This window comes from Hyla sarda, chromosome 6 (assembly GCF_029499605.1).
Source record: "Hyla sarda isolate aHylSar1 chromosome 6, aHylSar1.hap1, whole genome shotgun sequence".
Taxonomy (NCBI): Eukaryota; Metazoa; Chordata; class Amphibia; order Anura; family Hylidae; genus Hyla; species Hyla sarda.
Window position 1 is genome coordinate 93135514 of NC_079194.1, and position 1153433 is coordinate 94288946.

Below are 1153433 nucleotides of genomic sequence, written 5' to 3' on the forward strand. Positions count from 1 at the left end.
TGGACAGCAGAGTGTGTCAGCAGAGAGCAAAGACATTCAAAAAGAAAAGAACTTCCTTTGGATCATACAGCAGCTAATAAGTACTGGAAGGATTAAGCTTTTTAAATAGAAGTCATTTACAAATCTGTTTAACTTTCCGGCACCAGTTAATAAACAAAAATGCTTTCCAGTGGAATACCCCTTTAAGTTGTTCTTTTCTGTCTGACCACAGTGCTCTCTGCTGACACCTCGTCTGTGTCAGCAACTGGCCAGAGCAGGAGAGGTTTGCTATGGGGACTTGCTCCTACTCTGGACAGTTCCTGACACAGACAGAGGTGGCAGCAGAGAGCACTGTGGTCAGACAGAAGATAATAACGCAACTTCTTCTGTAGTAAACAGCAGCTGATAAGTACTGGAAGGATAAAGATTTTTGTATAGAAGCAATTTGCAAATCTGTTTAACTTTCTGGCACCAGTTAATTAAAAAAAAAATCTTTTCCACCGGAGTACCCCTTTAAAGCCAGGCCTCAGCATCTGAAGTTAATATGACCCCATAGACCAGCGGTCTTCAAACTGTGGCCCTTCAGATGTTGCAAAACTACAACTCCCAGCATGCCCGGACAGCCAACGGCTGTCCGGGCATGCTGGGAATTGTAGTTTTGTAACATCTGGAGGGCCACAGTTTGAAGACCAATGCCATAGACAAAAGTCAGGAAGATTATTGTTAAGGAAAGGTTACTTGTGCTATGAGTGCAAAGTGCTGCACTCTTGAATGTCTGCTTTACAGCACATCATCGAGTGCATTCCTGTTTAGCAATAATCATTATACAAGCCCTTGAGTGTGTTATTGCTATGGTGATGACATTGCAGGAAGAGGTTTTCGAAGCTCTTCAGCAGACACACATCATGGCCATACAGCACTGTGAGGGAAAAAAGTTTAAGTGTAGCCTTGCTGCCTTCTTAAGTCACAAGTGTGAGCAGAAAGGCACAAAACGGAGGATCTTACAGTGACTTGAGAGGGATAAGTGCTTATTCCATCCTGCCAGGGTAATGATGACTGCGGCAAGATGGAGTTATGAAGAATTAGAGTCCCCGTCCCCTATGCTAATTGAAATCTGTTTTGTGCATGTGTTGTGTTACAATATGCTTCCTGTTATCAGTTGCAGAAGTCAAGGAGAATATAAATGAGATTACTGCCTGCAGTTTTCCCAAATAGGCATTTCATATCTTGCGCTATATACCATGCAAAAATTAGCAAATGTAGTGTGTCCTGTGTTACAGCATGTCAAGGAGACAGAATTGATGTCTGCAGCCGCTGAACAAGGGCTGGGAATTGTCACTAGCTGATCTGCGGAGAAATGGCATATGCCAGGCAAAAGAGAAGCAGCACAACATGTATGGAGACCTCTAAAGCTGGGTTCACATTAGGTTTTTCAACTACGGTTCCCGCATACGTTTTCTATCAAAAACCGTATAGGGAAAAAAAAACGGATGGAACAGTATGGGAAAAAGTAAACCGCATGGGTTTTTAAACAGTATACTGTTTTTAAAAGTGCATACAGTTCCGTCCGTTTTTGTAGAAAAAAAAACCATACGTTTTTGAAAATGTTGCCCATTTTTAATGGGAGGGGTCTTGGGTGGGGACTTTAGGATTCAAATGTGCATGTGCAAAGTAAAAACGTATACGTTTTTCCCGTATGAAACAGTATAAATATGCGTTTCCCATTGACGTCCATGTTAAAAAAAAGGTATGCGGTTGCAGTAGTGGTCAACCACGGTTTTGACTCCGGTTTAAAAACCGTACTGCAACCGCATACGTTTTTTTTTAACACCGACGTCAATGGGAAACGCACATGTATACGGTTCCATACGGGAAAAACGTATACGTTATTACTTTGCAAATGCGCATTTGAATACTAAAGTCCCCACCCAAGACCCCTCCCATTAAAAATGGACAAAATTTTCAAAAACGTATGGGTTTTTTTTCTACAAAAACGGACGGAACTGTATGCACGTTTAAAAACAGTATACTGTTTAAAAACCCATTCGGTTTACTTTTTCCCATACTGTTCCATCCGTTTTTTTCCCCCATACGGTTTTTGATAGAAAACGTATGCGGGAACCGTAGTTGAAAAACGTAGTGTGAACCCAGCCTAAGAAGGGCTAGTCCCACACTTTGCATTTCATTTAGAAAAAAAAAAAAAACGCTTTATTGCGTTAAATAAACTGAGATAATGTGACACTGCTTATAATTATAGCCTCCAGAGGACGCTGTAACATGACATCTAAATATATAATGTGTTGATACATTGCATTAACCAGTTATATGTATTTTATGTCTCTGTTCCTCCATTATCAATCTCCAGAGGGCTTTAACAAAAATAGTGTGAAGAATTAGGTAATTACAGTTTGCAGCATCAGTAAGAAGCTTGTGCCTCCAAGGTAAGGTGCTATACAGATAGGCGATACCTCCCTAGGGAAAACGAGGGGGTATGTGCAGAGTAGTGTGACGGCACATGCAATAGGCCTTGTGCAGCACCCGTATAAATTTACATCTCTCTGCTTGAAGTAATGATCATTGCTGTCAGAGTTTTAAATATAACTAAAAGTAGGCAGACACTGTAAATGGGACCGTTCTGACAGTTAAACAGATCAATCAAGCGTCTTTGTAATGTCAGTGCTAGAACATTACACAATATAACGAAAATCCCACAGATATATATCCACAGGCACATTGCAAAATGTCATCAAAAGAGAAAAGGGGCGATGTGTGGTTAATAAGGGTAGTAGAGATGAGCGAACTTACAGTAAATTCGATTCGTCACGAACTTCTCGGCTCGGCAGTTGATGACTTATCCTGCATAAATTAGTTCAGCTTTCAGGTGCTCCCGTGGGCTGGAAAAGGTGGATACAGTCCTAGGAGACTCTTTCCTAGGACTGTATCCACCTTTTCCAGCCCACCGGAGCACCTGAAAGCTGAACTAATTTATGCAGGATAAGTCATCAACTGCCGAGCCGAGAAGTTTGTGACGAATCGAATTTACTGTAAGTTTGCTCATCTCTAAAGGGTAGAAAGGACACTTCCGGTTTGCTGATGTGATACATAATAATAATCCCCAATTTAGATAACAGCTGCATCCACGTACAGAAATTGGTCCAGATTTACCAAGACTGTCAAGACCAGTGATCTTCAACCTGTGGACCTCCAGATGTTGCAAAACTACAACTCCCAGCATGCCCGGACAGCCAACGTCCAGATTTACCAAGACTGTCTAGACCAGTGATCTTCAACCTGTGGACCTCCAGATGTTGCAAAACTACAACTCCCAGCATGCCCGGACAGCCGTTGACTGTCCGGGCATGCTGGGAGTTGTAGTTTTGCAACATCTGGAGGTCCACAGGTTGAAGACCACTGGTCTAGACAGTGCAAACTTAGACAGTTTTAAATTGTGGCAGATCAAAATGGCTCAGGCTGATTTACACCTTTGTATCACATGGCATCGCAAATTAAAGGGGAACTGACCTCCTATTCACTCGCACTAAACCCAATAAACTGGGGTATAGTGCAGGTGAACAGCATTAAAAAGAGGGGTTACTTACACAATTCTGTCCAGCAGATAAAAAGTTATGCCTCCCGGTAGTAGTGTTGCTATAGTGCTGCTATGCGCATACGCAGTGGAGGTGAGGAGCCAGCTTCCCAAGCTCCTCTGACTCCTCAATATGCAGCACTATGCCTGTCCATCAAATGAATATTCTACTATCCCATTCAAGTCAATAAGAAAACCTTGATAATAAAACATAAAGTGTACCTGCGGAATCTGTAGGCGCTATATAAATAAAATTATTATTATTATTATTATTACCTGTCATCAACAAAAACTTTTTTATATAACATAGATAATACCATTATATGTATATTTGTAATATACATTGGTTAAAAAATATGTATATTTTTGTCCCTGCAGCTATTGCCTGTGTGTCTCTATGAGGAGTCCAAATACAGGAAGTGAGCTCTGTACACTGAGGACAAGCAGGGCTCTGTACACTGAGGACAAGCAGGGCTCTGTACACTGAGGACAAGCAGGGCTCTGTACACTGAGGACAAGCAGGACTCCGTACACTGAGGACAAGCAGGGCTCTGTGCACTGAGGACAAGCAGGGCTCTGCGCACTGAGGACAAGCAGGGCTCTGCGCACTGAGGACAAGCAGGGCTCTGCGCACTGAGGACAAGCAGGGCTCTGTGCACTGAGGACGGGCAGGGCTCTTCGCAGTGAGGCTCTGTGACATGCTACGGGCTCACACATGAGGATGATTGACAAGCCAGGAGCCTGCACAGAGCCCTTCTTGTCCTGTCCTCACTTCCTGTATTTGGACTCCTCACAGGCAATAACTGCAGGGACAGCACTTTTTCACTCATGAATATACACATTTTTTAACCAATGTGTATTACAAATATACATATAATTGTATTATCTACGTTATATAAAAAGTTTTTGTTGACGACAGGTACACTTTAAAGTAAATAGAGATCAGGCGGTGCATGTATGGTATGTCTGAAATGAATCGGTGTAAAACTGCCAAGGACATCCTTGCTGGTGGATGTTTACAAGATGAATATTGTTGTTAAATAATAAGTCCCAATCTTTTTAAATATATTTTATTCTCAAAAGAATCTATTAACAGCAACATGAAACACATTACCACCTATTTAAGGCAATCATTATAAATTGTAGAAATTATAAATATAAAATATTTATGTGAACCAGTCCTCAAAAGCACAGGGGAGAGAAAAAGGAAAAGACTAGTGGAGATGGGATCCAAGAAATGGTCTTTATTATATAAAAAGGATATATATGACCAATCGCCTAGCAGGGCCCTTGCTAAAGGCGAATGGCATATACTGGGTAAAAAATAGATATAATAAAAAATACAGAATATAGTAGGATTAAAATGAAATAAATATGATGGGTAAGTAGCACCAAAGAAAATTCATTAATTAAATATCTGCTGCATATATCAGGAGAAAACGTTCTCAGTCCATATAATTCATAGGGATATTTCAATGAAAAATCCACAAGAAATGTCCAGAATGAAAAGTCACAATTAGTTTGGGTGTATCCGGAGTAACGGTATATGGTAGTGAGTGTAGCGACAATAGCTACAATAGGAAATTCATGGACAAGTAATGCAGACAATGTGGCAAACACTGTCAGCGATGAAGATGTCAAGTCTCGGTGCACAGCACCACTCACCCTCCTTTGGAGTCCTCAGGTCCCGGCTGGCACGGCTGAGTCCGGCACTCTGGATATCAATGCCCGTCTGGGTGGTATGCTGGGTGAATGGCTGAATCTCCGGGGGTCCGAGTGTCCTGGGCTGGCACGGGAGGCGTCCGGCCTTGGGGAGGATGATGTCCAGGAGTAACTCTGCCAACCGGGGCTGTGAGTGGATGCAGGTAACAGGTGGTGCGGATTGCACGTATGAATAAGGTGTTAACAGCGCGCGTGCAGCAGTGGTCCCGGAATCGCGGGCATCCAGCTGTTGCAATTGGAATATGGCAGATACAGTCTATTTGAAGTGATATACACTTATGGATAAGGTGCAGATAATGGGCTAGACGTGTTTCAAGGCCGCGGGCCTTTTCTTCAGTAGCTATAGGTCACCTCTCACAGCCCCGGTCAGCAGAGTTACTCCTGGACATCATCCTCCCCAAGGCCAGACGCCTCCCGTGCCAGCCCAGGACACTCAGACCCCCGGAGATTCAGCCATTCACCCAGCATACCACCCAGGCGGGCATTGATATCCAGAGTGCCGGACTCAGCCGTGCCAGCCCGGACCTGAGGACTCCAAAGGAGGGTGAGTGGTGCTGTGCACCGAGACTTGACATCTTCATCGCTGACAGTGTTTGCCACATTGTCTGCATTACCTGTCCATGAATTTCCTATTGTAGCTATTGTCGCTACATTCACTACCATATACCGTTACTCCGGATACACCCAAACTAATTGTGACTTTTCATTCTGGACATTTCTTGTGGATTTTTCATTGAAATATCCCTATGAATTATATGGACTGAGAACGTTTTCTCCTGATATATGCAGCAGATATTTAATTAATGAATTTTCTTTGGTGCTACTTACCCATCATATTTATTTCATTTTAATCCTACTATATTCTGTATTTTTTATTATATCTATTTTTTACCCAGTATATTCCATTCGCCTTTAGCAAGGGCCCTGCTAGGCGATTGGTCATATATATCCTTTTTATATAATAAAGACCATTTCTTGGATCCCATCTCCACTAGTCTTTTCCTTTTTCTCTCCCCTGTGCTTTTGAGGACTGGTTCACATAAATATTTTATATTTATAATTTCTACATATGACATTAGGCCTTTTGGGTGAAGGCAACACCTTTAACCTCAAGCACATTATTTCTTTTATCCTAAGTGAGCTACACATACTTTACAAATCATTATAAACTACTTCCTATTGGAAATAAGCTCAGAGTTTAGAGCGAAATCAATTGGAAAGCAGGTGTTCTTGTGAGTATTAGGTCATACCAATGTTCTGGGCAATGGCACGTCTATGTAAGTGATGTGTTGGATGTAACTCGCACTGCGGCCCTCTAGATATCAAAGGAATACTCTACCCCTAGACATGTTATCCCCCTATCCAAAGGATAGGGGATAACATGTCTGATCGTGGGAGGTCCCCTCTCCTTTAGACATAAACACAGGGGGCATGGTGTGATGTCACGATGATGGGAGCCCCAGGCTTCCGTGACCGTAATGCCACAGAGCCAGCCCAAAGATCACAGGGGAGTCCCAGTGGCCAGACCCCCGCGATCAGACATGTTATCCCCTATCCATAGGATGTCTAGGGGTGGAGTACCCCTTTAAGCCACAGGAGGGACAAGATGTCCAGAAACAAGAAGTGTCCGTAAATAACATGCTTTTGAAAGTTTTTTTATTTTACTATTTTAGACTAGACAGACCAGGTGGTCAGTTCAGAAAAAAAACTTTTTTTTATATCACTATGTAGCCTCTGGTTCCACGATTCGTGGTTGTACTTTTTTGCTATACCTCTGGTTCTTAAAATATAGGGGCTTTGCTATTTAGTTGACTATCTGCACCTTATACTAAAAAAAAATTGTGAAATGAGGTATGTGATTAGGAGGTTAAAGTTGTACTCTGCTGGAAAACTATATATATATTTTTTATCAACTGATGCTAGAAAAATCTTGTAAATTACTTCTATTAAATATCTTAATCCTTCCCGTACTTATCAGCTACTGTATGCTCCACAGGAAGCTATTTTCTTTTTGAATTTTCTTTTTCTGTCTGACCACAGTGCTCTCTGCTGACACCTCTGTCCTGAGGTTTGCTGTGGGGATTTGCTCCTACTCTGTACCTAAAACAGACAGAGGTGTCAGCAGAGAGCACTGTGGTCAGGCAGAAAGGAAATTCAAAAAGAAAAGAACTTCCTGTGGAGCATTCCGCAACTGATAAATACTAGAAGGATTAAGATATTAAATAGAAGTAATTTACAAATATGTTTAACTTTCTGGCATTAGTTGATTTAAAAAAAAAAATAATAATAAAATAAAAAAGGTTTCCAGCGGCGTATCCCTTAAAGGGGGCATAAATCATGTTCAGGGGGTGCTGTTATGCATGCTCCTATACACATCGAGTCTGACATTTACACCCCATTTTGCAATAAAGTTCCTGCCCAACTAACAACTTACGTATTGTCAACAAAATAGTACATACCTTGAAAATTGGGGGGGGGGGGGGGCATAACAAGAAAGTAAACACAGTTGGAATTAGGGCACATAAAACTACATACAAGGTTATATAAAATATTTTTTTCTTTAATGTCTTAGCAAGCCCTTCAGCAAAATTGTAAGAAAATAGTGACCGTTACTTCAAATGCATCTTCACCACCTCCTAGGGTCATGGTTTAATGATAGGAACTGGTCCGCAGCCACTGCTATTTGCCATATACACCCTAAGCTAATTCATAGTACTTTCCAGTCTCTGGGTCAAAATAACAGTTCAGACATGGGTCATATAGCAAGGTCAAAATGTCTTCCTCCTCATCTGCTCCAATTCCATCATCACCTGTAGAGTAAAAGATATAAAAACATTGTAAGATTGCAAGTTAGATATTCTCTATGAACCCCCCCCCCCCCCCCTCCATACTTACTGAGATTATAATTCTAGTCAATTTTATCTTGTTCAACTATATCTATATACTTCCTAGAGTCCTGATAGGCCAAGTTGTTTAGAGGGAAGCCATTGCAGCTGTTCATGACACACCCTCCCATGTAGACTGTGGTTTAGAGTGAAATGCAGCACAGCACTGCACCCAGGAGAGACACCCCACAAGCACATATACAGTGGTCCCTCAACATACAATGGTAATCCGTTCCAAATGGACCATCGTTTGTTGAAACCATTGTATGTTGAGGGATCCGTGCAATGTAAGCATGCAGGTTGAAGACCACTGGTATAGGAAGTTATACTCACCTGTCCCCGCCGCTCAATACCGTCGCCGCTCGTCACCGCTGCCCTGGATGTCGCCTTCCCTCGCTCTCCGTCGCTGCCATCACGTTGCTACGCACGTCGCTCTTATTGGATGACAGGACGACGTGCGCAGCGACGTGATGACAACGATGGAGAGCGCCGATGATGCTGGGGATCCTGAAGAGGACGCGCTGGAGCCCCGAGGACAGGTAAGTGACCATCAGCGGACCACACGGGGCACCCTAAAAGGCTATACGGTGGCAGCTTAAGCAGTCTGCGCTGCCGGATAGCCGTTTATGCGATGGCCCCAACATACAAAAGCATCGTATATTGATGCTGCCTTCAAGGCCATTGTATGTTGAAATGATCGTATGTCGGGGCCATCGTAGGTAGGGGGGGGGGTCACTGTACTTATGGGGAGAGATTATACATATACTTATGGGGCAGCTGGTCAACTTTTTTCCTCTATACATATTTTTATAAATCTTCCCCATGGTCTCTTATGCTCAATCTCCAAACATCTAGGCTGGCTTCAAACTGGAAATCTACTAAGCTTATCTCTATACACCAAGTGACAGACCGCTGAAAACAAGCAAAAAGTTCCCTTTAACCCCAATAGTGTAGAAAAAAAAAAACTCTCAGAATCTCTTCGCTCAGTAAATGCATTCCAAAATTGTTATCACTTAAAGAGACATATGACAGTTAAAATAAATGCCAAAACATACCGCGTGGTTAAAGGGGTACTCCGGTGGAAAACTTTTTATTTTATTTTTATTTTTTTTATCAACCGGTGTCAGAAAGTAATACAGATTTGTAAATTACTTCTATTAAAAAATCTTAATCCTGCCAGTACTTATTAGCTGCCAAATACTACAAAGGAAATAATTTTCTTTTTGGAACACAGTGCTCTCTGCTGACCTCACAGACAAAACATAGTGTATCTCTTTTGCCATATTACAAAAAAGTCTATACCTGAAAGAAATTCTGCCATTAATTCAGAGGAGAATATTTATTAATAACCAATAAATGAATCAATGGCATTGTTGAAAAATTGGTTATTGATGTATGTGATGTCACATACATCTCCAAAAATAAGCTGATCACAAAAGTAATAAGGCAATAGACCAGTCACAAATAGAAGGTTGTTTGACAGTAGCCTTGCTCTGTGATTTTTTTTTATTTTTTATTCAGACCTCTAATATGCCATGTAAGGGATTCTGGATCTTCTGATATCACTTTGGAATGAAAGCATTTTTTTTTAGTTTATTGGTATATTCAAAGTATATTATGTTGATAACTGAGATCAGTATGCAGAAAAATAGTATAAGGAGACACAGTCACAGTACCTGTTACAAGACAGCCTCATAGACACTATGCATCCATAGATGTCCTATTTTTGGAAACCATTAAAAATTTTCCCAAAAATTACATTAAAGGGTACCTCTCATCAAAAAAACTTTTGATATATTATAGATTAATGTATGCAGAATAACTTTACAATTGCATGTTATTAAAAAATATGCTTCTTTCTATTTAATTTTCCACTTTGAAGAAATGACCACTAGGGGTCTCCCTACCAGTCCTGGCAGCAAGCATTTCAGACTCATGCTGGAGTCCTAAACACTACGAGCTGCCAGTCTGCTTTGTTCACAGGCTGTTTGGCTGTGAACAAAGCAGGCTGGCACCTCTGAATGTTTAGGACTCCAGCATGAGTCAGAAATGCTTGCTGACAGGACTAATCGGGAAAAATACAATAGAAAGAAGCATATTTTTCATTAACAGGCTATTGGAAAGTTATTCAACATTCATTCATCTAAAATATATCAAAAGTTTATTTGATGAGAGGTACGCTTTAAACAATCATTTACTTTTATCTACAGAAAACCCATTTGTGTGTTCTCTTCACACTGCAAACACAGACAAATTGCAAAAGAATGTTTTTTCTCGTTTCCACTGGACTGGTAAATGTCGGTATACCTTTTTCTTAAAAGGGTACTCTGCCCCTAGACATCTTATCCCCTATCCTTTGGATAGGGGATAAGATGTCTGATCACAGGGGTCCCTTCACTAGGGACCCTCGCGATCTCGGCTGTGGCACCCCAGACATCCGGTGCACTAAGCGAACTTCGCTCTGTGCCGAATGACTGGCAATGCGGGGTGAAGGCTCGTGATGTGACGGCCACGCCCCCTCAATGCAAGTCTCCCATAGACTTGCAATTAGGGGGCGTGGCCGTGACGTCACAAGATCCAGCACTGCCCTCGATGCTCTTAACGGATGCCGGGTGCAGCAGGAGATCTGGGGACCCATGCAATCAGACCTCTTTCCCCCTATCCATTGGATAGGGGAAAAGATGTCTAGGGGGGGGGAGTACCCCTTTTAACTGTATAGAAAAATGTAGTGAACGGCACTGTTCTGTGCAGAGTTGTCTTTTTATTATATAGAGAAAACAGGAAGAAGCATGCTATGCAGAATAAGGAAACCTAATGGGCCTCATTTACTAAGAGTGTAGTGTTGTTTTCTTTGTGGGTTTTTGTTTCTGACAGATATTTTTCCATTGTCACTGAACAAACACAATTGGCTAACAGGCAATTGCGTAAACTGGATCCTATCATAGCCTAACTACACCAACAAAAGAAGATACCAGTATACTGATTTGAATACAAAAATAGTGAATAAACTTTATTCAAGTGCATTATAACATCATACATAAATTACAAGGTACTATACAGATGAAAGCTACAGAAAGAGGTAGTGATACTGAATCCACAATGGTAGACAGTACGGACGGCAGGGATACAGTCCACAGATGTCAAATTGCAACATGCCCATAGATAGTAAAAATAAATAATGAAACATACATATAATGAGTGTATAGAGCTGGTATATGTCCTCAGACGGGCTATGAGTAAAGTGCAAGTAACTAATTGTATAGCACCTAGCCCTGTTCAGAGGTCAATCAGCAGCATTATATAATAAAAAAGAGGAGAGCATGAAAGACAGCATAAAGTAACAAATACCTGCCATACACCAATAGGGGAGATCACTACCTGTACCCCAACGCGCGTTTCGCGTATGGGCTTCGTCAGGGGGCATGTGTTTGATATAAAAATATGCCCTATTTTATTGTGTTTTTCTGGTGTCAGGCTAAATGGTCATGTCCTGACTTTATCTGGATAACACCTAGGTAGCTCATGTCCATATGAACATAGTTCTTATGATCTGCTCCCATATTGTCTATGCACATAAGATTGAGTTTAACCACCCGTTCACATAGGGAAGGAGATAATCATATTACCAGTAGAGAGCCCTGAGGTCATGTGTGTTAGTCTGGGGTTAATCGCAGAAGGGAAATCCAGATAATTGATCAATGGGGCCATCAAAGATCTATGAGAGAGCATTTTCCCACACCAATCTTTATCAGAGTGGTAAAGTCCCTATACACTTTACTGGCCAAACACCGACTACCTAATGTGTACCTGATGATGTTGGGGGGGAAAAAAAGTGTCCGGACATGTTTGATTTCAATTATACAACCCTTTTGTTTTCTGAGGGAGAAGCTGCAACAAGAGTTATTTGGCAGTAGCTTAATCCTACTGTGTGTATGCAGGATCCACTATCAATTTAAAAACCTCCATGTGGATAGGGAAGGTGCATAGCTATGAGGGGTTGCCACTCCCCCTCACTTGCAATGCAAAAAACACATAGAAATAGCCAGCAAAACAACCAAACCCATGAGTGCATGCTGCCATGGTACATACACAAGCTCTAAGTTTCCATGAATGGAAAGGGTCAGTTAACTAGTTTGGTCAGGAATAGTGTTAGTTGTATTTGTAAAAGTGATTATTAAATCCATAATGGCCATAACTAGTCCCAAATGGAAATGTTTTTAGTCCACTGTCCTCGATCTCCCGCTTTTGGAAGGTTTTTGTCTTGTTCCCATTTTTGTGATATATTCATTCACTTTTGCTTGATACGTTTCTGTGTGTAAATTATTAGGGTGATCCTTTTTGGTTATAAAGGGTTTCTTAATTTTAATGAAACATTTATGTTATTTCTGAAGGGTGCTTAATTTCTTCTTTGCTAAGGAATGTCAGTCAATCATGTTCTTGGGTGCAACAATCTGGCAAGAGGCCTACCACATTTGTCTAGGTCATAGCAGTAGCATATCATTCTGTCCCTAAATCTGGTGTAGGAATGATGAATATGGTTGCATGGGAGGCCTGTCTTTTGTGAAGACAAGTTCAACAATTGTTTGGGACAATGTAGTGCAAAGATATGGGGACTGAGGGGCATACATTCAAGCCTTCTGAAATTGGTAGAGCCTACTGACCTTTAGCTCTGATAGGAGGCACAAATGTGATACAAACAAAGGCTTAGAAACATTTTCTATTTCCCTTTAGTTCACAATGCCAAACACAGAATGATTCTTCATCCGTTGTTACAACATGATTTGTAATTGCTTGGACACGTGTCCATAGTGTTTAGAACGATGCTTTGAGCGTCTTGCCAATAAAATGCAATGCCAGGCATTACATCAGCCGAGCAAAATGAAATCTCAGAACTAATAACTTGAACACAGGTGAACACAAGAACTGAGAGCAACAATTACTTTCCAGGCTGTATTTTATTGACAGCAATATTAACTGCCAATAAGATCACAGATACAGAACGACTACATAACTCATGTATGCCACGGGCAAGGTGATTCTTCTTCGCTGGCACTTCTGCCAGCCATTGGTAGCATATCATCTTCAAGGGCCAGATGAAGGTCAGGTAATGATCCTACAACCTGATGGTCCTTGATTTTATTGGCAATAACCCTTCAATCTCTCAAGTCATAACTTTCCCAATTACCTAACTGACGGTCTCAGGACAGGTACAGCTGCGGAAACTCACTATAGAGGGAACATTTAGTCTTAAAAACATGCTGACAGACTTCAGATCACTAAGAAATAAAGTGGCAGAAACCAATACATTACCAACACACAAGAAGTTCTATATTTTGTTTTATTTATTTATTTAATTGTCACTATCCTTGTCACTATCCTGAAATCAGAAAATCGGAATTAGGAAAAGGAACTACTCTTCTACAGAATCGGCATTGCACCTGTCCATGATTTTTATAGCAGCTTAAAGGGTAGCTCCCACCATCCTATTTTTTTTTTCTTTCCCTGCCTATTGCCAATCTATTCCTAACACCCTCCCTGCTTTTATTTTTTATTTTTACTATATTAAAAATAACTTTTTTTCTGCCTGGTAGTGTGCTCACTACCAGGCAGACTTCCCCAGCAGGCACCACGTCACTGATGCCTGCTGGGGGGGGGGACTTCCGCCCTTAGTTCATCTACACAAGGTGCCTCCAGCTGTTTCACCACTACAACTCCCAGTTTGCCCTCACATCTATTGGCTTTCAGGGCATGCTGGGAGTTGTAGTATTGAAACAGCTGGAGGCACCCTGTGTAGATAAACTATTAGCTAGTTACATACGGCGCTGCGGCGCTAGCCCGTTCCCTCTGTTACCCCCCCCCCCTGCGCCATACCCTGTTCCCTCCATCACAAACCCCCCTCCCTCATACCCCGTTCCCTCATTACACTTACTGCAGAGTCCGGCAGCGGGTGTGCACGGACAGCGGCGGCGACGAGGTGGCGGCGATGTGCGGGAGGAGTGGCCTCCCAGCCAGTGGCCGGGGAGCCAATGCGCTCGCTCCCACCTGTCTGATTGACAGGCAGGGAGCGAGTGCGGCCTAACTGAAAAAGGACTGATTGACAGACCAAGATCAGTCCTTTTTCAGGCGTGACGTCACGCCAGGCTGCAGCCGGCCACTAGGAGGGAGACCCTTAGCGGCCGGTTTTCAAATGTAAATTAAACCATTTTAATAATAAAAAAAAAAATTCTAAAAGTATATTAGAGATATGCTGTAGTACATAAGTACTACAACATATCAAAAAATAAAGTTGGTGACTGCCCATTTAACCCCTTAAGGACCAGGCCATTTTACACCTTAAGGACCGGAGCGTTTTTTGCAATTCTGACCACTGTCACTTTAAACATTAATAACTCTGGAATGCTTTTAGTTATCATTCTGATTCCGAGACTGTTTTTTCGTGACATATTCTACTTTAACTTAGTGGTAAAATTTTATGGTAACTTGCATCCTTTCTTGGTGAAAAATACCAAAATTTGATGAAAAAAATGAAAATTTTGCATTTTTCTAACTTTGAAGCTCTCTGCTTGTAAGGAAAATGGATATTCCAAATATATTTTTTTTGGGTTCACATATACAATATGTCTACTTTATATTTTCATCATAAAATTTATGAGTTTTTACTTTTGGAAGACACCAGAGGGCTTCAAAGTTCAGCAGCAATTTTGAAATTTTTCACAACATTTTCAAACTCACTATTTTTCAGTTCAGTTTTGAAGTGGATTTGAAGGGTCTTCATATTAGAAATACCCCATAAAAGACCCCATTATAAAAACTGCACCCCCAAAGTATTCAAAATGACATTCAGTAAGTGTATTAACCCTTTAGGTGTTTCACAGGAATAGCAGCAAAGTGAAGGAGAAAATTCTAAATCTTCATTTTTTACACTCGCATGTTCTTGTAGACCCAAGGGGTAAAAAGGAGAACATTTTTACTTGTATTTGAAACCCAATTTCTCTCGAGTAAGTACATACCTCATATGTCTATGTTAATTGTTCAGCGGGCGCAGTAGAGGGCTCAGAAGGGAAGGAGCGACAAATGGTTTTTGGGGGGCATGCCGCATTTAGGAAGCCCCTATGGTGCCAGGACAGCAAAAAAAAAAAACACATGGCATACCATTTTGGAAACTAGACCCCTCGGGGAACGTAACAAGGGGTAACGTGAACCTTAATACCCCACAGGTGATTCACGACTTTTGCATATGTAAAAAAAAAAAAAAATTTTTACCTAAAATGCTTGTTTTCCCAAAATGTTAACATTTTTAAAAAAGGTAATAGCAGAAAATACCCCACAAAATTTGAAGCCCAATTTCTCCCGATTCAGAAAACACCCTATATGGGGGTGAAAAGTGCTCTGCTGGCGCACAACAGGTCTCAGAAGAGAAGGAGTCACATTTGGCTTTTTGAAAGCAAATTTTGCTCTGGGGGAACGTAAAAAGGGGTAATTTGAACCTTAATACCCTACAGGTGTTTCACGACTTTTGCATATGTAAAAAAAAATATATATTTTTTACCTAAAATGCTTGTTTTCCCAAAAATTTTACATTTTTAAAAAGGTAATAGCAGAAAATACCCCCCAAAATTTGTTAGGCAATTTCTCCTGAGTACGGCGATACCCCATATGTGGCCCTAAACTGTTGCCTTGAAATACGACAGGGCTCCAAAGTGAGAGCGCCATGCGCATTTGAGGCCTAAATTAGGGACTTGCATAGGGGTGGACATAGGGGTATTCTACGCCAGTGATTCCCAAACAGGGTGCCTCCAGCTGTTGTAAAACTCCCAGCATGCCTAGACAGTCAACGGCTATCTGGCAATACTGGGAGTAGTTGTTTTGCAACAGCTGGAGGCTCCGTTTTGGAAACAGTGGCGTACCAGACATTTTTCATTTTCATTGGGGAGGGGAGGGGGGTTGTATAGCGGTATGTGTATACGTAGTGTTTTTTACTTTTTATTTTGTGTTAGTGTAGTGTAGTGTTTTTAGGGTACAGTCACACGGGCGGGGGTTCACAGTAGTTTCTCGCTGGTAGTTTGAGCTGCGGCAGAAAATTTGACGCAGCTCAAACTTGCAGCCGGATACTTACTGTAATCCTCCGCCCATGTGAGTGTACCCTGTACATTCACATTGGGGGGGGGGGGGGACATCCAGCTGTTGCAAAACTACAACTCCCAGAATGTACTGTCTATCAGTGCATGCTGGGAGTTGTAGTTTTGCAACAGCTGGAGGCACACTGGTTGTGAAACACCGAGTTTGGTAACAAACTCAGTGTTTTGCAACCAGTGTGCCTTCAGCTGTTGCAAAAGCTACAACCCCCAGCATGTACAGACAGCGGAAGGGCATGCTGGGTCTTGTAGTTATGCAACAGCTGGAGGCATACTACTTTGGCTGGGGATGCTGGGGATTGTAGTTATGCAACAGCTGGAGACACACTGGTTTGTTACTTAACTCAGTGTGCCTTCAATTGTTGCAAAACTACAACTCTCAGCAGTCACCGACAGCCAACGGGCATGCTGGGAGTTGTAGTTATGCAACCACCAGATGCACCACTACAACTCCCAGCATGCACTTTAGCTGATTGTGCAAGCTGGGAGTTGTAGTTATACAACAGCTGAAGGTACACTTTTCCATAGAAAGAATGTGCCTCCAGCTGTTGCAAAACTACAAGTCCCAGCATGCCCATAAGGGAATGCTGGGAGTTGTGGTGGTCTGCCTCCTGCTGTTGCATAACTACAGCTCCCAGCATGCCCTTTTTGCATGCTGGGAGCTGTTGCTAAGCAACAGCAGGAGGCTGTCACTCACCTCCAACGATCCAGCCGCATCAGGTCAGTCCCTCGTCATCGCCGCCGCTGCTCCTGGGGCCCTGATCCCAACAGGGACGCCGGGGATCTGGGTCCCCAGCACCCGGGGTGCACGTCCCGCACCCGCTCACGTCCTCCGGAAGAGGGGCGGAGCGGGTTGCGGGAGTGACACCCGCAGCAGGCACCCTGATTGGTCAGCCGGTAATCCGGCCGACGAATCAGGGCGATCGTGAGGTGGCACCAGTGCCACCTCACCCCTGCTGGCTATGGCTGTTCGAGGCCGTCTCTGACGGCCCCGATCAGCCAATAATTCCGGGTCACTGGAGACCCGATTGACCCGGAATCCGCCGCAGATCGCTGGACTGAATTGTCCAGCGATCTGCGGCCATCGCCGACATGGGGGGTCATCTTGACCCCCCTGGGCGATATGGCCCGATGCCTACTGAACGATTTCAGCAGGCATCGGGCACCGGCTCCGCTCCAGATGGTTGCGGGGGGGCGGTAAAACACATGACGTTCTCATACGTCATGTGTCCTTAAGGACTCGGAAATGGAGACGTATGAGAACGTCATGTGTCCTTAAGGGGTTAAAGGAGATATCCAGTGCTGAAAAACTTATCCCCTATCCTAAGGATAGGGATAAGTTTCAGTTCCTGGGGGGTCTGTCCGCTGGGGCCCCCCGCAATCTCCCATACAGTGCCCCGGCAGCCCGCGGGAAGGGGGCGTGTTGACCACTGTACGAAGCGGCGGCTGACACACCTGCTCAATACAACTCTATGGCAGAGCTGTAAATTGCAGAAGGCAGCGCTCCGGCTCTGCCATAGAGTTGTATCGTGCGGTGGTCAACACGCCCCCTTCCCGCTGGCTTCTGGGGCCCCATATGGGAGATCCTGGGGGGCCCCAGCGGTTGGGCCCCCCCCCCATGATCTGAAACTTATCCCCTATACTTAGGATAGGGGATACGTTTTTCAGCACTGGACTACTCCTTTAACCCATTTTATTGAAAGGTATTTTTTTGTGCATTTTACATTGCTGGCCATTCTAAAATATAGGCCATCAATTTTTGATTGGTGGAGTCCTAGAACTCTCAGTGCACGGTAGGGCTGATATTAAAAGGTGTACTCAGCCCCAAGGAATCTTATCCCCTATCCAAAGGATCAGGGATAAGATGTCAGGGCTCATGACGTCAAGGCAACGCCCCGCTCGTGAAGTCACTGCCACACCTCCTCAATGCAAGTCTATGGGAGGAGGCGTGACGGCCGTCACGCCCCCTGCGATAGACTTGCATTGAGGGGTTGTGCCCATGAAGTCACAAGCCTCTGCCCCACATAACCAGTCATACAGCACGGAGTGAATTTAGCTCTGTGCATCGGATGTCTGGGATGCTGCAGCCAAAATCACGGGGGCCCCTAGCAATCAGACATCTTATCCCCTATCCTTTGGATAGGGGATAAGATGTCTAGGGGTGGAGTATCCCTTTAAGCTTTGCTATGGGACACTTTTATTTCTGTGTATACCATTGGGTTACATTGATCTGGCAAACAAGAGAACAGCACAGAGACTCAGCTTTCCAGGTTATTTTTAGAGTGAAAAATTGTTTAATAACTTATTAATATGCTCTGAATATGGCTTCATATCACAATGTAAATCGATAAGTGTTTAGCTTGCTGGAGAAGCTACTTATCCAGGAGGGTGAAAATGTGGTGTGGTGCACATTTTAGCTACTTTGAATTAACCTTTTAAAAATGTCACAGCTACATTTGCTTGTATTATATGTAAGGGTCTACGTGGCCTTTTAAATCTTGTGAAGAGTGAAGATCGCTGTAATATTGACTGTTAAATCACTGCTTGCTATTACCTCATATGTAGGCTACAGAAGCAGCTTCAGGATGGGAAATAACCGAATAACATCCGAGTGGATGGCATTTAAAGGTCGATAAATCATAATAACTCAGTGGAATACCTTTTGTTTCTGCAATCGGACATTTCAACACACATTAAACATGAAGGAAAGTTGAACGTATGGCGCTTTTATCAGTCAACCCTATTTATTGTCACAGAACAGGGCCGTAAACTCTACTGATATGCAAATGGAGCCCTTGAACTGCAGTCTAAATAGAAAATATATTCACTCAATATAGGAGAGATGACTCCAGACTTATTACACAGCACAAAAGAGACCAGAGGGTTTTTTGGGTCAGAACCGTTTACTTAATATGTTATAAAAACACTATAAGAACATTATGGACAAACTGTGATAAACTGTGTTATGCATGAAATACCTAGTGCAGGTCCTGTATTGGGCTATGATAAAGTGGCTGTCAGTGCACACACTGTTTTTTTTTATTTATTTTTTAATAATGAGTCATCACGCCCCCTCCCATAGACTTGTATTGAGGGGGCGGGCCGTGAAGTCACGATACTCCAATCCCTATGTCTCCCATCATCAGGCACGGAGCAAAGTTCACTCTGTGCAGCAGATGACACAGGATGCTGCAGGAGAGCTTGCGGGGGTTCCTAGCGGTGGGACCCCCGTGATCACACATCTTATGACTAGTGGCGGAGTACCCCTTTAACTTCAATGTTCCTCTGTGAACTCTACAAATACCCCTCTTTGTCAAATAAAGCTATTCCCGCCTACATAGTCCAGGAAATTCTTTTGAACAACTTGAAACTTTACTGAATTCCTGTTGCAAATACAGAAAATACACCATCTCTTGTATACAACTTTATCATTTCCCTGATTCCTAGGCTATACTGTCAATTTGGTCACTGTCCTTTGATATAACATATTTTGCAGTTACTTTGCAGAAATACTTCTTTAATGCTTTAGCACATGTACGTTGAACTATACTTTCCGCAGATATATAAAGATGATAGCTTGCAGGTTCTCCTGTCTAATTTACTAAAACTTGTGTTATGCAATATAAAGGACTCTACTTTACTCACACTTTTGGTGGTAATCTGTGACACTTGCAGAAGCATATGCAGGGAAGTCCTCCCTGACTTGTCAGACCGGCTAGCGCTGGTCCAACCAGAGGTCAAATAAGGATCAAGTAAAAGGCAAAATGGTTTTTGTACAACTAATCCATTCTTACAGGAATCCCTCTTGGGATGATAAAATAGAACACTGTAGACTATATCTTTGCACTGGACTGAAACTTGAAGTAGGAACAGCAACTATGTTGATAGATGACTTGTGGCCTATATGTAGAAGGTATGCCTGACATTAGTAGTACCTAGGTTCACTAAATTTTACTCTCCTTAGTATTATCAGAACGGAGGACAAGACATGTGGCTGTGGCCAAACCCAAGCCCTGACTCTAACTAGGTTAAAGTAAGGGCCACCTATTTTTCCGAGAAGAGAAGGGTGGACTTGGGACTGGTTCCTGCATCAATTCACTGTACAGAAAATGCTATGTGATGTGAGCAATTTAACCCTCTGCACACTGTAGACCTTAGTGTATGCTTTAGACTTGTGGTGCAAGACTCCAGTGTATGTATGCAGAAAATACACTTTGCATGACCATACAATACTGGAGATATATACTGTGCATCCAGCAAACCTATTATACCTCAGTCACCCAACTACTCTCTGCTGGGTAGTAGCTGAAGATACTGTACTGGGCCAGCACATCAGAGGATATGTAGGGCTATTTTTTTCTCTTCAAGAAACTTTCCAAGTAGCTGATGTCTTAAAGTAAAAAGTATACCTCTGACAGCCAAGAACTTGGACTATGTGGACAAGCAGGAAATGTAGTTCAGTAACCAACCATGGCTGACAAGCTGAAGTTATTGGAAACTAAATGATAATTCTTATACTCTAAGCTGGTATGATCAAGTACCTGACTGTTTTGCTTCCTAGTATACTGTATGTATTTTTGTGTATTTACTCCTCAGGTTTACAATGTTAGCCTTAAAGAAGATTATGAAAGGCTTTTACAGAAACATCTCCTTTCTTATCAATGGCCTATGTCTGGTATTGCAGCTCAGCCTTGTTGCCTCTTTTACACTCATTCCTGGATTGTAACAATTTTATTAAAATAGGAATTAGAGCTCAACAACTATCATTTCTAGGTAGCTGAAACAGCTCCCAGCTACAATCATGATAATATATATATATATATATATATATATATATATATATATATATATATAAATAATATTTTTCCGCTAATTTTACAAAGTCCTTGCTTGGCTTGCCTGGTTTCTCAGACTCTATTTTCCTGTCATAACCAATTACAAATGTACATAGCTGATATGATTCCCAATTTCAAAGGTCTAATGTATTTTGGATAGTACATCACTAAGACATCTCCATCCCTTGGGTTCTGAGCATACGGCTAAGATTTATGAGCCCTCTCAGTGAATTTTCCATTGGCAGAAAAACAGCGACAATCATATGGCTAGCCGACATTACAGCAGGCTGCACTGTACGTAATGTAGCTGCTGACATTTCCCACATTTCTCAAAGGGATCCCTGAGGCTTCTCAATTCATAAAATTGCTTCTCTTTGATTGAGATTTTTTTTTCGGTGGATACCATGGGCTTCTTACCTTCATTACAGTTCAGCCTAGATTCTTTAAGCTTGAGTAAAGGATCCTTATTCTGATTCTGACTTGTTGGGATGATCGGAGGACTGAATGCATTTAACCAATCCCTGGGAGACAGAAAAGAAGATGTTACCTATCAGTGATTTCAGCTTCAGCTCATTTATTATTGTTATACCTTAAGCTCTCTCGGGCAGACTCTCTCATTTTTATATTTAGTCTTTAATATAACCTCATAGTTGTGCAATGTCTCAGAATCCTGTTGTGTTTTTCTGGTCATCATAGTAGCATATATCAGTAACAGCGGAGACCAGTGGAGTTTGCAGCAAATTTCTGATACAGAGCTCAAGATCCACATTATACACATTTAGGCTTCATTCACATCACTTTCTCCCCTACATTTATACTTTACATTACTAAATATCTCCATAGTTAGCCTTAATCTGCCTGGTGTACATCAGAATACTGTAGAAAAAAAGAGGATAGGATAGTGTTGTAGACAACACTATTCCATACTGCAGAGTCCAATAAGGAAAAGGTATACCTCTAAATATACATGATAGCCTATAAGTCACAGAAGCTACTGTATGGCATTCATCTCAGACATCCATTAAATGTATACATCTCAAGCTTTTCAATATGTATCAGTGAAATGGATAACAGTCTATGGCATTGAAAAGAAACATGGTGATAAAAGGTGAACTTATGTTATGCTTTACATAGTCATTTGAACTGTATGGTTAAGTTGTTTGTAGACATTTGACCATGTTTTTTGACTATTTAAATTCTTTGCTTTGTAGATTTTTTTCTAAGGTTGAACACAACATGCATCTGGAACAACATGCAAAAATGGATTAGGCTGCCACAAAGCTAACTACAGTGCTGCACCACTCTGTCTACCACCTTACATCTCCTCCCTCATCTCTGTATACCACCCTACATCTCCTCCCTCATCTCAGTCTACTACCCTACATCTCCTCCCTCATCTCTGTCTACTACCCTACATCTCCTCCCTCATCTCTGTCTACTACCCTACATCTCCTCCCTCATCTCTGTCTACTACCCTACATCTCCTCCCTCATCTCTGTCTACCACCCTACATCTCCTCCCTCAACTCTGTCTACTACCCTACATCTCCTCCCTCATCTCTGTCTACTACCCTACATCTCCTCCCTCATCTCTGTCTACCACCCTACATCTCCTCCCTCAACTCTGTCTACCACCCTACATCTCCTCCCTCATCTCTGTCTACCACCCTTACATCTCCTCCCTCATCTCTGTCTACCACCCTACATCTCCTCCCTCAAGTCTGTCTACTACCCTACATCTCCTCCCTCATCTCTGTCTACCACCCTTACATCTCCTCCCTCATCTCTGTCTACTACCCTACATCTCCTCCCTCATCTCTGTATACCACCCTACATCTCCTCCCTCATCTCTGTATACCACCCTACATCTCCTCCCTCATCTCTGTCTACTACCCTACATTTCCTCCCTCAACTCTGTATACCACCCTTACATCTCCTCCCTCATCTCTGTATACCATCCTACATCTCCTCCCTCAACTCTGTCTACTACCCTACATCTCCTCCCTCATCTCTGTCTACCCCCTACATATCCTCTCTCATCTATCTACCGCCTTACATCTCTTTCCTCATCTCTGTCTACAACTCTAAATCACCTCCCTCATCTCTGTCTACCACCTTACATCTCTTTCCTTATCTCTGTCTACAACTCTAAATAACATCCCTCATCTCTGTCTACCCCCCTAAATCTCCTCTCTTACCGTCTTACATCTCCTCCTGCATCTCTTTCTACCACCCCACATCTTCTTCCTCATCTACAAGACAAACCTCCTACACATTCAGATCCACTCCCATCTGTCTTTTCTCATGCTACACCATTTTCTGGAATGTACTTCCACAGACAGATGAACATCCATACATTTAAAGGGGTACTCCAGTGGAAAACATTCTTTTTTAAATAAACTGGTGCTAGAAGGTAAATAGACTTTGTAAATTACTTATTTTTAAAAATCTTAATCCTTCCAGTACTTACCAGCTGTTGTATGCTCCACAGGAAGTTCTTTTGTTTTTTAATTTCTTTTCTGTCTGACCTCAGTGCTCTCTGCTGACACCTCTGTCCATTTTAGGAACTGTCCAGAGTAGGAGAAAATCTTCATAGCAAACCTATCCTGCTCTGGACAGTTCCTGACATGGATAGAGGTGTCAGCAGAGAGCACTGTGGTCAGACAGAAAGGAAATGAAAAAAGAAAAGAACTTCCTGTGTAGCATACAACATCTGGTAAGTACTGGAAGGATTGAGATTTTTAAACAGAAACCAGTTGATTTAAAAAAAAAAAAAATGTTTTCCTGTGGAGTACCCCTTTAAGTAAGTCCTAAAGCACATTCTTTGGCAGGACTTTCACAACATTCTCAACATTATTCTTAAATAATGAACCTGTGACTGTTATTTAAAGGGAATTTATCTGCTCTATATCATGCTCGGAGCTAAAGTGTCAAAGAAGCAGTGCCGCGCTACAGTATGCATGCCTCCTCCGTCCCCACCCCTCATTGCCCTGATTGATATATAGCGCTTGGCTTCCAGGACTGAGTCTTGTATATCACTAAAGGTAGGGAGGAGTGTGGGAAAGGGGGAGCGGTATATCCTGCACCCATCACAGCCTTCATGACACTTCCGATATAGAGCTGACAGATTCCATTTAAGAGTATCCCTCTGTCACGATCACACCCTATCGGTCAAGCCAAGAAGCTAGAGAGAGTGTGATGGTGCAAGGGTTAAAGCCGCCAGACCTCTGGGTATCCACTACTAGTCCCAGCAAGTCACCAAATTAACCCTTAGATAAACGTGTTTCCACCAGAGCTGCCTTCAGAAAGGAGAGCTCCTATATTTAGAGATCAAAGACCAGAGCTGATTAATTAAACATTTAATCTGATAAAAGGTATCACAGTGCTATATATATATAAAAATAAAGAAATTACATACAGTTACAAAAATGCAAAAGAGTTTAGCAAGGCAAGTTCAGAAAACAAAAGATGAAGTTCTTACAGCATGATGATATAGCAGTCCAGGAGAGTGAGTTCCAGCTGTTCTTGGGATGGTCTTGTCAGCTTGTTGCACAGCATTGAACACCCTGAGTCTAGCATTGTTTCAATATTATCTCTGCTTCTTTGGAGGGAAACTCCATTCCCCCCTCCCCTCTGATCCCACCAGGTGGGGCATCTCTCTTCCTGACCCCTTATCTGTTTGATTATATGATGGGACCAGAGTGCATGACTTCAAAGGAGATGCAAACAAACAGCCAGACCCTCCAATAAAATGCAATACACAAAAAACAAAGGCTACACCGTCTGAATGACCCCTCACCCATGTCTTATAAAACACATGTATGTTACCATAATCAGGCCTTGGGCCTGACACCTCCCCCTTAAGATGGAGACAGAGAGATCTTGCCTTTCCAGGCTAATAGATCTGTTTCCATTAACCATCTATTTCCCCCTGACGCGATAAGCCATCTGCATTTTGATGCAGGCTTCCTTTTCTGTGTTGGACAGTGAAATTATATTGCTGGAGGATAAGACTCAAGCGAAGCAGTTTACCATTGTTACCTGACACTTTGCCCAACCAATGTAGAGGGTTGTGATCATTTATGACAGTAAAATCCCTGCCATACAGATATGGCTGTAATTTTTGCAAAGCCCAGACCACAGCTAGACATTCCTTCTCTATGACCGCATAGGCCACTTCTCTAGGCAATAGCTTCCTACTAAGATAGAGTATGGGGTGTTCTTCTCCATTGGAGTTTACTTGGCTAAGAACAGCCCCCAGACCAAAATTGGAAGCATCTGTTTGTACCACAAACCTTCTACTGAAATCTGGGGCCTGGAGGACCGGAGAGTTGGGCAGTGCAGTCTTGAGGGCAACGAAGGACTTATCACAATCCTCAGTCCAGGTAATTTGCTTGGACACCTTTTTTTTCCAAGTCTGTGAGAGGTTTTGCTATCTTACTATAATCTGGGACAAATCTACGGTAATACCCTGCAGTCCCCAAAAAGGACATGACCTGTTTTTTGGTCTTAGGAATTGGCCAGGCAATAATAGACTCCACCTTACTGGGCTCAGGGCGTAGGGTCCCTCCTCCTACTCTATGTCCTAGATACTGCACTTCTGTCATGCGAACTTGACACTTTTCTGGTTTTATGGTTCAGAAAACAAAAGATGAAGTTCTTACAGCATGATGATATAGCTGTCCAGGAGAGTGAGTTCCAGCTGTTCTTAGGATGGTCTTGTCAGCTTGTTGCACAGCATTGAACACCCTGAGTCTAGCATTGTTTAAATATTATCTCTGCTTCTTTGGAGGGAAACTCCATTCCCCCCTTCCCCTCTGATCCCACCAGGTGGGGCATCTCTCTTCCTGACCCCTTATCTGTTTGATTATATGATGGGACCAGGGTGCATGACTTCAAAGGAGATACAAACAAACAGCCAGACCCCCCAATAAAATGCAATACACAAAAAACAAAGGATACACCGTCTGAATGACCACTCACCCATGTCTTATAAAACACATGTATGTTTCCAAAATCAGGCCTTGGGCCTGACACCCTCATACTCCATGCATTCATGAACTTCTTACTCCATGCATTCATGAACTTCACATAGTCAGCTGACACATCAGCCCTAACACTAACCCTAATGAATGAAGATGGTATGTTGTAGGTCTTCAGTCTCCAACTATACTCTCCTCATTGCCAGTCTACTGTCTACTCTCTTCTGTGTTATAAGCAATACTATGGATCTAAGTAATTCTGCCTCAGAGGAATAATCCACCACCCTCCCCATCCAAAACCATAGTATGAAAGGGAAACCTGAAAAAAGTATTACAAGACTTTATTGCAATTTTTTTTCAACTTTTGGTTTTGTTGCGTTACTTGGCACTCATTCTCAGCATGTCACAGTCTAAAGTGTGACTTAAGACTGAATAACAAAGCTGTCTTAAACTGTGAACGCCTAACATGACACTTGCTAAGACACTTTAGCAATGTGGTAATGATCAACACCAGGATTCCTTCAGATCATCTCTGGCTGCTACAGGGATGCTGACAGGCCGACAAATGCAAGACATAACACAACTACATCTTGTTTTGTAGGAAGCGCTTTCAATGTGTGTCATGGCTAATATACAAAGGTGTCCCCACAACCACTTTTCTGTGGAATCTAAAATGATTTATATGTTTCTTATTATTATGTTCTAATTGCCAGGGCTGTATTTACTGCTCATGTTTCCCTAGGCACTGTGACTGAATTAATTCAACCCTAGACTAAGCCTTCTAAAAACAATTTAGAGGCCATACTAAGACCCCAGAGAGAAAAATGTCCTTAGATTTAAACACTGTGTCATACCCTAAATTTAGATTCCAGATGCCGACCCCAGAATCCGACCCCCAGTATAATGAAGACCCCAGTATCAGACCCCCAGTATAATGCAGACCCCAATATCAGACCTCCTAGTATAATGCAGACCCTAGTATCAGACCTCCAGTATAATGCAGAGCCCAAGTATAATGCAGACCCCAGTATCAGACCCAAGTATAATGCAGACCCCAATATTAGACCTCTAGTATAATGCAGACTCCAGTATCAGACCCCCAGTATTAGCCCTCCAGTATAATGAGAGGCTGAATGATGTTCTTGATCGGCATCTTGACTTCAGTCTTCCACAGTCCTGGGAGTGGCAGGTCCTGGTGTTTGCGCTGTGGCTCTTATCTGCTGCCGGGTGGTGGAATCTCTGTTTTCAGCAGAGCACATGAAGAAGCTGTTCACCTGCTTCACCAATGAAACCTCCTAACTGGGGGGGAGGGGAGAGAGAGAGGAGCAGTCCCTCTCCTTTCAGTGCACTTGTAACAGACATGACCTGTAAGTGACTGCGACTGCCTCATATCCCTTAAAAAATGTATGAAGGTGAAAGCACTACGCATTTTTTTTTTTTATTAGGGTTAGTTGTAATTCACTGGTTAAAATGGCAAGTCCAATAGTGGGGTCCTAAGTTTCCAAGATCTGCAGTGAGGAGGAATTTGGAATGAGCATTGTGAAGTATGCATGCTGTTAGTTCAAATAAATCTAGAGGGGTATGGAAGCTATATTCAGACTCCTTGTCAGGATCCGGACTGGTATGCAGCGAGGACACTGGTGGTGGATCCTCTGTGTCAGTGGGGTGATGGCGTGGGCCATACCAGGGGAACGGAACAGGTGAGTAGATTGGGATGCGACCCGCGGGCGGGCGCGTCCCGCTATGCGGATCGCATTCCCGCCGGCAGTGACAGTGCAGCGCTCCCGGTACCCCCCCTCTTTTTATCTGCATGTCTCTTCATACGAGACGAGGCCAGTGGGAGTGACTCTTGAGTCTCCTTCCAGATAACGGAGAAGTCCCGGGTTACTTCATCTATGGCAGGAAGTTCAGAAGAAATGGGGAGGGGGGGCAGAGGGTGAATCCTGCCACGGGGCGGAGTGGTACCAGGAAGGAGGCTATAAGGAGGTAAGATCTCTGCTTGCTTTTAGCAGAAAACATCAGAAAAGTCCTGGTAAGCCTTGGGAGGGCCCGGTAAAGGTGGAGCCTCAGGGGTATGACAAGAGGGAGCAGATGTGAGGCATCGTTTGTGACAAGAAGGACCCCAATTTTTGATCTCCCCGGTGGTCCAGTCGAGGGTAGGAGCATGACGCTAGAGCCACGACAGACCGAGAAAAACTTCAGAGGTGCAGTTAGGCAGAACGAAAAATTTAATTTTTTCATGGTGAAGTCCAATGCTCATAGGCAGAGGTTCAGTGCGGTAGCGCACAGTGCAGTCCAATTTTTCTCCGTTAACAGAAGAGATAAAGAACGGTTTGACGAGACGGGTTACTGGGATACTGAACCTATTAACGAAAGAGGCCAAAATAAAGTTTCCTGTAGAACCTGAGTCCAAGAAGGCCACTGCTGAGAAGAAGGAGTTGGGGGAAGGAGAAATCCGCACAGGTACAGTCAGACGTGGAGAGGCAGAATTTACACCAAGTGACGCCACTCCCACGTGAACAGGGTGCGTGCGTGCGTCTCCCAGACGAATAGGGCAGTCCACTAGGAAATGTTCGGTACTCGCACAGTACAGGCATAAATTTTCGTTTCTACGATGAGTCCTCTCTTCTTGGGTCAGGCGAGACCGATCCACTTTCATAGCCTCCTCGGCGGGAGGCTCAGGAGTAGATTGCAGAGGATTCTGGAAGAGAGGTACCCAGTGATCAAGGTCCTTTTCTTGACGGAGCTCCTGGCGTCTTTCAGAAAAAAGCATATCAATGTGGGTGGCCAACTGGATAAGTTCAGACAGGGTGGCAGGAATTTCTCGTGCGGCTAGCACATCTTTGATGTGACTGGATAAGCCTTTCTTGAAGGTCGCGCAGAGGGCCTCATTATTCCAGGATAGCTCAGAGGCGAGGGTGCGGAACTGGATAGCGTACTCGCCCACAGAAGAACTCCCTTGGACAAGGTTCAATAGGGCTGTCTCGGCTGAAGAAGCCCAAGCTGGCTCCTCAAAGACACTGCGTACTTCAGAGAAGAAGGACTGGATAGAAGCAGTGGCAGGATCATTGCGATCCCAAAGCGGTGTGGCCCAGGACAAGGCCTCTCCAGATAACAGGCTGACCACGAATGCCACCTTAGACCGTTCTGTAGGGAATTGGTCTGACATCATCTCCAGGTGCAGGGAACATTGGGACAGGAACCCACGGCACAATTTAGAGTTACCATCAAACTTGTCAGGTAGGGACAAGCGGAGTCTGGAAGTGGCAACTTTCTGCGGAGGAGAAGCAGGAGCTGGCGGAGGAGATGGTTGCCATGCTACAGCAGCTTCTGCCTCTACAGCAGCAGTCAACTGCGACAGCTGTTGTCCTTGCTGTGCGATCTGTTGGGATTGCTGGGCGACCACCGTGGTTAGGTCAGCGACACTAGGCAGCGGGACCTCAGCGGGATCCATGGCCGGATCTACTGTCAGGATTCGGCAGGCTGATATGCAGCGAGGACACTGGTGGTGGATCCTCTGTGTCAGTGGGGTGATGGCGTTGGCCGTACCAGGGGAACGGAACAGGTGAGTAGATTGGGATGCGACCCGCGGGTGGGCGTGTCCCGCTACGCGGATCGCATCCCCGCCGGCAGTGACAGTGCAGCGCTCCCGGTCAGCGGGTCTGACTGGGGCGCTGCAGAGAGGAGAATGACGCGAGCGCTCCGGGGAGGAGCAGGGACCCGGAACGCTCCGCGTAACACTCCTGTACTAGTGGTTGTGGGGATCCAACAGCAGGGGGCTCTAAGTGTGTTCATAGGTCAATTTATATTAATGATAATCCCAACTAATAAGTGTATGACAAGGAATAAGGATCCCAATCTGGCTATGGCTAGGAAACTGATGTCTACTGAAGGAGTACGATTGCACAGTTAGGCCCCAATGTTTGGGAATGACCTCGACTGTCATGAATTAGCTTACTTTTATCGCCTCAACCCAGAAGGAAAAGTAATGAGGCATATTTTGATTAATTAAAGACGCTTGGTTATGTGTCATCAAGGCTTTGAGCTCTAATCAATACAATCAACATGCAAAGGCCAAGTCCGGCATCCTGTGCCAAATTGGGAGAATACTAAGCAGTTCATGTCCTGACATTGGAGAAGCAAAAAAGAATGTCAAGCAACTCACATGTAAAATTTCAGAAAATTATGTGTGTATCTTGGGATGACCAGATGTTAATACCTTGTACGTTAAAGGCAATGTGTCAGCGCCTACTTTAAAGGGGTATTCCAGGGTTAACTAACTTTTAACTATCCTTCCCATTATGAATAATTATGATAGTTTTACATTTACTTGCTATACCGCTCTGCCATGGATGGTCCCCCCAGGTCTAGCGTTTCTTTTCAGGTCCTGATGACGTTCGTCTCACAATCCTTTGCGGCTCGTGGCGTCAGCTGGTATACGTCATCAGGACCTGAAAGGAAAAACTAGACCTTTTTTTCCATGTCGCTACCTATATTCAGTCCCGAAATCTTTTAGTCTTCACTTTGGCCACCAAGTGTAATAATAAGCTGACACTTTTCAGCAGTTATCACAGACGGGATTATTATGATAGATAATACCTATATATATATATATATATATATATATAACAGGATCACACCATTCACAATAGGTGATGGTCACAGGTCATGTCCACCTCCTAGTTTCACAGTGACTTTTGCACAGGTCACATGGTCATCTCCAGACTACAGATTCCTATTGCTCCTGTGACTGCTGTAAAGCATATTTATAAATTATTGCTTAATCAATAGAACCTTGATTAGGAAAAATTTAGGTGATACATCCCTTTTTAAATGGTTTTCCCTACTTTAAACATTTGTAGAAAGAAAGCGCAACAGTGCTTTTATATTTGTTCTGAGACTGTGCCAATCTTAACCTAGTACTCTGCTACATTTTGCCATTATGAGTTGGCAGTATCTGGGTCAGACTTGGCTAATTTGCATTAAAAATAAATAAACTGAAGGGGCATTGTAAAACTCGTCTCCGTTCACACAATGAAAGTTCTGTGGTGTCCCACTTACTGGCACCATGACTTCTACAGTAGATTTCACCAGAACTTTAAACATGTTAAATCTTTCAGTGTAATCCATTTCCACATCAGAATTTCATCTATGGAACCTCCGTAGTGTGCACTGAGCAGCCAACCCCCATAGAGATTAATTTTAGCAGGCTGCAAGTGAAATACACACAGAATTATCGCATGTAAATTCTATAGTGTGGATAAGTTCTTAGGCACCCTTCACATATGTCCGGCATCCAGCCGTGTTTCCCTCTGGTGGTGTACAAAAAGTATCAGAGGAAAATTGATTGTAGAACTGATCCCATTCATTTGAATGGGGCAGTTTACATTCCTCTGGCATCTCACATTGGACACCAGAAGGTGGAACACACTACATGGGTGCCGGAAAAAGTAACATATTGCTGCTTCCTCGGTCTGGCATGCTCAATAACAAATACTGGATCCTAAACAACTGATAAACTTGTCATCAGCTGTGGCATTAGATGTGGCTGATTTAAGCAGAGCTGGACGCCTAATATATGTAACCCCAGCCACCCACAAATTGAGGTGCCATCAATGTTTATAGTGGAAACATTCCTTTAGTAAGTTAATTATTTATACTATTTGAAAGCAAGAATTGTTTTTGTAGGGAAATTAAAGAAAAACATCAAATTAGAAAAACATTGGGACAGATTTACCATTACCATACCATGTGTCAAAATTATGGCATCATTTGTGTCAAAAAAGCTGGTTTATTTGACTTTGCACCACATGTATTATTAGTTTTAGGTACTTTTTCCACCACAGCCAAAAGGGATATGGGTGTCACATTGGTAAAAGGGGTCTGGCTTAAGATGTGACATCATGCTCAAAAAAAAATGCGCCATAATTGTGCCTTAACATTCCAGTGCTGTTTAAGCCAACTGGTTTATATTAAGACTAGACAGTCCAAGAATAGGAGAGATTTATCAAATAGTATGAGCCATTATAAATCTGGCACATTCGTACACTGTCTGATCTAAGGCAGTGTTTCCCAACTCAGTCCTCAAGGCACACCAACAGTCCAGGATTTTAATTTTTCCCTGTTCTATTCCAATGGAGTAACTGAAAAAACTCAGAATATTGGTGTGCCTTGAGGACTGGGTTGGGAAACACTGATCTAAGGTTACAACATATAAAAATTAGACCATTATAGTAAATCTAGACCAACCACCTCACTCTTCAATGGAGATGATCTGTAATACTGCACATAACCTAAAGATAAGGGTGGCACTATATTTGATTTACTAAAACTTATACTTGATTAGTCTAAGAGTGCATTGGATTTATCAAATCTGTCTAAAGACGTCTCTATAGATTAGCTGCTCCCCTGGTGCACATATCATCCCTTACAGCAGGGGGTAGTAGTATGGATGTGCTGACAAGCCTCAGGGTCACAAGGAATGGAGGACAACCAATCATGTATGGAGAATGATGAGTAGTGAAGTGATGCAGATCCCAAAGAAGAATCAAATGGATGGTATAACAGATGGTCTTTATTCCAATAAAAGCATATTGCAGAAATGATGAAATTCAGGGTTAACAGACCTCTTTATCAGAGTCATAATTATTTCATCAGGTAATAATAATCTGATGAAGGGGGTCTGTAAACCCTGAAATGCGTCATTTCTGCACTATGCTTTTTTGGAATAAAGTACATGTGTTATTCCATCCATTTAATCATCTATTGGATTTCCCTGGGATCTGCAGCGCTCCCACTACTTATTGCCACTACTCATCAGGGTGTCAGTTTTTAGACCTACTAATTAATTTAAACTGTCTTAAGCCATGGTCCTTTTTACTTAGTCTACGCCCCTCTTTTTATGCAACCTCTTAAATTTAGCAAAAAGTCTAAAATCTCTATGTGTTATATTTTTTCGGGTGTGAAGTAAGTGACTTTTGCACTGTAAGTGATTTATGCATTGTAAATAAATGACACGCAATCACTTTCACTTGTAGAAGCAACAAATGGAGGGGATTTGATGACAGCAGACAATAAACAATTAGCAGGGAATACTTCCAATTGGATATTAGAAAATAGGTGATTTCCTGTCATTTATATAAGAGAAGGGAGTTATGAGAGAATAAATGTAATGCGAAGGGTGACCCTGCTTATAGGTCCTAAAAGTGAGAGTGAAGAAACATCTCATCATGTTTCTATATTGTTATTATGGCTTCAAAATATCATTAAATCAGCACAAACCGACAGTTATCATTTCCTGCACATTTTTCACAGCTCGCTGCCGCCTGACTAAGAGTAATCTGTTAATCTGTTCCGTGCCACACAATCTGTCAAAATGACAGATACATTCAATCCTTAATACATAATATCTTCATTTACTGTAGGCCTTGGTGGGACTTACATAGTTCATAAGGTTGAAAAAAAGACCAGAATCCACCAAGTTCAACCTATGCCTTTGCTAGCAGTAACATTTGGCTAATCACTTTCATTTGTTTCATTGTTGTGAGGATCTTGGATATTACCCTACCCATGGTTTATTATCCTATGAGTTCCATATATGAATCTTATGATACAATTTGCAGACATATGTTTACAAAATGAGAGAGCAATTCTATACACTAATATGATACGGCGTGCGTATGTGAAGCCTTGCTTGGGGAACCACAATAACAATGCATCTTCTAGGATACGGTTAACATTTCCATTATATCTGTCGAGCTCATCCTCCTCTAGGTGCCTCATCTAGTACGGTTATTCTATCAAAAGTCCTTTTAACATATTACTAAAATTTTAGAAGCCCCAGTGCAAAATTTGTAACAGGGCTTCCCTCCTAACTATTGTGCACTTTATAGTACTAATTTCTTCATATAGAACAAAGGGACCCTTCAAACCACCTTGTCCTTGCATGGATGTTCCGCACTGATTCTGCCTTAAAGCAGCCTCACATTGATTTTAATTGGGATTCCGATGCTCAGTTTCACAATGTGACTCCAAACGAGGAATTGAATTCCTCCGGAGGATGTTCAATCTTCTGTCAGAATCCACCAGATGGATGCCGTTAATGTCTGCGGCAAATTGTTGTAGACATAAGCACTGATTCCAGATAATTTTTAGCAGTTCAAATCCAGCATAGAGTGTAGCAAAAGATGCTGGTTGTTCCCAGTCAGCTATTTGTAAAATTGTGTGCAGGTATATAGAAAATATAGTTATTAAAAGAAAAAATACAGAAGAAGGAAATAACAATTGTTACCTCCACAGTCAATGCATTGGTGTAGATAAAAGTTTTGGACACATCGAAAGTGCCATCGTTTTTTTATGAACATTCATCCGATACATACATTTTAATTTCAGTTGACACCAAAAATCCTCTCTATATCTGAGACATCCAATTGGGGAACTACTTTTACTGTAAAACTAATATATTGATATAACCTCTTTTATGGACTTGTATTTGCATATTTTTGTGAGAACAACTATCAAATAAGGAACTTTGGTTCGGGTGACTCATACAGTAAAGAGCCCACATGTAGAATCTTATTCTTTCACAAGTACTTGATGCTGGAGCTGAGATGATTTGTGCTCTAGGCATACAATAGCTTGTATTGTCTGAGAATGTAAGCTTGGCACTTGCTCTTTATTTTCTGTGGATCCCCCAGGTCTGAGTGGGCGCAGAAAGAAGCATCTATAAGAAAGTAAACATTTGCTCTCTTGTTTATTTCAAATGTAGGTGCTTTACTAAAATGTGTTATTGAGGTTCTAAAGCAAATAAAAGCTCAGGAAGCGGTCCCTGGCTGACTCATAATGGGAGATGCTGCTAGAGAAGATTGCACTTCATACAATGGTTGGTAAAACGTATAATTTTCATGAACGAACTTGTTAACAAACAAGCTTAATGTCAGATGTAGTTATTTTTCAGGTAAACCAAATGTATAAATGGTTGAAATCTTGTTATCTCTCTTATATTATCGATCACATCAGTGGTCTACAACCTGTCACTCTCGAGCTATTAAGAAGCTACAATTTCAAGCATGTCCTCCTGCTGGGAGTTGGAGTCATGTCCAACAGCTGATGAGTTATAGGTCTAAACCATTGTTCTGGATTTAGAGCAGAGCAAAAAATTCCTTCCTGACCCCTACTGGCAATCAAACCGATCCCTGGAACAACATTCTACTTTAAGCCATAGGCTTCAGTATATCATATAAATAATAATAACAATAATAATAATGTATTACATATTGTTAAATACATTATTCTGTTTCAATAATTGCTTTATGAAAAAACTTGCTCCTAAAGATCCAGTTTGTACAGAGTATGTCTACAGGCAGAGAAACTCACCACAATTACCCAGACAGAAATCTGCACTTTTCTATTTATTGAAAAAAAAAAAAATGGATAGGTTGTGTTTTCTTAAGGTAAAAAAACCTGTATACAGCAGTGGTGTCTCATCTCGCCAGCAACTGACTAAGCAGGCAGGTCCTGCACCAAGCACTTGTCCTGGAATCAGGAAGAAGACAGAAGATCAGGAGTTTGGACATAGCCAAACGCGAGCTGTGGGGGTCTAGAGCTAGGTAAGTATATATATTTTTTTTTGCTTTTTTCCCACCCCCAGAAACACATTAATTTTAGCAAATGCAACCCCTTTTAAACAAAATGGAGGGAAGAAATAAACACAAAAGTGCCACACTTGACTGGTGTCAGTTGATACCATTATAAAACTACTATAAAGTTTGAACAATCTGCTTTTTAGCAACCTGTAATGCAAAGAACACAAATAAGAAAGGGAAGGAGTTGCCAAGACAGCTTAGTCTTCGCAACTCCTTTCCTTGCAACTCTTACTTCCAATTTATGAGTCTTACCATGCTTGCTAGTGAGGGCCTTAGTAACTAGATAAATTTGCAATATCATGCAGTATGCTAGCTAGTCTGTGACCAAATTTACATCTCCAACTTTAAGGTTTGGCTTATGCCTTGCCCTTTGCTACTTTTTGTGTTTTCTGTAAAATCATAAAATTATATATCATTAAAGAACCCAGGTGGAGTACTATCACTGATAGTATAGATCACTTATGAAACCATCATGTTTGAACCAGTTCGATTTTTTACATTATAATGTCAGAGACCTTGCTTTAAAGGGGTACTCCAGCGCTTAGACATCTTACCCCTATCCAAAGGATAGGGGATAAGATGCCTGGTCGTGGGGGTCCCACCGCTGGGGACCCCCGTGATCTTGCGCGCAGCACCCCAGTTAAAATCAGTCCCCGAAGCATGTCACGCCCCCTCCCATAGTCTTGCATTGAGGGGCGGAGCATGACATCACATGCCGCAAGCCCTGTGCTCGCCGGTAATCAGACCCGGAGCGAACATGCTCCAGGGGCTGATTTTTACTGGGGTGCTGCGTGCAAGATCACGGGGGTCCCCAGCGGCGGGACCCCCACGATCAGGCATCATATGCCCTATTCTTTGGATAGGGGATAAGATGTCTTAGCGCCGGAGTACCCCTTTAAGTGAGAAGTTCCACCATTTCCTAATACACCTAGTCTTTAACCCCTTAAAGAGGCAGGACATATATTTACGCCCTGCACTAGCTCCCAATATGTGAAGCGCACTCAGGTGCTGAGCGCGCTTCATACCCGGCAGCTATCAGCAACCAGGACCCACGGCTAATACCGGACACCGACGATTGGGCTGATGTCCGGTATTAACCCTTTAGAAGCCACAATCAAAGTTGTCAAAGTCTAAAAGGGGAGATTGCCGTTGTTGTTGGTTAGCTCAGTGGGCTGTTCGGGACCGCCACTGTGAAATTGCGGCATCCCAAACATCTGAGAGGACAAGGACAGCAGGAGGTGCCTTACCTTGCTCCTTGCTGTCCGATCGGCATTTGACTGCTCCAAGCCTGAGATCCAGGCTGGAACAATTGAGCACAGATTACACTAATCAATGCTACACTATGGCATAGCATTGTTCAGTGTATGCAATCAAAGTATTGAATGTAATAGTCCTATATGGGGACTAAAAAAAAGTGTAAAAAAAAAAAAGTTTAATAAGTTATTTAACCGCTTCAGTAATAAAAGTTTTTATCACCCCCCTTTTCCCATAAAAAAAAAAAAATTGTACATAAAAATAAACATATGGTATTGCCACGTGCGTAAATGTCCGAACTATAAAAATATGTTAATTAAACGACACGGTCAATGGCGTACATTGGTGTTGGGCGCGAATATTCGCATTTTAAATTTTCATTGCGAATATCGCAAATTTGCGAATATTGCGAATATGTTCGCTATATGTTCAAAATTACGAATATTAACTTTTTTCCGCATATGCGCATATTCCTTTTTTTCACTTGTGGGCCAATTAGAATGATGCAAATACACTTGTCAGAGGTTATCAACAACATTCCTAGCAACCAATAGTAAAGTTGCCCACCCCCTCACTGTTTTCTTTCTCAAATATGCAAATATTCACATATGTGAATATTCACAAATGCAAATATGCGAATATAACGAAAATGCGAAATTCACGTATATAGGATGAATATTTGTCTATATATTCGGGAAATATTGCAAATTCGAATATGGGTAATGCCGCTCATCACTAGCGTACATGTAAAAAAAATTGTAAAGTCCAAAATTGCGTATTTTTGGTCACTTTGTATACCCTAAAAATGTATAAAAAGCGATCAAAAAGTCCCATAAAAAAAATGGTACCAATAAAAACTTAACATCACGGCGCAAAAAATGAGCCCTCATACATCCTCGTATATGGAAGAATAAAAAAGTTATAGGGGTCAGAAGATGACAATTTTACACATACAAATTTTGGGTGCTTGTAATCATTTTTTAGTAGTAAAATAAAATAAAACCTATATAAATTAGGTATCCTTGTAACCGTATGGACCTACAGAATAAGGTGTTAGTCTTACCGAAAAGTGCACTGCATAGAATCGGAAGCCCCAAAAAGTTACAAAATGGTGTTTTTGTTTTTTTTTCTGATTTTGCCCCACAAATATTATTTTTTGGCTTTGCCGTAAATTTTGTGGTGAATTGATTAATATCATTATAAAGTACAATTGGTGGCGCAAAAAATAAGCCATCATATGGGTCTGTATGTGCAAAATTGAATTTTGCTATGATTTTTAGAAGGTGATGATGAGAAAACAAATGTTAGCATTCTCACCAAAAGGTTACACTAATTCTGTAATGTGCCTCAGGTGGGAATAACAGCATGTAGAGTCAGATGTGGAAACCTCATCTCTCACCCATATTGTTTGGCTGATTAATGCTGGAAAAGGCAGTTGGATGTTTCCTTGTAGAGATTATATGATGAAGCTGCTTCCTCTTCTTCCTGAAGTGATAATGTAGCCTGCATATGAGCCCTGCTTGTATACTAAATAATGTGAACAATTGTAGGTTTTCCAGTGAATTATTACCTTCCCACCATGACCTGAGGTAAATGAAATATATGTGGAGCATCTTGGCATCTGCCAAACTAGTCTCATAGATTTTAACTTGTGGGACTTTACACATGTGGGACACAATGTCAAAATTCAATACTTGCTCTGTAATAGTCTTCAAACATCAGACTTTGTATTAACTTACAGCATGTAGCAGCTTCTCAAAAGCGGACTTTGCAAGTTACCAAAAGTTTATTACTGTCACCTATCATGTGACACACAATAGTCTTTCCAGTTGACCTCCACTTTGAGCATGCCAAAATGAGCACCAGTAGAATGATCTGTAGTTCTCTTCAGGTGACGGTGATAACAGCTCACTCTACCGTTCATTGCTTTTCTGTATGTACCTGGATAACCCAACAGGCCTTGGCAGCAACTTCTTCCATCCAGTTCTCAGCAGCTTCACTGATTTCCACTTCTACTTTCAGGTACTTGAAGGGTTCCCCAGACTAAAATGATCACAGGCAATTGAGTTATTTTGGTCTTGGGAAGTTACAGTCCTCCCACCAGTGTGTCCTTCTTTCTCCTAAACTTTCAGTTTTGGACTTCCTTTCCTGAACTTTGTTTTGCCGTTTGTCATAGCTTGTCAATCTTTTTGTACAGTGTTCACTCTGCTCTGCCTCACCCACCCCGCAGCATGTGCTTTTCACAATTTATTTTCCCTGTTCCAGTTCTACCTCTCTATATAAGCTCTGACCCACTGGGGGAGCTCTCCAACTCAGCTGTCTTTGTCCTGGGTCATCAAGTGCAGGCTACAGAGGCACAGCAGAGAGGTGAATTCTTCGAGTGTTTGCTTCAGTCAATGCACTGCATAACATTTTTATGGAGGATATGGCTTCTTATGAACTGGACATTGTTGATTTGTATTCTTATTTCTCTGCACCGTGGAGGTTGAAGCCATCTATGTTAAGATATTGAAGACCATGCAGATGTGAATCTTCATAAAGGGAACCATAAAAATGCTGTTCCATTTACAAGTGTAAAGTTAAAGAGCAGGAAGAGCTGAGTAAATTGATCTATCCATTCTTTAGTATGCATACATAAATAATTTTCAGTCACTGATTAGAACCGCCCACTGGACTCGTATGCTCAGAATATATGTTGGTTAAAATTAAACAACAGTGTAAAAAGATTTTGCAAACTGTTATAGAAGTATGATGTTTAAAGGGATATTCCATATTCACAAGGTATGCCATAATTATTTAATAAATGTTAACCTACCTCTGGGATTCACACCTATTTCAAGTTCAAGAGCCCATGATGGTTCCGGCCTGGTTGCAGCCACTGGAGGTGATCAAGAGCTATATGGTTCCAAAAACTCCTGAGGTACAGGAACTACATAGCTAATGGTGCAACACAGTTCCCATAACTGTTGGAGTTACACAAACTAAAAATATAAAATAGCTCACTTGGCTGTTTCCAGCTTCCTGACTACTTCCAGAAGGCCACAAGCAGGCCAGAGGAGAGATGTGGGTCCCTGAAGTGGATGTGTGCACATGCCATAAATGTCCCAGATGAAAATTCCTGTTAGGTTGTTTGTCGCAGCTTTGAATGTTGCTTTACAGCGACTGCACTTCTCTTGGCAGATAACAAGCTTTTAGACCTGTGTTAAACTCATGACAAGTTATAGTCCTTAAAAAGTCTGACGTCTACTGTTATGTCCACAGGTGATGATTATTGATTATAGTTCTCAATGATGTATTGTGTTTTTACAATATTGCACATTAGAGAGTATATTGAATGAAGTTGCAAGAGGGTTTAGAGGCTTAATGTCACAATGTCCTATGGAAAATGTTGACAATGTAGCAGAGTTCTCCAAAAGCTTATTATTAATCATGGATGGTCCAGTGTCGCCTTGCAAACATACATCGGTTATATGTGGCTGTAGCAGGGCATTCTTCGGTGGACTGAAGGTTGCAGACTTAAGAAATAAGCAACGTTGTAAGCAGATATTGTGTTTGACCTTTTTGGAGATCAGTATGATGTCCTTCTGCAGATGCTGCACCATGTGTTTAGATACAGACTTGATAGTACTAACTGTAGGATCATTTTCAGTGTTCTGGCTGATGTCCATGTCATGGGGTCTGAGACTGATATGATAAGGATGATTTTTATTTTTTTCTTTCTTACAGCTTGTTCTAAGATTGTCAGCTTTGCTATAGCTGATACTTGCTCTCTCTCCTAGATGGGCAGTGAGAACGTGGCTATAAATTGGAGGATATGAACTGGCAAGATATAGTTTCATGTATATGTGCAATCCTGACTTCCTCTTGTGCTCTGGCCTCCAGAACTATAATATGTCTTTGTTGATTTAGGAGGTTGAACCTGCTTAACTTCAACATTGATTCTTCTGTATTAATGTTTATTAAGAAAGAGGGATATTTGGTGGAGAGTCTCTGAGAGCATTCATAAGCTTTATTAAGCCATGTGTACACCACTTAGTTGTTGGATTTAATGGTAACTGGTAAATGTAGCATCAAGAACATGCATACCATAGAGGTAGTGTGATGACCTGTAGGGTTAATGCTTTCTAGTCCAGTTGCTATTTTGTTTCTGGGACTACGTCTCTGTGCTTCTGGGTGTGGTTCAGCTTGCTGAGCCAATTAGAATCCTCCTGCTAGCTGCAGACGCAGCTACGCATAGAATGAGGGCTGCTGCAGGGAGATCACGTTGGTCCAAGCGGCGGGCCCCCTGCGATCAGACATCTTATCCCCTATCATTTCGATAGGGGATAAGATGTTTTTGCCCGGAATACCCCTTTAGGTCTGTCTTTCAACCCTCTAAGATTTGTAAGGGACTGGTGGCCCCTCATAAATGGCACGGTGATGACTGGTTCTGCCAAAACCCGTAGGGTTAATGCTTTCTAGCCCTGTTTTCATTTTGTTGCTGGGACTACGTCCCTGTGCTTCTGGGTGTGGTTCACTTGGCTCGTTGACTTTGCATTCAGTTTGTGTGTGTGTGTGTTTAGGTTTTATTCTGTTTGTTTGGTGTGCCCCTAGCAGTTTCCTGACCTTTTTCAATTTTTGTAGTTTATTGTTTTGACCGGAGACTGTCCTTTACTTATTTAGGAAGGGACCGGCAAAATGGTTGTGGACCCACAGTCTAGGGCGGGTACGCAAGTAGGCAGGGACAGAGGGAGTGGGTTAGTTCAGGGCTGCATTTTATCCCTACCCGACATGACAGGTAGACCATGAGGTTGTTTATAGGGTCCTTGGAGAGAGAGCCCTATTGGCAAAAAACTGTTTATAACTCGTTTCTTAGTTTGCATTGTCAACAAATTATGGGAAATTGAAGGTAAATATAAACTAGACCTTTCTTTCCTGGGGGAAAAAAATCAAACACCATAATAGGAGGCCTATTTCAACTCTTGCTATGGGGCCCCTACTCTCATATATAAACTACTGTGTATCATAAGATTTTATTATACAAATCTAATATATTTACAGACAATTCTTTCTTTATGGAGTCTTAGTTAAATTATATAATGAGTTATTTGTACATTTAGAAGTGGAAAATTGTGAAAAAGAGCAGGTTGGGATCCATGATATGACTGCTGGAACTCGATTTCATGTGCAAAATTTGTAGTTGTGGTTTAAACTTTGTAATATAGCCTTTATGATTAGTGACAGAAGTTTTGAGGTCTGTTCGGAAAGTATCCAGTCATGTGATATGACCACAGGTACAAGAAACACTGTATGTAGGATAATAATGTCTCAGTCCCCATCAGAGAAGGCATCTTGAGACCATACACAGTTCTGTCAGCGTCTTTTCCACGGTTCAAAACACTTTGCAAAATCCTTTGTTGGAATCTCCATCAGCTGCCCCATATTTTCCTGACTCTTATCGATGGTCTAGGTGATTTTAGTTATCACCCATCTTTGAAGCATTTGTGCCACACTTTTATTTTCACTGCACTCAATGCATCACCCCCAAAAGCCTTTTGAAGCATCTAAAATGGAATGTTTAAGTTTTTGATGTAAAATTTGATGCAGTGTCATTGCTTTACTTGCTTGGCAACACAGGACACATGCTTGTTAAACAACATCTAACACCCCCACTGACTAGTACGGTGAAGTCCTTCTTGTTCGCCCATGCGCGTTTCAGTCCACATTCCTTGGCTGCCAAGTTACATTGATGTCGCCCAATCTGTTCCTGTTATATTTACAATGGCTGGATATTTTGACAGACCTCGTATTTCTGCGTAAAATGTTTCGGCAGGACAAAGACTGTCAGTTATATTATAGTTATATAGTTCATAAGGATGAAAAGACATGTCCATCCAGTTCAGCTTGGGTGTTTGACTTTTCTGTTTCAATAATCACATACTTAACAAGACTTAAATCTCTAAAATCAGGACCCTTAAAGGAAATCTGTAATTAATGTCACCCGCACTAACCTGCTGGTACAGGGTAATAGTGTGAGTGATGCTGATTCCAACACTGTTACTCTTTTTTATCCTATCTGGTTGTGTTCTTGAGTTGTGTTTGAAAATTCAAATATGCAATAAAGTGCTTTGGTGCCCACTTCTAACCACCCAGCATGTATCAAATGATCTTTCTCATCCCAGGTCCTTCTGCCACATTCTCTGCTATCCTACACTGCAGGATATGTACTGGTCACATGATTGCGACATCATCACATGTTCTACACCTCTTGCATGTAGCAGATACAGGGCAGGTCCTGGTCGGGCAGTCAGTGCTGTTGTGTTGTGTGTGGAGATATCTGCTCCTCATTAAATGCCCGAGCAGGTACTTCTCTGTATCTGCTAGATGAAGCACATGTAAGGGTGGAGCTTATCAGTGCAGGATAGAAAAGAATGTGACTGAAGGACCAGTGATGATGATGATGATCATGTGACAGGAGTTGGTGGATCTACAGTTACATGTTCCCTGTATAGAATGGAGCTCAGGCCCATGAATATTTGTGAAGAGGGCATTGCACAAGGCCAAGCCAAGCAAGCAGAAGAGTGCCCCAAGGAGCTGAAAATAACCCCAATGAACCAATGCAGGCTTTTTGCAGGTTGGCTTGTGATATTATAGTTCAGTCCCTGGCAAGATTTAGTTTGCTAGGGACTTTGGTAAGTCCTGTTATTTGGGCTGGATTTTAATGGGATTGAAAGCAGGTTTGGAAGTAAGGCCTTTCATCCCCCTTCTGGGCCACTCCAGGTTTTCAGATTAGCACAGATGCCAAAGAGAGTTCTTCACTAGACATTAAAGGGGTATTCCAGGAAAAAACTTTATATATAATCTCAACTGGCTCCAGAAAGTTAAACAGATTTTTGTAAATTACTTCTATTTAAAAATATTAATCCTTTCAGTATTTATGAGCTGCTGAAGTTGAGTTGTTCTTTTCTGTCTAAGTGCTCTCTGATGACACCTGTCTCAGGAACTGTCCAGAGTAGAGACAGACAGAGGTGTCAGCAGAAAGCACTGTTGTCAGACAGAAAAGAACAACTCAACTTTAGTAGCTGATAAGTACTGGAAGGATTTTTTTTATAGAAGTAATTTACAAATCTGTTTAACTTTCTGGAGTCAGTTTATGTATATACATAACATTTTCCTGGAATACCCCTTTAATACTAGGTGAGAGTCAGTCTGCAAGTGAGGCTGTGAGGAATCTGCACCACTGAGGAGAATCCGACTATTTGGGCTGTGGGAGTAACACATTTGTTATCTACGTAGTTGAGTGGCTGGTAGTAAGCCACTTGTATAGTTTATGATTTTTTTTCTGTATAGTTAGCTCTGGAAAAGCAGGATTTATTTATGTGCTTATGCCTGAGGGTGAAGGCTGTATTTGTATTGTACTTAAAAAATAATTTAATAAACAGGAGAAACACTGTTTAAACCTTACTTCCTTGTCTCTGACTGCTATTTTGCTGCTATTTGACTGGTTCTATAGAGTTAATCTCCCACAAGGTATATAGATTCTTTGTAATAGTCCTACCTGTTATGTGAGCGATCTCTTTCCTAGAACCTCAATGTGCCACGGGATCTGACCAGATTGCATAATCACAAAGAGCTATTCTATCATTTTGTGCACTACTTGTACACTATGGCACATTGTTAGTCACCTTGCACATGACTCTAAATGAAAGCATCACATTGAGTTAAATATAACATTGCGTATGGCCACCTTAAATTCAAGACTGTTTCCTTTTCTGTAAGTAAATTCGATAAAGAAGCCAAGGGTGCTTTCCTGCTTAATTTAACAAAACATATTAAACCCAATTTGATTTATGTGTTAACCAGTCATCTGACAAAGCCAATAAATTGTGCAGAGAAATAAGTAGAAAGTAGTTTTTCACACTGTCTGGAAGTTCACCTATAATCACAGTCCTGCAGACTATAACAAAAAGCGTTCATTAGGTTCTCTGAACACTCACCCACAAGTGGGGCGGATGAAAGGTAGAAATGAAACCGCAGCAGAGTATTAACTTTATCAATCACTTGGAAATCAGCAGGAGATTCCATTGTAGAAGTGAGAAGCATAAAAGCATAGTGGAGACCGGCAGATTTCACCCTGTCTCACTCTGTGGTGTTAATATCAAAAAGAACTTACAGGGTCACTTGCTGAGCTCAAGTGTGCCCAAATCTCCACTTACACAGTGCATGCATATTCCTATGGGAACATGATGTCTACACAATTTATCTCCAATTTATTGTTATATTACTGTTCTTTATAGAAAACCGTGATCAAATGAAAAGTTCTCGTCAAAAACATTTACCTGAAATGCTCAAAAGTTCATGGTGAAATGAAAAATCACATACAAGACTCCACAGACAATTACCAAGATGGTAAGGTCCAGTGTTGGGCTTATTGTTGGAATATTTTTTTTCCCCCATTGGCACATTAAGCTTTTAACCAGTGGACCTGAATGTCTCATATTACGTATGTTTTTGCACCAGCACAGTAACATTACCAGTCCTTAGGAGGGGTTTAGGCTACTCTTGTTCTTGCTACTCTGGTTTAGTGTTCTAGAACACTTTTGCACTTTTCCAAGGAGGTGGGTTCTGGTAAAGTTGAGCTTGTAATGGTTATTACATTGCTTAAGTTTATTGTCCCTATCCACTACTGTTGTGTATGTCACCATACGCATACAATCATAGCCAGGTGAATGGTTAGCAGTCCCCCCTACATTACTATTGGCACATTTGGTTCTGCTGACAGATATCACATTCATTGTAGAAACATAGAATGTGTTGGCAGATAAGAACCATTTGGCCCATCTAGTCTGCCCAATAATCTGAATCCTATCAGTAGTCCCTGCCCCTATCTTATATGAAGGATAGCCTTATGCCTATCCCATGCCTGTTTAAACTCCTTCACTGTATTTGCAGCGACCATCTCTGCAGGAAGGCTATTCCATGCATCTCTGCAGGAAGGCTATTCCATGCATCCACTACCCTCTCAGTAAAGTAATACTTCCTGATATTACTTTTAAACCTTTGCCCCTCTAATTTAAAACTATGTCCTCTTGTGGTAGTTTCTCTTCTTTTAAATATGCTCTCCTCCTTTACTGTGTTGATTCCCTTTATGTATTTTAAAGGTTTATTCCCTCTGCCTCTTCTTTCTTCCAAGCTATACATGTTTAGGTCCTGTATCCTTTCCTGGTAAGTTTTATCTTGCAATCCATGTACTAGTTTAGTAGCTCTTCTCTGAACTCTCTCTAGAGTATCTATATCGTTTTGGAGATACGGCCTCCAGTACTGCGCACAATACTCCAAGTGAGGTCTCACCAGTGTTCTGTACAGCGGCATGAGCACTTCTCTCTTTCTACTGCTTATACCTCTCCCTATACATCCAAGCATTCTGCTAGCGTTTCCTGCTGCTCTATTACATTGTCTTCCTACCTTTAAGTCTTCTGAAATAATTACTCCTAAATCCCTCTCCTCAGATACTGAAGTTAGGACTGTGTCAAATATTCAATATTCTGCCCGAGGGTTTTTACGCCCCAGGTGCGTTATCTGGCACATATCCACATTTCATTTCAGTTGCCTTCAGGAACATCAACCCTGTTACATATCTTTGTGTCGTCAGCAAAAAGACATACCTTACCATCGAGACCTTTTGCAATATCATCCCAACTATATATCCCAGTACAGATCCCTGAGGTACCCCGCTGGTAACAAGACCTTGCTCTGAATATTCTCCATTGACTGCAACCCTCTGTTGTCTGTCACTCAGCCACTGCCTAATCCACTCAACATTATGGGAGTTCAATCTCAATGACACCTATCAATTTTTCACCTATCCACAGGATAAGGGATAAGTGTCTGATCGTGGGGTCCGACCGCTGGGAGCCCCCAAGATCTCCTGCATGGGGCCCCTGCATTGCCGCTTTATGTGAGCGGCTAATGCGCATAGCATCGACCTCTCTGAGGTCAACGGTAAGCCCCCTCCACATACAGTTCTATGGGAGAGGTGGGGAGGCACGAATGCTGCTTCCCCGCCTCTCCCATAGAGATACATGGAGGAGGCGTGTCGGCCGCGATGTCACACTGCGTCCGGCACACCTCCTGCATGGCAGAGCCACGGCAGAGCCATGGCCCCATGCAGGAGATCGTGGGGGGTCCCAGCGGTCGGACCCCCCCCCTGCGATCAGGCACTTATCCCCTATCCTGTGCAGAGCAGATAAGTTGTCTTTTGCAGCAGATGTCCTTTATCCCCTTAAGGACCGGGCCATTTTTCGTTTTTGCACTTGTTTTTTTCCTCCTCACCTTCTAAAAACCAATCAATTTTCCACCTACACAGAACCACATTGATCTGTGTTCTCTGCATTCGATTGATAAAGCCTGGTCCAGCCAGACTTTATCAATCAAAGAGCCAGGACCAACACTGGAATTGAGGTAATCCCTACGGCTACCTCAGAAGTGGCATCCACCGACATCCACCACATGTAGTCTATTAATGGCAGCCCCCAGCTGGGCCGGCTCGTCCTTAGATGGCAACCAGTTAATGTTATGTCCCCTGAAAATACCTCAACGCAGAGCCATTAATGTCTAAACCTTGGAAACAAAACTGAGTACACCCCTAAGTGGAAATGTCTAAATTGGGCCCAAAGTGTCAATATTTTGTGTTGTCACCATTATTTTCCAGCACCGCCTTACGCCTCTTGGGCATGAAGTTCACCAGACCTTTACAGGTTGCCAGTGAAGTCCTCTTTCACTCCTGCACCTTTTGTTTGGGGATTCCCCACAAATGCTCAATAGGGTTTATGCCTTGAGACATTCTTGGCCACTGAATCTCCTTTACTTTTAGCTTCTTTAGTAAGGCAGTGGTCAACTTTGAGGAGTGTTTGGGTTCATTATGTTGGAATACTGCCCTGCGGCCCAGTCTGGAAAGGGAGTGGATCATGCTATGCTTCAGTATGTCACAGAACATGTTGGCTTCATAGTTTCCTCAATGATCTGTAGCTTCCCAGTGCCAGCAGCACTCATGCAGCCCCAGACCATGACACTACCACCAGCATGCTGGACTGTAGGCAAGAAAGACTTGTCTTTGTACTCCTCACCTGGTTGCTGCCACAAAAGCCTAACACCATCTTAACAGACAGGCTGATCCCCCCATCCCTTCAATGTCTGTAGCAATGCTGGCAGCACTAATATGTCTATTTCCCAAAGACATTCTCTGCATATGACACTTAGCATGTGCACTCAACTTCTTTGTTAGACGATGGCAAGGTCTGTTCTCAATGGAACCTGCCCTTCGAAACCACTGTTTGGTCTTGCTCACTGGGCTGCATCTCCGTTTCAGGGTCTGGACAATCTTCTTATAGCCCAGGCCATCTTTATGTAGAGCAACAATTCTTTTTTTCAGATCCGTAGAGAGTTCTTTGCCATGAGGTGCCATGTTGAGTTTCCAGTGACCAGTATTACATAATGTGAGAGAGAACACCAAATTAAAGACATCTGCTCCCTATTCACATCTGTGACCTTGTAACACTTGTGACATCGGGCAGGAAACTGGCTAATTTGGCCCAATTTGGACATTTCCACCTTGGGGTGTACTCACATTTGTTGCCAAGATTTAGACATTAATGGGTGCATGTTGAGTTATTATAAGGGGACTATTAAACACTGCTATACAGATGAATCAGCATTCATTAAAAGGATCCTTTAGGTGAGCCACAAATTGGCAATGAATGGGTGACTACATGATTGCTGGATTGTCTTCCATCATTTTTGGCAGCAAAATCCTCCATTTACACAGCATTTTTTGTTGTTGTTCTTTTTTAGGTGTACATAAAAGATGTGATCAGTCGTCAAACAAACATTTGCTCATTCATCAGCTGATCGCTCTGTGTCTCTGTTCCTTTTACAGAAGCTGATAATTCCCCTATGAATGTTCTTTTCTCAATTATTGTAAACATCCCAGCAGTTTGCTGATATAAAACACTTGCTTGTCAGCTGATGATATCTTTTCTGTGGACATAAAATATTAGAATAATACAAAACAGGAATTTAGGTGCACTACTGTGGTAGATGTAAACAATTACATTAGCTAACCCTCAAAACTGATGTTAAAATTGAGACATTAACCAGTATATCCTTAGATGAAGGAAATACCTGAGCCCGCACACCAACGCCAAGGTTTCTCAAGTGGCGCACTAAACCTACCTGTGCATGATAAGCAAAACGAGGGGCCAGTGGGCAATTACGGCAGCATTACTCCTCCATTGTATGCATTTTATGCTGGAGATCGCCCTTAGCAACAGACCACAAGTGTAGGATCTGCTCCCCCAATATAAATGCACAACTGCATTAGGGGTTGAGCACCTCCTGCCATTTGAGGCCACGTCTTTGTTGCTTTTGTTGTTAAAATTTATACTAATGCACCTGTATCATCACTATTGGTGGCATTCATTTTCACCTGTGAGGCAACATATCAGCCAACTTGGGTGGGGCTTATAGCATTTCTCCCACCTCCCATTGTATGTGTGCCTAGCCACACTGGAGGTAACCCGGGAGCAGTCTATGAGTCGGACTTAATGCTGCCGCAATTGCCCACTGGTCCCTGGTTTTGCTTATAATGCACAGGTAGGTTTAGTGTTAGGTCCTGCGCCACTTGAGTAACCTTGGCGTTGGTGAGCGGGCTCAGGTATGTCCTTCATATAAGGATATACTGGCTAATGTCTCAATTTTAACATCAGTTTTGAGGGTTAGCTAATGTCATTGTTTACATCTACCACAGTAGTTCACCTAAATTCCTGTTTTGTATTATTCTAAGTGTTATACATCCACACCTTTTTATCTGGTGTACGATGCCATTGTGGTACTTGTGGTCTGCTGCAGGAATCCTCCATTTTATGCATTTTATGCTGTGGATCGCCCTTAGCAATGGGCCACAAGTGTAGGATCTGCTCCCCCCAATATATATGCACAACTGCATTAGGGGTTGAGCACCTCCTGCCATTTGAGGCCACGTCTTTGTTGTTTTTGTTGACATAAAATATTAGTTGGCAGCACATCTCCTCATGTATGTATGACATGAGGAAAATGTAAGAAATAAACCAAGATCAACTTCCTATATCAATGATTATGGCCAAATTATTGGAAACTGTAACCTAAAGGGAATATATATATATTGGTGCCATAGGGTTATACATAGTGGTACATTATCTCTATTTAAAAAAAAGAACAAAAACTTCTAGTTCTTATCAGCTGCTGTATGCCCTAGATGAAGTTGTAAGATTTACCGATTGCAAGAGCTCCAGAGAGGAGAGAAAAGGGGTCTAATGGGGCACACAAGTTGATAAAGAGAGCAGAAGCACTTGAAATGATCCGCCTTTTTATACCAATAAAAAAACATATTTATTTTACAATACAGTGTCTGCGGTTGCTCCCTGTCACTGGTTTAGTGTGTGCCCATTAGACCCTTTTTCTCTCATCTCCGGACGCTCTAGCAATCGGTAAATCTTGCATACAAGGATCCCTCCATATGACGGGCTTGGGTCAAAGGCAGCCATGGCAATTGATATATCACATGCGCAAAAAGGTGTTGAGCTCTGAGACTGCTATAGACAGTTTCTAACATGGATAGAGGTGGAAGCACGGGGCCTCTTGTAGGATTGGTAAGAACTATAGAACTTCCTCCAGGTCATAAATAGAGGAAATTATCATATCTGTATAACTTTCTGGCTGTTCTGTGCAAGAACTCTGATAACTCTGTTGCATTTAGTCTTCACAACATGCTGTAAAATGACATTTTCTCTCTTTTCAAGCCTGCATTGTTGTTTGTGCTGACAATGTGAATATGACATTCCACATGTTGCTTCTTCTTGATAGTATTTCTTTCATGTTGTCTCTTCTACTTTCTAAAACTTTGGACTATGTTTTTATTTTTCAAACTATCGTAAACATTTTCCATGTTATATGGTACACCTAACCAAGCAATCTCCCTGTTTTGATGGATCCCTCATTAATTACACTATATGGCAATATCAATGGTACAAGCTATAATACGGAGCTGATGCATTCTGGTCAACAGAGCTGAACAACCTCACAAGAGAGCAATGTTATTACTACTTGTTTATTAAGAAGCAACATATGAACACTAAAAACCATAAATCAGGGAAATGAGATATAAAGCGAATGGCATATTTGTAATGAGCACATGCAGAAACAGATGAAAGAAGACAACATTCAGAGAAGCCATTCTGATATCATGTGGATGTTTATAATGCCCAGGACATTAAAGTAATCAAAATGTGTGGACCGTAAATAGCTTTAAATCCTGGAAGACAGTGTCTTTGCTAGGCCATGTGTACACGAAGGCATAGACTGATATATATATACACAACTCACAGTAGTCAAAGAGTTCTGAGAAAATCCATGAAGTTAAGTTCAGACAAGTGATATTTTTAGGCAATGCTGACTTAATAGATGGGTCCCACTTTTAAGACCTTCAAGACCTTTACTAATAAGTCACAGCTGAATGGGGCTACTACCTCCTGTTCTGGGTGAACCGACAAATCTATAGATTACATGGGCAGCGAGTTGATTAAAATGGGACCAGTTTAATGCTTCAGTTTACCTATGAGAAGTAGGATGTGTTACCGGATTGGGTGGGGTACTAAGAATTGGATGCCCACTAACCTAATATTGATCAATTTTTAAAACTCACAACCCCTTTAAAGTAATGAAAATGGTCATGGAACATGGGGAAAAATGGGCACAGTATTTTTACCTCTCAAAGATAAGGACACAAACCAGCAGTCCATTTCCACTTAAGAAATAGCTTGTTGTTCTACATTCTAAATGTTGCCGGTTAATTAAATATATTTAAGATTCCACCACCACCCCCAGGCAGCTCACCTAATGAAGCGGGACAGAGCGGACGTGTTTTGAAGCCTACTTTGAAGAAAATGTGACATTTAACATTGTAGGTAAACTAAATATTAAACACAAAAATAAATTGATTTCCTTTAATCTATTATAAATAAGGGTCACAGCCTGTGTCAGGCTTTCTGCAGTTTGTGGAACAAAGGAATAATTTCCGAGATAGAAAAAGACTGGGGGTCATTGCACAGATACTGTATTCTAATAGATGATTTGGCCATCAGACCTTATCCTTATTGAAACATGGCTAGAAACTAAAATCCAATTCCCTAAAGTTGCATATAGCTAAAATAGAAATGAACCAACACAGATACAAAATTGTTCATAATAATGTTGTAATAGCCTCTATAATTTTGTGAGTTCTCCAAAGTCAAACTGATAAAAAAAATCCCTTGGAAAAAAGGGCCCCCATACTCAGCAGACATTGGCTAAACAACCACACTTACATTTTGTTTTAGACAAAAAGATTTTAGAAAATAAGAGTTCAAATAATCAACATCGGTCGTCCTTTTTCTCATTCTAGAAGCCATAACTTAATTTTTTAAAATATTTTTCCATTCACATAGACATATTAGGAGTCTATGGGGGATATTTATCAAAGCTGTCTATGTCCCGCATCAATATAGACCAAACTACAGAGTGTTTGGCTGGTCTATTGTGCACCTAATTTATCAAAAGGCGCACGGCTCTTGATAAATTCTGCGCACAGACTTCAGGATCTATGTTTTAGACTGTATTTAAACCTGCTCCAACATGGTCTGACATTTCGACGTACTTTCAGCTGATGCGACTTGTCGCAGAAAAGTCTCTTTTGATAAATTCAGCACCAATGCATTTTCCAGTGCATTTCCGTCTAAAATAGACTAGAATGCATCATGTTCTAAAAATCCTCTAGAGCAAAAGTCGCAAAAAAGTCGCACATATTTAGACTGCGACTTTCTGAGCGACAAATTTAGACAGGAAAAAACAGTCTAAATCCTTTGATAAATCTCCCCCTATGAGTCTATATGGAGTGCATATATTGTATTGAAACTTTTATTTATTATTTTATTAACGGCGGCATTGGGGAAAAAAAAGAGTATTTCTACCATTTTGTTTTTTTTGAATTTGTGTCTATGATGACATTCAATATGTGGTATAACTATTACATTAACCATATTCTGTGGGGTATTATGATAATAGTGATACCAAATTCATATACCGTATATACTCGAGTATAGGCCGAGTTTTTCAGCACGATTTTTCGTGCTGAAAACACCCCCCTCGGCTTATACTCGAGTGAACTCCCCCACCCGCAGTGGTCTTCAACCTGCGGACCTCCAGAGGTTTCAAAACTACAACTCCCAGCAAGCCCGGGCAGCCATCGGCTGTCCGGGCTTGCTGGGAGTTGTAGTTTTGAAACCTCCGGAGGTCCGCAGGTTGAAGACCACTGCGGCCTTCAACATCATCCAGCCCCCTCTCACCCCCTTTAGTTCTGAGTACTCACCTCCGCTCGGCGCTGGTCCGGTCCTGCAGGACTGTCCGGTGAGGAGGTGGTCCGGTGAGGAGGTGGTCCGGGCTGCTATCTTCACCGGGGAGGCCTCTTCTAAGCGCTTCGGGCCCGGCCTCAGAATAGTCACGTTGCCTTGACAACGACGCAGATACGTCGTTGTTAAGGCAACGGCTCTATTCCGGGCCGGAAGCGCGGAGAAGAGGCGCCCCCGGTGAAGATAGCAGCCCGGACCACCTCCTCACCGGACCACCTCCTCACCGGACAGTCCTGCAGGACCGGACCAGCGCCGAGCGGAGGTGAGTACTCAGAACTAAAGGGGGTGAGAGGGGGCTGGATGATGTTGAAGGCCGCAGTGGTCTTCAACCTGCGGACCTCCGGAGGTTTCAAAACTACAACTCCCAGCAAGCCCGGACAGCCGATGGCTGCCCGGGCTTGCTGGGAGTTGTAGTTTTGAAACCTCTGGAGGTCCGCATGTTGAAGGCCGCAGTGGTCTTCAACCTGCGGACCTCCGGAGGTTTCAAAACTACAACTCCCAGCAAGCCCGGACAGCCGATGGCTGCCCGGGCTTGCTGGGAGTTGTAGTTTTGAAACCTCTGGAGGTCCGCATGTTGAAGGCCGCAGTGGTCTTCAACCTGCGGACCTCCGGAGGTTTCAAAACTACAACTCCCAGCAAGCCCGGACAGCCGATGGCTGCCCGGGCTTGCTGGGAGTTGTAGTTTTGAAACCTCTGGAGGTCCGCAGGTTGAAGACCACTGAGGGCGAATGATGAGAAGAGGATGATGAAGGGGGGGGGGGTGTGGGGATGATGAAGGGGGGTGTGTGGGATGATTACAAGGGGATGATGAAGGGGGGATGTGTGGGATGATAAGGGGATGTGTGGGATGATGACAAGGGGATGATGAAGGGGGGATGTGTGGGATGATGACAAGGGGATGATGAAGGGGGGATGTGTGGGATGATAAGGGGATGTGTGGGATGATGACAAGGGGATGATGAAGGGGGGATGTGTGGATAAGGGGATGTGTGGGATGATGACAAGGGGATGATGAAGGGGGGATGTGTGGGATGATGATGAAGGGGGGATGTGTGGGATGATAAGGGGATGTGTGGGATGATGACAAGGGGATGATGAAGGGGGGATGTGTGGGATGATGACAAGGGGATGATGAGGATGTTAATGACGGGTCTGGATGATGACAGGGGGGGATGAGGTATTTCCCACCCTAGGCTTATACTCGAGTCAATAACTTTTCCTGGGATTTTGGGTTGAAATTAGGGGTCTCGGCTTATACTCGGGTCGGCTTATACTCGAGTATATACGGTACATTTTAATATCTTTACTACCTTTACATTAAAATAATTAATGTATTACAAAATATTTTTAAATTTTTTTTGTCAACAGAGCTGTGTGAGAGCTTATTTTTTGTGGGATGATGTCTAGTTTTCAATTTTTGTAAGGCGAGATTAATGAAAAACAAATATTCTATCAGTATTTTTTATGGTTAATCCATACAGTAATTTTTTACACTATGGCTTACGATGAATGTGGTCGAGTAATTTTTATTATTTGTATAAGGATAATTCCTTTTGCATTTTCAGCCCTACTATGATACCCTGCTATCAATAATATTTTTCAATGGTTCTAAAGGAATGGTTCTAAAGAATCCATGCCCCTACATTTAGACAGAATCCTGAACATGTGAACATGGCCTTACCATTTTTAGAATTAGTATAAATGTTAACATACAGCTATAGCTAGCACCAATGCCATAATATTGGCATGGCATCTTGGGGCCACAGTGTTACAGCTCACTGTGCCTCTCACACTGCTTTAGGCTAAGTTTCCACTTGGTTTTTTTTCTGGCAGTTTTTGGAAAACTGCCACTGCAGCTTTTGGAAAACTGCCACTGCAGCTTTTGAGCCAAAGTCAAAGTGGATCCATAAGGGATGAGAAGTGTAAGTCCTTCCGTTATATGTCCTATTCCTTTTGAATACACTTCTGGCTTTGGCTCAAAAACTGCAGTGCAGTTTTCCAAAAACTGCCAGAAAAAAAAAACAAGTGGAAACTTATTCTTCAGCATTTAGTTTAGATTTGTGTACGTGATCGGTGATGCATATCACCCATTGTTTACACAGTAGTTTCTGCGATACTGTACACAAACAATGTAAAGCACCTGGGAAACTTCACAGGAGGACCAGGAAAATCTGACAGGAGTTATCTTTCTGTATAGTAAGCCAGTGATGCTTTATGCATTACTTGCTTACTGTAAATAGATTTGTTGAGCCGGGCCCAGTGAATCTGTTTTGTTGCTCAAAACTAAGCCCACATTGTTTTCTGCATTACTGGTCTACACTACTGTATATATACACAGTTATGGCCGTAAATGTTGGCACCCCTGAAATTTTTCTAGAAAATGAAGTATTTCTCACAGAAAAGGATTGCAATAACACATATTTTGCTATACACATGTTTATTTACCTTGTGTGTATTGGAACTAAACCAAAAAAGGGAGGAAAAAAAGCAAATTGGATATAATGTCACACCAAACTCCAGAAATGGGATGGACAAAATTATTGCCACCCTTAACTTAATATTTGGTTGCACACCCTTTGGAAAAAATAACTAAAATCAGTGGCTTCCTATAACCATCAATAAGCTTCTTACACCTCTCAGCCAGAATGTTGGACCACTCTTCCTTTGCAAACTGCTCCAGGTCTCTCTTATTGGAAGGGCGCCTTTTCCCAACAGCAATTTTAAGATCTCTCCACAGGTGTTCAATAGGATTTAGATCTGAACTCATTGCTGGCCACTTCAGAACTCTCCAGCGCTTTGTTGCCATCCATTTCTGGGTGCTTTTTGACGTATGTTTGGGGTCATTGTCCTGCTGGAAGACCCAAGATCTCGGACGCTAAGCCAGCTTTCTGACACTGGGCTGTACAGTGTGATCCAAAATCTGTTGGTAATCCTCAGATTTTTTGATGCATTGCACACATTCACGGCACCCAGTGCCAGAGGAAGCAAAACAACTCCAAAACATCATTACACCTTCACTATATTTCACTCTAGGTACTGTGTTCTTTTCTTTGTAGGTCTCATTCCATTTTCGGTTAACAGTAGAATGATGTGCTTTACCAAAAAGCTCTATCTTGGTCTCATCTGTCCACAAGACGTTTTCCAAGAAGGATTTTTGCTTACTCAAGTTCATATTGGCAAAATGTTTGGCTGACCAGCTTTTGTTTTAAATTGTGTGGTTGTCTGAAGGCCAAGATGGGAGATACAACCATCACCACGCGTACCACTGGTAGCCACATACAATCCGGCCCTTGAAGAAATACGCAGAAAATTACCTACAGAAAGAACAGACACAGACAATGGCACCAAACCCTGCACCAAGCCTCGCTGTAAACTCTGTCAACATATCTGCACCCAGATGGAAGCCACCCACAACAACAAGACATAGAACATTAGGGGACTATGCTCCTGCACATACCCAAATGTGGTCTACATGATACAATGCACCAAGTGTGACATGGGATGCTATATTGGGGAAACCGGACGGAAACTCAACGAAAGGATGAACCTACACAGACATTCCATCAACCGCCATAAAGAAAAGGACTACTGCACCCCAGTTGGACACAATTTTACCCAATCAGGGCACTCCATACATGACCTTACAATCAAAATATTGAGAGGGAATTTCAAAAACACACAAGAGAGAAAGACATTTGAAGCCAAAATGATACTTCTTTTTTGACTCGAAAAACAGGGGACTCAATGTGGATTTGAGCTTCTTATCTCATTATCAAAATTTCTTATAACCTGTACTGTACTGTACTGGATTCTCTTTTGCATCTCACTTTGTCCTGCTTATTACCAGTCTCTCCCCTGCTCCCCCCTCCCTCCCCCTTTCTCTCATCCTTATCTATTTAGTCTGTGTTCCTATAACAGGACAATTTATGGCCCATCTTAGTGTGAATTCTCCACATATATTGTCTTAACCCCTGCATATTTGTGAGATGTAACCTGTGTCTTCTACTTGTGAGCTTAGATTTGCTTTGGACTTGATAAAGGGAGGAATCCCGAAAGTTTGTCTCTACAAAATGCTGTTAGTCCAATAAAAAAGGTATTACAAGATACTGCAACATTTTATGATTTGCATCACTGGACTAATACGGCTACTCAAATTTACTATATATATATATATATATATATATATATATATATATATATATATGATGCATTGGAGCAAAAAATAATAATAATAATAATAATAAAAAAAATCCTCAAAAAGAATATGGTAATGATGAAACATTTCTCTAATGTCTCTAAAATTTCTTACCGTGGGTTGGATTGAGCCAGAGGATTCATTTCAGTCTGGTAGTGAGATCCCTGGTTGACAGGCTGTAAAATCAGAAAATAATCATAATCATTAATTTGCCAAAAATTATTTCAGATGTTAATGTTAAAACTGCCAGAAGCATGAAAAGGACATCATAATAGGTCAAGGGATCTTTAGCATTATGCAGCAACAGTAATGTGCATTGTATTTACATCCTATAAGATATGCATGCACAGTGATCCTGCCCCAGTGTCTTATAGTCTGCAAGCCTATAGGTCACCCTTAGGAAACCCCCCAAAAAACTATATTTTCCCATACACCCTATTTTGATAACAGTGCAAACTTTATTATCGGAAATTCGCACATTCTTAAGAGTTTAAAATTATCATCCGCCTCATTGTCCTGATGTGGAAAGAAATTTAGACCAGCCGGTCACTTTTGTGCATATATATCAAACCGTGCACTGCAGCAACACCTGCACTAATGTGCATTCAGGACAGGGCGTCTGTATTAAAAACTTATATGGCCCCCCTCAATATACGTTTTTAATACAGACGCCCTGTCCTGAATGCACATTAGTGTAGGTGTTGCTTGAGGCACCGTGCACTGTTTGATATATATGCACAAAAGTGACCGGCTGGTCTAAATTTCTTTTGACATTAGGACAATGAGGCGGATGATAATTTTAAACTCTTAAAGGGTAGCTCCCACCATCCTATTTTTTTTTTTTTTGCTAGCCCGTTCCCCCCCCCCCCTCCCCCCGCTACGGCACTAGCCCGTTCCCTCCTCTCCCCCCCCCCCCCCGCCCGCATACCCCGTTCCCTCATTACACTTGCAGTTAGTGCAGAGTCCGGCAGCGGCGTGCAGGGACAGTGGCGGCAACGAGGCGGCGGCGATGTGCGGGAAGAGTGGCCTCCCAGCCAGTGGCCGGGGAGCCAATGCTCTCGCTCCCGCCTGTCTGATTGACAGGCAGGGAGCGAGTGCAGCCTAACTGATAAAGGACTGATTGCAACTCAGTCCTTTTTCAGTAGCCGGTTTTTAAATGTAAATTAAACCTTTTTAATGAAAAAAAATATAATAAAAGTATATTAGAGAAATGTTGTAATACATAAGTACTACAACATATCAAAAAATAAAGTTGGTGACAGTGCCCATTTAAGAATGTGAGAAGTTCCAATAATAAAGACTGCACTGTTATCAAAATAGGGTGCATGGGAAAATATAGTTTTTTTTTTGGGGTCGCCTAAGGGTGACCTATAAGTTTGTGGATTCATTCTCCACCCTCCATACACCAGTCTCCACTTAAAGGGGTTATCCAGGCAAAACATTTTTTTATAAATATCAACTGGCTCCGGAAATTTAAACAGATTTGTAAATTACTTCTATTAAAAAATCTTAATCCTTCCAATAGTTATTAGCTTCTGAAGTTTTCTGTCTAACTGCTCAATGATGAAGTCACGTCGCGGGAGCTGTGCATGATGGCAGAATATCCCCATAGGAACTGCACAGCTCCTGGGACGTGAGTCATCAGAGAGCAGTTAGACAGAAAATAACAACTCAACTTCAGAAGCTAATAACTATTGGAAGGATTAAGATTTTTTTATAGAAGTAATTTACAAATCTGTTTAACTTTCCGGAGCCAGTTGATATATATATATAAAAAAGTTTTGGCCTGGAATACCCCTTTAAGGATATAGTCTGCAAGCCTAAACAGAGAGCAGCATTGTTCATTGTGGGAATGGGGCTAGGTGAGCATTTTAGCTTGTGGATTACTAAGGTGAGGAGGACACCATTGCTAAGTGAGGACATTAAAGAGGTGCCATAATTGAGTGAGGTTCACTAAGGAGAGCACCATCACTTAGTGGTGGAACTGAGAAAGCATTACTACTGAGTGGGGAAAACTCAGAGGGCACTATTACTGAGTGGGGAACTAGGGAGTACAATACTGGATGAGGACACTAAGGAGCATCAATACTGTGTTAGGGCACTTAGAAGCATTATTGCTTACTTGGAGCACGATTAAAGAACTTGGACATTTAGGAGGAACCATTATTAAGTTTGGGTACCATTCCCACGTGCAGACACCATTACTAAATAGAAGAAGGGAGGTAAAATTACTCAGTGGAGACAGTTACTGCACTAGTATGATGTGCACTAAGTTGGCACCAATGCTGGAGATGTACCTTTTACAGCGTGTGGTTGGGGGGGCACCATTACTTTTACATTATGCAAAATGGGGCTCTACTACTAATGAGAACAATAAGAAGCTAGTTTGGTATAAAGCACTAAACAGACACTATTACTTTGTGATGTACTAAAAGGTTAGCAAGCTCTGCAGACACTACTCATGACTGGATGAAATCTTAATGGCCATCTAGGCTAGATAGTGAAGAAAAGTGAGGTCGGGATAGGAGGTGGAGATAGGAGGACGGGATAGGAGGAGGGGATAGGAGGTCGAGATAGGAGGACGTGATAGGAGTACGGGATAGAAGGACGAGATAGGAGATCGAGAGAGGAGGTCGAGATAGGAGGATGGGATAGGAGGACAGGATAGGAGGTCGAGATAGGAGGACAGGATAGGAGGTCGAGCTAGGAGGACAGGATAGGAGTTCAGGATAGGAGGTCGGGATAGGTGGACGGGATAGGAGGTCGGGATAGGAGGTCGAGATAGGAGGACGGGATAGGAGGTCGAGATAGGAGGTCGGGATAGGAGGTCTGCATAGGAGGACGGGATAGGAGGTCGAGATAAAAGGACTGGATAGGAGGACTGGATAGGAGGTCGGGATAGGAGATCGAGATAGGAGGTCGGGATAGGAGGTCGAGATAGGAGGATGGGATAGGAGGACTGGATAAGAGGTCGAGATAGGAGGATGGGATAGGTGGTCGGGATAGGAGGACGGGATAGGTGGTCGGGATAGGAGGACTGGATAGGAGGTCGAGATAGGAGGATGGGATAGGAGGTCGGGATAGGAGGATGGGATAGGAGGACGGAATAGGAGGTCGGGATAGGAGGTCGAGATAGGAGGACAGGTTAGGAGGATGGGATCGGAGGACGGCATAGGAGGATGGTATAGGACGATGGGGTAGGAGGACAGGGTAGGAGGACTGGATAGGAGGTCGGGGTATGAGGACAGGATATGGGGTTGGGATATGACAACAATATATGGGGATGGGATTTGAAGTCAAAAGCTTCCTCCTTGATTTTCCTCCCCAACAAGGATGAGGAAGGAAAAACCGGGCAACGCCGGGTACTCAGCTAGTTTTATATAAATAAAGAGAATCAACAAAGTAAAGGAGGAGAGCATGTTTAAATGAAGAAAAACTACCACAAGAGGACATGGTGTTAGGGCAAATGTTTCTGTAGTATTACTTTACTGAGAGAGTAGTGGATGCAGGGAACACAGCTGCAAATACAGTAAAGGGGTTTAAGCATGCATGGGATAGACATAAGGCTATTCAGAATATTGGGCAGACTAGATGGGCCAAATGGTTCTTATCTGCCAGGACATTCTTCACTGCTCAAAAAAATAAATAAAGGGAACACTTAAACAACACAATGTAACTCCAAGTCAATCACACTTTTGTAAAATCACACTGTCCACCCAGGAAGCAACACTGATTGACAATCAATTTCACATGCTGTTGTGCAAATGGAACAGACAACAGGTGGAAATTATAGGCAATTAGCAAGACACCCCCAATAAAGAAGTGGTTCTGCAGGTGGTGACCACAAACCACTTCTCAGTTCCTATGCTTCCTCCCATAGACTTGCATTGAGGGGGCGGGTCGTGACATCATGAGCTCCCAGCGCTGGCTCCAACGGTTGGAACAGTTTCTTCCAAATGCTGAGCAGCGGAGTACCCCTTTTAAGAATTAACATTTAAATTGAAGATTTCAAATAGATGAACCTAAAAACTTTTATTTACTGTGCCAGCAGCATGAGGAGACAACATGGCAGTGCAGTGACACAGCCTAAAAGTGGCAGAAGGATGAATGACAAAGTGGCTGAATGACACAGCCTGTGGTTGACGGCAGAATGAGGAGGCAATATACTGGCTGAATGACACAGCCTGGAGTTGGCGGCAGCAAAAGCAGACCATATAGTGGCTGAATGACACAGCCTGGAGGTGGCGGAAGCATAAAGGAGACCATAAAGTTGCAGAATGAGACAGCCTGGAGGTGGCAGCAGCAAGAGCAGACCATAAAGTGGCTGAATGACACAGCCGGGTGGTGGCGGAAGCATGAGGAAACCAAATAGTTGCAGAATGAGACAGCCTGGAGGTGTCAGCAGCATGAGGAGAACATATGGTGGCTGAATGACACAGCCTGGAGTTGGCAGCAGCAAGAGCAGACCATATAGTGGCTGATTGACACAGCGTGGAGGTGGCGGAAGCATGAGGAGACCATATAGTTGCAGAATGAGACAGCCTGGAGGTGACAGCAGCATGAGGAGAACATATGGTGGCAGAATAAGACAGCCTGGAGCTGGCATCAACACGAGGAGAACATATGGTGGCATTATGAGACAGCCTGCAGGTGGCATCAGAAGCATCAGGAGTCCTGAAAGTGACCCGGTGACATATTGGGGCGGTGGGTGGCAATACCAGTACCCGGTGACGAAGGTGGAATAAAAAAAGGAGAACTTTGCATCTGATGTGTGGCATACGGCGGGTGGCAGGATCAAAATAGTAGCTGAGGCCGGTAGTCAAAAGAAAACGGTCTCTTTCGTAAAAGTGTTGGTGTACACAAGTAAGTATTGAGGATATGCATTGCGTAAAACTTATAATTTTAATAATATTCTTAGGATAAAATATATGTACTCCAAATTTTTTTGAAATCAAACAAAAGGAAAGGTGTGCAAAAAAACACCATGTGCCACCTACACCACCAAGTATTGATGTGATGCAAAGACCTCTAAAAGGTGGAAGGGAACAACCTATAGTTCATTGTAACCAGAGGGGGTAAAAACTTCCCCTGTAAGGCCCTACTCTCTCATTATTAATTCCCTTCTTGGCAAGCCTCACTCGCCCTAAAAAGGGCGTCCCCACACAGGAACCTCTCCCTATTTCCACCTGCAAACACTGCCATTTCCCAGGGTTTTTAGGTGGAAATAGGGAGAGGTTCCTGTTTGGGGCCTCCCTTTTTAAGACGAGTAACACTTTCCTCGAAAAGGTGGAAGGGAACAACGTATTGTCCATTGTAGCAGGTGGGGGTAAGAAATTCCCCTTTTTTGGCAAGCGTTACCCGCCCCACAGAGGAAACTCTCCCTATTTCCCCCTAAAAACACTGTGAAATGGCAGTGTTTATAGATAGAAATAGGGAGAGGTTCCTGTGTGGAGTGGTGTTGGTGGCCCATGGTGTTTTTTGCACACCTTTCCTTTTGTTTGATTTAAAATAAAAAAATTGGGTCCATATATTTTATCTTAAGAAAAGTTAAGTTTTAGCAAATGCATATCCTCAATACTTACTTGTGCTCTGATGCTGAGGAATGTCTGCAACTGGGGAGCAGCACCTTAAATATATTTTGCACTATCCATATTTGTAAAGTGTTGGTGTGGCACCATGGTCAATCTACTCTGAGGCATCTGGCATTGGTGGGTGGAAATCCTGGCTGATCCATGCCTGATTCATCTTCACAAAAGGCCAATCTCTCCACATTTTTCGTTGGACAGACGAGTTCTCCTTGGGGTTACTATGGCCTCTGCCACACTAAACACCCGCTCTGATGGCACACTACTGGCCGGACAGGACAGTTTTTCCAGAGCAAACTCTGCTAGTTGCGTGTACAAATCAAGTTTGGCTGCCCAGAAGTCCAGCAGATCTTCAAGGTGTGCCGACATGGTCATGTCAAGGTATGCCACCACCTGCTGGTTTAGGTCCTGCTCCAGGTCTACCTGCTGCTGATGAGTTGCTTTACAATGTGGGTAAAGACACCTACTCATCAGCGACTGTAGACTCAGGCTGCTGCTGATGGAGCTGGTACTGCTCCTGCCACCCCACCCCTCCCCAGCATTCATGGCAGTGGAAGGTGAGCGCAGAGGGCCCCCCGAGTCAAAGCTGCGAGAGGATGGACGATGGCGCAGATAGGCATTGGCCAACTGACTACATAGGATGTCTCTGTAGTAGGTCAGTTTGTCCTCCCTCTCAGTGGGTGTACATAAGGCCCTTATTTTGTGCCGGTAGCGAGGGTCCAATAGGGTGGAGAGCCAGCAGCCATCCTGCTGCCGAATGGCGACAATTCGACAGTCACTACGCAAGCAAGCATGCATCATGCCATGTGTGCAAGTGACTCGGAGGGAGTCCCTGCCTCCATCTCCATTGCATACTGACACGATGTGTCTGGGTCCTCTGTCTCGCCTTCCTCATAACCCTCTAGCTGCTCCTGCTCCTCCTCTCCTGTCAGATGACTAAAAAAAGCACCAATCTCTCAAAACCTAAATTGTGCTCCACTGTGCCCCTCCCCCTCCTCCAGTTCAGCCCCCCACAGGGCTTATGTGGCTGTGAGATGTAGGCACCACGTCTCCAGTGCCTTGACCAGCCATCGTTTCCAACAGATGTTGTAGTAAATGAAGCAGTGGAATGGCATAATTCATCCCGTAATCCTGGCGACTGACTAATAATGTGGCTTCCTCAAAGGGCCTGAGCAAACGGCAGGTGTCACGTATGAGCTGACACTGGTTGACATTGAAGTTACACAGGGGAGTCCCCCTATCCGCTTAGATCATCAAGAAATCAATTGATGGCTTTTCTCTGTTTGTATAGGCGGTCCAATTTATGGAGGGTGGAATTCCAACGTGTGGAAACATTGCAAATCAGACAATGTTGGGGGATACTGTTCTGACGCTTCAGCTGAAGGAGGGTGTGCTTTGCAGTGTACAAGTTGTTGAAGTGCATGCAAAGCTTCCTTCCAATTGTTAGGGTGCCTTGCAGATGGGGGGGAAACACTTTAGGAACCGCTTGACAACCAGACTGAACATGTGTGCCATGCAGGGTGCATGTCTCAGGCTTCCTTGTCGCAGTGCAAACAAGATGTTCTTCCTGTTGTCGGTCACCATGGTTCCCATTTCCGGTTTTCATGGAGTAAGCCATGATTCGCTTTCTTGATGAATTACTTTTAGCAGTTTCTCCCCTGTGTGACTCCGTTTGCCAAGGCAAACCATCTAAAGAGCAGCGTGACACCGTCATGCCCTGCACACATGATATGCTGGAGGAGCACTGAGACTTGTCGGTGCAGTGGAGGCTGAGTACACGGTGGAGGATGAGGAGGCGGAGTCTCACACTGTCACAAGACCAACGACCTGAGAGCATGGAGGTGGAAGCGGCGTGACCTGTCCAAGTTGCTGTTGTGGTTGTGCAGGAACCATATTTACCCAGTGGGACAGAAAGGACATGCATTGTCCCTGACAGTAGTTACAACTCCACACGTTGGCACTGCCGTGCACTTTGGTACACACTGACATGCTCAAGGAATGGCCCACCTTCTGTTCCACAAAACTATGCAGGGCCGGCACTGCCTTCTTGGCAAAGAAATGACTGCTTGGGACTCTCCACCTTGGCTCGGCACAAGCTATCAGTTCTCTGAAAGGTGCAGAGTCCACCACTTGAAAAGGGAGGGACTGCAGCACAAGCAACTTGGACAGGAGCACATTCAGCTTCTGCGCTGTTGGATGAGTGGGCGCATACTGTTGTCTCTTGGACATTGCTTCGCCAATGGATTTCTAGCAGAATGATGGAGTCGAAGTAGGAGGAGCAGGAGCATCTGGAGCGACCGAAGATGGGTATGACACACAGCTCCCTTCGGCTGAGGTGGTGGAGCCTTGGCTGACTGAAATAGGGAGCAGTGTGCCACTGCAGAGCCACGGTTCTTCCAGGCCACTTAATGGTGACGCTGCATATGTTGATGCAGGGCCGTGGTGCCAACATTGGGACCCTGGCCACGCTTCACGTTCTGCTGACACATATTGCCAGGTTAACCTCCTCCGGATGCTTGATGAAAAACTGCAACACCGCCGAGTAGCTTATTTTCCCCCCAACAGTCCGCAATGATTGACAACTCCAGGAATCCCTGTTTCACTACCTCCCGGGAAGGTAGGCTGCCATGAAGCAGGTGGTCTACCCCGAGCATGTTTGGCTCCAGACTTTCCACTTCTGCCACCATGCTGACTACCAACCATGCTACCACCTTGCTGGCTCAGCTGCTGCCTAACGGGCAACCTGCAACCCTCTGCTCCTGATGATGATGAAGCACCTTCTGCACCCGGCTCCCAAGTGTGATCGGCTTCATCATGAAGTTTTATCTGCATGTCACTGATGTCCTCCTCAGGTTCCTCAACAATGTCTGCATCAGGAGCCTGAACACTCGCAAAACCACCTCCCATGCCCCTCTCCTCATCACTACTTGCCTGCTTAGTGGAGGAAGCGGCGGATGTCTCCTCAACTTCTTGGTTGGGCATTAGCTGCTGACTGTCCTCTAGATCGTCCTCACTAAATAGTGGAACTGAACCCACAGCATAAGATGCTTCTGTGGGGGAGAGAACAGCATAAGACAGAGGCAAAGGGAGGACAGGGCCATGCCAACTGAGGGTTGTCTGAGTAACCCACTGACTGTTGACTGGGGGTTTCAGATGTCACTTGTGATGAAGTGGATCACTGTATTAACCAATCGATGACAGCAGATGGGTTGCTGGTCGAGACACGAGCGCTAGCTGTTACTGGGAGCTAAGGCCTCTCGCTGCAACTTCGGCTGCCACTCGCCCCTAGTCTGCTGCGACCTCTGCCTGATGAATTTAAGCTTCTGCCACTCCTCTGTGCACGTCCTGTCACTTCACTGCCTGACAAACTTAGTGCTTATATGAGGGGAGTACAATGCGCTCCACTACGCTTAAAACAGTATTTGTCTACAACACCAGCAGGTGTGTACTTTTGGCTGGCCTTTCACAGTATCTAAGCCCTTAAGACTTTAACAGGAACAAAATGGTACACCACTTAGATGTACGCACAGGTTACACTTAATAGAGGACAATACACTTTTAGCTCTCTGCTCACCCTTACTGGCTGTTTACTATTAGCTTTTCAGTTGTTGTACTCACCAGTGTTGCAGCACACAGTCGCTGTGTACTACACTCAAAATTGCACTCTCTCTCTCTCTCTCTCTCTCTCAATCTCACTCATATCACTCCTCTCAGTGCTTCTAGGCTGGATTTGGGCTTGAGGTGAATTGCTGCAGTAAAAATGATTTTCTGTGCAACACATTGCTCTCTGTCCCTCTCTCTCTCTCTCTCTCTGTAATAGAATGCTGATGTGACTGGCCGCAAGATGGCTGCCGATTATATAGAGCTGTGACATCACAGGGGTGGCTGGCTGCTGATAGGCTGCATGCAATTCAGGGTCAGGGACAGCACTAAATGGAGTTTAATGAAGCGATTTGCGCGATTGAATCACGGCGATATGCGCATTCAATACAAATCAAATTTTTCCTGAAATATGAAATATGTCCTGGTTGGACTTGATGGACGTATGTCTTTTTTCAACCATACTAACTATGTAACTATGTAACAAATTCGGATTTGTCAGATTAGATTCGCTCATCCCTATACATTATACCAAAAATACCCTCGAATCTACTAGAAAGTAAGTAATGGATAAATCAAAATATAAATCTCTGCTGCTCTTTGTATTGTTAATGAAAAGCTTTCAATAAAACTGTACTTTGGAAAAATAAACAAAACATAAATATATATAACAAGTATAAGGACATAGGACTAGATTTATCAAAACCGGTCCAGAGGAAAAAATTAAAGAAGCGATCTGATTGGTTGCTATGGGGAATTTCCTCTGGACAGGTTTTGATAAATCTACCCCATACAGTATACTTTTAGATCAATTACTATTAGATTTCTGTGTAAATTTGGGAAAAACAAAGTTAGGGGAAATGCATTTCTATATATCTATATATTTAATAATATTATGCGCTAAACATGCATTAAAGTTTGTCTAATGAAGTTGTTCAAACTGGAGTGTGCTAGATGTAGCAAAAATACAACTCCCAGCATGTCCGGACAGCATGCTTCTATTTAAAAATTCTTAATCCTTCCAGTACTTATCATCTGCTGTATGATCCAATGGAAGTTGTGTAGTTCCTTTTTGCCTGACCACAGTGCTCTCTGCTGACACCTCTGTCCGTGTCAGGAACTGTTCGGAGCTGGAAAGGTTTGCTATTTTTAAAGTGAAGTCCTTCACAAATCTGTATAAATTTCTGTCACCAGTTGATTTAAGAACATTTTCTTCCTCTAGAGTACCTCTTTAATTCACTAAATGCAGCTTAAAGGGGTACTCCCGTGGAAAACAAATGTTTTCAAATCAACTGGTGCCAGAAAGTTATACAGATTTGTAAATTACTTCTATTTAAATATGTTACGTTATACGCTCCAGCCACACACGCTGGCCATGAGTGCATGGACCCCTTACCGTCTGCTGCCGACGGGGCTGGGACTCGCATCGCGAGACGCGCCCACATGCGAGCCCCAGTCCGTCACTCTCCGGGTGTTTCTCCTGCCTCTGCCTCTCTGCTCTGGCGCGCGTGTCCCCGTCCCCTAGGGCGCGCGCACACCAGAGCTTTAAGATTTAAAAGGCCAGTACGCTCATTAGTGTAATCCACCTGTGGCTCATTTATAAATTCTCCACCCACCTCAGTTTCCTGCAGGATCTTTGTTGCCTTGTGCCTTTGAGAAAGTGTTCCTCTGTATTGACTTGCCATGTATCAGATCTCTTGCTCATGTGACTTGACCTTGCTCCTCTGCTGCCTGCCTACTGAACTCCTGTTTCACTTTGACTACGCTACTGTGCCACCTGCCCTGACCTTCTGCAATCCAGACTATGACTTGTCTTATCCCTCCTGTGCCTTGCATCTCCTCAGCCGCCTGTGTGGTCGAGCCGTGCCAGGGGTAACGACCTGGGTCCCACCTGCAGCAGCAAGTCCATCCCACTTTGTGGCAGGCACTGGTGAAAACCAGCGGCACCTTAGACTCCGCTCCCTGGTACGGTGCGAATCATCTGCCACACAGGTCCAGCGGATCCACATTCACCTGGGTTCCTGTCTTCAGAAACGTGAGTGTTACAAAAATATCAGAATCCTTCCAGTACTTAGCTGCTGTATGCTCCAAAGGAAGTTGTGTAGCTCTTTCCAGTCTGATCACAGTGCTCTCTGCTGACAAAAAGGTTTTCTATGGGGATTTGCTTCTACTCTGGACAGTTCCTGACAAAGACAGAGGTGTCAGCAGAGAGCACTGTGGTCAGACTAGAAATAACTACATGACTTCCTCTGCAGCATACGGCAGCTGATAAGTACTATAAGGATTAAGATTTTTAAATAGAAGTAATTTACAATACCCCTTTAAGTCTATATGAGATGGGATTTTGCCTACTATATTCTTTGCATACAAAATTCATTATGGAGTAGTAAGGACCCACAATGAAAATGTATGGTGGGCATATTTCACTTGACTCTTCCTTGTTAAAGAAGAGTGTGCTGTTTTAATAGAAATGTTATAACAGCACATTTGCTATGAGGTATCCATGTGTCTAAAGATAATTTAGAAGCCATAGTATGAGTCTAGCATGCTTGTCGGAATGATCTATAAAGTAATTTATTCTTAGTATCTACTGGCCAATATGCAGTCAAATTACATATTTAATGACTGACTGTGTTGCTCAGTAGGAGCACATCCTTTCCTCTCCCTATGAAAAGTGGGCACTACAACCACGATATTAAAACATTTTGCTCTAATGAATATGAAACTTTTGATCTAATAGTCATTAGGTCGGTCAGCGGGATACAATTTTATTATCACTGACAGAAAGTAAAATTTTGTACCAACGAAACGTGAACAAAGTCTTATTTAATAACCTATGCTTGCTAAGAAATTTAGTTTTCTATGTCGGGTCGTAAGTGTGTGCAAGCAGAACTATGAGAAGCCAAAGGTCATGAAATAAGAAGCATACTTAGAAAAGAGGATATCTAACTGTGCATACTATTCCTGAAAAGAGGAGATCTAACTGTGCATACCACTTGAGAAAGAGGAGATCTAACTGTGCATACTACTCCGGAAAGAGGAGATCTAACTGTGCATACTACTCCTGAAAAGAGGAGATCTAACTGTGCATACTACTCCTGAAAGAGGAAATCTAAATGTGCATACCACTTCAGAAAGACGAGATCTACCTGTGCATACTACTCCGGAAAGAGGAGATCTAACTGTGTATACTACTCCTGAAAAAAGGAAATGTAACTGTGCATACTACTCCGGAAAGAGGAGATCTAACTGTGCAAACTACTCTGGAAAGAGGAGATATAACTGTGCATACTACTCCTGAAAAGAGGAGATCTAACTGTGCATACTACTCCAGAAAGATGAGATCTACCTGTGCATACTACTCCGGAAAGAGGATATCTAACTGTGTATACTACTTCTGAAAAGAGGAAATCTAACTGTGCATACTACTCCGGAAAGAGGAGATCTAACTGTGCAAACTACTCCGGAAAGATGATATCTACCTGTGCATACTACTCCGGAAATAGGATATCTAACTGTGCATACTACTCCTGAAAAGAAGAGATCTAACTCTATACTACTCCTGAAAAAAGGAGATGTAAGTGTGCATACTACTTCTGAAAAGAGATCTAACTGAGAATACCACTCCTGAAAAGAGGAGATCTAACTGTGCATACTACTCCTGAAAAGAGGTGCTCTACCGGTGCATACTACTCCTGAAAAGAAGAGATCTAACTACATATCACTCCTAAAAAGAAGAGATCTAACTGCGCATACAACTCCTGAAAAGAGGAGATCAAAATGTGTATACTACTCCTGAAAAGAGGAAATCTTACTGGGCATTTCACCTACTTTCACTTACTTTGTACTACTGGAGAACATCATGACTCTAGTGCCAGCCAACTACCTTGCATAGTTTCAGGTGACTCCTAGGGGAAGAGTAATGGGGCAAAGCTCCCCTGTATGAGCTCTTTGTCAACATGTGTATCCCAATACCCTTTGACATATGTCTTTGTTGATAGTCCACAGTCCTGAGGGAATCTATGCTATCAGCTGAGATTTGGCGTCTGAAGTGGTCTAAATACCCCTCTGCCACATAGAAGGACACCTTGTTATTAATGCCACATGGTTAGTTGGAACGAGACATGTCAAGTTACACTTTTGTCTTCTATCTTGTACTCTTTGATAAAGAAAGGTACTCAAATTCCCTCTCCAGACAGAAGGAAATGATTTCACACTAACCAAACCAGAGAGTCTCCTCCAAAAGGAATAGCACTGTCTGAAAAATAAGTCCATACCAGAATCCATAACCAGTATTCTGCTCTTTACTGATAAGGGGCAAGGACCCTAAAACTATTGGGGTAGACTCTGGAGAAGACTCTAGTTTGGCTACTATGACATACTTTTCTTCCCTCTGGAAGAGAGTGAATTTGCAAATTTTTTCCCATAGAGAACTGTCTTAAAAATTTGCCTTAATAACACTGGTCTTTTATTAAAGGAGTACTCCGCCCCTAGACATCTTATCCCCTATCCAAAGGATATGGGATAAGATGTCAGATCGCCGCGGTCCCGCTGCTGGGGACCCCTGGGAACCCCGCTGCAGCACCGCGCTATCATTACTGCGCAGAGCGAGTTCGCTCTGCACGTAATGATGGGCAGTACAGGGGCCGGAGCATCGTTACGCCATGGCTCCGCCCCTCATGACGTCGCGGCCCACCCCTTTCAATACAAGTCTATGGGAGGGGGCGTGGCGGTCGTCACGCCCCCTCCCATAGACTTGCATTAAGGGGACGGGCCGTGATGTCACGAGGGGCGGCGCCATGACGTCACGCTGCTCCGTCCCCCGTATCGCCCGTCATTACGCACAGAGCGAACTCGCCCTGTGCTGTAACGATAGCGCGGTGCCGCAGCGGGGATCCCGGGGGTCCCCAGCAGCGGGACTGCGGCGATCTGATATCTTATCCCCTATCCTTTGGTATAGGGGATAAGATGTCTAGGGGCGGAGTACCCCTTTAAGAATCGCTAACACCCATAGGTTGCATCTAAGTTATCTCTATAGCCAATCAGTACTTTTGTACTGACAAGAGACAAGAAACCTAAAACAATTGTCTACAGATGGGTGAAAGCGAAGAGTCTTGTTTGGCTTATATTGTTTTCTTCCTTCTGGAAGAAAGTGAATTGTCTTATCTTGTACTCTTGAATACTCATGATAACAGAAAATGCAATAAAAAGATTTAATTCAGCTTAAAGACACAGCAGCTTACATTATTTACCTCCACTAAAAACAAAAGCTTTGTTATCTAGTATTGTCCACTAGAGATTTTGATTTGAGTAGACAAATACAGGGCATTACCGATGAGACAAATATTTAGTCCACAATTTCTTTTTAACTGCTGTAAAGTACAGGATGAGGATTTCACTGTATTTTCTGTGATGATAAACAAATTCTTCTTAACAAATCTGAGTGCAGCCCGTAAATGACTTTTTAGTTTGACTAAAATTGTAAATGGAAACATTGAAATATGTATAGATCGAAGGCTTTCACAGATTTACAGTAAAAAAGGTTCATTTTTTTTGGAGGCTGTAGCAATGTAGGATAATAAAAATCCTAGACAAAAGAAAAAAATAACATTAAAATCCCATCCCATTATAGAAGTGTAACATTTGTCAGATAAGAGAAGTGCAATTTTTCGCTATTACATTGATTCACTGACTCGGTTGGATCCTTATTTAGTGATTTCGACGGACAATACCAGGGTAGATTTATGTTTGTCTTATTTCAGAGGCCATGAATTTTCATGCATACTTTATCTTAAAGGGGCAATGTTCTCTACATATATATATATATATATATATATATATATATATATATATATTGGATTAATCTGTGAATCTATTTCAATTAAAGAGTACCGGGGGGGAAAAGTTAGTGCGTCTTATACAGTGAATTCACATTAAAACCCTGTCCTATCGCGGCGGTCCCTGCGGCCATCAACGTCCGGGACCCGCGGCTAATACAGGACATCACTGATCGCGGTGATGCCCTGTATTAACCCTTCAGACATGGCGATCAAAGCTGACCGCCGCGTCTGAAGGGAAAGTGACACTAACCCGGCTGCATCGGGAGGGACCTTACCTGCCTCCTCGGTGTCTGCTCTGTGCCGGGATCCCCTGCATGGCCGGAGCTCTCCTTTGTCGTCATCACATTGTCGCGCACGTCGTCCCCTCATCCAATAGGAGCAGCGTGCGTAGCGGAGTGCTTAGTGACGTGATGGCAGCGACGGAGAGCGAGGATACCGGGCAGCAGAGACGTTCCGGAGCAACGGGGACACCCCGGGGATGCGGCAACAGCGATGGAGGGCGACATCCAGGGCAGCGGTGACGAGCGGTGATGGGTCCGGAGCGGCAGGGTCTTCAACCTGCGGACCTCAGGATGTTTCAAAACTATAAGTCCTGGCATGCCCGGACAGCCAACGGCTGTCTGGACATGCTGGAAGTTGTAGTTTTGCAACATCTGGAGGTTCGCTGGTTGAAGATCACTGTCCTATACGTTACATTGTATTCTAGATTTTCCTCCTTTAAAATTGGGTGCGTCTTATATGCCGGAGCGTCCTATATGGCGAAAAATACGGTACCTGTCATCATACCATCTTTTCTAAACTAACTACTCTTAACTCCCCTATTGCCCTTAAAAAATGTTTTCAAGCTTTAAAAAGCTCTGTATCATACCTTTCCCCTTGCTCACACTGTGTGAGTTCCCCGCAGGAGAAAGGGGGCATTCCCCAGCATGTGCGACATCACTAAAGCCTGCGAGAGCTGTGCCTTGCCATGCCCCGTATGCACTTCCTGAGTTTGGTCTCCTGCCAGGCTGGGAGACCAAACTAACTATTTGACTTGTGCAGGGAACAAAACAGAGCCACATAGTAGCCGTTTAACATATAAAGGTTGAGAATTTTAACAGCAAGTAAATAGCAAAGTGTCTTATAATTACATAAGGAACAATATATTAAATGTTTAGTTTGGTGACAGGTACTCTTTAAAGGACATACATCTCAACTTTTTGTGAAATTGTTTTAAATTATGTTTTTGGAGGATTTAAAATCGTTTGTCCTGTGATATCTAAATAGCTCCAGTGTCATGAAAAAAAACCCTTCTCTATAGGTTTAACCCCTTAAGGACTCCGTTTTTGCACTTTCGTTTTTTCCTCCTTACCTTTTAAAAATCATAACCCTTTCAATTTTCGACCTAAAAATCCATATTATGGCTTATTTTTTGCATCGCCAATTCTACTTTGCAGTGACATTAGTAATTTTACCCAAAAATGCACGGCGAATCGGAAAAAAAAATCATTGTGCGACAAAATCGAAGAAAAAATGCCATTTTGTAACTTTTGGGGGCTTCCGTTTCTACGCAGTGCATATTTTGGTAAAATTTACACCTTATCATTATTCTGTAGGTCCATACGGTTAAAATGATACCCTACTTTTATAGGTTTGATTTTGTCGCACTTCTGGAAAAAAATCATACCTACATGCAGGAAAATTTATATGTTTAAAAATGTCATCTTCTGACCCCTATAACTTTTTTATTTTTCCACGTACAGGGCGGTATGATTACTCATTTTTTTGCGCCGTGATCTGAAGTTTTTATCGGTATGATTTTTGTTTTGATCGGACTTTTTGATCACTTTTTATTCATTTTTTAATGGTATAAAAAGTGACCAAAATACGCTTTTTTGGACTTTGGAATTTTTTTGCGCGTACGCAATTGACTGTGCGGTTTAATTAATGATATATTTTTATAGTTCGGACATTTACGCACGCGGCGATACCACATATGTTTATTTTTATTTTTTTTACACTGTTTTATGGATCTCAGGCACGGAGCAGTCATTCGCCGATCAGACACCGAGGAGGCAGGTAAGGGCCCTCCCGGTGTCCGTTCAGCTGTTCGGGACACCGCGATTTCACCACGGCGGTCCCGAACAGCCCGACTGAGCAGCCGGGTCACTTTCACTTTCACTTTAGAAGCAGCGGTCAGCTTTGACCGCCGCTTCTAAAGGGTTAATACCGCACATCGCCGCGATCGGCGATGTGTGGTATTAGCCGCAGGTCCCGGCCGTTGATGAGCGCTGGGACCGACGCGATATGATGTGGGATCGCGGCGCGATCCTGCTTCATATCGCGGGAGCCGGCGCAGGACGTAAATATACGTCCTGCGTCGTTAAGGGGTTAAACATATATATATATATATATATATATATATGTCTACCAGATTGAGCTTATAGAAGTTTGCCTTTAGTTTTAAATGTATCCAACAAATACACTTTAGACTTTGTCTATCACTCTACCCCACTATCTATCACAGTATAACATTTGAGATGTCTTTAGTATACTTAACATTAATTCTTTAGCGTGTTTTTTTAAAAGAATATTTCCAAATATTATAAATATTGTTATTCTCTTATTGTTTACAACATATACGAGTTGCCACAGCCTCTTTGTCAAGCACAACTCTCATAGGAGCGTGCATCATAATGGACATAGGAGCCGAACCATCCCTTGTGACAGCAACCAGTAAGTGTGACTTTTTTAAGTGATTTATCTACCTATTTTTGTGTTTTTTTTCTATAATGTTAGTGTAGGGACTCCCAAGAGACTGAGGACCATTAACATGGGTTGCGGGCTTGCGTATTTTGGCCAAAGTATCAACTAATACCTCATGTTTATCATATGAGTATAATATATATATATATATATATATATATATATATATATATATGTAGGGCAAGTATTCTCCTTAGGGAGGAGCACCGCTTCCGGTGTAGAACGGAGATTCAAAAAGGCCATTAGCACTCCGCAGGATTTCTGGCTAAGGAATATGCAAAGCAGCTCATCACCTGACCTTCTCAGGTAGCATGCCCTAAGATCAGCTCTGGCTCCAGTTATGAAGTCTCAGAAACTGGAGAATTCATAACTGAAGCCAGAGATGATCTTAGGGCATGTGATGAGCTGAGAAGGTCATGTGATGAGCTGCTTTGCTTGCATATATGTATATATATCATTTTTTACATTTTTTTTTTCTGTAATGTGGTCTGGCCTTGAGATGCTGGGGCCCCAGGGTGTCTGTGAGTTGTGGGGTGCACATAGATGATGCCCACCTGATCAAATAGTATGGTAGTATGGTGATCACTAATAGGTTGTAAGCCAGCATGGTGCACTACACCGTATCATGTCACTGGCACCCTGTGTGCAACTATAATACTAAGCAGCTGCCCCCTCATGAATAGAAGGCGAGTGAGTGATTGTTCATCAGTATTTTCCACCTGTGTGACCTCCTCTTATATGGCTAATTTGCATCATAATGGAAATACATGCCTAACCTGCCTTTGTGTCAGTAAGCAGTAAATGTGGCTTTTTTCTGTGATGTATTTTTTTTTTTTTCATTGGTAAAAAAAAATAGGAACAGCTCAATCCTAAGAAGCTTTTTTCTAAGCCAAAATACTATCATTCTTTCCTTGCCATTTCCTGGTGGATTTAATGAACGACCAAAAAAATCAAACATAGACATACACAGTTTTTAAAGCATGTGTTGTATTTGTACGATATATATATTTTTTTGGTTTGTTTGTTTTTTAACATTTTTGCTGTAGTTGTTGCGTACTGCAAGGAGCTTCAGCTGCAGGAATTTGGCAGCACTACTTTGGCTGCAACCATGAGCCATTTTGCAAAGAGTCTGAGACCCACACAGGGTACAATGTGATTGATTAAAATGGGATGGTATTCATGTACAGTGACCCCCCCCCCCGACCTACGATGGCCCCGACATACGATCATTTCAACATCCGATGGCCTCTCAGAGGCCATCGCAGGTTGAAGGCAGCATCAACATACGATGCTTTTGTATGTCGGGGCCATCGCATAAACGGCTATCCGGCAGCGCAGACTGCTTCAGCTGCCACTGGATAGCCGTTTACGGTGCCCCGTGTGGTCCGCTGATGATCACTTACCTGTCCTCAGGGCTCCAGCGCGTCCTCTTCAGGATCCCCTGCATCGTCGGCGCTCTCCATCGTCGTCATCACGTCGCTGCGCACGCCGTCCCGTCATCCAATAGGAGCGGCGTGCATAGTAACGTGATGGCGGCGATGGAGAGCGAGGATGCTGGGGAAGCAGAGGTCTTGCCGGAGCATTGGGGACACCACGGGGACGCCGTGACAGCGATGTAAGGCGACATCCAGGGCAGGGACTTCAACATGCGGACCTCCAGATGTTGCAAAACTACAACTCCTAGCATGCCCGGACAGCCGTTGGCTGTCCGGGCATGCTGGGTGTTGTAGTTTTGCAACATCTGGAGGTCCGCAGGTTGTAGACCACTGTCCTATACTTTACATTGGATACGATCACTGGATGCGATCAAGATACGATGGTTTCAACAAACGATAGTCCATTTGGAACGGATTACCATCGTATGTTGAGGGACCACTGTATTTAAACTTTTTGTATGGAACTACTTGCATAAACTTCAAAGTGAATTTGCATAGCAAGTATACATCTCCATATTACATAACAGTTGGCTTTGTATACGGCAACAGGTGCCATATTAAATTTACATACTGAATACTTGTCAAAATAAAGCTGATTCTAAAGTCAAAGCAATAGTAAAAGCTGTTTATTAAAGGAATACAAGATGCTGAGCGGTAACTCAAGAAAAGCTAAATACAGGTGCATTACCATTCTGTAAAACCTCCAGCTATATAAACCATTTCACGCTACTAATGTGTGAGCGCAGCACATGAAAATACAAATAGCGTAGGAACATGAAAGATGGCTCGGACTAATCTCACACCCACAAGGGATAGTTCATACTCCTGCTCAGGTCTAGTAAATAGTAGGGCATCTGATGTATTAGCCATTCAGAGGACTGTGAGAATTACAGCTCCAGACTAGGGGGGTGCGATATTATAGTGAGGCTAAAATAATGGTTCTTAGTAATGGATCCTATAGTAAATGCAGTGGTAATACTCTTGTGTTACAGCAGATAATGCATTAAAAGAATTATTATAGCTTTTGTAAGACTAACAGGAGGCAATGTTATTTATCACTAACAGGCAGATACGTGCATGTGAGGTAACCAGGTGGGGCCATCTATACAGAAATAGGGCACTGTATGCTCTATATAGGCTGAGAACTAAAATTAAAAATGCTAAACACTGGTAGAAAAGTATAGGAAAGCTGGCTCAAAAATATGGCTATAATTTTTGCACTTGTCTACGAGCAGCATCCGACTAGGGTCCCGCCAAAGGAATTCTGAGGAGCCACCAGTCATCTATACACAACATGCAGAAGTTCACTTTAAATTGCATTGTACTTGTGCCGCCTTACTCCACTTGTTGGGTGGTATAAAGATAGGCACAACTGAAATTGGTATAAGGTAGTGTTTCCCAACCAGGGTGTTTCCAACTGCTGCAAAACTACATCTCCAGCTGAAGGCACCCTGGTTGGAAAAACTCTGGCGTAAGGGCCAAAGGACATGCTATTAAAGTGGAGTGAAAAATGACAAATTCTCTTCAATAAGCTGGGTTCACATCTGCAGCAAAGGGTCAGTTTTGTGCCTTCATCATAGATCCCGTTCAGTGCTGAAAAGCAGAGTCGGAAGGGCTGCTGCACAACAGACCCCAATGACTTCGATGGTGTCCGTCGTGTTTCTGTTTAGTGTCTGTTTATTTAGCAGGTTTTGACCAGACAAAAAAATGTAACTTCTGCTAAATAAAGGGAATTTGCAATGGAGCCCCTTGAATCGAGTTCCAATGCAACTGTAAATCTAGCCATATGTTGTACATAACAAAAAACTGCTTTAATAAGGGGTCATTTTCTGATAGTACATTACTTTTAAAGGGGTAAAAAAAATTCTAGTCAACTGGTGCCAGAAAGTTTTACAGATTTGTAAATTCCTTCTCTTCTATTTCAAAACCCTAAGCCTTTAAGTACTTATCAGTTGCTGTACCCGCCAAAGAAAGTTGTGTAGTTCTTTCCAGTCTGACCACAGTTCTCTCTGCTGACACATCTATCCATGTCAGGGACTATCCAGAGTAGGAGAAAATCCCCATAGCAAACCTCTCTCCTGCACCAGACAGTTCCTAAAACAGACAGAGGTGGTCAGACTGGAAAGAACTATACAACTTCCTCTGTAGCATAAAGCAGTTGATAAGTACTGAAAGTATTAAGATTTTTAAATAGAAGTCATTTTCTGGCACCAGTTGTCTCAACACACAGGACATCCTAGCTGGGTCACAATTGCAACAGTGATTGGCTGAGCAGGCATTTCCTGTCTGTCAGGATGGGAAGAAAGTGGAGATTAGTAGAGACTGAGCAAACGTTGGCTTGACAAAAGCAGGGAATCGGTAAAGTAAGTATCACTATTTGTGTTTTAAAGTTCGTCTGCCCTCCTTAAAAATATTTTTGCCATCATACAACCCTTTTTAGCAATAACTGACTCTCTAAACCCTAATATTTAAACGTTACAGTCAGGAAGGGTCATACAGACAATATCCAGAGTTTGTTGAAAATCCACTGAGGCCATTTCATTGGAACCTACCCATGCCACATCCTGGTATCTACCAGTTACTAATACATGGATAGGGAATCTATGATGTTCTTTATAGTTCTGAATGTTACTTGTTAGCTTGCATTCACATTTCCTGATCTGTTAAGCCTCATTTGCCTAATGTTTATTTACTTCACACCAATCCAGATAACATGGAGGGAAACTAAACGGCAGGCTTTCCATGCAAATCCCTTTTTCCTCACTATTTGCCAACAACAGAATTGGCGCTCTGGACATTATAGTGAAAGATTTTGTGCCAAAAACAAAGAATTAATTTGTGCAACTGAAGTGAGAAGGAAGCTGTGAGGACGTGTGGCGTGATGGCAATCTGACATTGTTTGTGCGTATTCTACCGAGTCCCAAATACCAGAAAACAAGGTGAATCTATTGACAGTGACATGAGCGCCTCACATGTACAACAACGTATTTACTGCACGTATCCAGTCTTATTGTTCATTATTAAGTCTGTCAGCGAGGACGTCTCGAGCATTGACGAGAAACATTAAGCACAGATGTAAGAACATTATTAAAGCAGCTGGTGTGTTATTACAGAATCTCATCACGAAACAGAAATTTACTTCAAAGAGCAATTATAGGGCACAAAAGTGATGGCAAATTCTTATTGCAATATAACTTTACAGATATACGTGGAGTACAACACAGAATAACAAAACAAAGATTTTACAATTGCGCTAGCCAACAGCTGTTTCTACTTTAAATACAATGGAGAAGATTTATTCATTCTGGCACACCACATGAGCATTGGCCATTACCCAATTTTATCAAACTTTTTTTGATATCTGGAGGTCCGGAAAAATAGCTGTCACTGAATGAACGTTTGACCAAAAATCATTGAGAGTGAAATGACATCTTTAAAGCCCCAGCTCAAAATGTATATCAAGTCCCTAACTCTTGGAGTATAACCAATAATCTCCTCCTGCAGTATGCGCCAGATTCAACAACAGGGCACACACCTTGTTCATTAGTTGGCATAGTCTAAAAACAATGCCATCATTTTCTTTATGTTCTTAAAGGTGAACTCCGCCCCTAGACATCTTAAGATGTCTGATTGCAGGGGTCCCGCAGCTGTGCAGCACCCGGCATTCGTTTAGAACACTGGGTGTGACGTCACAGCCATGCCCGTGTGACAAGACGCAATGCCCCCTCAATGCAAGTCTATGGGACATGCATTGAGGGGGCATGGTGTGACATCACGAAGGGCGAGGCCATGACTTCATGACCCCAGATGTCCGCTCCAAGTGTTCGGAACAAAATGTTCCGAACACTGGGGCAGTGGAGTACCCCTTTAAATCTGTTTCAAATGCAGCAACATTAAACACAAATTGGGAGATTTATCAAAACTTGTCCAGAGGAAAAGTTGCCCAGTTTCCCATAGCAACCAATCAGCTTGCTTCTTTCATTTTTAACAAGGCCCCTGCAAAATGAAAGAATTGATCTGATTGGTTGAAATGGGCAACTGGGCAACTTTTCCTTTGCACAGGTTTTGATAAATCTTCCCCAAAATCCCTAACCAGGGATCATTCCTTTACATTTACATTCCTAAACTAAAACTTAACTTTCATTTGTGTTCTAGAAACAGTACCAGTATAACCCCAAAAAAAAAAAACAGCACCATTAGCCCAGACCTCTGATGAAGCTCTGAGGAGTAAAACATGTCAGGGAGGCTATGTGTCTGAGCTTTTAATAAGCCTGTATCGCCGGTCCATTTTAATAATCTGTTGTGTAGACTGCAGCTAAACACAGTGATATATATGAGGTAAAAGTGCTTTTCAATGTCTAAGGGCCATGAGCCCAAGTGATAGCAAATACAGTAAAATTACATAACTATTAGTGACTGGCGACACAGGTTATACCGGTACTGTTTATAAAACACAAATGAAAATTAAGTTTTAGTGTGAGGATATAAAGAAAGGGTATTAATGATCACTGGTTAGGGATCTTGTGTTTACAGTTGGAAATGTACCAGTTTTTCCACTGGGGTATTTTTTGTTCTAAATTAAGCAACATTAAAGGGGTTATCCAGGAAAAAACTTTTTTTTTTATATATCAACTGGCTCCAGAAAGTTAAACAGATTTGTAAATTACTTCTATTAAAAAATCTTAATCCTTTCAGTACTTATGAGCTGCTGAAGTTGAGTTGTTCTTTTCTGTCTAAGTAATCTCTGATGACACATGTCTCGGGAACCGCCCAGTTTAGAAGCAAATCCCCATAGCAAACCTCTGCTACTCTGTGCAGTTCCCGAGACAAGCAGAGATGTCAGCAGAGAGCACTGTTGTCAGGCAGAAAAGAACAACTCAACTTCAGCAGCTGATAATTATTGAAAGGATTAAGATTTTTTTTAATACAAGTAATTTACAAATCTGTTTTACTTTCTCGAGCCAGTTTATATATATAAAAAAAAAAAAAATTTTTTTTCCTGGAATACCCCTTTAAAACCTTAACCACTAGTCTATCAATATACCAATAATAGAAGTATACAGGGGCATTTACCGAAGGATATGCAAAAGGTCCTCTGTCACTTAAGTGGATACCAGTATAGAAAAAATAAATAAATAACACAATACTGTAGTTAAGGACCTGATATACATTTTGAGCTGGGGCTTTAAAGATGTCATTACACTCTTAATGATTGTTGCTCAAACTTTCATTCATTCAGTGACAGCAATTTTTCCCGACCTCCAGATATCAATAACATTTTGATAAGATTAAACGTTCATGTTACCTCTATGGGGAGGGGATGGGTAATCCGCAGCCAGACAGCTTTGTACTGATTTATCTTCCTAGTACAATAGGGTAGGGAGGTAATAATCCAATGTGTCTGACTCATCCACCAACATCATCTGTTGGGAGAGGTTCCATCTACTTTAGTCTAAGGTCTATGGGAACCTCAAGTTACCCTTTTAAAGTGATTATGAAGTGTTTATCATCTATAAGTTCAAGTTAGTGATTTATAGTTTCGCCGCCTAGTCATGTGCCTGCTGTGTCCTGGATTGCTTCTGGTAGATTTAGCTCCACTCTTGTCTAACACCAAGGGTAAGTATACATCTAAACTAAAACGCCTTTCATTTTCTAAAAAAAAAAAAAGCGCCACTCTTATCTGTAGGCTGTGTTTGGTTCATGATGTCAACTGAAAGCATTGATCGGCAGGGACAGGGCATCATCAATGTGTCTGAAGTAGGGGAGACTTAGTATTATTTTTTTTTTTTTTTTTTTTTATCCAGTGGGAGCCCTTAAAGGGATTGTCCTAGGACCAAGAATGCTTTGCTGCTTACTTATGGGCATCATGCCAAGGCAACCAAGGGGGCAGATTGTGTTGTTAAGGCTGGTACTATATTACAAACCCAAACCTGCATGCTGTGGCCAATGCTGAAGAAGTGAGAGAAGTGAGCCGCTGGGGAGCAAGTGTAGAAACAGAGGCCTAACTATAGGGGGTGCAGAGGTTGTGGTTGTATCTGGGCTCAAGAGCCTGCAGGACCCATAAGGTCTATCATCCCTAACATTATAACTGGGGGTCCTGTAACAGTTTTTGCATTGGGGGCTAGCATCTTCAGGTTTAACCACTGCATAGAAATAACATTCTTAGTTCTGGGACAACTTAGTGTTTTTTTTTCATCCCTGTGTCATGCTTCACACCCTCTATCCCTGCACTAGGTATAAAACAGTGTAGCTGTCAAACTTGTTTACTCCTGATGATGGACAGCATTCCTTGTTGGGTACCTAAATGCTGGTTGATTGTTTTGGTTACTTAAAACTTTAATACAAACTTTACTGTTAACACCCCCCCCCCCCCCCCCCCCCCCAAAAAAACAAAAAACAAAAAAAAAACTGTGTGGCAGTTTTGCCTGGAGTGCTCCTTTAATCCTTTAAATGAGGAGATACTTGGAAATACACAACACCGTGCTAGTAAAAAGATCTTCATGTACTCAATAAACAGCAGGCAACCAGCCATGTCAATTATACATCATGAAACCCTTATGGTATAAAAATGCCTCATGTTTTCCTAGGTGATAAATGTGGCAGATGCGTGAGCTGCCCATGTATATATGGCCTGAAATGTTCAATAAATCAATGTTAATGCCGTGCATTTTATTCTAGGACAGACAAAAGAACATTGCTTTTCCTAGGTACACTCCTGTTTTAGTGTACATTACATACTTGACATATAACAGCTCTGTGCAGCACTAATGGTAGGATACAATTCAACGAACACAACAGGAAAATGCAAAGGTCACATCTCCGAGAAGCTCCTACAAATAATCATATTCCTGACATCTGGCTGGAAATAGACGTTACTGATAATCTGCTCACAGAGCTGACGTTGTGCTGGTTGCACTACAGTCACATTTCTGCAGGTTGGGTACATATACAGCAGTCTGGTATCATCAGTATGCGTTAATGAAGCATAGATAAGTAGGACAGAGACTCCAAATATAATAATTATCTCCAATTCACAAGCTAGCGTAGATAACCATATTATCTGATTATCAAGTGTGATACTATTTACAGCACATGTGTCTGTAATACACCACACTGCCTAGTGGTGGAGCTGTTGGCATACTTTACACGTAGCCTGGCCTGCACTGTGAGCCGAAACTCACAGAAATGTCTTATTCAGTATATTTTTTTATTGTCTGTGTTGGTAACTCTGCTAAACAAAGAATCTTCCACAGAACATAATAATGTTTTTAAGCCATGCTTTACACATAGATATCAGATTGTAATAAATAAAAAGCTGGCGATATGTCAACGTTAAGCAAAGCTGCAGATCCCTATCTTGCTATCACACATTTGTAGATTTCGGGAATATAAGTCTTACATTTGCTCTTCTGTGTATCTGTTGTAAAAATTGCTTAAAGGAATAATTTATGATTGCTATCCATCATCCTATTAACTTTTGCTAGAGTGAAGTATTCTCACATATGTAAGGGTCAAAGCGGACCTGTCAGCAGTAGAAATGGGGTATAAATGACCCATTGCTCCATAAGGCCTTGTGTCAGGATTCCAGGCATGCCTTCTTTTCATCCATTGTCCCCTCCATTGGCGAGAACAAAGCATTTTTGTTATTATGCAAATGAGACTCAAGTGCCCATTCGGCGTACCCCAGCATGGCAAGAGCCTAGGCAAGTACAACCCATCTCCTCATTATAATCACTCCCTCCCTCAACCCACTCGCTTCCACTTTCCCTATTTGACTGATAGCCGTGAGTTAAAGAGAACATGGGACTTTCCAGGGCTCTGGTCGTGCTTTGGAACACCCACTGGGCACTTGAGCTTTATTGGCATAAAAAAAAAAAAGCTATATTAAGCCATGGGATTATTTAGACCTTAGTTTTTCTGCTGTCATGTCTACTTTACTAGAAGAAAATGGTGACCACTTGGTTTCACTTTAACCTCTCGTGGATTCTCAAAATGCTTCTTGAAGGAATTGTATCGTAGAGCCAACACTTTTTCAAAATAAAGATATTTTGGCTTTCGAAACCCTGAAAGGTCAGACACTTTTTATGAGAAAAGAAGCTGCAACCAAATAGAAATTTTCCCTGCAACAGCCACTGTAGTCCATGGACATTTAAATCAATACATGGACAGGCAGGATCTAGCAGTGCTGGTACCGCTTTGGCTTATTTAGTCCATAGCAGGGCACTCATCTATGTGATATCCATATGCCCCAACAGGAGATTGTCTTAGTGAGACAGCACCTCTAAAGTTTGCCCACAGCTTCCCAAATACACATAATGGGGGAAATTCATCAAAACTGTCTTATATACAAAAAAAAATAAATAAAAAAAAAATAAAAAAAACAGCTATTGGCAAGAAAGAAACAAACTGTTAGGCCCCATTCCTATCATGTTTTGACCATACATTAGTGTACACATCATAAGAGCTTATGATGTACATACTAAATTTCTCCATGGTGGCCCATTGTCACAACAAAATAATGTCCTTTTGGCCTGCGTTTATATGTCCGTATACTACAAATGATGAATTATGTAATAGTATACTACATTGCGTCATACCAAGGGTTATTTTAAAAATATGTATCTGTTAAATAGATTCCATTTTAGTCTCTGGGTGATGGAGGCCACTTTGAGACTGTGTTTTTACTTGAGAGTTTTTTGGGGGATCCAAAGCCAGAAGTGGATTCAAAATGAATGGACAATATAAAGGAAGGTTTTATACTTCTCCTTCCTCATGGATCCACTTTGGCTTTGGCTCAAAAACTGCGGTAACAGTTATTAAAAAAAAACTGCTGGGACCCCCCCGCAATCTCCGTGCAGCACCCGCATTCTATGCAGGGCTGTTGCTCCAGTCCTGGAAACTTCTGTGTTTCTGGGACTGAAGACGTGATGTTACACCACGCCCTCTCGTGACATCACACTACCTCCATTCATGTCTATTCATGCTGTCATGCCCCCTCCTATAGACATGAATGGAGGGGGCGTGATGTGACGTCACGAGGGGGCAGGGCATCCAGTCCCATAAACACAGAGGTTTCCAAGACTGGAGCAGCAGCCCCGCATAGAATGCAAGTGCTGCATGGAGATTGCAGAGGGCCCAGCGGCGGGCCCCCCGTGATCAGACATTTTATCCCCTATCCTTTGGATAGGGGATAAGATGTCTTTGGCTGGAATACCAGTTTAAGGATACCTCAGGAAGCTCCAGCTATACTGCTGATCATTTATAGGCACTATTACTAGAGTTTCCCTATGAAGAACTGCAGGAATCTCCTTCCTTTACAATTCTCATGCTCTTTTTAGAGTGCCCATACTGCAGACAGCCACCCAACACACATTTGCGCTACAATGTACATCTGGTGGTTGTCAAAGTACAGCTGCTCTGAATGGAGCACAGGAGCTCAGGTAAGGGTAAGTTCACATGGGTGGGTCACCTGCAGGTTTCCCACTACAAAAAATTTTGCAGCAGACCTTATTGAGGTCAATGTAATCCTCTGCAGTAATGCCACTACGGAAAATCTGCAGCAGGAATTTTGCAGGTAACCTGCCTGTGTGAACGTGCCCCAAGACTGATTGCTTCCTCAGGAAAGCTCTGGTGACCTAACAGACAATTTACTGACATTCACTGTATGTAAAATCTCTATATCTGGTATATATTTAAAAAAGGACACATCATATGTTACATCATCAGAGGTTTCCCAGGACTTCCCACTGAGAGTGAGCTACATGTCCCACTGTATGTCCATAGAGCGGGATACATTTCTGCTTCCACTGAAGGCATACGTATGGAGTCCAATTTACAGCTCTGATAGAAGGTTAAAATAAGATGTGAATGGGGACAGTTTTCACAAATCCTCCCAATGACATTTACATTATCATAAGTTCACCTCATACTCAGCTTCTTTTGTTTGTTTAGTTCTGTAGTTCTAGTTATTTTTTGAACAAGCTGCTTTCCAGTCTGATATTACTCATCTTGGTGAACATTAAAGGGTTACTCCGGAGGGAAAAAAATAATATGTTTTCAAATCAACTGGTGCTAGTTAACTGGTGCCTGTAAGTTATACAGATTTGTAAATTACTTCTATTTAAAAATCTTAATCCTTCCAGTAATTATCAGCTGCTGTATACTACAGAGGAGGTTGTGAGGTTCTTTCCAGTCTGACCACAGTGCTCTCTGCTGACACCTCTGTCCATGTCAAAAACTGTCCAGAGCAGTGTTTCCCAACCAGGGTATCCTGAGCAGGAGAGGTTTGCTATGGTAATTTGCACATGCTATTGACCAGTGTTTCTCAACCAGGGTGCCTCGGCCTGTTAAAAACTACAACTCCCAACATGCCGTTGGCTGTCCGGGCATGCTAGAAGTTGTAGTTTTACAACAGCTGGAGGCACCCTGGTTGGGGAACACCGCTCTTGACAGTTCCTGACATGAACAGAGGTGGCAGCAGAGAGCACCATAGTCAGACTGGAAAGAATACACAACTTCCTGTGGAGCATACAGCAGCTAATAAGTACTGGAAGGCTTAAGATTTTTAAATAGATGTAATTTACAAATCTGTTTAACTTTCTGGCACCAGTTGTTTTGAATTTTTTTTCCTCCGGAGCACCCCTTTCAGAGACAATAATGGATCACTAAATGAATCTACAGAAAACTGATGTAATGTCCCAGTACAGGACATGGTTTTGCACTACAATTAGGCCCTGTCAGGTTCAGTCCCTCAGTGACCTGGGGGCTCTCCTGCAGTGTCTCCCCTGCTGTTATTATACTGTTATTTGTTGTACTGTATGTATAGTCAGTATACCTATGTATAGTTGGAGGACTCCAGTAATGTCATCTAAAGGACCTGTGAAATGTTACATGTTATGTTGTCACATGGTGTTACCCAGAGGGCACCAGCTTAACCTACAACCCGCAGCTTGACCAATGGGTTTTAGTCCAGCCCCCCACTATATAAAGGGACGGCCATTACAATTTGCTGTCTTACCTCTTGCTAATGAACACAGCAAACACCAGGGATCTCAGTGCTAGTGACCAGCATCTGTCATTCCAGTAAGTCAAAAGTATACAGGACTGTGTCATTGAAATATGTTTCTGTGCTGGCGCTGAAAAAGTAGAGGGGGAGGTGAAAATTATAGTATTGTCAGTGGTAAAGAAGTCTGCAAAAGTTGCATTTACCATGTGCAAAGTTAGGCCAGAGGCCATGTTGCACGCCAAAATGTCTACAGTACCTCCAAGGGTTAACTTTCTGGTCGAGAAGCGCGCCAAAGGATCCCACCAGAGCCAGCGTCCCGCCCCATGCATGGAGATCATGTCATGGTGTCCAGCCCAAAATGGAACCTAAAAGGACCTTGTTGCCAGGGGGGCGGATGAAGAGGACACACTGCTAACTTGCTTCGGGTCCAAGGCTCCGCTGATGACGTCCTTCTGGCCAGCGGCCGTCTTGTTTGAAACCAATACAAAAAGCGAAGCAGAGCCCGACTTCTTCAGTCTATAGGAAGTGCTGGCAGAGAGCAGGAAGTTGGCGGAGTCCCAGCGATCCACGTGTGCCGGGAGTCCCAAGATGGAACCGGAACCTGTTGCTGAGGGGAGCAAAGCAGGAAGATCCCTGGACCCAGCCGTGCCACGAATTCTGGTGACTGCACCTGGCTCCGGAAGTCTCGGTCAAGTACCCGCTGCTGCGCAGACTCTGCCAACACGTCGCTGGTACCGGGGGGCACCTGTATACACTTGCTAGTGCCCAACAGTGCCCCTAAAGGCTTGCACCCTAAGGGGAGAACACTACCAGGGGGTCCCACCGAGTATAATCCAGGCCGCTGCAGCCCTACACCAGGCCTCTTAAAGGGCCAGTAGCCTACAAGCCATCAAGGGGTACAGCCATAGGAAGAAAACTGAGGGCTAAAATTAGAGCACATGCTGCTGTACTGACGGCGGATGGCTACTTTTTCTGTCTCAGCTGTACCGCATCCCTAATGAAGCACAACAATCAGGGCAAGAAGACATCCCCTGCCCCAAATCAACAAGTCTGTCAGATTTGTACAAAAATGATGGCCATAATAGCCTGAGAGGTGCGGACAAAAGACCTGAAGGAAGCTGTTAACAAACTGATCCCAGGCACCATAGGCCAAGACATTAAAAAGGCCTGTCAACCTATCTATCCTCTCCATGATGTCTGTGTTCATAAAATCAAGATGTTGAACCAATTGCCAGGGGTCCTGACCCGGCCCACTCTAGCAGCCACAGAGCTGAGGTCGGGTCTACAGGCCTCCACAGGCGTACCCAAGGAGCTCACTGTGGCTCCACCATACTTGTCCAAGTCAACAGATCCCTTTGGCCTACTCCCTCCAAGTGTCAAAGGAGCAGTCGTCCAGGAGGAGCATCCTGATCCACCAGGGATGGATCCCAAGTACCTACATCAATGTTTCAGTACAGATGTGCCCAGGCCTACTCCTATGAGTGAGGAGGTTTGGCCTGACCACATGGCAGCACCAACTAATGTACCCAGGCCTACTCCAACTGTAAAGGAGGTTTGGCCTAACCAACGGGTACCGACGAAAGTGCCTGGGCCTACTCCTGCAGTGGCGGAGGTTTGGCCAGAAGAACAGACACCAACTAGTAATCCCTCTGTGGTGCAAGCTGCTGCAGTGCAGGTGGTGGTTACTGTCAGCCCCACTATCACCAATTCCAGATTTTCCCATGTATCCTGGGACACCCAAGTTGACCCCATGCAAGGGGTCCAGTCTCGCAAACCTAGATTTATCTTACAGCCTAGAACCCCACCTAGTAGGCGAGACTGGGAAAGAAAGAAAGCTGTCTAAATGATTTCTGTGTACAGAAAATAACCAGACTTGGTCGCAAGACTGACTGTTGTGCAGTAGCACCTCTTTGTTATTCCTGCAACGTTCAAGATTTTTGCCTGACGGACTAAGTCAAGAAAAGTAATTTTGTTCTTTGTTGCAAACAAAAATAGTAAGTCATGTGCCCGGCTTCAGCAGAGAGACTCCTTGGGGTAGGAGATTCTATATAGCTGCATACCAGTCTCTTCAGTACTGGGACCCTGAGCTGACTGAATCATGACCTCGTTATGTACATGGACTACTGAGCAGTACATGAACTGTTGTGTAAATACTCAGAGTAATATATTTTTGATTCAGTAAAATGGTTACGGAGGTACACTGAAATGTTGTGGTCCTAATGTTATGGTCCTATACTGTGTTTGTCCAGGTCCAATAAAAATGTATAAGTCATTGTGCACAAAAAGTCACCGTGTACTGTATTTCCTGATAACTGGTTGTCTTATTACAGGGGTTGTCCTGATCTACTTGGGAGAAGCACATGTCAACCCACACCCCACCACCAGCATCTTGTACATATATAACAAACAGTATGTGTAGTACACTAATGTACACATAAAAAGTACACGATGTACACATAAAAATACACATTATTGTAGTATAGTATTGTATACCTCAGTCACATACAGTAGTACAGTAGCATTCAAAATTTTACAGTCTACGCAATATCATATGTCAAATGTCTCCAATGTCACATGTTCTTGTGTTCGTGCGGAGGATACTTTCCTGCCCAGAAAGTACTCCTGATACTAAATTCATGCACAGAAATGTCAAAATGTTATCTGTGTCAGTTATCTAGCATAACAATGTCTAGAATAAACTTAATATAGTGTTCTGAGGAGATGTGTTTTAAATGCCAAGGGACCCCAGTAGTCAAGGCATTCGGCAGAGAGCCTCAGGCAACCCAATCCGCAAATGTCTAGTGTAAAGTATTAAGTCTAGTCATTAGAGATAAGCAAAGTTACAGTGGTTCAATTCATCACAAACTTCTCGGCTCGGCAGTTGCTGACTTTAGCCTGCATCAATTAGTTCTGCTTTCAGGTGCTCCGGTGGGCTGGAAAAGGTGGATAGAGTCCTAGGACTGTAGGGGGGTTTGTAATATCCCAGTAAAGGACATGGTCCTACAACCCACTTTTTAGCAATTGAAAAAGGGAAAATATATTCCCGAAACGCGTTTTGCACGCTGTCTCATGTTTTATTTGTTTTAATGTAACAATAAAACCTTTTACATAATACATCCTGTGCTACGGAGTCTGAAGCAGATCGCATGAAAGCAGCGCCAGTGCAAAAAGTTTTTTCCTGCCATATCCAGTTTTCTTAATTACCGACCCCTTTGGAAGGCGATCGATCCTACAGTTTGCAGGCTGCAGCTCAAGATCCATACGTCTGTACCCCATACGGAGGGGTTACGTGCATGAACCCAAGTATCCAGCCAGGTGAGCACAACGCCTACACTGGGGATCTTTGGGACCCTCTCCACACAGAATTACGCTAGGCGCTGTCCTCCTGTCCTTTTTTCTCTTTTCTTTGAAGTGATCTGTATAGATCACGGCATCTGAGGGGTTAATGGCGAACATTAACACTGCTGATAGCAGCCGAAACGTACCGTGTATGACGCGAGCACCGCTCTTATGCTCGCGGTCATACACAGGATGTAAATGTACGTCCTGGTGTGCGAAGTACCGCCAAACCAGGACGTACATTTATGTCTGTGGTCGTTAAGGGGTTAATGCTGTACCACTTTAGTTCTTGCTGACATAACAGCAGTTTGTCAAGTTTCAAAGGGTCACTATAAAGGGAAAGAATATCCTTTAAATAGAATATTTATGCTGTGCTCCGTAAAACAGTAATTTACTATGTGTTGTGGGGCCAAGCGGACGGTCAGGAGGACGTCATGCAAAATCAATGAGAAAGAGCTCTTAGCCACATAATATAACATTAATGTCATAGACCTAGCCTTAATTTATAGTCGGTGCTGTCACTGCCCTTCCTAAAGTAACTTTCTAAGGGTTCTATCAATCTGAATGTAAATGTACTTGCATGAATATGATGCTGTATAGAAATCGGAAGAGATTAGATATAGTTTAGCTACTGCGGCCTAATAATGCATTTTTGCCTATATAGATATGAGCGGATTTTTCTTAAATTTAATTCGGCCGATTTGCCGAATTTTCCGAAAAAATTTGGTTCGGTCCGAATTTATTTGCATCGAATCACTATTAAAAATGTCTATTTCTGGCCTACAGAGAGCCTCAATAGGTGTGCAGAACACTTTGCCTTGTTGTAACACTCATAGGGAGTGTGCTGCGTTGAAATAATACTGTTATTCAGTATGATATGCAGATTACAGGCGTCGCTATTAGAATTGCTGTCGCAGAGTGGCACAATGACAGAGCCTGGAGGTGGCATCAGTATGAGAAGACATAATGAGGTCAGAATGACAGAGCCTGGAGGTGGCGGCAACATGAGGAACCATATAATGGCTGAATGACCCAGCCTGGAGGTGGCGGAAGCATGAGGAGACCATATAGTGGCTGAATGACACAGAGTAGAGGAGGCGGCAGCATGAGGAGACCATATAGTGGCTGAATGAAACAGCGTGGAGGTGGCGGCAGCATTAGGAGACCATATAGTGGCTGAATGACCAAGCCTGGAGGTGGCAACAGCCTGGCAAGACCATAGTGCCTCACAATTGAAAAGATTAAAGATAATTTTTAACATTTAAATTGAATATTTCAAATAGATGAACCTAAAAAGTTTCATTTAATGTGCCAGCAGCATGAGGGAGACCACATGGCGGCACAGTGACACAGCCTGGAGGTGGCAGCAGCATGAAGAGACCACAATCTGGCAGAATGGCACAGCCTAGAGTTGGCAACAGCAAGAGGAGACCATATACTGGCTGATTGACAAAGTCTGGAGGTGGCAGAAGCATGAGGAGACGATGTAGTGGCTGAATGACACAGCCTGGAGTTGGCGGCAGCAAGAGGAGACCATATAATGGCTGAATGTCACAGCGTGGAGGTGGGGGAAGCATGTGAAGACCATATATATTGTGGCTAAATGACACAGCCTGGAGGTGGCAGAAGCATGAGAAGACCATATAGTGGCTAAATGACACAGCCTGGAGGTGGAGGCAGCATGAGGAGACCATATAGAGGCTGAATTACACAGCCTGGAGGTGGCGGAAGCATAAGGAGGCTGAATGACAAAGCCTAGAGGTAGCGGAAGCATGAGAAGACCATATAGTGGCTGAATGACACAGCCTGGAGTTGGCGGCAGCATGAGGAGACCATATAGTGGCTGGATTACACAGCCTGGAGTTGGCTGCAGCAAGAGTAGACCATATGGTGGCAGAACGAGACAGCCTGGAACTGGCATCAGCATGAGGAAAACATATGGTGGCAGAATGAGACAGTCTGGGGCTGGCATCAGCATGAGGAGAACATATGGTGGCAGAATGAGACAGCCTGGAGCTGGCATCAGCATGAAGAGAACATATGGTTGTAGAATGAGACAGCCTGGAGCTGGCATCAGCATGAAGAGAACATATGGTGGCAGAATGAGACAGCCTGGAGCTGGCATCAGCATGAGGAGAACATATGGTGGCAGAATGAGACAGCCTGGAGCTGGCATCAGCATGAGGAGAACATATGGTGGCAGGATGAGACAGCCTGGAGCTGGCATCAGCATGAGGAAAACATATGGTAAGAGAATGAGACAGCCTGGAACTGGCATCAGCATGAGGAGAACATATAGTGGCAGAATGATACAGCCTGGAGCTGGCATCAGCATGAGGAGAACATATGGTGGCAGAATGAGACAGCCTGGAGGTGGTATAAGCAGCACAAGGAGTCCAGAAAGTGACCCGGTGACAGGGTGGGGCAGAGGCATCAGATGTGTGGCATCAGGCAGGTGACAGGATCAGAATAGTAGCTGAGTCAGATAGGCAGAAGAAAACAATCTCTTTTGTAAAAGTGTTGGTGTGCACAAGTAAGTATTGAGGGTATGCATTACGTAAAACATAACTTTTAATAATATTCTTAGGATAAAATATATGTATCCCAATTATATATATTTTTTTATTTAACAAAAGGAAAGGTGTCCAAAAGCACCATGTGCCATCTACACCACCAAGTATTTAGGTGATGCAAAGACCTCTAAAAGGTGGAAAGGAGCAAAGTATGGTCCATTGTAACTGGTGGGGGTAAAAACTTCTCCTGTAAGGCTCTACTCTCGCCTTATTAATTCCCTTATTGGCAAGTGTTACTCACCCTAAAAAGGGCGGCTCCCCACAGGAACCTCTCCCTATTAACAATTAAAAACCCTGGGAAATGGCAGTGTTTTTAGGTGGAAATAGGGAGAGGTTCCTGTGTGGGGCTGCCCTTTTTTAAAGGTGAGTAACACTTGCCAAGAAGGGAACTAATAGTGTGAGAGTAAGGCCTTACAGGGGAACAACATATGGAGGGTGGAATTCCAACGTGTGAAAACGTCGCAAATCAGACTATGTTGGGGGATGCCGTTCTGATGCTGCAGCTCAAGGAATGTGTGCTTTGCTGTGTACGAGTGGTTGAAGTGCGTGCAAAGTTTTCTTCCCATTGTCAGAATGTCTTTTAGATGGGGGGGGGGGGGGGAACACTTCAGCAACCGCTTGATAACCAGATTAAAAACTTATGCCATGCAGTGCGCATGGCTCAGGATTCCTTGTCGCAGCACAGACCAGATGTTCTTCCCATTGTCGGTCACCATGGTTCCCATTTCCAGTTTTCGTGGAGTAAGCCATGATTCGATTTCTTGATGAATTTCTTTTAGCAGTTCCTCCTCCATGTGACTCCGTTCTCCAAGGCAAACCATGTGAAGAACAGCGTGACACCGCCGTGCCCTGCACATATGGTATGCTGGAGGACACTGAGACTTGTCCATGCAGTGGAGGATGAGGACAAGTTGAGGATGGGGAGGCGGAGTTGCACACTGTCACAGGACCAACGGCCTGAGAGCATGGAGGCGGAAGCAGTGTGACCTGTCCAAGTTGCTGTTGTGGCTGTGCAGGAACCACATTTACCCAGTGAGCTGTAAAGGACATGTATTGTCCCTGACCGTAGTTACAGATCCACACGTCGGCGCTGCCGTGCACTGTGGTACACACCGACAGGCTCAAGGACTGGCCCATCTTCTGTTCCACAAAATTGTGCAGGGCTGGTACTGCCTTTTTTGCAAAGAAATGATGGCTTGGCACTCGGCTCGGCACAATCCATCAGTTCTCTGAAAGGCGCAGAGTCCACCACTTGAAAAGGGTAGGACTGCAGTACTAGCAACTTAGACAGGAGCACATTCAGCTTCTGCGCTGTTAGATAAGTAGGTGCATACTGTTGTCTCTTGGACATGGCTTGGCTGAAGGATTGCTGGCAGAATGACTAACTTGAAGTAGGAGTAGCAGGAGCATTTGGAGCGACAGAAGATGGGTATGACAGACAGCTCCCTTCGGCAATGGTGGTGGAGCTTTGGCTGGCTGAAACAGGGAGCAGCGTGCCACTGGGTGATGCAGCAAGCTGGACCACCGCATCGGAGCCACGGTCCTCCCAGGCTGCTTTATATTGAAGCTGCATATGTTGACGCAGGGCCGTGGTGCCAACATTGGGACCCTGGCCACGCCTCACCTTCTGACGACACATCTTGCATGTGGCCAGGTTGACATCTTCCGGATGCTTGATGAAAAACTGCCACACCGCCAAGTAGCAGATTTTCCCCCCAACAGTTCGAACTGATTTATTGCTACTGCAGCCAACTCCAGGAACCCCTGTTCCACTACCTCCCGGGAAGGTAGGCTGCCGCAAAGCAGGTGGTTTACCCCGGGCACATTTGGCTCCAGACTTTCCACTTCTGCCACCATGCTGACTGCCAACCATGCTACCACCTTGCTGGCTCAGCTGCTGCCTCATCGGCAACCTGCAACCCTCTTCTCCTGATGATGAGGAAGCCCCTTCTGCACCCAGCTCCAAAGTGCGATCGGCTTCTTCATCATCATCATCATCATCATCAACAAGGATCTGCATGTCACTGATGTCCTCCTCAGGTTCCTCAACAGTGTCTGCTTCAGGACCCTGAACCCTGGCAACACCGCCTCCCATGTCACTCTCCTCATCACTACTTGCCCGCCGAGTGGAGGAAGCGGCGGATGTCTCCTCCACTTTTGGCTGTGCAGTAGCTGCTGACTGTCCTCTAGTAGATCGTCCTCACTAAATAGTGGAGGTGAACCCACAGTATACGATACCTCTGTGGGGGAGGGAACAACATAGGACAGAGGCTAAATGGCTATGTTGTGAGATAACCATAAAGCTGTGGCTATCTTTATGAGAACCGGGTATTTCCTGTTGGAGTTGTTTTATCAAACTAAAAATCCCATAGTTCCTTGTTTGTAAGTTTGAGGTCACACACTCCCACACATCAGCCACCCCACCCATTGAAACACAAACGAGCTGCATTCCATTCAAAACACCAGTGTTTTCTAACCAGCTGTTGCAAAATGATTTTTCTTCCACCCCACGGTGGCTCTGCCCATTGAAGCAGGACAGGCTCTCCCTGATCACCTGACTAGAGACCTGAGTACTTTTGTATGCTGATAAAAATAAATATTGGGGCGAAAATCACAGAAGAATTGTGAGACCACCGCCACAATGGTGGAAAATCTCTGTAAAGATTTTTTTAGGCAATAGTTTTTTTGCACAATCCACCTGTAAGTACTCCCTTACACGCAATCATCTGCAGCAGTGTTTCCCAACCAGCATTCCTCCAGCTGTTGCTAAACTACAACTCCCAGCATGCCCGGACAGCCAAAGGCTGAATGATAATTCTTCATCTTTAATACTTTTAAACCTGTTTATGTTACATCTACAGATACTCTATGTGCTGTGGTTTCAATGCTGCTTACCTGATGCTGTAAAATCAATATAAATAAATAGTTGAATACAGCCTTTAATCCGCAGTGTATATGATACGCCTGAACGTACCCTTAAACTGCACATTCTTCATAATCCAAGCTGTTTGTTAATCTGGCAGCTATTGGACTACAAATATTGCAGAACTCTGGGACTGGTGTGGGGGCAGTCATAAACGATGCCCCTTCCATGTGCAGATTTTGGAATTGGATCTTAGGCATCTGTGAATGAATAAAGATGGATCCTTATTAGCTGCTATTCTCATCCTCTCGACTTACTGTACAAATCTTTTCTGCTGTTCAGATAAGACCCCAGCAGGAGCTTATAAGGTCTGATCTAAACCACTTATTCCAGTGTACACTGCAGACTTTTTCGTGAGGCTAAGTTTCCACTTTTTTTTCTGTCTGTTTTTGGAAAACTACCACTGCAGTTTTTGAACCAAAGTCAGAAGTGGATCCATAAGGGAGGAGAAGTTTAAGTCCTTCCTTTATATGTCCTATTCCTTTTGAATACACTTCTGGCTTTGGCTCAAGAAAAAAAAAAAACAAGTGGAAACTTAGCCGGATATAGTTTCTGTACTACAGCTTTAAGGGGGTATCCTGACTGGAACCACACCAGCACAGAGTCCGAGAACAATTCTGTTTTAGTTGTGGCTCCTCTACTGTATCTAATAGGGGGGGGGGGGGGGGTTAGGGGCCAATGAGGGGACTCCCTTCCCTCCCTATGTATCACAGTGAGGGCAAAACAGAAGTCAATGATAAATTTATAATTATTCTTGAGTTGTCAAATGTCAGAAACATTTTCAAAAATTTCTAAAGAATTTTCAATCATTGAAAGATGTCCAAACATTAAAACAAAAACCATAAGAACATTACAGCTTCATTAATATTTGAACTCAACTTCATTACTTCTATTTTTTAAAGCACCCCGATGAGGTAAAAAGCTTGCAGCCTGCTCAGCCTACGCAGGTATTTTATTATCCGTTCAGTCATTTTTGAGATGTAGAAAGATAAAACAACATACTCGTAAAAATGATAAATTATTCTGTTAAATGTTCCATAAATTCTGCAATGAATTTGGCCTAAATTTCTCCAGGGAGATGACAGCTTAAAACTCTACAAAACTATAACTAACCCATTCGTTCCCTAAAGGACATAAGTGGATTAAAAAAAGAACAAAAACAAAAGCCCTGTCAGATCTCCACTTACTCTATAGTAGTTATCATTAACAAGCATGGTGAGAAGAATACTGAGCTGACAAACTGTACAGTGCAGATAGATTTACTGGAAAACACCCTTTAGTGTATGGGTACTAGGGATCAACCGATATTGATTTTTTAGGGCCGATACCGATAACCTGTGAACTTTCCGGTGAACTTTCAGGCCAATATTCCGGTATAAGTTATCGGCTATTTCTCCCCCCCCCCCCCCCCCAAATATCTGTGGTAAAATGTGTGTGTGCAGGTATACCCTGATAAACTGTTTCTGGCACCGCAGAAGCTGCTGCAGATCAATGATTTAAAGCGGGTGCTTTAAATCAATGAACTGCACCAGCTTTTGCGGGGCCAGAGACCACCGCCGCCGCCACCCACTTCTCTCCCCCTGCCGGTCCTGAGTCCAACCACTGCCGCTGCCACATTGCCTCCCCCATCCCCGGTTTTATAATTACCTGATACCGGGGTCCGCGCTACTTCTGGCTCCGGTGCCGTCCTGAGCTGTCACTGTGCGCACTGACGGTGACTTCGCGTTGAGGACGTCACTCATCATTGCGCAGCACACAGCAACAGTGCAGGACGCCGCAGGAGCCAGAAGTAGCACGGACACCGGGAACAGGTAATTATAACACCGGGGATGGGGGAGGCAATGGGGCAGCAGCGGTGGTTGGACTCAGGACAGGCAGAACAGGCAAGGGGAGAGAAGCAGATGGCGGCGGGTTAGGGGGGAGCAGCGGCGGCGACAGGTTAGGGGGGGCAGCGGCGGTGGTTGGACTCAGGATCGGCAGGACAGGCAGGGGGAGAGAAGTGGGCGGCAGGGGGTTAGGGGGGGAAGCGAGCGGCGGCGGTAGGTTAGGGGAGGCAGCGGCGGTGGTTGGACTCAGGACCCAAGGACAAGCAGGGGGAGAGAAGCGGGTGGCGGTCTCTGGCCCCACAAAAGCCGCTGCAGTTCACTGATTTAAAGCGCCCGCATTATCGGCAAGGTAATAACTTCCAAAATCGTAAATATCGGCCGATAATATCGGCCAAACTGATAATCGGTCGATCCCTAATGGGCACTACTGAAAAGCAAGGCGGAATTCTGCCTTAAATCACACTCCCATTGATTTCAATGAGATTTTAATGACTATGATTTTATAGAGCAATTTCCTCAAGGACATTTCCAACAAGGATACAAATTTCAATGGAATGTAAAGGTTCAATCTAATGCCAGAATCCGGCAGTAAAAGCCCTTAAGTCACTTGGGCTTTGATTTTTCTGTGTCTATTTTTGCAGCAAATTCCTTGCAAAATAAGTGCAGATTTTTTATACCTTTTTTCCATTTTGCAGGGATCAGAAAGATTTAAAGGGGTACGCTTACTGGTGTCACAAAGTTAAACAGATTTTTAAATTACTTCTACTTAAAAATCTTAATCCTTCCAGTACTTATCAGAGTGTGTATACTCCACAGGAAGTTGTATTTGTTTCTGGAGTTTGTTTCAGTCTGACCACAGTGCTCTCTGCTGACACCTCTGTCCATATCAGGAACTGTACAGAACAGGAGTGGTTTACTATGGGGATTTGCTTGTACTCTGGATATTTCCTGACATGGACAGAGGTGTCAGCAGAGAGCACTGTGGTCAGACTGAAAAGAATCCTAGAAAGAAATACAACTTCCTGTGCAGTATACAGCAGCTGATATGTACTGAAAGGATAAACATTTTTAAATAGAAGTAATTTACAAATCTGTTTAACTTTCCGGCACCAGTTGATTTGGAAAAAGGTGTTTTCCACCGGAGTGCCCTTTTAAAGAAGAATTCAGCAAAGACATTTTCTTTGCTAAATTTAGTAGTGTGAATGAGCTCTTAGGGTATGTTCACATATGTAGATTTGCTTTGGATTTTGACTTTTCTATTGACTTCTATATGAAAATCATAATACGCAACAAATATGTACAAAATCGGCATGTATGAGCATACCCAGAAACAGCTAGCCTGGCATGAAACAACAGCCGCTTTTGTGGTCAGTGGACTGGCATTTTTAGAATACCAAGCAAGATAAAGTGTAGGAGCGTGAGGCTGGGTTTCTACTTGGCAGTTTTTGAGCCAAAGCCAGAAGTGGATCCAGCAGAAAGATGATTTTTTCTTTATATTTCTCCATTTTGAATCCACCCGTAGTAGTGGCTTGAAAACTGCGGAAACACAGCCTAAGCAGGATAGAGAAAAATAATTAGTTCAGCAACCAAATGTGGAAGAAACAATAGTCTGGCTCTTCATTGGTTGTCAGAAATTTTGGGTCTTTACTCTATAGATTTAACTTTTTTGTGTTCAACACAATAAGTGCTTTTTGTATAAAAGGTGTGGCATAATATGAAGCTCCTTGGCTCCAGTATAAATGTGGAGATCTTTATGATGCTCAGGTGAAATTCCAAGGATATATATATATATATATATATATATATATATATATATATATTTATATGTCACGTATGGGCAGTGAAGGAGTGCACACTATTCTTGCCCACTCTCCTATCCCTGCCTACTTATGTACTATCCCTAGGCGACGGGTCTGTAACCATGGTGACAGTCCTTCCCTAGACAAGTGAGGGGGCGTAACTGCCAAAATAATAAAATACAATAATACAGACACAGGTCAAGGTACAGTAGGAAGCAGACAGACTCGCAGAAGCAAAACTAACACACTTACACAATAAGTCAATGTCCATTATCCACGTCAAAACCAGGAGCTGTTAAAGTACAAAATCGCTAATACCAGAGAGAAGTCGAGAAGATAAGCCAAAAGTCAGAGATGCAGGGTAAACAAGAACAAACATTGAATGAGAGCGAACTGCCAGGTTAAATAGGCAACCCTGCATGTGCTCTCATCAAAAGGTCAGCTGACCTGGCCGACAGCTAAGCGTAATCCGACAACAAAAACAAAGAACCTGTCAGAACCTTTTAACCTTATAGGTATTGACAGTTACCCCCCCCCCCCTTTTAAGAGGGGCCACTGGACCCTTAAATTTGGGTTTAGGTTTGTCCAGCTGAGAATCGTGGAACCTAATTACCAAAGTTGAAGCATGAACAGAAGAGGCTGGAACCCACAACCTCTTTTCCTGACCATAACCTTTCCAGTGAACCAAATACTGGACAGATTTTTGGAGACTGAGTAGGAACATACAGTTTTAACAAAGAGCGGTTGAACACATTATGAACCTTAAATGAGGATGGTCATTTTAGTCTGTAACAGACAGGATTAATAACTTCAATTTCCTCATAAGGTCTAATAAACCTAGAAGCCAACTTTTTAGATGGAACCTTGAGATGAAGATTTTTTGTACATAACACTTTATCACCTATTTTAAATGTTATGCCACAAGTATGTCTCTTGTTGGCAGATTTTCTTTGTAATTCTTGGGCATTTTATCAGGTTCTTCTGAACCTGGAACCAAACTGTTCACAGTTTACTCATGGTAGTCTCGGCTTCCGGGTTATCATTATCAATATTGGTACAGGAAGAAAACTGTGGATTAAATCCATAAACACAAAAGAATGGAGACATACCAGTAGTAGAAATTTTCTTGATTATTCAAGGCAAACTCAGCAAGAGACAGAAAAGATACCAATTCATCCTGTCTATCTGTTACATAACATCTAAGGTACTGTTCAACATTTTGATTCATTCTTTCTGTTTGACCATTAGATTGGGGATGAAAAGCGGATGAAAAAACAACTTAACCCCCAACTGTTTACAAGAAGCTTGCCAAAATTTTGAAACAAATTGTACCCCTCGATCAGATACAATATTTTCCAGAACCCCAAGGTACCTAACAACATGTCTTAAAAATAAATTTGGCCGAAGTGAGATTTTTCAAACTATGAGATGACACTGTTTACTGAACCTGTCCACCACCACCCATAGAACAGTTTTTCCCTCAGATGGAGGTAGATTGGTCATAAAATCCATAGAAATATGAGTCCAGGGCCTTTTAGGAATGGACAATGGACGCAACTCTCCTGCAGGATGTGTCCGAGGAGTTTTTGCTAGAGCACAAAGTTCACAAGAAGCAACAAAAGCCTCCACAACTCCAGAACTTCCTTTGAAGCAATTTCCATGTACCCCGAATGCCAGGATGACCTGCAAACGACTCCTCAATAATATGGAGGCGAAATTGACTAGGTACAAAGATCTTGCCTCTAGGAGTCTCTGGAGGGACCAAGCCTTGATTATTCAATATCTCTGAAGATAAAATAGCAGACAATGTAGAAATAACCACACCTTCTGGAAGAATAGCCTCTGGATTAGAATTTATATGCTGAGAAGCACTGAAACTCCGAAATAAGGCATCAGCCTTGACATCCTTTTTACCTGGTTGGTAAGTAATTACAGAATCAAACCGAGTAAAGAACAAGGCCCACAAGGCTTGACGAGGATTGAGACTAAAGATGAGTGAATTATTGAAAAATTCGATTTGGCCGATTCGTGGAATTTTCCGAAAAAATTTGGTTTGGTCCGAATTTATTTGTGGCGAATCACTATTAAAAACGGCTATTTCTGGCCTACAGAGAGCCTCAATAGGGCTGTAGAATACTTTGACTTGCTGTAACACGCATAGGGTGTGGGCTGGGTTAGTGAAATTATATTTTTCAGTATGACATGCAGATCAGAGGTGTCAATATTAGAATCACTGTCGCAGAGTGGCACAATGACAGAGCCTGGAGGTGGCATCAGTATGAGGAGACCATATAGTGGCTGAATGACACAGCGTGGAGGTGACGGCAGCATGAGGAGAACATATAGTGGTTGAATGACACAGTGTGGAGGTGGCAGCAGCATGAGGAGAACATATAGTGGCAGAATGACAGCCTGGAGTTGGCAGCAGCATGAGTAGACCATATAGTGGCTGAATGACACAGCATGGAGATGGCGGCAGCATGAGGAGAACATATAGTGGCTGAATGACACAGCTTGGAGTTGGAGGCAGCATGAGGAGACCACATAGTGACTGATTGACACAGCCTGGAGTTGGCGGCAGCATATAGTGGCTGAATGACACAGCACGGAGGTGGCGGCAGCATAAGGAGACCATATAGTGGCTGAATGACACAGCTTGGAGTTGGAGGCAGCATACAGTGGCTGAATGACACAGCCTGGTGTTTGCGGCAGCATAAGGAGACCATATAGTGGCTGAATGACACAGCTTGGAGTTGGAGGCAGCATGAGGAGACCACATAGTGACTGATTGACACAGCCTGGAGTTGGCGGCAGCATATAATGGCTGAATGACACAACCTGGAGTTTGCGGCAGCATAAGGAGATCATATAGTGGCTGAATGACACAGCGTGGAGATGGCGGCAGCATGAGGAGAACATATAGTGGCTGAATGACACAGCTTGGAGGTGGCAGCAGCATTAGGAGACCATATAGTGGCTGAATGACAAAGCCTGGAGTTTGCAGCAGCATACAGTGGCTGAATGACACAGCCTGGAGTTTGCGGCAGCATAAGTAGACCATATAGTGGCTGAATGACACAGCTTGGAGTTGGAGGCAGCATGAGGCGACCACATAGTGACTGATTGACACAGCCTGGAGTTGGCAGCATATAGTGGCTGAATGACACAGCATGGAGGTGGCGGCAGCATGAGGAGACCATAAAGTGGCTGAATGACACAGCCTGGAGTTGTTGGCAGCATATAGTGGCTGAATGACACAGCCTGGAGTTTGCGGCAGCATGAGGTGACCATATAGTGGCTGAATGACACAGCGTGGAGGGGGCGGCAGCAGGAAGTTAACATATGGTAGCTGAATGACACAGCGTGGAGGTGGCAGCAGCATGAGGAGACCACATAGTGGCTGAATGACACAGCCTGGAGTTGGGGGCAGCATATAGTGGCTGAATGACACAGCGTGGAGGTGACGGCAGCATGAGGATACCTTACAGTGGCTGAATGACACAGCCTGGAGTTTGTGGCAGCATGAAGAGACCATATAGTGGCTGAATGACACAGCATGGAGGTGGGGGAAGCATGAGGAGAACATATAGTAGCTGACTGACACAGCATGGAGGTGGTGGCAGCATGAGGAGACCACATAGTGGCTGAATGACACAGCCTGGAGTTGGCAGTAGCATGAGGAGACCACATAGTGGTTGAATGTGATGACTGGTTCTGCCAGAACCCATAGGGTTAATGATTTCCAGCCCTGTTTGTTTTGGTTGCTGTGCTCTGTGCTCCAGGGTGTGGTTAAGCTTGCTAAGCCAATTAGAGTCCTCCTGGTTGCAGCTCAGGCATATATAAGGAGGCCCTTTTCAGTCATTCCCTGCTTGTGATAGTTCTTAGTACTTACTTAGCTATCTCTGCGCTCATTCTGTTTATTCTGGTTTTGTGACTTTTGGTTTGGCTTTTGACTTCCCTTTGATAATCTGTACTTTGCGCTCTCCAGGTTTAGACTCTGCTCTCTGACTATGCATTTTTGTATGTGCGTGTTTAGGTTTGTTTTCTGTTAGTCCTGTACATCCAGCCTTTCCCGACCTTTTGTCAGTTTTGTAGTTTATTGTTTTGACTTTTTGACTGTCCCTCACTTATTTAGGAAGGGACTGTAACCGTGATTACTGACCTGTCGTCTAGGGCAGGTACGTAAATAGGCAGGGACAGGGGAGTGGGCGAGAATAGCGTGCACTCCTTCCCTGCCCAGACGTGACACTATCACAAAACTTACTACTGCATCTGTTTTGTTGTTAGTCATGGACCCCATGAAAGCTCTTGTTGGTCAGATGCAGAACCGAACTCAGTTGGTCCAGGATTTAGCTGAGAAGGTACAGCAGCAAGAGTCATCTCGATCTCAGTCTAGAATAAACCAGGACTTGATTGAGAGGCTTGAACATCAGGAGCAGCTGAATCAAATGTTGTTGTCCAGAATCTTGGAGCTTGAGTCTTCACACTCAATTGTTCCTACTTATCTTTCAGCTCCTTTGGAACCTCAGGTTAGTCTTCCTGAGTGTTTTTCAGGGAACCCAAAAGCTTTTAAAACCTTTTGTGAAAGTTGCAAGCTATCCTTTTAGTTAAGACCCCATTTGTCTGGTACTGAGGCCCAAAAAGTTGGTATTATTATGTCTCTTTTGCAAAGAGGTCCCCAAGAGTAGGTATTTTCTCTTGATCCTGATGCCCCTGAGTTGTCCTCTGTGGAATCTCTGTTTGCTTGTTTGGGTCTTCTGTATGCAGAACCTGACGGAGCTGCGTATGCTGAGTCTCAGCTGGGTACAATAAAACAGGGACATTGACCTGTCGAGGAATATTGCACAGATTTTAGGAAGTGGTGTGTGGCTTCCAAATGGAACACCCCAGCATTAATTTGCCAGTTCAGGCTGGGGTTATCTGACATCCTAAAGGGCATGCTGGTGACCTACCCCTCTCCTGACACCTTAGACCAAGCTATGACTTTAGCGGTACATTTGGATAGATGTTTGCGTGAACGCAGACCAGAATGTTGTTCCTCTCTGTCTCTCCATTTTTGCCTGTCTCCTCTTCTGTTTCCAATCATCAACCGGTATCTGAGGAGGAACCCATGCAGCTTGGCTCCATATCTACTCCAGAAAAGCGTAAAAGGTTCCGGTATCTCAATGGCTCAATCTCTAAGATTTGTAAAGGTCCGGTGGCCCCCCATAAAAGGGGGGTACTGTGATGACTGGTTCTGCCAGAACCCATAGGGTTAATTATTTCTAGCCCTGTTGTTTGTTTTGGTTGTTGGGATGACGCCTCTGTGCTCCTGGGTGTGGTTAAGCTTGCTGAGCCAATTAGAGTCCTCCTGGTTGCAGCTCAGGCATATATAAGGAGGCCCTTTTCAGTCATTCTCTGCTTGTGATAGTTCTTAGTAACTTACCTTGCCATCACTGTGCTCATTCTGTTTATTCTGGTTTTGTTAATTTTGGCTTTTGACTTCCCTTTGATACTCTGTTACTGTACTTCGTGATCTCTAGGTTTAGACTCGGCCCTCTGACTATGTATTTTTGTGTTTGCGTGTTTAGCTTTGTTTTCTGTTAGTCGTGTACCTCCAGCCTCTCCCGACCTTTTGTCAGTTTTGTGGTTTATTGTTTTGACTTTTTGACTGTCCCTCACTTATTTAGGAAGGGACTGTCACCGTGGCTACGGAGGCAGGGACAGGGGAGTGGGCGAAAATAGTGTGCCCAGACATGACAATGAATGACACAGCCTAAAGTTGGCAGCAGCATATAGTGGCTGAATGACACAGCGTGGAGGTGGTGGCAGCATGAGGAGACTACATAGTGCCTGAATGACACAGCAGGAGTTGGCAGCAGCATGAGGAGACCACATAGTGGCTGAATGACACAGCCTGAAGTTGGCGGCAGCATATAGTGGCTAAATGACACAGCGTGGAGGTGGCAGCCGCATGAGGATACCATATAGTGGCTGAATGACACAGCTTGGAGTTGGCGGCAGCATATAGTGGCTGAATGACATAGCCTGGAGGTGGCGGCAGCACAAGGAGACCATATAGTGGCTGAATGACACATCGTGGAGGTGGCGGCAGCATGAGGAGACCATATAGTGGCTGAATGACACAGCCTGGAGTATGCGGCAGCATGAGAAGAACATATAGTGGCTGAATGACACAGCCTGGAGTTGGCGGCAGCATGAGGAGACCATATAGTGGCTGAATGACACAGCCTGGAGGTGGCAGAAGCATGAGGAGACCATATAGTGGCTGAATGGCAGAATGTGGAGGTGGCAGCAGCATGAGGTGAACATATAGTGGCTGAATGACACAGCCTAGAGCAGCGGCAGCACATAGTGGCTGAATTACACAGCGTGGAGGTGGTGGCTGCATGAGGATACCATATAGTGGCTGAATGACACAGTCTGGAGTTGGTGGAAGCATGAAGAGACCACATAGTGGCTGAATGACATAGCTTGGAGTTTGTGGCAGCATCAGGAGACCATATATTGGCTGAATGACACAGCGTGGAGGTGGCGGCAGCATGAGGAGAACATATAGTGGCTGAATGACACAGCGTGGAGGTGGCGGCAGCATGAGGAGACCATATAATGGCTGAATGACACAGACTGGTGTTGGCGGCAGCATGAGGAGACCATATAGTGGCTAAATGACATAGTGTGGGAGTGGCGGAAGAATGAGGAGACCATATTGGCTGTACGACACAGCCTGGAGGTGGCGGGAGCATGAGCAGACCATATAGTGGCTGAATGACACAACATGGAGGTGGCGGCAGCATGAGGAGAACATTTAGTGGCCAAATGACACAGCCTGGAGTTGGTGGCAGCATGAGGAGACCACATAGTGGCTGAATGACAAAGCCTGGAGTTGGCAGCAGCATATAGTGGCTGAATGACACAGCCTGGAGTTTGTGGCAGCATGAGGAGACCATATAGTGGCTGAATGACACAGTGTGGACTTGGCAGCAGCATGTGAAGAACATATAGTGGCTGATTGACCCAGCCATGAGTTGGCAGCAGCATGAGGAGACCATATAGTGGCTGAATGACACAGCCTGGAAGTGGCAGAAGCATGAAGAGACAATATAGTGGCTGAATGACACAGCGGGGAGGTGGCGGTAACATGAGGAGAACATATAGTGGTTGAATGACACAGCCTGGAGTTGGCAGCAGCATATAGTGGCTGAATGACACAGCCTGGAGTTTGCGGCAGCATGAGGAGACCATATAGTGGCTGAAGGACACAGCGTGGAGGTGGCAGCAGCATGAGGAGAACATATGGTGGCAGTATGTGACAGCTTGGAGCTGGCATCAGCATGAGGAGAACACATGGTGGCAGAATGAGACAGCCTGGAGGTGGCAGCAGCAGCATCAGGAGTCCTGAAAGTGACCCAGTGACAGAGTGGTGAGGTGGGTGGCAATACCAGTACTTGGTGACGAAGGTGGGTGAAGAAAAGGAACTTTGCATCAGATGTGTGGCATCAGGCGGGTGGCAGGATCAGAATAGTAGCTGAGGCAGGTAGGCAGAAGAAAACGGTCTCTTTTGTAAAAGTGTTAGTGTGCACAAGTAAGTATTGAGGATATGCATTACGTAAAACCTAACTTTTAATAATATGCTTAGGATAAAATATATGGACCCAAATTTTTTATTGAAATCAAACAAAAGGAAAGGTGTGCAAAAAAACACCATGTTCCACCAACACCACCAAGTATTTATGCGATGCATAGACCTCTAAAAGGTGGATGGCAACAACATATGGTCCATTGTAACCGGTGGGGGTAAACACTTCCCCTATAAGGCCCTACTCTCGCATTATTAATTCCCTTCTTGGTATGTTACTCGTCCTAAAAAGGGCGGCCACACACAGGAACCTCTCCCTATTCCCACCTACAAACACTGCCATTTCCCAGGGTTTTTAGGTGGCGATAAGGATTGGTTCCTGTGTGGGGCGCCCTTTTTATGACGAGTAACACTTTTCTCGAAAAGGTGGAAGGGAACAACGTATTGTCCATTGTAGCAGGTGGGGGTAAAAACTTTCCCTGTAATGCCCTACTCTCGCCCCATTAAATCCCTTCTTGGCATGTGTTACTCACCCTAAAATGGGCGGCCCTACACAGGAAACTCTCTATATTTCCGCCTAAAAATCCTGGGAAATGGAATTGTTTGTAGGGGGAAATAGGGAGAGGTTCCCGTGTGGGGCCGCCCGTTCTAGGGCGAGTAATACTTGCAAAGAAGGGAATTAATAATGCGAGAGTAGGGCCTTACAGGGGAAGTTTTTACCCCCACCTTTCCTTTTGTTTGATTTAAAAAAAATTAGAGTACATATATTTTATCCTAAGAAAAGTAAAGTTTTAGCTAATGCATATCCTCAATACTTGCTTGTGGTCTGAGGAATGTCTTTACAGTGGTCCCTCAACATATGATATTAATTTGTTCCAGGAGAACCATCATATGTTGAAACCATCATATGTCGAGTACATATGTCTATGTAAAAATGGTAATTGGTTCTGGGGCCTCGGAACCATTGTATGTTGAATACATATCTCTATGGGAAACTGCTAATTGGTTCTGGGATGACAATTGTATGTGGAGTGTTTAACAAACCAGGGTGCCTCCAGCTGTTGCACAACTACAACTCCCAGCATGCATGTACAGCCATTGACTGTCTGGGCATGCTGGGAGTTATAGTTTTGCCACAGCTGGAGACACACTGATAGTGAAACATTGATGTATGGGGTGTATAGTGTGTATATGTATTGTATGTGATGTGTGACATCGCATACAGTACTGTACAGTTCTTTAAATACCTTCAGGGGGGGGGGGGCAGAATGTCCTCCATTACGATCCTGCCGACTACAGCTCTATAGGAAAGGAAGGGGAGGGCAGCCAGCAGCTTATTGGATGCCTGCAGCAAGATGCTGCAGGCTATTGGCTATGGCTGCACTGGGGGGGGGGCTTACACAGAGCTCACAGTGGAAGCCTGTATGAGTTATCAGGACAGCATGTGAGTACCAGGAGGCAGAACGGGGCACACGGGGCACATTAAACAACTATCTGTCAGTTGCTGAAGTTGTCAGCGCTGTCAGATAGCTGTTTGTACGATGGACCCGATACACAGCAGCATCATATGTCGATGCTGCCTTCAACATACGATGGGCTCTGAGAGGCCATCATATGTTGAAATGATCATATGTCGGGGCCATCATAAGTCGGGGGGTCACTGTAACTGGGGAGCAGCACCTTAAATATGTTTCGCACTATCCATATTTGTGAAGGATTGGTGTGGCACCATGGAAATCCTGGCTGATCCATGCCTGATTCATCTTCACAAAGGTCAGTCTCTCCACATTTTTGTTGGACAGACTAGTTTTCCTTGGGTTACTATGAACCCTGCCGCACTAAACACACGCTCTGATGGCACACTACTGGCCGGGCAGGACAGCTTTTCCAGGGCAAACTCTGCTAGTTACGGCCACAAATCAAGTTTGGCTGCCCAGATGTCCAGCGGATCTTCAAGGTGTGTTGTCATGGTCATGTCAAGGTATGCCTCCACCTGCTGGTTTAGGTCCTGCTCCAGGTCTACCTGCTGATGATGAGTTGCTTCACTATGCGGGTGAAGAAAGCTACTCATCAGCGACTGTAGACTCAGGCTGCTGCTGATGGAGCTGGTACTGCTCCTGCCACCCCACCCCTCCCCAGCAGCCATGGCAGTGGAAGGTGAGCGCAGAGGGTGACAGGTTCAGATCATATACACGTACATGCATGCTTCATACACACAACACACATACTGTACACATTACATACTGTACATGCATCATACTCACACATACTGTACACATTACATACTGTTCATGAATCCTACAAACATATACTGTACACATTACATACTGTACATGCATCATACAAACACATACTGTACACATTACGCTTAAAAAAGTATTTGTGTACAACACCAGCTGGTGTGTACTTTTGCCTGGCCTTTCACAGTATATAGGCCCTTAAGACTTAAACAGGAACAAAATAGTAGACCACTTAGATGTATGTATGTGATATGCACTTATGAGGGTAGGACAATGCGCTCCAGTATGCTTAAAAAATATTTGTGTACAACATCAGCAGTATACACCATTGCTGCAGCACACAGTTACTGTGTACTACACCCAAAATTGCACTTTCTTTCTCAGTCTCACTTCCTTCCCTATCAGTGCTTCTAGGCAGGATTTGTGCAACACACTGCTCTCAGTCCCTCTCTGTAATAGAACGCTGTAGTGACTGGGAGGTGAATCGTTGCAGTAAGAATGCTTCATGTGCAACACACACTGCTCTCTGTCCCTCTATGCAACAGAACGCTGATGTGACTAGAAGGTGAATCGCTGCTGGATAAAAGCTTTTCTGGCCAACACACAGCGCTGTCTGTCCCTATCTATCTCTCTGCAATGAAAGGCTGAATTGACTAGCTGCAATATGGCTGCCAATTATATAGGGCTGTGGCATCACTGGGGTGACTGGCTGCACGCTGTATGGGATTCAGGGTCCTCCCTACCCTTGTTCCCGCCTTCTCAGGATTCCTTGCCCCGTGTACTCACATGTGGAGCCGCCATTTTAGTTGCCCTTGTGCCTGGACTGCACTAAATGGAGTTTAATGAAGTGATTCACGCTATCAAATCACACCAATATTCGCATTCGTTGTGAATCTAATTTTTCCTGAAATTTGTAACAAATTCAGATTTGTCAGATTCGATTTGCTCATCCCTAATTGAGATGTTTGGCAGATTCAAGGAAGGTTACATTTTTATGGTCAGTGATTACTGTGACCTGATGAACTGCCCCCTCAAGAAAATGTCTCCATTCCTCAAAAGCCCACTTGATTGCCAAAAGTTCTCAACTTACTACGTCATAGTTTTGTTCAGCTGGGAAAATTTATAAGAGAAAAAGGCTCAAGGACGTAACTTAGTCAAAGAAGCAGTTCCCTGTGACAAAACTGCTCCAGCACAAACTTCAGAAGCATCAACTTCAACAGAAAAAGGTTTGGTTTGATCTGGTTGAACTAAAATCGGAGCGAAGATGAAGCATCCCCTAAGATGTTCAAAAGCTGCCTCCGTCTCCAGAGACCAGGTAGCCAGAACTGCCCCTTAATGAGTCAAATCTGTCAATGGTTTTGCAACAATAGAAATATTTTTAATAAATATTCTGTAGTAGTTCACAAAGCCCAAACACCATTACAGTGCCTTTAAAGAAGTAGGGGGCACCCCGTCATAAACAGCCTTAACCTTCTCAGGATCCATTTTAAAATGTCCTGGAGTTAAGATGTACCCAAAAAATTGCACCTCTGTGACACCAAAGACACACTTCTCCTGTTTAACAAATAATTTGTATTGATGCAGTACCTGAAGAATAGAATGTACATGGTCAACATGAGATGACCAATCTCTAGAGAAAATCTGAATATCATCTAGATAAACTATTGGGAATTTACCCAAAAATTCACGAAAAATGCTGGGGCATTACTGAGACCAAAAGGCATTACCACATACTCAAAATGACCCTTAGGGGTATTAAAAGCAGTTTTCAGTTCATCACCCTCTTTTTATTCTGATTAAGTTATAAGCCCCTCAAAGGTCCAGTTTAGAGAACCAACATCACCCCTGTATTTGAATAAACAAATCTGGAATTAGAGACAATGGATATTGATTTTTGACTATAATATTTTTCAGACCCCAGTAATCAATACAAGGTCTTAACCCTCTGTCCTTCTTTGCCACAAAGAAAAACCCTGCTCCCATAGGAAATACAGAAGGGCGAATATGCAAACTTTATAATATAATATAAACTTTACTATATAATCCTTCATAGCTTCTCTTTCAGGACCAGACAAATTATAAATTCACCCCTTAGGATACTTGGCATCAGGTACAAATTCAATAGCACAGTCATAATCGCGGTGTGGGGGCAAGGCAGAGGAGGCATTCTCAGAAGAAAACATCACAAAAATCAGAAATAAATTTGGGTAGATTACTTTGGGCCACACCGAGAGTTGCAACGCATGTAAGAATGCATTTATTTATACATTCGGACCCCCACTTGATGAGTTCCCCAGAGGACCAATCAAACACAGGATTATGTTTTCTTAACCAAGGTAATCCCAAAGTTACATTTACCGACAAATTTTCCAGAACAAAAAATTCAATGTTTTCAAAATGCAGAGAACCCACCAGTAATCCCACCTCTGGAGTGAAAAAAACAGACACAACACCCTGGCAAGGGTGTATAATCCACTTCAGCAATGGGGATGGAACTTTCCAACAATTTCAAGGGTAAATTCAAAGACTTAATAAAATTCAGATCAACAAAACTAGCAGGAGAACCAGAATAAACAAACGCTTTACCAAATCCTTTTTTTTTTTGCTTCCTTTAAAAAAAGTAATAACAAGTTAAAGGGAACCTGTTAGACCTGTTAGTGATAACAATGTTATGTTGGACAGGGATAGGTGCAGCCCTGAACTGACTCACTCCCTTTGTCCCTGCTTTTTTCCTCATAGGAGGGCCCCAACCATGGTGCCAGTCCATACTCAACTAAGGTGCAGGGTGTTTCAAAGTCAAAATAACTAAGAACACAGTTTGGAAGTCAGGGAATAGGTTAGGGTACAAAAGGGCTAACAAACTACTGAAAATCAATAGGAGCACTAACAGGGAATACACAAACAAACGTATAAGCTGAGTGAAACAAGCAAAGTCTGTAACAGAGAGAGCGGTACAATACAAAATTTTAGAAAACATTAGAGTAGTCAGGAAAACAGAAAACAATAATACACACAGGGTACATAGTAATAGCAAACCAGAGCCAGGGACAAAGAAAAGATTCTTTATTGCAGGCAATATCTTGGAGTATAAATAAAAAGCAGTATAAATAGACCAGATCGGAAGGACATGGACACTAAGGCTGGACTCGATTGGTCAGCTGCCCAAGTGCCCCGCCTGGCCCGGCATCATCACAGCGTCACATGACACTGCATCTGAATGGGAGGGGGAGGGGCAGGAGCTGCTGTCAGAGCTAGCAAGAGAAGCACCCATTACAGAGAGGTTCCCTTTAACCCCTTAAGGACGCAGGACGTAAATGTACGTCCTGGTGCGGTGGTACTTAATGCACCAGGACGTACATTTACGTCCTAAGCATAACCGCGGGCATCGGAGCGATGCCCGTGTAGTGCGGCTGATCCCGACTGCTGATCGCAGCCAGGGACCCGCCGGCAATGGCCGACGCCCGCGATCTCGCGGGCGTCCGCCATTAACCCCTCAGGTGCCGGGATCAATACAGATCCCGACATCTGCGGCAGTGCGCGATTTGAATGAATGATCGGATCGCCCGCAGCGCTGCTGCGGGGATTCGATCATTCATAATGCCGCACGGAGGTCCCCTCTCCTTCCTCCGTGCGGCTCCCGGCGTCTCCTGCTCTGGTCTGTGATCGAGCAGACCAGTGCAGAAGATGACCGAAAACACTGATCTGTTCTATGTCCTATACATAGAACAGATCAGTATTAGCAATCATGGTATTGCTATGAATAGTCCCCTATGGGGACTATTCAAGTGTAAAAAAAAAATGTAAAAAAATGTAAAAGTCAAAGTAAAAAAAAAGTGAAAAATCCCCTCCCCCAATAAAAAAGTAAAACGTCCGTTTTTTCCTATTTTACCCCCAAAAAGCGTAATTTTTTTTTTGTAGACATATTTGGTATCGCCGCGTGCGTAAATGTCCAAACTATTAAAATAAAATGTTAATAATCCCGTACGGTGAACGGCGTGAACAAAAAAAAAAAAAAAAGTCCAAAATTCCTACTTTTTTAATGCATTTTATTAAAAAAAAAATTATAAAAAATGTATTAAAAGTTTTCTATATGCAAATGTGGTATCAAAAAAAGTACAGATCATGGCGCAAAAAATGAGCCCCCATACCGCCGCTTATACGGAAAAATAAAAAAGTTATAGGTCATCAAAATAAAGGGATTATAAACTTACTAATTTGGTTAAAAAGTTTGTGATTTTTTTTAAGCGCAACAATAATAGAAAAGTACGTAATAATGGGTATCATTTTAATCGTATTGACCCTCAGAATAAAGAACACATGTCATTTTTACCATAAATTGTACGACGTGAAAACGAAACCTTCCAAAATTAGCAAAATTGCGTTTTTCGTTTTAATTTCCCCACAAAAATAGTGTTTTTTGGTTGCGCCATACATTTTATGATATAATGAGTTATGTCATTACAAAGGACAACTGGTCGCGCAAAAAACAAGCCCTCATAATAGTCTGTGGATGAAAATATAAAAGAGTTATGATTTTTAGAAGGCGAGGAGGAAAAAATGAAAACGTAAAAATTAAATTGTCTGAGTCCTTAAGGCCAAAATGGGCTGAGTCCTTAAGGGGTTAAAGGGGTATTTTAGGCAAAAACTTTTTTTTATATATCAACTGGCTCCGGAAAGTTAAACAGATTTGTAAATTACTTCTATTAAAAAATCTTAATCCTTCCAATAGTTATTAGCTTCTGAAGTTGAGTTGCTGTTTTCTGTCTAACTGCTTTCTGATGACTCACATCCCGGGAGCTGTCCAGCTCCTATGGGGATATTCTCCCATCATGCAAGGGATATTCTCCCATCATGCACAGCTCCCGTGACGTGACATCATCATTGAGCAGTTAGACAGAAAACTTCAGAAGCTAATAACTATTGGAAGGATTAAGATTTTTTAATAGAAGTAATTTACAAATCTGTTTAACTTTCCGGAGCCAGTTGATATATATATATATTTTTTTTTTGCCTGGAATACCCCTTTAATAAAGTGGTTTGTTAGCAAATTAGGTAAAAACCAAGGGCCCTGGCACAGTGAGTGAATATTTGGTTGCAATTCCTGACAGATTCACAGTCGATAGCCACTTCTATAAAGACTAGAAGTTGGTATTTAGAGTCATAAATGTTATCACTTCACATTGGAAATAATATATTAGGACACAATGTGGACAGATGACGCTTTTTCCAGCTGAACTGAGGTTAAAAACACTGTTGTATTTATTTCTACACCAGCAGTAAACAAAAAGTCACTCACACAATGCAAAAACACAGAGGAAATGTTCCTACGCCCACACGCCGAAGAAAAATATGAAGCACTTATCGCAATTCATATGGTGTAAACTGCTCTCTGCGTAGCCCTGGATGTCACCGTTCGTCAGGTTGTAAAATCTGTTTATTTCCATTTTAACTTAAAACACTTAATTGCCTTTTGCAGGAGATTCAGAAATCCTGTGTTTTGTGCTGAGGTTAAATTCACTAAGAGGAACGGGGAAATAAAAAGTAGCAGGAAAGGGAGATTTTGTGAAATAGGAAATGCAGCATCTATAAAGACCATGCACTGGTTTGCGCTTCTGGTGTGTACAGTGTATGGAAAGGTAAGGGAAGGCACCACCCATTCATTGCTCTCCTTCCCCTTGATGTTGACTTTAGCAGGAGCTCAAATCCCTTCTGATAGTCTGATAAGATGAAGAAGACCTCTCAGCAATTATGTTTTAGTAAACATTCATATTCCCTGGTCTAATTGGTTTGTTTTCCTTTAGTACATATATATCCCTCTTGTCCTCTAATAGAATCTCTCAATGGCAAACACAATGAATGTGGACTGTATGTATAGATGGAAATCGTTTTGACTATAGGAGTGTGGTGCACATACACATGATGGGATTTTTGATGGCACCTCATCACATTATATCTCGGCCCTGACAAAAGTGGTCATTATTGAGACTAGAAAGTCACTTACTGGTGGCAGGCAAGAGTTCCAAGTGGTTGTGTCATCACTGCTAGTACTCATACTGATATTACAGTGGTCAATCTGAGATTGGCTAAGACCATGAGATGTCCCCTCATCTTCCATCTCTTCATTCTGCTGCCTCTTCAGACTAGCCAGCATCTGCATTTCAGAGGCACTGAGTCGATTTACATTGTAACTTCTCCAGTTATATGCCTACGAAGGAAGACAATAGGTTAGGTCTGCTCAAAAATGACATCCCAAGTGGGAAAACAGACATTTATAGTCAGATGCTATCAGAGAAGACGTCACCTGTGAGTCCCTGGATGTTACTGTAATTACTTACATGGTATACAGAATCAGTGCAAAGCTGGTATTTACCACTATATGGGCAATGTATCGGAATAAATATAAGCACACACTTAAAGTAAGGCGTACATCATATACAATAACTGGGTATATAAAAAAAATCCCTTGCTATATTAATTACCAAAGCATCACATACATACAAAAAACTGGAGTCATTACAAAGCCTTGAATGGTACAAAAATTAAGTTACTGTATTTTCCTGTATATAAGATGACTGGGCGTATAAGACGACCCCCAACTTTTACAGTTAAAATATAGAGTTTGGGATATACTTGCCGTATAAGACTACTTCTCTACCGCGATGTAAGGTACCTTACCAGTGATTGGCAGGTTGATGTGTACAAAGCCTGCTTGGATTGGTCAGCTCTCCCTGCCTGCCCAGCCCTCCCTGTCTCCAAGACTATCAGAGCAGTACATGCCCTCTTTCACCCGTCTGGCTCGCCCTTGTATACTATTACCGTACAGCCTTCTCTGCCTTTTTAGATCTCGCATATGCGCCACCATTGTATCTCATTACCATACCTCCTTCTCCGCTTCTCTGATCTTGCAAATGCGCACCAGCGCCACCTGTCAGATTTCGCACATGCGCACCTGCGCCACCTCTCAGATCTCATACATTCACGCCTGCGCCGCCTCAGACCTCGCACATACGTCGTTTCACTGCAGTCCTCAGGAGCGAGATCTGAGAGGCAGAGAACGAGGAACAGTAATAGGATACATACAAGGGCGGGCCGGATGGGTAAAAGATGTGTGTTTTTCTGGGCACAGCGCTGCTCTCTCTATCCATACCCCGGGAGCTCCGCTCTATCTCTATCCATACAGGGGCGGATCCAAAGTCTAGCCTCTGGAGGAGCACTATCAGAGTATCGTGCAGTGGTCAACACGCCCCCTCCCATAGACTGGCATTTAGGGGGCATAGCGTGATATCACAAGGGGTGTGGCTGTGATGTCACAACCGCCGCACCCAGAGTTCGGAACAAAATGTTCCGAATGCTGGGGCAGTGGAGTACCCCTTAAAGTATGCAGCATTGTTCCCCCACACTAGGTAGTCAGCATAGTTTCCCTACACTAGGTAGGCAGCATAGTTCTCCCACACTAGGTAGGCAGCATAGTTTCCCCCACACTGGGTAGGCAGCATAGTTCCCCCACACTGGGTAGGCAGCATAGTTCCCCCCACACTAGGTAGGCAGCATAGTTCCTCCCACACTAGGTAGGCAGCATAGTTCCCCAACACTAGGTAGGTAGCATAGTTCCACCATACTAGGTAGACAGTATAGTTCCCCCACACTAGATTGTTAGCATAGTTCCCCCACATTAGGTTGTCAGCATAGTTCCCCCCACATTAGGTTGTCAGCATAGTTCCCCCCACACTAGGTCTTCAGCATAGTTCCCCCACATTAGGTTGTCAGCATAGTTCCCCCCACATTAGGTTGTCAGCATAGTTCCCCCCAAATTAGGTTGTCAGCATAGTTCCCCCCCACATTAGGTTGTCAGCATAGTTCCCCCCACATTAGGTTGGCAGTAGTGTTTCCCCCACATTAGGTTGTCAGCATAGTTCCCCCACATTAGGTTGTCAGCATAGCTCCCCCACATTAGGTTGTCAGCATAGTTCCCCCACATTAGGTTGGCAGTATTGTTCCCCCCACATTAGGTTGTCAGCATAGTTCCCCCACATTAGGTTGTCAGCATAGTTTCCCCCACCTTAGGTTGTCAGCATAGTTCCCCCCACATTAGGTTGTCAACATAATTCCCCTCACATTAGGTTGGCAGTATAGTTCCCCCACATTAGGTTGGCAGTATAGTTCCCCCACATTAGGTTGGCAGTATAGTTCCCTATAGTTCCCCCATATTAGGTTGGCAGTATAGTTCCCCCACATTAGGTTGTAGTTCCCCCACATTAGGTTGGCAGTATAGTTCCCCCACATTAGGTTGGCAGTATAGTTCCCTATAGTTCCCCCATATTAGGTTGGCAGTATAGTTCCCCCACATTAGGTTGTAGTTCCCCCACATTAGGTTGGCAGTATAGTTCCCCCCACATTAGACTGGCAGTTTAGTTCCCCCACATTAGGTTGGCAGTATAGCTCCCAACATTAGGCTGGCAGTATAGTTCCCCCACATTAGGTTGTAGTCCCCCCACATTAGGCTGGCAGTATAGTTCCCCCACATTAGGTTGTAGTTCCCCCCACATTAGGTTGGCAGTATAGTTCCCCCACATTAGGTTGGCAGTATAGTTCCCTCCACATTAGGTTGTAGTTAACCCACATTAGGTAGGGAGTGGCCCCCACAGACATACAACCTTCAGCCATATACAGTGTATGGCTTGAGGCTGTATGCCTGTGTATAGTCCCACTTCAGTTCTCCGACCACCGCTCCTCCGGTCAGGGGTGGTGACCTACTGCTATGGCCTATAGGCCATAGCAGTAGGTCCCGGGACCAGAGGAGCGGTGGTCAGAGCACCGAAGATGGAAGTGCCGCTGGTAACACCATGCATGCATCCTTCTCCTAGCTGCTCTGCTCTGTTTCTATGGGCACACGCATGGGATGTCAGTGACGTCCCTCCGTGCGCTACCTCCCGGAGGCCTCTGCGTTTTTAAAGTTAACACGGGGCCGCAGAAAGGTAACCGGGACATCCTTGTGTCCTGAAAAGATCTTTCGGGACACATGGATGTCCCGAATGTGACAGGGGAAATGAATCTAGTCTGGGACGCCCGGGGTATGGATAATCCATACCCCGGGCGTCCCAGCCGACTGCAGCACCCGCCCTATAAGACGATACCCGGCGTATAAGACGACCCCCGACTTTTGAGAACATTTTCCTAGGTTAAAAAGTCATCATATATGCCGGGAAATACGGTAATCAATCAAGAATTGATTGATTATAGTTGGAGGTATTCCACTCAGAGGGGGATTAAACAAACAAGGCGTTACTCAATGTCCCACAATAAATGCCTAAATAAGGAGCATGTTATCACATATACACAGCATGAATCATATCTCAAATATAGCAGCTATCACAGAACTTAATAAGCAAGAGAAGTGGAAAACGTAACATGATAACAATAGAGAGACCACATACTTATGACACAAGGCAGCAGGACACCAGATTGGCACCACCGCAAGGGTACGTTCACACGGGCAGATTTATTTGTAGGTTTCCCGCTGTGTATTTGAAAAGGGGTGGGCTCTATGAGGCTGTCCACAGCAGATTTTCTGCTGCAGAATTTCCACTGCGGAAAATCTGTTGCAAGCCCTATTGAAGTCAATAGGGTCTGCAGTGGATTTTCTGCAGCAAAAAATTCTGCAGCTGAAAATCTGCTGCGGACAGCCACGAAGAGCCCTCCCCCTTTCAAATCCTTACTAAAAAACTAACTGTTTAGGTAAAGGGTTGGATAACTTAAAGAGGTATTCCGGGCAAAAACATTTTAACATTTTATAAGATGTCTGATCGCGGGGGTCGTGCCGCTGGTCCCCCGTGATCTCCCTGCAGCACCCGCATTCTATGCGGGAGCTGCGTCTCCAGTTTCAGAAACCTCTGGGTTTTCGGGACTGGGGATGTGACGTCCCGCCACGCCCCTCCATTCATGTCTATGGGAAGGGGCGTGACGGCCCAAAATACCTCTTTAATTAGCACAGATATGGGAAATATGGAGATTAAAGTTGTCCTATCTGGATAACCCTGAATAAAATGCAAGTTATAATGAATCATCTTGTCTCCTCCTGCTCTATACCGTGATACTGACAGATCAGACTGCTTGCTAAATTTAAGGAAAAGGGTTGTGCAGTTTGGATGACCCAATAATTTCCAGAAAAACAAACAAGTGCATTGTGATGAGCCTATGAATATAAACCAATACATTTGATGTGTTTTGTCAATATTTTTTCAACAAAAAAGTTTTAATCCATGTAGCCATCATCCCCCACAGCTCCTGTGGGTGAGGTCAATAAGTGATCCTGATGTGGTGAATTCATATGGAAAATTTTGTCAAATATGTAGACAATTTATTCTCCATTGTTCAAACAAAAACAATAAAAGAGAAAACTATTATGGGCTGTATGTCAAAAAAATAGTGAAAAAAATTAAAATTTTTTGTGCAATAATCATTTTACATAAAGAAAAGAACTTCCTGTGGATCATACAGCAGCTGATAAGTACTGGAAGGATTAAGATTTTTTAATAGAAGCAATTTACAAATCTGTTTAACTTTCTTGCACCAGTTGATTTTAAAAAAAAATTTTTCCAGTGAAGTACCCCTTTAAGTTAGAAAAACATTATGGTGTGATACGGTTTTAACACAGAAAATAACAACGTAGGAAAAGGTTTAAAAAAAAAAATAGGGCAAAGGCAAAGTAAAGTGCAGTGACCTAGTGGGAAGGCACAGATAGTGTAGTCCAACTTACAACCAGGGATCTCACCCTATTGTCTGTGAGTTGTCAACCTTTAGTACTTTTCTGAAGAGGAAAGGAGATTAAGTTTCGCCAAGAAGACAAACACACAGCCTTTTGGAATGTGTAAGATTTTCTATTTGGAGCCTTCAGCATGTCTTTATTTTAAGTAGTAAAGCACAGGGAACATGCCAGTGTTACATTTCACCCAATGGATGGATACTTTCAAGACTTTGCATTCGAGTGGAATTATTATTATTTACGTTACTTAGAAAGAATATATTCTAAATGTATATATGAATGTATATAGAATGTATATATTCTAAATTACTATAACACATGTATGCTGGTAGGCATCATATAGTCAAGGTCAATAAGCCCAATAAGAATAGTTACATAAGCAAGATAGGTCACTATATAAGCACTTAGACCAACAAACGATTCAAATAATCCAATGCATTAAAAGAAAGTAATCCTCAACACTCAGAGATGATGTAAAAACAAATATTGTTAGAGAATACCTAGCCAACCCGACACATTTCATCCACTAGGGACTCATCAGGAGATGATACCGCTATGTAATACCATACATGAGGAGGTTAGCATAATACATAAAATACATAAAGGAACTCAGTGGTATGATGGCTAAAGCAGACAAACAACAAACTTAAATAGACCTGCCTGGAACGCTGAAAGAATCCCACAATCGGAAGAATTTTTCCCAAAAATGTGCGATCCATGTAAAATTCAAACATAATTGTCTCCTTGCACATATGGCCTACGTGCTTAGGGAAAGAAGACATTAGTATATATAAAGTTGGCATTACCAAGAAAGAAGCAGACCGGCCGGACAGTGCACCTCCGGGCATGGGAACACCCTGAGTGCAGTATTAGCCAGTACCTGCAGGTTAGTGTGGGTGGTAAGCTCCGTTACTCACTGCCAACTGTTATAGTGAGCGATCCGGTCCCCGCTCCTGGACCGGAGCACTCGCTGTCTCTGTCCCGGCCTGCAGCGTCCCTGCGCGTCCCGGTCAGAAACGCTGATCGGGAGCGCAGAGTTATCCCCGGCGGGGATGCGGTTAGCGTGGCGGGAGGTCCCCGCACACGTACCGCATCCCGATACTGTCCCCTACCTCCCGCGGCTCCCCGTCCCTCCTCTGTTCCCCGGCACGCGCGTCCCCGCTCTCTAGGGCGCTCGCGCCGGCTTCATGAAATTTAAAGGGTCAGCGCACCATTGATTGGTGCCTGGCCCAAAAGTACCTATAAATGTTCCCTGCCCCTTCCTGTCCTTGCCGGATCTTTGTGCCTTGTGCCAAGAGAAAGCGTTCCATACTGTTCTTGTGTTTCCCTGCCCGTTGCCGACCTGTTGCCCGTGACTACCGCCACTGATCCTGTGCAGCCTGCCTGACCTTTGCTACGTCTGACTATGCTTCTGCCTATCCCTCCTTTAAAGCGTCTATCTCAGCAATCAGAGGAGTTGAGTCGCTACTGGGTGGAACGACCTGGGGGCTACCTGCCGCAGCAAGACCATCCCGCTTTGCGGCGGGCTCTGGTGAAGACCAGTAGCTCCTTAGATTCCGTTCCCTGGGTACGGCCCACGCCATCACTCCTCTGGTCCAGTGGATCCACCTTCTGTTACCTGTCCGGACCCTTACACCAACATGTGGTATAATACATAAAGTACACAATAAACCAAATAAATGTCATAATTCTGAGAGAGTAGTAGTCATCTAGGTTATGCGTTATCAGACCATACAAAAAAACAGTGTTGGGTACTGCAGAAGCAACTGCCTATAGCAACCAATCACAATATTTCTTTAATTTTCTGCCTGTTCATTTTAGTTACTGTGGGGGTCTCAGCACCTTCACTCACACTGATTAAAATGTCTGACATGTCATTATGAATGTGGGGGCTGTTAACTGTCTCCACCCTAGATTCTAATGCCCCACTTTCATAAACCCCACTTTAAGAGTGACATGTCTTTCACCCAATTTATTTCCTCTTGCTGCTCAGCATGTGTGTGACCCATTCTCAAAGTTTATATTTCTATTCATGTACCAGGTTGATCCGCATGAGTAGGACTCACAGGATTTAAGGGGTTACTTCCGTGGAAAACTTTTTTTAAAAATCAACTGGTGCCAGAAAGTTAAACAGATTTGTAAATTACTTCTATTAAAAAAATCTTAATTCTTCCAGTGCTTTTTAGGTGATATATACTACAGAAGAAATGCTTTTCTTTTTGGATTTCTCTGATGTCACGACCACAGTGCTCTCTGCTGACCTCTGCTGTCCATTTTTGGAACTGTCCGGAGCAGGAGAAAATCCCCATAGCAAACATATGCTGCTCTGGACAGTTCTTAAAATGGACAGCAGAGGTCAGCAGAAAGCACTGTGGTCGTGACATCAGAGAAATCCAAAAAGAAAAGCATTTCCTCTGTAGTATACAGCCCATAAAATGTATTGGAAGGATTAAGATTTTATTATAGAAGTAATTTACAAATCTGTTTAACTTTCTGGCACCAGTTGATTTAAAAAAAAAAAAGTTTCCACGAGAGTACCCATTTAAATGGCAATATGAATAATGTTTAAAGGTAGGGTCACACAAAGCGTATACGGAGCGTATTTCACACTGTAAGAAATCCGTACATTTTGCTATGAGCAGACACACAGGGCTTTCCCCTCCACAGCCCTGTGTGTGCAGTAAGGTTTTGAGGCGGGTCCGCTGTGCTGAAGATTTCTTACAGCCTGATATACGCTGCGCATGCACAACCCTACTCTTATGAAAAAAAATATGTGATTATCATACATACCATATTGTTAGTATGTCTACTTTTTTGTTTTTTGCAAATACTTTTGGCTCCCATATAGTTAAACGCTACAAATGCATGAAGATTAGGGAATTGGCTGAACTTTGTGTTCATTATCCAGCATGTAAGATTCTATGTGATTCTCGGCAAAGCACCACATACTAAAAATGAAAATGATCCGGGCTGTACGCGGACATCTTTCTAAGATGTTGAAGACGGTTTCTTGAATCTCTGCAAGTTGTTAAACTCCTTAGATCCTACTTGGAATGAAGAAAGATCATCCGTGTGTCATTATTTTTCATCTGAGCTTTTTATGCAGCTTTAATGTTTCAAGGGCTCAATTTTTCACACATTTCTTACAATGTTACTTTGGATGTTTTGGGAAGATTTATGCAGTTCTATTATGGACTAAAAATAACTCAATAGACCGGCTGTTAGAGTGAAAAAAAAAAGATTACGAATAAGCTGGGTGGATATGTCTAGAGGAAAATGAATCACTTTTTTGTTTTAACTGTAAAAAGAATGCTTGCTATGAATGCCAAAAATCATCACCTGGCTGTTGTAACACATTTTATGGGCCAAATATCTGGTATACAACAAACAAATTACCTAATTCGGTAAATATTTGTGCCTACATCAGCTGTCTGAGCAATTCTAAGGCACAGTAATAAATTAAAGGCATAGAGTTTAGCTTTAATGTCTTGCATCAGTGACATAATGGGTAAAGAGTCCACCATAGAGTTTGTGTTCTCTACTGTTCCAAAGAGTTCACTCCATTGTCTATGAACATATTAACCCCTTAAGGACCAGGCCAATTTTTACTGTAGGAACAGAGCGTTTTTTGCACATCTGACCACTTTCACTTTAAGCATTAATAACTCTGGGATGCTTTTACCTTTCATTATGATTCCGAGACTGTTTTTTCATGACATATTGTACTTTATGATAGTGGTACATTTCTGTCGATACTTGCATCATTTCTTGGTGAAAAATTCCAAAATGTGATGAAAAAATTTAACATTTTGCATTTTTCTAACATTGAAGCTCTCTGCTTGTAAGGCAAATTGACATTCCAAATAAATTATATATTGATTCACATATACAATATGTCTACTTTGTGTTTGCCTCATAAAGTTGACATGTGCTTACTTTTGGAAGACATCAGAGGGCTTCAAAGTTCAGCAGCAATTTTCCAATTTTTCACAAAATTTTCAAAATCTGAATTTTGCAGGGACCAGTTCAGTTTTGAAGTGGATTTGAAGGGCCTTCCTATTAGAAATACCCCACAAATGACCCCATTATAAAAACTGCACTCCCCAAAGTATTCAAAATGACATTCAGAAAGTGTGGTAACCCTTTAGGTGTTTCACAGGAATAGCAGCAAAGTGAAGGAGAAAATTCAAAATCTTCATTTTTTACACTCGCATGTTCTTGTGTTCCCAGTTTTTGAATTTTTACAAGGAGTAAAAGAGAAATCTTCCTAAATTTGTAACCCAATTTCTCACGAGTAAGGAAATACCTCATATGTGTATGTAGAGTGTTCGGCGGGCGCAATAGAGGGCTCAGAAGGAAAAGAGCGACAATGGGATTTTGGAGAGGGAGTTTTTCTGAAATGGTTTTTGGGGGGCATGTCCCATTTAGGAAGCCCCTATGGTGCCAGGACAGCAAAAAAAACAAAAAACAAACAAACACATGGAATACTATTTTGGAAACTACACACCTCAAGGAATGTAACAAGGGGTCCAGTGAGCCTTAACACCCCACAGGTGTTTGACGACTTTTCGTTAAAGTTGGATGTGTAAACGAATTTTTTTTTTCACTAAAATGCTGATTTTCCACCAAATTTTACATTTTTACAAGGGGTTATAGGAAAAAATGCTCCCCAAAATTTGTAACCCCATCTCATCTGACTATGAAAATACCTCATGTGTGGAGGTCAAGTGCACTGCGGGCGCACTATAATGCTCAGAAGAGAAGGAGTCACATTTGGCTTTTCGAAAGCAAATTTTTCTGAAATGGTTTTTGGGGGACATGTCCCATTTAGGAAGCCCCTATGGTGCCAGGACAGCAAACAAACACATGGAATACTATTTTGGAAACTACACCCCTCTTCTGAGTAGGAAAATACCCCTTGTGTGTGGGTCAAGTGCACTGCACACTACAATGCTCCCATTTAGGAAGCCCCTATGGTGCCAGGACAACAAACAAACACATGGAATACTATTTTGGAAACTACACCCCTCTTCTGAGTATGAAAATACCCCTTGTGTGTGGGTCAAGTGCACTGCACACTACAATGCTCAGAAGAGAAGGAGTCACATTTGGCTTTTGGAAAGCAAATTTTTCTGAAATGGTTTTTGGGGGACATGTCCCATTTAGGAAGCCCCTATGGTGCCAGGACAGCAAAAAAAAACAAAAAAAAACCACATGGCCTACTATTTTGGAAACTACACCCCTCAAGGAACATAACAAGGGGTACAGTTAGCCTTAACACCCCACAGGTGTTTGACGACTTTGGATATGTTAATAAATTTTTTTTTTTTTACTAAAATGTTGTTTTTTCCCCAAATTTTACATTTTTACAAGGGGCAACAAGAGAAAATGCCCCCCAAAATTTGTAACCCCATCTCTTCTGAGTATGGAAATACCCCATGTGTGGACGTCAAGTGCACTGTGGTACACTACAATGCTCAGAAGAGAAGGAGTCACATTTACAAATTTTGCTGAAATGGGGGGGGGGGGGGGGGCACGTCACATTTAGGAAGCCCCTATGGTGCCAAGACAGCAAATAAAAAAATAAAAAAAACACATGGCCTACTATTTTGGAACCTACACTCCTCAACTAACATAACAAGGGGTACAATGAGTCTTAAACACCCCACAGGTGTTTGATAAATGTTCATTTAAGTGGGATGTGAAAATGAAAAATTTGATTTTTTACACTAAAATGCTGGGGTTACCCCAAATTTTTCATTTTCACAAGTGGTAAAAGGAGAAAATTTCACTGTAAATTTGTAAAAACATTTCTTTGGAGTAAGGACATACCTCATATCTGGGCGTAAACAGTGTGCACACCGGTCTCGGAGGAGCAGGAGCGCAATCAGGGGCCTTGAACTTCTGCACAGCTGCCTATGGAGCCAGAACATTGGGACCCCCCTCAAGGAGCGTTACATGGGGTAAATAACTAACAAGGGGTACAGGGGGACATAAAATTATAAAACAGGTTATGTTCCCAGAAGGATGACCCAGAACATAGCCAAAACTAAAAAAATATGCCCACCCCAAACCCTATGCTCTGAATCATCATTATGGGAATGTGATGTGTGTGGCCGTCCCTAATCTGTTACCTCAAATGCGCACCCCGCTCAGGTGGAAAGAGAGGGCTGCGCATTTGAGGCAACATAAAAAGTCCCTGATGATAGTGACTCAGTGACCCATGACCCAGAAGTTTTTTTTTATAGGAGTTTTTTGGGCAATTTAGTGGTTTATGGGGTTAAAACTTGGAATGTACTCTGGATTTGGTACATTGGGGTAAATTTATGGAAAATTAAAATGAAAAGGGAAAATTTAGTACTGCATGGAAGTGTGATACTCCCTTAAGCAGTTTTAAATTCAGAGGCCTGGATGATCGGGGCAAGTGTCACATTGAGTGGTGGTGTCCTTCCGTATTCCCCTCTTGTTACACACACTGCATTTTTTCTGGGATCGTCCCTTCTTTCCAGTGTGTGGGACCTCACTTGGAAAGTGTTGGCCTGGGACGATCCTGGCACCTATAACTTCAGTTCCTTGGGAAGTCCGGTCTGCTCTTTTTTCCGGTCGCCAAAGATCAGGACCTTTAGGACTTCTTCTTGGAACTGAAGGTCCCTGTGTTGCCAGCATACTGGGACAGAACAAAAGAGTTGTACATGACAACCTGTACCAAGTAGACCACAACTTTTTTGTACCATACCCGTGTTTTCCGCTTGGCCATGTATGGCTTGAGAACTTGATCAGAAAGATCAACTCCCCCCCATATACTGATTGTAGTCCAGAATACAATCGGGCTTGAGGACCGGTGTTCTGGTACCTCGCACAGGGACAGGTGAACTCCTGTTACATGAATTATGGTCAGCATAAGGACTCTCTTATCCTTATACCTGACCAGCAACAGGTTTTCATGGGTAAGGGCACGGGACTCACCCTTGGGCATGGGTGTCTGGATCAAATTTAGAGGGAGGCCTCTCTGGTTCTTCTGCATCCCACAAGCGGACATGGATCTGGCAACAAGGGATGTGAACAGAGGGATGCTGGTATAAAAGTTGTCCACGTACATGTGGTAACCCTTATCCAGCAATGGGTGCACAAGGTCCCAAACGATTTTCCTGCTAACACCCAGAGTTGGGGAACATTCTGGGGATTCAATACGGGAATCTCGTCCCTCATATACTCTAAATTTGTAAGTGTACCCGAAGGTACTCTCACAAAGTTTGTAGAGCTTCACGCCATATAGCGCCCGCTTTGAGGGAATATACTGGCGGAAGATGAGTCTCCCCTTAAAACTGATAAGAGAGTCATCTACCGAGAGCTCCCTGAGGGGTATGTAGGCCTCCAAAAATTTGGCCCCAAAGTGATCAATGACCGGCCTCACTTTGTAAAGCCGGTCATAGGCGGGATCACTTCGGGGTGGACATATCTGCATAATGGAGGCATTTCCAAATGGCCTTGAACCACCTCCGTGTCATGACCATACTGTAAAGCGGGGTCTGGTATAGGATGTCTCCGCTCCAGTACTGTCTGACACTGGGCTTTTTGACCAGGCCCATGTGCAGCATGAGGCCCCAAAATGTCCTCATTTCTGCTGCATCAATGGCATACCATTCATTGGGCTTGGCTAAAACTGAATCTGGGTGGTGGGCGATGAACTGTTGGGCGTACAGATTTGTCAGCTCCACCATTAGATTGACAAAGCTGTCACTGAAAAAAATAACTAAAATAGTCAAAATGTGTGTGGTAGGGGGGGGGGGGGAGTATGTAGTGTGTGTGCTTGGTGTAACTGTAACTGTATGGGGGGAATAAAAAAGCGCTGTGGCCAAAAAAAAATTGGGGGGCCAAATGTCGCACCCTGAACCCCTAATAGGGCCCGGGTCACGCTGAAAAAATTGCTGCGGACCTATTAGGGGTCGGGGGGGGGTGACTTTTTTTAAAAATACTTTATCTACACTTTTTTTTACTTCTAACTAGGGATTAACCGATTATCGGTTTGGCCGATATTATCGGACGATATTCACGATTTTCTAAGTTATCGGTATCGGCAATTACCTTGCCGATAATGTTGATAATGCGGGCACTTTAAATCAGTGAACTGCAGCGGCTTTTGCAGGGCCAGAGACCGCCGCCGTGCCTGCCTGTCCTGGGGTCTTGAGTCCAACCACTGCCGCTGCCCGATTGCCTCCCCCTGCCTATCCTCTGGCCAGAGACTGCCGCCACCGCTGCCCCATTGCCTCCCCCATCCCCGGTTTTATAATTACCTGTTCCCTGGGTCTGTGCTACTTCTGGCTCCAGCAGCGTCCTGAGCTGTCACTGTGCCACAGGCCACTGACGGTGACGTCGCGTTGAGGACGTCACTCGTCTATGCGCAGTGCACAGCAACAGCGCAGGACGCCACAGGAGCTAGAAGTAGCGTGGACCCCGGGAACAGGTAATTATAAAACCGGGGATGGGGGAGGCAATGGGGCAGCGGCGGTGGCAGTCTCTGGCCAGAGGATAGGCAGGGGGAGGCAATCGGGCAGCGGCGGTGGTTGGACTCAGGACCCCAGGAAAGGCAGGGGGAGAGAAGCGGGCGGTGGCGGTCTCTGGCCCCGCAAAAGTCGCTGCAGTTCATTGTTTTAAAGCGGCACTTTAAATCATTGATCTGCAGTGGCTTCTGCAGGGCCAGAAACAGTTTATCAGGGTATACCCGCACACACACACACACCCTCATTTTACCAAGGATATTTGGGGGGGGGGGGGAATTAAAATGCACGGAATATCAGTATAAATTATCGGCTATTGGCCTGAAAGTTCACAGGTTATCGATATCGTCTCTAAAAAATCAATATCGGTCAATCCCTACTTTTAACCCTACCTGTCCCTTTGCTGTATTCTTTCCCTGCTCTAACAAGGAGTCTTCTTCTCTGAGGGGCTTCGATTTTCATAGAGGGGGAGTCCCTGGCTCCTTCTCGCAGCTCTGCCGCTGACTGAACTCAGTGGGCTAGAAGAGCTGTGAGAAGGGGCCGCTAACCCCTCCTGGCTGCTATTGGCCTTGCCATACAAGGGACCTTGCCCTGTGGATTCTGTTCTAGGTGTTACTGGATTTGCACAAAGTATGGTGTTTTAAAACACTAAAAACATAGCTGCACAGACAATGCTGTCTACTGGAGGCATTCAGCCTTAAGTCTAGAGAATAATATCATGATTCTTGCCCTCGGCTTGGCCAAAATAATGAGTTATTATGAATTCTGAATTATTTGACTACAGTTACACATCTGTAAAAGTTTAATTATTATCTGCATAAAGGCAACCTTACCTTAAGGGACACATTATAGTTCTTAATTAAAAAATATGTAATACTCCCATTTCTGAAGACATGAACCCCGGTGGATGTGGATCCGCTGGACATGTGTGGCAGATGACTCGGACCGTACCAGGGAGCGGAGTCTAAGGTGCCGCTGGTTTTCATCAGAGTCTGCCGCAAATCGGATGGACTTGTTGCTGCAGGGGCACGCACCCAGATCGCTACCCCTGGCACAGGCGGCTGAGGAGATGCGAGGCACAGGAGGGATAAGGCAACTCGTAGTTTGGATAGCAGAAGGTCAGGGCAGGCGGCACAGTAGCGTAGTCAAAGCGAAGCAGGAGTTCTGTAGGCAGGTGGCAGAGGAGCAAGGCCTTGCCTGATAAACGGCAAGGCAATACAAAGGAACGCTTTCTCAAAGGCACAAGGCTACAAAGATCCGGCAGGGAACTGAGGAGGGGGGAGGAATTTATAAATGAGCCACAGGGGGATTACACTAATGAGCGTTCTGGCCCTTTAAATCTTAAAGCTCCGGCGCATGCATGCCCTAGGGGACGGGGACACGAGCGCCGGAGCAGAGAGGCAGAGGCAGAAGAAACACACGGAGAGTGACGGACTGGGGCTCGCATGCGGGCGCGTCCCACGTGCGTGGCCGGAGTGCATAACGTAACATCCTCCTTTACCATGTTGATTCCCTTTATGAATTTAAAAGTCTCAATCATATCCCCTCTGTCTCTTGTTTCTTCCAAGCTATACATGTTAAGGTCCTGTATCCTTTCGTGGCAAGTTTTATCCTGCAATCCATGTACTAGTTTAGTAGCTCTTCTCTGAACTCTCTCTAGAGTATCTATATCCTTTTGGAGATACGGCCACCAGAACTGCGCACAATACTCCAAGTGAGGTCTCACCAGTGTTCTGTACAGTAGCATGAGCACTTTTCGCTTTCTACTGCTTATACCTCTCCCTATACATCCAAGCATTCTGCTAGCATTTCCTGCTGCTCTATTACATTGTCTTCCTACCTTTAAGTCTTCTGAAATATTTACTCCTAAATCCCTCTCCTCAGTTACTGAGGTCAGGACTGTGTCAAATATTCTATATTCTGCCCGATGGTTTTTGCACCCCAGGTGCATTATCTTGCACTTATCAACATTAAATTTCAGTTGCCAGAGTTCTGACCATTCTTCTAGTTTTCCAAAATCCATTTTCATTTGGCGTATCCCACCAGGAACATCAACCCTGTTACATATCTTTGTATCATCAGCAAGGAGAAAGGGGGCATTTCCCAGCAGGCATAACATCACTGAAGCCTGCTGGGGGACAACTTCCACCCTCACATTGTTGGAGCATTGTGATGAATAGAAGACCTCAAGCTTTGTGCATGTTTCAGTCTGTGCAGATTTCTCCTGAGGCTCTCCTGCAGCTTTCAGTCTGTGCGGCTTTCTGTGAGAATCTGTGAAGCTTTCACTTTCTGTGCAGCTGACAATCAAGCTCAGTGCAGAGAAGCACTTCCTGAGTTCAGACTCCTGCCAGGCCATAAGGAGACCAAATTCACTGTATTAATTGTGGCAGGGAACTGAACAGAGCCACCTAATGGCAGTTTTTTATATTATTTATGTTGAGAATTTTAAAATCAAGTGAATGGAAAAGTGTCTGCAATTTACACAAGGAACACTATATTAAACATTTTATTTGGTGATAGGTACTCTTTAAGGAGAAATAAGCATTTTTCTCCAATATAATATATTACAGAGTCTCTTACATTTGTATGTAAGTAAAAGCCACCTACAGTTCTCTGTATGGTTACAGACTACAAACCATGTGATCCTTCTGTCATATTTTCTGTCATCTGTAACTTACTTCTTATTTACATACCATCAGTAGAAAGAAGTACTGCAAGACTGCATGTTCAGACTACGCAGACTTTCTTTGTGGTATATAATCATGGAGACACATGTAGGTATGCATAGGAGCTTAAAATAGTAGATGTTCATTGCTTCATTGTGTATTATAGATGCAGTGGAGAAATAAAAGCCAAAATGATAAGTAAACACACCCTTAAAGGACCATCTAACTACATTTGCGTGGATTCTATGGACAACATCAAGAACTTTACAGACATCATTATATTACTTCATTATATTAGTACATAATATTTGTGCATTATAAGTTCGTAACTATTAAAAAAAACAACTTAACAATTCAGCTTCATTTTCTGTGGCGTTTTACTTGTAAACCATCCATAACCTTTTTCAACTTTCTATTTTCCCCTCTGTAGGGAGGATAAACAAAGCCTTGGTATAAGTGACCAGAGCTCACAATTGGAAGCTATAAACCTCCCTGAATCAATTCCCTATCTCAGTGGGCAAATATAAACCTTACTGAATCAATAAATTGGAAGTAGGGCTCCTTTATTTGGCATTTAAGTCATTGTTTTCTAAAATAGACCGGACTTATATATATATATATATATATATATATATATATATATATATATATATATGGAAATAAAATAAACAAATAGAAGTAAAATCTTTTTTTATGTAAATGTTTACATGATAATATATATCGACAACAAAATCTGCACCAGAGGTCAAATGCCATGCAGAAAACCAGCAGCATTTACAGTAGCAGCAATGACAGAAATTACAAGAAATCTCATCCATTTGCTGTGGAAATAATCCTTAAATGATGTGCATGGAGTGCAACATTAAATCCACATCATGTAAATTTATGTTGCAGATATGCTGGGGATTTGTTGCAGATTTTCCCCTATTGATTTCAATGGGAAGTCAAGAACTGCAACAAATCTGTAGCAATACATTTTATTGATTTTTCTGCAACTCTGGATTCTAAATAGTCTAAAACTTATCAACGTGGTTTAGGCTCTAGGCTTAGGTTCTGGGCTAAGCTAATATTGGACGAAATGTGGGCATTTATATAAAGAACCAGTTGAGGATGTGCCACTTGAGTGCAGTGTCAGCACATTGGGTTGGCTTCATGTTCAGGAGATGTGACTGGCTATTGAAAGCAGTGCAAGGGGCATGTCATTAACTAACTCGTTGGCAGCAAGTGGCAGCTGCCAGCAACTTGTCATGCCTGACCAAGGGTGAAAAAATGTAAACCCAAAACAAAATAAATAAATCTTGTGCAGACAGTAACAGACAGTAACACAAGATGTTCCTCAGCAAGCCTGTGCCAACTCCTTCTCCACCACTGTCTTCACCTCAGGTTTGGCACCTTAGTGTTTCTTGGTGGAATGTGGAGTCACTAGTTTAGTGTAGAAAATGAAGGAACAGAGAGGCACACTGAGTGCAATAAGCCAGATAAATATAATAGCCATACAAGGGGCAGGTAGTATGCTCACCTGAAGGTGTGGTGCTGAGAACACAACACCATATAGCGCCTACAGATTAATAGCCTGAAGTCAGGATGGTGCAGAGAATCCAGATTCAACGTAAGAGAAAAAATGCTATGGATCGTTACTGATCCTAAGCATCTAATTTAGAGCAGACCGATGGATGAATTGCAGTTACAAACATTACAGCATTAAAGTTCATAGGTACTTATTTAACCCCTTGGGGACGGAGCCCATTTTGACCCTAAGGATGGGAGCATTTTTTGCAAATGACCTCTGTCACTTTAAGCATTAATAATTCTGAGATGCTTTTACTTATGAATTTGATTCTGAGAAAGTTTTTTCGTGACTTATTGTACTTTATGTTACTGGTAAGTTTTTGTCGATACTTGCATAATTAGAAAATTTAGCATTTTGAAAATGGACATGCCAAATAAATGATATATTGATTCACATATACAATATGTCTACCTTATGTTGGCATCATAAAGTTGACATGTTTTACATTTTTGAAGACATTAGAGGGCTTCAAAGTAATGCAGCAATTTTCCAAATTTTCATGAAAAATTCTAAATCTGAAATTTTTAGGGCCCAGTTCAGTTTGAAGTGGATTTGAGGGTCCTTTCTGTAAGAAATCCCCCATAATGGGCCCCATTTTGAAAACAGCACCCCTGAAAGTAATCAAAAGGACATTCAGAAAGTTTGTTAACCCTTTAGGTGTTTCACAGGAATAGTAGCAATGTGCAGGAGAAAACTCAAAATCTCCAATATTTACACTAACATGTTCTTGTAGCCCCATTTTTTTATTTTTACATGGGGTAAAAGGAGAAACATTTCCCCAAAATTTGTAACCCAATTTCTTTCCAGTATGGCAATTCCTCACATGTGCATGTCAAGTGTTCTGGGAGCACACAACATGTCTCAGGAGGGAAGGAGCAACTTTGGGATTTTGGAGAACAAATATTGCACTTTATTTTATGGGGGGCACGTTGCATTTAGGAAGTCCCCAGGGTGCCAGAACAGCAAAAAAAAAAATAAAAATAACACATGGCACACTATTTGGGAAAATACACCCCTCAAGGAATGTAACAAGGTGTACAGTGAGCCTTAACACCTCACAGGTGATTGATGACTTTTCATTAAAGTTGGAAGTGAAAGTTAAAAAATTTATTTTTAACACTAAAATACTGGTGTTGCCCCAAATTTTTCATTTTCACATGGGGTAATAGGAGAAAATGCCCCCCCAAAATGTAAACTTCCATTTCTCCTAAGTAAGGAAATACCCCATATGTGGTTGTAAATGCTCTGCTGACGCACTAGAGTGCTCAGAACATAAGGAGTGCCATTGGGCTTTTGGAGAGAGAATTTGGCTGAAATTGAAGTCGGGGGCCATGTGCGTTTACAAAGCTCTCATTGTGCCAGAACAGCAGAGACCCCCCCCCCCACATGTGACATCATTTTGGAAACTACTACCCTCAAGGAACATATCAAGGGTTAGAGTGAGTACTTACACCTCACAGGTTTTTTGAACAGTGGGACGTAAAAATGAAAAATGAGGTATTTAACACTAAAATGCCGGTGTTACCCCAAATTTTTCCTTCTCACATGGGGTAATAGGAGAAAAAGGCCCCCAAAATTTGAAACCCAATTTCGCCTAAGTAGGGAAATACCCCATATGTGGTCATAAAGTGCCCTGCTGGCACACTACAGGTCTCAGAAGAGAAGGAGCACCATCAGGCTTTTGAGGAGACGATTTGGTTGGAATGGAAGTCGGGGGCCATGTGCGTTTACAATGTCCCCATGGTGCCAGAACAGTGGACCCCCCACATGTGACCCCATTTTAGAAACTAGACCCCTCATGGAATGTAACAATGGGTGCAGTGAGCATTTACACCTCACTGGTGTTTGACAGATCTTTGGAGCAGTGAGCTGTGCAAATGAAAAATGTTAAATTTTATTTTTACGGATGACTGTTCAAAAAATCTGTCAGACACAGTTTAAAAGCTCACTGTACCCCTTATTACATTCCTTGAGGGGTGTAGTTTCAAATGGGGTCACATGTGTGTGTGTATGGGGCTTTGTAAATGCACATGGCCTTCAATTCCAGCCAAATTCTGCTCCTTCTTTTCTGAGCCCAGTAGTGCGCCAGCAGAGTACTTTACATCCACATATGGGATATTTTCTTACTCTGAAGAAATTGTGTTAAAAATTTTAGGGGACTTTTTCATCTAGTATCCCTTGTAAAAATGAAAAATTGGGGTAGCACCAACATTTCAGTGAAAATAAAATCTTATTTTTCATTTTCACCTCCACCTGTAGGGTGTTAAGGCTCACTATACCCCTTGTTACATTCCGTGAGGGGTGTAGTTTCCAAAATGGGGTCACACATTGGTGTTTTCTTTTTTTGCGTTTTGTCAGAACCACTGTAACTATCAGCCACCCCTGTGCAAATCCCCAATTTAGGCCTCAAAATTACATGGCGCTCTCTCACTCCTGAGCCTAGTTGTGCGTCCGCAGAGCATTTTACGTCCACATATGGGATATGTCCGTACTCAGGAGAAATTGCGTTACAAATTTTGGGGGTCTTTTTCTCCTTTTACCTCTTGTGAAAATGAAAAGTATGGGGGGGCAACACCAGCATGTTAGTGTAAAAAATGTAAATTTTACACTAACATGCTGGTGTAGCCCCCAACTAATCCTTTTCATAAAATTTCATGGTAAAATGAGAAAAAGCCCCCCCCAAAAATCTGTAACCCAGTTTCTCTGGAGTACAGAAATATCCCATATAAGGCACTAAACTGTTGCCTTGAAATAAGACAGGGCTCAGGAGTGAGGGAGCGCCATATGCATTTGAGGCCTAAATTAGGGATTTTCATGGGGGCTGACCTGGATGCAAGCATGGCGCTAGTCTCCTGCACCACAAATTCCCTATGGCAGTGTTTCCCAAACAAGGTGCCTCCAGCTGTTGCAAAACTCCCAGCATCCCTGGACAGTGAATGGCTGTTCCACAAAACTGAGAGTTGTTGTTTTGCAACAGCTGGAGGCTCCTTTAAGGAAACATTGGCGTACAATGCGTTTTTCATTTTTATAGGGGGGGGGGGGGGTGCTAGAGTGTGAATATGTATTGTTTTACTCTTTATTTCATATAAGTGTAGTGTTTTTAGGGTACATTCAGATGGACGGGGGTTTACAGCGAGTTTCCCGCTGGGAGTTTGAGCAGCAGCAGTAAATTTGCCATAGCTCAAACTTTAACCCGGAAATTCAGTGTAAACCCCCGCCTGTGTGAATGTACCCTGTACAGACATACTGACAGATCGTGCATGCTGGGAGTTGTAGTTTTACCACAGCTGGAGGCACAGTGGTGGGGAAACACCAAATTAGGTAACAGACTTATTCAGTGCCTCCCCACCAGTGTGCCTCCAGCTGTGGCAAAATTACAACTTCCAGCATTCTCGGTCTGTTAGTGCATGCTGGGAGTTGTAGTTTCAAAACAGCTGGAGGCACACTGGTTAGGAAACTTTGAGTTAGGAAATAGACTCTAACTAAGTGTTTCCCAACATGTGTGCCTACAGCTGTTGCAAAACTACAACTCCCAGCATGCACTGACAGCTGAAGGGCATGCTGGGAGTTGTAGTTATGCAACAACTGGAGGAGAACAAATTGGAAACTATTGTACAGTGGTCTCCATACTGTGGACCTCCAGATGTTGCAAAACTACAATTCCAAGCATGCCCAGACTGTTCAGGCATGTTGGGAATTGTAGTTCAGCAACATCAGAAGGGCCAGATGTTGCAGAACTGCAACGCCCAGCATGCATAACAATTTGGGCATGCTGGGAATTGTAGTTTTGCAACATCTGGAGATTTACAGTTTGGAGACCACTGTATAGATGTCTCCAAACTGTGCCTCTCCAGATGTTGCCCAACATGTGTGCCTACAGCTGTTGCAAAACTACAACTCCCAGCATGCACTGACAGCTGAAGGGAATGCTGGGAGTTGTAGTTATGCAACAACTGGAGGAGAACAAATTGGAAACTATTGTACAGTGGTCTCCATACTGTGGACCTCCAGATGTTGCAAAACTACAATTCCAAACATGCCCAGACTGTTCAGGCATGTTGGGAATTGTAGTTCAGCAACAATCGAAGGGCCAGATGTTGCAGAACTGCAACGCCCAGCATGCATAACAATTTGGGCATGCTGGGATTTGTAGTTTTGCAACATTTGGAGATTTACAGTTTGGAGACCACTGTATAGATGTCTCCAAACTGTGCCTCTCCAGATGTTGCAAAACTACTACTCCCAGTATGCCGAGACTGTCCAGGCATGCTGGGAGTTGTAGTTCTGCAACATCTGAAGGGCCAGATGTTACAAAACTACAACTCCCAGCATGCCTGGATTGTCTGGGCATGCTGAGATTTGTAGTTTTGCAACATCAGGAGGACCACAGTTTGGAGACCACTGCACAGTTTTCTACAATCTGTGGGCCTCCAGATGTTGCAAAACTACAACTCCCAGCATGCCCAGACAGCCTTTGGCTGGGAGTTGTAGTTTTGCAATTTCTTGAGGGCCACAGTTGAAGATCACTTACCAGCGATCTTCATACTGTGGGCCGCCCACACCGATTGTTTCCGCCGCCGGCCACGCGATCGTCGTCCCGACATCCTGCTGCTACCGACGGTGGTGAGTGACGCCGCATCCTCTGTTACCCCTACTCTGCCTTAACTTCTATTGGTGGGCAGAGTGGGGGATCTTGACTTTTGAACCCCCCCGCCCCCTCCTGTCATTGGCAATGGCAATGACCGACCAATGAAAGGGGATAGGAGGAGGAGGAACCCCTACCACCTCGCTCCAATTCTTTATGATGATCGAGGCTGTCTCTCACAGCTCCGATCATCCTTATTTTCATGGCGATCTGGTCACCAGAGACCCGATCTGCCCGGAAAAGCTGTCATTGAACGGTCAGAATTGACTGTCCAATCACAGTGATCGCCGTTATTGTGCTTATTATTCAAATATAGTAAATATAGTAATGGGCTATAATGTGCTCAAGTTGTGCCTTCAAGTTGAAGGGACACCTGAGGCACATGAGTTCTCTTTATTAAGCAGAGGCTAGGTTTAACCTTGGTTGTATGGCAGTGCACAGAAGCTGTAAGGCTTTATGCACTGCTGTACAGGGTCTGGCAGCAAAGCATTTACTTGAATAAATCAATTAACATTTTACAATATTTTATACAATACTTGTAATGACTTGTCCATGTTTGACCCGAAGGGTTAAACTTTCCTGAGTTTTGTCTTGGCCTGGTTTCTTGGCTACACCCTAGCCAACCTTGGCTGTGAGCAGTTAACCAGGCTGAGCCTGCACCTGTGGAGATAGCTACTTAAGTCCAGCTCACTGTTTGCAGTTGCCAGGGAAAAAAACTTAGTTTGCATAACCAGCATTGTTTGTTCTCTGTTATCTGGATATTGATCTTTGCTCAGCTTTTGATCTTGCAAGGGTACACGTCTGAGAGGCCCTGGAGTTCATGGATCTGGGGGACTGATATGTAGGGTTCTGTAGGTGTCCATCGATAGGAAGTTAATCCACAGACCCCAGATGAGATGGTGCTAGTCTATTTGACTTCTAGAGTCTGCCAGCAACTCCTTCATCCTGTGAAGGTGGGAGAGTTCTTGGAACCAGGAGGACAATGAGGGTGGGGTGGAGGATTTCCACAATCTGGGTATGACTGTCCTTGCAGCTAGGACCATGAATTGGGCTAGGTGGGCCTGCCATCGGGGTAGGGCGGGCGGGAATATGGAGAGTAAGAGAGGACCCTGCGATTTGGGCAAATGTATGGATGTTAGCCTGTGTATAACCTCGAGGACCCGGTACCAGAAAGTGATCAAACTCGGGCATGTCAGCCATATGTGGGACATAGAGCATCCCGGTTCCCCACATCTCCAGCAAACATCTGGCACTCCCGGGTAGAATTTATGTAAAAGCGAGGGGACTCTATCCCATCTTGTTAATAGTTTGTAATTTGTTTCCTGCGCCTTGCACGAAGTAGAGAGTTTGAGTCGCATTGCTCTCCCCCATTCCTCGTCTGAGAATACCACGTCTAGTTCTTGCTCCCATCCACTCCGGAAGGGTAGAGCATGAGCACGGAGTGAATCCAGAAGAAGGGCGTACATAGAGCTGATCAGACGACACTTCCGAGATGTGGCAACACATAGTTTCTCAAACAAGGTAAGGGAGCGATGCAAGTCCAGTTTGTCTCTGGAAGTGTTGTAGAAATGCCTGAGTTGGGAGTATTGGAACTTCAGCATTAAGGAGGCGGGGGCATTGCCACATAGCTCATTAGAGTTCTCAAGGAGGTTGGTGCGAGGAAACTCGAGAAACTGGGTGAGTCCCCTTTGGAGAGCCCTAAGAAGTGAGATGAGGAGTAGGCCAGAGGGAACAGGGGATTTCCAAATACCGGAGTCAGAGGACCATCAGAGGTGATAAGCTTTAGTGGAGGGAGGTATGAGCAGCGGATGTGGGCGATCGTCGCCAGCACCGGAGACAAGGCAGAGTAAGAACGTGAGGCGAATGCCTTATCTGGGAGCAATAGGAGGGTCTTAGGAGGAAGCGTCCGGCTCCAGTCCCACCCAGTCAAGGACCCTGGCCAGTACCGCAGCTAAGTGATAAAAAAGGCAGTCTGGGAGACGAAGGCCTCCATCAAGTTTACGTAAGGCCAGGATCCTCTGTGCCAGTCTTGGATGTTTGTGGGCCCAGAAAAAGCCAGTTAGGAGCACAGGATCTGTAGTTTTTATCGGTACCATTTTTGTTTTAATGGGACTTTTTGATCGCACTTTATATATTTTTTAGGGTTTAAAAAGTGAACAAAAATACACAATTCTGGACTATTGAATTTTTTTTTACGTGTATGCCATTGTCTGTGCGGGTGATTCAAACTTTTATTATTAAAGAAGGGGTTAAATTACATTTATTAATATCTTTTTTTATACAATTTTTTAGTCTCCATAGAATACTATAATATATAATCATTAGATTGCATATACTGAATAATGCTATACCATAGCATAGCATTGATTAGTGTAATTGGTGCTCCATTGCTCCAGCTGATTGGTGCTTTGGATCACCGAGTGGACAGCGAGGCAGGTGAGGGCCCTCCCGCCGTCCTCTCACCTGATTGGGACATTGCGATTTCAACCCTGATGGTCCCAATCAGCTCTGCTGAGCTGCTGAGTGTTTTCTTTAAATTTTAGACAGGAAAGAATGTCCAGCGCGGTATATGAAGTAAAAACAGGAACTCTTTATTCACGGATCAATGGACACATACAGGAACAATACGCCAAAGCGTTTTGGATCGAGCTGGATCTCTAATCATGGCATGCAACTTTTTTTTATTTTAGATACCACGATCACTGCGACCAGTGATATCCGGATTTAGACACGGGTCACCACCCTGCTATGATGCGCGCTCAACTTCCAGAGTGCCGTCATAGAAGGGGAGTGGGCGCAGGGAGTCCATGTAAACAGCAAACATTAGTTATTTTATGATATATAGTGTTATGAAGACAAAAATATTCCCTGTGCCATCTGAGAACTGGTAAATACACATGATCGCTCAGGGTTTGTATAGTGTTCAGCTAGTCACTGGCTAGCCTCATGGGAAGAAGGGGATGTCCATTTGGGAACTTGGGACAATTCATTTTTAGGTAAGCCTTTAGCATTTATTTGGCCTTCAAATCTAACACAGTGCTTGGAAGAAATTCACTAAGTTGCTTGCTGTGAATATCTCTATCTATTTCTATGAATTAAGGGGAAGGGAATTGAAATACAATTTTTTCATATTTAAACCACATTTTCTTTTAAAAATATGACTACTGGACTGTACAACTGTTAAATGGTAATTTCATTTCTTTCCTGATGACACTTTCACTTAAAAAAAATAAATAAGATGCCCTCCCGTCTTAACAATAATAGGATGAAATCATGCATAAAGTAAGATGTTTTCATTCACTTACTGATGCTCCATCTATTATTTTCCTTTCTTCCTTGGGGATTTCCTTCAGGGATTTTTTACTCATTGAAGTCCTTAGCGTTTTATCTGATACAAATTGTTGAATTTGCGAAATGACTGAATTTCCCTTAGAGATTTCATTTCTGCTTCCGCTTGGGGACAAGCTGCGAGTTGGCATCAGGTTTTTCTGAGTGCTGAAGCATCCTTTCTTTGCTTCTGTATCAGTGTTTGAAATGGAAGCTTTAAGGTTTGACTTTGTGTTTGAGGAACCAATGGAGCTTCTGTTAGTGATGTCCACAGAATGTGATGGTTCTGAGAACTGAGTTGGGTCGTGGTCTGGTTTGGGGCTGGAAGTCCATTGAAAAAATGTATCGTCCTGTTACAAGAAAATATGAAAATTGGGGTTACTATATAGTTCTTACAGCTAAAAGGCGGTTTTCTGGTAGTTTTAAAAAATGACCTATCCCTAACATTATCCAATGTACAATTGGTGGGATCTGACCACCAGGACACCTTACCTGTGAGCAGAACAATTGAGCATTATAGCTTTCTGGAATGATGATGCTCCAGTGTCCAATTATTTTGCTGTAGAAAAATCGATTGGCACTCCACTTCTTGAGATGGGTAAGTATAATGCAATAGAAGAATGCAAAAAGACTGAAGGCTGTAATCGCTGCCAAAGGTGATTCTAAATACATAAGTCCATGAGCATTTTTTCTTTCCTTTTTAATAAATTTGTATAACCTTCTAAAATTCTATTTTTCCATTTTCATTATGAGGTATTGAGTGGAGACTGATAGGGGAAAATTAGAATTTTGTTAATTTAAGATAAGATGTCAGATCGCCGGGGTCCCGCTGCTGGGGACCCCGGGGATCGCTGCTGCAGCCCCCGACTATCATTACTGCACGTAATGACGGGCAATACAGGGGCCGGAGCATCGTTACGTCACGGCTCCGCCCCTCGTGACGTCACGGCCCGCCCCTCGTGACGTCACGGCCCGCCTCCATCAATACAAGTCTATGGGAGGGGGCGTGGCAGTCGTCACGCCCCCTGCCATAGACTTGCATTAAGGGGACGGGCCGTGATGTCATGAGGGGCGGAGCCATAACGTCATGCTGCTCCGGCCCCTGTATCGCCCGTCATTACGCACAGAGCAAACTCGCTCTGTGCAGTAATGATGGCGGGGTGCCGCAGCGGCGATCCCCGGGGTCCCCAGCAGCGGGACCGCAGCGATCTAACATCTTATCCCCTATCCTTTGGATAGGGGATAAGATGCCAGGGGCAGAGTACCCCTTTAAGGACCAAGCATTTTTCTGTTTTTGTACTTTCGTTTTTTCCTCCTTACCTTTTTAAAATCATATCCCTTTCAATTTTGCACCTACATATGAGGGCTTATTTTTTGCGCCACCAATTCTACTTTGTAATGACTTCAGTCATTTTACCCAAAAATCTACGGCGAAATGGGAAAAATGATCATTGTGTGACAAAATTAAAGAAAAAACACAATTTTGTAAATTTTGGGGGCTTCTGTTTCTATACTGTACATTTTTTGGTGAAAATAACACCTTCTCTTTATTCTGTAGGTCCATACAATTAAAATGATACCCTACTTATATAGGTATTATTTTGTAGTACTCTTGGAAAAAATCATAACTACATGTACGAAAATTAATACATTTAAAATTGTCCTCTTCTGACCCCTATAATTTTTTTATTTTTCCCGCGTACGTGATCTGAAGTTTTTAGCGGTACCATTTTTGTTTTGATCAGACTTAAACAAAATGGTTTAACAAACTTAAACAAAAATACGCTATTTTGGAACTTGGAATTTTTTGCGCGTACGCCATTGACCGTGCGACTTAATTAATTATATATTTTTATAGTTCGGACATTTACTCACGTGGTGATACCACATATGTTTATTTTTATTATGTTCATATATTTTTTATATGGAATTTGGGAAAATGGGGGTGATTTAAACTTTTCAAAAAGGAAGGGGTTAATGTGTGTGTTTTTAAACTTTTTTTTTTTTTTTGTTACAATTTTAGTCCCCTTAGGGGACTTTTAGGAGGAATCATTTGATTCCTCATACAGATCAATGTGGTTCCACAGAACCACATTGATCTGTGTGCACTGCACTCATTTGAAAAAGCCTGATAAAGCCCTCAGGCTACCTCAGCAGTGGATCGCTCCCTCCGCGATCACGCTATGGGGGGGGGGGGGGGGGAGGGGGGTTTGGACCGATCCACCCCGATGGACCACCAGGGATGGGATAAAGGCACCTTTGACAGCGGTGATCTAAAGGGTTAATAGCCGGCCACAGCGATTACCGCATATCGGCTATTAATGCCAGCCCCCAGCTACAGGAATCAGCTGGGGGCCGGCCGGTATGACGCGGGCTCGAGTTGGGAGCCCACGTCATACCTCGTTAATGGCACATGGACGAGCATAGACTTCCATGGTCATTAACGGGTTAAGCACAAGACTGCAACATAACAAAATGTAAAAAGAGTGAAAGGGTCTGTAGAATTTATGAATGCACAGTATAAGATAACATTTTTATTATTAATATATATATATATATATATATATATATATATATATATACACACACATATATAAGGTTATGTGTTTGTCTATGATCATGGTGCACCAGTTTTGCCAGTTCTAATGGTAATAAATTAATAATGAAGCAAAAATGTTGTTATGGACATTAATGTTCACCCTGAAGAATAGCAGTATCCAGATCGTCAGGGGACATGATCTGTGACACCCCCCTTGCAGCGAGCCCTTCAATCACATTATTCATCTTGCTTAAGACGGCAGCAGGGGCAGCTCGGTGTGCGCAGACTAATGATGTTTTTATAGGCTCCTGTTCAGCATGAAAATCAAATTCTATCAATTATACTTTGTCACATCTCAACCCACTGCCCACATCACACACTATGTAGGCCAAATGGAGATTTTCAGGCACTATTAAGTACGTAATAAGTCTCTGAAACATTACCAATTATGAATATCAAGTGATTTAAGTTCTGGTTTGTGCACCTGTCTGTGGATTGTTAAAGAAATAGCTCAGGAAAATCTCTGTAACATATAATAAAAAAAAAAACCTTTGGGGCTTATTAGGAAAAATGACAACGTAGTGTAGCTGAGTGCCAGCGCAGCCTGGCCTAAGGCATGAATCTGGTACTGACGGCCATTATGGTAGACTAGTTATTCACCTCACAGTGCAGCGGAGTAGAACACACAGCTGCTGCATAGCTCTTGGGATAGAGACCTGACAGATACTTTTATCATATTTGAGATTTTGCCACTAAATTCAAAAATATGGTTTCCTTAATATAATGAGCTAAGTACAAAAAAGGGTAGATCTGCATGATAAATTCTCTATCTGCTGGATAATGTGCTATCTACATACATATTTGTGTGTATCTTTGAGGATATTTTGCAATGCTAGTGGCTGAGCACAGTTGTATCTTAACCAGACCAGGCTTAAGCGTGCACAACTTTTATACCACTGTTATTAGATTACTTTATGTATGGAACTGTTACTATATGTTTATATAATTTAAAGTGTACCTGTCACTTGAAACAAAAAAATTTAAATACTCCAAACTTACTCCTTAACCCCTTAAGGACCCAGCCATTTTACACCTCAGGACCCGGCCATTTTTTGCACATCTGACCACTGTCATTTTAAACATTAATAACTCTGGAATGCTTTTAGTTATCATTCTGATTCCGAGATTGTTTTTTCGTGACATATTCTACTTTAACATAGTGGTAAAATTTTGTGGTATCTTGCATCCTTTCTTGGTGAAAAATCCCAAAATTTTATGAAAAATTTGAAAATTTTGCATTTTTCTAACTTTGAAGCTCTCTGCTTGTAAGGAAAATGGATATTCCAAATAATTTTTTTTTATTCACATATACAATATGTCCACTTTATGTTTGCATCATAAAATTGATGAGTTTTTACTTTTGGAAGACACCAGAGGGCTTCAAAGTTCAGCAGCAATTTTCCAATTTTTCACAAAATTTCCAAACTCACAATTTTTCAGGGACCAGTTCAGGTTTGAAGTGGATTTGAAGGGTCTTCATATTAGAAATACCCCACAAATGACCCCATTATAAAAACTGCACCACCCAAAGTATTCAAAATGACATTCAGTCCACGTTTTAACCCTTTAGGTGTTTCACAGGAATAACAGCAAAGTGAAGGAGAAAATTCACAATCTCCATTTTTTACACTCGCATGTTCTTGTAGACCCAATTTTTGAATTTTTACAAGGGGAAAAAGGAGAAAATGTATACTTATATTTGTAGCCCAATTTCTCTCGAGTAAGCACATACCTCATATGTCTATGTAAAGTGTTCGGCGGGCGCAGTAGAGGGCTCAGAAGCGAATGAGCGACAAGGGGATTTTGGAGAGTACGTTTTTTTTAAATGGTTTTTGGGGGGCATGTTGCATTTAGGAAGCCCCTATGGTGCCAGAACAGCAAAAATCCCCCACATGGCATACCATTTTGGAAACTAGACCCCTTGAGGTACGTAGCAAGGAATAAAGTGAGCCTTAATACCCCACAGGAGTTTCACGACTTTTGCATATGTAAAAAAATAAAAATAAAATTTCACTAAAATGTGTGTTTCCCCCCAAATTTCACATTTTTGCAAGGGTTAATAGCAGAAAATACCCCCCAAACATTGTAACCCCATCTCTTCTGAGTATGAAGGTACCCCATAAGTTGACCTGATGTGTACTATGGGTGAACTACAATGCTCAGAAGAGAAGGAGTCATATTTGGCTTTTTGAGAGCAAATTTAGCTCGGGGGCATGTCGCATTTAGGAAGCCCCTATGGTGCCAGGACAGCAAAAAAAAAAAAAACAACACATGGCATACCATTTTGGAAACTAGACCCCTTGTGGAACGTAACAAGAAATAAAGTGAGCCTTAATACCCCACAGGGGTTTCACGGCTTTTGCATACGTAAAAAAAAAAAAAAAAATCACTAAAAGGTGTGTTTCCCCCCAAAATTTCACATTTTTGCAAGGGTTAATAGCAGAAAATACCCCCCAAAATTTGTAACCACATCTCTTCTGAGTATGGAGGTACCCCATAAGTTGACCTGAAGTGCACTACGGGCGAACTACAATGCTCAGAAGAGAAGGAGTCATATTTGGCTTTTTGAGAGCAAATTTTGCTCGGGGGGCATATCGCATTTAGGAAGCCCATATGGTGCCAGGACAGCAAAATAACCCCCACATGGCATACCATTTTGGAAACTAGACCCCTTGAGGAACGTAAGAAGGCGTAAAGTGAGCATTTACCCCCCACTGGTGTCTGTCATATCTTTGGAACAGTGGGCTGTACAACATTTTTAATTTGCACAGCCCACTCTTCCAAAGATCTGTCAGACACCAGTGGGGTGTAAATTCTCACTGCACCCCTCATTACATTCAGTGAGGGGTGTAGTTTCCGAAATGGGGTCACATGTGGGTTTTTTTTTTTTTTGCGTTTGTCAAAACCGCTGTAACAATCAGCCACCCCTGTGCAAATCACCTCAAATGTACATGGCGCACTCTCCCTTCTGGGCCTTGTTGTGCGCCCCCAGAGCACTTTACGCCCACATGTGGGGTATCTCCGTACGCGGGAGAAATTGTGTTACAAATTTTGGGGGGCTTTTTTTCCCCTTTACCTCTTGTCAAAATGAAAAGTATAGGGCAACACCAGCATGTTAGTGTAAAAAGTTTATTTTTTTACACTAACATGCTGGTGTAGACCCCAACTTCACCTTTTCATAAGGGGTGAAAGGAGAAAAAGCCCCCCAAAATTTGTTAGTCAATTTCTCCCGAGTACGGCGATACCCCATATGTGACCCTAAACTGTTGCCTTGAAATAGGACAGGGCTCCAAAGTGAGAGCGCCATGTGCATTTGAGGCCTGAATTAGGGATTTGCATAGGGGTGGACATAGGGGTATTCTACGCCAGTGATTCCCAAACAGGGTGCCTCCAGCTGTTGCAAAACTCCCAGCATGCCTGGACAGTCAACGGCTGTCCGGCAATACTGGGAGTTGTTGTTTTGCAACAGCTGGAGGCTCCATTTTGGAAAGAGTGGCGTAACAGGCGTTTTTCATTTTTATTGGGGAGGGAGGGGGGCTGTGTAGGGGTATGTGTATATGTAGTGTTTTTTACTTTTTATTTTATTTTGTGTTAGTGTAGTGTAGTGTAGTGTTTTTAGGGTACAGTCACACGGGCGGGGGATTACAGCGAGTTTGAGCTGCCGCGCAAAATTTGCTGCATTGCAAACTTGCAGCCCGATACTCACTGTAAGCCCCCTGCCCATGTGAATGTACCCTGTACATTCACAGGGGGGGGACCTCCAGCTGTTGCAAAACTACTACTCCCAGCATGCCTGAGAATGTTTGGGAGTTGTGGTTTTGCAACAGCTGGAGGCACACGGGTTGGGAAACACTGAGTTAGGAAACAATGTTTCCCAACCAGTGTGCCTCCAGCTGTTGCAAAACCACAACTCCCAAACATTCTCAGGCATGCTGGGAGTAGTAGTTCGGCAACATCTTTAGAGCCAGATGTTGCCGAACTACAACTCCCAGCATGCTTGAAGTTGTAGTTTTGCAACATCTGGAGGACTACAGTTTGCAGACCACTAATACAGTGATTCCCAATCTGTGCCCTTCCAGATGTTGCAAAACTACAACCCCCAGTATGCCAAAACTGTCCAGGCATGCTGGGAGTTGTAGTTCTGCAACATCTGAAGGGCCAGATGTTACAGAACTACAACTCCCAGCATGCCTGTACAGTAAGGGCATGCTGAGGATGTGTAGTTTTGCAACATCTGGAAGGGCACAGTGGTCCAAAAACTGTGGACCTCCAAGGGCTGTCTGGGCATGCTGGGAGTTGTAGTTTACAGGGTCCTATTACAGCAATGCATGTCGCTTTACGGCGATGTGCATTGCTGTAAAGGGCCCGACCGCGGCTGAAGATCTACTCACCTGTCGCCGGCGCCGCCATCTTCCTCACCGGGATCCGGGTCTTCGGGGACGAGGTAAGTACCGGGGCCGGTCCCCAGCACTCCCCCGTCCCCCGCCGCGTCCTCCGGTCTTCCTCCCGTCCTCTCTGGACTTTCAGGGGCCGGGCAGGACGGGAGGAAGTAACCGCCCCCCCTCCTGCGATTGGTCGGTTAACTAACCGACAGATCGCAGGGAATAGGAGGAGGTGGCAGGCTTGCCACCTCGCTCCTATACTTCAGCATGGTCCTTGCTGTCTGTGACAGCCGGGATCATGCGAAATTACCGGGCGGTCAGGTCCCAGAGACCCGATCAGCCCGGTATCGCCGCAGATCGCAAGGGCGATTTTCCTTGCGATTTGCGGCGATCGCCGACATGGGGGGCCTGCATGGCCCCCCTCGGCGTTTGCCCTGGATACCTGCTGAAGGATTTCAGCAGGCATCGGGTTCTGATCTCTGCCCGGCGAGCGGCAGAGACCGGAAAACGCCAGGACGTACGGGGACGTCCTGGGTCCTTAAGGCCCAGGGTGCGGGGACGTCCCCGAACGTCCTGGGTCCTTAAGAGGTTAAAGGGGTACTCCGATGAAAAACGAATTTTTTTTTTAAATCAACTGGTGCCAGAAAGTTAAACAGATTTGTAAATTACTTCTATTAAAAAATCACAATCCTTCCTGTACTTATTAGCTGCTGAATACTACAGCAGAAATGTTTTCTTTTTGAAACACAGAGCTGTCTGCTGACATCATGAGCACAGTGCTCTCTGCTGACATCTCTGTCCATTTTATGAACTGTCCAGAACAGCATATGTTTGCTATGGGGATTTCCTTTTACTCTGGACAGTTCCTAAAATGGACAGAGATGTCAGCAGAGAGCACTGTGCTCATGATGTTAGCAGACAGCTCTGTGTTTCAAACGGAAAATAATTTCCACTGTAGAATTCAGCAGCTAATAAGTACAGGAAGGATTAAGATTTTTTTAATAGAAGTAATTTACAAATATGTTTAACTTTCTGGCACCAGTTGATAAAAAAAAATAAAGTTTTTCACCGGAGTACCCCTTTAACTTGCGCTGATCCTGTCCATCATGATTTTCATCCTTTTATGGCTTTTAATTCCCTTGTTTATGTTCACACTGCATGCAATTCACTGAGGAGTAGGGGACATTTCATTGCTTGCCCTCACAACTCATGTGGGAAAGTTCTCCCGCACTCATCATTGTCCCGCCCTGACTTTCTGTATTTTATCTCAGCACAGCTGCTGACTGAGACCCACAGACAATAGCTGCAGGGACAGGACAGTGGAGGGACCCCTAGTGGTAGGAAGTATGGATCATTTTTCACCCCCCAAAATATACATTTTTAACCAATGCATATTACAAAAATATATATGATGTTATTATCTACATAATATAAAATATTTTTGCAAATGACAGTGCCCATTTACCGTATATACTCGAGTATTAGCCGTTCCGAATATAAACCAAGGCCCCTAATTTCACCCCCAAAACCTAGGAAAAGTTATTGACTCGACTATAAGCCTAGGGTGGGAAATACATCATCCCCCCATGTCATCATCCAGACCCCCATCATTAACACCCCCGTCATTATCCCCCCATCATCATCACCCTGTCATTATCACCCTCGTCATCATCCCTCTTGTCATCATCCCCCCCTTCATCATTACCGCCAGTCAATCCCTTCGTCATCATCCAGACCCCCCTTTTGTTTTCTACTCACCTTCCAGTTGTTGCTTTCTCGGTGGGAAGGAAGGGTTAGTCGTTCCGGGCTGTCCATCTTCACCGAGAGGCCCTCTTCTCCGCTCCGGGCCGGCAACGGACTAGTGATGTTGCGTTGACGATGACGTGCAGGGACGTCCGTGCGCAGCAAATGTCTGTGACGTCCCTGAGCATGAACATCCCTGCACGGTGGCATTAATGCAGCATCACTAGTTCGGGGCCGGCCCGGAGTGGGGAAGAGGACCTCCCAGTGAAGATGGACAGCCCAGAACGGAATTAAGTGATAGGCAGACCCCTATTTTTAATATTCAGGGACTCTATAGTAACAGGGACTGTTTCCCAGGACTGGCGCATGGCAAATGTGGTACCAATATTTAAAAAGGGATCAAAAGGTGACCCCGGGAATTATTGACCTGTTAGTTTAACCTCCATTATATGTAAATTGTTGGAATATGACCCAATATCAGCATGGCTTTATGAGGGATCAGTCCTGTCAAACTAACCTGATCAGCTTTTATGAGGAGGTGAGCTCCAGACTGGACCAGGGGCAATTACTGGATGTTGTATTTCTAGATTCTCCAAAGCGTTTGATACGATCCCACATAAAAGGTTGGTGTATAAAATGAGAAGGATGGGGCTGGGGGAGAATGTGTGCAAGTGGGTAAGTAACTGGCTCAATGATAGGAAACAGAGGGTGGTTATTATTCTTACTTATTCTGATTGTGTGACTGTTACTAGTGGGGTACCACAGGGGTCCGTCTTGGGTCCTGTTCTATTTAATATATTTATTAATTACCTTGTAAAGGGGTTGAATAGTAAATTAGCAATCTTTGCAGATGATACTAAACGTTAAACACTATAGAGGACAGTGCACTGTTACAAATGGATCTGGATAGGTTGGAGGTTTGAGCTGGGAAGTGGCAGATGAGGTTCAACACTGATAAATGTAAGGTAATGCACATGGGGAGGAAAAATCCGGGCTGGGATTTTGTATTAAATGGGAGCACACTTGGGATGACTGACATGGAAAAGGACTTAGGGGTCTTAGTTAATAGTTAACTTAGCTGTAGTGACCAGTGTCGGGCAGCTGCTGCTAAGGCAAATAAAATCATGGGGTGCATCAATAGGGGCATTGATGCCCACGACAAGGAAATAATTATACCGCTGTACAAATCACTAGTCAGACCACACATGGAATACTGTGTACAGTACTGGGCACCAGTGGAGCTGGAGAGGGTTCAAAGACGGGCAACCAGAGTAATACGGGGAATGGGAGGACTACAGTACCAAGAAAGATTATCAGAATTAGGGTTATTTAGTTTAGAAAAAAGAAGGCTTAGGGGCGACCTAATGACTGTGTATAAATATATCAGGGGACAGTACAGTGATCTCTCCCATGATCTATTTATACCCAGGACTGTATCTATAACAAGGGGGCATCCTCTACGTTTAGAGGAAAGAAGGTTTCTACACCAGCACAGATGGGGGTTCTTTACTGTAAGAGCAATGAGACTGTGAAATTCTCTGCCTGAGGAGATGGTCATGGTGAACTCTGTAAAAGAATTTAAAAGGGGTCTGGATACATTTCTGGAGAGTAATAACATTGCTGGTTATGTATAGTAGATTTATAGGGACAGAATGTTGATCCAGGGATTTATTTGGAGTTGGGAAGGAATTTTTACCTCTAGTATGAGTTTTTTTTCCTTCCTCTTGATCAACTCAGTAGGGACTCACTAGGGTAATAGGTTGAACTTGATGGACTTTGGTCTTTTTTCAACCTTATGAACTATTTTACTATGTTATTTAGGCACCTAAATCCTGTTAGCTAGTTATCTCACAACCTAGCATGTGGACGGGAGAGCAACACCAAATGGATATGCTGGACTCATCTCTGGCACTGCCAGGCATTCATTGCCTGCTTGATACTGTAAGTGATTGCAAACTACTACTACATATTAGTGACAGACTGTTGTAAACAGCATGTCTGTCGCTATATTATGCTGCCCCCAGCTCGGGCATCATAACTAGCCTGAAAGGATACCACTTACAATGTAAAAAGTTTAGTGACATGGGACAGCTTTAAAACAATAAAAACTTTTATCAGTAAAAGTTTTTATTGTTTTAAAGCTGTCCCATGTCACTTAACTTTTTACATAAAAAATGGACACACCTATAGAAGTCAGTGATCTATATGTTATATATTCTATGGTATCCTTGGCCAAAAGATGGGGACAAGAGTGGGAAGAAGTTTTAAACTCTAGAAACGTATGAGCAAGTAGAGAGCCTTGAGCCACTGACTGACAACAGGAGCTCATCTAGCAGCCAACATCCAATGCCCATTCAACTTGCATTAAATAAAATAAAACCCAACAGATATTTTCCAGAGGAACCCCAACCTTAGCCAGGAATCCAGCGTTTGTTTGTGTAAGCTCTGCTAAGATGTGACTTCTCTTCAGCCGAGCAAAGCTGAACCTTTTAGCTTGTGCCAGTATCGTTTTCTGAAATAATAGAGTGGTTTTGACAGAACAAAGCATTGAACAGCAAATAGCCCTTGGCTGAAATGTCATGGACTTCAGCATAAGGTCTGCAGCCAACTTAATCAGTCCATTTGTTGTCAGTAACTCAGCCGCCTCCTGCAAGCAGATGGGACCCCTGTGCCTTAGAGGGAAACTTGGTACACATCATACAAGGAACATGCATAATAATGTCATTATGTATTAATAGATGCGTCAGGGTGAACTTTACATATATGTCAGATTGAAGTTGATGTATGTTTATTATACCTGGGAGGATAAACATTATGGGACGTACATGAATCACCATTTACATTTTAAATCACAGCTGGTATTTTATCTGCTGCTCAGCCAAGCTTTGACCCCTGGCATAATTGATATTTTTTTCTTTTAAATAAAACATTCTGGCACCAAGCAATTTGTTCTTTTTTAGAAAAAAATTATTTTATGTTCCCCTGCTAGCACATGTATCAGTAAGGAGAGGAGTGATGGTGGATGTACAGAGCGTAATGTATGACAGCAAGTCAGGTAGAAAGACAGATTTTTTTTGCCTTCAAAATATGGCTTAACAATGTGCAACAGGGTATAAATACACAGGAAAGAGAGCTAAACTTTCTTTAAAGGGGTATTCCAGGATTTCTTTTATTTGACTTTGCTACAAAGGCTGTAAAGTTGGTGTAGATCATAATATAGTGTCTGTACCTGTGTATGACAGTTTTCTCACAATTCTTCTGTGATTTTCACTCCAATATTTATTTTTATCAGCATACAAAATTACTGTTGTCTAAGATTTTTCCCAGGTTGCAATGTGGCCAAGAACTGACTCAGTAGTCAGCTGATGACAGGGAGCCTGTCTGCTTTAATGGGTGGAGGATCACTTTGGTGGGAGAAAGATCATTCTGCAACTAATGCAACAGCTGTAGGCACCATGATTGAAAACCACAGGTCTTTTGAATGGATGCAGCTCATTTATGTTTCAATGGGTGGGGTGGCTGATGGGAGGGAGGAAAATGGAATTATGGGATTTGTAGCCAAAAGAAGAACACTCAAACAGGAAATACTAGTTCACAAAAAGCTAGCCACAGTATTATGGTAATCTCACAACATAGCCATTTAGCCCCAAGACAAGAGCAGATCCTTCCAAAGCATGTCCATTACTGTCTGGCAGGTACGTACTAAAATCACCTTATGGTGGATAACCCCTTTAAATGGGCACTGTCAGAGACAAAAACTTTTGATATGTTGTAAAGCATGTAAAACCAATAGGTTTTGTAATTGCCTCCAGTGCAGGGCTCACAGCTGGAGGAAAAATCCTCCAACTGTCAGCCTGTGTCCCGCTCCTGTCAGTGAGGACAAGCTGGGAGTTGTAGTTTTGCTAATGCTAAAGGAGATGTGAGCAGACAGCATACTGAGGGATGGGGCGGAGACCTGCACAGTGAGGCCCGCCCCCTCCCTGTGAGAGGAATTCAGATTAGAGAGCTAAATTAAAAGTGTAATAAAAATAAAAAATAAAGGTGCTAGACACATAAAAATTAGATATACATGGTCAGGATTAGGTACTAAGTAATATATTTTTTAAAAAGTTTTTTTTGTTGAATCTGATGGGTACGCTTTAAGGCAAATTTAACACCATGTGTTTTATATCTAAGTAGGTTAAAAACATGTTTTACTTGTTAATGTCTAAATATAACTATATATTGATTAGAAGGCTTTCTGATATAAAGGTTCTGATTACCTGCATATACCTACATGTTAATAGGCGCTATTCTTACTTCCTACAGCCAACACTAGAGGGAGCTTAGAAGACTACTGCATACTGTCATTATTGAGCTTCAATGCACAAAACATCATGCAGTGAGCACTATCCTGTGATGGAAAAGGCAGCTAGACTATCATCTTCTAACCAAAACAATTTGTTTATATAGCACCAATATATCTCCCAGTGATGTACAGAGTCTGTCATTTCTTATATTGGTCCCAGTCACCAATGAGGCTAACAATCTTAAATCCTAATAAACCTATCACTATGTTTTTGGAGCATAAAAGACATCCAAACAAACATGGGGAAAATATACAAACTCCATGTAGATGTTGTTATTCATTGGGTTCAAACCCAGGACTCAATCCTAACAAATGAACGACCATGATGCTCAACTATATCTAGAAATAAACAGGGATTATACCACTATAAAATGATAAGGACAGAATTTTGGACATAAAAACCTGGTGTTAAAAGAGGAACAATAAAAGTTTGTTATTGCAGTGTTCTACTGTGTGTTTCTGACTGCAGTCTGGTTGTCAGATCATTTGCATTGCTAATATCTAATGTGTATGCTAATATCTAATTTGTATGCCATTTAGTGGACATTTTGTACCATGCTCAAAGTAAGCATGTATGTACTAAATAGACATTCACAATGGAATGTGGAATGGAGGGCCCTAGAAAGAGGGAGCTCCCTGATCAGTCTCCGATACACTCAGACTAGCTCAAGAGGATATACTACTTGTACAGGGACGAGATCAGTGTAGAGTTCAGTCTAGGTGTAGTGAGTGTTATGTAAGGAGGCAAGAGCACCCTAACTCTTCTCCCTTTGACCTGGCCTGCTGAATCCACTCTTTGGTCACATTAGGACCACATCCCAGCAAACTGATGATAACAGGAAGCACCAGCCATAATTCATGGGATCTTCTACATTGAAAGTGATTTAGTCCACATCTTCAAGTTTCCTCTTTAGAGAGTGCCAGTAGCTGAAATGAAAAGGAGAAGCTATATTTTGGGCCTTACTACAGGACCTGTGGGCTTCAGGCCAGGCCTGATTATAAGAGTAGCTGGACACAACTAGTTGCCTGCATACTGCCACTGGGCATCGCAGAGAATCTGTCAGAAGAAAACTCTAGGAACCAACTGGTGTGCATTCTATATACCCTTTGGAAATAGAAACACAGGACTATGAATATTAAAACTTCTCTAAAGACTAAGCAAAAGTGGTCAGAGACCCCAATACCACACACCAGCCTTAAAACAGGATGCTTTGTCCATATGTTCCTTTACCTTTCGGAACAAATGTTTTCTGTTAAATGTGAATTACCTACTGTGCAATACCGATTATTATTTTTAGATTAAGTAAAGAGGAGAGATTGCCTTTTTTTTTTTTTTTTTATTAACCTTTGTCCTCCTACCTATGAGGTATCACACTACCGGAACTAATACCCTCAACTCTACAGTAGAACTGCTCCACCCCTTTAATAATGAGGGAAACCTTCAGGAAATCCCTTGATTATGACAAAGCTGTCCCTAGGTACCCTTCCCCGCAAAGTGGCATTCCTCTTGGGCTTTGAGTTCTTCAAAGTTTTAATGTGATAAAACCAGGTTTTTAACATTTGTCTTAAAGTACAGGTACCCTTTAAATGAAATATACACTTTATTTTATTTTATTTTTTTATGTATGGTAATGTAGCTTCTATGTAATGTGAAGACCATTCTGATTCATGGGTGGAGATTTTGCTTCAGTACATTAGATGTCTCAATTACAAGAATATTCTGTGTTTACATCTGCATTCTGAGCCTCTGTCCTCAGCATGCAGAACCATTCTTGCCGCCAAAGTGATAGACAGCTTGATGGACCACATTATAAATCAATGAGGTCTGTCGGGCGCCATTTGGATTCCAACACTGATCTGTTCACCACGTTCTATGATTCACAAATCTTCAATCCACACAGTATGAGCCTGGCTTAATATTCATTTGCATTTTGTGGAGTATATACCTGAGCTGCTGCTGCTGCTGAATATAAATGCAATGTTTTAATGATGATGTGCCTTGTGACCCCACCAATTCTCTCTACATAATTTAATAGTGTCTGAGAAAATGTAATGTGTCATTAATGGAAAGGTAGACATAGTTAATTGAAGAGGAAATATTCCTATCTGTAGGCGTAAGACATAAAGCTGGCAGGCCTTTCTAAAGAAATTCTATTGCTGTGGTTTGCTTAAGGAGTGTAAGGAAAACAGGGTAAACTTACTGTTACATACAGTCTATATCCACCTAGTGTAGAAGATGTATGCAGGAAGCTCCAAAGCTCCCTCTAATGGTGGCTGAATGCACAGAATGTTATCACTTAAAGGGAACGCCATGCACTAAGGGTGTCAATCAAGCCTGAGTCCAGCAGTAAGAGCGTCAACTAAGCCTGGGTGGCTGAGTGGCTGGGAGGGGCATGACTACATTCTGCTGCTTCCTTCAGCCGAAAAATGTTGTCCCTCCTAGATCTTCCTCAATTTTCAGTGAGTGATCAGGAACCAAAAAACTCAACCATGAAGGGAAGACCATGCAAAGTTGCAGAGGGGGATCTCTTGCCAACTTACTGTAGAAATACAAGCCCCATTTGGCATTAAAATCATCCCATAAGCTTCATGGCATTTGGTTCCTTTAACAAGCAGTGACATTCAGGCCCACAACTCAGAGTACAATGCCAAATGTTGGATGGAGTGGTGTAAAGATCCCCACTACTGGACTCTGGAACAGAGGAAATGTGTTCTGTGGAGTCATGCTTCTCTATCTGGTAATTCTATTGGAAGAGTCTGGTTTTGGCTGATTCCCGGAGAATGTTATCTGCTTAACTGCCTTGTACTACCTGTAAAGTTTGGTGGAGGAGGAATAATGCTATGGAGTTGTTTGTCAAAGGTTGGCCTGGGCCCCTTATTTATAGTGAAGCAAACACTTGATGCTTCGACATACAAGATATTTTGGGCAATAGTATACTTCCAACTTTGTGGGAATGATTTGGGAAAGGTAGATAATTCTCCCATATCAAGCTTGTTCCTGGATGGACAAACATTGGAAATTGTTAGGTAAGGCAGAGAATCATCGAGCTAGAGACACCTGCATTCCCACTGGACCATGCTTCTTTCTGTGTAACTCCTAGCCTTTCTAGGAGACCAGCATCTAGGCTGTCCAATGGTCAAGACTCTTGGGAAAAGAGATATTGGTAAGCAATTATTAGAATTATATACTCAGCAGATAGTATTATTAACTTATCAAAGTTGCAGCTTGAAGTCTGTGCTGAAAAAATATTCAGAATATTCAGATGTTATTTATATGTTATGAAAATCTTTGGAGTGCAGCTACATTTTCTTTTCAAGCTTAAACTTGTTCCATAAACATCAATAGTGCCAGATGAACAGTTTCTTGCATATGTATATTGTCGGGAGCTGATTTCCCCAGAGCTCCTCTGGAAATGTCTTGCTAAAAAGGCCATACATATGGTTATGTGGACATTCATGCTGGATACGCTGACCCTATTATCCATGCTGAGAGCTCATTTTAAAGAGATTATTCTAATGGTGTAAGAAAACCCTTTGCTTGGACTGAATGTGAATGGCCACTGTGCATTATGAACAGATGAGGCAAGAGATCAAATATTTCTTCATTTTCTGGACTGTCCTTTTTGTTTTACAGTTCTCTACATTTAGAAGAATTCAGCTGAAGGTTACATTTCTTTTACTACCATGGTCGTGACAAAACAATGATTGCTTTACTGCAATGCCATGTGAAATAATTTTGCACAAAAGATTTATGTTATTAATATATGTTAATTTAATAAATCAAAAACTCAGAATGTGTATGTTTTTGGGGTTGAACCACTGGGAAAAAATGTAAATCAATGGTATGTACATATCCCCAATACATGCCATTTAGAGATGAGCGAGCCAAGCCCAGAAAATGTGGTCTCGTTCCGAAATTTGGTGTGACATCAGCCTGGCAACTGCGCTATTATAGCAGAAGGGATATGAAACACACAGTGTTTTGGCACCTGAAGGTATGATAGAATAAGTATGAGTTACACTGAGATGATATCGGGGTAGCCCTGCATACCTTGCAGCTAGCAGAAAGATCACATGCCAATCATTGCTTGCATTATGTGACATTCATCTGCCAGGCCAATCAGGAGACAACACAGAGAGCACAGAGGAACTCACTGCGAAACTACTAATCCCAGAAAGCCTTCACAAATACAATAGCAAGCTGAGCAAAGAATTGTGCAGCAGGCTGACATCAGACAATGCCCCGTCACCTGCATTGATGTGTCCAGTTGGTGCACTACAAATCCCAACAGTGTCACTGCAAAATGAACCCATAAAAGCTTTACCATTACAATTAGAGATAAGCAAATTTTAGAAAAATTTGATTCGGCCGATTCACCGAATTTTCAGTCCGAATTTATTTGCGGCAAATCTGTATTAAAATTGGCTATTTCTGGCCTACTGAGAGCCTCAAAAGGGGGTGTAGAACACTTTGCCTTGCTGTAAAACGCATAGGGTGTGAGCTGGGCTAGTCAAATAATACTGTTATTCAGTATGATATGCAGAGTAGAGGCGTCGCTATTAGAATCACTGTTGCAGCGCAGCACAATGACAGAGCCTGGAGGTGGCATCAGTATGAGGAGACCATATAGTGGCTGAATGACACAGCGAGGAGGTGGCGGCAGCAAGAGCACACCATATAGTGGCTGAATGACACAGTCTGGAGTTAGCGACAGCATGAGAAGAACATATAGTGGCTGAATGACACAGCCTGGAGTTAGCGACAGCATGAGGAGAACATATAGTGGCTGAATGACACAGCCTGGAGTTGGGGCAGCATGGGGAGACCATATAGTGCCTGAATTGCACAGCCTGGAGTTGGCGGCAGCAAGAGCAGACCAAATAGTGGCTGAATGACACAGCCTGGAGTTGGCGGTAGCATGAGGAGACCATATAGTGGCTGAATGACACAGCGGGGAAGAGGTGGCAGCATGAGAAGAACATATAGTGGCTGAATGACCCAGCCTGGAGGTGGCAACAGCATGGCAAGACCATGGGGCCTAACAATTGAAAAGATTAAATATATATTTAACAAATAAATTGAAGATTTCAAATAGATGAACCTAAAAAGTTTTATTTAATGTGCCAGCAGCATGGGGAGACCACATGGTGGTTCAGTGACACAGCCTGTAGTTGGCGGCAGCATGAAGAGACCATATAGTGGCTGAATGACACAGCCTGGAGTTGGTGGCAGCATGAGGAGACCAAATAGTGGCTGAATGACACAGCGTGGAGGTGACGGCAGCATGAGGAGACCATATAGTGGCTGAATGACCCAGCCTGTAGGTGGCAACAGCCTGGCAAGACCATGGGGCCTCACAATTGAAAAGATTAAAGATGTTTTTTAACATTTAAAGGGGTACTCCGGTGAAAACCTTTTTTTTTTTTAAATCAACTGGTGCCAGAAAGTTAAACAGATTTGTAAATTACTTCTATTAAAAAATCTTAATCCTTCCTGTACTTATTAGCTGTTGAATACTACAGCTGAAATTCTTTTCTTTTTGAAACGCAGAGCTGTCTGCTGACCTCTTGAGCACAGTGCTCTCTGCTGACATCTCTGTCCATTTTAGGAACTGTCCAGAACAGCATATGTTTGCTATAGGGATTTACTTTTACTCTGGACAGTTTCTAAAATGGACAGAGATGTCAGCAGAGAGCACTGTGCTCATGATGTCAGCAGACACCTCTGTGTTTCAAACGGAAAATAATTTCAACTGTAGTATTGTGGCAATACCAGTACCGGTGATGAAGGTGGGTGAAAAAAAGGAGAACTTGGCATCAGATGTGTGGCATCGGGCAGGTGGCAGGATCAGAATAGTAGCTGAGGCAGGTAGGCAGAAGAAAATGGTCTCTTTTGTAAAAGTGTTAGTGTGCACAAGTAAGTATTGAGGATATGCATTATGTAAAACTTAACTTTTAATAATATTCTTAGGATAAAATATATGTACCACAATTATTTTTTTTAAAATCAAACTAAAGGAAAGGTGTGCAAAAAACATCACGTGCCACCTACACCACCAAGTATTGATGTAATGCAAAGACCTCTAAAATGTGGAAGGGAACAACGCATGGTTCATTGTAACCGGCGGGGGTAAAAACATCCCCTGTAGGCCCTATTCTCGCATTATTAATTCTCTTCTTGGCAAGTGTTACTCGCCCTAAAAAGGAAAGCCCCACACAGGAACCTCTCCCAATTTCCACCTACAAACACTGCCATTTCACAGGGTTTTTAGGTGGAAATTGGAAGAGTTTCCTGTGTGGGGCTGCCCTGTTTAGGGCGAGTAACACTTGCCAAGAAGGGAATTAATAATGCGAGAGTATGGCCTTACATGGGGAAGTTTTTACCCCCACTGGTTACAATGGACCATACGTTGTTCCCTTCCACCTTTTAGAGGTTTGCATCACATCAATACATATATTTTATCCTAAGAGAAGTTAAGTTTTAGCTAATGCATATCCTTAATACTTACTTGTGGTCTGATGCATAGGAATGTCTGTAACTGGGGAGCAATACCTTAAATCTGTTTGGCACTATCCATATTTGTGAAGTGTTGGTGTGGCACCATGGTCAATCTACTCTGATGCATCAGGCATTGGTGGGTGGAAATCCTGGCTGATCCATGCCTGATTCATCTTCACAACGGTCAGTCTCTTTGTTATGATAACGGGAGATGGAGGACAGTAATGGGACACGGCAGGTGGTGGATCCTCAGGGCCTGTGTGGATTTTGATGTGAGCCGTGCCAGGGAGCGGAGTCTAAGGTGCCGCAAAGCAGGATGGTCTTGCTGTGGCAGGCGGCACCCAGGTCGCTATCCCTGGCACGACTCGCACACACAGGTAGCTGGGGGGGGGGTGGCATGGCACGGAAGGACACTGGCAGGACGTAGAAGATGGCAGAAGGTCAGGGTAGATACACAGGTACAGGTTAGGTAGGAAAACAGGGAACAGGTACACAGAAGTGAGACACAGGACTTCACTATGGCATAAACAACCAAAGATCCGGTCCAGGGAGCAGGGAGGAGCAGATACTTATGGACCAGGGGACAGGTGCAAACACTTGGACTAATTGGGTACTGGTCCTTTAAGAAACAGAGATCCGGCACGAGCGCCCCCAAGGAGCCAGAGGCACACACGCCGGAGCTGCGGGGACATCAGGAAGCAAGGACACAGGAAGGTGAGCGACGGGCTGAAACTTCGTATGCGGGCGTGTCCCGCACTGCGAATCTCAGCCCCGCCGACAGCGGGGGTAGAAAGCGCTCACAGTCGACGAGTCCGGCCAGAGCGCAATGGTAACATTCCCCCCCCCCCCTTTAGTCTCCCCTCTTCTTTGGAACTAGAAGAGTTCCCCACTACCTTAGACCAGGGGAGTACAGGACTGGGCAAAGGCTGAAAGGAACTAACAGGCTTCTGGCAATGAATCCTCCGTCTTCTAAGATGACCACCTGGAGATGAAAATTAAACAAGACAAAAAACTAGGCAAAATACAAGACAGTCCACATCCATAGCCTCTTCGGCAAGAGGCAAAGTTGGTAGCAAGGAAGGATGTTGGGACACCAGACGAGGTACAGACAGGCATAGCTGGGAACCAGAAGACACTGCAGGAGCCAGACAGGGCAAATGGTCTACATTCAAGACCTCTTCGGCAGGAGGCAAAGTTGGAAGCAAGGAAGGATGTTCAAAATACACTGCAGGAGCTAGACGGGGCAAATGGTCCACATCCAAGACCTCTTCAGCAAGAGGCAAAGTTGGTAGCAAGGAAGGATGTTGGGACTCCAGACGAGGTACAGACAGGTAAGACTGGGAACCAAGAGACACTGCAGGAACTGGAAGGTGCAAACTGTCCACATCCATAGCCTCTTCGGCAAGAGGCAAAGTTGGTCGCAAGGAAGGATGATGGGACTCCAGACGAGGTACAGACAGGCATGGCTGGGAACCAGAAGACACTGCAAGAACTGGTAGTGGGTCAGATTGTGGTACCTGCTGCTGTTGCAAGGCCCAAAGCTGTTGCATCATCACTGAAAGTAACTTCAGTTGTTGCGCTTGACGACCCACGACAGTGGGAAGGACTTCTGGCAGAGGTACTTCAGCAGAATCCAAGGTCGGTTTGAAAAGACCCAAAAAATCAGACAAAAGTGCCCCGGCGGAATCCATGGCTGGATCTTACTGTTAGGAATCACGGCAGGTGACTATTAGGAATCACGGCAGGTGGACAGCAGGTGGTGGATCCTCTGGGCCTGTGTGGATGGAGACTTGAGCCGTGTCAGGGGGCGGGGTCTAAGGTGCCACTGGTTTTCACCAGAGCCCGCCACAAAGCTTGCTGCGGCAGGTGGCACGCAGATCGCTACCCCTAGCACCACTCATCCACACAGGTAGCTGGAGGGTGGCATGGCACAGAAGGAGACTGACAGGATGTGGCTGGCAGGATGTGGCGGGATGGCAGAAGGTCAGGGCAGGAACACAGGTAAAGGATAGGACGGAATCTAGGAACAGATACACAGTAACTGGGATACAGGCCTTCACTAAGGCAAGACAACCAAAGATCTGGCCCCCGGGAGCAGGGAGGAGCAGATACTTATGGACCAGGGGACAGGTGCAAACACTTAGACTAATTGGGTACTGGTCCTTTAAGAAAGGGGCAGAAGGCACACATGCCGGAGCTGCGGGGACATCAGGAAGCAAGGACACAGGGAGGTGCGCGACGGGCTGAGACTCCCATGCGGGCGTCCCGCACTGCGAATCTCAGCCCCGCCGACAGTGGCGACAGAAAGCGCTCACGGCCGGTGAGGCTGGAGCGCAACTGTAACACTCTCCACATTTTTTGTGGACAGACGAGTTCTCCTTGGGGTTACTATGGCCCTCACCGCACACTAAACACCCGCTCTGATGGCACACTACTGGCTGGGCAGGACAGCTTTTCCCGGCCAAACGCTGCTAGTTTCGGCCACAAATCAAGTTTGGCTGCCCAGATGTCCAGCGGATCTTCAAGGTGTGTTTGCATGGTCATGTCAAGGTATGCCACCACCTGCTGGTTTAGGTCCTGCTCCAGGTCTACCTGCCGCTGATGAGTTGCTTCACTATGCGGGTGAAGAAAGCTACTCATCAGCGACTGTAGACTCAGGCTGCTGCTGATGGAGCTGGTACTGCTCCTGCCACCCCACCCCTCCCCAGCTACCATGGCAGTGGAAGTTGAGCGCAGAGGCCCCCCCCCCCCGAGTCAGACCTGTGAGAGGATGGACGATGGCGCAGATAGGCATCTGCCAACTGACTACGTAGGATGTCTCTGTAGTTTGTCCTCCCTCTTAGTGGGTGTGAAAAAGGCCCCCAATTTGTGCCGGTAGCAAGCGTCCAATAAGGTGGAGAACTAGAAGTCAAATGGTGACAATTCGGCGGTCACAACGCAAGCGAGCATGCATCCTGCCATTTATGCAAGTGACTTGAAGGGACTCCCTACCTCCATCTCCACTGCATAATGCCAGGGTGTGTCTGGGTCCTTTGTCTCACCTTCCTCATAACCCTCTAACTCCTCTGGCTGCTCCTGCTCCTCCTCTCCTGTCAGATGACTAGAAAAACCGTACATCTCGCGAAACCTAAACTGGGCTCCACTTTGCCCCTCCCCCTCCAGTTCAGACGTCACACGCCGCCCGCCCTGTAGTCGCCGGTAATCAGTCCCGGAACGAACACGCTCCGGGGACTGATTACAAAAAGGGTGTAGCGTGCAAGATCACGGGGGTCCCCAGTGGAGGGACTCCCTCGATCAGGCATCTTATCCCCTATCCTTTGGATAGGGGATAAGATGTCTAAGCACCAGAGTACCCCTTTAAGACTTTAACAGGAGCAAAAGGGTATACCACTTAGATGTACTTATGTGGTATGCCCTAATGAGGGAAGGACAATGTGCCCAGTATGCTTAAAACAGTATTTGTCTACAACACCAGTAGGTGTGTACTTTTGGCTGACCTTTCACAGTATTTAGGTCCTTAAGACTTTAACAAGAACAAAATGGTACACCATTTAGATGTATGTAAGTGGTATGCACTTATGAGGGGAGGACAATGCGCTCCAGTATGCTTAAATCAGTTCTTGTCTACAACACCAGCAGGTGTGTACTTTTGGCTGGCCTTTCACAGTATCTAAGCCCTTAAGACTTTAACAAGAACAAAATGGTACATCCCTTAGATGTACGCACAGGTTAAACTAAATAGAGGACAATACACGTTTTGTGCTCTGCTCACCCTAACTGGCTGGCTACTATCAGCTGTGTACTACACCCAAAATTGCACTCTCTCTTTCAATCTCACTCCCTTCCCTATCAGTGCTTCTAGGCTGGATTTGGGCTTAAGGTGAATCGCTGCGGTAAAAAAGCTGTTCTGTGCAACACATTGCTCTCTGTCCCTATTTATCTGCAATAGAACACTGATGTGACTGGGAGGTGAATCGCTGCAGTAAAAATGCTATTCTGTGCAACTCACACTGCTCTCTGTCCCTCTCTCTTTGCAATAGAATGCTGATGTGACTGGAAGGTGGATTGCTGCTGTAAAAATGCTTTTCTGTAAAACACACACTGCTGTCTGTCCCTCTCTCTCTCTTTAATAGAACGCTGATGTGACTGGCCGCAAGATGACTGCTGATCATATAGGGCTGTGACATCACAGGGGTGGCTGGCTGCTGATAGGCGGCATGCTGCATGTGATTCAGGGTCATCCCGCTGACATTTGTTCCCGCTTTCTCAGGATTCCTTGCCCCATGTCCTCACATGTGGATCTGGCATTTTAGATGCCCCCCACTGCACTAAATGGAGTTTAATGAAGCGATTCGCACAATCGAATTGCGGCGATATTCGCATTTGTTGCAAATTTAATTCGCTCATCCCTAATTACAATACATAGCAAGTTGCGCAAGCAGTAGGCTAACCTGTATTTTTACCTATATATGTATTAAAAGTGAGTAAATGTGGAAAGGGCATCTTACGCCAAGTTACCAGTATTTCTAAGTTAAATCAAACATATGGGCCCTGATTTACTAAGAGTGGAGTATAGTTTTATTTGTGGGTTTTGTTTCCTGACAGGTATTTTTTCTCAGTTTGCACTTTTCCCTACGCGTTGCTTTATTTTAACAACTACTCTGAGCTTTGGGGTTGACAGGACATGCCCCTTTTGGTGACCACACCCCTTTCCCCTTTGGTCACACCCCCTCTCGTGTTTTATAAGTAAAATAGAGGGTTGGTCGTGTTTTTTTTAATTAATGGTACAAATTCTGACACAAATTCTGGTGCAGACACAATTTGTGGCGCATTGAACCAAATTTTGGCACACAACCTGACAAAACAGGTTTACAATAGTAAATCAGGGCCATAGTATTTGTAGCTGGCTGTAAAATAAATATGCATTGAAAGCATTGAGAGTGAATGTGGAATACTAATTTTAGGAAAAGTTACCTGTATTTTCTAAGTTTAAACAAACATAGTATTTCTACCTGTGTTTAACATAAATATGCATTAAAAGTGGTTGACTTGTTAGGGGGAGATGACAATATGATGTTCAGTCAAGTATTACATTTCTCATCGTCTACAAATGCATGGCTGGGTGGTGCGCAACCCCTCTTCTCCTCCCAAAAGACTGCAACTTTAGAAAATAAGGGAGATTGAGAACAAGCAAAGCGTCACCTTGTCGTGGTATGACCTGGTAGCAAGAGTGCATTGTGTTTTTTGCAAGGCCCATTATTCTTATTAAATGCCCCTTAACCCCTTAAGGACAATGGACTTAAATGTACATTCTGGTGCGCTGGTACTTAATGCACCAGGACATACATTTACATTCTATACATGAAGCGAGCACAGGAGCTGCACTTTCTTCATGCACTAACCTGCCAGTAATGGTGGACATCAGTGATCACCCCAAAAACTGCAAAAAAATTAAAAAAAATAACAAACATATTTGGTATTGCCACATGCGTAAAAATAGCAGACGAAGTTCCCCTCACCTGCTCCGACCGTCATCCTAGGGTCTTATTCTCTTGTGTGATATCGAGCAGACTAGAGAAGAAGATTGCCAATAATACTGAACAGTGCTATGCATGTGCATAGCACTGAACAGTTTAACAATCTAATGATTGCTATATATAATCACCTATGGGGACATTAAAAGTGTAAAAAAAATGAAATGTGAAAAAGCCCCTCCCCCAAAAAATGTAAATAGCCCTTTTTCCTTTTGAACACTAAAAAGCCTAAAAAAAAATTAAAAAAAATAAAAAGAATGAATAAACATATTTGATATTGCCACATACATAAATGTCAAAACTATCAAAATACTTTGTTAATGATCCCATACAGTGAGCGGCATAAACAGTGAGCGGCAAAATAAAAAAAAAGTAGTTTTTTTTTCAGAAGCAGTACAATAATAAAAAAGCATGTAAACATAGGTTTAATTCTAATTGTATTGCCCCACATAATAAAGGAAACATGTCATTTTTACCTTAAATTGGCACTCTCATTAAAACAAATTTTTGATATTGCACTCTTATGGTAAATAAAAAAAAAATCTTTCTCATGTCCTTTGTTTAAAAAACAAAAAAATGGTTTTCTGTTTTATTTGTGCTTAAAAAAAACTGCCACTAGGTGTCTCCCTACTTGTCCAGAGCACATTTCCGATATAGGAAAGTCTTGTAGTGCGCAATTTTGATCACACCCCAGTTGTGGAGCTCCACCAAATGCTCCCTATCTCTTGCACAGACTTTGGACTCCTGCTGGCCTGGCAGAAGTCCAAAATCAGTAAATGCAGTCTGGAGTGCTGGGGCCTTATCCAATCATAGCTCATCTCACACTGAACTGCTCTGGGCTGTGTGTAGCAGAGTGAGGGAGGACGTTCTCCCCTGTATGGTATAAAGGCAGAGGGTGGTTTATCGTGAAGGGGGCAGTAAACTGGAAGGATTATAAAATTTAACAAGATCATGAGAGGTACTCTTTAAAGTGCACAGCGTGAAAACGAAACCCTCCGAAATTTGTCAAACTGTGGTTCTCTTTTTAATTTCCTTACAAAATTAATATTTTGGGGGTTTTACCATAAATTTTATGGTAAAACAAATGATGTTATTATAAAATATCATTGGTCTCGCAAAAAACAAGCCTATGAATGGAAATATAAAAGAGCTATGCATCTTAGAAGGCTAGGAGGAAAAAAGAAAATGTAAATATAAAATTAGCTGTGTCCTTAATCTGTTGGGGATGAAGGGCGTATAGGTACGCCCTTGCGTCCAGTACTTAAAGGTCCAGTAAAAAAAACATTTTTTTTCATATCAACTGGCTCAAGAAAGTTGAACAGTTTTGTAAATTACTTCTATTAAAAAAATCTTAATCCTTCCAGTACTGCCAGTACTTAATCCTTCCAGTACTGAGCTGCTGAAGTTGATGTGTTCTTTTCTGTCTGACCACAGTGCTCTCTGCTGACACCTTTGTCTGTCTCAGAAACTATCCAGAGTAGGAACAAATCCCCATAGCAAACCTCTCCTGGTCTGGATAGTTCCTGAGACAAACAGAGGTGTCAGCAGAGACCACTGTTGTCAGACAGAAAAGAACAACTCAACTTCAGCAGCTGTTAAGTACTCGAAGGATTAAGATTTTTTATTCAGTAAATTTATTAAGTATATTCAGTATATTTATTAAGTAATTTACAAATTTGTTTAACTTTCCGGAGCCAGTTGATATGAAATATATTATTTTTTTTTTTTACTGGAATACCCCTTCAAGGGCGTACATGTACACCCTGGTCCCGTTACCAGGGTTTCAAGCAGTGTCAGGGTTCGGCAGGCTGGAGGTGGATCCTCTGGGTCAGAGAGGGATTGGCGTGGACCGTGCCGGAGGACCGGTTCTAAGTTGCTACTGGTATTCACCAGAGCCCGCCGCAAAGCGGGATGGTCTTGCGGCGGCGGTAGCAACCAGGTCGTATCCACCGGCAATGGCTCAACCTCTCTGACTGCTGAGATAGGCGCGGTACAAGGGATTAGGCAAGAGCAAGGTCGGACGTAGCAGAAGGTCAGGGCAGGCAGCAAGGATCGTAGTCAGGGGCAACGGCAAGAGGTCTGGAACACTGGCTTGGGACACACAAGGAACGCTTTCACTGGCACAATGGCAAGAAGATCCGGCAAGGAAGGGAAGGGGAAGTGAGATATATAGGGAAGTGCACAGGTGAACACACTAATTAGAACCAGGCGCCAATCAGTGGCGCACAGGCCCTTTAAATCGCAGAGAGCCGGCGCGCGCGCCCTAGGGACAGAACAGACGGGGAATGAGTCTGGTAAGCGGGCCGGGATGCGAATCGCGAGTGGGCGCGTCCCGCATCGCGGATCACATCCCAGCTAGGGACATTATCGCAGAGCTCCCGGTCAGCGGATCTGACCGGGGCGCTGCGAACAGGAGAATGCTGCGAGCGCTCCGGGGAGGAGCGGGGACCCGGAGCGCTCGGCGTAACAAACAGGCTCATGAGCTGAGCACGGTTCAAACCTGGCGGGTTCTGACTGCTGTAAAAGTGTCCCGGCAGCTCAACGGAGCGGATCGAGACAATCACTGTAAAACCCTGATGTTCCAATCAGCTGAGAGGATGGCAGGAGGGCCCTTACCTGCCTCTTCGCCATATGATCAGTCTTCAGCTGCTCCCAGCCTGCATAGCAGGCTGGAGCAGCAGAGTACTGATAAAATGGATCAATGTTGTTACGCCTAGCGCTCCGGGTCCCCGCTCCTCCCCGGAGCGCTCACGGCGTCTTTCTCCCTGCAGCTCCCCGGTCAGTCCCGCTGACCGGGAGCGCTGCACTGTCATGGCCGTTGGGGATGCGATTCGCACAGCGGGACGCGCCCGCTCGCGAATCGCATCCCAGGTCACTTACCCGTTCCCGTCCCCTGCTGTCATGTGCTGGCGCGCGCGGCTCCGCTCTCTAGGGCGCGCGCGCGCCAGCTCCCTGAGACTTAAAGGGCCAGTGCACCAATGATTGGTGCCTGGCCCAATTAGCTTAATTGGCTTCCATCTGCTCCCTGCCTTTATCTGACCTCCTCCCATGCACTCCCTTGCCGGATCTTGTTGCCTTGTGCCAGTGAAAGCGTTTTGTGTGTCCAAAAGCCTGTGTACCAGTACTTCTGCTATACACCCTGACTACGAACCTTGCCGCCTGCCCCCGACCTTCTGCTACGTCCGACCTTGCTTCTGTCTACTCCCTTGTACCGCGCCTATCTTCAGCAGCCAGAGAGGTTGAGCCGTTGCTAGTGGATACGACCTGGTCACTACCGCCGCAGCAAGTCCATCCCGCTTTGCGGCGGGCTCTGGTGAAAACCAGTAGTGACTTAGAACCGGTCCACTAGCACGGTCCACGCCAATCCCTCTCTGGCACAGAGGATCCACCTCCTGCCAGCCGGCATCGTGACAGTAGATCCGGCCATGGATCCCGCTGAAGTTCCTCTGCCTGTTGTCGCCGACCTCCCCACACTGGTCGCCCAGCAAGCCCGACAGATTGCCCAACAAGATCACCAGCTGTCGTACTTGACCACCATGACTCAGCAACTCCAGTCGCAGCTACAGCAGATTCAGTCTCAGCTACAGCAGCAGCAACCATCTCCTCCGCCAGCTCCTGCACCTCTTCCGCAGCGAGTGGCCACTCCTAGCCTCCGCCTGTCCTTGCCGGACAAATTTAATGGGGACTCTAAGTTTTGCCGTGGCTTTCTTTCGCAATGTTCCCTGCATTTGGAGATGATGTCGGATCAGTTTCCTACTGAAAGGTCTAAGGTGGCTTTCGTAGTCAGCCTTCTGTCTGGAAAAGCCCTGTCATGGGCCACACCGCTCTGGGACCGCAATGACCCCTTCACTGCCTCTGTACACTCCTTCTTCTCGGAAATTCGAAGTGTCTTTGAGGAACCTGCCCGAGCCTCTTCTGCTGAGACTGCCCTGCTGAACCTGGTCCAGGGTAATTCTTCCGTTGGCGAGTACGCCATACAATTCCGTACTCTTGCTTCTGAACTATCCTGGAATAATGAGGCCCTCTGCGCGACCTTTAAAAAAGGCCTATCCAGCAACATTAAAGATGTTCTGGCCGCACGAGAAACTCCTGCTAACCTGCATGAACTCATTCATCTAGCCACTCGCATTGACATGCGTTTTTCTGAGAGACATCAAGAGCTCCGCCAGGAAAAAGACTTAGATCTCTGGACACCTCTCCCACAGTCTCCACTGCAATCTGCGCCTAGGCCTCCCGCCGAGGAAGCCATGCAAGTGGATCGGTCTCGCCTGACCCTGGAAGAGAGGAATCGCCGTAAGGAAGAGAATCTTTGTCTGTACTGTGCCAGTACCGAACATTTTTTGGTGGATTGCCCTATCCGTCCTCCACGTCTGGGAAACGCACGCTCGCACCCAGCTCTCGTGGGTGTGGCGTCTCTTGATGCTAAGTCGGCTTCTCCACGTCTCACGGTGCCTGTACGGATTTCTACTTCAGCCAGCTCTTCCCTCTCAGCCGTGGCCTGCCTGGATTCTGGTGCCTCTGGGAATTTTATTCGGGAGTCCTTGGTGAATAAATTCCGCATTCCGGTGACCCGTCTTGTCAAGCCACTCCACATTTCCGCGGTCAACGGAGCCAGGTTGGATTGCACCGTGCGTTACCGCACGGAGCCCCTCCTAATGTGCATCGGACCTCATCACGAGAAAATTGAATTTTTGGTCCTTCCCAATTGCACTTCCGAAATTCTCCTTGGACTACCCTGGCTTCTACACCATTCCCCAACCCTGGACTGGTCCACTGGGGAGATCAAGAGTTGGGGTCCCTCTTGTTCCAAGGACTGCCTTAAACCGGTTCCCAGTACTCCCTGCCGTGACCCTGTGGTTCCTCCTGTATCCGGTCCCCCTAAGGTCGTTAGGGACTCTGCCTGCCACAGAAAATGCCTCTCCCCCCCTCCCAGTCCACTCAGGCAAGCCTCGGTGCCTCCTCATGGCCCTCGTCCTGGTGTCACACTGCCCCGTGCCAGGCCTCGCCCTCTGCCCTCCCTCCCCATTCCCACTCCTGCTGTACTGCCTGCCATTGAGGAAACCATCCATTCCTTCCCGGTGTCCTCATCCCAGGGGAGGCAATCACCGGACAAAAAAAAGGGGAGACCTAAGGGGGGGGTACTGTTACGCCTAGCGCTCCGGGTCCCCGCTCCTCCCTGGAGCGCTCACCGCGTCTTTCTCCCTGCAGCTCCCCGGTCAGTCCCGCTGACCGGGAGCGCTGCACTGTCATGGCCGTTGGGGATGCGATTCGCACAGCGGGACGCGCCCGCTCGCGAATCGCATCCCAGGTCACTTACCCGTTCCCGTCCCCTGCTGTCATGTGCTGGCGCGCGCGGCTCCGCTCTCTAGGGCGCGCGCGCGCCAGCTCCCTGAGACTTAAAGGGCCAGTGCACCAATGATTGGTGCCTGGCCCAATTAGCTTAATTGGCTTCCATCTGCTCCCTGCCTTTATCTGACCTCCTCCCATGCACTCCCTTGCCGGATCTTGTTGCCTTGTGCCAGTGAAAGCGTTTTGTGTGTCCAAAAGCCTGTGTACCAGTACTTCTGCTATCCACCCTGACTACGAACCTTGCCGCCTGCCCCCGACCTTCTGCTACGTCCGACCTTGCTTCTGTCTACTCCCTTGTACCGCGCCTATCTTCAGCAGCCAGAGAGGTTGAGCCGTTGCTAGTGGATACGACCTGGTCACTACCGCCGCAGCAAGTCCATCCCGCTTTGCGGCGGGCTCTGGTGAAAACCAGTAGTGACTTAGAACCGGTCCACTAGCACGGTCCACGCCAATCCCTCTCTGGCACAGAGGATCCACCTCCTGCCAGCCGGCATCGTGACAAATGTTATGTTATGGCATAGTATTGATCAGTATATGCAATCAAAAGATTGCATGTTAAAAAAGTTTATCAAAGTGAATTAACCCCTTCCTAATAAAAGTTAAAATTTTGCCCCCTTTTCCCATTTTTTAAACAAAATAATAAAATAAAAAATGTATCATATTAAAATATAAGGTTAGCTAAACCGCACGGTCGATGGCATACATGTAAAAAAAATACCAAAGTCCAAAATTGTGCATTTTTGGTCACGTTATATACCAAATAAAAAATTTATAAAAAGTGATTAAAAAGTCCCATCAAAACAAAACTGGTACCTATAAAAAACTACAAACCACAACACAAAAAAATTTGCCCTCAAATAGCTCTGTATGAAGAAAAATTCAAAATTTATAGGGGTCAGAAGATGACAATTTTAAACATACTAATTTTGGTGCATGTAGCTATAATTTTTTTAACATATTAAAATAAAATAAAACCTACATAAATTGGGTATCCTTGTAACCGTATGGACCTACGGAATAAAGATAAGGTGTAATTTTTACTGCGTAGAAACGGAAGACCCTAAAAGTTACAAAATTGTTTTTCTTCTATTTCACCCCACAAATAAGTTTTTTTAATTTATTTTGCAGCAGAATATGTTATGAAATAAGTGGTCATTACAAATTACAATTGGTGATGCAAAAAAAAAGCCAATATATGTGTCTGTAGGAGCAAAATTTAAAGCGTTATGATTTTTAGAAAGGGCGGAGGAAAAAACTAAAGTGCAAAAATGAAAATTCACCTGGTCCTTCAGGTCAAAATCGGCTTGGTCCCCAAGGGATTAAAGGGGTTATCCAGGAATTGAAAAACAGATAATTTCTTACAAACACCATGCCCTGTCTGTCTCCAAGTTGGGTGTGGTTCTGCCACCCAGTTCAATAGAAGTGAATGGAGCCAAGTTGTAATACCACACCCAAACTGGAAACAGACAGGGTGCAGTCTTTGAAAGAAAAGAGCTCTGTTTTTTTTTATTCCTGGATGACCCCTTTAAAGGGATACTCCACCCCTTCACATCTTATCCCCTATCCGGGGGTCCTGCCGCTGTGAACCCCTGTGATCAAGTCCAGGGGAGGGGGAGTGGCGGCTGTCACGCCCAATCCCATGGGCTTATATTGAGGGGGTGGGGTGTGAAGTCTCAAGGGGGCGGGCTGTGACGTCATGATACCCTGACCCCTGTATCGCCCATCATCAGTCACAGAGTGAAAAATGAGCCCTATCCTTTGGATAGGGGATAAGATATCGAGTACCCCTTTAAGGCCCAAATGGGTCCATAAGGGGTTAAGTTATACATATATACTTTGTAATGCCTGGCCCCGGCTGTCTTTATAAAGACATATACTAATAGTGGAGTTCTACTATCTAATATTTATGAAACTTCACCTACTCCAACTTTCAGTTATCTTCTTTAAAGATGTGTTGTGTTTTCTTTTGCCAAAGAATTAAAATACTATTGATCTTTGTGGTTTTAAAATATAAATGACAAATTAATAATGAAAAGAGGAATGCACTCTGGTTTCCTGGCAGTGCAAGGCAGACTCAAACTTTCTTTGTTTTTTAAAGCAAATAATGATGTAATAATGGCTGGCAGTGTGCTGCTCAGCGTGCTTTATACCAAACGAGAAAATGATAAGTGATTTATAATACTCCCAGCTTGTCACAGTACTGCAGAGGTAAGTGCATTTAGGTAGAATATAGACTTGTTAAGGTCTGCCAACATTATGCATGCCTGCTGGTGTTATTTTTAATTCTGCCCTAAACTACTAAATTTGTAATGGTTGGTATAATCCTGCCGCCACTTATCTATTAATCAATATGACTTTGAAACAGCTTCCCATAGAGGCCCAGACATGCGATGAGAAACCTCCAGTTGCTAGCAGGAACGTGCAAATGATAAAAAAGGAACTTTGTTTTAAACAAAAAAATTGTATACGAGAACAACTTCATGAAGTTGTTTATGATGAAAAGCATTTCAAAGTTTGCAGATTAATCAAATAGAAAATAACAACAACAAAGCAAGCAAGCAGAGATTTCTGAAAATTTGATTTGGCCGATTCGCCGATTTTTCCGAAAAATGTGGTTTGAATCACTATTAACCCCTTAAGGACCAAGCCCATTTTGACCTTAACCTGTTAAGGACCAAGGGTGTAAACTTACGCCCCTAGTCCCGCTCCAGTGATATAACGTGGGGTTACATGGTAACCCTGAATCATATCACGGCGGGACCCACCGCTAATAGCGCGCGGCACTGATCGCGGTGCCGCACCCTATTAACCCTTTAGCCGCGTGCTCAAAGCTGAGCTAAGCGGCTAAAAGTGAAAGTAAAATGTGCCGGTTAGCTCAGGGAGCTGTTCGGGATCGCGGCGGTATAACCGCGGCATCCTGAACAGCTGTACTTCAGGAGGAAGGTCTCTTACCTTCTCCTGTGCTGTCCGATCGCCGAATGAATGCTTCAAGCCTGAGATCCAGGTTTGAGCATTCAATCGCCAAAAACACTCCTATGGAGATTCATCAATCAGTGGTAAAGATCATTACATGCAATGTTATAGCCCCCCTGGGGGCTATAATATGGCATAAGAAAAGTGTAAAAAAATCATTAAGCCTTTCAATTATCCCTTCCCCTAATAAAAGTTTGAATCACCTGGCATTTCCAAGAATAAAAAAAAAACAGTGTAAATAAAAATAAAAATATGTGGTATCGCCGCGTGCGGAAATGTCCGAGTTATAAAAATATACCGATTTTTAAACCGCACGTTCAATGGCGTACGCGCAAAAAAATTCCAAAGTCCAAAATAGTGTATTTTTGGTCACTTTTTATATCATGAAAAGATGAATAAAAAGCGATCTAAAAGTTCGATCAATGCAAAAATGGTACCGACAAAAACTTCAGATCACGGCGCAAAAAATGAGCCCTCATAGCCCCCTGAACATGGAGAAATAAAAAAGTTATAGGGCTCAAAATATGACAATTTTAAACGTATACATTTTCCTGCATGTATTTATGATTTTTTTTCAGTAGTAATACAAAATCAAACCTATACAAGTAGGGTATCATTTTAACCGAATGGACCTAGAGAATAAAGAAAAGGTGTCATTTTTAACGAAAAATGTACTACGTAGAAACGGAAGCCCCCAAAAGTTACAAAATGGCATTTTTTTTTCAATTTTGTCGCACAATGATTTTTTTTTACGTTTCGCCGTAGATTTTTGGGTAAAATGACTGATGTCATTACAAAGTAGAATTGGTGGCGCAAAAAAATATGCCATAAAACAGATTTTTAGGTGCAAAATTGAAAGAGTTATGATTTTTTAAAGGTAAGGAGGAAAAAACGAAAGTGCAAAAAACGAAAAATGCCTGGTCCGTAAGGGGCTGAAGGTGGTACTCCGGTGGAAAACTTTTCTTTTTTTTAAATGAACTGGTGCCTGAAAGTTAAAAAAAAACTTCCAGTACTTTTTAGCAGCTGTTTGCTACAGATGAAAATCTTTATTTTTTTAAATATATTTTTTGTGTTTTCCACAGTGCTCTCTGCTGACACCTGATGCCCATATCAGGAACTGTTCAGAGCAGGAGAAATCCCCATAGCAAACCTGTGCTGCTCTGGACAGTTCCTGACATGGACAGAGGTGTCAGCAGAGAGGATTAAGGATTAATATTTTTTAATGTAAGTAATTTACAAATCTGTTTAACTTTCTGGCACCAGTTGATAAAAAAAAAAAAAAGTTTTCCACCGGAGTACCCCTTTAAGGACCAGGCCAATTTTATTTTAGTGTTTTCGTTTTTTCCTCCTCGCCGTATTTTTTTTCCCGTTTCGCCGTAGATTTTTGGGTAAAATGACTGACGTCATTACAAAGTAGAATTGGTGGCGCAAAAAAATAAGCCATCATATGGATTTTTAGGTGCAAAATTGAAAGAGTTATGATTTTCTAAAGGTAAGGAGGAAAAAAGAAAATGTAAAAACAGAAAAACCCTGGGTCCTTAAGGAGTTAAGGGGTTAAAAACGTCTATTTCTTTCCTACAGAGAAGCTCAATAGGGATGTAGAACACTTGGCCTTGTCCTAACACCATAGGGAGTGTGCTGTGTTAGTGAAATAATACTGTTTTTCAGTATGACATGCAGATTACAGGGATCGCTATTAGGCTAGGTTCACACTACAGAACATTTTTGCCCGGATATCCTGAGTGCGGCCAACGCCGAGTGAATCAGTCGGCGCTAGGAGCGCGTGGACACTGCAGTCTCCAATAGATTGCAATGTGTTCCGCAAGTATTTCCGCCTGAAGAATGAGCAACACCATTCTTCAGGCGGAAATTTCCAAGCAGATTTTCCTTCACAAATTCCAAAGCGTGAATATGTGAACGGAAACCCATTCACTACACTATACATTTTAGCAAGTGGGATTTTTGCCGGCAATTTCAAGGCGGAATTGCAGGCGGAAATTCCGTAGTGTGAACCTAGCCTTAGAATCACTGCCACAGAGCGTCTGGATGTGCCAGATTTTTTGTGTAATTTTTATTTAATTTAATTTCTATTTATTTAAATTTTTTGATAACCCATTCTGGTGAGCATTGAGCTGGCGGTCCTCCACCAGGCGAGATACCACCTGCACCAGCCCCTGCCTCGCAGCGCCCCCTGACTATGAAAGTGCGAATTTATCATTTAATCAGTTACGGTTCATTGTTTCATTGGATTATTTTGATGATTCCACAGATAATATGACCTCGACGACCATAGGGCCTAAATCTTGAAAACAAAGATTTTTTTAAATTTAAGATTTATATTAGATTCTTAAGTTTAATGTCCTGGTGTTTACTTTGAACTAATAATGCATGACCACAAAATCCAATCTAACAAGGAGTCACATGGGGGCACAATGACAGGTCTAGAGGTGGCAGCAGCATGAGGAGCCCATAATCTGGCAGAATGACACAGCCTGGAATTTTGCGGCAACAAGAGGAGACAATAGGGTTTCACAATTCTAAGATTAAAAGATTAATTTTCAGATTTGAATTGAAGATTTATGGTAGCTAGTGCTACCATAACAATTTTTAGGTAATGTCCCAGGCCCAGCAGCATCAGTAAACCATATGACACAGCCTGGAGGTGGCGGAAGCATGAGGAGACCATATAGTGGCTGAACGGCACAGCCTGAAGTTGGCAGCAGCATGGGTAGAACATATACTGGCTGAATGGCACAGTCTGGAATTGGCGGCAGATGAGGAGACCATATAGTGGCTTAATGGAACAGCCTGGAGCTGGCGGCAGCATGAGTATAACAAACAATGGCTGAATGGCACAACCTGGAGTTGGCGGCAGATGAGGAGACCATACATTAGTTGAATGGCACAGCCTGGAGTTGGCGGCAGCATGAGTAGAACATATATTGACTAAATGGCACAGCCTGGAATTGGCGGTAGATGAGGAGACCATATAAAGGCTGAATGGCACAGCATGGATTTGGCAGCAGCTTGTGGAGACCATACAGTGGATAAATGGCACAGCCTGGAGGTGGCGGAAGCATGAGGAGACCATATAGTGGCTGAATGGCAAAGCCTGGACTTGGCGGCAGCACGAGGAGAACATATAGTGGCTGTATGGCATAGCGTGGAGGTGGGGGCAGCATGAGGAGAACATATGGTGGTAGAATTAAACAGCCTGGAGGTGGCAGCAGCAGCATCAGGAGTGCACAAAGTGACCCGGTGACAGAGTGGTGCGGTGGGTGCCAATACCAGTACCTGGTGACGAAGGTGGGTGAAAAAAGGTCTGACACAAAGGTCAGTCTCTCCACATTTTTCGTGGACAGATGAGTTCTCCTTGGGGTGACTATGGGACACGGTGGAGGATGAGGAGGCGGAGTCACAAACTATCGCAGGACCAACGGCCTGAGAGCATGGAGGTGGAAGCGGCGTGACTTGTCCAAGTTGCTGTTGTCGCTGTGCAGGAACCACATTCACCCAGTGGGCCGTAAAGGACATAGTTAAAGCTCCACACGTCGGTGCTGCTGTGAAATTTGGTACACTTTGGTAGAGTGGGGTGGTGGGTGTTAATACCAGTACTGGTGACAAAGGTGGGTGAAAGAAGGAGAACTTGGCATCAAATATGTGGCATTAGGCAAATGGCACAATCAGAATAGCAGCTGAGGCAGGTAGGCAGAAGAAAACATTATTTTTTGTCAAAGTGTTGGAGTGCACAAGTACTGAGGATATGCATTACATAAAACTTAACTTTAACATTATTCTTAGGATAAAATATATGGACCCAAATTTTTTTTTTGAAATTAACAAAAGGAAAGGTATGCTAAAAACACCATGTGCCACCTACACCACCAAGTATTCATGCAATGCAAAGACCTATAAAAGGTGGAAGGGAACACCGTATGGTCCATTGTAACAAGTGGGGGTAAAAACTTTCCCTGTAAGGCAACACTCTCGCACTATTAATTCCCTTATTGGCAAGTGTTACTCGTCCTAAAAAGGTGGAAGGGAACAACATATGTTCCATTGTAACAGGTGGGGGTGAAAACTTCTCCTGTGAGGCACTGCTCTTTCACTACTAATTCCCTTCTTGGCATGTGTTAATTGTCCTAAAAAAGGGCAGCCCCACACAGGAACCTCTCCCTATTTCCACCAAAAAACACTACCATTTCCCAAGGTTTTTAGTTGGAAATATGGAGAGGTTCCTGTGTGGGGCTGCCCTTTTTAAGGACAATTAACACATGCCAAGAAGGGAATTAGTAGTGAAAGAGCAGTGCCTCACAGAAGTTTTCACCCCCACCTGTTACAATGGACCACATGTTGTTCCCTTCCACCTTTTAGAGATCTTTGCATTGCATCAATACTTGGTGGTGTAGGTGGCGCATGGTGTTTTTTGCACACCTTTCCTTTTGTTAGATTTCACAAAAATTTTGGGTCCATATATTTTATCCTAAGAAAAGTTAAGTTTTAGCTAATGCATATCCTCAATAGTTACTTGTGGTCTAATGCAGAGTAATTTCTGAAACTGGGGACCAACACCTTAATTATGTTTTGAGGTATCCATGGCAGCACAATGAGAGAGCTTGTAGGTGGTAGCATCAGCATGAGGAGACCATAGAGCAGCACAATGAGAGAGCCTGGAGGTGGCCGCATCAGCATGAGGAGACCATAGAGCAGCACAATGAGATAACCTGGAGGTGGCAGCATCAGCATGAGGAGATCATATAGCAGCACAATAAGAGAGCCTGTAGGTAGCAGCATCAGCATGAGGAGACAATAAGGTGGAACAATGACAGAGCCTGGAGGTGGCAGCAGCAAGAGGACCATGCCAACTGAGGGTTGATTCTGAGGAACCCACCGACTGTTGACTGGGGGTGTCGGATGTCACTTGGGATTAAGTGGATGACCGAGTGAACCAATCAATCATGGCTGCTGGGTTGCTGGTCAAGACACGACTACTAGCTGACACCGGGAGCTCAGACCTCTTGCTGCGACTCCTGCTGCCACACGCCCCTACTCTGCTGCGACCTCTGCCTGCGCCTGATGAATTTTGGCCTCTGCTGCTACCTCTGCCAGCGCCTGATGAATTTAGGCCTCTGCCACTCCTCTGTGCACGTCCTGGCACTTCTCTGCCTGACATACTTAGTGCGTATATGAGGGGAGTACAATACGCTTCACTACACTTAAAACAGTATTTGTCTAGAACAGCAGAAGGTGTGTACTTTTGGCTGGACTTTCACTGTATCTAGGCCCTTAAGAGTTTAACAGGTACAAAATAGTACACCATTTAGATGTACGTTTGTGGTATGCACTTATGAGGGGATAAAAATGCGCTACAGTACATTTAAAAAAGTATTTGAGTAAAACACCAGCCAGTGATTACTTTTGTCTGGCCTTTCTTAGTATCTAGACCCTTGACAGATTAACAGGTACAAAATAGTACACTACTTAGATGTACGTATGTGGTATGCACTTACGAGGGCAGAAAAATGTACTACAGTACGCTTAAAAAATTACTTGATTAAAACACCAGCCGGTGATTACTTTTGCCTGGCCTTTCACAGTATCTAGACCCTTGACAGATTAACAGGTACAAAATAGTACACTACTGAGATGTAGGTATATGGCATACACTTATGAGGGCAGAAAAATGCGCTACAGTATGCTTTAAAAAGTATTGGAGTAAAACACCACCCGCTGATTACTTTTGCCTGGCCTTTCACAGTATCTAGACCCTTGACAGATTAACAGGTACAAAATAGTACACTACTGAGATGTAGGTATATGGCATGCACTTATGAGGGCAGAAAAATGCACTACAGTACGCTTTAAAAAGTATTGGAGTAAAACAAAACCCGCTGATTACTTTTGCCTGGCCTTTCACAGCATCTAGGCCCTTGACAGATTAACAGGTACAAAATAGTACACTACTTAGATGTACGCATGTGGTATGCACTTATGAGGGGAGGACAATGCGCTACAGTACGCTTAAAAAAGTATTGGTGTAAAACACCAGCTGGTGATTACTTTTGCCTGGACTTTCACAGTATCTAGGCCCTTGACAGATTAACAGGTACAAAATAGTACACTACTTAGATGTAGGTATGTGGTATACACTTATGAGGGGAGGACATTGCACTACAGTATGCTTAAAAAACATATTTGTGCACAACACCAGCAGTACACAACAGTGCTGCAGCACACAGTCGCTATGTACTAAATCCAGAATTACACTCTCTCAAAGACTCTTATGAATGGACTGCTGGGTATGTATTATACCATCTACAGACTAGTATAACCAGCAGATCATTTGTTGTGGAACAAAGACACAGAGTTGCGCTAAAAATGTATTCCTCCCTCCTCTGCTAAGGTTTCTCCAGCTGAGCCAGCTTGTTCAAACGTATGAGGCAACACACAGCTCTCTGCCCCTCTCTGCAATACAATGCTGTAGAAAGTGACTGGGAGGTTAATCGCTACAGTAAAAAAAAATTTTTGTGAAAAATGCACTGCTCTCTGTCCACCAGAACACTGACTTGACTAGGAGGTGAAACGCTGCTGGAAAAAGCTTTTCTGTGCAACACACAAAGCGCTGTCTGTCCTATCTCTCTGCAATGAAAGGATGAAGTGACTAACCAGAATATGGCTGCCAATTATATAGGGCTGTGACATCGCAGGAATGACTGACTGCTGATAGGCTGCATCCTGCATGTGATTCAGGGTTCCCGCCTACCCTTGTTCCTGCCTTCCCAGGATTCCTTGCCCCATGTCCTCACATGTGGATCCGCCATTTTAGATGCCCTGGAGCCTGGACTGCACTAAATGGAGTTTAATGAAGCGATTAGCGTGATAGAATCGCGGTGATATTCATATTTGTTGCAAATTTGAGATTTTCCTACCCTTGGGGACGGAAAATATGGATTTTATTAAAAACAGGAGGCTCATATTATTGCTTTATCTTTCTTTTACTGACATCCAGCAGCAAGAGAGTTAACAAAGAAAAAATGTTCACAGAGTAGGTATGCAAATGAACTTAGGTAGATAGTCCAATCAGGTGTCAGATAGAGGTTATAAAGGTGAGGTACAGGTGATTCTCTTCCTCTTTCTTGATGTCCAAATGTAATAACCGGAACATAACTTGAACTGAACTTAGACTTTAACCAGTCATGAAACTTGAAAACAGGATCGTAGAATTAAACTGGAGGAAAGAAGGGAAAATATATCAGAAATAACGAATTTGAAGGGTAGGGTATTAGGGTGGGATAATATTCGCCTCCTGTTTTTAATAAAATCCATATTTTCCGTCCCCAAGGGTAGGAAAATCTCAAATTTTATGGCAAACAGGAGGCTCAAATTAATGCTTGTTCAAAGCTGCGTAAGAAATACTAATAAAATACATAAATAATTCATAAAACAGACATAGAAATGTGAGATTCAGGTTTAAAGTAGAAGTTTTTAAAAGTGGATTCTGAAGACCAGTTTGCGGTTTGCATTAAATCTGTTAGGGATCCACCGGTTTGGAAAACTTTAGTTGCCATAGCACCTCTGGTGGAATGGGCACCAAAAATGGATATGTCAATACCTGCCATTTCCATGGTTTGCCATACCCACCTTGCTAAGGTAGGAGAGGAGACCGTCTGAAATGGTTTGCAATACAAAATTAGTAATTGAGAAGCATCTGGATCTCTAAATGATAGAGTCTTGTTCTCGTAGGATTTTAGACATTGGACCACACAAAGGTTTGGATTAAAAGGAAAAGCAGGATAAAAAACAGAATGTAGGTTAGTTTTTGTCCGTCTGAAAATAGAAAATTGGACTCCTTGAGGTAAGTACTGTCTACCGGATATATCCAGGACTTTGACATCTGCAACTCTTTTAAGAGAGATTAAGCATAGTAACACTGTCAGTTTGTAGGATAGATGTTTAAAAGACAAATTCTCATTATCCCCCAATTATTGATAAAATTTAAAAGGATGGATACATCCCATGTACATTGATATCTGGGTTTTGGAGGTCTTTTGAATTTTATGCCCTTCATTAACTTACAGACTAAAGGATGTTTTCCAGCAGGTAATGAATCTATAGGGAAATGTTTAGATGAAATCGCTGAACGATATACGTTAATGGTCCTGCATGCCTTCCCGGAAGAAAATGCGTCCGAGAGGAAATTCAGGATGTGGGGGAGAGGTGCATGTAAGGGATCCAAATCCCTTTGCATGCACCAATTAGACCAAAGCTTCCAGGCTGATCTGTAAGCTGTTTTGGTTCCTGGTGCCCAGGCCTCTGACAGTATGTCTCTAGATGTCTGCGAAAGTTCAGAGCTAATTCCTGATTGCCCGAAATCATCCATGCTACTAATGATAGAAGTCCCGAGGTTACGAGAGGATGAGGGTTCTGAGAAGGATCCAATAGAATGGATGGAAATATTGGGAGGATTCATGGGTAGTCTATGCTCATTTCCAAAGCTTGGGGGAACCAAGTTTGGGATGGCCAATAGGGGGTTATCAGAACCATTGTTGATTCTTGATAACGAGTCAGAAGAAGAACTCTTGATATTAGGGTAAATGGAGGGAAGGCATATAGCATTCCTTTCGGCCAGATTTGTAGAAGGGCATCCGTCCCCAGCGCTTCTGGGTCCGGACGCCAACTGAAAAATGTTGGGATTTGTCTGTTTAGGCGGGATGCAAAGAGGTCCACCTGAAAGGGGCCCCAGAGGGTATTCAAAAGGCCAAAGATTGTCTGATTCAACATCCAATCGCTGGAATCTGTTAGATACCGGGAATACCAATCCGCGATTGAGTTGGATAGACCTGGGATGTACTCTGCTTTCAATACAATGTTTTTGTTCAAGCAAAAATGCCAGAAATCCTTTGCGATGTTTGCTAAAGGTTTCGATTTGGTACCTCCTAAACGATTGATGTATTGAACTGCGGAGATATTGTCCATACGCAGTAGAATACAACAATTGGATCTGTCTCTCGCAAAACTCTTGAGAGCAAAAGATCCTGCCAAGAGTTCGAGACAATTGATATGTAATTGAGATTCGTTTGGAGACCATTTCCCTCCTGTTGAAAGGGGACCGCAGCGAGCACCCCACCCTGAGTTGCTTGCGTCTGATTCTATTATTAAATCCGGATGCGGATGGAATATGGTCTTCCCGTTCCACATCTGGATATGAGAGAGCCACCAAAGAAGTTCCTCTTTGGTATCTGGGGTCAGGGATATCTCGTCTGAGTATCCTAACCCGTCTCTCAGATGTTGGGCTTTTAGTCGCTGCAGGGCTCTGTAGTGTAGCGGAGCTGGGAAAATCGCCTGAATGGAGGCTGATAATAAACCAACAATCCTTGCAATCGTTCGCAATGATACCTGACTTTTGTTCAAAACTGAGCGAATCTCTATTCTGATTGTTTTTAGTTTCCTGTTTGGAAGACTCAGAAGGGTCAGTTGGGTATTGACTAGAAAACCCAGAAATTCTACCTCCTTTGAAGGGGTCAAAATAGTCGAAAGGGATATCGTCCATTGGATGTGTAAATGTATGGTCTGTAATGATTGGGCCATGATCAAAATGTCGTCTAGATATATTATTAGACGAACGCCCCTGCTCCTCAGAGTCGCTATTACTGGTTTCAGTAATTTTGTAAAACACCAGGGGGCAGAAGACAGACCGAATGAAAGACTGGTGAATTGCCATTTTTTGTTTTGCCACCGGAATTGAAGGTAAGGTTGGGAATTCTCGTGCATGTGGATTGAAATATAGGCATCCTTTAGATCTATCTTTACTAACCAGTCTCCCTGTAGTAACAGATCCTTCAACAGGTGAATACCTTCCATTTTGAAATGGTGGTAATGCACGAAATTGTTGAGGTATTTGAGGTTTATTACTGGTCTGAAGCCTCCATCCTTCTTCTTGACCAGAAACAGGTTGCTCACGAAACCTGGTGCTTGTAAGGGAACTTGTATTATGGCCCCTTTTGAAAACAGATCTTTGATCTCTAGTGATATTAGGTTTTGGTCCTCTAATGAGAACGTTATCAGTTGAGGATCCTGACTTTGCGTCGGTAAAAAGGTGAAATCTATCTGGTAACCTAGTACGGTGTTCAGAATCCACGCATCTGAGGTTATCATATTCCAGTTTTGGAAAAAATGCATTATCCTTCCTCCTAAGGGAAGTTGGGAAAAATACCTTGGATGGGGACTTACCAGAAGAGGGTCTTGATCTGGGGAAACCACGTTGGCCTCTCGCCCTCCAAGGTCTGCCTCGTTGTGGGAAGAATGGAGATTGATGGTATGTATTGACTGGATGGGTAAAGTGTTCTGAACGGGGAGGGCCTCTAGAGAATTGACTTTCGTGAGAAGGTCTGCTGGGAAATCGGCCCTTGCGTTTCCCAGCTTTTGGAAAAATTTTTGGTTGGAAAACCTTTTTGAGTGAGGATTGGGCTTTGTCTAGTGATGTAAACAGGGATACATATTTATTAATCTCTTTGATGAAAGAGTCACCGAAGAGGAGGCCTTCAGTAGAAAAAGGCGGTTGAGATGAGGCCAAATGCATTAGTTGGGGATCTAGCTTCATCAAAATCGACCTTCTCCTTTCACTAGAAATGGCTGTATTAACATTGCCAAACATTACTATGGCTCGTTGGGCCCATCCTTTGAGTACATTCAAATCTATGGGGGTATTTGAAGAGACCGCCTCTTCCGTTAGATCTAGAATTTTTGCCAAGGGACCCAAAAGGTCTAGAAGTTTGTCTTGACAGAATCTATAAGATCTGTCAACTCCCTTCTTCAGATGTTTCCCTGACTTTAAGAGGAACTTTACTAGGGTAGGATCTAATTCTGGAGTATTAGCAAATTTTTTGGGAAGGGACGGTCTCGGACATTCTGATCTCAATTTACTGGCGTCATTTTTGTCTAGAGGTTTATGGATCCAAAGACTCAAAAATGTTGTAACAAGAGGATGTGTGACCCCATTCCCCTGAGCGAGGGTGTTTTATTTGTCCTGGATCAAAGTATGGATCACCAGATCCATCAATAAGAGTGTCAGTGGATTCCTCCTTTTCAAGGGGTGTATTTCCCTGTGTGTCAACCACCTCCTCATACTCAGAATCTGCATCCTCTCCCGATGGAGCCTCCTCGTCAGAGGAAGAGTCACTGGACGAGGTGCGATAGGAATCTGGTTTCTGCCTTTTTGAGGCCAATTCAACCCGTTGCAATATCAACTCCTCCCGGGCAGAGGGTATTTTTAGTGATCTCTCATCACAAACAATAATCTTTTCCTTATTAGGTGGCATGGAATGTTCACCCTGGTCCTCCACTAAAATAACTTTTTTAGAATGGGACGGACCGGTATGATGAATGTGATGCCTTTTATGTGATGCTTTACCCGATTTCCTTAACCCCTGCATCATCTGGGAAGTAGAATCCTCCGCTGACCAATAAATGTCAGATGGGTTAGTAGGTAAAGTCTGGGAAGGATTTTGTGGTTTGTTCTGGGTTAAGGCTGTAACCACCGATTTTGTTATGGATTCCTGCATAGATGACATGGCAGTCTGCATTGCCGATTGAATGGACCTGTCTACTAGAGACTGAATTTTTTGGTTTTCCTCAGGATTTTCTGAGGGTAGGTCAGTAACATTATCTTTATTAGACATGTTGTCAAAGTGTATAGAGTGTTGAAACTGTGCAGAAGATATACACTGAAAGAAAAAAGCAATAGAACGCAATAAGCATAAATGCTGCAGCAGAAATATATCTGTATCAAAATTCACACATATGTTGAAAAAACAGCATATGTATAATAAAGCATACATATATATATATATATATATATATATATATAAAATGATATATCAGCTACCTATATATATATGTGCACCAATCCTATACCAGGTTCAGAGAATATCATATGGTGTGCACATACATATGACTATATATATATATGCTAGTGTGCAGGAAGTCTGTATTCAACAGATAGGGATTTAGTTTCCTGCCTGTGCGCTCTGACAAGATTCCTGTCAGTTCAGGCGGTAATGCGGAGTTGTGTGTGCAGACACAGCGTGACCGCCTTGAGGAGATTCACGCGTCGTCTGAGGTAACAGCTAATCACCAGCTGTAAGGGGACTCGATGTCTCGGACTGCCGAGACACCACCGAAGCAGCCGCTCGTGAGGGGAAGGCGGCTGCTCTCGGTACTGAGAAAATACAAAATGAACGGGAAACAGACTGGGGCAATACTGAATAAAACACAAGGTAAGAGAGTGAGGGGCTAGACACCAAAAGCTATGGGGAATATGAGGAGACAGATACTGGCTGTATAATGAAAAAAACAGAATAGGATATATATACACCTACAGCCCTATGAAAATTATAGGTCTTGCGGTGTATGCATATATGAATGAATGGTATATAACTATATATATATATATATATATATATATATATATATATATATATATGCTAAATATAAGAATTCTAGATGCACCTGAGAGAAAATTACACTTGTACTTATCTGGCTGGAGCAGCAAGAAAGAGGAAGAGAATCACCTGTACCTCACCTTTATAACCTCTATCTGACACCTGATTGGACTATCTACCTAAGTTCATTTGCATACCTACTCTGTGAACATTTTTTCTTTGTTAACTCTCTTGCTGCTGGATGTCAGTAAAAGAAAGATAAAGCAATAATATGAGCCTCCTGTTTGCCATAAAATTAAATTTTTAATGGAAATCGTAACAAATTCAGATTCGTCATATTCGATTCGCTCATCTCTAGTCAACACAATACCTTCCTAGGTTCCCTTTTTCCAAAGTTACATAGTAGAGTTGATACAGTTGCCATAACACTTTACATTTTTCTCCTATAGACCCAAATGAGGGTTTATTTTGTGTGCAACCAATTGTACTTTGTAATTACATAACTCATGTGGCAATCTACTAGTACAGGCTGCAGATTGTAATAGTTTATCTGTCACAACAGCCAATGAGGCCTAATGAAGGCCTAGGGCTGCCAGGAAAATTGATTTGTCCCTGCTATTGTATTGCAGAGCAACTAAACAGACCTCCGACATACCCCTGATATGCACATTCTGTCTAGATGTCATTGTCAAAGCTAACTCTGTGTCAGTTACTGTGTGAAAGCAGCCATCAAACACCATGGAGAAGGCTTGGACCCTGGGCCCTTTCTATACAGGGTGGGCCATTTATATGAATACACCTTAAAAAATGGGAATGGTTGGTGATATTAACTTCCTGTTTGTGGCACATTAGTATATGTGAGGGGGGAAACTTTTCAAGATGGGTGGTGACCATGGTGGACATTTTGAAGATGGCCATTTTGAATCCAACTTTTGTTTTTTCAATAGGAAGAGGGTCATGTGACACATCAAACTTATTGGGAATTTCACAAGAAAAACAATGATGTGCTTGGTTTCAACTTAACTTTATACTTTCATGAGTTATTTACAAGTTTCTGACAACTTATAAAAAGAATGGCCCCACTATCTTTGTACCCCATATACCACACAATACCTTCAATTTTTGTATTCTAACAGTCTTAGAGGGATCTATCCAATGTGGGTTGGTGTCAGACCAATAGCGGTGGTTTTGTTTGTTAACTTCCCCATTCACATAAAAGTTTGCCTCAACACTGAACAAAATCTTCTGCGTAAACTGAGGGTCCTGTTCCAATTTTTGTTTTGCCCATTCTGCAGCACCTGAAACTACAGGAAGCCTGTGCTAGCATGTCTCCTGCGGTGTTGCTATCAGTGTGTGAAGAGTGGGAGAAGAGGGTTGCATTGACAATCCAACACAATTGGCAACACATTGAATACATGTTTTAAGTGGTCAGAAACTTGTAAACAACTCATGAAATAATAAAATTACGTTAAAACCAAGCACATCATTGTTTTTCTTGTGAAATTCCCAATAAGTTTGATGTGTCACATGACCCTCTTCCTATTGAAAAAACAAAAGTTGGATTCAAAATGGTCGACTTCAAAATGGCCGCCATGGTCACCACCCATCTTGAAAAGTTTCCCCCCCCCCTCACATATACTAATGTGCCACAAACAGGAAATTAATATCACCAACCATTCCCATTTCATTAAGGTGTATCCACATAAATGGCCCACCCTGTACTTCTGATGCAACGAGGGGATCACAATTCACTAGTAGGTCCTATCAATAATTATTTACAACACGTCTGTATTAACAGACAAGGGAGACCAATTTTCTAGTGACAATAGGGAGATAATAAATTTGATGTACGTGTAAAAATAATCATGTAAAGTATCTCTTTAGTGAATTTAAAATTAGCATGCTATCTATATACCTCATGTATTCTTTACACTGTGCAGTCAGCTTCCTGGCTAAGGATACTAAAGCTGAGACACACTGAAACATGACATATACCACCACTGCAGTTATAAATTATCTATAAGGATCTCAACCTAGTGTAGGAAGAAGTAAATGTGTGTACTCGCATCCGTGAAGTTCATAACCAGATAGCATACGAGCAGACAGTATCCAAACTTATGGTCACTAGGGCCTAAACAGTGTCCTAGTGCCAATAACCCTTGATAAAGCCATGGATCCAACGGAAAGTCGGGATGGCAGTGTGTGAATGGTTTTAAATGCATGTTCTATCTTTTCGCACGCACACATTCTAGCGAGTACTGACTCTTACTACATGGTACTACAAAGGGGTACTCCAGCGGAAAACAGTTTTATTTCTTCAAATCAACTGGTGCCAGAAAGTTAAAACAGATTTGTAAATTACTTATATTTAAAAATCTTAATCCCTCCAGTACTTAGCTGCTGTGTGCTCCACATGAAATTCTTTTCTTTTTGAATTTCTTTTCAATCTGACCACAGTGCTCTCTGCTGACACCTCTGTCCATGCCAGGAACTGTCCAGAGTAGAAGCAAATGCCCATAGCAAACCTCTCCTACTTTGGACAGTTCCAGACATGGACAGAGGTGTCAGCAGAGAGCACTGTGGTCAGACAGAAAAGAAATTCAAAAAGAAAAGAACTTCCTTTGGAGTATAATGAAGCTGATAAATACTGTAAGGATTAAGATTTTTAAATATAAGTAATTTACAATTCTGTTTAACTTTCTGGCATCAGTTTGTGGATAGTTTACTGTGGATAGGGGATAAGTTGTATTTCGCTGCATTAAGGGGTTAATGTAGGGTAAAGTAAAGAATAACATGGCTTGACCACTGTCAAGTTCTTGTTCTTCATCTCTTTTATTAATTTAGTGCCAATCCTGAATTCAACTAACCAGACAAAATGGTTTCTAGCCCTTTACATAGTTACATCACAACATAATGTGGCAGAGAGTTTCTTCAGCTGTGATAATAGTGAAACAGTCTTTCCCCTTATCATGTTTACCCGCCCAGGTATAAAACGATGACTAGAAATATCTCTATCAAAAAAACCAAGCCTGACTTGGTATCCACTCATTTGCTTAAGTAACTTGGTCACCCTTCTCTGGGCCCGTTCCAAATTAACCATGTCCTTTTATATACAATTGCTCAAAAGGAGTATAAGTGTGGTCTCACTAGTGATTTATATAGAGGCAAAACTATTGTTTTGTCTTGAGCCTCCTTGGCTCTTTTAATGCATCCCATGAATCTATTTGCTTTGGCAGTAGCTGCTTGGCACTGGTCACTAAAGTTGAGTTCACTGTTTACTTATGCCTTAAAGGGGAACTCCGCCCCAGGACATCTTATCCCCTATCCAAAGTATAGGGGATGAGATGTCTGATCGCGGGGGTCCTGCTGCTGGGGACCCCCGGATCTCGGCTGCAGCACCCCACTTTCATTACTGCACAAAGCAAGCTTGCTCTGGGCGATACTGGGGCCGGAGCATCGTGACATCAGATGGGCGATACTGGGGCCGGAGCATCGTGACATCATGGCTCCACCCCTCATGGTGTCAAAGCCCGCCCCTTAATGCAAGTCTATGGTAGGGGGTGTGACGGCCACCACGCCCCTCCCATAGACTTGTATTGAGGGGGCGGGCCGTGACATCATGATGCTCCGGCCCCTGTATCGCCCGTCAGTACGCACATAGTGAGTTTGCTCTGTGCAGTAATGACAGCGGGGTGTTGCAGCTGAGATCCCGGGGTCCCTAGAGGCGGGAACCCCGCGATCCGACATCTTATCCCCTATCCTTTGGATAGGGGATAAGATGTCCAGGGGCGGAGTACCCTTTAAGTCCTTTTCATTGGTTGTTTTGCTATTTAGCACATAGTCATTCATCTTATTGCTTTTGCCCAAGTGAATAACCTTACATTTATCCACATTAAACTTAATTTGCCATGCCTGTGCCCAAGCCTCCAGCTTCCCCTAATACCTCAGTAATATTATGTTATCCTCCTCTGTGCCGACTACCTTATCCAGTTTAGTGTTATTTGCAAATATAAAAAATTACTGTAATCCTTTTAAAAGGTCATTAATAAATATGTTGAGAAAAAGAAGACCCAATACTGTTCCCCAATTAGAATAAGTTCCATGAAAAATTACCCTTTGTTCCTTATCACTGAGCAAGGTGCAAACCATTTACAAATATACTCTCCAATTCTGAGCTTCCTCATTTTATGTAGTAACCTTTTGTGTGGTACAGTATCAAATGCCTCAAAATCTATAGCTGACCTTCTGATAGAAGCTGATCAGATGCTCAAAATGTTTCCTAACAAAAGATGTTAAACTCACAAGCCTATAGTACCCAGGATCCCTTTTTTAACCTCTGTTCGAATATTGACCTCATATTTGCTATTTGTCAGTCCTGTAGAAGAATCCCTAACATTATAGAATCTTTAAATAAAGGGAATAAGGTTCTAGATATCACCGTACACAATTCCTGTAGAACTGCAAGCTTGATGCCATCTGGACCTGGTCATTTTTGTATTGTAATGTTTTTAAGGCTTGGTTCACACCATGTTTTTGCAATACAGTTCCCGTATACGTTTTCAATTTGAAAACCGTACAGAACATTATGGAAAACCGTATGCATTAACTCTCCATTGAAAACCTTATGCCAAAAAATGCATCAGGTTGTGTCCGTTTTGCATCCTGTATGGTTTGTTAGTATTTTTCCCGTACCCAAAACCGTAGCCTACAAAACCATATTGAAACGTATATGTTTTTTTTTTTAACATGGGAGTCAATGGGAACCATACAGGACCGTATGTGCGTACGGTTTCATCCGGTTCTTTTCTTGGAATTTCAATCAAACAAGTGAAACTTTATTCATAATGGAATGAAAAGATAAAACTTATACATTTTTTTCTTAAAAAACTGATGCAACCGGACATCATTTTTCAAACCGTACATGGTTTTCAACCGTCTACGGATTCAAATTTGTACGCACGTTTTGATAGTTTAGTCAGGTTTTGAGGAATACGTTTTTTTTTTAAATCAAAAACCTGATACGGGAACTGTATTGCAAAAACATGGTGTGAACCCAGCCTAAGGCAGCATTGCACTTCTTGTTTGGTTAAACAGTTGACATTTAATGTAAAAGATTATTCCTATTCATATCATATCATACATCCTCCTCCACCCTTTCTGAGGGGAACAATACTTTCAGTTTTACATTTTTATTGTTTAAAAATGTGAAACATATTCTTCGGTTTTTACATTCTGTGGCAAATAATCTCTGCTTCAATCTTTGCAGCCTTTGTTTGTCTTTTACACAATTTATTTTTCTCATTATACATTTTTAATGCCTCTTCACTACCTGCTTGTTTCTTGTTTTAGATGCTTTCTTTTTATCATTTATCATGCCCCTTACGGTTTTGGTTAGCCACACTGGTTTTCGAACATGTTTATTCCCATAGTATAGATATTGTTCACAGGGCCTTATTTAGGATGCTCCTAATAGTAGCCTATTTAACTTGTGTTCTTTTATTTTTGAGGACATTATCCCAGTTTATGCCTCTAAGGTCTTTTCTTGAAAGGATTTAATATTCTTTTGAAAATTGGCAATAGTAAAGTTTATCGTTGTAGCTCTTCTACTAAACATCTTATCAGAAGATTACTGAAGACTTATTTTGTTGTGGGCACTATTACCTAGGTGACCTCCTACCTTTACCTATGATATTCTGTCTGGCCTATTGATTAAAATTGGGTCTTAGGATTTCACAGATGCCTTACATAATGCACAGGAATGAGCATCTGTAATAATGACTGCTGGGAAATGAAGTTCAAATCAAATTATGTGACAGTCAGAAACTCCACCCTCCACACAGATTTTCATATCAAAAGGGGAGAGAATAAAAAGAAGGTAATAACAAGGAAATAAGGTCATGCTTGCTTTAGTTTTCAGAATCAGACATTTATTTTTATTCAGCTTAACAAAATATTAAGTTTGCAATGAAAAGTGAATCATGGAAATAACCCTTTAAGGGTCCAGGATCTTTTTTTTTCTACTTTTTTTTTGCACTTTTGTTTTTTTCCTCCTTGCCTTCTAATAATCATAACACTTAATATAACACTTTAAATTTTCCCCTACAGACCCAAATGAGGGCTTATTTTGTGTGCCACCAATTATACTTTGTAATTACATCACTCATGTGGCAATCTTCTAGTACAGGCTCCAATGGCAGATTGTAATAGTTGATCTGCCATGGCAGCCAAGGAGGCCAATGAAGGAAAATTGATTGGCCCATTCACAATTCACTAGTAGGTCCTATCAGTAATTATTTACAACACGTCTGTATTAACAGACAAGGGAGACCCATTTTTAGTGACAATAGGAAGATAATAAAGTTGATATTCGTGTAAAAATAATCATGCAAAGTATCTATTTAGTTCATTTAAAATTAGAATGCTCTGTACCTCATGTATTCTTACTTCAGATGGTGCAGTCAGCTTCCTGGCTAAGGATACTAAAGCTGAGACACACTGACAAATGACATATACCACCACTGTGGATATAAATTATCAGTAAGGATATCAGCCCAGAATAAGCAGACATTTGACCCCTAATCCTGCCTCGGCCAGTGAAAGGCTGAGTGGCAGTGTGATGTATTGGACCCTGGCCTGGTCTTCTTCCTGGTGCCCAAGCCCAAAACGCCACATTGCCGCCCAGCCTATCGCTGACAAAGGCAGGACATTTCTGTGGCTGGCGATTAGCTGAGCGTAGTGTGACTTGTTAATCCCCAGAAGCAGGAAGAAGATAAGGGCCAGAGGACGGAAGAAGCCATGTTAGCAGCACAGGGGGAGCAGTGGGTGGTAAGTAAAGGTTTTTTATTTTTTTATTTGCGGGTATATAGGGATGAAAACATTTTTTTTGAAATAGCTGGAGTACCCATTCAGCATTGAGTCCTCGGCTACCGACAGCAGACAGTACTTACCCACTATGTAATGAGTGCAAGAGACAGTAAACCCTCCTCAATGATAATGTACGGCGCTGTGTACCAAGGACCAGTGCATGATCCCTTAAAGTTAAATGAATAAACATTAAGTGATATAGATCAAAGGTCACCTTTGATGTGGTCATACATTAGCTTAGAAGTTTTGTTAGGAGAGGTAAGAAAGACTGATAGAAGCCTGTCAGTCAGAGAATAACTTTTTCAATTGACTTTATTGATAACAGAAGATGTAGACACAAACTAAACATTTTTTTTTATTAATTACCTATAGAGAAAGTGTTTTGTACCATATACTCATACAACCAATTCCATAGACTACATCTTTGACACTACAGTGAATGTCAGAATCTTAGCAAAAAAAAATGAAAAATACAGTAAAAGGCACTCTGAATTGTAGTGCAAAATGATCTTCCAGGATCATATATAGAGGATATATCTGTGACTGTGTAGGACTCACAGCAGTAGGCTGTAACACACACAGTAGTAGTGGATCCACTGGACCTGTGTGGTAGATGATGTGAGCTGTGCCAGGGAGCGGAGTCTAAGGTACCACCGGTTTTCTCCAAAGCCCGCCACAAAGCGGGCTGGTCTTGCTGTGGCAGGTGGCACCCAGGTCGCTACCCCTGGCATGACTCGACCACACAGGCGGCTGGGGAGGTACGAGGCACAGAAGGGATATGGCAAGTCGTGGTCAGGATAGCAGAATGTCAGGGCTGGCAGCACAGGTGAAAGGTCAGGAACATGGCAGTAGGTCAAAAGGCAGGTGGCACAGGAGCAAGGTAAGGTCACGGAACAAAGGGGTCTGGAACACGGCAAGGCAAGGACAGAGGTGTCTACCTTAGGACTTCCCAAGATGGATCCAGTTCACACAAACCTCAGTTAATGAGACAACTCTATGGACATGCCTACACTTTCTATTGTACTTATTGTAACACTTATTCAAGGACTATTTTTACATGAGATTTCTAGTTTTATTCTGTCTGCCATGATGTCTAGTAGCTTGCAATAAATGTATATGTGTTTCACTTAACACTAGTTACTCACTTATTTCTCCAATGGTGACCGTGTCATAAACTATGACCGGTATAAATATTTAACACCGGCAGAGGTTGAGAGTGGAGGGGAGCACTCATGGCCGCATGCCTGGCCAGAGTGCTATATGTAACAGACTGAAAATCAGTTACTGAACAATATGGCTTAGATAAGCAGTGGTCTGCTCAAAAAGGTAGTCTTTTAGAGAATACAGCCTAATGTTTTTGAAGTGTTCCTGAACACTCAATACAGACACATTGTAAATCTGGGAGATGGCTTAAAGTATAGCTACATTCTCATTTAAAAAGTGGATAATGGAATATTTTAGCTATTTGCTGCTAAGAGCTGCAGACATTGTTGGGTAGCTGTAAGAGTATACTGTAAAAGCGAAGTGTACCTTTCCTGATTCTTAAAGGAATTATGTCATCTGTATTTGCTTTTAAGAGCGGCAGGCACCATTGAATAGCTATCAAGAGTATAAAAGAACTTTTCCTGATGGTGGTGGCCAAACTTATATAATGCCCTTTTGTTTCTCAGAAAAATGTCAATGAGACAGGGCAGAGCTGAGGCCTTCTTGCTGCCCACACCTCCCAACCCCTCCTTGACTGATGTTAGGGCTCTATACATCAGTCATAGAGGGGCTAGGATGTGTGGGCAAGCAAGCATTTCAATATAAATAAGATAGAGGGTGTAATCAGCACCTGGGTGTGGTGTCGTGCACCTGAGTCTCCACGGTTTCTCAGCGCAACATAGTCCCATATAAAAAATGCACTTCACACCAAAGATTCAGTGTTCTCCAGCAAATCACTTCACTTTAGCGATCCTGAAAAGTCACCTGGTTCCCTTATCTCCTGGTGAGCAGTCATCCGCTGTTCGGATAAGAAGGCAGGAGGGACGGCCAGCATGGACATTATTGCACGGAGGTCCGGCTGGAGTTTGAAGTAATGCCGTAGACCTCATCAGCGACGAGCACTGGGTGAATATGATGTGTTCTATCACACTATGTCTGTAAAATACGTTTTTGTATGGAAACATGCGGCTAAAGTAAAGTGATTTGCTGGAGAACACTGAATCTATGGTGTGAAGAGCATTTTTTATGTGGGCAAGCAAGCAAGCATGCTATGTATTTTTTTTTTTGTAGTACTGTATATTATAAGTTCGGCACCCACCATCAGATCCAGGAAAGGCACATCTTACTTTTATACTCTAAAAGCTATCAATGGTGTCTGCAGCCCTTAGAAGCAAATACAACAGACAGATTCCCTTTAAGGATCAGGAAACCCAAGTTTTTATTGCTTGGTACCCTTATGAAATTCCAAACAATGTTGTTTTACATATGACATACCCTGAATCAAAAATCCACTACTTTATTAGTGTACCTTCAGCTCATTGCTATAGAGGGCTGTGTAGTGATCTTTGTAAAGGGACCGGAGGCTAATCACAATCCCACTCTTCCTCTAAGGATGGACTTTGGTATAAGAAAGCTAAACCAGTAGAAGGTCTTCAGACCTCCTGGACCCATAACAGTGGGCTGGAATGCATTATACCACTTTCTCAAAAAGCTATGCAGTACACAAGGGGAGAAAAGACAAGGCACTCTCTCTCAGGTAGTAAAGAACGGTCAAAAGAGAGATGCTTATTCACACAATGGCCGATATTAGCTTCCCTGACCAAGTTGTGCATATTAGGAGCAAACCTAATGAAACCATGTGGTGGTACACCAAATCCAGGGTCTCGGGCATAAACTGTCCAATAGGTTCCCAAAACAATACACAAAAATGAATGGCCCACCAAAAAGAGCACAAAAACACAAAATCGCTATGCAATCAGACCGTCAGCTTTATGAGACCACAAGAATACAAGTCTTCAAAGACTGAAGATTTAATTCAGAGTATTTATTTGTAATGTATTTATCAATAAATATACATGTTTTTAACCCCTGGTATTCCATTGCTTTCACTTGTTATGCTGTGAAAAGTATTACATTATGTCATTTTGTTATCACTTTGTGAACTTATAAATGAAAACACTCAGGAATAAAAATCTTCAGAAAGTTCAGATTTTGTCTTTCATTTTTATAAAATACTAGCTGAGTACCCGGCGTTGCCCGGTTTTTCCTTTCAAATCCTTTTTGGGGAGGAAAATAAACAAAGGAGGAAGCTTTTGACTTCATATGCAGTCCTCATATGCAGTCCTCAGACCCCAAATCCCGACCTCCTATCTCGACCTCCTGTCCCGACCTCCTATACCGTCATCCTATCCAGTCCTCCTATCCTGACCTCCTATCCCGACCTCCTATCCCGTCCTCCTATCCCGTCCTTCTATCCCGTCCTCGACCTCCTATCCCATCCTCCTATCTCGACCTCCTATCCCGACCTCCTATCCCGTCCTCCAATCTCGAGCTCCTATCCTGACCTCCTATCCTGACCTCCTATCCCGTCCTCCTATCTCAACCTCCTATCTCAACCTCCTGTCCCGTCCTCCTATCCCGACCTCCTATCCCGACCTCCTTTCCCGTCCTCATATCTCGACCTCCTATCCCATCCTCCTATCTCGACTTCCTATCCTGACCTCTTATCCAGACCTCCTATCCCGTCCTCCTATCCCGACCTCCTTTCCCGTCCTCATATCTCGACCTCCTATCTTGACCTCGTCTACCGTCCTCCTATCTCGACCTCCTATCCTAACTTTATATCCAGACCTCCTATCCCGTCCTCATATCCCATCCTCCTATCTTGTCCTCCAATCCTGACCTTCTATCCTGACATCCTATCCCGACCTCCTATCTCGACCTCCTATCCCGTCCTCCTATCCCGACCTCCTTTCCCGTCCTCCTATCTTGACCTCCTATCTTGACCTCCTATCCCATCCTCCTATTTCGACCTCCTATCCTGACCTCCTATCCAGACCTCCTATCCTGTCCTCCTATCCTGTCCTCCTATCCCGACCTCCTTTCCCGTCCTCATATCTCGACCTCCTATCTTGACCTCCTATCCCGTCCTCCTATCTCGACCTCCTATCCCAACCTCCTATCCAGACCTCCTATCCCGTCCTCATATCCTGTTCTCCTATCTTGTCCTCCTATCCCGACCTCCTACCCGACCTCCTATCCCGACCTCATATCTTGTCCTCATATCCCATCCTCCTATCCCGACCTCCCATCCCGTCCTCATATCCTGACTCGTAACATGTGTACCAGGTAATGAAATAGCTCCAGCCTAACGGAAATTAGATGGGAACATACATTTCCCATTGATTTGCCTGGGACTTAAAAAAAAATAAACCTGACCCTCACAAATGGGGGTAGTTAAGGGTTAAATTAACTATCCTATATTTTAAGCGGACATATAAGTAACATGAGTATTATTGAAATATCTCCAGCCGTTTGGAAGTTATGCAGTTACATATATTTCCCTTTGACTTGCATGGGACTTTAAACATAAGCCCCGCCCCTGGCAAATGGGGGTGAGTAAGGGTTAAATTACCTATCCTATGTTTGTTGTTTACATATAAGTAACATGTGTGCCAAGTTTCAGGTTGATATCTTTAGCCGTTTGAAAGTTTTTGTAGAACATACATACATACATACATACATACATACATACATATATACATACATACACACACACACACACACACACACACGTTGAGTTATATATATATAGATATAACAGCATCATATGTTTGCACAGTCGAGGAAAGAATGAACAGATATTTGAGTATAGGCCAAATATTAGATTCTTGTTTATGGGAGAAAGAACTCAGAATGAGTTGCAGCGTCCAATCTGACTTTTAAATGCTATTTATTTTCTGATGTGATAAGCGGTGCTCATTCAGGCCTATTAGGGCAGTATCTAGCAGAAACAAACGTGTGCAGAAATCAAAAGGTTGTTGACCTGTTCAGGTTAGTTCTCGGGAAGCCACAGTTTCATGTAAATGGACCAAATTTGTTCTACAAGCAGGAAATTAAGAAATGTAACCTAAATCCAGGATAATTTGCAAGCAGTAATTACATCCTCAGATCTTTGCTGCGATTGCTCCACAAATACGCTAACCTTTCAGGCGTGATGTATGGATTATCTGTGAGGACAGGTCTTGGGGGAATTTCCATGCAATCAACTTCATTGTACTGGTTAAATAAGTGAAAATTGCAGGATGGACGTGTGATTCCGGTATTCCGAGGAATTAAATGGCATCAGGTCTTACGTATATCAAATACTATGAAAGCAAATGGATTCTGCTGGACACACTTTTGTGGAATTAACTGTGATTCTTCTCTGGAAAACATTCTGGTAATGAGTGTGAAGAGATATTTAGTATTTCTGTACAGTGCGGGACCTAAAATGTGTAATGCCGCAGTTTACTCTTTTATCCCAGATCTTCCACAAACGGAAATATCTGCTGCGTGCCAATAGGCATGGGAATACATGCTCATTGCAGACATCAATGTTTATATGAGGGGTTAAATTGAGATGAAAGTGTGGTATAAGGTATTGGCGTATTCTTATTTGGTCTCCTTTGATAGCAGAGTAGTGGGTTCTGCTGTAGCACGATACCTTTAAGGGGTACTCCGTCCTAGGCATCTTATCCCCTATTCAAAGGGCAGTACCCGACATTCGTTTTGAACGCTTGGAGTGGGCAGTGGGGGTTGTGAAGTCACTGTCATGCCCCTCGTGACATCACGCCATGCCCCCTTAATGCAAGTTTATAGGAGGGGGTGTGGCAGCTGCCACGCTCCCTTCCATAGACTTGCATTGAGGGGGCATGACGTGATGTCACGAGGGGCGTGGCAGTGACGTCACGACCCCCGCCGCCTGCTCCAAGTGTTCGGAACAAAATGTTCCCAATGTAGTACTGTAGCCTCTTCATTGTTAACATCTGCTTTAACTTGCACCTGTTGTGACCCTGATAGCAATTGCAGCTGTATCCCATTCACTAATAATAATTCTTTATTTACAGTAATGGCCGTAAATGTGGGCACCCCTGCCATTTTTCAAGAAAATTAAGTATTTCTCACAGAAAAGGATTGTAGTAACACATGTTTCGCTATACACATGTTTATTCCCTTTGTGTGTATTGGAACTAAACCAAAAAGGGAGAAAAAAAAGCAAATTGGACATAATGTCACATCAAACTCCAAAAATGGTCTGGACAAAATTATTGGCACCCTTAACTTAATATTTGGTTGCACACCCTTTGGAAAAAAATAACTGAAATCAGTCGCTTCCTACAACCATCAATAAGCTTCTTACACCTCTCAGCCGGAATGTTGGACCACTCTTCCTTTGCAATCTGCTCCAGGTCTCTTATTGGAAGGGCGCCTTTTCCCAACAGCTATTTTAAGATCTCTCCACAGGTGTTCAATGGGATTTAGATCTGGACTCATTGCTGGCCCCTTCAGAACTCTCCAGCGCTTTGTTGCCATCCATTTCTGGGTGCTTTTTGATGTATGTTTGGGTTCATTGTCCTGCTGGAAGACCCAAGATCTCGGACCCAAACCCAGCTTTCGGACACTGGGCTGTACAGTGTGACCCAAAATCCGTTGGTAATCCTCAGATTTCATGATGCCTTGCACACATTCAAGGCACCCAGAGACAGTAAAACAACCCCAAAACATTATTGAACCTCCACCATATTTCACTGTAGGTACTGTGTTTTTTTCTTTTTAGGCCTCATTCCAGTTTCGGTAAACAGTAGAATGATGTGCTTTAACAAAAAGCTCTATCTTGGTCTCATCTGTCCACAAGACGTTTTCCTAGAAGGATTTTGGCTTACTCAAATGTATTTTGGCACAATGTAGTCTTGCTTTTTTATGTCTCTGTGTCAGCAGTGGGGTCCTCCTGGGTCTCCTGCCATAGCGTTTCATTTCATTTTAATGTTGACGGATAATTCGCGCTGACACTGATGCTCCCTGAGCCTGCAGGATAGCTTGAATATCTTTGGAACTTGTTGGCTGCTTATCCACCATCCGGACTATCCTGCGTTGACATCTTTCGTCAATTTTTCTCTTCCGTCCACGCGCAGGGAGATTAGCTACAGTGCCATGGCAAAGGCAAAGCCAAATCTCTGGAGATGGACTTGTAACCTTGAGATTGTTGATATTTTTCCACAATTTTGGTTCCCAAGTCCTCAGACAGTTCTCTTCTCTTTCTGTTGTCAATGCCTAGAGTGGCACACACAGACACACAATCGCCCCCCCCCCCCTCCCACTATAGAGGTAGCCAAAGAGCTTACCTCTGTTCCCTGGTGCCCGTGGCTCTGTCATTGATAGCGCTTGGTTGGACTAGGCTCTATCAATGGATCGCAGAGCACACAGATCAATGGAGTTCAATAGCACTCTATTGATCTGCATGAGGAATCTAATGATTCCTCCTAAAAGTCCCCTAAGGGACTAATAAAGTGATAAAAAAAAAAAAAAATTATAAAAGTTTAAAAGACACGCATTAACCCCTTCAATATTAAAAGTTCAAATCACCCCCTTTTTCTTACTTTTCCTATATAAAAACATGCAAACATAATAAAAATAAACATCTCTGCGTGCATAACTGTACGAACTATTGGAATATAACATTATGTATCCCGTAGGGTAAATAACGTAAATGTAAAAAAACTAAACAAAAAAACCCCACAGAATTGCAATTTTTATAATATCCCAGAAAAAAGCGATTTAAGGGTCTATTCACACGTACAGTATTCTGCACAGATTTGATGTGATGATTTGTTGTGCAGGATTTCAAGTCATTTAGTTTACATTGAAATCTGAATCCTGTGCATCAAATCTGTGCAGAATACTGTATGTGTTAATAGACCAGTGATTCCCAATCGGGGTACCGCGTGATTTTGCCGTGAATTTAATAATTTTTTTTATTTCCCGCCCCAGCCTGCGTGTCTGTGACTCATGGCGCCGGAGGGGGAACGGAAGCCTGTGTGCGCACTGCGCACACAGCGTCTCTCGGCGTTCCCCAGCGTCCCCCTCCCCCTGTGTCCTCCTCCCCCCTGCGGCGCAGCAAGCCGAAAATGGTGCCCTACTAAACCAAAGATGCCGTGGAACTGCAAGCTGCGCCCTGTGCCGGCTTGCTTAAGGTACTGTACCCTTTCCACCCCTCTGTTTCCCCCCCCCCCCCCATGTCCACCCCCCCTTTCACCCATGTCCACCACCCCCATTACCCATTCCCCCCGTCATTCATGTCCACCCTCCTGTCATACATGTCCGTCTTGTCCACCCCCTGTCCATCCCTGTCACGCATGTTCACCTCCCCTGTCCACCCCCCAGTCTACCCTGTCACCCATGTCCACCCCCTATTCACCCCTGTTTTACCCCCCTTGTCATCCTTGTCCACCCTCCTATCAACCCTGTTCACGCCCCCTGTCTCCCATGTCCACCCCCCCTGTCATCCATGTCCACCTCGGCCACCCCTCTGTCACCCATGTTCACCCCCCTATCCACCCCTCTGACCACCCCCCAGCCTACCCCTCCGTCACCCATGTCCACCCCTATTCACCTCTCTGTCCCTTTGTCACCCCTGTCCATCCCTCTTTTACCCCCTTGTCACGTCTGTCCATCCCTCTGACCCCCTGTTCTCTCCTCTAACCCCCTGTCACCCCTGTTCACCCCCTGTCTCTCGTGCCCACCCCCCTGTCACCCATGTTCACCCCCAGTCACCCATGTTCACCCCCCAGTCTACCCCCTGTCACCCATGTCCACCCCCCTATTCACCCGTCACCCCTTTTAACTCCCTTGTCATCCCTGTCCATCCCCCTATCTCCTATGTCCATTCCCCCCGTCTCCCATGTCCATCCCCCCTGTCATCCATGTCCACCTTGGCCACCCCTCTGTCACCCCTGTCACCCACGTCCCCCCATTCCCCGGGCAACGCTCTGACCACCCCCCAGTCTACCCCTCTGTCAACCATGTCCACCCCCTATTCACCCCTCTGACCCCCTGTTACCCCTGTTCACGCCCCCGTCTCCCTTGTCCACCCCCCTATCACCCATGTTCAACCCCCCTGTCCACCCCCCCAGTCTACCCCCTCTAACCCATGTCCACCCCCCCCTATTCACCCCTATGTCCCTTTGTAACCCCAGTCCACCCCTCTCTGTCACTCCTGTCCACCCCTCTTTTACCCCCTTGTAACCCTTCTGTCATCCATGCCCACCTTAGCCACCTTCCCCATCCACCTCTCTGTCACCCCTGTCCATCCCCGTCACCCATGTTCACTCTCCATTGTTCACCCCTGACCACATCCTTGTCACCCATGTCCATCCCCTATTCACCCCTCTGTCACTTTGTCACCCCTGTCTACCCCTGTTACCACCTTGTCACGCGTGTCCACCACTCTGTCAACCCCTATGCCCCCCGCCACCCATGTTCACTCTTCTACACCCATGTACACCTCTCTACACCCCTGTCACCCTGTACACCCCTCTGTCAGCCATGTACACTCCTCTACCACCCATGTACACCCCTCTTTCACTCATGTACACCCCTCTGACACCCCCTACGTCCCCTGTCACCCATGTACACTCTTCTACACCCCTCTACCACCCATGTACACTCCTCTACACCCCTCTATCACCCATGTACACTCCTCTATACCCATCTGTCACTCCCTACGCCCCCTGTCACCAATGTATGCTCATCTACACCCCTCTGCCACCCATGTACACTCCTCTACACCCCTGTCACCCCCTACGCCCCCGTCACCCATGTACACGCTTCTACACCCATGTAATCCCCTCTGTCACCCATGTACACTCCTCTACACCCCTCTGCCACCCATGTACACTCCTCTACACCTCTCTGCCACCCATGTACACTCCTCTTCACCCCTCTGTCACCCATGTACACTCATCTACACCCTCTGTCACCCCCTACACCACCTGCCAGCCATGTACACTCTTCGACACCCCTCTGCCATCCATGTACATTCCTCTACACCCCTCTGTCACCCATGTACACTCCTCTACACCCCTCTGTCACCCATGTACACCCCTCTTCCACCCATGTACACCCCTCTGTCACCCATGTACACTCCTCTACACCCCTGTCACCCCCTAAGCCCCCCTGTCACCCATGTAAACTCTTCTACACCCATGTATACCCCTCTGTCACCCATGTATACTCCTCTACACCTCTCTGCCACCCATGTACACTCCTCTACACCTCTCTGCCACCCATGTACACTCCTCTACACCCCATTGACACCCATGTACACTCCTCTACACCCCTCTGTCACCCCCTACACCCCACTGGCAGCCATGAACACTCTTCTTCACCCCTCTGCCACCCGTGTACACTCCTCTACACCCCTTTGTCACCCATGTACACCTCTCTGTCACCCATGCACACTCCTCTACACCCCTCTGCCACCCATGGACACTCTTCTACACCCCTCTATCACCCATGTACACTACACCCATGTACACCCCTCTGTCACCCCCTACTCCCCTCTTTCACCCATGTACACCTCTCTGTCACCCATGCACACTCCTCTACACCCCTTTGCCATCCATGTACACTCTTCTACACCCATCTGTCACCCATGTACACCCCTTTTTCGCTCCCTACACCCCTCTTTCATCCATGTACACTCCTCTACACCCCTCTGCCACAAATGTTCAGTCCTCTACACCCCTCTGCCACACATGTACACTCTTGTACTTATTTTGCAGGTTTAATTGTGAAGAATTGTGGCTGGAAGAAATTGTCATGATGGCACAGACCAGACAGAGAAGAAAATGGAACAACACTGATTAGAGAAGATGTCATTTGTGAATAGATGAATAGATATTGTGCATTTTGTGTATTGCGGCACTTTTGTGTTTTTTGTTTCTTTCTTTTTTGCTCGTCAACCTTGGTAGGGGTCCCCCGCAAAAAAATGTTTTTCAAAGAAGTGCCCTGAGCCAAAAAAGGTTGGGAAGCACTGGAATAGACCCTAAAAAGTCAGATCAATACCAAATTGGCACCGATGCAAAAAAACAGATTATGATGCAAAAATTAACCATCATACAGCCTTGTATGCAGAATTTTTTTTTTTTTTTTTAAAGTTCAGATTTTTTTTAAATTAGTAAATAACAAACAATAACATGTTAGCTGACCACAAGGTAAATGGTGTAGAAAAGAAAACCATTAAATTTGCTAAATTATCTTACTATTTCAATTCACTTGGTTTGTTTTGGAGCATATTTTATGGAAAAATTTAAAGGTATCATTATAGTAGTTATTTATGACTATTATAGGGCGAGAAGGAAAAATAAGAGAGTGTAAAAGCGAAAATTGGCTAGGAGAAGTGGATCGTCATGAGGGATAAGTACATTTTTAATACATTTCCACACCCCTGGGTCATTGTACAAGGCTATAAGGTCCCAGGGATATGTTGGTAACTGTGCATAATCCAAGAAACAAATAAACCATGTCCAGTATAGTATGGTCCCAGTAAAACTTATTTTTTTATTTTATCATATTAAAACCCAGATACAACTATGGAAACCAACAGAGTCCTTGTCTGATGCGTTTCAGCTGTAAAGCCTTATTCATGGACATACAAAAGTACTAAAATAGTTTAACCAACCCGAAACTGCCTTATTCTTGGGGTCTGGTATCTGACGCAACCTGTTGGAGATGTCACAACGCATTCGGTCCTTGTCCCATATATGGTGGCATTGTCCAGCAATAACCCCCTTCTGGAGACAACTTAAAGGGGTACTTCGGCACTAAGACATCTTATCCCCTATCCAAAGGATAGGGGATAAGACGTCTGATCGCGGGGGGTCTTGCCGCTAGGGACCCCCGCAATCTGATGTCACGATACTCCGTCCCGGTGGTCGAGAGGCATGAGGCTTGGAGCCTCAAGCACTTCCTGCAGTGCTAACAGGTGGGTGCTGCATGCTAGATTGTGGGGGTCCCCAGCGGCGGGACCCCCGCGATCAGACATCTTATCCCCTATCCTTTTGATAGGGGATAAGTTGTCTTAGTGCTGGAGTACCTCTATAACAAGGCTCTGACCACAATAATGGGTTCTACAATTCTGTTGACTCCTGCACAGATATTCTTGGGGCTCTCCAACCCAACCTGCTCTCTCTTACATAAATCACTGATGGTACATCTGCTCACTGCCGCCAAGGCACTGATTCCACTTCACTGGAAACAATCAGACCCCCCTACATTGCAGGAATGGATTGGTAGGGTCTCCCAATTATGCAGGATGCAGGAACTCTCCAGTTGGAGTAACCACACTCATGATCGCTTTACTCTAACCTGCCAACCTTGGAAGACGTTTCTGAACCACCCCCAGGCCGCTCCTTAGTCTACTCTGTAGAGCCTAGACTAAAGTGGGCAGATGCCGTTGACTTGCTCAATCCACCCTTTAATACCCTCCCCCCTTCATCATCATCCTCTTTCATACTATCCCACACGAGCAACTATTGCCTCCCACAACACGTACTAAGCCCCCCAACAGCCAGCCCTTCCCCCCTCACTATCCTATTATCCCTTCCTCTTGTTTCGATTTTGCATCCTTCCTTCCACCTACCTAACCTTTGTCTGTCTATGTGATGTGGCTCCTCCACCCACCCCCCTCATTCACTGTCTTAGTCGCACCTCAACCCTCCAGCCTCTTCCTTCCTCTTATCCCACTTCTCTCTCTTAACTCTTTACCTGTTTTCAATCCTCTACCCCCTTCTCTTTCCGCACTTTTCATTTCTATCTTCGACTTTCTCTTCCTTTTAGACCAGGGGGGTATTACCCCTCTGGCCTTCAATTGCATTATTACGCAGACTGGTGACCATTCACCACCTATCTATAAAGAAGGACCCGCCAGGTCATTGCTTCTGAAGACCTCTATTGCAGTAGACGTCTCCTTTTACTAATCTGGATATGTCGCCATCATTTACCTGTAACTACTTGTAAAACCAGGACATTGCCCTGCGAGCCCACATATCCACCGATCCATTTATTGTTATTTCTGTTATCCAACTCCACGTTTATGTAGCATAATTATTATTGCCTTAATTGATAAAAATTAAAAATAAATTACCAAAGCCCAAGCCTAATAATAAAGTAAAGATTAATGGCAAGTTTCTGCTAACCCCATGATAAAGAGATACATTTCATTAACAATGTGAAGCGAGAGTGGGGGCAAAGTACTAGAAAAGCAAAACGTACTGCTATTTAAAGGATTTGTCCATACCAAGTGATATTATTGCTGCAGCCAAAGATTTGCTCTGCATTCCTTTATGTTACTAAAGTGGAAAGATGATAATGAGGTAACTTCAAACATATAAAGAGGTAAATGAAGCTTAGTAATGGGGAGCCGTAAGGCTTGCTCCTGCCTATATCTGTACACCTTTGAAATATATATAGCTGGCCATGACTTGGAGCAAAATGTAAAGAATCCAAAGTGTTCATTAGTTGTCTGCAAGTCATTATAAAATAGGACTTTATTAGGACTTAAACCTGTGCAACCTCATTCTTTCCTCATGAGGTTACTTGCTACAATCACAGGAATGTCTTTTCTCTACAGGTATTGCTAGAAGGGGAGCAGATATAACAGTCACACACAAACCCTGCTGACTGAGGTAGTCCGGGTGTCCACTCTGCCCAATATGACATTAACAGCACCCATTATATGGAAAGCCTAGCCTTACTAGTAATAGTTTCTATTGGTACAGTAAAAATTAGCAGAATACAGTGATTCCTCAACTTACAATGGCCTCAACATACAATAGTTTCAACATACAATGGTCTTTTCTGGACCATTGTAACTTGAAACCAGACTCAACATACAATACTACAGACAGTCCACATCTGTGAAATGTGTCAATGGCTGGAAGAACCGACCAATCAGAATGTATATTCACTGGTAAAACCCCTGTATTAGTGCATGCACTGTAGTACTGAAGCACATGCACTGAATTCCTGTCTGGTAGCGCCCCCTACAGTACAGGGAGGTATTACATGTTCAGTACTACTCTTAACCTATGTCACAGTTAGCTTCTCCTGGACACCAGGTGAGGGCAGCTCCATTTTACGTTTTTAGGAAATTGCGTGTACTGTACAGGACCCTGAAGAAACTCCTGTCCTCTACATAGATCAGTGTTTTCCAACCAGGGCGCCTCCAGCTGTTGCAAAACTACAACTCTCAGCATGCCCGGACAGCCGAAGGCTGTCCGGGTATGCTGGGAGTTGTAGTTTTGCAACAGCTGGAGGCACCCTTGTTGGGAAACACTGACGCAGACAGTGATTTACAGCTCCCAGAAGATCTTTCTTACTTTTATATGTAAGGATTTGCTTTATCTGTATTAGTTATCTACTTATTTTTCTTTAATCCTCACTTTTTCCTATTTTTGGATGACATTTTGGGGCTTCAGAACCAATTACCAGGTTTTCAAGAGTTATGGACTCAACATACAATGGTTTCAACATACAATGGTTGTCCAGGAACCAATTAATATTGTAACTTGAGGGACCACTGTATGAAGAATTCTTTTTAATGCAGCTTTTCGAGAATTTAAGGATAGCCCATAAAGGTAAAGCAATCTACACAACTGACAAGCATTGTCCCAGCCTAAGTTTTACCACCTACACTTTTTAAAACATTTGTCTTATTTAAACCCATATTTGCAAACACAAAGTCCTTCTCCTTAGATGAGCGTTTGTAATGTTAGATGTGTAACAGCTAGGTCAAAGTGTTACATTCTTTCCTTAGATTTTAAGCAGGTTACTTTGAGGCACTTGCTTTGAATTAAAATAAAATAAATTCCTGTCTGAAATCTCACGTGAAGCAGTATATAAAGAAGAAATAGTCTACGAGGCAAATCGAGAGGGATGAAAAGACAGGCGCTAACTGAAATCCCACACAGGCAATTTTACAAAATGAAAATCCACTGTCTCAGAGGCTTTACCTGGAAAAATATTCTTTTAAATATGAGAATCATTTTATTCAAATTTAACTCACATGATCTACTTCTGCCTAGGGACCCAGAATAGAATTTTACCTGAATAATTTATAAAGAACCAATTAAGTGTGTCTTTAAGAGTAAAGGAATAACACAAAGATTAGTCACAAAGGTAAAATATGATTTGACGATGAAGAAATGTTAAGTAAACTAATATAAAGAACATTTACTATAATTAAGGTTGTCCTATAATTAAAGATTACAGTTATCTTATAAATCCCTAAAAATATTTTTATTTGGAATATTTTTTTTTTAATTCTCCTGTGTCTGGTTATAGCGGTTACATGTTTGTTATGGAGCCCCCTGGTGTTCCTTTTAATTTCCTCTCAGAATGTCCACCTAATTGTTCTGTGCTAGTGAGAAGGAGGAAATTCTCAATGCTTCTGCCTGCACAATAACTTGAATCACTCTGCTTCTGTGTAAATTATTATATTGGTGGTGAGACTGAGCTACTTAGCATATGGGACTTCAGGGGGGGTCCTACCAATGGGGGGGGGGAAATGATATACTGGGATCAAACTACCTACACGGGGGTCCTACTGTTACGCCGAGCGCTCCGGGTCCCTGCTCCTCCCCGGAGCGCTCGCGGCGTTCCTCTCTCTGCAGTGCCCTGGTCAGACCCGCTGACCGGGAGCGCTGCACTGACACTGCCGGCGGGGATGCGATTCACATAGCGGGACGCGCCCGCTCGCGAATCGCATCCCAAGTCACTCACCTGTCCCGGTCCCCGGCTGTCACGTCCTGGCGCGTGCGGCTCCGCTCCTTAGGGCGCGCGCGTGCCAGTTCTCTAGGATTTAAATGGCCAGTGCACCAATGATTGGTGCCTGGCCCAATCAGTCTAATTAGCCTCCACCTGCTCCCTGCTCATAAAACCTCACTTCCCCTTCACTGCTTTGCCGGATCTTGTTGCCTTGTACCAGAGAAAGTGTTTATAATGTTTGCCTTACCAGTGTTCCTGACCTCTTGCTATCGCCATTGACTACGAACCTTGCTGCCTGCCCCGACCTTCTGCTATGTCTGCCCTTGCCTCTGTCTAGTCCTTCTGTCCCACGCCTTCTCTGCAGTTAGCGAGGATGAGCCGTTCCCGGTGGATACGACCTGGTTGCTACCGCCGCAGCAAGACCATCCCGCTTTGCGGCGGGCTCTGGTGAATACCAGTAGCAACCTACAACCGGTCCACCGACACGGTCCACGCCAATCCCTCGCTGACACAGAGGATCCACATCCAGCCTGCTGAATCCTAACACCTACCTTCAAGAGGGCAAACTGCATTTAGGGGGGTCCTACCTAAAGGGGGCAAACTAGCTGCAGGGGGAGCAGATAAGGGGTCCTACCCACAAGCAAAATGCTCATATTTAAATCATAATCATAACAAAAATCACCCAAATGGCTTTTATCAAAAGTTTACCCTTGAATGTTTAGCCTTGTTACATACACACAAGGTGACACACAAAGGAGGCAATTGGCAATAAAATATTAATTTCACACACTTTGTAAATTGAAATTACTGCCTGTGTATAAATAGTCAATGGGGGAATTTATCAAAGGATTTAGACAATTTTATTTCCTGCTGTGGTTTGGTGCAAAAAAGTCGCATATGCAACTGTTTTGCAACCTTTTTGCCCACAGAAGCTTTAGGGTGCGTTCCCACCAGGCGTATATGCATAGTATTTCACGTTGGGTGACGCCCCCTCCCATAGACATAGGCATTGAGGGGGCGGGACCTATTCCCTGCCCTATTCCCTCTGTCATCTTTGCTCCAAACTATGCATGTTAAAGTTCAACTGTCAGCAGCCAAATGTATGCCTAGAATATGCTTGTGAAGCCCTAGTGCACGGTGTGTGCAGCTTCAAAAGCATATTCTTCGCGACAGTTTCGCTTTAAGGTCCTTCAACCTTTCTTGATAAGTTTTATCCTACAACCCATGAACTAGTTTAGTAGCTCTTCTCTGAACTCTCTCCAAAATATCTATATCCTTCTGGAGATACGGTCTCCAGTACTGTGCACAATACTCCAAGTGACGTCTCACCAGTGTTCTGTACAGCGGAATGAATACTTTCCTCTTTCTACTGCTTATACCTCTCCCTATACATCCAAGCATTCTGCTATCATTTCCCGCTGCTCTATGACATTGTCTGCCTACCTTTATGTCTATAATAAAGGCAAAATGCAAGTCCTAAGTGTTACGCCGAGCGCTCCGGGTCCCTGCTCCTCCCCGGAGCGCTCACGGCGTCTCTCTCCCTGCAGCGCCCCGGTCAGACCCGCTGACCGGGAGCGCTGCACTGACATTGCCGGCGGGGATGCGATTCGCATAGCGGGACGCGCCCGCTCGCGAATCGCATCCCAAGTCACTTACCCGTCCCGGTCCCCGGCTGTCATGTGCTGGCGCGCCCGGCTCCGCTCTCATGGGCGCGCGCGCGCCAGCTCTCTGAGACTTAAAGGGCCAGTGCACCAATGATTGGTGCCTGGCCCAATTAGCCTGATTAGCTTCCACCTGCTCCCTGGCTATAATACCTCACTTCCCCTGCACTCCCTTGTCGGATCTTGTTGCCTTGTGCCAGTGAAAGCGTTTAGTGTTGTCCAAGCCTGTGTTACCTGATCTCCTGCTATCCATATTGACTACGAACCTTGCCGCCTGCCCCGACCTTCTGCTACGTCTGACCTTGCCTCTGCCTAGTCCTTCTGTCCCACGCCTTCTCAGCAGTCAGCGAGGTTGAGCCGTTGCTAGTGGATACGACCTGGTTGCTACCGCCGCAGCAAGACCATCCCGCTTTGCGGCGGGCTCTGGTGAACCAGTAGCCACTTAGAACCGGTCCACCGGCACGGTCCACGCCAATCCCTCGCTGACACAGTGGATCCACAACCTGTAAGCCGAATCGTGACAGTAGATCCGGCCATGGATCCCGCTGAGGTGCCGCTGCCAAGTCTCGCTGACCTTACCACGGTGGTCGCTCAGCAATCGCAGCAAATTGCCTAACAAGGACAGCAGCTGTCGCAGTTGACCGCCACGTTACAGCAACTTCTGCCACTGCTACAGCAGCAACCATCTCCTCCGCCAGCTCCTGCACCTCCTCCGCAGCGAGTGGCCGCTCCTAGCCTCCGCTTGTCCCTGCCGGACAAATTTGATGGGGACTCTAGACTCTGCCGTGGATTCTTATCTCAATGTTCCCTACATATGGAGATGTTGTCGGACCTATTTCCTACAGAACGGTCTAAGGTGGCGTTCGTAGTGAGCCTTCTTTCTGGAAAGGCCTTGTCTTGGGCCACACCGCTCTGGGACCGCAATGATCCTGCCACAGCCACAGTCCAGTCCTTCTTCGCTGAAGTCCGTAGTGTCTTCGAGGAACCAGCCCGAGCTTCTTCTGCCGAGACTGCCCTGCTGAACCTGCTCCAGGGTAATTTTTCAGTAGGCGAGTACGCCATCCAATTTCGTACTCTCACTTCCGAATTATCTTGGAATAACGAGGCTCTCTGTGCGACCTTTAAAAAAGGCATATCCAGTAACATCAAGGATGTGCTGGCCACACGAGAGATTCCTGCCACCCTGCAAGAACTTATTCATTTGGCCACCCGAATTGACATGCGTTTTTCTGAGAGACACCAGGAGCTCCGCCAGGAAAAAGACCTAGATCTCTGGGCAACTCTCCCACAGTATCCTTTGCAATCTACGCCTGTGCCTCCCGCCGAGGAGGCCATGCAAGTGGATCGGTCTCGCCTGACCCAGGAAGAGAGGAATCGCCGTAGGGAGGAAAATCTTTGTCTGTACTGTGCCAGTACCGAACATTTCTTGGTGGATTGCCCAATTCATCCTCCACGTCTAGGAAACGCACGCACCCAGCTCACGTGGGTGTGGCGTCTCTTGGTACGAAGTCTGCTTCTCCACGTCTCACGGTGCCCGTGCGGATTTCTCCTTCTGCCAACTCCTCCCTCTCAGCCGTGGCCTGCTTGGACTCTGGTGCCTCTGGGAATTTTATTCTGGATTCTTTGGTGAATAAGTTCTGCATCCCGGTGACCCGTCTCGTCAAGCCGCTCTACATTTCCGCGGTCAACGGAGTTAGATTGGATTGCACCGTGCGTTACCGCACAAAACCCCTCTTAATGTGCATTGGACCCAATCATGAAATGATTGAATTTTTCGTCCTTCCCAACTGCACCTCTGAAGTCCTCCTCGGTCTGCCATGGCTCCAGTTTCATTCTCCCACCCTTGACTGGACCACCGGGGAGATCAAGAACTGGGGCTCTGCTTGCCACAAGAAATGCCTCTCCTCCCCTCTCAGTCCCGTCAGGCAAGCCTCAGTGCCTCCTCCTACACCTGGTTCCCCCAAGGCTTATCAGGACTGTGCCTTGCCTCCTCATGGCCCCCGTCCTGGTGACACCCTACCCCGTGCCAAGCTTCACCCTCTGCCCTCCCTCCCCATTCCCACTCCTGCTGTACTGCCTGCCTTTGAGGAAACCCTACAATCACTCCCGGTGTCCTCGTCCCATGTGAAGCTGTTGCCGGACAAAGAAAGGGGGAGACCTAAGGGGGGGGGGTACTGTTACGCCGAGCGCTCCAGGTCCCTGCTCCTCCCCGGAGCGCTCACGGTGTCTCTCTCCCTGCAGCGCCCCGGTCAGACCCGCTGACCGGGAGCGCTGCACTGACATTGCCGGCGGGGATGCGATTCGCATAGCGGGACGCGCCCGCTCGCGAATCGCATCCCAAGTCACTTACCCGTCCCGGTCCCCGGCTGTCATGTGCTGGCGCTCGCGGCTCCGCTCTCTAGGGCGCGCGCGCCAGCTCTCTGAGACTTAAAGGGCCAGTGCACCAATGATTGGTGCCTGGCCCAATTAGCCTGATTAGCTTCCACCTGCTCCCTGGCTATAATATCTCACTTCCCCTGCACTCCCTTGCCGGATCTTGTTGCCTTGTGCCAGTGAAAGCGTTTAGTGTTGTCCAAGCCTGTGTTACCTGATCTCCTGCTATCCATATTGACTACGAACCTTGCCGCCTGCCCCGACCTTCTGCTACGTCTGACCTTGCCTCTGCCTAGTCCTTCTGTCCCACGCCTTCTCAGCAGTCAGCGAGGTTGAGTCGTTGCTAGTGGATACGACCTGGTTGCTACCGCCGCAGCAAGACCATCCCGCTTTGCGGCGGGCTCTGGTGAACACCAGTAGCCACTTAGAACCGGTCCACCGGCACGGTCCACGCCAATCCCTCGCTGACACAGTGGATCCACAACCTGTAAGCCGAATCGTGACACTAAGCAATCCTAAAGTGACCTTAAAGTGCAACTGTCAAATTACATAACCCTATTAAACTTTGCACAATGTAAATGGTATCTATATTTGTAATGCAGCCAAACCTTTTTTGAGTAATCTATGGCGTTGTCTTGAAATTACTTTTTTGGACAGTCAGGAACAGTCCGAGAGGAGTATGGCGGTCCCGAAGTGCTCTACTGTATGATTGATGTATTTTATCAGAGCAGAAGTACTGTATGGCAGAAGAACACATTGAGTTGAAAAGCCAGGAGATGCAAGAAAGAAGATTACAAGCCCCATGTAGCACCCAAGTCTCTCTTTGGCCACCACTTGGGGTTGAACTATAGAGCAGGAGGTGCAGAGGAAGCAGCTGTACCTGGGGCCTTATGTCCGGGGGGCCCCAAAAGCTCCTGTGCCACAAAAGTTGACGCTATTGTTGTAATGCACATGGACATTTTCAGTGGGATGTGATTTGCTGAATGTCAATTTTGAGTGGTCCTGTCAGCAGGGCATTAAGATATAAAGTAAGAGTATTACTATATAGGGCTTTTGGCCCTGAATCAGAGTTGAAATATATGCAAATTAGGCTTGCACAATTTGACCCTTTCATAAGTATGTCACTTCTATGCTCTGGCAACCTCCTACGCCCCCGTTTGGCAGCCAATAGGCTGAACTGTAATCCTCAACTTACCTGGGCACTAGCAGCTGAAGGGAGTGCCCAAATGGTTTCAAAGCTTAATTTGCATATCTTGTTGAACTCTTCTTGGCCCTGAAGTGGTCAATTAAATAATGAGAGGTGTACAGATTTAGGATCAAAAGCCCTAAACAGTCATGCCCTTGCTATAGACCCTAAAAACCTGCTGACTGGACCGCTTTAAAGTTTGCTGCATCAGTAGATATGAGGGCCCTATTAAACATATTGCACTGGGACTCAAGAACCTCAATCCATATCTACACTACCATCAATAGACTACATACTTAAAATGAACTGGCATTTGTCCATAAACTCCAAAGTACATTCAGTCTTTGTGTACTGATAGATTCACAGGGCAAAAATGCTATGCTGCAGTCCCCTCTGTACAGAAGACTGTAATAGAGTCAGAGTGCTGAATCAGGGCAGTTGCCTCTTTAGGCCTTGCAGTTTCATGCCAATGTCTCCATGCAATCTACCATCACTTTATTAGCTGGGAATACCCCTTTAAATTAGTGTCCATTTCAGGTTCATCAGAGGTGAGTAGAAGATACAGACTGAATGTGTTATAATCATCACACACTGCTGTCGCCTATGATACTGAATTTATTAGAGAGAAATCAACCTTAAAATATTCAGTCATTTATTTAATCAGTCTGCTGACTGGATTAATTGGCAGACAAAATCCTAAGTGTCCGTAGCTGTGACTGGATTTAGAAACAAGGAATCTGGCAATCACTAAGACTTAAAGACAGTGTCATAATGCCATTCAACTAGAAATAATATACAATCAACTTCTTATGAACTTTGCTGGCTACTAACTTGAAAGAAAGGATATCTAACCATGAATATAAAATCTTATTTGTAATTTTTTGAACTTCTACCTTCACAAAATAATAGGTGGTAGGGGTTTTCTGTCACTAGAAAATTGGTTATAGTCTATACCTGCTCTAAATCGGTAACTTGATGGAGTTGTCCAGTTAAACACAATTTATCCCCTATCCACAATATAGGGGATAAGTGTCCCAGCAGTTGGACCCCCGCTATCTCCTGAACAGAAGCCGGAGTCGAAGCGTGCCAAGTATTCTCACCCTGAGAGTCCGGTCTCAGTTCCATTTACTTACTTTCCTCACTCCCTGCCTCCATTGTTGTCATTATGTAGATTTTGATTGGTTGGGGACCAGGTGCTCAGATCCCCTATCGATTGATGGACTGTGGCAGGAGAAGTGCTCCCTGCTCTCCTATAGCAGAATAAGGAGAGATAATTTCTCTGCTGAACACTTCTCTTGTTCTATTCAATCGATTGGTGAACACTCAGACCCCGATCAATCAAAACTTTTGAGATGCCTCTATAATGTGAAAATATTTCTTAAAGGGGTACTCCGGTGGAAAAATATTTTTTAAAATCAACTGGCTCCAGAAATCTAAACAGATTTGTAAATTACTTCTATTAGAAAAGCGTAATCCTTCCGGTACTTATTAGCTGTTGCATGCTCCACAGGAAGTTCTTTTCTTTTTGAATTTCCTTTCTGTCTGACCACAGTGCTCTCTGCTGACACCTCTGCCCATGTCAGGAACTTTCCAAAGTAGGAGCAAATCCCCATTGCAAACCTATCCTGCTCTGGACAGTTCCTAAAATGGACAGATGAGCCAGTAGAGAGCACTGTGGTCAGACAGAAAATAAATTCCAAAAGAAAAGAACTTCCTCTGGAGCATACAGCAGCTGCTAAGTACTGGAAGGATTAAGATTTTTAAACAGAAGTAATTTACAAATCTGTTTAACTGTCAGGATCCGGGTACTGAGAGGATACTGGTGGTGGATCCTCTGTGTCAGTGGGGTTATGACGTGGGCCGTACCAGGGGAACGGAGTCTAAGGGGTTACTGGTATTCACCAGAGCCCGCCGCAAAGCGGGATGGACTTGCTGCGGCAGGTAACCCCCAGGTCGTTCCACCGAATAGCGACTCAACCCCGACTGACTGCTGAGATAGGCGCGGTACAAGGGATTAGGCAAGAGCAAGGTCGGACGTAGCAGAAGGTCAGGGCAGGCAGCAAGGATCGTAGTCAGGGGCAACGGCAGGAGGTCTGGAACACTGGCTTGGGACATACAAGGAACGCTTTCACTGGCACAATGGCAACAAGATCCAGCAATACAGGGAAGGGGAAGTGAGGTAATATAGACCAGTGCATAGGTGAAATCACTAATTTGGACCAGGCGCCAATCAGCGGCGCACTGGCCCTTTAAATCACAGAGAGCCGGCACACGCGCGCCCTAGGGAGCGGGGCCGCGCGCGCCGGCACTGGACAGACGGAGGACAGGTCGGGTAAGCAGGCTGGGATGCGAACCGCGGGTCTGACCGGGGCGCTGCGAGCAGGTAAACGCTGCGAGCGCTCCGGGGAGGAGCGGGGACCCAGAGCGCTCGGCGTGACCTTAACTTTATAACACTAGTTGATTTTAAAAAAAACAAACATATTTTCCTCTGGAGTACCCCTTTAAATGACTGCAACGTTTTAAAGAGGTATTCCTGTCAACTAATGTAGTTAAACTACAAGGGCAGGGCAAGGTAAATATTTGTGCAATTATATAGAAGTGGTGGTCCGGCTGGTACATATTAATTTATGTAGACATACACAGTAGCCAGACCACGAGAGTGGTGGTCTGTAACCTAGACAATGAGCTGTCAATAAGGGGAGGAAAGGAACAGGAATATCAGGAGAAAGGAGAACATTTGCCAAATAAATGTATTTTCCAAAAATATTTAACTTAATATGCTGTACCTACAAGTTTATCTACCTTTGTTAAGAAGGCAATACCCTTTAAGGGTATGTTCACATGTATGCAGATTTGATGTGCAGGATTTGATGCACAGGATTTTCTGCTGCAGAGTTCAATGTAAACTAAATGACTGAGTACAGCTTCTAATCTGCAATTACAAATCCTGCGCATTAAATCTGCACAGGATCCTGTATGTGTGAGCGTACCCTAAGGAAGTTCTACAAGATATACAAAAGGGTGTTTTTTTTTCTCAAATAGGGTGTCCATGACTCTAGTCCATGGTTTGAACCTAATTCAGACCTTTTTATCAAAGTTTGTACGACCCCTTTAAGTTTTAGAGGCAATTAAGTCCCCACAGGAGGTATGTAGGCATCAGGTAGGCATCAGATAATATTTTGTCTTTTAATGAATATAACAACTTTAAATTTAAACAACTCCATTTTATGTAAGACTGGTTTCACCCACTTATGATATGGCCACGGTTTTGCATCTGTATTACTACCACAAGTCCTGGCCTAACTTTGGGTCTGATGGCTGTCATTAGACATGCGGCCACGGTGGGGCAAAAATTTAGATTTGCAAAAATGTGGCCGTTTTATGTCCTTGTGAAAACAGCCTTACTGTCATAAATTACCTTTTGCCACACTATCTGACTCAAGTTCAAGTAAATGGGACTAAGCTGCAAAAATAGACACAGGTAATGGACAAAGGTGTCGCTGTTTGTTACTGTGGACATATTAACTGGTCACACTGGCTTTGCCAAAATACCGAAAGTACCACTTATTACTAAACCAGTACGGTCCAGCTTGAACATGGTAGAAACTGTTAAATGTAAGTATTCTACTGTATTATCTGCTTTATAACTACCTCTACATAAATATAATTTCTAGAAGTGTATATTGATCATGTAAAGGCGCTGTACTCTATTTACAAATAACAAACGTTGAATAGCTTTTCTAACTAAAATATGATGTAAAAAATTGCAACATTTCTAATAGTGTATCTGCAGAGCTGGATCAATGAATACGCTCTTAGCAATACTCATCTGCGCAAATGTTCCTTATCATACTCCTGGAATGCCGAAGGCTGTATATGTAACATCTGACATTAGAAGCTATTATAGGACACACAAAGAATGTGTCATTGTATTAGTCTCCCTCAGTAATTTCTCATTACAGAAGGCAGCTGGTAGATCGGTTTTACCAGATTACTAGACATTCCCTGTAATAAGCTGTTATGTATATGAGTTGCTATTGTGCATTCTTTAATATTGTTGTCATTCTACATCTTGGGTTTTACATAATGTACTTATAAATGGGATAATAAACCCACTGCCATCGATGAGCTCTGTGACAATGTAGAAGCAGAAGACTGCAGGCTGGGTACATTTATACCATAGATGCAGAGAATGAAGCTGATATGAGGCCCTGGAGAGAGGGCACCGTCCTGGTTAGTCCTGTCACCTTTGCTTGTGGTTGGTAAGAACCTATGCAGGACTTCTCCATAGAAATTGCACAGTTTTGAATAAGGGTTGAGAAAGGATCCAGGGGTCACAGAAAGTGTGTAGAATGGAAAGAAGTATCAGGCTTTTTGTCTAGCAAAACCTAGCACCATAATGAGGGCCCATTTTGACGTTTGCAATGGTTCCCTTGTCTTTAACGGGGTACTCCACTTCTAGACATTCTATCCCCTATCCAGAGGCGGGACCCCCGCGATCTCGGCTGCGGCACCACAGACATCCGGTGCATGGAGCGAACTTCATTCCGTGCCGGATGACTGGCGATGCAGGGTGGAGGCTCATGATGTCACGGCCACGCCCGCTTGTGATGTCATGGCCACACCCCTCAATGTAAGTCTATGGGGAGGGGGCGTGACGGCCGTCACGCCCCCATAGACTTACATTGAGGAGCATTGCCGTGATTTCACGAGCCACGTGAGATCACGGAGGTCCCCAGCGGCAGCCCCCCGCGATCAGACAACTTATCTCCTATCCTTTGGATAGGGGATAAGATGTCTAGGGGCAGAGTACCCCTTTAATGTATGCCAGTGTTTATACAGGTCATGAAAATACAAGATGGCTTCTAATATTCTTTATAATTTGTAATAGGAGGTACATTATTCCATATAATAAAAAGTTTCATTGTTGCAGCAACTCTTTTGGAAGAGTAAGGGTATGTTCCCACTAAGGAAATTCAGTGAGGAATTTTCTACCTGAATTTCCACAGTGGATCCGCACCATTCACAATGCCCTAGTACCAGCACTTATGTCCGTGGCAGTTTACCGTGCCATAAAAAAAAAAAGAACTTTTCTGTCGGATTCTGATGGAAGATTCAACACATTCAATCTTCTGCTGGAATCCAATTCCTCTTCAGAAGTTCTTCTATGGGACATTGAGATAAATGGGTGGCTACTGCAAGTGAAATCCGCACAGAATTTCCATAGTGTGAATGAGCTCTAAGGCTAAGTTCACAGTACAAAATTTCTAAACGGAGAAACTCTGGAGCAGCAGCCTTCCATTGTAATTTTCATTCTTTTAGCGGATTCTGTAATTGCATTACCCTCTATGGAGACAGCGCATGCCTAAGCGGTCCTAGTGCTACTTGATTTATTCGGTGCCCACAGTAGACAGAATTTCCACCAGAATATCAAAGCAAAGGTTTTGTAGTGTGAATGGGGAAATCTTTCCACCTTAAAGGGGTACTCCGTCCCTAGACATCTTATCCCCTATCCAAAGCATAGGGGATAAGATGTCTGATCGCTGGGGTCCAACCGCTGGGGACCCTCGCAATCTTGGCTGCGGCACCCCAGACATCCAGTGCACGGAGCAAACTTTGCTTCGTGCCGGATGACTGGCGATGTGGGGCAGAGGATCGTGATGTCACGACCACGAACCGCTTGTGATGTCACGGCCACGCCCTCTCAATGCACGTCTATTGTAGGGAGAGTGGCATCCGCCACGCCCCTCCCATACACTTGCATTGAGGGGGCGTGGCCGCGACATCGCAAGCCTCTTGCGCTGCATCCAACGCTCTAAACGAACGCCAGGTGCAGCAGGGAGATTGCAGGAGTCCCAATCGGCGGGACCCCTGCGATCAGACATCTTATCTCCTATCCTTAGGTACAGTTTGTATTATCATGCTCTGTGGTGTTAGGTTTTGCACACAACTTTATAATATAAACTGCAGCTTCTGAATAACCTTTTCTTTGTAAAAGGGAGCACTTCTTGTCAGATAGTGGTGACATAGAGGGAGAAACTTTCTACAAACGTGATGTGTGACAGGCTGCTTCTACAAGAAGAGATGTGTTGTGCCTACGAAGCCTCGCTCATAGCTCTATAATCACTAGAAGGTGATATTTATACAAATATTATTTCCATACCTGTCAATGCGAAATGTTATCATTATTTTTGCACTGATAAGTATCATACCAAGAACAAACATATATCCTGCTGCAGATCGTTGCACAAAAGCAGAAATGACCTTTTCTGATTGGCACTTTATAAGTGAATATTACCTCAATGCTGTTGTCACTTCCATAGAAATCATCTTCCATCCGTGCCCCGCGTCTGTCATGTTCCAAGCCTTCCAGAGAGACTGTATCCCTGTCAAATGACTGACCCTGAAGTTTCCCATGATGCACTGAGCCAGACATTGAAGAGAAACTGAAAATGTTGTCGGGGTCCCCGGGGGTCCTTTCTTCAGGATAGACCGTGTCAGTTTCGCTGTTACCTGCCAACTGCTCACATAAATTGCCGATGTATGTTTGATGTAGAGTGTCAGACAGTTTGGATACATCTTGGAAACTGTCAGGAAAAATCCAGTCATCTAGAAAATAAAATACATGAGAGTGATAATATGTCATGGGAGACTGTGCCGAAAATTAGACATTATTATTATTATATTTACAACTTAATTTTATAACGGCAGAGCATTATAGATAGACAGTGATGTCCCTGTGTAAATCAGAAAGGTATTATCGAGTTATCATAAACACTGAACATCTATGGTTGCACACAAATTTGGGGACAATTCCTCTATGTAGATAAATAAATATGCTTTCCGGTGGAAAACAATTTTTTTCAGATCAACTGGTGCCAGAAAGTCAAAGAGATTTGTAAATTACTTCTATTAAAAAATCTAAATCCTTCAGTACTTATCAGCTGCTTTATACTACAGAGGAAGTTGAGTTGTTCTTATTTGCCTGACCACAGTGCTCTCTGCTGACACCTCTGTCCATGTCAGGAACTGTACTGAGCAGGAAAGGTTTTCCAAGGTGATTTGCTCCTGCTCTGGACAGTTCCTGACACAGATAGAGGCGTCAGCAGAGAGCAATGTGGTCAGGCAGATAAGAACAACTCAACTTCCTCTGTAGTATACAGCAGCTGATAACTACTTGATGGATTAAAACAATTTGAATAAATGTCATTTACAGATCTGTTTAACTTTCTGGAGCCAGTTGATATCATTTTTTTTTTATTTCCATTGGAGTACCGCTTTAATTCAAGGAACCTATCTACAAGGGGAAGATTCAGCTAAAAATCTATATCAAACTCCCAACACAGAAGAACTTACCACCTGTCCAATTTAATTTTTGCATGTCTTGTAGGAGAGAAGACTGTGACCCTTGTGCTGTTTTAACTTTTTCCTGTTTGCTACCTTTTTCATCTGATGAGGATGGGTAACAGTAATTTAAGTGTTCTTCTTTCTGTGCCCCCCTAGCCTAGCAGTTGCAAGGGCTGCCTTAACCCGTACAGGACCTAGGGCGTATGCATACGCCTTCTGTACCTGGGTCTTAAGGACCCAGGGCATACAGGTACGCCTGTGGGAATTTTGGTCCCTGCCGTGCACCGGGCAGGGATTGGACTGGGGTGACTGCTGATATCAATCAGCAGGCACCCCGCACAAATGCCGAGGGGGGTCATCAGACCCCCCCATGTTGGCGATCGGCGCAAATCGCAAGTGGAATCACAGTTGCGATTTGCGCAATTCCGGGTCTTACGGGTCACGTGTGACCCGATGACCCGGAGATACAAGGTGATCGGGGGTGTAGAATATACCCCCTATCACCTACTGTATCTATGGGTAGGTGGCGATTTCGCCACCCCCACAGGAGAGCTGCTATTGGCTGGACGTTCATCCAGCCAATAGCAGCCGGCAGAGGAGGGGTTAAATGGAATCCTCTGCAGCGCTGACCGTTAGCTGGGTTCAGTCAGCAGTCAGAGCTGCAAGAGGAGCCAGGGACCCCCCCCCCCCCCCCCTGCACCCATCGGATCACCTCAGGAGACCCGAAGATCCCCTAGATCAGGGACAGAATCCACCAGAGGGAAAGGTAGGGAAATCCATGTAGTAAAGTAAACCCCCCCCCCTGACCCCCTAATAGGGCTCAAGAGTACGCCACATTTTTTTAGCATGACCCGGGCCCTATTAGGGGTTCAGGGTGCTGCGATTTGCCCCCCCCCCCCCTTTTTTTTGTTCGCAGCGGGTTTTTCTTTTTTTGCCCATATAACGGTGTGTGATTTCTAATCACACACCGTTATACATAGTTACACCAAGCACTCACTACACACTCCCCCGCCACCACCCCCCCTCCACCGTAGATAAAAGGCGATGGCTCGCCGGGCATTTTCGGCAGCAGAGGCATACGCCTTACTTGCCTCCGAATCCAAATCTGCCAGTGAGGACGAGGAAGATCCAACATTCCTGTGTTCTTCCTTGTCCTCCTCATCATCTAGTAGTGATGCTGAGCCCCCCAGAAGGCGACAGAGACACCGCCAAGTGAGGCCCCATGAAAGTGCCCCAGTGGCTGGCACTAGTGCGAGTGGTGATGCCGCTCGTACTAGGAGTCCGACCCCCCAGGCGATTTTACCAGAGCTCCCTTCCGGTGAACCTATCTGGAGACCCCCAGAGGGTTATCAGCCACCGATTCCGGAGTTTGTTGGTGACTCCGGAATCCGGATTGACACGGCTGGGTTCACTGAATTTGACTATTTCAGTAATTTTTTCAGTGACCGCTTGGTCAATCTAATGGTGGAGCAGACAAATCTGTACGCCAGGCAGTTCATCGCCCACCACTCAGATTCTTTTTTGGCCAGGTCAAATGAATGGTATGCCATCAGTGCAGCAGAAATGAGGACATTTTGGGGCCTCTTGCTGCATATGGGCCTGGTCAAAAAGCCCAGTGTCAGGCAGTACTGGAGCGGGGACATCCTATACCAGACCCCGCTGTACAGTATGGCCATGACACGTAAGCGGTTCAAGGCTATTTGGAAATGCCTTCATTATGCAGATAATGAGGCATGTCCACCCCGAGGTGATCCCACCTATGACCGGCTTTACAAAGAGAGGCTGGTCATCGATCACTTTGGGGCCAAATTTTTGTACCACTTAGGGAGCTCCCGGTTGAGTCTCTTATCAGTTTTAAGGGGAGACTCATCTTCCGCCAGTATATTCCCTCGAAGCGGGCGTGGTATGGCGTGAAGCTCTATAAACTTTGTGAGAGTACCTCCGGGTACACTCTCAAGTTTAGAGTGTATGAGGGACGAGATTCCCGTATTGAACCCCCAGATTGTTCCCCCACTCTGGGTGTTAGCGGGAAAATCATTTGGGATCTTATGCACCATTGCTGGATAAGGGTTACCACGTGTACGTGGACAACTTTTATACCAGCATTCCTCTGTTCACATCCCTTGCCACCAGATCCACGTCCGCTTGTGGGACCGTGCGGAGAAACCAGAGAGGCCTCCCTCTAAATTAGATCCAGACACCTATTCCCAAGGGTGAGTCCCGTGCCCTTACCTATGAAAACCTGTTGCTCGTCAAGTATAAGGATAAGAGGGATGTCCTTATTTATGCTGACCACTATTCATGCTAACGGCAGCTCACCTGTCCCTGTGCGAGGTACCACAACAACGGTCCTCAAGCCTGATTGTATTCTGGACTACAATCAGTATATGGGGGAGTTGATCTTTCTGATCAAGTCCTCAAGCCATACATGGCCATGCGGAAAACTTGTGTATGGTACAAAAAAGTTGCGGTCTACATGGTACAGGTTGCCATGTACAACTCTTTTGTACTGTACCAGAACGCTGGCAACACAGGGACATACCTCCAGTTCCAAGAAGAAGTCCTAAAGGTCCTGATCTTTGCTGACCGGGAAAGAGCAGGCCGGACTTCCCAAGAAACTGGAGTTATAGGTGCCAGGATTGTCCCAGGCCAATACTTTCCAGGTGAAGTCCCCCGCACTGGAAAGAAGGGACGATCCCAGAAAAAATGTAGAGTGTGTCAATGGAGGGGGATTCGGAAGGACACCACCTATCAATGTGACACTTGCCCCGATCATTCGGGCCTCTGCATTAAGGATTGCTTCAGGGAGTATCACACTTCCATGGAGTACTAAATTTTCCCTTTTCATTTTAATTTTCCATAATTTGACCCCAATGTACCAAGTCCAGAGTACATTCCAAATTTTAACCAAATAAACCAGTAAATTGCCCCAAAAAACTATTTCATAAAAAAAAAAAAAAAAAAAAAAAAAAACTCATAAGACCTCTGGGGGTATTAAAAAAAACAGGTCATGGGTCACTGAGTCACTATCATCCGTGACTTTTTATGTTGCCTCAAATACGCAGCGCTCTCTCTCCACCTGAGTGGGGTGCGTATTTGAGGCAACAGGTTAGGGACGGCCACACACATCACATTCCCCGAATGATGATTCAGAGCATAGGGTTTGGGGTGGGCATATTTTTTAGTTTTGGCTATGCTCTGGGTCATTATTCTGGGAACATAACCTGTTTTATCCTTTTATGTCCCACTGTACCCCTTGTTAGTTATTAGTGTACCCCATGTAATGCCCCTTGAGGGGGGGTCCCACTGTTCTGGCTCCATAGGCAGCTGTCTAGAAGCCAAGCCCCTGACTGCCCTCCTGCTCCTCCGTGACCAGTAAGCAGAGCCGATCTACGCCCAGATATGAGGTATGTCCTTTCTCCAAAGAAATGTACTTACAAATAAATTTTTTTTTTGCTGTTCTGCCACTAAATGTGACATGCCCCCACCCATTTCAGCAAAATGTGACTCCTTCTCTTCTGAGCATTGTAATGCGCCAGCAGAGCCCTTGACGTCCACACATGGGGTATTTCCATACTTGGAAGAGATGGGGTTACACATTTTGGGGAAAATTTTAGGAAAAACAGCATTTTAGTAAAAAAAAAATTTTAATCTACACATTCAAAGTCGTCAAACACCTGTGGGGTGTTATGGCTCACTGTACCCCTTGTTACGTTCCTTGAGGGGTGTAGTTTCCAAAATAGTAGGCCATGTGTTTTTTTTTTTTTTTTTTGCTGTTCTGGCACCATAGGGGCTTCCTAAATGGGGCATGCCCCCCCCCCATTTCTGCAAAATTTGCAAATGTGACTCCTTCTCTTCTGAGCATTGTAATGCATCTGCAGTGCACTCTACGTCCACACATAGGGTATTTCCATACTCAGAAGAGATAGGGTTACAAATTTTAGGGGGCATTTTCTCCTATTACCCCTTGTAAAAAAAAAAAGTAAAATTTCGGGTGAAACCAGCATTTTAGTAAAAAAAATTAAAAAAATTCATTTACACATCCAACTTTAACGAAAAGTCGTGAAACACCTGTGGGGTGTTAAGGCTCACTGTACCCCTTGTTACGTTTCTTGAGGGGTGTAGTTTCCAAAATAGTATGCCATGTGGGTTATTTTTTGCTGTCCTGGCACCATAGGGGCTTCCTAAATGGGACATGCCCCCCCAAAACCATTTCAGCAAAATTTGATTTGCAAAAGCCAAATATGACTCCTTCTCTTCTGAGCATTGTAGTGCGCCAGCAGAGCACTTGACATCCACATATGTGGTGTTTCCATACTCAGAAGAGATGGGGTTACATATTTTGGGGGGCATTTTCTCCTATTACCCCTTGTAAAAATGTAAAATTTGGGGGAAAACTAGCAATTTAGTGAAAAAATAAAAAAATTCATTTACACATCCAATTTAACGAAAAGTCGTGAAACACCTGTGGGGTGTTTAGGCTCACTGTACCTCTGGTTACGTTCCTTGAGGGGTGTAGTTTCCAAAATAGTATGCCATGTGTTTTTTTTTTTTTTTGCTGTCCTGGTACCATAGGGGCTTCCTAAATGGGACATGCCCCCCAAAACCATTTCAGCAAAATGTGATTTGCAAAAGCCAAATATGACTCCTTCTCTTCTGAGCATTGTAGTGCGCCAGCAGAGCACTTGAAATCCACATATGTGGTTTTTCCATACTCAGAAGAGATGGGGTTACACATTTTGAGGGGCATTTTCTCCTATTAACCCTTGTAAAAATAAAAAATTTGGGGGAACTAGCATTTTAGTGGAAAAAAAATAATTTACACATCCAACTTTAACGAAAAGTGGGGAAACCCCTTTGGGTGGTTTTAAGGCTCACTGGACCCCTTGTTACATTCCTTGAGGGGTGTTGGTTCCAAAATAGTATGCCATGTGTTTTTTTTTTTGCTGTTCTGGCACCATAGGGGTTTCCTAAATGCAACATGCCCCCCCAAAACCATTTCAGAAAAACTCACTCTCCAAAATCCCTCTGTCGCTCCTTCCCTTCTGAGCCCTCTAGTATACCCGCCGAACACTTGACATACACATGAGGTATTTCCTTACTCGAGAGAAATTGGGTTACACATTTTAGGAAGATTTCTCTCCTTTTACCCCTTGTAAAAATTAAAAAACTGGGTCTACAAGAACATGCCAGTGTAAAAAATTTAAATTTTGAATTTTCACCTTCAATTTGCTGCTTTTCCTGTGAAACACCTAAAGGGTTAACAAACCTTTAGAATGTTGCTTTGAATATTTTGAGGGGTGCAGTTTTTATATTGGGGTCATTTGTGGGGCATTTCTAATATGAAGCCCCTTCAAATCCACTTCAAAACAGAACTGGTCCCTAAAAAATTTCGATTTTGAAAATTTTGTGAAAAATTGCTGCTATACTTTGAAGCCCTCTGATGTCTTCCAAAAGTAAAAACATGTCAACTTTATGATGCAATCATAAAGTAGACATGTTGTATATGTGAATCAATATATAATTTATTTGGAATATTCATTTTCCTTATAAGCAGAGAGCTTCAAATAAAAAAAAATGTTAAATTTTCAAATTTTTCATCAAATTTTGGAATTTTTCACCAAGAAACAATGCAAGTATCGACAAAATTTTACAAAAGCCTCCCAGAGTTATTAATGCTTAAAGTCAAAGTGGTCAGATGTTCAAAAAATGGCCGGGTCCTACAGTGAAAATTGGCTGGGTCCTTAAGGGGTCAAAGGAAAACTGTCAGATATTTTCTCCCGCACTATCCACAGTACTGGTGGATAGTATTTGAGATGCTGATTAAAACTAGCCCTACCTTACCCGGATTCGCCCGGCCATTCACCCACAATTGTAGTTTTATTCTATGTGTATATCTTGCTGTAACTGGCACGGGCGGGGCTTCTGCAGGTTAACTAACACTGACGTCAGCGCCGCTTATGAATATTCATCCCCCCTCCCTCCAGCTCTCCCTCTCTTCGCTGCTCCTAACTGGAGGGAGGAGGGATGAATACTCATAAGCGGCGCTGACGTCAGTGCAAATATGACGTCTGCGGGAAATATGAATAAGTGATGTGAATTCTATTCACATCACTGGCCGGCCGGAGTATAGTGCAGAGATGCGAGTGCAGGAGAAAGCAGCTCCATCTCTGCAATGGAAAGGACAATCACATCGGGTGTCAGGAGTGATATCTGCTGTGATCTGTCTGTTAGTACAGGTACTACAGCTCCCATCATGGAACAGTCTGTTCCATGCTGGGAGTAGTAGTAATACCTAAAAAATTTAAAAAGTAGAGAAAATAAAGTGAAACACACATACACACACACTTTATTAAACACAATATTAAAATACATTACCATATTTTCCAGCATATAAGACGACTGGGAATATGAGATGACTCCCAACTTTTACAGTTAAAATATAGAATATGGGATATACTCGCCGTATAAGACTACCCCTCTACTGCCATATGGTACCTTACCATTGTTTCCCTACACTAGGCTGTCAGCATAGTTCCCCCAGACTAGGTAGGCAGCATAGTTCCCCCCACATTAGGTTGCCAGCATAGTTCCCCCACATTAGGTTGGCAGTATTGTTCCCCCCACATTAGGTTGTCAGCATAGTTACCCCACTTAGGTTGGCAGCATAGTTCCCCCACATTAGGTTGTCAGCATAGTTCCCTCCACATTAGGTTGTCAGAATAGTTCCCGCACATTAGGTTGGCAGTATAGTTACCCCACTTATGTTGGAGCATAGTTCCCCCACATTAGGTTGGCAGTATAGTTCCCCCACATTAGGCTGGCATTATAGTTCCCCCCACATTAGCAGTATAGTTTCCCTCACATCAGGTTGTAGTTCCCCCACATTCGGTTGGCAGTATAGTTCCCCCACATTAAGTTGTAGTTCCCCCACATTTTAGTTAGGCAGTATGGTAAAATCTGATGTCTCTTTGAGAATGCCTTTGCAGCGATACCTGTTGGTCAGGTGTAGGGGCTCCTACTCACAATGTGTCAACTGCGACTACATGAAGAAAGGCTCTTCCTTCGTTCACCCACATTCTAGTAAAAACTATCAAATAAATAATTACTTAACTTGTACATCAGATTATGTGATTTATGTCTTGATGTGCCCATGTGGTCTCCTCTATGTAGGGGAGACCACATTGGACTTCAAGACCTGGATGAACCAACACCGGTATAGTATCCAGAAACGGCATACAGACCTACCGATAGCAAAACATTTTGTAGAGGCCCAACACCTTGAGAGGGATCTGAAATTTAGTCCCTGCCACCTGCTCCAGGCTCTCGCACTGCTGGCCCAGCCGGCCGACAGGGCGAGCTGCATAACCAGGATAGGAGCAGGAGGACGGCTCTGCTCGGGGGCCCGGGCCAGCTCGGGCCCCAGGAAATTGCTTGGTTTGCCTGGCCTGTAGCGACAGGCCTGAATAAACTGGTCATATTATAAAGGGCATTTATCCAGTTACAGGCAATGACAGGTATCAAATATTCAGTTGAAGAGCATAAAATAAACATGTAGCTACATTACCAATGGATACTGCTAGACTGGCAGTATAGCTGTACCTAGCATCGTCAATACCTAACTTTACCTTACCAATCTCCTATCACCATATCAGCACACTTGCATTGACTTGAAAAAATTGGACCAAATGGCAACTCTCCCCAACTACAAAAAAATACAAAAAGCAAAACAGATATAGAACAAAGAGTCACACCCTTCTCCAGGCAGAGCTATATGATCACCAACCGTATATCCCCCGGATCCAGACAGCAGCCATCCTGAAGAGAAGGAAGCGCCATCATAGACCTCTGTAAATTTATGGATTTTTGGTAAATTAGGGAAACTCAGACTTTTTTTTTTTGGGCTACTGTATTATACATATTAATGATGTCCCCATCCTCGGCTCCTCTCTGACACCCGCAATTATTCATGGCAGCAAATCTAAATGCCCAAAAAGATAAAATAAATGGGGCTAAAAAGGGGCTAAAAAAGGAAAGTAAAAATAAAAAAAATTATGATATAGATCGAAAACTAGAAAAAAAAATTATGAAATGCACTCCTTATTCATTTTTAATATTGAGCGCTGAATTTTCTGGTCCCTGCCAGCTCCCGAAAATTGAAAGACAAAAAACCCCCAAAAACTGTTAATGTTAATTTTTAAACAGGGATAAATTTATGTGGGCGGGCAGGGACCTAAAAATGTAGCCGACAATAATAAACATGTAGAAAAAGGCCATTTAAATGCAAAAATAATATAATTTTTTTATAATTAATTTAGATTTTTTTTTATTAGTAACATATTTTTAGATTGTGTTTAATAAAGTGTGTGTGTATTTCACTTTTTTTCTCTATTTTTTTAATTTTTTAGGTAGTACTTCTACTCCCAGCATGTAACAGACTGTTCCATGATGGGAGCTGTAGTACCTGTACTAATAGACAGATCGCTCCGGGTGTCACTCCTGATACCCAATGTGATTGTCCTTTCTATTGCAGAGATGAAGCGCCTTTCTCCTGCGCTCGCATCTCTGCACTATACTCTGTCCGGCCAGTGATGTGAATAGAATTCATATTACTTATTCATATTTCCCACAGAGAGCTGTGATTGGACAGATGGAACCAGCTAATCACAGCTCTCTGCAGAAAATATGATATACTCATACTACAGTGGGACCAGAGAAGAGAGGCCGGCCGCCTGCATCTATACATTATACAGGACGATCGCATCGGGTGTCAGAAGTGACACCCGCTGCGATCTGTCTCTTAATGCAGATACTACAGTTCCCAGCATGAAGCAGAATGTGCTCCATGTTGAGAGCAGTAGTACCTGAAGTTAAGGACAGATCACAGCAGGTGTAACTCCTGACACCCGCTGCGATCGTTCTATCTATTGCAGAGATGCGAGCGCAGGAGAAAGCCGCTCTCATCTATACATTATACAGGACGATCGCAGGGGTGTCGCTAATTAAGAATTTCGTTATTTCGAATTAAGTCAAAGTTCGGATTCAGTCCGAATCAAATTTTTTTTGAAATTCCGAACTGATTCGACTTCATTCGATTTTATTCGTTCATATCTAGTGAGTCAATCAATGGAACTTACTCTGGATGGGTGGGGTACCACAGGGGTCAATACTGGGTCCACTTCTTTTCAATATGCTAATAAATGACCTTCGTCATGGCAGAAAAAGAGAATGGAGACACTTGTAATGTAAAAATTATATAATTTTATTAAATATACATTAAAAATTAATTAATTTAAAATCACAAATAGGGAGAAGCATCCACAAAGTGGAGAGACAAAGGCGTTGCTCACAGACAGATCCACATTAATAAGTTATATAAGGAGAAGTAACATGGTGCATAGTCACACATGTGTGCATTACCAGCACATATATAGGCACAACAATGCTCTAATTATCATACAGTACAATGCATACAGTGAAGACAATAGGCATACCAAACTGTAACATCCAGTTCCTAACAGGGTATGCTGGAGCAATGCCACCCCAACGCACGTTTCGGCGAGTCCTTCGTCCTGATTGTAATAAGTATTATTCTGATATATTGATACAAAAAAATTTGTTTGCTGTTGTACTTTTATAAATGACCTTGTAGAGGGATTACAAAGTAGAATTTCTATATTTGCAGATTACACCAAACTGGGTAGGGTGATTACCACAGAGGATGATATTATAATATTACAGAGGGATCTGGGTAAGCTGGAGGCTTGGGCACAGACATGGCAAATTAAGTTTAATGTGGATAAATGAAAGGTTATGCACTTGGGCTGTAAAAACTAAATGTAAAGTGATGTGCTAAATAATAAGACACTAGGCCAAACTTCTACCAAAAAAGACTTGGGGGTACTGGTGAACAGTAAACTCGACTTTAGCAATCAGTGCCAGGCAGCGGCTGCCAAGGCTAACAAAGTCATGCAATGTATTAAGAGAGGCATAGAGGCATGTGACAAGGACAACGTTTTGCCTCTGTATAAACCACTAGTCAGACCACATATGGAGTATTGTGTCCAACTCTGGGCACCTGAATATAAAAAGGACATGACTAAACTGGAGAGGGTGCAGAGGAGGGCGCAGAGGAGATAATTAATGGTATGGGAGGATTACAGGACCAAGACAGGTTATCAAGCTTGATTTAGTTTAGAGAACATTACAAACTATGTTACTATGTTAGGTGTATGGTAGTCTCACCACAGATGATGTCAGATTCGGCAATTAGAATTTTTTAAATCAAATCCTTTTGTTCCAGGAAGGATAAGCCAGCACCAAAGCTGCCTGGCTGTAGCTTACCCTCCCCACTGAAAGCACATGAACATTCAGCCATGCCAAACATTTATGTGTATGGGAAGGTCGGTACAGATAACTGTCGACCAGACATTCATTATTAAATATAGTCAATAACACTTACCACCTGTCCGATAGAGTTTGAACAGGACATCAGAATACATGTTCAACCACCACACAATTTAAACAGGCGTTCTCAGGATTATTAAGAGTCCGAGTGAGCCCCCCCCCCCCCCAGTGATCAGACTTTAATCATCTATCCTTCAAATTTGGTGATGATACTTATTGCAAGGCGACCCCTCTTCTTACTTTTCTTGCTTACCTACATATGCTTTTTAAAAATATGATGAAATATAAATATAAAAAATCCCGACTCCAGCAGCACACGAGCTTGGTGAGAAAAGAGTGGATATTTTTTGCATCACCATTTAAACAGAAGCAATGTTTCTGCGGCCTCTCGCCGCCATTTTCAAGCTCACACTGTAAATATTGTATCTAATATCTAATTACTAGTGGTTTCTATTCTGGCTTCTAAGAAACAGTCCTAACTTTATCAACAAGCAACATCTATCTAAAGAGATAGACCAGCCATAGGCAATCTTTGGCAATGCAGATGTTTTGGACTACACCTCCCATGATGCTCTTACAGCCAAAATGCTGCAAAAGCAACATTGGAGATGTAGTCCAAAACATCTGCATTGCCGAAGGTTACCTCTGCCTGAAATAGACCATGAAGCTGCTACTGTGTCCTGAAAAAGTGGAGTCCAGCACTGTTTGGTCCCTTTTCCTTTGCTGCCAAGATTAAAGAAATAGTTATATATTGGAGTTGTAAAAACTTTTGAAAGACTCCTCTTATGAAATAGAATTGTAGAAGAATAAGGGTAGAGGGAAATCGCTTAAAAGTCATGCCTGAAGAGGAAAACAAACACTATGCCTGTCTGTCCTTACGGAAAAAACATACCATTATTGGGAGGTGGATTTTATCTTTAGTATCAGCTTTCCCACTCTACGTAAAATGTGGGTTCTATCCAAAATAGAAAGTTATTAACCATTTTGATTACAAAATCCAGTAAACCAGAAGTATTTCTTTACTTCCCTGTAATATGTTTCACATAAGTGATTTGTATACAGAAGAAATAAGATGAGACGCTGTCCAGTTCTTGAATTAAAAAAGCTGCAATTTTTTCAATAATTGATGGAAAATGGCGGCTATAACTACGGGCGGTTCATTTGCATTTCATTGTCAGCTTAAGTTGTAATAACGTGTGAGAAATTCGCGAGTCTGAAATTATAATTAACACCTGCCTCGCAGTACGTCCTTTAAGGCATTTCCTTCTTTGATGTGATTCGAGTTGAATATGCTTCATTTATTGTAATCGTTCAGCGATACTTTTCGTGGACAGTGACTGAGGAATGTAAATGAACTAACTGGAGGCTCATGTGATCAGCTCTTGTGATTCAGGACTCTACTGAAAAGTTGAAGTTTTTAAATCGTTTCCCAAGAGGCCCATTAGCTCTGGTTTTAATTTGACTTTCACATTTCTTGCCCTCATGAAGGATGATATGCAAATAAAATATGCATGAAGATAACTATTTCATAGAGTTCTCCTGACCACTGTTTAACCTAATGTGCTCACCGAAGAAGCTGCCACACGCACAGGAAAATGAAGAGGAAGCCTTCCGTCAGGAAATAGATAATAGAAACATAACACTTGGAAAAAAGACACTACTCGGATGAAATATTAAGTTTGATGGAGCAGAATATTAGATTATTTAATATTTCTATATGATATTTGTAGATATTTCTTCTTCAATATTCCAGAAATATCTTAGAGTATATTCCGATGCAAATAGAGTCAGGTTCGTCTTAAATTTTTGGATCAGCTGGTGAGACTTTGGCCTAACTGTGTTTTACAACTTAGCTTTTTTGGGGGGAACATAACACAAAGTAAGCTTTACAATCTGTTCAAGTTGTTTTAGATTTAGATTTTATTCTCTTTAATTGATCTTAGAAAGGTTTTCCGGGATGAGTAAATACTTTTATTTTTTTTTATTTATTTTTTTACCAGAAACAACAGTGGCCCATGGATTGTGCCTGGTGTTTAAACTTAATAAAGCACTCTTTTTTCCCATACAATGCACACTCACCAACACTAATACTTCAAGCCAATCTGTTTCTTTCCTGCACATCTGCATCCATAAGATTAATTACTGTAACTGGCTCATGTGATCACCAGCTGGATCCACAGGAAATCACAGTTTTTAATGTGGCAGAGGAAGTGGTCTGTCCTTGGTTAGCTGACTTCCTGTGAACTTCATGATGACATCATCACCTATCAGATCTATTCTGGCTGCTCACAGACCCCTCCTCTCCCAATCCAGCTCCATATGTATACTGCTGCTGCTATCTCTATTGGATCAGGATGTATAGTAGCTACATACCTCCCCTGAGGCTGTGTTCACACGTTGCATTTTTTGTGGTTTTTATTGTAATTGTCCCGAATTTTCAGGAAGGGAAAAAAATCACAGCAAAAACATGGCAGAAACAAAATACAAATGATAAAGTATGAAAAAAATCACAACATGTGAACATAGCATGAAGATTTCAAATCTTTAAAAAAAAATCTCAGTTGTGATTATGTGTCAAATCACTTTAGCCTCATAGCATCATTTCTCTATAAAAAAAAATTAAATAAAACACTGCACATATACGTCTCATCAGTTTGAGTCCTGCCAGGTGCAGACTCCACCCCATCTCTATGCAAAGCCAGATGATTCATGAAAATTGTATTCAGAATTCGGAATCCATATAAAATTATTTGAATTGGAATCAGTATGACTTAGAACTCACATCTGCCACAACTAAAACAGATAAGCACAAAGCATACACAAGAACCTTTACATTATTATCTAATATTAGCCTATACTGCACTACATAAGCACCTAGTTTTTTCCTGATTAGGCCTCCTTTATATATGTCTGTCTTCAGTTTTATTTTTCCCTCTGGCGCTGCAGAAAATGCACCGGAGGGAAAATGAAACAGGACTGTTCCCATTTATTTGAATGGGACAGTTCACAATCATCCGGCGCCTCAGTTTAGACGCCGGATGATTGGACTCGCCGGACCGGTACAGACAGGGGAACGCATCTTGCTGCGTTCACCTGTCCGGCGACCACAAACAATTGATGCAGGATGATGAACAACTGATGCCAACCGATGCACTTCTGGCATCAGTTGAGGCAATTTTCACCCAGTTTTGCCAAAGCCGGACGCCAGATATATGTAACTCTAGCTTTAGAGACAAATAATTTAAAAAATATATATGTTTCTATATTTTAAGTGTAATTTTTTTTATACATTTTTATGAGGGCTGTCATCTTGCCTGAGCTGTTTTTAACAGCATTAGGTGATATGCTTTACTGCTGGACTCATGGAGAGCAACAATAGATAGGACTTCTGCCATTTGGCTTAATTGGAAATGTTATCTGTGACCTTTACAGAGGTGATTTCACATGGTTGGGGGTAGTATGAATGGTGGTAGATCCAGTGTTATCTATATACTACTGGTGTTCCCTTTCACTGTGCTCTTGTCTGCTCTGAGAAGAAAGGCATTTCTTGGAATTGGTCTGTACAGAACAGGACATCTCGGCTTAGTTTAAGACCTAGTGGCCAGACTGAAAATTGCAGTATTCCATGCTTATTTTAAAATATAGAACGTAAAATTATAAAAAAAAATTGCCAAAAATTATTTTAAATATGGTTAACATAAAAACTTGAGCTAAACAATAGGTGATTTTCCGATGATACATTTGCATTAAAGCCATTTTGCAGGAGGATTATGGCAGGAATGAGCAAGAATGCTCATTCCTGATGATTAGCCACTGTAAAAGAGCCAGTGATCAGCCAATGAAATAAAAAATGAGTGCATCTTTTATACATTCATGTAAATCATGTTATTGGTACCGTTTACACAAGGTGGTGTGCAGTGTACAATAATGTCATTGGGGGCACATAAAAGGCCCAAAAATGGATTAAGAAGTGTGATGGCTTAGCAAATCAGCTGCGATCATTGAGATCAAAGCTCATTATTGTGCCCCCGTTGGCCCATGCAACGGTGCCTTTTGTCTCATTTAGTTAAAATATGTAAGCTCTTAGACAATATGAGACAATCCCTGTAATATTCAGAAGAAGACCATCACTGGAAGTAAAGTAAAAGAAATACAATAATGGACTGGACTACCTGGAGCCCACCATAGGTAAGGGGCCTAAGGACCCACCATTCAGCTATAAAATAAAATGGAACGTCATCTTTGATGGCACTATGGTGTCACATTTTGTTACATAAACATTCAGGGGTAGATTTATTCAAACCTGTGCAGAGGAAAAGTGGTGCAGTTGCCCAAAGAAACCAATCAGATTGCTTCTTTCATTTTTAACAAGGCCTCTGAAAAATGAAAGAAGCGATCTGATTGGTTGCTATGGGCAACTGCCCCACTCTTTCTCTGCACAGGTTTTGATAAATCTCCCCATCAGTCTTTTAGGTTTTGCCTCAAGAGTCACCTACACCACTGCATTCTTAATATATTTGGATATTTGCAGGAGTCTAGTCCTGGGAAAAAAGTGTTGTAACTCACCCAGGATTTCCACTCAAGGGCGGGGCCTTTTAATAGGAACAGGGTTCCTGCTGTGGAGAAAGTGCAGAAACTCAGTTCCCATGCGTTTCTGCAGAACTTGAGCCCTGGATATATGTAATACAGTATTTGCCATTTTAGCCTAATTAACCAACAAACAAGTGGCCCTAATAAGACCAAAAAGGACAAGAGTTCTCCAGATCTTTCACTTTCCAATACTTGAATGTTTTTAATCCAAGAGGAGAGGAGACAAGATTATTAAATATAATGTTTTACATTATTTCTAGTTTAATGAAAAGACCTGAATGAAAAGCCTAAACATTTGGAGAGAAAGATTTTGCCCTATAACCATGTGGATTCTTAAACTTTTCCAAAGTGAAGTGGGACCTTAATTATCATTGTTAAAACCCCACAAAATGATGAATCCCTTCAGATTTTTTTTACATCAGATTTTCCAATACATAACACATATAAATACTTCCTTCTTACCATGTCCAGGAGATGTTCCTACTGACCGCGATGGTAAAGATATTAACTTTGAAAGGTGTCCCCTGCCAGCACCTAAGTTGTCCCCATTTCTGTAGCCATTCTCTTCTGGTCCTATTTGCTCCGGCTGTAATCAAGTGAAGTCAGGTGACACGGGCTGTCAATCATGCTGAGGGGGTAAGATTACAGCTGGAGCAGATGGGACAAGAAGAGGATGGCTTCCTGCCGACAGGGGACACCATTCCCAGTTAATATCTTCCTGATCGCTGCTAGCAGTAATGTCTCTTGGGCATGATAAGGGTCTATTCACATGGCAGAATTTTCACTTCTGCCAGCGGAAATTCTGAAGTGTGAACGGGAGTGCGGAATCCCATAGAAGTCTATGGGCTCTAATTTGAGGCGGAAATTCAACTGTGTGAATAGACCCTAAGGGTAAAATCTGACGGCGGAATTCCACCTGAAATGAAAACCCCATACACTTCTATGTTTTTCCGCACTACCGTTGACGGAATTCTGCAAGCGGAAGTTCCGAAGTGTCAACGGGAGTGCAAAAACCCATAGAAGTGTATGGGGTTTTCATTTCAGATGGAAATTCTGCCGTGTGAATAGACGTTTAGGAAGAAGATTTTACCACATATAATGCATTGCCACACCTTATATATGGTAAAATATGATGTCAAGTTCCCTTTAAATACCTGCAGTATGGTCCTGTGGATATGTTCTGCATGGATTGCATTCTGTCACTACTTATTAAATGACTCTTATTATTGTTTCGGGGCATACTTTATACATATATTATTATTGGTTTAGGCATATTTTAAGGATGGAAGCAAGAGCCCAGAGTTTAACCATGTAGAACATAAAACAAACCTTCAGCACATTTTATACATAAACAGGAACTTGATGATTTATGTGTTGCTGTACGTTCCAAAACTGCTGCATTAAAAAGATGATGTCCATTTATCTTGTTTAAAGAAAGCTTGCTATCCCTGTAGCACAGCTGCTCTTGAATGCACAGCTCTTAATGCTTGTTGTGGTAGAGGACTAATGACTGGGCTCACAGAAATAGGTTTGTCATGTTCCATTTCTTTTAGGAAAAGGAACGCGGAGAGCTTACTAGGCAGATACATTACATGGAGCCTATCGATAATCAAGCTTTCGGATTGATGAATGGATCACATAGTTCATTAGATGCTACAGTCTTAAAGGCCAAACAATCTTTCTCCAGATTCCATTTTATGAACTAAGCCAATATTCATGAAGCTGTAGTCCAGCAATTCTCTACATACAATTGATTTTATTGAGTATGATGCATTATGTAGGCAAGGCTTTAGCATTGCTCCTAGTCGGCGGTACTATGTGTAAAATCCAGGTTCATGTCAAATTGTTGGGATTAAGAGAAAACATCAGGATGCGTCAATTGTTCAGAACAACTGATGGAGTTTGCTGCTGATTTTAAAGTAAAATCTAATGAAAGTAAAAATTTGTTTCCGATTTCTTTATCCGTTTCTTTACTGCAATAAGTTACAGCATTTTCTTTGGCATTACAATGTCTCAACTGAATGTGTAACAGGCCCAGACCACTATTTAGTCTGGACGCCTTGTTTCGGGTCATCCTCCCCATTACTCTTATATAAATTTTGGGCAATTTAACTTTCTTCCTCTGACAAGTAAAGAATTTACATCTATGTCACTACACAGGATTGATGCACTAGCATAAAGCAACGGGGCATTACCACTGCCACCAATGTGAGTTCTTTCAAGTGTTGATGTTAACATTGTTATCGTATATACTCGAGTATAAGCCGACCCAAATATAAGCCGAGGCCCCTAATTTTACCCCAAAAACCCAGGAAAAGTTATTGACTCGACTATAAGCCTAGGGTGGGAAATACATCCTCCCCCCATGTCATCATCCAGACCCCCGTCATCATCCAGACCCCTGTCATTAACCCCCCCTTCATCATCACCACCTGTCAATCCCTTCTACAGTGATCTTCAACCTGCGGACCTCCAGATGTTGCAAAACTACAACTCCCAGCATGTCCGGTTGAAGACCACTGCGGCCTTCGTCATCATCCAGACCCCCCCCCCCCCTTTAGTTTTCTACTCACCTCCCCTCGGTGGGAAGGAAGGGTGAGCTGGTCCGGGCCATCTATGCTGCAGGGACCGTCCGGTGGGGAGGGTTAGTCGTTTCGGGCTGTCCATCTTCACCGGGAGGCCCTCTTCTCCGCTCCGGACCCGACCCCGGCATAGTGACGTTAATTTGACGATGACGCACAGGGACGGTCATGCACAGGGACGGACGTCCCTGTGCGTCGTCATCAAGGCAACGTCACTAGTCCGGGGCCGGCCCGGAGCGGAGAAAAGGGCCTCCCGGTGAAGATGGACAGCCCGGAACGACTAACCCTCCCCACTGGACGGTCCCTGCAGCATAGATGGCCCAAACCAGCTCACCCTTCCTTCCCACCGAGGGGAGGTGAGTAGAAAACTAAAGGGGGGGGGGGTCTGGATGATGACGAAGGCCGCAGTGGTCTTCAACCTGCGGACCTCAAGAGGTTTCAAAACTACAACTCCCAGCATGCCCGGACAGCCGATGGCTGTCCGGGCATTCTGGGAGTTGTAGTTTTGCAACATCTGGAGGTCCGCAGGTTGAAGACCACTGAGAAGGGATTGACAGGCGGAGAGTTCACTCGAGTATAAGCCGAGGGGGGGGCATTTTCAGCACGAAAAATTGTGCTGTAAAACTCAGCTTATGCTCGAGTATATGGTACTACATTTCAATTGATAAATGATTTATTATATCATGTTCTTTGCATTTATTAATATTTGTTGGGCAACCTTTTTAAAATCAATGTATTCCTCTGGAGTAAAATATGTTTTCTTTGTAGCTACTCTCTGATTTGGATAAAAGTCTTACAATGTGAAGCTCTTTTATCAAAGGTGTTATTCAGGATTAGAATAACATAGCTGCTCTGTCCAAAAAACAGCGCCACACCTGTCCTCAGGTTGTGTTTGGTATTATTAAGCTAGGTTTCCACACAGGTTTTTTTTGTAGCATTTTTTGGAAACTGCAACTGCAGTTTTTGAGCCAAAATCAGAAGTATATTTAAAAGGAGTGGGAAATATATAAAAAAAAGGACTAGTACTTCTCCCTCCTGTTGGATCTACCTTTGGCTTTATCTCAAAAACTGCTGTGACGGTTTTCCTAAAAAAAAAAAAAAAAAAAACGCCAGAAAAAAACCTGTGTGGAAACCTAGCCTAAATCAACTTCATTCACTTTAAAGGGGTATTCCAGGCAAAAACTTTTTTTATATATCAACTGGCTCCGGAAAGTTAAACAGATTTGTAAATTACTTCTATTAAAAAAATCTTAATCCTTCCAATAGTTATTAGCTTCTGAAGTTGAGTTGCTGTTTTCTGTCTAACTGCTTTCTGATGACTCACATCCCGGGAGCTGTCCAGCTCCTATGGGGATATTCTCCCATCATGCAAGGGATATTATCCCATCATGCACAGCTCCCGTGACGTGACATCATCATTGAGAAAACTTCAGAAGCTAATAACTATTGGAAGGATTAAGATTTTTTTTATAGAAGTAATTTACAAATCTGTTTAACTTTCCGGAGCCAGTTGATATATAAAAAAAAGTTTTTGCCTGGAATACCCCTTTAATGCAACTGAGCTGCAATGCCACATACTAACTGAGGACAACAGTGGCATTGTTTATAGAAAAAAAGAAACTATGTTTTAATAATCTTGGAGGACCTCTTTAAAGGGGTATTCCGCTGGAAATATTTTTTTCTAATCAACTGGTAGCAAAAAGTTAAACAGAGCTATAAATGACTTCTATTTAAAAATCTTAATCCTTCCTGGACTTATCAGCTGCTGTATACTCCAGAGGAAGTTGAGTAGTTATTTTCTACCTGACCACAGTGCTCTCTGCTGACAACTCCATGTCAGGAAGTGTCTAGAGAAGATGCAAATCCCCACAGCAAACCTATCCTGCTCTGGACAGTTCCTGACATGGACAAAGGTGTCAGCAGAGAGCACTGTGGTCAGACAAAAAATAAATTAAAAAAGAAAAGAACTTCCTGTGCAGCATACAGCAGCTGATAAGTACTGGAAGGATTACTTTTTTTTAAATAGAAGTAATTTAGCTTTTTGGCACCAGCTGATTAGAAAAAAAATATTTTCACAAATAATTCCCTGGTTGAGTATGTAGAGAAGTGTAGTCAATGGGTATACGGTGCAACAAAAAATGGACCTGCTTCTCCCAGAACAGATGCCAGGTCACAGTTATTATTGTAACCTGTTTTGTTCAGTGTGATACAATGCATTTCGATCTTAGACTGGGCTCTTAATCAGGCAAGATCAAAATGAATTGCATTTCGCTGAATAAAACAAGTTACAATAATAACTGCAACCGGGCATTTGTTCTTGAAAGGTCCATTTTTTTTACTGCACAATATACGCGTTGGCTACACTTGTCTGGATTGCATTACAGTCCGCACGGATGATCGCTGGAGAGACCACGAGGGTGCTGACCCACCATCTATTTCTTTTTTTTTTTTTCAATTAAACCTTTTTATTAACACAGTTTTTCATCAAAATACAGACATTTGGACCTTGGACCTCCAACAGGGAGGCACTTATGTCTACAGGAAAGTGTCGATTCTGGAACATTTTTGCTGGAGCAGGAAGATCAGAGATTTTCCTTGTTGATTCTCCTTAATGGGAACATAGGTCATGTTCACACAGAAAATTTTCCTTGCGGAATTCCGCAGAAGAGTTCCACGTGGACATTCCGCTGCAGCAGAATTTTATTGATTTCAATAGGATTCTGCTGCACTGTGCACACAGCGGAAATCCTGATTCCAGAGACATTTCTATACCTTTTGTGTAGTCTGCAAATTTTCGAGCCGTCCTAGCGCTCCGCTATTAGTGGAATGTTCGCACGGAAATTTTCCGTGTGGACATTCCACTGTCTGAACATAGGCCCAGATTTATCAAAGAATGTCTACAGTAGAACTATCTTCCCACGTTTATTTGGGTGGTGGGTGTGACTAGCGTGCATCTTATTTATCAAGAAGGTGCAGCAGGATGATGAATTTTGCGCAGCTCTGCTGTGGTGGGAAAACCTCTACCACATACACTTTTTCTAGACGCTTGTGAGGGAGGGAAATAGACACTTTCCCGGGTCCTGAATTTGGCAGGTTAGGTGTTTTTACTTACTTTCACAGAGCTGCCGGGGCATTTTTACTTGCATTTTAGACGCTACAATCAAATTTGATTGCGGTGTCTAAGGGGTTAAAGCCGGGCATCACCGTGATCAGTGATGTCTGGCATTAGAGATGGGTCCTGGTGGAAAATAGCTGCCAGGACCACCCAGCTATGACCCGCACTCAGCTCCTGTGAAGGGGAGTTGAACGCTGTCATCCACAAGAGGTTAAAGGTAGAAGTGATTCTCACGCTTACTGGTAGGTGGTTTAGCTTTGCGCCTAAAAATGTACCTTTGCGCACAAAATAGCGACTTTTGGCAAAAGTCGCAAATGATAAATACGTGACCACTGCATGGTCAAAAAGAAAACGTTCTACGGGTAGGTAAAAAGAGTGAAACTGTCTATATCAAAAGGCGCATAAAAGTCTCTAAATATGCTGCTTGTGCCTGAACTGCGCCAAAAGGTAGACAAAAAAAAAATGCTCTAAAAGCAATGATAAATCTCCCCAATAGTCTTTCTCTATCCAAACAATATGCCACCAGATGATGCAAAACTACAACTTCTAGCATGCCCGGACAGCCAAAGGCTGTCCGGGCATGCTGGGAGTTGTAGTTTTGCAACAGCTGGAGACACACTGTTTGTAAAACGCTGCTCTATATTGTCTATTTAGGCCAGGGAATGGATGGTCGTTTGAAATGACATATTCAGCTCTGCTCAATCTGTGAACCGTCTATGCCTCTTCCATTCAGCGAGTGCCTATTTAGCTAACATGTATGTTCCTGGAGTATATTGGAAGTGTTTTGTAAAGCAACGAAAGCAGATGAAGAGCGCTGCAGAGAATAATAGAACAATCATCTTAACATATTCCATTTTCTATAGTTATTAATCTTCATTAGCAACGCTGCATCCCGATTGGTTCATTATAAGGAGACTGGTAAAATATTAATCTTGTTAATGACTATTGCAAATCAGATCATTGTAAAACAATAAAAATATTTTAGACATAACAAGTTCTGCTTTATGTCTCTGATATACGAAAACAATATCCCCCCAGCTGTGCTCCAATGTGTTCTGTTTTATCGTTCGGAAAATATGAAAGTTATAAAACTAAATAATTAAGATGGATTCTGTTCAAATTGTCATGAAAAAGCGCCATTATTCTAAAACCATGAAAGGTAGAATTCTAATTTTAAGGGCGGCCCCTCCTTCCACCTACAAAAAATCCAGGCTCTCTCATCCACCTTTCTTAGTTCTTATATAAAAAAAAATATGTTTTAGGTAATGAAATAATAAATCCTAACATATCTCTCCGAACCCTGAGATAGCCTTGTGACTGTCATGATGGTCATAATCCTTGTTACCTGTTTTCGCTCAGATATCACATCCTATGTTTAAAATTAAAGTCCCTTTAGTTTTAGGTAGGGTTATGAAAAATGATTATAGTGCAGCACTGTGCCCAATAGTCATTTTTCTAAATCACTTTAATTTAAAGGGGTTATCCAATTAACTGAATTTAAAAACAACAACAACTCAGATCAGCATAGGACATTAACCTTGCATCTATTATTCTACTGTGACCTTTCTATCTTCTGTACGTGGCTCTAATACACCTTTTTGCCCTCCTACTTGTTCACTTCCCCGCAGGCTGTCTATAAACTACAGTTCCCAGTATTCTTTTCTGCCGCTCTGTGCTCACTTCCTCATAACTGCCGTTTTCTGCCCCAGTCACCTGACCAGCCCCAATGCTCAGAATGTTACTAAGCAACCATTCCCATCCTGTTTCATCTGCTGATTCACAAAATGGGTGCCTCCATCTGTTGCAAAACTACAACTCCCAGCAATCCCAAAAAGTCAAAGTCCATCTGTGCATGCGTGGAGTTGAAGTTTTAAATCTTTTAAACAGCTGAAGGCACCCTTTTTGGGAAACACTGCTACATAGTATATATATATATATATATATATATATATATATATATATATATGTATATATATATATATCTACACACACATAAATAAATAAAATATATGGATGGACAGAGATATATCTCCCCAATAAAGCTCTACTAAAACATTATATATATATATATATATATATATATATATATATATATATATATCTATCTCGGTTGTATATACAGTATACATTACATATAGACACATATATTTGAATAAAAACACATATACCCATGTATTTCTTTTCTTTCAAGTAATTGTGCGTATTAGATCTTAGATCTTTTATATAGACATATTTTTATATATTATATATAGTCATTGTTTCCCAACCAGGGTAACTCCAACTGTTGCAAAACTAAAACTTCCAGCATGCCTAGGCAACCAGAGACTGTCCGGGCATGCTGGGAGTTGTAGATTTGCAACATCTGGAGGGCCACCGTTTGGAAACCACTGTGCAATGGTCTACAAACTATGCCCCTGCAGATGTTGCACAACTACAACTTCCAGCAAGCCAAGACAATCCATGCATGTTTGGAGTTGTAGTTCTGCAACATTTGGCCCTTCATATGTTACCGAATTACAACTCCCAGCATGCCTGTAGTGTGGACGTGCTGGGAGTTGCAGTATTGCAACATCTGAAGGGCCACTCTAAATCAGTAATTAGCAGTGGTTGCTGGGACTAAGGACATCCAGCAGGACACTACTCATCAGACCTGCCCAGACTCCGAGCCTGTAGCTGGGCCTGCTGGAGTGCACCGTGAGATACGGGCCAGGTAAGAATGCAATGGCAAAGCAGAGAAACAAGGGGGGGGGGGGGGGATAATGATGTGGCACTGGGAAAGGTAAAGGGGGGATGAAATAGCACAGGAGAGGATCAAAGGGGAGAATGATGTGGCACAGGGAGTAATGGGGGGGGGGGGGAAGGCTCAAAAGTTTATAAAGGGTGGAATGAAATGGCACAGAAATGATCACGGGGTAATGAAATAGAATGGGGGGTTCAAGAGGGGGATTAAGTGGCAAGGGGGGGGGGGGCAAAAGGTGGTATGAAATTACATGGGGGGATCAAATGGCACAGGGGGTGATAAAGGGGGTATTAAATTGCACAGGGATTGATAAAAGGGGGAATGGAATGGCACATAATTGATAAACAGGGGGGATGAAGTGGCACAGTGGGTGATAAAGCGAGAGAAGACACATATGTAATACTGAAACTAGATACTGGTATCACGTTGCGTATCGTAGGATGCTGGTGGTACAGTGAAGGGTGTATCACAAAACTACGCATGCCTAAAAATGGTGTCACCAATATGAAAAGTTTGAAAAGCTCTGATATAGTCAGACAATAAAAATGTCTTCAGTTTGTGTATCCTGCATACAGGAAAACTACAGTAGCATCTAAACTTTTAAGGGTTAAACAGAGATGTGTTAAATATTCATAGCTTTTTCATAAAATAATTGTAGGAATTGGCGCATGTAACCTAAGACATTAACATAGACACTGTAGTGCATCGCACAGTTTGCATGCTGTATTCTCATTCAGTTTGCAATTTACCCCCTTGTTAAATCCAGAACAATCCCCTTTCCCTATCAAAGAGGTACAGAAGACTTTGTAAGGGAGGTGCAGTCTAACCTGTGATGTCTGCGCCTGCGTTGCTTGATGTCTTTGGTCTGTTTTCTCTCTCGCAGGACGGCATATGGATCTGAACAGAGAGCTTATCTTCATTTCTGCAGTGTCCCACTGAAGAGCTGTCTGTGAGAAAATATATCATATGAAATACATTTCTCCTTATCTGCATGTTTTAAATTGCAAGTGGATTTTTATTAGTTCTGAGATCTCTCCCTGCTGTTCCCACTGATAAGCCATAAAGCAAAGGCAATATTTTCATTTTATTCATTTAGAATGCCGGCACTCTGTTTCATAACTAAGGTGACCAATTTAGTTTGCAGACAGTGCTTCCATTTTTCAAATATGGATTGTTGTTATTTGGTTATTGTATTTTTATTTTTCAAAATGTTATTTTCTATACCAGTATAACTGAAAGAGAATCTAATCAGGAAATTAATCAGTGTTCTGCATGTCCCCAAGCAAATCTACAGTCATTACTTTTGTTAAAACATAAGGTATCTTTAGGAATGCCTGCAGTCTGGAATAGTCTAAAATGTAAGGTATATAAATGCATTATTAATAAATGGGTTGTTCCACTGTTAAGACGTAGCTCCAACTACACGAACCTTTCACAATCTCAAAAATGGGTCAAAAATCTCCAGCCAGAACACAGCAGCAGACAGCACCACTGCTCCTATACCTGTCTATGGGAGTGGCTAGAGATAGCTGAATACAGTGCTTGGCTGTCTCTCTGGCAGCTCCAATAGAGCATGTGCATGTGTTACCACATTTCTGTTCTGGCTTGGGACCCGATTCCACAGCAGTTGGACCTATTGTGATCATACACTTACCCCTTTCTATGTGATTTCCAACATATTTGTAAATCAGTTCATTAATCAAAACTGATTCCTTATTCCAGAAAAATAGCTCTAACAAGATTGACCACTAGGTGTCTCTGCAGTCTGCTATTCACTGCTTTTTAATAGTAACAGACAAACCAGGATGGAACACAGGCTGTTAGGGCAAGACTTAGCTAGTGCTATCTGCAGCAGAGAGCCTGGTCTGTGTACCTGCAACTGTGAACATTATAAATATATGTGTATTATACGTTGGTAAAAAATGTGTATATTTTTGGATGAAAAAAATACTGCCTTGTCCCTGCAGCTGTTGCCTTTCTGTGTTTGTGAAGAAACAAAATACAAGAAGTGTGGGCAGACAAGCAGGGCTCTGTACACTGAGGACAAGCAGGGCTGTGTACACTGAGGACAAGCAGGACTCTGTACACTGAGGAAAAGCAGGGCTCTGTACACTGAGGACAAGCAGGTCTCTGTACACTGAGGACAAGCAGTGTTCTGTACGCTGAGGACAAGCAGGGCTGTGTACACTGAGGACAAGCAGGGCTCTGTACACTGAGGAAAAGCAGGGCTCTGTACACTGAGGACAAGCAGGTCTCTGTACACTGAGGACAAGCAGTGCTCTGTGCACTGAGGACAAGCAGGGCTCTGTACACTGAGGACAAGCAGGGATCTGTACAGTGAACACAAGCAGGGCTCTGTACACTGAGGACAAGCAGGGCTCTGTACACTGAGGACAAGCAGGGCTCTGTACACTGAGGACAAGCAGAGCTCTGTACACTGAGGACAAGCAGGGCTCTGTGCACTGAGGACAAGCAGTGTTCTGTACGCTGAGGACAAGCAGGGCTGTGTACACTGAGGACAAGCAGGACTCTGTACACTGAGGAAAAGCAGGGCTCTGTACACTGAGGACAAGCAGGTCTCTGTACACTGAGGACAAGCAGTGCTCTGTGCACTGAGGACAAGCAGGGCTCTGTACACTGAGGACAAGCAGGGCTCTGTACACTGAGGACAAGCAGGGATCTGTGCACTGAGGATAAGCTGGGTTCTGTACACTGAGGACAAACAGGGCTCTGTACACTGAGGACAAGCAGGGATCTGTACACTGAGGACAAGCTGGTCTCTGTGCACTGAGGACAAGCAGGGCTGTGTACACTGAGGACAAGCAGGGCTCCGTACACTGAGGAAAAGCAGGGCTCTGTACACTGAGGACAAGCAGGTCTCTGTACACTGAGGACAAGCAGTGCTCTGTGCACTGATGACAAGCAGGGCTCTGTACACTGAGGACAAACAAGGATCTGTACACTGAGGACAACCAGGGCTCTGTACACTGAGGACAAGCAGGGCTCTGTGCACTGAGGATAAGCTGGGCTCTGTACACTGAGGACAAACAGGGCTCTGTACACTGAGGACAAGCAGGGATCTGTACACTGAGAACAAGCTGGTCTCTGTGCACTGAGGACAAGCAGGGCTCTGTACACTGAGGACAAGCAGGGCTCTGTACACTGAGGACAAGCAGGTCTCTGTACACTGAGGACAAGCAGTGCTCTGTGCACTGAGGACAAGCAGGGATCTGTAAACTGAGGACAAGCAGTGTTCTGTACGCTGAGGACAAGCAGGGCTGTGTACACTGAGGACAAGCAGGGCTCTGTGTAGTGAGGACAAGCAGGTGTCTGTACACTGAGGACAAGCAGTGCTCTGTGCACTGAGGACAAGCAGGGATCTGTAAACTGAGGACAAGCAGTGTTCTGTACGCTGAGGACAAGCAGGGCTGTGTACACTGAGGACAAGCAGGACTCTGTACACTGAGGAAAAGCAGGGCTCTGTACACTGAGGACAAGCAGGTCTCTGTACACTGAGGACAAGCAGTGCTCTGTGCACTGAGGACAAGCAGGGCTCTGTACACTGAGGACAAGCAGTGATCTGTACACTGAGGACAAGCAGGGCTCTGTACACTGTGGACAAGCAGGGTTCTGTACACTGAGGACAAGCAGGGCTCTGTGAACTGAGGCTCTGTGATGGGCCACAGGCTCAAACAGTACGCTAATTGACAAGCCAGGAGCCTGCACAGAACCCTACTTGTCCTGCCCCCACACTTCCTGGATTTTGTCACCTGAGACACACAGGAAATAGCTGCAAGGGCAGCATATTTTCACCCAAAAATATAAAAAAAAATTATACACTTTAACTTAATGCATGTACTTGGATACTTCAATGAAGTGAAGGGAGAGCACCACAGTAACTTTTGGAGCTGAATGCTGAATGGAAATGTTGCTTTGCGAAGTATCACAGACCTGTCACTTTGGAAATTTGAGTGAGTATTGTGAAGTCTTCGTTTTGAACTCTTTACATATGTTTGAGAAAGTGCAGCCCAATGTAATCAAAACAAAAGTTTCCTGAACATGCAGTGACACAGTGATCTTGGTGGTTGTAATTCCCAAAAGATGGACTACAGACCACTATCTTGCAGAATCTATAATCAATTCCTGCCTATAGGTCTGTCAGAAGGAGAAAGGTTTGTCCAAACCAGAAACTCAGCTTAAAGAAAGAAAAATATGAAGACTAGATTGTATTCCAGGTAAACAGAGAACCATATTAAGGGGCACACACTTCTTCTTGCAGTTAAATATGAACTAATGACCGTTTTGGCTCAGGCCCCTTTAATCCATCAACAGTATTACTGTATAGTATTATTAGTATTATTATTATGTGCAGACATACACTGTTGTATAAATGAACACATTATTTGGGTCAGAGCTAATGGCAAAGTACTATTCAGTTGGACATTGAACTGAAGTTATCAAAATTCCTCATACTACCTAGCTGGGAAGCCTGGGAAAATAGAGGTGGGTGTTGTGAAAAGTTAGAAACAGAAATGCATACAAATGTGCCATCACTCAATGGGCTCCCATTCTCTGTGTGTTCAGGTGCTCCAAATTCACCACCTCGTTCTTTCAAACTACCCAATCTCCATGGCTTTCACTGAGAGGTCCTGGGTTGCCCTGGGTGTACACCCACTGTCTACACCTTATTGGTCATTGTTTCATTTTCAATAGCCCAGGCAATAACCATAAGAATAGATACTATACTTGATATAAGCTGAAAGACCAAGTGGTATAATGGTATGTACCCTGTTAGGTAAGTATACTGGTTACAAGTTTTCCCTGGGCCCATGATTATATATTTTGTCCTTGCTCTTCAGAATAATTATTTACCTATAGGAGGCTACTTACCAGGCACTGGTTTTGACTGTTCCTTCTTTGCACTCCCAACAGTTCTCAGTCTCCTGCCTTTCTCATTAGTAAGAGGATCCGTAGGTGGATGTGGATGGTAATCTATTCCTACAACATATTAAGTATGTTACTGACCAGACTGTTAAACCTGATTGTTATGTTCACATAGTTCTAACATTTTCTACATTAGAAATATCTTTGATAATTGATTACTATGTCAGTGCATTGAGTTGTACTCTAAAAATTGTATTGAACAGCCTAAGAAATGTAATAAAATGTAAATTGTTTTTGCAGGAAAAACACAGCTAAAGTAAATGTTACCAATATAAACATAACAATAGTAAACAGTTATTCACGTAATTCCTCAATATCCTGGAAAGCACAAGAACAAGTACCATCAGGATTCTCACCTATTTTTCTGCAGAGGAAACATCTTTCATCATGTTATCTTCAGTAGATTAAGGGAATCCATCATCAGTATCACCTGCACTAACCTACTGGTTAGACTTGTAGTGCGGGTGACACTGATGGCAACTGTACTTACCATTCCCAGATCTGTACCTCCATTCCAGTGATATTCTTGGTTTTCTTAATATGTCAATGGGGTATCTGGGTTCTTGGGGATGTTCCCAAGAGGGGCACAGTGACATCTGGCTTGAATCTTCATAGGAAAAGCTTTTTTTCTGTGATAAGCCTCCTATGCTGCAGAATGGAGCTCCATTCTGCAGCTACAACTGTGGTGGCCCAGATATGGGATGGTGTTGCCCTGTACCTTTCCTGCCCTGTCAGGCAGTGTCCCTCAGTGTCCCATAGCCCCCTGTAGTTGTTTCCCCTTTGCATATGTTGTAAATTAAAAAAATGTGTTATGCCTTCAATAAAATGTACCATGTGATTGTTACCCAGGAGGTACCAGTCACCAGCTGACCCCAAAGGTGACCTATGGGCTCCCTACTAGTCTCACCCATAGAAACCCTGGGTTGAGCTAGCTTATCTCTTGCTTTCTGCTGATGTCCAGTAAATCCGTGCCTAGTGTGTGTGCCCAGAGAAGTGGAGGCCTCAAGTCAAGTCCTGCAGCCACATGTCAAGTGCAAGTAAGATAAAGTCACCGTCCTGTCAGTCACAAGTCAGTCAGGTCAAGTCATCTGTCTACCCAGCATGGCCTGCACTAAATTCTCCTGTCCAACCACAAGTCCCAGCAAGCCTGTGAGGCCTCTGAGTCACTGGTCACCTCCTTGGGCCCTGGATGTACTTCATAGACTGTTCCAAATGTCTACACTCAGTAAAGCTACCGTAGTCCGTAACTTGGCGTCGGTGTCTTCTTTGCCACTGTGACTAGCCTCGGTATACCTTTGGGTGGTTAAGGATAAACCATGCCCTGGCATCACAAACACAAGGGTTTAATACCATCTGCCCCTAGGGTAACAACATCTGCCCAGCACTTCACACCCCTCTTCTATGCTGTGAAATCTTGTGAACAGAGAGATTTCACTTCATGTCTTCTGTGGCTGGCTGCACAGAGTAGAGCTTCATTCTGCAACCTAGGAGGCTTAGCACAGGGGAGGAAGTATTTCCTATGAAGAATCAAGCTAGACATCAATGTGAACCAGGGCTTGGGAACGTGCCTCTGTGCACCAAGATACTTTATTAACATATTTAGAAACCAGGACTATTCCCTAAATGGAGGCACAGATCTGTGAATGGTAAGTACCATTGTCATCAGTGTCATCTGCACTACAAGCCTATACCAATAGGTTAGAATGGGTGATGCTAATGACCAATTTCTTCTAAAAAAAAAAAGATCAGTTACCATAATACAGTATATCGCCCTATGTTAGGGCAGCATAGTACAAGGGAAGGTCCACTCACCCACTAGCCAACATTAGAGAAGATCTGTTCTTGTAATATTCTTCTGATCCATGTATAACTTTGTTTTAATAATTGACCCATCCAATATCAAGATATCCCACCTTCAACTGATATGCATACCAGACTTGAAAACCCAGGGGGCATCCCCCTAGGCTTCAAAAGCCCAGCAAAGTTCCTCCCCTCCACATGTTAGCAATGTCTTTTGGAGGAGGTAACCAGCAGCCTGAGAGGCGTTGCCAACATGTGAACGGGGCGAACGTTGTTAGGCTTTTGCTGGGCCTTAGTTTATACACCAAAAACCTGATAACAGGTCCATTTTAGGCAAAGCACAGTAGAGCTACAACAGGGGGTAGCAAGTTCGTCTCCTCCTTCCTCCAGTAGTTTCAAAAGTTGTTGTCCAGCTCCATAACATTTTTGCAAACAACTTACAATCCAATACAATCCAATAACAAAAGGAGTAAAGCTCACCATCCAAATTCCCTGCTCCCATATCGACACATCCTTGTTCTCCCACTAGTCCTTTACTTAGTAAAATACATAGTAACATATGGGGAGATTTATCAAAACCTGTGCAAAGGAACAATTGCTGAGTTGCCCATAGCAACCAATCAGATTGCTTCTTTGCTTTTTCAGAGGCCTTTGCAAAAATGAAAGAAGTGATCTGATTGGTTGCTATGGGCAACTCAGCAACTTTTTCTCTGAACATGTTTTGAAAAATCTCCCCCATAGTTCATAAGGTTGAAAAAGACCAGAGTCCATCAAGTTCAAGCCATAACTAATGAGTCCCTACTGAGTTGATCCAGAGGAAGGCAAAAAACCCTCATACTAGAGGTAAAAATTCCTTCCCGACTCCAAATATGGCATCAGAATAAATCCCTGGATCAACGTTCTGTCCCTATAAATCTAGTATCCTTAACCTGTAATGTTATTACTCTCCAAAAATACATCCAGACCCCTTTTGAACTCTTTTACAGAGTTCACCATGACCACCTCCTCCAGGAGAGAGTTCAACAGTCTCACTGGTCTTACAGTAAAGAATCCCCGTCTGTGCTGGTGTAGAAACCTTCTTGCCTCTAAACGTAGCGGATGCCCTCTTGTAATAGATACAGTCCTGGGAATAAATAGATCACGGGAGAGATCTCTGTACTGCCCCCTGATATATTTATACATAGTTATTAGGTCGCCCCTAAGCCTTCTTTTTTCCAAACTATATAACCCTAATTCTGATAATCTTTCTGGGTACTGTAGTCCTCCCATTTCCCGTTTTACCCTGGTTGCCCGTCTTTGAACCCTCTCCAGCTCCACTATAGCTTTCTTGTACACTGGTGCCCAGTACTGTACACAGTTCCAGCGATGAAGTGTTGATACAATATGTGACTTCTTAAGCTCCAGTGGGGACCTCAATTTCTGGCTGTAGCAGTCACATATGATGTTGACACGGTGTAGAAATCAGTGGGTGCCCAGTAGGTGTTGACACAGGAATGGCAGAAGATTCATAGGGTGTGTATTACTTATTTTGTTATTTTATAGGATTAAAAGCCATTTATAAAAAATAAACAAATAAACATTTTTTGCCTGGACAACCCTTTTAACATAGTTTCTGATGCTTCCAATATTAATAAATACTTTCTAGCATTTATTACCACTTTCAGAATTTTAGAGTTATTGACAATGCCAGACTAGGGTGCTTTGAGTACAACAGAAGTGTTGATTCTGAGATTCCATCCTCCATTTATACATGTATGCGAAGACTCCAAATAGAAATAAAAGAAAAGAATGTGCTCCATAGTGAAACACCACCAGCGGATAATCCCCAGTAAGGAGAGAGTTGTGTTTCCTGCAGGTGGTTGTGTGAACAACAACAATGAGTGAGATAAAAGTTCCGTCCGCGGCCCTCCTACTGATTGGTAGCGGATAATGGGTGACTTCTTACGGGAGCTGCAGGATAAAGAATCAGCGCTGGCTGGAACAACCACAGGTGTAAAGAAATGGTTTATTCAGAGAAATGTGATGCATTTTGGTAAAATGTGTGGCATTTCTCTGAATAAATCATTTCTTTACACCTGTGGTTGTTTCAGCCAGCGCTGACTCTTTATCCTGCAGCTCCTGTAAGAAGTTTCCCATTATGCACAAGACTCCAAATGGGGCAGCCTTCTCCTAGATCTAGCTTTGTTGGATTAGGAGCCCATTATTATGTCGGTTTGGGCATTCTGGCTTTTGGGTTTTGACTACTGAACATTAAGTCCAGGCTGCTTAGCATCTTGGAATTGAATTCTATTGCTTAGGATTTCCTCTGGGATCTTGAGTACTTATCGTTTTGGCCAAGACCTTTGTTGCTAAGAATTTCTCTTGGGCTACTGACTGCTTAGGATCCCCATAGGCACTAATGTTGCTATATTAGTCGCTAAATTACTGTATAGCAGATCAATATAAACTTCATGTATTTATTAATAATTGACCAAAATAATGAAAAACTGCACCCACATTGAAGTAGTTCCACATACAGCTCAGATATTTTAACATTTCCTATTAAAGATATTTTGTAATATCACAATTTTGCAGTGACAGGTTCCACAAGGGACCTTGTGTACTAAGTAGTTTGTTAAGCCTGAGGCATACCTAGGTGCATTTGCTCATTTTACCTGAAAGATGCCTCAGGGCATAGCACCATTAGGTAGGTTTGATCTGTAGTGTATCCTTTAAAGTACAGGGCGGTTGATATTGATAACTTACTTTAACTAAATGCCTCAAGCACCAGGCTTAGATGATCACTTGTTTGGGCAGAGATAATATAAAAAATTTTTACTTTTACAGTACATTCGTCATAATCGTTTTAAACTTCCTGTAAGAATGCCCTATAAATAATGCAGAATTTTGTTTAATAAACAATAATACAGGTATCTTAAAAGACTACAATAACTGAATGACATAAGCCGTAACCCCAATATACCTTAAGTTGAATATGTGACATATGTAGGAAGTGAAATTCCATGTTAAATGCTCACAGTGATTCTTAGGTCTACAATTCGTGCATATTTTTTTCTTATTGCATTGTTATAGTGGTCAAAGCGCAATCTTTTTGACCTGAAACTCCAAATGCGCTGTATAGATACAGTTTGTTACTGCATAACTTCCAAACAGCTGGAGATATTTCGATAATACTCAGTCACGTTACTCATATGTCCACTAAAAATATAGGATAGTTAATTTAACCCAAAACCTACCCTCATTTGCAAGGGTCAGGGTTTTTTAGTCCAATGCAAATCCAATGCAAATCCAGCATAACTTTCGGCTGGAGATATTTCGATAATATTTGGTCACATGTTACTGATATGTCAAATAAAAATATATAATAGTTAAATTAACTCTAACCCCCATATGTGAAGGATGGGGTTTTTGTTTCAAGCAAGTATATACTTCTGGTACCATACTCCACAAGCTCTGCTCTGCATCTCCTGGTGAATGCATCAGTTCGGCTGGCCAACCACACCCTCCACTCATTCTATGCTCCATCTTGCAAATACAGACCCTTTAAGCCACACCCCTTTTATTTTCCGATTACAATATCTTCCTCACAACTCAGCCCCACCTGAGGATGGGATATGAGGATTAGAAATGAGGATTAGTTATGAGGACAGGATATGGGGACGGGATATGAGGTCAGGATATTAGGTCGGCATATGATGTCAGATGTGGGGACAGGATATAAGGCCGTGATATGAGGTCAGGATATGGCAACAAGATATGGGGATGGGATATGGGAAGGAGATATAGGGACAGGATATCAGGTAGGGATATGAGGACGGGATATGAGGTCAGGGTACGAGGTTGGGATATTAGGATGGGATATGAGGTCAGGATATGAGGACAACATATGAGGAAAGGGATATGAGGAGAGGATTTGGGGTCAAGATATGAGGAGGGTAAATGGGGTCAGGATTTGAGGATGGGATGTAAGGACAAAAGCTTCCTCCTTTGTTGCTTTTCCTCCCCCAAAAGGATTAGGTAGGAAAAACTGGGCAGCGCCGGGTACTCAGCTAGTTTGGAGAATAAGAAAAATTGAGTTCTGAGCACTATAAAGAAATAAAACCATATCACAGAGCTGACCTGGCAATCATCAGAGTGTATTATATAAAATTATTGAAACCATATATATACCAAAGAAGTTTCAGAAGGAATATCAAAATAAATCTTACCTTTTTTACCACCTCTAAGAACACTACATGATTCAAAAAAGCTAAGAAATCAATACCATATAGATAGTCTTAAGGATTTGATAGAGTGACATTCACTCTCCTGTCATCTAATAACCCTGCCAGCAGCAGAATAGCTGCCATGGTAAGAATGATTTTACTAAGGAACCTACCTCACTTCACCTAAGATGTCCCTAAAAAGTAGCATTCAACAGCAAATACAATCTATGATAATTCCACCAAAGAAAATAACAATTCCAAGGTAAAACAAACCATTTTTAGGAAAAAACAAAGTGGCAAAATAAATACACATAAACACAAGATAGCAAATAATGAAAAATTACCCATTGTATACTATGTATAAATAAGGCTGAACTCTAAGAGCTGTCCATGTCTCTGTGCATCTCCCTCTGGCAGAATCCATAGTTCATTTTGGGACACAAAGCAGTTCATGCTGTCCAGAAATGAGAATCAAGCCGCATGAAAAACTACATGAGAAATTCCAAAATCACATCATGGCAAAATTAACTCGAAACAATAAACTGTTGGTGCTTGTCTGGAAAAATTATAGTTATAATTGCTTCAAATGAATTCAAAATAGATAGTTTGTTTAGATCCAGGAGGGCACCAGAGAGACTGGCATTGGGTAAATATATATAAACCTCAATGTCTTCCAGTTACACATTAAGGGGCAGGTATACTGCTTCTTGTGCCATAATATACCTATATTTCCTCTATTCAACCATTTTGGATGTTTTTGAGGGTCTTAAAGTAGCTGCGCACAGGCCTTGTGCCTTTCCTATATGCAATTGCAAGATAATCAGGTGATATCGCTCTCAAATCGGGATCAGTAAAGTGAAGAGCTCAATGTTTGGAAATAATCTTACATAGATCTCCGACCTCTCAGTTATATGTATTGAAAAGCTGAACAATACTTTATTGGCTTCTAATGTGTCAGTAGGGCCCTTTGTCCTAACCCAGTAGCATACTGGCATGCTCCAGTAAAGATGATTAAAGAGGTACCACTGGTAAACTTTTTCATATAAATCAACTGGTGCCAGAAAGTTAAACAGATTTGTAAATTACTTCTAATTAAAAATATTAACATTTCCAGTACCTATCAGCTGCTGTATGTTCCAGAGGAAGTTCTTTTCTTTTTGAATTTCTTTTGTTTGACCACAGTGCTCTCTGCTAACACCTCTGTCCATTTTAGGAACTGTCCAGAGTAGGAGCAAATCCCCATAGCAAACCTATCCTGCTCCGGACAGTTCCTAAAATGGACAGAGGTGTCAGCAGAGAGCACTGTGGTCAGACAGAAAGGAAATTAAAAAAGAAAAGAACTTCGGGTGGATCATACAGCAGCTGATAAGTACTGGAAGGGTTAAGATTTTTCAATAGAAGTAATTTACAAACCTGTTTAAAGGGGTAATCCGGCGCTGGGGACCCCCGTGATCTTGCACGCAGCACCCCAGTTAAAATCAGTCCCCGGAGCATGGCCGCTCCGGGTCTGATCACCGGCGACCACGGGGCAGGCGGCGCGTGACGTCACGCCTTCGCCCCCGTGTGATGTCACGCTCCGCCCCTCAATGCAAGCCTATGGGAGGGGGCTTGATAGGGGATAAGATGTCTAAGCGCCGGAGTACCCCTTTAACTTGCTGGCACCAGTTGATTAAAAAAATGTTTTCCAGGGGAGTACCCCTTTAATGGGATAGCATTGCTTAAAAAAGTACTGGAAGAGCCTCATTGACATAGTGGAAGTTATCGCCAATGAAACATTTCTGATGTCAATTCTGACTGACAGCTTTCTGCCTATACTGAGCACAGACAAGAAGCTGTCAATCAAAGGTGGGCTGGAGGGGGAGTAGCAGCTCATAAATATCATAGACTACAGATTATTACATACATGCTCTGTAAAACTCAGTTTACAAACGGTAATTGTAATAAGATGACTACAAATTCAAGTGAGACACCTGAATCAGGCAAGCACAAAAGTTTTGGGGCTACACCACAAACTTACGTTCGAATATGCTCAAATGGGTATTTTGATGTATAATGTGGCATATCCATGATACACCCATAGACTTTAAGAGATTAAATCTACAGTAGAATACTAGTGACTAGAAGTAACTTTGGTCTGTTTGCAGAAAATACTGTATAAGTCCTGTTTGTGGGTCCAAGGTGTGGTCTACTATATATATATCAATGGGGCAGGTTGGGTTAAAAAACATTTTTTTTTTATCTTGTGCTCACCAGCCTGAGGCTTGTACATCAATCATTTGCAAGGAAGGGATGAAGGGTGGTCAAGGAAGGAAGCGAGCCTACTGCAGCTAAGCACTGCCTCTATGACACTTGAGTAATATATAATGATGCCCCCTCTCTCTGTCCTATCTGCCCCTAGAAACATGCCTCCCCTCTGCTTTCCTCCTACATTAGATGTTAAAAGATCAGGGAGCATGTAAGCTGCAGGTCTCTATATATCTAGCTTGCATGCTCCCTGATCTTGAGAAGCAGCAAGTCCTGCCATGGGTGGGCCCCCTCAACCCCCGGGCAGTGCCTGTCTGTCTGACTTGTCAGTCGCCCTGGATGCTACCATGTCCACGCTCCAATTCTTCTGCCTTACTTCTGGCTACACACTGCTTTAAGACTACATTTCCTGGCAGTCCTCCAGAAACCAGACAGAGTATGATATAAAAACATCAGCAAAATAGCATACAAATGCACCAAGTCCATTTAAGTAGTGGTTTGATCACAACTTGTATTCTCAAACACATTGAATATAATCCAGAGTAAGCATAAGGTAAATATGCAATGGCTCTACCTATGCTCACCCTACTAGGATGTGCCATGCTCTTTAATGCACTGGATTTGGGTTTTACCCTGGCTGTTGGCATGTAACTGGGGCACTCACCCTAAAAAGGGTGATCCCCATGCCTCTGGTCAATATTCACTTGCCTAAGATGCCCCTATAATGTAAAGTGGCAAGAGATTAAGGCGTTACAAATAATGGACAAAATTGTTCATAGTAAATACCGTAATGTGCGTGACAAAAATTGACAAAGCATCTCTAACACGACGTTTCACACTTCCATGAGGGAAACTCAGTAGTGATGTGTCAGTGCCAACGTGTTGGGGTTGTTTAAGAATTTACCCTAAGTTATGTTTTATTCAAGTACATCCATACCCCAGTTTTTCTTGGTGCTTTATATCGCAATCTACTAGTATGACTTGCTATGCTGGTCTGACCCAGCCCTAATTGTCTGTATCCAGAATATATTCCAATGATAGATAATCAGGAAGACCAACCAGGGAAAGAGACCAAGACCTGCACATAAAACTACAACTACATAAATGCTACAACTTCCTGGGAAATATGAAATGAATCTATAGCAGATTGTACATGCTTGTATCACAGTGAGTGATCTGAAATACATACATGGAGTAGGGTTTGTAACTTGTTTGTTGCCTTAGGCTCCTTATAAATTTTATCTGTCACTGATCATACTTTTAGCCAGGGGATAGTACACAGATGTCACATGAAGTCACTGACAACCTACATATGGTAGATGTATAGTGCCGAGAAGGAAGATTGTGAAAAATGATGATCAGTGCTTGTATAACAAATAAGATATTGTGCTACAGAAGATGTACAGCAGTTATAGTCCATTGACATATAGTATCTTATTAGCGAGTTACCTCTGGGTCGTGGCTCCTTCTTTTTTGTTTGCTGTATGTTTTCTTTATTCCTCTGGTCTGAAGGATGATAAAGTGTGGGGGACATGATCCTTGTGTCTGTCGTATGCCCCAAACTACTGGCTCCTTTCTCCTGTGTCAGCAGTTGCAAGGACCTTTCATGTCTACTCGTAGACCTTGTTGACTGGATGAAATACAAACAAAAAAATATAGTGAAAATAAAACAACACCAAATCACATAAACACCCATAGTCATAAAATAATTTCACCACACTTAAAGTGCACAGTACCTCTTAAAGGGGTACTCCGCCCCTAGACATCTTATCCCCTATCCAAAGAATAGGGGATAGGATGTCAGATCGCGGGGGTCCCACTGCTGTGACGTCACGACTCCGCCCTTGTGTGACATCACACCCCTTCCCTCAATGCAAGTCTATGGGAGGGGGCGTGGCAGCTGTCACGCCCCCTCCCATAGACTTGCATTGAGGGGCGGAGCATGACGTCACACGGGGGCAGAGTCGTGACATCACGCTCTTCCGCTCGCGTGGTCGGGATCCGAAGCCTCCAGCGTTGCCGGAAGCCATTGAGGTGGGTGCTGCAGCCGAGATCCCGGGGGTCCCCAGCTGCGGGACCCCCGCGATCTGACATCTTATCCCCTATCCTTTGGATAGGGGATAAGATATCTAGGGGCAGAGTACCCCTTTAACTATGTCTGTTTAAGGCATCCTTCAGGAGGCAAATAATTGCATTTTAATGCAGTTATAGAATAAAACAACTACTACTATTACAACTAAAGATAATGATAATAATAATTACTCAGGTGTAAGAATGAACATCTGCAGCACACAATTGTTTCGCTTACAAAAGCATCTTCACAGGCTGTGAAGAAGCTTTTGCAAGCAAAACAATTGTTGCCTGTGCTCTGCATAAGCTGACGATAAAGTTGTGTTGGATCCATGACGTGTGCTGCAGATGTTCATTCTTACACCTGTATAATTTACCTCTGCTTCTGCGTCTGCTTAAGCACTGCCCGGACCTTCAAAGCGACCACTCGCGTATCTGCTGATCCCACATCTGACGGGGACTAGATGGTAGTGCCAGCTATATCTTTTCTACATATACCCATAATAATAATTATTATTTTATCTGTTATTTATTATATAATATATATATATATATATATATATATAATACAATATAATAAAAATAATCTTTTACCAAGACATACCTTTTATATACACTATGGGGGAGATTTATCAAAACCTGTGCAGAGGAAAAGTTGACCAGTTGCCCATAGCAACCACCCAGATTACTTTTTAAAGTACTTTTAAATATAAAAGAAGCAATCTGATTGGTTTCTATGGGTAACTGGTCAACTTGTCATCTGCACAGTTCTGATAAATCCCCCCCTATATACAGTCATGGCCGCAAATGTGGGCACCCCTGACATTTTTCAAGAAAATGAAGTATTTCTCACAGAAAAGGATTGCAGTAACACATGTTTTGCTATATACATGTTTATTCCCTTTGTGCGTATTGGAACTAAACCAAAAAAGGGAAGAAAAAAAGCTATTTGGACATAATGTCACATCAAACTCCAAAAATGGGCTGGACAAAATTATTGGCACCCTTAACTTAATATTTGGCTGCACACCCTTTGGAAAAAATAACTGAAATCAGTTGCTTCCTATAACCATCAATAAGCTTCTTACACCTCTCAGACTGAATGTTGGACCACTCTTCCTTTGCAAACTGCTCCAGGTCTCTCTTATTGGAAGGGCAACAGCAATTTTAAAGGGGTACTCCACTGGAAAACATCTGGTGTCAGAAAGTTTAACAGATTTGTAAATTAAACTGTATGGGGGTATATAAACGTATTTATATAGAACCAGTCCTCAAGGTACAATTTGAAGAAAGAGGAAAGAAAAAAGAAAAGAAAAAAGAATGTAAGAAATGAGAGTTGGTCCAGAAAAAGTTAATATGTGGTATTTATTGATTGCAACAATTATTTAAAATAAAATATGATATAGGACGACCTATTAAACCTCAGCAGGGCCCTTGCATGGGGTATAGGGGTCCAAAAAAAAAAATTAGAATGGTAAAAATGCAATAAGATAAAACAATTATGTGGAGATAAAATATAATAAAATAAATTATAGTAATGTACTGTATATCGAAAACAGTTATTGGCAGTCTCTGGTATAAATCAAATTCATTCGTTTGAAGCGCTTATTAGAGGGTGCCTGAGATGTTCAGCATTGGAGTGGAAATGTACTGTAATGATGAGCTGGTGATCTGTCTCAGTTCATTCAGAAATTAGCATACAGATTTGCCGTGGTGGTACAGTGTGACAATGTTGGCACAGTTCATGTAACAGTGTGTAGATGTTATCAATCTTCGGTAGATGATACAGTGTTGCCAAAGGGCTGTGCTGCACTGCAGTATCGTACGGCTGTTTGTAATAGAGTTCGGTGCACAGCACCACTCACCGGCTCCTAGGAAGAACAAGACGGGACAGACTGGCACGGCTGGGCAGTCGGCACAGGTGGAAAAAGTGACTGTCCGGCAGTTGGATAGCTGGGTCCTGGGCTGGCACGGCTGGCGTCCAGCCTGTTGGAGTAAATGTCCCAGGACTGTGGTTTGCCGTTGGATGTTCCGGAGCTAGTTTCGGGAGTGGTGATCTGTGGTGGCGTCCTCGTGTCTGAACGGAGCGCTATCTGCGCGCGTAAAGCGGTGGTCACCGCACAGAGGGCATCCAGCAGTTGCGAATGATTAGCGATGTAGTTAGCGATATACAGTGTATTCTCAAATGGCTATACGCGTTTCAAGGCCTCGGGCCTTTTCTTCAGTAGCAATCTCCATTGCTACTGAAGAAAAGGCCCGAGGCCTTGAAACGCGTATAGCCATTTGAGAATACACTGTATATCGCTAACTACATCGCTAATCATTCGCAACTGCTGGATGCCCTCTGTGCGGTGACCACCGCTTTACGCGCGCAGATAGCGCTCCGTTCAGACACGAGGACGCCACCACAGATCACCACTCCCGAAACTAGCTCCGGAACATCCAACGGCAAACCACAGTCCTGGGACATTTACTCCAACAGGCTGGACGCCAGCCATGCCAGCCCAGGACCCAGCTATCCAACTGCCGGACAGTCACTTTTTCCACCTGTGCCGACTGCCCAGCCGTGCCAGTCTGTCCCGTCTTGTTCTTCCTAGGAGCCGGTGAGTGGTGCTGTGCACCGAACTCTATTACAAACAGCCGTACGATACTGCAGTGCAGCACAGCCCTTTGGCAACACTGTATCATCTACCGAAGATTGATAACATCTACACACTGTTACATGAACTGTGCCAACATTGTCACACTGTACCACCACGGCAAATCTGTATGCTAATTTCTGAATGAACTGAGACAGATCACCAGCTCATCATTACAGTACATTTCCACTCCAATGCTGAACATCTCAGGCACCCTCTAATAAGCGCTTCAAACGAATGAATTTGATTTATACCAGAGACTGCCAATAACTGTTTTCGATATACAGTACATTACTATAATTTATTTTATTATATTTTATCTCCACATAATTGTTTTATCTTATTGCATTTTTACCATTCTAATTTTTTTTTTTTGGACCCCTATACCCCATGCAAGGGCCCTGCTGAGGTTTAATAGGTCGTCCTATATCATATTTTATTTTAAATAATTGTTGCAATCAATAAATACCACATATTAACTTTTTCTGGACCAACTCTCATTTCTTACATTCTTTTTTCTTTTCTTTTTTCTTTCCTCTTTCTTCAAATTGTACCTTGAGGACTGGTTCTATATAAATACGTTTATATACCCCCATACAGTTTAATTATAGGCCTTCTTGGGTAAAGGCAACACCTTTAACCTCAGGTACAATCTACTACTAAGTGAGCTACACAAATCTATAGATTTGTAAATTACTTCTATTAAAAAAAAACTTAATCCTTCCAGTACTTATTGGCTGCTGTATACTACAGAGGAAGTTCTTTTCTTTTTGAATTTCCTTTCTGTCTGACCACAGTGCTCTCTGCTGACACCTCTGTCTATTTTAGGAACTGTCCAGAGTTGGAAAAAAATCCCCATAGCAAACCTCTCCTGCTCCGGACAGTTCCTGGAATGGACAGTGGTGTCAGCAGAGAGCACTGTGGTCAGACAGAAAGGAAATTCAAAAAGAAAATAACTTCCTCTGGAGCATTCAGCAGCTGATAAGTACTGGAAGGATTAAGATTTATTAATAGAAGTAATTTACAAATCTGTTTAACTTTCTGACACCAGTTGATTATAAAAGCAAATGTTTTCCAGTGGAGTACCCCTTTAAGATCTCTCCACAGGTGTTCAATGGGATTTAGATCTGGATTCATTGCTGGCCACTTCAGATCTCTCCAGCACTTTGTTGCCATCCATTTCTGGGTGCTTTTTGACGTATGTTTGGGGTCATTGTCCTGCTGGAAGACCCAAGATCTCGGATGCAAACCCAGCTTTCTGACACTGGGCTGTACAGTGTGACCCAAAATCCGTTGGTAATCCTCAGATTTCATGATGCCTTGTACACATTCAAGGCACCCAGTGCCAGAGGCAGCATAACAATCCCAAAACATCATTGAACCGCCACCATATTTCACTGTAGGTACTGTGTTCTTTTCTTTGTAGGCCTCATTCCGTTTTCGGCAAACAGTAGAATGACATTTTCCCAGAAGGATTTTGGCTTTCTCAAGTAAATTTTGGCAAAATGTAGTTTGTGTCAGCAGTCCTCCTGGATCTCCTGCTATAGCGTTTCATTTCATTTAAATGTCAACAGTTAGTTTGCGCTGACACTGATGTTCCCTTAGCCTGCAGGGCTTGAATATCTTTGGAACTTGTTTGGGGCTGCTTATCCACCATCCGGACTATCCTGCGTTGACACATTTCATAAATTTTTCTCTTCCGTCCAGGAAGAGAGGGAGATTAGCTACAGTGCTATGGGTTGCAAACTTCTTGATAATGTTGCGCACTGTGGACAAAGGCAAAGATAGATCTCTGGAGATGGACTTGTAACCTTGAGATTGGTGATATTTTTCCCCAATTTTGGTTCTCAGTTCTCTTCTCCTCTTTCTGTTGTCCATGCTTAGTGTTGAACACACAGGCACACAATGCAAAGATGAAGTGAACTTCTCTCCTTTTTAATCTGCTTTCAGGTGTGATTTTTATATTGCCCACACCTGTTACTTGCCCCAAGTGAGTTTAAAGGAGCATCACATGCTTGAAACAATCTTATTTTTCCACAATATTGAAAGGGTGCCAATAATTTTGTCCAGCCCACTTTTTGGAGTTTGGTGTGACATTATGTCCAATTTGCTTTTTTCCTCCCTTTTTTGGTTTAGTTCCAATACACACAAAGGGAATAAACATGTGTATAGCAAAACATGTGTTACTGCAATCCTTTTCTGTGAGAAATATTTCATTTTCTAGAAACATTTCAGGGGTGCCAACATTTACGGCCATGACTGTATATAATCACACTATACATCACACTATTCTAGCTAGTCCAATAGCACCCAAATAACACTCCTAAAGTCTGTATTCATATTAACAGTATTTAACTCTTAGCTGAATGGTTGGTAGTGATCACCTGACATTCAATGATCCCTATTGGCAGAACATGCTGATTTGCATAAAACATAACATTCCATTCAACCCCTGTTATAAGTTGGTCTATTTAAGGAGATCTACCCATCTTTATTATAGATCACATGATTACACTACATAACCATAAGTACAGGGAAATCTAAAAAAAAAAACACTGTAAACATGTAGGTACAAAAAAAAAAAAGGCTGTCCAGGCATGCTGGGTGTTGTCGTTTTGCAACAGCTAGAGGCACCCTGGTTGTAAAACACTTGAATATATAAATAAAAACTTTTTGCAAACACGTGATTTTTACCTCTCCTGGAGATCTGGCACTGGCTTTTCTCCCTGGGGCTGGAGGAGGTCCCAAAACTTTGGATCCAAAAGCAATGTGAGATTTATCTCCCCTCTTAAAGTCTCGAGAGCTACCTTGTCCTCTGTGTGTGAGCAGATCTGTTAGAATAGAATGTTAGTTTGTTATTCAGTTATAATAAATTAGTTGTTTATTAGTGTTTCAATCAATACCACAGTACGCTTGCACCCGTTGAGTTTGTTTTAGATTTTTGTCACATTTTGGGCATATTTAGACATATTATCCTGGATTTATTACGGTAGTTCAGAAATAACACAACAGTAATAGAGCAAAAAAACAAACAAAATAAACAATCTACAAAGACTTTGTACACAGTGTTAGAACTGAAAATTAAATATATAGTAAATATTTACTTTGTCTTCATAGCGTACCTGTCATTGCAGGTGACTTTTCAGGATAAGCTTCCCTGTGTTAGTACAGGAGCAGCAGCACTATTTCTGGTAACTATGTAACTGTATCTTATTTTTCAGAAAATTTTTGCTCTGCAGGTTTCATCTCTGAATTGCAGTTCTCTCAGAGCTGGTGGGTGGAGCTCCCTCCTTTCTCCTCCATAGGCTTGTATTAATTTATCTTGCAGATACAGGACAAAGCTGAGCTGATTTTCGAAGTGGAATGCAATCTCATAGCAGAGGGGGGGAGAGGGAAGAAGCTTGATAACAGGAAAATAGGTGTTTTTGTCTAATAACATATATTAAAACATTTCTTATATTCCCTTGTACTATTGATTTATACAGTTTCAGATGACAGTGCCAATTTAACCTTTAAATGGGCCCTCTCATTAAAACTAATTTTTGCTATTGCGATCCTTATGGTAAATAAAAATTATTTCTAATGTACTTTAAACAAAAATGATTTGGTTTTAAAAAGCTGTCACTAGGTATCTTCCAACTTGTCCAGAGCACATTTTCCCCCATCTTTTGCACAGACTTTGGGGGTGTGCAGCCTTATCCAATCATATCTTATCTCACATTGAACTTCTCTGTACAGGAAGTCCTCCACTGTATGGCTTCAGATGATGTCACGCATGTTGAATAACGCCCTTCCCAGTCTGTGAATCTGACTGAGACAAAGCAGAAAAGGCAGAGCAATATCAAGATAGGAAACTAACAAACAATAAAAATAAAGGCAGGGTGTGGTTTATCATGATGGGGCAGTAAACTGGGAGGATTGTAAAATTTAGCAAGATCATGAGAGGTACTCTTTAATCTGTTGGGGACCAAGGGCGTACAGGTACGCCCTTGCTCCCTGGTACTTAAGGACCCATGGAAATTTTGGTCCCCGCCTCTTGCCGGCCGGGGACCGGAGTGGGATGCCTGCTGAAATCATTTGGTATCAGGTATCCCATGACAATGCCTGGGGGGGTCCTGTGACCAGATTGGTGATTTGCGGCAATTCCGGGTTGATCGGGTCTCTTGTGACCCAATAGCCCAGAAAATAGGAAAGATTGGAGCTGTCAGAAACAGCTCCAACCATCCTGAAGGATAGGAGCGAGGTGGCAGGGGTGCCACCTCCGCCTATGCCCTGCGATTGGCCAATCAGGACTGACCGGCGAATCGCAGGGGCAGGGGGTAACAGTTGAGATCCCCAGCTCTGCCCGCACCTGGAAGCTGGGACACAGCGGGGGAAGATGGCAGCGGGTACCTTCATCACGCGCGGACCGGTGGCAGGTAATTTCGTCACGTGGGGACCGAGGACCCGGGACTGGCAAGTGGAGCAGGGGAGGACCGACAGGCAAGTGGAGACAGCCGCAGCATCAGAGGCAGCAGCGAAGATAGCTGTAAAGTGATCTTCACTGCTGCTTCTAGGAGTTTCAAAACTACAACTCCCAGCATGCCCAGACAGCCTTTGCCTGTCTGGGCATGCTGGGAGTTGTAGTTTTGCAACATCTGGAGGGCCACAGTTTGGAGACCACTGTGCAGTGGTCTCCAAACTTTGTCCTTCCAGTTGTTGCAAAACTACAACTCTCAGCATGCCCAGACAGTCCAGGCATGCTGGGAGTTGTAGTTCTGTAACGTGTGGCCCTTCAGATGTTGCAGAACTACAACTCCCAGCATGCATGGACAGTCTCAGCATGCTGGGAGTTGTAGTTTTGCAACATCTGGAAGTGCACTCTTTGGAGACCACTATGCAGTGGTGTCCAAACTGTAACGCTCCAGATGTCAATTCAACCAGTGTGCCTCCAGATGTTGCAAAACTACAACTCCCAGCATGCCCAGACAGCTGAAGGGTATGTTGGGAGTTGTAGTTATGCAACAACTGGAGGAGAACAGTTTGGAGCCCACTGTGTAGTGGTCTCCAAACTGTAGCCCTCCAGATGTTGCAAAACTTCAACTCCAAGCATGCCCAGACTGTCCAGGCATGCTGGGAGTTGTAGTTCGTCAAAATCTGAAGGGCCAAATGTTACAGAACTACAACTCCCAGCATGCCTTTGGGAGTTATAGTTTTGCAACATCTGGAGGGCCGCAATTTGGAGACCACTGTGCAGTGGTCTTCAATCTGTGCTCTTCCAGATGTTGAAAAACTACAACTCTAAATTGATCTTCTGCCTCTTCAATTATGTTTGGTGGCTTATAGCAAACCCCTATCAGAATTTTTTTTATTTTTATCTCCATATATTTCTCCCCATAATGACTTCACATTATCGTTTCCCTCCCGTATATCCTCCCACAGTTCGACCTTCAGACTGGATTTTACATAAAGACAAACTCCTCCCCCTTTCTGTTTTGTCCAATCCTTCCTGAATAGACTGTAACCCTGTATGTTGACCGCCCAGTCACAGGTATCGTCCAACCAAGTCTCTGTTATACCCACTATGTTATAATTCTCCTCAGACATCAACCACTCCAGTTCGTCAGTTTTATTGGACAGACTTCTAGCATTAGTAAACATGCAATTCAATGGTGTATGTTTTTTTTTCCTATGAAGCCTATCCCTATTAACTATTCTAACCCCTCCCTCCGCTCCACCCCCAGGTACATTATAAGTCCCCCCTCTCTATCTACACTATCTTCCCCCTCTATGTTGTAGGTACCCTCCCCCCAGGCCCTAGTTTAAACACTCCTCCACCCTTCTAGTCATCTTCTCCCCAAGCACAGCTGCACCTTCCCCATTGAGGTGCAGCCCGTCCCTACGGTAGAGCCGGTATCTGACAGCGAAGTCAGCCCAGTTCTCCATGAACCCAAACCCCTCCTTCCTACACCAGCTTCTGAGCCACTTGTTTACCTCCCTAATCTCCCGCTGCCTCTCTGGTGTGGCTCATGGTACAGGTAATATTTCAGAAAATTTTACCTTGGAGGTCCTTGCCTTAAGCTTGCGGCCTAAGTCCCTGAAATAATTTTTAAGGACACTCCACATACCTCTTACTTTGTCATTGGTGCCAATATATACCATGACTGCTGGGTCCTCTCCAGCCCCACCCAGCAGCCTGTCAACCCGATCCGTGATGTGCCGAACTCTAGCGCCAGGAAGACAACACACTGTTCGGCAATCCCGGTCATTGTGACAGATCGTCTTGTCTGGTCCCCTAATAATTGAGTCTCCCACTACCAGTACCTATCTGGCCTGCCCTGCACTCCTCCCTCCCTCCTTAATAGAGCAGACAGCCCCCTGGCGGTCAGAAGCAGAGTCCTGCTGTAGTACTGCTAGCTCTGAAATGGCATACCCCTCATCTGCCAACCGGGCAAACTTGTTGGGGTGTGCCAGTTCAGGACTAGCCTCCCTGACACTTTTCCCTCTACCCCGTTTTCTGACTGTAACCCAGCTAACGGCCTGATTGTCCTGCACCTCCATCCCTCTATGCTTCCCCACCTCTACCCCAGAGAGTACTTGCTTAGTGAGCAGGAGACTCCTCTCCGGGTTGTCAATGTGTCTCAGTGTTGCCAGTTGCTCCTCTAGATTCAGGATCTGGGCTTCCAAATGATCAACTTGCACACCTCGAGCACAACAATATGCACCCTCAAACTGCTGTTCAAGGATTGCATACATTGCTCAAAATGACACCGGACTGCATTTTCCAACATGGAGGCCATCTAGTTATGGGGATTTCACAGATTTATGGGGATTTAACAGCCAAAAACAGACAGTAACTGATAGAATTAAATTCTAAGTAGACCTTGTAAGTTAGTCTCTACAGTGTAAGGAAAGTAACACTCACAGCGATCTCAAACTCCTGCTTCCAAACTCTCTGTTTTAGAACTCTCTTTCAAGCGCCTCTCTTCCAAAGCACACTCAGAACTGAGTCCCAAACTAAGATTTATACACCTGTGACCAATCTACCCCTCCCCCTAGAGGTAGAGTACAGAAAAAAAAAGACTGAAAAGGCTTTTTAAAATGCTATCAGTGATCCCTCTATATGCAAATGTAAGTACTCTCACAAGTCACTCCAACTTCCCAGATTCACTTCGCACAGCAGATATCTACCTGTTTTATAACTCTTAAGTGACTCTCTTCCAAAGCACACTCAGAGAGAGCACGCTCAGAAATATACATAGGGTGGAAAGGCTGTGGGGGGCAGCACTTTGGTGAGCAAAAAAACATAAATGCTTTTTGATGTAGCTGCTGCCACCATGCTGTGGTCTGGAGAAAAACATTTTTGCTCCCTATTTACTTGAATATACATAGATCAGAACTGCTGCAACATTTACCTGAAGATTTGCAACTGCAGCATGATCCTTATGTTGTGGTTTTGTTGGTGGTTAGCTACAAAAGAAATTCCAGGATGATATTGTCTTCACTAGCCCTCATGTATCTGCACAGCTTCATTCCTGTAAGGATGTCTCTTTCTGCAGCCAAGATGGATTTCTTCTACTTTGAGCTGACATACATCGATGCGAAGAAGTGTGTATCATCCTGCTGCAGAATCTACTACACAAATACACAGATCGTGTGATTCTCCCCTACCCCCTACAGACCACCATGTCTGTTGTTTTGTCTTTTTCATGCTATTGCCACTCTGATACATTACAGCCTTTGGAAAACACACTTCCTAAAGACTTGAATACTTTACCCTCTCTTCACACTGTATGCATAACCTACACTCCCACCCAGTTGCCAAGTGTAAAGCTATTCATTTACATAAGATTACTAATGGCTGAACCTGCTAGTTTGACAGAAGGATCAGGCAGTTGGATTTTAACATGCCCGATTTTTTTGTTCTGGGGGCAGATAAGCTGTCCCTAGAGGTATCTGGCAGGGGCCTACCCCCCTATCCCATTTACAACATATGCATGCTTAGCTAAGCTAAGTGGGTATGTATAAGGTAGGGGGATAAATAGTTGTTGTGCACAAATTCTACAACAGTGAAATAATTTACAAACTAACTATATAAAAAGTCAATGCAAAGGTGTCTGTATCGTTCAGGTTTTAGGTTTCAAGTTTCTGCAAAGAAGAAAATGTGTTCATGCTAATTTTACAATGAATTTTGTAAAAAAAAAAAATAGTAAAAAGGAAAACAGCACATTCGACTAAACATACTACTATAATGTTCCAGAAGTGAACATTCACAAGAGAACACTATAACCTGGTTCTTTACCTTAATCCTCACCTTGTACATTCTATATTTAGTAGCTGTATGAACTTACTGCATATGCCTCTACAAAATTTTTTTTTTTTTTTTACAAATAACCTAGTGGAATATTTATTTTATATATTGTAGGATAAGGTATATTTTCAGATGTGAAGAAATGAAAACCAAAAATTGTAAAGAAACACATTATTATTAGATTTAGAAAACATAACTCACAAGACTTTCCTTTCGCTACTAAAAAAAAATATATATATATTTTTTTTCTTTATATGAGCCCAAAATGGAGAAACCAAGATACAGTCAGGGTGTCTGTGGTAAGTTTGGGGTCCCTGAACCATGGTACACTGATTCTTGTAGTGCCCACACTTTAACACAAGGAACATGCATGGACAGGTAGGAAAAATAATGTTGTGTACAGAAGTTTGGCACAACCAGGGCCAAAGCATAAAATTCTTCTTTATTGAGGTAAAGGATAATGGAAATTATGTCCGATGAAGATTCTGAGAATTGTCATGATGATCTTGAAACATGTTGGATTTGGCTGTGGCTGGTTACAAGAGTGAGAATCATATAGGGAATTGCAAGTACTGACATACACCTTGGAAGAGCCTTGTGCTGACAGAATGAAGAAAAGTATTGCCAATGCATTAAATCATCAGGTTTAAAGGTGTACTCCACTTCTAGACATCTTATCCCCTATCCAAAGGATAAGGGATAAGTTGTCTGATCGCGGGGGTCCCGCCGCTGGAGATCCCCCGCAATATAGCATGCGGCACCCACCTGTTTCTTGTCCGGAAGCGCTGGAAGGTCTGGGTCCCGACTACGGGAACAGAAGTTCGTGCTGTCACGCCCCCTCCCATAGACTTGCATTGAGGGGACGGGGCGTGACGTCACACGGGGGTGGAGTCGTGACGTCACAAACTTCCTCTCCCGTGTTTGGGACCCAGACCCTCCACCATTTTTTTTTTTTTAAGTGAACCATATGAGACAGCAGTGTAGGCCACCAGGACCTGTGCTATAGAAACCCTTTGGCTTTCATGTTTCTATGTTCATAATGCATATTTCAATAGGCAGTTCTGCACCAGTAACTAGAGAGGCTTCTTTCCGCCATAAAACACAAATGGAGTACTATAGTGATAATTGGCCTCCTGGGAGTTTCTGCCATCTGCACACAGAATCTTTGGAGCTCAGTCAGAGAGACTATTGGGTTTTTGGTCACCTCTCATACCAAAGCCCTTCTCCCCTGATTATTTAGTGTGGTGGGGAGGCCAGCTCCAGGAAGAGTCCTGGTTGTTCCAAACTTCTTTCATTTAAAACATATGAAGGCCACTGTACTGGAAAACTTTCAGTGCAGCAGAATTTATTTTACAACCTTCTCTAAACCTGTGTTTCCACATAATCCCATCTTTGAGCACTTAGGGCACTTCTTTTTCTCCTTATTGTTTGATGTTTGCTCTGATATGCATTGTCAGCTATGAGATCTAATACAGACAGTGCTGTGTCTTTCCAAATCATATCTAAACAACTGAATTCCCCATAGGTGACTCCAGTAAAGGTGTAGAAACATCTCAGAGATGGTCGGGTCTGAATAATTATGTCCATGTGAAATGGCTTAAGCTTTTGACAACATACCATAATATGAGCTTTGTTTTTAGACTAATGCTTTGAGGAATTGTACTGTACTATTAACACACACATTTAATACATCTTACCTGACATCTCAGTAATTTTTATATGTTTTTAAAATTCTTCCAACTACATAGAAAAGAATATCAAGGGATATTAGGAGTATCAATTATGGCAAAATATTTTACTTTTGTTCTATATAAGTATATGAAATAATTTTTATGGGCAAATATAAGACTTACAAAAGTGTACCTGCTGTTAACAAAACTTTAGATATAATGTAGATAATACTATTATATGTATAATGTAATATACATTGATTAATAAATTGAATTTTTTGGGGTGAAAAAAGGCTGTCCCTGTAGCTATTGCCTGTGTGTATCTATGAGGAGACCAAAAACAAGAATTGAGGGCAGGGCAAGCAGGGCTCTGTACAGGCTTCTGGTTTGTAAATCATCCTGCTGTGTAAGCTAGGAGCATGTAACAGAGCCTCAGTGCACAGAGCCCTGCTTGTCCTCAGTGTACAGTGCCCTGCTTGTCCTTAGTGCACAGAGCCCTGCTTGTCCTCAGTATACAGAGCCCTGCTTGTCCTCAGTATACAGAGCTCTGCTTGTTCTCAGTGCACAGAGCCATACTTGTCCTCAGTGCACAGAGCCCTGCTTGTCCTCAGTGTAGAGACCTGCTAGTCCTCAGTGTACAGAGACCTGCTTGTCCTCAGTGCACAGAAACCTGCTTGTCCTTAGTGCACAGAGCCCTGTTTGACCTCCGCACAGAGCCCTGCTTGTCCTCAGTGCACGGAGCCCTGCTTGTCCTCAGTGTACAGAGGCCTGCCTGTCCTCAGTGCACAGAGCCCTGCTTGTCCTCAGTGTACAGAGACCTGCTTGTCCTAAGTGTACAGAGCCCTGATTGTCCTCAGTGCACAGAAACCTGCTTGTCCTCAGTGCACAGAGCCCTGCTTGACCTCAGTGTACAGAGCCCTGCTTGTCCTCAGTGCACAGAGCCCTGCTTGCCCTCAGTGCACAGAGCCCTGCTTGTCCTCAGTGCACAGAGCCCTGCTTGCCCTCAGTGCACAGAGCCCTGCTTGTCCTCAGTGCACAGAGCCCTGCTTGCCCTCAGTGCACAGAGCCCTGCTTGTCCTCAGTGTACAGAGCCCTGCTTGTCCTCAGTGTAGAGACCTGCTAGTCCTCAGTGTATAGAGACCTGCTTGTCCTCACTGCACAGAAACCTGCTTGTCCTTAGTGCACAGAGCCCTGCTTGACCTCCGCACAGAGCCCTGCTTGTCCTCAGTGCACAGAGCCCTGCTTGTCCTCAGTGTACAGAGACCTGCTTGTCCTAAGTGTACAGAGCCCTGCTTGTCCTCAGTGAACAGAGCCCTGCTTGTCCTCAGTGTACAGAGCCCTACTTGTCCTCAGTGCGCAGAGCCCCGCTTGTCCTCAGTGTACAGAGCCCTGCCTGTCCTCAGTGCACAGAGCCCTGCTTGTCCTCAGTGTACAGAGACCTTCTTGTTCTCAGTGTACAGGGCCCTGCTTGTCCTCAGTATACAGAAACCTGCTTGTCCTCAGTGTACAGAGCCCTGCTTGTCCTCAGTGCACAGAGCACTGCTTGTCCTCAGTGTACAGAGCCCTGCTTGCCCTCAGTGCACAGAGCCCTGCTTGTCCTCAGTGTACAGAGCCCTGCTTGTCCTCAGTGTACAGAGCCCTGCTTGTCTTCAATGCACAGAGCCCTGCTTGTCCTCAGTTTACAGAGCCCTGCTTGCCCTCAGTGCACAGAGTCCTGTTTGTCCTCAGTGTACAGAGCCCTGCCTGTCCTCAGTGCACAGAGACCTGCTTGTCCTAAGTGTACAGAGCCCTGCTTGTCCTCAGTGCACAGAGCCCTGCTTGTCCTCAGTGTACAGAGCCCTGCTTGTCCTCAGTGCACAGAGCCCCGCTTGTCCTCAGTGTACAGAGCCCTGCCTGTCCTCAGTGCACAGAGCCCTGCTTGTCCTCAGTGTACAGAGACCTTCTTGTTCTCAGTGTACAGGGCCCTGCTTGTCCTCAGTGCACAGAGCCCTGCTTGTCCTCAGTATACAGAGCCCTGCTTGTCCTCAGTGCACAGAGCCATACTTGTCCTCAGTGCACAGAGCCCTGCTTGTCCTCAGTGTACAGAGCCCTGCTTGTCCTCAGTGTAGAGACCTGCTAGTCCTCAGTGTACAGAGACCTGCTTGTCCTCAGTGCACAGAAACCTGCTTGTCCTTAGTGCACAGAGCCCTGTTTGACCTCCGCACAGAGCCCTGCTTGTCCTCAGTGCACGGAGCCCTGCTTGTCCTCAGTGTACAGAGCCCTGCCTGTCCTCAGTGCACAGAGCCCTGCTTGTCCTCAGTGTACAGAGACCTGCTTGTCCTAAGTGTACAGAGCCCTGATTGTCCTCAGTGCACAGAAACCTGCTTGTCCTCAGTGCACAGAGCCCTGCTTGACCTCAGTGTACAGAGCCCTGCTTGTCCTCAGTGCACAGAGCCCTGCTTGCCCTCAGTGCACAGAGCCCTGCTTGTCCTCAGTGCACAGAGCCCTGCTTGCCCTCAGTGCACAGAGCCCTGCTTGTCCTCAGTGCACAGAGCCCTGCTTGCCCTCAGTGCACAGAGCCCTGCTTGTCCTCAGTGTACAGAGCCCTGCTTGTCCTCAGTGTAGAGACCTGCTAGTCCTCAGTGTATAGAGACCTGCTTGTCCTCACTGCACAGAAACCTGCTTGTCCTTAGTGCACAGAGCCCTGCTTGACCTCCGCACAGAGCCCTGCTTGTCCTCAGTGCACAGAGCCCTGCTTGTCCTCAGTGTACAGAGCCCTGCCTGTCCTCAGTGCACAGAGCCCTGCTTGTCCTCAGTGTACAGAGACCTGCTTGTCCTAAGTATACAGAGCCCTGCTTGTCCTCAGTGCACAGAGCCCTGCTTGTCCTCAGTGTACAGAGCCCTGCTTGTCCTCAGTGCACAGAGCCCTGCTTGTCCTCAGTGCACAGAGCCCCGCTTGTCCTCAGTGTACAGAGCCCTGTTTGTCCTCAGTGTACAGAGCCCTTCTTGTTCTCAGTGTACAGGGCCCTGCTTGTCCTCAGTATAGAGAAACCTGCTTGTCCTCAGTGTACAGAGCCCCGCTTGTCCTCAGTGTACAGAGCCCTGTTTGTCCTCAGTGTACAGAGACCTTCTTGTTCTCAGTGTACAGGGCCCTGCTTGTCCTCAGTATAGAGAAACCTGCTTGTCCTCAGTGTACAGAGCCCTGCTTGTCCTCAATGCACAGAGCCCTGCTTGTCCTCAGTTTACAGAGCCCTGCTTGCCCTCAGTGCACAGAGTCCTGTTTGTCCTCAGTGTACAGAGCCCTGCCTGTCCTCAGTGCACAGAGCCCTGCTTGTCCTCAGTGTACAGAGACCTGCTTGTCCTAAGTGTACAGAGCCCTGCTTGTCCTCAGTGCACAGAGCCCTGCTTGTCCTCAGTGCACAGAGCCCTGCTTGTCCTCAGTGCACAGAGCCCCGCTTGTCCTCAGTGTACAGAGCCCTGCCTGTCCTGAGTGCACAGAGCCCTGCTTGTCCTCAGTGTACAGAGACCTTCTTGTTCTCAGTGTACAGGGCCCTGCTTGTCCTCAGTATACAGAAACCTGCTTGTCCTCAGTGTACAGAGCCCTGCTTGTCCTCAGTGCACAGAGCACTGCTTGTCCTTAGTGTACAGAGCCCTGCTTGCCCTCAGTGCACAGAGCCCTGCTTGTCCTCAGTGTACAGAGCCCTGCTTGTCCTCAGTGTACAGAGCCCTGCTTGTCTTCAATGCACAGAGCCATGCTTGTCCTTAGTGTACAGAGCCCCGCTTGTCCTCAGTGTACAGAGCCCTTCTTGTCCTCAGTGCACAGAGCCCTGCATGTCCTCAGTGCACAGAGCCCCGCTTGTCCTTAGTGTACAGAGCCCCGCTTATCCTCAGTGTACAGAGACCTGTTTGTCCTCAGTGTACAGAGCCCCGCTTGTCCTCAATGCACAGAAACCTGCTTGTCCTCAGTGCACAGAGCCCTGCTTGTCCTAAGTGTATAGAGCCCCTCTTGTCCTCAGTGTACAGAGACCTGCTTGTCCTCAGTGTACAGAGCCCTGCTTCACCTCAGTGCACAGAAACCTGCTTCTCCTCAGTGCACAGAGCCCCACTTGTCCTCAGTGTACAGAGCCCTGCTTGTCCTTAGTGTACAGAGCCCCGATTGTCCTCAGTGTACAGAGCCCTGCTTGTCTTCAATGCACAGAGCCCTGCTTGTCCTCAGTTTACAGAGCCCTGCTTGCCCTCAGTGCACAGAGTCCTGCTTGTCCTCAGTGTACAGAGCCCTGCCTGTCCTCAGTGCACAGAGCCCTGCTTGTCCTCAGTGTACAGAGACCTGCTTGTCCTAAGTGTACAGAGCCCTGCTTGTCCTCAGTGCATAGAGCCCTGCTTGTCCTCAGTGTACAGAGCCCTGCTTGTCCTCAGTGCACAGAGCCCTGCTTGTCCTCAGTGTACAGAGCCCTGCCTGTCCTCAGTGCACAGAGCCCTGCTTGTCCTCAGTGTACAGAGACCTTCTTGTTCTCAGTGTACAGGGCCCTGCTTGTCCTCAGTATACAGAAACCTGCTTGTCCTCAGTGTACAGAAACCTGCTTGTCCTCAGTGCACAGAGCACTGCTTGTCCTCAGTGTACAGAGCCCTGCTTGCCCTCAGTGCACAGAGCCCTGCTTGTCCTCAGTGTACAGAGCCCTGCTTGTTCTCAGTGTACAGAGCCCTGCTTGTCTTCAATGCACAGAGCCCTGCTTGTCCTCAGTTTACAGAGCCCTGCTTGCCCTCAGTGCACAGAGTCCTGCTTGTCCTCAGTGCACAGAGCCCTGCTTGTCCTCAGTGTACAGAGCCATGCTTGTCCTTAGTGTACAGAGCCCCGCTTGTCCTCAGTGTACAGAGCCCTTCTTGTCCTCAGTGCACAGAGCCCTGCATGTCCTCAGTGCACAGAGCCCCGCTTGTCCTTAGTGTACAGAGCCCCACTTATCCTCAGTGTACAGAGACCTATTTGTCCTTAGTGTACAGAGCCCCGCTTGTCCTCAGTGCACAGAAACCTGCTTGTCCTCAGTGCACAGAGCCCTGCTTGTCCTAAGTGTATAGAGCCCCTCTTGTCCTCAGTGTACAGAGACCTGCTTGTCCTCAGTGTACAGAGCCCTGCTTGTCCTCAGTGCACAGAAACCTGCTTCTCCTCAGTGCACAGAACCCCACTTGTCCTCAGTGTACAGAGCCCTGCTTGTCCTTAGTGTACAGAGCCCCGATTGTCCTCAGTGTACAGAGCCCTGCTTGTCCTCAGTGCACAGAGCCCTGCTTGTCCTCAGTGTACAGAGCTCTGCTTGTCCTCAGTGTACAGAGCCCTGCTTGTCCTCAGTGCACAGAAACCTGCTTGTCCTCAGTGCACAGGGCCCTGCTTGTCCTAAGTGTATAGAGCCCCTCTTGTCCTCAGTGTACAGAGACCTGCTTGTCCTCAGTGTACAGAGCCCTGCTTGTCCTCAGTACACAGAGCTCTGCTTGTCCTCAGTGTATAAAGCCCTGCTTGTCCTGCCCTCACCTTCTGTATTTGGACTCCTCATAGAGACACACACTATAGTTGTAAGGATAAAAATATACACATTTTTTTAACCAATGTGTATTACAAATATACATATAACGGTATAAACAACATTATATAAAAATTTTTTGTTAACGACAGGTACACTTTAAATAAGACCTTCTCTGAACGTACCAAGACAATGGTAATTTGCAGAAGGGAGTCTTAAATTATTAATAAGAAATAGGAGATCTTCTCAAAATGGTTTTAGTATTAAAGGAGTATTCAAGTCCCTAAAAATTTAACCCCCTATCCACAGAACGTGATCTCCAAAATGGGGCTATAACTGTCCCACGATGCATGGTACAGTGGGTCAGCACGTGCTTCATGTATGGTCTATGGGAGTGACGGACATACCAAAGAGGCCCTCATGACAGAAACATAGCCCCTATCATGTGAAAAGGGAATATATTTTAAAAAGCTGGAATACTCCATATATGTGTACTTGGATTGAGGTCTGGGAATTTAGAAGTCATTTCAACATCTTTAACCCTTTGTCATGTTCTTCATACCACTCATGAGCAATCTTTGCCGTGTGGCAGAACACTAAGACTGCTGAAAGAGTCCACTGACATTAGGAAACAGTGTTGCCATGAAAGGGTGTACTTGTTCTGGAGTGCTTAGGTACAGTGTTTAGGTAGGTAGTATGTGTAAAAAAAACATCCACATGAATATTAAGATCCAAGGTTTCCCAGCAAAGCATTGCATCATACACAAATCATAGAACCTATGATTGAGCTGGGTGGCTGCAGCAGGCAGCTGTATTGTGCGTCATTGATGCTATTGCTACTTAATTTATTTCCCCCCCAAAACTGTTAAACTGAGTAGTGAAGTATACAGGGAAGCTAAACTGTTTACAGCCTGGGCTGGGTGCATTGACTCCTAAACAGATTTAAGCCAAAGCCTCCCAAAACGAAAATCAGCAGGAATTTGACAAAGACCCACATATGTTTTTACAGGCCTGAATGCTGCTGCAATTTTCTTTTAGTACTTGCTTTGAAATAAACAAAGAGCACTTAGTGATGCTGGAGTTTTTGTCTTTTTCTAAATACGTCTGCTGGATGGTGGTCCATCCGTGCATCCGTGATACTGCTAAAGTACTGCAGTACTGCTTGTTGATTTTTTGCATTTATGTTCTAGATAATGCAAGTACCGTATTAATTGGGGTATAACATGCACCGGACTATAACACGCACTCTAATTTTTCCAAGGAAATCTGGGTAAAATAGGTTTTCTACCCAAATATGCTTGTTAAAATGAGGGTGCGTGTAAATGTGTGGATACCCTGATAAATCTTTCTATGATTTATAGCGGCCACTTTAAATCATTGAACCACAGCCGCTTCTGCAGGGCCAGAAAGAGTTTATCGGCGTCTAACATGCAGATAGACTTTAAGCCTAAAATTTTTGTTTAAAAAATGTGTGTTATATGCCGGTAAATACATTATATGGGTCAGTCTCACTCACAGACAGAGAGCTGGGAGAGGGGCACATGTATTAGTGATCGATCAGGATCTGAAAAACTCCTGACCAATCACTAGAATACCCTTGACTGAAAAAAAAAAACGGCCCCAGTAATACACACAGACACTTGCTTTCCCTTAGTTGTCTGGCCAATCACAGTAAAACACCTACTACTTACTGCTTAGCCATGACATAGTGCTGGTGAAAGCACACTGGACTAAACAGGTTGGCACTGTGCTGGACTATGATACATACATTAAAGTACTACCGATGGCATTCAGGAGAAGTGGTTAACAGGCAGTGAACAACAGATTGCAGGGAAGTGAGACATCTATTTGCCAAGACTTTAGAAAAATAAGGGTGAGTAAGCATTTTTTGAAAAACAAAGTGATTTTCTAATATGTTTTAAATCACATGAACTAAAGTTGTTTGAAACCACAGTGACCATTTAAATGCTTGTAGCTCTGATAGATAAAGAGAGATATAATAGATGGATACATAGATGTATAGAAAAAGATTTGAGTTTTAAAATATACGTTCCTTAAATTACTTATAGTAAGGGATGTTAATTAGAATATGTACTGGAAACAATTTACTTTAAAGGGGTACTCCGGTGGAAAACATTTTTTTTTTCAATCAACTGGGGCCAGAAAGTGAAACTGATTTGTAAATTACTTCTATTTAAAAATCTTAATCCTTCCAGTACTGATCAGCTGCTATATGCTCCACAGGAAGTTATTTTCCTTTTGAATTTATTTTCTATCTGACCACAGTGCTCTCTGCTGACACCTCTGTCCATGTCAGGAACTGTCCAGAGGAGGATAGGTTTGCTATGGGGATTTTCTCCTGCTCTGGACAGTTCCTGACATGGACAGAGGTGTCAGCAGAGAGCACTGTGGTCAGACAGAATAGAAATGAAAAAATAAGATAATTTTCTCTGGAACATACAGCAGCTGATAAGTACTGGAAGGAGTACGATTTTAAAATAGAAGTAATTTACAAATCTGTTTAACTTTTTTGGCACCGGAGTACCCCTTTAATGAAGAACATTAATTATTTTACTGAAAACATTAAAAACTAATTTCTACTACACACATATAGTTCTACCATTATTAAGATTTATCAGATCACTTGTGCAGAAGAGAATAATAAAATATCATCCAAATATGCCAATTGTTAATAACCCAGCTGTAAGGCAGAAATCTGAAACCTTTTCTATTAAGCAAGTGACATATTAATAAATGCTAGAAAAAAAAGTCAATTTAGGTGTTTCATTAGCATTTAGAGAAGTGTTGATACTTAAGATTAGCGCAAATCTTCTGTTAAAAAATAAAAAAACCTTTGAAGAAAGTAGAAGGAGATAAAATCTGATAGTTTTGCCACATGTGTAACTAGCTTACTGTGCTCTACATCTTCATCACAAAGTATTGCTCCACAGTTTTCTCTGTTGGCAGAATTGACCTGTGTAAGAGTCTGTATAATAACTTGTGGATAAGAATCTGTAATGGAGAAATACCCTTCAGGGTCTTCATACCCAACAGTGTGATTCAACAGACCATTGTTGCTCTGCAGTGAATTGTAGACTAACTAAAAGTGGTTTATGTTAATAAAACTTAAATGGTTACTTTTATTTAAAAAAACAAAAACTTTTTACGTGTAGGACTCGAAGGAAGAGACATATAAAAAGATTTGATTGGTCAGGGTCTTAGTGTTTAGATCATCACCAGTCAGTAGAACGAGCCAGGAGAAGTGTGCATTCCCTCCTGGCTTTGTGTCACACGACTGTCATCTAGATCACATAGACACAGCAACATTGAGCTTCTCTCCCACTCGTTCTACTCATTGGTCAGGGTCTGAACACTAAGACAGGTACGGCATCAAGTTGCCCTTATCTTAGAACAGGAAGATTAGGGGACTGGACAGAGGCTAACAGGAGCTGTGGTGAAACAGCGATAATTGGGGTTAGATAAGTATGGCTTTTTTTTCTATTAACCTGCACCCCAGCAGCAAAAAAAAAAAAAAAAAAAAAAAAAAAATAGGCTAGAATTCCCCTTTAAAGGAGTTATCCCAAGATCAAAATGTATGCCATATCCACAGGATAAGGGATAGCGAGCTCATCCGTGGGGGTTGGATGATTGGGACCCCCACTGATCCAAAGAATAGAGATCTGTTGTCCCCTGAATGAATAGCAGTGCTCCATTTATTTTGTGTGTGGCTTCTGAAAACAGCAGAGCACTGAGCTATGTTTAGAGGATAATTTCTGATCTTGGGATAATCATTTTAGCCCAGAATTATCAAACTGTGCCAGAGAAAAAATTGAGTAATTTTCCCACAGCAACCAATCACAGATCAAATTTCACTTTACCAGAGCTTGTTAGCTGAGCTGTGATTGGTTGCTATGGGAAAATTACTAAATTTTTTCTTTCACACAGTTTGATAAATTTCCCCCTTTAAGTGTTTCATCTTTCTAATATACACTGCTCAAAAAACTAAAGGGAACACTAAGATAACACATCCTAGATCTGAATGAATGAACTAATCGTATGAAATACTTTCGTCTTTACATAGTTGAATGTGCTGAGAACAAAATCAAACAAAAATTATCAATGGAAATCAAATATATCAACCCATGGAGGTCTCGATATGGAGTCACACTCAAAATCAAGGTGGAAAACCACACTACAGGCTGATCCAACTTTGATGTAATGTCCTAAAAACAAGTCAAAATGAGGCTCCGTAGTGTGTGTGGCCTCCACGTGCCCGTATGACCTCCCTACAATGCCTGGGCATGCTCTTGATGAGGTGGCGGATGGTCTCTCTCCTGAGAGCTGTCCTCCCAGACCTAGACTAAAGCATCTGCCAACTCCTGGACAGTCTGTTGGTGGATGGAGCGAGATATGATGTCCCAGATGTGCTCAATCGGATTCAGGTCTGGGGAACGGGCGGGCCAGTCCATAGCATCAATGCCTTCCTCTTAAAAGAACTGCTGACACACTCCAGCCACATGAGGTCTAGCATTCCCTTGCATTAGGAGGAACCCAGGGCCAACCACACCAACATATGGTTTCACAAGGGGTCTGAGGATCTCGGTACCTAATGGCAACCAGGCAACCTCTGGCAAGCACATGGAGGGCTGTGCAGCCCCCCAAAGAAATGCCACCCCACATCATTACTGACCCACCGGCAAACCAGTCATGCAGGAGGATTTTTGCAGGCAGCAGAACGTTCTCCACAGCGTCTCCAGACTCTGTCACGTCTGTCACATGTGCTCAGTGTGAACCTGCTTTAATCTGTGAAGAGCACAGGGCGCGAGTGGTGAATTTGCCAATCTTGGTGCTCTCTGGCAAATGCCAAACGTCCTGCATGGTGTCGGGCTGCAAGCACAACCCCCACCTGTGGATGTCAGGCCCTCATACCACCCTCATGGAGTCAGTTTCTGAACATTGGAGTGGACACATGCACATTTGTGGTCTGCTGGAGGTCATTTTGCAGGGCTCTGGCAATGCTCTTCCTTGCACAAAGGCAGAGGTAGCGGTCCTGCTGTTGGGTTTTTGTCCTCCTCCAGCCTCCTCCACGTCTCCTGATATACTGGACTGTCTCCTGGTAGTGCCTCCATGCTCTGGACACTATGCTGACAGACACAGCCAACCTTCTTGCCCCTTCTTGCCATCCTGGATGAGCTGCACTACCTGAGCCACTTGTGTGGGTTGTAGGCTCTGTCTCATGCTACCACTAAAGTGAAAGCACTGCCAGCATTCAAAAGTGACCAAAACATCAGCCAGGAAGCATAGGAACTGAGAAGTGGTCTGTGGTCACCACCTGCAGAACCACTCCTTTATTGGTGGTGTCTTGCTAATTGCCTATAATTTCCACCTGTTGTCTGTTCCATGTGCACAACAGCATGTGAAATTGATTGTCAATCAGTGTTGCTTCCTGAGTGGACAGTGTGATTTCACAGAAGTGTGATTGACTTGGAGTTACATTGTGTTGTTTAAGTGTTCCCTTTATTTATATATTTTTTTTGAGCAGTGTATGTTGTACAGCATATTAATTCCTTACTACTTTCAATATGTCTGCCTTCTCTCAGTGAATGCTGACTTTCCAGGCTATAGCCAGAGGCTGCAACATTGTCCAGACCATGTCCAACCATCAGAGGTGTTTGGCTCATGCAGTAAAGTATGTTAGGGCTCTGTTTGCAACAGGACACGCATGCTGGCTCACAAATAGTCTGTGTAGGAGCTGACAACACTAACTACTACACAATTATATCATACAATAGTAACATAGTAACATAGTTCATAAGGTTGAAAAAAGACCAGAGTCCATCAAGTTCAATCTATAACCCTAATGAGTTCCTACTGAGTTGATCCAGAGGAAGGCAAAAAAAAAAAAACTCATACTAGAGGTAAAAATTCCTTCCCGACTCCAAATATGGCATCAGAATAAATCCCTGGATCAACCTTCTGTCCCTATAGATCTAGAATCCATAACCTGTAATGTTATTATTCTTCAAACATGCATCCAGACCCCTTTTAAATTATTTTACAGAGTTCACCATGACCACCTCCTCAGGCAGAGAATTCAACAGTCTCACTGCTCTTATAGTAAAAAAAAACCCGTCTGTGCTTGTGTAGAAACCTTCTTTCCTCTAGACGTAGAGGATGCCCCCTTGTTATAGATACAGTCCTGGGTAGAAATAGTTCATGGGAGAGATCTCTGTACGGTCCCCTGATATATTTATACATAGTTATTAGGTCTCCCCTAAGCCTTCTTTTTTCTAAACTAAATAACCCTAATTCTGATAATCTTTCTGAGTACTGTAGTCCTCCCATTCCCCATATTACTCTGGTTGCCCATCTTTGAACCCTCTCCAGCTCCACTATAGCTTTCTTGTACACTGGTGACCAGTACTGTACACAGTATTCTATGTGTGGTTCAACTAGTCTAGAATTATTTCCTTGTCGTGGGCATCTATGCCCCTATTGAAGCACCCCATGATTTTATTTGCCTTGGCAGCAGCTGCCCGGCACTGTTCACTACAGCCAAATTTACAATTAACTAAGACTCCCAAGTCCCTTTCCACGTCAGTTGTGCCAAGTGTTCTCCCATTTAATACATAATCCCAGCCCTGATTTTCTTCCCCATGTGTATTACCTTACATTTATCAGTGTTGAACCTAATCTGCCACTTCCCAGCTTTAACCTCCAACCTATCAAGATCCATTTGTAACAGTGCACTGTCCTCTATAGTGTTTACCGCTTTATGGAGTTTAGTATCATCTGCAAAGATTGCTTTTTTACTATTCAACCCCTCTACAAGGTCATTAATAAATATATTAAACAGAACAGGACCCAAGACTGACCCCTGTGGTACCCCACTAGTAACAGTCACCCAATCAGAATAAGTACCATTAAAGGGGTACTCCGGCGCTTAGACATCTTATCCCCTATCCAAAGGATAGGGGATAAGATGCCTGATCGCGGGGGTCCCGCTGCGTGTTCGCTCCGGGTCTGATTACTGTCGATCACAAGACCGGAGCGTTGTGACGTCAAGGCTCCTCCCTGTGTGACGCCACGCCCGCCCCCTCAATGCAAGCCTATGGGAGGGGGTGTGACATAAGTTATCAGTATAAGTTATCGGCTATCGGCCTCAAAGTTCACAGAATATTGGTATCGGCCCTAAAAAATCAATATCGGTCGATTCCTACTGTCTATTACATTACTTAATTTCTTTAGAACACAAGGGTGAATGCCATCTGGACCTGGTGATTTGTCTATTTAGATTTTTTGTAGGCGGCACTGTACTTTTTCCTGGGTTACACTGGTGACCTGTATAGGGGCGTTTACCTTATCTCGCTGTATTTCACCCGGCATTTCATTTTCCTCGATGAATACAATTGAGAAGAATTTGTTTAATATATTAGCTTTTTCCTGATCCCCATTTAGAATTTCTTGCTTACCTGTACGCCCTGAATCCACTCCCTTTATATAACGCGGGGCCATAGTGGGTCGGGCTGGCCTCTAACAGCATCTGGGACCCGTGGCTAATAGCGCGCGACACTGCTCGCGGTGTCACGTGCTATTAACCCTTTAGACGCGGCGTTCAAAGTTGATCGCCACATCTAATGTGAAACTAAACATATCCCGGCTAGCTCAGTCGGCTGCTCGGGACCGCCATGGCGAAATTGCGGCGTCCCGAACAGCTGGAATACACAAGGAGGGCCCCTACCTGCCTCCTGCGTGTCCGATCACCGACTGACTGCTCAGTGCCTAAGATCCAGGCATGAGCAGTCAAGCGGCAGAATCATTGATCAATGTTATCCTATGGGATAACAATGACCAATGTAAAAGATCAGTGTGTGCAGTGATATAGCCCCCTATGGGGGCTATAACATTGTGAAAAAAATGTGAAAAAAAAAAAGTTAATAAGTTAATAAAGATCATTTAACCCCTTCCCTAATAAAAGTTTGAATCACCCCCCTTTTCCCATTTAAAAAAAACTGTGTAAATAAAAATAAACATGTGTTATCGCCGCGTGCGTAAATGTCTGAATTATAAAAATATATTGTTAATTAAACCGCACGGTCAATAGTGTACGCGCAAAAAATAGCGTAATTTTTGGTCACTTTTTCTATTATGAAAAAATGAATAGAAAGTGATCAAAAAGTCCGATCAATCCAAAAATGGTACCGCTAAAATCTTCAGATCACGGCGCAAAAAATGAGCCCTGACGTCATGCGCCGCGCCGTCAATGGGGCGCTGGCACCGATAGTCAGGGGGAGAGAACGGGCAGCGGCGCCGATAGCCAGGGGGAGAGAAGGGCCGGCAGCAGGGCTCTATACCCCAGGGCAGGCAGGGGCAGAGAAGCCGGCAGCGCTGGCTGTCTCTGCACCTGCAAAGCCGCTGCAGTTCATTGATTTAAAGCGCCCGCTTTAAATCATTGAACTGCAGCGGCTTATCGGTGTATAACACGCACATAGACTTTAGGCTAAAAATTTTAGCCTAATAAGTGCGTATTATACGCCGATAAATACGGTAAGTAGGGTATCATTTTAATCGTATGGACCTACAAAAAAAAGAGAAGGTGTCATTTGTACCAAAATAGTACTGCGTAGAAACAGAAGCCCCCAAAAGTTACAAAAGGGCATTTTTTCTTCAATTTTGTCGCACAATGAATTTTTTTTCCGTTTCACAGTAGATATTTGGGTAAAATGACTGACGTCATTACAAAGTAGAATTGGTGGCACAAAAATAAGCTATTATATGGATTTTTAGGTGCAAAATTGAAAGAATAATGATTTTTTAAAGGTAAGGAGGAAAAAATGAAAGTGCCTTAAAGGGGTACTCCGCCCCTAAACATCTTATCCCCTATCCAAAGGATAGGGGATAAGATGTCAGATCGCCGGGGTCCCGCTGCTGGGGACCCCGGGGATCGCTGCTGCAGCACCCCGCTATCATTACTGTGCAGAGCGAGATCGCTCTGCGCATAATGACGGACAATACAGGGGCCGGAGCATCGTTACCTCACGGCTCCGCCCCTCCTGACGTCACAGCCCGCCGCCATCAATACAAGTCTATGGGAGGGGGCGTAGCGGTCGTCACGCCCCCTGCCATAGACTTGCATTAAGGGGACGGGCCGTGATGTCATGAGGGGCGGAGCCATGACGTCACGCTGCTCCAGCCCCTGTATCGCCCGTCATTATGCACAGAGCGATCTCGCTCTGTGCAGTAATGATGGTGGGGTGCCGCAGCAGCGATCCCCGGGGTCCCCAGCAGTGGGACCCCGGCGATCTGGCATCTTAACCCCTATCCTTTGGATAGGGGATAAGATGTCTAGGGGCGGAGTACCCCTTTAAAGGGCCTACACTTTCATTTTTAACCTTTTTGCTATTATTATATTATTAAGTTAAAGAACATTTTTATTTATTCATATTGGTTTTCTTTTATTTCTGACCCTTTTATTCCCATAAGGTATATACATCTTACAGTGAGAATTTAAGATATTTTTAAAAATCTCCAATTTAGTGTCAGTATTCTTGTTTTTGAGGACATTATCCCAATTTATATTGTTAAGGGCTTCTCTGAGTTGATCAAACTTTGCCTTCCTAAAGTTCAATGTTTTTGTGGCCCCTCGAGAGATTCCCTTATTAAAGAACAAGTTAAAATGTATTATATTAATATCACTATTTCCTCAGTGTCCTTCTACTTGCACATTAGTTACTCTGTCAGGTCTGTTGGTTAATATTAAGTCTAGTAGGGCGCCCCCTCTGGTCAGGTCCTGCACCATTTGGGACAGATAATTGTCTTTAGCTATAGTTAGAAACCTGTTTTCTTTATGAGATTCACAGGTCTCAGTCTCCCAGTTTATACCAGGATAGTTAAAGTCCCCCATTATTATCACATTATTCTGATTTGCTGCCTTGTTTATTTGCCTCAGTAATTGATCTTCTGCCTCTTTCATTATGTTTGGTGGCTTATAGCAAACCCCTATCAGAATTTTTTTTTTATCTCCATATATTTCTACCCATAATGACACCACATTATCGTTTCCCTCCCGTTTATCATCCCGTAGTGCGGCCTTCAGACTCGATTTCACATAAAGACAAACTCCTCCCCTTTCCATTTTGGATGATCCTTCCTGAATAGACTATAACCCTGTATGTTGACCGCTCAGTCACAGCTATCGTCCAACCAAGTCTCTGTTATACCCAATATATATATATATATATATATATATATATATATTATATTTTTTTATGCATCTAAACATGGTCAGGTCTAGAGATGGTGTTGGGGGATAATGACAAACTGAGCAATTCCCAAGGGCCCCTGGGAATCCATCTGGTCACTGGACTTTTGACCCAGAATGGTTCAGGCTATGTTACAACTGGGGAATCTAGGGAACGTGCCCAGGATCCCCATACAAAATGCAGTTAGTCACAGGCCACAGGCTGCTGTCCACAAGAGACCAGGAGTGGTCAGGGCGTCTGCATCCTGGCGAAGGCAAACCTGATGATGTGATGATGTCACTTGTTGCATCAACTACAGAACAATGGAGGAGGAAGAAGAAATTGCTGCTGATCTGCATGGGAACAAGGAGATGGTATATTTGCTACTAGTTTGTGGTGCTGTACGTAGGTATTCTCTGGAAGCCACTGTGTATTTGTTACTGTGTAGCAGATGCTATAAGGAGGCAAATAGAAATTTGAATGTTTCTTGGGAGACATACCCCAATTTATTCGATTAGAAATGGGACAATTTGCCTTATATACTCTACTTAGAATAGCAAAGGCATTTTTCTTCCTAAGGCTAGGTTTCCACACAAGTTTTTTTCTGCCATTTTTTTTTTTTAAACTGAAATGTGGATCCAATAGGAAGAAGAAGTATAAGTCCTTCCTTTATATTATCCATTCCTTTTCAATATACTTATGACTTTGGCTTTCAAAACTGCGGTGGCAGTTTTCCATAAAATGGCAGAAAAAAAATCTGTGTGGATGCCAAGCCTTACCCTGGTATTGGTCCCTGGCTCTAAAATGGTCTCAGGTGAAGATTTACTAATGCATTGAAAAATTGTCTTTTTGATCAAACAACTTGTTCACAAAACTCCTACTCCACTTTTTTCTCATGTATTATAAAAAAAATATGATCATTATTTTCTTGCGGCCATTTTAATGGAAAATGGACCCATGCACAAAATGCCAGCTTTGTTGATGTCTTTGCTTCCTAGTAAATTGACTGCTGCATTGAATCTGAAGTCTCATGGAAAAGAAAACTCTTTCTTCCACAGTATGTAGGCGACAGGCACCATTTAATGCATAACATTTAGAGGAAAAAAATAGAAGCCTTTCTGCTTCTAGATTAATCTTTCTCTAAACTAAGGAAACTTGAAGTGTTTGAAGTGAATTCCAAAACTTCTTTAATTAAAATGATGATCATGAATCTCTAGCGTTACTGGGAAGGAAATAAATACATTTTCAAGCTTGTAATTTTAAAGTAAATGACTGGTTTTGATGCAAACTCAGTGGAGCAATACACGCTGTCATTAGTGACTTGAACTCTTCTATTAAATAACAAGCCCTGACTCTGTTTAATTAGAGGAAGGAATATGAAATGCTGCGAGTCTTACCTGATCAAGAGGCAGCCGCAACAACATGGGGATAGGAAATCTGTGCAATGGGCACATTATTATTGACATTACAGAAATGATTTACTGCAAAAAAAAAAAAGCTTTAGTCTGGGCAAAGATTTAGGAATAAGTTTCCATAGTCTTGTTTTTTGTCTCTTAAAGGGGTTATCCAGGAAAAAACTTTTTTTTTATTATATATATCAACTGGCTCCAGAAAGTTAAACAGATTTGTATATTGGGCTGCATTCACATCTCGTTTTTTACATATGAGTGCCGGATCCGGCTGGGGTAGAGGAAAACCGGGCGCTCCCATACCCCAGCCGGATCAGCCCGTAAATCCATTTACTTTAATGAGCCGAACGGAGTCAAATGGTGACTCTGGTCGGCTCAGTTTTGACCCGTATCCAGTTTTGTGACCGGACCTTAAACTGTAGTACACTACGTTTTTAGGTCCGGTCACAAAACTGGATACGGGTCAAAACTCAGCCGACCGGAGTCACCGTTTGACTCCAGTTGGCTCATTATAGTAAATGGATTTACGGGCTGATCCGGTTGGGGTACGGGAGCGCCCGGTTTTCCCCACCCCAGTTGGATCCGGCACCCATATGTAAAAAACGAGATGTGAATGCAGCCTAATATACAAATCTGTTTAACTTTCTGGAGCCAGTTGATATATATATATATATATATATATATATATATATAAAATAAAAATTTTTTTTTACCTGGATAACCCCTTTAAGAGCCAAAAAGCAAGACTATGGGAACTTATTCCTAAAGCTTTGCCCAGACTAAAGCTTTTTTTTTTTGCAGTAAATCATTTCCGTAATGTCAATAATAATGTGCCCATTGCACAGATTTCCTATCCCCATGTTGTTGCGGCTGCCTCTTGATCAGGTAAGACTCGCAGCATTTCCCGCCACCCGTATGTAAAAAACGAGATGTGAATGCACCTTACTTCTATTAAAAAAATCTTCCAATACAATTCAAGCAGGACCTGCCCACTCATCCAATCACTGGCCATAACATTGTCTCATCTTGACCAATGATTGGCCAGTGAAGTACAGGTCTTGGAAGCAGGCTAAAGAGACAAGGGGCAGGGTATCAGAGGTATAAGAACTGAAGCTGCAGTGGGTCAGCGGGAGACCAAGGGCAGGTTAAGTATAGGTTTCTATCTTAATATGGCCTCAGAATTATAGTATTTATTTATTAATTAAATTGTCTGGTGTATGTAGCTTGTGACTCCCATAACATGTAATATTATTGTATGGAATTATTAGTTATAGTTTTATTTAGACATTTTATAGTACTGTTATTAAATTATAAATGTATTCAGTCAATGTGTGTTGGTATCATTCTGTATGGTGGCATGTGGGACACTGCTTCTTAGACAAAGTACAGTATTACTTTTTGTACTGTGAGTGTATAATATTGTTTATGTTATTTTGGCAATTGAATGGAAATTTTGATTGGCCAAAAAATGTCAGTATTATTTTGGCTTTATGATTACGTCGTATGGCATGGGTATTCATATACAATATGAGCACAGACCATACTGTACAGGGCATCATCTAATGTAAGAAAGAGTCTTAAAGCATCACTATAAAATAAACTTTTGAGATGCCGTTTAGACATGTGAAATGTTTAAATTGCACTGGGTCTCACTTCTGAGAACTCCTGCAATCATGCGTTATAACTTTCTAAAATACGAGGCAGCCCACTTCCTCTTCTTGGCTGCTCATTCCTTTTTATTTCATAGACTTATGTGTGCTAGCCACGGGGGTGTTATGAAATACCTTATCCCTTCATGACAACAGGGCACCGTTAGTCTATACATGGTTTGAGGTTGAAGACGGCTTCCCCTGGGCCAGACACGAGGAGTAAAGGGACACACCGACGTCAGGTTACGGATAACTGTTTTTACTGAGCAGGGTGCAGATGTTGATACACAGACAGTATGGTGCAGAGTGGAGAGGATGAAGTAACCCCTTGGGAGCCCTGTTGCCTTGGTGGGACTTGTGGTGCTTTTACCCAATAGATGGATACTGACTTGAAAGAGTATGGAAAATTGATCCAGGTAGCTAGGGTTCTGTCAAGGTCCAGTAGCTTCCTCCACCAGAGCATGAACTTCCACCGTGTTGGTGATCCTTGCAGAATGACTGGATAAAGTAAATCTCTTCTGGGCCTTTCCTCAGAGCTTCGCCACACACCTCACACCTTTACCACACCGATGCTCAGGAACAACTTGAGATGAACTGGGGCAACTCCTCCCCACACTACACTATATGGCCAAGAATTTAGGGGTTCCCATTGGGAATACAGGGTCACATGGGCTTGCACTGCTCCACTCTTAAACAACACATATTTAAATACACATAAAAGTAACATATAACATAGTAAAGTACTTATGCAAATAGATTAACCATTTGACAAAGTGCTTCAGAATAATAATAACATTCAGTTCTTTAGAGGGCCTAACACCTGTGCCGCAGGTCTGCCTGAGGAATTCCGAAGCCACAGGACAGTCTTTGGTGCTGGGACACCACATATACAGTGAATGAGTAGGGTCTGAGGGACAGCCATGGAGTGAGGCGCATGCTGCTGTACACTTCAGCAGGCTGTAACTTGCGATAGCAGCTAGTCTCAGGAGTGCAATCTAAATCAAAATTTTTGACATTTCTGGACAATGTCTTAAAATTTAGTTTAAATGAAAGTGGACTTTTAACACTACAAAAAAGTGTATGGGGAAACAAATTCCCAACCAGCACCTTACCAGAACACTATCAGGTCAAAAAAGGTCACTCTTGAAAGTAAAGAAGTTCTGAAAGATTAGATTTTATGGGAATGATTAAACAAGAGAATTAAATATTTGTCCATTTAGAGACCAATAGCTGACCCAAGGAAGTTACCAAAAACTGAACAACTGTTACGCCGAGCGCTCCGGGTCCCCGCTCCTCCCCGGAGCGCTCGCAGCATCCTCGCATTCGCAGCGCCCCGGTCAGACCTGCTGACCGGGTGCGCTGCAATATCTCTCTCAGCCGGGATGCGATTCGCGATGCGGGAGGCGCCCGCTCGCGATGCGCATCCCGGCTCCCGTACCTGACTCGTTCCCTGTCTGTCTTGTCCCGGCCCGCGCGGCCCCGCTCCTTAGGGCGCGCGCGCGCCGGGTCTCTGCAATTTAAAGGGCCACTGCGCCATTGATTGGCGCAGCAGGCTTAATCAGTGTGTTCACCTGTGCACTCCCTACTTATACCTCACTTCCCCTGCACTCCCTCGCCGGATCTTGTTGCCATTGTGCCAGTGAAAGCGTTTCCTTGTGTGTTCCTAGCCTGTGTTCCAGACCTCCTGAAGTTGCCCCTGACTACGATCCTTGCTGCCTGCCCTGAACTTCTGCTACGTCCGACCTTGCTCTTGTCTACTCCCTTGTACCGCGCCTATCTTCAGCAGTCAGAGAGGTTGAGCCGTTGCTGGTGGATACGACCTGGTTGCTACCGCCGCTGCAAGACCATCCTGCTTTGCGGCGGGCTCTGGTGAATACCAGTAGCAACTTAGAACCGGTCCACCAACACGGTCCACGCCAATCCCTCTCGAGCACAGAGGATCCACCTCCAGCGAGCCGAATCGTGACAGTAGATCCGGCCATGGATCCCGCTGAAGTCCCACTGCCAGTTGTCGCCGACCTCACCACGGTGGTCGCCCAGCAGTCGCAACAGATAGCGCAACAAGGCCACCAGCTGTCTCAACTGACCGTGATGCTACAGCAGCTATTACCACAGCTCCAGCAACAATCTCCTCCGCCAGCTCCTGCACCTCCTCCGCAGCGAGTGGCCGCTTCCGGCCTACGATTATCCTTGCCGGATAAATTTGATGGGGACTCTAAGTTTTGCCGTGGCTTTCTTTCGCAATGTTCCCTGCACTTTCCTACTGAAAGGTCTAAGGTGGCTTTCGTAGTCAGCCTTCTGTCTGGGAAAGCTCTGTCATGGGCCGCACCGCTCTGGGACTGCAATGACCCTGTCACTGCCTCTGTACACTCCTTCTTCACGGAGATCCGAAGTGTATTTGAGGAACCTGCCCGAGCCTCTTCTGCTGAGACTGCCTTGCTGAACCTGGTCCAGGGTAATTCTTCTGTTGGCGAGTACGCCATCCAATTCCGTACTCTTGCCTCCGAATTATCCTGGAATAATGAGGCCCTCTGCGCGACCTTTAAAAAAGGCCTATCCAGCAACATTAAAGATGTGCTGGCCGCACGAGAAATTCCTGCTAACCTGCATGAACTTATTCATCTTGCCACCCGCATTGACATGCGTTTTTCCGAAAGGCGTCAGGAGCTCCGCCAGGATATGGACTTTGTTCGCACGAGGCGGTTTCTCTCCCCTGCTCCTCTCTCCTCTGGTCCTCTGCAATCCGTTCCTGTGCCTCCCGCCGTGGAGGCTATGCAAGTTGACCAGTCTCGCTTGACAACTCAAGAGAGGACACGACGCCGCATGGAGAATCTATGCCTGTACTGTGCCGGTACCGAACACTTCTTGAAAGATTGTCCTATCCGTCCTCCCCGCCTGGAAAGACGTACACTGACTCCGCACAAAGGTGAGACAGTTCTTGATGTCAACTCTGCTTCTCCACGCCTTACTGTGCCTGTGCGGATATCTTCCTCTACCTTCTCCTTCTCTGCTATGGCCTTCTTGGATTCCGGATCTGCAGGAAATTTTATTTTGGCCTCTCTCATCAACAGGTTCAACATCCCGGTGACCAGTCTCGCCAGACCCCTCTACATCAATTCTGTTAACAATGAAAGATTGGACTGTACCGTGGGTTACCGCACGGAATCTCTCCTAATGTGCATCGGACCTCATCACGAAAAAATAGAATTTTTGGTCCTCTCCAACTGCACTTCTGAAATTCTTCTTGGATTACCGTGGCTTCAACGCCATTCCCCAACCCTTGATTGGTCCACAGGAGAAATCAAGAACTGGGGTACTTCTTGTCACAAGGACTGTCTTAAACCGGTTCCCAGTACTCCTTGCCGTGACCCTGTGGTTCCCCCTGTATCCGGTCTTCCTAAGGCTTATATGGACTATTCTGACTTTACCTCCTCACAGGCCTTATGACTGTCCTATTGACCTCCTCCCGGGTACTACTCCACCCCGGGGCAGAATCTATCCTCTGTCTGCTCCAGAGACTCTTGCCATGTCGGAGTACATCCAGGAGAATTTAAAAAAGGGGTTTATCCGCAAGTCCTCCTCTCCTGCCGGAGCTGGATTTTTTTTTGTGTCCAAAAAAGATGGCTCCCTACGTCCTTGTATTGATTACCGCGGACTTAATAAAATCACGGTAAAAAACCGCTACCCCTTACCTCTTATCTCGGAACTCTTTGATCGCTTACAAGGTGCCCACATCTTTACCAAACTGGACTTAAGAGGTGCTTATAATCTCATCCGCATCAGGGAGGGGGACGAATGGAAGACTGCATTTAACACCAGAGATGGACACTTTGAGTATCTGGTCATGCCCTTTGGCCTATGCAACGCCCCTGCCATCTTCCAAGACTTTGTTAATGAAATTTTTCGTGATCTCCTATATTCCTGTGTTGTGGTTTATCTAGACGATATTCTGATTTTTTCTGCCAACTTAGAAGAACACCGCCAGCATGTCCGCATGGTTCTTCAGAGACTTCGAGACAATCAACTCTATGCCAAAATAGAGAAATGTCTCTTTGAATGTCAATCTCTTCCTTTCCTAGGATACTTGGTCTCTGGCCAGGGACTACAAATGGACCCAGATAAACTCTCTGCCGTCTTAGATTGGTCACGCCCCTCCGTACTCCGTGCTATCCAACGTTTTTTGGGGTTCGCCAATTATTACAGACAGTTTATTCCACACTTTTCCACTATTGTGGCTCCTATCGTGGCTTTAACCAAGAAAAATGCCAATCCCAAGTCCTGGTCTCCCCAAGCGGAAGACGCATTTAAACATCTCAAGTCTGCCTTTTCTTCTGCTCCCGTGCTCTCCAGACCTGACCCATCTAAACCCTTCCTATTGGAGGTAGATGCCTCCTCAGTGGGAGCTGGAGCTGTCCTTCTACAAAAAAATTCTTCCGGGCATGCTGTGACTTGTGGTTTTTTTTCTAGGACCTTCTCCCCGGCGGAGAGAAACTATTCCATCGGGGATCGAGAACTACTGGCCATTAAATTGGCGCTTGAGGAATGGAGGCACCTGCTGGAGGGATCAAAATTTCCAGTTATCATATACACTGATCACAAGAATCTCTCCTATCTCCAGTCTGCCCAACGACTGAACCCTCGCCAGGCCAGTTGGTCGTTGTTCTTTGCCCGTTTTAACTTTGAAATTCATTTTCGCCCTGCTGACAAGAACATTAGGGCCGATGCCCTCTCTCGTTCTTCTGATGCCTCTGAAGTAGAGGTCTCTCCGCAACACATCATTCCTCCTGACTGTCTGATCTCCACTTCTCCAGCCTCCATCAGGCAAACTCCTCCAGGGAAGACCTTCGTTTCTCCACGCCAGCGTCTCGGGATTCTCAAATGGGGACACTCCTCCCACCTCGCAGGCCATGCGGGCATCAAAAAATCCTTGCAACTCATCTCTCGTTTTTATTGGTGGCCGACTCTGGAGACTGATGTTGTTGATTTTGTGCGGGCCTGTACTGTCTGTGCCCGGGATAAGACTCCTCGCCAGAAGCCTGCTGGCCTCCTTCATCCTCTGCCTGTCCCCGAACAGCCTTGGTCACAGATTGGTATGGACTTTATTACGGACTTGCCCTCATCCCGTGGCAACACAGTTGTTTGGGTGGTCGTTGATCGATTTTCCAAGATGGCACATTTTATTCCTCTTCCTGGTCTTCCTTCAGTGCCTCAGTTGGCAAAGCAATTTTTTGTACACATTTTTCGCCTTCACGGTTTGCCCACGCATATCGTCTCGGATAGAGGCGTCCAATTTGTGTCTAAATTCTGGAGGGCCCTCTGTAAACAGCTCAAGATCAAATTAAACTTCTCTTCTTCTTATCATCCCCAATCCAATGGGCAAGTAGAAAGAATTAATCAGGTCCTGGGTGACTATTTACGGCATTTTGTTTCCTCCCGTCAGGATGACTGGGCAGATCTTCTACCATGGGCCGAATTCTCATACAACTTCAGAGTCTCCGAATCTTCTGCTAAGTCCCCATTTTTCGTGGTGTACGGCCGTCACCCTCTTCCCCCCCTCCCTACTCCCCTGCCCTCTGGTTTGCCCGCTGTGGATGAAGTGACTCGTGATCTTTCCACCATATGGAAAGAGACCCAAAATTCTCTTTTACAGGCTTCATCCCGGATGAAAAGATTTGCCGATAAGAAAAGAAGAACTCCCCCATTTTTGCTCCCGGAGACAAGGTATGGCTCTCCGCTAAATATGTCCGCTTTCGTGTCCCCAGTTACAAACTGGGACCACGCTATCTTGGCCCTTTCAAAGTCTTGTGCCAGATTAACCCTGTCTCTTACAAACTCCTTCTTCCTCCTTCTCTTCGTATTCCCAATGCCTTCCACGTCTCTCTCCTTAAACCACTCGTCATTAACCGCTTCTCTCCCAAACTTGTTTCCCCCACTCCTGTTTCCGGTTCTTCTGACGTCTTCTCCGTAAAGGAGATTCTGGCCTCCAAGACTGTCAGAGGAAAAACATTTTTTTGGGTGGATTGGGAAGGCTGTGGCCCAGAAGAGAGATCCTGGGAACCTGAGGACAACATCCTAGACAAAAGTCTTATCCTCAGGTTCTCAGGCTCCAAGAAGAGGGGGAGACCCAAGGGGGGGGTACTGTTACGCCGAGCGCTCCGGGTCCCCGCTCCTCCCCGGAGCGCTCGCAGCATCCTCGCATTCGCAGCGCCCCGGTCAGACCTGCTGACCGGGTGCGCTGCAATATCTCTCTCAGCCGGGATGCGATTCACGATGCGGGAGGCGCCCGCTCGCGATGCGCATCCCGGCTCCCGTACCTGACTCGTTCCCCGTCTGTCTTGTCCCGGCGCGCGCGGCCCCGCTCCTTAGGGCGCGCGCGCGCGCCGGGTCTCTGCAATTTAAAGGGCCACTGCGCCATTGATTGGCGCAGCAGGCTTAATCAGTGTGTTCACCTGTGCACTCCCTACTTATACCTCACTTCCCCTGCACTCCCTCGCCGGATCTTGTTGCCATTGTGCCAGTGAAAGTGTTTCCTTGTGTGTTCCTAGCCTGTGTTCCAGACCTCCTGCCGTTGCCCCTGACTACGATCCTTGCTGCCTGCCCTGACCTTCTGCTACGTCCGACCTTGCTCTTGTCTACTCCCTTGTACCGCGCCTATCTTCAGCAGTCAGAGAGGTTGAGCCGTTGCTGGTGGATACGACCTGGTTTCTACCGCCGCTGCAAGACCATCCCGCTTTGCGGCGGGCTCCGGTGAATACCAGTAGCAACTTAGAACCAACACGGTCCACGCCAATCCCTCTCTGGCACAGAGGATCCACCTCCAGCCAGCCGAATCGTGACAACTTTTTAAAGAGAATCTGACAGCTAGTTCACTCGCACTGGGTTATAGTGTGCATGAACAGCTGTAAAATAAGGGGTTTCTCACTGAAATCTGTAGGTTATGTGCAGAGTTATGCTTGTAAACAGCTTTATTCCTAATGTGCCCCAGGGTGCACTGGAGGCAGGGAACTGGCTGGACAAGCTACCCTGCCTCATCTATATTCACTCCCTGGCCTGCCCCCGGCTTCATTATGCAAATTCCTTATTCTCCTGTTACTAGGAAATGATTGCCAGTGGGGGTAGGTAAGTGCTTCTCTATGTGCCACTGAAGCCTCACTACACCCAACCTCACCCTGTAGCGAACCAACCTTTATGTTACAAAAGATTACGCACAGCCCTGGGCTTTACCATTGGGCAAAGTACAGGCAGCTGAAAAAAGGGGATGATAATTGCTAACAATCGTATTAATGATAAAAACAATAATAAACAAAAACAAAATGTATCCTGCAATTTTGTTGCTTTGCCACCTACATAAGAAATACAATATACACAATTTTAAAACAATTATTAGAAATATTATAGAAAACTGAATATTGTGAGTAGTGGCTCTAATACTGCTTATTGCAATATTTTGGAGACTTTTGTCAGAGTTAAAAACAATAATTCTTTAAACCCTGAGACAGTGTATAAGAGCAGAGTAGGCTGACATAGAAGTCAGGACAAGGAAACAGGAAGAAATCTGCAAGGCAATCATTGTGCCAACTATATATTCTACAGTAATAAATAAACAGAAGAATTGCTTTGTGCCCCTTCATGTGTGCTACAATTGGAGAGTATATGTGACAGGTATGCTTTAAGTGCAGAGCGTTCTCTCTGAGTGACTCTTAGCAGCTTGTATTTATAACATGGCATGTGACAGTTCTGTAGGCCTAGCACATATATTCAATCATGGCGACAACAGCCGCCACAGCGAGTCTGTCCTGACAAGCAATATACTTCATCTCTGGTACCCACACCCTGTCTGTAAAATCTCTCCTTTATCACAACGCAGACTGCCAGCCAAAGCCGTTATTCTGATGTATGGCAGTTGCCAACTCAATATCTTGCTGCTAGAAAATAAGTGACAAACCCTGAGAGTTAAAAGTACATTTCGGTTTATGTTGAGTTTTCTATCACCATGTGTGCAATCCATGGCCGAAGGGAATCAGTCAGATAACACCGCTGGCCACTAAGAGGGTAACTAGATCACAATGTCCTAACATTTACAGAGGAATTCCATTTACAATAAAATCTAAGGGCTTCTACTAGTCCATGGATGAATGGTGTTTAAAAGAATTTCCTTTTTCTAAGGTCTTCATAATTTAATTAAAGAAGCAAAGGGACCAACTGCACTGGATGTTAAATCTGACACTGTACTCAAATATATAACAGAACCTGTCACATTGAAAATATAGTCCAGTCTGCAGGAATCATGCTATAGAGCAGGAAGAGCTGAGGGGATTTATATATAGTTTTGTGGGAAAAAATGTGTACATCTTTATTCATGTAAAAAAGTAGTCAAGTAGGCTGTCCTACTCAGTGAGTGACAGCTCCCTCTATATGCACACTAACACACAGCTGTCAATCACTGAGTAGGACCACCCACATGCCTACTTAGCCCAGAATGAGAAGAGTTACATGAATTAATGATAAGTTATATTGGAGGTTTTCCCACAGAACTACAGTACAGACCAAAAGTTTGGACACACCTTCTCATTCAAAGAAATTTCTTTATTTTCATGACTATGAAAATTGTAGATTCACACTGAAGGCATCAAAACTATGAATTAACACATGTGGAATTATAGACATAACAAAAAAGTGTGAAACAACTGAAAATGTGTCATATTCTAGGTGGAGTTACAAAAACCATCAAGAGCTACAAAGAAACTGGCTCACATGCAGACTGGCCCAGCAAATGAAGACCAAGAGTCACCTCTGCTGCGGAGGATAAGTTCATCCGAGTCACCAGCCTCAGAAATCGCAGGTTAACAGCAGCTCGGATTAGAGACCAGGTCAATGCCACACAGAGTTCTAGCAGCAGACACATCTCTAGAACAACTGTTAAGAGGAGACTGTGTGAATCAGGCCTTCATGGTAAAATATCTGCTAGGAAACCACTGCTAAGGACAGGTAACAAGCAGAAGAGACTTGTTTGGGCTAAAGAACACAAGGAATGAACATTAGACCAGTGGAAATCTGTGCTTTGGTCTGATGAGTCCATATTTGAGATCTTTGGTTCCAACCATCGTGTCTTTGTGCGACACAGAAAAGGTGAACAGATGGACTCTACATGCCTGGTTCCCACCGTGAAGCATGGAGGAGGAGGTGTGATGGTGTGGGGGTGCTTTGCTGGTGAAATTGTTGGGGATTTATTCAAAATTGAAGGCATAATAAACCAGCATGGCTACCACAGCATCTTGCAGCGGCTGCTATTCCATCCGGTTTGCGTTTAGTTGAACCATCATTTATTTTTCAACAGGACAATGACCCCAAACACACCTCCAGGCTGTGTAAGGGCTATTTGACCAAGAAGGAGAGTGATGGGGTGCTGCGCCAGGTGACCTGGCCTCCACAGTCACCAGACCTGAACCCAATGAAGGCAAAAGGGCCAACAAGTGCTAAGCATCTCTGGGAACTCCTTCAAGACTGTTGGAAGACCATTTCTGGTGACTACCTCTTGAAGCTCATCAAGAGAATGCCAAGAGTGTGCAAAGCATTAATCAAAGCAAAAGGTGGCTACTTTGAAAAACCTAGAATATGACATATTTTCACACTTTTTTGTTATGTCTATAATTCCACATGTGTTAATTCATAGTTTTGATGCCTTCGGTGTGAATCTACAATTTTCTTAGTCATGAAAATAAAGAAAACTCTTTGAATGATAAGGTGTGTCCAAACTTTTGGTCTGTATATATATATTGGTCTACTCGGCTCCTCCTGCTCTATAACATGATACCTTCAGATTGGATTGTATTTACATTTTGACAGGTTCCCTTTAAAACTTCAGCGCCCCAATGCAAAACTTGAACAAGGGTCCCCCACATATCATTTTCTATTTATAATAGTTGTGGATTGTTATAAAATACAGTATAAGGATACTTTGAACCCCACAGGCATCAGGGTGTGGGGGTGATGCCCTTGACAATACCTGCATGTTGAATGACTAAATGTATGCTGAATCACTTATAAATTTCCTCTTATAAACTAATCTTTGTTTTTCTGTCTCTATCAGAGAAAGAATAGATGTAGGCACTACTTTGTGGGACAAACACTGGTCATACCATACAGCAAGGGCAATGCTCTGGCACAGCTGTCCATTCCAGTAACCACTGGTGCTTGTGCACATAAATCAGTACAGCTCCATAAACTTGCAAATAAAGTAAATAAAAATTCACAGCACTTTCCCTATTCTGGAGAAATCTTCATAAGCTTTATTTATCTTGTGGGAAGACAGGTAAACACAGACATGAAGGGGCATCTCTGGGATACAACCGTTTCATGCGCACAGATAAAATGGCATTTGATTCAACAGTATGGACTTCTGTTTCTATGGGTTCCATGATATGAATCTGTAAAACATGCATACCTCCCAACAATGTAATCCCCATACAATTCATTGGGCAATAAACCTACTTTTGGATACTTTTTTTATAAACAGCTCGCAGGGTCCATTAAATTGGAACAATACCAACAAAAAAGGTGGTTGGGAAGTATGCAACATGGATCTGTAATACACCCATGTGCATAAGGCCTTACAAAATTATTCAAAGAGTTGGACAGATCTGTCAGCAGAGAGCACTGTGGTCTGCCAGAAAAAGAACAACTCAATGTCCTCTGTAGTATACAGAAGCTGATAAGTACTGGAAGGATTAAGATTTTTAAATTGAAGTAATTTGCAAATCTGTTTTACTTTCTGGCACCAGTTAATTTGAAAAATAAAAAAATAAAATAGTTTTTCACCAGAGTACCCCTTTAAGGAAAGATTGTCACTCCAGTCCTACTCCCAGGATTATGGGGTGAGGTGACAATTACAGTAGCCTCTAGTCTTTGTCCAGGTACACTAACACCTCAGTGTAACATTAAACTGGTCATGAAACCAATGGTACAGCCATTAGGGTGGGTTCACACCACAATTTTCTATACAGTTTTTGGATATGGTTTAAAAAAAAAAAAAAAACGTATGCAACTGTACAGAAAACCGTGCCCATAGACTTTCCATTCAAAACTGTATGCACCGTATTGCATACGGTTGTCTCCGTTTTTCACACCACACTTTTTTAAATTTTTTTTTATGGACAGAAAACTGTGGTCTACCACGGTTTTTGGTCCAGGTGAAAAATCGTATTGACCCGTATACGTTTTTTTTTTTAACATGGGAGTCAATGGGAACCGTACAGAACTGTATGTGTGTATGGTTTCATCCAGTTTTTACCATACGGTTTTTGACTTTGGACAGTTTTTTTTCTTGGAATTTCAATCAAACAAGTGAAACTTTATTCATAATGGAGTGAAAAGTTCAAAACGTATGCAGTTTTTTACTTAAAAAACGGATGCAACCGGACATCACTTTTCAAACCGTATTCGGTTTTTAACCGTATACAGATAAAACTTTGTACACACGTTTTGATACAGTTTAGTCAGGTTTTGAGGAATCCGTTTTTTTTTATCAAAAACCTGAAAAAAAAACTGTATTGCAAAAACATGGTGTGAACCCAGCCTTACTCTGAAGTATTAAAGGAGCAGTTTTTCAACACAAATACATGAGGTCGCATATTGGTCATGCTACTGTAAGCAGTCTGCATGGCCCAAACATGAAGTGCATTCAAGGTGGCAGAACATGCCTTAGGTCAATAAACTCTTACAGCATTTAATTTATTGCTGCATGTCACTAAGGCCCCTTTCACACTACCGTTATGCCCCATCAAATACGGCCGCCAAACTCTCTTTTTTTTTCTTCTGGAGATTGACGGCCGTCATTTTGACGAGTCATAATGGGCAATAACAGGTTCCGATGGACCCAATTATAGTCAATGGGGACCTTTGGGCACCGCTATTTTCAGAGAAAATAGCAGGAGAAAAAGACGGTGCAAGTACTATTTTTTCTCCCGCTATTCACGATCATAAAATAATAAGCGTCACACTGCCAGGTACAAATGGCAGTGTGAATGTAGCCTAAATATGTTTTTGATGTTTTGAATATTGTGTTTCCATTTATTTATTTATTTTATCATTAAAGGGGCACTCCGGTAGAAAACATTTTTTTTTTTTAAAACAACCAGTGCCAGCAAGTTAAACAGATTTGTAAATCACTTCTATTAAAAAAAATCCCTCCGGTACTTATTAGCTGCTGAATACTACTGAGGAAATTATTTTCTTTTTGGAACACGGAGCTCTCTGTTGACATCATGACCACAGTGCTCTCTGCTGACATCTCTGTCCCTTTTAGGAACTGTCCAGAGCAGCATATGTTTTCTATGGAGATTTTCTCCTACTCTGGACAGTTCTTAAAATGGACAGAGATGTCAGCAGAGAGCACTGTGCTCATGATGACAGCAGAGAGCTCTGTGTTCCAAAAAGAAAATAATTTCCTCTGTAGTATTCAGCTACCAAAAAGTACTGGAGGGATTAAGATTTTTTAATAGAAGTAATTTACAAATCTGTTTAACTTTCTGGCACCAGTGGATAAAAAAATAAATAAATAATAATAATAATAATAATATGTGTGTATATATATATATATATATATATATATATATATATATATATATATATATATTTCCACCGGAGTACCCTTTAAAGGTTTTATCCAGGATCCATTCACTTCAATGGAACTGAGCTGCAGAACCACACCCAACTTGGAGACAGACAGGAAGCGGTCTTTGAACAAAATTATCTCTGTTTTTCAATTCCTAGATTCCCTTTAACATGTCTATCGATCCTATTATTTCTATAATTTCACAACTTTTCATTCTTGGTGTTGAAATTGACATGACTTTAAACTTATGTAGACTTCCCCTTTAGAACAAAAAAATCCATATGGATAAATAATAGTTACAGAAATGTTCATTAAAACAGTCTATAGTCTAGATATACATAACATACAGTACCTGCTTCTGTTGATAACACAAATTTCCCATCTTCTCGAACTTCATTGTTACGTACTCTTGAAAGGTCTAGCACCTGAGTGACCTGCTTCACATCAGTGGTTATTTGGCAACTTCGAGGAATTGTATCAGTGGGTTCGCAGTCTGATAATACTGATTCATATATATCTGTAAAAGAAATTACTTTTGAATGCTTTTCATAATTCATCTGTCATATTTCTATCTCTTATTAAATATGTTATTAGATGATAATGCTGTTTTTGTTATTTTGAGGAACATGTTATATACTAAGTTTGTCCTTAAACAAAGAAGTACACTTTTGGATTTACATGCCATAGCTAGTCTTGTGCTATACTTTGTTTCATCCACAATCATTAAAAGGGTTTTCCAGTGTTTAACAACTAAACTTGGCGGGGGTCCAACTATCACCACCTCAGTCAGATGTTTGAAGGGACTACAGCACTTTTTTTTTTAGTACTGCAGTATCTCTAAAGTGAATATGTCATCAGTTGTATGCTCCCCGAACCACAAGTCATTGGGTGGTCCCCACTAGCTTCTCCCTGCCCTGGTAGAAGGATGAAAGATCACTTCACTTTTGGGTATAGAGAGATCTATCGATCAAGGGGCAGGCAGAAACACTAGGAATCATCCTAATGATTCATGCCTTAGGGAGCATAAAAATGATGATAGGTTTCATTTAATGTTAGTGTCTGTACTTGAAATCACTGAACTGTTTCATTAACTTGAATTGGAGAATGCTGCAGTACTGCTACTACTAAGGCTGTGTTCACACGTTGTGGTACTGCAACTTATTACCTCATGCTTTTTGCCACAAAAGGTTGAAATAGTCATAAAAATTTAGCATTTTACCTTGATTTTGCTTATGGCGTACATTTCTGTAAATTGCACCCTTTTTTTACCAGGTTGCCCTGTCGCCACAAAAACACTTGCTATAATTAGTTGCGGTACATGTAAACACAGCCTCATAGTATGCTGATCTAACAGCACCTAAAAACACTGAAGAATTTGCAGTGCTCACATTGGTATGGGTGCTGGTAGTGAGACCACTGCCAATCTAAAATTAATGGCTTAGAAGTAGATTGGAAAAATTATACTAAGGAGATTGTGAGAGTAGTCCAACCATTGCTGACTGCATTATAACTATTTGACTTTTCTTAATATGATTCCAGATTGAAAACCCCATTTATTTAGAAGTCCTGCCTGAGTGGCCCAAAGGGTTCAAAGAGATGATGTGCATACGTAGAAACCTTTTTTTTTTTTATCAGCCTACTGATGTAGACTTTGAAAAGCTGTGTAGTAGGCAACAGGGATGAACAAAAACAAAAAAAGCTAACACACTGCCTTATAACCACCATCATACAGTTCCGTAATGGAATTGCAATAGAGATATTTATTACTACTACTCATTTAATAAAGTAGAAAATAAAGCTGAATATTAAGAAATGGCAGATGCTGTTCTATAGGTTTGGGCACCAATTGTGGGATCTAAGGTGCAAACATGGGTTGCCTATGCCACCAAGGGCAATGAAGCCCTCTTCAATACTAAATTTCTCAGGTAGCAAACCTATAAGCCTTGCTCTACTGGGCACAAATTCTGATTCTTTTTTAAAGGTAAAGGGGTTCATCTATATTGCACGCACAATGTAATTACATATAATTCAGGAAAAAAATATATATAACACCCGCACAATAACCTTCTTTGACAATTATGTAAATCACCTACATTCACATTGTGACAATAAGGAAAATAACATAAGCAGTTTCAATAAAGGCTTGTAAAAATGTCTTTATTGGCTATTAAAAATAAGAATTCAAGCCGTGTTCACTTTGTTTGCCTGGAATATAAATAGACAGAGTACGGCACATGTCCTAAGTCTTCAATTTTTTTAAAATTACCATGTGCAGTTTGTAATCATCAAAAGTACAGTATGTCATAGATTGTCGGAATTAATTGACAGGCATGAGCAAGGAAAGGGTGATAAATAGGATGGCATTTTTCTATTATGTCTCTGGCATATACGTACTGAAATCTTTTTATTTTCAAATCTGTCACTAATCTTTAATCTTCCTCACAAGATTTTTCGCCAGATACAAATGGTATCTCATATTTTCAGCAAACCTTTTTTCTTTTATTTTTTTTGCCCATATTTGTCTTATATCAACTTTTCACTTTTTTTTTTCTTTTTTTTTTTTTTTTCTTTTTATTTCAGTTTCGGCTTTCCTCAAACTGTATAATTTATTTAGTCTTCTGCTAAGCAGGATTGTGCTAAGCACTCGACACATTAGCTCAAAATGGAATGTATAAAGTAATTAAGATATTTGCATAACCTCTTTATAGACGTCATAAATCAAACATTACCATTGTTCTAGGCACAAAGAGTACACACTAAAAACAAACCAGGCTTTCATTTCATTCCTTCTGCACAAAGCTTTTGTGGAAAATAGAGAGGTTTGATAAGCTTATAATTTTAATAAGCAAGAAAATATAGTTCTACTTTCCGGTTTATTAACATATACCTTACAAAGATCTTCTACAATGACTGAAATATTAAAGCATATTTTCAGTGATGCTACTTCTAGCACATTATATTGTTTATGTAGTTTGAAAGAAAACCCTAAAGATATACCTATGATAGCCACCAGCCAAATGCTCATTTGACTGACAGCTATCTTTCCTTACACCTCCCCCCATAAACATAAACACTCAATTTGGCTAAGAGTTCAAAAAGATTGGGCAATTAAAAGTCATATTGCCCGTACTTCTTGGGGAGGAGCTGGGAGGCTCCAATATGTATTAGACAATCAAAAACATTGACTTTGCTCTGTATGTGTAAATAGATCTTAAAGGAGACATTATAAACAAAAACTTATCCCCCATTTGGTTCTCTCATAGAGAACACACCCCGCTCCTGGAGAGAGCCAGGCCCCCATACAGAAAATTTTGGGGGGGTTCCAGTGCTTACATCCCCCGCAATCTAAAATGTATTCCCTATCCTGTATATAACGGAGATATTTTTTATGATACTTCTTTAAGTAAAAGGGATTTTTATTGCTAGCTGCAAGGGTTTAAGTTAGCATGTGGCATTTTTAACTTCATTTTAAGGCTAAGTTCATACTGGGTTTTTCTTATGCAATTAATGGGTAGAGTTGGAAACCTCAAGATGTACACACAAGACATGTATGTCAGGAGTATAGGAAGTGTAACATCTGCGCTCCGGCCAGACACGCTGTCTCTCATGTCTTGTCCCCACTCCCGGCGGGGCTGGGATTCGCATCGCGGGATGCGTCCGCATGCGAATCCCAGCCTGTGACTCACCTCCCTGGTCTTCCTGTCCTTGCAACCCCGGCGCTCCCTTCCCTGCTGTATCTTTGTTGCCTTTGTGCCCTAGAAAAAGCATACTGTGTTCCTGTGTTCCATATATCTGTGTACCTGATCCTTGTTCCGTTACCTGACCCAACATCTGTGCCGCCTGCCCTGACCTACTGCTACCTTGACCACATCTTGCCAGTTTCCTCCTGTGCCACGCCTCATCCCAGCAACCTGTGTGAACGAGTCGTGCCAGGGGTAGCAACCTGAGTGCCGTCTGCCGCAACAAGAACATACCGCTTTGCGGCGGGCTCTGATGAAACCCAGCGGCACCTTAGACTCTGCTCCCTGGCACGGCTCACATCATCATCCACACAGGCCCAGGGGATCCACCACCTGCCGTGACCCTTACAGGAAGTAGTCTATTTCCATCAATCCTGTAAAAAATATATCCATTAAATGGTTATCATATTAGTTTATGCATGGCATCGGTCATGAGAATCTCTTTAAAACACAACTCCAGTGATGGCTAGGGAGGTAGGATAAATTGCTTACATTTTCATATTGCCACCCGATCCTGAGACTTGCGCAAGATTACTGCTTTCAATGTACATATTTTGTGAAAGTCCCACGGATGTCTACAGAACTTTTTCCAAATCCACAGATTAAACACAATAGTCTTGCACATGGCTCCATCACTGGAGCTGTGTTTTAAAGGGATACTCTAGAGTGGGGGAAAAAATCAACTATTGCCAGAAAACAGATTTACAAGTTACTTCTATTTAAAAATCTTAAATCAGGTACTTAGCTGCTGTATGCTCTGTAGAAAGTTATGTAGTTCTTTCCAGTTTGACCACACTGCTCTCTGCTGCCACCCCTGTGTCCACGTCAGGAACTGTTCAGAAAATGAGCAAATCCCCATAGCAAACCTCTATTGCTCTGGACAGTTCCTGACATGGACAGAGGTGGCAGCAGGGAGCACTGTGGTCAAACAAAAAAGAACCATAAAACTACCTTTTTAGTTTACAGCATCTGATACTGTACTGGAAGGATTAAGATTTTTAAATAGAAGTAATTTACAAATCTGTATCACTTGCTGACCCTAGTTGATTTGAAATGATTTTTTTTTCTCTGGAGTACCCCTTTAAATAATATATCATGAAGCTTTTTGGTAGCATTTAATGATGTATTCATTAAACAAATGCCATTACAGTCTATGAGTGATGAATGTGTTAAATGGAGCCTTACTATGGTATGTGTCACCCACAGGCTATAATTACATCTAATTAACTGATGAGCCATGAAAAAACGCACAAGGTGTCCAATAAAAGAATATTAGTCTATTGGTGATGGAATTTATTGTTAAAGTAGAATAAAGAAAAAGGAATGTCCAGCATCCAGGTGAAGTCCAAACAGGGTATTTCTTTATTGGGAGGCTTGCAAATACCCGTTAAAAACACTGACACATTTCACGCTTTCACGCTTAGTCATAGAGTATCAAGACATTTGTAAAACACATATAAATACTAAAAACGTAGTCACATGTTCATGACAAAGAAAATGGAAAATCCGGTTTGGACAAACCGAATACCTGAAACGTATTAACAGCCATTTTAACCCCTTAAGGACATAGGGCGTATCCATACGCCCCCGTTTCCAAGACCTTAAGGACCGAGGGCGCATGGATACGCCCTGAGCATTTCCGGCCCCCACCGCTAGCAGGAGGGGAGCCGGAGCTGGATGCCTGCTGAAATCGTTCAGCAGGCATCCCGGCATATCGCCCAGGGGGGTCATTATATCAGAGACGGCCCCGAACAGCCAGAGCCAGCAGGGGTGAGGTGGCACTGGTGCCACCTCACGATTGCCCTGATTCGTCGGCCGGTTTCCCGGCCGACCAATCAGGGCGCCTGCTGCGGGTGTCACTCCCGCAACCCGCTCCGCCCCTCTTCCAGAGGACGTGAGCGGGTGCGGGCAGAAGACCCTGGGTGCTGGGGACCCCGATCCCCGGCGTCCCTGTTGGGATCGGGGCCCCAGGAGCGACGGCGGCGGCGAGGGACTGACCTGTGCGGCGGCATCGTGGAGCAGCAGCAGGAGGTGAGTGACAGCCTCCTGCTGTTGCATAGCAACAGCTCCCAGCATACAAAAAGGGCATGCTGGGAGCTGTAGTTATGCAACAGCAGGAGGCAGACCACCACAACTCCCAGCATGCCCTTATGTTTTGCAACAGCTGGAGGCACATTTTTCTATGGAAAAGTGTACCTTCAGCTGTTGTATAACAACAATCAGCTAAAGTGCATGCTGGGAGTTGTAGTGGTGCATCTGGTGATTGCATGACTACAACTCCCAGCATGCCCGTTGGCTGTCGGTGACTGCTGAGAGTTGTAGTTTTGCAACAGCTGAAGGCACACTGAGTTAAGTAGCAAACCAGTGTGTCTCCAGCTGTTGCATAACTACAATCCCCAGCATCCCCAGCCAATGTAGTATGCCTCCGGCTGTTGCATAACTACAAGACCCAGCATGCCCTTCCGCTGTCCGTACATGCTGGGGGTTGTAGCTTTTGCAACAGCTGAAGGCACACTGGTTGCAAAACACTGAGTTTGTTACCAAACTCGGTGTTTCACAACCTGTGTGTCTCCAGCTGTGGCAAAACTACAACTCCCAGCATGCACTGATAGACCATACATGCTGGGAGTTGTAGTTTTGCAACAGCTGGATGTTCCCTCCCCCCAATGTGAACGTACAGGGTACACTCACATGGGTGTAGTTGCAAAACAACTACTCCCAGTATTGCCAAATAGTCACTGACTGTCTAGGCATGCTGGGAGTTTTACAACAGCTGGAGGCCCCTGTTTGAGAATCACTGGCGTAGAATACCCCTATGTCCACCCCTATGCAAGTCCCTAATTTAGGCCTCAAATGCGCATGGCGCTCTCACTTTGGAGCCCTGTCGTATTTCAAGGCAACAGTTTAGGGCCACATATGGGGTATCGCCGTACTCGGGAGAAATTGGGCTTCAAATTTTGGGAGGTATTTTCTGCTATTACCCTTTTTAAAAATGTAAATTTTTTGGGAAAACAAGCATTTTAGGTAAAAGAATTTATTTTTTTTACATATACAAAAGTCATGAAACACCTGTGAGGTATAAAGGTTCACTTAACCCCTTGTTACGTTCCCCGAGGGGTCTAGTTTCCAAAATGGTATGCCATGTGTTTTTTTTTGCTGTCCTGGCACCATAGGGGCTTCCTAAATGCGGCATGCCCCCAGAGCAAAATTTGCTTTCAAAAAGCCAAATGTGACTCCTTCTCTTCTGAGACCTGTAGTGCGCCAGCAGAGCACTTTTCACCCCCATATGGGGTGTTTTCTGAATCGGGAGAAATTGGGCTTCAAATTTTGGGGGGTATTTTCTGCTATTACCCTTTTTAAAAATGTAAAATTTTTGGGAAACCAAGCATTTTAGGTTAATTTTTTATTTTTTTTACATATACAAAAGTCATGAAACACCTGTGGGGTATAAAGGTTCACTTTACCCCTTGTTACGTTCCCCGAGGGGTCTAGTTTCCAAAATGGTATGCCATGTGTTTTTTTTTGTTGCTGTCCTGGCACCATAGGGGCTTCCTAAATGCGGCATGCCCCCAGAGCAAAATTTGCTTTCAAAAAGCCAAATGTGACTCCTTCTCTTCTGAGACCTGTAGTGCACCAGCAGAGCACCTTTCACCCCCATATGGGGTGTTTTCTGAATCGGGAGAATTTGGGCTTCAAATTTTGGGGGGTATTTTCTGCTATTACCCTTTTTAAAAATGTAAAAATTTTGGGAAACCAAGCATATTAGGTAAAAAAAAAAAAATTTTTTTTACATATGCAAAAGTTGTGAAACACCTGTAGGGTATTAAGGTTCACATTACCCCTTGTTACATTCCCCGAGGGGTCTAGTTTCCAAAATGGTATGCCATGTGGTTTTTTTTTTTGCTGTTCTGGCACCATAGGGGCTTCCTAAATGCGGCATGCCCCCAGAGCAAAATTTGCTTTCAAAAAGCCAAATGTGACTCCTTCTCTTCTGAGACCTGTAGTGAACCAGCAGAGCAATTTTCACCCCCATATGGGGTGTTTTCTGAATCGGGAGAAATTGGGTTTCAAATTTTGGGGGGTATTTTCTGCTATTACTCTTTTTAAAAATGTAAAATTTTTGGGAAACCAAGCATTTTAGGTAAAAAAATAATATTTTTTTTACTTATGCAAAAGTCGTGAAACACCTGTAGGGTATTAAGGTTCACTTTACCCCTTGTTACGTTCCCTGATGGGTCTAGTTTCCAAAATGGTATGCCATGTGTTTTTTTTTGCTGTCCTGGCACCATAGGGGCTTCCTAAAGGTGACATGCCCCCCAAAAACCAATTGTCGCTCCTTCCCTTCTGAGCCCTCTACTGCGCCCACTGAACAATTAACATAGACATATGAGGTATGTGCTTACTCGACAGAAATTGGGTTTCAAATACAAGTAAAAATTTTCTCCTTTTTCCCCCTTGCAAAAATTAAAAAATTGGGTCTACAAGAACATGCGAGGGTAAAAAATGAAGATTTTGAATTTTCTCCTTCACTTTGCTGCTATTCCTGTGAAACACCTAAAGGGTTAATACACTTACTGAATGTCATTTTGAATACTTTGGGGTTGTAGTTTTTATAATGGGGTCTTTTATGGGGTATTTCTAATATGAAGACCCTTCAAATCCACTTCAAAACTGAACTGGTCCCTGAAAAATAGTGAGTTTGAAAATTTTGTGAAAAATTTCAAAATTGCTGCTGAACTTTGAAGCCCTCTGGTGTCTTCCAAAAGTAAAAACTCATACATTTTATGATTCACACATAAAGTAGACATATTGTATATGTGAACCCAAAATAAAATTATTTTGAATATCCATTTTCCTTACAAGCATAGAGCTTCAAAGTTAGAAAAATGCTAAATTTTCATTTTTTTCATCAAATTTGGGGATTTTTCCCCAAGAAAGGATGCAAGTTACCACAAAATTTTACCACTAAGTTAAAGTAGAATATGTCACGAAAAAACAATCTCGGAATCAGAATGATAACTAAAAGCATTCCAGAGTTATTAATGTTTAAAGTGACAGTGGTCAGATGTTCAAAAAATGCTCTGGTCCTTAAGGTGAAAAAGGGCTCGGTCCTTAAGGGGTTAAGTACCTCTTCACACCTAAAAAATGGGGAAGAGAGAGAACCAGAAAACTTATGAGGGGATATTTTTTATTTTAGGTGTGAACAGGTACTTAAAATATAGTTTGGCTGTTAATCCGTTTCAGGTATTCGGTTTGTCCGAATCCAGACCGGATTTTCTATTTTCTTTGTCATGAACATGTGACTAAGTTTTTAGTATTTATATGTGTCTTACAAATGTCTTGTTACTCTATGACTAGGCGCGAAATCGTGAAACGCGTCAGAGTTTTTAACGTGTATTTGCAAGCCTCCCAATAAATATATACCCTGTTTGGACTTCACCTGGACTTCTGCGGCATGTAAAGCCAGAGGCGGGACCTGCGGCTCCTTGCACAGGTGTTTGCCTGATCTGGGTTAGCTGTCATCACTCAAAGTATTATTGTTAAAGTGTTACTATAATGTGAAACAACTTTTGACTAGAAATGTCAAAAGTTAAGATCACACAGAATCTCATTACTAAGACCATCTCCTTATTATATAAGCTGGGGAAGTGCACGACATTGCACTCCACTTCCAGACTGGCCGTCAAATCCAACCTTTTCTCTTTATAAACTGATGCAGAGAAAAGGTCAGTTTTGATTGATAGCTGGGGAGTGAGGCTTGTGATGATGCGCACTTCACCAGCTTATAACTCGAAATTGCAGCAGGGAATACGTCAAAAGTTGTTTTAATAAATAATAGTAACACTTTAAGCATGCTCAGCTGAATGTGCATGCGTTAGGAGTGTGTTCTTTGTCCATGAGAACAAACGGATTGGGTATATTACTAGGCTAGAAGAAGCTAGGGCAGGCGTTGTTAAAAAAACATATTAGGCAATATACATCACAGGGTCTGGGGAATACAAGGAAGACATGAACCTTGGGGGGCTGCAAACTTAGTAAAGTGCATCCATGTAAACAAAGGAAGTAGGAAAAAGTAGGGTGCACTCACCCGATAGTAGGTAAAAACTGTTAGGCTTTATTAGTTCATTTAAAATCTGCCTAGGAGGTGGTGAAGCGAATTTGTGATCAGCCTAAGCTGACAGACTGACGCAATGGCTGACGTCTGTTTCGCAGTAGCTCGCTTTCTCTAGGCTTAGGGAGTCTTAGAGAAAACGGGCTACCGCTAAACAGATGCCAACCTCTTCGCCAGTCGGTCAGCTTAGGCTGATCCCGGACTCTCTTTACCACCTTCTGGCAGATTTTAAATTCACTACTAAAGCTACTAAAGCCTAGAGTGCACCCTACTTTCTTCCACTTGGATTGGGTGCATTGATGTTCAAGATGCCAAGCCCTTTTTCCACTTTCAAACCCCCAAATCTACCATTCAGGGGGAGTTAGGAGGTTCCCATAAACATTAGATGCCTGGTTGATCCTGATGGAATTTGAAGGTTCAGTCACCATTACTCTTTTGTGTATAACTGGCTTTATATCAAACATTCAGTGATAAAGAATGCACCAGAAGTTAGTTGCTGTAATGAAATGCAACTTTATATGTGTGAATGCGATGATGATATTAATAAGATCACAAATGCTGGACTTGGGCATCTCCAGTGCTCCCATATAACTGAATGTAGTGTGTGCTGTCTACAGCACATGCACATTTTGGGGGTCAAGGGGGATCCCAACATTAGGAATCCCTGCGATCAGATACTTATCCCCTAATGATAAGATCATTATTACCGGACAACCCCCTTTAATAAATGTGGGCTTTTGTGCTCAAGGGTGGACATTCACTTTGTTACTTTAGATTTGCATGGCTTAAAGCCATCTGGTTCTTCTAAATGGCTTTTTTTCACAATTCATTGGCTTCACAGCTCATAATTAAAAGGGAATTTATTTCAATATCCCCTTGAAGACCAAAGATTATCAGTGACCAGCCTCATTACAGACATTTATGACCTCTGAAAACTAGACCATAAGGAGAAAGCTGTGTTATGTATCAGAGGGAAAGTTAAAACAAATTTTATTAATTCCAGTGCTGTAGTTACATTTAATTGTTTTAAGGGTGTTCAGATAAAAGCCTATAGCCCTTATATATTCCAACCTCTCAGCTTCAGACACAGTGATAGCTATCTGGGTTGCTTAGAGGATCGGATTTGCAGATTTAATGAAGCATAGCATGAGCTGTAATTTTATTGTGAGAGTTAGTCTTTTTCCTATAATTAAAGAAAAAATGAATATTAAAAACGTTATATTGCGTAATACAAGAATATATTTTAAAATGTACTTACTGCTCCATTAAGCTCAAAATACAAATTGTCTCCCATAAAACAGTGATACTACCATACGCTTACTTCTTAACAACTCCACAAGATCCCAGAGAAGGGATCACTATTACTCCATTTTGGACCCCTACCATAAAACATAGCCTTTATTTTTGTCTAATAAGACATTATTATAGCACAACACAATTTAAAATACCAATATCACTGGCTAAACATATACAGTCATGGCCGTAAATGTTTGCACCCCTGAAATTTTTCTACAAAATGAAGTATTTCACACAGAAAAGGATTGCAGTAACACATGTTTTGCTATACACGTTTATTCCGATTGTGTGTATTGGAACTAAACCAAGAAAGGGAGGAAAAAAAGCAAATTGGACATAATGTCACACCAAACTCCAAAAATGGGCTGGACAAAATTATTGGCACCCTTAACTTAATATTTGGTTGCACACCCTTTGGAAAAAAATAACTGAAATCAGTCGCTTCCATAACCATCAATAAGCTTCTTACACCTCTCAGCTGCAATGTTGGACCACTCTTCCTTTGCATACTGCTCCAGGTCTCTCTTATTGGAAGGGCGCCTTTTCCCAACAGCAATTTTAAGATATCTCCACAGATGTCCAATGGGATTTAGATCTGGACTCATTGCTGTCCACTTCAGAACTCTCCAGCGCTTTGTTGCCATCCATTTCTGGGTGCTTTTTGACGTACGTTTGGGGTCATTGTCCTGCTGGAAGACCCAAGATCTCGGACGCAAACTCAGCTTTCTGACACTGGGCTGTACAGTGCAACCCAAAATCTGTTGTTAATCCTCAGATTTCATGATGCCTTCACACATTCAAGGCACCCAGTGCCATATTTCACTGTAGGCACTGTGCTTTTTTCTTTGTAGGTCTCATTCCGTTTTTGGTTAACAGTAGAATGATGTGCTTTACCAAAAAGCTCTATCTTGGTTTCATCTGTCCACAAGACATTTTCCCAGAAGGATTTTGGCTTACTCAAGTTCATTTTGGCACAATGTAGTCTTGCTTTTCTATGTCTCTGTGTCAGCAGTGGGGTCCTCCTGGGTCTCCTGCCATAGCGTTTAATTTCATTTAAATGTTGACGGATAGTTTGTGCTGACATTGATGCTCCCTGAGCCTGCAGGACAGCTTGAATATCTTTGGAACTTGTTTGGGGCTGCTTTTCAACCATCCAGACTATCCTGCATTGACACCTTTCATCAATTTTTCTCTTCCGCCCACGCCCAGGGAGATTAGCTACTGTGCCATGGGTTGCAAACGTCTTGATAATGTTGTGCACTGTGGATAAAAGCAAATATAGATCTCTGGAGATGGACTTGTAACCTTGAGATTGCTGATCTTTTTCCACACTTTTGGTTCTCAAGTCCTCAGACAGTTCTCTTCTCCTCTTTCTGTTGTCCATGCTTAGTGTGGATAATAATAATAATACAATACTAAAACACAATACAAAGAAGTAAATTTCTCTCCTTTTTATCTGCTTTCAAGTGTGATTTTTATTGTTACTTACCCCAGGTGAGTTAAAAGGAGCATCACATGCCTGAAACAATCTTATCTTTCCACAATTTTGAAAGAGTGCCAATAATTTTGTCCAGCCCATTTTTGGAGTTTGGTGTAACATTATGTCCAATTGGCTTTTTTTTATTCCCTTTTTTGGTTTAATTCAAATACACACAAAGGGCATAAACATGTGTTACTGCAATCCTTTTCTGGGAGAAATACTTAATTTTCTTGAAAAATTTCAGTGGTTCCAACATTTACAGCCATACTGTACATAAAGTGCCTTCTTCACTGTAATAATTTTCCCATGTGGTTACATTGCATTGTGTGTTGAACAATGATTCTTTTTATTCTCCAGCAATGGATTGCTGGTGGCTGCAGTGCACCAGCAACCAACCTTCCCCCCCAACAACACAGAAATTTAAATCCACATTGCTCCCCTGACATGTTTTGCTCAAGCTTATTCAGAGTTCTGGACTAATGGCTGTCTAACAATGCTTTCTTTGGCCTTTTATTGCACCAATCAATAATTCCAATCTTAACCTCCTCCACGAAGGACCAATCCTGTATAGTATTCTTTAGATTACACCATGCTCCGGTTGTGATACCTCGTACTTACAACATCTTTGTAGTCACTAAAGGTCTAAATCTCAGCCTATCCACTCCATGATGTGGACAGGATGAGAGTCAGACCTATAGTGACTATGAAGATGATGAAAGTAATTTGTAAGAATTCGGCTACGCGCGGCTATGTGGGACATGGGAAATGCATCCTGTAGCACACTGACAGTCAAAGTAGGAGAAGCGAGGAGGAGGATAATATCTCTTCCTAGGATATTTTAGCTCTAGCAGCAGGTGGCGGTCTTCTCGTGATGCATGCACACAGTGGGATGACATCAGATGTCACGTCAGTGTCGCGCACACAAACACCATTTTCGTCTTGCTGCACAGCAGTGAAGAACTAAGGATCATCAAGGGGTGGCGAAAGGCTCCCATACATCATCATTAGCCCATCAGCCAGATTGGAATTTTGTAAAAATCAGAACACAGATATTAGAAATCAGTGTCACAAAAGCCATATTGTAGGCACTCACCACAAGACCTGCAGATTATACCTCTGGACTATTTAGTCGACTTCATCTCTATGGACCAGGCCATAACTAAGCCAATATTTTCCAACCAACATGCCCCCAGCTGTTGCAAAACTACTACAGAGAAAAAAATGAAAGAGGACAATTGCGATCAGAGAAGACGTCAACAGAGAGTCAATGGATGTAAGTGTAATCATCTGCATATGGTATGCAGATCCTGTGTACAGCTGGTATCTACTTTTATATTGTCCTGTATATAATCCCTTTATGATCACCTTTTTATGATCACTGTACATAATCACTTATATGGTAAACAGCATTTCATTCTTGGACCCAGGCAGAACAATGCCTTGGGCTAACCCTGCCTACAAAGTCAGTTTGTGTTATTTGTTGAACTATTTCTCAGCTTGTGTTTTATTGCAGCATACTGAATGTGAGTTTTCTTGATGACTGATTGTCAATAAAGCTATTTTCAATCCAAAAAGCTTCTAAATGCCTCCATCAGGGCCCCAAAAAAGTCTATAGATAATAGAATATTGCTTGATACAACTTTTACAGTCATGAAATATGCCACAGTGAAGTCTTTACATCAGGAAAATGTAGGAAAAACCGTTTCTTTGCATTATAAAATCTGAACTAAACTATCAGGTGTTACGAGTAGCGCTGTGGGCAGACATGCTGGCCGCAAGCACACTCCTCCCCCGTCCTCCCATGCTGGCTCTGCTGCGATTTGCATCATGGGACACGCCCGCAAGCGAACGCTGGGCCGTCACTCATCTCCCCGCATCTCTGTCCCTGGCCACTGGCGCTTGTGTCCCCGCCTCCTAGGGTGCACGCGCGCCAGCTTCCTGTGATTTAAGAGGCCAACGCACCATTGATTGGTGCTTGTCTGGTCCTAAGCTTATTTAACCCCGAACTTCCTCTTGACCCCTGAAGGATCTTAGTGCCATTACAGCCTAAGAGAAAGCATACTGTTTGTGTATTGCTCCTGTGATGCCTGCCCTCTGAACTCTTGCTACGTAACCTAACCTTGCTACAGTGCCGCCAGTCCAGACCTCCTGTCAATCCCTCAATATGACTCCATCTCATTCCTTCTGTGCCATTCATCTCCTCAGCAGCCTTTGTGAAAAAGTCGTGCCAGTGGTAGCGACCTGTGAGCCACCTGCCGCAGCAAGTCCATCCTGCTTTGCAGTGGGCTCTGGTGAAAACCAGCAGCTCCTTAGACTCTGCTCCCTGCTACAGTTCATGCCATTGTCCTCAACAGGTATAGTGGACCCATACCATCTGCCGTTACAGTAAGATCCGACCATGGATCCCTCTGAGGTGCCTTTGCCTAACGTTGCTGATCTCACCGCCATCGTTGCTCACTAGTCGCAGCAGCTAGCTCATCAAGCGCAACAGTTGAATCAAGTATCCGCAATGATGCAGCAGCTTCTCTCCGTTCAACAGCCGCAGCAGTCTCAACCTGTTCCTGTGGCTCCTTTGGTGTCTGCAGCTTCCGTGGCCTCCGTCGGCTCCAAGCTACGTCTGTCCCTGCCGACAAAGTACAAAGGTGATCCAAAATTGTGCAGAGGATTTGTGACTCAGTGTTCCATGCATCTGGAATTAATGGCTGACCAGCTCCCGACAGAGCGAGCTAAGGTGGCTTTTGTGGTCAGTCTACCCTCCGGGAAAGCCCTGGCCAGGGCTACTCCACTCTGGGATCAAAATGATCCTGTATCTTCCAACTTGCAAGCCTTCCTCTCAGCTTCCCAATGTAGCTAGATATGTACACTGGCACCGCCAACCAAAATGAATCTCCTGCCGTGATTGACTATTGAAAGTCCGGAACACCTGTATGCACTGATCACTTCACACGATCACTTCACAGAGTAAGGAAAAGAAATGGAGCACATATCAAGCCTGATAAAGCGTGATTCCGCGTGATACAGACCGTTGCCCGTGGTTCCCCCAAAGCACCTGTCCACCCTCCTTACCCTTGTACCGCTCACCCCGATATGAAGCAATAAAGACACAAGAAAATGAAGGCATCTCAACATGGTATGTGCTCCGTTTCTTTTCCTTCCTCTCAGCTTTCTGCAGTGTTTTTGAAGAGCCTGCACTGGCCACCTCAACTGAAACCGCACTACTGAACCTCCGCCAAGGGGACTCTACTGTTGGTGACTATGTGGTCCAGTTTATTATTATAGGCTATATCTCAGTGTCTGTATGTAATAACTAAAGATAAGTAAACCGAACCCATAAAACTCAAGTTTGGTCAGAACTTGGTCTGTTTGGCTAGAACACAAACATTGGTTTGGCAGATCCTGCTAATATAACATTAGCCAAATGACAGAAAGGTGAAGGTGGAAAGATCATATGATCTCAAACAATCCCTTTAAACAGCTCTCCCAGCCAATCAGGAAGCAGTATAGGTGTTATGTCAAAGCCACTAAAACCCTATACACATAGATTCAGCAGCCATGTTAAAGATGACAATGTTAGGTGAAGATCTCTGTTAGGGACACTTAGCAGTAAACAACACAGATAGGAGTAGAACCACACATATATCATAATTGAAGTCAAGCAGCAGAGAGCATTTTGCTTCTGTTCTGCCAGTGCAAAATCTGTTTTAACTGGAAGATAAAGGGGTACTCCACTGCCCCAGCATCCGGAACATTTAGTTCCGAACACTGGGTGAGGGCTGTGGGGGTCGTTATGTCACCACCATGCCCCTAGTGATGCCACGCCCCTTCAATGCAAGTCAATGCATATTTCATTTGCTATTATTGTTTAGTTCTATTAAATGGCTTCGAACTAATCAGTAATATCATCGATCTACATATACAGCCTGTCTGATGGTAGTCTATATGGGCAAATAACCATAGAGCAGCATGGAGGAGGGTAAGAGGCCTCCGGCCATTTTCTTCTCTCATCGGAACCCTGCAATTGAGCAGCAGGAGGTCGAATGATTTTACCAAATTCCCACAATTGTTTTAGATGCTGTGATCAATATTGATCATGCCATCTAAACGGTTAAATGCAGACATCAGTGCAATCACTGATGTCTGCCATTACCGAGCTTGATAGATTGTGAACACTCCAAGGCGTAAATGTATGATAAGTTACAGTCAGTCAGGGTGTACATTTACTCCCTGCGTCCTCTAGAGGTTAAAGCAGACCTGTCAGTAAAAACAAGGGTATAAATAAGCACATGGCTGGGGAACAAACTGTATCTAAGGACCCACTGGACATATTTAAGTAAGTGACCCCTCATTGGACTCCTGTTCACCCACACTATAAGCCAATGTATTGGGTTTAGTGTGGGTGAACAGACTCACAGTTTTCCTATATGCACTGAACTTGTGCTGGAGTTACATATATACACATCAACAAGTTTTACACATCAACAAGTTTTAACAAGAAAAACTGCTATGTAAAATACGGTAGGCAGAGAAAAGTGGGGGAATCAAAGACATCAACAAAAATGAGAAGAGAATTTGTTGTTCCCATAGACTTCAATAGATAGTAGAAATAGGAAAGATTTATTGAACTAAGTTCTACAAGAGGCTGCAGCCTAATAGAACAGAACTAAAAAGCAGCCAGGACTCGCTGGTGGCCACAACCCAGGGTGTTTACTGTGTGTAATTGACTTTACCTTTTATGACCAGGGCTGAAGTTCCCTTTTAACAATAATAAAACATTTTAAATACCCTATTAACCCCTTTCTGCTATCTCGTAAAGCACTTTGCAGTTATTTGCATACAAATTAAAATTAGAAAAATTCAGAAAATGTGAATATGCTCATTCAATAGAGTTTTCCCCAAGGCTACTATTTCTAATAAAGTAGAAAAAGTGAATATTCAGATAACACCAGAAATATGAGTTATATGAGTAACAATAATGAGAGACTCTTTATTCCCCAGTAGTGATTGCCTCCTACTATATGCAGTACAAGAATCAGATAACTGATGACTTATTCCTGGTACATACATCACATAACACTACATTCACTCACTTAAGTATCGCAGGTAAAGTGTGAACTTATTGTCATGTTTGTCACTGCAGGGAGAACATCTCCTGAGGTCTATTTTTGTACATGTGTCAGAACAAAGGTGATTACATTTTTTATGTTATATAGAAGATATATATACACATTTGCTACAGGGTGTTATATAAACTTCTGTTGTGGAGTATGAATTGTTGCTCACATGATTCAAATCAGTTTTGTGCACGCCCACCATAGTACCCCCTAACACTAACAACATACGAACACTTAAATCTCTAAAATAAGGATATTGAGCACTTTAAGTGGTACCCCAGTGTTTCACAATAGGGCATATGTGTCTGATCTAGGGGATTTGACCTCTGGATCTCCAGGACATGGCCCCAAATCTTACAGCTGCACGAAGCACTGAGTCGGCATGGGCTCTATGCATTCTCTATAAGAGCACTGGAAATACACAAGTACAGTGCTTGAGTATCTCTGGCACTCCCCTAGCAAATGCATGGAGCACGTGTCAACCCCATGTTTTGTGGAGCTGGGAGATTTTGGGCCATGTACTGGAGATCACAGGGGTTCCAGAGAATCACCCCAAAATCTTGAGCTCCTCCAGGAAGGTCGGTCCTGAGTGAGCCGAGGACAGGTACGTAGACAGACCCTGTACAGGAGATTGTGAGGGTCCCAGCCATCAGACCCCAATGATCAGACACTTATCCCCTATCTTGCGGACAGTACCCCAGCTAGCCATGCGGTAAAGTACTTTGTTGCAAGTGAAGAAGCATTGTCCTGCATAACAGTCATGGTCATTTTGAAAGTTGTAGACTTTTTTTCTGTACCACTGCTTGAAGAAAATGTCTTCTCAAAACGGGCAGTAGGTTGAAGTTGAGTTGTAAATTTTGCATATAAATGATGATATGGTCAATATACTCACTTGCCTAATAACTGTGCACACAGAGTAAGTCAGATATGAATGTCACTGGCCATGCAGTAGTTCGACTTCAATGCTGAGCCCAGATTTAAACACCTCTGCTTATCATCCAAACACCAAGTTATGGGCTACAGAATCCTGCATTGCTATAAAGTGTACATCTGAGAATATCACTAGAATATAAACTGTACATCAGGTAACTTAGAGACAGTAAACAAACATCACGTCTACAGACCTTGCTCTACAGTGTCCTGGGGCTTCAGCTTCATGGTATAAATCTTCCTTAGTTTACAGTTGGCTGAAATAGTGATTCCATCCAAAGACTGAAAAACTGCACTTTTAAATATCCCACTTGTGAAGGCAACAAGGTCAATACAGAGATTGCACCACTATGAGAGAAGAGTTTCAAGAAAGCAAGAAAGTAAAAACAGTGTTCAAATCAGGACATCCAAAGCTATAAAATATTTTAGAAAATCATTTTTGTGGACTGACCACAGGTCCACTATCAGGGTTCATGTGGCCATGGCCATGACAGGGACTACATATATATATATATATATATATATATATATATATGTACATAGATTGTGTCATTATAGCAGTTCTCCCACTTTCACAGTTTTTAATATGTCAAGCTTTTTATGTTATTTAGGACACATTTAGAAGGGGACAGAAAATAGAAATGGTAAATTGCTAAAAACTGTCAACTTACATCAATCTATCTAAATTAACCATTACAGTGTACCTTCAGAAAAAACTGATACACTGTGTTAGGATGATTTTACACAGCTTCAATACTCTGTAGTGGTGGTGCCTGTTTAGGGCAATGCAGCACTGCTTAAAGTTTAAAGAAGCTGCACTGCAGTAACTCGGCGCCGTCACTGTAGAATTTATGGAGCCAAAGCTCCTGGCTCTGATACACAGTTTACATTCTGGCACTGCAGCTTACCTGCACAGCTAAACTGCGGGAGTGGAGGTGATGTGGTAAAATAGGGATCCTTGGTAAAACAGTAAACCTGCGTCACTTTCAGTGAGGTTGGATCAGTTTTGGCTACTGCGCAGGTGCACGCACACGCGCTCATCACCGCCGCTGTGTTTGGAACAATTGACATCACTCGTAGGCAGAAGCAATCAATGGCAAAGCCATTCTGCTCATTGTCCTTCTCCTGAAAGTGCTGCTCTTATCCCCTAGTACTTAACACAATTAAGGGTGGTTGTGTATAGGACTAGAGTTTAGGTTTAAATTTTAAAGTTGAAGGCAAGGGTGTGTGGTCAGGGGTAGGATACATTAAGTCCACAAACCCTAATCTATACATTTCCTCCCCCTAAGTGTGTTTAACACTAGAGTGCAAGAGCAGCACTCTTAGGAGAAGGATGATGAACACAATGGCTCTACCATCGATTGCTTTTGCCTGTGAGTGATGTCAGTTTTTGCCAAACACATCGGTGATGGGCTTGTGTGCAGACGCCAGCGCAGTAGCCGACACTTGGTTGACCAGCTCATCCGGTATCACCGGAAGTGACGCAGGTTTACTATTTTAGCAGGTTTCTCAATTTTACCACATCACTGGCACCTCACCGATCAGCTATCGATTGCCTATTCTAATGGAAAACCCTTTTAAAGGAGCAGAACAGTATTTCCATTTTTAATGCTCCGTGAATCTATTTGTCATGCTCAGGCCTGGTGCAAGGATTTTTGCCGCCCTAGGCAAAATCTAATTTTGCCGCCCCTTGGCTCCTCCCGATGTATAGATTTGTGAGATGTCAGGATGTTGGACGTACCTGACCTTAGTGTTCACCCCTGTCTGCCTTGGAGGTGGCGCTGCACTCCTAGAGCAGGCTGAAAAAAGCACATTATTATAGTATGGGTGGGGTGGGGGAAGTGTGGCAGGGTTTGCTTGATGGGCCGGTGCTTCAGATGCTGGCTAACTTTATTGCAGCAGGCAGAGTGGCGCTGCATCAAGAGGGCACTCTAGGCGGCTGCCTATTTTACCTATAGGAAGAGCCGGCCCTGGTCATGCTCCACCCTATTAGCTCCTGCACTAGAAATAACACAGTGTATCAGCTTTTCTGGGAGTGTTCCTTTAATTTTTCCATACTTGTCCAATATCTGCTGAAGTTTTAATCTCAATCCCCGTCTGAGTTGCACAGACAAACACACAGAAATTCAGCAGTTATGAAGTCTAATGAAGATTTAAGCCAATTAATCACTTTTTCCTGAGCAATTGATCAAGCTTTTTTGTTCATATTTTGCATGAATGATTTATTTATTCTCCGAAGGAGACCGTGTAATTGAACTACATATTCAGATACTATTTAATTTATTGTTCATTAAAGTGTACTTTTGTTTTTAAACATTGGTACTCGGTGACACCAGACCCAACTAATTTAAATTACATTCAGGCAAAATAGATTTATTCTTTTTTATTTCAAATTAATAACTACCTCTGTGGTACAACTTTATGAATAATAATTATATCAGCATATTTTTTCCCCTACGCTCTAGCACAGACTGAGAATAAGCAGAAAACTTGAATTTTCGTTAAACTTATTTAGAAGACAAATGTTTGGAACATAAGTGTTCCCATCTTGAAATAGTCTGAAAGCATTTGCATTTAATTAGCTGCTTTTCAACCTAAAAAGTTTTTATGGATATATTTCTGTGAATTTAGTCTTTCTAAATTTCTTTTTTGTAAATGATCAGATTTCTTGTGTGAGATGCATTCCTAGACTCTAGGGCCTAAAGTTGTGCTATGTTTATTTTGCCGAATTCTATTAAGTCAAGGGTTTAAAACCTGGTGAGAGGACCCAATAGTTAAAGGGGTACTTCACCATAAACATCTTATCCACTATCTAAAGGATAGGGGACTAGATGTTAGATCTTGGGGGTCCCGCCACTGGGGACCCCCGCAATCTCTGGTCCGGCAGCGGCGTCAGGAACAGGAAAGCTTGCCGCTCCCGCGCTTGTGATGTCACGCCACACCCCCTCCATTCTTGTCCATGGGAGGGGGTGTTGTGGCTAGTACATAGCCGTCACGCCTCTACCCATACACTTGAATGGTTGAGGCAAGGCGGCTGGCATTGTCAGTCATCAGGCACGAAGCGAAGTTCGCTCCATGCACCGAATGACGGGGGGCCGCGCCGGAGACTCCGGGGGTCCTCAGTGGTGGGACCCCAGCGATCTAACATATTATCCCCTATTCTTTGGATAGGGAATAAGATGTTTACAGCGGAGTACCCCTTTAACCATTAAAAAAACTTTTTTTTTTCAGATCAACTGGCTCCAGAAAGTTAAACAGATTTGTAAATGACTTCTTTTTAAAAACCTTAATCCAGTACTTATTAGCTGCTGTATGCTCCACATGAAGTTCTTTTCTGTCTGACCACAATGCTCTCTGCTGTCACCTCTATCTATGTCAGGAACTGTCTGGAGCAGGAGAGGTTTGCTATGGGGATTTTCTCCTACTCCAGACAGTTCCTGACACAGACAGAGGTGGCAGCAGGAAGCACTGTGGTCAGACAGAAAAGAACAACTCTACTTCCTTTTTAGTATAAGCAGCTGAGAAGTACTGGAAGGGTTAAGATTTTTTAATAGTAGTAATTTACAAATCTGTTCAAATAAATGTGAAGAGAAAAGGTAACTGTCCTCTAGTAAGATCCTTATATACATTGTGTATGTGAGCTTGTTGTGTGCAATTAATCAGATATATTACTTGTATATATACAGTATTGATGTTGTATCCAATCAGCAGAAAAATAGAAATCAAATGACATCATTAAAATATACACATGTATTTAGTATATGATTATAAACTCGAGCTGTCTGCAGGGACCTTGCAGAAGCTTACTGTATTTCAAGGTAAATAAAAAATATTTCATAAAAAAACATAAAACTTATAATAAACGTATAAAACAGAATAAAGTACTGCCACTTGAGTATAAAAATGAGTCCTGGTCAAAGCTTATCTAAGGGGATATTGCAAAGGTATGATAGTTCTAGTTCCTGAAAGATAAGTAGAAAATCTTGCTTTCTGATCCTGGGAAAGCAGGGTGATGTTACAATTAGATGCTGTGCATCCGTTGATGGTATAGTAGAATCCTGTAGTGGACAAAAGGTGATTGGTGCTATGCACCGTACTGTAGATGGCATGTCCTATTTGATATTGTATATCCATTGGTGGTACAGTGGTAACCTATGCAGGAAACCTGTTGGAGGAAAATGGTGCGTGCTGTGCACTGCTTACCGATCCCGATGTTCGGTCCCGCGGCACTCTCAAGGTACCACCGGATATTGGCATCGCCTGTCCTGTTTGCCGATCCACTGTTGCCGGCGAGCCTGGGGAGGGAGAGATAGCTGTGTGATGTCCGTAGTCGGAGAAGTCGTGTAGATGCTGCGTCTTCCACGTGGGTTTAGCGCGCCACGTGCTAAAGTTCTGTCTTTATGTCGGATGGAGATGAAGTTAAAAGATCTTGAAGAGGCAGTGCTGTATTGCTAGTAGGCTAGACAAGTTTCTGAGCGTGTTATGCTCCTTTTTCAATAGCTGTGCATGTTTAAAATGGACATGTGTTGGCTTTTTATAAGGATACTTTGGGTCTGATTGCATAATGGTTCACAGGTTGGAAATGAAGGTTCAAAGGTTGAAAATAAAACCTGGAATGGAATGCTCTGTGATATGTTTTTTCAGGGTTCCTGATGTCCGACCAATGTACTGTTTCTTACAGGGGCATTGAATAATGTAGATAATATTTTTGGTAATGCAGGTTAAAAGTTCTTTGATGGTGTAAACTGTATTGTTTGAGTTTGATGTCACTGTTTCTGTGTTGTTGGGGAAGGTGGGGATCTTACAGTTATTGCATTGCATGCATCTAAAAATAACTTTTGCATCTGATAACGTTGATTGATTCGTTGGGGTTTTTTGAGGCCTAGATTGGGTGCTCTTGTAAATACAATGGGGGCTTGTGATGGTAGTGTTGGTCCTAATATTTTACCTGTTTACAGTAAGTGCCAACATTTATTGATCATTTTTTTAACGTGGCGATGAGAGGTATTGAAAGGTAAAAAGAGTTTGGCTGCTTGTTGTGTTGTGTTTGCTGTTTGTGATGGCTTGCCTATGAAAAAGGTTTCTCTATTTAGTTATTTTGCTTTGTTGAATGAGTCTTCCAGTAATTTTTCAGGGTACTGCTTTTCTTGAAATTGATGGGTGAGTAATTGAGATTCTTGTTCAAATTGTTGTGTATCTGTACAGTTTTGTTTTATTAATCTAAATTGTCTGTATGGGATGTTTATAAGCCATTGGGGTAAATGACAGCTGTCAAATATTATGTAACTGTTTTACGCTGTAGGTTTATGGTAAGTGTTGGAAATTAGTCTAGAGTCTTGTGCTTTGATGTGAATGTGTTTTGATTTAATTGATCAATGAAAATTTGACGGGATTGTGGTGTATCTTTCCAGATGATATGATATTGTCTATGTAACATTTCCAGAGGACCAGATTTGTGTCCAGATGGGGGGAAATGGTAATTTCCTCCCAGTATGCCACAAATAAGTTAGCAAAGCTGGGCGCGAACATGGTCCCCATAGCGGTCCCAAGGATTTGAAGGTAGAACTGGTCATAAAAACAGAAATTGATGTGTGTAAGTATATAGTGGATGCCTTGAAGAATAAATGAAATATGTTCTGGAGGAATGTTGCTTTTTAACAGCCAGTGGTTTATGGCATGAATCCCTTGTGTATGATTTATGGAATAAGTGTACTTACATTTAATGTTGCAAGGCACCAATTTGGTTACCATTGTACTGTGTCTATGATTTTAATTATTTGGGTTGTATCTTTGATGGAGTAAGTATTAATTGAGTTTGAAGTAGGGTGTCAATGTATTCAGATAGGTGAGATGTTAGAGATTCAATTCCTGAATTTATGGGTCACACCACACACCAGACACACCACACGCAGTCCAAACTACACACATCCAAACCACTTTCGTTCACGAACCCCACGCTTCCACAATCCCAACCACTATCAATCAATCCCAACATACCACACAACACAGATGCCACCATTAACACCACCTCTTACACAAACAACATTGATAGCACAGGTACACACGAACCACAAAGAAACACATACACTTCACACCCCAACTCAAAAAAGAGAGTAAGACGACAAACACAAACAAAATGTGAGACCAAAACTAAAAATAGGGAAGGCCCACCCCTAACTGATTCAGCTATTTATAACCTAAGTTCCAAAACACTCAACTCACACCATATATCTTTATTAAATAAATGTTTGAAATTTGCCCCAAATGAACCAGTCGATAAATTCAAAGTAAACACTGGTATAGAAAAATACATACGCAAACTCTGTTTAAATAAGTATCTTCAGAAAAACCCTAAAGAACGCCAACACACATCCAACACACAATATACACACACAATGCTAAAACCTAAATTGAAATTTTACCCAAGACAAGAAATCAGTGAAACCATGGCAGCATTCAAATTAAATGTAGAAAATGATATGAAAAACTGAAAACACACAAAAAATACAACCTAACATGCAAAGAAACAAGGGCAATAAAAGAAGTACAGATAGATAATCAGATAGTAATCCGTCCGGTCGATAAAGGCGGAGGGATTTTGATTTTAGTTGTAAACGCTTACAATGCAGAATGCGATAAACAATATTCAGATGAAAAAACCTACAAAAAAACTTTCTTCTGACCCAACCAATACTTTCAATACTGAACTCCAAAATTTATGAATGTGCACCCTAGACCAACAAATCCTTACGAAACCAGAATATGTATACATCTCAAACACCGAAAAACATATACCAGTCTTTAACTCCATCCAAAAGATGCATAAGAATCCATCCAACCCACCAGGTAGACCCAACATTTCAGGAATTGAATCTCTAACATCTCACCTATCTGAATACTTTGACACCCCACTTCAACCTCATGTAAAACTTTCTCCATCATACATCAAAGATTCAACCCAAATAATTAAAATAATAGAGACAGTACAATGGCAACCAAATTGGTGCCTTGCAACATTAGAGGTAAGTGCGATATTTACTTCCATAAATCATACACAAGAGATTCATACCATAAACCACTGTCTGTCCAAAAGCAACATTCCTGCAGAACATATTGCATTTATTCTGCAAGGCATCCACTATATAATTACACACAACTATTTCTGTTTTAGTGAGCAGTTCTACCTTCAAATCCTTGGGACCACTAAGGGGACAACGTTCGCGCCCAGCTTTGCTAACTCATTTATGGCATACTGGGAAGAAATTACCATTTCCCCCCATCTGGATGCGAACTCTGGAAACAAACGTTACATAGACAATATCATCATCATCTGGAAAGAGACACCACAATCCCTTCAAATTTTCATTTCATCAATTAAATCAAAACACATTCAATTTACTATTCACCCCTAATATTAGCACACATCAGATAGATTTCTTAGACATTACATCAAAGCACAAGACTCTAGACTAATTTTCAATACTTAGCATAAACCTATAGCGAAAAACGGCTACATAAGATTTGACAGCTGTCATTTACCCCAATGGCTTATAAACATCCCATACAGACAATTTAGACTAATAAAACGAAACTGTACAGATACACAACAATTTGAACAAGAATCTCAATTACTCACCCATCAATTTCAAGAAAAGCAGTACCCTGAAAAATTACTAGAAGACTCATTCAACAAAGCAAAATAACTAAATAGAGAAACCTTTTTCATAGACAAACCATCACAAACATCAAACACAACACAACAAGCAGCCAAACTCGTTTTACCTTTCAATACCGCTCATCGCCACGTTAAAAATATGATCAATAAACGTTGGCACTTACTGTAAACAGGTAAAATATTAGGACCAACACTACCATCACAAGCCCCCATCGTATTTACAAGAGCACCCAATCTAGGCCTCAAATTGTTCCCAGCACAAAAAGCACAAAAAACATGCGTCAACATAACCACCAATCAATGTTATCAGATGCAGAAGTTTTTTTTTAGATGCATGCAATGCAATAACTATAAGATCCCAACCTTTCCCAACAACACAGAAACAGTGACATCAAACTCAAACAATACAGTTTACACCAAAGAACTTTTAACCTGCAATACCAAAAATAATTTGTTTCATTTTTCTCATTTCTTTTAACTGAATTTTTTCCCTCAATATATATATCTATTATGTCACCATAATCTTATTTTATTTTATATACTACCTACATATATTATGTCTTTCTAAAATAATGCCACGTCTAAAGGTATATACTACCTTAGATATACACCATTCATTATATACATGTACCCATGATCAACTCCATTCCAATGTGAACCTCATTTCCTAGAATTCTTTTATTTCTTCTATTGCTATATACGGTATGCATAATTTGTGTTTTTAATGTAATTATTATGTATTTTTCACCTTATGTGTCTTCTTTATTGTTGAAATAAAGCTACATATATTATATAAATATATAATAGTACAATTCCCAACCTTATCACCATTCCATGCCATATCTAACCAATACCAACCCCCCTTTGAATCCATTGCAGGTTTTATTTTCAACCTGTGAACCTTCATTTCCAACCTCTGAACCATTATCCAATCATACCCAAAGTAGCCTTATAAAAAGCCGCCACATGTCCATTTTAAACATGCACAGCTATTGAAAAAGGAGCACAGCACGCTCCAAAATGCGTCTAGCCTACTAGAAATGCAGCACTGCCACTTAAGTTTATCCCCATCCGACATAAAGACAGGACTTTAGCACCCGGGGCACTAAACCCACGTGGAAGACACCTGCAGTATCTACACGACTTCTCTGTCTCCTGACATCACACAGCGATCTCTCCCTCCCCACACTCGCTGGCGACAGTGGATCTCCAAACAGGACAGGCGATACCTCTATCTGGCTGGAACCATAGGCGGGTAAGTGTGAGAGCACCGCGGGACCAAACATCGGGATCGGTAAGCAGTGCACAGCACGCACCGTTTTCCTCCAACAGGTTTCCTCCTTAGGTTACCACTGTACCACCAACGGATATACAATATCAAATAGGACATGCCATCTACAGTACGGTGTATAGCACCTATCACCTTTCTTCCACTACAGGATTCTACTATACCATTAACAGATGCACAGCATCTAATTGTAACATCACCCTGCTTTCCCAGGATCAGAAAACAAGATTTTCTACTTATCTTTCAGGAAATAGAACTATCATACCTTTGCAATATCCCCAATATTCTGGATACAGTTTTCCACCGTACCCCTTCAGTGGGGATATCTCCATGCCAATGAATATTCAGGTCCATGAACCCTAAGTAACAGACTTTATAGTTGTCTATACACATTATAGTGATATTTCTAACTTGGATATATTTACAGGGGTTAGATAAAGTAGTGTACTGTGTCATAACAGTAGTGTGAAAGGGGCCTAAGCTGCAGCTCAGCTGTATCTGCACCATGTCAGAAAATGGCAGTTGTAATGGAAGCCTCAATGCATCTCCTGATCTGCTGTACACTAATGGACTAGACTGGGTACTCTCAAGGTTTCCTTTACTTTTAACTGCAATAACAGTGCTACATATTCACAGATGAAGATCCCTACAATGGAAAGCTTCGAAGAAAGTATGATCATATCCTTAGTGAATTAGGAAGGCAGGTGAGGTCCCCAGGATAAATGACTGAAGTTTGAATGGAAAAGCAAAGGTACTGCATTAACTAAAAAGGGTTGTCCCATTAAGAGAAATAGGTCTAACTGATACATTATGTGAAATTAAACATATTCCAAATGTGCTAACATTTCTGAAAATGTCCTGTTGGAGAGATATTTGGTTTTTTATCCCCCGTGTGCCTGCATTGTTTTAATATTTGTTCTCCTTGGTTATGACCCACTTAGGACCCACCGAGGGGGTCACATATGCCTTGTTCACCTGCAGTCTCCTGAAGGTAATGACGGTTGGTCTCCACTGTGTATGTAAGCAAGAGGGATTGTGGGAAAGTGTGTGCTCTGTTGCCTGGCAAACAGCAGGGTTACAGCTCAGAGAGAAAACTGGGAAATGATCAGATCCATGGTAGAGAAGAACTCTACATGGATATATGATATTTTACATGAAAACCGCAAATTTTTCCTACTTTACATATATCTATGGGGTGTACCTTTAAAGGGGTACTCTGGTGGAAAACAATATTTTTTTTAAATCAACTGGTGCCAGAAAGTTAAATAGATCTGTAAATTACTTCTATTTAAAAATCAAAGTTGTATAGTTCTTTCGAGTCTGACCACAGTGCTCTCTGCTGACACCTCTGTCTGTGTCAGGAACTGTCCGGAGCAGGAACAAATCCTCATAGCAAACCTCTCCTGCTCTGGACAGTTCCTGACACGGACAGAAGTGGCAGCAGAGAGCACTGTGGTCAGACAGAAAAGAACAACTCAACTTCCTCTGGAGCATACAGCAGCTTATACATACTAGAAGGATTAAGATTTTATTAAGAAGTAATTTACACTGGCACCAGTTGATTAGGAAAAATGTTTTTCCATCGATGGACCCGTTTAAGGACTTATATATTAAGGGTACGTTCACACGTACAGGATTTGCTGCATATTTTCTGCTGCTGATTTTGCTAAACATTTACTTCAATGCAGCAGATCCTGTATGTGTGAATGTACCCTAAAGGATATCTATCACTAGTTTCATGCTGCCTAAACCACAGGCAGCATTAAAAATACTGGCAGGCTCCCTTATCACAATCATAGATAACTTACACTGAATGGCTATGCCTCCTCAGAGCAGAGAAATCATATTTGTAATTTCAGCTGAGAAGTCAGAGTCATAGGGGTGGACCTCAGGCCATGAATGACAGATCTCTTCTAATTTGCAAATAGAGAGAGATCTATCAATCAGGGTTGGGGGTTGCCCCCATAACTCAAAGCCCAGTTCCCAGACAAAATTACAACTATGATTTATCTGTTCCAAGCCGTTCTCTAAAGTCAAACAGTACAAACAGTACATCACTTGTATGACTTGCATGAAACTAGTGACATGTTCCCTTTAAATATAATAATTGTTGAAGGATTTATTTAATTGCAAAGTTATTTACATTACCTTAATCTCCAAAAGATAATATATTTGCTAATGGGATTTTTATGAAAGTGTAACTGTCATTAGCAAAAAATGTTATATAATGTAGAAAATAACATTATAGGTATATTTGTAATTTATATTGGTTAAACATGTGTATATTTTTGGACCTGCAGCTACTGTCTGTGCGTCTCTGTGAGGAGACCAAATACAGGAAGTGAGGGTAGACAAGCAGGGCTCTGTGCACTGAGAACAGGCAGGGCTCTGTACACTGAGGACAAGCAAGGCTCTGTGCACTGAGGACAAGCAGGGCTCTGTATACTGAGGACAAGCAGGGCTCTGTGCACTGAGGACAGGCAGGGCTCTCTACACTGAGGACAAGCAGGGTTCTGTGCACTGAGGACAGGCAGGGCTCTCTACACTGAGGACAAGCAGGGCTCTGTGCATTGAAGACAAGCAGAGCTCTGTGCACTGAGGACAAGCAGGGCTCTGTGCACTGAGGACAGGCAGGGCTCTGTACACTGAGGACAAGCCGGGCTCTGTGCACTGAAGACAAGCAGGGCTCTGTGCACTGAGGACAAGCAGGGATTTGTGCACTGAGGACAAGCAGGAATCTGTACACTGAGGACAAGAAGGGCTCTGTGCACTGAGGACAAGCGGGGCTCTGTACACTGAGGACAAGCAGGGCTCTGTACACTGAGGACAAGCAGGGCTATGTATACTAAGGACAAGCAGGACTCTGTGCACTGATGACAAGCAGGGCTCTGTGCAGTGAGGACAAGCAGTGCTCTGTGCACTGAGGACAAGCAGGGCTCTGTACACTGAGGACAAGCCGGGCTCTGTGCACTGAAGACAAGCAGGGCTCTGTGCACTGAGGACAAGCAGGGATTTGTGCACTGAGGACAAGCAGGGCTCTGTACACTGAGGACAAGCAGGACTCTGTGCACTGAGGACAAGCAGGGCTCTGTGCAGTGAGGACAAGCAGTGCTCTGTGCACTGAGGACAAGCAGGGATCTGTGCACTGAGGACAAGCAGGGCTCTGTGTATTGAGGACAAGCAGGGCTCTGTACACTGAGGACAAGCAGGGCTCTGTGTACAGAGGACAAGCAGGGTTCTGTGCAGTGAGGACAAGCAGAACTCTGTACAATGAGGACAAGCAGGGCTATATATACTGAGGACATGCAGGGCTCTGTACATTGAGGACAAGCAGGGCTCTGTACACTGATGACAAGCAGGGTTCTGTGTAGTGAGGACAAGCAGGGCTCTGTACACTGAGAACAAGCAGGGCTCTGTGCAGTGAGGCAAGCAGGGCTCTGTGCACTGAGGACAAGCAGGGTTCTGTGCAGTGAGGACAAGCAGGGCTCATTGCACCGAGGACAAGCAGGGCTCTGTGCAGTGAGAACAAGCAGGGTTCTGTGCAGTGAGGACAAGCAGGACTCTGCAGTGAGGACAAGAAGGGCTCTGTGCAGTGAGAACATGCAGGGCTCTGTGCAGTGAGAACATGCAGGGCTCTGTGCAGTGAGAACATGCAGGGCTCTGTGCAGTGGGGAAAGGAAGGCTCTGTACACTGAGGACAAGCAGGGCTCTATACACTGAGGACAAGCAGGGCTCTGTACAGTGAGGACAAACAGGGCTCTGTACACTAAGGACAATCAGGGCTCTGTGCAGTGAGAACAAGCAGGACTCTGTGCAGTGAGAACAAGCAGGGCACCGTGCAGTGAGAACAAGCAGGGCTCTGTACATTGAGGACAAGCAGGACTCTGTACACTGAGGACAAGCAAGGCTCTTTGCACTGAGGAAAGGAAGGCCCTGTACACTGAGGACAAGCAGGGCTCTATACACTGAGGACAAGCAGGGCTCTGTGCAGTGAGGACAAACATGGCTCTGTACACTAAGGACAATCAGGGCATTGTGCAGTGAGGACAATCAGGGCTCTGTGCAGTGAGGACATTCAGGGCTCTGTGCAGTGAGAACAAGCAGGACTCTGTGCAGTGAGAACAAGCAGGGTTCTGTGCAGTGAGAACAAGCAGGGCTCTGTACATTGAGGACTAGCAGGGCTCTATACACTGAGGACAAGCAGGGCTCTGTGCAGTGAGTACAAGCAGGGCACTGTACACTGAGGATGAGCAGGGCTCTGTGGACTTAGGACAAGCAGGGCTCTGCGCAGTAAGGACAAGCAGGGTTCTGTGCAGTGAGGACAAGCAGGACTCTTCGTTGAGGACTAGAAGGGCTCTGTGCACTGAGGACAAGCAGGGCTCTGTGCAATGAGGACAAGCAGGGCTCTGTACACTGAGGACAAGCAGGGCTATGTATACTAAGGACAAGCAGGGCTCTGTGCACTGATGACAAGCAGGGCTCTGTGCAGTGAGGACAAGCAGGGCTCTGTACACTGAGGACAAGCCGGGCTCTGTGCACTGAAGACAAGCAGGGCTCTGTGCACTGAGGACAAGCAGGGATTTGTGCACTGAGGACAAGCAGGGCTCTGTACACTGAGGACAAGCAGGACTCTGTGCACTGAGGACAAGCAGGGCTCTGTGCAATGAGGACAAGCAGGGCTCTGTACACTGAGGACAAGCAGGGCTATGTATACTAAGGACAAGCAGGGCTCTGTGCACTGATGACAAGCAGGGCTCTGTGCAGTGAGGACAAGCAGGGCTCTGTACACTGAGGATAAGCCGGGCTCTGTGCACTGAAGACAAGCAGGGCTCTGTGCACTGAGGACAAGCAGGGATTTGTGCACTGAGGACAAGCAGGGCTCTGTACACTGAGGACAAGCAGGACTCTGTGCACTGAGGACAAGCAGGGCTCTGTGCAGTGAGGACAAGCAGTGCTCTGTGCACTGAGGACAAGCAGGGCTCTGTGCACTGAGGACAAGCAGGGCTCTGTGTAGTGAGGACAAGCAGGGCTCTGTACACTGAGAACAAGCAAGGATTTGTGCACTGAGGACAAGCAGTGCTCTGTGCACTGAGGACAAGCAGGGCTCTGTGCACTGAGGACAAGCAGGGCTCTGTGTATTGAGGACAAGCAGGGCTCTGTACACTGAGGACAAGCAGGGCTCTGTGTACAGAGGACAAGCAGGGTTCTGTGCAGTGAGGACAAGCAGAACTCTGTACAATGAGGACAAGCAGGGCTATGTATGCTGAGGACATGCAGGGCTCTGTACATTGAGGACAAGCAGGGCTCTGTACACTGATGACAAGCAGGGTTCTGTGTAGTGAGGACAAGCAGGGCTCTGTACACTGAGAACAAGCAGGGCTCTGTGCAGTGAGGCAAGCAGGGCTCTGTGCACTGAGGACAAGCAGGGTTCTGTGCAGTGAGGACAAGCAGGGCTCATTGCACCGAGGACAAGCAGGGCTCTGTGCAGTGAGAACAAGCAGGGTTCTGTGCAGTGAGGACAAGCAGGACTCTGCAGTGAGGACAAGAAGGGCTCTGTGCAGTGAGAACATGCAGGGCTCTGTGCAGTGAGAACATGCAGGGCTCTGTGCAGTGAGAATATGCAGGGCTCTGTGCAGTGGGGAAAGGAAGGCTCTGTACACTGAGGACAAGCAGGGCTCTATACACTGAGGACAAGCAGGGCTCTGTACAGTGAGGACAAACAGGGCTCTGTACACTAAGGACAATCAGGGCTCTGTGCAGTGAGAACAAGCAGGACTCTGTGCAGTGAGAACAAGCAGGGCACCGTGCAGTGAGAACAAGCAGGGCTCTGTACATTGAGGACAAGCAGGACTCTGTACACTGAGGACAAGCAGGGCTCTTTGCACTGAGGAAAGAAAGGCCCTGTACACTGAGGACAAGCAGGGCTCTATACACTGAGTACAAGCAGGGCTCTGTGCAGTGAGGACAAACATGGCTCTGTACACTAAGGACAATCAGGGCTTTGTGCAGTGAGGACAATCAGGGCTCTGTGCAGTGAGGACATTCAGGGCTCTGTGCAGTGAGAACAAGCAGGACTCTGTGCAGTGAGAACAAGCAGGGTCCTGTGCAGTGAGAACAAGCAGGGCTCTGTACATTGAGGACTAGCAGGGCTCTATACACTGAGGACAAGCAGGGCTCTGTGCAGTGAGTACAAGCAGGGCACTGTACACTGAGGATGAGCAGGGCTCTGTGGACTTAGGACAAGCAGGGCTCTGCGCAGTAAGGACAAGCAGGGTTCTGTGCAGTGAGGACAAGCAGGACTCTTCGTTGAGGACTAGAAGGGCTCTGTGCACTGAGGACAAGCAGGGCTCTGTGCAATGAGGACAAGCAGGGCTCTGTACACTGAGGACAAGCAGGGCTATGTATACTAAGGACAAGCAGGGCTCTGTGCACTGATGACAAGCAGGGCTCTGTGCAGTGAGGACAAGCAGGGCTCTGTACACTGAGGACAAGCCGGGCTCTGTGCACTGAAGACAAGCAGGGCTCTGTGCACTGAGGACAAGCAGGGATTTGTGCACTGAGGACAAGCAGGGCTCTGTACACTGAGGACAAGCAGGACTCTGTGCACTGAGGACAAGCAGGGCTCTGTGCAGTGAGGACAAGCAGTGCTCTGTGCACTGAGGACAAGCAGGGCTCTGTGCACTGAGGACAAGCAGGGCTCTGTGTAGTGAGGACAAGCAGGGCTCTGTACACTGAGAACAAGCAAGGATTTGTGCACTGAGGACAAGCAGGGCTCTGTACACTGAGGACAAGCAGGGCTCTGTGCACAGAGGACAAGCAGGGTTCTGTGCAGTGAGGACAAGCAGAACTCTGTACAATGAGGACAAGCAGGGCTATGTATACTGAGGACATGCAGGGCTCTGTACATTGAGGACAAGCAGGGCTCTGTACACTGATGACAAGCAGGGTTCTGTACACTGAGGACAAGCAGGGCTCTGTACACTGAGAACAAGCAGGGCTCTGTGCAGTGAGGCAAGCAGGGCTCTGTGCACTGAGGACAAGCAGGGTTCTGTGCACTGAGGACATGCAGGGCTCTGCGCACTAAGGACAAGCAGGGCTCTGTACACTGAGGACAAGCATGGCTCTGTACACTGAGGACAAGCAGGGCTCTGTACACTGAGAACAAGCAGGGCTCTGTGCAGTGAGGCAAGCAGGGCTCTGTGCACTGAGGACAAGCAGGGTTCTGTGCAGTGAGGACAAGCAGGGCTCATTGCACCGAGGACAAGCAGGGCTCTGTGCAGTGAGAACAAGCAGGGTTCTGTGCAGTGAGGACAAGCAGGACTCTGCAGTGAGGACAAGAAGGGCTCTGTGCAGTGAGAACATGCAGGGCTCTGTGCAGTGAGAACATGCAGGGCTCTGTGCAGTGAGAACATGCAGGGCTCTGTGCAGTGGGGAAAGGAAGGCTCTGTACACTGAGGACAAGCAGGGCTCTATACACTGAGGACAAGCAGGGCTCTGTACAGTGAGGACAAACAGGGCTCTGTACACTAAGGACAATCAGGGCTCTGTGCAGTGAGAACAAGCAGGACTCTGTGCAGTGAGAACAAGCAGGGCACCGTGCAGTGAGAACAAGCAGGGCTCTGTACATTGAGGACAAGCAGGACTCTGTACACTGAGGACAAGCAAGGCTCTTTGCACTGAGGAAAGGAAGGCCCTGTACACTGAGGACAAGCAGGGCTCTATACACTGAGGACAAGCAGGGCTCTGTGCAGTGAGGACAAACATGGCTCTGTACACTAAGGACAATCAGGGCTTTGTGCAGTGAGGACAATCAGGGCTCTGTGCAGTGAGGACATTCAGGGCTCTGTGCAGTGAGAACAAGCAGGACTCTGTGCAGTGAGAACAAGCAGGGTTCTGTGCAGTGAGAACAAGCAGGGCTCTGTACATTGAGGACTAGCAGGGCTCTATACACTGAGGACAAGCAGGGCTCTGTGCAGTGAGTACAAGCAGGGCACTGTACACTGAGGATGAGCAGGGCTCTGTGGACTTAGGACAAGCAGGGCTCTGCGCAGTAAGGACAAGCAGGGTTCTGTGCAGTGAGGACAAGCAGGACTCTTTGTTGAGGACTAGAAGGGCTCTGTGCAAGGAGGACAAGCAGGGCTCTGCGCAATGAGGACAAGCAGGTCTCTGTGCACTGAAGACAAACAGGGTTTTGTGCACTGAGGACAAGCAGAGCTCTGTGCACTGAGGACAAGCAGGGCTCTGTGCTGTGAGGACAAGCAGGGTTCTGTGCACTGAGGAAAGGAAGGGCTCTGTACACTGAGGACTAGCAGGGCTCTATACACTGAGGACAAGCAGGGCTCGGTGCAGTGAGTACAAGCAGGGCACTGTACACTGAGGACAAGCAGGGCTCTGTGGACTTAGGACAAGCAGGGCTCTGTGCAGTAAGGGCAAGCAGGGTTCTGTGCAGTGAGGACAAGCAGGACTCTTCGGTGAGGACAAGAAGGTCTCTGTGCAGTGAGGACAAGCAAGGCTCTGTGCAGTGAGGACAAGCAGGTCTCTGTGCACTGAAGACAAACAGGGTTTTGTGCAGTGAGGACAAGCAGGGCTCTGTGCACTGAGGACAAGCAGGGCTCTGTGCAGTGAGGACAAGCATGGCTCTGTGCAGTGAGGACAAGCAGGGCTCTGTACACTGAGGACAAGCAGGGCTCTGTACACTGAGGACAAGCAGGGCTCTGTACACTAAGGACAAGCAGGGCTCTGTGCAGTGAGGACAAGCAGGGCTCTGTACAATGAGGACAGGCAGGGCTCTGTGCAATGAGGACAGGCAGGGCTCTGTGCACTCAGGACAAAAAGGGCTCTGTGCACTCAGGACAAGTGGGGCTCTGTGCAGTGAGGACAAGCAGGGCTCTGTGCACTGAGGACAAGCAGGGCTCTGTGCAGTGAGGACAAGAAGGGCTCTATACACTGAGAACAAGCAGGGCTCTGTGCAGTGAGGACAAGCATGGCTCTGTACACTGAGGACAAGCAGGTATCTGTACACTGAGGACAAGCAGGGCTCTGTGCACTTAGGACAAGTAGGGCTCTGTACACTGAGGACAAGCAGGACTCTGCGGTGAGGACAAGCAGGGCTCTGTGCAGTGAGGACAAGCAGGACTCTGCGGTGAGGACAAGCAGGGCTCTGTGCAGTGAGGACAAGCAGGGCTCTAAGCACTGAGGAAAGGAAGGTCTCTGTACACTGAGGACAAGCGGGGCTCTGTGCACTGAGGATAGCAGGGCTCTGCACATTGAGGAAAACCAGTGTTCTGGGCACTGAGGACAAGCAGACTAAGTGCAGTGAGGCTGTATGACACAACCCCGGCTCACATAGCAAGATGATTGACAAGCCAGGAGCCTGCACAGAGCCCTGCTTGTCCACCCACACTTCCTGTATTTAGTCTCCTCACAGAGACACACAGGCGGTAGCTGAAGAGACAGCATTTTTTTTTTTACCCAAAAATATATTTTTTTACCAATATATATTACAGATATTCATATACTGTTATTATCCAAATATATATATCAAGTATTTTTAAAAGGGGTTGCCAAGGAATCGAAAAACAGACCTATTCTCTTTCAAAGTCCGTTCCCTCTTTGTCTCCAAGTTGGGTGTGGCATTACAACTAGGCTTCATTCATTTCAATGGAACTGAGCTGCAGAACCACACCCAACCTGGAGAAAGACAGGGAGCGGTCTTTGAAAAAAATGATCTCTGTTTTTCAATTCCTAGATAACCCCTTTAACGACTGGTACACTTTAATATTTGGACAGGATCTTTAATACCATTCTCTACAGTAGAATATGAAAAAGAACTTACAACTCTACGCCTAATGATGGAGAGCGGGATTTTTGCATGTAAAGGTGTCGCGGATAACTCCTTGTGAACAGTCGATAAATATAATCTTCTTTTAATATTTGCCAAATCGGTTATTCTGGAAAAAATATTACGCAGATTACAGCAGACATAATAAATTGCATTACGATAACATCATGTAAAACTGTGCATTTCTTATAAAATTCAGTGTCAGGTGCTGTAGCGGCACATTTTAAAGATGACATTTTATAAGATAAGTAATGAGATTTTTTTTTTCTGTCTTAAACTCAAACTTAGGTGAAACAAAGCCTGATATCACAGATCACTTTACATGCTAATTTATTTCTGCACTTTGTACTGTATTTTAAAAAGCCCTTCATTCTGTGAAAGAATTCAATTTGTGTGAAGTGAGAAAGCCTCAGCCTTTAATAATCATGGATATGCCAGGCCTTCAGCTCATATTATCATGGGAGCTATTGCATACCATTAAATACTGTAAAGTCCAGTCTTTCTTTACAACATTCTTATCTCTGAGCTTAGGTTTTATAGAATGTTCCTCCTGGATAGCTGACATTTAATAAAACATGGCTAAAAAATCTTACATCTGCTATCCATACTTTAGGTAGATTATTATACAATATTATCAACTGATATCTGATTGGCTGCTGCAGAGATCAATGGTTTAACATGTACACATCCAAATACGGATTTCTGGAATGGTACATTTTGGCTGCCGAAACTTGACTTGTGTAGTCCAGTATAAGCCATGTCTGATTTATCAAGTTTTTTTTTTTTTTTTTTTTTAGCTATTTAAGCACTCTGAAGAGCATTTATATGAACCCCCCCCAAAATAAAATAAAATAAAACAGGATAGGCTGAATACGAAATAATAAAAGGCACATGGCTGATATAAAGAATTATGAGCCTAATAAATGCTTGTTTTCCTAGTACAGAGTTTTAAATCCCTATAGAGGTAAGTGATAAAGTTCTGTTTGACTGCAGCAACCAGTAGGTGAAGCTCACTGTAGACTGTTTATACACTGAACTCAATAATACTATAATATGCAGTTATCTCCTTGGCTTCCTCTAGTTATGATTACAGACAGCTACAATAAACTGGGGACTGATGTTTTAATAAGCTTTGCATACATAGTGCAAATGTATATAAATATCTGTGTAACATGTCTTATGAGAGAAAGGTGCTTTTTCCCTGCTAAGTTTTCATTTTCCTCCTGCTAAATCAATTCCATCTGCTGTGTTTACAAGATGGATTGGCAGCTCACTGAGGGATCATATTACAAGCTGCCAATACAGGTCCACAGAGAGGTGAGGGGTGAGGAGTGAGATCAGAGGAGAGCAGAGGCAGACAAAGAGACACATTTATTAAAACCTGTGGAGGGAATTTATTAAAACCTGTGGAGAGGAAAAGAGTAGTAGTTGCCCACATTGCTTCTTTAAGAAACAATTACATTGGTTGCTATATGCAACTGCACCATTCTTCCACTACACAGGATTTAATAAATGTCCCCCTTAGCAACTGCAATGAGACTACACAAGCTTACTGTAAGTAAAAGATCTCAATCCAGGGTTTGATTCACAGCTTAAACAATTCACAAAGGCTCTATAAAGCCATCCATGCTGCTGTATAGTAGGGTGTATTATTAATAGACTAGCTGATTACCCAGCATTGCCCTGCTTTTCCTTCCTAATCCTTGTTGGGGAGGAAAATCAACAAAGGAGGAAGCTTTTGACCTCATATCTTGTCCTCATATCCCGTCATCATATTCCGACCTCATATCCCGTCCTCATATCTCGACCTCATATCCCATCCTCATATCTCAACCTCCTATCTCAACTTCATTTCCCATCCTCCTATCTTGACCTCATATCCTGACCTCATATTCTGTCCTCATATCCCATCCTCACATCCCATCTTCAGATCCCAACCTCATATACCATCCTCATATTCCGTCCTCATATCCCGACCTCATATCCCGACCTCATATTCTGACCTCATATTCCGTCCTTATGTCCCATCCTCATATCCTGTCCTCAGGTGGGACTGATTTGTGATGAAGATATTGTAAGCTGAAAATAGAAGGGGACGTGGCTTTGTGGGACTGGGCATGATTTGCAAGCCAGACAGATGCACAAAAAGGGTAGATAGTAAAAGTGGTGGGGTGAAAAATGTGGGCATGTCTTTGTGAGATGGGGTGTGGCTTGCAAGCTGGATTGAAACATTCACCAGGAGATGCAGAGGGGAGCTTGTGGAGTAAGGTACTGGAAGTCTCATATACTTGCATGGGACTTGAAACAAAAAAACATCTTTTATATAAGGGTTAATTTAACTATTATATCTTTTTATTTGACACATAAGTAATATGTGTACCAGGTATTATTGAAATATCTCCAGCCATACGGAAGTTATGTGGGAACATACATTTCCCATTGATTTGCATTGAACTTTAAACAAAAACCCTGAGCCTCACAAATGGGGGTAGTTAAGGGTTAAATTCACTATCCTATATTTTAAGTGGACATATAAATAACATGTGACCAAGTATTATCGAAATATCTCCAGCCATTTGGAAGTTATGCAGTAACATATATTTCCCATAGACTTGTATGGGACTTTAAACAAAAACCCCGATCCTGGCAAATGGGAGTGAGTAAGGGTTAAATCACCCATCCTATGTTTGTTGTTGACATATAAGTAACATGTGTACCAAGTTTCATGTTAATATCTTTAGCCGTTTGGACGTGATGCTGGAACATACACACATACATACATACACACACATATTGAGTTTTATATATATAGACAGAGCCGCAGGTTCCCTTTCATCCACAGACTAGTATGAGGGCTTAATTTTTGGGCGACCAGTTGTCCTAGTAATAACATCACTCACTTTACCATAAAATGTATGGTGAAATTAAAAAAATACTATATGTGTGGGGAAATTGAAAAGAAAAACGCAGTTTTTTGGAAGGTTTCGTTTTTACGCTGTACAATTTACAAAAAATTGTACAAAAAAAATCTTAAACTTTTTAACAAAATTGATGACCTATAACGTTTTCCTTTTTTCGTATAACTTTTTATTAATAAACCATTTGCATATTATTAAGGTCTTAATTAATTTTTTTATATTATGTGATAAAAAAGCAGCAATTTTGGACCTTTGTTTTTTTTTTTTAACCTTTACACCATTCACCGTACGGTATCAATAACAGTATATTTTGATAGTTCGGACATTTACGCACATGGCGATACCAAACATGTTAATTCATTTCTTTTTTACACTTTCTGGGGGTGAAATGGGAAAAACGGACGATTTACGGTACATTTTTATTGGGGGAGGCGATTTTTATTTTTTTTTTTACTTTTTAGAAAATGTATCTTTTTTTTTTTTTACACTTTAGTAGTCCCCATAGGGGACAATTTATAGCAATCATTTGATTGCTAATACTGTTCGGTGCTATGCATAGGGCATAGAACTGATCAGTATTATCGGCTGTCTTCACGGCATCTGAGGGGTTAATGACACACATCGGCACGATCGCTGATGTGCGCCATTATGGGCGGGTCCCTGGCTGCTGATAGCAGGTGGGATCGGCCGCGCATGACACGAGCACCACTCTGGTGCTCACGGTCATGTATAGGATGTAAATGCATGTCCTGGTGCGTTAAGTACATTTACGTCCTATGTCGTTAAGGGGTTAAAGAGTACCTGTCACGAAATAAAACTTAATATAGTGTTCCTTATGTAATTAGCAGACACTTTCCTATTCACTTGCTTTTAAAATTATCACCATAAATAAATTTGAAATGTAATATAAAAAACGGCCACTAGGTGGCTCTGTTCTGTTCCCTGCCACAACTAATACAGTGAATTTGGTTTCCTCCTGGCATGGCAGGAGTTCAAACTCAGGAAGTGTTTCTCTGCACTGAGCTTGATTGACAGCTGCACCGAAAGTGAAAGCTCCACAGATTCTCACAGAAAGCTGTACAGACTGAAATATGCACAGAGAGCCTGAGCTCTTCTATTCATCACAGCACTGCAAAGATGTAAGGGCGGAAGTGGTCCCCCAGCAGGCTTCAGTGATGTCATGCCTGCTGGGAAACGCCCACTTTCTTCTGTTAGGAAATTGCACTATGTGAGCAAGAACAAAGGTATGATACACAGCTTTTTAAAGCTCTGACATTTTTTTTAAGGGCTGGAGGGGTGTTATGAGGAGTTAGGGAACATAGCCTGAGTTAGTTTAAAACAGTTTATTTGGTGACAGGTACTTTTTAAATACAATACTACTTTATCCTCTATCCAAAGAGCGCTGGATTACTTTCTTCTATGCTGGTCATCTTCTCCCCTGCACTGTGAATATCTGTGTGCCTGAATTATTTCCCAGTTAGAGGGTGATCTGACTCTCTATGCATACATTAATAGTGCTGACATAAGTAAATAGCTAATGACACTAACAGTACCAATAGTTTACATGTCCATAGCTGCATTTCCCTAAAAAAAACTCTTTATTCCAACTGTGCAGTGTCAAGGAGGCATGGTTAATTTCCTGAGGTGCCCCGTGCTGTAACATCTCCACCCACTTTTCTATCCCGTCCTTCCCTTCTTTACTTGAGAGGCAAAGCTCTCCAAATCCTTTAGATTTGGAGAGCTGTTCACTTGGCAGTCAGAAGCAAAAGTTGGATGAGACCAAGCTCTAGCGAACTGAGAACACACACAGTGTGAGGCAGTAAAGCCTTCACACAAATTGTTAAGTCTTCAGTGCATGTGCCCCCCTGCTACCTTTACTTGTTGGCCACCCGACCCCTATTACACTTGGAGATGTGTGACAGATTTTTTTGACAGGTTAAAGAGTACCTCTCATGATCTTGTTAAATTTTATAATCCTTTCAGTTCACTGCCCCCATCATGATAAACTCCCCCTGCCTTTACTTTTATTATTTTTTAGTTTTCTACCTTGATATTGCTCTGAATTTTCTGCTCAGTCTCAGTCAGGTTCATAGACTGGAAGGGGCGTTCCCTAGCAGAAGTGACATCATCTGAAGCCATACAGATGAGAACTTCCTACCTCACTCGCTACACACATCCCAGAGCAGTTCAGCATGAGATGAGCTATAATTGGTTAAACAGGTTATCCAGGAAAAACTATTTTTTTATATATATCAACTGGCTCCAGAAAGTTAAACAGATTTGTAAATTACTTCTATTAAAAAACCTTTATCCTTTCAGTACTTATGAGCTGCTGAAGTTCAGTTGTTCTTTTCTGTCTAAGTGCTCTCTGATGACACCTGTCTCGGGAACTGTCCAGAGTAGAAGCAAATCCCCATAGCAAACCTCTTCTATTCTGTGCAGTTCCAGAGACAAGCAGTGATGTCAGCAGAGAGCACTGTTGACAGACAGAAAAGAACAGCTCAACTTCAGAAGCTGATGATTATTGGAAGGATTAAGATTTTTTAAATAGAAGTAATATACAAATCTGTTTACCTTTCTGGAGCCAGTTGATATATAAAAATGTTTTTTTCTTTGAATACCCCTTTAAGGCTGCACACACCCTCCTCAGCACTCCAGACCGCATTTCCTGATTTTGGACTTCTGCCTGGTCAGCAGGAGTCCAAATCTGTGCAAGAGATAGGGGGGAAATGTGCTCTGGACAAGTAGGGAGACACCTAGTGGCAGCTTTTTTTTTATTTTTTTTTTAAACAAATAAAACATAGAAAACTTTTTTTTTTTTTAAAAACAAAGTACATTAGAAAGATTTTTTTATTTACCATAAGGAGTGCAATAGCAAAAGTTAGTTTCAATGATAGTACCCATTTAAAGCTACCAAATCACCCGACGAGCAGACATTTGCTTGTTCGTCAGATTAGAAGGGATTTTTAGAATCCCGTTTTCCAAAAGCATCTATAATAAAAATATGAAATAATTTGGCACATTGAGTCTGGATGAAATATTTATTTTTATTGTATGTGTAGCAGCTATGCAGGCTTCTGTGTCTATGTGTCTCCATAGTGACAAACCACAAGATTACAAAATAATCCTGCAGATGTTTATTTCAGCTTCCTCTGCTCCATCTTTTTTCTGCCTTGCTATCTGATTCCAATAAAAATGTACAATATATTAGGACTTGGTGTCTATGCAATTCTTCAATCAAGAGTATTACTTCATCCAGAGTAACCAGTCTGTTCAGTCCAAACTTTACATTTTGGATCTAATCGGAGCCCACAGATTGTATCAACATTTGGCATTTCTCCATATTTACCCCACTCTATCTGTGATGTTCCTTTGCATTTTATTATCATCTGATCTGCATTCACATTCACTCTCTATTTCCAGGCTTAGTCTCATTTTTGTTTCAATCTACCAGGTAGATCCATCTTCCATATAAAAAGCTTGAGATGAGTCTAATTCGCGGAGCTGACTCAAGAAAGGAACATCTACTGTTTATGCAAATAGCCTATCTCCTAGTGTGAATGTGCCGAAACATCAGAAATTAAGATTAGAGGATATCTGCAGAAATATAGTTTTCTCCCTCCTGTATTAAAAATCAACAATATTGTATCTGGAATGAAGCTATAGAAATCCAATTACATAGTACAAGTTCCGAGGAGTCATTGTCATTCTACAGACAGGTACTGGTTCCAGGGAATCTATTTATTGCTGCTCTTACAAGCTGCCGTCAGTCGTAAGCCCTGAGTGTCACGTTTTATTTCATTTTTTTCCACTCCTAAAGTTTCGTTGGAGCAGTCACAGAACAGTTAATATATTTTTATTATGTCTCCACTGGAGCATTCATATCTAAGGGTCAGGGATGTGATAGGAAAGTAATAGGACCATGTTGAGAAAAAATGAGGTAGTCAAAAGGAAAATCAACCTCATTTATAATAATATTCCAGTGATCAGGAGGTGAGTAACTGCGCTAGCCGCGGTCATTAGCCGCAATCATTCCACGCGTAACATCTACATTTGGAGGAGTGCTTTGAGAGTCGAACAGCACCACAAGTTCATTTCTCAGATCCTTTAATTTGAAACTAGTTACCTGGATGAAGTTGCACGTATAAAAGCCTACTATGTTATCACACAATAAGTACACAGATTCTAACCCCAGTGATGGAACACAGTTGTTTCAAGAGTTCAGAGTCACATGACAATAACTGTTTTTAGTATACCCTATTAGGTCAAATGGACATCTTTGCTCTCTCATCTCTCTAACCTTGAAGAATCAGACCATTCTACTAGTCTCTACAATGCTGCACCCTCATACATATAGGCAATTATCTCCGTCTTCCAACACACCCATACAACCTAGAAGATTAAAATTTAAAGGGGTACTCCGCTGGTCATATCTTTTTTTTTTTTTTTTTTTTTAATCTTGCCTTGTTCTGTGATGTATGCTTCTCCTTCCTGTGGTGCCTGCCTTGGTCAGGCGTATTTGTCTTTTGTTCTTTTCCTTGGGGAGTGCATAATGCGTTTGTGTCCTTTTCCATTTTTGCGAGGCTTTAAACTACATTTCCCAAGGTTCTTTGCGGCTGTTTTTAAAATTTTTTATATTGGTTATGGTCATATGCCACCCATTGCTTCTAGAGTCCGCCCCGCATACGCCTCCTTTTTCTCAGATGTTCTGCCCATTTCCCACCCTGCTAGTTTGCTTAGTCAACACCCCCTGTGGTTTGTAAAAAAAGGAGATACACATACAACATATGTCACTCCCTAAGAGACCTCACACAGACACCACACATGCGCAGTACAAGTAGTCTCCCACACACACTACTGCCGTTGTTGCATGCGCTCTGAGATTTCTTCCAATCGTGGTAAAGTTTACATCACCGGTCGGAGGATAAAGTATACAGGCACATTGAGATTATCCCTATTGGACATGCAGCAAACGCGTCATACAATTGGAAACAAACAAACACGCATGTGTACGGCTACATAGAGGATTGGTGCAGAAGCCAAGTGCTGGCTGCCGGGGAGACGAATCAAAAAAAGGTACAAAATAACAAAATGAATATTCATTACCAGGGCGGGGAAACCAGCGAGCACAGGATGAGCCAGATGCCAGAAACGCCCGTCAAACAGACGTCTTGTCCACAAGGAGAAACACACAGGGCGGGCTAGGTGGACAATACTCACAGGAGGGGTTAAAAATGACAGAATTTCCGGTACATCAAAGAGGTGAGTAAAAAACACACATACTAGAGAAAAATATAATACATGTTAATTACAAACTAACTTATATTGCGAAAACACAGCCAACGATAAAGGAAAAGCAAAGGTTTCCTCCAACGTATCGACGGGATTCAGAGGCGCTGGACACACAAACTGAAGGGATCTCAAGTTTATTCACCCATGATGCAATGCGTTTCACAGTAAGACTGCTTCATCAGGCATGATCATCATGCATGATGCCTGATGAAGCAGTCTTGCCGAGAAACGCGTTGCATCATCGGTGAATAAACTTGAGATCCCTTCAGTTTGTGTTTCCAGCACCTCTGAATCCCGTTGATACGTTGGAGGAAACCTTTGCTTTTACATTGAAGTTGGACGTGGAGTGGTGGAGTGTAACTTGATGTGGTAAGCATCACTTTTACTACATCTATTCCTGTTGAAAACGGTATCACACTATCAAGCGCTGTCTGTGTCTTTTTTTAAAGATAAAGGAAAACCTGGGAGTGGAATACCCATTTAAGACTTTTCTACTATTCTCCACAATGCTGTACCCTCATCTATATAGACACTTATTTCCATATTCCATCCCACTCATACTCCTTACTGAACCAATAATATACAACTCCCGTCCTTCCTATATTACAGAATTTCATATCTATCTGCAAGACTTCTCTTGTGCTGCACATATCATGTGGGATAATCTTGATCCACACATTCCCATGTTTATGCATTTTTAAACAGTTCATCATGTAGGTCCATGTCAAATAACTAAAGCCAATGATCTATACAGAAACTGACCTGCAGATATCTTCCCCTTGTCCTCGCTAGCTACCTTTGTTGGATCATTCTGAACTTTATATTTGTGTCGGCTCAGATACTGGCAGTATGACCAGTCCATGTAGCTTTATTCATGTCCACCTTGCCAACACAAGGGAATAGTTCCCTAGATAAAAGTTGCAACACATACCTCTTATTTTACCCCTCTCATTAAATTTAAGTCAGGCTACTTTGGACATTGCCTACTTCATTTATTTTTCAGTTAGCTTTTTTTTTATTTATATAGTATTACAGAAGGAAGGCCCAACTTAAGGCACCTTTCTATGAGCCAAATCCTACTCTGGTAGACTCAGGCTGTCTATGTTACACTACAGTTTTCCCATTAAGGTCATTATTTATATATTTCCTAATATCTGATTGCCAAATAACAGAATGTTTTAAATTCTTGCCCAGTCCCATCCAGGAATGCCCCAAAATATGCAGAATGACCCTTCTTTTATGCAAATCTGCACAGTCCTGGTCACTAAACTATTAGAAGACATGCCTTTATGGTGCCAATTGGGATTACCACCCACTATTCAAAGAGCCTGTAAGGAATACATATTTTGTTACTTTTGTTCTGTATGTTTGTTACTCAGAGTTACATAATCTTCTATTGTTTCCATCAGATTAGTTAATGGATCCTATTCATGGACCAGAGTTTGAACATAGATAGTGAATTTAAATGAAATACAGTATGTAAAATAACACTTTATTATGTAACCTGTAACTATGTTTTATGGCCACTTCCTGCAATTGCTCTTTAAATAAGATTTCTGGATAAGTAAAATATTTGATAATACATTTTCTGTAACTGTGGAGCTAAATATTCCTAGTACTGAATTCATTCATTGATTTTTACTTCCATTTTTATCGCAGCCTGGAGCAAAACTATAGGCATATTTATACCTGAATAATCCACCTAGGATGAGGCTGGTGATAACCAGGAGGCTGGCTTTCCTGGGACATATTAAAAACATGGCATTTATGGGAATACAACATTTTTATGTCAAAGAAAGATGCCCTGGATTCTAATACGCTGCTCTAATGGACAAACCAGTGCTTGTCATGTAGATCCATATCTCACTGTTGATTGGAAACCAGTTGTATAGTAATAATTACATTGGTTCCTTATTTTTACACATTTTATTAATTATTTTATTTATAATTGGACTACTTAACTAGGCCGAGTTTGTGCTGCTGATCTACGAGTCTGCTCTTTCCCTTCCTCTATGCCAGTTTTTCTATCTCATATACAGTACTACCTGATGCATTTGTGGATTGCTATCTTGGTATTTTGAACCAGCTATTGTTGCTTGGATTAACTCACACTGTCCTGTATTGGATTTGAACTGTTTCTATGGGTAACACATTTGATGTATATTCTAACTACCAGGTACCCTTGGTTTGTATTTTACTGTCCTCCACTTGCTCCACCAGTCAGAGGCTACTATACAGACTCAACCTAAGGATACACAGCAGCAAAGTCCAGATTCCACAGAACTGTGGGGAGCAGTTACTAATATGCGTGTGTAATATTCTTTTATTTATTTATTTTTTTGCATGTTTTTTGGCGTGACTCCACCAAATTTATTAAATGGCATTTGATAAATTTTGTGGAGGATACACATTTTCTGAAATTTTACTCTTCACATAAAAAAAAAGCTACGCTAAGTCTGGGCTGGTGTAGAATTGCGACTTTTTTGTGGTTTTTGCGACTTTTTTGCAAAAGTCACAGTTGATAAATTCATTACCAATGCACAAGTCTAAACCTTAACCGCTGGTCTGGACTCTCTTTTAAAAAAAAAAGGTGTAAACCCAAAAGTCGCAAAAAACTAGCCCGAGGTGCAGCGCTGCTCCCAAATAGAGACAAATCTATACACAAATAACTGCCTGCAAATGTTTCCCTAAACTCTAACTACCAGAATGGCTAAAGCCAAAAAGGACTGTTAAAAATGGCTATCGTTATACACTGCTCAAAAAAATAAAGGGACACTTAAACAACACAATGTAACTCCAAGTCAATCACACTTCTGCAAAATCACACTGTCCACTCAGGAAGCAACACTGATTGACAATCAATTTCACATGCTGTTGAGCAAATGGAACATACAACAGGGTGAAAATTAGAGGTAATTAGCAAGACACCTCCAATAAAGGAGTGGTTCTTCAGGTGGTGACCACAGACCACTTCTCCGTTCCTATGCTTCCTGGCTGATGTTTTGGTCACTTTTGAATGCTGGCGGTGCTTTCACTCTAGTGGTATCATGAGATGGAATCTACAACCCACACAAGTGGCTCAGATAGTGCAGCTCATCCAGGATGGCACATAAATGCGGGCTGTGGCAAGAAGGTTTGCTGTGTCTGTCAGCATAGTGTCCATAGCATGGAGGCCAGTACATCAGGAGATGTGGAGGAGGCCGTAGGAGGGCAACAACTCAGCAGCAGGACCTCCACCTCCGTCGTTGTGCAAGGAGGAGTAGGAGGAGCACTGCCAGAGCCCTGCAAAATGACCTCCAGCAGACCACAAATGTGCATGTGTCCACTCAAACGGTCAAAAACAGACTCCATGAGGATTGTATGAGGGCTGACGTCCACAGGTGGGGTTGTGCTTACAGCCCAACACCGTACAGGATGTTTGGCATTTGCCAAAGAACACCAAGATTGGCAAATTTGCCACTGGCGCCCAATGCTCTTCACAGATGAAAGCAGGTTCACGCTGAGCACATGTGACAGACGTGACAGAGTCTGGAGATGCCATGGAGAATGTTCTGCTGCCTGCAACATCCTCCAGCATGACTGGTTTGGCGGTGGGTCAGTAATGATGTGGGTGGTATTTCTTTGGGGGGCCACACAGCCCTCCATGTGGTTTCCAGAGGTAGCCTGACTGCCATTAGGTTCCAAAATGAGATGCTCAGACCCTTTGTGAGACCATATGCTGGTGCGGTTGGCCCTGGGATCCTCCTAATGCAAGACAATGCTAGACCTCATGTGGCTGGAGTGTATCAGCAGTTCCTGCAAGAGGAAGCCATTGATGCTATGGACTGGCACGCCCGCTCCCCAGACCTGAATCCGATTGAGCACATCTGGAACATCATGTCTCGCTCCATCCACCAACACCAGGTTGCACCACAGACTTTCCAGGAGTTGGCAGATGCTTTAGTCCAGGTCTGGGAGGACATCCCTCAGGAGACCGCCACCTCATCAGGAGCATGCCCAGGTGTTGTAGGGAGGTCATACGGGCACGTGGAGACCACACACACTACTGAGTCTCATTTTGACTCATTTTAAGGACATTCCATCAAAGTTGGATCAGCCTATAGTGTGGTTTTCCACTTTGATTTTGAGTGTGACTCCATATCCAGACCTCCATGGGTTGATACATTTGATTTCCATTGATAATTTTTGTGTGATTTTGTTGTCGGCACATTCAACTATGTAACGACGAAAGTATTTAATACGATTAGTTCATTCATTGAGATCTACGATGTGTTATCTTAATGTTCCCTTTATTTTTTTGAGCAGTATATGGAAACACATATTTATTTATACAGCTTTTTCTTTGCGGTACAAGTTTAACGGTTGGTGTATTTTTTCATAATTAATTTCACATATTCATCTCTTTCTTCCCTATATTCTGAGTTTCACTGTTACAATTTATGTATCTTTCCTTCTAGAATTCACATAAAATCCTACAGAAACAGCTAATGGATTTCTAAACTGTATTTCTGTAAAATGGGACAAAACAGTATATTAGTACTAAGAATTACGAAGCTTTTTAACATAGAAACTAGTACTCATAAAATTCCCTGGTAAACTGAAAGCCTCATGCAGTAACCCCAGAACCACTTACACCACCATTAAATCAATACTTCTATAGAGAGACTTGTAAAATTAATAGATTTGGACTTGTCCTAACTTTATTGAGTGTAAGAGTTTGGTTTCCAGGCATTTTGTTTTATGCGGTGTCTAGACTGTTTATAAAAATGCAAACAACAGGAACGTTCAAAAATTATTATAAAACATAACATCAGATGGAATATGACATTAGCTAAGTGCATTTACCTTGTTAGCACAACTCTGCTGACACGGGTAACCTTTCACAAAATTGTTCTGTTGCACTGGTTCATTTAAGTACTTTCAGACTGTACAGTACAATGCTAGGCTTCTAAAAAAATTTGAACCGTAAAAACTAAAATAACACCTGCAAATGTGCATCATCAGATTTAATAATAGTCATTTGCCCCTACAAGCTGGAAGACATTTTCCCAGCAAATGCCTTCACAGCTATATTAATTCTGTCTATGGTTGGATATGTTCTGGTCACTCATTATTAGACTTTTCAATTCCAATTGTTTCTTGAAATGTTTAAGTGTTAGTTGGCACTAATATCAAGGTTTCCCACAAAGTTTAATTATTTTTATTTTTTTTTATGTTTCTGTAGTTTAGTTTTTGATGCAGTTTCTTCACATAAAGCCACATTAAAAGAAATGGAAAGTGTACATGAAAGACGTGTAGAGTACTTCTCCCTCTTTCTGGATCCCCTTTTGACTTTGGGTTAAAGGGGTACTCCCGTGGAAACCCTTTTTTTTTTTAAATCAACTGGTGCCAGAAAGTTAAACAGATTTGTAAATTACTTATAGTAAAAAATCTTAATCCGTTCAGTACTTATTAGCTGCTGAATACTACAGAGGAAATGGTTTTCTTTTTGGAACACAGAGCTCTCTTCTGACATCATGACCACAGTGCTCTCTGCTGACATCACTTTCCATTTTTAGAACTGTCCAGAGTAAGAGAAAATCCCCATAGCAAACATATGCTTCTCTGGACAGTTCCTAAAATGGACAGAGATGTCAGCAGAGAGCACTGTGTTCCAAAAAGAAAACCATTTCCTCTGTAGTATACAGACCCTAAAAAAGTACTGGCAAGATTAAGATTTTTTAATAGAAGTAATTGACAAATCTGATTAACTTTCTGGCACCAGTTGATTAAAAAAAAAAAAAGTTTTCCACAGGAGTACCCCTTTAAGGGTACATTCACGCATTGATACACTGTTAAACCTGCTGCGAGTTTTGTTACCATTCACTTCAATGGAAAGTGACAGATTCGCAGATTGCCAGGGATCCATTTAAGTGAATGGCAGTGAAACTCGCAGCAGATCTCCTGCAGTGGGAAACCTGTCGGGCATTATCAACATATGAATGTATCCTTATCCTGTATAAAAAGCTGCAGTGAGATTTTTCAAAAACTGTGTGTGACACCATCCTTACAGTAGTTGTTCACAAACATGCCCAAGGTTCCTGCTTAAACAAAAATACCTTATACTTAAAGTGGTACTCCGGTGGAATTTGCAGAGAGCACTGTAATCAGACAGAAAATAAATTAAAAAAAGAAAAGAACTTCCTCTTGAGCCTACAGCAGCTGATAAGTACTGGAAGGATTAAGATTTTTTTTTTAATAGAAAGAATTTTCAAATCTGTTTAACTTTCTGGCACCAGGTGATTTGAAAAAACAAATTGTTTTCCACCAGAGTACCCCTTTCACTCCCTCAGTACTCCTTTAGCCTCTTGTATTGCTGCTCCAGATCTCAGCTGTGTTACACTTTTTGGTGCTGGGGTCGGCAAGACAGCATCCTTAGCCAGTGATTAGCTGAGAAACATTCTGATGTCCCATAACCCAGCACCAAGAAGTGAAACTCGGCAGAGACCAGGAGCAGTAGTACCAGAGGATATGGAGTACTGGGGAAAGTAAGTATAGTTGTTGTTATTTTTGTTTAAACAGGCAGCCTGGGTATGTTTTTTTAGATAGAATTTTTTAGCGGGACAACTCTTTTATAGGAGCTTTCCAAACATATAGAATATTTGCTGTGTAGGAAGAAGCTTAGCTATTTCGGGGGTCCAGAGGTACAAGTTGCAGCCAGGCCATGGGGCCACCAGTCCTAATGGCCCCTCTGCCACTTAAAAGAACTATAATAAATAAATCCTGCTAAAGTTTACTGCACTGGAATCAAGTTAAGCTTAAAACAATGTCGCAGTGTACAAGGAATAGTGATACATCTCTATTTCCTTGAATCGTGCTGTGGATTACTGACGGCTGTCGGAGTTGTAGTGTTTCCACATCTGGAGGGCCACAGTTTAGAGATCACTAGACTAGAGCAGCAGAGTCAACATGAGTCCCAAAGAGCAGACTTATCATAATGCTATGCAACATTGCAGTGATATGCCTTAAATGGGTACTCCAGTGGAAAAAAATAATTCAAATCAACTGGTGCCAGAAAGTTAAACAGATTTGTAAATTACTTCTATTAAAAAATCTTAATCCTTCCAGTACTCATCAGCTGTTGTATACTACAGAGGAAGTTGAGTTTTTTTTTTTTCTGTCTCTGCAGACACCTCTGTCTGTGTCAGGAACTGTCCAAAGCAGGAGAGGTTTGCTATGGGGATTTGCTTCTCCTCTGAACAGTTCCTGACACAGACAGAGGTGTCAGCAGAGACTAAAAAGAACAACTCAACTTCCTCTGTAGAATACAGCAGATGATAAGTACTGAAAGGGTTAAGATTTTTTTAAAAGAGGTAAGTCACAAATCTGTTTTCTGGAGCCATTTGGGCATGTTACCACAGGACCAAAATGTGTTGCTGATTTGCTCCAGATAAGCTTTGTCAATTTGTCAAGTCAATTTACTAACATGATCCTGGCTCTTTTTTGTCGGGTTTTGCGGCCAAATTGTGTCGCACGTCCCTTGCGACACAAATTGTGACCACAAAAAAACAAAACCCTCCATTTTACAAGAAAAACCCCAAATGGGGCGTGACCATGGGATAAAGTGGGCATGGTCTTGACAAAGGGGCGTGTCCCCGACAGTTTTGAAAAATCCCAACATATTTACTATGGTTTCCACAGAAAATATGGTGTATTTGAGCTGAGGAAAACCCGACAGATCAGAACAGTTGTAAAAAGAGCAAAAAATAGGGAAAAGTGCAAAATATAGGGAAACCTTAGTAAATACCATAGGAAAATACCAGTAGGAAATCAAAACCCACAAAGAAACCTACACTCCACTCTTTGTAAATAAACCCCAATGTCTACAACAAACCTGCAGCAGATTTGCAAAAACCTGCAACTATTTGGCAACAAAGTTTTTCAGTCCGTGAATATATTCCCTACAATGCTTATTTATTATGTCCATTTGCCCTTTGTCCAATACCGAGCCAACCTGTCCAGCATTATCAAACAAATAGAGGAAATAGGGATATATCAGCTCAATATCAGAGTATTATCAGAAAGGAGAGGGCACAGAAGAGTACTATCAGACATGAGAGAGCACAGAGGAGTACTATCAGACAGGAGAGAAAACAGAGGAGTCCTATCAGACAGGAGGGGGCACAAAGGAGTACTACCAGACAAGAGATAGCACAGAGGAGCACTATCAGACAGGAGAGAGCACAAAGGAGTACTATCAGACAGGAGAGAGCACAGAGGAGTACTATCAGACAGGAGAGTGCACAGTGGAATACTATCAGACAGGAGAGAGCATAGTGGAGTGCTATCAGACAGGAGAGAGCACAGAGGAGTTCTATCAGAAAGGAGAGAGCACAAAGGAGTACTATCAGACAGGAGAGAGCACAGAGGAGTACTATCACACAGGAGAGGGCACATAGTAGTACTATCAGACAGGAGAGAGTACAGATGAGTACTATGAAACAGGAGAGAGCACAGAGGAGTCCTATCAGACATGAGAGAGCACAGAGGAGTACTATCTGACAGGAGAGAGCACAGAGGAGTACTATCAGATAGGAGAGAGCACAGAGGAGTACTATCGGACAGGAGAGAGCAGAGAGGAGTACTATCAGACAGGAGAGAGCACAGAGGAGTGCTATCAGACAGGAGAGAGCACAGAGGAGTACTATAAGACAGGAGAGAGCACAAAAGAGTACTATCAGACAGGAAAGAGCACAGGGGAGTCCTATCAGACAGGAGAGAGCACATATGATTGCTATCAGACAGGAGAGAGCACAGAGGAGTGCTATCAGACAGGAGAGAGCACAGAGGAGTACTATCAGACAGGAGAGAGCACAGAGGAGTGCTATCAGACAGGAGAGTGAACAATGGAATACTATCAGACAGGAGAGAGCACAGTGGAGTACTATCAGACAGGAGAGAGCACAGAGGAGTACTATCAGACAGGAGAGAGCACAGAGGAGTACTATCAGACAGGAGAGTGCACAGTTGAATACTATCAGACAGGAGAGAGCATAGTGGAGTGCTATCAGACAGGAGAGAGCACAGAGGAGTCCTATCAGAAAGGAGAGAGCACAAAGGAGTACTATCAGACAGGAGAGAGCACAGAGGAGTACTATCACACAGGAGAGGGCACAGAGGAGTACTATCAGACAGGAGAGAGCACAGAGGAGCACTATCAGACAGGAGAGAGCACAGAGGAGTCCTATCAGACAGGTGAGAGCACAGAGGAGTACTATTGGACACGAGAGAGCACAGAGGAGTACTGGATGACAGAAGAGAGTACAGAGGAGTACTATCAGACAGGAGAGAGCACAAAAGAGTACGATCAGACAGGAAAGAGCACAGAGGAGTCCTATCAGACAGGAGAGAGCACAGAGGAGTACTATCAGACAGGAGAGAGCACAGAGGAGTGTCAGCGAGCAGCAATAACCAATTAAGGGCGTACTGGCCCTTTAAATCGCAGAGAGCCTTAGAGGGTGCATCTTAGGGAACGGGTACACACATGCCGGCCACCTGGGACAATGGAGGAAGCAGGAGGTGAGTAACAGCCCGGCGTTCGCATGCGGGAACGTCCCGCGATGCCAACCGCGGCAACACCGGCAGAGGAGTATGGGGCAGGAGAGCGGTTGTAACAGTGTGAAGAAAGCATTGTTACTTTAAGACTGTTTAACATATGAGTTGCTATGTGATTGTTACCCAGAGTATTATCAGAAAGGAGAGGGCACAGAAGAGTACTATCAGACAGGAGAGAGCACAGAGGAGTACTATCAGACAGGAGAGAAAACAGAGGAGTCCTATCAGACAGGAGGGGGCACAAAGGAGTACTACCAGACAAGAGAGAGCACAGAGGAGCACTATCAGACAGGAGAGAGCACAAAGGAGTACTATCAGACAGGAGAGAGCACAGAGGAGTGCTCTCTCCAAGTCATTCACAGTCATCATTAGTCAAGTCAACGTGGCCTGCATTAAATTGACCCCATCTACTACAAGTCCCAGCAAGCCCTTAAAGGGGTTATCCACCATAAGGTGATTTTAGTACATACCTGTCAGACAGTAATGGACATGCCTAGGAAGGATCTGCACTTGTCTTGGGGCTAAATGGCTATGTTGTGAGATTACCATGACACTGTGGCTATCTTTTTTGTGAGGTGATATTTCCTGTTTGAGTTTTCTTTTTTGCACGATTTGAACTTAACCTTACTGGTATAATTTTGATCCAGGAATCTGTCCTGGTTTCCAGCGAGGTCAGGAAGGGATTTTTTCCACTTTATTGTCAGACCTAAACGCAGCTGTAACTGTTATTCATAATCTTAAGATTGAAGGCTGAAATATTTTCTTGGCAATAGAGAACCGCCTCTAGGTGTCAATGCAGTCTACTGTACTATATTGTGGTCGCATAGACAAAGTCTGAAAAACTACAATCTATTTTTTTTTTATTGTTATTATTTTTGTTTTCAAAACCCTGCAAAAATCTGTAAGATAAATTATGGATGTGATTAACACCCAGCCGTTTCTAATTCCTTTACGGGTGAATTCACTTTCTCTTACTAAGCAAAGAGGAAATCTACTTGTCAGGTAAAAAAAAAAAGAAAATAATTAACATGTAAGGTATGGTAATGCTTGTTTCAGTGAATGGGTTTGAGCCTATTAGATGGATTGCTAGACTAGAACAATTTCCATTCTCATTCAGTTAAAAACATTATACATTCTATAAGTAATAGGTAAGAATTGCTCGTAAATTGAACCTTGTTTAGGATGGATGGCACTGTAGAGTATTATATTCCGCTAGGTGATCTAGCAATGTATCCTTGAAGCGGCGCTTTGTCAGTGGTTATTAATTTAATTTCCCTTAAGGTTAAACTCCACTATGGAGCCAGTCTAATGATTATACTAAGAAACTGTATAACTTGCAATTCCCTAATATAATGTTATTATCAGAGCAGCTCCTATAAGAAGTGTGCGCTATCTGATAATTACCCAGCAGGAATAGGGGGAATAGGAAATTACTGGATTTCGCGCTACAGGTAGATTCAGACACCATGGTGCTAGTTTGGCTAGTTTTGTATATATATATATATATATATATATATATATATATATATATATATATATATATAGTTTCCTTTAATATCATCCTTTAGAAAAAAGTTATTAATTTTTAACCTAAACAAATCCAAAACAGTTTTTTTTTCTTAAAGAGGTACTGTCTATACTTTTCTTAAAGGAAAACTGTCACTTGTTTTCTCCCGCACTATCCACAGGTACTGGTGGATAGTGCAGGAGACGCTGATTAAAATGAGCCCTACCTTGTCCGGATCTGCGCCGCCGTTCTCCCGCAATTGTAGTTTTCTTATCTGTTGAAATCTTCCTGTAACTGGCACGGGCGGGGCTTCGGCGCCTAACTGGCACTGACGTCAGCGTCGCTTATGAATAGTCAACCCCCCCTCCCTCCAGTTCTCCCTCTCTTTGCCGCTCCTAACTGGGGGAGGGGGGATGAATATTCATAAGCAGCGCTGACGTCAGTGCCAGTTAAGCGCTGAAGCCCCGCCCATGCCAGTTACAGGAAGATTTCAACAGATAATAAAACTACAATTGCGGGAGAATGGCGGCGCAGATCCGGACAAGGCAGGGCTCATTTTAATCAGCATCTCCCGCACTATCCACCTGTACCTGTGGACAGTGCGGGAGAAAACAAGTGACAGTTTTCCTTTAAAGGGGTACTCCAGAGAACTGAACATATCAATCACTTATCCCCTATCCATAGGATAACCTGTGTTTGAACAAAAGTAGTAGCACTCCTTTGGCCCACTATATACCTAGTATTTGCCATTTTTATTAGTTTTCCCTCTGCAGATCCCATTTCTAATTTTTTATTGTCTTTATGCTAGTGGGTGTAGACTAGCTGCTGTGATGCCTCTCATACACTACGCACACAGAAGAGAAAATCCTGGTCCTCCATAACACTATAGCACACTCTCAGAAGCAGCAGCAGCATGGGGAATATTACAAAGAAGCACTAAGCAGTGTAAACTGTAAACCAATCAGTGGGGTGAGATATAACTATTACTTGAGCTTTTAGCCAAGTTTCTGTATCTCTCTACTCAGATTTACTCTGCAGCTAACTTTCCCGCTTCATAATAGACATCTATGAGCAGCAGGTAGAGTGATCCATCACAAGAGAATTTATTACAGTTGGGAAACACCAACTCTCCCCCTATGTAATGTCAACACAGTGGTGTTCCAAGTCCCCTTATTTTAAAATGTAAGTCCCAAGTTTCAGTCCAGTACACTTTTCATCTCCAGCGTGGGAAGACGCAGGCCTCGCTGGGCAATACAGTTGTAAGGGCAATTGTACAAAGCTCTGTAAAGTCTTCTGCATAAGCTTTTTTAATGAACAGGACTCATGCAAGGAACTTTGCTAAGAGTGGTATGGTTACCATGCCACTGTACTGTCCAACGTGGCCTGTGTCTCCCCACTAGGGCTTGATTGCAATCAGCCTAAGATTTCTGTTTTGGACTCTCTTGAAATTCCTTGATGTATTTTTAACCTGAAAAAGCCATTATATAACCATACCTGTACAGTAGTGTTTATTTTTAACTTTTAGTTTAAAGCTCTGCCACTGATAACTGATCACAGGGTGTGCCACTTAAATGAGATAATAAGAGATAATTTCTTTCAAAAAAGGTTCCCTGTCTGTCTCCAGGTTGGGTGTGGTATTATAGCTTGGCTTCATTTACTTCAATGAACAGAGTTGCAGAACCACACCCTACCTGGAGACAGACGGGGAGTGGATTTTGAAAGAAACAGGCTTTGTTTTACTATTCCTGGATAACCCCTTTAACCCATGAGCTTAGTTATAATATGTAATATTTTCCTGAAATGCTTCAACTGTGAAAATGTGGCATTGCACTATAAATTGGTAATTTACTTATTTTTAAAAAACAAAACTCAAGCTCAGTACTTGTCAACTGCTATATGCCCAGGAGGAAGTTGTGTAGTCTTTCCAGTCAGACCCCGTGCCGCCACCCGGTCCGTGTCAGGAACTATCCAGAGCATGAGCAAACCATGACACGGACAGATGTGGCAGTACGAAGTCAGAATGAAAAGAACTAGCTGGTAAGTACTAAGGCTTAAGTTTTTTTTTTTAAATAGAAGTAAGGTACAACTATCTGGCACCAGTTGATTTGAAAATGTGGACGTGACATCACACCCACTCAGCCAGTCAGTCAGTCAGTGGTGGGACATCGCTGTGGACACTGATTGGATGAGCGGGCATGTGGCCACCAAACCACAAGAAAGTGCTGGGCAGCAGGGAATGGAGCTCTATTTTACCAGCAGCTGTGTGAGAGTGAGGAAGGTTAGAGAGGGTTGTTTTTTTTTGTTTTTTTGTTAAGCCCCTCCCTGACCAGTTTTTCAAAGAATTTTTTTTCTGCCAGATTACCCTTTTAATTCTGAATTTCCCAAAAGCGTATTTAAAAATGAGGCATCTAAATGAGAGTTCATTGATTTGACAAAGGTAATTATTGTATATCAATAGTCAGCTTAAAGGAGTTCTCCTCCGCAAACATCTTATCTCCTATCTGAAAAATAGGGGATAAGGCTTCTTTCACACTACAAAATCCTCAGTTTTTAAACATCCGTAGGAAGATCCGTGTGAAAATCAGCTGAAAACGGCAGTAACAACATCCTATAAGTCCGTTAGAAAATCCCATTATATTCTATGGAACTATGTCTTCCGTAATTATCTTCCGTAACAAACTAACGTCCGTTATCAATAACGGACTATAACGGATTAATACGGATATTAGAAAATCCCATAGACTGTAATGGGATTTTCTAACGGACATATAGGATGTTGTTACTGCCGTTTTCAGCTGATTTTCACATGGATCTTCCTACGGATGTTTAAAAACGGAGGATTTTGTAGTGTGAAAGCAGCCTAAGATGATAGATCGCAGGAACTCCGCTTCGTGCCCAATGACTAGAGCAATGCCCCTTCCATTCACTTCTATGGGAGGAGGCGTGATGGCTACGCCATAGCTTCCACACCTCCTCCCACTGACATGAATGGAGGGGGCGTGGCGTGATGTCACGAAGCTGCAAGCTGTTCCTGACACCACCGCTGCCAGCACGGAGATAGCGATCTAACATAGTTACATAGTTAGTACGGTCGAAAAAAGACATATGTCCATCAACATCTAACGGACCCCCGCGATCTAACATCTTATCCCCTATCCTTTGGATATGGGAAAAGATGTTTGCGGCTGAGCACCCCTTTCAGTCTCAGACAGTGATTGTACGTACAGTATAGGAACCTGTCCATTGGCAGGCTATAAGCAAATTATCTGCATGTTCCTTATATTTCCACAATACAGTTTCATCGGTAAATGCAGCATGAGATATAAATAAAACATTTCTGCTTTTTCCTGATATCCCAGTAGTTACTATGTTGCAAAAACCTGTTCATTATTTTGTATTGTTAGTGAAGGAAACACCAGGTCCATTGTTAACTTGTCAATCGCACTTATAGTTTATTATTAAACACAAATGCTCTGCTGATTGCATTAAGCCGAACATAATGCCGACAATTTATTGTGCTGATTGAGTATCTGACGTTAGTCCTATTCCTTCCTGACATGAGGACATTATCACATTCTAACACAAGGTCTATGAGCCATTGGGCGTATAGAATCGGACAATAGTACTTTCTATACATGCAAAACTAGTACCAAAAAAAAAAAAGAGAGAAAATCAACAGTGGACCATGATCGTAAAGGCTACAGACACCTACTTCTAAATAGTTTTTATAAAAAGTTTTCTACCAGTTAGATGCTGATCAGAGTAAGGGTGGGTTCACACTACGTTTTGTCCCATACGGGAGTGCATACGGCAGGAGGGAGCTAAAACCTCGCGCTCCCGTATGTGACCGTATGCGCTCCCGTATGCCATTCACTTCAATGAGCCGACCGGAGTGAAACGTTCGGTCCGGTCGGCTCATTTTTGCGCCGTATGCGCTTTTACAACCGGACCTAAAACCGTGGTCAACCACGGTTTTAGGTCCGGTTGTAAAAGCGCATACGGCGCAAAAATGAGCCGACCGGACCGAACGTTTCACTCCGGTCGGCTCATTGAAGTGAATGGCATACGGGAGCGCATACGGTCACATACGGGAGCGCGAGGTTTTAGCTCCCTCCTGCCGTATGCGCTCCCGTATGGGACAAAACGTAGTGTGAACCCACCCTTAGAGTAAGCAGGGAGGGAGAGTAAGTTGTGCATCAGCTCAAAGAGTAAACAGGTGGGAGAGAAAGCTTAGAGGACAGCTCATAGAGGATGGAGAAAGAGAGGAGAGCACACAAAAGAGAGTTTGTAATCGAGAATGACATAAGCTGTGTACGGAGAGAATAGAGCTGATACAGCACACTGTGGGGCTGTAGTATCAAAAGTAAGATTTTTTTTACGTAGAAAAAAAAAGGTGAATATGATGGTAATCAGTATCACCTGCACTATAAGCCTGTACGAGCAGGTAAGTGTGTGAGATGCGGCTGCCGTTTTCTCTTTAAAAGAAAGGAAATGAACTGGTATGCTAATAAGCTGCTTGGGGCAAGGACGGAGCTACATTCGCTTCCCTGAGCATGATGATGTCCCCAGTGCCGGGTCAGCACTCCGTCCGGCTTATCAATATTTATATTACCCCCCGCTGGCTCTCTCTCTGGCACAGTAGGAGAGAGAGAGAGAGAGAGAGAGAGAGAGAGAAGGGAAATATATATTGATGAGCTGGGCAAAGCGCCGAGCCGGCAGCAGTGAAGTCACCATGCCCAGGGAAGCTAGTGTAGCTTCGCCCATGCCCCAAGCATTTCCTCAGCATACCAAAAAAAGCGGAATAACGATGGAACACAGCGATAGATCTGAATAAGGTAAGTATCCTTTTCACCAGTGTCACCCGCACTACAAGCCTGTATAACAGGTTAGTGGGGTTGATACTGATGACGTTTTTCTATTCTTGGATAACCCCTTTAAACATAATATATATCGTCTTACATTGTTCAGTGTTGTAAAGAGGTGTGTGGCCTGCACTATGATATAAAAGCAAGAAAGAAAATACATCTTTCCATTCCAAATTATGATTTAATTTTCATCTTGCTTATTATTTTTTCGAATACATTGTCAGCGTAGATATGGAGAGAAAAGAGTTGTCCAGTTGTCCAGCAATTTTATTTTTAAAAGGTGTGGGATCAGGGAGGTGAGTAATGCCTATTTATATTTTTTACCCAGTGTGCCCTTATTTCTGGCTAAATGTTGTTACCACTTTAGGGTAGCTTACTGCATGCTGTTTATAGATCACAGGGCCATTGAGTGGCAGAAAAATAGGGTTAATTGTATATGATGTTTTAAGTGTATTAAACTTACCAATCTACTTTGCTATTTAACCCCTTAAGGACTGAGCCCTTTTTCGTAATTCTGACCACTGTCACTTAAAGCGTTAATAACTCTAAAATGTTTTTACCGAATATTCTGATTCTGAGATTGTTTTTTCGTGACATATTCTACTTTATTTTGGTGGTAAATTTTTGGCGTTACTTGCATCCTTTCTTGTTGAAAAATCCCCAAATTTCATGAAAATTTAGAAAATTTTGCATTTTTCTAACTTTGAAGCTCTCTACTTGTAAGGAAAATGGCTATTTCACATACATTTTATTTTTATTCGCAAATACAATATGTCCCCTTTATGTTGGCATCATAAAATTGACATATTTTTACTTTTTGAAAAAATTAGAGGGCTTCAAAGTAGAGCAGCAATTTTCAAAAATGTCATGAAAATTTCAAAATCTGAAGGGACAGATGTTAAAGAACTACAACTCCCAGCATGCCTGGGTGGTCTAGGCATGCTGAGAGTTGTAGTTTAGCAACATCTGGAGGGCTACCGTTTGGGCACCACTGTAACAGCCATTGGCTGTCTGGGCATGCTGGGAGTTGCAGTCCGGCCTTCCCAGTGATTGCCACAGTAAAGATCACATTACTTTCACTTTAATTTCTCCCCCCACCGTCGATTCCCTACCTAAGCCGTGATCTCCGCTGGATGTCTGCGATGATCACCGGGCCCCATGCATCTGGTCCTCAGGTAAAGGCCTCCCTCTTCTCCCCCCCCCCCCCCCCCGTTCTGCCCAACATCCAGGGGTGGGCAGAACGGGGGGGTTCCATGGCAACCCCCTGTCCTGCGCTGCCATTGGTCAGACTAATGGCAGGGGATAGGAGGAGATCGAAGAACTGCGACCTCACTCCTATCCCTTAGGCTGGTCGGGGCTGTCACTGACAATTCCGATCATCCCTATTTTCCGGGTGATCGGGTCACCAGAGACCTGATCAGCCCGGAATTGGAGAAAACCGCATGTCTGAATTGACATGCGATTTTCTCCGATCGCCGACATGGGGGGGTCTCAGGACCCCCTGGGCGATGTGTCGGGGTGCCTGCTGAATGATTTCAGCAGGCATCCCGATCCGGTCCCATACCGGCTAGCGGCGGGGAACGGAATTCCCACAGGCGTATCCGTACGCCCTGCGTCCTTAAGGACTCGGGATGCAGGGCGTATGGATACGCCCTGCGTCCTTAACAGGTTAAAGGGATACTCCGCCCCTAGACATCTTATCCCCTATCCACAGGATAGGAGATAAGATGTCCGAACGCTAGAACCCCTGCGATCTTAGGCGTGGTACCCAGCAATCAGCTGCCGGATGGCGGGTGACCACAGTCTTCACTCCCCCTCCATTCATGTCTATTGGGGGGGCTTGATGGCTGTGTACTAGCCGTCACGCCCCCTCCCATAGACATAAATTAAGAGAGCATGGCGTGACATCATGAACACGAAAGCCCCAAGGCTCAGTGTTCAGAATTCCACAGTACCAGCCTGGAGATCACAGGGGGTCCTAGCGGCCGGACTATGGCCAAAAAGATGCCATTCTATGAATTAGGCATTTTTATTTATTTATTTTTTTTGTTGCCCTTTTTGCCAAGTGGAAACAAAACCTAAGTGATATAAGATGGACATGAACTTAAAGGTTTGACAGTGACACTAGTGCGTTTTTTTTTTTTTAGCCTACCGTATGTTCCCATTAAGACAGACATTTTATTGCATTGTCTGATTCACACTTTTTTTTCACAAAGTTGATACTGCACTTCATAGTTTTTCAGTGCACAAATATTTAGTTCTTTTGCTTCCAACATACCATAGCCTCACAGACTGTTCTTTCTGGCTGCTCCCTAAACTTTACCCCACAGAGCCATGATTTTCATACCTTGCATTGATTAGGAATAAGATGTCCAAAATGGCTGTATAGAAGATGGAAAAGAGCACTTTGGGAACAATGTGTATCTTCTGCCCTTGATCAGGTATATATGGTGCTGTAAATTTATTTAACACCAGCTTTATTTATGAAATATGAGCTTTATTCCTGTTCTTTTGTTAGTCCATGAGACTCACACTGAGTATCTATGAATCACACAGTAGATTTACTAACAAATGTCTAATTCTTAGACAGTGTAAACATAGACTAGATCGTCTAAGAATGCACCAGATGTATCACAGTGGCTCAGGCTGTTTGATAGATCTGTCGTATTGTATAGTCTTTGTTTAGACCAATTATTAGTTAACTTAAAATGCACCAGAATCTTGTGCCAGAATTCTATCACCTTTTTTTCAGTATGATGTTGCATCTCAAGCCACGCCCCTTTAAACCAAGTCACATCCCTGCTGCCAGGGTCACACACTTTTTTGGACACAAAAGAAATGTGTCTAAATTTCTAAATAAATGTGGCACAAGTCAAGTAAGTTTTTGTAGCTTTTGTGTTCTCTGTGTGGGCCAGAAGTCATTTGCCAAGATGTACTAATGCAAATGTGCAGGAAATCTGATGCAATTTGCGCCTGATTCTGGTTCCAGTTCAGAAATGGTCAAACTTTATCCAGAATGGGGCCTTAATCTTTGTGCTTCATGGAGCGTGGGGTCGGCACTTGCTCCGGGCCAGCAGCATCAGCATCTGGAACACGGAAACTTGGAGCTTCAGCATTCGTGACGTCACGCCACGCACCTTCCATTCATGTCTATGGGACGGGGCGTGACGGCTAATATATAGCCATCACGCCACCTCCTATAGACATGAATGGAGGGGGCATGGCGGCTGTTGTCGCCAATCAACTGGCACTGAGCCGAGTTCAGTGCACGGATGACTGGGGTGCTGTGCCGGATATAGGGGATAAGATGTTTTCTGCGAATTTCCCCTTTAAGCACTCGTGCATCCTGTGGACAGAGATATGTGTCTGGTGTTAGACCTTCAACCCCTTAAGGACCAGGCAAAATTTTGTTTATGCACTTTTGATTTTTTCATCTTGCTTTTTAATAGCTTTAGCTCTTACTTTATTTAATCACTCATATGAGGGCTTGTTTTTTTGTGCTAGAATTGTACTTTGTAATGACTTCCTTAATTATTTTTCCGTAACATATACTCTAAAACTGAAAAAATAAAATAAAAAATAAAAAACAACAAAAAAAATTTTGCTAATTTGTAGGGCCTTTTTTTCTACCCTTTTTACCGTGTGGTCAAACTGACATGTTATTTTGGCTCAGGTAAGCACTCAGGCTGTCAGGACAATGGATTTCCTGGCCGCAATAGCGCTGATGCCAGAAGATTCGACTCACTGCACCACCAATTATGCCTCTAACATGCATTTAAATGCAACTGTTAACTTTGAAAACAACATTTAAAATGTTAATAGCCAGCCACAGCAATTGCTGCATGTCGGATATTAGCGTTGGACCCTTGCTACTAAAATCAGCTGGGGGTTGCCGTTTATGGAGCGGGCTTGAGTCAGAAGTCTGCTCCATACACCCTTAGCAGCACCATAATGGAATAGAACCACCATGGGCCGCCGAGGGGTTAAAGTTTTCAGCCCCTGAAAATAAACAAGAAAGATTAGCTTTTCATTAAGCAGAGATCTAATAGTCCACTAACGTCTAGTCCAAGTGAATGGAGCTGCAACATCATTAGTAGAGATTGTTATTATTTTGTTAAATTAAATATTTATTACTATATACAAACACAGGGTTGTAGGCTAAGTGCTCTCATATAGAAGAACAACCACCGAAAAGTCTACAGATAACCACTCAGTGCTATGGCTCTTATGTGTTCCTAATTATAGAATTATCTATTCAAGACGTCCTGGTTAAATACTCTTGTGCGGTGAATGTCACACTTATTTATTCTGTGAAGTACAGATCATGTAGCCAAGTCAATTCAATGTCCAATATGTGTCAAATCAGTGATACATAATCCAGGCTGAGTCATTGATTATTTCTGATATGAAGTTACTATCTTCTTTTATGTAATTGCCAATAACAATTCCATTCTTAATCACAGAGTCAGTAGACTATAGCTATGCTCTACAACTGTAGTAGCAAACACAATTTTATGGAGAAATACCAGCAGGAATTACACCATGCCTCCTCCAGAATTTTTTTTTTCCAGTAAAAGTGACTTGAAAGAATGGAATGTACCTTAAAGGGGTACTCCGGTGGAAAACTTTTTTTTTTTTTTTTTAATCAACTGGTGCCAGAAAGTTAAACAGATTTGTAAATTATAAATATAATAGGAGCACGTGCTGGGAAATAGCATGCTCCTATTATATTTATATTTTATTACTAATTTTTGTATGTCATACAGGAAAACGTACTGGAGCTAACGCAGCAGGGTATAGTAGCCCACAGTCTCCACCAGCGCGAGTGATATATTTGTTAGATTTGTAAATTACTTCTATAAAAAAATCTTAATCCTTCCAGTACTTATTAGCTGCTGAATACTACAGAGGAAATGGTTTTCTTTTTGGAACACAGAGCTCTCTGCTGACATCATGACCACAGTGCTCTCTGCTGACATATCTGTCCATTTTAAGAACTGTCCAGAGTAGGAGAAAATCCCCATAGCAAACATATGCTGCTCTGGACAGTTCCTAAAATGGACAGAGATGTCTGCAGAGAGCACTGTGGTCATGATGTCAGCAGAAAGCACTGTGTTCCAAAAAGAAAATAATTTCCTCTGTAGTATTTAGCAGCTAATAAGTACTGGAAGGATTAATATTTTTTAATAGAAGTAATTTACAAATCTGTTTAACTTTCTCGAACCAGTTGATTTAAAAAAAAAAAGTTTTCCACCGGAGTACCCCTTTAAGACTGTGTTCATACATTGCAAGATGGGAACAAATAAATTAAAAAAGTATAAAAATGGATGATATTTTTTTTTTTTATCTAATAATGTGCTATATTAAAATCTTTGGAAAAAAAATCTATATGAAGAGAAAATCACCAACTGGTGTGTAACTTATATACAGAAATACCCATCAAACACACCAGGACACTAAACATAATTAAACAATATTCATACTTTATTGAAAATACATTGATAAAAACATTTGAAAAGGGACAGCAACAATCAGAAAAATTCTGACTGCCACATGGACATGGTATACGTACAGCAAAAACAGATGTATATTAAAGTGACATGTGCTATCTATAAGGCTACCAAAGTGCAGCATGCAATAGATATATGCAGTATATACACTTCAATATAACAGTGCTAAACTGGCAAAAGCCAGAAAGTTGTGCAAATGTAAACAAATGACAAGAAGAAAGCAAGAAATCTTCTGGATACTTTGTCAACCAGTGAGCTGGGCAATACTAGAACCTATGGACATGTATGCAGAAAGCTTCAACACATCCTAAAACAGATCCGCCTGTAAGCAGCAATGTAAAGATTTTGCCACAGCACTCTGGTGGAGTGGTACCACAGTCACAGATACATACCAAATGCAGCACGTCAGACCCCAACGCCGTTTCGCCGTGAAGGCTTCCTCAGGGAGTGGTCTAATCAATGGTCAGTTGGTCATTAAATACTGGCTATTGCCAATCAAAAGCTCAGAAACATAATATCACAGGTGCTGGAGACATTTACCTTTATAAAGACGCATGGTGCGATGGCGGCTGCCATCTTGGTGTATATTGCACATGCGCAATTACGTGATACATCCGCCAACGTCATTCCGCCATATTGCGAGATTGCGCATGCATAAAACAGACCACATCCGAATATAATGCGCAGCGCAAATATCATGCAAAATAATGCCTGCTGCATGACTAGATGTCTAAATCGCCGGGCGTGCATGCGCAGATACGTGCTCGGCGGAAAAGAGAAAGAAATAGAAGGCAAACTTAGAATATCATAACAATTGGCCAAACATACATTAAGAAGGATAAATAATGTAAAAAAATTAAAAAGGGGTAAATGGGAAAACCAGTGAAAATAGATGCAAACATGTAATATATGTGAGAGTATACGTAATACTAACAATCATGTATCATACCATAAATAAAAACCAATGCACATGTGGTAAATGTGTCTAATGATGATAATGTAAATTAGAAGTGTATCGAGTATAAGAGGGGGACATGGAAAAAGGGGTTGGTGGGGGGGTTGTGGTTAAGAAAGGGGAAGGAAAAAGGAGGGGGAAGGGAGGGAAAGAAAAATGGGAAAAGGGAAGAGAGGTGAGAATGTGTAGTGCACAAAACCAAATTAATCAGTGTTCAAAACAGAACTTCAATCGTGAATGGCATATAAGGGAAATAAAACATTTTTGGTTCACTTGTATATACATATATAGTGCATAAGTGAATAAAAAAGTGTGATGTATGAATGAAAAAGTGTGGTGATAAAAAAGTGTATAATGGAGGTAAATCCCATATATTGACATATACATGATTGATTTGCTGGATTGTCAATGTATAAAAAGGCTAAATGTTATGTGTGTGGACGTATACATCATTGTCATATATATAGTGAATAAATCGGTAGATGTAAAACAGTGAGTCTTGGTGTTAATTTCCAGAGGTTCACAGCACCTGTAATGAGAAGAAAGAGGAAAAGAAGGAAGAATATTCCTTCCCCTTTCAAACCACAACCCCCCCTCCCCACAACCCCTTTTTCCATGTCCCCCTCTTATACTTGATACACTTCTAATTTACATTATCATCATTAGACACACTTGCCACATGTGCATTTGTTTTTATTCATGGTATGATACATGATTGTTAGTATTATGTATACTCTCACATATATTACATGTTTGCATCTATTTTCACTGGTTTTCCCATATACCCCCTTTATTTTTATTTTTTACATTATTTATCCTTCTTAATGTATATTTGGCCAATTGGTATGATATTCTAAGTTTGCCTTCTATTTATTTCTCTTTTTTGCCTGGCGATTTAGACATCTAGTCATGCAGCAGATATTTTTTCGCATGATATCTGTGCTGCGCATTATATTCGCATGTGGTCTGTTTTTTGCACATGTGCAATCTCGCGATATCGCGGAATCACGTTGGCAGATGCATTTAGTCATTGCGCATGTGCAATATACACCAAGATGGCGGCCGCCATCGCACCATGCGTCTTTATAAAGGTAAATGTCTCCAGCAGCTGTGATATTATGTTTCTGAGCTTTTGATTGGCAATAGCCAGTATATAATGACCAACTGACCATTGATTAGACCACTCCCTGAGGAAGCCTTCACGGCGAAACGGCGTTGGGGTCTGACTTGCTGCATTTGGTATGTGTCTGTGACTGTGGTACTACTCCACCAGAGTGCTGTGGCAAAATCTTTACATTGCTGCTTACAGGCGGATCTGTGTTAGGATGTGTTGAAGCTGGAGGAGGGGCTAACTGAGCATGGCGGCAGCTCCAGGTTTCTGAGGAGCAGGACCGCAATTCACCGGTCCATGCTGTGACTTTACCTACATATTGGGAGAACAATTCGGATGCTGGGAGGAAGAGTGCCCTGGAACTTTATAGTATTGTACGGCACTTTACAGAGATGACTCGTTATAGGGCCAAGAAAAACACCAGCCCTATTAAACTAACTTCCTACTACTCATCGGCTGAAACAGGTGCTCGTGCGACGCTAAGGATGCAGAGGGCGGTGGAGCCAGATCCAGAGATGCCGTCCTCTGGGGGTGGACCCCGCAGAGAGCGGGCAGTGCGGCAAGATGGAGGTATCAGGATGTTGGGAGGGACGGGAATCCCCCCTCCAGCTCAGGGACGGGAGCGACATGCGGGTGAAGCCGGGGGCGCGGCTTTTCCCCGGATGCAGGAAGCATCGGTTCCTGCGATACCTGCTGACGCTACGGACCCTAGCAAGGCTTGTCAGAATGAGGTGATACTCTCCCCTGCACCACAAGAGCAGCTTAGCCCGCAGGAGGGTGAAATTCGGGTGGACGCCGATTCACTGCCTCAGATGACACCAGCGCAGGTTGGGCAGAGGAATGGCCTGGAGGCTATTGTCCGACACCAGAGGTATGAACAGAAAGGGGACTTAAAATATCAGGGTCAGCTTAAAGAAGTTTGTGGGGTTAAAGAGTTTAATATTGCATATACCAATGCTGGGAAGGTAACAAAGCCGGCCAGGCAAGTCTTTACAAACACAATCCCCACACTTGCAAAACTCTCAGCTTCAGTGGCGTTCAGCCCCGCGGCAAGATCTATACTTACTACTACTGCTCATCTTTGTACACCACTACTTATAGGGAAAGACCCTAATAATATGGGAGCAATCCCTAAAATGCCCAGCTTATCCCCAGGAAGCAGCGAAAGGCATAATGATATTGCCGCTGATACTGTAAGGGATACAACACCCGCTCATATCTCTGACCCTGCTGCCCCTGTCACAGAGGTTCTTATGAAACAAATGATGCAGGAACTCCAGCTATCAATAACTTCCACTGTGCAAAATGCAGTTATAAGTATCCAAAATGAAATTTCATCCCTGGCTATTCGCACTACAAATATTGAACATAGAATTGATGAACAAGCAGCCGCTCAATCAGCGACAGACAATTCAATAAAAAATATAAAGGAGGAAGTTGAAACATTAAAAACTAATATTGCTAACTTAGAGGACCGCGAAAGGAGAAACAACTTAAGAATAAGAGGTATACCGGAATCAGTTAAAGATGAGGAGCTGGGACCGTTTTTGAAGGAATATTTTTTACTCTTAGTTCCCCATGCTTCGGATACTGACTTAATTATAGACAGAGTCCACAGACTGGTTAAACCTAAAACGGTTTCTAAACTACTTCCTAGGGATACAATCTTGCGCCTTCATTTCTTTCAAATTAAAGATAAGATATTATTTGCGGCAAGACACCCTTCTCAATTACCAGGGAAATTTAAGAATTTAAATATTTTTGCAGATTTATCCCCTTTTACAATGGCAAGGCGCAGAGAATTTGCTTGGGGAACTACAACATTGCGCCATAATAATATCCTCTATAAATGGGGGTTTCCTGCCAAAGTATTAATTTCCTACAAGTCTGAGCGGTATATAGCTTACACTCCACAGGATCTATTGAAGCTTTGCGAGAACTGGGGTCTAGACCCACCCCCTCAATCTTAGACAATTCCTGGCAAGCCAATACAATGGAACAGAAGAAATTAATGCTAATACTGTTTAGCTGAGCTTCCATAAGTTTTGATTGTTATGATATATCCCTATCTAACTACTTAGACCGGTTTAGCCCTCAAGTTGGTATGTTGGATATTATCCAATTTCCTCTTAATAAGCCAAGTGCATACTATGCCTTTTCTCTGTACTTTATAGTTTACTTAGTAAGAATTTGCTTTTTTCCTTTTCTCTTTTTTTCCAATATATTTGTAAGCATGTTAGCCCTTAAGGCTCCTGAGCTTTGTGTGGCAATGATATGGGCAAATAAAATTACTGTTAAGTTAATTGGTAAGAGGTTCACCGAAAAAAAATTCTTATTAATTTATAATGGCAGTTAGAATTATTTCTCTCAACGTCAAGGGATTAAACTCCCCTTATACGCGCTCATTGTTGTTTAAAGAACTGAAAGAAAACATGGCAGATATATATTTTATTCAAGAGACCCATCTCAATGTGCAGGACCTATTTCGGTTACACCAGAAACCCTTCCCTGTAATAATTTCATCTCCATCAGTTGGTAAGAAGGGAGGGGTGTCTATGCTCTTTAGGGACACACTATCCATAAATATTAATCATCAGGTCATAGATGAAGAGGGACGTTATATTATTGTAGTTTGTACAATCAATAATATAGAGTATACATTAGTAGCTCTCTATAGTCCAAATAATAAGCAGCATCGGTTTCTTTTGAAACTATTGCAAAAAATCCAAGGACTAAAAAAAGGCATGTTAGTTATGGACGGAGATTTTAACATAACAGTGTGGCCTTCAATGGACTCGACATCAGCGAGCTTTAAAGTAGAACCCACCCCTTGTGCCAAAACACTTGCCAAATACCAACTTTTAGACTCTTGGCGCACATTCCATCCTGGTGAGAGGGATTTTACATATTACTCAACAAGCCACCAGATGTATTCACGGATTGACTTTTTCTTGGTTGAAAAAGCAAAAATCCATAGAGTAAAAGACTCCTCTATCAATGCAATTTCTTGGTCAGACCACAGTCCTATTTCTCTTTCACTTACGGATCCCAATTTCCCTTCGTACGACACAGTGTTGCACCTTAATACACATGTCTTCCAATTACCAGAATACCTACCCAAAACAATAGAAGCTGTTAAAACGTTTTTTTAAAATAATGATAATGGTGAGGTGGAAGATTCTCTATTGTGGTGTGCCCATAAGGCGACGATCAGAGGGCACTTTGTGAGTCAGTCTGCCCACTACAAGAGAGAATCTAATAAAAAATTTATAGACATCCAACAAAAACTTGCACAACTACATGCACTAAATAAATCAAATTATGAGGAACAAAGAGCAAAGGAGATTTCATTGTTAACGGACAAACTACATAATCTTCAAGAGTATAAATTCCAGCTGGCAGCGAGTCGGCTAAGACTCGAGAAATACTGGCAAGGAAATAAAACAGGCCGTTTTTTGGCCAGTCAGGTTAAAACCTACCAAATTAAATCCCGGATTCCTTACATTTATAATAAAGACAAAGTAAAAATTATAGACCCTAAAGGGATTGCCAACGTTTTGGCTGATTATTATAGCACTCTTTATAACTTAAAAGATGTCCCAACTATCCACCAACCGACTGAATTAGAAATATCGTCCTTTTTAGATAAATTATCTCTCCCTAAAATATCACTTAACCAATTTAACAATCTATCTAAATTAATTTCGGAGGAAGAAATTTTGCAGGTGATTAAAACTTTAAAACTTCATAAGTCCCCAGGCCCAGATGGGCTTTCCAATGAATATTACAAAGTTTGTGGCCCTTCTTTAGCTCCATATTTAAAGAAAATATATAATGGGGCCATGGTGAAGGGTTATTTTCCCCCGGAAATGTTAAAATCTCTTATAGTGACCATTCCTAAACCAGGTAAAACCCCTGATCTCCCTGGCAATTTTAGGCCCATAGCACTACTAAATACTGATTTAAAGATTTACGCTTCTATTTTAGCAAATAGAATTAACTCAGTTTTGTCGTCCCTGATAAAAAACGACCAGGTGGGGTTCGTGAAAGGGCGTCAGACTAGTGACGCCACTCGCCGAATAATTGATATTCTTTCAGTATTGGAGAGAAATCGGACGCCTTCTCTGGTCCTTACATGGACGCAGAGAAGGCGTTCGATCGAGTCCATTGGGGCTACATTTCACAAGTGTTAAATAAATTCGGTATTCAAGGCATTCTTAATTCGGCTATTATGTCCTTATATAAAGGTCCATCTGCATGTATTCTCTCATCTGGGGTCAGGTCAAGGGAAATTCAGCTTTTGAATGGTACCCATCAAGGCTGTCCATTGTCCCCTATAATTTTTGTGATGGCAATTGAACCCTTAGCTCAGAGTATTAGAGAATCTAAGGATATATGTGGAGTTCACATAGGAAATAATGAATATAAAGATGGTTTATTCTCTGACGATATTATTTTGAGTTTAACTAATACGGAAAGATCCTTATTAGCGCTATCTAATTTGCTGGATATATTTGGGGATATTTGTTACTGTTACGCCGAGCGCTCCGGGTCCCCGCTCCTCCCCGGAGCGCTCGCTACACTCTCTCCGCTGCAGCGCTCCGGTCAGATCCACTGACCCGGGGCGCTGCGATTCTGCTTCCAGCCGGGATGCGATTCGCGGTGCGGGTAGCGCCCGCTCGCGATGCGCACCCCGGCTCCCGTACCTGACTCGCTCTCCCTCGGTCCTGTCCCGGCGCGCGCGGCCCCGCTCCCTAGGGCGCGCGCGCGCCGGGTCTTTGCGATTTAAAGGGCCACTGCGCCGCTGATTGGCGCAGTGATTCCAATTAGTGTCTTCACCTGTGCACTTCCCTATATCACCTCACTTCCCCTGCACTTCCCTGCCGGATCTTGTTGCCATTGTGCCAGTGAAAGCGTTCCTTGTATGTTCCTAGCCTGTGTTCCAGACCTCCTGCCGTTGCCCCTGACTACGATCCTTGCTGCCTGCCCCGACCTTCTGCTACGTCCGACCTTGCTTCTGTCTACTCCCTTGTACCGCGCCTATCTTCAGCAGCCAGAGAGGTTGAGCCGTTGCTAGTGGATACGACCTGGTCACTACCGCCGCAGCAAGACCATCCCGCTTTGCGGCGGGCTCTGGTGAAAACCAGTAGTGACTTAGAACCGATCCACTAGCACGGTCCACGCCAATCCCTCTCTGGCACAGAGGATCCACTACCCGCCAGCCGGCATCGTGACAGTAGATCCGGCCATGGATCCCGCTGAAGTTCCTCTGCCAGTTGTCGCTGACCTCACCACGGTGGTCGCCCAGCAGTCACAACAGATAGCGCAACAAGGCCAACAGCTGTCTCAACTGACCATTATGCTACAACAGTTACTACCACAGCTTCAGCAGTCATCTCCTCCGCCAGCTCCTGCACCTCCTCCGCAGCGAGTGGCCGCTCCTGGGCTACGCCTATCCTTGCCGGATAAATTTGATGGGGACTCTAAGTTTTGCCGTGGCTTTCTTTCCCAATGTTCCCTGCATCTGGAGATGATGTCGGACCTGTTTCCCACTGAAAGGTCTAAGGTGGCTTTCGTAGTCAGCCTTCTGTCCGGAAAAGCCCTGTCATGGGCCACACCGCTCTGGGACCGCAATGACCCCGTCACTGCCTCTGTACACTCCTTCTTCTCGGAAATCCGAAGTGTCTTTGAGGAACCTGCCCGAGCCTCTTCTGCTGAGACTGCCCTGTTGAACCTGGTCCAGGGTAATTCTTCCGTTGGCGAGTATGCCGTACAATTCCGTACTCTTGCTTCAGAATTGTCCTGGAATAATGAGGCCCTCTGCGCGACCTTTAAAAAAGGCCTATCCAGCAACATTAAAGATGTTCTGGCCGCACGAGAAATTCCTGCTAATCTACATGAACTTATTCACCTAGCCACTCGCATTGACATGCGTTTTTCCGAAAGGCGTCAGGAGCTCCGCCAAGATATGGACTCTGTTCGCACGAGGCGTTTCTTCTCCTCGGCTCCTCTCTCCTCTGGTCCCCTGCAATCTGTTCCTGTGCCTCCCGCCGTGGAGGCTATGCAGGTCGACCGGTCTCGCCTGACACCTCAAGAGAGGACACGACGCCGCATGGAGAACCTATGCCTGTACTGTGCTAGTACCGAACACTTCCTGAGGGATTGTCCTATCCGTCCTCCCCGCCTGGAAAGACGTACGCTGACTCCGCACAAAGGTGAGACAGTCCTTGATGTCTACTCTGCTTCTCCACGTCTTACTGTGCCTGTGCGGATGTCTGCCTCTGCCTTCTCCTTCTCTACCGTGGCCTTCTTGGACTCTGGATCTGCAGGAAATTTTATTTTGGCCTCTCTCGTCAACAGGTTCAACATTCCAGTGACCAGTCTCGCCAGACCCCTTTACATCAATTGTGTAAACAATGAAAGATTGGACTGTACCATACGCTTCCGCACGGAGCCCCTTCTAATGAGCATCGGATCTCATCACGAGAGGATTGAACTTTTGGTCCTCCCCAATTGCACCTCGGAAATTCTCCTTGGACTTCCCTGGCTTCAACTTCATTCCCCAACCCTGGATTGGTCCACTGGGGAGATCAAGAGTTGGGGGCCCTCTTGTTCCAAGGACTGTCTAAGACCGGTTCCCAGTAACCCTTGCCGTGACTCTGTGGTTCCCTCAGTAACCGGTCTCCCTAAGGCCTATATGGACTTCGCGGATGTTTTCTGCAAAAAACAAGCTGAGACTCTACCTCCTCACAGGCCTTATGATTGCCCTATCGACCTCCTCCCGGGTACTACTCCACCCCGGGGCAGAATTTATCCTCTCTCTGCCCCAGAGACTCTTGCCATGTCTGAGTATGTCCAGGAAAATTTAAAAAAGGGCTTTATCCGTAAATCCTCCTCTCCTGCCGGAGCTGGATTTTTCTTTGTGTCCAAAAAAGATGGCTCCCTACGTCCTTGCATTGACTACCGCGGTCTTAATAAAATCACGGTTAAGAACCGCTACCCCCTACCCCTCATCTCTGAACTCTTTGATCGCCTCCAAGGTGCCCACATCTTTACTAAATTGGACTTAAGAGGCGCCTATAACCTCATCCGCATCAGAGAGGGGGATGAGTGGAAAACGGCGTTTAACACCAGAGATGGACACTTTGAGTATCTGGTCATGCCCTTTGGCCTGTGCAACGCCCCTGCTGTCTTCCAAGACTTTGTCAATGAAATTTTTCGTGATCTGCTATACTCCTGTGTTGTTGTATATCTGGACGATATCCTAATTTTTTCTGCCAATCTAGAAGAACACCGCCAGCATGTCCGTATGGTTCTTCAGAGACTTCGTGACAATCAACTCTATGCCAAAATTGAGAAATGTCTGTTTGAATGCCAATCTCTTCCTTTTCTAGGATATTTGGTCTCTGGCCAGGGACTACAAATGGATCCAGACAAACTCTCTGCCGTCTTAGATTGGCCACGCCCCTCCGGACTCCGTGCTATCCAACGCTTTTTGGGGTTCGCCAATTATTACAGGCAATTTATTCCACATTTTTCTACCGTTGTGGCTCCTATCGTGGCTTTAACCAAAAAAAATGCCGATCCCAAGTCGTGGCCTCCTCAAGCGGAAGACGCCTTTAAACGACTCAAGTCTGCCTTTTCTTCGGCTCCCGTGCTCTCCAGACCTGACCCTTCCAAACCCTTCCTATTGGAGGTTGATGCCTCCTCAGTGGGAGCTGGAGCTGTTCTTTTACAAAAAAATTCTTCCGGGCATGCTGTCACTTGTGGTTTTTTTTCTAGGACCTTCTCTCCGGCGGAGAGGAACTACTCCATCGGGGATCGAGAGCTTCTAGCCATTAAATTAGCACTTGAGGAATGGAGGCATCTGCTGGAGGGATCAAGATTTCCAGTTATTATTTACACCGACCACAAGAACCTCTCCTACCTCCAGTCTGCCCAACGGCTGAATCCTCGCCAGGCCCGGTGGTCTCTGTTCTTTGCCCGATTTAATTTTGAGATTCACTTTCGTCCTGCCGATAAGAACATTAGGGCCGATGCTCTCTCTCGTTCCTCGGATGCCTCAGAAGTTGAACTCTCTCCGCAACACATCATTCCACCTGACTGCCTGATCTCCACTTCTCCAGCCTCCATCAGGCAAACTCCTCCAGGAAAGACCTTTGTTTCTCCACGCCAACGCCTCGGAATCCTCAAATGGGGTCACTCCTCCCATCTCGCTGGTCATGTGGGCATCAAGAAATCTGTGCAACTCATCTCCCGCTTCTATTGGTGGCCGACTCTGGAGACGGATGTTGTGGACTTTGTGCGAGCCTGCACTATCTGTGCCCGGGATAAGACTCCTCGCCAGAAGCCCGCTGGTTTTCTTCATCCCCTGCCTGTCCCCGAACAGCCTTGGTCTCTGATTGGTATGGATTTTATTACTGATTTACCCCCTTCCCGTGGCAACACTGTTATTTGGGTGGTCGTTGATCGATTCTCCAAAATGGCACATTTCATCCCTCTTCCTGGTCTTCCTTCAGCGCCTCAGTTGGCTAAACAATTTTTTGTACACATTTTTCGTCTTCACGGATTGCCTACGCAGATCGTCTCGGATAGAGGCGTCCAATTCGTGTCTAAATTCTGGAGGGCTCTCTGTAAACAACTCAAGATTAAATTAAATTTTTCTTCTGCATATCATCCCCAGTCCAATGGACAAGTAGAAAGAATTAACCAAGTCTTGGGTGATTATTTGCGACATTTTGTTTCCTCCCGCCAGGATGACTGGGCAGATCTCCTTCCATGGGCCGAATTCTCGTATAACTTCAGAGTCTCTGAATCTTCCTCCAAATCCCCATTTTTCGTGGTGTACGGCCGTCACCCTCTTCCCCCCCTCCCTACCCCCTTGCCCTCTGGTCTGCCCGCTGTGGATGAAATTTCTCGTGACCTTTCCATTATATGGAGAGAGACCCAAAATTCTCTCCTACAGGCTTCATCACGCATGAAGAGGTTCGCGGATAAGAAAAGAAGAGCTCCTCCCGTTTTTTCCCCTGGAGACAAGGTATGGCTCTCCGCTAAATATGTCCGCTTCCGTGTCCCTAGCTACAAGTTGGGACCACGCTATCTTGGTCCTTTCAAAATTTTGTGTCAAATTAATCCTGTCTCTTACAAACTTCTTCTTCCTCCTTCTCTTCGTATCCCTAATGCCTTTCACGTCTCTCTTCTTAAACCACTCATCCTCAACCGTTTTTCTCCCAAATCTGTTCCTCCCACTCCTGTTTCCGGCTCCTCGGACATCTTCTCTGTCAAAGAGATCTTAGCCTCTAAAAAGGTCAGAGGGAAAACTTTTTTTCTAGTGGACTGGGAGGGTTGTGGTCCTGAAGAGAGATCCTGGGAACCTGAGGACAACATCCTAGATAAAAGTCTGCTCCTCAGGTTCTCAGGCCCTAAAAAGAGGGGGAGACCCAAGGGGGGGGGTACTGTTACGCCGAGCGCTCCGGGTCCCCGCTCCTCCCCGGAGCGCTCGCTACACTCTCTCCGCTGCAGCGCTCCGGTCAGATCCACTGACCCGGGGCGCTGCGATTCTGCTTCCAGCCGGGATGCGATTCGCGGTGCGGGTAGCGCCCGCTCGCGATGCGCACCCCGGCTCCCGTACCTGACTCGCTCTCCCTCGGTCCTGTCCCGGCGCGCGCGGCCCCGCTCCCTAGGGCGCGCGCGCGCCGGGTCTTTGCGATTTAAAGGGCCACTGCGCCGCTGATTGGCGCAGTGATTCCAATTAGTGTCTTCACCTGTGCACTTCCCTATATCACCTCACTTCCCCTGCACTTCCCTGCCGGATCTTGTTGCCATTGTGCCAGTGAAAGCGTTCCTTGTATGTTCCTAGCCTGTGTTCCAGACCTCCTGCCGTTGCCCCTGACTACGATCCTTGCTGCCTGCCCCGACCTTCTGCTACGTCCGACCTTGCTTCTGTCTACTCCCTTGTACCGCGCCTATCTTCAGCAGCCAGAGAGGTTGAGCCGTTGCTAGTGGATACGACCTGGTCACTACCGCCGCAGCAAGACCATTCCGCTTTGCGGCGGGCTCTGGTGAAAACCAGTAGTGACTTAGAACCGATCCACTAGCACGGTCCACGCCAATCCCTCTCTGGCACAGAGGATCCACTACCCGCCAGCCGGCATCGTGACAGTTACTATAAGATTAATGCTACCAAGTCTATAATTTTAGATATATCAATCCCCCTCAAATTAAGATGTACGCTTCAATTAAACTTTCCATTTCAGTGGGCGAACGGCTCCATCACTTATTTAGGAATTACTCTTACCCATCCACTGACTAACATAATACAAGCTAACTTTTCTAAACTCATCTCTACCATATCTAAAGATGTAGCTGCTTATGTAAAATTCCCTCTGTCTTGGGCTGGCCGCATTGCAGTTTTAAAGATGAACCTGCTCCCAAAAATTTTATATTACTTTCGTAACTTAGCTGTTCCCATCCCTTTGAATAAAATAAGAAGGTTACAGTCAGTAGCTATGCAATTGATATGGCAATTTAAAAAACCGAGAGTATCGACTAAAATAAGGTTCCTCCCTGTAAACAAAGGGGGAATGGGATGCCCTCAATTACAAAAATACCTTTACGCTATACTCCTGGACCAAACCCGACTTTGGTGGAATCACGATATGTCTAAACAATGGGTAGTAATAGAAAAAGAATTGGTATCCGAGTCATCCTTGAGTGAGACTTTATGGGTTACTAGATTAAATAGGGTTCCTTTAGATCATACCTACCCTACAATATACGCAACTTTAAAGAACTGGAAACTTAAAGAGATAAGCGGGAATCATTTACCGCTATCCCTGAAAGATCTCCCATTAACCACTATTCAATCATGTATACCAGAGTTAAATCTTATCAGTTGGATGAGAGCGGGGATAACTACATATGGAGCTATGCTGGAACGCCTTGGTCCTCTTTCATTTGAACAATTTAAACAAAAATTGAATCTCCCTAATACAGATTTCTATAAGTTTTTACAAATTCGTTACTTTATATCTACTTTAGATCTCCCTATGAGGGTAAATCCTACTCTTCCTATGTGGACTTGTTTCAAAAATGGGGATTTAATAAAAGGTATTTCTAGATTTCACTTGGCTTTAACCTTGACCTTAGATAAATTGCCTCAATGCCTTAAATTGGAGCGTGATTTAAACAAAACTTTTTCTAAAATACAGTGGGAATATTCATTTTCTCTTGTGTTGCGCTGTTCCAAAAGTTGTTCTCTTTTGGAAGTATCAAGTAAAATATTATATAGGTGGCACCTGACCCCGTTAAAACTATCGAAAATGTTCCCCGAGCATTCAGATTTATGCTGGAGATGCCATCTCCAGACTGGTACATATTTACATATGTGGTGGGATTGTGTAGCTGTAAAAAGCCTTTGGTCACAGATTAAAGTGCTCCTAGACAAAATAATAGGCTACTCAGTTCCTTGGGGACCAGAAGTAGGGCTTCTATTTTTGGGCTTAGAAGAGCTACCCATCTTGGTTAACATAGTTATTGTGAATTTGTTAACGATTGTTAAAAACCAAATAGCAGCAAAGTGGAAATCTCTAGATCTTCCAAACTTAGACTATATATTTAATAAAATGCAATGCATATGTAAAATGGAATATAGCTTAGTATTAACCTTGAACAAGCTCCCCATTTTCTTTTCTTTATGGTTGGAATGGATAGCATATATGCCCTTGACAAGTTGAGATTGATTGAACGTTAGCTTTGCTTTTGCCCTTTTACAATAGGATATGGTGAACTTTCTAAGCTTAAACCTAAAATATCAATGATTTAGTTCCTAATATATGTACTAGTGACACAAACGATGATTCTTAACTTTTTTCTTATTCTCTTTCTCTTTCTTCTTCTTTTTCTCTTTCTTTCTTTTCCTTTTCTTTTCTTTCTTTCTTATTTTATAATTTTTTTTCTCTTTTTTTTTCTCTCTCTATTTTCTCTTTATTGTCTATGTCTTGAGTACTTGTTATGAACCTTGTACTGTGCAAAAAAAAAAAAAAAAAAGATGTGTTGAAGCTTTCTGCATACATGTCCATAGGTTCTAGTATTGCCCAGCTCACTGGTTGACAAAGTATCCAGAAGATTTCTTGCTGTCTTCTTGTCATTTGTTTACATTCGCACAATTTTCTGGGTTTTGCCAGTTTAGCACTGTTATATTGAAGTGTATATACTGCATATATCTAGTGCATGCTGCACTTTGGTAGTCTTATAGATAGCACATGTCACTTTAATATTCATCTCTTTTTGCTGTATGTATACCATGTCCATGTGGCAGTCAGAATTTTTCTGATTGTTGCTGTCCCTTTTAAAATGTTTTTATCCATGTATTTTCAATAAAGTATGAATATTGTTAAATTATGTTTAGTGTCCTGGTGTGTTTGATGGGTATTTATTGCACAAGGTTTGATAAATCTCTCTGGCCATTTTTTCATGGACCTTAATTGGACACATTGTTAGATAAAATATGATATATATTTTTTATAATGCTGTTTTTATGTCACTCTTTGGGAACCCTGCCTAGAGGAGTATTCTTGCCTGTTTAAAAACTTAATAAATTGCTGGGCCATTACAAAAAAAGAAAGAAAAGTTATACTTACCTACTACCGGTCCCTCACAGGTCCTGCTGCAGCTCTAGTTTCCTCTCCTTCTGGTGCATGGAGAATAACCTGCCCACTCAATCACTGGCTGCAGACGTATCCTCCTGTCTTGACCAGCAGGCTGGGTTCTTATCTTAGAAGCAGGAAGAAGACAGGAGCATCGGGGGACCAGAAGCAAACAAAACCAGAGCTGCAGCAGAACCTGTTAGGATACAACATTCTGCAAAATAGAGGACAACATTTGACCAATTTTCCACACTGAGGTTACGCCAATATGTTCAGACTAAAAGAAATATGGCAATTTTACATGTAAAAAATGCTACATACTTAATTTTTTTCGTCTATTTTTTTAGATGCTTTCTTCATTTTTGTAATTCACAGCCATTTTTTATGCCATTTGATATATTTTGCAAGTCATTTTTTGAAACTTTTTTCCAGCCTTCTTTGTCTGTGTTATTTTGCTATACCAAATGCTAATATGCAGTTTATAAACCATCCTTTTTTTTTTTTTAAATAAAAATGGTCCAAAAGACATGAAACTTAATTCCATAAAACTAATGCTTTTTGAGCAACAAATAAAAATAAAAAGTCAGTGAAATTTTACTGAATGTTAATTACCAACTGTTTTTTCATTAACTTTGATGGAACTCAATATTTAAAAAATAATTATTAAAATAAAAAAATGGACGTGGTTTAGTCTGTTTTTTTGAACCTTGAACTGACTTGAAAATGGATTAAATACTCGCAATGCTCTTATCTTTGAAAAACTGACATGAAACACATAGGATGACTTCATTCAGTCTGGATTCCTATGTGTTAAGCTTGACTGAAAACGAGTCCTATAATTTACTGTCACAGTGATGGCTTGGTCGGTGAGTTGATAGTCCTATGTTCTCATCAGCTGAGTGACAGTGGTGCCATAAGAGGCAGGCCATGAATTGAAAGCTCATTGCCCTTTTTCCCAAGTTCATTGATAGACTTCAAGACTAATCCATGTGTCCAAGTGAAAAATCACTATAGTTCTGGATGGAAGCCTCTGACACCAAATGGTATGGTTGTGTTCAATCACTGCAAAATCAGTGTATTCCTTCACTGAGACACCAACGCAGACCTGTTTATTTTCACAGATGCCAAATAATTTATTACACTGAAAACTTGCTAACCTCAGCTACCAACATGACAGAACAACCCACAAATTGATACATCTATATTACAGTCATTGATGTACATGGTGCCATAAAGCAATGGTAATGCAAATCTGTGTCTGCACCTTATGTATTTCCCACACTCATCATACCCCTCCTATGAAGACATTGCAAAGTAACACATGGTGTCCAGGGGTGTGGAAATTTTATAAAAAACGACTTGTCCACGGGACTAAAATGGAGCAAAATCTACTTGTCCCTCATGACGATCCACTTGTCCGGGCCAATTTTCGCTTTTACGCTAATTTTTTCCTCCTCGCCTTATAATAGCCACAACTACCTACTATAATGATACCTTTTAATTGTTCCATAACATATTCTCTGGACCAAAAATATATATTAGGTAAAGTGAAATTGAAATAGTAAAAGATAATTTTGCAGATTTGGTGGTTTTCTTTTCTACGCCATTTACCTTTTGGTTGAGATAACATGTTAGTTTCATACTTTAGGCCACCTGATTACAGCAATACCAGATTTTATATAATTTATGTCATGTTTTACTCATTTAAAAAAAATTCAGCACTTTTTTGAATTTTTTCAATTGCTATTTTTTGACCCCTGTAGCTATTTTTTTTCCACATATCAGGCTGTATGAGGGCTCATTATTTTGCGCCATAATCTGTTTTTTGTATCGGTACCATTTTGGTATTGATCTGACTTTTTAATCGCTTTTGACCTTTTTTTCTGGGGATATTATAAAAATTGCAATTCTGTGTTTTTTTTTTTTTTGTTTTTTTTTTACATTTACCGTACGGGTAATGTTATATTTTAATAGGTCGTACAATTACGCACGAAGCAATACCAAATATGCTTATTTTTATTATGTTTGCATGTTTTTATATAGCAAAAGGGGGTCATTTGAACTTTTAACATGAAAGGGGTTAATGTGTGTTTTTGTAAAACTTTTATTAAAACTTTTTTTTATACACTTTATTAGACTTATAGGAGGAATCATTAGATTCCTCATACAGATGAATAGATTCTATTGAACTCATTGAACTGTGTGCTCTGCGATCCATTAATAGAGCCTGGTCCAGCCAGGATCTATCAATGACAGAGCCACGGACAGCAGGGTACAGAGGTAAGCCCTCCGGCTACCTCTATAGTGGTGCGGGAGGGGGGTGATCCCCCCACTAGCCCACCAGGGAGCATACACATGTCCCTTTAGCTGACAGCGGTGATCTAAAGGGTTAATAGCCAGCCGCGGCGATCGCCGCATGCTGGCTATTAGCGGCACCCCCAGCTACTGAGAACAGCCGGGGGCTGCAGAGTATGGAGCAGGCAGGAGTCCGGAGCCCGCTCCATACACCCCTCTGAGCACCGCATGCCGGGCTATTATCGGCGGTGTTAAACTTGTGCCCCGTGCAGACGTGCGACTGCTCCTCCCCTCTCTGAAACTAGAGCTGGGGGGAGCGAAGGCAGAGGACACAGGTCTGCACGGGGAGCAAGAAGCCACACCCCACTCATCTCCCCCCGCAGGTCTGCATTGCAGAAAGAAGGCAGAGCAGGGGAGATAGGACGTACACAGCTTCTCATCTCCCCCTGCTCTGCCTTCAGAGGATGTAGAGTATGGAGCGGGCACGAGTCAGTAGCCCGCTCCATACAGACTGCAGAGCGCCGCAGCGCTTGTTAGGTCCGGCCCTGCTTGCCCGAAGCCGGGCTAAGGACGGGAAAAATTCACCTGCCCGGCGCCCGAAACTGCTTGTCCTGGGCGTTGGGCGATAGGAATTCCACATCCCTGGTGTCTGAACGATTATACATTTGCTGCACACAATACATACAGCATGTAGCCTACCAAAAGCATGGATTGCATGAATTACACTTTGATAACAATTATTTTTGTAGATTAAAATGGGCACTAGGTTAACAGAAAAATAATCTTCAAATCATCTAAGTCATTCTAATATTCTTCAATATTTTTTTCAGCCAAAGAAGCAGGGCCTAGGGCCACTATGCCTCTGTGTTCTGAATCCCTGCCCTCCTGCTTGTTCATATACAGACATAGCTGTGCCCTTGTGCAACGCATGTACTGTTGTTTTGCCTAGAGGTGCAGACGTGGTGAGTTCCTAAAGCCATTAGAGCCGACATACTCACTGTGCATGCACAACCAGAATGACAGAGGGGAGAGATCTTTCACTCTTTGGTGGCACAGGCACGGTGAATGTGACAAGTTAACCGGCAGATTTAGGAGCTCACTACACCTGCGCCACTAGGCAAAATAATGCCACATGCGTAGGATCAGCTTTGCAAGTTAGGCCCTGCCTGTCTATAAAAGAGTGAGAGGGTGGGGATTGAGATCCCAGAGGGATAGTCCCCTATGACACGGCTAAGGATACAAATTTATGAGAATAAAAACCTGCAGACAATATTCATGGAGGGAGGAAATTTCATTAAAATGTTGCACTGGTTGGATTTGAACCAAGGACATGCTGCAAGGCAAGAATGCTTATTACTGAGCCATTGTTCTCATAATTCAAAACTTTATCTAATAACAAGAGCAAACAGCAGCTTTAACCCCCTAGAGGACACGCAGCATACATGTATGTCACTGTACACTGGTACTTAGTGCACAGCAACATACATGTACGTTGCCAGGTTCAGCGATCACTGGGTCGCCAGACACGGAGATTGGAACTGGCTGGCTGCTGTTATCAACAGGTGGGACCTCATGGATAATGGAGAACATCAGTGATCCCGCTGATGTCCCCTTTAACCCTTCAGATGCCATGATCAATAGTGACCACTGCATCTGTGGCATTGTGAGGGCTTGGGGGGGACTCAAAGAACCAACCCAAGCTTAACTGCGGGTGTCCTATAAGTCAAATCAGAGGTCCCCTCACCTGCCTCCAGGCTGGCCCCTGCAGTCTTCTCCTCTGATCTGTCTTCTAGATCAAGAAGAAAAAATTGAGCTTCATACAGCCCCGTATAAGGAACAATTATAAAGTTATAGAGGTCAGAATAGGGCAATGTAATGGATATCATTTTAATTGTACTGACTCACAGAATGAGGAAAACATGACAGTTTTACTATAAAGTGTACAGAGTAAAGAACGAAACCTCAGAAATGGCTAAATTGTATTTTTTTTCCCCACACAAATAATATTTTTTTATTTGGCCATACATTTTATGGTAAAATGAAAAGGAGTCATTACAAAGAACAATTGGTTGCACAAATAACAAGCCCTTGTATGGGTCCGAAGAGCGAAAAATAAAAAAGTTTAGCCTCTTAGAAGGCGAAGAGAAAAGACAAAAATGCAAAAATGAAATTGTGCCTTTTAAAGAGTTAAGGTGTTTCCCGCTGTAGAGCACTTGATATCTCTATGCGATATATGGACAGCCCATTGATTTCAACTATAACGGTGCAATGGCTCATGTTACCTGCAGTGGCACTGTCGGATAATTATTTTTTCCATACAGATAACAGCTGATCACTTGGGATCCCAGTGGCAGGATACCTTGTTATCACATTATATTCAAGGAGACCAATTTACTAAAAAGGCATTGTATTGTCAAATGTGTATAACCTGCCCCTTTAATTATTGTGCTTTATATTACAGCACAAGAGCGAGCACATTGCATTTTCCCAAACATAAGTTTGTAACTGGTCTGTACCTCTCTGCACACAGAGCAACCTTTAAACTGTTCTCCTAAACATATTTATTTTTCTATTAGTCTTGCTAGATTGGAAGAGCAACTCAAGCACAACACTATTTTCAGCCTAGTTGAAGACGCTACAATGATCTCACAGATGCAATTAATCAAAGTGGGATTCAAACTGCGTATAAAGCCCAACTCTGGGTCACTGAAGCCAGGATGCGGGAGACAGAGAGCTCAGAAACATATGGACCTTTATTTGTTAAAATTCAAAAAGATTCACTGTAAAAACCCTTCTTCTAACCAACATTATAAATTGCATTTACCAAACAAAATGCTTAGTAATTTATCAAGTGACCTTGAGGTGTGAACAATGACTAATACTTCAGACCAAAAATATCTAATCATTACATGGTAATTTTACTAATTTCCCTAATAGAAACAGTGTTAAAGTATACATGTCATGTGATGCTATAGGTTTACTCTTTAAAGGAAAACTGTCAGCTTGCTCCCCCCCCTCCCCCCCCCCGCACTAACCAGCGGTACTGGCTAGTAGTGCGGGGGACGCTGATCAGTTTGATGATTACCATGCCTGGATCCGCCCCGCCGTTCGGCCGAAATCTTCCATTTTCTGTATATGCTAATTAGGTGCTAACTGGCACAGGTGCGTAACAGAAACTCTGATGTCAGCGTCACTCGCCCGCAGCGCCGCCGGCTCATCAATATTCCTCCCCTCCCTCCACCTCTCCCTCTTCTCCCCGCTCTAATGAAGAGTTTTCCTGAGTTTTCCTTTAACTGGTGTTGATCCTGTCTGAAAATTTTTATTCTGAAATTATCTAATAATGACATGGTAATATTACAAGACAATAGAAACAGAATTAGAGTATGGAGAAGGAGGAGGTCCACTCACTTGACCCCCAACACGGCTTAACTCCAACGTAGTATGGATAAAGTGTGGAAACGCCAGTAGATGACATTGTCGTGATTTGGTCATCAGATGAAGCTAGGGCCACACAATTTGTGGATTATATTAATAATAATCCATTTAATTTGTGGTTTACGTTTTCATGGATTCATAGTCAGACACGTTTTCTTGATATTTTGTTAGTTGCAGAGGCCCCTTGTGTGCAGACATCCACTTACCAAAAGCTGAGCGCCGGTAATTCTCTTCTAAGGACAGAATCATGTCATCCGAGGTAGACTATTTCTGATGTGCCGGTTTGAGAATTCATACGTGCAAAACGAAATTTCTCTTCTGAGGAGCTTTTTCGCGGAGAATTGGCTGGAGTGGACGTCCTGCACACAGGAAATATTCTCCTCGCCTGATAAATAGAGCAATATCCAAAGTGCATAATAAAGATAGAAAGGATCTTTAGGTTATCTAAGAGATTCCCTAAGAGAATAGGGTTACATTTGTCACTACTTATAGTGCCGAGTATGAAGAAATAGTCAAGATTGTAAAGAAATATTTACATATATTGTCGCAGGATTCCATTTTGGCTAAATTTCCACGTAGCAGCTGTAGGTTTTCATCTCACCATGCTCCTACTTTAGGAAACATCTTGTCGCCTAGTACTTTTGTCTCGGATAATGCATCGAATACTACCTGGCTTCATATTAAGGGTTTCCATAAATGTGGCTCCTCCCAATGTGTGGTGAGCAGGTATGCGTACCAAACTAATTTTGTTCTGGACCAAAGTACCAATCGAAGTTTTCCCATACCTACATTTATAAACTGTCAGTCCACGCATTTTGTCTAAAGAATTTGTTGTGATACTTGCCATTCTTCCTATATAGGTAGCACCATACGCCCTTTAACCCCTTAAGGACAGAGGTCATTTTGGCCTTAAGGACCGAGACATTTTTTGAAAATGTGACCTGTGTCTGCTTTCATGTATCATACTGATTCTGAGATTGTTTTTTGTTACATACTCTACTTTATGTTGGTGGTAAATTTTCATCAATGCTTGCATCATTTCATTGTAAAAAATTCCATAATTTCATGAAAAATTTGAATATTTAGCATTTTTCTAACTTTAAAACTCTCTGCTTGTAAGGAAATGGACATGCCAAATAAATTATATATTTATTCATGAATACAATATGTCTACTTTATGTTGGCATCATAAAGTTGACATGTTTTTATTACTTGAAGACATTAGAGGGTTTCGAAGTCTAGCAGCAATTTTCAAGATATTCAAGAAAATTTTAAAATCTGAGGTTTTCAGGGACCAGTTCAGTTTTGAAGTGAATTTGAGGGCCTTTAAGTTGTAAATCCCCCATAAATTAACCCATTATGAAAATTTTACACCTCAAAATATTTAAAATGACATTTAGTAAGTTTGTTAACCCTTGAGAAAACTCAAAATCTCAATTTTGAACACTAACATATTATTGTAGCCTCATTTGTTTTGTTTTTTCATTTTTACAAGGGGTAACAAAAGAAAAAGCCCACAAAATTTGTAACCACATTTCTTGTTAGTATGGAAATACCTCATATGAGGATGTAAAATGCTCTGCTGGAGAACTACAGGTCTCAAAAGGGAAGAAGCAAAATTTGGCTTTTGGAGAGAGAATTTAGCTGAAATGGTTTTTGGGGGGCATGTCGCATTTAAGAAGCCCCCATGGTGCAAGAACAATGGGAACCCCCAACATGGCACTCCATTTTGGAAATGACACCCCCCAAGGAATGTAACAAGGGGTACAGTGAGCCTTAACTCCCCACAGGTGTTTCACAACATTTCGTTAAAGTTTGAGGTTTAAATAAAAAATTAGTTTTTTTACACTAAATTGCTGGTGTTACCCCAAATTTAGCATTTTTACAAGGGGTTATAAACTGTCAGTCCACGCATTTTGTCTAAAGAATTTGTTGTGATACTTGCCATTCTTCCTATATAGGTAGCACCATACGCCCTTTAACCCCTTAAGGACAGAGGTCATTTTGGCCTTAAGGACCGAGACATTTTTTGAAAATGTGACCTGTGTCTGCTTTCATGTATCATACTGATTCTGAGATTGTTTTTTGTTACATACTCTACTTTATGTTGGTGGTACATTTTCATCAATGCTTGCATCATTTCATTGCAAAAAATTCCATAATTTCATGAAAAATTTGAATATTTAGCATTTTTCTAACTTTAAAACTCTCTGCTTGTAAGGAAATGGACATGCCAAATAAATTATATATTTATTCATGAATACAATATGTCTACTTTATGTTGGCATCATAAAGTTGACATGTTTTTATTACTTGAAGACATTAGAGGGTTTCGAAGTATAGCAGCAATTTTCAAGATATTCAAGAAAATTTTAAAATCTGAGGTTTTCAGGGACCAGTTCAGTTTTGAAGTGAATTTGAGGGCCTTTAAGTTGTAAATCCCCCATAAATTAACCCATTATGAAAATTTTACACCTCAAAATATTTAAAATGACATTTAGTAAGTTTGTTAACCCTTGAGAAAACTCAAAATCTCAATTTTGAACACTAACATATTATTGTAGCCTCATTTGTTTTGTTTTTTCATTTTTACAAGGGGTAACAAAAGAAAAAGCCCACAAAATTTGTAACCACATTTCTTGTTAGTATGGAAATACCTCATATGAGGATGTAAAATGCTCTGCTGGAGAACTACAGGTCTCAAAAGGGAAGAAGCAAAATTTGGCTTTTGGAGAGAGAATTTAGCTGAAATGGTTTTTGGGGGGCATGTCGCATTTAAGAAGCCCCCATGGTGCAAGAACAATGGGAACCCTCAACATGGCACTCCATTTTGGAAATGACACCCCCCAAGGAATGTAACAAGGGGTACAGTGAGCCTTAACTCCCCACAGGTGTTTCACAACATTTCGTTAAAGTTTGAGGTTTAAATAAAAAATTAGTTTTTTTACACTAAATTGCTGGTGTTACCCCAAATTTAGCATTTTTACAAGGGGTAATAGAAGAAAAATCAAAAATTTGTAGCCCCATTTCTCTCAAGTAAGGAAATACCCCATATGAGGATGTAAAATGCTCTGCTGGTGAACTACAGGTCTCAGAAGGGAAGGGGGGCATGTCGCATTTAGGAAGCCCCCATGGTGCCAGAACAGTGGGAAACCCCAACATGGCACTCCATTTTGGAAACTACTCCCCATATAGACTCCATTTAGGGGTGTAGCAAGTTTTTTGACCCTTCAGGTGTTTGAGGAAAGTTTGTAGAACTAAGCAGTGAAAATGGAATTTCAAATTTGGATGCATATTTTGCACTTTTAGCACCAATTTTTTTTTACTTTCACAAAAATATGAAACTACACTTGCCAAGGTATTCATGTAGGGGTATAATGAGAATTATTTTTAGTTTTGTTAAGGCTTTATCAAGGTGGTGAAAACATAAAACTACACTGGCCAAAGTATTCATCTAGGGGTATAATGAGAATCATTTTTAGCTTTGTTAGGGGTTTAGCAACATGGTGAAAATTAAAACGACATCGGCCAAAGTATTTATCTAGGGATATCATATGAATTTTTAGTTTTGTTAGGGATTTGCCAATTAGATTTTTGGAAATAAAATGTAATGGAGAAAAAGGGGAAATTACTGAATTGCTCACTAATAAATAATAATGAAATTCGAAGGGTGCGTTTAGGGTTATCCAAAGGCATTGTAAAAATAATTAGAGGGGACAAATTCAGATATCAAAAGATGTGTCTTGAATGCACAGACCGGGCTTGAGGGGACATGTCTTGCAGTGGTATATGGTGTCTTTTCTAATGCCATGCTTGGAGCACACCCGAAACCTTTTCTGTTGCCTACACCCCGATTCTCACTATTCTGCTCTCTGATCCTATGGCGCTGCTTCCCTCCCCTTCCTGATCCCCAAACAAAAAGGCATTGATAAAATTTTCCTGAAATTGCGGGAATATACCTGTATTTCCTGCACGTTTGTATAGCACGAATGCATTGTCCAGGGCAATTTGGAGGAGGTGCAGTGCCAATTTCTGATACCAGGCCTATGTTTTGCGAAGGGCAGTGTACGGTTGCAAGACCTGATCAGACAGATCCACCCCTCCCATTAACTTATTATAGTCCTGGATAGACACAGGTTTAGGAGCTCTATCTGTGGTACCATGGACTTGGGCAGGGGTGCATCTGTCTGGGTGTATGATGGTTAGTACAAGGACATCACGCTTGTCCCTGTACTTGACAAGCATCATGTTATCCTTGCACACAGCCTTGCTTTCCCCCTTCTTAAATTTTTGCCGTACAAAGATTTTAGGCAGATTCCTTTGGTTTCGCATAATGGTACCACAGGCCATAGTACCCTTGGCAAACAGGCATTGTAGTAATGGGACGCTAGTATAAAAATTATCAAGGTAGATATTATACCCTTGATCTAGCAGGGCGTGAACTAGATCCCATACTATTTTTCCCGCTGCTTTTAGTACAGGGGGACACTCTGGGGGCTCTATTTTTGAGTCTTTCCCCTCGCACAATTTATAAAGTTTTATTCCATACCTGGCCCGTTTGTTAGGCAGGTTTAGCCTAAAGCGCAACCTTCCCTTGTAGTGCACAAGAGACTCATCCACTACAATCTCTTTTTCTGGGGTGTACACTTCAGAAAATTTTGGGTTTAAATAGTTAACAAGGGGCCGAATTTTATATATGCAAACAAAATTGGGATCACTGGGGGGTGGGCAATTTTCATTATTAGCATAGTGTAGAAATTTGAGGACGACTTCAAACCGATACCTTGGCATGACAGAACGGTACAATGGAGTATGGTAAATCATATCATTACTCCGATAAGAGCAAATTGTGGGCTTTTTAATTGTTTAACAAAAGGGCAAAACTATTTTTTTGATTGGTTGCCATCCATTTGTAAGGACGGCCATGATATTTCTGTGGATTGGGCACAATGAATTGCTCACCATACCTGTTGGTTTCCTCCACAAGCATGCTAATCAACTCTTCTGAAAAGAAGAGCTGAAAAAAATGACCTTCTTTTAACCCCATGGTGTTAACACAAATGCCTGCAGTGGCCACAAACTCAGGCAAATGAGGTATAAAGCTAGAAGCTGGACTGACCTCATATTCCATTATTAAATTGTGGAAGTACTTCCTTTTGATCTATCTTCATCTTGTTTTTTCTCATATATCTTTTTTGCATTTTTTATATTTGGAGACCCTATCCCACCTCATCAATGCATAGCACCGTTTTACTTACGTTTATGTGTATTTTCATTCATTGTTTCATATGTATGGTTTTAAGGTATTTTTGTATCGGTGTGTTACCGATACGTTAATTGTGTACGGGTTTATCCGGCAGTGAGATAGCAGGGGTTAATTCCTAGGATTATTCCCTGGAACTCCTCCTTCCCACCTTAGGATCCCCATATATACCTGACTATACCTATGACTTTGTGTGCATAGACGAAGGGTTCTACCCGAAACGCATCCACACTGTCTTTTTAGTTGCTGTTTTACATTGGCTGTTCCGCATATTTTGCAGTTTTTACTAGGATCCAAATAAAGTTTTCAGTATTAAAGTGTACCTGTCATGTAATAAAAAATGCGCCTGGCTTACTCTTTAACTGGTGGTGATTTTGTTTTTTAATGATTTTATGGTTCCTAATTTCCTTGTTTATGTTGCCCACACTGCATGCAGTTCACTGAGGAGGAGGGGGTGTTCCCTTGCTTGCCATCATATCTCATGTGGGAACTTCTTCCCTCGCTCCTTAGAGATGACAACTGGTTGCTCTGTGCACTGAGGCTATGTGACATGCCCCTGTCTCACAGAGTATGCTGATTGACAAGTCTGGAGCTTGCACAGGGCCCTGCTTGTCCCGCTTATTCTTCCTGTATTTCGTCTCAGCACAGCTGCCTCCAAAGACACGCAGGCAATATCTGCAGGAACAGGACAGTATGCTGGACAGTGGGATGACACATAGTGGTAGGAAGTATAGAGCATTTTTTTCCCAAAAAATGTTTAACCAATGTATATTACAAATATACATATAATGATATCATCTACATTATATAAACAAGGTTTTGCTAATTATAGGACCCATTTAAGACTGTTTTGTTCCCATACAGTGTCACCACAGGGGATATGTATTACATTACACAGCTTAAACCAACTGGCCACTGTTGACATCCATGGAGCTGTAGATTCCTCCAGAAATTCTTACTTTAACTGTTATTGATTCTGGCTTAAATCTGAGAGTCTTCAAAGAGGACCCCGATAGCAATCCTTTAAATTCCATTTCTACTCCAGTTTAGCTTAATACCTATGACTACCAATCAAAGCACCAACGTGTAATATCACATCTTGCCTGATTTTTTGTTTCATTTTTCTTTTCTATAGTGTTGATTTCTCAGTATTTTGATTATCAGTATTTTATACATGTATTATCATAGAGAAAGATTAATCAACCCAATTTACAAGTCGCTTTTGACTCCTGTGGATCTATTGAACACATTAAAGTGAACTGAATTTACATTGCTCTCTCATCTACAGGGGGTATGCATACATTGCTTTTCCTTTCATTGTTCCAAAAACATGCAATGATAAAAGATGACACTCTTTATTGTACCGAAACCATAACACCTTTAATCTTGAACTCCCACGAATACTGGAAATGTATGAGTCTTTAAGAATGATGTTATATGGTCTGAAGAATTACAATTTATAATTCTTATAATTCAGTAATTCCCTAATGTTTCCCATAATAGAATACGGGCATCTGAATACATAACCCTGACCCTAGGCTGTAAATAAACATGTCTAAATTATTTCATTATTCTCTATATATTGATATTTCTTCTATTGAGCATAACCAGATCCAGTAGACATGTGATAGAACAGATCATGGTCCATCTGGGTGTCATGATCCAAAGAATGCCTTCTTTTTATCTCTTCTACTTTATTTATCCCAGAGTTGCTTTGTAGGATTAAAATTTTAGGACTGCAAAGTCCAGGGAAGAGGTCAAAACTCCATGATTATATGATCCTAGAGACATGGTTGTCCTGATGAAAGCATCCTTCTACCATAGAGTAAACAGCTGCCATGAAAGGATAAACATAGTTGACATCAATGCTTAGATAAGCCTTACAGATCAAATGTTCATCCACAGCTATTAGAGGACCCAGGGAGTGCTTAGGAATCATCCCCCACATCATTACTTCACCTAAACCAGCCTGAACCGATGACCTCTGACCAGGCGATGTTTTTCCACGGCACAGAGATCCAGTTTTTGAGGTCTTGTGCCCATTAGAGTCTCACCTTTATGCTACCCCATAGCAGCAGTGGAGCTCGAAATGGTTTACTGCAGTTACAGGAATTATGAGTTGTGTGCATAGACATGTTGGACAAAATTAGCTTGACTATGCATAGTCTATCCATGAGAGTGTTTCTTAACATCATCCCCTGACCCCTTTTTTTGATTAATTGTTTACATCAGGAGGATGACCTTTCGCTGGATGTTTTGTGCTGCATGTTCAAAGTCACTCAGATCACTCAATTTTCCTATTCTAATGTGGATTCATGCTGACCAATCCAATAAATACTTGTTCACTTGATTTTACGGTGCACTCCAGGGACATATGTCTATTTTGTAAACTTCTCTACATCTAAAGCTTAGCTTCAATTACTATACATGAAATGTGCAGTTAGTGGTTACTATGTATCATATTTTAACTCCTTCAGGACCAACTTATATTGAACTTTAAGGTTGAAGCGCTTTTTTTCACTTTTTTTTATTACCACATTACAAAAGCCATGCAATTGTTTTCTGTTTTTTTTTTATCTGGAATGACTCTACCAAGCTGTTTGGGATACCATGCCTGTCCTGCTACTGGTGACTTGTGTTTTAGTCCTACTGCTGGTGTCTCATGATTCTGACCTTATGCTGGTTACTTACATTCCAGTCTTGATTCTGGTGACTGGTGCTCCTGGATTTTCTACACTATTGTCCATGTCTTTGTGTTCCTGCTCTATTGTATTTGTGTTCCCAGCTCTGAGCCCTAGCCAGAACCAAACTGGTGGCAGCCAAAAGTATCCACACACTATGAGACTCGTATTGAGTATCTCATAGAGACACATACGTGGCAGTGAATTCCAGTATACAGCAAATAAACTGTACATTACAAAGAGTCAGCAATCAGGTCATGTGGGAAATAATGCTGCAACGTAAAAGAAGGACCTGGTTCAGTTGATGGTCATTTACTCATGTTAGAGTAAAGCCTGGAGTGAAGTTTGCTATTGGCTCTATGACTTGGTATACCCCTGGAGATCCAACACAGTGTAGCTTAAACTAAACAGTCTTGATCCACTACATTCTTGATGGATTTATGGGACAATCCAAGTATGGATAAACATTAACAGAATACCTAAAAGCATATAGAATGGGCCAATGAGTATTACATTCTGTCATCCTTTCTAACATATGTTTCCCTGCATTGTTAAACTATCACTCTGACTTGCCAGGACATACTTGGAGTGGTAGTCTGCAAATATTAGAGGTTAAAGATTAAAAAAACTGAGCATTATTCATAATTTTATTCTTCTTAGACTGAACTATTCATCAAAAATATTCACGAGCAATCCCGCTGTAGAAATTATAGAACTGCAATGAATACTACCTCCAGAAAAGACAGAAATGCCAGTATTTATAAATGTGTTACATTACAAACCAGCAAACACATTTACGCCTGGTCCAGATATGACTGCAAAAAGAACACATTTGCAAATTACAAATACATACTCATGTGCATAGCACCTTGTGTATTCCTTCATACTGTATTTAGACATGGCATCCGGAGATAAAACTGAGCTGGGAAACACATAGGCGTGCCGGCACATTCCCTCCCCTCCTAATTAGGATGAAATCAGATTAAGAGCCCTTGTTTGTAGCCCCATCTTGTCTGGTTTGGTTAATTATTCAGGAGAGGATACAGACAATATGCATGTCTGATAATAATGAGTACAGCAATCCAGATGGCAGAACACACACCAGCCATTCTCACATTAGCACTAAACACACAACATTCCAAGATTCTTATACGCTGTCAAATGCAAAACCTATCCAGATGTATTCCAGCCTCCTGGAGGTTAATCCCAATCTGCAAACAGTTATCTGACTATAAGGGCTGCCCTGCAGTATGGAGAGATAAACAACTATGCATTATAGAGCACAATGATACAATATGAAGATGTGCATTTTATGCGTTTTAAACAAGGTATCTGAGATTGGAGCAGTACAAAGTAATGCCCACTGTGACGCTGGTTAGAATGAGTTTGTTCACACTGGCGTTTTGGCTTACATTTAACCTGTGACAGCTATGCCAGTTCGCTTATCATTTCGATACCAGCTGTTTTAATGGGGCCTTTTGGTGTTCTAGAATTTGTTAAAGCAAAAATAACAATGTAGACTTGCTGCTGAAAGCAAAGGAAAGGACAATGAATAAACAGACCGAACACCTGAATGGTAGTGTACGCAGGTTATGATAAACACATATTTGTCTCAAAGATTCCTCTAATTGGGGGAGAATGATCGAAACTTGTGCAGAGGAAAGGTTGATCAGATGTCCATAGCAACCAATCAGATTGCTTCTTTTATTTTTCAGAGGCCTTTTTAAAAATTATAGAAGCGATCAGATTGGTTGCTATGAGCACCTGCATCACTCTTTCTCTACACAGGATCTAATAAATCTCCCCCATTGCCTAGTAAATATGCTCCAATAAAAATACTCCAGATTTCATGTGCCAATGGCTAATGTTACTTGATATTTGTAGCACCTTTTGACTGTCCAATTTAAGTTTGTTGTCTTAATTAGCATCAGAATCTCGAGCCAAATTTTTTGGTGCAATTTTGGCACACATTGTAGCATTAAAGCCACACCTCTTCCAGTGAAGCAATGCCCTCTTTAAAATGAAGCAGAAGAAATTGCATAAAATGCTAAATTCTGCCAAAATTGTTGGTGCATTTTCAAAAGCAAATCTGTTCCCCTAACGAAAAACAAAAGTTAACATAGGGAAAAATGGGATCTAAAACTTCAGCTATTAAAATGATGGTGCATTTAAATGCATTGGCTCAGATTAATCATTCTCAAAATCGAATGTTGCATCAGGGCCCAGCAGCTGCAAGTTATGCCTCTGATAGGGGTGATGTCAGAGCCACTATTAAAGTCTATGCACTTAGCTTCAGCAGCCATACTTCCGATACCTTTTTATGTGAGTAAACACAAGCAGGCATCTGCCACCAAAAAGGACAATATTTAGACCTATATTTTTATTTGAAAAAACATAAAAAGTCCACTAGTGCAGTGCATTTTCAAACACACTGCACTTAGGGGTTACTCACTTACAGGCATTGCCATCTCCAAGGTATGACATGTTTGGCAGATCATAAATAGCAGTCCAAACACCTGCTCGGCTGAGCGCTAACTAACATAGGGCACTGGCCCTAACTAATATTTTGAGACTATTGCTAAACACTGAACTCATGTCTGACCCAGACTTGGAACTTCTGTCTTCCACAAGCCTAGCACTGCCTGTCTCTCTAGACTGGTAGTCATTCCCTTAGGGATCAAGCCTTCTTTTCAAAGAGGTCTCTCGAGTGGAAGCTGCTCTTCCCAATCCCATCATCCAGCTGCTGTTTTTGGATTGTAGATCTAACCTTAACAGGAGAAATTTATTTTTCCTCCATTTTAGTGGCTTACCAATGGCACTCTAGCAGCCATACTGCCACACTGGATCAATGAAAGAAAGTTCTAAATAAGGAATTCTCTACCATTAAGGATACTAGAAAATGTATTGTATAAATCAGACAATCTCTTTATTGGGCCTTTTTTTTTACTTATATATTGCTCATGAAACAAAGCTAATAAAAGTGAAGTTTTAGCTGTATATATATATATATATATATATATATATATATGCATTAGAAATGCAACCCACACTGGAAAGGAGTCCATTCTCATAGATATCGCCCATTTAGAGTAATCATTCATGTCATGTATTTCTGTGTTCTAGATATTAAATTATAGTTGTTTGTACGGTATTAAAAAGCTTGGCAGTTTAGCTATATAGTGTGGCAATTCAGCACCTGGACAGCTCCTCGCAGCTAACAGATGGCTGCCTGCATATAATACACTCAGGGAAGCAGCCGCTGTGTGGGCTCAACTTCATGCCCAAGATTCAACAAGTACTGCCCTGTGTCCTCTGTGTATGGAGCATATGTGCATGGAGTTAGACATTTGTAATTGCTGGTTTTCGGTGGATGTTTTACTGGGTACACATTTCCTGTGGGAGAGAATATGTCTGCAGTATTTTTAATGTAAAACCTAAACAGTGGAATCTGTTGTAACTGTATAGGAATGCAAATTGTTTTCGCCATATAAATACAGTAAGTAGCTAAGTCAGATAGACTATGCCTGGTCACAGCAGGGGGATATGTGTAAACAGTTGTAGATGCAACATTTTATTTTTCGAATCTAGGCCAAAATGGAGCAGGACATATTACAAAACTTGCCTGAGACTTCAGTCAGAAAGTGGTATATTTTTAATTTTCATAAGAAACCTTTCTTTTTTGGCTTTTTTATTTTTTATTTGGCAGTATTATGCAAATACAAATAATATACAAACCACTGTAGTTTAATAAGCAGTCAGCAGTGAGTCCTAAAGGAAATTTGACATCAATGAAACTTACAGTAACATGTTTGTACATGCTGATAAAGCCGGTGACAATAAATAAACCTGTTTTTATCTCTTTTTTCATGAGATATTCTCTAAAATTAAATTATTTAAATTAGGTGGCTTGGTGCACTCAAGGGGTCCCCCTAGCCCCAAGGTGCACTGGTACGGACAGCCTGTTTCTTCCTGGAAAATGCCCTCTTCATAAATATTAATTTCCCTGCCCTTGGGAGAGCGACAATCCAGGCAGTATACAAGAAGTCCCTGTGCGTGAGAGAAACATGGAACCATACAATGTGTTTGCAGGTATGAACCATTTGGCCCCTCTATTCTGCCTACTATTCTTAATTCTATAAATAGTCTCTGGCCCTATCTTATATGAAGGATAGCCTTATGCCTATCTCTATCTTATGAGAAGGATAGCCTTATGGCTATCTCTATCTTTTATGAAGGATAGCCTTATACCTATTTCTATCTTTTATGAAGGATAGCCTTATGCCTATGTCTATCTTATATACAGGATAGCCTTATATCTCTATCTTATATGAAGGATAGCCTTATGCCTATCTCTATCTTATATGAATGATAGCCTTATGCCTATTTCTATCTTATATGAAGGATAGCCTTATGCCTATATCTATCTTAAATACAGGATAGCCTTATACCTATCTCTAACTTATATGAAGGATAGCCTTCTGCCTATCTTTATCTTATATGAAGGATTGCCTTATGCCTATCTCTATCTTATATGAAGGATAGCCTTATGCCTATTCCATGCATGCTTGAACTCCTTCCCTGTATTTGCAGCGTCCACTCCTGCAGGAAGGCTATTCCATGTATCCACTACTCTCTCAGTAAAGTAATACTTACTGGCCTTTAGTTTACAGATTCCTCTCTACTTATTTGTAAATGGGCTAATTTTAAATCTTCCAGGACGACTCCTGTTAGCAGTGATTGGTAAATAAATCTGGTAACGGTTCTCATGGGGAGATCTTCCAGAAACAGGGAAATTAATATTTATAAATAAAGAAGTTACCAAGAAGAAGAAGAAGGCCAGGAGTAGCAGTGAGTAGCTAGGAACCCTTTAAGTGCACCATGTAACCTAATTTAAATAATTACATTATCTGGTATACCTCATGAAAAGAGGCAGGGAATAAATAAAGGTTCAGATGGCTTTATGCTGATGTCCTTTAAAAGACCAGAATACCAGGGGCAGCTGTTGTCAGTTTACTACTGCTGCAAAAAAAATCTTAATATAATAGCGGGTTAAGGACAGGAAGAACAGAATTACAACTGTATAGTTTCCTTGATAGATCGACATAAACAAAAATGATAGACAGGTAGGAGCAACGAGCAGTGGAAAATATGAAGAAGCAAGATAGAATGGACCTAGTATCAGCTGCAGTCATTGAGTTATAACCCAACTTTCCCAGTCTCAGCAGCAGATTAAGACGGAATCATGACTGAGCTTTAATCCAGCTTTTACACTCTCACAACATATCATTTACTGAGTAGTAACCCAGCTTTCCTGGCCCCAGCAGTAGTCACAAGTTACTATCATTGAGCTGTAACCCAGAAGCAGTCACATAAGGTATCATTATTATGCAGTAATCTAGCTTCCAGTTTCAGCAGCAGCCATAGAAAGTATGGTAACTGAGCTCTGACCCAGCGTTCCCAGTCTCCAGGAGCTCCCTTTGCAGATAAAGTGGGATTTTAATTAGTAATTTTAGAAGTCCTCCTAGGCTATGCTACAAGTCAGATGGCTCTCGCTGGAGGTGGGGTGATCTAATTGAGTAACCACCTCAAACTCCTGGTCTGACAGAAAATGTAATCTCTGATCTGCTAGCGCAGACACACAGGAAGTTAAAGTCACATGACAGGAAGTAGTTTACATAGAGTAACTTTAAAAAATATATATTATGACAACAGGTCACCCATCAGTTTATAATGGTCAGATAATGCTTTTAAAAATTTTGGAAATTTTTTTTTTTGATCGAATTGTCTCTTTAATTTAAAAGATTTTAATCAATAGTCTATGTCTAATGAAGAATAGACTTTTACATAAAAACTATAAGTGAGGTTTAACCTTAAGGATATTTTCACATGGGATCAGAATGTCGTGCATTTAAATCCTTAGAGGCAAATCCGCCCTAAAAAAAGATCGGTACGTTTCAGATTTTAAGCTGCAGATATTGGTGCACATTATGTACATAAGAAAGGCAGTCAAATTATTTACTGTAAAATCTGCAGCGTCCTTTCAGCAAAATTTGCAACACTTACAATTTCAACTTCAATGGGGTATACTGCCAATTAAAGTAGACCATATTGTCATTGGGCTAGGGGGTCCTGGTACTGAGAAGTCTTAATGTCTGGGGTCTTCTAAATGTACTCAACTGTGGATGAGGATGAGGATTAACCAGGGCTTTATACATTGCTTGTGAGGAACTCTGCCAGAAAGGAGGACAGATTGACAAGTGATCGGCAACTCCGTTTCTTTCTTCCTATTGGACAGTGCTGGGCACTGGATTAGTGAAAAAGCACTGAAACAATAATACAGGTAAGTAGTGCATTGAAGGAAAAGGGCACAGTACTATGGGACACCTGGGGTATCAAAGCAGAGACAGTGTTAGGGAGTATTAGAAGGAAATTATGGCAGAACAGTAGGAAAGGGCAAAAGCAGGAACAATGTTGGGTGTAGAACTTCTGTAGGGGAGTTACAGCCAGAAAAAGCCTTGACGGTCTAGGCCAGATGCACAGGATAGAAAGCAGAAAACAGCTCTGATCAGAGAGAATGTCAACTGCGAATATCTGGCTGTACAGGGAAGTGTGGTGGGAGCGTAAGGGCCCATCTGACTTTTCTATATTTGCATAAATTTCTATAAATGCCCCAGGAAGAACAAATGGATGAAAACTTGATTTGCATTTCCTTAAAATGTAAACTGGGGTACCTCCGTTCTCGAATCACATTGTAATCTTGGAACAATTCTGTTATTACTAGGAATATGCCAGACGGCACCTTTGAGAATTCATTCCTAAATTATTATGTTCAGTAAGTAAAATAAAACTGCCAGAAAGATCTATTTCTGTATTGAAGATATGAAAGCAAAAGCAACACAAGCTGTCGCTGGCACAGTGGTAAGAGTCGCTAATTTGACAGGTTAATGAGATATATCACTGCATGGCTCCTAATATTCATCTTCACTATCAGAATCAAGGGGATTCCCTCCTGATTTTCACCTACTGACTTGCCTTCAGTACATTTGCTTTCCTTTGAGTTGTTCTGCGCTATAGGCAAACTATGTAATAACGGGGAATAAAGGGGTTCAAGCTTGTGTCAGGCTAATATTCAATAGACGAGTACAGGGCTGGTATATACCGGAAGATGTAATCAAAGACTATAGAGAGTGATTACATACATTGTACAGCAGAAGAGGATGGGGTTATTATTTTGTTTCTGTTTTTCTTTTCAGTGGAAGAAACAAGGAGTTTTTTGCTCTGAAATGAGTTCAATACTAAGCTCCGGAAGAATGTAGGCAGCATGAGTTGAACTGAGGCTTATGTAGTAATAAGGAAACATTGCACATGGAGAACAAGGCTATTACAGTTATTGACTGACTGTATATATGCACAGATGTGTCCAGCCTTATCTTTTCATTAGTTTAGTTTGGTTAAGGATTCTAATTTCTTATGAAGCCTATTCAACACGATATCACAACATGCTATTCCAATGTTTAAAAAGGCTTTCTTTACATAGCAATCTTACATAGACAAGAACAGTGTAAACACATGACTGGTGTAATAAAAAAATGATAATCTACCACTATATTTCGCAGGATATATTGATTTAACAGGAAGTTAAGAAAAGACATATAATTACATAGTTCATGAGGTTGAAAAAATACCATCAAGTTCAACCTATAACCCTATTTTGTCCCTAATGTGTTGATCCAGAGGAAGGCAAAAACCCTTACGAAGCTGATGCCAATTGCCCTATACTAGGGAAAAAGTTTGTTCTCAAATTAAAATAAATTCCTGGAACAAAGTTTTGTTGCTATAAATCTATTTTCCATAACCTATAATATTATTACTCTTCAGAAACACACCCAAGCCCTTTTGAACGCTTTTATTGTGTTCACCATGGCCACTTCCTCTGACAGAGAGTTCCATAGTCTCACTGTTCTTATGGTAAAGAACCCCCCTCTGTGATGGTGTAGGCGTAGAGGATGCCCCCTTGTTATAGATTAATTCTTGGGTATGAATAGATAGTATTGTCAACCCCTAAGGTTAACCCCTAAGGTAATTTTTTTTCTAAACCAAATAACCCTAATGCTATTTTCCCATCAGCATTCGGAGCTCCTTTATGGAGCCTTGTTTGTTGATTCCGCAAAAATTATGGGACTTTAGTGGAGAAAAAACCCTGCATGTTTTTTTTGTCTGCAAAATAATGTACATCTAATGGAAATCCTGATGAACCCCATTCAAAGTTAATGAGACCTGCCAGGTTCTGTTTAGGTTATATTGAGTTATAATACCCTCTGCCCAAGCCTCGTTATTCATCTGTTGTAATGGAGCTCCCTAACGCTAATGTGAACCCATCCTAATTCTGATAATCTTTCTGGGTACTGTGGTCCTCCCATTTCCCGTATTACTTTGGTTGCCCGTCTTTCAACCCTCTTCAACTCCACTATATCTTTGGTGTACACTGGTGCCCAGTACTGTACACAGTATTCTATGTGTGGTCTGACTAGTGATTTGTACAGCGGTAGAATTATTTCCTTGTCATGTACATCTATGCCCCTTTTGATGAACCCCATGATTTTATTTGTCTTGGCAGCAGTTGCCCAACACTGGTCACTACAATTAAATTTACTGTCGATTATAACTCCTATGTATTTTTCAAATTTAGTGAAAAAAATGGTGACATGTTCAATAATTATGTATATAAATCCATAAACAGTGCTGGTAAGATGCTTAGTATAGTTGCACACTTGCACACCCCAGCTACTCTTTGGTTCTGGCAATGACTACTAGGGATAGGAAACAAACTGATGTAGCCGAGCCACTTAGTATATATAAGCAAGCCTTCCCTATCCTAGAAAACACTACTAATAGCTTATTATTTTTTTATTTTTTTTTATCGGTATGGAACAAGTCACAAACCCAAAGTAAACAGTCAGTCACTGTGCAATAAGATTTACATGTCCATCTATTCATATGTCTTAAGAGATGGCTATTCAGTAATTAGACATGCAATTGATATATAGAAGGCACTGTCACATCCTTATTGGATTTTATTAACACATTCCTCCTATCAGGGAGGATACATTAATTATTTGCTTATATTGTATTTTTTTCCCTCTTAGATAACAGACCTTAGCTTGCCATTTTCCTTAAATGATGAACAGCCTTGTGCGGGCTCTGGCCTGTTTATGCAGCAGATCAAATCAACCTTGAAGCCGACATTTTCATTTGTATGCAAAGATGTTACATGCTGCACAACATGCGTACACGGGATCTACGCTGAAACCCGAAAATCATTTTCTTTGTTCATGTCAGGGATGTGGAAATTCTATCGCCCGATGCCCGGGACAAGTAGTTTTGGGCGCCGGGCAGGTGAATTGCTTATAGATTTAGCCCTGTATCGGGCTAGCAGGGACAGACCGACTTCCCCCTTATTTTTATTTACTGCCGGTGTGAGGCGCAGGAGCGGATGCAAGTCTGCACCTCACACCGGTACTCAGAGTGTATGGAGAGGGGCGGCGGCGGCCCCCAGCTGACCGCAGAGCCCGAGGTCACACGTTCGCATTACATAATTGAGCCACGCCCCCTTATCTAATCCTCCCGGAGGATGGAGGACGCAGCTACATAACACAAGAAGACAGGGGGAGAGAAAGGATGTCCACAGCTAGGCACACAGCTCCTCCACTCCCCCGCACACAGCTCTATCCCTCCCCTTCCCCCTGCTCTTTCTTCACAGGACCTAATCCACCACGGGGAGGCTGCATGTTTGCACGGGGAAAACACAGAGCGGGGGAGGGGAGAGAGGAGAGGACGTCCGGTGTGAGGGGAGATTTTTAAACCCATTTAACCTCACACTGTCCGGGACTACAGCTCTGATGTCCACTCATGGCGGCTCAGGTGAGGAGACAGAGAATGCATGCGACAGGAAGGGTGGTTGTATATGTAGGGTGTGATGTGTGAATGATGTCTGTGTGTGTGATGTCTGTGTGTATGATGTCTGTGTGTGATGTGTGTGTGATGTCTGTGTGTGATGTGTGTGTGATGTCTGTGTGTGATGTGTGTGTGATGTGTGTATGATGTCTGTGTGTGATGTGTGTATGATGTCTGTGTGATGTGTGTGTGATGTCTGTGTGTATGATGTCTGTGTGTGATGTGTGTGTGATGTGTGTGATGTCTGTGTGTATGATGTCTGTGTGTGATGTGTGTGTGATGTCTGTGTGTGATGTGTGTGTGATGTGTGTGTGATGTGTGTGTGATGTGTGTGTGATGTGTGTGTGATGTCTGTGTGTGATGTGTGTGTGATGTGTGTGTGATGTGTGTATGATGTCTGTGTGTGATGTGTGTGTGATGTGTGTGTGATGTGTGTGTGATGTCTGTGTGTGATGTGTGTGTGATGTGTGTGTGATGTGTGTATGATGTCTGTGTGTGATGTGTGTAGGATGTCTGTGTGTGATGTGTGTATGATGTCTGTGTGTGATGTCTGTGTGATGTGTGTATGTAATATATGATGTGGGGGGGGGGGGCAGTGGCGGGTGTATGTATGTGTATGATGTATCTGTCACGTGTGTATGTAATGTATGATGTGGGGGGGGGGGGGGGGGGGCACTGCCGCCAGTTGTACCATCTAATTTAATTTATTTTTTGTGGTTTCTGGCCACCTGCACTAAAGTGCACCCCCAGACCCCCCCCCCCCCCTTCATACTCACCCGCCAACCAAGAGCCCCACGGATGCACGCAAATACACCCAAACCAAAACTACAACTCCCAGCATGTTGCACCATAACCTAAACTGTAGAACTATAAAGTGTAACATGCTGGGAGTTGTAGTTTTGGTTCGGGTCAGCTGCAGAGCCATAGGCTGCATCAGGGCATGCTGGGTGTTGTAGTTACTAATTGTAATTCCCAGTATTCCCTGACACAGACTATGGCTCTGCAGCTGACATGGACCAAAACTACAACTCCCAGCATGTTACACAATAACCTTAACTGTTCTACTATACAGTGCAACATGCTGCAACACCCACACAACCATATGCTGTATCAGGGCATGCTGAGAGTTGTAGTTATCTACTAACTAAATGCAACTTCCAGCATTTTCTCACACATAATTAGAGTAAATAAAATGCACCATATAAACTGGAGAAGCAGAACACCCCCCAGTAACACATAAGTCCCTATGAAGACTGAAAAATAGTGTTTAAAATATTTTAAAAAGTGCGTATATATGTGAATAAGCCCCTTTCCTAATAAAAGTTTCCAATTTTCTTTTAATAAAAATAATGTACAAAAATAAACATGTGGTATCGCTACATGTGGAAATGTCCAGGCTATTAAAATATAATGTTAATTAAACGTACGGTGAACGGTGTAAATGTAAAAGAATAGTCCAGAATTGCTCATTTTTGGTCACTTCATATTAAATTTTTTTTATGGTGATCAAAAAGTTACATCTAGACTTATCTGGGCTTGGCTCAGGCGTAAAAGGAGCTACAGCTCTCCCTCCCGCCGCTAATAGCCTGGCATGCTGCGATCAAAGTTGACAACAGTGTCTAATGGATCTTATATCCATCCCTGGTGGTCTAGTGGGGGGGGGGGGGGGGATGAGACTATTTTGGTCGAAATTATTTTGTCTACCAGGGCAAGTGGATTTTCTTGAGGGACAAGTAGATTGTGTTCCGCTTTAGTCCCTTGGACAAGTAGTTTTTTTTTTAATTTCCACACCCCTGTCATGTCCTTTCGATTAGCTCAGTTGCTTTTAGCTGATGATCAGGATACATTCAAGTATTTGTGTTTTCTTTCCGAGAACAGTACGATTAAAGGGGTACTCCGCTGCCCAGGAATTAGGAACATTTTGTTCCGAATGCTTGGAGCGGGCGGTGGGGTCGTGATGTCACGGGCACGCCCCTTGTGATGTCACACCCCGCCCCCCTCAATGCAAGTCTATGGGAGGGGGCGTGACGTCCACAACGCCCCCTCCTATAGACTTGCATTGAGAGGGTGGGGCGTGACATCACGAGGGATGTGGCCATGACGACACGACCCGGCCACCCACACCCAGCGTTCTAAATGAACACCAGGTGCTGGGGTGCACAGAGATTGCGGGGGTCCAGGCAGCGGGAACCCCACGATCAGACATCTTATCCCCTATCCTTTGGATAGGGGAAAAGATGTCTAGGGGAGGAGTACCCCTTTAAAAGGGCCGGAGCGTACAAACAGTGGCGTACACAGAGTAATGTGTACACTGATTTGCATTTTCTCCTCTGAAATGATGTTTTGCTGCTCCTTACATTTCCTATGAATCCTCTGGTTTGCAAAGAAGGGGGGTAGAGTCTCATCACTGAAATTCCCATAAAAGGATCACCCGGGTTGGTGTCAGCGTACATCACATGCAGTTTTCATGCATTTTCTTATTAAAAGTGCACTCTTTAGACAAATATTGCCTTTGGAGAAATTGATTTGACCTCTGATCACAATGGAGAGGTTTTATGAAGATTGAAAGCCTTAAGGCTGTGTTCACATGTTGCATTTTTACTGAATTTTCATGTTAATTTTCAAGTTTTTAAAGTGTTTTGGCTTTGTTTTTGCAGCTATTTGCTTAAATTGTGGTAAAAATTATATGTTTTTTTTACTGTACTTTGCGCTATTGCAGTTAGATTTTGGAAAAATTATAGCAAAAAAACAGAGAATCAGCCGATCATGATAAAAGAGCAGTGCTGTTCTGAGACAATCCCTTTAATACGTTGTATTCCCTATGATATTGCTTTCTTTACATCTTAGGTTATTTTCCCTGCTCCACATACACTTATTTTACATGCTGTGAGAATCTCCTTTTTTTATATGAGAGGGAAACTAAGAGCATTTATTGTGACTAACAGTTTCCATCTCACCTAGGAATTGACATACTCTTCATGCTTGCTTACATTAAAGAACACTTAAATGGCACATAGAGATAGCAAAAGTATGTGAAAAAAATTGGTTTCCTTTAAATTGTAGGAAGCTGGTGCAGATATAGCAACATGATGTATAGAAATCAAAAAAATTTAAGAAGGCCTTTTTACTGAAAAGCATCATTTGACCATAAGCCCTGGAGGCATCGATTAAAACCCACAAGTCACTAGTTATTGTGAGATCTCTTGAGTGTTAATGAATGAATGATGTGAAATTTGAATATGTATGCTAAAGCTTAAATCATATCACATTATGAACTATAACATAATTATTCCAGTGTAACATTTCTTTTTCATTTACACCTGTGAGATCTCAGAATAACTAGTAAGATCTCATGGATTTTAGTCTATGATGCCTGGAGTTATAGGTGGAATGATGTTGGCGTCATGTGAACAGTCTGACTCTGACTGGAAGTGCTTGTATAATGAGCCTGTTGACAAAATTGGCTTTTTTTTTCACTTGTATTTAATGGATTACTTGTTTTTGTAGCAGCTATTTATAAATTAAAAACAAGAATAATTATATTTATGTTTAAAAATGCTCAAAATGAGGGAAAAATGAAAACACTGGTATTTACCCCTCACCCATCAACCGGTTGGTGCTGTTCTGGCAGTGCTGGTCCTCGCTCTTAAGTATTTACTGTTTTTCATCCTGACACATAGGTAATGCCTGCTCAGCCAGTGATTGCCTAAGTGAGCATTTCCTATGTGCCAGGAAGCACTCACCTGTAGGGGCTGGCACCAGTAGAACGCCACTGGCAAGGGATTGGAAACAGTTGAGTACAAGTGTATTTATCGCCCTGCGCCACCAAACCACCAGCACTGGCTACTTCTCCAACCTAATCCATATAGAATATTAATCATAAACTAGAAGTACATTATACATATTAACTACTAAACCACCCTAGATCTCCAGGGATATTAGATATCAACCCATAACCACCCTAGAACATCATGTCTAATGTTTTTCAATATTAAACAACAATAAAACAATTACCTCTTGGTCTATCAAGGATATTTGGTATTAACTTGTAAGGCAATATACTTGAGAGAATTATAAATCCTATTATACAGTGTATATATATATATATATATATATATATATATAGCTTTATAGCTTTACATCAGGAGTTCAGGACATTACAGCTGCCGCAGTGGGCATTTACACAAAGGAACTCCAGCGGTGCCAAGGTTCTTTTTCTCTCTCATGTTGCATATATATATATATATATATATATATATATATATATATATCATTTTGCCTTGGTTCATCTGAACTCTTGCCCTGAGTGAAGGAAAACCTGTGATACTACTATACTTTATATACAGTTATTGTGTTTTTTTTATGTTGGACTAGACTCTACTTTATATGAAGCTAAGAATTTTCATCCCTATAAAAGTTCCGTACATCACTTTAAATCTTCGGTTAATAGTATAATTCTGTCTGATAGGAGACACTGTACATTTGTAAAATAAGCTGTTTTTGTTCATTTGGACAGATGTACTGTCCGTGTTGTCACACAGGAAATCTCTGAATGTACTGGCACTATGGAAATAATGAAATTAGCTTAATTACTGTTGACTTCATAAGTCACAAATTCTAATGTGAAATGTGCCAGATGCAATTAATGGTTTGTGGTACTAATTCAACTGATCAAGTGTCTTCGGTGCATAAATAATGCAGACGCTTCCGTTACTTACAGAAGTTCAGCAGAGAAATCTTGTCCTAGCGGAATGTACAATTGAAGGACCAGGAACCTCTGGATGAGTCCAACTAAAGTTATCAACAACAAGAAAAAAGATTGGGTTAAGTTTAATGTTTGATATATTGAGGAGTGTATGACAGTTCCAAATAATTTCTATAATGTGATCAATTAATACTCCTGAGGATTTAGTAACCATCCTGAGGTCCATACATGTAGATATCATAGCACTTAAAGGGGTACTCCGATGGAAAACCATTTTTCTTAAATCAACTGGTGCCAGAAAGTTATACAGATTATACAGATTGTAAATTACTTCTATTTAAAAATCTTAAATCTTCTTGTACTTATCAGCTGCTGTATATTCCACAGGAAGTTATTTTATTTTTTAATTTATTTTCTGCCTGACCACAGTGCTGTCTGTTGACACCTCTGTCCATGTCAGGAACTTTCTAGAGTAGGAGAAAATTCCCATAGCAAACCTATACTGCTATGGATAGTTTCTGACATGAACAGAGGTGTCAGCAGAGAGCAGTGTGGTCAGACTGAAAGGAAATTAAAAAAGAAAAGAACTTCCTCTGCAGCATACAGCAGCTGATAAGTACTGGAAGGATTAGGATGTTTAAATAGAAGTAATTTACAAATCTGTTTAACTTTCTGGAACAGATGATTTAAAGAAAAATGTTTCCCACTGGAGTACCCCTTTAACAATTCAAAAAGGTCCATAAGAACAAATAAACCACCAAGACCTGTTGACTGTTTGGCTGACATTATTTGTCAGTGGAGAGTCAGGGGGGCGCCATACACTTCAGACAGTCGTCCGAACATGTAGAAGTCATTGGGGTTGTCCAGCTTTAGCCTAAAGTGTATGGGCAATCTAAGCCTCCAAAACAATCAACCTTCATCAGTAATACCATATCTCATTCCTTTCTGGTCATTACTAACATTTTACATAAATAAATAAATCTGGGATACACCAATAAATGTTCCAAATTTCTTTAAGTTATGACCTATTTCAAAGGGTTGTGTACTTAAAGGGGCTGTGCGCTGCCCTGCAGTTCGGAGCTCCCCTCACAGCGTCCGGAAGTTCATCACTCCGAACGCTGTGTGCGGGTTTCCGTGTTCGCAGCCGCCGGGCGTGACGTCACGCCCGGCCCCTTTGCGACGTCTCGCCCGCCCCCTCGTGACGTCGGTTGCACCCCCTTCCCATAGACTTTCATTGAGGGGGCGGGCGAGACGTCACGAGGGGGCGGGCGAGACGTCACGAAGAGGCCGGGTGTGACGTCACACCCGGCGGCTGCGAACACGGAAGCCCACACACAGCGTTCGGAGAAATGAACAAAAAAACTATTTTTATATACCATATTAGAGAATTCAGAGCTCATAGAGGAGGGACCTCTGTTCGGGATTCTCAACTGTTGGCCACAGTAGAAGGTGTCCACAAAGAGCATCACCTGCTCTGGAGCACCTGTTCTTTCCTGCATTACACTGATATCCTATAGGTTTGAATGGACCCTGTGTGTAACTTAAATGGTCAATTTCATTTTTAACAATGCTGGAAAATACCGTAGAAATTAGAAAATGGCATTTACCACTACCGTAGAATTCACTCTTTGTTCATCGGTTTTCCCCATGCATGCATAGATACTGAGGGGGGAGTGGTAACGGAGTGAACAGGGGAAAGTGGTCAGCACACTGTGTGTGTGCTGACCTCTTTCCCCTGCTCACTCCGTTGCCGCTCTTTGCCTCAGTATCTATGTATGCACGGGGAAAACCAATGAATAAAGAGAATTCTCCAGTAGAGGTGAATGCCATTGTCTCATTTCTACGGTATTTACCAGCATTGCTACTCCTCTATGTCTATGAACACCAAAGTCCTAAAAAAATGCACCCATAGGAGAGTGTGTACTAATCCTGTCAAGGACAGGGGGACTCCATAAATATATGTATACAGAGAAATTGGAGTTAGAACACCACCTTAAGTATGAACATATAAATCTTTATTGAAATGTTTTACATAAAAAACATGTAGATGCAAAAAAGTGAAGTATTGCAATAGAAATCCAACACAAGAATATCTGGCGCAGAGTAAGAAAAGTACCGTATTTTTCACCGTATAAGACGCACTTTTTCTTCCCCAAAACTGGGGGGAAAAATTTGGTGCTTCTTATACGGCGAATACACCCCTATTGCGGCGGTCCCTGCGGTCATCAACGGCCGGGACCCGCGGCTAATACAGGACATCACCGATCGCGGTGATGCCCTGTATTAACCCTTCAGACGCGGCGATCAAAGCTGACCGCCGCGTCTGAAGGGAAAGTGACACTAACCCGGCTGTTCAGTCTGGCTGTTCGGGACCGCCGCGATTTCACCGCGGCGGTCCCGAACAGCCCGACTGAATAGCCGGGTTAGTGCTTACAGGACACCAGGGGGGGGGGGACCTCACCTGCCTCCTCGGTGTCTTCTCCGTTCAGGGATCCACTGTATGGCCGGCGCTCTCCTTCCTCGTCATCACGTCGCGTACGTGCGTCGGCGTGCGTAACGACGTGATGGCGGCGACGGAGAGCGGGGATACCCGGCCGGCAGCAGAGACGTTCCAGAGCAACGGGGACACGGCGACAGCGATGGGGCGACATCCAGGGCAGCGGTGACGGGTCCGGAGCGGCGGGGACACGTGAGTATTACCTCCTATGCAGTGGTCTTCAATCTGCGGACCTCCAGATGTTGCAAAACTACAACTCCCAGCATGTCCGGACAGCCAACGGCTGTCCAGGCATGCTGGGAGTTGTAGTATTGCAACATCTGGAGGTCCGCAGGTTGAAGACCACTATTGGGTTCAAAATCTAAATTTTTTTAGATTTTGCCCCTAAAAATTGGGTGCGTCTTATACGCCGGTGCGTCCTATAGGACGAAATATACGGTACATACAAAGGAGTACATGAAAAATGTCCACACACTATATAGCAATATATGGAATAAAACAATTTAGCCACTGCGGTCGCAGAGTTTGCTATCCCACATGGACAGGTTACACATTGACTTTTATTGAGTACTTAGATATGTTGTCCCCACTATCATTGTATTTCACTATGCATTCCTAGACCTGGCTATACACCAGCTCTAGGTTATATTACTAGTTAATCTTGATGTATCATTATGCAGCATTTGTATGGATAGCCCACAGTGGCTAAATTGTTTTATTCCATATATTGCTATATATAGTGAGTGGACATTTTTCATGTACTCATTTGTATGTACTTCTCTTACTCTGCGCCAGATATTCTTGTGTTGGGTTTCTATTGCAATACTTCACTTTTCCTCTATGTCTATGCAATAGAGCACCACCTGTTATCTGGATACATTGTGCAGGATTTAAGCAATAGTGCAGCCTTCCATAATTATATGTGAATAGCCTCCTAGAACTGCTGTAGTGCCAGACACATACTGTTTGCTCTACTTTGGGGGTTATCCACCATAAGGTGATTTTAGTACTGACCTGCCAAACAGTAATGGACATGCTTAGGAAGGATCCATGCTTGTCTTGGGGCTAAATAGCTATGTTGTGAGTCCACCATAATGCTGTGGCTATCTAACTGGCTATTTCCTGTTGGAAATCCCTCTGTCAAACCACAAGTCCCATAATACCTTGTTTGTAAGTGTGAGGTCATTTTTCTCCCTCCCATATATCAGCCACCCAAACCATTGAAGCATAGGTGTCCATGTATGTATTGTCACGATGCCGGCTGGCAGGAGGTGGATCCTCTGTGCCAGAGAGGGATGGCGAGGACCGTGCTAGTGGACCGGTTCTAAGACACTACTGGTTTTCACCAGAGCCCGCCGCAAAGCGGGATGGTCTTGCTGCGGCGGTAGTGACCAGGTCGTATCCACTAGCAACGGCTCACCTCTCTGGCTGCTGAAGATAGGCGCGGTACAAGGGAGTAGGCAGAAGCAAGGTCGGACGTAGCAGAAGGTCGGGGCAGGCAGCAAGGATCGTAGTCAGGGGCAACGGCAGGAGGTCTGGAACACAGGCTAGGAACACACAAGGAACGCTTTCACTGGCACGATGGCAACAAGATCCGGCAAGGAAGTGCAGGGGAAGTGAGGTGATATAGGGAAGTGCACAGGTGAAGACACTAATTGGAATCACTGCGCCAATCAGCGGCGCAGTGGCCCTTTAAATCGCAAAGACCCGGCGCGCGCGCGCCCTAGGGAGCGGGGCCGCGCGCCGGGACAGGACCGAGGGAGAGCGAGTCAGGTACGGGAGCCGGGGTGCGCATCGCGAGCGGGCGCTACCCGCATCGCGAATCGCATCCCGGCTGGAAGCGGAATCGCAGCGCCCCGGGTCAGTGGATCTGACCGGAGCGCTGCAGCGGGGAGAGTGTAGCGAGCGCTCCGGGGAGGAGCGGGGACCCGGAGCGCTCGGCGTAACAGTACCCCCCCCCTTGGGTCTCCCCCTCTTCTTAGAGCCTGAGAACCTGAGGAGCAGACTTTTGTCTAGGATGTTGTCCTCAGGTTCCCAGGATCTCTCTTCAGGACCACAACCTTCCCAGTCCACTAAAAAAAAAGTTTTTCCTCTGACCTTTTTAGAAGCTAAGATTTCTTTGACAGAGAAGATGTCCGAGGAGCCGGAAACAGGAGTGGGAGGAACAGATTTGGGAGAAAAACGGTTGAGGATGAGTGGTTTAAGAAGAGAGACGTGAAAGGCATTAGGGATACGAAGAGAAGGAGGAAGAAGAAGTTTGTAAGAGACAGGATTAATTTGACACAAAATTTTGAAAGGACCAAGATAGCGTGGTCCCAACTTGTAGCTAGGGACACGGAAGCGGACATATTTAGCGGAGAGCCATACCTTGTCTCCAGGGGAAAAAACGGGAGGAGCTCTTCTTTTCTTATCCGCGAACTTCTTCATGCGTGATGAAGCCTGTAAGAGAGAATTTTGGGTCTCTCTCCATATGATGGAAAGGTCACGAGAAATTTCATCCACAGCGGGCAGACCAGAGGGCAAGGGGGTAGGGAGGGGGGGAAGAGGGTGACGGCCGTACACCACGAAAAATGGGGATTTGGAGGAAGATTCAGAGACTCTGAAGTTATACGAGAATTCGGCCCATGGAAGGAGATCTGCCCAGTCATCCTGGCGGGAGGAAACAAAATGTCGCAAATAATCACCCAAGACCTGGTTAATTCTTTCTACTTGTCCATTGGACTGGGGATGATATGCAGAAGAAAAATTTAATTTAATCTTGAGTTGTTTACAGAGAGCCCTCCAGAATTTAGACACGAATTGGACGCCTCTATCCGAGACGATCTGCGTAGGCAACCCGTGAAGACGAAAAATGTGTACAAAAAATTGTTTAGCCAACTGAGGCGCTGAAGGAAGACCAGGAAGAGGGATGAAATGTGCCATTTTGGAGAATCGATCAACGACCACCCAAATAACAGTGTTGCCACGGGAAGGGGGTAAATCAGTAATAAAATCCATACCAATCAGAGACCAAGGCTGTTCGGGGACAGGCAGGGGATGAAGAAAACCAGCGGGCTTCTGGCGAGGAGTCTTATCCCGGGCACAGATAGTGCAGGCTCGCACAAAGTCCACAACATCCGTCTCCAGAGTCGGCCACCAATAGAAGCGGGAGATGAGTTGCACAGATTTCTTGATGCCCACATGACCTGCGAGATGGGAGGAGTGACCCCATTTGAGGATTCCGAGGCGTTGGCGTGGAGAAACAAAGGTCTTTCCTGGAGGAGTTTGCCTGATGGAGGCAGGGGAAGTGGAGATCAGGCAGTCAGGTGGAATGATGTGTTGCGGAGAAAGTTCAACTTCTGAGGCATCCGAGGAACGAGAGAGAGCATCGGCCCTAATGTTCTTATCGGCAGGACGAAAGTGAATCTCAAAATTAAATCGGGCAAAGAACAGAGACCACCGGGCCTGGCGAGGATTCAGCCGTTGGGCAGACTGGAGGTAGGAGAGGTTCTTGTGGTCGGTGTAAATAATAACTGGAAATCTTGATCCCTCCAGCAGATGCCTCCATTCCTCAAGTGCTAATTTAATGGCTAGAAGCTCTCGATCCCCGATGGAGTAGTTCCTCTCCGCCGGAGAGAAGGTCCTAGAAAAAAAACCACAAGTGACAGCATGCCCGGAAGAATTTTTTTGTAGAAGAACAGCTCCAGCTCCCACTGAGGAGGCATCAACCTCCAATAGGAAGGGTTTGGAAGGGTCAGGTCTGGAGAGCACGGGAGCTGAAGAAAAGGCAGACTTGAGTCGTTTAAAGGCGTCTTCCGCTTGAGGAGGCCAAGACTTGGGATCGGCATTTTTTTTGGTTAAAGCCACGATAGGAGCCACAACGGTAGAAAAATGTGGAATAAATTGCCTGTAATAATTGGCGAACCCCAAAAAGCGTTGGATAGCACGGAGTCCGGAGGGGCGTGGCCAATCTAAGACGGCAGAGAGTTTGTCTGGATCCATTTGTAGTCCCTGGCCAGAGACCAAATATCCTAGAAAAGGAAGAGATTGGCATTCAAACAGACATTTCTCAATTTTGGCATAGAGTTGATTGTCACGAAGTCTCTGAAGAACCATACGGACATGCTGGCGGTGTTCTTCTAGATTGGCGGAAAAAATTAGGATATCGTCCAGATATACAACAACACAGGAGTATAACAGATCACGAAAAATTTCATTAACAAAGTCTTGGAAGACAGCAGGGGCGTTGCACAGGCCAAAGGGCATGACCAGATACTCAAAGTGTCCATCTCTGGTATTAAATGTCGTTTTCCACTCATCCCCCTCTCTGATGTGGATGAGGTTATAGGCGCCTCTTAAGTCCAATTTAGTAAAGATGTGGGCACCTTGGAGGCGATCAAAGAGTTCAGAGATGAGGGGTAGGGGGTAGCGGTTCTTAACCGTGATTTTATTAAGACCGCGGTAGTCAATGCAAGGACGTAGGGAGCCATCTTTTTTGGACACAAAGAAAAATCCGGCTCCGGCAGGAGAGGAGGATTTACGGATAAAGCCCTTTTTTAAATTTTCCTGGACGTATTCAGACATGGCAAGAGTCTCTGGGGCAGAGAGAGGATAAATTCTGCCCCGGGGTGGAGTAGTGCCCGGGAGGAGGTCGATAGGACAATCATAAGGCCTGTGAGGAGGTAGAGTCTCAGCTTGTTTTTTGCAGAAAACATCCGCGAAGTCCATATAGGCCTTAGGGAGACCGGTTACTGGAGGAACCACAGAGTCACGGCAAGGGTTACTGGGAACCGGTTTTAGACAGTCCTTGGAACAAGAGGGCCCCCAACTCTTGATCTCCCCAGTGGACCAATCCAGGGTTGGGGAATGAAGTTGAAGCCAGGGAAGTCCAAGGAGAATTTCCGAGGTGCAATTGGGGAGGACCAAAAGTTCAATCCTCTCATGATGAGATCCGATGCTCATAAGAAGGGGCTCCGTGCGGAAACGTATGGTACAGTCCAATCTTTCATTGTTTACACAATTGATGTAAAGGGGTCTGGCGAGACTGGTCACTGGGATGTTGAACCTGTTGACGAGAGAGGCCAAAATAAAATTTCCTGCAGATCCAGAGTCCAAGAAGGCCACCGTAGAGAAGGAGAAGGCAGAGGCAGACATCCGCACAGGCACAGTAAGACGTGGAGAAGCAGAGTAGACATCAAGGACTGTCTCACCTTTGTGCGGAGTCAGCGTACGTCTTTCCAGGCGGGGAGGACGGATAGGACAATCCCTCAGGAAGTGTTCGGTACTAGCACAGTACAGGCAGAGGTTCTCCATGCGGCGTCGTGTCCTCTCTTGAGGTGTCAGGCGAGACCGGTCGACCTGCATAGCCTCCACGGCGGGAGGCACAGGAACAGATTGCAGGGGACCAGAGGAGAGAGGAGCCGAGGAGAAGAAACGCCTCGTGCGAACAGAGTCCATATCTTGGCGGAGCTCCTGACGCCTTTCGGAAAAACGCATGTCAATGCGAGTGGCTAGGTGAATAAGTTCATGTAGATTAGCAGGAATTTCTCGTGCGGCCAGAACATCTTTAATGTTGCTGGATAGGCCTTTTTTAAAGGTCGCGCAGAGGGCCTCATTATTCCAGGATAATTCTGAAGCAAGAGTACGGAATTGTACGGCATACTCGCCAACGGAAGAATTACCCTGGACCAGGTTCAACAGGGCAGTCTCAGCAGAAGAGGCTCGGGCAGGTTCCTCAAAGACACTTCGGATTTCCGAGAAGAAGGAGTGTACAGAGGCAGTGACGGGGTCATTGCGGTCCCAGAGCGGTGTGGCCCATGACAGGGCTTTTCCAGACAGAAGGCTGACTACGAAAGCCACCTTAGACCTTTCAGTGGGAAACAGGTCCGACATCATCTCCAGATGCAGGGAACATTGGGAAAGAAAGCCACGGCAAAACTTAGAGTCCCCATCAAATTTATCCGGCAAGGATAGGCGTAGACCAGGGGCGGCCACTCGCTGCGGAGGAGGTGCAGGAGCTGGCGGAGGAGATGACTGCTGAAGCTGTGGTAGTAACTGCTGTAGCATAACGGTCAGTTGAGACAGCTGTTGGCCTTGTTGCGCTATCTGTTGTGACTGCTGGGCGACCACCGTGGTAAGGTCAGCGACAACTGGCAGAGGAACTTCAGCGGGATCCATGGCCGGATCTACTGTCACGATGCCGGCTGGCAGGAGGTGGATCCTCTGTGCCAGAGAGGGATGGCGAGGACCGTGCTAGTGGACCGGTTCTAAGACACTACTGGTTTTCACCAGAGCCCGCCGCAAAGCGGGATGGTCTTGCTGCGGCGGTAGTGACCAGGTCGTATCCACTAGCAACGGCTCACCTCTCTGGCTGCTGAAGATAGGCGCGGTACAAGGGAGTAGGCAGAAGCAAGGTCGGACGTAGCAGAAGGTCGGGGCAGGCAGCAAGGATCGTAGTCAGGGGCAACGGCAGGAGGTCTGGAACACAGGCTAGGAACACACAAGGAACGCTTTCACTGGCACGATGGCAACAAGATCCGGCAAGGAAGTGCAGGGGAAGTGAGGTGATATAGGGAAGTGCACAGGTGAAGACACTAATTGGAATCACTGCGCCAATCAGCGGCGCAGTGGCCCTTTAAATCGCAAAGACCCGGCGCGCGCGCGCCCGGACAGGACCGAGGGAGAGCGAGTCAGGTACGGGAGCCGGGGTGCGCATCGCGAGCGGGCGCTACCCGCATCGCGAATCGCATCCCGGCTGGAAGCGGAATCGCAGCGCCCCGGGTCAGTGGATCTGACCGGAGCGCTGCAGCGGGGAGAGTGTAGCGAGCGCTCCGGGGAGGAGCGGGGACCCGGAGCGCTCGGCGTAACATGTATTTTTTACTTTTTCCTGCTGCTGGTCAAGGGTGGGTTGGATAAGGGAGGGAATGTCTAGATATATATTAAAATACATTCTTTATGCTTTTTGTAATTATTGAGTTTAAACCAGTTCTGATAAAACAATGTATATAAAAAAAGGATTAGAAAATTGGGTATTATTAGAATGGGCTCTTATTGTTTTCTGAAACAGTACCACTCTTATTGTCCATTGGCTGTTTGTGGTATTGTAGCCTATGCCCACACAGGGCTAAGCTAAAATACTAGACACAGCCCATTGATAAGAAAAAAAAGCTTAAAAAAATTTCATTAATGTCAGAGTACCTCTTTAAAGGGGTACTCCACTGGAAAAAAAAATTCTAAATCAACTGGTGCCAGAAAGTTAAACAGATTTGTAAATGACTTCTATTTAAAAATCTTAATTCTTCCATTACTTATTAGCTCTTCTATGCTCCACAGGAAGTTATTTTCTTTTTTAATTTCCTTTCTGTCTGACCACAGTGCTCTCTGCTGACACCTCTGTTCATTTTAGGAACTGTCCAGAATAGAAGCAAATCCCCATAGCAAACCTCTCCTGCTCTGGACAGTTCCTGAAATGGACAGAGGTGTCAGCAGGGAGCACTCTGGTCAGACAGAAAGGAAATTCAAAAAGAAAATAGCTTCCTGTGAATCATACAGCAGCTAATAAGTACTGGAAGGATTAAGATTTACAAATCTGTTTAACTTTCTGGCACAAGTTGATAACATTTTTTTTTCCAGTGGAGTACCCCTTAAACCCCTTAAGGATGCATCCCATTTGGGCCTTAAGGACGCAGACAATTTAATTTTTAAGTTTTTGTTTTTTCCTCCTCGCCTTCAAAAAATCATAACTCTTTTAAATTTTCATCCACAGAGGGCTTGTTTTTGGCGTGACAAGTTGTCCGTTGTAATGCCATCACTCACTTTACCATTAAATGTATGGCGCAACCAAAAAAATACTATTTGTGTGGTGGAATTAAAAAGAAAACCGCAATTTAGCAAATTTTGGAAGGTTTTGTTTTCACGCCGTACAATTTACGGTAAAAATTACTTGTGTTCTTTATTCTTTGGGTCAATTCGATTAAAATGACACCCATGATAACATACTTTTCTATTACTGCTGCGCTTGAAAAAATCGCAAACTTTTTAATCAAATTAGTACGTTTAAAATTCCCCTATTTTGAAGACCCATAACTTTTTCATTTTTCCTTATAAGCAGCGGTATGAGGGCTCATTTTTTGCACCGTGATCTGTACTTTTTATTGATACCATATGATTTGCTTATATAGAACTTTTAATCCATTTTTTATAATTTTTTTTGGGAATAAAATGTTATAAAAAAGCATCTATTTTGGACTTTTCTTTATTTTTACATTCACGCCGTTCACCGTACGGTATCATTAACATTTTATTTTAATAGTTCAGATATTTACGCATGCTGCGATACCAAATATGTACATCATTTTTTTTTAACACTTTTTGGGTGTGAAATAGGGAAAATGGGACAATTTATGTTTTTATTGGGGGAGGGGGTTTTTCAAATTTTTTTTACTTTATTTTTTTACTTTTATTTTTACACTTTAATAGTCCCCATAGGGGACTATTTATAGCAATCACTCGATTGCTAATCCTGTTCAGTGCTATGTATAGGACAAATCACTGATCAGGGTTATCGGTCATCTTCTGCTCTGGTCTGCGGGAAGGCGCAGAAGACTCCCGGAAGGCAGCGTAGGCAGGTGAGGGGACCTCCGTCTGCCGTGCTGGATGATCGGATCGCCGCGGCAGCGCTGCGGGCGATCCGATGATCCATTTTAGTGACCGCGATGCTGCAGATGCCGGGATCTGTATTGATCACGGCATCTGAGCGGTTAATGGCGGACATCCGTGAGTACCACCTCACAAGGACGTACATTTACAGTGCTCATCGTTAAGGGGTTAAGTACCCTCAAACAAAAAGACAAAACAAATGTATCTTGTTGCAGTTCTCAACTACATCCCCTCCACCAAGAGTTAACAGGGCTTGAACCTTTCCATACATCTTTAGCATCTTCACAACAATGTGCTCTGAGGAATACTCTTTTTTTTTATTGCAAAGAAAATAACAAGTGGGGTCTTAGTGGCTGAGAGTGAAGAAATTCTGTGTGTCACTCTCAAATTGATTTCTGCTTCATAAGTCATAAGATGTATCAAGAGCCATTTGGGATTATTATGAGTCCACTTAGGAATCTATAGACAATGAAGGAAATATATTGTAGAGGCTCCCAACAGTAAAAGCCGGCTATGAAGACAAAAACTGCATGTGTTCAATGAAACCCTTTTAGAGTTGCATTAATATTACTGTGTGTCGCATTTTGTATGAAAAATAATGCATATATATATATATATATATATATATATATACTCTCCAGGAATTTATAGATAAATGAATATCAACAAGCAATATACTGTAAGAGCTGTAAATTGTCATATACCACAAAGAGAAAACAAAAATAAACATTAGGGATGAGCGAATCGAATCTGACAAATCCGAATTTGTTCTGAATTTCAGGAAAAAAAATATATATATATGAATATATCACCGCGATTCGATTGCACAAATCGCTTCATTAAACTCCATTTAGTGCGGTCCAGGCTAACGGGCATTTAAAATGGCAGATCCCCATGTAAGGACATGGGGCAAGGAACTCTGGGAAGGCGGGTAGGCGGGAAGACCCTGAATCACATGCAGCATGCAGCCTATCAGCAGCCAGCCACCCCTGTGATGTCACAGCCCTATATAATTGGCATGTATATATATATATATATATATATATATATATATATATTCTTATATATAATCTTGCACCCTGGCATTCCAGCGTTTTATTTCAGAGATAGCGTTTCATTGCAGGGACAGATAGAGCATTGTGTGCGTTGCACAGAAAAAGAACTTGACAGCAGCGATTCACCACAAGCCGAAATCACTGCGGAAAAGCACTGACAGAGAGAGAGAGAAAGTACACTTTTGGGTGTAATACACAGCGACTCCACTGCTGCAGTAGGGTGAACAGCAACTTTAAAGCTAAAAGGGGCCAGTTAGGCAGAGCACTAAAATCCATTGTCACCTGCTATTAGTGCCTAATAATACTGTACTGGGCTCTACTACACAGCGATTCTGTACTGCTACAGTGGTGTACAGCAACTCTAAAGCTCATAGAGGCCAGTTAGGCTGAGCACTAAAAGCCATTGTCACCTGCTATTAGTGCATAACAATACTGTACTGGGCTCTACTACACAGCGTTTCCATCCGTCTGCAGTGGTGTACAGCAACTCTAAAGCTTATAGGGGCCAGTTAGGCTGAGCACTAAAAGCCATTGTCACCTGCTATTAGTGTCTAATTATACTGTACTGGGCTGTACTACACAGCGATTCTGTACTGCTGCAGATGGGTGTCCAACAACTGTAAAGCTAACAGGGGCCAGTTAGGGTGAGCACGAAAAGCCATAGTCACCTGATTACAGTGCCTAATACAGGTTGCGTAGCAGAGCTTATTATTCTCTCATAAGTGTAACCTGTGCGTACATAGGTGGTGTACGTTTTTTTTTATTCCCTGTAAAACTAATTTGGGCCTAGTTACTGTGAAAGGCCAGCCAAAACTATACCCTTGTTTTTGTAGCCTAATACAGTTTTAAGCGGAGCGTATTGTCCACCTCTCATAAGTGTAACCTGTGCATACATAGGTGGTTTACATTTTTTTTCTCCTGTAAAACTAATTTGGGCCTAGTTACTGTGAAAGGCCAGCAAAAGCTACCCACTTGTTTCTATAACCTTATACAGTTTGTAGTGGAGCGCATTGTCCTCCTCTCATAAGTTTAAACTGTACGTACACCTACGTGGTGTCCTTTATATATTTTCCTGTTAAACTAATTTGGGCCTATTTACTGTGAAAGGCCAAGGAGGAGAGGCAGAAGAGTAAATTCATCAGGCACAGGCAGAGGTCACAGAAAAGTAGGGGTGTGTGGCAGCAGGAGTCGCAGTGAGAAGTCTGAGCTCCCGGTGTCAGCTAGCAGTTGTGTCTTGACCAGCAACCCAGCAGCCCTGATTGAGTGGTTCACTCGGTTATCCATTTCATCCCAAGTGAGGTCTGACACCCTCAGTCAACAGTCGGTGGATTCCTCAGACTCAACTCTCAGTTGGCATGGCCCTCATGCAGCTGCTGCCACCACCAGGCTCTGTTATTGTGCCGCCATATGGTCTCCTCATGCTGATGCTGCCACCTCCAGGCTCTGTCACTGTGCCGCCATATGGTCTCCTCATGCTGATGCTGCCACCTCCAGGCTCTCTCATTGTGCTGCTATATGGTCTCCTCATGCTGATGTTGCCACCTCCAGGCTCTCTCATTGTGCTGCTATACGGCCTCCTCATGTTGATGCTGCCACCTCCAGGCTCTGTCATTGTGCCGCCATATGGCCTCCTCATGCTGTTGGCACATTAAAAGAAAATTTAAAATGTTAACTCCTGAACGACGCAGGACGTATATATTTACGTCCTGCGCCGGCTCCTGCGATATAACGCAGGGTCGCGGGGTGACCCTGTGTCATATCGGGTCAGTACCAGGGGCCATCAACGGCCGGGACCCACAGCTAATACAGGACATCATTAACCGTTCAGACGTGGCGATCAAAGTTAACCGCCGCGTCTGAAGTGAAACTGAAAGTATCCTGGCAGCTCAGTCGGGCTGTTCAGGACCGCCGTGATGAAATTCTGGCGTCCCGAACAGATTACAGGACACCGGGATGATCCCAACTTGCCTCCTCGGTGTCCGATATGCGAATGACTGCTCCGTGCCTGAGATCCAGGCAGGGAAGTCAGCGTGGATGGTCGATGTTGAGAGATTCCGACCATCGGACACCTCCCATTGATGTTGTGTACCTATCCTCAGTGATGAGGTTAAAACACGATATCCTACAAACCAGGGGGTTGTCCTTGAAATTAGTTTGAGAAATCTACAAGTGGATACGTACACAAAGATATGAGTTATAATATTTATATTTTTGATTTATTTATTAGTTATGTTTTTTCATTTTTAATACATTTTTTGACTTTTTTTATTCTTTACTTTTTATATTTATTTACATTACATTTTTTTTAGTTCTTTCATTTATTCATTTTTTTGGTTTAAAAAAAATTCAGTTTATTATAATGTTTATTTATTTGTAAAAAAAAAAAAAATATATATATATATATATATATATATATGTATATATATATATATATATATATATATATATATATATATATATATATACACACCGTATATACTCGAGTATAAGCCGAGTTTTTCAGCACAATTTTTCGTGCTGAAAACACCCCCCTCGGCTTATACTCGAGTGAACTCCCCACCCGCAGTGGTCTTCAACCTGCGGACCTCCAGAGGTTTCAAAACTACAACTCCCAGCAAGCCCGGGCAGCCATCGGCTGTCCGGGCTTGCTGGGAGTTGTAGTTTTGAAACCTCCGGAGGTCCGCAGGTTGAAGACCACTGCGGCCTTCGACATCATCCAGCCCCCTCTCACCCCCCTTTAGTTCTGTACAGTACTCACCTCCGCTCTGCGCTGGTCCGGTGCTGCAGGACTGTCCGGAGAGGAGGTGGTCCGGTGGGATAGTGGTTCCGGGCTGCTATCTTCCCCGGGGAGGCCTCTTCTAAGAGCTTCGGGCCCGGCCTCAGAATAGTCACGTTGCCTTGACAACGACGCAGAGGTGCGTTCATTGCCAACGTACTTCTGCCTCGTTGTCAAGGCAACGCCTCTATTCCGGGCCGGAAGCGCGGAGAAGAGGCGCCCCCGGTGAAGATAGCAGCCCGGAACCACTATCCCACCGGACCACCTCCTCACCGGACAGTCCTGCAGGACCGGACCAGCGCCGAGCGGAGGTGAGTACTGTACAGAACTAAAGGGGGTGAGAGGGGGCTGGATGATGTTGAAGGCCGCAGTGGTCTTCAACCTGCGGACCTCCGGAGGTTTCAAAACTACAACTCCCAGCAAGCCCGGACAGCCGATGGCTGCCCGGGCTTGCTGGGAGTTGTAGTTTTGAAACCTCTGGAGGTCCGCAGGTTGAAGACCACTGAGGGCGGATGATGAGAAGAGGATGATGAAGGGGGGGTGTGGGATGATGACAAGGGGATGATGAAGGGGGGTGGGGATGATGACAAGGGGATGATGAAGGGGGGATGTGTGGGATGATGACAAGGGGATGATGAAGGGGGGATGTGTGGGATGATGACAAGGGGATGATGAAGGGGGGATGTGTGGGATGATGACAAGGGGATGATGAAGGGGGGATGTGTGGGATGATGACAAGGGGATGATGAAGGGGGATGTGTGGGATGATGACAAGGGGATGATGACAGGTGATGATGATGAGGGTCTGGATGATGACAGGCGGTGATGATGATGAAGATGTTAATGATGGATCTGGATGATGACAGGGGGGGATGATGTATTTCCCACCCTAGGCTTATACTCGAGTCAATAACTTTTCCTGGGATTTTGGGTTGAAATTAGGGGTCTCGGCTTATACTCGGGTCGGCTTATACTCGAGTATATACGATATATATATATATATATATATATATATATATATATATATATATATATATATATATATTATTTTTATTTTTTTTTATTTTTTTTTATTATTATTTATTTATTTATATTTTTTTTAAGTGTTTAAGTGTTATATAGTAGTTCACACATTTGGTCCCCACTACTTCCTTTGATGGTGTTTCTACATGCATGTTACTATGTTTTACACTCTTGACTATTGCTTTCATATATATTATGTATTATTGTAATGTGAACACTGCTATTAGCCTGGTCCGGTATTAGAGTGATCTGTTCACATGCCCGCTCTTCAATTCACTACAGAGGCACTGTTTAGCGTCATGGTAGTGATGACGACCGGTCATGTGACTACAGACAGTCAGGTGACCCGGGTCAGCTGACCAGAGTTCACCTGACTATACAGCAGAGATGGGGAAGCGGCACAGACACAGTAGCCACAGACCCACGCTAATGGCACCATGATGGAGCAAGTAAGTGCACCTTTCTTTTCTTGTATATAAGAATCAGTATATGTATAGCACATGTGGTTATAATTAAATATTGAATGGTAACAGGTGTGTTATGTGAAGGTATTTATCATATTTGGCTATTAACTGGAACTATGAAATAAAGCATTACAATTGTTATAATATGCACTGTACACAGATAATATCACTAGCAATGGCTATAAACACTATGAAATGGATGTGATATCACAGTGTATATTTATGAACTTTTATGTATAGAATTGTTTGATTGTTATAACACTTTGCACTTTGTACTGATTGATCACATGTTTTGGGTATAACTACCCCTTATGTACTATGTTTCTTTAAAGAGTACCCGTCAGATCCAACAAAAAAAACAACCATATTTTTTTAAATACATCCCTCAGTACCTAATCCTGACCATGTACATCTAATTTCTATGTGTCTAGCACCTTTATTTATTTATTTTATTACACTTTTAATTTAGCTCACTAGTCTGAATTCCTCTCAAAGGGAGGCGGCGTTGCCTCACTGTGCAGGTATCCGCCCCCTCCCTCAGTATGCTGTCTGCTCACATCTCCCCTAGCATTAGCAAAATTACAACTTCCAGCTTGTCCTCACTGACAATAGCGGGACACAAGCTGACAGTGGGAGGATTTTTCCTCCAGCTATGAGCCCTGCACTCACAGCTGTCAATCAAGGAAGTGTGTCCATGATGCAAGGACACAGCAGGACTAGTATGTGTCCAAGCAGGTAGGGGGGGCAATTGTTTGACTGGCTTTTTCAGTATGAAATACTGAAAATTTTCTAATAGAAGCAATTGCAAGCCTATTGTTTTTGAATGCTTTACAACATATCAAAAGTTTTTGTATCTCACAGTGCCCATTTAAGCTCGAAAAAGGTTCCAGTGTGGAACTGAAGGCGTTACTGCTATGATGTGAGACAATTAATTCACTTATTCACTTATTTTTCTGCAACTTTTTTGGAGTGCCGCACTATTGTTTTTCTGGACTTTTGTCGGGTCTGGAGTGCTGGCACCATTTATTATATGGCGTTGGAGTAGTGCTGCAAAGGAGCCATTGGAGGCGCCGTAAGAGCCAGGGGAAGGTTCAACAAGAATGCTCCACCGAAACAGCCACTCAAGAAGCCAGCCAAATAGTGGTAAATATCTTCTCCATCCCTTTAACATCTGATCAATTGAAATTGTTATCCATGGGTTTAAGTTTTTGTCCTGCCAAACATGTTGATTGGTTTCAACTAGAAATTGACTTACAGAAGTTTTTCTGGAAGCTCAAACTGAAGGCGTGGTTACCGGACACAGCCAGTGCCCAGAGTGCGGCCTTGCCCCTGCCTTCAGTCTCAGCTTCCCCTGATTTTAAATTTTGTAATTTTGATATACCTAAACAGAGTAAATTTCAACCTAACATTGATTCTTGTGCTATTGACACATTCTGTCAGTTTGTGAGCTGAGACATTGCTGATTTGAGGTTGAATAAACATCCACGACTACTGCACCCCAATCTTACTGGGAAACAACTTCAGGCCTTGAATACTCTCATCCAGTATTATAACCTCATTTTGAAGCCCGTCGATAAAGGCGGTGCAATTGTAGTTATGGACCATAGTACGGTAAGTACATAAGGGAAGCCCTACGCCAATTAGGTGACACTAACGCATATCAAGTCCTAAAAAAAGTGACCCTAGGAAGGACACAGAGGGCAAGCTGGACAGCAATCTCAAATGTGCCCTTGAGGATTCTGTCATTGATCAGCCACTTTGAGACTTCCTTAGGGTCTCTCATTCTATCACACTACTCCTGTACTTACTCCCTAAAATCCATAAGACCTTAGTGGATCCCCTGGCAGATCTATTGTTTTGGGGCGTGAGTTAATTACCAGTCATGCTTCCATCTTTTTGGACCAAGTCCTTCGTCCCTATGTAGTTCAGTCTAAATCTTTTTTAGATCATACCAAATATCTGTGTGGATTTTATTCTAGCATCATTCCACATTGTTTCTCTCTATACCTCAATACCCCATGATTAGGATCTACAGGCCAACAGCAATGTCATCTCTGATTTTACCCACACAAAATCAGCCTTCATTTTGTCATTATTGAACTTTGTCCTCTCCAACAACTATTTCACATTTAATGACAACTTCTATGCTCAGATCGCTGAAACTGCCATGGGGACCAATGTGGCCCTGATGTATGCAAACATCTCCGTAGAGTCCTTAGAGGACATGCACATCTATGTATCCTGCTGGGGTGGTGGAGGTACATAGATGATGTGTTCCTGATTTGGGTTGGTTCCAGTGATGCATTACATGACTTTCATACTTTTCTCAATAACATCTGTTCTAACATTCAGTTCACGCTACACTCATCACGAGTTTCAGAAAAATTCTTGGACACAACAGTTTCAGTGAGAGATGGGAGCTTGAGTACAGGCCTCTACATCAAGGCTACAGATTGTAATTCAATCCTACATTACACCCGCAGCCACCCTGGCCCTATGGTCAAGTGGTTGCCACGGAGCCAAATGCTCCGTGCTAGACGAATTGTGAGTGAGGAGTCACAAATTTTGCCAACTTTGGACAACATGGCTTCTGGGTTTTATCTAAAGTGGGTATCCAGACAAATGGATACATTGGTGTCCCAATGTCAGTAGATCGCAAATATCTCATCTACGACACAACCACCAAGTTCTCAATGAATCGCACGGTCTTTGTTTCTAATTTTAATGATCAGTCTTCACAAATAACCCAGTCCATTAATCAACACTGGCACATTATCAAACAGGCTTTCCCTCAGATTTCAGAATTTCAACTCTCTCAACTCATGTCCTTTAAATGTCCACCAAATTTACGTGATAGACTGATTAAGGCTGACGTGTCATCTAAAACTGGTACCGGACAGCGGTACCTTACAATAAAAAGCAGGAGCTCGTTGAAGATGATTAAAGGCTCTACATTCACTCACCCCAAAAACCGGTAACGGGTACATGATCAAACATTACCTGACTTGTTCTTCCAGTTATGCTGTGTACATATTGATGTGTCCCTGAAATTTGCGTTTCAGCCAGCACAGATATACCATCCAGAAGGGGAGACTTTATCTCCCTGTGCAGAAACATTTTACGGAGGCTGGTCACACAGAACGAGATCTGAGGTTCATTTTAATCGACAATACCCTCATTTGAGGAGAGGGGGTGACCGCACTGCTGCCCTTATGCGTTGTGAACTCCACTGGGTATTTGACTTACAAACTTTACTGCCTAACAGCCTGAACGTTGATTTTGTGATCCCTAGCAACCTTGTATATTGGTTTTGTTCTAGTGTAATTCTGAGATTTTAATCTCCAATGTTTTATCACTTGCAGGGACCATTGGATGGATACTGCACAACTTGTACACACCTTTCCCTATATTTCACGAGGGGACAGTGATCAGGTGGCAAATCACTACTATTCCTCCTCCTGGCTGAATTCCCTCAAGCTTAGATGTTATTGCTACTCTTCCTTCTGGATGAATACCTTAAAGCCTGAATGCTATTGCTATTTGCACTTCTGCAGTTGGGTCCGTTGTCTGGAACGCAGGGTGAGTATGACACCTCTGATGTTGGGTATCAGATACCCAACCCCCTAAATTTGGTATATGGCGGAGTGCTGAATGCCTTCCCTGTCCAGTGGTCGGTTTCTGTGCACCTTGCTGTGCTCCAGCTGGGATGTTTTTAATGCCCCAGTTTGGGGTATTTTACCAAGTGGATGTTCCAGAACATGGTGTCATGCCTGTATGTGTTTATGGAAGTGGGATCCTTCTGCTCTCATCTAATCATCATCAGCCAACTTGCCTTATTAACATCCACCATTCATTCATCCACTAATTTAAACCAGCCTACTTTATTTACCTTTCATCCATACTTTTTTGGATTCATTTATCGTATGAGACAGCCGTTTGCCAAGCTCTATCATGGCTGCTGAATGCCACTACCATGTGTACGCCTGCGCAGTTTCCTGGAGGACTTCCATCTATTAACATGACTGCGCGGAACTCCGATTCTGGGTGTGATTCTGCACAGCGCTGCCAGCTGATCTTCCTCCCTGTCTACTTCCTGCCCTTCCGGTGCTCCCCGCTGTTTTTTGCCGTGTGCAGTGTCTGCCCACAGTCCTGCCCCTGTAAGCCACGATGCTTCATTATACACTGTATTTTAATGTATTCACGTATTATTCATGTTTTACATATGCTATATACTTGTGTGAGCACCAGCACTGATGTATGGTTGTACTAATATTGCTAGATGACTTGTCATTGTATCATGCATGCATTGTTTATGGCTTTGAGTAATTTGCATATGACATCACTTCCTGTATTATATATATATATATATATATATATATATATATATATATATACAGCAATGTAAGAAAGTCGCAGCACTCCAGGTGTAGAAAAATAAAAGTGGCTTTATTCACAAATACAGGTTGCACCTGTATTTGTGAATAAAGCCACTTTTATTTTTCTACGCACCTGTATTGGTGAATAAAGCCACTTTTATTTTTCTACGCACCTGTATTGGTGAATAAAGCCACTTTTATTTTTCTACGCACCTGTATTTATGAATAAAGCCACTTTTATTTTTCTAGCACCTGTATTTGTGAATAAAGCCACTTTTATTTTTCTAGCACTTGTATTTGTGAATAAAGCCACTTTTATTTTTATAGCACCTGTATTTGTGAATAAAGCCACTTTTATTTTTCTAGCACCTGTATTTGTGAATAAAGCCACTATTATTTTTCTACACCTGGAGTGCTGCGACTCTGTTACATTGCTGTACCTGGATTGGAGTCTCATACAGGACCCAATTAGTCGCTTGCACCCCCTAATTTTTTTGCAATTTTGCTTTCAGGTTGTGCTGCTTTCCCAGAATGAATATATATATATATATATATATATACTGCCTCACTTTCGCTATGTACTTGCTTGAGAATGGCTGTTACACTGCAGCCGAAACGTTGCCTTGGGTCTTTGATGCAATAAACTTCACTTTTTGATTCTACACCTTTGGAGTGCTGCAGTGAATCTCTATCTGCACTATCATGCTGGTTGCATCCGATTTTTACATTATACCAGGTGTGCTGCTACTTCTCTCGCTCTCTGTCTCTCTCTCTCTCTCTCTCTCTCTCTCTCTCTCTCTCTCTCTCTATACATCTATACATTTTATTATATATTCAAATAAAGCCAGCGTGCCCGCCTCTAGTGGGGAATTCAGTGCAGAAAGAAGCCAATCTTCAGAGGGTCGGAGTGCCAGACTGCAGGTGTGCATATTAGTCAGTGAGCCTGCATCGGTCTACTGTTCACCAGCACTACAACCCGGTGTATTGGGTTTAGTGTGGGTGAACGGGTGACCATTTTCCTTTAATATATGTCTGAGGATGTCAGTCCTGGATCAGCTGACCTCCTGTGAACTACAGGATGACCTCATCACCTACCAGATCTCTATGCTTCCTGCTATCTTCCAGACCCCTCCTCTCCCATATCTGTATGCTGCTGGTGCCTCAATTTCTATTGGATCAGAATATGAAACATGATATTTAGTGATTTTGAAAAATTGCAGCTAAAATAGCCAAAATACAGTAAAACATTTGTGAAAAAATGCCATGAGAATTCAACATGAGAACACAAATTTACATCTCAATTGTGATTATAGGTAGAATCACTTTTTGACAAAAGAAAAACAGCCAACAGTCCTCAGTGTCCTACCCGGGAGAAAGAGTGCGTAATGGACATGTGGTTCAATATGAAATTTTATATCACCGAATAACAGTTACATATAATCAGGAAAATAGATACAAAATACAATTTGAAAAAAATTTAAAAAAATAATAAAAATCAAATGTAAAGTTATTAAAAATAAAACACAGGGCCCTTGAAGAAGGGGTTCGGATAGACTTCATAATACCCCGAATTGCGTTTGGTGATTTTGTGACTCTATAGTGAGTATCCGGATGAAAGACGCTCATGCACATTCACACTAAGCGAAATTGACCAAGATCAAGCACGGTTTATACCAGCATTTGTGAAAACCGGAGTGTTTAAAGGGAAGAGCTTTCATCCACTATCCACCCCTGCTGTCTATAGTCCACCTTTTCATACAGCTGACAAGTTTGAACATCCATCTTTGTATAAGTTTAAATCTCCGAGGGAGCGCGCGCCCCCACCGGGTCAGCTGATCTGCAGTCAGCTGACCACAGTTCTCAGAAGCTCGCCAGCGTGCAGCCACAGTGAACATCATAGACGCCATCGACACGTGGCCGCAACAAGTTCCAACGCCGCTGGCTGGAGCGCTGAAGCAAGAACACAAGTCTGGACGACGTGGAGCGGTGAGTGGCGCATAGTGTCAAAGATCTTTCTCCCGCAGGCAGCCCACGAGAGACCGGAAATAAACCGGCATTATCCCAACACCGCTATTAGATGGAACTGTATACTTTCTTAAAGTTCGACACCGGCAACATACCGGCATCATACCCTCTTTGTCTATTTGGTGGAACTGTACTTTCTTTATTACAAGTGGACATCAACTTGTACCAGATGAAACTATTATCAATAGAGGAAATTGAGCATTTTTTTCCCCTCTGAAATTAACTATTAACATTCTATTGCCGGCATTAAGTTACTGATTCATTGGATTATCTATTGATCTTTCCATCTATAGCTTGTGTGAACAACTAACAATAGATTTGGACTTCACTATTACATTATTCTGATTAGTGAGACAAGTTATTATAGGCTGATTATTTTATCCGGATATCACATTAACCGCAAGGGCCCTGTGGATTATTTTTAATAACTTTACATTTGATTTTTATTATTTTCTTTAAAAAAAAAAAAAATGTAAATTGTATTTTGTATCTATTTTCCTGATTATATGTAACTGTTATTCAGTGATATTAAATTTTATATTGAACCACATGTCCATCACGCACTCTTTTTCCTGGGTAGGACACTGAGGACTGTAGGTTGTTTTTCTTTTGTCGAAATACTATCTCTCTCTGGGTGAGAGGATTACAGTTAACCTCGTGTCTTTTGTTGTGAGCTCCACATTCTTGTATTTTTTTGTGTATTTTAGAATCACTTTTTGCCTCATGGCAATATTTCTCTGAAAAACATACTTTGAGTAAGAAAACACATTAATTGTAGAGTCACATGTTGCGTATACGCAGCCTATTTCAAGCTGTGCAAAATTAACTGCGTAGAAGGTTAGCAGGTATACACTGTGTATTCTCCTATGATCAGACACACAGGGCTACCCACAGCAGCCCTGTATAAGCAGTGAGGTTTGGAGGTGGGCCCACGCATCACAGTCAAATCTCTGCACTGGCTCCGCCTTCAAACCTCACTGCACACACAGGGCTGTGTGCCTGCTCATAGGAGAATATGCAGTGTATTTCTCACTGTGAAACGGATTTTGTGCAGCTATATATACACTGCGTATACACGCAATGACCCAGATTTATCAAACTGTGTGAGAATGATTTTAACATAGCAACCAATCACAGTTCAGCTTTCATTTTACCAGAGCTCTTTAGCTAAGAAGTGATTGTTTGCTGTGGAAAAATCACTCCACTTTTTCTCACATAGTTTATTAAATCTGAGCCATTGTGTGGCCCTACTCAACCCACTTAAAGTCTAATGAGTTAACCTGGGTGAAAGCTAGCCTTAGCAGCTTAACCTCTTAAGGATCCAGGGCGTACCTGTACACCCTGCGCCTATAACGCATCATAGCGGGTCGGTCCAGTTGGCTAATGAAAGCCGGGACCCAGGGCTAATACCGTGCGGCACCGATCGTTGTGCCACATGCTATTAAAGGGGTACTTCGCTGCTCAGCGTTTGGAACAAGAGCTCGTGACATCATAGCCCTGCCCCTCATGACATCATGCCCCGCACCCTAAATGCAAGTCTATGGGAGGGGGCGTGGACGGCTGTCACGCCACCTCTCATAGACTTGCATTGAGGTGGCGGGTCTATGACGTCACAAGCTCCCGGCACCAGCTCCAGAGTTTGGAACAGTTTGTTCCAAACGCTGAGCAGCGGAGTACCCCTTTAGACGTGGCGTTCAAAGTTGATCGCCGCATCTAAAGTAACAAAAATACACTCCCGGCAGCTCAGTCGGGCTTTTGGAATTTTAAGTTCAAAATTGAAAGGGCTATGATTTTTAAAAGGTAAGGAGGAAAAAAACAAAAGTGCAAAAAATTGAAAAAGTCCTTAAGGGGTTAACGGTATGATTTGCAGCAAGGATCAAATGCCATAACCTCAGCCAGAGGAATCATTGGAAATGTAGGCAGCATTACAGAATCACTTCAATGTGGAATTGAAAACATACATGAATCCTATCCCATGCTTGCTACATCAGCTAAAATGCACACAAATGCATACACGAGAACTTCTACATTGTTCCCTTATAATAGACTATGCTGCTCTATATCATCAAATAAAAAAAAATTAAAAAATCTGCAGTGCTTTTTTGAGAAAGTACTAGAAAAGGGGTAGTCCCTACTCCAGTCACTCAATCACCCTTCTTTCTAGCTAGTGGCCTAACTTGTAGCTTCTGTGGGCAATGGATCTGTAACGGGGCTCCACGTCTACCATGTGCTATATTTAAAGGGGAATTCCAGGAGAAAAAAAAATTATATCAACTGGCTCCAGAAAGTTAAACAGATTTGTAAATTACTTCTATTAAAAAATCTTAATCCTTTCAATAATTATCAGCTGCTTAAGTTGAGTTGATGTTTTCTGTCTGGCAACAGTACTCCCTGCTGACATCTCTGCTTGTCTCGGGAACTGCACATACTAGAAGAGGTTTGCTATGGGGATTTGCTTCTATACTGGGCGGTTTCCGAGACAGGTGTCATCAGAGAGCACTTAGACAGAAAAGAACAACTCAACTTCAGCAGCTCATAAGTACTGAAAGGATTAAGATTTTTTAATAGAAGTAATTTACAAATCTGTTTAACTTTCTGGAGCCAGTTGATATATATATATATATATATATATATAAAAGTTTTTTCCTGGATAACCCCTTTAATACTGGTGTTTTATTATGGGGGAGAGCTGTCTTCAGGGCCCCCTTGGGCACCAGGGCCCCGATGCAATTGCTATAAACCCGACATTTATAGCTGGCAGTTAGAATCTGCAGTATGTTACGATGGTGACTGTATGCACAAAATAAGATATTTTTAAAATGACTTTGTGTTTCATATTAGTAGCACTGGAGCATTAAAAATGGTTCCAAGCCTTTTAAGTACTTTTCTGTGTAATTTGATCAGATTCTGCTTATAACCATACAAACTGCAAATATGTACAATGTCCTGCACTTACATGCTTTACACACTTCAATCTATGCTTCTTGACACAGAGAGAGATGACTTTTAGATGGAATTCGATTCAATGGAAGACATCCCGCTCAGATCATCAGAAACACCTTTATGCTTTTTATCCGCTTTGAAGCATTCGGTAGGACTCCACTCATAAGACATACTGCTGAATGCAGGCAAATGGATAGAAAGGCCACAGCAGCTTTTATGTTTCCTTCACACAATTATAGTTTAATGAGAAGGACTCTATTCATTGAATTGAATGGTCAACCACAAGGTACCTGTGCATAGTGAATTTAAAAAATCAGGGTGTACAAAGGGCATCGAGTTCAGACTAATGCAGTGGGTGGTAATGTCCTGGTGGAACTCACAATAGCAGAAGAAAGTGGGATGGGTGTCTATGATTTATAGTATACCGCAGGGGATTTCTATTGTAATGTCTACTACTTCCATGAACCTTACATGAGGTCTTGATGTACCTAACAGATGAAGCGTTGCTAGGCCATTTTAAGATTCTTTATACAGTTATATAAGATTCTTTATAAGTATAATAATTCATAATTGATATCCATGTGAACCAGTTCTTTAAGAATTACAAATAAGAAAACACTAGATACAGAGGTTTACAGACATTATTGACTTCCAATAGTCAGCTATTTTTTTAGATTGCTATTTTAAAAACATTACAGTCCCTGCTTCTTTCCTTAATGGTTGTAGGTATATTAATATATATACATTTATATTGTTTCTAACTGACCAAAGATTGTATTTACGGGACTAGAGATCACACATGGAGAGATAGCTCCAGTGCCAACTTGCCTCCTGTAAAAGCTTGATTTCCAGGACAATGGAACTGGTTTGGGAACTGAAAGCTAAAGCAGTGATGCTGTAAGGTGCAAAGCCAAAGCTGCACCAGTATGATCCACTGCAGCCAGAGTGGCACCAGTATGAACCACAACGGCCAAAGCAGCACTACTATGATCCACAAAAGCCAGAGCTGCACCAGTATGAGCCACAACAGCCAGACCAGCACCAGTATGAGCCACATGAGCCAGACCAGCACCAGTATGAGCCACAACAGCCAGACCAGCACCAGTATGATCCACAATGTCCAAAGCAGAACCAGTATGATCCACTGCAGCCAGAGAAGAACTAGTAGGATCCACAACAGCCAGAGCTGCACCAGTATGACCCATAACAGCCAGAACAGCACCAGTATGAGCCACAACAGCCAGAGCAGCACCGGTATGAGCCACAACAGCCAGAGCAGCACCGGTATGATCCACAACGGCCAAAGCAGCACTAGTATGATCCACAAAAGCCAGAACTGCACCATTATGAGCCACAACAGCAAGCACAGCACCTGTATGACCCACAATGGCCAAAGCAGCACTAGTATGATCCACAAAAGCCAGAGCTGCACCAGTGTGAGCCACAACAGCCAGCACAGCACAAGTATGAGCCACGACAGCTAGAGCAGCACCAGTATGAGCCACAACGGCCAGGACAGCACCAGCATGAGCCACAACTGCCAGGACAGCACCAGTATGACCCTCAACAAGCAGAGCAGCATCAGCATAAGCCACAACAGCCAAAGCAGCACCAGTATGACCCACAACTAGATCAGCACCAGTATGACCCACAACTAGAGCAGTACCTGTATGACCCACAGAAGCATGAACAGTACCAGTATGAGCCGCAACAGCCAAAGCAGCACCAGTATAAGCCACAACTGCCAGATCAGAGCCAGAGCTGACACTTCTGCCATAGCTTTACAAAGAACTGGCAAAGCATGGCTATGTAAGTCATCACTTTGCAACCAAGTGTGTGAGATTCTACAGAGTGCTTAGTAAGCAAGGACTCCTGGAGTGAGGCCTGTATGAACTCCTTAAGCTACTATATGTAATACATAGAGATTGAGACAGTATATAGCTCCTTGAGTTGGCTCCACTGTTCGGTTGAACGGATTCCTGTTATGGTTACAGCCAACTTAGGCTGCTGCAATTGTGTCCGAACAAAGCGTTCATTAAAGAATAAAATACAAGCCTAAAGGTGCAGATTGCTGACAGGTTACAGATGACATACAGAAAAGTATCCATGTTAAACAGCTCGCACCATACATCTCAGGTTATTTTTGTACTATACATACAAGAAGAAAAATAAGAAAGAGGTGAACATCAGTGAAATCTGATATACTATTAAAACCCCCATAGTGTATTTGCATATTTTAAAGGGACGTCTTAAAGTGTACCTGTACCTGTTTTTCAAAAAAAATAAATTTACATGTAGAGATAGATGTTTTGACCACTCTAAAAAAAACACTGATCTTGCGGGGTGTGGGGTAATGTGTGGTAATACGCGAAGTACAGGGTAATGCACTTCACTCCTTGGCTCTCAGTGATCTCCATCCTGCTTTACAGAAGATTACTGAGAGCTGGGGAGTGAAACATGCTATTGCAAACCGCTTCTCGCTCGCTTTAATGATCAGTGGAGGTCTCAGCATGGAGTTTCTGTCACATGTCAAATGTTTTCATAAATGGCAGGTACAATTTAAGAAGAGATCCAAATCAAGTCAACACTTACCAAATAATGGTGGTCTAACTGCCAGGATCCTCACCAATCTTCACAATTCAGAATGGGGGAGATTTATCAAAACCTGTGCAGAGGAAAAGTTGCTTGCTGAGTTGCCCATAGCAACCAATCAGATCACTTCTTTTATTTTTCAGAGGCTTTTTCAAAAATGAAAGAAGCAATCTGATTGGTTGCTATGGGCAACTCAGCAAACCAGTATTATAAATGGTACATAGTAGGTGGGGGTCCCTTTTACCGATTTTGCATTAGCACCCTGGAGTTTCAGATTATGCCTATGTTTAGAATGAGGCCTACACAGCGCACCTTCACAGTGTGGGTCCTATCTTTTTGATATGCATTCCTATGTGTACACCGAGTTTAGCAAGGGCCTAGCAGCAGATGAATTGGCACAGTTTCCTAGCACCATTGAAACTTCATTGGAGTTATTGGAGTTAGTAACAACTCCACCAATCGGCAACTGGTGGCATATACAGTACTAGAAGCTTGCCACCACTATCTGAGATAAGACAATGCCTTTAATGAACTGAAGGCCTACTTTCAACATTCTATATATAGAATGGCTTACATGCGTAGAAAACCATTACGGTACCATAAACAGTAACTAAACATCAACCGCCTCCATTTCCTGATAGAATTTACTCCATTAAATATTAGTATTCATAAACTGTGTTCCAGTTTTTAGTTGTAATATTGTATGATGAATGGCAACATGAAAATCTGGAATGAGAACACTTTATATTAATGCTTGCAATAAACAAATTAAAGGCTCATTTATTGTAGGGATATATTAATTTACTATACAAAGTTCTGCGGATAGAAATAATTGAAAATATGCTGGTAACTTCAGAATAATTAAACTCCCAACCATTAGCACAAGGCTGCATTTTTAATACATCTTTCTTATATTATTTTGTGCCTATACGGAGAAATTGTGAAATTATCTTCTGTCTTCAGGCCATTTCTATATGGTTATGACGTATTCCTTTGTTTCTTAGTAAATAGACTATACTACTAGTAGATAAGAAGCATTTACAATGTAATATGGCTGATGTTTGCTTACAGTGGTAGAGAACTAGAGGCTCCATCAATGAAGTTACTTCCTGTATATTAGTCCTAAGATGCCAAGTAAAGCCAGATGACAATCATTCCTTGTCAAATCAATTTTTAAAGGATACGTCCAGTCAAAACGCGTTGACCTTAATAGAAGTATCTAAGTAAAATTGGCAAAATTTGGATCTGGAACCTAAATTGATTTCCGCAATGACATAGCTCTATAGAGAGCTTAAAGTCCCATAGTTACTGGGTATTTGATATTAACCCCTTAATGACCGGGCGTTTTTCCGTTTTTGCTCTTTCATTTTTTACCTTTAAAAAATCATAACTCTTTAAATTTTGCACCCAAAAATCAGTATTATGGCTTATTTTTTGCGCCACCAATTCTACTTTGTAATAATATCAGTCATTTTACCCAAACATCTACGGCGAAACGGGAAAAAAAATCATTGTGCGACAAAATTGAAAAAATACAGCCATTTTGTAACTTTTGGGGGCTTCCGTTTCTACGTAGTAAATTTTTCGGTAAAAATTACACCTTATATTTATTTTATTTAAAATGATACCCTACTTGTATAGGTTTAATTTTGTATTACTTCAGAAAAAAATTATAACTACATGCAGGAAAATTTATACGTTTAAAATTGTCATCTTCTGACCCCTTTAACTTTTTTATTTTTCCATGTTCAGGGCGCCATGAGGGTTCATTTTTTGCGCCGTGATCTGAAGTTTTTGTAGGTACCATTTTTGCATTGATCTGACTTTTTGATCACTTTTTATTAATCTTTTTATGATATAAAAAGTGACCAAAAATACGCTATTTAGGACTTTGGAATTTTTTTGCGCGTACGCCATTGACCGTGCGGTTTAATTAGCAGTATATTTTTTTAATTCGGACATTTCTGCACGCGGCGATACCACATATGTTTATTTTTGTTTTTATTTACACTGTTTTTTTTTTTTTATTATTGGAAATGCCGGGTGATTCAAACTTTTATTAGGGGAAGGGATAATTCAAAGGGTTAATGATTTTTTTACACTTTTTTTTTGCAATATTATAGCCCCCATAGGGGGCTATAACATTGCATTAACTGATCTTTAACGCTTTTCAATGCATCTCCATAGAGATGCAATGATCAGTGTTTTCGGTGATTAATTGCTCAAGCCTGGATCTCAGGCTTGAAGCATTCAATCGGCGATCGGACTGCAGGAAGGAAGGTAAGAGACCTTCCTCCTGTAGTACAGCTGTTCGGGATGCTGCGATTATACCGCGGCGATCCCGAACAGCTCCCTGAGCTATCCGAGCTACCCACCGTGATATGATGCAGGGTCACCATGGGACCCCGCGTTATATCACGTGGATCGGGACCAAGGATGTACTCATATGTCCTTGGTCCTTAAGGGGTTAACATTTTAGGTGCTTGTAAGTGGAATTAATTTTACAGTATATGCGGTTCCAACCTGTTTACCATTTCTCCATCAATTAGCATGATGTTCCTGGAAACATTCTAGAAAGCTTATAGGGTGTACTGTATAATACCATCTGAATAAAGGCTTAAAATAAGATTCAAATAGAGAGCTCTGAACCAATAGGCTGGATGAAAATTGTAGCCCCATCATAAATCAGGACCCCAGTATCACGGTAGGGAGGAAGAAGTGCAGAGCCATACTCGTCCCAAACCACTGCTGCTACTCACTTTAATGATCTGCCCTTAACGGAGGCCCCCAACATGGCAACAATCCCTAAACTTGCTAGGTAGATAGTGCATCAAGGGAGGATAGACAGTCCAAGTCAGTAATACTTGGACAAAACAAGAACCAAATCAGAATACAGAGGGATAACCAGGGACATGCCAGAGAGTCAAAACCAGAAGCACAGTGCAGTACAGAATCATTTGCATCTTTTTCTTTGTTGTGGCTACATTCCTGGTTCTTTCTAAAATACTGACTGAAATGCTTTGTGTTAACCCAGACCAAGAGTTAAGTTAGGACAAGCCTTAAAGGGGTACTCCACCCCTAGACATCTTATCCCCTATCCAAAGGATAAGGGATGAGATGTCTGATCGCGGGGGTCCTGCCGCTGGGGACCCCCGCGATCTTGGCTGTGGCACCCCAGACATCCGATACATGGAGCGAACTTTGCAAGGCGGAGGCTCGCGACGTCACAGCCACGCCCCCTCAATGCAAATCTGTGGGAGGGGGCGTGATGACGCTGCACCTGATGCTCTAAAGGAATGCCGGATGCAGCAAGGAGATCGCGGGGGTCCCGCCGCTGGGTGATAGGGGATAAGATTTCTAGGGGTGGAGTACCCCTTTAAATTACCAGTAAGAACAGGACACTTACGCATTTGCTTGTTCTCCTTAGGCAGCTGCATCTTGATAGTCTGACTGCTTCCTTCAAGGACAAAGACGAAACTCTTCACTTCTTTATCAAAGTCCTTGAATCATATTAATAAAAAATATAAATTAGCCATCAAATGCTATTAGAAAAATCACTGAGCAGAACTGATCAAAGAAGATTCTTTTTTTTTTTTTCATTTTGGAACAGCAGACATGAAACCCCCGGGAGCATCTGATCTCAGGTAATGTACTGTAAGTGGCAGAATGATAGGTGAATGCTGTTCATTAAACCACGCGCCAATTGTCCTAATCAATTTTCTAAAGCATGTTATTATTTTTAGCTTAAAAATATATCAGCTGCTACAACACTTACCGCTGTGTGAAATTTACAAATGCCAGCAATACGTTGCATTAGAGATCAGTATCAAAGATTTAAAGGAACCTGTAGATTTTGTAAAGAAATATTTTTTTTCAAAAATATGTCCAGGCTGCCTTTTTAAAGAAAATTAAAAATATACTTACCTCACTCGGTCCCCATAGCCTTCGTTATCACTGCTCCCGGTCTCCATCATGTTCGACTTTCTGGTGCTGGGAGTGCAGCTCAGCCAATCATTGGCCAAAGTGGGACACCACTGTAGCTATTAATTGGCTGGGTGGCAATGTGAGGTCCCAGGCCCCAGCACCATGAAGTGGAGCATGGCGAAGACCAGGAGCAGCGATACTAGAGTCTACTGGGACCAAGGTAGGTGAGTGTATTTTTTTTTAATTTTTTTTTTTTTTATGCATGCTCAGCCAGCCACTGCTTCGTTAAAGGGGTTATCCACCATAAGGTGATTTTAGTACGTACCTGACAGACAGTAATGGACATGCTTACAAAGGTTCTGTTCTTGTCTTGGAGCTAAATGGCTATGTTGTGAGATTACCATAACACTGTGGCTAGCTTTTTGTGAACTGGTATTTCCTTTTTGAGCTTTCTTCCTTGCCTACAAATCCCATAATTCCATTTTCTTCCCTCCCACACATCAGCCACCCCACCCATTGAAACATAAATGAGCTGCATACATTCAAAAGACCTGTGGTTTTCAATCAGGGTGCCTACAGCTGTTGCATTAATTGCAGATTGATCTCTCTCTCCCAGCAAGCGATCCCTCCACCGATTGAAGCAGACAGGCTCCCTGTCATCAGCTGACAAGTGAGTCAGGTCTCGGCCGCATTGCAACCTGGGAAAAATCTGAAACAACAGTCATTTTGTATGCTGTTAAAAATAAATATTGGGGTGAAAATCATATAAGAATTGTGAGAAAACCGTCACACACAGGTACAGACACTATATTATGAACTACACTAACTTTACAGCCCTTGTAGCATCAAATAAAAAAGATCCTGGAATACCCCTTTAATTCTCTATGAAGCTTCTGAACAGTGGCAAGCATTTTAACTCAGCAATTTACAGAGGTCCACAAACAGTGAATAAAGCAACCTCTGTTTTTATGATCGTGAGGGTCCCAGTGGTCATACCCCTACCAATCAGCTATTTATAACATGTCCTGTGGATAGGGCATAACTGGGGATAATAATACCGTATATACTCGAGTATAGGCCGAGTTTTTCAGCACGATTTTTCGTGCTGAAAACACCCCCCTCGGCTTATACTCGAGTGAACTCCCCCACCCGCAGTGGTCTTCAACCTGCGGACCTCCAGAGGTTTCAAAACTACAACTCCCAGCAAGCCCGGGCAGCCATCGGCTGTCCGGGCTTGCTGGGAGTTGTAGTTTTGAAACCTCCGGAGGTCCGCAGGTTGAAGACCACTGCGGCCTTCAACATCACCCAGCCCCCTCTCACCCCCTTTAGTTCTGAGTACTCACCTCCGCTCGGCGCTGGTCCGGTCCTGCAGGACTGTCCGGTGAGGAGGTGGTCCGGTGGGATAGTGTTCCGGGCTGCTATCTTCACCGGGGAGGCCTCTTCTAAGCGCTTCGGGCCCGGCCTCAGAATAGTCACGTTGCCGTGACAACGACGCAGAGGTGCGTTCATTGCCAACGTAATTCTGCGTCATTGTCATGGCAACGCCTCTATTCCGGGCCGGAAGCGCGGAGAAGAGGCGCCCCCGGTGAAGATAGCAGCCCGGACCACCTCCTCACCGGACCACCTCCTCACCGGACAGCCCTGCAGGACCGGACAGCCCTGCAGGACCGGACCAGCGCCGAGCGGAGGTGAGTACTCAGAACTAAAGGGGGGTGAGAGGGGGCTGGATGATGTTGAAGGCCGCAGTGGTCTTCAACCTGCGGACCTCCGGAGGTTTCAAAACTACAACTCCCAGCAAGCCCGGACAGCCGATGGCTGCCCGGGCTTGCTGGGAGTTGTAGTTTTGAAACCTCTGGAGGTCCGCAGGTTGAAGACCACTGAGGGCGAATGATGAGAAGAGGATGATGAAGGGGGGGTGTGGGGATGATGAAGGGGGGTGGGGATGATGAAGGGGGGATGTGTGGGATGATAAGGGGATGATGAAGGGGGGATGTGCGGGATGATAAGGGGATGATGAAGGGGGGATGTGTGGGATGATGACAAGGGGATGATGAAGGGGGGATGTGTGGGATGATAAGGGGATGATGAAGGGGGGATGTGTGGGATGATAAGAGGATGATGAAGGGGGGATGTGTGGGATGATGACAAGGGGATGATGATGAGGATGTTAATGACGGGTCTGGATGATGACAGGGGGGGGATGAGGTATTTCCCACCCTAGGCTTATACTCGAGTCAATAACTTTTCCTGGGATTTTGGGTTGAAATTAGGGGTCTCGGCTTATACTCGGGTCGGCTTATACTCGAGTATATACGGTAGATAGTTATGCAAAGTGCACAGAACAATATCTGTAAAGTCATATTCTGCAAACCAAATCTAACCAAGAGCTTCTGTTAACAGGTTATGATGTATAAAATTCCTTGTAAAAATTTTCTCGAAAGAATCCTCTTACTTTCCAGATTGCTGATTGACCACCGAAGAGTCTCCACTTGGCCACTGGATCCTTTCCTTGTGCGCTAAATACATCAACATGTGGTCCTCCCTGAAAGGCATCATAAACATTTGTAAACATTGATAGAACTAGAAATATGCAATATTACACTTATTTTAGCTTTGCTGCAATTACATTTTCATCCACCTCCAGCCACCACTAGGGGGAGCTCGCTACAAGCATATTTACTGTACATACAGTACAGGTCATTGAAGTCTGACAACAATAAATACATATGGTGCTAATATTTGACATTTTGTGGGTGAACTGACTCCTTGTATTGGGAGATTTATAGAAAATAAAGTAGTAATTTTGGGGGTGCAACGATACATATATGAAGTATTCCAGCCATGAAATACTTAAATAAAAAAGGTGTGCCAAATCTTACATTTACTTGCGCCACTTCCACCATCATACAAAAAGACTTATAGAAAATTTTGGAGGATAGTCAAATATGGTATATACAGGAAAATATGCACCATAGAGATTTTATATATATATATAGACGTCCAAATAAAGGAAAAAGGCGGCACTCCAAGTCCAAAGAAAAAGGTGATGATTTATTCACACATCTGTATAAAGTGCAACGTTTCAACCTACTCCATGAGGTCTTTTTCAAGCATGCTTGAAAAAGACCTCATGGAGTAGGTTGAAAGGTTGCACTTTATACAGATGTGTGAATAAATCATCACTTTTTTTGGGACTTGGAGTGCCATCTTTTTCCTTTATTTGGACGTCTATTTATATTAGAGGGGTCTCTTGATCAGGACCTCCGGAGTCGGCTGAGCAGGCGATGGTCTGGACTTGAAGTCCTTCATAGTGCTGCTTATCTTTGTTATATATATATATATATATATATATATATATATATATATATATATTGTGAGAGGGACAGCATCAAATGTCGCTTGGCAGCCTGGGCTTCACAAGTAGAGACAGGGACACTGTAGGTAAAGTCCAAGTTCAGGCTGTGCCTGGGTTTATTTTAAGTGTCAACACAACAATACAGCCTTAACATCAGGCCAAACATACAAAATAAACACCTGCTCGGCTGAGCTCTGACTAAACAAGGTACGACCCTAACTATACTAGAGACACACTAGGTGCCCCCTAACGTGAAACAAAACAGTAGAACACGGCCACTTACATCATGGTTCTTAGCATTCCAGCAGCCGCACTCAGGCCTGCAGACCCAGGTTTTATGGAGCCTGCAATCAGCCTCACCTGGTATGTGGGAGTGACCTCCCACCCGGCACTTGGTCACTCCAGGAAAACAGACCCGGATTAAGCGGGTTGGATCCGCTATACTACAACTAGAATGTGCCAGTAACATAGTATCACTGACACACATAACTTCGGTTTTCCTTCACCGAAACCCAGGCATTTCGGTGACACATATCTGTCCACAAGCTGCCTAAAGCAGCATAGGAGAGCATCCTAGGAGAAATATACATTCCCTCAATAACTCTGACTGTCACTGTCTCACATACCCTCCCCCTCTGTTCGAGCCTGTGGGATCGGACATTTTTAGCCATCAAACAGTGAACTCTTGAAAGTGCGTTGACATTGCCCTGTAGTTTTCCTGCCCTGTGTTCCACTGAAAAGCTAAAATTTTGTAGTGTCAGGAACCACCTCGTGACCCTGGCATTTCTTTCTTTGGCTTGAGACATCCAAGTTAGCGGAGAGTGGTCTGTGATTAACCTAAAGTGACGACCCAGTAAATAGTACTTGAGGGACAAACACTCCCGCTCAACAACACTATATTTCCTCTCTGCAGGTGTAAGCTTCCTACTTAAGTACGTGACTGGATGCTCTTCTCCACCTACCTCCTGGGTAAGTACTGCACCTAGTCCCACATCAGATGCATCTGTCTGTACAATAAACTCTTTTTTAAAGTTAGGGGTGATCAGGACTGGCTCTTTACAAAGGGTTAATTTTAACACCTGGAATGCTCTTTCTGCCTCTGGGTTCCAGGAGACCATGACAGACTTACTGTTCTTTGTCAAATCTGTAAGAGGTGCTGCTATACTTGCGAAGTTTGGGATGAAGCGACGATAATAACCCACAATACCTAGAAAGGCCCTCACCTGTCTTTTTGTTGTGGGTTGTGGCCAGCCCTGTATAGCCTCAACTTTATTGACCTGAGGCTTTATGATGCCCCTACCTATTATATACCCCAGGTACCGGGCTTCTTCCAGACCTAAAGCACATTTCCTAGGGTTGGCTGTCAGCCCTGCTTCTCTAAGAGAATTAAGTACAGCCTGTACCTTCGCTAGATGGCTATCCCAGTTCTCACTAAAGATAATGATGTCATCTAGGTACGCTGATGCATAGTGACGATGGGGCTTGAGGATAATATCCATCAACCTTTGAAAGGTGGCAGGAGCCCCATGCAAACCAAATGGTAGGCAGACGTATTGGAACAGTCCTTCTGGCGTAGCAAAAGCTGTCTTTTCTTTGGCCCTATCGGTTAGGGGAACCTGCCAGTAGCCTTTAGTCAGGTCGAGGGTAGAGAAATATCTGGCATGACCGAGTCTCTCAATTAGTTCGTCTACCCTCGGCATTGGGTATGCGTCAAACTTTGATACCTCATTCAGCTTCCGGAAATCATTACAGAAGCGTAATGAGCCATCCGGTTTTGGGATGAGCACTATAGGACTTGACCATTCACTCTTTGACTCTTCAATCACTCCGAGGTCCAACATTTTCTTAACTTCCTCTGATATAGCTAGTCTACGAGCTTCTGGGACCCGGTAAGGTTTCAAATTGACCTTTACACCTGGCTCAGTCAAAATGTCATGCTTTATGACGTTGGTACGCCCTGGCAATTCAGAGAACACATCAGTATTTCTCTGTATGAACTCCAGGGTCTCCTGTTTCTGAGACTTTGACAGGGACTCAGACACATACACCTCTGGGGCCTTGCTATGGGGTATGCTCACTGCAGTCAGGGTCTCCCTGTCCTTCCACGGCTTAATTAAGTTAACATGGTACAACTGTTCCGGCTTACGTTTATCTGGTTGGTATACCTTGTAATTCACATTTCCCACCTTTTCAATGATTTCATAAGGCCCTTGCCACTTGGCCAGGAATTTACTTTCTACAGTAGGTACCAAAACTAATACCCGATCACCTGGGTTGAAGCTTCCTATTTTGGCTGACCTATTATACACTCTGTTTTGAGCTTCCTGGGCTTGCTGTAGGTGCTCCCTGACTATGGGCATAACTGCAGAAATCCTATCTTGCATCTGAGAAATGTGTTCAATCACACTCCTATGGGGTGTGGACTCTTGCTCCCAGGTTTCTTTGGCAATGTCAAGGAGACTCCGTGGACGTCTACCATAAACTAGCTCAAAGGGAGAAAAACCTGTGGATGCCTGGGGAACTTCACGGACTGAAAACATTAAATAAGGCAAAAGACAGTCCCAGTCCTTCCCATCCTTCCCAACCACCTTTTTTAACATACTCTTCAGCGTCTTATTAAATCTCTCCACAAGACCGTCAGTTTGGGGGTGATATACTGATGTACGCAAGTGTTTGATGTTAAGCAACTTACATAACTCCCTTGTGACCTTGGACATAAAGGGGGTCCCTTGATCAGTAAGGATCTCTTTTGGTATGCCAGTACGGGAAAACATATGGAACAGCTCTTTGGCAATAAGCTTGGAGGAGGTATTTCGTAAAGGTAAGGCCTCAGGGTAACGCGTGGCATAGTCTACCACCACCAATATATACTGATGGCCCCTGGCAGACTTCACTATTGGGCCAACGAGGTCCATTGCGATCCTCTCAAACGGTACCTCTATGATGGGCAATGGTATCAGGGGACTTCTGTAATGGGGCATAGGAGCTGTTAGCTGACACTTGGGGCAGGACTCACAATACCGCTTTACATCAACATGTACACCTGGCCAGAAAAACCTTTGAAGGATGCGCTCCTTTGTCTTTTCGGTCCCTAAGTGACCTCCTAACACATGGTTGTGGGCAAGGTCTAAGACCATTCTACGAAAAGGCTGTGGCACTACTAGCTATTCCACTATCTCCCCACGGACCTTGTCAATCTGATACAATAACTCCTGGTTTACTGCCATGTGAGGAAACACTGTATCAGCCCCGGGATATTGAGATTCTCCATTCACAACCTTAACATTTTCCCTAGCTTTCACTAAGGTGGGATCTCTGAGCTGGGCAGTCCCAAAATTATCCCGTGAGACCCCCAGTTCAGGCATTGCAGCCACCTCTTCCTGTTCCTCAGTTTCACCTGCAAGAACTGCTAGGGGAAAATTATCACTATTTTCCTGAGTCACCCCTACAGTCTGAACCATAGCATCGGGGTCAAACGGTACTGGATCAACAACAGGGCGTGCATTACCAACATTATTATTTTTCATAATACATGAAGCCTTGGTTTGCCACAAGTCCCAAAACAGGGGAAAGTCTCTTCCCAGGATTACTGTGTGCATTAGGGACCTCACAACACACACCTCATGAGAGGCGAGTCCACATGGAGTCTCTAGCTTTACTAGGGCAGTGGGGTACGCCTTGGTGTCCCCATGAATGCACAGAACCCCTATAACATGTCCTGTGAATGATGTAGGGTCCACCAGGCTGGCGTGCACCAGTGTGACCAAGCTCCCAGAGTCCAGTAGAGCCTCTACAGGATGGTCATTCACTTTGATATGACACATTTGTTGTTCAGTTTCTAATACAGTCCCTGCCGAGCAAACCGGCCGTGCGAACAAAGACCTCCGCCTTGCTGAGTCACACTCCATTGGCTCAACGGTAAGGGGACAGTTTGCTGCAATATGCCCAGGTCCACGACACCGCCAACATATTATGTGGCCCCGATCCCCTTGTGACTCTGGCCTGGTCCGTACTGTCCACTTAGTTCCCATTTTCTCCTCCCTTATGCATGGAACAGTCTTACCGGAGGTTCCGGACGATTTGCTGTTCCCGGAGTTGGACCGTCCAGGAGGTGTGGTCTGGAGTAAATCCTCGGTTGCTTTATATCTCTCAACGAGGTTTACAAGGTGCTCCGCATCTTTGGGGTCGCCTTGTCCAACCCAGCGCTGGATCTCCGGGGACAAAGAGCGGACAAACTTGTCCAAAACCACTTTTTCCACTATCTGTGCTGGCGTAGACTCCTCTGGCTGTAGCCACTTTTTAACCAGGTGGACTAGGTCGTACATCTGGGAGCGTTCTGGTAGGTGATCAAAGAAGGTCCAATTATGCACACGTCGAGCCCGGACATTGGTGTTCACCCCCAAACGAGCTAGGATCTCACCCTTTAATTTTGTGTAGTCCTGGGCATCTTGCTCGCCGAGGTCAAAATAGGCTTTCTGTGGTTCGCCGGTCAGGAAAGGTGCCACTACCTCAGCCCACTGTGCCACGGGTAATTTCTCTCGCTCTGCCACTCTTTCGAAGACCATGAGATAAGCCTCAACATCATCGGTGAGCGTCATTTTCTGCATGGACGACTGTACAGCAGCACGAGTGGTGGGAAGCGAGCTTGGCGGCCTCTGCACACTTTGCGCCACAGCCAGGACTTGCTCTTGGAGTTGCTTGTTAATGTGCTGCTGCTCCCTTAATGCAAGCTGGTTAGCCTCTTATCAGCAGGGCATTGGTTTCCGCCTGGGCCCGCATGGCCTCCTCATGTACCTTCTGCTGGTTTGCTGTCATCAGCTGGAGGTTACTGTTAGCTTGGATAAGCTGTTTCAAAAGTTCATCCATCCTGGCTGTCTCTGATTGCTGCGCAGCTGCAGCTTTTATCCAGGACATAGATTTTCAACACTTTTTCCAAGCGCCTGTTGTCCTTAGCAACGGTTGCTACAAATGTCCATTAACACGTGTATATCTCTTTAAGAGTCTCTATGCCCGCATCCTCCACCATATGTGAGAGGGACAGCATCAAATGTCGCTTGGCAGCCTGGGCTTCACAAGTAGAGACAGGGACACTGTAGGTAAAGTCCAAGTTCAGGCTGTGCCTGGGTTTATTTTAAGTGTCAACACAACAATACAGCCTTAACATCAGGCCAAACATACAAAATAAACACCTGCTCGGCTGAGCTTTGACTAAACAAGGTACGACCCTAACTATACTAGAGACACACTAGGTGCCCCCTATCGTGAAACAAAACAGTAGAACACGGCCACTTACATCATGGTTCTTAGCATTCCAGCAGCCGCACTCAGGCCTGCAGACCCAGGTTTTATGGAGCCTGCAATCAGCCTCACCTGGTATGTGGGAGTGACCTCCCACCCGGCACTTGGTCACTCCAGGAAAACCGACCCGGATTAAGCGGGTTGGATCCGCTATACTACAACTAGAATGTGCCAGTAACATAGTATCACTGACACACATAACTTCGGTTTTCCTTCACCGAAACCCAGGCATTTCGGTGACACATATCTGTCCACAAGCTGCCTAAAGCAGCATAGGAGAGCATCCTAGGAGAAATATACATTCCCTCAATAACTCTGCCTGTCACTGTCTCACAATATATATATATATATATATATATATATCAATGTAGAGGGTAGGCAGCACAACCACGTATTCTGCAAGTCTTGGGGTGCAGGCAAGGATAGCAGTCCCAATCGCAGACAGCTCAGATAATCCAAGATGCAGAAAATATAGCAGCACACCCAGTAGTAAAGTGCAAAAATTGGGATTTATTGACCCATATCAGATGCGACGTTTCGACGGCATCCCGCCATCTTTTTCAAGCATGATACACAGGTTACAACATCCACATTATATCAGGTGTGTAATTAACAAACAATCAAGTATAAAAAGTGCTATAAAAAGTGATCAAACGTACAATCATAAAAATAAAGTGTATACAAAATATAAAAAATATAAGTGACAAACCAAATCAATCATGGCATAAATACATATTAAGTACAAAATATATAGAATAAACATATATCAATATCCCTAGGTCAAAGTCCACAGGTGCGCCAAATCGGCAGTGAATTAAAAACAATTAAAAACATGTATTCTACCTTGAGACAGATCCACATACTCCTGCATGCCCATGGACGCCATAGCGGCGTTGTTCACTTCCGCATCGGTATCCAGCAGTCATGTGATCATCACCTGATCACACACGTCACATGGGCTTCACCGGCTAAGCCAGCCGGTTCGGCGCATGCGCACATACTGTTGCATATCGTGCAGAGTGTTAATATATAGTAATAAAGATTCTGGAGGTGATGATTTCAAGAAATAGTCTAAATACCATATGTAAGACTCTCGCCAATGTCAATGTACACACTGCTGTGAGTTTCTGCGTCCTCCCCAACACTGCGGAAAACGCATGTAAACCGCAACACAGTGTGCACAGAGACATAACTAAGTAGATTGATGAAAATGAAAAAATTATTTAAAAAATTAATGAAAAAGCAGTTTATTATATAGGTTTAGTTAGTGAACAAAAATGGGTGGGTTTCCGACACGTCCCACCGAATAACCGGTAGAACGTGTCGAAAATGCATCCACCCATAGGAAAAGTAAAATAAAAAATAATATGATGTAAAAAAATAAAAATAAATATAAATGTGAAAAAATATAAATAAGGATTATGGGGATATATAATAACCCAGTGTACGTGAGTGTAAAAATTAACACAGTAATAGTAGTGGTAATATGAGGATGTAAAAAATAGAATAGTGATAATTAAAAAAAAAAAAAAATATATAAATAAAGAAATTTATTTGATAATTGATACAGTGTCTCACTGATGTGAAAAACACATAGTGAATCATAAATACATAATGTGTCAAATAGTGTACAAAATAATGATCCTAACAATACTGTGTAAAGGATCAAGGAAAATAGTGACAAAGTGGTGTTGTATTTACCTAGAATTTATAATAGATTTATTGGATGTCCCCTCTGGCTGCTAGTCAGAGGATATATGCCTATATAGTATACAGTAGTAGAATCAATCTATCATCACCATTATGAAACAATCAATGACTGGTGAAACAATTATAGCTGGGCAGGAGAATTGTTGGATTTGTCTCTTCGGTGTCATATTGCTTGAAATCTAAAGAGAAGAAAAGAGTAGTATCAGTGTCATAAACACACAATTATATGGGTATATAATATACAGTTTAAGAATAAAATAATCCTGTGTACCATTCTCTAATGAGGAGCATGATTCTAGGCCCTATAGATGGATGGTGTAATGGTAAAATCGACATTCAGACCCTTAGGGCGTAAAGATTCCAATTCGAAAATCCAGAATAGTTCCCTCTTCTTTAGCAGACTGACCCTGTCTCCCCCGCGTTTGAGCAGTGGGACATGGTCAACCAAGATGTATCTCAGGTCGCCCTCTGTATGCCCTGCCTCAACGAAATGTTTCGACACCGGCAAATCCATCCGAGCTTTTCGGATGGAGTACCGGTGTTGGTTGAGGCGGGTACGGAAGTCGAGGGTTGTTTCTCCCACATACAGAAGGCGACAGGGGCAAGTCAAAATGTACACTACAAAACTAGAGGTGCATGTCAAATAGTGGTTAATTTTGTACTCTCGGTTGGTACGAGGGTGTACAAATGTCGGTCCTTTGAGCATGCGGGGACAGTTAATACAGTTCCGGCATGGAAAGGAACCCCTCTGTTTGACTGTTAAATATTTCTGTTGTTCATTAGGTTTCAGAGACACATCAGTTTTTACCAATTTGTCTTTCAGACTAGGTGACTTACGATAGGACATTAACGGGGGTGCCCTAAAGTCGGGGACCGTCGGGTGATACTCACTCACTATGGACCAGTGTTTGCGAATAATATTCGCTATTCTGCCTGAATAAGTGTTATAGGTAGATACAAAAGCCATTCTAGGTAAGCTAGCCTTTTTCTGTTTATTGTGTATTAGTTCCCGTCTCCCCATAGTTAGGACTTTCTCTTTGCTCTCCTGTAATAAATTACGGGGATAACCCCTTTTGGTAAAGTTGGAAATCATTTTGTCCAATGCAGGTTCCAATTTGTCATCCATCCCTACCACACGGCGGACCCTCATCATCTGGCTTGATGGGAGGGACCGAACCATGGGGCGGGGATGGTGGCTGTCATATCGAACAATTGAGTTGCAATCAGTCGGTTTTGTGTATAAGTCGGTATTAAGGTGATCTCCTTCAATTACGACTAATGTATCTAGAAACTGTACTGCCGTCGAGGATGAAGTTAGCGTGAATTTAATATGTTCGTTAACCTGGTTCAGAAAATTAAAAAAGTCATGTAACTGTGTATTGGTGCCCGTCCAGATGAGGAAGATGTCGTCAATGTAGCGCCACCACCCCAGCACATGGCTGAAGTGGTGGCACACATAGACGACATCTTCCTCTAGGGCCGCCATGAACACGTTGGCATACGTAGGTGCCAGGTTCGTGCCCATGGCGGTCCCTGTCAACTGTAAATAAAAAGAATCATTGAACATAAAATAGTTATTTTTAAGTACCATCTCGAGTAATGTCAGAATAAATTTGCTTTTTCCATCTGAAAAATCTGTTGTAATGGCATTCCCCACTGCCGTCAACCCCGCCTCATGGGGAATTGACGTATACAGGGATGTAACGTCCAAAGAGGCAAGGATGGCGCCAGGGGGGATTTTAATTGTCTCAATATGTCTTAAAAAATCAGCAGTGTCACAAATGAATGATTTTGCACCTGTTGCATACGGTCGCAGTACCCGATCCAAAAAGATGGAAATAGAACTCATGATAGATCCACGCCCGGAGACAATCGGTCTCCCGGGTGGGTCCACCAGGGATTTATGGATCTTGGGTAAGACATATAAAAATGGAGTAGTAGGAAATTTAACATAAAGAAATTCAAACAACGATTTGTCAATCACACCATCATATAATGCACTATTCAAGTACTCGAGAATTTTCCTATCTATATTACACTTGGGGTCTGTACTAAGTTTCTGATAGGTGGACACATCAGAAAGTTGCCTGTGTACTTCACCCAGGTATTTAGATCGGTCCATGACCACAACCGCACCACCCTTGTCCGCGGACTTGATGATGAGGCTGTGGTCATGGACAAGTTGGTTGAGTGCCAGACGTTGTGCATGGGATAGATTCGAGTGACCAGGGTCACTGGTGTCGATCCGTAGTCTGTCTAGATCTTGCTTAACCAAAGTGGTAAAAGTTTCAATTGCACTGGACCCAAATTGGGGATTAAAGCTGCTAGGGACCTTCAAAGCATAGTCCGCGGCTTTAAAACACCCAATCTGGTCCGGTGTAGGTACAGTTTCAACCTGGTTTCCAGATTTCTCCGCAAACCAGGTTTTTAATTTCAATTTCCTAAAAAATTGCAAACAGTCAAGTTCTAACTGAAACCAATTAGGACTATATGTCGGACAAAAGCTAAGTCCTTTTCCCAGAAGCTGTAGCTGAGAGTTCGTAAGATTAACAGATGATATATTTACCACTTCTTTTTTGGGTTGACCCTGTTCTGAAGTGTCTTCGGGGCACGTTGTCTTGTTTTTATGTGCCCACTGGTGGCGCCGGCCTCCTCGTCTGGTGGGACATCGCTTGCGTGTGGGTGCAATCCTAAAAAATCGTGGGGTAAAGGGCTAGAGACTGTAGAAGGCTGTGATGTATTCATCTGTCCATTTTGTATGTTCACTCTTTCATCTTTAGATCTTCTAGGGGATCTCCTGGTAGTGGAGGTCTGTATACCCCAAAGGTATACTTTATTGTTGGCGTAGTCCGCTGTATCTCTGAACCATTTATGTTTCTTGACATTTTCTAGATCCGATTTCACCTTTTGTAGGTATGATACATGTTTAGACTGGATTTTCTCAAAGTCGGTGGGACGTGTCGGAAACCCACCCATTTTTGTTCACTAACTAAACCTATATAATAAACTGCTTTTTCATTAATTTTTTTAATAATTTTTTCATTTTTATCAATCTACCTAGTTATGTCTCTGTGCACACTGTGTTGCGGTTTACATGCGTTTTCCGCAGTGTTGGGGAGGACGCAGAAACTCACAGCAGTGTGTACATTGACATTGGCGAGAGTCTTACATATGGTATTTAGACTATTTCTTGAAATCATCACCTCCAGAATCTTTATTACTATATATTAACACTCTGCACGATATGCAACAGTATGTGCGCATGCGCCGAACCGGCTGGCTTAGCCGGTGAAGCCCATGTGACGTGTGTGATCAGGTGATGATCACATGACTGCTGGATACCGATGCGGAAGTGAACAACGCCGCTATGGCGTCCATGGGCATGCAGGAGTATGTGGATCTGTCTCAAGGTAGAATACATGTTTTTAATTGTTTTTAATTCACTGCCGATTTGGCGCACCTGTGGACTTTGACCTAGGGATATTGATATATGTTTATTCTATATATTTTGTACTTAATATGTATTTATGCCATGATTGATTTGGTTTGTCACTTATATTTTTTATATTTTGTATACACTTTATTTTTATGATTGTACGTTTGATCACTTTTTATAGCACTTTTTATACTTGATTGTTTGTTAATTACACACCTGATATAATGTGGATGTTGTAACCTGTGTATCATGCTTGAAAAAGATGGCGGGATGCCGTCGAAACGTCGCATCTGATATGGGTCAATAAATCCCAATTTTTGCACTTTACTACTGGGTGTGCTGCTATATTTTCTGCATCTTGGATTATCTGAGCTGTCTGCGATTGGGACTGCTATCCTTGCCTGCACCCCAAGACTTGCAGAATACGTGGTTGTGCTGCCTACCCTCTACATTGATATCTACCCGATCTCAAGAGGCTTGCACCCCCATTGGACATACACGATATGGATTCCTCAACTGCTGCTTCTACTACCACCCATATCTCAGCTTTCTCTGATGAGGACATCAGCAGGATCCTAGGTACAGTGGAGGGTGATATGGCATTTCTGCATGTACCAACATCTATGGATATACAAAGACAATTTGAATACGAGTCAAAACGCCTTCTCTCACTCAGTCTGCACCTATCTACATTGGGTGAATACTACAAGACATCGCGAATCCCGAGGGGCATGCGTATACAGCCGCGGGATAACGCGCACATGGGGAACCCTGAATTTCGTCAACGCTACGAGATGATTGCTAACAGGTACTCCCTTGATCTAATACTACTGAACATGGAATTTTTACAGAGAGATGTTGCTGTTTCTAAAGAAAAAACCAAGAACGCAGAGATCACTCTCAAATCACTGCTTATCGACAGCGACTTTGAGAAAATCCAGTCTAAACATGTATCATACCTACAAAAGGTGAAATCGGATCTAGAAAATGTCAAGAAACATAAATGGTTCAGAGATACAGCGGACTACGCCAACAATAAAGTATACCTTTGGGGTATACAGACCTCCACTACCAGGAGATCCCCTAGAAGATCTAAAGATGAAAGAGTGAACATACAAAATGGACAGATGAATACATCACAGCCTTCTACAGTCTCTAGCCCTTTACCCCACGATTTTTTAGGATTGCACCCACACGCAAGCGATGTCCCACCAGACGAGGAGGCCGGCGCCACCAGTGGGCACATAAAAACAAGACAACGTGCCCCGAAGACACTTCAGAACAGGGTCAACCCAAAAAAGAAGTGGTAAATATATCATCTGTTAATCTTACGAACTCTCAGCTACAGCTTCTGGGAAAAGGACTTAGCTTTTGTCCGACATATAGTCCTAATTGGTTTCAGTTAGAACTTGACTGTTTGCAATTTTTTAGGAAATTGAAATTAAAAACCTGGTTTGCGGAGAAATCTGGAAACCAGGTTGAAACTGTACCTACACCGGACCAGATTGGGTGTTTTAAAGCCGCGGACTATGCTTTGAAGGTCCCTAGCAGCTTTAATCCCCAATTTGGGTCCAGTGCAATTGAAACTTTTACCACTTTGGTTAAGCAAGATCTAGACAGACTACGGATCGACACCAGTGACCCTGGTCACTCGAATCTATCCCATGCACAACGTCTGGCACTCAACCAACTTGTCCATGACCACAGCCTCATCATCAAGTCCGCGGACAAGGGTGGTGCGGTTGTGGTCATGGACCGATCTAAATACCTGGGTGAAGTACACAGGCAACTTTCTGATGTGTCCACCTATCAGAAACTTAGTACAGACCCCAAGTGTAATATAGATAGGAAAATTCTCGAGTACTTGAATAGTGCATTATATGATGGTGTGATTGACAAATCGTTGTTTGAATTTCTTTATGTTAAATTTCCTACTACTCCATTTTTATATGTCTTACCCAAGATCCATAAATCCCTGGTGGACCCACCCGGGAGACCGATTGTCTCCGGGCGTGGATCTATCATGAGTTCTATTTCCATCTTTTTGGATCGGGTACTGCGACCGTATGCAACAGGTGCAAAATCATTCATTTGTGACACTGCTGATTTTTTAAGACATATTGAGACAATTAAAATCCCCCCTGGCGCCATCCTTGCCTCTTTGGACGTTACATCCCTGTATACGTCAATTCCCCATGAGGCGGGGTTGACGGCAGTGGGGAATGCCATTACAACAGATTTTTCAGATGGAAAAAGCAAATTTATTCTGACATTACTCGAGATGGTACTTAAAAATAACTATTTTATGTTCAATGATTCTTTTTATTTACAGTTGACAGGGACCGCCATGGGCACAAACGTGGCACCTACGTATGCCAACGTGTTCATGGCGGCCCTAGAGGAAGATGTCGTCTATGTGTGCCACCACTTCAGCCATGTGCTGGGGTGGTGGCGCTACATTGACGACATCTTCCTCATCTGGACGGGCACCAATACACAGTTACATGACTTTTTTAATTTTCTGAACCAGGTTAACGAACATATTAAATTCACGCTAACTTCATCCTCGACGGCAGTACAGTTTCTAGATACATTAGTCGTAATTGAAGGAGATCACCTTAATACCGACTTATACACAAAACCGACTGATTGCAACTCAATTGTTCGATATGACAGCCACCATCCCCGCCCCATGGTTCGGTCCCTCCCATCAAGCCAGATGATGAGGGTCCGCCGTGTGGTAGGGATGGATGACAAATTGGAACCTGCATTGGACAAAATGATTTCCAACTTTACCAAAAGGGGTTATCCCCGTAATTTATTACAGGAGAGCAAAGAGAAAGTCCTAACTATGGGGAGACGGGAACTAATACACAATAAACAGAAAAAGGCTAGCTTACCTAGAATGGCTTTTGTATCTACCTATAACACTTATTCAGGCAGAATAGCGAATATTATTCGCAAACACTGGTCCATAGTGAGTGAGTATCACCCGACGGTCCCCGACTTTAGGGCACCCCCGTTAATGTCCTATCGTAAGTCACCTAGTCTGAAAGACAAATTGGTAAAAACTGATGTGTCTCTGAAACCTAATGAACAACAGAAATATTTAACAGTCAAACAGAGGGGTTCCTTTCCATGCCGGAACTGTATTAACTGTCCCCGCATGCTCAAAGGACCGACATTTGTACACCCTCGTACCAACCGAGAGTACAAAATTAACCACTATTTGACATGCACCTCTAGTTTTGTAGTGTACATTTTGACTTGCCCCTGTCGCCTTCTGTATGTGGGAGAAACAACCCTCGACTTCCGTACCCGCCTCAACCAACACCGGTACTCCATCCGAAAAGCTCGGATGGATTTGCCGGTGTCGAAACATTTCGTTGAGGCAGGGCATACAGAGGGCGACCTGAGATACATCTTGGTTGACCATGTCCCACTGCTCAAACGCGGGGGAGACAGGGTCAGTCTGCTAAAGAAGAGGGAACTATTCTGGATTTTCGAATTGGAATCTTTACGCCCTAAGGGTCTGAATGTCGATTTTACCATTACACCATCCATCTATAGGGCCTAGAATCATGCTCCTCATTAGAGAATGGTACACAGGATTATTTTATTCTTAAACTGTATATTATATACCCATATAATTGTGTGTTTATGACACTGATACTACTCTTTTCTTCTCTTTAGATTTCAAGCAATATGACACCGAAGAGACAAATCCAACAATTCTCCTGCCCAGCTATAATTGTTTCACCAGTCATTGATTGTTTCATAATGGTGATGATAGATTGATTCTACTACTGTATACTATATAGGCATATATCCTCTGACTAGCAGCCAGAGGGGACATCCAATAAATCTATTATAAATTCTAGGTAAATACAACACCACTGTCACGATGCCGGCTGGCAGGAGGTGGATCCTCTGTGCCAGAGAGGGATGGCGAGGGCCGTGCTAGTGGACCGGTTCTAAGCCACTACTGGTTTTCACCAGAGCCCGCCGCAAAGCGGGATGGTCTTGCTGCGGCGGTAGTGACCAGGTCGTATCCACTAGCAACGGCTCAACCTCTCTGGCTGCTGAAGATAGGCGAGGTACAAGGGAGTAGGCAGAAGCAAAGTCGGACGTAGCAGAAGGTCGGGGGCAGGCGGCAAGGTTCGTAGTCAGGGGAGATAGCAGTAGTTCTGGTACACAGGGTTTAAACACACAAACGCTTTCACTAGGCACAAGGGCAACAAGATCCGGCAAGGAAGTGCAAGGGAGGAGGCTAGATATAGTCAGGGACCAGGTGGGAGCTAATTAAGCTAATTGGGCCAGGCACCAATCATTGGTGCACTGGCCCTTTAAGTCTCAGGGAGCTGGCGCGCGCGCGCCCTAGAGAGCGGAGCCGCGCGCGCCAGCACATGACAGCAGGGGACGGGAACGGGTAAGTGACCTGGGATGCGATTCGCGAGCGGGCGCGTCCCGCTGTGCGAATCGCATCCCCAACGGCCATGACAGAGCAGCGCTCCCGGTCAGCGGGACTGACCGGGGAGCTGCAGGGAGAAAGACGCCGTGAGCGCTCCGGGGAGGAGCGGGGACCCGGAGCGCTAGGCGTAACAGTACCCCCCCCCTTAGGTCTCCCCTTCTCTTTATCGGGTAACTGCCTCCCCTGGGATGAGGACACCGGGAAAGGATGGAGGGATTCCTCAACGGCAGGCAGAACCGCAGGAGTAGGAATGGGGAGAGAGGGCAGAGGGCGAGACCTGGCACGGGGCAGTGTGACACCAGGACGAGGGCCATGAGGGGACACAGGAGCTTGCCTGATGGAACTGGGAGGGGGGGAGGGGCATTTCCTGTGGCAGGCAGAGTCCTTAATGACCTTAGGGGGACCAGGTACAGGAGGAACCACAGGGTCACGGCAGGGAGTACTGGGAACCGGTTGAAGGCAGTCCTTGGAACAAGAGGGACCCCAACTCTTGATCTCCCCAGTGGACCAATCCAGGGTTGGGGAATGGTGTTGAAGCCAGGGTAGTCCAAGGAGAACTTCAGAAGAGCAATTAGGAAGGACAAAAAATATAATCTCCTCGTGATGAGGTCCGATGCACATTAGGAGGGGCTCCGTGCGGTAACGCACGGTGCAATCCAACCTGGCTCCGTTGACCGCGGAAATGTGGAGTGGCTTGACAAGACGGGTCACCGGAATGCGGAATTTATTCACAAAGGACTCCCGAATAAAATTCCCAGAAGCTCCAGAGTCCAGGCAGGCCACGGCTGAGAGGGGAGAGCTGGCTGAAGTGGAAATCCGAACAGGTACCGTGAGACGTGGAGAAGCCGACTTGGCATCAAGAGACGCCACACCCACGTGAGCTGGGTGCGAGCGTGCGTTTCCCAGACGTGGAGGACGGATTGGGCAATCCACCAGAAAATGTTCAGTACTGGCACAGTACAGACAGAGATTCTCTTCCTTACGGCGATTCCTCTCCTCCAGGGTCAGGCGAGACCGATCCACTTGCATGGCCTCCTCGGCGAGAGGCCTAGGCGCAGATTGCAGTGGAGACTGTGGGAGAGGTGTCCAGAGATCTAAGTCTTTTTCCTGGCGGAGCTCTTGATGCCTCTCAGAAAAACGCATGTCAATGCGAGTGGCTAGATGAATGAGTTCATGCAGGTTAGCAGGAGTCTCTCGTGCGGCCAGAACATCTTTAATGTTGCTGGATAGGCCTTTTTTAAAGGTCGCGCAGAGAGCCTCATTATTCCAGGATAGTTCAGAAGCAAGAGTACGGAATTGTATGGCGTACTCGCCAACGGAAGAATTACCCTGGACCAGGTTCAGCAGGGCAGTCTCAGCAGAAGAGGCTCGGGCAGGTTCCTCAAAGACACTTCGAATTTCCGAGAAGAAGGAGTGTACAGAGGCAGTGACGGGGTCATCGCGGTCCCAGAGCGGTGTGGCCCATGACAGAGCTTTTCCAGACAGAAGGCTGACTACGAAAGCCACCTTAGACCTTTCAGTAGGAAACTGGTCCGACATCATCTCCATGTGCAGGGAACATTGCGAAAGAAAGCCACGGCAAAACTTAGAGTCCCCATTAAATTTGTCCGGCAAGGACAGGCGGAGGCTAGGAGTGGCCACTCGCTGCGGAAGGGGTGCTGGAGCTGGCGGAGGAGATGGTTGTTGCTGCAGTTGCGACTGAAGTTGGTGCACAATGGTGGACATTTCCGACAGCTGGTGGGTTAGATGGGCGATCTGTCGGGATTGCTGGGCGACCACCGTGGTGAGATCAGAGATGGAATGCTGGGGAACCTCAGCGGGATCCATGGCCGGATCTACTGTCACGATGCCGGCTGGCAGGAGGTGGATCCTCTGTGCCAGAGAGGGATGGCGAGGGCCGTGCTAGTGGACCGGTTCTAAGCCACTACTGGTTTTCACCAGAGCCCGCCGCAAAGCGGGATGGTCTTGCTGCGGCGGTAGTGACCAGGTCGTATCCACTAGCAACGGCTCAACCTCTCTGGCTGCTGAAGATAGGCGAGGTACAAGGGAGTAGGCAGAAGCAAAGTCGGACGTAGCAGAAGGTCGGGGGCAGGCGGCAAGGTTCGTAGTCAGGGGAGATAGCAGTAGTTCTGGTACACAGGGTTTAAACACACAAACGCTTTCACTAGGCACAAGGGCAACAAGATCCGGCAAGGAAGTGCAAGGGAGGAGGCTAGATATAGTCAGGGACCAGGTGGGAGCTAATTAAGCTAATTGGGCCAGGCACCAATCATTGGTGCACTGGCCCTTTAAGTCTCAGGGAGCTGGCGCGCGCGCGCCCTAGAGAGCGGAGCCGCGCGCGCCAGCACATGACAGCAGGGGACGGGAACGGGTAAGTGACCTGGGATGCGATTCGCGAGCGGGCGCGTCCCGCTGTGCGAATCGCATCCCCAACGGCCATGACAGAGCAGCGCTCCCGGTCAGCGGGACTGACCGGGGAGCTGCAGGGAGAAAGACGCCGTGAGCGCTCCGGGGAGGAGCGGGGACCCGGAGCGCTAGGCGTAACAACCACTTTGTCACTATTTTCCTTGATCCTTTACACAGTATTGTTAGGATCATTATTTTGTACACTATTTGACACATTATGTATTTATGATTCACTATGTGTTTTTCACATCAGTGAGACACTGTATCAATTATCAAATAAATTTCTTTATTTATATATTTTTTTTTTTTTTTAATTATCACTATTCTATTTTTTACATCCTCATATTACCACTACTATTACTGTGTTAATTTTTACACTCACGTACACTGGGTTATTATATATCCCCATAATCCTTATTTATATTTTTTCACATTTATATTTATTTTTATTTTTTTACATCATATTATTTTTTATTTTACTTTTCCTATGGGTGGATGCATTTTCGACACGTTCTACCGGTTATTCGGTGGGACGTGTCGGAAACCCACCCATTTTTGTTCACTAACTAAACCTATATAATAAACTGCTTTTTCATTAATTTTTTTAATAATTTTTTCATTTTCATCAATCTACTTAGTTATGTCTCTGTGCACACTGTGTTGCGGTTTACATGCGTTTTCCGCAGTGTTGGGGAGGACGCAGAAACTCACAGCAGTGTGTACATTGACATTGGCGAGAGTCTTACATATGGTATTTAGACTATTTCTTGAAATCATCACCTCCAGAATCTTTATTACTATATATTAACACTCTGCACGATATGCAACAGTATGTGCGCATGCGCCGAACCGGCTGGCTTAGCCGGTGAAGCCCATGTGACGTGTGTGATCAGGTGATGATCACATGACTGCTGGATACCGATGCGGAAGTGAACAACGCCGCTATGGCGTCCATGGGCATGCAGGAGTATGTGGATCTGTCTCAAGGTAGAATACATGTTTTTAATTGTTTTTAATTCACTGCCGATTTGGCGCACCTGTGGACTTTGACCTAGGGATATTGATATATGTTTATTCTATATATTTTGTACTTAATATGTATTTATGCCATGATTGATTTGGTTTGTCACTTATATTTTTTATATTTTGTATACACTTTATTTTTATGATTGTACGTTTGATCACTTTTTATAGCACTTTTTATACTTGATTGTTTGTTAATTACACACCTGATATAATGTGGATGTTGTAACCTGTGTATCATGCTTGAAAAAGATGGCGGGATGCCGTCGAAACGTCGCATCTGATATGGGTCAATAAATCCCAATTTTTGCACTTTACTACTGGGTGTGCTGCTATATTTTCTGCATCTTATATATATATATATATATATATATATATCTGTATTGTGATGACTCGCTCATGCAAATAGGTGCAGTTGCAGTATTTTCCAAATCAAAGTTCAGTTTTGTATTCATACTTCATGCTTATATTATATCTATTTGCTATGCATACTGCTGTATTTACTCTTTGTGGACTTGGTAGGGTTCATTTGCATTGATTTTGTGGACAGTTTTCCACCGATACGCTATTTAGCATCGGTTAGGGGGTTGAGGTAGGGTTACATCCCTTCTCTCTGTACATCTATTTGTGTTTTTAAGACGGTCTTTCCCTTTGTGGTTTTTCTAATAAAGCAATATTTATATTTATTTGTACATATGGTGGTGTGCATCTTTTGTGGTTGCCAGTCTTTTTCTTCTTTTTTCAATTGTATTCATACTTGTCACACAGCAAACAGTCTTTAAATGCAAAAGAAAAACGTAACAAAAGTCCACCTGTATTCCTTAGGTGTTTGTTCACACCTCAGACCAGGCAATGCGGCATCAAGCAAGTCTTTTCCAGGCCTCCAGGCAGGCTGCTCACCAGCTTTCAACCTTGGAGCAAACGTAGGGAAGAAGTCCATTCTCAGCTGTCTCTGGCAGTGTGAGCTGCAACTAGCAAATACCCCTCAGCGGCTGAAACAGGCTGCCTTTAAGGCCAACAAAATGCGGCCTGGATTGTGGGGAATGAACATTGTGGGGAACCCTGCACTTGATCCCAGTAAGAGCCATCCCGGATTGGCCTTCCAGCCATACTACGGCCATAGTGTCAGTCTGCATCTCAGCACAGACACTGAATAAATACCGGCTCTTACTTCACCAAAGCCAGGAGCCTTGGTGACACATATCGCCCATCAACCATGATGCCTTTTACCTTATCACAATATATATATCCAAAAAGAGGAGATGGCACTCCAGCGGTCCAGTGAAAAAGGTAAACTTTATTCACCCAAATAAATCTTTTTCAAGCCCTCATTGAGTAGGTTAAAACGTCGCTTTTTCACTTTGCGTCAATAAAGTTGACCTTTTTCACTGGACCACTGGAGTGCCGTCCTCTCTTTTTGGATTTGTACAGTTTGGGACTTTGTGGTAGAGTCTTTGATTGGACTGAGCACCTGTCAGGATCGGGGGATTGAAATCCCACACAGTACCACTCTTACCTTTGCATTATATATATAGTCTAGTGCCCAAAATGGCAATAAACGAAACCTATACGGAATACACCATAACCATAAATGCTTTATTAAAGTGAACCAGTGTAATTCACAATAGGTAAATGCCCGTAGACACTGTAGATATCACAGTCTGGTATTGGTATGTGTCACTAATGGCTGAATACATGAGAGAAAGGGACACATACCAAAGAGAAAAAAAACAGTATGCGTGATTTGTCATGCACAGGCTGACGTGAACAGGAGTCCAAAACACAGCAAGTCACACTGGCTAAACAAGAACAAGTGACTCAGCTGAGATGACTCCAGCTGGGGCAACAAACAAACACATTTATAGCAACACAAATCACCCGTAGTCTCAAAATGTGGTGTGCATGCACCCCCAGTTATGCTGCTTGGCATACTAGGGGTTACAACAAGGTTACCACACACATTTTCATACAAGTGTTACAGAATACAAAAGAGTTTCAACACAGTGCCAACTAGTGCCCACACATTAGAGCAGTTGTTTCCATAGAAACCAATGTGAAGAAAAGTCAGTGCCTAAGAGCCCATAAAGTTTCTGGATCACTGCACCTTACTAAGATGAGTTGAGGGGATGAGTTGAGAGAGACAGAAGCTGCATTTTCACCTAGCTGGTCCACACTGCCAGGATAGTGCTACAAGGGTCGCATGAGAGGAAGATACTCTGCAGACTCCATCCACCAAGGAACTGGATGCAGTTTGCCTCCAGGTCTCTGTCTAGCAGACTGATAGTTTATTCAGAGGATACTCACCTAGATGCACCAAATCTCATGTGTCATAGCAGGGCCAGGTCAGTTGGTGTGGGATCATGTGCTATTCTACAAAGTAGAGTATTACAATGGTCTTGTGCTAGAGAGCCCCTTACATCCTTATACACAATTCCAGTGCACAATGGTGTCACAGTGGCTATGACCATTGGGAGCTATAAGAAGTCCAGGGATAAAACTGACCTTTGAGTCAGACACTGAGAGAGAAGCAAAGTAGTATCTCCCCAAAATTAAGAGACACTGAAACACTGAAGCAGCACTTGTCCTCTGCAGCACTCAAAAAATTTACCATTTCAGTGCCATTAGTCTAGGAACAGTAGAGAACTGTTGTGTATCACCTTAAGTTACCTCAAGTAAAATTGTGTTGTACTATGCCCTCGCCTCCCTGTGTCTATTATACTGCACCCACAACACCAAGTTCCACCCTGAATTTATCTGCCAGCACACAGACAACTGGGGCATCAGCAGGCCCTCCAGTGAGTGCCAGGGGAAATAAGACTGTTTTCCACTTAACACCACCTGTGACATACCAACACCATCAGGGTAGAACTACAAGTCCCATCATCAACCCTTGGTTGCCATGCAATCACTGGCCGAAACGGGACACCACAGCGGCCAGTGATTGGCTAACCAGGTAGGTCCTGCTCCATGCGCTTGTCTCAGAAGCAGGAATAAGGCAGGACTGGAATAAAGGGGTATTATCAACCAGAAGTATTGCTTTTAGTAATGGTTATTTTGATAAAAGTCATAACATTTTAGCATCATACAGTTACCCACTGAACACCTGTGCATCCCTACTACTCAGTCATGTGGGACCCCACGTGCTGCAATATAGACAAGTAGCAACACACTTTATTTTTAGGAATTTGATAATCCAGAAAGTCTAATAGTCTGTTGCATAAATGTAAAATAATGTGAAATATAAAGTTTAGACCAGAAGCAGAAGACTGTTAGTTGGCCTAAACTCCTAAACTGCACCAGAATTCTGCTCCTTTTTTTTTACTGTAGCCCTGCCCCCTCAGGGATAAGTAGGTAATCGTGGAAGAGCAAAAGAATCTCACAAATGGTGCTGCTGGTTCCGTAGGAAGGTGGAATAAACCAAATCCAGAGTAGAGTATTGTAAGAACTTGTGGATTTTATTGCATAAGCATAAAACCAATAAAAGCAATAAAAAGCGATACAAGTTAGGATTACGCATTTCGGGGGAGCCAACCCCTTCTTCAGATCAGTGTGCAGACTATACAAACAGAAATTCTATAAATAGGGGGAAAAAGGGCGCCAGGTACATTAAGGGGAGGAGTAATGCAAATGACACTCAGGTTAAACACTTCGAAAAAGTATAAAAACAGAATATAATGACAGTATGTACATCATATGCGGGTAACATCATAGACCGAATGCTGTTATGCAAGGAATTCAAAAAGTAGCATGATTAAATGATTGCCGATGTCTGGCAGTGTCCGGCCGCACATCCGGACCACAGATGAAAACATCCGGGGTCCAGATGTGAGCCAGCGTGACTCCGACAGCGGCCGCGATTGCAGAGCTGATGTGCAATGCGAGGGAGCATATCAGAGGAGAGTTGCCACGGACTCGTTGCTAAGGTGCGTGCGTCACGTGGCTGGTAAGGCCAATCAGGGGACAGGAAACACGGAGAGCTGTCAGTAGTACGCTGACAGCTCCGTGCATTGAATCTGATGTATTGACATGTATTGTGCGGCTCTGTATTGACTAACGGAGACTGCAGGGGAATGGAGGGATGCGAAGAGTGAGAGGGCAGAGAAAGGGGGATGATGAGATATATATTAAGATGATGTAATGGTAGCTATACCCAGGTGCTGCAGGTGCGGCGGGGGATGGAGATAGGTATCTGACATATTAGGTATCAGACACTGAAGTAGAGGTGCTAATTAGGGTAGAATGAAAGGATATTATGGGGAGAGAGATATGACTGAGGGGATAAAGAGTTGGTATGAAATAGATGATGTATATGAGTGTATACATGCGCATATGGGCAATAATGCACATGCTCCACAAATGATGTATGCAAACATACGGATTGCAGACATACAACTATACAGCTGTGCATGCCCAGGTGCACTTCAGTATACAGATATACATGCCAGGGTGTATATCAGTGCAGTATTAAATTGGAGGTCTGTGTGAACAGTGGATATACATTCCAGGGTGTATGTCAGTGTAGTATTAAATTGGAGGTCTGTGTGAACATTGGATGCATAGGGGGTGTATGTGACAGTGGATGCATCAAGAGGTGAATGCATCAGAAGGTGTAAAATGGGATGAGATGTAAGGGAAATAAGAATTATTGATGAATTAAAGTTAGATTGATTAAGTAAAATTATTGGTGAGTAAGGTAGAATTATTGATGGATTAAGGTTGGTTGGTCCGGTAGGTGCATTCCAACCTTAATCCATCAATAATTCTACCTTACTCACCAATAATTTTACTTAATCCATCTAACTTTAATTCATCAATAATTCTACTTAAATCCTAATTTCCCTTACATCTCATCCCATTTTACACCTTCTGATGCATTCACCTCTAGATGCATCCACTGTCACATACACCCACAATGCATCCAATGTTCACACAGACCTCCAATTTAATACTACACGGATATACACCCTGGCATGTATATCTGTATACTGATGTGCACCTAGGCATGCACAGCTGTATAGTTGTATGTCTGCAATCCGCATGTTCGCATACATCATTTGTGGCGCATGTGCATAATTGCCCATATGTGCATGTATACACTTGTATACATCATCTATTTCATACCAACTCTTTATCCCCTCAGCCATATCTCTCGCCCCATAATATCCATTCATTCTACCCTAATTAGCACCTCTACTTCAGTGTCTGATACCTAATATGTCAGATACCCACCTCCACCCCCCGCCGCACCTGCAGTACCCGGGTATAGCTACCATTACATCATCTTAATATATATCTCGTCATTCCCCTTTCTCTGCCCTCTCACGCTTCGCATCCCTCCATTCCCCTGCAGTCTCCGTTAGTCAATACAGAGCTGCTGTCGGAGTCACGCTGGCTCACATCTGGACCCCGGATGTTTACATCTGTGGTCCGGATGTGCGGCCGGACACTGCCAGACATCGGCAATCATTTAATCATGCTACTTATTAAATTCCTTGCTTAACAGCATTCGGTCTATGATGTTACCCGCATATGATGTATATACTGTCATTATATTCTTTTTTTATGCTTTTTCTAAGTGTTTTACCTGAATGTCATTTGCATGACTCCTCCCCTTAATGTACCTGGCGCCCTTTTCCCCCCTATTTATAGAATTTCTGTTTGTATAGTCTGCACACTGATCTGAAGAAGGGGGTGGCTCCCCCGAAACACATAATCCTAACTTGTATCGCTTTTTATTGCTTTTATTGGTTTTATGCTTATGCAATAAAATCCACAAGTTCTTACAATACTCTACTCTGGATTTGGTTTATTCCCACTTCCTACAGAACCAGCAGCGCCATTTGTGAGGTTCTTTTGCTCTTCCACGATTACCTACTTTCTCCAGGAGACGGTTTTACCTCACCTCTAACCTCAGGCTCAGCAGCGGTTCCTACCATTTTGTAACCCCCATTGTGGGTTGATATGCAAGTTTAACAGTTGCTCTAAGGTGAGCAGCTACTACCTGCAAGCCCCGCACCTCTTTCCATTTCCCCTTCCCTATACCACCCCAACGGTATCACATGAGGCGCCCCCTCTGGTCTCTTTTTTTTCTCGCCATACAGGCCCTCAGGGATAAGTCATTCTCAAATCCATTTGTACTGTACTTTTATTTAACATACATTAAGTCGATTAGTAAGCAGTCAAATACAGATGGGAGTAAGGCTGCAGAATCAGACTACACAGGGTTTGTTTGTTGTCTGTATCCATGGCGATGATCTGCACAGCAGTTGTAAATTCAAAATGGCAGAAAATGTTTACATTTGTTATATTTTTCATTTTAAATTTTTTATAGCGACTTAAAAAAAGGTTAGGAAGGTGGGCCTATATTTTTCTATAAACTAAGCAAGCATCAGGCTTTTGAGGACAATGGTTTAGATGAATCATATTCCTTTGTACTGAAGAGATTTTAGTAAATGCCAAGAGCTCAGCTAGCGCTTCATGGTAAAAAACACCTATTATTTTAAGTTGTCTCCTAGCACGAACACTCTCAGCTAATGTACTCCTTTGTATCAGTCTTTGTCATTTATACATTTTACTTTTCTGCACAAATGAAGGCGACAACATAATTGTATGTGATGGCAAATAAAACCGAATAAAACCATCCACATTATCACAGCGGGGGCCACTAATCCATACGACAGCTTCTTCCAAAAGATCACACGGTTCAGTAAAACCTGTGCTGTGAAGGGGTGATATTTTCACAATTACAGTTGCCATAAAAAGGAAATTGGGGATATTACACAGGAACCTCCTGGTGCCCATAACATCTGGAATTGCTGACTGCCTGGCAGACCTTAAGTGTATTGTTGGCAGTAGAGGGAATCAGGTGCAGGGCTTTGTGACTAACCAGCAACTAACATGCCCAATATACTTACACTGTAAGCGTTAAATTGTTTGGGAAACTAGAGAATAGCGCCCCACATTAGTCCTATATTAATATATAGTCCTGAAATACTACAAAGCAGTTTATTTAGGTTGTATTTTACGAGCACCAAGATAAAAACTGACAGGCTGCTACACTTTGTCATTCCTGAAAAACAGCCTTTTTAAACTTCATGCAGATGTTTTGTTTGGTGGGATTTGAACCTAGGACCGTCAATCAGCTGATCAAGCCACCTTTCCCCTTGAGTGATGATGTACCCTTAAATACAATGGGTTTCATGTCAGTAGGCACATTTCCAACATTCATGCCCTTAATCTTTAGTCCTTATATACTTATATGCATGCAAAAAACAGGTCCTGGACCCCTGTGCTCTATCATTGGCTGCTAGGGTTTACCATGTTGAAAGGATACTGTTACCCACCAGGCCTCCTCATATCTTTCAAGCTTCCTCATTTGAAAGATAAAATCCATCATTATGTCTTTTGAGTGGCAGAGAAGTAGAGTTAAATTGTCCGGAAGCAAAATGCACAATTCTTGGAATGGAGAAGGCATGGCGGTTCCGGATACCCAGCTTTACTACTTGGCAGCTCAGCTCTCACACATTTTTCATAGGAGACGATTGGAAGGGCAGTTTGGCACACTGGGAAGGGGGTTATGAATATTGTTGAGCCAGGCGGAGCAGCCGCCCGGCGAAGATGACGTCAGCGTGCCCCAAGCTCGGATCAGAGCTCCGCCCATGCCCCAAGGCCCTCATTAGCATAAATAGAAAAACACGATTTGAGGCGGAACGGCTGGGCGAATCTGGACAATGTGAGTATCGTTTTAATCAGCATCACCCGTACTACAAGCCTGTGTGACAGATTTAGTGCGGATGATACTACTGAAAGATTTCCTTTAAGTTTTAGTCTACATCTCTATGATATACTTTGGCTGGTAGACACTTTATCAAAATTTTTGGAGAATTACAGAATTCTACCCTAAACCTTAAGAATGTAATTAAAATGTTAGGGTATAATGTAGGCACTTTTGTGGAGTTGCATACCATGTCTAGGTTCTGAAATGTATGGAGGCATGTCGTCAATAATTAATGCTAAGACAAGCGCCCTTCCAATCCTCTCCTACGACAAATGTGTGAGAGCTGAGCTGCCAAGTAGTAAAGCTGGGTATCCGGAACCGCCATTCCTTCTCCAACCCAAGAATTGTGCATTTAACTCTACTTCTCTGCCACTCAAAAGACATAATGATGGATTCTATCTTTCAAATGAGGAAGCTTGAAAGATATGAGGAGGCCTGGTGGGTGACTTATAAGATTCTGGGTAACAGTATCCTTTTAACATGGTTAATCTAAGCAGCCAATGATAGAGCAAACGGGTCCAGGACCTGGTTTTTGCATGGATATATGTATATAAGGACTAAAGATTAAGGGCATGAATGTTGGAAATGTGCCTACTGACATGAACCCCAACGTATTTAAGGGAACATCACCGGTGCAGGGGAAAGGTGGCTTGATCAGCTGATTGACGGAAAGAGTAACGAAAAGCAAAAACGATCCTTCAGGAGAAAGGGGCTGGTGTCCCCAAGACCCAAATAATATTGTCTGCATATAAATCCACATGTTCTTAATAACCACCCTTATGTAGCCCCTGTATGTACAGGGTCACGACTGAGGCATTCTGCTAGGTGCTCCATGGATAAGGCATGCATACTTAATGGAAGGGGCATGTACTATATCTCCAGAACAGGGTGAATCCATACTTTAAACAGGTATGTAAACATACAGAATTGGTAAGTCTGATAGTACTTGGAACAGGAATCAGTTATAACAAATAGTTTTGGGGTAGAGGGGAGTCTTTAGGTAAAGCGAGGAAGGTCTTTAGACATAGCAACAGTCTCATGCAGAAGTCAGGTGCACTTCCAAAAGGTGTCTCAGGCAGTCTTTGTATTGGGTGTGTTGCAGGGATTCTCTCTATTCACTCAAGGTCACCTAGTAGACAAGCCTCTGTGGGTGGACTTATACACCTGCTGCATGAAAGATGACTTATGTGGCCCCCCACTCTGCCACTCTACACTATAGTCCTGTGCAACACACGTCCCGTCTTGTCCCGTCAGGCGCGGCTGTACTGGTTCTCTCTCTCAGCATTAAACCTCTGGAGCTTCTTTCTTGTTTCCCACCAACTCTGGAAACCTTTTCTCCCTGAAGATTACTGCGGTGTCTGAACAAGTGCAACAAGGTGGTACAGTTCATCTTTGATTTTGCCTTCTGTTAGAATGTGACGCTCTTTTGTAATGATACAGTTGTCATCTTTGTAACGACACCCACATTTTGACAGCATGGTGGCTTAGTGGTTAGCATTGTTGTCTTGCAGCGTTGGGTTCATCTTTGATTTTGCGTTCTGTTAGAATGTGTCTCTCGTTTGTAATGATACAGTTATCATCTTTGTTTGTAACAACACTCACATTCTGACAGCATGGTGGTTTAGTGGTTAGCATTGTTGGCTTGCAGTGTTGGGTTCCTAGGTTCAAATCCCACCAAACAAAACATATGCATGAAGTTTAGAAAAGCTGTACTCCCAGAAGCAGTGTTCCCTTCGGCTTCACTGCCACAGCCATCTTTGATGTGTAAAAGCTGGGGGATGCCTCTTCTGGAAGTACACAGTAAGCGGTGCATGCGTTGTACACTAATACAGGTGAGGGAGGGGGGTTATGAATATGAATGAGCTGGGCAGAGCGGCCGTCTGGCAAAGATGATGTCAGCGTGCCCCAAGCCCAGATCGGATGTGAGTACTGTTTTAATCAGCATCACCCGCACTACAAGGCTGTGTGACAGGTTTAGTGTGGGTGATACTACTGACAGATTTACTTTAACATTTAATCAGTACTATTGAGAGGACAATTTTAATAGTACTGATTAAATGTAAAATTTTAGCCTACATCTCTATGATATATTTAGGGTAGAATTTTGTCACATTACAGCAACCTTCAATTGTATCTATCAACTCCCTTATGGTATAGTGTATCCTTGCCAAAATGTCTGAATCGATCACTTTGACTGTCCCATGGTATTCAGTACCTAGGCCAATTGACATGTAAACACTTATATGGATACTCCGGTGGGAAAATTATTATTTTTTTTTTTAAATAAACTGATGCCAGAAAGTTAAACAGATTTTTAAATTACTTCTATTAAAAATCTTAATACTTCCAGTACTTATTAGCATCTGTATACTAAGCGGAAATTCCTTTCTTTTTGGAATTATTTTCTGTCATGAACACAGTGCTCTCTGCTGACACCTCTGTCCATTTCAGGAACTGTCCAGAACAGGAGAAGATCCCCATAGCAAGCATATGCTGCTCTGGACATTTCCTAAAATGGACAGAGGTGTCATCAGAGAGCACTGTGCTCGTGACAGAAAAGAAATCCAAAAAGAAAAGAATTTCCTCTGTAATATACAGAATGTAATAAGTACTGGAAGCATTAAGATTTTTTAATAGAAGTAATTTACAAATCTGTTTAACCTTCTGGCATTAGTTTATTTAAAAAAAAAAGATTTTCCACCAGAGTACCTCTTTAACCCCTTGGGTACGGAGCGTTTTTCCGTTTTTGCACTTTCGTTTTTTCCTCCTAACCTTTTAAAAATCATAACCCTTGCAAATTTGCACCTAAAAATCCATATGATGGCATATTTTTTGCGCCACCAATTCTACTTTGTAATGACATCAGTCATTTTACCCAAAAATCTACGGCAAAACGGAAAAAAAATCATTGTGCGACAAAATTGAAGACAAAAGCCATTCTGTAAATTTTGGGGGCTTCCGTTTCTACGCAGTACATATTTCAGTAAAAATACACCTTATCATTATTCTGTAGATCCATACGGTTAAAATGATACCCTACTTATATGGGTTTGATTTTGTCGTACTTCTGGAAAAAATCATAACTACATGCAGCAAAGTTTAAAATTGTCATATTCTGACTTCTATATTCTATAACTTTTTTATTTTTCCGCCCCGTAATCTGAAGTTTTTAGCAGTACTATTTTTGTATTGATCGGACTTTTTGATCGCTTCTTATTCATTTTTTTAATGATATAAAAAGTGACCAAAAATACGCTATTTTGGAATTTGGGATTTTTGTGCGCATACGTCATTGACCATACGGTTTATTTAATGATATATTTTTATAATTCGGACATTTCCGCATGCGGCGATATCACATATGTTTATTTTATTTTTTTTTTACACTATGGGAAAAGGGGGGGGGGGGTGATTCAAACTTTTATTAGGGAAGGGGTTAAATTATCTTTATTCACTTTTTTTCAGTTTTTTTTTTATTTTGCAATGTTATAGCTCCCATAGGGGCTATGACACTGCACACACTGATCTTTTACATAGATCAATAGTTTCTCATAGGAAACCATTGAGCAATGATTCTGCCGCTTGACTGCTCATGCCTGGATCTCAAAGGTTAATAGTGCGCGGCACTGCGATCAGTGCTTTCCACCGGAGTACCCCTTTAACTATATTCATCCAATGACAATATATCAGATATCAAAGACACCCAACACAGACACTTACGAGGTCAGGGGGATGGAAGAACCCATTAAATCATACTACTTAAATCAACTGGTGCCAGAAAGTTAAACAGATTTGTAAATTACTTCTATTAAAAAATCTTAATCCTTCCAGAACTTATTAGCTGCTGAATACTACAGAGGAAATTCTTTTCTTTTTGGAACACAGAGCTCTCTGCTGAATCACGAGCACAGTGCTCTCTGTTGACATCTCTGTCCATTTTAAGAACTGTCCAGAGTAGGAGAAAATGCCCATAGAAAACATGCTGCTCTGGACAGTTCCTAAAATGGAAAGAGATGTCAGCAGAAAGCACTGTGCTCGTGATGTCAGCAGAGAGCACTGTGTTCCAAAAAAAAAAAAAAAAATTCCTCTATATTATTCAGCAGATAATAAGTACTGGAAGGATTAAGATTTTTTAATAGAAGTCATTTACAAATCTGTTTAACTTTCTGGCACCAGTTGATTAAAAAAAAAATGTTTTCCACCGGAGTACCCCTTTAAGCTATCATTACCCCAATTGATTTTCTGTGTGAATGGTTCAATGCATAATATACAACTATGTACAAAGTATTTTATTTTCATGTCTCTTGGTATTGTTCTTACTGTCTGTATTTCTGAGTTTCAATAAAATGCTCTTAATAATAAATAAATAAAAATAAAAGATTAATGCAGAACCAAAGTACATTCATGTAAAACATCCCCACCTGCGTGGTTCACTGGAACGTGATGTAATTGTGTTTGTTTGCCGTGCGAGTGACACGATGATAGCAGATGCTGTGACAAAGGCAGCACTAAGAACCAATTTGGAAGAATTCAGGACCATAATGGGACTTAAAGGATAAGTAGTTGTTAAGTGCCTAATCGTGGTTATTGCAACAACTTCACTGTGTACATGAATTCCTTTTACTAGGCATGTTGTTAATAAAGTTTAGTATAAAAGTGTGTTTACATGGGATTTATTTGTCGCAGATTATTTACTTTGGATTTGCTTAGGGAAAATACACAGTGTATAAGGGCTTCTTCAGGCTTAGGAATTTAGCAAGGACATTTTCCTCGCTGAATTCCTCTTGAATCTTTTCCCTTTTTTCTCCATGGTACTGGAGCAGAAAGGCTGTCCAGAATCCGGCAGCAGTGATTGGCAGGTGTGGAGGAGCAGAAGGTTTTTGGGGAAGCTGGTAGGTACTGGTAGCTGATCTCACCATAGACTGGATGAAATTTGAGGGCCTCATTTACTAAGAGTTTCGGGTTTTTACTAGTGGGGAAAGTTGTTTCAGACTTGCAGGATTCCTCTCTATTTACTATTGGGAAAAGTCGGGAACATTTTCTGACCAGCTTTTTCTAGGTCGATATTTCCAGCCATTTACCCACAGGATTTTCTGTGATTTCAATAGTAAATCAGTCGGGTTGTGAAACCATGCCCCTTTTCAGACCGACCACACCCCCTTTGCGACAGATCACACCCCTTTTTGGCTTTTCACAGTGCAATGTCGGGTTTGTTGGATTTTCCAGGCACACACTGTTGCACACTGGTGCAGACTGGCACAGACATGTCTCAGACACTCTGCGCCAAAATAACCAGACAAAAACTGGTCCATTTTAGCTTAGTAAATGAGGCCCTGAGTGCACCTGTGGCTCAGGTGAGAGGCGGCTACAGGGAAAGAGTGCTTAGATGCTTACAGTCTTACTGCCAGTCCCTGAAGGTCAAAAGCAGGATAAGGCTGGTGTCACATCACGTTTTTCAACTACGGTTCCCACATACGTTTTCATTAGTGAAAACGTATGGAACGGTATTGAAAACGGTATACATAGGCAAAGCATTGCAAACCGTATGCACCCTGATGCATACGGTTGCGTACAGTTTGCTTGCAATACGGTTTTTAACAGTACTCCAAACCGTGTTCAACCATGATTTTGACTCTGGTTTAAAAACCGTATTGCAAAAGCATACCTTTTTTTTTAACATGGACGTCAATGGGAAACGCACATGTATATGGTTCCATATGGCGAAACAGTATGCGTTTTTTCTTTGCACATGCGCATTTGCATCCTAAAGTCCCCACCCAAGACCCCTCCCATTAAAAATGGACAGAATTTTCAAAAACGTATGTTTTTTTTTTTTTTTTTTTTATAAAAACCCATGGAACTGTTAAAAACAGTATACTGTTTAAAAACCCATGCGATTTATTTTTTCCCATACTGTTCCATCCGTTTTTTTCCCATACGGTTTTTGATAGAAAACGTATGCGGGAACCGTAGTTGAAAAACGTGATATGAACCCAGCCTAGCTGGGTTCACACTACGTTTTTGCCATGCTGTTTTCAATCCGTTTTTCTAAAGAAAACCGTATGGCAAAAAAACGGATGGAACAGTATGGAAAAAAGTAAACTGTATGTGTTTTTAAACTGTTTTTAAAAGTGCATACAGTTCCGTCAGTTTTTATAGAAAAAAACCTATACGTTTTTGAAAATTTTGTCCATTTTTAATGGGAGGGGTCTTTGGTGGGGACTTTAGGATTCAAATGCGCATGTGCAAAGTAAAAACGTATACGTTTTTCCCGTATGGAACCGTATACATGTGCGTTTCCCATTGACGTCCATGTTAAAAAAACGTATGCAGTTACAGTACGCTTTTTAAACCGGAGACAAAATTGTGGTCAACCACGGTTTTGACTCCGGTTTAAAAACCGTACTGCAACCGCATACGTTTTTTTTTTTTAACATGGACGTCAATGGGAAACGCACATGTATACGGTTCCATACGGGAAAAACGTATACGTTTTTACTTTGCACACGCACATTTGAATCCTAGAGTCCCCACCCAAGACCCCTCCCATTAAAAATGGACAAATTTTTAAAAACTTATGTTTTTTTTTTCTATAAAAACTGACGGAACTGTATGCTCTTTTAAAAACAGTATACTGTTTAAAAACGCATACAGTTTACTTTTTTCCATACTGTTCCATCCGTTTTTTTGCCATACGGTTTTCTTTAGAAAAACTGATTGAAAACAGTATGGCAAAAACGTAGTGTGAACCCAGCCTTAGGGTGGTTAGGGTTGCTCAGATTCCATCCCGGAATGTTCAGTCTTCTGCCTGAATCTAATACTGGAGTGTGAACTTTGCAGCAGAATTGCATTTCAATGGGATTCTGTGGCTGTTCATAAACCAGATATTATTAACTCCGGTGTCCGCAGAAAGAATAGACATTCTATTCTTTCTGCAGTCTCCGCATGGAAATGAATTGTAGTCTATGAGATGGCACATTTCCGAGCAGTACTAGCGCCGACATTCCAGTGCGGACAATCCCCCTGTGCACATAGCCATACAGTGGCAACATTATAGATGAGATTTTTAAAAGGAATCTGTCAGCTGTATTTTCTGCTAAAAGCTGCAGATGCTGTTGGATCGTTGTTGGTTGCTAAACGTAATAAAGTTGCCTGTTTATTTTTTTAGCTAAGTGTCAAGGAGGTGGGGGGCGGGGCTGATCAATTGTCACCTGACACATCTTCTTACTCTCCTTCACTTCACTTGGAGCAATTGGAGACAAGATGGATCCACAGACTCAAGACCCTCCATCCGAAGGGCCTTAATTAATATGTTAGTTTTGTTCCGTTCTTGTAGTTCAAAATTATTTTAGTTTAAAGGTATATATGTTATATGGTATTCCTTGGGAATCCACTTGTTTTTATACTTTTTTAATTAGACATTTTTTAACAGTGGTCCCCCGTCTGAATGTCTTTTTGTTTGTTTGTATTCTGTAGGCTTCCCCCACCTGTCAAGTCATCTGAATCTTCGGCCCATATGTATATAGCTTGCAAGATTATGTACTAACTGTTATGCACCCTGCCTGAGACCTTCTCCTTGTTTTAATAATAAAAATTAAAGAATTGTTTTTTATATATAATTTTTTATATAATTTATATATAGAATACACTTTTACTTTTTATGGATATCTTAACACTGTCCGCGATAGCATCACGTTGACACTTTATATCTTTATATAGATACTTTATTTTTAGATCTTATATTTTATGTATAACCTAATATTGTTCATTACAGTTATTAATATGTGACACCCTATAGTTTGCACATCGTCACCTTAATATGGTTTAACACTTTTCCCTATAGATATTATATCTGTATATAGTCACTAGTATTCACTCTTTATAATTTTCTGCATCTCTTGATATGCCAAGTATTCTATCCCGTCACTTCATTATTCACGACCATCACCTTGTATTCACATTGAAGGGCATTTACTAAGGGGTTTAGTCATTTTTTTCTGACTATTTTTGGCGCAAAATTGTCGCAATTGCGCCTACCCTATAAATTGTGCGACTTTCCCTAGCAAGAGCTAGAAAGTCAAAAAAAAATTTCCCGCTTAATTTACGCAAGTTTTCAGTTTTTACTTGCAGTGGTCAGGAATTTATTAACTGAGACAGTCGCAGTTGCGCAATAAACTGTCGCAACGGCCATAAAAATTGACTAAATTTACTCCAGCTCCAACATGGAGCAGGAAAAGCTACTGCCGCCCGGGCTCCGACATACTTTCTCCCCACTACCCTCACTGCGCTACCAGGACACTACAGTGATTTATATCCCCCCCCTCTCACCTGCCAGCGCCACACAACTCCCATCTGTCTGCTGTTGCAAGACTACAAGTCCCAGCATGGCCTTACAGTGAGGACACGCTGGGAGTTGTAGTCTTGTAGCAGCGGGAGCTGAGCGGCGCGGGCGGGAGACAAGGGGGGGGGGGTAGCGGGGAGGCCATATGAGGAGCCCGGGCGGGAGACAAGGGGGGTAGCGGGGAGACCGTATGAGGAGCCCGGGCGGCTGCACTGTAATGTCAGCCCGGGCTCCTGCCCTGAGAGCCATAGGCTTTGGCTGTCAGGGCATGCTGGGTGTTGTAGTTTTGCAACAGCTGGAGGGCCACAGTTTGCAGACCACTGGTGTGTGGTCTGTAAACTGTAGTCCTCCAGCTGTTGCAAAACTAAACAGCTGAAGGGGACCGGCGAAGAAGTTCACTTACCCTTCCGAGGCTCCAGCGACGATCGCTGTCGGAGATCGTCGCGCGGCACTGTCGCGCGGCACTGTCGCGCGGCAGTGTCGTGCAGCGCTGGATCCTACGGAAGTCGGTAAGTTGCGCAGGCTTCCCAACCAGGGTGCCTCCAGTTGTTGCAAGACTACAACTCCCAGCATGCCTGGACAGCCTTTGACTGTCCAGGCATGCTGGGGCTTGTAGTTTTGCAACATCTGGAGGCACCCTGGTTGGGAAACACTGTTTTAGGCCAGTGTTTCCCAGCCAGGTTGCCTCCAGATGTTGCAAAACTACAACTCCCAGCATGCCTAGACAGCCTTTGACTGTCCAGGCATGCTGGGACTTGTAGTTTTGCAACATCTGGAGGCACCCTGGTTGGGAAACACTGTTTTAGGCCAGTGTTTCCCAGCCAGGTTGCCTCCAGATGTTGCAAAACTACAACTCCCAGCATGCCTAGACAGCCTTTGACTGTCCAGGCATGCTGGGACTTGTAGTTTTGCAACATCTGGAGGCACCTTGGTTGGGAAACACTGTTTTAGGCCAGTGTTTCCCAGCCAGGTTGCCTCCAGATGTTGCAAAACTACAACTCCCAGCATGCCTAGACAGCCTTTGACTGTCCAGGCATGCTGGGGCTTGTAGTTTTGCAACATCTGGAGGCACCCTGGTTGGGAAACACTGGCCTAAAACAGTGTTTCCCAACCAGGGTGCCTCCAGATGTTGGGAAACACTGGCCTAAAACAGTCACCCTGGTTGGGAAACACTGTTTTAGGCCAGTGTTTCCCAACCAGGGTGCCTCCAGATGTTGCAAGACTACAACTCCCAGCATGCCTGGACAGCCTTTGACTGTCCAGGCATGCTGGGGCTTGTAGTTTTGCAACATCTGGAGGCACCCTGGTTGGGAAACACTGTTTTAGGCCAGTGTTTCCCAGCCAGGTTGCCTCCAGATGTTGCAAAACTACAACTCCCAGCATGCCTAGACAGCCTTTGACTGTCCAGGCATGCTGGCACCTTGGTTGGGAAACACTGTTTTAGGCCAGTGTTTCCCAGCCAGGTTGCCTCCAGATGTTGCAAAACTACAACTCCCAGCATGCCTAGACAGCCTTTGACTGTCCAGGCATGCTGGCACCTTGGTTGGGAAACACTGTTTTAGGCCAGTGTTTCCCAACCAGGGTGCCTCCAGATGTTGCAAGACTACAACTCCCAGCATGCCTGGACAGCCTTTGACTGTCCAGGCATGCTGGGGCTTGTAGTTTTGCAACATCTGGAGGCATCCTGGTTGGGAAACACTGTTTTAGGCCAGTGTTTCCCAGCCAGGTTGCCTCCAGATGTTGCAAAACTACAACTCCCAGCATGCCTAGACAGCCTTTGACTGTCCAGGCATGCTGGGGCTTGTAGTTTTGCAACATCTGGAGGCACCCTGGTTGGGAAACACTGGCCTAAAACAGTGTTTCCCAACCAGGGTGCCTCCAGATGTTGCAAAACTACAAGTCCCAGGTTGGGAAACACTGTGCCCGGCCTCCGCCCCACCTTACTGTAAGGGCATGCTGGGAGTTGTAGTCCTGCAGCTGGGGGCAGGGGACAAGCTTGTCACTTGCCCACACATCTCCTGCACCACACAACTACAACTCCCAGCATGTCCTTACTGTAAGGGCATGCTGGTAGTTGTAGTCGTGCGGGGCGGGAGATGTGTGAGCAGGTGATAATAAATGTACTAACCCATTTTTTTTGTTTTCTTCTCATTTCAGATCCGTTTATCCTGTGGACTCCTTCGGATTCGGTGGACTACTTCGATGACCAGCGTTTTTCTTTGTTTGATTTTAATAAAATGGTTAACGAGGGCTTGTGGGGGAGTGTTTTTTGTAATAAAAATTTTTTAAAACCTGTTGTGTTTTTTTCTTACTTTACTAGACAGGCTTAGTAGTGGAAGCTGTCTTATAGACAGAGTCCATTACTAACCTGGGCTTAGCGCTAGCCACAAAAACAGCTAGTGCTAACCCCCTATTATTACCCCGGTACCCAACGCCACAGGGGTGCCGGGAAGAGCCGGTACCAACAGGCCTGGAGCGTCAAAAATGGCGCTCCTGGGCCTAGGCGGTAACAGGCTGGCGTTATTTAGGCTGGGGAGGGCCAGTAACAATGGTCCTCGCCCACCCTGGGAACGTCAGGCTGTTACTGTTTGGTTGGTATTTGGCTGAGAATGAAAATAGGGGGGACCCTATGCGTTTTTTTTTTTTTAAATAAATAATTAAATATATTAAAAAAACGCATAGGGTCCCCCTATTTTTATTCTCAACCAAATACCAACCAAACAGTAACAGCCTGACGTTACCAGGGTGGGCGAGGACCATTGTTACTGGCCCTCCCCAACCTAAATAACGCCAGCCTGTTACCGCCTAGGCCCAGGAGCGCCATTTTTGACGCTCCAGGCCTGTTGGTACCGGCTCTTCCCGGCACCCCTGTGGTGTTGGGTACCAGGGTAATAATTGGGGGTTAGCGCTAGCTGTTTTTGTGGCTAACGCTAAGCCCGGCTTAGTAATGGACTCAGTCTATAAGACAGCTTCCACTACTAAGCCTGTCTAGTAAAGTAAAATAAAAAAAAAACACAACAGGTTCCTTTTTTACTTTGGTAGTGGCTTTTTCTGCTCCATGTTTGAGCTGGAGTAAATTTAGTCAATTTTTAACCTTGTTGCGACTTTTTTTTTACGCAGTTACGACTGTCGTAGTTGATAAATACCCGACTAAAGCAAATCCATTTAGAAAAATGTACTACGTGAGCAAGTTTGAATTTTCTTGCTTTTCTTGTTCTTCATCCAAATTGTCGCACGAAAACACACGTAGTCGCAGTTGCGACAATTTTGCGACAATTATAGTAAAGAAAACCTGACTAAACCCGTTGATAAATGTCCATCTAAGTCCACATGACACGCCCCCTGAGGAAGCAAGTGTAAAAACGCGTTTGGGGCTAAGGTGAGGTGTCCAGGCAGGGGGCATTTTATGTCTTTTGGCAGATATACTTGCTAATTATTGCTGTATTTTTGTACTCGATTTTAGAGACTTTCTATTACTGTTATACTACTACATAGATATATATAATATATTGAGCACCTTGCTACCATGTGTTTAGTTGTACTAACGTTATGTGATTAGGACACACTCGCCTTCTCTTGTTTGTGTATCCGATATACCTCCCAATTTATGTCTTTTATGATATTTTTATACATGTTTTTGTATTAATAAAGATTCAAACGTTTGTTACTTATATACTTTGTGTGTCTGTTGTGTTTGGGTATATGCTTGAAGGGTGACCACTGTATAGCCTTTCTCAGATTGCTGTAGTAACTTGGCATAGTGAATGAACTACTAAACGCCTCTTTTAAATGATAAAATAATAAAAAATATTAAAGTAACAAATGTTGCAGTATTCCCCTCAGTGCGATAAATTGCTATTAACAGTGATGTTTATGTGAATAACTAATGTGTTTCCATTTTACCTTTCTAGCTTTAAAGAACAACATAAAAACACAAGCGCTTAAACAAACCCAGCGGACTGTCACCCACGACAATACGTGCTTATTTTTTACTGTGCTGGGTGACATACTGGTGTAAAACCAAAAATTAAATATTCAACGAAAACATCTCATACATTCCCATCATTTTTTTAGTAGAGTTAATATAATTCGGTGCCAACGGCAGAGAGTTCTTATTTGGTGTGGGATGACAAAGTACACAGCGGCTTAGTCATCACTCCCAGGTTATTCTGCCGGTGTCTAATCATACTCTCGCTATTATAAACTTTAAAAAAAACATAAATATGAGTTCTCTTGTTTGTGAGGCTGCCCAAAGCAATTTCCTGTCCACGTCTAGTGATCCTCTGAATATTTTCTTAGCTTTAATCTACAAACACCTGGGAATGTCATTTTCTGCTTCAAGGGTAAACTACAAAAAAGGCTACCTATACATAATGCCACCTATATGTTCCTAATTCCTAATATTTCTTTTATTTTTATTTTTTTGCTTTCACATTCTAGTGTAAGCTGATTAATGAAATAATACAATTTAAAATGTCTAAGAACAATCCCCATTGAGACAGAGGGGTACAGTAATATATACCATAGGTATACCTATTGATTTAAAGGGTTCTTAATTTTGTGTTGCTTAAAACATAGGGGGAGGGGCACATAAGTAATTCCTCGCCGGCACATGATCACATTGGATTTATGCAGAGGTGCACACCTGAGGCTGTCTGTGCCCCAACTACACTCAATTGATAAATAAAGCGTAAAATGACGGTACAAAGTGTAAAAATTCTAATTCTTGCATTTTACGCTAGGCAGACACTTATTCCCTATCCACAGGACAGGGGATATGTTTAGTACCCCATTAATGCAGTATTCTGGCTGGAAGAATTTTGTTTGCTTTTCAATGGATAGGTAATAAATGCTAGATCGGAGGGGGTACAACTGCTGTGACCTCCACCAATTGCCAGAATGAGGGACCTGATCCTCCATTTATGCCAGCCAGGAGACCAAGGCTAGGGGAGTTTAAATGGAGCCACAGTTAAAGGGGTACTCCGGTGGAAAACTTTTTTTTTTTTTATTAACTGGTGCCAGAAAGTTAAACAGATTTGTAAATGACTTCTATTAAAATAATCTTAATCCTTCCAGTACTTATTAGCTGCTGAATACTTTAGAGGAAATTATTTTCTTTTTGGAACACAGTGCTTTCTGTTGACATCACGAGCACAGTGCTTTCTGTTGACATCACGAGCACAGTGCTTTCTGTTGACATCACGAGCACAGTGCTTTCTGTTGACATCTTTTTCCATTTTATGAACTGTCCAGAGCAGCATATGTTTACTATGGGGATTTTCTCCTACTTTGGACAGTTCTTAAAATGGACAGAGATGTCAGCAGACAGCACTGTGTTCCAAAAAGAAAAGAATTTCCTCTGTAGTATTCAGCAGTTAGTAAGTATTGGAAGGATTAAGATTTTTTAATAGAAGTAATTTAGAAATCAGTTTAACTTTCTGGCACCAGTTGATTAAAAAAAAAAAGTTTTCCACCAGAGTATCCTTTTAGACATTCTTCCTGCCTCGCTATTTAAGGAGGTCTACAGCACTGATGCAAACAGCCATGGCCTGGTAACTAGGGGGGATGAGGGACAAGAGTCCTCACTCTGGAGATCAGTGAGGGTCCCAGCAGATGTCTATGGGCAGATTACTCTTTTACGTTCACACTTGTGTATTTTTGCAGCAGATCTACTGCAAATTTGCTGCTGCCGATTTTGCTGCCCAATGACTTTAATTGGTCGCAAAATCTACTACAGATCTGCAGCAGAAAATATGTGAACATACCTTAAAGGGTTTGTGCGCTGCCCTGCAGTTCGGAGCTCCGCTCACAGCTTCCGGAAGTTCATTACTCCGAATGCTGTGTGCGGGCTTCCGTGTTCGCGGCCGCCGGGCGTGACGTCACGCCCAGCCCCTTCGTGACGTCTCGCCCGCCCCCTCGTGATGTCACGCCCGCCCCCTCTACCAAAGTCCATGGGAAGGGGGCGTGACAGCGGTCGACCTCCTTCCCATAGACTTTCGTTGAGGGGGCGGGCGGGCGAGACGTCACGAGGGGGCGGGCGAGACGTCACAAAGGGGCCGGGTGAGACGTCACGAAGGGGACGGGCGTGACGTCACGCCCGGCAGCTGCGAACACGGAAGCCCGCATACAGCGTTCGGAGTAATGAACTTCCGGACGGTGTGAGCAGAGCTCCGAACTGCAGGGCAGCGCACAACCCCTTTAAGGTTATCTGCGAATTTCCGCAGTGTATTTTCAGTGTAAAATCCGCATCAGATTTTGCTACCATTGACTTCAATGGGTCAGCAGAAAATCCGCTATGGAGGCAGATTTGCAGATTTTCCATTGGACCCATTGAAGTCATTGATAGCAAAACTCGCTGCAGATTTTCCTCAGCAAATACACTGTGGAAAACCTGCAGGTAATCTGCCCATGTGAACGGACCCTAAGGGTGTATTCACACGTACAGTATCCTGCACATATTTGATGCACAGGATTTGAAGCTGCAGATTATATACTGCAGAGTTTACTGGAAACTAAATGACTGAACACAGCTTCAAATCGTCAGCTTCTAATCCTGCGCATTAAATGTAGGCAGGATACCGTATCTGTGAATACACCATTAGGGTACATTCACACGTACAGGATCTTCTGCATATTTTCTGCAGCTTAAATCCGCTGCGGAAAACATGCAGCAAAAATATGCAGAAGATCCTGTACGTGTGAACGAACAGGATCTTATTTTCTGCTGCAGATCTGCTGTACCAGGGTGCCTCCAGCTGTTGCAAAAATACAATTAGTTGCAGAATGATCTCTGAGATGCTGTTAAAAATAAATATTGGGTCGAAATTACAGAAGAATTGTGAGAAAACCGTCACACACAGGTACAGACACTATATCATGAACTACACTAACTTTACAGCCCCTGTAGCATTGAAATGGAATACCCCTTTAACCCCTTAAGGACTCAGCCCATTTTGGCCTTAAGGACTCAGACAATTTAATTTTTACGTTTTCATTTTTTCCTCCTCGCCTTCTAAAAATCATAACTCTTTTATATTTTCATCCACAGACTAGTATGAGGGCTTGTTTTTTGCGCGACCAGTTGTCCTTTGTAATGACATCACTCATTATATCATAAAATGTATGGCGCAACCAAAAAACACTATTTTTGTGGGGAAATTAAAACGAAAAACGCAATTTTGCTAATTTTGGAAGGTTTTGTTTTCACGCCGTACAATTTCTGGTAAAAATGACATGTGTTCTTTATTCTGAGGGTCAATACGATTAAAATGATACCCATTATTACATACTTTTATATTATTGTTGCGCTTAAAAAAAATCACAAACTTTTTAACCAAATTAGTACGTTTATAATCCCTTTATTTTGATGACCTATAACTTTTTTATTTTTCCGTATAAGCGGCGGTATGGGGGCTCATTTTTTGCGCCATGATCTGTACTTTTTTTTGATACCACATTTGTATATAAAAAACTTTTAATACATTTTTTATAATTTTTTTTTAATAAAATGTATTAAAAAAGTAGGAATTTTGGACTTTTTAAAAATTTTTTCGTTCACGCCGTTCACCGTACGGGATCATTAACATTTTATTTTAATAGTTCGGACATTTACGCACGCGGCGATACCAAATATGTCTATAAAAAATGTTTTTTACGCTTTTTGGGGGTAAAATAGGAAAAAACGGACGTTTTACTTTTTTATTGGGGGAGGGGATTTTTCACTTTTTTTTTACTTTTACTTTTACATTTTTTTACATTTTTTTTTACACTTGAATAGTCCCCATAGGGGACTATTCATAGCAATACCATGATTGCTAATACTGATCTGTTCTATGTATAGGACATAGAACAGATCAGTATTATCGGTCATCTCCTGCTCTGGTCTGCTCGATCACAGACCAGAGCAGGAGACGCCGGGAGCCGCACGGAGGAAGGTGAGGGGACCTCCGTGCGGCGTTATGAATGATCGGATCCCCGCAGCAGCGCTGCGGGCGATCCGATCGTTCATTTTAATTGCGAACTGCCGCAGATGCCGGGATCTGTATTGATCCCGGCACCTGAGGGGTTAATGGCGGACGCCCGCGAGATCGCGGGCGTCGGCCATTGCCGGCGGGTCCCTGGCTGCGATCAGCAGCCGGGATCAGCCGCGCATGACACGGGCATCACTCCGATGCCCGCGGTTATGCTTAGGACGTAAATGTACGTCCTGGTGCGTTAAGTACCACCTCACCAGGACGTACATTTACGTCCTGCGTCCTTAAGGGGTTAAAGGGGTACTCCGGTGAAAACCTTTTTTTTTTTTTTTTTTAAATCAACTGGTGCCAGAGAGTTAAACAGATTTGTAAATTACTTCTATAAAAAAATCTTAATCCTTCCTGCACTTATTAGCTGCTGAATACTACAGCAGAAAATATTTTCTTTTTGAAACACAGAGTGGTCTGCTGACATCATGAGCACAGTGCTCTCTGCTGACATCTCTGTCCATTTTAGGAACTGTCCAGAGTAAAAGGAAATCCTCAGCAGTGCTCTCAGCAGTGCTCTCTGCTGAGATGTCAGCAGAGAGCACTGTGCTCATGATGTCAGCAGACAGCTCTGTGTTTCAAAAAGAAAATAATTTCTGCAGTAGTAGTCAGCAGCTAAGTACAGGAAGGATTAAGATTTTTTAATAGAAGTAATTTACAAATCTGTTTAACTTTCTGGCACCAGTTGATTTAAAAAAAAAGTTTTTCACCAGAGTACCCCTTTAATAATAAAATTATGGTCACCCAATTTAGGAGTTTACTGAAGACAAATTATTATTATGGAGTATAGTGAGTGCTGTATAAATCCAGTAAGCAGCCACACTTTTACGATAGAGGCCAGGAATATGAGCTGGAAAGGCTGCGTTCACACATAATGTAATATTTTGAGCAGTATTTGGACCTCATTTTGAAGCTCATAAATTGGACAGTACAATATGTCTACCCATAACCAGAGGTGAAGCTATAGAAAAGCTGAGAAAAACTATAATAGAAAGATTTCCCCCTTTTTTTAGTGTTTTGGACCCAATCAACATGCAGCAGCCCAGAGGGAGGTCAAATGCCCAGGAAAGCTGGGTGATAACCTCTATAGCAGTTGTAATGGTGGCCAAATTGGTGTCACACAGAATCCCCCCCCCCCCCAGAAAAACTGATATAATGAAAATAAATTTTTATTATTAATATATTATTATTATATTAGTATTAAAATATATTTTTATTGAGATATCAATAAAAGTGATACAATAATTAAATTAGTAAATAGAAGAATATATGTATAAAAGACAGATAGTATAATATTTATATAATTGATTTATAACTGATTTTACCTGATATTCATTTTTGAACATGATGCTGTCTTCGTAAGGTTTCTGTATTCTGTGAGCCCAATATGTCTGTAACATACAAGTGATCTGGTTACACATACTGCACATACATTAGACTGCGCATTGGAATTCGAAAGATACAGGACAGCCACAGGTTCACAGCTAAAATGGTTCCAGTATCATAATCGCTTACTAAAGGACTTTTTCCTGATTATAATATTGTTCAGGTATTTTGCATAAAATATTTGGGAATCAAGCAGCAATTCCCTTATTAATCATCATAAATTACATTTCTCCAGCTGGTGCGGGGCATCCAAAAAGCTATCAGGGCACCTGCAGACAAATTCTAATTCATCGTGGACTCTTCGCCAGATTGGCAGGTGAAGGTTTCTTCCAGGGGGTTACATTTTAATGTTAAAATAAAACAGTTTGGTGGCTATGTATACTTTGTCAATCATGTTTATTGCTCTGCTGCATCTAATATAAAATATTAGGCAATTTTCTCACTTCATCATTCTTGAATGGTCTTGATAAAATGTCTCCTACCTTTTTGGGTACAGAAGTAAGAAGTTTGTAGTCTTGTGGTACTGATTCATATGATCCCAAGGGAGCAAACAAAGTGGGCTGCTACATGACTGTTGGATCAGACTACACATAGGGTCTGTTTGTAGTCTGTAGACATGGAATTTTTGGTACCTGAAATAGTATGCTTCCCTTCTGCAGATTTCTAGGTGATAGTCAGCATCTCCTCAGGTCCACTGTTATCCACTCCTGCCCACCAACACACAATAGACATTCAGTTTACGGTCTACCGACACCCTCTAGATCAGTGGTCTTCAACCTGTGGACCTCCAGATGTTGCAAAATTACAACTCCCAGCATGCCCGGACAGCCGTTGGCTGTCCGGGCATGCTGGGAACTGTAGTTTTGCAACATCTGAAGGTCCGCAGGTTGAAGACCACTGCTCTAGATGGACAAGCCTAGGTTTATCAATTGGACAGGCCACAAAACAGGTTCTCTATGTTCTCTTACATTGTAAAACTACACTACCTTCCGCTGACAACAAATGACATACTTATATACACTACTGTTTGCCTCCTTTTATCAGTAATATAGTGCAGCGCTTAAAGGGGTACTCCGGTGAAAACCTTTTTTCTTTTAAATCAACTGATGCCAGAAATTTAAACAGCTGGGGGGCAGAACAGCGCTCGTGGGTCACATAGGATTAGTTCCCCGATGGGGACAGCGCAGCGCTGGGCTGATAATTCATTCATTCCCGATGGGCCAAACCGGTATTGCGGTATGGGAAAAATTCATATCGTGCAGCACAAAAATTTCGGTATTCGGTATGAACCGGTATACCGCCCAGCCCTAGGTAGATGGTATGCATGGTGGATTAACATCTGCCAAGTCATTTTTGCCAATCTTTTGACTTTGGTGTTGTTTACAGTAGGGATCGACCGATATCGTTTTTTTAGGGCCGATACCGATAATCGGTGGAGGTTAGGGCGGATAGCCGATAACTTATACCGATATTCCGGTATAAGTTATTGGCTATTTATCCCCCCGCGACACCGCTGCAGATCATTGATTTAAAGCGGGCGCTTTAAATCAATGCACTGCAGTGGCTTTTGCGGTGCCATAGGCCGCCGCCGCCACCACCCGCTTCTCTCCCCCTACCTGTCTGGGTGGTCCGGGCCATCCTTCCTTCCTGTAGTGTCCTGCGGCATGGAGAGTGAACCGGTCCGGGCTGTCCTTCTTCTCCGGGGGTCATCTTCTCCACTCCGGGCCGGCTCCGGCCTAGTAATGCAGCATAGACGCAGCTGCGCAGTGACGCCCGTGCGCAGCGACGCACCTGATGTCACGGCGTAGCGGCTTCTATGCAGCTTACTAGGCCAGAGCCTGCCCGGAGTGGAGAAGATGACCCCCAGAGAAGGACAGCCCGGACCGGTTCACCCTCCACCCGGAATGCCGCCGGACACTACAGGAAGGATGGATGGCCCAGACCACCCCTATTACGGGTAAGTTTAATTTTTTTTATTGACTCGGAGGGTGGGGGAGGGGCCCGACCAGTATAGTGGTATGGGCAAAAATCCATGCCGGTATACCGCCCAGCAATACGGTGGGGGGTTCGACGCGGTGCGGTGGGTCGGGGGGGGGCGGTCGCGGTGCGGCGGGTGGGGGGCATTCGCGGTGCGGCGGGTCGGGGGGGGGGGGGGGGGGCGGTCGCGGTGGGGGCGGTGCGGGGGGGCGGTGCGGGGGGCGGGACATTATCATCTTATCGGCAAGGTAATTGCCGATACCGATAATGCCCAAAATCGTGATTATCAGCCGATAATATCGGCCATACCGATCAATCCCTAGTTTACAGCAGGTTTAGGGTTTTTGCTGAATCGTACCCATACTGGAGTTTACTGGATATCCAATTATTAGTGTGGCCTGTGCTTTCCAAGTTCATTGCACCTCCTAGTGACATTGCGTTTGTCATTTAGTGTTTCTGAGATTTCTGTTCTCATTTGTTCTGAACTACTACTCTAAATATGCTGCAGTTATTTTGGTAAATATTTACTATACCAATTTTTATGTATTTTTAGGTGATTACTGATGGGTATTTGTTACGCCGAGCGCTCCGGGTCCCTGCTCCTCCCCGGAGCGCTCGCGGCGTTCTCCTCTCTGCAGCGCCCCGGACAGACCCGCTGACTGGGAGCGCTGCACTGACACTGACGACGGGGATGCGATTCGCATAGCGGGACGCCCCCGCTCGGGAATCGCATCCCAAGCCACTTACCTGTCCCGGTCCCCGGCTGTCACGTTCTGGCGCGCGCGGCTCCGCTCTCTAGGGCGCGCGTGCGCCAGCTCTCTAAGATTTAAAGGGCTAGTGCACCAATGATTGGTGCCTGGCCCAATCAGTCTAATTAGCTTCCACCTGCTCCCTGCACATATAACCTCACTTCCCCTTCCCAGCATTGCCGGATCTTGTTGCCTCGTGCCAGAGAAAGCGTTTTGTGTATGTCCCAAGCCTGTGTTCCAGACCTTCTGCTGTTGGCCCTGACTACGACCCTTGCTGCCTGCCCTGACTTTCTGCTACGTCCGACCTTGCTCTTGCCTTGTCCTTTTGTACCGCGTCTGTCTCAGCAGTCAGATAGGTTGAGCCGTTACCGGTGGATACGACCTGGTTGCTACCGCCGCAGCAAGACCATCCTGCTTTGCGGCGGGCTCTGGTGAATACCAGTAGCAACTTAGAACCGGTCCATCGGTACGGTCCACGCCAATCCCTCTCTGACACAGAGGATCCACCTCCAGCCTGCTGAATCCTGACAGTATTCTTATCCCGTTCTTTTATTAAGACCTGGGGGCAACTGAGTGCAGGGAGCCATTATTTGACCCTGAGAAGGCACACAGTATTATTACAATAGTGTATTTTCAGGTGTTTGGTTCAAACTTGGATGAGTTCTTTATCTCTATTACGTTATGTCAGTTCAAGAGGGAAAAATCTGCTTAAATGAGACGAATTTTAGAACTTTCAGTTATATGTTTATGTGCAAGTAGTAACAAAAAATTTCTCTAAGTTATTAGGTTTATGATCTAAACAATTTTCACAAATGATGGAGGTACTTAAATAGTTCACTGCTTGGCAAATGATGGATGAAATTATTATTGGGTGTCTGTAATTAGAAAGCATAACTGCGTGACTGTCTGTCATAACCATGGAGATGATTTATATTCTAATAACTATTTCCATGTAATGTGCAAGATCAATTAAATAATGATCTGTATGGAGGCCACCCCATGTGAAAGCTGCCTTAAGTTTAAATTCACTTCGCTATGTGAAACAGACAAAATATTGAAATAACTACAAAGATCGGCCAAGCTTTACTCATTGATCTCATTCCATGTATGCATCTATTATGCTTGTCTTGCCTATCAATTCCTAATTCATCTATGTGCATGCATCTATTAGTCATGGCTTCCCCATCAATCTACAAAGCATGCATGCTGATGGATCTTGCTCATCCATCCTCATTGATTCTGTAGTCATTCTCATCCGTCATGTATATCATGTCCATCTTTATTGCGTACATTCATTCAAGTACCACGCTATGCAATATCATGTTACTGCACTGATACTGAGTATGACAGAGATCAGTCATAACCATCACAAAGTCACGTTGTATCCAGATATATATAACAAGAGTAATATGGATGAGCATAGCGTTGGCACTACACAATGAGAAGCTATAAGGCTATAGAAGCTATAAATCTATAGAGACTATAAAGAGGATATATATGCTCAAATTGCCTCTGGGTGCTCAGAACTTAAAGGAGTAGTCCAGTGGTGACCCAGTGGTGAACAACTTATCCCCTATCCTAAGGATAGGGGATAAGTTTGAGATCGCGGAGGGTGCGACCGCTGGGGCCCCCTGCGATCTCAAGTATGGAGCCCCGACAGCCCGTGGGAAGGGGGCGTGTCGACCTCCGCACGAAGCCCCCTCAATACAACTCTATGGCAGTGCCGAAGCGCTGCCTTCGGCAATCTCCGGCTCTGCCATGGCGATGTATTGAGGGGCGTGTCGGCCGCCGCTTCGTGTGGAGGTCGACACCCGCTATCTGGCCGGAGAGCCTGGCCCCCGTACAGAGAGATCGCAGGGGGCCCCAGCGGTCGGACCCCCCGCAATCTCAAACTTATCCCCTATCCTTAGGATAGGGGATAAGTTTTTCACCACTGGACTACCCCTTTAAAGGGGTTATCTAGGAATCGAAAAACCGAAGAGATAATTTCTTTCAAAGACCACTCCTTGTCTGTATCCAGGTTGGATGTGGTTCTGCAGCTCAGTTCCATTGAAGTGAATGGAGCCAAGTTGTAATACTAGTTACTAGCAACTAGAAAGGATAATTACAAAATAACTCCATTGCATATGATATATTCTTTGATATAAAATTAATTAATATTTATATTATGCACCCTGTATAAATATATTTTAAACTCTATATATCTCTCAATAGTGCAGGATATTTAATTAATATTTCTGGATTATAAAATTAAAAACTAGATTTCCGATGTTATCCTGCACTATTGAAACATATAGAATTTAAAATATATTTATACAGGGTGCATAATATAAATATTAATTAATTTTATATCAATGAATATATTAAATGCAATGGAAATATTTTGTAATCATCCTTTCTAGTTGCTAGTAACTATAGCCTAACTGTATTATTTGGATAAGTGACACCATTTTGGGGCTTATATTTATTTAAAAATATATATATATTTGTAGGTGTTTATTTTTATACCGCATCTTATATGTGCAATATAGCCTAATATATGTTGTTTCTTACCATTTAAGTGGCTAAACTCAATTTTTACTTTTGTTTTTTTTTTCATTTGTTGTTTTTATGTGTCTTTTATCTTTGTGTGAACTATGTCATACATTATCCGACTTATTTTGGATTGACAACACCACAGGGAAAGGTTTGGAGGAGCATTATGCACCTGTAGCAGTTGGTATGCATTATTCGATCTTCAGCTCCTCCCCCTCTCTTCCTATTTAAAGGGGTTATCCACCATAAGGTGATTTTAGTACGTACCTGGCAGGCAGTAATGGACATGCTTAGGAAGGATCTGCACTTGTCTTGGGGCTAAATGGCTATGTCATGAGATTACCATAACACTGTGGCTAGCTTTTTGTGAACTAGTATTTCCTGTTTGACTTTTCTTTTTTGACTACAAATCCCACAATTCCATTTTACTCCCTCCCACACATCAGCCACCCACCCAGTAAAACATAAATGAGCTGCATACATCAAAAGACCTGTGGTTTTCAATCAGGGTGCCCACAGCTGTTACATTAGTTGCAGATTGATCTCTCTCCCACCAAACAATCACTCCACCCATTGAAGCAGACAGGCTTCCTGTCATCAGCTGACTAGAGAGTCAGGTCTCGGCCGCATTGCAACCTGATATAATCTGAGACAAAAGTCATTTTGTATGCTGATAAAAATAAAAATTGGAGTGAAAATCACAGAAGAATTGTGAGAAAACCGTCACACACAGGTACAGACACTATATTATGAACTACACTTAACTTTACAGCCCCTGTAGCATAGTCAAATAAAAAAAAAATCATTGAATACCCCTTTAACCCCTTAAGGACCAGGCCATTTTATACCTTAAGGACCGGAGCGTTTTTTGCAATTCTGACCACTGTCACTTTAAACATTAATAACTCTGGAATGCTTTTAGTTATCATTCTGATTCCGAGATTGTTTTTTCGTGACATATTCTACTTTAACTTAGTGGTAAAATTTAATGGTAACTTGCATCCTTTCTTGGTGAAAAATCCCAAAATTTGATGAAAAAAATGAAAATTTTGCATTTTTCTAACTTTGAAGCTCTCTGCTTGTAAGGAAAATGGATATTCAAAATATATTTTTTTTGGGTTCACATATACAATATGTCTACTTTATGTTTGCATCATAAAATTTATGAGTTTTTACTTTTGGAAGACACCATAGGGCTTCAAAGTTCAGTAGCAATTTTGAAATTTTTCACAAAATTTTCAAACTCACTATTTTTCAGGGACCAGTTCAGTTTTGAAGTGGATTTGAAGGGTCTTCATATTAGAAATACCCCATAAAAGACCCCATTATAAAAACTACACCCCCTAAAGTATTCAAAAAAACATTCAGTAAGTGTATTAACCCTTTAGGTGTTTCACAGGAATAGCAGCAAAGTGAAGGAGAAAATTCAAAATCTTCATTTTTTACACTCGCATGTTCTAGTAGACCCAATTTTTGAATTTTTGCAAGGGATAAAAAGGAGAAAATTTTTACTTGTATTTGAAACCCAATTTCTCTCGAGTAAGCACATACCTCATATGTCTATGTTAATTGTTCGGCGGGCGCAGTAGAGGGCTCAGAAGGGAAGGAGCGACAAATGGTTTTTGGGGGGCATGCCGCATTTAGGAAGCCCCTATGGTGCCAGGACAGCAAAAAAAAAAACACATGGCATACCATTTTGGAAACTAGACCCCTCAGGGAACGTAACAAGGGGTAAAGTGAACCTTAATACCCCACAGGTGATTCACGACTTTTGCATATGTAAAAAAAATATATATTTTTTTTACCTAAAATGCTTGGTTTCCCAAAAATTTTACATTTTTAAAAAGGGTAATAGCAGAAAATACCCCCCAAAATTTGAAGCCCAATTTCTCTCGATACAGAAAACACCTCGCATGGGGGTGAAAAGTGCTCTGCTGGTGCACTACAGGTCTCAGAAGAGGAGGAGTCACATTTGGCTTTTTGAAAGCAAATTTTGCTCTGGGGGCATGCCGCATTTAGGAAGCCCCTATGGTGCCAGAACAGCAAAAAAAAACCACATGGCATACCATTTTGGAAACTAGACCCCTCGGGGAACGTAACAAGGTGTAACGTGAACCTTAATGCCCTACAGGTGTTTCACGACTTTTGCATATGTAAAAAAAAAATTTTTTTTTTACCTAAAATGCTTGTTTTCCCAAAATGTTTACATTTTTAAAAAGGGTAATAGCGGAAAATACCCCCCAAAATTTGAAGCCCAATTTCTCCCGATTCAGAAAACACCCCATATGGGGGTGAAAAGTGCTCTGCTGGCGCACTACAGGTCTCAGAAGAGAAGGAGTAACATTTGGCTTTTTGAAAGCAAATTTTGCTCTGGGGGCATGCCGCATTTAGGAAGCCCCTATGGTGCCAGAACAGCAAAAAAAAAACACATGGCATACCATTTTGGAAACTAGACCCCTCGGGGAACGTAACAAGGTGTAACGTGAACCTTAATGCCCTACAGGTGTTTCACGACTTTTGCATATGTAAAAAAAAAAATTTTTTTTTACCTAAAATGCTTGTTTTCCCAAAATGTTTACATTTTTAAAAAGGGTAATAGCGGAAAATACCCCCCAAAATTTGAAGCCCAATTTCTCCCGATTCAGAAAACACCCCATATGGGGGTGAAAAGTGCTCTGCTGGCGCACTACAGGTCTCAGAAGAGAAGGAGTAACATTTGGCTTTTTGAAAGCAAATTTTGCTCTGGGGGCATGCCGCATTTAGGAAGCCCCTATGGTGCCAGAACAGCAAAAAAAAAACACATGGCATACCATTTTGGAAACTAGACCCCTCGGGGAACGTAACAAGGGGTAATGTGAACCTTAATACCCTACAGGTGTTTCACGACTTTTGCATATGTAAAAAAATATATATTTTTTTTACCTAAAATGCTTGGTTTCCCAAAATTTTTACAATTTTAAAAAGGGTAATAGCAGAAAATACCCACCAAAATTTGAAGCCCAATTTCTCCCGATTCAGAAAACACCCCATATGGGTGTGAAAAGTGCTCTGCTGGCGCACTACAGGTCTCAGAAGAGAAGGAGTCACATTTGGCTTTTTGAAAGCGAATTTTGCTCTGGGGGCATGCCGCATTTAGGAACCCCCTATGGTGCCAGGACAGCAAAAAAAAAACACATGGCATACCATTTTGGAAACTAGACCCCTTGGGGAACGTAACAAGGGGTAATTTGAACCTTAATACCCTACAGGTGTTTCACGACTTTTGCATATGTAAAAAAATATATATTTTTTTTACCTAAAATGCTTGTTTTCCCAAAAATTTTACATTTTTTAAAAGGGTAATGGCAGAAAATACCCCCCAAAATTTGAAGCCCAATTTCTCCCGAGTACGGCGATACCCCATATGTGGCCCTAAACTGTTGCCTTGAAATACGACAGGGCTCCAAAGTGAGAGCGCCATGCGCATTTGAGGCCTAAATTAGGGACTTGCATAGGGGTGGACATAGGGGTATTCTACGCCAGTGATTCCCAAACAGGGTGCCTCCAGCTGTTGTAAAACTCCCAGCATGCCTGGACAGTCAACGGCTATCTGGCAATACTGGGAGTAGTTGTTTTGCAACAGCTGGAGGCTCCGTTTTGGAAACAGTGGCGTACCAGACGTTTTTCATTTTTATTGGGGAGGGGGGTTGTATAGGGGTATGTGTATATGTAGTGTTTTTTACTTTTTATTTTATTTTGTGTTAGTGTAGTGTAGTGTTTTTAGGGTACAGTCGCACGGGCGGGGGTTCACAGTAGTTTCTCGCTGGCAGTTTGAGCTACGGCAGAAAATTTGACGCAGCTCAAACTTGCAGCCGGATACTTACTGTAATCCTCCGCCCATGTGAGTGTACCCTGTACGTTCACATTGGGGGGGGGGGGGGGGAACATCCAGCTGTTGCAAAACTACAACTCCCAGCATGTACGGTCTATCAGTGGATGCTGGGAGTTGTAGTTTTGCAACCGCTGGAGGCTCCGTTTTGGAAACAGTGGCGTACCAGACATTTTCATTTTTATTGGGGAGGGGAGGGGGGCTGTGTAGGGGTATGTGTATATGTAGTGTTTTTTACTTTTTATTTTATTGTGTGTTAGTGTAGTGTTTTTAGGGTACAGTCACACGGGCGGGGGGTTCACAGTAGTTTCTCGCTGGCAGTTTGAGCTGCTGCAGAAATTTTGCCGCACCTCAAACTTGCAGCCGGATACTAACCGTAATCCTCCGCCCATGTGAGTGTACCCTGTACGTTCACATTGGGGGGGGGAACATCCAGCTGTTGCAAAACTACAACTCCCAGCATGTACGGTCTATCAGTGCATGCTGGGAGTTGTAGTTTTGCAACAGCTGGAGGCACACTGGTTGTGAAACACCGAGTTTGGTAACAAACTCAGTGTTTTGCAACCAGTGTGCCTTCAGCTGTTGCAAAAGCTACAACCCCCAGCATGTACGGACAGCGGAAGGGCATGCTGGGTGTTGTAGTTATGCAACAGCTGGAGGCATACTACTTTGGCTGGGGATGCTGGGGATTGTAGTTATGCAATAGCTGGAGACACACTGGTTTACTACTTAACTCAGTGTGCCTTCAGCTGTTGCAAAACTACAACTCTCAGCAGTCACCGACAGCCAACGGGCATGCTGGGAGTTGTAGTTATGCAACCACCAGATGCACTACTACAACTCCCAGCATGCACTTTAGCTGATTGTGCAAGCTGGGAGTTGTAGTTACACAACAGCTGAAGGTACACTTTTCCATAGAATGTGCCTCCAGCTGTTGCAAAACTACAAGTCCCAGCATGCCCATAAGGGCATGCTGGGAGTTGTGGTGGTCTGCCTCCTGCTGTTGCATAACTACAGCTCCCAGCATGCCCTTTTTGCATGCTGGGAGCTGTTGCTAAGCAACACCAGGAGGCTGTCACTCACCTCCAACGATCCTCGCCGCATCAGGTCAGTCCCTCGTCGTCTCCGCCGCCGCCGCCGCTGCTCCTGGGGCCCCGATCCCAACAGGGGCGCCGGGGATCGGGGTCCCCAGCACCTGGGGTGCACGTCCCGCACCCGCTCACGTCCTCCGGAAGAGGGGCGGAGCGGGTTGCGGGAGTGACACCCGCAGCAGGCGCCCTGATTGGTCGGCCGGTAATCCGGCCGACGAATCAGGGCGATCGTGAGGTGGCACCAGTGCCACCTCACCCCTGCTGGCTATGGCTGTTCGGGGCCGTCTCTGACGGCCCCGATCAGCCAATAATTCCGGGTCACCGGGTCACTGGAGACCCGATTGACCCGGAATCCGCCGCAGATCGCTGGACTGAATTGTCCAGCGATCTGCGGCCATCGTCGACATGGGGGGTCATAATGACCCCCCTGGGCGATATGCCCCGATGCCTGCTGAACGATTTCAGCAGGCATCGGGGACCGGCTCCGCTCCAGATGGTTGCGGGGGGCCGGTAAAACACATGACGTTCTCATACGTCATGTGTCCTTAAGGACTCGGAAATGGAGACGTATGAGAACGTCATGTGTCCTTAAGGGGTTAAGTAACCTCAGTATATCTTATCCTTTGTATGACTGAGGCTGTGAATTAGCAGCCGAAACGTGTCACCTTGTCTGTACCTGCATTTTGCTCTGGTAAATAAATCCTCAAATTCTACCGTCAAAAGCGCTGGACCATCTTGCTTTGTTTGAATTTACCTGGAAGTGGTCTGTTCCGGTCCGAGACTCTTGGGCCTGTAAGGGTGAGCTGGACGTTGCAGCACATTGTTATAATAATACAACACCAAGGGCATAATAAAAATAAATAATAATAATAATACAACACCATACCAACTGCCATCAGCAAAATACCTTTACCACCATCTGTGCTGCCTATAGTCACTGGCGCTAACCCGAGAAATGTGGAAGACATTTACATATCCCTCATACCAGCGACAAGGCTGGGGCATACCACAAGGCCCAGCCATTCGCAGGTTACCTACCCTGCTGGTCAGCCGGTTTACTTTACCTCCAGACTGGCCGCCATCATACTACACCCACCTGCTGTTGTGCTGCCACAATCCCTTTATGGGTACAATACTGTGTTATCATTTTGAAATGGATTATCTTTAATTCACTATACGAATAGACTGTAAACCTGTTGCCTTTATACTCCCCCCAAATAGTCCCAGTGAGACATCTTTTAACCTCTAATTCTGTATTGGTTTAGCGATTTATTGCTATTGATATTTGTTTTTATAGTGAGAGTAGTTTATTACTTTGTTCCATTGGCAACATCTAGGTAATAAATACCTTTAAAAGGCCAGGCCTGGTGTTAATTCCTCTTTATAAGTCTAAAGACAAGAACTATAGTGCTCAATTTTTCTTTATTCGTCAAGCACCTAAATCTTCAGATCCCATTCTGCTTGACAGAGCCTTGTGGCAGGATTATCTCCATAGTAGCAACACAGTAAACAACTCTCTATTGCGTTTATATTAAAGGCTGCAGACCCCAGTTCCGACACCTTTCTCTCTTCTATTAGACATTGATCAAACCTCAATGCATATATGCAATATTAGTGCTGGGCGGTATGACCAAAAATGTATATCACAGTATTTTTCAAAATGATGGCGGTTTCACTGTATTTAACAGTATTTTTTTTTTTTACTCATTCCCCCCATGCAAGTCACCTCCCCATGCAAGCGCTGAAAGCCAGTGAGCGGCATCATTCATTTCCCGATGTGGGGAGGATGTGCAGCGCTGCCGCTCACAGGAGGAGAAGTAGAGCAGCGCGGTCATATATGATTAGTTCCCCAGTGTGGGGACAATGCGCTGCGGCTGATAATTAATTGAAGGGGTGGATGTGGGGGGCCCAACCGGTATTTCGCTATATGAAAAATTGATATTGTAAAGAAAAAACACACTGGTATTCGGTATGAACCGGTATATCGCCCAGCACTATGCAATATAAGCATATTAGTATTCTATGTATGTTTTGGTCTCCAGTTGTTGCAAAACTATAACTTCCAGCATGCCTGGACAGCCAAAGGCTGTCCAGGCATGATGGGAGTTGTAGTTTTGCAGCAGCTGGAGGCACACTGTTTGCAAAACACTGATCTACTTAAATTGTTCTTTTCATTTAAATCAATGTATGTTCTGTTCTCTCCTCTCTTCTGAATGGACTGAGATCTAGTAGTGTTAATGAAAGATTTAGGAGCCCTTTGATACTGCTTGGATCTGTGCCCTTGTAAACCAATGTATCCAATAGGATTTTATCAGGGATGTTTTGAAATGAACTGGTGCCAGAAAGTAAAAAAAAAAATTGTGAATTACTTCTATTTAAAAATCTTTAGCATTCCAGTACTTCTGTATGCTCCAGAGGAAGTTGTGTAGTTCTTTCCAGTCTGACCACAGTGCTCTCTACTGCCACCTCTGTTTGTGTCAGGAGCTGTCCAGAGCAGGAGAGGTTTGCTATGAGGAATTGCTCCTACACTGAACAATCCCTGACATGAACAGAGGTGCCAGCAGAGAGAACTGTGGTCAGAGTGGAAAGAACAAAACAACTTCCTCTGGAGCATACAGCAGCTAAGTACTGGACAGATTCATATTTTTAAATAGAAGTAATATATAAATCTGTATAACTTTTCACTGGAGTTCCCCTTTAAAGCTGACATGTTCTTCTATTGTACCGTAAAGATGTAACTGTCTCTCTTTCACAAAAAGAAGATACAGCAAAAAGCTTTTCTTATAATATGATGTCTAGACTATAACATCCTTCTTTGTGAACTGTTGACAGGCTCCATTTTGTCCAGAGCCATAATAGGACTTCCAGAAAGTGGCATGGGACCTAAACCAACCTTTATCTGATTTATTTCACAGGCAAAAGGACATGTTTACACAGGCATAACAAGCTGCGAAAAAGAAAAACCCTGGAAAAAGTGAAAAAAGAAATTGTAAAAGAAGCCCCAAAAGAAGCACAAGCTGCCTTCTGAGAACTGAGCAGATCACATGGTTAGGGAAACAGTGAATATAGCTGAGGGAGGTATGTGTAGCCTCAGCCAATCAGGGAGAATGACACACACTGACAGCTAAGGAGAAGGAAGTGTGATGTTACAAAGTGATCGGCCAGTTCGCACATATTTTTGGCACTGTTTTTTTGTATGAATGATCTCATGGGACTTGATGATTGACCATGGTGTGGTCCTATGTGTGCGGCCAGCTATACATAGATTTTTTTGATGAACAACATCATCTCTACCACTCTAAACAATTCTGCATTGAAGACTTCTGCTTTCTCTCTCTTCTGGAAGCCCTTTCTCATTCCATCTAGCATTCTCCAACCTACACAAACTCTGATTCTCATTGAAAACTGGCCCTCACCTGACATATTTAGAAATGCTGCCTCTATTCCTTGACCTTTTATCTAGTCAGTGGTTACTATGCATGGACAGGGCTGCATCATTTTGTATCTGGGGCCAATGTTTACAGGTGTCTGTACATTATCTTTTGTTAATGTCACATTGTGCTACAAAAATATTATGCTGTCATTATGCTGTGTACATCACTACAATCATTGATGGCACCATATTGCTACATAATAAGAAGGTCCAGCCTTAGATAGGTATAGGTACTATGCATTGTTAGAGAATAGACTTGCCCTTCTAATAAAGTCATCTTCCAATAGTTAGCGATTGAGCATGCATCCCCTCGCTTGGCACAGTTAGCAATGTTAGGCAGTCAGCTACTGCATTTTATTATCAGGCAGATCCCAATAGAGAACATCATAAATCATAAATATATCATTTATTGAACAAATTGTAGCTGTTCCTCAGAATCACAACCTCCCTGCTATGTATTCCATTAAGCACATAGAAATCATTTATTTAAGCTTCATTAAATGTATTGTCATGCAGTTTATCTTGTAGAGTTAAATTCATTTTTAAACCTTTTCTGCATATATATATATATATATATATATATATATATATATATCTATATAGTAGGGCCGATTGTAGCCTTCTTGCTACCTGAGGTAGGAAAGAAAGAAGGTATGTGGCATCTCCAGATTGATAGAAAAGAGGGATGGGTACATTCTGGATAACCAGTGTATCTTAGGGCAAGTGTTTTTTAGGCATCATGTCATATTTTCTTAACCCTCGTGGTAAAAAAAACTGATAATAGTCATAGCATACTGCTCAAAAAAATAAAGGGAACACTTAAAAAACACAATGTAACTCCAAGTCAATGACACTTCTGTGAAATCACACTGTCCACTCAGGAAGCAACACTGATTGACAATCAATTTCACATGCAGTTCTGCAAATGGAACAGACAACAGGTAGAAATTATAGGCAATTAGCAAGACACCCCCAATAAAGGAGTTGTTCTGCAGGTGGTGACCACAGACCACGTCTCAGTTCCTATGCTTCCTGGCTGATGTTTTGATCACTTTTGAATGCTGGCAGTGCTTTCACTCTAGTGGTAGTATAAGATGGAGTCTACAACCCCCACAAGTGGCTCAGGTAGTGCAAGTCATCCGGGATGGCACATCAATGCAAGCTGTGGCAAGAAGGTTTTGTGTGTCTGTCAGCGTAGTGTCCAGAGAATGGAGGCACTACGAGGAGACAGGTCAGTACATGAGGAGACGTGGAGGAGTCTGTAAGAGGGTAACAACCCAGCAGCAGGACCCTGCAAAATGACTTCCAGCAGGCCACAAATGTGCATGTGTCCATTCAAATGGTCAGAAACAGACTCCATGAGGGTGGTATGAGGGCCCGACATACACAGGTGGGGTTTGAGCTTACAGCCCAACACCATGCAGGCCTTTTGATATTTGCCAGAGAACACCAAGATTGGCAAATTCCCCATTGATGCCCTGTGCTCTTCACAGATGAAAGCAGGTTCACACTGAGCACATGTGACAGATGTGACAGAGTCTGGAGACACCGTGAAGAATGTTCTGCTGCCTGCAACATCCTCCAGCATGACCGGTTTGGCAGTGGTTCTGTAATGGTGTGGGTGGCATTTCTTTGGGGAGGCTGCACAGCCCTCCATATGCTTGCCAGAGGTAACCTGACTGCCATTAGGTACCGAGATGAGATCCTCAGACCCCTTGTGAGACCATAAGCTAGTGCGGTTGGCCCTGGGTTCCTCCTAATGCAAGACAATGCTAGACCTCATGTGGCTGGAGTGTGTCAGCAGTTCCTGCAAGAGGAGCAGCAGAGTGCCGGTTAGACTGATCAGTGCTTTGCAATGGCATTGAAGATGAACCGTGGCTGGGTCTTTCAGCATGACAATGATCCCAAACACACTGCCTGGGCAACGAAGGAGTGGTTTTGTAAGACGCATTTCAAGGTCCTGGCGTGGCCTAGTCAGTCTCCAGATCTCAACCCCATAGAAAACCATTGGAGGGAGTAGAAAGTCTGTGTTGCCCAGCGACAGCCCCAAATAATCACTGCTCTAGAGGAGATCTGCATGGAGGAATTGGCCAAAATACCAGCACCAGTGTGTGTGAAAACTTTGTGAAGACTTCCATAAAACGTTCAGGGTGGGGGTTATTCCCCACAATCCAGGCCGCCTTTTGTTGGCCCTAAAGGCAGCCTGTTTCATCAGCTGAGGGGGATTTGCTAGTTGCAGCTCACACTGCCAGAGAGCTGAGAGTGGAGTTGTTCCCTACGTTTGCTCTAAGGTTGGAAGCTGGTGAGCAGCCTGCCTGGAGGCCTGGAAAAGACTTGCTTGATGTCGCATGGCATGGTCTAAGGTGTGAACAAACACCTAAGGAATACAGGTGGTTTGTTACGTTTTCCTTTGTTCCGCAATTAAAGACTGTTTGCTGTGTGAAAAGTGTGAATAAAACACTGAACTTCTATAACGCAACCGCACCTATTTGCAAGAGCGAGTCATCACAATATTTATATATACTAAAGAGGTGCAGACGGCACTGAGGTCTCAACCCAGAGAGTGGGGGTTTAAGAATTAAAGAGGTATTCTAGGATTTTTTTATTTGCCTATGCTACAGGGGCTGTAAAGTTAGTGTAGTTCCTAATATAGTGTCTGTACCTGTGTGTGATGGTTTTCTCACAATTCTTCTGTGATTTTCACTCCAATATTTATTTTTATCAGCATACAAAATTACTGTTGTCTCAGATTTTTCCCAGGTTGCAATGCAGCTGAGACCTGACTCACTAGTCAGCTGATGACAGGGAGCCTGTCTGCTTCAAAGGGTGGAGGAATCGCTTGGTGGGAGAGAGATCAATCTGCACCAATGCAACAGCTGTAGGCAACCTGATTGAAAACCACAGGTCTTTTGGTTGATTGCAGCTCATTTATGTTTCAATGGGTGGGGGGGGGGGCTGATGTGTGGGAGGAAAATGGAATTGTGGGATTTCTAGTCAAAAAAAGAAAAGTCAAACAGGAAATACTAGTTCACAAAAAGCTAGCTACAGTATAAGGCTAAGTTTCCACTTTGTTTTTTTCTGGCAGTTTTTGGAAAACTGCCGCTGCAGTTTTTGAACCAAAGCCAGAAGTGTATTCAAAAGGAATGGGACATATAAAGGAAGGACTTACACTTCTCCTCCCTTATGGATCCACTTCTGACTTTGGATCAAAAACTGCAGTAGCAGTTTTCCAAAAACTGCGAGAAAAAAATACCAAGTGGAAACTTAGCCTTATGGTAATCACACAGCATAGCCATTTAGCCCAAAGACAAGCGCAGATACTTCCTAAGCATGTCCATTACTGTCTGCCAGGTACGTACGAAAATCACCTTATGGTGGATAAGGGCACAGGATGTCTTAACATACAAACTGGTAAACAGAGAAACGGCAGCACAACTATAAAACTTGTATACAACAAAGGCCTTTTGTGAAGGCTTTTTCCATTTTTGCAATGATCTGCTGCTGAAGCATTACCATGTGAAGGGATCTTCCAGGCTGACATCTATGTTGTGCTCACAGTGACAGCGTCATATAAATTCCAACAGTGCCATTATTAATAAAGTATGCATAGAGCCAACATCATAGAAATTTCCACTGTGCCAGTATTCGTGTAGTACCCATAGTGCTAGCCTATAGCGATATTATATAAATAAATATATATATATATATATATATTGTACCCAAATATGTATTTAAAGGGTAGCTCCCACCATCCTATTTTTTTTCTGTCCCTGCCTATTGCCAATCTATCCCTAACCCCCTCTCTGCTTTTAATTTTTATTTTTACTATATTAAAAATAACTTTTTGTCTGCCTGGTAGTGTGCTCACTACCAGGAAGACTTCCCCAGCAGGCACCATGTCACTGATGCCTGCTGCGGGGGGACTTTCGCCCTTAGTTTATCTACACAGGGTGCTTCCAGCTGTTTCACCACTACAACTCCCAGCTTGCCCTGACATCTATTGGCTGTCAGGGCATGCTGGGAGTTGTAGTAGTGAAACAGCTGGAGGCACCCTGTGTAGATAAACTTTAAGTTAGTGCAATGCGGCGCTACGATGCTAGCCCGTTCCCTCCATCACAACCCCCCTCCCGCATACCCCTAGTGGCCGTTTTTTTAATGTAAATTAAACCGTTTTAATGAAAAAAATAAAAGTATATTAGAGATATGTTGTAGTACAAAAATGGTACCGACAAAAACTTCAGATCACGGCGCAAAAAATGAACCCTCATAGCGCCCTGAACACGGAAAAATAAAAAAGTTATAGGGGTCAGAAGATGACAATTTTAAACATATAAATTTTCCTGCATGTAGTTATGATTTTTTTTTAAGTAATACAAAATCCAACCTATATAAGTAGGGTATCATTTTAACCGTATGGACCTAGAGAATAATGATAAGGTGTCATTTTTACCGAAAAATTTACTACGTAGAAACAGAAGCCCCCAAAATTTACAAAATGGCAGTTTTTTTTCAATTTTGTCGCACATTGATTTTTTTTCCCGTTTCGCCGTTAGATTTAAAATGACTGATATAATTAAAAAGTAGAATTGGTGGCACAAAAAATAAGCCATAATACAGATTTTTAGGTGCAAAATTTAAAGAGTTATGATTTTTTAAAAGTAAGGAGGAAAAAACAAAAGAGCAAAAACCGAAAAATGCCCGGTCCTTAATGGGTTAACGTACCCTCGTCCTCTGTTCTCCCATTGCTAAGGAACCGGCCTCCCTGTCCTCCGCTGTTATCGCTGCGGTCCTGGGGATGGGAACGTCACAGAGCCTTCAGCCGGCTTCTTACATGACAGTCGGCTCAGCCTATCATCGGCCGAGGCGGGACATCGCTGTGGCCGGTGATAGGCTGAAGGCTCTGTGATGTCCCAACACCAAGAAGCAGCAAGAACAGCGGAGGGACCATGAGGCCGGTGCCTTAGCAACGGGGGAACGGAGGATGAAGGTAACTTAAAGTTTGTTTTTTAATATTTGCAGTCCGGACACAGGAATACAAAGCGCAGCGGCTGAAAATTATTTGGCAGGGGGGGAGAGAAGCTGCGCTTGCGGGTGACAAACGATTAGTACCCCGGGGTGCAGCGCTGGGCTGATAAACCGGCTGGGGGGGGACGGGGACATTGGGGGGCAGAGCTGCGCCCATCACATGATGATAATGGGGGGGGGGTGTAAATACCGTGGAACCACCATGTTGTTCAATGTACATAGGGTACTACTCTGAAAATAAGCCCTAGTGTGTTTTTTGTGACTAAAATGAATATAAGACCAGGTCTTATTTTCAGAGAAACACGGTATGCTCCATCAGTGATGCTGCCAGTGAGGCTGTAACCAAGGGGTTTCACCAAGTTGCCCTTTAGAAAGTGCTGCAAGCACGACTACATCAATGCAAGCGGAGTGTTAGTTATACTAGGCATGTAGAGTTTGCTGTGCCGTGCTGTTCACCTAACCATTGGACCATATTGATAGTATATTACCCTGATTCACTGAACTACTGATGTGTTCTTATTGGTCGGAATGAAAGGCATAATTCAGACCAATGTGCTGGCACTGATGCTGCTCTGTGAGGCTTAAAGGCTCATTGCTGTATTATGTCTCTGTGCACAATGCGGGCACCATATATTTGTTTCAAAGCATGCTTATATTAAAGATTTTCCAATTTCACTTGGTAAAAAGAAAGAAAGTAAGACAATAAACCATAGGTACAATTATCCACAGGAATCCATATATCCAAGCGTTCAGCGAAATACCATTATATAGACAGTATAGATAAAGCAATGAATGCCAGGTGTTATGGATAGGGGCTGTATATTTACTTACTATTCCTGTTATAGCAGAAAAGATTACTATGGATAGCATACATAACCATGAAATACATCATTGTTACGCTTCTCCGGCATGCTGGGAGTTGTAGTTTACTAACATGTGGAGAGACATGCCGCAGACTATTGCATTACATAGTCACCCATCTATTTCAATGGGTGCCAAGTAATATAGTGATCCCTCAACTTACAATGGCCTCAACATACAATAGTTTCAACATACAGTGGTCTTTTCTGGACCATTGTAACTTGAAACCAGACTCAACATACAATGCTACGGACATTCCAGATCTGGGAAACATGTCAATGACTGGAAGAACCAACCAATCAGATTGGGCATTCACTGGTAAAACCCCTGTATTAGCGCGTGCACTGTAGTACTGAAGCGCATGCACTGAATTCCTGTCTGGTAGCGCCCCCTACAGTACAGGGAGGTATTACATGTTCAGTACTACTCTTAACCTATGTCACAGTTAGCTGCTCCTTTGGACACCAAGTAAGGAGGCTCCATTTTACTTTTTTTGTACATTGCGTGTACTGTACAGGACCCTGAAGAAACTCCTGTCCTCTACATAGACCAGTGTTTCCCAACCAGGGCGCCTCCAGCTGTTGCAAAACTACAACTCCCAGCATGCCCGGACAGCCGAAAGCCGAAGGCTGTCCGGGTATGCTGGGAGTTGTAGTTTTGCAACAGCTGTAGGCACCTTGGTTGGAAAACACTGACACAGACAGTGATTTACAGCTCCCAGCAGCTCTTTTTTTTCTTTTATATGTACAATCTTGCTTTATCTATATTAGTTATCTACTTTTTTTTCTTTAAAACCTCACTTTTCTTATTTTTGGATGACATTTTGGGCTTCAGAACCAATTACCAGGTTTCCATAGAGTTATGGACTCAACATACAATGGTTTCAACATAAAATGGTCGTCCTGGAGCCAATTAATATTGTAACTTGAGGGACCACTGTACTACATTTACCCTGCAGCTGATCTCTCTATGTCAGTGTTTTACACCTAATTTAATGGGACACCCCTTATGCAGCTCGTCCCCTGTGGGAAGCTTGCCCTGTGTATGTATGTAGGACCTGCCTGTAGGTAGTTTGCCTTTTGTAGGTAGCTTGCCATCCCCAAACACACACCCCGGCACCTTCGTAGGTAGGACCCCCTGCAGGTAGTTTGCTCAGTCTGTAGGTAGGACCTCATTGCACATAGTTTACCCTCTGCAGATGGTTTGCCTGCCCTGTAGACAGGACCTCTCTACAGATAGTCCTGGCCCCCTGTAGGTAGGACTACCTGTAGGTAGTTTGCCCTCCCGCTCCCTTGTAGGTAGGAACCCCAGCAGGTAGTTTGCCCCATGTAGGTAGCTTGCCCCACCCCAGTAGGTAAGACCCCTAGCAGGTAGTTTGTCCCATGTAGGTAATTCCCTCCCCACTGTAGGTAGGACTACCTGTAGGTAGTTTGCCCTCCTGCTCCCCTGTAGGTAGGACCCCCAGCAGGTAGTTTACCCCATGTAGGTAGCTTGCCCACCCCAGTAGGTAAGACCGCTAGCAGGTAGTTTGTCCCATGTAGGTAATTGCCTCCCCACTGTAGATAGGACCTCCTTGTGAGGAACTAACATGATCTATGTCAGCGATCTTCAACCTGAGGACCTCCAGATGTTGCAAAACTACAACTCCCAGCATGCCCGAACAGCCGTTGGCTGTCCGGGCATGCTGGGAGTTGTAGTTTTGCAACATCTGGAGGTCCGCAGGTTGAAGACCACTGATCTATGTTCTAGCAGCCAGACTACCATTGCCAAAAGCAGTGTTCACCACCAGGGTGTCTCCAGTAGTTGCAAAACTACAACTTCCAGCATTCTAGGACAGCCAAAGCCTATTCTGGCATGAGTTGTAATTTTGCAACAGCTGCAGGCCCCCTTGGTTCGGAAACAATGGCTTAAAGAAATAGGATTTGTCCCATAGTGGCCAGCTTAACACTAAGGCGGATGTTATCATAAGTGCAGATTTTTGCACAATGTGAAACCTGCTGCGCAGTGTGCGGTTTTACCTGTTGCTGCGCAAAATGTATCATGTTGTGCATGTCACTTCATAAATTTGCGCAAATTACAGGAAGCCCCTGGATAGTGCACAAAAAAGGTGAAAAATTCAGACATTTCTAAACCACCCGGTAACTGGAGTACAATGAAGCAAAATTTTGCGCAAATGTCTATATCTACTAACCATGGGGGAGATTTATCAAAACCTGTGCAGAGGAAGAGTGGTGCAGTTGCCCATAGCAACCAATCAGATTGCTTCTTTCATTTTCCACAGGCCTCTAAAGAGGCCTGTGGAAAATGAAAGAAGCAATCTGATTGGTTGCTATGGGCAACTGCACCACTCTTCCTCTGCACAGGTTTTGATAAATCTCCCCACATGTTCCCTGAAAGTGCACAAGAAGTATAACAAAGCCAGAGCAGACAAAATAAAAAACCCTGCAAAATGAATGATAATTTTGGCTCAAGTCACTGCGCAAAATAAAACCCCACTGTGCACACCTTTGAGTTTATATAGAACAGACAACAGATTCAATATGGCGTGGTATACCCGGGGGGGCAGTACTGGCATTCTTGGATCCCACATTGCACATAGATATGTAAGAAGATACAGAGAAGTCATGTTAATGCAGCATAATGGATGCTATAAAGATCAGTCATGGTACAGTAAGGGTTAAGGTATATTAATTCACAGTTTTTATAGACATCATTTACTGTGGAAGACATTGCACATGACTTACCCAGGGCTCCCAGGAACAGAAGGCTGGGGGATGTAATCAACTGGGATCTACTGGTTTGTCCCCAGTACAGACAGTGGAGCAGGAAGTGCAGACAACAGCGTGTACGTTGCTTAGTAACCTGCAGCCATGCCTGCCTGTGGGAGTGTGCGGGCCGGGTGACTATTGTCATTCATGTCAGACACAACAACATCTCCTCCTTCGCCTTCATTCACACAATGTAACCTGATGTGTACACAGTCCCCGCCCTCCAACAGTCCCTTATACCTGAGGACATATATCTGTGTGTAAAGGAACCACACATAGCACATGGTTCATCTAGTCTGATCTTATATTCTTTCCTTTATTTTTACCTTCGAATAGATATACAGTAGTCCCTCAAGTTACAATATTAACCCCTTAAGGACCAAGCCCATTTTCACCTTAACCCCTTAAGGACTCAGCCCATTTGGACCTTAAGGACTCAGACAATTTTATTTTTACGCTTTCGTTTCTTCCTCCTCGCCTTCAAAAAATCATAACTCTTTTATATTTTCATCAACAGACTAGTATGAGGGCTTGTTTTTTGCGCGACCAGTTGTCCGTTGTAATGCCATCGCTCATTTTACCATAATATGTATGGCGCAACAAAAAAAATACTATTTGTGTGGGGAAATTAAAAAGAAAACCGCAATTTTGCTAATTTTTTAAGGTTTTGTTTTCACGCCGTACAATTTACGGTAAAAATTACATGTGTTTTTTATTCTCTGGGTCAAATGATACCCATGATTATACACTTTTCTATTACTGTTGCGCTTTAAAAAAAATCGCAAACTTTTTAACAAAATTAGTGCGTTTAAAATCCCCCTATTTTGAAGACCTATAACTTTTTCAATTTTCCGTATAAGCAGCGGTATAAGGGCTCATTTTTTATATTAATACCATATTTGCTTATACAAAGCATTTATTACATTTTTTATTAAAAAAAATGTTGGAATAAAATGTTATAAAAAAGCAGCTATTTTGGACTTTTTTTTTTTTTTTTATGTTCACGCCATTCACCGTACGGGATCATTTAGATTTTATTTTAATAGATTGGATATTTACGCACGCGGCGATACTAAATATGTATATAAAATTAATTTTTTTACACTTTTTGGGGGTAAAATAGGGAAAATGGGGCAATTTTACGTTTTTATTGGGGGAGGGGGTTTTTCACATTTTTTTTACTAAATTTTTTACTTTTTTTACTTTTATTTTTACACTCTTATAGTCCCCATAGGGACTATTTATAGAAACCATTCGATTGCTAATCCTGTTCAGTGCTATGTATAGGACACAGCACTGATCGGGGTTATCGGTCATCTTCTGCTCTGGTCTGCGGGAATGCAGATCAGAGCAGAAGACTCCCGGAAGACAGGTGAGGGGACCTCCGTCTGCCATTCAGGAGGATCGGATCGCCGCGGCAGCGCTGCGGGCGATCCGATCATCCTGTTAAGTGATTGGGATGCTGCAGATGCCGTGATCTGTATTGATCACGGCATCTAAGGGGTTAATGGCGGACATCTGCGGGATCGCGGGTGTCCGCCATTACCGGCGGGTCCCTGGCTGCGATCCACAGCCGGGACCTGCCGCGCATGATGCCGGCATCGCTCCGATTCCCGCCGTTATGCTCAGGACGTAAATGTATGTCCTGGTGCGTTAAGTACCACATCACCAGAACGTACATTTACGTCCTGCGTCGTTAAGGGGTTAAAGAGGCACTGTCATTGTTAAAAACTTTTCATATATTGCAGGACTCATTATAATATTACATTTCACAATATGCACCTGTTAAAAAAAAAAAAATATTTTTACCTGAAATTCAAGCTCAAAATAGCCACTACTAGGGGTCGCCTGTCTTTTAGCCAGACAGACTAGTCTAGATTTTACAGCATACTGGATACCGGCCGTAAAGCATACCGGTATCCAGTATAGGAGATTTCTATTGTTTATGCAAAATTACAAATAAAGGATGTGTGGACTTGCTGGGAGCTGTAGTTTTAAAACAGCTTGAGGCAACACTGCTCTAACACAGTTAATTACAAACATTGCAGCTTCAGTTGTTACTAAACTACAACTCCCAGCATGCTGAAATAGTCAAAGCTTTCTTGGACTCTTGAATGACAAAGAAGTTGATCAGACATTCAGGAGTCTGAGAAAGATGAATGACATACATAGTGACAGCTATGCTGATTAGCATCCAGGTTTACTAGGAGAAGATAAAACAGATAGAACATGTATTCATAAAAATGCTGTACTTTTATCTAAAAAATCCTTGCACTAATTTTATAAAGATCTATTCTTATATTTATACATTTTATCCTGTTATGAATTCACCATAATGTCTTCTGATTACTGCAGGCAAGCTCCAAGTATTTTCCTCTGACACATGACACAGCATAAAACCAGAGAGGAAAGGGTTACAGAGCAGAGAGTACTGATTGGCTGACTGCACAGGCTTGCTCCTGTGAGGAAGACAGACTGACACGCCCCCTCCAGCCTGCACAATGAAAAAGTAAGTCACCAGCAGATAAATGCTTATATCTCTGGATATATAGGCCAGAGACACGTAAAAATTTTATGCACATGATCAGGATTGGGTCCTGAGTAACAGATCACTTTTTTCTTTTTTTTTGCACTATGACAGGTATGCTTTAAGGACCAGGTCAATTTTATTTTTGCATTTTCGTTTTTTCCTCCTCGCATTCTAAAATACGTAACTCCTTTATATTTCCATCTACAGACCCATATAAGGGCTTGTTATATTTCCATCTACAGACCAATTGTACTCTGTAATGAAACCTCTCATTTTACCATAAAATGTACGGCGAACCCAAAAAACATTTTTTTAGGGAGGAAATTTAAATGAAAACCACAATTTTGCGCATTTTGGAGGGTTTTGTTTTCACATTATACACTTTACGGTAAAATTGACATGTGTTCTTTATTCTGTGGATCAATATGATTAAAATGATACCCATGGCTAGATACTTTTATATTTTTGTACCGCTTTAAAAAAATCTAAAACTTTTTGTACAAAATCAGTGATCTAAAATCGCCCTATTTTGACCATCTATAACTTTTTCATTTTTCCATATATAGGGCAGTATGAGGGCTAATTTTTTGCGCCGTCATCTGTACTTTTTATCGATACCACAATTGCATATATAAATCTTTTAGATCATTTTTATTATTTTTTTTTTCATAAAATGTGACAAAAAAGCTGCATTTTTGGACTTTATTTTTATTTTTTACGTTTACACCATTCACCCTATGGGATTATTAACATTGTATTTTGATAGTACGAACATTTACGCACGCGGCGATACCAATATGTTTATATTAAAAAAATTACGCTTTTTGGGGGTAAAATGGGAAAAACTGACAATTTTCATTTTTATTGGGGGAGGGGATTTTTCACTTTTTTTTAACTTTTTATTTTAAAATTTTTCTACTTTTTTTTTACACTTTTTATGTCCCTATAGGAGTCTATCTATAGCAATCCTTTGATTGCTAATACTGTTCAGTGCTATGTATGGGACACAGCACTGATTAGTATTATTGGTCATCTTCTGCTCTGGTCTACTCGATCGCAGACCGGAGCAGAAGACCCCGGGAGACGGCCAGAGCAAGGAGAGGGTACCGCCGGCCGCCATGCTGGATGATTGGATCGCCACGGCAGCGCTGTGGGCGATCCGATCATCCATTTACAGTACCACACTGCCGCAGATGCCGTGATCTATATTGATCATGGCATCTGAAGGGTAAATGGCAGACATCCGTGCGATCGCGGATGTCGGCCATTATGGGCGGGTCCCCGGCCGATGCTCGCGGTCATACACAGGACGTAAATGTACGTCCTGGTGAGGGAAGTCCCGCCAAACCAGGATGTACATTAACGTCCGTGGTCGTTAAGGGGTTAATTGGTTCCAGAATGACCATTGTATGTTGAAACCATTGTATGTTGGGACCATAACTTTATGGAAATCTGGAGGCTCTGAAGCCCCAAAATGTCATCCAAAAATAGGAAAAAGTGAGGATTAAAGAAAAATAAGTAGATAACTAATACAGATAAAGCAAATCCTTACATATAAAAGTAAGAAAGATCTGCTGGAAGCTGTAAATAACTGTCTATTTCAGTGTTTCTCAACCAGGGTGCCTCCAGCTGTTGCAAAACTACAATTCCCAGCATTTGGCTGTCCGGGCATACTGGGAGTTGTAGTTTTGCAACAGCTGGAGGCACCCTGGTTGAGAAACACTGGTCTATGTAGAGGACAGAAGCTTCTTCGGGGTCCTGTACAGAACATGCAATGTCCTAAAAAAGGTAAAATGGAGCCGCCCTCACCTGGTGTCCAAAGGAGCAGCTAACCCTGGCACAGGTAAAGAGTACAGAACATGTAATACCCACTGTACTGTAGGGGGCGCTACCAGACAGCCAGTCAGTGCATGCACTTCAGTAATACAGGGGTTTTACCAATGAAATGTCCATTCTGATTAGTTGGTTCTTCCAGCCATTTAAACGTTTCACAGATCTGGACTGTCCGTAGTATTGTATGTTGAGTCTGGTTTCAAGTTACAATGGTCCAGAAAAGACCATTGTATGTTGAAACTATTGTATGTTGAGGCCATTGTAAGTTGAGGGACTTACTGTATGTTTATTCCAGGCAGGTTTATAGCGTACCTGTTATATCTGGAGACTTTTCAGGACGCTTTGTGTGGGTACATGAGAAGCATTACTATTTCTGGCCATTATATAATGTGCATATATTAATAATTTGTAGTTTTGCCAGGGCTGGTGGGTGAAGCCTAATGTCTATGGCAGTGTACGGCGTCCATTTTAGGACATCGTCAGTCGTCAGCCATAACTCCGTCCCACGCTGTCCTCCATCGGACCAATCGCTGTCAGTCGTCATCCGCAACTCCATTCCCCGTCAGGTGAAACAGCATTCCGCCTCCTGCCTCACACCAATCACCGTCATCCTTCAGCCACAACTCCCTCCTCCCTCATCTGAAACTCCCTCTTCCAAAACGCCATCATGCCTCAGACGATTCTCCCTCAGACACAATTTCCTGCCGCATAGTAGAGTTTTTAACTGTGTGATATATACACTGTTTGTTATGTGACCTAAATAAAGTACAAAGTGTTAGTTATTCATTGGTGTGTGCCCTTGTTTGCTTTTGCCTTTTCTTGTTTCTAGTTATTGTGTTTACTATTAAGCATTTGCAGCACCCATCTCTTGTTTATTTATTGGTTGCACCTACAAATATTTATGTGTGGCATAACAGAGCGACGCTGCACAGCATGTATAGTAGAGTTGAAACTGTGAAACTTGCATGTGTACTACAGCTTGACAAGAGAGCAAAAGTGCAGGGGCCTCCAGCTGCTCCAAGATGAAGAAAGTGGGGAATTTAAAACTTCACATTTATTTCAGCATGTTAAAAATAGGGGGTATCCATGGTGATATCCCCTGTTTTTAACATGCTGAAATAAATGTGAAGTTTTAAATGATCTACTTTCTTCATCTTGGAGCAGCTGGAGGCCCCTGCACTTTTGCTCTCTTGTCAAGTTGATTCCCAGGATCCGGCCCGCTGTTTGCCTGCACTGCTCTCCAAACAAATCCAGAGCTTCAGTCCTCTATTTCTTCACAGTGGTGAGCTGAACAAAGCCATTTCTTTAGAGCATAGGCTTGCGCAGCCTATTGCATTAGGGTGTGCACCCTAAAGCACAAACTAAAGTTCCCCCACATTAGGTGCAATACAGTTCCCCACATTAGGTGCAATACAGTTCCCCCACATTAGGTGCAGTACAGTTCCCCCACATTAGGTGCAGTATAGTTCTCCCTACATTAGGTGCAGTGTAGTTCCACCACATTAGGTGCAGTATAGTTCCACCACATTAGGTGCAGTATAGTTCCCTCCGCATTAAGTGCAGTATTGTTCCCCCAATTTACGTGCAGTATAGTTCCCCCACATTAGGTGCAGTATAGTCCCCCCACAGGCATACAGCCTTCAGACATATACAGTCCACTGCCCCACTTCAGTGTTCCGACCACCGCACCTCCGGTCCGGGGACCCTGCGTTTTTAAAGATAACGCGGGGTCGACACCGCAGAAAGGTAACTGGGACATCCTTGTGTCCTGAAAAGATCTTCCGGGACACAGGGATGTCCCGAATGTGACAGGGGCCCCCTGCAGGCTTGATTTGGCTGTACCCAGGCACACCCAGCACACCCCATGCGCACGCCTATGCTTCAGAGTCTGAATAGCAGAGCCGACACCGCATAGCATTGTGGTGTCCCGGTACCGTATTGCATACCGTACCTTGTGGTGAGGTCCCCAAAGTCAGAGTCCCTGGGAAAGTGGGGGTCCTCTTCTGTAGTTAACCCCTCATCACCCCTCAGTTAGCTAAAATTTGTGTAAATAAAAGTGTAAATATGTATATTTAAGATGCCTACCTTGTTAGCGCCGCAGGTCCTGCGGGTCATGTGACTTGGTTCACAGAACTCTATGGTTTGCTAAAGGACCTTTGGTGGTTCTAGTCAGGTGATCACCCACAATCCTATGTAACGGTGAGTGACAGCTGCCATGGACCAATCTAAAACGGTTCACCTCCTGCCCATATAAGGGAGCTGCGGCCATTAATCTCTCTCTTTCCTCGTGGACTGCTGATGAGGTAGGATCTGCACAGCTATCATCGGCAACCACTAGGCCAAAGCCTTGCGGCCTCGGCCATAATCCAAATTGTGAGTTATTACAATTCCCCGAAATCTTCGCAAGATCACTGGACCTAAACCAACCCCTAAATCCAGCGGATCTATGCAATCTAATTCTCCTACTCCAAAGAGAACTTACCGGTCCCGACCAACTGTCAGTCATTGCCGTGCTATATATAGACTCTGTTATCTGGACTGTTACCGTTACTGCATGTACAGAAAATCTTCAGTAAAGTTTCTACAAGTTTTTCAGTTCAGCACCGGTTGTGGACAATCCGTTATTCCACACTCACCTATCGCTCTTGGGAAGAGTGGCGATAGGCCCAACATTACCTCAGAGTTTTAACCCCCACCCTGGCGTCATGAGCGAGAAGGGTTAAATTAACCCCTCATATACTACAGCAACACCCCAACTACAGTACACCCCCGAGGCATACCACAGCATGTACAGCAGAACCAGTATAGCAAAGAGTCAACACTGACTCGGCTCTGCTACACGGCATGAAGGTTTTTCGTCTGAGGGATGACAGAGTTTCAGATGACGGAGGAGGGAGTTGTGGTTGATGCCTGAGATTGGTGACAGGGAGGAGGCAGGACGCTGTTTGCCTGACGCGGGACAGAGTTATGGCTGACGATGTCCTAAAATGAAAACTGTAGCAGTGTTTCCCAACCAGGGTGCCTTAGGTGTTGCAAAACTACAACTCCTAGAATGCCTGGAGAGTCAAAAGCTGTCCAGGCATGCTGAGAGTTGTAATTTTGCAACATCTGGAGACACCCTGGTTGGGAAACAGTGGTCTATGGTGTCTGAAATACACAGTACACAGAAGAGGAGATCTTGCACCTCTGCACCTCTAAATCTCTACACACTGCCCACACAAAGGAGGAGATCCTGCACTTCTATGTCTCTATAAACTGCACACACACAGAAGAGGAGATCCTGCACTTATATGTATCTATACATTGCACACACACAGAGGAGGATATCCTGCACTTCTCTGTTTATATACAGTGTACACACAGAGGAGGAGATCCTACACTTCTATGTCTCTATACACTGTACACAAAGAGGAGGAGATCCTGCACTTCTATATCTCTATACACTGTACACACAGAGGAGAAGATCCTGCACTTCTATGTCTCTATACACAGTACATACATAGATGTGCAGGATCTCCTTCTCTGTGTGTGCAGTGTTTAGAGACAGAGAAGTGCAGGATCTCCTCCTCTGTGTACAGTGTATAGAGACATAGAAGTGCAGGATCTCCTCCTCTGTGTGTGCAGTGTTTAGAGACAGAGAAGTGCAGGATCTCCTCCTCTGTGTACAGTGTATAGAGACATAGAAGTGCAGGATCTCATCTTCTGTGTGTGCAGTGTATAGAGACATAGAAGTACAGGATCTCCTCCTATGTGTGTACAGTGTATAGAGATATAGAAGTGCAGGATATTTTTTTGGGCGTACCTCAGTGGGTGTCCGTGGGTCCGTAGCACCTTTCGCTGCGTGACCCCGGCCCTGCTGGGTCGCTGCGGTCTGCTGCCAGCCTTTTTTTTTTTTTGCACAGATTTTTTTTTTCCTAAGCTTGTGTACGGACCCTCTTAGTTATAAAAGAGCGGTCCGCCACCGTTTGTTAAAGCCCACCGCCGCTGATCAGTCCCGCATTTTTTGTTGTGGTGCCGGCGCTTTTTTTGCGTTTTATTGCATTTTTTTGCACCCATAGGCAGTCCGTGCCACCAGTAGCAGGCGTGTACTGTGTGGCCGGACCATACCTGTGTGTGCGGCATGCCTCACCGCTGTTAGTGATTTATCACTGATCAGCGTTTTTTTTTTTGTGGTACAGGCACTTTTTCGGTTAACCCGTTTTTTTTTGCACCCATAGGTGGTCCGTGCCACCAGTAGCAGGCGTTCACTGTGTGGACGGAACGTACCTGTGTGTGCAGCCTTTCCCACCACTGTCAGTGATTTATCACTGATCAGCATTTTTTTGGGGTTCAGGTCGGTGCAGTTTTTCGGGGTTAAGCAGTCTTTTATTTTATTTTTCAGGTTTTTTGTCTGGGGGTCTGTGTTCAAGCCACCAGCCACTGTTCTGGGCTGAGTGGCCGGACCCCCCACTGACTTCTGCGCCCCCTGACGCCACAAGCGCTAATCAGTGCGCACACCACTGATTAGATAAATGCTTTTTTTTGGTTAGGGCGGGTTAGTTTAGTTAGGTTAGGGAGGGTTAGGGAGGTAGTCTCGCACCACACCACACACAGCACATACACAAATAAAGTTTTCCCCCACACACATACACACCCATCCCCATTAGAGTAGGGAAATGGCCCGCAGAGTGTTTTCGGCGGAGGAGGCATATGCCATAATTGCCTCCGATTCTGAAAGTGTCTCAGAGGACGAGCAAGACCCCACCTTCCTTATTTCATCGTCCTCCTCATCATCTAGTTCTGATGATGAGCCACCAAGGCGGCGGAGACGCCGCCGTGCGGTGCCGCAAACCTCCTCTGCCCTTGACCCTGTGCCCCATGCTAGTATGAGTCCCCCTAGCGCTCATATTAGTGAAGCCCCCGAGCCAAGTTCACTGGTACCGGAGAACTTGTCTGGACTCAGCCAGCGGACCACGAGCCCGTGATTCCTGAGTTTGTTGGCGACTCAGGAATAAAAATTAACATTGTCGGGTTCACTGAAATGGACTATTTCAGTAATTTTTTCAGTGACGACTTTGTTAAGTTGATGGTTACACAGACGGATCTGTAGGCCCAGCAGTTCGTCGCCGCTAACCTGGGCTCCTTTTTAGCTAGACCCGGCGGCTGGACTCCAGTCGATGCAGCCGATATAAGGACCTTTTGGGGCCTCGTGCTGCATATGGGTCTAGTTAAAAAACCCTGTGTCAGGCAATATTGGAGTGGGGACGTCCTTTAACAGACACCCCTCTACAGTATGGTCATGGCACGTCGCCGGTTCGAGGCCATTTGGAAATGTTTGCATTATGCTGATAATGCGGCATGTCCCCCCCGAACTGATCCCGCGTATGTCCGCCTGTATAAAATCAGGCCGGTCATCAATCACTTTGGGGCCAGATTTTGGGAGGCCTATGTCCTGGGGCGGGAGGTCGCTATTGATGAGTCTCTCATCAGCTTTAAGGGGAGACTCAGCTTCCGGCAATACATCCCTACCAAGCGGGCGCGGTATGGCGTGAAGATGTATAAACTTTGCGAGAGTACCTCCGGGTTCACTTGCAAGTTTATAGTGTATGAGGGACGAGATTCCCGTTTTGAACCCCCAGAATGTCCCCCCACTCTGGGTGTTAGTGGGGAAATCGTTTGGGGCCTTTTGCACCCATTGCTAGTTATCCCTTTACGTAGATAACTTTTATACTAGTATCCCTCTCTTTTCATCCTTCGCCGCAAGATCCACGGTCGCTTGTGGGACAGTCCGGAAGAATCAAAGAGGCCTTCCACCCCATCATTCCATACATGCTCCTATCCCCCGGGGTGAGTCCCGTGCCTTTTCCCATGAAAGCCTGTTGTTGGTCCAGTATAAGGACAAGAGGGATGTCCTTATGCTCACCACTATTCATGGGAATGGCAGCACCCCTGTCCCTGTGCGAGGTACTTTGGGACCGGTCCTCAAGCCCCTTGTATTCTGGACTACAATCGGTATATGGGGGTAGTTGATCTTTCTGATCAAGTCCTCAAGCCATATAATGCCATGCGGAAAACACGTGTATGGTATAAAAAGGTTGCAGTCTACATGGTACAGGTTGCCATGTACAACTCTTTTAGACGAACCCAGAAAATATTCAGAGTGTGTCACAGGAAGGGGAGACTGAGGGACACCACCATTCAGTGTGACAATTGCCCCGATCATTCGGGCCTCTGCATAGGCTGCTTCAGGGAGTATCACACTTCGATGGAGTTCTACATTTTCCATCCTTTGCCCTAAATTTCATTCCCCAGAATTTGGCTCCAATGTACAAGTACAGGGTACATTGTCTTCCAAATTTTAAACCAAAACACCCCCCCCCCCCCAAAAAAAAATCAAAAAAAAAAAATCAAACCCAAAACCTCTTTCTCAATACCCCCAATATCTTTTTTTTCTTCCCCCTAAAAAATGGGTCATGGGACACAGAGTCAACAGCATTGGAGGTTTGCCGTTGCCTCAAATGCGCAACACTCTCTCCCCACCTGAGCGGGTTGTGCATTTGAGGTAACAGAATAGGGACGGCCACACACATCCCCTTCCCAGAATGATGATTCAGAGTATAGGGTTTGGGGCAGGCATCATTTTTACTTTTAGCTGTACTTTGGGTCATCATTCTGGGAAAATAATTGTCATATCAGTACTAAAATTGCAATTTTCTCCCCCCCCCCCCCCCCATAGTACACTTCATCCATTTCTGGAAAATAAATAAAGGGAACACCCGTCTGTTCCAAATCTCCACTTCACCCTATACACCTTCCCTAGGGGGTGTACTGTTTGTAATAGGTTCACTTGTGGGTGTTCCTTTCTTGTATTTTCCTCTGAATGTATGTAACTGTTAGGTCCGTAGCAAACATCCACCTCAATTGCGAAGAGTTCTCGCTGAGCTCTGTCGTATTTACAGGCAACAATTCGGAGTCACATGCTAGTTGTTCCCAGAAAAGTGAAGCAGAGCATAGGTTGAAAATTGTAATTTTCAAAAGCTACCCTTCATCCATTCCTGGAAAATAAATTTAGGAAACACCTATGAGTTCAAAATGTCCTCTTTACCCCTATACCCATTCCTCAGGGTGGGTGCTTTCTGTAATAGTGTCACATGTGGGTGTTTCATTTTTCTATTTTCCTCGGAATGTATGTAACCGTCAGCTACTGATATGCCATAGGCCACAAATACAAACTGACCTCTATGACTTCTTATCCTTGTTGTGCGCCCGCCCAGCATGTTAGCCCATATGTAGATGTATTTTTATAGTCAGGGGAAAAAGACCTCCCAAATTTGTAACCCAATTCCTCATATTACCCCTTGTGAAAATGTAAAAAATTGGGTAACCCCAGCATTTTAGTGTAAAATAATCTAATTTTTTAATTTATGGCCCACTTTTCAAAAAAAACCTGTGAGGTGTTATTTTCCACTGTACCCCTTGTTACGTTCATTGAGGGGTGTAGTTTCAAAAATGGTGTCACGTTTTTTTCTTTTGTTTTTTTTTTGCTGTTTTTGCACAATGGGGGATTTATAAATGCACATGACCCCCGACTTCAATTTCAACAAAATTTTCACTCCTTCTATTCTGAGCATTGCAGTGTGTCCACAGAGCAATTTACATCCACATATGGGGCATTTTTCTCAGACAAAATTGTTCTACAAATTTTGTGGGCCTTTTGCCCTATTACTCAATGTGAAAATGAAACATTTGGGGTAACACTATCAATATAGTGCAAAAAAATCAAATTTTTCACTTTTACGGCCCACTGTTCAAAAACCTGTGAGGTGTAAGTACTCACTGTAACACTGTTACTTTCCCCAATTTTATTTTATTTTTTTACATATGCAAAAGTCGTGAAACCCCTGTGGGGTATTAAGGTTCACTTTACCCCTTGTTACGTTCTAGTTTCCAAAATGTGATGCCATGTGTTTTTTTGTTTTTTTTGCTATCCTGGCACCATAGGGGCTTCCTAAATGCGGCATGCCCCAAGAACAAAATTTGCTTCCAAAAAGCCAAAATGTGACTCCTTCTCTTCTGAGGCCTGTAGTGCCCCAGCAGAGCACTTTTCACCCCCATATGGGGAGTTTTCTGAATCAGGAGAAATTGGGCTTCAACTTTTGTGGGGTGTTTTCTGCTTTAACTCTTTGTAAAAATGTAAAATTTTGGGGAAACCAAACATTTTAGGTAAAATTATTATTATTTTTTTTTACATATGCAAAAGTCGTGAAACCCCTGTGGGGTATTAAGGTTTCACTTTACCCCTTGTTACGTTCCCCAAGGGGTCTAGATTCCAAAATGGTATGCCATGTGTTTTTTTTTTGCTGTCCTGGCACCATATGGGCTTCCTAAATGCGGCATGCCCCCAGAGCAAAATTTGCTTCCAGAAAGCCAAATGTGACTACTCCTCTTCTGAGACCTGTAGTGTGCCAGCAAAGCACTTTTCACCCCCATATGGGGTGTTTTCTGAATCGGGAGAAATTGGGCTTCAAATTTTGAGGGGTATTTTCTGCTATTACCCTTTTTAAAAATGTAATTTTTGAGGGAAAACAAGCATTTTAGGCAAACATTTTTTTTTTTTTACATTTGCAAAAGTCTTGAAACACCTCTGGGGTATTAAGGCTCACTTTATCCCATGTTACATTCCCCTAGGGGTCTAGTTTCCAAAATGGTATGCCATGTGTTTTTTTATTTTTTTTTTGCTGTTTTGACACCCTAGGGGCTTCCTAAAGGTGACACGCCCCCCAAAAAACCATTTCAGAAAAATGTTATCTCCAAAATCCCCTTGTCGCTCCTTCCCTTCTGAGCCCTCTACTGCGCCCGCCGAACATTTACATAGACATATGAGGTATGTGCTTACTCAAAGGGAATTGGGCTACAAAAACGTAAAAAAATTCTCCTTTTACCACTTGCAAAAATTGGGTCTACAAGAACATGCGAGTGTAAAAAATGAAGATTTTGAATTTTCTCCTTCACTTTGCTGCTATTCCTGTGAAACACCTAAAGGGTTAAAACACTGTCTGAATGTCATTTTGAATACTTTGGGGGTGTAGTTTTTATAATGGGGTCATTTAAGGGGTATTTGTAATATGAAGACCCTTCAAATCCACTTCAAAACTGAACTGGTCCCTGAAAAATATCGACTTGCTGCTGAACTTTGAAGCACTCTGGTGTCTTCCAAAAGCAAAAACAAAAAAAAAAGTAAATTTTATGATGCAAACATAAAGTAGACATATTGTATATGTGAACAAAAAAAAATATTTTGAATATCCATTTTCTTTACAAGCAGAGAGCTTCAAAGTTAGAAAAATGCAAAATGTAAATTTTTTTCATCAAATTTTGGGATTTTTCACCAAGAAAGGATGCAAGTTACCACAAAATGTTACCACAATGTTAAAGTAGAATATGTCACGAAAAAACTATCTCGAAATCAGAATGATAAGTAAAATCATTCCAGAGATATTAATGTTTAAACTGACAGTGGTCAGATTTGCAAAAAACGGCTGAGTCCTTAAGATGAAAAAGGGCTAAGTCGTTAAAGGGGTACTCCGGTGGAAAACTTTTTTTTTTTTTAATCAACTGATGCCAGAAAGTTAAACAGATTTGTAAATGACTTCTATTAAAAAATCTTAATCCTTCCAGTACTTCTTAGCGGCTGTATACTACAGAGGAAATTCTTTTCTTTTTGTCACGACCACAGTGCTCTCTACTGACATTATGTCAGGAACTGTCCAGAGGAGGAGAAAATCCCCATAGCAAACATATGCTGTTCTAAAATGGACAGAGATGTCAGCAGAGAGCACTGTGATCGTGACAGAAAAGAAATCCCAAAATAAATGAATTTCCTCTGTAGTATACGCTAATATGTACTGGAAGGATTACGAAGGATCACTCACTCACTCAATCACGCGAAGATCAGTGTGTGCAGCGGGAGCTATAACATTGCAAAAAAAAAGTGGAAAAAAAAGTGAATAAAGATCATTTAACACCTCCCCTAATAAAAGTTTGAATCAATCACCTTTCCCCCCCAAAAAAAAAAGTGTAAATAAAAATGAAAATAAACATATGGGGTATCACCGCGTGCGGAAATGTCAGAATTATAAAAATATATTGCTAATTAAACTGCACGATCAATGGCGTACGTGCAAAAAAATTCCAAAGACCCAAATTGTGCATTTTTGGTTACTTTTTATATCATGAAAAAATGAAAAAGCGATCAATAAGTCCTATCAATGCAAAAATGGTACTGCTAAAAACTTCAGATCACTGTGCAAAAAATGAGCCCTCATACCGCCCCATACGCAGAAAAATTGTTATAGGGGTCAGAAGATTACAATTTTAAACGTATAAATTTTCCTGCATGTAGTTATGATTTTTTCCAGAAGTACGACAAAATCAAACCTATATAAGTAGGGTATCATTTTAATCGCATGGACCTACAGAATTAAGAGATGGTGTCATTGTTACCGAAAAATGTACTGCATAGAAACGGAAGCCCCCAAAAGTTACAAAATTGCGTTTTTTTTTTTTTCAATTTTGTCTCACAATGCCGTTTCGCAGTAGATTTTTGGGTAAAATGACTGACGACATTAAAAAGTAGAATTGGTGGGGCAAAAAATAAGCCATCATATGGATTTTTAGGTGCAAAATTGAAAGAGTTATGAGGTAAGGAGGAAAAAACGAAAATGCAAAAACGGAAAAACCCGGGTCCTTAAGGGGTTAAGGTAACTTTTTTTTTATAGTTCACTCTTCATTTTTCTTTTTTTGTAGAATACTGTCATCTCTTTATTTTGCAAAACAGGAAAAAAAATCATATTTTACTTTAAAACAAAACCTAGCGTGAACAGGGACCATCAGAAGCCCAGCCACAAAATCTCTCTCTGGGAAGCTAAGCATTAAAGAAGGATATTTTTTTTTGCGCATGTGGTGTATTACAGTCTTTTATTAGAAATTAATGTATAGGTTCTTGTGTATGCCTTGTACATACCTTTTCTAACTGATGTGACACGCACGACATTTTTGATTTGTGATTTGTCATTCTTTAACTCCTAAAGTACATGCACACCCACCGCCCCCACCTGGTGTATGAAGCGCACTCAGGACCTGAGCCTGCTTCATACCAGGAGTGGACTGACACCTCATGGGGTGCCAGGGCAATATAAGATAATGGGCTTCTGTGTGCCCACCCATGTCCAAGCCCCATTTTTATAGACGCCCAACCGACATACAATATAATTTATGTGTCCTCCTGTGCAATCTGCTGATGGTGATAGTGCTGCGATTGCTTCCATCATACTCTTGTCACTCTTAGGCAGCGTGTAAATCCTGAGATCTCACAGTGATAAGAATGTGGTGATGGCGACCACCCATCTATTGGAATGAAATCATCGCTCAGATATTTGATGGACAGAAGGGAATTGCAATGCTGGCGCTGCCTGCCTCACTAATGTACACTTACGGGGGAAGGTGGAGTCAACGCAGCCAGGTGTTGGGCACTAGAGAGGTAGGCCTCCTCTAGGGCCTGAAGATTGACTGTGATGACTTCTCCCTCCCCATTAAGTGCAGGCAGCACAGAAGTGAATATAGGCTGTAAGTGTACAGAGCTGTGAATTGTGAGATGTCACCCCTCTATGCACCTGCACCTGGACTGCAGTAGCCATACTCCTATCCAGGCAACCTGTACATGCAAAGATCCTTAAAAAATACCTGCCACCAAGTAAAGAGGTTTTATTATGTACCTGTTGTGTACCCCTCCTCATTATGAGTCCCCCGCACTTTTCCTTTTTAAATTACGCCCAGGCCATTATTTCTTTAGTCATGTCCTTCTAAAGCCTGCTCACTGCCCGTGAGCTTTTTCGGCTGCAGGGGTGGGGCAGAGCGATACCTGGCAGGCGTGATGTCACCTGAAGCCTGCTGAGTAACACTTTCACCCTTCCCTGTTCTATGCTGCGCTTGGGTTCTGGAGCGCGTATAGAACAGGCAGCCAAACATGACAGATAGGCTGTCATTCCCCTCCTCTCTGTTATGCACAAAGCATACAGAGCGGAGGGAGGTCGTAACCGCCTGCCATGCACAGAGCTGCTGGCCGATGTGCACAATGTAGAGGCACAGTGGCACTGTAGGAACAGTGGCAATGTAGCAGGCACAGTAGCCGTCTTGCCTGCCTGCCATGCACAGTGCTCGATCCTGCCTGTCTGATTGACAGATAGGGAGCTGCGCCGTGTTCTTCAGTGTCCCAACTGCACTGAGGGTTCGGACTCATGCCAGGCCGGCATGAGTCCGAACTCTATGAGCCAGGACATGTAGGGAAATAAAGAAAAAGAAGAGGCGCGCTCCTAGTGTAATATTGTATTTGTACACGTGTCTTGTGCTGGATAATGCACCTTACCGTATGGTGTTGTGCTGAGAGCACAACACCTTGATGTGCATGTAAACTCGCTTGGAGCTGATGATCCAGGTGGGTGGCTGCTTCAGCGTCCTTGACCATGACCTCCAGGTACAGTGTGTTCAGACAAAAGCAAAAAAGGATAAAAATGGACGTATTTGATGGCACCTTCCCTACAATAAAACTTGGCAGTTTATTGAAAACAAAATGGCAATTTATTGGTATCCTTTTTTGCTTTTATCAGGACATGTAGGGAGACCCCTAGTAGTCGGTTTTTAAAAGTAAAAAAAAAAACATAAGACACATTTTTGTTAATCACATGTTATTAGGAAAGTTGTTTCTAATACATTAACTAAATATAAAAAGTTTTTGTGGTGACAGGTACTCTTACTCTTTAGATTTTAACATTTGCAGACTGCCTGTGTGTGATAGGAATGTGGTAGCTGCAACTATACTCCTATAACATTCAGACAGCTGATGCAGCTCTGGAGGTGACTGCAGTAAAATACATATTGTAACAGCAGAATAGTCAGTGCAGCTCTGGAGGTGACAGGAGCATAAGACATGATGTAACAGCAGAATAATGAGTGCAGTTCTGGAGGTGACTGGAGTAGAGCAGCATATGTTTGTCATGGGGATTTTCTCCTGCTCTGGACAGTTCCAAAAATGGACAGCAGAGGTCAGCAGAGAGCACTGTGGTCGTGACATCAGAGAAATCCAAAAAGAAAAGCATTTCCTCTGTAGTATACAGACCATAAAATGTATTGGAAGGATTAAGATTTTTTAATAGAAGTCATTTACAAATCTGTTTAACTTTCTGGCACCAGTTGATTTAAAAAAACAAAAAGTTTTCCACGGGAGTACTCCTTTAAGGACCTGGTGTCATGTGACTCAGGTCCTTAAAGAGGTACTCTGCCAAGACATCTTATCCCCTATCCAAAGGATAGGGGATAATATGTCTGATCGTGGGGGTCCAGCTGCTATGTACCCCTGCAATCTCTCCTGCAGCCCCCCCTCAAGTCATCACTGCACAGAGCTAAGTTTGGATAGGGGATAAGATGTTTAGGGCAGAGTGCCCCTTTAAGCACTTGCTTCATAGATCGGGGAAGTAATAAATATATGGTTACTCCCTTCCTCTGTCCTACTTGCCCCCAGGCCACATGCCTTCCCCTATTTTCCTTGTTGGTACAGGCTTGTAATATGGGTGCCACTAATTAAAAACTTACCACAGGCTGATCCATGGCCCTGTTCACTCGTTATGTTCCTTATTCGGATGGCAGGCAGGAAACTGCGGCCAACCACATTAACTTGACTGGTGCCTTGTTGTAGTTTGCACAACAAATGTCTTGCGTCAATGTACAGGGGAACATGAGCACCATGGGCCCCACAGGTTAACGTGATGGTATATCATAACCCAACCTAACAATACCTGTTGTAGGTAATTAAAAGACAAATTAAATGACAAAAGAAAACTCAAAAATTATTCTTTTTGTTATGTGGCTTTAATATGTTGTGTTTCTGTGAATGAAAATAGGTTTACTTCACCTGTGGTTTAAGGCTGATATATTTTATTCATTTCATTGGCACTGATATGCAAATAAGCACAGTGTTTGTAACACATAATTAACATAAATTGATTAATTAAGCTAATTTACTGCAACTTGCACGAAACTAACATAGGCAATGCAATTAAAAAATGAAGCATCGATAATATTAAGCTGTGGCGTACATAAAGCCTCTGGCGAGAAAGCCTGTTCTGCATCTAAAAATAATAAAGTAAAAATAAAAATCTGAGCTGCAAATACATTACATGGCGAGAGACGCTGTTATTTAGCTTTGCCTCATTTATTTGTTCTTCGCACAGTTTATCACATAAAGTAGAGGATAATCTTTAAATGCTAATTCTAAAGTAAAAGCTGCATTTTATTTAATGGGGCCAGTATACTGTAATTCACAAATATGTATGGAAAAGTTTAAGCAATAAAGATAATAGGTGAGTTGTTATTGTAGAGGGGGCATATTTTACTGCAAATATCAAACATGCTGTAAGTCATCTTAGATCTGACACCTTTGAGTATTATTCCGGCTTTAGTTGTGAGTAGACATAAACAAACTTCTCTTGTAGTCTGGGCTTTTGGTTTCATACTCAGGCATTGCTCCCTTTAAAAGAAAACAGACCCAGATGGATGGAATTCAAACAGACATGTTTATGATGCTTTTTACAAAAACTTAGCAGTTATCGTAATTTTTCGCTGTATAAGACGCACTTTTTCTTCCCCAAAACTGGGAGGGGGGGGGAAGTTGGTGCATGTTATACGACGAATACACACCTATCGCGTCGGTCGCTGCGCCCATCAACCGCCGTGACCCGCGGCTGATACAGGACATCATGGATCGCGGTGATGCCCTGTATCAACCCTTCAGACGCGGCGATCAAAGCTGACCACCGCGTCTGAAGCGAAAGTGACACTAACCCAGCTGCATCGGGAGGGACCTTACCTGCCTCCTCGGTGTCTGCTCCGTGCCGGGATCCCCTGCATGGCCGGCGCTCTCCTTCGTCGTCATCACGTCGCCGCGCACGCCGCCCCATCATCCAATAGGAGCGGCGTGCGGAGCGGCGTGCGTAACAACGTGATGGCGGCGACGGAGAGCAAGGATACTGGGCAGCAGAGACGTTCCGGAGCGACGAGGACACCCCAGGGACGCGGCGACAGCGATGGAGGGCGACATCCAGGGCAGAGGTAACGAGCGGTGACGGGTCTGGAGCAGCGGGGACACGTGAGTATTACCTCCTATACCAGTGGTCTTCAACCGGCGGACCTCCAGATGTTGCGTCTTATATTCCGGAGCGTCCTATAGGGTGAAAAATACGGTACATATACATTAGGTGACACTTTTACCTAAACATTACAAGGAAGCAAGGAGTAAAAGGTGTTGTTCAGCGAAAAAACTTGTGAATGGTGTAAAAAAGTATGATAAAGATGTGGTGTCCTGGTACCGTATCCTATCCGGTACCTGCATGGGTGGGTCCCCTTAGCCAGAGTCCCTAGGATGTCGGGGTCCCCATTGTCTAGTTCACCCCTAGTCACCTCTCATCCAGATAGTTATTGCTCCAATAGCTTACTTGGGAAGCATGTAACCATTATGTATGACATATAATGAATGCCCTATAAATATTTACTTACCTGTCTATAGCGTAGCAGGACCTGCAGGTCACGTGGTTAAGTGAACTCTATGGTATTTCTGCTTGAGGACCTAGGGAGGTCCTTGTGACGTAGTCAATCCCATCACTCATTGTGACAGTGAGTGACAGATGTTCGGACCAATCAGATTAGCCCCGCACCCTGCCCATATAAGGGAGCGGCGGCCATGTTCTCGCTCTCTTGTTCCTGTGCAAGCAAGCAAGAAGCATCTGCGCTGCTGAGATCAGTGAGTCTAGGCCTGAACCTTGCAGCGACGGACGATAACTTCTAAATTCTGAGTGTATCAATCCCCACGCACTCTGCAAGATCACCGGAGGATTACCTCAGCTTACTAGCCCTCAGCCTGGCGTCACGAACTATAGGGTTAACATTAACCCCTCATCTACTGAAACAATACCCCCACTACCAACACCCCCCAAGGGCTACCACAAAGATACTAATATAATGACATAAGCCATAGTGCAAAGATCTTCCATATCAGCTGAGCTGTCAGGCTTGTAGTTGTGACATAATATCACACTCTCTGAATGAAGACCTGTTGTCCTTGCTTCTCCTTCCCTTCCTGTCTGCTCGGGAGAAGACCAGTGATGTGAAGGATGGCTCAATTTACTGATTATTTATTTCTTAGTCCTATCTAAGTCACAGTAGTTTCGGTCAGAACAGGTTGACTGCTGTCTTGTTTAAGGAGTCATGAATTTAATAAAGTGTACCTGCTGTTAACAAAAACTTTTTATATAATGTAGATAGAAGAATATTGCCGATAATACTGATCAGTGCTATGCCTATGCATAGTAGTGAACAGTATTAACATTTTGATGTTTGCTATAGACAGTGAATGATGTAAATGTAAAAAAAAAAAAATTCCAAAATTTCTAAATTTTGGTGACATCACATAAAAAAAAAAAGCTATCAAATATTCACATATTCAAAAGTGGTACAAAATAAAAACTACAGATCACAACGCAAAAAAAATTATACAGTACAATAATAGAACAGTATGCAAACATTTCTATCATTTTATTCGTATTAACTCACAGAATAAAGAAAATGTGTAATTTTTACCGTAAAGTGTGCAGCGTGAAAATGAAACCCTCCAAAATTCACAAAATGTTATGTTTTTTTTTCCAATTTCCTCACGCAGGTAATAATTTTGGGTGTATTCCGTAAAATCAGTGATGCCATTACAAAGTACAATGTGTCACGCAAAAAAACAAGCCCTCACATGGGTCTGTGGATGGAAATATAAAAGAGTTATGATTTTTAGGAGAGGAGGAAAAAAAGAAAGCACAAACATAAAATTTGCTGTGTCCTTAAAGGGTTACTCCGCTACCCAGCATCTGGAACATTGAGTTCCGAACGCTGTGTGTGGACTTCCGTGTTCATGCCCGCCCCCTTGTGACATCACACCCCGCCCCCTCAATGCAAGTCTGGGAGGGGGCGTGTTGGCCGTCGTGCCCCCTTCCCATAGACTTTCATTGAGGGGGCAGGCCGTGATGTCACGAGGGGGTGGGCGGGAACACGGAAGCCTGCACACAGCGTTCAGAACTCAATGTTCAGGTCGCTGGGGAGCGGAGTAACCCTTTAAGGCCAAAATTGTCTGTCTTTAAGGGGTATAATGATACTCAACATATCCGAGATTGTTTTTGCTCTCTGTTCTCTTCACAGTAGCCAATCCTTTTGACCTGTGTCAGGGGCGTACCTAGAGCATTTGGCACCCGGGGCGGACCCTTTGTTTGGCACCCCCCCACACACACACACGCACCCCCCCCTTAATTACACCCCCTCCCTCCAGGGGCGGACTGACAACACTCGGGGCCCTCGGACCAAAAAAAAGGCAAGGGCCCCTGCTGGGCTCTGCAGCTCGTCAATCTTCTGCCAAGCTCCTATTCCACCCAAATCCCACACACAATAAATTTTAATTAAAATTTATATATATATTTATATATATATCGTATTTATCGGCATATAACACGCACTGGCGTATAACACGCACCCCCATTTTAACAGGGAAATGTAAGTAAAAAAAATAAAATGTAAAATAAATTACTCGGACTAAATTCCACATCATCCCCCAACTTCGTTTTCTTCTGCACCTGTTTGGTCCTGTCCCCTCCAGTGCCACATCATTCCTTTCCTTTTATCAGTCCCTGTGCCACATTTAACCCCTCTCATCGCCACCCCCCATGTCTCATCATTTCCCCCTGTCATAGACCACCACTAGCCATACAGACATTAAGCATTTAGTGCCTCCCCCACCATCATTTCCCCCTGTCTCATCATGTCCCCATCATTCCCCCCTCATCATCCCCACACCCTGTCTCATCATCCCCCACCCTGTCTCATCATGTCCCTCATCATTCCCCCTCATCATCCCCCCACCCTGTCTCATCATCCCCCCACCCTGTCTCATCATGTCCCTCATCATTGCCCCTCATCATCCCCCACCCTGTCTCATCATCCCTCCACCCTGTCTCATCATGTCCCCCATCATTCCCGCTCATCATCCCCCACCCTGTCTCATCATGTCCCCACCCTGTCTCATCATGTTCCTCATCATTCCCCCCTCATCATCCTGCCCCCTGCCTCATCAGCCAACCCTCATCATTTCCCCCTGTCTCATCCCTCCATCATCCCCCCTCATAATTTCCCTGTCTCATCATCCCCCCATCATTCCCCCCCCTCATATTTTCCCCGTCTCATCATCCCCCCATCTTGTTCCTCCTATGCAATCCAGTGATCTTCAACCTGCGGACCTCCAGATGTTGCAAAACTACAACTCCCAGCATGCCCGGACAGCCAACTGCTGTCTGGGCATGCTGGGAGTTGTAGTTTTGCAACATCTGGAGGTCCGCAGGTTGAAGACCACTCTTCCCCTTTCCTTACTTGTCTGCGCTTCGGCTGTCTTGCGGGGTCAGTGAAGCAGATGAGTTACGTCCTTTCCCGGGTTCTCTGTGCGGCATCAGGGATGTCACTTTTCGACGGCGACTACAGGAAATGAAAAGTGACGTCAGTGATGTCGCACAGCGATGTCCGGCAGAGGACGTAACTCATCTGCTTCACTGACCCCGCAAGACCCTCCACCTGACCTGACCTGCCGAAGCGCAGCCAGGTAAGGAAAATAAACAAAACTATAAAAAGCAGGAAAAGGGGGAATGATGAGGGAGGGGGGAGGTTCTCCCGCACTATACACAGGTACTGGTGGATAGTGCGGGAAACGCTGATTAAAAGGTAGGGCAGATCCGGACAAGGTAGGGCTCATTTTAATCAGCGTCTCTCGCACTATCCACCACACCAGTACCTGTGGATAGTGCGGGAGAAAACAAGTGACAGAGCAGGGAGGAGATGCCGCTGGTCACTGATTTAAAGTGGCCGTGCTTTTAATACTTAGCAAGCAGACGCTGCTGCTGCCGCTTTAAATCAGTGACCAGAAGATTTATTTAAATCAGTGACCAGACTTTTTGCCTTAAATTTAAGTTATAAAAGTGCGTGTTATATGCGGATAAATACGGTTTGTAAGAAACACTTTAAAGTAGGTAAATTTCAATGACCAATAATACTGGTATACTGGTAAATATATACCACCACCAATAATTATATACAGGACCATATGGCGGTATATATCAGCTGTACACAGGATGTGTACACCATATAAGCAATTACAGTTACATTTTGGGACTCACAATTACGTCTTTTCTGATCAGCAGCATCCTCTTTCCTTTTCTTCTCCGTCCGGACAAGACCACCATGTGGATCTCTTAACATCTGCAGGAAAAACATGTCAGACTTTTTAGTGCCCTCCCCTCCTATACACAACCTGCCCATCTATAGGCCCACAAACTGTAATAATGCCCTCCTTGGTGTTCTGCACTGTAAAAGGGCAGGTAGGTAGGTAGCCAGGTAACCCCCTCTTTCTCATAGGTATATGCAGAGTTACACCCACCTCTCTTTCCCAAAGGTATATGCAGAGCAACACTACACCTCCCCCTCTTTCCCATAGGTATATGCAGAGTTACACCCCCCTCTTTCCTATAGGTATATTCAGAGCTACACCCCCCTCTTCCCCATAGGTATATGCAGAGCTACACCCCCCCTCTTCCACATAGGTATATGCAGAGCTACACCCCCCCTTCCCCATTGGTATATGCAGAGCTACCACCCCCTCTTCCCCATAAGTATATGCAGAGCTACACCCCCCTCTCCCTCCCTTTCCCATAGGTATATGCAGAGCACCCCCCTCTCCCTCCCTTTCCCATAGGTATATACAGAGCACCCCCCTCTCTCCCTTTCCCATAGGTATATACAGAGCACCCCCCTCTCTCCCTCCCTTTCCCATAGGTATATGCAGAGCACCCCCCTCTCCCTCCCTTTCCCATAGGTATATACAGAGCCCCCCTCTCTCCCTCCCTTTCCCATAGGTATATACCGAGCACCCCCCCTCTCCCTCCCTTTCCAATAGGTATATGCAGAGCACCCCCCTCTCTCTCTCCCATTCCCATAGGTATATGCAGAGCACCCCCCTCTCCCTCCCTTTCCCATAGGTATATACAGAGCACCCCCCCTCTCCCTCCCTTTCCCATAGGTATATACAGAGCACCCCCTCTCCCTCCCTTTCCCATAGGTATATACAGAGCATCCCCCCTCTCCCTCCCTTTCACCATAGGTATATACAGAGCTCCCCCCTCTCCCATAGGTATATACAGAGCACCCCCCCTCTCCCTCCCTTTCCCATAGGTATATACAGAGCACACCCCTCTCCCTCCCTTTCCCATAGGTATTTACAGAGAACCCCCCCTCTCCTTCCCTTTCCCATAGGTATATACAGAGCACTTCCCCTCTCCCTCCCTTTCCCATAGGTATATACAGAGCACCCCCCCTTACCCATAGGTATATACAGAGCACCCCCCCTTCCCTATAGGTATAGGCAGGGTTAAAAAATGAATAAAAAGGATGCTCACCTGATTTCCCACGCAGCGATCTCCTCAGCAGCAGGGCCTGCGTCTTCTCCCCTCCACAGTACAGGCGCTGGATGAGTGACGTCACCGGCGCCTGTACTGCGTGCTGCGTGGGGGCAGAGGTCACGTCTCCTCTGTGTAGCTTCAGATGTGGCTCACACAGAGGGGAAGCCTTCTCCTGTATGTGCGTGTATCATGCACACAGGAGAATGTAGCGCTGTCTGCTGGGACAAGTGTCCCGGATCCTCAGTAGTGGTGGTGGCGGCGGGTCAGTCTGCCCCTGGCACCCCTCTTGAGAGTGGCACCCGGGGCGGACAATCCCCCCTGCCCCCCCCCCCCCCCACCCCCCTTGGCACGCCACTGATCTGTGTTACGTCACACAGGTCAATGTTTATTTCTCAGTTTTTGTTTTTTTTAAACACATTTTAATGAAAATTTTCAAGAAAAAGAGAAGAAAAACAATATAACAATCCAATGATAGAGCAAAATAATCGCCATTTGGATACATAGCCGTGCAATAGGGTCATTAGGACATGTGGATATATGGACTGATACATGAACAATATGTAGTCAGAACAGTATTTCATCACATCAACAGTGGAGCTACACAATTCAAGAATCCCATTTAAACGTGTATGCATAAACATTGTAAACGTGTACCCCCTTGACGGATATATCAATGGTGTATTCATGATGGAAGTTGCAAGGCCCCCAAGGTATTCCCAAAGACTCCCAAGCAGTACCACTCAGTGGAACTGAAGGGCCTAACTATTTCTGCAATTTAGTCTGTTGAATAATGCTCTAGAATAATTCAGGTTTTTGATGTCTGTCAGGCAATCTATTCTCTCCTCTTTCACTAGACCCCAGCAGAGCCTTCAATTATACTAACTCGGTTAGGGAGTAGTATTTTACCTCTGTTCTACTATCTACCAGACTAAGACCATTTTTTTTTACGACTGTCTCACCTGGGTCTACAACCTGAGGCCACACTATGGGGGCATTTACCATTGTAGGTGTAAGTGAAGCATTTTTCTACACCTTTTTGTTGTGTGCTGGTAATGTGTAGGAGCACCACATTTATTAAATGGTCACAGGGCATTTAATACATTTTGTGCAGGCACAAATTTTCTGAAATTTTACTCTTCACATACACCATATAGCTAAGCTAAGTCTGGGCTGGTGTACTTTAGAGACTTTTCAGTGGCTTTGCACCTTTTTTGCGCCTTTTCACAAAAAGGCACAGTTCATAAAACTATTCCATATCATGTGTATTGCCAAAATCAGTGGATTGCAACTCAAAATCCACAGAAATGTGTAAACCAAAAGAGACAAATAAACCCTGCTTGTGCCTTTTTGCGCCTTTTCTAGACACAAAAAACAGTCGAAAGACAATGATAAATGTTGGCCTATAAGCCTAACTATCCAGGCCTTTCTACAGGCCTAAAGGGCAAGCCCACCAGGACTGAGGATTTCTTAGAGGATTGCTCCGGCCTATCGCCGCCCTTCCCAGTAACGATAGGTGCATGAAAGGACTGAAGGTCCACAAGGAGATTGAACTTGAACTTGAACAACTTTACTAAAGTGCTTGCGATACATCCAAGGCACAGTAATAGTCTCGTACAAACAGTCCTTATATTGCTCAGTGACTGACAGTTGTTGCGGATCTTGAGCTATTTAGAAAGTCTCTGAATTTAGGGTAGATATTTGCAGATCCGTCCGGATTTAGGGGTTATATTAGGTCCGGTGATGCTGCAGAGTGTCTGGGAATTGATACACTCTATATTCTGAATTACTCAGCCGTTGCCGCAAGGCTCAGGCCTAATTCACTGTGATAGCTGCTGCGCAGATCCTTCTCGTTTGACAGCCCAGGAACAAGAGCTTACTGCATGGCTGCGCAGGAACAAGAGAGAGAAAATATGGCTGCCGCTCCCTTATATGGGCAGGGGGCAGGGTGAATTCGATTGGTCCGAACATCTGTCACTCACCATTACACAGAGTAATGGGATTGCATACGCCACAGGGCCTCCAAAGGTCCTTAAGCAAAATACCATAGAGTTTACCTAGTCACGTGACCCGCAGGTCCTGCAAAGCTATGGAACCGGTAATTAACCACTTATCTACATATATATTACTATATTTACATTACCCTTACATAAATTACTAGGCTATTAGTTGGAATAGAGGCGACAAGGGGTAGGCTACACAATAGGGATCCCTACGTCCTAGGGACTCTGGCTATGGGGACCCACACATACATAGGTACTGTATAAGATGCGGTACCGGGGCACCACACAATGATAAATGTTGGCCTATAAGCCTAACTATCCAGGCCTTTCTATAGACCCAAGGGGTAAGCCCACCAGGACTGAGAATGGCTTAGATCACGCCCAGTCTCCTCCAAATTTAAGCAATCCACCATTTGCCCCTTATTGGGCGGACTCCCAAGAATATCACAACCCTATGTGTGGTATTGCTTAGAGCAGATAAGGAGCTGGGAGTAAGGAGGACTAGTGGTAAGTATGGCATGTTGGGAGCTGTGGATTTGCAACAGCTAGATGCATACTGGTATGAAATACTACTCTAATGAAATGTATGGGTCTGGGTTCCAAAATGTAATGAAGAAAAATAAAAAATTCTAGTGTGACACTGTTTCCCATAGCAGATTTCAGTGTGAAAGTAATTTCTTGTATATGGCGGTAAGAATTCCGCATCTAAATACTTTTTTTTATCAGTTTTGTAATTGAGTTGCAAGTTGAATTTAATCATATTTATTTAATAACATAGTTTGTGGTGTGAACCATGCATGATACATTGTTATTAGCTATATTCATATATTTTAGGATCTGTGTAACTTCAGAATGTATTGGCCATTGTTAGTCTGAAGTCATGACGACAAAAACCTCAGAGGGGGCAGTGTTCTAACTTTCTACAGATCCTATCTGAACATTGCTATTTTATTTTTCTGATAAGATACTGAAATCTTTCCAACTTTCCAAACTAACTCATAATAAGGTTCTATAGAATTACTTTTCACCGAGTGAGGAGGGAAAAATTGATTTCAGCCAGAAATTCAGATCCATTATTTGAAAGTTTTCTACATACTGATTTGTATCACATAAACTATCTACCAACGTGAATGGAAACATAAATCCCAAAGTAATGACTATAATGTAGCAGGATTCAATGCTATCACATCACACTTTACAGGGTGATATTATATCGCTTAATTCTGAAATTAATCAGAATATATTCAATAAGCCTCTCCTAGAGAGGATATAAAATGCAAAGGGGGAGATTTATTAAAAATTATGTTTCATGCACTAAAACTGAACTCCGTTGAGTAATTTGTGGCAAATTTGTTAACCCTTTAATGACTGTTTTGACCTTGAGGGCCCAAACAATTTTTATTTTTGCATTTCGTTTTTTTCCTCGTTACCGTTACATACCAGCCTTCCTATCAGCATATCCCCTATACATCCACACCAGCCTACCCATCAGCATGTCCCCTATACATACCAGCTCTCCATCAGCATATCCCCCATACATCCACTCCAGCCGCCCCACCGGCATATCCCGCATATTTACATACCATCCCCCATCAGCATATCCCCTATACATCCCCACCAGCCCCCCATCAGCATGTCCCCCATACATCCAAACCAGCCTCCCCATCAGCATGTCTCCTATACATACCAGTTTTCCATCAGTATGTCCCCCATACATCCACTCCAGCCGCCCCACCGGCATATCCCGCATATTTACATACCAGCCTCCATCAGCATATCTCCTATACATCTACACCAGCCCCCTATCAGCATGTCCCCCATACATCCAAACTAGCCCCTTTTATCAATATGTCCCCCATACATACATACCACTCCTTCATCAGCATATCCCCCATACATACATACCACCTCTTCATCAGCATGTCCCCAATATATAAATACCACCTCTTCATCAGCATGTCCCCCATACATACATACCACCTCTTCATCAGCATGTCCCCCATACATACATACCACATCTTCATCAGCATGTCCCCCATATATACATACCACCTCTTCATCAGAATGTCCCCCATACATACATACCACCTCTTCTTCAGCATGTCCCCGATATATACATACCACCTCTTCATCAGCATGTCCCCCATATATACATACCACCTCTTCATCAGCATGTCCCCCATATATACATACCACCTCTTTATCACCATGTCCCCCATATGTACATACCACCTCTTCATCAGTTTTTCTCCCATATATACATACCACCTCTTCATCAGCATGTCCCCCATATATACATACCACCTCTTCATCAGCATGCCCCCCATATATACATACCACCTCTTCATCAGCATGTCCCCATATATACATACTACCTATTCATCAGCATGTCCCCCATACATCCACACCAGCCCCCCCTATTAGCATGTCCCCCATACATACATACCAGGCCCCCAATTTCACGTCCCCATACAAAAATACTGCGACCCCCTCCTCTGCATGTCCCCCATCCCTACACACAGTGCCCCCCCCACCCCGTTGTTAACAGTTCCCACTTAGCATTTAGCATGGAGTTGCAGCTGACAACTGATGGTGATTGGTCCGAGGATGGTGGTGGGACGCCGTTTCCCCTGACGGAGAACGGAGTTGTGGTTGACGGCGATTGGTTCGAGGGACGAGGCGGGACGCTGTTTCACCTGACGGAGGATGGAGTTACGTATGATGACTGACGATGTCCTAATATGGACACCGTAATCTTTGCTTTGCAAGACTCTTTGTTTGCAGCCTTTTTTTGCTTTGCAGGATTACTTGCTTCATATTGTGTGGTGTCCCGGTACCGGATTGCATCCGTTACCTTGTGGTGAGGTCCAAAAAGTCAGAGTCCCTAGGTACCAGTGGGATCCTCATCTATAGTTAGCCCCTAGTCACCCCTTTAATAATTAAAATTATTCAAATTCTAATTGTCTATATGTGTATGAAGTGTACTTACCTTGTTGTTGGTGTCGCAGGACCTGCGATTCACGTGATGCGTTCCAGAACTCTATGGTTTTTACTCAAGGACCTTTGGAGGTAGTAAGGTGATCACCCACCATGCTTTGTAACGGTGAGTTAAAATGGCCCTGCCCATATAAGGGAGCGGCGGCCATTAATCGTTTTTTCCTCTTGGGCTGCTGATGAGGACTGATCTGCGCAGCTGTCGTCGGCAACCACTAGGCCAAAGCCTTGCGGCAACGGCCATCATTCCAAAACTGTGAGTTACTTCAATTCCCTATTACTCCGCAAGATCACTGGACCTAAACAGACCTCTAAATCCAGCGGATCTCTGCAAGACCTAATTCTACTAATCTCAGGATAACTTATCGGTCCTAAGCAACTGTCAGTCACTGCCTTGCTGATAATAGACTCTGTTACTAAGACTGTTACTGTTACTGAATGTACCGCAATTCCTCGGTAAAGTTCCTGCAAGTTCAAGTTTAGCACTGCTGTGGACAATCAATTATTTCTGCACGCACCTATCGTTTCTAGGAAGGGTGGCGATAGGCCTAGCAAAAACCTCAGTGTATTAACCCTCACCCTGGCGTCACAAGTGACAAGGGTTAAATTATCCCCTCATATTCCAACACAGCAACACCCCAACTACACTATACCCCCCAAGGGCTACCACAATTGTATATAACTTTCTATACTTAATGGTTCATAGCCATCAGTGAACATTAACTGACAGAAACGCATTGAGGGCATGACAGTTTATGTATATTTATTAATTTAACCATATCATGCCTGTAGTGCCAGCTCCAGCACTGCCTCTGCCTTCTTCTCAGGACAGATTCCCTTGTTGACTTGGCCAATGGTCCTACACATCAAAGAGCTGTTCATCCACAAGTAAAGTGCTAGGCCTAGCAGGAGGTGAAACAGGACAGGCCAATCAGTTGTGGCACCACCTCTTGTGCTTTGTCCTGTCACTAGCCTTTCTGTTCCCTGTATTCCCTGTGTACCTGTACTGTTTGTCCCCCTGACCTTTTGCCTGACCATTGACTTTGCCTGCTGACTTTGTACTTTGTCTTTTTCAAGGTTTGACACTTGCCTGTCCTGACTCTGTTTTGTATCTTATTTTGTACTTCACTGCCTTCTTGTTTCTGACCACCTGGCTTGCTCCTGTTATCACCTTGTCTTTTCATTTTGTACCATTTTCCAGTGTTTTATGGATCTGGACTATTTTGCACTTCTTGACACCCCTGCATTTAGTTCAGCATAGGGACTGTCGCCCAGTTGGGGGCTGCATATCGCTCAAATAGGTAGCAACAGTGTTTGGGGCTAGATCCAGGTGTACACTGATCCCTACTGCATGACACGGATAGCAAATTTTGGCTGGAAATGCAGCTAAAAGGTATATGCTGCAATTAGATGCTACAGCAATTTTACTTTTCGACATAACATCTGTAGTGTTCCAGTTCCCATGTCCTAGCTTCATTCTCCAAATGTCTAAATGTGTATTTGGGTAATGCTTTTGACTTGATAAAGGGAGGTCTACCAAAAGTTTGTCTTTACAAAATACTGTTAGTCCAATAAAAAAAGGTACAATATTACAATATTCTGCAACATCCTATGATTTTGTATTAGGGTAACATGAGTTTATCTTGTATACATTGGCCTTTTTTGTCTATTGTGCTGCAATTTCTTCATACACTGAGGGTACACAGTATGTAGATATGAATGAATGGGACTTTTGTCACATGACTCTTCTCGGCTAGTTTTTATGCAGAAATTACTAGAAGTCTGGGGAAGGAGTCTCCCAAGTCCAACACTTTCTCCCTAGGGGGCTAGAACCAATAAGTCTTGCCCAGAGGCTATCCCTAGGCTACCGTAATTCAGGAAACAAAAAGAACTCCAAGATTGGCGCTGTTCCAGTGAAGGTAATGTTCCGTTCTTATTCAAGTAAAACCATATTTATTGATCAAAGACAGTTTTCTGCAATTGAGAAAGGGTACGCAGTTGATGTGCCTGTACAACTGTCTTTGATTAATAAAGATGGTTTTACTTGAATAAGAACGGAACATTACCTTCACTGGAACAGAGCCAATCTTGGAGTTCTTTTTGTTTCCTGAATTTGCCGAGTTCTGGATCCATTTTCCGGCATCCAGCAGTCACTCCTTCGGCCTGAAGTCCCTTGGTCCCTTGAATTGGGGTGATATGCATAAAACCAAGAGGTGCCTCAGGTGAGAGTCCATTTTTTAGAGTGTCACCCTCCCTCTATATCCGCAGGATTACACAAGGCACTGTCCTCTCTTTTTTTCTTCTTTTCTATTATCCCTAGGCTAGGCCTTGTGAGGACAATTGTTTTTACCTGGATTATAACCTGTTTAAGCAGAAGCATGCTACAGGCAAGTAACCAGATCCTGGCTTATACCAGAAACCCCAGTTCTAGTTGCTAGTATCTAACCTGATTCAGATCTGGGTCATATTACAGTGACACATTCATTTCCAAAAAAAAAACCTTTTTCTGCAACAAGGAGGAGAAGGATAATAATCTAGTCAGAAAAGGGAATAGCTGAGCAAGGACTCCACTGCAAACACATAACTCCTTGTGGACTTCCAGTAAGATCAAGCGCCACAATCATGGCCTGCAATAGGGGATAGTGCAACATAATTGTGAGTAAATGGTTTCAAGTATCTACACCACATTTAACTACACATCTTCAATAGCTACACACAAGTGTGTAAAACATATTAGAAACTTTCAGTCAATATAACTACTTACTAAGCAGTAACCAAAAGGGACTGTTACCAATTCTACAGGGTGGGCCATTTATATGGATACACCTTAATAAATTGGGAATGGTTGGTGATATTAACTTCCTGTTTGTGGCACATTAGTATATGTGAGGGGGGAAACTTTTCAAGATGGGTGGTGACCATGGCGGCCATTTTGAAGTTGGACATTTTGAATCCAACTTTTGTTTTTTCAATAGGAAGAGGGTCATATGACACATTAAACTTATTGGGAATTTCACAAGAAAAACAATGATGTGCTTGGTTTTAACGTAACTTTATTCTTTCATGAGTTATTTACAGGTTTCTGACCACTTATAAAATGTGTTCAATGCGCTGCCCATTGTGTTGGATTGTCAATGCAACCCTCTTCTCCCACTCTTCACACACTGATAGCAACACTGCAGGAGAAATGCTAGCACAGGCTTCCAGTATCCGTAAATGGCCCACCCTGTATTCATTTACCCCGAAGAACTGTAGCGTTGTAACCCTCTTCTATAATAGAAATTGCGTCTGGATTTTGTGTCAGTGACTTTTAGTAAAGTTTTCCAGTTTTTAGGTTACCAGTGTGTCTGGACTGTCTCAACTGCATACTCCTCTCTTGGGTACATCCCTAGACATCTCACTCCTGTGTAACCCATGGTAAAAGGCTCTTTCTATTGTGCAAATCCTCCATTTCCAAAATTTGCAGGTAGTAAGACCACCCTAGTGTAAGTCCTATTTTAATAGGTTCTTCTAGACAGACTACTACCTACAGGGGGCCTGGATAGTTGGCTCTTCCTCCCCGTGCCCCCCCCCCCCCATCTCGATCTTTATGAGTGACATATTCCATGGATATTGCTCTTCACCCATAAACCTCTTTGTCTCATATCCTCAAACAGAATTCCGAACAGCCGCAATGGAATTCACCGTATGCTAACAGCTTCATTTCTCAGACAGAAAATATTTTTCTCTTTGTTCAAATGCCAGCCTACAATAGCTTACAAGCCAGATATTTCATTAGAAATAAATAACTTTGAGTAAGCAATATGTTTTTTGTTTTGCTTTTTGGTTTCTGTACTGGAATAAACCAAGGGGGGAATATTTGGCTTTATTCTCCAGAAAACCCTATTAGCAGGTTACGTATGCAATGAATTGCCTGTACTTGAGTTATATCTGTTCTCAGTAGTAAAACTCTGACTATGGTAACCTTGGACAACAAAGGAGACGATAGAAGATTGTTATATTTTCAGTGGGCATTGTCTCCCTTAATGAAATACCTTCTGAGGTTGCTAAGAAGCCCTTCAGTGGAAAAAGCAGTCTGCAGCACAAGACGCTTCAAAGATCCCTTTTGTATTAATTTAATTTGCTTGATATACAGAAAGCAGATGTTCATCATAAATAAATCCGCATGCTTTTTATTACCTCCCCCTTGAATCTGCAATATGTGGCATTTCTCAAGCTACTTGGAACATTTTTACTTTAGTGCTCTTTCAGCTTATGTCTTCTAAGGAACAATTTTTCTTGGGTATTAGCTATTCCCTGCTGTTTTACATTTGCAGAGGGTTAGTTAAAGATCACAAATACATTGAGGGGAAAAAAATTGGATTTTAAGACTTTCGGGATGTGATATCCATCAGCAACGGTCAGCATTTGTAGAAAGACCATGTAACCTATGGCATAGAGAGATGAGAGAGCATATCTACCTATATATAAAGCCGATCTCCCCAATATCTGCGCACCATGCTTTCCACTTAACTCCTTAAAAACATTTTTTTTAATAAACGTGCCAGAAAGTTTAACAGATTTTTGAATTACTCATATTAAAAAAATATGAAACCTTTCAATACTTATCAGTTGCTGTATGTTCCACAGGAAGTTATTTTCTTTTTGAATTTCCTTTCCGTCTGACCACAGTGCTCTCTGCTAACACCTCTGTCCATTTTAGGAACTGTCTGGAGCAGGAGGGGTTTGCTAGGGGGATTTGCTCCTACTCTGGACAGTTCTTGCCATGGACAGTGGTGTCAGCAGAGAGCACTGTGGTCAGATAGAAAGGAAATTAAAAAAGAAAAGTACTTCCTGTGGAGCATACAGCAGCTGATATATACTGGAAGGATTAAGGTTTCTTAATAAAAGTAATTTACAAATCTGTTTAACTTTCTGGCACCAGTTGATTTAAAAAAAAAAGGTTTTCCAAGATAGTACCCCTTTAAAGGGGAACTCCGATGGAAAACTTTATTTACTTATTTATTTATTATCAACTGGTTCCAGAGGGTTAAAAAGATTTGTAAATTACTTCTATTAAAAATTCCTAATCCTTCCAGTACTTAGTAGCAGCTGTATACTACAGAGGAAATTCTTTTCTTTTGGGATTTCTTTTCTGTCAAGGTCACAGTGCTCTCTGCTGACACCTCTGCCCATTTTAGGAACTGTCCAGAGCAGCATATGTTTGCTATGGGGATTTTCTTCTGCTCTGGACAATTCCTGACATGGAATTCAATTATTTATTTATTTTTGTAAAATGGAAAAATATGGGGGATTTTATTTTTTATTATAGGATGGGTTTTAATATAGTTTTAAAATTTTTATTTATTTATTTGTTTTACTTTTTTTAAGTTCCCATAGGGGAATTTTACATGCAAGATTGCATTCTCTGTTCAATGCTATGCAATTGCATTACATTGAACAGTGAGATCAGTGCTCCACTTATACAGCGTGGCTCTCCCAAGCTGCATCATTTTACCCCTCATTGGACCCCTGAGTTCACATTGCAGGAGTCCAATGAGCTCCACTGAGCTATCGGCATCTTTTTCTTTCACTTTAAATTCTGTAATGACTCATCTCAGTCTGGTCCAAGGGGTTAAACTTTTTTAGTTTCTGGAAAAGCTTGTAGTTACTATGGTGAGACACTGGCCTATACTGTCTGTTTTTTTTCTTGCCAATCCTTTGTTCTTTTTCACTGTATAGATATTTCTATCTATACAGTTCTTTTCTGTGTGTAGGGCTTAGCTGCTCGTTGCATCCTTTCTGTTTTTTTTTTCCTTGTCTTGTGTTCGGAAGTTGTGTCGTTTATGACCATGTTGGTGACTGGCGATTTCGTTTGCAGCAACATGGTGGTCATTTTGTAAGCGCCATGTCACTCTCAAACCCTCCTTCTGGACGCTGCTCGGCACTCCCACTATTTCTTTATGTAAATAGTTGTCATGGGAGGGTTTAAAAAAAAAATTCAATCTCTTTGCGCAGTGATTGGCTGCTTGTTATATAATCACTGTGCATGTGCGCATCTGTTTGTTGGCGCCCCTGGCGATGGAACGAACGATCAATGCGGCTGAACAAACAGCATGACTCAGCAACGCAGCGTGATTGGACAAAGCACAACCAATGAAAAACCAAGGAAGGAAGAATACACGTACTGATGATGACACCAACAGCAAAAAAATATAAAAAATAAAAAGCAATGCAAGGAACTACTGGGAAACATAGTTCCTGCTACACACCAAACAGGAAAGGCAAAGCAAAACACAAAATGCAATGCAAGGAAGAAAGAGAGCTCACAAGAAGGCAGAAAAGGAAAATAAATAAATAAAGGTAAAACTTAACAACAACAGTACAACAATGCCTTAAAAACACTTGACCAGTGGAGTACCCCTTTAAGCCTTCAGTGTTCCACTAGTCTTGGCCCGTGAAAGTCCTTTGTTTCTGAAGCTAGCATTCTGCATTGTATTTTGCTTTCTGGTATTTTGATTTGCTATCTGGCATTTTGGCTGTGTTTCCTGGATTAACCCCTTGCTTTGTAATTCAGCATCTCTCTGGTTCTCTCGGTTCTGACTTTGGCTTGTTGACACTGATGTATCTGAGTGTTTTTTCTTCTTCCTTTGTATTGTTAGTGTGCTTTACCGTTGGCATTCCTGACATATTCCCTGACCTGTGACTGAGTATTCTTGAAGTTTGTTATTTTGACTTGAAGTCCCAGCACATAGAAAGGCAGGGACCATCTTCGTGGTTGCTGATCTGTCAGTTAGGGTGGATACAAAATAGTAAGGGACAGGGATTGTGGATATTATGTCACATTGTATATCTTTACAGCGTCATACCTCATGATAAGGCAGTACTTGATCTTGAATTCCATTAAGTGAGATATATCAATTATTCTGATGTCTGTGTAGAGTATATTTTGGACATAACAAATCATTTTTTTTGGTTCATAGGTCTTCCTCCTCCAGGTCAGAGGTTGTCCAATTGGGCTAAATTCTCGCCCTCATTGGTCAACCTCTATATGGCCTGGTGGGAGGAAAGATACATCTACATGCCTGACAACTCATGAAGATTTTTGTTCCAATTTAGTGAAATGGAAATCTTGATAATGTTAATTTTACCTTTTGTTGTCATCACATAAATATGGTTTTCTTGTACATAGAACTTTTGAGTGATCCAGTCTCTGGGGTCATACAGTCTAAATTTTATAGAAAATCCATTTTAGCAATTTAAAGGGGTTATCCAGCGTAATGGTAGCAGCAAACAACATTTAAAAAAAAAAACTTTCACTTATCTCCTATGCTCCAGGGTGCCTCCGTTGACGCATTTTGGTCCCTTCTGCAATCCTGTTCCTTCCCGAAACCATGATACTTGGGCCCAGAATCATGTCGGGGCCCAGAGTATAACAGTGCCCCTCATCCAATCACTGGTCACGGCGATGTCACGCCCCGGCCAGTGATGTCCCGTAGTGATGTGGTGAAGATGTTGATTCTTCACCACAGAGCCATAATCTTTTGGGCCCTCATGCAAAATGGACTTCTCAACATATATATGGGTCAAAGAAATCTTTTTTATTTCCTCCTGCTTAAAGGGGTATTCACATCTTGCAAAGTTAACTGATCTTGGGAAGCCCGACCACTGGGGGCCCCCTGTCATCTTGAGAATGGGGTCTGAGTCTTCAATTAGAATGAAGTGGCGGGTTGTGCATGGGCACTGCTGCTCCATTCATTCTCTATGGGAGACATGGAATCAGCTGAAGGCTCTACTCAGCTGTCTCTAGTGACTGGAGAGGGGGAGGGCATGCAACTCACTACTCCAATCTTAACAGGAGGCTCAGGTCCCTGTTCTAAAGATTGTGGGGGCCCAAGCATTTAGACCCTCAAGATCAGATAGTTATCCCCTATCCACAGGATAGGGTATTGCTGTACAATATAGAAACACTCATTTTCAGGGCTGTGATGAGGCCACAATGCATTTATTTAGGCTTCTGGCCCAGGCCAAGGTTTAATAACAATGCTCAGGCAGGTTCTTGCCAACCAGCACAGGTAGGGGCTGGATCCCCTCTCATAGAAATTGCCTATATATCTGTCTTTATGTTGCATACTTCCTTGCTTATATGTCCTGTAATCCCCATAAGCACATTTCAATAGTCCCTTATTCTAGCAGCCGATATATTTCCCTGTGAATTTGCAGGCTTATTGTCAGAATCGTTCATGCTGGTTAAAAGAATAGTTCCCATAATAACATAATGTTAGGTAACTGCTCATAATTCAAGTCCCTGCTGAGTCTGGTGAATTAGATCCGCAGTTTTCGCTGGGGGGATGCTCAGGGGTAATGAAATGTCACATGGCGCCTATATAAATGACCACATAACACATAGTCATATTGAGGATCTTAGAATGAGAGCATCTCTTTGCAGCCGCTCTACATTCTTGCTCATAAATGGGGCTCAGTTGATAATACAATGCATTCTGAAAGTCTTAAAAGAGTACGCCAGCGAAAAAACTTACTTATCCCCTATCCACAGAATACGGTATAAGTAGCTGATAGCATGGGGTCCAACCGCTGGGGCCCCCCGTGATCACCAGGATGGGATCCGACGCTTAGGGAGGAGTGTGTGCTGCAGCCATCATTTATTCCTATAGAAGCACCAATAAGAACGGAGTACAGCTCTCGGGCATCATCGGCACGTTTATCGGAATGAGTGAAGCATGTGCATTCTACCGGTAGATGACACTCGCTCCTCACTGTGATTGCCGGGGTCTCATCCTGGTAATCGCGGGGAGGGGGTAATGGGGGACGCTTGACTTGTCAGCTGGGAGGCATTCTTCCAGTAACCCCAGATCTGTGCTTCCACGCAATCCTGTTTCTGACCCCCACAGGCAGTTCTTTTCTCCCTTACAACTTGTTTTTTTTCTCTGTTATGCATGGTCTGCTGTTATACCTTATAAAGACAGGGCTTTGTCTTCCCAAATCATTTCCAATTAACTATATTTACTACAGGCGACTCCAATTAAGGTGAGGAAACATCTCAGAAGTGGTCAAGAAAAATGGAGACCCGCCCAGCTACATATTAAAGGTTACAGCAAAGAGTCTGAATAATTATGTCCATGTGAGGCTTTAGTTTTTCTTTTTTTTCTTTTTTTCTTTACAAGATTTTTTTTTTATTTGACTGTGCTACAGGGTCTATAAAGTTACTGTAGTTCATAGTATAGTGTCTGTACCTGTGTTTAATGGCTGGTCTCACAATTCTTATGTGATCTTTGCGCCAATGTTTATTTTTAACAGCATATAAGCATCAGCTTTTCCCAGGTTGCAGCGCAGCATGAGACATTACATCACTAGTCAGGTGTTGTAGGGGAGCCTGTTTGTATTTTGATAAGTGGAGCGACCTCTGAGTGAGGGGGAGATCATTCTCCACAGGGTTGCAACTGTGCTGCAATGGGTGAGGTGGCTGATGTGGGAGAGGGAGAAAAATTACCTCACACTTACAAACAGGGATCTTGGGACTTGTAGTTGGAGTAAAGGAACTCCAACAGGAAATAGCCAGTTCACCAACAGAAAGCAGTAGCGTTAAGGTGGTCTAACAACATTTCCATTACAGACATTTTGCATGTCCATTACTGTCTGTCAGGTAGTCAGCTTATGGTGGATAACCCCTTTAAATGCATATTGATGGAATTAAACTTTAGTTTTTTTTTTATGTAAGCACAAGGCCTCAACTTAAAATGTGGAAAAGTTGAAAGGCTTTGAAGACTTTCTGAATGCACTATATAATTAATTAAATAATGTATCAATAATGTATAATTAATTACATTTGTCATTTGCATCTATTAGAATGTAGAAGACCCCCTCAGGATTTGGGTGTCAACACAAATAATGAGAAATCCTGCATACAGGATAAGGCTAGCACTTTACCAGCGAGAGAACTTGTAGAGGAGATGGTTGAGAGATGTGCATTTGTGAGAATTTATCACCGCCTGCAGGGCATTATCTAGGCATGCCGTGCCACCTCCCAAGTTACAGATAAGATCAATAAATAAACAAGCAACACTGTTGGCAGCTATGTATGTTGCAGCATATTTTATTAATGCATTCCCTCCCATATGAATGTTACTGATGGACACATTTTGTGCTGAGTGCGCACAGCTTCTAGCTAGACAACCTACTCTTCTCCCTAAGCTGTGCAACTGGGAAGTGGTATAGTTAAAAATTCTACATGCTAGGAAATATCTTACATACTCTGAATGTAGCCCCTTAGGTAAGCTAAACAAGGCATGCATGTTTAATATGAAGTTCACTTTTACAATCTTATATATATATCCCTACTATTTCGTAAAATATAAAAATTATTAACCTTGTTTTTTTTTTTTTTTTGCATTCCAGCTCTGGGGAGCTACTGTATATTGCTCATTCTATGCCACACAGGTAAAAATCCTGGGATATCACTATGGAACATTAGTGTCCACAAGACCATAGGCAAAGAAAGAAAGAAAAATAACATGCTCTCCTAATGTAGTATGCTCCAAAAATGGTAGGCAAGAAAAGTAGAAATCCACTTACCAAAGTGTGTTACACTAAGGGCACAACACCATATAGCGTATTAATCAGAGATGGCACCCGGAAGTGCAGCCTTGATCCTCCCGGCAAGAGACTAGCTTGTCCGGCTCCAAGTACCAGAAGAAAAAAAGCAGAAAACAGGATCTTTCTCAAACGCAGTTTCAGGGTCAATCATAAGGCCACTTAAGTCATCGATTCTTGTGTGAGGACTCCCAGGAGCACTCCGATCGCTGCCGCTTCCTTCTCAGCCAAGACTTGCATCATTCTGCCAGCGGTTGGAGCTGCTGAGCTGTGGAGATCCGGAAATAAAGGAGAGGAAGGAAACCAGGTGAAAAGGAAGCGGCAGCGATCGGAGCGCTCCTGGGAGTCCTCACACAACAATCGATGACTAAAGTGGCCTTATGATTGACCCTGAAACTGCGCATGAGAAAGATGCTGTTTTCTGCTTATTTCTACTTCTACAAGACCATGGAAACCTTTTGGTTAAGCATATCTCAATTCTTTATAAGCATAAGCAAGAGACAAGGCAAAATATTTACTTATTATTATATTTGCTTATTTTATTTAAAGAGTATGAAGAACTCTCTTGTGACTAATTGCACTGAGAAGCCAAGGTTTTGAAGCAGTTTTTCCTTTAAAGGGGTTTTCCAACTCTGAATATTGAAGGCCTATCCTTAGGATAAGCCATCAGTATCTGATCGGCAGGGTGACTAGGACCACCACCAATCAGCTGTTCTGCATGGCAGCAGTGACCAGATCTACAGTGTGAATGGAGCAGTTTACTCAGTTCACTGGGTAGTGGTCATGCCTTGTTACTGCAGTTCTGCTCCTGCTGCAGTGAACAAAAGCCGGGCAGCGGTAACCATGCACAGCCCTCACCCTGCAGATCAGGTATTATTGTCCTATGCTAAGGATAGGCCATCAATATGTGAAGTTGGGTAACCCCTTATACTAGTATGTCCTAAATTGACCCAATTGGTGGCTACCAATGGTACTGCTGCTTTGTTTCCCTAATCATTTTCCTCTGCCCCTTATGTGGTAGTATACTTTTGTTTGTGCATATGGGAGGATGAATTTCTGAACCAACCTATGACCTACTGCTTAAACTCCTTAAAAAGTAAAATTATAAATGTCATATCCTCTTTGATAGGGATCAATGCAGATTAGTGCTTGCTCTAACCACTGTCCCTACCCACTTGCAGGATGCGCCTTAAACAGCGGTCCCCAACTGGGCTATGGTCCTTACACTGGGGTAAGTGCACACGCATTAGGGAAGTCAGACAGGCCAGGTCAGCAACTCATGGGCAGATAAAGTACAAAATTGGTAGACAAGGGGTAAACCAGGGACAAGCCAGAAGTCATAAGCCGAAAGGGCAGTATAGTATAAAATCGCAATCTGAAGGCAGAGTCAGGACAAGCAAGAGTTAAACTTAGAGAGCAAAGTCAGATCAAAGGCAGAAGGCAAAAGGTAAATGATCAGGATCCAAGAAACACTAAATATAACACAGACAGCAAGTGGGGTTTGCAAGAAGACCAATCACAAGTGATGTGAGGTGTCAGCGCCGGCACCGCTGCTAATTGGCCCAGTGCTTCCACCTCCCAATTGCCCAGCAGGGCTGTTCATCATATCTTAGACCTCAGGAAACTCCCTGGGTGCCATGCAGGGCCTGGACGTGGTATAAAAGCATGCACTGGTACATTTATGACATTAACATCTTAAAGGGGTAGTCCAGTGGTGAAAAACGTATCCCCTATCCTAAGGATAGGGGATAAGTTTGAGATCGCGGGGGGTCCGACCGCTGGGGCCCCGTGCGATCTCTCTGTATAGGGGCCAGGCTCTCCGGCCAGATAGCGGGTGTCGACCCCCTGACATGCCCCCTCAATACATCTCATAGAGTTGTATTGAGGGGGCGTGTTGGCCGCCGCTTCGTGCGGAGGTTGACACGCCCCCTTCCCGCGGGCTGTCGGGGCTCCGTACAGGAGATCGCAGGGGGCCCCAGCGGTCGGACCCCCGCGATCTCAAACTTATCTCCTATACTTAGGATAGGGGATAAGTTGTTCACCACTGGGTCCCCACTGGACTACTCCTTTAACTGATAAGAGGCTTTCACTTTAGGGTGTGTTCACATCTTTAGGTTTTCATTTTTCAATGATTGATGACAAAGCCAGGTACAAATCATAAATGGAGGACACATATAAGGAAAATAAATACTTGTCCTATTTTCAAAACCTTTCCTAGCTTAGTATTTAATACTTGCAAATAAAAACCTGAACTTGTGAACAAAGCTTTGATGTTCTCAGAAATATTTAGCAATTATTCATGAGGGAAATTCCTTAGTCTGAACAGCAATACATTATGGGAACCAATGCAGTTCCTTTCTCAAGCACATTACATACTGTATGACATCTGTGCAATGTTTCATATTCTTTTCATTTAATGTGCACCTTAAGCTCAAGCAATCTGTTCTCCCCCGGAAAATGTTACTTCACACAATATAATGCTTTGCAGAATGACAACATACTTCATTATTGCACCGCTAACAATAAAAGTTGTTACATGTACCGTATTTTTCGTCATATAAGATGCTCCTAATTTTATAGGATAAAGATTATATATAATAAAGATTCTGAACCAAATACAATGTAAAGTATGGGACAGTGATCTTCAACCTGCGGACCTTCAGATGTAAAACTACAACTCCCAGCATGCCCGGACAGCCGTTGGCTGTCCGGGCATGCTGGGAGTTGTAGTTTTGCAACATCTGGAGGTCCGCAGGTTGAAGACCACTGGTATAGGAGGTAGTACTCACGTGTCCCCGCTGCTTCGAACCCGTCACTGCTCGTCACTGCTGCCCTGGATGTCGCCCTCCATCGCTGTCGCCGCGTCCCCGGGGTGTCCCTGTCGCTCCGGAATGTCTCTGTTGCCCGGTATCCTTGCTCTCCATTGCCGCCATGACGTTGCTATGCACGGTGCGTGCGCGACGACGTGATGACGACGAAGGAGAGCGCCGGACATGCAGGGGATCCCGGCACAGAGCAGACACCGAGGAGGCAGGTAAGGTCCCTTCCGGTGTCCTGTAAGCTGTTCGGGACACCGCGATTTCACCGCGGCGGTCCTGAACAGCCTGACTGAACAGCCGGGTTAGGCTGGGTTCACACAACGTTTTGTAATTACGGTTCCCGTGTACAGCTGGGAGGAGGGGGGCGGGGCTTAATTGCGGCGCCCGCACTCAGCCGTATAGGGGAACCGTATTTAATGCATGTCTATGAGCCGACCGGAGTGAACCGCAGCCTCCGGTCGGCTGCGTTTTCGCCTGTATGCGGTTTCCCGACCATAGGCAAAAACGCGGTCAACCACGTTTTTGCCTGCGATCGGGAAACCGCATACAGTCAAAAACGCAGCCGACTGGAGGCTGCGGTTCACTCCGGTCGGCTCATAGACATGCATTAAATGCGGTTCCCCTATACGGCGCCGAGATTAAGCCCCCCCCCTCCTCCCAGCCGTATACGGGAACCGTAAGTACAAATCGTGGTGTGAACCCAGCCTAAGTGTTATTTTCGCTTCAGACGCGGTGGTCAGCTTTGATCGCCGTGTCTGAAGGGTTAATACAGGGCATCACCGCGATCGGTGATGTCTTGTATTAGCCACGGCTCCTGGCCGTTGATGGCCACAGGGTCCGCCGCGATAAATGTGTATTTGCCTTACAAGACGCAACAACTTTTCCCCCCCAAAATGAAAAAATGCGTCTTATACGGTGAAAAATACGGTATATTTCTATATTGCCTTTTGTTGGGCTTCAGTCAACAGTTGACATAATGGCTGCCCTATGAAGAGTCATCATACTGTACTTATGATAGGTGCTTTGTCTTAGGAACAACACACTCCTACCTTTTCTCATTCATGCTCAACTCGAGCATGTTTCTCATGTTACCCACTTCAAGGTCCTCAAAGAACTGCTTGTGAACGGCATCACAAATATCAGCAGAGAAGTCTACTGTACACAAGCTTTTTGCAGCCTAACATATTGCTTTATTACCCTAAAGATATCCTTTCATTTAATTGCTTTTGTAGATGCAACATTACAATTTGTTTCAAACAGAGAAAACATATTAGAGGTATTAACCCCTTGGGGACCAAGCCCATTTTGACCTTAAAGGGGTACTCCCGTGGAAAACTTTATTTACAAAAATCAACTGGTGCCAGAAAGTTAAGCAGATTTGTAAATTACTTCTATTAAAAAAATCTTAATCCTTCCAGTACTTTTTAGGGGCTGTATACTACAGAAGAAATGCTTTTCTTTTTGGATTTCTCTTCTGTCACGACCACAGTGCTCTCTGCTGACTTCTGCTGTCCATTTTAGGAACTGTCCAGAGCAGCATATGCTTGCTATAGGGATTTTCTCCTGCTCTGGACAGTTCCTAAAATGGACAGAGGTGTTTCAGCAGAGAGCACTGTGGGCGTGACAGAAGAGAAATCCAAAAAGAAAAGCATTTCTTCTCTAGTGTATAGCCCTTAAAAAGTACTGGAAGGATTAAGATTTTTTAATAGAAGTAATTTACAAATCTGTTTAACGTTCTGGCACGAGTTGATAAAAAAAAAAATTATAAAAAAGGTTTTCCACAGGAGTACCCCTTTAACCCCTTAAGGACCCAGGGTTTTTCCGTTTTTGCTTTTTCGTTTTTTTCCTCCTTACCTTTGAAAAATCATAACTCTTTCAATCTTTCACCTTAAAATCCATATGATGGCTTATTTTTTGCACCACCAATTCTTCTTTGCAATGACATCAGTCATTTTACCCAAAAATCTATGACGAAATGGAAAAAAAAATCAATGTGAGACAAAATTGAAAAAAAACCCGCAATTTTGTAACTTTTGGGGGCTTCCGTTTCTGCACAGTACATTTTTCCAGTAAAAATGACATATTCTGTAGGTCCATATGGTTAAAATGATACCCTAGTTATATAGGTTTGATTTTGTCGTACTTCTGGAAAAAAATCAAAACTACATGCAGGAAAATTTACATGTTTAAAATTGTCATCTTCTGACCCCTATAACTTTTTCTTTTTCCGCGTATGGGGCGGTATGAGGGCTCATTTTTTGCGCCGTGATCTGAAGTTTTTAGCGGTACCATTTTTGCATTATTAGGACTTATTGATCGCTTTTTATTCATTTCTTCATTATATAAAAAGTGACCAAAAATGCACTATTTTGGACTTTGGAATTTTTTTGTGCGCACGCCATTGACCGTGCGGTTAAATTAATGATATATTTTTATAATTCGGACATTTCCACACGCGGCAATACCACATATGTTTATTTTTATTAACACAGTTTTTTTTTTTAATGGGAAAAGGGGGGTGATTCAAATTTTTAATAGGGGAGGGGTTAAATGATCTTCATTCACTTTTTTTCACTTTTTTTTTGCAGTGTTATAGCTCCCATAGGGACCTATAACACTGCACACACTGATCTTTTACATTGATCACTGGTTTCTCATAAGAAACCAGTGATCGATGATTCTGCCGCTTGACTGCTCATGCCTGGATCTCTGGCACTGAGCAGTCATTCGGCGATCGGACAGCGAGGAGGCAGGTAGGGACCCTCCAGCTGTCCTGTAAGCTGTTCAGGATGCCGTGATTTCACCGCGGCTATCCCGAACAGCTCCCTGAGCAAACTGGCATGGTTTCACTTTCATTTTAGACACGGCGTTCAACTTTGAACGCCGCGTCTAAAGGGTTAATAGCGCGCGGCAGCGCGATTAATGCCGCGCGCTATTAGCCACGGGTCCCGTCCGTTGTTAGAGGCTGGGCCCGACCCGCTATGACGCGGGACCACGCCGTAGCCCCGCGTTATAGATCGGGAGCGGACTCAGGGCATACAGGTACGCCCTGGATCCTTAGCAGGTTAAGGACCAGAGTATTTTTTACAATTCTGACCACTGTCACTTTATGCATTAATAACTCTGTGATGCTTTTACTTATGAATTTCATTCCGAGACAGTTTTTTTTATCGTGACATATTCTACTTTAAGTTAGTGGTAAATTTCCATTGATAATTGCATAATTTCTTGGTGAAACATTCCAAATTTTTCTAGCTTTTTATAACTTTGAAACTCTCTGCTTGTAAGGGAAATGGACATGCTAAAGAAATTAGATATTGATTGACATATACAATATGTCTACTTTATGTTGTTATCATAAAGTTGACAAGTTTTTACTTTTTGAAGACATTAGAGGGCTTCAAAGTTCATCAGCAATTTTCAAAATTTTCACAAAAAATTCAAAATTGGAATTGTTCAGGGACCAGTTCAGTTTTGAAGAGAATTTGAGGGTCTTTATGTTAGAAATACCCCATAATTGACCCTATTATGAAAATTGCACCCCTCAAAGTATTCACAATGACATTCAGAAAGTTTGTTAACCCCTTAAGTGTTTCACAGGAATAGCACTAAAGTTGAAGAGAAAATTCAATATCTCAATTTTTTACACTAACATGCTCATGTAGCCCCATTTTTTTCATTTTTTACAAGGGGTAAAAGGAGAAAAAGTCTGGCAGAATGTGTAGCCCCATTTCTCTTGAGTAAGGAAATACCCCATATGTGGATGTAAAGTGCTCTGTGGGTGGGCTCAGGAGGGAAGGAGCAACATTGGGCTTTTGGAAAGCGAATTTTGCTGAAATGGTTTTTGGGGGGCATGTCTCATTTAGGAAGCCCCCATGGTGCCAGAACAGTGAAAAAAACACATGGCATACTATTTGGGAAACTAAACCACTCAAGGAACATAACAAGGGGTTTAGTGAGCCTTTACACCCCACAGGTGTTTGACTTGAATATATATATATATATATATATATATATATATATATATATATATATAAAATTTCACTAAAATGCTGGTGTTACCCAGAATTTTTTATTTTCACAAGGGGTAATATGTGGGAAAAAATTGTATCACCATTTCTTCAGGATATGAAAAAATACCCCATATGTGGACATAAAGTGCTCTGCAGGCTCACTACAGGGCTCAGAAAAGAAGGAGCGCCATTGGGCTTTTGGAAAGAGAATTTGGTTGGAATGGAAGTCAGGGGCCATGTGTGTTTACAGTGTGTTGGAACAGTAGGCTGTGCACATAAAAAACGTAATTTTCAACGACCAGTGTTAAAAAAAATTTGTCAGACACCAGTGGGGTGTAAATGCTCACTGCACCCCTTATTACATTCTGTGAGGGGTGTAGTTTCCAAAATGTGGTCACATGTGGGGGGGGGGGTCCACTGTTCTGGCAGCATGGGGGCTTTGTAAACGCACATGGCCCTCAATTCTAACCAAATACTCTCTCCAAAAACACATTTTGCTCCTTCTCTTCGGAGCCCTGTAGTGCACCCACAGAGCACTTAATATCCACATATGGGGTATTTTCATACTCAGAATAAATGGGGTTACAAATTTTTTGGGGCTTTTTTTCCTACTACCCCTTGTGAAAATGAAAAATTTGGGGTAACACCAGTATTTTAGTGAACAAAATCTAATTTTCATTTTCACGTCCAAATTTAACAAAAAATTGTCAAACACCTGTGGGATGTTAAGGCTTACTGCACCCCTTATAACCTTCCTTGAAGGGGTGTAGTTTCCAAAATGGGGTCACATGTGGGTGTTTTTTTTTTTGATTTATGTCAGAACCGCTGTAACTATTAGCCTCCCCTTTGCAAATCACCAATTTAGGCCATAAATGTACATGGTGGGCTCTCACTCCTGAGCCATGTTGTGCGCCCCCAGAGCACTTTGCATCCACATATGAAGTATTTCCGTATACAGGAGAAATTGCGTTACAAATTTTGGGGGCAACACCAACATGTTAGTGTAAAAAAATTAAACAAATTTACACTAACATGCTGGTGTACAAGCCAACTTTTTCTATCAAAATATCCCATATGTGGCCCTAAACTGTTGCCTTGAACTACGACAGGGCTCTAGAGTGAGAGAGCGCCATTCGCATTTGAGGCCTAAATTAGGGATATGCATAGGGACAGACCCGGATGCAAGCATGGCGCTTGCCTACTCCACCACAAATACCCTACAGCATTGTTTTCATAACAGGTTGCCTCCGGCTGTGGCAAAACTCCCAGCATGCCTGGACAGCCTGTCTGGCAATTCTGGGAGTTATTGTTTTGCAACAGTGCCGTATGAGGCATTTTTTACTTTTATGGGGGGGGGGGGGGGGGTGTAAGGGTGTGTATATACAGTATGTAGTGTTTTACTCTTTATCTTATGAAGTGTATTGCAGTGTTTTTAGGGTACATCCACATGGGAGGGCGATTACAGCGGGTTTAAGATGCGGCAGCTCAAACTTGCATTGGGAAACTCTCCATGAACCCCCGCCCGTTTGAATATACCCCTTACATTCACAGGGAAGGGAGGGGTGGGGGGGAACCTCCAGCTGTTGCAAAACTACAACAACCAGCATGCACTGACAGACTGTACATGCTGGGAGTTGTAGTTTTGCCACAGCTGGAGGCACATGGGTAGGGAAACACCAAGTTAGGTAACAGACTAACCCAGTGTTTCCCCACCAGTGTGCCCCCAACTGTTTCAAAACTATGACTCCCAGGATGCACTTACAGCCGAAGGGCATGCTTAGAGTTGTAGTTATGCAACAGCTAGAGGGGCACAGTTTGGAGACCACTGTGTAGTGGTCTCCAAACTATGGCCCTCCAGATGTTGCAAAACTACAACTCCCAGCATCCCTGGATTGTCTGGGCATGCTGAGAGTTGTAGTTTTGTTACATCAGGAGGGCCACAGTTTGGAGACCCCTAGACCACTAATCCCAAGGCATCAAGCTTAATAATCCATCTTGCTTTGCTCCAGAGAAGTAGATTGTGTCCAGAGGCGACTCTAGACTTTGTGAGGCCTTAGGAGAAACTTGAAAACGAGGCCCTCACTGACAAGATGTCACAACGTAGTGTGGGTTGGCAGCACCCGAGCCAAGGGACAGTATTGTGTTAAATACTGGGCAGCTGCCTGGGTACAGGTATCACTGGTGCCAAGTCTCAGAGCGGTTCACTACAGCCACTCCAGATTTATAGTTCTGCATTCCTTTTAAACCATTTTGTCACTCAATGAAAAAAAAACTAAAAAACTCACTAGTGGACTTTTGCGCCTTCACATAAAATACAGCAAAATGTCAGAATCTATCAAATCTACATATATCTTCTATACTGATGACAGACAACTGAGATGTCCCTCTGGGGCCAGGGAGTGTAACAGGAGTACTCACACTGTGTGTTGGGCCAGCAGGGTGCTGTGAGATGCAGAATGGGAGTAGCAGAAAAAGGACCTGAAGGGACCTCATAGTGGAGGACAGGGGAGCTCCCTAAGACTCTGCTGCCCTGTATGTCTTCTTTTCTTGACCCACCACTGAGGAACCTTCCCCTGTCCTGCAGCTCTTCACCTGCAAGCCACCCACTTCCCAGAGACTCCTCGTCCACTCTCTGTATTGACCTGATCCTTCGCTAATAGGAGCCCTTACTGCACCCCCACATAGACACTTTGGTCCCCCAATATAAATGCTTTTCTTCTCCTCTGCCCCCCTTAAAGACATCCCCCTGCTCCCCTTATAGACCGCTCCACTCCTCCTGTTCCCCCCAAAAGACCCTTCTTCTCCTCCTTTCCCTTCCTAAATACCCCTTCTCTCCTCCTTTACCTACGTATATGGAGTTCTCTTCTCCTCCTATACCCCCTTATATAGAGCTCATGTCCTGTTCTGTAGCACCCCCTTATAGCACCCCCATATAGAGCCCTCTTTTTCTGTACCCCTGTATATAGAGCCCTCTTCTGCTTCTGTACTCCTTTGTATAAAGCTCTCTTCCTCTCTTCCACTTTATATAGAGTCCGGCCTTAAATACTTGTCCTCTTGTCCCCCTTACAGACTCCTCCTATCCCTCTTAATAGTGACCCCACTTCCTTTAATATTTAACCTTGTCTCCCACTTTCTTAATTACTGTCCCCCCGCAGTTATTGTCCTCACGCCTACTGTCTATTGTCAATGCTTTCTGTTGCAGCTGCGCTTAGTCTTAGCTCTGGAGCCGCTGCTGCCTGTCCTCCTGGACCTGAGCCTGACTTCTAGTGCAGGCCACGCGCGATGAGATGATCGGCCTGCACTGTAAGGGCTGCGGAGCTGTGATAAAGTACAGGGGCAAGGATTTTTGTTCCCTGTTCCTGTAAAATACAGAGTGGGGATGCGTACATTGTACGCATTGCCACTTATTTTACTTTCTTAGGAGGCACGTTATGTGGCCATGATGCCCTTGCAAACGTGAGGCCTTAGGTGGCCACCTAACTTGCCTAATAGTAGAGCCGCCTCTGATTGTGTCTATCCCCTCCGAAGCGTGGAGAATTAACTCTCTCTAGCTCTGCAAACTTCATTTGAACATGCATTTCTCTCATATGCTTAATCAGTCCGGGAGCTCCACGGACGGATTTTAATGAATAGAAATGCTTTGTTATCCGAATTGGAAGTTGTCTAAGGTTTTTCCAATATAGAAAAACCCACATGGGCATATCAAAGCATATACGACATAAGTCTTCCAAAATTTGATATGTTTCACAAAATGTGAATAACCTCCTAACTGTACAACTTTACTGGAGACATTAATTTTGTAATAATTACAACCACCACACAGATGATTACCCTTAGGGCTAGTTTTAGTGAGTCAATGCATTTGTGATATGTTTGTATTAATGGGGTTACCAGTAGAATGTTTTCATTTATCTCCTTTTGTTATACTTCGCCTATGGATAATCAAAGTTTTTAAACAAGCTACTTCTTTAAGATCAGTGTCGGCCTCCAACATGTACCAGTTGCATCTGATGGCTGCTGCTACAATCTGGTTCACGTTATTATTGCCAAACGCAATAATAAAAAGCAACATATATCTAACGAAAATAAAAAACTGTTTACTTTTGCATTCAGCAACTACTGTACTTCAGAACACAGCACCCCATCGTAGTGGTATATACGTGCATGTCTGCTGCATTGGCGGCACTCCTTCAAATGTGAACTGTACCCTATCATACGATAATGTAAGCCTAACTATTTTCTACGTTTGCCTCCAGAATGAACAATGTCCAAAGCACATAATACTTCCTATCTCCTGTTGTACAGTAAACTACAAATAAGTTTTCTATATTGCATTTGATGAAAGCACAGATTAAGTAGATTGTTCATACAGCCCTCATGCTTTCATCATTCATCGGCTGCACATCCCCTATTACAGAGGAGGTGTGCAGTTGACAAAAGATTTTAAATTTTTTTTTTTTTGCAGATCAGAAAAAAAAAAACATCAGTAAACAAATGTATGTTGGCTGATCACTGGCCATATTACTGAGGGCGCTATCGGCCTACCAAAAAATTATTCTGTATTTGCGCCCTTAATCAATTTTGCTGGTGTCTGATAGTGTCTCTGTAGAGGACAAATGCTGAGGGATCATATCACTATTAGACAGGTATATCCCTAATATTTGGGAATTCCTACAGCATATTCTTATGCTACAAGACGTGTGGAGGTAGCTGTGGCAACACAAGATAGTGCATGTAATACTAATTGCACCAGGGGCGGACACAGACAGCATAGGGCCCCTGTGCAAAGAACGTGCCTGACCCCCCCCCCATACATCAATTGTTCAGGTAGGAGATAAATATGAGATATGAGATATAGATAGATAGATAGATATGAGATAGATATGAGATAGATAGATAGATATGAGATAGATAGATATGAGATAGATAGATAGATATGAGATAGATAGATAGATATGAGATAGATAGATATGAGATAGATATATATAAGATACATAGATAGATATGAGGTAGATAGATAGATATGAGATAGATATGAGATAGATATTAGATAGATATGAGATAGATAGATAAATAGATAGATATGAGATAGATAGACAGATAGATATGAGATGGATATGAGACAGATATATACATGTGAAAGAGATAGATAGATAGATAGATAGATAGATAGAAGATAGATAGATAGATACAGTAGATAGATAGATAGATGATAGATAGGACATGGATATCTTTTTACCAACCAGGGTGCCTCCAGATGTTGCAAAACTAAAAAAAACTACAACTCCTGGGCCTTTGGCTGTTGAGGTATGCTGGGGGTTGTAGTTTTGCAACAGCTGGAGGCACCCTGTGGGATGGATAGATCGACAGGTAGATAGATAGTGTTTTCAAACCAGGGTGTCTCGAGCTGTTGCAAAACTACAACTCCCAGCATGTCTGGAGTATAGTTTTGCAACAGCTGGAGGCACAATTGTAGGAAAACACTGATCTATGCCCAGTCAATCTATCTATCTCAGTGTTTATTAACAAGCGTGCCTCCAGCTGTTGCAAAACTACAACTCCCAGCATGCCCGGACAGTCTTTAGCTGTCCAGAAGTTGTAGTTTTGCAACAGCTGGAGGCTCCCTGGTTGGGAAACACTGCCTTAATGGATTAATGATAAATAAACAAGCAGTGTGTCCACATGTTGTGGCCCCAGTGGGGTCACTTTCCCTTCTCCGGGTCCACAGGTCACATTACAAGAACAATTTTTTGAAAAATCGTAGCAAAAATGGCACAATTTTACCGCGATTTTTCGAAATTGTGGTAAAAACCGCTCCATTTTTGCTGCAATTTTTCCAAAAATTGTTCTTGTAATGTGACCTGTAGGTGACCTGTGGACCCTGGAGCAGGGAAAGTGACCCCACTGGGCTGCTAGTGAGAAGAGAGGCAGGACAGGGGACATAACTTACCCTCACAGCCGCTGTGCTCCTGGGAGGCCTGTCAGCTCTCGGCCTCCGTCCTCTTCCTGTGCTGGGGGCGGAGCCATGAATCAGATACCTTCATGTAAAAAATATATAGCGCTTGTCTGAGTGGGGATCGGGACAACTGTCCTGGATCCTCACCAGCTGCATCTCTCTCTCAAGGGGGCCCTTGGCCAGTGCCTGAGGGCCCATGTGTAGTGGCGGGCCCCTGTGCAGCTGAACATGCTGCACATGGGATTTGTCCGCCCCTGAATTGCACATTGTAGGTGAGGGGTCAGGAGCTTTAGGTTTCAACTGAAATTGAAGTCCACAGTTTGTACTTATTCTTTTCCCTCCCCTTGTGGTTCTTCATCGTCTCTGCACGGAGCCTTTATTTAAAACACATGTGCTTGTCAACTTCATCCAGAGATAACTAGATGTACTTGTCTGTAGTTCACTTTGAAGTTATACCGTTAGTGCCAGCTCCTTCCTCAGCTTGCCAGCTGTTGTTCTCTGCTAGACTCTTTGTACTGTAAACAAATCCTGCTTATCTTATTGTATATGCGTTGCTCCAGCTTTATGTTATACGACAGTCTTACATGGAACCGATAGGAACGAAAGGATTGTTCTCTTTTCAAAGCATTCTCGCACAAAACAACTAAAATGTTTTCTGTTTCCAGCATGCAGAAAAATTCTATGTTACAAAGTTTTCCTTTAGTTACCTGGTGCATGTTTTATTCTAAAAGATGTTGAAAGTTCATTGTACTGATGATGATCATCATTTCACTCTGAATACATCAATATATTATTATTATTTAATAATAATAAAATACATTTTAGCTCTAATTTAAGTTTTTCTGAGGGAATCGATTCCTGTTATGGAGGTCCAGCTAGTAGACAGTATTTAGGGTAATTCCCTATGAAACAAAAATTGTTAACATACAGAGGGAAGAAAACAGTCTGTAGCATCAACCATTAGTTATCGTGTATGTCAATGTCATAACCAAGATTATAAGCCAAAAAGCCATCTACAGTTTAAGGTTTTTTTGCTTTTCACCTACAGAAAATAGGATTCTGGGGTTATGGTTGGCTGAAGGAAATGCTATGTACACTGGCTCTTGGAAAGTTCAGATTCTTCAGCTGTTAATGAATATTTAGGGCACTGCTCCCTGAAAAAAGTTATGCAAAATAACTCTCTTCTCTAGTGCCATTGTTTCCCTTCTATCTACAAGAGAGAGTAAAAATGAAATGTTTTCTCTGATACCTTGATCTGGCCACGAACAGTCCCAACCACAATGTTTATGAGAAAATGCTCTATTCCTTCTAATGTAATTGGTAAATTTATAAAATAACAAATGGATGTTATGTGAGAGAGTCACACAAGAGAGTCGGCATATAAAAGTGATAACTTACAAATAAACAATGTAAAATGGCTCCACCATGGCTGGGAACAGTTGGGCTTAATTGGTAGAAGGTGTCAACCTTATCTGCTGTTTATGATTTGATAATCCCAAAATTGATGGATGGATGACATCAGGTTATTCACTCTTAAAATATTAACCTATTAACTAAAATGTTAATTAATATACTTCCCTAGTCAATAGCACTATTTAGGAAATCAATAAATGGTCATGAAACTGAATGGAAGTTAATATGGTCAATGGTGTCAATAGAACAATAATCTACATATTAGACAGCCACTACATTCTTACTGGAGGGTCTCTTATCAAAGGGTCTGTATTGTGGACAAATAACTTATAAAATAAATTCTTACATAAAGAGTGTAGATCTTTTAGGACACACAGATCTTTTACACTACAGTGGTTTTACACTCTACAGAACTACTCTGCACTCCTAGAATCCACCTAAGGAGTAAGTCCATAAAGAGTCTTCTGCAATGCTGCAAGGCCTCATATGATATGACCACATGGTAACAAGGTAAGATACAAATGACTTCTCATTTGCTTAAGACCAATTATAATATGTGGATGACATTATATCAACTAGTATGGTAAATAGATCTTTTTTGTTTTCTCCGTGTTGAGGTGTAAAGTTTAGCATTTGGATCACTTCTCACTCTTTTGCATAGACTGGAATGTTTTCTATCCATTTGCATGCCTTCACATCATGCATTTAGCATAGTTTGTAAAAAACAAACAAAAAAGAAACCTTTGCCATCTAATTGATATTAATGATATTCCTACAAGGAAACCAAATTTTTCGTCCAAATTTAGAGCGCCATAGATTATATCTCTTGTACTGTGTCTTTGAAAATACTTACCAGGGTTAAATGGTAACTCTTGAGTAAGGTCTCCTTACAGCGTTACTGTCGTTAGAAACAACTTTATTTTTATTTAATATTTCCTTAAAAATTAAGTATTTTTCCCAATATACTTAATTAAAGAATTTGATGAATTAAAAAAATGGCCACTAAGGGCCTCTGTCTCTTTTATTTTGCAAACCATTCCAGGTTTCCTAGTATTTTTTGTCCTAATAACAAGAAATTTGGACCTGTTTGCTAAGAAGGGGTGTGGCCCTCTCTCTGCTATGTTTACTCTCATGCCTCAGTGCAGTGTATAATCCAGCTTTAACCAGTGTAAGCTGAACCCCTGAAGATCCAGACTGAAGCCAGTTGCAACCTTTTCAGAAGAGAAGCATTTCCATGCACACTGACAAGCAATACAAGATGCTAAATTATTTTGTATATACCAAATTATTTATCTTTGGTCATTTTATGAATTCATTTCTTGTGTATTTGAATTATATAGGTTCCACATGGCTGCTTCAGGGTTATATAAATCCTGCTCTTTGGGCACAAATCTTTGCACCAGGTCTCATTGTAAGGCAGAGGGATGGGGAAGGAAATGAGCAAGGAGCCTAGGATTTTGTGAAATATACCGGTACTGCTGTTTATATCTGAAGTTTTACAAGTTAAATTGTGTTGAAGCCAACACCAAGAGAGCAGAAAGTTTATCTGACGTGTTTTTCTAAGCTTTTTCTAGTTTGGAATTTTTTTTATTGAAGACTATATAGAAAGTTGCTTTGTTTTGCATTCTCAAAATAAATAAATCATGATAAACAGAGGAAGCAATCATGGCCTTAAAGGGGTACTCCACTGGAATTTTTTTTAATCATTTCAGTACTTATCAGCTGTTGTTATGAGCCACTGGAAGGTCTTTTCTTTTTGAACTTCCTTTCTGTCTAAGCACAGTGCTCTCTGCTGACACATCTGTCCATGTCAGGAACTGTCCAGAGCAGGATAGGTTTTCTATGGGGATTTGCTCCTACTCTGGACAGTTCCTAATATGGACAGAGGTGTCAGCAGAGAGCACTGTGGTCAGGCAGAAAGGAAATTCAAAAAGAAAAGAACTTCCTGTGGATCATAGCAGCAGCTGATAAGTACTAGAGGGAAATAAAAAAAAGTCCAAAACTGCAGCTTTTTGGTCACATAAATAAAAAAAATTATAAAAAATGATCTAAAAGTTTTATATATGCAAATGTGGTATCAATAAAAAGTACTGACGACGGCGCAAAAAATGAGCCCTCATACCACCCCATATATGGAAAAATGAAAATGTTATAGGTTGTCAAAATAGGGCGATTTTAGATTACTGATTTTGTACAAAATTTTTTTTTAAGCAGTACAAAAATATTAAAGTATCTAGCCATGGGTATCATTTTAATCGCATTGACCCACAGAATAAAGAACACATGTAATTTGTACCGTAAAGTATACAGTGTGAAAACAAAACCCTCCAAAATGTGCAAAATTGTGGTTTTCCAAAAAATTTCCTCCCTAAAATTTTTTTTGGGGGGGCACGCCGTACATTTTATGGTAAAATTAGAGGTTTCATTAGAAAGTACAATTGGTCACGCAAAAGACAAGCCCTTATATGGGTCTGTAGATGGAAATAGAAAGGAGAAGGCGAGGAGGAAAAAATGAAAATGCTAAAATAAAATTGGCCTGATCCTTAAGGTGAAAATGGGCTTGGTGCTTAAGGGGTTAAAAATATATATAATGTTTTCCAGGGGAGTACCCCTTCAAAGCTCCTCTGCTACATAAAAAGGCACCTATATTATCAATGGCATAAAGTAGATGGGTGGAGGCCTGTTTCAGATTTTGCATTAAAGGGGTACTCTGCCCCTAGACATCTTATCCCTTATCCAAAGGATAGGGGATAAGATGTCAGATCGCCGCGGTCCCCCTGTTGGGGAGCCATGGGATCGCCGCTGCGGCACTGTGCTATCATTACTGCACAGAGCAAGTTCACTCTGCACGTAATGACGGGCAATACAGGGGCCACAGCATCGCTATGTCATGGCTCCGCCCCTCATGACGTCACATCCCGCCCCTTTCAATACAAGTTTATGGGAGGGGGCGTGGCAGTTGTCACTCCCCCTGCCATAGACTTGCATTAAGGGGGTAGGCCATGATGTCACGAGGGGCGGAGCCATGGCATCACGCTGCTCCATCCCCTGTATCGCCCGTCATTACGCACAGAGCGAACTCGCTCTGTGCAGCAATGATGGTGCAGTGCCTCAGCGGCGATCCCGGGGGTCCCCAGCAGCGGGACCGCGGCGATCTGACATCTTATCCCCAATCCTTTGGATAGGGGATAAGATGTCTAGGGGCGGAGTACCCCTTTAACTATACATAGTTATAAAATAAATGAGGAAAATAAATGAGGAAAATAATTTAGCACTAATATAACTTCCTGAGATTGTAACATTTTAATTCTGTGTTTCACTGTCATGAAATTATTTTGATAAATAAGAGGACAAGAAATTGGTGATGAGATATGGTAATTAGGAGCAGTCATTCAATCACTGTTCCTATTCATCAATGAAATAATGTGTCTTCCCTGACATTGCTGGAGCACCGTCAGAGACTTCCACAGCAATATAAGTATAATCACCAGCTGTTTCAGAAATAGCTCACAAACATATTGAAATTTCTGGCAATGGCTTCAAGGAATCTAAAAGTTCTCATATTTACACTTAAACCACAGTTTAACCCTTTAAGGCCTTTTTTTTTTTTGCAATTCTGACCACTGTCAATTTATGCATTAATAACTCTGGAATGCTTTTACCATTTATTCTGATTCCAAGATTGTTTTTTCGTGACATATTCTACTTTAACATAGTGGTACATTTTTGTCGTTACTTGCATCCTTTCTTGGGGAAAAATCCCCAAAAAACTGTAACTTTTTTGTACCATACCCGTGTTTTGCGCATGGCATCATATGGCTTGAGGACTTGATCAGAGAGATCAACTCCCCCCATATACTGATTGTAGTCAAGAATACAATCAGACTTGCACAGGGACAGGGGTGCTGCCATTCCCATGAATTGTGGTCAGCATAAGGACATCCCTCTTGTCCTTATACCTGAACAGCAACAGGTTTTCATTGGAAAAGGCACGGGACTCATCCCGGGGCATAGGAGCATGTAGCGGATTGGGCGGAAGGCCTCTTTGATTCTTCCGGACTGTCCACAAGCGACCTTGGATCTGGTGGCGAGGGATGTGAAGAGAAGGATACTAGTGTAAAAGTTATCCACGTAAAGGTGGTAACCTTTATCTAGTAATGGGTGGCAAACGATTTTCCCGCTAACGCCCAGATTGTGGGGGACATTCTGGGGGTTCAATATGGGAATCTCGTCCCTCATACACCATAAACTTGCAAGTGTACCCTGAGGTACTCTCGTAAAGTTTATACATCTTTCACACCATACCGCGCTCGCTTGGTTGGGATGTATTGCCGGAAGCTGAGTCTCCCCTTAAAGCTGATGAGAGATTCATCAATAGCAACCTCCCACTCAGGGACATAGGCCTCCCAAAATTTGGCCCTGAAGTGATTGATGAATGGCCTGATTTTATACAGGCAGTCATATGCATTATCAGCATAATGCAAACATTTCCGAATGGCCTCCAACCGGGGACATGTCATTGCCATACCGTAGAGCGGGGTATGGTAGAGGACGTCCCCGCTCCAGTATTGCCTGACACTGGGTTTTTTAACTAGACCCATGTGTAGTATGTGGCCCCAAAAGGTCCTCATTTCGGCTGCATTGACGGCATACCATCCATTGGGTCTACCTAAAAATGAGCCTGGGTTTGCAGTGATGAACTGTTGGGCGTACAGGTTCGTCACTGGAAAAAAAAAACGGAAATAGTCCATTTCAGTGAACCTTACAATGTCAATCTTGATTCCTGAGTCGCCAATAAACTCAGGTATCACGGGCTCGTTGTCCACTGGCTGAGTCCAGACAAGTTTGCTGGTACGGGCCACCAGTAAACCTGGCTTGACTAGTATGAGCGGGGACTCATTCTATCATGGGGCACAGGGTCAGGAGCAGAGGAGGTTTCGGCGTCGCATGGCAGCGTCTTTGCCGCCTTGGTGGCTCATCATCAGAACTAGATGATGAGGAGGACGAGAAAATAAGGAAGGTGGTGTCTTCCTCGTCCTCTGTGTTGGGGGCAAGTATGGCATATGTCTCCTCCGCTGAAAACGCCCTGCTGGCCATTTGCATACTCTAATGGGGGGGTGAAGTGTATATATGTGGGGGGAAAACTTTATTGGTGTGTGTGCTGCGTGTGGTGTGGTGTGTGACTTCCTACTCTAACCCGCCCTAACCTGCCCCAAACTACTAACTAACCCACCCTAAGAACAAAAATAGAAAAATATAAAATACTAAACTTAAAAAATGAAAAAGAAACTTAAAAAAAGACTTCTAGCGCAAAAAAAAAACCCTGTGCCAAAAAAAAGTGTTAACCTAATCAGTGGTGTGGACACTGATTAGCGCTTGGTGGCGGCAGGGTGCACTGAAGTCAGTAGGGGGTATGGCCACTCAGCCCAGAACAGTGGCTGGGGGCACGTACACAGACCCGCATGAACCCCCCGAAAAAACACTGATCAATGATAAATCACTGACAGTGGTGGGGCAGGCCAAACACACAGTTATGGTCCTTCCACACAGCACAGACCTGCTATTGGTGGCATGGACTGCCTATAGGTGCAAAAAAGAAAATTAAAAAAACGCTTTAGTCCCCAAAAAAGTGCCTTCACCACAAAAAAACGCTGATCAGTACTATGGGACTGATCAGCGGCATGTGGGCTTTAGCTAACGGTGGCGGACCGCTCTTTTACAGCTAAGAGGACCCGGCCACACGTTTAGCATAATTTTTTTTTTTAAAGGTATGCGCCCCCTCCCCAAAACAACGCTTGGTGGAGAGCCACAGCGACCCTGTAGGGCCAGGGTCACGCAGCTAAAGGTGCTGCGGACACCTACAGATGGTACATTGAAATAAAAAAAAAAGGTCAGCGCCCCCCAAAAATTTGTATATTACATCACCGATCATCATCATTATCACGTGACCCCGATGACTCGGAATCGCCGAAGATCGGCAGTTAGTATTTACCGGCGATCTGCGGCGATCGACAATATGGGGGATCCCCCTCCACACTGTGCCGGGATGCCTGCTAAATTATTTCAGCAGGCATACGACTCCGATCCCCACCCGGCGAGAGGCGGGGAATGGAATTGCAGCAAATCGCTGGTCTGCATTGACCAGTGACTTGCGGCGATTGCCGATATGGGGGGACTTCAGGACCCCACTTGGCGATATTCCGGGAGGCCTGCAGAACGATCTCAGCAGGCATCCTGGTCCGGAGGAAGTTCTTTTCTTTGTGAATTTCTTTTCTGTCTGACCACAGTGCTCTCTGCTGACACCTCTGTCCATGGCAGGAACTGTCCAGAGCAGAAGCAAATCCACATAGCAAACCTATCCTGCTCTGGACAGTTCCTGACATGGACAGAGGTGTCAGCAGAATGCACTGTGGTCAGACAGAGAAGATATTCAAAAAGAAAAGAACTTCCTGTATATTATACAACAGCAGCTGATAAATACTGGAAGGATTAAGATTTTTTAATAGAAGTAATTTACAAATCTGCAACTTTCTGGCACCAGTTGATTAAAAAAAAAAAAAATGTTTTTCACCGAAGTACCCCTTTTAATTTAGGTCAGTGTTCCTCAAGGCCAAAGGCCATTAGAGCTGCCAGGGTGTAAAGGGGTGTAGATGAGTAGGAGACAATATTCAGTCTGAATTAGGCATTTGAACTCTTTACAAAGTTGGTAATGCAAGGGTTCAACAAAATTGTTATCTGCTTACCAATAACAATGAGTAAATCAATTTGTTTAGAATTTTATTTAAAAAAATTGATTCATTCCAATCTAAATATTTTGTGATTTTTTTCCAGTTTCTAAGCGGCCAGGCATACGAGTTGAAAATTTAACTGTGTTGAGAATATACTCACTGATTTCTGCCTCTAGTGACTGTTTAGTAAACACTACGGTTTTACTCTGCAGTCTCTAGTGATGACTTAATGGTCACTAGAGGCAGCAGAAAAAGACTGGACCTGACTGAAGCAGTGAGTATATTTACCTAATCCCCAGAGTAACTTGCTCTCTTGTCATGTTGACAGGAGTTCCTGTTCCTCTACAGTAAGCAGTGATGCTATGAATTGCTGCTTATTGTATTCACTGGAGCGGGAAGTATATAGCACATGCCTCCTGCTTAGTACAAACTACATCCCCACTGTTTACCACAAGGTTTTCCAGATCAGGAGCAAAAGTTACATAAGATTCTGGTGCACAATTCCAATGCAACATGGAAATCTTTGATGACTGACATCAACTTCAGCTATAGTCTACAATAGTTTCTGGCATAGATCACAATATATCAGCGCCCCCCCCCCCCCAATATATTATATACCCTCCCCCCTGCCCCCCATTTATTTATTTATTTTGAATAGCTCAAGTAAAAAAAAGTCACACATTTTTTTGAGGCAAGTGCAAAAATGTATGACTTTTGTACTTCAGAAAACTGGCATACATTACTCCCTTGATGAGGATGGTTACTATGAGATTTGAAGACAATCTTGGAGAAGGTTGCTCCTGAGTGCCACGTAGCTGTGAGATAAGAGAGCCAGGGTTAGCATAAGAAATCCTAAGCTAGATTGTAATTGTTCAGTGTGCCTGATGGGAATTGATCACTCTGTTGATGAGTTCTTATGCCCACATAAAACTTGTTTTCTTGCCTGTGTTAAGTACTGACAGTTAGGTGAATTCTACAGACCACATAAATAGGGTTGGCTTTACTCAATGGGGCTTGAAGCATCTCCATTGAGTAAAGCCTTTCTCAGAAGTATAGTACATTGGTACATTGGAGTATCCGTTTTGGTCCATTGATGCAGATGCAAAGTCATAGAATGTTGCAGAATCTTGTAATACCTTTTTTAATTGAACTAACAGTGTTTTGTAGAGTTAAAAGCATTTCTGAGCTCAAAAAACAGAAAACCCAGGTTACATCTCACAAATATGCAGGGGTTAAAGGAAACCTGTCAACAGGTTTTACTATATATATATATATATATATATATATATATATATATATATATATTGAAAAGAAAGCATCACAGTGGCGAGTTCCAGGACAAAGTGCAGGTGCTCAGCCGGTCAAAGGACCAGATCAGGGGTCCCACAATTTCCACAGTCCAAAGAAAGCAACAGGCGGCACTCCTGCGGTCCAAATGTGTTAAACGCCTACTCAGGCTTAAAAAAAAACCTCATTGAGAAGGTTGAAACATTACAACTTTTGTATTGATTGGATGGGTGAATAAATTCACATTTTTCACATATGGACCGTATGGACCGCTGGAGTGCCGCCTGTTGCTTTTTTTTGGGACTGTGTGTATATATATATATATATATATATATATATATATATATAGGGGAATATGCAAAGCAGCTCATTACACCACCTTATTCAGGTAGTGTTCCCTGGTATCAGCTTAGCTCCTGTTAAGGAATATGAAAAGCTAATCGGGATTTATTCCAAGCCAGACTACTTCCCAAAAGGAAAGTTTCTACCCATCTGCAAACAGCTGTTTTGTGGTTTATTGAAAGAGCTTTATTGTCCGTTCAGTCATTACAAGTCATACAATAAATTACCATCACACAAAGCATGACAGTGCAATACACAGCAAAGGTTCCCTAAGCTATACATCGCACACCATGCTACTCTAACACTCCGCTCAATCCTGTAATAGAAAAGCACAAGAGATCGAATAACAAAACAATACAATCTGTGATCGGGGTAGGGGCGTGAGCTGTGGGGCGTGGGCGTGAGGGGTATGGGCGACTATGTGGGGGGGTGGATCACAGGGCCAAACTGCTGTGGTATGGGGAGGCCAGGCCTGTGCGGTATACTGGAGCACAGGCAAAACTTCACTCCGCAGGACAAGTGCTTTGCCTTCAATAGAGAGCTTTCTGGAGCTCCACAGTCCGATCTTAGAGTTCATCTTTCCTAGTCGGTCTTGCCAAGACTTAAGGGCCGCTCCTTCCTTCCCGAACCAGACTCCAAGAATTTGAATGAAGTCTGGCTTAACAGTAAAGGGGAAGAAAAGGCCAGGTGCCATTCCCCGAAGAGCATGGCCTCCGACTTCCCGCAGTTGACTTTTGCCCCCGAAGCTCTGCTGAAGTCCTCGCAGGTCTTGACTAGTGCAGTCACCGAATGCTGGTCTGCGCAGAAGACGGTCACGTCGTCCATGTAGAGCGAGCACTTGACCTCGTAGTGATCTGGTCCTGGTGCGGTGATCCCTCTGATCTCTCCATTCTGCCGGATAGTCTCAGCGAAGAGCTCTATAACACAAACAAAAAGAAGAGGTGAAAGAAGAGGTGAAAGGGCAGCCTTGTCTAACCCCTGAAAGGATGGAAAAGGGGTAAGTCTTCCAGCCGTTCACCAACACCGTGCTGTAAATATCAAAATACATGATGTTAACAAAAGAGCAAAACATCTTCGCCAGACCTAGCCTGCGCTAAGCCCTGCCCATGAATGCGTGGGAGACACGGTCAAACGCCTTCTCCTGATCCAAACTGACCAGGGTGGCGCGGCCAAGACGGTCCTGGATGTAATGGACCGTGTCTCTCACAAGGGCAAGGCTGTCAGCAATCCTGCGACCAGGAATGCCGCAGGTCTGGTCCGGATGGACGATCTTCCCGATGACAGATTTCAGCCTGTTGGCCAGCACCTTGGCGAGGATCTTGTAGTCCACGTTCAGGAGAGAGATGGGACGCTAGTTTTTCAGGTCACATCTCTTCCCCTTCCGCTTATGCAGGATCGTGATCATCCCTTCCCTCAACGATGGAGGCATTCTGCCCCCCACCACCATCTCCTCGTACACCTTCAACAGGTCTGGACAGATCAGGTCACCCACACTGCCCGGGGTCCTGCCGGGCTTAAAGGATTTAGCGGCAGAGAGCAGCTCCCCCACCGTCAAGGGATCGTCCATAGCCGCCGCACCTGCGGGATCAACAACGTTAGTGATACCTGACAGGAACCTCTCGGCGGCTTCGGGGTCGGATGACTTGGAGGCGTACAGGTTGCTGTAGAAGTCGGAGACGACCCCCACCACCTCCTCCTTGCCCCTCCTCATGTGTCCGGTCTCATCTCGTAGCTCAGTCAGGGGCGTGTGGCCAGCATGGAGCTTCCTGAAAAAGAAAGAGTTACACTTCTCACCCTTCTCCAGGTTCTCCACCTTGGAACGAAAGACGATTCACTTGGATTCCTCCTCAAAGTGCCTTTTCAGGCTCTTTTTGGTCTCCTCCAGCTCCTCCCTGACGTCCCAGCCACACTGGAGCAGGTCCTGCAGGGACCGCAGCTCGCGCTGCAGTTTCCTGAAGTCCCACTTCTTCGCACACGCCTGTTGTCTGCCTTTTGCCTGAAAGAAACAACGGAACTCGACTTTAACATATTCCCACCAATCGCTGATGCAGTTGAACAGACATTTGTCTTTACGCCATACAAGGTACGCATCCCTAAGTTCCTCCATGACCTCCCTCTGCTCCAACAGGGCACAATTCAACTTCCAGGAGCCTGGGCCAGGTGGGAATCCATGGCCCAGAGTCCCCCGAAATCGAATGGCCCTGTGGTCAGAGAAGAAGCAGGGGACCATAGAGTACGACACCTTTCTGACTGCTCTCGAAGTGAAGATGAAGTCTATCCGAGAACGGAGCGAGCCATCGGGGCGGCTCCACGTATAGTTTACAGAGCCATTCCCGATGGACCCAACAACGTCCTGCAAGGATGCCTCTGTCACCATCTCAATCAGCAGCTTAGACGTCACGTCCAGTTTGGCGGATGTGCCAGAACTGCGCCCGTCCACCTGAATGGGGCAGTTAAAGTCACCACCCAACACTACTGCCCTAGTGGTGCCGAGCTGAGCCTGCAGGGCCCTGAGAACCTTCAGTCGGACATTCTTCTCAGGGGAGGCATACACGTTGATGAGCCGCACGGGCTCACCCGCCCAGGAACCGTCTGCGACGAGAAGTCTGCCACAGACGAGCTCTCGGACGGAATAAAGTGCAAAGTTACCTCCCCTGATCAGGATGGCCACCGCTGCAGACCTACTGTCACCCCCACGAAACCAGTAGGAAGGGCCGTGAGACCACTGCCTGGCCAGATGGTTGTAAGACCTAGAAGCAGACAAAGCACATTCCTGCAGCATGTAAACATCACACCTCTGAGAATCTAAGAACGTAAGGACAGTCTGAAATCTAAACCTAGCTCTTATACTCCTCACATTAATGCAGAAGATGTTGAGATCAGCCATGGGAATAAAAAAGAGAGGTTAGTTCAGATACTAGTTACCACTCCGGTCGGGCGGGTGTCCAAGAACCCATCGTAGACCGGGTTGGCAGGTGCATCTAGGATTTCTTTGACCTCCGGGTCCTGCAGGAGCTCCTCCATAGACTGAGCTTGGACTTGCTCCGCTTGGACCTGCTCCACTTGGGCCTGCTCCATCTCCTCCTCTCCATCTGAAGCTTGAAGGCTCTCGCAGACCTGCTCCATCTCCTCCTCTTCCTCTGAAGCTTGAGGGGTCTCGCAGGTCTCGATGATCTTTCTCTTGTGGGACTCAGCTGATGCATTTTCCCTTCCTTTCCTCTTCCTCTGTATGGTACCTGGGGGAGGAAGCACAGGAAAATCCTCCGAAGAGCGGGCACCAGCAGCTGGAGGGGGGTTAGGTGTTGCTGGGCCAGGAGAGAAAGGAGGCTGGGTGGGGCGGGGGGCAGGAGAGAGTGCCCGGGCAGGGGAGGGCCGGGCAGGGGAGGACGGGGCAGGGGAGGACGGGGCAGAGGTGGGCCGGGGTGGGGTACGGGGGTTAGGGGTGGGACGGGGTGGGGCGGAAGGGGCAGGGGATGGGGCGGGAGGGGCAGGGGAAGGGGCAGGAGGGGTGGGGGAAGGGGCGGGAGGTTCAGGGGAGGGACGGGATGGGGCAGGGGTGGTGGCTTTCGCCTTCTTACCCTCCTTAGTTGGTTTGGCCGTCGGTGCTGCTGGCTCCGGAGCTGGGGCTGGCTTCGGTGCTCTCGCTGCCACAGATGCCCATGTTCTCTCCCTCTGGGGGCAGTCCTTGTAGCTGTGAGCTGCCAATCCGCAGAGGTTGCAGGTCTTGCTCTTGGGGCAATCCTTGGTCGTGTGACCTGTCACACGGCAAAACCTGCAGGCATCCTCCTTACAGTCCTTGCCCTCGTGGCCCATCTTGCCACATCTCCTGCAGGTCTGCGGCATGTCTGGGTAGAAGATAAGTCCTGTGGAGTTGCCCAGGGAGAATGTCGGTGGCAGGTGCTGTAGTCCATCTGGAGAAGCAAGGTTCTTGTTCCGTCTGACGACCACAGACCACTTGCAGGTCCAGTATCCTAGGGAGTTCAGGATGCAGGTGGGCTCCCTCACCTCAGTGCAGAAGCACTTCAGGAAGGTCGAGATGTCCGTGCCTGGGGTGTGTGAGTTCCGCAAAGTCGGTTCTAATAAGAACGAAAAGTACTGCAATCGTACTACGCAAAATCTCTACCACAATGCTGGGAGTTCTTCAGATCGCCCCTCGTCAGTACAGAGCAGGGTGATCTGGCTTGGCTGGGGTAAGAGGCCTGAGAGCAGCTAAAGTGCATGAGTATTTATCTCAGGGAGAGATTACCACTCCTGGTATGACGGAGCTTCATAAAGCCGTTTTGCACTCCGCAGGCATTCTGGGTAGGGGAATATGCAAAGCAGCTCATTACACCACCTTATTCAGGTAGTGCTCCCTGGTATCAGCTTAACTCCTGTTAAGGAATATGAAAAGCTAATCAGGATTTATGCCAAGCCAGACTACTTCCCAAAAGGAAAGTTTCTACCCATCTGCAGACAGCTGTTTTGTGGTTTTTGCCACTCGTCAGTACATCTATATATCTATAGTGCATAGCAAAGCCTTATATATGGTAACATTTTCTTCTCTGGTTGTTATCGTACCCCCTCATGGTGATTGACAGCCCAGGCACGTCCCGTGTCATTGTTCTGCAGAGCGGTGACAAGGGCTGTCAATCACATGATAACAGCCAGAGCAGCAGGACTAGGTGAGTATAGATCCACGCCCAGTGGACTTCTTTTAACCAGCACTAGATTATCTACCCTCTTGTATTTTACCATGTCCTTCTTAATTACCACTCCCCCCCTGCTCCCCCTTCCTTTTCTTATCTCAGTAGTCTATAGTCTTATACTTGAAAAATCTATAGCCCAACTTATGCTACGTTCACATGGCAGAATTCTTCTACGGATGAATTCTGGCCAAAATTCTGATGGAAATTAATGCCTATTGATTTCATTGGGATTCCGCAGTCCCATTCAAACAGCGGAATTCCGCTGAAGAATTCTCCATGGACATTCTGCTGCAGCATTGATTTCAATGAGATTCTGCTGCCTGTGCACACGGAGGAATTTCTGCAGGCAGATTTTTCTTCCACGGAAATCCAGATTCCGGAGTCCACAGAAAGAATAGACGTGTCTTCTTTCTGTGGAGTCTGCATGGATATGCTTTGCCGTCTATGAGACTGCGCATTTCCAAGCGGTCCTAGTGCCGACATGTTCTGGAATGTGGGATGTCCGGACATTCCACCGTCTGAACAAAGCCTTAATCTCCCTGGTATTTGTGGGTGATAAAGGTGGCATGGTAACCCTGCCTAGGTATCTAGTTTTGTCACCTAGTGGCTCCAACAACTGGTACGTCTAGCTTATTGTTTCCCAACCAGTGGGCCTCTATTGCAAAACTACAACTCATGCTAAAAGTTGTAGTTTTGCAACAGGAGGAGGCAAACCAGTTTGGAAACACTGATCTAGCTGATCACAATTTTATTAGCAAGTATGAAAATATCTCAAAGGAGTAAAAAGAGTGGGGAACTGTTTTTAGTGGTTTGACCCTGGTTACACTGGTGTTGTGACTTAACTTTTTGAAATAATCCATTATGGGCAAGACTGATGATTTTGACACAATTTATAGTGTGAACAGAGCCTTTTCATTTTAAAGGGGTATTCCAGGAAAAAATTATTTTCATAAATCAACTGGCTCCAGAAAGTTAAACAGATTTGTAAGTTGCTCTATTAAAAAATCTTAATCCTTCTAATAATTATCAGCTGCTGAAGATGAGTTGTTCATTTTCTGTCTGACAACAGTGCTCTCTGCTGACATCTGTGTCTGTCTCGGGAACTGCACAGAGCAGAATAGGTTTGCTCTGGGGATTTGCTTCTACTCCCTAGTAGAAGCAGTTCCCTAGACAGGTGTCATCAGAGAGCACTTAGAGAGAAAAAAACAACTCAACTTCAGCAGCTCATAAGTACTGAAAGGATTAAGATTTTTTAATAGAAGTAATTTACAAATCTGTTTATCTTTCTTGAGCCAGTTGATATATAAAAAAAAGTTGTTACGCCGAGCGCTCCGGGTCCCCGCTCCTCCCCGGAGCGCTCGCTACACTCTCCCCGCTGCAGCGCTCCGGTCAGATCCACTGACCCGGGGCGCTGCGATTCCGCTTCCAGCCGGGATGCGATTCGCGATGCGGGTAGCGCCCGCTCGCGATGCGCACCCCGGCTCCCGTACCTGACTCGCTCTCCCTCGGTCCTGTCCCGGCGCGCGCGGCCCCGCTCCCTAGGGCGCGCGCGCGCCGGGTCTTTGCGATTTAAAGGGCCACTGCGCCGCTGATTGGCGCAGTGATTCCAATTAGTGTGTTCACCTGTGCACTTCCCTATATCACCTCACTTCCCCTGCACTCCCTTGCCGGATCTTGTTGCCATCGTGCCAGTGAAAGCGTTTCCTTGTGTGTTCCTAGCCTGTGTTCCAGACCTCCTGCCGTTGCCCCTGACTACGATCCTTGCTGCCTGCCCCGACCTTCTGCTACGTCCGACCTTGCTTCTGTCTACTCCCTTGTACCGCGCCTATCTTCAGCAGCCAGAGAGGTGAGCCGTTGCTAGTGGATACGACCTGGTCACTACCGCCGCAGCAAGACCATCCCGCTTTGCGGCGGGCTCTGGTGAAAACCAGTAGTGACTTAGAACCGATCCACTAGCACGGTCCACGCCAATCCCTCTCTGGCACAGAGGATCCACTACCTGCCAGCCGGCATCGTGACAGTAGATCCGGCCATGGATCCCGCTGAAGTTCCTCTGCCAGTTGTCGCTGACCTTACCACGGTGGTCGCCCAGCAGTCACAACAGATAGCGCAACAAGGCCAACAGCTGTCTCAACTGACCGTTATGCTACAGCAGTTACTACCACAGCTTCAGCAGTCATCTCCTCCGCCAGCTCCTGCACCTCCTCCGCAGCGAGTGGCCGCTCCTGGTCTACGCCTATCCTTGCCGGATAAATTTGATGGGGACTCTAAGTTTTGCCGTGGCTTTCTTTCCCAATGTTCCCTGCATCTGGAGATGATGTCGGACCAGTTTCCCACTGAAAGGTCTAAGGTGGCTTTCGTAGTCAGCCTTCTGTCTGGAAAAGCCCTGTCTTGGGCCACACCGCTCTGGGACCGCAATGACCCCGTCACTGCCTCTGTACACTCCTTCTTCTCGGAAATCCGAAGTGTCTTTGAGGAACCTGCCCGAGCCTCTTCTGCTGAGACTGCCCTGTTGAACCTGGTCCAGGGTAATTCTTCCGTTGGCGAGTATGCCGTACAATTCCGTACTCTTGCTTCAGAATTATCCTGGAATAATGAGGCCCTCTGCGCGACCTTTAAAAAAGGCCTATCCAGCAACATTAAAGATGTTCTGGCCGCACGAGAAATTCCTGCTAATCTACATGAACTCATTCACCTAGCCACTCGCATTGACATGCGTTTTTCCGAAAGGCGTCAGGAGCTCCGCCAAGATATGGACTCTGTTCGCACGAGGCGTTTCTTCTCCTCGGCTCCTCTCTCCTCTGGTCCCCTGCAATCCGTTCCTGTGCCTCCCGCCGTGGAGGCTATGCAGGTCGACCGGTCTCGCCTGACACCTCAAGAGAGGACACGACGCCGCATGGAGAACCTCTGCCTGTACTGTGCTAGTACCGAACACTTCCTGAGGGATTGTCCTATCCGTCCTCCCCGCCTGGAAAGACGTACGCTGACTCCGCACAAAGGTGAGACAGTCCTTGATGTCTACTCTGCTTCTCCACGTCTTACTGTGCCTGTGCGGATGTCTGCCTCTGCCTTCTCCTTCTCTACTGTGGCCTTCTTGGACTCTGGATCTGCAGGAAATTTTATTTTGGCCTCTCTCGTCAACAGGTTCAACATCCCAGTGACCAGTCTCGCCAGACCCCTTTACATCAATTGTGTAAACAATGAAAGATTGGACTGTACCATACGTTTCCGCACGGAGCCCCTTCTAATGAGCATCGGATCTCATCACGAGAGGATTGAACTTTTGGTCCTCCCCAATTGCACCTCGGAAATTCTCCTTGGACTTCCCTGGCTTCAACTTCATTCCCCAACCCTGGATTGGTCCACTGGGGAGATCAAGAGTTGGGGGCCCTCTTGTTCCAAGGACTGTCTAAAACCGGTTCCCAGTAACCCTTGCCGTGACTCTGTGGTTCCTCCAGTAACCGGTCTCCCTAAGGCCTATATGGACTTCGCGGATGTTTTCTGCAAAAAACAAGCTGAGACTCTACCTCCTCACAGGCCTTATGATTGTCCTATCGACCTCCTCCCGGGCACTACTCCACCCCGGGGCAGAATTTATCCTCTCTCTGCCCCAGAGACTCTTGCCATGTCTGAATACGTCCAGGAAAATTTAAAAAAGGGCTTTATCCGTAAATCCTCCTCTCCTGCCGGAGCCGGATTTTTCTTTGTGTCCAAAAAAGATGGCTCCCTACGTCCTTGCATTGACTACCGCGGTCTTAATAAAATCACGGTTAAGAACCGCTACCCCCTACCCCTCATCTCTGAACTCTTTGATCGCCTCCAAGGTGCCCACATCTTTACTAAACTGGACTTAAGAGGTGCCTATAACCTCATCCGCATCAGAGAGGGGGATGAGTGGAAAACGGCATTTAACACCAGAGATGGACACTTTGAGTATCTGGTCATGCCCTTTGGCCTGTGCAACGCCCCTGCTGTCTTCCAAGACTTTGTTAATGAAATTTTTCGTGATCTGTTATACTCCTGTGTTGTTGTATATCTGGACGATATCCTAATTTTTTCTGCCAATCAAGAAGAACACCGCCAGCATGTCCGTATGGTTCTTCAGAGACTTCGTGACAATCAACTCTATGCCAAAATTGAGAAATGTCTGTTTGAATGCCAATCTCTTCCTTTTCTAGGATATTTGGTCTCTGGCCAGGGACTACAAATGGATCCAGACAAACTCTCTGCCGTCTTAGATTGGCCACGCCCCTCTGGACTCCGTGCTATCCAACGCTTTTTGGGGTTCGCCAATTATTACAGGCAATTTATTCCACATTTTTCTACCGTTGTGGCTCCTATCGTGGCTTTAACCAAAAAAAATGCCGATCCCAAGTCTTGGCCTCCTCAAGCGGAAGACGCCTTTAAACGACTCAAGTCTGCCTTTTCTTCGGCTCCCGTGCTCTCCAGACCTGACCCTTCCAAACCCTTCCTATTGGAGGTTGATGCCTCCTCAGTGGGAGCTGGAGCTGTTCTTCTACAAAAAAATTCTTCTGGGCATGCTGTCACTTGTGGTTTTTTTTCTAGGACCTTCTCTCCGGCGGAGAGGAACTACTCCATCGGGGATCGAGAGCTTCTAGCCATCAAATTAGCACTTGAGGAATGGAGGCATCTGCTGGAGGGATCAAGATTTCCAGTTATTATTTACACCGACCACAAGAACCTCTCCTACCTCCAGTCTGCCCAACGGCTGAATCCTCGCCAGGCCCGGTGGTCTCTGTTCTTTGCCCGATTTAATTTTGAGATTCACTTTCGGCCTGCCGATAAGAACATTAGGGCCGATGCTCTCTCTCGTTCCTCGGATGCCTCAGAAGTTGAACTCTCTCCGCAACACATCATTCCACCTGACTGCCTGATCTCCACTTCTCCAGCCTCCATCAGGCAAACTCCTCCAGGAAAGACCTTTGTTTCTCCACGCCAACGCCTCGGAATCCTCAAATGGGGTCACTCCTCCCATCTCGCAGGTCATGTGGGCATCAAGAAATCTGTGCAACTCATCTCCCGCTTCTATTGGTGGCCGACTCTGGAGACGGATGTTGTGGACTTTGTGCGAGCCTGCACTATCTGTGCCCGGGATAAGACTCCTCGCCAGAAGCCCGCTGGTCTTCTTCATCCCCTGCCTGTCCCCGAACAGCCTTGGTCTCTGATTGGTATGGATTTTATTACTGATTTACCCCCTTCCCGTGGCAACACTGTTATTTGGGTGGTCGTTGATCGATTCTCCAAAATGGCACATTTCATCCCTCTTCCTGGTCTTCCTTCAGCGCCTCAGTTGGCTAAACAATTTTTTGTACACATTTTTCGTCTTCACGGGTTGCCTACGCAGATCGTCTCGGATAGAGGCGTCCAATTCGTGTCTAAATTCTGGAGGGCTCTCTGTAAACAACTCAAGATTAAATTAAATTTTTCTTCTGCATATCATCCCCAGTCCAATGGACAAGTAGAAAGAATTAACCAGGTCTTGGGTGATTATTTGCGACATTTTGTTTCCTCCCGCCAGGATGACTGGGCAGATCTCCTTCCATGGGCCGAATTCTCGTATAACTTCAGAGTCTCTGAATCTTCCTCCAAATCCCCATTTTTCGTGGTGTACGGCCGTCACCCTCTTCCCCCCCTCCCTACCCCCTTGCCCTCTGGTCTGCCCGCTGTGGATGAAATTTCTCGTGACCTTTCCATCATATGGAGAGAGACCCAAAATTCTCTCTTACAGGCTTCATCACGCATGAAGAAGTTCGCGGATAAGAAAAGAAGAGCTCCTCCCATTTTTTCCCCTGGAGACAAGGTATGGCTCTCCGCTAAATATGTCCGCTTCCGTGTCCCTAGCTACAAGTTGGGACCACGCTATCTTGGTCCTTTCAAAATTTTGTGTCAGATTAATCCTGTCTCTTACAAACTTCTTCTTCCTCCTTCTCTTCGTATCCCTAATGCCTTTCACGTTTCTCTTCTTAAACCACTCATCCTCAACCGTTTTTCTCCCAAATCTGTTCCTCCCACTCCTGTTTCCGGCTCCTCGGACATCTTCTCTGTCAAAGAGATCTTAGCTTCTAAAAAGGTCAGAGGGAAAACTTTTTTTTTAGTGGATTGGGAGGGTTGTGGTCCTGAAGAGAGATCCTGGGAACCTGAGGACAACATCCTAGACAAAAGTCTGCTCCTCAGGTTCTCAGGCTCTAAGAAGAGGGGGAGACCCAAGGGGGGGGGTACTGTTACGCCGAGCGCTCCGGGTCCCCGCTCCTCCCCGGAGCGCTCGCTACACTCTCCCCGCTGCAGCGCTCCGGTCAGATCCACTGACCCGGGGCGCTGCGATTCCGCTTCCAGCCGGGATGCGATTCGCGATGCGGGTAGCGCCCGCTCGCGATGCGCACCCCGGCTCCCGTACCTGACTCGCTCTCCCTCGGTCCTGTCCCGGCGCGCGCGGCCCCGCTCCCTAGGGCGCGCGCGCGCCGGGTCTTTGCGATTTAAAGGGCCACTGCGCCGCTGATTGGCGCAGTGATTCCAATTAGTGTGTTCACCTGTGCACTTCCCTATATCACCTCACTTCCCCTGCACTCCCTTGCCGGATCTTGTTGCCATCGTGCCAGTGAAAGCGTTTCCTTGTGTGTTCCTAGCCTGTGTTCCAGACCTCCTGCCGTTGCCCCTGACTACGATCCTTGCTGCCTGCCCCGACCTTCTGCTACGTCCGACCTTGCTTCTGTCTACTCCCTTGTACCGCGCCTATCTTCAGCAGCCAGAGAGGTGAGCCGTTGCTAGTGGATACGACCTGGTCACTACCGCCGCAGCAAGACCATCCCGCTTTGCGGCGGGCTCTGGTGAAAACCAGTAGTGACTTAGAACCGATCCACTAGCACGGTCCACGCCAATCCCTCTCTGGCACAGAGGATCCACTACCTGCCAGCCGGCATCGTGACAAAAGTTTTTTTTCCTGGATAACCCCTTTAAGCAGTGTGACCGTTTTCCAAGAATTTAATAACTTTCTGTGAATGCCCCTTGACATGTTCTGTGTATTACAAAAAATGCATTACCTAATGGATTAGTATTACTAACATTTAAGCGTTATTTATCCAAGCAAATCAAATCATTTATGTTGACCTGACTGTTGCCATGTGCATTTCTGAATCAATTTTTATAATAAGTACAACGCGCTGTTCCATTTCATTCAAGTGTAAGGAGGTCTGTAGCAAATTATTCCAGGGTCAACACTGCAGACCATCATTTGTATTCTAGTGGTGATCATCACAGATAACCACAAAACTCAGGTACCAGAAGTAATAAAAATGTTAAGGAATAAACAGTACAGTTTATCCAAAGAAAATGTTTAAATTCCAAACCAACAGTTTTTCAGGTTTTCCTGGAGTTAATTATTGATGGCCTATTCTTAGAATAGACAATCAAGGCTGGATTGGTGGCAGTTCTGGGATTTAGGCATTGTTGGGGCTCAATATCAGTCCCTATTGAAGTAAAAACCAGGGATAACCCCTTAAGGTCAATTTTGGCGCCCAAAAGTTAAACAGATTTGTAAATTGCTTCTAATTAAAAATCTTAATCCTTCCAGTACTTATCAGCTGCTATATGCTCCACAGGAAGTTCTTTTATTTTTGAATTTCCTTTCTGTCTGACCACAGTGCTCTCTGCTGACACCTCTGTCCATTTTAGGAACTGTCCAGAGCAGGATAGGTTTTCTATGGGGATTTGCTCCTACTCTGGACAGTTCCTAAAATGGACAGAGGTGTCCCATTTCACCCATTGATTGGCTGAGCAGGCATGTTTACTAAGCAGGTTTTTGTTGTTGGCTCACACGGTTTGTGACATGTCTGTGTGAGGGCTTTGCCATCATGCACTAGCATGCTATTTATGCTCCAGAAAAATCCACAAATCCAACAATACACAAATAAAATCCAACAAAAGAAGCATATCAACTAATTTGCAGAAGAAAACTACATATTTATTAAGGTTTCCAATTAGAAAAAAGAGAATTCTCTTGGGAAAATTTCTGACCAAAACAAAGATGGTCTGAAAATAATGGTACAAAACCACATTACCCAATCCCATCACTTCTGACCCTTGGGAATTTTAGTTGTTTTTAGTCTAAGGGATTTTCTCGGTACTAGGTTCCCTAGTTTAAATATGTGTACAATTACTCCAGAAAGTTAAACAGATTTGTGAATTAGGAAGGTTTTTTTTTTTGTCCAGACCTCCAGGAGAATAAATGCTATAATTAATGCAGTAATAAAAGATCGTGCTTCAATTATAATTAACTAAAATGTATTTTATTAAAAATTCTGATATATGTGTATAGATAATTGTATTTTCGCCCACAGAGGGCCCTTGTGGAGGAGATAAACAGTATATATCTTACAATAAAATAAGAAAATTATGAGTATTAAGAGTTAAAAAATGAATGAAATTCATCACTGATGCATAAACTGTATTGAATGGGTTAAGTCCTTTTGTGCAATCCTGCTTAAAACAAAAGTTCTGGGCAGTTCATTGTAGTAGATAATATTAGATACAGTTGCAATTGGCTTCCTTTGAAAATGAAAGTATAAAGACACAATGTATCAGCAATTGACAGTCTTAGTGATATACACTGTTACCAGGTTTCGCTGGTTTGTGGGAGCGCTTTCAGGCGCTGACAGCTCTGATTGATGTGGCTGCAGAGAGGTAAGTGCTGGAGGGAGCAGGTCACGATTGTGCTAGTGACCAGGAGGGAGCCTTTGGCAGGGGGAAGCTGTTCACTGTAGCTGATAGCCTCGTGGTGCTGGCGTGTGACGTCAGAAGTTCCCGGGTTCTCTCCTCCAAATCTCTGATTTAATGGACCGGGCTGGATTAGGCTGCAATGCTGGATTAGATGGAGGAAGCTTTCAATCCTTTGGATACAGGGTATGCAGATACCGCTAGGTTAGTTAAGCAGTTCAGATGTAGCGGTTTTTCAGTGATGAAATCACTTCTCTGCAGGACAGAAATGGATAAAAAAGTTAAACCTGGAAAAGAACAGGGACCAGCGAGCCTGTCGAGGATTGAGACGATGGGCTGACTGAAGATAGAGCAAGTTCTTGTAGTAGTTATTGGATGCACTCAGCCCTCTAAGAGATGTTGCCATTCTTCCAAGGCCCACTTAATAGCCAGGAGCTCACGATCTCCTATAGTATAATTTCTCTCTGCTGGAGAGAAGGTCTTAGAGAAAAATCTGCAAGTCACAGACCTTCCCTTGAAAGATCTTTGTGTCAAGACTGCTCCTGCACCAACTGAAGATGCATCCACCTCTAAAGTAAATGGCTTGTCCAGATCAGGTCTTGACAACACCAGAGCAGAAGCGAAGGCAGACTTCAAGTGTTTGAACGCTTCTTCGGCTTCTGGAGTCCAGACTTTGGGATTGGCAGTCTTTTTGGCAAGAGATGCAATATGGGCAACCAAGGTGGAATAGTGAGGAATAAACTGCCGGTAATAATTGGCAAAGCGAAGGAAGGGCTGAATCGCTTTTAGACCATGAAGGTCGAGGCCACTCCAGTACAGCGGATAATTTGTTAGGATCCATTTTTAGTCCTTGACTGGTAACAATATACCCCAAAAACGGAAGACTGCTTTTTTCAAAGGTACACTTTTCAAGTTTTTCATACAGTTGGTTGTCTTCGGGTGTCTGGGCATGCTGGGAGTTGTAGTTTTGCAACAGCTGGAGGCACCCTGGTTGGGAAACACTGCCATAGCAAACCTTTAGGAGCTGTCCAGTGCTCCAGAACTCAGCTCTGGCCACGTTAGGGTTGACAAACCCCCAGCACGTCAGGCCCGATGCTGACATCCCTATGGCACATGCGCAGATGATCCTCCGGAGCGAGGACCAACTGCGCATGCGCCCATCAAGGCGATTCGCCGAAAGCAGCCCAGTCCACATTCAGCTTAGAAGAAGCTGAAAGTAAGGAGGGTGCTCGCTGATAACGACCGAGGATTACTTCGCGCGGGAGGCGGGCACGTACGGAGCGAGGGGCAGGCCGGCCTCCAACACACCACCCTCCACGGTGATGTCCCAATGGCAAGATGGCGGTGGAAGAAAAGAAACAAAGTGGTCGAGGCAAGGCAGGAAGCAAATGAAGAGACCAGCTTCCAGGTCTGGAAAAAAGGTAAGTAAAACACCACATACAGAACCGTTAGCAACATGAAAAAAAGCCATAATAACATATAGCCACAGAACTAACTAACTACCAAAAATAGGTTAAGGCAGTGGAGAACCTCTTTAAAGGGGTACTTCACCGCTAGACATCTTATCCCATATCCAACTGGAAGATTGCAGTAAGCTGGGGTGTGAAGCACACAGCTGTGCACTTCTCCTTGCTCATTACATTGATCTGTGAGGTTCTAAAGACAGACCCCAACATGTCAAAACTTTTGACATAAGTCTGTAAGATGTCAAAAGTTTTGGTAACTGACACGAACACTTTCTTAAAGTGGTCCTGTCAGTATAAAAACAAAAGTGTGAATAAGCAGATGGCTAGATAAGGCTTTTTATCAGGATTCTGGGCTTACCCTTTTAATCTCTTCTATGCTGAGATACATACCTTTTTGTTATTATGCAAGTAAGGCTTAAGTGACCAGAGAGTGTTCCCGAACTAGCCAGAACCTAGCAAGTTTACCCATTTCATTAGGGTATGGATACACCATAAATGTCTAAACATCTGCTTTCCTTCAGCTATCACTGGGATAGCTGAATACTGTTCATACATTGAACTCCATAATACAACATTCAATAACCTTCTCAGTTCCCCTTAGTGGAGGCCAGGATTTTATCATCTTACTCCATGTCTATGTGGGCATTAGGGAGCTTTGTATAATAAAAACAGCTATGGTAGCAATAGACATGTATGAAGAAATTGATCAGAATGAAGAATGAAGTTGCACCATAGAGATGCATGTAAATATTGTAAGAGAAAATATTTTATTTCTATTTGTATGTAGGGCAAAGGTGCTAGCTGGGCTTCCAGTGAAGCTAGGGGCTCATCTCCAGTGGTATACAGTGACCCCTCAATGAACTTACAATGGACTCAAAATACAATAGGTTCAACATACAATGGTTTATTCTGGACCATTGTAACTTGAAACCAGACTCAACATACAATACTACAGACAGTCCAGATCTGCAAAACATGTCAATGGCTGGAAGATCTGACCAATCAGAATGGGCATTCACTGGTAAAATCTCTGTATTACTGAGGTGCATGCACTAACTGTTAGTGCCTACAGTACAGGGTGGTACTACATGTTCTGTACTACTCTTTACCTGTGCCAGGGTTAGCTGCTCCTTTGGACACCAGGTAAGGGCGGCTCCATTTTACTTTTTTGGGACACTATGTACTGTACAGGACCTTGAAGAAGATCCTGTCCTCTACATAGACAGTGATTTACAGCTCCCAGCAGATCTTTCTTACTTTTATATGTAAGGATTTGCTTTATCTATATTAGTTATCTAATTTTTGATACCATTTTTGGTCTTCAGAAGTCAGAACCAATTACCAGGTTTCCATACAGTTATGGTCTTAACATACAATGGTCGTCCTGGAACCAATTAATATTGTACAGTCATGGCTGTAAATATTGGCCCGCCTGAAATTTTTCAAGAAAATGAAGTATTTTTCATAGAAAAGGATTGCAATAACACATGTTTTGCTATATACACATTTATTCCCTTTGTGTGTATTGGGACTAAACCAAAAAAGGGAGGAAAAAAAGGAAATTGGACATAATGTCACACCAAACACCAAAAATGGGCTGGTCAAAATTATTGGCACCCTTTCAAAATTGTGGAAAAATAAGATTGTTTCAAGCATGTGATGCTCCTTTAAACTCACCTGGGGCAAGTAACAGGTGTGGGCAATATAAAAATCACACCTGAACGCATATAAAAAGGAGAGAAGTTCACTTAGTATTTGCATTGCGTGTCTGTGTGTGCCACACTAAGCATGGACAACAGAAGAGAACTGTCTGAGGACTTGAGATCATCTCTAGAGATCTAGATTTGCCTTTGTCCACTGTGTGCAACACTATCAAGAAGTTTGCAACCCATAGCACTGTAGCTACTCTCCCCAGGTGTGGGTGGAAGAGAAAAATTGATGAATTGATGAAAGGTGTCAACTCAGGATAGTCCAGATGGTGGATAAGCAGCCCCAAACAAGTTACAAAGATAGTTTGCGCTGACACTGATGCTCCCTGAGCCTGCAGGACAGCATGAATATCTGTCGACATTTAAATGAAATGAAACACTGTGGCAGGAGACCCAGGAGGACCCCACTGCTGACATAGAGACATAAAAAAGCAAGACTACATTTTGCCAAAATTAACTTCAGTAAGCCAAAATCCTTCTGGGAAAACATCTTGTGGAAAGATGAGGCCAAGATAGAGCTTTTTGGTAAAGCACATAATTCTACTGTTTACTGAAAATGGAATGAGGCCTACAAAGAATAGAACACAATACCTACAGTGAAATATGGTGGAGGTTCAATTATGTTTTGGGGTTGTTTTGCTGCCTCTTGCACTGGGTGCCTTGAATGTGTGCAAGACATCATGAAATCTGAGGATTACCAACGGATTTTGGGTTGCACTGTACAGACCAGTGTCAGAAATCTGGGTTTGTGTCCTGAGATCTTGGGTCTTCCAGCAGGACAATGACCCCAAACATAGGTCAAAAAGCACCCAGAAAGGGATGGCAACAAAGCACTGGAGAGTTCTGAAGTGGCCAGCAATGAGCAATGAGCAAAATCCCATTGAACACCCGTGGAGAGATCTTAAAAGGCGCCCTTCCAATAAGAGAGACCTGGAGCAGTTTGCAAAGGAAGAGTGGTCCAACATTCCGGCTGAGAGGTGTAAGAAGCTTATTGATGGTTAGGATATGTTCACACTGCTGATGTGTTAATTCTGCTTGCTTATTCCTCTCCAATTCAGACAGCAGTGAAAAACACAATAGAGTTTAACTGTATCTTTGCTTCTCAGCTCACACTGAGGAATTTCTGCAAGCGGAATTCCGACGCTGAATTCCATTCCGCATGAAGAATGAACATGTTCTTTCTTCATGCGGAATCCACGTCTTTGTCCCACAGAAATCAATTAAATTTTTTTTTCAGTCCGATGCCGTTCGGCCCGGAATTTTCACAGACATTCCTTGCAAAAATAAAGAGGGAAATTCTAATTGGTGGTTGTCGTTCAGAAGAAAAAAACAGTTTCCTCCTATATTTCCGCAAATTATTCTGCATCAATTCTGCGCAAATTCCACACGAAAAAATTCCGCGGCTGGATTTTTTAACTAGAATTCCTCGACAATTCCTCAGTGTGAACCTACTCTTAATAGGAAGGGACTGATTTCAGTAAATTTTTCCAAAGGGTGTGCAACCAAATATTAAGGGTGCCAATAATTTTTTTCAGACTTTTTTTGGGAGTTTGGTGTGACATTATGTCCATTTGCTTTTTTTCCTCCCTTTTAGGGTTTAGTTCCAATACACACTGTTAGAATTCGGCAGGCTGGATGTGCATCCTCTGTGTCAGCGAGGGATTGGCGTGGACCGTGTCGGTGGACCGGTTCTAGGTTGCTACTGGTATTCACCAGAGCCCGCCGCAAAGCGGGATGGTCTTGCTGCGGCGGTGACAACCAGGTCGTATCCACCGGCAACGGCTCAACCTCGCTGACTGCTGAGAAGTCGAGGGACAGAAGGACTAGACAGAGGCAAGGTCAGACATAGCAGAAGGTCGGGGCAGGCGGCAAGGTTCGTAGTCAATGGAGATAGCAAGAGGTCAGGAACACTAGTAAGGCAAACACTGTAAACGCTTTCACTAGGCACAAAAGCAACAAGATCCGGCAAAGCAGGGAAGGGGAAGTGAGGTTATATAGGGAAGTGCACAGGTGGAAGCTAATTAGACTGATTGGGCCAGGCACCAATCATTGGTGCACTGGCCCTTTAAATCTTAGAGAGCTGGTGCGCGCGCACCCTAAGGAGCGGAGCCGCGCGCGCCAGGACGTGACAACCGGGGTCCGGGACAGGTGAGTGACTTGGGATGCGATTCGCGAGCGGGCGCGTCCCGCTATGCGAATCGCATCCCCGCCGGCAGTGTCAGTGCAGCGCTCCCGGTCAGTGGGTCTGACCGGGGCGCTGCAGAGAGAGGAACGCCGCGAGCGCTCCGGGGAGGAGCAGGGACCCGGAGCGCTAGGCGTAACACACACAAAGGGAATAAACATGCGTATAGGAAAACATGTGTTACTGCAATCCTTTTCTGTGAGAAATACTTCATTTTCTTGAAAGAGTTCAGGGGTGCCAACATTTACGGCCATGACTGTAACTTGAGGGACCACTGTACCTTTCAACAGGACATGAACCCGCTTCAGAGGTTTCCTGGTGTCCTAATACTATCCGTATAATGTATCTCACTCAGTTCCAATATCTACCCCTCCCTTATAATAAATACCCTCATTATTCCTTTTTCCCCCTGATAAATTAGTTGTCATAATTTGGCAGGAAGAATTATCATAGCACACCAGAAATAAAGCACAAAGCCTATCCTACAGTAGGAAAATATGAAACACAACTTCCTAAGAATAGCTTCTCAATAACCTCAGTTATTAGTTTGGGCAGATGATAAATGTCAGAGCGAGAGGATAAAGCTGGTGTCAGCCTACATTCACTTATTTCATCCTTATATTTCACATAACTGTTCTGATTTGATTTGCTGAGAGCAGAAAATAAACATAAAATTACAGCACATACGTCCTGAAACCCTTAGGAAAGTTATACGGAGAATGTTTATTACAGGAATTCTGAGTTAAAGAAGGATCAGAAATAATGGAATAATACCAAGATAAAAAATAGAAAATGTTTCCTGAACCTTATTACAAATCTGTGAAGGAAATAGTCATGCATTCATGATATACCCAGGGGCGTGATCATGCCCGGGCAACGCTCTGCTTAGATTTTAGTTGGCAGTATAAATGGCTAAAAAAAGATTAACAGAAACTCGCAGTTTGGGTATAAAGAAATACAATGTTTGCAATTCCACTTTACAGGTTGAATATACTTAACCCTTTCCTAAAATGCACCTTAGTGTACAAGCTTCTATGCAGGATTTTTTGTATTGTTATGATTGGTACTTTGCATTTGAATCATAAATACAACACCTGACCTTTTTTCCAGTGGCATATATGGAGGAAAAGGGGCCAAATTCTGTCTTTTTTGACTCAAGACAAAAATATTTGGTATTTCTTTCATTGACCCACTGATCATTTAACCATATTGAATGTACAGTACAGACCAAAAGTTTGGACACACCTCCTCATTCAGAGTTTTCTTTATTTTCATGACTATGAAAATTATAGAGTCACGCTGAAGGCATCAAAACTATGAATTAACACATGTGGAATTATAGACATAACAAAAAAGTGTGAAACAACTGAAAATATATCACATTCTAGGTTCTTCAAAGTAGCCACCTTTTGCTTTGATTACTGCTTTGCACACTCTTGGCATTCTCTTGAAGCTTCAAGAGGTAGTTGCCTGAAATGGTCTTCCAACAGTCTTGAAGGAGTTCCCAGAGATGCTTAGTACTTGTTGGCCCTTTTTGCCTTCACTCTGCGGTCCAGCTCACCCCTAACCATCTCGATTGGGTTCAGATCCCTTCACTGTGGAGGCCAGGTCATCTGGCGCAGCACCCCATCACTCTCCTTCTTGGTAAAATAGCCCTTACACAGCCTGGAGGTGTTTGGGGTCATTGTCCTGTTGAAAAATAAATGATGGTCCAACTAAACGCAAACCGGATGTAATAGCATGCCGCTGCAAGATGCTGTGGTAGCCATGCTGGTTCAGTATGCCTTCAATTTTGAATAAATCCCACACGGTGTCACCAGCAAAGCACCCCCACACCATCACACCTCCTCCTCCACACCAGCACACCTGTGAAGTGAAAACCATTTCAGGTGACTACCTCGTGAAGCTCAACAAGAGAATACCAAGAGTGTGCAAAGCAGCAATCAAAGCAAAAGGTGGCTACTTTGAAGAACCTAGAATATGACATATTTTCAGTTGTTTCACACTTTTTTGTTATGTATATAATACCACATGTGTTAATTCATAGTTTTGATGCCTTCAGTGTGAATCTACAATTTTCATAGTCATGAAAATAAAGAAAACTCTGAATGAGAAGGTGTGTCCAAATTTTTGGTCTGTACTGTATATTGATTCCAAGTCATGTCACTACAGATTTTACAACCCTTTTAAAAAATAAACTGGGTTTTCTACCCCTCATTGATCCCCTGTTATCATCAGAGAATTGCAGGAATTGACTAAACAGTACATTTCCACTGCAGTAGAGCGAGAGTTGCTTTCACAGAGAAATTCTCTACTGTGGATCATAGAAGAAGGTTGTAGGCAGAGGACCCTAATGTACAATGTCCTAATAAGACAAAATTTTGAATGAAACACCTACTTACTGCTTCTATAACATTTGATGCTTCTTTCTCTGCTCACAAGGGGAACGCATTCTTGCTAACATCTTTTAGAAACTGTGCACCTCTGTAAAGTAACAGATCTCAGATCCGCCAAAGAAGCACAAGCGTAAGGAAATTAAAATGTGAAAGTCACACGTCATGACACATGTGTGGAAAAGGACCATATTGTGGTAGAGGGTGTGATGCAGGGCAGATAGAACTACCCTAGGGTCAGATGGCACTAACCCCTTGTATTTGTGACACCAGGGGGTGGTTTATCCTCAATACCATCCAAAGGTATACCGCTGGATCCTGGGCTAGGCACAGGGGCAATAATGACTCCGAAGCCAAGTTAAGGACAACAGTAGCTTTACTGAGTGACAGATGGAACAGTCTACACAGTTCAGCCAGGCCCACGGAGGTGACCAGTGACTTCAGAGACCTTACGGGCTTGGTGGGACTTGCAGTAGATTTGGAAAATTTTAGTGCAGGCCACTCTGACTTGACAATAGATGACTGTGACTGACTTGACTTGACTGGAGACTGACTAAGCTGTGACTGTAGCTTACATGTAGACTTTTGGCTCCAGGATGGACTTGAGGCCTCCTATGGACTCCAGTCACACTCTAGGACTTGACTACACTGGACCTCAGCAAAGACTAAGAGCTGAGCTCAATGAAAGAGAGCAGAGGCTTCACCCAGGGCTTGTATGGGGGAGACTCTGGATGGGTCCCATAGGTACCCTTAGGTCACATGGTCCCTGATACCTCATGGGGTTACACTCACATGACAACTGGTGATCAAATGTTAACATTTCTTAAAGCAATAACACTCTTATATACACTTTACGTTATAACACATGGCAGAAAATATATACATGAGGGGACAGGTGTAGAGGGGGCCCAGGGGTCACTGTAGGGAGGCTGCCGGACAGGGCAGCAGGAGTACGGGGGTAAAACTCCCGTACTGGGCCACCACAATATCATTCTGTGCATGACATTGGTGTCTGTCTTCACTGTACAGTAGTTTAAGTATTCTCTCCATGACTAAGCCAGAAGAAAATTCCGATCCCTAACTAGACCCCTATATACTTATTTTTCCATAGTCATCCTGTCTTTTGCTCCCGTCCCAGCTCACAATGGGTCCTGCAATGTCTTTCTTTAGAAGCAGTGACTACTACTGTATCTTTGCTTATCAGGTCTAAACTAAAATTAAATGGGTTGCGTGGTCGGGCCCCTGACAGCAGTATCTGCTGTACTGCTGTGATGTTGGTCCTGTTATAATGAGTTAAGGTGCTTATTAAGAGAAACCATGCAGAGAATTATTTCTCTTATTTACAAAAAGATAGAAGAGTAAAAACTAGGCCACATCTTTACGAACAAACTTTTGCAAATGAACTAATTATTATACAGAAGAATGATATAAAATCACATAAAATGGCTCTAATCAAAAGATAAAATTGCAGTCCTCAGAAACAAACATTTAACTTTTAGCTAGTGTGGTGTAACCCCAATCACTCGGCTGCACTCCCGTACAAAATGATCTAAGTTCTCTGAAATATTCAAAATTATTTTCTGTACTGTTATCCAATAAATCACAGCTTACAAAGCATTCAATTTCCCAGAGCAGCAGAGTGATGGGTTATTGGACCTGCCAACATCAGTAAGGCGGGAACTTGACATTCTAACACTATTGCTTGGTGAATTATTTTATGTAAATTTCTGACTTTCGTTAGTCCTCGTGTATCAAGGTACATAAGTCATCTACAGTGAGCCGCACAGGAACAAACATTTCGAGGCAAGAAATACGGGGCTACTACCTAATTCAGTATCATTGCTGCTTATTGTGGGAATTAATTAATAAACAAGAAGGGTTAAAAAAGTATTAAGAATATTTGTGGGGGAGCCCCTGCTGATCACATGACCTAAGGGTCCAGAACCTCTTACTTGACTTATTCCATTGCACAATAACATAAGAGGAGATTTATCAAAACCTGTGCCCAGTTGCCCATAGCAACCAATTGGATTGCTTCTTTCATTTTTCAGAGGTCTCTTTTTCTGATAACTTGACTTGTGCACAGAACTTCTCCGAGCTGTACTCATGTAAAGTAAAATTAGTCAAAGATTGTCAAGCTGTGGTGCCCTTGATGACTGGATTCCATAGCAACCTCATCCAGTGTTTTAAAAATTATACCCTTGTTAAATCTTAACCCCTTGACGACCACAGACGTAAATGTACGACCTGGTTTGGCGGGACTTCCCACACCGGGAAGGACATTTATGTCCTGTGTATGAACGCAAGCATCGGAATGGTGCTTGCATCATACACGGCAGGTTCCGGCTGCTAGCAGCAGCTGGGGACCCGCCGGTAATGGCCGACATCCGCAATCGCGCGGATGTCCGCCATTAACCCCTCCGATGCCATGATCAATACAGACCACGGCATCTGCGGCATTGCGGCACATTGATTGGATGATCGGATTGCCCGCAGCGCTGCCGCGGGGATCCGATCATCCAGCATGACAGCCGGAGGTCCCCTTACCTAGCTCCGGCTGTCTCCCGGGGTCTTCTGCTCTGCGATTGAGCAGACCAGAGCAGAAGATCACCGATAATACTGAGCAGTGCTGTGTCCTATGCATAGCACTGCACAGTATTAGCAATCAAACGATTGCTATAGATAGTCTCCTATGGGGACATAAAAAGTGTAAAAAAAAGTTGAAAAATGTAAAAAAAAAAGGAAAAATACCCTCCCCCAATAAAAATTAAAATTGTCAGTTTTTCCCATTTTACCCCCAAAAAGCGTAATTTTTTAAAAATAAACATATTTGGTATCGCCAACATATTTGGTATGTCTGAACTATCAAAATATAATGTTAATGATCCCGTATGGTGAATGGCGTAAACGTAAAAAATAAAAAAAAGTCCACAAATGCAGCTTTTTTGTCACATTTTCTTTTAAAAAAGATAATAAAAAATTCTCTAAAAGTTTTATATATGCAAATGTAGTACCTAAAAAAAATTACAGATGACGGCGCAAAAAATGAGCCCTCATACCGCCCTATATACAGAAAAATGAAAAAGTTATAGGTGGTCAAAATAGGGCGGTTTTAGATTACTGATTTTGTACAAAAAGTTTTAGATTTTTTTTAAGCGGTACAAAAATCTAAAAGTATCTAGCCATGTGTATCATTTTAATCATATTGACCCACAGAATAAACAACACCTATCATTTTTACCGTAAAGTGTACAGTGTGAAAACAAAACCCTCCAAAATGTGCAAAATTTTGGTTTTCATTTAAACTTCCTCCCTAAAATATTTTTTTGGGGGCTCGCCGTACATTTTATGGTAAAATGAGAGGTTTCATTACAAAGTAAAATTGGTCATGCAAAAAACAAGCCCTTATATGGGTCTGTACATGGAAATATAAAGGAGTTATGGATTTTAGAAGGCGAGGAGGAAAAAACGAAAACGCGAAAATAAAATTGGCCTGGTCCTTGAGGTGAAAATGGGCTTCATCATCATCATTAAAGGGGTACTCCGCCCCTAGACATCTTATGCCCTATCCAAAGGATAGGGGATAAGATGTCAGATCGCCGGGGTCCCGCTGCTGGGAACCCCGGGGATCGCTGCTATGCACCCCGCTATCATTACTGCGCAGAGCGAGAATGCTCTGCACGTAATGACGGGCAATACAGGGGCGGGAGCATCGTAACGTCACGGCCCCGCCCCGTCAATACAAGTCTATGGGAGGGGGCGTGGCGGTCGTCACGCCCCCTGCCATAGACTTGCATTAAGGGGACGGGCCGTGATGCCATGAGGGGCGGAACTATTACGTCACGCTGCTCCGGCCCCTGTATCGTCCATCATTACGCACAGAGCGAACTCGCTCTGCGCAGTAATGATGGCGAAGTGCCGCAGCGGCGATCCCCGGGGTCCCCAGCAGCGGGACCGCGGCGATTTAACATCTTATCCCCTATCCTTTGGATAGGGGATAAGATGCCAGGGGCGGAATACCCCTTTAAGGTATTCATATAGGTATCAGCTGCTGAAGTTGAGTTGTTCTTTTCTGTCTGACAATGGTGCTCTCTGCTGACACCTCTGTCTGTCTCGTGCTTCAAAGAAGGGTAAAAAAGCAGGAGGCGCTCCCTGATGGGGTATATTAACAAGTGTGTACCCTGGGTGATATACCAACCTTGTGAAGTGGTTGCGCTTAGCTGTGCTGCTCTTCGGGGTGATAGGCTGCTGCTCTCTTACCAGTACCAGATCGCCAAACTGGTGTCCGGTTGTAGTGGCAGATTAAAATAAATAATAAAAAGAAGCTGGTTTAATGAGGCGCTGCCCAGTGGGTAGTCAGAAAAGGAGGACTCGAGTGGCACAGGACAATAAATACTTTATTGGTGAAGTTGGGACAACGCGTTTCAGCATCCACTGATGCCTTCCTCAGGTCCAATTACAGTTCTAAGAACAATATATATATATATATATATATATATATATATATATATATAAACATAATGGAGTGAGTGTGACAATTCACAAGGGTCAGATATAGTAGACATAGTGGAGGATGTGTGGCTGATAAAAATATGTATATATGTGTGATGTGAGGTTAAAAAAACTTAATTTTTTATTTTATTTTAATAAAAATATGAATGTGTTAATACAGATATATTGATGAAACATGCCATGTATCATAAAATAATGTAGTATAAAACAAATTATGGTATTTTATCGTGATGTATATGCTGTGAAGTATATACATTAGGTATATGGAGACATGAGTGGTGTAGATATACACAGTAAAAAGCATATGTAAACATTGAGTGTTTAGTACATGGACATATTTAAAGTTGCATGTGGACTTATGACTATCTATCCCATCTGCCCATCAGGCCATCTGTCCATAATTCTAGTAAAAAAATTGTTTTCTAACAGTGAAAGTAAATGTGATCATGGAATACATGGTAACAAAAATTTCTTTAGCAATCATGGTGTGGATCTCATAGAATGCATGGAAGCAAAACATATATTATATATGGAAACAAACAAAACAAAAAACCAGGGGGGTTGTGGACTTGAGTCAGTCTCTGGAACTGTCCGGGGTATAAGAGGTTTGCTATGTGTATTCACTCCTACTCTGGACAGCGCCCGAGACAGGTGTCATCAGAGAGCAGTTAGACAGAAAAGAACAACTCAACTTCAGTAGATGATAAGTACTGGAAGGATTAAGATTTTTAAATAGAAGTAATTTGAAAATCTGTTTAACTTTCTGGAGCCAGTTCATATATATAAAAAAGTTTTTTCCTGGAATACCCCTTTAACCTCTTAAGTATGCAGGGCGTATCTGTATGGCCTGTGCCTGGTCCTGGTGTTTAAAACGGGGTCACGCCGTGACCCCGCATCACACCGTGTCAGTCCCAGCTGCTAATGATAGCTGGGACCCTGGGCTAACAGCGCGCGGCACAGATCGTTGTGCCGCGTGCTATTAACCCTTCAGATGCTGCGACCAAAGTTGATCACCACGTCCAAAATTAAAGTAAAAGCTTCCCGGCAGCTCAGTCGGGCTGATCGGGACTATCGCGATAAAATTGCGATGTCCCGATCAGCTAGGACGTGAGCGGAGGTCCCCTCACCTGTCTCTGTCGCGTCCGATCGGCATTTGATTGCTCCAAGCCTGAGCTACTGGCTTGAGCAATCGAGCCCCTAGAACGCTGATCCCTGCAAATCTATGGCTTTACACGAATCAGGGTAAAAGATCACTGTGTGCAGTGTTATAGCCCAATATGGGAGCCATAACACTGCAAAAAGAAAAGTGAAAAAAAAAAAAAAAAAGTTAATAAAGGTCATTTAACCCCTTCCCTAATAAAAGTTTGAATCACCCCCCTTTTCCCATAAAAAAATTGTAAATAAAAATAAACATATGGGGTATCGCAGCATGCATAAATGTCTGAACTATAAAAATATATCATTAATGTAACCACATGGTCAATGGCGCACGCGCAAAAAACTTCCAAAGTCCCAAATTGCGTATTTTTGGTCACTTTTTATATCATAAAAAAATGAATAAAAAGTGATCAAAACGTCCGATCAATGCAAGAATGGTAAAAATAAAAACTCCAGAACATGGTGCAAAAAATGGCCGGCCCGAATGCGGAAAAGTAAAAAAGTTATAGGGGTCAGAAGATGAGAATTCTCAATCTGTAAATTTTCCTGCATGTATTTATGATTTTTTTTCAGAAGTATGACAAAATCAAACGTATATAAGTTGGGTATCATTTTAACTGTATGGACGTATAGAATAAAGATAAGGTGTAATTTTTACCCATAAATGCACTGCGTTGAAACGGAAGCCCCTAAGGGTTACAAAATGGCATTTTTTCTTCAATTTTGTCTCACAATGCATTTTTTTTTCCATTTTGACGTGGATTTTTTGGTAACATGACTAATGTCACTGCAAAGTAGAATTGGTGGCACAAAAAAATAAGCCATAATATCGAATTCTATGTGCAAAATTGAAAGCGTTATGATTTTTTGAAGGTAATAACAACCTATAAGGGGTGACCCCCTTATGGGGACAACCCTCACTAGAACCCTCCCTATAAAATAATTGCTTTATTTGGTATTAGTTAAAATATATGACCCCAAAAGAAGAATTAAAATCTGCAGTGGTAGGGGAGTGTTTATGATCAGGTGTGAAGGGATTCACACACTAAAGGGTGGTTGGGGCAGCTGCGCATATACTCAATTCCACTCTGTGGACCACTGGTAATTCCAGTGTCCACTAGTGCTCAGCTGCCCCTCACTCCTTTATTACTAGAGATCCCCTGTACCACGCTAACTAAAACTTGGACCGTAGGCCTCCCCGACGTTTCGGTGATGAATCACCTTTGTCAAGGGTTGCGAGGCTACTTGACAAAGGTGATTCGTCACCGAAACGTCGGGGAGGCCTATAGTCCAAGTTTTAGTTAGCGTGGTACAGGGGATCTCTAGTAATAAAGGAGTGAGGGACAGCTGAGCACTAGTGGACACTGGAATTACCAGTGGTCCACAGAGTGGAATTGAGTATATGCGCAGCTGCCCCGAACACCCTTTAGTGTGTGAATCCCTTCACACCTGATCATAAACACTCCCCTACCACTGCAGATTTTAACTCTTCTTTTGGGGTCATATATTTTAACTAATACCAAATAAAGCAATTATTTTATAGGGAGGGTTCTAGTGAGGGTTGTCCCCATAAGGGGGTCACCCCTTATAGGTTGTTATTGACAATTTTGCCCTGAACACTGTTAGGGACACTTTTTTGAGTATTGATTTTAGAAGGTAAGGAAGAAAAAAATGTAAGCACAAAAACGGAAAAAGTCGTTAAGTGGTTAAATATTAAGATTCCAGGATCTGCATCTGTATTTACCTTTGACATCCAAAGGTTTGATATATACAGTATAAATGTAATTGAAAATGTTTTGACAATAAACAATGTAAAAGTACATTATATAGTGAAACCTATGCAGGATTGGTTGAGGAGGTGAGGTATTTTTCACCCAGACACCTCTCCTATGTGAGGTAACAGCAGAGCCTCTTAACTGCAAGGTAATTGTTTAAGGTAATCCGAAGGCAGATATTTAAAGGGGTACTCCGGGAACTAAACCTATAGCCCATCCTTTCCCTCTCAGAAACATATTTAATTGTATATGATTTATTAGCTATATAGAGCAGTTTACCCTCTTTCAGTTGTCACTAACATGAGGGAATGAGGAAAATAAGTCATGCTGTCATCATCTGTGTCTTTGGCCAAACTCCTCACTGAAAACAGCCCACACCTTCTTGGGAGACACAGACCATGTGGTTTCTGCCCTGCACTGATGACTCATTCTCCCTTTAGTGCTGACAGCTGGGAGGTGTGTGCAGCCTTATCCAATCACACACTAAACATACAGTGTCTCTGCTGCTCAGAGCAGGAGGGTGGGGGCTTTTCTCAGAGAATGAGCTGGATGGCAGAGAAGAGCTCCAATGATTCTGGGAAATTTATTATATATGAGGCAAGGATGGCAAAGAATATCAAGAAACCAGAGAAGACCACAGCGGCCACAGGAGCCATGCATATCAGGCAGGATCATTTACATGGAACATATCCAGATGGTGTGGTGGCTTTGGAGCTTTTGTTTAACATGTATACTTCCCTGGAGTACCCATTTAAAACCTTAAAGGGGTACTCCACCCCTAGACATCTTATCCCCTATCCAAAGGATAGAGGATAAGATGTCAGATCGCCGGGGTCCCGCTGCTGGGGACCCCTGGGATCTCGGCTGCGGCACCCCGCTATCATTACTGCACAGAGAAGACTCGCTCCATGTGTAATGACGGGCAAGACAGGGGCCGGAGCATCGTTACATCACGGCTGTGCCCCCTCATGACTTAATGGCCCTCCCCTCAATACAAGTCTATGGGAGGGGCGTGGTGGCCATCACGCCCCCTCCCATAGACTTGCATTAAGGGGGCAGGCCGTGATGTCACGAGGTGTGGAGCCGTGACGTCACGATGCTCCGGCCCCTGTATCACTGGTCATTACGCACGGAGCGAGTCTGCTCTGTGGAGTAATGATAGCGGGGTGCCACAGCCGAGATCCCGGGGTCCCCAGCAGCGGGACCCTGGTGATCTGACATCTTATCCCCTATCCTTTGGAAAAGGGGATAAGATGTCTAGGGGCGGAGTACCCCTTTAAGGACAAAGAACGTACCTTGCCCCACTTCCCTTCTATGACGCGGGCTCAGGAGTTGAGCCCATGTCATAGCGGAATGGCTAATGCCGGACATCACTTATCGTGATGATGCCTGGCATTAACTTTTAGGGTATGTTCACACTACGGATTATGAATTCCGCAAGCAGAGATTCCATTCTGGAGACTGCGGATGCAATACTTCGGCAGTAGGACCACGCGGCACTGCGCCATCACCATTGACGGCTATTCAGTGTTCGCAGACTATTCAGTGTTTGCGAACATGTTCTTTCTTTGCGCGGAACAATTTCAGCAGCGGAATTGTCCGCCACTGAAGTTCCGCAGTGTGAACGGGTCTCGCGGAAGCTCCTTCACACTGATGTTTATGTTCACAGCACGTAATTTTGCTCACGGAATTCCGCGGGGATTACGTAGTGTGAACATACATTTGAGACCGCGATCACAGTTCATAGCGGCATCTAGAATAAAAGAGAAACAGTCCCCGCAGCTCAGCGGAGCTGATCGGGACCACTGCAGTAAAACAGCGGTGTCTTGGCCAGCTGAGAGGACGGCGGGAGGGTGCTTACCTGCCTCCTCGATTTCCACGGCAGGCTGGAGCTGCAGAGAACCGATAACACCGATAGCATAGTATTGAACAGCGTATGCAGACTCATTTTTTTTTTACATATGTTTAATCCTCTATGGGGACTAAAACATATGTAAAAAAAAACAAAAAAAACCAAATGTGAATTAACCCCTTTCCTAGTTAAAGTTTGAATCACCCCCTTTTCCCATAAAAAATAAAATAAAAATTTTAATAAAAATAAACATGAACATATGTGGTATCGCCAGGTGCATAAATGTGTAAACTCTAAAAATATAATGTTAATTTAACCGCAAGGTCAATGGTGTATACCTATAAAAATACCAAAGTCCAAAATTGCATATTTTTGGTCGCTTTGTATACCCCAAAATACTGTATAAAAAGCAATCAAAAAGTCCCACCAAAACAAATATGGTACCAATAAAAACTACAGTGCAAAAAATTAGCCCTCATACATCCCTGTATACGGAAAAATAAAAAAAAGTTATAGAGGTCAGAAGAGGACATTTTTAACCTATTGGGGACCAAGGGTGTACAGGTACGCCCTTGCGTCTCGGTACTTAAAGAGGTATTCCCCTGGAAAAAAAAATTTTTAAATCAACTAGTGCCAGAAAGTTAAACAGGTTTGTAAATTACTTCAATTTAAAAATCTTAATCCTTCCGTTACTTATCAGCTGCTGTATACTACAGAGGAAGTTATTTTCTTTTTGAATTTCCTTTTTTGTCCAACCACAGTGTTCTCTGTTGACATATCTGTCCATTTTAGGAACTGTCCAGAGTAGAAGCAAATCCCCATAGCAAATCTATCCTGCTCTGGACAGTTCCTAAAGTAGTAAAAAAATAAAACCTACAATCATTGGGTATCCTTGTAACCGTTTGGACCTAAGGAATAAAGATAAAGTGTCAATCTTACCCAAAAGTTACAAAATGGTGTGTTTTTTTTTTTTCAATTTTGCCCCACAAAATTAAACCTATATAAGTTGTGTATAATTTTAATCATATGGACCTACAAAATAAAGATAAGGCTTTTTTTTTTTTTTTTTTTTAATGAAAAGTGCTCTGTGTAGAATCGTAAGCCCCCAAAAGTTACAAAATGGGCATTTTATTTTCTCCAATTTTGCCCACAAATATTTTTTTTCTGGTTTTGCTGTAGATTTTTTGAAGAAATTATTGATGTCATTAGAAAGTAAATTGGTGGTGCACAAAAAACAAGCCCTCATTTGGCTCTGTAGGTGGAAAATTGAAAGCATTATGGTTTTTAGAAGGTGAGGAGGAAAAAAACAAAAGTGGAAAAAAAAAGAAAAAACCTGTGGTCCTTAGGGGGTTAAAAAAGGCCAGGAATGCAGTTAGATCTCTCTGGATGGGGCCACAGAAATATTTTCTCTGTAAGGCTAGGTTTACACTGTGCTAGTGCCCCTGTTAGTCATAATTGTCAGCATCCAGCCGAAAACAGGATGCTGGCGTATATATTGTGAATAAAGGGAATCTCTACAGGCAGTTATTTCCCCCTCTTGGCTTAGTATTTGCACTGATGAGCATTGTCAGCTGTGTCTTTTTAAATTATAACAATAAAGAGTCCAAAGGGAGATTGCACTCACAATCCAAAGGCTTTATTTAACAAGGTACAGGCATAGATGAGCGGAGGCAGGGGCACACCAGGACAAGTTGGCCAAGTTGATGATCAAGATACATTTTTATTTTTATTTTGTAGAGGTAAACTGACAGGTCTCTATGGGCAACCTCTTTTGTTTTACTCTGGACAGGTTTTAATCTCCCTTTTATTTTTTATTCTTTTTTATTATTTTAGCTACGAGGCTGCAACATAGTAAAATGTGAAAAAATGAAAGTTTCTGAAAACTTTCCTAATGCATTGTAGTTGTCAAACTAAGAGGAGGATGTAATAGATGTAATAGCATTATCTTTTGTGAACAGTACATTAACTAAAACGAAAAAATACCTTGCAAACAATACTATACAACAATATGAATTGATACATAGAAGGAAAGATCTCTCTTGGTGATATCACTCAACCACTTAATACATTATGTTAGGAAATGAATCTATTGTCAATTGTTTTAAATAGAATAAGACCTTTCACAAAATTGTTATGTTATGCTTTGAATAGGTATAAAATGGCCTTGCAGTTTTTTCAAAATGTTAAAAGATAAATTTTCCAGGTTTCAGATTAGAGCTGAAAGTTTACTTTATCCAACAATTGCGCAAAAGTTGTCCCTGGCAACGTTAAGTCCTCTTTAGTATTCGTCATGGAGGCCTTTGATTTGTTGCATTAAGCTGCTGTAGACCGACACTGAGAAAAAAAAAAACTGTGTCTCACTTGGAAAATAAGTAAAAACTACATATTATGATTACTTTCACGCCATCTGCGTTGTCCTCCAAGAGTTCTCGCTTATAAGCCAGCTTTGTTCTGGTTGACGAATCTGCTGATGTTGATGGATGATGAATGCGCAATTGTGTGAGGTTAAAGCACAATTCCAAATTACGGAATTCAATGAGCAGTGAGTGAGTTTTGCTTGTGGTGACCAAGGTATTTATTAATGCCGGTCATCAGATGCATCATAGTCAAGTACTGTGTATATGAAGGTACTGGACTTATAAAGACTGTGACCCTTATTTTGTTTTAAAAAGTATACAATTATAAGTATATACTTCAAATTTGTTATCCCTATCATGGGTTTGTCATTTTTATTTCTTCTCTAACATAGACTTGTAGTCTCTCCTGAAATGTCTGTTTTAGTAAATACTTGAATTCCTTAAAATAAAACAATTTTGCAGCATCTTTTCATAGAATTCTGCTTTGTACCATTACATTATTCTTCCTTAAAGGGGTATTCCAGATTCACCTGGCTCCAGAAAGATTTTGATTTGTAAATTACTTCTATTAAAAAATCTTAATCCTTCCAATAATTATGAGCTGCTGAAGTTGAGTTGTTCTTTTCTATCTGGCAACAGTGCTCTCTGTTGACATCTCTGCTTGACTCGGAACTGACAGATTAGAAGAGGTTTGCTATTGGGATTTGTTTCTACTTTGGACATTTTCCGAGACAGGTGTCATCAGAGAGTACTTAGACAGAAAAGAACAACTCAACTTCAGCAGCTCATAAATACTGAAAGGATTAATATTTTTTAATAGAAGTAATTTACAAATCTGTTTAACTTTCTGGAACCAGTTGACACTTTGCCAAAAGCTGCTTAAAGGGGCACTCCGGTAAACAACATCTTATCCCCTATCCACAGGATAGGGAATAACATGTTCTCCCCATGCACAGAGCATAAACACGCTCCTTACATATATCTCTATGGGAGAGCCAGAGATACACGAGCACTGTATCTCTGGCTTTCCCTTAGAGATACATAGAGGAGGCGTGTCAACCACAGCCACTTCAAACAAGAGAAAAGCCAGTGTTCTGGACAATGTTCAGAATACCAGGACGTCGGCAGTAGATTTTGGGAGGTCCCAGCAGGTGGACCACTCGACACCCCATCCCCTCTCCCTGCAATCAGACATTTATCCCCTACCCCTAGGGGATAGGATGTTATATACCAGAGTTCAGTGTAACCTGCATTGAGAGCCTATTTTCTTTTGGTGCCCTCAAAAAATTCAGAGGTGAATAAGATGGTCATCAAGCTTTATTTGTATGGGATATTAAGATACTTTAACTTATTGGGGACCAAGGGCGTACATTTACGCCCTGGTCTTGTTACTAGGGTTTGAGGCGTGCTCACGAGCTGAGCATGCTTTAAAATCGGTGGGTCCCTACTTCTGTCAGCAGCCAGGACCCAGGGTTAACGCTGGGCACCGCCGATCAGGCTAATGCTCTGCATTAACCCTTTAGATGCTGCAATCAAAGTTGATCTCGATGTCTAAATCGCAAGTAAAAGTGTCCCGGCAGCTCAGCTGAGCTGGACCATCGTGGTGAAACCGCGATGTGGTGGTCAGCTGAGAGGATGGTGGGAGGGCCCTTACCTGCCTCCTCACCATCCGATCGGTCTTGTGCTGCTCTCAGACTGCATAGCAGGCTGGAGCAGCAGAGCACTGATAACACTGATCAATTCTATGCTATGGCATGACATTGAACAGTGTATGCAATCAAAAGACTGCATGGCATAGCCCCCTATGGGCTAAAAAAAAAAAAAATTAAGTGTTAAAAATGTTGATTAAAATGAATTAACCCCTTACTAATATAAAGTTTGAATCCCCCTTTTCCCATTTTTTTTAAATAGTATAATAAAATAAAAATAATCATATGTGGTACCGCCACGTGCATAAATGTCCAAACTATTAAAATATAAGGGTAGCTAAACCACATGGTCAATGGCGTACACTATAAAAAAAAACACCAAAGTCCTAAATTTAGCTTTTTTAGTCACTTTATTTACCCTCATATTGCTCCGTATGCAGAAATTTATTTTTTTATAGGGGTCAGATTGTGTCTGGCATCCAAACTGAGGCACTGTATAAATTTGAACTGTCCCATTTGAATGAAAGGGATCAAGTCTAACATTGAAAGGGTTATCCACCATAAGGTGATTTTAGTATGTACCTGCCAGACTGTAATGGACATGCTTAAGAAGATTCTGTGCTTGTCTTGGGGCTAAATAGCTATGTGGTTGTTGCAAAAATTTAATTATTTTCCTCCCACCCAGTGGTCGCTTCACCCATTAAAGCAAAGGCAGGCTCCCTTCTGATCACATGACCAGTGATGAAACGTCCAGTGCCGCACAACAATCTGGGAAAACCTGAGATGACACTCCTTTTGTATACTGTTAAAAATAAACCTTAGGACAAAAATCACAAAGAATTGCGAGTCCACCATCAAACACAGGTACAGACACTATATTATGAACTATACTTACTGTAAAGCTCCTGTAGCATAGTCAAATAAAATAAAAAATCCCAGAATACCCCTTTAATCTCCCACTGGTGCTATAAGATGAAGATGATGAAATAAAAGTGAAGTTTTATACAGGTGAGTGCAGATGTGAAATTATTCCCCACAAATTCTATACTAAATTATCAGCAAGCTTGGGAAATATTTGATAGGTGGAGATGCATAGACACCTTTTAAAAAAAGTTTGGTTTCAAAGTTCTAACCTAACCCACAATGCAATAACCTTAAAACCACTGCGCCAAGTAACTGTAGATGATGAGGAATACACTGAAATGTAGCTCAATGTCATATCATTAGGCACTTCTTCCTCCTGAGCTAACAGAGAATATCCTCTGAAACAACACAAATCCTGGTAGATATGGACAACTTTTGTTTGCTGATGGATGTGGTTGCTACTACTACCACCAGGTACCTGGCTGCTGTTGCTACCTTTACTGGAACTGGGCAAATGGTTTGTGCCCACTGTCCTGGTACTGCTACCAACATGCTTACTGGCAGAGAACATAGCAGGGGGGCTCTTTCCCCATCCTCGCCCAATCATTTATTTACTAAACATTTTTTTAAGTGTTTTTTTTTGCGTGATTTTTCACTCACTAACTAGTTAAGTGGTGGAAAAACTACCAGATAACTCTACAGCTAAAAATACACCTTTTTTTTTTTTGTTAAACCTAGTAAATACAGATAATGGGACTTACACGGCCTAATCAAGTTTTTTACAGATATGTAGGGCAGCCGAAGCACTGGACACAGTTATACAGGTCGGGCCAGGCCTCTACACAATGCTTTGCTTTGTGTGCAGTGTGAATGCTTTCTATTACTGGGCTCTGTAGTTCCACAGTGAGTTGTTCTGTGTGTGCTCATTTTGTCTGTCCAAGATAGTGGCCACAATGCAGGGCATCGGGTTTTCATCACTTCTTTTAAACCCACCTCTCTGCTGTCTCCTGATTTGCCTGGGAGCTGTATACAAGCAATGATTGGCTAACCTGCAGCCATATGGTCTTGCTGATAGCTGAAAAGTATTCTGGGCTACACTTATGTCATCTCAGTGTTCCTACTTCCTTATCCTATGCATTAAGGTGCTAATGTATGTGCCTACTCCTTTATCCTGTAAAAATGTTGTTGCCAGACTTGTGCAAAGCGAACCTAGCAAAGTTCTAATTTATGTCAAATGTAATGGAATTCAGTAGGTATCATACAGAATATGTAAAAATTTGATAACCTTAAAGGACAACTGCAGCGGTATGACACTTATCCCCTATCCACAGGATAGGGGATAAGTGTTTGATTGCGGGGGTCCGACCGCTGGGATCCCCCTCGATCTCCCTAACGGGGCGCCACCATTAGCGCTCATGGTGAGCGCTAAGGCACGTAGCGTCGACCTAGAGGTCTCCTCCCCGTCCCCATACAGTTCTATGGGGGAGACGGGGAGGCACGAACGCTGTCTCCCCGCCTCTCCCATAGAGATGTATGGAGGAGGCGTGGCGGCTGCAACGTCATGCTGCGGCCAGCACGCCCCCTGCACGGGACAGCCGCGGCCCCGTACAGGAGATCACAGGGGGTCCCAGCGGTCGGACCCCCCGCAATCAAACACTTATCCCCTATCCTGTGGATAGGGGATAAGTGTTAATCACGCTGCAGATGTCCTTTAAACAATCTCACAGAAAACTTGAATAATTAGAGTTAACAAAAAATACCTTCACAGATGAACACTAAAACCTTTATTGGGCATTTAAATCACAAATTATACCACCAATACGTGAATCTCATGTCCCCATGAGAATAAAGCAAAGAATAAATCCAAATTCTCAATCACAAACAATCCAAAATGTCATTGGTAAGGGTCAATGAACATAAATATCTGCTCCCATGATCAGGAGACTTGTGACAAATGCTCCCACAATCAGGAGACTTACTGATCCAGGAAAGTACAAATTCTAAAGGATAGATGAGAGGTGTATGGGAATGGGGAGGGAGGGCTTAGGGGAGAGGCCACTACCTGATACACCCTGTTGCTATTTGCCCTACACTACCCCTATTCCTAGGCAGAGTAGAACGTTCCTCGCTCTGGAACCTACCCCTCACACTTCTTACCAATGTCCTATGGTACAGAAAAGGGGGAAGCATTACTATCTCACTCAGCAGTCCCTGTCTGACTTGGTTGGGATAGGAGAAGGGTAGAATATGGCCTATTGCAAGCAAATGTATGCTAAGATAATGAGTCCTATCCTGTGATCAGAAGACATAGAGAGGATCTCTCATTGATAGGTCTAACAAGAGTTGTACTCAGGCTATACCTATGACATGCAGATGGCCAGTATTGTTATCCTTGTTAAAATGGAGGTGTACAGGTAACCTATAAACCAGATTTCAACATATACACAATATATATGTCATGTTTAGTGCTCTGGCCGTACACGCTGGCCATGGACGAATGGCCCCCTCTCCTGCTGCTGCCGGCGGGGCTGGGTGTCACATTGCGGACACATGTGAATCCAAGCCCATCCCTCACCACCTGCTCCTCCTTGTCACGATGCCGGCTGGCAGGAGGTGGATCCTCTGTGCCAGAGAGGGATGGCGAGGACCGTGCTAGTGGACCGGTTCTAAGACACTACTGGTTTTCACCAGAGCCCGCCGCAAAGCGGGATGGTCTTGCTGCGGCGGTAGTGACCAGGTCGTATCCACTAGCAACGGCTCACCTCTCTGGCTGCTGAAGATAGGCGCGGTACAAGGGAGTAGGCAGAAGCAAGGTCGGACGTAGCAGAAGGTCGGGGCAGGCAGCAAGGATCGTAGTCAGGGGCAACGGCAGGAGGTCTGGAACACAGGCTAGGAACACACAAGGAACGCTTTCACTGTCACGATGGCAACAAGATCCGGCAAGGAAGTGCAGGGGAAGTGAGGTGATATAGGGAAGTGCACAGGTGAAGACACTAATTGGAATCACTGCGCCAATCAGCGGCGCAGTGGCCCTTTAAATCGCAAAGACCCGGCGCGCGCGCGCCCTAGGGAGCGGGGCCGCGCGCGCCGGGACAGGACCGAGGGAGAGCGAGTCAGGTACGGGAGCCGGGGTGCGCATCGCGAGCGGGCGCTACCCGCATCGCGAATCGCATCCCGGCTGGAAGCGGAATCGCAGCGCCCCGGGTCAGTGGATCTGACCGGAGCGCTGCAGCGGGGAGAGTGTAGCGAGCGCTCCGGGGAGGAGCGGGGACCCGGAGCGCTCGGCGTAACAGTACCCCCCCCCTTGGGTCTCCCCCTCTTCTTAGAGCCTGAGAACCTGAGGAGCAGACTTTTGTCTAGGATGTTGTCCTCAGGTTCCCAGGATCTCTCTTCAGGACCACAACCTTCCCAGTCCACTAAAAAAAAAGTTTTCCCTCTGACCTTTTTAGAAGCTAAGATTTCTTTGACAGAGAAGATGTCCGAGGAGCCGGAAACAGGAGTGGGAGGAACAGATTTGGGAGAAAAACGGTTGAGGATGAGTGGTTTAAGAAGAGAGACGTGAAAGGCATTAGGAATACGAAGAGAAGGAGGAAGAAGAAGTTTGTAAGAGACAGGATTAATTTGACACAAAATTTTGAAAGGACCAAGATAGCGTGGTCCCAACTTGTAGCTAGGGACACGGAAGCGGACATATTTAGCGGAGAGCCATACCTTGTCTCCAGGGGAAAAAACGGGAGGAGCTCTTCTTTTCTTATCCGCGAACTTCTTCATGCGTGATGAAGCCTGTAAGAGAGAATTTTGGGTCTCTCTCCATATGATGGAAAGGTCACGAGAAATTTCATCCACAGCGGGCAGACCAGAGGGCAAGGGGGTAGGGAGGGGGGGAAGAGGGTGACGGCCGTACACCACGAAAAATGGGGATTTGGAGGAAGATTCAGAGACTCTGAAGTTATACGAGAATTCGGCCCATGGAAGGAGATCTGCCCAGTCATCCTGGCGGGAGGAAACAAAATGTCGCAAATAATCACCCAAGACCTGGTTAATTCTTTCTACTTGTCCATTGGACTGGGGATGATATGCAGAAGAAAAATTTAATTTAATCTTGAGTTGTTTACAGAGAGCCCTCCAGAATTTAGACACGAATTGGACGCCTCTATCCGAGACGATCTGCGTAGGCAACCCGTGAAGACGAAAAATGTGTACAAAAAATTGTTTAGCCAACTGAGGCGCTGAAGGAAGACCAGGAAGAGGGATGAAATGTGCCATTTTGGAGAATCGATCAACGACCACCCAAATAACAGTGTTGCCACGGGAAGGGGGTAAATCAGTAATAAAATCCATACCAATCAGAGACCAAGGCTGTTCGGGGACAGGCAGGGGATGAAGAAAACCAGCGGGCTTCTGGCGAGGAGTCTTATCCCGGGCACAGATAGTGCAGGCTCGCACAAAGTCCACAACATCCGTCTCCAGAGTCGGCCACCAATAGAAGCGGGAGATGAGTTGCACAGATTTCTTGATGCCCACATGACCTGCGAGATGGGAGGAGTGACCCCATTTGAGGATTCCGAGGCGTTGGCGTGGAGAAACAAAGGTCTTTCCTGGAGGAGTTTGCCTGATGGAGGCAGGGGAAGTGGAGATCAGGCAGTCAGGTGGAATGATGTGTTGCGGAGAAAGTTCAACTTCTGAGGCATCCGAGGAACGAGAGAGAGCATCGGCCCTAATGTTTTTATCGGCAGGACGAAAGTGAATCTCAAAATTAAATCGGGCAAAGAACAGAGACCACCGGGCCTGGCGAGGATTCAGCCGTTGGGCAGACTGGAGGTAGGAGAGGTTCTTGTGGTCGGTGTAAATAATAACTGGAAATCTTGATCCCTCCAGCAGATGCCTCCATTCCTCAAGTGCTAATTTAATGGCTAGAAGCTCTCGATCCCCGATGGAGTAGTTCCTCTCCGCCGGAGAGAAGGTCCTAGAAAAAAAACCACAAGTGACAGCATGCCCGGAAGAATTTTTTTGTAGAAGAACAGCTCCAGCTCCCACTGAGGAGGCATCAACCTCCAATAGGAAGGGTTTGGAAGGGTCAGGTCTGGAGAGCACGGGAGCTGAAGAAAAGGCAGACTTGAGTCGTTTAAAGGCGTCTTCCGCTTGAGGAGGCCAAGACTTGGGATCAGCATTTTTTTTGGTTAAAGCCACGATAGGAGCCACAACGGTAGAAAAATGTGGAATAAATTGCCTGTAATAATTGGCGAACCCCAAAAAGCGTTGGATAGCACGGAGTCCGGAGGGGCGTGGCCAATCTAAGACGGCAGAGAGTTTGTCTGGATCCATTTGTAGTCCCTGGCCAGAGACCAAATATCCTAGAAAAGGAAGAGATTGGCATTCAAACAGACATTTCTCAATTTTGGCATAGAGTTGATTGTCACGAAGTCTCTGAAGAACCATACGGACATGCTGGCGGTGTTCTTCTAGATTGGCGGAAAAAATTAGGATATCGTCCAGATATACAACAACACAGGAGTATAACAGATCACGAAAAATTTCATTAACAAAGTCTTGGAAGACAGCAGGGGCGTTGCACAGGCCAAAGGGCATGACCAGATACTCAAAGTGTCCATCTCTGGTATTAAATGCCGTTTTCCACTCATCCCCCTCTCTGATGCGGATGAGGTTATAGGCGCCTCTTAAGTCCAATTTAGTAAAGATGTGGGCACCTTGGAGGCGATCAAAGAGTTCAGAGATGAGGGGTAGGGGGTAGCGGTTCTTAACCGTGATTTTATTAAGACCGCGGTAGTCAATGCAAGGACGTAGGGAGCCATCTTTTTTGGACACAAAGAAAAATCCGGCTCCGGCAGGAGAGGAGGATTTACGGATAAAGCCCTTTTTTAAATTTTCCTGGACGTATTCAGACATGGCAAGAGTCTCTGGGGCAGAGAGAGGATAAATTCTGCCCCGGGGTGGAGTAGTGCCCGGGAGGAGGTCGATAGGACAATCATAAGGCCTGTGAGGAGGTAGAGTCTCAGCTTGTTTTTTGCAGAAAACATCCGCGAAGTCCATATAGGCCTTAGGGAGACCGGTTACTGGAGGAACCACAGAGTCACGGCAAGGGTTACTGGGAACCGGTTTTAGACAGTCCTTGGAACAAGAGGGCCCCCAACTCTTGATCTCCCCAGTGGACCAATCCAGGGTTGGGGAATGAAGTTGAAGCCAGGGAAGTCCAAGGAGAATTTCCGAGGTGCAATTGGGGAGGACCAAAAGTTCAATCCTCTCATGATGAGATCCGATGCTCATAAGAAGGGGCTCCGTGCGGAAACGTATGGTACAGTCCAATCTTTCATTGTTTACACAATTGATGTAAAGGGGTCTGGCGAGACTGGTCACTGGGATGTTGAACCTGTTGACGAGAGAGGCCAAAATAAAATTTCCTGCAGATCCAGAGTCCAAGAAGGCCACAGTAGAGAAGGAGAAGGCAGAGGCAGACATCCGCACAGGCACAGTAAGACGTGGAGAAGCAGAGTAGACATCAAGGACTGTCTCACCTTTGTGCGGAGTCAGCGTACGTCTTTCCAGGCGGGGAGGACGGATAGGACAATCCCTCAGGAAGTGTTCGGTACTAGCACAGTACAGGCAGAGGTTCTCCATGCGGCGTCGTGTCCTCTCTTGAGGTGTCAGGCGAGACCGGTCGACCTGCATAGCCTCCACGGCGGGAGGCACAGGAACAGATTGCAGGGGACCAGAGGAGAGAGGAGCCGAGGAGAAGAAACGTCTCGTGCGAACAGAGTCCATATCTTGGCGGAGCTCCTGACGCCTTTCGGAAAAACGCATGTCAATGCGAGTGGCTAGGTGAATAAGTTCATGTAGATTAGCAGGAATTTCTCGTGCGGCCAGAACATCTTTAATGTTGCTGGATAGGCCTTTTTTAAAGGTCGCGCAGAGGGCCTCATTATTCCAGGATAATTCTGAAGCAAGAGTACGGAATTGTACGGCATACTCGCCAACGGAAGAATTACCCTGGACCAGGTTCAACAGGGCAGTCTCAGCAGAAGAGGCTCGGGCAGGTTCCTCAAAGACACTTCGGATTTCCGACAAGAAGGAGTGTACAGAGGCAGTGACGGGGTCATTGCGGTCCCAGAGCGGTGTGGCCCATGACAGGGCTTTTCCAGACAGAAGGCTGACTACGAAAGCCACCTTAGACCTTTCAGTGGGAAACAGGTCCGACATCATCTCCAGATGCAGGGAACATTGGGAAAGAAAGCCACGGCAAAACTTAGAGTCCCCATCAAATTTATCCGGCAAGGATAGGCGTAGACCAGGAGCGGCCACTCGCTGCGGAGGAGGTGCAGGAGCTGGCGGAGGAGATGACTGCTGAAGCTGTGGTAGTAACTGCTGTAGCATAACGGTCAGTTGAGACAGCTGTTGGCCTTGTTGCGCTATCTGTTGTGACTGCTGGGCGACCACCGTGGTAAGGTCAGCGACAACTGGCAGAGGAACTTCAGCGGGATCCATGGCCGGATCTACTGTCACGATGCCGGCTGGCAGGAGGTGGATCCTCTGTGCCAGAGAGGGATGGCGAGGACCGTGCTAGTGGACCGGTTCTAAGACACTACTGGTTTTCACCAGAGCCCGCCGCAAAGCGGGATGGTCTTGCTGCGGCGGTAGTGACCAGGTCGTATCCACTAGCAACGGCTCACCTCTCTGGCTGCTGAAGATAGGCGCGGTACAAGGGAGTAGGCAGAAGCAAGGTCGGACGTAGCAGAAGGTCGGGGCAGGCAGCATGGATCGTAGTCAGGGGCAACGGCAGGAGGTCTGGAACACAGGCTAGGAACACACAAGGAACGCTTTCACTGGCACGATGGCAACAAGATCCGGCAAGGAAGTGCAGGGGAAGTGAGGTGATATAGGGAAGTGCACAGGTGAAGACACTAATTGGAATCACTGCGCCAATCAGCGGCGCAGTGGCCCTTTAAATCGCAAAGACCCGGCGCGCGCGCGCCCTAGGGAGCGGGGCCGCGCGCGCCGGGACAGGACCGAGGGAGAGCGAGTCAGGTACGGGAGCCGGGGTGCGCATCGCGAGCGGGCGCTACCCGCATCGCGAATCGCATCCCGGCTGGAAGCGGAATCGCAGCGCCCCGGGTCAGTGGATCTGACCGGAGCGCTGCAGCGGGGAGAGTGTAGCGAGCGCTCCGGGGAGGAGCGGGGACCCGGAGCGCTCGGCGTAACACTCCTGCACTCTCCTCAGCTTCTATGTTCCAGCACGTGTGTCCCCATTCCTTTGGGCGCACGTGCGCCGGAGCTCTGAAATTTAAAGGGCCCATTAATTAAATAACACCTGTGCTCACTTAATAAATTCCTCCACCTCCCACATTTCCCTGCCAGATCTTTGTTGCCCTAGTGCCTGAGAGAAAGTGTTCCTGTGTATTGCCTTGCCATGTATCATATCCTTTGCTCTGTGACCTGACCTTGCTCCTTTGCCCCTGCCTACTGACCACTTGCTAAGTTCCTGACTATGCGACTGTGCTGCCAGCCCTGACCTTCTGCTATCCTGACCACAAGTTGCTGTATCCTACCTGTGCCTCGAATTCCTCAGCCGCCTGTCTGGTCGAGCTGTGCCAGGGGTAGCTACCTTGGTGCTGCCTGCCGCAGCAAGTCCGTCCCACTTTGCCGCTCTGGTGAAAACAAGCGGCACCTTAGACTCAGCTCCCTGATATGGTCCGTGTCATCTGCCACACAGGTCCAGTGGATCCACATCCACCTGTGTTCCTGTCTGCTTAAAACGAGAGTGTTACAATATATATGTGACACCCGCAATATGACCAACATTGGCTATTTGCACATTATATATATATATATATATATATATATATATATATATATATATACACACATATATAATGTGCAAATAGTCAATGTTGGTCATAGAGGCACATAAGTAACCGAATAACCAGATTCACCAAATAATAAAGGTAATTATCATAGGCATGTAGCTATACATAGCTCAAACACAAGATATGCCCCAACAATTAAATATGGCATAGCCAGGATGTAGTACAGGTTATCTAGTGGTTATTTGTAAACAGAAAAGGGGTCTCAACCAGTGTTGAGCTAGAGTATTCGAATTATAATATTTATCGCCAATGTCGGCACTTCGCGAATATTTAGGATATAGCGCTATATATTTGTTATGACGAATATTCGTTTTTTGTTTCACATGCAAATTTTTATGCTAATTTAATGCTAATTTTCCATGCAAATGTAAGTTTTTTTCACATGCAAATTTTCCATGCAAATTTTCGCATGGAAAAAAATAAAGTGAATGAACATAGCAAATATGCAAATTTTGCAAACAATAGACGAATAATCATCAATATATTCACAAAATATTGCAAATTCGAATACGGCCCCTGCTGCTTATCACTAGTCTCAATGTGTTTCCTGCCCCATTCATCAGGAGACAATGGGGGGCATTGATGGTCTAATGGCAAGGATCATGAGAAATGATGGCTGGTCTAAAGTGAACAAAGATGCCTGTGATTTGCAGCCATAGTGGAGGAGGCAACATCCTGCTCTATATATGGTACTGACAGGGATTGTGACCAATCTTACCTTACACAGAATATGCCTACAATCCAATAAACTACCATCAGTAGAGAAAGATAGTTCCGGCGTCACTCGTATCTCCCGTCATGTGTTGAATCACGTGACCTGTACAAGCGCAATGTCACTTCCTGGACAACAACATAATGTACTGAAGAACCAGCTGAAAGTGCAGGTAATGTGATTCACATGGCTGCAGCTTCATTACGCCGTTGCTAGTGTGGTAAAGTAAATAGGAGATCAGCTGATGTAGCAGGACATGTGACCCAGTCGGCATCACGTGAGCCGACGGGCGATCCGGCAGGTCACATGATAGACTTGCTGGTTGCTCAGCCACATTAGAGATAATTGCGAACCAACTGGTCACATGATCCGCTTGTTGGTTGCGCAGCAGCATTGATGATAATCTCGATCGTGTAAAAACATAGTGAAGGCACTGGAAAATAGACTCTCCATGCACGGATCTAATGGGACCCCTGTTAAAAATACAGAGGGAACATTTAAAGAGAACAGATTGTTATTGTAAATGGTAAGAAATAAAATGTTTACGTTATGCGCTCCGGCTGCACACGCTGGCCGTGAGTGCATGGTCTGGTTACCTGCTGCTGCCAGCGAGACTGGGACTCGCAATGCGCGATGCGCTAGCATGCGGGCCCTGGTCCGTCACTTACCTGGTGCTTCTCCTGGCCCAGCCTCTGCCTCACTGCTCCGGCATGCGTGTTACCGTCCCCTAGGGCGCCGGAGCTTTAAGATTTAAAGAGCCAGTGCGCTCATTAGTGTGATTCACCTGTGGCTCATTTATATATTCCTCCACCCTCCTCACTTCCCCGCTGGATCTTTGATGCCTTGAGCCTTAGAGAAAGCATTCTGATTATGCCTTGCCGTGTATCTGATCCTTCGCTTTGTGACCCGACCTTGCTTCTCTGCCGCCTGCCTATTGACCTCCTGCAGAGTCCTGACTACGCAACCGTGCCACCTGCTCTAACCTTCTGCTATCCTGACTACAAGCTGCCTTATCCCTCCTGTGCCTCGCATCTCCTCAGCCGCCTGTGTGGTAGAGCCGTGCCAGGGGTAGCGACCTGGGTGCCGCCTGCCGCAGCAAGTCCATCCCGCTTTGTGGCGGGTTCTGATGAAAACCAGCGTCACCTTAGACTCCGCTCCCTGGTACGGTCCGAGTCCTCTGCCACACAGGTCCAGCAGATCCACATCCACCAGAGTTCCTGTCTTATGAAACGTGAGGGTTACAGTAAGATCCGGCCATGGATCCCGCTGAGGTACTCCTGCATGAAGTCGCGGATCTTCCCTCCGTTGTGGTACGTCAGTCACAGCAGTTGTCCCGACAGGTGCAGCAACTTTCTCAACTTTCAACTGTGATGCAACAGCTTTTGGCCTTGCAACAGCAGCAGGTACCACAACCTGGCCCACTCCCACCACCAGCTCCTGCAGTGCCTTCTGTCCACCAGCTATGCCTGCCTTTACCTTCCAAGTATGATGGGGATTCCAAGTCATGCAGAGGCTTCGTTACACAGTGCTCCATGCACTTGGAGCTCATGTCCGAACTGTTTCCGACAGAACATGCGAAGGTGGCCTTTGTCATTAGCCTACTGTCCGGCAAAGCCCTGGCCTGGGCTACACCCCTTTGGGACCGTGGTGATCCGGTAGCTTCCAGCTTAACGGATTTTCTGGCAGAATTTCGCTGTGTCTTTCGCTGAGAATTTTGCTGAGGAACCGCACGTGCCTCTTCTGCTGAGTCGGCTTTGCTGAACCTATGTCAAGGGAATTCTTCCGTTTGTGACTACGCGGTTCAATTCCGCCTTGTGTGCCACATTCTAAAAAGGACTAGATGCAGGATTAAAGATTAAAGCCCTTGCTGCATGTGATCCTCCTTCTTCTCTGACTGAACTTATCCACCTTGCCACACGTATTGATGGCCTCTACAGTTTCCTGCGCCCCATGCCGAAGAGGTTATGCAAGTGGGTCGTTCCCGTCTTACGCAACAGGAGAGGTCACAACGACGCAGTGAGAATTTATGCTTGTATTTTGCTAGCCCCGAACACTTCCTCAAAGACTGTTCTGTTCGTCCACAGTATCCGGGGAAACGCTTGCACCTAGGGCACAGCACAAAAATGTAATCAATGCATCTTGCCCACATCAAGATCTTTGATGTCCAGATGTTATCATCCGGTGGGAAGACCACTGTGTCTTCCCACCAACCCAGGAGGAGATTTGCGTACTTGGGGGGACACGGACTCCCTATCGGGGTCCCCCTGAGCTGGTTGTAGGTCCTCCCATTGAAAGTAAAGACATTGTGGGTGAAGATATATTTCAATCATCTTGGTGTCAAAATGATCACAAGAATGATGAGCAAAAATCCCAGACCACACGGGGGGACCTAGTGAATGACTTACAGAGAGCTGGGATCAAAGTAACAAAGGCTACTCTCAGTAACACACTATGCCACCAGGGACTCAAATCTTGCAGTGCCAGACGTGTCCCCCTGCTTAAGGCAGTACATGTCCGGGCCCATCTGAAGTTTGCTAGAGAGCATTTAGATGATCCAGAAGAGGATTAGGATGTCATTGGGATGTCATATGGTCAGATGAAACCAAAGTAGAACTTTTTGGTAAAAACTCAACTCATCGTGTTTCGAGGAGAAAGAATGCTGAGTTGCATCTAAAGAACACCATACCTACTATGAAGCATGGGGGTGGAAACATCATGTTTTGGGGCTGTTTTTCAGCAAAGGGATCAGGACAACTGATCCGTGTAAAGGAAAGAATGAATGGGGTCATGTATCGTGAGATTTTGAGTGAAAAACTCCTTCAGCAAGAGAATTGAAGATAAAATGTGGCTGGGTCTTTCAGCATGGCAGTGATCCCAAACACACCACCTGGGCGATGAAGCATTTGAAGGTCCTGGAGTAGCCTAGCCAGTCTCCAGATCTCAACCCCATAGAAAACCTTTGGAGGGAGTAGAAAGTCTGTGTTGCCCAGCGACAGCTCCAAAACATCACTGCTCTAGAGAAGATCTGCATGGAGGAATTGGCCAAAATACCAACAACAATGTGTGAAAACCTTGTGAAGACTTACATAAAATGTTTGACCTCTGTCATTGCCAACAAAGGGTATATAACAAAGTATTGAGATGAACTTTTGCTATTGACCAAATACTTATTCTTTTAAAATCAGACAATGTGATTTTATGGATTTTTTTCTCATTATGTCTATCATAGTTGAGGTATACCTATGATGAAAATTACAGGCCTCTCTCATTGTTACAGTTGCGCTCTGGTCGGACTCGCCGGCCTTGAGCGCTTTCTGTTCCCACTGTCGGCAGGGCTGTGACTTGCAGTGCGGGACGTGTCCGCATGCGAGTCTCAGCCCGTCGCTTACCCTCCTGTGTCCCTGCTCCCTGATGTCCCCACAGCTCCGGCGTATGTGCCTCTGGCTCTTTGGGCACGCACACGAGCTATGTTTCTTAAAGAGCCAGTATACTATAAGTGTAAGTGTCTACACCTGTCCACTGGTCCATAAGTATCTGCTCCTTCCTGCTCCTGGTGCCGGATCTTGGTAGTCTGTTTTAGTTTTTGTTTGCCCTAGCCTGAGTCAAGTCCTGTTCCTGAGTCAAGTCCTGTTCCAGAGTCAAGTCCTGTTCCAGTGTCTGTGTACCTGTCCCTAGTTCCGGCCTGTCCTGTACCTGTGTTCCTGCCTTGTCCTTCTGCCCTGCCCACCAAGTCCTGCCCGCCAAGTCCTGTCTGCCACGTTCTGTCAGTCCCTGTCTGTGTCACGTCACCCCCCAGCCACCTGTGTGGATCTGCCGCAGCATGACCATCCCGCTTTGCGGCGGGCTCTGGTGAAAACCAGTGGCACCTCAGACCCCACTCCCTGGCACGGCTCAAGTCTCCTTCCACACAGGCCCAGAGGATCCACCACCTTATGTCCACCTGCCGTGATTCCGAACAGTAAGATCCGGCCTGTCCTAACACTCATCTTTTTAAGCGGCAGAACTAGCACAATTGGTGGCAGACTAAATACTTTTTTGCCCCACCATTGTATATCGAGACATGTTCATGAGCTCCCTCAGGGACATCCCCAATGTCTAAAATTTTCCATTATCGAAATTGTACGCCCATCCACGCCCAGGGGGTGATTTCGACAGGTTACTTTTACAGAAGGAGACACGGTGGATCCACATATTTAAATCATGATTTAAATGTCTTGTGCCTGTTGCATAAGGATGGTTAATTGTTCCAAAAATTCCAGTTTTTGGTTATCAGCAGTGAATTTGCAAATAATAAACAATTTTGTAACCTATTTGGGTTAGGAGATTTACAAAATCTGGGTTGGATTTGATTATTATCAGTTGCCTCCCCCTTTATATTTAAGTGTTTTTTTTTATTTCTGTTTATTCACAGGGGTCTACATGCACTCATTCGCAGAATAGAGGATTTAGAATAATGAGATTTACTTACCTTACTATTTTTTTTTTCTTACCATTTACAATAACTATCTGTTCTCTTTAAGTGTTCCCTCTGTACTTTTAACAGGGGTCCCATTAGATCCGTGCATGGAGAGTAAATTTTCCAGTGCCTTCACTATATTAGGTTTACACGATCAAAATTATCATCAATGCGGCGGCGCAACCAATAAGCGGATCATGTGACCGGTTGGGTCGCGATTATCTCTAATGCGGCTGGGCAACCAAAAAGTCTGTCATGTGACCTGTCGCCCCTGATCTCATATTTACTTTACCACACTAGCAACGGCATAATGAAGCCATGCCCATGTGAGTCACATTACCTGCAGTATCAGCTTGTTCTTCAGTACATTATGTTGTTGTCCAGGAAGTGACATTGCGCTTGTACAGGTCACGTGATTCAACAAGTGACCGGAGTTCGAGTGACGCTGGAACTATCTTTCTCTACTGACGGTAGTTCATTGGATTGAAGGCATATTCAGTGTAAGGTAAGACGATTGGTCAATATCCCTGTCAGTACCATATATAGAGCAGGATGTTACCTCCTCCACTATGGCTGTGGATCATCCGTCATCTTTGTGCATCCTAGACCAGCCATAATTTCTCATGATCATAGCCATGAGGCCATCGATGCCCCCATTGTCTCCTGATGAATGTGGCAAGAAACACGTTGAGACTTCTTTTCTGTTTATCTTACCTGGTCCAGATAAGTATAGATAACCACTAGCTAACTTGTAGTACATCCTGGTTATGCCATATTTGATTATTTGGGCATATCCTGTGTTGAGCTATGTATATCTACATGCCTATGATACTTACCTTTATTATTTGGTGAATCTGGTTATTTGGTTATTTATGTGCCTCTATTACCAACATTGGTTATTTGCACATTATATTTATATTGTGTATATGTTGAAATCTTGTTTATAGGTTACCTGTACACCTTAATTTTAACCAGGATAACGATACTGGCCATCTGCATGTCATAGGTATAGCCTGAGTACAACTCTTGTTAGACCTATAAATGAGAGATCCTCTCTATGTCTTCTGATCAGGACAGGACTCATTATCTTAGCATACCTTTGCTGGCGATAGGCCATATTCTACCCTTCTCCTATCCCAATCCAGTCAGACAGGGACTGCTGAGTGAGATATTGAGTCTCCCCCTTTGTTTGTACATAGGGCATTGGTAAGGAGTGTGAGGGGTAGGTTCCAGAGCGGGGCCGTCCTTATAAGAATGTTTTACTCCGTCTAGGAATAGGAGTAGTATAGGGTGTATAGCAACAAGGTGCATCAGGTAGTGGTCATCCATCAAAGGCCTTACACTCCCCTAGGCCCTACCTCCCTCCTTATTCTAGTACACCCCACACCTATGCTTTAGAGTTTGTACTTACCTGGATCAGTAAGTCTCCTTATTGTGAGAGTATTTGTCGCAAGTCTCCTGATCATGGGAGCAGATATTTATGTTCATTGACCCTTAGCAATAATTCTCTGTTTTATTCTAATGGGGATGTGAGATTCAAGTATTTGTTGTATAATTTGTGATTTTAATGCCCAATAAAGGTTACGTTTTAGTGTCCATCTGTGAAGGGGTATTTGAGAACCTTACATTATACTAAGAATGTCTAAATTTGAATGAAAAGCATTGTCATAATTCCATCACTGGTGGTGGGCTTGTGTGAATGAAACGCATTGGAAGTTGCAAATGGCACCTTGCTTAATTATCGCCTTGTCTGTAATTTATACAAAGGCAGATGTTTTTAATTCTATGAATCTTCAGCACATGGTCTGTACTATGTCTTTTATTACAAGGCTAAACTTGGAACTGTGAAATATTCCAAAGTGTTAAATATAAGGTGGTGTTTCCCAACCAGCGTGCCTCCAGTCTGGAATGCTGAGAGTTGTAGAATTAAAACAGCTGGAGGAACACTGCTTGGGAAACACTAATATAAGATATGAAAAGGTTTAATACATGCTGCACGTAATCTTATAATATTCCATTAGATCCAGTTTATTGATGTTGAAATTTTTAAGACTTAATTTTGGTGTTTTTTTTTATAATTACCATAATAGGCATCTTATAAAAGTAGAGCTCTGTGTATCCAGACATTAGATTATAGAGTTACAGTATATGAAAGTGCTTCTTGGTTTTACATATACAGATTGCCTGGTTTAAAAAAACATGTTAAAATACCTTAATAAAGAATTCATAACTAAAAGAGATGATTGACCTTTCAGGATCTATTAGAAGGGCAAATACATAAAGAATGTATTTTGCTCTGGGGATTAAAGGGGTTATCTGGCTAATATAAACTTATCCCTATCCAAAGGATGTGTAAGTGTTCCGCCTCAGCTGGTGTCCTGTCTCAGCCAGTGATTGGCTGAGCGGCGGACAAGTTGGTCTTGTAAGGTGGGGGCTGGAGAATTCAGAGGTATGAGATAGGCCCTGTTCTGGAGAGTTGAACCCCCCACAATCAGCTGCTTATACCCTTTATTGTGGATACATTTCTGATTGAGATAAGTGTTATTAACTGGATAATCACTGTAATTACATGAACTCACTAATTTTAATGGACATCATGTAATACCTAATTTCTCCTGCTGGGACACTGCATGAAAATTGAACACTGGGCTACATCCCATAGATTGCTGGTGGTACAATTAGAGTCCTTCTAATTGTACCACCAGCAATCTATGGGATGTAGCCCAGGGGGTACTCCACTGGCCAGTGTTCCAGCTGCGTTCGGAACATTTAGTTCCGAATGCTGTCCATGTGCTGCAACAATGCCCCCTCAATGCAAGTCTATGGAAGGGAGCGTGATGGCTGACAAGACCCCTCCCATAGACTTGCATTGAGGGGATGTGGCGTGACATCACAAGGGGGTGTGGCCGACCCCCGCAGCGTGCATAGCATTCCAAACTAAATGTTCCGAAGGCAACTGGAACACTGGCCAGTGGAGTACCCCTTTAATGTGATCAGCTTTTCATTGAACAAACATTCTAACAGCCAAAAGGCATTGCCCAAAGTGTCTATTCACTTTCAAAACATACATTCTATATGGCAGAACTAACCCCTTTGCCTCTAGGACAAGCTTCCATTTGTCTTCCTATCTCTTTTTCATATGACTCTTAATACTGTATGCTATAAAAGAATAACTTTTGTTTTTCCTTCTTTATAAAAGTTGAAAGAATATTTTTAAATCTTTCAGATATAAAGTTACTAAAACTCCAAGAGGGAGGATCAGTTTTGACATATCCATCAATCCACATTCTAATTTGAGATCTGAATTAAACTTATATAAATCTGTGCAGGATTTTTAATGTCGGCAGAAGATCAGAACATTCCTGTGTTTTTCCTGGGAAAGAACTTTTCTTTCAGTTTAACAAAATTGTTGTGGCTTTGTTACAGCACAATTCTATAATCTTAAGTGACAAGCACTGAGTAAATCATTGGGAAGCCAATCCGAAGGACTTGAACTGAACACTGCAGACTTCAATTGACTTTCTATATCTTCTGTAGAGTAATCACCAGGATGATTTGCATCTACAAAGTTAGAGGGGAATGTATCAAGTCTCTGCGCCAGTTTCCTGGCAAAAAATAGTCACACATTAGTTTGCAATCAAAGTTTTGAACAAAAGTGGGACTTTTTAATCTTTGCTCTGCAAACGCCACTTTTTGGTTTAAAAAAAAAAAAAAGGTGCGGCATCCCATGTCCCAACAGATTTGCTATAATTATGCCAGAAAACTGGTGTAATTTATAGCTGAAATCTACTCTTGCACCTAGTTACTGTAGTTTTCAGTCAGTAAAAAAACATAGATATAAGAGACCTATGAAAGGGGTACTCCGCTGCCCTGCTTCCAAAGCTCCGCTCCCCAGCTTCCGGAAGTTTCTTGTTCCAAACGCTGCATGTGGGCTTCCGTGTTCAGGGCTGGCCCTTGTGACATCACGCCCGCCCCCTCAACGAAAGTCTATGGGAAGGGGGCCGTGACGGCCGTCGCGCTCCCTTCCCATAGACTTTGGTTGAGGGGTGGGCGTGACACCACGAGGGGGCGGGCGTGATGTCACCAGGGGCGGCCCTGAACACGCAAGCCCGCACGCAGCGTTCGGAACAAGAAACCTCTGGAAGCTGGGGAGTGGAGCTTCCGAAGCAGGGCAGCAGAGTAAACTTTTAACCCCTTAAGGACTCAGGGTTTTTCCGTTTTTGCACTTTCGTGTTTTTCCTCCTTACCTTTTAAAAATCATAACCCTTTCAATTTTCCACCTAAAAATCCATATTATGGCTTATTTTTTGCGTCGCCAATTATACTTTGCAGTGACATTAGTCATTTTACCCAAAAATGCACGGCGAAAGGGACAAAAAATCATTGTGCAACAAAATCGAAAAAAAAAACGCCATTTTGTAACTTTTGGGGGCTTCCGTTTCTACGCAGTGCATATTTCGGTAAAAATTACACCTTATCATTATTCTGTAGGTCCATACGGTTAAAATGATACCCTACTTATATAGGTTTGATTTTGTCGCACTTCTGTAAAAAATCATAACTACATGCAGGAAAATTTATACGTTTAAAAATGTCATCTTCTGACCCCTATAACTTTTTTATTTTTCAACGTACGGGGCGGTATGAGGACTCATTTTTTGCGCCGTGATCTGAAGTTTCTATTGGTATGATTTTTGTTTTGATCTGACTTTTTGATCACTTTTTATTCATTTTTTAATGTTATAAAAAGTTACCAAAATATGCTTTTTTGGACTTTGGAATTTTTTTGCGCGTACGCCATTGACCGTACGGCTTAATTAATGATATATTTTTATAGTTCGGACATTTACACACGCGGCAATACCACATATGTTTATTTTTATTTTTTTTTACACTGTTTTATTTTTTTTACGGGAAAAGGGGGGTGATTCAAACTTTTATTAGGGAAGGGGTTAAATGACCTTTATTAACACTTTTTTTTAACTTTTTTTTTGCAGTGTTATAGGTCCCATAGGGACCTATAACACTGCACACACTGATCTCTCATCCTGATCACAGGCGTGTATTAACACGCCTGTGATCAGCATTATCGGCGCTTGACTGCTCCTGCCTGGATCTCAGGCATGGAGCAGTCATTCGTCGATCGGACACCGAGGAGGCTGGTAAGAGCCCTCCCGGTGTCCGATCAGCTGTTCGGGACGCCGCAATTTCACCGCGGCAGTCCCAAACAGCCCGACTGAGCAGCCGGGATACTTTCAGTTTCACTTTAGAAGCGGCGGTCAGCTTTGACCGCCGCTTCTAAAGGGTTAATACCGCACATCGCCGCGATCGGCGACGTGTGGTATTAGCCGCGGGTCCCGCCCGTTGATGTAGCAGGGGTGTAAATAAGCCCATAGCTAGATATAGATACACACAAAGAAGATGTGGGGCGGCACTGCAATATGAAAGTCCACCATCTGTTACCTGCTAACTGTAGAGGTGTTGGCTTGTTGGAGCTGTCGCAATCACAAAGCCAGTCTTTCGGTGCTCAGTGGCTTTAGCAATAGATCCACGTATCAAACAGTAGAAGGAAGAAATGCTCACGGCACTCGATGCGCTGGCATAAAAACTACTTCTTTATTTCAAACCAAAGGATTCACAGACATCGGGAGTGGAGACAAAGGGACAGGTCAACGACCGTTTCACCGCTCCTGCGGCTTCTACTGGACCATACGTCACATCCAGTTTCTCAAGCTTAAGTATGCGATCCGCCTTCCCAATCTCACCTCACCTGTGAGTTAACTCTACAAGTGCCAAAAAGATGAGGAGGACGCATACTGAAGCTGGATACATCTCAAGTGAGTGTTCACACACATAGAAAAAAACGCATAGAAATACACAGCATACAAAAATTATTCTATACAAAAACAAAAGCCAAAATAGCAATAACGCAGTGATTCAAGAGCTACAGGTCAAAATTGGAGGTTACCAATAGAAACTAGTAAAAAACAATGTGCGTTAAAAAAACCACATGTATCACTCTGACCCTAACAAAACCATGTATATAATGCAGCAAGAATCAATATCATATTATGGTGCCCTGAAATAATTGCAGCCAGGTAACAAACATACCCAAAGCTAGAATCTATTTATTCCAAATACTAATATCTTTTCACTCATTTAAACCCAGATTTCCTAGAGCTTCTGTTATCAGAATGATTGATGTTTCATGTTTCAATAAAATATCATTTTTATTACCACCCTCAACTAAATTTTGTATGCGGACCAATCCCATGAAGGACATAGATTTAATATCTCCTCCATGGTATTCACATGTCTGTGAATCCTTTGGTTTGAGATAAAGAAGTACTTTTTATGCCAGCGCATCGAGTGCCGTGAGCATTTCTTGCTTCTACTGCTAGATATAGATAGTTTTCAGGATTCCAAGCATACCCTTTTACATCTTTATAACCCTTTCCAGTGCTGAGACATAAGCAATTTTTTTAAAATATGTAAATGAGGCTCAAACACCCAGGAGGCATTCCCAGAACAGCAAGAACCAAGGTTAGTCAAGCCCATGTCCTGTTTATTACCACCCATCTGCCTATCCTATTTGACTGACTAGACAAAGAAAACATGGGTTAGACTTACATGAGCTCTTGCTGTGCTAGAGAACTTTTCCTGGGCTTTTGAGCTACAAAAAACACACACGTAAGATGTGCCCCTCTTTGTACCACCCTAATCCAAAGAAGATTAGATAGATACCGGAATATAAAATGCTAGTCTCTATTAAATGTCCCCCTTAATGTCTTTGAAAAATAGTTTGATCAACAGATCCAACAAGCATCAGTTGGAAAAAAAATGTAACACTGCTGACAGGATCTACCAACTATGTCAAATCTATGATGGTTTCTCAACAGTCCCTTAAAGTGGTATATCCATATTAACTAACATAGGTAAAATTGACGGGTACATCAAGTTAAATATTTTTGAAAATACATTCATTTGTCAAATTTTCTCCAGACATTTCTGCTCCTTTTCTGCTCTTGTTGATGGCTAGAGGCTATAAGTGGTGATAGGCTGGTGTATGTATGTATATAGATATACAGTGACCCCCCGGCTTATGATGGCCCCGACATATGATCATTTCAACATATGATGGCCTCTCAGAGCTCATCGTATGTTGAAGGCAGCATCGACATATGATGCTGCTGTGTGTCGGGGCCATCGTACAAACAGCTATCTGACAGCGCTGACAACTTCAGCAACTGACAGATAGTTGTTTAATGTGCCCCGTGTGTCCCGTTCTGCCTCCTGTTGCTCACATGCTGTCCTGCTAACTCACGCAGGCTTCCACTGTGAGCTCCGTGTAAGCCCCCCCCCCCCCCCAGTGCAGCCATAGCCAATAGCCTGGAGCATCTTGCTGCAGGCATCCAATGAGCTGCTGGCTGCCCTCCCCTTCCTTTCTTATAGAGCTGTAGTCGGCAGGATCATAATGGAGGACATTATGTCTCCCCTGAAGGTATTTAAAGAACTGTACAATACTGTATGCAATGTCACACATCACATACAATACATATACACACTATACACCTCATACATCAATGTTTCCCTATCAGTGTGCCTCCAGCTGTTGCAAAACTATAACTCCCAGCATGCCCAGACAGTCAATGGCTGTACATGCATGCTGGGAGTTGTAGTTGTGCAACAGCTGGAGTCACCCTGGTTTGTTAAACACTCCCCATACACTCCACATACAATGGTCATCCCAGAACCAATTAGCAGTTTCCCATAGAGATATGTATTCAACATTCAATGGTTCCAAGGCCCCAGAACCAATTACCATTTTTACATAGACATATGTACTCGACATATGATGGTTTCAACATATGATGGTTCTCCTGGAACCAATTAATATCATATGTTGAGGGACCACTGTATTGGATATATACATATACCAGCCCAACGCCCGCAACTAGCTGTCAACAAGGGTAGGAAAGGAGCAGGACAAAAAAGGTAAATTTCCTAAATGAATGTATTTACGAAAAATTTATCTTGGCGTGCCAAGTTTAACATGTTATTTGGGATGGGAATACCCCTTAAAATTCTTCTTTTAGACAATAGTCTTACAGATTGGATTGTTCATATTAGTTAGATGGCACCTCGTATGCTTTTGCCAGTCACCATTTATTCCCTTGATCTAAAGGAGCACAAGGAGCTAGATAAATAAGCTCACGGAACAGATGAGACCAAGAACATGTCAACCCAGGCCAAGTTTGGTATCTAGCATATAACAGCTGATAAGTGGAGTACCCCTTTAAGGAAGGTGGTGAATGGGCTGAGAACAGGGATAAACAGGGATAAACTATACACACAAAGACAGAGCATTATGTTCATATACACAGAAGAACCTGATAAACAATAAGAAGCAGCTATATGGAACCAGGAGAGACAGGTGGGGTGAACCTTTGTCTTGCTGGAGAACAGGGAGTGACAAAACAGGCCTTTTTTACTTCAGAAGTTAAATTCAAGGTGCCTCTACATGCAAAAACCACTATGGGCATGGCTCTACTATGAGCTTAGGAAAATCTGCAAATTTTAAAGAATAAAATCAAAGATTAAAGGGTTTGTCCTCAGCACCCGAGAGTCATTGTGCCAGTTCCTGATTAACCCATGTAATATCTACAAATGATTTTTTCTTTACCATTCTTCTTAATCATAATGGCACATACAAATCTGTCACAAAACTATTCACCTAATTGCATATTAGGTCCAGTAATTGGCAAAGTAGCTGACAAAGCAAACAAAAGCCGCTCTCGAGATATCAAGGTAACAGCTCACGACCCTTTTCAAGATGAAATAATCAGTAATTTGCTCTTTTTCAGCAAAATTCATCTCCAGAGTAAAGTATTGAAATGATATCATTACATGGAGGAAATTGCATAGTCTGATCACAGACTATTGTCTGCACTTTCAAAGCTAGATTCTCTTTTTGAACAATAATGGCTTCAGAGGCATTAAGGAACAATGACCAAGACTCTTAGCCCAGATGACACCTGAGATGCACTGTTATTCAAAGATACAACCATTCAATAGTATTCTTTAGCCTCAGTTCAAAGATCTTGATGATGGTTTAAATCAAGCACAACTTGAGAGAATGAATCCTGAAAGGACTGTATATGATTTAAAAAATTCTTATTTGTTGAAACAGTGCCAGTCTTGTATAGAGGTCGAGTTTAGTATTGCAGCTTATTCCCATGTGGCTTTGACAGAATTCTGCTGTACGGTGTCCATTTTAGGACATCGTCAGTTGTCAGCCGTAACTCCATGCCCTGTGGGGCGGAACGGCATCCTGCCTCCTCCCTCGGACCAATCGCCATCAGTCGTCAGCCGCACCTCCGTGCCCGTCAGGCAAAGCAACATCCCGCCTCCTTCCTCACACGAATCATCGTCATCCTTCAGCCACAACTCCCTTCTTCCTCATCCAAAACTGCCTCGTCCAAAATGCCATCATGCCTGAGATGATTCTCCCTCAGACACAAGTTCCGGCTGTAAAGCAGAGCCGATGCTGCACAGCATGTATAGTAGAGTCGAAACTGTGAAACTTGCACATGTACTACAGACACTACATGTGCTAGAGAGTCAGTATAGCCGAACCAACACTGAATAGCGTGTACAGCAGAACCAATATAGCAGAGAGCCACTGACTCCGCTCTGCTACACGGTTTTTAGAGGGATGACGGAGTTTAGGATGATGGAGGAGGAAGTTGTGGCTGACACCTGAGGAATATTGGTCCGGGGGAGGAGGCGGGACGCTGTTTTGCCTGACACGGGACGGAGTTATGGATGACGACTGATGATGTCCTAAAATGGACACCGTACGGTGTCCATTTTAGGACATCTTCAGTCATCAGCTGTACCTCTGTCCTCCCTCAGGCAAAGTAGCATCCCTCCTACTCCCTCGGACCAATCGGCATCAGTCATCAGCTGCAACTCCGTCCTCCTTCAGGCAAAAAAGCGTCCCGCCTCCTCCCTCAGACCAATTGCCGTCAGTCGTCAGCTGCAACTCCTTCCTCCATCATGCGAAATGGCACCCCGTCTCCTCCCTCACACCAATCGCTTTCATCCTTCAGCCACAACTCCCTCATCCAAAAGTCCCTCATCCAAAATGCCATCATGCCTCAGACGATTCTCCCTCAGACGCAACTTCCTGCCGCATAGCAGGGCCGACGCTGCACAGCACTGTATACAGAGCCAACATTGAATAGAATGTACAGCAGAAAACGTATAGCAGAGAGCTGACACTGACTCGGCTCTGCTACATGGCAGGAAGGTTTTTTTGTCTGAGGAATGCCAGAGATTTGGATGAGAGACTTTAGGATGATGGAGTTTTGGATGAGAGACTTTAGGATAACAGAGTTCTGAATGAGAGACTTTAGGATGACAACCTAGGGAGGAGGCTGGACGCTGTTTTGCCTGACGGAGGACGGAGGTATGGCTGACGACTGACAATGTCCTAAAATGGACACCATATATTTGGGAAATTACACCTCTCAAGGAATGTAACAAGTGGTACAGGGAGCCTTAACACCCCACAGGTGTTTGATGAATTTTCAATAAAGTTGGATGTGAAAATGAAAAAATAAATTTTTTTCACTAAAATGCTGATGTTACCCCAATTTTTTCATTTTCACAAGGAGTAATAGGTTAAAATGTCTCTCAAAATTTGAAACCCCATTTCTCTCGAGTAAGGAAATACCTCATATGTGGATGTAAAGTGATATGCAGGTGCACTAGAGGGCTCAGAAGGGAGGGAGCGACATTGGGCTTTTGGAAAATGAATTTTGCTGAAATGGTTTTTGGGGGGCATGTCTCATTTAGAAAGCCCCCATGGTGCTAGAACAGCAAAAAAAATAAAAAAATAAAAAACACCACACATGGCACACTATTTGGGAATCTACACCCCTCAAGGAATGTAACAAGGGGTACAGTGAGCCTCAACATCCCACAGGTGTTTGACGACTTTGCATTGAACTTGGACTTGAAAATTTTTTTTTTTTTTTTTTACTAAAATGCTAATGTTACCCCAAATTTTTCATTTTCAAAAGGGGTAATAGGTGAAAATGTCTCCAAAATTTGAAACCCCATTTCTCTCGAGTAAGGAAATACCTCATATGTGGATGTAAAGTGATCTGCGGGTGCACTAGAATTTGCCGCATCTCAAACTTTCTATTTTGTATATTTTTGATAATTAATATCTTTCAAAACTTTTCTTCTACAACAACTTCTAGTACTGCAGCAATGTTACCAACTTCAACCCCTGAAGTAGAAGAAGTGGCGCAGGTTTAAATATAACAAGTGGGCTTCAATATAAAATGTCTCAACGCCATGGCTCCAAAAAAAAAAAAAAAAATAGGGACTCAAACCATGAAAATCTTATACTTGATGCCTTGCAGAAGATGGAGGATTCATGCACCTCCAAATTCCTCCACATTGATGTTTGCCTTCTCCGTTTTGAGGGAATAGTCCCTGGCCCTGCCCCAAGTCCATGTAGGGACTTTCTAATGACCATTGTGCCCTCTATGGAGCGACTGTCTAAGGAACAACTGACTAATTATACAGCCAGATTAATTAAAATTACACATGAGTTTCTAACCTCACCCCAGGCTCCTATGTATCCTTCACCTTCCCCTTCTGTTCAACAACCCAGATCCTACCCTAGCCCTTACCCTCAAATGCGATATGAGGAGACTTTTGAGTTAAAGGAGGGTCAAGTATATAGGAGAATGTGATTTGTCTGTTTTGTTATTTATGTTTTATACCTTGTTTGATGAGTGTGTACTGATACAAGACTCTGAGACATTTTTTTTTTACTTTTATAACATACATTTTTTGCTCTTGTTAAAAAACTTTAATCTGAGTTTTTTCTTCTCAAAATATTAATACATTAAACCAACAAAAAAGTACAGCATGTTGAAAGATGGGTCTTTAATGTAGAATGCATCTGAAAAGGAATAAAAATAATACATGTTTTAAATTTATTGGATAATTTATAACATCAATTAAATAGAACATACAGAAGCTGAGGCTTACCTATACAGCATCTTGCCATGGGACAGCATCTAGAGGTGAATTTAAATAATTTCCAAATTGGTCTCTAATCTGCATCACTGACACAGCTGAAAGATGAGGGTTAGCATCCATTCCCAGCAGGGGAGATTTCTCCAGTTCATCCATGTTCAATAATGCTGTTGGCTCAGTTGTGATCACAAAATTGTGGAGGACGACACAGGCCTGGATCATGCGGTCCACATTTTCGGGCTTCAATTGCATAGTTGTAGTAAGAATCTTCCACTTACTGGGTAATATACCGCAGGTGCACTCAATTTATCTTTGGGCATGTGTGATTTCGATTTCGGCACATCTGAAACGCCTCATCTGCCACTACGTGTATGACATGGGGAAGTGGTGGTCCATTAGTACCTGAGAGTGGTTTGGGCTCGGGAATTTGGAATGATCCAGTGTATAATGCTTTTCCAAAGCTAGACTCCTTAAAGGGGTACTCCACCCCTAGACATCTTATCCCCTATCCAAAGGATAGGGGATAAGATGTCTGATCGCTGGGGTCACGCCGCTGGGGACTCCCACAAAATAGCGTGCAGCACCCACCTGTATCTGCTTCCAGATACATGGGAACGGAAGATTGTGACATCAGGACTCCGCCTCCATGTGATGTCACGCCCCGACCCATCAATACAAGTCTATGGGAGGGGGTGTGACGGCTGCATGCCCCCTCCCATAAACTTGCATTGAGGGGGCGGGGCGTGATGTCACACAGGACCGGAGTCGTGACATCACGATCTTCCGTTCCCATGGTGGGGAGCCAGAACCTCCAGCGCTGCCAGAAGCAGATACAGGTGGGTGCTGCATGCTATATTGCGGGGGTCCCCAGCGGCGGGACCCCCACAATCAGACATCTTATCCCCTATCCTTTTTATGGATACCCCTTTAAATACTCTAGAGTCAATATTCTAACCATAGGCCCCAAAATCCACCGCCAAAAATGCATATGTGGTGTCACAAATAGCCATCAATATAATGGAATTTTTTTTTTTATAATTGTAGAACAAGGACCCACTGCTGGATGGCTTCCTGATCCAAATATGCTTCCCATCCAGGGCCCTGACACAATCAGGAAAGTTGGCATTAAGCCAAAAACCCTCAGCAGAAGCTAGCCAAATATTCTGGGTAGGCTATGGAAGCTGCAGAGGCTATAACTTCTTCCATAACGCTTCACAGGTTTCACCTATGATCATACATATAGTTGACTTACCCATACGTTACTGGTAATGGAGAGATTAGAAAGACTCTCTACTTGCCAGAAATGTAGAAAAAAATACGCAGAAAAAAACAATTTTAAGGACACAGTGAAAAGGAATTTTAAACCACTGTAAAAAAAAAACACAAACAAATTGGCATTAGCAAGTAATGAAACACAAACATATTTGTAGAAAGGATAGCTTCACAAGATATCAATTTGAAGAGATAGTTGTGTCTCTGGGTGGATTGGAACCACCAACCTTTCAGTTGTTTAAACCGAATGTGCTAACCAATTGTACCACAGAGACTACACTAACTATCCAAATTAATATCTTAGACTATCCAGGCACAATGGGTGACATTTATCACTATCTGTGCAGATGAAAAGTAGCAGAGTTTCCCATAGCAACAAAACAAATTGCATTTTCTATTTGCAAAGGCTATTGAAAAATTACAAATGCACAACAAGAGCAATATGCGTGATTGGTATGGGCAGATGCACCACTTGCAAAATAAACAAATTTGGATAAAACTGCGTAAAATTGTTGGCCTCTAATCAATACAGTATAGTAAAAACCTATGAGTCAAACAGAATAGCAGCTACAATAGAGTTTTCCAAACCCAGAATATGCAGCTAGGGTTAAAGGGGTATTCCAGGGAAAAACTTTTTTTTTATATATCAACTGGCTCCAGAAAGTTAAACAGATTTGTAAAGTACTTCTATTAAGTGAACCTGTCGTCAAAAATACTTTTTATATAATGTAGATAATACCATTATATGTATATTTGTAATATACATTGGTTAAAAAATTTATATTTTTGGGTGAAAAAATGCTGTCCCTGCAGCTATTGCCTGTGTGTCTCTATGATGAGTCCAAAAACAGGAAGTGAGGGTAGGACAAGCAGGGATCTGTGCTGGCTCCTGGCTTGTCAATCATCCTAATGTATGAGCATGTCATGTAGCCTCAGTGCACACTGTCCTCCATTTTCTTACTGCACAGAGCCCTGCTTGTCCAGCCTAACTTCCTGTATTTGGTCTCCTCATAGAGACACACAGGCAATGGCTGCAGGGACAAAAATATACACATTTTCTAACCAATGTATATTACAAATATACATATTAGGGTATTATCTACATTATATAAGAAGTTTTTGTTGACGACAGGTATACTTTAATCCTTCCAATAATTATCAGCTGCTGAAGTTGAGTTGTGCTTTTCTGTCTGGCAACAGTGCTCTCTGCTGACATCTCTGCATGCCTCGGGAACTGCACAGAGTAGAAGAGGTTTGCTATGGGGATTTGCTTCTACTCTGGACAGTTCCAGAGACAGGTGTCATCCGAGAGCACTTAGAAAAGAACAACTCAACTTCAGCAGCTCATAAATACTGTAAACAGAAGTCATTTACAAATCTGTTTACCTTTCTGGAGCAAGTTGATATCTAAAAAAAAAAGTTTTTCCCTGGATAACCCATTTACCATAAATCCCAGCACTGCCACACAGCAATTTTTTTAAACATACTATCAGCTCCAATTGAGTTTTCCAAACCCTGACCATGCAGATATGGGTACCCTTAAATCCCAGCTTTGCCCGACAGCAATTGTCTAGTTTGGAAACAGCTGGAGGTACATAGACATGGAAATAGACTTGGACTATAATGATCACTATCCTGAAACTAGCCTAAGGCTAGAATTCCACTGAAGTTTTTCATGCAAAAATGCAGATAAAAATGCCCATATTGCTGCACGGCATTTTTTTTCTGTGAAAAAAACCCCATGGCCAGATATTAGCTGCAAGTCAACTGCAAAATGCCAGATCCACTTGGCGTTTTTGATTTTGGTGCTTTTTTAATCCTTTGGGCATTTTTCAGCTCTTTTGGGCTCAGAGGTTGGTTTTCAAAAACATCCTCAAATTCAGAATATGGCATTTTTTAGGTCCTCACTCACCCTGGTAACGTCCTGCTGTTGCTACTTGGTTGGTATCTGGCTGTGAATAAAAATATGGGGAACCCTATGCAGTTTTTTTTTTCATAAATAAATTTAAAAAAATGCATAGGGTTCCCCGTATTTTTATTCTCAGCCAGAGACCAACCAAGCAGCAACAGCCTTACGTTACCAGGGTGGGCGATGACCATTGTTACTGGCCCTCCCCAGCCTAAATAACACCAGCCTGTTACCGCCTAGGCCCAGGAGCGCCATTTTTCATTCTCCGGGCCTGTTGGTACCGGCTCTTCCCATCACCCCTGTGGTGGTGGGTACCGGGGTAATAATTGGGGGTTAGCACTAGCTGTTTTTGGGGCTAACGTTAAGCCCCAGCTTAGTAATGGATTATGTCAATAAGACAGCTTCCACTACTAAGCCTGAAAATTCAATTTAAAAAAAACACGACACATTGGAAAAATAATTTTATTAAAAAAAAACACTCCCCCTCGGCCCTCGTTAGCCATTTTATTAAAATTGAAAAAAAAATCCAGTTCATACACAGTAGTCCTCCGAATCTGCCATAATACATGGGTCTGAAATAAGAAGGAAAAAAAACACAAAAAATTTGTTAGGACATTTTTGGCACTCTCCGCTGGGGAGAGCACCCATATTGCAATGTCTTCCCAAACAGGAAACCTCCAAATGCTGCAAAACTACAACTCTCAGCATGATGGGAGTTGTAGTTTAGCAACAGCTGGAGTTTCCTTGTCTGAGAAAACACTGGCAGAAGGGTCTGTTCACATTATACAAAACGTACAATATGAACACAGCCTCACACCCTTACCAGCCTGGCTCCCGCCTGTAGCTCCGCCCCCTAATGACGTCATCACCAGGGGGCAGAGCTGCACGGATCCAGCAGGGACAGGGAGTGAAGGAGGTAAGGGGATCTCCTCTTCTGTATACACTATATACAGCTATCTATAGATAGCTGTTTATTATGTATACCGCCCAAAGGGGCTATAGGAGCAGGGAGTCCTGTCAGTCTGGTGACAGGATTCCCGGCTCCTATATAGTATACATGGATACACTATGCCCTACTTTACACTATACGGCTGGGGGAGGTGAGTAGTGATGGTATACATCACTCCCCATCTCCTTACACTCTGTGGACTGTGCGCTTAGCATCCGACCCACAGAGTGGTACCTGAAGACAGTGAAAAACTGCCTCAGGGTACAGATTTGGCTGTTTCCACACACCAGGAAAAACACAAGAAAAAACACCAGAAAAACTGGCAAACACAGGAAAAAGCTGTGGCAATTTTTCTGGCAGTTTTTCCTGGCGTTTTTGCTAGTGGGAAAAAACCTCAATGGAATCCTAGCCTAATGGTAAAAAAGAAATCTCTACATTGAATTAATGAGATATTTAAAAAACAAATTCTTACCTTAGGGTAACTACCAGACGCTGTCCAGGGGATACAGCAATGCGAAAGCGCATATCCTACCGCAGAATGTCCTCTCAAACCAGATCCAACAATATGGCAAAGCTGGAAGGGGCCATCCGCAGATAATTGTAGAATTTGTCTGGATACATGCATAATTGGACATACAGCGAGTTACATGCACCTAGCCGTGGCCAATGGCATTAACTGGGTGCACCCAAAAACAATGTGAAAGTTGCCTACACTTATGCTCCCACAGCTGTAAAAGCTGTAGGCGCAAAACTGGCAGAAAAATCATGATGAAATCAATGAAAACACACCAAAAATCACCAGCTCAAGAAACAACCTGTTCTCCTTTCTCTCTCCAACCTAGCAAGGCAAGACCACATGGCAAACGCCCGCTTCTTCCCTGGGAATTTCAAATGAACATTTGGAACTTTATTTAAAAATGAAAAAAAAGAAGAAAATATTTGGATTTTAAAGAACAAAACCGTATGCAACCATATGCTACCGGACATACAATTTTAATCAGTGTACAGTTTTAAACCATATACGGTTGAATTTTGAAGCACCCGGTAATATACGGTTTGGTCCATTTTTGGGCAATCCAGTTTTCAAAATGAAACCATATATGGAAACAATAGTGAAAAAGCATGGTGTGAACCCACCCTAATCTAGAGAAATGGGTTCTCAAGTTTAATTAAAAGATTATGATGATCAGTGATATTCAGATTTGTCTGGGTAGAAAGTATGGGGGAAGTATAAGAGGACAAGAGGAATGAATATACTTAGGTCTTGTGAGGGTCAGAGATTATGTGTCAGGAGATCATGTAAGAGTTATATGGATTGTGGAAGTCTTGTATGTCAATGTTAACAGTTTAGACTGAGCAATGTGTAGCCAGTGAAGAGATTTGGAGAGGGGAGAGGCAGAGCAAGGGGGAAAGTGGGGTAGCCAGACAGAGTGTCAAATGGTGCAAGAGTGTTAGTTGGGAAGCCACAGAGAAGGATGTTGCAATGGTCCAAGTGGGAGATGATATAGGAATGTAATACCATTTTTGTTAATTTGTAGTTCAGAAAAGATGGTTAAAAAAAATTGCAATTGGCTATAACACTTCTAAAAACCAGATCTATTCAGAAAGAGATCTTAAGAGATCTAGTAACATTAAAAAAAAGTTATCCAGTTGAACTTGCAGCACTTCTTTACCAATCTGGGCTTTGTACCGTAGTGGCCAGAAAGAATCCTATCCTCAGTAAAAGACACACAAAAATTACATGGAGTTGGTAAGAACACCTAAAGAACTCATAGACTATGATAAAAAAAAAAAGTAAATAAAAGAATAAAAAAATAATGTTCTCTACTCTGATAAAAAACCAAGATTGAACTTTGTTGCCTCAGTTCTAAGTGTCATTTCTGGAGGAAACTGGGCACAGCTCATCATCTGCCCAATACCATCCATATAGTAAAGCATGGTAGTGGCAGCAACCTGCTGTGAGGAATATTCAGCACCTGGCCCAGGGACACTGGTCAGGGTTGAGGGAAAGATTAATGGGGCAAAGTAAAGAGATATTTTTAAAGAAGTTATCAGGAAATAGAAAAAAAACAAGCACCACTCCTGTCCTCAGGTTTAATAGAACTGAGCTGCTGGGTAGGTGGTGCTGTTTTTGGAAGAAATCAGCTCTGGGCTGAAGGTTCACCTTCAAAATAGACAATAGAGGAGATATATTAAAACCCGGTAAGAGGAAGAGTGGTGCAGTTGCCCATAGCAACCGATCTCATTGCTTTTTCCATTTTTCAGAGGCCATTTTAAAAATGAAAGAAACAAATGAATGGTTGCAGTGGGCAACTAAACCACTCTTTCTCTATATTTTTGAGAAATCTTCCCCAGTGATCCTAAATACACAGCCAAGACAACACAAGAGGGGCTTAGGGACAACTCTTGAATGGCCCAGACAGAGCCCTGACTTGAACCCTGACTTGAACCTGAAAATTCACCCATGGCCCCGATTCAACCTGACAGAGCGTGAGGGGATCTGCAGAGAAGAATGGTAGAAAATCCCCAAACCTAGTGGCCTCATCCCCAACATGACTGGAGGCTGTAATTGATGTCATAGGTGCTTCAACTAAATACTGAGTAAAGGGCCTGAATATTTATGTCACTGCAATATTTTAGATTTCCCTTTTTAATAAACTAGCAAAACTTCTCAAGTTTAATTTAAAGATTATGATGATCGGTGATATTCAGATTTGTCTGGGTAGAAAGTATGGGGGAAGTATAAGAGGACAAGAGGAATGAATATACATAGGTCTTGTGAGGGTCAGAGATTATGTGTGGGGTGGTATCAGGAGATCATGTAAGAGTTATATGGATTGTGGAAGTCTTGTTAACAGTTTAGACTGGGCAATGAAGGGATTTGGAGAGGGGAGAGGCAGAGCAAGGGGGAAAGTGGGGTAGCCAGACAGAGTGTCAAATGGTGCAAGAGTGTTAGTCGGGAAGCCACAGAGAAGGATGTTGCAATGGTCCAAGTGGGAGATGATCGAGGAATGTAATACCATTTTTGATAATTTGTAGTTGAGAAAAGATGGTTAAAAAAAATTGACATGGAGACAGTAGGGGGAGGTAAGGGCTTGGGTGTATGAGTTAAAAGATAGAGTAGAATCACAGGATACCTCTGGGGCTAGGGAAAGAAAGGAACATTTGGCCATAACTTAAAGGCTTAGTGGAAAGTTTCAGTGATATGGGGAATTTAAGGAATTCTGTAGTCTCCATGTTAAGTTTTAGATAGTGGGAAGAAAGATATAGCACAATGAGAAGTCACTGGATACCTCTTCTGGTTCCTTTGAGAACCCTGCAGAACTTCTCCCTGGAGTGTCAACTGGCCTGAAGATACCACTAGACAATAGATGAGTCTTGAATATGTATTCTTTATTGAACATTTTTTTTGTCAAACTACACATTTTGAAGTGTATAACCACTATTTCAAGGTTTAGACGATGCATTAGATACAAGAAACCATAAGAGGGATCCAGTGACTTCTTGCAAGTTTCTATCCTACCTTTGGTTGGAACCCAAGGCTAGGCTTTCAGACTGCAAAGTGCCATTATCTATAAACCAACATGTCTCTAAACTAATTCAGCTTCTATAGGAGTGTATGACTAAAAAGCCTGGATTTAAACTTCACTTTCCTAGAAGCGCCTGTTTCTTTTTTTCATCTATATGCCATTTCTCTATATTCATCAGAATGAGGCTAGGACTCCACTGAGATTTTTGCCCTGCGATACTTGTGGCATAAATATATATATTTTTCTTGCGTTTTTACCTTTGTGTGGAATTTGCCTTTTTTGGCCCCTTTTGCGATTTTTTTACAAAATAGTTGGGTACCAAAAAAAAAAAAAAGAGGCAGTAGGGATGTAAAAATGTATTTAACTAAATGTTTATTTTTTATAACAAAATTTAAATAATTTTTTTTGTAGTGTGTGTGTGTTTAACTTTTTTTTCTCTTTTTTTTCACATGTTTTATGTAGCACTACTACTCCCAGCATGGAACACACTGTTCCATGATGGGAGTAGTAGTACCTGTACTATAGACATATCGCCCGGGTGTCTGTCTGACACCCGATGCGATCGTCCATAATATAGCAGAGAAGCAGAGCAGCTCTATACAGCGCTCCCATCTCTGCTTTTTACTCTGAGTGATGTTCTATTCACATCACTCATTCATATTTTCCGCCCAGAGCTGTGATTGGCCGGATGGTTGCAGCCAATCACAGCTCTGAGGAAAAGATGAATGAATAAGTGGCCGTCCCAGAGTATAGTGCAGAGCAGGGATGCGAGCACTGTATACAGACGCTCCATCTCTGCTATAGACAGAACGATCACAGCGGGTGTCAGTAGTGACACCCTCTGTGATGTGTCCTTAAGCAGGCACTACTACTCCCAACATGGAGCACACTCTGCTCCATGCTGGGAGCTGTAGTACCTGCATTAATAGACAGATCACAGCGAGTGTAACTTCTGACACCCGCTGCGATCTGTCTATTAATGCAGGTACTACAGCTCCCAGCATGGAGCAGAGTGTACTCCATGTTGGGAGTAGTAGTATTTGTAGTTAAGGAAAGATCACTGCGGGTATCACTCCTGACTCCCGCTGTGATCCTCCTGTATAATGTATGGATGCAGCCGATGCTCTTCTATGGTCCCCTGCACTGCCGTATATATATCTACACATATTCCTAGAGCTGTGATAGGCTGGAACCATCTGGCCAGTCACAGCTCTCTGCGGGAAATATGAATAAGTGTAAATATACGTCAAGGCAGGGGACCAAAGAAGAGCAGCCGCCGCATCTATACATTATACAGAAAGATCGCAGCGGGCGATCTGTCAATTAGTACAGGTACTACTACTCCCATCATGAAACAGTGTGTTCCATGCTGGGAGTAGTAGTACTACCTAAAAAAAAAGTGAAAAACACTCACATTACATTTTTATTATTGTCAGCTACATTTTTAGTTCTTTACCCGCTCACATAAATTGATCCCTGTTTAAAAATTAATAAACATTTCGTAATAAAAAATATACATTTCGTTAGATACAATTTTTTCCCTCCCTACTGTATCTTTTTTATTATTTTTTTTATGGTACCCTACGAAATTTTAATAAAAAAGGTATCTCCATAATTTTTTGGGATCGCTAAAGTCCAAAAAAGAATAAAAACCGCCTGCAAAAACGCAAAATATAATACCAACAAGGCATTTTTCTTGCCATTTTTGCTCTCCCATAGACTTCTATGGGATGAAAACGCCACGATTTCAGGGCAAAAAAAACGCCAAACTAGGTTTTGTCGGGCGATTTGAAAATCCAGCCTCTGAGCCCGAAATTGCTGAAAAATGCCAAAAGGATAAAAAAAAAAAAAAAACGCCAAACTGAAAAACGCCAAGTGAACCTGGCATTTTGCAGTTTACTATTGTCTTGCAGCTAACATCTGGCAGCGGTATTTTTGCACTGAAAAAACGCCATGCGGGAAAATTGGCGTTTTAATGGCGTTTTTGCAAAAAAAAAAAAAAACTCTGTGGAATTCCAGCCTAAAAGTGGTACATAAAGTCAAAAGAGTCTATGATCTGTGGCAGTAGGGGCACCTCAACAAGCCTTGAGGGACTCCAGAAGGGATAAGACGAGGTGAGGATGTAATGTGTGAGTGGGAGACTTTAAATGGTTGCTGAAGTATGAGAAGATCTAGAAGAAGGCCAATTCTGGGTGGCAAAGAAAAACCAAAAAAAAAAAAAAAAACAGTGCGGTCTACTGTGTCTATGCCAAAGAATAGGTCAAAAAGAATGATCACATAGTACTGTATACATGCTCATCCGCTGTTTCAAACCCTGTTTCACTGTGGTTCATGTAGGGGAGGGCCTAAAATGGCTAAAGGTACCCCCATAATAACAATCACTGGGGGTCTCAATGGTCAGATAAGACATAAGAGAGTGCAATATGGATCTATACATCCATTATCCAATATAATTGAAAGCTAATAATGTTGGAAGGGGGTTAATGCGGAATAAATCTGAGTGCTTTTGCGGTAAATGGAATGGTGGTTCAGCTTCTTGTCTGGATTTTCTGAACTATTTTCGTATCAAAGCAGTGAATGACTAACATTAGAAAAAAACTTGAAAATATCTGAAAGAAATACTTGATTAAATAATAATTACAATCTCCGGGGGTCCTGGCTTTGTGTCTCACGGCCTGACAATGATTTGTAGGTAAAACATTACTGTGACAGACATGTTACCATGTTGGTATTCATCAGTGGAATACAATTATATTATCACATAGGCTGTTTGGATGAAAACGTTCAGAAAATGGCACCTGTCAGAGTTTATTAAGCCAATCTACCTCAGCTAACTGTATACGTGCTGATGCTTGTGTGACTTGTGGATTATCGTCTTGTCCATCAAACTCTAGGATTACTGGGTATTAAAATGTAGACAAATAAAACTGATACAATAGAGTTGGTTTATTAATAATGGACTATAGGTAAAGACCAGACAGACAAAAATAACATCAAATTTATAAAAAGGATGCTTACCATATGATACATTTTGCAGACATATAACACACATTTTCTTACATTACCTCTTGGCTGGCATGGTTTACGGTAGATCAGTATTTTCTGCTAAAAACTGTGCATGTGTACAAAGCAAGTCTACAACATAAGGATGCTGCATATAAGACAATCTGTTGCTCCATTCTGGTTGACATCTACATTTTGCTGAAAGAGGTAGATGTCTGATAAGATGGGATAAGAGGGATAAGATGTTTGATCGCAGGTGTCCCGCCGCTTGGGACCCCCGCGATCTCCCTGCTGCACTCAGCGTTTGTTTAGAGCATGGAGTGCAGTGCCGGAGGCATGTGATGTCATGGCCGCACCCCGCTAATGACAACACAGCCACGCCCCCTCAATGCAAGTCTATTGAAGGGGGCATGATGTCACGAGAGGGCGTGGTGGCTATAACACTTCTAAAAAACAGATCTATGTAGAAAGAGATCTAGTAACATAAAAAAAGTTATCCAGTTGAACTTGCAGCACTTCTTTACCAATCTGGGCTTTGTACCGTAGTGGCCAGAAAGAATCCTATCTTTAGTAAAAGACACACAAAAGTTACATGGAGTTGGTAAAAACGCCTAAAGAACTCATAGACTATGATTTAAAAAAAAAATGTTCTCTTCTCTGATAAAAACCAAGATTTAACTTTTTTGCCTCAGTTCTAAGTGTCATTTCTGGAGGAAACTGGACACAGCCCATCACCTGCCCAATACCATCCATATAGTAAAGCATGGTAGTGGCAGCATCCTGCTGTGGGGAATATTCAGCACCTGGCACAGGGAGACTGGTCAGGGTTGAGAGAAAGATTAATGGGGCAAAATAAAGAGATATTTTTAAAGAAGTTATCCAGAAATAGAAAAAAAATCAGCACCACTCCTGTCCTCAGGTTATGTGTGGTATTGCAACTTAGCTCCATTAATTTTAATAGAACTGAGCTGCTGGGTAGGTGGTGCTGTTTTTGGAAGAAATCAGCTCTGGGCTGAAGGTTCACCTTCAAAATAGACAATAGAGGAGATATATTAAAACCCGGTAAGAGGAAGAGTGGTGCAGGTGCCCATAGCAACTGATCTGATTGCTTCTTCCATTTTTCAGAGTCCATTTTAAAAATGAAAGAAGCAAATTAATGGTTGCGGTGGGCAACTAAACCACTCTTCCTCTATATTTTTGATAAATCTCCCCCAATGGTCCTAAATACACAGCCAAGACAACACAAGAGGGGCTTAGGGACAACTCTTGAGTGGCCCAGACAGAGCCCTGACTTGAACCCTGACTTGAACCTGAAAATGGCTTTCACCCATGGCCCCGATTCAACCTGACAGAGCGTGAGGGGATCTGCAGAGAAGAATGGTAGAAAATCCCCAAACCTTGTGGCCTCATCCCCAACATGACTGGAGGCTGTAATTGATGTCATAGGTGATTCAACTAGATACTGAGTAAAGGGCCTAAATACTTACGTCACTGCAATATTTTAGATTTCTCTTTTTAATAAACTAGCAAAACTTCTAACATTCTGTTTTCACTTTGTCATTGTGGGGTATTGATTGAAGAATGAAGGGAAAAAAATATCACAAAAAGAAAGTGAAAGAGTCTGAAAACTTTCCACATGCATGGTGTATAGTATATACCTGTATGATTCCTAATAGTACAAGATTACAGTCCAATATGTTTAGTTTCTGTGCCAAAGACAAATCAGCTGGCACCCCTGATGCACATATATTTTGAAGACTATGTGATGGATCAGTGGCAGCATAATGTGTAGTAATAATCTTGTAGGATAATCACCTTGGTGTCTAGGCCACAGAATGGAAGCATTGAGGCTATAGTCTTTATATTTTTATTCAACCCCCAAATGATCGGCTTAATCGACAGTATCCGAACAATTGCACTTGTATTGCTACAGAGGAACCACCAACAATTCAATGGCTATAATTGCTGGAGCTTATAAAGTCTTTTATAGTGAACATTCCTCAATGATTTTCTTTTATTCTACCAATAGATAGCTGCAATATCCTCTTATCATTCTTTTGTGACTTAAAGTGCGGCCTGGGGATGATTTAAATTGACTTTATTGTGTGTTGTTGAAGCATTTTATTAACTTGCAATGACTGTTATTTTCTGTTATTATACAGTGAGATTATATACTTTTTACTTAAAAATGTCCATCTTTTGTTTAGCGCCAAATAAACTACAGCTCAGATATATATGATTTCATAATTCTCTTTGTGGATGTGTGCAACTGTGAATGTGTATCATAACTAGGAACTGAAACATTGGCTGAAGATGGAAAATTAACCACTTAGGATCCATGAGACTAAATGTGGCCCTGGGCAAATAAAAAATGGGGCCCACAGGCCGCATGACCAAAGATCACCATGTGATCTCTATGCCACCCCCCATGAATCCATCTTTTTATGACCCCCGATATACTTCTCCCTATGGCCCCCTTTCTCCCATATACAGCTCCCCATTCCCCCCTATACACTGCATCCTATGCCTTCTATATACTGATTACCATGTCCCCCTTCCCCCCCATATTGCATCCTATGGCTCCCTTTCTCCCATATACTGCTCCATGGCACTCCTACATGTATTGCTCCTTATGCCCCCCCCCTCAATATACTACCTTACATAAACTGGCCTTCTTACTTTCCTTACAGCCCCTCCCCCCACAATTTCCCCTATTACCTCCCTCTTGCACGATTTTACTGTGATTTTATGAAAATCGTGGCAAAATGCAGTCATATGCCTGTGGTCCACAAGGGGATCCCTTGTGGATGGGGGCCCTGAGCAATTGACGAGGTTACCCTCTCCCTCCAATTCCAGCCCTGATGTCACTGGTACTTAACACTAGTTAAGAAATGGTGTTCTCTGATAGGACTGGTTGGTCTGTACATCAGAGATAGAAAAAACATATGACTTCTGTCATATACAATGGCTAAAATATGTATCCATGTTGCATTGTGTTTGTTTGTCATTCATTACTGGTGATATATGTCCTGCATAAATGTCCATCGGTATGCACATCTGTGTTATTTTACTGTAACATTCCAAAGAATCCATCCTGTTTGATCAAACTACCGGAGACGACAGTCTAAGTTATTGCATCCAGAGGTCAGTTCCGCGCAATTAACATAACTGTGCCAATAATGGACACTGTTTGCCTGGATGGTAAATTTGACACCTTCAACAGTCGAAGAGACTCTAAGACCTGGTGTCAATAGATGACAGAGAGGTATGGAAAGTAGCCCCCATGTAAAAATGCCATGTCTTCCAATATTAAACATGGGGGTCAGGGAAGGATGTCCGCAGACCCTATCTTATACAGTTAGATTCTCCATCATACTACCTTTAAAATGAGTCCTCACATGACCCTTGTGTATTGATCCCTGCCTTAACTGTATGCACTGGGTAAATCATACACAATAAGGGGTTTAGTCATGTCAGGTACCCCTAGAAAGAGGATTTGATGGAGAACCCAAATATATGAAAATTATGTGGGTGCCTGGCCCATGAAGATAGAGGACATTTCTGATTCTTTGGGCATAAAGGTATCCTAACGAAGTGGCCAACATCTATCTCTCCTCCTTGTCCCGCCCAGGGGCTGAACATAGAGTTGTTACCTGTTCATAGCAGGGTATAAAACTACAGACCTGGGGGGGGGGGGCTAGGGTGCACTTGCATGGGGGACAAGATCTAATTTTGGATGCCAGACGCCATTTCCTACCAGACCCCATGGAGTAGAACTCTGTAACTTTTTGTAAGTAAGGATTCTATTTTTTTTTTCCCATTTATTTTTATTTTCTGTGTGGTGAAACTTTGTCTTGTTATTATTTGTTTTTATATGTACTGTGAATATTTTTCTTTCATAATAAATCATTAATTTATTAAGTCCCGCCTTATGTCTGGTAAAACGGACGTACATTATCCTTGAAGAGAGCTAAGTTATAGTCTTAACTTACATGTCCGGCTACATTATAGATTTGAATTAATCTTTTTCCTGTTTTTATATACTACTGGGAATAGTAGATTATATTTGGGAATTGTAGCATATCCAGATTGGATTGATAGCTTCCTGTCGGATTGAAATTGACAGGTGGTGGCAGCGATACCTTTAAATTGGGTGGTGTAAGAGGGCTTTTTTTAATCATTATTTTCAGTCTAGTGTAGACAAATAGTGATTTTATAAATAACCTTACCACCCGCTCATGTCAGTTTGTGACAACTTCAATTTGTTTTAAAACACTCTCTGCTAATTTACCCTAATATGACTGTGAGCCCAGTTAACAGCATATGAGACAGTGTGGCAGCCAAGCCATTTAGATGGAGTGCCAGCATTCCACGCAGTCTGATGGCGATAGATTTAAAATGGTGGTGCTGACCACATATGATCCTTTTCCCCCTGTGAGGAATCACTAGGTCAAACCTCTTTGAGTAGTCTTGGGCTGATGGAGCCAGTGTAGCAGTAATGTAGTATGTAGACTCAGGTTGGACTTCTGCCTTTTGAATCCTGATTTGTACCTTGATAAGACCTTCTGTTCTGACCTGGCTAGTTTCCAGCACAGATATCAGGATTATTGTAAAATTTACATAGTAAAATGAAAAAAAAAAAAAAAAGGGTTTAACATAGCATTCATAGCACCCCCACCCCAGCAGCGACTTCATTACCGCTATTGTTCAATTCCTGGACAGTACAAGATAAACTAAGTCTAAACTGTATTTTAGCATTCTGCTGTATAAAAAATATATTTGATGGGATTTGATACTTTGATTTACACACAACAATGCAGATAATTATGGGCGCATCTGCTATAACAGTGCTTAGAAATGTTTACCGAGAGGTATTTATGAGTATTTGTTATTGCACAATGCTTTGACATCAGTTTATAATTGCAAACTCTTTACACAACCTGACAATAGTCGGCAACTTAGTGGCACAACAAGCTATAATCAAGCTCTCTGTTTAATGAGCAGGGCCTCCTTGAATTGTTTATCAAGACTACCGACATCACATTGACCTACAAACTGTGTCCTACATAGCAGAAGTCTGCTTTGCCAGGAAATTAATTGGTAATAAGTGCTGTTCATTGGCTAAATGGCTTTAATTTAGCTTCCAGCAGGAATTGCATTAAACACTTGTTAATAAGTTAATAAGCTCAGTGCTGGCAAAGTCACACTATGCTAGTAGCAGAAGCAACACAATTGTGTGGGACTGGATTCGGATTGAAAAAAATCCAAAATGTGAAATGAGAATTGGACAGTTTCTTAGGTTCTCATCTTGTTTGATGGAAGAAATGAAAAACGTGAGGAGTTGCTGTTATTCAGTATCATTTGTGTTTTATCGTTATTTGCGCTATAATAGGCAGGAACTATCATGAGAATGAAGGCAATGAAGCAATGTGCCTTCTTTGGTCATTGAGAAAGTAGGAAAAAATAAAAATGAGTCTGAAAATGTAGGATTTACAAAGTAGATGTCTGACAAAAAAAAGAAGAATCCCCTGGTATTCACCATTTCCCCTAGTCTTTGTTGTATCCCCAAGTCATGCCTCTTGGAATAGTCTTGTAGGATGTGGACACAGGCTGGTGTGTGGACATATGTGTGCCTCTTGGACTAATGTAGTACATGGACACAGGCTATTATGTGGACATATGTGTGCAGTCACGCCCCCTCCCATAGACTTGCATTGAGGGGGTGGGGTGTGACATCATGAGGGGGTGGGGCTATGACATCACATGCTCCCGCCGGCTCCAGCTTTTGGAACAGTTTGTTCCAAAGGCTGAGCAGCGGAGTACCCCTTTATTGTGGATAAATGTAAGGTTATGCACTTGGGCCGTAAAAACAAAATGTACAAGCTTGGGGTTATTTAGTTTAGAGAAAAAATGCCTTAGGGGTGATCTGATTACAATGTACAAATATATGAATGGAAAATACAGAGATCTTTCTAGTGATCTTTTTATACCTAGGCCGGTAACCATGACAAGGAGACATCCTCTACGTCTAGGGGAAAGAAGGTTTCACCATCATCACAGACAGAGATTCTTTAGTGTAAGAGCAGTGAGACTACGGAATCTGCCACATGACATGCAACTTAAAGGGGGCCCTGAAGTTATTCTAGAGAGTAATAATATTACATGTTATGGATAGTAGATTTATGGGGATAGAACATTGATGCAGGGATTTATTCTGATCGCCATATAGGGGTTGGGAAGTAATTTTTCCTCTGTCATGGGGCAATTGGCATCAGCCTCATGTTTTTTTTTCTCTGGATTGACACAGTAAGGTTTAGGTTGAACTCGATGGACTATTTTTTTTTCGACCTTACAAACTATGTTACTGTGGAGTCGGTGTGTTGCAATGGTGAATGAAGGGTCTTGTGGTATTAACCCTTACTTATCGTGACACCAGGGTGCGGTTTGCTTAGTATTGGAGGTCCTGCTGCCAACCGACCCACAAACAGCAGGGATAATAAACAGAATGTCCACAGCAGATTTTATGAGATAACTGGAAACTTTTACTTGAACTCTTATGCAACAGTCTTTACAATTGTACAGTTTCTCTTTAGGTGACTGGGATACTGGTTCCTCACAGGCTTTGCTGGGACTAATAGTCTTTAGCATTAAGCAGGCCGCTGTGCTACTAATTATAAGATTTGAGTGGAATAGTAGTCACACATGATTTGTAGGTTGAGCTTTATAACTCACGGTTTTAGCGGCTGCTGGTTCTTTAGGCTTTGGCCTAGTTGAAATGAATGAAGATATGCTGATTGTGCTTGCTTGATAGTCCAGCAGGAAGAGAAGAGCGGGAACAAGAGCACAGGAATAAGAGAGTGAATTTAGTGACTACAGCCCCTTATATACTAAGGGGGCTGGACTAAACCCATTGGCTGCAAAGCCTGTAAGTCCTGAACCCAGAGAACTCTGGGTACATCACTTGAAATTATCACATGACCCTGAAAGGTCCTATATATCTATGCAACCATTATCATATATCACGTGACCTGGGTAGTTCTATACATTTGTACACTATACAAACATACATTTCTATGAGGCGACCAAGGGGCAAGCCCTGCAGGAGAGCCCTGTGGAATGGAGGAAATCTAGCTGAGGGGACTTTAGACAGGGACAGGACAAGGTCCTGTACAGGGACACCACATTACTATGTTTCTATGGACACAGGCTGGTGTGTGGACATAGGCTGACTCCAGGGCATAGGTTGGTGTGTGAGCACATGCTGTTGCATGAACAAAGGCAGGGAATTAAGCAGGAAAGTAGTAGTGGTGTAGCCAGGAGTCAGAAACAGAAGTCAAGCAAAAAGGTCCAAGTGTGTATACATAGTCCACAACTTAGCAAAGATAAGAGCTATACAGTACTACTAGGACTACTGCCACAGAGAGTTGATAAGAAAAGTTACAGCCCAATTTAAGGAGGAGGTATTTAACACAATACTTGCTGTAAGAAAAGAAAAACTTTAGAGGAGTAAATATGTCTATCCAGGCTTTTCTATAGAGGGCATCTGGAGTAAAAGGTGACATGCTGCTGAGGACAGTTGGATGGAGGCTTTGTTTTGTAAGGGAAGGTGAAGATTCTATCTGGATCCACATAGGGCCAAAGGGGGAGATTTATCAAAACCTGTGCAGAGGAAAAGTTGCCCAGTTGCCCATAGCAACCAATCAGATCACTATTTTCATTTTGCAGAGGCCTTCCTAAAAATGAAAGAAGCGATCTGATTGGTTGCTATGGGCAACTGGGCAGCTTTTCCTCTGGACAGGTTTTGATAAGTCTCCCCCAAAGTGCTTAAAGAGTCCAATGGCTGGCCATTGGCAAATCTATCCTGCTCAGATATCGTGGCCCAACATGGATCCAGACATCATTATGTCCACTTAGTTTACATCTTATAACATGCATAGTCCCCTGAAGGTACTGAGCAGTTAAAAATGCATTGGGGCAATTTTAAGTTTTAATCACTAGTCCTTTGTTATCTGAAGTTTGATTTTGGGACACACATATGATCATTCACAACGCTTACACATCACATAAGTATTCCAGTTTGGTTAGGGATCCTGAAAATGTTAAAGGGGTACTCTGGTGGAAAAAAAAATAATCAACTGGTGCCAGAAAGTAAAACAGATTTGTAAATTACTTTGATTACAAATTCTTAATTCTTCCAGTACTTATCAGCTGCTGTGTACTACAGAGGATGTTCTTTTCTTTTTGAATTTATTTTCTGTCTGACCACAGTGCTCCTTGCTGACACCTACGTCCATGTCAGGAAAATCCCCATATCAAGCCTATCCTGCTCTGGACAGTTCCTGACATGAACAGAGGTGTCAGCAGTGAGCACTGTGGTCGGGAAGAAAATAAATTCAAAAAGAAAAGAACTTCCTGTGGAGCATACAACAGCTGATGAGTACGGGAAAGATCGCTCCACCTTTAGCTGTAGTATGCACCAAGGAATTACAGAGAGATTTCGATAATTAGGACCACAGTGAACTTTGAAATCTAATTAAAGAAATAAAGCAAGATTTCTTTTACTGGTACAGAGTTCGTAGCTCCCGTATCCACGGTTGCCAAGCAACGGGAGACGCAATCTCTCTGTCAGTTACTCTGCTCCGCTTGAACCAACGGGATCACAATCCTGTTGGGGGAGGGTGGAGCTGGGAGTGGGCTGTGGAGAGGCAGCGCCATACCGTCATGATGCGGTAGCAGGGAGGATCGGCTGATGCGCGAAGGTACAGGTAAATGCAACCTATTGGTTGAAGTCAATTTCTGCACAGGTGAAGTGATTAATAGTAGGAAGTTGTATGTATAAAGGGAGCGGTTTGTCAGTTCATCAGTAGAGCCAGACGATGCGCTTGTAGCGTGAAACACGTGTCGCTCCTTCACCTGCTATATGAGATGTAACCCCCGTTCACAGAAATAAAGCACGAATTTATAGGACTGGTGAGTGCGATCTTATTTTTTCTTCTTCTCACTGTGAATGATTTGGACAATTCCTGGATTTCTTACAGATCAGCACCCCTCACCTACTCTGTGCATAGTCCAGCTGTGGGATCTCAGCTCTCCATTTATTCTGATGCTTGTGGAATAAGTGTTGCAATAGTGGGTAGTGCCAGTTATTGTTCTACATTGGGACACTTTACATACACATTTGGGGTATTTCCTTTTTCCTTTTACTCCTTGTAAATAAAAAAAATGGGTCCACAAGAACATGTTAGTGTAAAATTTGAAGATTTTGAATTTACTCTTTCACTTTGTAGCTATTCCTGTGAAACACCTAAAGGGTTAACAAACTTTCTGAATTTCGTTTTGAATACTTTGAGGGTGTAGTTTAAAAAATGGGATCATTTATGGGGAAATTCTCACAGAAAGGTCTCTCAAATCCACTTCAAACTCAACTGGTGATTATTTGCGTGAAAAATTGCTGCTAAATTTTGAAGCCCTTTAAAGGGGTACTCCGGTGAAAACCTTTTTTCTTTTAAATCAACTGGTGGCAGAAAGTTAAACATATTTGTAAATTACTTCTATTAAAAATCTTAATCCTTTCTGTACTTATTAGCTGCTGAATACTACAGAGGAAATTATTTTCTTGTTGGAATGCTCTCTGATGACATCATGAGCACAGTTCTCTCTGCTGACGTTATAATAATAATAATAACATTTAATTTATTGTTGTCCTTAGTGGGATTTGAACCCAAGTCCCCAGCACTGCAAGGCAGCAGTGCTAACCACTTAGCCACCATGCTGCCCTTAGCATACATCTACTATGCATGGTTCTTAAAATGGACAGAGATGTCAGCAGAGAACACTGTGCTTATGATGTCATCAGTGTTCCAAAAAGAAAGGAATTTCCTGTGTAGCATTCAGCAGCTAATAAGTACTGGAAGGATTAAGATTTTTTTTAATAGAAGTAATTTACAAATATGTTTAACTTTCTGCCACCAGTTGATTTAAAAGAAAAAAGGTTTTCACCGGAGTACCCCTTTAATGTCTTCAAAAAGTAGACATATTGTATATGTGAATCAATATATAATTTATTTGCTATGTCTATTTTACTTACAAGCAGCTTTTCAAATTTTTCATGAAATTTTGGAATTTACACCAAGAAATAATGCAAGTATCACCGAAAATTTACCATAAACATAAAGTAGAATATGTTACGAAAAAACAATCTCGGAATCAAATTAATAAGTTAAAGCATCCCAGTTATTGATGCTTAACCCCTTAAGGACCAAGGACGTACCGGTACGTCCTTGGTCCTGCTCTCCTGATATAACGCGGGGTTACACAGTAACCCCACGTCATATCACGGCGAGCCCGGCGTCATAGTGAAGCCGGCACCCGCCTCTAATAGCGCGCAGCGCCGATCGCGGCGCCGTGAGCTATTAACCCTTTAGCCGCGCGCTCAGAGCTGAGCCGCGCGGCTAAAAGTGAAAGTTGCAGGCTAGCTCAGTCGGGCTGTTCGGGATAGCCGCGGCTAATCGCGGCATCCCGAACAGCTGACAGGACAGCAGGAGGGCCCCTACCTGCCTCCTCGCTGTCCGATCGCCGAATGACTGCTCAGTGCTTGAGATCCAGGCCTGAGCAGTCATACGGCAGAATCGTTGATCACTGGTTTCTTATGAGAGACCAGTGATCAATGATGAAGATCAGTGTGTGCAGTGTTATAGGTCCCTATGGGAGCTATAACACTGCAAAAAAAAGTGAAAAAAAAAAGTGAATAAAGATCATTTAACTCCTCCCCTATTAAAAGTTTGAATCACCCCCCTTTTCCAATAAAAAAAAAAAAACTGTGCAAATAAAAATAAACATATATGGTATCACCGCGTGCGAAAATGTCCGAATTATAAAAATATATCATTAATTGAACCGCTCGGTCAATGGCGTGCACGCAAAAAAATTCCAAAGTACAAAATAGTGCATTTTTGGTCACTTTTTATATAATTTAAAAATGAATAAAAAGCGATCAATAAGTCCTGTAAATGCAAAAATGGTACCGTTAAAACTTCAGATCACGGCACAAAAAATGAGCCCTCATAACGCCCCATACATGGAAAAATAAAAAAGTTATAGGGGTCAGAAGATGACAATTTTAAACGTATTAATTTTCCTGCATGTAGTTATGATTTTTTCAGAAGTCTGACAAAATCAAACCTATATAAGTAGGGTATCATTTTAATCGTATGGACCTACAGAATAATGATAAGGTGTCATTTTTACCGAAAAATGTACTGTGTAGAAACGGAAGCCCCCAAAATTTACAAAACAGCGTGTTTTTTTTTCAATTTTGTCGCACAATGATTTTTTTTTCCGTCTCACCGTAGATTTTTGGGCAAAATGACTGATGTCATTACAAAGTAGAATTGGTGTCGCAAAAATTAAGCCATCATATGGATTTTTAGGTGCAAAATTGAAAGAGTTATGATTTTATAAAGGCAAGGAGCAAAAAATGAAAATGCAAAAACGGAAAACCCCAGTCCTTAAGGGGTTAAAGGGGTTATCCAGGAAAAAACATTTTTTTTTATATATCAACTGTCTCCAGAAAGGTAAACAGATTTGTAAATTACTTCTATTAAAAAAATATTAATCTTTTCAGTATTTAAGAGCTGCTGAAGTTGAGTTGTTCTTTTCTCTCTCTAAGTGCTCTCTGATGACACCTGTCTATAGAACTGTCCAGGGTAGAAGCAAATCTCCAAAGCAAACTTCTTCTATTCTGTGCAGTTCCTGAGACAAGCAGAGATGTCAGCAGAGAGCACTGTTGCCAGACAGAAAAGAACAACTCATCTTCAACAGCTGATAATTATTGGAAGGATTAAGATTTTTTAATAGAAGTCATTTACAAATCTGTTTAACTTTCTGGAGCCAGTTGATATATAAAAAAAAGTTTTTCCGGAATACCCCTTTAACCCCTTAAGGACCAGGGGTTTTTCCGTTTTTGCACTTTTGTTTTTTCCTCCTTACCTTTTAAAAATCATAACCCTTTAAATTTTGCACCTAAAATTCCATATTATGGCTTATTTTTTGTGCCACCAATTCTACTTTGCAGTGACATTAGTCATTTTACCAAAAATTCCACGACTATACGGATAAAAAAAATTCATTGTGCATCAACATTGAAGAAAAAATGCCATTTTGTAACTTTTGGGGGCTTCCGTATCTACGCAGTGCATGTTTCGGTAAAAAAAAAAAACCTTTTCTTTATTCTGTAGGTCCATACGATTAAAATTATACTCTACTTATTTAGGTTTGATTTTGTCGTACTTCTGGAAAAAAATCATAACTACATGAATTAAAATGAATATGTTTAAAATTGTAATTTTTGACCCCTATAACTTTTAAATTTTTCCGTGTATGGGGCGGTATGAGGGCTCATTTTTTGCGCCGTGATCTGTAGTTTTTAGCGGTACCGATTTTGTATTGATCAGACTTTTTGATCGCTTTTTATTCATTTTTTCATTAAATAAAAAGTGACCAAAAATACGCTATTTTGAACTTTGGAATTTTTTTGCGTGTACGCCATTGACCGTGCGGTTTAATTAACAATATATTTTTTATAGTTTGGACATTTCTGCACATGACGATTTCACATATGTTTATTTTTATTTACACTTTTATTATGGGAAAGGGGTGGGTGAGTCTTACTTTTATTAGGGAAGGGGTTAAATGATCTTTATTCACTTTTTTTTCACACTTTATTTTGCAGTGTTATAGCCCCCTATAGTGGCTATAGCACTGCACACACTGATCTGTTACACAGACCATTGGCGTGCATTAACACGGCAATGATCAGTGTTATCGGCGGTCTATTGCTCAAGCCAGGATTTCAGGCTTGGAGCAATCAACCCCTTAACCCCTTAAGGACACATGACGTTCTCATACGTCTCCATTTCCGAGTCCTTAAGGACACATGACGTATGAGAACGTCATGTGTTTTACCGGCCCCCCGCAACCATCTGGAGCGGAGCCAGTGCCCGATGCCTGCTGAAATCGTTCAGAGGCACCCTGTTTTGGAATCACTGGCGTAGAATACCCCTATATCCTCCCCTATGCAAGTCCCTAATTTAGGCCTCAAATGCGCATGGCGCTCTCACTTTGGAGCCCTGTCATATTTCAAGGCAACAGTTTAGGGCCACATATGGGGTATCGCCGTACTCGGGAGAAATTGCCTAACAAATTTTTGGGGGTATTTTCTGCTATTACCTTTTAAAAAATTTACATTTTTTGGGAAAACAAGCATTTTAGGTAAAAAAATATATATATTTTTTTACATATGGAAAAGTCGTGAAACACCTGTAGGGTATTAAGGTTCAAATTACCCCTTGTTACATTCCCCGAGGGGTCTAGTTTCCAAAATGGTATGCCATGTGTTTTTTTTTTGCTGTCCTGGCACCATAGGGGCTTCCTAAATGCGGCATGCCCCCAGAGCAAAATTTGCTTTCAAAAAGCCAAATGTGACTCCTTCTCTTCTGAGACCTGTAGTGCGCCAGCAGAGCACTTTTCACCCCCATGCGAGGTGTTTTCTGTATCGGGAGAAATTGGGCTTCAAATTTTGGGGGGTATTTTCTGCTATTACCCTTTTTAAAAATGTAAAATTTTTGGGAAACCAAGCATTTTAGGTAAAAAATATATATATTTTTTTTACATATGCAAAAGTCGTGAATTACCTGTAGGGTATTAAGGTTCACATTACCCCTTGTTACGTTCGCTGAGGGGTCTAGTTTCCAAAATGGTATGCCATGTGTTTTTTTTTTTGCTGTCCTGGCACCATAGGGGCTTCCTAAATGCGGCATGCCCCCCAAAAACCATTTGACGCTCCTTCCCTTCTGAGCCCTCTACTGCGCCCGCCGAACAATTAACATAGACATATGAGGTATATCCTTACTCGAGAGAAATTGGGTTTCAAATACAAGTAAAAATTTTCTCCTTTTTACCCCTTGAAAAAATTCAAAAATTGGGTCTACAAGAACATGCAAGTGTAAAAAATGAAGATTTTGAATTTTCTCCTTCACTTTGCTGCTATTCCTGTGAAACACCTAAAGGGTTAATACACTTACTGAATGTCATTTTGAATACTTTAGGGGGTGTAGTTTTTATAATGGGGTCTTTTATGGGGTATTTCTAATATGAAGACCCTTCAAATCCACTTCAAAACTGAACTGGTCCCTGAAAAAAAGTGAGTTTGAAAATTTTGTGAAAAATCAGAAAATTGCTGCTGAACTTTGAAGCCCTCTGGTGTCTTCCAAAAGTAAAAACTCATAAATTTTATGATGCAAAAATAAAGTAGACATATTGTATATGTGAACCCCCAAAAAATATATTTTGAATATCCATTTTCCTTACAAGCAGAGTGCTTCAAAGTTAGAAAAATGCAAAATTTTCATTTTTTTCATCAAATTTTGGGATTTTTCACCAAGAAAGGATGCAAGTTACCATAAAATTTTACCACTAAGTTAAAGTACAATATGTCACGAAAAAACAATCTCGGAATCAGAATGATAACTAAAAGCATTCCAGAGTTATTAATGTTTAAAGTGACAGTGGTCAGAATTGCAAAAAACGCTCCGGTCCTTAAGGTATAAAATGGCCTGGTCCTTAAGGGGTTAAGGACCAAGCCCATTTTAACCTTAAAGAGGTATGCCTGGCAAAACCTTTTTTTATATATATATATCAACTGGCTCCGGAAAGTTAAACAGATTTGTAAATTACTTCTATTAAAAAATCTTAATCCTTCCAATAGTTATTAGCCTCTGAAGTTTTCTGTCTAACTGCTCAATGATGATGTCACGTCCCGGGAGCTGTGCATGTTGGAAGAATTTCCCCATAGGAACTGCACAGCTCCCGGGACGTGAGTCATCAGAGAGCAGTTAGACAGAAAACAACAACTCAACTTCAGAAGCTAATAACTATTGGAAGGATTAAGATTTTTTAATAGAAGTAATTTACAAATCTGTTTAACTTTCCGGAGCCAGTTGATATATTAAAAAAAGTTTTGGCCTGGAATACCCCTTTAAGGACCAGGCCTATTTTATTTTTGCGTTTTTGTTTTCTCCTCCTCGCCTTCTAAAATCCATAACTCTTTCCATCTACAGACCCTTATAAGGGCTTGATTTTTGCATGAACAATTGCACTTTGTAATGAAGCCTCTCATTTTACCATAAAATGTACGGCAAACCCCCAAAAATATTTTTTTAGGGAGGAAATGTAAATGAAAACCACAATTTTGCACATTTTGGAGGGTTCCGTTTTCACACTATACACTTTTTTTTTTTTATAAAATTATAAAAAAAAATTTGGAATAAAATGTGACAAAAAAGGAGCATTTTTGGACTTATTTTTTACATTTACGCCATTCACCGTACGGGATCATTAAATGGGTACTCCGGCGCTAAGACATCTTATCCCCTATGCAAAGGATAGGGGATAAGATGCCTGATCGCGGGGGGTCCTGCCGCTGGGGTCCCCGTGATCTTGCACGCAGCATCCTGTTAGAATCAGTCACCGGAGCGTGTTCGCTCCAGGTCTGATTACTGGCGATCACGGGGATGGAGCGTTGTGATGTCACGGCTCTCTCCCCGTGTGCCGTCACGCTCCGCCCCTCAATGCAAGCCTATGGCAGGGGGCATGACAGCTCCCACGCTCCCGCCCATAGGCTTGCATTGAGGGGGCGGAGCATGACATAACACGGGGGTGGAGCCGTGACATCACAACGTTCCGTCCCCGTGATCGCCAGTAATCAGACCCGGAGCAAACACGCTCCGTAGACTGATTCTAACGGGGTGCTGCGTGCATGATCACGGGGGTCCCCAGCTGCGGGACCCCGGCGATCAGGCATCTTATCCCCTATCCTTTGGATAGGGGATATGATGTCTTATTGCCGGAGTACCCCTTTAACATTATATTTTCAGTTCGGACATTTATGCATACCATATATATATATATATTTTTTAAATATATAAATTCACGCTATTTACTTTTTACATTTTTCAACTTTTTTTTTTACACTTTTTATGTCCACATAGCACTGATCAGTATTATCGGTGATCTTCTGCTCTGGTCTGCTTGATCTCAGACCAGAGCAGAAGACCTGAGGAGACGGACGGAGCAGAAGACCTGAGGAGACATCTGATGATCGTGATCCAGATGTTGCAAAACTACAACTCTCAGTATGCCTGGGCAGTCTGGACATGCTTGGAGTTGTAGTTTTGCAACATCTGGAGTGCTACCGTTTGGGCACCACTGTATAGTGGTCTATAAAATGTGCTCTTCCAGATGTTGCAAAACTACATAGCTCCCAGCATGCCTGTCGGCAGTCTGGGCATGCTGGGAGCTGTAGTTTTGAACAACTGGAGGCACACTGGTTGTGAAACAGTGGCCCTCATTTACTAAGAGTGTTGTGTAGGTTTCTTTGTGGGTTTTAATTCCCTACAATTTATTTTCCATGGTATTTACTAAGGTTTCCCTACATTTTCCACTTTCCCTACATTTTGCTTTTTTTTTACACATGCTCTGATCTGTCTGGTTTTCCTCAGCTGAAATCCACCACATTTTATGTGGAAACCTTAGTAAATATGTTGCGTTTTTGTGAAAATGTCGGTAACACGCCCCTTTTTGGGAGACCACACCCCTTTTCCCAGTGACCACGCCCCTTTTCGGGTTTTTCTAAGCAAAATGGAGTGTTAGTCGGGGTTTTTCAATTCTGGCGCAAATACTGGCGCATAACCTGGCGCAGACAGAATTTCTGGCGCAATGTGACAGAAACTGGCGCACAACCCGACAAAACATGTTGGGTTTGCAATAGTAAATGAGGGCCATTGTCTGTTTCCTAACTCAGTGTTTCCCAAACGTGTTTCCCAAAACTATAACTCCCAGCATGCACTGACGACCATGCATGCTGGGAGTTGTAGTTTTTCAACAGCTGGAGGTTCCCCCCCCCCCCCCATGTGAATGTACAGGGTACATTCACACGGGCGGGGGTTTACAGTTAGTCTCTCGCTGCAAGTTAGAAATGCAGGAAATATTCCGCTGCAGCTCAAACTCCCAGCGGGAATCTCACTGTAATCTTCTGACAGTCTGAATGTATCCTAAAAACGCTACACCACAATTACACAAAATAAAGGGTAAAACATACATATACACATACCCCTACACAGTTACCCCCCCCCCCCCCAATAAAATTGAGAAACCTCTGGTACGGTACAGTTTCTAAAACGCAGCCTCCAGCTGTTGCAAAACAACAACTTCCAGTATTGCCGGACAGCCATTGACTGTCCAGACATGCTGGGAGTTTTGCAATAGCTGAAGGCGCCCTGTTTGGGAAACACGGCCGTAGAGTCATTTTGGTATCCGAGGCAAGTCTAACTCTTGCATCCGGGTCCGTCCCTATGCAAATATCTAATTTACAGTAGGCCTTAATTGCGCAAGGTGCTCTCTCACTTCAGAGCCCTGACATATTTCAAGGCAACAGTTTAGGGCCACATATGGGGTATTTCTGCACTCGGAAAAAATTGCCCAACAAATTTTTTGGGGGATTTTTCTCCTCTTACCCCTCATGAAATCCGCAGGAAATGGTAAAGTTGGGGTCTAAACCAGCCTGTTAATATATAACAAAAAGAAATGTACACTTACATGCTGGTGTTGCCCATACTTTTCATTTTCACAAGAAGGAAAAGGAAAAAAAGACCCCCAAGATTTGTAACGCAATTTCTCCTGAGTACGGAAATTCCCCATATGTGGGCGTAAAATGCTCTGCGGACGCACAACAAGGCTCAGGAGTGAGAGCGCACTATGTACATTTGAGGCCTAAATTGGTGATTTGCACAGGGGTGGCTGATTTTACAGCGGTTCTGACATAAACGCAAAAAAAGAAATGCCGACATGTGACCCCATTTTGGAAACTACACCCCTCATGGAATGTAACAAGGGATATAGTGAGCCTTAACATCCCACAGGTGTTTGACGAATTTTCGTTAAAGTTAGACGTGATAATGAAAAATGTTATTTTCTTCACTAAAATGCTCGTATTATCACATTTTCACAAGGCGTAATAGGAAAAAAGCCCCCCAAAATTTGTAACCCCATTTTTCTGAGTATATCAATACCCCACGTGTGGATGTAAAGTGCTCTGCGGGCAAACTACAATGCTCTGAAGAGATGGAGCGCCATTGGGCTTTTTGAGAGAGAATGTGTCTGGGCCATGTGTGTTTACAAAGCCCCCATAGTGCCAGAACATTGGAACTCCCCCACATGTGACCCCATTTTGGAAACTACACCCCTCACAGAATTTAATAAGGGGTACAGTGAGCATTTATGCCCCACAGGTGTCTGACAGATTTTTTGAACAGTGGTCCGTGAAAATGAAAAATATCCGGGCATGCTGGGAATTGTAGTTTTGCAACATCTGGAGGTCCGCAGATTGCAAACCACTGCTCTATACTGTATCCCTATGCCCAAGTGGCAAAAGGTAAACAAAATAAACTTTAACTCACCTTCCCCGTCGGTCCGGACTTGCTTCCCAGGGAATGGAACGTCGGAGAGCCGTCAGCCTATAACCGGTCGCGGCGATGTTCCGCCTCGGCCGGTGATAGGATGAGCCCACTGTCATGTAAGAAGCCAGCTTCTTACATGACAGTGGGCTCAGCCTATCTACGGCCTCGGCAGAACATCGCTGCGGCCAGTGATAGGCTGACGGCTGTCTGACGTTCACGTCCCCAGCGTAAGGCCGAAGTCGGAACATGCGTTAGTTTATTTTGTTTACCTTTTGCAGCCCGGGCATAGGGATACCGCACAGTATATAGAGGGTCAGCGCCGGCAGCCGCAACAAACAGGAGGAACATGAGGCAGCGCTTGCGGGTGACGTAAGTAGTACTCACGATGGGGACAGCACTGGGCTGATTAATTAATTTTGGGGGAGGGGGTGAATACCGTTATATACCGTGGAACCGCATATTTGGCCATACCAAAAAAATACCGCGATACACATATTTGGCCATACCGCCCAGTCCTAGTATATGGCACATTAAATTTTTATATTACGGGGGCTGTTATGGTTTCACTTGAGCAGCCAGGCATAGCTATTCCTTTTATACAAAGGTCTATGGCTATATTTTCAGGCTCTGTCTTTCAATTCAAGGTAGAAAAAAAGCCTCTTGCCTGCATTTGTATGTACTGCTAGACGCCTTGTCATAGCATAAATCAATAAAAATAAGGCATTATGATTATTTCATAATTATTATGGGCCTACAGCAATTCTCTTTTCATTTCACCTGACAGCTTACACAGGTATAGAGTGTTTATAACTATTGTTGCCGTGTTACCTGCATTATTGGAACAATTCATCACTTGGACGCAGATAGGTTTGATTGGCAGCTGTTCTATGCAGATGCAAAGCCCTGGAATATCCCCAATAGCCGCTTCAGATTGCAGGATTATCTTTTTTATCTATGTTGATGGATTCAGTGCTTCTGGCTAGAGAGATACAGTGAGCTGAAACTACCGCATATCTGGCAGCTTCTAAACTCCACGGTCATCGACTCCCTAGGGCCAGGCTTTCGACTGGGAAGCATGCCATGATACATAAAGGCTTCACTTTCCAAGGCTATGTTTTCAACTTACGATGTGGCATAGCAAATATATGTTTAAACAAGTATCAGTCTACCTTGACTGTTAATAACATGAATTGTAATAGCCTTCAATAATACGCTGAGAGCCATAGCTTCTGAACACAATGTGTAGACGTGACTCCAGGGTGCTCTTTGGTAAGAAGTGCATTGAAAATAAACACTGTATAAATGTATAAAGAACTAGTAAGCATTCGTTTTAAAACCTGCATCATCAATGGGGCCTCCTGCACATTGCAGTAATACTGGGCTCATATGTTTCTTTTAAAACAGAAAAGGTTTTTCAGCTTGCTGTAATTTCTGTGGCGCCGAGGGTTACGGCCTCAGAACAAGTACATAGTTACATAGTTTGTACGGTTGGTAAAAGACGCATGTCTTAGTAGAAAATAAGTTAAGTGAAAGGTGTTGCTTTCTTTGCTTTTTTTCTGTTCATTATTTAAATAGTTTGTAAAGATAGCATTTTTTGAACCTTTTCCCACCCCAGGAGATATCCTTGAAACTAACAAGTTAGTGCATCTGGCCTTATCCATATGTCTTGTCGATCTTGGGTGCTCAGAAATGGATCCCACGGGACCGGCAGCAGGAGCCCACTGTCAGTCACAGCTGTTTTCCCAATTCCATTGCCTAGACTAAGATTGTGTGGGTTTCTTCAATTTTAACCCTATAGATGTCGTGGTCAGTACTACCCACGGCATCTATTGTATATATAAGAGGAGGGGGCTCCCAATGGTTGCCATAGCAGCCATAAGCCAGATGAAGAGCTCTGAGTATGGCAGGTAGAGAACCTTTGAGGCCCAGCCACAGGCTGGGTCTCACAGGCGTACTGTCAGTGACATACTGCCCGGTATAGTATACAGCGGGACAGATGTACTGCTGTTTACTATACTCACAATCAGACAATAGCTTCAAGTCCAAGGTACAAAAAATTTAAAGTGTCAAAGTAATGTCTTACAATAAGTAAACACATGCCCCTTTCCCAATAAGTTCCTATATTATCCCCCCAAGAATATTATAGGTATCAAAATGACCTGTTTGGGCCCATACTGTATATTCATGTGAGACATGTCAGGATTTTTTTTCCTCATTTTTTTAAAATTAAATTTCAGTGATATATTCAAAACATAGTAAGTAAGAAAAGAAAAGAAATAATATCAAAGATACAAAGAAAAAACATAACTCAAAATGCTACAGTTAAAGAAGAGAGTAGATTGGAAACACAAAGAAGAATAGAGAGCAGTAGTAAAGTCAGGAAAAACTAAGGAAAGTCAGAGAGGTGGAGCTAATAGAAAACTATGCTCAAATAGTGTGTGGGTTTTAGATTCTGGACGTCTTACTATACTATACTAATCCTACTGAGTGTTAAGTGGCAAAGATAGAGCCGACCAATTAAGTTCATAAAGAATGTGTTTAGTTTAGGCGTTATAAAGGTTTAACCCCTTAAGGACACAGGACGTAAATGTACGTCCTGGTGCGGTGGTACATTTACGTCCTGTGCATAACCGCGGGCATCGGAGCGATGCCCGTGTAATGCGCGGCTGATCCCGGCTGCTGATCGCAGCCAGGGACCCGCCGACAATGGCCGACGCCCGCAATCTCAGGTGACGGGATCAATACAGATCCCGGCATCTGCGGCAGTGCGCATTTGAATGAATGATCGGATCGCCCGCAGCGCTGCTGCGGGGATCCGATCATTCAGAACGCCGCACGGAGGTCCCCTCTCCTTCCTCCGTCCGGCTCCCGGCGTCTCCTGCTCTGGTCTGTGATCGAGCAGACCAGAACAGAAGATCGCCGATAACACTGATCTGTTCTATGTCCTATACATAGAACAGATCAGTATTAGCAATCATGGTATTGCTATGAATAGTCCCCTATGGGGACTATTCAAGTGTAAAAAAAAATTTAAAAAAAATGTAAAAGTAAAAGTAAAAAAAAGTGAAAAATCCCCTCCCCCAATAAAAAAGTAAAACGTCCGTTTTTTCCTATTTTACCCCCAAAAGCGTAATTTTTTTTTATAGACATATTTGGTATCGCCGAACTAATGCCCGAACTATTAAAATAAAATGTTAATGATCCCGTACGGTGAACGGCGTGAACGAAAAAAAAAAAAAAAGTCCAAAATTCCTACTTTTTTAATACATTTTATAAAAAAAAAAATTATAAAAAATGTATTAAAAGTTTTTTATATGCAAATATGGTATAAAAAAAAAATTACAGATCATGGCGCAAAAAATGAGCACCCATACCGCCGCTTATACGGAAAAATAAAAAAGTTAGAGGTCATCAAATAAAGGGATTATAAACGTACTAATTTGGTTAAAAAGTTTGTGATTTTTTTTTAAGCGCAACAATAATAGAAAAGTATGTAATAATGGGTATCATTTTAATCGTATTGACCCTCAGAATAAAGAACACACATCATTTTTACCATAAATTGTACGGAGTGAAAACGAAACCTTCCAAAATTAGCAAAATTGCGTTTTTCGTTTTAATTTCCCCACAAAAATAGTGTTTTTTGGTTGCGCCATACATTTTATGATATAATGAGTTATGTCATTACAAAGGACAACTGGTGGCGCAAAAAACAAGCCCTCATATTAGTCTGTGGATGAAAATATAAAAGAGTTATGAGTTTTAGAAGGCGAAGAGGAAAAAATGAAAACGTAAAAATTAAATTGTCTGAGTCCTTAAGGCCAAAATGGGCTGAATCCTTAAGGGGTTAAACTCAAGCCATCTACGCCAAGCGATATTGAAATGGGTTAAGGGATGGTTAGCTGAGGCAATTGATCTTTCCATTAAACAATTAGAATGGGTTTCATTAATAATATGTTTCAAATTTGGTAGTTCTTTAGTTGTCCACTTGTATGCAATTTTAGATTTAGCAACTGTTAGAAAATGAATTAATACAGTTATAGTTTATACATCCTCGTCGTCTATATCTATATGTAGTAATGCTATTTCTGGTCCCCAGCGAAATGGGCCCTTTATAATTGTACATCATAGTGTGTATACCTGATCCCAGAATGGTTGAATAGCATTGCACTCCCACCATATGTATGGGAGAAAAAGCCGCTTAGTGCTGGGTTATATGGCAGTGAATCAGCGGTACAGCTAGTTCACATCTCCAAACCCAGAGATGCTGCTGCCACTGTGCTCAGCAAGCCCCCCCCCCCCCGATTCATAGGAAGTAGTGTTGAGCGGCATAGGCCATATTCGAATTCGCGAATATATGGACGAATATTCGTCATATATTCGCGAATATTTGCATATTCATAATATTCTCGTTTTCTTTTCGCATATGCGAAAAGTCGCGTATGCAAAAATAACATATGCGGAAATTAGCATAAGCTAATTTTCGCATATGCGAAAATTAGCACACCAGTCTCACACAGTAGTATTACAGCCTTTTTTACACCACACAAGCTGGAAGCAGAGAGGGATGATAACTGTGATGTGTACTGTGAAAAAAAAAACGAATATTTGTAATTACGAATATATAGCGCTATATTCGCTAATATGCGATATTCGCGAATAAAATTCGTATTGCGAATATTCGCGAGCAACACTAATAGGAAGAAGGAAAATTAATGCAATATTATAAAATATAACCATTATATTAGGTACCAATATGTCTGTAATGATGTATATCATTAAACTATAATATAATTTGCCTTGCACAGTGAATGCAAAAAAAATATCACAACAGAATTGTTTACTTTGGACACCTTGAATCTTAAAGGGGTATTCTGGCGCTAAGACATCTTATCCCCTATCCAAAGGATAGGGGATAAGATGTTAGATCGCCGCAGTGCCGCTGCTGGGGATCCCCGGGATTCCCACTGCGGCACTGCGCTATCATTACAGCACAGAGCGAGTTTGCTCTGTGCGTAATGACGGGCGATACAGGGGATGGAGTCGTGTGACGTCATGGCTCCGCCCCTCTTGACATCACGGCCGTCCCCTTAATGCAAGTCTATGGCAGGGGGCGTGACGACCGCCGTGCCCCCTCCCATAGACCTGTATTGAAAGGGCGGGCCGTGACATCACGAGGGGCGGAGCCGTGACGTAACGATGCTCCGGCCCCTGTATTGTGTGTCATTACGTGCAGAGCGAACTCGCTCTGTGCTGTAATGATAGCGCAGTGCCACAGCGGGGATCTCCAGCAGCCGCACCGCGGCGATCTGACATCTTATCCCCTATCCTTTGGTACAGTCCCATGTAGCGTAAATGCAGTGTATTTTACTGCATATTTTTTGCAGCTGATTTTGCTACCCATTGATCTCAATGGGTAGGAAAATATGCAGCAGCAGATACCCAGCAAAATATGCTGCATATATGCTACTGGGACTGTACCTGGGGTGCGATGTTGATAAAAAAAAAAATCCATACATATTAGGTATCACCACACCCGTAACAATGTACACCATAAAACTATAATGTTCTTTATCCTGCACAATGAATGCTCAAATAAAGAAATAAAAATCATGTCAGAATTGCTAATTATTTTTTAAGTGATTTTGTTGTGCAAAGGAAGAAAAACATAAACAAGATATACATTGATAACTAATATGAATTTTAATTTCTTTTTTTTATACTTACTGTGTTGCAGAAAAAAAATAGAAAATTGAAAATTTGCAAGTTGAGATTTTTTTATTTCACCTTCACTTTGCCTTAAAGGGGTTATCCACCATAAGGTGATTTTAGTACGTACCTGGCAGACAGTAATGGACATGCTTAGGAAGGATCTGCGCTTGTCTTTGGCTAAATGGCTATGTTGTGAGATTACCATAACCCTGTGGCTAGCTTTCTCTGAACTTGTATTTCCTGTTTTCAGTTTTCTTGTTTGCCTACAAATCCCATGATACCATTTTCCTCCTTCCCACACATCAGCTACCCCACCCATTGAAACATAAATGAGCTGCAGACCTGTGGTTTTCAATCAGAGTGCCTCCAGCTGTTGCATTACTTGCAGATTGGTCCCTCCACCCTTTGAAGCAGACAGGCTCCCTGTTATCAGCTGACTAGTGAGTCAGGTCTCGGCCACATTGCAAGCTGGGAAAAATCCGAGACAACAGTCATTTTGTATGCTGGTAAAAATAAATATTGTAATGAAAATCACATAAGAATTGTGAGAAAACGGTCACACACAGGTACAGACACTATATTATGAACTACACTAACTTTACAGCCCCCGTAGCATAGTCAAATAAAAAAAATTCCTGAAATACCCCTTTCATTTCTAAATCATGATGCGAATACTTTAAGGGGTGCAGGTTTTAAAATGAGGGGGATATTTGCGGGTTACTAGCATCCGGGCCCCCCAAATCTCATTCTGAAAGGAACTAGTCCCCTGAAAAATTTTCAAACTTTCAAAATTTGCTGCAGTGCTTCTAAGCCCTCTCATGTGCCTATAATGTAGTACATTCACCAAATGATGGGAGGGGCAGTGGGAGCCTAACACTGTATAGGGGGAACAGAAGTGGGCATAATAATGTATGAACTACACTAACTTTACAGCCCCCGTAGCATAGTCAAATAAAAAAAATTCCTGAAATACCCCTTTCATTTCTAAATCATGATGCAAATACTTTAAGGGGTGCAGGTTTTAAAATGAGGGGGATATTTGCGGGTTACTAGCATCCGGGCCCCCCAAATCTCATTCTGAAAGGAACTAGTCCCCTGAAAATTTTTCAAACTTTCAAAATTTGCTGCAGTGCTTCTAAGCCCTCTCATGTGCCTATAATGTAGTACATTCACCAAATGATGGGAGGGGCAGTGGGAGCCTAACACTGTATAGGGGGAACAGAAGTGGGCATAATAATGTATTGGGGCACAGAGGGGACTAATCTTATATCCCCCAGGCCTAATACTAAATAGAGCATAGTGGTGGCTTTAACTACTATTTGTGGTCACAGAAGGTCTATCTTGTTTATGGTCACACAGAGGGGCTTAACTACCATATTGGGGCACAGGGGGTGCTAACTACTATATGGGGCCACAAAAAGGGCACTACTACTATGTGAAGCAATACAGGGGACGTTTGTATAGAGGTAGGGATGGTGCTGGAGGGAGGAGCCTAAATAGATTTGTCTGGCAGATTCTGCAGAGACGGGTCGTGGCCCATGGCAAAGAATTCTTTATGGGGGTTCGAGACAGATGGAGAAGAAAAGAAAAAGTGATTAGAGAAGACATCTCCTATAAGTCACTGAATATAACTGTTTTACCATCCTACTTTTTCACCTTCAAATCATACAAATCTGCATGTCAAGTCAAATCCATTGCCTTCCATTCAGTAATCATATCTCATACATGTATCAATTTTGATCTGCATCCGAATTTGCATGATTTTAGATCAGGGGTAAAATCATGGTTGACAATGATTTTTCTCCCAGATTCAAAATCGGATTTTAATCATGTCCGATTTTTTTATTATTATGGCCTATGTAAATTGTATTGAATTGTGTGACTGTGTGATTTCATCAGATTTATTGCACACAATTTCTTTCTTTATATGCGCAGTAGCGTCTTTAAATAAACTTTATTGCCCTTGACATACATATCATTTTCCAAACATGAACAGATTTTTTTGTGAAAAATCGGATGAAATTTTCAGCTATACCAGTTTTTTTTATACGATTTTAAATCGGATGCCCAAAAACTTTTAAATATGATTGTATACGATTTCAGGTAATCCGATTTTGTCCGATTTTACTGTCTGTTAATCGGATGGTAAAATTGTGATATGAACCAGGCCTTACAATATGCGATCTTTAGAAACCTGTGGTGTGCTGGCATCTACCACCATATGGACTCAGCATTGGTAGAAATATTATGTTATGTGGTGGTAATATGTGGTTAAGGGATGGCAGTTTAATTGATCACTTTATAAGCTAGCAGGTGTGGACGATGCTGTTATGGGGGTGGTTATGGAGAGGTGGAATTAAAGAGGTGGGCCAGTGCTGTGTTCTTTCCCCCAGGCTAAAATTTGCCAGCCCCAATTACCATTATACATAATGAATAGATCTCCTTATATGCAACAAAATGTGTGACATAGATACAAGGATGAAACTCAGGCTCTCTTATTAAATTTAGCAATTTTAATAAAAAGCAAACCTCGGAGTAATTGACTAATTAAGCCAATTAACAGGGAAGCATATTTGATACTGCTAATTAGACAATGATGGCCCTGAGAGCAAACATACCACTGTCGGCATGTGGCCCTGCTGCCTGATAATAGCTTGGAGACCCTCCTGGTAAAATATTTAGGGCAATTTGGCACTTGACCAAATATAATAGTCTATCATGAATTTTATATTATCTTGTCTTATTTCCCTATAGAAATGTTTTTATTGCTATGAAAGCTGTGCAGATGAGATTAATATATTCTAAACTAGACTCTTTGCATTCAGAATATATAGCCCCCCTAGTATGCATGTAAAAATATATCTGTTTGCATTTAGGAGAGAGACGTTGTTGATAATAGACTATTGTAATATTGTGTAGTTATCATAAATTATTTGCAAACCAGGCTCAGTAATATAGTATACATTTCTATTCTCACAACAATATTTTCTTTTATTAATGTTAACCTAAAGAAAAGACTTTGATAACATAAAGCGCACCTTCATTACCAAATAACAATCCCTCCATTTTTTTCAAATCAACTGGTGCCAAAAAATGTAACAGATTTGTAAATTACTTCTATTAAAAATCTTATCCCTTCCAGTACTATCAGCTGCTGTATACTACAGAGAAAGTTAAAGGGGTATTCAGGCCAAATACATCTTATCCCCTATCTGTCATGCCTCCTCCCATAGACATGAATAAAGGGGGCGTGGTGGCTGTGTTCGCCAGTCATCAGGCACAGAGGAGAGTTCACCACGTGACCCGAATGAAAGGGGTGCCGCAGCGGAGATTGCAGGGGTCCCCAGTTGTGGGACCCCTGATTTATCCCCTATACTTTGGATAGGGCATAAGATGTTTTCAGCGGAGTACCCCTTTAACCAATGAAAGTCCATCTAAAAGCATCTAAAAGTCCATTTATGCCTCCTCAACCAAACTCCAAAAACCAAAGTCTTCTCCAAGGTTGCCATGTTTTAAGAAAAGAGGATCTGGTACAGTGGGAGAGTTCCTCAAATCAATACCTTTGGTCATCTTTGGATACCCATTGCTGTATGTCAGAAAGATTAGTGGATAGTCATTGTTTAGGGAGAAGTAGTCATGCAGCTAAGGCGAGATGTAGGAATAGGGGTGGGGCTTTTAATTTAGGATAGGAGACACATGCAGACAGCAGAGCTATGCCAAGGATTCATAGAACAGAGAGAGGATTGATATGTAGAATTACATTGTATGAATGTTAGGCAATTATTGTTGAGTAGTGATTAGTGGCATTGTCCATATTCGAATTCGCGATATTTCACGAATATATAGACAAATATCCGTCCTATATTTGCAAATTTCGTGTATTCATTATATTCATTTTCGAATATGCGAATATTCGCATATGTGAATATTCACATATTCGCGTATTCGAGGAAGAAAACAGTGAGGGGTGGGCAACTTTACTATTAGTTGCTAGGGATGTTGTTGACAACCTCTGACAATTGTATTTGCATAATTCTAATTGGCTCACAAGTGAAAAGAAGGAATATGCGAATATTCGTAGTTTTGAATATATAGCGAATATATTCGCAATATTCGTGAATTCGCAAATTTGCGATATTCACGATAAAAATTCGAAATGGGAATATTCAGGTCTTAAGCCCACAGGACTCTAGTTATGCCCCTGACAAACACATTAGAATTTCCTATGAGGTGTATGACATCTTAAAATCCACTACCCACTGATGGTGATAGGTATTAGGAGAGAGAGCAGAGGAATCAGGACGTTTTTTGGATGCATATATTTTAAAGATGAAAGATTATTGCAATAGCAATAATTGTATATTTCACTCGGAGGGCTTATAAGTGTCTTTCCTGTATGAAGTCCCTTGCCAAGGGTTAACTTTTAGATGGAGTGTGTGAAGCTATGGCTGCATCAGGGTTCAGAGTTGAATTGTATGTGGTTTCATTTCTCCACAATATTGTCTGTAGAATGGTTTTCAGCTGATTTTACATCAGTCCATGAGTCTATGATTTTATCTGACAGCCATTACTATGACATCTTCATTTTATTTTAATAGATTCAAGCAAAGAACTGAAAACCATTGCTACTGCATGGATCTACATACAATTTTTTTTTATAGGTATCATAACAGGAACCTGTAAAAAAATAGAGCTTTTCAGCAGCTAATTGTACAAAGCAAGCAAAGCTGGCTTCCCTAAACCCAGTGATCCTCATTTTTACAGTGCCAGGTGAAGCTGTTTATGGCTACATATGACACCTATTTCAATTGATGGTGAGTATGTGATACATGACCTCATCCAGAGCAGTGCCTTTTCTTTAACTTCACGCATCTGGACATACATTTACGTCCTGTACATGACCGCGAGCATTGGAGCAGTGCTCGCGTAATGCACTGCAGGTCCCAGCTGCTATCAGCAGCCATGGACCCTCCAGTAATGTGGACATTAGCGATCAAGCTGATTTCAGCCATTAACCCCTCAGATGCCATGATCAATACAGATCACAGCATCTAAAGCAATGTGCACGTTTATATAGAGGATTGGATCTGATAATCTAAAATTGTGGCCGGAGGTCCCCTCACCTGCTTCTGGCTGTCTCCTGGGGTCTTCTGCTCTGGTCTGAGATCGAGCAGACTAAAGCAGAAGATCGCCAATAATACTGATCAGCACTGATAGCACCTATGCATAGCACTGAACAGTATTAGCAATCAAGGGATTGATATAGATAGTCCCCTATGGTGACATAAAAAGCATTAAAAAAAAAAGCTTAAAAATGTAAAAAGAAAAAGTAAAAAGAAATAATCCGCTCCCCCAATAAAAATGAAAATTGTCCCTTTCTCCCATTATACCCCCCAAAATTTAAAAAAATGTATAAACATATTTGGTATCACCAGTTGTGTAAATGTCAGAAATATCAAAATATAACGTTAAAAACTAAACATAAAAGCGTAAACGTAAAAAAATTAAAAAAGTCCAAAATTGCTTTTATTCACATTTAATTCCAAAACAAATTAATAAAAAGTGATTTAAACATTTCCTATACGCAAATGTGGTATCAATAAAAAGTACAGATCACAGCGCAAAAAATGAGCCCTCATACTGCCCCATATATGGAAAAATGAAAAAGTTATAGGTGGTCAAAAGAGGGCGATTTTAAACATACGGATTTTGTACAAAAAGTCTGAGATTTTTTTAAGCGTTGCAATAATAGAAAAGTAAGTAGCGATGGGTATCATTTTAATCGTATTGACCCACAGAATAAAGAAAACATGAAGTGTACAGTGTGAAAACGAAACCCTTCAAAATTTGCAAAACTTTTTTTGGGTTAGCCGTACATTTTATGGTAAATTTAGAGGTGTACAATTGGTCACACTAAAAACAAGCCCTTATATGGGTCTGTAGATGGAAATATAAAAGAGTTATGGATTTTAGGCCTGGCCCTTAAGGTCAAAATGGGCTTACTCCTTAATGGGTTAAAGGGGTACTCCGATGCTCCAACGTTCTGAACATTTTGTTTAGAATGCTCGGAGCCGGAGGCCATGATCGTGACGACACGACCCCGCCCCCTCGTGATGTCACACCACGCCTTCTCCATTCATGTCTATGGAAGGGGGGGCAACACGCCCCCTCCCATAGACATGAATGGAGGGGGGGTGGAGTGGCATTGTGAGGGGGCGTGGCTGTGATGTCACGACCACTGCTGCAGGAACCCGGTGTTTGTTTAGAACGCCGGGTGCTGTAGGAGATCGCGGGGGCCCAGCAGCGGGAACCCCACGATCAGACATCTAATCCCCTATCCTTTGGATAGGGGATAAGATGTCTAGCAGTGCAGTACCCCTTTAAAGAAGCTCTCCCCTTAAGCTAATAAAGAGTGGTTCAAAGTAAGGCTACAATTTTATGATGTCTAGATCACCATGGATGTATAGAAATGGGTTATCTTCTTGTAACCACTTTTACAGCTATTTACCTCAATTATGTCACTATTTATTAACCGGACTATCAGAGGTTAAGTTGGCACTATCCAAGGAATCTAAATTCTCAGATTATTTTTAAACTTTACATTATTTGGATAATAAACTGCATATCTTATGACACTGAAATAAAATGAACTAATAAAAATGTATAACAACATCAGATTTCTTGGGCAGTGCTGGAAGCCCATGAGGTTCCTGTATCAGCTTCTTGTTAAGCAGCTAAGGAGTATCCTGGGCATGTGATTCAGTGTGAATGTACTGTAGACCTTTTGCTGATGTAAACGGAGAGTGTCTGTGAAGTCGCGGAACATAGTGCACCCTGGGCCCCACCTCTCCGATTGTTCGGCCTGCTCCCGAAGGGATTACAAAGCCGTTTGTTGTGACTATACAGCAGCCTGCTTTATCAGCACAGGTATGGCTTGAATAAATTATGAAAACCCTAGTGCACTGTGTGTGCAGCTTCACAAGCCTATTCTAGGTGACAGTTGCAAAAAAAAAAAAAATTGTAAAAAAAAAAAATATTACACCCTGTAACCATATATTTCGAGAAAGCGGAGATTCAACAAATGCCCCCTAGTACTCCTTTCCAACCCATGACATACCTGTATGTCATACGACGGGCAAGAGACTATGTTGCCATTTTGGAAGATGGGTTTGTGCTACAACCAGCAGATGCTCACTGCTATGAGCTGCTAATAGCTGTCATAGATTGCCCTGATGTCTGTCATTTAAATGGTTAAATGCCGCAATTAATAGTGGTGAATTTAAACTTTAAATCCCAGTAATCCCTGGTGTCTAGTGGTCTAATTGCCCATCCTCCTCCGTGATGTGATTGCAGGGTGCCGATGGGTTGCTGGGGAAGCCCAAGGCCTCACCTGTGCCTCCAGGTCTTTCATGGATTTGCAATTGATAAATGTAAGCCATCGACTGATGAAAAATTGATCTATGTAAGCCATCGACTGATTACTTTTTTTATCTTTATTTTTCATTTATCAAAAAGTTTAATCATTTACATTTAAAGCGTACCTGTCATATTGCAAAAAAAAGAAAATAGTGATCTGTTACTCAGGACCCAATCCTGATCATGTGCATATAATTTTTATGTGTGTCGGACTTATATATCCAGAGATATAAGCATTTATCTGCTGGAGAGTTACTTTTTCATTGTGCAGGCTGGAGGGGGCGTGTCAGTCTGTCTCCCTCACAGGAGCAAGCCTGTGCAGTCAGCCAATCAGTACTCTCTACTCTGTAACCCTTTCCTCTCTGGTTTTATGCTGTTATGTGTCAGAGGAAGATACTTGGAGCTTGCCTGCAGTAATCAGAAGACATTATGGTGAATTCATAACAGGATAAAATGTATAAATATAAGAATAGATCTTTATAAAATTAGTGCAAGGATTTCTTAGATAAAAGTACAGCATTTTTATGAATACATGTTCTATCTGTTTTATCTTCTAATAGTAAAGCTGGATGCTAATCAGCATAGCTGTCACTATATGTGTCATTCATCTTTCACAGACTCCTGAATGTCTGATCAACTTCTTTGTCATTCAGGAGTCCGAGAAAGCTTTGACTATTTCAGCATGCTGGGAGTTGTAGTTTAGTAACAACTGAAGCTGCAGTGTTTGTAAATAACTGTGTTAGAGCAGTGTTGCCTCCAGCTGTTTTAAAACTACAGCTCCCAGCATGTCCACACATCCTTTATCTGTAGTTTTGCATACACATTAGAAATCTGGAGACCAAAGGGATTGGAGGTACAGTTACAGTTGCGCTCCGGCCAGACTCACCGGCCATGAGCGCTTTCTGTCCCCGCTGTCGGTTGGGCTAAGATTCACAGTGCGGGACGCGCCCGCATGCGTGTCTCAGCCCGTCGCTCACCTTCCTGTTTCCTTGCTCCCTGATGTCCCCGCAGCTCCGGCGTGTCTGGCTCTGACCACTTGGGTGCGAGCGCCGGTGCTCTGTTTCTTAACCCCTTAAGGACCCATAACGTACCCGTATCATAGCGGGTCGAGCCGGGCCTCTAACAACGGCTGGGACCCGTGGCTAATAGCGCCGCGGCATTGATCGCGCTGCCACGCACTATTAACCCTTTAGACGCGGCGTTCAAAGTTGAACGCCGTGTCTAAAGTGAAAGTGAAACCATGCCGGTTAGCTCAGGGAGCTGTTTGGGATCGCCGCGGCGTAATCGCGGCATCCAGAATAGCTGCAGGACACGAGGAGGGTCTCCTACCTTGCCTCCTGGTGTCTGATCGCCGAATGACTGCTCAGTGCCTTAGATCCAGGCATGAGTAGTCAAGCGGCAGAATCATCGATCAGTGGTTTCTTATGAGAAACCACTGATCAATGTTAAAGATCAGTGTGTGCAGTGTTATAGGTCCCTATGGGAGCTATAACACTGCAAAAAAAAAGTGAAAAAAAAGTGAATAAAGATCATTTAACCCATTCCCTATTAAAAGTTTGAATCACCCCCCTTTTCCCATAAAAAAAACCTGTGTAAATAAAAATAAACATATGTGGTATCGCCGCGTGCGGAAATATCCAAATTATAAAAATATATCGTTAATTAAACCGCACGGTCAATAGCGTGTGCGCAAAAAAATTCCAAAGTCCAAAATAGTGCATTTTTGGTCACTTTTTATATCATGAAAAAATGAATAAAAAGCGATCAATAAGTCCTATCAATGCAAAAATGGTACCGCTAAAACTCCAGATCACGGCGCAAAAAATGAGTCCTCATACCGCCCCATACGCAGAACAATAAAAAAGTTACAGGGGTCAGAAGAGGACAATTTTAAACGTATACATTTTCCTGCATGTAGTTATGATTTTTTCCAGAAGTATGAAAAAATCAAACCTATATAAGTAGGGTATCATTTTAATAGTATGGACCTACAGAATAATGATAAGGTGTCATTTTTACCGAAAAATGTACTGTGTAGAAACGGAAGCCCCCAAAAGTTACAAAATGGCGGGTTTTTTTCAATTTTGTCTCACATTGATTTTTTTTCGTTTCGCCATAGATTTATGGGTAAAATGACTGATGTAATTACAAAGTAGAATTGGTGGCGCAAAAAATAAACCAGCATATGGATTTTTAGCAAAATTGAAAGAGTTATGATATTTTAAAGGTAAGGAGGAAAAAACGAAAATGCAAAAACGGAAAAACCCCGGGTCCTTAAGGGTTAAAGGACCAGTACCCAATTAGTCTGTGTTTGCACCTGTCCGCTGGTCCATAAGTATCTGCTCCTCCCTGCTCCCTGGGCCAGATCTTGATTGTCTGTCTTAGTCTTTGTTTGCCCTAGCCTGAGTCAAGTCCTGCATCTGAGTCAAGTCCTGTTTCTTAGTCTAGTCCTGTTCCAGAGTCTGTGTATCTGTCCCTAGTTTCAGCCTGTCCTGTTCCCGTGTTCCTGCCTTGTCCTTCTGCCTTACCAGTCTCGTCCCGCATGCCACATGCTGCCTGCTACGTCCTGCCAGTCTCTGTCTGTGCCACATCACCCCCCAGGTACTTGTGTGGACGAGTCATGCCAGTGGTAGCGACATGGGCGCCACCTGCCGCAGCAAGACCATCCCGCTTTGCGGCAGGCTCTGGTGAAAACCAGTGACACCTTAGAGCCTGCTCCCTGGCACGGCTCAAGTCTCCTTCCACACAGGCCCAGAGGATCCACCACCTGCTGTCCTCCTGCTGTGATTCCTAACAGTAAGATCCGGCCTGTCCTAACATTAATCACATTTCTAGTTCCTCGATACCTTATTAAATAAATGTTTTTAAAAATATAAAAAGTTCCCCCCAACTAAAATTTTAATTCCCCTCCGTTTTCCATTTTCCAAATAAAACACTGTAAAAAACATAGATATTTGGTATCGCCATGTGCATAATTGTCAGATCTATTACATTCCAGATACTGCATGGTCAGTGGCCACATCCAAGAAAAAAAATTAATAAAAAGTGATCCAAAAGCCAGAATTACACAAATGTGGTATTGTTAAAACTCAGAGCTTATTGCACAAAATAAAAATCCTAACACAGCTCTGTTGGTGGAAAAATAATAAAGTTATAGGTGTCAAAACACGGCAATCAACAGATGTTACCACTCTGAGGGGTTAATGTAACCAAATCATGCAGCTTTTGAAAAAAACTTTTGCAAAGACAGTGATACTTCAATCATTTATGTTGAATGCATTTACCTTTTTCCTATGCATGACTGAACCTCATGAGAGACAACTCCTACTTTATTTTTGGAGCTTGGTCAAACTGCATTAGATGGGGCTTTGTCACGATCATGAGTATCCAACAATGAAGTGGCTCACTCCTGCACTTCTGCAGTTATCGTAGGTATATATGCTGTGCTGGGACACCACATATACAGTGCTTACCAACCTGGTCCTCTCCTTGCTATTTTGGTGAGCACATCAGCAAAGGTTACCATCCACCCTCTCTTATTCAATCTATTTATAATGTTTGTTCCTGCTTTTTTTTTTTTTTAGTTCAATGTCTGCATTGAAAATCTAAGTCAAATCTTGCACACAATGATAGTAACACAGCTGGGAAAGACTTGAAGGCGGACTTGACTACTGGGAGTGCTTTTTGGCATATCTCTTGAAAGGAGTACTCTGGGATATGAAAACTTACCCTTATCCTAAGGATAGGAGATAAGTTGCAGATCTCCTATATGGGGCCCCTGCAGTCCACAGGAAGGGGGTATGTTTGACCAATGCATGAAGCGGCAGCTAACACTTCCCCTCAATACAACTCTATGGGAGAGCCGGAGCACTGCATTTGTTAATAAAAAGTTATGGGTGACACTCACCTACCAAAATGCAGCTGTTTTGAGGTTTTGCTCTTGATCAAGGATAGGTGTTCAGAGCACCTGGGAAAGCTGGGTTACTTAATTGGCACAGATCGGGATGGAAAAAATCATCAGGATGCGTCCTGATCTAAAAGCAGAATGTCAACTTTACTAATCATCAACAGACTGTACATTTAAAAAGGTTAAACCCCTCTTCATCAGGTCATCCCTGACAATGATAGTTTTGCTCTTGGCAGTCTACTCAGGCTAGTTATTTAGACAGCTAAGAGCATTATTTAGATCCCTTATGGCAGTGTAGTTTTGGCTTTGTATGGCTGTGGTAATAAGGTACGGTATGGTATGGTTATTTGTACGCTGTACAATTGTATCATTTGGGCAGTATATGGTACTCCATAAAAAGTATCAATAGAATAAGTTCAACCTTGCACATCCTATTCTCAACAAGCCTAACTGGTCATTCAAATAAAAGAAAATCATACACAGAAATATTTTCTGAGCAGGTCTATAGAAGGTGTGAGTCTGCTGAAAAGCATTGTACCGTATATACTCGATTATAAGCCGACCCGATTATAAGCCGAGGCCCCTAATTTCACCCCAAAAACCCGGGAAAAGTTATTGACTTGACTATAAGCCTAGGGTGGGAAATACATCATCCTCCCATGTCATCATCACTCCTGTCATCCTCCAGACCCCCGTCATCATCACCCTGTCATCATCCAGACCCCCGTCATCATCACCCTGTCATCCTCCAGACCCCCGTCATCATCACCCTGTCATCATCCCCCCCCCCTTCATCATCACCACCTGTCAATCCCTTCAATCAGTGGTCTTCATCCTGCGGACCTCTAGATGTTTCAAAACTACAACTCCCAGCATACCCGTACAGCCATAAGCTGTCCAGGCATGCTGGGAGTTGTAGTTTTGAATCATCTGGAGGTCCGCAGGTTGAAGACCACTGCCGGGCCTTTGTCATCATCCAGACCCCCGCTTTAGTTTTCTTCTCACCTCCCCTTGGTGGGAAGGAAGGATGAGCTGGTCCGGGCCAACTATGCTGCAAGAACCGTCCGGTGGGGAGGATTAGTCGTATCGAGCTGTCCATCTTCACCGGGAGGCCCTCTTCTCCGCTCCGGGCCCGGCCCCGGACTAGTGACGTTGCCTTGACGAGGACACACAGGGACGGTCATGCGCAGGGACGTCCCTGTGCGTCGTCGTCAAGGCAACGTCACTAGTACGGGGCTGGGCCCGGAGCGGAAAAGAGGGCCTCCCGGTGAAGATGGACAGCCCGGAACCACTAACCCACCCCACCGGACGGTCCCTGCAGCATAGATGGCCCGGACCAGCTCACTCTTCCTTCCCACCGAGGGGAGGTGAGTAGAAAACTAAAGGGGGGGTCTGGATGATGACGAATGCCCGGCAGTGGTCTTCAACCTGAGGACCTCCAGATGTTTCAAAACTACAACTCCCAACATGCCCGGACAGCCGATGGCTGTCTGGGCATGCTGGGAGGTCCGCAGGTTGAAGACCACTGAGGGATTGACAGGTGGAGAGTTCACTCAAGTATAAGCCGAGGGGGGTGAATAACTCGGCTTATACTCGAGTATGTACGGTATGTCATTGGCTGCAGCGCCTTCTGGTGACCGTTCAGACCCTGCTGCTAAGTTCTGACAGACCGTATATTCTTCAACATTACTCTTGCCATCACTGCTGTGAAACAGGTGAGATACAGATGACAAATGCTCCGTAATGTCTATTCTATAAAGCACTCTGCAGACATAGTCTGTAGCTTTGATTGACAGGTCAGGTTATGTACAATACCAAAGTTTTTCCTACACATATTATTTTTATATTGTTAAGCATTATCCACCTTGTGCTTGTGGAGAAGCAGCGTCAGAGAAATATTTTAGTAGAAAAGTCAGCATGATCCTTTGTACAGACTCATTCTACAACCAAAAGTACAAAAATGTGAAGTAGAAATTGTATTTCAATTCCTAATTAAAACTTACAGGAAACTTCTCAAAGTAGTCACTCGGTAGGGAGGAAACAAGGAGCAAAACTTCTCAAGTAGCAACCAAAATGAAAATGATATTTTTAAGTGAGCTTACTATACTAACATGCTGTTTAAATAGCATTTACAATAAGGGTCGTGTGCTGTTATTGAAAAGTCCCTTCTATGGGGCCAAAGAGTCATTAGAAGGCTTTCAGAGTTATTGCCCAGCTCATACTTACATCCTTCCCACTTATGCCGCAGTTCATGACAAATATGAAGAAATGTTGCATAAAAGGCTTATGAATAATACATTAAAAATAAAAGTAAGGGCATTAAAGTTTTATATTGATGAAGTTTTAGCTAAAAGAGAAAATTTGATAAAATGATGTAATTCGGGTTTCGAGTCATGATCTGTCTTTAGTTGATACACCTACAATTGCTGCCAGACCCTGTTTACCACAATGTTCATGTGTTGTGAATGAGAGGAGGGGAGGTAAACAAAGGAGATATGCCACAGGTACAGTATAATAGGCACGCTTTAAGTATCCCCAACTTACTGTTAAAAGCCTACTGACATGGTAAGCGAACCCTGGTTTACCCAGAGATTGGTTACCTACGATTACTTAAAGGAATAGTCCAGTGGTGAACCCAGTGGGGAACAACTTATCCCCTATCCTAAGGATAGGGGATAAGTTTGAGATCGCAGGGGGTCCGACCGCTGGGGCCCCCTGCAATCTCCTGTACGAAGCCCCGACAGCCCGCGGGAAGGGGGCGTGTCGACCTCCGCATGAAGCGGTGGCCGACACGCCCCCTCAATACAACTCTATGGCAGAGCCGAAGCGCTGCCTTTGGCAATCTCCGGCTCTGCCATAGAGATGTATTGAGGGGGCATGTCGGCCGCCACTTCGTACAGAGAGATCGCAGGGGGCCCCAGCGGTCGGACCCCCCCCCCCGTGATCTCAAACTTATCCCTATCCTTAGGACCTTAGGATAGGGGATACGTTTTTCACCACTGGACTACCCCTTTAAAGCCATGGGAGTTTCCTGGGACACATAAGATTTTTCTTGTGTTTACATTTTATTAATAAACATATTGTTTTCCTCTTCTTTTTTTTCAGGAAGAAGACTGGACTATGCCTGGACTGGTGCAAAAGACAAGATTTTAATTTATTTTATGTATTTAATAAAATGTCAACAATAATTTCTGGGGGGGGGTGGTATTTTAACAAGGTTATTTCTTTTTTTTACCGTTATGGGTGCCTTTTTTGGTCCTACTTATTTTTGGCTTAGTAGGGGAAGCTGTTTGATAGACAACAACCATTACTGAGCTGAAGCTTAGTGTTAGCCAATAAAATAGCTATATCCCCCTCCCTCTAATTTTGTCCAAGTACCCACCATCACCAGGTACATAAGAAAAAACCAAGTACCGCCAAGTCTGGACCAACAAAAATGACAGTCTGGGACTGGGGCAGTGGCAGGTTGCTATTATAAGGCCAAGAAGGGCCAAAATAAATGGTACGACCGCCACCACTCTGGTGCTACTAGTCTACTGCTTCATTTTGCTGCTTGGATTGTCTTTTTTTTTTTTAAGGAAAGCACTAGTAGCACGCAGGAATCATTTAACAGTAAGCTGGGGATGCATAGAGCATCTAATAGCTTACTTCCCCTGTCTTCTTTCCATTTCACCCTAATAGTGTAGGGTGCCATGGAAACTACACTAGGGAATATGAATATATGTCCCTACTCCTTGCAAAGCATGCTACGCTGTGACATCTGAAAACTCAATAATAAATATTAAAAATAAAAAAGTGCAAATTTATTTGTCCAACCTTTAAGCTCTTTCAAAGATCTGCTTCCCTTCATCAGATAAAAAGGACTGTAAAAATGTATAATGGCTGCTTTTTGGCCTGTGTTTGCCAGTTCTATGATGCCAGTGGAGTGATGTACACTAGAGTGAGAGTTTAATTAAAAAAGCTCTTGGACATTAGCAAAGCAGGTGAAAAGTACAACAGTCACAGTGCAACAAACATATTGGGGAGATTTATCAAAATCTTTGTAGAGGAAGAATGGTGCAGTTGTCCATAGTAACTGATCAGATTTTCTATTTGTGTATCAAACTTTTTTCTTTTTTTCTGAAACATAGTTCCTATTAACAAGGAAGACTGTTGGGTTTCCTTGCTGCCCATAATTTTGGTATATCATAACTTTTCTAACAGACTTTCTGTAACTTTCAAGTATTTTGTACCACCAAGTAAGAATTGCAACCACACAGCTTATTATACTGTTCTGTTTTTTTTTTTTATCCAACAATTTTTTATTGTTTTTAACAAGAATACATACTGTAACATGTATTTAAAAATAGAAGGACAAGATAAACAGTGCATAGATGACATAAAACAAGATTGTAAGCCAAAACTTGTCCGAGAAAAGGAGTAAAAGCAACAAAAGTTATTCGTATTTTTAATGCAACCAAGAATAATTTCACAGTCATAGATGAAAAAAGAAAACAAGCCCTAAATGGAGAAACAGTCAGAGCCAAAGGTAAAGGACAAAACATTGCAGGTAACCACAGGTAAGGGAATGAATCCCCAGTGGGATAAAGAAAAAAAAAAAAAAGAAAAAACACGTAAAAAACTAAAGCTGCAGATAATGTTGGTAGATACTATGACCAGTGAATAAAGGAGGTTGGGAGGACACAACATGCACCTTCATCACCCAGGCTTTGAACATAATAGCCCGGGTGATCAATGTGCAGCTTACCGCCTATCTGAAGAGACTGCGGGTCCCGGACAGTATCGCTGGCTTCATCAGGCTGACAGTGATAATTTTTTGACCTGAGTAAGGCGCATGTGAGTGTCGAAACTTGTTGTCCATTTTCATTCCTTTTGAATAAACATACAAATCCGGTGCAATTGTGGCAGTTCAATAATCCATGTGTACCCTAAAACAGTAGCTCCCGACCGAGACTGCATTTTTCCCTTTTGCTTACGCCTTTAAGCATAGAGATAATTCTACACCATTATGGATAGAGATGATTTTTCCTACGTGTGGAGGGAGAGGACTCTTCCACTGTCTAGTTAAGAGTAATATAGCTGCTATAGACCATTCCATATTTTTTAAAGAGTCTGAGCAACTTTAAACTAATAGAGTCTTTTGTTCAACTGTTACATTACTCTTATTTTTCAAAAGAAATCTGTCAGCTCCGTACAAGGTAGAGAGCTGCAGTCCTGACAGATAGCTGCTAGAGGGATAATATAAAACATACCTCTAGTTTTGCTGATCGCTGTTTGTAAACTTATGAAAAGCTCCTAATTTGTTAGCAGCCGAAGAGTCAAACTGATGGTGCTGAGCTGCAGCAGCATTACTCCTCCCTCTATCTCGCGTCCTGCTTTGACTGCTTAACATCCAGGGCTGAATGCCGAACCCTGTACATCAGTCATGCAGGGCAGGGTGGGGGAGGGAGAGGGCACGCTGCTACAGCTCAATACCACCAGTTTGACTCTTCAGCTGCTAACAAAAAAAAAAGGCTATTTTCATACCGAGAAAGTAATTCATATAGCAACACTTTATAGTTGAAATGTAAAATCTGTTTGTAAGTTTGAATTAATATGGCTGAATAGCATCTCAATTTTCAGAAATATTGCATTCATAAGTAGGGACCTGCAGCCCCATTCCTAGTACAGTACTGACAGATTCCCTTTAAAGATGAAGCCAGAAACTAGTCCATACCAGCTCCTGTGGAGATCACATAATTGTGGACATTCTCACCACCCATTAAAATGGAAAGAAGACAAACATTAGCCCCTTTTGTATGGAAGCCCTTGAATATAGGTATTGGTTTTTAAGCCATCAGATATATGTTACTATATTTTTATTTTACTTTCCCAGTGAATTTTACAATGTATAGAAATGTTCCAGTTTTTCCCCCATTTTCTGAGGTGATTGTTATATGCCTGCTGGAAGCTGATTTAATGTTATTAAAAAAACCTGCAGGACTGTGCTTCAGTATATCACATTTCCATGGCAGGTGAGATACATTTTTGCTCTGTACTCCGTAAGGGAAGCTTCAAACTATGACCTTACTGGAAAGTGCTGTGCTCTGTCACTTCTCCCTCTACACGACATTATAACAAGGTAACAAGTTAGCAGTATAATTGTCTTCTGTGGTTGCCAACATTTTCTCACTTAGCTTAGAATGTATGAAATGGGGAGGAAGGGTCAGAAACATGGGACAAACCAATATGGTTGCGACGATATTAAATTCACAGGACAGCAGTGTTAGATGAAAGTGTGAGAGCTGCAAAAAAAAAAGAGTAATTTTAACTTTGACGACCATTATTATTCACCCAAGCTTTATAACTATTTGGATTTTACATACAGGGATTACTACTTATGAATGCAATATTCTTGAAAATTGAGATGCTATTCAGCCATATTAATTCAAATTTACAAAACAGATTTTACATTTTAACTATAAAGTGTTGCTATATGAATTACTTTCTCGGTAGACTCATCATCCTTTGGTGGGAGGTCATATATTCTAAGTTTGTATGTCATTTCTAATTTGATCACAAGGATTCAGCTACATCAAGTAAACAAGTTTTATGTGGATAATTTTCAGTGGTAATCCACTTTAGAATGGGAAACATTTAGAGGTCTTAGAACGAGATCTCATGTGCAGTATCCATGTGCAGGATAAAATCTGCAGCTTCAAATCCTGCACATCAAATATGCACAGGATACTGTACATGTGGATAGACTCCTAGAAAGTATTTCGAAAACTGACAACATTGTGGGGTTTTATTGCGCAAATATGTTGACTATACCTACAGAGGTGTAAGCGAGGAAAAATATCCAGCAAAAGGGGACCCTGTATGAATTTGAAAGGGGAAGGGGGATATCAAACATAAATTAGTCAGACGGATACATTTTCATTACATATGGGTGTATCCATGTATTGTCCATAAGAAATACACTGAGAAAGCTTAGTATGCAAAATAATTTGTTTATATAGAAAAATACTTCACTATTTACAACTCAATGTAAAGCCTATTCACCCAGGTGCTAAATCCAGAGTCCATACTGTGGAGGCTTGTATCCTTTCTTTATTTTACTCCATTAGGAGCCTTTGACTTTGCAGCCCATCTTACAGTCGGGAAAGCTCAGGAAAGCTCACACCCACATTTGCAGGGAAGAAATGGATGTCCAGCACCAAAGTCTTGGATAAAAGCTTGTAAGTCTTTATTGAAGTAGTCACAGGATATAAAACATCACAGAACACACGCCTACGCATTTCGGGTAGATCTGCCCCTAGTCATGGCATAAGATATACTGACATAGACAATTTTAAATACTCCTAAACAATCACATGATAAAAGAAATGATGTCATACAAACATCTTAAAAATCCGAAGTGGACCAATATGTTGGCTGCACCTCCAATTCACTGAAAACCAGAGTACGGAGACATATATCGGATGCCAGAAGTGCTAAATATAATATTTCAGCCCTTTCCAAACATTTTAAAGAGAGGCATGAAAGTAGGATTGATACCCTAACTGTGATGGGTATTGAAAAAAATTAGAAGACCCAGCAGAGGAGGAGACATGAAAAGGATTTGTTTTGGATGTTTCTACTAAATACAAGAGAACCCCAGGGCATGAACATGCAACAAGATTTGATCCTTATATACTAAAATACTTTATATACCTATCATTTTATTGGTCTGTTTGTATTATCATATATGTAGATTATTTTGGAACATAATTATTGTCTCCTTTGTGTTTGGAGTTGCTTGTCTTGTATACATAGTTGTTCTTATCCCCTTTATACACGTAGGCATGTGTTCTGTGATGTTTTGTATCTGTGACTACTTCAATGTGTATCCCCGAAACATGTAGGCATGTGTTCTGTGATGTTTTGTATCCTGTGACTACTTCAATAAAGACTTACAAGCTTTTATCCGAGACTCCAGTGCTGGACATCCATTCCCTCTATGTTGTCATATTGAGGGGAGGTACTGCCGTCCGGTCGGAGCACGGGTGCTGGAGTGGGGATTGGCGCTGCCCGAACTTACTTTGTGCTACACACTTGCAGTGACTCCTGACTGTAAAATTGTCTGCAAAGTGAAAGGCCCCTAATGGAGTGAAATAAAGAAAGGATACAAGCCACCACAGTACAGACTTTGGATTTAGCACTTGGGTGAATATGCTTTACATTGAGTTGTAAATTGTGAAGTATTTTTCTATATAAAGGGGAGGAGGATGTCAAAAATCATTCTGATGAACAATTGAAGCACAGATATAGGAATTTCAGCAAAATACAATGCTGATGCTTTAACTAATATGTTTGAATGTACAACTTGTTTTTTGTAAAACAAATATGCAGATGGCAATGTCATTGTCAATACTGTCCAAGGGAAACAGTAAGGGCCCATTCATGTGGCAGAATATACCCCGAATGGATATTCAGTGCACAGTAGGCGCCAACTCAATCAGTCGCAACTAGGACTGCTCGGATATGTGCTGTCTCCATTGATGGCAAATTGCAATGCATTTTCCCCTATGCATTGTGCAGCAGATTCCTATTGAAAACAAAGGGAGGCTGCTGCACTGGAATTCCTGGGCTAAATATTTCCGCTTGGAAATTCCACCATGTAAATGTGCCCTAAGTTAAAATTCTGGTTAGCAAAAGAGCACATAAATTGTATCACCAAGCAGTGGAAAGGGATTGGCTAATCAGATAAATCCAGGTCTCTGTTGCACCATGATGAGAAGAGGGTCAATATTTAGGGTCAAGAATCACTAGTTGAGGAACTTTTCCTGTCTGGTATCCACAATTCAGGCTAGTGTTGTGGTGTTTTTCCATCTTACCCTGGGTTTTCTAATCTTACATTGTGGGTTCTAAGATGCAGCATGGGGGCAGATGCCTGTGCAATACACAAAGATAGATGAAGAGGAGGTAGAGGAGGAAACTGGGTAGTATGTAGGCAAAGTAGAAGTTCAACCCATGTTCAAACCAGTGGTCAATAATTTAAGCTGTCTACTTCCAATGCTAAAGACTATATAAAATTATAGCAACTTACCCTGTAAGTTCCCTAAATTGTCATCTGCTTTATTATACCCACAATTGTCAAATTAGGGCAAAAATGATGCAAAGTACACACCAAAGTGGAACAACATCCACATACTCTACAGAAGATTTCCACAACCTTTTGTAGATTGCTATCCATTTTCTGTGCTATGCCACACTGAAAATGAAGAAAGAAGAAGCTTATGGATATTATCCATGTAGGGGGTATTGACCCTAGTACCAAATTTTAGTAAGGATGGTGGCACTAGGGATTTCCCAAAATTACTAGAACCTGATACTAGGATCTCGTCCAGATGAATGGAATTTAACATTATGATAGTAGCTATACTATAATATACCAGTTCGCTATAATGCCAGGGCTGTACAGAAAAAAAAAATGTATTTATGGGCTATGGTCAGCCTACAATAGCTTTGCAGTGGAACCAAGGACCCAAAAGTTTTTACGCAGGAAAATCATAAAACTAAACTATAGAGTCTCATAGGGAACTAAAACTACAGAAGGAAAAGTTTGACAACTGACACATTGGTTTCCCATGAGCTTCTGCAGCGAGGGATTGCCTCCTGTGCTCTGCTGACCTCACACAAAGCCTCAGATCTCACTAGCTTCTTAGCTTCCCCCCTGCTAGTACAAGAAGGCAATCCAGTCTGAAAGGTGCTATACTTCTTCCTCACTTTGAATTATTCAGCATTATCAAAGTAGTTCAGACCACTGAGCTTTAATAAGCAGAACACACAATCCAGTTTATCGAGCCATGTGTCAAACATCTATTATGGCATCACGCTGCGTGTCCCACACATGTAAAAACCCATTTACTTAATAATCCCTTTTTTGTGTATTGAGTTTCAGAGCGTGTTGGCTTTTATCATACTCCATTCTTGGTGTGATACTGTCTTGAAAGCCACGTAGTTCTTACAGGAATTAGCCTTGGCAAATAATATGTATGTTGAACTTTTAAATATAAATCAGACACATCCCCGGGATCCTTTTTTAACTGCACACCTTCAAAGAAATTATACTTTACTCCCAGCAAATTACATCCGAGAAAAAAAATGACAAGTGTAATCTATTTTTTTTCACAGCTGGTCGGTTGGCCGGGGTTTCTCATCAAAGTATACATGCTGCTTGCTCCCCAGATGGACAGCCTGGATGAGCAGCAACTCTGCAGAGCCCAGGACACAAGGTGGAAATTACTCTGTCTGCGCTTTTAATCTTGCACAGCTCTGCACAGTGGTAATTGCGAGTGGACCGCTTCCAAATGAGTCTCTATTGGGACAATTTCCTGTGTCTTGCCGGAATGAGTCCCATTAAATTCTCAGCTGGAATTAAACCAAAAACATATAATTATTACTGGAAACTTAATCAAAAGTTGATGCTGTAGATTGTGGCAAATCTATCACGAGTTCATGTTTTTGCTCAAAAGATACAGGCGAAGCATTAAAACATTTTAGGGCTTTGTAATAATTCTGACCTTTTTTCTTCCTTTTAAGACTTTTGATTTAGCATGAAACAACAGAAAAAATAAATGTGTCTCTGTGAAATTGAATCAAACTGTTGTTTTAAAGTATGAATAAGGGTGACTGACAACTGAACGCGTGACTTTTTGTCAGATGGTTTTATAAAATAGAGGACACTTTATCGGCATTGGACACTCGTTCTGTTGAGAGTTCCTTGCATGCTGCCTAACACTGTGATGCGGTGGAGCTTGGTGAGTTGGGATAAGCCTATTCCTCAACATAGAGTAACACATACTGAGCACCATTACTATCATATAGTAGCACCATTTTGTTTTAACAATAGTCATCATAACTGATGTGATACATAAACAACCCCCAAGGGTGGTGCATATATATATATATATATATATATATATATATATCACAAAAGAAGACGTCCGGCACTCAGGAAATAGCAGGTAAAACTTGTGAATGGCTTTATTCAGAACGCAATAGGCAGGACAAGATCCTGCCTTGTCCTGCCTATTGTGTTCTGAATAAAGCCATTCACAAGTTTTACCTGCTATTCCCTGAGTGCCGGACGTCTTCTTTTGTGGTTTCTATTGAACCGGGAGCGGTACCGGTGTCCGTGGCACGAGGACGTGCAGTAGACGTAGGAGCGGTGAGCGGTTCTACCTTGTTTATTTTTATATATTTATATATATATATATATATATATATATATATATATATATATACTCTCATTGAAAGAAAAAAAATGATGCATCCAGTTAGAAATGTCAGATTGCTGCACAACTCTATGTAGCTGATTGCAGGTGTGGCACAGTGAAACACTGGTCCTTGCCACAAGAGGGCATATAAGTGTTCTCTTGGTGTAGGTCTTTTTTTTTTGACAAATTTATTTTTATTGAACACAAGTCAACATCTTACAAAATATAGCAGCCATCATGGGTAGGTGCATAGTCATAGAGGGGCTGCAGGTAGTGTTCAGGAAAACATTAAGATGAGGCACATATACATATAATAACATTGAGGAGAACAGGCTGCCATCAGCTGTGAAATTTTAGGATCGAAGGTCTGCATTCACCTTCAGCAGGTCGGAGGCCATGATGTAAACCAAATAACAAACAACTTGGTGTATTTCGTGGTAAGAGATTGTTGGCTGATAGACATGTCTCTACGATGTACTCAATGACATTTTTCCAAGTTGACATCCTTTAAGAGGGGATTAGGATTGTCATTTGGGTAAATTTCCCACCACCTAGGCTGTTCTGACCAGGCTGTTGCAGGAGCTGTTGGTAACAGGGGTTATGTGAGGGCATACACATGGCAAACAGGCTTCAGAGGGTCCAGATAGACCACCAGTAGAGAGGATGATTTGATCAGCCAACAAATACGAGCATCTCCTACAGTTTCTTGTCTACGATACAGAAACAGGTAGCACCTTCATCATACTATGTTTCTGCCTCTGGCCCAACTGCTACAGAGGGGAATCAGATATAATAACGGGTTTGAGTATGGAGGCCTCATGGTGAGCTCTTCAATCCTGCTATGATATGTGTAAGCACTGCCCCAATGGCTGGTGTAATGATCTGAAGAGCCATCATGTGACAATCTGCTACTCTCAGTAATGAGTATATTGTAGTTAGAAGAACACCAATTAAGCAAAGCAAGATTATAGAAAATAATATTTACTAGGAAATAAAGTGCCCAAATTACAATACATACATATATCAACAAAGAAGGATGGGGTAATACGATACAGGTGAATTTCTACACTAGAGTTCCTACCTATCTAGGATGGAAACTCCTGAACTAAGTGTGGATAGGGGAAGGGGAACAAAACTAACATAGAGTTGATAATCTATGAGCTAGCCTCTCTAACCAATGCGTTTCACCTGATAGTTTATAGGGCTCATCAGGAAACAAGAGGAGGTCAATGGAATGTAACAAATACAATGATGATGTTAGATAAGACAATTAGTAAACACACAGGTGTTAGATGATTGTTAGTGGGCACAGTACAGGGTTAATACACGCTGTTAGATGCACAATTAGGATAAGTAGGCACAGAGTCAGTGGGTAAAAGATGGTCAGTCAGTCACAAAGAATAAGAAAAAGGAAAAGGTTGTTTTTGGTCCAGGATTACAACAAGTTGTAGCAAATAGAGTTCCAAGATGAGGATTACACTGTCATAGCCTAGGAGATATTACAACACAGAGGTCCCAGTCAATGCGAGAGACCCTGGAGACAGATAGGCAGTGTGCTATGATGTTCTAATATCCCTCATGGTGGCTGCTGTACCCATATGGACGCCGCTAACTCCAGTAATGATATTAAGGGCAATAACAGCTCAGGGATATGTGCAGGACAGCCTATAGGACAGCCCATAGCCACATAATGCTCACTCACCAATTGCTGGGCCTATTACAAAAGGCTTATTTGATCTGTTGTTTAGTTATACATGTTCTTGGCAGGGTTTGTTTGGTGAGCAGGGTTTTATTTTCACACATTTACATGTTGAGTACAGGTGGCATAGTCACATAAGGAGTTAAGCTGATCTCATGGTTATCAAAACCCCTTTTTGTTATTTGACCAGAACTGACCTGCCCAACTGGGCCTTGATGGTATTAGTCAAAGGCGTAACATGTAGCTTCTGGGCTCCAATGCTAAATCTGTAACAGTGCCATCTGTAACAAAATCTGTAAAATGTCTTTCTACCAAAAAGGTTTTTTTTTTGTATGATTTTCTGTTAAGTTGAAAATGATGGGGAAAGGTTGAAGTGCATAGAGAGCGTTTATGAGGAAGTTGACCATATCTAGGTTATGCCCAATGGAAAAGGAAACAACACAAAGATATGTAGGCTCAGCCTTGATATAGAAAACAAGAAAGGGTGCTACCTAGTGTGTTAAAAACTACCATTTAAATACTGAAAAGAAAAGTAGCACACCAATGAGGCGCACACCACATAGTTTATAAAACAAAATTGAACAATCTTTATTTTCCATAACAATTACAAACAGCTAGACAAACATAGAAAAACATTGAAAAAGGTTTAAACTGAACCTGCACCACAACTAGGGGGGCACACAGACCGCCTATGACACCTGCTAAACAGAAATATATTGCATAAGCCCTTCAATAATACACATAGGTCACATATGGATAGAAAATACGGTATATAAATACATAAACGTCATAGTACACAAAAATAGCTCTTTCCCATACATGGGCTGAAAAGGTGTATACAAAACCCTTCCAAAGTGGTGGAAGGCCAGTCAAGAGGTCGTATAGGACACAAGGCAGGCATCCTCCTGGAACTCCATGCGTTCTGTCGCCTATGGTCAACTTCCTCTGGGGTGTTGATCGAAAAGGAATCATACATTGGGAGACATTGTTTACCAAATCTATTTGACTTTCTTGCTTCTATTCAAACTAATATTAACTCTCAATAACTAATTTTTTTTTTTGCATAGTTTTACGAAAAACTGTTTCAATTTTAAGAGAAGTTTTGAATGAGGTTTGGCAGATTTTAGACAGAATTTCAAATGATAGGAACAGAAAAAGACCCTTGATTCTAAAGCCTCAGTTCTTAAACATAGTGGATAACAGATCTCATACCTGAACTATTTGACTCTTTTTTAATGAATATCTTTCTTTTTCATTTGCTCGTGGATCAAGACACTTGCCTTTGGCCTTGTTATTGGATATATTAAGCAAAGTTTTAAGTTCTTATCAATTAAATAATATTTGGCGAGGAATGAAGAATAAACATTAAGCGGTATGTCAGGAATTAAATTACAAAAACAGAATGCTTTTTTATTCCCAGTTGTAGCTAATATCCATGGTAACTTAATTTACTACTTTAATGTGCTCGGCAAATACAATAGTATATCATTTTTATTCCACTTTGCATTAAAGTGTTTCTTAACAAAATGCTTTGTGCACATAAACAGTTCCTGTAATTTATGTTTCCGTCAGCTGGAAGCAGGTAAGGAGATGCATTGTATCCTGTTTAGATATAATTGTCGCCCGTGGCCAGTTTTGGAAGTGACATATGTTTGCTCTAAACCCAACAGTGCACTCAACCATTTTATAGAATAGCCAGCTCTTTATACACACACACACAATAAATAACTTAGAGGTCATTTCAATATCAACATATGTTATAATGGAAGGTAGGTTTATACTATGACATCATGTGCATGAACGTGTTACGGCTTCTGAATTGTTTCATAATATTATGGCTTTTGTAGACTTCTTTGGGTACATACTGCAATATGAAAATTGTATTTATTTTATATATAAATAATGGCTTGTATAAAAACACCACTAGGGGTCCCAGATACCATCCAGAACATAATCCTGTCTGGCTGCATCATCATCTTTGTCCAAGATGAGGTGGATTAAGTCCAGTAAAGTGAGGGCAGGACTAGCACTTCACTGTGCTCACTCCTGTCCTGTTCTTTCAGAATTCAGCATGGATGGAATGGATGAAGAGACACAGCACAGCAGACTCAGGGAGGAAGCTGAGACATGCAGAGTGAGGACACACACCCTACAAAGCACAGAATGGCAAATCAAGTAACTAAAATATAGAAGGTATTTGTGTAAGAAATATTGGGACTAGACGCATAAAAATTATATATGAATGATCAGAATGAAGTTTTGAATAACATATAACTTTTTTGTGGGATAGGTGTGCAAACTTTATTTTTAGATTTCACATAAATCTGATGTAAAATAAATACTTCTGGAGGTCAATTATCATAAATCCATTTCTCCCAAGAAGGTTTTCCCCAGGGTTATAAATCCAAATTACAAATTCCCATTCAGGCTTACGCCCTCCTTGGACTAATTTCCCAAATTAGGGAACCCTATTACAGTAAAAATTCCTCTTTATTGTTTCTTATTTAAAACTTATCAAAACCAAATATGATGTGTATTAAAAACACAGTTAATGGATCAGTTCATTATAGAGCTTTTACTCCCATTCCAATCTCTTATAGTTGGTGTTAGAGCTCCCAGCCGGGATGCTTCTATTTTATCTCCTCTCAGGAGTTTATTGATGAATCCACCTTGTTCAAATATATAATATGTTCTGGTCCAGAAGCTGCTGGTTAAAGCACCAAACACTGACACCCCCCTTTTTTTATGTTTCGCCGGCCGTAACCAGCTTTATCAAGGGCCGAGGTGTTAATGACACTGTACCTAGATCACATGAGTTAAATAGCCTGTACCAATCATTATCTACCACGTCATATTGGTAACTAGTTTGGCATATAACATGGACCCTGAGGGCTTAATAGTGATGAGCGGCATAGGCAATATTTTAATTCGCAATATTTCACGAATATATGGACAAATATTCGTCCTATATTCGAGAATTTTGCATATTCGTTAACTTTTTTCCATGCGAAATTCGTAATAAAATTCACTAAATACGCATGCGCAATTAAATCTTTCAACTAACTACTTTCCTATTGGTTGCTAGGGATCTTGCTAACTTCTGACAACTGTATTTGCATCCTTCTCATTCGCCCGCAAGCTAAAAGAAGGGAGGGATCAGTATCCTCTGGAAGTGCTGATATTCGCAAATTTTCGCATATTCACCTTCTTTGGACCACAAGCTGGAAGCAGGGAGGGATGATCACTTTTTTATTTACACAATACACATCATTGTGATGTGTACTGAGAAAAAAAAAAGGATATTCGTCATAAGGAATATGTTTAACTATATTCTAAATATTCGCGAAATCCAAAGTGCCGATATTTGCGATAAAAACTCGCTATTCGAATACTCACGCTCAACACTAGTGATTAATTAGGCCTTCATGACGTTATATATCAACCAATAGTTAACTTACCCCTTCTCTGTCCTTCCGGTCCTGCGCAATTAACTGATTACTGAAAACTGTGTGGTTCCGGGTATCAGTCGGTCATGTGATCAGTCATGTGTCACTAAGTCACTAAGTCATGTGATTCCTAGTCTCAGAACGCTATGTCATTATTTTAGTTACGCACTGATTTCCTATTGGCGCATGAGCATTCATGTATATGGTTCCTAAGAAGTTCTATTATAACTGGTAGAAAGATACATTTTCGGGTGATAACTATTAGTTAGATATATATCCTATATGTTTTTTGTGTTATATAACCACCTTTGGTTCACATTGTGTCTTTAACTTAAAGGGGTATTCCAGAAATTGTTTTTTTTTATTTTTTATCTCAACTGGATCCAGAAAGTTAAACAGATTTGTAAATTACTTCTATTAAAAAATCTTAATCCTTCCAATGCTTATCAGCTGCTGAAGTTAATTGTTATTTTCTGTCTGGCAACAGTGCTATCTGCTGATATCTCTGCTTGTCTCGGGAACTGCACAGAGTAGAAGAGGTTTGCTATGGGGATCTGCTTCTACTCTGGACAGTTCCCGAGACAGGTGTCATCAGAGAGCACTTAGACAGAAAAGAACAACCCAACTTCAGCAGCTCATAAGTACTGAAAGGATTAAGATTTTTTAATAGAATTAATTTACAAATCTGTTTAACTTTCTGGAGCCAGAACCTCCTCAACTATACACACAAAGGTAAGTATATAGTATTCATTCAATATATTCTAAAGGTTACCATTTATGCTAGATACCAAAATGAGGCATCTTACTTGTTGGCTCCATCTTCTTCCTTAGGATTATTGTTTATCCACGGGATCTAGGGAACATCATAAATTTAAGTTATCACCAAAATAAAGTTTTTCTATATGCTATTTTATCCAACCAATCAATGTAAAAATGCAGAAAATGAAAAGCCTTCATTTAGACCACTAAGGGATCTACACTGCAATCTGTAAATCCATTTGGCCTCCTCCTTTTGTAAGAGGTCGTCCACATCCCCTCTCCTAGGGCCCATTTTAATTTAGCTTATTCCCCAAAATGTCAATGTTTCAATTCTACCTCTATGTTGAGACCTCACATGTCTTGACAGAGATGTATCTGCTTTGGTTGGAATTGTGCTTAGATGTTTGTCCACCCTTTGCCTAAGTTCTTGCGTGGTTTTACTCACATATACGAGTGGGCATTCACATTTGACTCCATATATCACATATTCCTGCTGCCACAATTAATAACATCTCTAATTTGATTATCATGTGTTTACAGATAACACAATGACCACATGGGTATGATCCCTCTGGGGGATTAGGTAACTAATTGGTCCTCTGATCCACTTCAATTTCTTTTTGATGGCTGTGGACTAGTAGGTCCCTCAAATTCAGACTTCTTTTGTATGTAATACTGGGTCTTAAGCCTATAATCTCTCTTAGGTCTTTATTTGCCTGGAGAATTGGCCAGTACTTTTTCATAATGTATCATACATCCCTATATATCGTATCACTTAGTTTGTGGTATTTCAATTTTCTCATTTAAGAGTTCATTACGTGATTTATGATTAACTTTGTTGAAGGCCTGTTTCATGAACTTTTCAGGGTAGCCTGAGCTTTAAATCTAGGCATTAGGTTATTACTTTCTACCCCAAATTGTTCTTCTTGTGAATAATTTCATTTTGTCCACAATTAACGACCGATTGGTATACTTTTACAAAGGGCTCCCGGGTGCCAACTGTTCCAATGCAATAGGCTATTGGTCGCAGTTGGTTTTCTTCACATAGTGGTCTGTATTTGATTTTCACTGTCAATGAAGATGGTCAAGTCCAAGAAATTGATTGTTCTTCCACTTATTTCATAGGTAAATCTCATACAAATAATGTTTTGATTTAGTTTTTCTATGAACTCCTGGAATAGTGACTGTGTGCCCTTCCAAATTATTTAAATATCGTCCAAATATCTGCCCCAAAAAGAAATGTGCTCCGTGTATTCTCCAGAATCATCACCACAAAAAAAAATTGTGCTCACACTACTAAGAAAAGGTTAGCAAAGGTTGGTGCGCAAGTGGTCCCCATAGTGGTACCATTTATTTGCCGATAAAAGGTACCCTGAAACAAAAAATAATTGTGCGTTAATAGAAACTCAAGTAATTGTGTAGCGAATAAATTGTGGTCATAAAATCACCTACTTTTTGTGTTAAGGTAAGTGGTTGTGGCTTTTATCCCTAAATCATGCTGAATATTGCTATAAAGTCCCTCCACGTCTAAACTCATAAGTAAAGTGTTTTCTGTGACAGTCCCAGGAGGGCGTAAGCCTGAATGGGAGTTTATGAATTGGGAATCTCATATTATAGGCACCATGCAGAATGGCTTTGAAAAACATGTTACATATTGTAGGCTGGCCAAAATAATAGTTATATTTAGTTTTTTTTACTAACTTTGTAACACTTTGCCATACAGTCATACAGTGATCCCACCATGCACTGCAATAATAATATACTGTTGTGTCCTATGCAACCACAAATAGCAATAAGGTTCTGTTTCAGACCAAAATATGGTTAACCTGCTGAAAGACAATTCAGTGCCCTAAGGCCTCTGGTGAGGCCTATTCATCCAAGTCTGACAGAGTGTGTGGAATGGTGGGGCTAAGGTGGCCAGTGACAAACCAAACGTGTAATTGTAGAACAAATAAAAGTGAGTTACTCCTCCTCCTCCTGGTGTTACAAGGCAAAGTTTAGGAGTAGAGAGTCTTCTCATGTGAAACAGACAGAAAAAAAAGAGATTATTTTTCAATCATCATTGTGTAGATAAGGCTGCATATTATTCTACCAACTTAATGAAGTGGTTCCTTGAAATAAAAGGTACCCATTTTTTGATAAGGACTTGTATTAGAATTGTGCTAGCCATCTTATGGCTTTGGACCATATTGTTACGTGTTCAGCGTATTTAGCAAAATGTTTGCTGTGTGTTCAAAGCCATAGGTAGCCACTGATCCATGAGGGGTAATGACACAGTGGCCACAAGGACCTGCAAAGGTGAAAACAGAAAAACAGCATTGATACCAAGTGTCCAATGCAATCCTGCTGTCATGTCTGGGCAGGGAAGGAGTGCACACTATTCTCGCCCACTCGCCTATCCCTGCCTACTTACTTATCCGCCCTAGGCCACAGGTCCGTAACCACAGTGACAGTCCATCCCTAGACAATGTGAGTCACTGTCAAAATAATAAAATACAATAATACAGACAAAGGTCAAGGTACAGTAAAGAACAGACAGACTAACAGAAGCAAAACTAACACACTCACACAATAAGTCAATGCCCACTATCCGCGTCAAAACCAGGGTCGTCAAAGTGCAAATTCGCTAATACCAGAAGAAAGTCAGAGAGTGGACCAAATGGTCAAAATGCCAGATATAACAGATACAGTATAAAGCTAGCTAGGCGTACAAACTGAGCTCTTTAGCAGGCAGGGACTGGAAGTAGACTGCCAGCTTAAATAGGCCCAGACCAGGTGTTCACATCAAGGTCAGCTGACCAGTCCAGACAGCTGTGCGTAGCCCAAGGCAAAACAAAACAGAGTGAGAGCTGTCAGAACCGTTTAACCCAACGGTTCCTGACAGCGGCATATGGCATATAGATGGGACAGGTTGTGGCAGGAGATAATCAACAGTGGCACTGTCATGAAAGGGGGCATCAGGGACAACCACAAAGACAGTCCCTATACTGTGCTAAAGTGCATGGGCATCAATACAAACAAAACATATGAAACAGTACATATCGGGGAACAAATCAGGAACATAACAGGAATGCTACAAGGCAACAAACAGATAAAACAAGGCAGGTTATAGCAAACTAAAACAGGAAAACAAGAGCACAATTCACACTAGACAAAAAGACACCCCACTTCAACAAAGGTGTGGACAGCAATAATAACTCCAGATATCAAAAACATAAACAAGACAGATAATCATGGTCAAACTCAGGAAATGTGCTCAGACAAAGGCGCATAAAGAAACATGGTCAGACTAACTGGTGAAATGACCAGACCAGAGGATCACTTGAAGAGGCATTATATACCCTATCAGTGCTGAAGGGCTGGAAGCATTAACTCTCAGAATAACAGAGAGAAGTTAACACAGAAACTGTTCGCACATAAACTGCATGTCTAAACAGGCCCGAAACAGAAAATGCCAAAAGACAAATAAATGGACATTACAGGCACTGTAGAATCTGAGATAATCAAAAGTCAGTTTTGAAGGAACCTTGAACACTATACATGTGGTGCAGAACCCCTTAGAAAAAGTTATGCCACAGTACTGTAGAAATAAAAGTTATTAACTTATCTGCACACTCAAGAGAGAGACCCCATTATCTATCTATCTATCTGTGCTGTCCCGGTACCGGATTGCATCCGTTACCTTGTGGTGAGGTCCCCAAAGTCAGAGTCCCTAGCTACTGGTGGGGTCCTCATCAATAGTTAGCCCCTTGTCACCCCTTTAATCGTTAAAATTATTCAAATTCTAAGTGTATATATGTTCATAATGTATACTTACCTTGTTGTAGCGTCGCAGGACCTGCGGGTCACGTGATGCGTTCCAAAACTCTATGGTTTTATGGTTCAAGGACCTTTGGAGGAAGTCAGGTGATCGCCCACCATGCATTGTAACGGTGAGTGACAGCTGACTCGGACCAATCCAAAACGGCCCTGCCCATATAAGGGAGCGGCGGCCATTAAAGGAGTAGTCCAGTGGTGAACCCAGTGGTGAACAACTTATCCCCTATCCTAAGGATAGGGGATAAGTTTGAGATTGCGGGGGGTCCGACCGCAGGGGTCCCCTGCGATCTCCTGTACGGAGCCCCAACAGCGGGAAGGGGGCATGTCGAACTCCGCACGAAGCTGCGGCCGACACGCCCCCTCAATACAACTCTATGGCAGAGCCGAAGCGCTGCCTTCGGCAATCTCCGGCTCTGCCATAGAGATGTATTGAGGGGGCGTGTCGGCCGCCGCTTCGTGCGGTGGTCGACACCTGCTATCTGGCCGGAGAGCCTGGCCCCCGTACAGAGAGATCGCAGGGGGCCCCAGCGGTCGGACCCCCCGCGATCTCAAACTTATCCCCTATCCTTAGGATAGGGGATACGTTTTTCACCACTGGACTACCCCTTTAATCTCTCTCTTTTTCCTCGTGGGCTGCTGAAAGAGGTGGATCTGCACAGCTGTCGTCAGCAGTGACTAGGCCCAAGCCTTGCGGCAACGGCCATCTTACAAAACTGTGAGTTATCTCAATCCCTCTTAAGTCTACAAGATCCCCGGACCTAAACAGACCTCTAAATCCGGACGGATCTCTGCATCACTCCAAATTCTAATAATCCTTTGGATAAGCTAATGGTCCGCGGCATCTGTCAATCACTGCCGTACTACATAGGGACTGTATTGCTAAGACTGTTACTGTTAATTGGATGTACCGCAAGTACCTCAGTAAAGTTTATACAAGTTCAAGTTCATCCCTATTGTGGACCTTCATTCATTTAAGCATGCACCTATCATTTCTGGGAAGGGTGGCGATAGGCCGAAGATTTACCTCAGCGTATTAACCCTCACCCTGGCGTCACGAGTGACAGGGGTTAAATTAACCCCTCATATACCGAAGCAACACCCCAACTACACTACACCCCCAAGGCCCAACCACATATCTATCTATCATATTTATTCATCTATCTATTTTTAAAGTAAGTTCTTAAAACGCAGCATTTTTTTATTAGATATAAAAAGGGCCTGCTCTGTCATACAGCTACTGGATTTAGGAATGTGCCACATGAGCACGAGATCAAATATGCTCACACAATGCTGGAGTGACAATTGATTTTTCTGGCACTTGTGACAGTGAAAGTACCACAGCAGGACTTCGGGCCCCTTCCAATAGACAAAAAAACCTCTAAAGACTACGGCTTCAAACAAGTCTGGCAATGAGATAGATTGCCATTTCTAAAAGCCTGCTGTTCAGTGTATAGAAGAGAGAGAATAATATATAATAAAATAATTTAATATTTATTTTATTTTATTTCAACAGTATTTTTTCCTTTATTGAATATTCTTATATCTGGATGATAGGTTTAAAAGGCTGGTTAAAACATTCATGAGCAAAAATTGTATTGTTTTTTAGATCATCTATGGAAATATAAATTGGGGACAAATGTAATGTGAAGTATAGAAGAAAACTTTTAACTAGACCTGAATGTGTCAAGATAACAAAAAGAAAGATAAAAATGTATATCATTATATGGATTTATAGGCATAAGACATGTAGAAAGTGGAAACTAGGAACCACTGACCAAATGATCTCTATCTATCTGTCTATCATCTGTCTATCGTTTCCAATGCAGTTCATTTAGAGAAAAAAATGTAGTTTTGTTACGCTCACTAAAAAAGGGGACGGTGTAGTAGATAGGGTTGGCGGATCCCCTACATTCCATAATTTATTGGTACTGAGTAGACCAAACATTGGGTCTAAGGGATTATAAAGATTTCACCTTGTGGACCTAACTGCAGGGAATCCCTTGGTTTGTTGCATACAGAATAACATAGACTGGTGGGAATGGGAGTGGAGGCAAGGCTAAATCTACGATCAGGGATCAGCAACATGAAGACTGTGTTTTTGCTTCTATTATAAGGACCAGTGCATATACTCTTAATTAGTGTTGAGCTTGAATATTCGAAATGCGAATTTCTACCCAAATATCGGCATTTCGCGATTTTGCGAATATTTAGAATATAGTGATATATATTCGTAATGACGAATATTAGTTTTTTGCAAATATATGTGAATATGCAAATATGCAAATATTCATGAATATGAGAATATGCAAATATTCGTGAATATCGGCACTGATCCCTCCCTTATTTTAGGTGAAATATATAATCGGGTATGCGCAAGATGCGAATTTCATAACAAATCTTTGCATGAAAAAAAAGAACGAACATAACTAATATGCACATTTCACGAATATAGTACAAATATTCGTCCATATCTTCGTGAAATATCGCAAATTCGACTATGCCGCTCATCACTACTCTTAATTCATTCCTCACCTGTGTCTTTATCCACTTGCCTGTACCTGAGCAACATTGTGGTTTCCTATTGTCTATTGTGAAGGTGTGCTGAATTTTTGATTCTCTAAACTGTGTAGGATCTGTGCTTGCTTCTCTTGATTCTGCTTCTGCCTAATCTCTTTGTACCATACTAACTCTGCTGTGCCTGGTCCAGATTGCTGACTATCTGACTGAATCTCACTCAGCCTTGCCTGACCCCTTATTGTCTAACAGCGGTGTCTTATGGTCCAGCTGCTACCCACACTTGGACCACTCCTAGGAAGCTACCTAGTATCATCCAAAAGCAGAAGTCTATATATTCTGCATCCTGGAGCGGGATAAAGGGTGACAATTTTGAAAGACACTTTGACTTCAATTTTGGGCATGGCCTGAAGCCAAACTGGTTGGGTCCACCCACATTGCTTTAAAGGGGTACTCCACTGGACAGCCTTCCAGCTGCGTTCGCAACATTAAGTTCCAAATGCTTTGCTTGTGCTGTGGGGTCAGCCACGCCCCCTTGTGATGTCAGGCCACGCCCCCCCCAATGTAAGTCTATGGTAGCCTTGCATTGAGGTAGCCTTGCATTGAGGGTGTGTGGCCTGACTTCACGAGGGGTCATGGTCGTTCCCCCCCCCCCCCCCCGCAGCACCAGCACATCGTTCGGAACTAAATGTTCTGAATGCAGCCAGAAGGCTGGCCAGTGGAGTTTGATTTGATTATAACTAGCACAAGGTATGTTTTCTGTTTTTTTTTTTATTAAGTGTTTTACTTCTCCAAGTGTCCACAATGACATGCAATTGTAACCTTATCCATTGAGTACAATCTACAATACAATCTCACATAATAATCAGTGGTAGGATTCATACAAGGTGAAGTGATCTGTAAGCAGCTGGATGCTCTAGGAAAATCAAATGACAGATTACATGACTGAGGATAATGTAAATTCATCATAAAGGTCATCTGCTTAACTGAGGAAGATGTATGTACCACCTTAAAAATAGCAAAACAGTTACTTTGCCTTGCCAATGTATTTTGTCCTTTTTTCTATTTTGTTGCGTGGTGAGTGCATAATGTATTCACTGGTTTGCTATGAAAACCCTTAATAAAGTCTGGGAACTTGTCTGGTGAATATCATTCACCACTATTCTTTGCTATTATTTATTTATTCAATACAACAAAATGGACAGATTATTCCACAAATAATGGAACCTCAAAGATCCACAATGGGCAAACCCAATTGTTTGTTTCTATCTGCCAGAGATTTGAGACCGGGACGGATATTCCCCTTCCAGTAGAACAATAACCTAAACTTACAATACTGCTAAGTGTCAGATTGGAGTACCTCTGGCCAACCAAGGAATTGATTCTTTGGCAAATCCTTCAGCTCCGCTCCTGCAACATCATTGCTAGGGTATGTAATGCTCCTCCCATACACACACAAAATACTGCATATATCTTAGAGACAACATCGTTGGAAAAGGTTCTACGTATGATATTGAATGTTACTCACCATTATATGAGACCAATTTCACCAAAAATATCGGTAGTTGCAGTATCTTGTAATACAATAATGTAATAAAGATTTTGTAGAGACAAGCTTTCGGGATTCCTCCCTTTGTCAAGTCATAAGCATTTCTGAGCTCACAAGGAGAAAACACCCGTTCTATCTCACAAAATATGCAGGGGTTAAAACAACATATGTGGAGAATGGACATTAAGTTGGGCCATAAATTGTATAGCTATAGGACGATAGATACAGATGAGGATGAGGGGGGGGGGGGGGGGGCTGGAGAGCAGAGGTGATAATGGTGGTTACGCTGGACAGAGGAGAAAGGACAATTTTACTACAGATTACCAAAAATATCACTATACAAGGGAGAATAAAACTGCCATAGCAAGACCACATGTTACCACCACATTATGACTGAATAATGTATTGTTACCAAATAATACTATCAAACCATGACCATTACTACCATACTGTTACTAAGGAAAAACCACTCTATACCACACTAGGCCAATATTTCCCCCATGCATTGACCATAGAGAGATAGATACCTGTTGCGCACAGGCTCAGCAGACCATATAAGTGAATACAGTGCGATTACATTAAGGGACTGATCAGAATTGGTCAGTTTTCCTTTTCTACTTTATCCAACCAGACCACTATGACAACTTCTTTCAGCCATGATTCATCTTTGTAGAATGTGTCAGACAAACATCCTAGGCACCTTACTTTTCCAGCACCTTCCCTACCTCTGTAGAAAATCACCATCATGATGCACCCAAATAGTAATATAGTCCTCTTTGTGACCCTATTTGTAGTTATGTCCCTTCTATGTGCCCCTACCTGTAGTAAAGCCATTTCTTTATGGCCCCATCTGTTGTTCGGTCCATAAATGAGCTGTGCTATTATTTCTCTAATAAATTGTGCCACTGTGCTCTTATTATGCAGTGCCACTGTGTCCCTAATGCATTTTGCCACTGTACTCCTAAGATACAGTGCCACTCACTGTGTCCCTAATGAACTGTACCACTGTGCTCTAATTTACAGTGCTTTTCACTGGATCCCTAATGAACAGTTCCACTTCCTCTCTGATCCACTGTTTTACTGTGCTATAATATACTGTACCATTGTGCCCCTAGTAAACTGTGCCACTGTCCCTTAATGAACTGTATCACTGTTCACTGATATAAGAGCATGATGGAAGTTGTAGTTGTGCACCAATTGGAGATCCATAGATTGGGAAACAAAGACCTAAATAAACTGTCCCCAAAGAATACTCATCAAGCAGTGGATCCATTAAATGCTGCACATTCTAGGTATGGTCTCCATGGATTGTATTTGTCTTCGAGGATATCCCACAAATGCGCGATGACATTGAGGTCTATAAAACTTTGGAAGCAAATAAACACCTTGATGGTGGACATAAAAAACAAAAGAAGTACAGTTTACCAGCTACAGAAGATAGGAGATATGAACTGCTACTGGACCCTAGGATTTGTTCTGTGTTGAACCCCTTAACCCCTTAAGGACGCAGGACGTAAATGTACGTTCTGGTGCGGTGGTACTTAACGCAACAGGACGTACATTTACGTCCTAAGCATAACCGCGGGCATCGGAGCGATGTCCGTGTCATGCGCGGCTGATCCCGGCTGCTGATCGCAGCCAGGGACCCGCCGGCAATGGCCGACGCCCGCGATCTCGCGGGCGTCCGCCATTAACCCCTCAGGTGCCGGGATCAATACAGATCCCGGCATCTGTGGCAGTGCGCGATTTGAATGAATGATCGGATCGCCCGCAGCGCTGCTGCGGGGATCCGATCATTCATCACGCCGCACGGAGGTCCCCTCTCCTTCCTCCGTGCGGCTCCCGGCGTTTCCTGCTCTGGTCTGTGATTGAGCAGACCAGAGCAGGAGATGACCGATAATACTGATCTGTTCTATGTCCTATACATAGAACAGATCAGTATTAGCAATCATGGTATTGCTATGAGTAGTCCCCTATGGGGACTATTCAAGTGTAAAAATTTTTTTTCAAAAATGTAAAAGTAAAAGTAAAAAAAAAGTGAAAAATCCCCTCCCCCAATAAAAAAGTAAAACGTCTGTTTTTTCCTATTTTACCCCCAAAAAGCGTAAAAAAATTTTTTTATAGACATATTTGGTATCGCCGCTTGCGTAAATGTCCGAACTATTAAAATAAAATGTTAATGATCCCATACGGTTAACGGCGTGAACGAAAAAAAAAAAAGTCCAAAATTCCTACTTTTTTAATACATTTTATTAAAAAAAAAATTATAAAAAATGTATTAAAAGTTTTTTATATGCAAATGTGGTATCAAAAAAAAGTACAGATCATGGCGCAAAAAATGAGCCCCCATACCACCGCTTATACGGAAAAATAAAAAAGTTAGGGGTCATCAAAATAAAGGGATTATAAACGTACTAATTTGGTTAAAAAGTTTGTGATTTTTTTTAAGCGCAACAATAATATAAAAGTATATAATAATGGGTATCATTTTAATCGTATTGACCCTCAGAATAAAGAACACATATCATTTTTACCATAAATTGTACGGCGTGAAAACGAAACCTTCCAAAATTAGCAAAATTGCGTTTTTCGTTTTAATTTCCCCACAAAAATAGTGTGTTTTGGTTGCGCCATACATTTTATAATATAATGAGTTATGTTATTACAAAGGACAACTGGTCGCGCAAAAAACAAGCCCTCATACTAGTCTGTGGATGAAAATATAAAAGAGTTATGATTTTTAGAAGGCGAGGAGGAAAAAATGAAAACGTAAAAATTAAATTGTCTGAGTCCTTAAGGCCAAAATGGGCTGAGTCCTTAAGGGGTTAAGGACGGACCCATTTTTTACCTCAATGACCAGGCTCTTTTTTTTTAATTTGACATGTATCTCTTTAAATGGTAATAACTTTAGAACGCTTTTTCTGAGCAGAACGATTCTGAGATTGTTTTTTCGTGACATATTATACTTTATTTAAGAGGGGCATTTTTGTTGACAAATGCAGCATTTTTTTGTGAAAAACTGGAAAATTTCAGGCATTTTTAAATGGTGTACACTGTGCAGTAAAAGTGATGTAAAATTTATTCTGTGGGTCAGTACGATTAAGGCGATACCCATTTTATATGGCTTTCTATATTTGTTTTCATTTTCTGAGCAAAATTATTTTTCTGCCATTCATTTTCCAACAGCCGTAACTTTTTTATTTTTAGTCCGACGCCATTGAGTAAGGGCTTATTTTTTGTGGGATGAGCTGTACTTTTTATTGGTAGAATTTTTGTGCTTTGTGCTACCATTTGATATTTTTTATTCCAATATTTGTACCAAAATTGGCAAATTTTGCGCTGTTTTTGATGTTTTTTTTATGGCGTTCACCGTACGGTATAATTTACATTATAGTTTTATAGTAAACGTCATTACGGATGTGGCAATACCTATTATGTATATGATTTGTGTTTTTTATCTTTTTTGGTGATAATACAGGGCTTTTATTGGGAAAGGGGCATTTAAAAAATTTTTTTTTACACTTCATACTTTTTATTTTATTTTTTACACTTTTTACAGGTTATACTATGCTGCAATACATTTGTACTGCAGCACAGTATGACCTGATGAGCTGCACACTGTACAGCCTCTGGCTGGATCTCACAGGCTCCCGTAGCAGGCAGACATGAGGTCATGATCTGACCTCGTGCTGCCATAGCAACCAACTGCAACCCGCGATCATATCGCGGCGCCGCCGTTGGTGAATAGGGGGAGAGCGCTCCCCGTCAACACCATAGATGCCGTGATCAGGATTGATCATGGCATCTAGGGGGTTAATGCTGCCGGGGCTGGCGCGATCGCGGCTCCGGCAGCTGCGGTGGGACTCCGGCTGTGATTAACAGCCGGGTCCCATCGCCAATCTTCTGCATTGCCCGGGGCAGTGCCGGAGATCGCTAGGACGTATGCATACGTCCAATTGCGCGAACGTGTCGGATGCTTGGACGTATGCATATGTCCTATAGCGGGAAGAGGTTAAAAAATGTTCTGTCTGACCACAGTGCTCTCTCCTGACACCTCTTTCGATGTCAGGAACTGTCCAGAGCATGCAAGGTTTGTTATGGGGATTTGCTGCTGCTTTGGACAGTTCCTGACATGGACAGAGGTGTCACAATACAAGAATTTAGGTGCACTACCATTGTATGCATTTAGGTGCACTACCATTGTATGCATTTTGCACAACTGCATTTGGGGTTGAGCACCTCCTGCCATTTGAAACCACGTCTTTGTTGTTGTTGTTGTTTAAATCTTATACTTGGAGGTGTATAAACTCCACATTTAATGCTCCTTTATCACTATTAAGGCAGCATCAAGGTTCACCTGTGAGGCAACATATCAGCCTACTTGGGTGGGGCTTATAGTCTGTCTCCCTCCTCCCATTGTATGTGTGCCCAGCCACACTGGAGGTAACCTGGGAGGAGGCTGTGAGTTGGACCTAATGCTGCTGTAATTGCCCACAAGCCCCTGGTTTTGCCAATTATGCACAGTTAGGTTTAGTGTTAGGTCCTGCGCCACTTGAGAAAGCTTGGCGTTGGTGTGTGGGCTCAGGTATGTCCTTCATATAAGGATTTAAAGGCTAATGTCTCAATTTTAACATCAGTTTTGAGGGTTAGCCAATGTCATTGTTTACATCTACCACAGTAGTGCACCTACAATCCTGTATTATTCTAATTGTTACACATTCACACTGTTTATCTGGAGCAGGATGCCATTGTGGCACTTGTAGTCTGCTGCTGGCATCCCCCAGTGTATGCATTTTATGCTGGGGATCGCCCCCAGCAACAGACCAAAAGGGCAGGATCTGCTGCCCCTGCATAAATGCACAACTGAATTAGGGATTGAGCACCTCCTGCCATTTGAGACCACGTCTTTGTTGTTGATGGACAGAGGTGTCAGCAGAGAGCACTGTGGTCAGACAGAAAATAAATTTGTCCTATCCCTGCTATTGGTCATCTAGAAGCAACCCACCCACTGTAGGCTAGGCAGAACGGGGAAACTGACGAGGACCGGAGCTGAAGTCCACTTACCCATCGGCAGCAGCAGCAGGCAGCCGTGATTGGCGGCAGAAGAGGACAGCGATGAGGCTCCCTGAATCCTACGGAAGTCGGTGAGTTGCCTAGCAACACCTGGAGGGCTACAGTTTGAGACCACTATACAGTGTTCTCTAAACTGTAGTCCTCCAGATGTTGCAAAACTACAATTCCCAGCATGCCCAGACAGCTGTTTGGGCATGCTGCGATTTGTAGTTTTGCAACAGCTGGAGGGTCACACTTTGGAGATCACTGTGCAGTGGTCTCTAAACTGTGGGCCTCCAGATGTTACAAAACTGCAAATCCCAGCATGCCCAAACAGCAAACTCGGGAGAATTGCACTACAAATTTTGGGGGGCTTTTTCTCTTTTACCCCTTATGAATAGGAAAAGTTAGGGGCTGCACCAGCCTGTTGGTGTAAAAAATAAAATTAAATTTACACTAACATGCTGGTGTTGCCCCATATTTTTTATTTTCACAAGTGGTAAAAGGAAAAACTGAGGAATGAGAGTGCAATATGTACATTTGAGGCCTAAATTGGTGATTTGCACATGGGGGGCTGATTTTACAGCGGTTCTAACATAAACACAAAAAATAAATACCCACATGTCACCCCATTTTTGAAACTACACCCCTCACAGAATGTAACAAGGGGTATAGGGAGCCTTAAAACCCCACAGTTGTTTGAAGAATTTTCTATAAAGTTGGATGGGAAAATGAAAAAAAAAATGCTGGTTTTACCCAAAATTTGATATCTTTACAAGGGAAAATAGGAAAAAAGCCCCGCAAAATTTGTAACCCAATTTCTTCTGAGTAAGAACATACCCCATATGTGGATGTAAAGTGCTCTGCGGGTGCACTACAATACTCAGAAGAGAAGGAGCGCCATTGGGCTTTTGGAGAAAAAACTTGTCCGGAATTGAAGGTCATGTGTGTTTACAAAGCCACCATAGTGCCAGAATTTGACCCCATTTTGGAAACTACACCCCTCATGTAATGTAATTAGGGGCACAGTAAGCATTTGCACAGCCCACTGTTCCAAAGATCTATCAAACACCAGTGGGGTGTAAATACTCACTGCACCCCTTATTAAATTCTGTGAGGGGTGTAGTTTCCAAAATGGGGTCACATGGGAGGGGGAGTCCACTGTTCTGGCACCACGGGGGGCTTTGTAAACGCACATGGCACCTAACTTCCATTCCAAACAAATTCTCTTTCCAAACGCTCAATGGCGCTCCTCCTCTTCTGAGCATTGTAGTGCGCCAGCCGAGCCTTTTACATCCACATATGGGGTATTTCCATACTCAGAAGAAATGGGGTTACAAATTTTGGGGGTCATTTTCTCCTATTACCCCTTGTAAAAATTTAAAATTTGGGGAAAAAACAGCCTTTTAGTGAAAGAAATGTTTTCTTCTCTTACACATCCAACTTTAACAGAAACAACCTGTGAGGTGTTATGGCTCACTGTACCCCGTTTTATGTTCCTTGAGGGGTTTAGTTTCCAAAATAGTATGCTATGGGGGGATTTTTTTTGCTGTTCTGGCACCATAGGGGCTTCCTAAATGTGACATGCCCCCGAAAAAACATTTCAGCAAAATTTGCTTTCCAAAAGCCAAATGGGACTCCTTCTCTTTTGAGCATTCTAGTACGCCCGCAGAGTATTTTATCTCCTCACATGGGGTATTTCCATACTCAGAGATGGGGTTACAAATTTTGTGGGACATTATCTCCCATTACCCTTTGTAAAAATGGAAAATTTGGGGAAAAAACTGCACTTTAGTTAAAATGTTTTTTTTTTTTTAAATTTACACATCTGACTTTAATGAAAAGCCGTCAAACACCTGTGGGGTGTTAAGGCTCACTGGAACCCTTGTTACGTGCCTTAAGGGGTGTAGTTTCCAAAATGGTATGCCATGTGGGGGTTTCTGCTGTTCTGGCACCATAGGGGCTTCCTTGTTGCTCCTTCCCTTCTGAGCCCTCTATTGCGCCCGCCAAACACTTAACATACACATATGAGGTAGTTCCTTACTCGAGAGAAATTGGGTTACAAATTTTGCTGGCTTTTTCTCCTATTAGCCCTTGTAAAAATAAAAAACTGGGTCTACCAGAACATGCGAGTGTAAAAAATGAAGATTTAGAATTTTCTCCTTCACTTTGCTGCTATTCCTGTGAAACACCTAAAGGGTTAACACACTTACTGAATGTCATTTTGAATACTTTGAGGGTGCAGTTTTTATGATGGGGTAATTTGTGGGGTATTTCTAATATGAAGGCCCTTCAAATCCACTTCAAACCTGAACTGGTCCCTGAAAAATTCCAATTTTGAAAATTTTGTGAAAAATTGGAAAACTGCTGCTGAACTTTGAAGCCCTCTGATGTCTTCCAAAAGTAAAAACATGTCAACTTTATGCACACATAAAGTAGACATATTGTATATGTGAATCAATATACAATTTATTTGGAATGTCTATTTTCCTTACAATCAGAGAGCTTCAAAGTTAGAAAAACACTACATTTTCAATTTTGTTCATCAAAATTTGGAATTTTTCATCAAGAAATAATGCAAGTATCAACAAAAGTTTACCACTAACATAAAGTAGATTATGTCACGTAAAAAGAATCTCGCAATCAGAATGAAAAGGAAAAGCATCCCATAGTTATTAATGCTTAAAGTGACAGTGGTCAGATGTCCAAAAATGCTCTGATCCTTAAAGTGAAAATGGGCTTGGTCCTTAAGGGGTTAAAGACTTGGGCCTATGCTTGATAGAATTATAACCATCAAGACCGTATTCCAGTAAACATGGGCTGAGTTTGATTCTGCTCTTTCGTCTCCATGGACTAATTTATTTGGGATGCATTACATTACAACACAGCCAAGAAGCAGTACAGCTAGGCCATCCCAATGTGGTATACACATGAGAACAGAAAACATAGCCATTATAATGGTTGGGCTCGAAGGGAGAAAGCCGTAATTGTTCAGCCTATCTACTTTGCCAACTACACTCATTTTACATCAGAGGTCCATTCTTGTAAAAGCAAATTCACTTATCTCACTGCCACTTTATTCCAGACTATTCAATAGATATTTATTAAATAGTTATGGTTTCCCTAAGGCTCCTTTCACACTATAGGTCATTCATCATTCATAAACATCTGTTATTACGTATTGTAATGAACGTATAATAACGGATTAATTAACGGGTGAATAGAGTTCAAAGTCCCGTTATAATTGTTTATCTGTTATTATCCGTTATGATCCGTTATAACCCGTTAATACATCTTTTAATAACGTCTGTTATTTTAACCCTTTTTTGACCTCTCCTACCTGTCACACCTTGCAACACCTGAAGCCCTGCCTCCTACTCCAAGGGGAGTATATAAAAGGATGCCAAAATGATCCAGCTGAATTTCAGCATTCAGAGGGAGAGTACTGTTGCTTGGATTGCTTGCTGTCAGACTTTACCATTGCGAATTTCACCATGTTTCCCACCCACCTTTTCTACAGTTTCGATGTGCTGCTGTGGCGTGCCCAACAAAGAAGGAGAAGATTCGAAGTTGATGAGAGATATCACCGCCACTGAAGATATTGCATCCATCCAATCACTGCAGCACTGATGACCCATGGGGTGCACAGTACCTACCTAAGGATGTCTGTAGCAATGTTTGATGACCTTCTACCACTTATCAGTGAAAGGATCCGTTGCCAAGACACCCACCTCAGAAGGAGCATCTCGCCAGAGGAATGCCTCATCGTAACCCTTAAGTATGTAGTCAAAATTCTATTTTTTACAGTGTTCAGACAATGTGTTTTGTAAAATACTAAACCCTTTTTTTTTTTTTTTTAAACTGTTAATTTCAGGTTCCTGTCATCCGGTGAGAGTTTTTCATTGCTCCACTTGCAATTTTGCCTGGGAATTTCCACCATCTCTGGGATTGTCCGGACCACCTGCGAGGCTCTGTGAGATTGCCTTCTATCATACTTTCTTTCACAACCTACAGCAGAACATTGGCTTGGCAGAGAAGTTCCAGGAAGTCACACAGTTTCCAAACTGTGTTGCAGCAATCGACGGGAAGCACATCAGGATCCAGAAACAGGCGCACATGGGGTCAGAGTATTTTAACTACAAGAAGTTCTTCTCCACCATACTCATGGCCATTGTGGATGCGCAGTACAAATTCATCGCTGTGGACATCGGGTCATATAGAAGAACGAACGACTCCCGAGTGTTTAAGAACTCTGCAATGGGGAGGAGGATCTACTCTAATGAGAAGGGACTTCCTGAAGCAAGGGGCTTTCCTGGGACTGATGGATATCCAATGCCCTTCTTTTTTGTTGGGGACGAGGCCTTACAGATGTGTGCCAACTTACTGAAGCCTTACTCCAGGCGAGGAGTGTGGAGTGTGCCCTTGGAATTTTTGGCGGATTTTCACACTGCCAATCCAACTGCACCCAAAAGTGGTGGATAAGACAGCTGTTGTTCTCAACAACTTCATCCTAGCCAAGTGGAATCAGCTCTGCCTGGACTACAGCAGTCATCAAGAAGATCAACCCAGGCTGTCATGCATCTCTGAGACGATTTTGCACAGTATTTCCTGACAGAAGCTGGCAGAGTGTCTTGGCAGGATCGTATGTTCTGAACTTTCTTGGACTTTTTGCATTTTTTTTTTTTGTTACCTTCATTTTTGATAGAAAACTGCTGATGTATTTTGCATGTTGTGTGTACACTTTGCTTGCAGGATATAGGAGTGGGTACATTAAACACCCCAGTGTCATAGTCACACTGGGACATACAATCTACCACTAGTGTTGAGCGGCATAGGTCATATTCAAATTTGCGATATTTCGCGAATATATGGACGAATATTTGTCAAATATTCGTAAAATTTGCATATTCGTAATATTCGCGAATATGTGGACGAATATTTGTCACATATTCGTGAAAATTTGCATATAAAAATTAACATATGCAAACAATTGTCGCATATGCGAAAATGCGCACGCCAGTCTTACACAGTAGTATCAGAGCCTTCTTTACACCACACAAGCTGGAAGCAGAGAGGGATGATCACTGGGATGTGTACTGTAAAAAAAACAAAAAACGAATATTCGTAATTACGAATATATAGTGCTATATTCGCGAATATTCGCGAATATGCGATATTCACGAATAAAATTTGCATTCCGAATATTCGCGAGCAACACTATCTACTACCTCACCTATCCTGCTAGCAAAGTTTTTTTACTGTTATATTTCCCCATGTTGTGTAATATTTGCTTTCAGGATAGTAGTGTGGTACCTTCTACCCCCCAGTCTGAATAAAACACTGGGTGGTCAAAGGAACCTCTAGTATCCTGAAAGCAAACTCAAGTTGGGTGTAAACTAAATAAACAGTCATTATATCAAGTGAAAAAAACTTGTTTAACCGGTACAGGACCCAGGGCGTATGGATATGCCTTCTGTACCTGTACGCCCATGGGAATTTTGGTCCCCGCCAGACGGGGACCGGACCGGGGTGACTGCTGATATCGATCAGCAGGTACCCCGCGCAAATGCCCAGGGGGGGTCATCAGACCCCCCAGGTCGGCGATCGGCGCAAATCGCAAGTGAATTCACACTTGCGATTTGCGCCGATTCCAGGTCATACGGGTCTATGGTGACCTGGTGACCCGGAATATAAGGGGGATCGCAGTTGTCCATGACACCTACGATTCCCCTGAAGGGATTGGAGTGAGGTGGCAAGGGTGCCACCCCTCCTATTCCTGCTATTGGTCGTCAAAAGCGACCAATAGCAGATAGGGGGCGGCAGGGTTAACTTTTGTTTTCCCTGTTCTGCCCACCCACAATAGGCCGGGCAGAACGGGGAACCGAAGGGGACCGGGCTCCGAAGATCCACTTACCCGTCGGTGGAGGCCGCGGGACGTGATCGGCTGCAGCGATCGGCACGGGCGGCATGTCGTGCGGCAGAAGAGGACGGCTCCCTGGATCCGACGGAAGTCGGTAAGTTGCCTAGCAACATCTAGAAGACTACAGTCCGAGACCACTATACAGTGGTCTCTACACTGTAGCCCTTCAGATGTTGCAAAACTACAACTCCCAGTATGCCCAGACAGCTGTTTCACATGCTGGGATTTGCAGTTTTGCAACAGCTGGAGGTCTATAGTTTAGAGACCACTGCACAGTGATCTCTATACTGCCCTCTAGATCTTGCAAAACTACAACTCCTAGCATGCACACACAGCAGTTTGCTGTCTGTGCATGCTGGGATTTGCAGTTTTGCAACATCTGGAGGTCCACAGTTTGGAGATCACTGTGCAGTGGTCTCTAACTGTAGCCCTCCAGATGTAGCAAAACTGCAAATACCAGCATGCCCAAACAGCTGTCTCGGCATTCTGGGAGTTGTAGTTGTGTACCTCCAGCTGTTGCATAACTACATCTCCCAGCATCAGTACATGCTGGGAGTTGTAGTTTTGCAACAGGTATAGGCACACTGGTTGGAAAATACTGAGTTAGGTAACAGAACCTAACTGAAGGTTTTCCAACCAGTGTGCCTCCAGCTGTTGCAAAACCACAACTCCCAGCCTGCACGGTCTGTCAGTACATGCTGGGAGTTGTAGTTTTGAAACAGCTGGAGGTTTGCCCCCCATGTGAAGTACAGGGTACATTCACACAGGCGGGTTTACAGTAAGTTTCCTGCTTCAAGTATGAGCTGCGGCAAATTTTTCGCCGCGGCGCAAAATTCTAGCGGGAAGCTCAATGTAAACCTCTGCCAGTGCAAACGTACCCTAAAAACACTACACTGCACTAACACATAATAAAGAGTAAAACACAACATATACACCCCCTCACACTGTCCCCCCCAATAAAAATGAAAAACTTATTGTACGCCAGTGTTTCCAAAACGGAGCCTCCAGCTGATGCAAAACAACAACTCCCAGCATTTCCGGACAGCCACTGACTGTCCAGGCATGCTGGGAGTTTAGCAACAGCTGGAGGCACCCTGTTTGGGAATCACTGGTATAGAATACCCCTATGTCCACCCCTATGCAATCCCTAGAAAGTCCTCAAATGCGCATGGCGCTCTCTCTCACTTCGGAGCCCAGTCGTATTTCAAGGAAACAGTTTAGGGCCACATATGGGGTATTTCCGTACTCGGGAGAAATTGCACTACAAATTTTCTCCTTTTACCCTTGTGAAAAGGAAAAGTTGGGGGCTACACCAGCATGTTAGTGTAAAAAAAAAAAAATTACACTGACATGCTGACCATACTTTTTACTTTCACAAGTGTTAAAAGGAAAAAAACAAACAAAAACTTTGTAACCCAATTTCTCCTGAGTACAGAAATACCCCAGATGTGGGCGTAAAATGCTCTGCGGGCGCACAACAAGGCTCAGGAGTGCAAACACACTATGTACATTTGAAGCTGATTTGGCTGATTTTACAGCGGTTCTGCCATAAACGCAAAAAAAGAAATACCCACATGTCACCCCATTTTGGAAACTACACCCCTCATGGAATGTAACAAGGGGTATAGTGAGCCTGAACACCCCACAGGTGTTTAATGAAAACTCTTCAAATTTGGATGAAAAAATGAAAAAAAAATTTCACTAAAATGCTGGTGTTACCCTAAATTTTTCATTTTCACAATGTCCAAATGTGACTCCATTTTGGAAACTACACCCATGATGTAATGTAATAAGGGGTACAGTGAGCATTTATGCCCCACAGATGTCTGACAGATTTTTGTAACAGTGGACCATGAAAATGAAAAATGTAATTTTTCATTTGCACAGCCCACTGTTCCAAAGATCTGTCAATCGCCAGTGGGGTGTAAATACTCACTGCACCCCTTATTAAATTCTGTGAGGGGTGTAGGTTCCAAAATGGGGTCACATGTGGAGGGTTCCACTGTTCTGGCACCACCGGGGGTTCTGTAAATGCCACATGGCCCCCAGCTTCTATTCCAACCAAATTCTGTCTACAAAAGCTCAATGGCGCTCCTTCTCTTCTGAGCATTGTAGTGCGCCAGCAGAGCACTTGACATCCACACATATGGGGTATTTCCATACTCAGAAGAGATGGGGTTACACATTTAGGGGGGAATTTTGTCCTATTATCCCTTGTAAAAATTTAAAATTTGGGGGAAAACTAGCATTTTAGTGAAAAAAAAAATCATTTACACATCCAACTTTAACAAAAAGTCGTGAAACACCTGTGGGGTGTTAAGGCTCACTGGACCCCTTGTTACGTGCCTTGAGGGGTGCAGTTTCAAAAATAGTATGCCATGTGTTTTTTTTTTTGCTGTTCTGGCACCATAGGGGCTTCATAAATGCGACATGCCCCACAAAAACCCTTTCAGAAAAACTCCCTCACAAAAATCCCTTCCCTTCCCTTCTGAGCCCTCTACAGCACCTGCCGAACACTTGACATACACATATCAGGTATTTCCTTACTCGAGAGAAATTGGGTTACACATTTTAGGAAGATTTCTCTCCTTTTATCCCTTGTAAAAATTCAAAGACTGGGTCTACAAGAACATGCCGGGGTAAAAAATGAAGTTTTTGAATTTTCTCCTTCAATTTGCTGCTATTCCTGTGAAACACCTAAAGGGTTGACAAACCTTTTCAATGTCCTTTTGAATACTTTGTGGGGTGCAGTTTTTATAATGGGGTCATTTGTGGGGTATTTCTAATATGAAGGCCCTTCTAATCCACTTCAAAACAGAACTGGTCCCTGAAAAATTTCGATTTAGAAAATTTTGTGAAAAATTGGAAAATTGCTGCTATAATTTGAAGCCCTCTGATGTCTTCCAAAAGTAAAAACATGTCAACTTTATGATGCAATCGTAAAGTAGACCTGTTGTATATGTGAATCAATATATAATTTATTTGGAATATTCATTTTGCTCATAAGCAGAGAGCTTCAAATAAAAAAAAAAAATGCTAAATTTTCAATTTTTTCATCAAATTTTGGAATTTTTCACCAAGAAACGATGCAAGTATCGACAACATTTTACCACTAACATAAAGTAGAATATGTCACAAAAAAACAATCTCGGCATAAGAATGAAGGGTAAAAGCATCCCAGAGTAATTAATGCTTAACGTGAAAGTGGTCAGATGTTCAAAAAATGTCCGGGTCCTACAGTGGGCTGGGTCCTTAAGGGGTTAATTCAGAGTAAAATATTTTTTTTTATAAAAATAATGTAACTATTTAAATTATTATTTTTTTTTAATAAAGGGCTTTTACCGTATAAATCAGTAAAGGTGGGCTGGTGGGGGACTTGGGAAGGATCTTGGGAGCTGGGAGTCCTCCAGGGGCCACAAGGAGTCTATTCTTCTTTCTGAATAGAATCTGGAAATAGGGGTATCCAGGGAGTAGGAATGGGACTGGGAAAAATAAATTTGTTGAATGGTGTTGAAGGGGTGGGAATATTAGGGAGCAGAGGGAAACTGGGAGGTGTGAAGGAAGGGGTGGAATGGACAGAAGGTTCTCCCTGGGACATCATTTGGACAATCTTTTTTGAGAGTTTGGTGCAACTGAGAGGGTCTGCTTGGCCTTCACACTGGAATGTGTTCTGAAAGAGAAAATAAATTAGTTTATTTACAAAAAAAGATTTTAAAAGAATAAATAAATAAATATAATTGGACATACTTCCGCATTTTTGGAGGAACCTGAGGAGGGGCCGGTGTATATATGGGGTCTTCGTGGAGGCACCAGATCCACTTGGCTTCTCTTCCTCCTCCCCAAGGTCCCGCATGTGCCGGTCAATGATGGATCCCCAGTAATGTTTTATCTGGTCACTTAGAAAGAAAATAACTTATTAAAAAAATAAACAAAAAACATAAAATAAAAATAATAATTTTTTTTTTTTTTAACCAACAATCCATCTTTTATTAGGTGAAAGGTCCTCCCAAGAATTACAGATGGAACTTTAAATCTCATTCCAAATCTCATAGCTATTAAGAGGTTATTGCAAATGATGACCTTTGGCTCGTCCTGCCCCCCTTCAATATTCGTCCGACCAGGCCGAGCGGCACCCTAAAATCAGAAATCTTCTGTTAATAGTTTTGAAAAAACTGTGGTGTATTCAGTTGACTACGAAAGCAATCACATTGGCTCTTTAGAAACAAGCATAAAAATAAAGAATTAATGTCATTACTTGCTCTGGGCAACTGACTTCAAAAGTACACTTAAAAAACAAGTATTAATCTTAAAGGGGTACTCCGGTGGAAAACTTATTTTTTTTTAAATCAACTGGTGCCAGAAAGTTAAACAGATTTGAAAATTCCAGTAAAAAGAAGAAGCGGAGCACTCACCAGACCTTGAATGCAGGTAGGTTTTATTGACCGGTTCGATCAAAGGCACATCGGGGGGGGGGGGGGGGAGATGGTACAGACAGGAGAGTATAACTCGCGGGGGTATCCTCTCGGTGACGGACCGTTACGCGCCGAAGCGCTTCTCCAGACCGGGAATGATGAGGTCACAGGAAAAGGTGTGCTTTATGGGATCAAGAAAGCCATGACGCTACAGGTAAGTAACATCCTATTGTTAGGCTGACTTGATTGTGTAACAAACATTACAAAAATACATTAAAAAAAGTGCTTATTAAAAGCAACAACTTAACATATGGGATACAAAGTTATATCTTCTTATATCAAAGCGCTATATTCTTGCTTTTCATTCAAATACGTACCAATGTTAAATCTACTTATGAAAGGAAACCATTTAATCGCAATAAAAAAAGGCCAAATCAATATAAGAAAAACCCTCCTAAGAAAAGTGATTAACTGACCACCGAGTCGGAATCCAGCTTATCCGACGAACCAACAACTTCAGAATATTCTAAAAAGAACACTCCATCAGGAACTGCCCCTTTAGACCCCGGACTCGGAGAGGGGGCAGAAGGAGGAGGAAGAAGAACCGTAAAAAGGAAGAGTGTCACATGGAAACACTAGAGAATGAGGACATAGTAGTCAATTTGACAAGTGTTCCTTTAAGCGAGGACTGCCTAAGGGTACTGAATAAAGGGTTAAATTTTGGGCTACACGAATCATTTGATTATTGTGCTTTTGAAGAAGACTTAGCTAAAGCAGTACGTAGGCTAGCGTTAAAAAAGCATTTTTCCATTATGCATAGAAGTGGTAAAAATACAGAGTTTAAAACACTTAAAGAAGGAGAGCAGAGATGCAAAATAGGCCCCTTGGGATTTAGAGTCCTATCAGGCCTTACAATACAGGATGAGGAAAATGCTAAAATATTAACATCACTTACTTAAGTGGAGAGGGAAATAGAGAATAATGAAATTATGGTAGAGGCCCCCTTTAGAGGAGGCAACCCATCTCATTTCAACCCCCCTATCCCTCCCGGTAGCTCCATAGACTTGTTTCACAGAGCAGTCTGTCAGGACATTAAGCCCTGATATACCCCACCTCTAACTGTAATATCTCCTCAAAAGAAAAAGAGTCCCTAAAATGGTTGGCCGAAAGAGAAGGTGTTGTCCTCTCTTGGGCCGATAAGGGAGGATCCATAGTCATATGGAATAAAAGTGACTATGAATCAGAAGCCCTAAACCAATTGGGTAACCTTATTGTGTATGAAAAACTAAAAAATGATCCCACACGCAAGATAATGGAAACATTGCAAAGTTATTTGAATAAATATGTGAACATGAACATCCTCACAGAAAAAACAGCCGAACGTCTTCTCCCTGAAAATCCATCCAAACCCCGATGGTATATTTTACCCAAAATACATAAACCGATAACCCCACCCCCTGGCCGACCTATTGTAGCCGGCATTGGCTCCCCTACCTCGTCCCTCTCCAGCTATGTAGACTGGCTTATCGCTCCCTTACTCCCACATATACCATCATATCTGAGGGATACGGGAGATCTAATAGCTGCATTAGAGAAAAGGAAAATTACTCCCTTACCTCAATTGACGTAGAGAGCCTGTACACTCAAATCCCACAGGATTCGGGTGTGCAGGCTCTCCGTCAATTTTTAGCAGGATTGGACTAATCTCGAAAACTCATTGATTTCATCTCAGACTCCACTCTCCTCATTCTCACGAATAATTGCTTTCAATATGGCAACCAATGGTACAGACAACGTCTTGGCACAGCAATGGGCACGCCCATTTCGTGCTCATTTGCAAACATTTATCTCGCCATATTTGATAGCAATTATATCTTTACAACAACTAATCCTTTTATTCGGTATATAAAACTCTTCCTCCGTTTCGTCGACGATGTCTTTTTGGTGTGGGATGGGACTAAGGAGCAGTTTGATGCCTTTGTCCTATACCTTAATGAAATAAACTCTATGAACATGACTTTTACTGCAGTATTTGGGCATGGTAGATTGGAGTTCCTGGATGTGGTAATAGAGGTGGAAAATAACAATATCATCACATCAGGTTATAGAAAACCAACATCCAGAAACTCCATACTACATTAGAACTCCTCCCACCCCACTCACACCAAAAATGGAATTCCAACCAGTCAATATATCAGACTTAAAAGAATCAACAATGATCTAAATAAATATGAAGAACAGGGGAAGGCGCTTGATGAGAGGCTTCTTAAAAGAGGCTATCCCCCTGAAATACTACTGGCAGCAAAACAAAAAGTTGACAAAATCCCTAGAGCCACCCTGTTTTCAAATAGTAGAAAATCACAAAAAGAAAAAGACAGATTCACATTTAAAAATACTTCCATGAATGAAAAAATAAAAAAAATCCATCCGAAAAAACTGGTTTATGCTACAGCAAGACAGTGATTTATCCCAGATAACTGCCCAACCACCAATAATAACGCATCGTAAAAATAACACCATACAAGATTTTTATAACAGAGTCGAAAAACAAAAAAAAACATAAATCGAATTGGTTAACCAACACCCGTCCAGTAGGAAACTTTTCATGCAGTACATGCAAACAATGCAAGTTTAACAGCAAAAAGAATAATTTCCTGTTAGGAGGTTGTCATATCCATGTCCGACAAATGATCACCTGCAAGACAACAAATATAGTTTATTGTCTTTTTTGTTCCTGCGGGCACTACTATGTGGGAAAAACAATCCGCCCCTTGTACCATAGAATCAGGGAACATTTTAGCTCCCTGACCATGGGTACAGGAGCTCCCAGATTGATTTCCCACGTGAAGGAGTTTCACAACAATGATCCAGAAGCTTTACACTTTGCAGGTATAGAACATGTTGTGTCAGCAGCCAGGGGGTTAAACAAACATCAGCAATTGCTGAAATGTGAAGCTAAATGGATCATCCGGACGGATGCCACTGCCCCCCTGGGAATGAATGAAAAGCAAGAATATAGCGCTTTGATATAAGAATATATACCTTTGTATCCCATATGTTAAGTTGTTGCTTTTAATATGCACTTTTTTAAATGTGTTTTTGTAATGTTTGTTACACAATTAAGTCAGCCTACCAATAGGATGTTACTTACCTGTAGCGTCATGGCTTTCTTGATCCCATAAAGCACACCTTTTCCTGTGACCTCATCATTCCCGGTCTGGAGAAGCGCTTCGGCGCGCAACAGTCCGTCACCGAGAGGATACCCCCGCGTCTCTAAGTTACACTCCCCTGTCTGTACCATCTTCCCCCCCTGATGTGCCTTTGATCGAACCGGTCAATAAAACCTACCTGCATTCAAGGTCTGGTGAGTGCTCCGCTTCTTCTTTTTACTGGAATTTTACATTGTCTATCAGCGTAGCAGCACCTGTATGTACCTCCAGCAGTTGCAAGGGGAGAAGCAATTAAGGGTCCCAGCCTTTCCCGTCCTTTTCATACACAGAGAGTGGTGCCGAGCTCCCTTCGATACAGATTAGAAAATTACTTCTATTAAAAAATCTTAATTCTTCCAGTACTTATAAGCTGCTGAATAATACAGAGGAAATTATTTTCTTTTTGAAACACAGAGCTCTCTTGTAACATCATGAGCACAGGCTTTCTGCTGACATCTCTGTCCATTTTAAGAACTGTCCAGAGTTAGAGAAAATCCCCATAGCAAACATATGCTGCTCTGGACAGTTCCTAAAATGGACAGAGATGTCAGCAGAGAGCACTGTGCTCATGATGTCAGCAGAGAGCTCTGTGTTCCAAAAAGAACATAATTTCCTCTGTAGTATTCAGCAGCTAATAAGTAACGAAAGGATTAAGATTTTTTTTTAATAGAAATAATTTACAAATCTGTTTAACTTTCTGGCACCAGTTGGTTTAAAAAAAAAAAAAAAAGTTTTCCACCAAAGTACCCCTTTAAATACTCACACGACCACGTCCTCTGCCACGAAACATGAGGCCTCCTCTTCCAATTTTTGGCTTGGGTTTGGGACGCTATTTAAAAATTATTATAATTTTTTTAAATACGGTATACAACATGTTGAAAAAACTGCAATATAATTGTGCAATACATAGTGGTTCAAGCTCTTTGGAAGGCCTATCATGGGAGTCCTGGGGGGCTGACACATGCGAGACACTCTCCTCCTCGGATTCCTCATGGGAAGACGGAATATGTTCGGAAAAAAAATTATAGAAAACTTAATTTGAGAAATGAATGTACAAGTGTGGGAGCTCCACGTAAAATATAAGAGACCTAAACCGAGGATACTGCGTTGCACATACCCATGTGCCAAATATATACTGATTTAAAAAATTGAAAAATAGCTAGCTAATTGAGATAAATAAGAAAGAATGGAAGTGTCTGATAATAAGATATAAAATATAATTACATGTATTGAATAATACTGTGAGGTCTGGGGCAGGGCCCTTGCCGCAGACAGATCACTAAAATAGAATGGTAAAAGTTAGTTATAAACATTTAAAATATGACGTTAAAACAGTATTGCACTTAGATGGAGGGACAATGGTGGGGGTTTATAGTCCAATGTTTGTAATAGGATATGTCCTATAAACTGTTTTTGCAGCGCCGGAGGCTCGCAGTTACGAGCCCACTGAGTATACTTGTATGCGCAGTAGCGCTAAAGATCTATCCTCTATACCCCGACGGCACGGGGACAAAGTACAAGAGGAAAAATAGATCAAAGTCAGGCTCCGGCGAAAGCAGTCATATGCGCATTGCAGCGCTTAACGGTGATCCGGATTGATGCCTCTCACCCCCAGAAGCACAAGGAAGGTGTAGGAGAGGTGAAGATGTCCAGTACAGATGGTTATTGCGTAGTCCGCTGGAAAAGGTAACGTTTGTTTGTAGCGTATGGCAGCGCTGGAGGTCTTTGATGTGGGATCCCTCTCTACCCGACGGCGCGGGGAGAAGCTGAGATGGCAGTAAAAGACCAATAGTCTTTCCATATTCACCATTGAAAAAGGGGACGCTGCTCCTCGAAACGCGTCTAATCCAAAACTGCCTTTGCACAAGAAGTTGGGAACATTTGGATTATATGTCCACCACTATTGGTCTTTTACTGCCCTCTCAGCTTCTCCCCGTGCCATCGGGGGTAGAGAGGGATCCCACATCAAAGACCTCCAGCGCTGCCATACGCTACAAACAAACGTTACCTTTTCCAGCGGACTACGCAATAACCACCTGTACCGGACATCTTCACCTCTCCTACACCTTCCCCGTGCTGCCTGTGCTGAGAGGCATCAATCCGGATCACCGTTAAGCATTGCAATGTGCATATGACTGCTTTTGCTGGAGCCAGTAAGAGGCACTAAGTGCCTGACTTTGATATATTTTTCCTCTTGTACTTTGTCCCCGTGCCGTCTGGGTATAGAGAATAGAACTTTAGCGCTACTGCGCATACAAGTATACTCAGTGGGCTCGTAACTGCGAGCCTCCAGCACTGCAAAAACTGTTTATTGGACATATCCTATTACAAACATTGGACTATTAACCCCCACCATTGTCCCACCATCTAAGTGCAATACTATTTTAATGTCATGTTTTAAATGTTTATAACTAACTTTTACCATTCTATTTTAGTGAGCTGTCTGCGGCTAGGGCCCTGCCCCAGACCTCACAGTATTGTTCAATAAATGTAATTATATTTTATATCTCATTATCAGACACTTCCTTTCTTTCTTATTTATCTCTATTTATTCTGCCTTATTTTAATTTGAGAATTACTAAAAAAAAAAAATACACTTGGGCTTCTGGAAATTGATGTATGTTGAGATTCCTCATGAGAGGAACTAGAGGGATAATCAACTACTACATGCTTCTGAAAAAAATAAATAATTATTTTAATAAATCATTGACATTTCTAAAATTTCAAAACAGTTGAAAATTTGAAAACACACTTTTTTTTTTTATTTTGCCTTCCCGTGTTCTTGTTTTTTTGTGGTGGTGTTGAGGAATGCTGTGTGTCTAAATTATTGATAAAATGTCAAAAAAAAAAAAAAGAAAGAAAGAAAGAAAATAGTGGCGTAACAAGTAAAAAAAATTTCCTGTGCACTTCATTACAAATTATCATAATGGAATTAAAATATTAAATCTAGATAAAATATGGAAACATAAATAATTTTATCCTAAAAAATTCAAATACTCACACTTTGCCTTAGAAAATCTATGAGAATAAATCCGGGGTCATCATCCTCGCTTGACGATTCCATTGGTGGTAGCTTCTGAAAAAAAAAAAGTTCGGAAATAATAGCAATTAAAGAATGTCAACATAATAACACAAATCATTCCTAAATATCACCTTTTTTGGTGCCTTCTTGTGCTCTTTGGTGTTTATTTTTAATTTTTTTGGCATTATGTCTACAATAAAAAACAAATTCCACTGTAATTATTGAAAAAAAAAACTACAGTTGCAATACAAAATCATTCATGCTCCCATACAAACTCTGTGCAAAAATGCAAGCACTAGGCGGACAGAAATGCTGCAGAGTGGCACCACATGGTCCAAAATTATCATGCACACTTCCCTACAAAAAGCATTCATGCATCCATACAAACTGCATGCAAAAAAGCCTGTGTCCTAGAAAAATGCAATCATATGGCAAGCACATGGCGGACAGAAAAATGCCACAGAGTGCCACCACATGGTCCAAAATGATCATGCACACTTCCCTACCGAAAGTATTCATGCACCCATACAAACTGCGGGCAAAGCACAGCAAAGTGGGCAAAGCAAAGCACATGTTCCCAAATACACGGAAAAAGTCACAAAACATACTGCAGAGCAGCCATCCAGGTACCCACCTTCAGGCAAAGGGGATTTTTTGTGAAAAAAAGGCGGATGGTGGCGGATGGAGCTCTTTGCTGTGCTGCCTCCTGCTGTACATTCCAGGAAGAAGTGTGACAGGGGGGTGTGATCACTACATGTGACTTCAGGGGTGTGAAGGCTTATCTGAGCATGTTCAGTAAAAATAACGGACGTAATAATAACGGACATTAAGGGGTGAATTTGCTAACATCCATCAGCCATACAGTTCAATATTAAAAATAACGGCAGTTAATTTACCCATTTCTTGTGACGGAAGAAAAATTAGTGCATGTGCCGTTATTTCGTCCATCACAACTAACGTCCGTTATTCATGACAGACTATAACGGGTCATAACAGATAATAAAAAAATCCCATAGACTTGAATGGGATTGTGTAACAGCCGTTTAACATGGATTTTCTAACGGACGTTTCTAACAAATCTTTTAATAGAACAACTTTATAGTGTGAAAGGGGCCTAAGTCGGAGCCATGTGTGAATTTTTTTTTCTATTTTTTTTATTTTTTTTATTGGTATGCTTCATAGTGTAAATACTTCATGTTTATGAATTTAAAAGGTGTAGCTGGGAGATTCTGGGCACAATGGAAATAACCTCCTACAGCTACAGCAGCAGTGGCCATTGCACAGGAAATAGCAGTATGTGGCGATGATACAAGATGATACAGATGAATAGCCATCTGCCAAATATACTGTTGATTCGCACATTTGCATTGCAGGGCAAATATAACCTTCGATAGATGCTATTCAAGCCAAAGTAAATGAAAATAACTCTCTATAGTGCCTCCTTTCTCTGATGGACCCCTTTCTATGTGCCGTGTATTATCAGAAGTTGGCCAAATAGAACAAAATGAAATAACACATGGGGAAAACTGACTAAGCTTATTGTTCCCTTTTTGTGGCGCATTTAGCAAGCACTTGGGCTTAAGACTTTAGGCATGTTTGTCATTTTTTGTTTTTTACCGAATGGGGAGAAGGTGCATGATTTTATCGGCATGACTTTTTAGATACATTTAAAACATGGAACCTATATAAAGTAGCTAAATGATTATTCAAATTCACTCTACGCAATAGTTGGCGTACAAACCATATGTCAACAAATTGAATTGGACACAAAAATACACAATTCATCATGCATTGAGCGATAATATTAAACATTTTATTCAGTTGACACTGGCAAAAAGGAGAAAGTGAAAGGTAGAAAAAGAAATGAAAATTATCAAATGATCATTTCTAATCATAGTGATCTTGAAGCATATGTCTGATTTTTTACAGCATTTAGAAGCAGCTGTCTTGTAAATTAAAGGCATCCCATGACCGCATTGCAGGGGGTCTACAGGAGCCGCCTACTTCTGTCCAACATCTACTATGGTCACTACTGACTGCAGCATGTAGGTGGTTAAACAGCCAGGATAGGAGTGAGAGGTTAAAACTTCCCATGGGGCAGCCATGTTGGAGGCATATACTTTCTTCCTGTATTATGACTAATAAAATCACAAGGAACAAAAGGCACACTGCCCTTCCCCCCAGAGGCCAGAGATTCATACAGAGCAATTTTTGTGTGTGTTAATATTCTGCCTCATCTATTCCTTTATAAGCATTACTGTCATACAAAAGCACTTCTTACCTGTAACCAGATATGTCAAAAGTTTTGCCCCCCCCCCCCCACTGATATATAGTCACTAAAAGTGCTACTCGATCCAACTTGTAGCAGGAGGTGGACCTCATAGAATTACAATAAGGCCCGCCTCCTGCTACAGGTTAGTTCAAGGAGTGAAGTTTTTTTAGCTGTATGCTTCTATCTAGAAATCAGTAGGGGTCTCAGCACCAAAACCATTACCGATCAAAACATTTGACATGCCTGTGTGACATCCAAAATAAAAAAAAAGGAAACTGACAGCATCAGCAAAAATAATCTCAAAAACGTACATTTTTATTCAGATCATGGTGGAAACACATCTCAAAAGTACAGGTGCTACATTTGGCCTCAGCATAGGCCTTTGTCAAGAGAAATGGAGGTCGGGCGGCACTCGAGCAATCCGTGGTGCACAAGGAATATGTAAAACATAAATAGAAGAAATCTCCCGACACAGGCTCTGGTGCTTTTCCAATGCTTTATTGATGCATGAAGGATATACAGGAACGCAGTTGTGTTCCTGTATATCCTTCATGCATCAATAAAGCATTGAAAAAGCACCAAAGTCTGTGCCGGGACATTTCTTCTTTTTATAGGCCTTTGTCAAGACTGAAACTTGACCAAATTATGGGTATCCCTATATTGTGCTATTGGACATTTTAGTTTTTATTCATATCTGTGTGACGTGTCAAAGGTTTTTTTTTTTTTTTTTTGTGACAGTAACTCTTTAAATCTTACAGCTTCTGCTGATGCTGTCCCAGTCTATACAAAAGAGCTGTAGAAGTGAGCTGCAGAAAACAGGAAATGGCATTAGATTGTTAAAGGGGTACTCCGCCCCTAGACATCTTATCCCCTATCCAAAGGATAGGGGATAAGATGTCAGATCGCCGGGGTCCCGCTGCTGGGGACCCCGGGGACGTAAATGTATGTCATGGTGCCATGGTACTTAACGCACCATGACGTACATTTACGCTCCGACATGACTGCGAGCACCGGACCGGTGCGCGGCAGGTCCCGGCTGCTATCAGCAGCCAGGGACCTGCTGGTAATGGGGGACATTCACGATTGCACGGAAACCCACCATTAACCCCTCATATGCCGTGATCAATACAGATCACACCATATGCGGCAGTGCAGTACTTGAAATGGATGATCGGATCGCCTGCAGCTCTGCCGCAGGGATCCGATCATCCAGCATGGCGGCCGGAGGTCCCCTCACCTGGCTACAGCCTTCTCCTGGGGTCTTCTGCTCTGGTTTGAGATCAAGCAGACCAGAGCAGAAGATGACCGATAACACTGATCAGTGCTATGCCCTATGCATAGCACTGAACAGTATTAGCAATCAAATGATTCCTATAAATAGTCCCCTACGGGGACTATTAAGGGGTAAAAAAAAGTTACAAAAAATGTAAAAAATAAAAAGTAAAAAAATTTGAAAAATCCCCTCCTCCAATAAAAACATAAATAATCTGTTATTCCCATTTTACCACCAAAAAAGCGTAAAAATTATAATTAATACACATATTTGGTATTGCCGCATGAATAAAAGTCTGAATTATCAAAATATTTGGTTATCGTATGCAATCTAAAATTGATGATTTTTGGTCAAATTTTATTTAAAAAAATATGAAAAATGTATAAAAAGTAAAACCTAACCAAAAGTGGTACCAATAAAAACTACAAATCATGGCACAAAAAATGAGGTAGTCAAAATAAGGCATTTTTAAACAAACAAATTTTGTTAAAATAGTTAGAGATTTTTTTTTAAGCGGTACAATTATAGAAAATCATATAACATGGGTATCATTTTAATTGTATTGACCCACAGAATAAAGAAAACATGTCATTTTTACAGTAAATTGTACAACCTGAAAACCAAGCCTTCCAAAATTGCGGTTTTCTTTTCAATTTTCCCACATAAATATTATTTTTTTGGTTGCGTTGTACATTTTATGGTTAAATAAATGATGTAATTACAAAGTACAATTGGTGACGCAAAAAATAAGCCCTCATATGGTTCTGTGGATGGAAGTATAAAAGAGTTATGATTTTTAGAAGGCGAGGAGGAAAAAAAAATAAAATGAAAAAATAAAATTGTCCTGGTCCGTAAGGCCAAAATGGGCCTGGTCCTTAAGGGGTTAAAGCGTACCTGTCATAGTGCAAAAAAAAAGAAAAAACGTGATATGTTACTCAGGACCCAATCCTGATCATGTGCATATAATTTTTATGTGTCTCGGACCTATATATCCAGAGATATAAGCATTTATCTGCTGGTGAGTTACTTTTTCATTGTGCAGGCTGGAGGGGGCGTGTCAGTCTGTCTCCCTCACAGGAGCAAGCCTGTGCAGTCAGCCAATCAGTACTCTCTTCTCTGTAACCCTTTCCTCTCTGGTTTTATGCTGTGTCATGTGTCAGAGGAAGATACTTGGAGCTTGCCTGCAGTAATCAGAAGACATTATGGTGAATTCATAACAGGATAAAATGTATAAATATAAGAATAGATCTTTATAAAATTAGTGCAAGGATTTTTTAGATAAAAGTACAGCATTTTTATGAATACATGTTCTATCTGTTTTATCTTCTCCTAGTAAAGCTGGATGCTAATCAGCATAGCTGTCACTATGTGTGTCATTCATCTTTCACAGACTCCTGAATGTCTGATCAACTTATTTGTCATTCAGGAGTCCGAGAAAGCTTGGACTATTTCAGCATGCTGGGAGTTGTAGTTTAGTAACAACTGAAGCTGCAATGTTTGTAAATAACTGTGTTAGAGCAGTGTTGCCTCCAGCTGTTTTAAAACTACAGCTCCCAGCATGTCCACACATCCTTTATCTGTAGTTTTGCATACACAATAGAAATCTCCTATACTGGATACCGGTATGCTTTACGGCCGGTAGCCAGTATGCTGTAAAATCTAGACTAGTCTGTCTGGCTAAAAGACAGGCGACCCCTAGTGATGACTATTTTTAGCTTGAATTTCAAGTGAAAATGTTCATTTTTTTTTAACAGGTGTATATTGTGAAATGTCATATTATAATGAGTCCTGCAATATATGAAAAGTTTTGAACAATGACAGTGCCTCTTTAAGGTTATTTGGAACTGGAAACCATGATACTAAAAATGATCTGTTCATTCACAATGCTTTGCTTAAAGTTCACGTATGGGGCTACAGATGTCGGCCTCTTGTTCATACAGCGAACTACTTCTCCCTGCAACTATTATCAAATGTGTGGGCAGAATATATTATGAACTTTGATATTAAATAAAACAGGAAATATTATTCCATCCCACATAGTTGCTACTTATTTGTCAGTAGATATATTATTTATTTGAGTTTAGTCAGTAGATTTGCAAATGAGCTGCCAAACAAGATTATTAAATGTTTTCCTGCTGCTTTAGAGACGTTAACTGGCATAAATAAAACATTTTATCTTAAGCATCACAGACTTTAAAATGCATAAAGCTCGGGAAGACTGGCAAGCCGTCCTCAATAAAATTGGAAAGTAGCTTAATATTCCAGTGCGCAGTCTGTGACTGACTCTGATCACATCTCGGATCTTGTATGGCTGTTCTGATGTACTGTCATGAAGAGTGCTTGTGCTGTTCTACATATTTTATGTTGTCTTTAGCTGGTTTTCGAGTTCATGTCTAGTTGCGCATATCTGGATCACCAGATATATTTATTTGTTTTACGTAATGTGTCCATTATAATTTTATTTAAAAAAAGCAACATGGAGGCAATAGAAAACTAGGAAATCTATGTTTCCTCTTTTATCCCACCTCTCTTTACATGAAAAAAGTATCCTGTCAAGTTGTCTAAGGAGGTGGCAAAGATAAGATAAGATAAGCTTTGGCAGTCACTTGGCATCCTGTGTGCATAGTGAGTATGAAAATAAAGACATAGAATCAGTGTCAAGTATTGTCCAAAAAGCTGAGAGATTCAGGGTGAAAGTATGTTTGTACAACACTTACTAACCCCTCCAAGACTGGGCCAATTTTGGCCTTAAAGTGGAACGTCGATAGAAAGCAATTTTTTTCTAATCAACTGTTACCAGAAAGTGAAACAGATTTGTAAATTACTTCTATTAAAAGATCTTTCAGCTGCCGTATGCTCCAGAGGAAGTTGAGTTGTTCTTTTCAGTCTGACAACAGTGCTCCCTGCTGATACCTCTGTCCATGTCAGGGACTGTCCAGAGCAGGAGAGGTTTGCTATAGGGGGATTGTTCCTGCTCTGAACAGTTCCTGACATGGACAGTCGTGACACTTTTCATTTAAAGAAGAAAAAATAAGTAAATATTGTAACTTTTGAGTCTTTTGTTTTTATTCCGTGCACTTAAAGGAGTAGTCCAGTGGTGACCCAGTATTGAACAACTTATCCCCTATCCTAAGGATAGGGGATAAGTTTGAGATCACGGGGGGCCCGACCGCTGGGGCCCCCTGCGATCTCCTGTACGGAGCCCCGACAGCCCGCGGGAATGGGGCGTGTCGACCTCCGCACGAAGTGGCGGCCGACACGCCCCCTCAATACAACTCTATGGCAGAGCCGAAGCGCTGCCTTCGGCAATCTCCGGCTCTGCCATAGAGATGTATTGAGGGGGCGTGTCGGCCGCCGCTTCATGCGGGGGTCGACACCCGCTATCTGGCCGGAGAGCCTGGCCCCCGTACAGAGAGATCGCAGGGGGCCCCAGCGGTCGGACCCCCCGCGATCTCAAACTTATCCCCTATCCTTAGGATAGGGGAATACGTTTTTCACCACTGGACTACCCCTTTAATGACAAAACTAACATGGGTCAATACCATTATAATGATATCCAAATTCAGATAACTTTTATACTATGATACTGCTTTCAAAAAGGAAAATTTTTTTTTTTCTACTAAAAATATATGCTTGAAATGTAAATTTTCTGACCCCCTTTAACTTTTTGGGGCTATTTAATGGCTTTTTTTGTGCCGCTATCTGTGTTTTTTTTTGTTGCCATTTTGGTTTAGACGGGACTTATTGATGTTGTTTTATAATTTTTTTCCTTATATACGATGTGACTAGGGATGAGCGAATTGAATCTGACTAATCCGAATTCATTATGAATTTCATGAAAAATTCGATTTGCAACAAATGTGAATATCGCCGAGATTTGTTTGCGCAAATCACTTCATTAAACTAAATTTAGTGTGGTTCAGGCTCAAGGGCATCTAAAATGGCGGATCCACATGTGAGGACATGGGGCAAGGAATCCTGGGAAGGCAGGAACAAGGGTCGGCGGGATGACCCTGAATCACATGCAGCATGCAGCCTATCAGCAGCCAGCCACCCCTGTGATGTCACAGCCTTCTATTACTGAGAGAGATGGACAGACAGCAGTGTGTGTTGCACAGAAAAGCATTTTATAGCAGTGATTCACCTTCCAGTCACATCAGTGTTCTATTGCAGAGAGAGAGAGGGACAGAGAGCAGTGTGTGTTGCACAGAAAAGCTTTTTTACAGCAGCGATTCACCTCAAGACCAAATCCAGCCTACAAGCACTGATAGGGAAGGGAGTGAGATTGAGAGAGAAAGTGCAATTTTGGGTGTAGTACACAAAGACTGTGCGCTGAAGCTGGTGTGTACAACAAATGAAAAGCCAGTAGTAGCCAGCCAGTTAGGGTGAGCAGAGCACTAAAAGTGTATTGTCCTCTATTAAGTGTAACCTAACATCTAAGTGGTGTACCATTTTATTTCTGTTAAAGTCTTAAGGGCCTAGATACTGGGAAAGACCAGTTAAAAGTACACACCTGCTGGTGCATACCACATATCTACATCTAAGTGATGTACCATTTTGTTCCTGTTAAAGTCTTAAGGGCCTAGATACTTTGAAAGGCCAGCCAATAGTACTTATTGTCCTCCCCTCATAAGTGCATAAAGTACGCATTGTCCTCCCCTCATAAGTGCATACCACATACGTACATCTAAGTGATGTATCATTTTGTTCCTGTTAAAGTCTAAAGGGCCTAGATACTGTGAAAGGCCAGCCAAAAGTACGCACCTGCTGGTGTTGTGGACAAATATTGTTTAAGCATACTGGAGCGCATTGTTCTCCCCTCATAAGTGCATACCACATACGTACATCTAAATGGTGTACCATTTTGTTCCTGTTAAAGTCTATTATGAAAGGCCAGCCAAAAGTACACACATGCTGTTAAGCGTAGTGGAGCGAATAGTACTCCCCTCACATACGCACTAATTATGTCAGGCAGAGAAGTGCCAGGATGTGCACAGAGGAGTGGAAAAGGCCTCAATTCATCAGGCAGAGGTCGCAGAAGACTAGGGCCGAGTGGCAGCAGGAGTCGCAGTGAGAGGCCTGAGCTCCCGGTATCAGCTAGCGGTCATATCTCGACCAGCAACCCATCTGACGTCATCAATTGGTTAAAACATGATCCACTTCATCACAAGTGACATCTGACACCCCCAGTCAACAGTTGATGGGTTCCTCAGACACAACCCTCCATTGGCATGGCCCGGGAGCAGTCCCTGACCTCTCATTGCCTCTGTCCTATGCTGTTCCCTCCCCCACAGAATTATCTTATGATGTGGGTTCAGCTCCACTATTTAGTGAGGACATTCTACTAGAGGACAGTCAGCAGCTACTTCCCAGCCAAGAAGTGAAGGAACTGTGGAACTCCTGCAACTGGACTGATGTCCTGGGGTGGATGGGGAGCATGGCAGGCTGAAACTATTACTCCCAGCAGCATAAAGATAAGTATTTTAGAACTACAGGACTTGCATTTCTGTGTATTGGACAATCTAAGACTAAAACTCTCAGAGTGGTCTCTCTGTATGTGCAGCACAGAGAGTAGTCTTAGATTGTCTATTTGCTCTTTAAAATGCAAGTTCCCCTATGAATCTGCAGCTCCTCTAGGACTTAAAGGACTCAGTCTTTTGCAGGATGATAACTTATGGCAGGGGCGTAGCTAGAAACCACAGGGCCCCAAAAGACAATAATCATTATTATTCTGCTAAATACTATACCCCCTGAATATAATACTGCCACCCACTTTATCCCCTGAATATAAAACTACCTTCCACTGTACCCCTTGAATATAATACTGCCACCCACTGCACCCCCTGAATATAATACTGCCATCTACTGTACCCCCTGAATATAATACTGCCACCCACTTTATCCTCTGAAAATAAAACTACCTTCCACTGTACCCCTTGAATATAATACTGCTTCCCACTGCACCCACTGAATATAATACTGCCATCTACTTTACCCCCTGAATATAATACTGCCACACACTGTTCCCCTGAATATAATACTGCCACACACTGTGTCCCCTGAATATAATACTGCCACACACTGTATCCCCCGAATATAAAACTACCATACACTGTACCTCCTGCATATAATACTGCCACCCACTGTACCCCTGAATATAATACTGCCACCTACTGTTCCCCTGAATATAAAATTGCCACCTCCTGTTTCCCCTGAATAAAATATTGCCACCTACTGTTACCCCTGAATATAATCCTGCCACCTACTGTGCTCTCTGAATATAATACTGCCACATACTGTTCCCTTTGAATACAATCCTGCCTCACACTGTACCCCTGAATATAATCCTGCCACACAATGTACTCTCTGAATATAATACTACCACACACCGTACCCTCTTAATATAACATTGCCACACAGTGCCCATGAACAAAATACTGCCGCCCACTGTACCCCTGAATATAATACTTCCACACACTGTGCCCCTGAATATAAACCCTCAAAAATAACCATGTTATACGCTGTACCATATAACCCTGCCACACACTACCTTCCAAATATAATAATCCCTCCATAATAAAAATACTAATACTGTTACATACTGTTTCTTCTCAGTTTAGCTGAATCACACCTGTCCTTCTCCAGACCCCTCTGTCCTCCTCCTAGCTCCTCTGTTCCAACCCCCATTTCCTCCCAGACCCATAAGTCCTCCTACATGCTCCTCTTCCGCCCTCCCTAGACCATCTGCCACCCCCCGCCCCTCCAACACACACACACACATGCATAATACATACATATACACGCACATCATATACACACATACATTACACATAAACACATACACCTGCCGCCTCCAGATCTCCCAGCATAATACATCTCCACACATCATACATACATCTTGCTTACACACATCTATAATTCATACACACACCATTCATACACACATCATTCATACATCATACATACAATACATACATACATACACATCATTCATACATCATACATACAGTACATACACACACATCATTCATACATCATATATACAGTACATACACACATCATTCATACATCTTACATACAGTACACACATATCATTCATACATCATACATACAGTATAAACACACATCATTCATACATCATACATACAGTACATACACACACATCATACATACACATGCCACCCCCTCACATGCATAATACATACATACACACATCATACATAAACACATCATATACACCTCAAGATCCCCCATATACACCTCAAGATACACACACATCATTCATACACCATATACACATCACACATACACCATACATACAGTACATACACACACATCATACATACACCATACATACAGTACATACACACACATCATACATACACCATACATACAGTACATACACACATCATACATACACCATACGTACATTACATACACACACATCATACATACACCATACGTACAGTACATACACACACATCATACATACACCATACATACAGTACATACACACATATCACACATACACCATACATACAGTACATACACACATCATACACACATCATACATACACCATACATACACACACATCATACACACATCATACATACACCATACATAAAGTACATACACACACATCATACACACATCATGCAAACACCATACATACAGTACATACACACATCATACATACACCATACATACAGTACATACACACACATCATACACACATCATACATACACACTCTGCCTCCGGACCCGAAATCAACACGTACCCACCCTCACTCCAGTCCCCCTCCCCTCCGGACCCGACATTAACACCGACTCCCACTTCCCCCCTCTCCGGACCCAAAATTAAGCCCCAGCAACCTGACCACCTGGCCACCCCCGCCGCTCCTCCAGACCCAAAATTAAATTAACCCCTCCTCACTCACCTGTGGCCGCCATGATGGAGACCTGCTGGTGATCCGGTCCCTCCTCTGTGCTCACTCGTAGGCCGTTGCTGCAGGCATTAGGAAAATGTCTGCATACAGTGAGGGGAGGAGGGGGTGTACGTCTCGGCAACATTAGGTGTGCTTAGGAGTTGTGGGGGAAGTGGGGGGGTTGAGGCTAGCGCCGCGCCTGGTACTGGCACCGCAGCTGCCACAAGCCTCCCCTTCAGGCCCGGGACCTCGGCAGGGGAGGGTAGGGGTGGGGGGTTTGAGGCTAGCGCCGGGCCTGGTCCTGGCAACGCCACTGCCGCAGCGTCCGCGGCGACAGGCCTCCCCTTCAGGCCCAGGATCTCGGGCTTTGCCTGAGGGCCCGAAGTGCGGCAATAGTGTAGCATAGTGTCAGGGGCCCGATCGCGATGGCAAACTTTGCGACCTCTATAGCTACGCCACTGACTTATGGGTACTTACAGAGAATAAAATAGTGTAAAAATACAAAAAAACTTTTTTTTAAATCAACTGGTGCCAGAAAGTTAAACAGATTTGTAAATTACTTCTATTTAAAAATCTTAATCCTTCCAGTACTTATTAGCTGCTGAATACTACAGAGGAAATTATTTTCTTTTTAGAACACAATGCTCTCTGCTGACATCATGAGCACAGTGCTCTCTGCTGACATCTCTGTCCATTTTAGGAACTGTCCAGTGCAGCATATGTTTGCTATGGGGATTTTCTCCTACTCTGGACCGTTCTTAAAAGCAGAGAGCACTGTGCTTGTGATGTCAGGAGAGAGATCTGTGTTCCAAAAAGAAAAGAATTTCCTCTGTAGTATTAAGCAGCTAATAAGTTCTGGAAGGATTAAGATTTTTTAATAGAAGCAATTTTCAAATCTGTTCAACTTTCTGGCACCAGCTGATTTAAAAAAAAAAAAAAAAAGTTTTCCGCCGAAGTACCCCTTTGAATAAATATACCCTCAGAGAAATTGTAATTGCCCCTTCCCCTTTATAAAAGAAAAACAAATAAAACATGTCTGCCTGTATGGAAATGTCCTGTCTACTAACCCCTTGAGGACGCTTTTCAAAATCTGTTAGTTTTTCAATTTTCCATCTATGGGGCCATATGAGGCTTGTTTTATGAACCTAGTACTTAGTAATATGAGCATATGGCTGCTGGTACTCCGGGGGGTTAGCTATCTACAGGGGTACTGCTACCTAGCCAGGGACAACTATCTGGAGGGGTCTGTCTACAGGGGGCAGCTATCTGGGGGGGTCTACCTACTCTGGGCACCTACATAATAGGGGAAAATATGAGAGGGGATCCGACTTTCTACTGGAGCAGCCAACTTTCTCTAATGGGGGGAACCTTCCTACTCTTTTCCAACAAACTTATCTACTCACGCTACAATGCGAGGCGCCAAGGTGGGCATTATTACTGTTTAGGGCACTGCAGGCATTGGAAAAGTACATAGCCTAAGTGTTTTTTTTCAGCAGGTTTTATAGAGACAATTTTTAACTGGAAGGAATCCTCATGATGGTCTGAGCTAGTTGGAGAAGAAAAAGGAAAATGAACGACTTCAATCAGAGAAGACGTTACCTGTGAGTCACCAGATATAACTGCACTGTAATCACTTTATTGGTCTGTCTGTCATGGTAACAATGGTGGCTGGGAGGGGGAATTAAAATGGCCCAGGGGGATCAGAGGGGGGATTGAAACCGCACAGGGGGGGTCGGGGAAGAGGGGGGGTTTAAAATGGCGCATAACCCCTATGCCATTTCAACCCCCCCTTTTATCCCTACTGTGCCATTTCAATCCCTCTCTGATCCCCTTCTGCTGTTTCAATCCCCCATCCCTCTGATCCCCCCTGTGCCATTTCAATCCCCCCGTCTGATCCCCCAAGTGTAATACAAAAATGGAGGTCCCCCCTGCATTGTATCTCCTAAATCACTTCCTGGGATATCACAAATATATTAATTATATAAAATTAGCATGGACATTTTTTTACTGCAAGAAAGGTGGCAACCCAAGTAGGGAAGGAGTTTTGTAGGTTGAGAAAAAGGCATTTTTATTTGCTAAATGTTTCATTTGTTTGTTTGCACTTATGATTTCTGCACAGTTTGCTGGAATGACAGCACTCATTTAAATATTAAGCCATATTTGCACAAAACATTCTTGCATGGAGGCCACCATGCCCCCTCCCATAGACTTGCATTGAGGGGGCGGGACATCATGAGGGGGTTTGGCTAACCCCCGCAGCACGCGCAGTGTTCAGCATTGAATGTTTCAAACGCTGGCCAGTGGAGTACCCCTTTTAAGGGGTTATCCAGGAATTTTTCTACACAGCTCATATCTTTCCACAACTGCTTCAATTCCGTCTCCAAGTTGGGTGTGGTTTTACAACTTGGCTCCATTCACTTCAATGGAACTGACCTGCAGAACCACACCCAACCTGGAGACAGACAGGGAGCTCTTTATGAAAGAAAGCGGCTCTGTTTTTATATTCCTGGATAACCCCTTTATCTCCTCTAGCATGGCCTCACTCAGAAACATCACTATTTGGCTCCATCAATGATAATATTTTTAGACCATTGCCAAGTCAAGTAAAATCCACATAGCCTGTTACTGTAGGTTCATATTCCTTTAATTCAGAATAATAGCTACAATTCCGATAATCCAAGGACTGCATCGTCCCCTCTGCTTAACCATGCGTAGTAATTGAGTACAATGATCCCCATCCGTTTGTGGTGTTAATGATCTGAAGTTCTATGTGGTAATTCTGTGTGTATTGCTGGAGATTTACTGTGCGCTTTTTCTAAGTGACTCACAAGCGATAAATCCCACGGCTAAGTGTAATTAGCGTCGACGTTCTCATTGAAAATGATAATTATATCTGATATAAGTTCTACTGATTCGCTTTATTAAAACAGATACTTGCTCATAAAAGGAGAAGTTAATATAAGGATTATAGAGCGGGATTTAATAGCTGAGCCGCAGTTGGATGTTCCTGGAGAAATCAGACACCATAATTAAGTGTAAACACACTTCTAAACACAGATTTATAGTAGCCGAGGAAGGGTTTGTCGATACAAGCGTAATAATGGGGGACAATTCCTGCACCTATGAATAATGGGCCATTAACCAAGGGATCTAATGATCCTTGTGATCTCACATAAGTCTGAAGCCTAATGAGAAGCATGCAGGTATGGGGACCTTTTGTGGGCACCTTGATTAAGAGGCAGAAGGGAAAAAGAATTATCAATCAGCCCTGGAATTTTATTTAAGCATAATTAAAACCATGCTTTGTTAGTTTAGCCGTAATTGTAATCTTCCACCGCTAACAGGACAGTTTTCTCCCTCCACAAATGATATATTGCAAAAAAAAAAAAAAAAATGCTTTTTTTAATGTTTCCTTTTATTGGAATAAATCTTTGAATGGCAAGGCAAGTAGCAAATGTACTAATGCAAATTATATCAGGGCACTGTAGTCAGACAGAAAAGAAAAAGAAATTAAAAAAGAAAAGAATCTCCTCTGTAGCATACAGCAGCTGATAAGTACTGGAAGGATTAAGATTTTTAAATAAACACAATTTAAAAATCTGTTTACCTTTCTGGCACCAGTTTATTAAAAAAAAAATGTTTTCCACCAGAGTACCTATTTAAGTACTTATCAGCTACTGTATGCTGTTGTGTAATTCTTTCCAGCCAGACCACAGTGCTCTCTGCTGCAACCTCTGTCCATGTCAGGAACTGTCCAGAGCAGGAGCAAATCCCCATAGCAAACCTCTCCTGCTCTTTTTAGTATACAGCAGCTGATAAGTACTGGAAGGCTTAAGATTTTTAAATAAAAGGGATTTAAAAATCTGTATAAGTTTCTGGCACCAGTGGATTTAAAAAAAAAAAAAAATTCCCACCGGAGTACCCCTTTAAAGGGTTGTCCTAGGACGAGCTCTAGATTGTCAGTCAAGTAAAGTGGAGATCAAGGAATTCCCTGCTCCCTAATCTACATTTCTTTTTAACCCCTCAACAACATCGGACGTAAATTCACATCCTGGTGCCTTGGTTCTAAACGTACCAGGATAGACATTTATGTCTTAAGAAGGGATTCACAAAAAAAGGAAAAGAACAAAAACGGATATATTAAAGTGCCATTCACACCTACGCTTTTTTTCTTCCTTTTTTTGTGTATGACTATTAGGATAGACTGCATTGCACCCTGATATATACTCTCTAACATAGAGGTTGAACCCCCCTGTTCTGGTGTTTGATTGATTATGAAGTGAGCCCAGAAGCAGACCTCACCGCTAATGACGAACATCAGCAATCAGGCTGAAGCTGACATTAACCCTATAGATGTCATGATCAATACTGATCATGCATCTAAAGGAATTGTGGAGATTAGTGACACTCATCGGACAACAGCACATACGCAGGGGACCGATGTGTAAAGATGACGGACAGAGATCTCCTCACCTGCTTTATCCACACAGGCAGGCTGTACTAGTAGATCACCGATGTTACTGATTAGTGCTATGCCATTACTATTAATATTACTATACTATAGGGACTGTAAACTAGTAAAAGAAAACATTTTTTTATGCGATTAAACCCCTTTCCCAATACTTTTTTTTTTACAAAGAAATTATGAAAAATAAATAAACATATTTGATATTGTTGCTTGGGGAAATGTCTAAACAATTAGAATATAATGTTAGTGATCCCCTGCGATGAGCAGCATAAATAAAAAAAAAAAGTCCAAAATTGAAGATTTTTGCTCACATGACATTCTACACTTACAGCCTCATATACGTAAAAAAAGTTATAGTGAACAGAATTGGAAAATTTTAAGCATACTTCGTTTGTGAAAAACTTGTTGACTTGTAAATAATAAAGCTTAATATATCAATATCAATATCATTTTAATCGTCTTGACCCGCAGAATAAAGCTAAAATATCAGTTTTCTTGTAAAGTGCACTGCATTAAAAAACGAATCCCCCCAAATGTGCAAAATTCCGGTTGTCTTTTCAAATGTAATAATTTTTTTTGTTGAGCCATACTTATTATCCTAAATTAAAATGTGTTACTACAAAGTACAATTGGTGGCTGTTAAACCGAGCGCTCTGGGTCCCTGTTCCTCCCCGGATCGCTTGCAGCATTCTCATGCATGCAGCGCCCCGGTCAGACCCGCTGACCGGGAGTGCTGCTCTAGTATCACCAGCGGGGATGCGATCCGAGTGGCGGGATGCCCCCGCCCGCGGGTCGCATCCATATCTCCTCACCTGCCCCGTCCTCCTTCTGTCCCGTCCTGGCACGTGCGGCCCTGCTCTCTAGGGCGCGCGCGCCGGCTCTCTGAAATTTAAAGGGCCAGTGCACCATTAAATGGTGCCTGGCCCAATTAAGTGTAATCACTCCCTACACATAAAAACCCACTCCCCCTTCCTGTCCTTGCCGAATCTTGCTGCCCTAGTGCCCTGAGAAAGCGTTTTGTGTGTATTCCTAGGCTGTGTATCCAGACCCTTGCCATTTCCCTTACTACGAACCTTTGCCACCTGCCTTTACCTCTTGCTACGTCCGACCTTGCCTTCGCCTTGTCCTTGTGTACCACGCCTATCTCAGCTAGCAGTGAGGTCGAGTCACTATCAGGGGATATGACCTGGGAGTTACCGCAGCAGCAAGTCCATCCCGCCTTGCGGCGGGCTCTGGTGAAGACCAGTAACTTCTTAGAACCGGTCCCCTGGTACGGCCCACGCCATCGCCTCACTGACACGGAGGATCCACTACCCGTATCCTACCCACATAGCGGTCTGGTTCCTTACAGTGGCCCAATTTCAAGCCCTCACTCTTAAAAGACGAGGAGGAAAAAAACAAAAATGGAAAGGGCAAAGCGGGCTGTTTCCTTAAGAAGTTAAAATTTTTATTCAAATTTTTTATTTAAAGTTTAAATGTTTTCAAATACTTTTATAGGTAACTGCACAGTCGGTACATACAGTTCAAGTAAGGCTATTGGCTAAAGCTATATATATATATATATATATATATATATATATATATATATATAATAAAACAGTACTAAATGTTCCGACATATGGTTTACTGCAAAAGCTTATAAAGTGTAAAACATCTATAGAGGTATAAAGAATACAGATACACTTGATATAGAACATTTTGAGATACAATGAATGGCAGAAATCCGGAGGTCAATATCAAACATATATATTTATCGACAGAATGAATAGCAGTACTGTAGTGCAGTTAGAAGGATATCATAAAACAGTGATACAAACTCTAGTGTGACATAACAATAGGTAAACACAATTCAAGTATAGATAACATATACATAATAGAACAGTACTAAATGTTCTGACATATGGATTGCTCCAAAAGCTAATGTAGAAGTATAGATCATCTATTAAGGCATGAAGAATACCAACACATTTTAGAAGTTAGCCCAAGAACATTTTGAGATATGTAGAATAGTAGAAGTAGTAAAGTCAATATTGAACTATATTTATCAGAATGAATATCAGTCCTTTTTTGTGTAGTTAGAAGAATATGAGAAAAAAAATGGGCAGCTTCCATCATCAATGTTCTGATTCCCAAAAAGAACATAGACCCGAAATAAATAGAGTCTTATAGGCCTATTTCTTTATTAAACACTGATGCAAACATTTTTGCTAAATTGTTAACCCTACGATTAAAATCTTGCATGAATAGGATAATTTAGCAAGATCAGGCAGGATTTATGAAGAACAGGAACGGCCTGTCGTTAGACGCAGCAAGTGTTTGTCAGGGGGTGTGGGTCTTCCTCTGAAAACTATGGATCGTTTCGGGTTTGGGGAAAAGTTTATTAATCTAGTTAAGATCTTATATTGTGAACCTAAGGCGAGAATTAAAATAAATGATGGAGTAACTGAACAATTTGTGCTTACAAGGAGTACCCGTCAAGGCTACCCCCTTTCTCCTTTTTTTTTTTCTTATTATTATTTATAGAACCTCTTGCGTTTTTTTATCAGGGAATGACTTAAGTTTGAGGGTTTTGGACCTAATGGCCTCAGTGATAAAGTTATTTTATATGCGGACGATATTTTACTTTTTATTAACAACCCACAGTTTCATATTGAAGAGATTATAGTGGCTATACAATCCTTTGGATCTTTCTCAGGATTGAGCATAAGCTGGAACAAATCCTCCTTCCTGATACTGGAACCATGTGGTGGTGACTTTGGAGATCTGAAAAGAATCAGATACCCAGAGAAAAGAGAATACCTGAGGATAACTGTAAGTAGCAGGATAGAGTAAAATATTAAACTGAATATTGCACCGGTCTTCGAGAAACTGCGCAAGAAGATAGAAGTATGGCTTAGGTTGCCTCTGGGAAAGGCTCCAATATTATTTACTGTTTGAGTCGGTGTGGAGCGCAAATATTTCATATATTTGCGAATATCGGCACTTCCAGAGGACACTAATCCCTCCCTTCGTTTAGGTGAAAGATATAATCGCGCGTGCGCACTATGCGAATTTCATTACAAATTTTTGCATGGAAAAAAATACGAACGAAGGAACGAACATAGCAAATATGCAAATTTCGGGAACATAGGACTAATATTTGTCCATATATTTGTGAAATATCTTGAATTTGAATATGGCCCCTGCCGCTCATCACTAAATTAGAATCAGAGTAAGAGATAGACAGTGTTACAGAAACATGTTTAGGAATGTTTGGAATAATCATGGCTCCTGTGGATCATTGTGGAAAGTTCTGTGTAGACTCTGCTGAAAGAATGACTGTGGTCATTGTTTCGGCGGAATCCGCTAGGATGGCAATGGCAAGGCACATGTCTGAACAGTCCTACCGCTAAATGATTTTAGTTTCTACCTGCTGTGCAAAGTATGAGCGCACAGGATTTATTTGGATGGACAATCGGCTGTGGGCATGTAGCCTCAGTATCCTTGCATACTCCATTTATTGGATGTTCCTGCAAAAAAAGAGTGTGACCAGCTGTATAGTGTAGATGGACTTAAGAAAAAGGAGTGGTATTCTGACATGTGGTTGTAGTTGCTGATGTCCGATGGACATGGACATCCTCCATGTAAAGTGGTGAGTGCAGACAGTCAGAATTTTATATTTAAAATCTATACCTAAAGAGGGTATTGGGAGCTCTGTAACAGTTGAACAGAACTCAATCTTATATAAGGAATGAAGTTGAAAAAAGAAAGAAAGAAAGAAAGAAAGAAAAAAAAAAGAAAGAAAAATAAAAAAATAAATCAACACAGAATTTAGATATTCAAAAAGGGACATGATAGATAACTTGTCAGATTTGACATTTTGGACTGTTATTCATAAAAGCTGAGTGTCAAGGTATAATGGCAGTCATATTGGATTTCACACGGCTTTTCCCCCTTTATTGTATATTTACTGGTGATTTTATTCTGTTTCTGTGGAAATGCTCTCCCACTCAAGTATTTATGGCAAAGGCTTCTGTCCTATAAAATCCATTTATCTATCTTTCTTTGCTCCGAGTATGAATCTTTCAGCTACATAAAGATCAGGGAAGACTGGATGATTTGAAGAGATGGATACACAGAATGTTATGAGCCATTAATAGGCTGATATCATTCAGGATCTCGCATGCTCTAAACATAATAGGGTCAAGACTGGAAAGATAGTGTCTTATTAGCCGACCTGTGCCTTGCATGACTTAATCTGGATCAAAACTACTTTTTATTTATGAATGTGCCTCACAAGGTAAAATAAGGATAAAGTATGAACGTTTGGTTGCTAGGTTTTGATTCTTTAGTTTCTATTGCCCAAAGAAATAACTTACTTTACAGACCTAGCACTTCCCAATCTAAGCAAACTTAAAGTGTAACTGTTGCTTTGAAAAAACTTTTGACATATCATAGATACATTCCAAAATTTTTGATCAGTTGGGGTACGAGTGTTCACACCCCAACCAATCGCTAGAATGCTTCTCTGCCAAATCTCTGTGATGGCAAGCAAGAATATCGTATAGACTCACATTGTAAGTCTGTCTCGATCACCTGACACTATTTTATGTATTATGTTTAAAGGGGAAACAGCTTATCAACTTCAATGTAGAATACTTCACTAAATAACTTTATGGTTTTGCAAGGCATTACAGTCAATAACATGTATGTGTGGTGACCCACGGTGATGGCGGGACCACGGTGTAGGTGGATTGGGCATGATGGTATTAACCCCAGGGGCAAAGTGTTATTAACCCCTAATGTTTGTGACGCCAGAGTGGTTTTTCGGTACTGGAACCACCCAAACCGCATCCCCACTATTCCAATAGCTGAGCAGTGAAAATGAGAGTCCACAACCAGGTTATGGTTTAAAAGAGTCTTTACTGAGGTCAGATAGGTGTTATTTGTTCACAGCTAGGCAAGAATCCCAGAGAGGTGGCCAGGAACACAGAAGGACCTCGAAGCTTGCTGGGACCAATTATACTTGTAATGGACTTAAATAATTGACTTGAGGCTTGACTAGACAGTAGATAGTGACAGCAGACATAGACTTGACTTACTGGAATCACTGTAGATTTGAGGCCTTCCAGGTACTGGACACTAGCACTGAGATCTCTGGTGTTTTCTGGTCTCAATAAAGTGAAAAAAGTGCCAAAAAGAGAGAGAGAATTGTAATGGCCGCCCCCTTATATAGAGGGGGGCTAAGCAGAGGCCCATTGGTCAAGCTGCGAGTCATGTGTTAACCTGATGCCCTCTAGGTAACATGTGATAACATAAACATAACATGTGACATTTCACAGGTCCTTTAGACATTTACTGGAGTCCTCGAAAGGTCCTTTATACTGACTATGCATTGACATACTGACTATAATCCCATTACATTAAACAACACTATAATAACAGCAGGGGAGACACTGCAGGAGAGCCCCCCAGATCACCAAGGGACTCAACCTGACAGGGCCTAAGTGTAGTGCAGGACCATGTCCTGTACTGGTACATCACAAACCCCCCTATTTAACACAAGTCACCCTCAATGCAGGTTCTGTTACAGTTGAGAGTCAAGGTGGTCCCGGGGCCGGATGCAGTCCTGAGTCATTTTCTGCAAACAAACCTCCTTCCCAGGCTGGTAGAACTGATGACATAAGAATCACTGTAATATTGTCCATACATGCTCTGATTTTTGGTTGCTCAACTGAGAACAGGATTAGTGAAGACTAGGACTAGTACTGACAACCTATAATTATGCATTTGATGACTTGACAATGTATAACAGTTGACTAGACTATGCAGGTGTCCCTTGGCATTTAAAACACTTCTCCCCAGAACACTGTATTTAAGTTTATGCTAGACATTTTTATGCTAGACATTTTATGTTGATAACATTTCACATTTCTGTTACCTTAGACTTGATTATGTGCATTACTTAGTATCAGGAATACCTTCTGGCTAGGAAAGTATCCTGTGCAGTAACACAAGAACATATGACATTAGACATTTGACATATGACATTAAAGTAGACTGTGTAATTTTGAGTGCTACAGTACTACTGTATGTGACTTAAGGTGTACATTACTTGTACGTGTACATTGTGTGCACATGACTATACATTTTGTGTAGTACACTACTGTTTATGATATATGATGCTAGTGGTGGGGTGACGTTGCTTTTCCTGAGGGGCTCAAGACAAACCCCTGTAGAGATACAACCAGTCATCAGAAAAAAAACGTACACGGTGACTTTTGGTGTACAGTAACTTATTTACATTTTATTAGACCTTAGCAAACATAATACAGGACCATAACATTTTAGTGTACCTCTGTAACCATTTTTATAGAACAGAATATATTACTTTAGGTATTTTCATAACAGTTCATGTGCTGCTCAGTAGTCCATGTACATTAAAGAGCTCGTGGATGTGGCTCAAGTCAGGGTCCCCTCCTGACTTGTTTGTGCCTACGTAAAGCAAATAGTGAATCTCCTCTCCAAGGAATCTCTGTGCTGAAGCCGGCACATTACTTACTAATCTTGGTTGCAGTGAACTTATCTTTTACAAGTCTGTCAGGCACAATTCTTGACCGTTGTGATCCAATCTGAAACAACAAGAATGTGTGCTGGTGCACAACAGTAAATCAGTCACACGACCAAGTCAGGTAGATGTTTTTCTGTACATGAATTACACAGGTAATTTTCCATCCCAGTCTCTCCTGTCAGGTTGGACCCTAGATTGTGAGATGAACCTGGGGTTGCGAGACTGGGACCCTTGCATGGGGTCTACATGAGTGTCCCAAGACACATGGGACAAACGGGAAACAGTAATGGTCAGACTGACTATAACCACTACTTGCACTGCAGCGGCTTGCGCTACTGAGGGATCCGGCCAAACCTCCGTCACTGCAGGAGTAGGCCAAGGCACTTGAGTTGGTACCTGCGGGTTAGGTCACACCTCCTTGACAGCTGAGTAGGCCTGGGTACTTTTGCTGGTGACGGTTGGTTAGACCAAGCCTCCTCGCTCACAGGAGTAGGCCTGGGCACATCTGCAGACTGGTACAAATACTTAGAAGCCATAGCAGGCACCTTGGACAGGATCTTCCACAGTAGGTGGGAATAGTCCAAAGGGATCTGTGTCACAGTCGTCTGTAGGGAAGTACACAAACGGAAGTTGTGTGGGATTCTGTGGGCGAGTCACTGCCATTGCCCATTCTCCCGTCAAGCTCTGTACTGGTGTGTATTCCACTATCTCTCCACGTTCCAGAGAGTGCATATGTGGTGGGAGTCTCTCTGTACAGCCCTACTGTTGACAAGAAGGGTACCCCGTGTTGGCAGTCCATTAGGGTGCCAAATCCCCTTACTTTATCAAATTTTACTATCTGCCCCCCCCCCCCCCCCGGCAACAAGCGGCAGACCTTTCAAATTCCATTTTGGCCTGGACACTACAACATGATCTCCACGCCCGGGGGCTGGACGCTGGCTCTGGTGGGAACCTTTGGCGCGCCTCTCGACCATCAAGTTAACCCTTACAGGTACAGCAGACTTTTTGGCGTGCAACATGGCCTCTAGCCTGACTTTGCACATAGTTGATTTAAGTCTTGCAGCTTTCTTGACAATAGACATTACAGTATTCTTCACCTCCCCTTCTAATTTTTCGGTGCCATGGAAAAGACACATTTCAATAACACAGTCCCGTACACTTTTGTGGCGCACACTTTTTTGCAACTGCATGTGATTTTTCACTAGGACACAGTTCAGACTGTGGGGGGGGGGGGTTCGGGAGGACTTGTGGCACTTTGCTTATGGCATACACCCGTATCTTGATAACCGTGACTTTGCTTGACTTGGTGGTTAAGTGGTTAAGGGACACACCTGTATCATGTTAACGGTGACTTGACTTGACTTGGTGGTTGAGTGGTTAAGGCACACACCCGTATCCTGTTCATGATGCCAAAATTGTGGTGACCCACGGTGATGACGGGACCATGGGGTGTAGCGGTGTAGGTGGATGGGGCAAAATGGTATTAACCCCAGGGGCAAGGTGTTATTAACCCTTAATGTTCGCGACACCAGAGTGGTTTTTGGGTACAAGAAACACCCAAACAGTATCTCCGCTATTCCAATAGCTAGGCACTGAAAATGAGAGTCCACAACCAGGTTATGGTTTTACTGAGGTCAGATAGATGTTATAATCTTCACAGCTAGGCCTCAATGCCAGAGAGGTGGCCAGGAACACAGAAGGACCTTGCAGCTTACTGGGACCAATTAAACTTGTAATAGACTTTAGATAATTGACTTGAGGCTTGACTAAACTGTACAGTAGATAGTGACAGCAGACATTGATTTGACTTACTGGAATGACTGTAGATTTGAGGCCTTCCAGGTACTGGACACTAGCACTGAGATCTCTGGTGTTATCTGGTCTCAGTGAAGAGCCAAAAGAGAGAGAGAGAGAATTGTAATGGCCACCCATATAGAGGGGGCTGAGCCAAGGCCCATTGGTCAAGCTGCGGGTCATCTGTTAACCTGGTGCCCACTGGGTAACATGTGATAACATAAACATAACATGTGACATTTCACAGGTCCTTTACAGGACTCTTACTGGAGTGCTCGAAAAGTCCTTTATGCTGACTATACATACTGACTATAATCCTATTACATTAAATAACACTATAATAGCAGGAGGGGAGACACTACAGGAGAGTCCCCAGATCACCAAGAGACTCAACCTGACAGAGCCTAAGTGTAGTGCAGGACCATGTCCTGTACTGGGACATCGCACATGCAGGGCATCAAGTCCAGATCACTACAATCTTGTTAAGATCCACCAGACTTTTTGTACTCTTGGTGAAGCTCATTGTCTTTAAGGGGTTCCTGTCATTAAAAACAACTTTTGACATGTCGATCAAACATGTCTGAAGTTCATGACAGCACCTGGTCTCACTCCTGATATCCACTGCCATCATAAGGTACTAGCCAGGGAAGCAAGAGGTATTGTGCTCCACTCCCCATAGACTTCTATGCAGAGAAATGGATGGATCTCTTGGCCGGCCGTGGAGCTCAATACTGCCCACTTCCTCAGCTAATAATTTGCGATCGCAGTGGGTCTCAGGAGTGAGAACCAGTAAGATTGACAACTTTTGATCAACATGTCAAAAGTTATTTAATGGTAGTAACATTTAGCACTAGTGTTGAGCGGCATAGGCCATATTCGAATTTGCGAATATTCGCGAATATATGGACGAATATTCGTCATATATTCGCGAATATTCGCATATTCGTAATATTCACTTTTTATTTTCGCATATGCGAATATTTACGCATGCGAAAATTAGCATATGCGAAAAGTAGCATATAAAAAATTAGCATACACAAAAATTCGCATATGCGAAGATTAGCATATGCTAATTTCCGTATATGCGAAAATTCGCACACCAGTCTCACACAGTAGTATTAGAGCCTTCTTTACACCACACAAGCTGGAAGCAGAGAGGGATGATCACTGTGATGTGTACTGTGAAAAAAAAAATAAATAAAAAACGAATATTCGTAATTACAAATATATAGCGCTATATTCACGAACATTCGCGAATTCGCGAATATGCGATATTCGCGAATAAAATTCGCATTGCGAATATTCGCGCGCAACACTATTTAGCACTTATTACCGGTATTATTATTTTTTTATTTACACGTTATCTAAATGCAAAAAAACTACACAGAGTAAGATAACTTGGAGTCTGATGGACTTTCTGCCTTCTCATTGTTAGAGATAACAGCAGGGGGACATTGCAGTCCAGCTCAGGTAGTACCACAGGGAGTAGAGGAACCCTGGAGGACTGCTCATGCAGGCTGGAAAGAAAAAGGAGAGCTCATTAAGAGAAAAGATAGAACTCAGAATGCAAAAGTACATTATAGAAGCTGTTGAAGCAAAAGTAAGTAACATTTTTAATTAAGACCATAATATGTGCAGGAGTGGAAATTCAGGAAGTGGAAGCAGGGTGGAGGGGTTAACAACATTGCATCTTAGGAGGGTGACATTGTCAGGTATCAAGAGTGAGAACTGTAGTCTGAGATGTCTTGCTGTGGAGAGATGTTTTGGCTGAGTCTGGTTAAAAATTGCAGAGATGTCATGAGGAGCCATAAGAATGAGATCATGAACAAGAACTAGGTCAGAAGTTTTGTCCAGGAGTGCCTTTGCAGCAAAGACAGCTCTAAGGCAGGACGGGCCTACTCTGGCCACAGCATCAAGTCTGCAAGAGTAATATTCAATAGGTCTTGTCCTCCTGCTGTGAGACTTGGCTAGGACACCAGTGGCATGTCCCTGTCATTCCAAGACAAAGAGCTTGAAGGGTTTTTCATAGTCTGGCAAGCCAAGTGAGGAGATGGCATCCTTGAGTTTCAGGAAGTTGGAGATAGCCTCCTCAGAGAGGTCAAAGGGATCCATCTTCAAAGCATTGTATGAGGTTGCATCAATAGAGGTTGGGTCTTGCTGGTACAGGCATATTCTGTATGGCTTGAATTCTGTCTTGAGTAAGGTCAGACACCAACAGCTGTCACGTCCCCTCCCATAGGCTTGCATTGAGGGGGAAGAGGGTGACGTCACATGGAAGAGGAGCCATGACGCCACAATATTTCGGCCCCGCGATCGTCAGTCATCAGACCTGGAGCGAACATGCTCCGGGGGATGATGGTAACAGGGTGCTGTGTGAAAGATCACGGGAGTCCCCAGAGGCGGGACACCCACGATCAGGCATCTTATCCCCTATCCTTTGGATAGGGGATAAGATGTCTTAGCACCGGAGTACCCCTTTAAGCCCTTCACTGCCATTGACTACCACAGATATTGTCATGAATACCTCATCCATCCTGAAAAAAATCATCAAAATATTCTCTTTCAGACTTCTAACTGAGTAGTTTTAAGGGTTGTCTTCAAGCACCAACAGAGGGATCCCAAAATGTCTGAATGATAACAACCACACATTTAAATTCTCTCATTCTGGAGTCAATAGCATTAGATTGGAACCAGCTTATCAGCTATTCTTACATTTCTGGATGTTTATAAAGATGTATAATATTATATCTTCTACTTTATATTTTTTTCTTTTAATTAGGGGAAAACCTAATTTGTTATATTTTTCGCCTAGATTTGGTAAATTTTCACCTAATTTTGCAATTCTGCTGGTAAAAGAGACGTATTACCAAACTTTCTGCATGATCATCTGCCAGAATAAATTTTATGTATATCCATACTTTAATTTATTATTTTAGAGATCACATAGAAGAAATCCTGCACTCGCTGCAACTATGTAGTTCAGTATAAGAAGTCTTTAAATGAGATCCGGAGATAGCACGGGGGCTCAGAGGCACGCCTCTGAGCCCCCCGTGCTATCTCCGAATCTCCATGGAAGACTTCTTTGACTGAACTACATAGTTGCGGTAATATTTTTGCCTTTTTGTCTTTTCTGAGCACCACTGCATAATTGTATATACTTTGGATTATGGACTTTACGGGACTATTGTGAAAGTGATATCTTTACATTGGGCCATTTTTTTAATTGTGCCTCCACTTGCATCTTCTCAAATTTTTTTATTTTGTATTTTAATTTATTATTTGCTTGTTACTGTTAAGCTTGTTACTATATAAACAAACAAATAAAACAATCAACAAGTAAAAACAATAATAATGGCATGATAAGCCCAATGCAGTTCTGCTGAAATATTTCAATCCTTCCCCAAGTCTATTTCTCTCTTTTCTTACTTTACTTTTAAGCAGAGATTTTCCAGAGAAAGGTATTTCCACTGAAACCCACATTGTCAGTGAAGTCAATCAAGCGAGGTAGTTTTTAAGATGTTATTTTAGTGAAGACTCCCATGTGAGCTGACTCTGAAAACCAAGAAATTGTACAAATCCTAATTTTGCAGAAAAATCCTGAGATGAAGCAAAAGATTGATGAGACTGTGTGGCATGAGGTGAATCCACTGGCTGCCGGGTCGCTTCCTTTGGTGAAAAGTTTCCTGGGCTCTGTTCCCTGGAGACAAAGAGAAGTACAAATTCTGCTCCAAAGTGACTTTGTCATCTGCTGTTTGGCTGACGATCTGATTTAAAGGCTTCGCTAAAAGGCTTCGCTAAAAGTCTATAGTCGGCTACATGTGGAAAAAAATTAACTGAGTTGGAGTAACTGTTCTGAAACATATTCTGGGGAATATCACTGCTGAAGGAAATCAATAGCAATATATCCGGCCATATACTATTAGATACTTTAGCAAAAAAAAACAAAAAAAAAAACATAACATAATAGGGTGCCATGGGTGGCAAAAATTAGGAGGGTGCTTTTAAGGTGTTTCCTTTTTTTTCTTTTAGCAGCTATCACTAGTAGTGAACATTTTCCTCATATTTTATATTTCTTAAATGGGAACTCCAGTGGGAATTTTTTTTTTTTAAATGAACTGGTGCTAGAAAGTTAACCCCTTAAGGACCAATACAAATAAACCTGTACACCCCTGAAAGACCAGGCCTGTTTTTTTTCACATCGGGGATGTCTGTCTTTATTAGAGAATAACTCTGGTAACGTTTTGCCAATCACAATAATTCTGAATTTTTTTTGTCACAAGTTGTCCTTCATGTACATAGTAAAAGTAAGCCGATATCATTTGTAGTTTTTTTTTTTACAATGCAAAAAATCATGAAATTTGTAAAAAAAAATTAAGATGTTTTGCTATTTTAACACTAATAGGTTGCATATATTTATACTTCCTGACCAAATAGTTTATGTAACTTATACTTTCAGATGTCTACTTTATTTTGATGGCATTTTTTTAGTTTTTAATTAACATTTTAAATTAATTAGAAGCCTAAAAATTTAACTTGAAATTTTTTAAATTTTTTAAATTTGAAAAGTACATATTTTTTTATGTGCTATGCAAGGTTTGCAGAAATTTGAAGGTGGTAGAACATAGGAACACCCCCCAAATGACACCATTTTAAAAACTAGATCCCACAAGGTTTTCGCTAGGGGGTACAGTGAGTATTTTAACACCATAGTTTTTTGGCAGGAATTATTACAAAGTCAACGTAAAAAATTCGAAATTTGCAATTTTTCACAAATGCATTATTTGTGGGGCATATTTTTTGTACATCACTTCTGATATTGCAAGAAATGCACCCTATATTTTATTAAGCTGCTCGGCCCGTTTTTGGAAATACCCCCGCTTAGGCTATATTTGGTTCCTTGGCCGCGTGGTAGGACCCCAAAGGGCATCATTATATGAATAGTCCCCATTCATACTGCGTTTCTGCAGTATAGGTGTCCGTTGTCATATCAAAAAAGGGATGCCAATGTATATTGTACTGTCTCATTCAGAAATGAATGGAGATGCTACAGTATACGTCAGCATAACTCTTTTTGACATGATGCTGACGGATACCTCTAACACTGCGGAAACGCAGTATGAAAGGGATGCAGTGTAGGGTCACATAGAGCGCATCCGCAGCGTATTTCACACCGCAGATACCCCCAGCAGTCACAAGGGCGAGATCACTGCTGTGGCTGGGTAGCTCAGTGTGTCCGCTCATGACTTCCAGCGGGAAATCCGACGCTATTAGTGGACACACAAGGCTACCCAGCCGCAGCATGGAGCTCATTATTGTGACTGTTGGCGGGCATCCACAGCACGTAATATGTTGCGGGTGTGCGCCGTGTGATCCTACACATTTTTTTTATACTTATTGTTGTTACACCGCCTACTGACCTACTGATTTGTGGCGATCCTCGTGCCACAAATTAAAAAATATGCCAGCTATAATCTGACATTGATTCCATTTACAATTTATGCAATTTTTGAAGTACATAACACAAGTACAATACATGTATTGTTAATAAAGAAAAAATATAAATTTTAGGGTGCATTCCCACCTAGCGTATATGCAGCGTACTTCACGCTGCACAAAATTTACTGCAGCAGCAGGAAATATGCTGCGTATTCCTTGCTCACTATACACACAGGGCTTTCCAGCAGCAGCCCTATGTGTGTAATGAGTTTTGGAGGCGGGACCGTGTGCCGGTGTGACTGTGACACGTGGCTCCACCTCCAAAACTCACTGCACACATAGGGCTGCTGCCGGAAAGCCCTGTGTGTATAGTGAGCAAGGAATACGCAGCATATTTCCTGCTGCTGCCATAAATTTTGAGCAGCGTGAAATACGTTGTGTATACGCAAGGTGGGAACGCACCCTTAATCTTTATTAATATAACACCAACATATTGTGCAGCACTTTAACATTCAGAGAGTACATACTGTATTTAACTGGTGTGTGGTATTTGGTCCTCATATAGTAGTATTAATAAGTAACTATTTATGTGAAGAGTGGGGTGTGAGGGGGATATATGTACCTTAGGGCTTGTGGAGTTTTCTGGGATCCTTCCACAGATTTTAAATGATAAGTATCCTCTAACAAGCTAGTAACTCCTCTGGAAGTACTAAAATCATCAATGGAGCTTTCTGCACGTCACCCTGTGATTTGGCTGAATTTTATTGTATTGCTTGTAAAATATTTCAGAATTAGGGTTCCCACTTTTTTTTTTCTTATGTATTACCAGAGTAATTTTTTTTCCTCAAAATTTACCCTGTATGCCTCAAATAGAAATTAGAGGCACATGGAGCTTCAGTATAGGCCCATAATTTATGAATGCCCTATTACTGATCCACCTTATAACACAGTTCTGTACTATGAACAGGTATATGATCCTCAAGGCTGGGTTCACCACAGTTTTTGGTCAGTATTTGTTCTGTATTTTGGTCAATATTTTAGCCAAGCCAAGAGTGAGTCAACCCCTCCCCCCCCCCCACACACACACAAATCTTTCCATTATAGTTTTTTTTTCAATTATTCAGATCTACACACAATTTTGGATTAAAATATTGCTGAAAAATGCCAACCAAAATATTCCATAAACCCAGCCCAAGAGTAGCTATGTAGTAGTCTATGTAGCTATATCTAATTGGATTATGTAAAACTGGCCAAAAATCGACTTGGCAGCTACTCATACATTAAAGAACAAACTCCCCTTATTTTCAAAAACAAAGCAATGGAAAGAATACAGTATCCATTTGTATATGTAAACTGACTAACCAAGTTGAACATTTTTGGACCGAGTCGCGTATTGTTCTGACTCATATACCTCCAAATGACTATGTTTAATCTGAATCATCCAAATCTGTATATACCGGTCACCAGCTTCACTACTTCAAAGAGAGATAATTGAATTACCCACCCAATTCACTTTTATGCATCAACCGTTTTGGTTAATAAAACAGAATATAATTAAATTACAAAAGAATAGCATTGTTTTATCTGTTAATTACAAGTCTGCCATCTCTTAAAATGGGCATTGAAATGTAATTAGTTATATCGTCACTTGTTCCGTACGCCTTTTCCTGTAAAAATAAATGAGTTGCAGATGGGTTCTCATTTGTCCGTTCCATTGAGATAAACGTTTTCCGTGCATGCCTCATGAATGCTGCTCTGACAGAATGCACTATAATAGTTTGTGAATGTTCAAAGATAGATGACTGTGTTCTTAAATGGGATCAGTAAACAGGAAATGAATCTCTGTCTCTGCTTAAAATGCAAGGTCATGTCTGGTATAATGGCCAGAAAAAAAAAAAAAAAACATTTTCTGAAATGAAGAGTTCAGGCTGAACGCTACTTTCATGTATTTAGAGGGTACAAAACATAGACAGCAATATAACAATACCAATGGAATTCCATTTCATTTTCAAAAATGTAGAGAATATTTCATATTAGATATTAAGTCATATATCTACACATCTGTGTAACCTATTATTAAGCCCATAAAAGTGCTTGATTTCTTAAGTTAGATGAGTATGTAGGGATGGAATGGGTCTATTTGGCCCCAACATACAGAACAGGTGCATGTGCAATATTATATTTTATAAACATAGAAATATAGAATGTGTCAGCAGATAACAACCATTCGAGCCATCTAGTCTGCCCAATATTCTGAATACTATTAGTATCTTATATCTTATATGAAGGATAGCCTTATGTTTATCCCATGCATGCTTAAATTTCTTCACAGTATTGACAGCTAACACTTCTGCAGGAAGGCTATTCCATGCATCCACTACTCTCTCGGTAAAGTAATATTTCCTGTTATTACTTTATGAACCTTTGCCCCTCTAATATAAAACTATGTCCTCTTGTGGTAGTTTTTCTTCTTTTAAATATAATCTCCTCCTTTACAGTGTTGATTCCCTGTATGTATATAAAAGTTTCTATCATATCCCCTCTGTCTCATCTTTCTTCCAAGCTATACATGTTAAGGTCCTCTAACCTTTCCTGGTAAATTTAATCCTGAAATGCATGTACTAGTTTAGTAGCTCTTATCTGAGCTTGCTCCACAGTATCTGTATAGCTCTAAATATACTTCCTCCAGTACTGCGCACAATACTCCAAGTGAGGTCTCACCAGTGTTCTGTAAAGCAGCATGAGCACTTCCCTCTCTACTGCTAATACCTCACCCTATACATCCAAGCATTCTGCTAGCATTTCCTGCTGCTCTATGACTATTCATGCCTAACTTTAAGTCTTCTGAAATAAATACCCCTAAATCCCTTTTCTCAGATACTGAGGTTAGGACTGTATCACATATTCTATACTTTTATATTTTTTTTATTATTGCATTATTTTGCACCTATCCAAACAACATTTTAGTTGCCAGAATTCTGACAAATTTTTAGCTTACCTAAATCATTTTCTATTTGCCATATCCCTCCATGAACATCAACCCTGTAATAAATCTTTGTGTCAAACAGACCAGTACCTTACCATCGAGACCTTCTCCAATATCACTAATAAAGATATTAAACAGATCCCTTCTTTCCATAGGGGTGACAAGTACAAGCATTAAACAAATATTCAGAATTTTTGAATGTTTTCTTTCCCATCACCTGATAGCTTTCGTTGATCTATGAGACATATTTTAAATTATTTATACAGATAACAAATTAGATTCTTCTTTGGCAAACAAACAATTTAGTAGATTAGGACTCAAAGTGATTTTCATGTACAAACAAAGGATGATAATGGCTTTGTGTAATAATATCCTACTGGGAACTAGGTATGAATGTAGTTGAATTTGGGTCACTTATCCTTTGTGTAACATATAGGATCCAGCTGTAAAATATCTCAATAGGATAGCATAGTTCACTGCCTAAAATGCCCTCAGTGTCCTGATAAGGGCCACTTCTAAAACAAAATCTTGCCCAAAAAGCCTTAAAGAGAATGTGTTATCAGAAAATGACCTATTGTTAAATAACGTTTTTTATGTTAAACTGTCACTGTCATATAAAAAATAAAAATAAATGTTTATATATATGTTTATATCATAGAGACAAGTCAAAAGTTTTGATCGATCAGTGTCTGGGGGCTGAGTCAGAAAAAAAGTGCTCATCCAATGACTTTTCTTCTTAACTCTCTCCACACTACAGGAGACAGGCTTCATAGACTTTCTATAGAATCCAACTCCTGGTGTGAGGAGTGAGACATTTAAGTGATTGGTGAGGTTCTCAATCTTGCAGTTTTCACTTTGGCCACTAGGTGTGAACACTTCCTGTACTGTAGAGATCACTTTTCAGGAGAGATTTCCTAATCATTACAGACAGGATTGCAATTAGAGGTGACACTAGCATATAGATATGACAGGATCGGCCACCATGTACAACAAAGCTCAGACTCCCTCTCCTTATACAGTGATCTCTGCACAGGATACCTACATGATGAAAAACCTCTTCCATGCAAAGCAATAGGGTCTGCTCCAGACCTTTTAAATGCCTGTAGATAGTTATTTTGATTTATCTTTCAAGGGTTCAGATTGGGTGCAGTTAAGGGTGCAGTGTTATAAGGGCATATTTGTGTTTGATATAGCTCAGACATCTGTATTGGCTTCAGTTTAACATCTAAATGCCAACAAAATTACCAAAACAGAAAGAAATACAGAGATGGACAAAACGTTGGTAACTTTTATCTGTCCAAAGAACAAACCACAAAGCTTCTAAGAGAATGGGTGGAATTCATCGAGTGGTGTAGGTGTGTGTCTTTTTACCCCATTAATTGTGTAGTGGAAACAGTATACCTGCATCAATTTTATTAGATGGTTCGGGGCATGGTGCTCATCACATTTCTTACTTCAGTACTCCACTTTGTTTGGAGCCCCCTCTGCAACTTTTTGTGTGACTTTTGGTGTAGATTTGAGACAAATTGAGGGCTTAGCGACAAACTGTGCACAATCACACATGATAAATTCTGACCACTGAAAAAAGTTAACCAGACTACTGCACAGCTCCGTCATTTTCTAAAAAGCTTCTAAAGCAAGTTGAAAAGTCTCTAAATAGCTTCTGAGACACACTGGGAGACAAATTTATACCACAAAAACAGGGTAAAATCAATGATAAATTCCACCCAATTTCCTTAGGACAGATAAGACAAAACTGGATCTTTTTGTCGAGTCACAACAGCTCTAAGTTCACAGATATAAAAATGAAGCATACAAAGAAAATAACACGGGGGGGGGGGGGGGGTTGTTGGAGATATATCAAATCTGTGCAGAGGAAAAGTTGACCAGTTGTGAGAGGCCCTTTTAAAAATGACAGAAGCAATCTGATTGGTTGCTATTGGCAACTGGTCAACTTTTCCTCTGCATGCATAGGTTTTGATAAATATTTCCCACTGGAAGTTACTGAGTTGCCCATAGCAACCTATCAGATTGCTTCTTTCATTTTTGACAAGGCCGCTGAGAAATGAATAATGAGATCTTATTGGTTGCTATGGGCAACTCAGCAACTTTTCCTCTGGACAGGTTTTGATAAATCTCCCCCACAGTGTTTAAAAAATGTGTATATCTTTGGGTGAAAAAGTGCTGTCATTGCAGCTATTGCCTGTGTGTCTCGGTGAGGAGACAAATACAGGAAGAGAGGGCAGGACAAGCAGCGCTCTGTGCAGGCTCCTGGCTTGTCAACCATTCTGCTGTGTGAGCCAGGAGAATGTCACAGAGCCTCAGTGCACAGAGCCCTGCTTGTCCTCAGTGCACAGAGCCCTGCTTGTCTTCAGTGTACAAATCCCTGCTTGTCCTCAGTGTATAGAGCCCTGCTTGTCCTCACTGCACAGAGTTTTTCTTGTAATCAGTGCACAGAGCCCTGCTTGTCCTCAGTGTACAGAGCCCTGCTTGTCCTCAGTATACAGAGCCCTGTTTGTCCTCAGTGTACAGAGCCCTGCTTGTCCTCAGTGCACAGAGCCCTGCTTGTCCTCAGTGCACAGAGCCCTGCTTCTCCTCAGTATACAGAGCCCTGCTTGTCCTCAGTGCACAGAGCCCTGCTTGTCCTCAGTGCACAGAGCCCTGCTTGTCCTCAGTGTACAGAGCCCTGCTTGTCCTCAGTGGACAGAGCCCTGCTTGTCCTCAGTGCTCAAAGTCCTGCTTGTCCTCAGTGCACAGAGCCCTGCTTCTCCTCAGTGCACAGAGCCCTGCTTGTCCTCAGTGTACAGAGCCCTGCTTGTCCTCAGTGTACAGATTCCTGCTTGTCCTGAGTGTAGAGAGCCCATCTTGTCCTCATTGTACAGACCCCAGCTTGTCCTCACTGCACAGAGCCCTGCATGTCCACCCACACTTCCTCTAGTTGGTCTCTATACAGAGACACACAGACAATAGCTGCAGGGACAAAAATATACACATTTTTTAACCAATGTATATTACAAATATACTGAGAAATGGGAAATGAATAATGAGATCTTATTGGTTGCTATGGGCAACTCAGCAACTTTTCCTCTGGACAGGTTTTGATAAATCTCCCCCACAGTGTTTAAAAAATGTGTATATCTTTGGGTGAAAAAGTGCTGTCATTGCAGCTATTGCCTGTGTGTCTCGGTGAGGAGACAAATACAGGAAGAGAGGGCAGGACAAGCAGCGCTCTGTGCAGGCTCCTGGCTTGTCAACCATTCTGCTGTGTGAGCCAGGAGAATGTCACAGAGCCTCAGTGCACAGAGCCCTGCTTGTCCTCAGTGCACAGAGCCCTGCTTGTCCTCAGTGTACAAATCCCTGCTTGTCCTCAGTGTATAGAGCCCTGCTTGTCCTCACTGCACAGAGTTTTTCTTGTAATCAGTGCACAGAGCCCTGCTTGTCCTCAGTGTACAGAACCCTGCTTGTCCTCAGTATACAGAGCCCTGTTTGTCCTCAGTGTACAGAGCCCTGCTTGTCCTCAGTGCACAGAGCCCTGCTTGTCCTCAGTGCACAGAGCCCTGCTTGTCCTCAGTGTACAAAGCCCTGCTTGTCCTCAGTGCACAGAGCCCTGCTTCTCCTCAGTATACAGAGCCCTGCTTGTCCTCAGTGCACAGAGCCCTGCTTGTCCTCAGTGCACAGAGCCCTGCTTGTCCTCAGTGTACAGAGCCCTGCTTGTCCTCAGTGGACAGAGCCCTGCTTGTCCTCAGAGCCCTGCTTGTCATCAGTGCTCAAAGTCCTGCTTGTCCTCAGTGCACAGAGCCCTGCTTCTCCTCAGTGCACAGAGCCCTGCTTGTCCTCAGTGTACAGAGCCCTGCTTGTCCTCAGTGTACAGATTCCTGCTTGTCCTGAGTGTAGAGAGCCCATCTTGTCCTCATTGTACAGACCCCAGCTTGTCCTCACTGCACAGAGCCCTGCATGTCCATCCACACTTCCTGTAGTTGGTCTCTATACAGAGACACACAGACAATAGCTGCAGGGACAAAAATATACACATTTTTTAACCAATGTATATTACAAATATACATAAATGTTATTTCGAACATTATATAAAAAGGGTTTGCTAATGACATGTACACTTTAATTTTTAGGACATTTTTTATTTATTATTACTTTTGTCAGTTTCAAGTTATTTCAGCAGCATTGTTAGTTTCACTGTCTTTAACAGAAGAGTTTGTATTTAAATTCCTGAACAATAAACTAAACAAATATGCACAACACAACTGATCCAGCATGGAACGAAGTATGGAACTAGTTAAGAAAAAAAAAATATCACATGTACTTAATCTTTATTTTCATATAGGAATGTGAAAAGCATTAAAGGGGTACTCCCCTGGAAAACATGTTTTTTTTTTTTTTTTTTTTTTTTTTAAATCCACAGGTGCAAGAAAGTTAAACAGATTTGTAAATTACTTCTATTTAAAAATCTTAACCCTTCCAGTACTTATCAGCTGCTGTGTGCTCCACAGGAAGTTATTTTCTTTTTGAATTTCCTTTCTGTCTGACCACAGCTCTCTCTGCTGACACCTCTGTCCATTTTAGGAACTGTCTGGAGCTGGATAGGTTTGCTATGGGGATTTGCTCCTACTATGGACAGTTCCTAATATTGACAGAGGTGTCAGCAGAGAGCACTGTGGTCAAACAGAATGGAAATTCAAAAATAAAATAACTTCCTCTGGAAAAAACAGCAGCTGATAAGTACTGGAAGGGTTAAGATTTTTTAATAGAAGTCATTTTGAAATCTGTTTAAGTTTCTGGCACCAGTTTATTTAAAAAAAAAAAAAATGTTTTCCACTGGAGTACCCCTTTAATGTTGATGTGTTGCAAATTATGCACAACTTGAATTCAAATGTCCTTATGCACCTTACGGATCCTCACCTATGCACAAGTCTTATAGAAATTGCAATGTCTCCAATAAATGATGCCATCATGTCAGTAAAGACCTGATTAACACATATTTATCAGTGCTTGTATGAAACAATATGCTGAATACAACCAATATTTTCTGATTATGTTTTTTATATATCTTTTAACTGCAGGCATCTTAACCTCCCTGTGTAAATACGGTAATAGGCATTAAATTACAAATTGAATTTTTATCAACAGTAAGTGAATGTTGAAACCGCAGCACCGGTGTTTTGCTGATATTTGATAAAGCTGACTTTTAAAATTCTCAAGTAGCTGCTTCCAATCGCCTAGAAAATGCATTGAGAATAAATTAGTAAGTGGAGCCTAAAATTCCATTTCTAGATCAATTTAATGGATTCATCCTTTTGACTTTTCAAGTTTTTAATCATTTCTTGTTTGTTTTTTTGTAAATAGCATTTCTTTTTTCAGAGCAACCTAAGAATGCAGATAATCTTAAAGGGAAAGTATCAGCAAAGTCCACATTCATAACCCTCTTGTACTGATAAATAGGTTGGAGAAGGTAGTTGAAACATCCCCTTGTTTAGCATACCTGTGAAAATGGTTTAAATGTTGTTATATAAGTGTTAAATAGGACTTACCTAGCCGTTTAAATTTTTTTGTAGAAAAGGCTATTAAAAATGATTGTTGGCTGAATGATTTGGCCAAAAGTTATTGAAAATGTATGGCTGCTTTTACAGATCCAAATTGAACCTATTAATCAGGCACTGGAATATGGGGAAGGTTCACTTAATTATCAGCTCTTGATAACATCATTAAAGGGGTACACTGGTGGAAGGGGTTTTTCTAGTTACGATGTTATCAGGAGTCAAGTTGTGGTCTCCCAGCACCAAAGGCTGTGCTGTGGGCTGCGAATCTTCTCGGGCATGCCTGCTGCTCTTGTGATGGGCCCACTGTTCTATTGTTTATTGTGTTTATGCACTTTGCTATATTTGCTGTATTCTTGTATTATATGTGTACTGTACACTTAAGAGGAAGATGCAGAGTGACCAGGTGACCCCTGTTACCCAATGGGAACCCCCAAATTGCCCTGTAGGGGGGGAGGAGTTGACCCAGTCTTAGTGCAGAGGTTCATGTGAGCTGCAGTGTGGAAAGGAGGTGAAAGGAGTGTGAGGTGATACTGAGGGAAGCCTGAAGAAACCTCTTAATCATGTCAACCATGCCATTCTGCAAGTGTTCCCCCTTACAGGAGTTGGTGAGTCATACCCTGGCGGTGTCAGAAATTGGACCTTAGCAGAACCCTAGTCAGTGGGGATATCTCTTAATCTCCAAGACTCAAGTCTCCAGTCTATCTAATTCAAGTGGGTGAAAACCACCATAGGTCCCAGCAAGGCAACAGGGCTCCCTATGGTTACACTGCATCGCTTCTACTCTGCTCTGTAATGTGAGTGTTATACCATCTACTCCTGCCTCAGTAAAAGACAGTTATCCTTAACCTGGCATCGGTGTGCTTATTCCCCTGTGTCTGGCCCAGGAGAAGCTGTGTCCACCTCGGACCATGTATAAGCTAATGATACCCTGCCATCCGTCTACTTTGCACCCCCATGTCACCGCAAAGTCCGAGAAAAAAAGTGTGGTTGGTCCTGCTAATAGGAACAGTGTTTCTACTGTGGAAAAATGTGCAAGAACTCAGTTCCCCTGCCTTCCTGCAAAGTACTGACTGTGATGCATAAACCCACGGAATCGGGAAGTGGATTGCATCGGAGACTGAAGCGGCAATACTGAAGGCATGGGGAAGTGAGAGAGGTAAGTATTTTTTTTTTTTTTATAGCAGACAGTTTTGGCATTTTTTTTTTCAATTCTTCCACTGGAGTACCCCATTAAAACCAGCCCAGCTAGAAGTATAGCCACAGAGAGCAAAGAATGAATGAGTTAAACAAGCCTTCACTGCAGTGGCTGGGAGTGGTCAGTAACACAGAGAGAGAACAATACAATAATAGGGCTTGTTCACACGGGCGGATCCACAGCATATTTTACACTGTGGATCCACCTACAATGGACCCCTAAAGTGTGCCTCCAGATGTACCTGCTCGGAGCAGTGTACTCAAATACATTGCGGCCACTCCCCCTGTTCCCTGAACTAGGATGAGAGCAGCCACGATGTGTGCGAGTACGCAACTCACACATGGCAGTGTATCTGCAGTGTAGCCGCTCCAAACAGGCACACTGTAAGGGTCCATCATCGGCAGATCCGCAGCACAAAATACGCTGTGGATGAACCTGTGTGAATGAGCCTATAGAAAAGACCAGTAAGGCCACATTGATGAGTATGGTGAGCAGCGAGCTCAATTGGAATATTATTATGCCATGCTAGCGCAGCCTAGCCTCAAAAGCTTTAATATATATATATATATATATATATATATATATATATATATATATAGACAAAGACTTCTGTTGCTGTATATATATATATATATATATATATATATATTTAAGGGTTAAAGGGTTATTCTAGATGTGCTTGAAAATTCTGAAGCTGCATGGAAAGCATAGGGGTGTCAGTTGTAAGAGAGTTTCCATAGACAAGGCTCTGATGATTTATTACATGCACACCTTCTTGATGCTTGTATACTTGAGATTTAATGAGTTTATAGTAAGTCAGGAAGAGGCCATAATGCATCTTGTTTTTGTCCCAGCAGTCACATGATCATCAGGTGGCGGATAGCTGCAAAAGCTGCTGGGTCATTGCAATGCAAAAAAAATGAAAAAATCGTAATTTTTAATGTCTACAAAGATAATGATTATATGAGAGGGCACAGTGTGTAAAAATAAAAAACAATAGCCCAGTCTTGAACTGGTTAATAAACATATTGCTGGTAAATAATCCTAGGGGCTGATATGAGGACTGTCTGCAGTGCCGGGGATCATACTGTCATGTTGACTTGTCAAGGAGGATCAAGTAAATGTTCTCCTTATTTACTTGCTTTTTAACTTTATAATATGTTAACATTGGAAGCATGTATTTCAGTAAATACTGACCATGGACTCAGATGGGAATTATTGGACTTCAGGGATACAATACAGGTGAGAATAAAAGGATTCATGTTAGTGTCACATTTCAGTGTTCCTTAAAATGACTATTCGTTCTACTTTTCTAACGAGAGGGGATGGAAATAATACTGGGCAAAGCCTATTTCTTTAAACATTTATGCCATATGGGACATGAAAATATTTACTGTATCGCTGAAGTTAATATGAAGTGACTATACTGTACTATAAAGTGTTTGCTCACCCTTTAACATCTGTCCACAGGAAAACAGGGGTATAAATAAGACCATGGCTATATAGGGCTAGTCATCATGATTCCAGGCATATCTTTTATATTTAAAGAGGTACTCCACTGGCTAGCATTCGGAACATTTAGTTCTGAACGCTGTGTACACGCTGGTGGGGTGGTGGCCACCACGCCCCCTCCCATAGACTTGCATTAGGGGGAGTGACGTGACATCACAAGGGGGCATGGCCGACCCCCACAGCGGACAAATAGTGTTCCGAACTAAATGTTCAGAACGCTGGCCAGTTGAGTACCCGTTTAAACAGTGTTCTTTATCTGCAAGAGAGAAGCCTTTTTGTTGAAATGCAAATTAGGCTCAAGTACCCAGGGGGTGTTCCTCATCATGGCCAGAGATCAGGTAAGTCAATCCCATGCCCTCTTTATTTAGTGGCTGTCAATCACCCAGCATAGGCAGAAGCAAGCAGAACACATGGGCTGGACTTGCCTGGGCTCTTTCTTGCATATTCACAAAAGGCTTATATTTGCCTTTGAGGAGAACTATTAAACTATAAACGGTATACCCAAAATGATGATGACAAATCTTATCTAGCCATTGGATTATTTAAATCACTGTTCTTCTGCTGACAGGTTCGTTTTACCCTGATCGGTTCCAAAATTCTATTCTTGTCCATTTCTTAACATACAGTATATCTTCATAGCAGTTGTATTTCTGTTTTTCTGAAACACAGTTCCAAAATACTATCTGGGTAGAGTAGCCCAGACAAGTTGAGCGTAGAAGTCCCTTGGGCAAAGACTTTATTTGTGTCACAAATTACTGGGTAGTTTTGTTTACCTGTTGGGTCTCGTTGCAAGCTCCTGCAACTTTTGTAACAGGGTGGCCTAGTACAAATTAGGATGTCCTTGACCCAAGGGTACACTTGAGGAGGTGTCTGGAATGAGTGTGTGCACCAGTAATACTCCAGACAATACTGAAATATGAAAATGCGGTATAGCTTGACTGAAGTCCTCTGTGCAGAATCAGTATAGCCTCTTTATAGCACAGGGTAGCAAGTTACAAGACTTTGCAATTATACTGACTCGGCTTTTACATACTTTTTGCATTGCTAGTGAAATAAGTACAGTCCATTTAGATAATTCTCTTCTGTAGAGGGGCTGCAAAGACTTGTTACCTGATTACTCACTGTTAAGTGTGGCAGGGTTCCCTATTGTAGGGTGCATGCTCAAGTTTATTTTGAAGTAATAGCAACACAATACTAATTTCAGCTGGAAGCTAATAAACAGTTAAGTGTTTGCAGAAGAGTCCTTGCTCAGCTATTTCCCTCTGCTGAGTAGACAATTCTTCTCAGAGAAGGAAATAGGCAGTGTGAACTGGAGAAAGTCGTGTTTGAAAACCTCCTGAAACTCAACACGGTACTGTGATCACCGCAATCTAACTCTACTTTACTGCTTGTAGCAGGCATCTGTTTAAATAAAATACTGACTGGGCCTTGATCTTTTCTCATGTTACATAGTAGAGACAGAGAGAGCAGCCAGACTATGTCTACACATTTTTAATGGACAGAGCAAGACTGAGCTAAAACTCTTCCCTCTGGCTTTCTAGTAGTATCTGCATATAAACTAGCAGAGGTGAGTCACGTGACCAATGTTCCATGCATTCTTACAACACATATAACACCAGGGGTGAATCAGTAGTAGCAATGTAATGAAGAAAATAACAAGTTATGCGTATTTTATTTACAATACTGAACTTTAGAAAAATTACTCTTCAGCCATTCGACACCTGTACACTTTAAACAGTATCGAGACACTGCAACTAGAGGGAGCTTGGGGCAAGTAAGATCATAGGTGCAAAAATGCAGTAAACCTATATAATCCCTACTAGCAGCTGTATGCAGGATGAAATGTATCTGTTAACACAAATTCTCTCTAGGGGATTTTGCAGATCTGTATCAGTAACACTGATCTCTCTATACAGATGTTTGTTCATAATTTAAGAGGTAAAATAATATAGTGTTAAAAGTTTAATATTTATTAATATGAGCAGAATGGTTCAGCAACATGTCTAGCTATAATAGCATATTGGGATAAAAGCTGTTCTCACAACGCAAATTACCTTCCCAGTACATCATATCTGCTTTCAATATTCCAATACACAGACTACATCTCTGGAATTTTCTACTGCGATTATGTATCTGATTAAACACAAGTTGTGGCAATTGAACTCTGACCTGCAGGGACATATAAATCCAAGTCCAGTAGATGCAGACTACAGGGTGGGCCATTTACATGGATACACCTTAATAAAATGGGAATGGTTGGTGATATTAACTTCCTGTTTTTGGCATATTAGTATATGCGAAGCGGGAAACTTTTCAAGATGGGTGGTGACCATGGCGGCCATTTTGAAGTTGGCCATTTTGAATCCAACTTTTGTTTTTTCAATAGGAAGAGGGTCGTGTGACACATCAAACTTATTGGGAATTTCATAAGAAAAACAATGATGTGCTTGGTTTTAACATATCTTTATTCTTTCATGAGTTATTTTCAAGTTTCTGACCACTTATAAAATGTGTTCAATGTGCTTCCCATTGTGTTGGATTGTCAATGCAACCCTCTTCTCCCACTCTTCACACACTGATAGCAACACTGCAGGAGAAATGCTAGCACAGACTTCCAGTATCTGTAGTTTCAGGTGCTGCACATCTCGTATCTTCACAGCATAGACAATTGCCTTCAGATGACCCCAAAGATAAAAGTCTAAGGGGGATCATATCAGGAGACCTTGGGGGCCATTCAACTGGCCCACGGCGACCAATCCACTTTCCAGGAAACTGTTCATCTAGGAATGCTCGGAATTGACACCCATAATGTGGTGGTGCACCATTTTGCTGGAAAAACTCAGGGAACATGCCAGCTTCAATACATAAAGAGGGAAACACATCAAGTGGATTGGTTGTCGTGGGCCAGTTGAATGGCCCCAAGGCTCCCGATCTGACCCCCTTAGAATCCTGTGCTAGCATTTCTCCTGCGGTGTTGCTATCAGTGTGTGAAGAGTGGGAGAAGAGGGTTGCATTGACAATCCAACACAATGGGCAGCACATTGAACACATTTTATAAGTGGTCAGAAACTTGTAAATAACTCATGAAAGAATAAAGTTACGTTAAAACCAAGCACATCATGTTATTCTTGTGATATTCCCAATAAGTTTGTTGTGTCACATAACCCTCTTCCTATTGAAAAAACTAAAGTTGGATTCAAAATGTCCGACTTCAAAATGGCCAACATGGTCACCACCTATCTTGAAAAGTTTCCCCCCCTCACATATACTAATGTGCCACAAATAGGAAGTTAATATCACCAACCATTCCCATTTTATTAAGGTGTATCCATATAAATGTCCAACCCTGTATACATCAAGGCATTGATTATACACAGCATATATCCTACTCCAGGTAGTGGAAGTTGGATATTTCTGCTAGATGGTGCTAGGTTCCTTTTTTAAGAGTGGTTCGTGTATAGGTAGCAACTAGCCCAGGGGACCAGAAAATGTTAGTGCAAGGAAGCAAGGTTTTAGGCAAAGGCAAGTTTGAGTCCAAGACTATGTTTTGGGCAGGGAGAAAACAGGGTGAACAATATGGATCATAGACCACAAAAGAATACCCCAGGGTAAGGATGAGGTATTCCCAAAAAAGAAAAATGTCCAAAATATCTAATGTCTTATTTTATATTATGTATTATGAAAACGAAAACATTTTATTAGAACATCTTAAAATACCGGGTTCCAAACACTATGATTTAAAATGTTGCAGGTCTCAGTCCACAATATCTATAAATTGTTTCTCCTTGAGCCAGGGCCTGTTACATTACACTGCCACGCAGCGTATCAAAGGCCAAGATGGGACATCGCTGCACCCAGCCATAAGCTTAGTGTAATTTGACATGTCAGGTCCCATAATGCAGGAGAACGGATCCCGGAAGACAGGAGAGCAATATTGGCGCATTGGGAGGTAAGTGAATATAATAAAACAGATGCATTTAGAATTGTACTCAGTCACGAGTACATCACATAGTAATCACAAAGAAAATATAGACATAAATAATAATAATAAAACTGGTAAAATTCAAAAAAGCTACCAGAAATGCATATTCCATACACAATGCTATAATATTCTATAATTTTTTGGAAGGGACATAAAAAAAAAATACTCATCTAATGTAGTCCAGAAATAAGCAATGTAAAATAAAGTACTGCCTTTTGTTTAACCCTTTTAGTACCCTGGTTACTAAATTCTATATATCTTTCTGTTTAACAGCCATTGCAAGTAAGTATAGTCACCCTCTCTATGCCTTGTATCTTCACAGAGGAAACCTCACCACACAGGTGAGGGTCTGAAGCAGTCATAAATAGGTGGTACAGGACCAGGATCGGTGGAGGACAGATTAGTGCACTTTCTGGTCCTTTAAGTTGCAGGCACAGTGCATACGCACACCTTATGGGCCACACCACAAACGTGAGCAGGAGGAGGAGCAGCATGGCGGCAAGAAAGCTGAAAAATGGCAGTGAACGACAGTACATCAGCAGGATTAATCTGCCAGAATTACAGCCTCCTCGGTGGAAAGCATTGCATGGTTTCTATTCAAATCAAAAGAGAATGAGTTTAATTCACTTGTAATGGCTGGGAACCATACTTACAATCTGGACAGTGGCACAGGAGAGGAGGGGGGGGGTAATTTATTCTGTCTGGATACACTTCCCTAATCAGATGAAATTATGCCATCTTCCCCTGATGTAGCCCTGATGATGCATGGTCATTGGGGACACTACACACTTGTAACAGACAGTCTAGATGTTGTGGACTCTCCCGACTGTGCCAGCTATTATTATCTACTGTCAGATCTGGGGAGGGCTATCGAGAAACTGTTCAAGATGCCTCCCTGGGCTATAAATGTGAAGAGACTGTGGATCTCATTGGAGTGAGGAGCAGATACTCTTCTTCTTAGGATACTCTTCTTCTTAGGATATTCGTAGCACATGTTCTACATTGAAGAGGAAAGTTTCCGATGAGGACAGTGGGGGAGATTTATCAAAACCTGTGCAAAGGAAAAGTTGCCCAGTTGCCCATAGCAACCAATTAGATCCCTTTCTTTTATTTTGCAGAGTCATTGTTAAAAATTATAGAAGCAATCTGATTGTTTGCTATGGGCAATTGGGCAACATTTCCTCTAGACAGGTTTTTATAAATCACCCCCAGTATGCCTAAGGTCATTCATCAGACATCAGAAGGAGGTTGTGGAGTTTTACTGCCCCTTGTGGTCGGTAAACTATGTATACCCAAAGAAAAAACTGAGCTATTTACACGAAATTATGTGCAAAAAATAGACAATCTCTATTAGTACATAGTGTATGACATACAATAAAACATCATATTAAAAGCAAGGAGAAATACAACAACAGAAGGTGGCAGCCTGGGACGTGTATAATAAATACTTTCAAGTGCTAAACAATTATGAAACGCAGTGTGGACAATATGGGTAAGATAGTAAAAGACTATACCATAAGAAAGGGGAGCCATGCAGTCAATAAGCATAGATAATGGTAAAGGCAAAAAAAAAGTGTGAATGCAAAAAGTACTATGATGCTATATTGAGACTGGCCACCTAAAAAAGCAGAGCACCATATCATAGATGTTAATACCAACCACACTGTAGTCTGAGAGCCGTGCGTCCCAGGATGCCGCCACCCCAACACATGTTTCAGTCCGGAGACCTTCGTAAGGGCGTCGAAGGTCTCTGTATTGAATTATGTTGTCAGGATCTGGATAGGAATGCAGCGAGGATACTGGTGGTGGATCCTCTGTGTCAGTGGGGTGATGAAGTGGGCCATACCAGGGGAACGGAGTCTAAGGGGTTACTGGTTTTCACCAGAGCCCGCTGCAAAGCAGGATGGACTTGCAGCGGCAGGTAACCCCCAGGTCGTTCCACCCGATAGCGACTCAACCCCAGCTGGCGGCTGAGACAGGCGCGGTACAAGGGACAATGCAAGAGCAAGGTCGGCCGTAGCAGAAGGTCAGGGCAGGCAGCAAGGATCGTAGTCAGGGGCAACAGCAGAAGGTCTGAAACACTGGCTTGGAACATACACTAAACACTTTCTCTGGCACAAGGGAACAAGATCCGGCGATACCAGGAAGGGGAAGTGGGTTTTTATAGGAAGGACAGTTGCAGGAACTGATTGGGCCAGGCGCCAATCAATGGCACACTGGCCCTTTAAATCTCAGAGAGCCGGCGCGCGCGCGCCCTAGGGAGCGGGGCCGCGCGCGTCGGGACTGAGCGGACGGAGGACGGGGCAGGTGAGGAGATTGGGTTGCGAGCTGCGGGCGGGCGCGTCCCGCTACGCTGGGCGCATCCCCGCCGGTGACACTAATGCAGCGCTCCCGGTCAGTGGGTCTGACCGGGGCGCTGTATGGAGGTGAACGCCGCAAGCGCTCCGGGGAGGAGCAGGGACCCGGAGCGTTCGGCGTAACATATGTTTTACTATATGTCATACACTATGGATTAACTCTTTAACGACGCAGGACGTATACTGTATTTATGTCCTGCGCCGCCTCCCGCGATATAAACCCGGGTGACACGGTGACCCCGTGTCATATCGGGTCGGTCCCAGCGGCCATTAACGGCCAAGACCCGCGGCTAATACCAAACATTACCCATCGCGGTGATGCCCTGTATTAACCCTTCAAACGGCGCTTCTGAATTGAAACTGAAAGCATCCCGGCAGCTCAGTCGGGCTGTTCGGAACTGCCACAATGAAATTGCGGCATCCCAAATAGATTGCAGGACAGCAGGAGGGATCCCTACCTGCCTCATCGCTGTCCGATCGCCGAATGACTGCTTCATGCCTAAGCTCAAGGCAGGAGCAGTCAAGTGTCGATTACACTGATCACTGCCATGCTATTGCATGGCAGTGAACAGTGTAAGAGATCAGTGTACAACTGATACAGTGTATCAACTTCCCATACTGGACTCTACCCATTTTCTGTGGACTGTGATTCTCACAATAAATGTTGGTGCTTTTCTTCTATCACTCGCTCTGTTAATTATATAAGAGTCTAATGTACTGTCACAGAGCCCACATGTTGTATACTTTTATTTTAACAGTGGCCTGGATTTCCTAAAACTGCCTATTTCTTACATAGTGCAAACTTAAATGGACAGTCTTTAAATGCACCTGATTTATTGCTCTGTCTCAGGCTGATTGAAAAACATGACATATCTGAAGACTATGATTCTGCATGATTCTGGTATGAAGTAAGCCAATAGTTGGTCCAAACTTAGACAAGACTGGGTCAACCCCCATTAACAGGAACCGTGCCCCCAGAAGCCTCCCCTCATTTGTTCACCCTGGTAAAAAAAGTGTCAAAAACTAATGATTAATGTGGTGCAAGGTATGTAAAACATGGCATCTATTTTTTGCCACAAATTGCACTAGAATTCATGTAATAGTATACCTGGGCCAGTGATTTTACCCCACCTATATTGATTGATCATAGTAGTCTTTCACAATAAGTCTTTCTCACCTCATTAATCCTCTACCACTGCCATTCTGATGCTCAATTGGTCCCTGCTGATCTCTACTACCAGTACCCGTCCAAACACACAGGAAATGCCCAATGATTAAACCACCAGCCAAAGCATAGAGCCTGCCTCAGCCAGTGATTGGCTAAGTGGGCATTTTCTGTATGTCAAGAAACGTCCAGAGATCATTGGGGACCTGCAAGCATTGGGATGACATATCAGGGGACAGATAGTGTGAGTAGTGCTGAGTTTTTTTGTTTTTTAAACCAGACTGCCCCTTTAATTTCTTCCCTAATGGACAATCCCTTTATTATTTGAATTGCAATGTTTAATGAAGTATATAACGTGGCATTACCTTACAAATAATGATCTCTATTTGCGGTTACTTGCATGGTGAATGATCTAAAGTACAACTTAGACTTAAATAGTTTGTTCCTGTTTTTCTCACTCGTATTCATCATCAAGAAATTGAAAGAAAATTTGAAGAATAATTATCCCGCCTTGAGCATAATGTTGTTAATCTATACGAGCCATTAAAAGCATAGGTACGATGACTAGCGAAGGATACAATCTGCAAGATTTCCTCTCTTACAGGCAGACTCTCCAATATAATGCACTGACTCCACATCCATCATAATAATTACCGTGTCATAACTCTCCTTCGTCTTGGCACGGCCACAGTAAGATAAAGTAGGCATTTAAGATAAAAATGCTTTTTACTCAGAAACTTACATCAACATATTATGCATGTCTTATTTATTTGCTGCATTATTGATTCAAATATGATTTCTATTATCTGTTTGTTGGTGCAATGGAACATATTTTCATAAAATGCTGTGTATGGAAATACAATTCAAAGGAGGTCACCTATAAACTGAAGCAATGCATTTACATTTATGGAGGTTATATATTTTAGCTTCCACTTTTGTGACTAAACGAGTATTCCAGGATTTCCTTGGATGACTCTTAAAGGGGTACTCTGGTGTACCAGCCTTCTAAACATTTTGTTCAGAATGCTCAGAGCAGGAGCCATGCCCCTTTGTGCCACCACACCAAGCCCCCTCCATTAACCCCTTAAGGACCAGGGTTTTTTCCGTTTTTGCACTTTCATTTTTCCTCCTTACCTTTAAAAAATCATAACTCTTTCAATTTTGCACCTAAAAATCCATATGATGGCTTATTTTTTGCGACACCAATTCTACTTTGTAGTGACATCAGTCATTTTACCCAAAAATCTATGGCGAAATGGAAAAAATATATAATTGTGAGACAAAATTGAAAAAAACAACAACACAATTTTGTAAATTTTGGGGGCTTCTGTTTCTACGCCGTACATTTTTCGGTAAAAATGACACATTCTCTTTATTTTGTAGGTCCATACGATTAAAATGATACCCTACTTATATAGGTTGGATTTTTTCGTACTTCTGAAAAAAATCATAACTACATGCAGGAAAATTTATACGTTTAATATTCTCATCTTCTGACCCCTATAACTTTTTTATTCGGTATGAGGGCTCAGCAACGGGGGGGGGGGGGTTTGGCTCAGCAACCGGGCCCCTACGATCAGGCATCTTATCCCCTATCCTATGTATAGGGGATAAGATGTCTCGTAGTGGAGTACTCCTTTAAACAGGTAGTGCTTTTATAGGGATGTAACAAGTGGTACATTGCATTTCTATGGCAAAGAAACAACCTAGTTTTCCTTGGCTGGTATGCTTTATATAAGGGTTTCTCAGCCATTTCCACTTCTATAACGTAAGGAATCAACTTCGTCTAACCAAACAGGTACTCATATTCATAGGGATCTAGCAAGCAAAAATAGAGGCGGTCAGTAGCGCATCCAGAGCATCAAACACAATCCTACCCTTAATGGTTACTTTCATTATAGGTGTCCCTTAATGGAAATAGTTAACATGGTTAGCTAGTATTTGATATGTCCAGAATCTCCAAGTCCCAGATTACTAGTAATTACTTTGTTAGTGTAACATCTGCTTCATGACACTCTATGCTCTCCTTGGAAAAGCAGAAAATATGTTCCCCCCCTTTTTCACAGCTCTTCAAAGGACTACATTATGTCTCCTAGCCTTCAGCCCACCACCTCTTTCATACTTCTGCGCATCTGCCTCTTCCAAAGATGGACAAGTTCCTCCAGATAAATAGGTCCATGGCATACATGACTCACAGGCCAACAGCACTTCATCTAACACCTCTTGCAAATTACCCAAACACTTTATTTGGTAGCACATAGGGGAAAGGAAATGACTGGCACTTCAAAGGAGTGAAATAATATTGTTATTCAGAATAACATGCAGATTATAGACATCGCTTTTAGAATCCCTGCTGCAGAGCGGCACAATGACAGAGCCTGGAGGTGGCATCAATATGAGGAAACCATATAGTGGCTGAATGACACAGTGTGGAGGTTTTGGCAGCATGTGAGACCATACAGCGGCTAAATGGCACAGTATGGAGGGGTTGGCAGCATAAGGAGACCATAGAGTGGCTGAATGATACAGCTTAGATGTGGCTGAAGCATGAGGAGACCATATAGTGGCTGAATGACACAGCATGAAGGTGTTGGCAGCATGAGGAGACCATATAGTGGCTAAATGGCACAGCCTGGAATTGGCAGCAACATGAGTAGACACTAGGGCTTCACACTCCCTAAGATTAAAAGAGGAATTTTGAAATTTAAATTGAAGATTTAGGGGAGCTAGTGCTACCATAAAAAAAAATTACGCCCAGACCAAGGCCCAGCAGCATCAGTAAACCATATATTGGCTGAATGACACAGCCTGGAGTTGGCTGAAGCATGAGGAGACCCTATGGTGGCTGAATGGCACAGCCTAGAGGTGGCTGAAGCATGAGGAGACTATATAGTGGCAGAATGACACAGCCTGGAGGTGGCTGAAGAATAAGGAGACCATATAGTGTCTGAATGGCACAGCCTAGAGTTGGCAGAAGCATGAGGAGACCATTGAAATTTAAGATTTTGAAATTTTAATGTAAGATTTTGAATCATTTTGAAATTGAAATTTCACTACTCTGTCTGACATACATATTGCGTATAAGATGGGAGCACAATACACTGCACTGTGCTTAAAGCAGTATATGTCTAGAACAGCAGCAGGTGTGTACTATTGGATGTCCTTTCACAGTATATAGACCCTTGACAGATTAACAAGCACAAAATAGTACACTACTTAGATGTAGGTATGTGGTAAGAAAAATGTGCTACAGTACGCTTAAAAATATTTATTTTTACCCCTGTGTCCCAGATTCCAAAAAGACCATATAGTGGCTGAATGACACAGCCTGGAGGTGGCTGAAGCATGAGAAGACCATACAGTGTCTGAATGGCACAGCCTGGAGTTGGCTGAAGCACGAGGAGACCATATAGTGTCTGACTGGCACAACCTGGAGGTGGAAGCAGCATTAGTAGAAACTAGGGATTCACAATCCATAAGATTACAAGATGAATTTTGATATTTAAATTGAATATTTAGGGTAGCTACTGCTACCATAAAAAAAATTAGGCCCAAGCCCAGCAGCATCAGTAAACCATATATTGGCTGAATGACAAATCCTGCAGGTGGCTGAAGCATGAGGAGACCATATAGTGTCTGAATGGCAAAGCCTGGAGTTGGCTGAAGCATGAGAAGACCATATAGTGGCTGAATGACACAGCCTGGAGTTGGCTGAAGCATGAGGAGACCATGAAATGTCTGAATGACACAGCCTGGAGCTGGAAGCAGCATGAGTAGACACTAGGGCTTCACAATCCCTAAGATTAACAGATGAAATTTGAAATTTAAATCGAAGATTTAGGGTAGCTAGTGCTACCATAAAAAAATTTTTAGGCCTAGGCCAAGCAGCATCAGTAAACCATATATTGGCTGAATGACACAGACTGAAGTTGGCTGAAGCATGAGGAGACCATATAGTTTCTGAATGCCACAGCCTGGAGATGGCAGAAGCATGAGGAGACCATTGTAATTTAAGATTTTTGAATAGAAATTCAAGATGTTTAAATTGAAATTGAGGATTTTGAAATTGAAATTTTAACTCCCAAGTTTTAGTGTCCCGGGCCATGGTATGTAGGTACAAAGGACCAAATCTAACAAGGAGTCACATGTCACATGGCAGAACAATGACCGAGCCTGGGTGTGGCATCAGTATAAGGAGACCATATAGTGGCTGAATTGCAAAGCCTGGAGTTGGCTAAAACACGAGAAGAGACCATATAGTGGCTGAACGAGACAGCCTGGAGGTGGCATCAGTATGAGGAGACCATATAGTGTCTGAATGACACAGCCTGGATTTGGCTGAAGCATGAGGAGACCATATAGTGTCTGAATGGCTCAGCCTGGAAGTAGCTGAAGCATGAGAAGACCATATAGTGTCTGAATGGCAAAGCCTGGAGGTGGCCTAAGCATGAGGAGACAATAGGGCCTCACAATCTCTAAGAATAAAAGATGAATTTTGAAATTTCCATTCAAGATGTATGGTACCTACTGCTACCATAAACATATATGGGTAATGTGCTAAGCCCAGCAGCAACACTAAACAATGTAATTGCTGAATGACACAGATTGGAGCTGGCTGAAACATCAGTAAACCATATATTAGATGAATGGCACAGCCTGTAGGTGGCTGAAGCATGAGGAGACCATATAGTGGCTGAGTGACACATCCTGGAGTTGGCTGAAGCATGACAAGAGACCATATAGTGCCTGAATGAGACAGCCTGCATCAGGAGTCCTGAAAGTGACCGGGTGGGTGGCAGTACCAGTACCCAGTGACCAAAGTGGGTGAAAAAAGGTCTGATGCGTGATGGCTTTTTTCTGTTTGTACAGTCGGTCAAACATATGGAGGGTGAAATGCCAAGGTGTGGCAACGTCAAAAATCAGACTATGTTGGGGGATACCCTTCTGACGCTGCAGCTCAAGGAGGGTGAGCGGTGTACAAGTGGCTGAAGTGCATGCAAAGTTTCCTTCCCATTGTTAGGATGTCTAGCAAATGGGGGGGGACACTTCAGGAACTGCTTCACAACTAAATTGAACACGTGTTCCTTTCAGGGCGCATGGCTCAGCCTTCCCAGTCGCAGCCCATGCAAGATGTTTTTCCCGTTGTCAGTCAACCTGGTTCCCATTTCCAATTTTTGTGGAGTAAGCCATGCTCTGATTTCTTTACAAATTACTTTTAGCAGTTCCTCCCATGTGTGACTCTTTTCGCCAAGGCAAACCATGTGAAGAACAGCATGACACCGCCTTGCATTGCACACATAGTATGTTGAAGGGGCACTGAGACTTGTCTGTTCAGTGGAGGCTGAGGACAAGGGGGAGGATGAGGAAGCGGAGTCGCACACTGTCACAAGACCAACGGCCTGAGAGCGTGGAGGAAGAAGTGGCGTGACCTGTCCAAGTTGGTGTTGTAGCTGTGAGGGAACCACATTCACCCAAAAAGCATTAAAGGACATGTATTGTCCCTGACCATAGTTACAGCTCCAGACATCGGTGCTGCCATGCACTTTGGTACACACCGACAGGTTCAAGGACTGACACTAGGACCTTCTGACACTGCTTCTCTCGCAGCTTTATCTTATGGTGACCTTCACTTTTCCCATACCCCCAGATCTGACACCAGGCATGGTGGAGGAGTTGGGGTGCTTCTAGCCCCACAATGCACTTTTCAAGTCATCCCACCATTACCCTCACTCACATTTCCCTCTTTTGAGGTCCACACCCTCAGGCTCTTCCGCCCATTGTCTCTCAGAGTGGCGGTCATCTATCGTCCTCCTGGTCCTCCCCAAATGTTCCTGGATCATTTTGCCACCTGGCTCCCTCACTTTCTTTCCTCAGAACCACCTACACTCATCATGGGTGATTTTAATATCACCATTGATACCCCAATCTCCTCTTCTGCCTCTCGGCTTCTGGGAATACACTGGACTTGATCTTCTCTAAACTTTGCTCTGTCTCTAAATTCACTAATTCTCCTTTTGAGCTCTCTGACCACAACCTTCTCTCTTTCTCTATCAGTAACTCCTATCCTCTTCCAGACACTCCAACCTTGTACACTTACATAAACCTGTGTGCCATAAACACCAGTCAATTTATAGACATTCTACAATCTTCACTATCACCAATCTCTTCTCTCTCCTGCCCTAATCTAGCAGCCAAACATTACCATGACACCCTAAAGTCTACCCTGGATCAAATGGCACCCCCTAAAACACGAACCTCCTGACACAGACGGCAGCAACCCTGGCACACGCTAACAACCAGCTTTCTCAGGCGATGTTCTAGGTGTGCTGAACGTCTGTGGAGGAAAACAAAGACTTCTTCAGACTATCTGCACTATAAATTCATGCTTAAATCCTATTACTCCGCTCTTCATCTCACCAAACAAACATATTTTACCTCCCTCATCTCCTCTCTGCCTAACAACCCAAAACGCATTTTTGACACGTTCAACTCTCTCCTTCGGCCTAAAGTACAGACCCCAATCACTGATCTCTGTGCTGAAGACCTGGCCAAATACTTCAAAATTAAAATCGATGACATTCGTGATGAAATCCTCTCCCAGTCCCCTAAAAGTTCTGATCCAATTCCCAGCCACGTCTCCTCTTCATCACTCTCAGTTTTTGAGCCTGTAACGGAGGATGAGGTTTCCAGGCTCCTCTCCTCTGCCCGCCCCACTACCTGCTCTAGTGACCCCATGCCTTCACACCTTATCCAGTCTCTCTCTCCTGCTATCAGCTGTCACCTAACTAAAATCTTTAACCTCTCCCTCTCTTCTGGGGTCTTTCCCTACTCCTTCAAACACTCTATCATAACCCCACTATTGAAAAAACCATCTCTGGACCCGTCCTGTGCAGCCAACTATCGACCTGTTTCAAATCTCCCCTTTATCTCCAAACTCCTGGAACACTTGGTCTCCTCCCGCCTTATCCGCTATCACTCCGAGAACACTCTCCTTGACCCCTTACAGTCTGGTTTCCGCTCCCTTCACTCCACAGAAACGGCCCTAGCCAAAGTCACTAACGATCTTCTGATGGCCAAATCAAATGGAAATTTCTCTTTACTGATTCTCTTGGACCTGTCTGCGGCTTTTGACACTGTGGATCACCAACTCCTCCTCAGTAGTCTCCGCTCCATCGGTCTCAAGGACTCTGCTCTTGCCTGGTTTTCCTCCTATCTCTCTGTCCGCTCCTTTAGCGTCTCGTTTTCTGGCTCTACTTCTTCTCCTCTTCCCCTTGATGTCGGGGTTCCCCAGGGATCGGTCCTGAGTCCTCTACTCTTTTCACTCTACACATCCTCCATTGGAAAAACAATCACTAGATTTGGTTTCCAGTACCACCTCTATGCTGATGACACCCAACTCTATACCTCTTCCTCCAACATCACCCCTGCACTCCTACAGAATACCAGTGACTGTCTCTCTGCTGTCTCAGACATCATGTCCTCTTTATATCTGAAACTAAATCTTCCTAAAACAGAACTTCTTGTTTTTTCTCCATCAACTGATACTGTACCTAACCCTGACATTTCCATCTCGGTATGTGGTACTACCATAACTCCCGGGCAGCAGGCTCGCTGTCTTGGAGTTATACTTGACTCCGATCTGTCTTTCACTCCCCATATTCAGTCCCTTTCACGTTCTTGTCACCTGCATCTCAAAAACATTTCCAGAATCCACCCGTTTCTCACTACTGAAACTGCTAAAACTCTCATTATTGCTTTGATTCACTCCCGCCTCGACAACTGTAACTCTTTACTAATAGGCCTTCCGTTCTCCAAACTCTCTCCTCTCCAGTCCATCCTTAATGCTGCAGCCAGACTCATCTTCCTCTCCAGCCGCCACACCGACGCCTCCTCCCTGTGCCAGTCACTACACTGGTTACCAATTCAGGCCAAAATACAGTACAAAATCCTCAGTCTTCCACACAAAGCTCTCCACAATGCTGAACCTCCCTATATCTCCTCTCTCATCTTCATCTACCATCCTACACGTTCTCTCCGATCTGCTAATGATCTCACACTAACATCTTCTATAATCCGAACTTCTCACTCCCGTCTCCAAGACTTCACTCGTGCTGCACCGGTTCTCTGGAATGCTATCCCTCAATCCCTCAGACTCAACAACAACATCCATAGTTTCAAATGTGGCCTAAAAACACATCTCTTCAGACAGGCCTATAACATTCTCTAATTGGCCTCAACATATCATCAACATATCCCCACACCTCTTGTTTGAATAGTTATTGTGTAATATTATGTCTGATACTTGTCTTTGTTTGTACCCCATAATTGTAAGCGCTGCAGAATCTGTAGGCACAATATAAATAAATAAAATAAAATAATAAAAACATCCCTCAGAATTGGATCACCTTTTGGTATGTACCAATATTTATTCATTATTGTTTTTATTTTCGGTGCTGCACAATTAAAATTCGTAAAAAAATTATGGCTATAACAATTATTTGTCTTAATATTTTTCCCTACAATACTATTAGTATTCCCATTGTCAGGGTTATCTCTAATCACTTTTTTAGGGGTTAATAAATCCCCCTGTTGTTGCATTTTCACTAGATTAAAAGCCTTATTAAGTATGAATTTAGGATAATGTTTTTCTTTAAAACGACTTTGCAAGATGTGAGACTGCTCAATAAAGTTCAAATTAGAAGTCCTATTTTTTCGGATTCGCAAATATTGCCCATAGGGCACATTGTGAATCCACTGTGGGTAATGAGAACTGTTGAAATCTAACAGGCTGTTAATGTCAACAGGTTTAAAAAACGTTAAAATTTTTATGCTGCCATCAGAATCCTTTCTGAGGTGTAGATCCAAAAAGTCAATAGAAGAAGAGGAACAGTGTAACGTAAATTTAAGACCCCAGGTGTTCATGTTAAGTGTATCCACGAACTCCTGGGCTTGTAAAGCAGACCCTGTCCAAATAATGAACAGGTCGTCAATATATCGCCTATAAAAGGTGTCGTTGTTGATATATATTTTTTACACATTATTGTTGGTTTTAACATGGACTTTTTATTAGACCGTGAGTCTGCAAGAGACACTGTTATCTCTCAACTTATTGGTAATGCTGTAGTGGAGAGAGTATCTGAACCTGAGACAAACCACAATACATTGTCTGAATTGGATCTTAAGACATTGAATGACCTTTTTAAGCAATATGAGGATGTTTGTAAACTAGAAACTAGAAATACAGAGTATTCATGTGCTTTTTCTATCAAGATATGTAACTAATAATATTTCCCCTAGAGGACTTCGTCCTCCGATTGAATCTTCATTTCCTAATGACGTTTTTTCTCGTGATTGGGCGGAGTTTCTTGAATCCTGTTCACAAGGAATGATTGAACGTTAGCGTATTAAGAGAAGTAGTTTGTCTAAAAATTATCTGCAGTCTACATGTAATATTAGAGGGTTATTAACACCTTTTGGTCAGTATGGTATTTAAAAAAAAATGGATGCTGTCATTCTTAACAGGTTAAAAAAGTTTTAATTGGAAATTATTAACAAGAAAGCACATACATTTAATAGGGATATGAATAACTATGCCTGTGGCCAAGTCCATAAATGGCCCAGATATAGCCAGAATAATCCTAAACACATAGGATCTCTTCATGACCAGGTTGTTGATCCTCTCGTGGCTTCACCCTTGGTCGATATCCCCACTCATGACAATGTTCATTCGACTTTGGTTGAACCAACTTTAGGAAAAAAATATTGCTAGTCCCCACACGGGCCTGAATAGTACCAATATGAACAAAGATCTAAATTTGAATCCAGTGGATGTGAATTTGAGACCACAGAGTTTGGGAGCAGTTCCTAAAAAATATCCGAGTACTAATCAGAATGGTTATTCTAATAATGTTAACTTTTCTAAAAAATAATCAGTATAAAGGAAAATACAACACTACAGATTTTCAGCTGACAACCTTTCCTGGGAGGATAGTGCCGGTATCAGATAATTTTACAGTACCTACGAATGTTAGGACTTTGGATTCGATTCCGAATATTGCTACTTCACTGAACATTAACCAATCTATGGAAAAGACGCAACATATTAATGTGAACGAGACCCTTCCATCTACTTTTTCACTGCAATGTATGAATTTGGTTCATACTCCAGTGCTACATGACAACTCGGTTCATGGGTTACCGCAAGATGTGAATTTGTTCCACACACCGGATCCGGTAATGGAGGGATCTAGTTGTGAGAAATCAACTCTAGAAGATAATATACTTAATAGTTCTAAACTTACAGTACATGATATTTCCTCTTCCACCTTGACCCGGAGTCCGACAGAAATGAGTTCTGAATCTAGTGCCAGCACTGTAACACTCCAACAAATGGAAGAAGTTGTAATATCGAATCGCATCTCCCAATATTTCCAACCTATTGCAACAAAGTCAATAAAAAGAAAATTCGATGCCGAGGCTGTAGGGGAGGTAGAAAATACAGATCAAAGAGGTCCTATTCCAGACTCCAAGAAAAATAAGAACCTGTTATAAGGAATCCAGAGCTAGAGCTGAATACCCCTGATAATATTGTTAGAGATGGCGATGGTAAAATTAAGATTTTTAATCTTTCCTCTTATGTTTTGGCTCAGAATGAAATTTATTTATTATCGAAAGGATTGTTGTTCTGCCCAGTTTCGTTACCCAATAATTTCCAACTATTTTTGGATTTAAATCGTTTTATACGGAAGCTGACACTTAGTAGACATTTTTCCCTTTTAAATAAACGTAATTCTCGGGCAGAAAACTCACATTTGGAACAATTCAATGTGGGCGATCTATTCCTCCCTGATCAATGGAATGACACCTTAATAAAACATGTGAAAGTAGCTCCTTCCTCTTCATTTTACCCTATCCATAATAAAGGCCCTTATGTTGAGACATTTTATCAAATTGTCTCTAAGGAACTCTGTACATTGCGAGACAGTTACAATTTTGGAAAAGTACAAGATAATTTAACTGTGAATGAACGGCAGGCTGTTAAGAGCCTTCAGGATAATCCATCAATAATTAACCGCCCCGCTGATAAGGGGGGGCAAAGTAGCGGTCTTAGATCGATCCGTGTACTCAGAATCCTTTCTGATAATGAGTATTATGAAATTTTGGTTAGTGACCCCTCTTCTGGTTATTATTTGGAATATAATCAATTAATAAAAAGAGCTATTGATGGTAATTTATTAAATAAAAAAGAACGTGACTTTTTGTTGGTTAAAAATTATGTATTACCTATTTTTTATTATTTGCCCAAATTGCCCAAATCTTTAGTTTGCCGCCCAGGTCGTCCTATTATTTCTGGTGTGGGGTCCCTTACGTGTAACTTATCACATTATATTGATTTGTTTTTGCAACCCTTTGTTCTTTCACTACCTTCTTATCTTAAAGATTCGACCCAGCTAATTAGGGAAGTAATATTATTTTTCCGCCCAATTTTTTGTTTCTTACATTAGACGTTTGTGCACTTTATTCGAATATAGTCACATCTATTGGTTTAGGGGCCCTAAGAGTTTTTTTTTGTCGGATAGTAATTTTTCACCTACCCAAGCACTTTTTATAAATGATTCCATTTTTTTCATATTAGAACATAACATTTTTAGTTTTAATGATATTATTTATAGGCAATGCAGGGGCTGTGCGATGGGGACTCGCCCCCAATTATGCCAATTTTGTAATGGGGCATTTCGAGTCCCTATTTATAGCACAGTCCCCTGTTTTTAGTCAGTATATCGCCTTTTATAGGCAATATGTTGACGCCTGTTCATTATTTGCACAGGGTCTGCTTTACAAGCCCAGCAGTTTGTGGATACAATTAACATGAACACCTGGGGTCTTAAATTTACGTTACACTGTTCCTCTTCTTCTATTGACTTTTTGGATCTACACCTCAGAAAGGATTCTGATGGCAGCATAAAAACTCAAAGTTTTTTAAACCTGTTGACATTAACAGCCTGTTAGATTTAGACAGTTCTCATTACCCACAGTGGATTCGCAATGTGCCCTATGGGCAATATTTGCGAATCAGAAAAAATTGTACTTCTAATTTGGACTTTATTAAGCAGTCTCGCATCTTGCAAAGTCGTTTTAAAGAAAAACATTATCCTAAATCCATACTTAATAAGGCTTTTAATCGAGTGAAAATGCAACAACAGGGAGATTTATTAACCCCTAAAAAAGTGATTAGAGATAACCCTGACAATGGGAATACTAATAGTATTGTAGGGAAAAATATTAAGACAGATAATTGTTATAGCCATAATTTTATTACAAATTTTAATTGTGCAGCACCGAAAATAAAAACAATAATGAATAAATATTGGTATATACTAAAAGGTGATCCAATTCTGAGGGATTTTTTGGCAGACCACCCGGGTGTCACATTCCGCAGGTCAAAAAAATCTGCGGAATTTGGTTGCCCCTAGTGATGGTCTGAGAAACAGTCCCTCTAATGTCTCCGAATATACAGAACGGGATAATGGCACAATTGCATGTGGGAAAGTCAGGTGTAAATGTTGCACTATGATTGATAAAAGTGAGTTTTATTTCTAATGTTTCAAAAAAGTCCTTTTTAATCAATGGGCTACATGACTGTGAGAGCAGTTATGCTATCTACCTTCTTTCTTGTATATGCGGTTTACAATATGTGGGCAGCAAAATTCAGATGGTGCGGTCCCGCATGAAGAAACACCGGTCTAATGTAGGGAAGCAGTTCATGCTACATAGTGTTTCCCGACATATTTGTCAGATACATGCAGGGAATTTTGATTGTTTAAAAATGAAAGTTATTGAGGTTATATCATCTGCTGTAAAAAATCGGTTTCAGAAATTAATTAATAGAGAGTCCTATTGGATTTTTTCATTATGTTCCCTTTTTCCCGAGGGATTAAATGAGATGATCGAGAACGCGAGTTAGCATGAGCTGTTTCCCATCTTTTATCTTATATGTTTTTTATAAAAATTTTTAGACATTGATATTTTATGGTCTGCATATGTTTTTCGTGTATATTGTGTTTTACACCAGCAATGTATGGGTTAATGTTTGTGTATAAATATCCCCAGTCTTCCCCTTTCCCAACATGCCTGATGAAGCTGGTTATCCAGCGAAACGCATTGCATGCCAGGTACAATAAATAGTTTTACCCTTGGAGTCTTGTGCGCCAGCTCTATCCTGTGCTGTCCTCGGAGGGATCTGTTCTTTGCTTCACTGCGTGTTGCCAGGAGCGGCTGCCAAGTCTTGCCCATCAAAGGGTTTTATGCCTACACCATAGTTGTACTTGGTCGTAGTACAACCTACATCGGTGAGCTATATTGCTTCGGCTTTACCTCTTATCTATACGGTATCACACTAGGAGCGCTGTCTCCCTTTGTCTATAGTAACTGAGGGTTGTGTCTGAGGAACCAATCGACTGTTGACTGGGGGTGTCAGATGTCGCTTGTGATGAAGTGGATGACCGTGTTAACCAATCGATGATGGCAGATGGGTTGCTGGTCGAAACACAACCGCTAGCTAATATGGGAGCTCAGGCCTCTCGCTGCGACTTCTGCTGCCACTCGCCCCTTGTCTGCTGCAACCGCTGCCTGATGAATTTAGGCCTCTGCCACTTTTCTGCGTGACATACTTAGTGCGTATATGAGGGGAGTACAATACGCTTCACTACGCTTAAAACAGTATTTGTCTAGAACAGCAGCAGGTGTATACTTTTGGTTTGACTTTCACAGTATCTAGGCCCTTGAAAGATAAACAGGTACAAAATAGTACACTACTTAGACGTACGCATGTTGTATCCTCTTATCAAGGCAGAAAACTGCACTGCAGTGTAATGAATGATATGACGAACCGCAAAATGACTGCCGTATAGGGCTGCAACATCACAGGGGTGACTGGCTGCTGATACGCTGTATCCTGCCTGTGATTCAGGGTCATACCACCTACTTCCCTTCCCGCCTTGCCTTCCCGCTTTCCCAGCGTTCCTTGCCCCAAGTATTGATATTTTAGATGCCCTGGAGCCTGGAACGCTGTAAATGGAGTTAAATTAAGCGATTCGCGCAATAGAATCCTGGCGATATTCGCATTCGTTGCAAATCAAATATTTCATGAAATTTGTAACAAATTCAGACTTTGATTCGTTCATCTCTAGATGTCGCACTTCTTTATTGAAGAATGTCAGCAGGTAAACAGGTCAGTGTAGTGTCAGGTCATTCCTATTGTTCAGTTTAATCGGACCTAAAGCATCTAATCTAATAATCCACCGTGTCTCCGTTGGCTGTCTGGGCATGCTGGGAATTGAAGTTTTGCAACATCTGGAGGGCCGCAGTGTGAAACCACTGCCTTATAACTACTTTTCTATCCTCTGCATTATAGTTGACTGTTATGGAGTTCAGTAAGGTCTCTATTTCCACCTGTATTCTATCAATACATCTTATTGATTCCTGAGTTGAAATGATAAAACTTTTAAGTGAAAAACAAAAACCCCTTTGCCTGTCTATCAGGGAAAATAATGTGCTCGGAGCAATAATCTGCATTAGTCTCTGTTACATGACAGCTATAGAAAGGCCGGGTGCTTTGAATCAATACAGTAATCTGTAATTCAGCCAATCACAAAGGGAGCTTCAGGAACGATCAATGTCTTATCATTTACTGCTAAGAAATATGTCTGACTAAAGGTCTTAGTTCTAAAGTGATACCTCAGGCACCTTACTTAAAGCAGGTCGGGAATAAGTCTAATGTTGACATTTAACAAGATTACGGACATCGTCTTAGTGACTCATCCGCCCTATTGCAACCTTATATAACCATTTCACTACCAGACCATTTTTACCCCTTGATGACCAGAGCATGATGGTTAACAGTAGTAGTCTCAGGGATAAAAACTAAGTTTTAGATCGCGAGGGGCACGAGTGCTGGGGCCCCTCACAATCTCCTGTATGGAGCCCCAGTTTTTCCCAGAAGTTGGGCCTCACGTCTCATGCCCGAAGCGGGGCCACCACGCCCCCTTCATATATCTCTGTGGGAGAGTCAAAGATAGCCAAATGGCTCTCTGATAGAGATATATAGAGGAGGCATGGTGGCCATTCAGGGGATAACAGGGGGCCCCAGTGCTCAGACCCCCCACAATCTAAAACGTATCCCCTATTCTGCGGATAAGGGAATATGTTTTTATACACAAGATATTTCCTTTAATACAGTCATGGTCAACCTGACATACTGCGTGGGCCTCAAATGTGTCTCTTAATACTGCAGAGATGCTCCTTGAAGCTCCTGGATCGCAATGTGAAATCAGTAGCAGATACTCTTCTATGTGCCATTGATAATACTAAATTCTTCCTAAAGAGGCACTCTGTTTTTTTTTTTTTTTTTTTTTATTGCATAGTGCTGTATAGGCTATTATTAGAGAATAATGTAGAGGTTCTTGTGTATGCCTTGCACTTACCTGTTATAGCTATGTAGAATGTATGGGTTTTCAGCTGAAATGGCTTTCTAATGCTGTGGATGATAAAGAAGTCTCAGCACAACTGCAATGAGGGATGGTGCAGGTGGTAGCATCAAAGCCAAAGGTACAATATTAAAGGGTTATCCACCATAAGGTGATTTTAGTACGTACCTGCCAGACAGTAATGGACATGCTTAGGAAGGATCTGCGCTTGTCTTGGGGCTAAATGGCTATTTTATGAGATTACCATAACACTGTGGCTAGCTTTTTGTGAAATAGTATTTCCTGTTTGACTTTTCTTTTTTTGACTACAAATCCCACAATTCCATATTCCTCCCTCCCACACATAAGCCACCCCACCCATTGAAACATAAATGAGCTGCATCCATTCAAATGACCTGTGGTTTTCAATCAGGGTGCTTCCAGCTGTTGCATTAGTTGCAGTTGATCTCTCTCCCACCAAGCGATTCCTCCACCCATTGAAGCAGACAATGCTCCCTGTCATCAGCTGACTAGTGAGTCAGGTCTCGGCCGCATTGCAAGCTGGGAAAAATCTGAGACAACAGTCATTTTGTATGATGATAAAAATAAATATTGGGGTGAAAATCACATATGAATGGTTTGAAAACCACCACACACAGGTACAGACACTATATTATGAACTACACTAACTTTACAGCCCCTGTAGCATAGTCAAATAAAAAAAAATCCTGGAATACGCCTTTAAGAGAGTCCCAGCACTAACCAAGGAGGATGCAATAACTTGTAATCAGGGCTGGTTTTAGACTAAGTGTGGCCCTGGTACAAATGTTATAGGACTGGCTCTCACTAATTATAGATCAGGCTACCAGATGGGCACTTATACCTGTGGTGCAGAAAAATGAGCAATCGTGTACAAAATTAGAGAACTGGTGCTCAAGATCCTGAAGATAAAGCTAATAAATGCAGCTAATGGTAATTGTAAAATATACATTTAATGAAAATATAATAGAAAATCTGCATATATTTAAAATTAATTATTGGCACCGTAATATAGATACAATCAAATTCTACACTGTATATCCCTCCACAGGGCCCTTGTGGAAGGGTTTACATTCGATTATAAATAAATAAAAAAATAGGCATAAAAAACATGTCATTCACAAATGTACAGGGTGCGCCATTTATTTGGATACACCTTAATAAAATGGGAATGATTGGTGATATTAACTTCCTGTTTGTGGCACATTAGTATATGTGAGGGGGGAAACTTTTCAAGATGGGTGGTGGCCATGGCGGCCATTTTGAAGTCGGCCATTTTGAATCCAACTTTTGTTTTTTCAATAGGAAGAGGGTCATGTGACATCAAACTTATTGGGAATTTCACAAGAAAAACAATGATGTGCTTGGTTTTAACATAACTTTATTCTTTCATGAGTTATTTACAAGTTCCTGACCGCTTATAAAATGTGTTCAATGTGCTGCCCATTGTGTTGGATTGTCAATGCAACCCTCTTGTCCCACTCTTCACACACTGATAGCAACACCGCAGGAGAAATGCTGGCACAGGCTTCCAGTATCTGTAGTTTCAGGTGCTGCACATTTCGTATCTTCACAGCATAGGCAATTGCCTTCAGATCGGGGGACTTTGGGGGCCATTCAACTGGCCCACGACGACCAATCCACTTTTCAGGAAACTGTTCATCTAGGAATGCTTGGTCCTAGCACGTTCCCTGAGTTTTTCCAGCAAGATGGTGCACCACCACATTATCGGTGTCAGGTCCGAGCATTCCTAGATGAACAGTTTCTTGGAAAGTGTATTGGTCGTCGTGGGCCAGTTGAATGGCCCCCAAGGTTTCCCGATATGACCCCCTTAGACTTTTATCTTTGGGGTCATCTGAAGGCAATTGTCTCTGCTGTAAAGATACGAGATGTGCAGCACCTGAAACTATGGATACTGGAAGCCTGTGCTAGCATTTCTCCTGTGGTGTTGCTATCAGTGTGTGAAGAGTGGGAGAAGAGGGTTGCATTGACAATCCAACACAATGGGCAGCACATTGAACACATTTTATAAGTGGTCAGAAACATGTAAATAACTCATGAAAGAATAAAGTTACAGTAAAACCAAGCACATCATTGTTTTACTTGTGAAATTCCCAATAAGTTTGATGTGTCACATGGTCACCACCCATCTTGAAAAGTTCCCCCCCCTCACATATACTAATGTGCCACAAACAGGAAGTTAATTTCACCAACAATTCCCATTTTATTAAGGTGTAACCATATAAATGGCCCACCCTGTAGATAAAAAATATATGATGTAAAATGCAATACACCTAAATGCGCAAGGATTTTTGGGATCTCACAATATGACAGAATTCTCAATAGAGAAGCGCTGTTCCTAATGTCTCATACTGGAGCGAAACAAAGTTCCTTGTATAGAATGCCGATCCAACATAAATGCTTAAAGTTCTAGTATTCCTACTATTCACTGAACTGATGCACATACAGTCAAATAATAGCAAATTGGTACACTGTACTGCTCACCCGGGCTGTGCGTGTGACTTCTGATTCTTGCCCTGACTGTGGCCTCTCGCGGTCCTGGATGCGAGCTCTCCATGCTTGCAGACCACGCCTCCTAGATGGAGAGGCAGCTAATCCTCCCTGAAGTCACTTGCTGATGTCTGTCAGAAACACAGACCAAGGCTTCCCGTAGTCCTGAGTGTGGGCTGGTCTTGAATCTAGGCTTGTGCTAAGGGACAGATGTAAAGGTGGAATTGCAAATAGATAGAGACCCGGCACTGTAGTGTAGTCTAGCGATCCCGTAATATGCTGAAGCTGTGCTGTTATGGATGGGTGGTGAGGCATGAATGTCAGGGGTGCGCTTACATGGAACATGTAGTGCTAAATGTGGCGAGTATCATGGAATATTCCAGGAGTTACATGGAATACAGGAATCAAGGTCGGGAAGAGGAAGGAGGTAAAGCTTGGCCAAGCTCGTGGAACGACGGTCAGGTTTCGCAAGTTCTCCGCTTGGTAAGGTGGATCACTGATCCTGAGAGCGGTAGTAAGCCGCTTGCCGGCATGATGGAATCCTTGTGATTTGAATGCGCACCAGATAGAACCGATACAAAGGTAAGGAAATTGCTAACTTAGACGCGTTTCAGGACCGCCTTAGGTTCCTTCTTCAGTAAGAGTAATATTAAAGTGAAAACATGGCCAGAGGGCTAATTATATTTGAGTTCATCAGGTGTTAGCTTGACAATTGGGACAAAACATGGCACAGATTAACTAGAACATAAGGTTTGAGACAAAACATGGCATAGATTGATTGATACCTATAGATAGGATCATATCTGTAAGGAATACTATGTAGTATATAATTATTCATAGGCTATGAAATCAGTCACATATAATAATGAATATAAAAGTATAAATAGAAATAAAAGGTAAATGCCGGCCCTGCTTGTAGTGTTTATTTACTTAAGGTCAGAATAAAGGTACAGAGAGGGCGCATTTTGGCACAACAGGCTGAGGAAGGATTTTTGTGCCAAAACGCATCCTGTCTTGGCCTCTATCCTGACCTGAGGTGAATAAACGCAACAAGTTGGATCCTACTTGGTGAGTGCTGGGTCTCTCTTAATTTAGATTTTCCATGGCTGCCTACATTTCCCAAGAATCCAAAGGGGAGGAGGTGGAGTTTCATCATTGCATTTCCCCTAATGAGATCATCTGGCTAGGCTCCACCAGCCAACAGCCTAAACTGCTGAGACTCATAAGTGGGTTGTAGTCAGTTCACATTATGTGCAGTTTTGATGAATTTTTACTTATTCATTTTTTTATTCAAGTTTTTGGGAAAAAAATAGCTATAAGGCAAAGACCTGCAATCACAATTAAATTGTTTTATAAAGATTTAAAGTCTTCTTATATTTACATGTTGCATGTTTGTACTGTTTTTACTATATTTTCACAGTTTTTGCTGTAGTTTTCTAAAATTGCAATTTTCTGTGATTTCGGAATGACAGGAAGAAATGCCGAAAAAATGCAATGTACACATCCTCAGGGGAGGTGTATAACTAGTATATATTCTGAAATCATATAGATTCCAGCGACAGCATACAGATCTGGGTAGGGAGGGGAGGGGTCTATAAGCAGAACCACTTTCCTGCGATTTTAGTTTACTAACTATATTATGTTATTATCCTTTGTTATGTTCTTTGTAGCGAAACCATGTGTGTGTTTCAAACTTTCTTTTTATATGCTCATTTTAGGCTTTTATATGCTCTTTGGGTTTAGGCTTTTCCAGGGACTCCATGTTGTAAAAAGTGGGTGGTGTTTGATCTAAGAAGTTTGTGTTCCTTTCCTTGAACATGTTCACTCACATCCGTTTTTTGCTGCATTTTTTTGATTCATTTGATTTGGGCCTTGTGCCTACCATTTTTTAGTTCTCATATGTGTACCTATTACAACATAAAATAGTAACATACCGTATTTATCGGGGTATACCACGCACTGGCCTATAACACGCACCCTCATTTTACCAAGGATATTTGGGTAAAAAAAGTTTTTTACCCAAATATCCATGGTAAAATGAGGGTGCGTGTGTGCGCGTGTATACCCCGATACATCCCCAGGAAAGGCAGGGGGAGAGAGGCCGTCGCTGCCCGCTTCTCTCCCCCTGCCTTTCCTGGGGTCTAGAGCGGTTCTGCCTGCCCTTCTCTCCCCCGGCTATCGGCGCCGCTGCCCGTTCTGTCCCCCTGACTATTGGTACCGGCGCCCCCAGCCAGGGGGAGAGAAGGGGCAGCGGCACCCATTGCCGGCGCCACTGCCCCGTTGCCTCCCCCCATCCCCGGTGGCATAATTACCTGGGTCAGGTCCGCGCTGCTGCAGGCCTCCGGCGGGGGTCCCCTGCGTCGTTGCTATGCACGGCGCGGCGCACTGACGTCATGCGCCGCGCCGTGCTGCGCATAGCAACGACGAAGGGGACGCACGCCGGAGGCCTGCAGCAGCGCGGACCCGACCCAGGTAATTATGCCACCGGGGATGGGGGGAGGCAACGGGGCAGTGGCGCCGGCAAAGGGTGCCACTGCCCTTTCTCTCCCCCTGGCTATCGGCGCCGGTACCGATAGTCAGGGGGACAGAACGGGCAGCGGCGCCGATAGCCAGGGGGTGAGAAGGGCCGGCAGCAGGGCTCTAGACCCCAGGGAAGGCAGGGGGAGAGAAGCGGGCAGCGGCGGCCTCTCTCCCCCTGCCTTTCCTGGGGCGGTATCGGCGTATAACACGCACATAGACTTTAGGCTAAAAATTTTTGCCTAAAAAGTGCGTGTTATACGCCGATAAATACGGTAGTTTGCAGGGTGGAAAAAAGACAAGAGTCCATCTAGTTCAACGTAAAACCCTACTGTGTTGATCCAGAAGAAGGCAAAAACCCACAAGAGGCTGAAGCCTTTTGCCGCATAACAGAGGAAAAATTCCTTCACAATCCCAATATGGCAATCAGAATAAATCCCTGATCAATGTTCTATCCCCCTAAGTCTACAATCCATAACCTTTAATGTTATTACTCTCTAGAAAAACATGTTATAGTACTTTGTTGTATTAGATTCTTTGCATCTAAACTACATGTTTATTCAAACTTTCATTATATATGCTCCTTTTCATTATATATGCTTCCGTCTATGTACAAATATATTCAGACTGTGACTAGGAGCACATTGCGTACTGGAGACGCGTCAGTTTAATTTGTGACAGATTCACAAGATGGCATGCTTGTCTTATATGACATTTCTACAATAAATCAAAGCTGATTTTAAGGAATTTGCATAGGACATCTTCCTTACATTCTGTATTTTTTTTTTTTAAAGTACAATTTAACAGAAAAATTGGCCCCTGGAAAGAGTGGGCCCTCTTTGTTCCAATCCCTTTGCTACTGTGCGGTAAGTACCAACCCTTTTGCTACTGTGCATTTAGGACAAGTTGAACCAGTGAAAATTTTAAAATAAAGAATTGGCCCAAAAGTCATGGTAAGGGCATGTAGAGGGAAACCATAAATTCCGAGCAACAGTAGGGGGCTGCAGTTCTCAACAACTTAGTAGCATTAGAGTAAAGAGACAAGCTTATCTTTTATTCTGTCTGCCATTTCACAGCTGTCTTTATGTGGTAGAAATAATGAAGCAATAATAACTAAATAGACTTCCCTCACCGTCAGATCGCCTAGTCTATGAGTTATGCACAGCAACTCTTCATTCCCTGTATCATTATTAATATTATAAAATAAGAACTAGACTCTGACCTTCTCTGCTCCTTCAGAAATTCCTAATCTTTCATTTCACAAACGAATGTTTCGTGTTCTCCTTCCGTGTTTGAGAATGAGAGGGGGAGTGAGAGAAAGCATTGTGACTGAGCGGTGATGAACAGTGATGCCTATGAAGAAAGAAAATTAAAAGCATCCGCTGAAAGCTGTAGAACAATGTTTTAACGAATCTTCAAAGTTTCTTTTTCCTGCAGAAAGTCACCTTGTACCTTTGGATCACAATGGCAAATGTGTATATCCTTTCACTGCTCGGACACAATTTATTTTTAGCTGCGAAATGAAAAGATACACATTTAGTGGCGAAGATAATTCCTCGTCAGAGTAAACTTAAACTAGACAGGCTGAGAATACACCAGATTTATCACATTCTGTTTGAAAATTTGGTGCTTCCTTAAAGGGGTACTCTGGCGCTAAGACATCTTGTCCCCTATCCAAAGGGTCACACCCCCTCCAATAGGCTTGCATTGAGGGGGTGGAGTGTGATGTCACATGGGGCAGAGCCATGGCATCACAATACTCCGGCCCCATGATCGGCAGTCATCAGACCCGGAGAGAACATGCTTCGGGGACTGATGGTAACGGGGTGCTGCGTGAAAGATCACGGGGGTCCCAGCGGTGGGACCCCCACAAACAGGCATCTTATCCCCTTTCCTTTGGATAGGGGATAAGATGTCTTAGCGCCAGACTACCCCTTTAAACCATTTGTTTGACTTAGCTTGATGCCAAAATATGTGTTCCAAAAATTGTAACTGTTTGCCTCCTTTCAATCTCAAGCCTTTTTAAACTGAAGCCAAACCCCCTGGTAGAGCAAGAACAAGTATATAAAAGACATACAACCTTCACTTCTCCATTATTATTTTTTTTTTTGCAGGTCAATGTTTTGGGTCAAAATTGCCTAACATAAATATATGGTTCATGAGGCAAAGTGGCTTTTTGGCCATATCAGACACTAGGCCTTGGATACAAATACTTCTTTTGAACCAATTATGGCAACTGTATGCTGCTGTGTGGTCTCCTGCTTGATTTTTCATATCCTGCAGATTTGATTTGAATTAATTCTAGAATGCAATTTGTTCTAATCTTTTATAAGTAACATGGATTTGTTCTACATTTATTGTCTGGTCAAATGCAGGTATATGATTTAGTTCACACACTAACTCTTAAATTATCCCCATTTTCTTCTTCTACTGTGTTTTAATGCCTGCAGATTTTCACCATAGTCCTCTGTACAATAAATGACATTACATGTTTAGAAAGTCAGGAAGAGTCATTTAAGACCATGGGAAATTGTAGTGGTGAAGGACAAAAGCTGTTTCTCTCTGTTCTATGTCATTAGCTGCATAAATTGTTGCATCTCTGTCGTTGGCTACAATCTTTTTTTCTTTGGATAGAAGAAAATTCAGGCTGCAGTATAGTCTTTCAAGAGTAGCTTCCACCATCCCTTTTTTTTTCTTTTCTGTCCCTGCCTATTGCCCATCTATCCCTAACCCCCGCCCTGCCTTTAATTATAATTTTTTTACTATATTAAAAAAGCCTTTTTGTCTGCCTGGTACTGTGCTCACTACCAGGCAGACTTCCCCAGCAGGCGTGACTTCACTGATGCCTGCTGGGGCCGACACTTCCGCCCTTAGTTACTCTATACAGGGTGCCTCCAGCTGTTTCACCACTACAACTCCCAGCTTGCCCTGACATCTATTGGCTTTCAGGGCATGCTGGGAGTTGTAGTGGTGAAACAACTGGAGGCACCCTGTGTTGAAACCAATATCTTTTGTTATGGCCGCTACCTCGAACCCCGCCGTGCAACCAGCTCTAACCACGAAGCCCCCCTGTCGCCGCCGCTCAAGCCACTTTACCCACCCCACCCCAAAAATCAATTACCAAAATGCAGGGGTGCAGGACAGTCATGAGGCAGCAGCAGCATCTGCTGGGAGGCAGGGCCGGTGTGCGGGGCCAGGGAGCCAATGGGTAACCATCCTCTGTGCTCTCAGCTCACTCCCTGCCTATCTGATTGACAGGCAGGGAGTGAGCGCAGGCTGATTGGCTGACTGAATTAGGACCGATTGCCCGGCTGGCATCGGTCCTAATTCAGTCGTGATATCACGGCAGACTGCAGAGGGCCATTAGGAGGGAGACCCCTAGTGGCCGGTTTTCAAATATAAATAAACTATAAAAGAAAAAATTATTAAAGTGTATTAGAGATATGTTGCAGTACATAGGTACTACAACATATCCAAAAAAAAAGGTTGGTGACAGTGCCCATTTAAGAGGTGATTTTTCATTTTGCATTCACCAAAGTTTCTGTTGCAATTTGTGACACAAGCTACACAAAAAAAATAACAATAATACAATTGGTGTATCACACAAGGGGGGACTCCATGTCCATAATGCAGGTGTTTGATGTGTGAAAACTCACCATGGATGCAGCGATCGCGTATATATATATATATATATATATATATATATATATATATGGTCAGGGCCTTTCAGTGCGTATGGAAAGTATGCCTACCTAACCTAACACTACTTCCTATCCTGTAACAAGAATACCAGACATAACCTACTTTACCTAATCTGCGGCAGAGGTGTGCCCGGGCCGCCGTCGGGGGTACACCTTAAGAGGGCAAAAACAGCATGCCTAGGGGAGTAGTATAACATATGCCCTTGAGTGATACCAGAACCTTAGCTGCCGACCCAGCCTTCAGGCCATGGTCCCAACCCCCTCAGCGAATATCCAATAGTACTGCGGACATCCCTATAATGACACCTACCTCACCAGAAGCCATAGCTACCATCTAGACACCACGTGCATATTCTCCACCTGAACTTGCTGAATGGACTGACCAAACCGCTCCCTATCCTACTGTACCTCATGACCCACTCTCAGTAAAACCTAGTATGCAGTTTCCAGGATTATGGCCAAACCTGAAAAACCGTAGGGAAACCCTAGAAAGAAACCCAAGTGTCATGAGACACCGAACATTACAGACATATACTGCCAATACCACAAACTATTCCCTAAATCAATGACCATAACTATGGGAGAAAAACAACTAACTGAACCATGTTACCATGTGTGAATATGTCACCTGAAAATGATCACTTAATACCGGTATAGCAGTCGTATCCTGCAAACATGTCAGAACATATGACTATACAGTGCATCCCACCAGAGAACGTGACAGGCATGACGGGTATACGGTTGCCTATGTGTAGTGCCGTTATTGCTCTGAAAACATGTCAGCAACAATAACCAAGTAGTATATCCCACCTGAGAACGTGACAGGCATGTCAGGTATATACTCCTCTATGTGTCCTGCTGCTATTGCTAGGGAAAACGTGTCCAAAACAATAGCCCAAATAGTGTATTCCCCTGCAACTGTGGCAGGCAGTCTGAGAAAATCCATAACCTGTAAACGTAACATGGTCCAAAATGGTTGATAATGCGCCTATGTGCATGATGCGTGTGACAATCACGTGTAAGATTCGTGCCCTGTGGTTACCTTGAAAGCAATCACTATGCCTAGCACGTAGTGTCATACCAGCAACAATTACGTAAGCGCATAACTACCATATGCAAAGTATGCTAGCTTGACGTAGAACCTATAACGGTGGTATGGTAACGTAACCTGACCTATTAATGAACGTAGAATCAAGACTAAGTTAACCTGCTTAAAATAACGTACGTGTATGGAGACATTTACTGGGTACCCGAAACAAATGGGCAGATAAGCATTGCGTCATGCAAGTAGTAACGTATACGTAGAATGCTCGAACTTACGTAGCGCATGTGCCGTAGACAATGCTATGCTAATAAGCGAAATGATGTAGGAGTACGTACCCATATTATGGCAACAAGACTCAGTTCACCCGTAAATGATCACTTTAATACCGGTATGGCAGTCGTATCCTGCAAACGTGTCAGAACATACGATTATGCAGTGCATCCCAACCTGAGAACATGACAGGCATAACAAGGTATACAGCTACACATAGCTGCCTATGTGTAGTGATGTTATTGCTCTGAAAACGTGTCAGCAACAATAACCAAGTAGTATATCCCACCTGAGAACGAGTCAGACATATCAGGTATATACTACTCTATGTGTGCTGCTTCTATTGCTCAGGAAGATGTGTCCGAAACAATAGCCCGAATGATGTGTTCCCCTGCAGATGTGGCAGGCAGGCTGAGAATATCCACAACCTGTAAACGTGACATGACCCAAAAATGGTTGATAATGCGACTCAGTAACACTTGTCTAAACCCAATTACCATAGACACCTATGCTTACTACAGTGTGAAAACATGATCCAGTTATACCATAGCCTGATAAGCGTGTAATACCGTATGGAAGGTTTACGGGTGTGTGTAAGCTATATGGAATTTGATCGCATTAATCGTATGGAACACCACGTTTTATGCCGTATAGACACATAAGCGTATAATAACGTGTGGAAACTAGTGTTGAGCGGCATAGGCCATATTCGAATTTGCGATATTTTGCGAATATATGGACGAATATTCGTCATATATTCGCTAAATTCGCATATTCGTAATATTCGCATTATATTTTTGCATATGCGAAAAGTTGTGTATGCGAAAATAATCGTATGCGAAAACTAGCATATCCCAAAATTAGCATAAGCGAAAATTAGCATATGCGAAAATATGCACGCCAGACCCACACAGTGGTATTAGAGCCTTCTTTACACCACACAAGCTGGAAGCAGAGAGGGATGATCACTGTGATGTGTACTGTAAAAAAGAAAAAAGAAAAAAAACGAATATTCGTAATTACGAATATATAGTGCTATATTCGCGAATATTCCCAAATTTGCGAATATGCGATATTCGCGAATAAAATTAGCAATGCGAATATTCGCGAGCAACACTAGTGGAAACCTGAGCATATACCACGTATGGAACATGAGCGTGTTGTACCATATGGTGAACAATAGTATGCCATACCATATGGAATATGAATGAAATCTTGTAAGGAAACATCAACGTTTTAACCAATTGGAAACCTAAGGGTCACACCATCTAAAACATAATCGTGTTATCCTGTATGGAAACTGAGCGTGTACCTGAATGGAACATACAAGTATGTATACTGAGTGCTAATTGCCAGCATACACCGAATGGCAAAACACCCGCGTGCACCCCGTATGCCAACCACAAGAGGGAACACCGTACGGAAAATACAGGCATGCCTGCCGCACAGTAGACACCAGTGCGCGCACCCACAACAACCACCGGCATACACACTGCATAGAACCACCAGCGTGCCTACAGTATGGAAAAAAGCGATCGTGCATACTGTATGGAAAATGCAATCATGTATACTGTACAGAAAATGCAATTATGTATACCGCACGGAAAATGCAATCATGCATACCGTACGGAAAATGCAATCATATATACCACACGGACAATACAATCGTGCTGTACAGAAGATACAATCACGTACACCATACGTAAAATACAATCGTGCATACCATACAACGCCATACAACGCCATGCGGAAAACACGGGTATGGTACAAAAAAGTTGCGGTCTGCTTGGTACAGGTTGCCATGTAAAACTCTTTTGTACTGTCCCAGTACGCTGGCAACACAGGCACATGCCTTCAGTTCCAAGAAGAAGTCCAAAGGGCCCTGATCTTTGCTGACCGGGAAAGAGCAGGCCGGAGTTCCCAAGGAACTGAAGTTATAGGTGCCAGGATCGTCCCAGGCCAACACTTTCCAGGTGAAGTCCCCCACACTGGAAGGAAGGGACGATCCCAGAAAAAATGCAGAGTGTGTAACAGGGGGGATACGGAAGGATACCACCACTCAGTGTGACACTTGCCCCGATCATCCGGGCCTCTGTATTAAAAACTGCTTCAGGGAGTTTCCCACTTCCATGCAGTACTACATTTTCTCTTTTCATTTTAATTTTCCATAATTTGACCCCAATGTACCATGTCCAGAGTACATTCCAAGTTTTTACCCCATAAACCACTAAATTGCCCCCAAAAAAATTTCATAAAAAAAAAAAAAAAAAAAATGATAAGACCTCTGGGGGAATTTTTTTCCAAAAATGGGTCATGGGTCACTGAGTCACTATCATTGGGGACTTTTTATGTTGCCTCAAATGCGCAGCGCTCTCTCTCCACCTTTGCGGGGTGCGCATTTAAGGCAACAGGTTAGGGACGGCCACACACATCACATTCCCAGAATGATGATTCAGAGCATAGGGTTTGGGTTGGGCATATTTTTTAGTTTTGGCTATGCTCTGGTTATCATTCTGGGAACATAACCTGTTTTATAATTTTATGTCCCACTGTACCCCACTTTAGTTACTTAGTGTACCCCAGTTATTTACCCCATATAATGCCCCTTGAGGGGGGGTCCCACTGTTCCTGCTCCATAGGCAGCAATGCGAAAGCTCAAGGCCCCTGACTGTGCTCCTGCTCCTACAGTGTGCACCCGCAGAGCTGCTAACATCCAGACATGAGGTATGTCCTTAATTCAAAGAAAGGTATTTACAAATTTATGGTGACATTTCAGAAGGGTATTTCAGAAGAGATGGGGTTAAAAATTTTGGGGGCATTTTCTCCTATTACCCCTTGTAAAAATGTAAAATTTTGGGGAAAACCAGCATTTTAGTGAAAATAAAAACAAAACATTTACACATCCAACTTTAACAAAAAGTTGTCAAACACCTGTAGGGTGTTAAGGCTCACTGTACCCCATGCTACATTCGCTGAGGGGTGTAGTTTCCAAAATAGTATGCCATGTGTTTTTTTTTTTTTTTGCTGTCCTGGCACCATAGGGGCTTCCTAAATGGGACATGCCCCCCAAAAACCATTTCAGCAAAATTTGATTTCCAACAGCCAAATGTGACTTCTTCTCTTCTGAGCATTGTAGATCGCCCGCAGTGCACTCGACATCCACACATGGGGTATTTCCATACTCTGAAGAGATGGGGTTACAAATTTTGGGGGGCCTTTTCTCCTATTACCCCTTGAAAAAAAAAAAATTTTGGGGAAAACTAGCATTTTAGTGAAAAAAAAAATCATTTACACATACAAATTTAACGAAAAGTCGTCAAACACCTGTGGGGTGATAAGGCTCACTGGACCCCTTGTTATATTCCTTGAGGGGTGTAGTTTTCTAAATAGCAAGCCATGTGTTTGTTTGTTTTTTTGTTTTTTGCTGTTCTGGCACCATAGGGGCTTCTTAAATGTGACATGCCCCCCAAAAACCATTTCAGAAAAACTCACTCTCCAAAATCCCACTGTTGCTCCTTCCCTTCTGAGCCCTCTACTGCGCCCGCCAAACACTTAACATACACATATGAGGTATTTCCTTATTCAAGAGAAATTGGGTTACACATTTTAGGAAGATTTCTTTCCTTTTACCCCTTGTAAAAATTCAAAAACTTGGTCTACAAGAACATGAGAGTGTAAAAAATGAAGATTTTGAATTTTCTCCTTCAATTTGCTGCTATTTCTGTGAGACACCTAAAGGGTTAACAAACTTTTTGAATGTCATTTTGAATACTTTGAGGGGGGCAGTTTTTATAATGGGGTCATTTGTGGGCTATTTCTAATATGAAGGCCCCTTCAAATCCACTTCAACTGAACTGGTCCCTGAAAAATTTCGATTTTCAAAATTTTGTGAAAAAATGGAAAATTGTAGGTGAACTTTGAAGCTCTCTGATGTCTTCCAAAAGTAAAAACATGTCAACTTTATAGTGCAAACATAAAGTAGACATATTGTATATGTGAATCAATATATAATTTATTTGGAATATCCATTTTCCATATAAGCAGAGAGCTTCAAAGTAAAAAAAAATGCAAAATGTTACATTTTTTCATCAAATTTGGGAAATTTTCAAGAAATGATGCAAGTATCGAGGAAAATTTCCCACTAGCATAAAGTTGAATATGTCATGAAAAAACTGTCTTGGAATCAGAATGAAAGGTAAAAGTATCCCAGAGTTATAAATGCTTAAAGTGACAGTGGTCAGATGTTCAAAAAATGGCCAGGTCCTTAAGGTATAAGTAAGTTGGGTCCTTTAGGGGTTAAGCAATAATATACAAAATCTCAAAATGATATACATTAATACAGATAAGGTGCACAATCTGAGTGCGCAGTCCGAGACGCCACCTATCACCCTTTACCAGCAGGAGTGAGGTGGTACCTTGCCACCTCATGATCGGCGTGATTAGTCGGCCGGACCAGCCGACCAATCACCCGTCCTGCTGGGGGGCATTGGCGGAGCATCGATGGTGGAGGGAGGGGGTGATTGGCGATGGGGGGTGTGGGGAAGCTTACCCGGTGTCCGATGCGGCGGAGGTCCCAAACGGAGGCGGTGCCAAGTGGCGGCGAGGTTCCCTGGTGGCGGCGGTCCCAGTGGTCTTTGGCGGAGGGATCTAACAGCAAGCTCTGTTTGCCTCCTGCTGTTGCCTAGCAACAACTCCCAGCATGCACATCCAAAGGGCATGCTGGGAGTTGTAGTTTTACAACCCCTGGAGGCTGTTTGGGCATGAAGGGAGTTGTAGACTAGTTATGAAATATTGTGCCTCCAGCTGTTGCATAACTACAACTCCCACCATGCATGGACAGCCAAAGGCATGCTGGGAGCTATAGTAGTGTGCCTCTAGCTGTTTCAAAACTACAATGCTCAGCATGCCCTTCGGCTGTCACTGCATGCTGAGAGTTGTAGTTTTGCAACAGCTGAAGGCACACTGGTTGGGAAACACAGAGTTTGTTACCTAACTCAGTGTTTTGCAACCAGTGTGCCTCCTTCTGTTGCAAAACTAAAACTCCCAGCATGCATTGACAGACCGTACATGCTGGGAGTTGTAGTTTTGTAACAGCTAGAGGCACACTGGTTCCTAAACACTGAGTTAAGTAACAAACTCTCTGTGTTTTGCGACCAGTGTGCCTCCAGCTGTTGAATAACTACAACCAATAGCATGCACGGACAGCCAAAGGGCATGCTGGGAGTAGTAGTTTTGCAACAGCTGGAGGTTTGCCTCCCCCTCTCATGTGAATGTACAGGTTACATTCAAACGGGTGGAGGTTTTCATCTTGAAGTTTGTGATGCAGCAAATTTTCTGCTCAAACTCCCTGCAAAAAACTTGCTGTGAACCACCGCCTGGGTGAATGTACCCTAAAAGCACTACACTACACTAACACATAATAAAAGGTAGAAAACACTACATATATACACATACCCGTACACTGTCGCCTAGCACCGCCCCCCCCCCCCCCCCCCCCAATAAAAATGAAAAATTCTGGTACGGCAGTGTTTAAAAAATGGAGCCTCCAGCTGTTGCAAAACAAAAATTCCCAGTATTGCCAGACAGCCATTGACTGTCCAGGCATGCTGGGAGTTTTGCAACAGCTGGAGGCACCCTGTTTGGGAATCATTTGCTTAGAATACCCCTATGTCCACCCCTATGCAAATCCCTAATTAAGGTCTCAAATGCGCATGGTGCTCTCTCACTTCAGAGCCCTGTCGTATTTCAAGCCAACAGTTTAGGGTCACATATGGGGTATTTCCGTACTAGGGAGAAATTGCCTAACACATTTTGGAGGGTTTTTTCTCTTTTCACCCCTTATGAAAAGGTAAAGTCGAGGTCTACACCAGCATGTCATTGTAATAAAATAAAAAAATTTACACTAACATGTTGGTGTTGCCCCATACTTTTCATTTTCACAAGAGGTAAAAGGAAAAATGACCCCCAAAATTTGTAACGCAATTTCTCCTGAGTACGGGAATACCCCCTATGTGGATGTAAAATGCTCTGCGGGTGCACAACAAAGCTCAGGAGTGAGAGCGCCATGTACACTTGAGGTGATTTGCACAGGGGTGGCTGATTTTACAGTGGTTCTGACATAAACACAAAAAAAAAACACCCACATGTGACCACATTTTGCATACTACACCCCTCACGGAATGTAACAAGGGGGTATAGTGAGCCTTAACACCCCACAGGTGTTTGAAGAATTTTTGTTAAAGTTGGATGTGAAAATGAATTTTTTTTTTTTTTTCACTAAAATGCTGGTGTTATCCCAAATTTTTTATTTTCACAAGGGGTAATAGGAAAAATGCCCCCTATAATTTGTAACACCATTTTGTCTGAGTATATAAATACCCCGTGTGTCGACGTAAACTGCTCTGCTGGAACACTACAGGGCTCAGAAGAGAAGGAGCGCCATTGGGCTTTTGGAGAGAGAATTTGACTGGAATTGAAGCCCATGGTGCCAGAACAGCGGAACCCCCCACATATGACCCCATTTTGGAAACTACACCCCTCACGGAATCTAATAAGGTGTGCAGTGAGCATTTACACCCGACTGGTGTCTGACAGATTTTTTGGAAAGTGGTCGATGAAAATGAAAAATAAAATTTTTCATTTGAACAGCCCACTGTTCCAAAAGTCTGTCAAATGTCAGTGGGGTGTAAATGCTAACTGCACCCATTATTTCACTCTGTGAGGCATGTCGTTTCCGAAATAGGGTCACATGTGGTGGGGTCCACTATTCTGGCACCATGGGGGCTTTGTAAACGCACATGGCCCTTGACTTGAATTCCAGCCAAATTCTCTTGCCAAAAGCCCAATGGTGCCCCTTCTCTTCGGAGCATTGTACTTTGCCCGCAGAGTACATTACATCCACACATGGGATATTTCCATGCTCAGAAAAAACAGGGTTACAATTTGAGGGGGGGGGGGGGGGCATTTTTCCTATTACCTCTTGTAAAAATTGTAAAATTGGGGAAAAAAACAAATTTTAGTGAAAAAAATTCCATTTAAACATCCAACTTTAACGAAAAGTCGTCAAACATCTGTGGGGTGTTAAGGCTCACTGGACCCCTTGTTACATTCCGTGAGGGGTGTAGTTTCAAAAATAGTATGCCATGTGTTGTTTTTTTATTTTTGCTGTTTTGGCACCATAGGGGCTTCCTAAATGTGACATGTCCCCCAAAAACCATTTCAGCAAAATTTGCTTTCCAAAAGCCAAATGTGACTCCTCTTCTGAGCATTTTAGTGAGCCCGCAGTACTTACATCTACTTGGTGTACTATTTTGTTCCTGTTAAAATCTTAAGGGCCTAGATACTGTGAAAGGCCATGCAAAAGTACACACTGGCTGGTGTTGTACACAAATACTGTTTAAAGCATACTGGAGCGCATTTTCCTCAGAGTTCCCCTCACTCAGGTTTATGGAACGGACTTTTGCAGAAATGCCTACAACTTAAATTGCATCCCTTTTAAATCCACCATTGATGACCTTGTCACATATAATACTACTTCTTTTTTTATAGCACTTTTATCACAGATTTTAGTCTATTTTTGAAGTTTGTGTTTTTTGCACCACTTGTATGTTCTGTAATCAGAGGCATGTGAGGCGAGTGTGGCAATCTCCTCAGGTGCGCTGTTGCAAGGGGGCGCAAGGGGGGTCCAGCACACATTACACTGAGGCATTGATTCTCAACCAGGGTGCCAGGACACTCTGGTGGGAAATATGGCGCAAACATTTTTAGATTTTTCTGCCCAGGCCTGCGCACCTGTGAGTCACAGGTGTGCAGGCCAAGCGGGAGAGAAGTCTGTGTGCAGTGCCAGGACGCGTGATGCTGCAGCTCCAATCTTCGTGTATCCTGTATCCTCCCTTTCATGTGGGTCAGCTCTGGACTCTGGATTCTCCCTGGTCCCTCAGCAGAATGATGTGGATGGAGGGAAGGAGCAGAGGCAGTGCTGACAGAGGCCTACTCAGCTTCAAGGAGTGCACCCCCCACCCTTCTTTCATTCCTCTACAGCTCTCTGTCACCCCTCGTAACCTCTCTGCAACCCCTGGATACCCCTCTGTTATCTCGTACACCCTTCTGTCACCCCTCCACACCCCCTGTCATCCCTGTATGCCCATCTGTCACCCATGTACACCCCTCTAAACCCCTGTCTCCCAAGTACACCCCACTGTCACTGTGTGGGGTAATGTAGGAGGCATTGTGTGTGCTTGTTGGGGGGGGGCTGGGGGCATTTGAGTGAGGCTGGAAACATTGGGGAAGATTTATCAAAACCTGTGCAAAAGAAAAGTTGCCCAGTTGTCCATAGCAACCAATCAGATTTCTTATTTTATTTTGCAAAGGCCTTGTTAAAATGAAAGAAGCAAGCTGATTGGTTGCTATTGGCAACTGGGCAACTTTAACTCTGCACAGGTTTTGATAAATCCCCCCCCCCCTTGTACGTTGTGGGAAGGCTAGTTGCGTTGTATTTGGAGGAGACTGGAGTCATTTGTAGGGAAAAGAGGAGGATAATGCTGGAAAAGTGCAGAGCCTAATACTATTATGTTTGTGTTGCAGGTTCCCTGATGTCCTGTGCCAGATGGAGAAGAAAAAAAAGAGAATGGCTGATTATTCGGTAAGGGTGTCCCACTAATTATTTTTCCCAAGGGGTGCCCCAAGCCAAAATCGGGGGTGCCCCAAGCCAATTTTCTGTTCTCACCTCAGGAGCAAAAAGAGCTAATCTGTGATGCACATCATGGTAACAATTTTTAGCACTTATAAGATAACTGTTATTATCTGTTCTCGCCTTTGGAGCAAAAAGAGCTAGCTACAGCTCTGTCTGTAATGCACATCATGTAACAATGTTTAGCACTTATAAGATCACTGTTATTTTCTGTTCTCGCCTCAGGAGCAAAAAAGAGCTAGCAACAGCTCTGTCTGTAATGCATATCATGTAACAATGTTTAGCACTTATAAAATCGCTGTTATTTTCTGTTCTTACCTCAGGAGCAAAAGAAGCTAGCTAAAGCTCTGTCTGTAATACACATAATGTAACAATGTTTAGCACTTATAAGATCACTGTTCTAAGAGCCTTGTAGTTTGCAGACTTTGTTTAAAGACATTTTATAATGAAAAGTGACTTGTAATTTTTTCAATAATATTTAATATAATTTAAATAAATAATTGCTATACATAAAAGCCAGGTAAGAAGTCCAGAATTATGAAAGGTAACTTGTCACTACATGTCAAGAAGGACATTTCCAAAAGAATCTACATGTCATACTGAATAACAGTATTATTTCACTAGCCCATCACACACCCTATGCGTGTTACAGCAAGGCAAAGTGTTCTGCACCCCTATTGAGGCTCTCTGTAGGCCATAAATAGCTGGTTTTAATAGTGATTTGTTGTGAATAAATTCAGACCGAAACAAATTTTGGGGGGAAATTTGGCAAATTGGCCCAATCAAATTTTCAAAAATTCACTCAACTCTAGTTGCAGCCATGGAGGAAGACGCCGTCTATTCGTCCCACCACTTCAAACATTGTCAGGGGTGGTGGCGTTTTATAGATGACATCTTCCTCCTGTGGATGGGTTCAGTTGAGGAACTTAATTTGTTTCATACTTTCCTTAATAATATTGATTCGAATATCCAATTTACCATGGTTCCGTCTAGTGACACTGTCAGCTTCCTAGATGTTTTGGTGAGAAACATTGGGGGTATACTTCATACTTGTTTTCCTTTTAAACCTACTGACAAGAATACACTACTTCATTAGACACATTGTCACCCAGAATGGTGGAATCTCTCCCTTACAGTCAGATGTTAAGGGCTGGAAGGGTGATTGATGATGAAGAGATTTTGTGTAACACACTGGATAGGATGACTGCAGACTTCATAAACAGAGGCTATCCATGGATGATAGTGGACAAACATAAAAGGATGGTAACACATATGACAAGGGAATCTACATGAGTGACTAAACCTAAAAAGATGCAAATAAGGATTCCATTCACTTCTACATACTCTACTTGCAGTGGACAAGTTCAAAAATCATAAACAAACATTGGTTTATTTTAAAAGACAGTTTTTGGGAGATTCAGGAATTTAAAAACAACCCTTTAATATCATATAAAAGGTCAAAAAATCTAAAAGACAAATAAGTACATACGATCATGACATCAGATAAAGGTATGAGACAAGCCACGTTAACCAATCCGAGATTAGAATCCTTTTCTTGCTTATCCTGCTTAATTTGCCTACTGAGGGTAAAGGGTTCAGTTTTATCCATCCACACACGAAACGTTCATATCCCCTGAAATATTTCATTACGTGTGACTCGACTTGGCTTATTTATGTTTTTGTTTGGTCCCAGTGGGACAAACCAGATGGAACCTGAAGACAAGGATAATTAATCATCGGTATTGTACTAGACGGGCCAGACTGGATCTTCCAGTCTCAAAGCATTTTTGTGAATCAGGCCATAATGAAAGGGAACTACAATTTATGGCCATAGACCATGTGCTAACTCCTGTGAGGGGGGGGGGGTAGATTGGCAATGTTGAAAAAGAGGGAGCTCTGGTGGATACACCAGTTGAACTGTTCACGACCAAATGGCTTAAATTTAGAGTTTAATGCTATTTAGAGTGTATACCCCATTGAATCCCTGGTCCTGTTGATGTAATTTCTACATATATATTTGATCTAACATTATATTTTTTATGGATATATAGAATGATGGCACTCACCACATGATGAAGAAATGGAGACTCTTTATTCGTGACAACCGGCATACTACACCATGCTGTGGTCTGCCAGTTGTCACAAATAAAGAGTTTCAGTTTCTTCATCTTGTGGTGAGTCCCATCATTATATATACCCATGTTCTTTGCTTGTTTCTGGATTAAGCACCCCATTGAAGTACACACGGACTCCAGTGTCCTTTTGGTATCCTAAACCTGTGAATAGGACCGCCTCGGAAGCTGTGCTGAACACTTTATCTATTGCACCTGCATTATATTTTTTATATATTCAGATTCTGAAGGTTGGAGTTGATCGAATTATTGTGAAGGAGGACACTGCTCGCTCTGTTTTTTTTTTTTTGTATTTGTGCTTGTGTTTTTTATTCTAAAATAAAATATAATGGAACCGGCTGGGATGATTGTGGCAATTTCTACTATATAGCAATATGTTTCAATCACATATTGAGAAACACAGATCATTTTATCACTCACTGGTACATATAAGTAATGCTTGTTTGACACATTGATTTACAACATTTGTATAGTTTTCATATTGTTCAATGATATATTTTTTCATATTTTTTATAATTTAATTTTTTTTGTAGATTATTACTTTTGGTTATATTTATTTACTTTATTATTAGTTATATATATTTTTTAAATCCTATATATGAGACTCCATTTATTTGGGGTGCACATAATTGGTTTTGGTAGCTATAGAATTATAGGATGACATATTATTGACAATTGATAGAGTGTTTCTGCCGGGTGGTTCTTTGTTTGATGGAGAATCATCCGACAGAAGCTATTCTGTAGTCTGCATAAGTATAAGCATCATTAGTTTGCTACCAATACTGTAGTGTCACTTTGGGGGTAATTAAATGGATTACGCTAGCGCATGTAAGTGTTGGCAATATCCATGGTGATGCGCCACATGATCATGATCCTTGTGAGATAGTAATTCACATCCGGTATTACTAGGTCATGTGAAGTCATGTGAGGGAGCCGCGATCATGTGCTCTGAGTTAACACATGACATGTAACGTGACTTGATTCCCACGCATGCTCAGTTCTAGGGTGCATTCACACTACGTAATCTCCGCTCGCTGAATTCCGCGAGCGGAGATTCCGCCTGGTGGCCGTTGCCAAGGGTACTTTGGCGCTAGGCCCGCGGGGCACTGAGCCGTCACCATTGACGGCTATGCAGTGCTTGCAGAATCTACGCAAAGAATGAACATGTTCTTTCTTTGCGCGGAACAATTTCAGCGGCGGAATTGTCCGCCATGGAAATTCCGCAGTGTGAACGGGTCTCGCGGAGACCCATTCACACTAATGTTAAGTTCACACCGCGGAATTCCACTTGCGGAGTTCCGCTCGTGGAATTCCGTGAGAATTCCGTAGTGTGAACATGGCCCTATTGTTTACAAGCCGAGACTGCCATTTCTTTCTACACAGAGTGGGTAAGTGGCTCCTGTATTCGTATATGTATCTAATTATATATTTCTTGCAGCTGTGTATTATGATAGATTGTTATGATGGAGCACTAAACTTCAAGCCTTTTGGATTTTAACCCCTTAAGGACCCGGGCATTTTTTGCACATCTGACCACTGTCACTTAAAATATTATTAACTCTGGGATGCTTTTACTTTACTCAATGTTTGCATTATAAAGTTGACATGTTTTTACTTTTGGAAGACATCAGAGGGCTTCAAAGTTCAGCAGCAATTTTCCACAGAATTTTCAAAATCAGAATTTTTCAGGGACCAGTTCAGTTTTCAAGTGGATTTGAGGGGCCTTGATATTAGAAATACCCCATAAATTACCCCATTATAAAAACTGAACCCCTGAAAGTATTTAAAATGACATTCAGTAAGTGTGTTAACCCTTTAGGTGTTTCACAGGAATAGCAGCAAAGTGAAGCGTAAAATTCAAAATATTCATTTTTTACACTTGCATGTTCTTGTAGACCCATTTTTGAATTTTTACAAGAGGTTAAAGGAGATAAATCACCCTAAAATTTGTAACCCAATTTCTCTTGAGTAAGGAAATATCTCATATGTGTATGTCAAGTGCTTTGTGGGTGCACTAGAGGGCTCAGAAGGGAAGGAGCGACAATGGGATTTTGGAGAGGGGATTTTTCTGAAATGGTTTTTGGGGGGCATGTCACATTTAGGAAGCCCCTATGGTGACAGAACAGCAAAAAAAAAAAAAAAAAACACACATGGCATACTATTTTGGAAACTACACCCCTCAAGGAACTTAACAAGGGGTCCAGTGAGCCTTAACAACCCATAGGTGTTTGATGACTTTTTGTTAAATTTGGATGTGTAAATGAATTTTTATTTCTAAAAAGCTGATCTTTCACCGAATTTTACATTTTTACAAGAAGTGAAAATTTGTAACCCCATCTCTTCTAAAAATGGAAATACCCCATGTGTGGACATCAAAAGCACTACGGCATACTACAATGCTCAGAAGAGAAGGAGTCACATTTGGCTTTTGGAAAGCAAATTTAGCTGAAATGGTTTTTGGGGGGCATTTCGCATTTAGGAAGCCCCTGTGGTGCTAGAACAGCAAAAAAAAAAAAAAAAAAAAAACACCTTGAACACTAATTTGGAAACTACACCCCTCAAGGAATGTAACAAGGGGTACAGTGAGCCTTTACACCCCACTGGTGTTTGATGACTTTTTGTTAAAGTCAGATGTGTAAATGAAAAAAAAAATCTCTAAAATGCTATTTTTTTTCCAAAAATTTGAAATTTTTACAAGGAGTAATAGGATAAAATGCCCCCCAAAATTTGTAACCCCATTTCTTCTCTCTGGACACTACAATGCTCAGAAGAAGCGCCATTGAGCTTTTGGAGAGAGAATTTGGTTGGAATAGAAGTCGGGGGGCCATGTGCGTTTACAGAGCCCACCCCCACCATGGTGCCAGAACAGTGGACCCCCCCATATATGACCCCATTTTGGAAACTAAACCCATCACAGAATGTTATAAGGGGTGGAGTGAGCATTTACACCCCACTGGCATTAGACAGATCTTTGGAACAGTGGGCTGTGCAAATGAAAAATTAAATTTTTCATTTTCACGGACCAATGTTCCAAAAATCTGTCAGACACCAGTGGGGCTTAAATGCTCACTGTACCCCTTATTACATTCCATGAGGGGTGTAGTTTCCAAAATGGGGTCACATGTGGGGGGGGGGGTCCATTCTTCTGGCACTATGGGGGCTTTATAAACACATGTGGCCTTCAATTTCTGACAAATTTTCTCTCCAAAAGCCCAATGGCGCTCCTTCTCTTCTGAGCATTGTAGTTCCCAGCAGAGCACTTTACATCCACATATGGGGTATTTCCATTTGGGGGTCTTTTCTTCCTTTTACCTCTTGTGAAAAAAAAAAAAAATATGGGGCAACACCAGCATGTTAGTGCAATTTTTTTTTTTTTTTTTTTTAACAGGCTGGTGTAGACCCCAACTTTTTCTTTTTATAAGGGGTAAAAGGAGAAAAAGACCTCCAAAATGTGTAACGCAATTTCTCCCGAGTACAGAGGTACCCCATATGTGGCCCTAAACTGTTTCCTTGTTTCCAGCTGTTGCAAAAGTACATCTCCCAGAATGCACTGATAGACCGTGCATGGTGGGATTTGTACTTTTGCAACAGCTGGAGGCACACTGGTTGGAAAACCTTCAGTTCGGTTCTGTTACCTAACTAAGTATTTTCCAACCAGTGTGCCTCCAGCTGTCGCAAAACTACATCTCCCAGCATGTACTAATCGCCAAAGGGCATGCTGGGAGAAGTAGTTATGCAACAGCTGGAGGTACGCAACTACAACTCCCAGCATGGCGAGACAGCCGTTTACTGTTCATGCATGCTGGGAGTGGTAGTTTTGCAAGATTTAGAGGGCCACAGTTTAGAGACCACTGCCCAGTGATCTCCAAACTGTGGCCCTCCAGGTGTTGCAAAACTACAAATCCCAGCATGCCCAAACAGCTGTCTGGGCATGCTGGGAGTTGTAGTTTTGCAACATCTGGAGGACTACAGTTTACAGATCACTGTTTAGCGGTCTCCAAACTGTAGTCCTCCAGATTTCATCAGTCAACAACTCACCGGCTTCAATAGTCTGCAGCACGCCGCACCAGGAAGAGGATCGCCAACCGCCGCAACCGATCACCGCTGGTAGGGGACCGCCGCCGCCGGTCACACTACAGTTCCCCCATTCTGCCCTGACTACCATGGGTGGGCAGAACGGAGGAACCGAACTTTAAACCCCCTTCCCCCGATCTGCTATTGGTCGGTCGCTTCTGACCGACCAATAGCAGGGATAGGAAGGGTGGCACCCCTGCCACCTCAGTCTTATCCCTTCAGGGGGATCGGGTGTGTCTTGGACATCCTCGATCCCCCTTATTTTCCGGAGACCCGTATGACCCGGAATCCACCCAGATCGCGGCGATTTGTGGCGATCGCCGACATGGGGGGATCTCAGGACCCTCCCCAGGGGTTTGCAAGGGGGGCCTGCTGAATGATTTCAGCAGGCATCCCGGTCCAGTCTCCGCCCAGCGAGCGGCGGGGACCGGGAATCCCACGGGTGTACAGGTACGCCCTTATACTTATAGATCACCTAGCTGATCCAAAAATACCCTATTTCCCATATATAAAAACTTTTGTACTTTATAGAAATAATAAAGTATGAAAGTTTTTATATTTGGGAAATAGGGTATTTTTGGATCACCTAGGACGGGTAATCTATAAGTATATGGAAATAATTGTACAATAGTAAAGAAAGAAAATAGCCGTCATGCACTGCCAGTGCAACAAATTTTACCAATCTGTATGATTCGATTGTGTCAGTTGCCTCTTATAGTAACATACTTCTGAAGTGGACCCAGTGAGTGGCGCGGCTTCAATGGTAGTAGTATAATCCAAGCAAACAGGATAACAGAAAGGCGAAGAATGAATCGCAGTCACCACATTTGATGTCCCAGGTAAGATAATCTTTTATTCCAGGAAATATGATGCAGCTGTTACAGGAACATAAAATTCATGGTGCGGGGAGTGAAAGCAGCCGCTCTCAGACGCAGGGGCACACCACAGGTGGCAAGTAGTTTCACGTCAGCCGACGCTCCTTCCGGCCAGGTGTGTTTTTTTGTTCCTGTAACAACTGCATCATATTTCGTGGAATAAAAGATTATCTTTACCTGGGACATCAAACTTGGTGAGTGTGATTCATTCTTCGCCTTTCTCTTATCCTGTTTGCATGGAAATAGTTGTACCCGCCATATATGGGTCTATTGGATATTTACAAGTACGCCCTGGGTCCTTAAGTACCAATGAGTCAGGGCATACCCATATGCCCTGGGCCCTTAAGGGGTTAACCATGCACTGTCACTGTATCATGCACTTTGAAATGTACCTAGGTACTCCTAAGTTTACATTGATTGCACACTTTATCTGTATTAATGTATGTAATTTTTAGATTTTGTATATTATTGCTTAATTGTTGTTAATGATGTAAATTATTGTGCATATCACATCTGGACATGGTAATATGCGAGGAGACGCAAACCTTTATAGACATGTGCTCTTATATAGTAAATAGTACAGAAGAATACACCACAAATAATGCAGTTGGCATGCTGGACACTCATGTAGTAGTACATTTGCTGCACAATATAGTAAAAATGAGTGGAATTTGCATTCCAAAAATCTCAGTGACACAGCCATATATACATGTTGTGCGCTTAACTGCTTGGTGAGGATATCCTTTGCAGTAGTGCTTCAATAGCAGGGGTGTGGGAATTTAATAAGAAACTACTTGTCCACGGGACTAAAACGGAGCAAAATCTACTTGTCCCTCATGACGATCCACTTGTCCGGGCCAATTTTCGCTTTTACACTCTGATTTTTTCCTCCTCATCCTATAATAGCCATAACTACCTACTATAATGATACCTTTTAATTTTTCAATAAAATATTCTCTGAAACAAAGAAAAAAAAATTATATATAAATAAATATATATATATATATATATATATATATATATAGATATATATATCTATATCTATATATATATATATATATATATATATATATATATATATTCGGTGAAGTTAAATTTAAATAGTAAAATATAATTTAGCAAATTTTGTGGTTTTCTATTCTACGCGATTTACCTTGCGGTTGAGCTAACATGTTGTTTTGATACTTTAGGCCGGCCTGATTACAGCAATACCAGATTTGGATAAAAAAAATTCTGAACTTTTTCCATTTTTTTTAATTGCCATTTTTTGACCCCTGTAGCTTTAAATAAAAAAAAATTATTGCGCATACCAGGCTGTATGAGGGCTCATTTTCTGTGCCATAATCTGTTTTTTCTATCGGTACCATTTTGGTATTGATCTGATTTTTTTATTGCTTTTAAACTTTTTTTTTCTAGGATATTATAAAAATTGCAATTCTGTGATTTGGTATTTTTTTCACATTTACGTCATTTACCGTATGGGACACATAATGTTATATTTTAATAGTTCGTACAATTACGCATGCAGCGATACTAAATAAGTTTATTATTATGTTTACATGTTTTTATATAGGAAAAGGGGGTGATTTGAACTTTTAACATGAAAGGGGTTAATGTGTGTCTTTTAAATTTTTTTTCACTTTATTAGACCTTTGGGAGGAATCAGTAGATTCCTCATACAGATCAATAGAGTTCTATTAAACTCTATTGATCTGTGTGCACTGGGATCCATTGATAGAGCCTAGTCCAGCCAGGCTCTATCAATGACAGAGCCACGGGACACCAGGGAACAGAGGTAAGCCCTCCGGCTACCTCTATAGTGGATCACCCCCCCGCGCTGCGGTGGGGGGGATACACCCCACTAGCCAACCAGGAAGCATTCACATGTCCCTTTAGACGCCACTGTCAGCTTTGCCAGCGGCGATCTAAAGGGTTAATAGCCAGCCGCGGCCTGGCACCCGGAACTGCATGTCCCAGGCGTCGGGTGATAGGAATTCCATATCCCTGAATAGTGAGGCACCCCTCAGATCTTGATAAGCCATGCTTACCAACCATCATGAAGTCAGTTTTTTGTTTGTTTCGGGGGGGGGGGGGGGGGGAGGTTGACGCGACACGTGAGCTGTGTGCTGGTTCTAAGGGGAGTATTCATGTATAGTGGCACTTTCAATGTATCAAGGCACTAAGGAAGCATTATTGATGTAAAGATTGGACACTATTTCTGTGTAGGAGCACTAGTCAGGCTCTTTTACTTTGAGAAGGTGCTAAGGATGTCATTATTCTCTCTGAGGGCCACGAAGGCAAAACTATTACTTTGAGAAGGGCAGTAATAGTCACTGTTCCTTTGAAAACACCAAGCGATCATTGTTAAATGTTACTATCATGATAAAAAAAAACTTTTGTTATATAATGAAGACTTGACAAAAGTTTTTATCAGTCTCCATGAGAGGCTTTTATGCGGATCCTTTTTATTTATTTATTTATTTTTTTTACTGGATAACCCTTTTAAATGCAGCCTAATTTCTGTATTTATGCTAGAATCTATAAACAAGAAATCACCTTATTTATTCACATCAATGCTTTGTAGACACAATGGTAAAGCCGGAAGCAAACACACTCCCCACAGACGTTTATTCAATTAAACGATGGACTGTAAACCTGAAGTAGCAAAGCTCAGAAACAAATAGCAGTCTTAGATTTACAGACTGGTTTTCTTTGTTTAATTGCTAAATAACGATCTAACATAAAAGGCAGTCTGGAAATAAAATGGTTTCCTTACACTCCTTAAGTCATAACCACAGGCACACTTCACTAGGTGTAGTTCTGATAAGCAGGGGTGTAGCTTAAAGAGGCGGGATTGGTAAGGCGTGTTCATATTAAGCTGCTCAATAAGTCACTTTTTGGCTTGGCCAAGGTACTTAGATACAGACCTAGAGAACAGGTTAAAATGTTTTCCACAGACTAAAAAAATCAAAGTGGTATTCCAGGATTTTTTTCTATTTGACTATGCTACAGGGGCTGTAAACTTAGTGTAGTTCATAATATAGAGTCTGTACCCGTGTTTGGTGGCTGGTCTCGCAATTCCTAGGCAACCTTTGTCCCAATGGTAATTTTTAGCATCACTGCTTTTCCCAGGTTGCAGTACAGCTGGAGGTATTACATCACTAGTCAGGTGTTGCAAGAGAGCCTGCCCTTGTTTCAATGGGTGGAGCGACCACTAGGTGAGGGGGAGATCATTCTCCACAGGGCCATAGGGAATTGTAGTTTCAATCACAGCACAACATGCAAGGGAGCTCAGCTGTGCTGAAATGGGTGGAGTGGCTGCTGTGTGTGTGTGGGGTGGGGGGGAGTGACCTCACAGTTACAAACAAGGGATCCCGGGAGGGAGCTGAGAGGGAGCTCTGACAGGAAATAGCCATTTCACAAAATAAAGGAGCCACATTATAATGGACTCACAACACAGCCATCTAGCCCCAATACAAGCACAGATCCTTCCTAAACATGTCCATTATTGTCTGGCAGTTAAATACAAAAGTCACCTTATGGTGGATAACCCCTTTAAAAAAAAAACTTGTATTTTATTTTACAACGTAGCTTCAACTATTCTTACTCATTCTGAATACACAGGTTCATTTTTTTTTTTTTTTTTTTAAACAAAGTGTAGTGTATGATTCACACATAAGTTTCTCCAGGCTTTTTCATATATTTTGTGGTTACAAATGTAGTTAATTATGAATTAAAGAAGTGACTGATTTTTAGAATAAATGACAATATTTTGATCCAAAGAATCAGTATCTAATGACAACATTAAAGATGTAACTCAGTAGCTTCTATTTTTTAGAATCTAATGAACTATTCAGACTGATATTTCAGCAATGCTTCATCATGAAAGGATACGCAAAGTCTGTAATAAACTCAATGTCTCTAATCATGTTTTCCCATCACTTCTATTTATAATCAATTTCCTGATAGAATCACAACAGAGGAAAACTGAATAATTAAAAAGGATATTATACACAGTGTTCTCTTTTATCATATTTGAATAGAAGTGGATAAGGGTTGAGATACCCAATTATGGACAGTTCAGTTAACAAGAACCAAACTTTAAGTGGATGGGAATATTTTCTGTTTCAACATTTATCTGTAGATAAGACTTATACAATTGTTATCTGATACAGGGCTTTATACTGATTCCACTTTATTTGTTTTATGGATCTACAGAAAATGTTCAGTTCTTAGCCAGGTTATTGCAAGTGATACTTAAAGGGGTACTCCATCCCTAGACACCTTATGCCTCATCCAAAGCATAGGGGATAAGATGTCTGATCACAGGGATTCGCCACTGAGACCCCCCATGATCTCTGACGCGACACCCCAGTCATCCGGTGCACCAGGGTCGTCTTTAATTTTGATTGGACTCTGGGCAAGCAATTCTTATGGGCCCCACCACACCTCCCCCCCCGCCTGACCGACCGACATACACTTACAGACACACACTATAGACATACACTTACTGACACACACTACAGACATACACTTAATGAGACACACTAAAGACATACACTTGAACTCACCTGGCCATCCGTGGTTTCTTCTTTCCTGCGGTGGCCGGGGCTGACGTGTAACGTCACTGAAGTCCTCTTGCCTGGGGCTGCGGAGGAACGTCACTTGCACAACATCCTCCGTCAGTCCCAGTCACAGGCTCACTGTTTTAAGGGCTGTGGCTCCGCTTTAGAACAGTGAGCCACAGCCAGGGCTGGTACAAGGATTTTTGACACCCTAGGCAAAAGCTCATTTTGCCACTCCCCTTCCTCACCCCTCCCACCCAACCCTTGGGGATCTGGGGATTTTGGTTTAAAAATATTGCCAAATAATAATTATTAATAATTAATTAATAATAACACCAAATATCAGAACAGAATAATACCGCCATACCGTGACTAAATAACACTACCATACTAGGAACAATATTGCCATACCATGACTGAAAAACACCACCATACCAGAACAGAAGAATACCCCCATACCGTGACTGAATAACACCGCCATACCAGAACACAAAAATATCGCCATACCATGATTTAATAACACTACCATACTAGAAAAAAACAAAACCACCATAGCATGAGTGAATAACAATGTCATACCAGAACAGAACAATTCTATCATAAAGTGACTGAATAACACTGCCATACCAAAACAGTTACAATACCAAATTTACAGTGACTGAATAACACCACCATACCAGAACAGAACAATATCGCCATACCGTGACTAAATAACAATGCCATACCAGAACACAACAATACTGCCATACCTTGACTAACACTGCAATAACACATACCGTGACTGAAGATGCAGGAGATATTTCTCACACATGCAAGGCATATATATATATATATATCAATTCTAACAGCCTAGAAATAAAGGACCTAAATTGGGATATAATTCTCATGGAGAAATTTAACATACCAAGAACAGATTACAACTCAACCTTGGTAACTCTCGGAGAGAACAACACCTTGTGAATGGTACTCTTGATGCGGACCAACTTATCTGGGGGAAGTCTGGCTTCCATGGCCTGTGTGTCGAGAGTGATTTGCTAGGACCCTCCACCTTGTTGCTAGATTGATCAAATGTGGCCAACAAGACCCCCAAGTCTCTAGGGCGTGTATCACCTTGTTCTATTAACAAAAAGTCATCGAGATAGTAAATGACATGTGCAGTTGAACCTGTGCTCTAACAACTAGTGTAACTCTTGCGCAAACCTATCGAACAACCAGGGACTGCTACGGGACCCGAACGTTAACTTGACTGCAAAATGGTACTTATTGCGGCATCTTAACCCGTGCCATTTCCATAGATCTGGGTGTATGGGCAGGGGCTTAAAGGCATCCGAGATGTTGGCCTTGGATAACCAACCCACACCCCCCATAGTCAGGATAACCGCTATGGCTTTGTCAATAGAGCCATATTTGAGGGTGAATTCCTCTGCTGGGATGAGGGAATTAAGACTTGATGTTGCAGACGAGTAAGGAGCTGAAAAATCATAAATTAATCTCTTTTTATTGCAAAATTTACCAACAACGAGTCCTACTGGATTCACCCTCCAAACGTCAAAAGGAGAAGTATCGAAAGGCCCGATAATGAAACCCTTATTTATTCACTAGCAATTAACCCATCAACCACAAAAGGATCTTTTATTTCTGATCTCAGATTCTCACACTCAAATGTAGCACCTGGAAGTGTCACGAAACCAGTGTGAAAACCCGACTGCAAACCCTCTAACAGAAATTCTATGAATTGGTTATCTAGGTGCTCCTGCAGACAAGCATTCTTTGGATGTGCTGCACAAACATGAAGAAGTCTGCATTGATTATGCTGCACACTGCATAGTTGTAATTATTGCAGATCTGGGACTTTCCCAGATACTTAATAGGTCTCCCTAGCTTGTCTGTGAAACCTGAAGACTTCTGATTTTTCGACTGAGTGGTGGAAGTGGAGGTCCCTGGGGGTGCCTCATTGGATGCATTATTGACACTGATACACCACTCCGTAGTGTGTGGTATAGACTGGGAACGGGCGCACACTGTGGCTTTTAGACCTGCAAAATGAATACAGAAAATTTCTGTATCAATTAATGCCTAATTCATAGAATAATTAAATTGTGCCAGAGCTGCTGCTGCTTTTGCCGAGGATGACTTGTGGTAGTCATAGAACGAGTGGCCACCGTATTTGTGCGAAAGTTCTGTCACCTTGTATAAATACAAATCTAGCTCTTCTCATCACTCTGGTTTTACTGAGCAAATGATGTCCCAGTAAATAGCGAAAGCCATGCTAAACTCGGCGAGGGACAATTTGCGACTGAGTCTAACATCTTTCACCTTGAGGATTACCGACACCTCCCCACAAGCTATGGTTTTATTTTTAGTGACATCATGAGTGGCAATGAGGAGAGACGCCAAATTGACATCCTTACCATCAAGTATGTCCTTCTTGAGGTTGGCCGGGATAAAGTGGGCTGGAGCAACATTGGGAATGACGGCATTGAGTCCCAAAGATGTAACCGAAACTTGTGGTTGCACAGGTGGAGCAACAGAAACTGGAGAAGTAGCACTACGATTTTCTAAAATCTCCAACCTAGTGGAAGGAGAGTTTACGAGGGTATGCAACTGCGCAATGGAAGTGTGCAGTGTCTGCATTAATACTTCCCCCGAGCTAGTGCCCACCTGGTTACTAGGACCCGCTTGCTAGGTGACTAATAAACAGTAAAGTTCTGCCTTGCAGGCTGTGGCCGGAAACGGAATACCCCTGCGCACGAGTTCGGCTGTCAGTTTCGGTATGGTTCAACTACGCAGAGAAGGAATACAGCCGTGTTCCAAGGTTCTGGTACTATTGTCCAGAATAAAGCCAGTATCCTCGACATCAGATGCGTGAGACATTTCTAATAAAAAAACAAGCAGTTTCACTGTGTGGTCAGCTAAACCTACTTCTCATTCGAACCAATAAACCATACCTCATTCTGCCATAAACCAGAATAAATAAAACTCACTGTCAGGATCCGGACTGGAATGCAGGGAGGACACAGGGGGTGGATCCTCTGTGTCAGTGAGGTGATGGCGTGGGCCGTACCAGGGGAACGGAATCTAAGAGGTTACTGGTTTTCACCAGAGCCCTCCGCAAAGCGGGATGGACTTGCTGCGGCAGGTAACCCCCAGGTCGTTCCACCCGATAGCGATTCAACCTCACTGACTGCTGAGTCAGGCGCGGTACACAAGGATAAGGCAAAGGCAAGGTCAGACGTAGCAGAAGGTCAGGACAGGCGGCAACGGTTCGTAGTCAAGGGCAACGGCAAGGGTCTTGATACACAGGCAATGGACACACGGGAACGCTTTCACTGGCACAAGGCAACAAGATCCGGCAGGGACAGGAAGGGGAAGTGGACTTTTATAATGTAGGGAGTGCTTGGAACTAATTGGGCCAGGCACCAATCAATGGTGCACTGGCCCTTTAAATCTGAGAGACCGTGCGCGCGTGCGCCCTAGAGAGCGTGTCGGGACTGAGCAGGAGGACGGGGCAGGTGAGAAACATGGGGCGTGATCCGAGAGCGGGCACGTCCCGTGCCTCGGATCGCGTCCCTTCCGGTGACATGGGAGCAGCGCTCGCGATCAGCGGTGCCGACCGGAGCACTGCATGCAGAGGAACGCTCCAGGGAGGCAGCGCTCCGGGGAGGCTCCGGGGAGGCAGCGGGACCCAGAGCGCTCGGCGTGACAGTACCCCCCCCCTTGGGTCTCCCCCTCTTTTTAGAACCGAGGAATCTGTGGATGAGATATTTGTCTAGAATATTGGCCTCAGGTTCCCATGATCTCTCCTCAGGGCCACAATTCTCCCAATCTACCCAACATTTTACCTCTGACGACTTTGGAGGCGAGGATTTCTTTAACGGAGAAGACATCAAAGGAGCCAGAGATAGGAGCAGGAACAGTGACCTTGGGAGAAAAGCGGTTAAGTACGAGAGGTTTGAGAAGAGACACATGAAAAGAGTTGGGAATAAGAAGAGAAGAAGGAAGATGAAGTTTGTAAGAGACAGAATTGATTTGGTTCTTGATTTTGAAAGGTCCGAGGTACTGAGGACCAAGCTTGTAGCTAGGGACACGGAAACGGATGTGCTTGTCGGAGAGCCATACTTTGTCACCCGGAGCAAAGACAGGAGGAATTTTTCTCTTCTTATCAGCACTGTCTCTTAATGCGAGACAAGGCCAGTAGGAGCGATTTTTGAGTCTCTTTCCAGATGGAGGAGAAGTCTTTTGTTAACTTGTCTACAGCAGGAACTCCAGAAGAAGTGGGAATGGGGAGGGGGGGAAGTGGGTGACGGCCGTACACCACAAAAAATGGAGATCTGGAGGAAGATTCAGAATTCTTGAAATTGTATGAGAATTCAGCCCAGGGCAGAAGGTCGACTCAATCATCTCGACAGGAGGAGACAAAATGACGAAGGCAGTCACCAAGGATCTGGTTTACTCTTTCCACTTGTCCATTGGATTGTGGATGATAGGAGGAAGAAAAATTTAATTTGATCTTCAATTGACTACAAAGTCCTCTCCAAAATTTAAAAAACAAATTGAACGCCTCTATCAGACACAATATGCGTGGGAAGTCCGTGGAGACTAAAAATATGGAGAAAAAATTGCTTAGGCAACTGAGGCGCAGAAGGAAGACCTGTAAGCGGGACAAAGTGAGCCATTTTGGAAAAACGATCCACAACCACCCAAATGACAGTGTTGCAATGAGATACGGGAAGGTCAGTGATAAAGTCCATACCTATATGAGCGCATGGCTGTTCAGGCACAGGCAGAGGAAGGAGAAGACCAGCCGGCTTCTGGTGTGGAGTCTTGTCTCGTGCACACACAGTACAGGCCTGTACAAAATCGGTCACATCTTTCTCCAAGGAAGACCACCAATAGTGTCTGGAGATTAGCTGTATGGATTTTTTGATTCCAGCATGACCTACCAGGTTGGAGGAATGACCCCATTTGAGAGTCTGGAGGCAAAGACGGGGAGGAACATAAGTCTTTCCGGGAGGAATTGGCACCAAATAAGCTGGGGCGGAAACGACCAGACACTCCGGAGGTATGATGTGTTGAGGAAGAATTTCAGATTTCGAGGCATTGGTGGCACGTGATAGAGCATCAGCCCTGACATTCTTGTCCGCAGGACGAAATTGAATTTGAAAATTGAAGCGGGCAAAGAACAATGACCATCTAGCCTGGCGAGGATTTAACCGCTGGGCGGACTGAAGATAAGACAAATTTTTATGATCAGTATAGATGGTGATGGGATGAAAGGATCCTTCCTGAAGATGTCTCCATTCCTCAAGTGCCAACTTAATGGCCAATAATTCACGGTCTCCAATGGAATAGTTCTTTTCAGGGGGAGAGAAGGTCTTGGAGAAAAATCCGCAAGTGATATTTTTTCCTTTAGTGGTCTTTTGAAGAAGGACGGCTCCGGCACCAACGGAGGAGGTGTCACCCTCAAGGTAGAAGGGCTTCAAAGGATCTGGCTTGGACAGGACTGGAGCAGAAGAGAAGGCGGCTTTAAGGTGTTTAAAGGGTTCCTCAGCCTGCGGTGGCCAGGATTTTGGATTGACATTTTTCTTGGTCAAGGCAACAATAGGTGCAACAAGGGTAGAGAAGTGGGGAATGAACTGATGATAATAGTTTGCAAATCCGAGGAAACGTTGGATGGATCGCAAACCAGTGGGACGTGGCCAATCCATTATTGCAGACAGTTTATCAGGGTCAATTTGAAGACCTTGACCTGAGACTATGTATCCCAAGAAGGGAAGGCTGCTGCGTTCAAAAAAAGGCATTTCTCCATCTTGGCATAGAAGAGATTCTTGCGCAGGCGCTGAAGCACTTGACGGACATGGAGGCGATGTTCTTCCAGGTTGGGGCGGTGTCCGTTGCTGCCGTGGCGCTGTGTCTGCAGGCGGGTGCGGCCTATAGACTGGTTTGAGAGGCATTGGGGCCGCTCTGCCAGTGGGTCGCCCCCCCCCCCCTGTGGGCACCTGTGTCGCGGCGGTGGTGGTCGCCGCCCGGTGCTACGCCATTTTATGCTAGGGACGTTAGGGACCCACTCTGAATAGGTGGCCTTGACGTGGCGAGTGGGCTTGTACTTTTTGATAAAAAATGTATACTAACAACCTGTTAGTTTTTGATATTGTGCTGAGAAGCAATCAGATCATTATACAAGATTGTAGATGTGCGCTATGTCTGTATTCTACTCGAATTCATATTGTGATTTCTATCCTTTCTTTTTTTTTTTTTTTGAACATGTGCTGCACTCTTCCCCACCCCCTCAGCCCAAACCTATATAGGTGGTAATTAGCCACACTAGGGCCATTTCACTCCTAGCAGCCTCCCAGTCTGACTGGGAGAGCAAGGGAAGTGAGCCATTACACCTTGTTCACACTGGTGAGGTGCGGGGCGGCGTCCGTTGCTGCCGTGGCGCTGTGTCTGCGGGCGGGTGCGGCCTATAGACTGGTTTGAGAGGCATTGGGGCCGCTCTGCCAGTGGGTCGCTCCCCCCCCGTGGGCACCTGTGTCGCGGCGGTGGTGGTCGCCGCCCGGTGCTACGCCATTTTATGCTAGGGACGTTAGGGACCCACTCTGAATAGGTGGCCTTGACGTGGCGAGTGGGCTTGTACTTTTTGATCAAAAATGTATACTAACAACCTGTTAGTTTTTGATATTGTGCTGAGAAGCAATCAGATCATTATACAAGATTGTAGATGTGCGCTATGTCTGTATTGTACTCGAATTCATATTGTGATTTCTATCCTTTCTTTTTTTTTTGAACATGTGCTGCACTCTTCCCCACCCCCTCAGCCCAAACCTATATAGGTGGTAATTAGCCACACTAGGGCCATTTCACTCCTAGCAGCCTCCCAGTCTGACTGGGAGAGCAAGGGAAGTGAGCCATTACACCTTGTTCACACTGGGGAGGTGCGGGGCGGTGTCCGTTGCTGCCGTGGCGCTGTGTCTGCGGGCGGGTGCGGCCTATAGACTGGTTTGAGAGGCATTGGGGCCGCTCTGCCAGTGGGTCGCTCCCCCCCCGTGGGCTACGCCATTTTATGATAGGGACGTTAGGGACCCACTCTGAATAGGTGGCCTTGATGTGGCGAGTGGGCTTGTACTTTTTGATCAAAAATGTATACTAACAACCTGTTAGTTTTTGATATTGTGCTGAGAAGCAATCAGATCATTATACAAGATTGTAGATGTGCGCTATGTCTGTATTCTATTCGAATTCAACTGATGATAATAGTTTGCAAATCCGAGGAAACGTTGGATGGATCGCAAACCAGTGTGACGTGGCCAATCTATTATTGCAGACAGTTTATCAGGGTCCATTTGAAGACCTTGACCTGAGACTATGTATCCCAAGAAGGGAAGGCTGCTGCGTTCGAAAAAGGCATTTCTCCATCTTGGCATAGAAGAGATTCTTGCGCAGGCGCTGAAGCACTTGACGGACATGGAGGCGATGTTCTTCCAGGTTAGAAGAAAAAATAAGAATATCATCAAGGTAGACCACCACACAGGAATACAGCAAGTCCCGGAAGATCTCCTTGACAAAGTCCTGGAAGACTGCTGGGGCGTTGCACAGACCAAATGGCATGACTAGATACTCAAAGTGTCCATCTCTGGTATTGAAGGCAGTTTTCCACTCATCGCCCTCACGAATGCGGATGAGATTTTAGGGGCCTCTTAGGTCAAGTTTGGTGAAGACCTTAGCTCCACGCAATGGATCGAATAGTTCAGAGATGAATGGAAGAGGATAGCGATTTTTCACAGTGATCTTATTAAGGCCGCGGTAGTCGATACAAGGGCGTATCGACCCGTCCTTCTTGGCCACGAAGAAGAATTCGGTTCTGGCTGGAGAAGAAGATTTTCGGATAAAACCTCTTTTGAGGTTTTCCTGGATGTACTCCATCATGGCTTGTGTTTCCGCGACAGAAAGTGGGTGGATCCTACCACAGGGTGGTGTGGTACCAGGGAGCAAATCAATAGGACAGTCATAAGGTCTGTGTGGAAGTAAGATCTCTGCTTGCTTTTTGCAGAAAACATCAGCATAGTCCTGATAGGCCTTAGGAAGACCTGGCAATGGAGTTGTAATGGAGACTTGGCAAGAAGGAACTGAGTGAAGACAACGCTTGTGGCAAGAAGGTCCCCAACTTTTAATGTCCCCAATGACCCAGTCGAGACTAGGCGAGTGACGTTGGAGCCAAGGCAAGCCCAGAAGAATTGCAGAAGTACAGTTGGGCAGCACAAAAAATTCAATGTGTTCGTGATGGTAAATTCCCACACTCATGAGCAAAGGTTGAGTGCGGTAACGCACAGTGCAGACCAGCCTTTCTCTATTGACGGATGAAATGAAGAGAGGTTTGACAAGACGGGTAACTGGAATATTGAACTTGTTGATGAGGAAGGCTTCAATGAAACTTCCTGCCGAACCAGAGTCCAAGAAGGCCACAGCGGAGAAGGAAGTATTAGCGGACGTAGCAATCCGCACAGGTATAGTCAGTCTTGGAGAGGAAGAATTCACACCTAGCAACACCTCTCCTACGTTAACTAGGTGCAAGCGTTTCCTTGAGGCAGAGGACGAATAGGACAGTCCTTTAGGAAATGTTCGGTGCTTGCACAGTATAGGCACAGGTTTTCATTCCTACGGCGAGTCCTCTCTTGTAGGGTCAGACGAGACCGATCCACTTGCATGGCCTCCTCGGCGGGAGGCACAGGAACAGATTGCAAAGGACACTGGAAGAGAGGTGCCAGGGGAGGAAACTGCCTGGTGCGAACAAGATCCTTTTCCTGACGAAGCTCCCGGCGTCTTTCGGTGAAACGCATGTCAATGCGGGTGGCCAAATGGATGAGTTCAGACAGGGTAGCAGGAATTCCTCGTGCAGCCAGCACATCTTTGATGTGACTGGATAAGCCTTTCTTGAAGGTCGCGCAGAGGGCCTCATTATTCCAGGATAGCTCAGAGGCGAGGGTGCGGAACTGGATGGCGTACTCGCCCACAGAAGAACTCCTTTGGACAAGGTTCAATAGGGCTGTCTTGGCTGAAGAAGCCCGGGCTGGCTCCTCGAAGACATTACGTACTTCTGAGAAGAAGTCCCAAAGCGGTGTGGCCCAGGACAAGGCCTTTTCAGATAGCAGGCTGACCACGAACGCCACCTTAGACCGTTCTGTAGGGAATTGGTCTGACATCATCTCCAGGCGCAGGGAACACTGGGACAGGAACCAATGGCCCAATTTAGAGTCCCCATCAAACTTGTCAGGTAGGGAGAAGCGGAGTCTGGAAGCCGCCACTCGCTGCGGAGGTGATGCAGGAGCTGGCGGAGGAGATGGTTGCTGATGTTGAGGCAGAAGCTGTTGTATCATAGCAGTCAACTGAGTCAGCTGTTGTCCTTGTAGCGCGATCTGCTGAGATTGCTGGGCGACCACGGAGGTTAGGTCAGCTAAACTGGGCAGCGGGACCTCAGCGGGATTCATGGTCGGATCTACTGTCAGGATCCGGACTGGAATGCAGGGAGGACACAGGTGGTGGATTCTCTGTGTCAGTGAGGTGATGGCGTGGGCCGTACCAGGGGAACGGAATCTAAGAGGTTACTGGTTTTCACCAGAGCCCGCCGAAAAGTGGGATGGACTTGCTGTGGCAGGTAACCCCCAGGTCGTTCCACCCGATAGCGACTCAACCTCACTGACTGCTGAGTCAGGCGGGGTACACAAGGATAAGACAAAAGCAAGGTCAGACGTAGCAGAAGGTCGGGACAGGCGGCAACGGTTCGTAGTCAAGGGCAACGGCAAGGGTCTGGATAAACAGGCAATGGACACACGGGAACGCTTTCACTGGCACAAGGCAACAAGATCCGGCAGGGACAGGAAGGGGAAGTGGACTTTTATAATGTAGGGAGTGCTTGGAACTAATTGGGCCAGGCACCGATCAATGGCCCTTTAAATCTGAGAGACCCGGAGCCGGGCACCCTAGAGAGCAGTGCCACGCGCGCCAGGACTGAGCAGGAGGACGGGGCAGGTGAGAAACATGGGGCGCGATCCGAGAGCGGGCACGTAACGTGCCTTGGATCGCGTCCCCTCCGGTGACATGGGAGCAGCGCTCGCGGTCAGCGGTGCCGAGCGGAGCGCTGCATGCAGAGGAACACCGTGAGGGCTCCGGGGAGGCAGCGGGACCCAGAGTGCTCAGCGTGACACTCCCCTATCAGATGACTTACCCCGGGAGCCTCAACCTGAAATTTTTACGAGACAAAAACTTCTTCCGACCAATAAGCTGAATGTGCAAGGAAAACGGAACCCATCTGATAAGCATTAAGATCTGAGGACGTGACAGACCTTCTGAGTTAAACGTGATTTGGTGTTGTTAGTAGAACCATACTCACAACAAGTGACAAGTGCAGCTTAACATGTGACAATGTGGTAATGCCCAAAGACGTGTTGGGCAGAGCGGTAAGGACAATACTACTCATAGGCGTGATAGGCACTAAACAAAAAGAAAACATCACTACCTGTTTCCTAGGAGATCTCGAACTTAGGACCTAAACTAACAAAACATGACATGACTCATGTAACCTCAACACTTACTGGCAACCTTAGAATTAGTCCCAAATGGACTTCAAAGGTGCAGTGGGTCTTTTGCGGCGCTGACTCGGAACAGGCACATCAGGTGAATATAAAAGATTTATTAAAATGCAACTCGTTTCACCACACATGAGCGGCTTCATGTGGCCTGATGAAGCCGCCCATGTGCGTTGCATTTTAATAAACCTTTTATATTCACCTGATGTGCCTGTTCCGAGTCAGCACCGCAAAAGACCCACAGCACCTTTGAAGTCCATTTGTCGCTATCTACTTGGTTGGGAGGCTGCAGACCGGGCTCTAACTATCCTTACACGCTGTCCATTGTTGTGTGTGAGCTCACACAACCACCTGGGGTAAGAGGCTTTAAAAAGAATCCTTCTACCAATACCTACCCAGTCTGTTTTACGCTATGGAGCGCTCTCTTTTATATTTTTAGAATTAGTCCCGACCTGAACCTACCCGAAAATCGACAGCAGAAAGCACCTGTAGATGATATCAAGGTGGGATCAATGATAATCTGAAAAATGTGCCGTACCGTATGCTATTTGCAGCTCCTATCCTGCATGAAAAGATAATAAATGACTAACCAGACCTTCCAAATTTTAAGAACCCTACTACCGTGTTACCCTACTACCGTGTTTTACGCTATGGAGCGCTCTCTTTTATATTTTTAGAATTAGTCCCGACCTGAACCTACCTGAAAATCGACAGCAGAAAGCACCTGTAGATGATATCATGGTGGGATCAATGATAATCTGAAAAATGTGCCGTACCGTATGCTATTTGCAGCTCCTATCCTGCATGAAAAGATAATAAATGACTAACCAGACCTTCCAAATTTTAAGAACCCTACTACCGTGTTACCCTACTACCGTGTTTTACGCTATGGAGCGCTCTCTTTTATATTTTTAGAATTAGTCCCGACCTGAACCTACCCGAAAATCGTCAGCAGAAAGCACCTGTAGATGATATCACGGTGGGATCAATGATAATCTGAAAAATGTGCCGTACCGTATGCTATTTGCAGCTCCTATCCTGCATGAAAAGATAATAAATGACTAACCAGACCTTCCAAATTTTAAGAACCCTACTACCTTGAAGACTACACACCTGAGGCTTCAGCAAGCGACTAGCAACTGTAAACACTCCGGGCTGAAGTTAACCAATAGACGGATAGCTGAATTCCTCACTAAGTAAGTCAATATGAACTTGCAACGGTCAATAACACACTATTTGCACTAAATCGCCTGAAGACGAGTAAGGCCGCTATAAATCGAGACATTTACTCAGACGTGTTGGGCAGAGATCAAGTGTGAGAATAATAAATGTTGTATGCATCTCGTATTACATCAAAACCTTCATCCAAACCTGATAAATTCCCTAAATCAGTGATAAACAACCATTGAGATTACCTGAATAGATCACCTATCGCAGCTCTATGCTATAATTACTACTGTGAGATTAATATTTTCAGGACAACCACTTGCTGAAGCAACAGACTATTATCTGTGTCTGAACTGAACAAATCAATCACAACGGACAAAGGTCTACGCATGCCAACTTACAGCACCTACCTGTGAATTCATGTATATGCTGTCACGCGTCACTGTGCATCTAGACAGTAGACCTATGAGCATGCGTATCTATAAGTAAAATATATTTTATTATTCTTGTTATTATATAATTTTGTTTATTTATTTTTTATATAATTTTTCATTTGCCTACCTAACTATGTTTGGTGAACTGTGAAAATATCTGCGCCTGGAATTCAGCACCACAACCCTTTCATTCACCCTATGGTCAAAAGATATGCCTTAATCAAATACGTGGATCAAGGAATATGTGAAAAGAAGGGTTGGACCCGTACCTGAAAAGCGAATGATATGACAAACCAGACCTTGAAGTAATGCAGCCACTAAACTGACAAAGATACGTGCTGCATAAGATAAAATAAAATATTGATGAGGTGAGCATCAATGAATATGAAGACCACGCAAATGTACAAGCATTATGTTCTGAAACAATAATCAACAACTTCCAACAACACTTAAATTGCCGTGTCAGAAAATACCTATCTGATACCATAGCGTCTTATCCCCAATCACTATACACTTACTCCCCCCCGACCTACGATGGCCCCGGCATACGATCATTTCAACATACGATGGCATCTCAGAGGCCATCCCATGTTGAAGGCAGCATCAACATACGATGCTTTTGTATGTCGGGGCCATCGCATAAACGGCTATTCGGCAGCCCAGACTGCTTCAGCTGCCACCGGATAGTAGTTTACGGTGCCCCGTGAGCTCCGGTGATGGTCTCCTACCTGTCCTCGGGGCTCCGGAGCCTCCTCTACGGGATCCCCTGCATCGTCATCACGTCGCTGCGCACGCCGTCCCGTCATCCAATAGAAGCAGCGTGCGTAGCTACGTGATGGCGGCGACCTAGAGCGAGGATCCCGGGGAAGCAGGGGCCTTGCCAGAGCGTCAGGGACACCCCGGGGACGCGGCGACAGAGATGTAAAGCGACATCTAGGGCAGCGGTGACGAGCGGTGATGGTCCGGAGTGGCGGGGACATGTGAGTATAACCTTCAATACCAGTGGTCTTCAACCTGCGGACCTCCAGATGTTGCAAAACTACAACTCCCAGCATGCCCGGACAGCCATTTGGAACGGATGGTCCATTTGGAACGGATTACCATCGTATGTTGAGGGACCACTGTACATGCCCCTGACACCAAGACCGTGAGTGCCCATACAGAAAGCCAAAGCCTGCTGTGACAGAGGTGACGTGGTCTCTAATCAACTAAACGCTTCTGATATGTCAACCTGAAGATGTGGAAACTTAGCGTGGTAACTTGTGACAAACAATAAATTGTGAGACTGAATACTGAGCTACAAAACCTAACCACCATTTATGCCATAACGTATTGATTACGAAGTTGTGCGTCATGTGAGCGTATATATTATCTGTTCGCATAAAAAAAAACGCACAGTACCTTGAAAATAGACATGCGACATAAGAACAATTCCTTATCACTCATACCTCTACTGCATGTATATGATGTAACTACTTTTATCACATTTGATGCTTGCACAATAACCTGAAGACATTAAACATGACTTATAACATGGTAGTATTCTCGAATGTCACGCAACTGAAGCCGAGCATACCCTGAATTCAGAATACCATGTTCAGGATGATAATAGCGTGTGGCTCCTGCATAATATACTATCTCAGCTGTAGGGGACTGATGTACTGCCGTGCTAGTAAATATACAATGAATCTACAATGAATGGGGGGGCGTAACAACTTCACAACGTTACCCAGTAATGTCACCGTAATGGGCAATGTGGGAGTGACATATATGTCCGAGCCCTCCTGCCCTGAAATAAACATACATTGGGGGCTGATCTAGCACTGACACTCGAGCGAGCTGAAGTCCCGGCGGCTAGAGTCCTAACGCGCAGGAAGCAGCCCGGACCTGTACATTTGCTGCCTGGGATTTCAGCCTCTTACCCCAATGAATTTTAACATTCCCCAGTCTAATGCGGAGTGCGACCAATGCGGAGTGACCTTGTGAGATGTGGCTGCGCCGTCACGAATACTTACCGCCCGTGGCTCTATGTCGCCGAACAGGGAGAACAGACAGGCATACTCCCCATCAAGACGGATGCTACTTCCTCCTTCTGGTCAGCTGACTTGCTGACATCACATGAAGAACCCGCGGCGTGTGAGACAGATACGGCTGCAGATTCGTAAAGGGAAACCCCGCCCCTCCCAAAATATAGGCTAAAGTATTAGACTTCACACATATATCAGCGTTTCTAAACCAGGGTGCCTCCAGCTGTTGCAAAACTACAACTCCCAGCATGCCCAATTGCAGTTTTACAACAGCTGGAGGCACCCTGAGAAACAATGGTATATGTGTTTGTCTATGTGTATATATCAGTGTTTTCCAAACAGGGTGCCTCCAGCTGTTGCAAAACTTCAACTTGCAGCATGCCCAATTGCAGTTTTGCAACAGCTGGAGCCCCCTGAGAAACCCTTCACATACAGGGCCACTGATGCACTTATAGGGAGCTGTCTTGCCAAGTGCCTGGAGGAAGATTTGTGTGCGGAAATACAGTAGCGGGACAGAACTGTAGGGAGGAGTGACCCGTATATTGTTAATGACCCTGTCTTGGTGCCCCAAAATATATCTAATGACCCCCTCTTGGTGCCCCATATATATTTGTTAACCCCCATCCCCTCTGTACCCCCATATATATATATATATATATATATATATATATATATATTTAATGACCCCCTCTTGGTGCCCACATATATATCTATTGACCCCCCTCTTGATGTCCTTATATATATTTAATGACTCCCTCTTGGTGCACCCATAATATATTTAATGACCCCCTCTTGGTGCCCCCATATATATTTAATGACTCCCTCTTGGTGCCCCTATAATATATCTAATGACCCCCTTTTGGTGCCAATATATATATATATATATATATATATATATATTTAATGACCCCCTCTCGGTGCCCCCATAATATATTTAATGACCCCCTCTCGGTGCCCCCATGATATATTTAATGACTCCCTCTTGGTGCCCCCATAATATATTTAATGACCCCCTCTTGGTGCCCCCACATATATTTATTGACCCCCCCCCACTGTGCCCCCATTTACTGCTGTAGGGCCTCCACAGACATACTGCCTCCAGCCATATATAGTGTACGGCTGCAAGCAGTATGTCTGTGTACCGGCCCGTTTTCGTGGTCTAATCACTCCTTGTTACGCCGAGCGCTCCGGGTCACCGTTCCTCCCCGGAGCGCTCGCCTCATCCTCGTTGCTGCAGCGCCCCGGTCAGATCCACTGACCGGGTGCGCTGCGGTACCGCCTCCAGCCGGGATGCGATTCGCGATGCGGGTGGCGCCCGCTCGCGATGCGCACCCCGGTCCCCGTACCTGACTCGCTCTCCGTCGGTCCTGTCCCGGCGCGCGCGGCCCCGCTCCCTAGGGCGCGCGCGCGCCGGGTCTCTGCAATTTAAAGGGCCAGTGCACCAATGTTGGTGCCTGGCCCAATCTTCCCAATTACCCATTAGTGTGATCACCTGTGTACTTCCCTATATTACCTCACTTCCCCTGCACTCCCTTGCCGGATCTTGTTGCCTTAGTGCCTAGTGAAAGTGTTCCCTTGTCTGTTCCTAGCCCGTGTTCCTGACCTCCTGCCGTTGCCCCTGACTACGATCCTTGCTGCCTGCCTCGACCTTCTGCTACGTCCGACCTTGCTTCTGCCTACTCCCTTGTACCTCGCCTATCTTCTGTATCTTCAGCAGCCAGAGAGGTGAGCCGTTGCTAGTGGATACGACCTGGTCACTACCGCCGCAGCAAGACCATCCCGCTTTGCGGCGGGCTCTGGTGAAAACCAGTAGCGTCTTAGAACCGGTCCACTAGCACGGTCCTCGCTATCCCTCTCTGGCACAGAGGATCCACTACCTGCCAGCCGGCATCGTGACAGTAGATCCGGCCATGGATCCCGCTGAAGTTCCTCTGCCAGTTGTCGCTGACCTTCCTACGCTGGTCGCCCAGCAAGCTCGTCAGATCGCCCAGCAGTCGCAACAGATAGCGCAACGAGATCAACAGCTGGCATACTTGACCTCCGAGGCACTGCGTATTCAGTCACAGATACAGCAGCTGCAGCCGCAGATACAGCAACAGCTACAGCTGCAACTACCATCTCCTCCGCCGGCTCCTGCAACTCCTCCGCAGCAACCGGTCCTTCCTAACCCCTGCTTGTCCCTGCCGGACAAATTTGGCGTAAAGATCGCCCAACGAGATCAACAGCTGGCATACTTGATCTCCGAGACACAGCGTCTTCAGTCACAGTTACAGCAGCTGCTGCCGCAGATACAGCAACTTCAGTCACAGCAGCTGCTGCCGCAGATACAGCAACTTCAGTCACAGCTACAGCTGCAACAACCATCTCCTCCGCCGGCTCCTGCAACTCCTCCGCAGCAACCGGCCGTTCTTAACCCCTGCTTGTCCCTGCCGGACAAGTTTGATGGGGACCGCAATGATTCTGCCACAGCCACAGTCCAGTCCTTCTTCGCTGAGGTCCGTGGTGTCTTCGAGGAGCCTGCCCGAGCTTCTTCTGCCGAGATTGCCCTGCTGAACCTGGAACAGGGTGTTTCTTCCGTTGGCGAGTACGCCATTCAGTTCCGTGCTCTTGCTTACGAGTTGTCCTGGAATAGTCAGGTTCTCTGCGCGACCTTTAAAAAAGGCCTATCCAGCAACATTAAAGATGTTCTGGCCGCACGAGAGACTCCTGCTGACCTACATGAACTCATTCATCTTGCCACTCGCATTGACATGCGTTCTTCCGGATGGCGTCTGGAGCTCCGCCTGGGTACGGACTTTGTTCGCACGAAGCGTTTTTTCTCCCCGGCTCACCTCTCCTCTGGTCCTCTGCAATCCGTTCCTGTGCCTCCCGCCGCGGAGGCTATGCAAGTTGACCGGTCTCGCTTGACACCTCTAGAGAGGACACGACGCCGCATGGAGAATCTTTGCCTGTACTATGCCGGTACCGAACATTTCCTGAAGGATTGTCCTATCCGTCCTCCCCGCCTGGAAAGACGTACGCTGACTCCGCACAAAGGTGACACAGTTCTTGATGTCAACTCTGCTTCTCCACGCCTTACTGTGCCTGTGCGGATATCTGCTTCTACCTTCTCCTTCTCTACTTTGGTCTCCTTGGATTCCGGATCTGCAGGAAAATTTTTTTTGGCCTCTCCTATCAACAGGTTCTACGTCCCTGTGACCAGTCTCGCCAAACCCCTCCTAATGTGCATCGGACCTCATCACGGAAAAATTTACTTTTTTTTCCTCAGGTTCTTTGGCCCCAAGAAGAGGGGGAGACCCAAGGGGGGGGGGTACTGTTACGCCGAGCGCTCCGGGTCCCCGTTCCTCCCCGGAGCGCTCGCCTCATCCTCGTTGCTGCAGCGCCCCGGTCAGATCCACTGACCGGGTGCGCTGCGGTACCGCCTCCAGCCGGGATGCGATTCGCGATGCGGGTGGCGCCCGCTCGCGATGCGCACCCCGGTCCCCGTACCTGACTCGCTCTCCGTCGGTCCTGTCCCGGCGCGCGCGGCCCCGCTCCCTAGGGCGCGCGCGTGCCGGGTCTCTGCAATTTAAAGGGCCAGTGCACCAATGTTGGTGCCTGGCCCAATCTTCCCAATTACCCATTAGTGTGATCACCTGTGTACTTCCCTATATTACCTCACTTCCCCTGCACTCCCTTGCCGGATCTTGTTGCCTTAGTGCCTAGTGAAAGCGTTCCCTTGTCTGTTCCTAGCCCGTGTTCCTGACCTCCTGCCGTTGCCCCTGACTACGATCCTTGCTGCCTGCCTCGACCTTCTGCTACGTCCGACCTTGCTTCTGCCTACTCCCTTGTACCTCGCCTATCTTCTGTATCTTCAGCAGCCAGAGAGGTGAGCCGTTGCTAGTGGATACGACCTGGTCACTACCGCCGCAGCAAGACCATCCCGCTTTGCGGCGGGCTCTGGTGAAAACCAGTAGCGTCTTAGAACCGGTCCACTAGCACGGTCCTCGCTATCCCTCTCTGGCACAGAGGATCCACTACCTGCCAGCCGGCATCGTGACACTCCTTCTCTAGTCTGGGGTCAGGATCTGCTGTAGATTCCCATCCCGGAGGAGCAGTGATCGGACCACGGAAGCTAACTAGATGCAGGTGCCATTAACTCACAATCCTGGCCGGCCCGTGCATCCTCCTCTTTTCTGCTCCACTTCCCGGTCAAATAATCAGGACGCTTGGCACATCAGTGGCGTTCCTGCATGCATTACTTCCAGCGGGCAGTGAGCTGGGTCAGTCATGGATCCCGGGACCCCCTGGGCACTGGGCCCCATATTGGGGTACTGCCTGCACCACACTGATGGTGGCCCTGAACACAGCCATCATGCCCTCTCTATTCATGTCTATGGGAGGAGGCATGAAAGCTATATAATAGCCATCACACCCCCTCCGATGGACATGAATGGAGGGGGCATAGCGTGACGTCACGAATATGGAAGCTTCAAGTTCCCTCTTTAGCAAAGGCATTTGTATGGCTAACTTCAAGCTAAATTTCACAGTTTACATATTGAACTAGTCAGTTTACAAAGCTGAGCTACTTTGAGATTACACAGATTTTTGACTTCAGACTGATTCTTCTTTATAGTGGAATCACTCACAGTATTAAAGGAGATCTGCAGCCATAGACACTTATCCTCTATCCGCAGGATAAGGGATAAGTGTCTGATCGCGGGGGGTCCTGACATTTGAGTTTCCCCAACTTTGTTGGTGGCACCCTTTTTAGAGGTGCATCGTTTGATGACAAACCTCTTCCAGTACCACCAATTTCTCGTATCACATTGCGCATCCTATGACGCATGTCATGATACCAGTATCCAATATCAGCATTAGAAATGTAGCTGCTACCCCCTGCGCTATTGTATTCTCCCTTGATCACCCCCTGTGCCATTTCATTACCCCCTGTGCCATTTAATCCCTCCTGCATTAATCCTTGGGTCATTTTATTCCCATACCTAATTCTCCCCTTGTACTGCTTCAGTCTCCCTCTTGATGTCCCCATGCCACTTCATTCCTCCCTCCTTGAAACCTTCTCTGTGCTACATAATTCCCCCATTGATCTCCTGTGTAATTTCACCCCCCCATTGATTCCCCCTGTGCATTTCCTTCACCCCTTTTATCATCCCCTATGCCACTGTATTCCTCTCCCTTTGCCATTAAAAATCCCCCCATTATCAGCTCCTGTGGCACATCATTAGCCCCCCCACTCTGATCACTTCCCCGTGCCACATCATTCTTACTCTTTGATACATTACTGTCTATATCTGATATCACTAGGAGGCGTGGCCATGACATCACATCCCCCATCTCAGAGGAAGCGCCTGGTACAGAATGCTGGGGGCTGCAACAAGATCGTGGGGGTCCCCAGCAGCGGGACCCCTGCAATTATACATCTTATCCCCTATACTTTGGATAGGGGATAAGATGTATAAAGCTGGAATACCCCTTTAAGGAGAATCTGAATTTGGTCACTGTCCTTTTATCTCCATTCAATCAGTATTGGACAATAAGTGTTATTCTTCAGTACTGGCTGAACTACCACTGATCTAACTAGCACCATAGGCAATTAACCTGTCAATGACTCCTGATTTATACAGACAATACAGAAAAGAAGCTTATATTTTTTATGTGGTTGCACAGAAATAACACAAAAAATAAAACTTAAATGTAGTATATGATATTTCCTTTATAATCAAAAAGGAAAAGAATAAAAACATATAGTTGCCAGCCAACAATGATTTTGTGTAAGAGCAGTACATATAATTTGCTGAGCATTCCTGAGCATCAAGGTCGTGTAATGTTTAATATGTATGCCGCATTATTTGGTCTGAAAAGATTTTAATTAACATTTGAGTTCATTGTAATGATAATTTACAGCTTTACACTTTGATATTGACCACTTATTTTGATAATTGTTAACTTGATTACAAAATACTATTACAAGGTCAAAGAAATACGTATGTCGACAAGAGTTTTAAAAAGTTCTTTAGTTAGAGTAAATTGACTGCAAAAGATTAGGGTATGTTCACATTGTGTAATGTGAACAGAATCTCCACTTGCAGAATTCCGCGAGTGGAGATTTCATCTAGCGGCAGGTAGGACCACGCGGTACTGTGCCGTCACCATTTACGGCTATGCAGTGCTCGCGGATGTCCACGCAAAGAACAAACATGTTCTTTCTTCACACTAATTTTATGAGTTCACTCAGCGGAATTCTAATGCGCAATTCAGTGTGTGGATTTCCGTGCTAATTACGTAGTTTGAACATGCCCTAAATCTTAACAACAGTGTGCATCTTACTTTACCTAGCAGCCATCTTGGGGTTGTTTGCATCATTCTTCTCATACAGTATTAAGGAGGCCATGAAATCAGGGTTTGGTGATATATATATATATATATATATATATATATATATATATATATATTATACAAAAAAAGAGGATTGCAGCAGCACACATTGGTCAAAAAATGTAGGCTCTTAGCGCACTTTTTGATCGAAACGTGTCCCCCCATCCACCACGGGGAGGTGGCCTCATTTAGGTTGGGACCCTAACACAAATTCTGAGCCTAACACTCATAACACTCACCTCTGACTGGGTGACATGTTGGATCCATTAACAATTTAAAACACCACCTGTGAAAAAGGGGGAGGGATGCACAGCTAAAGAGCGTGCCATTCCCCCCGAGTTGTACAAACAAGCAAAAAGAAGAATAGCCAGCACAACAGCCTAATACATGGGTGCACACTGCCATGGCAAATACAGAGTATACAAAAAAAGAGGATTGCAGCAGCACACATTGGTCAAAAAATTGAGGCTCTTAGCGCACTTTTTGATCAAAACGTGTCCCCGCATCCACCACGCGGAGGTGGCCTCATTTAGGATGGCCCATCACGTGATGTGCGCTAAGAAACTATGACGTGTGTCATCACATGACAACTGGCTGGTATTTGTGCAGTTCACATAAACTTTTGATAGCTTGTAAAGCATGCAAAACCAATAGGTTTTGCAATTGCTTTCATGAAAACATTTTCAGTATTTCATACTTAAAAAGCCAGCCATACAACTGCCCGAAGCCTGCTTGGACACATACTAGTCCTGCTGTGTCAATGCGTCATCATCTATGCCATGGACACACTTCCTTGATTGACAGCTGTGAGCGCAGCGCTGGAGTGTCCCGCTACTGTCAGTGAGGACAAGCTGGGAGTTGTAGTTTTGCTAATGATAGGGGAGATGTGAGCAGACAGCATACTGAGGGAGGGGGCGGAGACCTGCACAGTTTGGCCACGCCCCCTCCCTTTGAGAGGAATTCAGACTAGTGAGCTAAATTAAAAGTGTAATAAAAAATAACAAAGGTGCTAGACACATAATAATTGGATGTATATGGTCAGAATTAGGTACTGAGTGATATATTTAAAAAATATTTTTTTGTTGGATCTGACGGGTACACTTTAGCCCCTTTAGGACAAGGCCCATTTTGGCCTTAAGGACCAGGTCAATTTTATTTTTGCATTTTCGTCTAAAAATCATAACTCTTTTATATTTCCATCCACAGACCCATATGAGGGCTTGTTTTTTGCGACACCAATTTTACTTTGTTATGACATCACTTATTTTTATCTATGGTGAAAAACAGCGGCACCTTAGACTCCGCTCCCTGGTACGGTCCGATCATCTTCCACACAGGTCCAGCGATCCACATCCACCGGAGTTCCTGTCTTCTGAAACGTGAGTGTTACAGTATGTTTGAAATTGTCCTATTTTGACCACCTATAACTATCACATTTTTCCATATACGGGACAGTATGAGGGCTCATTTTTTGCATCGTATAGTTTTTATTGGTACCACTTTTGCTTAGGTTTAACTTTTTTAATCTTTTTTTTATAAAATGTGACAGAAAAGCAGCAATTTTCGAATTTTTATTTTTTTACATTTACGCCATTCACTTTACAGGATAACTAACATTATATTTTGATAGTTCAGACTTTTACGCATGCAAAAATACCAAATATGTTTATTAATAATTTTTTTTAACGCTTTTTGGGGGGTAAAATTGGGAAAAACGGATGATTCACGTATTTATTGGGGGTGGGTATTTTTCACATTTAAATTTTTTTAACATTTTTTTTCATTATTTTTACACTTTAACCCCTTAAGGACTTAGGACGTATGAGTACGTCCTAAGTCCGGTCCCTGTCTATAACGCGGGGTCCCGGCGGCTATTCACAGCCGGGACCCGCGGCTAATAGCGCGCGGCCACGATCGTTCGGCCACGCGCTATTAACCCTTCTGATGCGGCGCTCAAAGCTGAGCGCCGCATCAAAAGTGAAAGTAAATGCTTCCCGGCTGCTCAGTCGGGCTGATCGGGGTCATCCCTATAAAATCGCGATGCCCCAATCAGCTACCCGGAAAGAAGAAGGTCCCTACCTTCTTCCGTCGGCGTCCAACGGCAAGGCAACAATCTGTGTATGCAATCAGCCATTGCAAGCTCATAGGTCCCTATAGGAGCTATGAGCTCGCAAAAAAAAGTGTAATAAAAAAGTTAACCTTTTCAGGTATTCCCTTCTGTATTAAAAGTTTAAATCACCCGGCATTTCCTAGTAACAAAATAAAACAGTGTAAATAAAAATAAACATATGTGGTATCACCGCGTGCGGAAATGTCCGAATTATAAAAATATACCACTTTTAAAACCGCGTGTTCAATGGCGTATGCACAAAAAAAGTCCAAAATAGTGCATTTTGATCACTTTTTTATACCACAAAAAAGTGAATAAAAAGTGATCAAGAAGTCTGATCAGAACAAAAATGGTACCACTATAAACTTCAGATTATGACACAAAAAAGTAGCCCTCATAATGCCCTGAACAAAGAAAAATAAAAAAAAGTTATAGGGCTCAGAAAATGACAATTTTAAACGTATACATTTTCCTGCATGTATTTATGATTTTTTTCTGAAGTAATACAAAATCAAATCTATACAAGTAGGGTATCATTTTAACCATATGGACCTACAGAATAAAGGTAAGGTGTCATTTTTACCGAAAAATGTACTGCGTAGAAACGGAAGCTCCCAAAATTTACAAAATGGCATTTTTTCTTCAAGTTTGTCGCACAATAATTTTTTTTCTGTTTCCCTGTAGATTTTTCGGTAAAATGACTAATGACACTGTAAAGTAGAATTGGTGGTGCAAAAAATAAGCCATAATACAGATTTTTAGGTGCAAAATTGAAAGGGTTATGATTTTTTAAAGGCAAGGAGGAAAAAACGAAAATGCAAAAATGTGAAATCGCTCAGTCCTTAAGGGGTTAATAGTTCACATAGGGGATTATTTATAGCAATCATTTGATTGCTAATACTGTTAATTGCGATGCATAGGTCCGGTGTTCGCGGTCATGGTGGAGCTTAAATGTATGTCATGGTGCGTTAGGTACCAAGGCACCATGACGTACATTTACGTCCATTGTCATTAAGGGGTTAAGTATTATATATTTGTAATTGGCAAATTGTTATCCACTTTGGCGTGTGCTGCGTCTTTAGATACTTTATATTGAGTCTGCAAATCTTACTATGTACTTTATATAACTATGGGTGGGCTTTTATCAAAATAATTCTCATTGGAGGGGAGCAACTCTTGTGTATGTGGGCCACCCAAAACATGCTATTATCTGGAACGCTGGCGCATTCCCCCTGATCAGCCGCAAGGTATGTTACTTAATTGTTATGTGTGTATATATAGCACATGGAAGCTATATATTCACCACACCCCTGAGGAAGTCATCTGGAGTTGACATAGTGTGTGGGGTTCTAGTGGGGTGCGCACCCACACACTTGCCTGGTGCTATCTTCTATCTGGTCCAGTGTCCATACCCTTTGATTTACTGATCTTGAGAGGTTTACAATGTTGCTCATCTTGCTCATCATGTATTGGTTTTTCTATTTCAGTCTACTAATTCTAAGGAAATTCCATATTGTATTATTGTGCATGCGACAGTCCTCCTTTTTCAGGGAGGCCAGCTTATTTACTTGTTTACTAGGTGGGGAAGTGCCACTGGGGTGGGGTCCATGTCAGTTATTTGTTTTATTGTTTTTAACTAGAACTTTTTTGTGTGTCATGTACTTTGTGTTCAATAAATCATATTTTCTATAATTATGTATTTTGGTGAGCACCATTTTTTACAGTGTTGTCTTTCTTCTGGTGGCTTAAAACGGAGGGGAAGTGGGACAATTGCTTTGGAACATCTAGTATCTCCAATAATCATTCAGTCATTCCAACAACTTATTGTTCTTTCTTTATTTGTCTGGGAAAGGTTGACTCTCACACTAGTATCACGTTTATCCTCATTAGTTAACAGAGAAACACATACTGTATAGACATATTCCCTGTTTAATTTCTTCCAAAAATACTGTATATGCCTGTATGTATGTGTTACGCCGAGCGCTCCGGGTCCCCGCTCCTCCCCGGAGCGCTCGCAGCGTTCTCTCATTCGCAGCGCCCCGGTCAGACCTGCTGACCGGGTGCGCTGCGATATTACTCCCAGCCGGGATGCGATTCGCGATGCGGGACGCGCCCGCTCGCGATGCACATCTCGGCTCCCGTACCTGACCCGTTCCCCGTCTGTGTTGTCCCGGCGCGCGCGGCCCCGCTCCTTAGGGCGCGCGCGCGCCGGGTCTCTGCCATTTAAAGGGCCGCTGCGCCACTGATTGGCGCAGCAGGCCTAATCAGTATTCTCACCTGTGCACTCCCTACTTATACCTCACTTCCCCTGCACTCCCTCGCCGGATCTTGTTGCCATTGTGCCAGTGAAAGCGTTCCCTTGTGTGTTCCTAGCCTGTGTTCCAGACCTCCTGCCGTTGCCCCTGACTACGATCCTTGCTGCCTGCCCTGACCTTCTGCTACGTCCGACCTTGCTCTTGTCTACTCCCTTGTACCGCGCCTATCTTCAGCAGTCAGAGAGGTTGAGCCGTTGCTGGTGGATACGACCTGGTTGCTACCGCCGCTGCAAGACCATCCCGCTTTGCGGCGGGCTCTGGTGAATACCAGTAGCAACTTAGAACCAGTCCACCAGCACGGTCCACGCCAATTCCTCTCTGGCACAGAGGATCCACCTCCAGCCAGCCGAATCGTGACAGTATGTATTGTCTATTCGAAGGCAACATACCTTGAAGTTGTTTCCAATGTAGAGTATGAGCGAATTTTTGAAAAATTCGATTTGGCCAATTGGCAGAATTTTTGAAAAAAATTTGTTTTGGTCTGAATTTATTCGTGGTGGATCTGTATCAAAAATGCCTATTTCTGGCATACAGAGAGCCTCTGTAACTTGCATAGGGTGTGTGCTGGGTTAGTGAAATAATGTGTAACACTTTCCTATTGTAACAGGTGGGGGTAAAGAATTCCCCTGTAAGGCCCTACTCTCACCCTATTAGTTCCCTTCTTGGGAAGTGTTACTCGCCCAAAAAAGGGCAGCCCCTCACAGGAAACTCTCCCTATTTCCACTTAAAAAACCTGTGAAATGGCAGTGTTTGTAGGTGGAAATAGGGAGAGGTTCCTGCGTGGGGCCACACTTTTTAGGGCGAGTAACACTTGCCAAGAAGGGAATTAATAATGCAAAAGTATGACCTTACAGGGGAAGATTTTACCCCCACTGGTTACAATGGACCATACGTTGTTCCATTCCACCTTTTAGAGGTCTTTGCAACACATCAATACTTGGTGGTGTAGGTGGCACATTGTGTTTTTTGTACACCTTTCCTTTTGTTTGATTTAAAAAACATTTGGGGTACATATATTTTATCCTAAGAAAAGTTAAGTTTTAGCTAATGCATATCCTCAATTCTTACTTGTGGTCTGATGCAGAGGAATGTCTGTAACTGGGGAGCAGCCCCTTAAATATGTTTGGCACTATCCATATTTGTGAAGTGTTGGTGTGGCACCATGGTCAATCTACTCTGATGCATCAGGCATTGGTGGGTGGAAATCCTGGCTGATCCATGCCTTATTCATCTTCACAAAGGTCACTTTCTCTCTCAATCTCACTCCCTTCCCTATCATTGCTTCTATGCTGGATTTGGGCTTGAGTTGAATCGCTGCTGTAAAAAAAGGTTTTCCGTGCATACTGCTCTCTGTCACTCTCTGCAATAGAATGCTGATGTGACTGGGAGGTGAATTGCTGCTTTAAAAATGCTTTTCTGTGCAACACACACTGGTCTCTGTCCCTCTCTCTCTGCAATAGAACGCTGATGTGACTGGGAGGTGAATCGCTGCTGTAAAAATGTTTTTCTGTGCAACACACAGTGCTGTTTGTGCCTCTCTCTCTGTAATAGAATGCTGACGTGACTGGCCGCAAGATAGCTGCCGATTATATAGGGCTGTGACATTATACAGGGGTGACTGGCTGCTGATAGGCTGCATGTGATTCAGGGTCATCCTGCTTACCCGCCTTTCCGCTTTGCATTCTCGCCTTCCCAGGATTCCTTGCCCCATGTCCTCACATGTGGATCTGCCATTTTAGATACCCAGCCCCTGGAGCCTGGACAGCAGTAAATGGAGTTTAATTAAGTGATTTGCACAATCGAATTGTGGCGATATTCTCATCAGTTACTAATCAAATTTTTCCTGAAATTCGTAACGAATTTGGATTTGTCAGGTTCGATTTGCTCATCCCTAATACTGTACATTCTAAAACCACTAAATGGGGACATCAAATGCCAAGGCATTACCCATATAGGAAATTTTCATTATTGCATTACAGCATATTTGGGTGTGTATAATCTTTAAGTGTTGTCAGGCTGGTATACCTTTTTGTCTTACAGTATAGAAAAGCACAGTCATCTTGCAAAAAAACCATACTGCACTGTATTCTTTTTTTTTTTATCTTTGGACTCTATGGACAACATATTTAATTCTATGCATACACAGTGTTGTAACTTAAAACCTTCCATCGTTGATCAATGTTTGCAAATCCTCTCGAAGTATACGTTTGACAGTAGGCTTGAAAGGTGGTAAAATGGTGTCTCATCCATAGGGCATAAAGCAATCTTACAACTGTCAAAGTCTGTAGCAAAGCCCCTTCCTACCATGTATCAATCTTAATACTGGTGTCTTATGTAAATAAGAGTCCTCCAGGCTCCTTTAGGCACCAGAGCCCATGTGTGACTGCTGCCTCTGCACCCTCTATAGCAACGCCCCGTAAACACTCCAAATGGAGATTATCAATCTTAAGTGGAGATTGGATGCCAAGTGGTCATGCTCTTGTCTGTTTTTGATGACAGATTCAGAAGGCAACAGACACTGCAGTAATTACTGTTTTAGCAGGTTCATCGTATATTCACATTTACCAAGGATGAATCTGCCAAAAAGCAGTAAAAATATTTGTACAGAAAAATCTATGTGCTTGGAACAACAAAGTCCTGTAAGATGGAAATTCAGTAATGTCCTGTGACTTGCATTTCCTCCACTGACAACCAAGGCAAATAAAGATTACAGTTTATGACTTCTTAAGCTCTTTTTCCCATTAATTGGCATCTTCTCTATTTAGACATCTTCAAGACATGTGGAAAACGACATTAACATTAAGCTCAACAGGATTTTTATCCTTGGTAAATAAAAAATTACTTTTGGTTCTTAATCCTAGGCTTTAAAACCTGGGATCTTTGATGAATGACCCTCCCTTTAGAGAAGCTATATCAAAATGAATGTCTGAATGAATGTATTAGTTATGGCGAGACTCAACACAGTCTTCGTACACGTGTTTGATCAAGTTGTCAGCATTAGGGGCTAAAAAGTATATATTGAGTGCCTATGCTTCTCTCGCAGTTTCCAGTCTCCTTGTGAAAAGCATGAAAATAATTTCACACTCACTTCATACTCACTTTAAATGTAGCTATTTATTAGAATTCTTGTGAAGTACTTGCTTCAGGGAACTTAAGAATTTTAACAAGTTTAGCTGTGATGGATTCCCCCAAGGGAACAATAGGCATTAAGAAGCCAAAGATGCTCAAGATTTTAACCTTTGATTTGAATTTTGGGAAGAAACGTGCACTCCATTTATTCAGTGGGCACAGACTGGCTTAACATAGCCTTCTTACAAACTGATAAAATTAGCACGGAAATAAAAAGAGAAACATTTTCAATTACTTAAAGGAAAGAAAACTAATATGGACAAAACAATAATAAAGTCATATAATACTTTGTGTATTTGGTGTTCTTTGAATCCTTATGTCATGCACCATTAGGCATACCATGGTGTATTAGCTTAACAGAAATGTTCCTTTTATGTGGTTGTCATGCAATTCAATATTATATTTCTTTGTTAGATCAGCTTGAGCCTAACAACATTTTATAATGAGTTATTTAAGCAATGCACTTCTGAGTATAAATATTGCTGTTACATAATTGTTTTGGTGCCCTATGGTTTTCTTTTGATTCCCCTCGGAGGATGTCTTTTGGATATGGTTATGCTGGTTGACACACATGTTCAGGACCAAAGGGTGATGTCTTCTTGTGCAGGCCAGCCAATAAGATTTGTCACACTTTGTCACACCAGCACTGGATAAATTAGCTCAATATTCTAAGAGGGATTCAATCACCCAGGTGGTGCAAGGAATTCTAAATTAGAACGTTGAAAACATAGGTAAATGTTCAGTACAGTTTTTCAGATTAAAAGCTTCTCTTTATTTGAGACAATAAGACATATGTGGTAGAGGGTGTGATCAGGGCAGATGGAAATACCCTAAGGGTAGATTGCATTAACCCCCTGTGTTCATGATGCCAGGGTGTGGTTTATCCTCTACACCAACCAGAGGTATACAGCTGGATCCTGGGCTATCCATGGGGGGCAAATAATGACTCCAACGCCAAGTTACCGAACAACGGCAGCTTTACTGAGTCCGACAGGTGTAACAGTCTATAGAGCTTGGCTAGGCCCATGGGGATGACCAGTGACTTCAGAGACCTCAGGGCTTGCTGGAACTTATAGTGGACTTGGACAATTTGGAAGCAGGCCACGGTGACGCGAGGCAGGATGACTTGGACTGACTTGACTATAACAGACTATGACTGACTTCACCCCTTCTTTAGCTTACCAGGCTTTGACTTGACCTGTGGGGCAATGGACTTGAGAATCCGTGGCTGCTTGACTGACTTTAGGCCTCCTCTGGACTCCAGACACACATCTAGGACTTGACCTTACTGTTCCTCAGGAAAGACTAAGAGAAGAGAGTAAGAGAGTGAGCTAGTTCCACCCAGGGCCTATATGGGGAGACTAGGAGGGGTCCCATAGGTCACTCTTAGGTCCTATGGTCACTGATACCTCACTGGGTTACAATCACTTGACAACAGGTTAATCACATAACAACTGGTCTTAAAGGCATAACACATTTCAGGTATAATACATTATACAACAGGCATATAAATAAATAGACAATGGAACAGGTGCCGGATGGGGGGGGGGGGGGGGACACTGTATGGAGGCTGCCTGACAGGGCAGCAAGGGTACAGGGGTGCAACTCCTGTACTGGGCCACCACACATATAAAGAACGTGAACAGGTGATGCGTTTCGGTCGAAATATCCAACTTTAGTCATACTAAATGAGAACTTACATATAAATATAGATTCTGAGTTATAGCCTAAACTACAGTATATTCACACATGGCAGATCAATTGCAGAAATATCTACAACTAACAAGCAGTTGCATTTATTTAACCCCTTAAGGACCAAAGACGTACCGGTACGTCCTTGGTCCTGCTCTCCTGATATAACGCATATAAAAATGAATAAAAAGCGATCAATAAGTCCTATCAATGCAAAAATGGTACCGTTAAAAACTTCAGATCACGAAAATGAGCCCTCATACGGCCCCATACACAGAAAAATAAAAAGTTATAGTGGTCAGAAGATGACAATTTTAAACGTATAAATTTTCCTGCATGTAGTTAGGATTTTTCCAGAAGTCCGACAAAATCAAACCTATATAAGTAGGGTATCATTTTAATTGTATGGACCTACAGAATAAAGATAAGGTGTAATTTTTACCGAAAAATGTACTACGTAGAAACGGAAGCCCCCAAAAGTTACAAAACGGCGTTTTTTTTTCAATTTTGTCGCACAATGATTTTTTTTCCATTTCACCGTAGATTTTTGGGCAAAATGACTGACGTCATTACAAAGTAGAATTGGTGGCGCAAAAAATAAGCCATCATATGGATTTTTAGGTGCAAAATTGAAAGAGTTATGATTTTTTAAAGGCAAGGAGCAAAAAACGAAAATGCAAAAATGGAAAAAAAAACGGTCCTTAAGGGGTTAAATGGGGATGTTTCTGCAAAACCCATTCAGTTGATAATCCTTTATTTTATCAGGTCCAGAACTTTATTAACAATTCTTGTTCATGAAAGAAGACAACAATTGAGAATGCAAATAAATTTGCAGTTAGAAAGAAAAGAGTTTAAGTCAGAGAGCTAATGGACTTGACTAAGAGAAGTAAGGCATGGCTGCAAAAAAAATTAATTGTGAATTAAAACAAAGGATAGAAATGGAATGAAAAACCTGATTCCCCTTCTTCTCTCTGTCCTCCCAGTAACAGCGCCTAGAGGATCCAAGACTTGGCTCGCTTTGTTATTTTAGGTGCAAAGGCTGTTGTTCCCAGTCCCCCACTCCCCCCCACCCCCACTCCCTTTCATAGAATGGAAGAACTATTGGCTGCCTTGTGCCTCCAAGTGTATAAACATACATCTATCTGGTCCCCGTGGTTTTGCTTTATCTCCTCTCCAGCTTTCATGGACCTCCATGCCACCCCCTTGCTTCCACCCTGGTGGTATAGAGCCTAGGCCCACTCCAGTTTAGCCCTGTATGACTCTTGGAGCTGGATCTGCCTTGATCTGTGACCATTCCATGAGGTATATTTTTCTCTTCTTCCTCCTTTTCTTGTGGACCACCATTTCTACCCTTCTCCCTTTCCCTCCTTCTCTCTCCCCTCCCCCCCCCTTTCCACTACCCCTCCCCATTTTCCTCTTTCCCTCTCTTCCCCTTTGTGTCCCCTACTCTTATAGTTGTTAGTTAGTTTTTCTCTGCTTCCAGGGGAGAGCCTCTCTCCCCACGTACCTTCTGTTTGTTACTAGTTGCCTATGTGGGAGGATTTTGAATAGTGAATCCGCATTGTGTTCGGCTTCCCAATGTCATTGCCTGACTTTGCTATGCCTTTGTAACATGTTTGGTATGTTCACTTTGCATTAGTGAAAACAATAAAAACATTTATTTTGAAGCAAAAAAAAAATGTTGGCTATTCTTAGCCAGCTATATATAAAATTAGATGAATAAATGGTTATGGGAATAAATAAACAGAATTCTATAAAAGTAAAACATATGGGTAAACAAAAGAAGCCATCAAAGTGTCAGGATAAAATACTCAAGCAATATGCTTTGAAAATAGAAATGGATCAACAAAGCAAATTAATAACAAATAAAACAAATGGGTGGAAATGGGAGTGAAGGCTTCTAACAGAACTGTAAAGTATCAGCTGAACGAAATGGGATTTACATGTAGGAAAAACAAGCAAAACTGGCACTATCATGTAAACAGGAGAGAATAAGGTTACAGTAGGCTAAAGAAAAGTGATAATAAAGTGTTAAGAGGACTCCCCAATCTGCATTGGCAAAGGAGATGACACTGGAACTTTTCTCTGGTGCCATTCCAATAAAACATATTAAGATAACTGAAGAAATGCCTGAAGATAAATTACATTTATCAACTCAGTTATGATATATATGGAGCTGTATCTCATAAAAAAGAGAAAGACATCTATCATTACGTAAATTTTTCTGCAATTATTAAGTAATTTCTCAGGATACGAAAACTTTCCACAGCGCAAAAATTTTTAAAGCTTATCTTGAAGAAAGGTGCATCAACGGAATGTAAACAATTATAGTTTACAATTGGTGAAGTCCATGCCTCAAATAATTCAGGTGGCATAACAGCCATGTATTTTCAGGTAATAGGAATATCTTTCCTTGTATTTGTGCAACTGGTACTGTTCTTCAGGGGTCTCATACATTCATTTTACAGACCATGATCCTCTGTTCATATTATTCTGTCACATAACACATACTTCTTTTTTTTTGTCTGCAGATTATTTGATTTTTAAATAAAGCGGTCCAAAATACATGGTATTTTTTAAATAAAGTGGTCCTGGGTGGGAATACTAGAACAAATACCAGAAATGTGGACCATGTGGCATCTAAGTCAGCTCTGACTTTTCCTTTTATCTTTGTTATTAAATAGTAAAACATAGAAACATAGAATGTGTCGGCAGATAAGAACCATTTGGCCCAACTAGTCTGCCCAATAATCTGAATCCGATCAATAGTCCCTGGCCCTATCTTATATGAAGGATAGCCTTATGCTTATCCCATGCATGTTTAACCCCTTAAGGACACAGCCCTTTTTCACCTTAAGGACTGAGCCCTTTTTCGCAATTCTGACCACCGTCGCTTTACGAATTAATAACTCGAAAATGCTTTTACCGAATATTCTGATTCTGAGAATGTTTTTTCGTGACATATTCTACTTTATATTGGTGGTAAATTTTCGGCGTTACTTGCATCCTTTTTTGGTGAAAAATTCCAAAATGTCAAGAAAATGTTGAAAATTTAGCATTTTTCTAACTTTGAAGCTCTCTACTTGTAAGGAAAATGGATATTCCCAATGAATTGTATTTTTATTCACAAATACAATATGTCCACTTTATGTTGGCATCATAAAAAAGACATATGTTTGCTTTTTGAAAAAATTAGAGGGCTTCAAAGTAGAGCAGCAATTTTCAAAAATTTCATGAAAATGGCAAAATCTGAAGGGACAGATGTTACAGAACTACAACTCCCAGCATGCCTAAGCAGTCTAGGCATGATGAGAGTTGTAGTTTGGCAACATCTGGAGGACTACCATTTGGGCACCACTGTAACAGTGGTCTCCAAACTGTGACCCTCCAGATGTTGCAAAACTACAACTCCCAGCATGCCCAGACAGCCAAAGGCATGCTGGAAGTTGTAGTTTTGCCTTCCTAGTGGTTGCCACAGTAAAGATCACTTTACGTTCACTTTGCTCCCCCCCCAATCCCCCCCCCACCGTCGTTTCCCTACCTGAGCAAGGATCTTTGCAGTCTCCAGCGACGATCAGCGGTCCCCACGCATCTTCTCCTCCAGGTACCGGCCTCCATCTTCTCTCCACGTTCCCCACGACATCCAGGGGTGGGCAGAACGGGGGTTGCCATGGCAACCCACTGTCCTACGCTGCCATTGGTCAGAATCAGTTCTGACCAATGGCAGGGAATAGGAGGAGATCGCAGCACTGCGACCTCTCTCCTAGCCCTCAGGATGATCGGGGCTGTCACTGACAGCTCCGATCATCCCTATTTTCCAGGTGATTGGGTCACCAGAAACCCGATCAGCCCGGAATAGCAGAAAATCACATGTCTGAATTGACATGCGATTTTCTGCGATCGCTGACATGGGGGGGTCTCAGGACCCCACTGGGCAATGTGCCGGGATGCCTGCTGAATGATTTCAGAAGGCCTCCCGGTCCGGACCCGAACCGGAATTCCCACGGGCATCTGCATACGCCCCATGTCCTTAAGGACTCGGGATGCAGGGCGTCCTGAAGAGGTTAAGCTCCTTCACTGTTTTTGCAGCGACCACTTCTGCAGGAAAGCTATTCCATGTATCCACTACTCTCTCTATAACCTTGGGCTATGGCATCAATTACAGCAAACTTGTCACTAAGACACTGGGACAGATTTATTAATTAACAGAATCAAAAATGGGTATTCAGACCTCAAGGAACAGTTAGTGGGATGATGATATGATTTTAGGGTAATTTACAATAAAATAATATATTATATATCATAAGGCTGGAGATGCCGCTGGTATTACAATATAGTTTTATTCATATAACGATACAATAAAACGATGTACCCTGAGCAGGGCCCTTGCTACCGGGTCAGAGACTTATAAATTAAAAAATAAATTAAAATATATTATAAAATGTTATAAATATACATTTTGATGAGATGCATGAAAATTCTGCCACTTAAGTTGATAATGTCGTTTTGCACAATGTTCAGAGCTTTGGTAGCAGTGCTGCAGGGTTTTGATGTGTCAGATCCTAGTATTGTAGAAATGCAAGAGAAAATGGAATGCAGGAGAAATTGTAATTGCAGTCTATACGCAGAGTGGCACGGGTATGCGCCCAGCCTGCTGGATGAAAAGTACCTGCAATCCTGGAGTGGTGCGCAAATTATTGCGGTAGGAGGTGGTGGAACTTGCCTGTCTGCCGGGTGAGAAATGGTCTGTTTTTTGGATGGCACAGAGTGGCGTCCGGCTCGGTGGAGATGAGTCCAAGCTGTGAATGAAATACAAGTGCTCTCGGCAGCGGCGTCCTCGTGCAGTTGGTGCCATTCAAGCACACACTGTACGGTGGTACACTAAGCAGGGGACTGCAGCGCCTGCAAGTAGGTGCACATAGGGTAATAAGGTTATTAACGGTGACAGATCATATAGGATGATCTGTGATTTCCAGACGTGTTTTGGGGGGTTTCCCTTTTATCAATGGCTGAAGAAGGCCCTTTAAAGGCTATTTATAAAGGGGAACTTCCTGAAACGCGTCTGGACTTCACAGATCGTCCTGCATGATCTGCCACCGTTAATAACCTTTTTATAATCCTATGTGCACCTATTGCAGTCCCCTGCTTAGTGTACCACCGTACAGTGTGCGCTTGAACTGCACCAACTGCTTGAGGACGCCGCTGCCAGGAGCACTTGTATTTCATTCACAGCCTGGACTCATCTCCACCAAGCCGGATGCCGCTCTGTGCCATCCAGAAATCAGGCCACGTCTCCCCTGGCAGACAGGCAAGTTCCACCACCTCCTAATTTGTGCACCACTCCAGGATTGCAGGTACTTTTCATCTAGCAGGCTGGGTGCATACCCATGCCACTCTGCGTATAGACTGCAATTACAATTTCTCCTGCATTCCATTTTCTCTTGCATTTCTACAATACTAGGATCTGACATTTCAGACACATCATAACCCTGCAGCACTGCTACCAAAGCTCTGAACATTGTACAAAAACACATTATCAACTTAAATGGCAGAATTATCATGCATCTCATCAAAATGTATATTTATAACATTTTATAATTTATTAATTTTCTTTTTTGAATTTATAAGACTCTGACCCTGTAGCAAGGGCCTTGCTCAGGGTACAGCATTTTATTGTATTGTTTTATGAATAAAACTGTATTGTAATACCAGCGGTATCTCCAGCCTTATATTATATAATGTATTATATAGTACATCTTATTTTATTGTAAAGTACCCTAAAATCATATCATCATCCCACTAACTGTTCCTTGAGGTTGTAATACCAGCGGCATCTCCAGCCTTATATTATATAATGTATTATATAGTACATCTTATTTTATTGTAAAGTACCCTAAAATCATATCATCATCCCACTAACTGTTCCTTGAGGTTGTAATACCAGCGGCATCTCCAGCCTTGTGTTATATAATGTATTATATAGTACATCTTATTTTAATGTAAAGTACCCTAAAATCATATCATCATCCCACTAACTGTTCCTTAAGGTCTGAATACCCATTTTTTATTCTGTTTACTAATTATTGGCACTACGGGTACAGTGCATTCAGAACCTCAGTACAGTTTGGACATTTATTATCTTAGTGTGCAGCCACCCACCTTTTCTCTTCTCCATATTTATTAATTGCCTGAAGCCAAAACTATTTTTTTTCCCACTACAAACAATCACAGCTCGGCTTTCCTTTTACTAGAGCTCATTGAGATATATTGATATAAAAGCTGGGCTGTTATTTCTTGTTATGGGCAAAACCATGTAATTTTACTCACATATTTTGAAGCACGATACCTCCCTGTATGTAGGGTATACACAGAAAACTTCTGTAATGTGTTCAGCCACACAGCACTCCAACGGCAGCTCATTAAAAAGATTAGTGTATGCAGAGTGGCCCTTGTTCAGCTGTCTTTCTCTCTAACTAAACAAAGCTTGACGCACAGTGTAGCCTGAAAACAAGTTTTTGGACAAATAGCCCAAACTTTGTATAGTACACAAAGCTCAGGTCTGTCTCAGATGTGATGTTATTTGCAACACTTGCAAATGAAACGGGAGTTGTGGCTTGCTTAAATCAGGCTTTAGCTTAAACAAGATAAAGGAAACTGAAGAGGCTTAAGTACAGAGTGGGTACAGAGTGCCCAGAGCGTAAAGCGGTAGGCAGTAATGCATTGCATCCCTACTTATCCTCACAAGCCATACAGTGCACTGCAGTGCAAAGAAATGTTTGGATATTACTTTGTATTTTATTTTATTTTTTGCCCCAAGCTAATTCAGTCCATTTCAAAAGGGTATTGTGACATACCTCCTTACATTTAAATCTCCATTTATGGGACATTTTAATTACATTTTCATCTCCAATTGTGATCCTCTTGCATAATCATGTCCACATTGAGGTCTTTTTTGCTGGATTATCTCTCCCCCCCCCCCCTTCTCCCTAAAAAAAAAGTCTAATCAAGAACCCTTTTTAGATTCAAAAGCATTGCATACACCTCTAAATAAAACTCCATGTTTGTCTACATCCTTTGTAGATTTATTCACCTTATTGGGAGAAGTGGTCTGTTGATGTCAATTTTGGTGGGTGACTTACTTTCATTTCCTTCTCTGAAGAAAAAAAAAATGGCTCAGCTGGGTGACAAGATTATTGCCTATGTGAGAGGTTTGCTGTTTCTGACATTATGAAGTACAATAGACAGAGGAGGTTGGCAGAAAACAACGATGTCCGGCACCATGCAGCAGGTAAAAGTCCACTTTATTGAAGCAATCAATGAAAGTACAGGCAGGGCATAGTTGCCAACGCGTTTCAGACAAGCATGTTCTTAGTCATGACTAAGGACATGATTGTCGAAACGTGTTGGCGACTACGTCTGCCTGCACTTTTATTGATTACTTCAATAAAGTGGACTTTTACTAGCTGCATGGTGCCGGATATAGTTGTTTTCTGCCTATCTATTGTAGAGTGGTGACATAACCTTACAGCCCGGGCACAGCAGCGGTAGCAAGGATTGGAGTGGTCTACATACATTTGAAGTGAGACAGAGGAGATTGGTACAAGTGAGTTTCCCTTCTCCATGATTCTCCTCCCCTTTGAAGCCACCACAATAATGTACACACTATTGGTAGGTTTAAAAGTAGATAGGAACTCTAGCTATTATTTATGGCAAACCCTATGGAAGCGTAGAAAAACAAAGACTAGAACTTGAGATTATTTTCTCTATGATGTTTTGTATATTTTGTATTTTTATCTGTAAATCTCCAGGGAGGCCTCTGTACACCAGCCTGGTAGAATAAGCACAAGTGAAATAATAATTATTTGCTTTAGAGATTTAAAGCAAATCGTTTTCTCAATTGATTTCTTAAGTATTGTCTGGCAGATGCAACTGTCGCTGTTTTCGTGATTATGACCGCTAGGATATTTTGCAATGTTTTCCCAGAAAAATGAGTAAGTCATTGCTAAATGAAGACAATGGGGGAGACTTATCAAGCTTTCTTATAGAAAATGTATCTTTGTTGTGCATAGAGCTCAGCTTTCATTTCTCATATTGCTCCAGTGAAATGCAAACTGAGCTGTGATTGGCTGTTAGACAACAAAGCAAATCTTACTATAAGACCGTGTGATAAGTCTCCCCTTTAAATACTGTATATGTTTTACTCACAGCAGCATATGCAACATTTATAGAGACGAATTGATCCAGGAAATAATTGTTTTCTATGTTACTTATGCATGCTGCTTATGTCTATAGGATCCTTTGCATTACATAGGTGTTCATTCATTTGAAGGTACATTAAAATAGTTGTGGTCTAAACCGTGTCCACCTGTTTTTATTTCAAGAAGTAGTTGTCATGGTGATTGCTTGTTTCCAAAGGGGAATTTTTTTGTTGTCTAGAAGGGATTTAGGATCTAAGATAATTCATTGCCCAGATGGTAATTCGTGTTGCCAGCAACAAATAATTGTTTCCTAATAAATAATAATAAACAACAATAATGATACTAATAGTAAAAAAAAGTTTGTTGCGTCTGGACTATTTCTCACTACCTAGGGGCAATCGGACTTGACTGGAGCTTCTTCCTATACTTAGCAGCTAGATCAACCAGATCTGCTGCTCTGCTGCACCTCGGTTCCTTGACCTGCTTGTTGGAGCTGCTTTGGCACTATCCATGCTGATTATAAAGTGACTGGCCTTTAAGTTGTCATTAAAGGGGGTACTTCGGTGGAAAACATTTTTTTTTAAATCAACTGGTCCCAAAAAGTTAAAGAGATTTGTAAATTATTTCTATATAAACATCTTAATCCTTTTCAGTATTTATCAGCTGCTGTATGCTCCAGAGAAAGTTGTATAGTTATTTTCTGTCTGACCACAGTGCTCTCTGCTGACACCTCTGTCCATGTCAGGAACTGTCCAGAGCAGGAACAAATCCCCATAGCAAACCTCTCCTGCTCTGGACAGTTCCTGACATGGACAGAGGTGTCAGCAGAGAGCACTGTGGTCAGGCTGGAAAGAACAACACAACTTCCTCAGGTGCATACAGCAGCTGATGAGTACTGGAAGGATTAAGATTTTTTCAATAGAAGTAATTTACAAATCTGTTTAACTTTCTGGCACCAGTTGATTTAAATTTTTTTTTTTTTTTTTTTTACCTGAGTACCCCTTTAATATTCATTCATTCATTCATTCATTCATTTATTCATTTAGTGGGAAAACTAAGGCCCTTATTACACTGAACATTTATTGGCTAAACGTTCATCGCCTGATCATGTCGTTTGACCTTTGCTTAAAAAAAAAACAAAAATAAATAAAAAATGAAAATTGTTCTTCTGCCATACATCCTCTATTACATAGGGAAATGTGTGACTGACTAATCCAGTGATCATTGGTGCAGCCCACTTGAGTCTTGTTACATGCTCTGTATATAAGCCTCGATATGTGAGATTGACAATAATTTACAGCGAATGAAACACCAGGTAATAGGGCCCTAAGAAGCCTGACTGTGGGGAAACTGGGGACCTTCAGAAAAAAAAAATGCTCTGCAATGAGATATAAGGAAGGAATTAAAATATAGTAACGGTTTCAGATTTTTGGGGACATTTGAAAATTTGGTGCGAGTTTTGCTATCCTTTTTTTGGGGGCACAAATGGTACCAGATTCTTGGAACAGGACAATTTTTTATTATAACCCCCCCCCCCCCTTGTTGTAATGTAAAAAATGCTATCTTTGATTGATTTGCTATGTTGATGTACTGTACATGTGAAAGACAACAAAGGGATACAAAAAAAATTCTATTCAATGTTAAAAAGGGTAACCGCCCAAAAAGAAAAGAAAAAAAAAAACACATGATCATGACCATGATGAAATTTCTATGTTGAAAAAATCTTGAGATCATAACGCTATGGAAAAATAGTAATAAGTTCCTTAGTCTCTAAAATGTTATCCCAAGGTAAGAATGATAAAATTATAAGTCTTAATATATAGCGGGTAGGTGCTTCCTTGTGGTCCTGTACAGTAGGCACGCAGTAGGTACCAGTGATACAATATGGAACCACCTGTTGTCCATAGGAGCAGCTAGTCCTGGCACAGGTAGATCAATAAAGTATATACATATTAATTTCAACCTAATGTGGGGGAACTAAAAAAAATATATAAAATTGTACTATCCTGATCCCTATAACTCTTATTTTTCTGTATATGGGGATGTAAGAGGGTAATTTTTTGCGCTGTGATTTGTAGTTTTTATCGGTACCATTTTTGTTTTGATGGGACCTTTCAATTGCTTTTTAGATATTTTGTTATGGTATTTGAAGTGACCAAAAATGTGCAAATCTGGTTAGTGCACTATTACGACTTTTGAGGCCCCACTTTTGATTTTGCCCAGGGCCATGCTAAGCCTAAAACCGGCCCTGACCTAGACAGTAAGCTGTCAACAAGGGAAGGAAAGGAGCAGGAATATAAGGAGAAGGAGACAAGTTTGCTAAATGAATGTTTTTGCCAAAATATTTATCTTTGCGTGCTCTATAAGTTTAGCTACTTGATTTGAAATGGGAATATCCGTTTTACATTAGCATGTATTGAATTTTCCCCCAAATTCCCCTAAATTTCCCCCAATTTTCCCCCAAAGTCTGTCCTATAGCAGAAAATCACACTAAGGATAAAGGAATGAATTAAAGTCTCATTGTATGGCTTTGAGGATTAATTTATAGATTTATATACAGAGGAAAAGAGTTGTATCCATTTGTCGGTGAATGTGTCTCATCTTGTAAATCATCAGATCACTGACCTTAACATTATTGCCAGATTGTCACAGTTCAATATAGTTCAGATTCAGGGAAGCATCTATCACATGTGAGAATTCACAAGATATTAAAGGGATACTACGATGGAAAACAATTTTTTTTCAACTAGTGTCAGAAAGTTAAACAGATTTGTAAATGACTTCTATTTAACAATCTTAATCCGTCCAGTACTTATAAGCTGCTGTATGCACCACAGGAAGTTCTTTTCTTTTTAAATGTATTTTCTGTCTGACCACAGTGCTCTCTGCTGACACCTCTATCTGTTTCAGGAACTGTCTAGAGCAGTATAGGTTTGCTATTGGGATTTGCTCCAGTTCCTGACATGGACAGAGGTGTCAGCAGAGAGCACTGTGGTCAAGCAGAAAAGAAATTAAAAAAGAAAAGAACTTCCTCTGTAGTATACAGCAGCTAATAAGTACTGAAAGGATTACAATTTTTAAATAGAAGTAATTTACAAATTAAAAAAACTAAAAGAAAAATAGCCAGCACAACTACCTAATACACGGGTGCATGCTGCTGTGGCAAATACAGAGTATACAAAAAAAGAGAAGGTTGCAGCACACTTGGTCAAAAAATGGAGGCTCTTAGTGCACTTTTTGATCAAAACATATCCCCCCATCCACCACTCGGAGGTGGCCTCATTTCGGATGGGACCCTAAGACACAACACTCACCTCTGCTGGGCATATAGCCTCTGACTGGGTGACATGCTGGATCCATTATCAATTACAATTAAAATACCTCCTTTAATTTAAATTGACAATGGATCCAGCATGTCACCCAGTCAGAGGCTATATGCCCAGCAGAGGTGAGTGTTATGAGTGTTAGGCTCAGAATGTGTGTAAGGGTCCCATCAGAAATGAGGCCACCTCCGCGTGGACAATGGGGGGACATGTTTTGATCAAAAAGTGCGCTAAGAGCCTACATTTTTTGACCAAGTGTGCTGCAGCAACCTTCTATTTTTTTTTTTTTTTGTATAATTTACAAATCTGTTTAACTTTCCGGAACCAATTGATTTAATATTTTTTTTTTCTTCACCGGAGTACCCCTCTAACTAAACTCTGTAAAAATCAGGGGTCAATGGCTGATAACACACAGAGCACTGTACAAAAGAGAGTTGGGTATTTCTTTATTGTAGAAATTGAGTCTTCGTACAATAGAAAAGCATTGTAATCCCGCAACAAAGGAATTAAACATTATTATTGATTATTATTGACCCATATCAAATGCGACGTTTCGACGGCATCCCGCCATCTTTTTCAAGCATGCTTGTGAGCTCTCCACAGTGCTGGAGGCTCCGAGTGTGTAGCGTGTGTAGCGTGATGACCACGGGGCGGGAGTGTCGTGACATCATGACTCCGCCTCCATGTGACATCATGATCCGCCTCCTCAATGCAAGTCTGTGGGAGAGGGCGTGATGGATGTCACAAAGCTCACAAAGGTGGGTGCGCAGGACTCCTGCAATCATACATCTTATACCCTATCCTTTGGTTAGGGGATAAGATGTATTAGAGCCGGAGTACTCTGGTGCTCTAATGTTCTGAACATTTTGTTCAGAACGCTTAGAGCCAGAGGCCGTGATCGTGACGTCATGGTCACGCTCCATCGTGACATCACACCACGCCCCCTCCATTCATGCCTGTGGGAGGATGCGTGTCTGCCAAAATGCCCCTCCCATAGACATGAATGGAGGGGGCGTGGTGTGGTGTCACGAGGGTGTGTGGCCTTGATGTCACGACCACTGCTGCAGGAACCCAATGTTTGTTTAGAGCGCCGGGTGCTGCGGGAGATTGCGGGGGGGGGGGGGGGGGGGGGGCCTCAGCAGCGGGACCCCAAAGATCCTTTGGACAGGGCAACTACCACAAGAGGACAGAATTTTTCATTAGAGGGGAAAAAGTTTATGTAGTAATATCAGGAAGAATTACTGTAGTGGATGCATGAAATAGTATGGAATAGAGCCATGTCCAGCAGTCAAGGATATCTCACCAAGAGGTACACTATCTAAAAGGAGCTTTAGAGAGCCTTTTTTTATAGGGAAGCAGGAGAAACACATTAATGCACTCTTGTGGCATAATTTATTGTCTAATCAGACCACATCTGTAATCATTTACACATCCAACATTTCTGTCTGTGTAAATAATGTTTTTCTTTTCTTTTCTATAAGTGTATACTGGCGTAGTGTATAATTTTTAATAAAATAAATCATATCACTTTTTTTTCTAAAACCTGCATATCCCTAGTAATCGCATAGCTTTTGAAATACATTTCAGGAATTTCAACACAGGAATTTTTTTAAACTAGAAAGGTTATGATGACCGTTCTGTCCTTATTTTCGGACATTTGCATTAAATTTTTTGTTCTTTCCATCAAATATATCAACCATTCTGATATTTCCCAAATGCAAGAAGTCATCCCATTACATTAGGATCACAATTATCTCTCTTCTTGCCAAACTGACAGGTCTGTGGTGAACATAGTCTGGGATTGAGCCTAGCTTTGTAGTAAGGGCCCATTTTAACGTGTCCTTTCAATTATTTTGCTTTTCTTAGGATTCTGTCATTTTCTCCATTGATTGGACATTTTGCATATCACTGGCTGTTTTATCCTGGGCCTCGTTACAAAAACCCAATTGAACTGTACAAACCTTTAGTGTCCTGTCAGGCAGCTTTTTATGAGGTTTCAAAAAAGATCAAATCTTTGACTCAGTGAGTAAATTGTACAGGATGACAGTATAGTGGTTGTGTTTTTGCTTTCTTGTATAATGGAATGAACTTCAAACTGCTATAGAAAATAACAACGCTATCTGAGTAAGGGTGATCTGTCTGCTGCTGAGTGTTGTGAAACATCAGATTTCATATAGGCCACTACTGAATTGCAGACACTGACATTGTTCAAACTGAGACAAAAATGGCCCAAATAAGTTATGGCTCTTCTCCAGCCTATAAGTAAAAGATCCCATTAATACTAGCAATGCTCATTATTAGTTTTGCATGAAAAGAAAACAGAGAGATATTGCACTCACCATCCACAAGTTTTATTCACAGAAGTAAAGGCATCTGTAGTGGAGGCAGGGGCACAAACGGGACAAATTGTTTTGCGTGGATAGCGCTTCTTCGAGCCGATGTGTCACACATCGGCTCGAAGAAGCGCTATCTGCTCAAAACAATTTGTCCTGTTTGTGCCCCTGCCTCCGCTACAGATGCCTTTACTTCTGTGAATAAAACTCATGGATGGTGAGTGCAATATCTCTCTGTTTTCTTTTCGTGCTACACTTGCTACTTGCTTTGAGCTGCACCACCAAGATCCACTTCTATGCCACACCTGCAGCGACATTAACCTGAATTCCTACAATACACCCTAGTTCTGCAGTGTCGGCTCCACCACACTCCAGTCTATATTCATTATTAGTTTCCCCAAAGTGCTTGAAGTGCCAGCCACTCTAAACTGTTTGAGTCGGCAGCGCCAGGAAACAAAACGTCTTTTTTCTTCATACCCATCTACATAAATACCCAGGACAGCACATCTTCCTGTGTTCCTCCGACCTTCCCGGCATAGCAGCTGTCTCCACATCACTATGCACCAATAATTTAGGTGATACGCTTGTTTAACTTTATCTCAAGGTGAGCACCCATCTAAAGGGGGGGTTCAGGTCCCTGGAATTTTTGAACTTATCCAGCTCGCCAAGGGTAATACACGAGGCACCATACACGGTTTGTCTTTTTTCTACATTACCACATGTCATGAACTGTCCAGAGCAGGATAGGTTTGCTATTTGATTCTGCTCTGGACAGTTCTAGACATGGACAGAGGTGTCAGCAGAGAGCACTGTTGTCAGACTGAAATTAAATTCAAAAAGAAAAGAACTTCATGTGGAGCATAAAGCAGCTGATAAGTACTGGTAGAGTTAAGATTTTCAAATAGAAGACATTTACAAATCTGTTTACATTTCTGGCACCAGTTGATTTAAAACAAAATTATAATTTCCACCGGAATACCCCTTTAAACCAGTTTTCCACCCAGTTACAAACAAAAATTTCTAAAGCTAAAGACCAAATAAATTGTTTGCCACCAAAATATCCCTTTAAGGACTGTACCTAGAGAGTGGTGGTCAATGATTCGTACTCTGATTGGCCCCTGGTTATTAGTGGTGTGACCCAAAGTTCAGTAATGGGTCCATGATATAGGGGATTAATAGCTCAGTTGATAGCTCAGTTGCTATCTTTGTAGCATGGTACAGTCTATGGAAGATGTGCATAAAATACAAGCCAACTTGGACACATTAAGTGTCTGGGTATCCACTTGGCAGATTAGGTTCAATGTGGATAAATGTAAGGTTATATATCTAGGTACTAATAACCTACAGGCGTCATATGTCTTAGGGGGGTTAAAGGGGTTATCCAGGAAACGACTTTTTTTTATATATCAACTGGCTCCAGAAAGTTAAACAGATTTGAAAATTACGTCTATTAAAAAATCGTAATCCTTTCAGTACTTATGAGCTGCTGAAGTTGAGTTGTTTTCTGTCTAAGTGCTCTCTGATTATACCTGTCTTAGGAACTGTCCAGAGTAGAAGCAAAGCCCCATGGCAAACCTCTTCTACTCTGTGCAGTTCCCGAGACAAGCAGAGATGTCAGCAGAGAGCACTGTTGCCAGACCTGGGGGTATGTTGTGCTGCTAAATCAATAATATAGTTTCCAAAGAAAATGAAAAATCGCAGCAAATGCTATAAAAAAACAAAGCAACAATAAAAGCTAGGGATTTATTCAATCCCACAGCGATCCGGAGCATGTGTCATCCCCCATATTTCTTTACATGTGCCAGTTCATGACAGTTTCACTCAATCAATGGTCTTGTGCCCAGGGGCGTTGCTATAGAGGTAGCAGTCGCGCCAGGGGCCTGGTACCTAAGGGGGCCCCAAAGCACATCTGCCCCCTAAGAGAGCAGTACAATAATTGGCACATGGGGCTCTGTTGCAGATTTTGCATCGTAGCCCTGAAGCTACAAGCTACACCTCTGCTTGTGCCCTAATACTGGCATCACTGCTCAGCTTCTATGGGAGCCATGATGCCAGTATTATGAAACATGGTTGCTGAGGCCACTGAATCGGTACAAGTGAAGCTTCTGCTTTGGATGACCAGAGGACTGAAAAGGCTGTTAGTATTTCCTTATTTTATATCAATTGCTGATTTTTTTTGTATATAGTTTCTTTTCATTTTCCTTTTGCTTTTTTCAAAAACTGATAACCGCTTAAAGTAGTCAATTTCAATCTAGTTTTAAGCTGTTAGCAGAATTTTGAAAAGTGAGAGCAATGAAGCAGATATTTTCCTTATTTTCCCAAAATTGAATGAAACTTATAGTTCCCAAAAATATATTCATTTGCAGTAAAGCTAAATATGCATTGTTTTCTTCTTTCTCAGTCAGTATTTAGGCCCCAAGCCAGACAGAGTGTTTGAAAAGCTTTAGTCCTTTATCAATCTGAGATGGAAAAAAAAAACTCTTGTATAAAATTGTGTATGCCGGTCTTTGTGCAGTCAGACTGCAGATAAATTTGTTTAATAACAATCTCCTAGGATCTGATCTTTATAGCACTGTTATTAAATGCATTGAAATGAAACAAACAGCTGACTGGAGTTTTTTCTGGCCTCGGGCTGTTGTAGGAATGAAAAATTATATATGCAGTGTTTACTTATATAAAGGAAAGCTGCAAACAAGGTTCCAAACCAAAATAGTGTTTACAAGTCAACAAGTCAATGGTCAATTTCATGTTTTGCTGCAGGACTTTTGTAGTTTCTTACAGTTAAGCTTGACTTTTATACAGATGGCTGAATAGCCAAACCAAACAGAGACCAGCAAGCAAGGTCATAAAATATTTACCTATTTTGTTTATTTGAAATATGAAAACTATGAAGACACTCATGCACACTACAGGAGATTGGATAGTGGCAGGTGGAGTCCGTGTGGTGCAATATTTTGAATCCATATGGTGCTCCTTGTGTGTATTAGGCTACATTCACAATATGATTCAGACTCCGGTCAGCTAATTTTTAAACTGTATGAGTTTTTATTGCCGGACTGAAAACTGTGGGTGATGGTCCCTGCAATGGACCACAGGTAGGGGAGCAATGGTATTCAGAATGGTCAGAAAAAACAAGGTTGATAACACACAGGCATATAAGGTACAAATTTACACAGGCAAAGTCAGAGTCCTAGAGAGTAGTGTGGTACAAAATCAAAATGTAAATGCAACATTAAGAAACAGACAATGGGTCAAACCTAGACAGTGTAATAGTATGAGATTTATCAAGACCTGTGTAAAGGAATACAGTTGCCCATAGCAGCCAATTAGGTAGCTTCTTTCATTTTTTATAAAGGTCCCTGATAAATGAAAGAAGCAAACTGTATGCTATGGGCAACTGCTACATTTTTTTTCTCTGAACAGGTTTTGATGAATCTCCCCTAATGTCTGGGATACGTCAAAAGCCAAGTCAAAGGAGTTCAACAAGGATAAACAGGTACAGAAAACAATGAAGGTGGATGATGGCAAGTACCTCTAGCATAGGCACAAGTGAATACCCAGAGCAAGTTTAAATGTCCCTCTACTGGGAGGTATGAGCACTGTAGCCACGGCTGATTGGTCAGTTGGTGCTTCAATGTGCAGGGCTGTTGTTATGGTGAAGCTGCAAGACACACCGGGAAAAATCTGCCAGGCACACCGAGACTCAGCAATGGAGTCAGGAAAGGTGCATATGTTATGTTACAACACCATCACCTTATGGCCTCATGGTGTCTGTCAGAGAAAGGTATAGAATGGCTATCCAGTATTTATCTCTGATCTTTCATAAGCAACATCACCATCCCTCTGTATCACTACAATGAGTAGACCACAAATTATACCATCTTTTGGATTATAAATCTAAACTCTGGACTGATTAACCCCTTGCTGCAGAAAGCAGTCTTTAAACTATGCAGTGGCTTTAGATCAAAGTTCATCATGACATCTAAAAGTGCCAAAATCTGTTCTCGGTAGCTCAGGGTAGCTGATCGGAACCAATGCAGGGAAGTTGCGATGTCCTGATCAGTTGGAAGGACATAGAGAAGTCTCTTACCTGTTTCTCTGCAGTCCAATCGGTGCTCTCATGCTGCAGCCAGCCATTGCAGACTGTAGCAATGGATCACCGATAACACTGATCAATGTTCTTCTATGGAGAAACATTGATCAATGCATGCCATCTGATGATTGCAGGTAATATTTTCCTATGGGGACTAAAAAAAGGTGAATAATGTGTAAAAAAAAAGTTAAGAAATATGAATTAACCCCCTTTCCTAATAAAAGTTTGAATCATTCCCCTTTTCCCATTTTAAAAATGATACAATATAAACAAAAATGAACATGAACATATGTTGTATCGCTGCATGTGTAAATGTACATACTATTAAAATAGAATGTGAATTAACCCCTTAAGGACAATTACATTTTTGTTTTTTCCTCCTTGCCTTCTAAAAATCATAACTCTTTTTATATTTTCATCCACAGACTAGTATGAGGGCTTGTTTTTTGTGCGAACAGTTGTCCTTTGTAATTACATCACTCATTTTACCATAAAATGTATGTAGCAACCCCAAAAATTTTTGTGTGTGGAAAGTAATGAGAAAACCACAAATTTTTGAAGGTTTCATTTTCGTGCTATACACTTTATGGTGAAATAGACCTGTTTTCTTTATTCTGTGGGTCAATACGATTAAAATGATACCCATGATTACATACTTTTCTATTATTTTACCACTTAGAAATCGCAAACTTTTTAACCAAATTAGTGCATTTAAAATTCCTCTATTTTGCTGACCTATAACTTTTTCATTTTTCTGTATAAGCGGCAGTATGAGGGCTCATTGTTTGTGCCGTGATCTATACTTTTTTGATACCACATTTGCATTTATAAAACTAAATTTTTTATAAATTTTTTTGGAATAAAATGTTATTAAAAAAAAGCATCAATTTTTGACTTTTTTTTTTACGTTCACCCCGTTCACCGTACGGGATAATTGACATTATATTTTAATATTTCAGATGTATACGCATGCGGCGATACCAAAAATGTTTATTTAAAAAATTACACTTTTTGGGGGTAAAATGGGGAATAAGGGACAATTTAAATTTTTATTGGAAGGGGGGATTTAAAAAAAAAAAAATTTCGTTACACTTTACACTATTTCTACACTTTAATAGTCTCCATTGGAGACTATTTATAGCAATCATTTGATTGCTAATTCTGTTCAGTGCCATGCATAGGGCATAGCACTGATCAGTGTTATCGGCTATCTTCTGCTCTGGTCTGCTCGATCTCAGACCAGAGCGGAAGATGCCGGGAGACGGAGGCAGGTGAGGGTACCTTCATCCACCATTACAGATGATCGTGTGGCAGTGCTGTGGGCGATCCGATCATGCATTTTTCTGACTGCACTCCCGCAGATGCCTTGATCTGTATTGATCATGGCATCTAAGGGGTTAATGGCAGACATCCACATGATTGCGGATGTCTGCCATTACCGGCAGGTCCCTGGCTGACATCAGCAGCCGGGAACTGCCGTGTATGAACCAAGCATTGCTCCAATGCTCGTGGTCATGTACAGGATGTAAATATACGTCCTGGTGCGTTAAGTACCACCCCACCAGGACGTACATTTACATCTTGCGTCGTTAAGGGGTTAAACAGAATGGCATATTTTTAGTTTCTTAATATACCAGAAAAAAAATTATGGCGCAAAAAAATTTACCCTCATACTTTCCTGTATATGCAAAAAAAATGTATAGGGGTCAGAACAGAACAATTTTATACATACTCATTTTCATACAAAAAGTTATAATTTATCAAAAGTAGTAAAATAAAACAAAACCTATATAAGTTGGTAATCGTTCTAATCATATGGATTTACTGAATAAAGATAATGGCCCTCATTTACTATTGCAAACACAACATGTTTTGTCGGGTTGTGCGCCAGACTTTGCACCAGAATCTGCGCCAGAATTGAAAAAACCTGATTAACTCTCCATTTTACTAGAAAAACCTGGAAAAGGGCATGGCTGCTGGAAAAAGAGGGTGTGGTTACCTAAAGGGGCGTGTTCCCAACATTTTCACAAAAACCCAAAATATTTACTAAGGTTTCCACAGAAAATGTAGTGGATTTCAGCTGAGGAAAACCTGACAGGTCAGAGCAAGTGTAAAAAAGCAAAATGTAGGGAAAGGGGAAAATGTGGGGAAACCTTTGAAAATATTGTGGAAAAATAATTGTAGGGTATTAAAACCCACAAAGAAACCTACACTCCACTCTTAGTAAATCAGGGCCATTGGGGTTTATTTACTAACATGATTCCAACTCTTTTGTCGGGTTTTGTGCCCAAATTGTGTCGTTCGTTTCATGTGACACAATTTGCGACCAAACAAAAACCAAAACCCTCCATTTTACAAAAAGAAAAATGGAAAGGGGGCGTGGCCACAGGAGAAAAGGGGCGCGTCCCCGACAGTTTTGAAAAATCCCAACATATTTATCAAGGTTTCCAAAGGAAATATGGTGGATTTGAGCTGAGGAAAACCCTACAGATCCGTACAGTTTTAACAAAAAGCAAAACGTAGGGAAAAGTGCAAAATGCAGGGAAACCTTCATAAATACCTTGGGAAAATACCTGTCGGGAATCAAAACCCACAAAGGAAACTAGACTCCACTTTTAGTAAATAAACCCTATTGTATAATTTATACCAAAAAGTGCACTGCGTAGAAACGAAAGCCACCTAAATTTGCTAAATTGCTTTTTTATTTCAATCTCTCCCCACAAATATATATATATATATATTTTTTTTATTTCCCTGTAGATTTGGTGGCAAAAATTGTCATTACAATGTACAGTTGGTGGCACAAAAGACAAGCCCCGTAAATTAAAAATTAAAAGAGGAAAAAATTAAAGTGCAAAAAAAAAATAAAAAAAAATAAAAAAAAGGATGTCCTTAAGGGGTTAATTGTATAAGAGACTTCAAAAAGAGCATAAAAGCTGTACTAGACAATATTACTTGTGAAGACTTGCTAATTTTATTTAATCAAAGGCAAATTTGAATTTCAGATGAAACTTTGCAATACATTTAATGGGGGTGTTGCTGCATTCTAGCCTGTACAACTACTCCATCCCACCCCTCCAAGCCCTGGATGATTGATGCACATGATTGAAGTCAGTCAAGATAGAGTGGGATGGGAGAGGGAGGAGGTTTACATGCGGTGGCTCAGCAACACCTCCTTGAGGCATTAGCTCTGAGCATGATATAGAGCTTACAGATTCCCTTTAAGGGCCTAGCTAAGCCCTTTATCAGGCGTGGTGGTGTTTTAATGGCTTTTGATCTGATCTCTTGTTTATGATCAGGTGTTTGTTGGTGCTGCAGCACCCATATACACAGTGAACGCAGACAGTCTTCATCCATTGTGCAGTGGCCATGCTTGTTACCACAGCTCAGTTGGCATTGAATTCAATGAGAGACCCAGACATATGCAGGGAGAACATACAACTACACACATTAGCAATGCTAACCATGGAGCCACCATGCTATATTTGGTACATACTATAGTAAGCTGTGATACTGTATCTGATTTGTATCGACATGAAAGAATCACTGTTCTATAATAGGTTTGCATGAGAATGATTTTCTTTTACAAATGAAAAACCTGAAAGGGATTTGGTATCGCTAATATGAAAAAACGAGTTCTCAGAATCCTGGTATCTCTGCAGAAATAATAATAAATAGTATTAATAAAGCAGTGAAGTCAAGCTGCCAGCCTCATTTATATAATAAGGTATTAGAATCAAACATAACATTAATCTTGAAAACCAGCCAAACAGAAAACTGGAGCTGAGGGGCGATTATTTATCTGAGAACATAAATGCCCAATATTATGACTTGTATGGAGATGTATAAAAGAGAGAGAGAGAGAGAGAGTATTGCAATCAATAGACCATCTCCAACAAAATATACAACCCACTAAATGATATGTTGTACGGTAATCAATGCTATCATTTACTGGGGCACAGTGGAGATTGTAGATTTTCTTGGGCTGCTAACTATACATTTCTTACTCGCTTTATGACTCTGTCTGTGTTCCTATGTCAGCTCTGTCATCAGCCGCTGCAAATGAAGAGACTCGTCTGCAGTAGGTCGATTTAGAATTAGTATTCTCATTTACAATCTGACTGATTTTTACGTGATGAATCATAAGCACAAAAGATCTACGATGACACTCAACCGCGAATCGGAAAGTCGCAATAACTGTGCCGTATTCTTACAGTTCACTGGTCTATAAAACTGGCTCTGAAATGAATGCTGCCATTTAAAATTATAGAGGAGATTAACTAAGCAAAATGTGCCAAATTTATTATATGTTTTAGATGCTTTCTGAGACTCACTAGACGGTTTTGAAAAGTGTGTAAAAAAGGGGGTGTTGCTTAAAATTTACAAGACTTTTTATTGGCAAAGGCCGTTATTTTTAGTACAAAATACTAATGTAAAGAAAAAAGTGTCTAACATGTAGCATGGATGTAGCAGAGTAAACAGTCAGAGTCATAACACATTAACTAGTTGTGTATAACCACCAAGTCTCAAGTGCCACAGCCTGACATGTCTCCTCCCTGTCTCTCAGCTTCTTATTCCTCTAATATATCAGTAAAAAAGGGAGAGGTGAGAGCCAGCAAGAAGGCATGCCAGGCTGTGGCACTAGAGCAGCCCGGCCTACCTCCCACACATTTGACTGTGAAATAAAAAAGGAATTTTATAAGGAAAGGTACAGTTTGCTTTAAGGGTGCATTCACACCACATTTTGTACATACGGGTGCCGGATCCGGCGGGGGGAGGGGCAAACTGGACGCTCCCGTACGCCGGCCGGATCAGCCCGTGACTCCATTTACTTTAATGACCCGACCGGAGTCAAACGGTAACTCCGGTCGGCTCAGTTTTGACCCGTATGTGGTTTTGGACCGGATCTAAAACCGTAGTAAACTATGGTTTTAGATCCTGTCAGGAAACCGCATACGGTTCAAAACTGAGCCAACCGCAGTCACCATTTGACTCCGGTCAGGTCATTAAAGTAAATGGAGTCACGGGCGGATCCGGCACCTGTATGTACAAAACGTGGTGTGAATGCACCCTAATCCCCTAACAGCTATCCAATGGTGCCTTAAAAAATAGAGATGACCTTGTTTCCTTTAATTAAAGGGGTACTCCGGTGGATTTTTTTTTTATATCAACTGGTGCCAGAAAGTTAAACAGATTTGTAAATTACTTCTAATAAAAAATCTTCATCCTTCCAGTACTTATTAGCTGCTGAATACTGCAGAGGAAATTATTTTCTTTTTGGAACACAGAGCTCACTGCTGATATCACGAGCACAGTGCTCTCTGCTGACATTTTAGGAACTGAGTAGGAGCAAATCCCCATAGCAAACATATGCTGCTCTGGACAGTTCCTAAAATGGACAGAGATGTCAGCAGAGAGCACTGTGCTCGTCATGTCAGCAGAGAGCTCTGCCTTCTAAAAAGAAAATAATTTCCTCTGTAGTATTCAGCAGCTAATAAGTGCTGGAAGGATTAAGATTTTTTTAATAGAAGTAATTTACAAATCTGTTTAACTTTCTGAAACCATTTGATTAAAAAAAAAAAAAGTTTTCAACCGGAGTACCCCTTTAAGACTATAATGATAATTTTTTCACTATGTTTTCAAATGGAATTGTATACAAATATCTGAGGACATGTGAAAGAGAAATGTTGTTGTGCCTTGGCTATCTGCTTTACACAACTACTATTAGGGCATATATATATATATATATATATACATATATATATATATATATATATATATATATATATATATATATATATACTGTACTATGGAGCCCTTGGAGAGATAAGGCCAAGCCCTAGTTGATCCTGTACCCTTTGGAGAACATTTTCAGGGCTCCCCTCTGTAGAGAAATGTTTGTTAGCAAAGGCTGGATATTTTGAACAAGGGTTATAAAGTGGTCCCCCGACATACGATGGCCCCGACATACAATCATTTCCACATACAATGGACTCTTAGAGGCCATCATATGTTGAAGGCAGCATCAGCATACGATACCTCTGTGTGTCGGGGCCATTGAAAAAACGGCTATTCGGCAGTGCTGACTGCATCAGCTGCCGCTGGATAGCCCTTTAAAGTGCCCCGTTGAATGATACTTACATGTCCCCACTGCTCCAGCCCGTCATTTCGCTGCTCGACTGTTGCCACTGACCTGCGCCGTCATTCTGGGTCACCGTCATCACGTCACCATCATCACGTCGCCATTCACGCCGCCCCGTCATTCAATAGGGGCAGCGTGAGAGGTGACGTGATGATGGCGATGGAGAGCGATGGTGCAGGGCAGCGGCAACGTAGTGATACGGCAGTAGAGGAGCAGCGAACTGATGGACGGAAGATGTGAATTGACGGACCAGAGCAGCAGAGACACGTGAGTATGATCCATGGTAGGAATCCCTCAACATATGATGGTTTCAACAAACAATGGTCCACCTGGAACCAAATGCCATCGTATGTTATGGGACCACTGTTACAGAACATATAAAGGGGAAAATATAAGCAAGTGGCCAAATTCAGCACCAGAATTGGATGTATGCCATTATACATACAGAGTAGAGAACAACTGCAAGTAGGAAAGTTGAAGGACACAATTGTCTGCATAATATTTATATGTATAATCTATTAATTATGTCATGTAATTTGTCAATGGTCCTATTTTTATGGGGCTGTCCTTCAAAGTGAACCACAAAAGTGATGGGTTTTATGCAGATGTGCACAACAAGGTGTGTTTTCTGCTGTTTTGGGTGTGTTGGGAGTTCTATTTTTCAAACACCTGGAGGCACCCTGGTTGGGACACACTGATCTAGAGGTATATTTAACAATACACATAGGTTTTAATGTGTTTGCAGTCTTCTGTCTAGAGGACCTTATTTGAGTTGTGCTGAAAAGCGTAGAACAGAATAACATAGCAATATAAAAATGTTGTTTTACAAAAAAGTGTGTGAATGTACTTAGACTGCAAAAAGCAGAATGGATTTAGACTGCAGGCCTAGGGTAGCACAAGAGGTAAACACTCCGGAGCGCTGCACCAACAGTATGTAATAAAATAATATATGGATGGGTCCACTCTAACAGAGACAACACAGAATACAAGGCTGAAAAGGATGACTGAGAGAGATACAAGAGTTTGCTTTTGTCCTGTATGCCACAGCTAAGCACTATTCTGGCACATTGAACTGGGAAGGGATCTATCTCCATAAATAAATAAGTTACAGATGATCACTGCCTAAATGCATCCTGCCACATGCTCATTTGCACGGCCTCTCCAGGGGGCCTTAATCCGGCAAGTGAAATGAATGTGGCGGTCTTACAGATCACTGATGAGGTTCTGCCGAGACCCAAGACAGCCACAAAATGGGACATGTATAAGATATCTTCACTGGTAGAAAAAGGAACAGATTTATTATTTTTTTTATTTTATTATATCTAAATGAGACGGGAAGTAAGGCAATAATTCCAAACAATGCTGATTTATGACTAATGGGACTCGGTACAAATGTTCCCAAGTGCCATTTAGTAAATACAATACCATTCACTCATTTCCTAAAAAATGTGCAGCATTGTTGTATGAAAGGAAAGAAGTTTCACTGTAATTGTCTGCTATGGATTTATCAATGGAGTTCGGCATGATCCTTGTGAGAGTAACTGAAATAAAACGCAGAATAAAAGGTAGTGAGATATTGTTTAACATAGAATGTATTAATGGGTGTCGTAGCTTCAAGTTTGCTATTTTGTGAGAGTGTTTCCATCGGGGAAAGCTTTGAACCTAGTGGGAGATATCCAGTGAAGATCTCTTAAAGAGGTACTCCGGTGGAAAATGTTTAAATCAACTGGAACCAGAAAGTTCAACAGATTTGTAAATGACTTCTATTAAAAAATCATATGTTGTAATACGTCCCTGGAATGACAGAATCTAATGTCTTTCCCTGTGCATTATTCTAGTGAGAATGAGTTGCCATATTCTATTAAATAAGGGAAAAGGATCATCAGGGGACCAGATAGTCACATCATAAAGGGTGTATGTCACTACAAAACCCATAAATTTCACTAATCCCCTCCTAAATTGTCTTTTTCATGTTCATTTGCATTTTTGGAAGCAATTCTTATAAAATCCTTAATCTTTATTGATTATCATATGATCTTTATATGAAGCGATTATTAAGAAGTTTACAAAGTTTTTTTTTTTTTTTTTAAGTGGACATGTAAATGTTGTTTAAAGTGATACGGTGGGCCCTTCAGAATCATTTAGCCTTGGGAGCCCTAGGTAACTCAGTCCATCACTGGCTGATGACTGCATTGATATCCATCAGAAATAAAAGAAGAGTGGCACTCACCATTTAGTCTTTCCTTTATTTGTGCAAAGAGCAGTTAGATATTCTGCACGCAAACGGGTACCAACACCAGTTTGTATCAGAGGTGACAGCTGTTTTGTACATCTACAGATGCAAGTTAGTGCAAAACAGCTGTCAACACTGAGGTGACAACTTGCGCTCCGGCCACTCACTCTGGCTGTGAGCGCATTGTCCCTGTCTCGTCCCCAACCAGCAGGGCTGGGATTCGCATTGCGGGACGTGCCCGCATGCAAATCCAAGCCCGTCACTCACCTCTGTCCTCTGCTGCTTCCTCTCAGCTCTGGCGCGTGTGCCCCCACGTATTAGGGTGTGCGCGCTGGAGCTCTAAGATATAAAGGGCCAGTGAGCCCTTAATTATCCGTTGCACCCTTCACATGTGGTGCCAAGGTCTTGACAAAATTGGATTTGCGGGGAGCTTACAATCTGATTCGTATCTGTGAGGGTGACGAATAAAAAACAGCCTTTAACACCCGTGATGGAGTATCTGGTAATGCCTTTCGGTCTTTGCAATGCTACAGCCGTTTTTCAGGAATTCGTCAATTATATCTTCCGAGATCTTCTCTACACCTATGTTGTTGTATATCTTGATGATATCCTGATCTTCTCATTCAACCTTCAGGAGTATTGCACACATGTTTGTCTGGTTCTTCAATGCCTCCGGAGGAATCATCTATACGCTAAACTGGAGAAATGTCTTTTCAAGAAATCAAGTCTTCCATTCCTCGGTTATATTGTTTCTTATCAAGGCCTGCAGATGGATCCTGATCAACTGACTGCTGTTTTGGATTGGCCTCGCCCAACAGGACTTTGGGCTATTCAACGCTTTCTGGGATTTGCCAACTATCATCGTCAGTTCATCCCACACTTCTCTTCCCTGGTTGCTCCTATTGTGTCTCTCACCAGAAAGAACTACTTGCTATACAACTTGCCTTGTAGGAATGGCGTCATTTGTTAGAAGGGTCTTCACATCCGGTCATTATCTACTCTGACCACATGAACCTTCTATACCTTCAGTCTGCTCAACGTTTGAATCCCTGCCAAGCAAGGTGGTCTTTATTCTTCTCCAGATTTAATTTCTTCATTCATTTCCGCCCTGCTGACAAGAACATCACAGCTGATGCTCTTTCCAGGTCCTCTGATGTCGTGGATTTGGACTCCTCACCAAGGCAAATTATTCCTCCAGATCATTTAATTCCTGTCACTCCAGCAGTTATTCAACGTGTTCCTCCAGGATAAACTTTTGTGCCTGCCAAATTGAGATGCAGGGTTCTGAACTGGTGTCATTCTTCTTTGTTGGTAGGTCACAGATCATTTTCACCTTAAACCCTTAAGGACTAAGCTCATTTTAACCTTAAGGATGCAGGCCTTTTTTTTGCAAATCTGACCACTGTCACTTTAAGCATTATTAACTCTGGGATGCTTTTACTTTTCATTCTGATTCCAAGAATGTTTTTTCGTGACTTATTCTACTTTATGCTAGTGGTAAAATTTTGTCGATACTTGCATCATTTCTTGGTGAAAAATTTCAAAATTTTATGAAAAATTTGAACATTTTGCTTTTTCTTTTACTTTGAAACTCTCTGCTTATAAGGAAAATGAACATCCCAAATAAATTATATATTGATTCACATATACAATATGTCTATTCTATGTTGGCCTCATAATGTTGACATGTATTTACTTTTGGAAGACATCAGAGGCTTCAAAGTTCAGCAGCAATTTTCCAATTTTTCACAAAAGTTTAAAAATTGGAAATTTTCAGGAACTAGTTCAGGTTTGAAGTGGATTTGAGGGACCTTCATATTAGAAATACCCCACAAATTATAAAAAATATCCCATTATAAAAACTGCACCCCTCGAAGTATTCAAGATGACATTCAATAAGTGTGTTAACCCTTTAGGTGTTTCACAGGAATAGCAGCAAAGTGAAGAAGAAAATTCAAAATCTTCATTTTTTACACTCGCATGTTCTTGTAGACCCAGTTTTTGAATTTTTACAAGGGGTAAAAGGAGAAAAATCACCCTAAAATTTATAACCCAATTTGTCTCGAGTAAGGAAATATCTCATATGTGTATGTCAAGTGCTCTGTGGATGCACTAAAGGGCTCCTCTAGTGCACCCACTAGAGCGACAATGGGATTTTGGAGAGTTTGTTTTTCTGAAATGGTTTTTGGGGGGCATGTCGCATTTAGGAAGCCCCTATGGTGCCAAAAAGCAAAAAATACCTACATGGCATGCTAGTTTGGAAACTACACCCCTCAAGGAACGTAATAAGGGGTCTAGTGAGCCTTAACACCCCACAGGTGTTTGCCAGCTTTTCCTTAAAGTTGGATGTGTAATTGAATTTTTTTTTCACTAAAATGCTGGTTTTCCCCCAAATTTTACATTTTTACAAGGGGTAATAGGAGAAAGTGTCCCCCAAAATTTGTAACCCCACCTCTTCAGAGTATGGAAATACCCCATGTGAGGACGTCAAATTCTCTGCGGGCACACTACAATGCTCAGAAGGGAAGGAGTCACATTTGGCTTTTGGAAAGCAAATATTGCTGAAATGGTTTTTGGGGGCATGTCACATTAAGATAGCCCCTATGGTGCCACAACAGCAAAAAAAAAAACACATGGCATACTATTATGGAACATAAACCCCTCAAGGAACATAACAAGCGGTACAGTGAGACTTCACACCCCACAGGTGTTTGATGACTTTTCGTTAAAGTCGGATGTGTAAATGAAAAAAGATTTTTCAGTAAAATGCTGTTTTCCCCCAAATTTTAAATTTTTACAAGGGGTAATAGGAGAAAATGCCCCCAAAATTTGTAACCCCATTTCTTATGAGTATGGAAATACCCCATGTGGAAGTCAAGTCCTCTGCTGGTGAACTACAATGCTCAGAAGAGGAGGTGTCAGAATTTAATAAGGGGTGCAGTGAGCATTTACACGGACCACTGTTCCAAAAATCTGTCAGACACCTGTGGGGTGTAAATGCTCACTGCACCCCTTATTACATTCTGTGAGGGGTGTAGTTCCAAAATGGGGTCACATGTGGGGGGGTTCCGGTGTTTTGGCACCATGGGGGCTTTGTAAACCCACGTGGCCTTCAATTCCAGCCAAATTCTCACTCCAAAAGCCCAATGGCGCTCCTCCAATTCTGAGCCCTCTAGTGCGCCAGCAGAGCACTTTACATCCACATATGGGGTATTTATATACTTAGAAGAAATGGGGTTACAAATTTTGGGGTGCTTTTTCCTATTACCCCTTGTGAAATGAAAAATTTGGGATAACATCAGCATTTTAGTGAATTTTTTTTTCATTTTCAATGAAAATTATTCAAAGACCTGTAGGTTGTGAAGGCTTACTATAACTCTTGTTAGGTTCCTTAAGGGGTGTAGTTTCCAAAATGGGGTCACATGTGGGTGTTTTTTGGCGTTTATGTTAGAACCGCTGTAATTATAAGCCAGCCCTGTGGAAATCACGTCAAATGTACATGGTTCCCTCACTCCTGAGCCTTGTTGTGCATCTGCAGAGCATTTTACGTCCACCTATGGGGTATTTACGTACTCAGGAGAAATTGTGTTACAAATCTTGGGTGTTTTTTTCCTTTTGTGAAAATAAAAAGTATGGGGCAACACCAGCATGTTAGTATAAAGTTTTTATTTAATTTTTTTACAATAACATGCTGGAGTAGGCCCCAACATTACCTGTTCATAAGGGGTAAAAGGAGAAAAAGCCCCCAAAATGTGTTAGGAAGTACGGAAATACCCCATTTGTGGCCCTAAACTGTTGCCTTGAAATACAACAGGGCTCTGAAGGGAGAGAGCGCCATGTGTATTTGAGCCCTAAATGAAGGATTTGCATAGGGGTGGACATAGGGTTATTCTACGCCAGGGATTCCCAAACAGGGTGCCTCCAACTGTTGCAAAATTCCCATCATGCCTGTACAGTGAATGGCTGTCCGGAAATACTGGGAGTTGTTGTTTTGCAACAGCTGGAGGCTCCGTTTTGGAAACAGTGCCGTAGATGATGTTTTTATTTTTTATTGGGGAGGGGGGGGGACTGTGTAGGAGTATGTGTATATGTAGTGTTTTATTTTGTGTACTGTAGTGTAGTGTTTTTAGGGTACATTCACAGGGGCGGGGGTTCACAGTGAGTTTCCCACTGGAAGTTTGGGCAGCAGCGGAAAATTAGCTGTAAACCCCCACCCGTGTGAATCTACCCTGTACATTCACATGATGGGGGGGGGGGGGGGGGGCAAACCTCCGGCTGTTGCAAAACTACAACCCCCAGCATGCCTTTTGGCTGTCCGGGGGTAGTTATGCAACAGCTGGAGGCACACTGGTTGCAAAACACTGAGAGTTCGTTATTTAACTCCGTGTTTCCCAACCCGTGTCCCTCCAGCTGTTGCAAAACTACAACTCCCAGCATGCATGGTCTGTCAGTGCATGCTGGGAGTTATAGTTTTGCAACAGCTGGAGGCGCACGGTTGGAAAACACTGAGTAAGCAAACAGACAATGTTTCCCAACCAGTGTGCCTCCAGTTCTAGCAAAACTACAACTCCCAGCATGCCCAGAGAGCCGAAGGGCATGCTGGGAGCTGTAGTTTTGCGACATCTGGAGATCAGTTTGGAGACCACTGTGTAGTGGTGTCCAAACTGTAGCCCAGCAGATGTTGCAAAACTCCTAGCATGCCCAGACTGCCCAGGCATGCTGGGAGTTGTAGTTCGGCAACATCTGAAGGGCCAGATGTTGCAGAACTACAACTCCCAGCGTGTCAGTTCTGTCTGGGCATGCTGAGAGTTGTAGTTTTGCAACATCTATAAGAGCACATATTGGAGACCACTGCACAGTAGTCTCCAAACTGTGGCCCTCCAGATGTTGCAAAACTGCAACTACCAGCATGCCCGGACAGCCAAAGGCTGTCTGAGCATGCTGGGCGTTGTAGCTTTGAAACTCCTAGAAGCAGCAGTGAAGATCACTTTACAGTAATCTTCACTGCTGCCTCTGATGTCGATGCTGCCACTGCCTTCTCCACTTGCATGCCACTGCTGCCTCCTACACTTGTGCCTGCCGCCAGTCTCCAGTCCCAACTGCCGCGCTGGTCCCAGGCATGTGCTGTGATCCCCCCCGCAGCTCTCGGGATCCTCTTCCCCCGCTCTGCCCAACTTCTAGGGAGAAATTAACTTTAATCCCCCCTGTTAGCTGAGACACTGTGATTGGTCCACAGGAACCAATCACAGTGATCGCTGCACAGGACCATTCACTGATGGAACCAATGAAAGACCTTTGTCTAAGGACCAGAGTGATTTTATACAGCAATTTACAAGAGGAAGAGTTTGTATCTTCATAGTTATTTAGTCTTTCATATGTTAATCTATGTTATTCTACATAATTATGCCCACACTATTTCTTATGTAAGGTCACACATTTCTAACAAAGCTTTGTCTTGGGGGGAAAAAGCCACTCAGTTTCATAAGTCTCTATTAGGTTTTATTGTAAATACTGTAATGAATTGGCCTTTCACTTATGGGTTGAACAATAAGCAGAATGCTAGCATTGCCAAGGATAGGCGATGATGTCGACTTTATAAAAGATAACTGTTTCTAGGCCTCTAATACGAGATAATGTTTTCAATAAAGCTTCATGTTAGATTTAGTGATAAATGGTTACAGGTCATTAAAGGCCTTGTAGCTCTTAGTCAATGAAATTCTTTTCATCACAGCCAGCTTACTACCTTCAAAAAGATAATCAGTTAAATAAATGTAATTCATTAGTAATGCAAAATATGGTATTGTTTTATGGAATTATTATCAAAGGTTATTAAAAGAGTAGGAACTTACTGATAATAGGTGTTACTGATAATTGTTTTCTAGTGTCTTTATAATCCCCACTTGACCTCATGCATTGCAAGTAAAAAGACCACTTAAATGGTACCTGTCATTAGTAACACAAATTAATATGTTATACATTAGCCAATTTAAATTACTTTTCTAATATGCTTCATAATAACATTTTGTGACTTTATGTGTTAAATTATCCCTTAAAAGTTCAGCCACCAGGAGTCCTTCTTCTGGTCCTGCCTGCAGTATTGCTTGCAGATTGTCTCCTGCAGCAGCCGGGCCAAGACAAAAGTCAGGAAATGCAAGCAGGGCCTCAGCTCAGCACAGTGTATAGAGTGTACAGTAGAGTTCAGAGAGCTGAGGGGGAAGTGTGCTGTCTCAGCTAATCACCGCCCATCTCTCACTGAACTGTCCTCAGAGTGAAAGAGGAAGTTTTCTCCAGCAGGGCTTCAGATGATGTTGTGCTTGCTGGGGATTGCCCCTTCCTAGTCCGTGGACCTCACTAAGACTGAGCAGAAGATACAGCACAATATCAAGGTAGAAAACTAAAATAAATAATAAAAATAAAGGCAGGTGGTGGTTTATCATGATGGGGGAGTCAACTGGGAGGATTAAAAAATGTATCAAGATCATGACATGTACTCTTTAACCTGTTGGGGACGGAGGGCGTACCTGTACACCCTCTGCCCACTCCCTTTCTACAACGCGGGGCCACACCATAGCCCTGTGTCATAGTGGGTCGGGCCTGCCCTCTAACAATGGCCAGGACCCATGGCTAATAGAGTGCTGCATTGATCGCGGTGCCGCGCGCTATTAATCCTTTAGATGAAGCATCCAAAGTTGAACGCCACGTCTAAAGCGAAAGTAAACTAATGCCGGTTAGCTCAGGGGGCTGTTTGGAATCGCAGCGGCAAAAGCATGGCATCCCGAACAGCTGTAGGACAGCAGGAGGGTCCCCTACCTTCCTCCTCGCTGTCCAGACATGATCAGTCAAGCGGCAGAATCATTGATCAATAGTTTCCAATGAGACACCACTGATCAATTTAAAAGATCAATGTGTGCATTGTTATAGCCCCTATGGGTGCTGTAACATTGCAAAAAAAAAAATTAAAAAAAGTTAATGAAGATCATTTAACCCCTTCCCTAATAAAAGTTTGAATCACCCCCCCCCCTTTTCCCATTAAAAAAAAACTGTGTAAATAAAAATAAAAATATGTGACATCGCCACATGCGGAAATGTCCGAAATATAAAAATATATTGTTAATTAAACTGCACGGTCAATGGCGTACACACAAAAAAAAATTCAAAAGTCCAAAATAGCGTATTTTTGGTCACTTTTTATATAATGAAAAAACGAATAAAAAGTGATTAAAAAGTCTGATCAATACAATAATGGTACCGCTAAAAACTTCAGATCACGGCGCAAAAAATGAGCCCTCATACCATCCCGTACATGGAAAAATAAAAAAGTTATAGGGGTCAGAAGATGACAATTTTAAACGTATACATTTTCCTACATGTAGTTATGATTTTTTCCAGAAGTACGACAAAATCAAATCTATATAAGTAGGGTTTCATTTTAATCATATGGACCTACAGAATAAAGATAAGGTGTCATTTTTACCGAAAATTGTACTGCATAGAAACGGAAGTTACAAAATGGTGTTTTTTCTTCAATTTTGTCACACAATGATTTTTTTTTTCTGTTTCACCGTAGATATTTGGGTAAAATGATTGACGTCCTTGCAAAGTAGAATTGATGGCGCAAAAAATAAGCCATCATATGGATTTTTAGGTGCAAACTGGAAAGGGTTATGATTTTTAAAAGGTAAGGAGGGAAAAACTAAAGTGCAAAAACTAAAAAACCCTCTGTCCCCAAGGGGTTAAGTAGAAATGGTTCACTATTGCGAAACCAATCTTCGTGGTAGTTTTTACCCTGAAAATCCTGTAGCCCCATTTATCAAATGGTAGCTAGAAAGTTGTCTAATGTTGGAGTTGCATTATCATTAAATAGCGTAGGGTTCCCTAAGCAATTTAAAGATAATGCAATTGCATGTTTTCTAGGTTGGCCACAGGTCCTCTTGAAATGTTTGGGCCTAGTACGAATTCCAAAAAGATTATTTGTGTGCAACTCAAAACAGTAGACAACTTTCTAGCTACCTTTTCACAGTTTCTTGATTCTGACACCCTCCTGATTGCTGAGTTATGAGGGTTTATAGTTTGTCTGACAATTCAGGAAATCATTCAGATGGGAATGAATGTAATTTTGATAATAGGAAGATATTTCAGGTGATGGGTGGGATTATAAAGTCAGGGGGTATGAATGTTTTAGATTGAGGGCAATGTATGTTTAATACACCTTCCCTGACAGTGTAATCCTACCTATCACCTCATATTCCCATTTTTAATATTAAGTTCACACCCATCTGACTAATTCCTTAAATTGTAAGCCAAACTATAAACCCTTATCTCAGTATCAAGAGACTGTAAAAAGATGTTTCATAAGGGCATTCATAAGGGCATCTTAAGCTATATACTAGCATTAAATCTAGTTGTCTGAAGGGGTTGACAACAGGTCCTCTTTAAGTTGTGGCAAAATTACTCTTAGGACTTATTATGCACATGGCAGATGTCATGCTGGTCATGGAGAAATGTGGTCCTGAACTGGCTCACACCATCTGTCCCTGGTTTTTGAGGTACCCACTTCCTTAAAATGGGGGCCCAACCATGGTACTAGTCCTTATGCTTCTAAGATACAGGACAAACTGAGTCAAAGTAAAAAACACAATCAGGGAACAGGTCAGGGCAAGAACACACTAACCAACAACAGCACAGCAAAAACAGAGCAAACACATCCAAATGTATAATCAGAGTCAAACAAACCAAGTCAGTAATGGAGATAGCATCATACTGCAGATACAATAAGCAATAGAGGAGTTAAAGAAAGAGTCAAGAAACTCTATAGATACACTAGATATAGCAAAAATTTTAGACAGCGACAAGGATGATCCTTTTTTCTCAGGTAAATGGAGGGTATGATTGCTAAAGCTGGACACAATTGGCCAGTCATCACAGCAACAGGTGACATTGCACGGCAACAGGGATCATCATGGCAACAGGCAACAGTGCAGCTGGACAGAAGGGGCTAAAGCTGCTGTTAAAATAAGAGCCAGACACACCTGTTACAGCAGAGCAATTAATTTTTTTTTTTTTTTTTTTTTATGGAGATAAAAAAAAAACTTTATACAGTAGGGTACCTCTGTACACATGGAGTCCAGTGGAGTAATAGTTAGGAATGTCCCGTTACTGGTACTGGTACCGGTACCAGTGGCAACACTAGACATTTGCATTAGAATGTGTACTCATGAATTCGTATAAAAATGCCCCTGATACCTACTCAATACCCAGCACATGATAGATGCTTATAAAATGTCCCTGCATAATGTTTATGGCAGCAGAAAATGGCATATCCTTATCAATACAGAGTACTGTCTTGTTGGTCCAGGATAGGTTTAAAATTCCCCAAAAATCTCATAGTTTTAGACTAACACAATCAGGTAATGTATTTCAGGAAGTCTTATGCAAGTCGATGGGACTTCTAGAAATCACCTGATCGAGTTAGTTTCACACTATGAGATTGCCTGGGAGTTTTAAACCTTTCAAGGACCAACATGACACAATGTTTCAACTGTGCAGCAGACATCAGAGCCTATGTCCTGGACCGGTCAGTTAGTGTGGGGGGGGGGGGGGAGTGTTACTGCGGGGGGTGAGGGTCGGGAGAGCAGTTAGTGCCAGGGGCAGAGGCAGGGAGAAGAGTAGTGCGATGAGCGGAGTAAGTGCGGAGGGGTGGAGGGAGAGGGCACAGCTGTGATACATAGATACAAGTGCAGGGAGATCAAGCAGCCAATTACTGCTGGGACTGGGGCTAGGGCTTTAGGAGATCAGAAAAGGTGGGTAACAGGCAGTACACAGTGAAGGTCTCACACTACTTCTCCAGCTTTATGTGTACCACTTGACATTTTTTTCTAACCGTTTGACCAGGGGGTGAAAAAGAAACACAGAGGTGCTCAAAGTCAGCGAGGCAGCATATTGCAGGGAGCCAGGATTTTGTATCTTAAAGGGGTTATCCAGCAATAGAACTTACTAATACAATATTATTAGCCATAATGCATAGATATTCCATATTAGCTCTGCCCTCTCCATTGTAAGCTCTGAAAGCAGTCTGCTCTGTCCCTCATCCCCCACCCCTCCTGTCGGCATGGGAGGAGACCAGTGATGTGAGGAGGAGGGGGCTTTTATTACTGATCATTAGATTCATGACTGATTAGAAAAGGCAGGAGGGAGCCTGTTCTGATACTGTTCTGAAACTACTAAGAGTGAGAACAGGGGGACTGCTTAGCTGAAATGGAAGATCTCTCTACTAATAATTGTATATTTATAAGTTCCTTTAATATAACTTTTTACACCATAGAAAGGTAGTTTCTTTCACCAGACAACCGGCTCTTTAATGCTTAAAAGGATTTCTTCAGACACCAGACAATATGAAAATATCTCACAGAACTAATCTGAACAGAATAATAGACCAAAAAACATGATGTTAAGGTGAGCATTCATCTTAAGTGATAGATTAATTTTGGAATTCTATGGCAAGACATTCTGCCTGCTTGGAACATGTCAGGCAATGGATTTGATCTGTGAATATTTGCCAATGTTATTATACTCATTTACATACCAGTCAAAACAGATTGGCGCACTTGTATTTTGCATTACTTTTAAATTTCCTGAAATAACAGCTGAAAGAAAAAGACGAGCGCAATTCAATGGAATTGTGCAGTGCATGATGCTTGAAATTCATTTTATTCAAAGCCAGTGGGGTGAGAAATCATTTCTGCAATGCAAAAAAAAAAAAGTACAATCGCCTAAATCGGATAACAATATGTGCTCTGATTTCTCCCTCTTTTCTGGGTCATAAAGTAAAAGAAAATTATATGTTAAAAATCCTGCAAAATAACTTTAGCAGGTCAATTCTATAAGAAAGTCAATGGTCCGCATTCACTAAGAAGTGTTAAGTATTTGGAGTGCAGGTTGTAGGTATCAGAGGCAACTAGGTGTTATTCAGAGGAAGCTTCATATTCAGCATTAATGCCTAATGTTCTTATATAAATTGCTCATAAGCTGTAATGCCACTTGCAGAAATGTACAATTTATAAACTGTCTGAAATTTGTTAAATGAGATTTATCACTACAGATTATACATGGAAACAAAGAAATATCACATTGATATGGTATGATTTGGGACAGTGTCACTTTGTATTATTCATGCATCCCATCAATAATAAAATATTTTCTGTTGAAACCACTAATGATTTTGCTTTGCAGTACCATGCCAGACCTCATGGAGTGCTGTTACAAGACAATTTACAGCACTTTAAATCTCTATAGGGAAAGGGAACAGTTGTGTGCTACAAGCAATTATTGCATTACAATTACTTCACTTGTCTAGAGAGGTAACTTTTAACCTGATGTGTAGTGAACATGATCTGCTTTAAATCAGCTACTAGTCCTAGTCAATCCATGGTGCTTAGTGAACTATGTGGCTCTGGCATACAGAGAACATTCTTAAAATGAATTCACTATATTTTCCCCTATAGAAGAAAGTCAAAGTAGACAAACACTTTAAACTTTTATGTCTAAATAAAGCTGCCCATTCATATTAAAGTCAACCAAACCAATTTTGGGGGAATCAACCAACCATCTAACATGTATGTTGGCTTCCACACTCTCAGAAAACAGAAGGGTTGTGCCTGATGGACTTCAACATACCTATCCTGTCAGAAAAAAAAAAAAGAAAAAAAACACTGTCAGAGATGTCCGGCAGAAAGTTTCTTTCCTTTTCCTATTTTGAATATATGCAAGCGTTCACAATTTGCCTGACATCTATGTCAAATGTATAGCCAGCTTTGTACTGTGTACTGTAGATATGACCTTGACGGGCTCAAAATGAGAAGACATCCTTGGTTTCCTCCCAACTATACTGGAGACAATTATGCATACTGTATCTTAGGATAAGTTTAACCATTGTAAAATGAAAAGAAAAAAAAATGGCAGAAAACTAAGTTAAAAAAATTACCGCATTTTTGTTAATTTAATATAGTGCTATATTAAAGTCTATGGAAAAGGAGCCATCAGCACACACATTGTTTTAAAAAAATGGACATAATTTTAACACTGGAATCATGGATGTTTTTTCTACAATGTGTGAACTGACGCTTTTAAAATTCTTTAATAGAACATGTTATTACATTCAAAATACTGCAACTTTTTATAACTATTCATTTTTTGTTTCCATTTGACACTGCATGAACCCAGCCTTAGAGTATATTTACACACAGAAAAAGTATGGCCACCAATATTATTTTAATCCATATACAATTTCAACATTTACAAAGAAATGTGTTATTGCTCTTGTGCCCACATTTTGAAATAATTTACGCAATCATGTCATTGCCATCCCTACTTTGGCATATTTATTATGCAGCTGTTCCATTTTTGGGTGCATTTTACTTCTTGCTCACCCGTTTTGATTTATTTCCATTCTGACAGTTGTTCAGGACATGGCTTAGTAGATAAAACATGGATTAGGAAAAAAAGAAGGTCTGCTCCATGCATATCTATAAACGGGTCTAGTTTTACAGCACAGTCACATTTAAAGGGAACCTGTTCATTAAAGGAGTTCTCTGGATAAAAAAGTAAATATTTACATACCAATTGGTGCTAGAAAGTTTTACAGATTTTGAAAGTCTGTCTTTACAATAAATAAATAAATGTATAAAGTTTTCTAGTACTTATCAGCTGCTGTATGACCCAGAGGAAGTTGTCTAGTTCTTTTTAAACCAACACAGGGCTCTATTCTGCCACCTCTGTCCATGTAAGGAACTGTCAAGAGCAGGAGCAAAACCCTAGCAAACCTTTTCTGCTCTGGACAGTTCCTGACACAGAGGAGGCAGCAAGCAGATAAAGTACCGGGAGGCTTGAATTCTCTTAATAGAAATCATTTCCAAATCTGTATAACTTTATGGCAACAATTGACAAAGAATTATTGTTTTTTTCTTCCCAGTGTCCCTGGCTGAGTACAAAATAACATAACATCAGGTTATTTTATCCCCTGATGAGGTTATTTTATCCCCTGATGAGTGTCAGATTTCTCTCTATTACTTCTTTGGGAGAAATCTGTGAATCATCAGAAGGTGGATGGGGCAATGGCAGCAGCCACACTATAAATTACAGGAGAATTCTGGCAAAAAGTTTTATTTTACCATTATACCGGGGCTGCTGCAACTAAAATAGTAAATCTTAAAGGAGTATTCCGGGATTTTTTTTTTTATTTGACTGTGCTACAGGAGCTGTAAAATTAGTGTAATTCATAATATAGTGTCTGTACATGTGTTTGATGGCTGGTCTCAAAATCTTATGTGAAAAATTTCTATTATTTGATGTTCATTTTTAGCAGCATTCAAAATGAGTGTTGTCTCAGGTTTTCCCAGGTTGCAGTGTGGCCCAAGACATAACATCATTAGACTGGTGTTGAAAAGAAGCCTGTGGGAGGGAGATCCTTCTCCAGAGGGTTGCAGGGAATTGTAGTTTCAAAACAGATGTGTGAAAGGAAAGGTGACCTTACACTTACAAACTATGAATCCTGTAACTTGTAGTTGGAGGGAAGGAACTCCAACAGGAAATTGCCAGTTCACAAAAAGAAAGCAGCGTTATGGTGGACAGCCGTTTAGCACCAAGACAAGCACTAATCCTTCTTCTGTATGTCCATTACTGCCTGTAAGGTAAGTACTATAGTCACCATATGTTGGATAACACCTTTAACTTACTTTCCGTTTCTCCCTGGGGAGTAAGAGCTCATTATTTATTGTCCACTGCCCGGACATAATGGCAAAATAGCAAAATATAAATATATATATATATATATATATATATATATATATATATATATATATTCTTGAGTCCTCCTTTTACTGCCAGGCTCTCTTTAAAAGAACAAGGCTGAACCACAATATCAAACAGTCCATAGCCAGAGTAATTTTTTCTTTATTTATTTATAAAAACAGACCCCCTTTGCTGTCTCATGCAGCCCCTATATCAGATTTTCAAGCATTGTCCAGTGCTGCTATTTACTATTCACATAAAAAGAGTGAGGGAAATTGCATTTGTTAAAGTTCAAAAATATTCTCCAACCTTATACAAACCACAGAAGGCGTCTAGAACTTTCACTTGGCTGGGGAGACATAAGTGTTGTCGCACAATAATTCTAGATCACGCCAATAAGGTAAAGTATAATGACATCTCACTCTTCCCATCCCTCTCTTTTAGTCATCCCCCATCCATCATTATAAATGTGATTATAAATTGTCGTTTTCCAAATTATGTATCTTTCCTGCTGATTTCCTTCTATTGGCATGCTCCATTTCCTCTCGCACTATCAGTTTACACTATTTATCTTGATCAGTATTACATTATAATGTAATTACACTTTTCCCCCTTAATAATAATGTTTTCTGTGTTTCCGCTGTATTATTATTAATTGGCTTCATATTTTGTCATCACCGGCAGATCGCAGTATGGATGACTTGTCTGAAACCTAAATTGTTGTCAGCTGTTTGAAGCTTGCAGGTGCAAAGATATGAAGATTAAAGATGCTACAATGATACAAAAAATACAGAATTACTGATATTATCATAATAGTAATGGATTAACTCCAATAGAAGTCTATGGGAGGTAATTGGGTTCAGAATTGGCTTTTTATTTTTCTAGTGCTCTTTTTCCCCAGTTCATTAGAAATCCTTGAGTCACGTAATGAAATAATCAAATGACCTGTAAAAAATGCCAAGACTAAAACCCACTATTTAAAAAATAAATGAATAAAAAATGACACATTTCAATTCAAATACCTCATATGTGAACGTAAAGTGCTCTTTGGGTGCATTAGAGGGCTCAGAAGCGAAGGAGCGACAAAGGGATTTTGGAGAGTGAATTTTGCTGAGATGGTTTTTAGGGGTCATGTCGCATTTAGGAAGCCCCTATGGTTCCAGAACAGCAAAAAAAAAAAACACACATTGCATAATATTTTGAAAACTACACCCCCCATGGCACGTAACAAGGGGTACAGTGAGCCTTAACATCCCACAAGTGTTTGACGACTTTTCGTTAAAGTTGGATGGTATGGAAATACCCCATGTGTGGACCTAAAGTGCTCTGCATGTGCACTGCAATGCTCAGAAGAAAAGGAGCCACATTTGGCTTTTTTATAGCAAATTTTATATAAATCCAAGACGCTCGTATTATGCTTTACTTCTTTTACTTAAATTCTCAGCAGCAAAAGAATTTGTATTAATACATAAAGAAAAATGGCATAGTCAAACATGCTGTTATACACATTGACCAATCAGAGTCCAGTATAGGCCATATAGGTGACCGTTGGTGTAATATCCTCCTCTTCTTTTGCTGCTCAGCAGTAGATCTAGATGAGTATATTCTTTCTCCCAAAATATTTTATTATTGTCATATTTTTCCTATATTTCATTGTGTTATATGCTTTTGATGTGTATATGTTTTTACCTATACATCATCTCCATTATATATAGTGGTGATTTTTTATATACTCTCATATTTATTTAATTATTATTATATTTCCTCGCTGTGTTTCTTCTATTATTTAATTCCCCTTTTTCCATTATTATACCGAACTCCCAAACCCCCCCCCCCCTCTCTTATACATTTCTTATTTGTGTTCATTTAGCGATTTCATAATTATTCTTTTCCCCTCTTCCGGTTTTCTTACTATATACATTATACTTTACCTGCATTTAACGTTCCGTTCCTCTCGCCGCCCTTTCGGATCCAAGAGACCACGCCGGCGCTGTTCTTCCCCGCTGTCATTATTTCCTGCTGCGTCATCGCCGCCATCTTCTTCGTCTTATCCGAGTTCACGTTGCTGATCTCGCGAGACTTCGCAGTGGAGTGGTTCTCACCCACTGTAGGCGGGAATTCCTGTCACTCATCGGAGCGGCAGTGAAGCGAGTGGACGTATCCTCCTCCTTCTATTTATCTAGTCTGTGAAACAATTTGTTTCTTTGTCTATACATTTTCTCTAGGTTCAAAACACCATTCCTGGTCTTGGACTATCATCCAGCATTGATTTTAAATTAATTCCCCTTATTGGTAATTTTCTATAAATAGATTTACCTCACAGATATTGAAGGGTGTATCTATATATATATATATATATATATATATATTCTAATAGTGTCTCTATTGGTTTCCCCCCCTTTTTATCTTTTATTTATTTTCAGATTAGTGTGGTGCTAATTATATTTAAAATGACTGATGAAATTAGACCTCAGAACACTGACCCCTCTAACAGGGAACTCATCCAGTCTATGGTGGATGATTCTGTGGCCCGAACTGTTAATACAGCTATTCAGTCTGCTGTCTCGGTGCTGCAGGATTCTATGAATAAAACTATTAATATGGCTCTATCTCTCCCTAGTTCTTCCCATGAGATAGTGAGTCCACATACTCCATCAGATTACTACTGGTCCCCTGAGGACTCGGTTTCCAAATTGGCTAGAGGTTTCCAGGGCCATAAAAAAGCCACTTGCAAGAGGCGCCATTCTGCGGAGGGCTATGTTCCCCTCAATATAAATAATAAGGGGTTACGCCAAGATGCCCCCCTTAATACCAGACCTGTGGTAGGTCAATCTGACTGTGTTTCCAAACAACACGTTATACCCTCTGCCCAAGAGGAAGATATTATTGATAGGGCTCAGATTACCGCCAAGCGGTCTAAACCTAATTCTTTCATTGAAATAGACTCTGATGATTCCGACGACTCTCAGGAGTACGAGGACGTCAATCAAGATTCTGACATTTTATACGGGGAAAATGCCGAAATGGTGGACAATACCACCTCTCCTGAGGATCCGGCTGCCTTGGAGGCTGACCAATCCTTATTTGATCCGTCACTTATCCGCCATCCTCGCTCTGGGGAGTGGCTTCCAGCCCCTATGGTAGCCAAATTTATTTCTACCAGAACCTTTAAGAGCCTTGACAAGGCTACTCGTAATAAATTGAAAGCGGAGTGCCCTAGACCATCACTCCCACATAACACTTCAGTTACACCTGAACTTGACCCCGTGTTGAATAAATTTATCAACAAGGGAAGTAAAAATCCCAAGAAAGGGATAGACAGGAGCTTTCGCTCTTGTCAGGATAAGCTCATGGACATGCTTGGCCCCCTAACAAAGATAGTGGACATCGCTGAAGCTTCCAAAGCCTCTAAACAACCGATGGATACGGATGTGGTGTTAGGATGGGCACAACGTGCTGTATGCTTCTTCGGAAATGCCAACGCGGCACTTTCCGCTGAACGTAAGAGATCCTTTCTTATTAAAATAGATCCACAATTGACCAATTTGGCTACCAATGAATCCCCTCGCCCCACTGAGGGTATGTTGTTTGGGGAAGATTTCATAACAGAAATGGGCAAATATGTTGGTATGTTCTCTTCCATCAATAAAGCCCAGTCTTCAATTAAAAAAGTGTTCTCTCAACAAATTTTTGGCAGGGCCCGGAAAGGCAGGAGCCGCTTCCCCGGCCGTTCTATGCCATCAAAAAGAGGTTCCTACCAACCTACCCAATCCTTCCCTGCCGCACAGACCAACCCATCTCCATTCTTCCCCTATCGGGCCAGACCCTGGAGAACTAGAGGACAAAGAGGAGTTCCACGAGCCAGACCCTACTCAGGTAAGTCTACCCATTTTTTCCCAACGGGTTCCATTGGGCGGAAGACTCATACATTTTTTGAAAAATTGGACTATGATTACATCCGACTCTTGGATAATCAATACAGTGTCAGGTTTCCAAATAGAATTTGTTTGTCAACCTATCCAACTTTCTCTTCCTCACCCTATTCAATTCTCGTCAAAAGACCAGATCTTGATCAACTCAGAGGTAAAGGACCTCTTTACAAAAGGTGCTATAATCCAAGTACCCTTGGATTCCACAGGTTTCGTCAGCAATCTGTTTCTGGTGGACAAGAAAGATGGAGGTCACAGACCAGTCATCAATCTGAGACTACTCAACAATTACGTTGTATACAGACATTTCAAGATGGAGGGCATCCATCTTTTAAGAGACCTACTTCTGAAAGACGACTGGCTGATAAAGATAGATCTGAAGGATGCTTACTTAACTGTACCAATTCATCCTTCTTCACAAATATTTCTCCAGTTCATCTGGAAAAACACAAAGTGGCAATTCACTTGCCTACCATTCGGCCTATCCTCGGCCCCATGGTGTTTCACGAAGCTACTAAAACCGATCGTTTCTTTATTAAGAAGTCGAGGGGTTCGTCTCATTATTTACCTCGACGATATTCTCCTTATGGCAGAATCCATTCCTCTGCTTCTCACCCACAGAGACAGGACTTTGTCTCTTTTGACAAGTCTAGGGTTTCTCATCAATCACAAAAAATCGGTTCTTCTTCCATCTCAAGAGACCAAATTTTTAGGTTTCCTGATCAATACAAAATTGACAACTTTAAGTCTCCCTTCCAGGAGACTGAAAACCATTCGCAAGGAAATTCGACAAGTCCTGCACAAGGACCTTATTTCCTTGAGGACCATTGCTCGGATTGTAGGTCTTCTTTCAGCATCCATCCAAGCCGTTTTTCCTGCCCCCCTCCACTACCGAGCCTTACAACGGCTAAAAATCAAACACCTCAGAGAGGGGCTAGGATATTCGGACGAAATTTGTCTTTCTTCCGATGCCAAAGAAGAACTCCTTTGGTGGTTATCCCATATCCAAACTTGGAACGGGAAGGCCATATTTCATCCGAATCCAGATATCATTATCAAATCGGATGCAAGTCTTTCAGGATGGGGAGCGCGTTGCAGTTCCCTCTCTACTGGAGGGAAATGGTCTCCTTTGGAATCCAAACTTCACATCAATTGTTTGGAGCTTTTAGCTGGGTCGTTCGCATTAAAAAGTTTTGCGAAGGATTCTTCACATTGCTGTGTCTTACTGCACATGGACAACATATCCGCTGTACAGTATATCAATCATCTTGGTGGAACGACTTCCAAAGACCTTGCAGACATTGCCAAAGATTTTTGGCACTTTTGTCTAGACAGACATATCACTTTGAAAGCCGAATATCTTCCAGGCGTCTCCAACGAGATCGCAGACTGGAACTCTCGCTTTCTGACGGATTACAGCGATTGGCAGATTCACCCTACAATCTTTCGGAGCATAAACGCTCTTTGGGGACCCCTAGCCATAGACATGTTCGCTTCTCGTCTGAATTGTCAACTCCCACAATTCTTCAGTTGGAGACCAGATCCAGAAGCTCTGGGAGTGGATGCCTTCCTCCAAAATTGGCCGCAGGAAACACTTTATGCGTTTCCTCCCTTCAATCTAATTCCACGGCTCTTGTTTCAGACTTCCATTCGGAAATCAACATTGGTCCTCATCACTCCTTGGTGGCCAACTCAGTCGTGGTTTCCTCAAATACTGCATCTTTTAATAGATTTTCCACGCATCATTCCTCCTTCTCCGGATCTTCTCCAGGACCCTCTTGGCAACTTTCATCCTCTAATTCTATCGGACCAACTCACTCTAGTTGCTTGGTTACTTTCGGGGCTCCCACACCGTTTAACACACTTTCTCTCACAGCTAGAGAACTCCTCTCAGACGCTTGGGCTCCAGGTACCAGATCTGCTTACAGATCAGCCTGGAAGATTTGGCTACATTGGTGCTCTCAACGGGATTTGGATCCCTTACATGCATCTATCCCTAATATCCTAAATTTTCTTTCTGGATCTTTTGATTCTGGTAGAGCTTATAGAACAATAAATTTATATCGTTCTGCTATTTCAGCCAATCATTCCCTCATTGATTCTGTTCCCATTGGTAAACATCCCCTTGTCTGCAAACTCCTTAAAGGCATACGTTTTAGGCATCCCCCTCTACCTAAATATAATTCCACTTGGGACGTTAACGTTCTTCTGGACCTCTTCCTTTCATGGGAGGATAATGACTCCCTACCTCTTAAATTGCTTTCTTTCAAATTAACTGCCCTACTCTGTTTAATCTCAGTAAAGCGCGTTTCCGATGTCAGGGCCTTAGATATTCATCGTAGACAATACTCTCCGGAAGGAGTCATCTTTACGGTTTATCGTCGCACAAAAACCAACCTTCATTCCGTGTTTTATCCATCTTTTCCCCATCAACCTAAACTTTGTGTTGTAAGGTGTCTTCGCTCTTATGAGACTAAAACTGATTCTATAAGACCTTTATCATCTTCCCAGTTATTGATTTCCTATGTCAAACCGCATAATTCTTCTTGTACTTTAGCCCGATGGGTTAAATCTACTATGGTATTAGCTGGTATAGATGTATCTATATTTGGCGCTCATTCCACTAGAGGTGCAGTCTCTACAAAATTATTTCAATCTGGCGCTTCCTTATCTGACATTCTCAAGACTGCTAACTGGTCTTCCGACTCTACTTTTAAATCTTTCTATTTTAAACCTGATTCACATGTTTCTATGGTATTACTCTAATTTGTTTATCTATATTTATTTTGTTGTTGTTAATCTATAATTTACTATATGCTAAGCTTTAAACTAGCATAATACGAGCGTCTTGGATTTATATAAAATTGGAGATTTTCCTATCCTTGGTGAAGGAAAATATAGATTTTATTAAAGACAAGACGCGAGTATTATCCCTCCCTGGGAACCTATCCCTTAATTTGTTATATTTATTTATATTTACAGCCAACTAGACCTTTCCGTTCGACGAGATATTCTCCTTGGTTGTTGACGGAGTTCTATTTAATTGAAGATTCCGATCCACGTCGGTTGTTGTTTCAAGTTAGGTTTCTACTATGACCTGTTTACCGCTTCGAGTCAAAAGAAGAGGAGGATATTACACCAACGGTCACCTATATGGCTTATACTGGACTCTGATTGATCAATGTGTATAACAGCATGTTTGACTATGCCATATTCATGTTTTCAAAGTTTTTTCTTTATGTATTAATACAAATTCTTTTGCTGCTGAGAATTTAAGTAAAAGAAGTAAAGCATAATACTCGCGTCTTGTCTTTAATAAAATCTATATTTTCCTTCACCAAGGATAGGAAAATCTCCAATTTTGCTGAAATGGTTTTTTGGGGGCATGTCACATTTAGGAAGCCCCTAAGGTGCCATAACAGCAAAAAAAAAAAAAAACACATGGCATACTATTTTGGAAACTACACCTCTCAAGGCACGTAACAAGGGGTACAGTGAGCCTTAACACTCAACAGGTGTTTGACGACTTTTCGTTAAAGTCAGATGTGTAAATGAAATTTTTTTTCACTAAAATGCATTTTTTTCCCCAAATTTACAATTTTTACAAGAGGTAATAGGAGTAAAAAGCCTCCCAAAAATGTAAACCCATTTCTTCTGAGTAAGGAAATACCCCATATGTGGATGTAAAGTGCTTTGCGAGCGCACTAAAATGCTCAGAAGAGAAGGAGCGCCATTGGGCTTTTGGAGAGAGAATTTGTTTGGAATGGAAGTCGGGGGCCATGTGCATTTACAAAGCCCCCATGGTGCTAGAACAGTGGACCCCTCACAGCTGACCCTATTTTGGAGACTACACCCCCTCATGGAATGTAATAAGGGGTGCAGTGAGCATTTACACCCCACTGGCGTTTTATAGACTTTTGGAACAGTGGGCTGTGCAAATGAAAAATAAAATTTTTCATTTTCACGGACCACTGTTCAAAAATTCTGTCAGACACCAGTGGGGCGTAAATGTTCACTGCACCCCTTATTACATTCCTTGAAGGGCTTAGTTTCCAAAATGGGGTCACATGTGGGAGAGAGGGGGGGTCCACTGTTCTGGCACCATGGGGGCTTTGTAAACACACATGGCCTTCAATTCCAGCCAAATTCTCTTCCCAAAAGCCGAATGGCGCTCATTCTCTTTTGAGCCCTGTAGTGCACCAGCAGAGCACTTTACATCCACACATGGGGTATTTATATACTCAGAAGAAATGGTGTTAGAAATTATGAGGGGCTTTTTTCCTATTAACCCTTGTGAAAATGAAAAATTTTTGATAACACCAGCATTTTTGTGAAAAAATAAAAAAATTTCATTTTTATGTCCAACTTTAACGAAACTTCTTCAAACATCTGTGAGGAGATAAGGCTCACTATACCCCTTGTTACATTTTGTGAGGGGTGTAATTTCCAAAATGGGGTCACATGTGGGTGTTTTTTTTCCGTTTATGTCAGAACCGCTGTACCGATCAGCCATCCCTGTGCAAATTACCTCAAATGTACATGATGCGCTCTCACTCCTGAGTGTTGTTGTGTGCTCGCAGAGTATTTTACATCCACATATGGGGTAATTTCGTACTCAGGAGAAATTGCCATACAAATTTAGGGGGCCTTTTTTTTCTTTTACCTCTTGTGAAAATGAAAAGTATTGGGCAACACCAGCATGTTAGTGTAAAAAAAAAAAATGTTTTAAAATAATAAGCTGGAGTAGACCCCAACTTTACCTTTTCATAAGGGGTAAAAGGAGAAAAAGCCCACCGAGATTTGTTAGGCAATTTCTCCTGAGTGCGGAAATACCCCATATGTGGATCTAAACTTTTGCCTTGAAATACGACATGGCTCCGAAGTGAGAGAGCGTTATGCACATTTGAGGCCTGAATTAGGGATTGCATAGAGACGTAGCCGGAAGACACTTGTCTCCGATACTAAAATTATCCTACGGCAGTGTTTCCCAAACAGGGTGCCTCAAGCTGTTGCAAAACTCCCAGCATGCCTGGACAGTCAATGGCTGTTCAGCAATACTAGGAGTTGTTGTTTTGCAACAGCTGGAGGCACCGTTTTGTTAACAGTGCCGTACCAGATGTTTTATTGGGGGGGGGACTGTGTAGGGGTATATGTATATGTAGTGTTTTATTTTGTATAGGTGAAGTGTAGTGTAGTGTTTTTAGGGTACATTCACACAGGCTGGGGTTCACAGCATTTGCTGCATCTCAAAACTACAACTCCCAGCATGTACGGCCTTTCAGTGCATACTGGGAGTTGTAGTTTGCATCAGCTGGAGGCACACTGGTTGCAAAACACTGAGTTAGGTAACAAACTCTGTGATTCGCAACCAGTGTGGGTTCAGCTGTTGCAAAACTACAACTCTCAGCATGCACTTACAGCCGAAGGGCATGTTGGGACTTGTAGTTATGCAACAGCTGGAGGCACACTACTGCAACTCCCATCATGCCCTTTGGCTGTCAGTGCATGCTGGGGGTTGTAGTTATGCAATTGCTTTAGGCACACTTTTTCATAGAAAAAATGTGCCTCCAGCTCTTGCATAACTACAACCCCCAGCATGCACAAACTACTAAAGAGTATGCTGGAAGTTGTAGTTGTGCCTTCCGCTGTTGCATAATGACAACTCCCAGCATGCCCTTTTGTGCATGCTGGGAGTTGTTGCTAAACACTGATATAGTATAAAACAAGGGGGAGGTGGGAGATGGAGCAGCAGTTTTTCCCTTACTGTTTCAGTGAAATAATTTTATAGAGTTTGAAGAGATGAGAAGCCATGGAGGGAAACACCTGTTCTGCTCAAAGCACATATTATGGCTCTAATACAGTGTTCCCCAGGCAAGGTGTCTCCAGCTGTTGCAAAACTACAATCCCCAGCATGCTTAGAAAGCCTTTGGCTGTCTGGGCATGCTGGGAGTTGTAGTTTTGCAACAGCTAGATGCCCCCTGGTTGGAAAACACTGCTCTTATATAACATCAAGAAGAGTCTGCCACGTCCCCTACCATAAACTTTCTTTGAGGGGGCACGAGGGGTGTGGCAGTGACATAATGACCCTGACACCCGCACTCAGCGTTCTAAACGAACTGCACAGAGGTGCTGCACAGGGGTTGCGGGCTCCCGATGGCAGGGCCCCTGCAATCAGACATCTTATCCCCTATCCTTTGGATAGGGGATAAGATGTCTAGAAGCGGAGAACCCCTATAATCTTTGATCCCAGGTCACCTACTGGACTCTAAGACCAGAATGGTTATGGTGTCATTGTCAAGAATGGAGGCCAGAGACTTGAGTATTGTGAAGCACATTGCTTAGTTAAGGCCAACAAATTATCCTAAAAATCAGACCTAGTCTTTTTAACAGATTTCAAAGCTGTCAGACATATTGGGCTAAGTTGAACATGTAAGACTTCATTTTGTCTCGAACAAGTCACCTCTATGTGAAGTTTAAACTAATCATTCAGAGATCACTTAAAAACAAACCAACAAAAAAAAAAAAACATTAAATTGTGTTAACTGGAATATGCTGACATCAATTCCAGCATATTCCCATTTCTACAATAACAAAAGGTCGATGATGAGAAAGTCCCAAAACAATCTAAAGGTTAAGGCCAGATCTCACGGTAAATGAGACCAGGTGGACGCTATCATCTAACAAAGTTAAAATATATGACTGTTGTTGGCATACTGTGGAAGTCACACATCTCATTATATCTGTGTGGTCACTGGTAATTTTTCTGTAGATGGGCATTGTATAGCGCCATCTGCAGGGGAAATTGCACATTGCTGTCAAGGGGGGGTTTTTCCTCTGTCCTGGGGAGGCCATTTAAACCCATTGGTTGAGAAGTCCGTACCACAGAGTCTACTTGATTGACAGCAAGAGATCATAAAAGCACCTGGGGACAGGAAATAAGGGCAGTCGATGGGAACAGAGGACACCAGAAGATGTCATGAGGCAGTAAGCCGTCTCCACCCACCCCAAGGGGGGGGCGTATGCCAAGATGAGGGCCCAGAGAGACTGTCCCAGGTGCTGCTGCTCTTTTCTTTGTTCCTATATACAATGGTTACTTTGTTACATGCAACTGGCAACAACAAGTTAACTTCTTAGATGGTAATAATCAGAGTTAAGATGTGGATGGCATTATGGCAATTGAGACAGTGAATAGATCTATTAAATCTCCAGGTGAGATTGTAGTAGGTTTAGTATATAGCAATTATCCAACTTTCTTCTGCAGAGAAAGGGGGCATGGCCTATGCATATCAATGCATTAACATTAGTGCACATTTAGCATAGGTGCTGATCCTTCGCTACCTTATTTGTTATAAATACAAATATATCCACAGAGTTCCTAATAGGAGCTCCTGTAAGATTTATTACCTGATGAGATATATACAGTATATTTTTATTATATATATATATATATATATATATATATATATATATATATATATATATTGTGCTGTATCTAAACTGTTGTTTTGGTTGTGTGTGGTTAGGCAGAGGGGCTTGTGTTAACTTTTGTGTCACTTACATCCCCAATAGTGTTAACGATTGTGTCACTTGCATTTCCTATATCTAAAGAGTAGGGGGGGGGGGGGTGCCCTCTCTTTATTCATCTTGGTATAATATTCTCTCGGGGAGTGATGCCATAGATTTGATTTGCTGACCGTGTGGTGACTGGTGTGTGTACAGCCAGTTACTTGTAGCTAGTGTAATTCTGTAGTCTCTATGGGGAAGATTTATCAAAACTTGTCCAGAGGAAAAGATGTTAAGTTACCCATAGCAACCAATCAGATCGCTTCTTTCATTTTGCAGAGGCCCTGTTAAAAATGAAAGAAGCAATCTGATTGGTTGCTATGGGCAACTGGGCAACTTTTCCTCTGGACATGTTTTGATAAATCTCCCCCTATATAGCTACTATCTGCATAAGCTTAGTGTGCTTCTATTTATGTTCTATACATTTCTTATTTTACATGCTTCATATATGTAGTCATTGCGCTTATATATTAAATAATGCTTCAATAATGTCCTATATGTGTCATATTGATTAATGATTCATATATGTGTTAGAGATGAGCGAAGTTACAGTGATTCGATTCGTCACAAACTTCTCGGTTCGGTGGTTGCTGACTTTAGCCTGCAGAAATTAGTTCAGCTTTCAGGTGCTCCAGTGGGCTGGAAAAGGTGGATACAGTCCTAGGAGAGTCTCCAGCCCATCGGAGAACCTGAAAGCTGAACTAATTTATGCAGGATAAAGTCAGTAACTGCCGAGCCAAGAAGTTTGTGACGAATCGAATCACTGTAACTTCGCTCATCTCTTTTTTATTTTTTAAATAACTGTTTAAACTTCGCTCATCTCTAAAATGTGTAATCTCTTTATATACTCATTTTGTTTGTAAATCATAACCAATAAACCTGCATAGTTAATAATACATGTGTGTTATTTCATGATATTGCAGAACAGAAAGGATAAAGAAATGGAAAAAATGGAGGACAGCACCTCACGTAATTCTGTGGGCTAAATGTCCCCAGAGCCCTTGGATAGAAAATATGCTCACCTTCTGTGAACCTTGGTTTCATGCGTATCACCCTTTTACATTGGGATAGCAGTGTGGAATCTTGGGCCGCAGCCTGCAGGGATGACCGGCCTCCTCTTGGCGTTCGGTAGTGAGCCAAGAGAGTTCAAAGAATTCTGTGGTGGCGCTGCCTTGGTAGATTCACATGCAAAGCCGAGTCTGAGATAACAGTAACAATGCATTTTATTCAACACATGGAACTTTTACAGGGAAGTGCAAGACGCATTTCGAGGGTATGTTCCCTCTTTCTCAATTGCATAAAATCCTGGAACAAACTCGGTAACAGATCATCCGCCGCTAAAATTTGTTAGAGTGAATGGTGCTGCAGAATCCCATTGAGAGCAATGGGAGGTTGCTGAAACATATATTCCAAACAGATTTTATGCTGAGAAAAAACATTGTGTGAATGGGTCCGTAGTGTTTCTGTCTCCCATACAGCCGGTTCTGAACGCTCTTTGAAGCATAATGTACACTATACAGGAAACAGTAAGGTAGCAGAGTTCTGTATAGCTTCCAATGATGTACTGTATAAGTTAAAAGCAGACATAATAATGCAGATAATAACAGTGGGCCCTGTGGGCCCCGGCATCTGCAGGGGTACTGATGCCAGCCTGAATAATACGTTTGTTTATTAAAGTGAGCAACATAACCACATTGATCAATCCAGTCTTTAGCTTTGTTGTGACTTTATTATTTTCATCTGCTTTAATAATGTCACCAGTAAACGGCAGTGGCATTTACTTCTAATCTTTTTATTCAGGTCGTTCTTTAACAGGGTTTATTAAAGATAATGATATGGCAGTTTAGACAGCAGTTATCTTTGATTAATTCTCCTTGTTCCTCTTACAAGAAATAGGCATTTCATATGTCCCTTTCTGATCTGAACATAATATATAACACATGCCCAGGGATAGATTTAAGTAAAGAAATGACATTTTTTTCTCCCTCCAAAAACATGGAGTTTTAAGTCTGGATCTGATAAGAATAGAAGTATTTTCTCCTTTTCATTACTTGAAAGATTCTTAAAATAGAAAACATGACATGAGATGGTGGGCAGGAGGGACCTGAAGTCAGATTGGAAATATTTCAATGTCTTTGGTATGAAAAAGAATTGCAGAACAGATGTGAAAATAGTGAAAACAGGTAATAGATTAGCTTGGCTTGTAGAGGACTGTCACATTAAAGTGGATTCATCACCTTTCTTGTCATGAATTTATCCTTCCCTTTCTGAAGTACTAGACATATCACTGAGACACGAGGCCTCATGAACATTTGTTAAAACCATAAATGAATTGTTACCTGCCCAATAGGTTGCTGATGGTTGAATTTTATGGGATAACACATGCCTGGATTATTCATGACTGTCATGATGAATAAAGACACATATTGCATTATTCACCTGTTTTCTAGCAAGTAGTGCCTTCCCAAAATAGCCTAAATATGAGTTTATGTGCTTTACTTTAGATGGTGGCACTGTACATCCATACTGCACATAGCCTATTCCATAAAAAATCCAAAAATCCAAGAGTTGTGTAGTTTATTTTTTTATTTTTTTATTGTCTTTTAGCTCTTAAAGCCATTCTATTATAGCAGAACTAGTATTTTATAACAATTATATGTTAGCAGATGGTCTACGCCAGACACATTTGGCTCCAGACTTCCCACTGCTGCCACCATGCTGACTGCCAACCATGCTACCACCTTGCTGGCTCAACTGCTACCTCACGGGCAACCTGCCACCCTCTTCTCTTGATGATGTGCGATCGGCCAAGTGCGATCGGCTTCATCATCATCGAGTTGTGCCTGCACATCACTGATGCCCTCCTCAGGTTCCTCAACAGTGCGTGCTTCAGGAGCCTGAACGCTCCCAACAACACCTACCACACCACTCTCCTCGTCACTACTTGCCCGCCTAGCAAAGGAAGCGGGGATGTCTCCTCCACTTCTTGGCTGGGCAGTAGCCACTGACTGTCCTCTAGTAGATTGTCCTGACTAAAAAGTGGAGCTGAATACACAGCATAGGATACTTCTATGGGGGAGGGAACGGCATAGGACAGAGGCAATAGGAGGACAGGCACTGCTCCTGGGCCATGCCAACTGAGGATTGTGTCTGAGGAACCCACCAACTATTGACTGGGGGGGGGGTGTCTGATGTCACTTGTGATGAAGTGGATGACCGAGTTAACCAGTCAATGACAGCAGATGGGTTGCTGGTTGAGACACGACCTCTAGCTGATACCGGGAGCTCAGGCCTCCCGCTGCGACTCCTGCTGCCACTCACCACTAGTCTGCTGCAACCTCTTCCTGTGCCTGAAGAATTTAGGCCTCTGCCACTCCTCTGTGCACATCCTGGCACTTCTCTGCCTGATATAATTAGTGCGTATATGAGGGGAGGACAATACACTCCACTACGCTTAAAACAGTATTTGTCTACAACACCAGGGGGTGTGTACTTTTGGCTGGCCTTTCACAGTAACTAGGCCCTTAGGACTATAACAGGAACAAAATGGTACACGTAGATGTACGTACATGCTATGCACTTATGAGGGGAGTACAATACGCTTCACTTCTCTTAAAGGGGTAGTCCAGTGGTGAAAAACGTATCCCCTATCCTAAGGATAGGGGATAAGTTTGAGATCGCGGGGGGTCCGACCGCTGGGGCCCCCTGCGATCTCTCTGTACGGGGCCCCGGCTCTCCGCCGAGATAGCGGGTGTCGACCCCCGCACGAGGCGGCGGCCGACACGCCCCCTCAATACATCTCAATGGCAGAGCCGGAGATTGCCGAAGGCAGCGCTTCGGCTCTGCCATAGAGTTGTATTGAGGGGGCGTGTCAGCCGCCGCCTCGTGCGGAGGTTGACACGCCCCCTTCCCGCGGGCTGTCGGGGCTCCGTACAGGAGATCGCAGGGGGCCCCAGCGGTCGGACCCCCCGCGATCTGCAACTTATCCCCTATCCTTAGGATAGGGGATAAGTTGCTCACCACTGAGTCACCACTGGACTACTCCTTTAAAACAGTATTTGTCTAGAACAGCAGCAGGTGTGTACTTTTGGCTGGCCTTTCACAGTCCTATCAGACTGCAGCCTGAAAACAGAAAGAAGGGGGTTACAGAGCAGCCTGCAGTGATTGGATGAAGAGACCCAGCCCAGCACAGTGGGCACAGGGAGGAAGTGAACGCATGATGAGTAAGGGCGGGCTCATTGCTTGCCATGGACATGCCCCTTCCTGACCAGTAGATGTCAGAATGAGTGAGCAGCAGAAAGGATTTGTGAGCTAAAAACAGAAGCTAGACACATAAAAAGACATGTAAAGCATCTCACCTAGTGAGTAACATATCTAACCAGTATTTTTTTTTATTTGATATAACAGGTATGTTTTAACCCCTTCCCGCTATGGGACATATGCATATGTCCCAGTATCGGGCACGTTCGAATGCTGGGACGTATGCATACGTCCTCCTGTTCTCCTGCTCAGCAATGGGCAGCCCAGAAGATTGCCGGTGGGACCCGGCTGTCAATCACAGTGCGGGATCCACCCCAGCTGCCGAGACCGCGATCGCGCAGGTCCTGGCAGCATTAACCCCATAGATGGCTTGATCAATCCTGATAATGGCATCTATGGTGTTGATAGGGGGATGGTGCTCCCCCTGTTCATCAATGGCGGTGCCGTGATACCTCCTGTCTGCCTGCTGTAGAAGCGTGGGAGATCCAGCCACATGCTGGATCGCACAGGCTGTACTGTGTGCAGTTGATCAGGTCATACTGTGCTGCAGTACAAATGTATTGCAGCATAGTATAACCTGTAAAAAGGGAAAAAAAATTAAATAAAAGGTTCTTCAATAAAAGTATGAAGTGTAGAAAAAAAAATGCCCCTTTCCCAATAAAAGCCCTGTAACATCATCAATAAATAACTATACACAAATCATATACATACTAGATATTGCCAAGTCCGTAATGATGTGTACAATAAAGCTAATTATCCCACACGGTGAATGCCATAAAAACAACAACAAAAAAGTACAAAATTTGCCAATTTTGGTACACATAGTGGAATAAAAAAGATCAAAAGGTAACATGTATCACAAAAATGATGCTAATAAAAAGTACAGCTGGTCCCGCAAAAAATAAGCGCTCACTCAATGGTGTCGGACAAAAACTAAAAAAAATTACGGCTGTCGGAACATGATAACACAAAAAAAGGAAAAAAAAATTTTGTCGCGCAGGTTGTCGCGCCCGCCCCGCAAACCAGGGATCCGTGGACCAACGGATAGAGTCCTGGCTTATAATACAGGGACAGAGTCTTGTTATTTATATATACCTGCTGCTTTTCCCTACAGGATTTATAGTGATATGAGAATATTGTTATTGCAGATGGATGACCTGTTTCCTACGCCAAGGACCTCTTTAATACTTCCTTTGATTTGATATACCGATTGTATATACATAATACCTGTCAATCTGACTTATCTTCTCTGTACATATTATATGCCTCCCTGAGGACGCCATATAAATTTATGGCAGAAACGCGTCGGTGGTATAATATAATAGTGGTATGATTTGCTACTAACTTTGGTAACTTATAGTTACTAAGTAGCTGTGGCACAGTCTGAGCGTCTCCTCCGATCCTGGAAGGTTACTGCTCCTGATGGTCTACATCTATTCTATTTTTTAATGGTGTTGGAATCAAACACGTTTTTTTTGGGTGACTTTTAAATGACCCAAATAAAAGTTAATTTTTATGCACTACCCTGAACACTTATACTTTTTCTGTTCTTTTGACATATTCGAATGCTGGGTGGAATTACGCTTAAGCGTGGTCTGACGTGGGACCTAACATATTTACGTCTAGTTGATGAAAAAAAAAATTGCTCAGAAAAAGGAAGAAGAACATAGAAAGCTAAATAAAATGCATATTGCCATAATCGTACCGACCCACAGAATAAATATCACATCACTTTTACCGCACATAAAAAAAAGCCAGAAATTTTCAATTTTTTCACAATATTTTGGAGTTTTTCACAAAAAATACTTCATATGTCAACAAAAATGCACCACTTATATAAAGTACAATATGTCACGAAAATATTATCTCAGAATCGCTCCACTCAGAAAAAGCATTCTAAAGTTATTACCATTTAAAGAGACATATGTCAAATAAAAAATAAAAAAAGAGGTAAAGGTAAAAAAATTGGTCCGTCCTTAAGGGGTTAAGAAACGTTTTGTTGTATAGTAATGCTCTACCCACTTGACTTGGAGTATGCTGTATACAGTGTTTCCCAATCAGTGTGCCTCAAGCTGTTGCAAAACTACAACTCCCAACATGCCCAGACAGCCTTTGGATGTCTGAGCATGTTTTGAATTGTAGTTTTGCAACAGCTGAAAGCACACTGGTTGGGGACCACTGCTGTATAACCTCATTAGATATCATTATGTAAGTAACTATTTGCTAGAGGATAGTTTCAATTCTAATTTCATTCCCTGACAACCTATCCATCCTAGTTGGTGCAGATTATTGATCAACATTCTTTGTAATATTTAACATTTTAACTACATGGAGTTGTTGGGATTTTCCTTTCTACCATTTAACATTTCCCATGATAAATGTTCAGTTTTCTTCTTATGCATATTGATAATTCTATTAAATCTCTAATGTTTCCATGGTGATTTATATGCATAATTTGAAAATGCCACAAAGACCATTAGGTTGAAATATAGGCTTCATCATACAGTACAGTATGTATGTATGGTATGAATGAGAGTGATGCAAACATGCTGGGATTCCAGAGCTGAATGGTTACAATGGCTTTTCTATGAGAACTTGTAAAAGTGTTTAATGGCCTGTAGCCATGTATATAAAGGTATTAACTTCTTATAAAATATTCTTGTATAACTGTATTGTATCAGCAGGACAAGAATCCAACTTCCTTCTATAATAGACTATACGGTATATACATGTAATAAAGTTTATCTATTTTAGCCCTATGGGACAAGACTGCAAGGAATCCAAGTGTTGCAGCTGTAATATGGGCCCTAAAATGTGTCTTTATTATGATATTGGGAAATCTTAGGTGCTCATATACACAATAAAGCCGTGTGCATGGATGTTGGCAAACAGGGTCATTATTATGAACCTTCCCTCCATTTCATAGTGTATGTGATTTCTAAAATAGAATGCATTTAAAAAGTTTTCATATCCTCTATACATGTTATGTTACAGCCTTGTGCTAAAATAAAATCAAGTTTCCCCCTTTCATTCTGCCCACAAAGTGAAAGCAGAATTTTAGAAAATTTAACAAATTTATTAGCCAGGAAAAACAAAAATGTCTTATGCATATGAGTATTGCGATCCTTTTTCTATGACACTTAACATTTAACTCTGTGGTCTCCAATTTCTCTTCATCATCTTTAATATGATGCTACTGCTTGATTGGAGTTACCTGTGGTGAATTCAGTTTATTGGAAATCATTAAGAAAGATAAGCCGCTGTCTATATAAGGTCTGACAATGCATATCAGAGCAAAAACCATGAGGTTGAAAGAACTGCCTGTAGAGCTTAGAGACCCAGATCTAGAAAAAGGTACACAATATTATTTTGCACTAAATAATTCCCAAGAGCACAGTGGACTACATAATCATTAAATGGAAGACATTTGGAACAACCAGGATCCCTTCTACAGCTGGCAAACCCAACAAACTAAGTAATCAGGGGGTGAAGGAGCTTGGTAAGAGAGGTGACTATGAACCCGTTGATCACTGGCTGAGCTCCAAAGATCCTCCTGCTCTCTCCAGAGATGGAGAAACTTCCAGAAGGTCAACCATCACTACATCAGTATGGGCTTTATTGCAGAGTGGCTAGAAAAAAAAAGTCTTTCCCCTAGAAAAAGCAAATGAAAAACTATCTCAGACTGTGAAATACATGATTCTCTGGTCTGAGGAATCTAAAATTAAACTTCCTGGCCTCAATTCTAAGCATCATCTCTGGAGGAAACCCAGCACTGCTTATTACCTGCCCAATAACATCCCTTCAGTGAAGCATGGCAGTGGCAGCATCATGCAGTGGGGGTGTTTTTTAGCTGCTTGGCAGACTGGTCAGGGTTAAGGGAAAGCTAAATGGAGAAAAAAAAAAGAACAAAAATATTCTCAATGAAAACCTGATCTAGAGAGCTCTGGGCTTCAGACTGGTTTGAGGCTTCACCTCCCAACAAGACAATAACCCTAAGAACACAGCCAAGACAACAATGGAGCTGCTTAGGGACAACTCTGTGGATGTTCTTGAGTGGCTCAGCCAAAGCCCTGATTTGAACCCATTTGAACTTCTCTGGAGAGAGCTGAAAATGGCTTCCACTGATAGTCCCCATATTGAGTAAAGAGACTGAATATTTATTCAGAACATGTCAGTAGCACAAAGGTTAAGAAATGACAAGCTCAGAGTCCTATCTACAAATTCTCACAGTTTAGGTAATAAAATCAATGAACTTGGGTTATTAATGGCATCTGAGAATGCAGATTTTAGGCGGTTACTGAGACATGGTTTAATGAAAGTAATGACTGGGACATAACCAGACCAGGGTACTCTTTATACAGAAAAGAAGGCAAGAAAGGGGGAGGAGTGACCCTGTATGTGAAAGATAGCCTAAAATCTAACTTAATACAAGTTAGTGACGCCAGCATAGAGTCAGTTTGGGTTACGTTGCAGTTTGGTAATCATGTAGTAACTCGTCTAGGTGTGATATATAGACCACCTGGCCAAGTTAAAGAATTAGATGATCTACTAGTTGAGGAAATAGCTAAAATGACAATTAAAGGAGAAGTTATCATTATGGGAGACTTCAAACTTCCCGATATAAACTGGAAAACCAAAATGGGTAGTTCTGCCAGGAGTACAGATATTCTAAATTCCCTACTGGGATTATCTCTACAAGTGTTTGAGGAACTAACCCGGAGGCAAGCAATTTTTTGATGCATGTGTCTTTACAGAGGAAGAGGTTCTACATTTGCTGTCTCAAGTTAAGACAAATAAGTAACAGTGACCTGATGGGATACACCCAAAATTATTAAAAGAGCTTTGTGGTGAGCTAGCAAAACCGTTAACAAATGTATCTATCTTCACCAATCACTGGTAACAGGAGTCGTCCCGGAAGATTGTAAATTAGCAAATGTCTTGCCCATTCACAAGAAAAGTAATAGGGAGGAATCAAGCAACTATAGGCCAGTTAGTCTGACATCAATAATGGGGAAATTAATGGAAACCCTACTAAAGGATAGGATTGTGGAACATCTAAAATCCCATGAATTACAAGATAAAAAACAACATAGGTTTACTTCAGGGAGATCATGTCAAACAAATCTTATAGATTTTTTTGATTGGGTGACTAAAATAATAGATGGCGGAGGGGCAGTAGATATTGAATATCTAGATTTAAGTAAGTCTTTTGACACTGTTCCACATAGAAGACTTATCAATAAACTACAGTCATTAAGCTTGGACTCCCATATTGTTGAGTGGATTAGGCAGTGGCTGAGTGACAGACAACAGAGGGTTGTTGTCAGGATCCGGACTGGTATGCGGAGAGGACACTGGTGGTGGATCCTCTGTGTCAGTGAGGTGATGGCGTGGGCCATACCAGGGGAACGGAGTCTAAGAGGTTACTGGTTTTCACCAGAGCCCGCCGCAAAGTGGGATGGACTTGCAGCGGCAGGTAACCCCCAGGTCGTTCCACCCGATAGCGACTCAACCTCACTGACAGCTGAGACAGGCGCGGTACACAAGGACTAGACGGAGGCAAGGTCAGATGTAGCAGAAGGTCAGGGCAGGCAGCGAGGTTCGTAGTCAGGGGCAAAAGCACACGTCTGGGTACACAGGCTTGGGAACACACTAAAACGCTTTCACAAGGCACAAGGCAACAAGATCCGGCCAGGACAGGAAGGGGAAGTTGATTTTTATATGGAATGGGAGTGATTAACAACTGATTGGGCCAGGCACCAATTAGTGGTGCACTGGCCCTTTAAATTTCAGAGAGCCGGTGCGCGCGCGCCCTAGAGAGCAGGGCCGCGCGCGCCGGGACATGACAGCAGGGGAACGGGACAGGTGAGACAATTGGGATGCGACCCGCGGGCAGTAACAGTGCAGTGCTCCCGGTCAGCGGGTCTGACCGGGGCGCTGCAGACAGCAGAACGCCACGAGTGCTCCGGGGAGGAGCAGGGACCCGGAGCGCTCGGCGTAACAGTTGTAGTCAATGAAGAATATTCCAGTTGGGTACCTCAGGTATCTGAACTGGGACCAATTTTGTTTAATATCTTCATTAGTGAAATTACAGAAGGTCTTGATGGTAAGGTATGTCTTTTTGCTGAGGACACAAAGATATGTAACAGGGTTGATGTTCCTGGAGGGATATGCCCAATGGAAAAGTATTTAGGCAGGCTAGAAGAATAGTCAGAACTCTGGCAACTGAAATTTAATGTGGATAAGTGCAAGATAATGCACCTGGGGCGTAAAAACCCAAGGGCAGAATATAGAATATTTAACACAATCCTGACCTCAGTATCTGAGGAAAGGGATTTAGGAGAAATTATTTCAGAAGACTTAAAGGTAGGCAGACAATGTAATAGAGCAGCAGGAAATGCTTGCAGAATGTTTGGATGAATAGGGAGAGGTATATGCAGTAGAAAGAGAGAAGTGCTCATGCCGCTGTACAGAACACTCACTTGGAGTTTTGTGCGCAGTACTGGAGGACATATTGCCAGAAAGATATACACTGCTCAAAATAATAAAGGGAACACTAAGATAACACATCCTAGATCTGAATGAATGAACTAATCACATGAAATACTTTTGTCTTTACATAGTTGAATGTGCTGACAACAAAATCACACAAAAATTATCAATGGAAATCAAATTTATCAACCCATGGAGGTCTAGATATGGAGTCACACTCAAAATCAAAGTGGAAAACCACACTACAGGCTGATCCAACTTTGATGTAATGTCCTTAAAACAAGTCAAAATGAGGCTCTGTAGTGTGTGTGGCCTCCACATGCCCGTATGACCTCCTTACAATGTCTGGGCATGCTTCTGATGAGGTGGTGGATGGTCTCATGAGTGATGTCCTCCCAGACCTGGACTAAAGCATCTGCCAACTCCTGGACAGTCTGTGGTGCAATGTGGCGTTGGTGGATGGATTGAAATCGGATTCAGGTTTGGGGGACGGGCGGGCCAGTCCATAGCATCAATGCATTTCTCTTGCAGGAACTGCTGACACACTCCAGCCACATGAGGTCTAGCATTGTCTTGCATTAGGAGGAAAACAGGGCCAACCACACCAGCATATGGTCTCACAAGGGGTCTGAGGATCTCATCTCGGTACCTAATGGCAGTCATGCTACCTCTGGCAAGCACATAAAGGGCTGTGCGGCCCCCCAAAGAAATGCCAACCCACACCATTACTGACCCACCACCAAACTGGTCATGCTTGAGGATGTTGGTGGATGGATTGAAATCGGATTCAGGTTTGGGGGACGGGCGGGCCAGTTCATAGCATCAATGCATTTCTCTTGCAGGAACTGCTGACACACTCCAGCCACATGAGGTCTAGCATTGTCTTGCATTAGGAGGAAAACAGGGCCAACCAAACCAGCATATGGTCTCACAAGGGGTCTGAGGATCTCATCTCGGTACCTAATGGCAGTCATGCTACCTCTGGCAAGCACATAAAGGGCTGTGCGTCCCCCCAAAGAAATGCCACCCCACACCATTACTGACCCACCGCCAAACTGGTCATGCTTGAGGATGTTGGTGGATGGATTGAAATCGAATTCAGGTTTGGGGGACGGGCGGGCCAGTCCATAGCATCAATGCATTTCTCTTGCAGGAACTGCTGACACACTCCAGCCACATGAGGTCTAGCATTGCCTTGCATTAGGAGGAAAACAGGGCCAACCACACCAGCATATGGTCTCACAAGGGGTCTGAGGATCTCATCTCGGTACCTAATGGCAGTCATGCTACCTCTGGCAAGCACATAAAGGGCTGTGCGGCCCCCCAAAGAAATACCACCCCACACCATTACTGACCCACCGCCAAACTGGTCATGCTTGAGGATGTTGCAGGCAGCAGAATGTTCTCCATGGCATCTCCAGACTCTGTCACGTCTGTCACATGTCCTCATTGTGAACCTGCTTTCATCTGTGAAGAGCACAGGGCCCCAGTGGCGAATTTTCCAGTCTTGGTGTTCTCTGTCAAATTCCAAATGTCCTGCACGGTATTGGGCTGTAAGCACAACCCCCACCTGTGGAAGTTGGGCCCTCATACCACCCTCATGGAATCGGTTTCTGACCATTTGAGTGGACACATGCACATTTGCAGGTCATTTTTCAGGGCTCTGGCAGTGCTCCTCCTGCTCCTCCTTGCATAAAGGCATAGGTAGCGGTCCTGCTGCTGGGTTGTTGCCCTCCTACGGCCTCCTCCACATTTCCTGATGTACTGGCCTGTCTCCTGGTAGCGCCTCCATGCTCTGGACACTACGCTGACAGACATAGCGAACCTTCTTGCCACAGCTCGCATTGATGTGCCTTCCTGGATGAGCTGCACTACCTGAGCCACTTGTGTGGGTTGTAGACTCCGTCTCCTGCTACCACTAGAGTGAAAGCACTGCCAGCATGCAAAAGTGACCAAAACACCACCTGCAGAACCACTCCTTTATTGGGGGTGTCTTGCTAATTGCCTATAATTTCCACCTGTTGTCTGTTCCATCTGCACAACAGCATGTGAATTTGATTCTCAATCAGTGTTGCTTCCTAAGTGGACAGTGTGATTTCACAGAAATGTGATTGACTTGGAGTTACATTGTGTTGTTTAAGTGTTTCTTTTATTTTTTTTGAGCAGTGTAGATACTCTAGAGAGAGTACAGAGAAGAGCTACTAAACTAGTACATGGATTGCTGGATAAAACTTACCAGAAAAGGTAAAATGACCTAAACATGAATAGCTTGAAAGAAAGAAGAGACAGAGGGGATATGATAGAAACTTTTAAATACATAAAGGGAATCAACACAGTAAAGGAGGAGAGCATATTTAAAAGAAGAAAAACTATCACAAGAGGACATAGTTTTAAATTAGGTTTAAAAGTAATATCAGGAAGTATTACTTTACTGAGAGGGTAGTGGATGCATGGAATAGCCTTCCTGCAGAAGTGGTAGCTGCCAATACAGTGAAGGAGTTTAAGCATACATGGGATAATCATAAGCCTATACTTCATATAAGATAGTGCCAGGGACTATTGATAGGACTCAGTTTATTGGGCAGACTAGATGGGCCAACTGGTTCTTTTCTGCCAACACATTCTATGTTTCTATTTATGTAAATGTAAGATTTTAATTTTCCATTTTTAATTAATTGGCAAAGAATTTTAACATTCTGTTTTCACTGTGTCATGATAGGATATAGGGTGCAGATAAATGGGTGAAAATATGAATTTTGTTGATTTTGGTGCAAGGTCAAAGCAACAACATGTGAAAAAAAGTGAAAGAGCCTGAATAGTTTCCAAATGCACTGTATGAGTAAATAATTTAAAGGGATACCCCGCCCCCTCAATGCAAGTCTATTGGAAGGGGCATGGTGGCCATCACGCCCCCTCTGTTTCTCCAGTACTATTTCATAGCATAGCAGAGAGTAATAGGTACTGTCGTGTCATTGACCAGACAAGTAAGGGAAAGGATATACCCGTGCGAGTGCTGCTGGCAAACAAACCATCCCAGATCCCACTCCCTGAAAGCAATAGAAATAGCTGTGTACCATGGAGGAAACTCCCAGGGGATTAATAACAACACTAAAATACTCTCAGCATCACCTTAAAGGATAAATATAATAAAACAGTTATTGTCTTTAAAAATCTTTTGAACATGCTTTAAATCCTGTATTGACAGGAGAAAAATGTTTCCTTACGAACATAAGAAAGGACCCAAACAGAACAGTACACTATCATTTTTCTCTCAATGGGGACAATTAGACATTGACGTAGAAGTTCCCCTGAGAGTAGAAATCTCCCACTCGTTTCCCCCTAGTTAGAACTCAGGATGATGGCTTTGATAATTGTCTTGTTTTTGTTTGGGGAAGTGCAATGGGCCGATGTCTATTTTACAGCCTGCTATAAAGCTATTATTTGCTTGAACAATGGATCCGCTCACAGTATCACAGTTACTGAATCATTACATTGAAGCTGACAAAGGTTACATTCCGCTACATCAAATATGTTCATTTTCCTAGCAGAAGATGACTTGGCGGTCATTGCATTCAGCTATTGTACAGAACAGGTTGTTACAGTGATGGAGCTCTGTGTACCCATTTGATCTAAAGTAGTTTCTGTTTCCCTTTTCATTCTATGGAGTTAAATTGCTTAAATTGTAATTGTGCTCCACAATACTGCTTGAGCACTTGATACCTGCATTCCTTTAATCTATCCCCTTAGCACGGAATATAGACAGTGGTTTCATCATCAGCAGCTGTTTCACTTGTAATCATTATTTTGGCAATTACTTTGATTCATCAACAAAAAGTATTTGATAGACTGAAAGAGACAGCGTGGTGTTATTTTGAAAGGTTCTCATGGAAGAAAGAAAATGAACAGGACATAAAAAGAGAATCAGGAAATGAAGAAAATGAATGTTTCCACTAGAAATTGGTATTCTTTCAACAATTGTTAAGAGAGTGACAAGTAAATAAAATAAAAAAAATTAAAGGTGAATTCTGGGGCAAAAATACTATCACTTTTCCATTGACATGGTGATAAAGTTATATCAATAGGAGTTCAGCCACTGGGACCTCTTTCCAGTTCATATATATATATATATATATATATATATATATATATATATATATAACGTCCCTAGCATAAAATGGTGTAACACTGGGCGGCGACCACCACCGCCACGACACCAGTGCCCACAGGGGGAACGACCCACTGGCAGAGCGGCGCCAATGCCACTCAAACCAGTCCATGGGTCGCACCTCCCCGCAGACACGGCGCCATGGCAGCAACAGACGCCGCACAGCACCACACCAGTGTGAACAGGGTGCTACAGCTCACTTAACTTGCTCTCCCAGTCAGACTGAGAGGCTGCTAGGAAAGAAATGGCCCATGTGTAGCTAACTACTACTTATATAGGGTTGGGCTGAGGGGGTGGGGAAGAGTGCAGCACATGTTCAAAAAAAAAAAAGAGGGGATAGAAAACACAATGTGAATTCAGGTAGAAGACAGACATGGTCGCACATCTACAATCTTGCACAATGATCTAATTGCTTCTCAGCATAATTTCAAAAACTAACAGGTTGTTAGTATATACGTTTGGATTGCCCAGGACTTTTAAACATCCTGCCACCAGACAAAAGTATGACAAAAGTAAATGTCCAGCAGGCAGGTGCAGAGAATAGTTAGTGCGAGGTTGGGATATGAAGACAAGATATGAGAATGAGAGCATCATTGTTGCTTTTCCTCTCTCACATGGCTTAGGTAGGAAGACGCTGGGTACTCTGCAAATAGGAGTATAGGAGATAAATGTGAACAAAATCTTTGGGGTCCAGGACCTCTGTCTGTTTATTAGGTGAAAAATTTTATATTGGTAGGGGTCCAGCCCCTAGAACCCTTGTGAGGTTAAAAATATTAGAATGGTGGGTGTCCAACCTGCTGCTTTTATCTTAAGCTCTGACATATTTAGCTACAGCTTGCTGAGTGTTTTGTTAGCTTGATATGTAAGGAATTTATATCATGACCAAATGGAATCCTTAACTAAATGTAAGAAAAAGTAAGGGGCGAGACATTGGTTCCCTTAGCATTAAGAAAACTGTGTAGATGGTGAAATACATGAAGGAGAGATGGCTTCACTAAAAAACAAACAAACAAAAAAAACGATGGCTTTTTGGTGGTATTGGTCCTGCAAATTTTGTTTACTGAAAACCTCATTTTCTAGGGCTTATGTGTGCTGGGTATAAGTCTGCATACACAGGGGCACAGTATGAACCCTAGCAGTTTATGTGAAGTCTAGTCTGCGTAAAAGACAAACTCATATGTGCAAATAGACTGTTATGGATTCATACTTGTCACAAAACACAGAACTTGTAGGATTTTATAAGCATTTTAGTTGACTATTTTGTTTTGCAACATTTTTACCAGGCACAATTTTTTTGTGCCTTTTCAAGTTTATGAAAAAGTTTTATGCGTATTAAATGTAACATCTGTCTCATATCTATCTATCTATCTATAAATCTATCTATCTATCTATCTATCTATCTATCTATCTATCTATCTGTCTATCTCACATCTATCTATCTATAACATATCTATCTATCTATCTATCTATCTCATATCTATCTATCTCATATCTATCTATCATCTATTTATCTATCATCTATCTATCTCATATCTATCTATTATCTATCTAATCTATCTAGCTATCTCATATCAATCTATCTATCTATCTCATATTTACCTACCTATCTATATCTATCTAAGTAGAAAAAGCAAAACAGCACCTCCTATCAGGGCTGGATTAAGAGCATCATTGGCCTGGTGCTGAAGATTGTGATGGGCCTTTTTTAAATCAAAGTATATATATGTTCCCTTCACATATAATGCCGCATGTCCTGCTCCCTCAGGGGGCATTATATGTGAGGGGCACAGGACATGGGGCATTATATGTGAGGGGCACAGGACAGGGGGGCATTATAAGTAAGGGACAAATGTCAGGGGGGCATTAGAGGTGCACCTCACATATAATGCCCCCCTTTCCTGTGCCCATCACATATAATACCCCCTGTCCTTTGCCCCTCACATATAATGCCCCCTGTCATGTACCCCTCATATATAATACCCCCTGTTCTGTGCCCCTCACATATAATGCCCCATGTCCTGTGCCCCTCATATATAATGCCCCCTGTCCTGTTCCACTCACATATAATGCCCCCTGTTCTGTGCCACTCACATATAATGCCCCTTGTCCTGTGCCCTAACATATAATGTCCCCCTGTCCTGTGCCCCTCACATATAATGCCCCCTGTCCTGTGACCCTCACATATAATGGCCCCCTGTTATGTGCCCCTCACTTAAAATTTGCCCTTTTCTGTGCATGCAAACCACCCCCTGTACCATAGGGCGCCTGAGCACCTCTCTCCAGCTGTCACATTTCTCAGGCGCTGCTCCATTCTTGCAGTGTGAGAGCTGCGGGAAGGTGATCTCCAGGCGCCAGTGCGATGATGTGAAGTCATCGCGCCGGCCTGCCATGGATGGCGTCCCCGCGGCTCACACTGCAAGAATGCAGCAGCGTGTGAGAAATTTGAGGGAATGGTGGAGCGGGACAGTTGACAGCTTCCACTTCACCATGCTATAGTACAGGAGGGGCAACAATCTCAGGAGGCAATTGCCCCATGATCCCCTCCCCACTGGCAGCACGGAGGTGATAGAGCAGGGTTCTCAAACTCAAATTATCTGGGGGCCACTGGAGGTAGCAGCTGGGTGAGGCTGGGTCGCATGCGCCCCTTACATATAATGCCCCCATCATGCGCCACTCATAATCCACCAGCAACACCCCCCACCAGAAGTAGCACCAGCATCATCTACCAGCAACCCCCCCCCCCCCATTCCCTCTACCCCTGTGTGGTAATAGCATGAGGTTATGGATGGTGGTGGTGCTACTTCTGGGGGGGGGGAGGCATTAGGCAGACAGCAGTTTCCCCACATTAGGAAGGTAGCGGTTTCCCCATATTAGGAAGGTAGCGGTTTCCCCATATTAGGAAGGTAGTGGTTTCCCCACATTAGGAAGGTAGCAGTTTCCCCACATTAGGTAGGTAGCATGTTCCCCACATTAGGTAGGTAGCAGTTTCCCCACATTAGGTAGTAGCAGTTTCCCCACATTAGGTAGTAGCAGTTTTCCCACATTAGGTAGTAGCAGGTTCCCCACATTAGGTAGTAGCAGGTTCCCCACATTAGGTAGTAGCAGGTTCCCCACATTAGGTAGTAGCAGGCTCCCCACATTAGGTAGTAGCAGGTTCCCCACATTAGGTATTAGCAGGCTCCCAACATTAGGTAGTAGCAGGTTCCCCACATTAGGTAGTAGCAGTTTCCCTACATTAGGTAGTAGCAGTTTTCCCACATTAGGTAGTATCAAGTTCCCCATATTAGGTAGTAGCAGTTTTCCTACATTAAGTAGTAGCAGTTTTCCCACATTAGGTAGTGGCAGGTTCCCCACATTAGGTAGTGGCAGGTTCCCCACATTAGGTACTAGCAGGTTCCCCACATTAGGTATTAGCAGGCTCCCCACATTAGGTAGTAGCAGGTTCCCCACATTAGGTAGTAGCAGGTACACCACATTAGGTAGTAGCAGGTTCTCCACATTAGGTAGTAGCAGTTTTCCTACATTAGGTAGAAGCAGTTTTCCCACATAAGGTAGTAGCAGGTTCCCCACATTAGGTAGTAGCAGGTTCCCCACGTTAGGCAGTAGCAGGTTCCCCACGTAAGGTAGTAGCAGGTTCCCCACATTAGGTAGTAGCAGGTTCCCCACATTAGGTATTAGCAGGCTCCCCACATTAGGTAGTAGCAGGTTCCCCACATTAGGTAGTATCAGGTTCCCCACATTAGGTAGTAGCAGGTTCCCCACATTAGGTAGTAGCAGTTTTCCTCCATTAGGTAGTAGCAGTTTTCCCATATTAGGTGGTAGCAGGTTCCCCACATTAGGTAGTAGCAGGTTCCCCACATTAGGTAGTAGCAGTTTTCCCATATTAGGTAGTAGCAGGTTCCCCACATTAGGTAGTAGCAGGTTCCCCACATTAGGTAGTAGCAGGTTCCCCACATTAGATAGTAGCAGGCTCCCCACATTAGGTAGTAGCAGGTTCCCCACATTAGGTAGTAGCAGGTTCCCCAAATTAGGTAGTAGCAGGTTCCCCACATTAGGTAGTAGCAGTTTTCCTACATTAGGTAGTAGCAGTTTTCCCACATTAGGTAGTAGCAGTTTTCCCACATTAGGTAGTAGCAGGTTCCCCACATTAGATAATAGCAGGTTCCACACATTAGGTAGTAGCAGGCTCCCCACATTAGGGAATAGCAGGCTCCCGTCATTAGGTAGCATTGTCGTCATCCCCACATATATACACACACACAGACACGCACACATACACACAGAGACAGACACACACACACATAGATACACTTACCCATCCTGCGCTTCTCCTCTCCTCCGGTGGCCTGACAGGGGCCATAACTGACGTCCTGCGCGGGTCTGCGGAGGGACGTCACATGTGCGACGTCCCTCATCAGACTCGGGCCAGCCAACCGGAGACCGGGAGGAGGAGGGCGGGGTGAGTGAAGTCTTCCGGCATCTAGCGCTGCTCGCCTGAAGAACAGTTAAATGCCTGAAGAAGCTACCTGCCCGGTGCCCGGAACTGCATATCCCAGGCATCGGGCAATACAAATTTCACATACCGCAAACTTTTGTTCTGTGGGCCGCAAATGACCCGCTGGCCGGGAGTTTGAGGCTTGATTGCCGCGGGTGCCGGTCGGTCTGTGCGGGCTGTTTGTGCGGGCCGCCAGGCCTATTTTAACGCAGGGGCCTGGAGCTGTCGCTCCATCTGCCTCTACGTTAATCCGGCCCTGCCTCGTATAGTAAATAGAGTCCAAAAATCCAGTTGCACGCAGAACACAGACCCTGGCCAGAGGTCCCAATTTAAATAGAATGAAGAATATATCCGCAGCACACAGTTTCTGTGGAAAAAAGTTAATATTTATTCCAGCAAACGTGAATGCCACAAAGCAACCAGCTCTCCTGGCCGTTCTCAAGCTCAGTACAAATGGTGTGAGGCACACAATATATAACGGAACCAATTCAATTTCAATTAACAACTTAAATGTACGTATCTAATATTTATAATACAATATCAAGCATAAACTTGGTGTACAATCATAAACATATGCACTCATATTAATGATAATAGTGATAAAAAGCATGTCTCTTTAGTTACAGTGTACATACTATGGATTATAACCAACAATACCAGCCATATACCATAATCAGATCCTGATAATCACTCAGGACATGTGTGTAAGTGATTAAAATCAATTAAAAACAATATCATACAGTTACAAGGGAGCAATCACTCACCAGGAAGGTAATGGAGACCAATGGCATGGGTAAACTCTACTGCGCATGTGCGCCGGAAGTGCATAGACTAGAGCCAGGGACATGTGAACACTGAGTGTCTGTGTTACTTAAGTGACGCGATTCGTCATCCTTGTGTATGCGCACTGAGAACTGGAAGGTAGCGCTGCCATATTAGTATAGGGAAACCATAAACCATCATAGTGCATGCACTCAAGCAACAAAGAATATAGAACGGCAGATAGCACATAACTGAGGGCATAAATCCAGGCATGGCTTCAGGTCATATTAGTGGCAATTCATATATAGGTTTTATACATTTAGCGCCATATTATAAATGCAATGTATTGTGTAGTGATTCTAGGCTAAAAAAAATAATAAAAAATAGATTCACATGTCAAGGGCTCAAATGAATTATGGAAAAGCTTAAAAATTATAGGACTGAAAGCATCATCTGGTGAGTGACAGCTTATTTCCCATTCTGCAACTGTAAGAGAGGAGAGAGAAAGAAAATTAATCAAAATTACAAGCATAATTCACAAAATATTCATCATAATCTCGAAAACAATATTTGTACTGACTATACTGATACGGATAAATCACAGAGTTGTGCTGCAACAGGGTCAACCCCCTACCCCATGACCCTGTGTGGTGTTTTGAACTCAACATTCAAACCAGAAGGTTTCATTCTGTTCAGATCAAAAATCCAGTGTAAGGCTGGGTTCACACTACGTTTTCTCCCATACGGGAGCGCATACGGCAGGGGGAGCTAAAACCTCGCGCTCCCGTATGCCTTCGTATGCGCTCCCGTATGTAATTAATTTCAATGAGCCGGCCGGAGTGAAATGTTCAGTCCGGTCGGCTCCTTTTTGCGCCGTATGCGCTTTTACAACCGGACCTAAAACTGTGGTCAACCACGGTTTGAGGTCCGGTCGTAAAAGCACATACGGCGCAAAAATGAGCCGATCGGACCGAACGTTTCACTCCGGCTGGCTCATTGAAATGAATTACATACGGGAGCGCATACGAAGGCATACGGGAGCGCGAGGTTTTAGCTCCTCCCTGTCGTATGCGCTCCCGTATGGGAGAAAACGTAGTGTGAACCCACCCTAATTCAGATCTTTTTAGAATTCCTTGTCTGTCTCCCCCACCCCAACCCCCCCCGCCCCCGTGCGTTTTGATTGGGGACATGGTCCACCATCATAAACCGGAGATCCCTCTCATTGTGTCCCAACTCAGCGAAATGTTTCGCAGCAGGAAGATCCAACTTTTTTTTACGAATAGTGTACGTGTTGATTTAGTCTTGTTTTCAAGTCCCATGTGGTCTCCCCAACATAGAGAAGACCACATGGGCACAACAATATGTAAATCACAAATGATAAATCACTGGTTAGATAATGTCTAGTAAGTCCTAGTAACAGGGTGTTTAAATTCACTCCCTTTACACATTATATTCTATATGTCTTTCTATCTATCTATCTATTTAACCGTCTGGCATTTAATGACTAATTTTCATGAAATGTGCTGTAGAGTTATCCCTTTCGTTCCTGTTTAGAACATGACACAAGGAAGCATTCCATTTCATTGTTTTTTAAGACAGAATTCCTATTTTTTGTCGCATAATGGAATGATAAATAATGAATAGTAAAAGAATGATGAAATCTCTAAAGCTGTGCACTGTTATTGCTTCTCAAGGTTCCAAAACAACAATGAAGTGCTATTCTCTTCCTATTGTGCAACTTATTGATACTGTCATTTTTCAACAATAACATTGGAAACTAAATAATAATATCATGATATATTATAAATAAGATAAGATGACTTATGTCCTACTAACTAAAAAATGTGTATAAGGGTGCGCTCACGCGTGCATATTTTCTGTTGCAGATTTTCTTTAGTAGATTTTGCTGCTCATTGATGTCAAAAATATGCACGTGTGAATGCACCCTTAGAGTTACTGTTTTTCCTCAACATAGAATTTTTATTTGTTCCGGAAAAAAACATTGTGTGCTGAAAGTTCCAAAGCCCCCTAAAAGTCAACCAAAAATAGGTCAACAAGCTAGGAATGCTTTTTTAACCCGTTAAGGACCCATATGCCCTGGCCTGGGACTTAAGGACCGATTTGGTGTATCGGCGATATGTGGCAATTCTGAGTCAATCGGAACCCCGGTGACCCGGAAAAAAAGGGTGATAGGGACCGTCCAACACGGCCCTTATCATACTTTAGCAGCAAGAGTGAGGTGGCACTGGTGCCACCTCACAATCGTCCTGATTCGCCGGCCATTACCAGACGACGAATCAGGACGCCTGCTGTGGGGGTGTCCCTAACGGCACCTACTCCTCCCCCACTCTGAAGGGAGAGAGTGGGTGCTGGTACTATGTACCTGAAGTGGGGGCCCCTGATCCCCGACATTGGCGGCGGGATTGGAGCCCCTGGAGAGGAGACAGCAGCGGCAGGCAGGGTCCGGTGTGTGCAGCAGCAGGAGGTAAGGCTGGCCTCCAGGCTGTTGCTTAGCAACAATTCCCAGCATGCACAAAAGGGCATGTTGGGAGTAGTTGTTATGCAACAGCAGAAGGCACAACTACAACTCCCAGCATGCCCTTTGGTTGTTTGTGCATTCTGGGGGTTGTAGTTATGCAACAGCTGGAGGCACATTTTTCTATGAAAAAGTGTGCTTCCAGCAATTGCATAACTACAACCCCCAGCATGCTCAAACTACGAAATAGCATGCTGGGAGTTGCAATAGTGTGCCTCCAGCTGTTGCATAACTACAAGTCCCAGCATGCCCTTCGGCTGTAAGTGCATGCTGAAAGTTGTAGTTTTGCAACAGCTGAAGGCACACTGGTGGCGAAACACAGAGTTTGTTACCTAACTCAGTATTTTGCAACCGGTGTGCCTCCAGCTGTTCAAACTACAATTCCCAGCATGCACTGGTAGACTGTACATGCTAGGAGTTGTAGTTTTGCAACAGCTGGAGGCACACTGGTTGCGAAACACTGAGTTATGTAACAAACTCTCAGTGTTTTGCAACCAGTATGCCTCCAGCTGTTTCATAACTACAACCCCCAGCATGCATAGGCAGCTGTCATATAACTACAAGTTCCCGTGCATGCTGGGGGTTGAAGCTTTTGCAACACCTGAAGGCACACTGGTTGCAAAACACTGAGTTTGTTACCTAACTCAGTGTTTCGCAACCAGGGTGCCTCCAGCTGCTGCAAACTACAATTTCCAGCATGCACTGACAGACCGTCCATGCTGGGAGTTGTAGTTTCGCAACTCTGTATTTTTCAACCAGTGGGCCTCCAGCTGTTGCATAACGACAACCCCCAGCTTGGACAGACAGCCAAAGTGCATTCTGGGAGTTATAGCTTTGCAACAGCTGGAGGTTTGACCAACCACCCCCCCCCCCCGCTGCAAGTTTGAGCTGCGGCAAATTTTTGCTGCAGCTCAAACTCCTACTGGGAAACTCTCTGTAAACCCCTGCCCAAGTGAATGTACTCTAAAAACACTACACTACACTGACACAAAATAAAGGGTAAAACACTACATATACCACTACACAGTTACCCCCCCCCCCCCCGCCAATAAAAATGAAAAACGTCTGGTGCACTGTTTGCAAAATGGAGCCTCCAGCTGTTGCAAAACAACAACTCCCAGTATTGCTGGACAGCCATTGACTGTCCAGGCATGCTGGGAGTTTTGCAACAGCTGGAGGCACACTGTTTGGGAAACACTGCCATAGGGTAATTTTGGTATCGGAGGCAAGTCTAATTCTTGCATCCGGGTCCGTCCCTTTGCAAATCCCTAATTTAGGCCTCAAATGCGCATGGCGCTCTCTCACTTTGGAGCCCTGTCATATTTCAAGGCCACATATGGGGTATTAGGGCCACATATGGGGTATTTTCGTACTCGGAGAAATTGCCTACTAAATTTTGGTGGGCTTTTTTTTTCCTTTTACCCCATATGAACAGTTAAAGTTGGGGTCCACTCCAGCATGTAAGTGTAAAAAAATTAAACATTTTACACTAACATGCTGGTGTTGCCCCATACTTTTTCCCCTTTCATTTTCACAAGACACAACAACATTTTTTCAAATATATCACTCAGTACCTAATCCTGACCATGTACATCTAATTTTTTATGTGTCTAGCACCTTTATTTATTTTTTTATTAGATTTTTAATTTAGCTCACTAGTCTGAATTCCTCTCAAAGGAAGGGGGCGTGGCCTCACTGTGCAGGTCTCCGCCCCCTCCCTCAATATGAAGGCTTAGGGGCGACCTAATAACTATGTATAAATATATCAGGGGACAGTACAGAGATCTCTCCCATGATCTATTTATACCCAGGACTGTATCTATAACAAAGGGGCATCCTCTACACTTAGAGGAAAGAAGGTTTCTACACCACCACAGACGGGGGTTCTTTACTGTAAGAGCAGTGAGACTGTGGAATTCTCTGCCTGAGTAGGTGGTCATGGTTAACTCCGTAAAATAATTTAAGAAGGGGTCTGGATGCATTTTTGGAGAGTAATAACATCGCTGGTTATGTATACTAGATCTATAGGGGCAGGCGGATGATCCAGGGATTTATTCTGCTGCCATATTTGGAGTCGGAAAGGAATTTTTACCTCGAGTATGAGTTTTTTTTTGCCTTCCTCTGGATCAACTCAGTAGGGACTCATTAGGGTTATAGGTTGAACTTGATGGACTCTTTTTTCAACCTTATGAACTACACTAGCATGTTCTTGTAGACACATTTTTTTTCTCCATTTTTACAAGGGGTAAAAGGAGGAAAAGCCCCCCAAAATTTGTAACCCTATTTCTCTCGAGTATGGAAATACCACATATGTGGATGTAAAGTGCTCCGTGGGGTCACTACAAGGCTCAGAAGGGAAGGAACGACAATAGGCTTTTGGAAAGCACATTTTTCTGAAATGGTTTTTGGGGGGCATGTCTCATTTAGGAAGCCTGCATGGTCCAGAAAAGCAAAGAAAAACCCCCATGGCACAGTGTTTGGGAAACTATTTGGGCTGTGCAAATGAAAAATTGTATTTTTCATTTTCCCGGGCAACTGTTCCAAAAATCTGTCAGACACCTGTGGGGTGTAAATGCTCACTGTACACCTTGTTACATTCCGTGTGTGTGTGTGGGTGGGGGGTTCACTGTTCTGGCACCATGGGGGCTTTGTAAACGAACATGGCCTTCAATTCCAGCCAAATTCTCTCTCCAAAAGCCCAATGGCGCTCATTCTCTTCTGAGCTCTGTAGCCCTGTTGCAACAGCTTGAGGCATACTGGTTGTGAAACACTGAGTTAGGTAACAAACCCTAACCCAATGTTTCCCAACCAATGAGCCTTCAGCTGTTGCAAAACAAAAACTCCCAGCATGCACAGACAGCCAAAGGGCATTCTGGAAGTTGTAGTTGTGCCTCCGGCTGTTGTTTAACTACAACTCCCAGCATGCCCTTTGGCTGTGCATGCTGAGAGTTGTATTATACAACAGATGGAGGTACACAGCACTTGCCTCCTGCTGTTGTATCTTATAACTCCTAGCATGCACAGCCAAAGGGCATGCTGGGAGTTCTAGTTGTGCCTCCGACTGCTGTTGAACTACAACTCCCAGCATGCCCTTTAGCTTTGCATGCTGAAAGTTGTATTATACAACAGCTGGAGGTGCACAGCACTCGCGTCCTGCTGTTGTATTTTACAACTCCTAGCATGCACAGCCAAAGGCCATGCTGGGAGTTGTAGTTATGCAACAGCAGGAGGCACAACTACAACTCCCAGCATGCCCTTTGGCTGTCTGTGCATGCTGGGAGTTGTTGTTATGCAGCAGCTGGAGGTACACTTTTTCATAGAAATAATGTGCCTCCAGCTGTTGTCTAACTACAACTCCCAGCATGCCCTTTGGCTGTGCATGTTGGGAGTTGTTGCTAAGCAACAGCATGCGGTAAAGCCTTACCTCCTTCTACTGCGCTCAGTCAGATCCCTCGCTGCCGCCGCCTCCTCTGGACCTGGGGCCCCGATCCCGCCGACAATGCCTGGGATTGGGGGCCCCCGCTGCTGGTGTCAACTCCCGACACCCGCTCTCATCCTCCGGACTAGGGGCAGAAAGGTGCTTATAGTGACACCCCCAGCAGGAGTCCTGAAAGTGTACAGCGTGAAAACAAAACCTTCCCCTATAAGGGATAAGATGTCTGATTATGGGATCTAGCGAATAGGGACCCCCATGATCTCTGACACGGCAACCCAGTCATCTGGTGCACTAAACGAACACTGCTCCGTGCCGAGGGAATGTCGACCACAGCTGCCATGCCCCTTTATTCATGTCTGTGGGAGGAAGTGTGACAGCTATGTACAAGCCATCATGCCCCCTCCCACAGACATGAATGGTGGGGGCATGACGTCACGAACATGGAACTCCCAGGCTTCCCCGGCCTGGAGATTTGGATAGGGGTCAAGATGTTTAGCGTCGGAGTATTCCTTTAACCCCTTAACGACAATGGACACAAATGTACGTCATGGTGACGTGGTACTTAGCGCACCATGACGTACATTTAAGCACCGCCATGATCGCAAGCACCGGAGTGGTGTTCGTTTCATGCCCGGCAGGTCCCAGCTGCTAGCAGCAGCCAGGGACCCGCCGGTAATGGCGGACATCCACGATCGCGCGGATGTCTGCCATTAACGCCTCAGATGCCGTGATCAATACAGATCACGGCATCTGCAGCAGTGCAGTAATTTGAATGGATGATTGGATCGCCCGCAGCGCTGTTGGGGATCCGATCAGCCACCATGGCCAGAGGTCCCCTCACCTGGCTCTGGCCGTCTCCCAGGGTCTTCTGCTCTGCTCTGAGATCGAGCAGACCAGAGCAGAAGATCACCGATAATACTGAGCAGTGCTATGTCCTATACATAGCACTGAACAGTATTAGCAATCAACTGATTGCTATAAATAGTCCTCTATGGGGACATAAAAAGTAAAAAATGCAAAATAAAAAAGTTAAAAAATGTGAAAAATCCCCTCCCCCAATAAAAAAGTAAAATGTCAGTTTTTCCCATTTTACCCCCAAAAAAGCATAAAAAATTATTAATACACATATTTGGTATTGCCGGTTGTTTAAAAGTCTGAACTATTAAAATACATTGTTAATTATCCCGTACGGTGAACGGCGTAAACATAAAGAAATTAAAGTGTCCAAAATTGCTGCTTTTTTGTCACATTTTATTCCCAAAATTTTTTTATTAAAATTAAAACCTAATCAAAAGTGGTACTGATAAAAACTACAAATCATGGCGCAAAAAATGAGCCCTCGTATCGCCCCATATACGGAAAAAGGAGAAAGGTTTAGGTGGTCAAAATAGGGCAATTTCAAACATACAAATTTTGTTAAAATGGTTTGAGATTTTTTTTAAGCGGTACAATTATAGAAAAGCATATAACATGGGTATCATTTTAATTGTATTGACCCACAGAATAAAGAAAATATGTCATTTTTACCCGAAAGTGTACAGCGTGAAAACAAAACCTTCCAAAATTTGCTAAATTGCGGTTTTCTTTTCAATTTTCCCACATAAATAATATTTGTTTGGTTGCGCCGTACATTTTATGGTAAAATAAGTGATGTGATTACAAAGTAAAATTGGTCACGCAAAAAACAAGCCCTCACATGGGTCTGTGGATGGAAATATAAGAGTTATGATTTTTAGAAGTCTAGGAGGAAAAAACAAAAATGCTAAAATACATTTGGTCTGGTCCTTAAGTCCAAAATGTGCCTGGTCCTTAAGGGGTTAAAAGTTGACTAGTTCAGCATGGGAGGAGTTACCTTGCTCTAGGTACAAAATGGGATGGGGTTAATTGATCCTGGCTACAGGTTGGGTGGGGTTAGTGGTAGTTGTTAACTAGTTTCCTTGCTACATACAGTTGCATTCTTTATTTCTGGTCTCCTCCATGTCTAGTTACTGTATGTTTTTGCCTAATTCTTTGGCCCCATATCTGTCTGTTTGTCTTAGACCTCAATAACCTGTTCCTTTATGCTTTCTCTAACTTGGTTCCTCTACACTTAAAATCAAGAAAAGGGCATACCATAGACAACATGTAGAGTTGGGTACTGTTTTTCTCTGCATACAACAAATGCAGTATGTCACATACATTAAAAGGATAAACACTACTGTACTTCTGAAGTCATTGGTGTTTTTTAAAGTAGAATATCCTTATGTATATAGTCTTTTACTACATTAGTTCTCTTCCCTCTCCTGATAAAATTTGGGCAGCAGTAATGGGCGCCAGTGCCAAAATGCTTGCAAGTTCCATTCAAAGCATCGGGTAACTTCAAAGACAGTGTCAAATAATAGTCTAAACTTCAGTAGTGACCCATACATACATACCCATACGTCCAAGTTTCTAAAACATTGGATTGCCATGTAGGTGGTATATAAAGTTAAATCGCTCACACCATCACTCATAAAAAGACAATAAGTGACCATTAAAGAGTAAATTTGCATATTATACATTTTCTTTCTTCATGATGCTTAATGGAGAAATCCATTATTTTGCTGTTTATGTGCAGATCATTAAGTTTTTGTAGGATTAATACAGAGATGATTCTTTGCTGGCTTAACATAAAAGAAAAAGCTGTAGCCAGTCATTGGCAACTGAACCAAGCTTCAACAAGGTTTTTCATGTATTATACAGAGCTTCTCCAAGGAGATAAATGTTCCAGCCAGTTTGGGTTTGGAAATTCTGTTCCTTGCGTGAAAACAACTAGCACTGACTCAAACAATCTTTTAATGTTGAGCCAGATGGCACTGGGACTCAATGTTACATATTATATGACTTTTACTTGAGGTAAAAACATTATGTGTTTTACTGATGTTGCTTTCATCTGTCACATTTATATAAAACCATAAAGGACATTCAATCATATTGCATAGGTATAAGTGGTGCTCAAGTGCATCAAGCAAAGCATTTCATAACATTAAACATAATATTTCAATATTTTTTGTAACTACGTTTGGATGAAGTTAAAAGATCATATCTAGTTTGGCTGTTTTTAGTTGGATACACGGGTTTAACTAACAGTGTATTAGACGTAGCAGATGTTTTAGGGCCCAGAATCTAAGAGGTGAGATACAGCTACTGCAGTACATTGAATGCACAAAGGCAAAAAAAAAAAAAATGGATGCAGACTACTAGGACACCAAGCAAAGGTGGGAAAGACACAGACAAACTAGAGCCAATACTTGTTTTTTTGGTTCTTTGGTAGTCCAGGATTTATTTGACTATGCTACAGTGGCTGTAGTTAGTGTAGTTCATAATTAAGTGCCTGTACCTGTATGTGACAGTGATCTCGCAATTCTTCTGTGAGTTTTTTGCTCCAATATTTATTTTTAACAGCATTAAAAATTACTCAGGTCTCGGGTTTTCCCAGGTTGCAGTGCGTCGAGACATGACATTATTAGTCAGGTGATCAGAGGGAGCCTATCCTGCTTCATTGAGTGGAGCGACCGCTGGGTGGGAGAGAGATCATTTTGAGAGAGAAGATTTTTTAACCTCCCTGGCGGTATGATTATGTCAGGAAATTTGTACCAAAAGTGGTACAACTTTTTTCATGTAAATTTGGCGTTATGTATTGTACCTACCCATTTTATGCCCACCGCCCATTTCACATCACCCCCATGTCACACCCCCCCCCTTGTCACATTCTCCCCCCTTGTCACATTCTCCCCCCTCCTTGTCACATTCTCCCCCCTCCCTTGTCACATTTTCCTCCCCCTTGTCACATTCTTCCCCCATTTGTCACATTCCCCCCCCCTCCGTGTCACATTCCCCCCTGTCACATCCCCCTTGTCAGATTCTTCCCCCTTGTCACATTCCCCCCTCTGTCACATTCCCCCCCTTTGTCACATTCTTCCTCCCTTCATGTCACATCCCCCCTATCACATTCCCCCTCTTATCACCTTCCCCTCCCCCCTGTCACATCCCCCCCTTGTCACATTCTTCCCCCTTGTCACATCCCCCCCCCCTCCATGTCACATTGAATATTGTTGAAGTAGGGGAACTGGTCGAGCCGGCTCCCCTCCTCAAATGCATGCTGGAGCACAATGGCAAGGACCTTGTGATGGGCAAAACTGTGAATATACCTAACGAAAAAATAGTAAAACCTTGTTTTAACACTCTTTACTCACACTAGAATCCAGTGTACATCATGGTCTAGTGGGGGTGAACAGCTGTCAAATAATTTTAATGATAAACTATGTTACAAAAATAAAAAATAAAAAAATAAAAACACAGGCACACATGTTAAGACCTACCAAAAAATGGCAAAGACCTTGTGATGGGCAAAACTGGGAATATACCTAATGTAAAAATTTTAGTTAAACCTTGTTTTAATGCTCTTTACTCACACTATAATCCAGTGTACATGGTTTAGTGGGGGTGAACAGCTGTCAAATTATCTTAATGACAAACTATGTTACAAAAAAAAATTAAAAATAAACACAGGCACACAGTTAAAGGGGTACTCCAGTGAAAACCTTTTTTCTTTTAAATCAACTGGTGGCAGAAAGTTAAACATATTTGTAAATCTTAATCCTTCCTGTACTTATTAGCTGCTGAATACAACAGAGGAAATTATTTTCTTTTTGGAATGCTCTCTAATGACATCACGAGCACAGTTCTCTCTGCTGACATTATTATAATAATAATGTTTTATTCAATGTTGTCCTTAGTGCAATTTGAACCCAAGTCCCCAGCACTGCAAGGCAGCAGTGCTAACCACTGAGCCGCCATGCTGCCCTTAGCATACATCTGCTATGCATGGTTGCTAAAATGGACAGAGATGTCAGCAGAGAGCACTGTGCTCGTGATGTCATCAGTGTTCCAAAAAGAAAGGAATTTTCTCTGTAGCATTCAGTAACTAATAAGTACTGGAAGGATTAATATTTTTTAATAGAAGTAATTTACAAATATGTTTAACTTTCTGCCACCAGTTGATTTAAAAGAAAAAAGGTTTTCACCGGAGTACCCCTTTAATACCTACAAAAAAAAAATCATAAGCTTTTTATACCCTGATGAAGCCTAGTCCCATTCAATATTTCGCTAAGGTGTCCCATTTTTTGATGTACATCCCTAACCAACATTTCACATGTTTGTAATTCATATGATGTCAGGAAGGTTATTTGGCCAATGGCAACTTGGCATCTCTGTTATCCCTCTCTATAAACCCCCTTCTGCCCTTGGGAAACAAATATAGGATGCCAAGCAGTTAGATGGTAGCCTGTGGCCTAGTTAAGACCCCTAGGTCTGCCATCTTAGTATGGCTAATAAACTCTGCCAAAAGCAATCAAGGACTAAGGTATATGCACAAAATAAAAATAAAAACATTCATTAAAAAGCGATCAAAAAGACACATCTATCCCAAAATGATATTGTTAAATGTGCACTGTCATCAAACATGATTTTTAATATTTGATTCCTTATGACAGATACATAACTTTTGTAATTGGCTTCCATTAAAAAATAACAAAAAAAACTTTATGTTGCCTTTTCTGCTGTATACTTCTGGCCACCTGGGGTCCCCCTTCTCAGCCAGAACACATTCTGTCTGGTCAAAATCTCAGATTTTGGTTTCCTGCTTGTAATGGCAGGAGACCAAACTCAGGAAATGTTTCTCTGCAATGAGCTTGATTGACAGCTGCCCAGAGCCTCACTGAAAGCTGCACAGACTAAAAGCTTAACAGACTAAAATCTGAACAGAGCCTCACTGAAAGAAGCACAGACTGAATACTGCTGCACAGAGCTTGAGGTCTTCTATTCATCACAGCACTGCAACAATGTGAGGGCGGAAGTGGTCCCTTAGTAGGCTTCAGTGATGTCATGCCTTCTGGGAAACGCCCACTGGGAGATTGCACTTTGTGAGCAAGAATAAAACTATGATACAAGCTCTGAAATATTTTTCTAAGGGTGGAAGAGGTGTTAGGATTTGTTAGGGGACATAGCCTGAATTAGTGACAGGTACTCTTATTAAAAACTACATCTCATTCTACAAATCCTTATAAAGCCCAGTAGATGAAAATCATAAGGTTTTGGCCAAAGGACCACCAGTCTACCAAAAAAACATACTTCTGCTTAAGCAGTGGGGTTGACTCCCCACTGATTTTTCCCCCTTAAGAAAATATTGGCAGAATTTTCATTTTATATATATATATATATATATATATATATATATATATATATATATATATAGAAATTATTTGTAAGGTTAAAATATAGGATTTTATCATTAAAACTATTATTAACATCACTTCAGATACAACTTGTCCTGCAAACTATAATCCCCATTACAGTTCAGATAACAAAAAAAAAAAATGCATTAAAAAATATTATGGCTTTTAGAAGGCAAGGTATAACAAAAATTAAAAAGGCCATTATCTATAATATTTACAGTGGGAAGGTGTTAAAGGGGTATTCCAGGGGAATTTTTTTATTTGACTATGCTACAGGGGCTGTAAAGTTAATGTAGTTCATAATATAGTGTCTGTACCTGTGTGACGGTTTTCTCAAAATTCTTATGTGATTTTCACCCCAATATTTATTTTGAACAGCATAAAAAATTACTGTTGTCTCTGATTTTTCCCAGGTCGCAATGCGGCCCCCAATGATTTCTGATCGAGGTCCCACCATTCCAATTCCCCACCTGATCACAGGAAGGAGATGTAATGGGGTTAGAGCATAAGCCCTGAGCACTCCATTCATTGTTAGAAGGCATGAGTGTGAGAACTATAGATTTTTTAACTATTCTGAACATAGCTAATACATGTAAACCCATTGCACAGAATCATGCACATCTGTGGTGTATAGTTCCCACAGAATTATTATCCACCATCTGTGATGCGTGGATGTGTACTCCATCTGCTGGAAGTCCAGCTGTGACTGACAGCATGGATCCTGCTGTAGCCATCGGGATAAGTTAAAAACTCTGATCATAGTCTTTTAACCCTCTGTTGTGGTTTTAACCCTCTGTTGTGGGGTAGAGATTGCTTTGGACACCCTCCTAGTGCTGTATTGTTTCACTTTATTATATCGTGTGATATTGCTATATTATGTTATGTATTTTCTTGAGCACTGTACCCTTAAGAAATCAAAACAGAGTGACCAGGTGACCCTGATTGCTGATATTTTTGCACCGGGCCCATGAGACCATCAGTCCAGTATGTTCACCTAGGAGCTATCTCTTTTGACCTTCTCAAACACATTCATGTTCTACTCGGTGAAGACCCAAAAGGTTTGAGATCTCTATATTCTCCATTCATTCCTGAAATTCCCAAGATAATAGACTAATGTGACTTTCTCACATGCATGGATGATATAACAGACCTGTTTATCTGAATTTTAAATTTAATTTGTAATATGTATCATATGCATGGACATTTTATATTTTATCATGATCTTAAATATATATCAAAAGGAAAAATCTTAATGTGGAGAAAGTCAAAGAATCCAGGGTCATTGATCTCATATCCATGTTTTAGTTCTGTATTTCACGATTCACGTTTTATCATTATTTTTTAGGCAGCGCCCCAGACTTTCACATTTCTGGCTTGAGAAACGTATGTAAGGAAAGGAATTATCTGCTCTGATTTACACCCGGAATCACATCTGAGTTACCTTGGGATTTGCACATCTCACTTACCTCTGCTCTGTATGTCTCAGTGAAAGAATCCCATGGACCATTATTTTGTCTCTGGGAGTACAATTAAAATGATACGGACATGAATATCTTAAGTCTATTTCCCTCTGGCAAACTGTCCATTCCACGGTTTAAAGATGGAGCACATAATTGTTTTATGTTGCCTGAAATACATCTCATAGAATATATGAAATATTAAAATAAAAGATCAGAGACACATAAAACATTCATGCATAAAAAAAAACTATTGAAATTGATAATAACTTGAATGACTAAAGGCATTGTGGAGCTAAATGCAATTTAAAGCTAAATATTAAAAGATGTAAACATAATTGAGTTTTTATTGTACGTTTTCGAGAAGGTCTGTTTAAGAAAATTGCTTCATTTAATCATTTCCTTTGATGTTGGGGATAATTCAATTTATAACTATAGTAGTGCATGATAACATTAGTAAGCCATTGAAAAATATGCTACTTCTAAGACATAAGGGTTACCTTGTTTCAGATTGGTGTAGGCCATAAAGGGCACTTATTTTTTCATTTGAACAATAGATCAGTACCCAGGAGTGGGTTTCAGCTGGTTCTCACCAGTATGTATGAACAGGTTCTTAAAATCATAGCCACTTTACTGAGCTGGTAAGAAGAGGTGATCCCAAGCAATTTTTGTGAGCGGATAGCGTCCGGTGATTGCCAACTCACCGATGCTAATTCACCAAGAGTTGATGTCACTGCACTGACTCTTCACCCTCATAGTTACTTCTGCAGGCCTGGCTCCTGTCAGAGGATAGGGAACCACTGGTTGAAAAAGTGAATGCGGCCCCTGTCTGGAGTGTTGGACAGGGTTGGCTCTATCAGAGGGTGCATCATCCACTGGAATAAAAAAATGTGCATGTCCATATTTTATCATACCATAATCCTTTTTGTCATGATTGCACACATCAGACATCTATCAAGAGGGTTAAATTGGTTATTTGAGAGTCATTCAATAAGAAACAGACCCTAGTGGCAGATGATTGGCTTAAAGGGGTACTCCGCACCCCTAGACATCTTATCCCCTATCCAAAGGATAGGGTATAAGATGTCAGATCGCTGGGGTCCCGCTGCTGGGGACCTCCGGGATCTCGGCTGCTGCACCCACCTGTACGGCTTCCACCTCCCACCGGCAACGCTGGAGGCTTCGGATCCCGACCACAATGGCGGATGAGCGTGAAGTCACGACTCTGCCCCGTGTGACGTCCCATGGACTTGAATTCAGGGAGCGGGGCGTGACATCACACGGGGCGGAGTAGTGACGTCACGCTCGTCCGCCATTGTGGTCGGGATCCGAAGCCTCCAGCGTTGCCGGTGTGAGGTGGAAGCCGTACAGGTGGTTGCAGCAGCCGAGATCCCAGGGGTCCCCAGCAGCGGGACCCCGGCGATCTGACATCTTATCCCCTATCCTTTGGAAAGGGGATAAGATGTCTAGGGGTCCAAAGTACCCCTTTAACTATAACTAGCGTTATCTTCTGCTTGTTGAGGGGAAAGGAGGGGGGCATAATGGTGTAAGAGATTTGGCCCACTGAAGGATCTTCTGATACTCCAGTGAGCCTCTCCATGCTATTAAAAAAAAAAATAGCCCCACCTAGTGAATGTATTATTGCCAAACCAGAACATGCTGGGTAAAGGAATTATTTTAGCAAACCCAATGTATTGAGAAAACTCTGCACTGTCATTGTATCTCTTATCCAGTAGGGCATATAGAAAAGCCCGTTGTTAATCTTCTATTGTGGGGATCTCTCAATAACTTATTTGGCTGCCTTTAGAAGATGAATTAGTCTGTAAAAATATTTGTTTTTATAAAAGAGAGGTGGTTTTGTGTAGATTAGGCTGCACATAACAGAACTTAAAGGGGTTATTCACCATAAGGTGATTTCAGTACTTGCTTGCCAGATAGCAATGGACATGATTAGAAAGGTTCTGTTCTTGTCTTGGAGCTAAGTGGCTTTGTTGTGAGATTACCATATGGTCATCTTTTTTGAAATTGCTATTTCCTGTTGGAGTTCCGTCTCTACAACTAAAAGTCCCAGGATTCCTTGTTTGTAAGTGTTTGGTCTTTTTCTCTCTCCCACACATCAGCCACCCCACCCATTGAAGCACAAATGAACTGCCTTCCATGCTGTGCTGTAAACAATAGACCAGTATTTTCTAACCAGGATGCCTCCAGCTGTTGGCAATACTGCAATTTCCTGCAGAATAATCTCCTTTCCAACCAGCAATTGCTCCACCCTTTGAAGTAGACAGACTCCCTATGAACACCTGACTAGTGATGTAATATCTCGGGCCGCACTGCAACCTGGGAAAACCTGAGATTGCACTAATTTTGTATGCTGTTAAAAATAAACATTGGGGCACACATTACATAAGAATTTAAAGACCGCCATCAAACACAGGTACAGTCATTATATTATGAACTACAAAGTTTATGCAAGAAGCACGACACTGCTCTCTGTGGAGTAGACTCAATGTAGTGTATCTGGATTTGTATGGGAAGGTGGTGGTGCTCTGGTCAACAGGAGATAAAAGACTTCTTATACCTATAGCAAGGTAAAAAAAAAGACCGGCAGACTCACCACTTTTTCTTTCTTCTTTATTGCGTTAGCGGTACAAAAGCATACTCACTGATACGGGGTACAGGGATGTGCAGTGGGGGGACAAACAGGCAACAGATTCCGTTTCACACGGTTCACCGTGCTTCCTCCGGCCATGTTAGTTACTGAGTGATTGTGGAATATATACAGGTGTACAATCTATCTCTACCTATCACCTGTCAGGACGTGGCTGACGTGGGTTCTGACGTGACTGGACGGATAGAAGGTAAGTCTCAGAAACATGCTGTTAGTTCAGTGCGATCATTTAACCCTATACTTCCTGTGGCTCCTGATCTGACGATCCAGAGTGTCTCCTTTCGAAGCAACTTCTGATCAAGCCGTTCACCACCTGTGAACATAACTCTTTCCAAGCCTAGGAAGCGTAAGCAATGGGGATCATTGCCATGTACCTCTCTTACATGTGCTTGTAACCTAGATGCGCCAGGACGTCCTGTCCGTATAGAGTAGAAATGCTCTCTAATATGGATGCATAGCTGGAGACTGGTCTGACCTATGTAAAAGAAGTCACATGGACACAAGATCGCATATACCACGTTTTTAGTTCTACATGTTATAAGATCTTTTATTATGTGCTGTATCGGGCCAATTCGGAAATTTTTTGTTTCATAACAATTATTACAGAAGTTACAATTTCTGCATTTAAAACTCCCTTTTGGAGTGAAATCATCTATCCTAGTGTGATTCTTTTCTTTAGCTTGCTTATTACTTTTTATGGTTTCACCTATTGTTTCATTTCGTTTATAAGCAAACCTCGGCTTTTTTTCTGCTACTGTTCTCAGGTCATCATCTGCCTCTCTCTCTATGATCTGATTCATAGGAGAATTCTGAAATACAAAGGTAAATCTGCGGTTTTCTTCTGTTCTTTTTTCTTTTCTGCAATTTTTTAGTAGAGTATTTCTATCTAACCTATCAGCTTTTTTTTCTACTTTCTTTTACCATTTTTTAGGATATGCTCTATCTAATAACCTTATCTCTAAGTCCTTTGTCTGTTGAGAATAAGTTGTAGAGTTGCTGTTATTCCTTTTAAGTCTGACAAATTGTCCGTATGGAATTCCCTTTTTAGTTGATAACCTGTGTGAGCTCTGGAAATGTAATATGTTTTTTTTTGCCACTGTTTTTCGGTACCCTTCTGTAACTATGTGATTATTATCTACTACTAGTCTGATATCCCAAAATTCTAACGTATTACCTCCAATTTGATTGGTGAACTGCATGTTCACCGTATTTGTGTTTAAGTAAACTGTAAACTCCTGAAACTGCTGTGGTGTACCTGACCATCTTACGAGAATATCGTCTACGTAACGATTATAACTTTTTATGAACTGCAAAAAGGGGTTTTGACTATTATATATACTAATTTTCAAACACGTTTATACCATTGAGTATCGACTAAAAATGTATTGTTCGATAATACAAGGAGTAGACCTTCACAGACGAATTCTATTACATCATCAGTTACCTTTAACGTTTGTAAGAAGGTTCTGACCGCCTGCACACCCGCACTATGTGGAATGCGGGTGTACAGGCTGACAACATCAACAGAACACAGACAATTAACCTCCTCCCATGTCACATCTTCCATTAACTGCAGCAAATGTCTAGTGTCCTTAACATAGGAAGAGTTCAGTTTCTGCAGGGGGCTAAGCATCCAGTCTACGTACTGGGAAAGGTACTCGGTCACCGAGCCGATCCCGGCCACAATGGGCCTACCTGGGGGTCGGCTCAGTGACTTATGCACCTTTGGTAAATGGTACCATCGAGCAGGTCTCGGGGAGTCTGGTACAAGTTTCTCTGCTGTACTTTTGGACATGAACCCTTTAATTACATATTCTTGCAGAAATGCCTTAAGATTTTCCAGGATCTTATGAGTTGGATCGGCCGACAGGGGGATGTATTTGGTCCGATCACCAAGCTGTCTCAGAGCTTCAGCTTTATATTCTATGGTGTATTGGAACACAACACTCCCTCCTTTGCCGGCTCTAACCACGACCACATCGTCTCTAGATTTCAAAACATTAAGTGCTTCCGTTTCAGCATGGGTTAAGTTACTGGCAGGTTCTGGGTATAGGAAGGCTTTTACATCACGTATTACCGCTTTAGTAAATCAATCTAAACTACTACCTTGTAATATGGGGGGTGTAAATTTAGATTTTTTACCCTTCCCAAAAAAAAGTTTTATTATTAATAGGGTTAGTAGAATTCATATCTAGCTCATCCTTAAAACCTGTTGCCAGTAAATTCACCTATTCTTGCTCTTCCTCCGATAATTCAGATGGCAAAAAAACCTGTAGAAGCAACAGTAATGGGGACATCGCCTAATCTTTTTTGCTACTCTTGTGGTTTTTTTTTTAAAGAAAAACTTGTGCAGATTTATTTCCCTAACCGCTTTTGCCAGATCAATTTCAAACATAGTCTCATTGAACTTTTCAGGCAGACCAAAATTCAGTCCTTTAGACAATAGGGACACTGTAGCATCATTAAGAGGAATGTCTGTGAGGTTAATGACATTAGATGTTAAATTCTTGATTTCCCGGTCTCTGCTCTCCTCCTCTTTTGGTCTTGTACTACTGGGTTTGCAGTCTTTTCACTTTTTCCTCCCTCTGCGGACGCTCCGTTTCCTAAAGGGTGTTGTTCATTTATGTTAAATGGTTGTTCAGATTGAACTAGGTCAGCAGCATCAGGTTGCGTTTTCTGAGGTACCTGTTTATTATTCGATTTTATGGTAGCAGGGTACAAAGTGTTCTTGTGTGGCTTAAATTTTCCTTTTGTGCTCACAGGTTTAGTTTTCCATGTAAAGACGTTATCATTGTCATAATCTTTCTTGTCTCTCAAGAATTTGTCGCATTTTTGAGACTTCGTTTCCTCTTGTAGTGGTAAAAGTTTGTCTTTTAATTTGTCTAAGAAAACAGACGCTTGTTCCTTTGTAGATCTATTAATGAGAGCCAGTTTCACTTTCTGGAGGTCCTCCATAATTTTTTCGTGCTCTCATCTGTTGCGGGTAAGCACGATTTTTAATAATCTTTGGGCATGACCTTGATGAGCTTGTAGCCATGCTTTTTTTTTTAAATGTCATCATCTTGGAAAACCGCTGGCTGCTTGTAAAGACGCAAGCCTCTAGGGACCCGTTCACTTTGGGAGTATGCCTGCAGAGATTGAACTGTCCAATAGGAGGCTATTTCTTTTTCTGATAGCGACATTATTCGATATTCCAGAAACTTAAGACTAATAATATCAAAACCTTCCTTGACGTTACAGTTAAGGAAATATCTCCCCACGTCTTCCCTCCTCGTGAGTAATGCTATATCCAGTTTTTCCAACATTTCATTAGAGTCCGTTTCCATGTTTTCTGGCTTTTTCAAAGCCTTCATTCCTAGACAGCGTGCTCTGTGCTGAAAGAGGCCAGCCTCGTGGCTACAACAGTTCACAAAGTTTATGCAAGAAGCACGGCACTGCTTTTTGTGGAGTAGACTCGATGTAGTGTATCTGGATTTGTATGTGAAGGTGAGGGTGCTCTGGTCAACAGGAGATAAAGCAAGGTAAAAGATAGACTTACCACTTTTTCTTTCTTCTTTATTGCGTTAGCGGTACAAAAGCATACTCACTGATACGGGATACAGGGATGTGCAGTGGGGGGACAAACAGGCAACAGATTCCGTTTCGCACGGTTCACCGTGCTTCCTCCGGCCATGTTAGTTACTGAGTGATATATATATAATAGTCAAAACCCATTTTTGCAGTTCATAAAAAGTTATAATCGTTACGTAGACAATATTCTCGTAACATGGTCAGGTACACCACAGCAGTTTCAGGAGTTTACAGTTTACTTAAACACAAATACGGTGAACATGCAGTTCACCAATCAAGTTGGAGGTAATACGTTAGAATTTTTGGATATCAGACTAGTAGTAGATAATAATCACATAGTTACAGAAGGGTACCGAAAAACAGTGGCAAAAAATACCATATTACATTTCCAGAGCTCTCACAGGTTATCAACTAAAAAGGGAATTCCATACGGACAATTTGTCAGACTTAAAAGGAATAACAGCAACTCTACAACTTATTCTCAACAGGCAGAGAACTTAGAGATAAGGTTATTAGATAGAGCATATCCTAAAAAATGGTTAAAGAAAGTAGAAAAAAAAGCTGATAGGTTAGATAGAAATACTCTACTAAAAAATTGCAGAAAAGAAAAAAGAACAGAAGAAAACCGCAGATTTACCTTTGTATTTCAGAATTCTCCTATGAATCAGACCATAGATGTCATGCCGAGCGCTCCGGGTCCCGTTGCTTCCCCGGATGGCGCTCGCGGCGTGCTTCTGTATGCAGCGCTCCGGTCAGCACCGCTGACCGGGAGCGCTGCTTCCATGTTCTCGGATGAGACGCGATCCGAGGTGCGGGATGTGCCCACTCTCGGATCGCGTCCCGGGTCTCTGACCCACCACGTCCTCCTTCACTGCCCTCCCGGTGCGCGCGGCCCCGCTCTCTAGGGCGAGCGCGCCGGCTCTATGAAATTTAAAGGGCCAGTGCACCACTAATTGGTGCCTGGCCTAATCAGTTCAAAACATATAAAAACCCACTTCCCCTTCCTGTCCTTGCCGGATCTTGTTGCCTTGTGCCCTGAGAAAGCGTTTAGTGTGTCCCAAGCCTGTGTACCTTGACCTTCTGCTGTTGCCCCTGACTACGAACCTCGCTGCCTGCCCTGACCTTCTGCTACGTCTGACCTCGCATCTGTCTAGTCCTTGTGTACCGCGCCAGTCTCAGCTGCCAGAGAGGTCGAGTCGCTATTGGGGAACACGACCTGGTAGTTACTGCCGCAGCAAGTCCATCCTGCTTTGCGGCGGGCTCTGGTGAACACCAGTAACTGCTTAGAACTGATCCCCCAGTACGGCCCGCATCATTGCCTCTCTGGTACAGGGGATCCACCTCCAGTGTCTTCACCAGCCGCTAGTCCGGACCCTGACAGTAGATTCGGCCATGGATCCCGCTGAGGTACCGCTGCCAAGCCTCGCTGATCTCACCTCCGTGGTTGCCCAGCAGTCCCAGCAAATTGCTCAACAAGGACAACAGCTGTCGCAGTTGACCGCCATGATTCAACAGCTCCTGCCTCCACAGCCTCAACCGCCAGCTCCAGCATCTCCTCCTCTCCGAGCTGCTGCTTCTTCTGCTAGAGTCCGCCTGTCTCTCCCAGATAAGTTTGACGGGGACTCTAAAAATTGCCGGGGATTCCTGTCCCAATGCTCCCTGCACTTGGAGATGTTGTCAGACCAATTCCCCACTGAACGGTCTAAGGTGGCATTCGTCGTCAGTCTACTTTCAGGGAAGGCCTTGGCCTGGGCCACACCGCTTTGGGACCGCAACGATCCTGCCACTGCCTCAGTTCAGTCCTTTTTTTTCGGAAGTCCGCAGTGTCTTTGAGGAACCTGCCCGTGCCTCAACCGGAAACTGCATTACTGAACCTTGTCCAAGGAGACTCTACCGTGGGCGAATACGCCATACAATTCCGGACTTTGGCCTCTGAGTTAGCCTGGAACAATGAGGCTCTCTGCGCGACCTTTAAAAAGGTTTATCCAGCCATATTAAGGATTGTCTGGCCGCACGAGAGATACCCTCCTCCCTGACTGAACGAATCCACCTGGCTACCCGCATTGATATGCGCTACATTCAGGAGCTCCGCCAGGAGAAAGATCTCGTTCGCACCAGGCGATACCCGCGCCTGGCTCATCTCTTCCAGCATCCTTTGCAGTCTGTTACTGTGCCTCCCGCTGAGGAGGTCATGCAAGTGGACCGGTCTCCCCTGACCCAGCAAGAGAGGACTCGCCAGAGGAACGAGAACTTATGCCTATACTGTGCGAGCTCAGAACATTTCCTAAAGGATTGTCCTCTTCGTCCTCAGCGTCAGGGAAACGCTCGCACCTAGTGATCGTGGGAGAGGCGTCACTGGGTGTAAATTCTTCCTCTCCACGCCTGACTATTCCAGTGCGGATTTCTCCAGCTGATAAAGCCTCCTTCTCTGCGGAGGCATTCTTGGACTCTGGTTCAACAGGAAACTTCATAAAAGCCTCCTTCATCAACTGATTTAACATCCCTGTTATCCGTCTAGTCAAGCCCTTCTACATTTCCTCTGTTAACGGAGAACACCTGAATTCTACCGTGCGTTACCGCACGGCCCCTGTACGCATGACTGTGGGGGTTCTCCATCAAGAAAGGATTGAGTTCTTTGTCCTGCCTAACTGCACCTCAGACATCCTTCTTGGCTTACCCTGGCTCCAGCGGCATTCTCCTACCCTCGACTGGACCATGGGGGACATAAAATCCTGGGGCTCTTCCTGCCACTCACGCTGCCTTAAGTCGCTTCCCACCAGCCAAGTCTCTATTGCTTCTCCTTTGCTCGGCCTTCCAAAGGCCTATCAAGACTTTTCTGACGTCTTTTGCAAAAAACAGGCAGAGGTCTTACCACCACATAGGCCCTACGACTGCCCTATTGACTTGCTCCCTGGGACCACGCCGCCCTGTGGCAGGATTTACCCTCTCTTCCCTCTGAAAACTGAGGCCATGTCGGAATATATTCAGTAGAATCTCAAAAAAGGTTTCATCAGGAAGTCTTCTTCTCCTGCTGGAGCAGGATTCTTCTTTGTTGCCAAGAAGGATGGGTCTCTACGCCCTTGTATTGACTACCGCGGCCTCAATAAGATCACTATAAAGAACAGCTACCCTCTGCCACTCATCTCGGAACTCTTTGACCGGCTGCGCGGAGCAAAGATTTTTACCAAGCTTGACCTCAGGGGCGCGTACAATCTCATCAGAATTCGTGAAGGAGATGAGTGGAAAACTGCTTTTAACACTAGAGATGGTCACTTCGAATACCTGGTCATGCCATTCGGTCTTTGCAACGCCCCTGCAGTCTTCCAAGACTTTGTCAATGAGATCTTCCGGGACTTGTTGTATACTTGCGTGGTGGTCTATCTCGATGACATTCTAATCTTCTCCTCCAACCTAAAGGAACACCGCCTCCATGTTCGCCAAGTGCTCCAGCGCCTCCGAGTTAACCATCTCTACGCCAAAATAGAAAAATGCCTCATTGAACATATCTGTCTTCCTTTTCTAGGATATCTGGTCTCAGGACAGGGCCTTCAAATGGACCCCGATAAGCTCTCCGCAGTCTTGGATTGGCCACACCCCTCTGGACTTCGCTCTATCCAGCGCTTCCTCGGATTCGCTAATTACTACCGTCAGTTTATCCCCCACTTCTCCACCATCGTGGCTCCCATTGTGGTTCTGACCAAGAAAGATGCGAATCTGAGATCCTGGCCTCCACAAGCGGAAGAAGCTTTTTCTCGCCTTAAGGCCGCCTTCGCCTGCGCACCAGTCTTGACTAGGCCTGATCCACTGAAGCCATTCTTCCTAGAGGTGGATGCCTCTTCAGTAGGAGCCGGGGGGGTTCTTCTTCAGAAAAATGCTAAAGGAAAAAACGTCACTTGCGTTTTTTTCTCTAAAACATTTTTTCCTCCTGAAAAAAATTACGCTATTGGTGACCGAGAATTTGCTGGCCATTAAAATGGCACTCGAGGAGTGGAGGCATCTCCTGGAAGGGTCTCTCCACCCGATCACCATCTACACTGACCACAAAAATCTGTCATACCTACAGTCCGCTCAGCGCTTAAATCCTCGCCAGGCCAGGTGGTCATTGTTCTTCGCTCGCTTTAATTTCCAGATACATTTTCGTCCTGCAGACAAGAATGTCAGGGCGGATGCCCTTTCTCGTTCCGCTGATGCCACGGAGGCAGAAACCTCTCTCCGACACATCGTTCCCCCCTGAGTGTCTGATCTCTGCTGCTCTGGCTTCCCTGGCACCAGTTCCTCCAGGAAAAACCTTTGTCCCTCCACGTCTTCGCCTCCGGACTCTCAAATGGGGTCACTCCTCCCACTTGGCGGGTCACGCTGGAATCAAAAAATCCGCTCAGTTGATTGCCAGACACTATTTGTGGCCTTCCCTTGAAAAAGATGTAACTGACTTCATACGCTCCTGTACTGTCTGCGCACGTGATAAAATTCCTCGCCAAAGGCCCGCGGGTCTTCTTCTTCCTCTGCCAGTACCCGAACAGCCTTGGTCACACATAGCGATGGACTTCGTCACTGACCTTCCTGTATCCCATGGCAACACTGTCATTTGGGTGGTCGTTGATCGATTCTCCAAAATGGCCCATTTCGTTCCACTCCCTGGCCTCCCTTCTGCGCCACAATTGGCGAAGCATTTCTTTTTGCACATTTTTCATCTCCACGGACTGCCTACGCATATCGTCTCCGATAGAGGAGTTCAATTTGTCTCGAAATTCTGGAGAGCACTCTGCACCCAATTAAAGATTAAATTGAATTTTTCCTCCGCCTACCACCCGCAATCTAATGGACAAGTGGAGAGAATAAACCAAATCCTTGGTGACTACCTGCGACATTTTGTCTCCTCCCGCCAAGATGATTGGGTTGACCTGTTACCCTGGGCCGAATTCTCGTACAATTTCAAAGACTCTGAGTCATCCGCCAAGTCTCCATTCTTTGTGGTGTACGGCTGTCACCCACTTCCCCCCCTCCCTATCCCCACTTCATCTGGAGTCCCTGCCGTAGATGATTTGACCCGGGACTTTTCCCCTATTTGGAAGGAGACTCAAAAGTCGCTCTCGCTGGCCTCCTCTCGTATGAAGAAACATGCAGACAAGAAGAGAAGAATTCCTCCTGTCTTTGCCCCTGGTGACAAAGTGTGGCTCTCTGCCAAATATATTCGGTTCCGTGTCCCTAGCTACAAGCTGGGTCTACGTTACCTCGGGCCATTTAGGGTCAAAAGTCAAATCAACCCTGTCTCTTACAAGCTTCATCTTCCCCCTTCTCTTCATATGCCTAACTCCTTTCATGTTTACCTTCTCAAGCCTCTCATTCTTAACCGCTTTTCTCCCAAGGTCACCGTTCCTGCTCCTGTCTCGGGCTCCTCTGACGTCTTCTCGGGTAAAGAAATTCTCGCTTCAAAGATTGTCAGAGGTAAAAAAATGTTCTTGTTGATTGGGAGAATTGTGGTCCCGAAGAGAGGTCTTGGAGCGCTCGCGGCGTGCTTCTGTATGCAGCGCTCCGGTCAGCACCGCTGACCGCGAGCGCTGCTTCCATGTTCTCGGGGGGGACGCGATCCGAGGTGCGGGACGTGCCCACTCTCGGATCGCGTCCCGTGTCTCTCACCCACCACGTCCTCCTTCACTGCCCTCCCGGTGCACGCGGCCCCGCTCTCTAGGGCGCGCGCGCCGGCATTATGAAATTTAAAGGGCCAGCGCACCACTAATTGGTGCCTGCCCCAATCAGTTCAAAACATATAAAAACCCACTTCCCCTTCCTGTCCTTGCCTTGTGCCCTGAGAAAGTGTTTAGTGTGTCCCAAGCCTGTGTACCTTGACCTTCTGCTGTTGCCCCTGACTACGAACCTTGCTGCCTGCCCTGACCTTCTGCTACGTCTGACCTCGCCTAGTCCTTGTGTACCGCGCCAGTCTCAGCTGCCAGAGAGGTCGAGTCGCTACTGGGGAACACGACCTGGTAGTTACTGCCGCAGCAAGTCCATCCTGCTTTGCGGCGGGCTCTGGTGAACACCAGTAACTGCTTAGAACTGATTCCCCAGTACAGCCCGCGTCATCGCCTCTCTGGTACAGGGGATCCACCTCCAGTGTCTTCACCAGCCGCTAGTTCGGACCCCGACAATAGAGAGATGAGTGAGATGAAACTGGTTCCTCCTAGAGGCAGATGATGACCTGAGAACAGTAGCAGAAAAAAAGCCGAGGTTTGCTTATAAACAAAATAAAACAATAGGTGAAACCATAAAAAGTAATAAGCAAGCTAAAGAAAAGAATCACACTTGGATAGATGATTTCACTCCAAAAGGGAGTTTTAAATGTAGAAATTGTAACTTCTGTAATAATTGTTATGAAACAAAAAATGTTCGAATTGGTCCGATACAGCACATAATAAAAGATCTTATAACATGTAGAACTAAAAACGTGGTATATGCGATCTTGTGTCCATGTGACTTCTTTTACATAGGTCAGACCAGTCTCCAGCTATGCATCCGTATTAGAGAGCATTTCTACTCTATACGGACAGGACGTCCTGGCGCATCTAGGTTACAAGCACATGTAAGAGAGGTACATGGCAATGATCCCCTATCCTTACGCTTCCTAGGCTTGGAAAGAGATATGTTCACAGGTGGTGAATGGCTTGATCAGAAGTTGCTCTGAAAGGAGACACTCTGGATCGTCAGATCAGGAGCCACAGGAAGTATAGGGTTAAATGATCGCACTGAACTAACAGCATGTTTCTGAGACTTACCTTCTATCCGTCCGGTCACGTCAGAACACACGTCAGCCACGTCCTGCCAGGTGATAGGTAGAGGTAGATTGTACACCTGTATATATTCCACAATCACTCAGTAACTAACATGGCCGGAGGAAGCACGGTGAACCGTGCGAAACGGAATCTGTTGCCTGTTTGTCCCCCCACTGCACATCCCTGTACCCCGTATCAGTGAGTATGCTTTTGTACCGCTAACGCAATAAAGAAGAAAGAAAAAGTGGTGAGTCTGCCGGTCTATCTTTTACCTTGCTATATGTATATTATGAACTACACTAACTTTACAGCCCCTGTAGAATAGTCCAAAAAAGATCCTGAAATACTCCTTTAAACACTCTCCATAAAATTCCTCCCTGTTTTTTTCAATAGTGTTAGGTGACAGGGTTGTAACTATCATTTTAGAGGTAGCAGTTGCACCTGGGATCTTGTGTGTGCCTGTTTGCCACATAAGAAAACACCAGTATTATCAATGGCATATAATTGATAGGCACCTTGTTATAGTTTTTGCACTAGAGCCCAGTAGCAACAAGACTTTACCTCTTTTGCTAAATCTTGGTACCACCATTGACTACATTTTTAAAACAGAAATAAAAAAAAAATAAAAACAAACACTAAACAGACTGGAAAACATAAATAAATATTAAAATTAACCACTAGCCAAAAATATCAATAGGACCTAGTAATAATTACTTGAGATGAGTGGGAGGTAACCAAAAATAGGTGAAGGGGGCTGCACCTAAATGTAAGCAAACTAGTTATTATTACCCATTCACCAAAGGCCATGCCTTACTCTAGCTAAAAATTGTCTAATCTTGAAACTTCATTAAAGAAACTAGGAACAATATAGTATTTTTTGGTGAGTATCCAACATGACGACTGTATTGTCCATGGTGTATTTTTTGTGCTACGTAATATTTTGCCAACTGTTTGTTAATAGATGTTTGCCTCTTTGCCTCTCCTCGTGTCTTACCAAATAGATGCAAAATGTATAGTAATTTACCCCCTTCTTATTTTCTTAAGTAGCTTGGTTCCCTACTAAAACCGTGTATGTGATTGAGTCATTACACAATACATAATGACCAATACATTGGGCTTAGCCTATAAAGTCTTCTCTTTGGCACATTAATGTACACATGGCTATCCTCACAATTCTTTCCATAGCTCTAACACCAAATGTTACATCACATAGGGCTGTTATCCAATGTCAAAATAACTTTTCATGCTTTCTTTCTAGTGTATAATAAAACACTCACTCATATTGATTTGTAATAGTTCTTTGTTTATTTGCCATTTCTATATCAACATTTTATTCTAAGACTTTTCTCTATGGAAACAAATATAAAAGAACTACCTGTCCTGGTTTTCTCCTGGGATCTCTTGTAATCATCTAAGCTCTACATATGAGAGAGACGCCAAGTGCCCGATTCTATATTTGACGCATCCTTATAACCGCTGTAACCTCATATTTCTTTACACATCGGGATTCATTGTGATCTATTGTTATCTAAACATAATAGATGTTACTCTTTGCAACAAGATATTTTAGCAGCATACAAATGTCCCCGTAGAGGAAGGTGTCAGGGGAACAGCCATTAAACAGATTCTCAGGGGAGGTATGTTATCTCTACCTAGATTTTCTGGAACATCATTACCTTGTTGGCTATAGCAACATATACAAGAGTCTCAAATGATGCAGAAAGAAGATTTTGTCTTACATTAACATGTCCTGAACCTTGATCCTATGATCAATTGAGTGCTGCTTGTATCTCGGATATGGATGCAATGGGGATTAAACAATGACATACACTACACAGAAGAGAGAGGGTCTTATAGCAGAGAACAAAATGAGATGCCCATCATAAGACAAAATGTGGCATTGTGGACACAAAGGCCTGGTGTTTTCTTCCTCTCCCCCCCCATTTTAACAACTCTTGGGTTCATCTTCTTCCATGCAATTCGTTTGGGTCACCTAGTAGCAAAAGAAATGCTGCTTCTTCTTCACAGGTCCAAATAGTATGTATTTATGGTATTTAAAGGTTGGGAAGATCTGCTCTCTCAAAAGCAGTTATCTGAATCTCCAAGTCTATCATGGGGCTCATGATATCATGATGGGTAGGGATGAGTGAATTGAATCAGACAAATCTGAATTTGTTACGAATTTCAGGAAAAATTATCTTCGTAATGAATCCGAATATCACTGTGATTTGATCACATGAATTGCTTCATTAAACTCCATTTAGTGTGGTCCAGGCTCCAGGCCCTCTAAGGTGGAGGCTCCACATGTCAGGACATGGGGCAAAGAACTCTGGGAAGGCAGGAAGACGGGTAGGTGGAATGACCCTTAATCACATGCAGCATGCAGCCTATCAGCAGCCAGCCACCCCTGTTATTTCACAGCCCTATATAATCGGCAGCCATTTTATTGCAGAGAGAGAGAGAGAGAGAGAGGGACAGAGAGCAGTGACTATTGCACAGAAAAGCATTTTTACAGCAGTGATTAACCTCAAGCCCAAATCCAGCCTAGAAGTACTGATGTGGAAGGGAGTGAGATTGAGAGAGAAATTGCACTTTTGGGTGTAGTACACAGCGATTGTGTGCTGCAGCACTGGTGTGTACAACAACTGAAAAGCTAATAGTAGCCAGCCAGTTAGGGTGAGCAGAACACTAAAAGCCATAATTACCTACTATTAGTGCCTAATACAGGTTGCATAGTATAGCGTATTGTCCTCTATTAAGTGTAACCTGTGCGTACATAGGTGATGTACGATTTTGTCCCTTTTAAAGTCTTAAGGGCCTAGTTACTGTGAAAGGCCAGCCAATAGTACACACCTGCTGCTTTTCTAGACAAATACTGTTTTAAATGTAGTGGAGCGTATTGTACTCCCCTCATAAGTGCATACCACGTGCGTACATGTATGTGGTGTACCATTTTTTTCCTGTTATAGTCCTAAGGGCCTAGTTACTATGACAGGCCAGCCAAATATACAAACCTGCTGCTGTTCTAGACAAATACTGTTATAAGTGTAGTGAAGCTTATTGTACTCCCCTCATAAGTGCATACCATGTGCGTACATCTACATGGTATACCATTTTGTTCCTGTTATAGTCCTAAAGGCCTAGTTACTGTAAAAGGCCAGCCAAAAGTACACACCTGCTGCTGTTCTAGACAAATACTGTTTTAAGTGTAGTGGAGCGTATTGTACTCCCCACATAAGTGCATACTCCGTACGTACATCTACATTGTGTACCATTTTGTTCCTGTTAAAGTCTTAAGGGACAATTTACTATGAAAGGCCAGCCAAATATACACACCTGCTGCTTTTCTAGACAAATACTGTTTTAAGTGTAGTGGAGAGTATTGTACTCCCCTCATAAGTGCATACCACGGGCGTACATCTATGTGGTGTACCATTTTGTTCCTATTATAGTCCTAAGAACCTTGTTACTGTGAAAAGCCAGCCAAAAGTACACACCTGCTGCTGTTCTAGACAAATACTGTTTTAAGTTTAGTGGAGCGTATTGTACTCCCCGCATAAGTGCACACTACGTACGTACATCTATGTGGTGTACCATTTTGTTCCTGTTAAAGTCTTAAGGGCCTATTTACTGTTAAAGGCCAGCCAAAAGTATACACCTGCTGCTGTTCTTGAAAAATACTGTTTTAAGCATAGTGGAGCGTATTATCCTCCCCTCATATACGCACTATGTATGTCAGGTAGAGAAGTGCCAGGATGTGCACAGAGGAGTGGCAGAGGCCTAAATTCATCAGGCAGACATCGCAGCAGACTAGGGTCAAGTGGCAGCAGGAGCCGCAGCAAGAGGCCTGAGCTCCCGGTATCAACTAGCGGTCGTGTCTCGACCAGCAACCCATTTGCCATCATTGACTGGTTAACTCGGTCATCCACTTCATCACAAGTGACATCTGACACCCCCGGTCAACAGTCGGTGGGTTCCTCAGACACAACCCTCCATTGGCATTGCCTGGGAGCAGTCCCTGTCCTCCAATTGCCTCTGTCCTATGCTGTTCCCTCCCCCATAGAAGTATCGTATGCTGTGGGTTCAGCTCCACTTTTTAGTCAGGACGATCCGCTAGAGGACAGTCAGCAGCTACTGCCCAGCCAAGAAGTGGAGGAGACATTCCCCGCTTACTTCGCTAGACAGGCAAGTAGTTATGAGGAGACTGGCGTGGTAGATGGTGTTGCGAGCGTTCAGGCTCCTGAAGCACACACTGTTGAGGAACCTGAGGAGGACATCAGTGAAGTGCAGACACAACTCGATGGTGATGAAGCCGATCTCACTTGGGAGCCGGGTGCAGATGGGGCTTCATCATCATCAGAAGAAGAAGTCGGCAGGTTGCCTGTGAGGCAGCAGTTGAGCCAGCAAGGTGATAGCATTGTTGGGAGTCAGCATAGTGGCAGCAGTGAGAAGTCTGCGGTCAAACGTGCACGGGGTAGACCATATACTTTGCGGCAGCCTACCTGCCTGTGAGGTAGTGGAACAGGGGTCCCTGGTGTCTGCGGCAGTAGCAGTCAGTCAGTGCAGACTGTTGGGGGGAAAATCAGCCACTCTGCGGTGTGGCAGTTTTTCATCAAGCATTCAGAGGATGTTAGCATGGCCACATGCAAATAAAAAAAAATAACCTTCAATTGGGAGGTTCAATGGTCTCGTCAGGCTGCCGCCACTTCCAGGCTGTGTCATTCTGTCACCATATGGTCACCTCTTGCTGCTGCCACATCCAGACTTGGTCATTCTGCCACATTTTGGTCTCCTCATGCTGATGCCACCTCCAGGCTGTGTCGTTGTGCCTTCATGTGGTCACCTCATGCTGCTGGCACATTACACATACATTTTTTATGTTAATCTATTTAAAATCTTCAATTTTATTTTAAAATATATCTTCAATCTTTTCAATATTGAGGCCCTATGGTTTTTATCAGGCTGCTGCCACCTCCAGGCTTAGTCATTCCACCACATTTTGGTCTCCTTATGCTGGTGCCACCTCCAGGCTGTGTCATTGTGCCGCAATGTGGTCTCCTCATGCTGCTGGCACATTACATAAAAATGTTTTATGTTAATCTATTTAAAATCTTCAATTTAAATTTTAAAATATATCTTTAATCTTTTCAATTGTGAGGCCCTATTGTCTTGTTAGGCTGCTGCCACCTCCAGGCTTGGTCATTCTGCCACATTTTGATCTCCTCATGCTGTGTCATTGTGCCACTCTATGGTCTCCTCATGCTTCCGCCTCCTTCAGGCTGTCATTCATCAAGAAATTGAATCATGGTTTACTCCACAAAAACTGGAAATGGGAACTATGGTGACCGACAACGAGAAGAACATCTTGTCTGCACTGTGTCAAGAAAGCACCCTGCATGGCACACGTGTTCAATCTGGTTGTCAAGCGGTTCCTGAAATGTTTCCTCCTTCTGCAAGACATCCTAACAATGGGAAGGAAACTTTGCATGCACTTCAGCCACTCGTACACAGCAAAGCACACCCGCCTTGAGCTACAGCATCAGAACGGCATCCTCCAACATAGTGTGATTTGTGATGGTTCCACACATTGGAATTCCACTATAGATGAAAGCCGATTTCTTGATGATCCAAGGGGATAGGGGGACCTTGTGTAACTTCAATGTCAACCAGTGGCAGCTCATATGTGACACCTGCCGTTTGCACAGGTCCTTTGAGGAAGCCACATTATTAGTCAGTCACCAGGATTACGGGATGAATTATGTCATTACACTGCTTCATTTGCTACAACACGTGTTGGAAACAATGGCTGGTCAGGACCCACAAGACCTGTCGCCTACATCCTATGGCCACATGCGCCCTGTGGGGGCTTAACTGAAAGAGGAGGAGGGGGAGGGGGACAGTGGAGCACAGTTTAGGTTTTGTGAAATGGGTGGTTTTTCTAGTCATCTGACAGGAAAGGAGGAGCAGGAGCAGCCAGAGGAGCTAGAGGGTGATGAGGAAGATGAGACAGAGGACCCAGATACACCGTGGCAGTATGCAATGGAGATAAAGGCAGGGAGTCCCAAGTCACTTGCACAAATGGCATGATGCATGCTCACTTGCTTGTGTAGTGACCGCCAAATTGTCCCCATTCGGCAGCGAGATGACTTCTGGCTCTCCACCTTATTAGACCCTCACTACCGGCACAAAATGGGGGCCTTTTTTACACCCACTAAGAGGGAGGACAAACTGACCTACTGCAGAGACATCCTACATAGTCAGTTGGCCGATGCCTATCTGCGTCATCATCCATCCTCTCGCATGTCTGACTTGGGGGGTCCTCTGCGCTCACCTTCCACTGCAATGGCTTCTGGGGAGGGGTGGGGTGGCAGGAGCAGTACCAGCTCCATTAGCAGCAGTCTGAGTCTACAGTCGTTGTTGTGCTGCTTTCTTCACCCACATAGTGAAGCAACTCATCAGCAGCAGGTAGACCTGGAGCAGGACCTGAACGAGCAGGTGGTGGCATACCTTGACATGACCCTGCTAACACACTTTGAAGATCCACTGGACGTCTGGGCAGCCAAATTTGATTTGGGGCCGCAACTATCAGAGTTAGCCCTAGAAAAGCTGTCCTGCCTGGCCAGTAGTTTGCCATCAGAGCGGGTGTTTAGTGCGGCGGGGGCCATAGTAACCCCAAGTTAAAAATGTTTTTATTTTAATCTATTTAAAATCTTAAATTTAAATTTTAAAATATATCCATAATCTTTTCAATTATGAGGCCCTATGGTCTCGGCAGGCTGCTGTCACTTTAAGGCTGTCTTTCTGCCACTATATGGTCTCCTCTTCCTGCCGCCACTTCCAGGCAGTCATTCTGCCACTATATTGCCTCCTCATGCTTCCACCTCCGCCAGGCTGTGTCATTCAACTGCCATTTGGTCTCCACTGGCTCATGTCAGTTTTTTTATAAGTTTTCAACCAAAATATTTTCAGAAAATTCTGCTAATGAGACAAATGAAATTTTTATTAACATTCCATCATCACTAGTCCTCATATGTTATCTCTGGAATTACCACAAGAATCCAAAGAAATAGGTTGGAGCGAGAAAATTAAACCATAACTGATTAAATGAGACATTCAAAGTTTGATACACAGTTTCGCAGTACCACTCGTGTTTACTTTACACGTGCATTGCATGATATTTTGGACAGGCATTTATACTGCCAGGATCTACCCAGTAGCCCCCCCAGGTCAGGCCTTCACCACTGAGATGGTGTATAAACTGACACACTACTCTAAAATTGTGCCGCTCTGTGGCCTACATAGGCTGCCACCACCTACTGACTGTGTAATTGTGCTGCCATATGGTCTCCTCATACTGCTGCCATATCCAGGCTCTATCATAGTGCCGCCCTATGGTCTCCTCATGCGGCTGCAACCTCTAGGCTTTATCATTCATTGTGCCACCATGTGATCTTCTTGTTATATTGATCTTGTAGTTTAACAGTAAACGCTTCGGGCACCCAGGACACTCAGTCATGAGCTTTTATTTTATTTTTTATTTTTTGGGGGGGGTTAAAGGAAGGGGCTGGAAAGGTGGTAGCTGGCCTAACAGCTTGCTTTTAAGATACAAGTACAAGCCTTTTCACTGCAGCAACTTATACACTGCAGCAATTATACACTATTGGAGCTGGAATTATCACGGCTGCTGGCACCAGACTTGCCCTCCAATGGGTCCTCAAAAAAGGATTTACAGTTTGCTCATTCCAATTACCAGGCTCTGTCATCGTGCTGTTGTGCGGCAGTGGTTCTAATAGTGACGCCTGTGATCTGCATGTCATACTGGATAACAGTATTATTTCACTAACACAGCACTCTCCCTCTGTGTGTTATGACAAGGCAAAGTGTTCTACATGCCTATTGAGGCTCCCTGTAGCCCGGACATAGCTATTTTTAATAGCAATGCGCCACAAATAAATTCGGACCAAACCAAATTTTTGGGGAAAATTCGGCAAATCCGCTGAATTGAATTTTTCAGAAATCCGCTCATCTCCCATTAACTTCTATAAGATAAAGTTTTGTCTGCCGATGATAGGTGGTACATGTGCCCCAATGTGTAAAATTGCACAGTATATAAAAAAATGTACCACAATAAATACAATACAGAAAGACGTATAACCATAAATATGTGGATAATGAAAATAAATATAATAAATAGATGTTATCTTTGTGATGCTCAGCATGGTGACAACAGATTGCTGGGATAAGAACACATAATGCTAAACCAATGTTGTTAATGTTATTGCTAAGTTATGTATGACTTAAATACATGCTTAGCTGATTTTGTTTTTGGATAAAAAAAGTTTCAATAAAAATGATTTGTAAATAAAATGAATATAATAATAAGAAATAGAAAAAAGAAAAATGAATACATAAAGAATAAATATACCGTATATACTCGAGTATAAGCCGACCCGAATATAAGCCGAGGCCCCTAATTTCACCCCAAAATCCCAGGAAAAGTTATTGACTCGAGTATAAGCCTAGGGTGGGAAATACATCATCCCCCTGTCATCATCCAGACCCCCGTCATTAACATCCTCATCATCATCACCCCGTCATCATCCCCCCTTCATCATCACCGCCTGTCATCATCCCCCCTTCATCATCCCCTTGTCATCATCCCACACACCCCTTCATCATCCCCCTGTCATCCATCATCCCACACACCCCCTTCATCATCCCCTTGTCATCATCCCACACACCCCTTCACCATCCCCTTGTCATCATCCCACACCCCCCCTTCATCATCCCCTTGTCATCATCCCACACCCCCCCTTCATCATCCCCTTGTCATCATCACCACATGTCATCAGCCCCCCCCTTCATCATTCCCGCTTGTCAATGTCTGATACAGTGGTCTTCAACCTGAGGACCTCCAGATGTTTCAAAACTACAACTCCCAGCAAGCCCGGGCAGCCATCGGCTTCGGGCACGGAATAGAGGCGTTGCCTTGATGACGACTCAGAGGGACGTTGCTAATGAACGTCCCTGTGTGTCATCGTCAAGGCAACGTGACTATTCCGGGGCGGGGCCGAAGCGCGCAGAAGAGGCCCCCCCGGTGAAGATGGACAGCCCGGAACGACTATCCCACCGGACGACCTCCCCACCGGACAGTCCTGCAGCACCGGACCAGCTCACCCTAACGTCTCGTCGAGCGGAGGTGAGTACAAAACTAAAGGGGGTGGGGGGTCTGGATGATGTCGAAGGCCCCAGTGGTCTTCAACCTGCGGACCTCCAGAGGTTTCAAAACTACAACTCCCAGCAAGCCCGGACAGCCGATGGCTGCCCGGGCTTGCTGGGAGTTGTAGTTTTGAAACATCTGGAGGTCCGCAGGTTGAAGACCACTGAGGGTGGAGAGTTCACTCGAGTATAAGCCAAGGGGGGTGTTTTCAGCAGGAAAAATCATGCTGAAAAACTCGGCTTATACTCGAGTATATACGGTATATGGAAAAATGGAAAACAATGAAAATGCTCATGTAAGAAAATAAATATAAAAAACCATCAGCGAGCATTCTTGATCGTTTCAGTTAAGCCATTTGAGCTAGCTTCCCCCAAACTAAGTAATAGGGGGAAAAGGACCTTGCTAAGAGGGGTGTCAAAGAACCAAATGGCAACCATCATTACAGCACTCTATCAATCTGGTCTTTAATGCAGAGGAGCCAGAGAAGCCTCTCCTCAGTAAATGCCTGCCTAAAAGACTCTCAGACTGTGAGAAACAAGATTCTCTTTTCTGATGGAACCCAAAATGAAAGCAAGTGCTGCTTCTCATCTGCCCAATGCCATCCCTAGAATGAAGCATGTTGGTAGCAGCATCATGCTGTCGGGGTGTTTTTCAGCAGCTTGGACAGAAGAATGGTCTGGGGTGAGGGAAAACTGAATGAACCAAAGTACAGAGTTACACTCAATGAACCTGTCATGACTGACTGGGGGGAACAGGGAAAGTGAGCCCTAAACTGACCCTAAAACATCTCTCCCTGCTTATTTGCCCATCCATCCTAAAAGATGGATTGACATCTGGGCGCTGGTTAGACATGTGCAATTAGTTTCTTCACGAATGTCTAATTTACAGAATTTTACCGTTTTCGGGCATTTGGACCGATCCAAATGCACGAAAACATATTTTGAACATTCCCGAACAGTCACGATAATACGAATAGCAAAATAACGAATGCATTTGTTATTTACCGAATGCATGTGGTAAATAACGAATGCATTCGTTATCCGTAAATGAACGTGAAGAATTCATTCTAATAAAGAAAAATAATAAAAAAGATACAGTAGTGATGGAAAAAATTGTATCTAACGAAATGTATCTTTTTTATTATGAAAGGTTTATTAATTTTTAAACAGGGATCAATTTATGTGAGCGGGTAATGCACTAAAAATTTAGCTAACAATTATTAAAATGTAGTGTGTGCGTGTTTTTCACTTTTTTTAAAACATTTTTTATGTAGCACTACTACTCCCAGCATGGAACACACTGTTCCATAATGGGAGTAGTAGTTACCTGTACTAATTGACAGATCGCCGGGGTCCCTTGCGATCCTCTTGTATAATATATAGATGCCACGGCCGCTCTTCTATGGTCCCCTGCACTGACGTATATATACACATATTCATATTTCCCGCAGAGCTGTGATTGGCTAAATGGTTCCAGCCAATCACAGCTCTCTGTGAGAAATAGGAATATGTGTATATATACGGCCATGCAGGGGACCATAGGAGAGCGGCCGCCGCATCCATACATTATACAGGAGCATCACAGCGGGTGTCAGGAGTGATACCTGCTGTGATCTTTCCTTAACTACCAGTACTACTACTCCCAACATGGAATACACTCTGCTCCATGCTGGGAGCTGTAGTACCTGCATTAATAGACAGATCGCATCATGTGTCAGAAATTAGACTCGCTGCGATATGTCTATTAATGCAGGTACTACAGCTCCCAGCATGGAGCAGAGTGTGCTCCATGTTGGGAGTAGTAGTACCTGCAGTAACGGACAGATCACAGCGGATGTCACTCCTCCTGACACCCGCTGCGATCCTCCTGATTTGAATGTCGAGATCAGCTGTTCTCAAGGCTACAGAGCCGGGAGAACAGCTGAAGTTGAGGCGTAGGTATACATCGTATATCTACTGCCCAGCAAGAACTTACAGTGAGCCTGCAATGTGTATACAGTATACACATTGCTGGCTCACTTAACCCCTTGCTGAGCTGTGCGCTATGCGCAAGCCCAGCAAGGAAAGAGTTAACTTACACTGCTGGACAATGTAGGTTAACCCTTTGGGCGGTGTACACTATATACAGCTATCTATAGATAGCTGTATATAGTGAATACAGAAGACGAAGTCTGCTTATAGCTCCGGGCAGGTCTGTATAGCTCCGCCCCCTAGTGATGACATCATTAAGGGCGGAGCTACAGACAGGATTCAGGCTAGTCTAAAGCTCTGTTCGCATTGTCCATTTTGGATAATGGGAACAGACCCTTCTGCCAGTGTCTACCCAGACAGGGAGACTCCAGCTGTTGCTAAACTACAACTCCCAGCATGCCCAGGCAGCCAAAGGCTGTCTGGGCATGCTGGGAGTTGTAGTTTTGCACCAATTGGTGGCTCCCTGTTTGGGTAGACATTGCATCATGGGTGCTCTCCCCAGTCGACAGCACCAAAAATGTCATAACCAATTGTTTGTGTTTCTTTTCTTCTCGTTTCAGATCCGTTTATGCAGAGGATTATGGCGGATTCGATGGATTATGGCGGATTATTATTTTTTTCTTTTAATAAAATGGTCAACGAGGACTGTGGGGGAGTGTTTTTTAAAATAAAATAATTTTTCCAATGTGTTGTGTTTTTTTTTAATTGAATTTTCAGGCTTAGTAGTGGAAGCCGGTCTTATTGACGGAATCCATTACTAAGCTAGGGCTTAGTGCTAGCCCCAAAAACAGCTGGCGCTAACCCCCAATTATTACCCCGGTACCCACCGACACAGGGGTGCCGGGAAGAGCCGGTACCAACAGGCCCGGAGCATCAAAAATGGCGCTCCTGGGCCTAGGCGGTAACAGGCTGGCGTTATTTAGGCTGGGGAGGGCCAGTAACAATGGTCCTTGCCCACCCTGGTAACCTCAAACTGTTGCTGTTTGGTTGGTATTGTGCTGAGAATGAAAATATGGGGAACCCTATACGTTTTTTAATTAATTTATTTAAATAAAAAATATTTAAAAAAAGGATAGGGTTCCCCATATTTTCATTCTCAGCACAATACCAACCAAACAGCAACAGCCTGACGTTACTAGGGTGGGCGAGGACCATTGTTACTGGCCCTCCAAAGCCTAAATAACGCCAGCCTGTTACCGCCTATTCCCAGGAGCATCATTTTTGACGCTCCGGGCCTGTTGGTAGCGGCTCTTCCCGGCACCTCTGTGGTGGTGGGTACCAGGGTAATAATTGGGGGTTAGCGCTAGCTGTTTTTGGGGCTAGCACTAAGCCCTGGCTTAGTAATGGATTCCGTCAATAAGTTTAAAAAAAACTCTCCCCCACAGCCCTCGTTAACCATTTTATTAAAAACTAATAATAATCCGCCATAATTCATCGAATCTGCCGTAATCCTCTGTATACACGGAGCTGAAACGAGAAGAAAAAAAACACAAAAAATTGGTTATGACATTTTTGGCGCTGTCTGCTGGGGAGAGCACCCATGATGCAATGTCTACCCAAACAGGGAGCCACCAATTGGTGCAAAACTACAACTCACAGCATGCCCAGACAGCCTTTGGCTGTCTGGGCATGCTGGGAGTTGTAGTTTAGCAATAGCTGGAGTCTCCCTGTCTGGCTAGACACTGGCAGTAGGGTCTGTTCCCATTATCCAAAACGGACAATGTGAACAGAGCTTTAGACTAGCCTGAATCCCGTATTTAGCTCCGCCCCTAATTACATCATCACTAGGGGGCGGACCTACACAGACCTGCCCGGTACTCGTGGGAAGTAAGCGGACTTCGTCTTCTGTATACACTATATACAGCTATCTATAGATAGGTGTATATAGTGTATACCGCCCACACCTCTTGTTTGAATAGTTATTGTGTAATTTTATGTCTGATACTTGTCTTTGTTTGTACCCCATAATTGTAAGCGCTGCGGAATCTGTAGGCGCTATATAAATAAATAAATAAATAAAAAAAGGGTTAACCTACACTGTCCAGCAGTGTAAGATAACTTTTTCCTTGCTGGGCTTGCGCATAGCGCACAGCTCAGCAAGTTGTTAAGTGAGCCAGCAATGTGTATACTGTATACACATTGCAGGCTCACTGTAAGTTCTTGCTGGGCAGTAGATATACGATGTATACCTACGGCTCAGCGTCAGCTGTTCTCCGGGTTCTGTAGCCTTGAGAACAGCTGATCCCGACATTCACATCAGGAAAATCGCAGCGGGTGTCAGGAGGAGTGACATCCGCTGTGATCTGTCCCTTATTGCAGTTACTACTACTCCCAACATGGAGTACACTCTGCTCCATGCTGGGAGCTGTAGTACCTGCATTAATAGACATATCGCAGCGAGTGTAATTTCTGACACATGATGCGATCTGTCTATTAATGCAGGTACTACAGCTCCCAGCATGGAGGAGAGTGTACTCCATGTTGTGAATAGTAGTACTTGTAGTTAAGGAAAGATCACTGCGGGTATCACTCCTGACACCTGCTGTGATGCTTCTGTATAATGTATAGATGCGTCGGCCGCTCTCCTATGGACCCCTGCACGGCCGTATATATACACATATTCCTATTTCTCACAGAGAGCTGTGATTGGCTGGAACCATCAGGCCAATCACAGCTCTGCAGGGAATATGTGTATATATACGTCAGTGCAGGGGACCATAGAAGAGCGGCCGCCACATCTATACTTTATACTAGAGGATCGCAATGGACCCCGGAGATCTGTCAATTAGTACAGGTAACTACTACTCCCATCATGGAACAGTGTAAAAAATGTAAAAAAAAATAAAAAGTGAAAAACACGCACACATTACATTTTATTATTGTTGGCTAAATTGTTAGTGCTTTACCCGCTCACGTAAATTGGTCCCTGTTTAAAAATTAATAAACATTTCATAATAAAAAAGACACATTTGGTTAGATACAATTTTTTCCATCACTACTGTATCTTTTTTATTTTATTTTTTTTTTGGTACCCTATGAAATTTTAGTAAAAAAGGTATCTCCATAATTTTTTAGGATCGCTAAAGTCCAAAAAAGAATAAAAAGATTTACCCGAATGTACCTGAATACCAAATGTATCTGAAAGAAAATAAAAACCCGAATACTGAATGTATCCGAAAAATCTAACCGAACACCCGAATACCGAATGTATCTGAAAAATCAAAACCGAAAATATTACCGGACTGAAAATTTTATCCAAAATAAAAAAACTAAATGAAACGAAAATTTTTCTTGTGCACAAGTCTAGCACTGGTCACTTCCTGCGTTAAAGTGCAGTGGCGTAAAAAACACATAATATACATACTCGGTCACAGACCTGAACAGAAACAGAAAACTACTAGACAACCAGATATACCACACAGAATACAAATACTCGACAGGTGAAGACTTCCAGAGGGCTGTAGGGCATGTCGGCCCTGACCAAGATCGGACACGTCCGGTAAGTAAAAGAGGTTTTATTCAAGTGCAACGCGTTTCACCGCACTTGCGCGGCTTCATCAGGCATGACAAACAGGATAAGGAAGGGGTTTATATACAAAATAGTATTAACCCATTTTGTTTTAGAATACAAATACTATTAGGTCAGAATATAAACTCACAAACAGAGCAGACTATAGTAAATCAACAAACATTTCATAAAGCGGATATCAGATAAATGGCAGACAGCATAAAATGAACAAGACTAGGCATGATATGAGTGTACAGCAGAATCCAGGAGATGAAGGGGATAAACAGAACAGGTAAGCCAAAACACTAAACTGAACAGGTAACATAGGACACTGTTCACAAACAGGTACAAGTACAAAGGACAAAGATCAGATCAACCAAACAGGATATAAATATAGGACACTGTTCACACTCGGACACAGAACATAGAAACTGGACTCCCCACTCCACCAAAAGGAGTAGCCATTAATAATAAAGCCAAATAGGCTACTGGCCAGCGGACACACTCCACCATGTAGACAAAATGCTGACCCAGTAGGAAACAGAAATATAATACATGAAACACTAGACTAGAACCGGATGAGTCTGAATAGACTCCAGAATACCGAACAAGAATATAACATACTGAGCACAGGGTACAAGATAAACTCAGACACAGTGTGAACACAGACAGAGCAGAACGAACACACATAATCCTAAAACCGACTAATGTAACACAGACTAAAATACAAGGAGCATGCTATATAACCATGTTTAAAAACCCAGCTAAAATCTATATATATATAAAACTCAATGTGTGTGTATGTGTGTATGTATGTGTTTATGTTCCAGCATCACGTCCAAACGGCTAAAGATATTAACATGAAACTTGGCACACATGTTACTTATATGTCAATAACAAACATAGGATAGGTGATTTAACCCTTACCCACCCCCATTTGCCAGGGGCGGGGTTTATGTTTAAAGTCCCATACAAGTCTATGGGAAATATATGTTACTGCATAACTTTCAATCGGCTGGAGATATTTCAATAATACTTAATCCCATGTTACTTATATGTCCACTTAAAATATAGGATAGGGGGCGCATGCGCGCAGCTCACGGGGACAGACGTAGTTTATGTGAGCTCCGCGCCGACCGCTACTCTCATAGCTCTTTTCAGCGCCTAACGGGCTCCTACAGCGGCAGAACGGCTTGTAACCGTGGACCATGTCCTCCAGATCGAACAAGAGGCATAAACAGAAGCTGTCGGGCATATTATCCCAGTCTATCCCCGAACTGTTCAGAGCGTCCCCGGCTCCCAAGATGTTGCCGGCCTCTCCCTCACGCTCGGAGCAGCAGTCGGACGAGGAGGAGGTGGCTGACTCCGCGCAACTCACCCCGCCTACTATGTTCCGGAGTATTCAGAAAATGTTCCGTAACGAGCTCCAGAAGGCGGTGAGTGACTTTACCCAGCAGATACAGGCCCTGGGTCAGCGGGTTGCGGACACTGAGAACCGACCGCCGTGACATAGATTTGCACGAGGATAAACATGAAGCCCTGGAACTTAAAATTGAGGACCTTGAGAACCGTAACCGGAGGGCTAACTTACGTATTAGAGGTCTGCTGGAAACGTTTGCTGATCTTAAGGGGACGGTTACCTCACTCTTCGCTGCACTTCTCCCCCAGACCGAACCAGAATTGCTGAGGATGGATAGGATACACAGGGCCCTTGCCAAGCCTAGAAACCCTGACACCCCGAGGGACGTGGTCCTAAAGCTGCACTATGCTGAAATGAGGGACTTAATCCTGGCTGCCACCAGGAACCTGTCTACTTTACCTGATTTACCACCGGCGGTCAAGATATTTTCTGATCTGGCTCCGTCGACATTGGAAAAGAAGCGCACCATGCGCCCTATCACCCTGGCGCTTCAACGGGAGCAGATCAAGTACAGGTGGGGCTTCCCTTTTTCACTTACTTTTAGGGTTTGTTCCCACGATTATACGGAGCGCTCCCTGGCCGCTGCTCAAGAGGCCCTCCTCAAGGAACGTATTAAATGGACGGATGCCCTACCTGTGCCCCAGAGGCCTCCTCGCCCTGCCTGATCCTGGACTGTGGTGCCTTAAACTGTCCGAGCCGAGAATGAGGCCCCACCGGCCGAAGACCTGCCTTCATGATCTCTGTAGTATCACTGCGATGCTGCTGGTGGAACTTACCTTCTGTTTTAAGCCAGATATTGTTGCTGCCAGTCTCTGCCATAACTACTCATAGGAGCTTGGAGCGGTTGGGATATATGCTCCCTCCATGTCTGATATGGAAGATGGTCACTCCACTCTGGAGTGTGTGGTGACTTTCCATGTACCTGTACCGGTTTTGTGTTTTGTCATTGTGTTTTTCTTTGTTCTCTGTTTGACTGTTGGTATGTCACTGTCCTCTATGGTATTTCTCCATAATCTTGCAATGTATCCATGTTGTTTGCTATGTCCGTCGTTTATTGTGCCTTTTTCTAAATTGCTTATATGTACTTGTTGCTTAACTAATGTGCCGTATATTAACACACAATGTGAGGGGGTTTAATTCCCCCCCAAATGTAGGAAGGCGTTCAAGGATTATACCCGTCAGAAGCCAGAAGTTATTTGTATACAAGAAACCCACTTTACTCCGACCTCCTTTCCTTCCCATCTTCACCCTGCCTACTCTCGAGTCTATCTCTATTTGTTTGCATAATTCCTTCCCCATGGAGGTTACAGCAGTGCACACTGATCCCGAGGGTCACACTCTGATCCTTCAAGGAACGCTGTATGGGAAATCTGTTTGCTTGGTTAACTCCTATGCTCCTAATGATGACCCTATACCATTTTTTCTGTCCCTCTGTACCCGTCTGTCTTCTTTCTCCTATGAAGTTCTATTGTGGGGATTTTAATTTTGTTTTGAATGGCAAGATTGATAGATCCTCCAGTGTGTCATTTCGCCGTTCGGGTACCCAACAGAGATCGATAATGGAGCCGTTCCGGTTGCTTGCACTAGCTGACACATGGAGGGAACATAATAGCTCCTCCCGTGGGTACACTTACTACTCCCCCTCACACCATCAGTATTCCCGGATCGACTGGATCCTTACTAATACTCCTTCTTTACCTAACTTTCTGTACTCAAGACATATATTATCCTCATGGTCTGACCACGATATCGTATGTACTTAACTGGACCTTGTGGGTCGCCCTAACACACCATCTAGCTGGAGGTTGAATGAGGCTTTGCTCACCAAGCCGGCGGTTAAACAGCAAATATCTGACTCCCTCAAGACGTTTTTTGACACTAATGTGACTTCTGATAGTGATCCGATTTGGGTGTGGGTGGCTCACAAGGCCCATATACGTGGGTCTTTTATTGCAATTGCCTCGGGTATTAAGAGGGAGCGGGAAAGATATATTGCTACTCTAGAACATAGGATGTCTAAGCGGTCTCTGGCCCACCAACTCAATCCCTCTCTCTATCTTTAAAAGGCCTTACGAAACACAAGGTTGAAGCTGAATGCTGTCCTATGTCACCGGGTGCAGCAGGCGCTTCACTGGACAGAGCTATGTATTACCGTTTCGCTAACAAGCCTGACCGATTGCTAGCCCGCCAGCTGAGAAAGAGACGTATGCTTAATTACGTTCACAGGATCCAGCTTCATCCGGGTTCGTACTCCTCTCACCCTCAACAGATCTATAAGGCTTTTCATTCTTTTTACTCTCATCTTTACTCTGAGCCGAGCCCTTCGCCTGACTTCTCTTCACGCCTTTCCTCTTTCTTGGCTACTGCCAACTTACCCTCTCTCACTTCTGATGATAGGGAACTCCTGGGAGGCCCCATTTCGGACGAGGAGATTACTACTACTATTTCTGGTCTGAAATTGGGCAAAGCCCCCGGCCCGGACGGGCTATCAGCTCCGTACTACAAGAAATGTTACTCCCTTCTCCTGCCCCACCTTAATTCCCTTTATAACCACCTTTTTCAAGCTCCCTCCCTTCCCCCTGAATATTTAGATGCCCTGATCACGGTTATCCCCAAGCCGCAAAAAGATCCCCAACTATCCCCAATTACAGACCCATTTCCCTTATTAACCTGGACACAAAACTATTGACATCAATCTAAGCCCGTAGACTAAATGTTCTCCTTCCCCGTCTGATTCATGCCGACCAGGTTGGATTTATCCCGGGGCGTCAGGCCCCGGATAATTTGCGTAAAGTCCTTAAAGGGTACCTCTCATCAAATAAACTTTTGATATATTTTAGATTAATGAATGTTGAATAACTTTCCAATAACATGTTAATGAAAAATATGCTTCTTTCTATTGTATTTTTCCCGATAAGTCCTGTCAGCAAGCATTTCTGGAGTCCTAAACACTCAGAGCTGCCAGCCTGCTTTGTTCACAGCCAAACAGGCTGTGAACAAAGTAGGCTGGCAGCTCTGAATGTTCTCCTTTGTGAACAAAGCAGACTGGCAGCTCGTAGTGTTTAGGACTCCAGCATGAGTCTGAAATGCTTGCTGCCAGGACTGGTAGGGAGACCCCTAGTGGTCATTTCTTCAAAGTAGAAAATTAAATAGAAAGAAGCATATTTTTTAATAACATGCAATTGTAAAGTCATTCTGCATACATTAATCAATAATATAATATATATATAATATGTTTTTTTGATGAGAGGTACCCTTTAATGTTCTTAACTGGAGCTCTGCGTCCTCCACCCCTCTGATGGCCCTGGCCCTTGATATTGAGAAGGCCTTTGATAGCGTAACTTGGCCATACCTGTTCGGTGTGTTCCAATCAATGGGCTTCCCCATTTCTTTTCTCCATGTCCTTAGATTACTGTACTCCAGCCCCACCGCCTTTCTAAAGTACCGGCTACGACTCCCAGCCCCATCGGTGTTCGTCGGGGTACCCGCCAGGGGTGTCCGTTGTCACCGGCGCTTTTTGCGCTGGCGATGGAGCCCCTTGCGGCTATCATCCAGGCTTGTCCGGATGTCACGGGGAAGACTATTGGTGATCATCAATATAAACTGAGCCTGTTTGCCGATGATCTCCTCCTAACACTCACCAATCCTCTGGTATCACTTCCTAATCGATTTCATATTCCCTCTGACTTTTCTTCTTTATCTGGACTTAGAGTCAATAATTCCAAATTGGAAACGTTATTTAGTCATGTTCTCCTACGCACACAAAAACTTATTAACCTTAACTTTGGTTTCCCTGACTCTACTTCTAAACTATCTTATCTAGGCACTATCCTAACTTCTTCCCCTTCTTCTCTCTATTCTGCTAATTACCAACCCCCCCCTCTTCCACTCTATCCACATGGACCTTCGTTCTTGAGATCTCCCTTATTTCTCCTGGCTAGGGAGGGTGCATACCGTTAAAATGGTGGTACTACCTCGCCTCTTGTATTTATTTAGGACTCTCCCAATCCCTGTTCCCCCAGCAGACCTCCGATCCATCCAGCGAGATGTCTTTAGATTTATCTGGCGGGGTAGGGTTCCTCGTATTAAGAAGAAGATCATGTACTATCATAAGCAATTGGGGGGTCTCTCTGTCACTAACTTTCAAAAGTACTACCAGGCCGCCAGACTGGCGCAACTTATGTTGTTCCATGCCCCGCAGGGAGCTCCATTATGGGTACAGCTGGAAAGTTCTCTCTCTTCTCCCTATTCTCCCTCTGTTCCCGCCTTCTTTTGGTGGACTTCTTTTGGTGGACTACTAATGGTTTTCTCTCAGAAATGTGTGGTGTACATCCATTTGGTACATCTATTTGTATTTAAAAGATAATTTTTCCTTAAGAAAACAAACACAAAAAAATCCAGCTTTTTTATTTTATTTATTTTATTTTAATTTTTTTGTTGCTTGACAACCAGTTTGGTCACAGTTACAGGACTGGTTATGCAGTGACAGATTCACCTCCTGTATCTTTACATAACTTACAAGATTTGCCAATCACCTGATATTCTGTATATAAAAAAAAGATCTCATTACACAGAATATTGTGCAAGCAGCCACTGACAAGATGTCTTAAAACCTTACCTTTAATCATCAGTATATAGGGTAGCATTCACAGCATTGCCCTCCCTCCACCACAATATGCACCATTTGGGTTTGTAACCATATATTTCCTCTTGATTCTCCATTCTGGGGACACTAATGATCTGGATTATAATGGAATAACTAAAATAGTCAACTGGATTCTCCAAGTAACGAGAACAGAATAGGTACCCAGTCTACATCTTCAAAGAGGAGGACAAAGAAAACTGAGAAGCTTTTACGAGACAAGTAAGATGTTTATAAGAAGACATGGATAATGTATGATGAGAGGAAATACACTAAGATACATCAAGAGCATTATTCTGTTTTTAAGTTTTTACATGAAATCTCATTTAGTATATGCTCAGACCTGAATGAGATAACAGTCTATTACATAGTAGTATGGATTCAAGTATCTGCTGGAGTATGTTTTGTCAGTATGTGTTAAGATGCTTGAAATACAATGCCTTACTCTGCCTTATTTTACTCATTTACATTTTTTTTAAATGTTAGTACATTTAAATTGTATATATATGGGCCTTATAAGGGTTTGTTCTTTTGCACTATTTGTACTTTTAAGTTATACCCTTCATAATATTATATAATGTATTGTGAATTGTAAAAAAAAAAAATTATAATTTGCAGGGTGGAATGAAAAAAGCAAACAAACAAAAGAAAAAAAAAACAAAAAACAATACGTTCATTTTTTTGGTGGGTTGTTTTTGGACCATAGGATTCTTTAGGGCTTTAGGCCACAACTGGGAACAGATTGTTTACCCAAGAAACAATTCTTCAGATGACCTGCACCCTTCAGTGGGCATTACAGCACAAGTGGGAATTTAATACTCTTTATAGGAATCCACTGAAAGCTAACTAGTTTGGGCTATAGCAAGGTTAGGAAAATTCTTGGTAATTCCACTATCCTGATTCACTTTCACAAGGGTGAACCAGCCTTTTACTGTGAATTCAAGAGATTTTGACTTACTATTGAAGAATGAGTATTTACCATAGTAAACATAATAGCAGTGTACATCATGTTCTCTGCACTTCAACACCAACCTAGACGAATGGATGGTATGTGGAATACTTACCAGCATGGCATAACCTTGTAGAAGCCCTCTTGCTACAGTGATAAAAACTGTGATTAGCATGGAATCACAAGTTGTAGCTCCAGAAAACAGGTTCTCTCATACTGTGTTTCCTCTGGTTTGCTGCTCCTACCAATACTTGCGTTGTTTTAATGTTGTGAAAAAACTTTTTTTTTCTTGTTTACTTTTTTCTACTCTAATATTTAGTCCTGGTAAGAGCAAAGCCCTTGTATTGCAAAGTACTGTAATCTGAACCCTTTATTAAAAAGGTGTAAAAGGAGTCCTAAAACAGAAGGAAGAGGATTATTTACTAGGCCTCTAGATGCCAATGGATAAAAAAGAATGTTTTCACTTGGAGTCCCATCACTTAGATAAAGTGGCATCTTGGGAGTTAAACAGTGGCTGTCTGACAGCCTGCGCTCACCGTGTATGGAACTTGCTGTATACAATCTTCCTAGCATTAAAGGAGTTAACAAATTTGTGTATCAGAGAAGGGAGTACATAGAGCACATATTTAGACTGAAAGAGATCCTGACTCTTCATGGTTCACTGAATTGGCTGTTATTTTAACAACTGCCTTTGGAGAGCCTGAGAGAAATGGCTATTGTATATCCTACTCCAGCCATTAGCAACTATTGTCCACTTTACATTTATGATGTACGTTTGCCTTGTACCCTCTCAGTGTACATGTTCAACATCTCCATTTGTTAACATAGCCGAAAGTAGGTCAAGTGTGTGTCATGTTGGCCTCTCTCTAGCTGGTATACATTAAAGGGGTTGTCCAAGAAGCAGAAAATATATTGCGCTTTATCACTGCCCAGCACTCCACTTTTTCGTTGCCCTTGTCTCAGAACTATACTGAGAGTGGTAGGGTACCCAGAGCTGGCCCTACAATGGATCCCGCTGGGTTCATTGGACCCAGGCGGCACTTTCACAGGGGTGGAAAATTGCCGCCCTAAGAAGATATTAACTACTTCCCGACCCATGACATACCGGTACGTCATAAATCGGGTGAGGGGAATATGACACAGGCCCGCAGGTCGGGTCTGCTATCAGCATCTGATAACTGCGGGTAATGAAAGACATCGGAGCTGGCTTCGATGTACATCATTTAAATGGTTAAATTACATGATCAATGGCGATCACGGCATTTAACCCCTTAAGGACACGGACCATTTTGGCCTTAATGACACAGCCAATTTTATTTTTGCGTTTTCGTTTTTTCCTTCTCGCCTTCTAAAAATCATAACTCTTTTATATTTTCATCCACAGATCCATGTGAGGACTTGTTGTTTGCGTGACCAATTGTACTTTGTAATTACATCACTTATTTTACCATAAAATGTACGGCAAACCCAAAAAAGTTATTATTTTTGTGAGGAAAATGAAAAAAAAACTGAAATTTTGAGCATTTTGGAGGGTTTTGTTTTTACGCTGTACAGGTTACGGTAAAATGACATGTTTTCTTTATTCTGTGGATCAATACAAATAAAATTATACCCATAATTACATACTTTTCTATTATTGGACTTCTTTAAAAAAAAAAAAAAAACATTTTTCACAAAATAAGTATGTTTTAAATTGCCCTATTTTGACCACCTAAAACTTTCCCACTTTTCTCTATACGGGGACTGATGAGAACTATTTGAGCCATGATCTGTAGTTGTTTTTTTTTTTTTTTTTTTGGTACCACTTTTGTATATATCTGAGTATTTGTATTAGCATTTTACTATTTTTTTTGGAATGTGATGTGACCAAAACACAGCAATTTTGGACTTTCTTTTTTTCTTAAATTTACGCCATTTAGCATATGGAATAATTTACATTATATTTTGATAGTTCTGACTATTATGCATGCGGCAATACCAAATATGTTTATTTATTCTTTTTTTTAACGCTTTTTGGGGCTAAAATGGGGAACTGGTGTGATTTAAATTTTTAGTGGAAAAGGGGTGAAAGCTTCCATCTTCCTTAAGCTGCCGCTTCCGCCCCGGAGATCGTTGTGGTCCCCAGCTGTTGGACCCCCGCAATCAGACATCTTATCCCCTATCCTTTGGATAGGGATAAGATGTTTTTCGGCAGAGTACCCCTTTAAAGTGATTATGAAGCGAGTGCAGGAGCTGGACACTCATCTCTAATGGCAGGGAGCAGCAATCCCTCCGATACCTCTGATCCTTGCCATGGACCCTTTAGACATCATGATCAATGCCAATCATGGAGCCTAAAGAATTAAATGGCACATTCCGGTTAGCTTGGGGGGCTTATCAGACCCCCATGACGTGGTCCGGATGCCGGATCGCTGATTCAATGATGCCGCCTGCAGCTGGTCAACTTTTTTTTTTTTTTTTTACAGTGGGGCCCTATGGGTGATGGATGCCACTGTATGGTATATTTTACTGGGAGACATTAAATGGCCACATATTGAGAAAAAAAAAGAAAAATACTATGTACAATGGTTCCTCATTGGTAATGGATGACACTATTCATTTAAACAAAGGTCAGGCACTGGGGATCCCCTCAGGCTCTAGAGGTGCTTCTGCTATGTCCCTGTCTTTGGTTTTACACAGGACTGCAGATAAATTATGCTCAGTATTTTAACTCAGTAAGGCTGGGTTCACACAATGTTTTTGCAATACAGTTCCCGTATCAGGTTTTAGATTAAAAAAAAAAAATGGATTCCTCAAAACCGGACTAAACTGTATCAAAACGTGTGTACAAATTTAAATCTGTATACGGTTAAAAAACGTATACGGTTTGAAAAATTATGTCTGGTTGCATCTGTTTTTTAAGTATAAATTTTTAACTTTTCATTCCTATATGAATAAAGTTTCACTTGTTCCATTGAAATTCCAAGAAAAAAATTGTGCAAAGTCAAAACCCGTATGGTGAAAACCGGATGGAACGCACATACGGTTCTGTACGGTTCCCATTGCCTCCTATGTTAAAAAACTATGTTAAAAACTGACAAAACCATACAGGATGCAAAACAGTCACAACCTGATGAATCTTTTGGCATACAGTTTTCAATGGAGAGTCAATGCATACGGTTTTCAATACGGTTCCGTACAGTTTTCAAATTGAAAACGTATACGGGAACTGTAATGATGCTTAAGCAAAGCTAATAAAAGAAAAAAAAATCAGGTTTGCTACTTCTGTATGTGCAAAGAGCAAAATCAATATGCATATAAAATGGGTTTATTTTGTGGTTGGGTTGTATAAGTTTTATTATGTCTGGATGTGCACTATTATAGTAGCTATTTAGATACTCGATATCACATGTAGGGGGCGATGTTTAACCATAAGTTTGACCAAACAGCATTTTATCACCTATTCGCATAGATCTCATAAGCAGCTTTTCAAGAGGCCAGTGTAAATGTCCTCGGTTGCTCTGCATTTTCGGCTTACTGCAGAAGATGCTGGGATACATAGTAATTTAATGTAATTTAATATGGTAATTATCTGCCTGCTATGTTTATATCTGGGGGCTCTATATACTGTAGCATTGCAGATTCATCTTTTTAGCATTGCATGCTTCAGGGTAGTATGAAGCAAACAGCGTGTGAAGCTGGCCAGTGTTTTAAAGGCCAGCTCTGTATATCACACCCATTGATAGATTAAACAACTATGTGCACCCTGGAGTTTGCATTCAATTTTCGGAGGCCTTTAATGTCTGCTGCAACTCATAAGAAAAGCCACCTTGTGAACCGTTATTAGATTAACCATTTGCAGGTCATAATGTGACACAGATGTAACAAAGATCAATTAGCCATTTAACTCATCTGTTACATATTGTTAAAGAAGCACTAACACAATATGTATACAGACCCTATGTTCTGATACCGCAGAACAAGCACAGCATGAGGTACAGTACAGCTATTCTAATAACAGACCAGTAACTTTAACATTTTGATCACCTTTATGTCATTCTCACTTTGGTATGGTGGGGGCTGGATTTCTTATGGTACTTCTTCGTGGACGTTGCACATTGGCCTATATGCACTCACTGACTACTGTAATAGGTACACTTGTTCAATTGGTTGTTAACACAAATAGCTAAACAGACATTTAAATGGATTTAGGCATGTAGATGTGGTCAAGACGAGTTGCTGAAATTCAAAATGAGCATAAGAATGGGGGAAGAAAGGGAATTTAAGGAACTTTAAACATGGCATGATTGTTGGTGCCAGACGGGCTGGACTGAGTATCTCAGAAATTGCTGATCTCTTGGAATTTTCATGAACAACCATCTCTAGGGTTTAAAGAATGGTCTTAAAAAGAAAAATATCCAGTAAATGGCAGTTGTGTGGATGAAAATGCATTTTTAATTGTCAGAAGAGAATGGGCAGACTGGTTTGAAATGACAGAGCGGCATCAGTAACTTAACCACTTGTAACAACCAAGGTATGCAAAAAAACATCACTGAATGCAAAACATGTCCAATCTTGAAGTAGTTGGACTACAGCAGCCGAAGACCACACTGGGGGCCACTCTTCTCAGCTTAGAACAGGAAATTGATGCTACAATTCTCACAGGTTCACCAAAACTGGACAATGAAACACTGGAAGAGTGTTGCCTTACATAGTTACATAGTTACATAGTTAGTACGGTCGAAAAAAGACATATGTCCATCAAGTTCAACCAGGGAATTAAGGGGTAGGGGTGTGGCGCGATATTGGGGAAGGGATGAGATTTTATATTTCTTCATAAGCATTAATCTTATTTTGTTCCAGGAATGTATCTAATCCTGTTTTAAAGCTGTTAATTGTTCCTGCTGTGACCAGTTCCTGAGGTAGACCGTTCCATAAATTCACAGTCCTCACGGTAAAGAAGGCGTGTCGCCCCTTGAGACTAAACTTTTTCTTCTCCAGACGGAGGGAGTGCCCCCTCGTCCTTTGGGGGGGTTTAACCTGGAACAGTTTTTCTCCATATTTTTTGTATGGGCCATTAATATACTTATATACGTTTATCATATCCCCCCTTAAACGTCTCTTCTCAAGACTAAACAATTGTAACTCCTTTAATCGCTCATCATAGCTAAGATGTTCCATGCCCCATATTAGTTTAGTCGCGCGTCTCTGCACCCTTTCCAACTCCGCAGTGTCCCTTTTATGGACAGGTGCCCAAAACTGAACAGCATATTCCAGGTAAGGCCGTACCAATGATTTATAAAGGGGGAGTATTATGTCCCTGTCCCTTGAGTCCATGCCTCTTTTGATACATGACAATATCCTGCCTTATCTGATCAATCTCAACTCCGGCTGCGACATTTAGATTACAGGGTTAGAATTTGGATTTATTTTGCCCTGTACCAATGATTTAGGCTGGTAGTGGTAGTTTAATAGTATGGGGGCAATTTTCTTGGCACACTTTGGGCCCCTTAGTATCAATTGAGCATCATTTAAACACAACAGCCTACCAGAGTATTTTTGATGACCATGTCCATTTCTTCATAACAAGAGTGTATCCACAAAGCTAACATCATCTCATACATGACAATAGGAGAGATTTATCAAAACATGTGGAGAGGAAGAATGGTGCAGTTGCCCACAGCAACCAATCAAATTGCTTCTTTCATTTTTAAAGAGGCCTGTGAAAAATGAAAGAAACAATCTGATTGGTTGCTATGGACAACTGCACTACTTTCCCTCTAGACATGTTTTGATAAATCTCGCCCAATTAGCTTACTGTACTCCTATGGCCTCCACAGTCATCAGATCTCAACCCAATAAAGCACCTTTGGGGTTTGAGGGAACAAGAGATTGTCATTATGGATATGCAGACAACAAATCTGCAGCAACTGTGTGATGTTATCATGTCCATATTGACCAAAATAGCTGAGGAACGTTTACAGAACCTTGTAAAAAGTATGTCCCAAAGAATGAAGGCAAGTGCATTGCGTTGTGCAGGAAAATTGGTCCTCTACTGATACAGCCTGGCTCTGCCAATCAGGTGGCAGTAGGAGGGAATGGGGACCTCCACTGCCATTTTAACTCATCAGACCCCCACAATCACACTGCATGTGTCTTACGAGCAGTAGGAAACAACTAGCACCTGTCTTTTATTTTTTTAGATGCTGTCATTGGCATTGGTCACAGCATCTAAAAGGTTAATGATGGGCATCTGAGGGATCGCCAATGCTCGTTATTAGCGGTGAGTGCCCATCTACTAATTGTAGCCGTCACTCACCAACTATTAAGCAAGCACAGGAGCACTAAACTCTCTAGGGCATACAGATACACCCTGTTATGTTAAGTCCCAGATGGCAAGGGTGCACAGGTATGGCATGTGTCATCTAGGGGTTAACTGGTGCTGATCATGTCTGTGTGCTTAAATCCTTGTTTTCATCCTTTTATGGCTCCTAATTCCTGTATTTTGTTACAGCCAAGACCCAAAGCCAATGGCTGCAGGGACAAGACAATGTTCTGAATAGTAGAAGGACCCTTAGTGGGGAGCTTTTTTCACCCCAAAAATATATATTTTTGTAAACAATGTATAATTACAGATATACATATATTGTTATTATCTACATGATATAAAACCTTTTTGCTAATAATAGTGCCTATTAAAAGCCATATTTATGTTTTACTGCTGCTTTGGGGGTTGGTAGTCACAGTACTTGTGGTTTACTGTTGGCTTCTGTGACTGTCTGGAGCCTGTGAGGTGGCCACATGCTTAGGAGGGTGCAATAGTTTTGCGCTTGCATACAAGTTCATAAAAGGGGAAATGGGTAAATGTAAATCTATGACTGCTAGAACTGGGGAGAGGAGCAGTGTTATGGGCGGATCTCAGCGACCACCCAACAATCAACATCTGGAGAAGCAGAGGGTATAAAAAAAACTAAACTAAAAGGGGAGTGGTTACCAGCAGTTCCTGTTTCTGCAGGGATAGAGGAAGAGCCATATCTGTGTATAGAGAGTCCCAGTGTGTTTGGTCTACAAGAAGAAGCTTCATTCCTAGTGGAACCTTGTCCAGATGAAGAGGCTGAAAACCGAGGGCACCTGGTGTAGGACAGTGCTGTCAGTGAGTGAATTAACCAGCATAGCTGTGCTAAATTCAAGACTGTTAAATAGTTCTGTAGAATGTTCTATTGTTTGACTGAGCGATTACAGCTATTGTCCGATCTGTGCATTTGTGTCTGCAACCCAGTAAAATAGTTGCATTGTTACGCCGAGCGCTCCGGGTCCCCGCTCCTCCCCGGAGCGCTTGCAGCATCCTCTCATTCGCAGCACCCCGGTCAGACCTGCTGACCGGGTGCGCTGCAATATCACTCCCAGCCGGGGTGCGATTCGCGACGCAGGAGGCGCCCGCTCGCGATGCGCATCCCGGCTCCCGTACTTGACCCATTCCCCGTCTGTCTTGTCCCGGCGCGCGCGGCCCCGCTCCTTAGGGTGCGCGCGCGCCGGGTCTCTGCAATTTAAAGGGCCACTGCGCCACTGATTGGCGCAGCAGGCCTAATCAGTGTTATCACCTGTGCACTCCCTACTTATACCTCACTTCCCCTGCACTTCCTCGCCGGATCTTGTTGCCATTGTGCCAGTGAAAGCGTTCCCTTGTGTGTTCCTAGCCTGTGTTCCAGACCTCCTGCCGTTGCCCCTGACTACGATCCTTGCTGCCTGCCCTGACCTTCTGCTACGTCCGACCTTGCTCTTGTCTACTCCCTTGTACCGCGCTTATCTTCAGCAGTCAGAGAGGTTGAGCCGTTGCTGGTGGATACGACCTGGTTGCTACCGCCGCTGCAAGACCATCCCGCTTTGCGGCGGGCTCTGGTGAATACCAGTAGCAACTTAGAATCGGTCCACCAACACGGTCCACGCCAATCCCTCTCTGGCACAGAGGATCCACCTCCAGCCAGCCGAATCGTGACATGCATTAAGCAATTGCCTGTTATTGTTGCCTAAGACCTTAAACCTAAAAAAGGCAAGAAACATGGATTATACTGAAGAACACCATTCTGAGAAGGAGATAAGAGTTCAAGAAAGCCTCCTGAGTTTCCTTAAAGTGTACCTGCACGATCCCACATAAAGAAATAATAATATGTTATTCAGTATCTAATCCGGACCATGTACATCAAATTTTTAGCCTCTATCACCCATATTTATTATAAAAAATCCCTCTTTTTATTTGCTCACAGTGTTAGAAATCATCTCAGGGGAAGGGGGCGTGTCCCTCATAGTGGTGGTGGGAAATGATTGGTGTGTCTTCTCTTACAGCCTTGTCCAAGAGTCCTCTCTTGTCCATGATTCATGGACAAGCCTGGTACTGCTGCAGGCTGGGTTAGTGTCCCAGTAGGTATTGGGATGCCTACTGGTTGGATTTTCAGGAGCCATTATCTTTATTAAATATTCAAATTTTTTTAATCAACCATATTGCAATAAGGGCTTTAATTTTCATCAGTAACCACATATAAAAAGTTGTTGGATCTGACAGTGCTCATTTAAGGAATGTGAGGAACATCAGTAGAGGAGGAACCAACAGGAGATGCTTTTGTGGTCACTTAAATCAAATGATGACAAAGTTAAACAGATTTATAAATTACTACAATTTAAAAATCTTAATCCTTCCAGTACTTCCAGCTGCTTTATGCTCCACAGGAAGTTATTTTCTTTTTTAATTTATTTTCTGTTTGACCACAGTGCTCTCTGCTGACACCTGTGTCCATGTCAGGAACTGTCCAGAGTAGGAAAGGTTTTCTATGGGGATTTGCTCCTGCTCTGGACAGTTCCTGACATGGACAGAAGGGACAGCAGAGAACACTGTGGTCAGACAGAAAATAAATTCAAAAAGAAAATAACTTCCTCTGTAGTATACAGCAGCTGATAAGTACTGGAGGGATTAAAAAGTAATTAAAAAATCTGTTTAACTTTCTGGTGCCAGTTGATTTAAAGGACATCTGCAGCGTTACAAACACTTATCCCCTATCCTCAAGATAGGGGAAAAGTGTTTGATCGCGGGGGGTCCGAACGCTGGGGCCCCGGTGATCTCCTGTACGGGGCTGCTGCTCTCCCGTGCAGGGGGCGTGCCAGCCGCAGCATGACGTTGCGGCCGGCACGCCTCCTCCATACATCTCTATGGGAGAGGCGGGGAGGCAGCATTCGTGCCTCCCCGCATCCCCGCATCCCCCATAGAACTGTATGGGGACGGGGAGGAGACGGGCATGACCGTTGACCTCTCGGTCGACGCTACACGCCTTAGCGCTCACCATGAGCGCTTATGGCGGCGCCCCGTTAGGGAGATCGGGGGGGGGGGGCCCAGCGGTCGGACCCCCCCGCGATCAAACACTTATCCCCTAACCTGTGGATAGTGGATAAGTGTAATGCCGCTGCAGTTGTCCTTTAAGGTTTTCTGGTGCCAGTTGGTTTTCCACTGACGTACCCCTACAAGGCCTGTGTCAAAAACGCAATGGATGTGACTGGAGTCTTAAGTCTGTTGGAAATTAGCCTGGGGATTGAGTTATGTGTTGGTTGTTGATCCTGTTGCTTCTGCTCTGCTTTATGGACATGCCTTATCTACAGAAGACTTTACTGGTAACCCAAGAGGTTGAGGTAAAAGCAGCAGTATTGTTCTGCAATCTTTAAGTATGTTTGTTCCTGCTCGCAAGACATCAAGCCATCCTGTTCTTACCGCCAGCCTTTTCATTTGAGTAAAGTTTCAGTTCTTTAGCAACACAGCATCTGCCTTTTCCCATTTTAGCACTCACTTAAACCTCATGGGTATACTGGCTGGCCTCCACCCTGTGCCTCATGGCCCCGCATTACAAAAGTGACTGGAAGCAACTAACTCCAAGAAATGGTTAGGCTTGAGTCAGTCCATCTCTGAGCTTCAGAGAAAACAAGGGTGTTGTACCCTAAAAATATTGAGTACATTGAGATATTTTAAGTATAAGAGACAGTTCTTTATTTTATGTGTGACCACTAACTTATAGGTGTCTTGTCTGTCTTGGTCTGTGTTCAAACACAGCCATTGGATTTGCTTGTGTGTGAACAGTTTTATGTTCCCCGGTCAGGGAATAGTTAAAGCCTCTGGCTTGCTAGCCAATAGCTCCTAGGGTGTGTCTTTATAAAGTCAGCTCAGTCTAGCCTCTGGGCTGGTGATTTCAGTTTTCATATGGACTTCTTGATGTATTGCTGCTAAGATGCTGGACATGCTGCTAGGAGCTTTTGGTGAAACATTCCTTGTTTGAGCTTTTAATCTACTATGTCTGTTTAAGCATGCACCTTGTATGTTCTGGTTTTAGCCATGGTTATGTGGCATGCTCTTAGTAGATTTTAAGCTGTGTTGAGTCGGTTTAAGGATTTGTATATCCTTTCTGTTATGTATCTGTTCACACTGTGTTTTCTCTTGTATCCATTTCCTGTGTTATCGCTCCATGGGGACATTCCTGTGTCTACTGGAAGCTCTGATCTAGATATCCCTATCACCTGTCCATGGGGACTCCGTGTCTACTGGAGGTTTTCTGAGGGATTGCGATTCCTGTCTTGTGTTCAGTGTGAACAGTGTTCTATAATTACATCCTCTTGTATCAGTTTTCTGTGTTATCGCAATGGGGACATTCCTGTGTCTACTGGAGGCTCTAATCTAGATATCCCTTTTATCTGTCCATGGGGACTCTGTGTCTACTGGAGGTTTTCTGAGGGATTGCCATTCCGATCTTGTGTTCAATGTGAACAGTGTTCTATAATTATATCCTGTTGTATCTGTTTTCTGAGTTGTAACTAGGCATCCCTGTTACTTGTCGATGCCCTTAGCAACCAATCAGATTGCTTCTTTCATTTTGCAGAGGCCTTGTGAAAAATTTAAGAAGGGAGCTGATTGGTTGCTATGGGCAACTGGGGGGCAACTTTTCCTCTTGACAGGTTTTGATAAATCTCCCCCTTTGTGTTTACTGGAGGTTCTTGGGGAATTATGCTATTTTCTTGTCTGTTCCTGGAGTCTGTTTAGACTCATCCGTTTCCTTGTTTGGTGTTTTGTTCTCTGTTTGTTTATTAATTCTTAATTCGGATCTTTATAGTTTTTGTACATGCACTGAACTTAAAGTACATGATCACTTAGCTAGTGTTTTCCTATGTGCTTTACCATAGGTCCATAGTGTCCTCTGTGCTGCTCACTGATCTGTGTCCTCTGAACTTAATACTATAGAGTTCTATGTTCCTGTTATGTTTCTGGTTTGTGACCAACTATTTATTTGTATGTGTTTTTAAGGCCACTGCACTTTAGCTCAGGGAGGGACTGGCGCCCAGTTGTCGATCCACCGTTTAGGGTGGATGGGCAAGTAAGCAGGGAGAGATGCTTTATGCTCAGTTTAGGGCTCACTCTCCCTGTCCCCTGGTCGGTCCCTGACAATGGGCCTCTAAGTAAAAAGTTTGCACTGAAGAGTTGCATCCACAATGGAACTATCTTCACTCAGTTCTGACATAAGGAATAAGACAGACTCTGCTCTGCTACATCCTCATCCCAGCTACATCCCAGCTTTCCTTTCTTATTCTGATGCGCTCTATGGCAGGATACAGACTATAAATTTACTAATAAAACAAACCTATAACAAGTCACATCTTTGTCCACACACACTGATGGCAACTGCAAGGGTACAAAGCATTGAGGTTACGTTTTCTCTTTTCACTAAATCATAAGTAGTATGGCTCCTCGATTAGGACATCTCCTCAATTGGGACATCTCTGTGGACTTGCCTGTGCAGCGATCCCCAACTATTTCCCGGTCTACGAGGATAGAGGAGGAGTGGAATGTGGTCTCCCACCGCAAAAAGAAGACCAAGCCGTAACTTTTCTGACTATATAGTCATTTGGCCTAACTGCAGATAGTGGACCTTGCTCAACCCCCCACTAAGACTTACTACATGGTCTTTATTGCTCCTTACATTTTTTTTATGCTCTTTGTTTTTGAATGTTTTCTGTTCTTGTTGTCTGTCCTGTTGGTCCTCGTCTACTTGTCCTTTATGTTGCTTATATTTAGACTCTCCTACTCGGCAATACTGGCAGCGAGGGTGTATCTCCATGTCTACATGTCCACACTTATTAAGGTTCTTGTGTTACTGGTGTTACTAAGGATGTTTATGATTCGTATTTATGGCTATTAAGGTTGTGTCACTTAACGTGAATGGACTTAATTCTCCATACAAACGTTCATCGGTGTGGAGAGAGGCTAAACGCCTAAATGCTGATATTTTATGTATACAGGAGTCACACTTGGTAGCCTGTGATGCGGCTAGATTACAGAATAAGCGATTCCCTCATATATATCAGGCGCATGCTGTGCACAAGAAAGGTGGAGTAGCGATTGCATTTAAAAATACTTTGACACTTTCAGTTCAACATGCTGTGTTGGATGATAGAGGTCGATACATAATCTTGGTATGTCTACTAAATAACATTCAATTCACTTTAGCTTCAGTTTATGCTCCAAATGCTAAGCAGTGCACCTTTCTCAGGTCATTTGTGCGCAAACTAGATTCCTTGAAAAAGGGCCACTGTATGCTACTGGGGGACTTTAATATGACTATGTGGCCTAGTGTAGACTCCACTTCAGCCACCTCTCAAAAAGAGCCCACTGGATTTTTTAACTGTGTTTCCCAAAATGATCTCTATGATGTGTGGCGTATCTTCCATCCTACAGAGCGAGACTTCACCTTCTTCTCACATGTACACAAGACTTATACTCGTATAGACTATGCCCTTGTCTCGTGCTCTTTGCTCCCCTTGGTGTCTGAGGCTCAAATTATGCCTATAGAATGGTCGGACCATTCCCCCATTAGTGTGACTATTAGAGAGGCTTTCGTTTCCCGACCGACTTATGTGTGGAGGCTCAATCCTCTGATCCTACATGACCCTGAATACTCTGAGGCCACCAGATTGGCTGTGGATGCTTACTTTAGAATTAATGACACAGGGGATGTTTCTGACCCCACACTCTGGTGTGCGTTTAAAGCGACCATTAGAGGTCACTTTATTAGTCAAACTGCACATGATCGGAAGGTTCGCCAGACTAAGACATTAGAACTACAGCAACAGCTAGCAGACTTGCACAGGCGCAATAATGCCTCTTATTCTCCAGAGGTGGCTGAAGAAATCTCACTGATTAGTGCTAGACTACACTCCCTTTCCCTGCACAATTATGAGATGGCGCTGCGTAGGTTTAAGATGACATGGTACTGGCAGGGTAATAGATCCGGTTCCTTGCTGGCTAAACAACTCAAAAAACGCCAGGATAAGGGGAGAATTCCGTTTCTTACTAAGGGTGATGGATCCAGAGTTGCAGATCCGGAGGGAATTGCTAATTGCTTTGCGGAGTTCTATAGTAAACTATACAACCTTAGGGACAACACTGATACTGCTCAGCCTGACCGTACTGCTATTTCTACCTTTTTGTCCTCTGTGTCTCTTCCCTCTCTGTCTCAGGAACAGGCCTCTGCCTTGTGTTCCCCTTTTACTACTGATGAGATCCTTGATTGCATCCGCTCTCTCAGGTCCTCGAAGTCACCTGGTCCTGACGGCATCACTAATGAATTCTATAAGAAATTCGGCCCGTCGGTGGCCACTTTCTTAGCCAGAGCCTTCAATGATATTGTAGAAAGCGGTTCACCTCCTGAGGAGATGCTGGAAGCTCTGGTTGTTACCATACCTAAACCAGGTAAACCGCTGGATATTACTGCAAATTATAGGCCAATATCTCTTCTGAATAGTGATGTCAAATTGTACGCCCTGGCTCTTGCCGCTAGGTTGAATAGAGTGTTGCCGGAACTAATACACAAGGACCAGGTCGGCTTCGTCAGGGGTCGACAGACGGTGGATGGTACGAGACGTTTCCTCGATATTATCACTGCAGCTCACTCTGGTCGGACGCCTTCCCTGCTCCTTTCCCTGGATGCGGAGAAGGCGTTCGATCGGGTACATTGGGAGTATCTGAGATGTGTGCTGCGCAAATTCGGCTTTCCCCCACTCTTAGAGTCAGCGATAATGGCTTTATATACTTGCCCGTCTGCCAGAATTTATACCATGGGCACTCTTTCTGATAGATTTTCCCTTAGCAATGGAACTAGGCAGGGGTGCCCCCTGTCCCCACTCATTTTCACTTTAGTTATGGAGCCGTTTGCGCAGGCTATTCGAGCCTCCCCAGACATAGGGGGTGTTCGGATAGGGAATACAGACCATAGAATCGGCTTATTTGCTGATGACGTGGTTATCTGCCTCTCCAGTCCCCGAAGTTCCTTGGGCCCGGTGATGGAAATCATACATGCCTTTGGCTTGGTTAGCTACTATAAAATTAACCCTACTAAATCATGTATTCTACCGTTACATATCCCCCCTGATGTGCAAGGATGGCTGCAATCTAGATTTCCCTTTAAATGGGTAGATGACCAGATTCCCTATTTGGGCATTGTCCTAACCGCATCGCCTGAAAAGACGATTGCTACTAATTTTGCTGTTCTGAAATCCCAACTAACTAAAGAACTTGATAACTACTCTTTGCTTCCGGTTTCCTGGGCTGGCCGTATTGCTGCTGTTAAGATGATGTTGCTTCCTAAGATCCTATATTTCTTTAGATGCCTGCCAGTGATCACACCTGCTTACTATCTTTCACAGCTACAAAAACTGCTCATGAGATTCATCTGGGCGGGGAAGCATTCCAGGGTGAGTGCACATTTATTATACCGTCCGGTCCACAGGGGAGGTATGGGCGTTCCCAACCTTAAATTGCACTATCATGCAGTGCTACTTGACCAGATTAAAAAATGGTGGTGGCAAATTGAGTCCCCATTGTGGGTAGACATGGAGGCTGCTATCCTCAATGTCTCCACTCTTCACAACTTTCTCTGGGCACTACGCTTTAACCCCACTTTTGCTCCTTCCTCTATCTTTTCTATTATTGCGGCTGCTGTCAGGCTGTGGGGTAAATCTACACATGTCCGGAACCTGTGCCCTCCTAGAGTGAAAGATATTCCACTGACCGCTATAGGAGATTATCTCTCAGATATAGATTTCAGGCCCTGGACTGCTGCGGGTATTGTCAATGTAGCAATGATTAGTGATGTGAATGGCCTGCTGCCCTTCTCCAATATTGTACAATTGTTTTCGGTTCCGCAAAGGGACTTCTATAAGTACCTCAGGCTTAGACATTTTCTTCAGTCTCTCGTCTGGGATGATTCATTGCCTTGCACTATATATGAGAAACATTTTATGAATGATCAATCCTTTGTGAGAGGCATTTCCCTGGCCTATGTGGCGTTGACTGAAGTGGAGGGTAGTGATGCATGTACGTTTTCGTCCAGGTGGGAGGAGGACTTGGCACAGAGTTTTTCGTCCGAGCAGTGGAGCTCTGTGTTCGATTTACATAAGAAACATTCTAAATGTATTAGTCATTTTGAAGCCTCTAGGAAGCTTTTATACCGTTGGTACTATACACCCGTGCGCCTGGCTAAAATATACCCCAACACTTCCCCAGTCTGTTGGCGCTGTAATTCTGAACAGGGTACTCTTCTCCATGTTTGGTGGACTTGTTCCCTTATTAGGCCTCTCTGGTCTGAAATTAAAAGACTGCTGGACGAATTAATTGACTGCCCCTTCCCATGGGGACCAGAGAGTGCGCTTCTGTTCTTGTCCCTGGAAGTGGTGCCCCCATCCTTTATGACTCTAATATACCATATATTAACGGTAGTGCGGACCTCTATTGCTCGGAATTGGAGGTCAGCTGTTGTGCTGAGTCTTCCTGCCATTATGGCAGAGGTCCATCGTAACTTTGTATTGGAGGGCTTGATAGCGAAAAGATGTGGAGCTTCTGATAGCCGTATTGCCATGTTATCCAAATGGGCTGAAAGCTCAGGGACGGCTTTTCGAGACGTGGACTAACTACGTTCGAATTATGCTTTGTATTGTGATGCATGTATTAGGATTATGATTGTATTGGAGATGTCTTATCTCTTATTACATGCTTTGATGAGGACCCTGTTGTTGTTCCTTTATGTTCGCTCCTATGTTGGGAGCTAGTTTGTAACATTTTGAAAAATCAATAAAGAAAGTTTAAAAAAAGAATACTAAGTTCACAAAGAGAGGAAAAGAAGGAAGTTCATACAAAGATATATAGTCTGTTAGATACTAAGTTTACAAAGAGAGGAAAAGAATACAGCACTCACCATTGAAGTAGCTTATTCAACATGTTGAACAGGTATGGTGCAGGAACAAGGACACAGGATGGATATAGGAAGGGGGAGAGACAGGGCAGCCAGATGGATATAGGCATGGGGAGAGACGGACGCTGGGCGTCCATTTCTCCCCCTGCCTATATCCATCCTGCCGTCCTGTGTCCTTGTTCCTGCACCATGCCTGTTCAACATGTTGAATAAAGTGTGAACAGTTCAGCAGAGTGCCACATTCTTTTACTCTCTTTGTGAACTTAGTAAAAGGATATATCTTTGTATGTGAGCACCATCATATTGCTACTTATAAGAAATGAGTAATATTGGCATTCAGTTGGGGACTTCCTTGTGTTTGCAGGACAATTTGGACAATGCGGTGCTGTATCGCTCTCTTTGTGCTCCTCAGTGTGAATACCTGTGTAATATGGCATGAGCTAAAACATACCATAAAAAAATATATTTGAGTTGATATGAAACTGAAAGCACAAGAAGTAATATGGGCCTCTAGATTTTTGTGAGAGTCAATTAACAAATCCATAATATTGCTCTGTTCATGATCCATATTGCTGTCAATCACTAAGTCAGTTCAGAATATTTTCTATGGATTAGCCATAAATACCGATACAATGTCCTATGTGAACCATAATTAACTTGTTGTTATAATTTCATTTATTTATGCAGTGCTGATTATTAAGCAACGGGAAATTGTTCTGTAATTTAGCCCTTGACACTGATGGATGAGATCTGGCTGAACCCCACTGCCAAAGCTGCTGACTGGCTAAATGTTTTATTCATTTGGCTAAGGGCTGGAGTAGACGTCGTAGATTTTAGAATATTTTAGAAGCTCTCTGGGATGTCAAAAGGGATGTCAGTGTTGCTCAGCTCAGACATCTAAAGTGCAGCAAAAAAATAAAATAAAAAATCAAGCCCAAATCGTGCTATTCCAAGCAAGTGAAAAACTCTTCGCAATCGTCAGTCTGAGAATGAATCTAAACTGGGAATTTTTTTGGGGGTTATGGTATAAATATATGAAAATGTATGACAATCACATTGGAAATAAAACACAAATAGGTGCAAAACGGAGATACATTTTTATAAAAGGGCTGGGTTGAGTTTGCTATATTTTCCATCCAAAGTCATTATAACCATGAGGGTATATTTACTCTTAGCAGGCTTGCTTCCAACAATTTAGCAATTGCCTCATTAACCTGAAAATGTATGTGAAAAATACCCCTTTCACATACATTTGTACAACACATTTGCTGCATTTGAAGCATTACTGTCATTAAAAACAACTTTTGACATGTCGATTAGACATGTCGTAAGTTGTTGATCGCAGCAAGTCTCACATCTCCGATCCACTGCAGTTGTGAGTTATAAGCTGACATCGCGCTCAACTCCCCGGTCGGCAAAGAAAGGCTAGACTGGAGTTCAATGCCAGCTAATAGCTCATTATCACAGAGGGTCTCAGGAGTGAGACCAGGTGTGATCAACAACTTTTGACATGTCTGATCAACATGCCAAAAGTTATTTTTCATGACAGTAACATTTTAAATGACCACTGTCAGATCAAAAAACATTTTATATGTTGTTACTGATGAAAATTAAAGACCTTTTGTAATATGTGAATTCAACTTGAGAAAAAACAGACATGGTCGCACATCCACAACATGCACCTTGATCTAATGCTTCTCAGCAACATTTATTAAACAGGTCATTAGTGTACTTTATGATCATGAAGTGCAAGCCGGCTAGCCACGTCACGGCCACCTGTAAGTAGTGGGTCCCTAGCATCCCTAGCATAAAATGGCGCAGCACTGAGGGGCAACCATTACCGCCCCAATACCAGTGCCCACAGGGGGTACGACCCAACTGGAAGAGCAGCCCCAATGCCACTCAAACCAGTCCCTGGGCCTCGCCACCCCACAGACTCAGCAGCGGGGCAGCAATGGATGCCAAACAGCACTGCACCAGGGGGAACATATGTAAAAAACTCACTCACCATGATCTCCCAGTATGAGACTGGGAGGCTTCCAGGAGGAATAGGGCCCTAATGCAGCTGTCAGACAATTATATAGGCCTGGGCTGAGGGGGAGGGGCAGAGTGCAGACCAAGTAAAAATAAAAATAAAAAATAGAAAACACAATGTGTCTCTGCCTCCTACAGTCGCCGGTCCCTCACTCCATAAGCACGCTCTACCCCCTGGTCACACAGGTCCACTCTTCCCTATCCGTTCCCTACAGATATGGTTGGGAGAGGGAAATCAGCCACCCATTTGATGAGTCTGATTGAAGGACTGCCCTGGCCCGATGCTACTCTACCTCAATATCCTGCAAGGCTCAGGAAGCTAATTTTAAGATCCTGTCGCAGTGGTATCGGGTCCCGGCTCTTCTCGCTCATATGTTCCCGGGGTCTTCTGCTCTGTGCTGGAGATGTCTAGCTGCACGGGGCACTATGTTACATGTGTGGTTGACCTGCCCTACTCTTTCGACCTTCTTGTCCAGAGTGCTTGCTCTCATCACACGTATAACCTCAGTGACCCTCCCGTGCAGACTCGAACCCCTGTTGCTCTCCATACTACCCACGGGAATACCTAGAACTTCTGAACGGTTGATCACTTTCATGCTCTTGGCAGCCAGGATGGATATACCTCGATTATGGAAGTCACGCTCGATTCCCACTATCTCATCCTGGCTCTAGGAACTGTCACAATTGCATAGAATGGAGGAATCCTCCACAGACTATGCCCGACTTTACCTTGCAAACTAATCACTAAGTCTCCTTAAATACTGACCCCTTCCTGTACGAACTGCGGTGCCTCACCCTTGCCCCCTCCTCCTCCTGAGTATGACTGTACTGACCACCCCTTCTCCTGCCCCTTGACGTGACACCTCTGGTGGTCGGGGGAGCCTCCGGTCTCATCTGATCCGCCCGGTAAGTTCCTAGTGGTAAGTCGTGAGTCCTGTCTCTCCTCTTTTTTTCAGCTCCTTCTCCCTATCACTCCCCTTCTGCTTTTCTCTTCTCCCTTTCTTACTAGTCCTCTCTAGCCCTCGTGACCTGCCTATATTACCTTCCCTGGGCTTACATTCGCTGCCATACCATTATTAGCTTCAAACTGTCCAGGAAGACCTCTCCAGGTCACACTCACTTCCTGCACACCAGAATGGCCCTCCAGTCATACCACGGCTCGGAGAAGTGGCCTCTGGCTATTTCTAGCCCCTCCATCTGATATGCTCTGACATACTACTGAACCTAGGAATTGCTGGACCCGCCCCTGACTTGTGAGTTCCGCTGTATGGCTAAAACAGTTTTTTCTCACTATCCTCATCATTGTGAGCTGTGACCTGCTACATGTACTGTTTATCTGATTGATTTCCATTTGTTCCATTGTTAAAATTCAATAAACTTTAACGTTAAAAAAAAAAAATTATAAAGAAAACATAATGTGAATACAACTTAAGAAGAAACAGACATGGTCGCACATCCACAACATGCACCTTGATCTAATACTTCTCAGCAACATTTATTAAACTTACAGGTCATTAGTGTACTTTATGAACACGAAGTGCAAGCCCACTAGCCACGTTGTAACGGTCTTACCGTAAACGGTTGAGGTGGATCCGCTTTCCTGTGTGGACAATGACTAAGGTGCTGCTGGTTTTTGCCAGAGCCCGCCACAAAGCTGAATGTACTTGCAGTGGCAGGCGGCACCCAGGTCGCTACCCCCAGCATGATCCGTCCACACAGGTTGCCCAGATGTAGCTTGGCACAGAAGATAAGGCATAGTCAGACGAAGCACGGGTCAGAAGGCAGGCAGCAAAGTAGCATAGTCAGGTCACAGGCACTAGGTCAGGAGGCTGGCAGCAAAAGAGCAAGGTTAGGTCACAAGCGGGAGGTCAGGAACACAATAAGGCACACAAAATAAGACGCTTTCTCATAGGTACCAAGCACAAAGATCCGGCACTATAATTGGGAGGTGCCAGATTAATATAGGGACCGCCCAGCAAATAACCAATCATGGGCGTACTGGCCTTTTAAATTTAGCAATGCCGGCGCGCACACGCACTAAGGAGAGGGGACGAGTGTGCAGTTGAAGCAGAGCAGGAGATGGGCCGGGACCAGAGGGATGTGAGGAGATGCCCAGGGCTCGCATGCAGGCACATCCCGTGTAGCGAGTCCCGAAGCTGCCGAAACAGACAATAGGGGTGCACTCATGGCCGTACAGAACAGCCAGAGCGTTATCCATGGCAACGCCCAGGAAACGCATGTGGGTGTGTCCCGCATTGTGATTCCCAGAGCCACAGGAGACAGGGGAGAGGGAGCGCTCACGGCCATTAATTCTGGCGTGAGCACTGCCCATAACACACGTCACGGCCACCTGTGAGTAGTGCACATACAGGTGGCCGTGACGTGGCTAGTGGGTTTGCCGTTCATTATCGTAAAGTACATCAACGACCTGTTAGTTTAATAAATGTTGCTGAGAAGCATTAGATCAAGGTGCATGTTGTGGATGTGTGACAATGTCTGTTTTTTCTGTAGTTGTATTCACATTGTGTTTTCTATCCCCTCCTTTTTTTTTTTTTTTTTTGCTTGGTCTGCACTCTGCCCCTCCCCTTCAGCCCAGGCCTAAATAATTGGCAGGAAGCTGCTTTAGGGCCCTATTCCTCCTGGCAGCGTCCCAGTCTCATTCTGGGAACAATGAAAATAATACAACAAGAATTGTGTAGCTCACTCAGCCGGGGCTGACTCGAGGTTAACTGGGTAGGTCTATACCCCACAGACCTAAAAGTATATATAGAAAAAGGATGTATAACAAGTGTATACAAAAACCAGTCCTCTAGAGCCAGTAGAAAAAAGAAATGAGAAAATAGGAAAGAAAATAGAAAATAAATAAAATAAATGGAATAAAAATTATAGTGAATTAAAAGATATATATTCCTTAAAGGGGCTCTCCTCCCCTAGACATCTTATCCCCTATCCAAAGGATAGGGGATAAGATGTCTGATCGCCGCGGTGCCGCTGCTGGGGAGCCCCGGGATCCCCGCTGTGGCACTGCGCTATCATTACAGCACAGAGCGAGTTCGCTCTGTGCGTAATGACGGGCGATACAGGGGACGGAGCCGCGTGACGTCATGGCTCCGCCCCTCGTGACCTCACGGCCCGTCCCCTTAATGCAAGTCTATGGCAGGGGGCGTGACGACCGCCTCGCCCCCTCCCATAGACTTTCATTGAAAGGGGCGGGCCGTGACATTGCGAGGGGCGGAGCTGTGACGTAACGATGAACTGGCCCCTGTATTGCGCGTCATTACGTGCAGAGCGAACTCGCTCTGTGCTGTAATGATAGCGCAGTGCCGCAGCGGGGATCCCGGGGCTCCCTAGTAGCGGGACCCCGGCGATCAGACATCGTATCCCCTATCCTTTGGATAGGGGATAAGATGTCTAGGGGCGGAGTACCCCTTTAATAGTCCCGAATTAAAGTTGGATACATGAAGAAGAAATAACACATTTATTCATAATGTAATATACATCAGTGCAGGGCCCTTGCACAAGATGTATTACAACTGTTAAAAAACATATACTAATAAAAATATATAGAATGATGATATGCAAAATTATATATCACGATCAGCCACCTTTAACCCCTTCCCGACCTATGACATACCTGTACGTCATGGGTGGCAAGGTGTTCCCGACCCATGACATACAGGTACGTCATGAACATTACTGCCGCTACTCGCGGCATCCCGCAGCGCCCGGAAAGATGGTGGCTATCACTGATAGCCAGCCATCTTACCATGCGACCACGGGGGGTTTCATCCCCCACCTCCCCCACCCCCAGCGATCGCTGCTATCAGCTGGTCAAATCTGACTAGCTGATAGCAGCGTTTCGCTGTCAAAATACTTAGCAGCGCGGTGTGTGAGTTCCGATCATGGGGATCGGGACACACACCGCTCTGCTAAGTGTCCCTGACCCGTCCCCCGGAGTCACTTACCCGTCCGAGCGGTGTCCCGAGCGGTCCCGGCGGTCCCGGCGTCCTCCATGCGGTCCCGGCTGCGCTGCGTCCCGGAGGTGAGTTTGCAGCAGCAGTGCGGCATCTTCATTGGCAGCAGTGAGATCGCCGTAAAGCGATCTAGCTGCCGCCTCTGAGAGTTTCAAAACTGCAACTCCCAGCATGCCCAGACAGCCTTTGGCTTTCTGGGCATGCTGGGAGTTGTAGTTTTGCAACATCTGGAGGTCCTCAGTTTGGAGACCACTGTATAATGGTCTCCAATCTGTGCTCTTCCAGATGTTGCAAAACTACAAATCTCAGCATGCTCAGTCTGTCCAGGCATGCTGAGAGTTGTAGTTCTCTAACATCTGGAAGAGCACAGATTGGAGACCATTATACAGTGGTCTTTAAACTGTGGACCTCCAGATGTTGCAAAACTACAACTCCCAGCATGCCCAGACTGCCCAAGCATGTTGGAAGTTGTAGTTCGGCAACATCTGATCCTTCAGATATTGCCGAACTACAACTTCCAGCATGTCTGGGCATGCTGGGAGTTGTAGTTTTGCAACAACATTGTCCGTTTCCTACCTCAGTGCCTCCAGCTGTTGCAATTGTTGCAAAACTATAACTCCCAGCATGCACTGACAGACCATGCATGCTGGGAGTTGTAGTTTTGCAACAGCTGGAGGCACACTGGTTTGGAAACACTAAGTTTGGTTGCAAAACACTTGAAAGTTTATTACTTAACTTAGTGTTTCCAAACCAGTGTTCCTCCAGCTGTTGCAAAACTACAACTCCCAGCATGCACGGACAGCCAAAGGGCAAGCTCAGAGTTTGCAACAGCTGGATGTTTGCCCCCTCCCCCCAATGTGAATATACAGGGTACACTCACATGGGCGGAGGTTTACAGTGAGTGCTGCAAGTTTGAGATGGCGCAAATTTTGCTCTGCAGCTCAAACTTCCAGCGGCAAACTTGCTGTGAACCTCTGCCCATGTGACTGTACCCTAAAAACACTACACTACACTAACACCAACCTAAAATAAAAAGTAAAAAACACTACATATACACATACCCCTACACAGCCCCCCTCCCCCCCAAAAATGAAAAACGTCTGGTACGCTACTGTTTCCAAAACGGAGCCTCCAGCTGTTGCAAAATAATAACTCCCAGTATTGCCGGACAGCCATTGACTGTCCAGGCATGCTGGGAGTTTTGCAACAGCTAGAGGCACCCTGTTTGGGAATCATTGGCATAGAATACCCCTATGTCCACCCCTATGCAAATCCCTAATTTAGGCCTCAAATGCGCATGGCGCTCTCTCACTTTGGAGCCCTGTCGTATTTCAGGGCAACAGTTTTCGGACACATATGGGGTATCACCGTACTCAGGAGAAATTGCCTTACAAATTTTGGGGGGCTTTTTCTTCTTTAACCCCTTATGAAAAGGTGAAGTTGGGGTCTACACCAGCATGTTAGTGTAAAAAAATAATTTTTTTATACTGACATGCTGGTGTTGCCCTATACTATTCATTTTCACAAGAGGTAAAAGGGAAAAAAGACCCCCAAAATTTGTAACGCAATTTCTCCCGACTACGGAGATACCCCATATGTGGGCGCAAAGTGCTCTGGGGGCGCACAACAAGGCCCAGAAGGGAGAGTGCACCATGTACATTTGAGGTGATTTGCACAGGGGTGGCTGATTGTTACAGCAGTTCTGACAAACGCAAAACAATAAATATCCATATGTGACCCCATTTTGGAAACTACACCCCTCACGGAATTTAATAAGGGGTGCAGTGAGCATTTACACCCCACTGGTGTATGACAGATTTTTGGAACAGTGGTCTGTGAAAATGAAAAATAAAATTTTTGATTTGCACAGTCCACTGTTTCAAATATCTGTCAAACGCCAGTGGTGTGTAAATGCTCACTGCACCCCTTATTAAATTCCATGAGGGGTATAGTTTCCAAAATGGGGTCACATGTGGGGAGGTCCACTGTTCTGGCACCATAGGGGCTTCCTAAATGGGACATGCCCCCCAAAAACCCTTTCAGAAAAACTTACTCTCCAAAATCCCATTGTCGCTCCTTCCCTTCTGAGCCCTCTACTGCGCCCGCCGAACACTTTACATACGCATATGAGGTATTTCCTTACTCGAGAGAAATTGGGTTACAAATTTTAGGGTGATTTCTCTCCTTTTACCCCTTGTAAAAATTCAAAAATTGGGTCTACAAGAAAATGCGAGTGTAAAAAATGAAGATTTAGAATTTTCTCCTTCACTTTGTCGCTATTCCTGTGAAACACCTAAAGGGTTAAAACACTTACTGAATGTCATTTTGAATACTTTGGGGGGTGCAGTTTTAATAATGGGGTCATTTATGGGGTATTTCTAATATGAAGACCCTTAAAATCCACTTCCAACCTGAACTCGGCCCTGAAAAATTACGATTTTGAAAATCTTGAGAAAAATTGGAAAATTGCTGCGGAACTTTGAAGCCCTCTGGTGCCCTTCAAAAGTAAAAACTTGTCAATTTTTTTATGCAAACACAAAGTAGACATATTTTATATGTGAATCAATATGTAATTTATTTGGAATATACATTTTCCTTTCAAGCAGAGACTTTCAAAGTTAGAAAAATGCTAAATTTTCAAAATTTTCATGAAATTTTTTGATTTTTTACCAAGAAAGGATACAAATATCAGTGAAATTTTACCAATAACATAAAGTAGAATATGTCACGAAAAAACAATCTCGGAATCAGAATGATAAGTAAAAGCATTCCAGAGTTATTAAGGTTTAAAGTGACAGTGGTCAGATTTTCAAAAAATGCCCAGGTCATGAAGGTGAAAATGGGCTGGGTCATGAAGGGGTTAAATGAATGTCAATTTGCTAGAGAAATAGTCTATGATAAAGTGATGTCCGTGCATCAGGTAATGGTATATAGAGTGCCCGACTTGTTCACAATATTATAAAGGAGTTTCAGAAAACGCTGTACATACAGTGTGGTACCTGTAGTCCGGAACGGGATATGGCTCATGCTGTCTTGCGGTAGTGATGACACTCGGAGCTGGAACAGAGCTGCCTCTGGCCCAGGGGTGGTTGCTACAGCGGTCCCTGCGGGGTACAGGTGGGCACGGATCTGCGTTCGGCCGTAGCATTTGCTGGATGGTATAAACAGGAAAGTGAGCTGGCGTCCTCGTGCTGGATGGCGCGCGCGATCCCAATAGTGGTCCAAGATGAGGGTACTGCAGCGCTGCAGAAGGCTGTAACGTGGGTATCCAATAATAATAAAGGTGCTGATAGAAGTAGATAAGGATGGCAAACAGTGCTATATGCGTGTCACGATGCCGGCTGGCAGGAGGTGGATCCTCTGTGCCAGAGAGGGATTGGCGTGGACCGTGCTAGTGGATCGGTTCTAAGTCACTACTGGTTTTCACCAGAGCCCGCCGCAAAGCGGGATGGTCTTGCTGCGGCGGTAGTGACCAGGTCGTATCCACTAGCAACGGCTCAACCTCTCTGACTGCTGAAGATAGGCGCGGTACAAGGGAGTAGACAGAAGCAAGGTCGGACGTAGCAGAAGGTCGGGGCAGGCAGCAAGGATCGTAGTCAGGGGCAACGGCAGGAGGTCTGGAACACAGGCTAGGAACACACAAGGAAACACTTTCACTGGCACAATGGCAACAAGATCCGGCGAGGGAGTGCAGGGGAAGTGAGGTATAAATAGGGAGTGCACAGGTGAACACACTAATTAGAACCACTGCGCCAATCAGCGGCGCAGTGGCCCTTTAAATCGCAGAGACCCGGCGCGCGCGCGCCCTAGGGAGCGGGGCCGCGCGCGCCGGGACAGGACCGACGGAGAGCGAGTCAGGTACGGGAGCCGGGGTGCGCATCGCGAGCGGGCGCCACCCGCATCGCGAATCGCATCCCGGCTGGAGGTGGTATCGCAGCGCCCCGGGTCAGTGGATCTGACCGGAGCGCTGCAGTAGCGAGAGTGTAGCGAGCGCTCCGGGGAGGAGCGGGGACCCGGAGCGCTCGGCGTAACAGTACCCCCCCCCCTTGGGTCTCCCCCTCTTCTTAGAGCCTGAGAACCTGAGGAGCAGACTTTTGTCTAGAATATTGTCCTCAGGTTCCCAGGATCTCTCTTCTGGACCACAACCCTCCCAATCAACTAAAAAAAAAGTTTTCCCTCTGACCTTCTTGGATGCCAGTATCTCTTTTACGGAGAAGATGTCCGAGGAGCCGGAAACAGGAGTGGGGGAAACAAGTTTGGGAGAGAAACGGTTGATGATGAGTGGTTTAAGAAGAGAAACGTGAAAGGCATTAGGAATACGAAGAGAAGGAGGAAGAAGAAGTTTGTAAGAGACAGGATTAATCTGGCACAAAATTTTGAAAGGACCAAGATAGCGTGGTCCCAACTTGTAGCTAGGGACACGGAAGCGGACATATTTAGCGGAGAGCCATACCTTGTCTCCAGGAGAAAAAATGGGGGGAGCTCTTCTTTTCTTATCAGCAAACTTCTTCATGCGTGATGAAGCCTGTAAGAGAGAATTTTGGGTCTCTTTCCATATGGTGGAAAGATCACGAGATATTTCATCCACAGCGGGCAAACCAGAGGGCAAGGGGGTAGGGAGGGGGGGAAGAGGGTGACGGCCGTACACCACGAAAAATGGGGATTTGGAGGAAGATTCAGAGACTCTGAAGTTATACGAGAATTCGGCCCATGGTAGAAGATCTGCCCAGTCATCCTGGCGGGAGGAAACAAAATGTCGTAAATAATCACGCAAGACCTGGTTAATTCTTTATACTTGCCCATTGGATTGAGGATGATATGCAGAAGAAAAGTTTAATTTAATCTTGAGTTGTTTACAGAGAGCCCTCCAGAATTTTGACACAAATTGGACGCCTCTATCCGAGACGATCTGCGTGGGCAACCCGTGAAGACGAAAAATGTGTACAAAAAATTGTTTTGCCAACTGAGGCGCTGAAGGAAGACCAGGAAGAGGGATGAAATGTGCCATTTTGGAGAATCGATCAACGACCACCCAAACAACAGTGTTGCCACGGGATGGGGGTAAGTCTGTAATAAAGTCCATACCAATCAGAGACCAAGGCTGTTCGGGGACAGGCAGAGGATGAAGAAGACCAGCGGGCTTCTGGCGAGGAGTCTTATCCCGGGCACAGACAGTGCAGGCTCGCACAAAGTCCACGACATCCGTCTCCAGAGTCGGCCACCAATAGAAGCGAGAGATGAGTTGCACGGATTTCTTGATGCCCGCATGACCTGCGAGATGGGAGGAGTGACCCCATTTGAGGATTCCGAGGCGTTGGCGTGGAGAGACGAAGGTCTTCCCTGGAGGAGTTTGCCTGATGGAGGCTGGAGAAGTGGAGATCAGGCAGTCAGGAGGAATGATGTGTTGCGGAGAGAGTTCTACTTCCGAGGCATCCGAGGAACGAGAGAGAGCATCGGCCCTAATGTTCTTATCGGCAGGCCGAAAGTGAATTTCAAAATTAAATCGGGCAAAGAACAGAGACCACCTGGCCTGGCGAGGATTCAGCCGTTGGGCAGACTGGAGATAGGAGAGGTTCTTGTGATCGGTGTAAATAATAACTGGAAATCTTGATCCCTCCAGCAGATGCCTCCATTCCTCAAGTGCTAATTTAATGGCTAGAAGCTCTCGATCCCCGATGGAGTAGTTCCTCTCCGCCGGAGAGAAGGTCCTAGAAAAAAAACCACAAGTAACAGCATGCCCGGAAGAATTTTTTTGTAGAAGGACCGCTCCAGCTCCTACTGAGGAGGCATCAACCTCCAATAGGAAGGGTTTAGATGGGTCAGGTCTGGAGAGCACGGGAGCCGAAGAAAAGGCAGACTTGAGCCATTTAAAGGCGTCTTCCGCTTGAGGAGGCCATGACTTAGGATTGGCATTTTTTTTGGTTAAAGCCACGATAGGAGCCACAATGGTAGAAAAATGTGGAATAAATTGTCTGTAATAATTGGCGAACCCCAAAAAACGTTGGATAGCACGGAGTCCGGAGGGGCGTGGCCAATCTAAGACGGCAGAGAGTTTGTCTGGATCCATTTGTAGTCCCTGGCCAGAGACCAAGTATCCTAGGAAAGGAAGAGATTGGCATTCAAACAGACATTTCTCCATCTTGGCATAAAGTTGATTGTCACGAAGTCTCTGAAGAACCATACGGACATGCTGGCGGTGTTCTTCTAGATTGGCAGAAAAAATCAGGATATCGTCCAGATATACCACAACACAGGAGTATAAGAGATCACGAAAAATTTCATTAACAAAGTCTTGGAAGACGGCAGGGGCGTTGCACAGGCCAAAGGGCATGACCAGATACTCAAAGTGTCCATCTCTAGTGTTAAATGCCGTTTTCCATTCATCCCCCTCTCTGATGCGGATGAGATTATAAGCACCTCTTAAGTCCAGTTTGGTAAAGATGTGGGCACCTTGGAGGCGATCAAAGAGTTCAGAGATGAGAGGTAGGGGGTAGCGGTTCTTTACCGTGATTTTATTAAGACCGCGGTAGTCAATGCAAGGACGTAGGGAGTCATCTTTTTTGGACACAAAGAAAAATCCGGCTCCGGCAGGAGAGGAGGATTTGCGGATAAAGCCCTTTTTTAAATTTTCCTGGATGTACTCAGACATAGCAAGAGTCTCTGGGGCAGAGAGAGGATAAATTCTGCCCCGGGGTGGAGTAGTGCCCGGGAGGAGGTCAATAGGACAATCATAAGGCCTGTGAGGAGGTAGAGTCTCAGCTTGTTTTTTGCAAAAAACATCCGCAAAGTCCATATAGGCCTTAGGGAGACCGGTTACAGGGGGAACCACAGAGTCACGGCAAGGGGTACTGGGAACCGGTTTAAGGCAGTCCTTGAAACAAGAGGGGCCCCAACTCTTGATCTCCCCAGTGGACCAATCCAGGGTTGGGGAATGGTGTTGAAGCCAGGGTAGTCCAAGGAGAATTTCGGAAGTGCAATTGGGGAGGACCAAAAATTCAATTTTCTCGTGATGAGGTCCGATGCACATTAGAAGGGGCTCCGTGCGGAAACGTATGGTACAGTCCAATCTTTCATTGTTAACACAATTGATGTAGAGGGGTCTGGCGAGACTGGTCACCGGGATGTTGAACCTGTTGACGAGAGAGGCCAAAATAAAATTTCCTGCAGATCCGGAATCCAAGAAGGCCATAGTAGAGAAGGAGAAGGTAGAGGCAGATATCCGCACAGGCACAGTAAGACGTGGAGAAGCAGAGTTGACATCAAGGACTTTCTCACCTTTGTGCGGAGTCAGCGTACGTCTTTCCAGGCGGGGAGGACGGATAGGACAATCCTTCAGGAAGTGTTCGGTACCGGCACAGTACAGGCAGAGATTCTCCATGCGGCGTCTTGTCCTCTCTTGAGGTGTCAGGCGAGACCGGTCGACCTGCATAGCCTCCACGGCGGGAGGCACAGGATCGGATTGCAGGGGACCAGAGGAGAGAGGAGCCGGGGAGAAAAAACGCCTCGTGCGAACAAAGTCCATATCCTGGCGGAGCTCCTGACGCCTTTCGGAAAAACGCATGTCAATGCGAGTGGCTAGATGAATGAGTTCATGTAGGTTAGCAGGGATTTCTCGTGCGGCCAGAACATCTTAAATGTTGCTGGATAGGCCTTTTTTAAAGGTCGCGCAGAGGGCCTCATTATTCCAGGATAGTTCTGAAGCAAGAGTACGGAATTGTACGGCGTACTCGCCAACGGAAGAATTACCCTGGACCAGGTTCAACAGGGCAGTCTCAGCAGAAGAGGCTCGGGCAGGTTCCTCAAAGACACTTCGAATTTCCGAGAAGAAGGAGTGTATAGAGGCAGTGACGGGGTCATTGCGGTCCCAGAGCGGTGTGGCCCATGACAGAGCTTTTCCAGACAGAAGGCTGACTACGAAAGCCACCTTAGACCTTTCAGTAGGAAACTGGTCCGACATCATCTCCAAGTGCAGGGAACATTGGGAAAGAAAGCCACGGCAAAATTTAGAGTCCCCATCAAATTTATCCGGCAAGGATAGTCGTAGGCCAGAAGCGGCCACTCGCTGCGGAGGAGGTGCAGGAGCTGGCGGAGGAGATGATTGCTGAAGCTGTGGTAGTAGCTGCTGTAGCATCACGGTCAGTTGAGACAGCTGTTGGCCTTGTTGCGCTATCTGTTGTGACTGCTGGGCGACCACCGTGGTGAGGTCGGCGACAACTGGCAGAGGAACTTCAGCGGGATCCATGGCCGGATCTACTGTCACGATGCCGGCTGGCAGGAGGTGGATCCTCTGTGCCAGAGAGGGATTGGCGTGGACCGTGCTAGTGGATCGGTTCTAAGTCACTACTGGTTTTCACCAGAGCCCGCCGCAAAGCGGGATGGTCTTGCTGCGGCGGTAGTGACCAGGTCGTATCCACTAGCAACGGCTCAACCTCTCTGACTGCTGAAGATAGGCGCGGTACAAGGGAGTAGACAGAAGCAAGGTCGGACGTAGCAGAAGGTCGGGGCAGGCAGCAAGGATCGTAGTCAGGGGCAACGGCAGGAGGTCTGGAACACAGGCTAGGAACACACAAGGAAACGCTTTCACTGGCACAATGGCAACAAGATCCGGCGAGGGAGTGCAGGGGAAGTGAGGTATAAATAGGGAGTGCACAGGTGAACACACTAATTAGAACCACTGCGCCAATCAGCGGCGCAGTGGCCCTTTAAATCGCAGAGACCCGGCGCGTGCGCGCCCTAGGGAGCGGGGCCGCGCGCGCCGGGACAGGACCGACGGAGAGCGAGTCAGGTACGGGAGCCGGGGTGCGCATCGCGAGCGGGCGCCACCCGCATCGCGAATCGCATCCCGGCTGGAGGTGGTATCGCAGCGCCCCGGGTCAGTGGATCTGACCGGAGCGCTGCAGTAGCGAGAGTGTAGCGAGCGCTCCGGGGAGGAGCGGGGACCCGGAGCGCTCGGCGTAACAATGCGTTTCAAGACAGAGGTCTCATTCTTCAGTAGCCAGAATTGCATACTGAATATATGTCTTGAAACGTGTATAGCACTGTTTGCTATCCTTATCTATTTCTATCAGCACCTTTATTATTATTGGATACCCACGTTACAGCCTTCTGCAGCGCTGCAGGATGCCAGCTCACTTACCTGTTCATACCATCCAGCAAACGCTATGGCCGGACGCAGATCCGTGCCCACCTGTACCCCGCCGGGACCGCTGGAGCAACCACCCCTGGGCCGGAGGCAGCTCTGTGCCAGCTCTGTGCCAGCTCCGAGTGTCATCACTACCTCAAGACAGCATGAACCATATCCCGTTGCGGACTTCAGGTACCACACTGTATGTACAGCGTTTTCTGAAACTCCTTTATAAGGCTGGGTCCACACTACGTTTTGTCCCATACGGGAGCGCATACGGCAGGAGGGAGCTAAAACCTCGCGCTCCCGTATGTGACCGTATGCGCTCCCGTATGTCATTCACTTCAATGAGCCGACCGGAGTGAAACGTTCGCTCCGGTCGGCTCATTTTTGTGCCGTATGCGCTTTTACAACCGGACCTAAAACCGTGGTCAACCACGGTTTTAGGTCCGGTTGTAAAAGCGCATACGGCGCAAAAATGAGCCGACCGGAGCGAACGTTTCACTCCGGTCGGCTCATTGAAGTGAATGGCATACGGGAGCGCATACGGTCACATACGGGAGCGCGAGGTTTTAGCTCCCTCCTGCCGTATGCGCTCCCGTATGGGACAAAACGTAGTGTGGACCCAGCCTAACATTGTGAACAAGTCTGGCACTCTATATACCATTACCTGCTGCACGGACATCACTTTATCATAGACTATTTCTCTAGCAAATTGACATTCATTTAAAGGTGGCTGATTGTGATATTTAATTTTGCATATCTTCATTCTATATATTTTTATTAGTATATGTTTTTTAACAGTTGTAATACATCTTGTGCAAGGGCCCTGCACTGATGTATATTACATTATGAATAAATGTGTTATATCTTTTTCATGTATCCAACTTTAATTCGGGACTATTAAGGAATATATATCTTTTAATTCTCTATAATTTTTATTCCATTAATTTTATTTATTTTCTATTTTCTTTCCTATTTTCTCATTTCTTATTTCTACTGGCTCTAGAGGACTGGTTCTTGTATACACTTGTTATACATCCTTTTTCTATATATCATTCTGGTAACACATGGTGAGTGAGCTTTTTACATATGTTCCCCCTGGTGCTGTGCTGTTTAGCGTCCGTTGCTGCCCCAACGCTGTGTCTGTGGGGTGGTACGGCCCATGGACTGGTTTGAGTGGCATTGGGGCTGCAGTTGGGCTTTTCCCCTTGTGCGCACTGGTGTTGGGGCAGTGGTGGCCGCCACTTAGTGCTGCTCCATTTTCTGCTAAGGATGTTAGGGACCCACTACTTGCAGGTGGCCGTGACGTGGCTGGTGGGCTTGCACTTCATGATCATAAAGTACACTAATGACCTGTTAGTTTAATAAATGTTGCTGAGAAGCATTAGATCAAGGTGCATGTTGTGGATGTGCAACCATGTCTGTTTTTTTTCTCTAGTTGAATTCACCTTTTGTAATATGGTTATTTAACAATTTTGAATATTTAATGAAGAAAATTGGTCCAAAAAAATCCCACCACTAGGGGGTCCCCATCCCTACTGGGACACTAACCAGTCCTGCAGCAGCATCAAGCTTGTCCATGAGTCATGGACAAGAGATGACTCATGGACATGGCTTCAGGAGCAGATGCACCAATCACCTCCCACCGCAAGGGAGGGACACACCCCCTTCCCCTGAGAGGATTTCTAACACTGTGAGCCAATGTAAAGAGGTATTTTTATATATAATAAATAATGGTGATAGAGGCATAAAAAATAAATGTACATGATCAGTATTAGGTAATGAGTAGTATAATAATTATTATTATTTTTAATTTTTGTGGAATAAGACAGGTACGCTTTGAATATATACCCTTATAACAAGGTAAGACAACTTGAAAATGATGCTATAGTTGCCCCATTAGGGATTAGACCCCTTAATTTACCTGCTTATTGGTTCACTCATCAAACATCATGAATGGAAGACAACAGAGCTGAGGTGCAGACATAACCTATTGAAAAAAATTATGCTGTTTCTAGACCATTTTGTGTATCTCATGTGACCTATGTTAATGAGTGATCCAGGGACACTGAACAGGTTGTCTTATTATAGACATATCCTGCTGCCACAGCGAATTCTCTGGTCTCCACCTCCGGACTGGAGCGCCCGCTGCCTGTGTCCTCCGTGCTGGGGGCCCTGCGTCTCCCGGGCTCACCTGCTCATCTCACTTGCTCCCCGCGCGGCGCTCCTTGCTCCTGGGTCCCGGCGCGCGTGGCCCTGCCCTCTAGGGCGCGCGCACACGCCGGCTTCATTAAATTTAAAGGGCCAGCGCAACGGTAATTGGTGCGCTGGTTCCACACCTCCCATTGTGATTTCCCAATAAAAGGCACCTGCCCCTTCCTGCCCTTGCCGGATCTTTGTGCCTTGTGCCTCTGAGAAAGCGTTCCCTTCAGTGATTATTGCCTTGCCAGTTGCCGTACCCATTGCTACTGTATACTCGCCTGTGAACCCTTGCTGCCTGCCCTGACCTCTGCTACGTCCGACTACGCTCTTGCCTGCTCCCTGTGTACCACGCCATATCAGCCACCAGAGAGGTCGAGTTGCTACTGGAGGATACGACCTGGTGGTTACTGCCGCAGCAAGCCCATCCCGCCTTGTGACGGGCTCTGGTGAAATCCAGTAACCACTTAGAACCGGTCCTCTGGTACAACCTGCGTCATCGTCTCTCTGGTTCAGAGGATCCCCTACCAGTCCTGCCAGTACGTGACAGTAAGATCCGGCCATGGATCCCGCTGATGTTCCTCTGCCAAGTCTAGCGGACCTCACCTCCATTGTGGCCCAGCAAGGTCAGCAGCTCGCCCAGTTGACCGCCATGATGCAACAGCTCCTGTCTGGTCAGCAACAGCCTGCACCTCCACCTGCACCTGCTGCATCACCTCCGCCTGCGGTTGCCACTGGAGCCAGAATCCATTTGTCTCTTCCAGACAAATACGATGGAGATCCTAAACTATGCCGAGGGTTCCTGTCTCAGTGCTCTCTTCACCTCGAGCTACTGTCTGACCAGTTTCCGTCTGAGCGAGCCAAGGTAGCCTTCATCCTCAGTCTGCTCTCCGGGAGGGCCCTGGCCTGGGCTACACCGCTTTGGGACCGCGCTGATCCAGCCACTGCTTCTGTCCAAAGTTTTTCTCAAGAGTTTCGTAGTGTTTTTGAGGAACCGGCCCGGGTTACCTCCGCAGAGACTGCCTTGCTAAACTTGTCCCAAGGAAATTCTACCGTGGGTGACTATGCCGTCCAGTTCAGCACCCTTGCTTCTGAGCTGAACTGGAATAATGAAGCTCTTTGTGCTTCCTTTAAGAAGGGACTTAATTCTGACATTAAAGACGTCCTTGCTGCACTTGATCTGCCTACCACCCTGAGTGACCGCATCTTGCTAGCTACAAGGATTGACAAACGTTTCTCCTAAAGACAAGAGGAACTCCATCTTGAAAAGGAAAAAGCTCGTCTTAAACGCTGCCCTCGTCTGACTCCAGTGTTCCAGCATCCAGCTCTACCTGTCTCTGGGTCTTCTGCTGTGGAGGCCATTCAGGTGGACCGGTTTCGTCTGACCGCGCAAGAACGGAGCCGTCGTAGAGACAAGAATCTGTGTTTGTACTGTGCTAGTAATGAGCATTTCCTTAAGGACTGTCCTCTTCGTCCTCCACGTTCGGGAAATGCTCGCACCTAGTGGATGTGGGAGAGGCATTACTAGGTGTGGATTCTTCCTCTCCACGCCTCATGATATCCGTGCAGTTGTTCCTTTCATCTAAGTCCTTTCATTTCATCTAAGTTCCTTTCATCTAAGTCTGCTACCGCATTCTTGGATTCCGGCTCAGCCGGCAACTTCATCCATGCCTCCTTGGTCGACAAGTATCAAATTCCTATTACCCGTCTACCCAAGCCGTTCCTAATTTCTATGGTCAACGGGGAGAAACTCTCTGCTACGGTACAATACCGCACCCAGCCCCTGCGGATGGACGTTGGGATATTCCATACCGAGACTCTGGAATTTCTTGTTCTTCCCTTCTGCTCATCCGAACTCCTGCTGGGGTTGCCGTGGTTGCAACACCATTCTCCTGTCTTGAGTTGGTCCTCCGGAGAGATTCTGCATTGGGGTTCCTCCTGCCCTGACCAGTGCTTCAAGCCATCTCCTATGAAACGGGTCCCGCCTGTTCCTCCGCCACCAGGTCTCCCCAAGCCTTACCATCAATTTGCAGACGTCTTCTGCAAAAAACAAGCGGAGACTCTTCCTCCTCACAGGCCGTATGACTGTCCCATTGACCTGTTATCGGACTCTACTCCTCCTCGGGGCAGAATCTATCCTCTCTCACCTCTAGAGACTCAGGCCATGTCGGACTATGTACGTGATAATTTATATAGAGGTTTTATTAGAAAGTCTTCGTCTCCTGGTGGAGCCGGGTTTTTCTTTGTGTCTAAAAAGGATGGTTCTCTCCGACCCTGCATTGATTATAGAGGACTCAATAAAATTACCATTAAAAACCGTTACCCTCTGCCACTAATCTCTGAGCTCTTTGACCGTCTCAGAGGAGCCAAGATCTTCATCAAGTTGGATCTCTGCGGGGCTTACAATTTGATCCGCATTCGTAAAGGAGACGGATGGAAGACCGCATTTAACACCCAGGACGGTCACTTTGAGTATTTGGTGATGCCTTTTGGACTATGTAACGCACCCGCAGTCTTCCAGCAGTTCGTGAACGACATCTTCCGGGATCTTCTCTATACTTGTGTTGTAGTATATCTGGATGATATCCTTATTTTTTCATCCAATCTGGAGCAACATCGAGACCATGTCCAGCAAGTTCTCACCCGACTCAGAAGTAACCGCCTCTACGCCAAAATTGAGAAATGTCTGTTTGAACGTACCTCCTTGCCATTCCTGGGGTATATCATCTCTGCCCAAGGTCTGCAAATGGATCCTGCCAAGTTATCTGCAGTTCTAGACTGGCCACGCCCCTCTGGTCTCCGAGCCATACAAAGATTCCTGGGTTTTGCCAATTATTACAGTTTATTCCTCATTATTCCATCCTGGTGGCTCCTCTTGTGGCTCTAACTAAAAAGGGTGCCAATCCAAAGTCCTGGCCTCCTCACGCTGAAGAGGCTTTTCAGTCCCTGAAAGCCGCCTTTGCATCTGCACCTTTCTCTCCCGGCCAGATCCCTCCAAGCCATTTTATCTTGAAGTGGATGCGTCCTCGGTGGGAGCTGGAGCGGTACTAACTCAGAAGTCTTCCAGGGGCAAAACCATAACTTGTGGCTTCTTTTCTAAGACCTTTTCGTCCGCCGAGAAGAATTACACCATTGGGGACAGAGAACTATTGGCAATCAAATTGGCCTTGGAGGAGACATCTTCTCGAGGGTGCTCCTCACCCTATGACCATTTTCTCGGACCATAAGAATTTAGTCTACCTCCAGTCTGCTCAGAGATGAAATCCTCATCAAGCCCGTTGGTCCATCTTCTTCGCCCGCTTCAACTTCCAGATTCACTTTCGTCCCGCTGCCAAGAACATCAGGGCAGATGCCCTTTCTCGCTCTTCAGATGTGGTGGGCAACATATCTACTCCTCAACACATTGTCTCACCTGAATGTCTCATTTCAGTTGCACCTGTGGACTTACGGCTTCTTCCTCCGGGTAAGACCTATGTTCCTCCTCGCCAGCGATTCCAAGTCCTCAAGTGGGGTCACACTTCCCTTCTGGCCGGTCATCCTGGGATTAAGAAGTCTCTTCAATTAATTTCTCAAAGGTATTGGTGGCCTTCGCTTGAGAGAGACGTCACAGAATTCATCCAGTCATGTGCGATCTGCGCCCGTGACAAGACTCCTCGTCTGAAACCTGCCGGCCTTCTTCTGCCTCTTCCTGTTCCAGAGACCCCTTGGTCACACATCGCCATGGACTTTATCACGGATCTCCCCTCCTCCCATGATATGACAGTCATTTGGGTCGTGGTTGACCGATTCTCGAAGATGGCTCACTTTGTCTCCCTGCCTGGTCTCCCGTCCGCGCCTCAGTTGGCCAAACAATTTTTTCTACACATCTTCCGCCTCCACGGTCTTCCCAGACACATCGTCTCTGACCGTGGGGTGCAGTTCGTTTCCATGTTTTGGAGGGCTCTCTGTGGTCAACTCGGAGTCAAGCTGGACTTTTCTTCCTTGTATCACCCACAGTCCAGCGGCCAAGTAGAACGGGTGAACCAGAATCTGGGAGATTATCTACGCCATTTTGTGTCTGCCCGCCAAGATGATTGGTCGGACTTGCTCCCTTGGGCAGAGTTCTCCTAGAACTTCAAGCAATCTTCTACTACCAACAAGTCTCCATTTTTGTGGTTTATGGTCGTCATCTTCTGCCTCCTCTGCCTAGGATCTCTGCTCCCTCCTCTGTACCAGCGGTAGAGGATCTCCTTCTGGACTTCTCATCTATTTGGCGAGAGACTCACTCAGCCCTCCTCAAGGCCTCGGCCCGTATGAAGCTCCAGGCTGACAAGAGTCGTAGAGCTCCTCCAGAATTCCGTCCCGGTGACAAGGTGTGGCTCTCCTCGAAGTACATCAGATTCAAGGTACCAAGTTACAAGCTGGGTCCTCGTTACCGAGGTCCCTTCAGAGTCAAGAGCCGCATTAATCCGGTGTCCTACCAGCTCCATCTTCCTCCCTCCCTCCCTCAGAATTCATAACTCTTTTCATGTCTCCCTTCTCAAACCTGCTATCTTTAATTGCTTCTCTCCCAAACTTCTTTCTCCCACCCCTGTCACTGGTACCTCTGATGTCTTTACCGTTAAAGAAATCCTAGCCTCCAAGCTTGTTCGGGGGAAAATATTTTTTTTGGTCGACTGGGAAGGCTGCGGTCCTGAAGCAAGGTCTTGGGAGCCTGAAAATAACATCTTGGACCGCAGTCTCATTCCCAACTTCCTTGGTACCAAAAAGAGAGGGAGACCTAAGGGGGGGGGGTACTGTCACAGCGAGCGCTCTGTTCTCCACCTCCAGACCGGAGCGCCCGCTGCCTGTGTCCTCCGTGCTGGGGTCCCGGCGTCTCCCGGTCAAACACACTGACCGGGAGCGCGGGTCTCACTGTAGCAGGGAAGCGGCCAGCGTGGCGGCTGGTCCCCGCTTACGCGCCGCATCCCCGTTCATCTCACCTGCTCCCCGCGCGGCGCTCCTTGCTCCTGGGTCCTGGCGCGTGCGGCCCCGCTCTCTAGGGCGACCGCGTGCCGGCTTCAATAAATTTAAAGGGCCAGCGCCCCGGTAATTGGTGCGCTGGTTCCACACCTCCCATTGTGATTTCCCAATAAAAGGCGCCTGCCCCTTCCTGCCCTTGCCGGATCTTTGTGCCTCTGAGAAAGTGTTCCCTTAAGTGATTATTGCCTTGCCAGTTGCCGCACCCATTGCTACCGTATACTCGCCTGTGAACCCTTGCCGCCTGCCCTGACCTCTGCTACGTCCGACTACGCTCTTGCCTGCTCCCTGTGTACCACGCCATATCAGCCACCAGAGAGGTCGAGTTGCTACTGGAGGATACGACCTGGTGGTTACCGCCGCAGCAAGCCCATCCCGCCTTGCGGCGGGCTCTGGTGAAATCCATTAACCACTTAGAACCGGTCCTCTGGTACAACCCGCGTCATCGCCTCTCTGGTTCAGAGGATCCACTACCAGTCCTGCCGGTACGTGACACCTGCAATATGGAAGCCATAAAGGATATCAGCTAATGTCCCAAAATAGCAAGAAAGGCCTATTGCTAAAGGTTGTCCAAGGAAACATTCTGTTTGGTACACATAGTAGGCTGAGAACAAAATATTTATGTACTCTTGAAGTTGAGATAAGTTACCTTTACACATTGCACAGACCTAATTTTAACATCACTCCTCAATTACTGGAACCAAAACTATAAAAATATTAATAATGATAATAATTGAAAACATAACAATAATCTCTTGTGCATTAGGATATCCCAACAAAACTCATTGCTCTGTTGGATAAGTGCACTAAGGATAAAAATGGCTACATCTGTACACTGGGAGCCCAATAGCTGTAAGGGCAATGTGAGTGATTTTTCTGCCCTGCCATGAAAAAGACACTGTCATTTTGTCTACTATGAGTCTAAATAGATTCGGCTGGTGCCCCAAGAAGGTAAGCGATATACAGTAGTACAGTTTCCATGACATTACAGGGGTAAAGGATAGGGGATAAGATGTCTGATCACAGAGGTGCCACTGCTGGGACCCCCCCCCCCCCCCCCCCGTGATCTCCTTGCAGCACCCGACATTGGTTTAGAGCGCCGGAGGCTTGTGACATCATAGTCACCCCCCCTTGTGATGTCACAACATGCCCACTCAATGCAAGTCTATGGGAGAGGGCATGGCGGCCATTACACCCCCTCCCTTAGACTTGCATTGAGAGGGAGGGTGTGATGTGATGAGAGGGATGTGGTTGTGATTTCACGAGCCTCCGGCATTGCATCGATAGTCATCTGGCCCGGAGCAAAGTACTCTCTGTGCATCGGATGACTGGGGTGCCGCAGCCGAGATCCAAAGGATCTCCGCGACCCCGTCATCTTATCCCCTATTCTTTTGACAAGGGATAAGATGTCAAGGGGCAGAGTACTCCTTTAAAGATTGTTCCCACCAGGTGGGAAGTTATGGTTGAGTTTGCTGTTATTGTTATGACATTCCTGCAGCAAAGACCAAGAAATTAAAACCTTAGTCTGACCATCATTCATCAAAACTGGACTCACCAATGGGTGGATGAATGTATACTGCATATTATCATAGTGAATGGTACCCTCTTTGCAGATGTTGTGCAGTACCTTATCTTGGTTTCTTATTTTCTGTATACTGCTTACCATAGTTTTTAGAAAATTATACCAAATATGGGTTATATGTACGCATAACTCTAATGTTTGATTCCCATAGCACTCTGTTTTCCTGAAGACATCCCTTGTCATGACTTACCACCAATGTTGATAGAAACACATTTGCGGTTTTATTCACATAGGTGGTAAGCCATGGCAAGGGCTTACCATAGCACATATATGGTACGGTAATTGTGCTTTTTTCATGCCTTTTGGACTAATTTACAATCCATGTTATTTGACAGATTATTCTTCTCTCTTTGTACCTAGACAGTGGAATTCAGTAGTCTACAGTGTTACTGAACCTGTTCATCTATACGTATTTAAGGCTGTACTTCTGGTACTTTATCTGGCATTTTATTTCTGAACCTTATATTTGGGTTATGTTTTGTTTATATAACTTATTTTCTGTTTTTCTCTATTTAAGAATTCCCTTTTTCCTTCTGATGTTTTTTTTATTTATTTATATTCATTAAAATATCTATCTTAAATGTTTTACAACACCTCTATTTTCTGTTGTCATGCAGTAGGGGCAACGGAAGTGCAAGTTGGGGCATCCAAGTAAGGCACCTTTTTACTTATAGTTTTGCTTATTTATGTAGAGTAATCAGGGTTACGTTTGGTGTCCTCTTTGCATATATGATAAAAGTATTTTGAGTCAAATGTATTTAGATATTTTTATACATTTGGATTTATAAAAACGGACACTCTTACGGGATGATGTTATAAGGGTGAACTTGTGATCTTCCCCACTGACCGTGTTCATTCTGCATTCTGTAGCTATTTCATTGCACTACGTTATTCATTTGCTGTTGTACCTGGTTAAGATGCAAACAACAGCGCTGAAATGTGTTTTCAATATGCAATATTTTTATTAAGAGTGAAAAGAAATGTAAAAATTTCCTGTGGATCTGGCGGATTGATTTATCCTTGACAGCAGGGCTAGGCATACAAAGCAGCATTTTTTCCCCTTTGTGTCACTGTAAACTTTTACATTGCAGAAAAAGATTAAGAACACATTCAACAATTTTCTTCTTTTTCAACTCATATTATAAGTCATGTCAACTTTGGAATGGTCTAGTGTTTTGAATATTTCATCATTTATATTAATAACTTATCTTAAGTGGCTGTAGTCTTGTAAGTGTTCATCAAATGGACTCTGCGTAGAAAAGATGCTGTCACCTAGTACAATTCTGTCGAGCGACCTGTCACTGCAATGACATTTTTTGCGCTGCTCAAAACCACACTCGGCCGCATGGCACACAGCCGCCCATGGCGCATTGTATATTGACACTTTAACTGTCTGAGATATTGATTATTTTCAATGAAGACTCCAGGCGACAGCTGTGACAATGAACCATATCCTGTGCCGCCATAAACCCCATGATATATCACTGCCAGCTGCAGAAGCTGCCTGAAATATTTTTCACTTACGTGTTTCTGCAGGTAAAGTGCTCTATCTATCTCATCTCTTTCTATCTATCATCTATCTCATATCTTTCTATCTATCATCTATCTCATTTCTTTCTATCTGTCATCTATCTCATATCTTTCTGTCTATCTATCTATCTATCTTTTTATCTATCCCATATCAACTATCTATCCATCTAGAACTCCAGAAAAGCAGCACATCCATCCATAAATATCCAACAGTAGTAAGGTGCACGCAGTCACAGGAGGCTTGGTTAAGGTCTCCAACTTCAATACAAAAGTAGAAAAAAACGTAGCACACAAAGTGTCTTCAGTGCAATAAAAATTGTTGTTTTATTCCATCCTCAGCAAGAAAAAAGTGCAACGTTTCGGTAATCTCACATCACCATCTTCAACTCCAGCTTCTACAGTCTAATATAGAATTGTAAAAACAGAACTGTAAGGAAAGGGGGAGGAGGGGGATGAAGCTACAATCTGCAAGACTGTAGGGGAGCAACAGCAATGTATATGAAGATTTTTTATTTTGTCCGTACAATGCTTACCCCTTACTGGACTTAACAACGAGGCATACCACTGTTTTCAGTCTGGCAACAAAACGGAATATGGTGCAAAAATGAGCCAACTGACTGTTGGCACAATCAAATGAAAGAGGTGCTGTGTAGGTCCGGTTTTGAAATGCCTCCACAGGATCCGACGACCATATGAGGAAATTGTGGTGTGAATGCACCTTACTTGTTAATAGCACTTATTTCATATCCACAGGATAGCGAATTGTCAGATTGTCAGTGTTGCAGGGAGTCCAACTGCTTAGATTCTTATGTTCTATAAGGGTTACTCTGGTGGAAAGTTGAACTGATTTGTAAATTACTTCTATTCAAAATCTTAATCCTTCCAGTACTTATCAGCTGCTGTATGCTTCAGAGGAAGATGTATGATTCTTTTCTTTCTGACCACTCTGCTGCAATCACATTGCCAAGTGGGGGGACACCACCAAGTGGGAAATAACCCAGCGATGGTGCAGTGCAACGCAGTGCACTAGAATGGTGGAGTGGGAGCTGTCAGCTCCCGCTCCACCATTTACACTCACACACTACAAGTACTTCATGCTTGCAAGGTGTGAGCCACAGGGACGCTACCCCCGACATGCTGGCGCAATGATGTGACGCTACCCCCGTCATATGGCGCACACGCTGCAAGGATGAAGAGAGGGAGAGAGGGCTGTTCATAGGAATGAGGATTAGGGGAGTATAATTGTTGTTTTTTTATGTTTGGTGCACTATGGCACTGGGGGCATTATATGTGAGGGCCATAAAATGGGGACATGATATGTGAGGGCCATGAAATGGGGACATGATATGTGAGGGACAGGAAATGGGGACATCATATGTTAGGGGCAATGAACGGGGGGCATGCTATGTGAGGGGCACAGAATGGGGGCATGATATGTGAGGGGCACCGAATGGGGGACTAATATGTGATGAGTACAGAAGGGGGGAAAATATGTGAGGGGAAAAGAACGAGGGAATTATTTGTGAGGGGCATGGATTGGGGTATTATATGTGAGGGGCACAAGAACAGGAGTATTACATGTGAGGGGCACAAGCCAGTGGGCATTATATGTGAGGGGCACATAACGGGGCATTATATGTGAGGGGCACATAATAGGGAGCATTATATGTAAAAGGCACAGAATGGGGGCTTTATATGTGAGGGGCACAGAACGGAAGCATTATATGTGAGGGGCACATGATAGGGTTAATTTTGATTATGTAGAGGGCTTTATTATAATGTAGGGGACAAAGAATAGGGGGCATTATTTTTATGTGGGGGCCACAGGACAGGTGGCATTATATTTTATATGTGGGCACAGGACAGGGGGATCATTATTATGTGGGGCACAGGATGGGACATTACAACTATATGTCAGGGGCACAGAGGGATTTGAATTTCAGAGGTATGGTGTATATTATAAGGACCACATATGGGCCACAATATGTTGCGGTATTTAATTCAGAGGGTGCACTGCAAAACAAAGTTATATACAAAGGGTGCAGTGTGTGGTAGTATATTCAGAGGGTACAGTGTGTGGCAGCATTATATTTAGAGGGCACAGTGTGTGGTAGTATTCAGAGGGCACAGTGTGTGGCAGTATTATATTTAGAGGGCACATTGTGTGGTAGTTTTATAATCACAGGGTGCAGTGTGTGGCAATACTATATTCAGAGAGCACAGTGTGTGGTAGTATTTTTAGAAGGTACAGTGTGTCAATATTATATTGAGAGGTTACAGGGTGTGTTGTTATTTTTTCAGAGGGTATAGTGTGTGTCAGGTTTATATTCAGAGGGTATAGTGTGTGGCAGAATTATATTCAGAGAGCGCAGTGTGTGGCAGTATTATGTTCAGAGAGTACAGTGTCTGGCAGCGTTATATTGAGATGGCACATTGTGCCATAGCATTATATTCAGAGGATGCAGTGTGTGTTAGTATTATATTCAAGGGCATAGTGTCTGGCATGGTTATAATAATTATTGCTTTGGTATAGAGAATCAGAATTGACAAAGTGAGGAGCCATCTGGGCTTCTAAATCTTGCCACTTCTCCAGAGGCAAGATTTAGCTGGAACAAGTCCTGGCGGTATGTACCAGCTGAATTAGATAAGGAAAGACTGTAGAAAAGACGTCACCTGTAGTCACTGATATCACTGTGTATTCGCCTCACTATGTCCCATCAGAGCTGTAGTCACCTGTAAGTTCTGCAGTAATGATGGGTGAAACAACAACTCCCAGCATCCTCTCACCACTGCTAAGGTCATACTGGGAGCTGTAGTTTTAAATGGTAAAAACTTCTGTGGCAATTTGTATGTTTGATTATTATACTGGAAATCATTTTCTGAAACATGCTACACCACTGACGTCAATCACAACAGGCTAAAAAAAAATACTTAACCCTTTAAGGACTCAGAGTTTTTCCGTTTTTGCACTTTCGTTTTTTCCTCCTTACCTTTTAAAAATCATAACCCTTTCAATTTTCCACCTAAAAATCCATATTATGGCTTATTTTTTTGCGTCACCAATTCTACTTTCCAGTGACATTAGTCATTTTACCCAAAAATTCACGGTGAAACAGAAAAAAAGTCATTGTGCGACAAAATCGAAGAAAAAACACCATTTTGTAAATTTTGGGGGCTTCTGTTTCTTCACAGTGCATATTTCGGTAAAAATGACACCTTATCATTATTCTGTAGGTCCATACGGTTAAAATGATACCCTACTTATATAGGTTGGATATTGTCGTACTTCTGGAAAAAATCATAACTACATGCAGTAAAATGTATACGTTTAAAAATGTCATCTTCTGACCCCTATAACTTTTTTATTTTTCCACGTACAGGGCGGTATGAGGGCTCATTTTTTGCGCTGTAATCTGAAGTTTTTAACAGTATGATTTTTGTTTTGATCAGACTTTTTGATCACTTTTTATTCATTTTTTAATGGTATAAAAAGTGACCAAAATATGCTTTTTTGGACTTTGGAATTTTTTTGCGCGTACGCCATTGACCGTGCGGTTTAATTAATGATATATTTTTATAGTTCGGACATTTACACACGCGGAGATACCACATATGTTTATTTTTTTTTTTATTTACACTGTTTTATTTTTTTATGGGAAAAGGGGGGTGATTCAAACTTTTATTAGGGAATGGGTTAAATGACCTTTATTAACACTTTTTTTTAAACTTTTTTTTGCAGTGTTATAGGTCCCATAGGGACCTATAACACTGCACACACTTATCTCCTATGCTGATCACTGGCGTGTAGTAAGACGCCTGTAATCAGCGTTATCGGCGCTTGACTGCTCCTGCCTGGATCTCAGGCACGGAGCAGTCATTCGTCGATCGGACACCGAGGAGGCAGGTAAGGGCCCTCCCGGTGTCCTGTAAGCTGTTCGGGATGCCGCGATTTCACCGCGGTGGTCCCGAACAGCCCGACTGACTAGCCGGGATACTTTCACTTTCGCTTTAGAAGCGGCGGTCAGCTTTGACCGCCACTTCTTAAGGGTTAATACCACACATTGCCGCAATCGGCGATGTGTGGTATTAGCCGCGGGTCCTGGCCGTTGATGAGCGCCGGGACCGACGCGATGTGATGCAGGGTTGCAGCGCGACCCCGCTTCATATCACGGTAGCCGGCGCAGTACGTAAATATACGTCCTGTGTCGTTAAGGGGTTAAATCCTACCTGCCAGATCCAACAATTTTTTTTTTATATATCACTCAGTACCTAATCCTGACCATGCACATCTAATTTTGTGTCTAGCACCTTTATTTATTTTTTTATTACACTTTTTATTTAGCTCACTAGTCTGAATTCCTTTCAAAGGGAGGGGGCGTGGCCTCACTGTTCAGGTCTCTGCCCCCTCCCTCAGTATGCTGTCTGCTCACATCTCCCCTAGCATTAGCAAAACTACAACTCCCAGCTTGTCCTCACTGACAGTAGCGGGACACAAGCTGACAGTGGGAGGATTTTTCCTCCAGCTGTGAGCCCTGCACTCACAGCTGTCAATCAAGGAACTGTGTCCATGACATAGGTGATGTTGCATGGACACAGCAGGAATAGTATGTGTCCAAGCAGGCAGGGGGGGGCAGTTGTTTGACTGGCTTTTTCAGTATGAAATACTGAAAATTTTCTAATGAAAGCAATTGCACCTATTGGTTTTGCATGCTTTACAACATATCAAAAGTTTTTGTATCCAACAGTGCTCATTTAAGGGGGGAGGGGGGGATCAGGGGGTGACACAATTTTCTACCACACTGGGTGATACCAACCCTAGCAACGGCACTGCTCTGCTGACACCTCTGTCCATGTCAGGAACTGTCCAGAGAAGGAGAGATGTTTGCTCCTTTTCTGGACAGTTCCTGACATGGAAAAAGGTGTCAGCAGAGAGCACTGTGGTCAGACAGAAAAGAATTATACAACTTCATGTGGAGCATACAGCATCTGATAAGTACTAGAAGGATTAAGATTTTAAAATAGAAGTAATTTACAAATTTGATGATGCGCTAGTCTAGCGCGAAACATATGTCGCTCTCCCTGAACACACCTGCTGAAAGTACCCCATGATCTTCTTTGAATAAAAGCACACGTTCAAGTCATATGGTGAGTGCAGCCTACTTCTTCCTTCTTGAGAAAAATGTACAAATCTGTTTAACTTTTTTGCACCAGTTGGTTTGAAAAAAATCTGTTTTCCGCTGGAGTACCTCTTTAAGAACGAGGCCTTGACTCCTTTGTTCTGAATGCAGTGGTGACTCATGCATGCTCACCAGTGCTTTATTCATTCTTTATAGGAGCCATAGAGATAGCTGAATACAGCTCCATAGACAATGAATAGAGCTACAGCACCCACGCATAAGTTACCCAACTCTATAGTCTCAAGATAAAGGGGAATCTAGAAGTTAGACCCCCTGCAATCTTAAATTTATTCCCCATCCCGTGGAGAAGGGAAACGTATTTTTGACATGGAACACTTCTTCAATTCTAAAGATTTGAAAGGAAACCAGTCTGATATCAACAAAAATAGTATGGTGAGCAACTTAAATGGTAAATGTAATTATACAAATAATATAATTCATTATATGGTCCCCCAGTTCTAGCGTTTGCATTTAGGTATGTATGACGCTCGTCTCACAATCCTTTGCGGCTCGAGGCGGCAGCTGGTGTCAGGGGGCTTGGCTATTTTTTGTATTTCCTCACAAGCCAGCCCCCTGATGATGTTTGTGGTCCATCTGTATGTCCTGTAGTGCCGGCATCCCGTGATCTCGGCAATCTGCAGAATGCGGGAACACCGCCACATCAGGACGTACAGATGGACCACAAACGTCATCATGGGGCTGGCATGTGAGGAAATACAAGACATAGCCAACTTCTCTGACACCAGCTACTGCCTCGAAGCTGCAGAGAACTGTGAGACGAACGTCATCCATACCCAAATGGAAACGCTAGACCTGGGGGGACCATATAAAGAAGAAAAAGAAGATGATCAACGGCAGAGCAGCACAGAAAGTAAATATAGAACTAGCATAATTCTTCATAATGGGCAGGATAGTTAAAAGTTAGTTAAGCCCGGAATACCCCTATAACTTTTAGCCATAACATTTCTCTTTTTCACTGGAGAGCTATTCTTGTGACGTTAATGGAAGATTGTGGTTTTTAATGATTTTCTCTCTGCAGGTAGCCAAAGAGAGGCTTTGGTGCTCTTAGCTCATTAAGGACAATGGACATAAATGTACGTCCTGATGCAGTGGTACTTAACGAACCAAGACGCATATTTACGTCCTGAACATGACGCAAGCACCGGACCAGGTATCCACCAGTAATGGCGGACATCAGCAATTGCGCTGATGTCCACCATTAACCTCTCAGATGCCGTGATCAATACAGATCACAGCACCTGCGGCACTGTGGGTAGATGATAATTAAAATTAAGAAAAAAATGAAGAAAAGATAAGAAAAATAAGAGATGATAGAAAAAATTATTAAAGCAATAGAGACAGAATAGGGGATGACTACCATCTGGGAAACTTCCCGAATGCTAAAATCACAGGAATCATCACAGACAGAAGTCCATGCACTACAAATAACGAAACAGATTGCAATTTAATCCTCTAGGTTTCAGATTCTCAAACTCAAAAATCTTCTGGCTTTCTGCCTTCAACATTTGTATCATAAAACTACCCCCATGCCAACTCCTCTTAACAACTTGTAAGCCAGTAAATAACAGACTTGATGGATCCCTATTATTATGATAAAATAAATGGATTGAAAGTGGATGCTTGAGATTACCCTTCTTAAAGGAAAACTGTCACATGTTTTGTCCCGCACTATCCACAGGTATCTGTGGATAGTGCGGGAGACACTGAACAATTTGAGTCCTACCTTGCCCAGATCCGCTGCGCCGTTTGCCCGTTACAGGTCTTTTTCTGTGTATTAGAATTAGCACTTAACTGGCAAAGGCGGGGTTACTGCCTTCAAATGCCACTGTGTTGTAACCGCCGCCCTGCCTGCAGCACCGCCCGGCTAATGAATATTCATATATTGCCTTACTATGTTGTCTCATATCGGCCGAGTCCCGGATGCTACTGCGCATGTGCGGGATTTCTCACTACACCCGGAAGTGGTCTTCAGCGCTGCTTCATTGGTCTGGAGCAGCGCTGAAGTAAGGGTGTAGGCAGTTTGAGACTCGGCCGATATGAGACAACATAGTAAGGCAATATATGAATATTCATTAGCCGGGCGGTGCTGCGGGCAGGGCGGCTGTTACAACACAGTGGCAGTTGAAGGCAGTAACCCCGCCTTTGCCAGTTAAGTGCTAATTCTAATACACAGAAAAAGACCTGTACCAGGCAAACGGCGCAGCAGATCCGGGCAAGGTAGGACTCAAATTGTTCAGCGTGTGACAAATGTGACAGTTTTCCTTTAACCCCTTAAGGACTCAGCCCATTTTGGCCTTAAGGACAATTTAATTTTATTTAATTTATTTTATTTTATTTTTTTTTTCATTTTAAATGTTTTATTCATTTTATAATAAACATAAGCAAGTAACACCAGGACACGTGTGTCCAGACAACAGTGAAATGAACAGGGTGGTCCTGTGACAGAAGGACCATCACGTAGAAACGAACAAAAAAAATAAAATAAAATAATGTGCTTTTGGGTGATATCTTGTATCGTTATGCCAACGGGGGCATGATCAGACCATGTTCTATGACCAATGCTGGAGGAAACAACCCGATCAATAAGATGCCTATCAATTAGTATCATGTCAATTCTCGAGAAGGTATGAAATCTTGGGGAGTAGTAAGAAAAGTTGCGTTCTGAAGCATGCTGTAATCACCATATATCAAAGAGATCGTTATCAGCTAAAAAGTCTGGTAAGTAAAATGATCTGCGGGTCGATGGAACCGACTGGTCCAATGAGGACGAAACTACAGAGTTGAAGTCCCCGCATAGAATAAGGGAACCTCTACGTACAGAAGCAATTTTGGTCATCAGTGACTTCAGAAAGCGACTTTGTCTCACATTGGGGGCATATAGATTAACAATAGTATATTCAACATTATCAAGTAGGCAAACTAATATTATTAATCTGCTCTGGGGATCAATAATTTGGTGAGTAATGGAGACAGCAATATTGTTACTAAAGGCTATCATAACACCTCGTTGTTTCTTACGGTAAGAGGAGTGTACAATAAGTGGAAATTTATTGTGGCGTAAAGTAGGCGGCTTTTTGGAGGAGACATGGGTCTCCTGGATGCATACTATGTCTACAGGCGTCCGCGTCACTTCCCGCCACAAGAAGCTCCGTTTGTATGGGCTATTCAACCCATTGACATTGAGAGATAAAATCTCTATACCCATAGCATAAAGGGGTCAAAGAGAGGAGAAAAGACAAAGGTGAGAGAAAAGAAAAAAAAATAAGGTAGAGAAGGAGGAAAGGATGCACACTCTGGACGTAACGCTCTACTATGCGAAGAAACAGTGGCTCCAGCTAAGCAGTCAATATATACTCTCTAGTAATACGACGGCAATATTTGTACAGAACAGGTAAACAACTGAACAGTAAGAATAATAGCAAAAATAGAACTGACCGCAATTCAATCTAGTTGAATTGCTCTCAGGGGGTACGTGTACAACTAGTGTCAATGAAAATATCACAGCGTGTGGAGCACTCAAACATATTCACTAACAGGGCACTATACCATACTCTGAAACCGGATTCAAGTGGTCGGCATGGTATCTCCAGTTGGGGAACGAGGTGGGGAGGACTGGTGATGTATGGAGGTCTTGAATCCCCAATCGGCTAGTGATTCCAAACCGCTTTCCACAGTTGAGAAGGAATGCATCTTGTTGCGGTATGTCACCAGCAGCTTTGTCGGGAATCCCCAGCGATATGGAATATCTAATTTGCGAAGTTCCATAGTCAGCGGTTGCAGGTTCTGTCTTGCTTGTAGTGTCGCGGACGACAGGTCCACAAAAAGCTGTATATCTTCATATGGAGTTGGCATATATTTGTGCTTCCTAGAGAATTGTAAGAGCAGGTCTTTTGTCTTGAAAAAGGTGTATCTAGCCAGCACGTCTCTGGGAAGGTCATCAGGTAAGGACCTAGGTTTTGCCACTCTGTGAGCCCGATCTATGCTGTATTCAAACGGCTCCAGGTCAGGTAAAAAGTGCTTTGTTAAATCCGTCACGTACTTTGCAAGCTGTGAATTGGGAATAGCTTCTGGGATACCCCGGAATTTAATGTTGTTGCGCCTATTTCGATCCTCTGCGCCCACCGCTTTGGTGTAGATGGCGCTGACCTTGTCATCCAGAGCATTGTGGGCATCCACAAGGCCATTGTGGGCAGAAGCAAAGGAGGCCATTTTAGTCTCCACATGTTGCATTTTAGTATTAAGACCTTGTATGGATTGCTTTATAGGCACCAGGAGGTAGGAGAAATCCTTACTGATAGATGATCGAAGGATCAAAAGCATTTCTTTCAAGGTGTTTTCAGACACCTTCTTATCAGAGGCCTGGTACGCTGCAAATAAGTCAGCCTCCTATGTTGTGTTGACGGCTAAGTCCCTCGGGTCTCCCTCCCACTCACTGCCCGATTCAGCGTGGAGTCTCGGCCTCTGCTTGACGGGACTAAACCGGGGAGAGGAAGATGTCAGTCCCGGGGCCTCGGTTCCCTCCCGCTGGAGATCAGAGAGCTCACCTGGCCGAGTCTCCCGCGGCCGAGTCTCCCAGCACAGGCTCCGCCGGGTGGATCGGGGAGCCCCAATGACGTGGCAATTCACAGTCTTTCAGGGCTCGAGTAGTAGGTAAGTCTTTTGTCTGACCTCCGGTATTGGTTTTCCCCAAGCGCTGTGGCAGTGGGATAAGGGACTTGTGAGCGCGGGGATCTTCTCCATGCATCGGAGGGGAGTCGGCGCCATCTTGCTTCGCGCGTCCTCTCTGCTTCCCGGCAATGAAAAAGTTATTTAGGGACCCGCTATCGCCCTGGTAATTATTCCTCTTCCTGCCGTAGGATGCCATGGTGGACCAGGTGTCCTTTGCAGTCGCTGAGATGGTCGCTGGCAGGTAATATCAGCAAGTATAAGAGCGCTGTACACGGAGCTGTTCTTTCAGGTGGCCATTCAGTGCAGCGGCCAAACCATGCCACCATTTAATTTAATTTTTACGTTTTCATTTTTTCCTCCTCGCCTTCTAAAAATCATAACTCTTTTATATTTTCATCCACAGACTAGTATGAGGGCTTGTTTTTTGCGCGACCAGTTGTCCTTTGTAATGACATAACTCATTATATCATAAAATGTATGGCGCAACCAAAAAACACTATTTTTGTGGGGAAATTAAAACGAAAAACGCAATTTTGCTAATTTTGGAAGGTTTAGTTTTTACGCCGTACAATTTATGGTAAAAATGATGTGTGTTCTTTATTCTGAGGGTCAATACGATTAAAATGATACCCATTATTACGTACTTTTCTATTATTGTTGTGCTTTAAAAAAATCACAAACTTTTTAACCACATTAGTACGTTTATAATCCCTTTATTTTGATGACCTCTAACTTTTTTATTTTTCCGTATAAGCGGCGGTATGGGGGCTAATTTTTTGCGCCATGATCTGTACTTTTTTTTATACCACATTTGAATATAAAAAACTTTTAATAAATTTTTTATAATTTTTTTTTAATAAAATGTATTAAAAAAGTACTTTTTTTTTTCCGTTCACGCCGTTCACTGTACGGGATCATTAACATTTTATTTTAATATTTTGGACATTTACGCACGCGGCGATACCAAATATGTCTATAAAATTTATTTTTTACGCTTTTTGGGGGTAAAATAGGAAAAAAACGGACGTTTTACTTTTTTATTGGGGATGGGGATTTTTCACTTTTTTTTTTACTTTTACTTTTCATTTTTTTTTCTTTTTTTTTACACTTGAATAGTCCCCATAGGGTACTATTCATAGCAATACCATGATTGCTAATACTGATCTGTTCTATGTATAGGACATAGAACAGATCAGTGTTATCGGCGATCTTCTGCTCTGGTCTGCTCGATCTCAGACCAGAGCAGGAGATGCCGGGAGCCGGACGGAGGAAGGTAAGGAGACCTCCGTGCGGTGTTCTGAATGATCGGATCCCCGCAGCAGCGCTGCGGGCGATCCGATCATTCATTCAAATCGCGCACTGCCGCAGATGCCGGGATCTGTATTGATCCCAGCACCTGAGGGGTTAATGGCGGACGCCCGCGAGATCGCGGGCGTCGGCCATTGCCGGCGGGTCCCTGGCTGCGATCAGCAGCCGAGATCAGCCGCGCATGACACGGGCATCGGTCCGATGCCCGCGGTTATGCACAGGACGTAAATGTACGTCCTGGTGCATTAAGTACCACCGCACCAGGACGTACATTTACGTCCTGCATCCTTAAGGGGTTAAAGGGGTATTCCAGGCTAAAAAAACTTTTTTTCATATATCAATTGGCTCCAGAAAGTTAAACAGATTTGTAAATTACTTCTATTAAAAAATCTTAATCCTTCCAGTAATTATCAGCTGCTGAAGTTGAGTTGTTCTTCTCTGTCTGGCAACAGTGCTCTCTGTTGACATATTTGCTTGTTTCGGGAACTGCATAGAGTAGTTACAGGTTTGCTATGGGGATTTGCTTCTACTCTGGATAGTTCCCAAGACAGGTGTCATCAGAGAGCACTTAGACAGAAAAGAACAACTCAACTTCAGCAGCTCATAAGTACTGAAAGAATTAAGATTTTTTTATAGAAGTAATTTACAAACCTGTTTAACTTTCTGATGTTACATCATTTATTGGTTTACCTCAGAGGTGACAAAGAAGGAAGTCCTGTCAAGTTGATTGACATGTCCTAAAGACTACACTGGGGGCCACAGAGAGATCGGGGGGGGGGGGGGGGAGCTCACAGCCTGTTCCCAGTTCACTCCAGTGTGACTAAACACACATACAGAGGGAGGAGGGAGGAAGACTATAAGCCCCCACCCAAGTTGGCTGATATGTTGCCGGCCTCACAGGGGCACCTAAATGCTGCCTATAATATTGATTAAAGGGCATTAAATTTGGAGTTTTTACACCTCCAAGTATAAGATTTTAACAACAAGAAAAATGTGGTTTCAAATGGCAGGAAATGCTCAACCCCAAATGCAATTGTGCATTTATGCTGGGGGAGCAAATCCTGCCCTTGTGGTCCATTGCTAAGGGTGATCCCCAGCATAAAATACATAAAATGGGGAATGCCTGCAGAGCAGCAGACTACAATTGTTACAATGGCATCCTACACCCAATGAAAGGTGTGGATGTGTAACATATAGAATAATACATAAGTTTAGGTGCACTAATGTGGTAGATGTAAACAGTGACATATGACTAACCCTCAAACTGATGTTAAAATTGAGACATTAGCCAGTAAATCCTTATATGAAGGACATACCTGTGCCCGCACATCAATGCCCCTGCAATTGCCCACTGGCCCCTGGTATTGCCCATACGGCACAGGTAGCTTTAGTGTTAGGTCCCGTGCCACTTGAGAAACCTTGGTGTTGGTGTGTACCGGTAAGAGTGCAGCAGCCAACAATCATAACCGACCCATTCGCACCAATTGCTGCATTAATCAGCACATCGTTATTCAAGGTGGGTATCTCACTCGGGAGATACCCACCTCATCAGGGAGCGCTCCCTGTGTTTTCAATCCCTTTACAACCATTCAAATGAATGGGATCACTTGTAGCATCAGTTTCCCTCCACTGCACGCCGGAGGGAAACTCTGCCAGACAACTGATACATGCGAAGGTGGCCTTAGACAAAAGTTGGCCAAGTTAACTTTGGCAGGACCATCTGGCCTGATAAAGGATCTATGACATAAATATAAATACACATTCAGATTACATGTATCAGTGTTACGAACACAGACATAATATAACTACTTAGTGTCAGGTAGAGTGCAGCCCTGAACTCGCCCACTCTCTCTGTCCCTGCCTACTTGCGTACCCGCCCTAGGAAGTGGGTCCACAACATGGTGCCGGTCCCTTCCTATTTAAGTGATGGGATTCAGAAGTCAAAATACTACATTATAAAAATATGATAAAGGTCGGGAACAGCTGGAGGCACACAAACTAACAGAAAAAAACCTAAACACACACACACAAATACGCATTCAATGAGCCGAGTCCAAGCCAGGAGGGAAAGAAGTACAATAACAGAGTGTCAAAGGGTAGTCAAAAGCTGAGCCAAGAGTCACAAAACCAGAATAAACAATATGAGTACAGAGATTGCTAGGTCAGTTACAAGATCTTTCACAGGTAAGGTCTGAATGGAAAAGCCTCCCTTAATACATCTGTGCATCCAGCAGGAGGACTCTGATAGGCTGCAACTATATCACACACAGAAGCACAGAGGCATAGTCCTAGCAACTAAAACAAACAAAAGCTCTCAGGGCAGATTAACTCTTTGGGTTCTCACACTTAGCAGAGCAAAGCTTGCATAAAGGGTGTTGACCCATGGACAAAGACAATTGTCACCAAACAATGAACATGATCAGAGTACCTGTTTATTTAAAAAGACAAAATGAATGTTTTTTGTTTCTCCTGATCTTGCTGCTTCAGAGACAGAGACTAGCATGTTGAGAACTCCAGTGTGCACAGTCTGAAAGTAGAAGCATAGATCTTGGTAGACCCTTGCCAGCCTAAAGTACAGGTGAAATCACTGCTGGAAAAAGTTTAAAGGAAAACCCAGACCACCTGGAACATAAGGGGATCTGGTGTAGGAGGGAGCTGACAGCGAGTGATTACTAACCATGGCTATGCTGAGAGCAGAGACTGTTATCAAGTTCCCCAGTACATTTAAGTGTATAACCCTTATTCAAGAGACTTTAGCCGGCATTTATCATTGTAGGTGTAAGTGAAGCATTTTTCTACACCTTTTTTTGCTGGTAATGAGTAGGAGCACCAAATTTATTAAATGGTCACAGAGCATTTAATACATTTTGTGCAGGTCACATTTTCTGAAATTTTTCTCTTCACATACACCAAATAGCTAAGCTAAGACTTGGCTGGTGTAGTCTTAGAGACTTTTCAGTGTCTTTGCGCCTCTTTTGTGCCTTTTCACTAAGAGGTGCAGTTCATAAAACCCTTCCATATCATGTGTATTGCCAAAATTAGTGGATTGCAACTCAAAATCCGCAGAAACTAAAGGCCAAGAAAGGAGAAAGCAGGATTTATTTGCGCCTTTTTTTGCGGCTTTAGTTTATAAATTTCTGCTGATTTTGAGTTGCAATCCACTGATTGTCTAAAGACAATGATAAATGTCGGCCTTTGCCTTCATTTTGACACCTTAAACCCTGCACTTGTTATTGTGCCTGGTGCTGAAACTTAAGTAAAAGTTATTAAAGTCCACTATTGTCTCACTATTGTCACCTAAGACCCTGACCCATAGAGGCTTAAACTTGAATCCAGAAAAGGGGGTACATTGTAAAACGTTTCCCTTGGACATCAAGAGTGTTTATATTGTCTCTGACTTATGGCATCCCCCTTTAGAACAAAACAAATTGTAGTGCCATGACGTCACGCCACGCCCCCTCCATTAATTTCTATGGGAGGGGGCGTAACGGCCGCAATACCCCCTCCCATAGACATGAATGGAAGGGGCGTGGCGTGACGTCACGTCTTTGTCTCGGAAGCCCGGCAGTTCTATGCATAGAATGCGGGCTGCTGTAGGGAGATTGTGGGGGTCCAATCGTGGGGGGGCCCATCAGCGGGCCCCCTGCGATCAGACATCTTATCCCTATACTTTCGATAGGGGATAAGATGTTTTTGCCCGGAATACCCCTTTAAAGTCCCAGTAAAAAAAGATGTTGTATGTTAATTTAGGGTGCTTCTAAGAGAATTAGCTGAGTAGGATCACATGGCCACATATTGCCTGCTCCAAAATAAGCATTAGCCTTTGCTCATAGGCTGGAACATGTGCATCTCACAAACATTATAAAAATTCAAGGAAAGTAACTTTAGGACATTATATTTGAGTGAACAGATAACGTCCTTGGCAGACCTTGCGGAAATTCAATCCATTCCTTTGGGGCTATCTTTAATTTACTGGACAAATAATAAGTTAAAAGTTCACAAAAGCCAAAGATGAATAAATTAAAAAGATAATTGACTGGAATGCAAATCAAGTAACATGTTCCATCAATCTGCATCTTTTAAGGTAATAAAATCTAAAATGCATGAAAGGACACACATGGAAAGGATCTTTGAAAAGGAATGGACATGAATTTTATTGTCTAATTTGTATTCAACAAAGGAACATAAAATACTCTGTGTATTCTATATGGTGGCTTGAGGAGATGATGCATGTCACAAGGATTCAGTAAATGCCGAAGAAAATCCCTGTGCCATGCCCCTTCCAGTCAGGCTCTCTACTAGACAGAACACATTAGCTCAGATTTATTAGTGCTGTCTAATACTTAGACAATGAGAGATACCAATTAGTGTTGAGCGGCATAGGCCATATTCGAATTCGCGAATATTCGCGAATATATGGACGAATATTCGTCATATATTCGCGAATATTCGCATATTCGTAATATTCTCGTTTTATTTTCGCAAATGCGAAACATTCGCATATGCGAAAATGTACATATGTGAAAATTAGCATATACTAAAATTAACATAAGAGAAAATTAGCATATGCGAAAACTAGCATACACTAAAATTAACATAAGAGAAAATTTGCATATGCGAAAATTCGCACGCCAGTCTCACACAGTAGTATTAGAGCCTTCTTTACACCACACAAGCTGGAAGCAGAGAGGTATGATCACTGTGATGTGTACTGTGAAAAAAATAAAATAAAAAAAACGAATATTCGTAATTACGAATATATAGCGCTATATTCGCGAAATTCGCGAATTCGCGAATATGCGATATTCGCGAATAATATTCGAATTGCGAATATTTGCGAGCAACACTAATACCAATAAGAGAAGCAAAATCTATTACAGAGGCTAATACTATTTGATACCTTTGGTGTCACATTTTGGACATTTCACGCTAATTGTTTTGCTTGAAAATCATTTTTTTTTTTTTTTTTTGCATCATAGTGCATTTTAGCTATATCCCTTACCAGAGAGCCATGTGCCTTTTGCCTTTGAAATGATGGCCCCTTGTTGCATGCATGGCAGAGAGTGTTTAAACCACAGGGATGGCTGTGGATATAGTGTTTTTGGATTTTTTATACTGTCCCTCATAGACGTCTGATAGGTAAATTAAGGTCTTTGGGTTTGACAATTTTAGTTTGTAACTGGATTGAAAACTGGCTTAAGGACCCAGAGAGTGGTGGTCAATGATTTGTACTCGGATTGGTCCTCAGTTACCCCAAGGTTCAGTACTGGGCCCGCTCTTGTTTAATTTATTTATTAATGATATAGAGGATGGGATTAAAGGGGTATTCCAGGCAAAACCTTTATATATATATATATATATATATATATATATATATATATATATATACATATATATATATATATATATATATATATATATATATATATATATATATATCAACAGGCTCCGGAAAGTTAAACAGATTTGTAAATTACTTCTATTAAAAAATCTTTATCTTTCCAATAGTTATTAGCTTCTGAAGTTTTCTAACTGCTCAATGATGATGTCACGTCCCGGGAGCTGTGCATGATGGGAGAATATCCCCATAGGAACTGCACAGCTCCCGGTACGTGAGTCATCAGAGAGCAGTTAGACAGAAAACAACAACTCAACTTCAGAAGCTAATAACTATTGGAAGGATTAAGATTTTTTAATAGAAGTAATTTACAAATCTGTTTAACTTTCCGGAGCCAGTTGATATATATATAAAAAAAGTTTTGGCCTGGAATACCCCTTTAACCCCTTAAGGACCCAGGACGTACTAGAACGTCCTGGCACCCTGGGCTTTAAGGACCCAGGACGTACTAGTACGTCCTGGTGTTTCTCCGGTCTCTGCCGCGCCCCGGGCAGAGATCGGAAGCGGATGCCTGCTGAAATGCTTCAGCAGGCATCCAGGGCAAACGCCGAGGGGGGCCATGTAGGCCCCCCATGTCGGCGATCGCCGCAAATCGCAAGGGAAATCGCCCTTGCGATCTGCGGCGATACCGGGCTGATCGGGTCTCTGGGACCCGACCGCCCGGTAATTTCGCATGATCCCGGCTGTCACAGACAGCCAGGACCATGCTAATGTATAGGAGCGAGGTGGCAAGCCTGCCACCTCCTCCGATCCCCTGCGATCTGTCGGTTAACTAACCGACCAATCGCAGGAGGGGGGGCGGTTACTTCCTCCCGTCCTGCCCGGCCCCTTGAAGTCCGGAGAGGACGGGAGGAAGACCGGAGGACGCGGCGGGGGACGGGGGAGTGCTGGGGACCGGCCCCGGTACTTACCTCGTCCCTGAAGACCCGGATCCCGGCGAGGAAGAAGGCGGCGGCGGCGGCGACAGGTGAGTTGATCTTCAGCCGCGGTCGGGCCCTTTACAGCAATGCACGTCGCCGTAAAGCGACATGCATTGCTGTAATGGGACCCTGTAAACTACAACTCCCAGCATGCCCAGACAGCCCTTGGCGTCTGGGTATGCTGGGAGTTGCAGTTTTGCAACATCTGGAGGTCCACAGTTTGGAGACCACTGTGCCCTTCCAGATGTTGCAAAACTACACATCCTCAGCATGCCCTTACTGTCCAGGCATGCTGGGAGTTGTAGTTCTGTAACATCTGGCCCTTCAGATGTTGCAGAACTACAACTCCTAGCATGCCTGGACAGTTTTGGCATACTGGGAGTTGTAGTTTTGCAACATCTGGAGGGCTGCAGCTTGGACACCACTACACAGTGGTCCCCAAACTGTTCTCCTCCAGCTGTTACGTAACCACTACTCCCAATATGCCCTTCGGCTGCCTGGGCATGCTGGGAGTTGTGGTTTTGCAACAACTGGAGGCACACTGGTTGGGAAACATTGTCTGTTTCCTAACTCAGTGTTTCCCAACCCGTGTGCCTCCAGCTGTTGCAAAACTATAACTGACAGCATGCACTGATAGACTGTGCATGCTGGGAGTTGTAGTTTTGCACCAGATGGAGGTCCCCCCCCCCCCTGTGAATGTACAGGGTACATTCACATGGGCAGGGGCTTACAGTGAGTATCAGGCTGCAAGTTTGCGATGCAGCAAATTTTGCGCGGCAGCTCAAACTCGTAGAGGGAAACTCGCTGTAACCCCCCGCCCGCGTGACTGTCTCCTAAAAACACTACACTACACTAACACAAAATAAAATAAAAAGTAAAAAACGCTACATATACACATACCCCTACACAGCCCCCTCCCCTCCCCAATAAAAATGAAAAACGTCTGGTACGCCACTGTTTCCAAAATGGAGCCTCCAGCTGTTGCAAAACAACAACTCCCAGTATTGCCGGACAGCCGTTGACTGTCCAAGCATGCTGGGAGTTTTGCAACAGCTGGAGGCACCCTGTTTGGGAATCACTGGCGTAGAATACCCCTATGTCCACCCCTATGCAAATCCCTAATTCAGGCCTCAAATGCGCATGGCGCTCTCACTTCGGAGCCCTGTCGTATTTCAAGGCAACAGTTTAGGGTCACATATGGGGTATCGCCGTACTCGGGAGAAATTGCCTAACAAATTTTGGGGGGTATTTTCTCCTTTCACCCCTTATGAAAAGGGGAAGTTGGGGTCTACACCAGCATGTTGGTGTAAAAAAAAAAATATTTTTTACACTTACATGCTGGTGTTGCCCTATACTTTTCATTTTGACAAGAGGTAAAGGGGAAAAAAGCCCCCCAAAATTTGTAATGCAATTTCTCCCGAGTACGGAGATACCCCATATGTGGGCGCAAAGTGCTCTGGGGGCGCACAACAAGGCTCAGAAGGGAGAGTGCGCCATGTACATTTGAGGTGATTTGCACAGGGGTGGCTGATTGTTACAGCGGTTTTGACAAACGCAAAAAAGAAAAAAAAACCACATGTGACCCCATTTCGGAAACTACACCCCTCACGGAATGTAATGAGGGGTGCAGTGAGAATTTACACCCCACTGGTGTCTGACAGATCTTTGGAACAATGGGCTGTGCAAAAAAAAAATTTTGTACAGCCCACTGTTCCAAAGATCTGACAGACACCAGTGGGGGGTAAATGCTCACTGTACCCCTTGTTACATTCCTCAAGGGGTCTAGTTTCCAAAATGGTATGCCATGTGGGGGTTATTTTGCTGTCCTGGCACCATAGGGGCTTCCTAAATGCGACATGCCCCCGAGCAAAATTTGCTCTCAAAAAGCCAAATATGACTCCTTCTCTTCTGAGCATTGTAGTTCGCCCGTAATGCACTTCATGCCAACTTATGGGGTACCTCCATACTCAGAAGAGATGGGGTTACAAATTTTGGGGGGTATTTTCTGCTATTAACCCTTGCAAAAATGTGAAATTTGGGGGGAAACACACATTTTAGTGAAATTTTTTTTTAATTTTTTTACATATGCAAAAGTCGTGAAACACCTGTGGGGTATTAAGGCTCACTTAATTCCTTGTTACGTTCCTCATGGGGTCTAGTTTCCAAAATGGTATGGCATGTGTTTTTTTTTTGCTGTTCTGGCCCCATAGGGGCTTCCTAAATGCAACATGCCCCCCAAAAACCATTTCTGAAAAACGTACTCTCCAAAATCCCCTTGTCGCTCCTTCCCTTCTGAGCCCTCTACTGCGCCCGCCGAACACTTTACATAGACATATGAGGTATGTGCTTACTCGAGAGAAATTGGGCTACAAATACAAGTATAAATTTTCTCCTTTTACCCCTTGTAAAAATTCAAAAATTGGGTCTACAAGAAAATGCAAGTGTAAAAAATGAAGATTGTGAATTTTCTCCTTCACTTTGCTGCTATTCCTGTGAAACACCTAAAGGGTTAAAACGCTGACTGAATGTCATTTTGAAAACTTTGGGGGGTGCGGTTTTTATAATGGGGTCATTTGTGGGGTATTTCTAATATGAAGACCCTTCAAATCCACTTCAAACCTGAACTGGTCCCTGAAAAATAGTGAGTTTGAAAATTTTGTGAAAAATTGGAAAATTGCTGCTGAACTTTGAAGCCCTCTGGTGTCTTCCAAAAGTAAAAACTCGTCAATTTTATGATGCAAATATAAAGTAGACATACTGTATTTGTGAATAAAATAAAATAAATATTTGGAATATCCATTTTCCTTACAAGCAGAGAGCTTCAAAGTTAGAAAAATGCTAAATTTTCAAATTTTTCATCAAATTTTGGGATTTTTCACCAAGAAAGGATGCAAGTTACCACAAAATTTTACCACTATGTTAAAGTAGAATATGTCACGAAAAAACAATCTCGGAATCAGATTGATAAGTAAAAGCATTCCAGAGTTATTAATGTTTAAAGTGACAGTGGTCAGATGTTCAAAAAATGGCCGGGTCCTAAGGTGTAAAATGGCTGGGTCCTTAAGGGGTTAACCCCTTCCCGCTATTGGACGTATGCATACGTCCAGGCGAATTACACGTTCGCGCAAATGGACGTATGCATACGTCCAAGCGATCTCCTGCTCTGCCGCGGGCAGCGCAGGAGATCGCGGGTGGGAATCAGCTGTCAATCACAGCCGGAGTCCCACCGCAGCTGCAGGGGCCGCGATCGCGCCGGTCCCGGCAGCATTAACCCCATAGATGCCGTGATCAGTTCTGATCACGGCATCTATGGTGTTTGCAGGGGGAGCGCTCTCCCCCTGCCCATCAACGGCTGCTCCGCGATAAAATAAGGGGGATCGGGGGTGTCCAAGACACCCTCGATCCCCCTTGAAGAGATAGGAGTGAGGTGGCAGGGTTGCCACCCCTCCTATCCCTGCTATTGATCGGCGGAGCGGCCGACCAATAGCAGACTGGGGGCGGGGGGGTTAAAGTTCGGTTCCCCGCGCTGTGCCCACCCATCGGTGTCCGGGCACAGCGGGGGGAACCGTGTAGTAGCGGCGGCGGCAGCGGCGGTCACTTACCCGGCGGCGGAGCTCCAGATGACGGCGGCGGTGGAGGTAAGTATGACGCCGCGTGTCCAGAGTCTGTTGCCTAGCAACATCTGCAGGGCGACAGTTTAGAGAGTGGTCTCTAAACTATCGCCCTCCAGATGTTGCAAAACTACAACTCCCACCATGCCTTGACAGCTGTTTGCTGTGTTGGCATGCTGGGAGTTGTAGTTTTGCAAGATTTAGAGGGGTTCAGGCTAGAGATCACTGACAGTGGTCTCTAAACTGTAGCCCTCCAGATATTACAAAACTACAACTCCCAGCATGCCCAGACAGCAGTTTGCAGTCTTAGCATGCTGAGATTTGTAGTTTTGCAACATCTGGAGGGCCACAGTTTAGAGACCACTGTCAGTGATCTCCAGCCTGAACCCCTCTAAATCTTGCAAAACTACAACTCCCAGCATTCAGGAACAGCAAATGGCTGTCTCGGCATGCTGGGAGTTGTACTTGCGTGCCTCCAGCTGTTGCATAACTACATCTCCCAGCATTCCCTTTGGCAATCAGTACATGCTGAGAGTTGTAGTTCTGCAACAGCTGGAGGCACACTGGTTGGGAAATACCGAGTTAGGTAATAGGTTCTATTACCTAACTCAGTATTTTCCAACCAGTGTGCCTCCAGCTGTTGCAAAACTACAACTCCCAGCATGCACGTTCTGTCAGTGCATGCTGGGAGTTGTAGTTTTGCACCCCCCCCTCCCATGTGAATGTACAGGTTACATTCACACTGGCGGAGGATTACAGTGAATTCCCTGCTTCAGGTTTGAGCTGCAGCAGCCGCAGCTCAAACTCCTAGCGGGAGACTCAGTGTAATCCGCCGTCAGTGTGAATGTAACCTAAAAACACTACACTAACATAAAATAAAGAGTAAAACACTACATATACACACGTACACTGCCCCCCCCCCACCACCCCTTCACCCCCCCCCCAATAAAAATGAAAAACGTATCCTACAGCAGTGTTTCCAAAACGGAGCCTCCAGCTGTTGCAAAACAAAAACTCCCAGCATTTCCGGACAGCCATTGACTGTTCAAGCATGCTGGGAGTTTAGCAACAGCTGGAGGCACCCTGTTTGAGAATCACTGGTGTAAAATACCCCTATGTCCACCCCTATGCAAATCCCTAATTTAGGCCTCAAATGCGCATGGCGCTCTCACTTTGGAGCCCTGTCATATTTCAAGGCAACAGTTTAGGGCCACATATGGGGTATCGCCGTACTCGGGAGAAATTGCCTAACAAATTTTGGGGGGCTTTTTCTCCTTTTACCCCTTATGAAAAGGTAAAGTTGAGGTTTACACCAGCATGTTAGTGTAAAAAAAAAACATTTTTGTACACTAACATACTGGTGTTGCCCCATACTTTAAAATTTCACAAGCGGTAAAAGAAAAAAAGCCTCCAAAATTTGTAACGCAATTTCTCCTGAGTACAGAAATACCCCATATGTGGGCGCAAAGTGTTCTGGGGGCGCACAGCAAGGCTCAGAAGGGAGAGTGCACCATGTAAATTTGAGGTCTAAATTGGTGATTTGCACAGGGGTGGCTGATTTTACAGCGGTTCTGACATAAGTGCAAAACAATAAATACCCACATGTGACCCCATTTTGGAAACTACACCCCTCACGGAATGTAACAAGGGGTACAGTGAGCATTTACGCCCCACAGGTGTCTGACAGATCTTTGAAACAGGGGTCTGTGAAAATGAAAAATAAAATTTTTAATTTGCACAGCCCACTGTTCCAAAGATCCGTCAAATGCCAGTGGGGTGTAAATTCTCCCTGCACCCCTTATTACCTTCCGTGAGGGGTGTCGTTTTAAAAATGGGGTCACATGTGGGGGGTCCACTGTTCTGGCACCACGGGGGGCTTTGGAAATGCACATGGCCAAATTCTCTCTCCAAAAGCTCAATGATGCTCCTTCTCTTCTGAGCATTGTAGTTCGCCCCCAGTGCACTTCACGTCCACTTATTGGGTATTTCCATACTCAGAAGAGATGGGGTTACAAATTTTGGGGGGTATTTTCTGCTATTATCCCTTGTAAAAATGTAAAATTTGGGGGAAAACAAGCATTTTAGTGTAAAAAAAATTTTTTTTTTTTACATATGCAAAAGTCGTGAAACACCTGTGGGGTATTAAGGTTCACTTTACCCCTTGTTACGTTCCCCAAGGGGTCTTGTTTCCAAAATGGTATGCCATGTGGTTTTTTTTTTCTGTCCTGGCACCATAAGTGCTTCCTAAATGCAGCATGCCCCCAGAGCAAAATTTGCTTCCAAAAAGCCAAATGTGACTCCTTCTCTTCTGAGACCTGTAGTGCGCCAGCAGAGCACTTTTCATCCCCATATTGGGTGTCTTCTGAATCGGGAGAAATTGGGCTTCAAATGTTGGGGGGTATTTTCTGCTATTACCTTTTTTAAAAATGTAAAATTTTTGCTAAACCAAGCATTTTTGGTAAAAAAAAAATCTTTTTTTTTACATATGCAAAAGTCGTGAAACACCTGTGGGGTATTAAGGTTCACTTTATCCCTTGTTACGTTCCTCAAGGAGTCTAGTTTCCAAAATGGTATGCCATGTCGTTTTTTTTTGCTGTCCTGGCACCATAGGGGCTTCCTAAATGCGACATGCCCCCCGAGCAAAATTTGCTCTCAAAAAGCCAAATATGACTCCTTCTCTTCTGAGCATTGTAGTTCGCCCGTAATGCACTTCAGGTCAACTTATGGGGTACCTCCATACTCAGAAGAGATGGGGTTACAAATTTTGGGGGGTATTTTCTGCTATTAACCCTTGCAAAAATGTGAAATTTGGGGGGAAACACACATTTTAGTGAACATTTTTATTTATTTTTTTACATATGCAAAAGTCATGAAACACCTGTGGAGTATTAAGGCTCACTTAATTCCTTTTTACGTTCCTCAAGGGGTCTAGTTTCCAAAATGGTATGCCATGTGTTTTTTATTTGCTATTTTGGCACCATAGGGGCTTCCTAAATGCAACATGCCCCCAAAAAACCATTTCAGAAAAACGTACTCTCCAAAATCCCCTTGTCGCTCCTTCGCTTCTGAGCCCTCTACTGCGCCCGCCGAACAATTTACATAGACATATGAGGTATGTGCTTACTCGAGAGAAATTGGGCTACAAATTCAATTATAAATTTTATCCTTTTACCCCTTGTAAAAATTCAAAAATTGGGTCTACAAGAACATGCAAGTATAAAAAAGGAAGATTTTGAATTTTCTCCTTCACTTTGCTGCTTTTCCTGTGAAACACCTAAAGGGTTAAAACACTTACTGAATGTCATTTTGAATACTTTGGGGGGTGCAGTTTTTGTAATGGGGTCATTTATGGGGTATTTCTAATATGAAGACCCTTCAAATCCACTTCAAACCTGAACTGGTCCATGAAAAATAGCGAGTTTGAAAATTTTGTGAAAAATTGTAAAATTGCTGCTGAACTTTGAAGCCCTCTGGTGTCTTCCAAAAGTAAACACTTGTCAATTTTATGATGAAAATATAAAGTAGACATATTGTATATGTGAATCCCAAAAAAAATAATATTTGGAATATCCATTTTCCTTACAAACAGAGAGCTTCAAAGTTAGAAAAATGCAAAATTTTCAATTTTTTCATCAAATTTTGGGATTTTTCACCAAGAAAGGATGCAAGTTACCACAAAAATTTACCACTATGTTAAAGTAGAATATGTCACGAAAAAACAATCTCGGAATCAGATTGATAAGTAAAAGCATTCCAGAGTTATTAATGTTTAAAGTGACAGTGGTCAGATGTGCAAAAAAGGGCTGCGTCCTAGAGGTGAAAATGGGCTGTGTCCTTAAGGGGTTAACAGCTCTGTTTCTATTTTTGCAGATGACACCAAGCTTTGTAGGGGGCACTCCCTCTGTCTGGAGAAGAAAAGGTTGGGTCTCAAGGGTGACACGCCTTCTTTACCATAGGAACTGTAAATTTATGGAACAGTCTATCTCAGGAACTAGTTACAGCAGGAACAGTTAAAAGCTTCAAAACAGGGTTAGATATATTTCTAGAAGAATCAAACATTAATGCTTATGCAGAAGTATAATCACATCCCTTCCCCCTCATCCAACCACACCACTTCCCTTCAATTCCTTGGTTGAACTTGATGAACATATGTAATTTTTTCAACCTACTAACTATGTAACACTTAATAAATGTGTTTTGGATAAATGTGCCAGGATGAGACAAATTTTAGCACTTCTGATGCCAATGTCGTGGAAAAGACAGAATGATAAATCTGCCTCACTATGTTAAAGAACTACCCAGAAAATTCTGTTCAATGTGACCTAATGGATATTTTAGCATCCACTAAATTATATCAGGCTATTTAAAGGTGGGATCTCATGTTGTGGCAACTACATGTAAAAAAATTAAACATACATACACATTTTTTTCAAGTATATGAAGCAAAATTCTGTAGCCCCTGCATATACTGTAGGTTTGGTTTCTACTACATGCAACAGCCAGGCGTAATAGATAGTGTTAGGTTCCAAATTAGAAGACTTTATCTGTATTGCCATTGTGTGAAGGAAATGATGCACCAAAATATAAAAGCTCTCAAGAGGTAGCACCTATATTTGCTTTTACTATGTACAATGTTTTCTAAAATGCCCCATGGGTGTGGGCCCACTGTGTCACAAGTGACAGCCGGCCAGGCAGGCAGAATGAGGCCAAGTACACTAACGTCAACACAGTAAAGATGATTAAGGTGTTTATTTACAAAGTAGCAGATCGGGGGCGGGGGGTTAACTTTCATTTTCCCTGTCCTGCCCACCCACAATAGGCGGGGCAGGACGGGGAAACGACGGGGACCAACGCCAAAGATCCACTTACCCATCCGGGCGGACAACGGAGGCTGCGGGTGACGGAGATCGCCGGGTGGCGATGTCGTGTGGCTGGATCGTACGGAAGCCGGTGAGTTGCCTAGCAACATCTGGAGGGTACAGTTTGAGCCTTCCAGATGTTGCAAAACTACAACTCCCAGCATGCCCAGACAGCTGTTTGGGCATGCTGGAATATGTAGTTTTGCAACAGCTGGAGGGCTACAGTTTGAGATCCCTACATAGTGGTCCTCAACTGTAGCCCTCCAGATCTTGCAAGACTACAACTCCTAGCATGCCCAAACAGCTGATTGCTGTCTGGGCATGCTGGGATTTGTAGTTTTGCAACAGCTGGAGGACCACAGTTTGGAGATCACTTTGCAGTGTTCTCTAAAACTGTAGCCCTCCAGATGTTGCAAAACTGCAAATCCCAGCATGAGCAAACAGCTGTCTCGGCATGCTGGGAGTTGTAGTTGTGTACTTCCAGCTATTGCATAAATACATCTCCCAGCAAGCCCTTCGGCGATCAGTACATGCTGGGAGTTGTAGTTTTGCAACAGCTGGAGGCACACTGGTTGGAAAATACTGAGTTAGGTAACAGAACCTAACTGAAGGTTTTCCAACCAGTGTGTCTCCAGCTGTTGCAAAATTACAACTCCCAGCATGCACGGTCTGTCAGTACATGCTGGGAGTTGTAGTTTTGAAACAGCTGGAGGTTTGCCCCCCCCCCCCCCACCCCATGTGAACGCACAGAGTACATTCACACAGGCAGCTTTACAGTTTCCTGCTTCAAGTTTGGGCTGCAGCAAATTTTTCGCCGCAGCACAAACTCCTAGCGGGAAACTCACCGTAACCCGCCAGTGCGAATGTACCCTAAAAACACTACACTAACACATAATAAAGAGTAAAACACTACATATACACCCCCGCACACTGACCCCCACCCCCCACCTCCAATAAAAATGAAAAACGTATTGTATGGCAGTGTTTCCAAAACGGAGCCTCCAGCTGTTGCAAAACAACAACTCCCAGCATTTCCGGACAGCCACTGACTGCCCAGGCATGCTGGGAATTTAGCAACAGCTAGGGGCACCCTGTTTGGGAATCATACCCCTATGTCCACCCCTACGCGATCCATAATTTAGTCCTCAAATGCGTATGGCACTCTCTCACTTCAGAGCCCTGTCGTATTTCAAGGAAACAGTTTAGGGCCACATTTGGGGAATTTCCGTACTCGGGAGAAATTGTGGATGTGGATGTAAAGTGCTCTGTGGGTGCACTACAATGCTCAGAAGAGAAGGCGCGCCATTGGGCTATTGAAGAGAAAATTTGTCTGGAATTGAAGGCCATGTGTGTTTACAAAGCCCCCATAGTGCCAGAACAATGGACCCCACCCACATGTGACCCCATTTTGGAAACTACACCCCTCACATAATGTAATGAGGGGTACAGGGAGCATTTACGCCCCACAGGTGTCTGACAGATTTTTGGAACAGTGGTCCGTGAAAATGAAAAATGTAATTTTTCATTTGCACAGCCCACTGTTCCAAAGATCTCTCAAACGCCAGTGGGGTGTAAATTCTCACTGCACCCCTTATTAAATTCTGTGAGGGGTGTAGTTTCCAAAATAGGGTCACATGTGGGGGGGGGTCCACTGTTCTGGCACCACAGGGGGGGCGGTGTAAACGCACATGGCCCCTGACTTCCATTCCAAACAATTTTTTCCCCCCAAAAGCTCAATGGCGCTCCTTCTCTTCTGAGCATTGTAGTTCGCCAGCAGAGCACTTGACGTCCACACATGGGGTATTTCCATACTTAGAAGAGATGGGGTTTCACATTTCTGGGGGCATTTTGTCCTATTACCCCTTGTAAACATTTTACATTTGAGGGAAAACTAGCATTTTAGTGGAAAAAAATAATAATTTACATATCCAACTTTCACGAAAAGTCGTCAAACACCTGTGGGTTGTTAAGGATCACTGGACCCCTTGTTACGTGCCTTGAGGGGTGTAGTTTCCAAAATAGTATGCCATGTGTTTTTTTTTGCTGTCCTGGCACCATAGTGGCTTCCTAAATGGGACATGCCCCCCAAAAACCATTTCAGCAAAATTTGCTTTTCAAAAGCCAAATGTGACTCTTCTCTTCTGAGCATTGTAGTTTGCCCGCAAAGAATTTTACGTCCTAACATGGGGTATTTCCATACTCAGAAGAGATGGGGTTACAAATTTTGTGGGGCATTTTGTCCTATTATCCCCTGTAAACATTTTAAATTTGAGGGAAAACTAGCATTTTAGTGAAAAAATTTTTTCCAAAAGTTTCCAAAATAGTATGCCATGTGTTTTTTTTTCTGTTCTGGCACCATAGGGGCTTCCTAAATGTTACATGCCCCCCAAAAACCATTTCAGAAAATCACTCTCCAAAATCCCACTGTCGCTCCTTCCCTTCTGAGCCCTCTAGTGCACCCGCCAAACACTTTACATACACATATGAGGTATTTTCTTACTCGAGAGAAATTGGGTTACACATTTTAGGAAGATTTCTCTCCTTTTGCCCCATGTAAAAATTTAATAACTGGGTCTACAAGAACATGCCAATGTAAAAAATGAAGATTTTGAATTTTCTCCTTCAATTTGCTGCTATTCCTGTGAAACACCAAAAGGGTTAGCAAACCTTTTGAATTTCATTTTGAATACTTTGGGGGGCAGTTTTTATAATGGGGTCATTTGTGGGGTATTTCTAATATGAAGGCCCTTCAAATCCACTTCAAAACAGAACTGGTCCCTGAAAAATTTAGATTTTTAAAATTTTGTGAAAAATTGAAAAATTGCTGCTATACTTTGAAGCCCTCTGATATCTTCCAAAAGTAAAAACATGTCAACTTTATGATTGAAACATAAAGTAGACATATTGTATATTTGAATCAATATATAATTTCTTTGGAATATTCATTTTCCTTATAAGCAGAGAGCTTCAAAGTTTAAAAAAAATGCAAAATTTTCTATTTTTTCATCAAATTTTTGAATTTTTCACCAAGAAATGATGCAAGTATCGACAAAATGTTACCACTAACATAAAGTATGCAAAAAATGGCCGGGTCCTACAGTGAAAATTGGCTGGGTCCTTAAGGGGGTAAAAGTCTTATTGTGTCTTAATTGAGATGTCCAGTTTACAAAATATGTAAGCAAACATGCTAGTAAGATGTGAGTTATTGGGGAGGGGTACCTCATTCAGACCCTCATCTAGCAATAAGTGTGGAGAAAGAGTACAGACAGTATATCTTCTTCCAGACTATCCGGCCGGTCGGTGTTGAGCCCATGAGGAGTATGAGTGAGTTAGTCCAGGACAGCTAGTCTCACGGATGGCTTTGTGGCTGGTAGCTCAGTATGTCCCCATGTGGATCCTGCAATTTTTGTAACTAGGGGTAGGCAGAATATGTGCTAGTCCTTGGGTAAGGTTTCAGGGGGGCATACCCATGATGGTATGTACAATAGAATTAATCCAGAAACGCAGGAAGCATTCAAAACAAGGGGTACGGGGTAGCAAAGTTACCATACTTTAGATGTATAATTGGAAACTGGTAACAGTTCCCTTTTATTAGCAGTAATGACACAGACTTACATAGGTCGGCTAACTACAGGGTAGATAGACTTTAGAAGACTTGCACTCACAATTGCAGCCAATGTCTGGGTGTAAGATACAGGCATCCATGATGTATAAGCCATGTGCCACTAACTCTGACTGGAAGCCCACGAAGAGTCAAGTGTTTGCAGAAAAAACCCTTGCACAGCTATTTCCTCTTCTGTCTAGACAATTCTCCCTCTTGGAGCAAGAAAATTATAATTGAGATCAATTTCTCTTTCAACGTGGAAGGAGGAAGTCATGGGTAAAACCTTCTGAATGCCACGTTGTGCCTTAATCCACATGATCAACCCAAAGCGGACTCAGATAACTCATAGCAACAAGAACTGGATATAGACATGCTGACAAAGCCGGGGCTTGCTTACTTGCTTCACGTCAGGCTTTAGCTGAAAATTAGGGATACTGCACTATGCCTAATATTCCTCCACCTGAGACCTAGCAGGAGGCAGACAGGAACATCTGCACACTTCTCTGACTAGGGTCAGTCAGACTGACTGTTTTTCAGCTCTGGGTATGTATTATACCATCTACAGACTAGTATAACCAGCAGACCATTTGTTGTGGAACAAAGAGGGCAGAAAAATGCACTACAGTATGCTTAAAAAATGTATTGGAGTAAAACACCAGCTGATGATTACTTTTGCCTGGACTTTCACAGTATCTAGAGCCATGACAGATTAACAGGTACAAAATAGTACACTACTTAGGTGTACATATGTGGTATGCACTTATGAGGGCAGAAAAATGAGGCACAGTAGGCTTAAAAAATTGTATTTTAGTAAAACACCAGCTGATGATGACTTTTTCCTGGACTTTCACAGTATCTAGGCTCTTGACAGATTAACAGGTACAAAAAAGTACACTATTTAGATGTAGGTCTGCGGTATGCACTCATGAGGGAAGAAAAATGCGCTACAGTACACTTAAAAAAATATCTGAGTACAACACCAGCCAGTGATTACTTTTGGCTGTCCTTTCACAGTATGTAGGCCCTTCATAGATTAACAGGTACAAAATAGTACACCACTCAGTTGTTGGTATGTGGTATGCACTTATGAGGGTAGAAAAATGCGCTACAGTACGCAAAAAAAAATGTGCCCACAGCACCAGCAGTTAGAGATGAGCGAACCCGAATTTGTTACGAATTTCATGAAAAATTCGATTTGCAAAGAATGTGAATATTGCCGCGATTCGATTGCGCAAATGTTACGCCTAGCGCTCCGGGTCCCCGCTCCTCCCCGGAGCGCTCACGGCGCCTTTCTCCCTGCAGCTCCCCGGTCAGCGCTGACCGGGAGCGCTGCCCTGTCATGGCCGTTGGGGATGCGATTCGCACAGCGGGACGCGCCCGCTCGCGAATCGCATCCCAGGTCACTTACCCGTTCCCGTCTCCTGCGGTCATGTGCTGGCGCGCGCGGCTCCGCTCTCTAGGGCGCGCGCGCGCCAGCTCCCTGAGACTTAAAGGGCCAGTGCACCAATGATTGGTGCCTGGCCCAATTAGCTTAATTGGTTCCCATCTGTTTCCTGGCTATATCTAGTCTCCTCCCTTGCACTTCCTTGCCGGATCTTGTTGCCCTAGAGCCTAGTGAAAGCGTTTTTGTGTGTTTATACCCTGTGTACCAGAACTTTGCTATCTCCCCTGACTACGAACCTTGCCGCCTGCCCCCGACCTTCTGCTACGTCCGACTTTGCTTCTGCCTACTCCCTTGTACCTCGCCTATCTTCAGCAGCCAGAGAGGTGAGCCGTTGCTAGTGGATACGACCTGGTCACTACCGCCGCAGCAAGACCATCCCGCTTTGCGGCGGGCTCTGGTGAAAACCTGTAGTGTCTTAGAACCGGTCCACTAGCACGGTCCTCGCTATCCCTCTCTGGCACAGAGGATCCACCTCCTGCCAGCCGGCATCGTGACAGTAGATCCGGCCATGGATCCCGCTGAAGTTCCTCTGCCTGTTGTCGCCGACCTCCCCACACTGGTCGCCCAGCAAGCCCGACAGATTGCCCAACAAGATCACCAGCTGTCGTACTTGACCACCATGACTCAGCAACTCCAGTCGCAGCTACAGCAGATTCAGTCTCAGCTACAGCAGCAGCAACCATCTCCTCCGCCAGCTCCTGCACCTCTTCCGCAGCGAGTGGCCACTCCTAGCCTCCGCCTGTCTTTGCCGGACAAATTTAATGGGGACTCTAAGTTTTGCCGTGGCTTTCTTTCCCAATGTTCCCTGCATCTGGAGATGATGTCGGATCAGTTTCCTACTGAAAGGTCTAAGGTGGCTTTCGTAGTCAGCCTTCTGTCTGGAAAAGCCCTGTCATGGGCCACACCGCTCTGGGACCGTGATGACCCCGTCACTGCCTCTGTACACTCCTTCTTCTCGGAAATTCGAAGTGTCTTTGAGGAACCTGCCCGAGCCTCTTCTGCTGAGACTGCCCTGCTGAACCTGGTCCAGGGTAATTCCTCCGTTGGCGAGTACGCCATACAATTCCGTACTCTTGCTTCTGAACTTTCCTGGAATAATGAGGCTCTCTGCGCGACCTTTAAAAAAGGCCTATCCAGCAACATTAAAGATGTTCTGGCCGCACGAGAGACTCCTGCTAGCCTGCATGAACTCATTCATCTAGCCACTCGCATTGACATGCGTTTTTCTGAGAGGCATCAAGAGCTCCGCCAGGAGAAAGACTTAGATCTCTGGACACCTCTCCCACAGTCTCCACTGCAATCTGCGCCTAGGCCTCCCGCCGAGGAGGCCATGCAAGTGGATCGGTCTCGCCTGACCCTGGAAGAGAGGAATCGCCGTAAGGAAGAGAATCTTTGTTTGTACTGTGCCAGTACTGAACATTTTCTGGTGGATTGCCCAATCCGTCCTCCACGTCTGGGAAACGCACGCTCACACTCAGCTCTCGTGGGTGTGGCGTCTCTTGATGCCAAGTCGGCTTCTCCACGTCTCACGGTACCTGTTCGGATTTCCACTTCAGCCAGCTCTCCCCTCTCAGCCGTGGCCTGTCTGGACTCTGGAGCTTCTGGGAATTTTATTCGGGAGTCCTTTGTGAATAAATTCCATATTCCGGTGACCCGTCTTGTCAAGCCACTCCGCATCTCCGCGGTCAACGGAGCCAGGTTGGACTGTACCATACGTTTCCGCACGGAGCCCCTTCTTATGAGCATCGGATCTCATCACGAGAGGATTGAACTCTTGGTCCTCCCCAATTGCACCTCGGAAATTCTCCTTGGACTTCCCTGGCTTCAACTTCATTCCCCAACCCTGGATTGGTCCACTGGGGAGATCAAGAGTTGGGGGTCCTCTTGTGCCAAGAACTGTCTAAAACCGGTTCCCAGTAACCCTTGCCGTAACTCTGTGGTTCCTCCTGTATCCGGTCCCCCTAAGGTCATTAAGGACTCTGCCTGCCACAGGAAATGCCCCTCCCCCCCTCCCAGGCAAGCTTCTGTGTCCCCTCATGGCCCTCGTCCTGGTGTCACACTGCCCCGTGCCAGGTCTCGCCCTCTGCCCTCTCTCCCCATTCCTACTCCTGCGGTTCTGCCTGCCGTTGAGGAATCCCTCCTTCCTTTCCCGGTGTCCTCATCCCAGGGGAGGCAGTTACCCGATAAAGAGAAGGGGAGACCTAAGGGGGGGGGTACTGTTACGCCTAGCGCTCCGGGTCCCCGCTCCTCCCCGGAGCGCTCACGGCGCCTTTCTCCCTGCAGCTCCCCGGTCAGCGCTGACCGGGAGCGCTGCCCTGTCATGGCCGTTGGGGATGCGATTCGCACAGCGGGACGCGCCCGCTCGCGAATCGCATCCCAGGTCACTTACCCGTTCCCGTCTCCTGCGGTCATGTGCTGGCGCGCGCGGCTCCGCTCTCTAGGGCGCGCGCGCGCCAGCTCCCTGAGACTTAAAGGGCCAGTGCACCAATGATTGGTGCCTGGCCCAATTAGCTTAATTGGTTCCCATCTGTTTCCTGGCTATATCTAGTCTCCTCCCTTGCACTTCCTTGCCGGATCTTGTTGCCCTAGAGCCTAGTGAAAGCGTTTTTGTGTGTTTATACCCTGTGTACCAGAACTTTGCTATCTCCCCTGACTACGAACCTTGCCGCCTGCCCCCGACCTTCTGCTACGTCCGACTTTGCTTCTGCCTACTCCCTTGTACCTCGCCTATCTTCAGCAGCCAGAGAGGTGAGCCGTTGCTAGTGGATACGACCTGGTCACTACCGCCGCAGCAAGACCATCCCGCTTTGCGGCGGGCTCTGGTGAAAACCTGTAGTGTCTTAGAACCGGTCCACTAGCACGGTCCTCGCTATCCCTCTCTGGCACAGAGGATCCACCTCCTGCCAGCCGGCATCGTGACAGCAAATCGCTTCATTAAACTCCATTTTACAGCGTTCCAGGCTATTCGAGACCTAAGATGGCGGATCCACATGTGAATACATGGGGCAGGGGATTATGGGAGGGCGGGAAACAGCGGCGGAAATGAAGGTAGGCGGGCTGACCCTGAATCACATGTGAGATGCAGCCTATCAGTGTTCACTGACCCCTGTGATGTCACAGCCCCTATATAATCGGTGGCCATCATGCCTCTCTTCATTTCATCTATGCACTGAGATAGAGAGGACGGGACTGCGTGTGTGTGAATAGCTCATACCAAATCGTTACACTGCAACTGCTAGTCACATCAGTATGAGGGAAAGACAGGAGTGCAGAGTGCTTTGCTGTTACACTGAGAAGGATCATTGATAGCTAAACCTCCTATTCACGTTATTGAGCATTGCAGCAGAGAGGGGCAGATAGCTGTCAGCTGCCTCATACAGATCTCCAAGCTGCCTGAACTTTCTGAAGCATCTTATCTCCTCATTTTTCAGCCCAATTGAGTTTTTTTTTTTGCTCCACAAATCTTCTGCTGCTCAGAATTGTGTGACGGAGTGCAATTTAGGGTTTAATCCCTGTATTTTTATTTTTATTTTTTTTGTGGTGCTGCACTGTTGGGTCCTGCTGCTGTTCAGAAATACGTGATTGTTCAGTGGACTGTAGTGCATTTGTCCCATTTTGTACCTGTTAATCTGTCAAGGAGATGGCTACATACTGTGCAAGTCCAAACAATAGTATTCACCGGCTGTTTTAAAAAAAAAAAACGCATATTACTGCCCTCATCAGTGCATACCGCATAGGTACATCCAAGTATTGTACCATTTAGTACCTGTTAATCTGTCAAGGGGCTCCATACCGTCAAAGTCCAAACAATAGTATCCACCAGCTGGTGTTTTTAAAAAATGCAGAGTTTTTTCTGCGTATAGTTACGCATATTACTGCCCTCATCAGTGCATACCGCATAGGTACATCCAAGTATTGTACCATTTAGTACCTGTTAATCTGTCAAGGGGCTCCATACCGTCAAAGTCCAAACAATAGTATCCACCAGCTGGTGTTTTTTAAAAATGCAGAGTTTTTTCTGCGTATAGTTACGCATATTACTGCCCTCATCAGTGCATACCGCATAGGTACATCCAAGTATTGTACCATTTAGTTCCTGTTAAGCTGTCAAGGTGCTCCATACCGTCAAAGTCCAAACAATAGTATCCACCGGCTGGTGTTTTACAAAAATGCAGAGTTTTTTCTGCGTATAGTTACGCATATTACTGCCCTCATCAGTGCATACCGCATAGGTACATCCAAGTATTGTACCATTTAGTACCTGTTAATCTGTCAAGGTGCTCCATACCGTCAAAGTCCAAACAATAGTATTCACCGGCTGGAGTTTTACAAAAATACAGAGTTTTTTCTGCGTATAGTTACGCATATTACTGCCCTCATCAGTGCATATCGCATAGGTACATCCAAGTATTGTACCATTTAGTTCCTGTTAAGCTGTCAAGGTACTCCATACCGTCAAAGTCCAAACAATAGTATACACCCGCTGGTGTTTTACAAAAATACAGAGTTTTTCTGCGCATAGTTACGCATATTATAGGTACCATTTAGTACCTGTTATTCTGTCAAGGTGCTCCATACCGTCAAAGTACAAACAATAGTATTAAGCGGCTGGTGTTTTTAAAAAATACAGAGTTTTTTCTGCCTATAGTTGTGCATCTTACTGCCCTCGTCAGTGCATACAACATAGGTACATCCAAGTATTTTACCATCTTGTACCTGTTAATCTGTAAAGGGCCTACATACTGTGAAAGGACAGCCGTAAGTAATCCCCTGCTGCTGTTCTAGACAAATCCTGTTTAAAGAGTAGTGTAGTGTATTGTAATACCCTCATAAACACACTAAGTATGTCAGGCAGAGAAGTGCCAGGACGTGCACAGAGGAGTGGCAGAGGCCTAAATACTTCAGGCAGAGTTGGCAGCAGACTTGGGGCGAGTGGCCTGAGCTCCCGTTATCAGCCAGCGGTCGTGTCTCCACCAGCAACCCATCTGTCATCGTAGATTGGTTAACACTAGTGTTGCTCGCGAATATTCGCAATGCAAATTTTATTTGCGAATATTTGCAAATATAGCACTATATATTCGCAATTACGAATATTGTTTTTTTTTTTTTTTCACAGTACACATCACAGTGATCATCCCTCTCTGCTTCCGGCTTGTGTGGTGTAAAGAAGGCTCTAATCCTACTGTGTGAGACTGGCGTACGAATTTTCGCACATGGAAAATTTGCATATGCTAATTTTAGCATATGCAAATTTTGCGCTTATGCAAATTTTCGCATATGCAAAAATAAGACGCGAATATTAAGAATATGCGAATTTAGCGAATATATGACAAATATTGGGGAACCTGAGGAGAACATCAGTGACATACACACACCTGTTAATGATGATGAAGCCGATCGCAATTGGGAGTCGGGTGCAGAAGTGGCTTCATCATCATCAGGAGAAGAGAGTTGCAGGTTGCCCTTGAGGCAGCAAAGCGGTAGCACGGTTGGCAGTCAGCATGGTGGCAGGAGTGTAAATTCAGGAGCCAAACGTGCCCGGGGGAGACCACCTGCTTCGCGGCAGCCTACCTTTCCGAGAGGTAGTGGAACAGGGGTTCCTGGAGACGGCGCCAGTAGCAGTCAATTAGTGCGGACTGCGGGTGGTAAAATCAGCTAATCGGCGGTGTGGAAGTTTTTCATAAGGCATCCGGAGGAGGTTCACGTAGCCACATGCAAGATCTGTCGGTAGAAGGTGAAGCGTGGCCAGGGTCACAATGTCGGCACCACGGCCCTGCGTCAACACATGCTTCACCACCATAAAGTGGCCTGGGAGAACCGTGGCTCCGATGTAGTGGTCCAGCCTGCTGCATCACCCAGTTGCCATCCGCTGCCTCCTTCTGTCGCTCCTGCCTCTCACGCTTTTAGTCAGCCATTCCGCCAACAATCCATCGGCGAAGCCATGTCCAAGAGACAACAGTATGCGCCCACTCATCTAACGGCGCAGAAGTTGAATGTGCTCCTGTCCAAGTTGCTGGTGTTGCAGTCCCTCCCTTTTCAATTGGTGGACTCTGCACCTTTCAGAAAATTGATGGCTTGTGCCGAGCCGAGGTGGAGAGTCCCAAGCCGTCATTTCTTTGGGAAGAAGGCAGTAACAGCCCTGCATAAGTTTGTACAAGAGAAGGTGGGCCAGTCCTTGAGCCTGTCGGTGTGTTCAAAAGTGCACGGCAGTACCGACGTGTGGAGCTGTAACTACGGGCAGGGACAATACTTGTCTTTTACGGCCCACTGGGTAAATGTGGTTCCTACACAGCCACAACAGCAACTTGTACAGGTCCCACCGCTTCCTCCTCCACTCTCTTGCTCCCAGGCAGTTGGTCCTGTTACAGTGTGCGACGCCGCCTCCTCATCCTCCACCGTGTCCTCGGCCTCCACTACACGTCCAAAATCTCGGTGGCCCTTCATCGTACCATGTGTGGAGGGCACGGCGGTGTCAAGCTGTTCTTCACATGGTTTGACTTGGCGAATGGAGTCACACAGGGGAGTTACTGCTAAAGTTCATTCGTACGGAAATTCGAGTATGGCTTACTCTACGAAACCTGGAAATGGGAACCTTGGTGACCGACAATGGGAAGAACATTGTGTCCGCGCTGCGACAAGGAAGTGTGAAACATGCGCCCTGCATGGCACACGTGTTGAATCTGGTTGTCAAGCACTTCCTCAAGTCTTCACCCCTTTTGCAAAACATCCTTAAAATGGCAAGGAAACTGTGCATGCACTTCAGCCACTCGTACACCGCCAAGCACACCTCCCACAACATAGTCTTATTTGTGAAGTTGCCACACATTGGAATTCCACCCTCCATATGTTGGACAGACTATACGAACAAAGAAAAGCCATCACCGATTTCTTGGTGATACAAGCAGATAGGAGTACTCCCCTGTGTAACTTCAATGTGAACCAGTGGCAGCTCATACGTGACACCTGCCGTTTGCTGAGGCCCTTTGAGGAAGCCACATTATTTGTAAGTCGCTTGAATTACGCCATGAACGATGTAATTCCACTCCTACATTTCCTGCAACAAATGATTGAAACCATGGCTGGTCACGGCAATGGAGACGTTGAGCCTACTTCTCAAGGCTACATGAGCCCTGTGGGGGCTGAACTGGAGGAGGAGGAGGATGATGAGGGGCAGAGAGGAGCACAGTTTAGTTTGGATGAGATGGCCGGTGTTTCTAGTCATCGGACAGGAGAGGAGGAGCAGCAGCAGCCAGAGGAGCTGGAGGGTTATGAGTAAGGCGAGATTGAGGACCCAGACACACCGTGGCAGTATGCAGTGGAGATGGAGGCAGGTAGTCCCTCCGAGTCACTGGTGCAAATGGCACGATGCATGCTCAGTTGCTTGCGTAGTGACCCCCAAATTGTCAAAATTCATCAGCGGGATGACTTCTGGATCTCCACCTTAATAGACCCTCGCTACCGTACCAGAATGGGGGCCTTTTTTACACCCACTGAGAGCGAGGACAAACTGACCTACTACAGAGAGATTCTACGTAGTCAGTTGGCCGATGCCTATCGGCCACATGGTCCATCCACTCGCAGGTCTGACTCGGGGGGCCCTCTGCGCTCACCTTCCACGGCCATGGCTGCTGGGGAGGGGAGGGGTGGCAGGAGCAGTACCAGCTCAATCAGCAGCAGCCTGAGTCTACAGTCGCTGATGAGTAGCTTTCTTCACCCGCATAGTGAAGCAACTCATCAGCAGCAGGTAGACATGGACCTGAACCAGCAGGTGGTGGCATACCTTGACATGACCATGCCAAAAACCATTGAAGATCCGCTGGACTTCTGGGCAGCCAAACTTGATTTATGGCCGCAACTAACAGAGTTTGCCCTGGAAAAGCTATCCTGCCCGGCCAGTAGTGTGCCATCAGAGTGGGTGTTTAGTGTGGCCAGGGCCATAGTCACCCCAAGGCGAACTCGTCTGTCCACTAAAAATGTGGAGAGACTGACGTTTGTCAAGAGGAATCAGGGATGGATCAGCCAGGATTTCCAGCCACCAATACCAGATGCCTCAGAGTAGATTGACCATGCTGCTACACCAACATTTCCCAATTATGGTTGGTTATAAAACCCTCTTGGGTTATCAATTAGGATTATGAAACCCTCTTTGGTACTTCCATTGCCTGCTCCTGGCTCATCCTGTGTCTTTCAGGAACTACTTGCCTCACTGATGCTTCTGGCCTTGGGCCTTTAATTTTTGGAAGTTTAGCAGTAGCTAAATACATGCTTAATGCAAATGTCAACATTGATCTTTAAATGTAAGGGGTTATAAAACCCTCTTGGGTTCTGCGAATGCCTGCTCCTGACTCATCCTGTGTCTTTCAGGAACTACTTGCCTCACTGACGCTTCTGGCCTTGGGCCTTTAATTTGTGGATGTTTAGCAGTAGCTAAATACATGTTTAACCCCTTAACGACGAAGGACGTATATGTACGTCCTCCGCCGGCTCCCGCGATATGTCGCGGGGTCACGTGGTGTCCCCGCGGCATATTGGGTCGGTCCCGGCAGCTATCAATGGCCGGAACCCATGGCTAATACAGGACATCACCAATAGCGTTGATGCCCTGTATTAACCCTTCAGACGCAGCGATCAAAGCTGACCGCCACGTCTGAAGTGAGAGTGAAAGTGATCCGGCTGCTCAGTTGGGCTGTTCCGGACCGCCGCGGTGAAATCGCGGTGTCCCGAACAGCTTTCAGGACACCGGGAGGGCCCTTACCTGCCTCCTCGGTGTCCGATCGACGAATGACTACTCCGTGCCTGAGATCCAGGCAGGAGCAGTCAAGTGCCGATAACATTGATCACAGGCGTGTTAATACACGCCAGTGATCAGCGTGAGAGATCAGTGTGTGCAGTGTTATAGGTCCCTATGGGACCTATAACACTGCAAAAAAAAGTAAAAAAAAGTGTTAATAAAGGTCATTTAACCCCTTCCCTAATAAAAATTTGAATCAACCCCCTTTTCCCTTAAAAAAATTAAACAGTGTAAATAAAAATAAACATATGTGGTATCGCCGCGTGCATAAATGTCTGAACTATAAAAATATATTGTTAATTAAACCGCACGGTCAATGGCGTACACGTAAAAAAAGTCCAAAAAAGCTTATTTTTGGTCACTTTTTATACCATTAAAAACTGAATAAAAAGTGATCAAAAAGTTTGATCAAAACAAAAATTGTACCGATAAAAACGTCAGATCACGGCACAAAAAATTAGTCCTCATACCGCCCTGTACGTGGAAAAATGAAAAAGTAATAGGGGTCAGAAGAGGACATTTTTAAACGCATACATTTTCCTGCATGTAGTTATGATTTTTTACAGAAGTATGACAAAATGAAACCTATATAAGTAGGGTATAAATTTAACCATATGGACCTACAGAATAATGATAAGGTGTCATTTTTACCGAAATATGCACTGCGTAGAAACGGAAGCCCCCAAAAGCTACAACATGGTGTTTTTTCTTCGATTTTGTTGCACAATGATTTTTTTTCCGTTTCGCCATGAATTTTTGGGTAAAATTACTAATGTCCCTGCAAATTAGAATTGGTGACGCAAAAAATAAGCCATGATATGGATTTTTAGGCGGAAAATTGAAAGGTTTATGATTTTTAAAAGATAAGGAGGAAAAAACGAAAGTGCAAAAACTGAAAAACCCTGCGTCCTTAAGGGGTTAATGCAAATTTCAACATTGATCTTTAAATGTAAGGGGTTATGAAACCCTCTTGGGTACTGAGAATGCCTGCTCCTGACTCATCCTGTGTCTTTCAGGAACTACTTGCCTCCCTGATGCCTTAGGCCTTGGTCCTTTAATTTTTGGAAGTTTAGCAGGGGCTAATAAATGCTTAATGCAAATTTCAACAATGATCTTAAAATTCTTGGCGCTTTGCCAGGGCCTTCTCCTACCCTGCCAGGGATGATCCGAGGACCTCACTAAACCATCCAATCGGTAGTAGAGACATGCGGTGTGTACAAAGGGCAGGGACTTAATGAACCCGAGCTTATGACCCGCACTTAGTTGTGATTCTTCTTTCCTGGCAAATAATTGCAATCCCTGATCCCTATCGCGAACGGGGTTCAGCGGGTTACAGTGACGGGTTACAGTGACAGTGAAAGATAGACACACGCTGATCCGTTCAGTGTAGCGCGTGTGCAGCCCAGGACATCTGAGGGCATAACACACCTTATTGCTTTGCAAATGATAGTTAATTAAAGGGGTTATTAATGCCTCTTGGGTACTGCTGATGCCTACTCCTGACTTCTCCTGTGTCTTTCAGGAACTACTTGACTTCATGATGCTTCTGGGCTTGGGCCTTTAATTTTAGGATTTTTGAAATACAAACACATATACGTGCTTAATTTAAATTTCAACATTCATGGTGCAATGTATGGGGTTATTAAACACTCTTGGGTAGTGTTTTTTTCAAATTTTCTGATAATTATCACTGTAATAAACTTGAATTTTCCAGAATAATAACCATTACACTATTGAACGCTTGTTGCGTGTGATTTTTTAAGTAAAATGTTCCCAAAAAATATGGAGAGGGATGAACTCTGCTTCTTTATTTCATAAAAAAAATATTTTATAGAAAAATGTCTATTGGTGGTTCACCGTCCTGCATTATAGAGTCTTCTGGACTCTTGGATATGCGCTTGTTCTTAAACAAAGGTACAAAAACCAAAAATGGCCGGTCAGGGCTATGGAGACGTTGCGCCTACATCTTACGGCCACATGAGCCCTGTGGGTACTTGTGAGATTAGGTCCTTTGTACCCACACGGCGGGGTCCGGGACACAAATTTTTATTTAAATTTCAAATAAAAAAATCACACATTTCAATGGTCTCCTCATGCTGCAGCCAACTCCAGGCGGCATCATTCTGGTAATATATAGAGAGCACTCGCTGTCCTAAATTTTCGTTAAAACTTTTTGTCAAAAATGTTTGTCTTTTTAATTAGGGATTGTGAAGCTTTGGTGCGTACTCATGCATCAGCCAACTCCAGCCTTTGTCATTCAGGCAATATATGGTTTACTGATGGCGCTGCTGGGCCTGGGTTTGGGAATTTCAAATTTTCTCAAAGGTAGCACCCACTATCCAAAACTCTTCTTGAGAAATTTCTACGATTGTTGTGTTTTTTTGGGGGGGATTGTGAAGCCCTAGTGTGTACTCATGCATCAGCCAACTCCAGGCTGTGTCATTCAGGCAATATATAGGTAGCACCCGCTATCCTTAATATTCTTAATTTTTTTTTTAAATGGTTGTTTTTTCTTTGGGATTCTGAAGCCCTGGTGTGTACTCAATGCTGCTTCCTGCTACACTCTGTCAGCCCATTGGTACTGTGACAGTGTGCTACTAGAGATGTCGCGAATTGTTCGCCGGCGAACAGTTCCTGGCGAACTTAGCATGTCTGCGTTCGCATCGCCGGGCGAACATATGTGAAGTTCGATTCGCCCCCTATACTTTAACATTGCGATAAACTTTGACCCTGTGAGTCAGAGTCAGCAGACACATTACAGCCAATCAGCAGCAGTCCCTCCCTTCCAGACCCTCCTACCTCCTGCACGGAAACCATTTTACCTTCATTCGGCATACTGCAGGCTTAGAAAGTGGAGGGACAGAGAAGCTGCTCCTGCTGTAATAGGGAAAGCGATAGCAAGGTTGCTGCTAGGTGGTGTATTCAGGGTCCACTTTACTCCTAAAGCACTAGTCTAACATCTGCTTTAAGGACAACACCCAAAAAAGCCCTTTTTAGGGCTCAAATATCAGTCTGTGCGTCTTGCAACAGCTGGAGGCACCCTGGTTGGGAGGGAATTGCTGGTTAAAAGGGGTACTCCAGTGTAAAACTTAAGTTCCTTCAAGCAACTAACTACAGTATTAAAAGGGCTATAAGTTCAGTCCATGTGTGTCTTGCAACTGCTGGAGGCACCCTGGTTGGGGACCTCTGCTTAAAAGGGGAACTCTTTTTTGCTCATTGTCACACTAGTGCAAATCACATTTGGTGTGACAGTTGTTCAAATAAAAATAAAAAAAATACCTTTTTTGGCTGTGAAATAAAACCAGTGCTGCCTAAAGGGAGGCTCTAACTGTGTGCTGCCTAATATGGGGGAATCTATGTTCTGCCTAAAGGGGGGCTCTATGTGCTGTCTAAAGGGGGGCTCTAACTATGTGCTGCCTAACATGGGGGAATCTATGTGCTGCCTAAAGGGGAGATCTAACTATGTGATGCCTAAAGGGGTGATCTAACTATGTGCAGCCTAAAGGGGGCTCTATGTGCTGCCTAAAGGGAGGCTCTACCTATATGCTGCCTAAAGGGGGCTGTTACGCCGAGCGCTCCGGGTCCCCGCTCCTCCCCGGAGCGCTCACGGCGTCTCTCTCCCTGCAGCGCCCCGGTCAGTCCCGCTGACCGGGAGCGCTGCTCTGTCATGGCCGTTGGGGATGCGATTCGCACAGCGGGACGCGCCCGCTCGCGAATCGCATCCCAGGTCACTTACCTGTCCCGGTCCCCGGCTGTCATGCTCTGGCGCGCGGCTCCGCTCTCTAGGGCGCACGCGCGCCAGCTCTCTAGATTTAAAGGGCCAATGCACCAATGATGGTGCCTGGCCCAATCTTCCCAATTAGCTTGATTAGTTTCCACCTGTGCACTCCCTACTTATACCTCACTTCCCCTGCACTTCCTGGCCGGATCTTGTTGCCCTTGTGCCTAGTGAAAGCGTTCCCTTGTTTGTTCCTAGCCCGTGTTCCAGACCTCCTGCCGTTGCCCCTGACTACGACCCTTGCTGCCTGCCCTGACCTTCTGCTACGTCCGACCTTGCTCTTGCCTTATCCCTTGTACCATGCCTATCTCAGCAGTCAGAGAGGTTGAGCCGTTGCCGGTGGATACGACCTGGTTGCTACCGCCGCTGCAAGACCATCCCGCTTTGCGGCGGGCTCTGGTGAAAACCAGTAGCTACTTAGAACCGGTCCACCGACACGGTCCTCGCCAAACCCTCTCTGACACAGAGGATCCACCTCCAGCCTGCCGATCCGTGACAGTAGATCCGGCCATGGATTCCGCTGAGGTGCCGCTGTCAAGTCTTGCCGACATTTCCACGGTGATCGCCCAGCAAGCCCTAAAGATCACCCAACGAAATCACCAGCTGGCATACTTGACCACCGTGACACTGCAACTTCAGTCACAGATACAGCAGCTGCTGCCGCAGATACAGCAACTTCAGTCACAGACACAGCAGCTGCAACAACCATCTCCTCCGCCGGCTCCTGCAACTCCTCCGCAGCAACCGGCCGCTCCTAACCCCTGCTTGTCTCTGCCGGACAAATTTGATGAGGACTCTAGACTCTGCCGTGGTCTCCTGCCTGGGAAGGCCCTGCCATGTGCCACACCGCCCGGAGCACCTCTCTTACAGTATCCTTTGCAATCCACCCCTGTGCCTCCCGCCGAGGAGGCTATGCAACTGGATCGGTCCCGCCTGACCCCTGAAGAGAGGACTCGCCGCAGGAAGAAAGAAGATTTACTTCTACACTGCACTGTGCGTTACCGCACAGAACCCCTGCTCTTCAGCATGGAACTTTTTGTTTTGCCCAAATGCTCCTCTGAAGTCCTCCTCGGTCTGCCATGGCTCCAACCCCCATCTTCTGCCCTTGTCTGGACCACCGGGGAGATCGGGAGCTGGGGTGCTTCTTGCCACAGGAAGTGCCTCACGTCTGCTCCCAGTCCCGTCAGTCAAGCCTCTGTGTCTCCCCCTTTACCTGGCCTCCCCAAGGCCTGTCTGGACTATGCTGTGTCTCCTCCTCACGGCTCCCGTCCTGTTGACACTCTGCCCCGTGCCGGGCTTGACCCTCTTCCCTCCCTCCCCACCCCTACGCCTTCTTGTGTGCCCGCTGTTGATGTGGTTTCCCGGGGCTTCGCCACCAACTGGAAAAAGACTCTGAAATTCCTCATGCTGGCCTCATCCCGGGTGAAGAAGCTTGCCGGAAAAAAGAGAAGAGCTCCTCCTGTTTTTGTGTGGCTCTCCGCCAAGTATTTCGGCTTCCGTGTCCCCAGTTTTTATCTCGGACCTCGTTATCTTGGACCCTTTGTAGTCGAGTGCTCAGAGGAGAGATCTTGGGAACCTGAGGACATCATCCTGGACAAAAGTCTTGTCCTCAGGTTCTCAGGCTCCAAGAAGAGGGGGAGACCCAAGGGGGGGGGGGTACTGTTACGCCGAGCGCTCCGGGTCCCCGCTCCTCCCCGGAGCGCTCACGGCGTCTCTCTCCCTGCAGCGCCCCGGTCAGTCCCGCTGACCGGGAGCGCTGCACTGTCATGGCCGTTGGGGATGCGATTCGCACAGCGGGACGCGCCCGCTCGCGAATCGCATCCCAGGTCACTTACCTGTCCCGGTCCCCGGCTGTCATGCTCTGGCGCACGCGGCTCCGCTCTCTAGGGCGCACGCGCGCCAGCTCTCTAGATTTAAAGGGCCAGTGCACCAATGATGGTGCCTGGCCCAATCTTCCCAATTAGCTTGATTAGTTTCCACCTGTGCACTCCCTACTTATACCTCACTTCCCCTGCACTTCCTGGCCGGATCTTGTTGCCCTTGTGCCTAGTGAAAGCGTTCCCTTGTTTGTTCCTAGCCTGTGTTCCAGACCTCCTGCCGTTGCCCCTGACTACGACCCTTGCTGCCTGCCCTGACCTTCTGCTACGTCCGACCTTGCTCTTGCCTTATCCCTTGTACCATGCCTATCTCAGCAGTCAGAGAGGTTGAGCCGTTGCCGGTGGATACGACCTGGTTGCTACCGCCGCTGCAAGACCATCCCGGTTTGCGGCGGGCTCTGGTGAAAACCAGTAGCTACTTAGAACCGGTCCACCGACACGGTCCTCGCCAAACCCTCTCTGACACAGAGGATCCACCTCCAGCCTGCCGCTCCGTGACAGGGGCTCTAACTATATGCTGCCTAATATGGGGGAATCTATGTGCTGCCTAAATAGGGGATCTAACTATGTGATGCCTAAAGGGGGACTCTATGTGCTGCCTAAAGGGGGCTAAAGCACGTTATTCCAAAGAATTTAGGAATAATAGGTGATTTATGCCCTTTATGGATTAAAACCCAGACTCTGCATCAACTATGTAATTTTCCATGGGAGTTTTGCCATGGATCCCCCTCCAGCACGCCACAGTCCAGGTATTAGTCCCCTTGAAACAACGTTTAAATCACTATTGTGGCCAGAATGAGTCCCTGTGGGTTTTAAAATTCACCTGCCCATTGAATCAATGGCGGTTCGCCCAGTTAGCCGTTTCGCAAACTTTTGCGGAAGTTCACGTTCGCCGTTCTCGAACCGAAAATGTTATGTTCGCGACATCACTATGTGCTACTCCACATCCTCCATTGTGTCTTAAGCCTCCACTGCCCGGAAAAGTCTCAGTGGCCCTTCAGCATACCATGTGGGCAGGTCACGGTGGTGTCACACTGTTCTTCACATGGTTTTCCTTGGCGAGAAGAAACAATGGCTGGTTAGGGCGCCTACATCTCACGGCCACATAAGCCCTGTGGGGGCTTGTTGGATTTTGTCCTTCGTACCCACACGCTGGGTCCGGGACACGCAAAGGTTTTAAATTTCAAATAAAAAAATGATGGCGCTGCTGGGCCTGGGTGTGGGAATTTTAAATTTTCTCATAGGTAGCACCCGCTATCCAAAATCTTTTTCAAAAATTTCTAAAATTGTGGTGTTTTTTGGGGGGGAATTGTGAAGCCCTGCTGTGTACTCGTGAATCAGCCAACTCCAGGCTGTGTCATTCAGGCAATATATGCTTTACTGATGTTGCTGTGGGGGCTTGTTGGATTTGGTCATTCGTACCCACACGATGGGGTCCGGGACACTCAAGTTTGTTTTAATTTTCAAATAAAAAATGATGGCGCTGCTGGGCCTGGGTCTGGGAATTTCAAATTTTCTCATAGGTAGCACCCGCTATCCAAAATCTTTTTCAAAAATTTCTAAAATTGTGGTGTTTTTGGGGGGGAATTGTGAAGCCCTGCTGTGTACTCGTGAATCAGCCAACTCCAGGCTGTGTCATTCAGGCAATATATGCTTTACTGATGTTGCTGTGGGGGCTTGTTGGATTTGGTCATTCGTACCCACACGATGGGGTCCGGGACACTCAAGTTTGTTTTAATTTTCAAATAAAAAATGATGGCGCTGCTGGGCCTGGGTCTGGGAATTTCAAATTTTCTCATAGGCAGCACCCGCTATCCAAAATCTTTTTCCAAAATTTCTAAAGTTGTGGTGTTTTTGGGGGGGAATTGTGAAGCCCTGCTGTGTACACGTGAATCAGCCAACTCCAGGCTGTGTCATTCAGGCAATATATGCTTTACTGATGTTGCTGTGGGGGCTTGTTGGATTTGGTCATTCGTACCCACACGATGGGGTCCGGGACACTCAAGTTTGTTTCAATATTCAAATAAAAAATAATGACGCTGCTGGGCCTGGGTCTGGGAATTTCAAATTTTCTCATAGGCAGCACCCGCTATCCAAAATCTTTTTCAAAAATTTCTAAAATTGTGGTGTTTTTGGGGGGGAATTGTGAAGCCCTGCTGTGTAAACGTGAATCAGCCAACTCCAGGCTGTGTCATTCAGGCAATATATGCTTTATTGATGTTGCTGTGGGGGCTTGTTGGATTTGGTCCTTCGTACCCACACGATGGGGTCCGGGAAACTCGAAGTTTGTTTTAATTTTCAAATAAAAAAAATTATGGCGCTGCTGGGCCTGGGTCTGGGAATTTCAAATTTTCTCATAGGCAGCACCCGCTATCCAAAATCTTTTTCAAAAATTTCTAAAATTGTGGTGTTTTTGGGGGGGAATTGTGAAGCCCTGCTGTGTACTCGTGAATCAGCCAACTCCAGGCTGTGTCATTCAGGCAATATATGCTTTACTGATGTTGCTGTGGGGGCTTGTTGGATTTGGTCATTCGTACCCACACGATGGGGTCCGGGACACTCAAGTTTGTTTCAATTTTCAAATAAAAAATGATGGCGCTGCTGGGCCTGGGTCTGGGAATTTCAAATTTTCTCATAGGCAGCACCCGCTATCCAAAATCTTTTTCCAAAATTTCTAAAATTGTGGTGTTTTTGGGGAGGAATTGTGAAGCCCTGCTGTGTACACGTGAATCAGCCAACTCCAGGCTGTGTCATTCAGGCAATATATGCTTTACTGATGTTGCTGTGGGGGCTTGTTGGATTTGGTCATTCGTACCCACACGATGGGGTCCGGGACACTCAAGTTTGTTTCAATATTCAAATAAAAAATAATGACGCTGCTGGGCCTGGGTCTGGGAATTTCAAATTTTCTCATAGGTAGCACCCGCTATCCAAAATCTTTTTCCAAAATTTCTAAAATTGTGGTGTTTTTGGGGGGGAATTGTGAAGCCCTGCTGTGTACACGTGAATCAGCCAACTCCAGGCTGTGTCATTCAGGCAATATATGCTTTATTGATGTTGCTGTGGGGGCTTGTTGGATTTGGTCCTTCGTACCCACACGATGGGGTCCGGGAAACTCGAAGTTTGTTTTAATTTTCAAATAAAAAAAATTATGGCGCTGCTGGGCCTGGGTCTGGGAATTTCAAATTTTCTCATAGGTAGCACCCGCTATCCAAAATCTTTTTCAAAAATTTCTAAAATTGTGGTGTTTTTGGGGGGGAATTGTGAAGCCCTGCTGTGTACTCGTGAATCAGCCAACTCCAGGCTGTGTCATTCAGGCAATATATGCTTTACTGATGTTGCTGTGGGGGCTTGTTGGATTTGGTCATTCGTACCCACACGATGGGGTCCGGGACACTCAAGTTTGTTTCAATTTCAAATAAAAAATGATGGCGCTGCTGGGCCTGGGTCTGGGAATTTCAAATTTTCTCATAGGCAGCACCCGCTATCCAAAATCTTTTTCCAAAATTTCTAAAATTGTGGTGTTTTTGGGGGGGAATTGTGAAGCCCTGCTGTGTACACGTGAATCAGCCAACTCCAGGCTGTGTCATTCAGGCAATATATGCTTTACTGATGTTGCTGTGGGGGCTTGTTGGATTTGGTCATTCGTACCCACACGATGGGGTCCGGGACACTCAAGTTTGTTTCAATATTCAAATAAAAAATAATGACGCTGCTGGGCCTGGGTCTGGGAATTTCAAATTTTCTCATAGGTAGCACCCGCTATCCAAAATCTTTTTCCAAAATTTCTAAAATTGTGGTGTTTTTGGGGGGGAATTGTGAAGCCCTGCTGTGTACACGTGAATCAGCCAACTCCAGGCTGTGTCATTCAGGCAATATATGCTTTATTGATGTTGCTGTGGGGGCTTGTTGGATTTGGTCCTTCGTACCCACACGATGGGGTCCGGGAAACTCGAAGTTTGTTCTAATTTTCAAATAAAAAAAATTATGGCGCTGCTGGGCCTGGGTCTGGGAATTTCTAATTTTCTCATGGGTAGCACCCGCTATCCAAAATCTTTTTCAAAAATTGTGTGGTTTTTTTTTTGGGGGGGGGGGGGGGGATTGTGAAGCCCTGCTGTGTACTCGTGCATCAGCCGACTCCAGGCTGCGTCATTCAGGCAATATACAGGTTACTGATGCCGCTGTGGGGCCTGGGTCTGGGAATTTCAAATTTTCTCATAGGTAGGACCCACTATCCAAAATCTTTTTCAAAAATGTCTAAAATTGTTGTGTTTTTTGGGGGGGGATTGTGAAGCCCTGCTGTGTACTTGTGCATTAGCTAACTCCTGGCTGTTTCATTCGGCAATATATGGTTTACTGATGCCGCTGTGGGGCCTGGGTCTGGGTATTTAAAATTTTCTCATAGGTAGCACCCACTATCCAAAATCTTTTTCAAAAATTTCTAAAATTGTGTTGTTTTTTGGGGGGAATTGTGAAGCCCTGCTGTGTACTCGTGCATCAGCCAACTCCAGGCTGTGTCATTCAGGCAATATATGGTTTACTGATGCCGCTGTGGGGCCGGGGTCTGAGAATTTTAAATTTTCTCATAGGTAGCACCCGCTATCCAAAATCTTCGGTTTAAATTTCTTAATTCAACTTTTAATCTTAGGGATTGTGAAGGCCTAGTGCCTACTCATGCTGTTGGCAACTCCGGGCTGTGCCATTCATCCACTATATGGTCTCCTCATGCTGCCAACACCTCCATGCAGTGTCATTCAGCCATTATATGGTGTGCTCATGCTGCCAACACCTCCACGCTATGTCATTCAGTCACTATATGTTCTCCTGACACTGATGCCACCATCAGGCTCTGTCATTGTGCTGCTGTGCGGCAGGAATTCTAAAAGCGATGCCAGTAATCTGCATGTTATTCTTAATAACAGTATTATTTTACTACCCCAGCACACTCCATATGCGTTTTAGAACAGAGCAAAGTGTTCTATACCCCTATAGAGGCTGTATGTAGGCTATAAATAGCCTTTTTTAATATAGATTTCCCATGAAAAAATTCGGATCGAAGCAAACTTTTTCGGAAAAATCGGCGAATCAGCTGAATCACATTTTTGAAAAGTTCGCTCGTCTCTACCAGCAGTACACAACAAAGCTGGATCACACAATCACTTTGCACTAAACCCAAAATTGCAAAAAGATTCTCTCTCAAATACCATTAGGAATGGACTGCTGGGTATGGATTATACTATCTACAAACTAGTAAAACCAGCAGACCAGTTGTTGTGGATCAAAGACACAGATTTGCCCTAAAAAATTATTTCTGCCTCCTGTGAAAATGTTTCTGCAGCTAAGGCAACACACAGCTCTCTGCCCTTCTCTGTAATACAATGCTGTTCACAGTGACTGAGGGGTTAATCGCTGCAGTAAGAATAAATTTCTGTGCAAAAACACTGTGCTCTGTGCCCTACAGAAGGCTGAGGTGACTAAGAGGTGAAACGCTGCTGCAACAAGCTTTTCTGTGTAACACACACAAAGTGATGTCCATCCTATCTCTATGCAGTGATAATGAATGAAATGACAAGCCACAAAATGGCTTCCGAATATATAGGGCTGTGACATCACAGGGGTGACTGGCTGCTTATTGGCTGTATCCTGCATGTGATTCAGGGTCATCCTGCCTACCTGCCTTCCTGCCTTCCCTGCATTCCTTGCCCCATGTATTGACATGTGGGTCTGCCATTTTAGATGCCCTGGAGCCTGGAACGCAGTAAATTGAGTTTAATGAAGCGATTCGTCCAATAGAATGGCGGCAATATTTTCATTCGTTGCAAATCGAATTTTTCATGAAATTCGTAACAAATTCGGGTTCGTCAGCTTCGATTCGCTCATCTCAAACAATGATATATGAGGACTCAGCACTACTCAATTGGGACTGCCCCCATTGAACAAATGCTGGAGATGTTGCAAACAAGTAGGTTCTCTGTTACACATTTGGTGGTACTGCCCTATGGTTACCAAATACTGGAGAGAGATAAGAGATCATATTAGTCGCATTTTTAAAACTACCATAACACTTACCCCCTCCATTTTTCTTCTTGGATTGCCACAAAAGATTTCCCCGCTTCATAAGACATCATTGTTTGTACATCTTCTAACAGCAACGAAAATGCTGATGCCCCTGCACTGACGAAAACCTGTCCCACCGATGGCCCAGGAAGGGATTAAAAAAGTAACCTTGATTTGTAAACTGGAAGAATTATCCGTTCCTATGATAACTTCTTTAAAACATGGTATCCATGGTTTTATTTTTACCATGGTTTTACTTCTTTTCTGCTCTTATACTCCTTTTTACTGTCTAACTTTTTTTGTCCACTTCTCGTAACTAATGGTCCTTGGCCATGTTTTGATGAGCACGTTTATATGTTGCAAGCAGGTCGGTGTTCCTCGGCATCACATAATATTAGATGAGACAATAGGAGTTGATGTGGCCCACCTCAGTATGTAAGATTTGCATGGGTCTTTTGATCCTACTTGCCCCATGTGTGCCTTACCAATCCTTATTTGTACATATTTGGATATATTACTTATGGAGCATACCTGCTTTGTTATTGTAAATTCCAGTTCTAAATCCAACCTGTTATTGTACTTAAAACAAAGAATTGATAATAAAAAAAATGCGGACTTAGGGTTAGCATTTTCTTCTGGTGGGACCATCAGCACAATTTGTCTCATGTTTAAAAGGTGTGTCTTGGGCCCACTCTCATCAGGACTCTCTATAATTCACAGTATAATGTAATGCTATGCAATGGTTAATGTATTGGTGTTTTCTATGCACCTGTTACTTTAAGAAACCTCTTGTCAAGGACCTTGTGGTTATGGGAGTATGCAGAGGTGAACCAGGTGACTCATCTGGCCAATGGGATCTCTCTAAATTCCTCCCATATATAGTGAGGTCAGAGTTCAATTCTCTCTCTTAGTCTCTTGTTTTGGTACAGTTTGGTGAAGTGTGGAGTCTGTCTGTGAGGTGATCCTGAAGGAGGCCTGAGGCCTAGTCCAGCAACCACGCATCTACTACCAGTTAACCCCACTACCCAGGTGAAAGTCAAAGCCTTGCGGTAAGCACTGAGTGTGGGAAATTTATTACAAGCCAAGTCCAGCAAGTTAGTTAAGCTCCAAGTAACTAAATTCTAGCATGGGCTGCATACAAGTCAAGTCATAGACAGCACAATTAACTATAAGTCCCAGCAAGCCGATAAGCTTCCCAAAGTTCACACTGCATCTCCTTCACGCTAATCTGATATTTCCAACCTCAGTAAAGCAAACCAGTTATCTGTAACCTTTTGTCGGAGTAATTATTTGCCCCCTGCCTGGCACAGGAGAAGCTGGTCTACCTCAGGTGGTGTATAGGTCAACCATGCCCTGGCGTCATGAAACGGTTAATTATCCTCACCCCACTCCACAATGGCATGCACCATTATTGAGACATAAGGAAACATTGTCCGATTTACGCTAACAGGGTGTGATAGTAAAATAGTTCATAAGGTTGAAACAAAATGCATTTCCATCAAAGTTCAACCTATATCACTTTGTGTCCAATGTGTTGATCCAGAGGAAGGCAAAAAAACATATGATGCTGATGCCAATACAGGGATGTGGAAATCCTATCGCCCGACGCCCGGGACAAGTAGTTTTGGGCGTCGGGCAGGTGAATTGTTGATAGATTTAGCCCTGTATCGGGCGAGCAGGGACAGACCGACTTCTCCCTTATTTTTCTTTAATGTCGGTGTGAGGTGCGGGAGCGGATGGAAGTCTACACCTCACACCGGCACTCAGTGTATGGAGGGGGCGGCGGCCTCCAGCTGACCCCCCTTATCTCCCCTCCCGGAGGATGGACGCAGCTCAGAAGACACAGCAGGGTGAGAGAAAGGATGTGGACAGCTCCGTGCACAGCTCCATCCCCCGCACACAGCTCTATCCCTCCCCCTCCCCCTGCTCTGTCTCCCCAGGACCTAATTCACCAAGGGGCGGTTGCTAGTTTGCACGGGGAAAACACAGAGCAGGGGGGGTGAGGGGAAGGACGGAAATCTCACCTCACACCGGCGGTGACTGCAGCTCTGATGTCCACTCATGGCGGCTCAGGTGAGGAGACCGAGAATATGGGCGGCGGCAGGAAGGGTTGTTCTATATGTATGTTGTGAGTGTATGTGTGATGTGTGTATGTAATGTATGATGGGGGGGCAGCGGCAGGTGTATGTATGATGTGTGCATATGTATGGTGTATATCAGTGTTTCCCAACCAGGGTGCCTCCAGCTGTTGCAAAACTACAACTCCCAGCATGCCCTGGGCATGCTGGGAGTTGTAGTTTTGCAACAGCTGGAGGCACCCTGGTTGGGAAACACTGGTGTATATGTATGGTGTGAGTGTATGTGTGATGTGTGTATGATGTCTGTGTGTGATGTGTATGTAATGTATGATGTGTGTATGATGTCTGTGTGTGATGTGTATGTAATGTTTGATGTGTGTATGATGTCTATGTGATGTGTATGTAATGTATTATGTGTGTATAATGTCTATGTGTGATGTGTATGTAATGTATAATGTGTGTATAATGTCTGTGTGTGATGTGTATTTAATGTATGATGTCTAAGTGTGATGTGTGTGTGTATGTGATGTATGATGTGGGGTGGGCAGTGGCGGGTGTATGTATGATGTGTGCATATGTATGGTGTATATGTATGGTGTGAGTGTATGTATGATGTGTGCATATGTATGGTGTATATGTATGGTGTGAGTGTATGTATGATGTGTGCATATGTATGGTGTATATGTATGGTGTGAGTGTATGTATGATGTGTGCATATTTATGGTGTATATGTATGGTGTGAGTGTTTGTGTGATGTGTGTATGATGTCTGTGTGTGATGTGTATGTAATGTATGATGTGTGTATAATGTCTAAGTGCGATGTGTGTGTATGTGATGTATGATGTGGGGTGGGCAGCGGCGGGTGTATGTATGATGTGTGCATATGTATGGTGTATATCTATGGTGTGAGTGTATATGTGTATGATGTCTATGTGTGATGTGTGTATGATGTCTGTCTATGTGTGATGTGTATGTAATGTGTGATGTGCGTATGTATGTAATGTATGATGTGGGGGGGGCAGCGGCAGGTGTATGTATGATGTGTGCATATGTATGGTGTATATGTATGGTGTGGGGGGGGCAGTGGCGGGAGGGTGTGTATGTATGATATGGGGGCAGTGGCTGGTGCATGTATGATATGTGTATGCATGAATGTTTTGTATAGGAGCGGACTGTCACGTCGGGCATTAGGGCAGTTGTGCCATCTAATTTTATTTATTTTTAGTGGCACCCGCACTAAATTGCACCATCAGAATCCCCCCCCCCCCCTTCATACTCACCCGCCAACCAAGAGCCCCACGGATGCACACAAACACGCCCAAACCAAAACTACAACTCCCAGTATGTTACACCATATCCTAAACTGTAGAACTATAAAGTGTAACACGCTGGGAGTTGTAGTTTTGGTTCGGGTCAGCTGCAGAGCTATAGGCTGCATCAGGGCATGCTGGGTGTTGTAGTTATTAACTGTAATTCCCAGTATTCCTTGACACATTCTATGGCTCTGCAGCTGACACAAACCAAAACTACAACTCCCAGCATGTTACACAGTAACCTTAACTGTACTACTATACAGTGCAACATGCTGCAACACCCACACAACCATAGACTGTATCAGGGCATGCTGGGAGTTGTAGTTATCTAGTAACTAAATGCAACTTCCAGCATTTTCTGACACAAAATGCACCACATAAACTGGAGAAGCAGAACACCCGCCAGTAACACATAAGTCCCTATTGAGACTGAAAAATAGTGATTAAATTTTTTTTTAAAGTGCGTATATATGTCAATAAGCCCCTTTCCTAATAAAAGTTTCCAATTTTCTTTAAATAAAAATAATGTACAAAAATAAACATAAGTGGTATCGCTGCATGTGGAAATGTCCAGACTATTAAAATATAATGTTAATTAAACCGTACGGTGAACGGTGTAAATGTAAAAAATAGTCCAGAATTGTTCATTTTTGGTCACTTCATATGAGAAATTTTTTATAAGGTGATCAAAAAGTTACATCTGGACTTTTCTGGGCTACAGCTCTCCGGCCGCTAATAGCCTGGCATGCTGCGATCGCCATGGCCGCTATTAAACCATTAGATCAGCGCTGTCAGCAGTGTCTAAAGGAATCTTATATCCATCCCTGGTGGTCTAGTGGGGGGGATAGTACTATTTTGGTTGAAATTATTTAATCTACCAGGACAAGTGGATTTTCTTGAGGGACAAGTAGATTGTGTTCCGCTTTAGTCTCTTGGACAAGTAGTTTTTTTTTTTTAAATTTCCACACCCCTGCAATAGAACAACATTCTGTCCCTATAGATCTAGTATCCATAACCTTTAATGTTATTTCTCTCCAGAATTGCATCTAGGCCCCTTTTGAACTATTTTATTGAGTTTACCAAGACAACTTCCTCTGGAATAGAGTTTCATAGTCTCACTGTCATATGATAAAATCAGGTCCCTAAACTTCAACTGGTATAACACTGATTGGCAGCCACCACTGTGGGGAAACCATTGCATGGAAACCAAGCCCCCCAATGCGAAATATAGAACTGGCCCCCACCTACCAATTTTTATTTATCAAGTTAGTGCCCTTTGAGAGACCTTGTAACTTCATCAGATACCAGGGTCCTGTTGCTACTGTTACCATTTTCTCCATAATAGCTATAAACATTGTATGGTACAATTCATCAAAATTTCTGCTATTTTGTTTTATTTTGATACATTTTCCCTCCATTCAGACTTTCAGAGCAATTCATAAAAAAGAGGTTAGCATATGTTTTTTAATGATATGCTAAACACTTACGGTAAATATTTTTGCTTTCTGAACGCTAATTTATAGTGATAGTAAAGCACATTTCTCCAGACAGCTTGCATTTTAATAATTTCCGTCAGCTTAATTAATGAGAATGTCACAACATATTTTGATCTGCAAACTGCGCCGCAATGATAGAGCCTGACAGAGATCAAGGTGCCCTTTTACAGCATTTCCAGATGGATATTTTAACTCATTTAGGGCTCAGGATGTGACAGCCATTTATAAGACTGGAATTTGTTATAATAATTACAGAAAAGGCTGAAGCTTCTGATGTGTTCTACAATTCTGACTGCTGCATTATCTATGGGTACTGTTATCTTTTGACAGAGATTTATTTGTTCTTCAAACTTCTAATTCTACATTATTTTTTTGGCATTTTATTTTGTTTGCATAAGATGGAAAAGCTGGTCTTGTTCAATTACAAAATCCATAAACTACATTGAAGAGTAGGAGCCTCCATTGCAGATTCCATCAAGGATGCCAGGAAAAAAATAGCACATCATGCTTCACTAATTCTTCTAGCAAAGTAACACATGAAGGGACCCCGATAGACCCCATTAAAGTCAATAGGATTCATTGGGCACTGTTTTGAGGTGGGCTCTAAAATTGTGAGAATAAGTAGGACCACACACAATAGCTAAGTGAATAGATATAGTCAACTTAAGTGATAGATCTAAGGCTGCTTTCACAGGGAGAACATACAAACTCAATGCAGATTCAAAATAAATCACTATGCTGTCCCTTAAGGGTAACAGTAGTGTCAAGATCCGGACTGGTATGCGGAGAGGACACTGGTGGTGGATCCTCTGTGTCCTCTCGGCAGGAGGCACAGGAACAGATGGCAAAGGACGTTGGAAGAGAGGAGCCTGGGAGGAAAACCGCCTGATGTGAACAAGATCCTTTTCCTGTCGGAGCTCCTGGCATCTTTCCGTGAAACGCATGCCAAATGGATGAGTTCAGACAAGTTGGCAGGAATTTCTCGTGCGGTCAGGACATCTTTGATGTGACTGGATAAGCCTTTCTTGAAGGTCGCGCAGAGGGCCTCATTATTCCAGGAAAGCTCAGAGGCGAGGGTGCAGAACTGGATGGCGTATTCGCCCACTGAAGAACTCCCTTGGACAAGATTCAGCAAAGGAGTCTCGGCTTAGAAAGCCCGGGCTGGCTCCTCAAAAACACTACGTACTTCTGAGAAGAAGGACTGGATTGTAGCAGTGGCAGGATCGTTGCAGTCCCAAAGCGGTGTGGCCCATGACAAGGCCTTTCCAGACAGGAGGCTGACCACGAATGCCACCTTAGACCGTTCAGTAGGGAATTGGTCCGACATCATCTCCAGGTGTTGGGAATACTGGGACAGGAATCCACAGCACAGTTTAGAGTCCCCATCAAACTTGTCTGGAAGAGACAGGCGGAAACTGGAAGCAGCCACTCGCTGCGGAGGAGATGCAGGAGCTGGCGGAGGAGATGGTTGCTGTTGTTGCGGCAGAAGCTGTTGCAGCATAACGGTCAGCTGAGTCAGCTGCTGTCCTTGTTGGGCGACCACGGAGGTTAGGTCAGCAACACTAGGCCGCGGGACCTCAGCGGGATCCATGGCCGAATCTACTGTCAGGATCCGGACTGGTATGCGGAGAGGACACAGGTGGTGGATCCTCTGTGTCAGTGAAGTGATGGCGTGGGCCGTACCAGGGGAACGGAATCTAAGGGGTTACTGGTTTTCACCAGAGCCCGCCGCAAAGCGGGATGGACTTGCAGCTGCACGTAACCCCGAGGTCGTTCCACCCGATAGCAATTCAACCTCACTGACGGCTGAGACAGGCACGGTACACAAGGATAAGGCAAGAGCAAGGTCGGACGTAGCAGAAGGTCTGGGCAGGCAGCAACCCGGTGCGTGCGCGCCCTAGAGAGGGGGGTCGTGCGTGCCGGGACTGAGCAGAAGGATGGGGCCGGTAAGAGACATGGGATGCGACCCGCGGGCGGACACGTCCCGCCGCGGGGATCGCATCCCCGCCGAGGGACATAGAGCAGCGCTCCCGGTCAGACTCGCAGAACGGAGCGCTGCAAGCAGAGGAGTTACGCCGCGAGTGCTCCGGAGGGGAAGCAGGGCCCGGAGCGCTCGGCGTTACAAGTAGTTTATTCAGAGGGTATACAGGTTTATGGGTCGGTCAAGGGAATGTATTACCTACTTTTTTTTTTTTTTTTTTACTAATTAAAGGGAATCTGTCATCTGCATCACCAGCACTATTCTGCTGGTACAGGCTTATAGCACAGAAAGCCCTGTTCCTCTGTTTTTACTGATAATGTAAAAAAAAAATGTGGCTCTTGGAACACTGTGACATCCAGCCTGCATCCTCTAGTTTAACGCCCTCTTTATAAATATTCATTTTTCTTCTCCTATGAGTTCTCCTTCGTAAGCAAAAAAAGACTCACTGATGGCTCACATTGTCAATTGTGCATGTACTGCTTCCAAGCCTTGGCCTATATAGGCAGCACAATCGGCAATGTGAGCCAACAGTATGTGCTTGAGAGATAGAGATCTCACAGGAGAGAAAGATTTAATATATATGTAAAGAGAGTGTTAAAAAAAGTTCACCATTTTATGTAATTGTCATCTCCTATAGTACACCAAAATCAACCAATATGGTCCATATGTACTATAATACATATATCAGTCTCTATATTTATTGCCACATAGATTACCCTCAATTTATGGAGTAACGTATATACACGAGTATAAGCCGAGTTTTTCAGATCGATTTTTCGTGCTGAAAACACCCCCCTCGGCTTATACTCGAGTGAACTCTCCACCCGCAGTGGTCTTCAACCTGCGGACCTCCAGAGGTTTCAAAACTACAACTCCCAGCAAGCCCGAGCAGCCATCGGTTGTCCGGGCTTGCTGGGAGTTGCAGTTTTGAAACCTCTGGAGGTCCGCAGGTTGAAGACCACTGCGGCCTTCGACATCATCCAGCCCCCTCTCACTCCCTTTAGTTCTGTACAGTACTCGCCTCCCCATCGGCGCTGGTCCGGTGTTGCAGGACTGTCCAATGGGGAGGTCGTCCGGTGGAATAGTGGTTCCGGGCTGCTATCTTCACCGGGGAGGCCTCTTCTCCGCGCTTCAGGCCCGGCCCCAGAATAGTCACGTTGCCTTGACGACGACACAGAGGTACGTTCATCACCAACGTCCTTCTGCGTCATCGTCAAGGCAACGCCTCTATTCTGGGCCCGAAGCGCGGAGAAGAGGCGCCCCCGGTGAAAATAGCAGCCCGGAACCACTATCCCACCGGACGACCTCCTCACCAGACAGTCCTGCAGCACCGGACCAGCGCCGAGCGGAGGCGAGTACTGTACAGAACTAAAGGGGGTGAGAGGGGGCTGGATGATGTCGAAGGCCGCAGTGGTCTTCAACCTGCGGACCTCCAGAGGTTTCAAAACTACAACTCCCAGCAAGCCCGGACAGCCGATGGCTGCCCGGGCTTGCTGGGAGTTGTAGTTTTGAAACCTCTGGAGGTCCGCAGGTTGAAGACCACTGAGGGCGGATAGTTCACAAGTGGATGATGACAAGGGGATGATGACAAGGGGATGATGAAGGGGGGTGGGGATGATGACAAGGGGATGATGAAGGGGGGTGGGGATGATGACAAGGGTATGATGAAGGGGGTGGGGATGATGACAAGGGGATGATGAAGGGGGGTGGGGATGATGACAAGGGGATGATGACAAGGGCATGATGAAGGGGGGTGTGGGATGATGACAAGGGGATGATGACAAGGGGATGATGAAGGGGGGTGTGGGATGATGACAAGGGGATGATGACAAGGGGATGATGATGAGGGTCTGGATGATGACAGGGGGGGATGATGTATTTCCCACCCTAGGCTTATACTCGAGTCAATCACTTTTCCTGGGATTTTGGGGTGAAATTAGGGGCCTCGGCTTATATTCTGGTCGGCTGATACTCGAGTAGAATAAGAAACAAATAACCACATTCAGAAAGCATATCTGCAGTTATTATTAAATTATTATTATTACTGAAGCCCCATGCAGTTCAATAATGCAATACCAGACACAACCATTGGACAGGCATGAAGGTTAAAGGGTTGTTTAAAGTATTCCGGCTTTATGCATCTTATCCCCTATCCTTTGAATAAGATGTAAGATTGCTGGGGTCCCGCCACTGGGGACCCTCGCAATCTCGTTGCAGCCCCCTCCCATAAACATGAATGGAGGGACATGGTGTGATGTCACGTCCCCGTCTCGGAGGCAGCGTATGGCACAGAATGTCGGGGACTGCACCGAGATTGCAGGGGTCCCCAACGGCGGGACCCCTGCAATCATACATCTTATCCCCTATCTTTTGGACAGGGGATAAGATGTATAAAGCCGGAATACCCTTTTAAGTCTAGAAGAAAAGTCATGTTTTTCTGTAATCCTCGACAACCCCTTTAAGCAGAGCCTTCCAAAATAAATTGAAATTAGGAAGAGGAGGGGGTTGAAATATTACAGCAGTCTACAGTACAAAGAGATATAATACCTTATTTTATAACAACTCATTTTGTGATTTTTTATTTTTTTTGTGCTTTGTATTTTATGCCCTCGCTTCAGATTCTAAATTGCTAAAACAAAAAAAAAAATGAAAAAAACAAACAAAAAAAAAAAAAACTACTGTTTTGTGGCAGAACATTTGAAAAACATATTTAATGTTCATTAAAAATCTCACTGTTCTGTCTGTTCCTTTCCCACAAAACTCTGAATAATTTGCAAGCAATCACTTTTATACATAGAACTGATAAGTGCAGTAAAAGTCTTATTATGTCTATAAACAAATAGACTGTTGATAACTGATGGAAGGCTTTTGCAGTACAGTTTTACATAATGGTAACTACAAGCAGGATAATGATGTGGAAGAGATGGAAAGTGCAATAAGTTTTCTCGATATTGTTTTACACAATTTGCCGTCTTCATTTTATGTGATTATTTTGAGCTTGTGTACTCTTGTTATTAATGGAGTCAGTAGAAGAGATGAACTCGACAACACACTTTGCAAGGAGTTTAAAATGAGGAATGTGGGAAGATACTTTGCTACATTAACATTAATGCTTCACTTTATCCGCTATGTTGTTCCTCATATAAACTAAGTAAATAAAAATAAAAACAGTTTACTAAAACTTTATGCAGAGGTCATGTAAAGTTCTACTTAAGTATGACCTATCAAGGGGGTCTGCTTCATTATACTACACAGGGTTGCCACACCCCATACATTTACCATCAGTGCTGTGTGTGATTTATTGCTGCCTGTAGTGTCTATTCCGAAAAAATTACAGATATGATAAGTAGGGGGCGCAACCAGACACACAGAGATTACAGCAAAGTTCTTTTTCAAAAATTGGAAATGTTTTATTCAGTTACTTCCATGTTTGTCCATATTATAGAGCACTTTCTTGGTATCTGGGATGGACTGAGTGGTTGGGCACTTCACTGTGGAAAGGGTCCATCTGCCACCTAGCTACTACAGTTAATTGTTGTGACTTGCAAAAGTAGATTACAGGTGAGGGAGGGGCCCGCCGAATCCTAGTGCAGCGTGTCGGCTGTTTCATGGTGTGCGTGATAACATCAGGGCACACTGGCGCACAGAGGAAACAGACAGCTGGACAGATCTTCTAGAGCAGAGAAGGATCTTTCAGGGTGGTGGCAATGGCAATATTCGGGATAGGAACTAGGACTCAGGGAAGTGAAAACGGTGGATCAGGGGTGTGTTAGAGGGAAGTAATACCGTCAGTGTGACAGAGGGGGCAGTCAACATGAGAAAAGGGGGCAGAGGAAACAGTCAGTGTGACAGAGGGGCTAGTCAGTGTGAGGAAGGGGGCAGGGTAAACAGTCAGTGTGATGAAAGGCATCAGAGGAAATAGTGTGATGAAAGGGGTCAAAGGAAACAGTCAATGGGACAGATGGGACAGTCAACATAAGGGAAGGGGTAAGGGGAAACAGTGTAACAAAGGAGACAATGAGTGTGAGGAAGAGGGGTAGGAGAAAAAGTCATTGTGTGGTAAGAGGGGATGGGGAAACAGTCAGTGTGACAGAGGGGATGCATGGGTAGTTTGTATAAAGGTAAAGGTGTTGCTGAAATGTTGTCAATCTGCCCCTGCTTGGTATTGTATAGATCTGAGGAGTTCTTTGGGTAACCTTAAATTATGATGAAGGTCTTTCTTTGTTACTGGCCAACAGTACTGTGCATACCACATGATCTTATCTAGGCTATGGTACATCTGTTCTTTGTACTTAGCATTATGCCCTCAATTATGCCCGAATAGTTTTGTAGTTATTTTGTTAAAATCTACTCCTGCTCTTCTGCATATAGTAGTAGTTCAGTCATCTGTTTTATTTATGGCATGTATGAAGACCATCAGGAAAGGACAGTTGTACAACACTTATGGGACTACACCACTGATTTCATTCTACAGTATACTGTATATGATTTCATTGTACAGCAATATTTCCTTTTTGTACTGATCTTGAAGGAATACCCTAAAACAAAGGAAAAAAAAAAAGACAAACAGTACAAAAAATATGCAGTCAGCAGGGGCAGAGAGGCATGGCACGCAAGGAGGAATGCAAAGCAAAAGAGAGAGGGTGGGGATTAGCTCACTTTTCCACTCTCTCTCTCTGGCTGCATCCAGTCCCTTTGTAAGTTACCCACCACCTTTATCATCTTATTTTTATGTTTATGGCTAAATTGTTTCTCATGAGACAAAAATATAAATCATTATTAGTAATAACAGTAGAGATAAAATGTCAATATTTTGTTCTCACCATGATCTTTAGAGTCCCTAGAAAGTATTCAAATGACCTTAACCTCTTGGGGACCAAGGGAATATGGGTACGCCCTTGCTCCCTGGTGCTTAAAGACCAAGCGCATACCTGTGGGACCAGAGCAGGATGCCTGCTGAAATCATTCAGCAGGCATCCCATGACAATGCCTGGGGGGGGGGGGGGGGGATCCTGAGGTCAATTTAGATAGGCCATTTGCAATGATTTCAGGTTGATCGGGTCTCTGGTGACCCAATAGCCTGGAAAATAGGAATGATCGGAGCTGGCAGAGAAAGCCCCGATCATCCTAAAGGATTGCACCTCCTCCTATCCCCTTCCATTGGTCGATTAGGCTAACCGACCAATGACAGTTGTGGGCGGGGGGGGGTTAAAGTTCATTTTCCCTGCTCTGCCTGGCCCTGGAAGCCGGGACAGAGTAGGGGAAGATGGCGGCAAGTACCTTGGGCACGCAGGGACCGGTGGCAGGCAGGGACCGAGGACCGGGGACTGAGGACTGGCAAGTGAAGCAGGGGAGGATCGGCAAGCAAGTGGAGGCAGCTGCAGTGTCAGAGGCAGCAGTGAAGATCACTGTAAAGTGATCTTCACTGCTGCTTCTATGAGTTTCAAAACTACAACTCCCAGCATGCCCAGACAGTTCAGGCATGCTCGAAGTTGTAGCTTTGCAACATCTGGAAGGGCACTGTTTGGAGACCACTATACAGTGGTGTCCAAACATTAGTGCTCCAGATGTCAATTCAAAGCATGCTGAGACTGTCCACGCATTCTGGAAGTTGTAGTTCAGCAACATCTGGCTCTTCAGTTGTTGCCAAACTACATCTCCCAGCATGCCTGGGCATTCTGAGCATGCTTGGAGTTGAAGTTTTGCAACATCTGGAGGGCTACAGTTTGGAGACCACTACACAGTGGTCTCCAAACTGTTCTCCTCCAGTTGTTGCATAACTACAACTTCCAACATGTCCTTCGGCTGTCTGGGCATGTTGGTAGTTGTAGTTTTGCAACAACTGGAGGCACACTGATTGGGAAACATTGTCTGTTTCCTAACTCAGTGTTTCCCAATTTGTGAGCCTCCAGCTGTTGCAAAACTATAACTATAACCAGCATGCACTGACAGACCATGCATGCTGAGAGTTGTAGTTTTGCAACAGCTGGAGGCACATTGGTTGGGAAACACTGATTTAGGAAACATACAGTGGTGCGGAAACACTGCGGTAGTCTGTTACCTAATTTAGGGTTTCCCAATCCCAACCAGTGTGCCTCTAGCTGTTGCATAACTACAACTCCCAGCATGCACGGTCTGTCAGTGCATGCTGGGAGTTGTAGTTTTGTCCCCCCATGTGAATGTACAGGGTACATTCACATGGGCGAGGGTTTACAGCAATTTTAGGGACTGTCCAGAGCAGCATATGTTTTCTATGGGGATTTTCTCCTGCTCTGGACAGTTCCTGACATGGACAGAGGTATCAGCAGAGAGCACTGTGGTCATGACAGAAAAAAAAAGAAAAGAAATTGCTCTTTAGTATACAGCCACTAATAAGTACTGGAAGGATTAAGATTTGTTAATAGAAGTAATTTACAAATCGGTTTAACTTTCTGGCATCAGTTGATTTAAAAAAAAAAAAAAAAATAATAATAATAATAATAATAATAATAATAATAATAATAATAATAATATATATATATATATATATATATATATATATATATATATATATATATATATATAGTTTTCTACCAGAGTACCCCTTTAAAACATCTTTTCAAACTGATGTTTCATGCAGTAATAAAACATTTGTGAATGGATTTGCCCAAATTAGGAACAGTGTCCTAATATTGTCAAACAAATGTAAACTTATGGCCCTTTACAGATCACAAGAGAATTACACTATTTACAAAAAAGTGGAGTATACAGTGATAAGATCCCTCAGATATCTTAATATAAAGATATAAACAAAATACACTAGTCAGATAGTTTAAGATAATCTGGAGACCTACAGTGTGGACTGCTTCAAGGCCAAACTCAAAACAAAAAATCAAGCTTATAGAAAGACATACCTTTTATTAGTCTTTTGTCAAAAAAATTGAAAATATCAACACTCTCCAATAGAAAAGACAATGTGGAAGCAGATTCACTACTACCACAGAAAGCCATAATACATCCCAACGGTCCAGGTTGGTTGATCAGTCCAACTTCTGGGATAACTAAACTCACCAAATGCACAACTCTCAGACCACCCAACAAGTTTCTTTAGGAGTTTGGTGGGACATCATGAGGGGGAGAAACGATGAGAGGTGTGAGTAACGTATGTGGCAAATGGAATGATAATATTGTGAACCAACCATAAGCTCAGGGACGTGCACAGACATTTTGAAGGGCAGGGGCTCAAGTAAAAAAAGAGGGCACTTTTTTAAATTTAACCCCTTAAGGACATAGCCCATTTTCACCTCTAGGACGCAGCCCTTTTTTGCACATCTGACCACTGTCACTTTAAACATTAATAACTCTGGAATGCTTTTACTTATCAATCTGATTCCGAGATTGTTTTTTCGTGACATATTCTACTTTAACATAGTGGTAAATTTTTGTGGTAACTTGCATCCTTTCTTGGTGAAAAATCCCAAAATTTGATGAAAAAATTGAAAGTTTTGCATTTTTCTAACTTTGAAGCTCTCTGTTTGTAAGGAAAATGGATATTCCAAATATTTTTTTTTGGATTCACATATACAATATGTCTACTTTATATTTTCATCATAAAATTGACAAGTGTTTACTTTTGGAAGACACCAGAGGGCTTCAAAGTTCAGCAGCAATTTTACAATTTTTCACAAAATTTTCAAACTCGCTATTTTTCATGGACCAGTTCAGGTTTGAAGTGGATTTGAAGGGTCTTCATATTAGAAATACCCCATAAATGACCCCATTACAAAAACTGCACCCCCCAAAGTATTCAAAATGACATTCAGTAAGTGTTTTAACCCTTTAGGTGTTTCACAGGAAAAGCAGCAAAGTGAAGGAGAAAATTCAAAATCTTCATTTTTTACACTTGCATGTTCTTGTAGACCCAATTTTTGAATTTTTACAAGGGGTAAAAGGATAAAATTTATACTTGAATTTGTAGCCCAATTTCTCTCGAGTAAGCACATACCTCATATGTCTATGTAAATTGTTCGGCGGGCGCAGTAGAGGGCTCAGAAGCGAAGGAGCGACAAGGGGATTTTGGAGAGTACGTTTTTCTGAAATGGTTTTTCGGGGGCATGTTGCATTTAGGAAGCCCCTATGGTGCCAAAACAGCAAATAAAAAAAACATGGCATACCATTTTGGAAACTAGACCCCTTGAGGAACTAAAATGGAATTAAGTGAGCCTTAATACCCCACAGGTGTTTCATGACTTTTGCATATGTAAAAAAAAAAAAAATAATTTTCACTAAAATGTGTGTTTCCCCCCAAATTTCACATTTTTGCAAGGGTTAATAGCAGAAAATACCCCCCAAAATTTGTAACCCCATCTCTTCTGAGTATGGAGGTACCCCATAAGTTGACCTGAAGTGCATTACGGGCGAACTACAATGCTCAGAAGAGAAGGAGTCATATTTGGCTTTTTGAGAGCAAATTTTGCTCGGGGGGCATGTCGCATTTAGGAAGCCCCTATGGTGCCAGGACAGCAAAAAAAAACGACATGGCATACCATTTTGGAAACTAGACTCCTTGAGGAACGTAACAAGGGATAAAGTGAACCTTAATACCCCACAGGTGTTTCACGACTTTTGCATATGTAAAAAAAAATTATTATTTTTTTTACCAAAAATGCTTGGTTTAGCAAAAATTTTACATTTTTAAAAAAGGTAATAGCAGAAAATACCCCCCAACATTTGAAGCCCAATTTCTCCCGATTCAGAAGACACCCAATATGGGGATGAAAAGTGCTCTGCTGGCGCACTACAGGTCTCAGAAGAGAAGGAGTCACATTTGGCTTTTTGGAAGCAAATTTTGCTCTGGGGGCATGCCGCATTTAGGAAGCACCTATGGTGCCAGGACAGAAAAAAAAAACCACATGGCATACCATTTTGGAAACTAGACCCCTCGGGGAACGTAACAAGGGGTAAAGTGAACCTTAATACCCCACAGGTGTTTCACGACTTTTGCATATGTAAAAAAATATATATTTTTTTTACATTAAAATGCTTGTTTTCCCCCAAATTTTACATTTTTACAAGGGATAATAGCAGAAAATACCCCCCAAAATTTGTAACCCCATCTCTTCTGAGTATGGAAATACCCAATAAGTGGACGTGAAGTGCACTGGGGGCGAACTACAATGCTCAGAAGAGAAGGAGCTTCATTGAGCTTTTGGAGAGAGAATTTGGCCATGTGCATTTCCAAAGCCCCCCGTGGTGCCAGAACAGTGGACCCCCCACATGTGACCCCATTTTTAAAACTACACCCCTCACGGAAGGTAATAAGGGGTGCAGGGAGAATTTACACCCCACTGGCATTTGACGGATCTTTGGAACAGTGGGCTGTGCAAATTAAAAATTTTATTTTTCATTTTCACAGACCCCTGTTTCAAAGATCTGTCAGACACCTGTGGGGCGTAAATGCTCACTGTACCCCTTGTTACATTCCGTGAGGGGTGTAGTTTCCAAAATGGGGTCACATGTGGGTATTTATTGTTTTGCACTTATGTCAGAACCGCTGTAAAATCAGCCACCCCTGTGCAAATCACCAATTTAGACCTCAAATTTACATGGTGCACTCTCCCTTCTGAGCCTTGTTGTGCGCCCCCAGAACACTTTGCGCCCACATATGGGGTATCTCCGTCCTCAGGAGAAATTGCGTTACAAATTTTGGATGCTTTTTTTCTTTTACCGCTTGTGAAATTTTAAAGTATGGGGCAACACCAGTATGTTAGTGTACAAAAATGTTTTTTTTTTACACTAACATGCTGGTGTAGACCCCAACTTTACCTTTTCATAAGGGGTAAAAGGAGAAAAAGCCCCCCAAAATTTGTTAGGCAATTTCTCCCGAGTTCGGCGATACCCCATATGTGGCCCTAAACTGTTGTCTTGAAATACGACAGGGCTCCAAAGTGAGAGCGCCATGCGCATTTGAGGCCTAAATAAGGGATTTGCATAGGGGTGGACATAGGGGTATTTTACACCAGTGATTCTCAAACAGGGTGCCTCCAGCTGTTGCTAAACTCCCAGCATGCTTGAACAGTCAATAGCTGTCCGGAAATGCTGGGAGTTTTTGTTTTGCAACAGCTGGAGGCTCCGTTTTGGAAACACTGCTGTAGGATACGTTTTTCATTTTTATTGGGGGGGGAGGGGTGGTGGTGGGGGGGGGGCAGTGTACGTGTGTATATGTAGTGTTTTACTCTTTATTTTATGTTAGTGTAGTGTTTTTAGGTTACATTCACACTGACGGCGGATTACACTGAGTCTCCCGCTAGGGGTTTGAGCTGCGGCTGCTGCAGCTCAAACCTGAAGCAGGGAATTGACTGTAATCCGCCGCCAGTGTGAATGTAACCTGTACATTCACATGGGAGAGGGGCAAAACTACAACTCCCAGCATGCACTGACAGAACGTGCATGCTGGGAGTTGTAGTTTTGCAACAGCTGGAAGCACACTGGTTGGGAAATACTGAGTTAGGTAATAGAACCTATTACCTAACTAGGTATTTCCCAACCAGTGTGCCTCCAGCTGTTACAGAACTACAACTCTCAGCATGTACTGATTGCCAAAGGGAATGCTGGGAGATGTAGTTATGCAACAGCTGGAGGCACGCAAGTACAACTCCCAGCATGCCGAGACAGCCATTTGCTGTTCCTGAATGCTGGGAGTTGTAGTTTTGCAAGATTTAGAGGGGTTCAGGCTGGAGATCACTGACAGTGGTCTCTAAACTGTGGCCCTCCAGATGTTGCAAAACTACAAATCTCAGCATGCTAAGACAGCAAACTGCTGTCTGAGCATGCTGGGAGTTGTAGTTTTGTAATATCTGGAGGGCTACAGTTTAGAGACCACTGTCAGTGATCTCTAGCCTGAACCCCTCTAAATCTTGCAAAACTACAACTCCCAGCATGCCAACACAGCAAACAGCTGTCAAGGCATGCTGGAAGTTGTAGTTTTGCAACATCTGGAGGGCGACAGTTTAGAGACCACTCTCTAAACTGTCGCCCTGCAGATGTTGCTAGGCAACAGACTCCTGGACACGCGGCGTCATACTTACCTCCACCGCCGAGATGATCAAAGCCGCCGCCGTCATCTGGAGCTCCGCCGCCGGGTAAGTGACCGCCGCTGCCGCCGCCGCCGCTACTACACGGTTCCCCCCCGCTGTGCCCGGACACCGATGGGCGGGCATAGCGCGGGGAACCAAACTTTAACCCCCCCCGCCCCCAGTCTGCTATTGGTCGGCCGCTCCGCCGATCAATAGCAGGGATAGGAGGGGTGGCAACCCTGCCACCTCACTCCTATCTCTTCAAGGGGGGTCGAGGGTGTCTTGGACACCCCCGATCCCCCTTATTTTATCGCGGAGCCGCCGTTGATGGGCAGGGGGAGAGCGCTCCCCCTGCAAACACCATAGATGCCGTGATCAGACTGATCACGGCATCTATGGGGTTAATGCTGCCGGGACCGGCGCGATCGCGGCCCCGGCAGCTGCGGTGGGACTCCGGCTGTGATTGACAGCTGAGTCCCATCCGCGATCTCCTGCGCTGCCCGCGGCAGAGCAGGAGATCGCTTGCACGTATGCATACGTCCATTTGCGCGAACGTGTAATTCGCCTGGACGTATGCATACGTCCAATAGCGGGAAGGGGTTAAAAAACGTCTGCCAGACTCAATGGGCAGATGTGCTGCGGCCCAGGGACACAGTGGACTCCTGCCGGGCCTCCTCAACATTCCCATCCCCCATAAAAGTTGGTGATTTTGTAAAATCGAGTCAAGAACAGTTTCTCTGAGGTCTGCCCTGTGTATATACACTTTGGCTGTGCTACCAGTCTTATTTACAGAAAACATGTGACAGCTGCACAATAATATTCTGTATTATAGAGGAGATTTATACAAAACCCGTGCAGAGAAAGAGCGGTGCAGTTGTCCATAGCAACCAATCAGATCGTTTTGCTGAGGGCTTTTCCTTTGCGAAGTTTTTAATAAATCTCCCCCTATATGCCCCCACCTGAGCTCTATATGACAGAACCCATCACCAATCACCCAGCACCCACCACCAATCACCAATCACCCATCACCAATCACCCAGCACCAATCACCCAGCACCAATCACCCAGCACCCAGAACCAATCACCCAGAACCAATCACCCAGCACCCATCATCCAGCACCCATCACCAATCACCCAGCACCCATCACCAATCACCCAGCACCAATCACCCAGCACCCATCACCAATCACCCAGCACCCATCACCCATCACCAATCACCCAGCACCCATCACCCAGCACCCACCTTATGCAGGAATCTCCACACAGCTCTGGTTCTTACACTGAAGAGATGGAGAAAAATGAATTATAAATATACAAAGACAGCCGGGCATAGCACAGCATACAGGATGGAGGCAGGGAAGCTCCGCCTCCATTGCGCACAAGACTGACTTTGCATACTAGCAATGTGGGGCAATACCTAGAAAATGGAAAGACCAATTTTTGTATACATGCACTGTAACCTAGTGTATTGGGTTTAGTGCGATTAAACAGCCTGTCAGTTTCTCTTTAATTATATACAGTACCCCCCTTAATTCCCTATATACTGTGCCACCATTAATGAACTATATACTGTGCCACCATTAATGAACTATATAATGTGCCACCATTAATGAACTATGTACTGTGCCCCTATTATTTAACTATACTGTGCCACCACTAAGGGTGCGTTCACACGTGCGTCTTTTCTGCTGCAGATCTGCTGCAGATTTGCTTTAGCAGATTTCTCTTCCCATTGTCAATGGGAAGCAAAATCTGCAGCAGCAAAATCTGCAGCAGATCTGCAGCAAAAACAGGCACATGTGAACGCACCCTAAGGATCTATACACAGTGCCAGCATACATAAAATAATATAATGTTCCAATACAATGAAATATATATTGTGCTTCCATAAATTCTCTATATAATGTGCTTTCATTTACGTGCTTACATTCCTCCAATAATTCCCTAATAATGTGCTTCATACAATACATACAAGCACATAACATAAAGACACATACAGTACATAGGTAATATACACACATACAAAGAGACACTTTGACACATACATACAGGTACAAATATACATTAAGAAACATAAATACACAGACACCCATATAATATTGAATATATACAAACAGATGTAGCCAACAGGCACATCATACATACAGGTACACACATACATTGACTAACAGATATATACACACATACATAGATTCACTTGCTCATATATATACACATATAAATAGATTCACTTGCTCATATATATACACACACATATACATACATACATACACACATACATAAATTCACTTGCTCATATATATCTACACATACATACATACATACATAGATTCACTTGCTCATATATATATATATATATATATACACACACACATACATACACACATACATACATAGATTCACTTACTCATATATATATATATATATATATATATATATATATATATATATATAGACAAATACACAGTGTAGGGTCCGTCCCAAGGAGGCTACCTTATCGCGGTGGGACGGTCCAAGCTATTTGACCGCCGGCGGAGACAAATTTGCGAGCTAAGTGCCTCACTATTTCATAGTTTCACATTTGCATCTATTACACCATAGCTGTATAGCTCTCCATGTTTTAACTGCATTTTCATGTTTCACCTATATCCTTGTGCTGGCAGTGTGCTGCTGCATTCTTCTGTTGCTGTATATCTAGCCTAGTAGCGTGCACCTGTAGGCCAGGTCCATATAATAGTTTGGTATCAACTAAAGTGCTGGCTGACTTATTCTTTGTCTGTATTGCACATACGGGGGAGTGGCTACCTCCATGTTGGCCTTGCACCCCACCCACCTCTATCAGGTGTGTATATAAGGTGTCTTGGATGTTCCAGACCCTGCCATGCTTACTGAACTGTTCACACAGAGGCATATAAACAGTGTAGGGTCCGTCCCAAGGAGGCTACCTTATCGCGGTGGGACGGTCCAAGCTATTTGACCGCCGGCGGAGACAAATTTGCGAGCTAAGTGCCTCACTATTTCATAGTTTCACATTTGCATCTATTACACCATAGCTGTATAGCTCTCCATGTTTTAACTGCATTTTCATGTTTCACCTATATCCTTGTGCTGGCAGTGTGCTGCTGCATTCTTCTGTTGCTGTATATCTAGCCTAGTAGCGTGCACCTGTAGGCCAGGTCCATATAATAGTTTGGTATCAACTAAAGTGCTGGCTGACTTATTCTTTGTCTGTATTGCACATACGGGGGAGTGGCTACCTCCATGTTGGCCTTGCACCCCACCCACCTCTATCAGGTGTGTATATAAGGTGTCTTGGATGTTCCAGACCCTGCCATGCTTACTGAACTGTTCACACAGAGGCATATAAACAGTGTAGGGTCCGTCCCAAGGAGGCTACCTTATCGCGGTGGGACGGTCCAAGCTATTTGACCGCCGGCGGAGACAAATTTGCGAGCTAAGTGCCTCACTATTTCATAGTTTCACATTTGCATCTATTACACCATAGCTGTATAGCTCTCCATGTTTTAACTGCATTTTCATGTTTCACCTATATCCTTGTGCTGGCAGTGTGCTGCTGCATTCTTCTGTTGCTGTATATCTAGCCTAGTAGCGTGCACCTGTAGGCCAGGTCCATATAATAGTTTGGTATCAACTAAAGTGCTGGCTGACTTATTCTTTGTCTGTATTGCACATACGGGGGAGTGGCTACCTCCATGTTGGCCTTGCACCCCACCCACCTCTATCAGGTGTGTATATAAGGTGTCTTTGATCTTCCAGACCCTGCCATGCTTACTGAACTGTTCACACAGAGGCATATACACAGTGTAGGGTCCGTCCCAAGGAGGCTACCTTATCGCGGTGGGACGGTCCAAGCTATTTGACCGCCGGCGGAGACAAATTTGCGAGCTAAGTGCCTCACTATTTCATAGTTTCACATTTGCATCTATTACACCATAGCTGTATAGCTCTCCATGTTTTAACTGCATTTTCATGTTTCACCTATATCCTTGTGCTGGCAGTGTGCTGCTGCATTCTTCTGTTGCTATATATATATATATATATATATATATATTTGTGGTCGTTGCTACATGACTGAAATGCGTACAACCCTAATACTAACCTAACAACCAACTGTAACCAATAATCTATTAACCTCAACTAAGCAGTTTGGAGTGTGCCATAACTGCGGCGTAAAGAATATGCCTGGAAAAGAGGGCATACCCTGTGGTAAGTGTGATGGAATGAAAAGAAGGGGGGGCGGGTGGGAGCGAAGAACCCACGGCGTCATTGAAGGGGGGAGAGCCGTGGGTTTTATAGTCATCCCGCTCCTCCTACAATTACAGGCCAGCTGCGCAGGCCTTTCCATTTGTGGTCGTTGCTACATGACTGAAATGCGTACAACCCTAATACTAACCTAACAACCAACTGTAACCAATAATCTATCAACCTCAACTAAGCAGTTTGGAGTGTGCCATAACTGCGGCGTAAAGAATATGCCTGGAAAAGAGGGCAAAACCCGGATTTAAACAAACATTTGTTTATTGCAGATTACAACACAAGAGACTGGAATGCGCTAGCCATTTCTTTGCGAGGGTTAGGGAAATACTGCATGTAGCATCCGCATTTCCAACATCCTAATTTCATGATTACGTGGGCTGGGACCCCGTGCTTAGAATTGGCTGTAGCTGCGCCAATACGGAAGGAGTGACCGGATAATGAAGTCGGGACTCCTCCCAGCGACCTGACCGAAATGCGAAAATGTTTGATGAATTGAGAAGTAGTTAGCGGGTTGGACCTGAAATGGAGTAAAGGGTCGTCAGCTGATAGGTTAACACAGGCATTCAACAATTCACGGAGGACTGTGGCAGGACACCCTTTGTGCACGGTGGGGAAACCGGACAATCACAGTTTGACCCGGAGACGAGGTCTTGGTCTGACTGAGGGACAGCTGGAAATGATCAGAGACATGTGACAGCTGACTGACCTTAGGAAAGGGCGCGTTAATGGTCCGAGTAGTACACTCACCCGGTCTGAGAAACCCATAACAGGCAAGGTACATGGCCGCTTTTAATGTGAGGCTATCACGGATACCCAATGGTGTGGAGTCTAACAAGTCGGACAACTGCCTGAACATGTTGCCTGTGATTGGTTGTCTGACTGGGCTGCGAGGGACTTCCTTCTCAAGGATGCCCTTCAGAGCGGACTTCACCAAGCGAGAAGAGAGTATAGAGTAACTACGGGTATTGGTCAAGGATAAATGGTGTTGGATACCGGCTAGATAACTCTTAATAGTATTGTGGGATAAATGCAGTGTGGTATGGCAAAACCCGACATATGCTAATAGGAAGGGAACTGAAATCTTGTCGCCCTCGGCGTGCTTGGATCTGGATTTGGAAAACGAGTTCCACGCCGTACCATAAATTTTTCGCGTATTTGCGGACAAGGCATCTGCTGCAATATTCTGGACTCCTTCAACGTGAGCACATGTGAAAGTAAATGTATGTAGTAGGGACAGCCAAACTAACCGTCTAGCCAAGCTCATTTATCTATAACATAGCTGACCGTCTAACACCAGGACAGAGAGAGAGTATCCGAAGACGTGACGGATGAGAATTGTATACGTGACTGGACCTAGACAAGTATGTGCCCGGTGACAAGTGCGAAACGTTATACAAGTACCTTAACAACCTAGAACACCCTGAAGAGCATCTTTAGGAACGAGACTACACAGAGAAAGGAATGCACCGACAACGCAAGCAATCACAACCTGAAAACGTGTCAGGTTCATGAGGTGATTACTTGGACAACAATAAACAACTCTTTAAACCAGGACAGAGGGAAAGTATCCGAAGACCTGTTGGACGAGAATCGTGTGCGTAACCGGGCCTAGATGAGTATGCGCCCGGTGACAAGTGCGAAACGTTATACGAGTACCGTATCAACCTAGAACACCATGAAGTACATTTTTGGACATGACTACACAGAGAAAGGAGCGCATCGACAACGCAAGCAATCACAACCTGAAAGCATGTCAGGTTCATGAGGTGATTACTTGGACAACAATAATCAACTCTTTAAACCAGGACAGAGGGAAAGTATCCGAAGACGTGTTGGACGAGAATCGTATGCGTAACCGGGCGTAGACGAGTATGCGCCCGGTGACAAGTGCGAAACGTTATACGAGTATCATATCAACCTAGAACACCATGAAGTACATTTTTGGGACATGACTACACATAGAAAGGAGCGCATCGACAACGCAAGCAATCACAACCTGAAAGTGTGTCAAGTTCATGAGGTGATTACTTGGAGAACAATGTACGACACTTTAAACCAGAACAGAGGGAAAGTATCCGAAGACGTGTCGGACGAGAATCGTATGCGTAACCGGGTCGAAACGAGTATGCGCCCGGTGACAAATGCGAAACGTTATACGAGTACCATGTCAACCTAGAACACCATGAAGTACATTTTTGGGACATAACTACACAGAGAAAGGAGCGCATCGACAACGCAAGCAATCACGACCTGAAAGCGTGTCAGGTTCATGAGGTGATTACTTGGACAACAATAAAAACTCTTTAAACCAGGACAGAGGGAAAGTATCCGAAGACGTGTCGGACGAGAATTATATGCGTAACTGAGTCTAGATAAGTGTGTGCCCAGTGGTAAGTGCGAAAGTTCAAACGAGTACCATTACAACCCAAAACATCGTGAATTCCGTTTTTTGAGAACGTGACTATATCGTAAAAGAGGTGCACCGACGACACAAGTAAACACAACCTGAAGACGTGTCAGGTTCATGAGGTGATTACTTGGATAATAAAACAAATCTTATCACCTATGTGTGGCGTTATTGCTGTTCTGAAGGCGTGTCAGTAACAACCGTGCAACGTACTCCCTGCAGGCGTGGCAGGCATGATGAGTATACATCACCTATGTGTGGCGTGTCAGTCATAACAATTATGCGACGTACCCTTTCTGTAACATGACAGGCTTAACAGGTAAATACCACCTATGCGTAGTGTCAGTGTCGTTCAGAAGGCATGTCAGTACCAACGATAATGAGACATACCCCGTCTGCAACGGTTTACTGGGTCAGCCCCGCCTGTGCGTCGTGTAATAGTCGTTCTGAATATGTGTCAGCAGCGACAACTGCTATGTATCACCCTGCCTATATAAAGATGCGTGCAGAACGACTACGTGTGAAACTGTCGTGAACCGCTAAGCATGGCTATACCACCAACTTGATGAACCTATACTCGGGCCAACCATATACGCGTATAGACCACCAGTGAATGCCTGAAGCTAACCACGACCTGATGGCAGAGAATATGCCGGCAAGTAGTAACTATTATAACCACATACCATACCATGTGCTGTATGAAAATGTGCGCTGCACAAAACTGCGGGCGTACGAACTTCACAAATAGCGCAAGTGCATGTACAGAACACATGCCACGAGTGCACACGCAGCCTGATTCCCGCGTGCACCCGAGTAATATAACCCTACAAACACGCGTGATACAGGTCCTGCGAGCGGGTGTGCAGCACAAACCTTATGAGTGCATACTCAGTAGTAATCCTACGAGCGTGGGCCATGTAATACTATAAACGTGCGTACAGTGTGACTCGTATGAGCGTGTACAAAGTATGAATCCTATGAGTGTGTACAACATAACTCCTACAAGAGTGTGTGTAGTATGAACCCTGCAAGCGAGTACAAGCGTGTATACCACGTAAACCTACGAGCAAGTGTACAGTATGGATGCTACATTGGTATGCACCGCATGAACTTTATGAATTATGCAAGCGAGTGTACCGTATAAAAGCTACCGCGAATGTACTGCATAATCCTAACGCGTGTAAAGTAAGAATCCAACAAGCGTGTGTACAGTGTGTACTGTGTACAGCATGAATCTTATAAGTGTGTACGCAGCATAATGCTACAAGTATGTACAAGCGTGTGTATAGAGTAAATGCTACAAGCATGCACCCCCCAAATATGCGCAAGTGTGAGTGCAGTATGAATGCTACAAGCAAGCGTACAGCATGAACCCTAAGGGTGAATGTACAATATAATCCTACAAGCGAGTGCACAGTATGAAACCTGTAGGCAAGTAAACGGCATAAACACTACAAGTGTGTACTGTATGAATCTTACAAGCGTGTGTGCAGTATAAACCTTACAAAGGGGGTGTACAGCATGACCCTAAAAGCGTGTGTACGGTATAAAACTACAAGCGCGTAGAGAACGAATGAACCCTATAAGCGTGAGTGGCGTATAAATGTTACCGGCATGAATCCTACCAACGTGCATGGGTACCAGGATGTGTACAGCATGAACCCTACGGCATGATTCCTATAAGTGAGAATCGTAGCTCCACAACAGCTGGAGGCACACCGCCCGGAAACACAGAAATATAAAATAAATGAAAAGAAAACTGTGAGGAAGTTAGTTAAGAGACAAAGGTTGGAAGTGAGCGCAGCTGTTGGTGTAGCGTGCCTTAGACTGACCAGATTGGCAGCTGTGGGGGTGAAGCATAAGCCCACAGGGTGGGGCGGAGCGGTGAGTCTGATTGAATGTAAAGGTGTGCGAGTCTCAGTATACTGGAGACACATATAGATCCTCCCCGCAGCACCGAACTACAAAATGTGATAATGATATATATGTGCAGGAGACTGTTCACATAGAGCGGTAATGTTATACATGTGCAGGAGACTGTTCACATGGTGCGGAAATGATAAAATAAGTAGGAGACTGTTCACATAGTGCGGTAATGATATACATGTGCAAGAAGCCTAACACATAGTGCGGTAATCATATACATGTGCAATAAGCCTAACACATAGTGCGGTAATGATATACATGTGCAAGAAGCCTATCACGTAGTGCGGTAATGATATGCATGAGCAAGAAGCCTATCACATAGTGCGGTAATGATATGCATGTGCAAGAAGCCTATCACATAGTGCGGTAATGATATGCATGTGCAGGAGACTGTTCACATAGTGCGGTAATGATATGCATGTGCAAGAAGCCTATCACATAGTGCGGTAATGATATGCATGTGCAAGAAGCCTATCACATAGAGCGGTAATGATAAGCATGTGCAGGAGACTGTTCACACAATGCAGCAATCAAATACATGTGCAAGAGGCCTAACACATAATGCGGTAATGATATGCATGTGCAGGAGACTGTTCACACAATGCAGTAATCCTATACATGCGCAGCAAGCCGTTCACATGGCGCGGCAATGATATGCACGTGCAGGAGGCTGTTCACATAACAAAGTAATCGTATACATGTGCAGCAAGCCGTTCACATAGTGCGGTAATGATATGCTCGTGCAGGAGGCTGTTCACATAACAAAGTAATCGTATACATGCGCAGCAAGCCGTTCACATAGTGCGGTAATGACATGCACGTGCAGGAGGCTGTTCACATAATAAAGCAAGCCATAAGAAAACACATACACGCGCAGCAAGCCGTTCACCTAGTGCGGTAATGATATGCTCGTGCAGGAGGCTGTTCGCATAACAGAGAAACCATATACATGCGCAGCAAGCCGTAAGTAATCATATACAGCCGAAAACCGTAAAAATGCTACCGGCGAATGCCGAATGCCGATATGTAATACGATAACCTGGGGCCGGGCTGACCAAGGGTTTCCCTGAACTCCGGCTCACCTCCGGAGTCCGGGAACCGCCAGCGTTACCCCCGGTCAGCCACGGCCACTTACCACCACCATGCCGGCTGAAGCGAGCTTCCTGTCAGCTGACTCGTGCAGTCAGCTGACCGGTGGGAACGTGACTCCACCTCCTGCCGACATCACGTGACAACCCTCAAGCGAAGAACCCACGGCGTCATTGAAGGGGGGAGAGCCGTGGGTTTTATAGTCATCCCGCTCCTCCCACAATTACAGGCCAGCTGCGCAGGCCTTTCCATATATACACACACACATACATACATAGATTCACTTGCTCATATATATATATGCACACACACATACATAGATTCACTTGCTCACATATATAGGCACATACATAGAGATCGACACACACACACACATATATACACCTCACACTGACATACAGTCACTCAATATATACACAGTCACTTACACTTAGGACCCAGCCATCCCTCTCTTCACAGGCACATACATAGAGATACACACACACACACACACACACACACACACACATACATATATACATACACACACACTGACATACAATCACTCACATATATTTACAGTTACTTACAGTAAGGGCTGCATAGACTGAAGTGTGTGGCCAGACATGCTGTGGGCGGGGCTTCTCTCTGCCTTCTCTGCTCCTGTCTCCTCCGTGTGGAGAGAAACAGATAATGACAGGGTAAGTGGCGCCCCCTTGCTGCAGGGAGGGCCCAGCACCCTCCATTAAACCACATACAAATCTCCCCAGCAATGGATCCTTTTTACTTCACCTGTCATCCTGAGTCTGCAGCTCCTTTTGTGAGGGACACAAAATGTATTCTGTGCGACAGAAAAAAGTCTCTGAAAATTCTGACTACATTAGTGCTTGTACTACTACCCCCATCATGGAACAGGGTCTGTTCCATGTTGAGGGTAGTAGTTGAGGGGCTGAGGGATTGATCGCACCGGGTCTCACTTCTGAGACCCGATCCGATCAGATGTTATTAAGCAGGGGAACGGGCGGCATGTTCCGATCCCCTGCAATGTACAGTAAACTTTCATTTTAAAATTTCCCACCAGAAGCCCTGAATGGCCGGGATCGAGGAGCCAATCAGGGCTCCTGGCAGGGTTTTTATATAGAAGCGCTGTGGTGGGCAAAGATGTATAGAATCACTTGGGGGGTATATATCTTTCCCCCTGCTGGGCTATATCAAACTTAGTGCCCGCTGTGCTTGAATAAATGTACTGCCCCCTCCAGCGCTATTATATATCTATACTGACCCCCGCTATGCATATTTATATATACACTGACCCCCCCCCCAGCTGCACATATTAAAGGAGTAGTCCAGTGGTGATTCAGTGGTGAGCAACTTATCCCCTATCCTAAGGATAGGGGATAAGTTGCAGATCGCGGGGGGTCCGACCGCTGGGGCCCCCTGCGATCTCCTGTACGGAGCCCCGACAGCCCTCTGGAAGGGGGCGTGTCGACCTCCGCACGAGGCGGCGGCCGACACGCCCCCTCAATACAACTCTATGGCAGAGCCGAAGCGCTGCCTTCGGCAATCTCCGGCTCTGCCATAGAGATGTATTGAGGGGGCGTGTCGGCCGCCGCCTCGTGCGGGGGTCGACACCCGCTATCTCGGCGGAGAGCCGGGGCCCCGTACAGAGAGATCGCCCCGTACAGGGAGCCCCAGCGGTCGGACCCCCCGCGATCTCAAACTTATCCCCTATCCTTAGGATAGGGGATAAGTTTTTCACCACTGGACTACCCCTTTAATATTCATATTTTCTCCCTCCTCTGGCTGCCAATGAATGAAAACTCTATTAGCGGCGGAGCGGAAGGCTGCTGCCTGCTCACGCTGCTAAGAGTTTGTCATTCATAGCGGGCAGCAGCTGCATATCATGACATATCCATATGTCTGACCCTCACATCATACATATACAAATTCCGGCTCACCGCTATAAATGACAAGTAAAGCAGTGCAGGGAGGCTTGCGCTGCTGCTCCTAATAGCTTACTTGTCATTCATAGCGGTGAGCCAGCATTTGTATATGTATGATGTGAGGGTCAGTCATATGGATATGTCATGATATGCAGCTGCTGCCCGCTGTGAATGACAAACTCTTAGCAGCGTGAGCGGGCAGCAGCCTTCCGCTCTGCCGCTATTAGAGTTTTCATTCATTGACAGCCAGGGGAGGTAGAACATATGAATATAAAGCAGCTAAGTTTGATATAGCGCAGCAGGGGGAAAGATATATAGAAACGCTGGAGGGGCCAGATATATACCCCCCCCCCCCAGCAATTCTATACATCTTTGCCCACCACAGCGCTTCTATATTAAAACTCTGCCAGGAGCCCTGATTGGCTCCTAGGTCCCGGACATTCAGGGCTTCTGCTGGGAAATTTAAAAATGAAAGTTTACTGTACATTGCAGGGGATAGGAACATGCCGCCCGCTCCCCTGCTTAATAACATCTGATCGGATCGGGTCTCAGAAGTGAGACCCGGTGCGATCAATCCCTCAGCCCCTCTACTACTACCCCCAACATGGAACAGACCCTGTTCCATGCTGGGGGTAGCTGGATTCACTCCGTTTTGAGGAATTTACCGACAGCTCTGAGCTGTCGGCTTTCTGTGAAGCAAAACTCACAGGTTTTCCTGTGAGTTTTCTTCACACTCGGAGTGTTTTTTTTTTCTTTTTGTCGGGTACTCGCCCCTTTTCGAGTAAAACACGCCCATTTTGTAGGTTAAAAAAAAATCTCGGAGTGTTTAAGAAAATGTAGGTTGTGCGCCTAAATTTAGGTCGCAGATTTGGTCGCAAGCGGGTTGCGACCAAATTTTAGGCGCAATAACCTAGAAAAAGCGTCTGTTATCCTTTAGTAAATGAGGGCCATTGTCTTTTCTATTGGAGATTGTTGATATTTACTATTTTATTAACAAAAGACTAGTACAATTTGGCCCTCATTTACTGTGGAGTGTAATTTTCTTTGTGGATTTTTTTTCCTAACAGATATTTTTCCATGGTATTTACTAATTTTCCCCTACATTTTGCACTTTTCCCTATGTTTTGCTTTATTTACACATGCCCCCTTTTCTGTATCCACATCTACTTTCCCCAGCGGCCACTCCCCTTTTTCTGGATTTCTGAGTAAAATGGTGAAGTGGTCGGGCTTTTGATTTTTTCATAGCTTAAGATTGCACTGACAATTCATAAAGAGTGTTTTCTCCATATGTCCAGTGTCAATATTCTCTCCGAAAATTAAGTATGGAATAATATAATATTCACTGAGAAAAATATTACTTGGTTACCAATAGTTTTATTGGGCTACTTTATACAAATGCCCTATATGGTGGTGGTATATAGGTTGATTGTGTGGAGTAGGGTAATAGACTATACTATTCCATCCAAATGGTGTAGATCATAGGAAAGCAGATGTTATTAGTATTCACTTTGTCTCTTAAAAAAATATTGGACCTAATTTTACATCAAATGGTGGAAAAGAAGATTATTAAATAATTGTAGTATTTATCTGTCAGTTGCATTTTCCATTTAATTCTCTATTAATTTGCCCTAATATTGCGGCAATACAAGGTACAATTTGTTGTCACACATACTGCCTGACTGCCTGGATGACGGAGGCAAAAGTATGGCTTCTGTCACAGGCATCCATTAAATGGATGATTTTTTTCAGTAGGCTTCCATGACATTAATTTTGTATCCATTAAACAGATGTCATTATAGCATATGGGATGGATCTGATAAATGAATGCCTAACAGTGGCATCTGTAGTCTATAGGATATAATGCTATCCATTTAATACAGTAATAAAAAAAAATCATAAAAAAACTTGTAAAATACTGTACCTGTGAAACATATGCCATCTGAGTCTGTGGTTGACAGATGCCACCATTAGACATTAGTCATTTAACAAATATGACAGGAGCTTTTCCTGATATATACACTAAATGGAGGAGAAAATTGTAAGGTGAACCTACCATAAGAAAAGCATCTTTATTATAAACTGCTTCTTATTGATTGACTTCTTGTTATTTGCATCCTTTTTTGATTCCTAATAAATTCTGATTAGCAAAACAATGAAATGAGTTTTGTACTTACCTAAAAATGTTAACTTCTGAAGTCTGTAGGCAGCACAGAATGGGTTAAAGTTAGTTTCCCAGAAAAAAGCAGAGATATACAGCATAGTTTACATGATTATTTTACTAATTAGTGACATATAAATACACCCCCCCACACACACACACACACTAAATAGTATGCAGCAAAATCATTTATTTACAGTACACATCCTCTGTGGATCCTCTGTGCTGCCTATGGAATCCAGGAATTTGAATTCTGAAGTAAGTTCAAATTTCACTACATTCCTGGACATCCTTCGGCAGCACAGAATGGGGCTTAAAAGGGTACTCCACTGGAAAACATTTTTTAAATCAACTGGTGCCAGAAAGTTAACCCCTACTGGACCCAAGACATACCGGTATGTCATGAGTCCGTTCCCATTCTATAACGCAGGACCAAGGCCTGGCCCCGTGTCATTGCGGGTCAGGCCCGGCCTCTAGCAACGGCCAGGACCCGTGGCTAATAGTGTGCTGCACTGATCGCGGTACTGCACGCTATTAACCCTTTAGATGCGGCATTCAAAGTTGAACGCCGTGTCTAAAGTAAAAGTAAATCATTGCAAGAACTGTCCAGAGTAGGAACACATCCCCATAGCAAACCTCTCCTGCTCTGGACAGTTCCTAAAATGGACAGAGGTGTCAGTAGAGAGAACTGTGGTCAGACAGAAAGGAAATTCAAACAGAAAATAACTTTCTGTGGAGCATATAGTAGCTGATAAGTACTGGAAGGATTAAGATTTTTAAATAGAAGTAGAATCTGTTTAACTTTCTGGCACGAGTTTATTTTAAAAAATGATTTCCAGGGGAGTACCCCTATAGGTTACATCCTCAGTAGGGTGGGCTCCTGTAGACTGCTTTTTCAATCACTTATCTGCTCAGGGCTATGCTTCCTCCAATGTTTACTCTATAATGTCTTATGACCGTAGCTGCTAATGACCATGTCTCTGCGCTTCAGATCGTCTGTAGGAGAACATATGCATATTTGACCCAGGATGTTAAAGTGGACCTAGTTGAATGGGCTTTAGAGGGGTACCCCAGTGGAAACCTTTTTTTCTTTAAATCAACTGATGCCAGAAAGGTAAACAGATTTGTAAATTACTTCTATTAACACCTTAGGGACTCAGCCTATTTTTACCATAAGAACTCAGCAAATTTTCGTTTTTGCATTTTCGTTTTTTCCTCTTTCCCTTTAAAAACAAAAACAAAAAAACATTTAGTAAATTTTGGGGGCTCCCGTTTCTACGCAGTGCAATATTTGGTAAAAATTACACCTTATCTTAATTCTGTAGGTCCATACGGTTACAAGGATACCCAATTTATATAGCTTTATTTTAATACTTAAAAAATTATAAACTACATGCGCAGGCATGGAGCAGTAGATCGCCTATCGGACAACGGAGAGGCAGGTGAGGATTCTCCCGACGTCCAGTAAGCTGATTGGGACATCGCACTTTTCTTTTACTTTCATTTTAGGAGCCACGATCAACTAAGATCATGGCATCTAAAAGGTTAATGCTGGGCATCGGCCCGATCGGCCGTGCCTGGCATTAGCCGTGGGTCCTGGCTGCCCGTAGCAACCGGGACCCACCGGGTTTAACCTGTTCTCCACCGGTGAGAACGGTTTAAACCCGTTTTACCGGGACAGGTACGCCCTGAGTCCTTAACCCCTTAAGGACGCAGGACGTACTCAAACGGCCCCTTTTCCGAGTCCTTAAGGACTCAGGATGTTTGAGTACATCCTGTCAAATCCCGGCCCCCTGCCGCTAGCTGGAGGGGAGCCGATGCCCGATGCCTGCTGAAATCGTTCAGCAGGCATCGGGGCATATCGCCCAGGGGGGTCATTATGCCCCCCATGTCGGCGATGGCCGCAGATCGCTGGACAATTCAGTCCAGCGATCTGCGGCAGATTCCGGGTCAATCGGGTCTCCAGTGACCCGGAATTACAGGCTGTTCGGGGCCGTCTCCGACGGCCCCGAACAGCCAGAGCCTGCAGGGGTGAGGTGGCACTGGTGCCACCTCACGATCGCCCTGATTCGTCGGCCGGTTTCCCGGCCGACCAATCAGGGCGCCTGCTGCGGGTGTCACTCCCGCAACCCGCTTCGCCCCTCTTCCGGAGGACGTGAGCGGGTGCGGGACGTGCACCCCAGGTGCTGAGGACCCCGATCCCCGGCGTCAATGTTGGGATCGGGGCCCCAGGAGTGACGGCCGCGGCGGCGACGACGAGGGACTGATGTGATGCGGCTGGATCGTTGGAGGTGAGTGACAGCCTCCTGCTGTTGCTTAGCAACAGCTCCCAGCATGCAAAAAGGGCATGCTGAGAGCTGTAGTTATGCAACAGCAGGAGGCAGACCACCACAACTCCCAGCATGCCCTTATGGGCATGCTGGGACTTGTAGTTTTGCAACAGCTGGAGGCACATTTTTTCTATGGAAAAGTGTACCTTCAGCTGTTGTGTAACTACAACTCCCGGCTTGCACAAACAGCTAAAGTGCATGCTGGGAGTTGTAGTAGTGCATCTGCTGGTTGCATAACTACAACTCCCAGCATGCCTGTTGGCTGTCAGTGACTGCTGGGAGTTGTAGTTTTGCAACAGCTGAAGGCACACTGAGTTATGTAGCAAACCAGTGTGTCTCCAGCTGTTGCATAACTACAGTCCCCAGCATCCCCAGCCAAAGTAGTATGCCTCCAGCTGTTGCATAACTACAAGACCCAGCATGCCCTTCCGCTGTCCGTACATGCTGGGGGTTGTAGCTTTTGCAACAGCTGAAGGCACACTGGTTCCAAAACACTGAGTTTGTTACCAAACTCTGTGTTTCACAACCAGTGTGCCTCCAGCTGTTGCAAAACTACAACTCCTAGCATGCACTGATAGACCGTACATGCTGGGAATTGTAGTTTTGCAACAGCTGGATGTTTCCCCCCCCCCCCCTCCCCCCAATGTGAACGTACAGGGTACACTCACATGGACGGAGGATTACAGTAAGTATCCGGCTGCAAGTTTGAGCTGCGGCAAATTTTCTGCCGCAGCTCAAACTGTCAGCGAGAAACTACTGTGAACCCCCCCACCCATGCGACTGTACCCTAAAAACACTACACTAACACACAATAAAAAGTAAAAAACACTACGTATACACATACCCCTATACAACACCCCTCCCCTCCCCAATAAAAATGAAAAACGTCTGGTACGCCACTGTTTCCAAAACGGAGCCTCCAGCGGTTGCAAAACTACAACTCCCAGCATGCACTGATAGACCGTGCATGTTAGGAGTTGTAGTTTTGCAACAGCTGGATGTCCCCCGCCCCCCCCCCCCCCCCAATGTGAACGTACAGGGTACACTCACAGGGGCGGAGGATTACAGTAAGTATCCGGCTGCATGTTTGAGCTGCGGCAAATTTTATGCCGCAGCTCAAACTGCCAGTGAGAAACTACTGTGATCCCCCGCCCGTGCGACTATAGCGTAAAAACACTACACTACACTAACACACAATTAAATAAAAAGTAAAAAACACTACATATACACATACCCCTACACAGCACCCCTCCCCAATAAAAATGAAAAACGTCTGGTACGCCACTGTTTCCAAAACAACTACTCCCAGTATTGCCAGATAGCCACGGACTGTCTAGGCATGCTGGGAGTTTTACAACAGCTGGAGGCACCTTGTTTGGGAATCACTGGCGTAGAATACCCCTATGTCCACCCCTATGCAATCCCTAATTTAGGCCTCAAATGGGCATGGCGCTCTCACTTTGGAGCCCTGTCGTATTTCAAGGCAACAGTTTAGGGCAACATATGGGGTATCGCCGTACTCGGGAGAAATTGTGTTACAAATTTTGGGGGGTATTTTCTGCTTTTACCCTTTTTAAAAATGTAAAATTTTTGGGAAAAGAGGCATTTTAGGTAAAAAAAATATTTTTTTTTTTTTACATATGCAAAAGTCGTGAAACACCTGTGGGGTATTAAGGTTCACTTAACCACTTGTTACATTCCCCGAGGGTCTAGTTTCCAAAATGGTATGCCATGTGTTTTTTTTTTTTTGCTGTTCTGGCACCAAGGGGGCTTCCTAAATGCGGCATACCCCCAGTGCAAAATTTGCTTTCAAAAAGCCAAATGTGACTCCTTCTCTTCTGAGACCTGTAGTGCGCCAGCAGAGCACTTTTCACCCCCATATAGGGTGTTTTCTGAATCGGGAGAAATTGGGCTTCAAATTTTGGGGGGTATTTTCTGCTTTAACCCTTTGTAAAAATGTAAATTTTTTTGGAAACCAAGCATTTTAGGTTTTTTTTTTTTTTTTACATATGCAAAAGTTGTGAAACCCCTGTGGGGTATTAAGGTTCACTTTACCCCTTGTTACGTTCCCCAAGGGGTCTAGTTTCCAAAATGGTATGCCATATGGTTTTTTTTTGCTGTCGAGGCACCATAGGGCCTTCCTAAATGCGGCATGCCCCCAGAGCAAAATTTCCTTCAAAAAAGCCAAATGTGACTCCTTCTCTTCTGAGACCTGTAGTGCGCCAGCAGAGCACTATTCACCCCCATATAGGGTGTTTTCTGAATTGGGAGAAATTGGGCTTCAAATCTTGGGGGGTATTTTCTGCTTTAACCCTTTGTAAAAATGTAAATTTTTTGGGAAACCAAGCATTTTAGGTAAATTGTTTTTTTTTTTTACATATGCAAAAGTTGTGAAACCCCTGTGGGGTATTAAGGTTCACATTACCCCTTGTTACGTTCCCCAAGGGGTCTAGTTTGCAAAATGGTATGCCATGTGGGTTTTTTTTGCTGTCCTGGCACCATAGGGGCTTCCTAAATGCGGCATGCCCCCAGAGCAAAATTTCCTTCAAAAAAGCCAAATGTGACTCCTTCTCTTCTGAGCCCTTTAGTGCGCCAGCAGAGCACTTTTCACCCCCATATGGGGTGTTTTCTGAATCGGAAGAAATTGGGCTTCAAATTTTGGGGGGTATTTTCTGCTATTACCCTTTTTAAAAATGTAAAACTTTTGGGAAACCAAGCATTTTAGGGATTTTTTTTTTTTTTTTACATATACAAAAGTCGTGAATCACCTGTGGGGTATTAAGGTTCACTTTACCCCTTGTTATGTTCCCCGAGGGGTCTAGTTTCCAAAATGGTATGCCATGTGTTTTTTTTGCTGTTCTGGCACCATAGTGGCTTCCTAAATGTGACATGCCCCCCAAAAACCATTTGTCGCTTCTTCCCTTCTGAGCCCTCTACTGCGCCCGCCGAACAATTAACATAGACATATGAGGTATGTCCTTACTCGAGAGAAATTGGGTTTCAAATACAAGTAAAAATTTTCTCCTTTTTACCCCTTGCAAAAATTCAAAAATTGGGTCTACAAAAACATGCCAGTGTAAAAAATGAAGATTGTGAATTTTCTCCTTCACTTTGCTGCTATTCCTGTGAAACACCTAAAGGGTTAAAACGCTGACTGAATGTAATTTTGAATACTTTGGGGGGGTGCAGTTTTTATAATGGGGTCTTTTATGGGGTATTTCTAATATGAAGACCCTTTAAATCCACTTCAAACCTGAACTGGTCCCTGAAAAAAAGCGAGTTTGAAAATTTTGTGAAAAATTGGAAAATTGCTGCTGAACTTTGAAGCCCTCTGGTGTCTTCCAAAAGTAAAAACACGTCAATTTTATGATGCAAACATAAAGTAGACATATTGTATATGTGAATAAAAAAATTTTATTTGGAATATCCATTTTCCTTACAAGCAGAGAGCTTCAAAGTTAGAAAAATGCAAAATTTTCTAATTTTTCATCAAATTTTGGGATTTTTCACCAAGAAAGGATGCAAGTTACCACAAAATTTTACTACTAATATAAAGTAGAATATGTCACGAAAAAACTATCTCAGAATCAGATTGATAATTAAAGCATTCCAGAGCTATTAATGTTTAAAGTGACAGTGGTCAGAATTGCAAAAAATTCCTTAAGGTGAAAAAGGGCTCAGTCCTTAAGGGGTTAAGGATTAGGGATGCAGGGCGTATGCATACACCCTGCTTCCCCAAGAGGTTAAAAAATCCTAATCCTTCCAGTACTTATTAGTGGCTGTATACTACAAAGGAAATTATTTTCTTTTTTGATTTCTTTGCTGTCACGACCACAGTGCTCTCTGCTGACACCTCTATCCATTTTACGAAAAATGTCCAGAGCAGCATATGTTTTACTATGGGGATTTTCTCCTGCTCTGGACAGGGACATGGACTGACATGGACAGAGGTGTCAGGAGAGAGCACTGGGGTGAAACTTAAAAGAACAACTTAACTTCACCTGGAGCAAACTGGGGTCAAACTGAAAAAAACAATTCAACTTCACCTGGAGCATACAGCAAATGATAAGTACTGGAAGGATTAAGATTTATTTTTTTTTAATAGGAGTAATTCACAAATCTGTTTAACTTTCTGGCACCAGTTGATTAAAAAAGGTTTCCACCGGAGTACCCCTTTAAGTCCCTCTGGAGGATCCAATCCTGCTTTGTCAAAACAAAATAAGATGTCCTTCTTAATCCACTTGGTAATAGTTGATTTTGATGCTTTGTCCCCTTTGTATTTTCCAGCATATTAGATAAATAGATGATCCAAGATTCTGCTAACATAGAACTGTTCCAAAGTCCAACACTGAGGGTTGAGTCTCATCTTCAGATGAATGCAATGCTGGTAGGATACTCTCTTGATGAATCTTATAGTCAGAATTTATTTTCGAAACAAAATCAGAGTCCTTATAAATTGGGCAGTCCTCAAGTCCATCTAAATTGTTCCTTGCACGACAGAGGCTGAAATTCTTCAACTCGTCTAGTAGACATGATGGCCACCATGAAAATTGCTTTTCATATTAAATATTTGAAGTCAATAGATTTAATAGGTTCAAATGGAAATGACAACATAATCTGGAATTCTTTAGCAAGGTCCCATGAACGGATTGGTTGATAAACCTTGTGGCTTAGATTTTTCACACTTTTTTCAAAACTTATTTACCGGTAGTAGAGGATGACAAAAGATCGCTGCTAGATTATACTTAGCTTCCACAAAGCAGCGTGATCCCAGCTGATACCTCTTCTCTTTAGCATAAGCATAAGAAAATAACTTAGTGTGAGGATATTACTTGGAGTATTTATGGGTCAATTGGATTATTATGTAAATTATACTGTTCTGGGGAACTAACTTTAACCAATTCTACACTGCTAAAGGACATCAAGAAATTATCACTTCTCTTGACACCATGTCACAATGCCATTAAAATTCTATATCACAATGATGAGAGTCAAGGTTACCACTGTAGGTCAAGTCTTGAGTTGCTTTTGTTTTTACTGTATCTATAATTTTGATTATAACCTTTGCTTACAAAATTGTCCTAGACATGATTACAAAATGCTTCTGAAGTCACATTTGCATAACATTGTCTTAGTTGTATGGGATATATTTAAGCCACAAGAAGCTGAGCATAAGGTTTCACCTCGTACAAACTGATTACCATGTGTTTACTCTACAAGGTACTATTTCCGATGACAAGTCTGATAAGCGAAAGAATTTAGCATAAATATGAAGCAGATGAACCACCTGAGTACTCCAGATGTTTTCTCCTAAACAGGCAACATATTGGAGCTGCTTGATTTATCTACAAACAGAGAAAATGGGAAACACTACAGAAGAAAAACAACCTGCATACTACTGTAATGGGACACTTGACCTGACCGCACTGCCGACAAGCTGCTCAGCGGATGGTGAGTCACATTAGTTGCTTTGGAAATGGAAGGGAAAGTTTAAAGATAATGAGAATATGACAACATTGGAAATCTAAACTAATGGGAAACATACCGGCCTTTTAGAATTACCAGGAACCCACTAATAAATCAAAAATAAGGGTTATTTATTAAAATGGCTATAAAGTGAATATATTGCAATAACAATACCCAGAGAAAACAACTTCTAAAATGCTAAACAAGATATTTAATAAGTTATTCCTCCAAGAGAACTATGCTGAATTTGGATAGCTAAATAGGAAGATGGGTAGCCTGGTAGGTAGCTATGTAAGTAGGTAGCCAGGTAACTAGGTAGGATGAAAAGAAGAAAAATTATGCTTACCTCATGTCCTATGCAGCAATCTCCTTCGCAGTACAGCCAGGCCATGTCTTCCTTTCTCTACAGAGCAGTCGCTAAGTGATGTCATCGGGGCCTGCACTGCAATAGACGGTAAGGAAGTTGGCTTAACAGGGAGCAATTGGCAGGATGATTTTAGCGCTGACCGGACCACAGTACTCAACCAAGTAGGTTACTGCAGGATTTATTTCACAGAATGCAACATGTTTTGCTGCGCAAGCGCAGCGTTGCGTTCTGTGAAGTGAATCCTGCAGTCACCTACGTGGTTGTGTCCTGTGGTCCGGTCAGCACTAAAATCATCCTGCCAATTGCTCCCTGTGAAGCCGACTTCCTTATAGTACAATATGAAGGCTGGAAGCTGCAGGCAGGACCAATAACTTATTCTTTACATGCATATCATTGTTGTGTATGACGGTACACAACCACCAAGGGTAAGCGGTATTTAACTTGTGATTACACTCATCGTCCCTCCAGTGTTACACTATGGAGTGCTTTCCTCTCTCGTTGTGCACTGCTATAGAGGCAGAAGTCATGGTCTCCTATCAGTGTAGGCCACAGGTCCTGCGGCTTACATTGAGAGAAAGCTTTTAACTATATGCATGTGTGCACATACAGATTAAAGCAGCAGTGGCTAGCATGGAGATCCAGGACAATTGTCCCTGATCCCAATTAGTGAGCAAGCGCTCCTTTGCTGGGCAGGCCCCTGTGCCATACCTATGTTTGGCTGCCTTTTCTCCTCTCTGCTTCATTTCTGTAAATGCTCATTTTCACTCTACAACCTGTAGTAAAGAAATTATTCACCATAAGGTGATTTTAGTAAGTACCTACCAGACAGCAATGGACATGCTTAGGAAGGATCCGTGCATGTCCTGGGGCTAAATTTCTGTGTTATAAGATTACCATAACGCTGAAGCTATCTTTTTGTGAACTAGTTATTTCCTGTTGGGGTTCATTCCCTCAAAGTACAAGTCCCATGATACCTTGTTTGTAAGTTTGAGGTCACTTTTCTCACTCCCACACATCAGCCACTCCACCCATTGAAGCATACCTGTGATCCTTTTCATGTAATAGAACAGTGTTTTCTGACCCGGGTTCCTCCAGCTGTTGCAAAGATGCAGTTCTTGCAGAATTATCTCCCTCCCATACATTGGTTGCTTCATCCATTGAAGCAGACAGGCTCCCTCTGAACATGTGACTAGTGATATAATGTCTCAGTCTGCACTGCAACCTGGGAAAACCTGAGACAACAGTTATTTTGAATTCTGTTACAAATAAACATTGGGGCAAAAATCACTGAAAAATTGCAGGACCACCATAAAACACAGGTACTGATGCTATATTTGCTATATTATGAACTACATTAACTTTACAGCCTCTGTAGCATAGAAAAAACATCCCAGAATACCTCTTTAAGGTGATTGGTTCTTCTTAAAGGGGTACTCCGCCCCTGGCATCTTATCCCCTATCCAAAGGATAGGGGATAAGATGTTAGATCGCCGCGGTCCCGCTGCTGGGGACCCCGGGGATCACCGCTGCGGCACCCCGCCATCATTACTGCACAGAGCGAGTTCGCTCTGTGCGTAATGACGGACGATACAGGGGCCGGAGCAGCGTGACGTCATGGCTCCGCCCCTCATGACATCAAGGCCCGTCCCCTTAATGCAAGTCTATGGCAGGGGCATGACGATCGCCAAGCCCCCTCCCATAGACTTGTATTGACAGGGGACGGGCCGTGACATAACGATGCTCCGGCCCCTGTATTGCCCGTCATTACGTGCAGAGCGATCTCGCTCTGCGCAGTAGTGGTAGCGGGGTGCTGCAGCAGCGATCCCCAGGGTCCCCAGCAGCGGTACCCCGGCGATCTGACATCTTATCCCCTATCCTTTGGATAGGGGATAAGATGTCTAGGGGTGGAGTACCCCTTTAAAGTAAGGCAGAAGAGCTCTGACAACCAGCCATGTATTCTCTGATGCTCCACTTCAGCTCACACAGCATTAGTTCCACGCACACTTTAATGAAGTAATTTTGTCCCTCTTCTTTTCGCCCTCTTTTTGGTCTTCAAGGGAATATGTAATGCATTTCCTTTCAGTTTTTTCGATCAGATATAAGTATATAAACAATGAAGGGTTTCATCTTCAGAAGGCTAGAATGAGTTACTTAAAGGGGTATTCCGGCCAAATACATCTAATCCCCTATCCAAAGGATAGGGGATACGATGTCTGATCGGCAAGAGACTGGAGATGCAGCCCCATATAGAATGTGGTGTTGCACGGAGATCGCGGGGGGTCCCAGCGGCAGGCACTCCGCGATCAGACATCTTATCCCCTAGCCTTTGGTTGGGGGATAAGATGTATTTGGCCGGAATACCCCTTAGTTAAGCTATTAAGGATGCAGGGTGTGATGCAGGGTGTACAGGTATGCCCTGAATCTTGAGTCCTTAAGGACGCAGGGCATACCTGTACACCTTGATCCTGTTAACGGTGTTTAAACCATTCTCACCAGCGGAGAACGGGTTAAACCCCATGGGTCCCAGTTGCTATCAGCAGACAGGACCCACGGCTAATCAGGACACCACCAATCAGGCCGATGCCTGGCATTAACCCCTTAGACGCCAATTAAAACTGTCTCGGACGCTCAGCAGAGCTGATCAGGACTATCGAGACAAATAAAACATGCTTTGTCGAGTTGCGTGCCAGATTCTGGTGCATTGCGCCAGAAATGCGACAGAATTTGCGCCAGACTTGAAAAAAACAGATAAACTCTCCATTTTACTCAGAACAACAGAAAAGGGGGTGTGGTCTTTGGAGAAAGGGGCGTATTTACCTAAAAGGGGGCATGTCTCTATCATTTTCACAAAAACAAAGCATATTTACTAAGGTTTCCACAGAAAATGTGGTGGATTTAAGCTAAGGAAAAAGCAAAATATAGGGAAAAGTGCAAAATGTAGGGAAACCTTAGTAAATACTGTGGATTTTTTTTTTTTAGGAAATTAAACCCCACAAATAAAACTACACTCCACTCAGGGCCATTGTTTTTCTATTTTTGTGCCACTTTTTAAAATAGTCAAACTTTTTTTTTAACAAACGAATTATGCTTAACCCCTTCCCGAAAATGGACGTATATGTACGTCCACTGCGGGCTCCCGTTGTATAACGCACGCTCAGCAGGGGAGTGTGCATCATACACGGTGAGTCCCGGTTGCTATCAGCAACCAGGATCCACAGCTAATGCTGGACATCACCGATTGGGCTAATGTCTGGCATTAACTCTTTAGAAGCCACAATCAAAGTTGATTACAGTATCTAATAGTGGTTCATCACATTCCCAGATGGCTCAGTGGAATGATCGGGACTGCCGTGGCAAAACCGCGGCATCCCGAAGCTTAGAGGATGGGGGGGATATGTCTTAGCTTTCTCCCTGCCATTCGATCGGTACTCCAGGCTTTCAGTCAGCTATGCTAGGCTGAGGCAATGGAGCACAGAAAACACTGATCAATGCTCTCCTATGGAGAAGCATTGATCAGTGTATGCAATCCAAAGATTGCATGTTATAGTCCCCTATGGGGACTAAAAAAAGTGTAAAAATTTTTATTAAAAAAGTAAATAAATATGCATTAACCCCTTCCCTAATAAAAGTTTAAATCACCCCCCTTATCCCATTTTGAGCTCTCATACATCCTTATATATGGAAAAATTAAAAAGTTATATGGGTCAGAAGATGACAATTTTAAACATACAAATTTTGGTGCATGTAGTTATAATTTTTTTAAGTAGTAAAATAAAATAAAACCTGTATAAATTAGGTATCCTGATAACCGTATTGACCTACAGAATAAAGATAAGGTGTCATTTGTACTGAAAAGTGCACTGCATAGAATCGAAAGCCACCAAAATTAACAAAATGGCATTTCATTTATTTTTTTCAATTTTGCCCCACAAATATTTTTTCTAGTTTTGCTGTAGTTTTGCTGTAGATTTTGTGGGGAAATGATTGATGTCATTATGAAGTAAAATTGGTGGCACAAAAAAAAAAGCCCTCATATGGGTCTATAGGTGGATAATGGAAAGTGTTATGATTTTTAGAAGGTGAGGAGGAAAAAACTGAAGTGCAAAAATGAAAAATGGCCCAAGAAGGTAGCGGTTAAAATTGACTTATTCTGACCTCTATAATTTTTTTATTTTTCAGTATATGGCACAGAATGAGGGATAATTTTTTTTTGTGCCATGGCCTGTTGTTTTTATTGGTACAATTTTTTTGGTCACTTTTTATGAATTTTTTATGATATTAAATGTGACCAAAATTTAGCAATTCTGGCATTTAATATTTTTTTTTATGTTTACGCCGTTCGCCATGCTGGATCATAAACATTTTTTTTTAAATAGAGATGAGCGAATTGAATCTGATGAATCTGAATTTGTTACGAATTTCAGGAAAATTTCGATTTGCAATGAATGCAAATATCGCCGCATTTTAATCGCACAAATCGCTTCATTAAACTCCATTTAGTGCGGTCCAGGCTCCAGGTCATCTAAGATGGTGGCTCCACCTGTCAGGACATGGGGCAAGGAATGCTGGGAAGGCAGGAACAAGGGTAGGTGGGATGACCCTGAATCACATGCAGCATGCAGCCTATCAGCAGCCAGCCACCTCTGTGATGTCACAGCCATATATAATTGGCAGCCATCTTGTGGCCACTCACATTAGCGTTCTATTGCAGAGAGAGGGACAGAGAGCAGTGTGTGTTGCACAGGAAAGCATTTTTACACCAGCGATTCACCTCAAGCCCAAATCCAGCCTAGAAGCACTGATAGGAAATGGAGAGAGACTGAGAGAGAGAGTGCAATTTTGGGCTTAGTACACAGCGACTGTGTGCTGCAGCACTGGTGTGTACAACAACTGAAAAGCTAATAGTAGCTAGCCATTTAGGGTGAGCAGAGCACTAAAAGCCACAATCACCTGCTATTAGTGCCTAATAGTGTTGAGCGGCATAGGCCATATTCAAATTCGCAATATTTCGCAAATATATGGACGAATATTCGTCATATATTCGCTAAATTTGCATATTCATAATATTCACGTTTTATTTTCGCATTTGCGAAAATTCGCATATGCAAAAATTAGCATAAGCGAAAATTTGCATATGCGGAAATTAGCATATGCAAATTTTTGCATGTGCGAAAATTTGCACGCCAGTCTCACACAGTAGTATTGGAGCCTTCTTTACACCACACAAGCTGGAAGCAGAGAGGGATGATCACTGTGATGTGTACTGTGAAAAAAAACACGAATATTCGTAATTGCGAATATATAGTGCTATATTCACGAATATTCGCGAATTCGCGAATATGCGATATTCCCGAATAAAATTCGAATTGCGAATATTCGCGAGCAACACTAGTGCCTAATACTGGTTGAGCAGCAGAGCGTATTGTCCTCTATTAAGTGTAACCTGTAATCATAGTTGGTGAACCATTTTGTTCCCATTAAAGTCTTGAGGGCCTAGTTACTGTGAAAGTCCAGCCAAAAGTACACACATGCTGCTGTTCTAGAGAAATACTGTTTTAAGCATGGGGGAGCACATTGTACCTCCCTCAGAAGTGCATGCCACATATGTACATCTAAGTGGTGTACCATTTTGTTCCTGTTAAAGTCTTAAGGGCCTAGTTACCGTGTAAGGCCAAGAAAAAGTACACACCTGCTGCTGTTGTAGACAAATACTGTGTTAAGCATACTGGAGTGCATTGTACTCCCCTCATAAGTGCATACCACATACATACATCTAAGCAAAAAGAAAAAACGAGCAAAAAGAAAAAATGAGCAAAAAGAAAAATAGCCAGCACAACAGCCTAATACACGGGTGCACACTGCTATGGCAGATACAGAGTATACAAAAAAAAGAGGATTACAGCAGCACACATTGGTCAAAATTTTTTGGCTCTTAGCGCAATTTTTGATCAAAACGTGTACCCCATCCACCACGGGGAGATGGCCTCATTTAGGATGGGACCCTAGCACAAATTCTGAGCCTAACGCTCAAATATCCACTCACCTCTGCTGGGCATATAGCCTCTGACTGGGTGACATGCTGGATCCATAAACAATTTAAAACTCCACCTGTGAAAAAGGGGGAGGGGTGCACAACTAAAGTGAGTTGTACCCTGAGTTGTACAAACAAGCAAAAAGAAAAATAGCAAGCACAACAGTCTAATACACGGGTGCACACTGCTATGGCAGATACAGAGTATACAAAAAAAGAGGATTGCAGCAGCACACATTGATCAAAAAGTGCGCTAAGAGCCTAAATTTTTTGACCAATGTGAGCTGATGCAATCCTCTTTTTTTGTATATTCTGTATCTGCCACAGCAGTGTGCACCTGTGTATTAGGCTGTTGTGCTGGCTATTTTTCTTTTTGCTTGTTTGCACAACTCAGGGGGAAATGACACCCTCTTTAGCTGTGCACCGCTCCCCCTTTTTCACAAATGGAGTTTTCAAATTGTTTATGGATCCAGTATGTCACCCAGTCAGAGGCTATATGCCCAGCAGAGGTGAGTGGATATTTGAGCGTTAGGCTCAGAATTTGTGCTAGGGTCCCATCCTAAATGAGGCCACCTCCTTGTGGTGGATGGGGGACACGTTTTGATCAAAAAGTGCGCTAAGAGCCTAAATTTTTTGACCAATGTGTGCTGCTGCAATCCTCTTTTTTTGTATACATACTTACATCTAGATGGGGTACCCTTTTGTTCCTGTTAAAGTCTTAAGGTCCTAGTTACTGTGAAAGGCCAGCCAAAAGTACACACCTGCTGGTTTTGTAGACAAGTATTAAGTCTGTAAAGGGCTGTATTTGTGGGAGGGACCTTAATATCCATCACCCCCTCCACTTCTAGAATGCCCACCACCAGCATGGTGAGGTATTGGGGGATGTATCACTGCAGTGCTGGCGGATTTGGCAGTCAGCAGGCTACATTGAGGTTTGGGTTTAGTAGTGTAAAGCATACAGTTTCCAGGGCTCGCGGTTGGTTCTTACCTGATCCCTGAGTCCATGCTCGGCTCGGGTAAGTGCTCTTTCAGCTTGAGCTTTGTGGTATGTTCTCCTCGGTGTGAGGCCCCCATACCGCGCTCTTTAGGCCCGGGCCCTGCCCCTACATTAGCCAGCTGTGCCCCTATATGCATTATGCTGTCCCCGCTATCAAAGGAGAATGCCCCCCCATGGCACACATGTTACTGTCTGTCACTGTCTCCGGCTGTCATATTGTGCCTATCGCTTCTGGGGGTTCAGTGCTATGTGTCCGCAGCTGTCCCCAGCTCGGTGGGTTAAAAAAAAAAGAAGTAAAGGAAATGGTATTGTTTTTAGCAGGCTTAGCTTTTCTCTGCACTTCTATAAGACATACCGTTCATAACACATATAATCACACATAAGGAATGTAGAATCAATTCGAATGCATGTCTGTATGTATGTGTGTGTGTGTGTGTGTGCATGTATATGTGTATGTATGTGTGTATATATGTGTATATATATATATATATATATATATGTATATAGTATATGTATGTATATCGTGCATGCTTTCTTAGCAATTGCACTATACATGTATTCACAGTAGTCGTACGGTGCGTGCGCTCTTGTTTTATGTCAGTGCATGCACTTGTGGCATGTGCTCTTCGAGTTGTACCGTGTTTCACTCATAGCGGTTCATGCACGCATAGCATTTATTCCGTACATTTTGTTCAAAATTTATTGGTACATACGCTCATAGTATTTATACGATACATAAGCTCATGGCCGTTATGCTGCTCATACGCTCATAGACATGTGCACCTGTTCCATACGGTATAACGTAATCATGTTTCCTTTTACAGTATGACACTCTCATTTTCTACACATGTCACGCTTAGAGATGAGCGAATCAAAGCAGATGAACCCGGATTTGTTATGAACTTCAGAAAATGTTCGATTTGCAACGAATGCGAATATCACCGCGATTCTATAGTGCGAATCGCTTCATTAAACTCCATTTTACAGTGTTCCAGGACACCTAAAGTGGCAGATCCACATGTCAGTACATAGGGCAGGGGAAGCTGGGAAGGCGGGAAGGGAGGTAGGCGGGATGACCCTGAATCATATGCAGGATGCAGCCTATCAGCATTCAGTCACCCCTGTGATGTCACAGCCCTATATAATCGGCAGCCATTTTGTGGTTGCATAATTCATACCATACACTGCAGAGTGATAGGACAGACTGCGTGTCTCTGTGTGTTACACAGACACGCCGAATTGATTATATAACGCAGCGTTCCACTACCAACTGCTAGTCACATCAGCGTTGTGGACAGAGAGCAGTGCTTGTTCTCAATGAAAAGGATTTTTATGCCAGCCATTAACCTCCTAGTCACTTTATTCAGCATTTTATCAGAGAGGGGCAGATAGCTTTTTGTTGCCTCATACATTTCAACAAGCTGCCTCAACTTCATCAACCTTAGCAGAGGATGTGTATTCTGTGTATTTTTTCCACAATAAATCATCTGCTCTTATACTAGTCTGTAGATGGTATAATAACCAGCAGTTCACTCCATTCTTAATACTATTTGACAGAGTGCAATTTTGGGTTTAATGCACTTTTTTTTTCTGTAGTGCTGTACTGTTGTGTACTGCTGCTTTTGTACAAAAATATGTTTTTTTCAGCGGACTGTAGTGCATTTTTCTGCCCTCATACGTGCATACCACATACCTACATCAAAGCAGTCTACTATTTTGTAGCTGTAAATCTGCAACAAGTCTAGATACTGGGACAGTCCAGGCAAAAGTAATCACCGGCTGTTGTTTTATGAAAATATGTTTTCCAAGTGTACTGTAGCAAATTTTTTTGCCCTCATACGTGCATACCACATACCTACATCTACACCATTTTGTACCTGTTAATCTGTCAAGGGGCTCCATGCTGTGAAAGGACAGCCAAAAGTAATCACCGGCTGGTGTTTTAAAAAAATACAGAGTTTTCAGGCGCATTGTAGCACATTATTCTACCCTCATAAGTGCATACTGCATACGTACATCTAAGTAGTGTACTATTTTGTACCTGTTAATCTGTCAAGGGCCTACATACTGTGAAAGGACAGCCAAAAGTAATCACCGGCTGGTGTTTTAAATAAATTACAGAGTTTTAGGTGTATTGTTGCGCATTTTTCTGCCCTCATGAGTGCATAACACATACATACATCTAAGTAGTGTACTATTTTGTACTTTGTGGGGCTGTATACAAAAACAGAGCTTCCTATTGGGCAGTATGCTTAAATTAGGTGAAAGTAATAAGGTGGATATAAGTAATGATCTCACCTTGCAAGGTTGTGTTGGCACACAACAACCTTGTGAACGTCTGGTATATGTGATCCCTTCAGATCCTGTTTGCGGTGCAGCCGTCCGGGTTGCTCGAGATGTGTGGCAGCACACTCGATGAATCAAATTTGAAGGGTCTGGAAAAAAAGTTCCCGGGATGTTCGGCGATAACCGTGGATGGAATGAAGATTTGGTGAGTCTCAGTTATTTCAAAAATGTTCTTTATTGCTGTATCAGATGCGTTTTGAGGTCTTGCACCTCTTTATCAATGATTATGGCATATATACATACATAAAAGCATTATCACTGGCTTTTTATAGTTTGTAAAAAGGGCGCCAGAGAGTACAATTGGATGAATTAAAAGGGTGTCATAGGGCTGCGCTCTGGTGTATTGTAGTGGCGCAGTCCGATGACGTAGGAGTGTTTCATTCATAAAATTCAAGGTAAATGTTTTTGTTTCGCAGTAAAATGTGACCATACATTAAAATCAAGGATTGCGAAAATGTTCCATATTATTTAAGGAGGTATAGTGTTTTGCGGTGATGCGAGTATGCGAGTGTGTGAGAAATTTCACATTAGGTCCGGAGATACAGTTTGCTGTAATATGTGTGCATGTGTTGTATCAAATGTGTTTCTTTTGGAGTCGATGGAGTAGATCTGCTGTGTTAGCGATGGTTGGATGATGTGTATCAAATGCCAGGTAGTGGAGATGTCCTATTGACGGAGCTGCCGTGTGAGATGTCATATGTCGGCTTTTCCATGCTAGATGGTGGGTACCGTGGCTGGTATGTTTTTTGGTTGGTATTTGTTCACAGTGTTGTAGATGGTTATTTTATACCCAGGTTTGTGACTATTTTTATTGTTAGAAAGAGGGTTTCGGTCCTTGATGCAGTGTGTCTCCTTTTGCCGGATAATCGGACGGAGATTGCTGTGCTTGTTGTTGCCAGATATTTGGTATAGTAAATGGTATTTTTGTATTTGTAGCACAGATGTGGGGACGGCAGAGGATGCTGTGGTGCTATCATTGGATTGTTTGTTGAGAGGGGTGTTTTGTTAGCGCAAGTGTATATAATTGTGACAGCAGCAGTGGTCCCGTGTGATGGTACTGCAGCGCTTTAGAATATTGGGGCCTGTTGGTGGGTTTTATTAATTTTTGGTAGTGGATGGCATGCTATATGTTACAGCAGCGGTGGTCTCAAATGATGATACTGCAGCGCTTTATAGAAAAAGAGGGGGCCTGTTGGTAGATCATGTTTAGAGAAACATGTGTGCTGTTTGTATTTTGTTGTGGATGGCATGCTGTACGCTATGTGTGTAGGATTGATGGTGTCTAATGGGCTGCCTGTGAAGAATAAGTTATGGGCTGTATTATGTTGGGTGTTTGGTTGAATGACAGTATGTCTTTGGTTGGGTATTATGATAGGGTTGTGAAATTGTTGGTATTTGGTGATTTTTGATGATTTTTCAGTATTGGATTCCGGGTGTATATTATATTATATATATTACCAATATTTTCATTAAGGCCCAAGGGGGTTAAAGTGTTCATTTTGAAGATCCAAAATGACTCTCTCCTGCAGAGTCTTTCAAATCTATCATTGCAATTGTCCGATATCTGTTCGATTCCAGTGATTCTGAATTCTTTAAAGTTGTTATTATGTTTTTCAGTTGTGTGTCTGGATACGCTGTGTTTGGGAAATTTATGTGTGACATTGAAACGGTGTCCACTCATGCGGTTTCTTAGGGTTTGTGAGGTCCGTCCAATGTATTGTAGGCCACAGCCATATTCTATTAAGTAAATGACATGGGTTGAGTTGCAGTCTATTTGGGATTTTATTTTGAATGTTTCACCTGTTTGGTTGCTTTTGAACGTTTTTGCAATGTGGTTGATGTTTATACATAATTTATAGTTTCTTACTCCGCATCTGAAACATCCATTTTGGTCCATGGTTGTATTCTTCATCTGTTTATTCTTTGGTATTTCTTCTCTAAGGCGACTGGGAGCCACCATATTTTTTATGGTTTTTGCACGTCTGTATGTGAATCCTGGTTTCTTTGGTAGTACTTTTTTGAGAATGGGGTCTTGCAATAGAATCTTCCAGTGTATTTCCATTATGTTGTTGATTTTTTGTTTGTCCGCGGTATAATGAAATTGTACTTGTATTGTTCTTGTCCTTTTTTTGTTTGGGGTTTTGCTTGTGTGTCTTTGACTATTGTATTTATTGTGGAAGTATATGTTTTTTCATAGGCTGCTTGGATTATTTTTTTGGGATAGCCTTTTTCCAATAGTCTTTTTTTTTATAATTTTGCTCTGTGATACAAAATCCGTAAGTTTGGTACAATTTCTGTGAAGTCTGTGGAATTGACCAAAGGGAATGTTTTTTTTTTCCATTTATGGTAATGACAGCTGTTATATTCTAGAAGGCTGTTACAGTCCACACTTTTGAAATAAGTTTTTGTGATGATTGTGGATTTTTTGGAAGTAAACTCAAGATCCAAATATTCTATGGATGTGGCATTGCATTTGCCCGTTAGATTTAGGTGCCATGTATTGGTGTTGAGGTATGCGGTGAAATCTTGGAATGATTCTGTCGAACCTTCCCAGATGAAAAGAAGATCATCAATATATCTTTTATACAGGATGATGTTGTTTCTCCACTGGTGTGTGCTGTAAATGAGTTGTTCTTCATAGGCTCCCATATAGAGACTTGCAAAGGATGGGGCAAAACGTGTGCCCATTGCCGTACCCGTGGTTTGCCTATATACCTTGCCTTCAAACTGGAAGTGGTTGTGTTCCAAAATTAATTTTATACTGTCGGTGATAAAATTCCTTTGTTCCTGTGGCATTGTTTGGTCTTTTTCTAGGATGGATTTAATTACATCAATGCCTTTTTGATGGGGGATGTTTGAGTACAAAGAAGCCACTTCCAGAGTTGCCCATTTGTAATTTGATTTCCATTCTTGTTCACCAAGGGTCTGAATAAGATTGGGGGTGTCTTTTAGATATGATGTAAGGTTAACAACATATTTTTGTAAAAGGAGATCCACATATTGTGAAAGGTTACTTGTTACTGAGCCAATCCCAGAAATTTTGGGTCAGCCGGGTGGATTTTTTTTTTTCCTTATGGACCTTTGGCAGATGGTAGAATGTGGTTTTTTTTGGGTTTTTGATTTTGAGATGTTCTTTTTCTTTTTTGTTGAGGACCCCACTTTTGAATGCTTCTTCAATCATGTGGTGGCATCTTTCCTGTTATTGTTTGATGGGGTCTTCAGGGAGGGCAACATGATAGTCTGAATCAGAAATTATTCTGAGTGCTTCTGCTATATATGTTGTTCGGTCTTGAATGACTACTCCACCTCCTTTGTCAGCACTGCATATAACTATTCTCCTGTTTTCTGCTAATGATTTTATGGCTGCTGCTTGATTTTGTGTTATGTTTCCTTTCCTTTTATATGTCTCTTTTTTGTTATTGTTTATATTCCGTCAGAGACCAATGTGAAAAATGTTTCCAGAAACGGACCCTTATGATGTGTAGGGTAAAAAGTGGATTTGGGCTTTAAATCTGTGTGAATGGGAGGGGGGATCAAACAGATGGCAGTATTATTTTCTGAAGGAGGAACTGGTGTTTGTTTGGGGAATAAGATTGGGGAAAATATGCTCAAAAACCTAGAAAACTTCATTTTTTTTTTTTAAAACAAAGTAAAGTAGAAATATTTTTTATTTACCATAAAGAGTGCAATAGCAAAAAATTGTTTCAATGAGAGTGACCATTTAAATTTCAATGGTCTCCTCATGCTTTTGCCAACTCCAGGCTGTGACATTCAGACACTATATGATCTCCTCGTGCTTCAGCCACCTCCAGGTTGTGTCATTCAGCCACTATATGGTCTCCATATATTGACTGTGTATTGTAGGAAACATGTGAGTATTCTTCAGTTACTGTCCCAGCATTATTGCCATGTTCATACCAGACCAGTAATAAAAGGAATATTGCCAAGGACTAGCAGAAACAGGGAACTGTGGATACTGACCACCTGCTGTTGGAATTGACTGACTATCCCAGGTGGTAGATTTACCATTTTGAAGTTCCTCAGGTCCAGTAGGCTTTAAAGGGGGTTATCCACCATGAGGTGATTTTAGTACGTACCTGGCAGACAGTAATGGACATGCTTAGGAAGGATCTGCGCTTGTCTTGGGGCTAAATGGCTATGTTGTGAGATTACCATAGCACTATTACCATAGCACCATAGCTTTTTGTGAACGTGTATTTCCTGTTTGACTGATGTTTTTTTGACTACAAATCTCACAATGCCATTTCCTCCCTCTCACCACCCTCTCAGCCACCCCAACCATTGAAACAAAAGACCTGTGGTTTTCAATCAGGGTGCCTACAGCTGTTGCATTAGTTGCAGATTGATATCTCCCCCCATTGAAGCAGACAGGCTGCCTGTCATCAGCTGACTAGTGAGTCAGGTCTCGGCCGCATTGCAAGCTGGGAAAAAGCCGAGACAACAGTCATTTTGTATGGTGTTAAAAATAAATAGTGGGGTGAAAATCACAGAAGAATTGTGAGAAAACCGTCACACACAGGTACAGACACTATATTATGAATTACACTAACTTTACAGCCCTTGTAGCATAGTCAAAAAAAATTATTCCTGGAATACCCCTTTAAGTCATTTATTCTTTGTTGTGGTTCTTCAGTTGCAGAATTAAGTTGTATCATGTTTTCCTGTTCCTTCGATGAGCTAATGTCACTGGAACACACAATACTCATATTGTCATCTAATGAAGGATCCTTTTCTTCAGAGAACGTATGTATAATTTTATTATTTTGAATGTCAGGTGGTATTCTGACAATTTCTGATTTTATTGCAGACAGGAGGCTCATATCAGAATGCATTATCCTTCTTTATTTTGCCCATTAGCAGAAAGAATGACAGTATTAAACATGAAAAGAAAAAACACAGGTGTCCAAGCACCTAGTAACCATAGCAACTCCCTCCTCCATCCCACCAATCCAAGCATAGACTGCCCTATATAACCAAGCTGCAGCCCCTCCTCCTCTTTCTTTCTGCTCGTTAGCAGCATCAGTGTCTAACAGATAAGTGCATTAATAATTTCTCATTCCTGTCCCTACTTTCCTGTCACCTACATTGTGATTTCTACCTTGACCCTGTACTCCCAGGGTTGGGGGACATCTGCCTTCTGTGGCCAGCTTCTGAGGGAGCGAGGGTCCCTCTCCCTCTCTCTCTCCCCCCCCTCTCCCCATGTTTTTCTACCTATATACATCTATATATCTATATCCGTTCCCCCCTTTTTGTCCTCTGGGTCGGTATTTCAGACCCAGAGTACTGTACCGTTGTTCTGTCTCACTTACTTTCTCCCCCTTTTGGCGCTCCGCCATTTTTTCTGACTCCGCCCCCCTTCTTCTCCGGCTTTCAGTCTGAGATCTCCTGAGCGCTTTGCGCGCCGCAGGGGGGCGTGTCCGCACATTTGCTTCGCGAGTGTGCGGGGCCTTCTGTGTGGTGCCCCGGCGAGTCCCTCGGTTGTGTTTCTTTGGTCGCCGACTCAGGGATTCCCCGCGGCCCCTCCGCTCATCATTCGGCGCTGGCACATTAATATCGCCTTACCCAGTTCGCAACTGAGTGTTTTTTTTTTTTTCGCTGCGCCTTATTGCGAACATTTTCTCTCTCTCTTATTGTATACTCTTGTATATTTACATGTTATTTATTCACTGCAGTTAATGCTAGTCCCTCTGTCTGTTCTCTCCTTACAGCTGGGACTGCACGCTTATATTGTACATCCATACATATTTTAACTACATCATGTCTGATGATCAGCTGTCTCCACCTAATGGTGGGCTGACTCATTCATCTCAGGACCATACCCTAGCCCTTTCTGAATTATTGCAACAGATGGTGTCTACATCGGTCCAATCCGCCCTGGCCTCCGCCATGTCATCTGTCAATGACAGCATATCAAAGTCTGTTTCCATGGCGTTGTCACGGCAACACCGGGAAGGGCCGGCCTCTTCAGATACCCCCTTGGTCGCCTCCCACATACAATCCCAGGCTTCCAGCCTACTAAGACCCGGCAAGTCGAACCGACGCTATTGCTCCAACTTAGATACCCACCTTACCAATACACCTACTATTGGAGGTGGTTCTAAACTAACTAAGACCTCAGTGCCTCCTGAGGATACCACTGTGAGTGCTCAGAACCCCACGGATGGGGATGACATGCCCGGTGGAGCCTCTCGGTCCTCCAGGCGTAATAAGCCCAACTCTTTTGTTGAAGATTCAGATGGCACCTCAGACTCTGGGGATGATGATTTGTATGAGTTTGAGGACGAGGATCTGGAAGGGAACGCGAGTCGTTCTCCTCCACATAGCTCCGCTGACACAAACGCCCCCGGGGCGATCTTGGATTCCATGGGAATTCCATTCTTCAGCCCGGAGAATATGGGGGAGTGGACGCCCATGTCACAGGTGGCTGATTATGTTTCGGTTTGGCTGCGCAAATCTTTAGATAGTCGCAACCGCAATAAATTGAGGGCGGAGTGTCCGCGACCGTCACTATCCAGTAATGTCGCCATGACACCAGAGTTGGACCCCATTCTGGTGCGCTATCTGGTTAAGACCGGTAAAAACCCTAAAAAGGGTATTGACAAATCTTTCAAAGCTGTTCAGGACAAATTGCTGGATGTTCTTGGGCCTATGACTAAGATTTTACAATTGGCCGAACATGCTGTCGCTTCAGGTGAAGTAATTGATGCAGACATTTTACGGGGCTGGGCATTACGAGCAGTATACTTGCTCGGCAATGCAAACACTGCGGCGTCTACGGAACGCCGGAGGTCCATCCTTATGCGGCTGGACCCCCAACTTACTCACCTGGCTACCGACGAACCTGGTCCATCAGCGGACGGTTTACTGTTCGGGGAGGCCTTTCTTAAAAATATAAATAAGTATGTTGGCCTTTTCTCGGGCCTTGACAAAGCCCAATCCTCTTTAAAAAAGGTGGGCGCTAACAAGGTTTTCCCCAGGGCTGGAAGGGGTAGGGGTCGCCCTTCCGGCCGTGCCACCAACTATAGACCCTATAACAGGGGCCACTACATGCCTGACAGACAATATTACGCACCAGTTCCCCCACCACCACAGCCCTCAACTCCATTCTTTCCGCCTAGAGGACGTCCGTGGAGAGCGAGGGGTGCCAGCCGCGGATACCCAAGATCCAGGGGCACAGGTGAGACTACCTATTCTGTCGTTAACATGGATTCCTGTGGGGGGCAGGCTGGGGTATTTTTCCCAGACCTGGTCCCGGATCACATCCGATCCGTGGGTCTTGCAAACTGTAACCGGCTATCAAATAGAATTTCTCTCTCCTCCGATACAGACTTGTTGGCCGCCAGCGATACACTTCGCGGACGCCGACAAGGCCCTGATCCGCTCAGAATTGATGGATCTGCAGTTGAAGCACGCCATCCAGGAGGTGTCTTGGGACGCTCCGGGTTATGTGAGCAATATTTTCTTGGTCAAAAAGAAGGACGGAGGTCACCGCCCGGTCATAAACTTGAAACATTTAAACGAGTACGTTTTGTATCGCCACTTCAAGATGGAGGGGATACATCTTCTCAGAGATCTTTTGCTACCAGGAGACTGGTTGGCAAAGATAGAACTGAAAGACGCGTATCTGACCGTGCCGATACACCTTTCTTCCCGTCCATATCTTCAGTTCTGTTGGGAAGGTCGCAAATGGGAATTTGCGTGCCTCCCGTTCGGCCTCTCTTCAGCACCATGGTGCTTCACCAAACTGCTGAGACCGGTCATGGCTTTTCTCAGAAGCCGGGGGGTACGCCTGATCGTCTATCTCGACGATATTCTGATCATGGCGTCCACGTACGCGTTGGCCGTGCAGCATGTCCAATGGACGGCCGCTCTGCTCTCGGAGTTGGGCTTTCTGCTGAACGAAGAGAAGTCGGTACTCACGCCGTCTCGACGGACGGAGTTCCTGGGGTTCGAGGTGGATACCCACTTGGCCATCCTGAGTCTGCCCACGAGGAAACTGACTACGATCCGCAAGGAGATCCGGAAGCTTCTCCGTGCAGAGGTGGTCTCGTTGCGGGCGCTCGCTCGGGTGGTCGGTCTGCTGACAGCCTCCATCCAGGCGATCTTCCCTGCCCCTTTTCACTACAGGGCGCTGCAGAGGCTGAAGATCCGGCACTTGAGGGAGGGTTTGCCCTACTCAGCCGAAGTGCCGCTATCCGCAGAAGCCAAGGGAGAACTCCTGTGGTGGCTGCGTCATGTTCTGGTTTGGAATGGGAAGACAATTTTAAATTCCAAACCGAACTTGGTGATAGAATCAGACGCCAGCCTGCAGGGTTGGGGTGCCCGCTGCGGGGCATCGATGTCCGGAGGCAAGTGGTCACCATCGGAAATGTGTTTGCACATCAATTGCCTGGAACTTCTCGCGGGCACCTTTGCCCTGAGGAGTTTCGCTTTCCACAGGTAGAATTGTTGTATCCTGCTGCGCATGGACAATGTAGCAGCCGTTCAATACATCAACCGCCTGGGAGGCACAAAATCCAAGATCCTCGCAGATCTCGCGATGGTCCTTTGGCAATTCTGCCTTCAGCAGAATATATTGTTGACCGCGGAGTATCTTCCTGGAATTTCCAACGCCATTGCAGACTGGAACTCCAGGTACCTCACGGACTCCAGCGATTGGATGTTGGAGCCAACGGTGTTCCGGGCGATCCGTGCCCTGTGGGGGCCATTGAGTATCGACTTATTTGCATCTCGTCTCAATCGACAGCTGCCACGATTTTTCAGTTGGCGACCGGATCCGGACACCATGGCAACGGACGCGTTTCTTCAAGTGTGGCCACAGGGCATTCTGTACGCTTTCCCGCCATTTGCCATGATTCCCAGAGTATTATGGCAGACGGTGTCCCAGAAAGCGACGCTGGTTTTGATCACCCCCTGGTGGCCGACTCAGTCGTGGTTTCCCCAGGTCCTGGGGATGGCCATAGATGTGCCGAGGTTGTGTCCGCCTCTACTCACGTTGCTTCGAGACCCCTCAGGGAATCTTCATCCCTTGATATCGGACGATCAACTGCCGCTGTTGGCATGGTTGATTTCGGGACACCTTCGCTTGGGGGCCGCATTTCGCAATCGGCTTCTGACCTCATCAATGATGCTTGGACTCCAGGTACCAGATCGGCTTATCGATCAGCCTGGGGACTTTGGCTTCGTTGGTGCTCATGACGGGATTTGGATCCCGTACGTGCCCCTGTAGCGGAGGTCATTAATTACCTCTTGGAGTCTTTTGAGGCGGGGAAAGCTTATCGCACGATTAACGTTTATCGCTCGGCTATTTCCGCCTCCCATGGGTTGGTGGATGGCTTATTGGTTGGACAACACCCTATTGTCTGCCGTCTTATGAGGGGGATGCGGTTTAAGAGACCGCCTTCTTCGCGATATCTCACCACGTGGGATGTTAGCAGTGTATTACGCATGTTTGAGACATGGGAAGACAATGACGACTTGTCTCTTAAACTCCTGTCATTTAAATTGACAATGTTGTTATGCCTGGTCTCCATCAAGCGTGTGTCAGACGTGCGGGCCCTGGATATTTCCAGGAAACAATTTGTTCCCGATGGGGTTCGTTTTTCCATTTGTCGTAGGACCAAAACTGATCTACGTTCGGTTTTCTTCCCATCTTTTCCGACGTGTCCAAAATTGTGTGTCGTACGATGTCTTCGGTCTTATGAGTTGAAGACAGCTACGCGTCGTCCGACGGGTTCGGCGCAGCTCCTCATCTCCTATTGTCCGCCATATTTACCAGTTTCCTCGGTGGGTGAAGTTGACAATGTCCTTGGCGGGTATTGATGTGTAACTATTCACGGCTCACTCCACTAGGAGTGCGATGTCGACCAAAGTCTTTCAGACGGGTGGCTCGCTTTCGGAACTCTTGAGGGCGGCCGACTGGTCGTCTGAGGATACATTCCGAACGTTCTATTTTAAACCTACTGAACATGTGTCTATGTCTGTATTGTGATGTACTTATGATGCTTCTCTATGTACTGTGCTTTGAACATGCATTCTGATATGAGCCTCCTGTCTGCAATAAAATTGAGGATTTTCCCAGTACAGTGACGGAAAATATTGATTTTATTAAGACAGGAGGCGAATATCATCCCACCCGTTTCCCCTACCCGTTATTATTTATAACCTTTGTTGTTTTCAGGATATTGAAGAATGGTTCTGCCTTGCCACGGTTCATTGTTGGGGTCAGCTGCGTGACCTATCCGGTTGATCGTTCCTGTTTGAAGATTGACGTTCTGCGTTATTGGTTCAAGATCCTCCGTGTGGACGCCGTCGCGCGAGTTCTGCGGTTTCGATGCTGAACGAAGTCACGGCATAAAGAAAGAGGAGGAAGAGGGGCTGCAGCTTGGTTATATAGGGCAGTCTATGCTTGGATTGGTGGCATGGAGGAGGGAGTTGCTATGATTACTAGGTGCTTGGACACCTGTGTTTTTTTCTTTTCATGTTTAATATTGTCATTCTTTCTGCTAATGGGCAAAATAAAGAAGGATAATGCATTCTGATATTCGCCTCCTGTCTTAATGAAATCAATATTTTCCGTCACTGTACTAGGAAAATCCTCAATTATAAAGGAATTTTGTAATCTGGGACACATACCTACATCTAAGTAGTGTACTATTTTGTACCTGTTAATCTGTCAAGGGCAGGGCCGGACTGCCCTAGCGGCATGCCGGGAAAATTCCTGGTGGGCTGACAGGGGCCATTTTTCTGCACTACACCGGCCCGCCGTGTGCGACCACACAGTGGCTGCTCACTCACACAAGGTCCTGACACTAAGTCAGGACCTTGTGTGAAGTGGCCACAGAGAGGTGGAGCTATGAGCTGTAGGCTCCCAGCCCCGTCACTCAACCCAGTACCTGCGCATCAAGAGTGCATTGATTCCCAACCCTGATTTATTTATTTTTTTTACCTCCCCGGCGCCGCAGGGGGGAGGGAAGTTTGTGTGTGCTGTGAGGCTAACAAGACCTGCCATGATTTCAATTCATGTGATCAGTCACATGGAGGAGTCGGAGTCACATGATCAGGGGCTGCTGTTCTAGGCCTCAGCGTACCCCTACGCCCCCCAGCGTCCCTTAGCTTCCCCCTCCCCCTGCGGCCCAGAGAGGGTGAAGTATGCGGAAGCTGCGCCGGGCTGGTTTAGTGAACCGTTTCCCTCCCCCCTGCGGTGCCGTGAATGATTGCCCTGCTGGAGCCCTGAGCCCGGTGCCCTGCCGGAGAGGGGAAGAACGGAGAAGAAAAATGGCTTTCTTAAGGTACTGTACCATATCCATCCCCCCCTCCCCCACCCATGTCCATCCCATTCCTCCCTCACCCATATCCATCCCCCCTCCCTCACCCATGTCCATGCCCCCCTCACCCATGTCCATGCCCCCCCTCACCCATGTCCATCCATCCCTCCCTCACCCATGTCCATCCATCCCCCCCCTCAACTATGTCCATCCATCCCCCCCTCACCCATGTCCATCCCTCCTCACCCATGTCCATCCCCCACTCTCCCATGTCCATCCCCCCCTCACCCATGTCCACCCCCCCTCACCCATGTCCATCCATCCCTCCCTCACCCATGTCCATCCATCCCCCCTCAACTATGTCCATCCATCCCCCTCACCCATGTCCATCCCTCCTCACCCATGTCCATCCCCCACTCACCCATGTCCACCCCCCTTCACCCATGTCCACCCCCCCTCACCCATGTCCATCCCCACCCTCACCCATGTCCATCCCCCCACCCTCATCCATGTCCATCCCCCCACCCTCATCCATGTCCATCCCCCCACCCTCATCCATGTCCATCCCCCCACCCTCATCCATGTCCATCCCCCCTCCCTCACCCATGTCCATCCCCCCTCCCTCACCCATGTCCATCCCCCCTCCCTCACCCATGTCCACCCCCCCCCCTCACCCATGTTCATCCCCCCTCCCTCACCCATGGTCATCCCCCCTCAAACATGTCCATCCCCCCCTCACCCATGTCCATCTCCCCCTCACCCATGTCCATCCCCCCTCACCCATGTCCATCCCCCCTCACCCATGTCCATCCCCCCCTCACCCATGTCCATCCTCCCCCCTCACCCATGTCCATCCTCCCCCCTCACCCATGTCCATCCTCCTGTCATTCATGTCCACTTTGTCCACCCCCTGTCCATCCCTGTCACCCATGTTCACCCCCAGTCTACCCCCTGTCACCCTTCTGTCCCCCCTCTTTTATCCCCCTTGTCATCCTTGTCCACCCTTCTGTCATCTCTGTTAACCCCCATATCTCCCGTGTCCACCCTCCTGTCATCCATGTCCACCTTGGCCACCCCTCTGTCACCCCTGTTCATCCCCCTGTCACCCATGTTCACCCCCCCCTCCTCTCTATCCCTCTGACCACCCCCCAGTCTACACCTGTCACCTATGTCCACCCCCCATTCACCCCTCTGTCACCCCAGTCCACCCTTCTTTGTCACTCCTGTCCACCCCTCTTTTAACTGCTTGTCACCCTTGTCCACCCCTCTGTCATCCCTGTCCATCCTCGTGTCACCCATGTTCACCCCCCATTGTCCACCCCTCTGACCACATACTTGTCACCCATGTACACCCCTTTGTTCCTTTGTCATCCCTGTTACCACCTTGTCACTCCTGTCCACCCGTCACCCCTGATGCCCCCCTGTCACCCATGTACAGTATTCTACACCCCTCTGTCACCCATGTACACCCCTCTGCCACCCATGTACACTCCTCTACACCCCTCTGTCACCCATGTATGTACACCCCTCTGTCACCCATATACACTCCTCTATACCCCTTTGCCACCCATGTACACACCTCTACACCCCTCTGTCACCCATGTACACCCCTTTATACCCCTCTGTCACCCATGTACACCCCTCTGCCACCCACGTACACCCCTTTACACCCTCTGTCACCCATGTACACTCCTCTACACCCCTCTGTCACCCATGTACACACCTCTGCCACCCATGTACACTCCTCTACAATCCTCTGTCACCCATGTACACCCCTCTGTCACCCATATACACTCCTCTATACCCCTCTGCCACATATGTACACACCTCTACACCCCTCTGTCACCCATGTACACCCCTTTATAACCCTCTGTCACCCATGTACACCCCTCTGCCACCCATGTACACCCCTTTACACCCTCTGCCACCCATGTACACCCCTTTAAACCCTCTGCCACCCATGTACACTCCTCTACACCCCTCTGTCACCCATGTACACTCCTCTACACCCCTCTGTCACCCATGGACACTAATCTACACCCTTCTGTCACCCATGTACACCCCTCTGCCACCCATGTACACTCCTTTACACCCCTCTGTCACCCATGTACACTCCTCTACACCCCTCTGTCACCCATGTACACTCCTCTACACCCCTCTGTCACCCATGTACACTCCTCTATACCCCTTTGCCACCCATGTACACTCCTCTACACCCCTCTGTCACCCATGTACACTTCTCTGTTACCCATGTACACTCCTCTACACCCATCTGTCATCCATGTACACCCCTCTGTCACCCATGTACACTCCTCTACACCCCTCTGTCACCCATGTACACTCCTCTATACCCCTCTGTCACCCATGTACACTCCTCTACACCCCTCTGCCACCCATGTACACTCCTCTACACCCCTCTGCCACCACTGTACACTCCTCTACACCCCTCTGCCACCACTGTACACTCCTCTACACCCCTCTGTCACCCATGTACACTCCTCTACACCCCTCTGCCACCACTGTAACCCCCCTACAGCCCTCTGTCACCCTCATATACTCCTACACACCTGTCTCCCATGTACAACCCTTTGTCACCCATGTACAGCCCTCTGTCTCCCCCGTATACTCCTCTACACACCTGTCTCCCATGTATAACCCCTCTGTTACCCCTTTACACCTATATGCCCCTGTATTCATCTTCACTTGTAAAAGGGGAATCTGGAAGCTGATGCTGGTAAAGTGTGGAACCTAATAGATTTGTTTTGCAGGTTTAATGGTGAAGAGTTGTGGCTGGACGGTCCGGACCAGATGAACGATGCTGATCAGAGAAGACGTCACATGGGAGTTGCTGTATAAAGCAGCAGTTTAAACTACATACCCACTGATAAATAGATATTGGAATTTGTGTGCATTGTGGCTTTTTTTTAAACATTATTTTATTTTATTTTTTTTGCTCAACTTCGGTCAGGGTGTGTGAATTTTTTTTTTTTTTTTTTTGGAGGGGTGCCCTGAGCCAAAAAAGGTTGGGAAACACTGGCATACAGGATTTAGTCAGTAACAGTATGATGGTAATATAAATGGTGATAATATTCCTCCTTGTATACTGGTATTATTGGTAATATTGGTCAGTAGACTGGATTTGGCCAGTAACCATATGATGGTAATATGTATGGTGATAATATTCCTCCTTTTATAGTGCCATTATTGTTAATATCAGTCTAAGTATAGAGGACTTGGTCAGTTACAGTGTGATGGTAATATTTCCTTTCCTCCCATACTATTGTTACTTGGTAAATGTATGACTTATATAGACATATACAGTATTATAATGCATGGAAAATTGGCACATATATAAATTGCTTCAGTATGGTGAAATACAGTAGCAATTTATTTCTTCGAAATATATATAGAGGAAATACAAAAATTTATATATATATATATATATATATATATATATATATATATATATATATTAGTGTACTGTAAAGGGATAAATCTAGGCGTAGCTACCGATGGCTGACACGATGCTGTGGGGCTGGTCTGCAATTATGTCATGGGCTGGTTTTAATCCCCAGTCCTGCCCTGGTCAAGGGTCTATATACTGTGAAAGGAAAGCCAATAGTACACACCTGCTGCTGTTCTAGACAAATACAGTTTTAAGCGAAGTGAAGCATATTGTACTCCCCTCATATACGCAATAAGTATGTCGGGCAGAGTAGTGAAATTTCAATTACAAAATCTATGATATCAATTTAAAAATCTTACATTTAAATTTACAAATCATTGATTTTAATGGTCTTGTCATGCTGCTGCCAACTCCAGGCTGTGCCATTCAGACACTATATGGTCTCCTCATGCTTCAGCCAAGTCCAGGCTGTGTCATTCAGCCAATATATGGTTTACTGATGCTGCTGGGCCTGGGCCTGGGAATACAAATTTTTGTTATGGTAGCACTAGCTACCCAAAATCTTCAGTTTAAATTTCAAACTTTGTCTTGTGAAGGATTGTGAAGCCCTGGGGTCTCCTCATGCGTCAGCCAACTCCAGGCTGTGCCATTCAGACCCTATATGGTCTCCTCCTACTGATGCCACCTCCAGGCTCTGTCATTGTGCTTTCATGTGATATTTGACTCCTTGTTAGATTAGGTCTGTTGTAACCACACGCCGTGGCCCGTGACACTAAAACTTGGGAGTTAAAAGTTCCATTTCAAAATCCTCAATTTCAAAATAGATTTCTATTTAAAATTCTTATATTTCAATGGTCTCCTCATGCTTAAGCCAACTCCAGGCTGTGCCATTCAGGCAATATATAGTTTACTGATGCTGCTGGGACAGGGACTGGGAATAACAATTTTGTTTTGGCAGCACTAGCTACCCAAAATCTTCGGTTTAAATTTCAGAATTCATCTTGTAATCTTAGGGATTGTGAAGGCCTAGTGTCTACTCATGCTGCTGCAAACTCCTGGACGTGCCATTCAGCCACTATATGGTCTCCTCATGCTGCCAACACCTCCACACTGTTTCATTCAGCCACTATATGGTCTCCTCATGCTGCCAACATGTCCACACTGTGTCATTCAGCCACTATATGGTGTCCTCATGCTTCAGCCAACTCCAGGCTGTGCCATTCAGGCAATATATAGTTTACTGATGCTTCTGGGACTGGGTCTGGGAATAGAAATTTTGTTATGGAAGCACTAGCTACCCAAAATCTTCGGTTTACATTTCCCACGCAGCGATCTCTTCAGCTGCAGGGCCCGCGTCTTCTCCCCTCCACAGTACAGGCGCCGATGAGTGACGTCACCAGCGCCGGAACTGCGTGCTGCGTGGGGGCGGAGGTCACGTCTCCTCTGTGTAGCTGCAGATGCGGCTCACACAGAGGGGACGCCTTCTCCTGTATATGCGTGTATCGCGCATACAGGAGAAGGCACTGCTGTCTGCTGGGGATCTGGGACGAGTGTCCCGGATCCTCAGTAGTGGTGGCGGCTGCGGCGGGTCAGTCCGCCCCTGGCACGTCCTTTGTGAGCGTCCGTCACATTAGGCGGTTAAGGTTTTCAGTTTGGTTTGGTACATGGCTTTAACATATAATGCCTATGGTCATGGTTTAGCGACTGTTCTGTGCATATGACTTAGGGTTTCGTTCATTGTATATGGTGTTAGGTTGTGCACGGTGCATACGGTGGCAGAGTCCGTTTGGGGATTGGCAGTTCAGCATGTTGTGGGCACAGTCGTAGCAGTTATCTTCTGGCTATGCTGTAATATAGGCCTGTGAATGTTCTTGTGATATTGCATCCAGGCAATGCAGGTTATTGTTACTGACACGTCTTTCAGAACAATAACACCAAGACACATAGTGATTGTTTACCTGTTATGCTTGCCACGTCTGCAGGGGGAGGCATCACTCAGGTTCTTATTCACTGACACTTTTTCAGAAGCAAGAACATTTCCAGACATAGGTGGTTGTTTAACTGTTGCCTGCCACATCTGCAGGGAACCATCAGTGCAGGTTATTGTTACTGACACGCCTTCAGAGCAATAACTTTATGGCACATGGGGGTCGTTTTCCAGATTATGATGGCCATGTTCGCACACAACACGAAGGTTACTGTTACTAACACATTTCTGTAAGAGTGGGCTGGTACATCTGGAAACTGAGGGCATGACTGTATTTATGTAGATTATATCTTCAGGTAAGATATTTACATGAGTTTTGGTTAGTCTACAGGTGAACGTTCGTCACGAGGTCATCATCCACAAAATTGTGCTGGTTGTCAGGTTATCATTTATTTTGCCTCTTAATAGCTGGGGCCTGGGATAGCATCATGTTTATGCCTGGCAAGAATAGTTCCCTCCTTGCCGCATTGACAAAGGTAAGTTGGCGAATATATACAGCAGCTAGAATGTCAGCCTGGCTTGGCATCAATCATTACCAGGTATCAGCTCATGTGGTCACCAGTTTGCAACTGCAATGATATCTTGCGAAATATAGTCAATCCTAGAGGACAATAGTGTTGAACGGCATAGACCACATTCGAATTTGCGACATTTCGCGAATATATGGATGAATATTCGTCATATATTCGCTAAATTCGCATATTCGTAATATTGGCTCTTAATTTTCGCATATGTAAAAATTTGCATATGCGAAAATTCGCAAATAAAATATTTGCAAATGTGAATATTTGCACGCCAGTCTCACACAGTAGTATTACAGCCTTCTTTACACCACACAAGCTGGAAGCAGAGAGAGATGATCACTGGGATGTGTACTGTGAAAAACAAACAAAAAAAAAAACAATATTCATGAATTCGCGAATATGCGATATTCGCCAATAACATTCGCATTGCGAATATTAGCGAGCAACACTAGAGGGCATGAGAGTTGAGATGGCTAGAGTGTAAGGTAATAATTACGATAATTTGTCATTGTTATTCTTTCTATTAGGTTGACTTTTGCCCTTGAACGTGGTTTATGGCACACCACTGACCGTTTTACTAAAGTTATATCATTTTCATACAGGTAGATGTGCACCGTTGAAGTCACAAGTAAGAGGTTGTAGCCCAGAGTACAAGTATTAAGCCTATAAAGGGCTATATTTGTGCAATGGGCATGAGTATCCATCAACCCCTCCACCTCTAGGCAGGGTTAAAGGAGTTAGGGTGGAAGGATGTGTATATAACGCCCCCTTTTTCCTTAGAGTGGTGCACACGTGATGTTTTTGGAACCCGCCCATCCCTCCCTTATTCATTCATTCATTTATTTATCCACAGAGTATACCCTCTATAGGCGTGCTCTCGAACGCAGTTTATGGCACACCTCTCTCTGCTTTACTAAAGTTATGTTATTTTCATACAGGTAGGTATGGAACGTTGCAGCCACAATTACGAGTTTGTAGCCCCAAGTACAAATACTGTTTTAAGCATACTGGAGTGCATTGTACTGCTTTCATAACTGCATACCACGTATGTACATCCAGGTGGTGAACCATTTTGTTCCTGTTATAGTCCTAAGGTCCTAGTTACTGTGAAGGGCCAGCCAAAAGTACACACCTGCTGGTGTTGTAGACAAATACTGTTTTAAGCATACTGGAGCACATTGTACTCCTTTCATATCTGCATACCACATACGTACATCTAGGTGGTCTACCATTTTGTTCCTGTTATAGTTCTAAGGGCCTAGTTACTGTGAAAGGCCAGCCAAAAGTACACACCTGCTGGTATTGTAGACAAATACTGTTTTAAGCATAGGGGAGCGTATTGTCCTCCCCTCATATACACACTAAGTATGTCAGGTAGAGAAATTCCAGGACGTGCACAGAGGAAAGACAGAGGCCAAATTTCATCAGGCGCAGGAAGAGGTCGCAGCAGACTAGGGGCGAGTGGCAGCAGGAGTCTCAGCAAGAGGCATGAGCTCCCGGTATCTGCTAGAGCTCGTGTCTCAACCAGCAACCCATCTGCCCTCATCGATTGGTTAACATGGTCATCCACTTCATCATAAGTGACATCTGACACCTCTAGTCAACAGTTGGTGCGTTCCTCAGACACAACCCTCAGTTGGCAAGGTGCGGGAGCAGTCCCTGTCCTCCCATTGCCTCTTTCCTATGTTGTTCCCTCCCCCTCAGAAGTATATTTTGCTGTGGGTTTAGGTCCACTATTTAGTGAGGACGATCTACTAGAGGACAGTCAGCCGCTACTGCCCAGCCAAGAAGTGGAGGAGACATCCGCCACTTTCTCTGCTAGGTAGGCAAGTATTGATGAGGAGAGTGGCATGGGAGTTGGTGTTGCGAGCATTCAGGCTCCTGAAGCAGACACTGTTGAGGAACCTGAGGAGAACATCAGTGACGTGCAGACACAACTCGATGATAATGAAGCCGATCACACTTGGGAGCCAGGTGCAGAAGGGGCTTCATCATCATCATCAGGAGAAGAGGGTTGCAGGTTGCCCGTGAGGCAGCAGCTGAGCCAGCAAGTTAGTAGCATGGTTGGTAGTCAGCATGGTGGAAGAAGTGAGATGTCTGGAGTCAAACATGCCCGGGGTACACCACCTGCTTCTCGGCGGCCTACCTTCCCGGGAGGTAGTGGAACATGTGTTCCTGGAGTCGGCGGCAGTAGCAGTCAATTAGTGCAGACTGTTGGTGTGACAATCAGCTACTCGGCGGTGTGGCAGTTTCTCATAAAGCATCCGGAATAGGTAAACATGGCCACATGCAAGATGTGTCGGCAGAAGGTGAAGCATGGCCAGCGTCCCAATGTTTGCACCATGGCACTGCTTCAACATATGCAGCAACACCATAAAGCGGCCTGGGAGACCTGTGGGTCTGATGTGGTGGTCCAACCTGCTGCATCACCCAGTGGCATGCCGCTCCCTGTTTCAGCAGGCTAAGGCTCCACCAACTCAGGCTGAAAGGAGATGTGTGTCATACCCATCTCATGTAGTTCCAGATGCTCATGCTTCTCCTACTTCGAATCAATCTTTCTGCCAGCAATCCATCCGCAAAGCCATGTCCAGGAGACAACAGTATGCTCCTACTCATCGAATGGCGCAAAAGCTGAATGTCCAAGTTGCTGGTGCTACAGTCCCTCCCTTTTCAAGTGGTGAACTCTGCACCTTTCAGAGAACTGGTGGCTTGTGCCGAGCCGAGGTGGAGAGTCCCAAGCCATCATTTCTTTGTGAAAAAGGCAGTACCGGCCCTGCCCAATTTTGTGGAACAGAAGGACGGCCTGTCCCTAAGCCTGTCGGTGTGTACCAAAGTGTACGGCAGTGCCAACATGTGGCGCTGTAACTACGGTCAGGGACAATACATGTCCTTTATGGTTCACTGGGTGAATTTGGTTCCTGTACAGCCACAACAGCAACTTGGACAGGTCACGTTGCTTCCACCTCCATGCTCTCAGGCCGTTGGCCCTGAGACAGTGTGTGACTCTGCTTCCTCATCCTCCACCGTGCCCTCAGCCTCAGTGCCCCTCTGGCATACCTTGTGAGCAGGGCACCGCGGTGTCACGCTCTTCTTTACATAGTTTGCCTTGACGAACGGAGTCACCCAGGAGAGGAACTGCTAAAGTCATTCTTCAAGAAATCAAATCATGGCTTACTCCACTAAAACTGGAAATGGGAACCATTGTGACCGACAACGTGAAGACCATCATGTCTGCACTGCGACAAGGAAGCCTGAGCCATGCGCCCTGCATGGCACACGTGTTCAAACTGGTCAGAACGGTATCCCCCAACATATTAATTAAACCTATAAAGAAAAACTGTGGCAGACACAGAAGTGATACATACAAAGCTAAATTTTATTGATTAAAAATAAATCACACAATATAAAGCAGAAATGGCATCTGACAAAATGGGAAGTCTCTTGAGCCGTAATCTCAGTACAGTATATGAAGACATAAATCCAGGCCACTAATGTGGGTTGGGAAGCTGTTTATAGCAGCATGATAATTATAAAGTGCTGAATCACAAATAAAGTGCATATATTACATTTGCAAAGTGCATACATTACAGGTGATAGCACGGTAGTGGAACAGCAAAATACATTACCCACATGTATGAGCAAAAGAGCGCGGCTGAGAGACGTCCACCCCTATGACCGTTTCGGAACTGCGTCCTTCTTCCGGGAGTGGTTTGTTCATGAGGGTAGTAAATATTTATGGCCCATAGTGCCCAATCACAATGTGTGTTTCTAAACTCAAAATGCATGGCAGCTGCATACCTGGTGGAGGTTTGGCAGGACTTATTATGATATGACATGATGTATAAAGTGCTATATATTTAGTAATTTATTATTCTTTCACAATTGTAATTATATGAGATGAGATGATTATGTTCATGTTGCAAGAGTTTCTTCATCTGCTTACTCTTTATGCACATCTTTTCATGCTCTACGTCACATTTCTCTTCCTTCTTCCCTTTTTTCTTATGCACTTACCTTTATTATCAACTTTTTTGATCCTAGGATCATGCTATTTTAATGTACTTGTTCTAGGTTCAATAATGGTATTGACTGTAATATCTATTTGTAACCAATGGGCGCTCCATCTGTATATTTACTGTTGCATAGTTACTGGATGCCCCATAGATGGCACTGTTGTAATGGCCATAGGGATCCCCTCTATGCACATGCTCCGGGGATCTGAGTCACATGAGCTCATTACGATGCAACGTTAGGTCACGTGACCGCATCTCCGGACGTGAGTGTGAGGCAAGGCGGTGTGGTGTCTTCCCTTACCGGCTAGTTCTGGGTGCCACGGTTAAGTGATCCCGCCGCTATGCGCCCGGGGGTCATGTGCCTGCGCTCCCGGACTCAGTCTAATGACGGATTCACTGAGCCGCCCACGCTAGGCTCAACCAGGTATGCAGCTGCAATGCATTTAGAGTTTAGAAACACACATTGTGATTGGGCATTATAGGCCATAAATATGTACCACCCTCATGAACAAACCACTCCCGGAAGAAGGACGCAAGTCCGAAACGGTAATAGGAGTGGACGTCTCTCAGCCGCGTTCTTTTGCTCATACATGTGGGTAATGTGTTTTGCTGTTTCAGTGCCGTGCTATTACCTGTAATTTATGCATTTTGCAAATGTTATATATGCACTTTATTTGTGATTCAGCACTTTATAATTATCATACTGCTATGAACAGCTTCCCAACCCACATTAGTGGGCTGGCTTTATGTCTGAATATACTGTATTGAGATTACGGCTCAAGAGACTTCCCATTTTGTCAGATGCCATTCCTGCTTTATATTGTGTGATTTTAGTCACTAAAATGTAGCTATGTTTATATCAACTCTGTGTCTGCCACAGTTTTTCTGTATATGTTTAATAAATTTGTTGCTGTATTGGCAGAAGTTCATTACTACTGTCCTAGGAGTATTTTAGGGAGCAACACATAGCTCCCCTCCAATACGTAGGAGCCATACTGTGTTCTTTGGTATATTTATATCCCACAACATAGCCTCATTTGCGATGATTCCACACGTTGGAATTCCACCCCTCATATGTTGGACCAACTATACGAACAGAGAAAAACATTCATCGATTTCTTGATGATCCAATCGAATAGGAGGACTCCCCTGTGTGACTTCAATGTCAACCAGTGGCAGCTCATAAGTGACATTAGCCATTTGCTCAGGCCCTTTGAGGAAGCCCCCTTATTAGTCAGTCGCCAGTATTACGGGATGAATGACCATGCCAACACACCTTGAAGATCCGCTGGACTTCTGGGTAGCCAAACTTGATTTGTTTCCGCAACTAGCAGAGTTTGCCCTGGAAAAGCTGTCCTGCCCGGCCAGTAGAGTGCCATCAGAGCGGTTGTTTAGTGTGGCGGGGGCCATAATAACCCCAAGGAGAAGGTGTCTGTTCACCAAAAATGATGAGAGACTGACCTTTGTGAAGATAAATCAGACATGGATCAGCCATGATTTCCACCCACCAATGCCTGATGCATCAGAGTAGATTGACCATGGTAAAAACAAAAGGAAAAATAGCCAGCACAACAACTTAAAGCACAGGTGCCCGCTGCTGTGGCAAATACAAAATGTACAAAAAAGAAAGTTGCAACAGCACTCTAGGTCAAAAAAATGGAGGCTCTTAGCACACTTTTTGATCAAAATGTGCGCTAACAGCCTCCATTTTTTGACCTAGAGTGTTGCAACTTTTTTTTTTGTAGATTGGCCATGGTGCCACACCAACACTTCACAAATATGGATAGTGCAAAACTTAACTTTTCTCAAGATAAAATATATGTACCCACATTTTTTTCATATCACCTACACCACCAAGTATTAATGTGATGCAAAGACCTCTAAAAGGTGGAATTTGAACAACGTATGGTCCATTGTAACCGGTGGGGGTAAAAACTTTCCTTGTAGGGCACTACTGTGGCATTATTAATTCCCATCTTGGCAAGTGTTACTCACCCTAAAAAGGGCAGCCCCACACAGGAAGCTCTCCCTATTTCCACCTACAAACACTGCCATTTCCCAGGGTTTTTAGGTGGAAATAGGAAGAGTTTCCTGTGTGGGGCCGCCCTTTTCAGGGTGAGTAACACTTGCAAATAATGGAATTAATAGGGCTAGGGTAGGGCCTTAGACTGGAATTTTTTACCACCACCTGCTACAATGGACAATACATTCTTCCCTTCCACCTTTTCGAGGAAAGTGTTACATGTCTTAAAAAGGGCGGAAACTCTTTTTTGGACGAGTAACACTTGCCAAGAAGGGAATTAATAATGCAAGAGTAGGGCCTTAAAGGGTAAGATTTTACCCCCACCGGTAACAATGAACCATACATTGTTCCCTTCCACCTTTGAGAGGTCTTTGCATCACATCAATACTTGGTGGTGTAGGTGGCACATGGTCATTTTGGCACACCTTTCCTTTTGTTTGATTTAAAAAAAAAATTGGGTACCTGTATTTTATCCTAAGAATAGTATTAAAAGTTAAGTTTTACGCAATGTTTCCGCAATACTTACTTGTGAACACTATCACTTTTACAAAACAGACCGTTTTCTTCTGCCTACCTGCCTCAGCTACTCTTCTGATCCTGTCACCTGCCTGATGCCACACATCTGATGCCAAGTTCTCATTTTTCATCCACCTTCGTCACCAGGTATTAGTATTGTTAGTATTGTTATCACTTTCAAGGACTCCTGATGCTGCTGATGCCACCTCCAGGCTGTCTCATTCGGCCACCATATGTTCTCCTCATGTGATGCCAGCTCCAGGCTGACTCCTTCAGCCACCATATGTTTTCCTCATGCTTCTGCCTGCCCCAGGCTGTTTCATACTACCACCATATGTTTTTCTCATGCTGATGCCAGCTCCAGACTGTCTCATACTGCCACCATATGTTCTCCTCATGCTGATGCCAGCTCCAAGCGTTCTCATACTGCCACCATATGTTCTCCTCATTCTGCTGACATCTCCAGGCTGTGTCATTCTGCCACCATATGTTCTCCTTATACTGCTGCCACCTCCAGGCTGTCCCATTCTGCCACTACATGGTCTCCTCATACTTCTGCCACCTCCAGGCTGTGGCATTCAGCCACTATATGGTCTCCTCAGGCTGCCGCCCACTCCAGGCTGTGCCATTCAGCCACTATATGGTCTCCTCTTGCTGCCGCTAACTCCAGGTTGTGTCATTAAGCCCCTATATGGTCTCCTTATAATTCTGCCACCTCCAGGCTGTGTCATGCAGCCACTATATGGTCTCCTCTTGCTGCTTTCAATGCCAGGCTTTTGTTTTTGCTGTGCAATTTCAGGGGAGTGGCACCCTCTGTAGCCGTGCACCCCTCCCTGTTCACAGGAGGTTTTATAAATTGATATTGGATCCAGCATGTCACACAGTCAGAGGCCATATGCCCAGCAGAGGTAAGTGAAATGAGTGTTAGGGTCCAATCCAAAATGAGGCCACCTCCACACTAAGAGACTCCATTTTTTGACCAAGAGTGCTGCTGCAACCTTCTTTTTTGTATATTCTAATAGCAATGCCTCTAATCTGCATGTCATACTGAATAACAGTATTATTTCACTAACCCAGCACACTCCCTATGCGTGTCACAGCAAGGCAAAGTGTTCTACACCCCAATTGAGGCTCTCTGTAGGCCAGAAATAGCCGTTTTTAAAAGAGATTCACCGCAAATAAATTCGAACCAAACTAAATTTTTGGGAAAACTTCGGCGATACGGCCGAATAAAATTTTTCTAAAATTCCTTCATCTCTAATTTTAATAGTTCAAATAATTCCACACATAGCAAAACTATTATTTTTATTTTATTTATATATTTTTTATTTTTTATTTGTAAAATAGGAAAAGTGTTTAAAAACTTTTTAATTTTAATTTATAATTTTTAAGTCCTTTTTTTAAGTATTTTAAGCAATTACTAGATTAAAGAGGTACTCCGGTGAAAACCTTTTTTCTTTTAAATTAACTGGTGGCAGAAAGTTAAACATATTTGAAAGTTACTTCTATTAAATCTTAATCCTTCCATTACTTATTAGCTGCTGAATGCTACAGAGGAAATTCCTTTATTTTTGGAACACTGATGACATCATGAACAAAGTGCTCTCTGCTGACATCTCTGTCCATTTTAGCAACCATGCATAGCAGATGCATAGCAGATGCATAGCAGATGTATGCTTGGGGCAGCACAGTGGCTCAGTGGTTAGCACTGATGCCTTGCAGTGTTGGGGACTTGGGTTCAAATCCCACTAAGGACAACAAAAAATAAAGCATTAGTTATTATAATAATGTCAGCAGAGAGAACTGTGGTCATGATGTCATCAGAGAGCATTCCAAAAATAAAAAAATAATTTCCTCTGTAGTATTCAGCAGCTAATAAGTACAGGAAGGATTAAGATTTTTTAATAGAAGTAATTTACAAATATGTTTAACTTTCTGCCACCAGTTGATTTAAAAGAAAAAAGGTTTTCACCAGAGTACCCCTTTAAGATAAACCGTATTAACGGAGTGGCTGATCATTGACACAGTCGTGAGCATGGGGACTCTGGCTGCAGACTACAAACTAACCTCACTGCAGTGTTAAAAAAAATGTTTTCCTGCAAATTGGCAATAATCTTTTGATGTTATGGACTGTATGGACTTTTTTGTCAACTTAACTTTATAGGGGCTTGTTTTTTTTTTAGATGATTGGCTCTCTAATGACTCTATTTATGGATACATAAAATATTTGACCTTTATGTCAGAACCTATTGGGTAAAAAAGGTTCTGACAGGTTCTTTGTTGTTTTTTGTTGCTGGGTTACTCCCGGCTGTCTGGACTGGTCAGCTGACCTTAATTGGAGCACCTGTTCTGACTCCACATAAGCTGGCAGTCTACTCCCAGTCTTTGCTTGTTAAAAAAAACTCAGTTTGTACTCCTAGCTAGCTTTCTACTGTTTCTGTAATATCTGGCATTTTGACCCTTTGGCTCCGCTCTCTGACTCTTCTCTGGTATTTGCAATTTTGTTCTTTAATTACTCCTGTTTTTTGACGCTGATAGTGGACTTTGACTTCTTGTGTGAATGTGTTAGATTTGATTCTGTTCCTTACTGTACCTTGACCTGTGTCTGAATTATTGTATTTTATTATTTTGACATTTGACTCCCCTCACTTGTCTAGGGAGGGAATGTCACCGTGGTTATGGACCCGTCTCCTAGGGCGGGTATATATGTAGCCAGTGATAGGGAAGTGGGCGAGAATAGTGTGCACTTTTTCCCTGCCCAATCATGACACTTTATACATGTTTATCCATGTGGACATATTTTTACCTTTATACTGTTTAACCCCTGGAAGATGAAGTTATATTTGGTACAAGGTGTAGTTTTTGAGGAACTCTTTATTCTACCACATTATGCATTGAAAAACAAAAAGTAAAAAAAAAACATGAGGTGGAAATTGAGGTATAAAATGCAACTCTACATTGTTTTGTTTTTTTGGTTGGTTCAGTTTTAACGGCATTTAGGCAATAATAAAAATTATATATTTTATCAAATATAATGCTGTAACTACTGTTAATTTTTTTTCTCTTTTTTTTTGTCTTGTGTTGTGTGGAAAAAGAAAATTGTTTCTCAATAAACAGACCAAAAACCAGCAATTCTGGAATTGAGTATTTCTTTCCCTTGCAAAAATGTATATTTTATTTAGACATTCTCAATGTCCCATCATCTCTCTTCTGCAGATTTACATCTAAACTTGAATTGAATACGTGTACTGTATAGTAATTAAATAACTAAGCAACTATTGTTAACCTTGATATACAGTATAATAAGTGATCAATGACAAGTTGTCATGTAGTGTATCACACTCTAAGTGAGAAGTCACGTATCTACAGTACATGAAACAAAAATCTTACTAAATCCATTCACAAATTATTTTTTATTTTAATTCATATAACAATTGTAAGACCCATAGAGCTTATCACAACCAAGGTAATGAGCGCCAGATGGGATTTAACTGTACTAATTAATTGTGCCATAGTGTTAACTATTTACATCTGTGAGTAACAAGTGTAATTGACCTGACAACCTTCAGCATCACAACTTAGCTGGTATTAGCAATGTTCATATGGAAAATTATGATTGAAATGATCCTTTAGTGTAATTACCGATATGGCAAATGATGATGATGCAATATGTGATACTAAAGGATCAGCTTTTAATTTTAGTGAGTGATTGATTAAAAGGTCATGAATGATTCAAAAGATACATGTATATATTGTCGAATCTGACAAATCCGAATTTGTTACAAATTTCAGGAAAAGTTTGCTTTGTAACGAATGCGAATATCGCCGCAATTCGATTGCACAAATCGCTATATTAAACTCAATTTAATGCTGTCCAGGCTCCAGGGCACCTAAGATTGCGGCTCCACATGTCAAGACTTGGGGCAAGGAATGCTGGGAAGGCGGGAACAAGGGTAGGCGGGATGACCCTGAATCACATGCAGCATGCAGCCTATCAGCAGCCAGCCACCCTTGTGATGTCACAGCCCTATATAATCAGCAGCCATCTTGCGACCAGTCATATCAGTGTTCTATTAAAGAGAGGGAGGGACAGAGTGCATTGTGTGTTGCACAGAAAAGCATTTTTACAGTAGCGATTCACCTCAAGCCCAAATCCAGCCTAAAAGCACTGATAGGCAAGGGAGAAAGATTGAGAGAAAGTGCAATTGTGGGTGTATTACAGCAGCGATTCACCTCAAGCCCAAATCCAGCCTAGAAGCACTGATATTGAAGGGAGAAAGAATGAGGGAGAGAGCGCATTTTTTGGTGTAGTACAAATCGACTGTGTGCTGCAGCACTGGTGTGTACAACAACTGAAAAGCTAATAGTAGCCAGCAAGTTTTAATGATCAGAGCACTAAAAGCCACAAAAACCTGCTATTAATGCCTAATAAAATGTAACCTAAAAGTACACAACTGCTGCTCTTCTAGACAAATACTGTTTTAAGAATAGTGGAGCACATTGTACTCCCTTCATAAGTGCATACAACGTCAGTACATCTAAGTGGTGTACCATTGTGTTCCTGTTAAAGTCTTAAGGTCCTAGTTAAAGTGAAAGGCCATACAAAAGTACACACTTGCTGGTGTTATTGATAAATTCTGTTTTAAGCATTCTGGAGCGCATTGTACTCCCCTCATAAGTGCATACCAGGTACATACATCTAAGTGGTGTACCATTTTGTTCCTGTTTTAGTCATAAGGGCCTAGTCACTGTGAAAGGCCATCCAAAAGTACACACCTGCTGGTGTTGTAGACGAATACTGTTTTAAGTGTACTGGAGCACATTATGGCCCCCGCTGCACTAAACACCCGCTCTGATGGCAAACTTCTAGCTGGGCAGGACAGCTTTTTCAGGACAAACTGTGCAAGTTGGCCCACAAATCAAGTTTGGCTGCCAGAAGTCCAGTGGATCTTCAAGGTGCGTTGGCATGGTCATGTCAAGGTATGCGACCACCTGCTGGTTCACGTCCTATGAAACTATGGAATTACGTCATTCATCCCGTAATCCTGGCGAATGACTAATAATGTGGCTTCCTCAAAGGGCCTGAGCAAACGGCTGGTGTCACTTATGAGTTGCCACTGGTTGACATTGAAGTTACACAGGGGAGTCCCCCTATCCCCTTGGGTCATCAAGAAATTGGTGATTGCTTTTCTCTGTTCGTATATATGGTTCAACATATGGAGGGAGGAATTCCAATGTGTGGAAACGTCACAAATTAGACTATGTTGGGGGATACCATTCTGATGCTGCAGCTCTAGGAGGCTGTGCTTTGTGGTGTACAAGTGGCTGAAGTGCATGCAGCGTTTCCTTCCCATTGTTAGCATGTCTTGCAAATGGGAGGAACACTTCAGGAACAGCTTATCAACCAGATTGAACATGTGTGCCATACAGGGCGCATGGCTCAGGCTTCCTTGTCACAGCGCAGACAAGATGTTCTTCCCGTTGTCAGTCACCATGGTTCCCATTTCCAGTTTTCTTGGAGTAAGACATGATTCAATGTCTTCATGAATGACTTTTAGCAGTTTCTCCCCTGTGTGACTCTGTTCGCCAAGGCAAACCATGTGAAGAACACCGTGACACGTCCATGCCCTGCGCATATGGTATGCTGGAGGGGCACTGGGACTTGTCCTTGCAGTGGAGGCTGAGGAGACAGTGGAGGATGAGGAGGCAGAGTCGAACACTGTCACAGGACCAACGGCCTAAGAGCGTTGAGGCGGAAGTGGTGTGACCTTTCTAAGTTGCTGTTGTGGCTGTGCAGGAACCACATTCGCCCAGTGGGCCGTAAAGGACATGTATTGTCCCTGACCATAGTTACATCTGGTACACATTGACAGGCTCAAGGACTGGCCCACCTTCTGTTCCACAAAATTGTGCAGGGATGGTTCTGCCTTCTTCGCAAAGAAATTATGGGACTCGAGACTCTCCACCTCGCCTCGGCACAAGCGATCAGTTCTCTTAAAGGTTCAGAGTCCACCACTTTAAAAGTGAGGGACTGCAGCACCAGCAACTTGGACAGGAGCACATTCAGCTTTTGCGCCATTCGATAAGTAGGCGCACACTGTTGTCTCTTGGACATTGCTTCAGCGATGGATTGCTGGAGGAATGACTGACAAAAAGTAGGAGGAGCAGGAGCATCTGGAGCGACAGAAGATGGGTATGACAAACAGCTCCCTTCAGCTGAGGTGATGGAGCCTTGGCTGACTGAAACAGGGAACGGCGTGCCACTGGGTGATGCAGCAGGCTGGACCACCACTTCGGAGCCATGGTTCTCCCAGGCCACTTTATGGTGACGCTGCATATGTTGACACAGGGCCATGGTGCCAACATTGGGACCCTGGCCACACTTCACCTTCTGCCGACACATCTTGCATGCGGCCATGTTAACCTCCTCCAGACACTTGATGAAAAGCTGCCACACTGCAGAGTAGCTGATTTTCCTACCAACAGTCCGCACTGATGGACTGCTACTGCGGCCGACTCCAGGAACCCCTGTTTCACTACCTACAGCCGTCCCGCCCCATCCCATAGGCTTGCATTGAGGGGGGCGGGGCATTACATCATGAGGGGGCAGGGCTATGATGTCACAAGTTATCGGCTCTGGCTTTTGAAACAGTTTTTTCCAAAGGCTGAGCAACAGAGTACCCAGTTAAGACTTCAACAGGAACAAAATGGTACACCACTGGAGAGGACCCAACAGTCATGGTACATTTTGGCACCAATGACAAAGTAAGAGGTAGGTGGAGTATCCTTAACCCCTTAAGGACCAAGGACGTACTGGTACGTCCTTGGTCCTGCTCCCCTGATATAACGCGGGGTTATACATCATATCACGGCGGGCCCAGCGCCGCGCGCTATTAACCCTTTAGCCGCGTGCTCAGAGCTGAGCCGCGCAGCTAAAACCGAAAGTGAAAGCTGCCGGTTAACTCAATGGGCTGTTCGGGATAGCCGCGGCGAAATCGCGGCATTCCGAACAGCTTACAGGACAGCGGGAGGGCCCCTACCTGCCTCCTCGCTGTCCGATCGCCGAATGACTGCTCAGTGCCTGAGATCCAGGCATAAGCAGTCATGCGGCAGAATCGTCGATCACTGGTTTCCTATGAAAAACCAGTGATCAATGATGAAGATCAGTGTGTGCAGTGTTATAGGTCCCTATGGGACCTATAACACTGCAAAAAAAAAGGTAAAAAAAAAAAGTGAATGAACATCATTTAACCCCTCCCCTATTAAAAGTTTGAATCACCCCCCTTCTCCCATAAAAAAAAAAACACAGTGTAAATAAAAATAAAAATAAACATATATGGTATCACCGCGTGCGGAAATGTCCGAATTATAAAAATATATCATTAATTAAACCGCTCGGTCAATGGCATGCGAGCAAAAAAATTCTAAAGTCCAAAATAGTGCATTTTTGGTCACTATCAATAAGTCCTATCAATGCAAAAATGGTACCGTTAAAAACTTCAGATGACGGCGCAAAAAATGAGCCCTCATACCGCCCCATACACGGAAAAATAAAAAAGTTATAGGGATGATCAGAAGATGACAATTTTAAACGTATTAATTTTCCTGCATGTAGTTATGATTTTTTTCCAGAAGTACGACAAAATCAAACCTATATAGGGTATCATTTTAATGGTATGGACCTACAGAATAAAGATAAGGTGTAATTTTTACCAAAAAATGTACTACGTAGAAACGGAAGCCCCCAAAAGTTACAAAACTGCGTTTTTTTTCCCAATTTTGTCGCACAATGATTTTTTTTCCGTTTCACCGTAGATTTTTGGGCAAAATGACTGATGTCATTACAAAGTAGAATTGGTGGTGCAAAAAATAAGCCATCATATGGATTTTTAGGTGCAAAATTGAAAGAGTTATGATTTTTTAAAGGCAAGGAGCAAAAAACGAAAATGCAAAAACGGAAAAAAAACCGGTCCTTAAGGGGTTAAAAATTATTTCAGGGATGTAGGCTACAAGCTTAAGGCAAGGACCTCCAAGGTAATATTTTCTGAAATAT

General features: G+C 43.2%; 1 protein-coding gene, 1 long non-coding RNA gene and 1 other non-coding gene across 13 annotated transcripts; 1 reads left to right on the forward strand and 2 right to left on the reverse strand.

Annotated features, from left to right (window-relative positions):
* Positions 1-7429: 7429 nt before the first annotated feature.
* On the reverse strand, positions 7430-519830 carry CFAP20DC (CFAP20 domain containing). Of its 11 annotated transcripts, XM_056524502.1 has the most exons (19): positions 517440-517656; positions 506131-506179; positions 495096-495161; positions 450385-450474; positions 447415-447508; positions 415634-415706; positions 342883-342997; positions 324279-324432; positions 305768-305932; positions 266749-266885; positions 260795-260975; positions 251043-251150; positions 246980-247099; positions 221670-221980; positions 141610-141981; positions 116165-116368; positions 57788-57849; positions 21560-21663; positions 7435-8097 (listed from the first exon to the last, which is right to left on the reverse strand). In XM_056524502.1, the coding sequence occupies exons 3-19, from the start codon at positions 495114-495116 to the stop codon at positions 7985-7987; spliced, it is 2424 nt and encodes an 807-aa protein (XP_056380477.1). In that variant the 5' UTR covers positions 495117-495161; positions 506131-506179; positions 517440-517656; the 3' UTR covers positions 7435-7984. The 11 variants fall into 11 exon arrangements, 10 of the variants coding, with proteins under 10 accessions (XP_056380479.1, XP_056380480.1, XP_056380470.1 ...); XM_056524495.1 differs by lacking the exons at positions 506131-506179; positions 517440-517656 and adding an exon at positions 516714-516752 and having other exon boundaries at positions 7433-8097; XM_056524496.1 differs by lacking the exons at positions 506131-506179; positions 517440-517656 and adding an exon at positions 519795-519830 and having other exon boundaries at positions 7434-8097.
* On the forward strand, positions 517256-522586 carry LOC130275890 (uncharacterized). The gene is made up of 3 exons (XR_008844940.1): positions 517256-517360; positions 519819-519972; positions 522248-522586. It is a non-coding gene; the product is annotated as an uncharacterized LOC130275890 (long non-coding RNA).
* A 120856-nt stretch (positions 522587-643442) lies between these two features.
* Positions 643443-643518, reverse strand: TRNAL-UAA (transfer RNA leucine (anticodon UAA)). Its single transcript has one exon. It is a non-coding gene; the product is annotated as a tRNA-Leu (tRNA).
* Between the last annotated feature and the right edge of the window lie 509915 nt (positions 643519-1153433).

Bases quoted from the DNA above. Each gene is read 5' to 3' on its own strand.
- CFAP20DC (XM_056524495.1), bottom strand. From the start codon at position 516,746: ATGCACAACATGATACATTTTGCGCAGCAACAG. The intron at 342,998-415,633 runs GTAAGTAACGGA...TATTTTTTCCAG, and splicing joins GATTTCTCTGCTGAACTTCT to AATAACCGATTTGGCAAATA. The intron at 251,151-260,794 runs GTAACTCGCTAA...AATATGTTGTAG, and splicing joins GAAGGAGCCACGACCCAGAG to GAATAGATTACCATCCACAT.